The sequence below is a fragment of the Schistocerca americana genome, chromosome 10, assembly GCF_021461395.2.
Source record: "Schistocerca americana isolate TAMUIC-IGC-003095 chromosome 10, iqSchAmer2.1, whole genome shotgun sequence".
NCBI lineage: Eukaryota > Metazoa > Arthropoda > Insecta > Orthoptera > Acrididae > Schistocerca > Schistocerca americana.
In genome coordinates this window covers 66,643,607-67,797,039 of record NC_060128.1, presented here as the reverse complement: position 1 = coordinate 67,797,039, position 1,153,433 = coordinate 66,643,607, and the positions used below count along the sequence as shown (strand labels likewise).

The 1,153,433-nt window shown below is 43.6% G+C and overlaps 1 protein-coding gene, 2 non-coding genes and 3 pseudogenes across 3 annotated transcripts; 1 reads left to right on the top strand and 5 right to left on the bottom strand.

The window, feature by feature from the left end:
* Positions 1 to 178,964: 178,964 nt before the first annotated feature.
* LOC124552896 lies at positions 178,965 to 179,082 on the bottom strand (annotated as a pseudogene).
* Positions 179,083 to 444,960: 265,878 nt separating this feature from the next.
* LOC124552778 lies at positions 444,961 to 445,078 on the bottom strand (annotated as a pseudogene).
* A 161,576-nt stretch (positions 445,079 to 606,654) lies between these two features.
* Positions 606,655 to 1,119,014, top strand: LOC124552681 (acetylcholinesterase-like; the record flags this gene model as incomplete). The annotated part of the gene is made up of 9 exons (XM_047127002.1): positions 606,655 to 606,679; positions 608,233 to 608,312; positions 654,168 to 654,318; positions 713,518 to 713,852; positions 728,512 to 728,721; positions 742,970 to 743,231; positions 1,055,659 to 1,055,801; positions 1,113,271 to 1,113,423; positions 1,118,910 to 1,119,014. Coding segments are annotated over 9 exons (1,464 nt in total), but the record flags the coding sequence as incomplete, so codon positions are not given.
* On the bottom strand, positions 940,425 to 940,499 carry Trnas-cga. Its single transcript has one exon. It is a non-coding gene; the product is annotated as a tRNA-Ser (tRNA).
* On the bottom strand, positions 966,101 to 966,174 carry Trnat-ugu. Its single transcript has one exon. It is a non-coding gene; the product is annotated as a tRNA-Thr (tRNA).
* A 30,668-nt stretch (positions 1,119,015 to 1,149,682) lies between the features above and the next one.
* LOC124552850 lies at positions 1,149,683 to 1,149,800 on the bottom strand (annotated as a pseudogene).
* Positions 1,149,801 to 1,153,433: the final 3,633 nt, after the last annotated feature.

Genomic DNA, 1,153,433 nt, shown 5'->3' with positions numbered 1-1,153,433 from the left:
GGTGTGACCCAGGAAATGGCGACTATTGTCGGACTGCCAGGGATAAGGCCACTGAGAAGTGCTACAAAAGGACTCGTGGCATAACAATTCTGTGAAGAATGTACTTTTTATTTCTTAGCTACACCATTCAGAAATATGCTTGGTGTTGGTGGGACAGCACCTCGCTGAATAAATCATGTGTGTAAATTTAAGAATCGAAACACAAGATGAGGTGAAATATGTTTTTCAATTTATGTGTAAATAGTTATTTGTGAATATATGTAGTAGTTGGTTGCTCATAATGGGTGGTGGAGGGAGTTAATCTTATGTATTCAGTGGTTTCAGTTAGGTAGTAGCGGCCTGTCTCCTCATTGGCTGGGGATGGGCAACTCTCTGGGAGTGCCCCAGAGAGGGCACTGTTTAGTCATTAGAATGCCTCCGATAAAGTGCTACTAACTGGGTTTTTGTATGTAAAATAAATATGAAAAAAAGTACCTATGAATATATTTGTATAGTGTTTTGAATGCCGCTTTAACTGATGGTTGTGCGTCAACGGCTAGAATTGAGCTGCCCCTTGCCACACTCGCCCACGCCTCACAGGCGGGACAGCAACTGCCTCAGTGCCAACTGGTGGACTTTCTCTGTACCTATGAAACTACGAGGAAGACATCCACGAATTCCAGATGCCCACCTGCAGTCTCCTATCAGAAAAGAAATTTGAGTGTATTTAAACCTTCCAGAGGACAAGTGTCCTCCTTATATGGACAACGCAATTAAAGATCTCTGCAGTCTTGGGATCAATACATACACTATTAAAATTGACACTGATAAAGTTTATGGGAAAATATTACAAACACTATTTGAGGAGAGCCTCCCACTGGATGCTCGGGTTTCTCAACATTACCAAGATGCATACAACCTTGTACTGTAAGAAAGGTGGATGAATACTTAGGTATGGCAGTAGCCTGCATCACTCCTGGAATTTCAGCACAAGATTTAAGAAGGCTTAGTTTCACACGAGATTGGACACATTTAACGAGAAGTATGCAAAAAAGCCAGAGAAAAAAATGACCCATTTCAAAATAGTTGGAAAGAATACAATAAATTATATGGGGTTTGAGAAAAGTCTTCTATTCTGGTCACTTGTGTCTTTTCACATTTGACAATGAATGTGACGACAATGTTTATGCATTTAATTATGAACAAATAATGATGATATGCGACACAATATTGGCAAGGATCTTTTCCATCTAATCTCATAACACCTTATGAAGAAATAAACCTGGAAAATTAGCAGAACAATTTCTAGTGAATATTTGCAGTATCTATGATGGATCTTTTGAGATGTTAGGAAACTCTCTGTTTGAAGAAATCGGTAGATTTTAATCTATAGTTTTTGGTATACTCATTCACAATCATGATGATGTAGGGATTAGCAAAACATACCTTCAATTGCTTGAGGGGGATATCTCCTCTTCTAACCACCAACGTGCAGCACGGATTCTCAACTATATCAGATCAGCCCAACTGTCACCTAACCAATTGTCAGAGTTACACGGCACCTAATGACACTGGAATATCCCACAGTAGATGAGGAAGCAGGTTGTTGGAAAGTGAAAACCATAGGAAAGACACGTAACCATCCAGACATAGTTTGCATAACAAACACTGTAGGCTTGCTCAAAAGACAATTTCATATCTCCTATTCCCATAACCATGGAAGATTTCCTCAGGTCAAAAAGAAAACCTTTTCAGAGGAAAGCCAATTTCAAAGCTTTTCGATATGGGAGGGAAAATTGATAATGAGGACTCTTCTGAGCGCACGTTCCTACATTGGAGTTTAGTAGAATTCTGTAAAACCTTTGATTTTGATTACAGACTTGACTACACAGAACTGATAGTAGGTAAGACTCTTGCTGCGTAAGGAGAAGAATTAAGACCCATTTACTGTCCTCAAAAATTAGGATACACCCCTCCGAATGGAGGCGCGAGTAGGAGGATCCTAGAAGAGATATTAAATAGAATCAATATTGTAAATTAAGAGACGTGTAAGTTGCTGGCAGATAGGAGTTTTCCAGATAGCTGGAGAATAATAATACTCTATGGTGGTGTTGGGAATGCGGTTGTATTTTGTAGTCACAGAGTCAAACATTTCCAAATACATATTTCCCTACTATCCTCAGCAATCCATGACCCTAGATGAAAAGAAATTCATTAAGAGCCTTCTATTCTTCTCTGACACTAGTTGCGACGCATTCGAACATTTAAGCATACTTTGTAGTATTGATTTTTCCTCTTGGAATTTGTGTCACACTTATTCTCTCACATGTAAGTTATTTTCGTTCTTGGACTCTCTAATCGGAACTCCTGGACTGTATGCCCATACCCACAGGTTTTTTGAACAGTGCATAGTGGCACTGTCATCCCACCTACTAGTTTGATAGAGAATCCAGAGGGATGCCCTTAGGAGGGTGATACATTATGGTAAGGTCACACAGGACGATTCGAGGGCCTTAGACAAAAGGGATGGACACTAATAACAATTGGTCTCCAGTTGTTAGTGGAACACGGCTGGTTTGAAGAGCTACATACTTGGACAGGGAGATAACCAAATTTGCAAAATTCTGATCCCCATACCAGACCAATATGCAGTAAAGAATCATATCTTCAAGGACGTCAGGATGATGCGGCCAACATTCGTCAGTAAGGCAGCGGGTCATTAGTTTGTTGATGCAGTCACTGAAGAGGACTACTACGCTGTACCCGAGGCGTGCTAAACCTAGTAGTTGCTAAACCTAGTAGTTCAGTTCCTGAAAGCCCCTAGTCAATGGACGGGACCGGTAAGCGAGCTGCATGTAGCCGCCCCTCATGCCACAGAGGCAGGACTGGGGAAAGAGACGGGCCTTCGTTTTTCACTCTCTAATATAGTCATCATGGCCGAAAATCAAGACAGTGATAATGTGCTCGAGGCGGATGCATACCTAGAAGTGAATATTACTGTCGCAGAACAACATGCGCAGTTTTTAAAGTTTGTAGATTCTTGCATCAAAAGTGCGAAGATAAGCAACTATGCATTAAACCATGTTAGGGATTGTGTAGCTAGATAGGCAATGGTTAATTCACAACTAGAAGGGACAAATATGGAGTTGGAGAAGGAGAATGAACGGTTCAAAAGCCAACAAGTAGCTGCTCAAACACATGCCACGGTTGCAAGTCCCCCAGTGGGAAAAGTGCTGACGGCTAAAGAGACAATACAGAAAAACATAAAGAAAACTGTATCTACAGTCTTTATTAAACCCAAGGCGCGTGAAGATATTCGAACTGTGGAGACGGCATTACAAAAATGTATTGATCCAAAATGTAATAAGATTAAAATTAACAATGTCAAGACACCCAAAAACGTATTAATAGTTGAAACAGACTCTCAGGAGAATAGCAAAAGAATACTAACGAACCAGCTGTTACAAAAAGTAAAGTGTGCACCTCCATTAAAGAGACGACCTCTAATGTGTTTGTATGACGTACTTAAATTCATGTCTGCGGACAGCTTATTGGATGCCGTATACACTCACAATTTTGATGTTTGATTACAAGGGAAGAATTTGACAGTCAGTTCAAGTTAAGATTTAAAATAGGTCCGCAAGAGAAACTAACAGTTCATTATATCATTGAGGTGTCACCAGAATTATGGAAGGGCTTGATGAGAATACGCAGATTGTACACTGGCTACTGAGTACTGAATATTAAAGACTATTTGGCAGTTCCTCCATGTACCACGAGACAAGATCTAAATCATACAAACAAGTATTGTGGTGAAGCTCAGGATGTATGTGTCCATTGTGGGCAGTAGGGGCATGAGGGGAACGACTGTGCAAATAAAGACAGGCCTCCGGATTATATACCGTGTAAAAAGAGAGGTCAAACGTGTGGAGGACCAAAGGACTGCCCCACCTACAAAATGATTCTTGATAGGCTAATTCAATGAACCAATTATGGTGACCCTTAAAGCACCTAGAAAGAAATGCCAAAGCTAAGCTAAAAGGGATGCAGAAAGGGGTAGGCTAATCAGTAAAGCTCTCTCCACAGGTTCACTTGCAGGTTCTGATGATCCTTCAGGGTCCACCAGCTGTCTGATGGTGAATGTTGGCGTCCAGACTGACGCCGACGTGGAAGCAGCTACGAGCCGGCTGACATGCCGGCACTTGGGACCAGAGGTGGAAGAGGTTGCAGAACGAGAACTCCAAAAGGCAGATGGGGAGATAAAGACGGTATTGGCCCTACAAGACTTGGTGCTGCAAATGGTCTGACATATGCAAATATTGTAAATACAACTGGTAATGGTAGATTGTACAAAGTAGTTGGTCCTGGTAGCATATATAAGAATTCTGATGACATGTTACGTCTATCAAGGTTGGAAGAGCCCGCATTGTTAACAGTGGCTCTGAGGCAGCTTGTTCGAAAGGAACGTAGTTACGGGGAAGACACTACATACCCAGCCTCGGAGGACGTTGACTGTATTCAATTAGAGGCGGCAAATATTCAGTCAAAGACCGAATAAATACAAAATCTTGGTTGAGCAGGTGTATGCTAGAAGGGGCCGTAAATTTGATGTCGAGAAAATCTTTAAAGATATGGTCAAAATGTACGGTAGAAACGTATCTGATCTATCAAATTCATTGCCCGCTAGCCGCCTGCACGTTTTTTATCCCCCCGGATAATGGGGAGATATGAAATGTTAGAGATTAATGCCATGTGTATCCATACGGTTAAGCATGAACTACAGGGAGAGACTGTAGATATTCCAATGAAAAGTTTTCTTGATAAAATATTTGATTATCCCATCTTCGGAAATACACATAAATTATACAAGAAGACACTAGTATATGTACCTGATAGCACTGTGGTATACTACTGGGACGGACAAGCTGGGGGAATTGAAGGTCAAAATCAGGATACTTGGGTAGTAGAGGAAGAGAGGTTGGACATCCTCATGATACAAAAGCCAGGCTCCTGTGCTGGTTGAGTCCCGGGATTTCCAACAGCCACGCAGGTGTTCTTCCCTGGGGAGCACCCCGTGAGTGCGATTGTGATATTCAATAAGTTGATTAAAACGCCTGTTATAACGCAGGTTTGTAATGAACATATAACAGTGCTTCAATTTAATTTGATGTCGCAGAATTTATTTATGGCAGTTTTCTCACATCAGGTGAACTGGATTCTATGAACATTAGCAGGACAGACTATATTCTATGTATGGATGCCAATGCTAGGTCCCATTATGGCACAGTGTGGAGCTAGATGAGTGGGGCTCTGAGCTTGAAAATGTAATTATGGAGACACCCTTAGAACTTTTAAATCAGCCTGGTCACCAGACTACTTTTTCAGGTAGGGCGGGTGCTGTCTCCAATATAGATGTCACCTTAGCAACTATTAGTGCAGTGCCCCATGTAATTGACTGCAGAGTTGTTGAAAATCTCACTAACTGTATTTTTTCAGGTATGGCACTGTGGCCTTGGAAGGTACTGGAAACTGGGAAGAAAGGTACACCTACTCAAAAACTGACTGGGATTGACTGGTGCAGCAGTTCAGTCCTTCAGAGTTGGGATCTGAGGTGGAGATAGAGAATGTTAATGCAGCAGTGGGAGACTTGGTAACTTCTATAGAGACGGCTATTGCTTTGACGGGCTGTGGGGCGGGCATGGAGCAACTATCAGGGGAGCTATGTCCAGGAAGAAAGACATTATCATTTACAGACATACAGAAGACCAGACAGCAATCGTGGGAACAACTTATTAGAGACCAGTTGGGCATGGATCTGTGGGGCGGCCCCTACAAACTGGTCAGGAAAAGATCAGGTCCACTACAATGGTGTCCGCTTTACAACTGGATGGGGGTGCATTTAGATGGACGTAGGAATTTTGGTGCACATACAGAACAAATAGCAGCTAAATCCTTGGCTCTGTTCAATAAACTAATAACAATTGGACAACGGCACTTTCACCTGCTTGTAAAACCGATCCATACAAACCACAATTGTTTATTAGCTCCTATGGAGCAAGTGTGTGGGCCCACAGACTAACCATGCCAAGGCTGGCTCGGGCAGTCAGGAGAGTCCAAAGAAAAGTTTCACTAAGATGTGTAGGTGCTTTTGGCACCAGCCCAAAAGATGCCCTGTTGGTTGTTATGGGTTGTGTCCACTGGATTTGATCATTTGACACCAGGCTGCCTTTTATTGGTTACAGAAATAGGACACTGGACGTGATTGTGATATAATGGGTGCACCTCACACTAGCATCAAGGCAATAACGGAACAGATATTAAATATATCACAAGAGGAATGGGATTGGTCTGAGATGAGTTGGAGAGAACATACTTTCTTTCCAGATGTTCCACCTTGAAAGAATAAGATTATGGCGCCCTCTCAGGGCATCATACACTTACTGACTGGCCATGGATCCTAACCGGTTTACTTACACCGGATAGAAACCGTCGCCGAGGTGTGACTGTAGGTCCCAAAAAGGTACTCCGGAGCATATAGTGCTCCAATATATGAACAAGTAGCCTCAGAGGACAGGCAGCTCCTAACAACAGAACATTGTTGATATCTTGAGCAATGAAGACAACTTTAAAACATTCTCTAAATTGGCGAATTCTGTGTCAAGAGCCTCAGCAATTATACCCAAGGAGAGACTGAAATTTACACGACAGGACACCATTTTATATTGATTCTGTTTAAAAAAAATGGGACACAATAGGTGTGACCCAGGAAATGGCGACTATTGTCGGACTGCCAGGGATAAGGCCACTGAGAAGTGCTACAAAAGGACTCGTGGCATAACAATTCTGTGAAGAATGTACTTTTTATTTCTTAGCTACACCATTCAGAAATATGCTTGGTGTTGGTGGGACAGCAACTCGCTGAATAAATCATGTGTGTAAATTTAAGAATCGAAACACAAGATGAGGTGAAATATGTTTTTCAATTTATGTGTAAATAGTTATTTGTGAATATATGTAGTAGTTGGTTGCTCATAATGGGTGGTGGAGGGAGTTAATCTTATGTATTCAGTGGTTTCAGTTAGGTAGTAGCGGCCTGTCTCCTCATTGGCTGGGGATGGGCAACTCTCTGGGAGTGCCCCAGAGAGGGCACTGTTTAGTCATTAGAATGCCTCCGATAAAGTGCTACTAACTGGGTTTTTGTATGTAAAATAAATATGAAAAAAAGTACCTATGAATATATTTGTATAGTGTTTTGAATGCCGCTTTAACTGATAGTTGTGCGTCAACGGCTGGAATTGAGCTGCCCCTTGCCACACTCGCCCACGCCTCACAGGCGGGACAGCAACTGCCTCAGTGCCAACTGGTGGACTTTCTCTGTACCTATGAAACTACGAGGAAGACATCCACGAATTCCAGATGCCCACCTGCAGTCTCCTATCAGAAAAGAAATTTGAGTGTATTTAAACCTTCCAGAGGACAAGCGTCCTCCTTATATGGACAACGCAATTAAAGATCTCTGCAGTCTTGGGATCAATACATACACTATTAAATTTGACACTGATAAAGTTTATGGGAAAATATTACAAACACTATTTGAGGAGAGCCTCCCACTGGATGCTCGGGTTTCTCAACATTACCAAGATGCATACAACCTTGTACTGTAAGAAAGGTGGATGAATACTTAGGTATGGCAGTAGCCTGCATCACTCCTGGAATTTCAGCACAAGATTTAAGAAGGCTTAGTTTCACACGAGATTGGACACATTTAACGAGAAGTATGCAAAAAAGCCAGAGAAAAAAATGACCCATTTCAAAATAGTTGGAAAGAATACAATAAATTATATGGGGTTTGAGAAAAGTCTTCTATTCTGGTCACTTGTGTCTTTTCACATTTGACAATGAATGTGACGACAATGTTTATGCATTTAATTATGAACAAATAATGATGATATGCGACACAATATTGGCAAGGATCTTTTCCATCTAATCTCATAACACCTTATGAAGAAATAAACCTGGAAAATTAGCAGAACAATTTCTAGTGAATATTTGCAGTATCTATGATGGATCTTTTGAGATGTTAGGAAACTCTCTGTTTGAAGAAATCGGTAGATTTTAATCTATAGTTTTTGGTATACTCATTCACAATCATGATGATGTAGGGATTAGCAAAACATACCTTCAATTGCTTGAGGGGGATATCTCCTCTTCTAACCACCAACGTGCAGCACGGATTCTCAACTATATCAGATCAGCCCAACTGTCACCTAACCAATTGTCAGAGTTACATGGCACCTAATGACACTGGAATATCCCACAGTAGATGAGGAAGCAGGTTGTTGGAAAGTGAAAACCATAGGAAAGACACGTAACCATCCAGACATAGTTTGCATAACAAACACTGTAGGCTTGCTCAAAAGACCATTTCATATCTCCTATTCCCATAACCATGGAAGATTTCCTCAGGTCAAAAAGAAAACCTTTTCAGAGGAAAGCCAATTTCAAAGCTTTTCGATATGGGAGCGAAAATTGATAATGAGGACTCTTCTGAGCGCACGTTCCTACATTGGAGTTTAGTAGAATTCTGTAAAACCTTTGATTTTGATTACAGACTTGACTACACAGAACTGATAGTAGGTAAGACTCTTGCTGCGTAAGGAGAAGAATTAAGACCCATTTACTGTCCTCAAAAATTAGGATACACCCCTCCGAATGGAGGCGCGAGTAGGAGGGTCCTAGAAGAAATATTAAATAGAATCAATATTGTAAATTAAGAGACGTGTAAGTTGCTGGCAGATAGGAGTTTTCCAGATAGCTGGAGAATAATAATACTCTATGGTGGTGTTGGGAATGCGGTTGTATTTTGTAGTCACAGAGTCAAACATTTCCAAATACATATTTCCCTACTATCCTCAGCAATCCATGACCCTAGATGAAAAGAAATTCGTTAAGAGCCTTCTATTCTTCTCTGACACTAGTTGCGACGCATTAGAACATTTAAGCATACTTTGTAGTATTGATTTTTCCTCTTGGAATTTGTGTCACACTTATTCTCTCACATGTAAGTTATTTTCGTTCTTGGACTCTCTAATCGGAACTCCTGGACTGTATGCCCATACCCACAGGTTTTTTGAACAGTGCATAGTGGCACTGTCATCCCACCTACTAGTTTGATAGAGAATCCAGAGGGATGCCCTTAGGAGGGTGATACATTATGGTAAGGTCACACAGGACGATTCGAGGGCCTTAGACAAAAGGGATGGACACTAATAACAATTGGTCTCCAGTTGTTAGTGGAACACGGCTGGTTTGAAGAGCTACATACTTGGACAGGGAGATAACCAAGTTTGCAAAATTCTGATCCCCATACCAGACCAATATGCAGTAAAGAATCATATCTTCAAGGACGACAGGATGATGCGGCCAACATTCGGCAGTAAGGCAGCGGGTCATTACTTTGTTGATGCAGTCACTGAAGAGGACTACTACGCTGTACCCGAGGCGTGCTAAACCTAGTAGTTGCTAAACCTAGTAGTTCAGTTCCTGAAAGCCCCTAGTCAATGGACGGGACCGGTAAGCGAGCTGCATGTAGCCGCCCCTCATGCCACAGAGGCAGGACTGGGGAAAGAGACGGGCCTTCGTTTTTCACTCTCTAATATAGTCATCATGGCCGAAAATCAAGACAGTGATAATGTGCTCGAGGCGGATGCATACCTAGAAGTGAATATTACTGTCGCAGAACAACATGCGCAGTTTTTAAAGTTTGTAGATTCTTGCATCAAAAGTGCGAAGATAAGCAACTATGCATTAAACCATGTTAGGGATTGTGTAGCTAGATAGGCAATGGTTAATTCACAACTAGAAGGGACAAATATGGAGTTGGAGAAGGAGAATGAATGGTTCAAAAGCCAACAAGTAGCTGCTCAAACACATGCCACGGTTGCAAGTCCCCCAGTGGGAAAAGTGCTGACGGCTAAAGAGACAATACAGAAAAACATAAAGAAAACTGTATCTACAGTCTTTATTAAACCCAAGGCGCGTGAAGATATTCGAACTGTGGAGACGGCATTACAAAAATGTATTGATCCAAAATGTAATAAGATTAAAATTAACAATGTCAAGACACCCAAAAACGTATTAATAGTTGAAACAGACTCTCAGGAGAATAGCAAAAGAATACTAACGAACCAGCTGTTACAAAAAGTAAAGTGTGCACCTCCATTAAAGAGACGACCTCTAATGTGTTTGTATGACGTACTTAAATTCATGTCTGCGGACAGCTTATTGGATGCCGTATACACTCACAATTTTGATGTTTCATTACAAGGGATGAATTTGACAGTCAGTTCAAGTTAAGATTTAAAATAGGTCCACAAGAGAAACTAACAGTTCATTATATCATTGAGGTGTCACCAGAATTATGGAAGGGCTTGATGAGAATACGCAGATTGTACACTGGCTACTGAGTACTGAATATTGAAGACTATTTGGCCGTTCCTCCATGTACCACGAGACAAGATCTAAATCATACAAACAAGTATTGTGGTGAAGCTCAGGATGTATGTGTCCATTGTGGGCAGTAGGGGCATGAGGGGAACGACTGTGCAAATAAAGACAGGCCTCCAGATTATATACCGTGTAAAAAGAGAGGTCAAACGTGTGGAGGACCAAAGGACTGCCCCACCTACAAAATGATTCTTGATAGGCTAATTCAATGAACCAATTATGGTGACCCTTAAAGCACCTAGAAAGAAATGCCAAAGCTAAGCTAAAAGGGATGCAGAAAGGGGTAGGCTAATCAGTAAAGCTCTCTCCACAGGTTCACTTGCAGGTTCTGATGATCCTTCAGGGTCCACCAGCTGTCCGATGGTGAATGTTGGCGTCCAGACTGACGCCGACGTGGAAGCAGCTACGAGCCGGCTGACATGCCGGCCCTTGGGACCAGAGGTGGAAGAGGTTGCAGAACGAGAACTCCAAAAGGCAGATGGGGAGATAAAGACGGTATTGGCCCTACAAGACTTGGTGCTGCAAATGGTCTGACATATGCAAATATTGTAAATACAACTGGTAATGGTAGATTGTACAAAGTAGTTGGTCCTGGTAGCATATATAAGAATTCTGATGACATGTTACGTCTATCAAGGTTGGAAGAGCCCGCATTGTTAACAGTGGCTCTGAGGCAGCCTGTTCGAAAGGAACGTAGTTACGGGGAAGACGCTACATACCCAGCCTCGGAGGACGTTGACTGTATTCAATTAGAGGCGGCAAATATTCAGTCAAAGACCGAATAAATACAAAATCTTGGTTGAGCAGGTGTATGCTAGAAGCGGCCGTAAATTTGATGTCGAGAAAATCTTTAAAGATGTGGTCAAAATGTACGGTAGAAACGTATCTGATCTATCAAATTCATTGCCCGCTAGCCGCCTGCACGTTTTTTATTCTCCCGGATAATGGGGAGATATGAAATGTTAGAGATTAATGCCATGTGTATCCATACGGTTAAGCATGAACTACAGGGAGAGACTGTAGATATTCCAATGAAAAGTTTTCTTGATAAAATATTTGATTATCCCATCTTCGGAAATACACATAAATTGTACAAGAAGACACTAGTATATGTACCTGATAGCACTGTGGTATACTACTGGGACGGACAAGCTGGGGGAATTGAAGGTCAAAATCAGGATACTTGGGTAGTAGAGGAAGAGAGGTTGGACATCCTCATGATACAAAAGCCAGGCTCCTGTGCTGGTTGAGTCCCGGGATTTCCAACAGCCGCGCAGGTGTTCTTCCCTGGGGAGCATCCCGTGAGTGCGATTGTGATATTCAATAAGTTGATTAAAACGCCTGTTATAACGCAGGTTTGTAATGAACATATAACAGTGCTTCAATTTAATTTGATGTCGCAGAATTTATTTATGGCAGTTTTCTCACATCAGGTGAACTGGATTCTATGAACATTAGCAGGACAGACTATATTGTATGTATGGATGCCAATGCTAGGTCCCATTATGGCACAGTGTGGAGCTAGATGAGTGGGGCTCTGAGCTTGAAAATGTAATTATGGAGACACCCTTAGAACTTTTAAATCAGCCTGGTCACCAGACTACTTTTTCAGGTAGGGTGGGTGCTGTCTCCAATATAGATGTCACCTTAGCAACTATTAGTGCAGTGCCCCACGTAATTGACTGGAGAGTTGTTGAAAATCTCACTAACTGTATTTTTTCAGGTATGGCACTGTGGCCTTGGAAAGTACTGGAAACTGGGAAGAAAGGTACACCTACTCAAAAACTGACTGGGATTGACTGGTGCAGCAGTTCAGTCCTTCAGAGTTGGGATCTGCGGTGGAGATAGAGAATGTTAATGCAGCAGTGGGAGACTTGGTAACTTCTATAGAGACGGCTATTGCTTTGACGGGCTGTGGGGCGGGCATGGAGCAGCTATCAGGAGAGCTATGTCCAGGAAGAAAGACATTATCATTTACAGACATACAGAAGACCAGACAGCAATCGTGGGAACAACTTATTAGAGACCAGTTGGGCATGGATCTGTGGGGCGGCCCCTACAAACTGGTCAGGAAAAGATCAGGTCCCCTACAATGGTGTCCGCTTTACAACTGGATGGGGGTGCATTTAGATGGACGTTGGAATTTTGGTGTACATACAGAACAAATAGCAGCTAAATCCTTGGCTCTGTTCAATAAACTAATAACAATTGGACAACGGCACTTTCACCTGCTGGTAAAACCGATCCATACAAACCACAATTGTTTATTAGCTCCTATGGAGCAAGTGTGTGGGCCCACAGACTAACCATGCCAAGGCTGGCTCGGGCAGTCAGGAGAGTCCAAAGAAAAGTTTCACTAAGATGTGTAGGTGCTTTTGGCACCAGCCCAAAAGATGCCCTGTTGGTTGTTATGGGTTGTGTCCACTGGATTTGATCATTTGACACCAGGCTGCCTTTTATTGGTTACAGAAATAGGACACTGGACGTGATTGTGATATAATGGGTGCACCTCACACTAGCATCAAGGCAATAACGGAACAGATATTAAATATATCACAAGAGGAATGGGATTGGTCTGAGATGAGTTGGAGAGAACATACTTTCTTTCCAGATGTTCCACCTTGAAAGAATAAGATTATGGCGCCCTCTCAGGGCATCATACACTTACTGACTGGCCATGGATCCTAACCGGTTTACTTACACCGGATAGAAACCGTCGCCGAGGTGTGACTGTAGGTCCCAAAACGGTACTCTGGAGCATATAGTGCTCCAATATACGAACAAGTAGCCTCAGAGGACAGGCAGCTCCTAACAACAGAACATTGTTGATATCTTGAGCAATGAAGACAACTTTAAAACATTCTCTAAATTGGCGAATTCTGTGTCAAGAGCCTCAGCAATTATACCTAAGGAGAGACTGAAATTTACACGACAGGACACCATTTTGTATTGATTCTGTTTACAAAAATGGGACACAATAGGTGTGACCCAGGAAATGGCGACTATTGTCGGACTGCCAGGGATAAGGCCACTGAGAAGTGCTACAAAAGGACTCGTGGCATAACAATTCTGTGAAGAATGTACTTTTTATTTCTTAGCTACACCATTCAGAAATATGCTTGGTGTTGGTGGGACAGCACCTCGCTGAATAAATCATGTGTGTAAATTTAAGAATCGAAACACAAGATGAGGTGAAATATGTTTTTCAATTTATGTGTAAATAGTTATTTGTGAATATATGTAGTAGTCGGTTGCTCATAATGGGTGGTGGAGGGAGTTAATCTTATGTATTCAGTGGTTTCAGTTAGGTAGTAGCGTCCCGTCTCCTCATTGGCTGGGGATGGGCAACTCTCTGGGAGTGCCCCAGAGAGGGCACTGTTTAGTTATTAGAATGCCTCCGATAAAGTGCTACTAACTGGGTTTTTGTATGTAAAATAAATATGAAAAAAAGTACCTATGAATATATTTGTATAGTGTTTTGAATGCCGCTTTAACTGATGGTTGTGCGTCAACGGCTGGAATTGAGCTGCCCCTTGCCACACTCGCCCACGCCTCACAGGCGGACAGCAACTGCCTCAGTGCCAACTGGTGGACTTTCTCTGTACCTATGAAACTACGAGGAAGACATCCACGAATTCCAGATGCCCACCTGCAGTCTCCTATCAGAAAAGAAATTTGAGTGTATTTAAACCTTCCAGAGGACAAGTGTCCTCCTTATATGGACAACGCAATTAAAGATCTCTGCAGTCTTAGGATCAATACATACACTATTAAAATTGACACTGATAAAGTTTATGGGAAAATATTACAAACACTATTTGAGGAGAGCCTCCCACTGGATGCTCGGGTTTCTCAACATTACCAAGATCCATACAACCTTGTACTGTAAGAAAGGTGGATGAATACTTAGGTATGGCAGTAGCCTGCATCACTCCTGGAATTTCAGCACAAGATTTAAGAAGGCTTAGTTTCACACGAGATTGGACACATTTAACGAGAAGTATGCAAAAAAGCCAGAGAAAAAAATGACCCATTTCAAAATAGTTGGAAAGAATACAAGGAAATTATAGGAGGTTTGAGAAAAGTCTACTATTCTGGTCACTTATGTCTTTTCACATTTGACAATGAACATCATGAAAATGTTTATGCATTAGATTATGAGCAAGTCATGATTATTTGTGGCACCATATTGGCTAGGACCTTTTCCATCTGATGTCACAACATCTTACCAAGAAATATACCTGGAAAATTATCAGAATAATTTCCAGTGAATTCTTACTGCCTTTATGATTGATCTTTGTGTGAAGAAATCAGTAGACTGGAATATATAGTTTCTGGTATACTCATTTGTGATCATGGTGATGCAAAGATTAGCAAAACATACCTTCAAAGGCTTGAGGGAGAGATCTCCTCTTCTAACCAGCAATGTGCAGCGACAGTTCTCAACTACATCAGATCAGCCCAAGTGTCACCTAACCAATTATCAGAGTTACATGGCACCTAATGACACTTGAATATCCCACAGTGGATGAGGAAGCAGGTTGTTGGAAAGTGACGACCATAGGGAAGACACCTAACCATCCAGACATCGTTTGCATAACAAACACTGTAGGATTGCTCAGAAGACAATTTCATATCTCCTATTCCTATAAGCTTGGAAGAACTCCTCGGGGTAAAAACCTAAAACTACTTCAGGGGAAAACGAATGTGGAACTTTTTTGGATATGGGAGGGGAATTTGTTAATGTGTACTCTTCTGAGCTCACATTCCTGGATTGGAGTTTAGTGGAATTCTCTAAAACCTTTCATTTTTAAACAGTCCTGACTACACGGAATTGATAGAAGATAAGTCTCCTGTCACATTAAGAGAAGAATTAACAACCATTTATTTTCCAGATAAACTAGGATACACCCCTCCCAAGGGGAGCACAAGTAGGAGGGTCCTAGAGGAGATATTAAAGAGAATCACTATTGTAACTCAACGGATATACAAGTTGGTGTCAGATAGGATTCCAGATAGCTGGAAAATTATAATACTACACGCAAAGGAAAGAGAGCTCAAGATACTGGCCTGCCTGTTTGCTAAGATGGTTTTGAAAATGCGTTTATATTTTGTAGCCACAAAGTCAAACATTTCCAAATTCATCTTTCCAAATTATCCTCAACAATCCATGACCCTAGATGAAAATGATTGGTTAAGCACCTCCTATTCTTCTTTGACAAGTCGAGACCCACCAAGATATTTAAGCATACTCCGTACTACTGATTTTTCCTCTTTTAATTTGTGTCACACTTATTCCCTCACATATAAGTTCTTTTCGTCCTTGGACTCTCTGTTTGGAACTCCCAGCCTGTATGCCAATACCCACTGTTTTTTGAATGTTGCATAGTGGCACTGTCATCCCACCTACCAGCTTGATAGAGAATCCAGAGGGATGCCCTGAGGAGGGTGATACATTACGGTATGGTCACACAGGAAAGGTTCGAGGGCCTAAGACAATAGGGACGGACTCCGACAATTCTGATCCCCATACCAGAGCAATATCCAGATAAAGAATCATATCTTCAAGGAGCCCTGGGTGATATTGCTGCTAAATGCAAGTTGAGTGCCTGCTCAAAGTCTCTATAAACAAACACAGGATGGTTGTGAAGCCAGAAGAAACCAGTTGCAGCAGACAGATCCATACACGTGGTAAAGACATTTTGTGCAGGGGAGCTTTTACAACACAAATGCTCAATGGAGTATCAAGAATGATGGCTGATGCCAATGAAGTATGCCACTGTCTACAACTATTTCCACATTGCGTAGTTGCTCAAACATATGCCGTGGTTGAAAGTGCCGCAGTGGTAAAACTATGATGGCTAAAGAGACAATACATCAAAACATACAGAATATTGTACCTACAGTCTTTATTAAATATAAGGTGGGCGAAGATATTCGAGCTGTGAGGACGGAGTTTGAAAAATGTAATTGACCTAAAATGGAAAATTAACAATGTCAGGACATCCAAAAACGTGTTAATAGTTGAAATAGCCTCTCAGGAGGATAGCAAAGGAATAGCTGCTGCCTCGAGGTGGAGGGCCAATGTGGAGGCTGGCCGGCTGGCCTCGCCCCTTCATCCTGTCAGTGGGCATGTGGCCGCTCCTTCAGCAGGGCCCGAGCAGGCACACGGGGGCAAAGGCTTGCCGGTTATTGGGAGCTCCAACGTTAGGCGGGTGATGGAGCCCCTTAGGGAAATAGCGTACAGGGCTGGAAAAAATTCCAACGTGCACTCGGTTTTTCTGCCGAGAGTCTGCATCCGAGGTGTGGAGGCGGCTATTGAGCGTACGGGGTGCAGTCGTCTGCAAGTAGTTCCTCACGTCAGCACCAATGATGCCTGTCGCTTGGGTTCTCAGCCGATCGTCAGTTCTTACACGTAGCTGGCGCATTTGGTGAAGACTGCTGGCCTCGCACTTGGGGTGCAACCAGAGCGCTCTATTTGCAGCATCGTTCTCAGAGTGGATCAGGGTCCTTTGGTTTGGAGCCGAGTGGTGGGTCTCAACCAGAGGCTTCGTCGACTCTGTGACGGTCTCGGCTGCAGATTTCTAGACTTGCGCTATTGGGTGGGGAATTGTAGGATGCCCCTAGATAGGTCAGGGGTGCACTACACAAAGGAAGCAGCTACTTGGGTAGCAGAGTACTTGTGGCTTGCACATGGGTTTTTTTTAGGCTAGGCAGCAGTGCGAGGTGTCCCAATGAATACTCACCAGTCGACGTGCAGGGAGGGAAATCAGGACACACTCAGTATAAAGACACTTCAGCTATCAAGATATTAGCAGTACTTTTCAGAGTGTTCGGAATAAAGTTTCTGAATTTACTGCCCTCCAGGAAGTGTGTGGCGCGCAAATTATTCTCAGGACTGAGACCTGGCTGAGCCCTGAGATAGGAAGGTCTGAAATATTTAGTGAGGGTTGGAACGTGTATCGGAAAGACAGATTAGACACCGTAGGAGGTGGTGTCTTCAATACAGTTGACAAAAATATTGTGTCTTCTGAGGTCGAAGTAGAGTGTGATTGTGAAGTTATCTAGACACGTTTAACAGGGCTAGGGGAAATAAAGTTAATTGTGGGGTGTTATTACTGACCACCAGGTTCCACCGTGACAGTTCTAGAATCATTAAAAGAGAGTCTACATCCTGTATCACAGAAGTACCCGGATCACGCTATATTAGTCGGAGGCAACTTCAACCTACCTAGTATAGACTGGGATGTCTATGGATTCATTACAGGTGGTGCAGACAAATCATCGTGTGAATTACTTTTGAATACATTATCCGAAAACTGACTCGAGCAGCTAAATTGACAGCCAACATGTAATGGAAATAATTTAGATCTCGTAGCCACGAACAGACCAGAACTCATGTGTGTGATCACGATGTTGTCATTACGACTATGGTTACGAAAGTTAAAAAGTCGGTCAAGAAGGCTAGGAGGGTATTCTTACTAAAAAGAGCAGATGAGCAGTTATTAGCATCCCACTTAGTAAATGAATCGACTTCATTTACTTCTGGTACGATGGACATGGCAGAATTGTGGGCAAATTTTAAACAAATTGTAAATCACGCATTGGACAATTACGTGCCAAAAAAGTGGCTTACAGACGGAAAAGACCCCCCGTGGTTTAACAGCGCAATTCGGAGAATGCTCAGGAAGCAAAGGCAGTTGCACTCACGATACACGGTACATTCATGTCCACGGACTGCTTATTGGATGCCATATACACACAGAATTTTGATGTATCGACTACAAGCGAAGAATTCGAAAGTCAGTTCAAGTTAAGATTTAAAGTAGGTCCGCGAGAGAAACTAACAGTTCATCATGTCGCTCAGGCGCCACCAAAATTATGGAAACTCCTGACAAGAATAGGCAGATTGTATGTTGGCTACAGAATACTGAATATTGAAGACTACTAAGCAGTTCCCCCATGTACCACGTCCCAAGATCTAAATCATACAAACAAGTATTGTGCTGAAGTTCAGGCTGTATGTGCCCATTGTGGGCAGTTGGAGCACGAGAGGAAGGACTGTCCAAAAAAAGACAGGCCTCCGGTTTGCACACCATGTAAAAAGAGAGGTCAAATGTCTGGAGGACCGAAGGATTGCCCGACCTACAAAATGTTTCTTGATAGGATCATTCAGTGAACCAATTAAGGCGACCCTTAAGGCGCGTAGGAAGAAATCCCAAAGTAAAGCTAAAAGGGATGCAGAAAGGGGTAGGCTAAGCAGTAAATTTATTTCTACAGGTTCACTTGCGAGTTCTGAGGATCCTTCAGGGTCCACCAGCTGTCTGATGGTGAATGTTGGCATCAAGATTGATGCCGACGAGGAAGCAGCTGTGAACCAGCTGACACGACGGCCCTCGGGACCAGAGGTGGAGGAGGTTCCAGAACGATTATTTCAAAAAGAAGAGGGGGAAGATAAGGACGGTATTGTCCCTACAAGACTTGGAGGTAAAAGTGCTCCAACTAATGTACATACAGTAAATAAAAACGGTGATGGTAGATTGTACAAAGTAGTTTATCCTGGTAGCATATATAAGAATTTTGATGACACATTACATCTCTCGAGGTTGGAAGAGCGAGTGTTGTTAACAGTGGCTCCGAGGCAGCTTGTTCGAAAGGAACGTAGTTACGGGGAAGACACCCAGCCTCGGAGGACGTTGAATGTATTCAATTAGAGGCGCCAAATATTCGGTCAAAGACCGAATAAACACAAAATCATGGTTGAGCAGGTGTAGGCTAGAAGGGGCCGTAAATTTGATGTCGAAAAAATCTTTAAAGATATGGTCAAAATATACGGTAGAAACGTATCTGATCTATCAAATTCAATGCCCGCTAGCCGCCTGCATGTTTTCTATCCCCCCGGATAATGGCGAGATTAGAAATGTTACAAATTAATGCCATGCATAGCCATACGGTTACGCATGACTATGCGAAATGGCAGAAAAGAGAGGTAAGACATCCTCATGATACAAAAGCCAGGCTCCCGTGCTGGTCGAGTCAGGGGATTTCCAGCAACTGTGCAGGTGATCTTGTCTGGGGAGCACCCCACGAATGTGATTGTGATATTTAATAAATTGATTAAAATGACTGTTCTGATGCAGTTGTGTATTGAACATATAACAGTGCTTCTGCTTAATTTGAAGTCACCGAGTTTGTTTATTGTTAATGTTTACTACCCATTTTTGCTGCATACTGTGGTTTTCTTGCATCAGCTGAACTGGATTCTAAGAACATTAGCAGGACAGCCTATAATTGTCTGTATAAATGCCAATGCCAAGTCACATTATGGCACAGTGTGGAGCAAGATGAGCGGGGCTCTGAGCTTGAAAATGTCATTATGGAGACACACTAGGAACTTTTAAATCAGCCTGGTCACCCGCCTACTTTTTAAGGCACGGCGGGTGCTGTCTCCAATATAGATGTCACCTTAGCAACTATGAGTGCAGTGCCCCATGTGATTAACTGGACAGTTGTTAAAAATCTCACTATCAGTGACCATAATTGGATATTTTTCAGGTACGGCACTGTGGCCTTAGAAGGTACTGGAAACTGGGAAGAAAGGTACACCTACTCAAAAACTGACTGGGATTGACTGGTGCAGGAGTTCAGTCCTTCAGAGCTGGGACCTGAGGTGGAGATACAGAATGTGAATGCAGCAGCGGGAGACTTGGTAACTTCTATAGAGACGGCTATTGCTGTGGCAGTTCCTCAGGTCACAAGGTAACTCCACAGGTAGCCAACTCCATGGTCCCCAGAACTGACCGCACTAAAACGATCTGTCGGGCGGGCACCGCAGAACTATCAGAGGAGCTTTGCCCAGGAAGAAAGACGTTATCATTTACAGACATATCCCCATCTCAGAGAGAGATATAAGAACCTAATACAGAAGACCAGACAGCATTCGTGGAACAACTTGTTATAGACCAGTTGGGGACGGACATGTGGGGCGGCCCCTACAAACTGGTGAGGGAAAGATCAGGCCCCCTACAATGCTGTCCACCTTACAAATGGATGGGGGACAGAACACAACAACTTGGGCTGGGGCTGCAAGAGTGCTTCTGGACACTCTGCTGCCTGTGATGTAGAAGAAGAAGATACAGTAGAACAGCGGAGAAAACGCCGGGCAGTGCCGGACCTGTAAATCGTCGATTCCGAAAGGGTCACTCGACTCAGGATGCGATCGGTGAGGTGTCTCGGACTGTCCACTCAGCCAGAGAGAATTATGTTCTGGGAATAATGGTAGATCTCTCGGGGGCCTTCGAGAACCTGTAACTGCTGGGCTATTCTCTCGCTTGCGGGAGACGGGTGCCCCAGGCTGCTGTATGGTTGCCTGGAGGCCTACTGTAACAGTAGACGTGCCAGGATTGCAGCTTTTGGGACAGTGTTATCTAAAACAATATCCCAGGGTTGTCCCCAGGGATCAGTGTTTGGTCCCGTTTTTTGTGATATTCTGTTAAACACCTTGCACAGGGATGCTTCAGTGTTGGGTGCCATTACCTATGTGGACGACCGTGTCATACTGGGGCAGGGTAACAGCCGTACCCTTACTCGGGAACATGCTAGATTAGCAATTGGGTTACTGCAAAATTGGTGTAATCAGTCCAAGCTAATAGAAATAGCTGCTAAATCATTGGCTCTGTTCAATAAACGAATAACAATTGGACAACGGCACTTCCACCTGCTGGTGATACCACTCCCTATAAATCACAATTGTTTATCAGCAACCATGGAGCAAGTGTGTGGACCCACAGATTAACCATGGCTCTGGCAGTCAGGAGAATCCTAAGGAATGTTTTACTAAGATGTGTAGATGCTTTTAGCACCAGCGCAACACATGCCCTGTTGGTTGTTATGGGGTTGAGTGCACTGGATTTGATCATTTGGCAGCAGGCTGCGGACATTCAACGTGTTTCTCATTTAATGAGTGCACCCTAACAAGCATTAAGGCAATAAAGGAACAGTTATTAAATATATGGCAAAAGGAATGGTACTGGTCCGAAACGATTCAGAGAGTACACACTTTCTTTCCAAGTGTTCTATGTTTAAATAATAAGATTATGGTGCCCTCTCAGGGCATCATACACTTTCTGACTGGCCACCGACCCTACCCGGCTTACTTACACCAGATAGAAACCTCTGCCGGGGTGTGACTGTGGGTCCCCGCAAGGTACTCCGGGCATGCAGTGTTCCAATGTCCGATATATTAACAAATTACCTCAGAGGAGAAGCAGCTCCTACCAACACATGACTTTGTTGACATATTCAACAATGAAAACAACTTTAAAACATTCTCTAAATTGGCGAATGCTGTGTCTAGAGGCACAGCAATTATACCTAAGGAGAGACTGAAATGAACATGACAGGGCACCATTTGGTACTGATTATCTTAAAGTAAATGGGACACAGTAATTCCGCCCCGGGAAATGGCGACTATTGTTGGACCACCTGGGGTAAGGCAGCTGAGAAGTGCTAGGAAAGAACTCAGTGGGAGAACAATTGTGTGAAGAGTGTACTTTTTATTTCTTAGTTACACCGTTCATAAGTATGCTTGGTGTTGGTGGGACAGCATCTCTCTGAATAAATCTTGTATGTAAATCTAAAAATCTAAACACAAGAAGAGGTGAATTTTGTTTTTCAATTTATGTGTAAATAGTTATTTGTGAATATATGTAGTAGTTAGTTGCTCATGATGTGTGGTGGAAAGAGTTAATATATCTATTCAGTGGTTTCTGCTAGGTAGTCCCGGCCCGCCGCCTCATTGGCTAGGGATGGACACCTCTCTGGGAGTAGCCCAGGTTGGCTAAGAGGCCAATTTATGTTCATTGCTATAAAGTAGAGTGCTCTTTTAATTTTGTTTGTATTGTCTTCAAAAAGTAACCACAATTGTAACATGTAACACTGTTTAGTAATTAGAATGGCCACAAAAAAGTGCTAGTAAGTGGGTTTTTGTACGTAAAATAAATATGAAGAAATGTACCTATGAAACTATTTGTATAAAGTTTTGAATGCCGCTTTTCCCGACAGTTGTGCGTCAACGGCAGGAATTGTGCTGCCCCTCGCCACACTCACCCACGCCTAACAGGCGGGACAGCAACTGCCTCCTTGCCAACTGGCGGACTTTCACTGTACCTATGAAACTATGAGGAAGACACCCACGAATTGCAGATGCACATCTGCAGTCTCCTATCAGAAAAGAAATTTGAGTGTGTTTAATCCTTCCAGAGGACAAGTGTCCTCTTTACATGGACAACGCAATTAAAGATCTCCGCTGTCTTGGGATCAATACATACACTGTTTGAGGAAGTTGATGGGAAAATATTACAAACTCTATTCGATGAGAGTATCCCACTGAATCCCTGTGTTGCTCATCATTACCAGGCAGCATACAATATTGTCCTTGAAACTGTCACAAAGGTGCGTGAATACTTAGTATGACAGTACATCGCATCACTCCTGGAATCTCAGCAAAAGATGTAAGAAGGCTTCCTCTCACATGGGATTGGACGCATTTAAGGAGATGCATGCAAAAAGTCAGAGAAAAGGATGACCCACTTCAAAAAATTGGAAATAAAAGAAATAAATTACATGGCGCTTGAGAAAAGTCTACTAATCTGGCCACTTACGTCTTTTCACATTTGGCAATGAACATGACAACACTGTTTATGCATTAGATTATGAGGAAGTCATGATGATCTGTGACACCATATTGGCTACAACCTATTCCACCTGGTGTCATAACACCTTACCAAGAAATATACCTGGAAAACTATCAGAACAATTTCTAGTGAACTGTAGAGCATCTATGATGGATCTTTTGATATGTTAGGAAATTCTCTGTTTGAAGAAATCAGTAGATTTTAATCACAATCATGATGATGTAGAGATCAGCAAAACATACCATCAATAGATTGAGGGGGATATCTCCTCTTCTAACCAGCAATGTGCAGCAAGAGTTCTCAACTATATCAGATCAGCCCAACTGTCACCTCACCTAGCGAATTATCAGAGTTACATGGAGCCTATCGACACTGGGGTCATCCTACAGTAGATGAGGAAGCTGGTTGTTGGAAAGTGCCAACCATAGGGAAGACACGTAACCATTAGGACATAGTTTGCATAACAAACAACTGTATGCTTCCTCAAAAGACAATTATATATCTCCTATAACCACGGAAGAGCTCCTAAGGTAAAAAACAAAAACGTCTTCAGAGTAAGGCCAATGTGAAAGCTTTTGGATATGGGGAGAAAAATTGATAATCTGGACTCTTCTGAGCTCACATTCCTACATTGGAGTTTAGTGGAATTCTCATATAACCTTTGATTTTGATTACAGACCCGACTACACAGAATGGATAGAAAATACATCTCTTGTCCTGTTAAGAGAAGAATTAAGAAACATTTATTGTCCACAAAAACGGATGCAACGGATGCAGTGCGGTGGCAGAGGCTGTGCAACGTTTTTTCTGTTGCAGAAACGGAGACTTCCCAGCAGATGGGAGAGGCCACTGGGACGATGGGTGGTGAAGGCGAGACTGGGGCTACGTGTGCTGCAGCAACAGCATCACAGTCCTGGCAAGAAGAAGCAGAGCCGACGCTGGTCGAGGCACAAATCGGAAGGCACTGGGGCTGCGGTTCCAGTGTCGAGATGCGAACAAGAAGGAAAGAACCTGGTGTCTGCTGTGGCGACGAATACCAGCAGAAGGGAATTAGTTGATGTAAATGTAGATCAGCTAGTGACTGGTGAAGGGATGTGGCAGTTGTTATCCTCAGATCCTACCTCACAAGATTCCTCTAGTAGTGTAGATCTGGCACCAAATGTTGTGTATACATACAGAGCTTACCCATCGGGGAATGTACATAACATCTGCGATGGAGCAATTACATTATCGACACTGGAAGAGCCGTCTTTCTTAATGAGGCCTCTAAGGCAACTTGTTCGGGTTGGGCATCCGAATGGTAGGAGAATTACCATTCGAACTCCGGTGGACGCAGATTGCATCATCTTGGCACCAGCAAACTTTTTGAGTATGCAGAGTTACTACTCTTAGTGCATAAAACGTACAGAAGTTGAGGAAGGGTATCTGATATTGAAAATTTATACAAGGAAATGGTAATAATGTATCGAAAGATTAGTTGCAATTCTTCCCAGAAATGGCTGGATAGCTATTTTTATACCACACATCAATTTTCCAAGTTAATGCAACGTGTAGCTTTACGGTTACACGACAACGCAGGAAACTGGTCAAGGAAAACGAGGCACATATTATATTAATGCAGGAACCTCGTTTTTCCTCTGGCAGAGTCACTGGCTTTTCCGTGATGGCTCAAGTGATAACTACTGGAGACAATCCAATGTCCACTATAGTAATAATTAACAAGCTAATTAAAACAAGTCATAACTCAATTATGTACTTCACAAGTAAAATTTGTTGAGGTCAACCTGATAAATACCAACTGTTACTTGATTAATGTTTACTGTCAGTTCAGAGAACACACAGCTCATTTTCAAACCACCTATCTCAGGTCCAAAGTGTTTTGAGGGCAAGTTATTGATAACAGTAATGGATAGCAATGCCAAATCACCATTATGGCATAGTGGGACACAAGATCCCCGTGGTGTTGCACTTGAGGACCTAATTATGCAGAAGCATTTGCAGGTGGAGAACCTGACAGGTAATCCACCAACTTAGAGAAGTGAAGCAGGACTTGCACCTAACATAGGTGTATCCCTAACCACAGAGATCGTAGGAAATAAGAGTGGTGAACTGGCATGTACTAGATGGATTGACCAAATGTGACCATAACCTAACTAACTGATTTTCAATTGTACAAGGTGATCAAATGATGCCTGGATTTCAGTGTCAGATTACGGGAGAGCCATTTGGGACCAGCTAGAGGTCAACCGTTCTCCTCCAGAGCTGCCTGATCACAATTTTGACGTAGACCAGGCAGTAGAGGCACTGGTTGTGTCTATAAAGGCGGCTGTCGCCGTATCAGTACCTGTGATCAGAACGTCTCTGAAAAGGGCTCAGCACCACTGCCAAAGGGCATTTACCCAGGAGGCACAACACTTCCATTTAACAAACTACACAAGACTAAAGCACACATTTCAAGAAACATTGACCAATCACCGGCAGGAAAGTTGGGACGACTTTGTCAGTGCAAATTTGGTGCTTGACCCTTGGGGGCTCGTATAACAGATGGTGAGGGAGAAGATGCATTCTCCAACGCTACTATCGACTGTGAAAGTAGCTGACACAGACAAAGTGACAAATGACTGGAAACAAGATGGCTGAGGAGCTCCTCAAGGTGCTCCATCTTAATGATCCTGCAGAAAATACAGATAACTGAGCAGTGATCAGGCAGGCGCACACGGACTTGTACGTGACCGAGATGAACATTTACCACTTCTCTGCGGAGCTGGAGAACGCCACGTACTAGTTTGCAAAGAGAAAAGCTCGAGGACCAGATGCTATCCCTACAGAAATACTGCAGCACCTGGCCCACAAAATTGCACCGTATCTCAAGGTTCAACATGTTCCATCAAGATGGAAAACTGCAGAAGTTGTGACTATTAGAAAGGACCCTGACAAAATCTCGTCCTCACCAAAATCATACCGACCTGTACGTCTACTTGATGTCCTGTCTACTTGATGTCCTGAGTAATGCCTTTGAAAAGCTACTCGTTCGTAGACTGTCGAGCCATAGAATGTTACACGGGATGAGCAACTTGCAGTTCGGTTTTCGTAAAGGCAAACCACCAACAGATGCCATCAATAAGGTTGCTGATACTGATCTCTCATCCGCGTGATGTTATGCCCTGGGAGTCACGGTGGATATATTCGGCGCATTTGACAACCTGTGGCCGGCTCTCTTCTCTCAATTAAGGGAGATCGAGTGTCCGGCTTCGCTGTACAGTTGTTTAAAGGATTATTGCCGCGATAAGAGTCGCTAGGATCACTGTGCCTCGTGCTGTAGTGTTCAAACAGATTACCAATGTATGTCCACAGGGTTCCGTGTGTGGCCCCATTTTCTGGGATGTCAACATGGATCCTTTGCTAAATGCACTAGAGACGAAGAATGCAGTACTTGTGGCAGTGGCCTATGCTGATGACCTTTTCATCTCGGTCGAAGAGACAGTCGACCTGACACAGAGGCTCGATCAAGGGCTGCAATTGACATACTAATGCAATGGTGCAACACATCAAAGCTACAAGTCACACCTCATAAATAACATTATATCCTACTAAAAGGTAAATTGGCGAGAGATCCAATTATAAAAATGAATAACCGAATAGTTTCCCAAAAATGTGGGATCAGATACTTTGGTGTTTACCTTCACGAGACTTGGAGTTACGTACCACATATTAGTCAGGTACCTATAAAAGCTGCAGGTGTCTTTAACAAATTAATAAACATTGGGCAAATACGTTTACACATCCCTCCTGTTGCAACCCGAAAGTACCACAACTCCACATTAGTGCCAATAGTAGGGTACGCTGCCAGTGCGTGTGCCCACAGGCTCGCACTGGTGTGGCCCACTAATCACGTCCGGAGAATACAACAAAGTGTGATGATAACGTGTGTCGGTGCCTTCAGCACTGCACCAACTGATCCTTTACTTGTCATAATGGTCTTCTGCCCATCAGACCTACTAATGGGACAAAATGCCACAACACACTGGCTACATAAGTGTGCCTTTGAAGATATAACCGGCAGCCATCTGGTCAATATATGGGAAATTAAACATTGGACATCAGCTACACGGCAGATGTCAATGGGGAGTGACAGACACAGGAAGAAGGACCTTTAATTTCCTTCCAAACATAAGGGAGAGGCTAAAATTAAAATACTTAAAGCCTACTCAAGGTGTGGTTCATTTCCTGACTGGTTACGGCCCGTATCCAACCTATTTTTGTCGGATAGGTACTCGACTGACACCAGTGTGTGTCTTTGGCGCCCCGGAGGGTCACCTGAGCAAGTGGTCTTTACGTGTTCTAGCTTCGAGCAGGTTGCCTCGGAGTTACGACAAGAATTACAAAACATTCCAATGAATGATATATTACAAGATCTGGACAATTTTTTTATCTTTTTAAGCTTAGTTGATTTAATTTCGATTAATGCAAGAACGGTATTTGTGCAGAACCACAACTGAAGAAAAGTTAGGGGGGGAAAGCCTTACTCCCCAGCTCCTGCCGAGCTGTATTGGCATCGGACAATACACTGTCCCAACATTACACAGTGCCAAATCGTGTGTGGTCTCACACGTTCGGGCCTGACCGCCCCAGGGGCAGTAGCCTTCGTTGCCCCTGGTGGCTCGGCGGGCCTCACCTGTGACTGGAACCAAAGGTAACACGACAGCAAAGAGGGCAAGTAGGGTTGTGTGCATGAGACTCGTCTATCTGCCACGAAATAGACATGGAGGAGGTCTCAGGGTGGGTCCAGGCTATGTTGCCTTCGTGTTCGGTCCAACTGCAATACTTAAATATCGACAACTGAATACTGACCTCGATAACTGAATCTCGAATGTGACACGTATATAGTGTACATACCATGCTGTACTTGTTACATATTAGTGCATAATACGAAGTAGAATTGTATATGTGTTTTGTACTGTAGCTGCATGTTTGTATTGTAGTATTGTGAACTTTAAAGGTGGTGGAGGAAACAAACAAAATAATGGAGTGAGTTCCTAGATACTAGAGTCAGGCCCACATCCTTGCGGCTGGGGACAGGCAATGATCCAGGAAATGAGGAGCAGATAAGAGGCCAGATACTTTGTATAATAATAGTATACACTATGTAAAGTATGTAATAATAAATCATTGTACAATTGTATTAAAGTAAAAAATAATGTTTTTGTACATCCCACTTTTGTCATCTAGGTGGTGGGCTATAGTTAGAAAATTTTAATTTGTAAAAAAACTTGTACCTATGAAACTACGTGTAACAAATTTTGAACGCCCTTCTTCCCAGCACCTGCGCCTCAACGGCGGGAACTATGCCAGCCCTCGACACCGTCGCCCACGCCCCACGTGTGGGTCAGCGACGCCCTCAGTGCCGACCGGCAGACTCTCACTGTACCTATGAAACTATGAGAAAGACATCAACAAATTCCTGATGCTCATCTGCAATTTCCTATCGGAAAAGAAATTTGAGTGTATTTAATCCTTCCAAAGGACAAGTTTCCCCTAACACGGACAAGGCAGTCTTGGGATCAATAGATACAATGTTAAAATTGACACTGAGAAAGTTTATGGGAAAATATTACAAACACTATTTGATGAGAAGGTCCCACTCAATCCCTGGGTTTCTCATCATTACTAAGATGCATACAATATTGTCCTTGAAACTGTCACAAAGGTGCATGAATACTTAGTGTGACAGTACACCGCATCACTCCTGGAATCTCAGCAAAAGATTTAAGAAGGCTTAGTTTCACACTGGTTTGGACACGTTTAAGAAGATGCATGCAAAAAGCCAGAGAAAAAGGTGACCCATTTCGAAAAAATTGGAAAGAACAGAAAAAAAATTATATGGTACTTGAGAAAAGTCTACTATTCTGGGCAGTTATGTCTTTTTACATTTGGCAAAGAACATGACAACAATGTTTTCGGATTACATTATGAGGTAGTCACGACGATCTGTGGCACCGTATTGGCTGGGACCTATTCCATCTGGTGTCGTAACACCTTACCAAGAAATATACCTGGAAAATTATCAGAACAATTTCTAGTGAATTATACAGCATACATACTTGGACAGGGAGATAACCAAGATTGCAAACTTCTGATCCCCATACCAGACCAATATTCAGTAAAGAATCATATCTTCAAGGACATCAGGATGATATTACTGCTATGTGCAAATTGTTTATCCGGACTTTGACTGAGCAGGCACTCAAACTCGGGCTGGTTGTGAAGCCAGAAGAAACCAGTTGCAGCAGACAGATACATACCGTATTTACTCGAATGTAAGCCGCACTCGAATCTAAGCCGCACCTGAAAAATGAGACTCGAAATCAAGGGAAAAAAAATTTTCCCGAATCTAGGCCGCACCTGAAATTTGAGACTCGAAATTCAAGGGGAGAGAAAAGTTTTAGGCCGCACCTCCAAATCGAAACAAAATTGGTCCATTGTAATATGAGACACAATTTAGGTCGAATGAATGACGATACAGCTACAGTAGGTTGGTTCGAGTCGTAAGCTTAGCTGTTAAGCTTTACCAGGTAGCCATTGCTGTGCGTCAGCCGCTCCATCCGTATTTATACGGGTACCCTTCGTTTTTCAAGTGCTTCGTCTGGTTTGAATTGATTGCTTATTTTTCTTTGATCTGATAAGTGCCGTTCTCTTTGTTATAGGTGTTTACGTCACTCTAAGCTGAAAATGCATTACTGCACTGTGTCATGCATAGTTTGTCGCATTCTGATAATGAGTGTTCACGACCTGTCGCCGCTCGCAACATGGCTTACTTTCATGCGCGCTACCGCCGCTTACAATTTAAAAAAAAAAAAAAAAAAAAAAAAAAAAAAAAAGAGAGAGAGAGAGAGAGAGAGGAATCGTCTAATTAGTGAAACAATGGCAAGATACTGCTATTTGTTGTTATTTACACTGCTGCTTTCTTTGATAATGATCAACAAGAACCAAATAATAAACTGCGTATGATAGATGATGTTCAGAACGAGAGTTCAGCGAAAATCTTTCTCCGTTTTGAAATCTTTGCAGACGCCTCTTTAGTATATTATTTTCTGCACAGAAATTAGAATCATCTTAGATTTAAAAATCTAGTCAATTGCCGTGCTTCATTTCTGACTGTATCACTATTACGCATAAGAATAATACGAATATAAACATGATGTGATATGTGAATTTTTCCGCGTTTGCTGTTGTCTCACCCTAGTTTCGTAGTTTATTAAGCAGACAGGATTTAAATGAGGTAGCAGCAAACACGAAAGAATACATGGAAAAATGTTTATATTCGTATTATTCTTATGGTGAAGAGAATACTGCATGTGATTCACAATTCATAAAAGTTCCCATTAGCAACCATCTCTCCTTACAGGTAGGAAAAAATTCAGAACGTAGAATTGGCCATATTGACAAACATCGCAAACAGTCTTGCCAGTCGGATTTTCGTAGTACATTGAAAAGCTGCTACATTCGAAGCTGAACAATACGGAATTTGTATTTACTTTGTTGGATAATGTATGAAAACGCAGTGGTAGAAATTCGGGACGGAGAAAAAAGCTCGTCTTCCAACTTTCTTTTTTTTTTAATTTATTTACTGACGCAGAGGTTTTGGCGCCGGTATTTATCTTTGTGCCTGCAAAGCAAGCCTGTGTAGCGCTACATATATTCGACGGCAGAAGTTAGTTGTGGCCGCACCTACCAACATATTTCAAAACTTCTGCTTACTTTGCACTCGATTCTAAGCCGCAGGCGGTTTTTTGGATTACAAAAACCGGAAAAAAAAGTGCGGCTTAGATTCGAGTAAATACAGTATATAGGGTAAAGACATTTTGTACAGGGGAGCCTCTACATCACAAATGCTCGGAACAATATCATCAATGATGACTGATGCAAATGAAGTATACTCAAACCTAACTCAAGAGGATGTCAAAGATCAAATCAAGAGTGTCACAGATAAGCTGCAAAGTTACAGAAGTTACCAACTACTACCTGCTGCGTCATTTCAAGACAGAGACTATAGCGTCAGGAGAGTCAGCAAATGTCTCGAGTTACCTAGATTTAATAACATTGTTGAGTCGCTGCTCAGAGCATTATGCACGGAATTTCCACATTGCAAACGGTTGGGATGGCTGCTTCGCAGAAAGGGTTTGAGTACACCACCACATACTGTTTGGCATTAACCGAGTCTTTGGTGTCTATTATGGATGAAATCGAATCTCGGAATATCAATAGATCAATTGCTCAAAAAGAATACAGGAAACTAATGGATTAGTCATTTAAGAGACTTTTGATATCCATAAATTCAGATGTGGGAAGAAATACAATTCTAAACCCTCTTACTTATGTATATTGTGGACACCCGGATGCTCTCACCGCCTATGCAACATATCTTCGTTGCATCAAAGATTCAAATTCTTGGGCCTTAAGAGTCCTGTATATAATGGAATACTGAGCTATTTCCATTTGGATCACCCGATTCAGAAATGTTGGTGTCGAACCCATATGCCCTGAATTTGAAGGGTCCCCCACCAGTTGTTCACTCTCTGAAAAACAAATTGGAGAGGTTGTTAACACAAGAGGGGGGGAAAAAAACCGAACAATTATCTGAGATGTTTTCAACTGCACAAGACAATGCTGACAAGCAATTCCTTAACTACTTGCTTACAACTAGACCATGCCATCCTAAAGTCATACACGAGATCTCCTTCAATTCTGTTAGAGGAGCAATATCACACTATACTGCACAAGCACCAAAATACAAGAACAATTAGAGTCTTGCTGATAAAGCAGATCTTGTTACAAACCTGGTGAGAAGAATCATTGAATTGGATATCTTGTTACTGGCCAATTGGTTTAAATTGTATAAGAGGTTGCAAGCTCTACGAACAGATTGTCATGTGTCAATGTGTCCTACTGCAGCTGCCAACCACATTAGGAACTATTCATGGGCTATGACAGTTCCGGAGAGGCTGGAAGGTGTGACAATTCCCCATCCAGCTCACCAATTCCGTCCTAAATGGATACAATTTGAAAATGTTGAAGCACAAGACAGCCAACACAATAGCAATGAATTTGTCTTATATCAGTGGGCAGATCCTTCGACTGTAGACCGTTTATCTACACAAGGTCCTCGGTTTCCCCTTTGTTGTGTCAAACTCCTGGAATTTCAGCAAAAGATTTAAGAAGGCTTAGTTTCACATTGGATTGGACACATGTAAGGAGATGCATGCAACAAGCCAGAGAAAAAGATGACCCATTTCAAAACAGTTAGAAATAATACTAGGAAATTATAGGAGGTTTGAGGACAGTTTACTATTCTAGTCACTTATGTCTTTTCACATTTGACAATGAACATGATGACAATGTTTATGCATTATATTATGAGCAAGTCATGATGATCTGTGACACCATATTGGCTAGGACCTTTCCCATCTGATGTCACAACACCTTACCAAGAAATATACCTGGAAAATTATCAGAATATTCTAGTGAACACTTACTGCCTGTATGATTGATATTTGTGTGAAGAAATCAGTAGATTTGAAGATATTTGTGTGAAGAAATCAGTAGATTTGAATATATAGTTCCTGGTATACTCATTTACATTCATGGTGATGCAAAGATTAGCAAAACATACTTTCAAAGGCTCGAGGGAGAGATCTCCTCTTCTAACCAGCAACGTGCAGCGACAGTTCTCAACTACATCAGATCAGCCCAACTGTTACCTAAACAATTATGAGAGTTGCATGGAGCTTATCGACACTGGGGTCATCCGACAGTCAATGAGGAAGCTGGTTGTTGGAAAGTGAAAACCATAGGAAAGACACGTAACAATAATAAACACCGCAGGCCTGCTCAGAAGACAATTTCATATCTCCTATTCCTATAAGCTTGGAAGAACTCCTCGGGTAAAAAACTAAAACTACTTCAGGGGAAAATGAATGTGGAACTTTTTTGGATATGGGAGGCGAATTTGTTAATGTGTACTCTTCTGAGCTCACATTCCTGGATTGGAGTTTAGTGGAATTCTCTAAAACCTTTGATTTTGACAACAGACCTGACTACACGGAATTGATAGAAGATAAGTCTACTGCCATGTTAAGAGAAGAATTAAGAACCATTTATTGTCCAGAAAAACAAGGATACACCCCTCCCAAGGCGAACACAAGTAGGAGGGTCCTAGAACAGATATAAAATATAATCACTATTGCAATTGGAGAGACATACAAGTTGCTGGCAGATAGAAGGATTCCAGATAGCTGGAAAAATATAACACTACACACAAAAGAAAGAGAACTCAAGATACTGGCCTGCCTGTGTGCTATGATGGTTTTGGAAATGCATTCTTATTTTGTAGTCACTGAGTCAAACATTTCCAAATTAATCTTTCCATATTATCCCCAACAGACCATGACTCTAGATGAGAATGAATTGTTTAAGCGCCTCCTATTCTTCTCTGACACAAGTCGAGACCCACCAAGATATTTATTCATACCTTGTAGTATTGATTTTTCCTCTTGGAATGTGTCACACTTATCCTTTCACATATAATTCCTTTTCATTCTTGGACTCTCTACTTGGAACTCCCTGCCTGTATGCCCATACCCACTGCTTTTTGAACAGTGCATAGTGGCACTGTCATCCCACCTACTAGTTTCATTGTGAATCCAGAGGGGTGCCCTGAGGAGTGTGGTACATTATGGTACGGTCACACGGGAGGATTCGAGGGCCTGGGACAAAAGGGTTGGACTTTAATTACTATTGGTCTTCTCTTGTTTGTGGAACACATGACTGGTTTGAAGAGCTACATACTTGGACAGGGAGATAATCAAGTTTGCAAAATTCTGATCCCATTACCAGAGCAATAGTCAGATAAAGAATCATATCTTCAACAAAGTCAAGATGATGTTACTGCTAAATGCAAATTGCTTATCCAGACTTTGACTGAGCAGGCACTCTAACGCAGGCTGGATGCGAAGCCAGAAGAAACCAGTTGCAGCAGACAGATCCCTATACATGGTAAAGACATTCCGTACAGGAGAGCATTTACAACACAAATACTCAAGGGAGTATCACACACGATGGCTGACGCAAATGAAGTATACCCAAACCTGTATACAACTATTTCCACATTGCATACTTGCTCAATCATATGCCGCAATTGAAACTGCCTCAGTGGTAAAAGTGCCGACGGCTGAAGAGACAATACTGCAAAACATATAGATAATTGTACCTACTGTCTTTATTAAACCTAAGGCGAGCGAAGATATTCGAGCTGTGAAGACGGTGTTTGAAAAATGTATTGATCTGAAATGTAGTAAGATTAAAATTAACAATGTCAGGACACCCAAAAACGTATGAAGAGTTGAAACAGCCTCGCAGGAGGATTGCAAAAGAATACTGTTGAACCATCAGCTAGCACAAAAAGTACAGTGTGAACGTCCACAAAAGAGACTACTTCTGACGTGTTTCAAGTACCTACATTCATGTCCACGGACAGCTTACTGGATGACATATACACTCAGAATTGGGATGTATCAAATACAAGGGAAGAATTCGACAGTCAGTTCAAGTTAAGATTTAAAGTAGGTCCGCAAGAGAAACTAACAGTTCATCATGTCATTGAGATGTCACCACTATTATGGAAACTCCTGACGAGAATAGGCACATTGTACATTGGCTACTGAGTACTGAATATTAAAGACTACTTGGCAGTACCTTGATGTACCAAGTGCCAAGATCTAAACATACAAACAAGTATTGTGATGAACTTCAGGATGTATGTGCCCATTGTGGACAGTCAGGGCATGAGAGGAAGGATTGTCCAAAAGAAGACAGGCCTCCAGTTTGTATACGGTGTAAAAAGAGAGGTCTAATGTGTGGAGGATCGAAGGTAATCCCCACATACAAAATGTTTCCTGACAGGATAATTCAATGAACTGATTATGGCGACCCTTAAGCCACGTAGGAAGAAATCCCAAAGTAAACCTAAAATGGGTGTAGAAAGGGGTAGGCTAGTCAGTAAAGCTCTCTCCACAGGTTCACTTGCAACCTCTGAGAATCCTTCGGGGTCCTCCAGCTGGCTGATGGTGAAAGTCGGCGCCAAGACTGATGCCGATGTGGAAGCAGCTGTGAGCCGGCTGACATGCCGGTGCTCAGGACCAAAGGTAGAGGACGTTGCAGAACGAATACTTCAGAAAGAAGATGGGGACGATAGAGAGGGTACTGTCCCGACAAGACTTGGCGGTGGAAGGGGTCCAACTAATGTAAATGTTATAAATAAAAACGGTGATGGTAGATTGTACAAAGTAGTTGTCCTGGTAGCATATATAAGAACTTTGATGAGACGTTACGTCTATCAAGGTTGGAAAAGCCTGCGTTGTTAGCAAGGCTACGAGGCAGCTAGTTCGAAAGGAACATAGCAATGGGGAATAATGGAGTTGGAAAAGCCTGCGTTGTTAACAATGGCTCCGAGGCAGCTTTTTCGAATGGACCATAGCAATGGGGAATAAAACAATGGCTCTGAGGCAGCTTTTTCGAATGGAACATAGCAATGGGGAATAATGGAGGGCGTCGACTGTATTCAATTAGAGGTGGCAAATATTCCGTAAAAGACCAAATGAACACAAGATCTTTGTTGAGCAGGTGTATGCTAGAAGGGGCCGTAAATTTGATGTTGATAAAAGCTTTATATATATGGAAAAAAAAAAAAAACGGTATTAATGTATGTGATCTTAGACAGCCATGGCCTGCTAGCTGCCTGCAAGTTTTTTATCCCCCCCCCCCCCCCCCCAGATAATGGGGAGATTTGAAATGTTACAAATTAATGCCATGCGTAGCCATACGGTTACGCATGAACTACGGGATATGGCAGAGGAAGAGAGGTTAGACACCCTCATAAATACAAGAGCCGGGCACCTGTGCTGGTCGAGTCAGGGGATTTCCAGCAACCGCGCAGGTGGTGTTCTCTCAGGAGCACCTCATGAGTGTGATTGTGTTATTTAATAAACTGATTAAAATGACTGTTCTAATGCATTTTTGTAATGAACATACAACAGTGGTTCAGCTTTATTTGACATCACAGTGTTTGTTTATTGTTAATGGTTACTGCAAATTTCAGCTGCATATTGTAGTTTTCTTGGATCAGCTGAGCTGGATTCTAAGAACACTAGCAGGACAGCCTATAATTGTATGTATGGATGCCAATGCTAAGTCCCCATTATGGCACAGGGTGGAGCAAGATGAGCGGGCCTCTGAGCTTGAAAATGTAATTATGGAGACACATGTAGAACTTTTAAATCAGCCTGGTCAACAGACTACTTTTCAGGTAGGGTGGGCGCTGCCTCCAATATAGATTTCACCTGGATATGTAACTGGAGAGTTGTTGAAAATCCCACCATACTTGACCATATTTGTATATTTTTCGTGTACAGCAGCGTGGTCTTAGAAGAGAATGGGGACTTGGAAAAAAGATACAACTACTCAAAAACTGACTGAGATTGACTGGTGCAGGACTTCAGTCCCCCAGAGCTGGTATCTGCGGTGGAGATAAAGGGATGGGAACGCAGCAGTGGGAGACTTGGTATCTTCTATAGAGACGGCTGTCACTGTGGCAGTTCCTCAGTGGCGAGGTATGTCCGCAGGCAGGCAACTCCGTGGTACCCACAACAGACCGCACTCGAGCTGTACGTCAGGTGGGCACGGGGCAACTATCAAAGGAGAAAGGCATAAACATTTACAGCTATATTGCCATCTCAGAGAGACATATAAGAACCTTATACAGAAGATCAGACGGCAATTGTGGGAACAATTTGTTAGAGACCAGCTGGGGATATAGACCTGCGGGGCGGCCCCCACAAACTGGTGAGGGAACGATCGGGTCCCCTACAATGCTGTCCAATTTACAACTGGATGGGGGACGGAACACAACAACATGGGCTGGAACTGAAAGAGTGCTTCTGGAAACTCTGCTGCCTGATGATGTAAAAGAAGAAGATACAGTGGAGCAGTGGGGTATACACTGGACACTGCTGGAACCGTAATTCAACAATTCCGAAAGGGTCACTCCACCCAGGATGTGATAAATCAGGTGTCTCGGACTGTCCACTCGGCCCGAGCAAAGTATGTTCTGGGAATAATGGTAGATATCTCAGGGGCCTTCAATAATCTGTGGTGGCCGAGGCTCTTCTCTCGCTTGTGGGGGACGGAGTGCCCATGTTGCTGTATTGTTGGCTGGAGGCCTACTGCGGCAACAGACTTGGCAGGATTGCACCTCCTGGGACTCTGGTATCTAAAACGGTATGCCGGGGTTGTCCCCAGGGACCAGTATTTGGTCCCATCTTTCGGGATATAAATATGGAAACTCTGTTCGACACCTTGCAGAGGGATGCTTCAGTGCTGGGTTTTGTTGCCTATGCGCATGACCTTGTCATACTGGTGGAGGGAAACAGCCATACCGTTATTGAAGAGCACGTTAGATTAGCTATTGGGTTGCTGCAGAATTGGTGTAATCAGTCCAAGCTAACAGTAGCACCACATAAATCAGCATATATGTTCTTAAAGGGGGAGCTTCACAGAGACTCAACAGTTCAGATTAATGATATTGTTTATAGACAAAGCTCAGTATGATACCTGAGTGTGCATTTACATGAATGTTGGAATTTTTGTGCACATCTAGAACAAATAGCCGCTAAATCATTGGCTCTGTTCAATAAACTTATAACGATTGGACAACGGCACTTTCACCTGCCGGTGAAACCGGGACATATATGTATCGCAATTGTTTATTAGCTCCTATCGTAAGATATGGAGCAAGTGTGTTGGCCCACAGACTACCCCTGGTGAGCACGACCCTGGGTGTCAGGAGAATTCAATGAAACGTTTTACTAAGATGTATAGGTGCTTTTGGCACCAGCCCAACAGATACCCTGTTGTTTCTTTTGGGGTTGTGTCCCTCGGATTTTATCATTCAACAGCAGGCTGCCTTTCATTGGTTACAGAAACAGGACACTGAGTGTGTTTGTGATGTAATGGGAGTGATAATCACAAGTATAAAGGGAATAAAGGACCAGATATTAAATATACAGCAGGAGGAATGGGATTGGTCTGAGACAGGTCGGAGAGTACATACTTTCTTTTCAAGTCTTCCGTGTTTAAAGAATAAGGTTATGGTGCCCTCTCAGGGCATCTTACACTTTCTGACTGGCCATGGACCCTGCCGGTTTAATTACACTGGATAGAAACTGTTGCCGGGGTGTAACAGTGGGTCCCAAAAAGGTACTACATAGCATGTAGTGTTCCGATATATGAACAAGTAGCATCAGAGGAGAGGCAGTTCCTACCAACATGACATTGTTGACAGCTTTAACAATGAAGACAACTTTGAAACATTCTCTAAATTGGAGAATGCTGTGCCTAGAGGCTCAGCAATTATATCTAAGTAGAGACTGCAATGCACATGACAGGACACTATTTGATATTGATTATGTCAGAGTAAATGGGACGTAGTAAGTCTGCCCCAGGAAATGGCGACTATTGTAAGACTGCCTGAGGTAAGGCCACTGAGAAGCACTAGGAAAGGGCTCAACAGGAGGAAAATTGTGTGTAGAATGTACTTTTTATTTCTTACTTACACCATTCAGAAGTATGTATGGTGTTGATACGACAGCCTCTAACTGAATAAATCATGTGTAAATTTAAAAATCCAAGCGCTACAAGAGGTGAAATTTGTTTTCCAATTTATGCGTAAATAGTTATTTGTGAATACGTGTAGTAGTTAGTTGCTCATTATGGCTGGTGCAGTGATTTCAGTGGTGTCGCCTAGGTGGTAGCGGCCCGCCTCCTCGCTGGCTAGGGGCATGCAACTCTCTGGGAGTCACCAAGAGAGGCTAAGAGGCCAATTTATGTCCGTTACTTTAGAGTAGAATGCTCGTTCAATTTTGTTTGTGTTATCTCTAAAAAGTAACCACAATTGTAACAGGTAGCATTGTTCAGTCAGTAGCATGCCCACGCAAAAGTGTTAGCAAGTGGGTTTGTGTATGTATAATATATAGAGAAACATATGTACCTATGAAACTATATGTACAAGTTTTTAAGACTGCTTTTCCGGGCAGCCGCAGCTGAAAGGCGGGAATTGTGCTGCCCCTAGCAACACTCGCCCACACCTCATGGGCAGGCCAGCGATAGCCTCAGTGCCAATGCGGGCTCTTGCTGTACCTACGAAACTATGAGGAAGACAGCCATGAATTTCTGATGCTCATCTGCAGTCTCCTATCAGAAATGAAATTCGAGAGTGTTTAATCCTTCTAGAGGACAAGTGTCCTCCTTACATGGCTAAGGCAATTACAGATCTCCGCTGTCTTGGGATCAACAGATACACTGTTAAAATTGACACTGACAAAGTTTAGAGGAAAATGTTACAAACAGTATTTGATGAGAGCATCCGACAGAATCCTGGGGTTTCTCAACATTACCAAGACGCATGCAACATTGTACTTGGAACTGTCACAAAGGTGAATGATAACTTCGGTATGGCTGTACCCTGCACCACTCCTGGAATCTCAGCAAAAGATTTATGAAGGCTTAGTTTCACATGGGATTCAACACTTTTAAGGAGACGTATGCAAAAAAACTGGAGAAAAGATGACCCATTTCAAGATAGTTGCAAAGAATAGAAAGAAATTATATCGGGTGTGAGTAAAGTCTACAGTTCTGGTCACTTATGTCTTTTCACAGTTCACAATGAACATGACGACAATGTTTATGCATTAGATTATGAACAAGTCATGATGATTTGTGGCACAGTATTGGCTAGGACCTTTTCCATCTGGTGTCATAACACCTTACCAAGAAATAAATCTGGGAAATTATCAGAACAATTTCTAGTGAACATTTACTCATCTATCATGGATCTTTTCAGATGTTAGGAAATAGTCTGTTTGCAGAAATCAGTAGATTTGTATCTATAGTTCCTGGTATACTCATTTACGATCATGATGATGTAGAGATTAGCAAAACATACCTTCATAGGCTTGAGGGGGATATCTCCTCTTCTAATCAGCAATGCGCAGCGAGAGTACACAACTATACCAGATCAGCCCAACTGTCACCTAACTAATTATCAAAGTTACATGGAGGTTATCGACACTGGGGTAATCCCACTGCAGATGAGGAAGCATAATAAACACTCTAGGTTTGCTCAAAAGGCAATTTTATATCTCCTACTCCTATAAGCATGAAAGACCTTCTCGGGTAAAAAACGAAAACTTCTTCAGAGGGAAGCCAATGTGGAAGCTTTTGGATATGGGAGGGAAAATTGTTAATGTGTACTCTTCTGAGCTCACATTACTAGATTGGAGGTAAGTGGAATTCTCTAAAACCTCTGATTTTGATAACAGACCTGACTACACAGAACTGATAGAAGATAAGTCTCTTGCTTCGTTAAGAGAAGAATTAAGAACCATTTGTCGTCCAGAAAAAATAGGATACACCCATCCCAAGGGGAACACAAGTAGGAGGGTCCTAGAAGAGATATTAAATATAATAACTATTACAATTCAACAGAAATGCAAGTAGGTGGCAGATAGAAGGATTCCAGATAGCTGGAAAATTATAATACTGCACACAAAAAAAAAAAAATAACTCAAGATACTGGCCTGCCTGTTTGCTATGATGGTTTTGGAAATGCGTTCTTATTTTGTAGTCAGAGAGTCAAACATTTACAAATTTATCTTTCCCTACTATCCTCAACAAACTATGACCCTAGATGAGAATGAATTGGTTAAGCGCCTCCTATTCTTCTCTGACATAAGTCGAGACCCACCAAGATATTTAAGCATACTTTGTAGTATTGATTTTTCCTCTTGGAATCTGTGTCACACTTATCCTAAGAATCATATCTTCAACAAAGTCAAGATGATGTTACTGCTAAATGCAAATTGCTTATCCAGACTTTGACTGAGCAGGCACTCTAACGCAGGCTGGATGCGAAGCCAGAAGAAACCAGTTGCAGCAGACAGATCCATATACATGGTTAAGACATTCCGTACAGGGGAGCATTTACAACATAATTCCTCAACGGAGTATCACACACGATGGCTGACGCAAATGAAGTATACCCAAACCTGTATACAACTATTTCCACATTGCATACTTGCTCAAACATATGCCGCAATTGAAACTGCACCAGTAGTAAAAGTGCAAACGGCTGAAGAGACAATACTGCAAAACATATAGATAACTGAACCTACTGTCTTTATTAAACCTAAGGCGAGCGAAGATATTCGAGCTGTGAAGACGGTGTTTGAAAAATGTATTGATCTGAAATGTAAAAAGATTAAAATTAACAATGTCAGGACACCCAAAAACGTATGAAGAGTTGAAACAGCCTCACAGGAGGATTGCAAAAGAATACTGTTGAACCATCAGCTAGCACAAAAAGTACAGTGTGAACGTCCACAAAAGAGGCTACTTCTGACGTGTTTGTATCAAGTACCTACATGCATGTCCACGGACAGCTTACTGGATCCCGTATACACTCAGAATTTTTATGTATTGATTACAAGGGAAGAATTCGACAGTCAGTTCAAGTTAGGATTTAAAGTAGGTCCGCAAGAGAAACTAACAGCTCATCAAGTCATTGAGATGTCACCAGAATTATAGAAACTCCTGATGAGAATAGGTACATTGTACATTGGCTACAGAGTACTGAATATTAAAGACTACTTGGCAGTACCTCGATGTAGCAAGTGCCAAGATGTAAACATACAAACAAGTATTGTGATGAACTTTAGGATGTATGTGCCCATTGTGGACAGTCAGGACATGAGAGGAAGGACTGTCCAAAAGAAGACAGGCCTCCAGTTTGTATACGGCGTAAAAAGAGAGGTCTAATGTGTGGAGGACCGAAGGACTGCCCCACCTACAAAATGTTTCCTGACAGTATAATTCAATGAACCGAATATGGCGACCCTTAAAGCACCTGGAAAGAAATCCCACAGTAAAGCTGAAAGAGATGCAGAAAGGGGTAGGCTAATCAGTAAACCTCTCTCCACAGGTTCACTTGCAACCTCTGAGGATCCTTCGGGGTCCTCCAGCTGTCTGATGGTGAATGTCGGCGCCAAGGCTGATGCCGACGTGGAAGCAGCTACGAGCCGGCTGACATGCCGGCCCTCAGGAACTGAGGTGGAGGAGGTTGCAGAACGGGTACTTCAGAAAGAAGATGGGAAAGATAAAGAGGGTACTGTCCCGACAAGACTCGGAGGTGGAAGTGGTCCAACTAATGTAAATATTGTAAATAAAAATGATGATGCTAGATTGTACAAAGTAGTTGGTCCTGGTAGAATATTTAAGAATTTTGATGAGACAATATGTCTATCAAGGTTGGAAGAGCCTGCGTTGCTAACAGTGGCTCTGAGGCAGCTTGTTCGAAAGGAACATAGAAATGGGGAAGACAGAACATACCCAGCCTTGGAGGAGGTTGACTGTATTCAATTCGAGGCGGTAAATATTCCGTCAAGACCGAATGAACTCAAGATCTTTGTCGACCAGGTGTACGCTAGAAGGGGCCGTAAATTTGATGTCAAGAAAATCTTTACATATATGATCAAAATGTATGGTAGAAGCGTATCTGATCTGTCAGAGCCGTGACTCGCTAGTCGGCTGCATGTTTTTTATCCCCCTGGGTAATGGGGAGATTTAAAATGTTACAAATTAATGCCATGCGTAGCCGCACCTTTATGCATGAACTACGGAAATGGTGGAGAAAGAGACATTAGACATCCTCATGATACAAGAGCCGGGCACCTGTGCTGGTCGAGTCAGGGGATTTCCAGCAACTGTACAGGTGGTGTTCTCTGGGAAGGACCCCATGAGTGTGATTGTGATATTTAATAAGCTGATTAAAATGACTGTTCTAATGCAGTTTTGTAATGAACATATAACAGTGGTTTAGTTTAATTTGATGTGACAGAGTTTGTTTCTTGTTAATGTTTACTGCCAATTTCAGCTGCATATTGTTGTTTTCTTGGATCAGCTGAACTGGATTCTAAGGACATTAGCAGGACAGCCTATAATTGTACGTATGGATGCCAATGCCAAGTCCGCATTATGGCATAGTGTGGAGCAAGATGAGCGTAGCTCTGACACTGAAAATGTAATTATGGAGACACATTTAGAACTTTTAAATCAGCCTGGTCACCCGCCTACTTTATCAGGTAGGGCGGGTGCTGTCTCCAATGTAGATGTCGCCTTGGCAACTATGAGCGCTGCGCCCCATGTTGTCGAAAATCTCACTGTCTGTGATCATATTTGTATATTTTTCGTGTACAGCAGTGTGGTCTTAGAAGAGACTGGGGACTGGGAAAAAAGGTACAACTACTCAAAAACTGACTTCAGTCCCCCAGAGCTGGGTTTCGAATGGAGTCTGTCAGGCGGGCACAGGGCATCTATCAAAGGACCTCTGTCCAGGAAGAAAGACATTAACATTTACAGAGATATCGCCGTCTCAGAGATATATAAGAACCTTATACAGAAGATCAGACGGCAATTGTGGGAACGACTTGTTACAGACCAGTTGGGAATGGATCTGTGGGGTGGCCACTACAAACTGGTGAGGGAAATATCAGGTCCACTACAATGCTGTCCACTTTACAACTGGATGGGGGACAGAACACAACAACTTGGGCTGGGGCTGCAAGAGTGCTTCTGGAAACTCTGCTGCCTGATGATGTAAAAGAAGAACATACAGTGGAGCAGTGGGGTATACACTGGACACTGCTGGAACCGTAATTCAACAATTCCGAAAGGGTCACTCCACCCAGGATGTGATAAATCAGGTGTCTCGGACTGTCCACTCGGCCCGAGCAAAGTATGTTCTGGGAATAATGGTAGATATCTCAGGGGCCTTCAATAACCTGTGGTGGCCGGGGCTTTTCTCTCGCTTGTGGGGGACAGGGTGCCCATGCTGCTGTATTGTTGCCTGGAGGCCTACTGAGGCAATAGACTTGCCAGGATTGTAGCTCCTGGAACTATGGTGTCTGAAATGATCTCCCAGAGTTGTCCGCAGGGACCAGTATTTGGTCCCATCTTTTGGGATATAAATATGGAATCTCTTGCAGACGGATGCTTCATTGCTGGGTTTCGTTGCCTGTGTGGACGACCTTGTCATACTGGTCGAGGGTAACAGCCATACCGTTATTGAAGAGCAGGTTAGTTTAGCTATCGGTTTACTGCAGAATTGGTGTAATCAGTCCAAGCTAACAGTTGCACCACATAAATCAGCGTATATGTTGTTAAAGGGGGAGCTTCACAGAGACTCAACACTTCAGATTAATTATATTGTATATAGACAAAGCTGAGTATGATACCTGAGTGTGCATTTACATGAATGTTGGAATTTTGGTGCACATATAAAAAAAATAGCAGCAACATTATTGCCTCTGTTCAATAAACTAATTACTATTGGACAACTGCACTTTCACCTGCTGGTGAAACTGGGACATATATATCACAATTGTTTATTAGCTCCTATTGTAGGATATGGAGCAAGTGTATTGGCCCACAGACTACCCCTGGTGAGCACGACCCTGGGTGTCAGGAGAATTCAATGAAACGTTTTACTAAGATGAATAGGTGCTTTTGGCACCAGCCCAACAGATGCCCTGTTGTTTCTTTTGGGGTTGTGTCCCTCGGATTTTATCATTCGACAGCAGGCTGCCTTTCATTGGTTACAGAAACAGGACACTGAGTGTGTTTGTGATGTAATGGGAGTGATAATCACAAGTATAAAGGGAATAAAGGACCAGATATTAAATATACAGCTGGAGGAATGGGATTGGTCTGAGACAGGTCGGAGAGTACATACTTTCTTTTCAAGTCTTCCGTGTTTAAAGAATAAGGTTATGGTGCCCTCTCAGGGAATCTTACACTTTCTGACTGGCCATGGACCCTGCCGGTTTAATTACACTGGATAGAAACTGTTGCCGGGGTGTAACAGTGGGTCCCAAAAAGGTACTACATAGCATGTAGCGTTCCGATATATGAACAAGTAGCATCAGAGGAGACGCAGTTCCTACCAACATGACATTGTTGACAGCTTGAACAATGAAGACAACTTTGAAACATTCTCTAAATTGGAGAACGCTGTGCCTAGAGGCTCAGCAATTATATCTAAGTAGAGACTGCAATGCACATGACAGGACACTATTTGATATTGATTATGTCAAAGTAAATGGGACGTAGTAAGTCTGCCCCAGGAAATGGCGACTATCGTAAGACTGCCTGAGGTAAGGCCGCTGAGAAGCACTAGGAAAGGACTCAACAGGAGGAAAATTGTGTGTAGAATGTACTTTTTATTTCTTAGTTACACCATTCAGAAGTATGTATGGTGTTGATACGACAGCCTCTAACTGAATAAATCATGTGTAAATTTAAAACTCCAAGCGCTACAAGAGGTGAAATTTGTTTTCCAATTTATGCGTAAATAGTTATTTGTGAATACGTGTAGTAGTTAGTTGCTCATTATGGCTGGTGCAGTGATTAATATATGTATTCAGTGGTGTCGCCTAGGTGGTAGCGGCCCGCCTCCTCGCTGGCTAGGGGCATGCAACTCTCTGGGAGTCACCGAGAGAGGCTAAGAGGCCAATTTATGTCCGTTACTTTAGAGTAGAATGCTCGTTCAATTTTGTTTGTGTTATCTCTAAAAAGTAACCACAATTGTAACAGGTAGCATTGTTCAGTCAGTAGCATGCCCACGCAAAAGTGTTAGCAAGTGGGTTTGTGTATGTATAATATATAGAGAAACGTATGAACCTATGAAACTATATGTACAAGTTTTTAAGACTGCTTTTCCGGGCAGCCGCAGCTGAAAGGCGGGAATTGTGCTGCCCCTAGCAACACTCGCCCACACCTCACGGGCAGGCCAGCGATAGCCTCAGTGCCAATGCGGACTCTTGCTGTACCTACAAAACTATGAGGAACACAGCCATGAATTTCTGATGCTCATCTGCAGTCTCCTATCAGAAATGAAATTCGAGAGTGTTTAATCCTTCCAGAGGACAAGTGTCCTCCTTACATGGCTAAGGCAATTACATATCTCCGCAGTCTTGGGATCAACAGATACACTGTTAAAATTGACACTGACAAAGTTTAGAGGAAAATATTACAAACAGTATTTGATGAGAGCATCCGACAGAATCCTGGGGTTTCTCAACATTACCAAGACGCATACAACATTGTACTTGGAACTGTCACAAAGGTGAATGATAACTTCGGTATGGCTGTACCCTGCACCACTCCTGGAATCTCAGCAAAAGATTTATGAAGGCTTAGTTTCACATGGGATTCAACACTTTTAAGGAGACGTATGCAAAAAAACTGGAGGAAAAGATGACCCATTTCAAGATAGTTGGAAAGAATAGAAAGAAATTATATCGGGTGTGAGTAAAGTCTACAGTTCTGGTCACTTATGTCTTTTCACAGTTCACAATGAACATGACGACAATGTTTATGCATTAGATTATGAACAAGTCATGATGATTTGTGGCACAGTATTGGCTAGGACCTTTTCCATCTGGTGTCATAACACCTTACCAAGAAATAAATCTGGGAAATTATCAGAACAATTTCTAGTGAACATTTACTCATCTATCATGGATCTTTTCAGATGTTAGGAAATAGTCTGTTTGCAGAAATCAGTAGATTTGTATCTATAGTTCCTGGTATACTCATTTACGATCATGATGATGTAGAGATTAGCAAAACATACCTTCATAGGCTTGAGGGGGATATCTCCTCTTCTAATCAGCAATGCGCAGCGAGAGTACACAACTATACCAGATCAGCCCAACTGTCACCTAACTAATTATCAAAGTTACATGGAGGTTATTGACACTGGGGTAATCCCACTGCAGATGAGGAAGCATAATAAACACTCTAGGTTTGCTCAAAAGGCAATTTTATATCTCCTACTCCTATAAGCATGAAAGACCTCCTCGGGTAAAAAACGAAAACTTCTTCAGAGGGAAGCCAATGTGGAAGCTTTTGGATATGGGAGGGAAAATTGTTAATGTGTACTCTTCTGAGCTCACATTACTAGATTGGAGGTAAGTGGAATTCTCTAAAACCTCTGATTTTGATAACAGACCTGACTACACAGAACTGATAGAAGATAAGTCTCTTGCTTCGTTAAGAGAAGAATTAAGAACCATTTGTCGTCCAGAAAAAATAGGATACACCCATCCCAAGGGGAACACAAGTAGGAGGGTCCTAGAAGAGATATTAAATATAATAACTATTACAATTCAACAGAAATGCAAGTAGGTGGCAGATAGAAGGATTCCAGATAGCTGGAAAATTATAATACTGCACACAAAAAAAAAAAAATAACTCAAGATACTGGCCTGCCTGTTTGCTATGATGGTTTTGGAAATGCGTTCTTATTTTGTAGTCAGAGAGTCAAACATTTACAAAGTTATCTTTCCCTACTATCCTCAACAAACTATGACCCTAGATGAGAATGAATTGGTTAAGCGCCTCCTATTCTTCTCTGACATAAGTCGAGACCCACCAAGATATTTAAGCATACTTTGTAGTATTGATTTTTCCTCTTGGAATCTGTGTCACACTTATCCTAAGAATCATATCTTCAACAAAGTCAAGATGATGTTACTGCTAAATGCAAATTGCTTATCCAGACTTTGACTGAGCAGGCACTCTAACGCAGGCTGGATGCGAAGCCAGAAGAAACCAGTTGCAGCAGACAGATCCATAGACATGGTTAAGACATTCCGTACAGGGGAGCATTTACAACATAATTCCTCAACGGAGTATCACACACGATGGCTGACGCAAATGAAGTATACCCAAACCTGTATACAACTATTTCCACATTGCATACTTGCTCAAACATATGCCGCAATTGAAACTGCCCCAGTGGTAAAAGTGCAAACGGCTGAAGAGACAATACTGCAAAACATATAGATAATTGAACCTACTGTCTTTATTAAACCTAAGGCGAGCGAAGATATTCGAGCTGTGAAGACGGTGTTTGAAAAATGTATTGATCCGAAATGTAAAAAGATTAAAATTAACAATGTCAGGACACCCAAAAATGTATGAAGAGTTGAAACAGCCTCACAGGAGGATTGCAAAAGAATACTGTTGAACCATCAGCTAGCACAAAAAGTACAGTGTGAACGTCCACAAAAGAGGCTACTTCTGACGTGTTTGTATCAAGTACCTACATGCATGTCCACGGACAGCTTACTGGATCCCGTATACACTCAGAATTTTTATGCATTGATTACAAGGGAAGAATTCGACAGTCAGTTCAAGTTAGGATTTAAAGTAGGTCCGCAAGAGAAACTAACAGCTCATCAAGTCATTGAGATGTCACCAGAATTATAGAAACTCCTGATGAGAATAGGCACATTGTACATTGGCTACTGAGTACTGAATATTAAAGACTACTTGGCAGTACCTCGATGTAGCAAGTGCCAAGATGTAAACACACAAACAAGTATTGTGATGAACTTTAGGATGTATGTGCCCATTGTGGACAGTCAGGGCATGAGAGGAAGGACTGTCCAAAAGAAGACAGGCCTCCAGTTTGTATACGGTGTAAAAAGAGAGGTCTAATGTGTGGAGGACCGAAGGACTGCCCCACCTACAAAATGTTTCCTGACAGTATAATTCAATGAACCAATTATGTCGACCCTTAAAGCACCTGGAAAGAAATCCCACAGTAAAGCTGAAAGATATGCAGAAAGGGGTAGGCTAATCAGTAAACCTCTCTCCACAGGCTCACTTGCAACCTCTGAGGATCCTTCGGGGTCCTCCAGCTGTCTGATGGTGAATGTCGGCGCCAAGGCTGATGCCGACGTGGAAGCAGCTACGAGCCGGCTGACATGCCGGCCCTCGGGAACTGAGGTGGAGGAGGTTGCAGAACGGGTACTTCAGAAAGAAGATGGGAAAGATAAAGAGGGTACTGTCCCGACAAGACTCGGAGGTGGAAGTGGTCCAACTAATGTAAATATTGTAAATAAAAATGATGATGCTAGATTGTACAAAGTTGTTGGTCCTGGTAGAATATTTAAGAATTTTGATGAGACAATATGTCTATCAAGGTTGGAAGAGCCTGCGTTGCTAACAGTGGCTCTGAGGCAGCTTGTTCGAAAGTAACATAGAAATGGGGAAGACAGAACATACCCAGCCTTGGAGGAGGTTGACTGTATTCAATTCGAGGCGGTAAATATTCCGTCAAGACCGAATGAACTCAAGATCTTTGAAGACCAGGTGTACGCTAGAAGGGGCCGTAAATTTGATGTCAAGAAAATCTTTACATATATGATCAAAATGTATGGTAGAAGCGTATCTGATCTGTCAGAGCCGTGACTCGCTAGTCGGCTGCATGTTTTTTATCCCCCTGGGTAATGGGGAGATTTAAAATGTTACAAATTAATGCCATGCGTAGCCGCACCTTTATGCATGAACTACGGAAATGGTGGAGAAAGAGACATTAGACATCCTCATGATACAAGAGCCGGGCACCTGTGCTGGTCGAGTCAGGGGATTTCCAGCAACTGTACAGGTGGTGTTCTCTGGGAAGGACCCCATGAGTGTGATTGTGATATTTAATAAGCTGATTAAAATGACTGTTCTAATGCAGTTTTGTAATGAACATATAACAGTGGTTTAGTTTAATTTGATGTGACAGAGTTTGTTTCTTGTTAATGTTTACTGCCAATTTCAGCTGCATATTGTTGTTTTCTTGGATCAGCTGAACTGGATTCTAAGGACATTAGCAGGACAGCCTATAATTGTACGTATGGATGCCAATGCCAAGTCCGCATTATGGCATAGTGTGGAGCAAGATGAGCGTAGCTCTGACATTGAAAATGCAATTATGGAGACACATTTAGAACTTTTAAATCAGCCTGGTCAACAGACTACTTTTCAGGTAGGGTGGGTGCTGCCTCCAATATAGATTTCACCTGGATATGTAACTGGAGAGTTGTTGACAATCCCACCATACTTGGCCATATTTGTATATTTTTCGTGTACAGCAGTGTGGTCTTAGAAGAGAATGGGGACTTGGAAAAATGATACAACTACTCAAAAACTGACTGAGATTGACTGGTGCAGGACTTCAGTCCCCCAGAGCTGGGATCTGCGGTGGAGATAGAGGGATGGGAACGCAGCAGTTGGAGACTTGGTATCTTCTATAGAGACGGCTGTCACTGTGGCAGTTCCTCAGTGGCGAGGTATGTCCGCAGGCAGGCAACTCCGTGGTACCCACAACAGACCGCGCTCGAGCAGTCTGTCAGGTGGGCACGGGGCAACTATCAAAGGAGAAAGGCATAAACATTTACAGCTATATCGCCGTCTCAGAGATATATAAGAACCTTATACAGAAGATCAGACGGCAATTGTGGGAACAATTTGTTAGAGACCAGCTGGGGATATAGGCCAGTGGGGCGGGCCCCACGAACTGGTGAGGGAACGATCGGGTCCCCTACAATGCTGTCCAATTTACAACTGGATGGGGGACGGAACACAACAACATGGGCTGGAACTGAAAGAGTGCTTCTGGAAACTCTGCTGCCTGATGATGTAAAAGAAGAAGATACAGTGGAGCAGTGGGGTATACACTGGACACTGCTGGAACCGTAATTCAACAATTCCGAAAGGGTCACTCCACCCAGGATGCGATAAATCAGGTGTCTCTGACTGTCCACTCGGCCCAAGCAAAGTATGTTCTGGGAATAGTGGTAGATATCTCAGGGGCCTTCAATAACCTGTGGTGGCCGAGGCTTTTCTCTCGCTTGTGGGGGACGGAGTGCCCATGTTGCTGTATTGTTGCCTGGAGGCCTACTGAGGCAATAGACTTGCCAGGATTGTAGCTCCTGGAACTATGGTGTCCGAAATGATCTCCCAGAGTTGTCCGCAGGGACCAGTATTTGGTCCCATCTTTTGGGATATAAATATGGAATCTCTTGCAGACGGATGCTTCATTGCTGGGTTTCGTTGCCTGTGTGGACGACCTTGTCATACTGGTCGAGGGTAACAGCCATACCGTTATTGAAGAGCAGGTTAGTTTAGCTATCGGTTTACTGCAGAATTGGTGTAATCAGTCCAAGCTAACAGTTGCACCACATAAATCAGCGTACATGTTGTTAAAGGGGGAGCTTCACAGAGACTCAACAGTTCAGATTAATGATATTGTTTATAGACAAAGCTCAGTATGGTACCTGAGTGTGCATTTACATGAATGTTGGAATTTTTGTGCACATCTAGAACAAATCGCAGCTAAATCATTGGCTCTGTTCAATAAACTTATAACGATTGGACAACGGCACTTTCACCTGCCGGTGAAACCGGGACATATATGTATCGCAATTGTTTATTAGCTCCTATCGTAGGATATGGAGCAAGTGTGTTGGCCCACAGACTAACTCTGGTGAGCACGAGCCTGAGAACCAGGAGAATCCAAAGAAACGTTTTACTAAGATGTATAGGTGCTTTTGGCACCAGCCCAACAAATTCCCTGTTGGTTGTTTTGGGGTGGTGTCCATTGGACTTTATCATTCGACATCAGGCTGCCTTTCATTGGTTACAGAAACAGGACACTGAGTGTGTTTGTGATGTAATGGGAGTGGCCGTCACAAGCATCAAGGGAATAAAGGTACAGATATTGAATGTACGGCAAGGGGAATGGGATTGGTTGAGACATGTCGGAGAGTACATACTTTCATTCCAATTGTTCTGTGTTTAAAGAATAAAATTATGGTGGCCTTTCAGGGCATCTTACACTTTCTGACTGGCCATGGACACTACTCGGTTTAATTACACTAGTTAGAAACTGTTGCCGGCGTGTGAATGTGGGTCTGAAAAAGGTACTACATAGCATGTAGTGTTCCGATATATGAACAAGTAGCATCAGAGGAGAGGCAGCTCCTACCAACACATTGTTGACATCTTGAACAATGACGACAACTTTAAAAGATTCTGTAAATTAGAGAATGATGTGCCAAGCGGATCGGCAATTATACCTAAGGAGAGACTGAAATGCATATGACAGGACACCATTTGGCATTGATTACGTTAAAGTAAATGGGACATAGTATGTCTGCCCCAGGAAATGTTGACTATTATTGGATCGCCTGAGATAAGGGCGCTGAGAAGTGCCACAAAAGGACTCGCTAGGAGGAAAATTGCGTGTAGAATGTACTTTTTGTTTCTTAGTTACACCATTCAGAAGTATGCTTGGTGATGGTAGGACACTCACTCGCTGAATAAATCGTGTGTAAATTTAAAACCCCAAATGCAAGAAGAGGTGAAATTTGTTTTCCAATTTATGATTAGTTATTTGTGAATACATGAAGTAGTTAGTTGCTCATAATGGGTGGTGCAGGGACTCAACGTATGTATTCAGTGGTGTCGCCCAGGTAATAGCAGCCCGCCTCCTTGCTGGCTAGGGACATGCAACTCACTGGGAGTGGCCGAGAGAGGCTAAGAGGCCAATTTGTGTCCGTTACTATAGAGTAGAATGCTCTTTTAATTTTGTTTCTGTTGTCTTCAAAAAGTAACCACAATTGTAACATGTAGCATTGTTCAGTCAGTAGCATGCCCACACAAAAGTGTTAGCAAGTGGGTTTGTGTATGTATAATAAATAGGGGGAAAAATGTACCTTTGAAACTATTTGTTTTTAGTTTTTAACACTGCTTTTAGGAGCGGCCACACAAGAACGGCGGGAATTGTGCCGCCTGGTGCCACACTTGGAACTGTCACAAAGGTGAATGAAATTTTAGGTATGGTAGTACCATGCATCACTCCTGGAATCTCAGCAAAAGATTTATGAAGGCTTAGTTTCACATGGGATTCAACACTTTTAAGGAGATGTATGGAAAAAAGCTAGTGAAAAGATGACCCACTTCAAAATAGTTGGAAAGAATACAAAGAAACTACTTACCAAGAAATATACATGGAAAATTATCAGAACAATTTCTAGTGAACTTTTACTCCTCTATCATGGATCATTTCAAATATTAGGAAATTCTCTTTTTGAAGTCAGTAGATTTGAATCTATAGTTTCTGTAATATTCATTTACGATCATCATGATGTAGAGATTAGCAAAACATACCTTCAATGGCTTGAGGGGGGTATCTCCTCTTCTAAACAGCAATGCGTAGCGAGAGTACTCAACTATACCAGATCAGCCCAACTGTCAATTAACTAATTATCAGAGTTACATGGAGATTATCGACACTGGGGTAATACCACTGCAGATGAGGAAGCAGGTTGTTGGAAAGTGAAAACCATAGGGAAGACACGTAACCAGCCAGACATACTTTGCATAACAAACACTCTAGGCTTGCTCAAAAGACAATTTCATATCTCCTATTCCTATATGCATGGAAGACCTCCTCGGGTAAAAAACAAAAACTTCTTCAGAGGGAAGCCAATGTGGAAGTTTTTGGACATGGGAGGGAAAATTTTTAATGTGTACTCTTCTGAGCTCACGTTACTAGATTGGAGTTTAGTGGAATTCTCTAAAACCCCGGATCTTGATAACACACCTGAATACACAGAACTGATGGAAGATAAATCTTTTGCCCCCTACAGAAACGAATTAAGAACCATTTATTGTCCAGAAAAACAAGGATACACCCCTCCCAAGGCGAACACAAGTAGGAGAGTCCTAGAACAGATATAAAATATAATCACTATTGCAATTGGAGAGACATACAAGTTGCTGGCAGATAGAAGGATTCCAGATAGCTGGAAAAATATAGTACTGCACACAAAAGAAAGAGAACTCAAGATACTGGCCTGCCTGTGTGCTATGATGGTTTTGGAAATGCATTCTTATTTTGTAGTCACTGAGTCAAACATTTCCAAATTAATCTTTCCATATTATCCCCAACAGACCATGACTCTAGATGAGAATGAATTGTTTAAGCGCCTCCTATTCTTCTCTGACACAAGTCGAGACCCACCAAGATATTTATTCATACCTTGTAGTATTGATTTTTCCTCTTGGAATGTGTCACACTTATCCTTTCACATATAATTCCTTTTCATTCTTGGACTCTCTACTTGGAACTCCCTGCCTGTATGCCCATACCCACTGGTTTTTTGAACAGTGCATAGTGGCACTGTCATCCCACCTACTAGTTTCATTGTGAATCCAGAGGGGTGCCCTGAGGAGTGTGGTACATTATGGTACGGTCACACGGGAGGATTCGAGGGCCTGGGACAAAAGGGATGGACTTTAATTACTATTGGTCTTCTCTTGTTTGTGGAACCCATGACTGGTTTGAAGAGCTACATACTTGGACAGGGAGATAACCAAGTTTGCAAAATTCTGATCCCATTACCAGAGCAATATTCAGATAAAGACTCATATCTTCAACGAGGTCAAGATGATGTTACTGCTAAATGCAAATTGTTTATCCAGACTTTGACTGAGCAGGCACTCAAACTCAGGCTGGTTGCGAAGCTAGAAGAAACCGGTTGCAGCAGAAAGGGGAGCCTTCACATCACAAATGCTCAAGAGAGTATCAAGAATGACGCCTGTCTACAACTATTTCCACATTGCAAACAGCCTGAACGTCTGCTTCGCAGAAAGGGTTTGAGTACACAACTGCATACTGTTTGGCAACAACTGAGTCTTTGGTGTCTATTACAGATGAGATTAAATCTCAACATATCGATAGATCAATTGCTGGAAAAAATACATGATACTAATTGATCCGTCAAGGTAACGATCTATCGTCACCCCCTACTGACACTAATACTGTCAGGGTGCCGATTCATCGGTACACCGCTTCGTCTTGTTTAGCTTACAGAATCAGGCACTAGATGGTATTGGCGTGCTGATTATAGATGCTCTTTGCCTTGAGCTACATGTAGGTTGATAGCTATCAACAATTGAGCATAGTTCGATTATTGCACTTTTGCATTGTTTGCCTATTGACATCGTGTTTCGCAGTACATGTCTACATTCTGTTATTGCATTCCCTGCTCTAGTTTTTGTACATTACTGTTATTTATCATTGTTTCTGTGTGTTTTCCTTCATGTTAAGATGTATTAGCTTGTTTATTTTCTCCGCTTTTTGTGAAAAATGCGACCTACACCAGCCACAGCAGAGGACTTGCTGACAAATAGAATTTACTAGTGATACAGAATATTGTAGTGAAAGTAGCAACAGTTCAGAAAGTGACAGTGATGTACTTGACGATATTGTAAACGAAAGTGAAGATGAAATTGAAGATGTACAATACACTGACGTAATTGCACTTGAAACACTACAGCCATTACCACAGCCATTTCAAGAGCTGCGAGGACCAAAACATATGCCGCCAACAGGATCTCCTGTGACAGCGCATTTCAATCTATTCTTTACTACAACACTGCTGCAGCTTATTGTAACTGAAACAAATCGCTCAGGTAAACAGCTTATAGCTAAACGTGCTACGTTGTACAAGCCGTATAAGAAATGGAAGAATGTGACACCTACCGAGGTAAGAGGTTTTATTGCTTCCTTACTAAATATGGGACTCAATAAAAGGCCCACAATGCTCTCATACTGGAGCACAAAACTGTCACAGGCATTTCCATGGTTTGGTAAAATGTTTTCTACCCACTGATTTAGGAATCTTATGAAATTCTTCCATCTTGTGGATAGTGATAAATGTCCAACACCAGGCAATCCTGATTATGACCCGTGTATCAAGTACCAGCCATTGGTAGATCATGCTAACAATATATTTAGACATCATTACACACCTCATTGATGAGAGCCTAGTTGACATTAAATGTCACACTTCCCTATTACAGTATTCGCCAAACCAACACCAACAACGATGTGGAATCAAATTCTGGGTGCTGTGTGACTCTATAACGCACTATTGCCTTGGGTTTTATACTTACAGAGGTGCCAAAATCCAAGAAGATAAGGCTGAGATTGCAAGACATGGCTTGGGTTACTGTGTTGTCCAGCAGTTACTGCGTTTGGGCGATTATTTGAACAAGGAATGTCATTTCTATGTGGACAACTTTTTCATGTGTACTATTGTGACGGAGGAGTTAGAGGCGCCTGTGGGTATCAGTCAGATACTAGGATAGCTGTAGCAGTGCGCGTAACTATCTACAGATTGAAGAAGGAAGCAGATCATGACGGCCGACATTACTGGGCATGTTATGAGTTCAATGGGTACCAAAATGTGCCACAAGACTGGATTGACTCCCTTCACAAGGGAGAAAGTCGCACTTGCAATTGCAAGACTAAAATCCAAAAAGGCTCCGGTTCCATATAATATGCACTCTGAGACGCTTAAAAGTATTTCACCCCAGATTTTTCCATACTTGACAGACCTAATAAACGAAGCACTAAGACTAGCACTGGTGCCCGCCATCTGGAAGATGTCGAACATTGTAATAATCAAACAATCGGAAGATAAAGACCCTGCTGAGCCGAAAACGTATAGGCCAATCTGTTATATTAACACGCTGGCCAAGGTTCAGGAATGGTTACTGTACAACAGGCTGCAGTGGCATAAACAAGTTGGCCTCAATCGACATCAGTACGGTTTCAGAGAGCAAAAATCAATAGATGACGCAATTAACACAACCACTGAAAATATTCTAACCACAAACACCAAATATGCAATTGCCATACTGATTGACATATCAGGGGCATTTTATAATCTATGGTGGCCAGCCGTGTTCGCTCGTCTGAAGGAGGTACAGGTACCTACGGCCCAAATAGCCTCCTCGACTACTGTAAAGATAGAGTAGTGGAATGGCGGGCAGGAAACCAGAAAGTTATCAAGAAAATCACCATCCAATTTTCTGGGACATCACCTTTGAATGCCTCCTCCACTAACTTGATGAGGATAATCGAGCAAATGGTGTGACTGTCTACGGAGACGACCTCTTGGTTATAGTCCAAGCAGACTCGAGGGCACAACTGGAACACAAATCATCACATTTACTAAAGGATATCAGCACATGGTGCAACAACAATAGACTACAAATGGGCCTGCACAAACAGTCTACATTCTACTGAAAAGTTTGCCGGCAAGAGATACGACAGTTAAAATAAACAATAGGAACATACAAAGTCAACACGCAACACGGTACCTAGGTGTACACCTAGATGAAAGACTGATGTTCAACGAATACATAAAAATTATTACCAACAAAGCAATTAAAATAATGCATAAACTCGCCAGACTGAACGTCGCACAGTACAGACTACCACTATCAACACTCAGGAACTATCACTGTGCACTCTTTGAGTCAGTGTTCTGCTTTGCGGCCAGCACATGGGCCCATAGGCTGCACCTAATAACTTACAGGAACACTGTTAGGAAGGAGCAAAGAAGCGCACTGGTCAGATTGTCTGGAGCCTTCGGTACCACATCATTGGTAGCACTTTGTGTGGTCCTAGGAATCTTTCCCATTGACCTAACAATCTGACAGGGCAGCCGTGTACTGGCTAAAGAAAGGAAGTCATGACAACGTGACAGAGATCACAGGGCACAAACGGAATGATAGATGCCAACTTACTGAGTGGAGGGTGGACACATGGCAGAGGAAATGGCACACTGACGACCAGGGCCGCAAAGACTACCAATTTTTCCCAAACATCAGGGAACTTTCTCTCGGGTCACGACATATAACCCGCACACCTCAATCCCGTGGGACTCGGCCTCAGTGACACCTGCATATGTGGCGCAAATGGATCACCAGAACATGTGGTATTTCACTGCCTATTACACATTGTAGACATAACATCTGCACAACTACAGATACAAATCCTGGACGACATAAATACGGTAATGAGAACAAATGGGCGGAAATTAACCGGGTAACAAATGACGTATCCCAGGTACTCCACAAAATCTATAATCAAACAAGGCCGTACCACAGATTGCAATCACAGACATAAAACACACAGGATATGGAACCGTGGGCAACTAGCAGGTCTGACGAAGAGAATGACACGGACATTGAGGCAAACACAAACTCGGTAATAGCAATAGTATGCCACTCACTCAAACACAATGACGACTCTCAACACCCTGGACTTCACCTGGCTATAGCACCAACCTAATACAGGAACTTATGACTAATGCTATAAACGTGCGTTGTGGGCAAGGAGTGGATGGTGCGAAGTACATTCCGAGCCCTCTAACCCCTGCTGGCTAGACGGGGACAGTCAGGCTCTTTCCTGAACACCTCACAACATTCCTCCACCGCCCTCACAATCCACAAACCACACCCACATTCGCAATAGGTTAAGTATAGTTGATAAGTTTAGATTTTAGAGTTCCCAGGATGATTTTTTTGTTTCCTTTCCTTTTCACTATTTTATAGCATTTTCTGTAAAATTGTAATTGTATTCCATATGTCAATTCCAATCTGTTTAAGTATGTACACAAAAATGTGATATCACCCAACAGCAAATAATTGAACAATGCAGAAACTGGTCCGCCTCCACATGGCGGGGATGGGTAACATTGAGGGTGGCTAGAAGCTAAAAAACTTGTAGCCGCTCATGATGCAAAGTGACCAGCAAACTTTGTTGAATATATCACAAAAGTATTTTTTATGGTAAAAAAAGAAGCAGTCATATACCCACAGGTCACTGGTCACCCACCTGGATTAATTTGGGGGGGGGGGGGGGGGGGGGGAGTTGTACCTATAAAATTATTTGTGTCATTTTGAACGCCAATTTCCCTGTGGGCGTGCCTCAACAGTGGGGATTCTGCCGCCCCTCGATACACTCGCCCACACCTCAGAGGCTGGACAGCGACGCCCTCAGTGCCAATCGCTGTACCTATAGTACATGAGACATAGCAAAACAGTGTTTTTTTTATAATCCATGAACTTCAATGCCATATTAATTTCGTAGCATAACTACACCTTCAAAATTTTAAATTTCTCCATATCAATAGGTGTTGACACACTTTAATCGGGCATCCACACTCACAGTCAGTGAAAACCACAAAGAGCAATTGCATCCAAGGTCAACCTACCCAAGACCAATGGAGTGTTGGAACCAGGGGCTGCTGTTGGGACATGACTGCAGAGTCCCTAGGATACAAAGCCTGAGTATCAACATGGCTGCATTGTGGGCGAAGCTTTAGGGCAACCGAAAGGTAGGGGTGCGACGGTGTAATGATCATCTTGCACACAGGTTCCAACTGCTGTGTTTGCCACGGTGGGGTCCTGGGTTGAGTCGGCAAAGGTCACACGCCCTGCTCCTGGATTTATGGGACATACTCCGCCAAGCCAGGGCGTAGTGACATGCCCCCGGTCAGGTTAGATGGGTCCAGGGCCCCAAACGGCTGGGGGACCGGCCTGGTACCCGATTATGTCCGGGTCTTTAGCCTTTTGGTGGGAACTCTAGTTCCTAGTAGGAGGCAAAGAACGGAGAGTGAATCCGCTCTCCTGGAATGCGGGTGGCATTTGATGAGAAGGGGTGAAAACTTCGGTGCCGCAGACGTCAAAGAGGACTAGTACGCTGTACCCAGGGCATGCTAAACCTAGCAGCTTTATTTTACAGCTCTTGGTCAAGGGGCAGGACCAGTGAGCCAGCTGGATTGTAGCCTGCCCCATGCCAGAGAAGCTGGTCCGGGGTAAGAGATAGGTCTCCAATCTTTTCATTCTTCAGTGGTATCAGATAGAATCAGGGTGATTAAAGAGAACATAGCCAACTGGGCTTTAGCCCATGCAAGGCTAGAAGGGTAGTGTAGCGGTACTTTGCCTACCATGCCTCCACCAGAGCAAAGAGGTGATTTACGAGGTGCATTAAAGTTCTAAGGCCTCCGATTTTTTTTCTCTGGACTGGAAAGAGATAGAAACATGCGCATTGGTTTAAAATGAGGCCGCGATCATTGTCATTAGTCCCAGAGATGGCAGTACCGTACGGCAGATGGAATTTTACCGCCAGCGGCGAGAATGAGAACTGTTTTACATACTTAAAATGGCGATGTTTTCCTTACTTGAACAGCGTGCAATCATTCGTTTTCTGAATTTGCGTGGTGTGAAACCAATTGAAATTCATCGACAGTTGAAGGAGACATGTGGTGATGGAGTTATGGATGTGTCAAAAGTGCGTTCGTGGGTGCGACAGTTTAATGAAGGCAGAACATAGTGTGACAACAAACCGAAACAACCTCGGGCTCGCACAAGCCGGTCTGACGACACGATCGAGAAAGTGGAGAGAATTGTTTTGGGGGATCGCCGAATGACTGTTGAACAGATCGGCTCCAGAGTCGGCATTTCTGTGGGTTCTGTGCACACAATCCTGCATGATGACCTGAAAATGCAAAAAGTGTCATCCAGGTGGGTGCCACGAATGCTGACGGACGACCACACGGCTGCCCGTGTGGCATGTTGCCGAGCAATGTTGACGCCCAACAACAGCATGAATGGGACTTTCTTTTCGTCAGTTGTGACAATGGATGAGACGTGGATGCCATTTTTCAATCCAGAAACAAAGCGCCAGTCAGCTCAATGGAAGCACACAGATTCACCGCCACCAAAAAAATTTCGGGTAACCGCCAGTGCTGAAAAAATGATCGTGTCCATGTTCTGGGACAGTGAGGGCATAATCCTTACCCATTGCGTCCCAAAGGGCACTACGGTAACAGGTGCATCCTACAAAAATGTTTTGAAGAGCAAATTCCTTCCTGCACTGCCACAAAAACGTCCGGGAAGGGCTGTGCGTGTGCTGTTTCACCAAGACAACGCACCCACACATCGAGCTAACATTACGCAACAGTTTCTTCGTGATAACAACTTTGAAGTGATTCCTCATGCTCCCTACTCACCTGACCTGGCTCCTAGTGACTTTTGGCTTTTTCCAACAATGAAAGACACTCTCTGTGGCCGCACATTCACCAGCCGTGCTGCTATTGCCTCAGCAATTTTCCAGTGGTCAAAACAGACTCCTAAAGAAGCCTTCACCGCTGCCATGGAATCATGACGTCAGTGTTGTGAAAAATGTGTACGTCTGCAGGGCGATTACATCGAGAAGTAACGCCAGTTTCATCAATTTCGGGTGAGTAGTTAATTAGAAAAAAAATCGGAGGCCTTAGAACCTGAATGCACCTCGTACGATCGCGCATGCAGAAGAGCGCTGCGCCAGCAACAGATTTTCATAAGTAATTTTGATCTTCTCTTACTTTTGCGTAGGTTCTTGTTTCAACAACTAGTTCATTACTCTATTGTTATCTTGTCTTCATACGTTTAAGACGCGTATTTTTTGGTGCTGATGTCAAAGAATGATTTTAAGTGGAAATTAAACCTATATTATGAAATGAACACACGGCGTCTACAAGTTATTTCAGTAGTGATTTGCAATGGTTATCGCCAAATTTATAAATTAATCCAGACAGTGAGAACTTCAAGAAATTTTCATTAGACGCAGAACAAGAGGGCCAGCGAACAATGAAAAAAGGACATCCTACAAGAAAATCAAGAAGTATTCCAGATGCAGCCACGAAGACTATATTATAATAGATGCTACATTTCTAACATAATTATAAGGTAAATTTCAACTTATTTCTGATGCTATTTCCTTACAGTCACTTTCTGAAGTCTTTCTCACCCGGTCTGCCATTCATGGTCAAATTACAGCACTATCTCAATCTCTAATACGAAGTCCGCCTAATCCGTAACTTATTCCACCAAAATTCAAACCTCAATCAGATTTTCTGGTTTGTATTTTCATGGCAGAACCCCGAGGAAAGGAAACACTACAATTGGTGTCCTGGTGATAGGACTTACAATCTTTGGATTTGATACAAGTGCAATTATTATAAATTTTGGACATTTTATCTAATTTTAACCACTTGATAGCATCACAAAATGAATTTGGACTAATTTTCATTCATTTTGATCGTAACCTAACATGCATGATATTTACAACAATATTGTTTCACCTGTTACTAATTCATGTTAATTTTCATTTTCATGCTGAGGAAATTAATTTGTTTAAAAAAAAAAAGAAAAAAAAAGAAAGAAAAAAAATGATAACGTTTCTTGGCTGTCCTTATTGATGAGATGTGCATCTGTGCTCTGCATATCGCTTATGTTGCTTCCAAAGCACTGGCAGTGTTCAAGAAGTTAATTAGTATAGCCCAACGGTGTTTTCATCTTCCTCCTGCAACTACGAAAATGTCCAATAATGGTATACTCGTGCCGACTGTGGACTATGCCTCCAGCGCCTGGGCACACACACTTATTCAGGTGAAGCCTGCCATAATGGTAAGGCGCATACAAAGGAATGTTATTCTAAGACGTGTAGGTATCTTCGGCACTACTCCCACGGATGCTGTGTTATAATGGGGCTTTGCCCTTTTCATTTGTTAATTAGACAGCAAGTGGCAATTTATTGGCTGGCAAAGAGAGACTTTCAATGGGTTACACTTATTATGGGTGAACACCTTAACAATTCAAAGGAAATTAAACAAAGAACATTATACTTGTGGCAACAACAGTGGCAGTCGTCTGACACTGGAAGTCAAATTGATGACTTCCTTCCTAGTGCACAACAAAGGCTAAAGATAAGACACCTTGTTTCAACGCAAGGCACTGTTCATTTTCTATCGGGACACGGACCCTACCCTACCTATTTACAGAGGATAGGGAATAGTCCAATGCCTGAATGTGTCTGTGGCACCCCAGTGGGGACGGCCGAGCATATTCTATTGGAATGCCCAGACTTCGAGCCACTTGCCTCAGAATCAACACAAGATTTAAACAATTTATCAGTAGTGGATATTTTATGAAATCCTGACACATTTAGAACCTATCAAAATCTGGTTGAGCAAGTCCCAAAGTTTGAGAAACTAATATTTGAAATAAATTACTGATTTAATTGCAGAAAAGCTGTACTAATCAGCAAGACTGAGGAGTATTGAGTGTCATTTGATGCATAAAACCAACAATTACATTCCCGTGTAGGGTAGAATGGCTGTTGGCCACCCCTTCAGGTTGGCAGGAGTGCCCATCCGACTCACTCCGATGGGGCAATGACACGGTCTGTGGACAGCAAAGATGCCAGAAGGAAGATTATAGTGGGGCTCCCCTGTCTATGGCAACATAGACACCTGGGATGCCCCAAGGGTGTTTTCCAAATGGAAGATTTACCTTCTTGCGGATCCAAACCACATCTCGATCTTGACACAAAAAATGTGACTGGACACTCAATGTTGTATATATCCTAAAATGTATATATTTTGGTTTTCTCCAGGTTTTCATATGTTTGTCATGTTGTTTTATTTGGCACAGAAGCACTACGTCCTTTATTTTGATGTATTTTGTAGAAGTAGAATTTTGTTGAATAGTTTCTGTGTAAATAATGGGTGGTGGAGGGAAGATAAAAAGTAATATGTAACTGCAGTGGTTTCATGATAGTAGACGGCCCACCTCCTCGCAGTTAGGGACGAGCAACGCTCCCGGATATCTGGAGTGACTAAGCGGCCGATTTTGTAATAACTTGTTACAATTCAATTAATGTAAAGTAGTTATAAATCACTGTATTTTCTTCAAACAGTAGCATTGTTTAGAATGCATTACCCACTTTTGTAATCTAGGGAGTGGGTTATGTATGTTACACAATAAAGCAGTAAAAATCTGTACCTATGAAATATTTGTATCAAACTTTGAATGCCACTTTTCCCAGCGGCCGCGGTTCAATGGCAGGAATTGTGCCCCCTCGTCACATGCCTCACAGGCGGGACAGCGACACCTTCAGTGCCAATCGGCGGACTCTCGCTGTACCTATCGTACATGAGACATAGCAAAACAGCGGTTTTGATCCTCTATGAACTTCAATGCCATATTAATTTCATAGCCTAACTACATCTTCAAAATTTTAAATTCTGTGTATCAGTAGGTACATTTTAGTAGGTAGTACATTTTAGGATATATACAACATTGAGTGTCCAGTCGCGTTTTTTGCGTCATGATCGAGATGTGGTTTGGATCCGAAGACCAATGGCGTTCAAGATCGACCTACCCCAGGTCACTGGAGTGTTGGAAGTACAGGTTGCTGTTGGGACAGACAGCATAATAGATGAGGACTGCAGCAGCAGTGTGCACCAAGTTTGACCTCCTGAGGACAGTAGGCAGTGTCTGTGATGGTGTCTGAACTACCGATCAACCTAAGACTGACCAGATGGCTACTGAAGTTACTGACTCTGAAAAGGAAGCAGTACAGAATGTTCAGAACATAGTAAAGGCCTTGACGATGATTGTGGCAACCAAAGCATCTTGGTGGCTTACCAATCATCACACTGGACAAGAAGGTGTCACAACATATGTAAAAAAGGTGTACCAGAGCATTGTTTGCAGAGAGCTCTTTGACACAAGTGATGATGAGTGAAGACACTGTCCCAACAATACACACAATTGGGCACTGAGCGAGTACTCTGTTCGTACTTGAAAGGGCGGGCATCTCCGGACTTGGAAAGACAACAGGGAAAGAAAGGTAAGGCACTGCTGAATTCACCCTGTCTGCAGATGCAAAGCTCAGGTTCGCCTAATTGCCAGCCGGTACTCATAGACTGGGAGTGGCAAGTGAAGCATTCACAAGGCTGGCTACTTCCCCACTCATTATGGCATCTCCCAACCCATATCACTTTCTACCTCTCCCTCTGCAGAAGGCAGAGATCCTGAGAAGCCCATTCATCTTACCACATTGGTGCAGCCTACGTAACGGACCATGAGAGGGGCAAGTATGACAACACCACACGGAACAGTGCCCTAGGCAGGCTGGGCCTATTTGTGCGTTGCATGTACCCTAAGTCAACCCTTGCCAAATCTCCACACCTAACAGAGGTTGCAGTTCAGTCATATCATGACTACGAGGTGCAGTGGGAGCAATTTCTCAATACATACAAAGTCGCAACCACAAGAAGTTCGTCGGATGAAATGTTGGCAAAGCTGAGTGCCATGTCTGACGTTTCAGATGACTAGGTCCTTGCCATAAGAAACTCATAACGACCCCTCAGAGGCAACTCTCGGGAAATTCAGTGAAGCAGTGAAAACTAAAATAGCTGTGGCCATCTCATGCTGTGGGCCTGTAAGTTGCGCGGGTCCACTGTTGGCAAAAGGCAGCGTAGGGAAGGATGCGTCTCAAATACCCTGTACTTCCCAAGTGCCCTTGCCCGCCTTCTCGTGGTGGAGCTGTTTAGCCTTAGGGCAACCGAAGGGTAGGGGTGTGACGGCGTGCCGAACATCTGCTGACTGCCAGATTATTAGTGTCTGTACTTTTCATAAGCAAATTAGCTTTGTTTTGTTATACTTAACTGATTCAGAAATGTTGTTCCTATCACACAGCCGCACCTTCCCACAGTGCAGGTAGCATCCCACCCAGACATCAGTGGAAGATGCCAACTGTCCAGTGCTTTCAGTGTCACACTGTATCTACCATTTATTCAAATATTTACTGTTTATGTTTCAATCAGTCAGTATTAAAAGGCACTAACTGATATTGTTGGGTTAAATCAGTTATTCATCAGTCAGTTTATTTTTCTGGCAGACCAATCAACTGGTGGTAGAGGGATGTGGCTGTTTATGGACATAAATCAGAATCTATTCTGCATAGCTGGTAATTAAAGGAACCACCTGCTGCATTTAGTTCCGTTCACTTCCAAACACTACGACAGCTGATGTCATAATTCTCAGGTCTGTGACATAAAAGTTGTTTCATATTTATTAAGTGATTTTTATAGTGTTTTCAATGCTGATTTAGGGAAAACAGTGAAAAATTTCATCATGTACAGTTATTTCACAAACTGTTTGTCTAGTTTTAGCTTTTTTCGATATTTCAGCACTGTAGTGAGTTTGAATTTTGGTTTTTAGGATCTCCATAAATGTTATTTAGCCGTTTTTATACTAAATATATGTAAAATAAAGAGTAATTAGGAGAAATCAGCAGTATTTTCATGTCAGTGCGTGTCTGTCATGCTCCCATCACCAACCAGTGAGCTTCAGCTAGTGTCCTTCAGTTCTTCACAGTACGTCTCCACTCTGTGCTGTTCACGTGTTGCTGTCACTGGTGCTTTGAAGTAGTGACTGTTTTCTTGTGTTGTGAAGTTGTTTTATGGACAATGGCTACCAGAGGGTGTATAAACTCGCCAGATTGCTTCTGCTACATTTGTGGTAACTATACCATTAAAAAGCAACAAACCAACCATTTCCAATTTTGTTTAAAAAGCATATTTTGCCTATTTTTGTATGAAGTTAGGTGATCAAGAAAGTTAGGCGGTCAAGATAAGCCTTGGGCCCCACACAAAGTTTGTTCAGTGTGTTTGAAGAACTGAGGCAATGGTTTCAACGTAAAAAGCAGTCCTAATGTTTTGGAATACCAATGGTTTGGAGGGAGCCCAAAAAATCATAGTGATGACTGCTGTATTAGTTCTTGCAACGTACTAGGTTTCAATTTGAAAACAAAAAGGATATTTCTTAACTTAACATTCAATCAGCCATTCACCCCGTTCCTCGTGATGTACCAATACAGAAGACAGAGACTGGCACAGCCAGTCCCATTCCATTCTCACAATCTAAACTGAATGATTTAGTTAGAGACCTAGGCCTTTCTAAAGAATCGGCAGAGGTTTTAGGATCTAGTTTGGAAGATAAACATATGTTCGCTCCGGGTACATCCTTTTCTTGGTATTGATCGAGGGCAAAGGAGTTTGTATCTTTCTTTTCTCAAGAAGGTGACCTGGTGTTTTGCAGTGATGTTCCTTGACTTATGGCAGGTTTCAAAATAGAATATGCTCCTGATCAGTGGAGACTTTTTATTGATTCTTCAAAAGAAGCCTTAAAACAGTACTTCTACACAATGGCAATAAGTATGCTTCTATACCAGTTGTACACTTGGTTCACTTAAAAGAAGGTTACGAATACCTTGAACTGGTTTTATGCAAACTCTGCTATTCAGACCACAAATGGACACTATGTGGTGATTTAAAAGTGATTTCAAAGCTGCTTGTTCAACAAAATGGCTATAAAAAGTTCCCTTGCTTTCTCTGTGAATGGTACAGTAGAGACAGAAAGCAACACTACATAAAAAAGCTTGGCCCTTGAGAAAAACGTTACATGTAGGAATAAAAAATGTTGAGAGGAAAAGCCTTGTGGATCCCAAAAAGGTGTTACTTCCACCACCACATCACAGTAAGTTGAGGCTGATGAAACAATTTGTTAAGGCATTGCCAAAATAAGGGGGGGGGGGGGGGGGTGTTTCAGATATCTTTGTGGACAGTTTCCTGGTTTATCTGAGGCAAAGCTAAAGGAAGGAATCTTTGTCAGACCAGAAAACTAATGACAGATCCCAACTTTGTGGGAAAAAAAGGCAGCATGGGCATCTTTTAAATTAGTTGTTACCAGTTTCCTAGGAAACAAAAGAGATCCAAACTACAAGACAATCGTCACAGACATGCTGACAACTTTAAGAAGCTGGGCTGTAACATGAGCATTAAAGTTCATTTTCTCCACTCGCATCTTGATTACTTCCCTGCAAACCTTCATGATGTAAGTGAAGAGCAGGGTGAAAGATTCCACCAAGACATCAAATAAATGGAAAGAAGATATCAAGGAAGGTGGAACTTCAACATGATAGCAGACTACTGCTGGATGATGGAAAGAGATGATCCTCAAAGAGTCAACAGACAGAAAAGCAATAGAAGAAGCTTCAACAGAAAGTGAATGCATTATTATAAGGACTTATGAGCTTAAAGAGAAATGGAAGTGTACTGGAATGTAGTTTAGAACATGATTAATAAACAAAATAAAATTTTATAACGTTGGAAAAAATGTGATAAATTGCTTAAATTTTGTTATTATACCCAAAAATACTCCCTTTTTGTGAGAGAACCAGATGTGAGAGAAAAAATGGATTGCATTTTTGAAACCAGCACTGAAAAGCACATAAAAGTCAGTTATCAAATTTCAAACAACTTTTAAAAAATATTTTTTTTTTTCAGACACGTGTAATGGCAACATTGAGGAATACTGAAGGTTATGTGATGAAAGAAATACAAATATCTGTGCATTTCCCGCTTTTCACATTTTATTCAGAGTGAATATTGTGCAAGGTTTGCTGGAATCATTTAGCAAAATTATGGATTTGGTAGAACCACAATATGAGCTAAATTTTCTGGATGAAGGTAAGAAGTGATATAGGAAACCTGAGAAGTGTAACATTGGGGAAGAAAAGGTAGTGAAAGGGGAAACCTCCACTGCAAAAAGACCATTACTCCCATATGTAAGTGACATCTCCAGAAACATTATCTGCAGTTCATAGAAAATAAGCAAATGGACATTGTATCAGAACTCCGTGATTTTACATCTACTACAGCTCATGGAAGATGTTAAGCACTGAATATTCAAAACAACTACGGGCAAGCTTTAAGTTCTATCTACTTCAAAGTCAAACCACACAGAAATTTGCACAGAAGCTTTCATCAACGTTCACTACATATTACAAAAAAGTTTTGAAGTTAACTTCATTTTTATTATCAGGTTCCAAACCACGAGATGGCAGCAGCTTCAACAGTAAGTCACATGCAGTTTCAGATCATTTCCTGTTAAAACATCACACTATGGAGGAAAAGAAAACACCTGCACTATGAATTTAATCTGAAGACTACGTACAACCTCTTAAAAAGTCCCATCCTGAAACAAAAGTTAAGCATAGCTTTTTTTTTATCATACTTCAATAACAATTATAAGTTGCTATTTGGGAGACCACACATTGAAGTTTGCAGCAAGTGTTAAGAGCTGTGAATCAAATTGAAATCACATCACCTGTCCATGTCTATTAAACGAGCGGCACAGGGTGAACTGGACATTTATGAACACAGAAGCCACAAGTTCCACAAGGAACTACAGAAGTGTAGACAGTTAACTGCCAGAGACGACTCTGTATGTGGACTTGTGCTGGCATAACAGAACTTGTCTCCACCATGTATCCCAGTGTAAGAAGTGTTTTATTTGAGACAACTATCTGTATGTGTTTGTCTTTGCGTATCAAATCTGAAGAACAACAGGAATGTAGATGAAGCTGTTTGGCTTACGCAGTGGTAAAACCTGCTACAAATACTTGCCCGAGCAATGCTCTTCCGTTTGGGAGCCGTTTTCCTACACGATGAACTATGAGCCACGGATGCAAACTTAAGAAAGGTATGAGCATCTGGAATAGGTTCCCAGATATGAGTGCCTCGAATGCTTCTTAAGTAATAGAACCCAGCATGTTTTCCTCAATGGTGAGTGTTCACCAGACACAAGAACATCATCAGGAGTGCCCCACAGAAGTGTGATACAATCATTATTTTCTATATACATAAATGATCTAGTGGACAGGATTGGCAGTAATATGCAGCTGTTTGCAAATGATGGTGTGGTGTACAGGAAAGTGTCATTGTTGTGTGATACAAGATGGCTTAAGACATGATTTGTAATTGATGTTATTAACGACAGCTAGCTCTAAATGTAGAAGAATGTATAACTGCAGATCAGTAAGAAAAACAAAGCTGTAATGTTCAGATATAGTATTAGCTGTGTCCTGCTTGATACAGTCACGTCACTTAAGTATTTCAGGATAATGTTGCAAAGCAATGTGAAATGGAACAAGCACATGAGGATTGTGGTAGGGAAGGTGAATGGTCAACTTTGCGTTATTGCAAGAATTTTATGAAAGTGTGGTTCATATGGTAACTAGATCACGTTGTTTGGATAATAGTGCAACCTATTCTTGAGTAGCGATAGAGTGCCTGGGATCTGCAGCAGTTTGGATTAAAGAAGCTGAAACAATTCAGAGGCAGGCTGCTAGTTTTAGTATCAAAATGTTCGAACAACACGGAACCCTTACTAGGATGCATCAGGAACTCAAATGGGAATCCCTGGAGCGAAGACGTCGTACTTTTCGAGAAGGGCTACTAAGAAAATTTAGGGAGCCACATTTGAGGCTGACTGTGGAACATTCTGCTTCCTCCAAAATAAATTTCATATAAGTACTATGCAGTTAAGATACAAGAAATTATGGCTCATACAGAGGCACATACAGTGTCTTTATCCTTCACTCTATTTGCGAATGGAAGAGGGAAGAAAATGAATAGTAGTAGTATAGAGTACACTACACCATGCACAATATGGTGGCTCATGGAGTATGTATGTAGATCCAGATATAGAGCAACAAGGCCATCATCTGGGTCAGCTGATTTGACGTTGGAGCTGCAATGGCATCATCAGTGGGTGCCTTTTTCTTCATTCGCTGTGTGGAGCTTCCCAGCTGAGGCAGCACTCTTACTCGTCTACCACGGCACGACACTTCCGAGAGGTCTGTGGTCACTCTATTGGTCATCGCATATTGCACATTTAAGCATACATCATACTTGCTTCTGGCAGGCCTGTGGTTTCTCGAGTAGCCACACCTCGCAATGCTGCTTCTGGCTTCTTGGGTAGGCGTGCTGCTAGGTTCGTTACAGTTAGGTTCAATCAGCACAGGAGATGCTTGCTTGTTGATCTCAAGTGGGAACCCCTGGAGTAAAGACAATGTCCTATTTGAAGAACACTATTGAGAAAATTTAGAGAGCCGACATTTGAAGCCACCTGCAGAATGATTTCACTGCTGCCTCAGTATATTTTGTGTAGGGACCACGAAGAAAAGATGAGTTAGGACGTGTACGGAAGCATACAAACAGTCGCTCTATTTGCCACTGGAATGGGAAAGAAAGTGACTGGTAGTGTACCACAGACCCTCTGCCATGCAGCATATGGTGGATTTCGGAGTATGTGGGTGAGTGCGCACATATGCGTACATGCTGACCAGGTGGTAGGAAGTCTTCTACATGGCACGTACACACATACCATCTAATAGGCCAGGTTACGCAGAAATAGCTACATTATTCTCTCCGCAATGCTCTAAATTCTTATGTCCTTTGTCTGTTGTTTATTTCTAACTGCAGGCATTGTTATTAAAATAGTGCTGACTGCTTTTTCCATTTTATGTAATGATCCCATATCTCAAACCTATGGTAACATTAGCTAGTTTGTAAAAGGGATTTATTCACATTTTATAAAAATTTTAGCACCGCTGGTAAGGGAAAGTGATATGCTGGTTTTATTACCTGATTATTAGTAAAAATGAATAACTGAGACCAGACAACTATGAAAAGATGCCGGTTGTTCTGAATTAAAATACCAGTACCAGTTTTAAACAGTCAAATTTTCCCATCCCCCCCCCCCCCAAATAACGGACGAGCCATGGCTGGCAGAGCTGTCTCCAGCTTCTTGATCAGCCACAATTGGCGGAGCAGCCTCCAGCAGTGATATGGCTTCTTCGGTAGCCACATCTGGTGGAGCTGCCTCTGGCTTCTCGGGTAACAACAACAGGAAGTTCCTTGGGTAGCCACAAAGGTTGAAGCTGTGTCCAGCAGTACTGTAGCCTCTTGAGTAGCCACGACTGGTGGGGCTGCTTCTGACTCCCTGGGTGGCCACGACCGTTGCAGCAGCCTCCAGCAGGGCTATGGCTTCTTCGGTAGCCACAGCTGGTGGAGACGCCTCCGGCTTCATGGGTAGCCGTGACTGGCAGAGATCCCTTTGCAACCGATAAGGCTTCTTCAGAAGCCACAGCTGCCCCTGGCAGTGCTATGGCTCTCGGGTACCCACAACTGGAAGAGCTGCCTTTGGCACCGATATGGCTTCTTCAGTAGCCACAGCTGCCATTGGCAGCAAGGCAGTGGGTAGCAATGTACATGTCTGCTGACCGTGCAGGGATGGGATTTTTTATTTTTAAATCAAAATTTTTCAAAAACTAGTACTGTTTATCGAGAAGATTACCATTACTTTGAAATATTGGATTATTACATAAATTGAAAAATGCACCCAGCACTGTTTTAATAATGACACCTGCAGTTATAAATTAGCAACTAAAATGACAGAAGAATCTACAGCATTGCAGAGAGAGTAATCTACCTGTTTCTGCATGGCCTGGCCTGTTGCATGCAGTGCAAGTATGTGCACTGTGCAAGACTTGTCCCCACCTGGCCATCACACACACACACACACACACACACACACACACACACCACAAGCCACCATACAGTGCACTGTGCAGAATGCCCAGTACCACTGTCACTGTTCCCCATTCCAACGGCGAATAGATCAGGCGAGTAACGACTGTCTATATGCCTCCGTACGAGCCCTAACTAGTCTTAAATTCGTGGTCCATACACAAAATGTAAATCGGCAGCAGTCTGCTTCAGAAGCCAGTCCTCTAAATTTTTTTCAGTAGTGTTCCTCGAAAAGATTGTCGTCTACACTCCAGGGATTCCCATTTGATTTCAACAAGCGAGTGTCTCCTTAATACTCGTATGTTGATCCAACCTACAGGTAAAGAATGCAGCAGCATGTCTATGTATTGCTTCAATTTTTTTAATCTGACTTTGTGTAGATCTCGAACTCTCCTGTGGTCACCGAGAATAGGTCGCACTAGCATCCGATATGTGGTCTCCTTTCCGACACTTCTCTCAGTAGACTGAAGTAAACCGTTCACCTTCCCTACTTCACCTTTATGAGCTCGTTCCATTTCGTATCGCTTTGCAACATTACGCCCAGATATTTAATCGACGGGATTGTGTGAAGCAATACACTACTAGTGCCGTATTCACACATTACGAGCTTGTCTTTTCTACTTATCTACACTAACTTACAGTTTTCTACATTTAGAGCAAGCTGCCATTCACCGCAACAGTCATCTTGTATCCTCCTACAGTAACTTAATGACAACACTGTCACGCACGAGTGCAGCACCCTCAGCAAACAGCTCACAGATTGCCGCTCACCCTATCCATCGCATCATTTATGTACGAGGCATATTCAGTAAGTAATGCAACATAATTTTTTTTTGAAAGCCGGTCGGTTTAACGTTCAATCCGAGAGTCTTACGCTGCCTTACTGGGAAGGCCTGTATGCCCTCACAGTAACACTTCACCGGTTGAGAACAGTGCCGCAGTCTTGCTGCATCGTTAGCCTCCACATCATCCACAGACTGCTTCCTGCGAACAGCACCTTTAGTCGGGCTCCTGGACTGAAGTCTGAAGTTGCGAGATGTGGGCTCTGGAGCACGTGGAGCAGGACAGTCCACTGAAGTTTTGTGGGCTACTCTCGGGTGCACAGGCTCGCTGATGTTCGTCAGCATTTTTGAGACGATGAACACGCTGAAGTTGCTTCTTCAGTTTCCTGAGGGTTGCAAAATACACCTCGTATTTGATCGTTGCAGAATCAGGGAGGACATAAAACAGAATAACCCCTTCAGAGTCCCAAAAGAGTGTCGCCACAACGTGCTCGGTGTGTGGCTTTTAACTTTTTCTTTAGACATGTGACACCACTCCGTGGATTACTGTTTTGTTTCTAGTTCTAACTGTCGAACCCACATTTCATCGCCCGTGGCAATATTCGACAAAAAATAATACGGTCAGCCTCATATGTGCAAGCAGTTCCACATGGGTGGTCCTCCATTGCTCTCAACGGTCTTCTGTGAGGCGGTGAGAAACCCAGTGGGCAGACACCTTCGAGTACACCGACTGGTGGACTTGTGTGTCAGCCCTACTAACAGAGACATGGTAATATTATTGGGATTTCCATAGTATGAAAGCTGTGATTATCCTTGGAAAGGAATTCACCTATCTGTATATTAAATGATCAACTTATGAGATGAGACCTATTCTTTGAAAGACATTTGTTTTATATAATTTACGTAACTGTAAAGATGTCCATCTAGCGCGGATGCTAATACATCAATTTCGCAGTCAAAGAAACATTTTAACTGAAGCTGAACTGAATGTTCCTCTTCAATCTAAATAAAAGATGACAGTAGAAACTTTAGTAGATCTTCAGATTTTATCGTACTTCTGCATGTAATGTGAAAGCATAAAAAATGTCATCTTTAAGCCATAAAAGTGAGCGGTTTTGCCAGCGTGCAGACAACAGTTATTAATTTATAAAATTCAAGTAACTGATGTTCGACACTGTAAATCGGCAAGTTATTGTTATGAAGGTGTTGAACGGTGCAAGAATTGTCTCGAAGGAAGGAGAAAAGTAATGACTGTAATTTTTGATAAACACGTGAACCGAGAAACTAGTACAGGACAGGCTGAAATCTGATAGCACCATACAGTTAGAAAAGTACTTATGTAAGTTATACTGTCTATAAATAAGCCCTAATTGCTTGTGAGAATTGTTTGAATATATTTAGTGTTTACCAGATTTCTTATTCTATTCTTTTCCTTTTTATATTTTTTTTTAACCTCCATGCCATATTATTTTTATAAATGTCAAACAGCCTTTACTACAGCAGAGAATACTACGGCATCCCAGTCATAGACAGAAGGCCGCTTCTTGTCTTCTATACAACTCATAGCTGCCCCATTTATTAAAGATTTCATTTGCAAATGCTATTTTTTTATTGTTCATTGTTAAAGGTCCCTTAGGTGATTACAAATTTCATATTGATTACGTAAAGAAATCCGGGTTGTTCATTTCCAAATAATAGAAGTCTCTGTGTAATCAAAAAACTAGCCTCCTTCTGACAACGATCAGGAGCCGACCAGAAAACGGACGTCTTCGACCGCTTTCGTGTTTCCTGTGGTAAAGCTGTGCCAAACTGGGAACACGACATTCTAGTTTGAAAAAAAAAAATCAAATATATTTAACTTATTTGTTTTTATCATACTAGGACGTCGAGATGAGCTATGTACAATGCTGCCACCTATCAGAAGTCCACAAAACTATAGGAGCTAAAGTCTGAAAATTCCATGATGCACCACAACAATTTCCATATATTTCCAACCGAACCAGTCGAGAAAAAACTGTGTCGCATTACTGAACGCTACTCGTATGTAAGATAATAAGAGCGGTTCTACCAGACTTCCTCGGGGCACTCCTGACGATACCCTCGTCTCTGGCGAACACTCACCATCGAGGACAGCTTACTGTTGCCTCTGTACATGTCATTACATTTTCGTTACGAAAGTCTGTGGGCCACTCAGACAACTGTGTGCTCATACCTTCATTAACAGTCTGCAGTGGTGCACTGTATCAAATTCTTTGTGGAAATCTAGTAATATGGAATCTGCCTGTTGCCCTTCATCATCAAATTGTTGGGGTCCAGCTGGGTCACGTCTCAATTCCTTCACAATATTTTCGCCTATGTGTCGTCCCTGATGAAAGCTGTACTGCTCTCCTTGTAATACTATATAAGCTGGCCACTACTACCTCCACCACCTCACTCCAATTGTCCACGCGGCTGCTGCAGTGGATAGTGACTGCAACCAGGGGCACAGTGTGTACAGGAAGCCTACACACACTGATTTGTGTCTGCATGCCTTCAACAGTCACCACAACTTCCACTTTGAAGGTGTTTTACGGAGACTCGTTCACAGGGCATGATCCATCTGCAATCCGGACAGCCTCCCAGCTGAGCTGAAGCATCTCGAGACGGCATTCGGAAGAGAAGGGTGCAGCAATAAGCAGAGCATGCAGACAGACTGTTTCGAGGTAACAGTACGACAAATAAAATGAAGAGTTTATTCACTGGTGTGCAAAATTCCAGAAAAATCAGCAGGATGCTAGACCGACACTATGTACGAAATGTATTTCAGCCTCCTGTGAAAACTTTGACTCTACTCAGCTCAGTAAAGGATGATTTAGGCCTCCATAAACCAGGTGTTTACCAAATCCCCTGCCAGTGCACCGAATCATACATTGCGGAAACCTTTTCCACTGTTGAAAAGATGTGCCGTTAATATAAACTCCATACCCCCAGCCCCTCCCCCACCAAACCCACTGGAAAGGGCTCATTGAAGCTTCAGCCTAATCACAGAATGCGGCGGACAAGCCACATCCTGAAAACTGGAACAAAACAGAGATCACCATCATGCACACCAATATAGATACCGATGACCTATACATATTTTCCAGGTACATTAGCATATGTAGTTAACTGTTTCAAATAAAATAAATTTCTTGCTGAAAAATGATTTTGTTGGGTAAAAAAAAAAAAAAGGGTGAGAGAAAATACAAAGAAAAGACTACATTGCACACACCACAACCCAGCACAAATGGTGAACCAAGCCAACAGACAGAACAACCACAACACACTTTCACACCCAGACTCCCACCCCACCTCAAAATTCAGACTGCCGGGGGCCAGACGCTCCCCAGAATGTCAGCAACACCCCAAATGGAACGCGCTGCCAAAACTCTCCTTCGAGATGGAAAACGTGTACTGAGCTCTTGACCTCATTGAAGAGCTTCTGACAGCGTCTGTGATGCAAAATGAGCCTAAGGAGTCTAAGCAAAATGCTACAATGTGTGAAACAGTTACAACTGGAAGCTCCAACACAGATCAAAGACACCAGATGCGCCCCAACACAGAATACAACCCCAGGCAACTCGCAATGTAGCCACCAACAAAGTCCCACTAATCTTAGTCTGCCAGCCTTGTAACCACCAAAAAATCAACAGGGCACTGAAGAAGAAACTCAAAGGATCACAGAAACCCATCCTCCGTGGAGATAGCGTGATTTACCACTCTGACACACCGGAAGACTTCAGAGAGGCCAAAAAGTTCCTCAGAGAGGAAAAATTACCATACGTCAGCCACCAACTTGCAGACCAACATTGCGGGCAGTTCGATAAGAAGGGGCTGCTACCTAACACACCAGAAGAAGTAGTGAGGATGGCACTAACACAAAAAGGCCACCAGATCTCTCTCAAAAAGATACAGGGAAACAAACCAACTCATCCCCCAGAGCACCTAACAAACAGTAACACCACAAATCAGAAGCTGACAAGCTGTGTGGTATCCATGCCCTGCTGGGAATGTTACCTCGTGTAGAAGCATACGGACCGAGAAATGTACCTTCGCAATGTCATTATTGCCAAAGGCTAGATCACACTGTCAATTACTGCGAAATGCCAGCACGATGTGTATGCTGTTCTGGACTAAGTCACTCCAAAGACTGTCAAGATACCACGAACAAATACAATGCTACAACTCAACAAACAGAACCTTATAGCAACAATTATAACAACATTCAACAGACTCCGTGACCCACGACGCAACAGCAAAGGCAGTGATGCTGCTGGAAGCAATGGTGGGCCACAGACAACAAAAATGAGCTGCAACAATTTGCATCTGGAACACAAATGGTATTGAGCATAAAAAGGCCAAAGCTAAGCATTCATTGCCAAGAAAGACACTGACATCATACAAGTAACTGAAATTCATCTGCAGCCAACAGACACATTCAGGCTTTAGAACACGACCTGTTACAGATCTCACCAATGTAACCAACAAGGTTGAGGCAGTGCAATCTTTCTAAAGAACACAATAATTCATGACACCGTAAAACCCCTGAATTACAACAGGTAGAAATAAAACTCATCAAAATAAACACTAACGACAGGGTGATGCTAATCGGGGCCACGCATCTCTCTCCAAACTGCCAGCTAATAGAGGACGAACTCCAAACAATACTAGATCTCTGCCCCAGAATTCTCCTGGGGAAGACCTAAACGTAGAGCATCCTTTCTGGAATTCACGGATGGCAAATCCAATGGAACTAGCTCCAGGCATTGGAAGACACTCTCAAATTTGTTGTTCAAGGAATTGATGACTCCCACACACATACCGCTCTTACCACAGCACAAACCGGACAGCTTGAAACCATAATATGTCACTGTGTAAATATCTGGTGTTCACTATTTGAACAATTTGTTCCAGGTGGTAGCTGAGATGCCAGAGAAACAAGCAATTTTCTTGCCACTGATATTATAGGCCATCATGCAATTTTTGTTTCTCAGAGATAGTTCACAAAGGACATACACAGTGACACATCACAAAGACTGGGAGAGAAGTGTGCTTCCTTCAGCACTGTGGCAAGTTGGATATCCCTTTTTGAGACTAGCCGTTTCACGGTGGGAGCATGTCTTGCCCAAAAACTGCTGATTCTTCAGGACCTACAAATATCTGTCAGAAAGGTAGCAGAGGTACTGGACATCTCCCAGAAGCATGACAATTTGAGTATCGCCACAATTCTAGATTCGTATGAGCTTTCGGCAAATTGGTGCCCAAACATCTGAACTGTGATTGGTGGAAGATACACATTTGAGGTGTCTAAAGCCATTCGAAGCTCCAGAGACCTTTTGATGAGGTTAGTGACTGAGGATGAAACTCGACTTAAATTCTATGACCTTGAAACCAGGAAAAAACGAAAGAACAGCTCCAGAAGAGGTCCCCGTGGCCAAAGTAGTTCCGTACTCAGAAATCGACCAAACAACGTACGGCATCCATTTTCTGGGGCAAAGACGGCATTCTGTTGGTGGATTATTTACCTCGAGGATCTACTATAACCAGAAAATATTATGCTAACCTGTTGGACAAATTCAAGGAAGCAATTAAAAATAAACACCGAGGAAAGTTGACCGATGGGATTATTTTGTTGCAGAACAACATACTTGCACACATATCCAGTGCTGCCAAATTAATGACACTGGGATTCCAGCTAGTCAACCGTCCTCCCTACTCATCAGAACTAACCTCCTTGAACTATTACCCGTTTCCAAACTAAAGGAAACACGGGAAGGTTTTCAGGACAATGAAGATGTCAAAGAGGCTGTGGAGAGCTAGTTTCACAACTGACTGCGCAACTTATTTGAACAGACTAGAAAAGCTGCAACAACTGAGGTTAGAGTTTATCAGTCTCAGGGGAGAATATATAGAATAAATTGGCAATTTAAAAACTAGCTTTATTCTTTCTTGGCAAAGCCATGAACATTTCTGCACCCCCTCATACGTAGCTGAATCAAGAGGCAGCATGTAGAATATTGGACAATAATCCAAAACTACAAACACGGTAAGCTCATGATTCCCATTCATGTTTCTAGAGAGGTTCTGTAATCTTAAACAGGAAACAGATTAAACTCACGGCGAGACTCGTGACTGTCTGTGGAAACGACGGGTATAGATGAAGAAATCCCTAAGTGTAGACTATGTGGTGAGCAGGATGAGAGACAAAGAATGGTCAGGTCAGCAGAGCCTGAATAAATCATTTCTAATAAGAAATTAGTAAAGGGCCTCCTGCTACTTATTACGGGTACTGATTTGCTTTACTAAAGTCACAGGGAGCAAAACCTCACAATAAACTCAGTTTCGGTGCGGACACTTGTTTCTGTCTCCTTGCACTAACCAAATCAAATGAATATTTTTCTTATGTTTACTGCTGGCAGCCTTCATTCAGTGTTAGTTATGTGCTCTGAAAGTATACAAATGATTGTTCTGCCAAGTCACAATTAACTGCACAGCACATTTAAGTTACTTATCTACATTTCTCTTATTTTACTATGATAACCATTTCTCCCTAAAAAGGTGGGCACCAACACAACATTTTCACGTTCTAAGGAGAAAATGGGTGATTGAAATTTCACAAGAGGGTCCTGCTGCAGCGAAATGAGCCTTTGTTTTCATGACTGTCACTCCAGTTAGTGTACGATATCCATGGCACTCTCTCTCCCCTATTTCACAATAATACAAAATGAGCTGATCTTCTTTGAACTTTCTCAATATACTACAACAATCCTATCTGATGCGGATCCCACAACTCACAGCAGTACTCCAGAAGAGGGCAGACAAGCATAGTGTAAGTAGTCTCATTAGTAAGTCTGATTTATTGGCACACACTTAGAAAACTTAAGACAGTCTTTGTTTTCCTTTCCCCACAACATTATGTATGTGACTGATCCAATTCAATTTCTTCATAATTCTAATCTGTAAGTAATTATTTGTGTTTACAGCCTTTAGATTTGTGTGATTTATCGCATACCTGAAATTTAGGAAATTATTTTCAGTGCTTACGTCGATGACTTAAAGGGTTCACGATTTAGAGTCAATTACCACTTCTTGCACCATAAGGTATCTTGCCTAAACCATTTTGCAATTTGTTTTGATCATCTGATGACATTACATAATGATAAATGACAGCATCATCTGCAAACAAGATCAGAAATAACAGAGGGCCTACAACACTTCCTTGGGGGAATGCCAGATATTACTTCTGTTTTACTTGGTGGCTTTCCATCCATTATTACAAACTGTGACCTTTTTGCCCCCCCCCCCCCCCACACACACACACAAACACACACACACACACACACACACACACACACACACACACAAACACACATCCTCCACCAAACGAGATTTGTTTCTTCTTAATATCCTAAAAAAATGCTTTGCAACATTGCTTTCAGAATTATCAGTCTAAAAAAGCTTCTCGCTATTATAGTTGGTTCAATCATACTTTTTAACACGGAACTGATCAAAGACATCTTTTGGCTATATCTGTTCATTGTAAGTTTGAAACAAATGTGAACATTAAGGCACAGCAAGCCAACTAGCGCGTTCCGCAAATCGTTCGTGGAAGCTAATTCTGGCAGGCGCTCAACACGGAAACGTCCCCAGCATGTCAACATTCGCAAGTTTCGTGAACTCCAGCTCCCACAAGTCAGTGGAGACAGTTTGTTGCATGCTGCTGCAAGCAGTTGTGCTGGACTTGCCAGTTGCTGGAAGTTTTTCTCAGACTTTTAGAAGTTTCGTCTCAAAAAGGAGAATGATGCAAAGACAGATGGGCCAAACCAAATATACTATTAGAAAGTGCCAAATATATATAGAGTGGAGAAAAACTGAGTGACAAACTTTTAACCCTGGATAGCTGATGCCAGCAGAAGCAAAATTACTAATGTTGTATAGGTTGACAACACACCATTTTTAAACTACGGAAACTTTGTGCCACGCGCTTTGGTTGGCCGTGGGATTACTCTGTTGCCGTTCTTTGGCTGACGGACAGTACTATGGTTGTGAGTTCACACATACAAACGTCCCTCACTCATCACTGCCCCAACGTGATAAGCACACGTGTCAAATAGGTCTTGCTGTTTGTCTCCACCTCACGTCAGGGGCATTAACACACAACCTTCACTTCGGAGCACACACGTCACTAGCAATTTAGTCATACAGTAAGCATGGCAGCACAGTATTCATTTGAAGAACGAGATACAGTTTTTGTTTATGGACCAGCTAACGGTAATGCACATGGAGCTCGACAGTTGTATGAGGAACAGTACCCAGCAAGACGCCACCACACCTGCAAACGTTTACAGCAATTCACTAGCGACTTGGCGAAACAATCTCGTTAGTGGGATATTGTGGTGATGCTGGAATATCTCAAACACGATGGGATGCTGCATTTGAAAAGACTGTTCTGGAGCGCTTCGAGGAAGCACCTGCGACAAGAACTCGAGCGGTTGGACACAACATGGGGGTCACTCATTCACCAGGAGGAGGAGCAGAATGACAGTGCAAATGTCTTTATAATTTGGCATGTTTGTGTGTGTTAGTGTAAACATAAATGCATCAAATTTGTAAACAAAGTAATAAACACAGTTTGCAAAAATTGGGAAATTAAAAGGCCATCTCTTGCTGGTATAGCTTGCCAAACTTTTTGTTTCCTGTTCTCGACTGGTTGTGCAATAGGTAAGAATTGTTCGAAACTAGTAAACAACATTTTCAGAAAGTGACTTAAGTCCTCCGATTTTATTTCACTCAATAGTGTTTCTTGGTAATTTAGCTATGTTGATGTAATTCTTCATCCAAATATTTCTTTTTCCTTAACTTCTTTTTCTTAACAATTTTTCTTCTTCTCCTACAACAACAAAAACAACAACCCCAACAACAATAATGTACTAATTGTGGCAGCTGCTCTGTGTAACTCCCACCTGTTTACCTCAAAATAAGACTTGGGTGGAAACACTTCTGTTCTTGAAGTTATACCGTAATTTGCATTTGTTGTGCAAAACAAGTTGCATGCAAATGGTTTTGTATGTCTGCAGACATCCGTGTGAGAAAAGTAATGAGTCTGGCACACTGTGAGTGATCTGGCACGGCAACACCTTGTTGTTATACTCACGTAGATCAGTGTGTTCATCGCTTCCAGATGCTCTGACCGAGTTACAGAACTGTACAGCCATCATGTAATTTCTGAGTCTGCCATCGGTGAACCTGAGTTTTGTTGCGTGTTACGAAAAGCAGAACAGCAGAATTCAGAGCAACGCAGTCATGTTTTGTGTTAAACTTGCACAGTCCATGAGTGTGACCTTTCAAGATTTGAAACAGGTATAAGGTAAACATTCCTTATCAAGAGCACAAGTTTTCACTGGCACAAATCATTTTTGGAAGGCCAAAAACACACTTAAGATGAATCTCGCTCAGGGAAACCGACGAAAACATGGAATAAGTGTGTACTCTTGTGACTTTTTTAACAACAAGAGTGATGAACACTTCTCCCACACATCGAATTTTGACCAAAGATTTGTAAATGCAAAAGATTTGTGTCAATATGGTACTGAAAAACCTCACAACTGTGCAGAATGACAATTGAAGAAATGTGTATGTTCATCTTCTTCAGAATATTGTCAATGACTATGAATGGTTCAGTTCTGGTGATGAATAGATCTTCTATCAGTGTTATCATGAGACAAAGTGGCAAAAATGAGGAGTGGTACACTGAGACATCTTCTCGACTGAAAAAAGCTTAAATGAGCCATCACGGATAAAAACAATGTTGATTTGCTTAGTTGACAGTAAGGCCAATGTGTATAAAGAATTTGTTCCTGGATGACAAACTGTCAACTACTCGTTTTACAAAGATGTCCTTCAAAGGCTTAGGAAAAGGGTGAATCAAATGAGACCTGACACTGAGGACAACTGGGTGCAGCATCATGACAAAAGCCCAGTATCACTCGGCCACTTCCATCACTGAATTTTCATCTCAACAGGCATTACTGTTGTTCCACAGCTCCCCTATTCACCTAAACTGAGTCCTTGTGACTTTCGTTTCCCAAAATTGAAAAAGCCTTGAAAGAACATCATTTTGGGATTCTAGAGACTGTCCAAAAGAATGTAAACAACATGTTAAAGACCCTACCAGTTGAAGCCTTTCGGCACTGCTACTGAGATGAGGAATGACTCAGCTACTGTGAAGGGGCCAATATTACTGTTTCAAAACAAAAAAACAAAAAAGTAAATAAAAACTTTGGTAGATAAAAATCAATCTCATCTCATTTCTTTCCTTTTCTCACATGGCACGTCATGTGTTAAATGAAAGTTTTCACAGCTGCTTGAGTTGTGGTGAAGTTGCTGTTTGTTTGCGTGGAAACGTTGCATAAGAAAAAGGTAAAGAAATAAAAAACCTTGTTCTGGTACATGACTGGTAAAGAAAAAATGTCAGCTCAGTTGCTCAGTGACCTTGAAGAAAAAAGTTGTAATGGAAAACCCTACAAGTTAATGTCACCACAACACTTCATGTTTCTTCTAGATACAGTTAATAAAAAATAATGATGAAAAATACTGTGATGCATGAAGCATTGTCGCCGGAACTGAAATCACGGATCACACTGTGTTTCATGGGAAGTGCAGATTCCTATTCCTCTCTACACACAATTTCAAAATTTGTGATACCATCTGTATGGGACTTGGAAAAGTGTCACGAATGTAAAGCACAGTACCAATTAATTTTTTAAGTAATATTATTAAAGATAAAAAAATATATCTATAGTAATAACACGCCATTCCAACTTGAATTAATGTGGTGTAACATTAGAAGGCGATAGCTTCTAACTGGGGTAGCTCTTCTCCACCACCCAGTACTTTCTTGCCAACAACAAACTGTCCTGAGTAGCCCTGTTCTTTCATTTGCCTCCAGTATAGGCAATTAGGAATTACATAACTGTCCTGAGTAGCCCTGTTCTTTCATTTGCCTCCAGTATAGGCAATTAGGAATTACATTTCCTCCATTAGGAACTTTCACCACTGTCTTCTTCACAGTTGCTGACATTAATTACTGTTTCAATTACTTTGATAAACATGAACCAGGAAGGGCATTTTGTGGTTGTATTTTTCCAAGCCATACTCTAAAACTGGCAATAGAGTCCAGAAGCCTTATATAAAAAATTGTGGATGAAACAAATTTATATGCTATTTAACAAAATCCAAACAAGCCAATTGATTCTACAAATCGTGGCATTTACAAATTTTTTGGCATATGCTTCATCAGTGCTTTGGCCCCAACAGCCAACATCTGTGGCCTATGGAATGATGTATTTTGAGTCGAGTTGGTAGAACAGACTGTCACAGAAGTACTTCGAGAGACTGTATAGTACTTTGCATTTCAATGACAACCTGAAGCAACCAAACCCCAAAGTGCTGAAAATGACAAACTATACAAAATAAGGCCAATACTAGACTACTTGAACCAAAGATGTCATTCAGTACCCACGGGTGAAAGTCTTTCAACTAATTAACGGATGTATGCTATGCACTTGAAAATGTATATGAAAGATGAACCACACAAATGAAGTTACAAACTCTTTATGCTTTGTGGCGACTTGGGGTTTGCTCACAAATTCGAAATTTACAGTTAACAGGAAAATGATACTAAATTTTGCCTGCTTGGGTTACCTCCCTTCAAGTGGACTTTCCCAGTATTCCACTGTTTTGTTTATCTCAGCCAGCATCAGTAGTATCGTTGGTGTGTGTCGTTACGTGTTGATGTGAACGTTTAAGTTTAGTTCCTTTGCTCGTTTTTTCATTTTTGTCACTGTTAAAATGCTAACCATTGAAGAACGTGTGTTTTTAGTCGAACAAGTGTTCAAAGCTGATGGTAAATACACAGTTTCATTTCATCAAACATTTAATTGAGTTTTCCCGAAGACAACTGTTGTGACTTGGCAAGACAGCCAAGTCACAATGAGAGGAAGCCGAAAGGCACGCGCTGAAGCTCATGCAGCCTGGTGCGAGGTCTGGAACAGTTAAGGGAATTAATAGTAGCAAATAAAGTACGTAATTGATATAATACTTAACTTTAATCCATAATTGTAGAACATCTCTCTTGACGATACATGTTATAACCACAATATAAAATAATATCCAATGCTATGGCGCCTTGCTAGGTCGTAGCAATTGACGTAGCTGAAGGCTATGCTAACTATCGTCTCGGCAAATGAGAGCATAGTTGTCAGTGATCCATCTCTGGCTAAGTCGGCTGTACAACTGGGGCGAGTGCCAGTACGTCTCTCTAGACCTGCCGTGTGGTGGCGCTCGGTCTGCTATCACTGACAGTGGCGACACACGGGTCCGACGTATACTAATGGACCGTGGCCGATTTAAAGGCTACCACCTAGCAAGTGTGGTGTCTGGCGGTGACACCACGACAACACTCCCACATTGCAATACTGTGTGAGATTTGATCAACAAATTTTGAAGTACGGGTTCAGTGACAAGAAGCACCGAGAACTAGTTGTCCTAGCATTTTGTCTGTGGATAAACTGCTCGATATTTCTGATAAAATGTCCGTGAGTCCGAACAAGTCAGTAAGAAAACTTGACCAGGAAATCGATGTTAGTGTGGGGATGGCCCACATGGCTGTAAGGAAAAAATTAGGACTTTTCCCATACAAAGTGACAGTTGTGCAAGAACTGAAAAATGATCATGGCAAGAGACTGCGCTATTGTCAATGGTTCAAAAATTGCGTTGAACAAAATGGAAGGGATATTCTTAATGAAATGTTTTTCACTGATGAGGCTTGGTTTCATTTATCTGGGTACAGGAACTCGCAAAATTCTCGTATGTAAATTACTGAAAATCCATTGTGTATTCATGAGGAACCACTTCATTCTGTGATAATAAGAGTTTGAATTGCAATTTCTAGACTTCAGCTTGTGGATCCCATATTTTTCAACGAAACAATAATGCACAACGATACTGCAGTGACATTCTGTACTCATTCATAGGAGAACTTGTGTTAAGTGAAATAATAAATGCATTCAGCTCGCATTTCAATGTCACTGCTTGGTGATGTTTTTAGTGTTCGCATAATTTCACAGGGACTTTGGCCTCCACGATCGCCTGACCTAACACCACCTGCCTTTGTCTTCTGGGGTGCAGGGAAAGCAAATGTCTATAAAAACCGTCCAAAATCCATCGATGAATTAAAAACTGCGCTATCCAATTTCACTGCTTCTGTTACAGAAGAAGTGTTAGAGTTTGTGTTTGGAAACATGATTAGACAAATTGAATTGTGTGTTCAACAACACATGGGACATTTTAAACATTTAATGTGAAAATTTGTAAGTAAAAATTAATATTCAATAAATTAATAACTTGTATTTCACCCAAGTTTCATTTCGGCATACGGCACGAGTGGCTAACGATCATACGGCACTGCGGTGAGACTTTTAGATCACCCTGTATTTGTTCAAGAAAGGAATTCAGTATGTTAGTACAATTCAATGCAACAGAATACCTATCTGCAAGTTCAGTGATGAAAAAGAACTCACAAAGGAATAATGCGGTTATTCAGAGGAATTCACAACAAATTTTTAGTCAGTTGACGGTTCTACTGTTTTGTACAAGGACAACAGTGTGCAGTTTACTCTCCACTTTTGTTGGACAACTTCCCAAATCAGAAGTGAGAAGATTTGATAGGAAGGAAAAGGAGCATGCAATGGTGCCTTGTCCAGCAGTTGTCTCTGTATACAATTCTCACATGGGAAATGTTGATTTACTTGACAGTAATGTGGGAAGATAAGATCAAATGAATGGTATCTTCATCTATTTTTTTACCTGCTTGATAACAACGGTAAAAAAATTCATGGATACTGTACTGAAGAACACTTCTTGAAATAGGGTCAACAGACAAGCCCATGAACCAAAAGAGGTTTAGGACTGAGCTAGCTCAAACTCTATGCCAGGTAAGCCAGGTGCCAAGAAAGTGTGGAAGACTAAACAGCTTGGACCCAATAGAGAACAAGAGAATAAAAGTCCATGGATCTTCGCTATACCAAAGGATGTATGACTGGATCCAGTAAACCTAAAGTCACTTAGTTGCATGCAGATATACTGAAGATAACATTTCAGTTTTCTTCACTGTTTTTGTCAAGTCTAAAGTTTTGAAATGTTTCAGTTTTTTGTTGTTGTGTTTACTTTATCACTTAATTCGACTACATATGTGTGGCTCTGCATATTTGTGAAGTGTCAAAAAAATCAACTTCTCAAAAACTGTAAGCGGAAGAGTTTTTAAAATGTTCTGTAACCCATCCTAAATGTGTATGAAATTGGGTGGGGGGGGGAACAAATGAAATGTTAAACAACAGACCTTCAAGAGTTCACTGTGTTGTGGAAAATGCTTTTAAATTCTGGTTGCCAAATTTCACGTGTGTGAGTGAATATGACTTCGCTCACTAAGAGTGGACAAAAGTGTCAGAACTATATGTGCAGTACATCATTGGGAGAGTAAAACAGCTCACCAACAATACGTATAACCACAACTGACAGACCGTAATAATGTGGACAGCGTTGTTTACCAGCCAAGAGCACACCTGGCTGAAAATGACTTACAAGTTCGTGGCGGCGTCCATCGGTAATGCTGGAACTCAATATGGTGTTGGTCCACCCTTAGCCTTGATGAAAGCATCCACTCTCACAAGCATACATTCAATCAGGTGCTGGAAGGTTTCTTGGCAAATGGCAGCCCATTCTTCATGGAGTGTGCACTGAGGAGAGGTATCGATGTCCGTCGGTGAGTCCTGACATGAAGTCGGCGTTTTTAAACATACGAAAGGTGTTCTATACGATTCAGATCAAGACTGTGCAGGCCAGACCATTACAGGGATGTTACTGTCATGTAACCACTGTGTGATGGTCTGGATAGGTGTCTGCCTATTACATATCACGACCCTCTTCAACTGTCGGTGGTCTTTGTCAGTCAACAGACGAGGTTGGCCTGTACACTTTTGTGCTGTATGTGTCCCTTCACGTTTCCACTTCACTATCACATCAGAAACAGTCGACCTATGGATGTTTCGGAGTGAGGAAATATTGCATACAGACATACAACACAAGTGACACCAAACCTGACTATGTTCAAAGTCCATGAGTTCCCTGGAGTGCCCCATTCTACTCTCTCACGATGTCTAATGACTACTGAGGTCGCTGACTTGGAGTACCTGACAGCAGGTGGCAGCACAATGCACCTAATATGGGAAACTTATGTTTTTGGGGGTGTCCAGACACTTTTGTTGACATAGTGTAGGTGCAAAGCTACATGCCTGCAGCATGTATATGTGCGGATAGATATGTGTGTGTATGCTAGTGTACGAATACTACAGAGGGGTTTTAGGCGGCAGTTAAGTCAGTGATTGGGAGGGGGAAGAGGCGCTCTTCTAACCTAGTACTCTAGATGAGTACTGTTGGCGGAAGAGTGTCACTGACGGCTATTGTATTTTTAGGGTTTCTTTAAAGGTGGTTAGTAGGATGTATAGGCCGAAGGCTGTAGGTTAGTTAGGTGTTGGGTGGGGGATGGTGGCTGCGGTGGGATTTTTAATTTTGTGTGGAGGATTTTTTTCTTACAGTTGTTGTTCAGTTGTAGAGTGTGATTGTGTTTTTTTTGTTTTTGTTTTTCTTGGTTTATGGGTCTTTTATTTTTGGGGAGGGTGGTTGGGTTGTGGGTGGGGTGGGAGTTTTATTTGGTTGTGTATTTTTTTGGTTGGTTTCTATGTTTGTGTGTGTGTGTGTGTGTGTGTGTGCCGGAGATTTTTAATGGTGAGTTGATGTTTTTTTGTTTGTTAATTGGTTGTTGGGGTTTTTGTGAGTTGTTTGTATTGGTGATTTGGTATTTTGCTTTGCTGTTGACTTATATGACTTTAGGGAAGTGTTTGACTGCAAGGTGTGGTTGTGGCTATGGCTGGTTTGGTATCGTTAGTTGCTGTTTACCTATGTAGGTCAAAGGAAGTGTTTGATTTCAATTTTGATTTACTAGGTTTTTTATTTTTTTGAGGATTAAGTGTGGTGGTGGTTAAAGTTTTGAGATTTACAGTGTGGTATCGGTTGTTATCGTTGGCCTTCATAGATCAAAGGAAGTATTTGATTCCATTTTTGAATTTCTAGGGGTTGGCCTATATAGGTCTAGGGAAGTGATCGATTCCTGTGGATTTTGTGTGTAGCAGAATTTGGGAAGGTTGGGGGAGGGGGGGGGGGGGGAGTCCTTGTTATTTTAGTGTTTTTTGTCTTTTAGTGTAGTGGCATGTGTTTATATTTAGTTTGTCCCCACCCAAAAACCCCCAATTTCCCATGCTTGACCCGTTAGTTTCATCATATTTTTGAAGGAATATCTGTTTGGTGGTTTTTCTATCTACTTTCGTGTTTGTTGTCATGGTAACATGATGATGTCATAGGAGGGGTATGAGAGTTGTTGAGAATGATCATTTCCGCCATATCAGTGACGTCATTGGTCAAAGCAGAGGGGTGGAATCGGACGCTTCCGTTATCCCCAAAAATCTTGGCTGTATGACTCATAAGGGTTATTCTTCTGTAGTTTTTACAAAGTCTTACTGCCTTTTTTGAAGATGGGAACAATGTCTCCTCTTCTCCAATCATCAGGTTTTGTACTATTTCTCCACACACTTGATACTGCTCTATACAGTCACAGCATTCCCACTGGACCTGCTGCTCTTATCATGTCCACTGATACTTCATCAGGTCCTGGGGCTTTCCCCCCATTCATCTTCTTCACAGCTATTTCCATTTCCTCCCATGTAATTTGTCCTAATTCTGCTTCCGAATTTCTCTCAATTTCGCCATTATTTGTTGTTTCCTCATGTAGCTGCTCCTTAGCATGTAGTGATTTGAGAATTCTTGCATAAATTCTAGAACCACTCTGTCTTCCACCATCTCAAACACAGATATTTTAGATGTGAGTGGGAAAGAGGAACCTTATCTACTGTGTCTCACCTGTCTGTGTGTGCAGGTCTGAAGTTTGTCGTGAGAAGACTGTAGACACGGCAATCGAATGGCACTGACAAATACTACTTGTCTGTCGATCCGTGGAAGTCGTAGTGAAAGCACACAGGAGAACCGAGCAACTTCTGTGTTATTCTATGCTGTTTTGTAATGGTGACTATTGTTAGTGACAAAAGAACAGTTGAGTTGAGAAAACTTTTTTTAGAGATTCTTAACTTGGACTTGCTAGAGGCAAGACATGTTTCTGATATCTGTGGAATAGATACGTGATTGTTAAACCAACTCTGTTGTGAATATAACTCAATGGTGTCTAATTGGAGACGACATGGGTGACTTACAAGAAGTGAAACATTTAAGTGAGATATGACGATTGTTCTTTATGGAAGTTGAAATATACCGAGAGTGAACTGAAAGTCTTACACGTTCCTTTAACTAACATTACTCTTCGGAGAAGACATTTGGGTCATTCCACATCAAATCAACAAATGAAACCATCGTTTTCAAACTTACCCTCTTGGATTTAAATGAAATTAAATATGCCTATAGTACTCATAAATAGTACCACAAATTAATTTTTTCACATTTTTGTGATAAAAAGTTACCGAGTGATGGACTTTCAAAAATTGGAAAAAAAAAAAAAAAAAAAAAAAAGACAAATTTTTGACTCACAGAACAATGTTGTTTTCTTTATTACTCATGTTCTAATTAAGCTAGAACAATAAAATTTACTTTATTGGAAAGCCCTTTTAAAGAGCTTTTATATGATACCAAACATCATCAGTTTAACATATATACACAAATTGTTAAAAAAAAAACATTGTTGAATTTTGAAAAACTGTATTTTTAAAATCCTCAAAAAAAAAATATAGTGAAAGATACACTTTACATTTACATATTCTGAAAGTTTCAACTTGGGATAAGCGTGGGATCACTATCAAAAGCAATTTTAAGTTAATGATGGTGCTTTAAAAATTCGTAAAAACTAATTTATTTTAGATATTAGGCCTACTTCTCACCAGCTGTATGTTGTTGTAAAATGTGGAAATTAAAAAGAACATATGTTTTATGCTTCTGTAATTAATAAATACAAAATGAAAACTTAAATAAATAAACACAGAAAGATGAGTACCTGAGATCAGACCTAAATCAGTTAGTAATTACTATTATTTACTACCCATCAAAACTTCAAATTCATGCTGACTGGATGTAACATTCCTCAGCTGACAAAGGATGAAGATAATCCAATAAAAACTTACGAAGACTGCATTGCAAGAGTTGTATGCATTCCGTCATTACCTGCTTGTCATTTTGGTGAATGTAAATTCTGCCCTGGCCCAGAAACATTTAAGGCTGTTCCTAAGATGGCGCCGGGTAAAAGTGTACAAATTGCCGATCCCGCAGTTCCAACGAATTTTGACCGTAATAAGTGCAAAATATGTTCGAAAAGAGTTATACGAGGTATTCTGTACATTAACTGTAATTACTGGTATCACAAAAAATGCGTCAAAGTTAACCTGAAATACTTTAACAGTGAAGAATAGTGGACATGCCGCCAGTGCATCATACAAGCAACTGAATCCAAAGTAAACAATACTCTAAAAACGCAGGATCACATAATTACGTCGTTGAAACAAGAAATAATGGACCTCAACCTGAAGCTTGAAAGCCTACTGGTGAAGTATCATGAACTATTAGTGAAGTGTAATGAACTTGAAGTGGTAGTAACCAATAAAACCACGAACAATGAACTCATTATCCGCACACCGAACGTAAATATCCGTAACAAAAACTGGCGTTTGACGGGACAACGTACTACGAGAAATAGTCAAGCCGTAAATCATGCTCAGAATGCAATGCTCAGAAATCGTGTGTTGTCTAGCACCACGTGTGATTGTAGCCCTGTAAAATCTGAATGTAAACAAACTGCAACGGTAAACAAAGCTAATGTGGGGGTATGCCTACGTGAAATGGATCCAGAAAGTGATTTTAAAAGTGTAACTACTGATAACTGCCAGGTGCAAGGTGCTAGCAAGGTCAATTTACAGTCTAACTTTGCTCAATATCTTACGCAAAAATTAACCCAAAGTGAACAATCCGCCACAAAGTGTATGAATAATCCGCCGACGAACATAATCTCTCAAGCACCAATATATGTGCAGGACAAAAATGAAAGAAATTCCAGAACGTTACATAGCAAGAAAATCTCAGAAAAAATGAAAGTACTAATATTAAGTGACAGTCATGGAAGAGACTGTGCTCAAATACTGCAAGACAAACTAGGGCCCTCATACCAGGTAAAAAGCATAGTAAAACCTGGCGCCCCACTAAAAGAAGTGATAAAAAACGCAGAATATTTGACAAGAAGCTTCGGTACACGTGAAACTCGCTCTAAGTCACAAAATGAATATCATTATCCATCCTATACCCAGGAGGTATGATGTTCAAATTTTAAATAGTAAAATTAATACTGCAAACCTCCACGTGATACAGGCTCTGAATTTAGCTAAACACGCATACAAAAAAAAGAATTGCTGTGAACTTTGAAATAGAGAGACTAGGCAGAAACCACTTCACAACACATGGCTTACACCTAAACAAATGTGGCAAGGAGATTATCTGCAATAGACTAGCCTTCCTGACAACTATGGGGGACACTAAGAAACCAAAAGTCAGAAACCATAAACAGACGCTAATAAGCAATTGGATAAAGACAAACAAGATGGGAAATAAAAAGAGTAATAGTGGCCATACTGTGCAAACTACACTAGACAAATGGGTCACGAAGTCACAAAGACGAAACACAAACCCCCTGACCCCTCAAAAAGGTCAGGAACCTGAAAGGATCAATAATGTGATGGTGAACATTATCGAGACATCCCTCCAAAACGTCAATGTGGTGCCTCAACAGTGTGAAGTGCATGTGGATACTTTTCAGGCCCACCTGGAAGATGAGATGGCTGCCAAGGACGACCAACAGAACCAGCACAACTGCTCAGAAGTCAACATACCTGGAATACAGCACAATTTAAACTAAAGGTCAGTGACACAGTAAATATGACTTCGAGCCCCCTGAGTAAACCCCACTCAGACCTGAAAATCTATTATCACAATGTCCAATCCTTGAGCAACAAAACTGATGACTTAAGCATTTTGCTGACCAGTGAACTCAGTGATATCTCAGTAGTATGCCTAGCAGAGCACTGGCTCTGCACTGATGTGGTTAAGCTAATCTCACTACCTAACTTCAAATTGTGTGAACACTACTCCAGATAAAATATTGGACATGGTGGGGTTGCCATCTTCATCAAACAACGCATTGAATATAGCCCACTTCCTACCATAAAGGAAATAGGAACAGATAAGATCTTTGAATGTGTAGCCATAAAGCTTACAGATCTAAATCTAATTGTAGCTACAATCTACCGTCCCCCCTCCAGTAGTATTAATGATTTTCTGTTACAAATGGTCTTGTTTCTATCCAAAATAAGTCAGAGGAAACAGGATGTGATTATATGTGGTGACTTTAATATACACTTTCTCACCCACAACAGAAACAGGGAAACATTGATTAACATTGCAAAAACTTATAATCTGCATGGCCTTGTAAACGAGCCCACTAGAATAACACCCACATCCAAGACAGCTCCAGATCAAATTTTTGCAAATAGAAATAAACTTAACCCAACTCTAGAAGTATACAATGCAGGATTCAGCGACCACCAAGCTGTCATTCTAAAGGTCGATGTTAGCAAAGATACCTCAAACCCAGTCCCACCTAAAACTTTACGAAGGTTTTTCACCCAAGAGAACTTGAACAAGCTAAATGCCCTCCTTAGTAAAGAAAAGTGGACAGAGATGTACACAGCCAATGATGTCAACATGAAATTCAACATATTTCTTGACAAAATGATCCACCACTTTGAAGAGGCCTTTCCGCAAAAACCAGTAAGAATAAATAATAATAATAATAGAAACAAGAGTTGGATTACACCAGCTATAAAAATCTCTTGCAAACATAAAAGAATACTCCACGTGTTATGTAAACAAAGTAGTGACTTCCCCCAACTAACAGAATACTATAAAAACTACACATGTATCCTAAGAAGAGTGATAAGACAAGCAAAAAGGATGCAGAATGATGAGTACATTGACAAATCCAGCAATAAAGTAAAAGCAATGTGGAATGTCGATAAAAAGGGAAAGAGGAGAAATGAAAGCTTCACACACGAACATAGTAATCAAACTCCACAATGAATCTATATCTAATCCCGAAGTTGTGGTGAACTCATTCAACAATTTCTTTACAAGCATAGCTGAAAAACTGGTCCAAAATAATCCTAACACAAATTACCAACCAGCAAACCAAAAATATCACACATGTGCAGAATCAATTTTCATTACCAAAGTCACTGAAAATGATGTTGCAAAAGCCCTCAGAGAGTTAAAAAATTCATATTCAGCTGGAATTGATGGTATCCCAGCAGCTGTAATAAAAAATTGTGAACACACAATTGCTGAACCATTAACTCACCTCTGTGACTGTTCTTTCCAGGCAGGTATCTTCCCTGAAGCTCTGAAACTTTCTAAAGTAATTCCTGTCTTCAAAAAAGGTGATAATAAAGATATGAATAACTACAGGCCTATCTCAATCTCATCCTGCTTTTCTAAAGTTTTTGAAAAAATAATGTCCAAAAAAATGATGGACTTCATTAAAAAAAAAGATTTACTAAGTTTGGCTCAACATGGATTCAGAAGCAACAAATCTACTGAAACTGCAGTATATGATTGCATTAATACGCTTTTAGAACTGTTAGATAGAAAACAACCCATAACAGCCATATTTCTGGGTCTGTCAAAGGCTTTTGACACTGTTGACCACAAAATATTACTGGAAAAATTAGAACACTACGGTATCAGAGGAATTGCAAACAACTGGATTACTACATTCCTAACCAATTGGATGCAGAGAGTCAGCATGAAACATACTAATACACAAAGCAACTCAATAACTGAAATACTATCAAGTAATAAAACTGTAAAGCAAGGTGTTCCACAGGGCTCAGTATTGGGACCCCTACTTTTCCTCCTGTATATTAATGACTTGAGCCTGAATGTTGATGCACACCAAACAATAATATTTGCTGATGACACAACTGTACTCCTCAAAGGGGAGAATACAGAGGCTGTGCAAAAAGCTGTGAACTTGGCTACTGATCAACTCAGCAACTGGGCAAAAATCAACAGATTAACTATCAACACTAAAAAGACAGCTTCCATGAACTTCCACACAACACAAAATGCAAATTCCTCTCAGCCATCTGTCACAATAAATAACCAGTCAATAGATACCGACACTGTTTTCAAATTCCTGGGTCTGTGGGTTCAAGATAACCTGAAATGGAATACACATACAGGAAAGGTAAATGCCAGGATTTGTACTGGCTGTTATGCATTGAGTGTACTGAAAACATGTGCTAGCCTGAAAACATTAACTAGTGCATACTATGCTTACATACAAGCCCACCTAAAATATGGTGTAATATTCTGGGGAAATGCTCCAACTGCTCTGAGCACATTCAGAATCCAGAAGAGAGCAATGAGGATTATTACTGGGAGCAAACCCAGAGACTCCTGCAAACCCATCTTCAGAAAGTTGGAAATCCTTACACTGCCTTGCCTCTACATTCGTGAGACTCTAAAATTCTTCAGAAAACACATAGTGCCAACTGACCCCAGAGTCGTAAAAAATAATAAAATACATGAACACAACACCAGGAAAAACGCAAACCTGCATGTTATACGTACAAACACTCAACTGTGTGAAAAGGGAGTTTTCCACATGGGCCTCCAACTGTTCAACAATCTTCCCACTAGTGGTGGTGGTGGTGGTGGTGGTTAGTGTTTAACGTCCCGTCGACAACGAGGTCATTAGAGACGGAGCGCAAGCTCGGGTTAGGGAAGGATTGGGAAGGAAATCGGCCGTGCCCTTTCAAAGGAACCATCCCGGCATTTGCCTGAAACGAGTTAGGGAAATCACAAAAAACCTAAATCAGGATGGCCGGAGACGGGATTGAACCGTCGTCCTCCCGAATGCGAGTCCAGTGTGCTAACCACTGCGCCACCTCGCTCGGTTTCCCACTAGTATTAAGTCCATTGAAGACAACATAAAATTTAGCAAAGCCGTGAAGTCATATTTGTTGTGTCACTGTTTTTACTCTGTAAATGAATACTTAGCACAGTAATCTTGCTGTTTGTGTTAAATTGAAAACATTGAGCAATATAATACACTAGGATACTATAGGCTTACGTTAATATATCTTAACAATGTTAAATGATATTTTCCGACATCTGCAACACACTGTGTACCATCATATCACATGGAATAAATAAATATTATACATAAAAACAAAGATGAGGTGACTTACCGAACAAAAGCGCTGGCAGGTCGATAGACACACAAACAAACACAAACATACACACAAAATTCAAGCTTTCGCAACAAACTGTTGCCTCATCAGGAAAGAGGGAAGGAGAAGGGAAGACGAAAGGAAGTGGGTTTTAAGGGAGAGGGTAAGGAGTCATTCCAATCCCGGGAGCGGAAAGACTTACCTTAGGGGGAAAAAAGGACAGGTATACACTCGCACACACGCACATATCCATCCACACATACAGACACAACTTGGCTTGCATGCTTTTATAAAACTGATCTATAAACAGTATAGATTTGCCCACTGTTAGTTTAAGGCCCTAGCTTGCACCAGTCTCATAAACAGCTATTTACAGTGTCTAACATGCTGTAACTATGTGATGTAAGACAATAGTACATCAGTAATGATAATATGTAGGCCTATATCTGCTATAGTTTGTCCTGCAAAGACTTGTTTTTACTATAATAATAAAGTCTGAAAATTTTTTGGAAGTTTGGAATGTGTTGTTTAAGATTCCTCATGATTTTTACTGCAATGATCAGCTCCTATGATATGAGATATTTTCAAGAAATTTACATGCACCAATATGAGCTGGTGGACAATATACTTTGACTTTAGTGTTGGTTCATGTCCTAGTCATAGAAAGCTGCCTTCAAAAAGTAGTATCCCTTGACTCAATATATTTTCATTAGTGAATGATCTTAAAATAGCCCTGTCAAGTGTAAACTGGCAGCAAAAAATTGCAGGAATGGGGGCCAGTGCCTCATTCGAATGTCTGTTCCAATCATTAAAAGCTAAATTTGATGATTTATTTCCACAAATCCACAAGAAGTATCCTACAGGCAAAGCTAAAAGAAGGACAAACCTACTACACAAATTAAAATGCATTGTGCTAATTTTCAGGGACCATATGAAAGCAGCTACAGATCTCCCATGTAGATACCTGCTTCATTGTAACTACGTAAGAGCCAAACGAATTTACAGAAAGCTAGTGGAGGAGGCAAAAAAGAGATACAATGACAGGTTCATTAAAGAGGCTCACAATCCATGCAAAGCAGCTTGGAATCTGGTAAACGAGTGCAGAAAAAAGCCCACCTCAGCCTTAAATTCCAGTAGCCCTGACGCCTTCAATCAGTACTTCGTTAGGACAGTGAAAGATACTATTAATGAAATACCTGACTCAGGCTTAGTCCCCACATGTCACATGAGAAACATAACAAGTAGCACTTTTGAAAACTGGAAGGAAGTGCACCCTAAGGATATCGTGAAAATAGTTAAGTCGTACAAGAACTCAGAGAGCGAAGATATCTATGGTATGTCTTGCACAATGCTGAAGAAAATTATTCTAGAGCTTGCTCAACCATTATCTATAGCAATTAACAAATGCTTATCCTCTGGTGTCTTCCACAAATTTCTTAAACTTGCACGGACAGTACCAAGCTACAGACCCGTGTGAAGTGTCCAGCTACGGACCAATTTCTATCATTCCTATTCTAGCTAAACTTATGGAGTCCGTTATGAAACTCCAGTTACAGAATTATTTTGACGTAAATAAGCTCTTCCAGGACACACAGCACAGTTTTCGCAAGGGAAAGTCAACATTTACGGCAGCACTGGAGGCAAGGATTCGAAGACAGAGAAAACGTGGCAGTGACACTCCGTGATCTTAGCAAGGCATCTGACTGCATTTCCCACAAAATACTGCACAATAAATTGAAGTGTTACGGTGTCGGAGTTGTTGTTCTGGCGACTTTTCAGTCTTATCTGGAAAATCAGAGACAAGTGGTATCAATTCATGGAGCAACATCACAAGAACAAAAGCTGGAATATGGAGTACCCCAAGGGTCCGTCATAGGGCCTCTCCTGTTCTTTATTTACGTCAATGATATGGGTTATAACAACAATATGTTACAGTTTGCTGATGACACCACCCTTTACGCCAAAGGAAGAACTGCTGCATAATCACTCCAAGAAACAGATGTACTCTTCAAAAACATTAAAGAATGGTTAATCAAAAATAAAATGAAAATGAATGAAGAAAAAACACAGCATTTGATATGCACCTTTAACATCGGATGCCATGATAATATGGAGGCTGTCAAACTGTTGGGCTTCATGATAGACAGGTAACTAACAATGAACGAACACACAGTGTACTTGTGCTCCAAGCTCTCCTGTGTAATATACCTTCTGAGGAGGTTAAAAGGTGTATTGAGTTACCAGTATCTCATAACAGTATATTATGCCCTATTCCATAGCCACATCAATTATGGCCTATTGTTATGAGGACGTTCTGCAGGTTGTAAGGATGTGCTAATTCTATAGAAAAAAGCTCTCAGAATAATCACATCAAGCAAAAGACAGGAGCACTGCAAGCCTATATTCAAGCAGTTAGGAACTACGACAGTCTTCAGCCAGTATGTGTTTTCATGTCTCTTCAGTGTGAAAGAAAACCAAGGAGTCTTCAGCATGAGGCAAGATATACACAGTCACAATACCCGTAACAAGAGGAGCATCGAAATACCCAGGTGTCGACTGACGGGAACACAAGACAGCTTTCCAGTGGTTGCCCTAAAGACGTTAAACTGACTGCCTCAAGAAGTGCAATCCCTGCCGCTAGGAACATTCAGAAGGAGAGTAGCACATGACCTGAAAGAACACCCATTGTACTCCATCGGTGAATTCTTTAATAGTGACCAAAGTGAATGGACAAACAAATATTGTTTCTATTAAGTATAAATGTCGTAATTTTGTGAATATTTTTTAAATGTAATTAATGTTGATGCAGTCTGTCCAGTCATGACTGGTAAACAACACAGATCTATCTAGTAATAAAGAATATCCAAGGCGCTTTAAGAATACATACACTTGTTAGTCCCCAAATTAACTAATCTGGTTATTTCTGTATCTCGAAGGCTTGGAAGTTACATTTTTCTCATACTATGGGTCACATGTCATATCTAATTACTGGTTGTATTTAAATTATGCTTGCACTAACAAAAAAATTGACAGCCAATACAGTGACAATTTCAATTTTCATAATGCAGAAAATAATGTTTAGCTGATTTAACACAATATTCCACATGATCAATCTATCATTAATTCTTGTTTACAATTACACCACGATGTTTGCCAAATTATGCAGTAGTAAAATCTTTGCTTGTATTAGTTTACTTTCATGCAGTCCCTGGAGTTTATTTATTGACGTAAAATTTAAGCCAATCATTTGCAATTTGTGCATTTTATTTTCAAAATAATTCTGAACCTGTGAGTGACTTTACTTATTGGTGTTGACTGTATCTGAATGTATTTTAGATGGTAAGTAATATAGTCAGTATAAGAATAACAACAGCAAAGTATCAACCTATGTTTAGGCAAAGACAGGCCATTACACACATTGTACCACATTTCTTTTCCGTAAGAGGTTATAAAGTTGCAGAATTCTGTTGGAAAGGCCTACAATTATTGAATGGAGATTGTGTTTGTCTATTTATAGTTTTTATGTAAGTAATTTCTGATTTCGTTTATTATTTTTGTTAATTCTCCTTTTCCTCCTTCCAGGTTCTTGCAAACAACAGATTCTTTACAGACAATAGCCTTCAGCTTTTGGCTAGGACACTCTACAGTGCATAGGATTGTCTATGGAATGGGCCAGGCAGATATTGACACCAAACTCAATGTTGCGAAGCCACCACCTACAAGAGAACAGCGACTGGCAATTGCCAATGAATTTTGGAAATTATGGAATTTCCCCCTTTGCAGTGGTGCAATTGATGGAAAGCATGTGGACATAGTGGCCCCCTTTTCCACAATTACAACCACATCCTTTCTGTGGCATTGCTAGCACTTGATATACATTATAAATTCATAGCAGAGGATACAGGAGCGTACAACAGAAACAGTTATGCTGGGATTTATGCTCAGTCCAATCTGGGCAAAGCACTGGGAAGCAACAGCTTAGGTGTGCCCACTGGCAGGAACCTGCCTGGCACAGACACGCCAGCACCGTTTGTGATTGGGGAAGACACGACTTCCCCACTCAAGAAATATCGATGAGGCCGCATCCTCGAGTGACAGCCCAGAGGAATAAAACTTTAACTACGGGCTTTCTCAATCCAGGTGAGTTTTGGAAAATGCTTTCAGTAAGTTAGCACAAAAGTTCAGAACATGTTTTAGGAAAGTTAATGCATTTCCTGGAATTATAGATACAATAATTTTGAGTGCATGTATTCTACATAGTTATATTAGAGATAATGACCTAATAGACGGTCATGCTGATGCATCAAATGGATGACTAATATTGCATCAGGGAGGTAAAGCCTGTGATGTAGCATTTAGTATACACCTAAAATTCACAGACCTTTCAGTCAGCAATGTGACTAACTACATACCGGGTGATAAAAAAGTCAGTATAAATTTGAAAACTGAATAAATCACGGAATAATGTAAATAGAGAGGTACAAATTGACACACATGATTGGAATAACATGGGGTTTTATCAGAACCAAAAAAATACAAAAGTTCAAAAAATGTCCGACAGCTGGCGCTTCATCTGATCAGAATAGCAATAATTAACATAACAAAGTAAGACAAAACAAAGATGACGTTCTTTACAGGAAATGCTCAATATGTCCACCATCATTCCTCAACAATAGCTGTACTCGAGGAATAATGTTGTGAACAGCACTGTAAAGCATGTCCGGAGTTATGGTGATGCATTGGCATCAGATGTTGTCTTTCAGCATCCCTAGAGATGTTGGTCGATCACGATACACTTGCGACTTCAGGTAACCCCAAAGCCAATAATCACACGGACTGAGGTCTGGGGACCTGGGAGGCCAAGCATGACGAAAGTAGCAGCTGAGCATACGATCATCACCAAACGACGGGCTCAAGAGATCTTTCAGACATATAGCAATATGGGGTGGTTCTAATAAATCCCCACGTCATTCCAAGCATGTGTGCCAGTTTTTACCTCTCTATCTACATTATTCCATGGTTTATTAAGTTTTCTAATTTATACTGACTTTCTGATCACCCAGTACATAGTGGCTTTTCTTACTGGGGGGATGGGGCTGGGCGGGGGGAGGGGAGAGAGTTTTTTCATTAAATGCTCTAAAGATAACCCTAATTGCAAGAAACTAAATTAATTTATTCTAAATATTTTATAGAGCAAAAAATATTTGTATTGAACATTTTCATTTTATGAAGTTACCTTGCCTTCTGAACGCCTCATATAAGAAAACCAATGTTTTGTTTCTGCACATGATCACACAATCACAGCTCTGGGAATTTGAGAGCACCGAGTTAACACTGTCAAAAGCTAACTGTCTATCTACTATAAGACAAACACTTGACACAGACGTGTGTACTCCACATGAAGAATAAGGAGGCCACTAGAAGCCTATGCACATTACCCGAGAAGGAACACTGCACAGTCCCTAAATATCTTGGGGTTTCTTCGGACCGAGCGTTGACCTATAAGAAAGAATTCCTAAATACCGAGCAGAAAGTGGTTGCAAGAAACAATGCGGTACCGAATATCGCAACAGTAGCAGTTCGGAAGAGTGGAGCCAGCAATACTATCCTATCCCCATTAGCTTCGTGCTACTCTGTGGCAGAACATGCCTGCCCAGTGTCATACCAGTCTTGTATTTCTAAGGCTGCAGATGAAGCTCTTAATGAAAAACACGACACGGTCACAGGCTGTCTCCACTCCGTACTTCTGGAAAAGCAGTACCATCTTGCTGGAATTGGACCACCAGACATATAAAGGCTTTCGGCAGAAGATAATGCGGACTGAACCATCTGCAGCCTACCACTTTAGCCAGCACAACCGAGACTCAAGTCGAGGAAGGGCTTCCTGGGAACAACCTAAGCAAGCAATACTTCAGAAGATACACTCTAGCAGCCAACAATGGAAGACTGGTCGGTACTGGATGAGAGAATGCCCCCTGGCCACGAGGACACCTGGACCCTCGGAAGACACTCGACTGACTTGAAGCAGTGTCACAAGTTGTAGATTCAACATACACAAACGGTCTCTACAGAGTGGATACCTGATTTAGTCTCGAACAGGCTACAGACCGTCTGTTGCACTGTAGCCTGTGCCCAGCTACATGCACTGTCGAAGATTTGGTCGAGGCTTCAGCCGACACACACACTGTAGCCAAATACTGTAATTTTAGCGATTTCCATTCGAATAATCATTACAAATGTATGTAACTTATTGTATACTTCTGTTTTAATTATTATGACACACGTTACTAAGTTACTGTGGAGCTCTTCGAAGTACGAATGCTTCCGTCACTAGAAATAGACAAATAAAAATGCTGGCAGCCAAAACAGTGCATCAATTACTCGAGTTACAAATTCTACTCGCAACTGTCGCAGACTTGGCAAGAGTCTGGCAGTCACTGGGGCTCCGTGTACAGTACCTGAGGTGTGTCAGAGCTGAGCAATACCTTGTCACTTCTGTCGAAAATAAGGTTCGTGTAGCACAGCTAAGATGAAGCCTCAGAGTTGCTAGACGTCAGCTGGTGGCAGAAGCTGCTGTGACCACCTGCAACAAATGATACCACGTACTGCACACGAAGTTTTATGGGGCAAAATACAGACAATTTAAGTAGGTCGATAGATTTATACGACGGAGAGGTAACACAGAGGTACGGTTGAGACAGAGGCTAATGAATTCGAACCGAGGATTATGGAAACGAGCCTCAGTGAACTAAATACGTGTAGGATAAGAGAGCTAACTTGTCTCGAGCAAAGTTACAGCACTATATTACAGTAACAAGTCAGAATATCAGAGTGCAGCCAAATGCTTGAATCAGACTGGGACAGGAGGAGGAAAAACTTAAGAAAAATGCTGATAAAAATAAAACAATATGTGGATAATGCAGTAAAAGGAGTAATGAAGATCTGTACTACAAAACTGAACAATTAAATTTATGTATGACAAAACTTACAAGGGAAGGCCACAACATTGGAATCACAAATTTACTTCAAACTTTGTGCACCTCTAGTAGGCCATTAAAACAACATGACATGCAAGTACTCTGGCAATCTATATTTCTGTCACTGGTCACATTACTTAATTTACATTACATTTTAGAGGTAATGTAATGGAAAAGAAAGAAAGAAAAAAAAGTCCATTTTCATGAAGTTGTAGTGAGTTTCATGTGTTATTTGACTATTTAACTTATATCATACGCCAAATCAAGATCAAAAACGTTTGTTGTGACCTTTGTCAACTTTCAAAAAGCGAATGACAACTGATCGGGAAAGAATAAAGAACACCCTTGCTTAATTTGGTCTAGGTAGGAAAACAATCAATCTGATAAGCGCCACTTTAAATAACACAGTGTCAAAGGTTAAGTTCGGAGGCAAACTATCAGAACCATTTGAAATCTGTACAGGGGTCAGACGAGGTGATCTGCTCTCTCCATTGCTTTTCAACTGTGTCCAGAGAGTGGAAAACAACCATACTGCCAGGTTACAAATTGGACACAAAAGAAATGGCCTCAGTGGAAACTGTTTAGCTTTTACTTTTGAATGCATTACGGGAACAGCAGTGATCAATGTCTTATAAACAATTACTATTAAAAACAGTCTTGATCACGATTTATTTAACAAGGTGACCGGTTTCGACCACTACTGTGGTCATCTTTAGACCTATGAGTTGTATTCAAAGCTCTAATTAGAGGGCTACATACATTAAACAAAATACATAAAGTTATAAAGCTATAAAACGTTGAATTACCATTGAAAGAGGTTCCTACTCAATGGTATAAAACGTTGAATTACCATTGAAAGAGGTTCCTACTCAATGGTAATTCAACGTTTTATAGCTTTATAACTTTATGTATTTTGTTTAATGTATGTAGCCCTCTAATTAGAGCTTTGTATACAACTTATAGGTCTGAAGATGACCACAGTAGTGGTCGAAACCGGTCACCTTGTTAAATAAATCGTGATCAAGACTGTTTTTAATAGTAATTGTTTAGCTTTTGCTGATGATCTGGCACTCATTGCAAATAATATTGACGAAGCTAAGGTTCACGTGTCCAGCCTACAATAAATTGCTGCTAAGACTGGCGTAAAAATGGCATTTAAAAAAACTGAATTCATCACAAACATCAAACACGCTCCTCCTCATACTTAAATACAACAAGAGAAAATCATGCAGTCGAAGAAATTTAAATAACTTGGAGAAATAATTACACCTGACGGTTCAGAAAATGCAGCTGTAGAAAGTAGGTGCTCTAAAGTAGAAGGTGCTTTTCATCTGTGCAAAGACTTATACAAAAGCAAAAGCCCGTCTTTAAACCTAAAACTTTGTCATTATAATAGCGTAATTATACTGTCAGCTTTGTATGCATCAGAATGTTTAAACATGACGAAGAAAGGACCACTATGAAAACTTGAAATAAAAGACCGAAAAATTTTGAGGAAAATCCTTGGCCCTATGAAAGACAATGGAGAATTCCGCTGAAGACACAACTGTCAATTATAATAACATACAGAAGACATTGTTACCAGCATGAGGAAGTGGAGAATGATGATTTTTGGTCATCTGGAAAGAATGAACCCGCAAAGACTTACTCATCGCATACATTCATCGATTTCAAAAACAAAATCGTATTCAAAATGGGCAAGCCAAGTTAAAAAGGATTTACAGGAAGCTGAAATTTCATTTGATGACATTCAGGATCGAGAAGTTTTCAGAGAAAAAGTCAAAATTACGAAAAACCTTATTTGGCTTACTACGCCAGTTCCATGTCCAACCTGCAAAAGCCAGTGAAAATGAAAATCTACTGGCAAAAGAGGAAAACACAATCAAGGAAGAGATAAAAATCTTCATTGTCCATACCAGGCCGAAAAAATAGGGGAAACAAAATAATGACATTATTCAGTAACATAGTAAGTCACCATGTGCCAGGTGACAAGAGTAATTTACAATTACTCACTGGATGTGTTCTCGATATCACACGTTGTGGGATGGTATTTGCCATACAGACATGGGAAACATATATTGAAACAGCACCTACTACAGCAAATTAATGCAGTTTCCCCACATTTATAAAGGAATGTTCAGAGTTTCTAAGACAAAACACATGTACAATTAGTCATTGGATGTGTTCTCGATATCACACATTGCGGGATGGTATTTGTCATACAGACATGGGAAACATAAATTGAAACGGCACCTACTACAGCAAATTAATGCAGTTTTCCCACATTTACAGGGAATATTCAGAGTTTCTAAGACAAAATACACCTTGTCGGCATTTTAAAAATGTCTCTTTCTTCCGATAGTTTGGATGCACACCACGTATGACCAGTGAGAAAAGAAAATATAGATAAAAATTAATTGTGAGCGAGAGTATAATTGTTGTCTTGTACGCATAAAACTTCTCTTACAGTTTTCTCGGAATCGCCGCAGTAGTGCACCATACTAATTGCACATTATGTTGTTTTAATTGCCTATTAAAAGTGTACAAAGTTTGAGGTCAACCTGTGAGCCAAACTTCATGGCATCCCCTTGTTAGAATGGTGTCTTACTGCCTTCTGATGTGCAAAATGAGAAAGCGATAGAGTAGAGAATTTTTGAACGTGTCAGATAGAAAATATCTCTCTGCAGCAAGTGGCTCCAAAAATTAGATGCGATACAAAAGAGAATGATATGCTATGAAGTTCTGAAATAAGACACATTCTAAAGAAGTTTTTAGATTACCATCTCCACAGGAAAGCAAAAATAGTAAACTGAAGCAATATTGTAAGAAATTTAGAAAGAACATCACTCAATGTGATTGCATAAAAATTACTGGAAAAATTGGAAGGTAAATCAGGAGTAGTTACTCGTGTCGCCCATACAAGACGCATCTAGAGTACAAAAACTATGAAGTGTAAATGCAGTAAAATATAAGAGGACCATATACACACATTCTAAGATGCACTATGAAGGAATTACCTAAATTTGACAGAAATTGGTACTGCACATGTACAGATAAATGAATGATCACAATTTCAGAAAAAAAAAGTATGATTTATTTGAGCCAAAGGGCTTCAAAAATTGAGCACCTCTGGCCCATATGCAAGCAGTTATTCATATTGGCATTGATCAAGTTGCTGGATATTCTCAAGGGATATCGTGCCAAATTCTGTCCAATTGGTACATCAGATCATCAAAGTCCCAAGACCTGCCCATAATGCACCAAACCTTCTCAATTGGGGAGAGATCCAGCAACCTTGCAGGCCGAGGTAGGGTTTGGCAAGCAGTAGAAACTGTCACTGTGTGAGGAAGGGCATTACCTTGCTGAAATGTCCAGGACGGCTTGCCACAGAGGGCAACAAAATGGACATCAAAGATTTTCAGCATACTGCTGTGCTAAAGGATGTCAGAGATAACGACCAAAGCGATCCTGCTATGAAAAGAAATGGCACCCGAGGCCATCACCCCTGACTGTCGGTCTTTATGGTGAGCCACTGTCTGGGGCAACTCCAGATGTGTCTTAGTCCTGGAATCTCACTAACTGGACTATAATTGTCTACTGGTGAGACCTACTTTGAACTGAGCCCCAATGACCAACAGATGTGTGATTGGAGACACCCTGGACGGTGGTGGGTACCAATGCAAATATTGTCTGCCATACTGTCTGACGACCAGGACTGGTGATCCAGGATGTCATTTCTTTTCATATGAGGGCCTCTTTAGTTGTCATCCGTGGCACACTTACAGCACAGTGGTATGTGGACAATATTCTATTCCCCATTTTGTTGCCATCCTAGGCTTACATTTCACAAAGGAAATGCCACCTGCACACAGCCAGAGTTTCTACTGCTTGTCTTTGTGTTTGCCAAGCCCTACCTCATTCAGCAAGGCAGGCAGATGCCTCGCCAACTCAGAATGCTTGGAGCACTATGGGCGCGGCCCTCCAAGCAGCTCAGGACTTTGACAATTTAACATGTCGAATGGAAAGAATTCTCTTCAGAACTGCTACAAATTCGGCAGGCAGTAGACGGCGCCGCTCAAACTTTCAACACATCTCGCACTGCCGAGAGTATCCTACGACTTCCACACCGCTGGCGACAGATTATACATTATGCTGGTGACTACTTTGAAGGTCAGAAAAACTTGGAAAAATTTTATCTATTTTGTACAAGCTGCAAATAAATAGTTGCCACTACTAAAACTTCCAACCCTCACATTACAAAAATGGTATCATCAAATCAGCCTAAAACTAGCATAAAAAATGCTTAAATTCAAAGTGGCAGAATGACTCTCATACTTGCCTTCATGAGGCAAAATTCCAAGTGCTGTCAACATGCACATTTAAAAGCATATAAAAATATTATCTGTATCTGGTTTTTAGAAGTGTTGGTTCCTTCCTCAGGGAGGAAAGGCTGGGAAAGAGGGTGTAGCTAACTCAGAGCCCAGGGTGAGAGGGATTGGGGGATAGGGGGGGGGGGGGGGGGAGGCACCCACTGTGGGCATGAGAAGGGGGAGGGCAGGAAGTGGGGAGGAGGGAGTCAGAAAGAAGGGGAGAACGTCAGACAGAGAGAGGGGAAAAAGTCTAGAGGTGGGGAAAAAAGTCTATAAGCAGAGAAAAAAAGCCTGGAGGGGGGAAAGTCTAGATGGGGGGAGGAGTCTAGAGGCGGGGGGGGAGGGGGGGTCTAGAGGGGGTGGGGAAGGTCTAGAGGGGGGGGAAGTCTAGAAGGGGGGTGTGGAAGGAGGAAGTCGGAGAGGGAGAGGTAGGAAAATCACTCTTTATCCATTGTGGTCTGAAATTGTGATGTGTTTAATTCACTTGAAGCACAAATAATAGGAACACACAACCTGAAACCAAAACTCCCACACTCTCAGTTGAAATACACGATTGTTGACGACACAGTCTGCATACTCAAATGTAGTGCTGGGAATGCATTGTGGACAGAATCAATGATCAAACTTGATTACTAGAGGTTTATTCTTTGCTACAGATTGTAGATTACCCTAATAAAATTTGCACAATGACTCAAATGGAAAAAGGTAATTTCTGCAAAATGGATATTGTAGGTCAAATTGCTGTGGCAAAATCTAATTGCAGTCAAAGAACTAGTAACAAACCACTTTGTACTGAAAGGTAGAAACAGATGAATGAGTACTATTACTATCATGTTCAGGAGAATGTAATTATCCATCTCTATTGATATGGACCTAGCAGTTTTAGAATTAAAGCAGGTGCTACAAAATGGTTCAAATGGCTCTGAGCACTATGGGACTTAACATCTGAGGTCATCAGTCCCCTAGAACTACTTAAACCTAACTAACCTAAGGACATCACACACATCCACGCCCTAGGCAGAATTCGAACCTGCGACCGTAGCAGTCGCGCGGTTCCGGACTGAAGCACCTAGAACCGCTCGGCCACTGCGGCCGGCGCATGTGCTACATGTGAGCAGAAAGAATAACAACATGTTGATTGTTTACACTATGACTTTGAGTTGTTACTTTTTCCTTTCCACATACCCAACACCACTACTTATTCAAACATTCTTCTGTGCAGTAGCCACAGCTGTCAAGCAGATATAATTCCAGTTTCTGTTAGAAGTTAATTTTACTACCCGTTACGTTCATTACACCACTGGGCAGGCACTCAAATATTTTCACAGCCAAATAACTTACTGCTTTCTGAGTAATACTAAAGCTGCGTGATGCACACAGTAAATAATTTCTCCTTCTAATATTCTATTTTCGAATGTTAATGTTTTCAAACTGTGATTGTTAAAAAAAAAAAACTTCATTATAGAGTAAGCATACTGTGAGGCTGTATTCCATATGCTCCACTGTATAAAGAGCTGTCTACAACATTCCAAAGTGAACATCACATATTATGTGAATTACATGCTTCTGTGCAACAAATGCATTTCCCCCTCTATGAAACATATGAACCATTTCTGAATACAAACAGGAAAAGTCAAATTTGACATTTTCATCTCCAAAATCTTTATCACTACACTTAAAATGTGAAACATAAAACTGACCCAGTTAATGTTCTTTATCTGTCTACATCAGTTGCCAGCAATCTCATATTAATAATGTTTAGCTTATGTCTATGGGCAACAAAAAAATGCTGTTCTTCAGATGCACTTAGTTACTTACTTACTCACTCACTGGTCATACCGGACTGGAGAGTCCATTACCGCAGCAACGTATTTTCGCTATCTGTCCCTGTCTTGGGCTATTTCCTTCCATTCACCTTCAGTACCTAGGCCCCTCAAATCAGCCTTCACATTGTCCTCCCACCTACATCTCGGTCTCCCCACAGGACGTTTTTCCTCTAAGTGCCCTACCAGTACTCTGCGTGCTGCCCTGCCCTCATCCATTCGAGATACGTGACCCGCCTATCACAGCCTACGTGATTTAATAATACTGATTATGTCAGGGCTTGAATAGAGTTCGTGAACCTCTTCGTTATGCTGTTTTCGCCACCCTCCACCAATGTCATCCCTTTTTGCTCCGAAAATTTTCCTCAACATTTTGATTTCAAATACTCAAAACGGCTTTTCATTTTGCACATTGAGAGACCAAGTCTCACACCCATACAGCATAACTGGTAGAATAATAGTTTTGTATATTCTAATCTTTAAATTCCTAGACAATATCCGTGATGAAAGTAATCTATTCAGTTAGAAGTAGCACACATTTCCCGCCCGTAATCTCTTCTTCAGTTCGGATTCAATCTTATTTCTCGAGGTGATGTCCACGCCTAGATACTTAAATGTGTTCACTTCTTGAAACTGCATATCTCCAACTCTTAACATTTCCTGATCTACTGCTGTTGGCATTCTAGTAGTAACAAGGTATTTAGTTCTCTCTTCACTTATCCTTAGACCTACATCTTCACTAGCCTTGATTAAAGCATTCACATTTGCTGTTGCAGATTCTTTCACATCACTAATGATGTTTAGATCATCTACATACCCTAATATCTTAATATTTCCATTTAACCCCACACCCTCTGCATTATCTGCTGCCATTCGTACAATATATTCTAGGACTAAATCAAAAAGTATCAGAGACAGGGCATCTCCCTGCTTAAGTCCATTCTTTATTACAAATTCTTCTGGCTCCAATTTCACCACGCATACTCTACCTTTTGTGTTTTTCAAACTCGCTTCTATAAGTCTAACATACTTCTCTGGTATTCCAAGTTCCAAAAGAATTCTGTACAATTTTGATTGCAATACTGAATCATATGCTTTTGTAAAATCTATGAAAAGATTATGAACTGGTTTATTGTATTCCCATTTCTTTTCCAAAATTTGACGCAGGGTGAATATTTGGTCTACAGTTGATCTGCTCCTCCAAAAGCCGGCTTGGTAATCCCCCACGATTTCATCTGCATATACTGTAAGCCTGCTTAGCAGAATATTCGAGAAAATTTTGGAACATACTTGTAATAGCGATATCCGTCTATAATTACTACAATCCATTTTGTCGCCTTTCTTAAAAATTAGGATCAGAATTGACTCCTGCCACTCTTCAGGTATCATCTCTGAGTTCCATACTTTAGTTATCACTTTGTGAACTACTTCCACCGATTTCTGTCCCCCCACTTTTAACTAATTCTGCAGTTATGCAATCTGATCCTGGTGCTTTATGGTTTTTCAATTTGTTGACTGCTTCTCTTACTTCCTTTAACGTTGGCTCAGGTATCTGGAGTTCTGCTGTATGTATTTCGTACGCCTGCTCATTTCCTGCTTCCTGGTGTACATTTAATAGATGCTCAAAATACACTCTCCACTTACTTAATATAGCACTGGGGTCTGTCAGTATTCCCGCAACATCCCCTCGAAGTGCATTTGTCCTAGCCTTGAAGCCCTTTCTATACCCATTTATGTCTAGGTAAAGTTCCCTAATGTTTTTTGTTTTACTGTTTGTTTCCATTTTTGTAATTTGATTGTTCAAATAATCCCTCTTCTTTGCCCATAGCCTACAACCAACTTCCCTTCTCAATTTCAAGAACTCATCTCGTTTTCTGTCTCCCATTCTATCCCAATCTAATCGCGCTTTTATACTTTCCTCTACCAATTTCTTGCATTCCTCATCAAACCACAGTTTCCTCCTGTTCTTCGTAATTGTATCTATTGTGACCTTTGCTGCCTCTTTGATTTTATCCCTCACAGTGATCCACTGTTTATTTACATCCTCGTCGATCTTCGTGTGTCCTGAGAGTATCAAACCTATTTGAAATTTCTATCATGTACTAGACTTGGCCACTGTTTCTATGTTTCGATACAGTGTATCGATACGTGGAACTGTTTCAGTGTTTCAGAATGGCTGTGGTTCACTGTTTCGAAACAGTGGTGTTTCATTCCGCCCCTGTCTCGGATATCCGGACCAGATTCGATCTGGAGACAGACACAGAAACTGTATCGTTGTTTCAAAATAAGGCTGTTTCAGTCCACCTGTGCTTGGAACGGACTGATTGTATCGAAACAGTGATGTTTCATTCCGCTGTGTGTCGGACGAGATTCGGGCTCGGCACAGGTACTGAAACACAACATACCACTTCGTGAAACATTTTCAAGAGTGTCAAAATCGGTTTGACAAGCAATAGCATGAAGCTTAAGATATCCGAAAATAAAGCTTCGTTTCTAGGTGACTGTCCTATTCCGAAATGGCGTAACATTTGCTTTATAAACATTAACCAAACAATAAAACAACGCATACTATTCACATTCAAAATAATAAATATGTGAAAATCATTCAGTTAAATTACACTTTTTTTTATAACATGCGTTTCTCTGTTCAAGTACAGTAAACATATTAAGAAACGCAAGTAAGCCTAGAACATTTTGAATAAAAAAAGGTGTAGAGTGACAGTTATTATACATATACATAAATTTAATATAGGTATAATTGCAAGCAATCTGTTTGACATATCACTGATAGTGTAATGGTGAACGGGAAGGCCTGGGAAGCATGGTGAATTTATAGTAACGGTTCGAAACACCTTGAATGACAAAATTTTTCTGTTATATTTTGTTATTTGTTCGAATTATTTGGCGTTATTTGTGGGTCTATAGTCACTGTGCCTATTATCCACAATGATTCCCTTTGTGTGCATGGAAATTAGCAGGATGGGTATATTCTCATACTAGCGGAATGTGGGAATCCCAGTACCATATCCGTTGTTTCTGCAGTTCGCTCCCACCTCCAGTTTCGTTCGTGGTGGTTCTTCTGTCTTCAGCTATGGCTGTCCTCAGCCAATTGAAAAGTATGAAAGTCACACGACACGAAAGGAGCGCATTTGCTGCATGATATACGAAACTGCCAAGATGCCTAAGTGATAGTTTAATACTTTCTGCGATATGATTAGCACTCTCGCACCTCATTTGTGTTTATATGGACATACCTATACAGTAGACATTCAAGATGATAAAATGTCTAGGTTTATTGGATTACAAAACACAAACTGTTTCAGTGTTTCGAAACAGCGTATCGAAACATTACATTGTACTGTTTCATTTGTTTCGAAACAGTTACGTGTTTCAGTTTGCCCATCTCTATCATGTACCTTCTTCTAAAGTTTCCATCATTTAGCTTGTCAGTGTCGAACCTAACAAGTTCTGCACTGTGACACCTTGATGTTGCTGTAGATAGCCGTTGGTGAACTTTGGCAACTACAAGGAAATGATCAGAATCGCAGTCTGCTCCCCTGAAAAAAAATGGTTCAAATGGCTCTGAGTACTATGGGACTCAACTGCTGAGGTCATTAGTCCCCTAGAACTTAGAACTAGTTAAACCTAACTAACCTAAGGACATCACAAACATCCATGCCCGAGGCAGGATTCGAATCTGCGACCGTAGCGGTCTTGCGGTTCCAGACTGCAGCGCCTTTAACCGCACGGCCACTTCGGCCGGCTGCTCCCCTGAAAGTCCTAACATTTTCTATACTAGTGTGCCATCTCCGATCTACAAGAACATGATCAATTTGGTTTCGGGTGTGCCCATCCGCAGAGATCCAAGTTGCTTTATGAATGTCTGTCCTTATGAAATATGTGCTCTCAACAATCATGTCTTTTGAAACAGCAAAATTAATCACCCTTGTGCCATTATCATTCGAAATGTTATGCAAACTTTCTTTTCCAATTCTAGGCCGAAATGCTTCCTCCTTCCCTATCTTTGCATTAAAATCATACGAGAACTCATCCCACAGTTGATCTAGTTCTTCATAAAAGCCGTCTTTAACAACCTCTTCAATGTCCTCAGTTGGTGCGTGTACATTAATTACTACTAGTCTATTCCACCATAGTCGGTCACTAATGAACCTATATCTCTGATTGCGTGAAGCACTTTTCTCTGTACTGCGAAACCTGTTCCGAAACTGTGAGCTTCCGTACCTCCATAGAAAAACGTATAGATACTCCTCTTTATGCTACCCTCTCCCTGTCACCGAGTTTCTTGAACAACTATAATGTCTACATCGTATCTATCTAATTCGTCTAATAATGTCTGAAACGTTCCTGGCCTGTTCAAACTTCTAACGTTCCATGTTCCCAACCTGAAAGTTGCTTTCGGCCTGAATCTCTTCAAAGTAGGTTCCGCCCGGAGATCCGAAAGGGAACCTAGTTTACCTCCAAAATATTTTACTTCAAAGGGACCCATGCCCATTAATGTTGCTGATTCTTGATGAATAGATTTTATAGTGAGAGAAGAAGAAACAGGGATGGTTCATCATGCCATCGCCTGCTCCCCACCGGCTGTCCGCGACTGCTATTTTTTGTATTCGCAGCTACCCTTCATATCTGAAGGCCGTACCCCCTATCCGCAACATGGGGACGCGCTGTGCCGTGGTGGTAGAGGCCCACGAGACAGGACGCACTTAGTTACATCCTACAAATTATCAACATAATAACAGTGTCCAATGAAAGAACAATTAACATATATCCCAACATTTTTTTGATGAACCCACTAATTGATGTCACCTGAAAGTCTTTTACGCTGCACAGGAACTTAAATTTTCTCCAGCAAAGGTCACTACTGAAAATGAAAATCTTAATCCAGGTAAGAAAAGGACACTATGTGTATTTATATTTCAGGTATTTATTTTAACTGTATAATGATGACAAATCCCGTAGCAGTATGAAACAAATAAATACACAGGAAAGGAGGCATAAGAAATAATAGCAATAAGGTCTGCCTGTACTACACCAAAATCGCATTTCAGACTTTTGTCATCCTCCATCTCCTCCAGGACCACCTCATTATGAGTCTACATAACAAGATATATTTAATTTTAATGTAACCCAGGACTTTATCAGATCACGGAGGTGAAGGTAATTTCCAAGAACGATTGCCTATCGAAGTCGCGGAGTCCAAACGATACATATCGAACGTGCAATCCTAAATTGATCATGCGACAGGTTGCGGGGGTTATGATCAATTATTTGTGATCGTAATTTTTATCTGTTTTCCGTTGTTCTCTTAGTTGCTCTAAATTACATACCTCCGCGAATTATTTGTGAGTTGGCAGGAAAACCTAGACGATTTATGTCGGCAGTGAGTGGGATGTCTGGTGTTCCTGACGTTTCTTCGGCCGATTCTGTCACATGGAAGTCTTAATTCCATGCTTATCCAGCGTAGAAAAATGGCTTTTGGTCACAAATATGGTGCACTACCGCACGAGGAAAGGAGGAACTGTGTAGACTGATGGTGCGAAGTGTGTAAAACTTCGTAAAGAGAGTTTAGATGTTGAAATACCGTTACAATTTTATTGCCGACAGTCCGGATAAAGAATGAGTATCAGGAAGAATACATGGTTCGACTCTTCCCCATTATCCATTCACACCAGCATAATTCTTCTATCTTGCTGGATTCGAGGCTACAGCTTGCATGCAACAGCATCGGAAACTGACTTATCTGCTAATACCTTGTGCGACTATTTTGGGTTTTGCAGAGAATTGTGTTACGTGGTAGTGACGAATGACAGTGTACCGATTGGTGGACCAGTAGTTCAAGTGGGCGAATCTCACATAGCAAGAACCAAAGAGGACGACCTTCAAACAATGAAATCGATCATATTTGGGTATTCTGTGAGGGCTTCGTTTTATATATTTATTGTTTGTACAGACCTTAAGCCTTCGACTGTCTTGAAACAGTATGACTGCAGTTTATTTAATCGTTAATACACAGCATTCAGAAACTGACCATTCATTCGGCACAAATTTATATCAATTGACGAGGGCTATAATAATGCAGCAAAAAAACTGTGGCAGCCTATTTGCAGATTTGGTCATTAGTAGAATGCAAATAGACATTCGCAGCTAGCATAATAAAACCGAGTTTTTGTAAACAATACCCCACTTCCCCATTTATGTTCTATCAGACAATTTCAACTTATTCGACAAGTCGCACGAGATTGATCATGCCATAACAACATGCTCTCGACCCTCTGCCGTAAATGTAGGCCTATTTAGAGCAAACGGATTCGTTATACATGGCGAGTCACCTAACGTTACCGCTGGATATATTTCGTAAACCACATCAAATACTGACGAATCGATTACACAGACCGAACGTGAGGAGAGGGGCTAGTGTAATTGGTTAATACAAATCATAAAAAAATGCACGGAAGTATCTTTTTTAATACAAACCTACGTTTTTTTAATGGAACCCCGTTAGTTTTGTTAGCACATCTGAACATATAAACAAATACGTAATCAGTGCCGTTTGTTGCATTGTAAAATGTTAATTACATCCGGAGATATTGTAACCTAAAGTTGACGCTTGAGTACCACTCCTCTGCTGTTCGATCGTGTGTATCGGAGAGCACCGAATTACGTAGGGATCCAAAGGGAACGGTGATGGACCTTAGGTACAGAAGAGACTGGAACAGCACATTACGTCCACATGCTAACACCTTTTTATTGGACTTTTTCACTGACGCACATGTACCTTACCATGAGGGGTGAGGTACACGTACACACGTGGTTTCCGTTTTCAATTACGGAGTGGAATAGAGTATGGCCCGACATGTCAGGCCAATAGATGTTCAATGTGGTGGCCACCATTTGCTGCACACAATTGCAATCTCTGGCGTAATGAATGTCGTACACGCCGCAGTACATCTGGTGTAATGTCGCCGCAGGCTGCCACAATACGTTGCTTCATATCCTCTGGGGTTGTAGGCACATCACGGTACCCATTCTCCTTTAACGTACCCCACAGAAAGAAGTCCAGAGGTGTAAGATCAGGAGAACGGGTTGGCCAATTTATGCGTCCTCCACGTCCTATGAAACGCCCGTCGAACGTGTACCTCACCCCTCATTGTAATGTACATGTGCGTCAGTGAAAAAGACCAATAAAAAGGTGTTAGCATGTGGACATAATGTGCTGTTCCAGTCTCTTCTGTACCTAAGGTCCATCACCGTTCCCTTTCGATCCCTATGTAATTCGGTGCTCTCCGATACACACGATCGAACAGCGGAGGAGTGGTACTCAAGCGTCAACTTTAGGTTACAATATCTCCGGATGTAATTAACATTTTACAATGCAACAAACGGCACTGATTACGTATTTGTTTATATGTTCAGATGAGCTAACAAAACTAACGGGGTTCCATTTAAAAAAACGTAGGTTTGTGTTAAAAAACATACTTCCGTGCATTTTTTTATGGTTTGTATTAACCAATTACACTAGCCCCTCTCCTCACGTTCGGTCTGTGGAATCAATTCGTCAGTATTTGATGTGGTTTACGAAATATATCCAGCAGTAATGTTAGGTGACTCACCCTGTATTTTTCACGTCGAACACTTTCCTCTAGAATCCACAACATAAAGGTCAATGAAATGTCTAGATTCACAAAACTGTCATATTTGAGTTGCGCTATTACGTCGATATTCAATGAAAAGCTTCTACATAATAAAGTTCCCAGTACGATACATTTTTAATTTAAAGAACTGTCTTTCCTCCTTCCCTTTGGGAATTATTAACACTGCAGTCTGCAGTATCTATAAATTTGTGAAATCTGAGTACATAAGAGCACGCGTTGTAATCACTTAACTTACGTAGACCCAGCATTGACGTCGCAGCAGTAATAAATTTAACTCAGTACACACACCACCACTAAATTCGTATTGACACCACGTGACCACAGGCCTGCTCGAACAGAAGCGCTAAAGTTAACACTAAAACCAGCAACCAAAAATCCGTCAAAATGAAATATCTCCATATTTTCTTGCAAAAGTAGAAAAAATAAAACTTATTTTAAAGCATTACTCATTACTTTTGTTTATGCCTCGAACAAACATTTAAAAATCCGCTAAAATCAGATATCTCCGTATTTTCTTGCAATAAAAAAACGAAATTAAAATTTATTTTAAACATTATACCAATTCCTAGTTTGTGAGGCGGAGAAACATTTTAAAATCAGCCGAACTCGGCCAAAATATAAAAATATATATTATTATATAGGCCTACCGTAACTATATCAGATTCTAATCGAACGGCAACAAGAAAATTTAAATACTCTCTATTACATTTCGGGGGCGCAATCGCACACATTCAGCCTCTACTTCTAATAATTCGGCTTTATAACATCCAGTCATCTTCTGAATGAACAGACATAGATGGCTGAGCAATACACAGTAGAAATATTAGAAGAAGCCGAAATTATGTGAAGCACTCCCAAAACTTAATGGAGCAGTCATTGGGATACAAAAATGTGAAGATACACAAATTTACAATAATTTTACCCACCTATGTTGATTAAAATCTGCTCCTTCTTCAGTTGCCGTGTGCTGAATTGTTGGTCTCCTCGATACGCAGTCATTGTGACAATTTGGTTCAAAGCCTGCTCTGGCAAGACGTAATTACGGCAGCACTTATTCACACGCCAAAGTCCGCCCTACACAGTGAGAATTGCGTTTACCATATTGGTTTTAAGTCTGTTCCTGAGAGAGGTTTTCACATTAGCGTATTTATATGTCCAATCTCTAACCAAAGTTCGACATTTTTTTCCACTGAACAGAAGTCAATTTCGACCAGTGAAAGTCAATTGTTGTTATTTCTGTGTTAGGTAATTGAAATTCCTGAGCTAGCGGGGTATACTTTCTTTCGCCACCCTCAAACACTTGTTCTGGAGCAATTAGACACACTTTTAGCAAAACCTTGACATAATTCGGCAGTCGCCTATGGAGCTCTTCTGCTAAGCAAAGCAGAAAATTTTCGCGTCTACGAGAAAAAACTTTTTCACTTTCTGCGTTAATTTTGTTCTTTCATCATATCTACCAATGAAACCTCTACTTCATGACCGAGATAAATATTGTATTTTCTAACGTCTCTGTTAGCAAATCATCCTTAAAACTGGGGACAACAATGGGCCTCGTTAAGACCTAGAATAAGAGCCGTCTTGCAGTAGCTTTTACCGGTCTGCTGTAGTCGATTGGAATTATTTATTAACGGTTTGACATTCTTCTAGAGCTGGTGTAAGAAACAGAAGACGAAGCTTACTGATGGCGTCCGAGTACATAATATATAATAATTCAGCTATGTAGCACATAGTTCAAGCCACTGACTTACAATGCTATAACATCGACTTCGGTCGATTGCCACCTTGTATCCGATTGGTGTATAATTTTAAGGGGTTTGGCTTTGCTTTAAACAGCTCCCTATAGATGGCTTGTCGAGGACTACACTTAGAAAACCAAGAATAACTTTCACAAATTAAGAACTCAAGAATCCTTGATAGCATTTAGACAGCAGAGGACACTGCCAACTGAACTGAATGGCAAACACAGGGGAGCAATACAAGATTAGGGACCTCACATTTCAGTTTCTGGTAAACCGAATTGTTAACATCCACCATAACTGAGGCATTTCCTCTCATTTGTTTAATGTCTAGACCACAATCTGAAAGCAATGACTTTACTGCAGTAACAATACATTCAGCATTCCCCCGTTCCAGTTCAAAACTTCCTAAAAAGGTGGAAATAACTCGGATCTGTTGTTTTGAAAAACAAGCAACGCACAAAGTCAACAGTATGGTGACAACAATGTAGAATCATCTATAAGAAGAATAAAATGTCCCTTAGGCCGGTATTACACTATCAAATTTCTTTGTCAAAGATTTGATCAAAGATGTGATCCAATATTCCGTCCAATATATTTGACAAAGATCTTTGACGTAGCGCTACAAGGGGTATTACACTGTCATCAAATTTTTCGTCAAAGTTCAAGATGGCTGACAACAACTTGTTATTAACCGCAGCAGTTCTACGTACTCCAATTGCATTGTGTGCACATGCGGAAAAGAAGTGGGGGGAAAAAATGGAACCATACATACGAGGTTGACAGTCTTAAAAGTCCTGGGATTACAACTTGATAATAAATTCAGTTGGGAAGAGCACACCACAGAACTGCAGAAACGCCTTAACAAATCTGTATTTGCAATTCGAGTGTTAGCAGACATAGGCAACATAAAAATGAAAAAGCTTGCCTACTTTCATTCCATAATGTCATATGGGATAATATTTTGGGGTAAATCTTGAAGTCAAACAAAAGTTTTCAAGGTCCAAAAGCGTGTAATACGTATTATTTGTGGAGTAAATTCACGGACCTCCTGCAGAAACCTCTTCAAAGAACTGGGTACTTCAGATTCTTGCATTGGTACTGGGGGAAAATAAGAAAGAAAATGAAACTGTTGGCGGGCCAGAAGTACAGTGAGACTGTCGTTTGGACGTACGAGATTTGCAGGTTAGCTTTTTTTGTTTTGTATTTCATGCCTAGATACTTCCGTAGAGATATTGTTGCATGTGGATCATTATATGTAATGATTATTACAATACATGCAACGATATGTTTGTACAGTTATCTAGGCATGAGAAACAAACAAAAAAAAACTATAACTCTCGTAGGCCCAAATGACAGAGTCTCCCTATACTTCCGGCTCGCAGGTTAACTACTGCCTCTCAGTATATTTACTTCTTAATAAAATTTGTCGTAAATAATATATCTCTTTTTCCAACAAACAACTCAGTTCATACATACAATACCAGGAACAAAAATGATCTGCACAAGGACTTAAAAACACTTACTTTAGTTCAAAAAGGGGTCCACTACTCAGGAACACTCATCTTCAATAATTTGCCAGGAAACATAAAAAATTTAGTTAGAAATAAAGATCAGTTTAAAAGGAGCCTGAAAGACTTACTACTGGCCAACTCCTTCTACTCCATTGGCGAAATTTTTAATAGAAACAAATGATGTATTGTATTTATTCATACTATTAGTATTTTTATTTCAGCTTAAAAAAAATCGACATGTTCCACATCCACGAGGATCTCCTCAGCACGGATCTATGGAACGAAAAACTAATCTAATCTGGGTGAAGCCGTGGGTTTTACGACGACACGATAAAAGCATTCAACAAAACTTGTTACGTGAGCTTACAGTGGAAGACGTCAAGTCGTACATCAATTACTTAAGAATGGATGAGCATACATTTCTGTATGTGCTCAATGAAGTGTATCCTCATATCACAAAGCACAATTTTCACTTAAGAACTGCTATATCTTCAGAAGACAGGCTCACTATAACACTCCGATTCCTTGCTACAGGAGAGGGTTATGTTATGTTAGGTTAGGTCAGGTTAGGTCTCCAATCTTCTTAATGTATTTTTGTATTCAGGGTGCCTCACGTTGTAAAGCGCCTCATAAGCTTCAGACATCTCTATTAATTCTGTAGTTGTCGGCACACACCAATTGTATTTACCGGCAATGGTTATAAAAACATTACAGACGACAGAACGCTGCAGCGATGCTAGCGCTCCGCGTGGTAACATATCGCATTGCAGTGAACAGAAGACAAGCGATTTCTTTGATCAAATATACGGCCTCGGCCTAGATTTGATCAAATATTGGACGACATTTGTCAAAGATCCCTATTACACTATCAAATATCTTTGACAAAGATATTGGTCAAAGATATTGGACAAAGAAATTTGATAGTGTAATACCGGCCTTACCAACATCATTCTGTAGTTCTGATTTACAAAGAGAATTCTCCTGATGTGTAGCCGTAAAAAGAGATGCATGGTCACCACTTTCAAAAAAGTTCTTCGTTAGATCTGAAAGATGATCGACGGACCTATTTGCACAGTGATTAACTACAAACAATGTAAGAGCAGCTGCACGTGCGTCCGTATGTTTGATAAACTGAAATGACAATTTTGACTGTCGTGAAGATGAAAAAGATTCAGACGCTTTTAAATGTTTCTTAATTTTTCAAAGGAAAAGTAAACCTGGCAAACGCGCATTCCGGTTGCACTGGCAGTAGTTTCACTGCGCACTATTAGGTTCCCCGGGCACCACTAACAATCAATCCTTTAATTGTTTACCACTTAACCACTTTTCTGAAATGTCGTACATACCGCTTGACATTCTTTTCAGGCACGTTCAGTCAAACAAAAAGAGCACTGGACACTGGTCGTGGAGGACACAATAACTCACTGCAACACTGTAGTTTTGCAACCTGGTACGCAGCTCCCCGGTTATGATCGGTAGCAGTCGGCAATAGCCGGGAGAGTTCGTGCAGATGTTCGTTGCCAACAGCGCAGCGTACAGTTGGCCGGTGTTGATTGCATTGTTGTCGTCTTTATTGCCGCTCTGAGCTGTCTGTCGGTCTCTGCCTTTTGATGCTATATTCATTGTGATTTTTACGAAAACGAGTGATGATGCGCTTGCTGGCTCATCACGGGGAGCTATCTTCTACTCCATTTCTGAAAAGAAAGCTGGTTATTAGGAGCTCTCTCTCTCTCTCTCTCTCTCTCTCTCTCTCTCTCTCTCTGTTCGTTTAGTCGGTTCCGACTCTTCGTGACCCCATGAACCAAATCACGCCACTTTTTCCTGTCTTGCACTTTCTCCCGTAGACCTTCCCGTAGGAGCTCACGGAAGCTCAAAACACACATTTCCGTTGCCTGCACTGGATGCTTCCAAGACATGGAGGTGGATAGAGATGGGCAAATTGAAACTCGTAACTGTTTCGAAACAAATGAAACAGTACAATGTAATGTTTCGATACGTTGTTTCGAAACAGTGATCCAGTTTGTGTTTTGTAATCTAATAAACCTACAGATTTTATCATCTTGAATGTCTACTGTATAAGTATGTCCACATAAACACAAATGAGGTGCGAGAGCGCTAATCATATCGCAGAAAGTATGAAATTATCACTTAGGCGTCTTGGCAGTTTCGTATTTCTGCAGCAAATGCGCTGCTTTCGTGTCGTGTGACTTTCATATTTTTCAATTGGCTGAGGACAGCCATAGCTAAAGACAGAAGAGCCACCACGAACGGAACTGGAGGTGGGAGCAAACTGCAGAAACAACGGTTATGCTACTGGGATTCCCACATTCCGTTAGTGTGGGTAATATACCCTCCTGCTAATTTCCATGCACACAAAGGGAATCATTGAGGATAATAGGCACAGTGACTATAGACTCACAAATAACGCCAAATAATTCGAATAAATAACAAAATATAACAGAAAAATTTTGTCTTTCAAGGTGTTTCGAACCGTTACTATAAATTCACCATGCTTCCTAGTTCTTCCCGTTCACCATTACACTATCAGTGATGTGAAACAGATTGCTTGCAATTATACCTACATCAAATTTATGTATATGTCTAATAACTGTCACTCTACGCCTTTTTTTATTCGAAATGTTGTAGGCTTACTTACGTTTCTTAATATGATTGCTGTACATGAACAGAGAAGCGTATGTTATCAAAAAGTGTAATTTAACTGAATGATTTTCACATATTTATTATTTTGACTGTGCATAGTATGCGTTGTTTTATTGCTTGGTTAGTGTTTATAAAGCAGATGTTACGCCATTTCGGAATATGACGGTCAGCTAGAAACGAAGCTTAATTTTCGGATATCTTAAGCTTCATGCTATTGGCTGCCAAAAAGATTTCGACACTCTTGAAAGTGTTTCACGAAGTACCTGTGCCGAGCCCGAATCTCGTCCGACACAGAGCGGAATGAAACATCACTGTTTCGATACAATTAGTCCGTTCCAAGCACAGGTGGACTGAAACAGCCTTATTTTGAAACAACGATATAGTTTCTGTGTCTGGCTCGAGATCGAATCTGGTCCGGTTATCCGAGACAGGGGCGGAATGAAACACCACTGTTTCGAAACAGTGAACCACAGCCGTTCCGAAACACTGAAACAGTTCCACGTATCGATACACTGCAACGAAACATAGAAACAGTGGCCAAATCTATTGCGCTCACTGTCTAGAATTCGCGACATTAACTCATACAGCAAAGAATATTTTTGTTAGTGTGCTGCTGGTGCTAGAGGCACGTATCGTGTTTATAAAGCCAGCTCGAATCCTGACGGTGGATGACACTTTCGCTGCCAGTATTGGGCCGGTCAGGGGAGAAGAGTTGGGTCCCGGATTAAATTCCAAACCTCTACACAAATCTCTCCCTAATAGAGAACATGCGACACTGCTGATGGTGATTCGTCCGTCAGATGGCGAAGTTAAGCTCGGCGGCTCCCTTTATGCTCTCCGAGATAATTACGCTACGTGCCAGCGCCGAGTTTCAAACTTTCCCTCTTCATCCATAAAAACACAAGCACGACACAACTCAGCTCCAGCACTCATCACAGTTATCCCCTATGCACAAAAACACGCTCCACACTTCGTAAACAGGTCGGAGGAGGGCAATGGCAAACCACCTCCACTGGGCGGTTTTCACAGGATAGCGTTTCAGGATTCCTAATTCTGCTCCCTACGCTCAGATATTATTCAATCTTATATTGAGCAAGCAATAAAGGAATCAAAAGAAAAGTTCGGAGTAGGTATCAAAATCCATGGAGAAGAAATAAAAACTTTGGGGTTCGCCGATGACATTGTAATACTGTCAGAGACAGCAAAGGACTTGGAAAAGCAGCGGAACGGAATGGACAGTGTCTTGAAAGGAGGGTATAAGATGAACATCAACCAAAGCAAAGTCGAATTAAGTCGGGTGATGCTGAGGGAATTAGATTAGGAAATGAGACACTTAAAGTAGTAAAGGAGTTTTGCTACTTGGGGAGCAAAATAACTGATGATGGTCGAAGTAGAGAGGATATAAAATGTAGACTGGCAATGGCAAAGAAAGCGTTTCTGAAGAAGAGAAATTGGTTAACATCGAGTATAGATTTAAATGTCAGGAAGTCGTTTCTGAAAGTATTTGTATGGAGTGTAGCCATGTATGGAAGTGAAATGTGGACGATAAATAGTTTAGACAAGAAGAGAATAGAAGCTTTTGAAATGTGGTGCTACAGAAGAATGCTGAAGATTAGATGGGTAGATCACATAACTAATGGGGAGGTGTTGAATAGAATTGGGGAGAAGAGGAGCTTGTGGCACAACTTGACTAGAAGAAGGGATCGGTTGGTAGGACATGTTCTGAGACATCGAGGGATCACCAATTTAGTATCGGAGGGCAGCGTGGAGGGTAAAAATCGTAGAGGGAGACCAAGAGATGAATACACTAAGCAGATTCAGAAGGATGTAGGTTGCAGTAGGTACTGGGAGATGAAGAAGCTTGCACAGGATAGAGTAGCATGGAGAGCTGCATCAAACCAGTCTCAGGACTGAAGACCACAACAACAACGCTCAGTTCGTGAGTTTGGGACTCTCACATACTACTCTATCTTTGCTTACAACAGAAATTAGAGTCATTTGTCACTGCATCATGTTTGCTTTGTCGAATTTGCCAGTCAGAGTTGTTTGATACTGTTAGCTAAAAAACATCCACGTCCATTTCTCAATAGGAAGGAAATCTAAGGAGCTAATTTCAGTTCGGTTTTCGGTTATATCCTACATCTATTTAATTTGAATTAACAAATCAGAAATACAGCCTGTTTTTGCAACACACTGAGTGAAACTTTCAGTTTTCTTGAATACATCCATGGCACTGCCCTGAAGGTCCACAAAGATTTGCATTCGTAATAGTTTCATCAAAGAAAATATTTTATTTTTTTCAAAATTAAATGAAACCAGAAAAAGGCCCAGTTTTAATAATATCCATCTGCAACAGGCTGCAGATCACTTGACTTGCGTCATCGGGTGGTGGGTTTCCAGGTTCCGCTTAATAGGTCAGGAGTCCACTACACACAGGAGGCGGCTAAACAGGTAGTGCGGGTTGTGTGGGACGGACTGGGCGGTTTTTTAGTTTAGAGGGTCTCAGGCAACCACAGAAAGGACGTCCGTCTAAAAGGGGGCAGGTTTCACAGTAAGGTAATTGCAGAAACGATCGGTATTGTAGTTGTAAATTGTCGTAGCTGTGTTGGGAAAGAACGAGAGCTCAAAGCTCTAATAGAAAGCACTGATGCTCAAATAGTTGTAGGTACAGAGAGCTGGCTAAGGCCGGAAATAAGTTCAGTCGATTTTTTTTTCAAGCGATCTAACAGTGTTCAGAAAGGATAGATTAAATACAGAAGGTGGTGGAGTATTTGTTGCTGTCAGTAGTGGTTTGCCTCGTAGTGAAACTGAAGAGGATAGTTCCTGCGAAATAGTATTGGTAGAGGTTATAGCTGACAATCGGACTAAACTATTAACTGGATCGTTTTACCGACCTCCCGAATGAGAAGATATAGTTGCTCAACAGTTCAAAGAAAACTTGAGTCTCGTTTCAAATAGGTACCACACTCATACAATTATAGTCGGTGGTATCTTCAATCTACCCTCGATATGCTGGGAAAAAGTTACGTTTAAAGGCGACGGCAGGCATAAAACGTCATCTGAAATTGTACTGAATGCTTTCTCAGAAAATTATTTTGAGCTATTAGTTCATGAGCCCACTCGAAGCGTAAATGGTTGCGAAAGCATACTTGACCTGAATGAGATTTTCACTCTGCAGCGGAGAGTGCGCTGATATGAAACTTCCTGGCAGATTGAAACTGTGTGCCCGCGTAAGGCAAAGGTCCCGAGTTCGAGTCTCGGTCCGGCACACAGTTTTAATCTGCGATGAAGTTTCATATTTGGCCTCTTATCAACAAGTAATCCTGGACAAATAGTGAGTATCATGAAGAATACAGGGATTAGCGACCACAAGGCAGTTACTGCTAGGCTGAATACCGTAACACCTACAACCATAAAAAAGAAACGCAAAGTATATCTATTTAAAAACGCTGATAAAATTGCTCATGACGAATAGAGGGATTAGCTAGGCTGAATACCGTAACACTTACAACCATAAAAAAGAAACACAAAGTATATCTATTTAAAAACGCAGATAAAATTGCTCTTAACGCCTTTTTAAGAGACAGTCTTCACTCCTTACGATCAGATCATGTAAGCGTAGAAAAGTTGTGGAATGATTTCAAAGAGATAGTATCGACAGCAATTGAGAGATATATACCACTTAAATTAATAAGTGATGTTACTGATTCCCCATGGTACACAAAAGGGGTCAGATCGCTGTTGCAGAAGCCGCGAAAAAAGCATGCCAAATTTAAAAGAACGCGAAATCCCCAAGACTGGCAAAGTTTTGTAGAAGTTCGAAACACAGCGCGTACTTCAGTGCGAGATGCTTTTAATAAAATCCATAACGAAATTCTGTCACGTAATCTGGCAGAAAACCCAAAGACATTCTGCTCATACATAAAGCACACCAATGGCCAGATGCAATCAATACCTTCACTGCGCCATAACAGTGAAGCCACTGATGACAGTGCCACTAAAGCAGAGTTATTAAACACGGTTTTCCGAAACTCCTTCACCAAAGAAGACGAAGTAAATATTCCTGAATTCCAATCAAGAACAACTGCCAAGATGAGAAACATAGAAGTATATATCCTCGGTGTAACAAACCAGCTTAATAGAGCCAAGGCCTCCGGTCCTTATTGTATACCAGTCAGGTTCCCTCAGAGTACGCTGATACAGTAGTTCCATATTTAGCAATTATACACAACCGCTCGCTCACAGAAATATCCGTGCCTAGGAAGTAGGAATAATCCGCTGAATTACAGGCCCAAATCATTAACGTTGATTTACAGTAGTGTTTTGGAACATATACTGTATTCGAACATTATGAACTGCCTCGAAGAAAACGATTTATTGACACAGTCAGCACGGATTCAGAAAATATCGTTCTTGCGAAACACAACTAGCTCTTTATTTTCATGAAGTAATTAGTACTATCGACAAGGTATGTCAAATTGATTCCATATTTTTAGATCTCCAGAAGGCTTTCGACACCGTTCCTCGCAAGTGTCTTCTAACCAAACTGCGTGCCTATGGAATATAGCCTCAGTTGTGCGACTGGATTCGTGATTTCGTGTCAGAAAGGTCACAGCTCGTAATAACTGACGGAAAGTCATAGAGCAAAACAGAAGTAACATCCAGCGTTCCCCAAGGAAGTGTTGTAGGCCCTCTATTGTTCCTGATCTGTATTAACGACATAGGAGACAATCTGAGTAGCCGTCCTAGATTGTCTACAGATGATGCTGTCATTTACCGTCTTGTAAAGTCAAAAACGTGTGTGTGAATTCCCAAGGGACCATGCTGCTGAGTTCATTGGTCCCTAGAGGTACACACTAGTTAAATTAACTTATGCTAAGAACAAGACACACATCCGTGCCCCAGGGAGGAGTCAAACCTCCGGCGGGAGGGGCCGCGCAATCCACGACATAACGCCTCAAACCGTGTGGTCACTCCGCACGGCCTTGTAGTCATCAGATGACCAAAACGAACTGCAAAATGATTTACAAATGATATCTGTATGCTGCGAAAAGTGGCATCTGACACTGAATAAAGAAAAGTGTGAAGTTACTCACGTGAGTACTAAAAGAAATCCGCTAAATTTCGATTACGCTATAAGTCATACAAATCTGAAGGCTATAAATTCAACTAAATACTTTGGGATTACAGTTACAAATAACCTAAATTGGAGCGATCCCATAGATAAAGTTGTGGGTAGAGCAAACCAAACACTGCGCTTCATTGGCAGAACACTTAGAAGGTGCAACAGGTCTACTAAAGAGACTGCTTACACCTCGCTTGCCCGCCCAACTCTGGAGTACTGCTGTGAAGTGTGGGATCCGCATGAGGTGGGACTGACGGATGAAATCGAAAAAGTACAAAGAAGGGCAGCTCGTTTTGTATTGTCGCAAAATAAGAATGGCCACAGAAATGATACGTGAATTGGAGTGGCAATCATTAAAACAAAGGCGTCTTTCGTTGCGAAAACATTCTATTCGGACCCACGTACATAGGGAGAAATGATAATCACGATACAATAAGAGAAATCAGGGCTCGCACAGAAAAATTTAAGTGCTCTTTTTTCCTGCGAGCCGTTAGAGAGTGGAACGGTAGAGAGACAGCTTGAAGGTGGTTCATTGAACCCTCTGCCAGTCTCTTATTGTGAATAGCAGAGTAATCACGTAAATGTAGATGTTAAAAAGCCCGTCAACCGTCAAAACTAAATTTTACCCGTCACACAACATGAAATTCCGTCAAATTTGATGGGAAATCCGTCAAATAGGCAACGCTGCCGTGTACAGAAGCGTCCAATGAGCAAAATGAACATCGGAAACAAAATAAACGCGTTCGCTCCAAACTAAATGTAGATCTTATGTTGTGCGTGCAGCTTGTGGCTTGCTGTAGTGGCATCCTTCACACAGGACGCCACAAATATATAAGACCTTTGCAACACCTGCTCGAAAGCAACGTGTTCCTAAAATATCGTGAACACCTCCAACTAATTTATGAGCACAACATGATGTCATATGAACAACGACGTTTATGACAACCTGTTACCAAAAACTCATCCATAAACTACCTGGAAATGGCTTAGGGCCCAAATTGTACAGTCGTACAGGAAATTAAAAAATGGCAACTGCAGGCTTCAAGAAATCATTCAAAAAATTCATCGTAGCTGCGGACCCTGTCGCATTGCAAATTATACACTACTGGCCATTAAAATTGCTACACCAAGACGAAATGCAGATGATAAACGGGTATTCATTGGACAAATATGTTATACTAGAACTGACACGTGATTACATTTTCACGCAATTTGGGTGCATAGATCCTGAGAAATCAGTACCCAGAACAACCACCTCTGGCCGTTATAACGGCCTTGACACGCCTGGGCATTGGGTCAAACAGAGCTTGGATGGCGTGTACAGGTACAGCTGCCCGTGCAGCTTCAACACGATACCACAGTTCAAGAGTAGTCACTGGCGTATTGTGACGAGCCAGTTGCTCGGCCACCATTGACCAGACGTTTTCAGTTGGTGAGAGATCTGGAGAATGTGCTGGTCAGGGCAGCAGTCAAACATTTTCTGTATCCAGAAAGGTCTGTACAGGACCTGCAACATGCTGTCGTGCATTATCCTGCTGAAATTTAGGATTTCACAGGGATCGAATGAAGTGTAGAGCCACGGCTCGTAACACATCTGAAATGTAACGTCCACTGTTCAAAGTGCCGTCAGTGCGAACAAGAGGTGACCGAGACGTGTAACCAATGGCGCCCCATACCATCACGCCGGGTGATACCCCAGTATGAAGATGACTAATACGCGCTTCTAATGTGCGTTCACCGCGATGTCGCCAAACACGGATACCACCATCATGATGCTGTAAACAGAACGTGGGTTCATCCGAAACAATGACGCTTTGCGATTCATGCACCGAGGTTCGTCGTTGAGTACACCATCGCAGGCGCTCCTGTCTGTGATGCAGCGTCAAGGGTAACCGTAGCCGTGGTGTCCGAGCTGATAGTCCGTGCTGCTGCAAACGTGGTCGAACTGTTCGTGCAGATGGTTGTTGTCTTGCAAACGTCCCCATCTGTTGACTCAGGGATCGAGATGTGGCTGCACGATCCGTTACAGCCATGCGGATAAGATGCCTGTCATCTCGACTGCTAGTGACACGAGGCCTTTGGGATTCAGCACGGCGTTCCGTATTACCCTGCTGAACCCACCGATTCCATATTCTGCTAACAGTAATTGGATCTCGACCAACGCCAGCAGCAATGTCGCGATACGATAAACCGCAATCGCGATAGGCTACAATCCGACCTGTATCAAAGTCTGAAACGTGATGGTACGCATTTCTCGTCCTTACACGAGGCATCACAACAACGTTTCACCAGGCAACGCCGGTCAACTGCTGTTTGTGTATGAGAAATCGGTTGGAAACTTTCCTCACGTCAGCACGTTTAAGGTGTCGCCACCGGCGCCAACGTGTGAATGCTCTGAAAAGCTAATCATTTGCATATCACAGCATCTTCTTCCTGTCGATTAAATTTCGCGTCTGTAGCACGTCATCTTCGTGGTGTATCAATTTTCATGGCCAGAAGTGTATTTTAGTTAGTGGCATAGGATTAACGTATACTGTTTCAGTGCAGATGCACACATTGCAACTGGAGTAGGACCAGATAGGCATTCCTCAAATATTTTATGAGAGACAGTAGTGTCGTTGGTGCTGAGCAATATGCTTTAAGTTTCGTCATTGGTAGGTGATGACAGCGGCTTTCAGTTTGGAACTGTACCATGGGAACAGTGGTTTCACCGGCTTGTGATGTTTTATGTTTTTTGGTTTGAGTTGACAACACACGTGTGTAACTTGTTGTTAAATTGTAACGAGGCCTAGTGGCATAAAAAAATTTAAGGTACATTATAAATCGGGACGTCTGAAACCCTTTTATGTCTGTTGGTATACGGAGCAAGTTTTGTCTGGTTTCCTTGTTTTTAACTCTTGAAAACAGGATAATTTTCTTCCACAACATTTTGGGCCAACTGGGTTGACAACTGGGCTGAATATACTCAGTATCGCTTACTTCAAACGAATACCAAGTAATTACTGGATAATCTAGTGGGTAAAATACACTACTGGTCATTAAAATTGCCACAACCAAGAAGAAATGCAGATGATAAACGGATATTCATTGGACAAATATATTATACTAGAACTGACATGTGATTACATTTTCACGCAATTTGGGTGGATAGATCACGAGAAATCACTACCCAGAACAACCATCTCTGGCCGTAATAACAGCCTTGATACGCCTGGGCGTTGAGTCAAACAGAGCTTGGATGGCGTGTACAGGTACAGCTGCCCATGTAGCTTCAACACGATACCACAGTTCATCAAGAGTAGTGACTGGCGTATTGTGACGAGCCAGTTGCTCGCCTAACATTGACCAGACGTTTCAATTGGTGAGAGATCTGGAGAATGTGCTGACCAGGGCAGCAGTCGAACATTTTCTGTATTCAGAAAGGCCCGTACAGGACCTGCGACATGTGTTCGTGCATTATCCTGCTGAAATGTAGGGATTTGCAGGGATCGAATGGAGGTTAGAGCCACGGGTTGTAACACATCTGCAATGATTAGCTTTTCAGAGCATTCACACAAGGTTGGCGCGGGTGGCGCACCTACAACGTGGTGACATGAGGAAAGATTCCAACCGATTTCTCATACACAAACAGCAGCTGACCGGCGTTGCCTGGTCAAACGTTGTTGTGATGCCTCGTGTAAGGAGGAGAAATGCGTACCATCACGTTTCCGACTTTGATAAAGGTCGGATTGTAGCCTATCGCGATTGCGGTTCATCGTATCGCGACATTGCTGCTCGCGTTGCTCGAGATCCAATGACTGTTAGCAGAATATGGAATCGGTGGGTTCGGGAGGGTAATACGGAACGCCGTGCTGGATCCCAACGGCCTCGTATCACTAGCAGTCGAGATGACAGGCATCTTATCCGCATGGCTGTAACGGAACGTGCAGCCACGTCTTGATCCCTGAGTCAACAGATGGGGTCGTTTCCAAGACAACAACCATCTGCACTAACAGTTCGACGACGTTTGCAGCAGCGTGGACCATCAGCTCGGAGACCTTGTCTGCGGTTACCCCTGACGCTGCATCACAGACAGGAGCGCCTGCGATGCTGTACTCAAAGACGAACCTGGGTGCACGAATAGCAAAACGTCATTGTTTTGGATGAATCCAGGTTCTGTTTACAGCATCGTGATGGTCGCATCCGTGTCTGTCGATATCGCGGTGAACGCACATTGGAAGCGTATATTCGTCATCGCCATACTGGCGTATCACCAGGCGTGATGGTATCGGGTGCCATCGGTTACAGGTCTCGGTCACCTCTTGTTCGCATCGACGGCACTTTGAACAGTGGACGTTACATTTCAGATTTGTTACGACCGGTGGCTCTACCCTTCATTCGATCCCTGCGAAACCCTGCATTTCAGCAGGATAATGCACGACCGCATGTTGCAGGTCCTGTACCGGCCTTTCTGGATACAGAAAATGTTCGACCGCTGCCCTGGCCAGCATATTCTCCAGATCTCTCACCAACTGAAAACGTCTGGCCAATGGTGGCCGAGCAACTGGCTCGTCACAATACGCCAGTCACTATTCTTGATGAACTTTGGTATCGTGTTGAAGCTGCATGAGCAGCTGTACGTGTACACGCCATCCTAGCTCTGACTAAATGTCCAGGCGTATCGAGGCCGTCATTACGGCCAGAGGTGGTTGTTCTGGGTACTCATTTCTCAGTATCTATCCACCCAAACTGCGTGAAAATGTAATCACATGTCAGTTCTAGTATAATATATTCATCCAATGTATACCCGTTTATCATCTGCATTTCCTCTTAGTGTAGCAATTTTAATGGCCAGTAGTGTAATTGAGTCCCAAGGCTCTCGTGTTCTAAGAATGTATTTTGTGTCCGTGTTCCAGGCCCCGCAATGGACGACTTATCGAGCTCCCTTTCCTTAGTATGTCTCTCGTGCTCGGTACAACGCTCCACAACTGTGCGATTTGTCTGGCCTATACAAATGCTGCTGCAGTCGCAAGGGACACCACACACACCGGACAACAGGGCTCAACGTGTCTCGTATCTTGGGGATGGGCCGGAACAAGGGTCTCAATGCGTGAATCTGCAGCACACGTCCTGACTTGCGGCTCGTTGCCCCACAGTATGGCAGGAAAGCCGCTGGATTGGCTTCTTCTGCCGATTCACAAGGCGTCCTTCTTCGATGACACCTGAAAGTGTTTGCAATATCTCTTTTGCTGTAGCCATTCTCCCTGAATGTTTGCCTCAAGTACTGCAATTCAGACTGTACGTGGTCGTCGTCAGAAATAACTTTCGCTCTGTGTATTAACGTGTTCAGGCCGCTGTCTTGTGTACAGGCTGGTGAAAACTGCTGGCGTTCAAATATCGATCAGTGTGCGTCTGTTTCCTGTGCACTGAATTACCAAACCGGCCTCCTGCCTTCCGCTCAACTATAACATCTAAGTACGGTAGCTTGCCATCCTTCTCCATCTCGATGGGAAATTTAATGTTGGGATGGACACCGTTTATGTGATCCACGAATATAGCTTTGAATGTATTAGACTCTCCTTGACACTCAAATGACTCAATGTTTATGAATCTGAAACAATAATTGCTGTCTGCTATGTTCATGAGTACAATAGAAAAGTACTTTTTGTAATTTCAATATTCGCTGCCCGATCTGCATGGTTTAACGATTGTGACGTGTTGTCCATCCATGGAGCCGACAAAGAGAGGAAAGTTTGCTGTCTTCTCATACTGGTCTCTAATATCCTTCCACTCTTCTGTGGTCGGTGGTTTCATGTATTCGTCTTTCAGCATCTGCCAAATGACCGTGCATGTGTCTATAATAATGGCATCAACCTTAGATCGGCCGAGAATAAATTCAAAATGTAGAGAACGCATAGAAATCCGAAGTCCTAGATACTTATAAAATTTGATTTGATTCGTTAGAAATGGTTGGTGAAAGCCTGCGGATTTTCTTTTTTACTAATTTTTTGCACGAAGGGTTGCGGAAAATCAGTCCCATTTTAAAGCGTTTTCTGGGTGCTATCCGATTTACTCGAATGTTTTACACGTGTGATGTGCTGATTGTTCTGTTGTATTTAGTGTAACGCATAAAAACACATGAAATTTTTAATTAATGATCGATTTGAATATAAAGATCAGTTAAAAATTTCGCGTGTTTTTGTACATAACATCACGAATAACTGGCACGTCACACAGAAAACGCAGCCGAAAATAATAACTGTTCCCCCGAAACACTTTGTGCAGAATATAGCCGGCCGAAGTGGCCGTGCGGTTAAAGGCGCTGCAGTCTGGAACCGCAAGACCGCTACGGTCGCAGGTTCGAATCCTGCCTCGGGCATGGATGTTTGTGATGTCCTTGGGTTAGTTAGGTTTAAGTAGTTCTAAGTTCTAGCGGACTAATAACCTCAGCAGTTGAGTCCCATAGTGCTCAGAGCCATTTGAACCATTTTTGCAGAATATAAATAAAAAGAACAAACGACGTAAGTGAGAATTAAACATTGTTGCCGCTGGATGTACAACTTCACTGGTTGAGCTGTAGCATCTGTTGCAGTTAACATAGTATGAAATAATATTCCGTTAAATTTCGTAAAAAACGTTTTTTTTAAGAAATTGTGGGAATAAGAACACCGTTGTAAGTGACCAGATTACAGTGACAATTGAATCTCCATTTGCAGGAAATACGGCCAGACAAAAATGTAAGAAAAGTATTGAAAGGTCATTTGACACAATTTACACCCCGTACGCCCGACACAGATGAGATGTTTCTCATGTCGCAGCTTCCTGTGATTAAGATACTGAAATTGCAGACGAACTTGACTTCCAGTTTAAATTTAGTCAGCTTTTAAAATCTTATGTAATGTCTACGCCTTCCTCCTCACCATTTCACCAAGTGGCAGCACAGTTAAGCAGCATGCAGTACAACATTACAAAATAAGTGTATCAACTTGTACTGAGCAAGGTGAAGAAGAATGTTTTGTTATATTTTTTGAGCTTTAATTATAAGATATTTCGTAAATTCTTTGGGCTCATGGACTTTTAACAGTACGCACAATGTAAATTAAAATAATTTTTACCAATTATAGACACAAAGATTAGAAAATAAAAAATAAAACGCACCTTAAAGTTTTTCTTCTGCACTGATACTTTCCCTCTTACGTCACATTTTAGAAATTCCGTCTCTGATCTTGCTCAAATAGTTAGTGAGTTAATAGATATCCTATAGCATTCGAAAAATATGTCTGGATTTGCCTTCAGTTTTCTGTGTAGAAGCATAAACTCCCTTTGTCGATCTCTCGCTTACCATAGGATGAATCCAGTCTTTTTTCTCACTTCATCGTTTCCGACAGCTGTGGACAACTATCGTAGCACGCAATGCAAGAACCGCATTATTATTCAATGAAATTCCACTCATACTTCCAGGGGAAGTTGCCGCAGCTTGCACCGACGCACTACTGATGGAATTTCCCTAGGCTTCACGCTGCGTGAGAAAATCGGCCTATGGGCAGTTTTGCGTGTTGCGTGAATTACGTCACAGACGCGCGCAAAAAACACGCTCGTGTGGTCGCAGTCTTAGAGCCTAATATTTTCCTCAACATTTTTCTCTCTGGTTGTTCTGCACCATTTCTTCCTAGTGTTGCGACACTGTACCATATTCCAATGTTTCAATTTTTTACCATTATTTTGTCCTATATCTATCTCATAGCGCAAATACGTTGATGATAAACGTTGCAGACAATTATGTTTTAATATTACTAAAGATTTCAAACAAAAAATGTTTCAAAAAAAGGGAAAATCCAGGTACGACCAGAGCGAAACACTATACGGCTAAATCATGCATTTTTCGACCCGAATTTGAATGGGTTAGATCCTCGACGCTTAATAGCAGCACTGTAGCGACTGGGTTGGTGATTGGAGGGGGGGAGGGGGGAGGGGGGAGGCAGATAAGAGGCAAAGAGCTGACCGCTGACCATCAATCAAATAATATAACATAAAAAGATTCTTTAATCGATCAGTTCTGCACCTAAGTGCACTCCTCCTGACCTGGCGAACAGTGTATTCCAACTATCAGAATAATTAAATATTAGTGAAATACATTTGCAAATTGCGAATGCGTTTGTATAACTGCAGCCATCTTCGTCTGCTTCGTTGCGTCCATATTCGTCTCGTTCTTCAATTTCACTTTCGTCCTCACATAGAAGTAGGTCGACAATCTGTTCGTCTGGTAATTATTTCACAGCCATTTGTCAAACAAAATTAAAAAAACTCTGTTAGTCACCTCTTTGACTTACGTAATTTATAATCAGTAAAACTGTCTTTTTCCTTGTGTCCATATGTTTTTAAGTTTCAAACTCCTTCCTGTTGGGTTCTTGGGTATGAAGTTACACTGAAGAGCCAAAGAAACTGGTAAATCTGAGTAATGTCGAGTAAGACCCCTGCGAGCACACAGAAGTGCCGCAAAACGACGTGTCATGGAATCGACTAATGTCTGAAGTAGTGCTGGAGGGAACTGACACCATGAATCCTGCAGGGCTGTCCATAAATCCGTAAGAGTACGAGGGGGTGGAGACCTCTTCTGAACAGCACGTTGCAAGGCATCCCACATATGCTAAATAATGTTCATGTCTGGGGCGTTTAGTGCCAGCGGAAGTGTTTAAACTCAGAAGAGTGTTCCTGGAGCCACTCTGTAGCAAATTCTGGACGTGTGAGGTGTCGCATTGTCCTGATGGAATTGCCCAAGTCCGTCCGAATGCACAATGGACATGAATGGATGCAGGTGATCAGACAGGATGCTTAACGTGCGTGTCACTTGTCAGAGTCGTATCTAGCCGTATCAGGGGTCCTATATCACTCCAGATGCACAAGCCCCACACTATTACAGAGGCTCTGCCAGCTTGAACAGCCCCCTGCTGACATGCAGGTTCCATGGATTCATGAGGTTGTGTCCATACCCGTACACGTCCATCCGCTCGATACAATTTGAAACCACAATCGTCCGACCAGGCAACGTGTTTCCAATCATCAACAGTGCAATGTCGGTGTTGACGTGGCCCAGAGGACTAAATCTTTGTGTCGTGCAATCACGAAGGGTACACGAGAGGGCCTTCGGCTCTGAAAATCCATATCGATAATATTTCGTTGTATGTTTCGCACGCTGACACTTATTGATGACGCAGCACTGAAATATGCAGCAATTTGCGGAAGGCTTGGACTTCTGCCCAGTTGAACGATTCTCTTCAGTCATCTTTGGTCTCGTTCTTGCAGGACCTTTTTCCGGCCGCAGCGATGTCGGAGATTTGATGTTTAACCAGATTCCTGAAATTCAGGGTACACTCGTGAAATGGTCGTACGGGGAAATCCCCACTTCATCGCTACCTCGGAGATGCTCTGCCCCTTCGCTCGTGCGCCGATTACAACACCACGTTGAAACTCACTTAAATGTTGATAACCTGCCACTGTAACAACTGCGCCAGACAGTTGTCTTATATAGGCGTTGCCGACCGCAGCGCCATATTCTGCCTGTTTACACATCTCTGTATTTGAATGCTCATCCCTGTATCAGTTTCTGTGGCGCTTCGGTGTATGTGTATTGTTTTTCTGCTTGTATGTTGTACGTGTAGTTTGCCAGTGTGTCAATACTGATCTCTGTAAAGTCATTTTGGGTGTCTATAGCCCACGTATTTTGGATTGTCTGATTCTGTTGATGACGTGAAGGATTTTCTTGGTCAAGCAAGAGTCGTCCATTCTTGCTACATGACCGTGGAATTCCACGCGTCTTTTCCGTGCAAGTGAGGTGGGCCATCCAGTCAGCGAAGACAGTTCTTCTGAGCTCCGGCACACCCAGATACCATTTCAATTTTGAGTCCAAATATTTTTTGTTTTGTCGTTCCGTTTTCTCGATGGCTTTGACATTGGTAGTTAACGACGTCGCTGTTGCGTAGAGCACTTCTGTGAGACCTTCTGTGTGGTGGATGACGAGCAGCGATTCCTTGATGTACATACACCACGTAATTCTGCAGGTTTACGTAATTTGTATCACGTGTTTTATTAACTTCTCTTTAGTTGTTAGTGTTTTGTATCGTTTCCTCTCGGCATTTGAAGTGTTTAACTTGTGTGGTGTTCCCATACTTGGTTGCAAATGATGAGAGGTTTGGGCTCTTGGAGTCTATGTATTGCGTTTTTTCGTAAGAGATTTCGAGTCCGGTCTTGATGGCGGCCAGCTTCCTTTCTATGTTGCTGGCTGATGTTCATTAGTTTGCCTTCTCTTCCCCTACTTATTGCAAGTATTTGTTTCTCCCGAGTGTTGACGATCTTATTGAATACTGCGGACATCCATCGCCCTACCTTACTCCAGCCCTAATATGAAAAGTTTCGTAGATTACGCCCATGAATGTTACTTTAAAGGTGTACCTGTCAAGGTCTGTTCGAATAACATAGTCGTCTTGTTATTCACACCGTATGCACGAAGTGTATTAAACAGAGTGATGCGGTCGAATGAGTCGTAGGGTTTTTCTAAGTCTACAAAAGTGAGAACTTTGCGGGTTCTATGTTGCAGTATCGTCTTGAGGTTCCAGACCTGTTGTGCACATCATCAGCCATATCGGAAGCCTGTCTACTAAATAGTCAGTCTGTTGTTCCAATCTGGAAAGTGGGACACGTGATAAAATTGGTAGAATTGAAATACCTCGGTAATTGTTTGATTCTGTATCATCCACTTTTTTCTGTCGTGGGTAGGTCAAAGCATTTTTCCCATGCTGGTATGATGCCGTTTTTCCCTATATCTGCAATGATGGCTGCTAGTCTGGAAATCAAGAGCCGCTTCCGATGGTCAGGATTACCGTTATTATTAGTACGAGTAACCCACTAAATTACAGGCCCATATCATTAACGTCGGTATGCAGCAGGATTTTGGAACATACACTACTGGCTATAAAAATTGCTACACCAAGATGAAATGCAGATGATGAACGGGTATTCATTGGACAAATATATTATGCTAGAACTGACATGTGATTACATTTTCACGCAATTTGCCCGCATAGATCCTGAGAAATCAGTACCCAGAACAACCACCTCTGGCCGAAATAACAGCCTTGATACGCCTGGGCATTGAGTCAAACAGAGCTTGGATGGCGAGTACAGGTACAGCTGCCCATGCAGCTTCAACACGATACCACAGTTCATGAGGAGTAGTGACTGGCGTATTGTGACGAGCGAGATGCTCGGCCACCATTGACCAGACGTTTTCAGTTGGTGAGAGATCTGGAGAATGTGCTGGCCAGGGCAGCAGACGAACATTTTCTGTACCCAGAAAGGCCCGTACAGGACCTGCAACACGCGGTCGTGCATTATCCTGCTGAAATGTAGGGTTTCGCAGGGATCGAATGAAGGGTAGACCCACGGGTCGTAACACATCTGAAATGTAACGTCCACTGTTCAAAGTGCCGTCAATGTGAACAAGAGGTGACCGAGACGTGTAACCGATGGCACCCCATATCATCACGCCGGGTGATACGCCAGTATGGCGATGACGAATACACGCTTCCAATGTGCGTTCACCGCGATGTCGACAAACACGGATGCGACCATCATGATGCTGTAAACAGAACCTGGATTCATCCGAATAAATGACGTTTCGCCATTCGTGCACCCAGGTTCGTCGTCGAGTACACCATCGCAGGCGCTCCTGTCTGTGATGCAGCGTCAGGGATAACCGCAGCCACGGTCTCCGAGCTGATGGTCCACGCTGCTGCAAACGTCGTCGAACTGTTAATGCAGATGGTTGTTGTCTTGTAAACGTGCCCATCTGTTGACTCAGGGATCGAGATGTGGCTGCACGATCCGTTACAGCCATGCGGACGAGATGCCTGTCATCTCGACTGCTAGTGGTACGAGGCCGTTGGGATCCAGCACGGTGTTCCGTATTACCCTCCTGAACAGTAATTGGATCTCGACCAACGCGAGCAGCAATGTCGCGATACGATAAACCGCAATCGCGATAGGCTACAATCCGATCTTTGAGTCGGAAACGGGATGGTATGCATTTCTCCTCCTTACACGAGGCATCACAACAACGTTTCACCAAGCAACTCCGGTCAACTGCTGTTTGTGTATGAGAAATCGGTTAGAAACTTTCCTCATGTCAGCACGTTGTAGGTGTCGCCACCGGCGCCAGCCTTGTGTGAATGCTCTGAAAAGCTAATCATTTGCATATCACAGCATCTTCTTCCTGTTGGTTAAATTTCGCGTCTGTAGCACGTCATCTTCGTGGTGTAGCAATATTAATGGCTAGTAGTGTACTCAATTAACTGATGTTCGAGATCGGTTTCTGTCCTAGGTGTAAGGGGTAAATGATTCTGCCGGCCGCGGTGGCCGTGCGGTTCTAGGCGCTTCAGTCCGGAACCGCGAGACTGCTACGGTCGCAGGTTCGAATCCTGCCTCGGGCATGGATGTGTGTGATGTCCTTAGGTTAGTTAGGTTTAAGTAGTTGTAAGTTCTAGGCGACTGATGACCTCAGATGTTAAGTCCCATAGTGCTCCGAGCCATTCGCGTAAATGATTCTGATATCTTACCTGCCGAAAGATAACCAAAAGTATCGATAGATTGGGTTTCACCAGGCACTGTCTGCGTCTCGATAGGTATGGCGAGGGGAGGTTGGCAAAGCTTATAGGTGAAAGTTTGGTGGAGAGGGTGGGAACACTTATGGGAAAGTTCCCGTAGTAGTTGGTGTTAGAACAGCACCTTTTTTGAATTGAAGTCAACTGATAGGTATGTCCGCTTAAGGGGAGTCTCTGTAGTAAAGGATTCCCCTTCGGAAAAAAATCAGATATCTAAGTAATGAAGGAATTAGCACATTTCATCAAACGTAAGAAGTAATAGAGTTAAAGTTAGTGAAATCGTAATCGATTTTGCCTCTGCCATTGTTGGTATAACAGAGGATCACTTAAATAATGCCACAGTTCATAGGCGTCCTTTACCGCGATACAGATTAGCTGGCTGTTTTTCAAGGATCTCTTTTCAGAGTGGGAGTGTGGCCACGTATGTGAAAAACTGTATTCCATTTGAGTGTGTTGCCGTATCATAGCACTGCACCGAGTGTAGTGCGGAAGCAGTTGAATTTAGTGAAACTTAACTTTTAATTACGGTTATTTATAAGCCCCCTAATTCTGATTTCAGGATATTTCCGTTCGAGCTAGAGATAGTTTATGTCGTGACTTTAAAGTTAATTTTAAAATGACTGTGCAACAAAAAGATTGCTGTAAGATATCCTAAATTCATAACATCTGTTGCAGGTTATGCTGTTTGCGACCAGAGTGCAGGGGAACGGTAGCAAAACCACAGACAACACTTTGGTTCGTTCTTCATTGCTGGAGAGGCATTCTGTTTGTGAAACACGATGCACAAATTTTAATACTAAAGGAAATTTGTGCATACACGAATGTTAAATGTAACTGCAAACTATTTAGAAAAGTTAATCCAGAACAACAGGGCCTTTCTCGGACCGCATTAAAGAACAAGAGTGGTAGGACGTTTATAGTGCTGATAACATTAGACGAGAAATAAAAACTTTGAGGTTCGCCGATGACATTGTAATTCTGTCAGAGACAGCAAAGGACTTGGAAGAGCAGTTGGACGGAATGGACAGTGTCTTGAAAGGAGGATATAAGATGAATATCAACAAAAGCAAAACGAGGATAATGGAATGGAGTCGAATTAAATCGGGTGATGCTGAGGGAATTAGATTAGGAAATGAGACACTTCAAGTAGTAAAGGAGTTTTGCTATTTGGGGAGAAAAATAACTGATGATGGTCGAAGTAGAGAGGATACAAAATGTAGACTGGCAATGGCAAGGAAAGCGTTTCTGAAGAAGAGAAATTTGTTAACATCGACTATAGATTTAAGTGTTAGGAAGTCATTTCTGAAAGTATTTGTATGGAGTGTAGCCATGTATGGAAGTGAAACATGGACGATAAATAGTTTGGACAAGAAGAGAATAGAAGCTTTCGAAATGTGGTGCTACAGAAGAATGCTGAAGATTAGATGGGTACATCACATAACTAACGAGGAAGTATTGAATAGGATTGGGGAGAAGTGAAGTTTGTGGCACAACTAGACCAGAAGAAGGGATCGGTTGGTAGGACATGTTCTGAGGCATCAAGGGATCACCAATTTAGTATTGGAGGGCAGTGTGGAGGGTAAAAATCGTAGAGGGAGACCAAGAGATGAATACACTAAGGAGATTCAGAAGGATGTAGGTTGCAGTAGGTACTGGGAGATGAAGAAGCTTGCACAGGATAGAGTAGCATGGAGAGCTGCATCAAACCAGTCTCAGAACTGAAGACCACAACAACTACAACAAACATTAGACGACTGACAAATATAACGCTTCCCTTAAGACACTTCTCATGCCGTTTGAAAGTTGCTTTCCATTAGAACGTCGAAAACAGGATCTAGTCCAAGTGGCTGACTAGTGGGAGTTTGTAACGTTAGAAACAGACACAATCGACAGCCAGTAGCCCATTACAAACAGAACTGTTAACTGCTTACACGTGCGATTAGGAAGGCAAAAAGCAGGATATGAAAATAGAATACCTAATTCTCAGGATAAAAATAAAAACCATTTTACCAATATAGCATGTGAATTAAACAAAAATTTGCTTTCTGTCTCATAGACAGTGGCGTTCCAAGACTGCTCTCCGAAACAGACTTCCGTGATACTGACAAAGGAGCGAGTGAGTCAGTAATCATGGAGCTAGAGACTAAGAGGTCTGGCAGGTATGATGTGGTACGTAGCAGAATAATAATGTACTGCCGGCCGTTATGGCCGAGCGGTTCTAGGCGCTTCGGTCCGGAACCGCGCTACTGCTACGGTCGCAGGTTCGGATCCTGCCTCGGGCATGGATGTGTGTGATGTCCTTAGGTTAGTTAGGTTTAAGTAGTTCCAAGGCTAGGGGACTGATGACCTCAGATGTTAAGTCCCATAGTGCTTAGAGCCATTTGAACTAAAGCACTGTGGCGCATATCTTATCCCATTGCTTAGCTATAAAGTATTCTAAAGTGAAACCACTTTATAAAAAAAGGAGAAAGGGGTAATACAGACAGTTTTAGACATATTTCTATGTCTCTGGTGTTTGCTGAAGTTTTCGAAAAGTTTGTATATGTAAGGGTAATTGATTATTTTAGAACACATAATTTGCTGTCAAACGATCAGCTTCGTTTTAGAAGCGGTTCAATAACTGAAAATTCTGCATTATTTTTCTCTGTGACGTACTGGACGGATAAAACAAAAATTCGCGCACACCAGGCGTCTTCTTTGATTTAACTAAGGTGTTTGATTGTGTTGGTCCGAAACAGTTACTGCAGAAGTTGAGCCATTACGGAATAAGATGAGTAACACACAACTGATTCCAGTCATATCTTAAGAACATACAACAAAAGATCATGCGGGGTGTTCAAAAAGCGTCTCCGCATTGCCGTATGATTGTTGACCGCGCGTGCCGTATGATTGTTCGCCTGCTTGGGTTACTATCCTTCAAGTGGACTCTCCCAACATTCCACTGTTTCATTGATCTCAGCCAGCGTCCGTAGTATCATGTCGTTGCGTGTTGATGTGAACGTTTAAGTTTAGTTCCTTTGTTCGTTTGTTTCGTTTTTGTCACCGTTAAAATGTTAACCATTGAAGAACTCGTGTTTTTAGTCGAACAAGTGTTCAAAGCTGGCGGTAAATACGCAGTTTCAGTTCGTCAAAAATTTAACTCAGTTTTCCCGGAGATAACACGCCTACATCACAATACTGTGCGAGATTTGATTAACAAATTTCGAAGTGCGGGTTCTGCGACAGATGCACCGAGAAGTGGTCGTCCTCGCGTTTTGTCTGAGGATAAACTACTCGATATTTCCGATAAAATGTCCATGAATCCGACAAATCAGCAAGAAAACTCGCCCAGGAAATCAATGTTAGGGTCGGAACGGTCCACACAGCTCTAAGGAAAAAATTGGAACTTTTCCCATACAAGATGACAGTCGTACAAGAACTGAAAAATACTGATCATGTCAATGGTTCAAAAATTTCGTTCAACAAAATGGGAGGGATATTATTAATGAAACGTTTTTCACTGATGAGGCGTGGTTTCGTGTATCCGGATACATGAACTCGCAAAATTCTCGTATGTGGAGTACTGCAACTCCATTGTGTATTCATGAGGAATCATTTCATTCTGTGAACATAGGAGTTTGGATTGCAATTTCTAGACGTCGGATTGTGGATCCCATATTTTTCAACGAAACAATAAACGCACAGCGATACTGCAGTGATATTCTGTACCCATTCATAGGAGAACTTGTGTTAAGTGAAACACTGAACTGTTATTTTCAACCGCGCATACAGCTCGCGTTTCAATGTCACTGCTTGCTGATGTTTATGGTGATAGCATAATTTCACAGGGACTCCGGCCTCCACGATCGCCTGACCTAACACCACCTGACTTTTTCTTCTGGGGTGCAGCGAAAGCAACTGTCTATAAAAACCGTCCAAAATCCATCGATGAATTGGAAACTGCAATATCTACTTTCACTGCTTCTGTTACAGAAGAAGTGTTATAGCTTGTGTTTGGAAACATGATTAGACGAATTGAATTGCGTACTCAACAACAGAGGGGCCACTTTTAACGCCGGCCGCGGTGGTCTAGCGGTTCTAGGCGCTCAGTCCGGAATGCCTCGGGCATGGATGTTTGTGATGTCCTTAGGTTAGTTAGGTTTAACTAGTTCTAAGTTCTAGGGGACTAATGACCTCAGCAGTTGAGTCCCATAGTGCTCAGAGCCATTTTCTAGGGGACTGATGACCACAGATGTTAAGCCCCATAGTTCTCAGAGCCATTTTTTGACACTTTTAACATTTTATGGGAAAATTTGTAAGAAAAAATGAGTAATAACTTGTATTTCACTGAGTTGCATTTCACTATATTCACAGCGATATACGGCACGCTCGGCTAACTATCATACGACACAGACTTTTTGAACACCCCGTATATCCACAGCAATAAGAACGGGTATGGCATGGATTCTGACCGGGAGACGTTTCTTATATACGTAAACGATATTTCTTTTTATATGACAGGTGACTGTAAGATATTTCCGTTCATTGATGACACTAGCTCCATAGTGAAGGATGCTGAGTGCAGCATAGGCAAAGTATTGTCAAATGGTGCAGTTCAAGACGTAAGTTCATAGCTTGTACAAACAAAACTGATGTTAAATCACAATAAGACTCACATTTTACAGTTTCCATCAGACGATTCAATTAAAACTGTCCTTCTGATTACACAGAATGGGCAGATGGAAAGTGAATCTGAGCGCTCCAAATTCCTAAGAGTTCGGATAGTTGCTGTCATGGAAAGCCCGTGTTCAGCATCATGTTCAAAAAAGTGATGCTGCTGTATTTACTATTACAACAGTACCTGCAATAAGTGATAGTCGAACATGGAAATTAGTCTACTTTGTTTACTTTCATTCATTTATGGCGTACGTTACTACTTTCTGGGGTAACTCGTCCCATACTCAAAGGGTAGTATTGGCTCAGAAGTGGGCAGTTCGAGCAAAATGTGGTACACCGTCACGAACCTCTTGTCGATCCCAGTTCACGAGTCTTGCAATTCTGACACTGGCCTCTCAATAGACGTTTTCTCCAATTCCTTTCGCTGTTTACAACATGAGCTCATTCCTGAGAAGCAGCAGTTTTCCGCTCAGTAAATACTAGGAAGAAATCCAATCTGCCTTTGGATCGCACCTCCTTTACTCTTGTGCAGAAACGCATGCAGTATTCCGGTGCACTCATTTTCAATAAGCCGCCATGAAGAAAACGGCTCACTCCTTGTAGTGAGTCGAGCAGTTCCTGGTGTAGGGTGTATGATAATTATGTGTTATTTATGACTATTCAAAGCAAAAATACGTAAAGGCTTATTATGGGTCAAGTGAACATTTCAGAGACTTTGACACGTTGTTCTTGTTGTTGTTGTGGTCTCCAGGGACTGGTTTGATGCAGCTCTCCATGCTACTCTATCCTGCGCAAGCCTCTTCATCTCCGAATAACTGCTGCAATTTACATCCTTCCGAATCTGCTTAGTGTATTCATCTCTTGGTCTCCCTCTACGATTTTTACCCTCCACGCATCCCTCCAGTACTAAATTGGTGATCCCTTGATGCCTCCCAATGTGTCCTCCCAACCGATGTCTATTCCGTGCCACAAATTCCCCTTCTGCAGAATTCTGTTCAATACCTCCTCATTAGTTACTTGACCAACCCATCTAATCTTCAGCATTCTTCTGTAGCACCACATTTCGAAAGCTTCTATTCTCTTCTTGTCTAAACTATTTATCGTCTATTTGTCACCTCCATACACAGCTACATTCCATACAAATACTTTCAGAAAAGACATCCTGACACTTAAACCTATACTCGATGTTAACAAATTTCTCTTCTTCAGAAACGCTTTCCTTGCCATTGTCAGTCTACATATTATCTCCTCTCTACTTCGACCATCATCAATTATTTTGCTTCCCAAATAGCAAAACTCCTTTACTACTTTAAGTGTCTCATTCCGTAATCTAATTCCCTAGCTTCACCTGATTTAATTCGGCTACATTCCATTATCGTCGTTTTGCTTCTGTTGATGTTCATCCCATATCCTCTTTTCAAGACAATGCCCATTACGTTCAGTTAGCCTTCCAGGTCCTTTGCTGTCTCTGACAGCATTACAATGTCATCGGCAAACCGAAAGTATTTATTTTTTCTCCCTGGACTTAAATTCCTGCTCCGAATTTTTCTTTTGTTTCCTTTATTGCTTGCTCAATATACAGATTGAATAACATCGGGGAGAGGCTACAACCCTGTCTCTCTCCCTTCCCAACCACTGCTTCCCTTTCATGCCCCTCAACTCTTCCAACTGCCATCTGGTTTCTGTACAAATTGTAAATAGCCTTTTGCTCCCTGTATTTGACCCTTGCCACATCCAAAATTTGAAAAGGAGTATTCCAATCAACTTTGTCAAAAGTTTTCTCTAAGTATACAAATGCTAGAAGTGTAGGTTTGCCTTTCCTTTATCTCTCTTCTAAGATAAGTCTTAGTGTCAGTATTGCCTCGCATGTTCCAACATTTCTACAGCATTCAAACTGATCTTTGGACAACATGGTGATAGAGATCAAACAGTGATTAGTATGATTAATCAGTTATTCAAAAACAGTCATAATCGCATTTATTATTATTATTATTATACCGCCAACCATCTTCTGGGCATTTACACTGTGAAATTATAGGTATCCGCCAGAAAGACTCTATTATACCAGAGGTAAAATTACGAATTTTTAGGTAATCCTTGATTGTCGATATTTCCATAACCTCAAATAAGTGACAACATCTCTGTGGATGGAGACCCATGACATACCGCTACGACGGCAACGGACGCCGTGGCCAGGGCAAAGAGAACACCATACGAGCACACCAGCTGCTACCATGACGACGGCGTCCTCGCTACACAGACCAGAGGGCGCCTGATATACGCTTTGTAATCCATGGCAACGGCGTCCTCACCACAAGGAGTAGAGGGAGTTGTAGTCCTTCCATATTAACCGTTTTAGTAAACTGACTCAAATGTTTTCTACGTTAATGTACGAATAGATATTTTACAATACAAGAAGACACGAGATTTTGTATGTCACAAATTGTTTTACTTTATATTATGGCACATAATGTAATATACTATTACGAATTTATGTGTTGACTATGGAACATTTGTTATTATTTTATAATTAACGCTACAATTGTAACTCTTTTTAAGTGGAATGGTTACGTTTTCTGTTATTTACTGTCACTTAAATTTACGTTAAACCAAGGTGACTAGTAATTACATACAATAAACCGTATTAAATGCCGTTGATCGCCGCTGGGGTGTTGCCGTCTATTCACGTGATCTCAGCACGCTATTTAAGCCCATACGAAGGGTTAGTCTCTTATAGTTTCCTGCCGTTATGTAGACAGGCGTGACACCACCAGCAGTCGACCAATGGGTAATATATTTTAAATTTACGTAATTTTACCTGTTGTATAATAGAGTCTTTGTGACGGATATCTATAATTTCACAGTGTAAACGCCCAGAAGATGATCCCTACGTCGAGTTGAAACCGGTTGGGGGTATAATAATAATAATAAATGCGATTAAGACTGTTTTTGAATAAATGATCAAACTGATCTTTCCAGAGGTCGGCTTCTACCAGTTTTTCTATTTGACACGTTAACCACAATATTCGGAAGCGGCAGCAGTAGGCACGTATGTCGACATTGGTCACGTTTCTGCCCAACTTGAGAAGCATAAGTCAACGACTGAAGAATCAGTTGCCGCCCTAGAAACTTTGCGACGTTACAAAGACACCGAATAAATACCTCCGACAAACGGCCGTGAGATGGTTTTTCGAGGAGGTCCTTCGAGGGGAGAAGGAAGACACGAAGAAACGTCGCCTGCAGGGACGGACCGTTGGTTAGGCAGCAGACGTTATACTTTGCTACGACGACTCAGTCGCTATGCTGCTAGACAGAAGAAGCTATAAATACGGGCCAATAGGTCAACGCAGAAGACGTAATTCCAGGTGTTACCAGAAAGAAGTTGTACTTACCCAGGTGGCTGGTCAGGTCGAAGGGACTACAGCCTCACCAAATGGGTCACCTGTGAGGCTAGGGATTGATGAACTCCACCGAAAGACGCCGAACCTGAGGGTCGCTGGTTCGATTCCGGGACGGAGCACTCCGCGCCACGCCGTAGCCGCTTATTAACATGCAACGGGCGATTTCACAAGGAGAAGAGCGCTCCGCCCCCGCAATGACTGACGGGCACTGTGCTGAATGGAAGAACAAACCGCGGGAGCGACGTTACGACACCGCCGTTCTGTAACCGCGCACAATTGAGCGAGTTAAAACACATTGTACTACTCTGTTTGTTCGAAGGGTCTTATGTCTCAATAAATGACTGTTAGTGGAACCACCAATGTTTCTGACCTTCATTGCTTACATATTCTGCCCTCACTATCATATTCCGCACATCAAGACGCTTCATTCGAACTCAAACTCGATAAGATAAAGTCAATATTGTATGAATGCATGTAAATGATATGCAAATTACAAATAAATCGCAAGTGCGCACTGAGGTTGAAATACTCGAGGCTGGCATACACACACACATTCAAGACATGACGGTCACAAAAGCTTTTAGTTCGGGAGAGGCAAACCGCACGCCAGGAGGCCGGTCCCTTCAGAGGATGAGTCAACCTATCTACGTCGGCCGGCGACCGCCTGTAGAGCAGACAGGATTTGCCCGAGTGAAAGGGAGAGCGACCCTGTGTTCGGCTTAAAAGCAAATTCTGCTACATTGTGTGGGAGCGCCCAGCCTACGCATTCTTTACAAACATAACACGCAGTTTCAGAGGTTTTCACAGGGAGACAACAAACGCCAAATGCCGATGGTACAGATTTCCGGATTAGTCACCTTAAACGAAACGTCATTCTCCCGTTTTAGAAGAGCAATGATGATTGGCAGACGATATTCCTGACGCCTTGAGCTGAAGGAGTAATGGAAGAGACCGAAAGATATACCCCTTCACGTCTGGCGTGGATAGGGGCTGTTCCGTTGTCGCTCTCGGAGCGAGAACACTTAACGAGAGCGTGCGCGCTCGTATGTGTACGCGAAGAGCGAGGAACAAGTCTCTCCTCAGTACTTCACTGGGAGAGCACCTCTGTCGAGAGCGAATCGGAGTGCGACTCTATACTGAGTCCTTGCGATTAAGCGTCGTTCACTGTGTTGGCCGCCACACTTATTGTGCGGTGTGAACGGACAGAGTTATAGTTAAACGCCCGCGAGCGAATTTTTGAGTGGCATCGCGGTGGACTGGTTATCCGACTGGTTTACCATGCCAATAGTTAGACTAGGGGCAAATAGGAGTCCTTGACTTCATCAAGGCGTAGGGAGAGATTCATTGGCGAAGGTCAATCCAGATAGAACGAGAGTTATCTTATTTGTCAGCAGGGAGCGGCGCAGACAGCAGTCATCGCAGCTTACGGTATTGTGCGCTACAGCTCTTGCGAGCCCAATATTTCCTCCACAACAGTACACTTCACTGCATTACATACGCGACAGCCTCGACCGTACCTAGCAACATTCTAACGGATAATTATTCAAGTTCAGTAGGTGCGGCTCTCAACCATTCTGCCAAGTCAATAACAATCTTAAACTTTGTATAGAAATTTCATTAGCGAATCCTATCCTTAAGAGGTAACTTCAGATGCCGAAAAGAACCCGCAAATAAATTGTTCAGTTCATAACTAAATGTGCCATTGTGATTTCTAGGAATTTTTGCAAAAAAATAATAATTTTCGTTGGTTTCATGTTTTTCTTACACTAACTGGAACTACTCCAGTACCCAAGTATCCCATTAGTTACTTAAGAAATTTTGTGAATTTTTGTGTCATTTCCTTACAGCAGACGATTCCAGAAGATATTTATTGCTGAAAGTTTTTCAGGCATTTCTCTTTTGAACGTAAGGAGCGTCTGTCTGACTTCTATAGTAGTGTGGGGGTGGAAATTGCATCTTCCAGGGGCCACAATATTGTTGATTATGCTAGTTTTTGCTCATCAGCTTATAATTTGCATACGATTCATGTAAATGTTATTTGTTGATAACGTTTCTGACGTGAATTTCATGTACTGCCTCGTTCCATGACCACAGAGATTTGCTAGTCAATTTGGTCCTAATGAAGTAGACATGTAAAATAAAATAAAAATAAATAAATAACTTTCCAAAGCGAAATTTTCATTTTGCACTGGAGCGTGCACTTATATGACATTTCTGGCAAGTTAAAAGTGTGTGCGCCAGAACGAGAATCGAACTCGGGACCTTCGCCATGTTCTACCAGCTAAGCGACCCAAGTAGGACTCAGAACCTGTCCTCACATCCTTACTTCCGCCAGAACCTCGTCCTCTATCTTCCAAATTTCGGAGAAAACTCATGTAAAACATGCGAGATCGGCCTTCCCGGAAGAAAGAAATTTGCAGAGCCACTGCTTGGCTACAGCCTGGGGCTATGGGGCTATGCCACGTCTCCGCAGTATCCTTTCTTCCAGGAGTGCCGCTCTTGAATGTTTTGCAGGAGAACTTCTGTGAGGTTTGGAAAGTATTAGATGAGGTACTGCCGGAAGCAAGGCTGTGAGTGTGTTGTTCTCGGCGGAACTCCCCCGGATCCCAAATCCATTTACGCCTCTATTACACTGAAAACCCAAAGAAACTGCTACACCTGTTGCGATCACGCGGACGTACCGCAACACAACATCGCATGGACTGTACGAATGTCTGAAGTAGCGCTGGGGGGAACTGACACCATGAATCCCGCAGGGCTGCCCATAAATTCGTAAGAGTACGAGGGGGTGGAGATGTCTTCTGAACAGCGCTTTGTAAGGCATCCCAGATATGCTCAATAATGTTCTTGTCTGGAGAGTCTGGTGCCAGCGAAGTGTTTAAACTCTGAAGAGTTCCTGGAGCCACTCTGTAGCAATTCTGGACGTGTCAGGTGTCGCATTGTCATGCTGAAATTGGCCAAGTCCATCGGAATGCAAAACGGACATGAATGGATGCAGGTGATCAGACAGGATGCTTGTATACGTGTCACCTGTCAAAGTCCTACCTAGATGTATCAGGGGTCACATATCACTCCAACTGCACACGCCCCACACCATTACAGAGACTCCACCAGCGTGAACAATCCCCTGCTGACATGCAGGGTCCATGTATTCATGAGGTTGTCTCCATACCCGTACACGCCCATCCGCTCGATATAATTTGAAATGAGACTCGTCTGAACAGGCATCATTGTAAGACGTGTATATTTCTGTTGTCTATTGTCAAACCACAATTTATGAAAGATGTTTATATTTTATTAATACGATTAAGTAGGAATAATTAATATTTGTCATGTTGCAAATAATTATGGTAGCAGGGAATGTCTGCACCAAAGTATTGTTGGCAAGAGAGACCGCACATTGATATGAATTTTGTAATGATAGCAGGGACTGTCTGCACCAGAAAGCATTGTTGGCGGGAGAGGCCGCACTTTAGCGTTCGTAGGAAGCGAGATGTGAAGCGAGTCGGTAGCAGGTCTGAAGCGAGAGGTTGAGAGGAGCGGTGTGCCTGCCAGCCACCAGCTACGATTCACAGGAGACTGTAAACGGATGTACAGAGACATCAGCTAACTATTATCATAAGAGGAACTAATATTATTGAATTATTTTCTGTGCGAAACTCAAGACTAGTAAAGGTATATTTGCGCAATGCTAGTTGTAAGATTATTGTAAAAGGTAAGTCCCATTTGAACGTTTGTAAAATCATTTCATTACCAGCAGTAAATATTTGAAGAAACGTTTTCAGAATATAATTAATTTTTGCCAACAATGTTGCATTACTGATTATAATCCATCCCAAAAACGATCAACGTAAAACTTAGCAAAAATTTTATTGTTGTCAAGAAAAAGTGTAAATATGAATTACGTAACTTCAGTCAAATTAATTAACGTCAGCTTTGGTATTAAAGAATAACGTCAGCTTTGGTAATAAATACAGCCACTTATTATGACAGCCCACCAGCAGTTAACAAAGTATAGTAAACCAGAGTAAGTATATTCATGTCGCAGTTCGATGTAGCAGTCAGATGGCGATCCAGTAACAGTAAAAAAGGTAAGGAACAGTTTTGGGTTATTGCAGGTAACGACAGAGGGCCACGACGACGACACATTCTATGTTTCATCGAAATAATCAGAAAATAACTTTTAATAAGCAGCATTTAAATTTGTATGCGAAGATTGAGAAAGGGAATTAATTTCAAAGGGAAGATTTCATTTGTTATTATTACGCAAGAGGTAGAAATCCAAAGGGAAGGTTTCATAGGATATTGCAGAAGGGAGGGTTGCGTAACAAAGGGGATATAGAGGAGACGGTTATTGCGTAACAAAAGAGAGATATAGAGGAGATGGGAAGGTTTCATCACATTTCCAGTCATCAATAGTGCAATGTTGGTGTTGACGGGTCCAGGCGGGGCGTAAAGTCTTGTGTCGTGCAGTCATCAATGTTACACGAATGCGACTTCGTCTCCAAAAGCCCATATCGATGCTATTTCGTCGAATGGTTCGCGTGCTGACACTTGTTGATGGTCCAGCTCTGAAATCTGCAGCAGTTAGTGGAAGGGTTGCACTTCTGCCAAGTTGAGCGATTGTCTTTAGTCGTCGTCGGTCTCGTTTTTGCAGGATCTTTTTCAGGTCGCAGCGATGTTGGAGATATCATGTCTTACCGGATTTCTGATACAGTACATTCATGAAAAGGTCGCACTGGGAAATCCCCACTTCTTCGCTACTTCGGAGATGCTGTGTTCCTTCGCTCGTGCGCCGACTATAACACCACGTTCAGACTGACTTAAATCTTGATAACCTGCCATTGCAGCAGCAGTAATCGATCTAGCAACTGCACCAGGTATTTGTTGTCTTTTATAGGACTTGCTAACCGCTGCGCGGTATTCTGGCTGTCTACATATATCTGTATTTGAATACGCATGCCTATACCAGTATCTTTGGCATTTCAGTGTATTATCGGTGTACAGTTCCTTTAATAATACGGCGGTAATTGTCCGCATACCCTCTTAGAGTAAACAACGGCAATCGCGACGTGACGCAGTTTTCAACAATGCAGGGGCCTCTTCGACGTCCCATGTCGTCTCTTAGCAACAGTCTGAGTCGAGACGAATGGCGAGCAACGTGAATGACCTGTACGCATTCTTCCGAACCTTAAGAAATCGTCAAATGCAGTAGGTGTACGAGCAACGACAGCGATCTCTGGTAAGTCATCGATCAGCATCTGATTTCCGCCATTCCCTGGCAGTCAAAACACAGGCGTTAAATCGATTGCGTCTTTCTGCGGGCGCGTAACATTAATTCTCACTACACGTACAGTATGTTGAATGAATACGGAGATCTTCAACGCAGCAGTTAATATTCGAGGCATTTTAATTTTGCAAGTCAGTCGTCCAGACTGTTCATCACAGTTCGTGTAAAGCAGTTTGGGTAATTTCCAAGAATGGTTGCCTATCGAAGTCGCGGGGTTCAAACGAAACATATCGAACGTGCGATCGTAAATCGATCATGGACTCTGGTGGCGGGCGTTAAGAGTATGTTTACGGTAGTCACTACGGCACGACAAAATAAGAGCGTTACAAAAATACGTGTAATTACAAAGGAAACGACTTACCTTAGTAGTCGTCGGTTTTGTCGTCATGTGAAAGGCCATTACGCTGGTCTGGATGGATAATTTGGAAGAGTCGTACCATGTATTCTTCCTTATATTCGTTCGTTTTCCGCACTGTCCACAATGAAATTGTAACGGTATTTCAACATCGACACTGTTCTTACGAAGTTTTACACATCTCGCACCACCACAGTCTACACAGTTTCTCCTTTCGTTGTCCGGTACTTAGACTAAAAGTCGAACAATTTTCAATGGGGGTAAGCATGGAATTAGATTTTTCTATGTGAGAGAATCCGCCACAGAAACGTCAAGAACACCAGAAATCCCACTCACTACCGACATAAATCGTCTAGGTTTCACTAGCAACTCACAAATAATTTGCGGAGATATGTAATTTAGAGCAACTAAGGGAAGACGGAAAACAGATGAAAATGACGATCACAAATAATTCATCATAACGCCGGCCACCAGAGTCGCATGATCGATTTGCGATCGCACGTTCGATATGTATCTTTTGGACCCCGCGACTTCGATAGGTAATCATTCTTGGAAATTACCGCAGTTTGTGTTGGAGAACCATTAACTTCACAAATTTTGTTATTAGAGTAAAATCGGAATACTAGAAATTATACGTGATTCTACGAAGATGCCCATGCCGATTTCGCTCGTGTAGATAACGTTCGGCATGTTTAGTACGTCACCATGCTGCCGTGAAACAGATGTTATCCATCGCCCTATCGTAAAAAATAATGCTTTTATAAGTCTTTCTAACGTATTTTAGATCAATTTCAGGCATTAAGTTCTATTTTTAGTCAAATCTACAGCCAGATTCCACCTGTCAGCTTTGACTAATGACAGCCTGACTAGCAACTCACGTAAGCTATGCTGTTTATTACAAATACACCGCTATTTCCCAAGTTGTGGTTAGGCAGGAAGCAAAGTGCACAGCTTATGTTGCTCCTCGTAAATCAAGTAGCAACCGTATTTATAATCTTAGTTCTCGTAAATATATATCACTATCTTTTTCTGAATATGGCACCATTTCCGATGGCGGGGTAGGCCACAAACTTAAGAGCACAGCTGACATTACAGCGCGTGACACTATCTACAGTTACCGTTATATATTATAATCTTGATTTTCAAAAATATTTGGTTGTTTTTCTAATAATATGCCACGATTGCCGAGGGTGAGATTAGGCAGCAACGTTAGAGGACAGTTCTAGTTCTTCGTCCCACGGTTCGTTATTTTTCGTTATTTTTCATTAAGTGTTTGTTGTTATTTCTTGTAGGATTATTTATTTATTTACCTCTTGTCTCTATATACCGTAGGTCAACTCTAGTTGTCGATTCCAACGTTAGTTATGTTTCCCGTTCTTCCAGTAGCATAGCGAGTGATATAAAAAAGTTAAACCTTTGACGAAATAATTTACAGCCAATAAAAATCATGAAAAATAGCGGAACGTGGAATCAAAAATTAGAGTTCTCAAAGAATTCGCAGTAAACACTGCGGTAACAGGAGTAGTACAGAAAGTGACACCAAAACAGAAATCGTATAACTGTGCATACTTTTAGAATTTCCATGCGTGATACCGCTCTAATTGTCGACTGCACGTTCCATTGTTATGTCATTTTCATTAGGCGTGGCTCCCTAATTCCTTTAGAATTTACCTGTATGGTACCGCTCCCTGTACTACTGCAAAAAAGCGATAAATAACCTTGGAATCTACAACTAGAATTGACCTATACAGCTCACTTCTGGTTATTGATTCCAAGATTGTTATTCTTTCGTTACTTGTACAGTGACATTTTTTGTAATTTTTTCGTTACTTGTGTAATGACTTTCCTTTTAGAAATTGTGTGTTGCCTCTTCCTTACTTCCCGCTAATGTCCTGCTTACGTTCCCTATGAGTTACTGTTTATTTCAATGTGGGGTGGCTGTGTTGTTAGATTTTAGTTTGTGACCGTACAACCTCCCCTCTCCCCCCCCCCCCCCCCCTCAGCCTTAAGATTCAACTACCGCTATTCCATAATATTACGAGTTTGCTTAGCTTGATACTGCAGGGAACTTTAAGGGTAGTCTGTGAATCTTTCACTTACTAGCGTAGACTATGATGATGATGCAGGCACTGAGAAGAAGAAGGGCCAAAAGCACAGGGTTCGCAGGAGAGCTTCTGAAAAGTTTGGAAGGTAGTAGACGAGATACTGGCAAAAGTAAAGCTACGAGGGCGGGGTGTGAGTCGTGCTTGGGTAGCTCAGTGGTAGAGCACTTGCCCGCGAAAGGCAAATGTCCCGTGTTCGAGTCTCGGTCCGGCACACAGTTTCAAAAATGGCTCTGAGCACTATGGGACTTAACATCTTAGGTCATCAGACCCCTAGAACTTAGAACTACTTAAACCTAACTAACCTAAGGACATCACACACATCCATGCCCTAGGCAGGATTCGAACCTGAGACCGTAGCAGTCCCGCGGTTCCGGACTGCAGCGCCTAGAACCGCTCGGCCACCACGGCCGGCACAAAGTTTCAAACTGCCAGGAAATTTCATATCAGCGCATACTCCGCTGCAGAGTGAAAATCTCATTCTGGCCTACTGCATCTTTTTTAGTGCCACATTACGAAGATAACTAACCTTTCGGAAGAGTCTGTCTAGGGATGTTGTTTTGCCGCTGACATAACATTTGTCCCTTCTTGAATTACACTGTTCACAGCCTTCATTTCTTCAGAAGGTACTAAAAACCAAAAATAGTTTTTCTGTATCTGTAGCGAGCCATTTTTGTTTCCATCATGTACACTGATAAGCCAAAACATTATGACCACTGCCTATCGCGACGCTGGATGCCACCTAGTGGCGTTGCGGGCACGTGATGCGGTACCAAAACCATGTAAGCGGAGCAGACACGGACGGGGGATCAACCTAGCGAAGATATGGGCTGCAAATGCGGAAATCCATTGAGACAAGTGTAAGACGTCGTGGTCTCCTGACCTTCATTGCTTACATATTCCGCCCTCAGAATCATATTCCACACATCAAGACGCTTCATTCGAATCCAAACTCGATAAGATAAAGTCAATGTTGTATGAGTTCATGTAAACGATATGCAAATAACGAGTAAATCGCAAGTGCGCATCATGGTTGAAATACTCGAGGCTGGCGTACACACACACACACACACACACACACATTCAAGATACGACGGTCACAAAAGCTTTTAGTTGGGGAGAGGCAAACTGCACGCCAGGAGGCTGGTCCCTTCAGAGGACGAGTCAACCTATCTACGTCGACTGGCAGGTTCGAATCCTGCCTCCGGCATGGATGTGTGTGATGTCCTTAGGTTAGTTAGGTTTAAGTAGTTCTAAGTTATAGGGGACTAATGACCTTAGAAGTTAAGTCTCATAGTGCTCATGGCGATTTGAACGATAGTCTTCTCAGATTTTTATATCTGCATCTACAGGGTAACAGTTATTGAACTATGTGAAATAAAATCGTCACAACTTACGAACGGTTTGCGTTGGGACGTTCAAACTGCACGGTTGGCCACGGGGCATGACGGCAATTAGTATGCACCTTGTTTGGTTTATCAATGAAGCCCACTTTCATTTTGATGGGTTCATCAGTAAGCAAAATCGGTGCTTTGGGGGGACTGAAAATTCTCATTTTCCGATCGAGAAGTCTCTTCACCCTCAACGGGTAACTGTGTAGTGTGTAGGCCTAATATCTAGTCACGGAATAATCGATTAGATATTCCTCGATGCCACAGTGACTACCGAACGGTACATGAAGGTTTTGGAAGACGGTTTCACCCCCACTATCCAAAGTGACGCTGATTTCGTAAAGTTGTGCTTCATGCAAGACGGAGCTCGACCCCATCGAAGCAGGAGAGTGTTTGAAGTCCTGGAGGAGCATTTTCGGGACTGCATTCTGGGTCTGGGCGTGCAGAGGCCACTGTTTGGGTCTCGATTGGCCGCCATATTCTCTGGATCCGAACAAATTCGACTCTTTGTGGGGCTATATTAAAGACAAGGTGTACAGCAATAACCCCAGAACCATTGCTGAGCTGAAAACGGCCATTCAGGGGTCACTGACAGCATCGATGTTCCGACACTTCAGCGGCTCATGCAGAAATTCGCTATTGGTCTGCGCCACATCGTCGCCAATGATGGTTGGCATATCTAACATGTCCCAACGTAAATTCGGATATTTGTAGTGACGTATACATGTTGAATAAAGTTTGTGCACGCCGAGTTTGTAACTAATTTACGTTTTTGTCATATAGTTCAATAATTGTCATCATGTACATACGCATCTATACTCTGCAAACCACAGTGAGGTGCATGGCAGAGGGTACGTCCCACTGTACCAGTTATTAGGGTTTCTTGTTGTTGCATTCACGTATGGAGTGGGCGAGAATGATTGTTTGATGCCTCTGTGCGTGCAGCCATTATTCCAATCTTTTCCTCACGATCCCTATGCCAGCGAAACGTAGGGGACTGTAGCATATTACTACAGTCATCATTTAAAGCCGTTTCTTGAAACTTGGTTAAGAGACACTCTCGGGATAGTTTACGTCTATCTTCGAGAGTCTTCCAGTTTAGCTTCTTCAGTATCTCTGAGACACTCTCCCATGGTTTAAACAAACGTGTGACCTTTCGTGCAGCCCTTCTCTGTGTACTTTCATATCCTCTCTTAGTCCCGTTTGGTACGACTCCCACACACTTGAGCAATATTCACAGGCTGGTCGCACGAGTGGTTTGCCTGCAATCTCCTTTGTACACTGATTGTACTTCCCCAGTATTCTACCAATAAACCGAAGTCTACCATCTACTTTATCCACAACTGAGTCTATGTGATCTTTCCAGTTCATGTCCCTACAAAGTGTTACACCCAAGTATTTGAGTGAGTTGGCCGACTCTAACAGTGACTCAGTTGATATTATAGTCATAGGATATTACGTTTATTTTGTTTCGTGAGGTGCACAATTTTACATTTCTGAACATTTAAAGCAAGTTGCCAATCTCTTCACCACGTTGAAATCTTATCAAGGTCTGGCTGAATATTCATGCAGTTTCTTTCAGATAGTACTTCATTATAAATAACTGCATCATCTGGAAAAAGCCTCAAGTTAGTATTAATATTGTCGGCACGGTCATTAATATACAAAATCACCAGAAAGGGTCCCAACACACTTTTCTGGGATAAACCTGAAGTTGCTTCTGCATCTGACGATGAATCTCCATTCATTCTGAGTAACACAAGCATTGCACTATCGCATTTATCCGCCGGTACAGGGCAAGTGGTATGCAAGTAAAATCTCTTCCCTGTACGGAAATATACAGGGTGGTCCATTGATCGTGACTGGGCCAAATATCTCGCGAAATAAGCGTCAAACGAAAAAACTACAAAGAACGAAACTCGTCTAGCTTGAAGGGGGAAACCAAATGGCGCTATGGTTGGCCCGCTGGATGGCGCTGCCATAGGTCAAACGGATATCAAAAGCGTTTTTTAAAAATAGGAACCCCCATTTTTATTACATATTCGTGTAGTACTTAAAGAAATATAAATGTTTTAGGTGGACCACTTTTTTCGCTTTGTGATAGATGGCGCTGTAATAGTCACAAACATATGGCTCACAATTTTAGGCGAACAGTTGGTTTTTTTAAATTAAAATACAGAACGTAGGTACGTTTGAACATATTATTTCGGTTATTCCAATGTGATACACGTACCTTTGCAAACTTATCATTTCTGAGAACGCATGCTGTTACAGCGTGATTACCTGTAAATACCACATTAATGCAATAAATGCTCAAAATGATCCGTCAATCTCAATGCATTTGGCAATACGTGTAACGACATTCCTCTCAACAGCGAGTAGTTCGCATTCCGTAATGTTCGCACATACATTGACTGTGCGCTGATGCATGTAGTCAGGCGTTGCCGGTGGATCACGATAGCAAATATTCTTCAACTTTCCCCACAGAAAGAAATCCGGGGACGTCAGATCCGGTGAACGTGCGGGCGACGGTATGGTGCTTCGACGATCAATCCACCTGTCATGAAATATCCTATTCCATATGCAAGCTATGTGCCGGACATCCATCATGTTGGAAGTACATCGCCATTCTGTCATGCAGTGAAACATCTTGAAGTAACATCGGTAGAACATTACGTAGGAAATCAGCATACATTGCACCATTTAGATTGCCATCGATAAAATGAGGGCCAATTATCCTTCCTCCCATAATGTCGCACTTTACATTAACCCGCCAAGGTCGCTGATGTTCCACTTGTCACAGTCATCGTGGATTTTCCGTTGCCCAATAGTGCATATTATGCCGGTTTACGTTACCGCTGTTGGTGAATGACGCTTAGTCGCTAAATAGAACGCGTGCAAAAACTCTGTCATCGTCCCATAATTTTTGTTGTGCCCAGTGGCAGAACTGTACACGACGTTCAAAGTCGTCGCCATGCAATTCCTGGTGCATAGAAATATGGTACGGGTGCAATCGATGTTGATGTAGCATTCTCAACACCAACGTATTTGACATTCCCGATTCTCGCGCAATTTGTCTGCTACTGATGTGCAGATTAGCCGCGGCAGCAGCTAAAACACCTACTTGGACATCATCATTTGTTGTAGGTCGTGGTTGACGTTTCACACGTCGCTGAACACTTACTGTTTCCTTAAATAACGTAACTATCCGACGGACGGTCCGGACACTTGGATGATGTCGTCAAGGATACCGAGCAGCAAACATAGCACACGCCCGTAGGGCAATTTGATCACAATAGCCACACATCAACACAATATCGACCTTTTCCGCAAGTGGTAAACGGCCCATTTTAACACGGCTAATGTATCACGAAGCAAATACCGTCCGCACTGGCGGAATGTTACGTGATACCACGAACTTATACGTTTGTGACTATTACAGCGCCATCTATCACAAAGCGGAAAAAGTGGTCCAACTAAAACATTCATATTTCTTTACGTACTACACGAATATGTATTAAAAATGGGGGTTCCTATTTTTAAAAAAAACGCAGTTGATATCCGTTTGACCTATGGCAGCGCCATCTAGCGGGCCAACCATAGCGCCATCTGGTTTCCCTCTTCAAGCTAGACGAGTTTCGTTCTTTGTAGTTTTTTCGTTTGACGCTTATTTCGCGAGATATTTGGCCCGATCACTATCATTGGACCAACCTGTATGTAGCGTATGTAGGAGTCCAGGTTGTAGACACATGGTTGACGACATATGGAAGTTTGGGTTTGGTCGCGGATCGTGCTCAGATAGCCAAATAGTAAGGCGACCGCTCGCGATAAGCTGGAATTTCAGGTTCGAGGGCTGGTCCGGCACGAATTTTCACTGTCATCACTCCATTATACAACTGATGGTTGTCCATATTCAGAACTGCGAATACATTTCATATATTTCATAACGGCTTAGTCGCAGCAGTGCATATCCGAAGGAACACTGAATCGTAATTCGGAATAACACAGGCGTTGCCAATATCGTGTGAACTACTAGTTCCAAAACTGCTGAGTACTTGTCTATTGTCTGTAAAATTAAGATGAGCACTGGTTTTGTAATGGCCGAATGCAACTGATACGTAGATATTATCGTTGCATAACTTCCGTCTGTAGACAACTTCTCTACAGCTCTCACAAATGTTGAGAAGATAGTCTGGTGGTTTTCTGGTGGTTTTATATTTTTCAGACCATCTCGTCTCACACATTCGTGATAATTTTTTCAGCGTGTAGTCGAGTCTCTCTCTAAAAAAAAAAAAAAAAAAAAAAAAAAAAGCTTGCAGCGTCGTTTACAATGACAACAGTATTCGTGATTTCCGGCACTGTGTTTGCATCTTTTCCCACAAGGTTGAGTTTGTGGCTTGAGCAAAGAAATAGTATTTCTTTCTGAAAATGGCCTGTACACTGCTCTCTCCGCCTGCCATTGTACACTACTGGCCATTAAAATTGCTACACCAAGAAGATGACGTGCTACAGACGTGAAATTTAACCGACAGGAAGAAGATGCTGTGATATGCAAATGATTAGCTTCTCAGAGCATTGACACAAGGTTGGCGCCGGTGGCGGCACCTACAACGTGCTGACACGAGGAAAGTTTCCAACCGATTTCTCGTGCACAAAGGGCAGTTGACCGGCGTTGCCTGGTGAAACGTTGTTGCGATGCCTCGTGTAAGGAGGAGAAATGCCTACCATCACGTTTCCGACTTTGATAAAGGTCGGATTGTAGCCTATCGCGATTGCGGTATATCGTATCGCGACAGTGCTGCTCGCGTTGGTCGAGATCCAATGACTGTTAGCAGAATATGGGATCGGTGGGTTCAGGAGGGTAATACGGAACGCCGTGCTGGATCCCAACGGCCTCGTATCACTAGCAGTCGAGATGACAGGCATTTTATCTGCATAGCTGTAACGGATCGTGCAGCCACGTCTCGATTTCTGAGTCAACAGATGGGGAAGTTTGCAAGACAACAACCATCTGCACGAAAAGTTCGACGACGTTTGCAGCAGTACGGACTATCAGCTCGGAGACCGTGGCTGCGGTTACCCTTGACGCTGCACCACAGACAGGAGCACCTGCGGTGGTGTACTCAGCGACGAACCTCGGTGTACGAATAGCAAAACGTCATTTTTTCGGGTGAATCCAGGTTCTGTTTATAGCATCGTGATGGTCACATCCGTGTTTGGCGACATTGCGGTGAACGCACCTTGGAAGCGCGTATTCGTCATCACCATACTGGCGTATCACCCAGCGTGACGGTATGGGGTGCCACTTGTTACACGTCTCGGTCACCTCTTGTTCGGATTGACGGCACTTTGAACAGTGGACATTGCAGATGTAGCTCTGCCCTTCATTCGACGCCCGCGAAACCCTACATTTCAGCAGGATAATGCACGACCGCATGTTGCAGGTCCCGTATCGGCCTTTCTGGATACAGAAAATGTTCAACTGCTGCCCTGGCTGGCACATTCTCCAGATCTCTCACCAACTGAAAACGTCTGGTCAATGGTGGCCGAGCAACTGGCTCGTAACAATACGCCAGTCACTACTCTTGATGAACTGTGGTATCGTGTTGAAGCTGCATGGGCAGCTGTAACTGTACACGCCATCCAAGCTCTGTTTGATTCAATGCCCAGGCGTATCAAGGCCGTTATTACAGCCAGAGGTGGTTGTTCTGGGTACTGATTTCTCAGGATCTATGCACCTAAATTGCTTGGAAATGTAATCACGTGTCAGTTCTGGTATAATATATTTGTCCAGTGAGTACCCGTTTATCATCTGCATTTCTTCTTGGTGTAACAAGTTTAATGGTCAGTAGTGTAGAACAGCCATGAAAGACAAATTGTACACACCTCCTGCGATGGACAGTTACCGTTCCCCAGTGAAGGAGACGCCCCGTTCCTTGAAATGAGTCCGGCCTCGCAAATCGACTGGTATCTTGTGACGAATCACGACCAGCAAGGAACTTGTCGCACCATGCCACAACGGTAGTTTTCGACAGACGTGCCTCCCCATACACAGTCTTCATTCTCCGATGGATGTCTACCGTAGTTTGTCCTTCGGCAGCGAAGAAAAATAACAGCACGTTGTACCTGTTTGGGCGTATTTGGTGATAACTACGTTATAGTTCATGTTTCGGCATTTACTATACGTACACCGGAAAGACGCGAATGTCATACCAGTCCCTCGCCTACATGTCGGTGCTTATATACCCGCATCGGAGTCGCGCTACGTTGCATACACGCTGCATAAACGCCTTCAGATGGAAACTTTTTGAGCGGACCTTGTATAATGATAGTTTTCCGTAGAAGTGGGATATTTCATGTGCTTCTTGGTGTTGACTAGCACGTACTCAGAGCGCTATAGACAAGAAATCAATGTGAGCCCTTAGTAGGCCGTTCATTGCGTCATCATTTAAACTTATTGAGATGCCACTGTATAAGCAAATGTCCATTATGAATTATGTGGGCTGCTGAGTGTTCTCTTTTGTCTTTGACACATTTCCTATTTCCTGATAACACACTTTGTCGTGAGACTACTTTTTAAAAAAATCACATATCTAATAGGAATAAATCATGAATGGTCTAGAACCACACGAATCACGTATAAATATTGATTTTTATGTGAATAAACAAAGGGATTAGCACAAGTTTATTTCTTTAATATGCAGATCTGTAACAAAGAAAGAAAAAGCAATATTCACGGTTCTTTTGCGTGCACGTTTAGCTGTCGATATGACAAATTGTCGGCTAAAAACTTCAGGCTGCACCGCTCAGTCCCACAAGCTCGAAATGTCGAATCTTTGATCTTTATAAATAGCGTCATATCAAGGGCTGGAAAATTTTGGGAGATTATTTCTGTGAACATACAGGTTGACAGAGAGGTAGTGAAATCGACGTTGCTATTTACAAAACAATACATTACTTCAGTTAATATATTTTATTTTTAGCTCATGTCAAAAATATGTACGACTGATGCGCAACTTTCAGTCGCGTTCGCTATGAGATTGTTTTTCCCGCCACCTATTATTTACTCTCTGAGTTTTCCCGCGACGAATAATTGTTCTTTGAACGGCGTATGTATACGACCAGCTGTGGCTCTGCGACACTTGTGTTGTTTGCTCTGTCTCCGACAGTTACTTACGAGGCGAACTTGAAGCTTCCAGTATTCTATAAAAGAGTTCTGTAACAGAAGCTTTTCTTTTCGGCTTCCAGTGTCCAGCACAAAGTTTTCTTGGCGAAAAGGTAAGAGATAATCAACTTTTTTAGCGTAATCAGCAGCGATTGTGCTCATAGGTAGTTGCGAAAATGTGTGATGTTTCTGTTTTCCAGGATGTTAAGATTGTTCTGTTTTTATTAGACATGTCAGCATATACGAGAGCAGTTCAATAAGTAATGCAACACATTTTTTTTCTCGGCCAATTTTGGTTGAAAAAACCGGAAATTTCTTGTGGAATATTTTCAAACATTCCCGCTTCGTCTCGTATAGTTTCATTGACTTCCGACATGTGGCAGCGCTGTACGGAGCTGTTAAAATGGCGTCTGTAACGGATGTGCGTTGCAAACAACGGGCAGTGATCGAGTTTCTTTTGGCGGAAAACCAGGGCATCTCAGATATTCATAGGCGCTTGCAGAATGTCTACGGTGATCTGGCAGTGGATAAAAGCACGGTGAGTCGTTGGGCAAAGCGTGTGTCATCATCGCCGCAAGGTCAAGCAAGACTGTCCGATCTCCCGCGTGCGGGCCGGCCGTGCAGAGCTGTGACTCCTGCAATGGCGGAGCGTGCGAACACACTCGTTCGAGATGATCGACGGATCACCATCAATCAACTCAGTGCTCAACTTGACATCTCTGTTGGTAGTGCAGTCACAATTGTTCACCAGTTGGGATATTCAAAGGTTTGTTCCCGCTGCGTCCCTCGTTGTCTAACCGAACACCAATAAAGAGCAAAGGAGAACCATCTGTGCGGAATTGCTTGCTCGTCATGTGGCTGAGGGTGACAATTTCTTGTCAAAGATTGTTACAGGCGATGAAACATGGGTTCATCACTTCGAACCTGAAACAAAACGGCAATCAATGGAGTGGCGCCACACCCACTCCCCTACCAAGAAAACGTTTAAAGCCATACCCTCAGCCGGTAAAGTCATGGTTACAGTCTTCTGGGACGCTGAAGGGGGTTATTCTGTTCGATGTCCTTCCCCATGGTCAAACGATCAACTCTGAAGTGTATTGTGCTACTCTTCACGACTTCAGCGTGTTCGTAGGCACAAAAATCTGAACGAACTTCTCCTTCTTCATGACAACGCAAGACCTCACACAAGTCTTCGCACCCGAGAGGAGCTCACAAAACTTCAGTGGACTGTTCTTCCTCATGCACCCTACAGCCCCGATCTCGCACCGTCGGATTTCCATATGTTTGGCCCAATGAAGGACGCAATCCGTGGGAGGCACTACGCGGATGATGAAGAAGTTATTGATGCAGTACGACGTTGGCTTCGACATCGACCAGTGGAATGGTACCGTGCGGGCATACAGGCCCTCATTTCAAGGTGGCGTAAGGCCGTAGCATTGAATGGAGATTACGTTGAAAAATAGTGTTGTGTAGCTAAAAGATTGGGGAATAACCTGGTGTATTTCAATGCTGAATAAAACAACCCCTGTTTCAGAAAAAAAATGTGTTGCATTACTTATTGAACTGCCCTCGTATGAAAAACATATGTGGTCGAACTGCTCGCAGTATCTCGTGCTCTGCAGTTTCTTGACGATCACCCATACGCAAAATCCCTACAGTAACTGAAATGGTTTCTTTCGGTAGTCAGTGGCTTGGAATAGATAAGAAACTAGCTCCGTGTGTCTTTAATGTCGCCGCACCATAGCAAGTTTCTAATCGGTTTTACGTTCACAATGTACTGTCTGACAAGCTAATGGTCTTAACTTGCAAACATTCTGGTGATGGCACTGACTGCCTTGTACGTTTAGTACCACTCAACTGATGCAGTAGTCCTCTGGAATGCGTTTACTCATTCCTTGCACTATGTCCAATATACACTACCGGTCATTAAAATTGCTACACCAAGAAGAAATGCAGATGACAAACGGGTATTCATTGGACTAATATATTATACTAGAACTGACATGTGATTACATTTTCACGCCATTTGGGTGCATTGATCCTGAGAAATCAGTACCCAGAACAACCACCTCTGACCGTAATAACGGCCTTCATACGCCTGGGCATTGAGTCAGACAGAGCTTGGATGGCGTGTACAGGTACAGCTGCCCATGCAGCTTCAACACGATACCACAGTTCATCAGGAGTAGTGACTGGCGTCTTGTGACGAGCCAGTTGCTCGGCCACTATTGACGAGACGTTTTCAATTAGTGAGAGATTTGGGTAATTTGCTGGCCAGGGCAGCATTCGAACATTTTCTGTATCCAAAAAGGCCCGTACAGGACATGCAACATGCGGTCGTGCATTATCCTGCTGAAATGTAGGGTTTCGGAGGGATCGAAGGAAGGGTAGAGCCACGGATCGTAACACATCTGAAATGTAACGTCCACTGTTCAAAGTGCCGTCAATGCGAACAAGAGGTGACTGACGCGTTTAACCAATGGCACCCCATACTATCAGGCAAGGTGATACGACAATATGGGGATGACGAGTACACGCTTCCAATGTGCGTTCACCGCGATGTCGCCAAACATGGATGCGACCATCATGATGCTGTAAACAGAACCTGCATTCATCCGAAAAAATGGCGTTTTGCCGTTCGTGCTCCCAGGTTCGTCGTTGAGTACACCATCGCAGGCGCTCCTGTCTGTGATGCAGCGTCAAGGGTAACGGCAGTCATGGCTTCCGACCTGATAGTCCATGCTGCTGCAAACGTCGTCGAACTGTTCGTGCAGATGGTTGTTGTCTTGCAAACGTCCCTATCTGTTGACTCAGGGATCGAGACGTGGCTGCACGATCCGTTACAGCCATGCGGATAAGATGCCTGTCATCTCGACTGCTAGTGATAAGAGGCCGTTGGGATCCAGCACGGCGTTCCGTATTGCCCTCCTGAACCCAACGATTCCATGTTCTGCTAACAGTCATTGGATCTCGACCAACGCGAGCAGCAATGTCGCGATACGATAAACCGCAATCGCGGTAGTCTACAGTCCGACCTTTATCAAAGTCGGAAACGTGATGGTGTGCATTTCTCCTCCGTACACGAGGCATCACAACGACGTTTCACCAGGCAACGCCGGTCAACTGATGTTTGTGTATTAGAAATCGGTTGGAAACTTTCGTCATGTCAGCACGTTGTAGGTGTCGCCACCGGCGCGAACCTTGTGTGAATGCTCTGGAAAGCTAATCATTTGCATATCAAAATATCTTCTTCCTGTCGGTTAAATTTCGCGTCTGTAGCACGTCATATTCGTGGTGAAGCAATTTTAATGGCCAGTAGTGTATGTAAATTATTTCTGGAAGTTGCGTAAAAGTTTCGTGTGTTCACTTTTGACAGTGTGTACTGTGTCGTGTGCCTGGGTTTCTCGAGATCGAAATATGTTCATTTTACGCCCCCCCCCCCCCCCCCCCCAACGCTTCGACTCCAACGGTATTTAAATAAAAAATTCGGATTCTTCTGTAACAAGTTTCAGGCCACAAGTATAACGCAGGCTTCTATCAGTTCATCTACATCAACAGCTACATCATACTCCGCAACTAGTTGTAATGGTGTGTGGCGGTGGGTACTTTCGGTGCCAGTATCTGATCCCTCCAACCCTGTTCCACTGGCGAGTAGTGCGTGGGAAGAATAACTGTCGCTAAGTCTCTGTATTGGCTCTAATCTCTGTATTGGCTCTAATTTGTCGATTTTTCTACCCGTGGTTAGTACGCGAGATGCATACGGCGGAAAGTAATATGTTGTCCGACCCCTCCTGAAAAGTGCTGTCCCGAAATTTAAATAGTAAATCTCTCCATGATGCACAACACTTCTCTTGTAGCGTCTGCCAGTGGAGTTTGTTTAGTATCTCCGTAACGCTCTCTCGCCAGCGAAACGATCCCGTGACGAAATGTGCTGCTCTTTATTGGATCTATCTCCTCTGTCAGTCCTACCTGATAGGAATCCCAGATAGATGAACAATACTCAAGAATCGGGCGGACAAGCGCCTTATAAGACATTTCTTTCGTAGATGAGTTACATTTCCTTGAGGTTCTTCCGATGAATCAGAGTCTGGTGTCTGTTTTCCCCACTATCTGTTTAATATGGTCATTCCACTTAAGATCGCTCTGGATAGTTACTCCTAGATATTTTACGGCAGACGCTCTCTCCAGCTGTTCGTCATCATATATATATAGTAAACAGCAACGGTCCTATCACACTTCCCTGTGGTACTCCAGATAATACTTTACATCTGTCGATTTTGTTCCGTTAAGAGCGACGTGATGCGTCCTATCTGCAAGAAGTCTTCAACCGAATCGCAGGTCTGCTCTGATACTCCGTAGGCTCGTATGTTTTTCATTAAACGGCAATGCGGGACAGTGTTAAATCCCTTACTGAAATCAGGGAACACGGCATCAACCGTTGTCCACTGTGCTGTGGATCCCATGGAGGAATTTCTGTCTGCAAAATCTATCTTGATTTTTATAGAGTTACGTAGTTTATTGTCATAATATAATAAATAGTAGGTGTCTTATGTTTAGTGATCATTTCTGAGACTGTATATGTTAATGTGAGTTTTTTGCGTCGAGGAGATTACATCGTAAGAATTATTGGCCAACAAATTCTACTTTACCTCTATCTGCCTACTCTGCCTGCTCTGTTTAGTCATTCTGATTTAGTGACCCTTTTTCTCATCAGTTGTCCACTGATCCATACAACCATTCTGAAAAGGCATTCAGATACCCCCGATCTGTGTAGAAATCCTAATGGAATATTTCAATACAGATAACAGCAGAGTTCGTATCTCGCCAATGAGTGCTAAGCGCACCTCTAGCTCACTGTTACAACACAATGCAAAACGTCCCTCTGCAGAATTTGCTGATCACAATCGTAGCAAAACCTTTTTTCGTGTGACCTGATGACCGTAGAAGACCGTCTTCTTGATAGTTCTAAACTGCAGGTTATCAGAAACCTTAGGAGCTCCAGTATTTACAGCAAATGCAGCAGGATATGTGAAAACCAGGCAAGAAAATCGAGATCGCGTAAAAGAATGAGGCGGCGTAAGAAGCAGCGATCTTTCAGGTACGAATACGTCCTCTTCAAATTGGTTCAAATGGCTCTGAGCACTATGGGACTTAACATCTATGGTCATCAGTCCCCTAGAACTTAGAACTACTTAAACCTAACTAACCTAAGGACAGCACACAACACCCAGCCATCACGAGGCAGAGAAAATCCCTGACCCCGCCGGGAATCGAACCCGGGAACCCAGGCGTGGGAAGCGAGAACGCTACCGCACGACCACGAGATGCGGGCTACGTCCTCTTGAAAGTACATTCGCCGTTATGTAACATTCTGCAAGTGTAAAAACTAGTTTACTGTGCAAGGAATAATTGTCTGAAACATGGTTGCGGCGGCTGTCCCAGATGCTCAATGGCCTCCAACCACTTTTGAGGAGACGGATGTGCAACGCCTTCGGTGAGCGAACTTTGACGCCTTCAGTGAGTGAACTTCGTTTGATAATCGAACATCTGTGCCATGTAGGTCATTATGAAATACCGGCCTTATTGCGTCTTTGTAGTACAACAGTCACCATGGGGCGAAACGTCTCTATACCATATATGTGTATGCATTTCCAAGTCACAAAATTCATGACTTCATAAATCTACATCTACATCTGCATGGATACTCTGCAAATCACATTTAAGTGCCTGGCAGAGGGTTCATCGAACCACCTTCACAATTCTCTATTATTCCAATCTCGTATAGCGCGCGGAAAGAATGAACACTTGTATCTTTCCGTACGAGCACTGATTTCCCTTATTTTATCGTGGTGATCTTTTCTCCTTATGTAGATCGGTTTCAACAATATATTTTCGCATTCGGAGGAAAAAGTTGGTGACCGGAATTTCGTTAGAATATTCCGTCGCAACGAAAAACGCCTGTGACACTCTCTCCCATATTTCGCGATAATACAAAACGTGCTGCCTTTCTTTGAACTTTTTCGATATACTCCGTCAGTCCTATCTGGTAAGGATCCCACACCGTGCAACAGTATTCTAAAAGAGGACGGACAAGCGTAGTGTAGGCAGTCTCCTTAGTAGGTCTGTTACATTTTCTAAGTGTCCTGCCAATAAAACGCAGTCTTTGGTTAGCCTTCCCCACAACATTTTCTATGTGTTGCTTGCAATGTAAGTTGTTCGTAATTTAATACCTAGGTATTTAGTTGAATTTACGGCTTTTAGATCAGACTGATTTATCGTGTAACCGAAGTTTAATGAGTCTCTTTTAGCTATGGAGACCAGATGCACTTGTTTAAAAACGAGGACAAACAGCCTCAAAAAGGAGGACAAAGGAAGAAAAAAGAGGACACATCAAACGGGTCAACTGCAGATGAGGATACCACCCGTCAGCTTTGGACAAGTCACGTGACTGCTGGGAATTACCGGTAAAACTAGTAGTTAATTGTTACTGATGGCCAGTTGGTGGTTAACTGAGCAATATAAAAATATTAAAAACATTAATTGTGGTGACAGTGTGGCGTCAGTTGTTTTGTTATGTCAACAACACGGAATTGTTTACAAAGCGAAAAACGTAAGACCCTTCACCTTCCTTCACTCGACGCACCTGCACCACTTCCAACATCTACAATTCAAGCAGTAGCTGACGACATGTAAACTGCACTTTAACCTTCCGAATACAAATAAATTGAATGACTATGAAACAATGAAATAAAACCATGACAGTTAATCTGTCGAGTTATTTCTTACCTTTATGGTCACTGACAAGGGAACCTCCCCATCGCACCCCCCTCAGATTTAGTTATACGTTGGCACAGTGGATAGGCCTTGAAAAACTGAACACAGATCAATCGAGAAAACAGGAAGAAGTTGTGTGGAACTATGAAAAAAATAAGCAAAATATACAAACTGAGTAGTCCATGTGCAAGATATGCAACATCAAGATTATCGTAAGCTCACGAGCGCCGTGGTCCCGTGGTTAGTGTGAGCATCTGCGAAATGAATGGTCCTTGGTTTAAGCCTTCCCTGGAGTGAAAAGTTTAATTTTTTTTATTTTCAGACAATTATTATCCGTCCTTCCGATGCGATCACTTTTTTTGGAAGTGATTATCACATCCACAAGAAAACCTAAATCGGGCAACGTAGAAGAATATTTTTACCCATTCGCCAAGTGTGCAAGTTAGGTGGGTCGACAGCCGGCCGAAGTGGCCGTGCGGTTAAAGGCGCTGCAGTCTGGAACCGCAAGACCGCTACGGTCGCAGGTTCGAATCCTGCCTCGGGCATGGATGTTTGTGATGTCCTTAGGTTAGTTAGGTTTAACTAGTTCTACGTTCTAGGGGACTAATGACCTCAGCAGTTGAGTCCCATAGTGCTCAGAGCCATTTGAACCAAGCCATTAGGTGGGTCGACAACATATTCCTGTCATGTGACGCACATGCCGTCACCAGTGTCGTATAGAATAGATCAGACGTGTTTTCCTGTGGAGGAATCGGTTGACCTATGACCTTGCAATCCAATGTTTTCGGTTCCCGTTGGAGAGGCACATCCTTTCGTCTACTAATCGCACGGTTTAGCGGTGCGGTCGCAAAATACAGACACTAAACTTATTACAGTGAACAGAGACGTCAATGAACGGACGGACAGATCATAACTTTGCGAAAATAAGGAAAGTAAACATTTCACTCGAGGGAAGATTTGAACCAAGAACCTCTCGTTCTGCAGCTGTTCAGGCTAACCACGGGACCACGGCGCTCCTTAGCTTACACACTCCTTTATGTTGCATATGTCCGGCATGGACTACTCAGTTTGTATATTTTAATTTTTTTTTCATAGTTCCACACAACTTCTTCCTGTTTTCTCGATTGATCTGTGTTCAGTTTATCAAGGCCTATCCACTGTGCCAACTTATAACTAAATCTGAGGGGGGTTCGACGGGGAGGTTCCCTTGTGAGACGTACGTTCCAGCTGCACATATCTTACATTCCGCTTCAAATTCATTTCTCCCTTTCTTGAAAGCCGGATATTTGCAGGAAAGGACATCAGAAAATGTACACTTTCGTTTAGGCATAGCCAAATATTTTACATAACTCAGTCGGTTAAAAATTACGCTCAGAAATCATACGTGCGCTACAGGAAGCCAAGCCAATACAAAGCGTAGATACGAAACGAATATTTTAAATAATCGATATTTGCATTCGCTTATAGGTCGATCAACGATAACATCGACGATCCTGGTGCCACCAACTAACACCGCCTTCATGCGTGTTTACCACGAAGGCAGTGCCAATACTTAAAGTATTTAAGAAAAGAGCAATAGACCGGGACGAACAGTAAATTTAACTGTATTACGCTCAACTTTGCGAAAAAGCCGGACACTGTAAAAATTCGCCCGGACCCCGGGCAAAGAGCTGAAAAGGAGGACATGTCCGGATTAATCCGGACGTCTGGTCACCCTACTTTTAGCCACTTTTCGCACCATTCAGATACTTTTTCTAAATCGTTTTGCAGTCTGTTTTGATCTTCTGATGACTTTATTAGTCGATAATCGACAGCGTCATCTGCAAACAACCGAAGACGGATGCTCAGATTGCCTCCCAAGTAATACGTAGATAAGAACAGCAAAGGGCCTATAACACTACCTTGGGGAACGACAGAAATCACTTCTGTTTTACACGGTGACTTTCCGTCAATTACTAAGAACTGTGGCCTCTCTGACAGGAAATCACAAATCCAGTCACATAACTGAGACGATATTCCATAAGCACGCAATTTCACTACGAGCCGCTTGTGTGCTACAGTGTCAAGAGCCTTCCGGAAATACGGAATCGATCTGGAATCCCTTGTCAATAGCACTCAACCCTTCATGTGAATAAAGAGCTTGTTTGTTTCACAGGAATGATGTTTTCTAAACCCATGTTGACTGTGTGTCAATAGATCGTTTAATTCGAGGTAATTCATAATGTTCGAACACAATATATGTTCTAAAATCCTGCTGCATATCGACGTTAACGATATGGGCCTGTAGTTTAGTGGATTACTCCTACTACCATTCTTGAATATTGGTGTGACCTGTGCAACTTTCCAGTCTTTGGGTATGGATCTTTCGTCAAGCGAACGGTTGTATATGATTGTTAAGTATGGAGCTATTGCATCAACGTACTCCGAAAGGAACCTAATTGTTATACAGTCTGGACCAGAAGACTTGCTTTTATTAAGTGATTTAAGTTGCTTCACTACTCCGAGGATATTTACTTCTACGTAACTCATGGTGGCAGCTGTTCTTGATTCGAATTCTGGAATATTTACTTCGTCTTCTTTTGTGAAGGCGTTTCGGAAGATTGTGTTTAGTAACTCTGCTTTGGCAGCACCACAGAACAAGAAAAAAGGGCAGCACTGTCTTCGATAGCATCTCCATTGCTATCGCGCAGAGAAGGCATTCATTGTTTCTTGCCGCTAACATACGTCACATACGACCAGAATCTCTTTGGATTTTCTGCCAGGTTTCGAGACAACGTTTCATTGTGGAAACTGTTACAGGCATCTCGCACTACTAAAGTCCGCGCTAAATTTCGAGCTTCTGTAAAAGATCGCCAATCTTGGGGATTATGCGTCTGTTTAAATTTGGCACGTTTGTTTCGTTGTTTCTGCAACAGTGTTCTAACCCGTTTTGTGTACCAAGGAGGATCGTTTGTTAATTTATTTGGTACAAATCTCTCAATTGCTGCCGATACTATTTCTTTGAATTTAGGCCACACCTGGTCTACACTTCTATTATTAATTTGGAATGAGTGGAGATTGTCTCCCAGGAAGGCGTCAAGTGAATTTTTATCTGCTTATTTGAACAGGTATATTTTTCGCTTATTTTTCAGGGATTTGGGGATTACAATATTCAGTCTCGCTACAACAACCCTGTGTTCACTAATCCTTGAATCGGTTTTGGTGCTCGTTATTAACTCAGGATTATTTGTTGCTTCATTTACATGTTTTCTCGTCGTGCGAGACAACCTAGAAGACTGAGTACCAGAATCCACGCAATTTTGAGCAGACTGTCAGGATCATTTAATACGAGGAACGCCAGGATCACTAAACACGATTGTCGTTCTATTGACAAAGGGAAAATTTGTGACAGGGGCTAATTAACCTTAAACGGCAGCATTTCAGACGAAAGTAAGACGTGTTTATCAATTTAATCCACTAATATGATTCAGTAATAATACTACAACAGAATTTCTGTGGCGATCAAACGTACATCAGATAAGGGCATAAACCATTATTTTCTCTTCTGTACAGCTACTCTGCTTTACTTAATGTCTGCGCAGTCAATGAATACATGATCGACATTACAGAATTGCGATATCGCAAACTTCAACTCGCTAAACACACTGAAAAAAATCGCGACACCAAGAAGGATTCTTTGTAGGCGTGTTTCCACATCTGAAAAATGATGTCTATTCCAGTTTCTTGCCAGGCGCATAAGAGTGGCCATAGTAGCGCCAAAATCACTACGTTTACATGCGACACGTCTTCCGAAAGACGAAAACCGAATTTCGGAAACCCTTTTTGGCTGTCGTGTTTAAATTTTAAGGTCTGAAGCGACTTTGCTAACCCTGTTGAATATGGCTCAGGAAAACAGCTGTTCAGGATTTAGTCAGCACAACCGCTACTTCTCTTCAATTAGACGAGGTGTAATCAGCTTCAGTCCTTCATTGCACGGAAAGCCACTCCGTCCATATTAGCCGAAAATTTTTAAAAACATTACGAAACCTGACAGCCCAAGCACGTTTCAAAACCAGTTGCTTTTACATAGGAAAAATCGATAGCGCAATTGGAAAATTTCCAGACATGACCACCCAAAATCGGCATTGGGGAAACGGCTTCCGAAATTACACTACTGGCTATTAAAATTGCTACACCACGAAAATGACGTGCTACGGAAGCGAAATTTAACCGACAGGAAGAAGATGCTGTGACATGCAAATGATTAGCTTTTCAGAACATTCACACAAGGTTGGCGCCGGTGGCGAAACCTACAACATGCTGCACGAACAGTTCGACGACGTTTGCAGCAGCATGGACTATCAGCTTTGAGACCGTGGCTGCGGTTATCCTTGACGCTGCACCACAGACAGGATCGCCTGCGATGGTGTACTCGATGACGAACCTGGGTGCGCGAATGCTAAAACGTCATTTTTTCGGATGAATCCAAGTTCTGTTTACAGCATCATGATGGTCGAATCCGTGTTTGGCGACATTGCGGTGAACGCACATTGAAAGCGTGTATTCGTCATCGCCATACTGGCGTATCACCCGGCGTGATGGTATGGGGTGCCATTGGTTACACGTCTCGGTCACCTCTTGTTCACATTGACGGAACTTCGAACAGTGGACGTTACATTTCAGATGTGTTACGACACGTGGCTCTACCCTTCTTTCGATCCCTGCGAAACCCTATATTTCAGCATGATAATGCACGACCGCATGTTGCAGGTCCTGTACGGGCCTTTCTGGATACAGAAAATGTTCGACTGATGCCTTGGCCAGCACATTCTCCAGATCTCTCACCAATTGAAAACGTCTGGTCAATGGCGGCCGAGCAACTGGCTCGTCACAATACGCCAGTCACTACTCTTGATGAAGTGTGGTATCTTGTTGAAGCTGCATGGGCAGCTATAGCTGTACGCGCAATCCAATGACTCAATGCCCAGGCGTATGAAGGCCGTTATTATGGCCAGAGGTGGTTGTTCTGGGTACTGATTTCTCAGGATCTATGCACCGAAATCGCGTGAAAATGTAATCACATGTCAGTTCTAGTATAATATATTTGACTAATGAGTACCTGTTTATCATCTGCATTTCTTCTTGGTGTAGCAATTTTAATGGCCAGTAGTGTATATGCTGTTCAGAAGAGATCTCCACCCCCTCATACTCTTACGGATTTATGTACAGTCCTGCAGGATTCATGGTGTCAATTCCCTCCAGCACTACTACAGACATTAATCGAGTTGATGCCACATCGTGTTGCGGCACTTCTGCATGCTCGAGGGGCCCTACGCGATGCAAGGTAGGCGTACCAGTTTCCTTGGCTCTTCAGTGTATAATACAGAGTATACCTGTGTACATGATCTCGCCTGAAGTATCCGGGAACCACATTGTAATGCCTAATTGACCAATAGATCTTACGAAAGGTGGAACAGCCAATGTGAAAGAAGCCCGAGAGTATTGGGTGGTCAGTAGAGAAGCAGTGAACATGGAATGAGTCAGCCAGGAGAGGTCCGTGATTTCCGATGTCGACTAATCGTTAGATGTCACCTCAGTAACTAATTCATCAGGGACATTTGGGCCATTCTCAAGCACCACAAGTCGACTATTGGTGGTGTGAGTGTGAAGTGAAAATGCGAAGGAACAATCACAGCTAAATTGAAACCGAGCAGAATTTGCATACCAACGGACAGGGACCATCGAGCACTGTGGAGGATAGTTGCAGAAAATAGGAAGGAATGACTCGTGAGCTCCAGAATGCTAACAGATGTCCATCTACCACAACGACTGGGCATAGAGAGTTAAAAATATTGCCATGTAATTGCTGAGCAGTTCATAAGCCAGGCTTGGATCTATGGGGGCATGGGGGAGTCAGGCAGGGGTATCTGTCCCGGGCGGCAATTTCGAGGGGCACCAGATTCGTATCCTTGAAGAAAAAAACCTCATTTTACAAAGTGCCTACAGTGCGTTCAGCGAGAGAAGAGTTCTGACAGTTGATGCGGCCTTGGCGCACGTGCTTCGCTCGTCCACGACGGCCAATCAGATTGTGATCCTTTGCTTATGTTAGCGTGGCAATGCCCCGGTGTTGCCGTAGTGTTGGGCGACTGCTGCTGGTTCGCTGCCCGTCGGTGTCGAATACTGGCAACTGCGCTGCCAGCTGTCAGAGCTCTTCTCTCGGCATACGACGTATAGCATCTGGCGTACAATGGTGTATCGATTATTCGTATGATTTTAAAATGAATCCCTGTAGGTTTTTGAACATTTTAGAACACTTTCTAAATTGATTTCTGAGCGAATCGTAAGTTGATTTTTGAATGCGTGCATAGTGTACGTGATGTCTCTGCCAGCGAAATTCCTGTCACATCTGGAAATAAAAAATTTTCCCACAGATGAAATGGTGAGGAGCTATAAAAGCTTAGCCAAATAGACCCAAACGGGTGGTTGTTTATGAGGTTCATTGGGTGTGCAAATGATCAGCGCTGTTATTATTTCTACCAAAATACATAGATTCAGACTAAAAAGAACTCCTCCCACACAGGCCACGAAGGCCCAAAGGTACCGACTGGCTGTTGTGTCATCCCCAGCCCACAAGTGTCACTGGATGCGGGTATGGGGGGGCATGTGGTCAGCACACAACTCTCCCGGCCGTATGTCAGTTTCCAAGACCGGAGCCGCTATTTCTCAGTCAAGTAGCTCCTCAGTTTGCCTCACAAGGGCTGAGTGCAGCCCTTTTGCCAACAGCGCTCGGCAGACCGGATGGTCACCCGTCCGTTTGCTAGCCCAGCCCGACAGCGCTTAACTTCGGTGATCTGTCGGGAACCGGTGTTACCATTGCGGCAAGGCCGTTGGCATAGATTCAGACTACCAGAATGGAAATAAACGACTGACAGAAATAATACATAAGAAAGATTACACATTAGTCTTCTTGGAGTATCCGAAATGAAAATGAAATTTTAACAGAAAATTTTTGCCAGTATGCTACTCTACTAAGGGCCAGTTGTACAGTCCCCGGTTAAAAGCCGCTTAAGTTCTACTCTCGGAATACTGCAGAAAACACATCGAATGAACACGTAATAACATCTTACCAGAGAATAAACACGGGGTAATTAAACTGGTGGTTCTGGCAGGGGTAGTGAAGTTACCTGGAGAATAAGTTTTGATGATGGCAGGAACAGTGATGGAATTAGTGATTCCAAGATTGTAGCTTAGAACAAGGAAGGATAATAAATGGGGACATTACACAAATTATATTTGACAATTCGAATTTTATATAAAAATTTCGTTCTACTACTTACCGAACTCATGCTTGAGAAACAGGAGCTTACCAATAAAATGTGAAACTGTTTCCTAACATAAAACTTTTGCTTGTAGTGGACCTAATAGGCATTTGATATCAGCACTTTATGAATTACTATTATGTTCTGTTGTGTTATCTATGTAATGACCTTCTGTGCCAAAACAGTCCCTCTGTTTGGCATGTGTTACAACTGCTGCAATAATAGAAAGGTCTTTTTCATTTTATCTAGCAGACACTGACAAAGTAGACATAATCGAATCAGGAAACTATCCTAGTCATGAGTATGTATGTATGTATGTAATAAACCAGGACCTACAAACAACAGAGAGGCTTCAACCAGTCCTAGCCCTAAGTGGTTCACAACCCCACAACAGGCCACAACAGTCCACCCTCCCCACCGCCACCCCACACTGAACCCAGGGTTATTGTGGAGTTCTGCCTGGGACCTCTCCCCTCCTCTACCCTCCCCCCCCCCCCCCCCCACCCACCCACAAGAACCTCTAATACCAGATGAGTGTAACCCCAAATGTTCGAATGATAGAATAATTATGGTGTACGCGTAACTGAGGCAGAATATGGGGAACCAATGTGCATTTGCCGAGGTTGATGGAAAACTGCCTTAAAAACCATCCACAGGCTGACCAGCAAACTGGACCTCGACACAAATGCACCGGGCATATTTGTGCTGGGGACTGGCACACCTTCCCGCTCGTGAAGCAGTGCGTTAGATCACGCAGCTAGCCAGGCGGGCTACAATCACGAGTACTGCTCGTATTAGTAGCTTTTTCGGTATTAGACAATGGCAATTCGATTTTTCATGTAGCAAAACATGTGACGAACTTTGATGAAGTAAAAAATTATTTCACAGAAAGGAAAGCACAATGTGTAAATCTGTAGCAAGTTTAGAGAGATAAGAATGCTGGGACCTTAAGATTGAAGAAATGTGTACTGTTTTGCTTGTCTCTGTCTTTAGTGGTTTTATGTTTCCCCTGTTTAATTTTATGTCACACAAAAGGGAAAGTTATTAGCTAACCAGCTATAAAGAGTGCAAATTTTCAGATGCTTTCTTATTTTCCTGGTTACAAATAATCCTACCCAGTATTAATTGTGAATTTTTTTTTAAGGAGGTAAGATGTCAAACCGGCTGTTAGGCAGCAAGATAGGCACCACAGGACATTTTAATTTCCATTGTCCTGAATACAGGGTTGATGGCTTCCATTACAAATATACACATCTCAATTTTGCAGAGTGAAATGCGGTGATGGGTGATAGAAGAATGCTGTGTGAAGAGGTGTCACACTGCACTTTGGCATACTTTGGACCAAGTAACATGCCTTACATCCTTACATTTCCCTGAATTCCGTGAACATATATATTTAAAATATCAAACCTATAATAATAATAATAATTTTAAGTACCTGGGAGAAATCATCCAGCCATCAGGGATCAACCCAAAGGCCAATGAGGAAAGAATAAAAAACTACAGAAAGCATATAAACTCACGTGGAACTATTATAACAAAAAGTTCATATCCATTAACGCAAAATTGAGGCACTACAACACTGTCGTACTTCTGGAGGCACTGTATGCATCTGAAACAACACAAATAGGTGGGCAAACTGAAATCAAAGAAATAGAGAAACAAGAAAGGAAAATTCTCAGGAAAATTTTTGGCCCGATACAAGAGCAAGGAATCTGGAAGAAGAGACCAACATCAGAATAATATAAATACACAGACAAGATTACAGATACAATAAGGAAAAGAAGAATGCAGTTCTACGGACATATCCACAGGATGAATGAAAACAGAATTTCAAAGCGAATTCTTAAAGTCATCAACTCAGGCAGGGGAAAAACAAAATTGATAAAAGAAGTTGAAGAGGACCTCAGACAAGCACACATAACAGCAAACGATGCAGAAAATAGAACTGAATTCAGTAACATCATCAAAAAACATAAATTTGACACCACAACACAGAAGAGACCAGGATGCAAATGGACAGCGGAGCGAAAGAAACAACACAGTGAACACATGAAGAAAATTTGGGCTCAGAAAAAACATAAACAATCATCATAAAGGAATTCAAGTTCAAACGATCTCTTAAATGGGAATAATCGAAAATAACAATAATAATAATAATAATGAGGGGGGACGGGGGTGCCACTATCAAGTTTTTGGCTCGGTTCTGAAATAACATAAATCCGGGGCTGCCATAAGCCACACTTTTTCCGTAGTTGATACTTAGCAACCCTTAAGGTGGTGTAAAGTGTGATGCCACTGGACAGTGAACGATTGGATGAGTGAGTTGTTGCAATGCAGAGTGCTGCCGGCTGTCACAATTTGATGGAAGGCTTTGGGTTTGGCAAATGCCTGCAGAGAATCATCTCACATCACGTGTAGTGACGACTGCGAAGTCAGAGGAGTACGTGTTACAGTCGAAAGGCGTTCATCGTTGGTAAGGGGTCAATCCCTGATGCTCCTAAGAAACTGTTCAGTGTGGAATGATACGGGTAAGGTGACTGTGCCAGTATCGGCACAATCTACATTCTTGCCAGATCTTCCCAAAGTGCCATTGTCCTTCTCGGTCAATATTCTGAGACAGTTGCCATCCTTCAAGGTCACAGGTCAGTATTCTCCTCGGTGAAAGACCCGAGGCATTTGTCCTCATCTTCAAGGCCATGGGGATCATTCTCTATAAGTAAGTTACAGTTATCACCTGCCGCTCACAACAACATTACTTATTGGTAAGTAAATAAGCAGCAGTAATATATAACCAAATTATGTCTACATAACATTTAAAAAAGAAAGGATTTTCACCCACCACTGCAACTGCCCGGCTGATGCCAGGGTTATTATACTCTCAAACACCTAATTTCAACTACATTCAAAGTCCATTAAAGAAGTCACTTTCAACTAATCTTTTTAATTTTCAAATAACTTCTGGGAAATCAGCCAGGTAACACTTTCAGCGACCGCCGATATTTCGGCGGGAGAACACCCCGCCATTTTCAAGGCAAACTGCAATGGACAGGCGGCGTACATGCAAATTTAATACCTCGGTTCTCAGATAGAAGCAGGAAAGATAACACACACACACTGAACACTAGTGCCACCAAAGATGACCAAAGTCAGAGCTATCGATAGTGAGACTACGAATTCGCAGGTGAGGTAGCATTGACTCTGTCCCTCAGTTTTTTGAGAAGGGAGAGAGCCGGATACCAAACAGAGTTTAAACAGAAACCTCCGTCCCTGTTAACGAGGTTGCTCGCTAATTTAATCTCAACTGCCTCTCTAATGACACTGTGCCAATAGCTGGACGTGCATGCCAATATCTCGGTGTTATTATATAACATGGGGTGACCAGTATCCAAGCAATGTTCGGCAATAGCAGATCTACTTGGCTGCTGTAATCGTGTGTGCCGTTTATGCTCACTGCATCGGTCCTCCACGGTCTTGATTGATCAATATATGCCATGCCGCAGCTACAAGGACTACGATATACACCCGCCTTACGCAGTCCAAGATCATCCTTAACGGAACTCAAAAGTGCTCTAATTTTAGATGGAGGTCGGAAAACACATTTCACCTCCATCTAAAATTAGAGCACTTTTGAGTTCCGTTAAGGATCATCTTGGACTGCGTAAGGCGGGTGTATATCGTATTCCCCGCCTGTCCGTTGCAGTTTGCCTTGAAAATGGCGGGGTGTTCTCCCGCCGAAATATCGGCGGTCGCTGAAAGTGTTACCAGGCTGAATTCCTGGAAGTTATTTGAAAGTTGTATACGCCAGGAGAAACTCAGGTCTCATACTCTTTTTAATGTCGGCCAACTGTTCACCAAGCTTCTCATCCAAAAAAACACGTAGAAAATTGTAATGAAGGAACTCTTAAGGTTTAAGTCATGCAAATTGTGTGTGTATACTAGCACTGAACACTGCACAAAAGTCTATTTATTAGCATATTGACATGGGTATGTGTTTGGAAACATTTCAAACATAGACAGTATTTCTGCAGGAAATGAGTCACCAATTGCACTACTGTTTACTTTGAGATTGTGGAATTTAATACATCTTCTCTCTTATTGTTAGAACATCCTCCACTTTCAAAATTTTGAAAATTGGCTCCTGCAATTTCACATGACTTATTTTACACACCAAACGTACTAGTATGTTTGTTCTCCCCACACGATGACCTAGTTGTGTGGCTGCAACATTTATTCATGCATCGATGGGGTTTCTGGTGGAAATACAACTTCATTTGCACCATACACTCTAGGAGAGGTGGAGAACTTGACAAAACTTGCTTCTTTTGCTGTAACTTTCCTCCGTACTACTTTTTTAAGTAGAACATGATGGGTCAACTAAGAAAGACCTATTTCATTTACAAAATGTAGTAAATAATATGTCCTCTACAGCAGGGTCATCTGGTTGAATGATTGCTATGTTTGTACTCCAATCGACTGGGTTTTTGATGGAACAGACACACCACATCCAACATACCGACTACGAAAGATACAAAGAATACCATCTCTCTTTTAGTATGTCCTTCTTTTGATTTACATACGCATCATTATACTCACCAAGTTCACAGTGGAATAATTTATTTGAGTTGTGAAATATAATAAAGTTTTTGTCCTTTACAGTAGGGTGACTGTGAGGCTACAATGTTTATTCTCCCTTCAACGGGTTTTTGGTGGAAATCAGAAAACCACATGCACAATACTAAGAGACTTTCAGAACTTGATAAATCTGCTTCATTTAGGTATGTTGATCTTAACTTTACATTTTTAATAGTATTATACCAAGTTACACCAAGAAAATAGTGATTGCATTACAAACTGCAGTAAATCTTTCTTTCCTCACAGCAGGAAGATTCCATTGTATAGGTGCAATGTTTATTTTCCCATTAAACTCGGTTTTTCGTGGAAGGAAACCACCACATCCAGCATATTGACTACTGGAGTTAACGGGACAACCTTCTTTCTTTTGGTATGTCCTTCATTACCTATTCAATTGTATCACTTCCTAGTGGAATAATTTATTTGATTTGTGAAATATGGTACAGTTTTTGTCCTTCACAGCAGGGTGATCTGCTTGTGTGGCTACAATGTTTATTCTCCCTTCAATGGGATTTTAGTGGAAATAAGACTCCTCATGCACCATACTAACTAAGAAACTTTTGGAGCTTGACAAAACTGCTCCGTTTAGGTATATCGATCTTCACTTTATATTCTTAATAGTATTATCCCGAGTTACACTAAGAACAAAGTGACTGCATTACAAATTGTATTAAATCGTTCTTTCCAGCAGGGAGATTGCGTTGTAGGGGTGCAATCTTTATTTCCCATCAACTGGGTTTTTGGTGGAAGGAAACCACCACATCCAGCATACTGACTACAGGAGTTACTGGGACAACCTTCTTTCTTTTGGTATGTCCTTCATTACCTATTCCTTTGTATCACTTTCTACTGGAACAATTTATTTGATTTGTGAAATATGGTACAGTTTTTGTCCTTTACAGCATGGTGATCTGCTTGAGTGGCTACAGTGCTTATTCTCCCTACAATGGGATTTTGGTGGAAATAAGATTCCTTATGCACCATAGTAACTAAGAAACTTTTCGAGCTTGACAAAACTGCTTCGATTAGGTATGTGGATCTTCACTTTATATTTTTAATAGCATTATCCTGAGTTACACTAAAATCAACGTGACTGCATTACAAATGGTATTAAATCCTTCTTTCCAGCAGGGAGATTGCGTTGTATAGGTTCAATGTTCATTTTCCCATCAACTGGGTCTTTGGTGGAAGGAAACCACCACATCCAGCATACTGACTACAGGAGTTACTGGGACAACCTTCTTTCTTTTGGCATGTCCTTCATTACCTATTCCTTTGTATCACTTCCTAGTGGAATAATTTATTTGATTTGTGATATATGGTACACTTTTACTCCTCTACAGCAGGGTGATCTGCTTGAGTGGCTACAGTGTTTATTCTCTCTTCAATGGGATTTTGGTGGAAAAAAGACAACTAATGCACCATACCAACTAAGAAACATTTGGAGCTTGACAAAACTGCTTCGTTTAGGTATTTCGATCTTCACTTTACATTTTTAATAGTATTATCCCGAGTTACACTAAGAACAACGTGACTGCATTACAAATTGAATTAAATCGTTCTTTCCCCACAGCAGGGAGATTGCGTTGTATGGGTGCAATGTTTATTTTCCCATCAACTGGGTTTTTGGTGGAAGGAAACAACCACATCCAGCATACTAACTACAGGTGTTACTGGGACAACCTTCTTTCTTTTGGTATGTCCTTCATTACCTATTCCTTTGTATCACTTCCTAGTGGAATAATTTATTTGATTTGAGAAATATAGTACAGTTTTTGTCCTTTACAGCAGGGTGGTCTGCTTGTGTGGCTACAGTGTTTATTCTCCCTTGAATGGGATTTTAGTGGAAATAACACACCACATGCACCATAAAAAACTAAGAAACCTTCGGAGCTTGACAAAACTGCTTCGATTAGGTATGTCGATCTTCACTTTATATTTTTAATAGTATTATCCCGAGTAAACTAAGAACAACGTGATTGCATTTCAACTTGTATTAAATCGTTCTTTCTTCATATCGGGAGAATCCGTTGTATAGGTGCAATGTTTATTTTCCCATGTACTGGGTTTTTGGTGGAAGGAAACCACCACATCCAGCAAACTGATTACAGGAGTGAATGGGACAACTTTCTTTCTTTTGGTATGTCCTTCATAACCTACTAATTGTATCACTTCCTAGTGGAATAATTTATTTGATTTGCGAAATATGGTACCGCTTTTGTCCTTTACAGCAGGGTGATCTGCTTGTGTGGCTACTGTTTATTCCTCGTTCAATGTGATTTTGGTGGAAATAACACAGCACATGCACCACAAAAACAAAGAACCTTTTGGACCTTGACAAAACTGCTTCACTTAGGTATGTCGATCTTCAATTTATATTTTAAATAGTATTATCTGGAGTTACACAAAGAACAACGTGATTGCATTACAAATTGTATTAAATCGTTCTTTCTTCACAGCAGGGAGATTCCGTTCTATGCGTGCAATGTTTATTTTTCCATGAACGTGGTTTTTGGTGGAAAGAAACCACACCATCCAGCATACTGACTACAGAGGTGACTGGGACAAACTTCTTTCATTTGGTATGTTCTTCATTACCAATTCATTTGTACCACTTCCTAGTGGAATAATTTACTTGTTTTGTGAAATATGGTACAGCTTTTGTCCTTTACAGCAGGGTTATCTGCTTGTGTGGCTACAGTGTTTATTCTCCCTTCAATGGGATTTTGGTGAAAATAACACACAACATGCACCATAAAAACTAATAAACTCTACGAGCTTGAAAAAACTGCTTTGTTTAGGTATGTCGATCTTCACTTTATGTTTTTAATAGTATTATCCGGAGTTACACTAAGAATAACGTGATTGCATTACAAATTGTATTAAATCGTTCTTTCTTCACAGCAGGGAGATTCTGTTGTATGGGTGAAATGTTTATTATCCCATGAACTGGGATTTTGGTGAAATGAAACCACCATATCCAGCATACTGACTACAGGAGTGACTGGGACAACGGTCTTTCTTTTGGTATGTCCCTCATGACCTATTCATTTGTATCACTTCCTAGAGGAATAATTTATTTGATTTGTGAAATATGGTACAGCTTTTGTCCTTTACAGCAGGTTGATCTGCTTGCGTGGCTACAGTGTTTATTCTCCCTTCAATGGGATTTTGGTGGAAAGAACACACCACATGTACCATAAAAACTAAGAAACTTTTGGAGCTTGACAAAACTGCTTCGTTTAGGTATGTCTATGTTCAGTGAATATTTTTAATAGCATTATCCCGAGTTACACTGAGAACAACATGATTGCATTACAAATTGTATTAAATCGTTCTTTCTTTACAGCAGGGAGATAATGTTGTATGGGTGCAATGTCTATTTTCCCATCAACTGGGTTTTTGGTGGAATCAAACCACCACATCCAGCAAACTGACTACAGGAGTGACAGGGACAACAGTCTTTCCTTTGGTATGTCCTTCATTACCTATTCATTTGTATCACTTCTTAGTGGAAAAATTTATTTGATTTGTGAAATATGGTACAGTTTTTGTCCTCTACAGCAGGGTGATCTGCTTGAGTAGCTATAGTGTTTATTCTCCCTTCAATGGGATTTTGGTGGAAATAAGACACCTCATGCACCATACTAACTAAGAAACTTTTGGAGCTTGACAAAACTGCTTCGTTTAGGTATGTCGATCTTCACTTTAAATTTTTAATAATATTATCCCGCATTACACTAAGAACAGCGTGACTGCATTACAAATTGTACTAAATCATTCTTTCCCCACAGCAGGGAGATTGCGTTGTATGGGTGCAATGTTTACTTTCCCATCAACTGGGTTTTTGGTGGAAGGAAACCACAACATCCAGCATACTGACTACAGGAGTTACTGGGACAACCTTCTTTCTTTTGGTATGTCCTTCATTACCTATTCCTTTGTATCACTTCCTAGTGGAATAATTCATTTGATTTGTGAAAAATTGTACAGTTTTTGTCCTTTACAGCAGGGTGATCTTCTTGAGTGGCTACAGTGTTTATTCTCCCTTCAATGGTATTTTGGTGTAAATAAGACACCACATGCACCATACTAACTAAGAAACTTATGGAGCATGACATAACTGCTTCGTTTAGGTATGTCGATCTTCACTTTATATTTTTAACAGTATTATCCCGAGTTACACTAAGAACAACGTGAGTGCATTACAAATTGTATTATACCGTTCTTTCCCCACAGCAGGGAGATTGCGTTGTATGGGTGCAATATTTATTTTCCCATCAACTGGGTTTTTGGTGAAACGAATCCACCACATCCATCATACTGACCACAGGAGTTACTGGGACAACCTTCTTTCTTTTGGTATGTCTGTCATTACCTATTCTTTTGTATCACTTCCTAGTGGAATAATTTATTTGATTTGTGATATATGGTACAGTTTTTGTCCTCTGAAGCAGGGTGATCTGCTTGAGTGGCTACAGTGTTTATTCTCCCTTCAATGGGATTTTGGTGGAAATAATACACCTCAAGCACCATACTAACTAAGAAACTTTTGAAGCTTGACAAAACTGCTTCATTGAGGTATGTCGATCTTCACTTTATATTGTTAATAGTATTATCCATAGTTACACTCAGAACAACGTGACTGCATTACAAATTGTATTAAATCATTCTTTCCCCACAGCAGGGAGATTGCGTTGTATGGGTGTAATGTTTATGTTCCCATGAACTGGGTTTTTGGTGGAACGAAACCACCACATCCAGCATACTGACTACAGGAGTTACTGGGACAACCTTCTTTCTTTTGGTATGTCCTTCATTACCTATTCCTTTGTATCACTTCCTAGTGGAATAATTTATTTGATTTGTGATATATGGTACAGGTTTTGTCCTCTACAGCAGGGTGAACTGCTTGAGTGGCTACAGTGTTTATTCTCCCTTCAATGGGATTGTAGTGGAGATAAGACACCTCATGCACCATACTAACTAAGAAATATATGGAGCTTGACTAGACTGCTTCATTTAGGTATGACGATCTTCACTTTATATTTCTAATAGTATTCTCCCGAGTTACACTTAGAACAACGTGACTGCATTACAAATTGTATTAAATCGTTCTTTCCCCACAGCAGGGAGATTGCGTTGTATGGGTACAAAGTTTATTTTCCCATGAACTGGGTTTTTGGTGGAACGAAACCACCACATCCAGCATACTGACTACAGGAGATACTGGGACAACTTTCTGTCTTTTGGTATGTCCTTCATTACCTATCCCTTTGTATCACTTCCTAGTGGAATAATTTATTTGATTTGTGAAATATAGTACAGTTTTTTCCTTTACAGCAGGGTGATCTGCTTGAGTGGCTACAGTGTTTACTCTCCCTTCAATGGGATTTTAGTGGAATTAAGACTCCTCATGCACCATACTAACAAAGAAACTTTTGGAGCTTGACAAAACTGCTTCGTTGAGGTATGTCGATCTTCACTTTATATTTTTAATAGTATTATCCCGAGTTGCACTAAGAACAACGTGACTGCATTACAAATTGTATTAAATCGTTCTTTCCCCACAGCAGGGAGATTGCGTTGTATGGGTGCAATGTTTATTTTCCCATGAACTGGGTTTTTGGAGGAACGAAACCACCACATCCAGCATACTGACTACAGGAGTTACTGGGACAACCTTCTTTCTTTTGGTATGTCCTTCATTACCTATTCCTTTGTATCACTTCCTAGTGGAATAAATTATTTAATTTGTGATATATGGTACAGTTTTTCTCCTCTACAGCAGGGTGATCTGCTTGAGTGGCTACAGTGTTTATTCTCCCTTCAATGGGATTTTGGTGGAAATAAGATTCCTCATGCACCATACTAAGTAAGAAACTTTTGGAGCTTGACAAAACCGCTTCGTTTAGGTATGCCGATCTTCTCTTTATATTTTTAATAGTATTATCCCTAGTTACACTAAGAACAACGTGAGTGCATTACAAATTGTATTAAACCGTTTTTTCCCCACAGCAGGGAGATTGCGTTGTATGGGTGCAAAGTTTATTTGCCCATCAACTGGGTTTTTGGTGGAACGAAACCACCACATCCAGCATACTGACTACAGGAGTTACTGGGACAACCTTCTTACTTTAGGTATGTCCTTCATTACCTATTAACTGTATCACTTCCTAGTGGAATAATTTATTTGATTTGCGAAATATGGTCCCGCTTTTGTCATTTACAGCAGGGTGATCTGCTTTTGTGGCTACAGTGTTTATTCTCCCTTCAATGGGATTTTGGTGGAAATAACAACCCACATGCACCATAAAAACTAAGAAACTTTTTGAGCTTGACAAAACTGCTTCGTTTAGGTATGTCTATGTTCAGTTAATAGTATTAATTGCACTATCCCCAGTTACACTGAGAACAACATGATTGCATTACAAATTGTATTAAATCGTTCTTTCTTTACAGCAGGGAGATAATGTTGTATGGGTGCAATGTTTATTTTCCCATCATGTGTGTTCTTGGTGGAATGACAGCACCACCTCCAGCATACTGACTACAGGAGTGACTGGGACAACCTTCTTTCTTTTGGTAAGTCCTTCATTACCTATTCCTATGTATCACTTCCTTGTGGAATAATTTATTTGATTTGTGAAAAATGGTACAGTTTTTGTCCTTTACAGCAGGGTGATATGCTTGAGTGGCTACAGTGTTTATTCTCCCTTCAATTGGATTTTGGTGGAAATAAGATACCCCATGCACCATAGTAACTAAGAAACTTTTGGAGCTTGACAAAACTGCTTCGTTTAGGTATGTCGATCTTCACTTTATATTTTTAATAGTATTATCCCGAGTTACACTAAGAACAAAGTGACTGCATTACAAATTGTATTAAATCGTTCTTTCCCCACAGCAGGGAGATTGCGTTGTATGGGTGCAAAGTTTATTTTCCCATCAACTGGGTTTTTGGTGGAAGGAAACCACCACATCCAGCATACTGACTACAGGAGTTACTGGGACAACCTTCTTTCTTTCGGTATGTCCTTCATTACCTATTCCTTTGTATAACTTCCTAGTGGAGTAATTTATTTGATTTGTGATATATGGTACAGTTTCTGTCCTCTACAGTAGGGTGGTCTGCTTGTGTGGCTACAGTGTTTATTCTCCCTTGAATGGGATTTTAGTGGAAATAACACACCACATGCACCATAAAAAACTAAGAAACTTTCGGAGCTTGACAAAACTGCTTCGATTAGGTACGTCGATCTTCACTTTTTTTTTTTAATAGTATAATCACGAGTAAACTAAGAACAACGTGATTGCATTACAAATTGTATTAAATCGTTCTTTCTTCATATCGGGAGAATCCGTTGTATAGGTGCAATGTTTATTTTCCCATGTACTGGGTTTTTGGTAGAAGGAAACCACCTCAACCAGCAAACTGACTACAGGAGTGACTGGAACAACTTTCTTTCTTTTGGTATGTCCTTCATTACGTATTAATTGTATCACTTTCTAGTGGAATAATTTATTTGATTTTCGAAATATGGTACCGCTTTTGTCCTTTACAGCAGGGTGATCTGCTTGTGTGGCTACTGTTTATTCTCCCATCAATGGGATTTTGGTGGAAAAAACACACCACATGCACCATAAAAACTAAGAAACTTTTGGAGCTTGACAAAACTGCTTCGTTTAGGTATGTCTATGTTCAGTGAATATTTTTAATAGCATTATCCCGAGTTACACTAAGAACAACGTGAGTGCATTACAAATTGTATTATACCGTTCTTTCCCCACAGCAGGGAGATTGCGTTGTATGGGTGCAATATTTATTTTCCCATCAACTGGGTTTTTGGTGAAACGAATCCACCACATCCATCATACTGACCACAGGAGTTACTGGGACAACCTTCTTTCTTTTGGTATGTCTGTCATTACCTATTCTTTTGTATCACTTCCTAGTGGAATAATTTATTTGATTTGTGATATATGGTACAGTTTTTGTCCTCTGCAGCAGGGTGATCTGCTTGAGTGGCTACAGTGTTTATTCTCCCTTCAATGGGATTTTGGTGGAAATAATACACCTCAAGCACCATACTAACTAAGAAACTTTTGAAGCTTGACAAAACTGCTTCATTGAGGTATGTCGATCTTCACTTTATATTTTTAATAGTATTATCCATAGTTACACTCAGAAGAACGTGACTGCATTACAAATTGTATTAAATCATTCTTTCCCCACAGCAGGGAGATTGCGTTGTATGGGTGTAATGTTTATGTTCCCATGAACTGGGTTTTTGGTGGAACGAAACCACCACATCCAGCATACTGACTACAGGAGTTACTGGGACAACCTTCTTTCTTTTGGTATGTCCTTCATTACCTATTCCTTTGTATCACTTCCTAGTGGAATAATTTATTTGATTTGTGATATATGGTACAGGTTTTGTCCTCTACAGCAGGGTGAACTGCTTGAGTGGCTACAGTGTTTATTTTCCCTTCAATGGGATTGTAGTGGAGATAAGACACCTCATGCACCATACTAACTAAGAAATATATGGAGCTTGACTAGACTGCTTCATTTAGGTATGACGATCTTCACTTTATATTTCTAATAGTATTCTCCCGAGTTACACTTAGAACAACGTGACTGCATTACAAATTGTATTAAATCGTTCTTTCCCCACAGCAGGGAGATTGCGTTGTATGGGTACAAAGTATATTTTCCCATGAACTGGGTTTTTGGTGGAACGAAACCACCACATCCAGCATACTGACTACAGGAGATACTGGGACAACTTTCTGTCTTTTGGTATGTCCTTCATTACCTATCCCTTTGTATCACTTCCTAGTGGAATAATTTATTTGATTTGTGAAATATAGTACAGTTTTTTCCTTTACAGCAGGGTGATCTGCTTGAGTGGCTACAGTGTTTACTCTCCCTTCAATGGGATTTTAGTGGAATTAAGACTCCTCATGCACCATACTAACAAAGAAACTTTTGGAGCTTGACAAAACTGCTTCATTGAGGTATGTCGATCTTCACTTTATATTTTTAATAGTATTATCCCGAGTTACACTAAGAACAACGTGACTGCATTACAAATTGTGTTAAATCGTTCTTTCCCCACAGCAGGGAGATTGCGTTGTATGGGTGCAATGTTTATTTTCCCATGAACTGGGTTTTTGGAGGAACGAAACCACCACATCCAGCATACTGACTACAGGAGTTACTGGGACAACCTTCTTTCTTTTGGTATGTCCTTCATTACCTATTCCTTTGTATCACTTCCTAGTGGAATAAATTATTTAATTTGTGATATATGGTACAGTTTTTCTCCTCTACAGCAGGGTGATCTGCTTGAGTGGCTACAGTGTTTATTCTCCCTTCAATGGGATTTTGGTGGAAATAAGATTCCTCATGCACCATACTAAGTAAGAAACGTTTGGAGCTTGACAAAACCGCTTCGTTTAGGTATGCCGATCTTCTCTTTATATTTTTAATAGTATTATCCCTAGTTACACTAAGAACAACGTGAGTGCATTACAAATTGTATTAAATCGTTTTTTCCCCACAGCAGGGAGATTGCGTTGTATGGGTGCAAAGTTTATTTGCCCATCAACTGGGTTTTTGGTGGAACGAAACCACCACATCCAGCATACTGACTACAGGAGTTACTGGGACAACCTTCTTCCTTTAGGTATGTCCTTCATTACCTATTAACTGTATCACTTCCTAGTGGAATAATTTATTTGATTTGCGAAATATGGTCCCGCTTTTGTCATTTACAGCAGGGTGATCTGCTTTTGTGGCTACAGTGTTTATTCTCCCTTCAATGGGATTTTGGTGGAAATAACAACCCACATGCACCATAAAAACTAAGAAACTTTTTGAGCTTGACAAAACTGCTTCGTTTAGGTATGTCTATGTTCAGTTAATAGTATTAATTGCACTATCCCGAGTTACACTGAGAACAACATGATTGCATTACAAATTGTATTAAATCGTTCTTTCTTTACAGCAGGGAGATAATGTTGTATGGGTGCAATGTTAATTTCCCATCATGTGTGTTCTTGGTGGAATGACAGCACCACCTCCAGCATACTGACTACAGGAGTGACTGGGACAACCTTCTTTCTTTTGGTAAGTCCTTCATTACCTATTCCTATGTATCACTTCCTTGTGGAATAATTTATTTGATTTGTGAAAAATGGTACAGTTTTTGTCCTTTACAGCAGGGTGATATGCTTGAGTGGCTACAGTGTTTATTCTCCCTTCAATTGGATTTTGGTGGAAATAAGATACACCATGCACCATAGTAACTAAGAAACTTTTGGAGCTTGACAAAACTGCTTCGTTTAGGTATGTCGATATTCACTTTATATTTTTAATAGTATTATCCCGAGTTACACTAAGAACAAAGTGACTGCATTACAAATTGTATTAAATCGTTCTTTCCCCACAGCAGGGAGATTGCGTTGTATGGGTGCAAAGTTTATTTTCCCATCAACTGGGTTTTTGGTGGAAGGAAACCACCACATCCAGCATACTGACTACAGGAGTTACTGGGACAACCTTCTTTCTTTCGGTATGTCCTTCATTACCTATTCCTTTGTATAACTTCCTAGTGGAATAAATTATTTGATTTGTGATATATGGTACAGTTTTTGTCCTCTACAGTAGGGTGGTCTGCTTGTGTGGCTACAGTGTTTATTCTCCCTTGAATGGGATTTTAGTGGAAATAACACACCACATGCACCATAAAAAACTAAGAAACTTTCGGAGCTTGACAAAACTGCTTCGATTAGGTATGTCGATCTTCACTTTTTTTTTTTTAATAGTATAATCACGAGTAAACTAAGAACAACGTGATTGCATTACAAATTGTATTAAATCGTTCTTTCTTCATATCGGGAGAATCCGTTGTATAGGTGCAATGTTTATTTTCCCATGTACTGGGTTTTTGGTAGAAGGAAACCACCTCAACCAGCAAACTGACTACAGGAGTGACTGGAACAACTTTCTTTCTTTTGGTATGTCCTTCATTACCTATTAATTGTATCACTTTCTAGTGGAATAATTTATTTGATTTTCGAAATATGGTACCGCTTTTGTCCTTTACAGCAGGGTGATCTGCTTGTGTGGCTACTGTTTATTCTCCCATCAATGGGATTTTGGTGGAAAAAACACACCACATGCACCATAAAAACTAAGAAACTTTTGGAGCTTGACAAAACTGCTTCGTTTAGGTATGTCTATGTTCAGTGAATATTTTTAATAGCATTATCCCGAGTTACACTGAGAACAACATGATTGCATTACAAATTGTATTAAATCGTTCTTTCTTTACAGCAGGGAGATAATGTTGTATGGGTGCAATGTCTATTTTCCCATCAACTGGGTTTTTGGTGGAACGAAACCACCAAATCCAGCATACTGACTACAGGGGTTACAGGGACAACCTTCTTTCTTTTGGTATGTCCTTCATTACCTATTGCTTTGTATCACTTGCTAGAGGAATAATTTATTTGATTTGTGATATATGGTACAGTTTTTCTCCTCTACAGCAGGGTGATCTGCTTGAGTGGCTACAGTGTTTATTCTCCCTTCAATGGGATTTTGGTGGAAATAAGACACCTCATGCACCATACTAACTAAGAAACTTTTGGAGCTTGGGAAAACTGCTTCGTTAAGGTATGTTGATCTTCACTTTATATTTTTAATATTATTATCCCGAGTTACATGAATAACAACGTGACTACATTAGAAATTGTGTTAAATTGTTCTTTCCCCACAGCATTGAGATTGCGTTGTATGGGTACAACGTTTATTTTCCTATCAACTGGGTTTTTGTTGGAACGAAACCACCACATCCAGCATACTGACTACAGGAGTTACTGGGACAACCTTCTTTCTTTTGGTATGTCTTTCATTACCTATTCCTTTGTATCACTTCCTAGTGGAATAATTTATTTGATTTGTGAAATATAGTACAGTTTTAGTCTTTTATAACAGGGTGATCTGCTTGAGTGGCTACAGTGTTTATTCTCCCTTCAATGGGATTTTCGTGGAAATAAGACACCCCATGCACCATACTAACTAAGAAACTTTAGGAGCTTGGGAAAACTGCCTCGTTTAGGTATGATGATCTTCACTTTATATTTTTAATGGTATATTCCCGAGTTACACTAAGAACAACGTGACTGCATTACAAATTGTATTATATCGTTCTTTCCCCATAGCAGGGAGATTGCATTGTGTGGGTGCAATGTTTATTTTCCCATCAACTGGGTTTTTGGTGGAACGAAACCACAACATCCAGCATACTGACTACAGGAGTTACTGGGACAGCCTTCATTCTTTTGGTATGTCCTTCATTACCTATTGCTTTGTATCACTTGCTAGTGAAATAATTTGTTTGATTTGTGATATATGGTACAGTTTTTGTCCTTTACAGCAGTGTCATCTGCTTGAATGGCTACGGTGTTCATTCTTCCTTCAATGGGATTTTGGTGGAAATAAGACACCTTATGCACCATACTAACTAAGAAACTTTTGGAGCTTGACAAAACTGCTTTGTTGAGGTATCTCGATCTTCACTTTATATTTTTAATGGTATTGTCCCGAGTTACACTAAGAACAACGTGACTGCATTACAAATTGTAATAAATAGTTCTTTCCCCACAGCAGGGAGATTGCGTTGTATGGGTGCAATGTTTATTTTCCCATGAACTGGGTTTTTGGAGGAACGAAACCACCACATCCAGCATACTGACTACAGGAGTTACTGGGACAACCTTCTTTCTTTTGGTATGTCCTTCATTTCCTATTCCTTTGTATCACTTCCTAGTGGAATAATTTATTTAATTCGTGATATATGGTACAGTTTTTCTCCTCTACAGCAGGTTGATTTGCTTGAGTGGCTACAGTGTTTATTCTCCCTTCAATGGGATTTTGGTGGATTTAAGACTCCTCATGCACCATACTAGTTAAGAAACTTTTGGAGCTTGAGAAAACTGCTTCGTTTAGGTATGACGATCTTCACTTCATATTTTTAATAGTATTATCCCGAGTTACACTAACAACAACGTGACTGCATTACAAATTGTATTAAAACGTTCTTTCCCCACAGCAGCGAGATTGCGTTGTATGGGTGCAATGTTTAGTTTCCCATGAACTGGGTTTTTGATGGAAGGGAACCACCCCATCCAGCATATTAACTACAGGAGTTACTGGGGCAACCTTCTTTCTTTTGGTATGTCCTTCATTACCTATTCCTTTGTATCACTTCCTAGTGGAATAATTTATTTGATTTGTGATATATGGTACAGTTTTTGTCCTCTACAGCAGGGTGATCTGCTTGAGTGGCTACTGTGATTATTCTCCCTTCAATGGGATTTTAGTGGAATTAAGACTCCTCATGCACCATACTAACTAAGAAACTTTTGGAGCTTGACAAAACTGCTTCGTTGAGGTATGTCGATCTTCACTTTATATTTTAAATAGTCTTATCCCGAGTTACACTAAGAACAACGTGACTGCCTTACAAATTGTATTAAATAGTTCTTTCCCCACAGCAGGGAGATTGCGTTGTATGGGTGCAATGTTTATTTTCCCATCAACTGGGTTTTTGGTGGAAGGAAACAACCACATCCAGCATACTAACTACAGGTGTTACTGGGACAACCTTATTTCTTTTGGTATGTCTGTCATTACCTATTCCTTTGTATCACGTCCTAGTGGAATAATTTATTTGGTGTGTGATATATGGTACAGTTTTTGTCCTCTACAGCAGGGTGATCTGCTTGAGTGGCTACAGTGTTTATTCTCCCTTCAATGGGATTTTGGTGGAAATAAGACACCTCATGCACCATACTAAGTAATAAAATTTTGAAGCTTGACAAAACTGCTTCGTTGAGGTATGTCGATCTTCACTTTATATTTTAAATAGTATTATCCCGAGTTACACTAAGAACAACTTGACTGCATTACAAATTGTATTAAATCGTTCTTTCCCCACAGCAGCGAGATTGCGTTGTATGGGTGCAATGTTTAGTTTCCCATGAACTGGGTTTTTGATGGAAGGGAACCACCCCATCCAGCATATTAACTACAGGAGTTACTGGGACAACCTTCTTTCTTTTGGTATGTCCTTCATTACCTATTCCTTTGTATCACTTCCTAGTGGAATAATTTATTTGATTTGTGATATATGGTACAGTTTTTGTCCTCTACAGCAGGGTGATCTGCTTGAGTGGCTACAGTGATTATTCTCCCTTCAATGGGATTTTAGTGGAATTAAGACTCCTCATGCACCATACTAACTAAGAAACTTTTGGAGCTTGACAAAACCGCTTCGATTAGGTATGCCGATCTTCTCTTTATATTTTTATTAGTATTATTCTGAGTTACACAAAGAACAACGTGAGTGCATTACAAATTGTATTAACTCGTTCTTTCGCCACAGCAGGGAGATTGCGTAATACGGGTGCAATGTTTATTTTCCCATGAACTGGATTTTTGGTGGGACGAAACCACCACATCCAGCATACTGAATACAGGAGTTACTGGGACAACCTTCTTTCTTTTGGTATGTCCCTTATTACCTATTCCTCTGTATCACTTCCTAGTGGAATAATTTGTTTGACTTGTGAAATATGGTACAGTTTTTGTCCTCAACAGCAGGGTGATCTGCTTGAGTGGCTACAGTGTTTATTCTCCCTTCAATGTGATTTTGGTGGAGTTAAGACTCTTCATGCACCATACTAACTAACAAACTTTTGGAGCTTGACAAAACTGCTTCGTTGAGGTATGTCGATCTTCACTTTATATTTTTAATAGTATTATTCCGAGTTACACTAAGAACAAAGTGACTGCATTAGAAATTGTATTAAATCGTTCTTTCCCCACAGAAGGGAGATTGCGTTGTATGGGTGCAATGTTTATTTTCCTATGAACTGGGTTTTTGGTGGAAGGAAACCACCACATCCAGCATACTGACTACAGGAGTTACTGGGACAACATTCTTTCTTTTGGTATGCCCTTAATTACCTATTCCTTTGTATCACTTCCTAGTGGAATAATTTATTTGATTTGTGAAATGTAGTACAGTTTTTGTCCTTTACAGCAGGGTGATCTGCTTGAGTGGCTACAGTGTTTATTCTCCCTTCAATGGGCTTTGGTGGAATTACGACTCCTCATGCACAATACTAACTAAGAAACTTTTGGAGCTTGACAAAACTGCTTCGTTAAGGTATGTCGATCTTCACTTTATATTTTTAATATTATTATCCCGAGTTACATGAATAACAACGTGACTACATTAGAAATTGTGTTAAATTGTTCTTTCCCCACAGCAGGGAGATTGCGTTGTATGGGTACAATGTTTATTTTCCCATCAACTGGGTTTTTGGTGGAAGGAATCCACGACATCCAGCATACTGACTACAGGAGTTACTGGGACAACCTTCTTTCTTTTGGTATGTCCTTCATTAACTATTCCTTTGTATCACTTCCTAGTGGAATAATTTATTTGATTTGTGATAAATGGTACAGTTATTGTCCTCTACAGCAGGGTGATCTGCTTGAGTGGCTACAGTGTTTATTCTCCATTCAATGGGATTTTGGTGGATTTAAGTCTCCTCATGCACCATACTAATTAAGAAACTTTTGGAGCTTGACAAAACTGCTTCGTTTAGGTATGACGATCATCACTTTATATTTTTAATAGTATTATCCCGAGTTACACTAACAACAACGTGACTGCATTACAAATTGTATTAAAACGTTCTTTCCCCACAGCAGCGAGATTGCGTTGTATGGGTGCAATGTTTAGTTTCCCATGAACTGGGTTTTTGATAGAAGGGAACCACCCCATCCAGCATACTAACTACAGGAGTTACTGGGACAACCTTCTTTCTTTTGGTATGCCCTTCATTACCTATTCCTTTGTATCACTTCCTAGTGGAATAATTTATTTGATTTGCGATAAATGGTACAGTTAATTTCCTCTACAGCAGGGTGATCTGCTTGAGTGGATACAGTGTTTATTCTCCATTCAATGGGATTTTGGTGGATTTAAGTCTCCTCATGCACCATACTAATTAAGAAACTTTTGGAGCTTGACAAAACTGCTTCGTTTAGGTATGACGATCTTCACTTTATATTTTTAATAGTATTATCTCGAGTTACACTAACAACAACGTGACTGCATTACAAATTGTATTAAAACGTTCTTTCCCCACAGCAGCGAGATTGCGTTGTATGGGTGCAATGTTTATTTTCCCATGAACTGGGTTTTTGATGGAAGGGAACCACCCCATCCAGCATACTAACTACAGGAGTTACTGGGACAACCTTCTTTCTTTTGGTATGTCCTTCATTACCTATTCCTTTGTATCACTTCCTAGTGGAATAATTTATTTGATTTGTGATATATGCTACAGTTTTTGTTCTCTACAGCAGGGTGATCTGCTTGAGTGGCTATAGTGTTTGTTCTCCCTTATATGGGATTATGGTGGATTAAAGACTCCTCATGCACCATACTAATTAAGAAACTTTTGGAGCTTGACAAAACTGCCTCGTTTAGGTATGACGATCTTCACTTTATATTTTTAATGGTACTATCCCGAGTTACACTAATGACAAAGTGACTGCATAACAAATTGTATTAAGTCGCTCTTTCCAGCTGGGAGATTGCGTTGTATGGGTGCAATGTTTATTTTCCCATCCACTGGGTTTTTGGTGGAAGGGAACCACCACATCCAGCATACTGACTACAGGAGTTACTGGGTCAACCTTGTTTCTTTGGTATGTCCTTCATTAACTATTCCTTTGTATCACTTCCTAGTGGAATAATTTATTTGATTTGTGAAATATAGTACAGTTTTTTCCTTTACAGCAGGGTGATCTGCTTGAGTGGCTACAGTGTATATTCTCCCTTCAATGGGATTTTAGTGGAGTTAAGACTCCTCATGCACCATACTAACTAAGAAACTTTTGGAGCTTGACAAAACTGCTTCGTTGAGGTATGTCGATCTTCACTTTACATTTTTAATAGTATTATCCTGAGTTACACTAAGAACAAAGTGACTGCATTACAAATTGTATTAAATCGTTCTTCCCCCACAGCAGGGAGATTGCGTTGTATGGGTGCAATGTTTATTTTCCCATCAACTGGGTGTTTGGTGGAAGGAAACCACAACATCCAGCATACTGACTACAGGAGTTACTGGGACAACCTTCTTTCATTTGGTATGTCCTTCATTACCTATTCCTTTGTATCACTTCCTAGTGGATTAATTTATTTGATTTGTGATATATGGTACAGTTTTTCTCCTCCACAGCAGGGTGATCTGCTTGAGTGGCTACAGTGTTTATTCTCCCTTCAATGGGATTTTGGTGGAATTAAGACTCCTCATGCACCATACTAACTAAGAAACTTTTGGAGCTTGACAAAACTGCTTCGTTTAGGTATGACGATCTTCACTTTATATTTTTAATAGTATTATCCCGAGTTACACTAATAACAACGTGACTGCACTACAAATTGTATTAAATCGTTGTTTCCAGCTGGGAGATTGCGTTGTATGGGTGCAATGTTTATTTTCCCATCAAATGGGTTTTGGTGGAAGGGAACCACCACATCCAGCATACTGACTACAGGAGTTACTGGGACAACCTTCTTTCTTTTGGTATGTCCTTCATTACCTATTCCTTTGTATCACTTCCTAGTGGAATAAATTATTTAATTTGTGATATATGGTACAGTTTTTCTCCTCTACAGCAGGGTGATCCGCTTGAGTGGCTACAGTGTTTATTCTCCCTTCAATGGGATTTTGGTGGAAATAAGATTCCTCATGCACCATACTAAGTAAGAAACTTTTGGAGCTTGACAAAACTGCTTCATTTAGGTATGTCTATGTTCAGTTAGTAGTATTAATTGCACTATCCCGAGTTACACTGAGAACAACATGATTGCATTACAAATTGTATTAAATCGTTCTTTCTTTACAGCAGGGAGATAATGTTGTATGGGTGCAATGTTTATTTTCCCATCATGTGTGTTCTTGGTGGAATGACAGCACCACCTCCAGCATACTGACTACAGGAGTGACTGGGACAACCTTCTTTCTTTTGGTAAGTCCTTCATTACCTATTCCTATGTATCACTTCCTTGTGGAATAATTTATTTGATTTGTGAAAAATGGTACAGTTTTTGTCCTTTACAGCAGGGTGATATGCTTGAGTGGCTACAGTGTTTATTCTCCCTTCAATTGGATTTTGGTGGAAATAAGATACCCCATGCACCATAGTAACTAAGAAACTTTTGGAGCTTGACAAAACTGCTTCGTTTAGGTATGTCGATCTTCACTTTATATTTTTAATAGTATTATCCCGAGTTACACTAAGAACAAAGTGACTGCATTACAAATTGTATTAAATCGTTCTTTCCCCACAGCAGGGAGATTGCGTTGTATGGGTGCAAAGTTTATTTTCCCATCAACTGGGTTTTTGGTGGAAGGAAACCACCACATCCAGCATACTGACTACAGGAGTTACTGGGACAACCTTCTTTCTTTCGGTATGTCCTTCATTATCTATTCCTTTGTATAACTTCCTAGTGGAATAATTTATTTGATTTGTGATATATGGTACAGTTTTTGTCCTCTACAGTAGGGTGGTCTGCTTGTGTGGCTACAGTGTTTATTCTCCCTTGAATGGGATTTTAGTGGAAATAACACACCACATGCACCATAAAAAACTAAGAAACTTTCGGAGCTTGACAAAACTGCTTCGATTAGGTATGTCGATCTTCACTTTTTTTTTTTAATAGTATAATCACGAGTAAACTAAGAACAACGTGATTGCATTACAAATTGTATTAAATCGTTCTTTCTTCATATCGGGAGAATCCGTTGTATAGGTGCAATGTTTATTTTCCCATGTACTGGGTTTTTGGTAGAAGGAAACCACCTCAACCAGCAAACTGACTACAGGAGTGACTGGAACAACTTTCTTTCTTTTGGTATGTCCTTCATTACCTATTAATTGTATCACTTTCTAGTGGAATAATTTATTTGATTTTCGAAATATGGTACCGCTTTTGTCCTTTACAGCAGGGTGATCTGCTTGTGTGGCTACTGTTTATTCTTCCTTCAATGTGATTTTTGTGGAAATAACACACCACATGCACCACAAAAACAAAGAAACTTTTGGACCTTGACAAAACTGCTTCACTTAGGTATGTCGATCTTCAATTTATATTTTAAATAGTAATTTCTGGAGTTACACAAATAACAACGTGATTGCATTACAAATTGTATTAAATCGTTCTTTCTCCACAGCAGGGAGATTCCGTTGTATGGGTGCAATGTTTATTATCCCATGAACTGGGATTTTGGTGGAATGAAACCATCACATCCAGCATACTGACTACAGGAGTGACTGGGACAACGGTCTTTCTTTTGGTATGTCCTTCATGACCTATTCATTTGTATCACTTCCTAGAGGAATAATTTATTTGATTTGTGAAATATGGGACAGCTTTTGTGCTTTACAGCAGGTTGTTCTACTTGCGTGGCTACAGTGTTTATTCTCCCATCAATGGGATTTTGGTGGAAAAAACACACCACATGTACCATAAAAACTAAGAAACTTTTGGAGCTTGACAAAACTGCTTCGTTTAGGTATGTCTATGTTCAGTGAATATTTTTAATAGCATTATCCCGAGTTACACTGAGAACAACATGATTGCATTACAAATTGTATTAAATCGTTCTTTCTTTACAGCAGGGAGATAATGTTGTATGGGTGCAATGTCTATTTTCCCATCAACTGGGTTTTTGGTGGAACGAAACCACCAAATCCAGCATACTGACTACAGGGGTTACAGGGACAACCTTCTTTCTTTTGGTATGTCCTTCATTACCTATTGCTTTGTATCACTTGCTAGAGGAATAATTTATTTGATTTGTGATATATGGTACAGTTTTTCTCCTCTACAGCAGGGTGATCTGCTTGAGTGGCTACAGTGTTTATTCTCCCTTCAATGGGATTTTGGTGGAAATAAGACACCTCATGCACCATACTAACTAAGAAACTTTTGGAGCTTGGGAAAACTGCTTCGTTAAGGTATGTTGATCTTCACTTTATATTTTTAATATTATTATCCCGAGTTACATGAATAACAACGTGACTACATTAGAAATTGTGTTAAATTGTTCTTTCCCCACAGCAGGGAGATTGCGTTGTATGGGTACAATGTTTATTTTCCCATCAACTGGGTTTTTGTTGGAACGAAACCACCACATCCAGCATACTGACTACAGGAGTTACTGGGACAACCTTCTTTCTTTTGGTATGTCTTTCATTACCTATTCCTTTGTATCACTTCCTAGTGGAATAATTTATTTGATTTGTGAAATATAGTACAGTTTTAGTCTTTTATAACAGGGTGATCTGCTTGAGTGGCTACAGTGTTTATTCTCCCTTCAATGGGATTTTCGTGGAAATAAGACACCCCATGCACCATACTAACTAAGAAACTTTTGGAGCTTGGGAAAACTGCCTCGTTTAGGTATGATGATCTTCACTTTATATTTTTAATGGTATATTCCCGAGTTACACTAAGAACAACGTGACTGCATTACAAATTGTATTATATCGTTCTTTCCCCATAGCAGGGAGATTGCATTGTGTGGGTGCAATGTTTATTTTCCCATCAACTGGGTTTTTGGTGGAACGAAACCACAACATCCAGCATACTGACTACAGGAGTTACTGGGACAGCCTTCATTCTTTTGGTATGTCCTTCATTACCTATTGCTTTGTATCACTTGCTAGTGAAATAATTTGTTTGATTTGTGATATATGGTACAGTTTTTGTCCTTTACAGCAGTGTCATCTGCTTGAATGGCTACGGTGTTCATTCTTCCTTCAATGGGATTTTGGTGGAAATAAGACACCTTATGCACCTTACTAACTAAGAAACTTTTGGGGCTTCAAAAAACTGCTTTGTTGAGGTATCTCGATCTTCACTTTATATTTTTAATGGTATTGTCCCGAGTTACACTAAGAACAACGTGACTGCATTACAAATTGTAATAAATAGTTCTTTCCCCACAGCAGGGAGATTGCGTTGTATGGGTGCAATGTTTATTTTCCCATGAACTGGGTTTTTGGTGGAACGAAACCACCACATCCAGCATACTGACTACAGGAGTTACTGGAACAACCTTCTTTCTTTTGGTATGTCCTTCATTACCAATTCCTTTGTATCACTTCCTAGTGGAATAATTTATTTGATTTGTGATATATGGTACAGTTTTTGTCCTCTACAGCAGGGTGATCTGCTTGAGTGGCTACAGTGTTAATTCTCCCTTCAATGGGATTTTGGTGGAAATAAGACACCTCATGCACCATACTAAGTAATAAAATTTTGAAGCTTGACAAAACTGCTTCGTTGAGGTATGTCGATCTTCACTTTATATTTTAAATAGTATTATCCCGAGTTACACTAAGAACAACGTGACTGCATTACAAATTGTATTAAATCGTTCTTTCCCCACAGCAGGGAGATTGCGTTGTATGGGTGCAATGTTTAGTTTCCCATGAACTGGGTTTTTGATGGAAGGGAACCACCCCATCCAGCATATTAACTACAGGAGTTACTGGGGCAACCTTCTTTCTTTTGGTATGTCCTTCATTACCTATTCCTTTGTATCACTTCCTAGTGGAATAATTTATTTGATTTGTGATATATGGTACAGTTTTTGTCCTCTACAGCAGGGTGATCTGCTTGAGTGGCTACAGTGATTATTCTCCCTTCAATGGGATTTTAGTGGAATTAAGACTCCTCATGCACCATACTAACTAAGAGGCTTTTGGAGCTTGACAAAACTGCTTCGTTGAGGTATGTCGATCTTCACTTTATATTTTAAATAGTCTTATCCCGAGTTACACTAAGAACAACGTGACTGCCTTACAAATTGTATTAAATAGTTCTTTCCCCACAGCAGGGAGATTGCGTTGTATGGGTGCAATGTTTATTTTCCCATCAACTGGGTTTTTGGTGGAAGGAAACAACCACATCCAGCATACTAACTACAGGTGTTGCTGGGACAACCTTATTTCTTTTGGTATGTCTGTCATTACCTATTCCTTTGTATCACGTCCTAGTGGAATAATTTATTTGGTGTGTGATATATGGTACAGTTTTTGTCCTCTACAGCAGGGTGATCTGCTTGAGTGGCTACAGTGTTTATTCTCCCTTCAATGGGATTTTGGTGGAAATAAGACACCCCATGCACCATACTAAGTAATAAAATTTTGAAGCTTGACAAAACTGCTTCGTTGAGGTATGTCGATCTTCACTTTATATTTTAAATAGTATTATCCCGAGTTACACTAAGAACAACTCGACTGCATTACAAATTGTATTAAATCGTTCTTTCCCCACAGCAGCGAGATTGCGTTGTATGGGTGCAATGTTTAGTTTCCCATGAACTGGGTTTTTGATGGAAGGGAACCACCCCATCCAGCATATTAACTACAGGAGTTACTGGGACAACCTTCTTTCTTTTGGTATGTCCTTCATTACCTATTCCTTTGTATCACTTCCTAGTGGAATAATTTATTTGATTTGTGATATATGGTACAGTTTTTGTCCTCTACAGCAGGGTGATCTGCTTGAGTGGCTACAGTGATTATTCTCCCTTCAATGGGATTTTAGTGGAATTAAGACTCCTCATGCACCATACTAACTAAGAAACTTTTGGAGCTTGACAAAACCGCTTCGATTAGGTATGCCGATCTTCTCTTTATATTTTTATTAGTATTATTCTGAGTTACACAAAGAACAACGTGAGTGCATTACAAATTGTATTAACTCGTTCTTTCGCCACAGCAGGGAGATTGCGTTATATGGGTGCAATGTTTATTTTCCCATGAACTGGATTTTTGGTGGGACGAAACCACCACATCCAGCATACTGAATACAGGAGTTACTGGGACAACCTTCTTTCTTTTGGTATGTCCTTTATTACCTATTCCTCTGTATCACTTCCTAGTGGAATAATTTATTTGACTTGTGAAATATGGTACAGTTTTTGTCCTCTACAGCAGGGTGATCTGCTTGAGTGGCTACAGTGTTTATTCTCCCTTCAATGTGATTTTGGTGGAGTTAAGACTCTTCATCCACCATACTAACTAACAAACTTTTGGAGCTTGACAAAACTGCTTCGTTGAGGTATGTCGATCTTCACTTTATATTTTTAATAGTATTATTCCGAGTTACACTGAGAACAAAGTGACTGCATTAGAAATTGTATTAAATCGTTCTTTCCCCACAGAAGGGAGATTGCGTTGTATGGGTGCAATGTTTATTTTCCTATGAACTGGGTTTTTGGTGGAAGGAAACCACCACATCCAGCATACTGACTACAGGAGTTACTGGGACAACATTCTTTCTTTTGGTATGCCCTTAATTACCTATTCCTTTGTATCACTTCCTGGTGGAATAATTTATTTGATTTGTGATATATGGTACAGTTTTTGTCCTCTACAGCAGGGTGATCTGCTTGAGTGGCTACAGTGTTTATTTTCCCTTCAATGTGATTTTGGTGTAATTAAGACTCCTCATGCACAATACTAACTAACAAACTTTTGGAGCTTGACAAAACTGCTTCGTTGAGGTATGTCGATCTTCACTTTATATTTTTAATAGTATTATCCCGAGTTACACTAAGAACAACGTGACTGCATTACAAATTGTATTAAATCGTTCTTTCCAGCAGGGAGATTGCGTTGTCTTCGTGCAATGTTTATTTTCCCATCAACTGGGTTTTTGGTGGAAGGAAACCACCACAACCAGCATACTGGCTACAGGAGTTACTGGGACAACCTTCTTTCTTTTGGTATGTCCTTCATTACCTATTCCTTTGTATCACTTCCTAGTGGAATAATTTATTTGATTTGTGAAATGTAGTACAGTTTTTGTCCTTTACAGCAGGGTGATCTGCTTGAGTGGCTACAGTGTTTGTTCTCCCTTATATGGGATTATGGTGGATTTAAGACTCCTCATGCACCATACTAATTAAGAAACTTTTGGAGCTTGACAAAACTGCCTCGTTTAGGTATGACGATCTTCACTTTATATTTTTAATGGTATTATCCCGAGTTACACTAATAACAAAGTGACTGCATAACAAATTGTATTAAGTCGCTCTTTCCAGCTGGGAGATTGCGTTGTATGGGTGCAATGTTTATTTTCCCATCAACTGGGTTTTTGGTGGAAGGGAACCACCACATCCAGCATACTGACTACAGGAGTTACTGTGTCAACCTTCTTTCTTTGGTATGTCCTTCATTAACTATTCCTTTGTATCACTTCCTAGTGGAATAATTTATTTGATTTGTGAAATATAGTACAGTTTTTTCCTTTACAGCAGGGTGATCTGCTTGAGTGGCTACAGTGTTTATTCTCCCTTCAATGGGATTTTAGTGGAGTTAAGACTCCTCATGCACCATACTAACTAAGAAACTTTTGGAGCTTGACAAAACTGCTTCGTTGAGGTATGTCGATCTTCACTTTATATTTTTAATAGTATTATCCTGAGTTACACTAAGAACAAAGTGACTGCATTACAAATTGTATTAAATCGTTCTGCCCCCACAGCAGGGAGATTGCGTTGTATGGGTGCAATGTTTATTTTCCCATCAACTGGGTGTTTGGTGGAAGGAAACCACAACATCCAGCATACTGACTACAGGAATTACTGGGACAACCTTCTTTCATTTGGTATGTCCTTCATTACCTATTCCTTTGTATCACTTTCTAGTGGAATAATTTATTTGATTTGTGATATATGGTACAGTTTTTCTCCTCCACAGCAGGGTGATCTGCTTGAGTGGCTACAGTGTTTATTCTCCCTTCAATGGGATTTTGGTGGAATTAAGACTCCTCATGCACCATACTAACTAAGAAACTTTTGGAGCTTGACAAAACTGCTTCGTTTAGGTATGACGATCTTCACTTTATATTTTTAATAGTATTATCCCGAGTTACACTAATAACAACGTGACTGCACTACAAATTGTATTAAATCGTTGTTTCCAGCTGGGAGATTGCGTTGTATGGGTGCAATGTTTATTTTCCCATCAAATGGGTTTTGGTGGAAGGGAACCACCACATCCAGCATACTGACTACAGGAGTTACTGGGACAACCTTCTTTCTTTTGGTATGCCTTTCATTACCAATTCCTTTGTATCACTTCCTAGTGGAATAATTTATTTGATTTGTGATATATGGTACAGTTTTTGTCCTCTGCAGCCGGGTGATCTGCTTGAGTGGCAACAGTGTTTATTCTCCCTTCAATGGGATTTTGATGGAAATAAGACACGTCATGCACCATACTAACTAAGAAACTTTTGGAGCTTGACAAAACAGCTTGGTTTAGGTATGTCGATCTCACTTTATATTTTTAATAGTATTATCCCGAGTTACACTAATAACAACGTGACTGCACTACAAATTGTATTAAATCGTTCTTTCCAGCTGGGAGATTGCGTTGTATGGGTGCAATGTTTATTTTCTTATCAAATGGGTTTTGGTGGAAGGGAACCACCACATGCAGCATACTGACTATAGGAGTTACTGGGACAACCTTCTTACTTTTGGTATGTCCTTCATTACCTATTCCTTTGTATCACTTCCCAGTGGAATAATTTATTTAATTTGTGATATATGGTACAGTTTTTGTCCTCTACTGCAGGGTGATTTGCTTAAGTGGCTACAGTGTTTATCCTCCCTTCGATGGGATTTTGGTGGAAATAAGACACCTCATGCACCATACTAACTAAGAAACTTATGGAGCTTCACAAAACTGCTTCGTTTAGGTATGTCGATCTACACTTTATATTTTTAATAGTATTATCCCGAGTTGCACTAAGAACAACGTGACTGCATTACAAATGGTATTAAGTCGTTCTTTCCCCACAGCAGGCAGATTGCGTTGTATGGGTGCAATGTTTAGTTTCCCATCAACTGGGTTTTTGGTGGAACGAAACCACCACATCCAGCATACTGACTACAGGAGTTACTGGGACAACCTTCTTTCTTTTGGTATGTCCTTCATTACCTATTCCTTTGTATCACTTCCTAGTGGAATAATTTATTTTATTTGTGATATATGGTACAGTTTTTGTCCTATACAGCAGGGTGATCTGCTTGAGTGGCTACAGTGTTTATTCTCCCTTATATGGGATTTTGGTGGATTTAAGACTCCTCATGCACCATACTAATTAAGAAACGTTTGGAGCTTGACAAAACTGCTTCGTTTAGGTATGACGATTTTCACTGTATATTTTTAATAGTATTATCCTGAGTTACACTAATAACAACGTGACTGCATTGCAAATTGTATTAAATCCTTCTTTCCAGCTGGGAGATTGCATTGTATGGGTGCAGTGTTTATTTTCCCATCAACTGGGTTTTTGGTGGAAGGGAACCACCATGTCCAGCATACTGACTACAGGAGTTACTGGGACAACCTTCTTTCTTTTGGTATGTCCTTCATTACGTATTCCTTTGTATCACTTCCTAGTGGAATAATTTATTTGATTTGTGATATATGGTACAGATTTTCTCCTCTACAGCAGGGTGATCTGCTTGAGTGGCTACAGTGTTTATTCTCCCTTCAATGGGATTTTGGTGGAATTAAGACTCCTCATGCACCATACTATCTAAGAAACTTTTGGAGCTTGACAAAACTGCTTGGTTTAGGTATGTCGATCTTCACTTTATATTTTTAATAGTATTGTCCCGAGATACACTAAGAACAACGTGACTGCATTACAAATTGTATTAAATCATTCTTTCCCCACAGCAGTTAGATTGCGTTGTATGGTCGCAATGTTTATTTTCCCATCAACTGGGTTTTTGGTGGGAGGAAACCACCACATCCAGCATACTGACTACAGGAGTTACTGGGACAAACTTCTTTCTTTTGGTATGTCCTTCATTACCAATTCCTTTGTATCACTTCCTAGTGGAATAATTTATTTGATTTGTGATATATGGTACAGTTTTTCTCCTCTACAGCAGGGTGATCTGCTTGAGTGGCAACAGTGTTTATTCTCCCTTCAATGGGATTTTTGTGGAATTATGACTCCTCATGCACCATACTAACTAAGAAACTCTTGGAGCTTGACAAAACTGCTTGGTTTAGGTATGTCGATCTTCACTTTATATTTTTAATAGTATTGTCCCGAGTTACACTAAGAACAACGTGACTGCATTACAAATTGTATTAAATCATTCTTTCCCCACAGCAGGCAGATTGCGTTGTATGGGTGCAATGTTTATTTTCCCATCAACTGGGTTTTTGGTGGAAGGAAACCACCACATCCAGCATACTGACTACTGTAGTTACTGGGACAACCTTCTTTCGTTTGGTATGTCCTTCATTACCTATTCCTTTGTATCACTTCCCAGTGGAATAATTTATTTAATTTGTGATTTATGTTTCAGTTTTTGTCCTCTACAGCAGGTTGATCTGCTTGAGTGGCTACAGTGTTTATTCTCCCTTCAATGGGATTATGGTGGAAATAAGACACCTCATGCGCCATACTAACTAAGAAACTTTTGGAGCTTGACAAAACTGCATGGTTTAGGTATGTCGATCTTCACTTAATATTTTTAACAGTATTATCCCGAGTTACACTAAGAACAACGTGACTGCATTACAAGTTGTATTAAATCATTCTTTCCCCACAGCAGGGAGATTGCGTTGTGTGGGTGCAATGTTTATTTTCCCATCAACTGGGTTTTTGATGGAAGAAAACCACCACATCCAGCATACTGACTACAGGAGTTACTGGGACAACCTTCTTTCTTTTGGTATGTCCTTCATTACCTATTCCTTTGTATCACTTCCCAGTGGAATAGTTTATTTGATTTGTGATATATGGTACAGTTTTTCTCCTCTACAGCAGGGTGATCTGCTTGAGTGGCTACAGTGTTTATTCTCCCTTCTATGGGATTTTGGTGGAAATAAGACACCTCATGCACCATACTAACTAAGAAACTTATGGAGCTTGACAAAGCTGCTTCGTTTAGGTATGTCATCTTCACTTTATATTTTTAATAGTATTATCCCGAGTTACACTAATAACAACGTGACAGCATTACAAATTGTATTAAATCATTCTTTCCCCACAGCAGGCAGATTGCGTTGTATGGGTGCAATGTTTATTTTCAAATAACCTGGGTTTTTGGTGGAACGAAACCACCACATCGAGCATACTGACTACAGGAGTTACTGGGACAACCTTCTTTCCTTTGGTATGTCGTTCATTACCTATTCCTTTGTATCACTTCCTAGTGGAATAATTTATTTGATTTGTGATATATGGTACCGTTTTTCTCCCCTACAGCAGGGTGATCTGCATGAGTGGCTACAGTGTTTATTCTGCCTTCAATGGGATTTTGGTGGAATTAAGATTCCTCATGCACCATACTAACTAAGAAACTCTTGGAGCTTGACAAAACTGCTTGGTTTAGGTACGTCGATCTTCACTTTATATTTTTTATCGTATTGTCCCGAGTTACGCTAATAACAGCGTGACTGCATTACAAATTGTATTAAATCGTTCTTTCCAGCTGGGAGATTGCAATGTGTGGGTGCAATGTTTATTTTCCCATCAACTGGGTTTTTGGTGGAACGAAACCACCACATCCAGCATACTGACTACATGAGTTACTGGGACAACCTTCTTTCTTTTGGTATGTCCTTCATTACCTATTCCTTTGTAACACATCCTAGTGGAATAATGTATTTGATTTGTGATATATGGTACAGTTTTTCTCCTCTACAGCAGGGAGATCTGCATGAGTGGCTACAGTGTTTATTTCTACATCTACATCTACATCTATACTCCGCGAGCCACCTTACGGTGTGTGGCGGAGGGTACTTATTGTACCGCTATCTGATCCCCCCTTCCCTGTTCCATTCACGAATTGTGCGTGGGAGGAACGACTGCTCGTAGGTCTCCGTATTTGCTCTAATTTCTCGGATCTTTTCGTTGTGATCATTACGCGAGATATATGTGGGCAGTAGTAATATGTTGCCCATCTCTTCCCGGAATGTGCTCTCTCGTAATTTCGATAATAAACCTCTCCGTATTGCGTAACGCCTTTCTTGAAGTGTCCGCCACTGGAGCTTGTTCAGCATCTCCGTAACGCTCTCGCGCTGACTAAATGTCCCCATGACGAATCGCGCTGCTTTTCGCTGGATCATGTCTATCTCTTCTTTTAATCCAACCTGGTAAGGGTCCCATACTGATGAGCAATACTCAAGAATCGGACGAACAAGCGTTTTGTAAGCTACTTCTTTCGTCGATGAGTCACATTTTCTTAGAATTCTTCCTATGAATCTCAACCTGGCGCCTGCTTTTCCCACTATTTGTTTTATGTGATCATTCCACTTCAGATCGCTCCGGATAGTAACTCCTAAGTATTTTACGGTCGTTACCGCTTCCAATGATTTACCACCTATGGCATAATCGTACTGGAATGGATTTCTGACCCTATGTATGCGCATTATATTACATTTATCTACGTTTAGGGAAAGCTGCCAGCTGTCGCACCATGCATTAATTCTCTGCAGGTCCTCCTGGAGTACGTACGAGTCTTCTGATGTTGCTACTTTCTTGTAGACAACCGTGTCATCTGCAAATAGCCTCACGGAGCTACCGATGTTGTCAACTAAGTCATTTATGTATATTGTAAACAATAAAGGTCCTATCACGCTTCCCTGCAGTACTCCCGAAATTACCTCTACATCTGCAGATTTTGAACCGTTAAGAATGACATGTTGTGTTCTTTCTTCTAGGAAATCCTGAATCCAATCACAAACCTGGTCCGATATTCCGTAAGCTCGTATTTTTTTCACTAAACGTAAGTGCGGAACCGTATCAAATGCCTTCCTGAAGTCCAGGAATACGGCATCAATCTGCTCGCCAGTGTCTACGGCACTGTGAATTTCTTGGGCAAATAGGGCGAGCTGAGTTTCACATGATCTCTGTTTGCGGAATCCATGTTGGTTATGATGAAGGAGATTTGTATTATCTAAGAACGTCATAATACGAGAACACAAAACATGTTCCATTATTCTACAACAGATTGACGTAAGCGAAATAGGCCTATAATTATTCGCATCTGATTTATGACCCTTCTTGAAAATGGGAACGACCTGCGCTTTCTTCCAGTCACTAGGTACTTTACGTTCTTCCAGCGATCTACGATAAATTGCTGATAGAAAGGGGGCAAGTTCTTTAGCATAATCACTGTAGAATCTTAAGGGTATCTCGTCTGGTCCAGATGCTTTTCCGCTACGAAGTGATAGCAGTTGTTTTTCAATTCCGATATCGTTTATTTCAATATTTTCCATTTTGGCGTCCGTGCGACGGCTGAAGTCATGGACCGTGTTACGATTTTCCGCAGTGAAACAGTTTCGGAACACTGAATTCAGTATTTCTGCCTTTCTTCGGTCGTCCTCTGTTTCGGTGCCATCGTGGTCAACGAGTGACTGAATAGGGGATTTAGATCCGCTTACCGATTTTACATATGACCAAAACTTTTTAGGGTTCTTGTTTAGATTGTTTGCCAATGTTTTATGTTCGAATTCGTTGAATGCTTCTCTCATTGCTCTCTTTACGCTCTTTTTCGCTTCGTTCAGCTTTTCCTTATCAGCTATGATTCGACTACTCTTAAACCTATGATGAAGCTTTCTTTGTTTCCGTAGTACCTTTCGTACATGATTGTTATACCACGGTGGATCTTTCCCCTCGCTTTGGACCTTAGTCGGTACGAACTTATCTAAGGCGTACTGGACGATGTTTCTGAATTTTTTCCATTTTTGTTCCACATCCTCTTCCTCAGAAATGAACGTTTGATGGTGGTCACTCAGATATTCTGCGATTTGTGCCCTATCACTCTTGTTAAGCAAATATATTTTCCTTCCTTTCTTGGCATTTCTTATTACACTTGTAGTCATTGATGCAACCACTGACTTATGATCACTGATACCCTCTTCTACATTCACGGAGTCGAAAAGTTCCGGTCTATTTGTTGCTATGAGGTCTAAAACGTTAGCTTCACGAGTTGGTTCTCTAACTACCTGCTCGAAGTAATTCTCGGACAAGGCAGTCAGGATAATGTCACAAGAGTCTCTGTCCCTGGCTCCAGTTCTGATTGTGTGACTATCCCATTCTATACCTGGTAGATTGAAGTCTCCCCCTATTACAATAGTATGATCACGAAACTTCTTCACGACGTTCTGCAGGTTCTCTCTGAGGCGCTCAACTACTACGGTTGCTGATGCAGGTGGTCTATAGAAGCATACGACTATCATATCTGACCCACCTTTGATACTTAACTTAACCCAGATTATTTCACATTCGCATTCGCTAATAACTTCACTGGATATTATTGAATTCTTTACTGCTATAAATACTCCTCCACCATTGGCGTTTATCCTATCCTTGCGGTATATATTCCATTCTGTGTCTAGGATTTCGTTACTGTTCACTTCCGGTTTTAACCAACTTTCCGTTCCTAATACTATATGCGCACTATTTCCTTCAATAAGAGATACTAATTCAGGAACCTTGCCCTGGATACTCCTGCAGTTTACCAATATTACGTTGACTTTTCCTGTTTTTGGTCTCTGAGGACGGACGTTCTTCATCAACGATGATAATGTCCTCTCTGGTAAGCCGTCAGGTATTTTATCGTTTCGCCCAAGGGGGGGTCCCTCTAACCTAAAAAACCCCCGTGTGCACGCCACACGTACTCTGCTACCCTAGTAGCTGCTTCCGGTGTGTAGTGCACGCCTGACCTATCTAGGGGGGCCCTACAGTTCTCCACCCAATAACGGAGGTCGATGAATTTGCAACCATTATAGTCGCAGAGTCGTCTGAGCCTCTGGTTTAGACCCTCCACACGGCTCCAAACCAGAGAACCGCGATCGACTCTGGGCACTATGCTGCAGATATTAAGCTCAGCTTGCACTCCGCGTGCGATGCTGGTTGTCTTCACCAAATCAGCCAGCCGCTGGAAGGAACAAAGGATGGCCTCAGAACCCAAGCGGCAGGCGTCATTCGTTCCGACATGTGCTACTATCTGCAGCCGGTCACACCCAATGCGTTCAATAGCTGCCGGAAGGGCCTCCTCCACATTACGGACGAGACCCTCGGCAAGCACACCAAGTGCACACTGGCATTCTTCCCCGACCTACCCGCTATTTTCCTAAGGGGCTCCATAACCCGCCTAACGTTGGAGCTCCCTATAACTAATAGGCCCGCCCTCTGTGACTGTCGGGACCTTGCCGAAGAATCGGCCACTGGCCCAACAGGCGAGGCATCCTGTGGTGGCTCGGAAACGATGTCATCACCACTAGGAAGCACCCCGTACCTGTTGGAAAGGGGTAAGGCAGCTGCCACGCGGCCAGATCCCACCTTCGCCTTTCGGCCAGGCACGCGCGAGCCCACCACTGTCCGCCATTCACCCTGGAGTGATGGCTGACCGGTAAGATGCTCACTGCCGGAAGACGCAGCGACATCAGGGGTTCCATGCGATTCCAAGGCCACCGAAGTAGGCACAGGTCTCACCACAGTTGCCCCAACGCCACTACGAGCCGATGCCTGCGCCTCGAGCTCGATGAGCCTAACAGACAAAGCCTCCACCTGCCCCCGAAGAGTGGCCAATTCTCCTTGCGTCCGCTCACAACAACCACAGTCCCTACACATGACTATGTTTACCCTACAAGCGAACGGTGTACTCGCCTTATTAGCAGCAGGAAATCGAAGTGCTCTCTCACTGACGGTCTAACCGACACTGAGCTGTTCTAACCAAACAAACAAAAGCCTGTACGATACGAGGGTCGATAGCAACGGCGATACTGTACACTACACTGTTATTAAAATAAACGGTTGTGTCTAGTAGGCACTCAAACACGCAAGAAATTACAAAAATAAAATAGTAACTACCCAGATAACTGAAAATAAGTTGTACCTGTTTGAAGCTCGCAAAAATGTGTAACAAGCGAACGGTGTACTCGCATTATTAGCAGCAGGAAATCGAAGTGCTCTCTCACTGACGGTCTAACCGACACTGAGCTGTTCTAACCAAACAAACAAAAGCCTGTACGATACGAGGGTCAGTAGCAACGGCAATACTGTACACTACACTGTTATTAAAATAAACGGTTGTGTCTAGTCGGCACTCAAACACGCAAGAAATTACAAAAATAAAATAGTAACTACCCAGATAACTGAAAATAAGTTGTACCTGTTTGAAGCTCGCAAAAATGTGTAACAAGCGAACGGTGTACTCGCCTTATTAGCAGCAGGAAATCGAAGTGCTCTCTCACTGACGGTCTAACCGACACTGGGATTTTGGTGGAAATAAGACACCTCATGCACTATACTATTTAAGAAACTTTTGGAGCTTGACAAAACTGCTTCGGTTAGGTATGACGATCTTCACTTTATATTTTCAATAGTATTATCCCGAGTTACACTAAGAACAACGTGACAGCATTACAAATTGTATTAAATCGTTCTTTCCCCACAGCAGGGAGATTGCGTTGTATGGGTGCAATATTTATATTCCCATCAACTGGGTTTTTGGTGGAAGGAAACCACCACATCCAGCATACTGACTACAGGAGTTACTGGGACAACCTTCTTTCCTTTGGTATGTCCTTCATTACCTATTCCTTTGTATCACTTCCTAGTGGAATAATTTATTTAATTTGTTATATATGGTACAGTTTTACTCCTCTACAGCAGGGTGATCTGCTTGAGTGGCTACAGTGTTTATTCACCCTTCAGTGGGATTTTGGTGGAAATAAGACACCTCATGCACCATACTAACTAAGAAACTTATGGAGCTTGACAAAACTGCTTCGTTTAGGTATGTCGAGCTTCACTTTATATTTTTAATAGTATTATCACGAGTTACAATAATAACAACGTGACTGCATTACAAATTGTATTAAATCGTTCTTTCCCCACAGCAGGCAGATTGCGTTGTATGGGTGCAATGTTTATTTTCCCATCAACTGGGTTTTTGGTGGAACAAAACCACCACATCCAGCATGCTGACTACAGGAGTTACTGGGACAACCTTCTTTCTTTTGGTATGTCCTTCTTTACCTATTCCTTTGTATCACTTCCTAGTGGAATAATTTATTTGATTCGTGATATATGGTACAGTTTTTGTCCTCTACAGCAGGGTGATCTGCTTAAGTGGCTACAGTGTTTATTCTCCCTTATGTGGGATTTTGGTGGATTTAAGACTCCTCATGCACCATACTATTTAAGAAACTTTTGGAGCTTGACAAAACTGCTTCATTTAGGTATGACGATCTTCACTTTATACTTTTAATAGTTTTATCCCGAGTTACGCTAATAACAACGTGACTGCTTTACAAATTGTATTAAATCCTTCTTTCCAGCAGGGAGATTGCAATGTGTGGGTGCAATGTTTATTTTCCCATCAACTAGGATTTTGGTGGAACAAAACCACGACATCCAGCATACTGACTACAGGAGTTACTGGGACAACCTTCTTTCTTTTGTTATGTCCTTCATTACCTATTCCTTTGTATCACTTCCTAGTGGAATAATTTATTTGATTTGTGATATATGGTACAGTTTTTGTCCTCTACAGCAGGGTGATCTGCTTGAGTGGCTACAGTGTTTATTCTCCCTTCAATGGGTTTTTGGTGGAATTAAGACTCCTCATGCACCATACTAACTAAGAAACTTTTAGAGCTTGACAAAACTGCTGCGTTTAGGTATGTCGATCTTCACATTATATTTTTAATAGTATTATCCCAAGTTACACTAATAACAACGTGACTGCATTACAAATTGTATTAAATCGTTCTTTCCAGCTGGGAGATTGCGTCGTGTGGGTGCAATGTTTATTTTCCCATCAACTGGGTTTTTGATGGAAGGAAACCACCACATCCAGCATACTGACTACAGGAGTTACTGGGACAACCTTCTTTCTTTTGGTACGTCCTTCATTACCTATTCCTTTGTATCACTTCCTAGTGGAATAATTTATTTGATTTGTGATATATGGTACAGTCTTTGTCCTCTACAGCAGGGTGATCTGCTCAAGTGGCTACAGTGTTTATTCTGCCTTATATGGGATTTTGGTGGATTTAAGACTCCTCATGCACCATACTATTTAAGAAACTTTTGGAGCTTGACAAAACTGCTTCATTTAGGTATGACGATCTTCACTTTATACTTTTAATAGTTTTATCCCGAGTTACGCTAATAACAACGTGACTGCTTTACAAATTGTATTAAATCGTTCTTTCCAGCTGGGAGATTGCAATGTGTGGGTGCAATGTTTATTTTCCCATCAACTGGGTTTTTGGTGGAACGAAACCACCACATCCAGCATACTGACTACAGGAGTCACTGGGACAACCTTCTTTCTTTCTGTATGTCCTTCATTACCTATTCCTTTGTATCACTTCCTGGTGGAATAATTTATTTGATTTGTGAAATATGGTACAGTTTCTCTTACCTACAGCAGGGTGATCTGCTTGAGTGGCTACAGTGTTTATTCTCCCTTCAATGGGATTTTAGTGGAAATAAGACACCGCATGCACCATACACACTAAGAAACTTTTGGAGCTAACGAAACTTTTTCGTTGAGGTATATCGATCTTTTTTTATATTTCTAATAGTATTATCCCGAGTTACACTAAGAACAATGTGACTGCATTACAAATTGTATTAAATCGTTCTTTTGCCACAGCAGGGAGATTGCGTAATATGGGTGCAATGTTTATTCTCCCATGAACTGGGTTTTTGGTGGAATTAAACCACCACATCCAGCATAGTGACTACAGGAGTTACTGGGACAACCTTCTTTCTTTTGGTATGTCCTTCATTACGTATTCCTTTGTATCACTTCCTAGTGGAATAATTTATTTGATTTGTGAAATATAGTACAGTTTTTGTCCTTTACAGCAGGGTGATCTGCTTGAGCGGCTACAGTGTTTATTCTCCATTCAATGGGATTTTGGTGGAAATAACACACCTCATGCACCATACTAACTAAGAAACTTTTGGAGCTTGACAAAACTGCTTCGTTTAGGTATGACGATCTTCACTTTATATTTTTAATAATATTATCCCGAGTTACACTAAGAACAACGTGACTCCATTACAAATTGTATTAAATCGTACTTTCCCCACAGCAGGCAGATTGCGTTGTATGGGTGCAATGTTTATTTTCCCATCACCTGGGTGTTTGGTGGAACAAAACCACCACATCCAGCATACTGACTACAGGAGTTGCTGGGACAACCTTCTTTCTTTTGGTATGTCCTTTTCTACCTATTCCTTTGTATCACTTCCTAGTGGAATAATTTATTTGATTTGTGATATATGGTACAGTTTTTGTCCTCTACAGCAGGGTGATCTGCTTAAGTGGCTACAGTGTTTATTCTCCCTTATATGGGATTTTGGTGGAAATAAGACACCTCATGCACCATACCAACTAAGAAACTTTTGGAGCTTGACAAAACTGCTTGGTTTAGGTATGTCGATCTTCACTTTATATTTTTAATAGTATTGTCCCGAGTTACACTAAGAACAACGTGACTGCATTACAAATTGTATTAAATCATTCTTTCCCCACAGCATGGAGATTGCGTTGTATGGGTGCAATGTTTATTTTCCCATCAACTGGGTTTTTGGTGGAAGGAAACCACCACATCCAGCATACTGACAACAGGAGTTACTGGGACAACCTAATTTCATTTGGTATGTCCTTCATTACCTATTCCTTTGTATCACTTCCCAGTGGAATAATTTATTTAATTTGTTATATATGGTACAGTTTTACTCCTCTACAGCAGGGTGATCTGCTTGAGTGGCTACAGTGTTTATTCTCCCTTCAATGGGATTTTGGTGGAAATAAGACACCTCATGCACCATACTAACTAAGAAACTTTTGGAGCTTGACAAAACTGCTTCGTTTAGGTATGTCATCTTAACTTTATATTTTTAATAGTATTATCACGAGTTACACTAAGAACAACGTGACTGCATTACAAATTGTATTGAATCGTTCTTTCACCACAGCAGGGAGATTGCGTTGTATGGGTGCAATGTTTATTTTCCCATGAACTGAGTTTTTGGTGGAAGGAAACCACCACATCCAGCATACTGACTACAGGAGTTACTGGGACAACCTTCTTTCTTTTGGTATGTCCTTCATTACCTATTCCTTTGTAACACATCCTAGTGGAATAATGTATTTGATTTGTGATATATGGTACAGTTTTTCTCCTCTACAGCAGGGAGATCTGCATAAGTGGCTACAGTGTTTATTCTCCCTTCAATGGGATTTTGGTGGAAATAAGACACCTCATGCACCATACTATTTAAGAAACTTTTGGAGCTTGACAAAACTACTTCGTTTAGGTATGACGATCTTCACTTTATATTTTTAATAGTATTATCCTGAGTTACACTAAGAACAACGTGTCTGCATTACAAATTGTATTAAATCATTGTTTCCCCACAGAGGGGAGATTGCATTGTATGGGTGCAATGTTTGTTTTCCTATCAACTGGGATTTTAGTGGAAGGAAACCACCACATCCAATACACTGACTACAGGAGTTACTGGGACAACCTTCTTTCTTTTGGTATGTCCTTCATTACCTATTCCTTTGTATCACTTCCTAGTGGAATAATTTATTTGATTTGTGAGATATGGTACAGTTTTTGTTCTCTGCGGCAGAGTGATCTGTTTGAGTGGCTACAGTGTTTATTCTCCATTCAATGGGATTTTGGAGGAAATAAGACTCCTCATGCACCTTACTAACTAAGAAACTTTTGGAGCTTGACAAAACTGCTTCATTTAGGTATGTCGATGTTCACTTTGTATTTTTAATAGTATTATCTCGAGTTACACTAAGAACAACGTGACTGCATTACAAATTGTATTAAATCGTTCTTTCCCCACATCAGGGAGATTGCGTTGTATGGGTGCAATGTTTATATGCCCATCAACTGGGTTTTTGGTGGAAGGAAACCACCACATCCAGCATACTGACTACAGGAGTTACTGGGAGAACCTTCTTTATTTTGGTATGTCCTTCATTACCTATTCCTTTGTATCACCACCTAGTGGAATAATTTATTTGTTTTGTGAAATATGGTACAGTTTTTGTCCTTTACAGCAGGGTGATCTGCTTGAGTGCCTACAGGGTTTATTCTCCCTTCAATGGGATTTTGGTGGACATAAGACTCTTCATGCTTCATACTAAATAAGAAAATTTGGAGCTTGACATAACTGCTTCGTTTAGGTTTGTCGATCTTCACTTTATATTTTTAATAGTATTATCCCGAGTTACACTAAGAACAACATGACTGCATTACAAATTGTATTAAATCGTTCTTTCTCCACAGCAGGGAGATTGCGTTGTATGGGTGCAATGTTTATTTTCCTATCAACTGGGTTTTTGGTGGAAGCAACCACCACATCCAGCACACTGACTACAGGAGTTACTGCCACCACCTTCTTGCTTTTGGTAAGTCCTTCAATACCTATTCCTTTGTATCACTTCCTAGTGGAGTAATTTATTTGATTTGTGAAATATGGTACAGTTTTTGTCCTTTACAGCAGGGTGATCTGCTTGAGTGACTACAGTGTTTATTCTCCTTTCAATGGGACTTTGGTGGAAATAAGACACCGCATGCACCATACTAACTGAGAAACTTTTGGAGCTTAACAAACCTGCTTCGTTTAGGTATGCGGATTTTCACTTCATTTTTTTAATAGTATTATCCCGAGTTACACTAAGAACAACGTGACTGCATAACGAATTGCATTAAATCGTTCTTTCCCCAGAGCAGGGAATTTGCATTGTATGGGTGCAATGTTTATTTTACCATCAACTGGGTTTTTGGTGGAGGAAAACCACCACATCCAGCATACTGACTACAGGAGTTACTGGGACAACCTTCTTTCTTTTGGTATGTCCTTCATTACCTATTCCTTTGTAACACATCCTAGTGGAATAATGTATTTGATTTGTGATATATGGTACAGTTTTTCTCCTCTACAGCAGGGAGATCTGTATGAGTGGCTACAGTGTTTATTCTCCCTTGAATGGGATTTTGGTGGAAATAAGACACCTCATGCACCATACGATTTAAGAAATTTTTGGAGCTTGACAAAACTGCTTCGTTTAGGTTTGACGATCTTCACTTTATATTTTTAATAGTATTATCACGAGTTACGCTAACAACAACGTGACTGCTTTACAAATTGTATTAAATCGTTCTTTCCAGCTGGGAGATTGCAATGTGTGGGTGCAATGTTTATTTTCCCATCAACTGGGTTTTTGGTGGAACGAAACCACCACATCCAGCATACTGACTACAGGAGTCACTGGGACAACCTTCTTTCTTTTGGTATGTCCTTCATTACCTATTCCTTTGTAACACATCCTAGTGGGATAATGTATTTGATTTGTGATATATGGTACAGTTTTTCTCCTCTACAGCAGGGAGATCTGCATGAGTGGCTACAGTGTTTATTCTCCCTTCAATGGGATTTTGGTGGAAATAAGACACCTCATGCACCATACTATTTAAGAAACTTTTGGAGCTTGACAAAACTACTTCGTTTAGGTATGACGATCTTCACTTTATATTTTTAATAGTATTATCCTGAGTTACACTAAGAACAACGTGTCTGCATTACAAATTGTATTAAATCATTGTTTCCCCACAGAGGGGAGATTGCATTGTATGGGTGCAATGTTTGTTTTCCTATCAACTGGGATTTTGGTGGAAGGAAACCACCACATCCAATACACTGACTACAGGAGTTACTGGGACAACCTTCTTTCTTTTGGTATGTCCTTCATTACCTATTCCTTTGTATCACTTCCTAGTGGAATAATTTATTTGATTTGTGAGATATGGTACAGTTTTTGTTCTCTGCGGCAGAGTGATCTGTTTGAGTGGCTACAGTGTTTATTCTCCATTCAATGGGATTTTGGAGGAAATAAGACTCCTCATGCACCTTACTAACTAAGAAACTTTTGGAGCTTGACAAAACTGCTTCATTTAGGTATGTCGATGTTCACTTTGTATTTTTAATAGTATTATCTCGAGTTACACTAAGAACAACGTGACTGCATTACAAATTGTATTAAATCGTTCTTTCCCCACATCAGGGAGATTGCGTTGTATGGGTGCAATGTTTATATGCCCATCAACTGGGTTTTTGGTGGAAGGAAACCACCACATCCAGCATACTGACTACAGGAGTTACTGGGAGAACCTTCTTTATTTTGGTATGTCCTTCATTACCTATTCCTTTGTATCACCACCTAGTGGAATAATTTATTTGTTTTGTGAAATATGGTACAGTTTTTGTCCTTTACAGCAGGGTGATCTGCTTGAGTGCCTACAGGGTTTATTCTCCCTTCAATGGGATTTTGGTGGACATAAGACTCTTCATGCTTCATACTAAATAAGAAAATTTGGAGCTTGACATAACTGCTTCGTTTAGGTTTGTCGATCTTCACTTTATATTTTTAATAGTATTATCCCGAGTTACACTAAGAACAACATGACTGCATTACAAATTGTATTAAATCGTTCTTTCTCCACAGCAGGGAGATTGCGTTGTATGGGTGCAATGTTTATTTTCCTATCAACTGGGTTTTTGGTGGAAGGAAACCACCACATCCAGCACACTGACTACAGGAGTTACTGCCACCACCTTCTTGCTTTTGGTAAGTCCTTCAATACCTATTCCTTTGTATCACTTCCTAGTGGAGTAATTTATTTGATTTGTGAAATATGGTACAGTTTTTGTCCTTTACAGCAGGGTGATCTGCTTGAGTGACTACAGTGTTTATTCTCCTTTCAATGGGACTTTGGTGGAAATAAGACACCGCATGCACCATACTAACTGAGAAACTTTTGGAGCTTAACAAACCTGCTTCGTTTAGGTATGCGGATTTTCACTTCATTTTTTTAATAGTGTTATCCCGAGTTACACTAAGAACAACGTGACTGCATAACGAATTGCATTAAATCGTTCTTTCCCCAGAGCAGGGAATTTGCGTTGTATGGGTGCAATGTTTATTTTACCATCAACTGGGTTTTTGGTGGAGGAAAACCACCACATCCAGCATACTGACTACACGAGCTACTAGGACAACCTTCTTTCTTTTGGTACATCCTTCATTAGCTATTCATTTGCATCACTTCGTAGTGGTGTAATTTACTTGATTTGTGAAATATGGTACAGATTTTCTCCTTTACAGCAGGATGATCTGCTCGAGTGGCTACTGTGTTTATTCTCCCTTCAATGGGATTTTGGTGGAAATAAGACACCTCATGCACCATACTAACTAAGAAACTTTTGGAGCTTGACAAAACTGCTTCGTTTAGGTATGTGGATGTTCACTTTATATTTTTAATATATTATTCCGAGTTACACTAAGAACAACGTGACTGCATTACAAATTTTATTAAATCGTTCTTTCCCCACAGCAGGGAGATTGCGTTGTATGGGTGCAATGTTTATTTTCCCATCAACTGGGCTTTTGGTGGAGGAAAAGCACCACATCCAGCATACTGACTGCAGGAGTTCTGGGACAACCTTCTTTCTTTTGGTAGGTCCTTCATTAGCTATTCATTTGCATCACTACCTGGTGGAATATTTTATTTGATTTGTGAAATATGGTACAGATTTTCTACTTTACAGCTGGGTGATCTGCTTGAGTGGTTACAGTGTTTATTCTCCCTTCAACGGATTTTGGTGGAAACAATACACCGCATGCACCATACTAACTAAGAAACTTTTGGCGCTAGACAAAACTGCTTCGTTTAGGTATGTGGATCTTCACTTTATATTTTTAATAGTATTATCCAGAGTTACACTAAAAACAATGTGACTGCATTACAAATCGTATTAAATCGTTCTTTCCACAGAGCAGGGAGATTGCGTTGTATGGGTGGGATGTTTATTTTCCCATCAACTGGGTTTTTGGTGGAGGAAAACCACCACATCCTGCATACTGACTGCAGGAGTTCTGGGACAACCTTCTTTCTTTTGGTATGTCCTTCATTAGCTATTCATTTGCGTCACTTCCTAGTGGAATAATTTATTTGATTTGTGAAATATGGTACAGTTTTTGTCCTCTACAGCAGGGTGATCAGCTTGAGTGGCTACAGTGTTTATTTTCCCTTCAATGGGATTTTGGTGGAAATAAGAAACCGCATGCTCCATACTAACTAAGAAACTTTTGTAGCGTAACAAAACTGCTTCGTTTAGGTATGTCGATCTTCACTTTATATTTTTAATAGTATTATCGCGAGTTACACTAAGAACAACGTGACTGCATTACAAATTGTATTAAATCGTTCTTTCCCCACAGCAGGGAGATTGCGTTGTATGGGTGCAATGTTTATTTTCCCATCAACTGGGTTTTTGGTGGAGGAAAAGCACCACATCCAGCACACTGACTGCAGGAGTTCTGGGACAACCTTCTTTCTTTTGGTAGGTCCTTCATTAGCTATTCATTTGCATCACTACCTAGTGGAATATTTTATTTGATTTGTGAAATATGGTACAGATTTTCTACTTTACAGCAGGGTGAAGTAGTGAAGGCAGCAGAGGATCAAGTAGGTAAAAAGACGAGGGCTAGTAGAAATCCTTGGGTAACAGAAGAAATACTGAATTTAATTGATGAAAGGAGAAAATATAAAAATGCAGTAAGTGAAACAGGCAAAAAGGAATACAAACGTCTCAAAAATGAGATCGACAGGAAGTGAAAAATGGCTAAGCAGGGATGGCTAGAGGACAAATGTAAGGATGTAGAGGCCTATCTCACTAGGGGTAAGATAGATACCGCCTACAGGAAAATTAAAGAGACCTTTGGAGATAAGAGAACGACTTGTATGAATATCAAGAGCTCAGATGGAAACCCAGTTCTAAGGAAAGAAGGGAAAGCAGAAAGGTGGAAGGAGTATATAGAGGGTCTACACAAGGGCGATGTACTTGAGGACAATATTATGGAAATGGAAGAGGATGTAGATGAAGATGAAATGGGAGATCTGATACTGCGTGAAGAGTTTGACAGAGCACTGAAAGACCTGAGTCGAAACAAGGCCCCCGGAGTAGACAATATTCCATTGGAACTACTGACGGCCGTGGGAGAGCCAGTCCTGACAAAACTCTACCATCTGGTGAGCAAGATGTATGAAACAGGCGAAATACCCTCAGACTTCAAGAAGAATATAATAATTCCAATCCCAAAGAAAGCAGGTGTTGACAGATGTGAAAATTACCGAACTATCAGCTTAATAAGTCACAGCTGCAAAATACTAACACGAATTCTTTACAGACGAATGGAAAAACTAGTAGAAGCCAACCTCGGGGAAGATCAGTTTGGATTCCGTAGAAACACTGGAACACGTGAGGCAATACTGACCTTACGACTTATCTTAGAAGAAAGATTAAGGAAAGGCAAACATACGTTTCTAGCATTGGTAGACTTAGAGAAAGCTTTTGACAATGTTGACTGGAATACTCTCTTTCAAATTCTAAAGGTGGCAGGGGTAAAATACAGGGAGCGAAAGGCTATTTACAATTTGTACAGAAACCAGATGGCAGTTATAAGAGTCGAGGGACATGAAAGGGAAGCAGTGGTTGGGAAGGGAGTAAGACAGGGTTGTATCCTCTCCCCGATGTTGTTCAATCTGTAAAGGAAAGCAGTAAAGGAAACAAAAGAAAAATTAGGAGTAGGTATTAAAATTCATGGAGAAGAAGTAAAAACTTTGAGGTTCGCCGATGACATTGTAATTCTGTCAGAGATAGCAAAGGTCTTGGAAGAGCAGTTGAATGGAATGGACAGTTTCTTGAAAGGAGGATATAAGATGAACATCAACAAAAGCAAAACAAGGATAATGGAATGTAGTCTAATTAAGTCAGGTGATGCTGAGGAAATTAGATTAGGAAATGAGGCACTTAAAGTAGTAAAGGAGTTTTGCTATTTGGGGAGCAAAATAACTGATGATGGTCGAAGTAGAGAGGAAATAAAATGTTGACTGGCAATGGCAAGGAAAGTTTTTCTCAAGAAGAGAAATTTGTTAACATCCAGTATTGATTTAAGTGTCAGGAAGTCATTTCTGAAAGTATTCGTATGGAGTGTAGCCATGTATGGAAGTGAAACATGGACGATAAATAGTTTGTACAATAAGAGAATAGAAGCTTTCGAAATGTGGTGCTACAGAAGAATGCTGAAGATTAGATGGGTAGATCACATAACTAATGAGGAAGTATTGAATAGGATTGGGGAGAAGAGAAGTTTGTGGCACAACTTGACCAGAAGAAGGGATCGGTTGGTAGGACATGTTCTGAGGCGTCAAGGGATCACCAATTTAGTATTGGAGGGCAGCGTGGAGGGTAAAAATCGTAGAGGGAGACCAAGAGATGAATACACTAAGCAGATTCAGAAGGATGTAGGTTGCACTAGGTACTGGGAGATGAAAAAGCTTGCACAGGATAGAGTAGCATGGAGAGCTGCATCAAACCAGTCTCAGGACTGAAGACCACAACAACAACAACAACAACAGTATTATCCCAAGTTACACTAAGAACAACGTGACTGCATTACAAATTATATTAAATCATTCTTTCCCCACAGCAGGGATATGCTTGACTGGCTACAGTGTTTATTCTCCCTTCAATGGGATTTTGGTGGAAATGAGACTCCTCATGCACCATAGTAACTAAGAAACTTTTGGAGCTTGACAAAACTGCTTCGTTGAGGTATGTTGATCTTCACTTTATAATTTCAATAGTATTATCCCGAGTTACACTAAGAACAATGTGACTGCATTACGAATAGTATTAAATCGTTCTTTCCCCACAGCAGGGAGATTAAGTTGTATGGGTGCAATGTTTATTTCCCCATCAACTGGGTTTTTGGTGGAAGGAAACCACCACATTCAGCATACTGACTCCAGAAGTTACTGGGACAACCATCTTTCTTTTGGTATGTCCTTCATTTCCTATTCTTTTGTATCACTTCCTAGTGGAATAATTTATTTGATTTGTGTTATATGGTACAGTTTTTGTCCTTTACAGCAGGGTGATCTGCTTGAGTGGCTACAGTGTTTATTCTCCCTTCAATGGGATTTTGGTGGAAATAAGACTCCTCATGCACCATACTAGCTAAGAAACTTTTGGAGCTTGACAAAACTGTTTTGTTGACGTATGTCGATCTTCACTTTATATTTTTTATAGTATTATCCCGAATTACACTAATAACAACGTGACTGCATTACAAATTGTATTAAATCGTTCTTTCCCCACAGCAGAGAGATTGCATTGTAAGGGGGCAATGTTTATTTTCCCATCAACTGTGTTTTTGGTGGAAGGAAACCACCACATCCAGCATACTGACTACAGGAGTTACTGCGACAACCTTCTTTCTTTTGGTATGTCCTTCATTACCTATTCTTTTGTATCACTTCCTAGTGGAATAATTTATTTGATTTGTGAAATATGGTACAGTTTTTGTCCTCTACAGCAGGGTGATCTGCTTGAGTGGCTACAGTGTTTATTGTCCCGTCAATGGGATTTTGGTGGAAATAAGACACCTCATGCACCATACTAACTAATAAACTTTTGGAGCTTGACAAAACTGCTTCGTTTAGGTATGTCGATCTTCACTTTATATTTCTAATAGTATTATCCCGAGTTACAGTAAGACCAACGTGACCGCATTACAAAGTGTATTAAATAGTTCTTTCCCCACAGCAGGGAGATTGCGTTGTATGGGTGCAATGTTTATTTTCCTATCAAATGGGTTTTTGGTGGAAGGAAACCACCACATCCTGCATACTGACTACAGGAGTTACTGGGACAACCTTCTTTCTTTTGGTATATCCTTCATTACCTTTTCCTTTGTATCACTTCCTAGTGGAATAATTTATTTGATTTGTGAATTATGGTACAGTTTTTGTCCTCTACAGCAGGATGATCTGCTTGAGTGGCTACAGTGTTTATTCTCCATTCATTGGGATTTTGGTGGAAACAAAGACACCTCATGCACCATACAAACTAAGAAACTTTTGGAGCTTGACAAAACTGCTTCATTTACGTATGTCGATCTTCACTTTATATTTTTAATAGTATTATCCCGAGATACACTAGTAACAATGTGACTGCATTACAAATTGTATTAAATCGTTCTTTCCCCACTGCAGGGAGATTGCGTTGTGTGGGTGCAGTGTTTATTTGCCCATCAACTGGGTTTTTGGTGGAAGGAATCCACCACATCCGGCATACTGACTACTGGAGTTAACGGGACAACCTTCTTTCTTTTGGTATGTCCATCATTACCTATTTCTTTGTATCACTTCCTAGTGGAATAATTTATTTGATTTGTGAAATATGGTACAGTCTCTGTCCTCTACAGCAGGGTGATCTGCTTGAGTGGCTACAGTGTTTATTCTCCCTTCAATGGGATTTTGGTGGAAATCAGACATATCTTGCACCATACTAACTAAGAAACTTTTGGAGCTTGACAAAACTGCTTCCTTTAGGCATATCGATCTTCACTTTATATTTTTAATAGTATATTCCCGAGTTACACTAATAACAACGTGATTGCATTACAAATTGTATTAAATAGTTCTTTCCCCACAGCAGGGAAATTGCGTTATATGGGTGCAATGTTTATTTGCCCATCAACTGGGTTTTTGGTGGAAGGAAACCACCACATCCAGCATACTGACTACAGGAGTTACTGGGACAACCTTCTTTCTTTTGGTATGTCCTTCATTACCTATTCTTTTGTATCACTTCCTAGTGGAATAATTTATTTGATTTGTGAAATATGGTACAGTTTTTGTCCTCTACAGCAGGGTGATCTGCTTGAGTGGCTACAGTGTTTATTCTCCCTTCAATGGGATTTTGGTGGAAATAAGACACCTCATGCACCATACTAACTAATAAACTTTTGGAGCTTGACAAAACTGCTTCGTTTAGGTATATCTATCTTCACTTTATATTTTTAATAGTATTATCCCGAGATACACTAATAACAACGTGACTGCATTACAAATTGTATTAAATCGTTCTTTCCCCACAGCAGGGAGATTGCGTTGTATGTGTGCAATGTTTATTTGCCCATCAACTGGGTTTTTGGTGGAAGGAAACCACCACATCCAGCATACTGACTACAGGAGCTACTGGGACAACCTTCTTTCTTTTGGTATGTCCTTCATTACCTATTCCTTTGTATCACTTCCTGGTGGAATAATTTATTTGATTTGTGAAATATGGTACAGTTTTTGTCCTCTACAGCACGGTGATCTGTTTGAGTGGCTACAGTGTTTATTGTCCCGTCAATGGGATTTTGGTCGAAATAAGACACCTCATGCACCATACTAACTAAGAAATTTTTGGAGCTTGACAAAACTGCTTCGTTTAGGCATGTCGATCTTCACTTTATATTTTTAATAGTATTATCCCGAGTTACTCTAATAACAACCTGACTGTATTACAAATTGTATTAAATCGTTCTTTCCCCACAGCAGGGAGATTGCGTTGTGTGGGTGCAATGTTTATTCTCCCATCAACTGGGTTTTTGGTGGAAGGATTCCACCACATCCAGCATACTGACTACAGGAGTTCCTTGGCCAACCTTCTTTCTTTTGGTATGTCCTTCATTACCTATTGTCTTGTATCACTTCCTAGTGGAATAATTTATTTGATTTGTGAAATATGGTACAGTTTTTGTCCTCTACAGCAGCTTGATCTGCTTGAGTGGCTACAGTGTTTATTGTCCCGTCAATGGGATTTTGGTGGAAATAAGACACTTCATGCACCATACTAACTAATAAACTTTTGGAGCTTGACAAAACTGCTTCGTTTAGGCATGTCGATCTTCACTTTATATTTTTTATAGTATCATCCCGAGTTACACTAACAACAACGTGACTGCATTACAAATTGTATTAAATCGGTCTTTCCCCACAGCAGGGAGATTGCGTTGTATGTGTGCAATGTTTATTTGCCCATCAACTGGGTTTTTGGTGGAAGGAAACCACCACATCCAGCATACTGACTACAGGAGTTACTGGGACGACCTTCTTTCTTTTGGTATATCCTTCATTACCTATTCCTTTGTATCACTTCCTGGTGGAATAATTTATTTGATTTGTGAAATATGGATCAGTTTTTGTCCTCTACAGCAGCGTGATCCGCTGGAGTGGCTACAGTGTTTATTCTCCCTTCAATAGGATATTGGTGGAAATCAGACACCTCATGCACCATACTAACTACGAAACTTTTGGAGCTTGACAAAACTGCTTCGTTTACGTATACCGATCTTCACTTCATATTTTTAATAATATTATCACGAGTTACACTAACAACAACGTGACTGCATTACAAATTGTATTAAATCGTTCTTTCCCCACAGCAGGGAGATTGCGTTGTATGTGTGCAATGTTTATTTGCCCATCAACTGGGTTTTTGGTGGAAGGAATCCACCACATCCAGCATACTGACTACAGGAGTTACTGGGACAACCTTCTTTCTTTTGGTATGTCCTTCATTACCTATTCTCTTGTATCACTTCCTAGTGGAATAATTTATTTGATTTGTGAAATATGGTACAGTTTTTGTCCTCTACATCAGCTTGATCTGCTTGAGTGGCTACAGTGTTTATTGTCCCGTCAATGGGATTTTGGTGGAAATAAGACATCTCATGCACCATACTAACTAAGAAACTTTTGGAGCTTGACAAAACTGCTTCGTTTAGGCATGTCGATCTTCACTTTATATTTTTAATAGTATTATCCCGAGTTACACTAATAACAACCTGACTGCATTACAAATTGTATTAAATCGTTCTTTCCCCACAGCAGGGAGATTGCGTTGTGTGGGTGCAATGTTTATTCTCCCATGAACTGGGCTTTTGGTGGAAGGAAACCACCACATCCGGCATACTGACTACAGGAGTTACTGGGACAACCTTCTTTCTTTTGGTATGTCCTTCATTACCTATTCTCTTGTATCACTTCCTAGTGGAATAATTTATTTGATTTGTGAAATATGGTACAGTTTTTGTCCTCTACAGCAGCTTGATCTGCTTGAGTGGCTACAGTGTTCATTGTCCCGTCAATGGGATTTTGGTGGAAATAAGACACCTCATGCACCATACTAACTAATAAACTTTTGGAGCTTGACAAAACTGCTTCGTTTAGGCATGTCGATCTTCACTTTATATTTTTTATAGCATCATCCCGAGTTACACTAACAACAACGTGACTGCATTACAAATTGCATTAAATCGGTCTTTCCCCACAGCAGGGAGATTGCGTTGTATGTGTGCAATGTTTATTTGCCCATCAACTGGGTTTTTGGTGGAAGGAAACCACCACATCCAGCATACTGACTACAGGAGTTACTGGGACGACCTTCTTTCTTTTGGTATATCCTTCATTACCTATTCCTTTGTATCACTTCCTGGTGGAATAATTTATTTGATTTGTGAAATATGGATCAGTTTTTGTCCTCTACAGCAGCGTGATCCGCTGGAGTGGCTACAGTGTTTATTCTCCCTTCAATAGGATATTGGTGGAAATCAGACACCTCATGCACCATACTAACTACGAAACTTTTGGAGCTTGACAAAACTGCTTCGTTTACGTATACCGATCTTCACTTCATATTTTTAATAATATTATCCCGAGTTACACTAACAACAACGTGACTGCATTACAAATTGTATTAAATCGTTCTTTCCCCACAGCAGGGAGATTGGGTTGTATGTGTGCAATGTTTATTTGCCCATCAACTGGGTTTTTGGTGGAAGGAATCCACCACATCCAGCATACTGACTACAGGAGTTACTGGGACAACCTTCTTTCTTTTGGTATGTCCTTCATTACCTATTCTCTTGTATCACTTCCTAGTGGAATAATTTATTTGATTTGTGAAATATGGTACAGTTTTTGTCCTCTACATCAGCTTGATCTGCTTGAGTGGCTACAGTGTTTATTGTCCCGTCAATGGGATTTTGGTGGAAATAAGACATCTCATGCACCATACTAACTAAGAAACTTTTGGAGCTTGACAAAACTGCTTCGTTTAGGCATGTCGATCTTCACTTTATATTTTTAATAGTATTATCCCGAGTTACACTAATAACAACCTGACTGCATTACAAATTGTATTAAATAGTTCTTTCCCCACAGAAGGAAGATTTCGTTGTATGGGTGCAATGTTTATTTTCCCATCAACTGGGTTTTTGGTGGAAGGAAACCACCACATCCTGCATATTGACTACAGGAGTTACTGGGACAACCATCTTTCTTTTGGTGTGTCCTTCATTACCTATTTTTTTGTATCACTTCCTAGTGGAATAATTTATTTGATTTTTGAAATATGGTACAGTTTTTGTCCTCTACAGCAGGGTGATCTGCTTAAGTGGCTACAGTGTTTATTCTCCCTTCAATGGGATTTTGGTGGAAATAAGACACCTCATGCACCATACTAACTAATAAACTTTTGGAGCTTGACAAAACTGTTTCGTTTAGGTATGTCGATCTTCACTTTATATTTTTAATAGTATTATCCCGAGTTACACTAAGAACAATGTGACCGCATTACAAATTGTATTAAATAGTTCTTTCCCCACAGCAGGGAGATTGCGTTGTATGGGTGCAATGTTTATTTTCCCATCAACTGGGTTTTTGGTGGGAGGTAACCACCACATCCTGCATACTGACTACAGGAGTTACTGGGACAACCGTCTTTCTTTTGGTATGTCCTTCATTACCTATTCCTTTGTATCACTTCCTAGTGGAATAATTTATTTGATTTGTGAATAATGGTACAGTTTATGTCCTCTACAGCAGGATGATCTGCTTAAGTGGCTACAGTGTTTATTCTCCCTTCATTGGGATTTTGGTGGAAATAAAGACACCTCATGCACCATACAAACTAAGAAACTTTTGGAGCTTGACAAAACTGCTTCATTTACAAATGTCGATCTTCACTTTATATTTATAATAGTTTTATCCCGAGTTACACTAATAACAACGTGACTGCACTACAAATTGTATTAAATCGTTCTTTCGCCACAGCAGGGAGATTGCGTTGTATGTGTGCAATGTTTATTTGCCCATCAACTGGGTTTTTGGTGGAAGGAAACCACCACATCCAGCATACTGACTACAGGAGTTACTGTGACAACCTTCTTTCTTTTGGTATGTCCTTCATTACCTATTCCTTTGTATCACTTCCTAGTGGAATAATTTATTTGGTTTGTGAAATATGGATCAGTTTTTGTCCTCTACAGCAGGGTGATCTGCTTGAGTGGCTACACTGTTTATTCTCCCTTCAATAGGATTTTGGTGGAAATCAGACACCTCATGCACCATACTAACCAAGAAACATTTGGAGCTTGACAAAACTGCATCGTTTAGGTATATCGATCTTCACTTTATATTTTTAATAATATTATCCCGAGTTACACTAACAACAACGTGACTGCATTACAAATTGTATTAAATCGTTCTTTCCCCACAGCAGGGAGATTGCGTTGCATAGGTGCAATGTGTAATTGCACATCAACTGGGTTTTTGGTGGAAGGAAACCACCACATACAGCATACTGACTACAGGAGTTACTGGGACAACCTTCTTTCTCTTGGTATGTTCTTCATTACCTATTCTTTTGTATCACTTCCTAGTGGAATTATTTATTTGATTTGTGAAATATGGTACAGTTTTTGTCCTCTACAGCAGGATGATCTGCTTGAGTGGCTACAGTGTTTATTCTCCCTTCATTGGGATTTTGGTGGAAATAAGACACCTCTTGCACCATACTAACTAAGAAACTTTTGGAGCTTGACAAAACTGTTTCGTTTAGGTATGTCGATCTTCACTTTACATTTTTAATAGTAATATACCGAGTTACACTAAGAACAACGTGACCGCATTACAAATTGTATTAAATAGTTCTTGCCCTACAGCAGGGAGATTGCGTTGTATGGGTGCAATGTTTATTTTCCCATCAACTGGGTTTTTTGTGGAAGGAAACCACCACATCCAGCATATTGACTACAGGAGTTACTGGGACAACCTTCTTTCTTTTGGTATGTCCTTCATTACCTATTTTTTTGTATCACTTCCTAGTGGAATAATTCATTTGATTTGTGAAATATGGTACAGTTTTTGTTCTCTACAGCACGGTGATCTGTTTGAGTGGCTACAGTGTTTATTGTCCCGTCAATGAGATTTTGGTCGAAATAAGACACCTCATGCACCATACTAACTAAGAAATTTTTGGAGCTTGACAAAACTGCTTCGTTTAGGTATGTCGATCTTCACTTTATATTTTTAATAGTATTATCCCGAGTTACAGTAAGAACAACGTGACCGCATTACAAAGTGTATTAAATAGTTCTTTCCCCACAGCAGGGAGATTGCGTTGTATGGGTGCAATGTTTATTTTCCTATCAACTGGGTTTTTGGTGGAAGGAAACCACCACATCCTGCATACTGACTACAGGAGTTACTGGGACAACCTTCTTTCTTTTGGTATATCCTTCATTACCTTTTCGTTTGTATCACTTCCTAGTGGAATAATTTATTTGATTTGTGAATTATGGTGCAGTTTTTGTCCTCTACAGCAGGATGATCTGCTTGAGTGGCTACAGTGTTTATTCTCCCTTCAATAGGATTTTGGTGGAAATCAAACACCTCATGCACCTTACTAACCAAGAAACTTTTTGAGCTTGACAAAACTGCTTCGTTTAGGTATATCGATCTTCACTTTATATTTTTAATAATATTATCCCGAGTTACACTAACACCAACATGACTGCATTACAAATTGTATTAAATCGTTCGTTCCCCACAGGAGGGAGATTGCGTTGTATGGGTGCAATGTTTATTTGCCCATCAACTGGGTTTTTGGTGGAAGGAAACTACCACATCCAGCATACTGACTACAGGAGTTACTGGGACAACCTTCTTTCTTTTGGTATGTCCTTCATTACCTATTCCCTTTGTATCACTTCCTAGTGGAATAATTTATTTGATTTTTTAAATATGGTACGGTTTTTGTCCTCTACAGCAGGGTGATATGCTTGAGTGGCTACAGTGTTTATTCTCCCTTCAATGCGATTTTGGTGGAAATAAGACTCCTCATGCACCATACTAACTAAGAACCTTTTGGAGCTTGACAAAACTGCTTTATTTAGATATGTCGATTTTCACTTTATATTTCTAATAATATTATCCCGAGTTACACTAAGAACAACGTGACTGCATTACAAATTGCATTAAATAGTACTTTCCCCACAGCAGGGAGATTGGGTTGTATGGGTGCAATGTTTATTTGCCTATCAACAGGGTTTTTGGTGGAAGGAAACCACTACAACCAGCATACTGACTACAGGAGTTACTGGGAAAACCTTTTTTCTTTTGGTATGTCCTTCATTACCTATTCCTTTGTATCACTTCCTAGTGGAATAATTTATTTGATTTGTGAAATATGTTACAGTTCCTGTCCTCTGCACATGGTGATCTGCTTGAGTGGCTACAGTGTTTAGTTTCCGTTCAATGGGATTTTTATGGAAATCAGACACCGCATGCACCATACTAACTTAGAACCTTTTGGAGCCTGACAAAATTGCCTCATTTAGGTATGTCGATCTTCACTTTATATTTTTAATATTATTATCCCGAGTTACACTAAGATCAATGTGACTGCATTACAAATTGTACTAAATCGTTCTTTCCGCACAGCAGGGAGGTTGCGTTGTATTCGTGCAATGGTTATTTGCCCATCAACTGGGTATTTGGTGGAAGGAAACCACCACATACTGCATACAGACTACAGGATTTGCTGGGACAACCTTCTTTCTTTTGGTATGTCCTTCATTACCTATTCCTTTGTATCACTTCCTAGTGGAATAATTTATTTGATTTGTGAAATATGGTACAGTTTTTGTCCTCTACAGCAGGGTGATCTGCTTGAGTGGCTACAGTGTTTATTCTCCCTTCAATGGGATTTTGGTGCAAATCAGACACCTGATGCACCATACTAACTACGAAACTTTTGGAGCTTGACAAAACTGCTTCGTTTAGGCATGTCGATCTTCACTTTATATTTTTTATAGTATCATCCCGAGTTACACTAACAACAACGTGACTGCATTACAAATTGTATTAAATCGTTCTTTCCCCACAGCAGGGAGATTGCGTTGTGTGGGTGCAATGTTTATTCTCCCATGAACTGGGCTTTTGGTGGAAGGAAACCACCACATCCGGCATACTGACTACAGGAGTTAACGGGACAACCTTCTTTCTTTTGGTATGTCCATCATTACCTATTTCTTTGTATCACTTCCTAGTGGAATAATTTATTTGATTTGTGAAATATGGTACAGTCTCTGTCCTCTACAGCAGGGTGATCTGCTTGAGTGGCTACAGTGTTTATTCTCCCTTCAATGGGATTTTGGTGGAAATAAGACATCTCATGCACCATACTAACTAAGAAACTTGTGGAGCTTGACAAAACTGCTTCGTTTAGGTATGTCGATCTTCACTTTATATTTTCAATAGTATTATCCCGAGTTACACTAACAACAACGTGACCGCATTACAAATTGTATTAAATAGTTCTTTCCCCACAGAAGGAAGATTTCGTTGTATGGGTGCAATGTTTATTTTCCCATCAACTGGGTTTTTGGTGGAAGGAAACCACCACATCCTGCATATAGACTACAGGAGTTACTGGGACAACCATCTTTCTTTTGGTGTGTCCTTCATTACCTATTTTTTTGTATCACTCCCTAGTGGAATAATTTACTTGATTTTTGAAATATGGTACAGTTTTTGTCCTCTACATTAGGGTGATCTGCTTAGTGGCTACAGTGTTTATTCTCCCTTCAATGGGATTTTCGTGGAAATAAGACACATCATGCACCATACTAACTAATAAACTTTTGGAGCTTGACAAAACTGCTTCGTTTAGGTATGTCTATCTTCACTTTATATTTTTAATAGTATTATCCCGAGATACACTAATAACAACGTGACTGCATTACAAATTGTATTAAATCGTTCTTTCCCCACAGCAGGGAGATTGCGTTGTATGTGTGCAATGTTTATTTGCCCATCAACTGGGTTTTTGGTGGAAGGAAACCACCACATCCAGCATACTGACTACAGGAGTTACTGGGACAACCATCTTTCTTTTGGTGTGTCCTTCATTACCTATTTTTTTGTATCACTTCCTAGTGGAATAATTTATTTGATTTGTGAAATATGGTACAGTTTTTGTCCTCTACAGCAGCTTGATCTGCTTGAGTGGCTACAGTGTTTATTGTCCCGTCAATGGGATTTTGGTGGAAATAAGACATCTCATGCACCACACTAACTAAGAAACTTTTGGAGCTTGACAAAACTGCTTCGTTTAGGCATGTCGATCTTCACTTTATATTTTTAATAGTATTATCCCGAGTTACACTAATAACAACCTGACTGTATTACAAATTGTATTAAATCGTTCTTTCCCCACAGCAGGGAGATTGCTTTGTGTGGGTGCAATGTTTATTCTCCCATCAACTGGGTTTTGGTGGAAGGAATCCACCACATCCAGCATACTGACTACAGGAGTTACTGGGCCAACCTTCTTTCTTGTGGTATGTCCTTGATTACCTATTCTCTTGTATCACTTCCTAGTGGAATAATTTATTTGATTTGTGAAATATGGTACAGTTTTTGTCCTCTACAGCAGCTTGATCTGCTTGAGTGGCTACAGTGTTTATTGTCCCGTCAATGGGATTTTGGTGGAAAGAAGTCACCTCATGCACCATACTAACTAATAAACTTTTGGAGCTTGACAAAACTGCTTCGTTTAGGCATGTCGATCTTCACTTTATATTTTTTATAGTATCATCCCGAGTTACACTAACAACAACGTGACTGCATTACAAATTGTATTAAATCGTTCTTTCCCCACAGCAGGGAGATTGCGTTGTATGTGTGCAATGTTTATTTGCCCATCAACTGGGTTTTTGGTGGAAGGAAACCACCACATCCAGCATACTGACTACAGGAGTTACTGGGACAACCTTCTTTCTTTTGGTATGTCCTTCATTACCTATTCTCTTGTATCACTTCCTAGTGGAATAATTTATTTGATTTGTGAAATATGGTACAGTCTCTGTCCTCTACAGCAGGGTGATCTGCTTGAGTGGCTACAGTGTTTATTCTCCCTTCAATGGGATTTTGGTGGAAATAAGACATCTCATGCACCATACTAACTAAGAAACTTTTGGAGCTTGACAAAACTGCTTCGTTTAGGCATGTCGATCTTCACTTTATATTTTTAATAGTATTATCCCGAGTTACACTAATAACAACCTGACTGCATTACAAATTGTATTAAATCGTTCTTTCCCCACAGCAGGGAGATTGCGTTGTGTGGGTGCAATGTTTATTCTCCCATGAACTGGGCTTTTGGTGGAAGGAAACCACCACATCCGGCATACTGACTACAGGAGTTAACGGGACAACCTTCTTTCTTTTGGTATGTCCATCATTACCTATTTCTTTGTATCACTTCCTAGTGGAATAATTTATTTGATTTGTGAAATATGGTACAGTCTCTGTCCTCTACAGCAGGGTGATCTGCTTGAGTGGCTACAGTGTTTATTCTCCCTTCAATGGGATTTTGGTGGAAATAAGACATCTCATGCACCATACTAACTAAGAAACTTTTGGAGCTTGACAAAACTGCTTCGTTTAGGTATGTCGATCTTCACTTTATATTTTCAATAGTATTATCCCGAGTTACACTAACAACAACGTGACCGCATTACAAATTGTATTAAATAGTTCTTTCCCCACAGAAGGAAGATTTCGTTGTATGGGTGCAATGTTTATTTTCCCATCAACTGGGTTTTTGGTGGAAGGAAACCACCACATCCTGCATATTGACTACAGGAGTTACTGGGACAACCATCTTTCTTTTGGTGTGTCCTTCATTACCTATTTTTTTGTATCACTCCCTAGTGGAATAATTTATTTGATTTTTGAAATATGGTACAGTTTTTGTCCTCTACATCAGGGTGATCTGCTTAAGTGGCTACAGTGTTTATTCTCCCTTCAATGGGATTTTCGTGGAAATAAGACACCTCATGCACCATACTAACTAATAAACTTTTGGAGCTTGACAAAACTGCTTCGTTTAGGTATGTCGATCTTCACTTTATATTTTTAATAGTATTATCCCGAGTTACACTAAGAACAACGTGACCGCATTACAAATTGTATTAAATAGTTCTTTCCCCACAGCAGGGAGATTGCGTTGTATGGGTGCAATGTTTATTTTCCCATCAACTGGGTTTTTGGTGGGAGGTAACCACCACATCCTGCATACTGACTACAGGAGTTACTGGGACAACCTTCTTTCTTTTGGTATGTCCTTCATTACCTATTCCTTTGTATCACTTCCTAGTGGAATAATTTATTTGATTTGTGAATAATGGTACAGTTTATGTCCTCTACAGCAGGATGATCTGCTTAAGTGGCTACAGTGTTTATTCTCCCTTCATTGGGATTTTGGTGGAAATAAAGACACCTCATGCACCATACAAACTAAGAAACTTTTGGAGCTTGACAAAACTGCTTCATTTACAAATGTCGATCTTCACTTTATATTTATAATAGTTTTATCAGGAGTTACACTAATAACAACGTGACTGCACTACAAATTGTATTAAATCGTTCTTTCGCCACAGCAGGGAGATTGCGTTGTATGTGTGCAATGTTTATTTGCCCATCAACTGGGTTTTTGGTGGAAGGAAACCACCACATCCAGCATACTGACTACAGGAGTTACTGTGACAACCTTCTTTCTTTTGGTATGTCCTTCATTACCTATTCCTTTGTATCACTTCCTAGTGGAATAATTTATTTGGTTTGTGAAATATGGATCAGTTTTTGTCCTCTACAGCAGGGTGATCTGCTTGAGTGGCTACACTGTTTATTCTCCCTTCAATGGGATTTTGGTGGAAATCAGACACCTGATGCACCATACTAACCAAGAAACATTTGGAGCTTGACAAAACTGCATCGTTTAGGTATATCGATCTTCACTTTATATTTTTAATAATATTATCCCGAGTTACTCTAACAACAACGTGACTGCATTACAATTTGTATTAAATCGTTCTTTCCCCACAGCAGGGAGATTGCGTTGCATAGGTGCAATGTGTAATTGCACATCAACTGGGTTTTTGGTGGAAGGAAACCACCACATACAGCATACTGACTACAGGAGTTACTGGGACAACCTTCTTTCTTTTGGTATGTCCTTCACTACCTATTCCTTTGTATCACTTCCTAGTGGAATAATTTGTTTGATTTGTGAATTATGGTGCAGTTTTTGTCCTCTACAGCAGGATGATCTGCTTGAGTGGCTACAGTGTTTATTCTCCCTTCATTGGGATTTTGGTGGAAATAAGACACCTCATGCACCATACTAACTAAGAAACTTTTGGAGCTTGACAAAACTGATTCGTTTAGGTGTGTCGATCTTCACTTTACATTTTTAATAGTATTATCCCGAGTTACAGTAAGAACAACGTGACCGCATTACAAAGTGTATTAAATAGTTCTTTCCCCACAGCAGGGAGATTGCGTTGTATGGGTGCAATGTTTATTTTCCTATCAACTGGGTTTTTGGTGGAAGGAAACCACCACATCCTGCATACTGACTACAGGAGTTACTGGGACAACCTTCTTTCTTTTGGTATATCCTTCATTACCTTTTCCTTTGTATCACTTCCTAGTGCAATAATTTATTTGATTTGTGAATTATGGTACAGTTTTTGTCCTCTACAGCAGGATGATCTGCTTGAGTGGCTACAGTGTTTGTTCTCCCTTCATTGGGATTTTGGTGGAAATAAAGACACCTCATGCACCATACAAACTAATAAACTTTTGGAGCTTGACAAAACTGCTTCATTTACGTATGTCGATCTTCACTTTATATTTTTAATAGTATTATCCCGAGTTACACTAATAACAACGTGACTGCATTACAAATTGTATTAAATCGTTCTTTCGCCACAGCAGGGAGATTGCGTTGTATGTGTGCAATGTTTATTTGCCCATCAACTGGGTTTTTGGTGGAAGGAAACCACCACATCCAGCATACTGACTACAGGAGTTACTGGGACAACCTTCTTTCTTTTGGAATGTCCTTCATTACCTATTCCTTTGTATCAGTTCCTAGTGGAATAATTTATTTGATTTGTGAAATATGGATCAGTTTTTGTCCTCTACAGCAGGGTGATCTGCTTGAGTGGCTACAGTGTTTATTCTCCCTTCAATAGGATTTTGGTGGAAATCAGACACCTCATGCACCATACTAACCAAGAAACTTTTGGAGCTTGACAAAACTGCTTCGTTTAGGTATATCGATCTTCACTTTATATTTTTAATAATATTATCCCGAGTTACACTAACACCAACATGACTGCATTACAAATTGTATTAAATCGTTCATTCCCCACAGCAGGGAGATTGCGTTGTATGGGTGCAATGTTTATTTGCCCATCAACTGGGTTTTTGGTGGAAGGAAACTACCACATCCAGCATACTGACTACAGGAGTTACTGGGACAACCTTCTTTCTTTTGGTATGTCCTTCATTACCTATTCCCATTGTATCACTTCCTAGTGGAATAATTTATTTGATTTTTTAAATATGGTACGGTTTTTGTCCTCTACAGCAGGGTGATATGCTTGAGTGGCTACAGTGTTTATTCTCCCTTCCATGCGATTTTGGTGGAAATAAGACTCCTCATGCACCATACTAACTAAGAACCTTTTGGAGCTTGACAAAACTGCTTTATTTAGGTACGTCGATTTTCACTTTATATTTCTAATAATATTATCCCGAGTTACACTAAGAACAACGTGACTGCATTACAAATTGCATTAAATAGTACTTTCCCCACAGCAGGGAGATTGGGTTGTATGGGTGCAATGTTTATTTGCCTATCAACTGGGTTTTTGGTGGAAGGAAACCACTACAACCAGCATACTGACTACAGGAGTTACTGGGAAAACCTTTTTTCTTTTGGTATGTCCTTCATTACCCATTCCTTTGTATCACTTCCTAGTGGAATAATTTATTTGATTTGTGAAATATGTTACAGTTCCTGTCCTCTGCACATGGTGATCTGCTTGAGTGGCTACAGTGTTTATTTTCCGTTCAATGGGATTTTTATGGAAATCAGACACCGCATGCACCATACTAACTTAGAACCTTTTGGAGCCTGACAAAATTGCCTCATTTAGGTATGTCGATCGTCACTTTATATTTTTAATATTATTATCCCGAGTTACACTAAGATCAATGTGACTGCATTACAAATTGTACTAAATCGTTCTTTCCGCACAGCAGGGAGGTTGCGTTGTATTCGTGCAATGGTTATTTGCCTATCAACTGGGTATTTGGTGGAAGGAAACCACCACATACTGCATACTGACTACAGGATTTGCTGGGACAACCTTCTTTCTTTTGGTATGTCCTTCATTACCTATTCCTTTGTATCACTTCCTAGTGGAATAATTGATTTGATTTGTGAAATATGGTACAGTTTTTGTCCTCTACAGCAGGGTGATCTGCGTGAGTGGCTACAGTGTTTATTCTCCCTTCAATGGGATTTTGGTGGAAATAAGACACCTCATGCACCATACTAACTAATAAACTTTTGGAGCTTGACAAAACTGCTTCGTTTAGGTATGTCTATCTTCACTTTATATTTTTAATAGTATTATCCCGAGATACACTAATAACAACGTGACTGCATTACAAATTGTATTAAATCGTTCTTTCCCCACAGCAGGGAGATTGCGTTGTATGTGTGCAATGTTTATTTGCCCATCAACTGGGTTTTTGGTGGAAGGAAACCACCACATCCAGCATACTGACTACAGGAGTTACTGGGACGACCTTCTTTCTTTTGGTATGTCCTTCATTACCTATTCCTTTGTATCACTTCCTGGTGGAATAATTTATTTGATTTGTGAAATATGGATCAGTTTTTGTCCTCTACAGCAGCGTGATCCGCTGGAGTGGCTACAGTGTTTATTCTCCCTTCAATAGGATATTGGTGGAAATCAGACACCTCATGCACCATACTAACTACGAAACTTTTGGAGCTTGACAAAACTGCTTCGTTTACGTATACCGATCTTCACTTTATATTTTTAATAATATTATCCCGAGTTACACTAACAACAACGTGACTGCATTACAAATTGTATTAAATCGTTCTTTCCCCACAGCAGGGAGATTGCGTTGTATGTGTGCAATGTTTATTTGCCCATCAACTGGGTTTTTGGTGGAAGGAATCCACCACATCCAGCATACTGACTACAGGAGTTACTGGGACAACCTTCTTTCTTTTGGTGTGTCCTTCATTACCTATTTTTTTGTATCACTTCCTAGTGGAATAATTTATTTGATTTGTGAAATATGGTACAGTCTCTGTCCTCTACAGCAGGGTGATCTGCTTGAGTGGCTACAGTGTTTATTCTCCCTTCAATGGGATTTTGGTGGAAATAAGACATCTCATGCACCATACTAACTAAGAAACTTTTGGAGCTTGACAAAACTGCTTCGTTTAGGTATGTCGATCTTCACTTTATATTTTCAATAGTATTATCCCGAGTTACACTAACAACAACGTGACCGCATTACAAATTGTATTAAATAGTTCTTTCCCCACAGAAGGAAGATTCCGTTGTATGGGTGCAATGTTTATTTTCCCATCAACTGGGTTTTTGGTGGAAGGAAACCACCACATCCTGCATATTGACTACAGGAGTTACTGGGACAACCATCTTTCTTTTGGTGTGTCCTTCATTACCTATTTTTTTGTATCACTTCCTAGTGGAATAATTTATTTGATTTTTGAAATTTGGTACAGTTTTTGTCCTCTACAGCAGGGTGATCTGCTTAAGTGGCTACAGTGTTTATTCTCCCTTCAATGGGATTTTGGTGGAAATAAGACACCTCATGCACCATACTAACTAATAAACTTTTGGAGCTTGACAAAACTGCTTCGTTTAGGTATGTCGATCTTCACTTTATATTTTTAATAGTATTATCCCGAGTTACACTAAGAACAACGTGACCGCATTACAAATTGTATTAAATAGTTCTTTCCCCACAGCAGGGAGATTGCGTTGTATGGGTGCAATGTTTATTTTCCCATCAACTGGGTTTTTGGTGGAAGGTAACCACCACATCCTGCATACTGACTACAGGAGTTACTGGGACAACCGTCTTTCTTTTGGTATGTCCTTCATTACCTATTCCTTTGTATCACTTCCTAGTGGAATAATTTATTTGATTTGTGAATAATGGTACAGTTTATGTCCTCTACAGCAGGATGATCTGCTTAAGTGGCTACAGTGTTTATTTTCCCTTCATTGGGATTTTGGTGGAAATAAAGACACCTCATGCACCATACAAACTAAGAAACTTTTGGAGCTTGACAAAACTGCTTCATTTACAAATGTCGATCTTCACTTTATATTTATAATAGTTTTATCAGGAGTTACACTAATAACAACGTGACTGCACTACAAATTGTATTAAATCGTTCTTTCGCCACAGCAGGGAGATTGCGTTGTATGTGTGCAATGTTTATTTGCCCATCAACTGGGTTTTTGGTGGAAGGAAACCACCACATCCAGCATACTGACTACAGGAGTTACTGTGACAACCTTCTTTCTTTTGGTATGTCCTTCATTACCTATTCCTTTGTATCACTTCCTAGTGGAATAATTTATTTGGTTTGTGAAATATGGATCAGTTTTTGTCCTCTACAGCAGGGTGATCTGCTTGAGTGGCTACACTGTTTATTCTCCCTTCAATAGGATTTTGGTGGAAATCAGACACCTCATGCACCATACTAACCAAGAAACATTTGGAGCTTGACAAAACTGCATCGTTTAGGTATTTCGATCTTCACTTTATATTTTTAATAATATTATCCCGAGTTACTCTAACAACAACGTGACTGCATTACAAATTGTATTAAATCGTTCTTTCCCCACAGCAGGGAGATTGCGTTGCATAGGTGCAATGTGTAATTGCACATCAACTGGGTTTTTGGTGGAAGGAAACCACCACATACAGCATACTGACTACAGGAGTTACTGGGACAACCTTCTTTCTTTTGGTATGTTCTTCATTACCTATTCTTTTGTATCACTTCCTAGTGGAATTATTTATTTGATTTGTGAAATATGGTACAGTTTTTGTCCTCTACAGCAGGGTGATCTGCTTGAGTGGCTACAGTGTTTATTGTCCCGTCAATGGGATTTTGGTGGAAATAAGACACCTCATGCACCATACTAACTAAGAAACTTTTGGAGCTTGACAAAACTGCTTCGTTTAGGTATGTCGATCTTCACTTTATATTTTTAATAGTAATATCCCGAGTTACACTAAGTACAACGTGACCGCATTACAAATTGTATTAAATAGTTCTTTCCCCACAGCAGGCAGATTGCGTTGTATGGGTGCAATGTTTATTTTCCCATCAACTGGGTTTTTGGTGGAGGGAAACAACCACATCCTGCATACTGACTACAGGAGTAACTGGGACAACCTTCTTTCTTTTGGTATGTCCTTCACTACGTATTCCTTTGTATCACTTCCTAGTGGAATAATTTGTTTGATTTGTGAATTATGGTACAGTTTTTGTCCTCTACAGCAGGATGATCTGCTTGAGTGGCTACAGTGTTTATTCTCCCTTCATTGGGATTTTGGTGGAAATAAGACACCTCATGCACCATACTAACTAAGAAACTTTTGGAGCTTGACAAAACTGTTTCGTTTAGGTATGTCGATCTTCACTTTACATTTTTAATAGTATTATCCCGAGTTACAGTAAGAACAACGTGACCGCATTACAAAGTGTATTAAATAGTTATTTCCCTACAGCAGGGAGATTGCGTTGTATGGGTGCAATGTTTATTTTCCTATCAACTGGGTTTTTGGTGGAAGGAAACCACCACATCCTGCATACTGACTACAGGAGTTACTGGGACAACCTTCTTTCTTTTGGTATATCCTTCATTACCTTTTCCTTTGTATCACTTCCTAGTGGAATAATTTATTTGATTTGTGAATTATGGTACAGTTTTTGTCCTCTACAGCAGGATGATCTGCTTGAGTGGCTACAGTGTTTGTTCTCCCTTCATTGGGATTTTGGTGGAAATAAAGACACCTCATGCACCATACAAACTAATAAACTTTTGGAGCTTGACAAAACTGCTTCATTTACGTATGTCGATCTTCACTTTATATTTTTAATAGTATTATCCCGAGTTACACTAATAACAACGTGACTGCATTACAAATTGTATTAAATCGTTCTTTCGCCACAGCAGGGAGATTGCGTTGTATGTGTGCAATGTTTATTTGCCCATCAACTGGGTTTTTGGTGGAAGGAAACCACCACATCCAGCATACTGACTACAGGAGTTACTGGGACAACCTTCTTTCTTTTGGTATGTCCTTCATTACCTATTCCTTTGTATCACTTCCTAGTGGAATAATTTATTTGATTTGTGAAATATTGATCAGTTTTTGTCCTCTACAGCAGGGTGATCTGCTTGAGTGGCTACAGTGTTTATTCTCCCTTCAATAGGATTTTGGTGGAAATCAGACACCTCATGCACCTTACTAACCAAGAAACTTTTTGAGCTTGACAAAACTGCTTCGTTTAGGTATATCGATCTTCACTTTATATTTTTAATAATATTATCCCGAGTTACACTAACACCAACATGACTGCATTACAAATTGTATTAAATCGTTCGTTCCCCACAGCAGGGAGATTGCGTTGTATGGGTGCAATGTTTATTTGCCCATCAACTGGGTTTTTGGTGGAAGGAAACTACCACATCCAGCATACTGACTACAGGAGTTACTGGGACAACCTTCTTTCTTTTGGTATGTCCTTCATTACCTATTCCCTTTGTATCACTTCCTAGTGGAATAATTTATTTGATTTTTTAAATATGGTACGGTTTTTGTCCTCTACAGCAGGGTGATATGCTTGAGTGGCTACAGTGTTTATTCTCCCTTCAATGCGATTTTGGTGGAAATAAGACTCCTCATGCACCATACTAACTAAGAACCTTTTGGAGCTTGACAAAACTGCTTTATTTAGGTATGTCGATTTTCACTTTATATTTCTAATAATATTATCCCGAGTTACACTAAGAACAACGTGACTGCATTACAAATTGCATTAAATAGTACTTTCCCCACAGCAGGGAGATTGGGTTGTATGGGTGCAATGTTTATTTGCCTATCAACTGGGTTTTTGGTGGAAGGAAACCACTACAACGAGCATACTGACTACAGGAGTTACTGGGAAAACCTTTTTTCTTTTGGTATGTCCTTCATTACCTATTCCTTTGTATCACTTCCTAGTGGAATAATTTATTTGATTTGTGAAATATGTTACAGTTCCTGTCCTCTGCACATGGTGATCTGCTTGAGTGGCTACAGTGTTTATTTTCCGTTCAATGGGATTTTTATGGAAATCAGACACCGCATGCACCATACTAACTTAGAACCTTTTGGAGCCTGACAAAATTGCCTCATTTAGGTATGTCGATCGTCACTTTATATTTTTAATATTATTATCCCGAGTTACACTAAGATCAATGTGACTGCATTACAAATTGTACTAAATCGTTCTTTCCGCACAGCAGGGAGGTTGCGTTGTATTCGTGCAATGGTTATTTGCCCATCAACTGGGTATTTGGTGGAAGGAAACCACCACATACTGAATACTGACTACAGGATTTGCTGGGACAACCTTCTTTCTTTTGGTATGTCCTTCATTACCTATTCCTTTGTATCACTTCCTAGTGGAATAATTTATTTGATTTGTGAAATATGGTACAGTTTTTGTCCTCTACAGCAGGGTGATCTGCTTGAGTGGCTACAGTGTTTATTCTCCCTTCAATGGGATTTTGGTGGAAATAAGACACCTCATGCACCATACTAACTAATAAACTTTTGGAGCTTGACAAAACTGCTTCGTTTAGGTATGTCTATCTTCACTTTATATTTTTAATAGTATTATCCCGAGATACACTAATAACAACGTGACTGCATTACAAATTGTATTAAATCGTTCTTTCCCCACAGCAGGGAGATTGCGTTGTATGTGTGCAATGTTTATTTGCCCATCAACTGGGTTTTTGGTGGAAGGAAACCACCACATCCAGCATACTGACTACAGGAGTTACTGGGACAACCTTCTTTCTTTTGGTATGTCCTTCATTACCTATTCCTTTGTATCACTTCCTGGTGGAATAATTTATTTGATTTGTGAAATATGGATCAGTTATTGTCCTCTACAGCAGCGTGATCCGCTGGAGTGGCTACAGTGTTTATTCTCCCTTCAATAGGATATTGGTGGAAATCAGACACCTCATGCACCATACTAACTACGAAACTTTTGGAGCTTGACAAAACTGCTTCGTTTACGTATACCGATCTTCACTTTATATTTTTAATAATATTATCCCGAGTTACACTAACAACAACGTGACTGCATTACAAATTGTATTAAATCGTTCTTTCCCCACAGCAGGGAGATTGCGTTGTATGTGTGCAATGTTTATTTGCCCATCAACTGGGTTTTTGGTGGAAGGAATCCACCACATCCAGCATACTGACTACAGGAGTTACTGGGACAACCTTCTTTCTTTTGGTATGTCCTTCATTACCTATTCCCTTGTATCACTTCCTAGTGGAATAATTTATTTGATTTGTGAAATATGGTACAGTTTTTGTCCTCTACAGCAGCTTGATCTGCTTGAGTGGCTACAGTGTTTATTGTCCCGTCAATGGGATTTTGGTGGAAATAAGACATCTCATGCACCATACAAACTAAGAAACTTTTGGAGCTTGACAAAACTGCTTCGTTTAGGCATGTCGATCTTCACTTTATATTTTTTATAGTACTATCCCGAGTTACACTAATAACAACCTGACTGCATTACAAATTGTATTAAATAGTTCTTTCCCCACAGCAGGCAGATTGCGTTGTATGGGTGCAATGTTTATTTTCCCATCAACTGGGTTTTTGGTGGAAGGAAACAACCACATCCTGCATACTGACTACAGGAGTAACTGGGACAACCTTCTTTCTTTTGGTATGTCCTTCACTACCTATTCCTTTGTATCACTTCCTAGTGGAATAATTTGTTTGATTTGTGAATTATGGTGCAGTTTTTGTCCTCTACAGCAGGGTGATCTGCTTGAGTGGCTACAGTGTTTATTGTCCCGTCAATGGGATTTTGGTGGAAATAAGACACCTCATGCACCATACTAACTAAGAAACTTTTGGAGCTTGACTAAACTGCTTCATTTACGTATGTCGATCTTCACTTTATATTTTTAATAGTATTATCCCGAGTTACACTAATAACAACGTGACTGCATTACAAATTGTATTAAATCGTTCTTTCGCCACAGCAGGGAGATTGCGTTGTATGTGTGCAATGTATATTTGCCCATCAACTGGGTTTTTTGTGGAAGGAAACCACCACATCCAGTATACTGACTACAGGAGTTACTGGGACAACCTTCTTTCTTTTGGTATGTCCTTCATTACCTATTTTTTTGTATCACTTCCTAGAGGAATAATTTATTTGATTTGTGAAATATGTTACAGTTTTTGTCCTCTGCACATGGTGATCTGCTTGAGTGGCTACAGTGTTTATTTACCGTTCAATGAGATTTTTATGGAAATCAGACACCGCATGCACCATACTAACTAAAAAACTTTTGGAGCTTGACAAAATTGCCGCATTTAGGTATGTCGATCTTCACTTTATATTTTTAATAGTATTATCCCGAGTTACACTAAGAACAACTTGACTGCATTACAAATTGTATTAAATCGTTCATTCCCCACAGCAGGGAAATTGCGTTGTATGGGTGCAATGTTTATTTTCCCATCAACTGGGTTTTTGGAGGAAGGAAACCACCACATTCAGCATACTGACTACAGGAGTTACTGGGACAACCCTCTTTCTTTTGGTATGTCCTTCATTACCTGTTCCTCTGTATCACTTCCTAGTGGAATAATTTATTTGATTTGTGATATATGGTACAGTTTTTCTCCTCTACAGCAGGGTGATCTGGTTCATTGCCTACAGGGTTTATTCTCCCTTCAATGGGATGTTGGTGGAAATTAGACTCTTCATGCTTCATACTAAATAAGAAAATTTGGAGCTTGACAAAACTGTTTCGTTTAGGTATGTCGATCTTCACTTTATATTTTTAATAGTATTATCCCGAGTTAGACTAAGAACAATGTGACTGCATTACAAATTGTATGAAATCGTTCTTTCCCCACAGCAGGAAGATTGCGTTGTATGGGTGCAATGTTTATTGCCCTATCAACTGGGTTTTTGGTGGAAGGAAACCACCACATCCAGCATACTGACTACAGGAGTTACTGGGACAACCTTCTATCTTTTGGTATGTCCTTCATTACCTATTCCTTTGTATCACTTCCTAGTGGAATAATTTATTTTAATTGTGAAATATGGTACAGTTTTTGTCCTCTGCAGCAGGGTGATCTGCTTGAGTGGCTACTGTGTTTATTTTCCCTTCAATGGGAATTTGATGGAAATTAGACACCGCATGCACCATACCATCTTAGAAACTTTTGGAGCTTGACAATACTGCTTTGTTTAGGTATGACGATATTCACTTTATATTTTTAATAATATTATCCTTAGTTACAGTAAGAACAACGTGACTGCATTACAAATTGTTTTAAATCGTTCTTTCCCCACAGCAGGGATATTGCGTTGTATGGGTGCAATGTTCATTTTCCTATCAACTGAGTTTTTATTGGAAGGAACCCACCACATCCAGCATACTGACCACAGGAGTTACTGCGACAACCTTCTTTCTTTTGGTATCTCCTACATTACCTATTCCTTTGTATCACTTCCTAGTGAAACAATTTATTTGATTTGTGAAATATGGTACAGTTTTTGTCCTTTACAGCAGTGTGATCTGCTTGAGTGGCTACAGTGTTTATTCTCCCTTCAATGGGATTTTGGTGGAAATAAGACACCTCATGCACCATACTAACTAAGAAACTTTTGGAGCTTGACAGAACTGCTTTGTTTAGGTATGTTGATCTTCACTTTATATTTTTAATAGTATTATCCCGAATTACACTAAGAACAGTCTGACTGCATTAGAAATTCTATTAAATCGATCTTTCCCCACAGCAGGGAGATTGCGTTGTATGGGTGCAATGTTTATTTTCCCATCAACTGGGTTCTTGGTGGAAGGAAACCACCACATTCAGCATACTGACTACAGGAGTTACTGGGACAACCTTCTTTCTTTCGGAAGGTCCTTCATTACCTATTCCTTTGTATCACTTCCTAGTGGAATAATTAATTTGATTTGTGAAATATGGTACAGTTTTGTCCTCTACACAGGGTGATCTGCTTGAGTGGCTACAGTGTTTATCCTCCCATAAATGGGATTTTGGTGGAAATAAGACTCCTCATGCACCATACTAACTAAGAAACTTTTGGAGCTTGACAAAACTGCTTCACTTAATTATGTCAATGTTCACTTTGTATTTTTATTAGTATTATCCCGAGTTACACTAAGAACAACGTGACTGCATTACAAATTGTATTAAATCGTTCTCTACACACACCAGGGAAATTGCGTTGTATGGGTGCAATGTTTATTTTCCCATCAACTGGGTTTTTTGTGGAAGGAAACCACCACATCCAGCATACTGACTACAGGAGTTACTGGGACAACCTTCTTTCTTTTGGAAGGTCCTTCTTTACCTATTCCTATGTATCGCTTCCTAGTGGAATAATTTATTTGGTTTGTGTAATATGGTACTGTTTTTGTCCCATACAGCAGGGTGATCTGCTTGAGTGGCTACAGTGTTTATCCTCCCATCAATGGGATTTTGGTGGAAATAAGACACCTCATGCACCATACTAACTAAGAAACTTTTGGAGCTTGACAAAACTGCTTCGTTTAGGTATGTGGATCTTCACTTTATATTTTTAATATATTATCCCGAGTTACACTAAGAACAACGTGACTGCATTACAAATTGTATTAAATCGTTCTTTCCCCACAGCAGGGAGATTGAGTTGTATGGGTGCAATGTTTATTTTCCTATCTACTGGGTTTTTGGTGGAAGGAAACCACCACATCCAGCATACTGACTACAGAAGTTACTGGGACAACTTTGTTTCTTTTGGTATGTCCTTCATTACCTATTCCTTTGTGCCACTTCCTAGTGGAATAATTTATTTGATTTGTGAAATATGGTACAGTTTTTGTCCTCTACACAGGGTGATGTGCTTGAGTGGCTACAGTGTTTATTCTCCCTTCAATGGATTTTGGTGGAAACAATACACCGCATGCACCATACTAACTTAGAACCTTTTGCAGCTTGACAGAATTGCCTCATTTAGGTATGTCGAACTTCACTTTATATTTTTAATAGTATTATCCCGAGTTACACTAAGAACAACGTGACTGCATTACAAATTGTATTAAATCGTTCTTTTCCCACAGCAGGGAGATTACGTTGTATGGGTGCAATGTTTACTTTCCCATCAACTGGGTTGTTGGTGGAAGGAAACCACCACATTCAGCATTCTGACTACAGGAGTTACTGGGACAACCATCTTTCTTTTGGTATGTCCTTCATTACCTATTCCTCTGTATCACTTCCTAGTGGAATAATTTATTTGATTTGTGAAATATGGTACAGTTTTTGTACTTTACAGCAGGGTGATCTGCTTGATTGCCTACAGGGTTTATTCTCCCTTCAATGGGATGTTGGTGGAAATTAGACTCTTCATGCTTCATAGTAAATAAGAAAATTTGGAGCTGGACAAAATTGCCTCATTTAGGTATGTCGATCTTCACTTTATATTTTTAATAGTATTATCCCGAGTTGCACTAAGAACAATGTGACTGCATTACAAATTGTACTAAATCGTTCTTTCCGCACAGCAGGGAGGTTGCGTTGTATTCGTGCAATGGTTATTTGCCCATCAACTGGGTTTTTGGTGGAAGGAAACCACCACATACAGCATACTGACTACAGGATTTGCTGGGACAACCTTCTTTCTTTTGGTATGTCCTTCATTACCTATTCCTTTGTATTACTTCCTAAAGGAATAACTTATTTGATTTGTGAATAATGTTTCAGTTTTTGTCCTCTGCACATGGTGATCTGCTTCAGTGGCTACAGTGTTTATTCTCCGTTCAATGGGATTTTTATGGAAATCAGACACTGCATGGACCATACTAACTTAGAACCTTTTGGAACTTGACAAAATTGCCTCATTTAGGTATGTCGATCTTCACTTTATATTTTTAATAGTATTATCCCGAGTTACACTAAGAACAATGTGACTGCATTACAAATTGTACTAAATCGTTCTTTCCGCACAGCAGGGAGGTTGCGTTGTATGGGTGCAATGTTCATTTTCCCATCAACTGGGTTTTTGGTGGAAGGAAACCACCACATTCAGCATACTGACTACCGGAGTTACTGGCACAACCTTCTTTCTTTTGGTATGTCCTTCATTACCTATTCCTCTGTATCACTTCCTAGTGGAATAATTTATTTGATTTGTGAAATATGGTACAGTTTTTGTCCTTTACAGCTGGGTGATCTGCTTGATTGCCTATAGGGTTTATTCTCCCTTCAATGGGATTTTGGTGGAAATTAGACTCTTCATGCTTCATACTAAATAAGAAAACTTGGAGCTTGTCAAAACTGTTTCGTTTAGGTACGTCGATCTTCACTTTATATTTTTAATAGTATTATCCCGAGTTACACTAAGAACAACGTGACTGCATTACAAATTGTATTAAATCGTTCTTTCCCCACAGCAGGGAGATTGCGTTGTATGGGTGCAATGTTTATTGCCCTATCAACTGGGTTTTTGGTGGAAGGAAACCACCACATCCAGCATACTGACTACAGGAGTTACTTGGACAACCTTCTATCTTTTGGTATGTCCTTCATTACCTATTCCTTTGTATTACTTCCTAGTGGAATAATTTACTTGATTTGTGAAATATGGTCCTTTTCTTGTCCTTTACAGCAGGGTGATCTGCTTGAGTGGCTACAGTGTTTATTCTCCCTTCAATGGGATTTTGGTGGAAATAAGACTCCTCATGCACCATATTAACTAAGAAACTTTTTAAGCTTGACAAAACTGCTTTGTTTAGGTATGTCGATCTTCACTTTATATTTTTAATAATATTATCCCGAAATACACTAAGAACAACGTGACTGCATTACAAATTGTATTAAATCTTTCTTTTCCCACTGCAGGGAGATTGCGTTGTATGGGTGCAATGTTTATTTTCCCATTTACTGGGTTCTTGGTGGAAGGAAACCACCACATTCAGCATACTGACTACAGGAGTTACTGGGACAACCTTCTTTCTTTTGGAAGGTCCTTCATTACCTATTCCTTTGTATCACTTCCTAGTGGAATATATAATTTGATTTGTGAAATATGGTACAGTTTTTGTCCTCTACACAGGGTGATCTGCTTGAGTGGCTACAGTGTTTATCCTCCCATCAATGGGATTTTGGTGGAAATAAGACTCCTCATGGACCATACTAACTAAGAAACTTTTGGAGCTTGACAAAACTGCTTCACTTAATTATGTCAATGTTCACTTTGTATTTTTATTAGTATTATCCCGAGTTACACTAAGAACAACGTGACTGCATTACAAATTGTATTAAATCGTTCTTCACACACACCAGGGAAATTGCGTTGTATGGGTGCAATGTTTATTTGCCCATTAACTGGGTTTTTGGTGGAAGGAAACCACTACATCCAGCATACTGACTACAGGAGTTACTGGGACAACCTTCTTTCTTTTGGTATGTCCTTCATTACCTATGCCTTTGTATCACTTCCTAGTGGAATAATTTATTTGATTTGTGAATTATGGTACCGTATTTGTCCTCTACAGCAGAGTGATCTGCTTGAGTGGCTACAGTGTTTATTCTCCCTACAATGGGATTTTGGTGGAAATAAGACACCTCATGCACCATATTAACTAAGAAACTTTTTAAGCTTGACAAAACTGCTTTGTTTAGGTATGTCGATCTTCACTTTATATTTTTAATAATATTATCCCGAAATACACTAAGAACAACGTGACTGCATTACAAATTGTATTAAATCTTTCTTTTCCCACTGCAGGGAGATTGCGTTGTATGGGTGCAATGTTTATTTTCCCATCAACTGGGTTTTTGGTGGAAGGAAACCACCACATCAAGCATACTGACTACAGGAGTTACTGGGACAACCTTCTTTCTTTTGGAAGGTCCTTCTTTACCTATTCCTTTGTATCACTTCCTAGTGGATTAATTTATTGGATTTGTGTAATATGGTACAGTTTTTGTCCCATACAGCAGGGTGATCCGCTTGAGTGGCTACAGTGTTTATCCTCCCATCAATGGGATTTTGGTGGAAATAAGACACCTCATGCACCATACTAGCTAGGAAACTTTTGGAGCTTGACAAAACTGCTTTGTTTAGGTATGTCGATTTTCACTTTATATTTTTAATAGTATTATCCTGAGTTACACTAAGAACAACGTGTCTGCATTTCAAATTGTATTAAATCATTGTTTCCCCACAGAGGGGAGATTGCATTGTATGGGTGCAATGTTTGTTTTCCTATCAACTGGGATTTTGGTGGAAGGAAACCACCACATCCAATACACTGACTACAGGAGTTACTGGGACAACCTTCTTTCTTTTGGTATGTCCTTCATTACCTATTCCTTTGTATCACTTCCTAGTGGAATAATTTATTTGATTTGTGATATATGGTACAGTTTTTGTCCTCTGCGGCAGAGTGATCTGTTTGAGTGGCTACAGTGTTTATTCTCCATTCAATGGGATTTTGGAGGAAATAAGACTCCTCATGCACCTTACTAACTAAGAAACTTTTGGAGCTTGACAATACTGCTTCATTTAGGTATGTCGATGTTCACATTGTATTTTTAATAGTATTATCTCGAGTTACACTAAGAACAACGTGACTGCATTACAAATTGTATTAAATCGTTCTTTCCCCACAGCAGGGAGATTGCGTTGTATGGGTGCAATGTTTATTTTCCTATCAACTGTGTTTTTATTGGAAGGAACCCACCACATCCAGCATACTGACCACAGGAGTTACTGGGACAACCTTCTTTCTTTTGGTATGTCCTACGATACCTATTCCTTTGTATCACTTCCTATTGAAACAGTTTATTTGATTTGTGAAATATGGTCCTTTTTTTGTCCTTTACAGCAGGGTGATCTGCTTGAGTGGCTACAGTGTTTATTCTCCCTTCAATGGGATTTTGGTGGAAATAAGACACCTCATGCACCATACTAACTAAGAAACTTTTGGAGCTTGACAGAACTGCTTTGTTTAGGTATGTCGATCTTCACTTTATATTTTTAATAGTATTATCCCGAATTACACTAAGAACAATCTGACTGCATTAGAAATTCTATTAAATCGATCTTTCCCCACAGCAGGGAGATTGCGTTGTATGGGTGCAATGTTTATTTTCCCATTTACTGGGTTCTTGGTGGAAGGAAACCACCACATTCAGCATACTGACTACAGGAGTTACTGGGACAACCTTCTTTCTTTTGGAAGGTCCTTCTTTACCTATTCCTTTGTATCACTTCCTAGTGGATTAATTTATTGGATTTGTGTAATATGGTACAGTTTTTGTCCCATACAGCAGGGTGATCCGCTTGAGTGGCTACAGTGTTTATCCTCCCATCAATGGGATTTTGGTGGAAATAAGACACCTCATGCACCATACTAGCTAGGAAACTTTTGGAGCTTGACAAAACTGCTTTGTTTAGGTATGTCGATTTTCACTTTATATTTTTAATAGTATTATCCTGAGTTACACTAAGAACAACGTGTCTGCATTTCAAATTGTATTAAATCATTGTTTCCCCACAGAGGGGAGATTGCATTGTATGGGTGCAATGTTTGTTTTCCTATCAACTGGGATTTTGGTGGAAGGAAACCACCACATCCAATACACTGACTACAGGAGTTACTGGGACAACCTTCTTTCTTTTGGTATGTCCTTCATTACCTATTCCTTTGTATCACTTCCTAGTGGAATAATTTATTTGATTTGTGATATATGGTACAGTTTTTGTCCTCTGCGGCAGAGTGATCTGTTTGAGTGGCTACAGTGTTTATTCTCCATTCAATGGGATTTTGGAGGAAATAAGACTCCTCATGCACCTTACTAACTAAGAAACTTTTGGAGCTTGACAATACTGCTTCATTTAGGTATGTCGATGTTCACATTGTATTTTTAATAGTATTATCTCGAGTTACACTAAGAACAACGTGACTGCATTACAAATTGTATTAAATCGTTCTTTCCCCACAGCAGGGAGATTGCGTTGTATGGGTGCAATGTTTATTTTCCTATCAACTGTGTTTTTATTGGAAGGAACCCACCACATCCAGCATACTGACCACAGGAGTTACTGGGACAACCTTCTTTCTTTTGGTATGTCCTACATTACCTATTCCTTTGTATCACTTCCTATTGAAACAGTTTATTTGATTTGTGAAATATGGTCCTTTTTTTGTCCTTTACAGCAGGGTGATCTGCTTGAGTGGCTACAGTGTTTATTCTCCCTTCAATGGGATTTTGGTGGAAATAAGACACCTCATGCACCATACTAACTAAGAAACTTTTGGAGCTTGACAGAACTGCTTTGTTTAGGTATGTCGATCTTCACTTTATATTTTTAATAGTATTATCCCGAATTACACTAAGAACAATCTGACTGCATTAGAAATTCTATTAAATCGATCTTTCCCCACAGCAGGGAGATTGCGTTGTATGGGTGCAATGTTTATTTTCCCATTTACTGGGTTCTTGGTGGAAGGAAACCACCACATTCAGCATACTGACTACAGGAGTTACTGGGACAACCTTCTTTCTTTTGGAAGGTCCTTCATTACCTATTCCTTTGCATCACTTCCTAGTGGAATAATTAATTTGATTTGTGAAATATGGTACAGTTTTTGTCCTCTACACAGGGTGATCTGCTTGAGTGGCTACAGTGTTTATCCTCCCATCAATGGGATTTTGGTGGAAATAACACTCCTCATGCACCATACTAACTAAGAAACTTTTGGAGCTTGACAAAACTGCTTCACTTAATTATGTCAATGTTCAATTTGTATTTTTATTAGTATTATCCCGAGTTACACTAAGAACAACGTGACTGCATTACAAATTGTATTAAATCGTTCTTTACACACACCAGGGAAATTGCGTTGTATGGGTGCAATGTTTATTTGCCCATTAACTGGGTTTTTGGTGGAAGGAAACCACTACATCCAGCATACTGACTACAGGAGTTACAGGGGACAACCTTCTTTCTTTTGGTATGTCCTTCATTACCTATTCCTTTGTATCACTTCCTAGTGGAATAATTTATTTGATTTGTGAATTATGGTACCGTATTTGTCCTCTACAGCAGAGTGATCTGCTTGAGTGGCTACAGTGTTTATTCTCCCTACAATGGGATTTTGGTGGAAATAAGACACCTCATGCACCATATTAACTAAGAAACTTTTCAAGCTTGACAAAACTGCTTTGTTTAGGTATGTCGATCTTCACTTTATATTTTTAATAATATTATCCCGAAATACACTAAGAACAACGTGACTGCATTACAAATTGTATTAAATCGTTCTTTTCCCACTGCAGGGAGATTGCGTTGTATGGGTGCAATGTTTATTTTCCCATCAACTGGGTTTTTGGTGGAAGGAAACCACCACATCCAGCATACTGACTACAGGAGTTACTGGGACAACCTTCTTTCTTTTGGAAGGTCCTTCTTTACCTATTCCTTTGTATCACTTCCTAGTGGATTAATTTATTGGATTTGTGTAATATGGTACAGTTTTTGTCCCATACAGTAGGGTGATCCGCTTGAGTGGCTACAGTGTTTATCCTCCCATCAAGGGGATTTTGGTGGAAATAAGACACCTCATGCACCATACTAGCTAGGAAACTTTTGGAGCTTGACAAAACTGCTTTGTTTAGGTATGTCGATTTTCACTTTATATTTTTAATAGTATTATCCTGAGTTACACTAAGAACAACGTGTCTGCATTACAAATTGTATTAAATCATTGTTTCCCCACAGAGGGGAGATTGCATTGTATGGGTGCAATGTTTGTTTTCCTATCAACTGGGATTTTGGTGGAAGGAAACCACCACATCCAATACACTGACTACAGGAGTTACTGGGACAACCTTCTTTCTTTTGGTATGTCCTTCATTAGCTATCCCTTTGTATCACTTCCTAGTGGAATAATTTATTTGATTTGTGAGATATGGTACAGTTTTTGTCCTCTGCGGCAGAGTGATCTGTTTGAGTGGCTACAGTGTTTATTCTCCATTCAATGGGATTTTGGAGGAAATAAGACTCCTCATGCACCTTACTAACTAAGAAACTTTTGGAGCTTGACAAAACTGCTTCATTTAGGTATGTCGATGTTCACTTTGTATTTTTAATAGTATTATCTCGAGTTACACTAAGAACAACGTGACTGCATTACAAATTGTATTAAATCGTTCTTTCCCCACATCAGGGAGATTGCGTTGTATGGGTGCAATGTTTATATGCCCATCAACTGGGTTTTTGGTGGAAGGAAACCACCACATCCAGCATACTGACTACAGGAGTTACTGGGAGAACCTTCTTTATTTTGGTATGTCCTTCATTACCTATTCCTTTGTATCACTTCCTAGTGGAGTAATTTATTTGATTTGTGAAATATGGTACAGTTTTTGTCCTTTACAGCAGGGTGATCTGCTTGAGTGACTACAGTGTTTATTCTCCTTTCAATGGGACTTTGGTGGAAATAAGACACCGCATGCACCATACTAACTGAGAAACTTTTGGAGCTTAACAAACCTGCTTCGTTTAGGTATGCGGATTTTCACTTCATTTTTTTAATAGTATTATCCCGAGTTACACTAAGAACAACGTGACTGCATAACGAATTGCATTAAATCGTTCTTTCCCCAGAGCAGGGAATTTGCGTTGTATGGGTGCAATGTTTATTTTACCATCAACTGGGTTTTTGGTGGAGGAAAACCACCACATCCAGCATACTGACTACACGAGTTACTAGGACAACCTTCTTTCTTTTGGTACATCCTTCATTAGCTATTTATTTGCATCACTTCGTAGTGGTGTAATTTACTTGATTTGTGAAATATGGTACAGATTTTCTCCTTTACAGCAGGATGATCTGCTCGAGTGGCTATTGTGTTTATTCTCCCTTCAATGGGATTTTGGTGGAAATAAAGACACCTCATGCACCATACTAACTAAGAAACTTTTGGAGCTTGACAAAACTGCTTCGTTTAGGTATGTGGATCTTCACTTTATATTTTTAATATATTATCCCCAGTTACACTAAGAACAACGTGACTGCATTACAAATTGTATTAAATCGTTCTTTCCCCACAGCAGGGAGATTGCGTTGTATGGGTGCAATGTTTATTTTCCCATCAACTGGGTTTTTGGTGGAGGAAAAGCACCACATCCAGCATACTGACTGCAGGAGTTCTGGGACAACCTTCTTTCTTTTGGTAGGTCCTTCATTAGCTATTCATTTGCATCACTACCTGGTGGAATATTTTATTTGATTTGTTAAATATGGTACAGATTTTCTACTTTACAGCTGGGTGATCTGCTTGAGTGGTTACAGTGTTTATTCTCCCTTCAATGGATTTTGTGGAAACAATACACCGCATGCACCATACTAACTAAGAAACTTTTGGCGCTAGACAAAACTGCTTCGTTTAGGTATGTGGATCTTCACTTTATATTTTTAATAGTATTATCCAGAGTTACACTAAAAACAATGTGACTGCATTACAAATCGTATTAAATCGTTCTTTCCACAGAGCAGGGAGATTGGGTTGTATGGGTGCAATGTTTATTTTCCCATCAACTGGGTTTTTGGTGGAGTAAAACCACCACATCCAGCATTCTGACTACACGAGTTACTGGGACAACCTTCTTTCTATTGGTATGTCCTTCATTAGCTATTCATTTGCATCACTCCCTAGTGGAATAATTTATTTGATTTGTGAAATATGGTACAGTTTTTGTCTTTTACAGCAGGGTGATCTGCTTGAGTGGCTACAGTGTTTATTCTCCCTTCAATTTGATTTTGGTGGAAAAAAAACACCTCATGCACCATACTAAGTAAGAAACTTTTGGAGCTTGACAAAACTGCTTCATTTAGGTATGTCGGTCTTCACTTTATATTTTTAGTAGTGTTATCCCGAGTTACACTAAGAACAACGTGACTGCATCACAAATTGTATTAAATCGTTCTTTCCCCAGAGCAGGGAGATTGCGTTGTATGGGTGGGATGTTTATTTTCCCATCAACTGGGTTTTTGGTGGAGGAAAACCACCACATCCTGCATACTGACTGCAGGAGTTCTGGGACAACCTTCTTTCTTTTGGTATGTCCTTCATTAGCTATTCATTTGCGTCACTTCCTAGTGGAATAATTTATTTGATTTGTGAAATATGGTACAGTTTTTGTCCTCTACAGCAGGGTGATCAGCTTGAGTGGCTACAGTGTTTATTTTCCCTTCAATGGGAGTTTGGTGGAAATAAGAAACCGCATGCTCCATACTAACTAAGAAACTTTTGTAGCGTAACAAAACTGCTTCGTTTAGGTATGTCGATCTTCACTTTATATTTTTAATAGTATCATCGCGAGTTACACTAAGAACAACGTGACTGCATTACAAATTGTATTAAATCGTTCTTTCCCCACAGCAGGGAGATTGCGTTGTATGGGTGCAATGTTTATTTTCCCATCAACTGGGTTTTTGGTGGAGGAAAAGCACCACATCCAGCATACTGACTGCAGGAGTTCTGGGACAACCTTCTTTCTTTTGGTAGGTCCTTCATTAGCTATTCATTTGCATCACTACCTAGTGGAATATTTTATTTGATTTGTGAAATATGGTACAGATTTTCTACTTTACAGCAGGGTGAAGTAGTGAAGGCAGCGGAGGATCAAGTAGGTAAAAAGACGAGGGCTAGTAGAAATCCTTGGGTAACAGAAGAAATACTGAATTTAATTGATGAAAGGAGAAAATATAAAAATGCAGTAAGTGAAACAGGCAAAAAGGAATACAAACGTCTCAAAAATGAGATCGACAGGAAGTGAAAAATGGCTAAGCAGGGATGGCTAGAGGACAAATGTAAGGATGTAGAGGCCTATCTCACTAGGGGTAAGATAGATACCGCCTACAGGAAAATTAAAGAGACCTTTGGAGATAAGAGAACGACTTGTATGAATATCAAGAGCTCAGATGGAAACCCAGTTCTAAGGAAAGAAGGGAAAGCAGAAAGGTGGAAGGAGTATATAGAGGGTCTACACAAGGGCGATGTACTTGAGGACAATATTATGGAAATAGAAGAGGATGTAGATGAAGATGAAATGGGAGATCTGATACTGCGTGAAGAGTTTGACAGAGCACTGAAAGACCTGAGTCGAAACAAGGCCCCCGGAGTAGACAATATTCCATTGGAACTACTGACGGCCGTGGGAGAGCCAGTCCTGACAAAACTCTACCATCTGGTGAGCAAGATGTATGAAACAGGCGAAATACCCTCAGACTTCAAGAAGAATATAATAATTCCAATCCCAAAGAAAGCAGGTGTTGACAGGTGTGAAAATTACCGAACTATCAGCTTAATAAGTCACAGCTGCAAAATACTAACACGAATTCTTTACAGACGAATGGAAAAACTAGTAGAAGCCAACCTCGGGGAAGATCAGTTTGGATTCCGTAGAAACACTGGAACACGTGAGGCAATACTGACCTTACGACTTATCTTAGAAGAAAGATTAAGGAAAGGCAAACATACGTTTCTAGCATTGGTAGACTTAGAGAAAGCTTTTGACAATGTTGACTGGAATACTCTATTTCAAATTCTAAAGGTGGCAGGGGTAAAATACAGGGAGCGAAAGGCTATTTACAATTTGTACAGAAACCAGATGGCAGTTATAAGAGTCGAGGGACATGAAAGGGAAGCAGTGGTTGGGAAGGGAGTAAGACAGGGTTGTATCCTCTCCCCGATGTTGTTCAATCTGTAAAGGAAAGCAGTAAAGGAAACAAAAGAAAAATTAGGAGTAGGTATTAAAATTCATGGAGAAGAAGTAAAAACTTTGAGGTTCGCCGATGACATTGTAATTCTGTCAGAGATAGCAAAGGTCTTGGAAGAGCAGTTGAATGGAATGGACAGTTTCTTGAAAGGAGGATATAAGATGAACATCAACAAAAGCAAAACAAGGATAATGGAATGTAGTCTAATTAAGTCAGGTGATGCTGAGGAAATTAGATTAGGAAATGAGGCACTTAAAGTAGTAAAGGAGTTTTGCTATTTGGGGAGCAAAATAACTGATGATGGTCGAAGTAGAGAGGAAATAAAATGTTGACTGGCAATGGCAAGGAAAGTGTTTCTCAAGAAGAGAAATTTGTTAACATCCAGTATTGATTTAAGTGTCAGGAAGTCATTTCTGAAAGTATTCGTATGGAGTGTAGCCATGTATGGAAGTGAAACATGGACGATAAATAGTTTGTACAATAAGAGAATAGAAGCTTTCGAAATGTGGTGCTACAGAAGAATGCTGAAGATTAGATGGGTAGATCACATAACTAATGAGGAAGTATTGAATAGGATTGGGGAGAAGAGAAGTTTGTGGCACAACTTGACCAGAAGAAGGGATCGGTTGGTAGGACATGTTCTGAGGCGTCAAGGGATCACCAATTTAGTATTGGAGGGCAGCGTGGAGGGTAAAAATCGTAGAGGGAGACCAAGAGATGAATACACTAAGCAGATTCAGAAGGATGTAGGTTGCACTAGGTACTGGGAGATGAAAAAGCTTGCACAGGATAGAGTAGCATGGAGAGCTGCATCAAACCAGTCTCAGGACTGAAGACCACAACAACAACAACAACAACAGTATTATCCCAAGTTACACTAAGAACAACGTGACTGCATTACAAATTATATTAAATCGTTCTTTCCCCACAGCAGGGATATGCTTGACTGGCTACAGTGTTTATTCTCCCTTCAATGGGATTTTGGTGGAAATGAGACTCCTCATGCACCATAGTAACTAAGAAACTTCTGGAGCTTGACAGAACTGCTTCGTTGAGGTATGTTGATCTTCACTTTATAATTTCAATAGTATTATCCCGAGTTACACTAAGAACAATGTGACTACATTACGAATTGTATTAAATCGTTCTTTCCCCACAGCAGGGAGATTAAGTTGTATGGGTGCAATGTTTATTTCCCCATCAACTGGGTTTTTGGTGGAAGGAAACCACCACATTCAGCATACTGACTCCAGAAGTTACTGGGACAACCATCTTTCTCTTGGTATGTCCTTCATTTCCTATTCTTTTGTATCACTTCCTAGTGGAATAATTTATTTGATTTGTGTTATATGGTACAGTTTTTGTCCTTTACAGCACGGTGATCTGCTTGAGTGGCTACAGTGTTTATTCTCCCTTCAATGGGATTTTGGTGGAAATAAGACTCCTCATGCACCATACTAGCTAAGAAACTTTTGGAGCTTGACAAAACTGTTTTGTTGACGTATGTCGATCTTCACTTTATATTTTTTATAGTATTATCCCGAATTACACTAATAACAACGTGACTGCATTACAAATTGTATTAAATCGTTCTTTCCCCACAGCAGAGAGATTGCATTGTAAGGGGGCAATGTTTATTTTCCCATCAACTGTGTTTTTGGTGGAAGGAAACCACCACATCCAGCATACTGACTACAGGAGTTACTGCGACAACCTTCTTTCTTTTGGTATGTCCTTCATGACCTATTCCTTTAAATCACTTCCTAGTGGAATAATTTATTTGATTTGTGAAATATGGTACAGTTTTTGTCCTTTACAGCAGGGTGATCTGCATGAATGGCAACAGTGTTTATTCTCCCTTCAATGGGGTTTTGGTGGAAATGAGACTCCTCATGCACCATACTAACTAAGAAAATTTTGGAGCTTGACAAAACTGCTTCGTTGAGGTATGTCGATCTTCACTTTATAATTTTAATAGTATTATCCCGAGTTACACTAAGAACAATGTGACTGCATTACGAATTGTATTAAATGGTTCTTCCTCACAGCAGGGAGATTGTGTTGTATGGGTGCAATGTTTATTTTCCCATCAACTGGGTTTTTGGTGGAAGGAAACCACCACATCCAGCATACTGACTACAGGAGTTACTGGGACAACCTTCTTTCTTTTGGTATGTCCTTCATTACCTATTCCTTTGTATCACTTCCTAGTGGAATGATTTATTTGATTTGTGAAATATGGTACAGTTTTGCCCTTTACAGCAGGGTGATCTGCTTGAGTGGCTACAGTGTTTATTCTCCCTTCAATGGGATTTGGGTGGAAATAAGAATCCTCATGCACCATACTAACTAATAAACTTTTGGAGCTTAACGAAACTGCTTCGTTTAGGTGTGTGGATCTTCACTTTATTTTTTTATAGTATTATCCTGAGTTACACTAAGAACAACGTGACTGCATATCAAATTGTATTAAATCGTTCTTGCGCCACAGCAGGCAGATTGCGTTGAATGGGTGCAATGTATATTTTCCGATCAACTGGGTTTTTGGTGGAGGAAAAGCACCACATCCAGCGTACTGACTACAGGAGTTACTGGGACAACCTTCTTTCTTTTGGTATGTCCTTCATTACCTATTCCTTTGTATCACTTCCTAGTGGAATAATTTATTTGATTTGTGAATTATGGTACAGTTTTTGTCCTTTACAGCAGGGTGATCTGCTTGAGTGGCTATAATGTTAATTCTCCCTTCAGTGGGATTTTGGTGGAAATACGACTCCTCATGCACCATACTAACTAATAAACTTTTGGAGCTTAACAAAACTGCTTCGTTTAGGTATGTGGATCTTCACTTTATATTTTTAATGGTATTATCCCAAGTTACACTAAGAACAACGTGACTGCATTACAAATTGTATTAAATCGTTCTTTAACCACAGCAGGGAGATTGCGTTGTATGGGTGCAATGTATATTTTCCCATCAACTGGGCTTTTGGTGGAGGAAAAGCACCACATCCAGCATACTGACTACAGGAGTTACTGGGACAAGTTTCTTTCTTTTGCTATGTCCTTCATTAGCTATTCATTTGCATCACTTTCTAGTGAAATACTTTATTTCATTTGTGAAATATGGTACAGATTTTCTTCCTTACGGCAAAGTTATCTGCTTGAGTGGCTCCAGTGTTTATTCTCCCTTCAATGGGATTTTGGTGGAAAAAAGACACCTCATGCACCATACTAACTAAGAAACTTTTGGAGCTTAACAAAACTTCTTCGTTTAGGTATGTGGATCTTCACTTTATATTTTTAATAGTATTATCTCGAGTTACACTAAGAAAACATGACTGCATTACAAATTGTGTTAAATCGTTCTTTCCCCACAGGAGGGAGATTGCATTGCATGGGTGCAATGTTTATTTTCCCACCAACTGGGCTTATGGTGGAAGGAAACCACCACATCCAGCATACTGACTACAGGAGTTACTGGGACAACCTTCATTCTTTTGGTACGTCCCTCATTACCTATTCCTTTGTATCACTTCCTAGTGGAATAATTTATTTGATTTGTGAAATATGGTACAGTTTTGCCCTTTACAGCAGGGTGATCTGCTTGAGTGGTTACAGTGTTTATTCTCCCTTCAATGGATTTTGGTGGAAACAATACACCGCATGCACCATACTAACTAAGAAACTTTTGGCGCTAGACAAAACTGCTTCGTTTAGGTATGTGGATCTTCACTTTATATTTTTAATAGTATTATCCAGAGTTACACTAAAAACAATGTGACTGCATTACAAATCGTATTAAATCGTTCTTTCCACAGAGCAGGGAGATTGGGTTGTATGGGTGCAATGTTTATTTTCCCATCAACTGGGTTTTTGGTGGAGTAAAACCACCACATCCAGCATTCTGACTACACGAGTTACTGGGACAACCTTCTTTGTATTGGTATGTCCTTCATTAGCTATTCATTTGCATCACTTCATAGTGGAATAATTTATTTGATTTGTGAAATATGGTACAGTTTTTGTCCTTTACAGCAGGGTGATCTGCTTGAGTGGCTACAGTGTTTATTCTCCCTTCAATTTGATTTTGGTGGAAAAAAAACACCTCATGCACCATACTAAGTACGAAACTTTTGGAGCTTGACAAAACTGCTTCATTTAGGTATGTCGGTCTTCACTTTATATTTTTAGTAGTATTATCCCGAGTTACATTAAGAACAATGTGACTGCATTACAAATTGTATTAAATCGTTCTTTCCCCACAGCAGGGAGATTGCGTTGTGTGGGTGCAATGCTTATTTTCCCATCAACTGTGTTTTTGGTGGAGGAAAACCACCACATCCAGCATACTGACTACACGAGTTACTGGGACAAACTTCTTTCTTTTGGTATGTCCTTCATTAGCTATTCATTTGCAATACTTTCTAGTGAAATACTTTATTTGATTTGTGAAATATGGTACCGATTTACTTCTTTACAGCAGGGTTATCTGCTTGAGTGGCTACAGTGTTTATTCTCCCTTCAATGGGATTTTGGTGGAAAAAAGACACCTCATGCACCATACTAACTAAGAAACTTTTGGAGCTTAACAAAACTGCTTCGTTTAGGTATGTAGATCTTCACTTTATATTTTTAATAGTATTATGCCGAGTTACACTAAGAACAACGTGACTGCATTACAGATTGTATTAAATCAATCTTTCCACAGAGCAGGGAGATTTCGTTGTATGGGTGTTATGTTTATTTTCCCATCAACTGGGTTTTTGGTGGGGGAAAACCACCACATCCAGCATACTGACTTCACGAGTTACTGGGACAAACTTCTTTCTTTTGGTATGTCCTTCATTAGCTATTCATTTGCAATACTTTCTAGTGAAATACTTTATTTGATTTGTGAAATATGTACCGATTTTCTTCTTTACAGCAGGGTTATCTACTTGAGTGGCTACAGTGTTTATTTTCCCTTCAATGGGATTTTGGTGGAAAAAAGACACCTCATGCACCATACTAACTAAGAAACTTTTGGAGCTTAACAAAACTGCTTCGTTTAGGTATGTGGATCTTCACTTTATATTTTTAATAGTATTATCTCGAATTACACTAAGAACAACGTGACTGCATATCAAATTGTATTAAATAGTTCTTTCCCCACAGCAGGGAGATTGCGTTGTATGGGTGCAATGTTTATTTTCCCATCAACTGGGTTTTTGGTGGAGGAACCCCTCCACATACAGCATACTGACTACAGGGGTTACTGGGACAACCTTCTTTTTTTTGGTACGTCCTTCATTAGCTATTCATTTGCATCACTTCCTAGTCGAGTAATTTACTTGATTTGTGAAATATGGTACAGATTTTGTCCTTTACAGCAGGGTGATCTCCTTGAGTGGCCACAGTGTTTATTCTCCCTTCAATGGGATTTTGGTGGAAATAAGACTCCTCATGCACCATACTAACTAAGAAACTTTTGGAGCTTGACAAAACTGGTTGGTTGAGGTATGTCAATCATCACTTTATATTTTTAATAGTATTATCCCGAGTTACAATAAGAACAATGTGACTGCATTACGAATTGTATTAAATCATCCTTTCCCCACAGCAGGGAGACTGCGTTGTATGGGTGCAATGTTTATTTTCCCATCAACTGGGTATTTGGTGGAAGGAAACCACCACATCCAGCATACTGACTACAGGAGTTACTGGGACAACCTTCTTTCTTTTGGCATGTCCTTCATTACCTATTCCTTTGTATCACTTCCTAGTGGAATAATTTATTTGATTTGTGAAATATGGTACAGTTTTGCCCTTTACAGCAGGGTGATTTGCTTGAGTGGCTACAGTGTTTATTCTCCCTTCAATGGGATTTTGCAGGAAATAAGACTCCTCATGCACCATACTAACTAAGAACCTCTTGGAGCTTAACAAAACTGCTTCGTTGAGGTATGTCGATCTTCACTTTATATTTTTAATAGTATTATCCCGAGTTACACTAAGAACAATGTGACTGCATTACGAATTGTATTAAATCGTCCTTTCCCCACAGCAGGGAGATTGCATTGTATGGGTGCAATGTTTATTTTCCCATCAACTGGGTTTTTGGTGGAAGGAAACCACCACATCCAGCATACTGACTACAGGAGTTACTGGGACAACCTTCTTTCTTTTGGTCTGTCCTTCATTACCTATTCCTTTGTATCACTTCCTAGTGGAATAATTTATTTGAATTGTGAAATAGGGTATAGATTTTTTGTCCTTTACAGCAGGGCGATCTGCTTGAGTGGCTACAGTGTTTATTCTTCCTTCAATGGGATTTTGGTGGAAATAAAACACCTCATGCACCATTCTAACTAAGAACCTTTTGGAGCTTGACAAAACTGCTTCGTTGAGGTATGTCGATCTTAACTTAATATTTTTTATACTATTATCCCGAGTTACACTAATAACAATGTGACTGCATTACAAATTGTATTAAATCGTTCTTTCCCCACAGCAGGGAGGTTGCGTTGTATGGGTGCAATGTTTATTTCCCCATCAACTGGGTTTTTGGTGGAAGGAAACCACCACATCCAGCATACTGACTACAGGAGTTACTGGGACAACCTTCTTTCTTTTGGTATGTCCTTCATTACCTATTCCTTTGTATCACTTCCTAGTGGAATAATTTATTTGATTTGTGAAATATGGTACAGTTTTGCCCTTTACAGCAGGGTCATCTGCTTGAGTGGCTACAGTGTTTATTCTCCCTTCAATGGGATTTTGCAGGAAATAAGACTCCTCATGCACCATACTAACTAAGAACCTCTTGGAGCTTAACAAAACTGCTTCGTTGAGGTATGTCGATCTTCACTTTATATTTTTAATAGTATTATCCCGAGTTACACTAATAACAATGTGACTGCATTACAAATTGTATTAAATCGTTCTTTCCCCACAGCAGGGAGGTTGCGTTGTATGGGTGCAATGTTTATTTTCCCATCAACTGGGTTTTTGGTGGAAGGAAACCACCACATCCAGCATACTGACTACAGGAGTTACTGGGACAACCTTCTTTCTTTTGGTACGTCCCTCATTACCTATTCCTTTGTATCACTTCCTAGTGGAATAATTTATTTGATTTGTGAAATATGGTACAGTTTTGCCCTTTACAGCAGGGTGATCTGCTTGAGTGGTTACAGTGTTTATTCTCCCTTCAATGGATTTTGGTGGAAACAATACACCGCATGCACCATACTAACTAAGAAACTTTTGGCGCTAGACAAAACTGCTTCGTTTAGGTATGTGGATCTTCACTTTATATTTTTAATAGTATTATCCAGAGTTACACTAAAAACAATGTGACTGCATTACAAATCGTATTAAATCGTTCTTTCCACAGAGCAGGGAGATTGGGTTGTATGGGTGCAATGTTTATTTTCCCATCAACTGGGTTTTTGGTGGAGTAAAACCACCACATCCAGCATTCTGACTACACGAGTTACTGGGACAACCTTCTTTGTATTGGTATGTCCTTCATTAGCTATTCATTTGCATCACTTCATAGTGGAATAATTTATTTGATTTGTGAAATATGGTACAGTTTTTGTCCTTTACAGCAGGGTGATCTGCTTGAGTGGCTACAGTGTTTATTCTCCCTTCAATTTGATTTTGGTGGAAAAAAAACACCTCATGCACCATACTAAGTACGAAACTTTTGGAGCTTGACAAAACTGCTTCATTTAGGTATGTCGGTCTTCACTTTATATTTTTAGTAGTATTATCCCGAGTTACATTAAGAACAATGTGACTGCATTACAAATTGTATTAAATCGTTCTTTCCCCAGAGCAGGGAGATTGCGTTGTGTGGGTGCAATGCTTATTTTCCCATCAACTGTGTTTTTGGTGGAGGAAAACCACCACATCCAGCATACTGACTACACGAGTTACTGGGACAAACTTCTTTCTTTTGGTATGTCCTTCATTAGCTATTCATTTGCATCACTTTCTAGTGAAATACTTTATTTGATTTGTGAAATATGGTACCGATTTACTTCTTTACAGCAGGGTTATCTGCTTGAGTGGCTACAGTGTTTATTCTCCCTTCAATGGGATTTTGGTGGAAAAAAGACACCTCATGCACCATACTAACTAAGAAACTCTTGGAGCTTAACAAAACTGCTTCGTTTAGGTATGTAGATCTTCACTTTATATTTTTAATAGTATTATGCCGAGTTACACTAAGAACAACGTGACTGCATTACAGATTGTATTAAATCAATCTTTCCACAGAGCAGGGAGATTTCGTTGTATGGGTGTAATGTTTATTTTCCCATCAACTGGGTTTTTGGTGGGGGAAAACCACCACATCCAGCATACTGACTTCACGAGTTACTGGGACAAACTTCTTTCTTTTGGTATGTCCTTCATTAGCTATTCATTTGCAATACTTTCTAGTGAAATAGTTTATTTGATTTGTGAAATATGTACCGATTTTCTTCTTTACAGCAGGGTTATCTACTTGAGTGGCTACAGTGTTTATTTTCCCTTCAATGGGATTTTGGTGGAAAAAAGACACCTCATGCACCATACTAACTAAGAAACTTTTGGAGCTTAACAAAACTGCTTCGTTTAGGTATGTGGATCTGCACTTTATATTTTTAATAGTATTATCTCGAATTACACTAAGAACAACGTGACTGCATATCAAATTGTATTAAATAGTTCTTTCCCCACAGCAGGGAGATTGCGTTGTATGGGTGCAATGTTTATTTTCCCATCAACTGGGTTTTTGGTGGAGGAACCCCTCCACATACAGCATACTGACTACAGGGGTTACTGGGACAACCTTCTTTTTTTTGGTACGTCCTTCATTAGCTATTCATTTGCATCACTTCCTAGTCGAGTAATTTACTTGATTTGTGAAATATGGTACAGATTTTGTCCTTTACAGCAGGGTGATCTCCTTGAGTGGCCACAGTGTTTATTCTCCCTTCAATGGGATTTTGGTGGAAATAAGACTCCTCATGCACCATACTAACTAAGAAACTTTTGGAGCTTGACAAAACTGGTTGGTTGAGGTATGTCAATCATCACTTTATATTTTTAATAGTATTATCCCGAGTTACAATAAGAACAATGTGACTGCATTACGAATTGTATTAAATCATCCTTTCCCCACAGCAGGGAGACTGCGTTGTATGGGTGCAATGTTTATTTTCCCATCAACTGGGTATTTGGTGGAAGGAAACCACCACATCCAGCATACTGACTACAGGAGTTACTGGGACAACCTTCTTTCTTTTTTTATGTCCTTCATTACCTATTTTTTTGTATCACTTCCTAGTGGAATAATTTATTTGATTTGTGAAATATGGTGCAGTTTTTGTCCTCTACAGCAGGGTGATCTGCTTGAGTGGCTACAGTGTTTATTGTCCCGTCAATGGGATTTTGGTGGAAATAAGACACCTCATGCACCATACTAACTAAGAAACTTTTGGAGCTTGACTAAACTGCTTCATTTACGTATGTCGATCTTCACTTTATATTTTTAATAGTATTATCCCGAGTTACACTAAGAACAATGTGACTGCATTACGAATTGTATTAAATCGTCCTTTCCCCACAGCAGGGAGATTGCATTGTATGGGTGCAATGTTTATTTTCCCATCAACTGGGTTTTTGGTGGAAGGAAACCACCACATCCAGCATACTGACTACAGGAGTTACTGGGACAACCTTCTTTCTTTTGGTCTGTCCTTCATTACCTATTCCTTTGTATCACTTCCTAGTGGAATAATTTATTTGAATTGTGAAATAGGGTATAGATTTTTTGTCCTTTACAGCAGGGCGATCTGCTTGAGTGGCTACAGTGTTTATTCTTCCTTCAATGGGATTTTGGTGGAAATAAAACACCTCATGCACCATTCTAACTAAGAACCTTTTGGAGCTTGACAAAACTGCTTCGTTGAGGTATGTCGATCTTAACTTTATATTTTTTATACTATTATCCCGAGTTACACTAATAACAATGTGACTGCATTACAAATTGTATTAAATCGTTCTTTCCCCACAGCAGGGAGGTTGCGTTGTATGGGTGCAATGTTTATTTTCCCATCAACTGGGTTTTTGGTGGAAGGAAACCACCACATCCAGCATACTGACTACAGGAGTTACTGGGACAACCTTCTTTCTTTTGGTATGTCCTTCATTACCTATTCCTTTGTATCACTTCCTAGTGGAATAATTTATTTGATTTGTGAAATATGGTACAGTTTTGCCCTTTACAGCAGGGTCATCTGCTTGAGTGGCTACAGTGTTTATTCTCCCTTCAATGGGATTTTGCAGGAAATAAGACTCCTCATGCACCATACTAACTAAGAACCTCTTGGAGCTTAACAAAACTGCTTCGTTGAGGTATGTCGATCTTCACTTTATATTTTTAATAGTATTATCCCGAGTTACACTAATAACAATGTGACTGCATTACAAATTGTATTAAATCGTTCTTTCCCCACAGCAGGGAGGTTGCGTTGTATGGGTGCAATGTTTATTTTCCCATCAACTGGGTTTTTGGTGGAAGGAAACCACCACATCCAGCATACTGACTACAGGAGTTACTGGGACAACCTTCTTTCTTTTGGTATGTCCTTCATTACCTATTCCTTTGTATCACTTCCTAGTGGAATACTTTATTTGATTTGTGAAATATGGTACAGATTTTCTTCATTACAGCAGGGTTATCAGCTTGAGTGGCTACAGTGTTTATTCTCCCTTCAGTCGGATATTGGTGGAAAAAAGACACCTCATGCACCATACTAACTAAGAAACTTTTGGCGCTTAACGAAACTGCTTCGTTTAGGTATGTGGATCTTCACTTTATATTTTTAATAGTATTATCTTGAGTTACACTAAGAACAACGTGACTGCATTGCAAATTGTATTAAATAGTTTTTTCCCCACAGCAGGGAGATTGCGTTGTATGGGTGCAATGTTTATTTTCCCATCAACTGGGTTCTTGGTGGAGGAAACCCTCCACATACAGCATACTGACTACAGGGGTTACTGGGACAACCTTCTTTCTTTTCGTACGTCCTTCATTAGCTATTCATTTGCATCACTTCCTAGTGGAGTAATTTACTTGATTTGTGAAATATGGTACAGTTTTGCCCTTTACAGCAGGGTGATCTGCTTGAATGGCTACAGTGTTTATTCTCCCTTCAATGGGATTTTGGTGGAAATAAGACTCCTCATGCACCATACTAACTAAGAACTTTTGGAGCTTGACAAAACTGGTTATTTGAGGTATGGCGATCTTCACTTTATATTTTTAATAGTATTATCCCGAGTTCCACTAAGAACAACGTGTCTGCATTACAAATTGTATTAAATCGTTCTTGCGCCACAGCAGGCAGATTGCGTTGTATGGGTGCAATGTATATTTTCCCATCAACTGGGTTTTTGGTGGAGGAAAAGCACCACATCCAGCATACTGACTACACGAGTTACAGGGACAACTTTCTTTCTTTTGGTATGTCCTTCATTAGCTATTCCTTTGTATCACTTCCTAGTGGAATAATTTATTTGATTTGTGAAATATGGTACAGTTTTGCCCTTTACAGCAGGGTGATCTGCTTGAATGGCTACAGTGTTTATTCTCCCTTCAATGGGATTTTGGTGGAAATTAGACTCCTCAAGCACCATACTAACTAATAAACTTTTGGAGCTTAACAAAACTGCTTCGATTAGCTATGTGGATCTTCACTTTATATTTTTAATAGTATTATCCCGAGTTACACTAAGAACAACGTGACTGCATTACAAATTGTATTAAATCGTTCTTTAACCACAGCAGGGAGATTGGATTGTATGGGTGCAATGTATATTTTCCCATCAACTGGGTTTTTGGTGGAGGAAAAGCACCACATCCAGCATACTGACTACAGGAGTTACTGGGACAACCTTCTCTCTTTTGCTATGTCTTTCATTAGCTATTCATTTGCATCACTTTCTAGTGAAATACTTTATTTGATTTGTGAAATATGGTACAGATTTTCTTCTTTACAGCAGGGTTATCTGCTTGAGTGGCTACAGTGTTTATTCTCCCTTCAATGTGATTTTGGTGGAAAAAAGACACTTTATGCACCATACTAACTAGGAAACTTTTGGAGATTAACAAAACTGCTTCGTTTGGGTATGTGGATCTTCACTTTATATTTGTAATAGTATTATCTCGAGTTACACTAAGAACAACGTGACTGCATTACAAATTGTAATAAATCGTTCTTTCCCCACAGCAGGGAGATTGCGTTGCATGGGTGCAATGTTTATTTTCCCATCAACTGGGTTTTTGGTGGAAGGAAACCACCACATCCAGCATACTGACTACAGGAGTTACTGGGACAACCTTCTTTCTTTTGGTATGTCCCTTCATTACCTATTCCTTTGTATCACTTCCTAGTGGAATAATTTATTTTATTTGTGAAATATGGTACAGTTTTTGTCCTTTACAGCAGGGTGATCTGCTTGAGTGGCCACAGTGTTTATTCTCCCTTCAATGGGATTTTGGTGGAAATAAGACTCCTCATGCACCATACTAACTAAGAAACTTATGGAGCGTGACAAAACTGCTTCGTTTAGGTATGTCATCTTCACTTTATATTTTTAATAACATTATCCCGAGTTACACTAATAACAACGTGACTGCATTACAAATTGTATTAAATCATTCTTTCCCCACATCAGGCAGATTGCGTTGTATGGGTGCAATGTTTATTTTCCCATCACCTGGGTTTTTGGTGGAACGAAACCACCACTACCAGCACACTGACTACAGGAGTTACTGGGACATCCTTCTTTCTTTTGGTATGTCCTTCATTACCTATTCCTTTGTATCACTTCCTAGTGGAATAATTTATTTGATTTGTGAAATATGGTACAGATTTTGTCCTGTACAGCAGGGTGATCTGCTTGAGTGGCAACAGTGTTTATTCTCCATTCAATGGGATTTTGGTGGAAATAAGACTCCTCATGCACCATACTAACTAAGAAACTTTTGGAGCATGACAAAATTGCTTCGTTGAGGTACGTCGATTTTCCATTTATATTTTTTATAGAATTATCCCGAGTTACACTAACAACAACGTGACTGCATTACGAATTGTATTAAATCGTTCTTTCCCCACATCAGGCAGATTGCGTTGTATGGGTGCAATGTTTATTTTCCCATCACCTGGGTTTTTGGTGGAACGAAACCACCACTACCAGCACACTGACTACAGGAGTTACTGGGACATCCTTCTTTCTTTTGGTATGTCCTTCATTACCTATTCCTTTGTATCACTTCATAGTGGAATAATTTATTTGATTTGTGAAATATGGTACAGATTTTGTCCTGTACAGCAGGGTGATCTGCTTGAGTGGCAACAGTGTTTATTCTCCCTTCAATGGGATTTTGGTGGAAATAAGACTCCTCATGCACCATACCAACTAAGAAACTTTTGGAGCTTAACAAAACTGCTTTGTTGAGGTACGTCTATCTTCACTTTATATTTTTAATAGTATTATCCCGAGTTACACTAAGAACAATGTGACTGCATTACAAATTGTATTACATTGTTCTTTCCCCAAGGCAGAGAGATTGCATTGTATGGGTGCAATATTTATTTTCCCATCAACTGGGTTTTTGGTGGAAGGAAACCACCACATTCAGCATACTGACTACAGAAGTTACTGCGACAACCTTCTTTCTTTTGTTATGTTCTTCATTACCTATTCCTTTGTATCACTTCCTAGTGGAATAATTTATTTGATTTGTGAAATATGGTACAGAATTTCTCCTTTATAGCAGGGAGATCTGCTTGAGTGGCTACAGTAGTTATTCTCCCTTAAATGGGATTTTGGTGGAAATAAGACTCCTCATGCACCATACTAACTAAGAAACTTTTGGAGCTTGATAAAACAGCTTGGTTGAGGTATGTCGATCTTCACTTTATATTTTTAATAGTATTATCCCGAGTTACACTAAGAACAATGTGACTGCATTACGAATTGTATTAAATCGTCCTTTCCCCACAGCAGGGAGATTGCGTTGTATGGGTGCAATGTTTATTTTCCCATCAACTGGGTTTTTGGTGGAACGAAACCACCACATCCAGCACACTGACTACAGGAGTTAGTGGGACAACCTTCTTTCTTTTGGTATGTCCTTCATTAGCTATTCCTTTGTATCACTTCCTAGTGGAATAATTTATTTGATTTGTGATATATGGTACAGTTTTTGTCCTCTACAGCAGGGTGTTCTGCCTGAGTGGCAACAGTGTTTATTCTCCCTTCAATGGGATTCTGGTGGAAATGAGACGCTCATGCACCATACTAACTAAGAAACTTTTGGAGCTTGATAAAACTGCTTCCTTGAGGTATGTCGATCTTCCCTTTATACACTCCTGGAAATTGAAATAAGAACACCGTGAATTCATTGTCCCAGGAAGGGGAAACTTTATTGACACATTCCTGGGGTCAGATACATCACACGATCACACTGACAGAACCACAGGCACATAGACACAGGCAACAGAGCAAGCACAATGTCGGCACTAGTACAGTGTATATCCACCTTTCGCAGCAATGCAGGCTGCTATTCTCCCATGGAGACGATCGTAGAGATGCTGGATGTAGTCCTGTGGAACGGCTTGCCATGCCATTTCCACCTGGCGCCTCAGTTGGACCAGCGTTTGTGCTGGACGTGCAGACCGCGTGAGACGACGCTTCATCCAGTCCCAAACATGCTCAATGGGGGACAGATCCGAAGATCTTGCTGGCCACGGTAGTTGACTTACACCTTCTAGAGCACGTTGGGTGGCACGGGATACATGCGGACGTGCAGTGTCCTGTTGGAACAGCAAGTTCCCTTGCCGGTCTAGGAATGGTACAACGATGGGTTCGATGACGGTTTGGATGTACCGTGCACTATTCAGTGTCCCCTCGACGATCACCAGTGGTGTACGGCCAGTGTAGGAGATCGCTCCCCACACCATGATGCCGGGTGTTGGCCCTGTGTGCCTCGGTCATATGCAGTCCTGATTGTGGCGCTCACCTGCACGGCGCCAAACACGCATACGACCATCATTGGCACCAAAGCAGAAGCGACTCTCATCGCTGAAGACGACATGTCTCCATTCGTCCCTCCATTCACGCCTGTCGCGACACCACTGGAGGCGGGCTGCACGATGTTGGGGCGTGAGCGGAAGACGGCCTAACGGTGTGGGGGACCGTAGCCCAGCTTCATGGAGACGGTTGCGAATGGTCCTCGCCGATACCCCAGGAGCAACAGTGTCCCTAATTTGCTGGGAAGTGGCGGTGCGGTCCCCTACGGCAATGCGTAGGATCCTACGGTCTTGGCGTGCATCCGTGCGTCGCTGTGGTCTGGTCCCAGGTCGACGGGCACGTGCAGCTTCCGCCGACCACTGGCGACAACATCGATGTACTGTGGAGACCTCACGCCCCACGTGTTGAGCAATTCGGCGGTACGTCCACCCGGCCTCCCGCATGCCCACTATACCCCCTCGCTCAAAGTCCGTCAGCTGCACATACGGTTCACGTCCACGCTGTCGCGGCATGCTACCAGTGTTAAAGACTGCGATGGAGCTCCGTATGCCACGGCAAACTGGCTGACACTGACGGCAGCGGTGCACAAATGCTGCGCAGCTAGCGCCATTCGACGGCCAACACCGCGGTTCCTGGTGTGTCCGCTGTGCCGTGCGTGTGATCATTGCTTGTACAGCCCTCTCGCAGTGTCCGGAGCAAGTATGGTGGGTCTGACACACCGGTGTCAATGTGTTCTTTTTTCCATTTCCAGGAGTGTATTTTTAATAGTATTATCCTGAGTTACACTAAGAACAATGTGACTGCATTACGAATTGTATTAAATCGTTCTTTTCCCACAGCAGGTATATTGCGTTGTATGGGTGCAATGTATATTTTCCCATCAACTGCGTTTTTGGTGGAAGGAAACCACCACATCCAGCATACTGACTACAGGAGTTACTGGGACAACCTTCTTTCTTTTGGTATGTCCTTCATGACCTATTCCTTTGTATCACTTCCTAGTGGAATAATTTATTCGTTTTGTGAAATATGGTACAGTTTTTGTGCTTTACAGCAGGGTGATCTGCTTGAGTGGCTACAGTGTTTATTCTCCCTTCAATGGGATATTGGTGGAATTAAGACTCCTCACGCACCATACTAACTAAGAAACTTTTGGAGCTTGACAAAACTGCTTCGTTTAGGTTTGTCGGTCTTCTCTTTCTATTTTTAATAGTATTATCCCGCGGTGCACTAAGAACAACGTGACTGCATTACAAATTGTATTAAATCGTTCTTTCCCCACAGCAGAGAGATTTTGTTGTATGGGTTCAATGTTTATTTTCTCATCTACTGGGTTTTTGGTGGAAGGGAACCACCAAATCCAACATACTGACTACAGGAGTTACTGGGACAACCTTCTTTCTTTTGGTATGTCCTTCATTACCTATTCCTTTGTATCACCTCCTAGTGGAATAATTTATTTGATTTGTGAAATATGGTACAGTTTTTGTCCTCTACAGCAGTGGCTACAGTGTTTATATTTTATTATCCCGAGTTACACCAAGAACAATGTGACTGCATTACGAATTGTATTAAATCGTCCTTTCCCCACAGCAGGGAGATTGCGTTGTATGGGTGCAATGTTTATTTTCCCATCAACTGGGTTTTTGGTGGAGGAAACCCTCCACATACAGCATACTGACTACAGGGGTTACTGGGACAACCTTCTTTCTTTGGGTCTGTCCTTCATTACCTATTCCTTTGTATCACTACCTAGTGGAATAATTTATTTGATTTGTGATATATGGTACAGTTTTTCTCCTCTACAGCAGGGTGATCTGCTTGAGTGGCTACAGTGTTTATTCTCCCTTCAATGGGATTTTTGTGGAAATAAGACACCTCATGCACCATACTAACTAAGAAACATGTGGAGCTTGACAAAACTGCTTCCTTGAGGTATGTCGATCTTCACTTTATATTTTTAATAGTATTATCCCGAGTTACACTAAGAACAATGTGACTGCATTACGAATTGTATTAAATCGTTCTTTCCCCACAGCAGGTATATTGCGTTGTATGGGTGCAATGTTTGTTTTCCCATCACCTGGGTTTTTGGTGGAACGAAACCACCACATCCAGCATACTGACTACAGGAGTTACTGGGACAACCTTCTTTCTTTTGGTATGTCCTTCATTAGCTATTCATTTGCATCACTTTCTAGTGGAATAATTTATTTGATTTGTGAAATATGGTACAGTTTTTGTCTTTTACAGCAGGGTGATCTGCTGGTGTGGCTACAGTGTTTATTCTCCCTTCAATGGGTTTTTTGTGGAAATAAGACACCACATGTACCGTACTATGTAAGAAAATTTTCCAGCTTGACAAATCTGCTTCGTTTAGGTATGTCGATCTTCACTCTATATTTTTAATAGTATTATCCCGAGTTACATCAAGAGAAATGTGGTTCCATTACAAATTGTATGAAAGTGTTCTTTCCCAACAGCAGGGAGATTCCGTTGTATGGGTGCAATGTTTATTTTCCCATCAATAGGGTTTTTGGTGGAAGGAAACCACCAAATCCAGCATACTGACTGCTGGAGTTACTGGAACAACCTTCTTTCTTTTGGTATGTCCTTCATTACCTATTCATTTGTATCACTTCCTATTGGAATAATTTATTTGATTTGTGAAATATGGTACTGTTTTTGTGCTTTACAGCAGGGTGATCTGCTTGTGTGGCTACAGTGTTTATTGTCCCTTCAATAAGTTTTTGGTGGAAATAAGACACCATATGCACCGTACTAACTAAGAAAATTTTCGAGCTTTACAAAACTGCTTTGATTAGGTATGTCGATCTTTACTTTATATTTTTAATAGTATTATCCTGAGTTACACCAAGAAAAATGTGGTCCCATTACACATTGCATTAAATCATTCTTTCCCAACAGCAGGGAGATTCCGTTGTACGGGTGCAATGTTTATTTTCCGATTAACTTGGTTTTTGGTGGAAGGAGACCACCACATCCAGCATATTGTCTACGGGAGTTACTGGGACAACCTTCATGCTTTTGGTATGTCCTTCTTTACCTATTCATTTGAATCACTTCCTAGTGGAATCATTGATTTGATTTGTGAAATATCGTACAGTTTATGTTCTTTACAGCAGCATGATCTACTTGGTGGCTACAGTGTTTATTCTCCCTTCAATGGGTTTTTGGTGGAAATGAGACACGTCATGCACCGTAGTAAGAAAATTTTCGAGCTTGACAAAACTGCTTCGATTAGGTATGTCGATTTTCACTTTATATTTTTAATAGTATTATCCCGAGTTACAGCAAGGAAAATGTGGTTCCATTACAAATTGTATGAAAGTGTTCTTTCCCAACAGCAGGGAGATTCCTTTGTATGGGTGCAATGTTAATTTTCCCATCAATTGGGTTTTTGGCGGAAGGAAACCACCAAATCCAGCATACTGACTACGGGAGTTACTGGGACAACCTTCTTTCTTTTGGTATGTCCTTCATTACCTATTCATTTGTTGCACTTTCAAGTGGGATATTTTATTTGGTTTGTGAAATATGGTACAGTTTTTGTCCTTTACAGCAGGGTGATCTGCTTGTGTGGCTACAGTGTTTATTCTCCCTTCAATGGGTTTTTGCTGGAAATAAGACACCACATGCTCCATACCAACTAAGAAACTTTTGGAGCTTGAGAAATCTGCGTTGTTTATGTATGTCCTTTCTTTGATTTGTATTTTAAAAACTGATCTTTTAATGTTCACTAAGTTGAATCAATTTGTATTTGTATTAACTGTTCTGCTGTAGGTTGGTTATGAACATTTCTTTGACACATTCCACATTATTGGTTAGGTAGGAACACAAGTTTAAATTCATGGCTACAACATGCGTCATCTACTGCAGTTCATTCTTTCGTCACTTAAAATCAGTTTCCGACAGAGCATTCTCTGGAGCATCCATTCCTTCTATTTTCAGCCATAATCAGCCGTTTCAACAATGTCATTCATTCACACTTACTCATACATTCTTTTGATGTGAATATGTCTTTAAGACCAGAGCCAGGTATGGAACACCACTCACTGAAAGATAGGTGAATGGTTTACAGTGTAATACATTTTCAGTTATAACTCCAAAATTAAATAGGCACCCAAAAGTCATGCCAGTTGCAGAGTACGCAACTGAGATTTGTCCACTTTTTCTCTTCCCCTGAGCAGAGGGAATGGTACGGTGTGGCCCCTGCTAAATGCTTTACACTTAGGTAAGAAAGCCAGTGGGTAGCGATAGTCACACATGCATTTGGCAGTGCTATCACGTACACAAGTTTAAAAAGGGCAGTGTATTGGCAGGGCTGTGATTTGTACACATGTGAAAAAGTACCGTCAGGCGGGGTGATTTCGGACACTGGGGCAAATTCGGTCAGTATGGCTTATTTGCTTTTTGCCACTGCATAGAGACAATGAGATACTTATTGTAATGTCCATGCACCAGCTATTTTAAGCACAGGATTGCAATTATTGCTTTCCCCAACTTTTATTTTGCGTCAATTATGTCCCTAGGTGAATAATTGACGAACAGTCTCAGTGTCAAAAATCCATGCATTATTGTAAAGTGTGTAATGGATCTGGGAGACGTGTTATTTTTCTACCGGATTTGTCGATACCAAATTGTAAATGTTTTCTTATATTTTTTGTCAGAATTTTTTTTTATTATAATTTGCCTCATTATATGTTAGTTTACTTATATTTTTGAGAGTGAAAGCATATTGGTTACTATTAGTAAATGTGTCGAAGAATCGCAAAGAGACCGATTACAAGTGGAAGCTTGTGGGTTGTGTAAAATGTCTTTGACGCTGGAGTTGTCTTTGACTATAGTCAGTCGGCAGTTAACTCTTGGTGTGTGTCGATGGTAGAACAATGTGCAGGTCGCCGTCATAAATAATTTTGAATTATGTTACTATTTTTTTATATATAAACTTTAAGAAGAAACTACATTCGAAGAAATGGTATTTGAAGCACCAAAAATGAGGCAAACACATTGAACCAGGTCATTTCTGCAGCCGACAAAGATGCATTGTGGAATCATACTTCCACTAGACAACTGAAGCCAAGACCAATACCGCCTTGTAAACATCTAACGGAAAAGGTACTGCCACGAAATACGCCAAATTTAAGTAAATAAAAAATAGTGAGCATATTTCAACTTTGTGTATCAGCCGGGATACCATATTTCAAGTGGAAACTTTCTATTGTTGCGCCGAGCGGTAAGTTATTGTAACCGTAATTGTCGACGTACTTGTAACCATAATTGTCGACGCACTCAGTAGCTAACAGCATTGAGACAATTTCTGTACAAGTTTGTTGAGTTTCTCGTGCAAGGTTAAAAAATAACGACGGTTTTTGCAAAACTGTGTATTGTGTGGGGTGATTTTGGACAAAGCCAAGAACGTGTAAGAACACAAGAGGTGCTACAGTACGATGTAATTATGACCTGTAACTTTTAGATAAAGGTGTTCGTGATATTCAGAGTGGTAAATTATAGTACAGAAAAGCGTGTGATTTGTGTGGTCTACCTAAATCAACACTACAAAATAAAGTGCAGGAAGCACGTCCGAAAAAAATGGGAGGACAGCCAGTGCTAAATAAAGAAGAAATGTTGCGCAGTGGGGATTTCCCTTCTCTAAATTGGATATTAGATATTTAGTTAAAGTCTACCTTGATAAATCTGGTCCAAAAGAGAAGAAATTTCATAATAATTTGCCAGGAGAAGAATGGGGCGCATTTATTCCTCAAATGACAATTATGTTGACCTTTTAGTTAAATTACTTTGTTTGTTTCTGTTTCTAATATTTCAGTTAAGAACTGAAAAAATTTTTATTTAAATTCTTCCAAATAAAAACTTATCTGTAATATATAAAATTCATTATTCCAAACTGTAGCACCTAAAACCGCTCGGCCACCCCGGCCGGCGGCATTTTAGTTGCTTCAGCTCCAAAGAAAGGTGACAGATTTTTTTCCATATTGTCTTAAGTACACTGACCGTAAAAAGGCGCAACACGAAGGAGGAATTAGGCGACATAAACGAAAGTTGGCTGGTGTGTTTCTACATCTGAAAGATGACGTCTGTTCACGTTTCACACCAGTCACATTGTAGTAGTGTCAGTAGTACCACTATGAGGATGCAAATCAGGTTTGCATTAAACACCCACTCTTACGGTTGTGAGTGTTAGTTACTTTGAGATTGGACATGCTGAGTTGATGTTAGCCAAAAATCCCTTTAAGGTGCGAAGAGACTATTATGAACACCTCACCTCAATGATTTTGAATAAGGTCATGCAATAGGGCAACGAAAAGCTGGATGTTCCGTCTGTGACACTGCAGAAAGACACGGCAGGAATTCAGCCACTGTATATAACTGCTGACAGCGGTGGTCGCGAGAATGTACAGTCACAGGACAACCAGGCTCCAGATGGCACAACCAAGAGGGAAAATGATAGTGATTGGCGTATGGCTCTGGCACATCGTACTGCATCTGCAGAAGCAATTTGTCCACCAGTTGGCACCACAGTGACACAACAAACTGTTACAAATAGGTTACTCAAAGAACATCTCCGAGCCAGACACGCTGTGGCGTGCATTCCACTGGCTCCAAACCACCGCCATTTGCGACTCCAGTGATATCAGGCGAGGGCGGAGGTATGTTTTATTTTCTGATGAAATTTGGTGCAGTGATGGATAGGAGGAGGTAAGTTGAGGATCTGCTACCAACCTGTCTGTGTGCTGGACACACTGGGCCTACACCTTGAGGTACGGTCTGGAGTGTGAATACATATGACGGCAGAAGCACTCTTGTGGCTAACCTCCACATCTTCATTGCAAATCTCTATGTCAGTATGGCGATTCGACCTGTAGTGCTGCCATTCATGAAAAGCGTTTCAGTCAGTGTTTTCTAGAAGGATAAAGCTCACCCACATACCGCTGTTGTAGCACAACATGTTTTACAGACTGTCAACATGTTGCCTTGGCCTGCTCAATCACCAGATCTGTCTCCACTCGAGCACATAAGGGACACCGTTTGACAACAACTCCAGTGCCATCCACAAACTGCACTAACCATCCCCGTACTGATCGACCAAGTGCAGCAGGTGTGGAACTCCATTACACACACTGACACCCGACTCCCGTACAATACAATGCACGCACATTTGCTTGCTTGTATTCAACATTGTGACAGTTACACCGGTTATTATTTGCAGTGGTTTATCTCACATTACATTAATCCATGATCTTGCAATGTTAATGACTTCAATAGGTTACCCCGACAAATGTACTCCCAAAATTTCATAATTATATGTTAAATTATATTTTGTGTTGTTTTTCTTTCGCACCAGTGTATTCGTATCTATTGAACATTTGGCATCAAACCGAGAAAATGAAGGGAATGAGGGAAAACTTAAAACATGTACAGCCAAAGCAGAAAATATGAATTTAGAGGACCGTGAGAAGTAGAAGAGCAATGTAAATGGTATTAACGGCAGATACAAAGGAGAGAGAGTAGTAGGGGTGGAATGTCATATCTTTCCATGAGTAAACACCTCTTTATCACTACGTCTGAATTCAGAAGACTATGTCATGTTACAGGCAGTGCATATTTTACCTATTATTTCTCTGCATATTATGAAGTGGTTTTGCTCAGCGATACTTCTACACCTCTTTAAGGAAATATTAGGCCATCAATTAGCTGAAATTTACATTAGTTTCATTTTTTATGAAGTTTTGCTCTCCTGTAGGGCATTTCATGCTGATGTTCGTACACTGATCAGACAGAACATTATGACCACCTGCCTAATGAGTATCAACCACTTACTGCTTCAGTCAAATAAATGAGGATGCAATTTCGAGTCAAGTCATAGATTTATTTATTTAGCGCCCGTATTATCACATTCGTGATACTGGACTTGTCAAGGTGCAGAACAGTACAAAATATTACAAATTTACATAATGTACAAAATCTTATCATTGGTATCAACAAATCTTTGTAACAAACACATTATTCTGCTTAACTTGATTTTAAAATTATATATGATTATATATAATTTGCAGGATGCAGATATGAAATGAGAAAGACAATAAAAATGAACAAAACAGACTGCAGTAAACAATGACGCAACTGAATCAGCCGCCACTGGATGGCTCTCATCGGTCAGTTATGTAGGCTATAGTCAGCCAGTTACTCCTCTACTGCTTCTACTGACCTGGAGATGAACTCCGCGTGTTTCCAGTTCTTCTATTCAACTTTCACTGTAGTAGTCAATTTATGAACTAATAAATGAAAATAAAATTGTGGCTAATTTTGTCTCAGATAAATAATTACAATAACACAACATATAAAACTCAAGAGTCAACTTACGAAATAAGCAAAAGTCTTTTCTGTTCGGGACACTGATTATGTGAGTAACACTGCATCTGCAGTGCCTCTATTTGCACTCCATAGAAGGTCACCTACCCATCACTGGGGTTTGGCCTGTAAATACAACTTAAACCTTTATCTCCCAGCCATGTGTTAGACAATACAATTCTCACTGTCAGATACAGTACAGCTATGTAACATACGATGCCTGATACAGTACAGTCATCCATCGATAAACCTTACTCTCTCATTAAACATAAATGACCTGTTAATGTATGTGATGTGTATTCACAGCTTAATAATCCATTCGTATACTCCTCCATAATCCTATACTTGGCACCACGAAATTTAAAACTAGCATATGCTCGAGTATATCTACTTGTAATTCTACTTTCCAGGACTACACAAGTATCAAAGCTGACATCTTCCTTAGAAAACTCATTATTGCTTAAAGTTTTCTTTCAATATTATTAGTATTTGCACCCCATAAAAATGTAGTATGATTGATAATATCTTTACTTGTAAGTCTATCTTCTTGACGTGGGGCAAAATCACAAATCAATTCCTCACTTACAAATTCACTACACCATAGGTTTATGATAATTGTATATTCACTGAACATATAACTTTTGCACACACAGCTGGTTTCTTCAAACTAATGATGCCACCTACGGCTGTTATCATCACTTGATGGATTACAAAGGAACTGAATATGGAACATGTGTTACACCGTAGCAGTCGATTCAGTCCTCACAAATTGTAAAACACAAAAACCTCTCCGATCCCTAATTACCATCTCTGCTATAACTGTTTCTAATGGAAGATACGGGAAGCAGTATATTCACATGCATATACACAAATAAAATTGTTTGAATTTCACTTTTATTTGGTGTATTATTTAACTCACAGTTAAATGCTGCAAATAATTTCAAAACTGGGGCAACCACAGCTAAAATAGTTATACATGACTGATTGACAATTCATGCAGTTAAAGAGTTTTTTAAAACACATGTTTAAATTATTAAATATAAAACTGAAGGAAAAGTCCAATTGTCTGCAGTAACTGTATATATTCATGACAATTACAGACCCACACAACTGGTTTCGCAACTTTTTTAAGTTTCATGTTCTGGTGTATATAAATGCTACATAATATGGTGTGGGGAGTAATTACAGACTGTTGCAGAGTAACTGTTGGTGTGGCCAGGCAAAGTTCCCAGCCCTCCTCAATTGATAAAAAAAAACCATCATCAACTGATAACAAAATAACTCTCATCTATGATGAATGTCATGTCTGTGGTGAAATCACGAACTGTTATCACTTTAATGATTAAAATATGTTCTTGTCGGCCTATGTCAAGCAACAGATAATGCCCCCTTATGGACACTATCCAGGGAAGTACTGGGCCCAAAAGCTGTCGTCCCATGTGTTTGTCACCAAAATAGTAGCTGACAACATAAGCTATGAGCGAAAGTAAGACCCAGAACTTCATGCAAAAACCTGTTTATTAATTTTAATATTGTGACTATCTGTGCAGTATATATGTTTCAATCAATATTATTTGTGAAAAAAGACAAACAAGTGACAAACAGGAATATGAAAATCCATGATTACGATACAAGACACAAATCAGACTTTCATATGGTGAGCAGAAGATTGAATCTAACAACAAATACCCCATCCATTAAGGGAGCAATATTTTATAATTCTCTGCCAAACAACCTGAAACAGCTTTCTGGTAGAATTTTTAAAAATGAGTTAAAAAAATGGCTTATATTGAAGTGCCCATACAGTATGGTGCTGACATGATTTGACCTCAGGAATGCTATGTTAAATAAACTTAAATGATCTTTTACTTAATAGCATGTAATCTATATATACCGTGTATCAATAATCTAAATGTAATTACTGTAACATTGCCCATGCATGTGAAATACATGTTTCGAGCAGTAAGATAAATAAATAAATAAATAAATGAGCATCCTGTGTGTTACTGAAGGGCGTGCCTTGACTGCCGTGTGGGTACTGTGGCAGTGATGGAAATTGAGCTGGACTGATGATTTTTTTTATTATTATTATTATTATTATTATTATTATTTTGCCTCAGTTGGTGATCAATTGAGGAGGTCTGAGAACTATGCCTAGCCACACCAACAGTTACTCTGTAGCATTCTGTAACTAATCTCTACACCATCTGATATAGCATTTATATACATCACTGATGCAACTTAAAAGTTGTGAAATCGGCGAGTGGGTCTATAATTGACAGCTAGAGTCAACTATTGGACTTCTCATTCAGTTTTATATTTAATAATTTTAACACCTATATTAAAAACTGTTTACTGATGAATTGTCAGTCAATAATGTATAAATGGTACAAAGCCTTAAAGCCCCAACATTCATTTGAAACACACATTATATACTAGGTAAATATGGGAAGAAGTCTGTGGGTGTACAACTACTATTTTGAATTCTTTATTTAAAAATAATAATAGTTTCTCTACACATAGTTCAATTTAATTGCAGACAGCATCTGTGCAAGGTACTGCCAGTTCTGCATTGGGGAGGAGGGAGTGTCCCCGATATCAGTTCTGGACTCTCCTGTAGTTTCCTGCCTGATGTGACACAGCCCCCATATCAGCTAGGCCATCAGCATTTGCACGAAGCGGCATTGCCCTGTACTGACATCCAGCATCAGAGCCAGCAGTGGGCACCATCAGTAGCCGCACCACAGCTGCGTGGCCAGCCATCGCAGCCAAGTGGAGGGGCGTCCTCTGCTCGCTGTCCTTGGAGCCCACCTCGGCCCCGTTCCGCAACAAGCACCTCACCACCTCCACGTGTCCTGTGACTGCTGCCCAGTGCAGGGCAGTCATTCCACAGTTGTCCCTCGCTTTCACATCCACCCCAGCCACCAGAAGCATCCTTATCATCTCTACCGCCCCCACCACAGCTGCCTCGATCAGCATCCGACCCCTCTCTTGTTTTGAAAGTCGCCTGTAAAAAGGAGTGATACTCGAGTTTAGTCCACATTCCGATAACTCCTTAATACATTGACTTTTTTTGACCATCCTCAGTGCTGTAATATACAATTAAAATTGGTAGGCACTGGTATCAACAAGCTTAGAGTTTGTGTGATCGCTCTAAGCTTGTTGATACCAGTGCCTACCAATTTTAATTGTATATTACAGCACTGAGGATGGTCACTAAGTGACCAAAAACCGATTTTGTAAAAAAAAAAACGACCAATGCTGATTCTCCTTCCAATTCTATCCACTATTTGGTCATGGTGCACAGAACACTCCATGGAGTCGCCAATCAATATCTGTTTTATATATACAGGGTGAATAAGAATGAAACCACTGAACTTCAGGGACAGATTTCTGACTGGAAATGGATGACAAGAGGTCCTATGAACATGTGTCTGGAATGCATTGTTGCCAGTGTAGATGGCACTGACGATTGAAAGTTCCTCTGACTAATGCATTTCTGGACACATGCTCATACAATTTTTTTTTCGTCATTTCCGATCACGAATCCATCCTTGCTGTTTGTCGGTTTCATTAATATTATACATTCAATTGCAACGAAATTTGGTGCAGAAACAACAGGTCTTACAAGTATCAACACTGTAAGGTTTATAACCTCCTAGCTCCAAAAGGAGCAGAGATACAGCCAAACACATGTTTTTTTCCAGCCCATCGTGTATAGGTTGCCTTGGTGGATTGGCACATTGTGTGGGAACAGTATTGGCCAGCCAACCTGCTGTGTGTGGCAGCCCACATGTCAGGGTCAAGAAATGTTTTTTCTTAACTCTAGCATGTAGGCTGCCCTGCATGACAGGCATGTAGCGTCGGAGTAGTATCGGCTTGCTTTATCGACCTGCTTTGCATGGCAGCCTGTACAGTGGGGCAAATAAATGATTTTCAAGCCCCTGATATGCAGCCTGCATGAAAGGGCATGTTGTGGGAGCAATATTGAACTGTATTGGAGGAGCTACACATGCCGATTAGCACGGTTGCAGAAATGTTGATATGGTATAGCGAGAGGGAGGAGGAAATGGCCAGAGAGGGAAGGAGGTGGAGAGGCAGGTGACAGGTGGAAGGTGTAGAGGTGTTGTAGCCAGGTGGAAAAGGAAGAGGAGAGATAGATAAAAGAGAGAGGGAGAGAGGATATAAAGGATATAATTGGGGGGGGGGGGTTATGGTAAGAGAGGGAAGGTGGAGGATGGTGGAGGGACAGGCGAAGGAGATGAAGAGACAGAGAGTGGGGGGACGAGATAAGACATATAGTGGTGGGAGGACAAGGTGAACTGAGAAAAGGAGGAAGAGATGGACACAGAGGGGTACGAGGAGGAGTGTTTAATATACGTGTCTAATGGAATACCTGGTTGAAGGTGCAGGGATATGGCCAGTAGACTTGGGAAGACAGCTCTTAAAGTGCAAAATAAGAGTTGAAGACTACCATTAATAAAATCTTGTGTATGCTCAAACACTGGACTTCGGCTAAAATATCCTGAAACTTGAAGTCATTTTCTAATTCCCGTGTAACTATGAAGTAGGACCGTGTATTTTATAATGGTTTCCTGTAACAGAAAACTTGGGAGGAGTTGTGTGGAGCACATCGGGTCTATACATCTCATACCGCAAGTGAATGCTTGTCAGTCAACTGATAAACTATTAATAATGAAGTAACAACACATTCTTCCTCACTTTCTGAGCCACTATATTCAATGTTCAACTCAATATTACTAGAGTCATTCTTTCTCAAAGGCACTGCCTAAACAAAAATGCAGGATAGAGGCTGAAACTGCATGTTTCATTTGGGAGTACCCAAGGCTATGCCCAATAAAGGCGAAATCTAGTGGCAACACCCTCATCCAAAACACGGCATCCCAGCCACAAATGCAGAACCAGATGCTGTCCTCTTTCCGAACACACAACTACCAATGGTGAAATGGATATAAGCATGCTTTTATTTTATCACAGGTCTGTTCTTAAGCTGCTGGAGTATAGTTGAGATTTTAAGTTCCAGCACAAATAATAAATATGAGATAACTTAGGATTTTATGTTAAGGGAGCCAAAAATCTCATTATCTGTCTCTCAAGAAATTTTTCCACAAAGATTCCTCACACTGAGTTTCTTTGAGCTCAGGTTCCTATTGCTAACCACCATTGATCTCCACTGAAATAGATGCTTCATACAACAGTAATATAGTGTAATGAAAACTACTTGTCGGTCGACACTTGACGGGTCGGATCTGGATTGCCGGCAGGACACCTGATTGGGATTGAAGAGGAGAAACTACTACAAGTTCCACCTTCAAGATTTGTGGAACGCAGAAAGGGTCATGGAAGCCCACATACAAGGGGGAAAGGATGACATCAACAAGATATGGATGTGATGCGGCTAAGAAAAGGAGAATGGGCCACAAAATCCATGAACAGCAATGATGGGTGGAAGATTGTAGGGAATGTATACATGGTCTCCCAGGTGAAAGTGACAAATAAGAAGCTTCTCGACTACATAATATTACTGCGTGTGTGTGTGTGTGTGAAATGAGGAAACTCACCGCAAGCGAGAGATGGTGGCATCACAAGGTGGGCGAGTCCTCCGATCACGGTCCTTGCGAGGCGGATTTCGAGTGCTGGCGGTGCGTCTGCTGCCTCCCGTGGGCGGTGCACTGCACAGAGAGGCGCCGTGGGAGAGCATATTCGTACAAGGAGCAGGAGGCCACAGGTAGCACTGCTGGAGAGGGGGGGGGGTCTGCTCGTACACAGACAACAGGTAGAGTCCGCGCAGAATAATGTGGTCAGTAGGTGCACAGTTCGCAGAGCACAAGTGGGGAGAGCGGTAGTGGTGGGGATTGTAGGCGGGTGTTGGAGAGAAAAATGCCAAGTGAAGTGGGGAAGTGCCATTTTAAACTGAAGCCTTCAGTCCATTTGTGGCGTTTGCACTACACTCAAATCCTACCAGCTCTTACCAACTGAAATTGAGACTCACCTGACCAAGGCACATTTTTCCAACTGATACAGTCACGAGCCCAGGAGACACTGCAGGCAATGTTGTGCCGTTAGCAGAGGCATTCGCAATGGTCATTAGCTGCCGTAGCCCATTAATGCCAAATTCACCGCTCTGTCCTAACGGATACGTTCGTCGTACATCCCACATTGATTTCTCTGGTTAGCTCGTGCTGTGCTGGTTGTCTGTTAGAACTCACAAATCTACGCGAGAGCCAGTGCTATGAGTCATTAAGTGAAAGCTATTGGCTGCTGCTTTGTCTGTAGCGAGAGATAATGCCTGAACTTTGGTATTCTCAGCACACTCTTGACATGGCAAATCTCAGAATATTGGATTCCCTAGCAATTTCCGAAATGGAATATCCCATGTATATAGCTGCAGTAGAAGAATAGCTTTGAGGAATGAAATAGTGAAGGCAGCAGATGATCAAGTAGGTAAAAAGACGAGGGCTAGTACAAATCCTTGGGTAACAGAAGAGATACTGAATTTAATTGATGAATGGAGAAAATATAAAAATGCAGTAAGTGAAGCCAGCAAAAAGGAATACAAACGTCTCAAAAATGAGATCGACAGGAAGTGAAAAATGGCTAAGCAGGGATGGCTAGAGGACAAATGTAAGGATGTAGAGGCTTATCTCACGAGGGGTAAGATAGATGCTGCCTACAGGAAAGTTAAAGAGACCTTTGGAGAAAAGAGAACGACTTGCATGAATATCAAGAGCTCAGATGGAAACCCAGTTCTAAGCAAAGAAGGGAAAGCAGAAAGGTGCAAGGAGTATATAGAGGGTCTATAAAGGGGCGATGATCTTGGGGACAATATTATGGAAATGGAAGAGGATGTAGATGAAGATGAAATGGGAGATAGGATACTGCGTGAAGAGTTTGACAGAGCACTGAAAGACCTGAGTCGAAACAAGGCCCCGGGAGTAGACAACATTCCATTAGAACTACTGACAGCCTTGGGAGAGCCGGTCCTGACAAAACTCTACCACCTGGTGAGCAAGATGTATGAGACAGGCGCAATTCCCTCAGACTTCAAGAATAATATAATAATTCCAATCCCAAAGAAAGCAGGTGTTGACAGGTGTGAAAATTACCGAACTATCAGTTTAACAAGTCACAGCTGCAAAATGCTAACGCGAATTCTTTACAGACAAATGGAAAAACTGGTAGAAGCCGACCTCAGGGAACATCAGTTTGGATCCCGTAGAAATGTTGGAACACGTGAGGCAATACTGAACCTATGACTTATCTTCGAAGAAAGATTAAGGAAAAGCAAACCTACGTTTCTAGTATTTGTAGACTTAGAGAAAGCTTTTGACAATGTTGACTGGAATACTCTCTTTCAAATTCTGAAGGTGGTAGGGGTAAAATACAGGGAGCGAAAGGCTATTTACAATTTGTACAGAAACCAGAGGGCAGTTATAAGAGTCGAGGGACATGAAAGGGCAACAGTGGTTGGGAAGGGAGTGAGACAAGGTTGTAGCCTCTCCCCGATGATATTCAATCTGTATATTGTGCAAGCAGTAAAGGAAACAAAAGAAAAGTTCGGAGTAGGTATTAAAATCCATGGAGAAGAAATAAAAACTTTGAGGCTCGCTGATGACATTGTAATTCTGTCAGAGACAGCAAAGGACTTGGAAGAGCAGTTGAACAGAATGGACAGCGTTTTGAAAGGAGGGTATAAGAAGAACATCAACAAAAGCAAAACGAGGATAATCGAATGTAGTCGGATTAAGTTAGGTGATGCTGAGGGATTTAGATTAGGAAATGAGACACTTAAAGTAATAAAGGAGTTTTGCTATTTGGGGAGCAAAATAACTGATGATGGTTGAAGTAGAGAGGATATAAAAAGTAGACTGGCAATGGCAAGGAAAGCGTTGAAGAAGAATTGAAATTTGTTAACATCGAGTATTGATTTAAGTGTTAGGAAGTCGTTTCTGAAAGTATATGTATGGAAGTGAAACGTGGACGATAAATAGTTTGGACAAGAAGAGAATAGAAGCTTTCAAAATGTGGTGCTACAGAAGAATGCTGAAGATTAGATGTGTAGATCACATAACTAATGAGGAGGTACTGAATAAAATTGGGGAGAAGAGGAGTTTGTGGCACAACTTGACTAGAAGAAGGGATCGCTTGGTAGGACATGTTCTGAGGCATCAAGGGATCACCAATTTAGTACTGGAGTGCAGCGTGGAGGGTAAAAATCGTAGAGGGATTCCAAGAGATGAATACACTAAGCAGATTCAGAAGGGTGTACGCTGCAGTAGTTACTGGGAGATGAAGAAGCTTACACAGGATAGAGTAGCATGGAGAGCTGCATCAAACCAGTCTCAGGACTGAAGACAACAACAACATAGCTGCAACTACTATTCTTCATTCATAGTCTGTTGTCGTGTGGCCGTAATCACATTGGAAACCTACTCACATGAATCAACTGAATATAAATGACAGCTCTGGCAATACACTACTCTTTCATACCTTGTGTACATTATACTACTGCTGTCTGTACATGTGAATATCACTATCCTGCGACTTTTCTCCTCTTAGTGTACTTTGCATTTTGTACCGTACATGTATGATGGTAAAATTGGGGCATGTCCATCCTTTGTACTTAAACATCTGCTGAAAATGTCTTTGAATTCTGGCCATTACCCGCAATAGATCAGAAATTCCGTCATTATGTGTTTCAAAATAGTAAACAACTTAACACACAACACAATACAAGAGTTAAATATGTAATGTCTGCTATGTTGCTGTGGAGTTTCCACCATATTGTCAGTAGCAATGGTCAGACACAAAACATTGTTAGTCTCGGTGGCCACACAGTTTGGAACGATCGGAGTATGATTTTGTTTCCTCCAAATATGTTACGGAGTAACTGAGTTACTCCACAAAGTGTGAGATTGAGCTCCATTGTCCTTTAAAATATATGAGTTCAAAGCACCTGTCACTCACAGACAAGTATCACGTGTTGAGGATGCACATCACAATTAACGCGTGCCATTCACCCTGCGTGTGCTATGTCCTTGGGGGTCCGAGTTCCTCAAAGATAAATAGACCAATCACAAACTGTGCCATGAAGCCACCCACACTGTGGGGCATTCACTATGCAGGAGAATTTCATGAACATTTGTTGGTGATGAGAATCCCCAAATGCAACAATTGAGAGTGGTCAATGTCCTAATGAACATTAAGTGTACTTCATCACTCCAACAAAAATGTTCCAAGGCCTCGTCATCACCTTCAACCCTTGTAAGAAAAATAAGTGCAAAGTTTACTTGAATGTCTGTGTAATGTGGCATAAGTCGGGGAGTAGATGTCGTGATAGATCGTGCACTGTTTGAGGGTCAAACATTGCGACCTTCAACAATTTCTAGCACAACAACAAGCCTTCAGCATCTCCCAGTAGCAAACAGAATCATTGTCTGATGGTTCCAATCCATGTACCCTCTCAGATCACCAGATTCGAACACTCCCATGTAGAAAATAAAATGTGGCTATTTCAATGGCTTATTCGTTATTTCCGGACCATGAACTTTTAGGTCATAAAAAGTGGATTTAAGCACCTAAAATAGGCTCTTTCAGTACCTCATTTAGGGTATGTTATACCTAAAGTATTCTATTAAAAGTATCATATTGAGAAACTAAACCTAACATAAAACACAGACTGTTGACATATGAGAGTATTACTATTCATTAAAAACAAGAAAATGAAAATATGCACAGTTGAACATATACTACATTAGTGTTCCTACAGATACCAAACCTTTTTTAATTTTTCCAGAGAAAAACCATTGTTGCTTGTCAGTCAGTATTAATTGATGAGCTGAAAGAGAACATTGTACATCAGTGGTAGTCAACCTTATGTAGACTGCCATTAGTGCGCATTCTAGCAAAGATGGGGGCAGCACTGGTTTTCAAAACATTTTCACTAGGTTTTTAGTAAAAATGTGACAGAGTGTATGGTAAGTAACTATTATTATATGCTTTAACTTGGAACTCTGTTTTTTATATAGTAAAGTTACTTCCCTACTGATCTCTTTGGACACTGGAATTGCAATAGATTTTGGAAAATGAATATGTGCCGGGTGATCAAAAAGTCAGTATAAATTTGAAAATTTAATAAACCATGGAATAATGTAGATAGCGAGGTAAAAATTGACACACATGCTTGGAATGACATGGGGCTTTATTAGGGGGTGGAAAATATATATATATATATATATATATAAAAACAAAGATGATGTGACTTACCATACGAAAGCGCTGGCAGGTCGATAGAAACACAAACAGACGCATACATACACACAAAATTCAAGCTTTCGCAACAAACTGTTGCCTCATCAGGAAAGAGGGAAGGAGAGGGAAAGATGAAAGGAAGTGGGTTTTAAGGGAGATGGTAAGGAGTCATTCCAATCCCGGGAGCGGAAAGACTTACCTTAGGGGGAAAAAAAGGACGGGTATACACTCGCACACACACACATACCCGTATCGTGATTGACCGACATCTCTATCTCTAGAGATGCTGAAAGACAACATCCGAAGCCAGTGCCTCACCATAACTCCGAACATGCTTTACAGTGCTGTTCACATCATAATTCCTCGACTACAGATATTGTTGAGGAATGATGGTGGACATATTGAGCATTTCCTGTAAAGAACATCATCTCTGCTTTGTCTTACTTTGTTATGCTAATTATTGCTATTCTGATCAGATGAAGCGCCATCTGTCATACATTTTTTGAACGTTTGTATTTTTTTGGTTCTAACAAAACGCCATGTCATTCCAAGCATGTGTGTCAATTTGTACCTCTCTATCTACATTATTCCATGATTTATTCAGTTTTTAAATTTATACTGACTTTTTGGTCACCCGGTATATATGTGCACATGCACAGTGTCTGTGTTACGTCGGTATTTACTAATTCATCGTGCTCATACAGTACAGTGCATTGCACGACATGTTGTGATGTGACCACCGTCAGACGAGGTGCTCGAAACGATCCCCATGGCCCTGTGTGGTGTGCACAAACGTGGTGCAGCAGTGACTAAAAGACATGTTCAAATGTGCAACCCTGTAAAAATAATGTCACAGGCAGCACGAATGTGTTGTTCCTGTACCTGCATATCCAGGACAGATGACTTCTTACAGATGTCCCCAGAGGTAGAAATCTAAACGCTCAAGGTCCGATGACTAGGCGGACCATGTGACTGGACTACCTTATTTGATCCGTCAGCCAGGGTAGATGTTGAGATCCTCCACACGGAAATTCAAAAGTGAGCTGTAGCTCCATCATATGGCAACCACACTACCCTTCGTACTGTCAGTGCAAGTCTTCCAACAGGAAAGACAGGGCCACCAGCAGGCAGTGCAGGTCGCCTCACCTTTGAGGCGTTGTGGAATGATGACTGGTCCCACAACGCAGTTATAAATAACCCACACCCAGACTGAATTGCTGCTAATGGTTCACTGCCACCACTGTAGGGATTCTCTGTAGCTCACAGACGGAAGGCTCATATACATCTATACCCTGCAAACCACTGTGAAGCACATGTCAGAGCGTCTTCCCACTGTACCAGTTGTTAGGGTTTCCTCCCATTCCTTTAACGTATGGAGCACGGAAAGAATGACGGTTTAACTGCCTCTGTGCGTACTGTAATTATTCTAATCTTACCCTCACGATCCCTATGTGAATGATACATAGGGGATTGTAGTATATTCCAAGAGTCATCATTTAAATCAGTTTCTTGAAACCTGATAGTAGACTTTCTTGGGTTAGTTTACGTCTGTCTTCAAGAGTCTGCCAGTCGGACCTTTGGAGGTGACGGAGTCGCACCTCTAACTGACAAACCAGGGACTCCTAAGATAACAGGTGGACGGTTTCAAGTACTTAGGATGCATATTCTCACAGGATGGCAACATAGTGAAAGAACTGGAAGCGAGGTGTAGCAAAGCTAATGTAGTGAGTGCTCAGCTACGATGTACTCTCTTCTGCAAGAAGGAAGTCAGTAGCAAGACTAAGCTATCTGTGCACCGTTCAATCTTTCGACCAACTTTGTTGTATGGGAGCGAAAGCTGGGTGGATTCAGGTTACCTTATCAACAAGGTTGAGGTTACGGATATGAAAGTAGCTAGGATGATTGCAGGTACTAGTAGATGGGAACAATGGCACGAGGGTGTTCACAATGAGGAAATCAAAGAAAAACTGGAAATGAACTCTATAGATGTAGCAGTCAGGGCGAACAGGCTTAGATGGTGGGGTCATGTTACACGCATAGGAGAAGCAAGGTTACCCAAGAGACACATGGATTCAGCAGTAGAGGGTAGGAGGAGTCGGGGCAGACCAAGGAGAAGACACCTGGATTCGGTTAAGAATGATTTTGAAGTAATAGGTTTAACATCAGAAGAGGCACCAATGTTAGCACTGAATAGGGGATCATGGAGGAACTGTATAAGGGGGGGGGGGGGGGGGGTATGCTCCAGACTGAACGCTGAACGGCATAATCAGTCTTAAATGATGATGATGATGATGATGATGAGCATCTCTGTGACTCACTCCCGTGGGTGAAACTAACCTGTGACCATTCGTGCTGCCCTTCTCAGGATACGTTCGATATCCACTGTAGTCCTATTTGGAGCAATATTCTAGAATGGGCCATCCAAGTGATTTGTAAGCAACCTCCTTTGTAGATTCACTGCATTTCCTCAGCATTCTACCAATATACCAAAGTCTACCACCTGCTTCACCCACGACTGAGTTTATGTGGTCATTCCATTTCATATCCCTACAAAGTGTTACATCCAGATATTTGCACGAATTGGCTGATTCCTGCTATGACTCATTGACATTATAGTCATAGGATACTATGTTTATTCATTTTGTTAAGTGCACAGTTTTACATTTCTGAACATTTAAAGCAAGTTGCCAGTCTTTGCACCACTTTGAAATCTTATCAAGATCTGACTGAATATTTATGCAGCTTCTTTCAGGTAGTACTTCATTAAAGATAACAGCATCATCCGCAAAAAGTCGGAGATTATTTGTCCAAGAGTTCAGTAAAACATAATGTGAACAGCTAGGGTATACTACATACTAGTCCAGTTTGGTGGGTGGATAACAAAAACTCGACAAGAGCCTGCTTTCCTACGATGAGAGTCTGTGTGTAAGTACCAAGGAGGAGAGGTGAGATTTTTTTCTCTTCATTTATCAACTTCAGTACCCCACCTTTACTACGAATGTGTGTGTGTGTGTGTGTGTGTGTGTGTGTGTGTGTGTGTGGGCATGCGCGCGCATTAAGTGAGGGAACTCACCGCAAGCGAGAGATGGTGGCATCACAAGGTGGGCGAGTCCTCCGATCACGGCATCTGCGAGGCTGAGTTCGAGTGCCGGTGGTGCTCCTGCTGCCTCCCACCGGTGGTGCACTGCACAGAGAGGCACCACGGAGAGCATACTCGTACAAGGACCAGGAGGCCGCAGGCCTGCTTGGGGGACTGCCCGTGCACAGACAATAGGGAGAGTCCGCGCAGAATGATGTGGTCGGTAGATTCACAGTCGGCAGGGCACAGTTGTGGAGAGAGGTAGTGGTGGGGATTGTAGGCAGGTGCTGTAGAGGATATGCCAAGTGCAGCAGGGGAAGTGCCAATCTAAACTGAAGCCCTAAGTTCATTTTTAGTACATTTTAAATGGAGACTCTCCACACCTACATTTGCACGGTGATCATTCAAAAAGGTCTCTCACCTCTGCTGTGATTAGTATCTACAAAGAATTCTGCTGAAAATGTAGTGATTTTCGCCTCTCTTGTTAACCTTATGTAACTTTCAGAAAAGTGTCAGAGCGGCAAATTTTGAGTAAAATCTATACATCTCTCTAGTTGCCGTGTTAAAATTTGCTTCTTTTGCCGAAACACAGCAGAGGTTATAAAGTCCCACCTCACTAACATATTTTATAGATGCACATGTGAGATAATGTGATGAGTTGTTTATTAGGTATATTAAGTGAGGAACTGAGGGAAAATTAGGTCAGTAGTTGGTGAAAAATTACATCCTTGGTACAAAGTAAACATTTAATTATCTTCACTTGCGTTGTTCCAAACCCCTCAGCATTTTCTCAATTCACCAGCCATCAATGGTCCTTAAAAGTTACATTCTTTCATTGAAAAAGTCTGTAGTTATGATGTAACAAGATACACTATGTTATCAAAAGTATCCAGACACCTGGCTGAAACTGATTTATAAGTTCATGGCGCCCCCCATTGGTAATGCTGGAGTTCAATATGGTGTTGGCCTTGATAACAGCTTCCACTCTCCCATGCATACATTCAATCAGGTGTTGGAAGGTTTCTTGGGGAATGGCAGCCCAATCTTCGCGGAGTGCTGCACTGAGGAGATTTATCGATGGCCAGTCAGTGAGGCCTGGCATGAAGTTGGCCTTCCAGAACATCCCAAAGGTGTTCTATAGGATTCAGGTCAGGACCCGGTGCAGGTCAGTCCATTACAGTGATGTTATAGTCGTGTAACCACTCCGCCACAAGCTGTACATTATGAACAGGTGTTCGATCGTGTTGAAAGATGCAATCGCCATCCCCGAATTGCTCTTCAACAGTGGGAGGAAAGAAGGTGCTTTAAACATGAGTGAAGGCCCGTGCTGTGATAGGGCCACGCAAAAGAATAAGGGGTGCCAGCCCCCTCCATGAAAAACACGACCACACCGTAACACCACCACCTTCGAATTTTACTGTTGTCACTACACACGCTGGCAGATGACGTTCACCAGGCATTCGCCATACCCACAACCTGCCATCGGATTGCCACATTGTGTATTGTGATTCGTCACTCCACACAACGTTTTTCCACTGTTCAATCGTCCAATGTTTATGCTCCTTACACCGAGCGAGGCATCGTTCGGCATTTACTGGCATGATTGTGTCGCTTATGATAGCCGCTCAACCATGAAATCCAAGTTTTCTCACCTTCCGCCTGTCATAGTACTTGCAGTGGATCCTGGTGCAGTTTGGAATTCCTATGTGATGGTCTGGATAGGTGTCCGAGGCCTATTACGCTTTACGACCCTCTTCAACTGTCGGCGGTCTCTGTCAGTCAACAGACAAGGTCAGCCTGTACACTTTTGTGCTGTACATGTCCCTTCACGTTTCCACTTCACTATCACATCAAAAACAGTGGACCTAGGAATGTTTAAAAGCATGGAAATCTCACATTCAGATGTATGACACAAGTGATGGCCAATCACCTGACCACGTTCGAAGTCCGTGAGTTCCGTGGAGCACCTCATTCTGCTCTCTCACTATGTCTAATGACTACTGAGGTTGCTGATATGGAGTACCTGGCAGTAGGTGGCAGCAGAATACACCTAATATAAAAGATGTATATTTTTGGGAGTGTCTGGATACTTTCGATCACATAGTGTAGATAATGAAGTTTTGCGTAATAGCCATATGGCAAAATATTCTACTTTGTCAAAATCGCTTGTGGGTATTTCATTCTGGCTTTATCACTGGTTCGGTGGGATCCCAAAATGCGTGTGCTACATCAGATCAATTTCCTCAAGACTGGTGACACATAGAGACCTCCACCCAAGTCTACAGAAAAATTCGATATATTGGCTAAATTCCATATGCAACAACATGTTATGTAATATGCATCAAAAGCAAAATCATAGTGACCCCTGTTTTACATTGCAAACTTTTTGGAAGTTTACTTCCACGTAAATATCGCAATAGTGGTGACCATTACTGAAGTGATTGGTACATCATCATGATCTTAACATATTAAGCTACAATTCAGGCAAAAATGATCCCCCCCCACCCCTCGATTCTGTCATCACCAACTGGCTGAAATCTCTCAGACACTGTCAGCCTCCGATTCCGAACAAACAAATGAAGTTGCCCAGTGCTCTGGACGAAAATTGATCGCTGTGCATCGTCCAACGTATCCTGCATAGACCCAGAAAAGCATTTCAGTTAAACCAAATAACCTACCAGTGAGCTAACTGAATTCATTTGCTCTTCTTAACTTGCCCATAGCAGTAACGCAACATACCAAAAATCAGATAATTCAAAGTCATGATCAAACAAAAGTAGACACGAGGGCTATTCTGAAATTAAGGTCCGAATCACTCTACCTAACTGAATATCGTGCAAACACTGAAATGCGCATGTGCACTGACTGCTGGTGTGCTCCGTCATCAAATGAGGCCATTTTCATCGGTATTGTTGCAGTGTGCTATGTACAATGTCAGTGATTTGGTTTTTGACAGCAAAGAATTTTGTGGCAGTGGAAATTCATTAGAAAATAAGTGAAGTGTATGGCCCCATTGCAATGACTGACAACAAAGTGCATAAGTAGGTGATAACTTGAGAACTTCAATGTCGAACCGCGACCAGGCCGACTGTCAGTGATTTCAGGAGACTGTGTCGAAGCTGTGGATGAAAAGATAAATGAAGACCAATGATTCACAATTTCAACTTTAGCTCTGGGATTTCCGAATGTGGGTAAAACAGCTTTGGACAAAATTGTCCTTGAAAAATTGCAATTTTGCAAACTGTGAGCATATCGAGTTCCCAGGCTACTTATACGAAATGGAAAAAATGGCTTGTGCTTCATGACAGATGACAAGGTGAAAGAATCAGTTAAAGAGCGTTTATCCTCATAAACAGTAGACATCTATGACTTTTGGATATAAAATCTTGTAGAATGATATGACAAATGTTAAAAAAAATATGAAAACTACACAGAAAAATACACAAACATGTAAGGAATTAAATAAACAGTTTTTTGAAAAATGTTTTATAAGAAATCGGACCTTAATTTCTGAGTAATCCGAAGGGATAATGACAGATACTATAGGAAAGAGCACTGTGCGTTGATAACACTTTTCAGATTTCACTTCTAGCCACCACTGCAACCTAACAGATTTTTGGTTGAGCCATTTTTAAATTATGACATTCACTTTTTATGTCCTGCAGACTTTTCCTGAAATTAAACCACAAAATTAAGTTTTTCACAAACATGGAAACATGTTTGAACATGGTCATTTGCTAGGGAAAAATTATTTGATTAAAATTTAAAAGTGTTGCAATAGTGAAAATGTTGTCACTACTGTACAGAACGGTATGTCTGTTACTTTATAACTCTACTACACACACCAATAATCAGTAAGTGAAATCAAATTAAGCAGAAACATTATTAAAAGCCAGTTACAAGTTAAATAGATTTTGGAATAGTAGTTGTCGGAAACTAAGATAAATTTCAATTTTCAAGATAGGTAAAATTGTTAAGGCATTAAACAAATTCTGCTTCTTTGCAACTATTATCTGCTCCATGGTAATAGTTTTCTTCTTTTTTCAAAGTAAGAGATGGTACATGACAAATGAAGTATGGCCTAATTTACCACATTTTAGGTAAATTTTTCTAAAAATACATAGCATTTTACCAACCATAATATTCTATACTTGAAAAATTAATAGTATATTCCAAACATCTTTAATATGTTATACAGAAAATAAATATGTAGAATGAGAAATATTTACAAATGCTGTGGAAACCACAACTTCATGTCTTAACAAGACAAACATAGAAAATAGTGTAAATGGCTTATAATGTTCAATAGCATTTATTCCTTCCTGTGATTCTAAAATAAGACACTACACTAAATTACGAACAAAAAACATTGTGTTCCTTGGTACATTTTCCTCTAAGTACAACACTCATTGATTAGAGAATTCTGCTCAAGTATATCACGGCTACAAAGGAAGCCAGTTGTGACGAAAATTTAAATTCAATTAATGTAACACTGTGATAATCAGACAGTGTTCAAGGCACAGACTAAAGACTATGCTTTAGAAGGTGCGTAAGATAAAAAAAAGTGGAAGCAGATTTTGAAGTGAGCAGGAGAATTTCAGTTTTATCCAATGAACACAACTGACACATAGCCAGGTATTTAGAAAAGGTCACTCTGTCTGTAAGCGTCCATGAAATCATGACGTGCTTAAAGTCAGCTTTGACATTTGCCAGTGAGGAGAAGAAACAGAACAATGTCTGAAAGTTGAATGATAAAACATTGATCACTGTATGTGTGTGTGTGTGTGTGTGTGTGTGTGTGTGTGTGGAGGAATGTTGGCAAATTATGATATTGCGGTCTGTAAGTGGTGCTTCAAAGTGCTACTGAAATAACATGAATCTTATCAGTAGATGTGAATGGAAGTTCAATGACAAAATGATGTTAAGTAGGCAGACAATTAAATCAGGTATGGATAGAGGAGCATATTGGGGGGGAAGGGGGGGAGGGGAATCTTGAGATCATGAGATCCCACACGAACAAAAAGCTCCATGTTAAACACTCATGCAAAAGATTATTACACTAGTACCACAATATATTACAAGGACTTGATGAAATGTAATGCCTCCAGATTTTTATTCTATTCTCAATATCAGCTGAGGTATTACGTGTCATGTGTATTACTCTGTTGACTTCCCTGCTTCACTGAAGCAAGCTGCAACCCTCTGGCAGTACAGGGCTCTCAATTGTAGAGTGTAAGATGATGGTTGGTAACTACGTCGGTGCGTGGGAAAGTGTGTGCTGTAATTGAGTTTCTAACCGCAGAGAACTTCATCCACACATGGAGCACCCTATTCCGGAGCCCGACAATTCCAGACCGCACACGAGCACTGTAACATCTGCACAATCCAACACTTTGACTTCACTCTCATCGATCATTCTCCATTCAGTCCCGAGTTCTCCTCATCTGATTTCCAGCTCTTCCCAAAACTTAAAAAACACCTTCGAGGCTTTTACTTTGACAGTGGTAAAGCGCTGTAAGCGGAAATGTGGTTGTGGGTCCATCAACAGAGTCAAACATTTTAGAGCAGTGGTTCCCACCCTGGGGTAACTATGCCCTGAGGGGTAAAATGAATTTTCTGAGGGGTGAAAACAAAAGGATTCAATTGTGCTTCAGTCACAAAACTAAATTATTTTTTAAAGGTCATTACTATTTTTCGTAATTGTAAGATTATATCACCTATTACATAAGTTACCGAAACTAATATTTTTATCAAATACTGGCATTAATGCGTAACACAATGCAGTGGAGATTATAGATTGTGAAATGAATGTACAAATGACATATTCCTCACATAATTTACTCATTCTATACATACACTGAGGTGACAAAAATCACGGGATACCTCCCATATCGTGTCAGATCTCCTTTTGCTCTGCGTAGTGGAATGGACTCTACAAGTCGTCGGAAGTCCCCTGCAGAATTATTCGGCCATGCTGCCTCTACAGTCATCCGTAATCGCAAAAGTGTCCCTGATACAGGATTTTGTGCACGAACTAACCTGTCGATTATGTCCCACAAATGTTTGATGGGATTTGTATTGGGCAATCTGGGTAATCATCAGCTTAAACTGTCCAGAATGTTCTTCAAACCAGTAGTGAAAGAATGTGGCCCAGTGACAGAGAGTACATCATCATTCGAACAATTGTGGCCTGGTGACATGGTGCGTGTCATCCATAAAAATTCCATTCATGTTTGGGAACAAGTAGCTGAACATAATCATTGCCAATGCTCAGCTCAATTGGCCCTGAGTACTCAGTCCATTCCATGTTAACACAGCCCACACCATTATGGAGACACCACCAGCTTGCACACTGCTTTGTTAACAACTTGGGACTGTGGCTTTGTGGCGTTTGCACTACACTCAAGTCTTACCAGCTTGTACCGACTGATATGGTCACGAGCCCCGGAGAGACACTGCAAGCGATGTCATGCCATTAGCAGAGGCTTTCACAATGGCCATTTGCTGCTCTAGCCCATTAATGCCAAATTTTACCACTTTGTCCTAACGGATACGTTCATCGTACATCCCACACTGATTTCTCTGGTTAGCTCGTGCTGTGGTGTTTGTCTGTTGGAACTGACAAATCTATGCGAATGCCACTGCTCTCTGTCATTAAGTGAAGGCCATTGCCTCAATGCATTCTCCTGTTCCGAGCATTTAGTGAGCAACAACAGGAATAGAACGAGTGGTGCGTTCAGTTTAACACTCATTGTGCTACCCGACAAGTGCAAGGTACTGTGAAACTTTCTTTTTCTTGTCAACAGCTGTCACAGGAATTTATCACCTCGCTTAGAAGTTATTCCCAAGTAGTAGGCCAGAATTGCTAGTTTTTGGAAGTTTTAGTTTCCCCCCAACCTAAGTATCACGAGGATCAGGTAAAGTTTGATGCAGCTCATTACAAGGTGTTTTGGTTGCAGACAAAGCCAGAATAGATACATCGTCAGTGGATCACTCACTTTCAGGGTTTGATGGCTTGTTTATTTCGATCCTGCTGAGCCTGTGGTTTTGGCAGTGGATGCTCCTTTGTATGGAATTGGAGCTGTGCTCTCACACAAATTTGGTTCACAGGACAGGCCGATTGCTTTCACATCCAAGTTATTGACCACGGCTCAATGTAACTATTCCCAAATTGAGAAGGAAGTGCTCACTATTATCTACGGTGTGACAAAGTTTCACCATTATCTGGATAGTAGAACTTTTACCTAGTGATGGGCCATGAGCCACTTCAGCTTTTGTTTCATCTGTCCAAACCTCCTCCACTACGCATGACTCAGAAGCTGCAATGTTGGGTTTTGTTATTGTCACAGTACCAGTACGAAATATTGTACTGGCCCATGTTGAAGCATCCAAATGCTGATGCCCTTTCTCGCCTTCTTGTTGGTCCTGATTCTGAATTCGATGCTACTGCCACACCTTCTTGTCAGATCGATGTGCTGGACACTGAACTTTTATGAGATATTCGCCTGCACTATCAGAAAATTGCGCAGGCCACAGAAGCAGATCCTAACTTGGAACCTTTCGATGACCTAGATCTGTACTGTTTAACCTCATTTAGTGAAAAGCATTTAGAATTATTTTGTGTACCAATATTTTTCTCATCAGCGTAGCCCTTTTGTCGAGCGCAGTGCTATTTTATTACAAAATGACTCTCGACAATTGTGTGCACATATTCCTAAAGTGTTGGAAAAAGGTACGTCGTGACTGCTCCACCAAGGACATTGGGGAATTGTATGCACAAAACAGTTTGTATTGGCACTGTACCAGGCCAGGCGCGGACGTCCACATCGAACAGACGACGTCACAGAGTCGCACTTGTGCTGAAACTCTAACGGGCCCACCGCAAATGTTTTCAGCTCGGTCAATGTCTCAATCGCCGTGGCAACAAGTGCATATTGATTTTTCTGAACTCTTCTGGAATACTCGTTGGCTTATTGTTGTGAAGTGTTTTAGCAAATATCCATTTGCAGTACCATTCAGGCTTTGTCATTTAGTATTTGCTGATTGCCTGAAGTGTTGGTTACATGCAACGGACCACAGTTTATGTTGCTGGACTTTGAACAGTTCTGCACAGCTTATGAGATCACTCATCTTACCATTTCATCATCAGTTGAATGAAGAAGCTGAATGATTTGTGTCTATGTCCAAGCAGCAGATGAACAAACTGTGTGCCTCCCACACACAGGAGCAAATGCTGCCGCTCTTCCTCCCATGCCCACAACAATCCATTGCTTGTGGAGCTTCTAATGGTCGGTTCCACCGCACACTGCTCCAGTTACTGCACATGTGCAGCAAGTGGCACCTCCCACACTCCACAAGTATCACATTTGTGCCTGATGATTCTATTCTTTTCAGAGGTTTTGGTCACACCAGGCACTGGGTGAGAGGAATCATTCTTTGATGTTTGGGTGCTTGCACGTATTTAATTCAAGGTCCTGTTATGTTGCTGTGGCAACGGCCTTGCCACAGTGGATACACCGGTTCCCGTGAGATCATCGAAGTTAAGCGCTGTCGGGCGTGGTCGGCGCTTGGATGGGTACCGTCCAGGCCGCTATGTGCTGTTGCCATTTTTCGGGGTGCAATCAGCCTCATGATGCCAATTGAGGAGCTACTCGACCGAATAGTAGTGGCTTCGGTCAAGAATACCATCATAACGACCGGGAGAGCGGTGTGCTGACCACACGGCCCTCCTATCCGCATCCTCCACTGAGGATGACACGGTGGTCGGATGGTCCCGGTAGGCCACTTGTGGCCTGAAGACGGAGAGTTATGTTGCTGTGCCACCACCATAACCAGATTTGGGCTATTCAATTGTGAGATTCTTCTGCAGATCTTCTGTTCCCAGATTCACATCCCGTCGGGATATTGCAGCCAGCGTGGCTGCCTCGAGAACCGATGGAGCTGGACCTATCGACTTCGCTGCTGCAGCATCTCGACTTCCCAGCGCTGGTACCGGTGCCCACCGTGGATCCATTGTAATCATCGTCCCTATCATCGCCGCCACCACTGGCATCGCTGCCCTCTCCATATTTCATCGGACCAGCCCGGGAACAGGACGGGTGAACTTTTGTGGGTTTTACAACTGAGGCTCCTATCGGTGCACAGGACTGATGTCAGAGCATGGCCGGGGGCTGAGCATCGGTCTCTGTGGCGGCTCCTGGTTCCTACACCACCCAGCTTCCTGCCACCACCTGCACTGTTGTAAGACAGTTCCCAATATGACAACAGTGTCGCATTTTGAGGGTTGGGGGATGAATATGCAGTCCTACAGCATCAATTAGACACTCAGGGTGTATACGTGGACGAGGAAAAAAAATTATCGGATTTCCCGGTTAAAAATACACTTTTTCCCAGATGAAAATATACGTTTTCTGTGTTAAGTACCAGTATACTTTTCCTTGGAGCTGTAAAACTTATCAATCCTTTCAATGCTTGTGGTTTTATACACCGGCGTAGAATTTCCCGGCACTTTAGACAACAAAACTCAGGGGGAAAACCACATTTTTGAAAGATGTCTGATGTGCAGCAACATGTACACTGCATATTTTTGTATTACGGAAGTATAAATTCGAATTCCACCATACATCGCATGTTACTTTCCAAAGCATTGAAATTGAGACTGCAGTGCATTTTTGTAAACCAGTCGTAGCTCATGTCAAGTGATCTCCCCAGCCGAGAGCCAGAGCATAGGACATGTGATGTAGTCAGCCAATAGCAACATCACTGTTAAGTAGCGCGAACACACAAATAGGAAAATGTAATGGTTTAAATTAGTGTAGATAGTGCCACTATAAGAAAAGAAAAGCTTTTGCGTATTATATTGGTCTCTAAGATAAATAAGCTGCAAGAGAAGCTAAGCTTTCTCGCACAATCTTGATCTATTTTGCGCGTGTTACACTTTAAGAAACATCACAGTCTTCCTAAAACTTTTGAAACATTTTGCTGTTGGCAGACGCTTGTATAAGCACTGTGTTTTGTTGTTATATATGGTGCATTTCCTTTGCAACTTAAGCTTTATTTTAGTTTTTTCCCCTCTCGTTGGTTTTTTTATTGCTGCAGTATTATTCTGCAGTAGCTTTTCGTTGTTAGAGTACTGGTTCATACCAATCAAAGTCAAAAAATTTAACTGAAGACTAAAACAATGAAAAATCCCCAGAATTCTAAAAATTCCCGGGTTTTTCCCACTTTTCTCCCGGATGAAAAAATTCCCGGGTTTTTCCTGGATCTCGCGATTGTCCCGGGTCCTATACATCCTGACACTGACCATTGCAGCACCATGCAGTGGCATCAAGAATGTACTGACCCGCACGTCAATGGAAAGAGCGGGCAGTGCCGCACCTCCGGGAAATGCCCCTGTCAACACTGATTTAAACACCTGCCCATCGCTGGTCAGGCCCTGTTCAGTTGCAGTCTTTGAAAGCAGCGCATGTTCTGCAAGTAGTAATAGTGGTCAAATGTAATTGCTCATACAAAGCACAAGAAGTTAAGCATTTTTTATTTTTAGAAATAAAAATTAACGTACAGATCATTTTGGATTCCTACCACCCACCACCACAACTTCTCTCTTTCCTTGTTTGTGTCCACGCTGACTCCCACAGTAGCCAACACAACACCTGGCATGCCATATGCATCAAACTGCTACACGCATTTCAGGCTGTGTAACTCATATACACACCTACACTGAATTCAAATGGATACTGTGGTGTGCGTACTGTAAGACCTTCGGTACACACACCATCAGATTATTTGACTTGTCGCTCTAACGAAGTAGGCGACTGTCAGCAATATGTCTCGTAGTCTTATTGTGGCGTGTTTATCTTCTGCCGTTAGGTCAGACGATAGAAATGCCACTTGCACGCTTAGAGTAGCAGATTGACGGTGACCAACTTTAAACAGAACTTGATTAATTTTCACACACATTTATTAAAATAATAAAAAGCATAGAAATTACTTAACTTGATTCTGGATGCTGTTTACAACTGATAATCTGAAGTTCCTTTGGTATTGGTACGTTAATCTTATTCTCACATATCTCTGATACTTGACAAAGTGTCTATACATTTCTCCTCTGTGCGCCACGTTTTATTGGATTGCGTTTTATTTTCTGACCAGCGGGTCGCGGCTGACTTGCCAGCGGACCTGCCGTCTCTTTTAGGCAACACTCGGACGAATGTGGTTAAAGTTTTAAAGTTCTGTGCCCTGACAAATGTTTTTACAAAGATTTTAGGGAGAGGATTTTAATTTGCTCACTGTGTGACAAGCTCGCCCATATTTTATGTAAGTGGCCAGCCAATAACAATTTCCTGTGACATTCTTGTTGCTATGTTTCCCCTTTCCTTAGGTTTTACTTTCTTAGGTAGCATTTTCCTTCTTTTCCTGCTTTGTTTGAGTGTGTGCTTTAGTTTTCTTAGGTCTGTCCACATTCGTTCCTTTTAATGTGTGTCAGGGCGCTGATGACCTCGATGTTGAGCGCCCATAAGCCCCAACACACCACCACCACCGCTATGTACAGGAATATGATAATCTTATTAGGCGCAGACTGAAACTTGACTATAGACAAATGCAGACTGACTAATCGGAGGTCTGTACACTCGTTATAATACCTCGCGCGTTCAGGTATCCCTGCGCAAGTGTGATCCGCGAGGAGAAAATGTTCTACGTTAGCAGCAATCTCATTGGCTGCGTTACATATTACTACGCAGATCGGCGGAAGCAGAATTTGGTCCGTCTCTAAGACAGCGCCATCTCGTAGTGCGGAGATGGACGAGCGCTGCGCCTGTGCTGTTGTGCTTAGCGGGGCGCGCTCTAGTGGGAAAGTTGTGTACGCGCTGACTATGCAGAGCTATGTACACAACAGATACATAGCTGTCATGGCTTCCTTTTGATGCCAAAATTCTTTGATGGACCACCTTGATATTTGTGATGTGATTACTGACAGGCTCTTCTCAAGACTGTCTGCTACATGTAAGGGTTGTCTAAGTGCACAGTCCATGTGCTGCGACTGTCTTTTCATTATTCACACTTGTGAAGTGAAGCATATAACCTATTAAGTAATTCAAATACGTTACTAAATCTGCTGTGAATATATGAACCAACCTGTTGATGTAGTACAAATTCAGCATTTATATTTTCTCTATTCTTCAAAAAAATTATATCTAAAAAGAAAGATGATGAAACTTACCAAACAAAAGCGCTGGCAGGTCGATAGACACACAAACAAACACAAACATACACACAAAATTCTAGCTTTCGCAACCAATGGTTGCCTCGTCAGGAAAGAGGGAAGGAGAAGGAAAGACAAAAGGATATGGGTTTTAAGGGAGAGGGTAAGGAGTCATTCCAATCCCGGGAGCGGAAAGACTTACCTTAGGGGGAAAAAAGGACAGGTATACACTCGCACACACACACATATCCATCCACACATACACAGACACAAGCAGACATTTGTAAAGGCAAAGAGTTTGGGCAGAGATGTCAGTCGGGGCCTGACATCTCTGCCCAAACTCTTTGCCTTTACAAATGTCTGCTTGTGTCTGTGTATGTTTGGATGGATATGTGTGTGTGTGCGAGTGTATACCTGTCCTTTTTTCCCCCTAAGGTAAGTCTTTCCGCTCCCGGGATTGGAATGACTCCTTACCCTCTCCCTTAAAACCCATATCCTTTTGTCTTTCCTTCTCCTTCCCTCTTTCCTGACGAGGCAACCATTGGTTGCGAAAGCTAGAATTTTGTGTGTATGTTTGTGTTTGTTTGTGTGTCTATCGACCTGCCAGCGCTTTTGTTTGGTAAGTTTCATCATCTTTCTTTTTAGATATATTTTTCCCACGTGGAATGTTTCCCTCTATTATATTCACTTCAAAAAAATTAATATCATTTGTCTGACATTCTAAGAGAAGTTTTGACCTGTTATAAAAATTTATGCATAATTCATATACACATGGCCTAGTGGGAATATCATTAAGGAATTAACTTCGCAGACTACCTGTCTAACAATTAAAGACACCTGAAAAAGGTCTCAGCTTGGTACATGTACTTGGGTGATCTGGTCTGGCAGCCAATGTGTTAAAGAAACACGTATTTTTAGGATCTTCAAGCTAAAATAGGCAAAAATAGGGGTTAATGTGGAAATAAGCTGTTTTACGTACTCTAAAATTTACAGTTGCAAGTTTAATGAATAATACAATGGTAATGAATAGGTTTTAAGCTAAATGTCAGTGGTCTAGTTATTTCTCTTCTGAATTGTCTTACAAATGCTTCTACATACTTTCATTGTCCTACGCAGACTCATTTTTCATGGAGGCCCTATCAAGTAGTGAAAATTTAACTACAATCACCCTATACAAAGATTTTAATTATAATCACCTTGCACATTTTATGGCACAAGCTTCACTAGGGAGACTTTGAGGCGAGCACATTTGAACGAACTGAGTACTGTAGTTTGGGGAGAGGGTACACATGAAAACTGTGGAATGATCACATTGCTCCCTGTCTAATTGCAAGAACACAAAGAAAATTTTGTGAGGAAGGGGAACCGAAGACTACATTTTACTGGCAGAACACTCAGAAGACGGAACAATCTATTAAAGAGGCTGCCTACACTATGGTTGTCTGTCGTCATATGGAGAACTGCTGCATGGTGTGGGATCCTTACCAGAAAGGAGAACATCAAGAAAGTTCAGAGAAGGGCATCACATTTTGCATTATCGAGAAACAGGGGAGAGAGTGTAATAGACATGATACAGGATTTAGGGTGGACATCATTAAAAGAAAGGCATTTCTAGTTGGGGTGGGATCTCTCATGAAATTTCAATCACCAACATTCTCCAACGAATGCAAAAATATTTTGCTGATGCCAACCTACATCGTAATGAAACAAGGGATATCAGAGCTCGCATATGGGTCTTCGTTTTTTCTGCGAGCTGTTTGGGAGTGGAATAACAGATAACTATTGTGAGGGTAGTTCGATAAACCCTCTGCCAGGCACTCGAGTGTGATATGCACCGTATCCATACATATACAGATGTCCTTACCTGGTTTCTGTTGCCATCTCAGTGAGCAGCCGAACCACTTCTGCTGCATCTTCGGGCGCCGAGCACACCACATCGGCCCAGCCCCGTGTGGTCAACACCTGGAAGTGGTCCCTTATGAATGTGATGACTGCCCGCTCGAGGCGGGGGCACGAGTGTCTGACCGCGAGAACAGCGGCGGCCGCCGCGTTCTCTACCGTCAGCTGTGCAATCGTGTGCCACTCACAGTAAGCCTTCAGGCCCAGCACTCCGTAGTTGTCGGCAGCAGCTAGCAGCTGGGGGACGTTGGTGGGCACCAGGGGGTCCTCCAAGGTGTACAGGTAGTCCAGCAACTGGCAAAGCACGGGGACCTCCACGTCCCCGATGACCTGGCCGCTGCCGTCCTCCAACCACCCGTTGTCAAGCATCGTGGCGAACACGGGACTCCCGGCTGCCAGGACGGCCCTGTGCGCCACGAATACTGTGTCACCCACGATCAACGTCACTGTGGCGGAGTCCTCGTCGTACGACGGGGCGGCTGGGTCCGCGACTTCCTTCACCGGCTCCATTCTGGACAGTTCTGAAATGTGGGATTACTGAGCAGACATTTGGTTTACATATCTGTTGTGGGTTGGCAGGAGAGCCAACACCAGGTTACAAGAGGAAGCCGAAAGGCACGCATTTTAGCTCACGTAGGCTGGCGTGAGGTCTGGAACAGGACAAGGAAATTAGACTTTAGAAAAAACGGACGTAGCTGGTGGAATACTTAACTTTAATCCATTAATGGTGAACGTCGGTCTTGCCGTTACATGATTCACAATATTAATAGCAACTGATAATGGCGCTTTGCTAGGTTGTAGCAAATGACGTAGCTGAAGGCTATGCTAACTATCGTCTCGGCAAATGAGGACGTATTTTGTCAGTGAACCATCGCTAGCAAAGTCAGTTGTACAACTGGGGCGAGTGCTAGGAAGTCTCTCTAGACCTGTCATGTGGCGGCGCTCGGTCTGCAATCCTGATAGTGGCGACACGCGGGTCTGACATATACTAACGGACCGCGGCCGATTTAAAGGCTACCACCTAGCAGGTGTGGTGTCTAGCGGTGACACCACACATATCCACATCTACACCTATACTCTGCAAACCACTGTGATGTGCATTGTGGAGGATACATCCCATTGTAGCAGTTATTATGGTTTCTTCCTCTTCTATGGAGCATGGGATGAATGACTAAATGAGTAATTATTCTAAGCTTATCCTCACAATCACTATGTGAGCAATACACAGGCAATTGCAGTGTATTACTAGAGTCACCATTTAAGGCCAGTTCTTGAAACTTTGTTAATACACTTTCTTGGAATAGTTTAAGTCCATCTTCAAGAGTCTTCCAAGTTCAGCTCCTTCAGCATCTTTGTGAGACTCTCTCACCGATCAAACAAACTCGTGACCATTTGTGCTGCCCATCTCTGTACACATTCAATATCCCTTGTTAGTCCTATTTGGTAAGGGTCCCTCACACTTGAGCAATATCCTAGAACTGGTCACATGAGTGATTTGTAAGCAATTTCATTTGCAGATTGATTCCACTTCACCAATACCAATAAACCGAAGCCAACCACCTGCTTTACCCACGACTGAACCTATGCGACTGTTCCATTTTGTATCACTACGAAATGTTACCCTAGGTATTAGTATGAGTTGGTTGATTTCAGCAGTGACTCACTGATATCATAGTCATTAGCTACTACATTTTTTCATTTTGTTACGTGCACGATTTTAGATGTCTGAACTTTTAAAGCAAGTTGCCAATCTTGGCACCGCTTTCAAATCTTATCAACGCATGACTGAATATTTATGCAGCTTGCCCTACTGACAGTTTTTTCTCCAGACCAATTTGTCTCTTTAATTATTGATGACCCTCTCATATACCTTGCAAAAGTAAGTCTGATTTAGCGCATAGTCCTAATGACCCCTGTAAACTACTAAATTTGTTAGTCAAATATGCCCTCATCTATCCGCTGATTTGACAAACAAACCCATGCTCATACGAACAAAGTTTATCAGTTTAACTTCACTCTGAACCAGACGCTGTTCGTGTTCGTATTTTGACAGTAGCGAGAATGACCACAAATGCAGACAAAGCAGTACTGGCATTGACTTTGGTGCCATATTTAAAGAGGAAGAAGAAAACGGCGATGGTCCAGAGAATGGGTTAAAATGAGAGATTTACCCTTGAAAATCTGCTAAAGGAAATACTACTCCCAGAATCCGACGATTACATCAGCCTTCTTCGAATGAAGAAAACTTTTAAGGCCCTCTGATTTAACTACAGATGGGTCAAACAAGTCTTGCATGTACCAAGGAAGATTGTCAATTTAACCTTACTTTTGAAGCAGATGCTTTTCGTGTATAAAGAAGAAAACAAGACGTTGCTCCGTGGAATTATTTAAAATGAGATTAGTATATGTATGAAAGATTTTTAATGGACATTCTACACCCAGAAACTGATGATTACAGGTGGACAGTGAGACGTATAATAAGTTTTTTAGAATTACTTCACCCTCATACTGAAAGAAGAAGAGAGCACGTATGCAAAAATTTGTTGTGTTCTACTTGGTCCTCTAATGACAGTTAATTACACACCTTCTTCTACGCCATGTGTAAAATATTGATTTTCTTCATAACCTCTTCCTGCGGAATATATGGCTGGGAGAGATGTGATACATCTGCAAATATGGTAATTGTCAGCACTATTTTGTTTCTATCCTCGTTCGTAGCTTCCATATTTATGGAAACTCACTGTACTGTGAGATAGACTGTAATAACACAATTTTTCGCTATACATATACAGTGAAACATCGACATTTCCATCTATAAAAATCTCTCGCAAACCCGATATATGCTTGACGAACGCAAATCCTATCTATGCTTGACAAACACATCAAACAACACAGTGCGCAGTCAAATGTCTGACAAACATAGTAACACATTGTTTGATCTTGTACATGAGCGGCTAATGTGACTTCAACCAAACAAACCTCGGAGCAATCTCACATCGGCCAGAACTTAAATGCAGAACATCATGCGGACTTAAGAGCTAGACAGACACTGTAACAATCACAAGCCAGTCGTGTTTTAGATGCAGAGCTTCACGTGTCTCTTATAGCTTCTGAGACGCTTGAAAGGTCACTACATCATTTAAACGCTGTACCACAGACAGAGAGACATCGTTCCATTACATGTAGAACGTGGGAGGCTTTTACTGATGTTTGCAATTCATTGTGATCTGTTAACTGACTATGTCCATAATCAGTTACCCATCTGAGGGAAGATACATTAAAAATATGGTATTGGCCATTGTAATACGTAGAAATGCACAGAATAAACAGATAGTGTGTGTTGCTCTGGTGACAAGATTTCACTTGCATCACTATATCAGCCAGGCGAACCCCAAAAAACCCATCATAACTACCGCAAAGCCAGCACAGTGCGCGGGTAACAGCTCGTTCTATACAGAGTGATTCCGTGATGATGATACAAAACTTTCTGGAATGATAGAGAAGAACAAATGAATCAATTTGAGGTAATGGACTGTGGTACAGAAACAAAGGAGTCGGAAGTTGCAAGTGAAAGTCGTACAGAGGCCATATAGCTCATAAGACACACGCTATAAGTCCATATTTACTGGAGATATGTATTCCACTGACAGATGTATCAGAACATTTTTGTTAGCAACTTTCAACTCAATCGTTTTCGGACCAGGTTTCCTTACCTCGAGTTTGTGATGCTTCACAGAGAGGGAATGTGTTGACATTTGTACAGCATCCAGGACACTGTAGGCAGTGGACAGGGTGTTCCACAAGTTTCTTCTGGTTTCTAACAACATACGACATGAAGAATTCTGGTTTTCATTCCAAATACATGTTCTTAATTATCAGTATATAATAAAATATTGTCAAAGATTTTGAAGTTGAGAAAACATTACACTATTAAATTTTTTGGAGCAAAATGAAAAATCAAATACTCTATGCCCACTGTCTCATCTCACACGAGCCAGGGGGATAAGCGTCGCAGAAACAAGGAAAACAATTTCCACGATGTCGAGCACACTGTACAAATGCTGCATTTTTACAGGTGTCACCGTTCCACTGTTATCTGAACCCAACAGAACTGATCTGGAGCCAAGTTACGGGATTTGCCGAGAGAAATAACATGACATCTAAGCTGCCAAATTTGCTGGACCTAATGCACAAAGCCTAGTGACAAGTCACTGCCTAGTGACAAGTCACTGTCGAACAATGACAAAATGCAGAACAGCCCTTCATAAAAGAGGAGGAGGAGGAGGAGGAGGAAATGTGGACTTTTTGGTGGATTGGGATTCTGTTATTGATCGCCTTGTTATCTGCATAGCAGTACTGAAATGTACCGCTTTTCTTAGAAACGGATATGGAAGAAATTCAGAGATTGTCAGATGACTGACTGTAATACCTTCAGTGGCTTCAATATTTAACTACATGATGCAGTCCCAGCAGTGTGCTTTTACGCCGCACACAGCTCTTGCAGAAAAATTACCCTTGTTAAAGTCAGGAATTTTCATCACTCTCGTTTTTAATTACAGTACTCTGTTAGCTAAGATCGAGAGCATGTTTTCCTTCAGATTATCTATTATTTCCTTCTGTTCAAAACTTAAATGACATTTCCATCTTTACTACAACTGTTCACATCACTGCAGGTGGCTGGCCAGTGGTTTCCGAATTAAATGCGCCAGTAAAGCGTTGTCCCGTATTATCGCCGAGTCGATGTACGCGTAACGCACAGCATAAAACGATCCACACTATCGTACTTGACTGTACGCACAAGGGAACCTCCCCATCGCATCCCCCTCAGATTTAGTTACAAATTGACGCAGTGGATAGGCCTTGAAAAACTGAACACAGATCAATCGAGAAAACGGGAAGAAGTTGTGTGGAACTATGAAAAAAATGAACAAAATATACAAACTGAATAGTCCATGCGTAACATCAAGGACAACCTGGGTTGAGGAGCGCCGTGGTCCCGTGGTTAGAGTGAGCAAATACAGAACGAGAGGTCCTTGGTTCGAGTCCTCCCTCGAGTGAAAATTTTACTTTCTTTATTTTCGCAAAGTTACGATCTGTTCGTTCATTCATTGACGTCTCTGTTCACTGTAATAAGTTTAGTGTCTGTGTTTTGCGACCGCACCGCAAAACTGTGCGATTAGTAGACGAAAGGACGTGCCTCTCCAATGAGAACCGAAAACATTTGATTGCAAGGTCATAGGCCAACCGATTCCTCCACAGGAAAACACGTCTGATATATTCTATACGACACTGGTGACGGCATGTGCGTCACATGACAGGAATATGTTGTCGACCCACCTAACTTGCACACTTGGCGAGTGGGTAAAAAGATTCTTCTACCTTGCCCGATTTAGGTTTTCTTGTGGATGTGATAATCACTCCCAAAAAAGTGATGAAAACATAAGAGTTTGTCACATAAACTGCAACAAATGAATGCAACAGTTTCACAGTCGCACAGTTTTCCCTGTGCTCTGTCAAAACATACGTTTTTTACGTTTTCAAATGTTTCCGTGTGTAGACCGTCAAATCCTGCATATGTCCAAGCAAATCTGAACATGTCCTGGAATTTTGGAGAGCGAAGTTGATTATGTGTGAGTTCCTGAACTTTAATAATTGTCTGAAAATAAAAAATTAAACTTTTCACTCGAGAGAAGATTTGAACCAAAGACCTCTCGCTCCGCAGCTGCTCACGGTAACCACGGGACCACGGCGCTCGTCAGCTCACACTCTCCTAGATGTTGCCTATCTTGCGCATGGACTACTCAGTTTGTATATTTTGCTTATTTTTTTCATAGTTCCACACAAGTTGTTCCTGTTTTCTCGATTGATCTGTGTTCAGTTTTTCAAGGCCTATCCCTGTGCTAACTTATAACTAAATCTGAGGGGGGGTGCGATGGGGAGGTTCCCTTGTCAGAGCAGATTGGCTTCTGCTCCATGTGAAATGAAATCCAATGAGATTCCAGGAAATGCAGAAGAATACATGGCGTGGTGTTTACATGAGGTTTATTCTTATGATGATGATGATGATGATGATGAGCATAGTATAAGTGTGTGTGGCTTTCTCCCAGAGTTCACTACTGCAGTTCATCTCTAAATGGCTAGTAGCATTCTGGGTTTTAGTGCTGAGATAATGGCGTTCACCGAGAGCAACAAAGGGAAGCTTTTACTGCTTTACAACGGGGATCAGTATACAGTGGACTACACAGACCTACAAGAAGTGACTTACTGGTGTTGTGTAAACTTTAAAAAACAATAAATGCGAAGGAAGACTGTCTAAAAAAATAATACAGTTTAAGGGAAAGATACCCATGTTTCTATTCCTGATGAAGCAGCAAATGAAGTGTGAAAATATTTTGCCAGCACTAAGAAGCGCGCAAAAGAAACAGATACAACCAGTTTACGGTGAAGAAGTACAGCAACTCTTCAATCGAGGACATGACTTTGTTTTACCATCACAAAGAAGTGCGAAACAATCATTACACCACATTATACAAAATATTTGGGAACTACACAAAATCCCGCCAATTCTATTCTTCCAAGAACATCATTTACTGCTCAATGATGGTAGCAATTTTTACTTGCATATGATGACAGGGGAACCAATCACAGAATACTGATGTTTCCCAATGAAAGGGAAACGCTTGTTTATCAAACTGCGAGTCATTCTTTGTGGATGGAGCATTCAAGAGTTCAAGCAAGCAGTTTGGACAGTTGTTTGTACTCCACGTCGACATTAACAGTTCTTGGGAGGAAACAAACACCATTTCAGTTGTTTACGCTTTGCTACCAAATAAAAAGTGAGAAGGAAATGATTTTTTTAAAAAGCTACTAAAACTGACGTGCTGGACAGAACCCTGCATCTCCGATGATGGACTTCGAAATTACCATCGTACAAGCAGCTAACAGTTTGTTTCCTCGAACAAAGATACCTGTTTGGAATTATCATTTTAATCAATGTTTGTGGAGACAAGTTCAGTGTTGCGCCCTCGTTCCAGCCTACAAAGAAAACGAGGAAATATAAGCTGTCACATTGGAATGTGTTCTGCTCTAACACGTCTTTTCCTGGAAATGTTGGATGACGGTTGGCTGTGTATTCAACAGAACACATCAGAAATCCAAATCTTCAGGGCTTTCATGACTATTTTGAGGACCAGTGGCTCGATAAAGAACTTATGCCACAAGAGACGGGGAATTGCAGTGGAGGGCACCATCACACTAATAACGTCTCAGTAGGATGGAACAGAAGAGTAAATGCATTAAAATCAAATGTTTATCAGAACTTTTACTTATTAGTGAAAAATCTTCGAGAAGATGCAGAGTACCAAAGCCACCACCTTGACCCACTAACTTTAAACTTCGTTGGACAGCAAAGAAGACAGAAGATACGATTGCAAAGGCTTTAAAGAAATTCCAAACTGATGGGAACTTAAAAATCATTTCTGACTCATGCGCCTACGCACAGAAGTTACGAGGACGAAGAAAATGTCAGAATCGTTGAACAAATTGTATATATTGAAAAGCAGTTCAATGCAGTCATTAACAATCTTGTAAATAATGTAAACATTTTAAATACATTTAATGATGGACGAAAAGAGACTGTCTCCTCCTGGTGTTCCCTAGAAACGACATAAAAGTCAGCTAAATGTATCTTGAAATTTGTAAAATATACCCTAATGAAGACTGAAAAGATTATCTTTTCCAGGAAATAGACTCAGAATTCACCTCGAGAGATTCTTAGAATCAAAATCTGAATGAGTGGGCACCGAACAGAAACTCTTTACAGCGGAACTGCATGCGAATGACAAGCAATTAAATCTGTACTTCTCTGTCCATTTGAAGATGACTAAACCAGCACGAAACTGGTAAAGGCAAAATAAATTATCATAAAAAAGTGACTGGTCACAGTTTTGCAACCTTTCGACAGACGTCAAAATTAATTTATAGCAATACATGTTGCAGACTACAGCACGCCTGTTGAGGATGTGGTTAGCAAGCAAGAGCACTCACACTCGCTCGCCGCCTGTGTTGTGATTGCTCGCGGTAAAATTGGGTGGTCAGAAATTGTTACCTGGCGCAGCATAGCCAACTGGTAGCGCAGAAGGGTTAACAATGTGCTGCCTTCAGAAGAACGACCATAATAAGGTTCGGTGTAGCCTTAGATACAAACATACAGTATATGCAGCACAGTGCTTAAGGAGAAACTCCACCAAAAAATAACTTTTCTTCTATTTTGCCAATAGAAACCATATTTTAAAATCTTGTCTATTACGTACAGATGTAGCAGTAAGCCAAGTTTCGAAATAGACTTTGCTGGTTTTGGGGTTCTGAATTTTTAATACGATTTTAATGGTATTCATGGAAACCAACGGACTCACATCACAATTTTCATATGCCAGATTTGTGGGTATATTCACAAGCCATAGTTCGATGGTTCTGTGCATTCATTTTATGAGAAACTTTAATAACTCATTTTCAGTTTTTCAGCCTTAAATTTTCTTTCACCATCAGTGCACAAATGTGATGATAAAATAAACAAATTGCGTTTTCGATACTATTAATGCATAGAAGTATGTAAACACATCAAGACCAGTTCCTGCAAAAATTTCAAAAATTCACTGGCATCACAACATTTCCCATTCTTGCTTATATGAGGCCTCTTCTTGTAATTTCAAGATCAGTGTAGCTTTTTCTTTGGAGCATTTTGAATGTACTGAACAGAGGATTCCCTAAATTTGTATTTACTCAGTCAACAGGCACAGCAATTGATTTCCAACGACTGGCTTCAGTTTTCCTGCAAACCTTGCAACTTCTTTTCCTAGTTTAGGTTCAGAGTAAAGATAGAACTATTTGATGGAGAGAGAAATCAAAAGTTATCTTTATCATTTATTGGTGTACTGGAACCCCTTATGCAGTCCATATTTCAAACATTCCTTAGACCCAATTGCAATTCGAATACAGCCAAATAGTTATGGGATCTAAGAGTAAACACTAAAAACATGAGAATTAGCATGTGCAAAAAAAAAATGAAGTTTTAGGATGGAGCCTCTCCTCAAAATAGAGAGTACCGTAGCTGTTTTCAAAGGGATGAAAAGTGGCATGATGGTCGGGTTAGAAACTTCAGAGCAGTCAGACACATCATAATCAACATATCAGTGCAGTATGTCGAGCCTGTATACTGTAGGCTTATGTCTAGCCTGTATACTGTAGGCTAATGTTCTATTAATGTGATTCAAAACTATGGACACAACGAAAAAATTCAATTTACAACAGCACTGAAAAAAACAAACGCCTTTAAGCGGTATGACTGAATAGAGTATTCTTTACATGGAAGGGGGGAGTAAAGTCTCAATAATTTTCCCAACATTTTATTAAAATACTTTTTTTTGTTTTCAGGAGGAACACACTACGAATGAATCTGACGATACATCGTTGCCATACAGCTTTTCAACTTGCAAAGGTTTGCACAGTTTCACTGATTTTTGGGTTATGTTGACCGTGTGGAAACAGCTACGCACATACACCTACAGAGTGACGTAATTAGTTTCATAGAAAAAAATTAGTCTTGTAGACTTTGTTTCCTCAATGTAAATTTTCACGACTGCAGCTACAATTATGTCGATGTTTAGTCTTACAGGAACATGTTACTTTATTACACAAGGAGGAGAATGAAATACACCTATTGAAGTTCACTGGCAGACTTCAACTGAAGTTTGTTTTCGAATTAGCATTACACCAAAAATGGTACCACATATTGACCATTTAGTGAAACGCAAAATAAGTAATGATCATTGGCATTCTATGGTTTTATGTTTGACTTTTAAATAAAATAGCAACGAAATATTTCGTCCTCAAACGGCGGTCATCATAAGTCTGCAACAATCATAAGAAATGCCATGTTTTTACTTAGCTACCACCCGTTCTTGTATTATCAAAATATTGAAAGACATGTTGAATTTCATTGTCACTTCTCGTCAATACAAAGGTCTTAAAAATAAATTTGCCATGAAAGGCGTTAATGAGCCACTCTGATGCTACCGTTTATCATAAGAATAAACCTGATGTAAACACACACAAACGGGATGATTGGTCAGAAACCGTAGCACACGTACACTAGTGTTTTACGCTCTTTGAAGTAGGCCGTACTTATGTATTAGATATATTACTACCGAGTTACGTTAACGAAACTTGTAAGATATTCAAATGTATGAACAGCCGTCAACGTTTTCCTTAAGCACGCTTTAGCTACGCAGTTTTTATTTCAAAAGTAGTGTATAGTCACAGCCTCTGCAGCGTTGTGCTCCTGATTGTCGCGCTGCTAATGCGCAGTAAGAAAATGACTGAGGCTGCTTCCTGTTCCGTAGCGGAATATGGTTAGAAAGAGCCGAGAAATAGGTTGCTCTTAATGTTTTTCATAAATAAGATATAATTAATTGGCTTCGAAGTTTCCGAGTGCTTGTATTATATACGGTTGAAACACAGGTACTCACTGGGAGCGAAGCTGAATCGGTAGCGTAACAGCTGGGTAACGAAGTGCAGTTCATTGTTTACTAGTTCAAATCTCGTCTGAGTTACTTTTTCTTCCTCGTTCTATTTGAAATACATACAGCTCGTAAAATTCATCATTTTATATGAATAATGCTCGTCCTCTTGTTTCTAATTACGTTTTGCACGCGAAATTCCTGTTTTCATTTCAAATACAAACTCTCAATTATTGGTACTTTAGAGACAGTTATAACAGTTGCTTAAACTAAGAAAACTAGAACTTAGAATTACTTAAACCTAACTAACCTAAGGACATCACACACATCCATGCCCAAGGCAGGATTCGAACCTGCGACGTGGCGGTCGCGCGGTTCCAGACTAAAGCGCCTCAAACCGCTCGGCCGGCTGTAAGTTTGTAATATCACCGCGGGAACTGAGCACTTGTTTTGATGCTGTTTTGGTTAGTGTTACCGACTGTCGAATATTGTCGCCAAAGATCGAATGTTATTGCCAACTACTGAGTTTAATTTTCTGATACCTGTGATCCGTTTACGTGTGCATGCGCGTATGATTTTTTTTATTTCTGTAACCTTTTTATTGTGTGTGTGTGTGTGTGTGTGTGTGTGTGTGTGTGTGTGTGTGTAATAAGAGGGGGGGGGGGGGGGCGATGGAGAGAGGCTATGTGTGTGTGTGTGTGTGTGTTTTTTTTTTTAATGTGGCTGAATGTGTAAGTAGTATGATTTTTAATCTTCTTTCTTTCATTCAGTGCAGAAGAAGGTCTATTGATGTGTGTTTGTTCATTTATCACATGTTCTTTTCAGTAAAGGCTTTCAGGATGTGGAAATTAGAACAAATACAAATTCCCCCCCCCCCCCCCCCCCCCCCCCACACACACACACACCTGCTCTCTCTCTCTCTCTCTCTCTCCTCCTAATCACACACAAGTAAAATTATAAAAAAGAGATAAATAAATAAGTAGAAACACACACACACACACACACACACACACACACACACACACACATGGATCAAAGAGGTTACAAAATTAAACTCAATAATTGGCAACGACATTCGATCTTTGGGAATAACATTCGTTAGACGACAACACCAACCAAAACTTGGCATCAAAACAGTGTTAAGTGCCTTTGAAGTCTGAAAAACACAATTTCAAATGGCAGTTATTTGATGACCAGTTCCAAAAATGGAACAAAAACACACGTGGAACAACATATACGAAACCTGTAAGTTTTAAGTTATTGTTACATTATAGAAAAGCCACCCACGAGAACTGTTTATAACCTATATATATATACGTCGTCCCAAAATGTAAACTAAATAATATAAACAAACAATATGCACGAATTCCAGACCACTGAAAATGCCTGGTAAAGAATAAAGGCGAAACGCGTACGGCACGAAAATTGTTTCATTCAGTTGTGATTACTAGTGTTAGCACTATTTCGTAAGACTGTGATAGTAATGACATAAATTAGCAATAATTATATTTTTTCAAATACTATCATTAACGCTTTGACACACTGTGGTGAAGTTACAGTTTCTGTAACGAAAATACGAACATCTTCTTCCTCGCACAGTCCACCCATTGCACAAATACTGTTGTCACGCATCTATAACTGTAAAAATTTAGACATGTACAAATAAAATACTTAGAATATCGCAGAAAATGCCTTCTCCGAGTTGAAGGTCGTTCCTGCAGTTCACCAAAACTGCTGAATTGTTCACTTCCCAACAAGAGACGAACTAATTCACAGCACATTACAACTGTAACTATGTAATGACTACTACATTACTGTGGGTCTACGCTTATTATCACTATTGTTATTACCTGGCAGCAGTCACACACAAACAATAGGCACCGTGAAGCCTTTCAATTTCCTACAGTTCGGAAGCACACACTTGAACGCAAAAGCGAGCAACTGTCCATCGCCTTTGTTGAGGGACTGTTTAAAGACGTGTAGCTAGACAACGTATTTAGACGATCTAGATATTTTGCCACTTGAATGCCTTGTTTCTCGATATATGGTAAATACGTTTGGCCTTGGGATCTCGGCTTGTGCACTGATAATGCACTGTAATTTACTTTGTAATTTGAAAGTATAAGAAGCATGTTCAATGAACATCACTCACTGATACTGAATATTTTTTGAGCAGGTATTCGATAACCATCTCCTTGCTGTTGCGATTTTTATATGATGCATTACTAACTTCCCACAAATAATAATGTCACGTGAAAAATCTTCTGTCAACTTCAAGACGTTCTCCGTTGACTTCATCTCGAAAAGTGATGTTTAACAATAAGAAAAACAAAAATAACAAAAACAACCGACGAAGTGTTTTCCACGGCGCAATGAGAATAACTGGAGGCCATGTCTACCAACACATTCACAGTATGAAGAATTGCGCAACATTGTCTAAAAACTAGCTCACACAAGAAATGTCTCTCAGTTGTCTTATGTACAAAACGCTCGTTGTCTATAGACACTGCCTAACACACAAATCACTCGCTTTTATTTTATAGTATGTACAAGACTTAGGGAGTCCAGGAATCAAGTGCTGTCACACGTTACGTCTAATTGTAATGTACACATTTTATATTGGTTGATTTTAAATGGGGAACAAAATTAGTAAGTTTTCCTGGCCACTTGTTCACGAGTTGTCATTTGGCTTCTGCCTTGGATTCCTCGGCCTACGTTTGTTTGATCATTTTTCTGAGGTTTGGGCAGTACGAGTGGCGTGCGTTGTCAATGTTTCAACCGTCACCGTCAGCAGTGAGCGAGCGAAGTTTTGACAACGCCAGCTGGCGAAATGTCAAAAAAATTATCGAACAAACGTCGGCCAAGGAATCCAAGACAGATGCCAACAGACAATTCGTCAAGTGTCTATCCTTCATGTAGACTGTAAACTTTACTAAGGAGTTGTTAGTAGCTGTTCGTGATGCACTAGGTATTACTTCATCATTCGATAGAAGTTGTGAGAATCAAGCAGTACAAATTGTCTGAGTCATTAGCTAGTGACTAAATATAGTTTATATTTCGCCATTTTAATAATGAAAGCGTTTGCTAATAATTCTTCTCCGTTCTAAAGATTAGTTAGACGATAATCTTGATGGTAGCTGGATCTGTGGCGGTCTCCAGTTAGTATACCCTGAGGGATAAATGTTTCATAAAGGTGGGAAGTTTTGATCTACGCATTACTCGTCCGACAAATGAGCGAAATAACGACTCTGATGAAAAACAACAGAAATTACGAACCTCTGTGCTTCGGATGTCTTCAGGCGCAGTGATCTCGAGAGGTAGAGGGCGTGACAATTCCTCTGCGCTAGGATCGAGCAAATACTAAAGGGCAAAGGCCGTCGTGAAAGGCACCAGCGGACGTTAAGTTACTGTGTGTAGGGGGGGGGGGGGGGAGTAGAGGAATTCCCAAGCCGGCCGAGAGGGGAGTGGGGGACAGAATCGTGTCAGCTGTGTCCAGACAGCCAGAAGGAGAATGGAACATAGGAACTGCGCGACGCCACAACCCAAGCATTCGCGTCCAGGGGGTGGGGGTGAGGGGAGAGTTTCCACTGTTGCAGTGGTTTTTTTTCTCCTCCGCGACCTTGGTGCACGACGTAACTGCGCACCGCTCCCTTCCACAGCCAGATACTTCTACGAAATACCGCCGCAGCCCTGTCCCAGTCTCAGAAGTCAGAGGGTTGTAAAACGTCCCACTCCCGGCCTGTCCTTCACTCTGTCTTTCTCACTACCCATTTAAAAACTCCCAGGTTCGTGGAGAACGCGTTCAAAACTCCGGTATGTTCGCTGCATCCTATTTACTGCAGCATTTCATCGCTTCTCATAATTAGTCAGCTGACACTTTTCGCACCATTTTTGCGTGTCTGAAACCTCGTACACACTAGACCAGTGGCCATCAAACTGTTTTGCTTAAGAACAAATACTGACACTGTAGGGCGATACTTCGGCCACATAGAAGAGGAGGGGGTAAAGGGGCTCAGAAAAATTCAGTTTTCACCAACCCATAGTTACTGACATAAGCTTTCCTCTTACACATTTGGAATCTACATTTTATAAGGTACCACACCTAATAGAGTGTGTCTGGGAAGTAGGGGCGAATCCTTAAGTGCTGTAAAACATGAAAAATTGATCGAAAATGTACTGTCTTTTTTTACAAACACATTAAGTAACTTCTCTCATTTATGTACGAAAAATTATATCCTCCATATGACCATCCAAGGCAGCGCGCCAACAAGCAATGCGTTCATTGAAGTTTTGGATGACGCGTTCGCAAACATATTGGTGGGATCAGCTTACCATCCATTCGGAAAGCGGGTGCACCAGCGACTGTTATGTGACATAAATTATAGAGTGCAGCAGTCAGTCGTCCTTTCTTTTTCTTTTTTTAGATTTTATTACGCCAATCCAGATTTCGGCTAGTAGCTAGCTATTCTCAATGCACTATTTTCTGTTCTCAATGCATGTAAGTCCCTGTTGTTCGGACGTGAGTCATAGTTCTTTGAATAGTATTCATGCATTGAGAACAGCAAATAATGCATTGAGAATGGCTAGCTACTAGCCAAAATCTGGATTTGGGTAATAAAATCTAAAGAAGGACGACTGATTGCTGCACTCTATAATTTATAAATATAAATCTTGGTGGGATGCCGTACTTAATCATCCTTCAATTGGTGTGTTGTTTGTGACTTGTTCACGTTCCCTTTTGATTTCACAAATCCCCATAAAAAAAGTCACAAGGTGTAAGACCGCATGATGTGGCAGGCCATTCCTAGTTGCTAGCAAAGAAATAAGTTTTTGATTAAACTTTTCATTCAGCAGAACAATCGTTTCACAGGATGTCTGACATCTCACACCATCTTGTTGAAAACAAAAATGGTCATTTTCATCAATAAGAGGGAAAAACCAATCAGAAAGCATGTGACGGCAGCTGCCCTATAATTTTCAAAAACGTACAGGCCGATTACTCCTGCCCACAACCCGCACCACACAGTCATGCATTGTGGATGCATCTCATCTTGACGTACCCACTGAGGTGGAAGGCGCCTCATCTTTTTTGTGAAGTTCTCGTTCTCCGCTCCTCGAGCCAAGACGCATTGAGCAAATCTGTGTCTCTTCCCATGACCTGCAGGCTTCAACGCTGTGTGTAAGTTGAATCCTGTACGCAAGCATTTTCAGATCTTTTGAAAGGATTTCCTGCAGTGAACGTGGTAAAAAATTCAATTGTTGAGCTGGTCGGCGAACCGGTATTCTTTGGCTTACGGTTACACTATCACGCAGGACGGCAATGTTTTCTTCTGTTCGAATAGAACGCGGTCGTCCTGTGTTCTTAACGTTTGAAACAGAACCCTTGGTGTCAAACTTCCGAATCAACTTCCGAACTGATGTTTCGGTCGGAGCAGCATTACGTCCGAGTGTCTCACGCAATTCACGAAGGGTTTCCGTGGGACTTTCATTGTTTTTGCGATAACTTTTTATCGCCTCGATACGTTGCTCAGTCGTCGTCTGGTCCATGACGAAAATAAACATCAAAGAACAATGCCCACCACACAAAAGTTATCAGGATACTAATGTGAAGGCTTGCAGATAACAAACATAAAAAACCACGGCAGCTAACCTTGGTATGACAAAATGGCGAAAAATTCAAATTCGTCCTTACTTCGCAGACGCCCGCTATTTTTAAGTGAAAAAGAAAATAGTATATATTAACTAAATGCATTTTTCAGAAGGCTTATGTAGCGACTCATTTTTCGTTCCCGAGCGGGCACTGTGGCCTTGCCATCGTAACGAGATCCCACGTTTGTTTTTGTGATTTCGGAGCACATTTTGTAGGAGTCTTCACGCTCTACTGTTTCAAAGAATACCAAGCATCAGTAGCAGACGGTGCCAGAATTAAACGAAATGACAATTCTGCATAGAGAAAAGACAGGGAGAAAACTTGATGTCTTGGAAGAACTTGAAATTTTCAGGCACACACCAAATAAAGATGACATGTTGAATGAACAAGTACAGTTGGAAAATAGAAATTTCTTTAATGCTTTTAAACCAGTGCTCTAAGTTTTATGATACTTATAATCCAGGTTCTCTCCTCCTATTCAGAAACATTATTTTACCTCTGTTAAGTTACGCTTTGTTCTCGACCCACGGCATCGGATGACGACACCCGTGTACGGACTGTGGTTAAGCTCAGGAGGAAAGAACTGGAGGACGCTGCGCTGTCAAGTTTTGCAGAAAAGCCTAAATTTTGCTCCTACGCTAACAAGGAGAGATCCCAGCGGCGGGATCGATTTTTCGAAACAATCTATTACGGTGATGTAGTTTGGGGATCATTGAAACACACCCTGTAACAATACACCCTGGTGAGCCCTCGTCTGCGAGTAATTGACGAAAAAATTCTGAATTTCGCGTGTTTTAAAAATGGTTGCACAGCGAAATGATTAAGGTATTGACCTCACATGCCGAAGGTTGCCGGCTCGAATTTCATCAGGTTCATTGAATTTTTTTATTTTAAAATCTTTATCGAAATTATTTTGGTTATTATTTTTATTCAATTAACTGATTTATATGTAATTTTTTTGTATTTATTCGTTACGTCACTTTAACATTTTACTTCTTCAGTTGCTCTTATTTTTTCTTCCCATCGTTCTTTTCCCTCTTGGAACCTACGCGCATTTGAATCTAAAGCCTAGTTTACACGACGACATTGGGTTGCGCCACTCGTTGCGTGGTTTCGTATGTGACTGTAGACACGGCGACGCCAATATACACTTCAGTTTCGTCGTTTTGTGGGTCCCTGAGGCGTATCTGTAACAACACTTTTGGCAGCTGCACGTCGCACAAGTTGTGATGGAGTTAAAGCTTGTTAGGTGGAATCGCTGCATAAGAAAAAATAAGAAACGTGTTTAGATTCGTGACTGGATGAAGAAAAGACGTCAGCTCGGATGCTCGGCATCCTTGCTGAAATAATTTTTCACGTAAGATCCAAAAAGTTCTTCTAATTATCTTAGAATGTCACCAGAACTGTTCACGTTTCTTCTAAATAGAGTTAGTTATGCGATAAGGAATAAAGGTACCGTAATGCATGAAGCACTGTTACCCGAACTGAAATTACGTATCATATTGCGTGCATTACAATCGAGAACACTCTGCATGCTATAAGATACGGTTTTAGTTGTTGATGACGCTTTTTCATCAACACCAATAATTATTAACATTAACAGTAATAATTATTAACATTAGCAACACTAATTATTCGAAGCGGGCCGCATTAAGAAGACAATGGTTTGCAAACTACTCTCCTGGAAGATAGATCTGTTCAGTGGCAATACATCAAAATTCTAACATATGTGAACGGGGAGCACTGCAGCGACGTTTTATATAGTGGAATACTGAATAAAGAATGCAGCTTGTTGAATTTGTATAGCCTTCCCTCCCGTCAACAAAATTCCTTAACAAAGAGTCGAACGATGGGATTTTAATCTTGTAGACGAGAGCATTGCCACAGATAGAATTACACTCGCTTGTATTTTTCTTAATTCAAGTGTATATGTGCTCCTAACTCAATAAATTTTGCGCTGCAACTCCGATTCTGTCAAACCATCTATGTTATGATATCACACGACGGTCTCAGCGGCAGAAATATGTTGCTTAGTTTTGTAATCAGCATAAGTGAAATCCCACAATCACCTATGCAAAGCATAGATATCTAAAAAGCGAACATTATTCTCCGTTCCCCACTTCATATTTCCGTTTGTCTACACTCTACGAACACACATAACCTCAAAACTCATGCAACTAGTGACGCCAAAGTTGGAACACGCCGAAAGTGTTTATTTATCTGTCATAATGTTCAGACATTTGAAGATGCCGACCTGTCGGTTAAAAAGCATAAGATGAAATAACATATTTATATTACTGTGTAAAGGTGTCAAAAATGTATATTTCGTTTCAAGATGTGCATCTTCTTGCATGGCAGTCGTCATAAAAACATTCAAATCATAAATTATTATTGCACTATGGACAAAATCATGGATGATGAGTTAAAAGAAAACAGGGATTTTACGTAAAACGAAATTAAAGCACAATGAGAAATAGAAATAATGAATGCAATAACATGGACGAAAATGTCAAATGACAAAATGGAAGCAATTAAATCGATGTTAATACATGGCAATAATGAAAATCACATGAACAATTAGTCCAAGTGAAAAAAGGCTGACAGAAGAAAAATTAGAGCAAATGATGTATTTCAAACGATGACTAATATGACGTGACAAATGAATAGAAAAAAATTACATTTAAACCAATGAACTGAATAAAAGTACTGATGAAAGTCATTTCGACGAAGACTTAAAAGTAAAAAATTTAAATGTACTTCATGAGAGTCGCATTATTAGCGAGTAAATTTAGTAGGATGATTCTGCATCACCCCAGGAAATAAACGGCGACATAGCTGCTAAAATTATTCTACAATGTTTCGAATTCTCCATTAGACTCGCCACAGCCAGAAAACGTTCATCAGCCGAGGTGTTTCTTAAGCTAGCTAGCAATGGGAATGCTCGCACTTCTAAAACGCTGTGGCATTAATACTGGGATCTGAATTACCACGTGTATAGACGAATGGATTTTTTTTTGATTCCTGTAAACGTAATTTGGATCGAAAGCGTAGCTACGAGTAATATGCTGATGTATCGACTGCAACCAGAACATTTCGAATAAATAGTAGGGGGAATTATTTATGCGGCCCTTATCTTCAGTAGTTTGGCAGCTATGTCGCCGTTTATTTCCTGGGGTGGTGCAGAATCATCCTACTAAAGTTACTCGCTAATAACAGTATTTTGTTATTTCGTAAACATTCTGAGTGATTGTCACATAAACGGTGACATAAAGGCAGAAAATTCATGTTTTTGAGCCCAGAAAGCTCTATGCAACAAAAACTGCAGATCATTTGGCCATTTTCATTGCGAAATTGCCGTCTTATTCATGTCCGGGGTAATAATAGAGGGCTGTTTGCCTGGGTTGGCTGCTAGCGTAGTGAAAGGTGTTTGCTACGGCAGGAGAGGTCTGGTCTGTTTTCGGTTCTAATCTCGATGGGGGCAGATAGGCTATGAGTAAAGCAATTTTGAGGAATTCTCGCCTCCCCCCAATACGTTTTATTGCTACCTTTGTTCTGTACTGGCGCCCTATGGATGTCAATATGAAACTCTTGTAGAATTTCATACTTGTTACTGCCTACTTTTTCCGCTTCTGTCAATAACTGAATTAACTTGAGTGTGGCACTGAATGATTTTTAACTGAATTTCATTGTGAATCTTCACGCATTGCTAAATTTGCACACTTTCATGGTAGGTCAGCAACGGTAATCCAGTATGACTGGTCTGAACGTTGACACAGACCGTTTGTCGTCCGAATGCGCATAATATTTTACTACCGTAATTCGTAATGATCAGGGGTACTTTGTCTTACTAAAACAGTTATGGTATCTCGATAACCTAAAATTCATTTTTATTAGTACAGTTCATACTAATTAGCGTTTCTTCTTTCATTTATATCTTATATTTACGTTTTGTGTTTAACACACTAATCAGCATAAATATATTCTTACACATGATTGAAAACAGTCTGACGAAGTCCTGATAGTTTGTCAATTCCACGCCGGTGCACAGTATGTAGGTAGCACTTCGTCGCCTTGCCTGTTATGCTGTGTAGCAGACTTTAAAGCTGTGCGGATCAGCATAACGGAAAGGCGAGGGGTCTCGCTAGTTTTGTCCACGACTGTACATATGCAAGGGTTTCCGCTTCGGTCGATTATGAGTAATGTGCTTGCCCCCACTTACAACTTGTCCATGTCTTTAGCGTCTGTCGTTACCTCATATGTCGGAAAATGCGAACACCATATTTCCAGTTCTATACAGGGATTGAAGCTTTTGTATTTTGAAGGACATAGCTAGGATTTAGTCATAGTGGCGTTCGTTTTGTTAAAGAGGATCTTAAAAAGGCTCGTGTTTTTATTTATTTCGAAAATAAATTTATTTATTTTTTAATTTGATGTACATAATTTACTTTCGTGAGGCCTTCGTACAAACAGCATTTGGTCAATGAAATTAAGCCGTAAAAACTTCTTAAAGAAGTATACAATATATTCGCAACAGTAACAGTCTCAAATTTTATTAAAGTAAAATTTTTGAGTCTCCTTAAGTGATCAATAACTCCATTTTTAAATTATTATTTCAACAGCCAACATCAAACTATAGCAACCAAGTGAATTTATAAAAGAAAACGGAGTACAAAAATACAATGAATTACTATTATGGGATCTTAACATTGAGTCACGCATTGGTTTCAGCTAGACTTTTAATATATGTGACCCCCCCCCCCCCCCCCCCCCCAATGAGTCTGCGTTTATTCAAGATAGTTACATAGTCTTTGATGCTAATAAACTCCTATGTGATGTACAACATCGCTTATATGATGTTTATTTACAAATACGTTAGAGTTGTACTCACTCTTCCAAGGACATTACGAATAAGACATGTCTCAGTATAATATCTCCCGGCCATCAATGCCATACGCTCATTTCTGCCGGCCGATGTGGCCGAGCGATTTTAGGCGCTTCAGTCGGGAACCGCGCGACCGCTACGGTCGCAGGTTCGAATCCTGCCTCGGGCATGCATGTGTGTGATGTCCTTAGGTTAGTTAGGTCTAAGTAGTTCTAAGTTCTAGGGGACTGATGATCTCAGATGTTAAGTCCCATAGTGATCAAACCATTTTTGAACGCTCATTTCTTTTCTCTTGCAGCAGAACTTGAAGACACGATATATCACCGTTGCACAAACTGTCACTAGCTGCCTTCTAATGGAAATAGCGCCGAACTACGCGTATTGTTGAAATCGTACGTAAACCAGCATTAAAATTAAATACTGTCTGTCCGAGAAATAAACAACAGTTCCCCAAATCAAGATAAGTACAGTTACGAAAGCAACGAAAAAATTATTTGTTTCGTAATTGTTTCTACAATTTAAAAACATAACAGTTTGGAAATAATCATAGAGCATCTAGAAACGCTTCAGTTATTACAGTGTTACAAGAGCATAAATAGAGTGTGGATGAAAGGGTAAGGGGAACTAGGGCGCGGATACAGAGCGCAGTCGACTTAGAAGATTTTAAGCAGCCCGCTGAGAAAATCTTTTAGAAATGAAATAACTACAACAAGTGCTGTTATCACGTACTCCTTCCGCTCTCCACAAACCCCTTCTCGTTATTCCGTGTCGAAACTGGTTTTCATAACTGAGTAATTCACGGGTGACCTCAATGGACGATATTTTGCTATCTGGGCCAGAATATTGAGCAAATTTATTTAAAAAAATGAAAATGAAAAGAAATGGGCGATATTTTTGCTGACCAACGCGACTTTTGGGCGACACAGGCAAATTTTTATGCACTGATTTTAATTTAATGTTTTCTGTTGTGTTTACCGCTCCGCTACCTCGTGAAATACTGAAATATTGCAGCCTCAGAGTTCTACCAGTTTGCAAATAATGTCTTCAATGCTAACATTAAACTGGGATAGGTAGGTAATTAGGGTGTAGTAGTGTGTACACATTTTGAACTTACCATATCGAAAAAAAAAAAAAAAATGTTCAAGTGTGTGTGAAATCTTATGGGACTTGACTGCTAAAGGCATCAGTCTCTAAGCTTACACACTACTTAACCTAAATTATCCCAAGAACAAACACACACACACATGCTCGAGGGAGGACTCGAACCTCCGTCGGGACCAGCCGCACAGTACATGACTGCAGCGCCCAAGACCGCTCGGCTAATCCCGCGCGGCTACCATATCGCTAGTCGGCGAATAAAAATTGCTTTTTCTGTTCTTTCTTGTTACAAACGTACCAATAATTAGAGGCTGTCACAACAGCACACAGAATAAAAGCAGTAAGCTGCTGCAAGTAAGAACTCAACTGATTAACAAAACAATAATTGAGCTCAAGTAAGGCCAACAAAGTGCAGTAGTTGGTCTTGGCTAAAGTGTGGCCGATCAATAGCTGATAGTGCTATCGATGTATCGATAATCTAAGTCTATCGATGACCTTGTTGACTGTGGACAGTGCGTTGCATGATTAAAAAACAAAATATCTTTCAATTTCATTAGACGAAAACTACATCGTGTGTAACTTTATTTGGGTATTAGGGTGGTAGGGGAGTCAGACCCACTAGAGGCTTCCCTCCCCCCCACCCCCACCCACCACGACTAAACATTTTCGTCACCTGCTGACGTCAACGTACTTTTTATTCGATGACAAATTTTTGAAGAAACTGACTGAGTGGCTATGAGGAGTCCATTGTCTCCAATAGTAGCTAATTTATTTATGGAAGATTCTGATGTCAGGCACTGAGGATGGTGTTTTTTAAACCTCCGAGCTTTTGGAGGTGCGTCGACGATGCGTTCATGGTATGGTCACATGGGGGAGACGCTCTTAACCGTTTCCCAGATAATTTTAATTGCCTGCATCCCAGCATCAAGTTGATGGAGGATATTGAAAGGGACGGAAAGCTTTCTTTCCTTACCTAACTTTTGCTGGCAGCTTATCTTCGACAATAGGGAGAGTTTGAAAAAGATATGAGATCAAAAGTGTTTTTGGTTCGCCATCCAAGATTAGAGCACTCCTTGACGCACAAGGAGAGGTCCCCAGCTGTGCCATCGACATTTTGTACCATCTGTACGGTTATGTCGGTTAAGATCCCAGCTATCACACAATGTAGGCATTCACCCTCGTTGGCTCCCATTTGCGAGTAACTGATGAGAAAATATTTGGAAATTTGTGTGACACTCAATAGCGTTAAAAAAGTTGTACTACAAAGCCTTCTTGTGTGGTGTAATGAACAGAATAACAGCTACACATGCAGGAGGTTATGGGTTCGAGTATCATCAGACACAGTTTTTTAATTAATTTCTTTTGTTTTATCGTTCTCTATTATTTCCATCCAGATTATTGCGTTCGTTATTGCTTGAATATTATTGTACTTATGAAACCTTCAATCATTGAAATCTTCGTCTGTGTTATGTGTCATTAGTGCAATGGGAATTTAGGTTATGTTTCAAATGTTTTTATGACTATTACCGTGCAAAAAAATTATACGCCTGGTAAGGAAAAATACATTCTTCACACCATTGCACAGTCGATACAAATAGTTTCGTCTTTTGTTTTTTAACTGATGGATCGGAATTTCCAAATAACTGAATATTTTAATAGATAAATATAATTAAATTCATAGTCACTAAAATTCCGATTGGAAAAATGATGTAAAGAAGAAAATGAAACAAATTAAAAAGTTCGTACGGTGATTAAAATATTGTTACTAAGAAATAGAAATAAAAATTCCTTTGAAACCAATTAACTGAATAAAAATAATGATCAAAGTCATTTTGATAAAGATTTTTTAAATAAAAGTTGCTGTATTTGACAAGACTCCAACCCTAAACCTCTTGCATGTAAAGCTATTATCCTACCTATTACACCATGCAACAAGACTATGTAATACGACATTTTTAACGCTGGTGAGCATTACGCAAAATTCCGAAATTTTTTTCATCAGTTACTCGTACACGAGGGCCCACCAAGGTGAATGGCTGCAGGGTGTGATACCTGAGTCCTTAACCGACATCACAGTATATTTGGTTCCAAAAAGTCGATTCCACCTCTGGGTACCTCTCCTTGACTCGGTAAAGAATGACTTGGGATTGAGGAAGATCGGTGTGTACAAAGTCCTCTGCCATTGTGGGAAAGCCTATACTGGTCAAACAATTCGTACCATTGATGTTCAGAAGATCTAATAATAAATCAATTATCTAAAACCAGCAGTATATTTAGAATGCGCAGTCGGTATTATTTTTGCCCGTTGCGACGATACCTTTTTCCGTCGTTGTATCGATACCTGATAACCCTATATCGAAGCTTAGTTAGTTGAAACTTCCTGGCAGATTAAAACTGTGTTCCGGACCGAGACTCGAACTCGGGACCTTTGCCTTTCGCGGGCAAGTGCTCTAGCGCTTTCCCGCTAAAGGCAAAGGTCCCGAGTTCGAGTCTCGGTCCGGCACACAGTTTTAATCTGCCAGGGAGTTTCATATCAGCACACACTCCGCTACAGAGTGAAAATCTCATTCTGAGTTAGTTGGTTGCGTGTTCCATTGATCAGTCACACGGTGCGGTAGCCGTTATGATGTTGAACGTGTCAAGTGCACAAGAAATGCACATATGAAACAAGATTTATATATAGGGTGTTACAAAAAGGTACGACCAAACTTTCACGAAACATTCCTCACACACAAAGAAAGAAAATATGTTATGTGGACATGTGTCCGGAAACGCTTACTTTCCATGTTAGAGCTCATTTTATTACTTCTCTTCAAATCGCATTAATCATGGAATGGAAACACACAGCAATAGAACGTACCAGCGTGACTTCAAACACTTTGTTACACGAAATGTTCAAAATGTCCTCCGTTAGCGAGGATACATGCATCCACCCTCCGTCGCATGGAATCCCTGATGCGCTGATGCAGCCCTGGAGAATGGCGTATTGTATCACAGCCGTCCACAATACGAGCACGAAGAGTCTCTACATTTGGTACCGGGGTTGCATAGACAAGAGCTTTCAAATGCCCCCATAAATGAAAGTCAAGGGAGTTGAGGTCAGGAGAGCATGGAGGCCATGGAATTGGTCCGCCTCTACCAATCCATCGCTCACCGAATCTGTTGTTGTGAAGCGTACGAACACTTCGACTGAAATGTGCAGGAGCTCCATCGTGCATGAACCACATATTGTGTCGTAAAGGCACAAGTTCTAGCAGCACAGGTAGAGTATCCCGTATGAAATCGTGATAACGTGCTCCATTGAGCGTAGGTGGAAGAACATGGGGCCCAATCGAGACATCACCAACAATGCCTGCCCAAACGTTCACAGAAAATCTGTGTTGATGACGTGATTGCACAATTGCGTGCGGATTCTCGTCAGCCCACACATGTTGATTGTGAAAATTTACAATCTGATCACGTTGGATTGAAGCATCATCCGTAAAGAGAACATTTGCACTGAAACGAAGATTGACACATTGTTGGATTAACCATTCGCAGAAGTGTACCCGTGGAAGCCAATCAGCTGCTGATAGTGCCTGCACACACTGTATATGGTACGGAAACAACTGCTTCTCCTGTAGCACTCTCCATACAGTGATATGGTCAACGTTACCTTGTACAGCAGCAACTTCTCTGACGCTGACATTAGGGTAATCGTCAATTGCACGAAGAATTGCCTCGTCCATTGCAGGTGACCTCGTCGTTCTAGGTCTTCCCCAGTCGCGAGTCATAGGCTGGAATGTTCCGTGCTCCCTAAGACGCCGATCGATTGCTTCGAACGTCTTCCTGTCGGGACACCTTCGTTCTGGAAATCTGTCTCGATACAAACGTTCCGCGCCACGGCTATTGCCCCGTGCTAATCCATACATCAAATGGGCATCTGCCAACTCCGCATTTGTAAACATTGCACTGACAGCAAAACCACGTTCGTGATGAACACTAACCTGTTGATGCTACGTACTGATGTGCTTGATGCTAGTACTGTAGCGCAATGAGTCGCATATCAACACAAGCACCGAAGTCAACATTACCTTCCTTCAATTGGGCCAACTGGCGGTGAATCGAGGAAGTACAGTACATACTGACGAAACTAAAATGAGCTCTAACATGGAAATTAAGCGTTTCCGGACACATGTCCACATGACATCTTTTCTTTATTTGTGCGTGAGGAATGTTTCCTGAAAGTTTGGCCGTACCTCTTTTTAAACACCCTGTATATCAAGAACAGAAGGGGACACATGATTGAATCCTGTGTAATACCTAATTTCACCCCAGGTAGATGAAGTGGCAAACTTATTTAAACAACTTGACCCATATAAGGAAACTTCTTGCTTCCTGTTCTGTTGGTACGACTTAAACCACTCATATGCCATTTATACCACAGAACTGTAATTTCTGTAACATAATGTCATGGTTCACACAATCATATGCTTTGGACAAGTCACAGAAAATTCCTATTGGTGACATATTACTACGCTACTTGCCATTAAAATTGCTACACCAAGAAGAAATGCAGATGATAAACGGGTATTCATTGGACAAATATATTATACTAGAACTGACCTGTGATTACATTTTCATGCAATTTGGGTGCATAGATCCTGAGAAATCAGTATCCAGAACAACCACCTCTGGCCGTAGTAACGGCCTTGATACGCCTGGGCATTGAGTCAAACAGAGCTTGGATGGCGTGTACAGGTGCAGCTGCCCATGCAGCTTCAACACGATACCACAGTTCATCAAGAGTAGTGACTGGCGTGTTGTGACGAGCCAGTTGCTCGGCCACCATTGACCAGGCGTTTTCAATTGGTGAGATATCTGGAGAACCTGCCGGCCAGGGCAGCAATCCAACATTTTCTGTATCCAGAAAGACCCGTACAGGATCTGCAACACGCGGTCGTGCATTATCCTGCTGAAATGTAAGGTTTCGCAGGGATCGAATGAAGGGTAGAGCCACAGGTCGTAACACATCTAAAATGTAACGTCCACTGTTCAAAGTGCCGTCAATTCAAACAAGAGGTGACCGAGACGTGTAACCAATGTCACCCCATACCATCACGCCGGGTGATACGCCAGTATGGCGATGACGAATACACGCTTCCAATGTGAGTTCACCGAGATGTCGCCAAACACGGATTCGACCATCAGGATGCTGTAAACAGAACCTGGATTCATCCGAAAAAATGACGTTTTGCCATTCGTGCACCCAGATTCGTCGTTAAGTACACCATCGCAGGCACTCTTGACTGTGATGCAGCGTCAAGGGAACCGCAGCCGTGGTTTCCGAGCTGATAGTCCATGCTTCTGCAAACGTCGTCGAACTGTTCGCGCAGATAGTTGTTGTCTTGCAAACGTCCCCATCTGTTGACTCAGGCATTGAGACGTGGCTGCACGATCCGTTACAGCCATGTGAGTAAGATGCCTGTCATCTCGACTGCTAGTGATACGAGGCCGTTGAGATCGAGAACGGCATTCCGTATTACCCTCCTGAACCCACCGATTCCATATTCTGCTAAAAGTCATTGGATCCCGATTAACGTGAGCAGCAGTGTCGCGATACTATAAATCGACCTTTATCAAAGTCGGAAACGTGATGGTACGCATTTCTCCTCCTTACACGAGGCATCACAACAACGTTTCACCAGGCTACGCCGGTCAACTGCTGTTTGTGTATGAGAAATCGGTTGGAAACTTTCCTCATGTCAGCACGTTGTAGGTGTCGCCACCGGCGCCAACCTAGTGTGAATGCTCTGAAAAGCTAATCATTTGCATATCACAGCATCTTCTTCCCGTCGGTTAAATTTCGCGTCTGTAGCACGTCATCTTCGTGGTGTAGCAATTGTAATGGCCAGTAGTGTATTTAAAGACTCTATTATGTGGACAGTGAAACTGTATATTGCTGTCTCAGTGGAACAGAAACGATGTCTCTCTCAATATCGACATACAGGATTTCCTGTATTTTTAATAATATCGACAAACCTAGTAATAACCAATAACATTCTTCTCGGATCTGCAGACGGATCATGAAGTCATCTTAACGCAATATTTCAGCCGTCCACTTGGCCACCAGCTTCACGTAAGTATGCTGTTGCATGAACTGGCCGGAAATGAATTCAGACTGCGAACCGCGGCTCCATTATAAGCCGTGGAAGGCCAACACCGCTTGCTGAGCACGCCACCAGCGCCACACACATATGTCTCAGCCTGAGCAATCTACGGTGGAACAGCACTGACTTACCGAGGGTCATAAACTGTTGTATGAAGAGACACAACTCTTCGCCTCTCCGTCTCGATGTTAGGTCTGGGTTTTAAAAGAAACCATTGAAATTCGATTATCTGGTAATATTAGAAGCAAGCGTTACCCTTTCAGTAAGATTTCGAACCCCTTTTTATCTGGCGTTAATAAACAACGGTCTTTCATTCAGTCATCAGAATAATTTTTGACAGCGATGTATAAGACTGTAGATATTATTAAAAATATAGGGAATCCGATATATAGATATTTAAAGAAGCATCGTTGTCGGGTTTCGATATACTGGGTAGAGGTATCGGTACACGGGTGGAATAAGTATCTATGTAATGACCTATAAAAATGTCGTCTGCACATTGTAAATATACTGCTGGTAGTAGAGCTGTATGTTTAAGTATTGATTTATTATTAGATATTCTGTTCATCAGTAAGCTAGCAGCCTGCCTATCCATTTAGAGCAAGAATTTAAAGGAAAACGATTCACGTTCAGGTTTGAGTGTAGCCACTTAGCCAACAACGGTAACTGCGTGTAAATGGCACAATAAAACGTGTCCGCTGAGTTCCATCGTTCGGTTTCGTCACACATCCGACTTGTCCAAGATACTTCATTATTTGTGCCAACGGCAGCGACCTTGCAGTTGTAGTGAAGTTAAACGTATGTTGGTAGCGCCGAGATCCAATTACGCCAGCATTTCGTCTGATAAGTCCGCCTCCATAGCGTAGCGGTAGAGTTACCATCTACCACGCAGCCGGCCGCAGTGGCCGAGCGGTTCTAGGCGCTTCAGTCAGGAACCGCGCGACCGCTACGGTCGCAGGTTCGAATCCTGCCTCGGGCATGGGTGTGTGTGATGTCCTTAGGTTAGTTAGTTCTATGTTCTAGGGGACTGATAACCGCAGCAGTTAAGTCCCGTAGTGCTCAGAGCCATTTGAACCATATATCCCGGTTATGGTATCTTTCATCTTCAGGATGCTACAGACTCCTCCTTTTTGGACAAAACTCATCAGTTTCTCGTAATCAATATTTCGTCTGTGAGAACGTTGGCCGATTCCACCGAAGCAACCAAACCGATTTGAATTTCACCGATTGCCGTCCGAAGTCTGTACAACACGCCACGCGGTCTGCTGCGTTTTGAACGCGGACGTAACGGCGTACTGATTTTAAAAAGATCTGCTGTCGTCGGCCGACGTCGGTCGTCGACGAAATCCACCGACGTCGGTGCCACGATGACCGCAACCTAAACCCTGGACAAAAAGATGCTCTCCAAAAAGTCTTAGCGGGCTGCTCAGATTGTCAGCTAAATGGTTTATAAACATCAATAACAGCAATGAATACATCATATATCCCTAGCGAACATTGGATATAACTTCAGTTTCCCTTTTCGTAATTTACAACGTTAATCTGCAGAGTTAACCAGCTACAAATAACGAAATCCACGATAGTATCCTTCAGATGCAGTGTCTTTCGTTAGACCAAACTTAAAACTGTGCGAAAAATTGAATGTTTTTAACACTGAATCGCAGGCACGCGTGTGACTGTCGCATATGTGTCCCAGTTTGGCGTGGGGAGATATCTGTGCCTGCGTACGGTGGCCCGTGCTCAGAAATCAGAGTCACGTGTGTCTTTCTACGGGTTGCATGTGCCTCTCTGCCACTTCGAGCAACCGCTGCATGCCCCTACTACACTACTGGCCATTAAAATTGCTAAACCACGAAAATGACGTGCTACAGACGCGATATTTAACCGACAGGAAGAAGATGATGTGATATGCAAATGATTAGCTTTTCAGACCATTCACATTAGGTTGGCGCCGGTGGCGACACCTAAAACGTGCTGACATGAGGAAAGTTTCCAACCGATTTCTCATACACAAACAGCAGTTGACCGGCGTTGCTTGGTGAAACGTTGTTGTGATGCCTCGTGTAAGGAGGATAAATGCGTACCATCACGTTTCCCACTTTGATAAAGGTCGGATTGAAGCCTATCGCGATTGCGGTTTACCGTATCGCGAAATTGCTGCTTGGGTTGGTCGAGATCCAATGACAGCGAGCAGAATATGGAATCGGTGGGTTCAGGAGGGTAATACGGAACGCCGTGCCGGATCCCGACGACCTCCTATAACTAGCAGTCGAGATGACAGGCATCTTATCCGCATGGCTTAACGGATAGTGCAGCCACGTCTCGATCCATGAGTCAACAGATGGGGACGTTTGCAAGACAACAACTATCTTCACGAACAGTTCGACGACGTTTGCAGCAGCGTGGACTATCAGCTCGGAGACCGTGGCTGCGGTTACCCTTGACGCTGCATCACAGACAGGAGCGCCTGCTATGGTGTACTCGACGACGAACCTGGGTGCACGAATGGCAAAACGTTATTTTTTCGGATGAATCCACGGTTCTGTTTACAGCATCATGATGGTCGCATCCGTGTTTGACGACATCGCGATGAACGCACATTGGAAGCGTGTATTCGTCATCGCCATACTGGCGTATCACCCGGCGTGATGGTATGGGGTGCTATTCGTTACACGTCTCGGTCACCTCTTGTTCGAATTGACGGCACTTTGAACAGTGGGTGTTACATTTCAGATGTGTTACGACCCGTGGCTCTACCCTTCATTCGATCCCTGATAAACACTACATTTCAGCAGGATAATGCACAACCGCATGTTGCAGGTCCTGTACGGGCCATTGTGCATACAGAAAATGTTCGACTGCTGTCGTGGCCAGCACATCCTCCATATCTCTCACCAACTGAAAACGTCTGGTCAATGGTGGCCGAGCAACTGGCTCGTCACAATACGCCAGTCACTACTCTTGGCGAACTGTGGTATCGTGTTGAAGCTGCATGGGCAGCTGTACCTGTACACGCCATCCAAGCTCTGTTCGACTCAATGCCCAGGCGTATCAAGGCCGTTATTACGGCCAGAGGTGGTTATTGTGGGTACTGATTTCTCAGGATCTATGCACCCAAATTGCGTGAAAATGTAATCACATGTCAGTTCTAATATAATATATTTGTCCAATGAATACCCGTTTATCATCTGCATTTCTCCTTGGTGCAGCAATTTTAATGGCCAGTAGTGTACATGTGGAAAGTCACACAGGTGTAAAAGCACCTTTACTGTTACGATTCTTAAAATAAACACTTCAAGAAGAGTTATAAATGCAGGGTGACACGAGAAACGGGAACGTTTCCACAGTCCAATAAAAGAAGAGGTGATGAAGGAAAGACATTTCATTCACAGTAACTGAAACCGTACAACTTTGCCTTTTACGAAACATGGCATTTATTATTTTTTAAAAATTACGTCCTTTAGATGGCGTATTCCTGTACGAATAAATTCGTGAAATCTGCTGTTGAGATTCCTCATTGACCGCTGCAACACCTGAGCTGGCATAATGTGAATTTCATCCCGAATTCTCTGTTCTAACTCATCCAGAGTTCTTGTCGAGTCGGGTAGACTTTGCTCTCGAGGTAGCCCCAGAAGAAGAAAATCACAAGCGGATAAATCTGGCGATCTAGGGGCCAGGTAATGATAGCGAATCGCGAAATCACACGGTTGCCAAACAATTCTTGCACATACGCCATTGATTGCCATTCAGTGTGTGATTCTTGAGTATTGTTCATCTATCTGGGATCCCTATCAGGTAGGGCTGATAGAGAAAATCCAACGAAGAGCGGCGCGTTTCGTCACGGGATCGTTTAGCTGGTGAGAGAGCGTTACGGAGATGCTAAACAAACTCCACTGGCAGACGTTACAAGAGTGACGTTGTGCATCACGGAGAGATTTACTATTTAAATTTCGGGACAGCACTTTTCAGGAGCCGGCCGGGGTGACCGAGCGGTTCTAGGCGCTACAGTCTGGAACCGCCCGACCGCTACGGTCGCAGGTTCGAATCCTGCCTCGGGCATGGATGTGTGTGATGTCTTTAGGCTAGTTAGGTTTAAGTAGTTCTAAGTCCTAGGGGACTAATGACCTCAGTCCCATAGTGCTCAGAGCCATTTGAACCATTTTTGAAGTTTTCAGGAGGAGTCAAATAACATATTACTTCCCCCCACATACATTTCGCGTTTGAGCACGATGGGAAAATTCGAGAAATTAGAGCCAATTCAGAGGCTTACCGACAGTCATTCTTCCCACGCACTATCCGTGAGTGAAACAGGGTTGGAGGGATCAGACAGTGGTACCGAAAGTACCCTCCGCCACACACCATTAGGCGGCTTGCGGAATATGACGTAGATGTAGATGTCGCTACGTCCTGTTGAAACCAGGCTTCTTGAGCGTTTGGAAAGTTGTTCAATGCACGTGTAACGAAAGTTCGTAACATCTCCACGAAACGATCGGCATTGGGAGTTATTGTGGTTCCCTGTTCATTTGCGAAAAAATACGGTCCGATAATCCCATGTGATGAAACAGTACACCATACTGTCACTTTACTAGCGTGTAAAGGGCGCTCATGAACATCATAAGAGATATGGCGCGCGCCGCTATCCTGTGATCTTGTTCAGAACGCGCACTGTAATCGATTACAGTTGGCTGTCCTGGTGCGGGTGGCGCGCCGTTGGCGATTTACAGTGACGTCGCTGGCGTGCGTTTGCGGTGGCCGGCGGAAAGCGAGGGGGTAGTTGGTTTTCCGGGTATTGCACGGAACGGGAAACTCGCTCTGCCTGACCTGCTGGTGACTAGCGCTAAGGTTGTTGTGCCTCGCAATATGAGCAGAGTGGTCTGGGACGGAGGCGACTCGCCGCTGTGCTGGCCGTGCAGTGGTGATTAATTGGAGTCGGCGTACTTGTTCTGCCTGCCTGTCTGATGTGGAGGTCCGGTGCGGTCCTGTGATACTCTGGCCCGGAGACAACTGTTGTTGTTGTGGTCTTCAGTCCTGAGACTGGTTTGATGCAGCTCTCCATGCTACACTATCCTGTGCAAGCTTCTTCATCTCCCAGTACCTACTGCAGCCTACATCCTTCTGAATCTGCTTAGTGTATTCATCTCTTGGTCTCCCTCTACGATTTTTACCCTCCACGCTGCCCTCCAGTACTAAATTGGTGATCCCTTGATGCCTCAGAACATGTCCTACCAACCGATCCCTTCTTCTAGTCAAGTTGTGCCACAAACTCCTCTTCTCTCCAATTCTATTCAATACCTCCTCATTAGTTATGTGATCTACCCATCTAATCTTCAGCATTCTTCTGTAGCACCACATTTCGAAATTTTCTATTCTTTTCTTGTCCAAATTATTTATCGTCCATGTTTCACTTCCATACCAGGCTACACTCCATACAAATACTTTCAGAAACGACTTCCTGACGCTTAAATCAATATTCGATTATAACAAATTTCTCTTCTTCAGCAACGCTTTTCCTTGCCATGCCAGTCTACATTTTACATCCTCTATACTTCGACAATCATCAGTTATTTTGCTCCCCAAATATCAAAACTCGTTTACTACTTTAAGTGTCTCATTTCCTAATCTAATTCTCTCAGCATCACCCGATTTAATTCGACTACATTCCATTATCCTCGTTTTCAGAAAATGGTTCATATGGCTCTGAGAACTATGGGACTAAACATCTATGGTCATCAGTCCCCTAGAACTTAGAACTACTTAAACCTAACTAACCTAAGGACATCACACAACACCCAGTCATCACGAGGCAGAGAAAATCCCTGACCCCGGCGGGAATCGAACCCGGGAACCCGGGCGTGGGAAACGGGAACGCTACCGCACGACCACGAGCGCGGACTATCCTCGTTTTGCTTTTGTTGATTTTCATCTTATATCCTCCTTTCGAGACACTGACCATTCCGTTCAACTGCTCTTCCAAGTCCTTTGCTGTCTCTGACAGAATTACAATGTCATCGGCGAACCTCAAAGTTTTTATTTCTTCTCCATGGGTTTTAATGCCTACTTCGAATTTTTCTTTTGTTTCCTTTACTGCTTGCTCAATATACAGATTGAATAACATCGGGGAGACGCTTCAACCCTGTCTCACTCCCTTCCCAACCACTGCTTCCGTTTCAAGCTCCTTGACTCTTATAACTGCCATCTGGTTTCTGTACAATTTGTAAATAGCCTTTCGTTCCCTGTATTTTACCCCTGCCACCATCTTGCTCACCAGATGGTAGAGTTTTGTCAGGACTGGCTGTCCCAAGGCTGTCAGTAGCTCTAATGGAATGTTGTCTACTCCCAGGGTCTTGTTTCGACTTAGGTCTTTCAGTGCTCTGTCAAACTCTTCACGCAGTATCATATCTCCCATTCCATCTTCATCTACATCCTCTTCCATTTCCATAATGTTGTCCTCAAGAACATCGCCCCTGTATAGACCCTCTATATATTCCTTTCACCTTTATGCTTTCCCTTGTTTGCTTAGAACTGTGTTTCCATCTAGGCTCTTGATATTCATGCAAGTGGTTCTCTTTTATCCAAAGGTCTCCTTAATTTTCCTGTTGGCAGTATCTGTCTTACCCCTAGTGAGATAAGCCTCTACATCCTTACATTTGTCCTCCAGCCATCCCTGCTTAGCCATTTTGCACTTCCTGACGATCTCATTTTTGAGACGTGTGTAACCCTTTTTGCCCGCTTCATTTACTGCATTTTTATATTTTCTCCTTTCATCAATTAAATTCAGTATCTCTTCTGTTACGCAAGGATTTCTACTAGCCGTCGTCTTTAAACCTAATTGATCCTCTGCTGCCTTCACTACTGCATCTCTCAAAGCTACCCATTCTTCTTCTACTGTATTTCTTTCCCCCATTCCTGCCAATTGTTCCCTTATGCTCTCCCTGAAACTCTGTACAAACTCTGGTTTAGTCAGTTTATCCAGGTCCTATCTCCTTAAATTCCCATCTTTTTGCAGTTTCTTCAGTTTTAATCTACAGTTCATAACCAATAGATTGTGGTCAGAGTCCACGTCTGCCCCTGGAAATGCCTTACAATTCAAAACTTGGTTCTTAAATTTCTGTCGTACCATTATATAATCTATCTGAAACCTTCTAGTATCTCCAGGGTTCTTCCATGTATACAAACTTCTTTCATGATTCTTGAACCAAGTGTTAGCTATGATTAAGTTATGCGGAGACAACTAGTTGCTGAATTTTGGAGTCGTCTGCCAGGTTAGTGTGTGGGCTCGGTTGGCTCGTCTGATGTTCCCCTGGAAGCTCCAGCGGCGGTTTCTGAACTTCATTCTGATGTGGGACGGGGCTCCGAAGTGTTGAGAGCTCGCTTGTCTGTGATTGCGTTGGGAGTTACCCTCGCCCTTTGGTTGTATCAAATTATTATTTTGTTATTATATTTATTGGTTGTGCGTTGCTCTTCTTTCATTTTATGGGGCCAAGCGCCATTATCTCTTTCAACGTTTTTTTATATAAATCATTTTAAATTGTAATGCCAAGTTAACTTATTATTGGATTTTGTCTTTTGGGTAAACTCTAAAAGCACTATTGTAAAAGGTTCTTTGATTTTATGGTGGCAAGCCGTCGTTATTGTTTTTAAAGCTTACTCTTTTAACCATTTGTTAAGTTCTGTAAGTTACATGAATTTGTTGTTATTTAAAGGAGTGTAGTATTGGCAATTTAATAAATTGTGTACAGAGTCTGCTGTTTGGATATTATTGGGTGGAACTCCTTGGATAGTTGTCCTATAAGAACACACATTTCAAATGGTAGCAGAGCCACATCAGATCCACAGTGGTCTCCCTAGTATGATCTGAACAGCAGTCTCTTTGGTTGAATCAGTATTAAATGGTTTCTTGCATTAATACTACTTTTGCTATTTTCAGAAGTTCATTATATGGCGGCTCGTGCATGTCCAGGACTCCACCTACTTGCTAAGCAGCAGTTGGTGTTCGAATTACGGGTTCGTAAGCGACCAACAGAAGGCACCGTGGCGGAATTGGTAGCGCGACTTCGGGCAGCTCTAATGTTACCGGTAGCCGTCTCCGCAGATCTTGTCCCTGATCGGGGTGAGTGGTTGAACGCAATATTTACCTTCTTGTCCTCCTTAGATGGAACCACCACGGCCTTTGAAAGTGACCCACCAACCCCTAAACAAGTTAGTCGTGCTCAAGCACATTTAGCCCACGTCCATCAGGCTTTGTTGGATTTGAAACAAACTGGGGTCGAAGAAGTGCATAAAGATTTTTATGGTCGCACGCGGGTTCTTGCAAATTCCTTGCACGCGCGTCTTCTCTCCATTTCTTTGGGAGAAGGAGCTGTAGTTGCTGACCAACAGGTAGCGAGTAGATTAGTGGCGACAGAGGTAGTTAACACAGATGCGGATTGTGTTGCTATGTTTCCCAAATTACCGCATCCCCTTTTGGGTGTGTTGCAAGGCATCACGGAAGTTAAGCTTGACACTATGGATCAGGTTCAACAAGTTTTGTCGTTGTTAGTTAGATTGTGGCGCCATGTCGATGCGTTTAACATTTCTCATGCGGTTATTGTTACTGGAGAAAGAATATTTCTGGCGCCCCCAAGCCACGAATGAAAATCTTGGTCAATTTGTGGAGCGAATTATAATAGCCGTGGAAGCGCTAGACATCCAGATTGCGGATTTTAGATGGAATATATATCGGCCACGACATCTTGGTAGATGATTCTTGCAGTGTCCGTGTGTTTATGGGTTGCATTTTTTCATATAACTTGTCAAGCCAATGGCAGCACGGCATCTCTTGCCGCAATTGTCACAAGTGTATCTGGCTGCTGAGTCAGGAGTAGTGGTAGCATTCCGAAGCTTTTCTGCCTTAATCTGCCTAACAAGCCTTCATCGTGCTTCGACATTCCAGATGATATATCATCACGCCACTCTGGTCTCGTGCTAGCCCGTGCCTCCCATCTGTTTGTGTCGATTCCAAAGCTCTCCATATCTCGTTTACAGGAGTCCTCGAACCTCAATACAGGACGTCCTACAGGTCTTTTGGCTATAGAGATCTCTCCGAGCATCACCTCACCTGGCAATCTGTCAGGATCCATACGGTGGACGTGTCCCAGCCAGCGGAGTCGTCTCTGCTTGAAGATAGCTGAAATACTGTTGCAGTTACTTCGAGGATGGATCTCAGGCACCGCATGTGGAAAGCATTAAGGCGACGTTCTTGTTTGGCACAGGCAAAAGGATGCTGAGGACGCGTTTGATATACAAGAATTTTGGTGGTCAAAGAGAGTTTGTTGTTTTTCCAAACACGTGTAGAGAGTTTGCCAAAAGTTGTCGCAGCTCTTCCAATGCGTGAACTCCTGTATGCTGATGATGCTGCAATTGTTGCGAACTCCGCAGAAGAGCTGCAAGAGCTAGTATCAAGATTTAGTCACGCATGCCACCTATTCTCTATGAGTGTAAACAGCGGTAAGAGCGTAATTATGGTTCAGGGTGCTAACACAAAGCCGAATATCACACTAGATGACACTACTCTGCAAGTCGTAGATAACTTCTGCTATCTTGGATCTACTATAGATGGAATACAGCTATCGGAAATGAGTCGTTTTCTTTTTTTAGAGACCAGAAAATTTTAAGACCTTAGAGGAGGTGGTGGACAAGTTAGACGAGCGTATTTCGCAGACCGTAAGGAATAGCAATGAGAATTCGCCGACAGAACCTAAGTTTGAACGCGCTCGGAATATACATGAAAGATCGAGCGACAAATTTTGGGAGCGGCGTTGTTTTAGATGCGGATCGCGCGATCATCTTATTGGGGCCTGTCCGGTGCCGCGGACACCCCGTGATGCTAAATGACGCCAGGAGAACGGGTGAAGGGTTCGGATACGCAGTAAGAGAAATTGGTTCAGAAATGTTTCAAATGGCACTGAGCACTATGGGTCTCAACTACTGAGGTCATCAGTCCCCTAGAACTTAGAACTACTTAAACCTAACTAAGGACATCACACACATCCATGCCCGAGGTGGGATTCGAACCTGCGACCGTAGAAGTCGCGCGGTTCCAGACTGTGGCGCCTAGAACCGATCGGTCACTTTGGCCGGCGAAGATTGGTGATGAACAGATTTTTGGCCTATTGGATACTGGGAGTGCCCGTTCTATAGTAGATAAGAACTGGTATTTTGAATTTAATAAATCGACTCTTAGTTCAAACTTTCTTCCTATTGAGATTAGATGTCGTGGCCAGTTGTTGCCTATCCTCGGGGAATGTAAGGTTATCTTATATGTCGAAAAATTTTCTTGGCCGGTGAAGTTGTTGGTCGCCGAGCGGTTAAATATCCCGTTGATCTTGGGATGTGATTTCATACACAAAGCGGGTCTTGTTATACAGTGTTCTAGAGGCACATTTCATTTTGGGTTCCGGCCTGGAACTAAAATTGCCTACTGTGATTGTAGACAGGGGGAGGTTGCCAGGTGGTCTCTATACAGGACGGACTCCCTGATACGGCTCATTTAAACCATAGCAAGACTGACGCATTACGAGCGTTGTTGAAGAATTATCCTGAAGTGGTGACTGATAAACTCGGGGTAACTAGCTTGATTCAGTACGAGATCCGACTTATTGACAACATTCCTGTGCGTAAGGCGCCGTATAGACTGTCCCCTCCGAAGATGCGCATTTTGAAAGACAAAGTTAATCAAATGTTAGAAATGGGGGTCATTCGTTATTACACATCTCCGTACGCTTCGCCCGTGTTCTTGGTCCCTAAGACGGGTATAAACGATCACCGGATCGTGGTGGATTATCGTCTTCTTAATCAGAAGGTTATATTGGAGTCGGTACCCTTGCCTGATCTCCATAATCGTTTCACCTGGTTTCGCGGCGCGAAAGTATTTACTGTATTAGATCTGAACCAAGCGTATTTTCAAATTCCCCTTAGTGAATCTTCTAACCCGGCCACGGCATCAAAACGTCGAAACTCCCTCTGCGCCACTACCATTGTTTTTATAAAACATTCTTATGGCTAACGCACGCTGTTGTCCGTTACACTAATCCATGATTACTGAAGTGGCGGACTGTTTACTTGCTGTCACGAACTCCCAGTGCTGCCACCTGCCCATGGCTGCCACTACTCATTTCAAACATTCCCATTATTCTGTGTCACCGTATATTACTTGCCGCCGTTATAAAATGGTATGTTGAGAACAATGGCTGCATTATTCCTTTTCGTCCACATTGAAGTTCGTTTCCTAATGAAGCGTTGAAGTCTCCTCATAGTAATAGGACCAACAGTTACCGCTCATGACATTTGTGGGTGACAGGGAACGCTGAGCTTGCTTAAATACTACAAATACCCGGTGATCAAAAAGTCAGTATACATTTGAAAACTGAATAAATCACGGAATTATGTCGATAGAGAGGTACAAATTGACACACATGCTTGGGATGACATGGGGTTTTATTAGAGTGAAAAAAATAAAAAAAGTTCAAAAAATGTCTGACAGGTGGCGCTTCATCTGACCAGAATAGCAATAATTAGCATAACAAAGTAAGACAAAGCAAAGATGATGTTCTTTACAGGAAATGCTCGATATGTCCACCATCATTCCTCAACAATAGCTGTAGTCGAGGAATAATGTTGTGAACAGCACTGTAAAGCATGTCCGGAGTTATGGTGAGGCATTGGCGTCGGATGTTGTCTTTCAGCATCCGTAAAGATGTCGGTCGATCACGATACACTTGCGACTTCAGGTAACGCCAAAGCCAACAATCGCACGGACTGAGGTCTGGGGACCTAGGAGGCCAAGCATGACGAAAGTGGCGGCTGAGCACACGATCATCACCAAACGACGCGCGCAAGAGATCTTTCACGCGTCTAACAATATGGGGTGGAGCGCAATCCTGCATAAACATCGTAAGTTCCAGCAGGTGTTTGTCAGCCAGGCTGGGGATGATGCGATTCTGTAACATTCGGCGTACCTCTCACCCGTCACGGTAGCGGTTACAAAACCAGAATCACGCATTTCCTCGAAGAAAAAAGGCCCGGTAACGGTAGATGTGGTAAATCCAACCCATATCGTGACTTTCTCGTCGTGTAATGGAGTTTCCACGACAGTTCTAGGATTTTCGATAGCCCAAATTCTGGAGTTGTGGGCGTTCACAGACCCTCGGAGCGTGAAATGAGCTTCGCTGGTCCACAACACGTTACTCAACCAATCGTCATCTTCCGCCATCTTTTGAAACGCCCACACCGCAAATGCCCTCCGCTTCACTAAATCGCCAGGTAACAGTTCATGATGCCGATGGATTTTGTACGGATAGCATCGGAGGGTAGGCCTAAGTGCCAACCAAACAGTAGTGTATGGAATGCAGGTGCGACGTGCGACTGCACGGGCGCTGACTTCCCCGTGCATTGACGAACCCGCTACAATCTCCATTTCTTCCTGAACTGTCTCAGCAGCATTACGCCTTGTGCTCGGTCGGCCACTACGGGGTCAATCGTCTAAACAATCCATGGCTTCGAACTTCGAAATCATTCTCGTCACAGCTGCATTTGTCAACAGACCTTGACCCGTTCGAATCCCCTTCCTATGGCGACAGGATCGTAACGCCGAAGCAGCACATTCTCCATTTTGATAATACAGCTTCACTAAAAGCGCCTTTTCAGGTAACGTCAACATGCTGCGACTGCTGGCGCATCTGATTCTCTCTCTCATTACAGCTCCTTTTATACACGATTGTCATGCGCAGTCACTGACGTTTTGCTGTCCAGCGCCATCTGTCGGACATTTTGTGAACTTTGTTTTTTTTTTTTTTTTGTTCTAATAAAACCCCATGTCATTCCAAGCATGTGTGTCAATTTTTACCTCTCTATCTACATTATTCTGTAGTTTATTAAGTTTTCAAATTTATACTGACTTTTTGATCACCCGGTATACCTAAGCCCATTCCGAAACATGATCAAGAACTCTTTCGATAAAGGTTTCGAAATTGATTTTCTTAGTATCTCTTCCAGTTATAACTGAAGTCTCAGCATTAGAAAAGTATCTGTTGTTTTACATGCCCCACTGTCTTCACATGATAAGACACCTGTCGAATACTTGATTAATAGTGTGTTTCACTTGTATTCAAAAGATTTCTGTCGTGTCATTTCCAAATATTACATGTTTTTTAAGACTGATACCCATAGGGGGTATAAAATTTAGTACGAAACAAAACAAAAATGGAGCACAACGTATTCATTTTCTGATGCTTCGTCTAGTATTACCCGTCATTTGCAAGTACTCTTCTGTCAGGATTCTACTAGATTCTTTTTTATGTTTGTAGTAATAATTTAACCTTTGCAGTGGACTGAGGATAAACATTCATTTCGTTTTGCTGTCTCAGCTACAGGCTAAGTTCATAGAGCTCGTTCCGAAAAAAGTAGACGAATTAAAACGTTTTCAACAATCAATTCGGAGTGTACTGCTTGCTTTAAAATAAATACTGTAGCGAGAATCTTGTGTCATGATTCTTAATTTGGTTTCCCAGTGTGTCTGGATACTGCTTGAAAATCTCTGTTCCACCTACTGAACTTAACGAATGCAGTTTTACAAAATAAACGGCAATGTAAGTTTTAATCCTGAGTAGAAGGGCTTATGAAATATTTCAACGTTATTAGATTTTTTCTGTATCTGGGGGATAATGTGAGGCAAAACTATTTGATCATGGAACGAGTAGTTTACAAAATATAGATTTAAAAATAAACACGAAAAACGAGAGATTTATCACAATAAAAGAGTATAGACTACAGTTAAAGGTTCTTAGCTATTAAGAGGAAGTACTGTACGCATGATAAACCATATAAAAGTATTCCAAGTATTTGGTGTTTATCAGCTAAGTTTCACTCTTAACGGAGCCTACAAAGTGTTGTATATTTTACTGTATAATCGTGACATCCAAATGCAACTAATTTTTTTGCCTGATGTTGGAATCCACCTTGAAAAAATGCCTGTATTTAACAAACGTTCCTCTGCGGTAGCACTGAGTATTTCTAGGCGTCTGAATTCCAGTCAGTGTGAAGTTGGTGACCTGATACCGCAGAACGCTCTGGTAAGACTATTGTAGGCATGAGAACTACATTGTGATAGTGCCGAGCCATCTCATGATACGGCAGAGTGTAAGAAACGGCAGAAAGCTTTATTCAGTTACGACACTTTCACGGAAAACGAATAATTATTTCTCTGTTATCGTCAGTCACATTGTTGCTGGACTGTCTTTCCAAAAACAGTCAGGCAACATATGCGAATTGATAATGGAAGATACACTTGATCTTAACATTTAATTAACACCAAGAAATATGATGAAAAGCAGTGCTAGTTCATGGAGGTATGTCCCTACTGTGGAACTAACTGAAAAGCAGTTTGTTTTTCGCCTTCTTTTATTTGTGAAGCATCTTCAGTGGTCCATAATACGTGTTTGTTTTTGTATATGTAACAAATACGTTATTTAATACTTTTAAGTGCGTTACTATCTTACGACTTCTCGTGTTATTCTATCGTTTTTCAGACTGGAAACAACTTTTGCAGCAAAAGTTTCGTGAGGTTAAAATACCTTTTTGGTGTTACGATTTCTAATGTTGCTAGTTCATTCGTTTGGTTTTGGAGATGTGTTTACTCGGTCCCCATACTCCAGATGGCCGGTTTTCGGCGTTTTTCGCCCAAATTTATTGCAACACTTCACTTGCAATTTTTGCTGTGTGTTTACAGTGTGTAGTGGTGCAATTTACCGTTGTGTGTTTATCTTTCTGTTTGTGTTGTCTATGTGTCGTTTCATAGTAGTTCAAACTGGTTCAAGTGGCTCTGAGCACTATGGGACTCAACTTCTGAGGTCATCAGTCCCCTAGAACTTAGAACTACTTAAACCTAACTAACCTAAGGACATCACACACCCATGTCCGTGGCAGGATTCGAACCTGCGACCGTAGCGGTCTCGCGGTTCCAGACTGTAGCGCCTAGAACCGCACGGCCACTCCCGCCGGCCATAGTAGTTCATTTGATTTATGTGTGTGTTTGTGTGTGTATGGGTGTGTGAGAGACAGAGAGGGGGAGGGAGGGAGAGAGAGAGAGAGAGAGAGAGAGAGAGAGAGAGAGAGAGAGAGAGAAATGGAAAGGGAGATGGGAGATGAATTTACAGTTTAACCAGAATAAATAAATTAACCCCGCTCTCCACCTTCATCTCTCTCTCTCTCTCTCTCTCTCTCTCTAACACACACACACACACACACACATATGCCCGCATCTCGTGGTCGTGCGGTAGCGTTCTCGCTTCCCACGCCCGGGTTCCCGGGTTCGATTCCCGGCGGGGTCAGGGATTTTCTCTGCCTCGTGATGGCTGGGTGTTGTGTGCTGTCCTTAGGTTAGTTAGGTTTAAGTAGTTCTAAGTTCTAGGGGACTGATGACCATAGATGTTAAGTCCCATAGTGCTCAGAGCCATTTCGCACACACACACACACACACACACACACACACACACACACACACACAAATCAAATGAACAAATATCAAACGGCACATACACAACACATACAGAAGACGTAAGATAAACACACAGCAGCACTTGGCAACGCTACACACTGTAAAAACACATACATCAACACACAGTAAAAACTGTAAATGACGTGTGCGATTAAATGTGAATGAGAAAGGCCGAAAATCGACCATCTGGAGTGTGGGGAGCGAGTAAACGCATCTCCAAGACCACACAAGTAGATTAGCAACATTGGAAGTCGTAACACCGAACGATAATTTAACCTCACGAAACTTGGGCTGCAAAATTGCTTCCAACCTGAAAAACAAGAGAATAACACGAGAACCTGTAATATAGTGACGTACTTGTAAGCACTACATAATGCATAATATACACTGAAGAAATTGATACGCCTGCCTAATATCGTGTAGGGCCCACGCGAGCACGCAGAAGTGCCGGAACGCGACATAGCATGGACTCGGCTAATGTCTGAAGTAGTGCTGGAGGGAACGTACACCATGAACCCTGAAGGAGGTGAAGATCTCTTAACAGAAGCACGCTGCAAGGCATCCCAGATATGCTCAATAATGTTCATGTGTGGCGAGTTTGGTGGCGAGTGGAAGTGTCTATACTCAAAACAGTGTCCCTGAAGCCACTCTGGAGCAATTATGGACGTGTGGGGTGTCGCATTGTCCTGCTGGAATTGCCCACGTATCTGAGAAAGCACAATGGAAATACACTCGTGGAAATGGAAAAAAGAACACATTGACACCGGTGTGTCAGACCCACCATACTTGCTCCGGACACTGCGAGAGGGCTGTACAAGCAATGATCGCACGCACGGCACAGCGGACACACCAGGAACCGCGGTGTTGGCCGTCCAATGGTGCTAGCTGCGCAGCATTTGTGCACCGCCGCCGTCAGTGTCAGCCAGTTTGCCGTGGCATACGGAGCTCCATCGCAGTCTTTAACACTGGTAGCATGCCGCGACAGCGTGGACGTGAACCGTATGTGCAGTTGACGGACTTTGAGCGAGGGCGTATAGTGGGCATGCGGGAGGCCGGGTGGACGTACCGCCGAATTGCTCAACACGTGGGGCGTGAGGTCTCCACAGTACATCGATGTTGTCGCCAGTGGTCGGCGGAAGGTGCACGTGCCCGTCGACCTGGGACCGGACCGCAGCGACGCACGGATGCACGCCAAGACCGTAGGATCCTACGCAGTGCCGTAGGGGACCGCACCGCCACTTCCCAGCAAATTAGGGACACTGTTGCTCCTGGGGTATCGGCGAGGACCATTCGCAACCGTCTCCATGAAGCTGGGCTACGGTCCCGCACACCGTTAGGCCGTCTTCCGCTCACGCCCCAACATCGTGCAGCCCGCCTCCAGTGGTGTCGCGACAGGCGTGAATGGAGGGACGAATGGAGACGTGTCGTCTTCAGCGATGAGAGTCGCTTCTGCCTTGGTGCCAATGATGGTCGTATGCGTGTTTGGCGCCGTGCAGGTGAGCGCCACAATCAGGACTGCATACGACCGAGGCACACAGGGCCAACACCCGGCATCATGGTGTGGGGAGCGATCTCCTACACTGGCCGTACACCACTGGTGATCGTCGAGGGAACACTGAATAGTGCACGGTACATCCAAACCGTCATCGAACCCATCGTTCTACCATTCCTAGGCCGGCAAGGGAACTTGCTGTTCCAACAGGACAATGCACGTCCGCATGTATCCCGTGCCACCCAACGTGCTCTAGAAGGTGTAAGTCAACTACCCTGGCCAGCAAGATCTCCGGATCTGTCCCCCATTGAGCATGTTTGGGACTGGATGAAGCGTCGTCTCACGCGGTCTGCACGTCCAGCACGAACGCTGGTCCAACTGAGGCGCCAGGTGGAAATGGCATGGCAAGCCGTTCCACAGGACTACATCCAGCATCTCTACGATCGTCTCCATGGGAGAATAGCAGCCTGCATTGCTGCGAAAGGTGGATATACACTGTACTAGTGCCGACATTGTGCATGCTCTGTTGCCTGTGTCTATGTGCCTGTGGTTCTGTCAGTGTGATCATGTGATGTATCTGACCCCAGGAATGTGTCAATAAAGTTTCCCCTTCCTGGGACAATGAATTCACGGTGTTCTTATTTCAATTTCCAGGAGTGTATATGGGTGCAGGTGATCAGACAGAACGCATACGTTCATGTCACCTGTTAGAATCCTACACCATTACAGAGCCTCCACCAGCTTGAACAGTCCCCACTGACACGGATTCATCAGGTTGTCTCCCTACCCGTACTCGTCCATCCGCTCGATACGACTTGAAACGAAATTCGTCCGAACAGGCAACATGTTTCCTGTCGTGAACAGTCCTACGTGGGTGTTGACGGGTCCAGGCGAGACGTAAAGCTTTGTGTCGTGTAGTCATCATGGGTACACGAGTTGGCCTTCGGCTCCGAAAGCCCATTTAGATGATGTTTCGTAGAATGATGCGCACGCTGACACTTCTTGATGGCTCAGCGTTGAAACGTGCAGTAATTTGAGGAAGGGTTGCTCTTCTACCACGGTGAACGATTCTCTTCAGTCGTCGTCGGTCCCGTTGTTGCAGGATCTTCTTCCAGCCGCAGCGATGTCGGAGATTTGATGTGTTACCTGATTCCTGATACTCACGGTACAGTCGTGAAATGGTCGTACGGGAAAATCCCCACTTCGTCACTACCCCGGAGATGCTGTGTCCCATCGCTCGTGCGCCGGCTGTAACATCGCGTTCAAACTTGATAACCTGCCATTGTAGCAGCAGTAACCGATCTAACAACTGCGCCAGACAGTTGCTGTCTTACGTACGGGTTGCCGACGCAACACCGTATTCTGCCTGTTTACATATCTCTGTATTTGAATACGCATTCCCATACCAGTTTCTTTGGCGCTTCAGTGTATATTGAGCCGTGGAAAAAAAAAAAATATTGCTGTTTTGAAGAGAGCACCACAGCGCGTTGTGTGAAGCAGTCGCCCTCCGTTTCTGGCGGTGGCGCCGCTGTGGCAATCGCAGCTTTGGTGTCTCCCTCTGGTGGGCAAGCGAGGAAAGTTGCCCGTTCGCGTGCATTTAATGGGCGCTGTGAGCTCGCCAGTCGGTCAGTTGGTCAGTGAGTCAGTCTGGGTGAGTCTGGAGTCAGTGTGGGGTCAATTTCTCGTCCCCAGCTTGCTAGTCTCTCGTCCGAATTTGTGGCGCAGTGAGAGAACTCAGCGAGTGGTCGCCCGGTCGTGGCTTAGATCCCGCATCTGAGTCTGCGCGTTAGGCCGCCAGTCTGCTCGAGTTGCTCGGGCAACGGCCATTGGCGGTTGGATCGGTCGGTTGGTCAGTCGCGCACTGAGACACGAGATGACGTGTCCACCTTGAGCGTCGGCGCATGTGAGGTCCCCAAGTGAGTCCAGTGGGCAGCGCCGTATAGAAAAGGGCTTCACGGTTCACACGAGAACAGCAGGAGTGAAACCACGACACCGAGCTGGCCGGTGCGAGCTGCGACGCCGTGAGACGGGAGATAGGCGCGCCTTCCTGAGCCCCTTGAAGCGGTTGGCAGAGGACGGTTCGGGGGAGCGATTTGGGGGGGGGGGGGGGGGGGGTGCTGCGCCAGGTCTTCACCAGAAATCGCAGTTTATTAGAAGTGGTTGGAGATATGTTGTTTCATTTACTTGTTAAATTCTATTTGTTTTCTTGGTGAGGTCACCAGCCGCTTTGTTTTGGGGTCGTCCCTCCATTCTTCTCCGTTTGCCCACCCGCAGGAAGGTGGTTATTTGTGAACTGGGTGGTCCGTTTTTCCCTTATGGAATTGGGGATGTTTAGAGCAATCTTCGGTTCGGGTTGTTTAGTAAACCCCCCCCCCCCCCCCCCCGGTCAATCTGCCGCACGTTAATAGCTGCCTCTGTCATGTTTGTCGGATTTGGTGTTAACGAATTTATAGAATTAAGGTAAAGGCCGAATTCCTGAAATATGTTTTTATCTTGCCTATCATCTTGCGAGGCGGTATATGTGTAATGTAGAGCATGTTGTACATTTTATGTAAGTCTGAATTGCATGGGTTTTATTTAAACAGTCATTTTTATAAAGTTGCCACCCTTCCACTGTAACAGCCCTTTTAAAAACAAATTGCACTTTTGGTGGAAAATAATTTCTTAGTGTGAGTGTTTGTACCATTTCTATCCCTCTTACGGCGTGCATAGTTAATGTGTTTGTGTGAGTTGTTAATTATTTTAGTTTAAAGTAATCGGGTGTGTTGCAGATTTGCACCAGTGTAGTTCTTCAGAGGTCTTGTGAGCGGTCGTGACTACTGCCGTGTTGAAAGGGAGCGGAATCTTCTCAGCCCGAAGGCTCCTACTGTAACAAAAAAATTGTTAGTCTGCCTCTGAATAATTGTAACTTGATTTTTAGAGGGTGCTTTCTGATTGTAATTTTAAATCTGTTTTTTAAAAGGCTTTTAGGAATAAAATTCACATTTGTTAAAGGTAATTTTATTTTCCATGAGTTACTTCCTGGCAACTACTTCCACTCTCACCTAGTGTGATTAAATGTGTTAATGTTCTTGGTGAATCGTTAGTAAATAAATTGTTTAAGAAAAAGTTTTGAAAATTTAAAATTTACGGTTCATGTATAAACATTTATTACAGGCCACTGAAGATGCTTCATAGATAACAGAAGAAAAACACGTATGGTAGAAAACAAACTGCCTTTCATTTAGCTGCAAGGATGAAACATACTTCACGAGTTTTGAAGCAACTGAGAAGCGACGGAAAACGGAATAAATGACGAGCGTCACTAGCGATTGTCGGTTAGTGACTACTGCAACCTTACTGTTATTACTCTTGATTTGAATTTGTACGCGTTGTAGAAGTGAACATCGAAAGCATTCTGGGCGGTGGAGAGAAGCGCGCAATTCATCCGAGTCGGTAGGGTCGGCCCTTGCCGTGCTCAGTGGCAGAGGCAATTATCGGAAGGGCTCGCTGTCCAGGGAGCGCAGGCCAAACAATAGGCGCCGGGACTTGGCCGTTCCTTTGTGATGTAGCCCGCAGGGTTCCGAGCGAATACATGCGACCATCTCCCGTGGCGCGTCCTCTTTGCGAAAACGCGGCCCAATATGTGGTTACAAGAGGGGATGGAGTGAGAAGCAGTGGCGTAGTGTGGTTTTTTTTAAAGGTTGGGGAGACTCTACACTTATTATAGGGCGACTAAATAGTACAATAAACGATAATTTAAACAAATGAAACAAAATGCATCAAATAAAACAACAACTGCAACTTCTACTACTACTACCACTACCACCGCCACTAATAATAATAATAATAATAATAACAAAGTCAGCAATTACAGAGGAGTGTCATTTCTGCCAGTGGCATACAAAATATTATCAAAAATTCTCCTCAACAGAGTTGTAGATACTTTAGACAAACAACTAGGAGAACATCAGGGTGGTTTTCGAAAGGGAAGATCCTGTGCAGAACAAATTTTTAATTTAAAGTCAATAATTCGCCATAGAATGTTAATCAGCGAACCAGTCATTTATAGATTTCAAGAAAGCATTTGATTGTATAGACAGAGAAACGATAGACAAGGTCATTAGAGAATTTGGTGTTAAAACTAGCAAACATAATTCGTGAAACGCTAACAGGTACAGTATCTAAAGTCAAATTTATGGGAGAAGTATCTCAGCCTTTTGAAATAAAAACTGGTGTTAGACAAGGTGATGGTTTATCACCTTTACTGTTTAACTGTGTTCTAGAAAAAATTGTAAGGATCTGGAATTCGGAGCTAAAAAATAAAAAAATTGAACCAATAACTCTGGGTAGGAAAACAAATGGAATTAAGGTAAACTGCTTGGCTTTTGCGGGTGATTTCGCAATACTTTCAGAAAACCTGACAGAAGCAGTTACTCAAATAAACATTCTGGAAAAATTAGCAAACAGAACTGGTCTCAAAATTTCAGCTGAAAAACAAAATTCATGACAAATATAAAAAAAGCACCAAAATACATAGAAACACAAATAGGTAAAATAGAGCGAGTAAATAAATATAAATATCTAGGAGAAACTATACGACAGAATGGACCAGAAAAATCTGAAATAGATGTAAGAATTAACAAAATGGAAAGAGCATATGATTTGATGAAAAATATTTACAACAAGAAATGTATATCTAGGAAAACAAAACTAAAACACTACACCACAGTGGTACGACCAGAATGTTTACATGGATCTGAATGCCTAACGATGAACTATAAGATGGACAAACTAGAGGTACTAGATAGAAGGATTATTAGAAAAATAATGGGTGCAATGTAAACTGCAGATGGTTGGAAAATAAGAAGTAATGAGGAGATCTACAAAAATATAGAGAAAATATGTGAAGCAATGGCCAAACGAAGATTAACCTTTTTTGGACATTTCTACCGAATCGATGGAAATAGACTAACAAAACAAATACTCCTATATTTCTGGAAGAAGAAATCGACAATAGCATGGATTACAGAAGTAAGAAAAGATTTTGAAAGAAACAACATCAAAGAATCAGAAATAGCAGAAAGAAACCGTTTTAAAAACAAAATACTAAATTTGGAAGGCTTTCAAAGCAGAAGAAATAAAAAATCGGGAACCGCATGGACAGAAGAAAGGAAGAGACTTCATGGGGAGAAAATGAGGGAACACTGGAAAAATAGGAAACAACAACAAAGGAAGAAAAGGAACTGGAATTGTTAACGTGATCCTAGTTGGTCAATAGGACTGTAAAAAAAAAAAAATTAACTAGTTCAAGAAACGATAACAAATTGGTAAACTCCAGCAGCAAGAGAAGAATCACTTATATTTGCTTGTACACAAGTGCAATGCTCCTGTCTTTTCTTTCCACGAATAAGTCTATAACTCGGTCTACAAAGATCACTGGATAGCTCTCCAAGTAGTGTCTTTTCTATTGCTAACGTGCTCAAACACGACAGCCGGTTGTTGGACATTGCACTCCTTAAATAATTCTTCACTCGTTTAAGAGTACTCGTGCTTCGTTCACTGCTTGCTGTAGTTGCGGGTAGGGTCAAAACCAAACGCAGGAACTTCGTTGTTTCTTCATAAACAGAGTCTACGCCATTGTCGACAATGTACTTTAAGAGGATTCTCGGAGATAAGCGTTTTTTCTCATCAGCGTATGTGTTACACAGTTCATTTTCAAGTGGTTCCTGTTTAAGGGTACTCTTCTAATAACTGAAGCAGTTTCAACTTTGGGAATTATTTTTGATAGTTCGGAAAACACTTTTCGTTCAAAAGTTCAACAACATGAATTTGGGGAAAGTCTGAAATCTTCTTTCTATCTGAACAATTTGCAAATCCAGTATCTCGTAAGTTAGTGCCCTGAGAGATGTCTTTTGACTGTCACAGAATGATAAGTTGCTATTCAAGCACAAGCTGCATTTAATGCATTCATCAACGAATGTTTCTGTTCTTAATTGTTGTAAGTTTCTCAAAACAGTTCTTATTTCGTCGTGGCAAACAGTTATACTGACAGATTTACACTGAAGAACATTAAAGAGATGATCAACATAAACAAAGCACCCTCGGTAGAAGCAAAGCAAGCAGACAAACGTAGGATCATCCATCCGTCGTTTGATTCCCACAGCACAGCTCAAAGATTTTGGTTCCTACTGAGAGTCTGTATCATTAATTATATAATTAAAAACACTATATGGTTCTGAGAAATGGCTAGATATTGTTGAAACTGCCCTGGAACGAAAATTCCAGCGAGTGTTGCTTGCATGTGGCAGTTTAAATCCTTTCTCAGTTAGCAATACAGTTCGTTTTGATGATTTGCTGAAAAACGAATGGAATGCAGTAAGATCACTTAAAAACATGCGTACTTTTCGTATGATTTTGGAGGTATATAACAGTACGAAATTCAGTTGGTGTGCGTAACAATGAATAAACAGCGCATAGGGACAGAACTGCTTCGACAATTGTTGTAGTCCTCTTTCTCTGCCCGCGTTACTGAAGCGCTATCATATGTTTTACTAACCACTTTTCCTTTCACATTCCATTCTTTCAGTACTGCATGAATAATGTTTGACAAACCTTCAGCAGTTTTATCTCCAGAAAAGTCGTAAAATCCAACGAATCTTCCTCAATTTTGTCTGCAATACAGTACCTGAATATTATACTCATTTGACTCTTGCGTGACACGTCTAATGTTTCATCAGCCTGAATCGAAATGAAATTGCAGTTCTGAATGTCATATTTTATTTTCTCATTAACTGCCAGAGTTATCATTTCTATTACATCATTCCGTATATGTGGAGAAATTCCTTTAAAGGTTGAAGATGATGACAGATGGTCTCGGATTAACTGCTCCCCTTGAACTAGTAAATCCAACAATTCCACATAGTTGCCTTTGTTGCTGGAGGATTCGCCTTCTCGATGGCTGCGAAAGGCTAGTTCCTGTTTACAAAGAAATACAATTGCCCGAATAAGACGAGCCAATACTCTCTTGTTGGATCCAACTTGTCCCTTGTATTTTACTGCTGTCAATCGAGCGGCTTCGGAAAGGGTGTGCTCAATTCTACTTTTGCCCAATAACTGAAATGATTCTTTGTTCTGCAGGTGACGTTTTGATGCCTCATGCTTTTGTGTTTTCCTGTCAAAGTTATTTATTGTACAAATGCCTTCATTGCACCATTCCTTTTCACCACCAGACAGAAGACATATATAACAATATAATCTGTTATTAACTGCATTCAGGAACATACTTACAGCTTTTACATGGGGGGGGGGGGGTGTCCAACACTATCATTTAGGAAGGTAAACCTGTTTTTGCCCACCACATAAAAAGGTTTTGCTGTTAACGCCAATACAGTCAATCAAGTAGAAATTGAAAAGCCCACAAATACGTTAGCATCCATATTACATGCGGGTAAAACTGTAGAGAAACACTAATTGATCCAAGCGTCTTTAAATAAAACATACGTTTTGTAGCTGTTTAGGTATTTATTTATGAAAAAGCAACTAATTGTAAGCTATCATTGGAGGTAATTATATATTTTTGAACATCATTTTAATCATTTATATTAAGTAATAATATTAATAATAATTTAAATTGTGACACTTTGGCATTTTGCTGTAACTCCAGGTCGTAAGTTAATTTAAAAATAATCATTAATTACTTTGATTTAAAGTATTATATTTAGCCTTCTGTGTCTTGCTGCTAACTTACTAATAATTTCTTCACACTCTAGTTGCACCGCCAGATCACGATGAACACTCATTAGAGCAAGACCAGTAAGTGTTTCACCTCCCATTTTATTCCTTATGTAAGTTTTTAGCCTCTTCATATTCGAGAAACATATTTCAGGGGTTGTCTTTGAGACTGGGAGTGTGGCTAATCTGATAAGAAGCTTTTTTATCAGGGGAAAAACAGTTCATCACACTGATCCATAACTTCTATTGCAGTGACAGGTTTTTCCGAAACTTCGTCTCTCTAATTGTGACTGCCCAAGGGGAAGCGACAGAACACACTGGATTGGTTCCGTTCAGTGTTGCCAGCCAAAAATAATTCCGCTACGAGCACATCCAAATTCCACTACAGTTTCAAATGTAATTTATGATATAGTCTACATAATTCCTGACGATATACAGGCTAAATAAATAAGTTAAGCTATAAACAAATAACTTCCATATCTTTCCAGCTGGGGCATTTAACGATCAGCGACAGCTAGGACGGCAGTGTCCAGTGATGGACCTGAATATCGTGCTTCATTCAAATAGTTGCTGTTAATATAGTTTGATGCCACAGGTAATTTTCCTCTTTATATGGAATCTGACCTGGCTAAGACGTAAGGAGTTAATTTACAAGGTTTTTTTTTAGCATTGTGTGTGTGAAACGTTTCAATTCTTATTAAAATCACAATGAAATGTATGAATTTGTTGATGCAGCAATATTTTGATCACCTTCAAACTTACGGAAGTATCCCTCCATAATTGTGTACGAAATATAATAATGATCAATAACGGTTGTTGTGTTGGGTGTCTAGTCATACTTTCAACAAGTCACTTAACGTTTCTGCAACTAGCTTAATTTTAGTTTTAATGTCTGTCATCATGGAGAAAGACTGTTCGATATCTGCATTCCCGTGCATATATTACACGTTTTGTGCTTTTCAGTGAAAATTTACGAGGGTTTTACATTTCGCCAAAGAAAGTTGAATTCCGCTACATTATTAAGAATTTCAGAATTTCGCCGCTACGCCACGAAGGCCAAAAAACTCCGATACGCTTAGCGGGACTCCGCTACGGTTGGCAAGATTGCCCTCACATAGTGCGGGTGGGGGTAGACACACCGCCGCAGAGCACAGCTATTTTTTGCAGCCTCATTCCTCCATGGCTTGTCACTGCGTAAATCAAGCGTAGTGCGCGACTATTTGTGGCACGGGGTTTCAAAAGCGTTTTTTGTGTAAACTAAGGAAAGGGGGGGGGGGGGGGCCGGACCCCCTGAAACACCCCCCCCTTATATAGTCCGTGACTGCATTCGCAGTCAGTCAAGTATACTTGTCGTACCAGGCTGTCTGAAAAGTGCGTTTTTGGTTGGCTTCACTTAAAACTACACTTGGGTATAGGAGTAGGTCATTTGTCCTTCAATTCGCACTTTTTTTCGTACGTTAATGTAGAAAAAGGCCTTATTAATAAAATTTCTATAAGGTGTTCAGTTGCTGGCTCACTCATGTTGGCGACACAACGAAAATATGCACTAAAGTCACACAAGAATGACTAAAAACACAAACCGCGCAACTGTTCACTTCCGTGTTAAAAGCCAGCATAGAAGCGGCAGAGACTAGTCTCGATACCTGCTAGAAAGTGCGGCGCACCGGCATTCGTGGAAGAGGGAAAGTGGAGGGGAGCCGAGAATGCCACTAACACAGCCAGGTACGGGAAAGGAGGCAGAGACAGAGCAGTCAAGTCACAAGCACGGAAATACACCAACACTCAGGGTGTGGCGCGGGCTACAAAACTAATGTCTTCGCACATTTAGAGCTCTTAGGAGAAAGTTATTTATATTTTTGTTATGAACCACTATTGCATCTATTTTAAACACGAATACAGGGGAGACTAAGTCTCAAAGTCTCCCCTCACGCCACGCCACTGGTGAGAAGCCCTACCCTTCTTTAGCAGAAGGCACTGCTGTACTAACTCGTAGAAAGTTCACTGTTTTCCAGAAAGTAGAAATTAGAGATGAGCTAAACTGCGACTTTTAGACATCAGTGGTTTCTGTGAATGCTACTATTCGGTAACGGCAATTTTTAGATGCGATTTGTCACGGTTCAAAATCGCGGTCAACGAATTCACAACTTGTATCCTTCCGAACTCTACCACTGCTACGCTACACTCTAATAAGACAAAAACAACGAGACACCACCAAGGCATTATGTGAATGGGTCGGAAATCGGTAGATGTGATGTACACATGGAGGCAAACGAATCGTTACAATTTCAAGAAAAATTGGATGATTTATACCAGAGAAACTGCTACATAAGTTGAATAAGGCAGATGACGTATTGAGATTAGATTAGATTAGATTAGTTTTTCGATCCATAGATCAGTGCTGAGGAGATCCTCGTGGATGTGGAACATGTCAACTTTTTTTTGTTTTAAGCTGAAGTAGCAATACTAGTAGTATGAGTATATACAATATATCATTTTTAAGCTGAAATAACAATACTAATAGTATGAGTATATACAATACATAATTTGTTTCTATTAAAAAATTCGTCAATGGAGTAGAAGGAGTTGGCCCCTAGTAAGTCTTTCAGGCTCCTTTTAAACTGATCTGTATTTGTAACTAAATTCGCAACTGCTCCACCTCTGACCCTTACGCAAGCAGTTATTCGGCTTAGCATTGACTGGTAGAGTTGTTTGATGTCCTCCTGAGGGATATCGTGTCCAACTCTGTCCAACTGGCGCGTTAGATCGCAAAAATCCCGAGCTGGTTAGAGGGCCCTACCAATAATGCCCCAAACGTCCTCAGTAGGTGAGAGGTCCGGCGACTTTGCTCGCCAGTGTAAGGTTTGGCAAACACGAACACAAGCGGTAGAAACTCACATCATGTGCGGGAGGGCATTATGTTACTGATATGAAAGCCCGGGATGGCTTGCTATGAAGGGCAACTAAACTAGGTCTATAATATTGTTGAGGGCATGCAGCTTTACTGTATGGTTAAATGATGATGCCGTCCTCTTGGGTAAAACATTCCGGAGGTAAAATAGTCCCCCATTCGGATCTCCGGGCGGGAACTACTCGAGAGGATGTCGTTATCAGGAGAAAGAAAACGGGCATTCTACGGATCGGAGCGTGGAATGTCAGGTAGGTTAGAAAATTTGAAAAGGGAAATGGATAGCTTAACGTTAGATATAGTGGGAATTAGTGAAGTTCGGTGGCAGGAGGAACAAGACTTCTGGTCAGGTGACTACAAGGTTATAAACACAAAATCAAATAGGGGTAATGCAGGAGTAGGTTTAATAATGAATAGGAAAATAGGAATGCGGGTAAGCTACTACAAACAGCATAGTGAACGCATTATTGTGGCCAAGATAGATATGAAGCCCATGCCTACCACATTAGTACAAGTTTATATGCCTACTAGCTCTGCAGATGACGAAGAAATTGAAGAAATGTATAATGAAATAAAAGAAATTATCAGATAGTGAAGGGAGACTGGAATTCGTCAGCAGGAAAAGGGAGAGAAGGAAACGTAGTAGGTGAATATGGATTGGGGGGAAGAAACGAGAGAGGAAGCCGCCTAGTAGAATTTTGCACAGAGCATAACTTAATCATAGCTAACACTTGGTTCAAGAATCATAAAAGAAGATTGTATACATGGAAGAAGCCTGGAGATACTGACAGGTTTCACATAGATTATATAATGGTAAGACAGAGATTTAGGAACCAGGTTTTAGCTTGTAAGACATTTCCGGGGGAAGATGTGGACTCTGACAACAACCTATTGGTTATGAACTGTAGCTTAAAACTGAAGAAACTGCAAAAAGGTGGGAATGTAAGGAGATGGGACCTGGATAAACTGACTTAACCAGAGGTTGTACAGAGTTTCAGAGAGAGCATAAGGGAACAATAGACAAGAATGGGGAAAAGAAATACAGTAGAAGAAGAATGGGTAGCTTTGAGCATGAAGTGGTGAAGGCAGCAGAGGATCAAGTAGGTAAAAAGACGAGTGCTAGTAGAAATCCTTGGGTAACAGAAGAAATATTGAATTTAATTGATGAAAAGAGATAATATAAAAATGCAGTAAATGAAGCAGGCAAAAAGGAATACAAACGTCTCAAAAATGAGATCGACAGTAAGTGCAAAATGGCTAAGCAGGCATGGCTAGAGGACAAATGTAAGGATGTAGAGGCCTATCTCACAAGGGGTAAGATAGATACTGCCTACAGGAAAATTAAAGATACCTTTGGAGAAAAGAGAACCACTTGATGGAAACCCAGTTCTAAGCAAAGAAGGAAAAGCAGAATGGTGGAAGGAGTATATAGAGGGTCTATACAATGGAGATGTACTTGAGGACAATATTATGGAAATGGAAGAGGATGTACATGCAGTTGAAATGGGAGATACTATACTGCGTGAAGAGTTTGACAGAGCACTGAAAGACCTGAGTCGAAACAAAGCTCCAGGAGTAGACAACACTCCATTAGAACTACTGACAGTCTTGGGAGAGCCAGTCCTGACAAAACTCGACCATCTGGTGAGCAAGATGTATGTGACAGGCGAAATACCCTCAGACTTCAAGAAGAATGTAATAATTCCAATCCCAAAGAAAGCAGGTGTTGACAGATGCGAAAATTACCGAACTATCAGTTTAATAAGTCACGGCTGCAAAATACTAACGCGAATTCTTTACAGACAAATGGAAAAACTGGTAGAAGCCAACCTCGGGGAAGATCAGTTTGGATTCCGCAGAAATGTTGGAACACGTGAGGCAATACTGACCCTACGACTCATCTTAGAAAATAGATTAAGGAAAGGCAAACCTACATTTCTAGCAGTTGTAGACTTAGAGAAAGATTTTGGCAATGTTGACTGGAATACTCTCTTTCAAATTCTAAAGGTGGCAGGGGTAAAATACAGGGAGCGAAAGGCTATTTACAATTTGTACAGAAACCAGATGGCAGTTATTAGAGTCGATGGGTATGAAAGGGAAGCTGTGGTTGGGAAGGGAGTGAGACAGGTTTGTAGCATATTGTCGATGTTATTCAATCTGTATATTGAGCAAGCAGCAAAGGAAACGAAAGAAAAATTTGGAGTAGGTATTAAAATCCACGGAGAAGAAATAAAAACTTTGAGGTTCGCCGATGACATTGTAATTCTGTCAGAGACAGCAAAGGACTTGGAAGAGCAGTTGAACGGAATGGATAGTGTCTTGAAAGGAGGATATAAGATGGAAATCAACAAGAGCAAAACAAAGGATAATGGAATGTAGTCGAATTAAGTCGGGTGATGCTGAGGGAATTAGATTAGGAAATGAGACACTTAAAGTAGTAAACGAGTTTTGCTATTTGGGGAGCAAAATAACTGATGATGGTCGAGGTAGAGAGGATATAAAATGTAGACTGGCAATGGCAAGGAAAGCATTTCTGAAGAAGAGAAATTTGTGAACATCGAGTATAGGTTTAAGTGTCAGGAAGTCGTTTCTGAAAGTATTTGTATGGAGTGTAGCCATGTATGGAAGTGAAACATGGACGATAAATAGTTTGTACAAGAAGAGAATAGAAGCTTTCGAAATGTGGTGCTGCAGAAGAATGCTGAAGATTAGATGGGTAGATCACTTAACTAATGAGGAGGTATTGAATAGGATTGGGAAGAAGAGGAGTTTGTGGCACGACTTGACAAGAAGAAGGGACGTGTTGGTAGGACATGTTCTGAGGCATCAAGGGATCACTAATTTAGCATTGGAGGGCAGCGTGGAGGGTAAAAATCGTAGAGGGAGACCAAGAGATGAATACACTAAGCAGATTCAGAAGGATGTAGGCTGCAGTAGGTACTGGGAGATGAAGAAGCTTACACAGGATAGAGTAGCATGGAGAGCTGCATCAAACCAGTCTGTGGACTGAAGACCACAACAACAACAGTATTGTTGACGTACCTTTGTGCAGTAAGGGTGCCGTGGATGACAACCGTAGGGTGTTCTGCTGCCAAAGAATGGCACAGTTCCCACTTTCATTACTAGCTGGTTAACGTATCCGTCCACATGTAGGAAAGGTAATCGTGAAGATTCAAGACGACTCTTGAAGAACTCGTTCCTTAAAAGAGCCATAATTGATACAATAAGTGTGCGAAATGAGGACTGGAGGACTGTGTCACTGAAGTCATAATGGGATTTGAAAGATAGATAAATGGAAATATGCTATGAGTGAATAATGAAAATTCCATTTACCGCCGGCCGTTGGTGGCCGAGCGGTTCTAGGCGCTTCAGTCTGGAACCACGTGACCTCTACGGTCGCAGGTTCGAATCCTGCCTCGGGCGTGGATGTTTGTGATATCCTTACGTTAGTTAGGTTTAAGTAGTTCTAAGTTCTAGGGAACTGATGACCTCAGATGTTAAGTCCCATAGTGCTCAGAGCAATTTGAACCATTTTTTTCCCATTTACCCCTTGTTCAAGCTGTGTCATACCCCATGTAGTTATTGATTTAGACTTGCCAGGGTAACATATTGGACCATCCTCCCACTGCCTCCGCCTATCTTGGTTGTGATGGTACAGGAACCTGTAGTGTAACCCAAGGTTGGGTTGGAACATTGCGGGTTTGAGGCTGACGATGTGCAAGTGGAAAGTACTGGTCTTCCAGTTAAAATTTGACATCGAGAATACATACAAAGGAATAGCGTACCGGTGTACCGTGGTATAGAAAAAAAAAATTGGTAAAAATTACATTGTGGACTGCTGATTGCCCTTTTAGTAGTTTATGTGCGAGATATGTCTACGACATGCACCAAAATACTCATCAGAGCATAGTACAGGATGTTTCACAATTCATGTTACTCGTGTTACACACTTCTAGAGTGATGTAGAGGGGACCTAGCAGATCACATTTTACAGAGGAACCCATGTCCAGAAACGTCATCCAATGACGCTGCAGAGCGTCAGAGTTAAAAACGCCGTCGCCTATAAATGTACCGTGTGATCAAAAAGTCAGCATAAATTTGAAAACTGAATAAATCACGGAATAATGTAGATAGAGAGGTACAAATTGACACACATGCTTGGAATGACATGGGGTTTTATTAGAATGAAAAAAAATAAAAAAGTTCAAAAAATGTCCGACAGATGGCGCTTCATCTGATCAGAATAGCAATAATTAGCATAACAAAGTAAGACAAAGCAAAGATTATGTTCTTTACAGGGAATGCTCAATATGTCCACCATCGTTCCTCAACAATAGCTGTAGTCGAGGAATAATGTTGTGAACAGCACTGTAAAGCATGTCCAGAGTTATGGTGAGGCATTGGCGTCGGATGTTGTCTTTCAGCATCCCTAGAGATGTCGGTCGATCACGATACACTTGCGACTTCAGGTAACCCCAGAGCCAATAATCGCACGGACCGAGGTCTGGGGACCTGGGAGGCCAAGCATGACGAAAGTGGCGGCTGAGCACACGATCATCACCACACAACGCACGCAAGAGATCTTTAACGCGTCTAGCAATATGGGGTGTGGTTTTTTTTGGTTCTAATAAAACCCCATGTCATTCCAAACATGTGTGTCAATTTTTACGTCTCTATGTACATTATTCCGTGGTTTATTAAATTTTCAAATTTATACTGTCTTTTTTATCACCTGGTATGTACGGGGTGGTTCCCTCATGATGTTACCAACTTTCAAGATGATTGAGAAGCATAAATATGTTTGTCTGAGGTAAATGGAAATGCCGTACGGCTAGGGCCTCCCGTCGGGTAGACCGTTCGCCTGGTGCAAGTGTTTCGAGTTGGCGCCACTTCGGCTACTTGCGTGTCGATGGAGATGAAATGATGGTGACAAGGAGAACACAACACCCAGTCCCTGAGTGGAGGAAATCTCCTATCCAACCGGCAATCGACCCTGGGCCGTTAGATATGACATTCCGTCGCGCTGACCACTCAGCTACCAGGAGGGGACAGTCTGAGGGAAGGGTCCCTGTACCGGAAATGGATGAGTCGGAAGTTACAAGCAAACACCTTTCTGATACCTCTGAGAGTGGAATACGTGTACGGATACTTTTGTTGCTTAGATTGTACGGTAGGAAACTTCCAGAAGTGGTCGTGTGGATCAAAACAAGAAAAAGTGTCCGGTAAACATATGCTCTAAAATGCATACCTGAGGAGCTGTGAGCTCACTAGTCTTTGCGAATTTCATTGTCATCTTGTTAAAACGATTTCATGACATCTGACCCTTCCACAGACGTTTTAGTCGGCGATACTTTGATATGGCTTGTGAAATGACAGCATGGCTGCCATACCGTCATACACACTACTGACATTTAAAATTGCTACAACACGAAGATGACGTGCTACAGACGCGAAATTTAAACGAAAGGAAGAAGATGCTGTGATATGCAAATGTTTAGCTTTTCAGAGCATTCACACAAGGTTGGCGCCGGTGGTGACACCTACAACGTGTTAACATGAGGAAAGTTTCCAACCGATTTCTCATACACGAACAGCAGTTGACCGGCGTTGCCTCGTGAAACGTTGTTGTGATGCCTCGTGTAAGGAGGAGAAATGCGTACCATCACGTTTCCGACTTTGATAAAGGTCGGATTGTAGCCTATCGGGATTGCCATTTATCGTATCGCGACATTGCTGCTCGCGTTGGTCGAGATCCAATGACTATTAGCAGAGTATGGAATGGGTGGCTTCAGGAGGGTAATACGGAACGCCGTGCTGGATCTCTACGGCCTCGTGTCACTAGCAGTCGAGATGACAGGCATCTTACCCGCATGGCTGTAACGGTTCGTGCAGCCACGTCTCGATCCCTGAGTCAAAAGATGGGGACGTTTGCAAGACAACAACCATCTGCACGAACAGTTCGAAGACGTTTGCAGCAGCTTGGACTATCAGCTCGGAGACTGTGGCTGCGGTTGCCCTTGACGCTGCATCACAGACAGGAGCGCCTGCGATGCTGTACTCGACGACGAACCTGGGTGCACGAATGGCAAAACGTCATTTTTTCGGATGAATCCAGGTTCTGTTTACAGCATCATGATGGTAGCATCCGTGTTTGGCGACATCGCGGTGAACGCACATTGCATGCGTGTATTCGTCAGGGCCAAACTGGTGTATCACCCGGCGTGATGGTACGGGGTGCCATTGGTTACACGTGTCGGTCACCTCTTGTCCGCACTGCCGCCACTTTGAACAGTGGATGTTACATTTCAGATGTGTTACGACCCGTGGCTCTATCCTTCATTCGATCCCTGCGAAACCCTACATTTCAGCAGGATAATGCACGACCGCATGATGCAGGTCCTGTACGGGCCTTTCTGGATACAGAAGATATTCGACTGCTGCCCTGGCCAGCACATTCTCCTTACCTCTCAGCAATTGAAAACGTCTGGTCAATGGTGGCCGAGCAACTGGCTCGTCACAATACGTCAGTCAGTACTCTTGATGAACTGTGGTATCGTGTTGAAGCTGCTTGGGCAGCTGTACCTGTACACGCCATCCAAGCTCTGTTTGACTCAATGCCCAGTCGTTCAAGGCTGTTATTTCGGCCAGAGGTGGTTGTTCTGGGACCTGTGCACCCAAATTGCGTGAAAATGTAATCACATGTCAGTTCTAGTATAATATATTTCTCCAATGAATAGCGGTACCCGTTTATCATCTGCATTTCTTCTTGGTGTAGCAATTTTAATGGCCAGTAGTGTAAATAAAACTGTGTATAATGGAAAGTATGGCCATCCGTTTCCCCTGCCTTTGCCACCGTCCGCAGTTCAGGATTGGCTGCAACCGCGTTATGTGACATTGGCAGCCTATGTAGGCCCAAGCGTTACGTGTGAAGCATAGGAAGTGTTGTGTATCTTCCAAGTTTTCAATTGAATAATGCCTCAGTGCCGTGCTTTTCGCTGTTCGTTTCGAGGCGAAAAGAGAGGAAAACTGTACAGAATTCCTTCCGAAGGGAGAGCTGCAACAAGAAGGAGAATGTTGGTCGCAATGGGAAAGGTTGCAGAAACTCGACTTAATTTTATTCATTTCTGGCCTTTTGTCTTTGTCTCCTTTCTACATTTCTGTCATGTACTTTCCACATCCATTTGAACAGTAAACAAAGTCAGAAGAGCTAATAGGATGGTTTAATGGTAATTTAACTGCAAAATAGAAATTCTAGAGTTGGAACTGCCACTGTTAGCACATAAAACGAAAAATAGTGAGTCGTACTAGTTATCATGACTGGTAAAAAATTTGACCTGATTGTTCAGTATGGTTTTAACTTATATTACGATGCCCACAATAATAAATTGTACTTTGTTCCACACAATATAATGTATAAAAAAATTACACTAGGAAAGGTGCCGAACCTACGACCCTTCATTCAGTAACTATTAACGTTACCAGAAAACTATTATTACTGTTGCAACGTGGTCGCTAATCTACATTGTTTTAATGCAAACACAGTTGTTCCTCTTTCCCACAGCCTACTTGTGATCGAACACATTTTAAAAATATTGTATTCTCTTGTACTTTCGTAACCATTCTCCTGATGCCATAGAACAATTTGCAGACAAAATTTTATGGGATAGATCTGACAAAAATGTAAAGCATGCGTAATCATATAGGCACTTTGTCAATTCTATTTACCGAGGTACCGCGCATAATATTTGAATCCAATGCTTCATTTCGTATAAAAAATGAGACATAGGGCAAATTTTCGTAGTGCTGAGTAGCAGGAACAAGAAGTAAGTTGATATAGAGCTTTAAATTAGTGATGGTTTTTTCCTTGCACTTGCGAACTAATATCGGTTCACTTTTGTCCTGCTGACTATTTGGGACGACCAGTTTAACGCTAGTTACGAAAACAGGTGTTCAAACTCGATACCGCAAGAGGAACTGCGAAATCTGCTTCCGTTATTAATAAAGGATAGCAAGGGAAAAACTGTTTCATTCTCGCCATAACAAACGATTTTCGACTGATTTAGCTTAAATTTGTTCCTAAATATCCAGCATGTTCCGTTTCAAGCCACTGATCAGTTTTAGCAGTGCATTAGACTGTTGAGTGCACTTCTTTAGTATACACGGCTAAATGTGCTGCGGAAGTAAATGTATCACCAGCGGCGGTGTGGGCCCAAAATGGCAGTCACTGACAAGTTGGCTGTACTTTCCCTATACCTAGAAGTAGAGAGCCTGTATAGGGAGAGAGTGGCCATAGGTGATTGGTTGATTAGCTTTGGCGCCATTTTTCTGCCAAACGTCTCTCGCGCTTGCCATGTCCGCCGTGATTTTGAGCTGAATTGAAGTTCAGAGAACTTTTGGAAACGATTAAAAGGTACTTGAATTATTGGGAGACTTGTTATGCGTTGTGCATGCATTTTCGATTTAGTTGCATATCGTTTTTAGTACGTAATTAGCGTTTACGATCTTAAATACGAGTTGAAATAATGTAACTTCTTGCTGCAGTTTGAAATGCCCAGTCAGGGAGGAATGAGCAACTCTTGTAATAAAGTCCAGGTACAAACTTCTTAATGGTATATGTTATCCGAAATATTTATTTAGTTACGCCTATAAAAATGTTTGGTTCTTCACTTTGCTCAGAGAACTGTGATTTTAAGGTGTCAGTTTTTTAAATATTTTTAGTCACGCAAAACAGGTAGGCCTATTACAATTTACTGCATTTTTAAGCTCTTATATCTTTAACAGTTCGTGCATACTGGTAGCATCACAAGCTTTTCTGAAGTCAATATCTGACAGTCCATGCTGGAAACGGAAAGTTCCTGTAATTGTGCCATGCTCATTCGAGTTTGTAGCGTCAAACTTTATTTCGTTCCGAATCAGAACACTGGGCATTATTTTGGTTTCAGTTGTTGTGGTTGCTGAAACATTATTCGTAGTAAATAATTGTACGTACTCTTGAAGACAGTTTCTAATAGGCCTACTTACTGTGGGGTAGAAGGGATACGGTAGTTTTTTTCTTATATTTGGTCGTTATTACAGTAGCCTACATTTGACATTACCTTACTTTTGTTATCTTTTTCGTTTGTTATCTACGAGAGGTATTGTACATTTATGAAAGTCGTAAGCAGTTGTTTACTTGTGACATGCAAAAAGTTTGAAGGCGTGACAAGAAGTACTAATACGTCTCACACTTTTTGCGTGTCAAGAGTAAACAACTGCTTACGACTTTCATTCATGTGACGTAATACAGGTACGTTAAATCTTTAGCGTTATGCACTTCTGATACAAAACAAATGTCATACACTATATTTTTTTATTTACGTTACTTTCATTGCAATATGTCTATTAAACGAACTTTAAAGGAGATAAATGCAAGTAACGAATAATTTTTACAGCCACTGTACCAAATTTTCCTGTAGACTACTATGAGTATATGATAGCTGTAAAGAAAGGCATTTAACGAATGATTTCGTGACACTGTCTTGTGCTTTTGATTCGGTGAGTGTGTACTCCACTACTGGCCATTCGAAAGTCCCGCCCGCAGTTTGGCAGAAAAATGGCAGCCGTTTCGTCCGGTGGGCCACTCTCTCCCTATACAGGCTCTCTACCTAGAAATAGTGTGCAGCGCTAGATTTGTACCTGGTGGCCAAAAGTGGAACTAATTTTTTCCAGCGTAAATCGGTTTCGCATCAGCCCACCAGCATGTCTACCAAGTTTCACTGCCACACGATAACTACACCCCAAACTGGACTTCCGTGTATAGCTGTACAAACCCTGTGATGCATGAATTTCGCTGCAGTGGACAACTTTTAATGGTCAATTCTCTGCCGGTTTCAATCAGTCATGAGGCTGCAAATGCATGCAGGACACAACACCAGTAGGGACTGCCCAATTCAGTGAACAGTGTGCATTTGCAGCCTCAGGACTGATTGAAAATGCCAAAGAAGCGACCATTAACAGCTGTGCACTGTAGTGGACACTATGCGCTACAGTGTTAAATTGTAGCCCGCATGTCGTGGTCGTGCGGTAGCGTTCTAGCTCCCCACGCCCGGGTTCCCGGGTTCGATTCCCGGCGGGGTCAGAGATTTTCTCTGCCTCGTGATGGCTGGGTGTTGCGTGCTGGCCTTAGGTTAGTTATGTTTAAGTAGTTCTAAGTTCTAGGGGACTTATGACCACAGCAGTTGAGTCCCATAGTGCTCAGAGCCATTTTTTTGTTAAATTGTAACCACCCGGTTGTAAGAAATGTGGTAATGCGAAGGTTCCTTGTGGAAAACGCTCGATCAGAAGTCACTTAACCTCCATCTCTGATTCTATGCCCATATTTCAGACTTCGTAGTGCATCTACTGTGTGTGTCTCTGTCTCCATCTTGATCTGCCTCCAGACTTCCATACCGAGGTCAACCTGCGATGATACCATATTGATGGTCCACCTGTGGTAGCTGAGTGGCCAGCGTGACGGAATGTCGATCCAAAGGACCCGGGTTCGATTCCCGGCTGGGTCGGAGATTTTCTCCGCTCAGGGACTGGGTGTTGTGTTGTCCCAATCATCATCATTTCATCCCCATCGACGCGCAAGGCGCCGAAGTGGCGTCAAATCAAAAGACCTGCACCAGGCGTACGGTCTACCCGACGGGAGGCCCTCCTCACACGACATTTTTACCATATTGATCGCTTGGCAATACCTTGGGCTCATCTGCACTTAGCTGTTGCTTCTGTGGACGCGTGCATCTGTACCCACCTCAGCCTCCAACTGTAATACAATGGCGACATCAATCCAGAACTGTGTGATAAGGCGGAGGAACCTTAATAACATATGTGCCTGCCATTGTACCGTTTTCTAGTGATTCAGTTACGCCGAGCTTCACTCTGAAGATTCGTATTTTAATACCATTGCAGAGTTTACTTTCAACTTCGTTCACAGGTGTGATGTACTCTCTTCTGTAATGTTTTCTGTTTCCATTAACACCACGACAATCACTGGGGCTTTTGTGAGTTCAGATAATCCATTGGATGACTGTTAGTATGTTTCCCACATAGCACCTCTCTCAGCACTAGGGGTCTTTTCTGAGGTCATCAGTCCCCGAAAACTTATAACTACTTAAACCTAACTAACCTAAGGACATGACACACATCCATGCTCGAGGCAGGATTCGAACCAGCGACCGTAGCGGTCGCGCGGTTCCAGACTGTAGCGCCTAGAACCGCTCGGCCACACCCGCCGGCTATATCTCAGATATTCCCAGGCCATATTATATTAATGTCGTCATTATTTTGCATTTATCTGTCAATCTTTTTATAAAATTTGTCGTTTGTTGTGGTCTTCAGTCCTGAGACTGGTTTGATGCAGCTCTCCATGCTACTCTATCCTGTGCAAGCTTTTTCATCTCCCAGTACCTACTGCAACCTACATCCTTCTGAATCTGCTTAGTGTATTCATCACTTGGTCTCCCTCTACGAATTTTACCCTCCACGCTGCCCTCCAATGCTAAATTTGTGATCCCTTGATGCCTCAGAACGTGTCCTACCAACCGGTCCCTTCTTCTTGTCAAGTCATGCCACAAACTCCTCTTCTCCCCAATTCTATTCAATACCTCCTCATTAGTTATATGATCTACCCATCTAATATTCAGCATTCTTCTGTAGCACCACATTTCGAAAGCTTCTATTCTCTTCTTGTCTAAACAATTTATCGTCCACGTTTCACTTCCAAACATGACTACATTCCATACAAATACTTTCAGAAACGACTTCCTGACATTTCAACCTATACTCGATGTTAACAAATTTCTCTTCTTCAGAAACGCTTTCCTTGCCATTGCCAGTCTACATTTTATATCCTCTCTACTTCGACCATCATCAGTTATTTTGCTCCCCAAATAGCAAAACTCTTTTACTACTTTAAGTGTCTCATTTCCTAATCTAATTCCCTCAGCATCACCCGACTTAATTCGACTACATTCCATTATCCGCGTTTTGCTTTTGTTGATGTTCATCTTATATCCTCCTTTCAAGACAATGTCCATTCCGTTCAACAGCTCTTCCAAGCCCTCTGCTGTCTCTGACAGAATTACAATGTCATCGGCGAACCTCAACGTTTTTATTTCTTCTTCATGGACTTTAATACCTACTCCGAATTTTTCTTTTGTTTCCTTTGCTGCTTGCTCAATATACAGATTGAATAACATCGAGGATATGATACAACCCTGTCTCACTCCTTTCCCAACCACAGCTTCCCTTTCATACCCATCGACTCTAATAACTGCCATCTGGTTTCTGTACAAATTGTAAATAGCCTTTCGCTCCCTGTATTTTACCCCTGCCAACTTTAGAATTTGAAAGAGAGTATTCCAGTCAACATTGTCAAAAGCATTCTCTAAGTCTACAAATGCTAGAAATGTAGGTGTGGTGTCACCGCCAGACACCACACTTGCTAGGTGGTAGCTTAAATCGGCCGCGGTCCATTTAGTACATATCGGACCCGCGTGTCGCCACTGTGTGATCGCAGACCGAGCGCCACCACAAGGCAGGTCTCGAGATACGGGATAGCACTCGCCCCAGGTGTACGACGACTTTGCTAGCGACTACACTGACGAAGCCTTTCTCTCATTTGCCGAGAGGCAGTTAGAATAGCCTTCAGCTAAGTCCATGGCTACGACCTAGCAAGGCGCCATTAGCCTTACATAGTTTGATAGTTATCGTATGAAATGTCTCATCAAGAACGATGTATACAACAAGGACGATTAAAAGTTAAGTATTAAAACAGCTACGTACTTTTCTTTTTACCACTTATTACGTATCCTGTTTCAGACCTCTATCTAGCCTAAGAGAGATTACGCGTGCCTTTCGGCTACTTCAGTGTGGCGTAGCTGGCTTGTTACGCCACTACAGTAGGTTTGCCTTTCCTTAATCTATTTTCTAAGATGAGTCGTAGGGTCAGTATTGCCTCACGTGTTCCAACATTTCTGCGGAATCCAAACTGATCTTCCCCGAGGTTGGCTTCTACCAGTTTTTCCATTCGTCTGTAAAGAATTCGCGTTAGAATTTTTGCAGCTGTGACTTATTAAACAGATAGTTCAGTAATTTTCACATCTGTCAACACCTGCTTTCTTTGGGATTGGAATTATTATATTCTTCTTGAAATCTGAGGGTATTTCGCCTGTCTCATACGTCTTGCTCACCAGATGGTCGAGTTTTGTCAGGACTGGCTCTCCCAAGGCTGTCAGTAGTTCTAATGGAATGTTGTCTACTCCCGGGGTCTTGTTTCGACTCAGGTCTCTCAGTGCTCTGTCAAACTCTTCACGCAGTGTCATATCTCCCATTTCATCTTCATCTACATCCTCTTCCATTTCCATAATATTGTCCTCAAGTACATCTCCATTGTATAGACCCTCTATATACTCCTTCCACCTTTCTGCTTTCCCTTCTTTGCTTAGAACTGGGTTTCCATCTGAGCTCTTGATATTCATACAAGTCGTTCTCTTATCTCCAAAGGTCTCTTTAATTTTCCTGCAGGCGGTATTTATCTTACCCCTAGTGAGATAGGCCTCAACATCCTTACATTTGTCCTCTAGCCATCCCTGCTTAGCCATTTTGTACTTCCTGTCGATTTCATTTTTGAGATGTTTGTAATCCATTTGCCTGTTCATTTACTGCATTTTTGTATTTTCTCCTTTCATCAATTAAATTCAATATCTCTTCTGTTACCCAAGGATTTCTACTAGCCCTCGTCTTTTTACCTACTTGATCCTCTGCTGCCTTCAGTATTTCATCTCTATTACAGCGCCATCTGTCACAAAGCGAAAAAAGTGGTCCAACTAAAACATTCATATTTCTTTGCATACTAAACGAATATGTATTAAAAATGGCAGTTCCTGTTTTAAAAGAAAGTTGATATCTGTTTGACCTATGGCAGCAGTATCTGGCGGGCCAACCATAGCGCCATCTGGTTTCCCCCTTCAAGCTAGACAAGTTTCGTTCTCTGTAGTTTTTTCGTTTGACGCTTATTTCGTGAGATATTTAGCCCGGTCACGATCAATGGACCACCCTATATATATATATAAGGCTCACCGGCCATTTGAACCTATTCTTCTTTGCGGATGCACAAACAGTGCCGGAACTCTTACGAGAATCGGCAAAAAGCTGCGAGTAATGAGTATAATGGGCAGGGGCACTATGAATATAGTGCGAGACACAAAGTTCGGAATGTGGGTCTCACGGGAGGGAGGCGTGCCAGAGATAGGTCCCTGCAGTCGCACTATCCTCTGTGTCCTCGGTGGCTCAGATGGGTAGAGCGTCTGCCATGTAAGCAGGAGATCCCGGGCTCGAGTCCCGGTCGGGGCACACATTTTCAACTGTCCCTGTTGACTTATATCAACGCCTGTATGCAGCTAGGGGTATTCATTTAATTGTAATTTAAAAAAGGAAAGTACCATATGCTGTGAATATGAGCATTGGTTTATAAACGTTCCAATACCGATGTTGCAATGCAAATTTGTAATAGTTCTCCACATGAGATATATATTATCTCATCATTCTCAATTTTTGACTAAACCCTAACGTCATTCTTAACCGATCACTATTCCTATTCGGTAGCAGAATCTTTACAACATGTGAAACATGAAACTTGAAACAAGCCGGTGAAAAATATCTTGTGGCAAGTAGTGCACACTGCCTTTTAGATAGAGCCTGTCCATCAGACTCACTCCTCAAGACGAGTTACCTATGTTTATGTAATATCAAGTACACTGAAGTACAAAGAAACTGGTATAGGCATGTGTTTTCAAATACAGAGATATGTAGGCGCAGAATACGGCGCTGCCGTACAAAAAGGTACGGCCAAACTTTCAGGAAACATTCCTCACACACAAAGAAAGAAAAGATGTTATGTGGACATGTGTCCGGAAACGCTTACTTCCCATGTTAGAGTTCGTTTTATTACTTCTCTTCAAATCACATTAATCATGGAATGGAAACACACAGCAACAGAATGTACCAGCGTGACTTCACTTTGTTACAGGAAATGTTTAAAATGTCCTCCGTTAGCGAGGATACGTGCCTCCACCCTCCGTCGCATGGAATCCCTGATGCGCTGATGCAGCCCTGGCGAATGGCGTATTGTATCACAGCCGTCCACAATACGAGCGCGAAGAGTCTCTACATTTGGTACCGGGGTTGCGTAGACAAGAGCTTTCAAATGCCCCCATAAATGAAAGTCAAGAGGATTGAGGTCAGGAGAGCGTGGAGGCCATGGCATTGGCCCGCCTCTACCAATCCATCGGTCACCGAATCTGTTGTTGAGAAGCGTACCAACACTTCCACTGAAATGTGCAGGAGCTCCATCGTGCATGAACCACATGTTGTGTCGTACTTGTAAAGGCACATGTTCTAGCAGCACAGGTAGAGTATCCCGTATGACGAAATCATGATAACGTGCTCCATTGAGCGTAGGTGGAAGAACTTGGGGCCCAATCGAGACATCACCAACAATGCCTGCCCAAACGTTCACAGAAAATCTGTGTCGATGACGTGATTGCACAATTGCGTGCGGATTCTCGTCAGCTCACACATGTTGATAGTGAAAATTTACAATTTGATCACGTTGGAATAAAGCCTCATCCGTAAAGAGAACATTTGCACTGAAATGAGGATTGACACATTGTCGGATGAACCATTCGCAGAAGTGTACCCGTGGAGGCCAATCAGCTGCTGATAGTGCCTGCACACGCTGTACATGGTACGGAAGCAACTGGTTCTCCCGTAGCACTCTCCATACAGTGACGTGGTCAACGTTACCTTCTACAGCAGCAACTTCTCTGACGCTGACATTAGGGTTATCGTCAACTGCACGAAGAATTGCCTCGTCCATTGCAGGTGTCCTCGTCGTTCTAGGTCTTCCCCAGTCGCGAGTCATAGGCTGGAATGTTCCGTGCTCCCTAAGACGCCGATCAATTGCTTCGAACGTCTTCCTGTCGGGACACTTTCGTTCTGGAAATCTGTCTCGATACAAACGTACCGCGCCACGGCTATTGCCCCGTGCTAATCCATACATCAAATGGGCGTCTGCCAACCCCGAATTTGTAAACTTTGCACTGACTGCAAAAGCACGTTCGTGATGAACACTAACCTGTTGATGCTACGTACTCATGTGCTTGATGCTAATACTGTAGAGCAATGAGTCGCATGTCAACACAAGCACCGAAGTCAACATTACCTTCCTTCAACTGGGCCAACAGGCGGTGAATCGAGGAAGTACAGTACATACTGACGAAACTAAAATGAGCTCTAACATGGAAATTAAGCGTTTCCGGACACATGTCCACATAACATCTTTTCTTTACTTGTGTGTGAGGAATGTTTCCTGAAAGTTTGGCCGTACATTTTTGTAGCACCCTGTATAAGACTGCAAGTGTCTCGCACGGGTCAGAGAACATCTAACTACATTCCTAGCAGCAGCAGATGACGGCGCCAACGACGCACCTGCCTTCTCAACGGAGGAGGCAATGAAGGCCATCAAATCACTGCCCACAAAGAAAGCCCCAGGCCACGACCTACTCACCAATGAACTGCTTAAACACCTGTCCCAGCTAGTGGTAGAAAAAATGACGGAAATCTTTAACGAAATCACGCGAACACAAAAATTCCCGAAGCAGTGAAAACACGCGGAAGTGGTCGCGATCGAATGTAAGGAAATGACACAAAAATTCACAAAATTTCTTACATAACTAGTGGAATACTTGGGTACTGGAGTGGTGCTAGTTAGTGTAAGAAAAACATGAAACTAACGAAAATTATTATTTATTTTGCAAAAATTCTGAGAAATCACAATGGCACTTTTAGTTATGAACTGAGCAAGTTATTTCTGGGTTCTTTTCGGGATGTGAAGTTGCCTCTTAAGGGTAGGATTCGCTAATGAAATTTCTATACAAAGTTTAAGATTATTATTGACTTGGCAGAATGGGTGAGAGGCGCACCTACTCAACTTGAATAATTATCCTTTAGAATGTTGCTAGGTACAGTCGAGACTGTCGCGTGTGAGATGCAGTGAAGTGTACTGTTGTGGAGGAAGTATGGGGCTCGCATTAGCTGTAGCGCACAATACCGTAAGCTGCGATGACTGCTGTCTGCGCCGCTCACTGCTGACAAATAAGATAACTCTCGTTCTGTCTGGATTGACCTTCGCCAATCAAACTCTCCCTACACCTTGATGAAGTCAAGGACTCCGTTCCGCCCCTAGTCTAACTATTGGCGTGGTACACCGGTCAGATAACAAGTCTACCACGATGCCACTCAAAAATTCGCTCGCAGGTGTGTAACTATAACTCTGTCCGTTTACACTGCACAATAAGTGTGTCGGTCAACTCAGTGAACATCGGTTAATCGCAAAGACTCAATACAGAGTCGCACTTCGATTCGCTCTCGACAGAGGTGCTCTCCCAGTGAAGTACTGAGGAGAGACTTGTTCCTCGCTCCAAGAGCGACAACGGAACAGCACCTCCCCACGCCAGACGTGAAGGGGTACATCTTTCGATCTCTTCCATTACTCCTTCAGCTCGAGGTGTCAGAAATATCGTCTGCCAATCAGCATTGCTCTTCTAAAACGAGAGAATGACGTTTCGGTTAAGGCGACCAATCCAGAAATCTGTAGCATCAGTATTTGCCGTTTGCTACCTCCTTTTGTAAACCTCTGAAACTGCATACTATATTTGTAAACTATGCATAGGCTGGGCACCCCCACACAATGTATTGGAATTTGCTTTTAAGCCGAACATGGGGTCGTTCTTCTTTTCACTCGGGCAAACGCTGTCCACTCCACAGGCGGCCGAGGTTGACTCGTCCTCTGAGGGGACCGGCCTCCCGGTGTGTGGTCTGCCTCTCTCTAACTAAAAGCTCCTGTGACCCTCGTGTCTGGACTGTATGTGTGTACCCCAGCCTCGAGTATTTCAACCCCGGTGTGCACTTGTTACTTGCATATCGTTTACATGAATTCATACAACATTGACTTTATGTTATCGAGTTCGGGTTCGAATGAAGCGTCTTGATGTGCGGAATATGATTGTGAGGATGGAATACGTAAGCAGTGAAGGTCAGGAGACCCCGACGTTTTACAAGCAATTACCTAGCCAGTCGTACATTCTGTGTCAAAGTCGATGCAGGGAAATCGTCCATACGCGGCATACGGGCTGACGTCCCTCAGGGATCGGTGTTAGGCCCAGTGCTGTACAACCAGTAGACCGCCAACACACCGACTGCCGCACAGACGCATACAGCTCACTATGCCGACGACACAGCATTCTTCGTCACTAGCTCCAACAGGCGCATAGTCACGCAAAGACTGCAGAACATTTTAAACAAAACAGAAACCTGGAGCAGGAAATGACGAATCACTGTCAACAGCCACAAGACCCAAGCGCTGATGCTTACATAGACGATCCCCAGCACACCGTCGGCAGGAAAACGTCACCCTTAGGCTACACAGACGCGAAATTCCCTGGAGAGTATAACGGTACTTTGCGGGCAGGCGTGTCAATTAGCATCATATTAATTAAAATGGGGAATAAATAGACTTTATTTTGGAAGAATTAAAAAGGGGAAACTAATACGAAACTTTAATAACTGCACAGTCTTACTAAGAAGCAATATAATGAAAAGTAATAAAAAGCAAAGTAGCAAAGACCAAGCGGGACAGATAGATATACGGGCGCGTTTGTTTTTTAGTACATATAAAACAACATGTAACACATTACTGAGCTCACTACCTTCAGTTATCGCGATTGGGCTAGTCGATGAAAAAGTGGTACGCGACTGCGAAATTCGTTAAGGAGATTATTTAAAGACTCTTCAAGCACGTTTAAAATAGATTACGTGTGACGAAGTGATCAGAAACGTTTATTGTCGGGTGATGTGAAAATGATTCCGACAACATAATTCGAACTTTGTGTTAGCTGGGAAAAATACTCTTGGGAAACTATTATGGTTGTGGAACCCACGAAAGTTGTACACAACGGAAAAGTATAGTTTACGTAATTCTACATTTTATAAAATTGTGAAACGGGTGAGCGCGGAACATTAAGAGAATCTTATCCTTGGACGGTTGCGGGGGTAACTGATACAAACAACGCGCCAGCATAAAAATAGTTCGCTTAGTAACTACCAGATATTAATTAACGGGGTCCTAAAGTACTAAAAACAGTGCATACACCGTTAAATTGAGCCCTGCGTGTGAAAGACGATCACATCGAACATTTCGAGAGCGAAGAATAGACATTTAAGTGCCGAATTGAGAGCGTTGGTCGTGTCGACATTTGGACATTATATGACACGCGTTATTCAGAACACGATATCGACCAGTCTAATACTGAATGGAAGGATAGGATCATCACCTCCAATCCCGATTCATATTTCATATTTAGTTAGAGGAAAACAAAAGTGTCAATAAACAAACTACATTTCAATTTTATCCACGATTTTGGCTTCATTACGTAGTCTTGACTGCAAGGTAAACAATATCTGTGGAGGTTGTGTACAACGTATCGTCATAATATTTAGCCAACCAGTATTGTGGGACACCAAAAATGTAAATGGATGAAATTGTTCTTACAGCGTATGTATAATGTGAGAGTGCGACGAACTATATTAAGAAACTAAACATCCATTACGTACTTGCATGTTTATCTGCGAAAATAGTCCTTGTCGGTACATCAGCATAGAGTTCGAATAGAATCGCTGGAACATTGCAAACCATTCAGATTAATTGAACATCTAAATACGCATAATGCTTGTATCACCAGGATGTGTTCCTTCTCCTCACCCCCGTGGCAGTGATTGAATTAAGAGTCAGCCGGGAATAACATTTAAATCAATTGACGACCATTGAGCTAGCCTCACGAATTTTCAAACGTCCGCTGCCATGTATGAGGGCGAGTGACACCACGAGTGCTAACGTTGATCGAGCGGTGACGTCGCGATCGTATTGAATGGCACTGAGCGGACACAAGAGGGACGGCTAAATACCTCGACCAACGCCTGACCTGGAGAGTTCACATCTATGAACTCCGAAAGAAAGCCAGCGCCAGGTTAAGCGAATTATACCCCCTGCTAAACAGCAGCGGCAGTGGAGTAAGGCTCTACTGCGCACTAGTGCGACCGATATTCGAGTACGCCTGTCCTGCGTGCGGATACGCAGCTCAGACGCACATTGCGCGGCTTCAAAAAACACAAAACAGGGCACTGCGACGGGCATTACAATCCCCTCCCTGTTTCCCACGGCCGACACACACGAGGCCGCGCGAATGAAAACACTTACGCAAAGGTTCTGAGAACTCGTGGCCGCCTTCTGCCATACCACGACCACATCAGAGAACCCACTCATAAACAGTTTAGGGTATTATCCCGCCCATTAAAATAATTACACGAGACTCAAATCCATCCTGCAGTAAACAAAAACTAATGTCTATAAACGACTACTGCATTAGAAGTTAGGTTCCATGCAAAAAGTTAGGAGCATGCCAAGCATGCGAAGTATTATTCATATTAAGAACCTTCAACATCGCACAGCCCCAGCAATCGTTGGTTAATATATTAAAAACTAGAAACCCGCCACGATTGCGAAAAAAGCACCTAGTGTTAACCTAGGTTTCGGCGTAGATAACTACACCTTCTTCAGAACAATAAAACCCACAAGTGCCTAAGAAGACCTATGTCAATGATTAAAAGAATACCACAGCTATACATTTATAAACGAAAAAAAGGAAAACACAAACAGTACATACGTACGAAGTCTAAACCGTTACTTTACTTGATGGTGTACGCTCCACCTCACACCGGCCTATGTTCGATGGCCCATGACTCGCCATAAACTGCAGCTACAAATGGTCGCTCACTTACACGCCCGACCCCCTACCTATGCACATGCGCAAGACAAGGGAAGTTACTTAAATGCGCATGCGCATACGAATACGTGAAAGTTTATACATGGGTCGTGGCTAAATAGCCCTTATATTCCCAACCGTGGATCAACGTATATCAAAAAATAGAATGGATAGAATAAGTGACAAGCTGAATAGGAGATGAAGCTTAAAAATAACAGCACACGGTTGCTTATGCTAGGAAAGAAACATATATGTAGCTACCTATGACAGCAGGAGGAACTCTTAAAAACTATACCTAAAGCCACTAGTTAGCCTGGGGAGGGGGGGGGGGGGGGGGCGGGGGAGAGAGAGAGGAGCTAAGGGGACGTAATCTAAAGACGTCGTGGTAATAAAGATATAGGGATAAAACTTGAGGTGTTCAACGGGCTAAAATCACCTTCATCATAAAGGAAATGAGGAAAAAAGAAAAAAAGATGAACAGCTTCACCAACCGCGGTCGCCAATCAGAGTACGCATGTGAAAATCCCCGGATCATCAGATTTACAAGTATGAAGAACAAATTAAAGGTGCGAAACCTTCAAAAAATTTTCTGTTTATTAGTAGGAGTTGGTCGTTAAGGATTTTGTCTTTATCATGTTGCAGATGCTTAAAGATCTGCATTTCTTCCAAAACACCCAGTTTTAAGCCCTTAACCTCGGCATGAAGTAACTCGATATTAACTGGAGGGCTCGACGCATGAGCCGTTTGCACAAGGTGTTCCGCATAAGTAGAGCCCTTAGTACCGTCACCGCTTCTAGTAGGAATATGCTCTTTATGCCTGAGACCCAGAGCTCGTCCCGTTTGCCCGATGTAAAATTTTGGACAATCCCTGCATGTAATTTTATATACTCCTGATTGGGAAAGTTTATCGCTCTTATTGTGCAAAGAGTGGATTAAATTCCTATGTAAACAATTATTAGTAGAATAGGCGACTCTGAAATTATGGGCTCTGAGTAAAAGCCCCAATTTGTAACTTATATTGCCTATGTAAGGGACAGATATCTTTGCCACTTGTTTGTCATCTAACGCATCCCCTAGCGTGGAAGACGTAATATTATTTTTATTTATTTTCTTGTTATACATCTGTCTTACCAACTGAGGCCTATAGCCATTATTTCTAGCAATATTCTCAAATGTGACCAGTTCAGTTTCTACCGCATCTGGTGCAAGAGGGATAGCTGTAACTCTGTGAATATTAGAATGAAAAAAGGCCATCTTATGGGCGTACGGATGAGCCGAGTCTGCAGGTATTTTTTTTCCTTTTTTTCGTTTATAAATGTATAGCTGTGGTGTTCTTTTAATCATTGACAAAGGTCTTCTTAGGCACTTGTGGGTTTTATTGTTCTGAAGAAGGTGTAGTTACCTACGTCGAATCCTAGGTTAACACTAGGTGCTTTTTTCGCAATCGAGGCGGGTTTCTAGTTTTTAATATATTATTCATATTACTTAGAAGGAAATGCCCATCGTCAATACCCTTCACAGCAAACATCTCGCCAATGCGAGGAAATTAAATACGCAGAGAGAGAGAGCGCGGTTGTTAGATCGGTTGCCCAATCTGCTGCAGATTTCAATGCTGGGTCATCAGTAAGTATCAGCGTGCGAACCATTCAACGAAACGTCGATATGGGCTTTGGGAGCCGAAGACCCACTCGTGTGCCTTTGTTGACTGCACGACACCTCGCCTGGGTCCGTCAACACCGACAATGGACTGTTGATGACTGGCAACATGTTGCCTGGTCGGACGAGTCTCGTTTTCTAATTTTATCGAGCGGATGGACGTGTACGGCTACGGAGGAAACCTCGTGAATCCATACTCCCTGCTCGTCAGCAAGGGACTGTTGAAGCTGGTGGAGGCTCTGCAAAGGTGTGGGGCGTGTGCAACTGGAGTGATATGGGACCCCTGATACGTCTAGATACGGATCTGACAGGTGCCACGTACGTAAACATTCTGTCTGATCACCTGCATCCATCCGTGTCAATTGTGCATTACGGCGGATTTGGACAATTCCAGCAAGACAATGCGACACCCCAAGTATCCAGAACTGCTACACTGTGGTTCGTGGAACAATTTTCTGAGTTTAAAATCTTACGCTGGCCACCAAACTCCCCAGACGTGAACATTATTAAGCATTCTGGGATGCCTTGCAACGCGCTCTTCAGAAGAATTCTCCACCCCTTGGTACTCTTGTGGATTTATGGACAGCCCTGCAGGATTCATGGTGTCAGTTCCCTCCAGCACTACTTCAGACCTTAGTCGAGTCCACGCCGCGTCGTGTTGCGGCACTTCTGCGTGCTTGCGGGGGCCCTACACGATATTAGGCAGGTGTATCACTTTCTTGGGCTCTTCAGTGCATTAGCAATTTGGAACAAAGTCATTGTGATTTAAAAACTGTGAAGTTATTATTTAAAACATGCTTATGGATGGACGCATATATTACAGTGTGCCTAGGGGCGCAAAATTTTAAATCCACCACTGGGTGTGTTCTTTTTCAACCATGTCGATCGCCCCAGAACACAGCACGTGTACCTTACAGAACTGGGGGAGCGCCTTTATCATAAATGTTAAAATTCATGGCGAAACCTTGAGTTGTTCTTTATTATGCACAATTCGCTAGTAGAATCAGATTTTCACTCTGCAGCGGAGTGTGCGCTGATATGAAACTTCCTGGCAGATTAAAACTGTGTGCCCGACCGAGACTCGAACTCGGGACCTTTGCCTTTTGCCTTTCGCGGGCAAGTGCTCTACCGTCCGTTTTTTTTTTTAGACGCTACCCCTTTTTTAATTTTTTTTTGTATCCAATGTCAGGCTTACCACCTTTGCTGACATACATGTTGTTGTACTATCGCATAAATAGTGTCTACAAAGTCCATATTATGACAAATAGTGGCTAATTAGAAAATTAATTAATTAAGGAAATGAATAAAACTGAAAATGCCCAAATGAAAGACATGAAGACATTGCGGATAGTACAAATACAAAAGAAACATGCTCCTGTAGCAATGAAATGAAATTCGTGTCGGGGGCGACACCTGCTCACGACCCGACGTTCGATAGAGCAAGAGAGCCATCTATCGACTCGTTCTCCAGACGTTGGTGTAAGACTGGGTCGTCTTCTCGAAATTAACTAAGGGTCCGCAAGTGTGATCGATCCGTCTGAGCTACCGAAGCACGACTCACGGCCGGTCCTCACAGCTTTACTTCTGCCAGTATCTCGTCTCCTACCTTCCAAACTTTACAGAAGCTCTTCTGCGAACCTTGCAGAACTAGCACTCCTGAAAGAAAGGATATTGCGGAGACATGGCTTAGCCACAGCCTGGAGGATGTTTCCAGAATGAGATTTTCACTCTGCAGCGGAGTGTGCGTTGATGTGAAACTTCCTGGCAGATTAAAACTGTGTGCCCGACCGTCTCCGCAATATCCTTTCTTTCAGGAGTGCTAGTTCTGCAAGGTTCGCAGGAGAGCTTCTGTAAAGTTTGGAAGGTAGGAGACGAGATACTGGAAGAAGCTGTGAGGACGGGCCGTGAGTCGTGCTTCGGTAGCTCAGACGGTAGAGCACTTGCCCGGAAAAGGCAAAGGTCCGGAGTTCGAGTCTCGGTCGGGCACACAGTTTTAATCTGCCAGGAAGTTTCAATTCGCTAGTAGTTTCGGTCAGTGACGATTATCAAGCTTAGCTTGCATAAATGGCGCAAAGTTATAATTTGAACAAAGATAATTTGATATTTTGAGTCCACCATAGCACGTAAAAATTTTTCGCAATAACAACAGTGTACAACAGTTTTAGTGAGGAAGCAAGCACACATAGACAGCTAGTAAGACACTGAAATTCGCACTGGTGGACTTGCTTTCCTTCCGTTTATGCTAGGTAAGTTTGATAATGGTCATTGACCAAAACTAGTATAGTCTGTCGGTAAACTGAAGAGCGAGCGAGCGAGTCCCCACTCTGCCAGCCCAGCTACGTAACAGGGCGCTTCTACAGGCTGTTTCACAACGCAGTACCGGCCCTGCCGCGGCGCGCGTTTCAAATCTGTGGTGACGCCGTGTACAGATACGTCCGAGCTGTGTTTATTTTTAGACAAACGCGTTAAGAGTATAACGAAAACAAAAGACGATAGTTTCTTCGAAACAAATCATTATAGAGTAAATAATATTAACATAAGAACGGAAGTCAGGATTGTACTGCAAACATAGAACCGAATGCCTATTCATGTGAATGTATGTTCCTCTGTTCGTAAGACGAACCAGATATAGTGCAATCGATCTGTAGAATTTAAGGCTTGTTCTTATTTTGTGTTTTTACTAAAAGGTAGAAGTTTTCTTTAAAGGCTTGCATTGAAACTTAACAATTTTTGCAACACGAAGAATGTTTAAAAAGTAAGCAGAAATTTATAATTCCGTGTTTTGTATTAGTTCGATTCGCACTGCTTTTTTTGTCACTGTCTTCGTAAACATGTCTGAAAAGTATCTGTGCAATGTTTTGCATATTGGGTATTTACCCTGTTGTCGGTTGTCAAAAAAGTTATATGTGTTTTGGTTGCTTCAACTATTATTTGTTTTGTATAAAAATAGATTAGAGAATCTGTACTAAATTTTGTTATAAGAATGGAATAAAGTGTATCAAATATTCCGGAATGTTAAATATTGCTTTTGGTGAGTCTCTTACGAGTAAACCAAGAGCATACAAGTGGTATAAACATTTCAAAGTAGGCCTTAAAGGACAGCAGTTTTACATGGATGGATGAGATTAAAAATGCAGTCAAAAGGCCTATGAACTATCCCGAGGAAACAATTGGGAATTGGAAAAAGCACTGGCATAAGTGTATAGCATGTACTGTGGAATATTTTGACTAGGATAACATTGTTGTAGATTAACAAATAAAGTTCTTACCAAAAAATAAAAATTAATATGTGAACGCACCTTGTATGTCAAGATTTTTACATAGAAGTCCAGGATCGGTACACATGTTTCGAAAGAAATTTCAGCAGTGTTTAGAATAGCTATTGCACACATGTTTTAAGCAATATTCCTTAGAATCATGTGAATAGTAAGCGAGATAGAGTTTTAGTGACAGAATACAATCAAATGCTCCTGTTCTCTAAGCATCAAATGTTTTACGTGATTAGATCATGTTCTACTAGCGAAAAGTTAATTGATTTTACCATGAAGTTCTCAAGTGATAACGGTATTTATTGCTTTGGACCACATTTGACTGTATCTTGGAAAATCTTCTACTACCATGTAGTACATTTCTACCAAAAGAAACTTCATAGTGTACGAGCAGAGTCAGGCTTGAAACGACACACAAGATATTTTTCAAAAAAATATTCATTGCCTGTTTACATACATCGTATTTTAGAGGTCATCATCAACATTGTCACTGTCATTACTGTCGTCGTCGTCGTCACTTTCTAAATTAATAACTATAGCGTCTGTTATATCTTTCACAACCCCTTCCTTAATCCAGTACTCTCTTTCAAGTTTCTTCACGTGGAGGCAGTATGCACTCCAGTCATCTTGAGTTATCGTTTCAAAACCTGTAACAATTGGGACAAGTGTTGTATACGCTCTCTTTCCGTTACGGCAAAATTTAGTTCGGAATAAAATATTGAAGCTCATTAAATGGATACATACCTTCTTTCACCAACTGCAGCAACTTCGTCATGCAAATATCTCCAAGAATATTTCTTCGTCTGACGAAATTCTTGAGCTTTGCCCACGCCATTTCAATTGGATTTAAGTCACAGTTGTACGGTGGAAGTCGCAGCACAGTGTGTCCATGAGATTGAAATATTTTATTAATTTCAGATACTTTGTCTTCCGGTTTATGTTGTTTAATTAAATCAAATAATTTTGTTTTTCTCATTGTCAAATCAGCTTCCACCTTATTTTTTAATAACCATTCAATCATTTCATTTTTATTAGAGGACCTAGTTGGAGCTTTGTTGTGCTCCTTGTTGTGATATGAAGCATTGTCCATAACAATAGCACAGTTCGGTGGCAGATTAGAAATTACTTTATTCGATATCCAATTAGAAAAATTTTCGTAGTTCATTTGCCCATGGTAGTCTCCTGTTGCACATCCCACTTTATAAATCAACTGTGCGTTGGGTAAGAACCCATCTTTTGATCCAATATTGACCACTATAATCCTATTGCTTCCGCTAACATTGTTCACAATGCCATCAACGCCAGGGCCCTGTCAACATTTTCTGTAAGTAATGTTGTTGTCCACCCAAGTTTCATCAATATAAAAGAATTTCCTGCCTAAATCCCTTAATTTCCTCACTTGGATCAGGTACTTACATCGCCAGTCAATTATATCCGTTCTTTCTACGAGAATCTTTCGTTTACTTACAGATCTTTTCCAGGTAAATCCCATTTCACGCAATGTCTTGCGTAAAACATCTTTCTGCCAAGGAAAATGTATTTTTTGTTTCACGGCAGTAAGTAATTTCCGTAATGTCGGCACTATTTTTTGGTTTATGTAAAAGTCCTCCATTGTTTGTCGAATAACTGATTTTGTGAAACTGTCTATAACGATGTGTTTCCTCCCTAAATTATTAGTTTTTCTTCGCGGCGATTCCAGTAAACCATGCGGCTTGTTTTCACGTTCCTTCCTAATGCGTCCTATTGTGGCGAGACTGACGTTTGCTTATACTGCAGCCCTTTGATCGGGACTGTTAATATTAGCAACAGTTCTTTTTGTGTCGCCTCCTTAAAACACGCTGTAATAACATTAGAGACGATCTAACGCTCGTTATTTCGCAAATACGTCCTCTTCTTCGTATTCTGCACATTTTCTTGCAATGCAGGGCTATTATCCATCACTTCGAAATACTGAAGTATATCAGTGAGTACACGAAGTTAACTGACTGACACTGGCAACGAAGATCCCACAAACAGAAACGACGTATATCAGTATATCACTGCTGGCCGAACTACACCGCTAGACAGGTAACGGGGCAACTGATTTTCGGTGGCCCTGCAGGCCAGTGGCAGCGTTCTTCCGGGAAAAGCCACTTCCCCCACCAAAGGCGCTTCTCGCTCTTAAGTTTACAGACAGGACAGCTGAAGGTTTGACCATGAATTTTATTAACAGTTATTTTGCGGCTGAATACCCCCATCTGTAATCATACATAAATTTTTGATAAATACCTCAGCAATGTTGGTGACTATGCCGAGAAGTAGCCAGTGAATCTACGAGTCTGTAAATATTCCAATAAACACTTCTTATTCAGCGATGTTTTTGTTGTCTTCATCAGTCATCGGAACTTATGGATGCACCTAGTACGACCGATGCTGACCGAGGGGAAAATTCCCCTCTATTGCCGACGCATTACTATTCCACCAATGGAGATACTTGGCTCCAATTTCTGCGTCGATTTTACTACGTCACGGAGCTATTCCCTGAGCAAGCCAATCACAGTTACGATTTTGCAGAAAACGCGGGAATTTGCCCGCCAAGACTGCCTGGGAACACATGTCATTCCCACGCCTCGCTGGTAGCCCGCCAGAAAGTGTTTACACTAAGTTTCTGCGAAGTAATGGAATCTCTAGCCCAGCCGCTCTGTCAGGCCCCTGTGGGCGTGTTGGCCTCGCTCTTATGACAATGTCGGCGTCTGGAAAGCATCCACTCGACTCCCTCACACCCGTCGGCTTAACCCTCTCAAGATCAGCAGAACCCGCCTGTCACCAGACCACCCGGGGGACGAGAGACGCTGCGTAGGAAGTCTGCGTGTGAAGGAATAGCAACTTTTCACTGCATGCAGTTAGAGAGGAAAATCGAATTACTCAGAGTAAGATAGAAATATGAGAGGGGGTTCATGCCACCTCTCAAGCTTTCAGCCGAACGCTCTTGATACCAAACGTGGAGCCTGTTAATGTAAAATCCAGATGCATCCCTACCTACTGAGTAGGTGTAGGGGAGGAATCTAAACGTGGTTGGCCAGAGGCGCCCTGGAGGTTCAGAGCAACTCGCCAGATTGCCTGAAGCTCGTTAAGTACCGCTGGATTGGTGGGTCGGCTATAGGGAGGGAGAAGTGGGGCGCAGCCACGATTGCTTAAAAACCTATGTTTTTGTACTGAGATTGCTGGGGCGCCGCCTCCGTGTCGCTCGTGGCCAGCCTCGGTTAGCACCGACATTTCTGTTTTCCCTCACTCTGAGTGCTGCTCTCAATTTTGCACTTTACGTGCTGCTAGTGTTCGCTACTTCCCTTTGTTTCGGTTCTCGTGGCTTCAGACGCTTCTGTTATGCAACCGGTTGCCTCCTTTGCTTTTTCTAATGTTTAGAATTAGCCTTCTACATCGACATCTACATCTACATACATACTCCGCAGACCACCATACGGTGCGTGGCGGAGGGTGCCTCTTACCACAACTAGCATCTTCTCTCCCTGTTCCACTCCCAAACAGAACGAGGGAAAAATGACTGCCTATATGCCTCTGTACGAGCCCCAATCTCTCTTATCTAATCATTGTGGTCTTTCCGCGAAATGTAAGTTGGTGGCAGTAAAATTGTACTGCAGTCAGCCTCAAATGCTGGTTCTCTAAATTTTCCCAGTAGCGATTCACGAAAAGAACGCCTCCTTTCCTCCAGAGACTCCCACCCAAGTTCCTGAAGCATTTCCGTAACACTCGCGTGATGATCAAACCTACCAGTAACAAATCTAGCAGTCCGCCTCTGAATTGCTCCTATGTCCTCCCTCAATCCGACCTGATAGGGATCCCAAACGCTCGAGCAGTATTCAAGAATAGGTCGTATTAGTGTTTTATAAGCGGTCTCCTTTACAGATGAACCACATTTTCCCAAAATTGTACCAATGAACCGAAGACGACTATCCGCCTTCCCCACAACTGCCATTACATGCTTGTCCCACCTCACATCGCTCTGCAATGTTACGCCCAAATATTTAATCGACGTGTCTGTGTCAAGCGCTACGCTACTAATGGAGTATTCAAACATTACAGGATTCTTTTTCCTATTCATGTGCATTGTTGTTGTTGTTGTTGTGGTCTTCAGTCCTGAGACTGGTTTGATGCAGCTCTCCATGCTACTCTATCCTGTGCAAGCTTCTTCATCTCCCAGTACCTACTGCAACCTACATCCTTCTGAATCTGTTTAGTGTATTCATCTCTTGGTCTCCCTCTACGATTTTTACGCTCAACGCTGCCCTCCAATACTAAATTGGTAAGCCCTTGATGCCTCAGAACAGGTCCTACCAACCGATCCCTTCTTCGAGTCAAGTTGTGCCACAAACTTCTCTTCTCTCCAATCCAATACCTCCTCATTAGTTATGTGATCTACCTATCTAATCGTCAGCATTCTTCTGTAACACCACATTTCGAAAGCTTCTATTCTCTTCTTGTCCAAACTATTTATCGTCCATGTTTCAAAAAAATGGTTCAAATGACTCTGAGCACTATGGGACTTAACATCTGTGGTCATCAGTCGCCTAGAACTTAGAACTACTTAAACCTAACTAACCTAAGGACATCACACACATCCATGCCCGAGGCAGGATTCGAACCTGCGACCGTAGCAGACGCGCGGCTCCGGACTGAGCGCCTAGAACCACTAGACCACCGCGGCCGGCATCCATGTTTCACTTCCATACATGGCTACACTCCATACAAAAACTTTCAGAAACGACTTCTTGACACTTAAATCTATAGTCGATGTTAACAAATTTCTCTTGTTCAGAAACGCTTTCCTTGCCATTGCCAGTCTACATTTTATATCCTCTCTGCTTCGACCATCGACAGTTATTTTGCTCCCCAAATAGCAAAACTCCTTTACTACTTTAACTGTCTCATTTCCTAATCTGATTCCCTCTGCATCACCCGACTTAATTCGACTACATTCCAATACCCTCGTTTTGCTTATGTTGATGTTCATCTTATATCCTCCTTTCAAGACACTATCCATTCCGTTCAGCTGCCTTTCCAGGTCCTTTGCTGTATCTGACAGAATTACAATGTCATCGGCGAACCTCAAAGTTTTTATTTCTTCTCCATAGATTTTAATACCTACTCCGAATTTTTCTTTTGTTTCCTGCATGCTCGATATAGAGATTGAATAACATTGGGGAGAGGCTACAACCCTGTCTCACTCCCTTCCCAACCGCTGCTTCCCTTTCATGTCCCTCGACTCTTATAACTGCCATCTGGTTTCTGTACGAGTTGTAAATAGCCTTTCGCTCCCTGTATTTTACCCCTGCCACCTTTAGAATTTGAAAGACAGTATTCCTGTCGACATTGACAAAAGCTTTCTCTAAGTCTACAAATGCTAGAAACGTAGGTTTGCCTTTCCTTAATCTAGCTTCTAAGATAAGTCGTAGGGTCAGTATTGCCTCAGTTGTTCCAAACTGATCTACCCCGATGTCGGCTTCTACCAGTTTTTCCATTCGTCTGTAAAGAATTCGCCTTAGTATTTTGCAGCCGTGACTTATCAAACTGAGAGTTTGGTAATTTTCATATCTGTCAACAGCTGCTTTCTTTTGGATTGGAATTATTATATTCTTCTTGAAGTCTGAGAGTATTTCGCCTGTCTCGCACATCTTGCTCACCAGATGGTAGAGTTTTGTGAGGACTGGCTCTCCCAAGGCTGTCATGTACATTAATTTACATTTATCTATATTTAAAGTTAGCTGCTATTCTTTACAGCAATCACAAATCCTGTCCAAGTCGTCTTGTATCCTCCTAGAGTAACTATTACACTTTAGTGTAATAGTCTGATCACCAATAAATAGTGTTAACCAGACCACTGAATTCCATGGGTTTCCTGGTGCAAGGACCCCGTTGAGTCCTAAAACTTTAGGTGCCCTGTGACGATGTTAGGCGCTGGTACAAGTCATCAACTTGTCTTCACTGGGAATTTGTCTTTCTGCATTTGCTCCTCACCGCTCGGAAATTGCGGACTGACCACAAACGCCATGTTTTTCCCTCTATCCTCTGCTGAGCCGGTAGCAAGCTGACAGGCCGTAGCGAAGCAGTCGAGCTTATCCCGAGACATTTCGGGATGGCGAAGAAGAGCGATAGCGGGAATCGATAGGAGGGCAATAGCCGGCCCGCGGCGAGCTCTCGAGATGCGAGCCCTCGTGTGGAGGGCGGCTCCCACTCGGGGGTCGAGCGCCCTGCTCCGGGCACAAGTTTGCAAAGGCAAGCGCCGAGCCGGGGGCAAGAGGGCAGGCGGCACCCTCACTGCAGGGACTCCGGCAGCTGCTGCGCACCATACACTCAGTTCCATAACAAAGTGTGCTTCGCTATCTGTGTGAAATAAAAGACACTATTACAAAAACATGTTTACGTGAAAATACTTGTTATTACGACACTACTGGCCATTAAAATTGCTACACCGCGAAGATGACGTGCTACAGAAGCGAAATTTAACCGTCAGGAAGAAGATGCTGTGATATGCAATAGATTAGCTTTTCAGAGCATTGACAAAAGGTTGACACCGGTGGCGACACGTAGAACGTGCTGACATTAGGAAAGTTTCCAGCCGATTTCTCATCCACAAACAGCAGTTGACCGGCGTTGCGTGGTGAAACGTTGTTGTGATGCCTCGTGTAAGGAGGAGAAATGCGTACCGTCACGTTTCCGACTTTGATAAAGGTCGGATTGTAGCCTATCGCGATTGCGGTTTATCGTAACGCGACATTGGTGATCGCGTTGGTCGAGATCCAATGACTGCTAGCAGAATATGGAATCGGTGGGTTCAGGAGGGTAATACGGAACGCCCTGCTGGATCCTACCGGCGTCCTATCACTAGTAGTCGAGATGACAGGCATCTTATCCGCACGGCTGTAACGGATCGTGCACCCACGTCTCGATCCCTGAGTCAACAGATGGGGACGTTTGCAAGACAACAACCATCTGCACGAACAGTTCGACGACGTTTGCAGCAGCATGGACTATCAGCTCGGAGACCGTGGCTGCGGTTACCCTTGACGCTACATCACAGAGAGGAGCGCTTGCGATGGTGTACTCGACGACGAACCTGGGTGCACGAATGGCAAAACGTCATTTTTTCGGATGAATCCAGGTTCTGTTTACAGCATCATAATGGTCGCATCCGTGTTTGGCGACATGGCGGTGAACGGATATTGGAAGCGTGTATTCGTCATCGCCATACTCGCTTATCACCCGGCGTGGTGGTATGGGGTGCCATTGGTTACACGTTTCGGTCACCTCTTGTTCGCATTGACAGCACTTTGAGCAGTGGACGTTACATTTCAGATGTGTTACGACCCGTGGCTCTACCCTTCATTCGACCGCTGCGAAAACCTACATTTCAGCAGGATAATCCACGACCGCATGTTGCACGTCCTGTACGGGCCCTTCTGGATACAGAAAATGTTCGACTGCTGCCCTGGCCAGCACATTCTCCAGATCTCTCACCAATTGAAAACGTCTGCTCAATGGTGGCCGAGCAACTGTCTCGTCACAATACGCCAGTCACAACTGTTGATGAACTGTGGTATCGTCTTCAAGCTGCATGGGCACCTGTACCTGTACACGCCATCCAAGCTCTGTTTGACTCAATGCCCAGGCGTACCAAGGCCGTTATTACGGCCAGAGGTAGTTGTTCTGGGGACTGATTTCTCAGGATCTATGCACGGAAATTGCGTGAAAATGTAATCACATGTCAGTTCTAGTAGAATATATTTGACACACTGCCTATTGGCTTCTGTCTCGGATTCTTCGGCCGACGTTCATCTAATGATTTTTCTGACGTTTCGCCAGCACGAGTGGCTGGCATTGTCAAAGCTTCACCCTCCATTGCCGGTGGTGAACTGGAGCCGAGCTCGCGGCCGCAGACTGTATGTACCTGGCGCGCCAACGTCCGAGGGCTTCTCCGCGGTCATTTCCGGTGCGGTTCTCCTTTTGCTACCTGCGACGGTCGTTCGCTGCAGTACGGGAAGCCAGGATCCGTTTACCTTAAGGCTTTCCTCTTTCTTGTTCAAACTGTTCGCGTGTTTTTGTATTTCTACAGCTTCTCTGAACAAGCGCGTCTGATAGTACTTCTCTACAGCCAGAACTTCCGTGTCGACGAATTTTATTACGTGGTCGGTCTCATTCAGTGCGTACTCTGCCACGGCCGATTTCTCCACCTGCCCCAACCTGCAATGCTGCTTATGCTCTTTAATCCTGGTGTTAATGGATCGTCCAGTCATTCCGACATAAACTTTTCCCCATGTGCATGGTATACGGTATATTCCCGACATTGTCGAATAAACACACGTTTATCATCTGAATTTCTTCTTAGTGTAGCAATTTTAATGGCCAGTATATACACTGAAGAGCCAAAGAAACTGGTACACCTGCCTAATATCGTGAGGGCCCTGCGAGCATGCAGGAAAGCCGCAATACGACGTTGCATGGAGGGCAGCGTGGAGGGTAAAAATCGTAGAGGGAGACCAAGAGATGAATACACTAAACAGATTCAGAAGGATGTAGTTTGCAGTAGGTACTGGGAGATGAAGAAGCTTGCACAGGATAGGGTAGCATGGAGAGCTGCATCAAACCAGTCTCAGGACTGAAGACCACAGCAACAGCAATGGACTGGACTAATGTCTGAAGTAGTGCTGGATGGAACTGACACCATGATCCTCCAGCGCTGCTCGTAAATCCGTAAGTGTACGAGGAGGTAGAGATCTCTTCTGAAAGGCATCACAGATATGCTCAATAATGTTCATGTCTGGAGGGTCAACATAAGTGTTTCAACTCAGAAGAGTGTTGCTGGAGCCACTCTGCAGCAATTTGGACGTGTGGGGTGTCGCATTCTCCCGCTGGAATTCCTTGTCTGTCGCAATGCACAATGGGCATCAATGGATGCAGGTTATGAGAAAGGATGCTTACGTACTTGTCACGTGTCGGAGTCGTATCTAGAAGTATTATGGGTCCCATACCAGTCCAACTGCTCACGCCCCCAACATTACAGACCCCCACCAGCTTGAACACTGCTGACATGCAGGGTCCATGGACTGATGAGTTGTCTCCATAACTGTACAAGTCCACCCTCTCGATTTAAATTGAAACGAGACTCGTCCGACCAGGCAACGTGTTTCCAGTCATCAACAGCCCAATGTCGGCGTCGACGGCCCCAGGCGAGGCGTAAAGCTTTGTGTCGAGCAGTCATCAAGGGTACACGAGTGGGCCTTCGGCTCCGAAAGTCCGCATCGATGATGTTTCGTTGAATGGTTCGTACGCTGACACTCGTTGATGGCCCGGCACTGAAAACTGCAGCAATTTGCGGAAGGGTTGCACTTCGGTCACGCTAAACGATTCTCTTCAGTCGTCGTTGGTCCTGTTCCATATTAACGACATGGGAGACAATCTGAGTAGCCCTGTTAGGTTGTTTGCACATGATGCTGTCATTTACCGTCTTGTAAAGTTATCAGATGATGAAAACGACTTGCAAAATGATTTAGATAAAATATCTGTACGATGCGAAAAGTGGCAATTGACCCTAAATAAAGAAAAGAGTGAAGTTATTCATATGAGTACCAAAAGAAAGCAGCTAACTTTCGATTACGCTATAAGTCACAGAAATCTGAAGGCTGTAAATTCAGTTAAATACTTAGGGATTAAAATTACAAATAATCTAAATTAGAAAGATCACATAGATAATATTGTGGGTAGAGCAAACAAAAGACAGAGAACACCAAGAAGGTGCAACAGGTCTACTAAAGAGACTGCTTACACTACGCTTGTCCGCCCCATTCTGGAGTATTGCTGTGCGGTGTGGGATCCGCATCAGGTGGGACTGACGGATGACATCGAAAAAGTACAAAGAAGGGCAGCTCGTTTTGTATTATCGCGAAATAGGGGAGATAGTGCCACAGGCATGGTACGTGAATTGGAGTGGCAATCATTAAAACAAAATCGGTTTTCGTTGCGACGGGATCTTCTCATGAAATTTCAATCGCCAGTTTTCTCCTCGATTTGCGAAAAAATTCTGTTGGCACCCACCTACATAGAGAGAAATGATCATCACGATAAAATAAGGGAAATCAGAGCTCGTTTTTCCCGTGTGCCGTTCGAGAGTGGAACGGTAGAGAGAGCTTGAAGGTGGTTCATTGAACCATCTGCCAGGCAATTTATGGTGAATAGCAGAGTAATCACGCAGATGAGATGTAGAGGACCTTTTTCCGGTAGCAGTGATGTCGGAGATTTAATGTTTTACTAGATATCTCATATTCACTGTACACTCATGTAATGGTCGTACGGGAAAATCCCCACTTCATCGCTACGTCGGAGATGCTGTGTCCCATCGCTCGTGCGCCGACTCTAACACCACGTTCAGACTGACTTAAATCTCGATAACCTGCCACTGTAGCAACAGTAACCGACCTAACAACTGCTCCAGACACTTGTTGTCTTATATAGGCGTTGCAGTTGTCAGCGCCGTATTCTGCCTGTTTACATATCTCTGTATTTGAATATGCATGCCTGTACCAGTTTCTTTGGCACTGCAGGGTAATTGCACAATTACCTAATAGTTAATCCAATCGCCACCATCATCGATTGTAGTTTGGAACCTTTTTGGCATGCTTTTCATGAGATTTTCTGCATATTCTTTCGGTAACGAGCTCCATATCGTCCTGATTTTGTATGACAGCTACTTCAAAGTATATATTGGCTTCCCTTTGAGCGTCATTTTAATATATTACTGAACATTTCCGATCGGATTTGCTTCCGGAGATATTGCAGGCCAGTCCATCGTTTCTACGCTGTACGAACACGTCCGCGATGTTTCGGATCATTTCCCTCTTGAAGTACGTAGTTTGCGTCGTTCGAACCAAATAGCATGTTAACGGACTTAAGAAGGCATTTTTGGTATGTGTTGTACATTTTTTCAGCTTTTAAATTGGCTGTAAATAAGTGCAATAAGCCAAAACTGCAACTGACCAAGCAAAACATTCAGCTCTCACACTCTTTATCTATACAGAGTGCAAAAGCACATTGAGTACTGAACCGTGATTTATTTTCAAAGAATATTCTTAAGAATTTATTTTATTTACTAGCGATTCATCAAGAACATTAACACATTTAATCACACTATGTGAGCGTAGAAGTAGTTGCCTGAGAGTAACTGACGAAATCATAAGCAAATTCCTTTTCAACAAATGGGAATTTTATTCACATTACTAGTGCCTAAAAGCATTTTTTAAAAGAAACAGATTCAAAATTATAATCAGAAAGCACCCTCTAAATATCGAGTTACAATTTATTCGAAGACAAAAAGAAACAAATTTTTGACTGTATGAGCTTTGGGGCTGAGAACCTTGCCGTTCCCTTTTGACACGGCCGTAGTTACGACCGCTCACAACCACCTCTGAAAGACTACAAAATAGTTCAAATGGCTCTGAGCACTATGGGACTCAACTGCTGAGGTCATTAGTCCCCTAGAACTTAGAACTAGTTAAACCTAACTAAGCTAAGGACATCACAAACATCCATGCCCGAGGCAGAATTCGAACCTGCGAGCGTAGCGGTCTTGCGGTTCCAGACTGCAGCGCCTTTAACCGCACGGCCACTTCGGCCGGCTGAAAGACTACACTGGTGCAAATCTGCAACACACCAGATTACTTTAAACTAAAAGTTTTAACAATTCACACAAGCACACAAACTATGCTCCCCGTAGGAGGGATGGAAATGGTACAAAACACTAACAATTATAATATTAACCTTGGCACCGAAGGTGCAACTTGATTTTACCTTCTAAGAAAAGTCTTACGGTGAAAGGGTGGCAGCTTTATATACTAAAATGATCATTTAAATAAAAGCCCATGCAATGCAATCTTATATTAAATTGTACAAGGTTGGCCAAACAAGTTAAAATACTCTACAGTATACAGATACCGCCTCTCAACATGATAGCCAAGATCGAAAGATATTTCAGGAATTAGGCCGTTAAACGCCGACAAACATGAAAGAGGCAGCTCCGAACGACAGACAGACACTAACTGCCTAACAAATACGGACGAGAGACAGACGAGCAAGCTGGGAACGAGAGACTGGCCAAGAAAACAAGTAGTATTCAACAAGTAAATGAACAGCATATCTCCAGTCACTTAACTTCTGATAAACTGCGATTTCTTGAGAAGACCTGACGCAGCACCCCCAAATCGGTCTCCCCAAGCGTCCGGTGCGAGCCGCTTCAAAGGACGCAGGAAGGCGCGCCGATCTCCCGTCTTTCCTGGTCCGCACCAACCGACTGACTGCCCGCTGCTCCGTCCGCGACTGCTGCTCCGTCGCGACTGCACTGCTGGTGCGTCTCCCACTCACTTCCAGACACACGACGGCGGAAATACTGGCTCGGACCCAACCATGCAGAGGAAACACGCCCACTGGCAAAACGACATCCCTGCACCAGGAAAGGACCGAGCCAAGCTCCAGAAGCGCTCGGAGAACCAGTTACACCACGGCGTCGCAGCTGGCGTCGGCCAGACCGACGTCGTGGGTTGACTCCTGTTGCTCTCGTGTCGGCCGCGAAGCCACTACGCCTCGCTATACGGCGCGGCCCACTGGACTCACGTGGCGACCTCACATGCGCCGACGCTCAAGGCGGACAAGTCATCTCGTGTCTCAGTGCGCGACCGACCAACCGATCGATCCAACCGCCAATGACCATTGCCTGAGCAAACTTGAGCAGGCTGGCGGCCTAACGAGCAGACTCAGATGCAGGAACTAAGCCCCGACCGGGCGACCACTCGCTGAGTTCTCTTACTGGCGGAGTGGAAAGACTCTCATATCGCCGGCTTTAAAGGTTGATCCGAACGACAGACATACTAGCACTCCGGACGCCAGACAGACACTAACTGCCTAACAAATGCGAACGAGAGACAGACTTGCAAGCTGGGGGCGAGGGACTGACCCAGACTGACCGACTGGCGAGCTCATAGTGCCCCTTAAATGCACGTGAACAGGCAACCTCTCCCCTTTCCGTCCAGAGGGAGACACCAAAGCTGCGATTGCCACAGCGGCGTCACCGCCAGAAACGGAGGGCGACTGCTTCACACTACGCACTGCGGCGCGCTCTTCAAAACAGCAATTTTTACCATGGCTCAAGCACGTATTCGAGACCACTACCAGAGATGTCGGTGTGGACGTTATATGTAAAATTATGGCGCGCAATTTCTTGTTGAAGTGACTATACTTGTTCACTTGTGTGCCCCGAAGACTGGCCTGGTGCAGCTCTCCATGCTACGCTATCCTGTGGAAGCCTCTACATCTACATCTACATAGATGCTCCGCGATCCACTGTACGGTGCGTGGCGGAGGATATCCCTCACCTCTACTAACCATTTCCTTCCCTGTTCCACTCGCAGGTAGAGCGAGGGAAAAACGACTGCCTATATGCCTGCGTATGATCCTAAGTTCTCGTTTCTTATCTTCGTGGACCTTTCGTGCATTGTATGCTGGAGGCAACAGGATCGTTCTGCAGTTCTGCCGGATCTCTGAATTTTATCTGTAGTATTCATCGAAAAGAGAGTCGCCTTCCCTCCCCCGATTCCCATTTGAGTACCCGAACCAGGTTCGTAATACTTGCGTGTTGTTCGAACCTACCAGTAACTAATGTAGCAGACCACCTTTGAATTGCTTCGATTACTTCCTCCAATCCGACATGCTACGGATCCCAAACACTCGACCAGTATTCAAGAACAGGTCGCACCAGCGTCCTATGTGAGGCATCCTTTACAGATGAACCACTCCTTCTTAAAATTCTCCCGATAAACCGAAGTCGACCATTCGCCTTCCCTGCCACAGCCCGTACATGCTCGTTAAAACTCATATCCCTTATTTGCAACGCTACGGTCGCAGGTTCGAATCCTGCCCCGGGCATGGATGTGTGTGATATCCTTAGGTTAGTTAGGTTTAAAGTTCTAAGTTCTAGGGGACTGATGACCTCAGATGTTAAGTCCCATAGTGCTCAGAGCCATTTGAACCTCATCTGCAACGTTACGCCCAGATATTTAAACGACGTGACTATGTCGAGGAGGACACTAGCGATAATGTATCCAGGCGTTACGGGTTCTATTCATCCGCATTAAGTTACATTTTCCTACATTTCCAACCAGATGCCATACGTCACACCAACTAGAAATTTTGTCTAAGTCATCTTGTATCTAGAATGAGATTTTCAGTCTGCAGCGGAGTGAGCGCTGATGTGAAACTTCCTGGCAGATTAAAACTGTGTGCCGGACCGAGACTCGAACTCTGGACCTTTGCCTTTCGCGGGCAAGTGCTCTGCCAACTGATCTACCCAAGCACGAGTCACGCCCCGTCCTCACAAATGGTTCAAATGGCTCTGAGCACTATGAGACTTAACATCTGTGGTCATCAGTCCCCTAGAACTTAGAACTACTTAAACCTAACAAACCTAAGGACATCACACACATCCATGCCCGAGGCAGGATTCGAACCTGCGACCGTAGTAGTCGCGCGGTTCCGGACTGAGCGCCTAGAACCGCTAGACCACCGCGGCCGGCCCCGTCCTCACAGATTTACTTCTGACAGTACCTCGTTCCTACCTTGCAAACTTTACGGAAGCTCTCCTGCGAACCGCGCAGAACTAGCACTCCCGAAAGAAAGGAGACGAGGTACTGGCAGAAGTAAAGGTGTGAGGATGGACGTGAATCGTGCTTGGGTAGCTCAGTTGGTAGAGCACTTGCCCGCGCAGGGCAAAAGTCCTGAGTTCGACTCTCGGTCCGGCACACAGTTTTAAATTGCCAGGAAGTTTCATATCAGTGCACACTCCACTGCAGAGTGAAAATCTCATTCTGGAAACATCCCCCAGGCTGTGGCACACAGTTTTAATCTGCCAGGAAGTTTTACATTAGTTGCACTTGACTGCAAATCCATCATTGACACAATGAACGTACCATTTGTACTGTATCTTACAAAATGTGCATGACATCGGCGAACAAGATTCTGACGCACCTTGACAAACAGCCCTGGTGTGCATCGAATCACACCACAGGGAGGTACAATTCTGGCAACTAGTTCCCTCTCCGTATCCACTGGTGTCTCATACACAAGTGGCTTTAGATACCTCACTAGGAAATAATCAAGTGGATTCAGGTCAGATGACCTCGCAAGCTATGGAATACGATCTCCCCTTTCAATCCATCAACCAGGAAATACAGCACTGACATCCACACTGGAGTGAGGCGGTGCAGCGTCATCTTGTATCCACATTCTGTCACAAACAGCGAAGGGTGCGTTCTCCAATAGCTCAGGTAGAACTCTTTGCACGAACCGCAAGTACAGGTCGACATTCAGACGGCCGGGTAGAAGATATGGTCCAATGAGATCGTCGTCTGCAATGCTGGCCCAGATATTCACAGCAAAACATACTTGGTGGTATGACTCTACTGCAGCGTGATGGTTTTCCGCATCCTGCACATGGCTATACCAGCTATTCGAGATACCGTCACGATCAAATGAGGCCTCGTCAGTAAACTAAACGATTTGGAGGATGTCTGACCCGTCAGTCCATTGTTGGAGCAACCACTGACACAATGCGACACTTACAAGGGGAGGCCGCCAATTGTGAAATTCAGATTCGATTCATACTGCGCATAATAAAAGCTCATGGCCAGAGGTGTAATGTGTCAAAACACCAAGATGCACTTCTCAGCCGTTGTCGAGAAAATCGACAGTTAAAAGAAACCGTTGCCGTGAAATACTCTCGACGATTAGTAATTTACTACAGCGTCGTGGCGCAGCGGTAAGCGCTCGGGTTCGTAATCCGAGGGTCGCCGGATCGAATCTCACGCCATGCATTTTTTTATTATTAGTTTTTTGTAATTCAAATATATATATATATATATATATATATATATATATATATATATATATATATATATATAAAGTATTAATGAATTGCTTAGGCATGTTGGTGAAGGCGGATCGCTCTCCAATTGTACCGCCTCCATTTTTCCGTTTGTTTAACAGGGTGTACCAAAGCTCTCCCGTCCGCACTGATTTTCGACAATGTTATAAGTTCCGCTAGGAACCGCATCTACCTTCTTTCGAAGTTAGCAGGCAACTACGCTGTTATGCGACAGCTCGTTTCGGCCCATTCAACATCTGTCCTTCAAGTGTAACGAGCGAGTAACGGAGTTTATATTTCATGCCTGCCACAGCAAATTTGTGTTCGTGGGGTCTCTATTCTATTTCGAACATTTGACTTACGCTATACGTATTCGTTTCGGAATACCGTTTCTACGTCTTCCGTTAACTATACGTGGTTAACATTATGAAGACAAGTAATAACATTTGCTAAAAATACTAACTTTGTTTGCGGAAAACATAATGATGTTCGAAGTCGCCAGTTTTTCCACGGCAAACGACTTTCAACAACTCATTATATGCATAATTGTTGCAACTGATTGCCGGGATATATATATATATATATATATATATATATATATATATATATATATATATATATTTGAATTATAAAAAACAAATACTAAAAGAAAAAAAGGTTGCATAGCGCGACATTCGATCCGGCGACCTTCGGATTACGAACTAGAGCGCTTACCGCTACGCCACGACGCTGTAGAGAATTATTAATCGTAGAGAGTATTTCACTGCAACGGCTTCTTTTAACTGTCGATTTTCTCGACAACGGCTGAGAAGTGCATCTTGGTGCTTTGCCACATTACACCTCTGGCCATGACCTTTTATTATGGGCAGTATGAATCGAATCTGAATTTCGCAATTGGCGGCCTCCTCTTGTTAGTGCAAAGTCAGTCACAAGCATTGCATGGACTCGTTGTGAGTGATGTGGGTGTAATGACTGCTCGTGGAGTACTCGCCACGTGCTAGTACATGCAGCACCCATTTAACGTGCAATATATGCATACTGTAGTGGGGTGTGATGCAACACATTCCAGCACCTCTTCTTCAAAATCGGATGTGTGAGTGGTCGTCATGTTGCCAGGTCCCTCGTTTCTTCTGTCCCATGAACCGGTCTCCCGCATTCATCGATCGAGAGAAATAAACACCCGTCGTGACGGACGATGCCTGTTATGAAATCGTTCCCTGTACAGCCTTCCGGCACTGAGACCATTGCAACGTACTTCCACACTGTTCAAAAGGCTCTAAGCACTATGGGACTTAACATCTGAGGTCATCAGTCCCCTAGACTTAGAACTACTTAAACCTAACTTAACCTAAGGACATCACATACATCCATGCCCAAGGCAGGATTCGAACCTGCGACCGTAGCTGCAGCGCGGTTCCGGACTGAAGCGCCTAGAACCGCTCGGCCACAGCGGCCGGCTTCCACACTGTGTATTTATGAAATAAACGTTGCATTACAGCTTACTACGGACCAAAACTACGAAGTCTTTCGCGACGGAGTCCTTGCATAAAAAGTTCTCGGTTTACTTGCCGCGTCAAACTTGGATAAAATCCCAAGCTTTCGATGACTACCTCCGTCATCTTCGTCAGGGGTAAAACTGACTGTTGTTGACCGGTGTGGCTTCCGCTTTTATAAGCAGTGGACGGCATCTCATTGGCTGGATGACGTCACGGTGAAAAGGCGCTTACGGAGGTGGCGGCCTCTGTGTCCATAGATGTTGTTTGCGCACTTTATCCAGCGTTGCTTGCAGCGCCATCCATCGCAACAGGTGGAGAACTGCGAGGAATGTAAGAACTCTTCCTCTGCGCTCTCTCTTTATCAATTGCGCGCTTCCATGCATTCCTGAGTGCATAACCGGAGTCTCTGTTGAAATTATTTTCACAGTGTCTAATTTCAACTGCTTCCCTGATGACAGAGTCGCAATAGTTTGAAGCGTGAGCCAGCAGTCTTGTTTCATCGAGTAAAATCTTATGTTTATTTAACAAACCGTGCTCAGTCACCGCTGAGTTTTCTAGGTACCTGTTTTTTCAGGTGACGCCGATGTTCCTCACAGTGATCGGCAACAGCTCTTATAGACTGGCCCACATGATTTTTGCGACACTCGCAAGGAATGCTGTAAATTCCCGGCACTCTCAGGCCAAGATTATCTTTCACGGGTCGCAACACCTCCTTAATCTTCCTGGGTGGTCGGAAGACTGGTCTGATTCCCTGCCGGCTCAGGACTCTGCCGATCTTGTTGGTCGTTGCACCGCAGAATGGTAGACGCGCGATGTGTTGGTCCTCTTCATCTGTTCCAGCAGCGTCCTTCCTAGGTTTCTTCGCCAGAGTAGATCTGATATCACGATCGGAATAACCATTTTTTCTCAATACCGTCGTCAGATGGTTAATCTCGGAGCCGAGATGATCCTTGTCCGAAATAGTCCTTGCTCTGTGTACTGAGGTATGCAGCATAGCTCACTTCTGAGCTGGGTGGTAAAAATTACGCGCGTTTAGATATAAATCTGTATGCGTCGGTTTTCTGTACACAGAATGTCCGAGACGTCCGTCTGATTTTCGCTCCACCAGCACATTTAAGAAGGGTAACTTCCCATCCTACGGACCATGTTTACGTTTATTAAGCATATGGAGGCTGTGGATCTCTCCAAACACAAAATTTTGTTGCCAAAAGCTTTCTATGTCTTTAAATGCCGTAAATGTAGTTTTTACTTTGCTTAATTTAACTTCTAAGCTAACTTGTAGTATCAATTTTGCTTCGCGTGTTCCACCATTTCTCTGGAACCCAAATTGATCTTCCCTAAGGTCGCCTTCTACCAGTTTTTCCACTCTTCTTCAGAATTTTGCAACCGTAATTTATTAAACTGATAGTTCGGAAAATTCTGAATAGTCAACACCTGCTTTCTTTGTAATTGGAATTTTTACAGTCTTCTTGAAATCTGAGGGCATTTATCCTGTCTCATACACCGTGCACTCGTGGTGGAACAATTTCGTCATGGCTGACTCCCCAAGGCTATCAGTAGTTCTGCGGGAGCATTGTCTACCTCAGGAGCCGTTTTTCGACCTAGGTCTTTCAACGCTCTGACAAATTCTTCTCGCTATATCATATATACGAACTCATATCCAGCAACGTCTTCGTCACTTTCTATAATACTGTCTTCAAGTTCATTTGTCTTGTGTAACCAATCTGTATACTCCGTCCCCCTTTCAGCTTTCTCTTCTTTGTTTACTATGATTTTCCATCTCATCTCTTGATATTCATACAGATGCTTCCCTTATCTCCAAAGGCCTTTTTAATTTTCCTGTAGGCGGTATCTATCCTTATATCGTTACATTGTTCCTCTAGCCACTCGTGCTTAGCCATTTTACTCTTCCTGTCCTCTCATTTTCTTTACATGTTTGTGTTCCCATTTGCCTTCTTCGATTGTTCCGTTTTTGCATTTTCCCCTTTCATCAATTAAATCCAGTATTTCCTGTGATATCCAAGGATGTCTACTAGGCCTTGTCTTTTTACCTATTTGATCCTCTCCCACCTTTATTATTTCATCTCTAAAAACTGGCCATTCGTCTTCTACTCAACAACGTCTGGTTCTTCCCCCTTATGTAGGCCCATCTCCTTAATTTGCTACCCTTTTGCGATTTCATCAGTTTCAATGTGCAGTTTATAACAAATAAATTATGGTCAGAGATTCATAGCCCCTGGAAATGCCTTATAGTTTTGTGGTGTCACCGCCAGACACCACACTTGCTAGGTGGTAGCTTTAAATCGGCCGCGGTCCATTAGTACATGTCGGACCCGCGTGTCGCCACTGTGTGATCGCAGGCCGAGCGCCACCACAAGGCAGGTCTCGAGATACGGACTAGCACTCGCCCCAGTTGTACGGACGACTTTGCTAGCGACTAGATGGACGAAGAATTGCTCATTAGCCGAGCCAATAGTTAGAATAGCCTCCAGCTAAGTCAATGGCTACGACCTAGCAAGGCGCCATTAGTAACATTGCATGTATCTAAAGAGTCTCACTTGTATCGCCACAATCTCCAGATGTACCAAAAGGATGGATTAAAGTTAAGTATTCCAGAAGCTACGTACTTTTCTTTATAGCCTTCATTACGTATCCTGTTTCAGACCTCACGCATCCGGCTTTAGCTTAGCGCGTGCCTTTCGGCTTCCTCTCATTGTGTCTAGGCTGTCTTGCCTAGACACAACAAGTTTAAAATCTGGTTCAGAAATCTGTGTTGACCGTCATGTAAATACTCTGAAATTTTCCAGAGTCTCCATCTCTCTTCCACATACACAACTTCCTTTCATAATTCTTAAACCAAGAGTTAGCGGTTATTATGTTATGCACTGTGCAAAATTCTACCGGGCAGCTGTCTCTTTCACTTTCCCCCAGTCTGTATTGTTTTACGATTTTTCCTTCTCTTCCTCTTCCTATTACCGAGTTCAGGTCACCCATCACAACTAAACTATCCTCTGCCTGAATTATCTGAATTCTTTGTTCTATATCGTCGTAACATTTTCAATCTGTTCATCGTCTGTAGAGCTAATGCATTCACTACGCTGCCCATAATAACTTACCTGAACTCGTATTTCATTATTCCATTATTAGACCTACTCCTGTATTACCTTTATTTGATTTTGTATTCATGTCCCTGCTTTCTCCTGACCAGACGTGCTGTTCCTCCAGCTAACACTCTTCACTGATCCCCACTATATCTAGCTTCACCGCATTCATTTCCCTTTTTAAACTTTCTAGCCCACCTGCTCGATTAAAGGATCTAAAAATTCATGCTCCGATCCATAGAATGACGGTTTTGTTTTTCCTGATGATATCATCGTGAGCAGTCCCGGGCCAGAGATCCGAATGGGGGATTATTTTACCTCCGGAACATTTTATCCAAGATGATGATTTGACCATACAATAGAGCCGCATGTCTCGGGAACAATTAAGGGGACATTGTACGTGAAATTCGTTGAAATTTGACATTTTCTGGTCCATAATGTACTTTGGACTTTCCTGAACATTTCGGTATATAATACATTAAAATCAGACAGTTGTGTGACCTTCAAATAATAGTTTGAATGTTGACGTGTAACTGTCAAATTTCGCGGCTACGCTTATACTGCCACAATTCTTGGGAACTACACAGTCTAGAAGGCTGTAAATTGCTTTGTTTTGTGCCTACTGCTACGTCTCAGAAGTTGGCATTAAGAATAAACAAATCAGACGTTTTTTTCTGATACTAGTTGAAAGTAGTGTGATTATCGGCTATTTTATTATTTTAGTAACAATTCTAGTTCAGTGTATCGAGAAAGTGCATTCAATAATTATGGAAAATTATAAGTTGGTGTCTTAAAAAGTTTCCAAGATAATGGGTCACAAAATTCGATAATTTAACATTGGCGGCATAGGACATACAATGTCCCCTTAAGGCTGTAGTTTCTCCTTACTTTCAGCCGTTCGCATTACCAGCACTGCAAGGCCGTTTTGGTTGATGTTACAAGGCCAGGCCAGTCAGTTATCCAGACTGTTGCCGCTGCAACTGCTGAAAAGGCTGCTGCTTCTCTTCAGGAACCACACGTTTGTCTGGCCTCCCAACAGATACCCCTCCGTTGTGGTTGCACTTGCAGTAGAACTATCTCTATTGTTGGTGTAATAAAATGGTTCAAATATCTCTAAGCACTACGGGACTTAACATCTGAGGTCATCAGTCCCCTTGACTTAGAACTACTTAAACCTAACTAACCTAAGGACATCAGACACATCCATGCCCGAGGCAGGATTCGAACCTGCGACCGTAGCAGCAGCGCGGTTCCGGACTGAAGCACTTAGAACCGCTCGGTCACAGCGGCCGGCTGTCGACACCGACATGCACCGATTCGTTTGTGGTGCGGCTTAGCCACAGCCTCGGGGATGTTTCCAGAATGAGATTTTCACTCTGCAGCGGAGTGTGCGCTGATATGAAACTTCCTGGCTGATTAAAACTGTGTGTTGGACCGAGATTCGAACTCGTGACCTTTGCCTTTCGCGGGCAAGTGCTCTACCATCTGAGCTACCCAAGCACGACTCACACCCTGTCCTCACAGCTTTACTTCCGCCAGTACCTCGTCTCCTACTTTTCAGATTCATATCAGCGCACACTCCGGTGCAGAGTGAAAATCTCATTCTGGAAAGATCCCCCAAGCTGTGGCTAAGCCATGTCTCCGCAATATCCTTTCTTTCAGGAGTGCTACTTCTGCAAGGTTCGCAGGAGAGCCTCTGTTAAGTTTGGAAGGTAGGAGACGAGGTACTGGCAGAACTAAAGCTCTGAGGACGGGGCGTGAGTCGTGCTTGGGTAGTTCAGATGGTAGAGCACTTGCCCGCGAAAGGCAAAAGTTCCGAGTTCGAGTCTCGGTCTGGCACACAGTTTTGATCTGCCAAGAGGTTTCATACCAGCGCACACTCCGCTGCAGAGTCGGCTGTAGCACCCCTGTTAGTTTGGACGCTGAATTTTTTACCGTTCTGTAGAGACTATAACAGCGGTCCGGTCACACTTCCCTGGAACACTCCTGGCGGTAGCCCTGTAACTGATGAACTTAAAAGGGCGTTCGAACAGTGACAACGTGAGCCATTCCGTAAACCACTGCGAAGTGCATGGCAGAGGGCACTTAGTATGCTACCTAATGTTAGCCTTTCTCCCCGTTCCAGTCGCGTGTGTAGCACGCGAGGAGTGACTGCTTAGACGCCTGTGTGATTGTTGTAATTAGTGGATAGGTATACCAGTGATGGGCAGGAAGTGTCTAATACTGAAAGCCGCTGTCACGGTGCGGAAAGCACACTGTTTTTCGGAGTTTTTGTGTCTGTCTGCTTTATCTCTGGCGAGGGTCTTAGAGGTACAAGCCCGGAAGCTTATCGGCACACGGCACTTGTATTTGCGTGTCGGCACTCATTTACAGCAACAATTCCGAGAATTTCGAAGCAACCGGTCTTATCTGACTTGCTGTATTTCCCTCAACAATCGCTGCTGTATATTTTTAGGTATAGGGGTCGTTAAACACGAATGCAACTGGTGTCACGAATGCGGGCCCACTTCGGGTAGGCGTCGCATTCAGATACCGATAACGGGCTACTGTATTTAGACTCTGCACTACTCTGACATACGCGATAAGGAATGTTCCGTTCCAAACGCTCAAAATTGTTCTTTTTTTTTTAATCACTGTTTCGAATCGTTTGATGATGTACTGGGTCGGTAGCTGGCTGTGCTACAACCAGTACCCTCAGTAATGTACTTTTCATACACTGCTGGCCATTAAAATTGCTACACCACGAAGATGATTAGCTTTTCAGAGCATTCACACAAGGTTGGCGCCGGTGGCGACACCTACAACGGGCTGACATGAGGAAAGTTTCCAACCGATTTCTCATACACAAACAGCAGTTGACCGGCGTTGCCTGGTGAAACGTTGCTATGATGCCTCGTGTAAGGAGGATAAATGCGTACCATCACGTTTCCGACTTTGATAAAGGTCGGATTGTAGCCTATCGCGATTTCGGTTTATCGTATCGCGACATTGCTGCTCGGGTTGGTCGAGATTCAATGACTGTTAGCAGAATATGGAATCGGTGGGTTGAGGAGGGTAATACGGAACGCCATGGCAGGCATCTTCTCCACATGGCTGTAACGGATCGTGCAGCCACGTCTCGATGCGTGAGTCAACAGATGAGGACGCTTGCAAGACAACAACCATCTGCACGAACAGTTCGACGACGTTTGCAGCAGCATGGACTATCAGCTCGGAGACCATGGCTGCGGTTACCCTTGACGCTGCATCACAGACAGGAGCGCCTGCGATGGTGTACTCGACGACGAACCTGGATGCCTGAATGGCAAAACGTCACTTTTTCGAATGAATCCACGTTCTGTTTACAGCATCATGATGTTCGCATCCGTGTTTGGCGAGATCGCGGTGAACGCACATTGGAAGGATGTATTCGTTATCGCCAAACTGGAATATCATCCGCCTTGATGGTATGGGGTGCCATTGGTTACACGTGTCGGTTATCTCTTGTTCGCACTGACGGCACTTTGAACAGTGGACGTTACATTTCAGATGTGTTACGACCCGTTGCTCTAACCTTCATTACATCCCTACGAAACCCTACATTTCAGCAGGACAATGCACGACTGCATGTTGCAGTTCCTGTACGGGCCTTTCTGGATACAGAAAATGTTCGACTGCTGCCCTGGCCAGCACATTCTCCAGATCTCTCACCAATTGGAAACGTCTGGTCAATGGTGGCCGAGCAACTGGCTCGTCGCAATACGCCAGTCACTACTCTTGATGAATTGTGGTATCGTGTTGAAGCTGCATGGGCAGCTGTACCTGTACACGCCATCCAAGCTCTGTTTGACTCAATATCCAGGCGTATCAAGGCCGTTATTACGGCCAGAGGTGGTTGTTCTGGGTACTGATTTCTCAGGGTCTATGCACCCAAATTGCGTGAAAATGTAATCAAATGTTAGTTCTAGTTTAATATATTTGTCAAATGAATACCCGTTCATAATCTGCATTTCTTCTTGGTGTAGCAATTTTAATGGCCAGTAATGTATATGGCTCCATATGGGCTCTAATTCCCCATATCTTCCCTTCGTGCTCCTTGTGGTAAATATATCTTACCAGCAGTAGAATCTTTCTGAAGTCACATTCAAATGCGTTCTCCAAATTTTATCTGTACTGTTCATCGGAAACAACGTCGCCTTCCCTCCAGGGTTTCCGATTTGAGCTCCTGAAGCATCTCTGTAACACTTATGTGTCGTTAGAATCTACCGGTAACAAATCTAGCATCCCTCCTCTGAATTCGACATTTTCCTTCAGTCCGACCTGGTACGGATCACAGACACCCGAGCAGTACTGAACAATAGGTTCCACATATGTCCAGCTCGTATATGCTATCTCATTTACAGGTGAAACTTACTTTCCTAAAATTCTCCCAGTAAACCGAAGTCGACCATTCGCCTTGCCTACCAGTTCTCACGTGCTCGTTCCATTTCACATCGCTTTGCAGCGTCACGCCGAGATAATTAAACGACTTGACTGTGTAAACCAGTACATTAGTATCTAACAACCCTACCACAACAAAGGGCAAAAATTAATTATGATTTGTAGTGTTGCTCATGCTGCTAAATATTGCATTTTCGGGCAATAATAAAGTTATATTATGTGCCAGGTGTCATTAGAGCACAGTCAATAAAGTCATTTCTTGAAATAATGGATAAACTAGGCACTCATCTTTTCTAGTTTCCCACGCTGGTCACGTTGTGAACTCATAGCTCAATCGTCGAAAATCTAGGTAGTGATGATTCCAAGCTCGGATGCAAAGAGGCCTAGGTGTTATTCTGCGATATTCAAAAGTTTTATAGATGTGTTTCACAAACCATTCTTAAATATTAAACTTTTGCAATTTAGGACAATGGTGATGTAAAAAAGTAATCAGCACTCCGAATTTAAGTTACGCTTTTTTTATTACTTTTGTTGCAATATCACGCAAGTCATTCCAAATCATGACTTCACAATACAAAACATACTTGAAAACATTTTCCTCACTGTTAAAGTTCACATTTCATAAGCTGACTACAATTTGCGTCTTTTTAACACGACGACCAAAGCTTGACTCTGTAATAACCGCTTACGCGCCCAAAAATCAGAGTTACAAGTACATCAAAGATCATAGTGACAAAAGAAAGAATATACATAAGAATAATATCATTACAATATATACATATCTATGTATCGAAGTACCTCTACATTAATGAAATCAAATCTGAATGTTGTCTCAGATATATGTTAACTACTTTACAGAAACACAGTAGAATATTGCTGGTATCGAGAGGTTGAGGTGAGCTGCCGTAATGGTTACGTAATTCAAGTACCATTACAAGTAGTACTGTATCCTAACATTACCGGTTTGATCTTTCTAGTCATCCACATTAATTTACATTTTTCCACAATTATGGCTAGCTGACATTCATTACATCCACTAGAAATTTTGTCTAAGTCGTCTTGTATCCTTTTACAGTCACTCAACTTCGACATTTTCCCATATACTACAACATTACCAGCAAGGTCACGCGCTGTCTAGCACATAAGGACACGGTAGATGTGAAAAAAAAATAAAAAAATAGAGATAAGGGGAGGAGATAAGGTAATCTTTATTGTCTATAATAGAACATACAGTCACCAGTAAACTTTATGTTACAATTATAATTGCCTACTTTGGCCCATACTCGTCTACATTGAGCTTCTTCCTTTTTCTTGTAGGCAGAGTAAACGGCTTGTCTGGCACCAAAGTCCCATAAGGAATTTTAGCAAGGAGTCCGGGACTCTCTGCTATACTCCATGTCTTCCAGCCGAAGATGTTAGCGTCTGGAAAAGCTTCAAGGCCACCATAGTCTGCGTGGTTGCCCCGTATAACTGCCAAGGTAAGCCATGTACTGCCTCCAAAAAACTGCTTGAACATCACAAGAAACTGCATTCGTAGTCCACGAAACACATTAGGACCACCCATCATTTGTTGCTTATCGATGTAGAAAGATCAATATCAATTGCTGAGGCACGTTAACACACAGGCTCTGCGACGTCGACATCGTCGTCGCTGGCGTCGCAGTCTTCCTCTTTACAAGACATTGTAAATGTATGTGTTCCTTGCAAACGAAATGACTATGTCCAGTCGTAATGAAGGTATGGATTTGACGTGGAGTACTGTGACAGCAAAGGGAAAAGTATGTCAAGTCATAAGAATGGTACAGATATTTCTATTTCCAGAGCCACAGCCGTCAGCAGGGTGTTCAAATGGCTCTGAGCACTATGGGACTCAACTGCTGAGGTCATTAGTCCCCTAGAACTTAGAACTAGTTAAACCTAACTAACCTAAGGACATCACAAACAGCCATGCCCGAGGCAGGATTCGAACCTGCGACCGTAGCGGTCTTGCGGTTCCAGACTGCAGCGCCTTTAACCGCACGGCCACTTCGGCCGGCTCAGCAGGGTGTACTTCCGATACTTCGCTCATTGTTGAATGTAGTCCAATTGAGACCGCGATTGCAACATTTAATTGTGAGTATAGCGATCAAATATGTATGTGACTGGTTTCATACGATGGCCTGTGGCGTGAATGATTCATGTTTCTGGCTAATGGTAGAAGCTGTCCAACTAGAGAGGCATGTTGGGATGCAGGAATTTAGCTGACTTCACCGTGTTAAGAAACTGCAAAAAGGTGGGAATTTAAGGAGATGGGACCTGGAGAAACTGACTAAACCAGAGGTTGTACAGATTTTCAGAGAGAGCATAAGAGAACAATTGACAGGAATGGGGGAAAGAAATACAGTAGAAGAAGAATGGGTAGCTCGGAGGGACGAAATAGTGAAGGCAGCAGACGATCAAGTAGGTAAAAAGACGAGGACTAATAGAAATCCTTGGGTAACAGAAGAAATATTGAATTTAATTGATGAAAGGCGAAAATATAAAAATGCAGTAAATGAAGCAGGCAAAAAGGAATACAAACGTCTCAAAAATGACATCGACAGGAAGTGCAAAATGGCTAAGCAGGGATGGCTAGAGGACAAATGTAAGGATGTAGAGGCCTGTCTCACTAGGGGTAAGATAGATACTGCCTACAGGAAAATTAAAGAGACCTTTGGAGAGAAGGGAACCACTTGTACGAATATCAAGAGCTCAGATGGCAACCCAGTTCTAAGCAAAGAAGGGAAGGCAGAAAGGCGGAAGGAGTATATAGAGGGTTTATACGAGGGCCGTTCAGAAAGTAACCTCTGGTTGATTTAAAAAAATACACCAAGTTAAATAAAAATATTTTAATATATACATCTTACAACTACATCTTTGCACTATTTTTCTACATAGTCTCCATAGCGATTGAGGCACTTATCGTATCTCTTCACAAGCTTTGAAATTCCTTCTGCATAAAAATCACCTGCTTGTGCCTGGAGCCAGCCTGTGACCGCATCTTTGAGCTCTTCGTCGTCATCGAACCGCTGTGACCCGAGCCATTTCTTCAAATGCATGAAGAGGTGATAATCACTTGGCGCCAGGTCTGGGCTGTAAGGTGGATGGTTGATAACGTCCCACTTGAAGGACTCAAGAAGGGCCGTTGTTCTGCGAGCAGAGTGAGGACGGGCGTTATCGTGCAAAAAAACGATACCGGAAGTCAGCATACCACGGCGTTTGTTCTGTATAGCCCGTCGTAACTTTTTTATTGTTTCACAGTACACGTCTTGATTAATGGTCGTACCACGTTCCATGAATTCAACCAACAACACCCCTTTGGCATCCCAAAACACCGTTGCCATCAGTTTTCTGGCAGAAAAATCTTGCGAGGCTTTTCTTGGTTTGGTAGGCGAATTTGAATGTGCCCACATCTTTGATTGTTCTTTTGTCTCAGGGTTCACGTACTTAATCCAGGTTTCGTCACCAGTCACGATTCTGTTTAACAATGGTTCTCCTTCGTCCTCATAACGTGACAGAAAGTCTAATGCAGAGGCCATTCGTTGAGTTTTGTGGTGGTCGGTAAGAATTTTGGGCACCCATCGTGCACAGAACTTACGATAACCCAATCTTGCTGTCACTATCTCGTACAAGAGAGTCTTAGAAATCTGTGGAAAACCAGTAGACAACTCCGACATTGAGAAACGTCGATTTTCACGAACTTTTGCATCAACTGTCTGAACGAGTTCGTCAGTCACCAATGATGGTCTACCACTCCTCTCTTCATCATGAACGTTTTCTCGTCCACTTTTAAATAAACATACCCATTCACGGACAACTCCTTCACTCATAACTCTTGGTCCGTACACGGCTCAAAGCTCACGATGAATAACTGCTGCAGAATATCCTTTGGCTGTAAAAACCTTATGACAGCACGCTCTTCACATTTGGCGGGGTTTTCTATTGCAGCACACATTTCAAACTGCCACAAAATCTAAACTAGCGCAGGTACGACGTTCACTCGACCACGGCTTGATGCCGACTGACCTGTTGAGTGCGTGAACGCACAGATGGCGTCGCTATTCCCCCCACAACCCGCACTGTGACCAATCGGAGGTTACTTTCTGAACCGCCCTCGTACAAGGGCGATGTACTTGAGGACAATATTATGGAAATGGAAGAGGATGTAGATGAAGACGAAATGGGAAATTAGATACTGCATGAAGAGTTTGGCAGAGCACTGAAAGAAGGCCCCGGGAGTAGACAACATTCCAATAGAACTACTGATGGCCTTGGGAGAGCCAGTCATGACAAAACTCTACGATCTGGTGAGGAAGATATATGAGACAGGCGAAATACCTCAAACTTCAAGAAGAATATAATAATTCCAATCCCAAAGAAAGCAGGTGTTGACAGATGTGAAAATTACCGAACTATCAGTTCAATAGGTGACACCTGAAAAATACTAACGCGAATTCTTTACAGATGAATGGAAAAACTGGTAGAAGCCGACCTCGGGGAAGATCAGTTTGGATTCCGTAGAAATGTTGGAACACGTGAGGCAATACTAATCTTACGACTTATCTTAGAAGAAAGATTAAGAAAAGGCAAACCTACGTTTCTAGCATTTGTAGACTTAGAGAAAGCTTTTGACAATGTTGACTGGAATACTCTCTTTCAAATTCTGAAGGTGGCAGGGGTAAAATACAGGGAGCGAAAGGCTATTTACAATTTGTACAGAAACCAGATGGCAATTATAAGAGTCGAGGCGCATGAAAGGGAAGCAGTGGTTGGGAAGGGAGTGAGACAGGGTTGTAGCCTTTCCCAGATGTTATTCAATCTGTATATTGAGCAAGCAGTAAAGGAAACAAAAGAAAAATTCGGAGTAGGTATTAAAATCTATGGAGAAGAAATAAAAACTTTGAGGTTCGCCGATGACATTGTAATTCTGTTAGAGACAGCAAAGGACTTGGAAGAACAGTTGAATGGAATGGGTAGTGCCTTGAATGTAGGATATAAGATGAACATCAACAAAAGGAAAACGAGGATAATGGAATGTAGTCAAATTAAGTCGGGTGATGCTGAGGGAATTAGATTAGGAAATGAGACACTTAAAGTAGTAAAGGAGTTTTGGTATTTGGGGAGCAAAATAACTGATGATGGTCGAAGTAGAGAAGATATAAAATGTAGACTGGCAATGGCAAGGATAGCATTTCTGAAGAAGAGAAATTTGTTAACATCGGGTATAGATTTATGTGGCAGGAAGTCGTTTCTGAAAGTATTTGTATGGAGTGTAGCCATGTATGGAAGTGAAACATGGACGATAACTAGTTTGTACAAGAAGAGAATAGAAGCTTTAGAAATGTGGTGCTACAGAAGAATGCTGAAGATACGGTGGGTAGATCACGTAACTAATGATGAAGTATTGAATAGAATTGGGGAGAAGAGGAGTATGTGGCACAACTTGACAAAAAGAAGGGACCAGTTAGTAGGACATGTTCTGAGGCATCAAGGGATCACAAATTTAGCATTGGAGGGCAGTGTGGAGGGTAAAAATCGTAGAGGGAGACCAAGAGATGAATACAGTAAGCAGATTCAGAAGGATGTAGGTTGCAGTAGGTACTGGGAGATGAAGAAGCTTGCACAGGATAGAGTAGCATGGAGAGCTGCATCAAACCAGTCTCAGGACTGAAGACCACAACAACAGCAACAACCGTGTCGTCCTCTAGACGGCCGAATATCGATCTAACACTTAGTATGTGTTGGATAGCTTTCCTGATCGCATGGAAATTTGAGAAAATTCAATATGGACGTGTGTTTGTACTATACCATTATTCCCTCCCACGTAAATTGCCCGTTTGATGCTTCTACACATTTCGTGCTTTTATTTAGTTGAGAGAACATCGATCGTGGTGTGTTCATCTAGTAGGTGAAAGATAGGTGGAAGACACGACTTCAGATTCTCTAGACATGAGAAACGCCTTAGTTGACTTTGTAAATTATAGGAACGAGTTGGAATCTGTTACATCACTGACATCAGTATTCACAAGTGGAAATATCATTTTCCTCTATTTTTTTCCAGTTTTCACGTAAAAGTCTTCGCAGACGGGATAAGTTTCTAGTTACCTGATGGTTTACAGCACGCTCCATCTGGCTAAGTTTTAGGTTTCGAGAGAAATAATATCCAGTCTATATCATTGGAATTAGGTTGTGTGAGTGATCGGTAGTATGCTGCTATGTGCTTGATATCGAGAAGTATGGCGTAAATGGTATAATATTCTGGCAAACCCTGTGAAATACATGTGTTCTTATACTCCCAGAGTCTGGAGATGTATGTAGAAAGCAAGCAAGCAAGTAAATAGGTCGGGGCCAGAAACAGTTACGCCTTTGTGCCAAGGGGGAAAAACCCAGCCTTTGTATGTCTTCACGGTATACATGGGAGTGTCTGGTGGTGGCTACTGCGTGTCCTATCGTGAGGGAGCCATAGATTCAGCACATCGATAGGCATAAGGTTCAAATGGTTCAAATGGCTCTGAGCACTATGGGACTCAACTGCTGTGGTCATTAGTCCCCTAGAACTTAGAACTACTTAAACCTAACTAACCTAAGGACATCACACACACCCATGCCCGAGACAGGATTCGAACCTGCGGCCGTAGCAGTCGCACGGTTCCGGACTGCGTGCCTAGAACCGCGAGACCACCGCGGCCGGCTGATAGGCATAAGGGGAATGAAAAAAAAATGTGGATAATTGTGTGCTATAGATAGTGTGATTCGTTACAGAACCACTGTCGTAAAGAGGAGACATATACAGTACATTGCGGCAGCAATCCTAGTATTTAATTGTAGTTACACTGATGTGTCAGGTTTACAATATTCTTGTGAGTCTGGAGATGGCTCTAGAAAGCGTAGCTGCAAACAAGCATGCTATCTTTTGTATACTGGTTCAGAGAGTCCCAGAAAGCTTTGGACTTATGATGATTTAGCTCGCAGCTCCCCTGGATGGATAAATAGTGAACTAATGCCCAGTTTGCACTCAGTTATCTTCGGGACCGCGTGTGTAATGTGTGTACTCTGCAGAAGTTTGAGAAGATTGAAAACGAGTGTTTGGGCTGGGAGTATTGACAGCATTTGAACTCCTACTACTCAGATCCTCGTGCTGTAAGGGGTCGTCCACAGCCAGCTGGACTCTATCTGGTCGACACGCGCTTCCGTGGCTGCGGTCACAGGCTGCGTTTACGGTGGCACTTTCCTCCGTCGGCGCTGTGCTGCAGCATGGTGAGTATGTGGGATGTACAGGGTGGCGCACGAAATGTGTTGTTTTTGAATATAAACTCTGTCAATACAATCTGAAAAGAACATTATATTACAATGAAGAGCCGTCCATGGAGATTTGTTCTAATTCAGCACATGCTCAATATGTCCGCCATTTCGTTTCCTAACTTCCTTCAAACGAACACTGAAGTTAGTGATTACCCTACGGCACATGTCTTCCGTAATTTCACTGCAGGCTTGAAGAATAAGTCTTCTGAGCTCCATTAAATCACGTGGACGTTTCGGGAAACTTTTTTCCTTTAGGTACCCCCAAACATAAAAGTCACATGGACTGGACTATTGGGTGGCCAATTTTGTCCGTCACTGAAGCGACCTGGAAACCTGAGTGAAATGATCCTCATGTCGAAATGCTCGTGTAAAAACTCCAACACAGTGTTTGCAGTATGTGGCCTTGCTCCATCTTGCATGAACCACCGCGTGTTGAAGGGCAAGGCAGTAGCAAGAAGCTGTGGAATGAAGCTATTGCGAAGCATGCTCAAATAACGCTCGCTGTTCACAGTTTCTTCAAAGAAAAAGGGTCCAATAAGTCCGTGACTAAAAATTGTTGCCCACGCTGCAATCCTCGGAGCATAATGTTGTCGTTCATGAGGCACGTGTGGGTTTTCAGTGGCCAAAAAGTGTACATTTTGTTTGTTAACCACACCGTATAAATGAAAATGCGCCTCGTCTGAAAACCAAACGTAGTCGAGTGTTTTTTGCCCTATCCTCCGCCCACTGAGCAAACAGTAGTCTCTGCTGCTTGTGTTCTTCAGTGAGCTTCTGTGCACAGGTCATCTTGTATGGGTACATATGGAGGTCACTTTTAAGAATGCGTTGAACGGAGCGTCTGTATATTCGCAGTTGCTCTGCTGCCTTTCTACACGATTTCCCGGGACTTCCCTGTACAGCAACTCGTACCGCTTCAGTATTCTCCGGCGAACAAACAGGCTTAGGCCGAGGTCGCTTCGCTTCCAATACTGTTCCTTCCTGTACACATTTATCGTACAACCTGTGGGTGGTCTTCTTGCAAGGGATCCATCGTGTGTTACACTGTTGCGAAAATGCCTCTGAGTCACAACAAGGCTTTTCGTTTCATGCAAAAGTAACACAATTGTCGATCGTTGCTGCGTCGTCAGTCTTCCATTGTCAGCCATTGCTGCTTACTAGTCTCCTAGCGGCAGTATCGTGAATTACACGTCATTTCGTAACTCATTTGTTTTTCCAAGCTCTGCTGGTAGTGCTGTAGAGATCCCAGCGGTATATCTAATGTGCGTCGTAAATTGTGAAAGAAACAATTGGTAACACATTTCGTGCGCCACCCTGTATTTGATGATCTGTAGGCCATTTTTGCAGGATTTAACTGTCAATGCAATATGGCGAACTGTACAAAATAGTTTTTTGCCGCTGAAAGGCTCGTCTAGAGAAAGAAAAAGGTGGACAGTGCTTCCACACCGGCAGCATCAGTAATTTGGCGGGTAAATTCAGTAAGAGCCGACCAGAATGCTCCATTCATTCGCAAGACATCTTTGTGCTGGGACATAGGAGCCTCTATGTAGTGGTCAGAACGTCTGCATTTTGGAGATGTTTGTTGAAAGCAGGACTTAACGATTTCCAGGAATGGCAACACGTGATGGATAGGGAGCCACGGGAGGACCATCAGGAGGAATGCATTTGGCATTATTTTGAGCTATTTTCGTAAACAGGTTCTGCTATGACAAGAATTTCCCCATGAACAAGCTGAGACATCACGAAAGCTCCTACAAAAGTGACTTAACTATTTCTGCAACACTTTACAATTTCCGAGAGGTCAACTTGGCCCTTGTTTACATAGCCATGTGACGTGCATATGTGGTGTCACCGCCAGACACCACACTTGCTAGGTGGTAGCCTTTAAATCGGCCGCGGTCCGTTGGTATACGCCGGACCCGCGTGTCGCCACTATCAGTGATTGCCGACCGAGCGCTGCCACACAGCAGGTCTAGTCTAGAGAGACTCCCTAGCACTCGCCTCAGTTGGACAGCCGACTTTGCTAGCGATGGTTCACCGTCTACATACGCTCTCCATTTGCAGAGACGACAGTTTAGCATAGCCTTCAGCTACGTCCTTTGCTACGACCTAGCAAGGCGCCATATTCTTCAAGAATGTATTCTGAACTGATAATATTGTGAATCATGTACCGTCAAGAGCGACGTTCATCCTTAATGGATTAAAGTTAAGTATCAAACTAATTACGTCCGCTTTCTCAATTCTAATTCCTTGTCATGTTCCAGACCTCACGTCAGTGTAGTTCTTCCCTCCTCACGCCAGCCTGCGTAAGCTAAAAACGCGTGCATTTCGGCCTCCGTTCGTAACACGGTGTTGGCTCTTCTGTCAACACAACACATATAATTCTGAGAACGTTTTAGATGCACCTGCGATGGTGAGTCGCTACCCGAACATTTCACGACGATGCATCAGCCACAGTAAATGCATGCACAGCATGCATGTCCCATTCGAATTGTTAGGAACAATGCAGCCTGTGGTATTCTGGGAAGCATTGGCACAGATTTCTATAGCGTGACCTGTGACGTCAGTATCCACAGGTAGAGAGGTATCGCGGCAGCAATAATAAACAAGCGCGCGAGGCCCAGATGTGTCTTGCATATTGGACTGGTGTGAGCGCATTGCCCGGCGTGCGCGCCTCGGAGATCTGTAGGGGAGCTGTTCTCCGATACGTCGCAAGTGATGGTAGTTCTAAAGTGCTTCTTACGTGCAGTGAGTGTTTGTGCACTGCATTATTTTTGACTGTTTAAGCGTTGTGAGCTTATTTGCATAGCGTTACACACGTATTGTCTTTTGCCAATTTATGAGTTGTTTTCATGTCTGTTGCATTATTTTGTGAACAGGTGTGCAGGATGTGTAATGCATGATTTTGACAGTTGACAATAAGCAAGCATGTTTGCAGAGCCTTTTACATGCATTATTTTGACAATTTTCTAGTTGTTGGCGTCTCGGCACATCAGTATATGCATTATTTCGGTGATTTACGAGTAGCTTGCAGGTCTGTAGACTATTTACTGCGACCTCAAGCACCCCAGGGTGAGTGTTTTCGATTAGTGTAGTAAATAAACTATGTGAAATCCGTCCCTAAATCAATTGTTCCAAAAATAAATAAAGTACACTCTGTGCCATTCTCCACCCCCCCCCCCCTCCAGATCGCCATCTTGGATTTGTCATAGGAGGGATTAATGACAGCACCCTCTCGTGGCAGTACTGAGTACTACATCAGTTGGACTCTGGACCTCATGGTGGACACACTGGATGGAGCTTCTATCTCAAATTGTTTAAATAAAGACTGTTTAGATACTTATGAACATCATATGCAGCACAGGCTGTTCTTTTCCCACCAATTCCTAGGAAGAGGTGGCGGTCATATGAGTTAGGTTAGTGGACGTAAATAAATTATGAATGTTTGATTCGGAAAATTTGTTTCGCTTTGTGATGATGGCGCTGTAATATTCCTACATTTATAAGATGCCTCACTCATTTAAACGAACAGTTGGTAACAATGTGGTTTATTTAAATAAAAAACACAAAAAGTAGTTACGTTTGGACTTTATTTCTGTTGTTCCAATGTGATACATTTACTTTTGTGCCCTTATCATAAGTTATGGGAACGCATGCTGTTACTGCGTAAGCGACTGTAATAATCTCACTAATGTAATAAATGCTCAAAATGATGTCCTACAATGCATTTGCCAATACATATAATGATATTCCTCTCAACAGCGAGTAAATTGCCTTCAGTAATTCTCGCACATGCATTCACAGTGCGCTGACGCAGGTTTTCAGGCGTTGTCGGTGTGCTTCTACGACCAGTCCACCTGCCATAAAATATTCTATTTCATACCGCACGCGAGCTATGTGCCGGACATCCATCATGTTGAAAGTACATCGCCATTCTGTCATGAAGTGAAACCTTGTAGTAGAATATGTAAAACATTAAGAAATCGATATACATTGCACCATTCAGACTGCCGTCGATAAAATGGGGGCCAATTATCCTTCCTCCCATAATGCCGCATCATACATTAACCTGCCAGGATCGCAGATGTTCCTCTTGTTGCAGCCGTCGTGGATATTCCGTTGCCTAATAGTGTATATTATGCCGGTTTACGTTACCGCTGTTTGTGAATGACGCTTCGTCACTAAATGGAACTCTTGAAGAAAAACCGGTTATCGTTTCGTTATTTATTTTGTGCCCAGTGGCAAATTTACATGACGTTTAAAATCATCGCCATGCAGTTCCTGCTGCATAGTGCGATGTCGTCAGTCATACGACCACACAGCCGCCTGAGAGATCGATTCGCCGGATACGATTCTCTCGATAAACGGAGCAGAAGAACGGTTGTGCTAGCCAAAGACTACACAGCTTATGGAGGTAGAATCATGGAGGTAAGAATAGAGGGAGACGCCGTGACGTCACAGCTGTGAAGCCATGTGAAGCCGAGGGTAGCCATCTCAGTCACACCAAAACATTGCTGCTGTAAGCTTGTGTGCATAGGCTTGTCGCTCGCTTTTGGAAGGATTTTGCGTTATTATGGTGACTTGTGTGGTGTTCGGATGTACGAATCGTTCTGATAGTGATGCGAAATCGAAGGGAATAACATTTTATGTGTAAGTTGTCTCGTTAAGTGTGATTTTACAACTTCATTGTGAATGAACGTGTGCTACATCGGTACTTGTACTATAGCCTGTTTTTCTCCTGTACGATTTTAATTTCCTAAAAATGAAAGTCGGAAAGCTCTGTGGGAGAATGCCGTGAGGAGGAAGAATTGGCGTGCGTCTAAATGGAGCACTATATGTTCTCAACATTTCCGAGAAGAGGACATAGACCGAACTTCCCTTTCAACAGTAAGGCTCCGAGAAAATGCTGTACCATCAGTTTTCCCTTCACACCCAAAACATTTGCAAAAGGTATGCTAATTCAAAGAATTAAATTCTTAGTTTTCAAGTTCACGTTTCAGTATAATACGTACGTATCGTCGATAATCGAAGTGTTGAGTAACTCACTTTGTCTTCATCGTGTACCAAATTAAAAGCTAACACTACATTAACTGGCGTAAAGTATAGGCCTAAACAGGACACTGTGTAGATTTGCCATTCTATGTACCGTATTTCAGTAAATATTGGTGGTAATGAACAGTGTTTCCCATTAGTGTAACGTAACTGAAATGTCCCAGTACGTATTACAAACAAGATCTATTTATGGGGCTTTGGAGGGAGGGTATAGCTAACTTAGTTTTCAGTTTCTATTATTTAGTTTGTGATACACGTTTATTACTGAATTAACAAAATTGTATCGTTTACATTGAAGACTAGCTATTCGTAATATTACATTAAAAACTATTTTTAATCAGAAGAGACGCGGAATTTCGCCTTTACGAGATTTTATTTTAAGCAAAAACTTTGAAACAACCAATCTGATGACGTTACATGCGTATATGGTGCAATTAGCGACTGTAATACACGCAGCGCTATAGCACACTGGCAATGTTTTGGTCAGAGTGTCATGGCAGCAAGCCACGCCTCCATGGCTTCAAAACGTAGTACGGCTGGGATACGTAGCGCCACCTCCCCTTATTCTTACCTCCATAGGTAGAATAAGGGGAGATGGCGTTACAGACATACGCTGCACGTTGTTTTGAAGCCAGTAGGCGGGGCCTGCCGCCATCTTGGATCCCCCAAAACATTAGCAGACGAGTGTTTACGATTGCTTCTTGTTCGTTATTTCTGTCTTGTGCACGCGATGTTTGTTTGATATAGTAAATCTTACACTGTTTAAGTGAACAACACAGCATAAGGAACGCAACTTCAAACTTTTTTCTGGTCTTAAATGCGTATTCGATACAGCAATACGACACGAAAATATGTCGCTTCTGGCCTCAGTACTGTAATTTCTCTTTGTTTATACATTTCGAAAAACCGAGAAGAGAAGTATGTCCTATGAAAAGCGTGCTTTCGTAATCCATCTCTATTCACCTTCATTGTGTTTGTGTCGATAATTGATAAAGCTAGAACATGATAGTTTAGAGGCATCGATTTGTATTCGTTACAACTTCAAGTCAAATGCAAATTTTAAATGTTCAAGTTTGCAAGAAACTTATCATATTTCCGTTGGTGTCCCATGGATGTATGCAGGGATGATACAAACAATCCAGCTGTCAAGTCAACAAAGTGAAAGATTCGTAAAATTACGAAGGAAAAGAACTGAGTTTAAGATTGTCAGACCCATTGTAGTTTACACATCTGCTTTGTTTTTGAATTGTAGTTACCAAGTGACATTCAGTGTGGCAGATAACAGCAGTTTACAGGGTGACACGACAGCACAGCGATTAATGTAATGATCTAAATAGCATGGACTCAGATGGGGAACTTTGCTTTAACAAATACATAGCCCTTTAAGTACTTATAAGTTAACCACTGTAACAGGTGTTCCACACATTTTACTGAAGATTTAATTAACTACATGTAGCTACATCACTTTTATGTTACATTATTTCATTTTAAAACATTAGTTCCCTTTTCCAGAATATTTCTTGCCAGGGCGTTTCAGTTACTTGGCAATAACCAAACAATGAGAACCAAGTGTGTTGGTTCAAAATGGCTCTGAGCACCATGGGAGTTAACATCTATGGTCATCAGTCCCCTAGAACTTAGAACTACTTAAACCTAACTAACCTAAGGACATCACACAACACCCAGTCATCACGAGGCAGTGAAAATCCCTGACCCCGCCGGGAATCGAACCCGGGCGCGGGAAGCGAGAGCCGGCCGAAGTGGCCGTGCGGTTAAAGGCGCTGCAGTCTGGAACCACAAGACCGCTACGATCGCAGGTTCGAATCCTGCCTAGGGCATGGATGTGTGTGATGTCCTTAGGTTAGTTAGGTTTAACTAGTTCTAAGTTCTAGGGGACTAACGACCTCAGCAGTTGAGTCCCATAGTGCTCAGAGCCATTTGAACCATTTTGGAAAGCGAGAACGCTACCGCACGACCACGAGCTGCGGACTAAGTGTATTGCTCACCTCCAGAGAGCTCTTCGCGTTGGATTGATAGGAAATCTAAAGTCAAATCACAGAAATAAAACCATACTGTAAGACTTTACAGTGCATCAGAAATTCAAGTATATATAAGTAAATAGCGCTTAAATAAGTTCACTTACGAATGAAATAAGATTTGTCTAAACTTCAGACTACAATCAGAACGATTAGTACACCCATAAGCGACGCAAGCCGGCAGTTTTCATCAAAACAGTTCACGACTGCACGGAGTCAAACCGCCAGAAGCGAATGTTTTGGGGTAGCTAACTTGGCGGATCTTCACTTGTGTCGGCTTCAAGTTTGTGACGTCATGACAACTCCTCTTATTTTTACCTCCATGACACAGCCAGTCGCAGTACTTATGCCCGCCGCGAGGCCACTTCATGCGCAGCAGAGAGTAGTGCAGTTGTGCCAGTCTACAGCTCGTAGCCGCGCTCAGTGGTCAGCCGGCGCCGATGTAAGTCAGTCATCGTCTGCAGCTCAGTCATTGCTGCCATCAAGTCTTTGTAGCCAAGTTTCGAGTTAGTCTTGAAATTCACCGGATTAGACATTCAAGATTACGAGAGATTACTTCGTCACTGCAAGATTTGTGACTTGTAAATTATGTCATGCTACATCTATATCTATATCTACATTTACATTTATACTCCGCAAGCCACCCAACGGTGTGTGGCGGAGGGCACTTTACGTGCCACTATCATTACCTCCCTTTCCTGTTCCAGTCGCGTATGGTTCGCGGGAAGAACGACTGCCGGAAAGCCTCCTTGCGCGCTCTAATCTCTCTAATTTTACATTCGTGATCTCCTCGCGAGGTATAAGTAGGGCCAGAAACGCACCCTCTCGAAACCTGGCGAGCAAGCTACACCGCGATGCAGAGCGCCTCTCTTGCAGAGTCTGCCACACGAGTTTGCCAAACATCTCCGTAACGCTATCACGCTTACCAAATAACCATGTGACGAAACGCGCCGCTCTTCTTTGGATCTTCTCTATCACCTCTGTCATCCCGAACTGGTACGGATCCCACACTGATGAGCAATACTCAAGTATAGCTCGAACGAGTGTTTTGCAAGCCACCTCCTTTGTTGATGGACTACATTTTCTAAGGACTCTCCCAATGAATCTCAACCTGGCACCCGCCTTACCGTCCGTAGCTCGTGGTCGTGCGGTAGCGTTCTCGCTTCCCCCGCCCGGGTTCCCGGGTTCGATTCCCGGCGGGGTCAGGGCTTTTCTCTGCCTCGTGATGACTGGGTGTTGTGTGATGTCCTTAGGTTAGTTAGGTTTAAGTAGTTCTAAGTTCTAGGGGACTGATGACCATAGATGGTAAGTCCCATAGTGCTCAGTACCATTTGAACCATTTGAACCCGCCTTACCAACAATTAATTTTATATGATCATACCACTTCAAATCGTTCCGCACGCATACTCCCAGATATTTTCTAGAAGTAACTGCTACCAGTGTTTGTTCTGCTATCATATAATTATACAATGAAGGATCCTTCTTTCTATGTATTCGCAATACATTACATTTGTCTATGTTAAGGGTAAGTTGCCACTCCTTGCACCAAGTGCCTATCCGCTGCAGATCTTCCTGCATTTCGCTGCAATTTTCTAATGCTGCAACTTCTCTGTATACTACAGCATCATCCGCGAAAAGCCGCACGGAACTTCCGACACTATCTACTAGGTCATTTATATATATTGTGAAAAGCAATGGTTTCATAACACTCCCCTGTGGCACGCCAGAGGCTACTTCAACGTCTGTAGACGTCTCTCCATTGAGAACAACATGCCGTGTTCTGTTTGCTAAAAACTCTTCAATCCAGCCACACAGTTGGTCTGATATTCCGTAGGCTCTTACTTTGTTTATCAGGCGACAGTGCGGAACTGTATCGAACGCATTCCGGAAGTCAAGGAAAATGGTATCTACCTGGGAGAATGTATCTAATATTTTCTGGGTCTCATGAAGAAATAAGGCGAGTTGGGTCTCACACGATCGCTGTTTCCGGAATCCATGTTGATTCCTACAGAGTAGATTCTGGGTTTCCAGAAACGACATGATGTCCGAGCAAAAACATGTTCTAAAATTCTACAACAGATCGACGTCAGAGATATAGGTCTATAGTTTTGCGCATCTGCTCGACGACCCTTCTTGAAGATTGGGACTACTTGCGCTCTTTTCCAATCATTTGGAACCTTCTGTTCCTCTAGAGACTTGCGGTACACGGCTGTTAGAAGGGGGGCAAGTTCTTTCGCGTACTCTGTGTAGAATCGAATTGATATACCGTCAGGTCCAGACGCTTAGTCCAGTCGCGTCTTCTATAATTGTCAACCAACTGATCATGGAGTGCAGCAAAGTTAAGTAATAAATACTTTGTTATTTTGTACTCCTGCTAATTAATTGTGTTTTCCTGTTGTAGCTACCAAGCAGTCTTGGCGTAGTAGAGCCCACGTCTCCACCTTCTTGACTACCTCGTATTTGCTACCTCATGTTGATGGACTCTCTTACGGTGGAAGATCGAGAGCCATCACATAGAAATACGGTAAGAGTGAAATGTTTGCAGGTGACGCTGTCGTTTATGGACTAACAATGTCATCAAAAGATCAAAACAAACTGCAAAACGATTTAGAAGAAATATCGGAATGGTGCGAAAAGTGGCAGTTGACCTTAAATAACGAAAAATGTGAGGTCATCCACATGAGTACTAAAAGGAACTCGTTAAACTTCGGTTACACGATACATTACTCTAGTCTAAAAGCCGTAAATTGAACTAAATTACGAACAACTTGAATTGGAAGGAACACATAGAACATGTTGTGGGGAAGGCTAACCAAAGACTGTGTTTTATTGTCAGGACACTTAGAAAATGTAACAGACCTACTAAGTAGACTGCCTACACTACGCCTGTCCGTCCACTTTTAGGATACTGCTGCGCGGTGTGGGATCCTTACCATATAGGACTGACGGAATACATCGAGAAAGTTCAAAGAAAGGCAGCACGTTTTGTATTGTCGCGAAATATGGGAGAGAGTGTCACAGAAATGATGCAGGATTTGGGATGGACATCATTAAAAGAAAGCCGTTTTTCATTGCGACGGAATCTTCTCACGAAATTCCAATCACCAACTTTCTCCTCCGAATGCGAAAACATTTTGTTGACACCGACTTACATATGGAGGAACGATCACCAAGATAAAATAAGGGAAATCAGAACTCGTAAGGAAAGATATAGGTGTTCATTCTTTCTGCGCGCTATACGAGATTGGTGTAATAGAGAATTGTGGAGGTGGTTCGATGAACCCTCTGCCAGGCACTTAAATGTTATTTGCAGAGTATCCATGTAGATGTAGATGTAGATGTGGAATTCTCAAAACCGGCGTTCCTTAAATTCCCGATTCCCGCTCAATTTGTCTGCTACTGATGTGCGGATTAGTCTCAACTGCAAATAAAACGCTTATTTGGGCATCTTCATTTGTTGCAGTTCTTGGTTGCGTCTTCTTCTTTGGCTGGACACTTCCAGTTGCTTTAAATAAATTAACGATCTGACTAAAGGTCCGAACACTTGGATGCTGTCTGTCAGGATAACGATCAACATACATAGCGCAAGCTTTTTGGGCATTTTGATCACAATAGCCATAAATAAACACCATATCTATCTTTTCTGCGAGTGTTGAATGTTCCATTTTAGCAAGATTATGTCTTCCGCTTAAGTATTATTAGTACGGCGCTCTTCGGCCTGCAGAAGTTTTAAAAACATTTTAAGAAGATAATAAATAATAAAAGCAGGCGATAAAAACGGTACTCTTAAATTGTAAAATGGTGAAAAATTGTGGAAGTTACGGTATAGAACAAGAGTTGGCGATGTTAAATAAAACACACCGTAAACAGACAGGTAGAACAGTAGACAAACAATTAAAAGAAAGCACGGCGACAGTGTGGTTTCTGATCGCAACAGATAAAAAAAAAAAAAAAATATCACACCTATCGACGCTATGGGTTCTGTTTGCTACACTTCGGGAAAGATGCACAACACTTGACACTCACTTAAAACAAACACTGCCCTAAAAACTTGGGCACGGAGATGAGACAACACAGTCTAAGGCAGATGTATGGGTGGGGTGGGACCCGGACAGATGAGGGGGAAAAAGCACAATTGTGTTACCGTACCTGATTTAAGAAATAAATTGCACACAGTGCTATCGGCTGCGTTGCTAAATTTTTGAGAATATTACAGCGCCATCCATGACAAAGCGAAACAAATGTTCCATATCAAACATTTCTATTTATTTACGTACTACATCTGCATGATTACTCTGGAATTCACACTTAAGTGCCTGGCAGAGGGTTCATCGAACCATTTTCATACTACTACTCCACCATTCCACTCTCGAATGGCACGCGGGAAAGAGGAACACCAAACCCTTTCCGTTCGAGCTCTGATTTCTCTTATTTTATTATGATGATCATTTCTCCCTACGTAGGTGGGTGTCAACAAAATATTTTTCGCATTCGGAAGAGAAAATTGGTGATTGAAATTTCGTAAATAGATCTCGCCGCAAAGAAAACCGCCTTTGTTTCTGTGACAGCCACCCCAACACGCGTATCATGGCAGTGACGCTCTCACCCCTATTGCGCGATAACGCGAAACGAGCTCCCCTTCTTTTTCGATGTCCTCCACCAATCCTACCTGGTAAGGATACCATATCAGGCAGCAATATTCCAGCAGAGGACGGACAAGTGTAATGTAGGCTGTCTCTTTAGTGGGTTTGTCGCATCTCCTAAGTGTTCTGCCAACAAAGCGCAGTATTTGTTTCGCCTTCCCCACAATATTATCTATGTGGTCTTTCCAATTTAAGTTGCTCGTAATTGTAATTCCTTGGTATTCAGTCGAATGGACAGCCCTTAGATTTGTGCGATTTATCGTATACCCAAAATTTATCGGATTTCTTTTAGTACCCATGTGGATGACCTCGCTCTTTTCTTCGTTTAGTGCCAATTGCCACTTTTCGCACCATACAGAAATTCTCTCTAGATCATTTTGTAATTGTAATTAATCGCCTGATGATTTTACTAGACGGTAAATTAAGCGTCATTCGCAAACAGTTTAAGGGGGCTACTATACGAATATGTAATAAAAAATGGGGTACCTATTTTTAAAAAAAATTCAGTTTCAATCATTTTAACCTATGGCAGCGGCATCTTATGGGCCATCCACAGCGCCATTTGTTTACCTCCGTCACGCTGGAACAGATTTGTTGTTATTTTTTCGTTTGATGCTAATTTGGCCTGGTCACTACCAATGGACCACTCTGTATATAGAATGAAACAGGTTCTACCACACTTCCATGGGGCTCCTGACGATACCCTCATCTGATGAACACTCGCCGTCGGGGAGAACATACTGGGTTCTATTACTGAAGAAGTCCTCGCGCCACTCACATATCTGGGAACTTATTCCATACGCTCGTAGCTTCGTTAAGTCTGCAGTGTGGCACCGTGTCAAATGGGATGTGGAGTCTGCCTGTTGCCCTTCATCCATATTTCTCTGTATATCATGGGAAAAAATGGAAATCTGAATTTCGCACGAGCGATGCTTTCTAAATCCATGCTGATTCGTGGACATAAGATTTTCGTAAAATTACTTAAAAGTGGTCTTGATCGCAGCCGTTTTAACTTCTGACCGATTTCGGCCCTTTAATTACGGGCCATCATCAGAGTTTGCACTGTAATAACAAAAGTCCTATATTACACGGAGAAGCCAGTTTTCTAAAAGTATACTCTACAACGACGCATCATTAGCGATCCGGATTCCGCCTGACCCGCTGTGGATGCTTCAGTCACTGTAACTGATGATGATGGATAAGCAGCCACGCGTTACATAGAGTAGAGAGAGGTCGCTCCAGAGCATGAGGCATCTCCGTCAGCCAAGAAACGAGTTCATTTACGGTTCATAATCTATGTGTAATTCGTTAACTGAGGTTCAGAGCGTCGTCTGGATGAAATAATTAGCATTATAAGGTCGTTAGTTCTATAGCTACTGCTATTTGTTCGTAATGGTTTCATTCACGAAACGTAAGCTGTACAAACCCATTCCTTTTTCTGCTTGCTGGTTCCAGTGAGAATTCCAAGGGTAGAAACTGTAGACGATTGGCAGTCCTCCCTTTCTCTTTATTCCTGTGTTTTTGCAGTCCACCACCAGCAATGGAGGATGAGGCTTCGACAATGGCAGCCACTCGTGCTGGGGAAACGTCAGAAAAACCATTAGACAGACCTTCTCCAAAGAACCCGACACAGAAGCCAACAGCCAGTTGGTCAATACTAGTTTCATTAAGATCAACTACAAATTGGTTTGTAATGTCCTAGAGTGGTTACACAGTCAACATGCGCACCACGATATTGAAATGAACTGTTGCGACAAGTGAAGTTACATTTTCGTCCGTGTGCAGGCTTGTCACGATTGGGGAACTCTCCATCCACTTCATGCAATATGTTCCTAAAATTGTTATAGGTTTAGCTGAAATGAGAAGAGACGAATATTGGATTCACAGTCATCCTGGATTTACAGATGAGTCTCGAATTTATTTCCGATGTATTTTTCAATCATCTTCATAATGTAACAAAAGTATTAATGATGTAGTCTTAGTCCCTACATTTCAAATGTAAGTTAACATAAAGACTAATGTAATAACTACTTCTTTATCATTAAGCTCCAACACAAGAACATAGCAAGACACATAATGCACACAAATCACTTAACACACAGTTAACGTCGAATCGTCATTGTCTTTTGCCAGTAGTTTGACAATTCACAAGGATATATGGAGAGTTGAATGAGTTCTTCAAACTCACAGAAAAGGTGGTATTACATGTCAGACTGCCAATACTCGCCTTCGCTCAATATGCATTGAGAATACTAACAATATGTTGGTCAGCGTTAATACTGTTCGTTAGTATTTTTAGTATTGATGATACGGCACTTCTCACTCTCAGGTGGTCATTATACTGACGTACTGATAATACACTACTCTCTGGAAAAAGTGAAACACCAAGACCGAGAGATATGAAACTAAACTAAACTCCGCTCGAACAGGCCATGAAGGTCCGGTACCGACCGGCCGCCGTGTCATCCTGATCCCATAGGCGTCAGTGGATGCGGATATGGAGGGGCATGTGGTCAGCACACCGCTCTCTCAGCCGTATGTCAGTTTACGGGACCGGAGCCGCTACTTCTCAGTCAAGTAGCTCCTCAGTTTGCCTCACAAGGGCTGAGTGCACCCCGCTTGCCAACAGCGCTCGGCAGACCGGATGGTCACCCATCCAACTGCTAGCCCAGCCCGGCAGCGCTTAACTTCAGTGATCTGACGGGAACCGGTGTTACCACTGCGGCAAGGCCGTTGGCTGAGAGATGTGATCGCAATGAAATTTTTTCCACCAATTAGGAACATAAATTATTAGCATTACAGAGATACATGCACTGTGACTGTGGAAATTCAGTATGGAGTAACGCCACCACGTGCTGCAGTCAGAGCCACTAGATGTCAGGGCATGAAATCAAAGAGTGCCTGAATATGCTGCTGGGGAAGAATTTGCCACACGTTTTGTAGGCGTGTCTACAAAGCAGCAACTGTGGCTGGAGGAGGATCTAAATGAACAAGTGGCCGACTAACCACATCGCAGAGTTGTTCGACAGGCGATGTGTCAGGCAGATGGGTAGATCAGGGGAGCAGTGCTGCCTGTCATTCTTCAAAGAAGTCTCGCACGTACCTCGCCACGTGCGGCTGGGTGTTTCCTGCTGATATATGCCGTATGGAACAGCCTACAGGAGGGGCAGTGCCTCGGACTTAACACATCCCTGATGTAGCAGAAGCTGTTCAGACTATTGTCAAGAGATAGGAGGTGAGCTCACTTAATATATTCAATGGGGCCCCAAACCATCACATTTGGCGTTTGTCTACTGTGCTGCTCAACAATACAATCTGTCTGATCAAGTTCGTCACTGTGGCATCGAACGCATATGCTGCCATGACTGTAGGACTGTGCCCATCACAGTCTGCGGCATTGGTGGTTCTCGTCAATGGACGCCGACACAGTGGCATGTGAGACACCAGTTCAGCTCACAGAGGACGACGTCGAACTGCTGACAAATACATGTCCACACCCATTGAGCGATCCAACATCATGCCAACAGTGTGGGGCCGAGCGAAGTGATGCAGTGGTTAGCACACTGGTCTCGTTTCGGGTGGACGAAGGTTCAAACTCGTGGCTGGCCATCCTGATACAGGTTTTCTATGATTTCCCTAAATTGCTTCAGGCAAATGTTGGGATGGTTCCTTTGAAAGGGCATGGCCGACTTCCTTACCCATCCTTACCTAAACCTATGGGACCGATGACCTCACTGTTTTGTCCCCTTCCCCCAACTCAACCAGCCAACCAACCAAAACTGTGAACGAAGCTGTTCTGTCCGTTACGACTAAGCGGACAAGATGGCGGTCATCTCATGCTGTGGTCACATTGTGTCGTCCATTATCCTGTTGGCGCCCCACGAATTTCTTCTGTGGGCTGGACTGCAACCAATCACGGACCAGGTCTGGCCGATAGGTCACCAGTTGTCCACCCATGGTCTGACTGCTGGTTCAGAACTATTCGAGTGTCTACAGCATGTCGTGTTTGAGCCTGCTGTTGGAAGAGCATAAGATGGAAGCCGTGTAGTCCACGGTTAACAGTGGTCTCTGTGGCAACTGTCCACGCTATTGGTGGATGCATACGACGCACTGGAGAAAGTGGCACGGAAGCTGGAAAAGGTCGTGATTTATGAGCGCCTTCTGGTGCTGAGAGGCGCCAGGCAAGTGGTTATGCGTGAGTGGTGGCGGCCCCTCAAGCTCAAGGTATTTGTTGTGTGTCTCCTGTTTGCTCCAAAAAATTGTTTAACATTTGTTGAAACACACCAGATGCTTTTAATATGAATCATTGAATGAACGTAGTGTGCCTAATTTACGCTACTTCTCAAGCAAAAACAAGTTTTTCGCTCATCTCGGTGTTAATGGCATCATATCTCCCAAACTATGTGTCGTACAATGAAATAATTTTGGAGGTACATTGAGTGGTACAACAACATATTGTCTAAAAATTATTTTGCAGATAGTCAGTAGTAAAGAAGTAATAAATTAAAACGTCAAGCCTGATAAGGTAGTTTTACTCCATGAACAGCAAAAGTTCATCATTTTTTGGGGAGCGAGGTGAAAGTATCGTCAGTGCTTGAAATTATATGTAACGTTTGCTGGACGTCACTAAACGCCCTTATTCTATAATATTTGAGGAGTGTAGTTTGTCTATTTACACACAATGAGGCTGTATTCTCTTTATTATCCGTGCTGTTGGCCAGTTTCAACTGCGGATCATTTTCGAGCACATATTTTAAGCGTCACTCTTCGTTTCACATTCTGATACACTGCTGGTACATGTGGACAGGTTTACATTGTATTTCAGTGCGTATGTTTGTCTGTGTGTGCAGGGCCGGCCTTAGCCATCCAGGTGCCCCGGGCGAGTCGTCCAGTTGGCGCCCTTTATTGTATAAATAGCGAACCTGGCAGTGCTTTGCAACACGGTATTTGACTGTTTTCTAGAAATCGTCTTAAGTGGTTAATGGCGTCATCTTATGATCATAACATGGTTTTTTCCATTGTAAATTTGAGTATTTTATTTTTTTAAATGGAAATGAAATCCAAATAATCTGAAAGCCCGCTAAGACGCTCCATGTGAGTCTTGTGTAGCCTGTGACGTCAGTCCAGCATGCTGCTGTCGCTGCCGTAACAGTCAGTACAGCAGTGATATATTCTTTGGGCATTCACGTCTTGGGAAATTGTCTAAAAATATTGCGTAGTACTGCACTGTACATCTACAACAACTCCAGAAAATTGTTTTTGCGTGTTCCAAACAAAGAAAAGATGCGTAAAATGTGGTTGAAACAGGCTCGTATATCCCAAATTTTTCTTTTCTTTTCTGAAGCACCCCTGTACTAAAGCGAACAAAACAAAACAAAAACTATTCAAATTGGTCAAGCCATTTCTTTGTTTTGGTGAGACTAACATACAACAATTGATTTTTATATATAGAAGGTAATATGTATAACGAAAAAACACTAATTTTGAATTGGGTACCATATTTTTATTGAATTTAATATAACTGTAAGCCATAAACCTATATTTTCTGTCAGTCATCTGAACGCAAAACATATTACGCCTAATGAAAAACAATTATAAAAGACTAAAATTTTACTTTCCTCGCTTTTCTGTCGGCAAAGTCTCTGATCAGATTAGCAAAGTCCAGGTTTTCTGCAACTTCATTTTCAATGGACAGTGAGGCCAAACTGGTTAGTCTTGTTTGAGACATTGTAGACTGCAAGTACGTTTTTATCAACTTCAGTTTGGGAAAACTGCGTTCGCCGCTTGCGACAGTCACTGGTATTGTTAGCAAAATACGTAACGTTATCCAGATGTTGGGATATAACTCTTGAAGATTATGCTTTTTTATGAAGTTTAAGGCTTCAATAGGTGTTGCCTGGCTGCCTTCGAGATAGTGTTGCAGGCCTAAAATTTCGTCGCACAGCAAATTTCCATCAGTATCTGACTTCATGTTCACAGTTAACTTTTCTTGTAATTTAGAACAGCATTGTATTAGTTCTTCTTTATTTTGATTTTTTTAAATGTCAAACAAGAAACTCCACGTCGCAGATAATTCTTGCATCTGTTCAAATCTTTCTTTCATGGATATGTGCACGGTGTCCAACAGTGCATTGAAAAACTCTACTTTAAACTTCTTTTTCGGGTCAGTTATTTGATCATCAACAGCCTCTTCACCCGGCCTGCGTTTAATACGTCTTAATCGCATTTGTGGTTTAAATAATGGCTGCGTATCAAGATCCGAAGCCAGTTCAGTTGCTGTTACAATAGCTTGTTCGAAACCTGTTTGTCTATATGTTTCCAAATAAGAGCAACATTTGTCAAGGATTCCCATAAACTCGACAAAGTTGATTGTGGGTGACTGACTTGCTTTACTCACAACGTTAATTTGAAACAGAACATCATACCATGTCACGAGAGAAACAATGAAGCTGAAGTCTTTTAATTGTCCTCGTAGTGTTGTCGCTTCGTGTGACACCGCAGCATCGCTTTGTTCAGTAGCATCGGCCAAGGAAACCAAAGCGTCATGCATTTCGCATAATTGATAACGAACCGCTTCCCAGCGTGTGTCACTTACATTTTTCAGGGTGTGTATCTTCAAATGGTCGGTCAAAATTTTCCATCTATTTACCGATCCAACAAATAGATTAAACATTTTTTGTAACATTCCGAACAGTGTCATGGATTTTACTGATGATTTTGCCGCATCACACAATACCAAATTATAACTATGGCATCCACATGGCACAAAAAAAGCTAGTGGATTTAACTTCTTAATTCTGTTCTGGACGCCTTTATTTTTCCCCTTCATGTTCGCGCCGTTATCGTAGCCCTGTCCTCTGCAGTCGTTAATGTTAAGGTCAAGATCACTCAATGTTTTTAAAATGCTTTCTGTGAGGCCTTCACCGGTTGTATCATCTATTTGCAGAAATGAGATGAAATGTTCTTTTACACCTACGCCATCCTCTGTTATGTCGGCGCATCTTAAAGTTATCGAAAGTTGTTCTTTGTGGCTTATATCTGGAGTAAAGTCAGCTATGATTGCATAATACTTTGAACCCTTTATGCGGGATACAATTGTAGACATAACGTGTGATGCCATGAGTTCTATTAACTCATTTTGTATATTTTTGCCGCAATAATGGTCAGTCAAATCACCATTCAATGCCAGTCTGACGTGCTCTTCCATGATTGGATCAAACTTTGCCAATAACTGTACAAGACCTAAGAATTTTCCATTATTTGGGGTAAATAATTTATCTGATAACCCTCTGAATGCCATATTATTTTCAGCCAAATACAAAGTAATGTGTATCAATCTTTGAAGCACATTGCTCCATCGTAAACTTTCTTTAGAAATTAGCTTTTGTTCTTCCTTGTCAATAGTTAATCCAGCTTTAAACCTGATTTCAGCTTCAGTCCATTGAGTAAATGCTTTTTTGTGGTTAGGACTATTTTCATGCAGTTTCAGAGCTTCACTTAAATGTTTCCAATTTCTGAAACCCACAGTGGTGGTCAAATTAGTAGTTGACTTTAAATCAAACAGTCGACAACAAAAGCAAAAGACACTGTCGTTTGATACAGAATAAACTAGCCACCGTCGTCTGATAGTTTCTTCGTTTGATAGTTTTCTTGTGTAATGAGTTGAAGAGAAATGACGCCCATTTTCATCTTTTGGAAAGTTATTTAGACATACTTGTGAGGGTCCACATATTATAATGCGATCTATATCTCTAGCATTAAGTACTTTTGGCCACGTACCTACATCAGAAACATTGTATTCTTTTATTGCAAGAACGTTGATACTTTCATCGACCACAGATGTCATGTGTTGATTTTGACTTGGAGAAATATCAGAGGATTCATGCAAAGATGTACTGCGCTGGTCAATTTGATCACCTTCAATAGGTGATTGTATATTTTTTGTGTATAATTGTTCACAGTCTGAAGAAATATTTGCTGATACATGGACTTTTGATTCAATACCTGAAGTATTTGCCTTAGAATTTCCTTTAAGGTACTTATAAATATTCATGTGCTTTTTAGTTTCTTCAAGAACTTTTTCTTTTTCAGCTTTTCTTTTCCGATTTTCTGAACCAGAAAGCTTTTTTTTAATCATTTCCTTCTCTTCTGGCATGATTTAATAATTTGACAAATTATTGCTTGGACACTGCTCTATTTCGCGACCACAATATTCGATCTATAACAAATGAGGAAATTCACCTATCAGTAGACGTAACTAGAAAAAAACCTGAACTGAAAGATAGAAATGTTTTTCGCACCTACCAGAAAATTAAAATGTTGACACAGTCACGACACTCGTTTTACTCACAATTATTCAGCCACGAAAACATGACCGCTGCCTCCGACTCTTACTGACAATTACTGACATGCGGGTGCAAATCGTAGCGCTGCCAACATACGCAGTCTAACAAACATTGTGTGGCGCTGTATTATTTCAGTAAGTTGGGGGAGAATTCTCTATGAATGCAGTGCTCGCATTGCATGATCTATTAATTAATGTACATCAGTCATTAAGTCACAAATATTCGATATAAATACATTCGTATTAATTAAATCATAATGTATTGTATATTTCACAGTCTGTATTTTCTTTTATTTGGAGCGACCGGTAGTTTCTGTTGTAAACGAGAGATGGTGCGGCTGCATGGGCTCTTCCTTGTTGCAGTTCTTGAAACAAATAAGAGAGGCGCTTTGGTAGAGCCCGTGCTAGCCCGCGTCAAACGTGGATGGTTGCAGACAATACGAAGATTGCATTCAACATGATTTCTCTTTTGCTACCCCGAATTCATCGCGCATTCGTGAGATTAGCGACGTATGTTGAATGAGACAGAATAATATTTTAGTTTCGCGAAATGGGTGATTGTAAATTGTAATTTTTTTTTACATGCGTTTAGTACGTGGCGCCCCTTGGGCCCCGGCGCCCTGGGCGACCGCCCGAGTCGCCCCACCCTAAGGCCGGCGCTGTGTGTGTGAATTCTCAAGGCATCAAACTGCTGATGTCATTGCTCCCTAGACTTACACTACTTAAACTAACTTATGCTAAGAACAACACACACACACACCCATGCCCGAGGGAGGAATCGAACCTCCGGCGGGAGAGGCCGCGCAATCCGTGACATGGTGCCTCAAACCGCGCGGTCATACCGCAGCGGCCAGTGCGTATGTAGCAGAAAAACAATACAAGAGCGTGCACGAATTCGCCCATTAACCAACACCAACAGAAAGCTGCGTTAAGCGTGAAGCTTAAAATATGTGCTTGAGAATGAACCAAGGTTGAAACTGGCCAATTGCATGGGTAATAAAAAGAATACACCCTAGTTGGACTACTGTTTTCATTCCAAAAAAAAAAAATCAAATTTTTGTTGCCTCTAGAAGCCGTTATGTAGGCACCCTGCAGCTTGAATCATCAACTACTAACGACGATTAAGGATAGCTGGTTAGTAATGTAGATGTCTATAGCAAGAAACCGTGCTACCCACGATTAAGCAGAGAGCGCTTGTACGTACTGACTGTACTTGTCTGGCTTCACCGTCGTTAATGGAATTCAGAAATGTATAAAGACGGCCGACGGTCTTCAGATGATTGATAGAAGCTACTGAAAGCATGAATCAAGCACCGGGATTAGTCGTCTCTGCACTAGCTTGGTGACGTCACGCGGGCTACCTGTGTGTTGTCTTCAGGTCCTATACTGTGAAGGCTCCGACGCGACTCCAACACTAGAGGAGTTTACGTCACAGTTATGGTTCTGCTCGATGTTTCGAACGTCCCGTGATTTAGCGACTGCTGTTGGTATTGAAACTTCCTGGTAGATTAAAACTGTGTGCCGGGCCGAGACTCGAACTCGGGACCTTTGCTTTTCGCGGGCAAGTGCTCTACAAACTGAGCTACCCAAGCACGACCCACGGCTCGTCTTCACAGCTTTACTTCCGCTAGTACCTTGTCTCCACCTTCCAAACTTCACAGAAGCTCTCATGGAATAAAAGTAACTGTGAAATACGGAGTCCATTATCTTGTTGTGTCATACGTGACAAGAGAAACTAATAAATACACTGAGGAGCCAAAACATCATGACCACGTGATTAATAGCTTGTTTGTCCGTCTTTGGAACGAAATACGTTACTGATACAGCGTACCAGGTTTGTGGAGGTATGTGGCATTAGAAGGTCGTATATTTCGAATAAATAACGGCCGCTGATGTGCATACGCGGTGATGGCGCCACATAGCGACTCAGCTGGGTTCCATAGGATTTACATCAGGCGAATTTGGTCGCCGAGACATTAACGCGAGTTCACTATGATGCTGCTGAAACCACTGTAGCACGCTTCTGGCACCGAGCCGCCGCCAGTCACCGGGAGTATCAGTATGAAATGAGCGTTAAGATACAAATGTGTCGATAGGGAACATTTGTTGTGAAAGAGCCTTTTTTTTTTTTTGTTTGGCTGGTATGACATCTGTCAATGATATTTAGCATACATCAAGTCATGGAACAAACATCATATGTTTTCATCGTGTTAACAATGTCGAATTTTGTACCAGAAAGTCATGATTTGCGGAAAGCATTAATTTTTTGTTTTCATTTGAAAAAAAAAAATGCTGCAGAGTCGCATCGAATGCTTGTCGAGGCATATGGTGATCATGCTCTATCAGAAGCAACATGCAAAAGATAGTTTCAACGGTTCAGAAATAATGATTTTGATGTAAGAAATGATGAACGTGGACGACCACCAAAAAAGTTCGAAGACGCCGAATTGCAAGCAATATTGGATGAAGATGATACTTTGAGTCAGAAGCAAATGGCAGCAATGCTAAATGTTGCACAACAAACAATTTCTGGCCGTTTGAAAGCTATGGGGAAGATCCAAAAGCGTGGAAAATTGGTGCCACATGAATTGAATGAAAGACAGATGGAAAACCGAAAAACCATTTGTCAAATTTTGCTTCAAAGACATGAATTGTTACTGGCGATGAAAAATGGATTTATTTTAAGAATCCTAAACGGGAAAAATCGTGGGTTAATCCGGGACAACCATCAACATCGACTGCAAAACCAGATCGATTCGGCAAGAAGGCAATGCTCTGTGTTTGGTAGGATCAGAAAGGTGTGGTGTATGATGAGCTTCTAAAACCCGGTGAAACTGTGAATACTAATCGCTACAGACAACAAATCATCAATTTGAACTACGCATTGATCGAAAAAAGACCAGAATGGGCCAGAAGACATGCCAAAGTAATTTTTTTACACGACAATGCACCTGCACACAAAGCAAAACTGGTTCAGGATACAGTCAAAACACTTGGTTGGGAGCTGCTACCCCACCCGCCGTATTCACCAGACTTGGCCCCTTCCAACTACCATATGTTTTCAGCAATTGGACACGCATTGGCCGAGGAACACTTCGATTCCTACGAAGAAGTCGAAAATTGGGTGTCTGATTGGTTTGCTTCAAAAGACGAACATTTCTGTTTGCGTGGTGTCCACAAATTGCCAGAAAGGTGGTCAAAATGTGTAGAAAGCAATGGTCAGTACTTCCATAAAATGTTTTTAGTTTTCAATTCAAAATTAGTGTTTCATTTTCACAAAAAAAGGCTCTTTTCATACCGGTACACCTGGTATACTGTTGAAAGATGACATCGCCGTCGTGGAAGACATTAAGCGTGAAGGGATGCAGGTGGTTCGCAGCTGTCAGCGTGTCTTCGATTACTACCACGGGTCCCATGCGGGCACAGGAGAGTGTCTCCCATAGCGTAACACTGTTCCCACGAGCCTGCGTCTGTGGTGCGCTGGACGTTTCGTGGCGCCGTTCTGCTCGATGACGGCGTTTTTGGAGACGACCATTGACGTTGTGTAGCAAACATGCGATCCACCCAAAAAGCCGACACTTTTTCATTGATCGACGCTCGAACCCCAATGGTTCCGTGCCCAATGTAACCGTAATTGGCCGTCTTGCTGAGTCAACACGTGATCATGCAGGAGCGGTCTGCTGCGGAGCAGTGTCTTCCAAACAAATGTGCGTGCACCAGCTTTGTGCTCATTCGGCAGATGCCACAGATCGCCATGTATCCTACTTTACAGAGCAGACAAGTCTCCAAGCCCCACGTTCTGAGAAGAGTCGTGGACGTCCAGCCATTTAGCGCCTAGAGGTAGTTCCACTGACCTTTTCTCTCTTTCCTTAGATGCTCACGACAGTAGCACGTGAACATTAGACCATTAGACTAGTTTCACCGTTTTCGAAATACTAGGTCACAGGCTCTGCGTAATAAGAATCTGCAGTATGTCAAAGTCTCTTGTCTCAGTGTATTTCCCCATTTGCAGCCCATATCTTGGCTAGGGTGATCCCCCGTCTGTGTCTGCTCGTCTTACATACTTCTGTTACCGCGTCACGTCCCGACAACGCCGCGAGGCGGCATCCAGCGTCGCGTTGAGTAGAAGTCATTACGTTCTGACTTATCAGTGTAAATAAAAAGATCCCAGTCAAGATTCAGTCGCATTTTCCATTTTCGCTCGTCTCGCGAGCTAGCACCATCACTACAACGGGGTATGAAACTGTAATATATTCTCACAACAATACTTAAAATCAGTTTAATATGGCTTATTTCGTTCATACTTCAATAACGTTCTTTTTTGTTTCATCTGCATGTTACCACCTTGAAACTTCCTGGGTGATTAAAACTGTGCGCCCGACCGAGACTCGAACTCGGGACCTTTGCCTTTTGCGGGCAAGTGCGTCGTGCTTCGGTAGCTCAGATGGTAGAGCAGTTGCCCGCAAAAGGCAAAGGTCCCGAGTTCGAGTCTCGGCCGGGCACACAGTTTTAATCTGCCAGGAAGTTTCATATCAGCGCGCACTCCGCTGCAGAGTGAAAATCTCATTATGTTACCACTTTGTTTCCAAGCATTTATACGTTATACTAAAATGTGAACAGGGATCGAAATATTCATTTGCAGCCCAATTGGCTAATCATTACAGTCTCTGATAACCATATAAACTGTTGTGTCAGCTTGAGAATTAGTAATATTATTGGAAGAACAACATTTCTGCCTTTGAATGCTAGCTTTACTTTAAAATTATCATAATTTGTCCCAAATGGTGAGGCAGATATGACAGGCCACCCCGGATACATCCAGAATGAACAAATGTATCGAGGTGCGGTTTTCATCAAGTTATAGGACAATATGGCCAGTTTCCTAGTTTCACAGGTAATTTTTATCATTTATAGTCGCCGAATAGCATCATGCATTTTTTTTTCTAATGCAACTAGGGGGTGTTCAAAAAGTCTGTCTACAGTGCCGTATGATTGTTAGACGCGCGTGACGTACGATTGTTCGCCTGCGTGGGTAACTTCCCTTCAGGTGGACTCTCCCAGCATTCCACTGTTTCATTTATCTCAGCCAGCGTCAGCAGTATCGTTGGTGTGTGCCGTTACGTGTTGACGTGAACGTTTAAGTTTACTTTCTTACTTCGTTTGTTTCGTTTTTGTCACGGTTAAAATGCTAACCATTGAAGAACGTGTGTTTTTAGTCTAACAAGTGTTCAGAACTCGCGGTAAATACACAGTTTCAGTTCGTCAAACATTTAATTCAGTTTTCCCGGAGACAACACTCCCACATCGCGATACCGTGCGACATTTGATTAACAAAATTCGTAGAACGGGCTCAGTGACAGATGAATCGAGAAGTGGTCGTCCTAGCGTTTTGTCTGAGGATAAACTACTCCATATTTTCGATGAAATGTCCAGAGTCCGAACAAGTCAGTAAGAAAACTCGCCAGGAAATCGATGTTAGTGTCGGAACGGCCCACACAGCTGTAAGGAAAAAATTAGAAATTTTTCCATACAAAGTGACAGTCGTGCAAGAACTGAAAAATACTGATCATGGCAAGAAACTGCATTATTGTCAATGGTTCAAAAATTTCGTTCAACAAACTGGAAGAGATATTCTTAATGAAACGTTTCTCACTGATGAGGCGCGGTTTCATTTATCCGGGTACAGAAACTCGCAAAATTCATGTATGTGGAGTACTGCAAATCCATTGTGCATTCATGAGGAACCGCTTCATTATGTGAAAATAGGAGTTTGGATTGCAATTTCTAGACGTCGGATTGTGGGTCCCATATTTTTCAACGAGACAATAAACGCACAACGATACTGCAGTGAGTTTCATTTCGGTATATTCACTGCGGCATACGGAACGTGCGGCTAACAATTATACGGCACTGCGGAAAGACTTTTTGACACCCCGTATATGCTTCTTCTGTGGCATTTGAAAGAAGCGTCTAGGAGAACGTCAACGACATATCATGTGTGGGGCTTGATAAATAGTAGAAGATGACAGCGCGGCAAATCACTTTGCCGCTGTCCGGAGTAAAGGTTCCACAAATGCCTGCCCTGCTATACCAAATGTAAGCAAACACGTAACTCAGGTACGGTTCGTGTGTTTATTATCACAACTGACATACCAAGTGCTCAAAATGTTGACTTTTAGAGTTGCTACATGCTATAAAGCGAGTGTGGAGAAACAATACTGCTTGTTGAATTTCATCTGCATTTTATCTACATGCCATTGACATAGAGTCCTCTGTGTTTCCTAATAAAAGCACTCAGTCTTCAGGCCACGAGTGGCCTACCGGTACCATCCGACCGCCGTGTCATCCCCTTCAGGGGAGGATGCGGATAGGAGGGGCGTGGGGTCAGCACAAAGCTCTCCCGGTCGTTCTGATGGTTTTCTGTGACCGGAGCCGCTACTATTCGGTCGAGTAGCTCCTCAATTGGCATCACGAGGCTGAGTGCACCCCGAAAAAGATCTGTTAATTTAATTTGCGCCACGGATAAAAGTATACAGGTATTCCTTTCGTGAGTGTCCAGACCATTTTGCGTGTCCCGAATCCCTGAACGTCCATTCCAATACTCGCCAAATGTTTCCCTGAGAGGATCTGTTATTACACGATGGGATGGACACCAGTCATGTTGCCTTATATCCAGAGGAATGTCTAGTCAGTGAAGTAGGGACCAATGATGCGGGTCTCGAAACACTCAACAAACGCTAATAGACCAAGAGTGTTGTTTTCCCCCCTCATGGTTGACTTAACGTGGATTTTCAACTAACCGTTACTCAGTATTGCGAGCATTGAGTTGCACATAGCTTAAACAAAATTTTGTATAGCTATGAGCCATCACTTTGCACTTTCTGTGGATGACATTTGGGGAAACGGAACCAATTTTGGAAGTCACTGAAACGAAGCTGCAGATGAGGGCGAAATGTGAAGAGGAGAAATGGCTTGGCTCTGAGCACTATGAGACATCTGAGGCCATCAGTACCCTAGAAGCCGCGCGGGATTAGCCGAGCGGTCTAAGGCGCTGTAGTCCTGGACTGTGCGGCTGTTCCCGCCGGAGGTTCGAGTACTCCCTCGGGCATGGGTGTGTTTGTGGGTGTCCTTAGGACAATTTAGGTTAAGTAGTGTGTAACCTTAGGGACTGATGACCTTAGCATTTTAGTCCCATAAGATTTCACACATATTAAAAAAAAAAGTCCCCTAGAACTTAGAACTACTTAAACCTAACTAACCTAAGGACATCACACACATCCATGCCAGAGGCAGGATTCGAACCTGCGACCGTAGCGGTCACGCGGTTCCAGACTGAAGCGCCTAGAACCGCCCGGCCACACCGGCCGGCAGAGGCGAAATGCGGTAGAGAGTAGTGTTCGCAGAACACTCGTGTGGTTGGTCCGCTTCGTACTTCCGAGGACCCTCTTAATGACGCCTGCATTGTGTGTTACTGCAGCTAAAATGTTAGTTTCATATCCTTCATCGGTTGCTCGTCTTTTTCTGTCGCGTATTTTATTCTCCGCCGAGCGGTGTAGACGCACGGTCTTGGGCGCCTTGTCACGGTTCGCGTGGCTCCCAGCCGTTGGAGGTTCGAGTCCTCCCTCGGGCGTGGGTGTGTGCGTTGTCCCTAGTTTGTTTAAGTAGTGTGTAAGCCTAGGGACCGATGACCTCAGCAGTTCGGTCCCATAGGAACTGAGCACAAATTTCCAAAATTTTATTCTCAGTACTTTCATTTTCTTGGACTGGACTGTTAATTGTAATGTTTGCAAAGACAGTGAGGGCTTGGCATGACTGAATGTTTTAACTGACGAGATTTGCCTTAAACGATATTGAGTTTTTAGACTGCCGTATACATTGTATCTCAAAAGCTTCACAACAGCAGAACAGATTGTTGACCTTCGAGCACACGGGTAAACAAAGGAACTATGCCCGAGTTACGGGTTTCCTTGCATTTGGTATACCAGGGTAGACGTTTGTGGAACCTCATCTCCTAACAGCGGGGGCAGTCGTTTGCGACGCTGTTATCTTGATAGCATTTGGTTAAGTTCAAATGGCTCGAATGGCTCTGAGCACTATGGGACTTAACATCTGAGGTCATCAGTCCCCTATAACTTAGAACTACTTAAACCTAACTAACCTAAGGACATCACACACATCCATGCCAGAGGCAGGATTCGAACCTGCGACCGTAGCGGTCGTGCGGTTCCGGACTGAGCGCCTAGAACCGCCCAGCTACCGCGGCCGGCTTGATTAAGTCTCATATGTGCTATGTCGTTGACGTTCTGCTAGAAGCATCCTTTCAAATTTCACAGAATAAAGTATACTTCCATTAGAAGGAAAAGTCGGTGTCGCAATTCGGCGACTATAAACGTCCTTGCGAACGTCAGCAAATTCGCCATATTGTCCGCAATAGCTTGGCGGAAATCCCTCCTCGATATATTTTTTTCATTCTGGATTTATCTCGTGTGGTTTCTCTTAGTTCCTTCACCTGTAAAAGCAATTATGCTAATTTTTAAGTAAAGCCAACAGTCAGAGGCAGAAATGTTGCCCCAGTAACTCTCAGCTTGTTGCAAAAATTTGTTTGTTTTTCAGAGACTGCAATGATTAACCAGTTGGAGTGCAAATGGACATTTCGATCCCTGTTCATATTTTGATATAATGCGTAAATACTTGGAAACTAGGTGGTAACATTCAGATGGAACTAGCAAGAAAGTTAATCAAGTATAAACGAAATAAGTCATATTATACTGACTTTAAGCACTGTCGTGATAGTAAATTACAGTTGCAACCTCGTTGCTGAGACGCCATTAACAGACATCACCAGAATGTGAGTCAAGCGAAACTGGAAAATAGGACTGAATCGTTGTTGGGACCTTTTTACCTATTTATGTTTCTGTTGTCACATATGACACAAGAAGATATGAAATCCATATTTCACAGTTAGTTTTATTATTTAAATCTATAGGATATTCATACATCCTGATAGTGTATGAGGAGTCTTTTTGAAAATACATACAATGGTAGTATGTGCGATTGTACGATTTAATGCTATTTCCTCCTGTGTTTCATGAAGTTGTCAAACTGTAAACTCCTTAAATTAAATTTTCCATGAGATAATTATTTTATTATCTACCATAACGTTGGAAGCTGAAGAAGTGAACTAAAATTGATGTTGGGCCTGGGACTCGAACCAAGGGCTTCTTGCTTATTAGGCAGATATGCTGACGATTACACTACCACAGCATTATGGTCAACATAGCTGCACGAACAACCCAAGCCAAGTACCCCACCCACCACAAAAAGTAATTCACATCTCTTGCGGTCTAGGGCTCCTTGCCACGGTTCGCGCAGCTTCCCCCGTCGGAGGTTCGAGTCCTCCCTCGGGCATGGGTGTGTGTGGTGTCCTTAGCGAAAGTTAGCTTAAGAAAGATTAGGTATTGTGTAAGCCAAGGGACCGATGTCCCATACAACTTACCAGAGATTTTCTAATCCACATCTCGCCTTCTATTGTCACTATTAGCAGGGCTCTCCGACATTGGAACAGCACCCCAGCATTGGACGTAATGGTGAAGTGCTGTACTGCATGTGATCGTATCTTCCAACGGGTTCGAGTCCCGACCGCAGCACAAATTTTAATTCACTACTTCAGCTTCCAACGTTATCGTAGAGTTATAACTTGTTGTTTCTCGCTTATCCCTGTCAGTCGCACCACCCTGTTCAAATGTTTCGTCATTGTCGGAGCAGCCTCGTTATTATATCAACTGCTGCTGCATATCGGGAAATGTTGGGCCCGTTCGGCCGCGAATGTCGTTTGTCAGAAGTTGGGCGAGTGTGAAGACAGTGTTGCAGGTTGCATCTATTAAAAATCAAGGCGCCACTGTTACGTCATTACTATACCGCCTTCCTTTCTTCGCGCTCTAGCTCAGAGAGAATAACGACGCAACAAGCTGGTGTTGCAGTCGCTTCATGCTCGTCGATTCGTTCCCTAATACTAAAGCCTAGAGGAGTATAATAGCGGCAAGAGGCACAGGAGTTGAGTGCACCATCTTACTGATGTAGTGTACCACTGACAAAGCGAAAATGACCAACTCACAGGATGAAACTGGTGGAGAGTGTGAGACGAAAACCAGGTAATGTAGTGTACACAATTGCAAAATTTGCTCCATTAGAGTAAAAATCATTTATAGGAAAAGTTCGACGCTATACTTCACTGTTCAGATAAAAAACATAGAACGTTCGTCAACTGAAAACACTAATTAATTTACAGCAGTCTTCTAAATTTTATATATATATATATATATATATATATATATATATATATATATATATATATATATACTCCTGGAAATGGAAAAAAGAACACATTGACACCGGTGTGTCAGACCCACCATACTTGCTCCGGACACTGCGAGAGGGCTGTACAAGCAATGATCACACGCACGGCACAGCGGACACACCAGGAACCGCGGTGTTGGCCGTCGAATGGCGCTAGCTGCGCAGCATTTGTGCACCGCCGCCGTCAGTGTCAGCCAGTTTGCCGTGGCATACGGAGCTCCATCGCAGTCTTTAACACTGGTAGCATGCCGCGACAGCGTGGACGTGAACCGTATGTGCAGCTGACGGACTTTGAGCGAGGGCGTATAGTGGGCATGCGGGAGGCCGGGTGGACGTACCGCCGAATTGCTCAACACGTGGGGCGTGAGGTCTCCACAGTACATCGATGTTGTCGCCAGTGGTCGGCGGAAGGTGCACGTGCCCCTCGACCTGGGACCGGACCGCAGCGACGCGCGGATGCACGCCAAGACTGTAGGATCCTACGCAGTGCCGTAGGGGACCGCAACGCCACCTCCCAGCAAATTAGGGACACTGTTGCTCCTGGGGTATCGGCGAGGACCATTCGCAACCGTCTCCAGGAAGCTGGGCTACGGTCCCGCACACCGTTAGGCCGTCTTCCGCTCACGCCCCAACATCGTGCAGCCCGCCTCCAGTGGTGTCGCGACAGGCGTGAATGGAGGGACGAATGGAGACGTGTCGTCTTCAGCGATGAGAGTCGCTTCTGCCTTGGTGCCAATGATGGTCGTATGCGTGTTTGGCGCCGTGCAGGTGAGCGCCACAATCAGGACTGCATACGACCGAGGCACACAGGGCCAACACCCGGCATCATGGTGTGGGGAGCGATCTCCTACACTGGCCGTACACCACTGGTGATCGTCGAGGGGACACTGAATAGTGCACGGTACATCCAAACCGTCATCGAACCCATCGTTCTACCATTCCTAGACCGGCAAGGGAACTTGCTGTTCCAACAGGACAATGCACGTCCGCATGTATCCCGTGCCACCCAACGTGCTCTAGAAGGTGTAAGTCAACTACCCTGGCCAGCAAGATCTCCGGATCTGTCCGCCATTGAGCATGTTTGGGACTGGATGAAGCGTCGTCTCACGCGGTCTGCACGTCCAGCACGAACGCTGGTCCAACTGAGGCGCCAGGTGGAAATGGCATGGCAAGCCGTTCCACAGGACTACATCCAGCATCTCTACGATCGTCTCCATGGGAGAATAGCAGCCTGCATTGCTGCGAAAGGTGGATATACACTGTACTAGTGCCGCCATTGTGCATGCTCTGTTGCCTGTGTCTATGTGCCTGTGGTTCTGTCAGTGTGATCATGTGATGTATCTGACCCCAGGAATGTGTCAATAAAGTTTCCCCTTCCTGGGACAATGAATTCACGGTGTTCTTATTTCAATTTCCAGGAGTGTATATATATATATATATATATATATATATATATATATATATATATATATACGTGAATATACATCCATACACACAAACGTAAGTACCTAGACACACAATATATATACAGAGTGGTCCATTGATCGTGACCGGGCCAAATATCTCACGAAATAAGCGTCAAACGAAAAAACTACAAAGAACGAAACTCGTCTAGCTTGAAGGGGGAAACCAGATGGCGCTATGGTTGGCCCGCTACATGGCGCTGCCATAGGTCAAACGGATATCAACTGCGTTTTTTAAAATAGGAACTCCCATTTTTTATTACATATTCGTGTAGTACGTAAAGAAATATGAATGTTTTAGTTGGACCACTTTTTTCGCTTTGTGATAGATGGCGCTGTAATAGTCACAAACATATGGCTCACAATTTTAGACGAACAGTTGGTAACACGCAGGTTTTTTAAATTAAAATACAGAACGTAGGTACGTTTGAACATTTTATTTCGGTTGTTCCAATGTGATACATGTACCTTTGTGAACTTATCATTTCTGAGAATGCATGCTGTTACCGCGTGATTACCTGTAAATACCACATTAATGCAATAAATGCTCAAAATGATGTCCGTCAACCTCAGTGCATTTGGCAATACGTGTAACGACATTCCTCTCTACAGCTAGTAGTTCGCCTTTTGTAATGTTCGCACATGCATTGACAATGCGCTAACGCGTGTTGTCAGGCGTTGTCGGTGGATCACGATAGCAAATATCCTTCAACTTTCCCCACAGAAAGAAATCCGGGGACGTCAGGTCCGGTGAACGTGCGGGCCACGGTACGGTGCTTCGACGACCAATCCACCTGCCATGAAATATTCTATTCAATACCGCTTCAACCGCAGCGAGCTATGTGCCGGGCATCCATCATGTTGGAAGTACACAGCCATTCTCTCATGCAGTGAAACATCTTGTAGTAACATCGGTAGAACATTATTTAGGAAATCAGGGTAGATTGCACCATTTAGATTGCCATCGATACAATGGGTGCCAATTATCCTTCCTCCCATAATGCCGCACCATACATTAACCTGCCAATGTCGCTGATGTTCCACTTGTCGCAGCCATTGCGGATTTTCGGTTGCTCATATAGTTCATATTATGCCGGTTTACGTTACCGCTGTTGGTGAATGACGCTTCGTCGCTAAATAGAACGCGTGCGAAAAATCTGTCATCGTCCCGTAATTTCTCTTGTGCCCAGTGGCAGAACTGTACACGACGTTCAAAGTCGTCGCCATGCAATTCCTGGTGCATAGAAATATGGTACGGGTGCAATCGATGTTGGTGTAGCATACTCAGCACCGACGTTTTTGAGATTCCCGATTCTCGCGCAATTTGTCTGCTACTGATGTGCGGATTAGCCGCGTCAGCATCTAAAACACCTACTTGGGCATCATCATTTGACGTGTCACATGTGGCTGAACACTTCCTGTTTCCTTAAATAACGTAACTATCCGGCGAACGGTCCGGACACTTGGATGATGTCGTCCAGGATACCGAGCAGCATACACAGCACACGTCCATTGGGCATTTTGATCACAATAGCCACACATCAACACGATATCGACCTTTTCCGCAATTGTTAAACGGTCCATTTTAACACGGACAATGTATCAGGAAGCAAATACCGTCCGCACTGGCGGAATGTTACGTGATACCACGTACTTATACGTTTGTGAGTATTACAGCATCATCTGTCACAAAGCGAAAAAAGTGGTCCAACTAAAACATTCATATTTCTTTATGTACTACACGAATATGTAATAAAAAATGGGGGTTCCTATTTTAAAGAAACGCAGTCGATGTCCGTTTGACCATAGCGCCATCTGGTCTCCCCCTTCAAGCTTGACGAGTTTCGTTCTTTGTAGTTTTTCCGTTTAATGCTTGTTTCGTGAGATATTTGGACCACCCATATATCAACACGTTTTTACATACCTACACATGTACATACACATTCTTACATAGAAGGTGACTGTTATCAAATGTGGGGAAATATCCCAAAAGTGGCTGACAAGTGTTGAACACGTAAGGTCACCAGATGAGGCACCTCAGTACACGTGAAACCGTTGAGCCTGTCGCTCATACATTTACAGGTAGGGGCTGTGGTACAGATCACTGCACAACGGTGCCAATTTCGAACACCTTTTTGTAAGTGTCATATGTTGTAAACGGAGAAGTTACAGAATTACTGTCCTCGCTGTAACCAAGTAAAAGCTGTTGTTATTTTGTGTTTCCTTCCTTTCGTCTCTTCTATTTTTGCCTAGACATTACTTAGTAAGGACACTGTAGGTCATTCAGCGGCATAGAGTTAATTCTGGAGCTTATGCTCATTTACTTGTGACGCAATACGGTAGTTCTTTGTTGTGCTGCACTTTGCAATAAACCAGCGGAAACTGCGAGACCGGGAAATAAAATAACGAATGTTACCTCAGTGTAAACACTTAACTGACGAATGCAACGAAAAAAATACTGCCTGCCACACACAAGACTCGAACCCTGAGCCCCACGCGCTCAAGTGGCGCTCGTGAGCACTTTATCCGTAGATTTTCTTTTTTTATATTTTTTATCTTTTTTTCCGGGGCGGGATTCGAATGCGGATTTCCTGCTTACCGCGAGCGGTCGCCTTACAATTTTTATTTTTATTTTTTTATTTTTTTTTAAATCAAAGACGCTACCATTCTGTTTGTTTTATTGCTTCTTTTTTGCAGATGCCTTGACCACTTTTTTTTTAATTTACTGCAAAGAACATAAAATAGCGACTGTCTTCCACTTCGGACGTTGGCCCCTATCACGCCATTCTACGCTCAAAAACACGAAAAACAAAGCTAGTGCCACCTCCACTTTCACCCTAAAAGCTAGTTACGACGGTTGTTTGCCACCATTTCAGGCTCCGCCCACGAACAAAAATTAAATACGCCTCTGTACGTTTAGTCACAAAAAGTAAACGAAGAAGGAAAGGGTACAATGTTTTTTTTTTAATGTTCTTCCGGGGGTGTCCGCAGCAGCCAGGCGGCAGGATGTCCAGCTCGTCTTCACGTTCAGCGAGGGTGAAACACCCTATAATTACCTTTGATTTCTCTCGTCAGCCATCATGCGCTATATCTCAATCTCTTCTGAGACCCGGTACATCCCAATGGTCTGGAGGGCGCGCGAACAACGACCCCAGGTAATTCGCAAAGAGCGAACCAAAGCGACGCCATGTGCCGTAAAACTGTGTAGTTGCTCGTTAAGTAATGCCAAATACCTGAGAACCGTCCAACGCTCTCACTAAAAAAGAATGACAATACCATACCCTTAACCGACACCGTGGCGTTGTGACGAGCAGCAGCGAAGTGAGTGACGTCGGGATGGATCAGTCCGGTGGGCTCTACCAACGCCACCCAGACTACAGGCCTGCGCGCAAGCTTGTGACGTCACATACTGATGGCCGGGTCTGTATCGGAACGCTCCTGTTGAGCCCTCTGCAGCTGTACCAACTTTACGAGTTTTAGAACTGAGACCGCATAGGGATTCTCGTGCTCTTCCTCTTCTACATGGCCTTGTAATGAAAGTACGGAAATTTATATCATTGCGTAAAGTAACTGAACAAAACTGCCCTACGTTATTTCAAGATGTAGAATTATTTTGACGATTTGCCTTAAATACGCGTTTATAGACTCGAATAGAAACTGTAATTTTAAATTCCGTCTTTTACCTCCGGAGCTACTTTTTCTTGTAGTAAAAATTCGGCAATGTGCAACAACAAGCAGACGTTTCCTCTTTTAAATAAAGCAGCTGGAGCTCCTACAGAATTTAAGAATTTATTTCCCCGGTTATTTTCGTAAATTTTCCTCTCCACTTCAAAATATGCTGACGTCACACGAAACTCAAATCATTCGACGAAATTGAGCACCGCCTGACGCAATGTTTAATAAATCAAAAAACCCGAAAAAATATTTTATTTCTCTTTTTCTCCAGAACTTTAGAACCTTAAACATGGAAAAATTGTTTCTCCTTTATCCTTGACTGAAATTCGTGTCACAGAGTGATGTTAATTTAATCACAGTGCACTTACATCGAAATTCTGCTTTCTATACTGCTTAATCTGTCGAACACAGAATTCATTAAAGCAATTTTCTAAGGTAGTTGACTCAAATTGAAATTATTTCCGAATAGCTGTATATGTAAAACTGAACCAAATCATTCTGTAGCTCTTCCAAATAAAAGTACTGGAAACTCAATAATCTGGAAGGAATGATGAGGAATACTAAACATTTTCGAGCCACGCTAATTAATATAAGTATTCTGTGTGACAGCAGTTGCAAATATGAGAGACATTTCACAGCCAGCTTCCTAATAACCTCGCAGCAATGGTCCAGAAGTAAGAAACAAATTATACTGGTACATGGTACATAACTGCTTTTAAAAACAATTGGCAAATGTGGTGCAATGGAAACAAATAACACGCTATAAATCGTTTCAATAAAGACATGTTGCTGCTCAATAATACATCGGCTGACGTGACAGTCTTCGCCATTCCACTTTCGCAACAACTTCGTTGGAAAGAAGTCTGCTGCCACATCTTTGTGCTGGCGTTTGTCCTCACCATGGCAACCAGTAGTTCGACTATCGACTTTACAACTTCAATGCAAAGAAACCTGCTGCCTCATCTTTGCAACGGCGTCTAACTTCATCATGGCAACCAGTGGTTCCAAATGGTTCACTAACAGGCCTTGAGAGGGCAACCCATGTACTGCCAAATCGAAGTTCATTTTTCCTACATATTTAAATATTTTTAACGCTTCTTAATTGACAGTAGCTGTTTAATAAGCTAAGTTTAGTGTATATTTATTTTTAATTCTTGACAATGTTCTTTTAACTAAGAAATTTTAAATTGTAATTCGACTTATAACTCATTGGTGAGTAATGACATCATGCAGTCAGAAGTGGGTGGAGCCTCCATTATATATAGTAAGACGTGCACTGGTTTCTCCAGTAGTGATTCTCCAGCAGAAAGAGGTTCCTACTCGATGGTAATTCATCGTTTTATAGCTTTATAAATTTATATATTTTCTTTAATGCATGTAGCCCTCTAGTTAAAGCTTTGTATACAGCTTGTAGGTCTGAAGATGACCACAGTAGTGGTCGAAACCGGTCACCTTGATAAATAAATCGTGATCAAGACTGTTTTTAATAGTAATAAAAAATTTTTGTCATTTACTTACCTTTGAATGATGCGTAGACACAAATTACCGTCTCGGAATAGCTGTAATCCAGCCATTTCTCAACTTCACGTATTTGGGAAATCGATACATGTGCACTTCCATGCCTTTTTGGGATTTATAATTTCCCTGGCAAAAGGGAACGCAACACTTGTATCTCATACTTCGCAGAACTGTAGCCGAATACTGTATGAAATATATATCAGTTGCGCGTGGCACACACTTTCAACACAACATACAAGTCAACAGGACTGCCGACTGAACATAAGATGGCCAACAGTTTGTGACGTCACGTACAAATATGGCCGCTGTGTGTAGGCCTTGTATCTCCACGGACTGACGCGTCCGTCGCAGCCACAATGCCACATGCGCCATGTGAGGAGCCAGCAGTCGGCAGCCGCACCACAAACGAATCGGTGCATGCTGGTGTCGACAGCCGGCCGCTGTGGCCGAGCGGTTCTAGGCGCTTCAGTCCGGAACCGCACGACCGCCACGGTCGCAGGTTCGAATCCTCCCTAGGGCATGAATGTGTGTGATGTCCTTAGGTTAGTTATGTTTAAGTGGTTCTAAGCTCTAGGAGATTGATGACCACAGATGTTAAGTCCCATAGTGCTCAGAGCCATTCGAACCAATTGATTTCGGTGTCGACAGCGGCGCATCTGGGGCAGAGAGGATCCTCGGCAAGATGTATAATGTGTAAACGTTGTCGGGAGGGGAATTTTTCAGTCGTTGTTGTTGTTGTGGTCTTCAGTCCTGAGACTGGTTTGATGCAGCTCTCAATGCTACTCTATCCTGTGCAAGCTGCTTCATCTCCCAGTACCTACTGCAGCCTACATCCTTCTGAATCTGCTTAGTGTATTCATCTCTTGGTCTACCTCAACGATTTTTACCCTCCACGCTGCCCTCCAATACTAAATTGGTGATCCCTTGATGCCTCAGAACATGTCCTACCAACCGATCCCTTCTTCTAGTCAAGTTGTGCCACAAACTTCTCTTCTCCCCAATCCTATTCAATACCTCCTGATTAGTTATGTGACCTACCCACCTAATCTTCAGCATTCTTCTGTAGCACCACACTTCGAAAGCTTCTATTCTCTTCTTGTGTAAACTATTTATCGTCCATGTTTCACTTCCATACATGGCTACACTCCATACATATACTTTCAGAAACGACTTCGTGACACTTAAATCTATACTCGATGTTAACAAATTCTCTTGTTCAGAAACGCTTTCCTTGGCATGCCAGTCTACATTTTATATACTCTCTACTTCGACCATCATCAGTTATTTTGTTCCCCAAATAGCAAAACTCGTTTACTACTTTAAGTGTCTCATTTCCTAATCTAATTCCCTCAGCATCACCCGACTTAATTCGACTACATTCCATTATCCTCGTTTTGCTTTTGTTGATGTTCTTCTTATACCCTCCTTTCAAGACACTGTCCATTCCGTTCAACTGCTCTTCCAAGTCCTTTGCTGTCTCTGAGAGAATTACAATGTCATCGGCGAACCTCAAAGTTTTTATTTCTTCTCCACGGTTTTTAATACCTACTCCGAATTTTTCTTTTGTTTCCTTTACTTCTTGCTCAATATACAGATTGAATAACATTGGGGAGAGGCTACAACCCTGTCTCACTCCCTTCCCAACCGCTGCTTCCCTTTCGTGTCCCTCAACTCTTATAACTGCCATCTGGTTTCTGTACAAATTGTATTTTACCCCTCCCGCCTTCAGAATTTGAAAGAGAGTATTCCAGTCAACATTGTCAAAAGCTTTCTCTAAGTCTACAAATGCTAGAAACGTAGGTTTGCCTTTCCTTTATCTTTCTTCTAAGATAAGTTGTAGGGTCAGTATTGCCTCACGTGCTCCAACATTTCTACGGAATCCAAACTGATCTTCCCCGAGGTCGGCTTCTACCAGTTTTACCATTTGTCTGTAAAGAATTCGCGTTAGTATTTTGCAGCTGTGACTTATTAAACTGATAGTTCGGTAATTTTCACATCTGTCAACACGTGCTTTTTTTGGGATTGGAATTATCATATTCTTCTTGAAGTCTGCGGGTATTTCGCCTGTCTCATACATCTTGCTCATCAGATGGTAGAGTTTTGTCAGGGCTGGCTCTTCCAAGGCTATCAGTAGTTCCAGTGGAATGCTGTCTACTCCAGGGGCCTTGTTTCGACTTAGGTCTTTCAGTGCTCTATTAAATTCTTCGTGCAGTATCATATCTCCCATTTCATCTTCATCTACATCCTCTTCCATTTCCATAATATTGTCCTCAAAAACATCGCCCTCATGTAGACCCTCTATATACTCGTTCCACATTTCCGGTTTCCCTTCTTTGCTTAGAACTGGTTTTCCATCTGAGCTCTTGATATTCATGCAAGTGGTTGTCTTTTCTCTAAAGGTCTCTTTAATTTTCCTGTAGGCAGTATCTGTCTTACCCCTAGTGAGATAAGTTATCATATACCACAGCGCCCTCACCGCCGTGGGAAGGAACGGCGAGTGTATGTTACTCCACTCCCGCCGCCAGCCAACTGCCGGATGTCGGCCTTCAGTCGTATTAACAGGCAGTGTCAGTTGAAAGTAGCGGTAGAAGTTCTTGGTTCTAGGAGCTCGCGTAATGGGTAGACATCCAACAGATAACTCATGACTACCAGATAGGTGCGAATGTGACACAGTGCTGGCGCGTTGTGTCCAATAGGATTGGACGGCCGGAGAGACTGAGGCGCCGCCTCCTCAGTGTACCAGGCAGGGTGTCCTCGTCCGAAGGACGCAGGCGATGCATCGTCCGCACGAAGAGAGCGCGCGCCCTGTTGCGTACGTTTATCACTCCGATGCCGCCTACACGTGCGGGCAACGACAGTGCCTCGTAATGGTTCTTGAACACATTGGCACTGAGCCACACCGACGTGGAATACTTTACTTTGATTGGTGTCGTGTCCCGAGAGGGAGTGAGAATGACACGAATGATAATCAGGGGTTGTTGTGTTGGCAGAAGAGCCAACACTGTGTTACTAGAGGAGGCCGAAATGCACGCGTTTTAGCTCACGCAGGCTGGCGTGAGGAGGGAAGGACTATACTGACGTAAGGTCTGGAACATGGCAAGGAATTAGAATTCAGAAAGCGGAAGTAATTAGTGTGATACTTAACTTTAATCCATTAATGATGAATGTCGCTCTTGACGGTACATGATTCACAATATTATCTGTTCAGAATACATTCATAGTAACTGAATATGGCGCCTTGCTAGGTCGTAACAAATGAAGTAGCTGAAGGCTATGCTAAACTGTCGTCTCTGCAAATGAGGGCGTATGTAGACATGGAACCATCGCTAGCAAAGTCGGCTGTACAACTGGGGCGAGTGCTAGGGAGTCTCTCTAGACTAGACCTGCCGTGTGGCAGCGCTCGGTCTGCAATCACTGATAGTGGCGACACGCGGGTCCGACGTATACTAACGGACCGCGGCCGATTTAGAGGCTACCACCTAGCAAGTGTGGTGTCTGGCGGTGACACCACGGGGGTCTTACCTCGTAGAAGTAGGCGTGGGCAGGTTCTGCAACTCCGACAGCTAGAAGGAGGAAGCTAATGCTAAGGTGCAGCATACGGAACTCGGTGAGTAGTAGTTACTGCTGCAGGGCAGAATTCATAAGATCCCTACAAGTTGATAACTGAAAATTCCCTACTGGCACTATCTCGCCCTAATTTCCACCAGCAGAAATTCATAGTCTGGAATCTATCTCCCCGGTTGTAGAAGAGCCGAGGCATAGCGAATCTTTCTAAGTCCCCACGTCTGCCGTTGAACGACAGAGGCTGTGTCGGTATACTCGGCGGGTGTCGACTTCACTGCGACTGCTTGAATGGTCCTCCTGACCCCTTATTTATACCACCTTCGTGCATCACGGAAAGCTTCTAGAATGTTGTGGAACGTCCTATATCTCCGACTCAGAGGCTGACCAAACTTATGGGTACGTTTCCATCATCATGAGACGTGTGACAGCTATTTGGTTCCCTGTTATCGTCACATAAGCTTATTTGACTGTTGGCGCCGCTTGAGCCGGCGCTTGGGTAAACACTATCATCAAATACGCCCCCAGCGCTTCCGTCCTGGAACGTCCTGCTTCGTTGCTTTAAGACTCAATTATTCTTACTGCTGTTATTTTATACTTGTTGTTAAGCTAGATTCGCAACATTGGGATGAACAGGTGCGACAGATCGATAGTTCGCTGTGGTGTGCGTACTGTAAGACCTTCGGTACACACACTATCAGATTATTTGACTTGTCGCTCTAACGAAGTAGGCGAGCGTCAGCAATATGTCTCATGGTCTTATCGTGGCGTGTTTATCTTCTGCCGTTAGGTCAGACGATATAAATGCCACTTGCACGCTTAGAGTAGCAGATTGACGGTGACCAACTTTAAAAAGAACTTGATTAATTTTCACACACATTTATTAAAATAACAACAAGCATAAAAATTATTTAACTTGGTTCTGGATGCTATTTACAATTGACAGTCTGAAGTTCCTTTGGTCTTGGTACATTAATCTTATTCTCATATATATCTGATACTTGACAAGAGTGTCTATACATTTGTCTTCATGGCTGTGTATAGGAATATGGTAATCTTATTAGGCACAGACTGAAACTTCACTATACACTGGTACAGACAAATGCAGACTGATGCAGATTGGTACAGACAGGTGCAGATAAATGCAGACTGACCAGTCGGAGGTCTGTACACTCGTATTAATACCTCATGTGTTCAGGTATCACTGCGCGAGTGTGATCCGCGAGGAGAAAAGGTTCTAAGTTAGCAGCAATCTCATTGGCTGTGTTACATATTAATACACGGATCGGCGGAAGCAGAATTTGGTCCCTCTCTATGGCAGCGCCATCTCGTAGTGCGGAGACGGACGAGCGCTGCTCCTGCGCTGTTGTGCTTAGCGGAGCGCGCTCCAGTGGGAAAGTTGTGTACGCGCTGACTGCGTGGAAGTATGTACACAGCAGTCGCCATCTGGTGTCGTGACATGTTCAACATTACTCATCCTCTTATGGGGTATATCCTGACATTCGCTGCCCCTCATGTGTTGTATTAAAATACTTGTTGCATCGGGGTCTACGTTGCTTCTGAGATTTATAATCGTTAGACATTTTTCGTTCCGTATCTTCTCATAAATCAATCCCTAGAGTCTGAACACGGTGGAAAAAATCACCCCATCGAGTGATGTCTCGTGACTCAGGAGTGTAGCTCTGCCAGGGAGCGCCGCGATATTTTGTCTTTTAAAAATCAGCCCGGTTATACACTACTGGCCATTAAAATTGCAACACCACGAAGATGAAGTGCTACAAACGCGAAATATAACCGACAGGAAGAAGATGCCGTGATATGCAAATGATTAGCTTTTCGGAGCATTCACACAAGGTTGGTGCCGGTGGCGACACCTACAACGTGCTCACATGAGGAAAGTTTCCAACCGATTTCTCACACACAAACAACAGTTGACCGGCGTTGCCTGGTGAAACATTGTTGTGATGCCTCGTGTAAGGAGGAAAAATGCGTACCATCACGTTTCCGACTTTGATAAAGGTCGGATTGTAGCCCACCGCGATTGCGGTTTATCGTATCGCGATATTGCTGCTCGCGTTGCTCGAGATCCAATGGATGTTAGCAAAATATGGAATCGGTTTGTTCAGGAGGGTAATACGGAACGCCGTGCTGGATCCCAACGGCCTCCTATCACTAGCAGTCGAGATGACAGGCGTCTTATCCACATGGCTGTAATGGATCGTGCAGCTACGTCTCGATCCCTGGGTCAACAGATGGGGACGTTTGCAAGACAACAACCAACTGCGCGAATAGTTCGATGACGTTTGCAGCAGCACGGACTATCAGCACGGAGACTGTGTCTGCGGTTACCCTTGACGCTGCATCACAGACAGGAGCGCCTGCGATGATGTACTCGACGACGAACTTGCGTGCACGAATGGCAAAATGTCATTTTTTCGGATCAATCCACGTTCTGTTTACAGCATCATGATTGTCGCATCCGTGTTTGGCGACATCGCGGTTAACGCACATTGGAAGCATGTATTCGTCATCGCCATACTGACGTATCACATGGCGTGATGGTATGGAATGCCATTGGTTACACATCTCGGTCACCTCTTGTTCGCATTGACGGCAGTTTGAACAGTGGACGTTACATTTCAGATGTGTTACGACCCGTGGCTCTACCCTTCATTCGATCCCTGCGAAACGCTACATTTCAGGAGGATAATGCACGACCGCATGTTGCAGGTCGTGTTGGACTGCTGCCCTATCCTGCACATTCTGGAAATCTCTCACCAATTGAAAACGTGTGGTCAATGGTGGCCGAGCAACTGGCTCGTCACAATACGTCAGTCACTACTCTTGATGAACTGTAGCATCGTGTTGAAGCTGCATGGGCAGCTGTACCTGTACTCGCCATCCAAGCTCTGTTTGACTCAATGCCCAGGCGTATCACGGCCATTATTAGAGGCAGAGGTGGTTGTTCTGGGTACTGATTTCTCAGGATCTATGCACCCAAACTGCGTGAAAATGTGATCACATGTCAGTTATAGTATAACGTATTTGTCCAATAAATACCCGTTTATCATCTCCATTTCTGTTGTAGCAATTTTAATGGCCAGTAGTGTATTTTAGCCGAGCCTCGTATAGTCATTGGCAGTCGCAGCAGTGTTAAATTGCAGTTCAGCAGAGTCGCTGAGATGTGAGAGAGTTCTGTAATGAATACAAAGTGTGTTCCCCCTCCTCCCTCCCTCCCGATGCATGTGATGCCTGGGGCGAGGTGCACCCCGGTTCGTCCCTGGAGCAGCGGCGCCTGCGCGCTGGCAACCCCCACCACCCGCTCTTCCCCCCACCACCCGCCTTTCCCCCCACCGCCGCGGCCTTCCCCCACTCCCCGCCGTCCCGACGCCCGGCGTCGCGACTTGGGCCCTCCGCCGCCAGAGCTAGGCCGCCCTTCGTCGCTGTCGGACGTCTCCGCACAGCCCGGCTTGCGTCTCTCTCAGACACGCTCCCCCCACACCTCCAACTCCGGCACGCAGTCTTGCAGTCGGGCCGAAAACACGACCCATGCGCGAACCACGGCGGTGAAGACTGCGGCGCCGACGATGACGGCGTGGACGACGCGCGGCAGCGACGGCGGTGACGACCCTGACGTCGACTGCAGAGGGGCGTTCGCTGTGCGACACATGTGCTGAACGGGCACGCACCAGCGGTCTCTTGTCCTGCCACTACAGTGATCGTAAACAAAACAGCGCTGAAAACTTCCCGACACTTCACAACTTTCCTCCCTGTATTTTTTCCGGCAGCTACGTCGCCTCTGTGGGACAACCAACTGCAGTGCGACTGGCACAAACCAAAATCCAAAGTTGTGGAACACCGTAGGACCGCGTATTAGAGGCGAATCGGCCTTTCCTATTGTAGGGCCCGAAGCATTACTGTTGTTTACTACCACTCAATCTGGATGTCAATTGCTCTGTGCCATAGTGAAGCTGTACTGGTGGAAGGCAGATAAGGAAAAGTACATATCACACTCACGGAAACTTATTGTATCACTTTTTGAGTTACAGCAAAGAGAAGTCTCGGTAGTGAATGACCATATATATTTGTGCTATTTTTGTCAGCCAAATAAGTGTCACATTGCAGGCGGTTTGTTGATATAGTGCAGTGTGGGAGTAAATCGACTGTTGTGTTTTCTTTAGGAGTTGTTGGCACAGATTGGAACAATTTTATGGTACACAGCTTTAACAAAAAATTGACTCTTTCCATGTTATTGAGAATCAATATCTTGATTAGACGTGCCATAGCAACGTTAATACAAGGTTTACTAAACGTAAATTTCATCCTCTTAAAGATAACCTTTCAAGCGGCAGTTCTCTCTCTGAGGTAGACAAAGACCAGGAGATTTTCTGCGGAGTCAATAATTTGTTCGAGGTTGCCTTTAATCTGCCGTCGAATTTCTGCTTTTCTCGGAGCATTTCTAACAATTCTGTCGTTCTGGCAGTCTATCCAGCGCATTTCTGGATTTTGTTCTAAAAAGCAACGGACGTAGATCGGAGTTATACAATCATTCGTGACGGAAAATCTCGGTGAAGTGTCATTTGCAGGAAGGACACTATAAATTTTAAATGCAAGTTTTGTGGCGGTCTTTTTGCTGAAAAGCGGACACGCTCGTGAGGGATTCATCTGTCGCTCGCACAAAAATATCTAGAGCGAAATTTTTTGCTTCGGGGTCACCGCCCACCGCGAAGACAATACAGAAGAATTTTCGTCTCCTGCATCGATTTGCGGCTGTGAAGCAGTAGACGCGTGCCGCAGCGTTTAGGGCACTGTGCGCCGAGGAAAATTCGCCAGAGTCGGAAAAGCGGGTGTCGTCGTACCGGCGGGCATTTCCCGGAGCGGGCCGCAATAGTTTTTCCGGGCAGCAGCGCAAGTTGCGGCCACCTGTTGCTGCGTCTGGAGTCCCGACCCGGCGCCAGCGTACGGTCGCCGGCGGACCTTGGGAGTCGACCGCCCACGCATTCGCACTCCCACGCAGCGTAAAGGGAAGCTGCCGACTCGCCGCCCGCAGCTGCGTGCAGACCGAGTGAGTAGCGCCCGCCATCCGCTTACGTTTGCGTCGACTCATGTTGTTGGTGCTGTTGTTGTTGTTTGTAATGTTATGTGAGCCTCACTGCCCCTTTTTTTCTAACTAATTTGTGTCTGATTTTATTCTGAGAAGCTCAGTAATGTATGTAAATACCGTAAATGTAAATTTGATTCAAAAAGTTGCTGTTGTTGTTGTGGTCTTCTGTCCTGAGACTGGTTTGATGCAGCTCTCCATGCTATCCTATCATGTGCAAGCTTCTTCATCTCCCAGTACCTACTGCAGCCTACATCCTTCTGAATCTGTTTAGTGTATTCATCTCTTGATCTCCCTCTACGATTTTTACCCACCAATACTAAATTTGTGATCCCTTGATGCCTCAGAACATGTCCTACCAACCGGTCCCTTCTTCTGGTCAAGTTGTGCCACAAACTCCTCTTCTCCGCAATTCTATTCAATACCTCCTCGTTAGTTATGTGATATACCCATCTAATCTTCAGCATTCTTCTGTAGCACCACATTTCTAAAGCTTCTAATCTCTTCTTATCCAAACTATTTATCGTCCACGTTACACATCCATACACTCCATACAAACACTTTCAGAAACGACTTTTTGATACCTAAATCTATACTCGATGTCAACAAATTTCTCTTCTTCAGAAACGCTTCCCTTGCCATTGCCAGTCTACATTTTATATCCTCTCTACTTCGACCATCATCAGTTATTTTCCTCCCCAAATAGCTGTCTGACAGAATTACAATGTCATGTGCGGACCTCAAGATTTTTGTCTCTTCTCCATAGATCTTAATACCTACTCCGAATTTTTCTTTTGTTTCCTTTACTGCTTGCTCAATATACAGATTGAATAACATTGGGGAGAGGCTACAACCCTGTCTCACTCCCTTCCCAACCACTGCTTCCCTTTCGTGTCCCTCGACTCTTATAATTGCCATCTGCTTTCTGTACAAATTGTAAATAGCCTTTCGCTCCCTGTATTTTACCCGTGCCACCTTCAGAATTTGAAAGAGAGTATTCCAGTCAACATTGTCAAAAGCTTTCTCTAAGTCTACAAAGGGTAGACACGTAGGTTTGCCTTTCCTTAATCTTTCTTCTAAGATAAGTCGTAAGGTCAGTATTGCCTCACGTGCTCCAATATTTCTACGGAATCCAAACTGATCTTCCCCGAGGTCGGCTTCTACCAGTTTTTCCATTCATCTGTAATGAATTCGTGTTAGTATTTTGCAGCTGTGACTTATTAAACTGATAGTTCGGTAATTTTCACATCTGTCAACACTTGCTTTCTTTGGGATTGGAATTGTTATATTCTTCTTGAAGTCTGAGGGTATTTCGCCTGTCTCATACATCTTGCGGGCCTGGCTCTCCCAAGGCTGTCAGTAGTTCTAATGGAATGTTTTCTACTCCGGGGGCCGTGTTTCGACTCAGCTCTTTCAGTGCTCTGTCGAACTCTTCACGCAGTATCATATCTCCCATTTCATCTTCATCTACATTCTCTTCCATTTCCATACTATTGTCCTGAAGTACATCGCCCTTGTATAGACCCTCTATATACTCCTTCCACCTTTTTGCTTTTTTCCCTTCGTTGCTTAGAACTGGGTTTCCATCTGAGCTCTTGATATTCATACAAGTGGCTCTCTTTTCTCCAAAGGTCTCTTTAATTTTCCTGTAGGCTGTGTCTATCTTACCCCTAGTGAGATAAGCCTCTACATCTTTACATTTGTCCTCCAGCCATCATTCAAAAAGTACTTGAAGTGAAGCGCAGCTGGACAGCAACAAACTCTTTAGCGCGCAATCCCCGGAACGATAGTAAGAAGAGAACTGTTAATCTGTATCTTGTGGAAAGGGAGCGTGTAGCTAGGCCGTCGCTCAGAACGTATTGTTACATTTAATGAAAATATGTTAGTGATAAATCGAGTACAGTTGCCAAACAATTATGTATACAAATTTTCTGGATTATGTTCGTGTACAATAGTATGGTGCTGAACTCCACTGACCAATTTTGATGCAGCAGGACGTGTAGTTTGAGGGAAGTTTGTGTGCCAAGCAGTCTCCTTTTCTCACGAAAAGCAGATTGCTATTTGATCTTATTTACTTACAACAGTGGTCCCTTAGGTATGTAAAGCTACGAAAACTTGGGCTCAAAGATATCCGCAATACGGCCAAGTAACTAACAGACTCGTATTTTCAACCTTAAAGAACAATAACTTCCTCCGAATTGCAATACGTCAACAACTGGTGCAGAAGCTGATCATTCAAGGAGGCAGCAACCAAAATTCTGGTACCAGTTGCGACTTAAAGTAAAAATCTCAATCAAAAATCAATCTACAAAACTGTTAAGGCTTTCGTGGCCACTTGTTGACAAACTGCCTATTGGCTTCTGTCTCGGGTTCTTCGGCCGACGTTCATCTAATGATTTTTCTGACGTTTCGCCATGGTGGAGGGTGAAGCTTTGACAATGCCAGCCACTCGTGCTGGTGAAACGTCAGAAAAATCATTAGATGAACGTCGGCCGAAGAACCCGAGACAGAAGCCAATAGGCAGTTTGTCAAAAATCAATCTCTCTCTCACTTTCTCTCTCCAAGCACATATATAAATATTCACATTAAAAATGGTCATTTTATATGTTGTTGTTGTCTTCAGCCCGAAGGCTGGTTGGACGTACCTCCCCCACGATACTCTGTCCTGTGCAAGCCTCTTCATCCCCGCATAACTATTGAAACCTTCTTGCATTTGAGTCTGCTTCCATTGTTTTCCTCCTTGGTGTTCCTCTACAACAGTGGTTCCCAACTTGGGGGTAATTACCCCCTGAGGGGTAAAATCAAATTTTCTGACGCCTAAAAACTAAACGATTCGATTCTGTGTTAGTCACGAAACTAAATTATTTTCAAAAAATTATTATTTTTACCACAGTTTTGTAAGACTCTATATATTAGTTATCAATAATTACCTTTTCTCAATTAATAGCATTAATATGATGGAGGTCACAGGTTGCGAACATGGTCCACTCACTACAGACATATGTTGTGCTTTGCCCCGTACATCGCTGATGGTAATAGTGAGACACATACGTAAAAAATACTATATATGTGTAGAAAACGTCTTCTCCAAGTTCTAGATAGTGCTTGCAGCAGTACAGAAATTGCTTCATTACTCACTACAAAACAGATTGACAGCACGACACAGCAGTAACTACATAGGGGCTACTGTTTCGACGCTACTATGAGCGTCGTCTTCAGAATTAAACTAACTGTTCTAAAACATAATAGGTATATAAGACATTAATAAACTAAAGTGTGTACTGACTGGAAAGAGATGCATGAGGAAATCTGAATCAAAGATGAAGCAATGGCTTTACACAGTCGAAAAAGTTTTTATTTCACAGCTGCAGTTGTTCGTTGAGAATGAGGCCATCATGACGAGTGAGATGTTTGAAAATCTCCAATTCCTCGAGAACATCTAACCTACGCCCGTTCCTTTCGGTATACTATTTCGACTGTATAAAGCCGTTGCTTGATCTTTGGTTCAGATTTCCTCATGCAGTTTGCCGAAATGCTCTTCTCCTGTTACGTCTTTGCTATTTTCTTGTACGTCATAACTCACGCTTTTTACGTTACAAAATGTATCTCTGTTTAAAGCAGATAAATAACTAACTTCATCTTATTATTATTAGTGTTTACGTTATGCCTGAATCAGCTTCATTACAGTTTCATGTGTCTAATTTCGAATGTACAGTAGCCTAGTTGTTTCTGCGGCTACTAGATGGCGCTCGTAGCAACACCATGTTTACTTGCCCACACTTTCTAACGTGGGCACCTCAGTTCTGTTGCAACCCGTGTTCACTCAGGTACGAGCAGCCCTTAGCGGCTCACCATCTTATCTTATTTACAACTTTTCATGACGTCGCCTTTCTGGATTAGATAATTTTTTTTTTTTTTACAATGTGACTTGTAAGTACTGCATCTCTTTCCAGTCAGTACACACTTAGGTTTATTAATCTCTTATATACCTTTTATGTTTTAGAATGGTTTGTTTAATTCTCAAGACGATGCTCATAGTAGCGTCGAAACCTGGTCAGTTTTGACTTAATATTTGTGACCGAGGGCTTATTTGTTCTAATATAATTCTAACACGGTCACTGAACCTTAGCAGCTATGTTCAAAGTTTTATAATTATTTGTGATTAGGCACAAAGTATTAACAGCATGAAGTCTACCAATTTCTGCCAGCTCATAAGCAAGGAGCGCAGTAATGAAGTTATTTACGAATAATAAGTATAGTTCGTAAATAACTTCATTACTGCACTCATACTGCATAATAAGTATAGTTCATTCTTTACAGACGAATGGAAAAACTGGTAGAAGCTGACCTCGGGAATGATCAGTTTGGATTCCGTAGAAATATTGGAACAAGTGAAGGAAAACTGACCCGACGACTTATCTTAGAAGATAGACTACGGAAAGGCAAACCTACGTTTCTAGCATTTGTAGACTAAGAGAAACCTTTTGACAATGTTGACTGGAATACTCTCTTTCAAATTCTAAAGGTGGCAGGGGTAAAATACAGGGAGCGAAAGGCTATTTACAATTTGTACAGAAATCAGATGGCAGTTAGAAGAGACGAGGGGCATGAAAGGGAAGCAGTGGTTGGAAAGGGAGTGAGGCAGGGTTGTAGCCCCTCCCCGATGTTATTCAATCTGTACATTGAGCAAGCAGTAAAGGAAGCAGAAGAAAAATTTGGCGTAGGTATTAAAATCCATGGAACAGAAATAAAAACTTTGAGGTTTGCCGATGATATTGTAATTCTGTCAGAGACAGCAAAGGACCTGGAAGAGCAGTTGAATGGAATGGAGAGTGTCTTCAAAGGAGGATATAAGATGAACATCAACAAAAGCAAAACGAGGATAATGGAATGTAGTGGAATTAAATCGTGTGATGCTGAGGGAATTAGATTAGCAAATGAGACACTTAAAGTAGTAAAGGAGTTTTGCTCTTTAGGGAGCAAAATAACTGATGATAGTCGAAGCAGAGAGGATATAAAATGTAGACTGGCAATGGCAAGGAAAGCGTTTCTGAAGAAGAGAAATTTGTTAACTTCGAGTATAGATTTAAGTGTCAGGAAGTCGTTTCTGAAAGTATTTGTATGGAGTGTAGCCATGTAGGAAGTGAAAGATGGACGATAAATAGGTTCCAAGGTACCAATTTAGTATTGGAGGGCAGCGTGGAGGGTAAAAATCGTAGAGGGAGACCAAGAGATGAGTACACTAAGCAGATTCAGGAGGATGTAGGTTGCAGTAGGTACTGGGAGATGAAGAAGCTTGAACAGGATAGAGTAGCATGGAGAGCTGCATCAAACCAGTCTCTGGGCTGAAGACCACAACAACAACAAGTATAGTTCACCCATCTGAACTTGTTTGATTTAAATTGGCGTTGCAGTGTGCGGCTCAACTAAGTGCCGCAATGGCGAGGAGTAATGCCTGGGGAGTGTGTTTTGTGACAAGTGTCTACTCCCACTGTGGATAGTTACCTTTCTTGTCTGAGAAGGAGTTGTGGATAGCATTTGCCATGCACCATGCATTGTTCCTCATTTGTTCTAAGACACAGACACACACAAAATATCATTCATGTTTCATCATTTTAAAAATAAAGGTGTTCCACGAAAAGTCTTTCATTCTACAGTTTAGTTAGGTGCTAAGGTTTGTGATGATGCGGGGGAGGAGGAGAGAGGGCGGGGGTATTAGGCAATGCCTGATTGCACTCAGGGGTGATGGTCTAAGAAACGTTGCGAACCGCTGCTCTAGAATAGTTTCTGGTCACTCCCCAAAAAATTTCACTCTTTTACCAAACTGACAGTCGCTTAATCAGTTGAGACGTGTCCTATCCCAAGTTGTGCCATAAATGTCTTTCCTCCCCAATTCTTTTCAGTACTTCCGCATTAATTACGTGATCTATCCTTTTAGCTTTCAACGTTCCTTTATAGTACAAGACTTCGAGAGCTTGTATTTTCTTGCCTGAACTGCTTGGTCCATAGTACTGCAAATTTTATGTATGATAAGGAGCGAGAATCAAGTTCACTCCCATACATTTTATTCTTGTAAATTAATTTTATCCTATACTTTTATCTTGAAACTCTTCCACGGGTTCGTGTTTGCATAAAAATAGCAGTATGAGATTGTTGGTCCGCCTTAATGCAAGACACTTTTTTTATTTATTTCCATACTAGTGTCAGTGACAATAGTGCCTTCATCACAAGGTTCTTTAATAAACGGCACATTTATAAACAATGTAAAACATTATTACATGCGTACTGCTTGTTTCCGTAATTTTTCAGTGAATAGTTGCAGAACTCGTTATTTACCTTACGTCACAGCATGGTTTATACGATTGTTGCCGCTGTTTCCGTAAAAATCATGCTGTGGTGTATAGTAAGTAAGGTTCAAATGGTTCAAATGGCTCTGAGCACTGTGGGACTCAACTGCTGAGGTCATTAGTCCCCTAGAACTTAGAACTAGTTAAACCTAACTAACCTAAGGACATCACAAACATCCATGCCCGAGGCAGGATTCGAACCTGCGACCGTAGCAGTCTTGCGGTTCCAGACTGCAGCGCCTTTAACCGCACGGCCACTTCGGCCGGCTTAGTAAGTAAGGTATTATGAAACTGTTAACAGAAAACAAAATTTCGAACCAAGCAGTACACCTGGAACATATTATACAATGTTTATAAGCATTCTATTTTTGCATGTTTTAGAATGAAAGAACCTTCTCATGATGGCGCTGTTGTCTCTGAAACTATTTTAGAAATAAATAAATAAAAAATTGGTTGCATCAAGGCGAACCTACAGTATCACATTGTTGTAAATTTATTCGTAGACCCTGTCTTGACGTATATAATCTATTTTAGCAGTGCAAAATATGATCGAATAATTACTTTTTACACCTTTATCGAAATCATTTTAGGCGCCTTGTATTTATTGTTACAGGGTGTTTCAAAAATGACCGGTATATTTGAAACGGCAATAAAAACTAAACGAGCAGCGATAGAAATACACCGTTTGTTGCAATATGCTTGGGACAACAGTACATTTTCAGGCAGACAAACTTTCGAAATTACAGTAGTTACAATTTTCAACAACAGATGGCGCTGCGGTCTGGGAAACTCTATAGTACGATATTTTCCACATATCCACCATGCGTAGCAATAATATGGCGAAGTCTCTGAATGAAATTACCCGAAACCTTTGACAACGTGTCTGGCGGAATGGCTTCACATGCAGATGAGATGTACTGCTCCAGCTGTTCAATTGTTTCTGGATTCTGGCGGTACACCTGGTCTTTCAAGTGTCCCCACAGAAAGAAGTCACAGGGGTTCATGTCTGGCGAATAGGGAGGCCAATCCACGCCGCCTCCTGTATGTTTCGGATAGCCCAAAGCAATCACACGATCATCGAAATATTCATTCAGGAAATTAAAGACGTCGGCCGTGCGATGTGGCCGGGCACCATCTTGCATAAACCACGAGGTGTTCGCAGTGTCGTCTAAGGCAGTTTGTACCGCCACAAATTTACGAAGAATGTCCAGATAGCGTGATGCAGTAATCGTTTCGGATCTGAAAAATGGGCCAATGATTCCTTTAGAAGAAATGGCGGCCCAGACCAGTACTTTTTGAGGATGCAGGGACGATGGGACTGCAACAAGGGGGTTTTCGGTTTCCCATATGCGCCAGTTCTGTTTATTGACGAAGCCGTCCAGATAAAAATAAGCTTCGTCAGTAAACCAAATGCTGCCCACATGCATATCGCCGTCATCAATCCTGTGCACTATATCGTTAGCGAATGTCTCTCGTGCAGCAATGGTAGCGGCGCTGAGGGGTTGCCGCGTTTGAATTTTGTATGGATAGAGGTGTAAACTCTGGCGCATGAGACGATACGTGGACATTGGCGTCATTTGGACCGCAGCTGCAACACTGCGATCGGAGACCCGAGGCCGCTGTTGGATCACCTGCTGCACTAGCTGCACGTTGCCCTCTGTGGTTGCCGTACGCGGTCGCCCTACCTTTCCAGCACGTTCATCCGTCATGTTCCCAGTCCGTTGAAATTTTTCAAACAGATCCTTTATTGTATCGCTTTTCGGTCCTTTGGTTACATTAAACCTCCGTTGAAAACTTCGTCTTGTTGCAACAACACTGTGTTCTAGGCGGTGGAATTCCAACACCAGAAAAATCCTCTGTTCTAAGGAATAAACCATGTTGTCCACAGCACACTTGCACGTTGTGAACAGCACACGCTTACAGCAGAAAGACGACGTACAGAATGGCGCACCCACAGACTGCGTTGTCTTCTATATCTTTCACATCGCTTGCAGCGCCATCTGTTGTTGAAAATTGTAACTACTGTAATTTCGAAAGTTTGTCCGCCTGAAAATGTACTGTTGTCCCAAGCATATTGCAGCAAACGGTGTATTTCTATCGCTGCTCGTTTAGTTTTTATTGCCGTTTCAAATATACCGGTCATTTTTGAAACACCCTGTATATACAATATGCTGCGTATCTACGTTCCCCATTTTAGGGCTTGCAGAGAATACAAATCCTGTAGTTACGAGCCGGTGTCTTGCGTCCAAATTTGTTGTGCTGTTGGCTGTATCATTGTCGTTCAGTTTGTGCCTTCAGTGTTTCGTCATCACTTGCAATGTATACCCAAAGAAAGGCATATGTAAGATTGCTGTTGCCGCGTTGTGTATGAGTACCCAAGCCAGCCCAAGCCAGTGGGAAACCTTTACAGAAGATATAATATGTATTTTTATGGCACCCTGTTGCAGATGATTTTTCCTATCCTGTCCTCTTGCGGATTACGAATGTATCATCACCTAGAAAGCTGTATATTGTCAACAAATGTATAGTGTTGTGACATGCGGCTTACAACTGTTATTGCTGTAATGTACTGTCTCTTATTAGCGCACAGGCAGTCTCAAGTTGTGATTGCGTTTTCACGCCAACGACCTTAGCTTGCATGTGAACAGCATGCTATAACATTGACTTGTAGCGATTGACGAGAATGATAATAACATTGCAACATCTCAAATAATTTACATCATTTCACAATGCACTGCGCTTCGTACATATACATGTCAGAGTATTTTAAAATCTGACACGTGCTGAAGCAAAATGTATCTGATGTATTATTTTCACTATTTTTGTAATGTACTACTATCTACTTGATATGTTTTTATAGCTCTGTACATTCGAGTACACCCTGTTCTTCAATTGCGTACTCTTTCAGCTTTTGCAGTACCACTTGAAAATGGCCCAAATGCGAAAATTGCAACTGTGAAATCACTTATAGCCAGGGACGAATATGACGTCCTTCAAAAACAGGTCATGAAAAGTTAATTATATGTACAACTCTACAACATACAAATATCTCGAGAAAAGACTTCCTAACACGTATGTCAGATTTAACAAATTAGCCTTTTCCAGACAGGTTTTTTTTTTCTTTTTTTTTTTCCTACAGAGTAAGAGAGTGCCACCATATAGACTACTGGCCATTAAAATTGCTACACCAAGAAGAAATGCCGATGATAAACGGGTATTCGTTGGACAAGTATATTATACTAGAACTGACATGTGATTACATTTTCAAGCAATTTGGGTGCATAGATCCTGAGAAATCAGTACCCACAACAACCATCTCTGGCCGTAATAACTGCCTTGATACGCCTGGGAATTGAGTCAAGCAGAGCTTGGATGGCGTGTACAGGTACAGCTGCCCATGCTGCTTCAACAAGGATATCACAGTTCATCAAGAGTAGTGACTGGCGTATTGTGACGAGCCAGTTGCTCGGCCACCATTGACCAGACGTTTTCAAATGGTCAGACATCTGGAGAATGTGCTGGCCAGGGCAGCAGTCGATCATTTTCTGTATCCAGAAAGGCCCGTACAGGACTTGCAACATGCGGTCGTGCATTATCCTGCTGAAATGTAGGGTTTCGCAGGGATCGAATAAAGGGTACAGCCACGGGTCGTAACACATCTGAAATGTAACGTCCACTGTTCAAGGTGCAGTCAATGCGAACAAGAGGTGACCGAGACGTGTAACCAATGGTACCCCATACCATCACGCCGGGTGATACGCCAGTGTGGCCATGACGAATACACGCGTGCAATGTGCGTTCACCGCGATGCCGCCAAACACGGATGCGACCATCATGGTGCTGTAAACGGAACCTGGATTCATCCGAAAAAATGAATTTTTGCCATTCGTGCACCCAGGTTGGTCGTTGAGTACGCCATCGCAGGTGCTCCTGTCTGTGATGCAGCGTCGAGGGTAACCGCAGACACAGTCTCCGAGCTGATAGTCCATGCTGCTGCAAACGTCGTCGAACTGTTCGTGCAGATGGTTATCTTTCAAACGTCCCCATCTGTTGACTCAGGGATCGAGACGTGGCTACACGATCCGTTACAGCCTTGCGGATAAGATGCCTGTCATCTCGACTGCTAGTGATACGAGGCCGTTGGGATCCAAAACGGCGTTCGATATTACCCTCCTGAACCCACCGATTCCATATTCTGCTAACAGTCATTGGATCTCGACCAACGCGAGCAGCAATGTTGCGATACGATAAACTGTAATCGCGATAGGCTACAATCCGACCTTTATCAAAGTCGGAAAAGTGAGGGTACGCATTTCTCCTCCTTACACGAGGCATCATAACAACGTTTTACCAGGCAACGCCGGTCAACTGCTGTTTGTGTATGAGGAATCGGTTGGAAACTTTCCTCATGTCAGCACATTGTAGGTGTCGCCACCGGCGCCAGCCTTGTGTGAATGCTCTGAAAAGCTAATCATTTGCATATTACAGCATCTTCTTCCTGTCGGTTAAATTTCACGTCTGTAGCACATCATCTTCGTGGTGTAGCAATTTTAATGGCCAGTAGTGTAGCATTCCACATAGTAACTTGCCTTGTGCTCGGACTAATCATATTAGTAGTGAATCTTTTATACACAGTCCTGTTTTTTTAAGCTCTTTTACCATTTTCTCAGTAAAAATAATTTTTCTTCTTTTAGACGCAAGAAAATGTTAAAACGGGGATCTATAACTGCATAGTCCGCCGACAAATAATTTTAGCGAAATTTATCGCTTTTCGTTCTTCACTGTAATGTGGATAATATTCACTGAATAATATATCTTGAATAGGAGCGATGGGTACACTTATTGTCTTTCAGCATTGCGAGTATATTTTAGGCAGTACAAAGCTGACATTGTGTATTACTCTTTATCACGTAGGTCGCACCTGGTGATGCGGTTTTAGGCCGCGAAACCGGTTGTGTATCAATAAAACAATTATTTCACCCGTTGTGTGCAAAATTTTTCTTGATATTTTCTTGCTATTGTCTGTCTTTTTTATGGCCATCATCAGTTACTTTACTACCCAAATAGCAGAACACATTTACTACTTCCCGTGTCTCATTTCCTAGTCTAATTCTCTCAGCGTCGCCGGACTTAATTCGGTTACGTTTCACTACTCTCGTTATCTAAAGCAGCATACCGTAGATACCACACATTAGGAGAGCAGGAAATGGATAAATAACGTATGAAACGATCAGAATGAGGTCTAGTTTTGTTCGAAAAAAAAAAAAATAAAAAGATTTAATTTCTTGAAAATAATCAGGATAGTTAAGAAAACTTATTTAGTGATTTGATGGAAATTAAAATATTTCACGAAGAGCTGCTGCTAGCTTTGTAAATGAAACGTCATAAAGTTCATCGTTTCATGTCCTAGCCATTTTTTTTTTGAGTAAAAATTACATTACTTTGGTATTTAAATATCAAGAAAAGAAACAGGTCAAGCGTTCTTTAAAATGAGTTGTGTAAATATATGAAATAAAGCAGAGAAAGATTTGCCACGCCTTTTAATGATGCTCGAAATTTTGTACAGCAGTTGATATGGCGTCCGAGTACTTGAAGTCCAATATGTAAGTTGGGATCTTAGAATTTTGAAAAGTTTTAGAGGATATTTGCTGTACCTAAGTTCGAGGATCATTCAAAGGAGCGTCAAGTGTTCCTCTGACCCATTTTATTCGATACTTTGAGACAAATCATTTCACAAAACATTTGACCGTTTTTTTTTTTCAAAAATTTTGGTTTGCTTTACAGCCGGCTCAACGTACAGAGAGAGTAACTTCTGGGATAGGCTACAACCCTGTTTCACCCGTTTCTCAATCGTTATTTCCCTTCCATGGCCTTCGGTTATTAAAACTGCAGTCCGGTTTGTGTTCAACTTGTGAATAGCCTTCCTCTCTCTGTATGGTACCCCTGCCACCTTCAGAATTTCAAATAAGTGCACTGCAGTCAACTTTGTCAAAAGCTTTCTCTAGATGATATAAACGTGAGTATGCTTTCCTTACCCTGTATTCTAAGAGAAATCGTAGGGTCAATATTGCCTCGCGCGTCCCTAAGTTTGTCTGGAAACCAAAGTGACCTTCTCTAACATCACGTTCTTCAAATTTTTTCATTCCATTGGGTCATAGAGTCAAAATATTATGAAGACGTTTAGCCATTATGTATATCGATATGAGCCTACACGTTTTTAAATTTATTTTTAATACTGGTTTCAGTTGAAACCAGATAAAGTTGTCACCTAATGATACACACTACTGGGCATTAAAATTGCTACACCACGAAGATGACGTGCTACAGACGCGAAATTTAACCGACGGGAAGAAGATGCTGTGATATGCAAATGATTAGCTTTTCAGAGCATTGACACATGGTTGGGGCCGGTGGCGACACCTACAACGTGCTGACAGGAGGAAAGTTTCCAACCGATTTCTCATACACAAACAGCAGTTGACCGGCGTTGCCTGGTGAAACGTTGTTGTGATGCCTCGTGTAAGGAGGAGAAATGCGTACCATCACGTTTCCGACTTTGATAAAGGTCGGATTGTAGCCTATCGCGATTGCGGTTTACCGTATCGCGACATTGTTGCTCGCGTTGGTCGAGATCGAATGACTGTTAGCAGAATATGGAATCGGTGGGTTCAGGAGGGTAATACGGAAGGTCGTGCTGGATCCCAACGGCCTCGTATCACTAGCAGTCGAGATGACAGGCATCTTATCCGCATGGCTGTAACGGATCGTGTAGCCACGTCTCGATCCCTGAGTCAACAGATGGGGACGTTTGCAAGACAACAACCAACTGCACGAACAGTTCGACGACGTTTGCAGCAGCATGGACTATCAGCTCGGAGACTGTGTCTGCGGTTACCCTTGACGCTGCATCACAGACAGGAGCACTTGCGATGGTGTACTCGACGACGAACCTGGGTGCACGAATGGCAAAACGTCATTTCTTCGGATGAATCCACGTTCTGTTTACAGCATCATGATGGTCGCATCCGTGTTTGGCGACATCGCGGTGAACGCACATTGGAAGCGTGTATGCGTCTTCGCCATACTGGCGTATCACCCGGCGTGATGATATGCGGTGCCATTGCTTACACGTCTCGGTCACCTCTTGTTCACATTGACGGCATTTCGAACAGTGGACGTTACATTTCATATTTGTTACGGCCCGTGGCTCTACCCTTCATTCGATCCCTGCGAAACCCTACATTTCAGCAGGATAATGCACGACCGCATGACGGAGGTTGTATACGGGCCTTTCTAGATACAGAAAATGTTCGACTGCTGCCCTGGCCAGCACATTCTCCAGATGTCTGACCAATTGAAAACGTCTGGTCAATGGTGGCCGAGCAACTGGGTCGTCACAATACGCCAGTCACTACTCCTGATGAACTGTGGTATCGTGTTGGAGCTGCATGAGCAGCTGTACCTGTACACGCCATCCAAGCTCTGTTTGACTCAATGCCCAGGCGTATCCAGACCGTTATTACGTCCAGAGGTGGGTGTTCTGGGTACTGATTTCTCTGGATCTATGTACCCAAATTGCGTGCAAATGTAATCACATATCAGTTCTAGCATAATACATTTGTCCAATGAATACCGGTTTATCTTGTGCATTTCTTCTTGGTTAAGCAATTTTAATGGCCAGTAGTGTAAGTAGAACATTTATATGACTTGATTGCAATATATGAAACATAATGTAGCGTATAACCAAATAAGATAAAAACAAGGGAAGAAATGTATGAGATAATTAGTGTGAGTACAGCATTTCAATAAAGGCACACATTTTTCATATGATATCTAATTATATAGGTTTCATGTTCAGGAATGTACATAACGAAGCATAAGGAAAGCTTGTAAAATTGTGACTTTCCGTATAAGAAAGATGGATGAAGTGGTATATACCACTGTGGCATGGTATATACGACTGTGGAACTGGATATTTTAGTGAAACTAAGACCTACTCTACGAGAAAAACAAGCTTAATTTTTTAGACATTCTATAGCGAAATTGCTGTAGGTTGATTGCATTTATCAGCTTATCGTATGCAGCGAAACTTGGTAGATACTCAGTGCGTTGATGTGGAACCGATTTACGCTGCGAAACACTTAGTTCAACTTTGGCCACCAGGTGCAAATCTGGCGCTGTGAATGCAAGAAAGACGTAGAGAACTGTTTCAGATGTTACGAATTAGGTAGAAAATGCCAAACAAATGAGAAATCCACGAAGTCGATTTTATCATTAACCGCCACTTAGAGAAGTCTTTCAATATGAGCACTGGAGACGTCGATGAGATGGTGCAACCGTAAAACGACGTGATCGAGATTTTCTCAGTTCCGATGGAATCTAAGCAGCGTGGTCTTGTATACCGGCCTTCAGACCAGGTAGAGACCGAACATATCGCTGGTAGACGCATTGGTGTGGGAATCCTCAGAGCTGAAAGTCACACGGATTCAGGCCAAGTGATCTTGCAGGCCGTGCATCTGGAAAAGTTCTGGACATAACACGTTCATGGGAGACTGCATTAAGTAGATGTTTCACCAGACGAGCAATATGATGTGTTGCCCCCTTCTTGGGTGAAAACAGCTCCGCTATTCCAAAGCAGGAATCACACGCTGTACAGGGAGGCCTCGATGAAGTGCACCTCACAGCCCCTCTGACAAGGGGAGGCCGTGACGTTTGCAATGCGGATTTACTGCAGACTTCGTACACTGGTAGTAGTACTCCATGAGGACAACAACATGTGTAAGCAGTAGCGCGTACTTCTCAAGCGTTACTGAGAAAATCGCAAGATAATTTCTGTCGTCAAATATATATATATACCTGTGCGTGGCCATTTTTACCGCGAAGCGGCGGCAGCCGAGTGGCAGAATCGCATCTGAAAATTAATTAAACAAATTTTGAAAGGGAAGGATTCTGATAGCCGACATGGTAGCTCAGCGTGTTCGGTCAGAGAGCTGCTTGGCCTCTGTAATAAAAAACTGAGTGGAAGGATCAACAAACGAACTTTAATGGACGTCATGTGACGTCCGCAACGACCAAGGACAACGATAAACAACGAACAAAAGTAAAAAAAAAAGAAGTGGTTAGCGTTCAAGCCCCGTAATAGCTGGATCGATGAATCGAGTCCCGTTCGTCTTTTTTTTTAAATTTCTAACACAGTAATTTTCTTTACTATTAATATTACAATTGATGTAATGGGAAAAATACGTGTAATCGGATGAACTTTTATTACATTTACAATGTTATTTGGTAGTCTATCAATTTTTACTATCACTAATAATATAATGTTCATAAATATCGATCAGTAAACGACCAAACGCATAAAGTGATACTGAAAATGTATGCTTGTCCGTGACTTGAGAAATCCCTTATACCTGGAAGGAGCCCGAAAGTACTTGTTACCTCCAAGTTTTGACCGCCACAGACGGCTTTCGATTGATGTACGGTTAATCGTCGCTTTCGACTTTACGGGTACAAGTTGCAGGATGGTATTTTTCGTAAAAACATGGAAAACATAAAGTTAAACGGCGCCAGTTGCATTCAATAAATGCTATGTTTCCGCATAAGCAAAGTCTTTTGAGGCTTTCCGTGGAAAAACAAACATCGTTAACGTTTTCAAAAACCTCTATTTAAGACGATAATTTGGAAACAAACCATGCATAACGCAGCATTTCCTTAAATATCGTCGCTGATAATTAGTCATGCAGTATCGACTGTATTTTAATAGCGTCTTCACGAGAAGCAATTTCTCGTTCTCTTTCGGTTAAATACGAACAATTTTGAAGACAAGCATACATTTTCAGTATCACTTAATGCGTTTGGTCGTTTACTAGTCGATAGTTATGAATATTATATTATTTGTGATAGTAAAAATTAGTGACTGCCAAATAACATTGTAAATTTAATAAAAGTTCATCCGATTACACGTATTTTTCCCATTACATCAATGGTAATATAAATAGTAAAGAAAATTACTGTGTTAGGAATTAAAAAAGAAAAGAAACTGACGAACGGGACTCGATTCATCGATCCAGTGATAACGGGGCTTGAACGCTAACCACTATTTTTTTTTTTTTTCCTTTTGTTCGTTGTTTATCGTTGTGTTTGGTCGTTGCGGACGTCGCATGACGTCCGTTAAAGTTCGTTTGTAGATCCTTCCACTCAGTTTTTTATTACAGAGGCCAAGTAGCTCTCTGACCGAACACGCTGAGCTACCATGTCGGCTATCAAAAATCCTTCCCTTTGAAAATTTGTTTAATTTTCAGATGCGATTCTGCCACTGAGCTGCCGCCGCCTCACGGTAAAAATGGCCACGCACAGGTACATATATTTGACGACCGAGATTATCTTGCGATTTTCTCAATAACGCTTGAGAAGTACGCGCCACTGGTTACGCGTTTTGTTGCCCTCGTGGAGTACTACGAGTGTACCAAGTTTGCAGTAAATCCGCGTTCCAAACGTCGTGGCCTCCCCTTGTGAGTGTATTGTCTTCAAAGGAGAACGGACTGACAGTAAAAGTGCTTGCGAATCCATATTGCACAGTGATTACAACGCCGGCCGCAGTGGTCTCGCGGTTCTAGGCTATTCAGTCCGGAGCCGCGCGACTGCTACGGTCGCAGGTTCGAATGCTGCCTCGGGCATGGAAGTGTGTGATGTCCTTAGGTTAGTTAGGTTTAAGTAGTTCTAAGTTCTAGGGGACTTATGACCTAAGATGTTGAGTCCCATAGTGCTCAGAGCCATTTGAACCATTTGAAGTGATTACAACGAGAGCGATGGCTCTTCGTGCACAACACGCGGTTCTGCGTATTCCCTGTAATCTGCAGCGTACAGTGTGTCTCGACACACCACGGAATGTTGCCCAGCCAATCGTCATCAACTTAGATCTGTGCCAGAAACCGAAGAGCAAATTCAGAACGACGCTGCGGATCATGAGGTTTCAGTTGCTGCGCCATCTGGACCTTGTGCAGGTACCAGTATATAAAAGACCGCAACACTGTTGACCATGGGATGGACGGTTCTCTTGACGCTGTAAGAGTGTTAGCACTACCTTCGGCACGTGCTGCATGGTCAGTTACAGCAACAGCAACCTCTTCAGTAACTTCCTCCGGCCCAGGACGACTTCGTCTTCAAGGTGCCACACCAGGCTCCCGCACCTCTTGTTTTCGAATTTCATCATCATCTTCCTCAAATCATTTTATGACATCGAGCCTCTCCTCAGACTTTTCTGTGGGCGATAGTGCACAGCGCCAGATTTACACCTAGTGGCAAAAATTGAAACAATTTTTTTTCAGCGAAAATCGGTTTCGCATTAACGCATTAGCACATCAACCAAGTTTTGCTACCGTGCGATAATTAGAGCCCCCACTGCACTTCCATTATACCCATCCACTGTATATGTGTCGTCCTCTTCAACAAAGTATAAATCACATTTTGGAGAAAGTACCGGGTAATCAAAAAGTCAGTATGAATTTGAAAACTGAATAAATCACGGAATAATGTAGATAGAGAGGTAAAAATTGACACACATGCTTGGAATGACATGGGGTTTTATTAGAACAAAAAAAGTTCACAAGATGTCCAACAGATGGCGCTGGACAGCAAAACGTCAGTGACTGCGCATGACAATCGTGTATAAAAGGAGCTGTAATGAGAGAGAGAATCAGATGCGCCAGCAGTCGCAGCATGTTGACGTTACCTGAAAAGGCGCTTTTAGTGAAGCTGTATTATCAGAGTGGGGAATCTGCTAGTTCAGCGTTACGATCCTGTCGCCATAGGAAGGGGATTCGAACGGGTAAAGATCCGTTGACAAATGCAGCTGTGGCGAAAATGATTTCGAAGTTCGAAGCCACGGGTTGTTTAGATGATAGACCCCATAGTGGCCGACCGAGCACGAGGCGTAATGCTGCTGAGACAGTTCAGGAAGAAATGGAGACTGTAGCGGGTTCGTCTATGCACGGGGAAGTCAGCGCCCGTGCAGTCGCGCGTCGCATCGGCATTCCATACACTACCGTTTGGTTAGCACTTAGGCATACCCTCCGATGCTATCCGTACAAAATCCTTCGGCATCATGAACTGTTACCTGGTGATTTAGTGAAGCGGAGGGCATTTGCGGTGTGGGCGTTTCAAAAGATGGCGCAAGATGACGATAGGTTGGGTAACGTATTGTGGACCGACGAAGCTCATTCCACGCTCCGAGGGTCTGTCAACGCCCGCAACTGCTGAAGTTGGGCTACCGAAAATCCTAGAACTGTCGTGGAAACTCCATTGCACGGCGAGAAAGTCACCGTATGGGTTGGTTTTACCACATCTACCGCTATCGGGCCTTTTTTTCTTCGAGGAAATGGGTGACTCTGGTTTTGTAACTGCTACCGTGACGGGTGAGAGGTACACCGATATGTTACAGAATCTCATCATCCCCAGCCTGGCTGATAAACACCTGCTGGAACGTACGATTTTAATGCAGGATGGCGCTCCACCCCATATTCCTAGACGCGTGAAAGATCTCTTGCGCGCGTCGTTTGGTGATGATGGTGTGCTCAGCCGCCACTGCCGTCATGCTTTGGGGTTACCTGAAGTCGCAAGTGTATCGTGATCGACAGACATCTCTAGGGATGCTGAAAGACAACATCCGACGCCAATCCCTCACCATAACTCCTGAGATGCTTTACAGTGCTCTTCACAACATTATTCCTCGACTACAGCTATTGTTGAGGAATGATGGTGCTGATATTGCGCATTTCCTGTAAAGAACATCATCTTTGCTTTGTCTTACTTTGTTATGCTAGTTATTGCTATTCTGATCAGATGAAACGCCATCTGTCTGACATTTTTTGAACTTTTGTATTTTTTTGGTTCTAATAAAACCCCATGGCATTTCAAGCATGTCTGTCAATTTGTGCGTCTCTATCTACATTATTCCGTGATTTATTCAGGTTTCAAATTTATACTGGCTTTTTTATCACCCGGTATTAACTGTAACAAATGTCTCGTTTAATTCGTCTTCATCTGACATGATTTTTACTGATAATTGAAACAGTTTCTCTTCTCGTGAGCGCCGATTTGAGAAACAAAGGATGGCGTGGAATCTGTTGCCGAATCTGCCAGTGTCATGTGCCTTTTGCGTTGCGGTCCATGTCCGCTTTGTCCATTCCGTTTTTCGTTGTGTGCTACGAAAGTCACCGTGTGGGAGGTAGTTGCGTAACCATTTTAGGGGTTGGTCTGCAACACCAACATATCCCGCTATCCACTGTATGATCGATCAGCTCACGCAGCCGTTTTACTCTATTGAGACATCGCTTTCCGCGGGATTTGAGGTTTTTCCTTCCGCTGCCACCGTAACGGGATGTAGAGCGTTCGTCCAGGCAGTACCTACATCTATCCGGGCGGGAAGGAGCGCCGGTCCCCGGCACGAAACCGCTCGGCAGATTTGTGTCGAGTTCTGGTGAGCCGGTCAGTCTGTGGATGGTTTTTAGGCGGTTTTCCATCTGCCTCGGGAAATACTGGCTGGTTCCCCTTATTCCGCCTCAGCTACACTATGTGGGCGATTGCTGCGCAAACAAGTTCTCCACGTACGCATTGTTGTTGTTGTTGTGGTCTTCAGTCCTGAGACTGGTTTGATGCAGCTCTCCATGCTACTCTATCCTGTGCAAGCTTCTTCATCACCCAGTACCTACTGCAACCTACACCCTTCTGAATCTGCTTAGTGTATTCATCTCTTGGTCTCCCTCTACGATTTTTACCCTCCATGCTGCCCTCCAATGCTAAATTTGTGAGCCCTTGATGCCTCAAAACATGTCCTACCAACCGATCCCTTCTTCTAGTCAAACTGTGCCACAAACTTCTCTTCTCCCCAGTCCTATTCAATACCTCCTCATTAGTTACGTGATCTACCCACCTTATCTTCAGCATTCTTCTGTAGCACCACATTTCGAAAGCTTCTATTCTCTTCTTGTCCAAACTAGTTATCGTCCATGTTTCACTTCCATACATGGCTACACTCCATACATATACTTTCAGAAACGACTTCCTGACACTTAAATCTATATTCGATGTTAACAAATTTCTCTTCTTCAGAAACGATTTCCTTGCCATTGCCAGTCTACATTTTATATCCTCTCTACTTCGACCATCATCAATTATTTTACTCCCTAAATAGCAAAACTCCTTTACTACTTTAAGTGTCTCATTTCCTAATCTAATTCCCTCAGCATCACCCGATTTAATTTGACTACATTCCATTATCCTCGTTTTGCTTTTCTTGATGTTCATCTTATATCCTCCTTTCAAGACACTGTCCATTCCGTTCAACTGCTCTTCCAAGTCCTTTGCTGTCTCTGACAGAATTACAATGTCATCGGCAAACCTCAAAGTTTTTATTTCTTCTCCATGGATTTTAACACCTACTCCAAATTTTTCTTTTGTTTCCTTTACTGCTTGCTCAATATACAGATTGAATAACATCGGGGAGAGGCTACAACCCTGTCTCACTCCTTTCCCAACCACTGCTTCCCTTTCATGCCCCTCGACTCTTATAACTGCCATCTGATTTCTGTACAAATTGTAAATCGCCTTTCGCTCCCTGTATTTTATACCTGCCACCTTCAGAATTTGGAAGAGAGTATTCCAGTTAACATTGTCAAAAGCTTTCTCTAAGTCTACAAATGCTAGAAACGTAGGTTTGCTTTTTCTTAATCTTTCTTCTAAGATAAGTCGTAAGGTTAGTATTGCCTCACGTGTTCCAACATTTCTACGGAATCCAAACTGATTTTCCCCGAGGTCCGTTTCTACCAGTTTCTCCATTCGTCTGTAAAGAATTCGCGTTAGTATTTTGCAGCTGTGACTTATTAAACTGATAGTTCGGTAATTTTCACATCTGTCAACACCTGCTTTCTTTGGGATTGGAATTATTATATTCTTCTTGAAGTCTGAGGGTATTTCACCTGTCTCATACATCTTGCTCACCAGATGGTAGAGTTTTGTCATGACTGGCTCTCCCAAGGCCGTCAGTAGTTCTAATGGAATGTTGTCTACACCCGGGGCCTTGTTTCGACTCAGGTCTTTCAGTGCTCTGTCAAACTCTTCACGCAGTATCTTATCTCCCATTTTGTCTTCATCTACATCCTCTTCCATTTCCATAATATTGTCCTCAAGTACATCGCCCTTGTATAAACCCGCTATATACTCCTTCCACCTTTCTGCCTTCCCTTCTTTGCTTAGAAAAATGGTTCAAATGGCTCTGAGCACTATGGGACTCAACTGCTGTGGTCATAAGTCCCCTAGAACTTAGAACTACTTAAACCTAACTAACCTAAGGACAGCACACAACACCCAGCCATCACGAGGCAGAGAAAATCCCTGACCCCGCCGGGAATCGAACCCGGGAACCCGGGCGTGGGAAGCGAGAACGCTACCGCACGACCACGAGATGCGGGCTTTCTTTGCTTAGAACTGGGTTGCCATCTGAGCTCTTGATATTCATACAAGTGGTTCTCTTCTCTCCAAAGGTCTCTTTAATTTTCCTGCAGGCAGTATCTATCTTACCCCTAGTGAGACAAGCCTCTACATCCTTACATTTGTCCTCTAGCCATCCCTGCTTAGCCATTTTGCACTTACTGTCGATCTCATTTTTGAGACGTCTGAATTCCTTTTTGCCTGCTTCATTTACTGCATTTTTATATTTTCTCCTTTCATCAATTAAATTCAATATTTCTTCTGTTACCCAAGGATTTCTATTAGCCCTCGCCTTTTTACCTACTTGATCGTCTGCTGCCTTCACTACTTCATCTCTCAGAGCTACCCATTCTTCTTCTACTGTATTTCTTTCCCCCATTCCTGTCAATTGTTCCCTTATGCTCTCCCTGAAACTCTGTACAACCTCTGGTTCTTTCAGTTTATCCAGGTCCCATCTCCTTAGATTCCCACCTTTTTGCAGTTTCTTCAGTTTCAATCTGCAGTTCATAACCAATAGATTGTGGTCAGAATCCACATCTGCCCCTGGAAATGTCTTACAATTTAAAACCTGGTTCCTAAATCTCTGTCTTACCATTATATAATCTATCTGATACCTTTTAGTATCTCCAGGATTCTTCCAGGTATACAGCCTTCTTTCATGATTCTTGAACCAAGTGTTAGCTATGATTAAGTTATGCTCTGTGCAAAATTCTACAAGGCGGCTTCCTCTTTCATTTCTTCCCCCCAATCCATATTCACCTACTATGTTCCCTTCTCTCCCTTTTCCTACTGACGAATTCCAGTCACCCATGACTATTAAATTTTCGTCTCCCTTCACTACCTGAATAATTTCTTTTATCTCGTCATACATTTCATCTATTTCTTCATCATCTGCAGAGCTAGTTGGCATATAAACTTGTACTACTGTAGTAGGCATGGGCTTTGTGTCTATCTTGGCCACAATAATGCGTTCACTATGCTGTTTGTAGTAGCTAACCCGCACTCCTATTTTTTTATTCATTATTAAACCTACTCCTGCATTACCCCTATTTGATTTTGTATTTATAACCCTGTAATCACCTGACCAAAAGTCTTGTTCCTCCTGCCACCGAACTTCACTAATTCCCACTATATCTAACTTTAACCTATCCATTTCCCTTTTTAAATTTTCTAACCTACCTGCCCGATTAAGGGATCTGACATTCCACGCTCCGATCCGTAGAACGCCAGTTTTCTTTCTCCTGATAACGACGTCCTCCTGAGTAGTCCCCACCCGGAGATCCGAATGGGGGACTATTTTACCTCCGGAATATTTTACCCAAGAGGACGCCATCATCATTTAATCATACAGTAAAGCTGCATGTCCTCGGGAAAAATTACGGCTGTAGTTTCCCCTTGCTTTCAGCCGTTCGCAGTACCAGCACAGCAAGGCCGTTTTGGTTAATGTTACAAGGCCAGATCAGTCAATCATCCAGACTGTTGCCCCTGCAACTACTGAAAAGGCTGCTGCCCCTCTTCAGGAACCACATGTTTGTCTGGCCTCTCAACAGATACCCCTCCGTTGTGGTTGCACCTACGGTACGGCCATCTGTATCGTTGAGGCACGCAAGCCTCCCCACCAACGGCAAGGTCCATGGTTCATGGGGGGGGTACGCATACACCACCATTACTCTACCACGCAAACATAGGGGCTACACTCGTCTGGTGTGAGACGTTCCCTGGGGGGGGGGGGGGGGGCACCGGAGGCCGAACCGCAGAATAATCCTAGGTTCGGTGTGGGGCGGCGGAGGTGTGAAGTGGGCTGCGGTAGTCGTCGTGGGGTTGTGGACCACTGCGGCTGCGGCGCAGTTAACATAGCATAACATAACCTACATCTACATCTACATTTATACTCCGCTACCCACCCTCTCCTCTATTCCACTCGCAGATCGCGCGAGGGAAAAAGGACTGTCTGAACGCCTCAGTACGAGCTCTAATTTCCCTTATCTTTCAGTGGCGATCATTGCGCGATTTGAAAGTTGGTGGTAACAATATATGCTCTACGTCCTCGGTGAAGGTCGGATTTCGGAATTTAGTGAGCAGCCCCTTCCGCTTAGCGCCCCGTCTATCTGCAAGTGTGTCCCGCTTCAAACATTCTATGAGATTTGTAACGCTCTCGCAATGGCTAAATGTACCAGTCACGAATCTTGCCGCTCTTCTTTGGACCTTCTCATTCTCTTGAATCAGACCCAACCGGTAAGGGTCCCATACGAACAATACTCCAAGACTGGACGAACTAACGTATTGCAAGCAATTTCCTTTGTTGAAGGACTGCATCGCTTCAGGATTCTACCAATAAACCGCAATCTAGAGTTCGCATTACCCATTACTTGTGTAATCTGATCATTCCATTTCAGGCTGAATTTATCAACTCGTAAATGGACTGGTAAAGGTCCAACACCTCTGCGCTTAATTCCGATGCCACCTACATTTACATGAACGTCAGTACTCCGTGAGACACTTAACGGTGTGTTGTGGAGGGTACTTCTGGCAGAACTAACTGATCCACCCCACGCTGCTCCACTGCACACAGTCAAAATCGGTTTCGGCCATAGAATGACCATCTTCAGATGCTAAAGGCCGAAACAGATTTTGACTGTCATAAAATGTGATTGTGTCTATGAATAAACAAAAAAAATTTACAAAAGAATCAGTCACTCACTCCATACACAAAATGGAGTTTTTTCCAAACTTATTCATAATGTGAGATCCCTTAAGTATATTGAAGGTCCGACAACTACACTATAAATAAACAAAACAAATTTTTACATTATCAATACCACTGACAAAAATTGTCAGTTGACAACAAGATTTTACAAAATTAAGATGTCGACCACCTAAAAGAAAGCGTATGCTGCACTTATCTTTGCTATAGCTTACTAGCAACAAATAACAAGGAAAAAGAGGAGATGGGTCATAGATTGGTTGAAAAAAGCAGTAACTGTTCACATGTTAATTTACTGACTGAAATCGGAGACTTCGTAAATTATTTTTCGACAAATTATTAGTGTTGATACGGTATAAAATACATAAACACAATACGTTAATCAGAGAAGCAATCGCAGTCGACAAGAGATTAGGAGTAAGTTAGCGATATCTGGCGACAGACAGGTCGTTCTAAAGCTCGAAGTTTAGTTCTGTAATATCAGCACGCACAATTGGTAACACTATAGAAGCCTGTGAAGTATGTGAAGCATGTAGTATCAAGAATTTGATCTACAATTTCTATTGTAGGAATTATTATATTCATTGTAATCATATGAGAAAGAATGATTACAAACCGGCAGCGACCTCTTCAGGCAATTGATGTAAAATATTTTTTAAAGCTTTGCGGTAATGTGGAGAAGTCGACGTGCGTTTCGCAGACCTCTTACTAGTCATGCAGATATATGACGTATTTTTCGAAATGGGAACGTTTTTGAAAACTGCTAAGTAATACAACAATCTGTACTATATTTTCAAATTAATGAAGTAAGCAATGTCACAGAGAATCCTGCGTTAATCATAAAGTAGCATATATATTGCTTACCCTTGCATGTTAGTGTTATTACGGTCTTCAGTCCTGAGACTGGTTTGATGCAGCTCTCCATGCTACTCTATCCTGTGCAAGCTTCTTCATCTCCCAGTACGTACTGCAACCTACATCCTTCTGAATCTGCTTAGTGTATTCACCTCTTGGTCTCCCTCTACGATTTTTACCCCCCCCCCCCCCCCCACGCTTCTCTCGGGTACTAAATTAGCGATCCTTTGATGCCTCAGAACGTGTCCGACCAATCGATCCCTTCTTTTAGTCAGGTTGTGCCACAAATTCCTCTTCTCCCCAATTCTATTCAACACCTCCTCATTAGCTACGTGATCTACCCATCTCATCTTCAGCACTACTGCGTAGCGCCACATTTCAGAAGCTTCTATCCTCTTCTTGTCTAAGATATTTATCGTCCATGTTTTACTTCCGTACATGGCTGCACTCCGTACAAATACTTCCATAAATAGCTTCCTGACACCTAAATCTATACTCAATGTTAACAAATTTCTCTTGTGCAGAAACGCTTTTCTTACCAATGCCAGTCTACATTTTTTATCCTCTCTACTTCGACCATGATCATTGTTTACCAAATAGCAAAACTCACTTACTACTTTCAAGTGTGTCTCTTCCTAATCTGATTTCTTCAGCAATAGCTGATTTAATTCGACTACATTTCCTTATCCTCGTTTTGCTTTTGTTGATGTTCATCTTGTATATTCCTTTCAATATACTGTCCATTACGTTCATAGTGCTAGATGGGTAGATGACATAACTAATGAGGAGGTACTGAATAGGATTGGGGAGAAGAGGAGTTTGTGGCACAACTTGACCAGAAGAAGGGATCGGTTTGTAGGACATGTTCTGAGGCATCAAGGGATCGCCAATTTAGTATTGGAGAGGGCAGCGTGGAGGGTAAAAATCGTAGAGGGAGACCAAGAGATGAATACACTAAGCAGATTCAGAAGGATGTACGCTGCAGTAGGTACTGGGAGATGAAGAAGCTTGCACAGGATAGAGTAGCATGGAGAGCTGCATCAAACCAGTCTCATGACTGAAGACCACAACAACAACAACAATGAGTATCTTGCGGATAATAATTGAATTACCCTCGTACATCACATCCCAGATGTGTTGAATTGCGTTCAGATGTGGCGAGTTGGGGGGCTAGTACATCAGTTGCATCGAGTGAAAATTGCCGTTGTGTTCCTCGAACCACTCATCACGCTACTGGCGTTGTGACATGGCGCGCTGTCTTGTTGAGAAAGGCCACTGCCTTCAGGAGACATGGCCGTCATGAAGGGCTGTGCGGGGTCTGCAACCAGTGAACGACACTCCTTGGCCATCACAGTGCCTTGCTCAAGCTCCATTGGACCCACGGATGCTCACATGAATGTTCCCCCAGAGTATAATGGGGGCGTCGCCACCATGTCCTGCCCTGCAGTACAGGTGTCAAGGAGCTGTTCCTTCGGATTCGCGCCCCCCCACCGACACGATGAAGTAGGTATCGCGATTCATCAGACCGTGCAAAGCTCTGTCGCTGCGCAAACGTCCAGCGGTGATGATCACGTGCCCGCTGCAGTCGTAGGTGCCGATGTCGTGGTGTTAACGTTGGCACATGCGCGGGCCACCGATTGTGGAGGCCCACCGTTGGGTGCGTTCGGTGCACTGTGTGTTCGGACACACTTATACTCTGCCCTGTGTTAAAAGTCCGATGCTAGTTCCGCCCCAGTTCGCCGCCTGTCTTGTTTTACCAGTCTGCACAGCCTACGACGTCCGACATCTGTACTGAGAGATGGCCGCCCAACCTCACGACGTCTGGTTCCACGTAGGTTTCGCCACGTACTCAAGACACTCACTGCAGCACTCCTCGAATACCCGAAAAGTCGTGCAGTTTCCGAAATCCCCGTGCTGAGCTACCGGGCCGTCAAAGTCTGCCCCCGGTCAAACTCAGGTAGATCGCCCCGCCTTCCCCATTCTACACGCCGACAACACGCCCACAGATGCTACGTGCTCTGTGCTTGTGTCTGACCAGCAGCCATTGCTCGCCAGGTGACGCTGCAATCGTCTGGATGGGTTTATGTACATAGTAGGTCGGTGGTCATTATGGTTGGTTGGTTTGGTTGTTTGGGGAAGGAGACCAGACAGCGAGGTCATCGGTGTCATCGGATTAGGGAAGGATGTGGAAGGAAGTCGGCCGTGCCGTGAAGCGGGAGTGAACCGTCCAGTGTCTAACCACTGCGCCACCTCGCTCGCCGGTGGTCATTATGTTCTGGCTGATTAGTGTAAGTTACAGTTGACCAAAACATTCTCACATTATCTCAATCTCCTATGATTCACACTTCACTCTGTTCATTTACACATATAAACACTTATACATCACATGTGGACTATACACACAAGCGGAATTTAAATTTTTGGCTGCAACAAGGGCCCTAACAAAAGGTGATGCTCCAGAAATAAATTAATATGGGTCCTGTTGTGACTTGGCAAGACAGCCAAGCCACTATGAGAGGAAGCCGAAAGTTACGCGTTTAAGCTCACGCAGGCTGGCGTGAGGTCTGGAACAGTTAGAGGAATAGAGACTAGTAAAAAAGGTACGTAGCTTCTGGAATACTTAACTTTAATCCGTAATTGGTGAACATCGGTCTGAAGGTACATGCATCACAAGATAAATAGCAAATGATAAGGGCGCCTTGCTAGGTCGTAGCAAATGACGTAGCTGAAGGCTATGCTAACTATCGTCTCGGCAAATGACAGCGTAATTTGTCAGTGAACCATCGTTAGCAAAGTCGGCTGTACAACTGGGGCGAGTGCTAGGAAGTCTCTCTAGACCTGCCGTGTGGCGGCGCTCGGTCTGCAATCACTGACAGTGGCGACACGCGGGTCCGACGTATACTAGCGGACCGCGGCCGATTTTAAGGCTACCACCTAGCAAGTGTGGTGTCTGGCGGTGACACCACAGGTCCCATCTTCCGTTTCAGACCTAGGTATTCAGGAGGCTTGCCTTGGATGTGTGGCGATAACCGATTCTGGTAATCGCGTGCCATTGATTCACATCTGGGATCCCACTATCAGCTTCTCTGATAATTGGTTCAATAGTACCACGACTCCTTAATGGGCGGAATCTCGAATAGTGGAGGATCAAAGAGATTCCACATTAATTGAAACGTCATTGCCCCTGCGCACACACTGCAGGAAGCACGTCCTAAGTTTACCAATAAATAAAACACAGACACAGTACATTGTGTAGCCTGATCTGCCGGAATATTGTAAACACAGTCCTACTTTCGACGTAAACCCGTCCAAACGATAGCAGCGTCACTTCGCGAGGAATGATTGCTAATCAGACACACACTGGGTACATGTACTGCCGGCCGCTGTGGCCGAGCGGTTCTAGGCGCTGCTGCTACGGTCGCACGTTCAAATCCTGCCTCGGGCATGGATCTGTGTGATGTCCTAAGGTTAGTTAGGTTTAAGTAGCTCTAAGTCTTGGGGACTGGTGACCTCAGACATTAAGTCCCATAGTGCTCAGAGCCATTTGAACCATTTTGATACATGTACTATCAGTGACCACGCTGTTTGTGTGTAGAATGGGGAAGGCTTGTGATCTATCTGAGTTTGACCGAGGGCAGATTGTGATGGCCAAGAAACTCGGCAGTAACATTCCGCATACTGCATGACTTGTCGAGTGTTCCAGGAGTGCTGTGGTGGTTGTGTTCAACATGTGGCGAAACCGGGGTGAAACCACATGCAGACTGCATGGAGTTGGATAGCCACCATTCCTTACAGATGTCGGTGTCGTAGGCTGGACAGATTGGTGAAACAGGACAGGCGGCGAACTGTGGCGGAACTAACGTCAGACTTTAACGCAGAGTACAAGGGTGTCTCAACACACAGCGCACCGAACACTACTAATGGTGGTGCTCCCCTGCCGACGACCGTGCATGTCCCAATGTTAACACTACGACATTGGCACTGGACGTTCGTGCAGCGACAGAGCGTTGCACGCTCTGATGAATCCCGATATCTTCTTCATCATGACGATGGGATGGCGCGAATCCGTCATCTTCCAGGAGAACAGCTCCTTGATACCTGTACTGCGTGACAGAGACAAGCTGGCGGCGGCACCACTATACTCTGGGGAACACTCAGGTGAGCATGCACGGGTTCAGTGGAGCTCGTGCAAGGCACCAAGACAGCCAAGGAGTGTCGCCCATTGATGGCAGACTACGTACACTGCTTCATGCCGATCACGTTTCCCGACGGCAGCGGCAATTCTCAACATGATAATGCGCACTGAAAGACCTGAGTCAAAACAAGGCCCCGGGAGTAGACAGCATTCCATTAGAACTGCTGACAGCCTTGGGAGAGCCAGTCCTGACAAAACTCTACCATCTGGTGAGCAAGATGTATGAGACAGGCGAAATACCCTCAGACTTCAAGAAGAATGTGATAATTCCAATCCCAAAGAAAGCAGGCGTTGACAGATGTGAAAATTACCGAACTATCAGTTTAATAAGCCACAGCTACAAAATACTTATGCGAATTCTTTACAGACGAATGGAAAAACTAGAAGAAGCCGACCTCAGTTTGGATTCCGTAAAAATGTTGGAACACGTGAGGCAATACTGACCCTACGACTTATCTTAGAAGCTAGCTTAAGGAAAGGCAAACCTACATTTCTAGCATTTATAGACTTAGAGAAAGCTTTTGACAACGTTGACTGGAATACTCTCTTTCAAATTCTGAAGGTGGCAGGGGTAAAATACAGGGAGCGAAAGACTATTTACAATTTGTACAGAAACCAGATGGCAGTTATAAGAGTCGAGGGACATTAAAGGGAAGCAGTGGTTGGGAAGGGAGTGAGACAGGATTCTAGCCTCTCCCCGATGTTATTCAATCTGTATATTGAGCAAGCAGTGAAGGAAACAAAAAAAAAAAAAATTCTGAGCAGGTATTAAAATCCATGGAGAAGAAATAAAAACTTTGTGGTTCGCCGATGACATTGTAATTCTGTCAGAGACCGCAAAGAACTTGGAGGAGCAGTTGAACGGAATGGACAGTGTCTTGACAGGAGCATATAAGATGAACATCAACAAAAGCAAAACGATGATAATAAAATGTAGTCGAATTAAGTCGGGTGATGCTGAGGGAATTAGATTAGGAAATGAGACACTTGAAGTAGTAAAGGAGTTTTGCTATTTGGGGAGCAATATAACTGCTGATGGTCGAAGTAGAGATGATATAAAATGTAGACTGGCAATGGCAAGGGAAGCATTTCTGAAGAAGAGAAATTTGTTAACATCGAATATAGATTTAAGTGTCAGGAAGTCGTTTCTGAAAGTATTTGTATGGAAGTGAAACGTGGACGAAAAATAGTTTGGACAAGAAGCGAATAGAAGCTTTCGAAATGTGGTGCTACAGAAGAATGCTAAAGATTACATAGGTAGATCATATAACTAATGAGGAGGTATTGAATGCGATTGGGGAGAAGAGAAGTTTGTGGCACAACTTGACTAGAAGAAGGGATCGGTTGGTAGGACATATTCTGAGGAATCAAGGGATCGCCAGTTTAGTATTGGAGGGCAGCGTGGAGGCTAAAAATCGTAGAGGGAGACCAAGAGATGAATACACTAAGCAGATTTAGAAGGATTTAGGTTGCTGTACGTACTGGGAGATGAAGAAGCTTGCACAGGATAGAGTAGCATGGAGAGCTGCATCAAACCAGTGCCCATGCCACGTCGTGTTGCGGCACTTCTGCGTGCTGTTGGGGCCGGTACACGATATTAAGCAGGTGTACCAGATTCTTTAGCCCCTTAGTGTATAATCGCAAGCAGCGCAAAAATGCTCCGCACAGAGATGGGGAATATGTTCCTCTTTAAAGGCTCCGATAGAAAAGTGGGGAACCAGTTACCTCAGTCCTCATTCAGCCTTCCTCTCCAAATATTTGCGAACACACTCGTGCTGTTTTAACACAGGACGGTGTAAATCTTTGTACGCAATTCCTCTTTGTAGTTAAGCCGCCATATCCAGCACCTCTTCTCACTGCCACCGTCTATTAAGCGTGATTTTTTTCCACCTTGTAAAACTCTAAGGACTGATCGATGAGAGAATCCGGATCAAAAAAGTCTAATGAACTTACGTCCAGAAGTGCATGGTTTCCATGGTAGATACCATTTATTCAATCGTACATTGTTACAGAGACTGCGGTCTAACACGCGCTGTACCATGCAGCCAAAGTTACAATTTCTGTTGAAAATGGTTTCATTGTGCCTCAACTCATGCGTATACGCGCCATAGCATGTTCCGTCTTACACGTTCACATCGGCCAGGCTGCATCCGTACCAAAGGCAGCATGAAATCGCTGCTCCAGTTTCTCCACATCTGGTATGGGCTCTGCGCACACGATATTTTTGAGATGGTTCCATTACCAGAAATCGCACGAGTTGAGATCTGGTGAACGAGCAGGCCACGGAACTGGACCCTCTCGTCCGATCGATCAACCAGGGAAGACACAAATAAATGCGTCCGGACGTTAAGGCGAAGTCCGCTGGAGCTCCATCATGTAGCAGCCACGTGACCCTTCAGTTCATCAGTGGCATTTCTTCCAGCAGGGAAGGCAAAGTCATCCGCAAGAAACGCCGATAGTTCCAGCCTGTTAGGCGACATCGAAGCAAAGCTGGTCCCAAAATACGGTCGCCAGTTATCCCGGCTCACACCTTCCGGCTGCACCTACACTGATGATTCGCTGTCACCGTACCGTGGGGGTTCTGCACAAAAAGGCTCTAAGCACTATGGGACTTAATATCTGAGGTCATCAGCCCCCTAGAACTTAGAACTACTTAAACCTAACTAACCTAAAGATATCACACACATCGATGACCGAGGCAGGATTCGAACCTGCGACCGTAGCAGCAGCGCGGTTCCGGACTGAAGCGCCTAGAACCGCTTGGCCACAGCGGCCGGCTGGTTCTGCATACTGGTGGTGGTGGTGGTGTGTTGGGGCTTATGGGCGCTCAACATCGAGGTCATCAGCACCCTGACACACATTAAAAGGAACGAATGTGGACAGACCTAAGAAAACTAAAGCACACACTCAAAGAAAGCAGGAAAAGAAGGAAAATGCTACATAAGAAAGTAAAACCTAAGGAAAGGGGAACGAAGCAACAAGAATGTCGCAGGAAACTGTTATTGGCTGGCCACTTACATAAAATATGGGCGAGCTTGTCACACAGCGAGAAAATTAAAATCCTCTCCCTAAAATCTTTGTAAAAACATTTGACAGGGCACAGATCTTTAAAACTTTAACCACATTCGTCCGAGTGTTGCCTAAAAGAGATGGCAGGTCCGCTGGCAAGTCAGCCGCGACCCGCTGGTCAGAAAATAAAACGCAATCCAATAAAACGTGGCGCACAGTGACCTGGACGCCGCAAGCACCACAAATTGGAGGGTCCTCTCGCCGGAGCAGGAAGCCGTGCGTCATAGGGCTGTGGCCTATTCGAAGCCGAGTGAGGAGAACCTTGTCCCGTCGATGGGGCTGAAAGGAAGTACAGCACACACGCGTTGTGGGCTTGACTATACGGAGCTTATTGTCAGCCACTTCCAGCCACTCATCCACCCACCGACGCATGACCCGCGAGCTCAACAGCGAGGTGAGTGCGTGCAGGGGGATAGCACACTGAGATACTTGTGGGGCGAGACATGCCTGCATACTATCCCACAGATGAGTGTTACGAAAGTTGAAGATACCACTCCACGTAAAGGTGGCCTCATCTGTGAGTAGCTTAACTGACACAAACCCCGGAATGGTGGTTGCTTGGTGAAGAAACCAGTCACAAAACTGCTTCTGATGTGGAAAGTCTGTCACTAGTAAGCCCTGCTCACCCCGTAAATGATAAGGGTGGTAAAAATTGGTGTGGAGAATGCTCCACAAGATCATCAGGTTTACCCTGTACTGGTGGGCCAACTGCCTGGTAGTGACACGGCGGTCGCCTTCCACAGAGTTCATCACGTTTTCCTCCAAGTCTGGTATCCGACCATTTCGGGTACGTACTTCATCATTTCCTGCTTCCCAAAGCGAACCTGCCTCAAGGAAACGGCGAAATACTGTAACAAACATTGAATGCAGCAGTTGTTATTGGCGGGGATGGGTCTCCCGATACAACCTTGCTGCCAGCCGCCCGTTGCGATTTGCCTTTCCGTAAGTAAACACCATGTCGCCGAGCACTCGATTCGAATACGAAACTGTTGTGTACAACGTTGTATCACATCCGCTACAAGGTGAGTCAACAATAGAAGTGAATCGGACACAACATTACCAATTACTAAGACAGGAGAGGGGGCTAGGGCATTACGTATGAGGAACAGTACCACCATGTAGGAGGAAGCCATGCGTACTGTAACTGTGGCCGCATGCTACAGCGCGTATTAGACCGCAGTCTCTGTAACAAAGTATGGCTGAATAAATGGTCTCTAACATGGAAACCGTGCGTTTCCGGATATACGTTCATTGGACCTTTTTTATTTCGTATCCTTGTAACACTGCGCTAGTGCACACGATACTCTTTAAAGCCTGTACTATGGTAAGTTGACGGGCTTCACCTTAAGAGAAAGGATTTTTGTATAGATTTTGACCGCGTGTACCTGAATGGAGGCAAATCAGACTTACACCCACTCGGTAGTAACAATGAAACGTCAAGTAAGTCCAAAATGCAACTACACGTCAGGACGGACAAGAAACAACACAGAAGATGCTACCAATTTTTTAATTATACGGTCGCCAGCCTAATTAGGCATTAACTGAGTTTCTTCCCTGTACAAGTTGATGTGCTTTCATACAAAACAACACGTAATGACACTGCATGATATGGTAACTTTTAGAACCAGAAAATCTACTGAACTAATAATTTCACGTTCTATACTAATATGGACGAGCCATAAATACACAGCAATACACTATGTTTACTACAAACTTCGTACTGCCTATTGATCTGATTAAAATCGGGCGTAGGTTACCCTAGAAATAGCACTTTCGAAACACACATACAATATCAATTTTGAAAAAGGTAAAACACTAATAAATTTTGGTTTTATATTGACTTTAACTTTGCTGGTCAAATCAGTTCAGTACACTTCATAATTTAAATGAATAGAAAAGAAAAAAAAAGGGGGGGGGAGACCCTGAAACTGTTATGTTCACTGTATTGAAAATATTGATTAAAGGATTCATTAAGCACTCAAGATTTCCAATAGGTGAGTTACCACTCTTTTTAGCTTATTTCCTGCTCATTTAACTACCATTATTTTTGTCTCAAATTAATTAAACGTCATTACTAAACCAATTTCAACATTATCTTCCAACTTTGCCAGACCTATATATTCATTAACAACAAAGTTCATTAAACATCATTCTAACATAGATAGGTCTGCAGGTAAGTATTATTAACATAAACTTTAAATCTTCATTTCGGGACACTCGGATTGCACAACATGTGGAAAGAACCCTGTCTAGGTTAGTTGTGAGGATAATTAACTGATAGGACAGTTCTGGTAAAATTTAAGTTGTTATTGAACAGTATGGAACAAAAGTAACACTCGTCCACACGAGTATAGTACTAAAAGTTTCAACCTGTTCGTGTCGATGCGGCGGTTGGCGGGCGGCGAGATGGCGAGGCGCAAAGCACACATTCAATCACAGCTGTGGCTCTTGATGTATCGTGACTTTGCTTCTTCTTAGCGTCGCAATACTTTTCCATTTAGTGCCTATGGAATTTTGCCATGCTGTATAGTCGTCGGAAACGGCACATCCGAGGCTCAACGAAATCACGTTTTCCAGGAGAGCCTCCTCGATCCAGAACGTGTTGCTCAGACCGATGCCCAACTCCGACTACTACTGCTGAACCCGTTATGCCGTGCAGCGCCCGTGTGCATTTTCCCGCGCTCGCCTGCCATCCACCTTTTACCGCTCCCCTACAGACAGGGTATTCACCAAAGGTTTTGCATTCTACATATCCTAATACGTTGCCTACGTATGGACCAGGCGCACAATTACAACTTTTACATCTTAGAACAGTTTCAACATTTCTTACATTTCCATTTTGTTATAATATTGCTTGCAATTTGACATAAACATTAATATTCACATCGAAAATTGTTTACAGTTTCTTTAACATAATGACATGAAAAGAAAAAAGAAATGAAATCAGAACATCGCTTACACTAATTTATGGAAAATCAGAAGAAAAAATTATTATATGTACAGTTGTTGTTGTTACATCCTCTCATCGACCAATCCCTAGAGTTTGTACACGGTAGAAAAAATAGCCCTGTATATATTATGTTTCTCTCCCACTGTCTCCACTGGACTCGCATTCGGAAGGACGACGGTTCAATCCCGCGTCCGGCCATCCTGATTTAGGTTTTCCGTGATTTCCCTAAATGGCTCCAGGCAAATGCCGGGATGGTTCCTTTGCAAGGGCACGGCCGACTTCCTTCCCCGTCCTTCCCTAAACCGACGAGACCGATGACCTCGCAGTTTGGTCTCTTCCCCCAAAACAACCCAGCCCACTGTCTCCTTTTCCTCCCATTGATTTACAATACATCCCACGGACACCTGTCTTCTCTCTCTCCCTCACACTGACTACTTCTGCCTTTCATTCCTACTGCCAGTCTCACAACACCTTGGTAGCTCAAAAATTCAGGACGTCTACCTTTTTCCTCCCCAAACCAACGTGTTCAAGATTCCTGTTCCTCGCTGGTCTCGGCGGGCGGGATCCACCTCTATTTTGAATTTCCGCGGTCCCTTCTCTCTTTTCCTCGCACTGCTTCCATCCTCATCCATCTCCCTTACCGCCATTGCCTCTCACCATCAATATCTTCTCTCCCTCTCTTCGGCTCCCTCAGCTATCCTCTTTATCCATCTCCCTTTCTGTTTCACTGCCAGTCTCTCCCTCCCACCATTACCGTCAACTCTTTATTCCTCTCCCATTGGTGCGGCCTCCTCTTTCATCACAAAAAGCTCCAATACGTTCGCGTATCAAAATTTTTGGTAAGGTAGACGGAATCGCGGGATTGAGGCATCTGGATTCCCACTTTCCTGTCGGAGTCTTTTAAAGAGAAGCATTTTCTCTTTTTCGTGCTCTTGACAGGAGCATTTTGTCTCTGGTTCCCTTGTTTCCTCTGGTACACCAGGGTGAGCTGCTTACATATAACGAATTCTATAGGTCGGTAAAGTTTTGACAGTTTATGTATATACTTCGACACGTCTATACATTTTCATACGCACCAATAGCAAAACAGTACACAGTACGCTCAAGCGCAAAAGAAAGTGGTATAGGCATGCGTACTCAAATACAGAGATACGTAAACAGGCAGAATACGGCGCTGCTGTTGGCACCGCCTATATAAGACGCAGTTGTTAGATCGGTTACTGCTGCTAGTGTTGCATGTTATCAAGATTTAAATGAGTTTGAACGTGGTGTTTTAGTCAGCGCACGAACAATGGGAAACAACATCTCCGAGGTAGCGATGAAATGGGGATTTTCCCGTAAGACCATTTCACGAGCGTACCATGAATATCTAAAAAGCCGACACCGTGTTCTAGCAGCCTCACCTGAAGATGGCTGGATGGCTGCCATCCGAAATATTGTGCCAAGAAGTCAACGTAATCCGTCTGCAATTCCGAAACCTGATGGAATATTCACAACGCTGGGAAACGTTTAGGCATCACAACAGATTTAGAGTAGTTTTAATGTCCCTGATGGATTAATTACTCAGCTAACATCCAATCGAGGTCACTGAGGTCTTCTGACTGAACCTTTCTGCCTTTGCTGCTAGTTTAGTGGGAATATATCAGACAACAAGTGTCTGGCGCAGTTGTTAGATCGGTTACTGCCGCTACAGTGGCAGGTTACATTTCAGTGAGTTTGTTGTTATAGTCGGCGACGAACGATGGGACACGCGATGAAGTGGGGATTTTCCCGTACGACCACTTCACGAGTGTACTACTAGTGTCAGCAAAACGGTACAACGTCAAATATCCGACATCGCTGCGGCCGGAAAAAGATCCTACCAAGAACGGGACAAACGACGACTGAAGAGAATCGTTCAGTGCGACACAAGTGCAACCCTTCCGCAAATTGGTGCAGATTTGAATGCGGGGCCATCAACAAGTGTCAGCGTGCGAACCATTCAACGAAACATCATTACCATGCGTTTTCGGAGACGAAGACCCACTCGTGCACCCTTAATGACTGCACGACACAGAGCTTTACGTCTCGCCTGGGCCCGTCAACGCCGATGGACGTGTACAGGTATAGAGACAACCTCATGAATCCATGGACCCTGCATGTCAGCAGGAGAATGTTCAAGGCTCTGTAAAGGTGTGAGGCGTCTGCAATTGGAGGGATACGGGGCCCCGATACGTCTAGATACGACTCTGACAGGTGACACGTACGTAAGCATCCTATATGATCACCTGCATCCATTCACGTCAATTGTGCATTCCGACGGACATGGTCAATTCCAGCAGGACAATGCGACACCCCACACGTCCAGAATTGCTACCGAGTTGCTACGGGAACAGACTTATGAATTTAAATGCTTCCGTTGGCCAGCAAACTCCCCAGACATCAACATTAATGAGCATATCTGGGGTGCATTGCAACGCGCTGTTCAGAAGAGATCTCGACCCCCTCTTACGGATTTATGGACAGCCCGGAAGGATTCAAGTTGTCAGTTCCCTCCAGCACTACTTCAGACATTAGTCGAGTCCATGCCATGTCGTGTTGCTGCACTTCAGCGAGCTCGCCGGTGCCCTACACGATATTAAGTAGGTGTACCAGTTTCTTTGGCTCTTCAGTGTATTTTGATATACGAAAAGTCACGCATCAAAACCATACCGTTAGCGTAGAATCATGAAATTTGTGAAGAAGCAAGGTTTAGCCAGTATAAGTAAACGAAAAAAGTCCGAAAATACTGAATTTGTAACTACCGGGTGATCAAAAAGCCAGTATAAATTTGAAAACTTAATAAACCACGGAATAATGTCGATAGAGAGGTAAAAATTGACACACATGCTTGGAATGACATAGGGTTTTATTAGAACCAAAAAAGAAGTATTGCTAGACGCGCGAATGATCTCTTACGCGTGTCGTTTGGTCCCCAGACCTTTGTCCGTGCGATTATTGCTTTGGGGTCACCTGAAGTCGCAAGTGTACCGTGATCGACCGACATCTCTAGGGATGCTGAAAGACAATATCCAATGCCAATGCCTCACCATAACTCCGGACATGCTTTACAGTGCTGTTCACAACATTATTCCTCGAATACAGCTATTGTTGAGGAATGATGGTGGACATATTGAGCATTTCCTGTAAAGAACGTCATCTTTGCTTTGTCTTACTTTTTTTATGCTAATTGTTGCTATTCTGATCAGATGAAGCGCGATCTGTCGGACATTTTTTGGATGTTTGTATTTTTTTGGTTCTAATAAAACCTCATGTCATTCTAAGCATGTGTGTCAATTTGTACCTCTCTGTCTACATTATTCCGTGATTTTTTCAGTTTTCTAATTTATACTGACTTTTTGATCACCCGGTATATAACAGGAAAAAACTGTCACTGGTTATCCGAAAGCCTGTTGAGGCTGCAGTAAGTGTTGGTGACTGCACGACACTGAGTTTACGCCTGTCCTGGGCTCATCATTACTGACATTGGACTGTTGATGAATGGAAACGTGTAGCCCGGTCGGACGAGTCTCGTTTCAAATTGTATCGAGCGGATACACACGTGCTGTTACAAAGACAACCTCATGAATCCATGGACCTCGCATGTCAGCAGGTGACTGTCGAACGTGGTGGAGGCCCTGTAATGGTGTGGGGCGTGTGCAGTTGGAGTGGTATGGGACCCAGAGCCGGCCGGAGTGGCCGACCAGTTCTAGGCGCTTCAGTCTGGAACCGCGCGACCGCTACGGTCGCAGGTTCGAATCCTGCCTCAGGCATGGATGTGTGTGATGTCCTTAGGTTAGTTAGGTTTAAGTAGTTCTACGTTCTAGGGGACTGATGACCTCAGATGTTAAGTCCCATAGTGCTCAGAGCTATTTCTTTGGACCCCTGCGACGTGTAGATACGACTCTGAAAGGTAACACTTACTGAAGCATCCTGTCTGATCACCTGCATCGATTCATGTCCATCGTGTTTTCCGATGGGCCTGGGAATGCCCACGAAGTTAGAGCCAGCATGTGACTGATTGCGCGGCCCCTCGCGCCCGAGGCTCGAGTCCTCCCTCGGGCATGGGTGTGTGTGTGTTGTTCTTAGCATCAGTTAGTTTAAGTAGCGTGTAAGGGACTGTCAGCAGCTTGGTCCTATAGGAATTCGCACACATTTGAACACTTTGCGACGGACTTGGTCAATTGCCAGCAGTACAATGCGGTACCCCACACCTCCAGAATTGTTCCAGGAATACTCTTCTGAGTTGAAAAACTTCCGCTGGCCACCAAACTCCCCAGGCATGAAAATATCTGGCATGCTGTGTAACTTGCCGTTCAGAAGAGGTCTCCACCGGCTCGTATTATTACAGGTTTATGGGCAGCCCTGCATTATTCATGGCGTTCCTTCCAGCACTATCTCAGAAAAAAATGTGTGTGAAATCTTATGGGACGTAACTGCTAAGGTCATCAGTCCCAAAGCTTACACACTACTTAACCTAAAATATCCTAAGGACAAACACACACACCCAAGCCTGAGGGAGGAACCTCCGCCGGCACGAGCCTCACAGTCCATGACGGTAGTGTCCTAGACTGCTCGGCTAATTCCGCGCGGTACTATCTGAGACATTAGTCGAGTCCATGCCTCGTCGTCTTGCGGCACGTCTGCTTGCTCTTGGGGGAGGGCTATAGGATTTTACGCAGGTGTACCAATTTCTTTCGCTCTTCAGTGTATACAGGTGTTACAAAAAGGTACGGCAAACTTTCAGGAAACATTCCTCACACACAAAGAAAGATAATATGTTACGTGGACATGTCTCCGGAAACGCTTAATTTCCATGTTAGAGCACATTTTATTACTTCTCTTCAAATCACATTAATCATGGAATGGAAACACACAGCAACAGAACGTACCAGCGTGACTTCACTTCGTTACAGGAAATGTTCAAAATGTCGTCCGTTAGCGAGGATACATGGATCCACCCTCCGTCGCATGGAATCGCTGATGAAGCCCTGGAGAATGGCGTATTGAATCACAGCCGTCCACAATACGAGCACGAAGAGTCTCTACATTTGGTACCGGGGTTGCGTAGACAAGAGCTTTCAAATGCCCCCATAAATGAAAGTCAAGAGGGTTGAGGTCAGGAGAGCGTGGAGGCCACGGAATTGGTCCGCCTCTACCAATTCGTCGGTCACCGAATCTGTTGTTGAGAAGCGTACGAACACTTCGACTGAAATGTGCAGGAGCTCCATCGTGCACCAACCACGTGTCGTACTTGTAAAGGCACATGTTCTAGCAGCACAGGTAGAGTATCCCGTACGAAATCATGATAACGTGCTCCACTTACAATTTGATCACGTTGGAATGAAGCCTCATCCGTAAAGAGAACATTTGCACTGAAATGAGGATTGACACATTGTTGGATGAACCATTCGCAGAAGTGTACCCGTGGAGGCGAATCAGCTGCTGATAGTGTCTGCACACGCTGTACACGGTACGGAAACAACTGGTTCTCCCGTAGCACTCTCCATGCAGTGACGTGGTCAACGTTACCTTGTACACCAGCAACTTCTCTGACGCGACATTAGGGTTATCGTCAACTGCACGAAGAATTGCCTCATCCGTTGCAGGTGTCCTCGTCGTTCTAGGTCTTTCCCAGTCGCGAGTCATAGGCTGGAATGTTCCGTGCTCCCTAAGACGCCGATCGATTGCTTCGAACGTCTTCCTGTCGGGACACCTTCGTTCTGGAAATCTGTCTCGATACAAACGTACCGCGCCACGGCTATTGCCCCGTGCTAATCCATACATCAAATGGGCATCTGCCAACTCCGCATTTGTAAACATTGCACTGACTGCAAAACCACATTCGTGATGAACACTAACCTGTTGATCCCACGTACTGATGTGCTTGATGCTAGCTAGTACTGCAGAGCAATGAGTCGCGTGTCAACACAAGCACCGAAGTCAACATTACCTTCCTTCAATTGGGGCAACTGGCGGTGAATCGAGGAAGTACAGTACATACTGACGAAACTAAAATGAGCTCTAACATGGAAATTAAGCGTTTCCGGACACATGTCCACATAAGATGTTTTCTTTATTTGTGTGTGAGGAATGTTTCCTGAAAGTTTGGCCGTACCTTTTTGTAACACCCTGTGTATTGACAGGTGTGCGTCTGTGACGTCTAGTGTTGAATTGGACGTTAGACAGGGAAGTCCGGATACCGCCCATCAGCAGTGCAGCTAGAGGGACTGCCGCAACGTCACGTCTGCAGTGACTGCCCGGCTGTTGAGCTTTCTGCTGACGCACGCGGCGCGGAGGAATTGTCGGCCGGCTGTTTACCGCCAAGTGGCGTAACAAGCCGCGCCAGCTGTGGCCGCTGCTCCAGACGCGTAATTCGTTCGGCGGTCGTTCGCGGTCGTTTGGAGGCAACGAACGCAGGCAGCGCTGGTGACGAACGTGGCGGCCGGGCGGATGTGATGATCTGATGCGACTTGATTGGTATTTTAGGACCCTAAACTGTGAGCTCATCAGCACCTTTACGTGACATCAGTATTGACGACGCTCTTGAAAAACTGTTGTTGCTGTTGTGGTCTTCAGTCCTGAGACTGGTTTGAAGCAGCTCTCCATGCTACTCTATCCTGTGCAAGCTTCTTCATCTCCCAGTACCTACTGCAACCTACATCCTTCTGAAACTGCTTAGTATATTCATCTCTTGGTCTCCCCCTACGATTTTTAACCCCCCCCCCCCCCCCCGCGCTTCTCACCACTACTAAATTAGTGATCCTTTGCTACCTACGTGTCCTACCATTCAACCCCATCTTTTAGTCAGGTGTTGCCACAAATTCCTCGTCTGCCCCAATTCTATTCAGCACCTCCTCATTACTTACGTGATCTACCCATCCAATCTTTAGCATTCTTCTGTAGCACCACATTTCGAAAGCTTCTATCCTCTTCTTGTCCAAACTACGAGGGCAGTTCAATAAGTAATGAAACACATTTTTTTTCTGAAACAGGAGTTGTTTTATTCAGCATTGAAATACACCAGGTTATTCCCCAATCTTTTAGCTACACAACACTATTTTTCAACGTAATCTCCATTCAATGCTACGGCCTTACGCCACCTTGAAATGAGGGCCTGTATGCCTGCACGGTACCATTCCACTGGTCGATGTCGGAGCCAACGTCGTACTGCATCAATAACTTCTTCATCATCCGCGTAGTGCCTCCCACGGATTGCGTCCTTCATTGGGCCAAACATATGGAAATCCGACGGTGCGAGATCGGGGCTGTACGGTGCATGACGAAGAACAGTCCACTGAAGTTCTGTTAGCTCCTCTCGGGTGCGAAGACTTGTGTGAGGTCTTGCGTTGTCATGAAGAAGGAGAAGTTCGTTCAGATTTTTGTGCCTACGAACACGCTGAAGTGGTTTCTTCAATTTCTGAAGAGTAGCACAATACATTTCAGAGTTGATCGTTTGACCATGGGGAAGGACATCGAACAGAATAACCCCTTCAGCGTCCCAGAAGACTGTAACCATGACTTTACCGCATGACTTTACCGGCTGAGGGTATGGCTTTAAACTTTTTCTTGGTAGGGGAGTGGGTGTGGCGCCACTCCATTGATTGCCGTTTTGTTTCAGGTTCGAAGTGATGAACCCATGTTTCATCGCCTGTAACAATCTTTGACAAGAAATTGTCACCCTCAGCCACATGACGAGCAAGCAATTCCGCACAGATGGTTCTCCTTTGCTCTTTATGGTGTACGGTTAGACAACGAGGGACCCAGCGGGAACAAACCTTTGAATATCCCAACTGGTGAACAATTGTGACAGCACTACCAACAGAGATGTCAAGTTGAGCACTGAGTTGTTTGATGGTGATCCGTCGATCATCTCGAACGAGTGTGTTCGCACGCTCCGCCATTGCAGGAGTCACAGCTGTGCACGGCCGGCCCGCACGCGGGAGATCAGACAGTCTTGCTTGACCTTGCGGCGATGATGACACACGCTTTGCCCAACGACTCACCGTGCTTTTGTCCACTGCCAGATCACCGCAGACATTCTGCAAGCGCCTATGAATATCTGAGATGCCCTGGTTTTCCGCCAAAAGAAACTCGATCACTGCCCGTTGTTTGCAACGCACATCCGTTACAGACGCCATTTTAACAGCTCCGTACAGCGCTGCCACCTGTCGGAAGTCAATGAAACTATACGAGACGAAGCGGGAATGTTTGAAAATATTCCGCAAGAAATTTCCGGTTTTTTCAACCAAAATTGGCCGAGAAAAAAAATGTGTTGCATTACTTATTGAACTGCCCTCGTATTTATCGTCCATGTTCCACTTCCATGCATGGCTACACTCCTAACAAATACTTTCAGAAACGACTTCCTGACGCTTAAATCTATACTCGATGCTAACAAATTTCTCTTCTTCAGAAACGCTGTCCTTGCCATTGCCAGTCTACATTTTATATCCTCTCTACTTCGACCATCATCAGTTATTTTGCTCTCCAAATAGCAAAACTTCTTTACTACTTTAAGTGTCTCATTTCCTAATCTAATACCCTCAGCAACACCCGACTTCATTCGACTAAATTCCATTATCCTCGTTTTGCTTTTTTTGCCGGAAGGGGTGGCCGTGCGGTTCTAGGCGCTACAGTCTGCAGCCGAGCGACCGCTACGGTCGCAGGTTCGAATCCTGCCTCGGGCATGGATGTGTGTGATGTCCTTAGGTTAGTTAGGTTTAATTAGTTCTAAGTTCTAGGCGACTCATAACCTCAGAAGTTAAGTCGCATAGTGCTCAGAGCCACTTCAACCATTTTTTTGCTTTTGTTGATGTTTATCTTGTATCTTCCTTTCAGGACACTGTCCATTCCGTTCATTTGCTCTTCTAAGTCCTTTGCTGTCTCTGGCAGAATTACAATGTCATCGGCGAACCTCAAAGTTTTTACTTCTTCTCCATGGATTTTAACACCTACTCCGAATTTTTCTTTTGTTTCCTTTACTGCTTGCTCAATATACAGATTGAATAACATCGCGGAGACGCTACAACCCTGTCTCACTCCCTTCCCAACCACTGCTTCCCTTTCATGTCCCTCGACTCTTATAACTGCCATCTGGTTTCTGTACAAATTGTAAATAGCCTTTCGCTCCCTGTATTTTACCCCTGCCACCTTTAGAATTTGAAAGAGAGTATTCCAGTCAACATTATCAAAAGCTTTCTGTAAGTCTACAAACTGTAGAAACGTAGGTTTGCCTTTCCTTAATCTATCTTCTAAGAGAAGTCGTAGGGTCAGTATTGTCTCACGTCTTCCAATATTTCTACGGAATCCAAACTGATCTTCCCCGAGATCGACTTCTACCAGTCTGAAAATGTTATAAATGACAATAAAGTTTGTATCCAAGCTATATCAACAATCAGGTATTTGAAGTACAACATCAAGAGGGAAATGCAAGGCATACCAGTATTCAGGCAGAACATCGTACAATTTATTTGGTATGCACTATGTGATCAAAAGTATCCGGACACCTCCAAAAAACATACGTTTTTCATATTAGGTGCATTGTGCTGACCCCTACTGCCAGGTACTCCATATCACCGACCTCAGTAGTCGTTAGACATCGTGAGAGAGCAGAATGGGGCGATCTGCGGAACTCACGGGCTTCGAACGTGGTCAGGTGATTGGGTGCCACTTGTGTCGTACGTCTGTACGCGACATTTCCACACTCTTAAACATCCCTAAGGCCATTGTTTCCGACGTGATAGTGGAAACGTGAAGGGACACCTACAGCACAAAAGTATACAGGCCGTCCTCGTCTGTTGACTGACAGAGATAGTTGAAGAGGGTTGTAATGTCTAATAGGCAGACATCTATCCAGACCATCACACACGAATTCCAGGATCCACTGCAAGTACCATGACAGTTAGGCAGGAAGTGAGAAAACTTGGATTTCATGGTCGAGCAGCTGCTTATAAGCCACTAAACGACGCCTCGCTTGCTGTAAGGAGCGTAAGCATTGGACGATTGAACAGTGGAAAAACCTTATGTAGACTGGCGAATCACGGTACACAATGTGGAGATCCAATGTCAGGGTGTGGGTATGGCGAATGCCTGGTGAACGTCATATGACAGCCTGTGCAGTGGGAAGAATAAAATTCGGAGGCTGTGGTGCTATGGTGTAGTCGTGTTTTTCATGGACCCCTTGTTGTTTAGCGTGGCACTATCACAGCACAGGCCTACATTGATGTTTTAAGCACCTTCTTGCTTCCCACTGTTGAAGAGCAATTCGGTGATGTCGACTGCATCTTTCAACGCGATGGAGGACCTGTTCATGATGCACGGCCTGTGGCGGAGTGGCTACACGACAGTAACATGCCTGTGATGGACTGCCCTGCACAGAGTCCTGACCTGAATTCTATAGAACACCTTTGGGATGTTTTCGAACGCCGACTTCGTGCCAGGTCTCACCGACCGACATCGATACCTGTCCTCAGTGCAGCACTCCGTGAAGAATGGGCTGTCCTTCCCCAAGAAACCTTCCAGCACCTGATTCAACGTATGCCTGCGAGAGTGGAAGCTAAGCGTGGGCCAACGCCATACTGAATTCCAGCATTACCGATGGAGGGCGCCACAAACTTGTGAGCCATTTTCAGCCAGGTGTCCGGATACTTTTGATCACATAGTGTACATGAAGCAGAATGTGATAGTGTATTTCCAGTATCTACTCCCAAACATCTGAATCGATTTCAACCAAATTTTGTAGACAAACAGAACGCCTCAACAATGTCAGGGCTGTTCGAATAGAGTAAAAAGGTGTTTCTTCAAGCCCATGTCATATAGGCTGCCCTGCACAACAGCCATATAGTGTGGAAACAGCATCAAGGTGCCAAAGCAAGCTGCTTTGTAGGGCAGCCTACACGTCAGAGCCAAGTGGCAGTTTTCCTGGCGCCGACATTTAGACTGCCTTGCATGACAGGTGGCAACATGTTGGGATCGATAGAGGGGGGGATGGACAGAATGAAGGGAGGAGAAAATGGATGGAGATAGGTTAGGAGTGGAAGTGCATGAGATAGGTGCTAGATGTAGAGGCATAGTGGGCAGGCGGAAAAGGAAGAAGTGGAGGAGGTTATGAGAGAGAGAGAGAGAGAGAGAGAGAGAGGGGGGGACTATATGGTCAGAGAGAGAGGGGTAGGAGTATATGGCCAGAGAGAAGGGAGGACATAGACAGTGAGAGGCTGAGGACAGGGAAACTTAGGAGGCAGTTGGAAGTTGTAGTGGACAAGTGGAAAATGAGTGAAGAGAATGACGAGATGAATAGAGAGAGGCTGATATATACACTACTGGCCATTAAAATTGCTACACCAAGAAGAAATGCAGATATATTATACTATAACTGACATTTTCACGCAATTCGGGTGCATAGATCCTGAGAAATCAGTACCCAGAGCAAACACCTCTGGCCGTAATAACGGCCTTGATACGCCTGGGCATTGAATCAAACAGAGCTTGGATGGCGTGTACAGGTACAGCGCCCCATGCAGCTTCAACACAATAACACAGTTCATCAAGAGTAGTGACTGGCGTATTGTGACGAGCCAGTTGCTCGGCCACCATTGACGAGACGTTTTCAGTTAGTGAGAGATCTGGAGAATGTGCTGGCCAGGGCAGCAGTCGAACATTTTCTGTATCCCGATAGGCCCGAATAGGACCTGCAACATGCGGCCGTGCATTATGTAGGGTTTCGCAGGGATCGAATGAAGGGTAGATCCACGGGTCGTAACACATTTGAAATATAACGTCCACTGTTCAAAGTGCCGTCAATGCGAACAAGAGGTGACCGAGACGTGTAACCAATAGCACCCCATACCATCACGCCGGGTGATACGCCAGTATGGCGATGACGGATACACGTTGCCAATGTCCATTCACCACGATGTCGTCAAACACGGATACGACCATCGTGATTCTGTAAACAGAACCTGGATTCAGAAAAAATGACGTTTTGCCATTCGTGCACCCAGGTTCGTCGTCGAGTACACCATCGATGGCGCTCCTGTCTGTGATGCAGCGTCAAGGGTAAGCGCAGTCAAGGTGTCCGAGCTAGTAGTCCGTGCTGCTGCAAACGTCGTCGAACTGTTCGTACAGATGGTTGTTGTCTTGCAAACGTCCCCATCTGTTGACTCAGGGATCGAGACGTGGCTGCACGACCCGTTATAGCCATGCGGATAAGATGCCTCTCACCTCGACTGCTAGTGATACGAGGCCGTTGGGATCCAGCACGGCGTTCCGTATTACCCTCCTGAACGTACCGATTCCATATTCTGCTAACAGTCACTAGATCTCGACCAACGCGAGCAGCAATGTCGCGATACGATAAACCGCAATCGCGATAGGCTACTTTTATCAAAGTCGGAAACGTGATGGTACGGATTTCTCCTCCTTACACGAGGCGTCACAACAACGTTTCACCAGGCAACGCCGGTCAACTGCTGTTTGTGTATGAGAAATCGGTTGGAAACTTTCCTCATGTCAGCACGTTTTAGGTGCCACCACCGGCACCAACCTTGTGTGAATGCTCTGAAAAGCTAATCATTTGCATATCACAGCATCTTCTTCCTGTCGGTTAAATTTCGCGTCTGTAGCACATCATCTTCGTGGTGTATCAATTTTAATGGCCAGTAGTGTATGTGTCGATGGCCAACGCAAGCGAAGTTGGGAAAAATAGTTGTAACCCAAAATCGAGGATAAAGTAATAGCACATAGATTTAAAAAGTGGGTCTGCTTGGAAAAGATGGGTGGCCAAACCATTCTCCGATACACTACCGCACTCCCAGTATTGTGCGGAGGAGCCCTGGCGTCACACAAATGCGCGAACCACACTCGCCTTATTATCTGTTAGAATAGACGGCAGGTACAGTGACAGACCAGGATCTGTCCTCGCGTAGTCGTACAAAACACAGCTGTGATACGTAAGAGAAAGCCATGTGTCAGTGTTCAGTGTCCCACAGTCCACCTCGTAAGGGTTTCGTATTCATCTCGTCACTGTCGGAAGAATGTAAGCCGCGGTTGCGCAGAGGATTTCAACGACCGCATATTACTGCTCTGCACTGCCAGCCACTGAACAATGCGGAGACGTGGCCCACTGATAGCGCGTCCGCCGAACAATACCGAGAATTAATTGGACGCCTGGCGTTTGTATTACCGTCCGGAATTGGGGGCAGTATTTGTTCCCTGCATACAAATTGCCGCCTGTCCCTCGATGTAGAGGCCAGTGTAAATGCCACGGGAATCTGGAAAGGAGGCATTATAAACGAGCTATTGAAGTACAGTGGACCCAAAGTAGTAACAGCAGCAGCACAAATATTTTTAATAAAGTGATCAAAGGAGGTGAAGCACCCCAGTAAAAGATGATGTCGTATACCAGTATGAAAGCTGCTCCTATTATAGCACAAAAAAGGGAATATGTCCTGGACAGAGTTGTGGATGTAAAATAAGAGAACTAGCTTTTCGACTTATCTGGCAACTTCAGAGACATTTGAAGTGAAGCACCTTGACATATTCCCGCGTTTTTAGTTGTTAGTGTTAGTACCCGTGCATGTAATATAAGCATCGTTTCAGGAAGTGTAACATACTACGTGTAATGCAACATTCCACTTGTCGCGTATTGCAATGTGACACAACTTATTAAAAACTAGGTCGTAGGCATGCCAAACTGGGATACTCTCTATTGCGGATGCACCCCCACTCTTGCTGTTGTAGATGGAGCCTGCTCTCACACTTAAATGTGTGTCTGTTTGCTCTTACTCAGCTTACCATACATGTAACAGGGAGTGAGTTTGGGGCAGAAATGGCCCCCTCTGGGAAAAATTAACCGTGTTACCATCCAGAACTCTTTTAGGGTTTCCTCCAGGAAATTCGATAGCTTTCGCCCATAAAAACTTCTTTAGCTATTACGGTATGCTATTCAGCCATATTATACATTGTTTACTGTCGCTGGCGAATCTTCTGGATTTTGGGGACAGGATCAGAGACTTGAGGCTATACATTGCAAGATGCAGGCGTGCCAAGACATCGAAGCTAAGAGAGCACATAGCGGCGGGGAAGTAGGGGTTAACCCTAAAACAACGCGAATGTGTAAAGACGCTTTGATTTAAATGTATCTGAAGCTGCCAAATAAGTTGTAAAGCTCGGTCCCTTCATGTACATCCCAAACTCTATCCAGAGCATATTCGCCTCCTTTTGTGCTACGATAGGATAATTTTCCATTGTGGTTGTTAACTTTTACTCTACCAAAATTTTGACATTACACCGCCATAATGTGGCAACTGATGTAGATTTTTGATGACGTCTGTCCCGGTAGAAGTTTTTTCATTGTCTTTCTAACCATGATGCCTACATAGTGGCAAAGGACAAGGCTTTCACAAGAGAATATGAAGACCATTAGCGATATGAAGTGAGACAAGTATGAAATGGCAGTTGTGGGGAAGGCGGATAGTCGTCTTCGGTACATTGGTACAATTTTGGGAAGATGTGGTTCATCTGTAAAGGAGACCGCTTATAAAACACTAATACGACCTATTCTTGAGTACTGCTCGAGCGTTTGGGATCCCTATCAGTTCGGAGGACATAGAAGCAATTCAGAGGCGGGCTGCTAGATTTGTTACTGGTAGGTTTGATCATCTCGCGAGAGTTACGGTAATGCTTCAGGAACTCGGGTGGGAGCCTCTGGAGCAAAGGAGGCGTTCTTTTCGTGAATCGCTACTGAGGAAATTTAGAGAACCAGCATTTAAGGTTGACTGCAGTACAACTGCTGCCGCCAACTTACATTTCGTGGAAAGACCACAAAGATAAGATAAGAGAGATTAGGGCTCGTACAGAGGCATTAGACAGTCATTTTTCTGTCGTTCTGTTTGGGAGTGGAACAGGGAGAGAAGATGATAGTTGTGGTACAAGGTACCCTCCGCCACGCACCGTATGGTGGATTGCGGAGTATATACGTAGATGTAGATGTAGATCTATTTGTCTGCCTTACAAAATTTAAAGATACGTAGAAGTGGAGTAAGAAAGAAACTCGTAAAAAAACGTGTTTTTTGCACGTAAATTCCGAGCAGTGTACATGATGGAACCATTAACTGAGCATTTATTTTAGCCTGGCTAAAATGTTTTGCAAAAGGAATAAATCGATTTCGATCATTTGTCTGGACGCTGGCTGTGATTCGTTTTTCAAACCCTGTTTAATGTATTGTAACATAGCTGCAGTAATGGCTATACAAATGGCCGCTGCTCCAGACCAAATCAAAAACTTTTTACGCTATGTGTGGTGTCACCCCCAGACACCACACTTGCTAGGTGGTAGCCTTTAAATCGGCCGCGGTCCGCTAGTATACGTCGGACCCGCGTGTCGCCACTATCAGTGATTGCAGACCGAGCGCCGCCACACAGGAGGTCTAGAGAGACGTCCTAGGACTCGCCCCACTTGTACAATCGACTTTGCTAGCGATGCTTCACTGACAAATTACGCTCTCATTTGCCGAGACGATAGTTAGCATAACCTTCAGCTACGTCATTTGCTACGACCTAGCAAGGCGCCATTACCAGTCACTATTGATGCTGTAAAACATGTACCGTCAAGAGCGATGTTCACCAATTGTGGATTAAAGTTAAGTATTCCAGCAGCTACGTACGTTATTGGCTATATTAATTACCTTGTCCTGTTCCAGACCTCACGCCAGCCTGCGTGAGCTTAAACGCGTGCCTTTCGGCTTCCTCTCATAGTGGATTGGCGCTCTTGCCGGTCCACTACACTATGTTCTTGCCTCACAAAGGAACGAAGCATCAAGTCCCCCACAAAATGCGATTCTACACACCGCCTTTTCACACATGTTTGTTACAGCACGTTCACGCTGTAACGATTATCGCCATATACTGGGTGAATATTAATATAACCGAAAAACTGCAGGGACGGATTTGTGACCCGGAATGGAGGAAAGAAGGCCCTATGAACATATATGTGGAAATGGACGGTGTGCGTGCAACGGCAACAGATCGTCCCGGAACTCAGTACAGAGCTGCATCGCATCCACGTCACAACAGATGTCCAAAGTGGCCTCAGTGGGATTGCAGGTGACAGGGATAGTAGCGGTTGTCATACGGGATACACATAATCGTACTTTGGCTTACACATGCCTGGAGCTTGTACTGGGGTTCGTCTCAATGTCCTGTAGAAGCCAGTCCGCCGCCTCCCTGCACATTCGACCGCCTGAAAGGACCCACGATCTCACAAACGACCAGGAAGGGCACCAGATGTTGTGTAATGTGGTTGGTGTGTGTGAAGGTACTTGTTTTGCTACAGCCGTGCTGCCTCTCGATCGTTTCCGGCTGCTTGGCCGTACACAAACACAATCTCGGCTTGTTCCCGACACGAATACCGCACCGTCCTGCTGCTTACAGTAAGCTGCGTCAATCACACAGCCTGCAAGACTCAAGGGACACACGTCACGTGCCATCTACGGTAGCAGCGATACATTTCCGGACCCATGTTCATAGGAACTTTTTTCCTCCATTTGCAGTCTGGAATCCGTCCCTGCAGTTATTAATGATCCCCTGGATAACCAAGGGAGCAGGGGGGTTCCGACTTCTTGCACAGAAATGAGTGTAATTGTTGCGGTTAGCAGTTGTGGAACAATAAAGAACAAATTGGAAAAGGTTGTGTGGTGTCACCGCCAGACACCACACTTGCTAGGTGGTAGCCTTTAAATCGCCCGCGGTCCGGTAGTATACGTCGGACCCGCGTGTCGCCACTGTCAGTGATTGCAGACCGAGCGCCGCCACACGGCAGGTCTAGAGAGACTTTCTAGCACTCGCCCCAGTTATGCAGCCGACTTTGCTAGCGATGGTTCACTGACAAATTACTCTCTCATTTGCCGAGACGATAGTTAGCATAGCCTTCAGCTACGTCATTTGCTACGACCTAGCAAGGCGCCATTATCATTTGCTATTTATCTTGTGAAGCATGTACCGTCAGACCGATGTTCACCAATTATGGATTAAAGTTAAGTATTCCAGCAGCTACGTACGTTATTTGCTAGTCTCAATTACTTTAACTGTTCCAGACCTCACGCCAGCCTGCGTGAGCTTAAACGCGTGCCTTTCGGCTACCTCCTAGTGGCTTGGCTGTCTTGCCAAGTCACAACAGGTTGCACATGTATCTCAGGAAGAGTCGGGTTTTGCTGCTCTGTCGTTAACATCTTTCACGCCTGATGTGTCAGAAAATGGTCACAAAGAATGAAGACCTCCATTTGGTGTTGATTTAGGAAAGGTCAAGGAAGTTATTATGGACAGTGTTGGAAAACGTTAGTAGATGGTACATTTATAGAGATGGCGGATAGGTTGTACCACCAAACCGAGGCAGTTGTGAAGCTAGGTAGTAAGATATCGGAAAGTTTTAAAAGAAGGGAAGTATTACGACAAGGACGAACTAGGTCACCATCTTTATTTAAGTTGTATTTAGAAGTTGTTCTTGATTACTGGAATAGACAGTGCATAAATTGGGGTGTAGCAGCACAGCATCTACATCGAGGGACAGGGGGCAATTTGTATGCAGGGAACAAATACTGCCCCCGATTCCGGACGGTAAATTCAATCCTGTTTACCGACAATCAAGCGCTTATGCTCTGGATAAGAATCATGTCACATATGAAGTCAGAACGTTAACGGATGCTAACAGACAATATGGATAAAAGAGAGAATCTTGTTGTTGGTAGTGGGCAGGATGAGGATTTGGAGTTTGAATTTGGCCAGGCAAATGAATATGGAAGTGTTCAAGTATTTGGGTTTACTAGTCGATAGCTCGGGTCAATGTGACGTGCAAGTTTCACACAGGATAAACGAGAATGGCAATTAGATAAATAAATGGTACCTTTTGGAGTCGGCACATATGTAGACGAACAAGGAAAGCATTCAGACTTATCGCCCAATGTTGGACACTCAACCAGAGACAGAAGGCGAAAATTCAGGCTGTCGAAATGCACGGGTTACGGGGCAGCATGAGAGGGACCCGCTTGGCTCAGCTTGGAATGAATGGTTCAAATCGCTCTGAGCACTATGGGACTTAACATCTATGGTCATCAGTCCCCTAGAACTTAGAACTTCTGAAATCTAACTACCCTAAGGACATCACACAACACTCAGTCATCACGAGGCAGAGAAAATCCCTGACCCCGCCGGCAATCGAACCCGGGAACCCGGGCGTGGGAAGCGAGAACGCTACCGCACGACCACGAGCTGCGGACTTGGGATGAATGTATACAATGAAGAGCCAAAGAAACAAGTACACATGCCTAATATGGTGTAGGGCCGCCGCGAGCACGCAGGAATGGCGCAACAAGACGTGGCGTGGACTCGACTAATGTCTGAAGTAGTGCTGGAGGGAACTGACGCCACGAATCCCGCAGGGCTGTCCATAAATCCATAAGAGTACGAGGGGGTGGAGATCTCTTCTGAACAGCACGTTGTAAGGCATCCAAGATAAGCTCAATAATGTTCATGTCTGGGGAGTTTAGTGGCCAGCGGAAGAGATATGTAAACAGGCAACGCCAGCGGAAGTGTTTAAACTCAGAAGAGTGTTCCTGGAGCCACTGTGTAGCAATTCTGGACGTGTGGGGTGTTGCGTTGTCATCCTGGAATTGACCAAGTGCGTCGGGATTGCACAATCGACGTGAATGGATGCAGGTGATCAGACAGGATGCTTACGTACGTGTCACCTGTCAGAATCGTATCTAGACGTATCAGAGGTCCCGTATCACTCCAAATACCCACGGCCCACACCATCACAGAGCCTCCACCAGCTTGAACAGTCCCCTGCTGACATGGAGGGTCCATGGATTCATGAGCTTGTCTCCATATCCGTACACGTGCATCCTCTCGATACAGTTTGAAACGAGACTCGTCCGACCAGACAGCATGTTTCCAGTCATCAACAGTCCTTGTCGGCGTTGACGGATCCAGGCGAGGCGTAAACTTAGTGTTGTGCAGTCATCAAGGTTCCACGAGTGAGCCTTCGACTCCGAAAGCCCATATCGATAATGTTTCGTTGAATGGTTCGCACATTGACTCTTGTCGTTGGCCCAATATTGACATCTGCAGCAATTTGAACGATTCTCTTCAGTCGTCGTTGGCCCCGTTGTTCCGGCCGCAGCGATGTCGGAGATTTGATGTTTTGCTGGATTCGTGATATTCACAGTAAACTCGTGATATGGTCGTACGGGAAAATCCTCACTTCACCGCTGCGTCCCATCGGTAGTGCGCCGACTGTAACACCACGTTCAAACTGACTTGATTCTTGATAACCAGCCATTGTAGCAGCAGTAACGCTTTAAAAACGGCGCCAGCCACTTGTCTTATATAGGCGTTGCCGACTGCAGCGCAGTATTCTACATACCTGTTTACATTTGAATACGCATGGCTTTACCAGTTTCTTTGGCGCTGCTGGGTATGGAATGGAGATGGATGGTGTGGAGCTAGGTCAGGAGCGCGCGCACGTTTTCACAGGCAAAACATTGTCCAGTATAGAGGGCTATTCAAAAAGAAGGGACATTCAATGTGAGCACTCGACAAATATCAAAACGGTGGCTCATTTCCTGCCACACACTAAGCAGTTGGTCTCTCATTATCGAAGTCACAGCTTCAACAGTGCGATGTAGCTGACTTTCAAGAGTGTCAGGCATAGGGGGAGAAAAACGCATGGTGCTCACATTAACTGCATAAAAATTTGAACTTTTATCTTTCCACAAAGGTTGGAATTGTGTTTATATATTTCGTAGATTTGAAACACTAAATGTTTGAAATCTGTTCCTTTTTGAAACTTCGTAGCAGGTTAAAATTGTGTGACGGACCGCGACTCTATCTCAGGACTTTTGTATCTCGTGGACAAGTGCTCTACCGACCGAACTACCCAATCACGACGCACGACCCGTCCTCGCAGCTTCAATTCGGGCAGTACCTGGTCTCCCACTTTCCATTGATTTTTGGACAACGTGGTTGTGGAGATGAGGCAGCGATTAGTATGATTAATGAATTATTCAAAAACAGTCTTAATCACATTTACTATTATTATTCCGCCAACCGGTTTCAACCTAACGTAGGGGTCATCTTCTGGCCGTTTACACCATTGGTCGACTGCTGGTGGTGTCACTCCTGTCTACATAACGGCAGGAAACTATTCGATACTTTCATGCCGTTATGTTGGGTTGAAACCAGTTGGAGGAATAATAATAGTAAATGCGATTAAGACTGTTTTTGAATAATTGTCCTACCTTCCAACTTCACATGAGCTCTGCTGCTGTTCCTTTTTTCGGAAAGCCTTGTATATAATTGGACCAGTCACATTAATCTTACAACCGCCTATGTTCGAAGTCAACGTGCAGTGACAACTCGCATACAACAGGTGGTAGCACTAACAGTGGAGGCTATATAAAGGTTGTTGGGAGGACGCGTGACACAGTGAGGTCATTGTCGAAGTGTGGAAACAGAGCGATTTATTTGACATCCAAAAGGGCACGATCATTGATTTTAGGGCCACGGGTAGTAACAGTTTCGAAACGTTCCTGTGCCGCTGTGGTTAAAGTACATCGTGCGTGGCAAAATGGCGTTATCTAAAACCGGCACCGAGGCATGGGCCATAGGGGACAGGGGTGAACGATGGGTACGGAAATGTGTATGGGCTAACAGATGTGCGAGTAATGATGGAAACTCAGCCCGCCCGTCTAGCCGCGCGCTCTAACGCGCTGCTTCCCGAGCGGGATGGCGTGCCGGTCCCCGGCACGAATCGGTCCGGTGGATTAGTGTCGAGGTCCGGTCTGCCGGCCAGCCTGTGGATCATATTTAAGGTGGTTTTCTATCTACCTCGGCGAATGCGGGCCGGTTCCCTTCATTCGGCCTCAGTTACACTGTGTCGGCAATTGCTGCACAAACACCATTTCCACATACGCGTACATGATAATTATTCTACCATGTAAACATCTGGGGTTACACTCGTATGCTATGACACGTTCCTGTGGAGGGGAGGGGGGGGGGTCCACTGGGGGCCGAACCACGCAATAACTCTGTGTTCCGCTACCGTTGCAGGTTCGAATCCTACCTCGGGCATGGATGTGTGTGTTGTCCTTAGGTTAGTTAGGATTAAGTAGTTCTAAGTTCTAGGGGAGTGATGACCTCAGATGTTAAGTCCCATAGTGCTCATAGCCATTTGAACCATATTTTGAACTCTGGGTTCGGTGTGGGGCGGCGGTGGCGTGGGTGGACTGCTGTGCCCTGTTGTGGGGTTGTGAACCACTGAGGGCTACGGCGGGACGGAGCCTCTCTATCGTTTCTACGTCCCCAGTTTAATGCATACATACAATGAATACATACATACATGCAATGATGGAAGCTCAGTAAATGAATTAAAATTTGTGCCGTGCCTGGGAGTTGAACGCAAGTCTACTTGCTAACTAGGCGGGAATGCTGACCGTTACACCACCGCAGCACTATGCACATTGCTGCACGAATACTCAAGTCCAATGGCCTTCCCAGCACAAACTTAATTTTCAGCTAAATCATCCGTATTACCAAGGTTCGTCGGCACTGGAATAGCATCAAATGGTTCAAATGGCTCTGAGCACTATGGGACTCAACTGCTATGGTCATCAGTCCCCTAGAACTTAGAACTACTTCAATCTAACAAACCTAAGGACATCACACACATCCATGCCCGAGGCAGGATTCGAACCTGCGACCGTAGCGGTCTCGCGGTTCCAGACTGCAGCGCCAGAACCGCGCAGCCACTTCGGCCGGCCGGAATAGCATCCCAGTGTTGGAACGTAATGGGGAAATCCTATACCTCAGGTGACCATATAGATCTTATAATTAAATTTTGCTCGAGACATTTAAGTCTCATCTTTATCTACTGTACTGATGGAAGCTGAATAAATGCCCTGGTAATATTGACGATTTAGGGGGAAAGTAAGCTGAAGATATAAAGTTTGCGTTGGGAAGAGCGTTTTACTAGTCTACATCTACATCTACATCTACATGGTTACTCTGGAATTCACACTTAAGTGCCTGGCAGAGGGTTCATCGAACCATTTTCATACTACTACTCTACCATTCCACTCTCGAATGGCGCGTGCGAAAAAGGAACACCTAAATCTTTCCATTCGAGCTCTGATTTGTCTTATTTTATTACGATGATCATTTCTCCCTACGTAGGTCGGTGTCAACAAAAAATTTTCGCATTCGGAAAAGAAAGTTGGTGATTGAAATTTCGTAAATAGATCTCGCCGTAAAGAAACCCGCCTTTGTTTCAGTGACTGCCACCCCAACTCGCGTATCATATCAGTGACACTCCCACCCCTATTGCGCGCTAACACGAAACGAGCTGTCCTACTTTGCACTTTTTCGATGTCCTCCGTCAATCCTACCTGGTAAATATCCCATACCACGCAGTAGTATTCTAGCAGAGGACGGACAAGTATAACGTAGGCTGTCTCTCTTTAGTGAGTTTGTCGCATCTTCTTTCTGCCAACAAAGCGCAGTGTGTTTCGCCTTCCCCACAATATTATCTAGGTCGTCTTTCCATTTTAAGTTGCTCGCAGTTTTAATTCCTAGGTATTTAGTCGAATTGACAGCCCTTACATTTGTGCGATTTATCGTATACCCAAAATTTATCGGATTTCTTTTATTACCCATGTGGATAACCTCGCACTTTTCTTTGTGTGGTGGCAATTGCAAGTTTTCGCACCATACAGAAATCCTCTCTAGATCATTTTATAATTGGAATTGATCGTCTGATTATTCTACTAGACGGTAAATTACAGCGTCATCTGCAAACAATCTAAGGGGGCTGGTCAGATTATCACGTAGATCGTTTATGTAAATCAGGAACAGCAGAGAGCCTATGACACTACCTTGCGCAACGCCAGATATCACTTCTGTTCTACTCCATGATTTACCATCTATCACTACTAACTGTGACGTCTCTGAGAGAATATCACGAATCCAGACACACAATTGATAGCCAATATGCACGCAGTTTGATTAGTAGTCGCTTGTGAAGAACGGTATCAAAAGCCTTCTGGAAATCTAGGAATATGGAATCGATCTGAGATCCCCTGTCAACAGCACTCATTACTTCATGAGAATAAAGAACTAGCCGCGTTGCACAAGAACGATATTTTCTGAATCCGTGTTGGTTGTGTATCAATAAGTCATATTTTTCAAGGTGATTCATAATGTTCGACTGCAGTATATGCTCCAAACTCCTACTGCAAATTGAGGTCATTGATATGGGTCTGTAATTCAGTGGGTTACTCCTATTTCTGAGACTTACAATCCCAAAGAAGTAGAGAGGACATAAAATGTAGACTGGCAATGGCAAGGAAATCGTTTCTGAAGAAGAGAAATTTGTTAACATCGAGTATAGATTTAAGTATCAGGAAGTCGTTTCTGAAAGTATTTGTATGGAGTGTAGCCATGTATGGAAGTGAAACATGGACGATAACCAGTTTGGACAAGAAGAGAATAGAAGCTTTCGAAATGTGGTGCTACAGAAGAATGCTGAAGATAAGGTGGGTAGATCACGTAACTAATGAGGAGGTATTGAATAGGATTGGGGAGAAGAGAAGTTTGTGGCACAACTTGACTAGAAGAAGGGATCGGTTGGTAGGACATGTCTTGAGGCATCAAGGGATCACAAATTTAGCATTGGAGGGCAGCGTGGAGGGTAAAAATCGTAGAGGGAGACCAAGAGATGAATACACTAAGCAGATTCAGAAGGATGTAGGTTGCAGTAGGTACTGGGAGATGAAGAAGCTTGCACAGGATAGAGTAGCATGGAGAGCTGCATCAAACCAGTCTCAGGACTGAAGACAACAACAACAACAACTCCTATTTCCTTTCTTGAATAATAGTGTGACCTGTGTTACTTTCCAGTCTTTAGGAAGCGACCTTTCGTCAAGTGAGCGGTTGTATATGACTGCTAAGAAAGGCGCTATTGTCTCTGTATAAGACCAAGCAGCAATGTTTGCATTGTTGCTGCCGTGGTGTAATGGTCAGCATTCCTGCCTAGTCAGCAAGTTAGCATAAATCTTAATTCATTTATTCAGCTTCCGTCATTATCGTAGATAAAGATGAGACTTAAATGTTTCGAGGAATATTTAATTGTATGATGTAGGCGTGCAACTGTTGAGGAACTTACTGCCCAGAACAACCGAGGGGCTGGCGACAGTGTCAGCTCAACGACCGTTGCTGCGTATAGGGCTCAGCTGCAGGCGCCTGGTCTATGCACTTACGTTGATTGCCGTTCATCGACGACGAAGGCTGGAAATTTGCACTCCAGTGTCACAGCTGGATGTCCGCTGAGTGGCGACAGGTGGGCTTTCCAGATGAACCACGTTGTGTGCTGCAGCTAACTGATGGCCGTTCCTCCATTGGTTCGTAATTCACGTTTTGTAGCTTCGCGAACACGTTTCCGTATTACGGGCATTTGTATCTCTGACGAGTGGTTTTGGAATTCCAGCACTCAGTTCCATGTCCGTGGTGCTCTTTCCGTGTTGTTTTCGCGCTGACAGCGTTCGCGAGTGCGACATTCAGTTCTGCTGTGACTTTTCAAGCTGTTGTCCTCTTTATTTTTCGTCAAAATGCCACGGAATGACCGTCTCTAATGCTCACTCTTCACACACTTTCGATCGCGTTGTGCCTTGGCCAATGATGTTTCTACGCTTTCCCTGAGTGCGATATAGATCTTCCATACGGTCCCTCTTGAGACACGTAGCTCCGTAATCCAAAGCACTAAGCAACTTCCAACAAACTTTACGCATGATATGAAACATTTTCGAAACGTTTACTCGCTGACTCCTTCACAAAACAACGTAACGGAGGAAGTTTATCGTTCACTGAATTTTCGCTGTTCGTGCAGTAAAATTTCAGTGTTAGGCATGACGTTTTAATTTATTATTGCAAAACACTTTGCAGGCAGTATTCTCGTACGCAACTCTATGCAAAATTATATCATTGTGCTCCACAAAGTTCAGACGATGTGGCGCCATGAACATTGCGATCCGTGAAAAACTAGCTTTTCTTAAGACGGGGTGCAAATTGTCCAGACTATATAAATATGTAGGCTTCCGCGGCCCCTATCATCATTATTAAAATTCTTCTGGCTGTTGTATCGCGTAATTGTATAAAATTCCTCAATTATACGAGGATCGTTCAATAAGTAATACCCCACATTTTTTTCCTCAGAACATATAATTTATTGTTGAGAGTTGTTGTTGTTTTGTGACAATATACATCAACATGTCTTGTCCGTGCCCCATTTTTCTACGTAGTCTCCACCGCCTTCTATGGCCGTACGCCAACGTTGTGGAAAAGCATGTATTCACTGCTGGTAAAAGCTCTTGCCCTGTAGCGGTAGCCATGTTTTCACTGCACGACTGACACTCTCGTCATCTTCCAAGTGTGTTCCCCGTAGAGAATCTTTAAGCAGCCCAAAGAGATGGAAGTCTTAGGGTGCCGGGTCTGGACTGTAGGGTGGATGAGGCAATGACGTCCAGCCCAATCTGGCGACGTGTTCCCGGGTTCTCAGACTTGTGTGTGGGCGCGCATTATCGTGTTGGAGGAAGATTTCTGCTGGATTTTTGTCGCATCGAAGACGTCGGAAACCGTTCTTGAGTTCATTCAGTCTTCAAGTATTCCTCTGAATTGATTGTTGACGCTCTTGGCATCACATGCACGAGAACGACTCCATAACAATTCCAGAAGACTGTCACCGTGACTTTTCCGGCAGGGTTGTCTGGAGTTTCTTCTTTTTTGGTGAATGAGCATGATGCCACTCCTTAGACTGCCTTTTTGTTTCCGGAGCAAATTGGTGCACCCAGCTTTCATCCCCCGTAACGATCCGTGGCAGAAAGGACTCCCCGTCGGTCTCAAAATGCTCCAACAATTCAGATGAAATGGCCTTTCTTTGAAGAATCTGTGAGCATTCGTGGAACCCACCGTGAGCACCTCTTGGAGTATAGCAGATTCTCGATCATTGCAGTCGCACTTGCAATGCTGACCGACAACTGTAGAGCCAATGGGATCCGCACGATTGAGCAAGTCTGGAGCAGTGGCTGTGACAGGACGTCCCGAGCGTGGCTGATCATGAAGTTCTGTTTCTGCATTTCCTGAGGCTGTGACTTTCTTTACCCATCGCCCAACTGCACTCCTATCAACTGCAGCTTCGCCATACACTGCGCACAAACGTTTATAGATGTTCACCACTGATTCATTTTTTGCAGACAAGAATCCAATAACAGCATGTTGCTTGTAACGTGAGTTGTATGAGGACGCCATTTTCAAGCTGTACTACGGCTCTGCCATCTGCCAGAAGGGTTCGAAATTTCAGCGGCGCATAGAACAAACATCAAATGTGAAGCACCAACAAGGACATTAGCCTATGTACATTAACGGCTTTTTAAAAAAATGTGGGCGTTACTTATTGAACGACCCTCATACATCATTGTGCGCCAATGTTAGGAAGATATAGCCCCGTAAACATTGCGACCAGTGCAAAATCGGCTTTTCTTAAAACGGGGCGCAAATTGTCCAGACTATGTAGGCTTCCGCCGCCCCTTTCATGACGATTAAAATTCTTCTGAGTGCTGTACGGCGTAATTGTATAAAATCCTTAGTTATAAAATGAACCCCAACGTTTCGATCGCACTATAACGGCATTGCTCAGGTTTATGTTGCCTTGAGGAAGGCCGTTGTAGCACAGTCGAACCGTTGTTTACCGTTTATAACTAAAGCACACTGACGGAAAAAAATCGCAGCGCTAAGGAAGGATTGTGCGAAACAAACGAGAGTTGGTAGGCTTGTATCTACATCTGAAAGACGTCTATTCAGATTTCGCGCCAGTCACGTTAGAGTATCTCTAGTGGGGCCACTGTGAGAATACAAATCAGGTTTGCTTTAAATACACGCTGTAACGGTCGTGAGCCGTAGTTACGTTTGAGACAGGACGTGGTTGATGTCAGTCAAGAATGACTTTAAAGCGATAAAGACGCTGAGTTTCGACGAGTTCATGTAATAGAGCTACGAGAAGGTGGTGTTCCTTTTGTGATATTGCAGAGGGACTTGGCAAGATTGTAGCCACTGCACATGCTTGCTGCAGAGCTAGTCAGGAAAATGTACGGTCCCAAGAAGACAGGGCTCGGTATGGCAAATGGTTCAAATGGCTCTGAGCACTATGGGACTCAACTGCTGTGGTCATTAGTCCCCTAGAACTTAGAACTACTTAAACCTAACTAACCTAAGGACATCACACACATCCATGCCCGTGGCAGGATTCGAACCTGCGACCGTAGCAGTCGCACGGTTCCGGACTGCGCGCCTAGAACCGCGAGACCACCGCGGCCGGCGCTCGGTATGGCCACGTGACCCTACCGAGAGGGAAGACCATCGTGTTCGGCTATGGCTGTGGCGCATCACATTGCGTATGCAGCTGCAATCTGAGCAACTACAGTGGCACTACAGTGGCACAATGAACTGTTAAAAATCGGTTACTTCAAGGACAGCTCCGATCCAGTCGCCCTGTAGCGTGTATTCCACCGACCCCAATGTGCGGCTCGTCCCGGCCGAGGTTCGAGTCCTCCCTCGGGAATGGGAGTGTGTGTTTGTCCTTAGGATGATTTAGGTTAAGTAGTGTGTAAGCTTAGGGACTGATGACCTTAGCAGTTAAGTCCCATAAGAATTCACACACATTTGAACATTTTGAACCGACGTCAAACAACCGCCCTTTTGCGGCAGGCAAACTCCGAGCGGTGTCAAGCGAGACCTAACTGGAGGGCAGGATTGTTGTGTTTTGCCGGCGGTCGTAGGCGCTTCAACCCGGAACCGCGCGACTGCTACGGTCGCAGGTTCGAATCCTGCCTCGGGCATGGATGTGTGTGATGCCCTTGGGTTAGATGTTAAGTCCCATAGTGCTGAGAGCCATTTGAACCATATTTTTGTTGTGTTTTCTGACGAAAGCTGGTTCCGCCTCGGTGTTAGTGATGGCCGTGTGTTTGTTAGGAGGAAGCCAGTTGAGGGCTTGGAACCAACCTGTCCGCACGATTGCCACACTGCACCTACACCTGAGTTATGGTCTGGGGAGCGATATCGTATGACGGCAGGAGCACTCTCGTGGTTATCCCACGCATGCTGACTGCAAGTTTATACGGAAATTTAGCGATTCGCCATGTTGTGGAGCCATTCACGAACACAATTCAAGAAGAATATAATAATTCCAATGCCAAAGAAAGAGGGGTTGACAGATGCGAAAATTACCGAACTATCAGTTTCATAAGTCACGGCTGCAAAATAATGACGCGAATTCTTTCCAGACGAATGGAAAAACTAGCAGAAACCGAGTAGGGGAAGCTCACTTTGAATTCCGTAGAAATATTGGAACACGTGAGGCAATACTGACCTCACGACTTATCTTAGAAGAAAGATTAAGGAAAGGCAAACCAACGTTTCTAGCATTTGTAGACTTAGAGAAAGCTTTTGACAATGTTGACTGGAATACTCTCTTTCAAATTCTGAAGGTGACAGGGGTAAAATACAGGGAGCGAAAGGCTATTTACAATTTGTACAGAAACCAGATGGCAGTTATAAGAGTCGAGGGACATGAAAGGGAAGCAGTGGTTGGGAATGGAGTAAGACAGGGTTGTAGCCTCTCCCCGATGTTGTTCAATTTGTATATTGAGCAAGCAGTAAAGGAAACAAAAGAAAAATTAGGAGTAGGTATTAAAATCCATGGAGAAGCATAAGAACTTTGAGGTTTTCCGATGAGATTCTGATTCTGTCAGAGACAGCAAAGGACTTGAAGAGCAGTTGAACGGAATGGACAGTGTCTTGAAAGGAGGATATAAGACGAACATCAACAAAAGCAAAACGAGGATAATGAAATCTAGTCAAATGAAGTCAGGTCATGCTCAGGGTTCAAATGGCTCTGAGCACTATGGGACTCAACTGCTGAGGTCATTAGTCCCCTAGAACTTAGAACTAGTTAAACCTAACTAACCCAAGGACATCACAAACATCCATGCCCGAGGCAGGATTCGAACCTGGGACCGTAGCGGTCTTGCGGTTCCAGACTGCAGCGCCTAGAACCGCTCGGTCACTCCGGCCGGCTCATGCTCAGGGAATTAGATTAGGAAATGAGACACTTAAAGTAGTAAAGAAGTTCTGCTATTTGGGGAGCAAAATAACTGATGATGGTCGAAGCAGAGAGGATATTAAATGTAGATTGGCAATGGCAAGGAAAGCGTTTCTGAAGAAGAGAAATTTGTTAACATCGAGTATTGATTTAAGTGTTAGGAAGTCATTTCTGAAAGTATTTGTATGGAGTGTAGCCATGTATGGAAGTGAAACATGGACGATAAATGGCTTAGACAAGAAGGGAATAGAAGCTTGCGAAATGTGGTGCTACAGAAGAATGCTGAAGATCACATGCGTAGATCATATAACTAATGAGGAGGTATTGAATAGGATTGGGGAGATGAGAAGTTTGTGGCACAACTTGACGAGAAGAAGGGATCGGTTGGTAGGACATGTTCTGACACGTCGAGGGATCACCAATTTAGTATTGGAGGACAGCGTGGGGGAAAAAATCGTAGAGGGAGACCAAGAGATTAGTACACTAAGCAGATTCAGAAGGATGTAGGCTGCAGCAGGTACTGGGAGATGAAGAAGCTTGCACAGGATAGAGTAGCATGGAGAGCTGCATCAAACCAGTCTCAGGACTGAAGACCACAACAACAACAATTCCAGGGGGTGTTTTCCAACATGACAACGCTTGGCCACATACCGCTGTTGTAACGCAACGTGCCCTACAGAGTGCTGACATATTGGCATGGCCTTTCGATCACCAGATGTGTCTCCAATCGAGCACATATGGGGCATCGTTCGAGTACAGCTCCCGCGTGTCCACAAAGAGCGTTAACCGTCCCTGTACTGACTGCAGCAGGCATGGAACTCATCCCACAAACTGACAACCGAAACCTGTACAACGCAGATCATGCACGTTTGCACGCAGTTCTCTGGCAGTTACACCGGTCATTAATGTATCAGCATTTCACATTTGCAATGGCTTTTCTCTCGGTTACATTAACCTGTGATCTTGCAGTGTAACCACTGAGTATATTTCTAGACAAATATATTCCAGAAATTTCATGGTGTTGAGATTTTTTTCCGTCAGTGTATACAGGGTGGTCCTTTGATCGTGACCGGGCCAAATATCTCACGAAATAAGCGTCAAACGAAAAAACTACAAAGAACGAAACTCGTCTAGCTTGAAGGGGGAAACCAGATGGCGGTGTGGTTGGCCCGCTAGATGGCACTGCCATAGGTAAAACGGATATCAACTGCGTTTTTTAAAATACGAACCCCCATTTTTTATTACATATTCGTGTGGTACGTAAATAAATGTCAATGTGTTAGTTGAACCACTTTTTTCGCTTTGTGATAGATGGCGCTGTAATAGTCACAAACATGTGGCTCACAATTTTAGACGAACAGTTGGTAACACGTAGGGTTTTTAAATTAAAATACAGACCGAAGGTACGTTTGAACATTTTATTTCGGTTGTTCCAATGTGATACATGTACCTTTGTGAACTTATCAGTTCTGAGAACGCATGCTGTTACAGCGTGATTACCTGTAAATACCACATTAATGCAATAAATGCTCAAAATGACGTCCGTCAACCTCAATGCATTTGGCAATACGTGTAACGACATTCCTCTCAACAGCTAGTAGTTCGCCTTTTGTAATGTTCGCACATGCATTGACAATGCGCTAACGCGTGTTGTCAGGCGTTGTCGGTGGATCACGATAGCAAATATCCTTCAACTTTCCCCACAGAAAGAAATCCGGGGACGTCAGATCCTATGAACGTGCGGGCCATGGTATGGTTCTTCGACGACCAATCCACGTGTCATGAAATATGCTATTCAATACCGCTTCAACCGCACGCGAGCTATGTGCCGGACATCCATCATGTTGGAAGTACACAGCCATTGTCTCATGCAGTGAAACATCTTGTAGTAACATCGGTAGAACATTACGTAGGAAATCAGAATACATTGCACCATTTAGATTCCCATCGATACAATGGGTGCCAATTATCCTTTCTCTCATAATGCCGCCCCATACATTAACCCGCTAAGGTCGCTGATGTTCCACTTGTCGCAGCCATCGTGGATTTTCCGTTGCTCAATGGTGCATATTATGCCGGTTTACGTTACCGCTGTTGGCGAATGACGCTTCGTCGCTAAATAGAACACGTGCAAAAAATTTGTCATCGTCCCGTAATTTCTCTTGTGCCCAGCGGCAGAACTGTACACGACGTTCAAAGTCGTCGCCATGCAATTCCTGGTACATAGAAATATCGTACCGGTGCAATCGATGTTGATGTAGCATTCTCAACACCGACGTTTTTGAGATTCCCGATTCTCGCGCAGTTTGTCTGCTACTGATGTGCGGATTAGCCGTGACAGCAACTAAAACACCCACTTGGCCATGATTATTTGTTGCAGGTCGTGGTTGACGTATCGCACGTGACTGAACACTTCCTGTTTCCTTAAATAACGTAACTATCCGGTGAACGGTCCGGGCACTTAGATGATGCCCAGGATACCGAGCAGCATACATAGCACACGCCCGTTGGGCATTTTGATCACAATAGCCATACATCAACAGGATATCGACCTTTTCCGTAATTGATAAACGGTCCATTTTAACATGGGTAATGTATCACGAAGCAAATACCGTCCACACTGGCGGAATGTTACGTGATACCACGTACTTACACGTTTGTGACTATTACAGCGCCATCTGTCACAAAGCGGAAAATGTGGTCCAACTAAAATATTCGTATTTCTTTACGTACTACACGAATATGTAATAAAAATGGGGGTTCCTATTTTTAAGAAACGCAGTTGATATCCGTTTGACCTATGGCAGCGCCATCTAGCGGGCCAAACATAGCGCTCTTGTTTCCCCCCTTAAAGCTAGGCGAGTTTCGGTCTTTGTAATTTTTCGTTTGATGTTTATTTCTCTATCAATGGACCACCCTGTATACTGACGCGTTAAAATACCAGTAAGAATATACTCATGCAGTTGTTTAGAGCATAGCAGCTCGAATCTTAAAAGAAGCTGGTGTGGTGTTTTACAGGCAGATCGTAAATAAGGCGCTGGTCTTAGTTGTCGTGACTGAGGTCACCAACGCCGTGCACAGACACCGATGTTTATGTTGATGTCTGTGTTTTTTTTTTTCTTCCTGTCCAGACATCACGTGTCCGTTATTGAGTTCTAAAGCAAGTTGGAAAGTTTGTTACGAATTCGTTACGAATTTTCCTACAGTTACTCGAGCGTTACTCTGTGCTGTGCACAACAACATCATTAGCGATCGCTCGGAGTTTGCCTGCCGCATGGAATATGTATGTGACGCCTTCTTGGCCGTGTCTGGACAATTAACTCTCATCGATACCAATCGTCGCAGTGTGGGATAACGCTGCGGCTCAGTGAGCTGAATAGTCTGCTTGGCGGTAACGTATCGTATTTCTGTATCTACTCCTTGTATTCACATCGCTCTTGCCTGTCTGGACTGTGGAACGGCTTTCGAGAACTTAGCAGCGCGGAGGCTGTCTCTTCATTTTAAACGCAAGTAAGTGTCCTCCACTTAGATAATCTACGTTTAGATCTAGAACTACAAACACACTCCACATGTAAAAGGGTATCTTGTACCACAGCTAGTAATCCCTTTTCCTGTTCCACTCGCAAATGGGGCGACGGAACAAGGACTACCTCTATTAGGCTGACCAGACGTCCCGATTTTCATATAGATGTCCTGGTGCCCCGAGAAAGTCATTCGGGACGCACGATAGTCCTGCCTATTAATCTAGAAACAAAATAAGCGCAGCAATTCTTATTTCATTAAATATTAGTGTCAAATAAGTTTCCTAGAAGTAGAACGTTATACAAATATATACAGGACGAGTCTAAAGTCCTTGGACACCTTCATAAGTTGGAAGATTAAACGGAAAAATGAAATGTGATGATGGAACATAGGTTCGATGTGGGGTGCAAGTTTTGTAGTGAATGTCATTCATGGCCGCCATCTTGAAATCCGCCATTTTGGATTCAAGTAATTTTTTTTAATGGGAAAGGGGGTGTATGACACATCAGATAACACTCGTTTGAGCTCTGGAATTTAGTGGTGTAATTTGTTTTTGTCTATCTTGTACTGTTGAGAGGTTATTAATGTTCAAAGTTGGGAAATTACCTTCATACCGACTGGTATAACACATGTTCTACGTGTTGTCCATCCCGTGCAATGGACAACTGTAGTCGCCGCAACCACATTAATAACCTCTAAACTGTACAAGATAGACAAAAACAAATTACACCACTCAATTCCAGAGCTCAAGCGAGTGTTATTTGATGTGTCATACACCCCCCTTCCCATTTAAAAAAAAATTACTTGAATCCAAAATGGCGGATTTCAAGATGGCGGCCATGAATGACATTCACTCCAAAAGTTGCGGCCCCACGTCAAACCTATGTTCCCATAATCTCGTTTCAATTTTCCCTTTGATCTTCCAACTTATGAAGGTGTCCAAGGACTTTAGACTCGCCCTGTATTTTCACAGTACCCCCTGTAGGCCTTCTGTATTTGGCTTAACTCGTTTTATACCTAAAGAAAAATAGTTTGCCGACTTTCCACTTTCTGGCTCTTGGGACAAGTAAAACCAAAACCGAAGGAGGCGTAAGGGAGCACCATTTAAATCGCCTTTCCTAAGGGGACTGCAGCCTTATGGACGTTAATTTTCTGAAAAATGTGAGCGATACGGCGTGTATTAGCAGTGCTTATTGAATATTGTTGAGCACGTATTCACGCTTGTTCTAACAGCCTGTAGTCAAACGAAATCTTAAATTTTAGTACGAAATGTATAATTTGTACCTGATTACTAATTAATAATATTACACAGTTATTAGGACTAATAAATTGTACCTAAGTAGCTAGTTAGTGACAGAACGTTGCAGAAAATATATCCAGGATATTACAATAAAAAAGTAGATATGTCTTTTTCATTTCTGAAGAAAAGAATTATATTTGTATGAAATGTACCCACATGTTCCATTCCAAATCACAAAAGCAACACACATTCTTGCTATGGATTTTTCAGCTGCTCCATCGTCGTAAGCGTATTATCAGTTTCAAAATATTGCGATAACTAACACGAAAGATAAGCGTAAGTGTATTAATGAACTCAGCCATGAAGTATATACCCAAGTGTCCCGGTTTTTTCTCTGTGAAATCTGGTCAGCCTAGTCAGAATGCTTCCATTGTTGTTGCTGTTGTTGCTCTTCTTCTTCTTCTTCTTCTTGTCTTCATTTCGAAGACATTTCATGCAGCTGTCCACTCTATCCTGTGCAAGCCTCTTCATCTCCAAGTAACTAGTGCAACCTACATACTTCTGAATCTGCTTACTGCATTCATCTCTTGGTCTCCCTCTGCTATTTTTACCCCCATACTTCCCTCCAGTACTAAACTGGTGATACCTTGATGTCTGAGAATGTGTCCTATCAACCGATTCCTTCATTTGGTCAAGTTGTGCCACTGATTCCATGTCTCACCAAATCTATTCCAAACATCCTCATTAGTTACGTGACTGACTCATCTTATCTTCAGCAATCTTCTGTAGCACCACATTTCAAAAGGTTTTATTCTCTTCTTGTCGCTACTGTTTATCATCCATGATTCAATTCCATACTTGTCTTTACTCCAGGCAAACACATTCAGAAAAGACTTCCTAACACTTAAGTCTGTATTCGATGATAATAAATTTCTCTTCTTCAGAAACGCTTTCTTGCCATTACCAGTCTAAATTTCATATCTCGTATACTTCGCCCAACATCATTTATTTTGCTGCCCAAACACCACAATCATCTACTTCTTTGTCTCGTTTTCTAATCTGATTCTCTCAGCGTCATCACGTTTAATTCGACTGTACATTGCATTATCCTTGCTTTGCTTTTCTTGGTATAATATCCTCCTCTCAAGACACTGTTCATTCCGTTCAGCTGCTCTCCCAGTCCTTTGCTGTCTCTGCGACAGCTAAAATGTCATCGTCAAACCTCAGCTTTGATTTGTTCTCCCTGAAGTTTAATTAGCACCCCAAATTTTTCTTTGGTTTCCATTACTGCTTGCTCAATGTGCAGATTGAATATCATCGTGTATAGACTGCAACCCTGTCTCACTCCTTTCTCAACCATTGCTTCCCTTTCAAGCTCGTCGATCCTCGTAAATGTCGCCTGGTTTCTGTGCAAGCTGTATCTAATCATCCGCTGTCTGTGTTTTACCCCCAGTACCTTCAGAATTTTTATCACTGTATTCTAGTCGATATTGACAAAAAGCTTTCTGTAAGTCTACAAAAGCTAAAAAGGTCGGTATACCTTTCCAGAAGCTGTCTTCTGAAATTAGTCGCAGGGTCAGTATTGCTTCGCGTATTCCCACATATTTGCGGCATCCAAATTGATGTTCCCCGAGTTCGACTTCTGTCAGTTTTTCGTGTAAGTATTATACAGCTATGACTTATTAAAGTGATAGTTCTGTAGTATAAACACCTGTTTGCACCTGCTTTGTTCGGAATTAGTATTCCTACATTCTTCTTGATGTTTGAGGGTGTATCGCCAGTCTTATACATCTTGAAAATCGGATTGAATGCGTAGTTCAGTTATCGCTGGCTCTTCCAAGTAACATTTTGCAGTTTTATGCGACCATTGCCAGTTTGGTAGATGGCAGTCATTCTTGACGACATTATTCTCAGTTTTAATGACACGCTCTTGACTATAGCACAATCGTCATTCGCAAATCCCTCAACTCAAATTCCTCAAAAACGATCCACGTGTTCCATATTTAACTCTCCCTCATATGGTTTACCCATGCTAACTAAGATTATGAAGCTGGTGGTCAGTTCTACTTGTGGGGGTGCCAACGTAGACAGATAGGACACAAAGACCAACTGTAGAAAAGTGAATTATTTCACGCAATGATACTTCTTGAATACAGAGGGGTCCAGAAAAATATAGACGCTCTTTGATAATATCTTTGGAACAAATATCTACATCTACACCTACATCCATACTCCGCAAGCCACCTCACGGTGTGTGGCGGAGGGTACCTTGAGTACCTCTATCGGTTGTCACTTCTATTCCAGTCTCGCATTGTTCATGGAAAGAAGGATTGTCGGTATGCTTCTGTGTGGGCTCTAACCTCTCTGATTTTATCCTCACGGTCTCTTCGCGAGATATACGTAGGAGGGAGCAATATACTGCTTGATTCCTCGGTGAAGGTATGTTCTCGAAACTTTAACAGAAGCCCGTACCGAGCTACTGAGCGTCTCTCCTGCAGAGTCTTCCACTGGAGTTTATCTATCATCTCCGTAACGCTTTCGCGATTACTAAATGATCCTGTAATGAAGCGCGCTGCTCTCCGTTGGATCTTCTCCATCTCTTCTATCAACCCCATCTGATACGGATCCCACACTGGTGAGCAATATTCAAGCAGTGGGCGAACAAGCGTACTGTAACCTACTACCTTTGTTTTCGGATTGCATTTCCTCAGGATTCTTCCAATGAATCTCAGTCTGGCAACTGCTTTACCGACGAGCAACTTCATATGATCATTCCATTTTAAATCACTCCTAATGCGTACTCCCAGATAATTTACGGCATTAACTGCTTCCAGTTGCTGATCTGCAATATTGTAACTAAATGATAAGGGATATTTCTTTCTATGTATTCGCATCACATTACACTTGTCTACATTGAGATTGAATTGCCATTCCCTGCACCGTGCGTCAATTCGCTGCAGATCCTCCTGCATTTCAGTACAATTTTCCATTGTTACAACCTCTCGATATACCACAGCATCATCCACAAAAAGCCTCAGTGAACATCCGATGTCATCCACAAGGTCATTTATGTATATTGTGAATAGCAACGGTCCTACGACACTCCCTTGTGGCACACCTGAAATCACTCTTTCTTCGGAAGACTTCTCTCCATTGAGAATGACATGCTGCGTTCTGTTATCTAGGAACTCTTCAATCCAATCACACAATCGGTCTGATAGTCCATATGCTCTTACTTTGTTCGTTAAACGACTGTGGGGAACTGTATCGAACGCCTTGCGGAAGTCAAGAAACACGGCATCTACCTGTGAACCCGTGTCTATTGCCATCTGAGTCTCGTGGACGGATAGCGCGAGCTGGTTTCACACGACCGTCTTTTTCGAAACCCATGCTGATTCCTACAGAGCAGATTTCTAGTCTCCAGAAAAGTCATTATGCTCGAACATAATACGTGTTCCAGAATTCTAAAACTGTCGTTGCAGTGTTCCATTATTCTCTGAACAGATCTTGGCGGGCGTGTTCCAGGAGATGACAGCACAGCAATGAATGGAGCAAGATTGTCGTCTGAGCAGCGCAATGCCGTATTGAAGTACGAAAACATGACGGACATTCGATACCAATGCCGTAATGTGTACGGATCTTAGCCACCCACACGTACAATAACATCGCATTCGGGATGGATCTGAAGCTGACAGTAATGTTCAGGATGTGCATAAGGGAAGGTCTGGCCGACGAACAACAAGTCCAGCTCACGGCGCTGCAACATTTTATCAGGTCACCTGAAAAATCTGTGAACCAGGCCGCACGTTAAGGCGGGTTAAGCCGGTCAAGCGTACGATCAATTCCAACGGCTGTCAAGTGGGGAGCGTACACTCCAAGATCGCTCAAGCTATGAGCGAGGACGACACGGATCGAAGGATGGAGAACTGCGAGTACTTTTAAGACACGCTTCGGGAGGATGAACGGTTTGCAGGGATGGTTATCTGGACTGACGAGGCACAATTCAAACTGAACGGTACTGTAAACCGTCAGAATTACTTTTACTGGGCTCCTGAAAATCCTCACGTTCACGTGAATGAAGATGTTGACCTGCCGGGTGTTGATGTGTCGTGTGGTCTGTCATGGCGCGGTTTGATTGGTCCATTCTTCTTTGTAAGTACCGTAGCTGGTGAGGTGTATCTTCATACGGTGCAAACATCGAATCTACCTGCCATTCGAGAACTGTTTGAAAATGAAAGATTTTACCTACAACAAGATGGCTCTTGCCCCACTACCACAGAGATGTTAGAGCCTGTTGTTGTTGTGGTCTTCAGTCCTGAAACTGGTTTGATGCAGCTCTCCATGCTACTCTATCCTGTGCAAGCTTCTTCATCTCCCAGTACCTACTGCAACCTACATCCTTCTGAATCTGCTTAGTGTATTTATCTCTTGGTCACCCTCTACAATTTGTACCCTCCACGCTGCCCTCCACGGCTAAATTGGTGATCCCTTGATGTCTCAGAACATGTCCTACCAACCGATCCCTTCTTCTAGTCAAGTTGTGCCACAAACTTCTCTTCTCCCCAATCCTATTCAATACCTCCTCATTAGTTACGTGATCTACCCATCTAATCTTCAGCATTCTTCTGTAGCACCACATTTCGAAAGCTTCTGTTCTCTTCTTGTCCAAACTATTTATTGTCCATGTTTCACTTCCATACATGGCTACACTCCATACAAATACTTTCAGAAACGACTTCCTGACACTTAAATCTATACTCGATGTTAACAAATTTTTCTTCTTCAGAAACGCTTTCCTTGCCATTGCCACTCTACATTTTTAGTACTTTAAGTGTCTCATTTCCTAATCTAATTCCCTCAGCATCATCCGACTTAATTCGACTACATTCCATTATCCTAGTTTTGATTTTGTTGATGTTCATCTTATATCCTCCTTTCAAGACACTGTCCATTCCGTTCTACTGCTCTTCCAAGTCCTTAGCTGTCTCTGACAGAATTACAGTGTCATCGCCGAACCTCAACGTTTTTATTTCTTCTCCATGGATTTTAATACCTACTCCGAATTTTTCTTTTGTGTCCTTTACTGCTTTCTCAATATACAGATTGAATAACATCGTGGAGAGGCTACAACCCTGTCTCACTCCCTTCCCAACCGCTGCTTCCCTTTCATGTCCCTCGACTCTTATAACTGCCATCTGGTTTCTGTACAAATTGTAAATAGCCTTTCGCTCCCTGTATTTTACTCCGGCCACCTTCAGAATTTGAGAGTATTCCAGTGAACATTGTCAAAAGCTTTCTCTAAGTCTACAAATGCTAGAAACGTAGGTTTGCGTTTCCTTAATCTTTCTTCTAAGATAAGCCGTAAGGTCAGTATTTGCTCACGTGTTAGAGCCTACTTGGGGTGAAATTTACCTGTACGATGGGTGGGTTGAAGAGGAGTTGTTGAGTACTTACCACGGTCTCCAGACCCTACAACTCTCGACTTCTACATATGGTGGATCTTGAAAAATGAATTTCATCAACAGAAGCCAACTACGCTAAACAAGCCATCACCAAGGCGTCCTTTGTCACACTGGCAACACTGTCAGCTGTAGTTCGATCAACATGTCAGCTCATGGGAGACAGTTTGACTACATAAAATCTTTCCCTCCGTGCAAGAATTGTATCGGTACGTCATGTTGTTGCATTTTTCTTTAGCCATCTGTATTTCACACACATCACAGGGTTTTCCTAAATAGCTGTACACGAGTTCTGTGAATCATATAAATTATTCAAGGTACGACCACATGACTACTTCAAACAATGGATGAGGCCCAGTTTACTGGCGGCCGCTGTGGCCGATCGGTTCTAGGCGCTTCAGTCTGCTACGGTCGCAGGTTCGAATCCTGCCTCGGGCGTGGATGTGTGTGATGTCCTTAGGTTAGTTACGTTTAAGTAGTTCTAAGTTCTAAGGGACTGATGACCTCAGATGCTAAGTCCCATAGTGCTCAGAGCCACTTGAACCTATTTATTTATCAAGCAGAAATGCAAAAGTTAACTGTAGTAAGCTTAGAGCTCATCTAAGATCTGTTGTGCTTAAGGCACCAAAAGATGGTGAAAAGCTCCATGATTGCACCAGAAGCCGAAAAATCCTAATTTCTGAGTTTAATACTGAGACTTAGAGCAAACGGTGATCGTAACGAGGATTAAACAATCAGTCGCCTTTAAGACAATAGATTAAACTCAAATAATATAATACGTCATTCCTACTGTCTTCGCATCTTTGTATGATGGAGACTATTCACTGGTTCCATGCTCACCCCCTGCAGTCCCGAGAACGAGTAACCAAAAGAAGGCGACCATCACCAGCGGTCGCTCTGCTTTCTCTGCAGGGGAGGCGCATCCGCTGAAGGTGCATCTTTCACTGAAGTCACACAAGCATTTGGCACCAGAAACTCAACAGCTAATTCGATAATCTAACACCCAGCAGACGACAATTCCCACGCGAAAACTCAATATTTAATAATACATAGCAACATAGAGGCATAAATGTGATCTATGTATACAGAAGGCAGTGTCTTGATTGACTGACTTATCATCGCCGGTCCCAAACCGGTAAGGATAGAAACTTAAATCTGGTGAAGGTTCAAAAAATGGTTCAAATGGCTCTGAGCACTGTGGGACTTAACATCTGAGGTCATCAGTCCCCTAGAACTTAGAACTACTTAAACCCAACTAACCTAAGGACAACACACACATCCATGCCCGAGGCAGGATTCGAACCTGCGACCGTAGCGTTCGCGCGGTTCCAGACTGAAGCGCCTAGAACCGCTCGGCCACACCGGCCGGCTCTGGTGAAGGTTTGGATCTTATACTGTAGGAGTCGTTTAAGAAGGCGTATTTCGAAATTCCAACCCTAGAGGGGTGAAATAGGGGATGTCGTTATTAAGGCAATTTTGAAGCTAGAGCTACGAAAACTGGTATTGAGTTTCTCAATCAGAAATGTTTCAGCATTTTTGTAAATTTATCCAAGTGGGGGTGAAATAGTGGGTGGTAGCTTTTTTGTAACACATATCATTATTAAAGAACTATTAAAATATTTTTAAAGCTGCATCTATGAACACCATTATTTGGTATCTCGGTTAGAATTAAAAGTACAGGTGTTTCAGCATTTGTGGGAATACAGTGCGGTAAGCGATGAAAATTTTTAAGAAAATGTTTCGCTTGATTACAAAAATTTTAAAATTAAATTCATGGAAATTGATATTCACTTCCCGGTTAGATATAAATAAGTACTTGTTACAGAATGAAAGTTGCTATGGAAACATGTCGACAAGAGTGCAAAACGCATGATTAACAAAGCCTTTGGACTCCAGCTACCACAATCGCTTCTTGGTCAGAACTACATTCGGAAAAGACTATGCTTATGTAGCCTTAATTAGAAACAAAAGCTTATAAACTGCTGCATTTTGTGCAAACATAAAAATTCGATAAAATAAAAACAAAATAGTCTGTGCAGTCCATATAGTCTACGCGAGCGGAGCGGCGGGCGCTAAGCTAGTATATAATAAATATACAGAGTGATGCACCTTCCTTCACAAGAGGCTCACAGAATAACAAGTGAACGGCAGACGATGGCCTTGCCGCAGTGGTAACTCCGGTTCCCGTCAGATCATCGGAATTAAGCGCTGTCGGGCTGGGCTAGCACTTGGATGGGTGACCATCCAGTCAGCCGAACGCTGTTGGCAAGCGGGGTACACTCATCCCTTGTGAGACAAACTGAGGAGCTACTTGGTTGAGAAGTAGAGGCTCCGGTCTCGGAAGCTGACATACGGCCGGGAGAGCGGTGTGCTGACCGCATGACCCTCCATGTCCGCATCCAGTGACGCCTGTGGGCTGAGGATGACACGGCGGACGGTCGGTGCCGTTAGGCATTTCCAGGTCTTTTCGGACGGAGTTTAGTTTGGTTCACATCTCTCGATCTTGGTGTTTCACTTTTTCCAAAGAGTAGTGTATTATCAATACGTCATTATAATGACCACCTGAGAGTGAGCAGTGTCGTATCGTCAATACTACAGTACGGGCCATTAAAATTGCTGCACCACGAAGATGACGTGCTCCAGACGCGAAATTTAACCGTCAGGAAGAAGATGCTGTGCAAAGCAAATGATTAGCTTTTCAGAGCATTCACGTAAGGTTGGCGCCGGTGGCGACACCTACAACGTGCTCACATGAGGAAAGTTTCCAACCGATTTCTCATACACAAACAGCAGTTGACAGGCGTTGCCTGGTGCAACGTTGTTGTAATGCCTCGTGTAAGGAAGAGAAATGCGTACCATCACGTTTCCGTCGGATTGTAGCCTATCGTGATTGCGGTATATCGTATCGCGACATTGCTGCTCGCGTTGGTCGAGATCCAATGAATGTTAGCAAAATATGGAATCGGTGGGTTCAGGAGGCTACTACGGAACGCCGTGCTGGATCCCAGCGGCCTCGTATCACTAGCAGTCGAGATGACAGGCATCTTATCCGCATGGCTGTAACGGATCGTGCAGCCACACCTCGATCTCTGAGTCAACAGATGGAGACGTTTGTAAGACAACAACCATCTGCACGAACAGTTCGACGACGTTTGCAGCAGCACGGACTATCAGCTGGGAGACCGTGGATGCGGTTACCCTTGACGTTGCATCAGAGACAGGAGCGGCTGTGATGGTGTACTGGACGACGAACCTGGGTGCACGAATGGCAAAACGTAATTTTTTCGGATAATTCCAGGTTCTCTTTACAGCATCATGATGGTCGCATCCGTGTTTGGCGACATCGCGGTTAACGCACATTGGAAGCGTGTATTCGTCATCGCCATACTGGCGTATCACCCATCGTGATGGTATGGGGTGTCATTGGTTACACGTCTCAGTCACCTCTTGTTCGCATTGACGGCACTTTGAAAAGTGGACGTTACGTTTCAGTTGTGTTACGACCCGTGACTCTACCCTCCATTCGATCCCTGCGAAACCCTACATTTCAGCAGGATAATGCATGACCGCATGTTGCAGGTCCTGTATGGGTCTTTCTGGGTACAGAAAATGTTCGACTGCCGCCCTGTCCAGCACATTCTTCAGATCTCTCACCAATTGAAATCGTCTGGTCAATGGTGGCCGAGCAACTGCCTCGTCACAATACGCCAGTCACTACTCTTGATGAACTATGGTATAATGTTGAAGCCTCATGGGCAGCTGTACCTGTACACACCATCCGAGCTCTGTTTGACTCAATGCCCAGGCGTATCAAGGCCGTTATTACGGCCAGAGGGTCGGCCGAAGTGGCGCTGCAGTCTGGAACCGTAAGGCCGCTACGGTCGCAGGTTCGAATCCTGCCTCGGGCATGATGTTTGTGATGTCCTTAGGTTAGTTAGGTTTAAGTAGTTCTTAGTTCTAGGGGACTAATGACCTCAGAAGTTGTCCCATAGTGCTCAGAGCCATTTGAACCATTTGAACGGCCAGAGGTGGTTGTTCTGGGTACTGATTTCTCAGGATATATGCACCCAAATTGCGTGAAAATGTAATCACATGTCAGTTCTAGTATAATATATTTGTCCAATGGATACCCGTTTATCAGCTGCATTTCTTCTTGGTGTAGCAATTTTAATGGCCAGTAGTGGAGCTATCGATACCACACTGCATACAACGTAACTATTCTAAGAATCGGGGAAAAATGTTAATTTTGAATGAAAGGTGGAAATACTGGCGAAACTTCAGTATTTTCTGAACCTTGAGATGTGCACGTTCACTGCCAAGCCCGTGCCATGCTGAAACCGTTTCATTCACGTTAGCGAGTTTGTGGTATAATATTCCCCGAAATCTGAACAACTACTAAGCAAGGATTGTTCTTGAATGAAAATGCTCGCCATGCTACTAAGTTTACCGGTGTCTAATGCACTCAGGTTTTTAGCCACCGATCTGATCAATATGGCACCCGGAATTACTGTCTCTTCTCAGACACAAAATGGCTTAAAAAATCCGTACTTTGTAAAAACCAAACCGGAATAAATATGCCTTGACATTAAAACAGTTTTGGAACTTGTACCACAATAAAAACCGGTAAATTATAACTTCCTTCGTAGCTCATACTGCACACGATTTTACCATTGATGGGCTGGGCTCTGACTCTCTACACTGCTGTAAGCATTCTATATCTCCAAGGGAAAAAACGCACGAAGAATACTCCGCTCTGATTGATCAGTTTTCTTCAAGGCCGATAGAAAAACGTTATTTTACCGCGTTAGTCCGCGCTTTTCATCACTAACCAATCAACAAATAACACAATTTCGATCTGTACTTTTTTCCAAAATAAATATTTAACATTCTGATGTTTTGTTTATTATTAACTATTTTCATTTGCACTCGAATTAGCGTTCCTTTTACCATAAACGTACTTAACATATTATGATGCAAAATTCCCCGTCGTATGACGTTCGCCAGTAGAACAGTGATCCACATATTTACTTTAGACCACATTCACGCATCATTCACACTAAAGTCTATTCACCGAGAACTGGGGCGAAACAAACAGTGTCACGTGAGCGACTACGCTCGTTTCCAGAGATAGCACTCGGTGTACACGTGATACGTAGGGGTGTGGAAAATCCTGGGCGCACGCTTTGCAGCTGGCGGCGTTCGGCTGGCTGCCGAGCTGTCACAGCGGACCGTGAGAAACCTGGGCAACAATGTACGAAATAAATTTAACAATAATGTTAAACTGAGTTCATTCTGTTGAAGCAGATTTATTTTCATTCAGGTTGCTAACAAAACGCTCCATTCAAACACAATTGTTAATTTTAATAACAAAATAATGATAAAGGACGAAGTAAGGTTCAATCTGTCGAACTTGAACTGTTTTCATTGAGGTTTATAACAAACCACTCCTCTCTCTCCTCTATAATGCAGTCTAATTTCCACATTTGAGTTTCCACTTTTTCTACGACATGGAGGACGCACTTGTTCCAATCCTCTGCAGTCACTGTTCTTACTGCTTCTTCTAGCAGTAGTTTTAACTTCCGGCATTTTATATCTTTTGTTTTTCGCTGCAACATAGCCTTTGATTCAGGCCCACACTAACTCGATGGCGTTTAATTCACAGTGGTACGGAGGAATTCTGAGAACAGTTTTCCCTGCATTCTTCGCCATTTCATCTATTGCGTATTCCTTGTGCGCTGTTCTGTGATTTTTAACTATATCTAAAAGTTCTGTCTTCAACATACCGTCTTCGAAATCGATGTTTTTTAGATTTTAGCCACTCTGATATTCCGTGCTTATTGGAATTCCAATTGTGAACTTTTTCTTTTCTCCGAGAATGGTACGGCGCGTTATCAAGAACAATAACTGCATTTTCCTGAAACCGAGGAAGAACATCTTGAAACCCTTTCTCGAAGGTTTCGGCGCACATCTCCTCATGATAATCTCCACTTCTTGGATTCGAAAGTCCACAAACATCCTTCAACGAACCCTGCTTTGCTGCCAATGTGTGCAATAATCAGACGTTTCCCTTTACCTGATGGACCCTTGCTTCCGGTGGATAATACGGACAGAAACGCTTGCTTTGAGGAATTTATAGTGTCATCTACCCAGACGTAACTTCGGGTATGACCTGCGTTCACCCACGTCTGGTCCAAATAGTAAATGGGTCTGCCTTCATCTCTCAACCGTTTAATGGTGCGAAGATAACGCCGCCCCCATAAAATGATGTCATCTCTGTCTATTAACATGCTATCGCGCCCACGCCGGACATATTTGAAATTCATTTCGCTCAATAACTTATAAAAATGGCTCTGAGCACTACGCGACTTAACTGCTGAGGTCATCAGTCGCCTAGAACTTAGAACTAATTAAACCTAACTAACCTAAGGACATCACACACATCCATGCCCGAGGCAGGATTCGAACCTGCGACCGTAGCGGTCACGCGGTTCCGGACTGAAGCGCCTTTAACCGCACGGCCACACCGGCCGGCAATAACTTATAAAACGTAGTTCTCCGAAAACTGCCCAGATCTTCATCTTCGTTCACGACTGTAAGCACTTTGTCAATTATTGGCAATTCGTTACGAAAAAAAATTCGTGTACTTTCCTTCGTATCGCATTTCTATCGAAGTCATCAACACTTTCAGAAAGTTTCCGTCGTAATTTTCCTTTCTTGGGAGACTCCAAAGAGTGTGTGGCCTTGTACTCACTTATCACACGATACACTGAAGAACGTCCAACACCTGTAGCTGCAGATGTTTTCCAAACAATGTCACTCATCGACTGCTCTGGATGTAACAGTTCCGTTTTATACACATTAAGCACCATGTGCTTCTCAGAAGAACCTAATGATTTCTTCTTTGCTCGCTTCTTTGGTGGACTCAGAAGAGACACGTCGGCCTCGCTCGCTGAATCCGTGGATGACATAATGAGGACAACCGTATGTGATGCTAATGAAATAAGTGAATATATAAAATAAGAAACCATGCGATGCTATTGGATGCGCACATAAACAGTGAATGCTCAGCGTGACTACAAACACATATACTTACTCTAATAATCAACAACTAGTCTTTCAAGCGTCTTTACAGACGAACTTGAGATATCCTGAAATCGCCGCTGTACAACACCCACTGACGAGCTCACACCTGCAACTGAGACGGCCACACTGACTGAGCGCCGCGCCTGCGAACCGCACAATGCATCGCTCATAAAGGACGAACGGTTGCACCCATCGCATTCCAACAAACTACAAAATTAAATTCAAACATTTCTGAAACTTTTGTCGCTTACACCCACACAAAAAAATTTAATGGGGAAAGGTGGTTCATGGTTCATGGTGTGTGTTCCTGTAGTCATGTCCTAGTTCATGAATCACGGGCAACGTATGAGTGGCCAAGTAAGTGGTCCCGACAGTCGGGATACCAGTTACTTTGGAATAAGGCTGGGCATCTCGGACACATTCTGAGTCGTGGTCACCTTTGTGCTCATACGGCAAAGACTACCAAATCCACCGGTTAGTCCCTCAGCCGTTAGGGGTAAAACTCAATGGGACTCGGGGCAAGTAAGGCTAGCAACCTACTTCCCTGGTACTTTAAATATGATGCTGGCAACAATCAGAGTAAAATGCCTCGGACCTTTGGAGGTGACGGAGTCCCACCTCTAACTGACAAACCAGGGACTCCTAAGATACGACTTGGCAAACAAATGGTAATGAGATGGGGAGCTATTAATATCAATGGGGGCTACTCTGGGAAGAAGGTAGAGCAGGCACAGGCTGCAAGTAAGATGGGGCTGGACGTTTTAGCTGTTAGTGACATTCGGGTAAGAGGTGAGAAAGAAGAGGAAGTGGGAGAATACAAGGTCTACGTCAGGAGTCAAAGCAGGAATAGCACAATGGGGTGTAGGGCTTTACATCAGGAAAGAAATGGAACCCAGCGTAGTTGCAATAAGGTATGTAAACGAACGACTGATGTGGATAGATTTGACAGTGTCTAGCAAGAAAATTAGGATTGTGTCAGTATATTCGCATTGTGAAGGGACAGATCAAGATAAGATGGATAGTTTTTACGAGGCACTCAGTGATGTAGTTGTTAGAGTAAAGGACAAGGACAGTGTTCTGCTCATGTGTAATTTTAATGCCAGGATTGGAAATCGAACAGAAGGGAATGAAAAGGTTATGGGTAAATTTGGAGAGGATATGGAGGCCAACAGGAACGGGAAACAACTCTTGGATTTCTGTGCCAGTATGGGCTTAGTGATCACAAACTGCTTTTTTAAACATAAGAACATTCACCGGTATACTTGGGAAGGCAGGGGAACCAGATCTGTCATTGACTATATAATAACAGATCAGGAATTCAGGAAGGCTGTGAGGGACACACGTGTATTTAGGGGATACTTTGATGACACTGATCATTATTTATTCTGCAGTGAAATTGGGATTGTGAGGCCGAAAGTGCAGGAGGTCAGGTCCATATGTAGGAGGATAAGAGTGGAGAAACTTCAGGATAAGGAAATCGGGCACAAGTACATAACAGCGATCTCAGAAAGGTACCAGTTAGTTGAATGTAGTCAATTATAGTCATTGGAAAAGGAATGGACAAGGTACAGGGACGCAGTACTAGAAGTGGCTAAAGAATGTCTTGGAACAGTAGTGTGTAAAAGTAGGATGAAGCAAACAGCTTGGTGGAATGACACAGTCAAGGCAGCCTGTAAAAGAAAAAAGAAGGCGTATCAAAAATGGCTACATACTAGAACTCAGGTAGACGGAGAAAGTTATGATGAAGAAAGAAACAAAGCCAAACAGATAATTGCAGCATCCAAGAAGAAATCTTGGGAAGACTTTGGAAACAGTTTGGAGACTATGGGTCAAGCTGCTGAAAACCATTCTGGAGTGTAATTAGCAGTCTTCGAAAGGGAGGTAAGAAGGAAATGACAAGTATTTTGGACAGGTCAGGAATACTGCTGGTGAATCCTGTGGATGCCTTGGGCAGATGGAGGGAATATTTTGAAGAGTTGCTCAATGTAGGTGAAAATACGATCAGTAATGTTTCAGATTTCGAGGTAGAATGGGATAGGAATGATGATGGAAATAGGATCACATTTGAGGAAGTGGAGAAAATGGTCAATAGATTGCAGTGCAATAAAGCAGCTGGGGTGGATGAAATTAAGTCGGAACTCATCAAATACAGTGGAATGTCAGGTCTTAAATGGCTACACAGGATAATTGAAATGGCCTGGGAGTCGGGACAGGTTCCATCAGACTGGACAAAAGCAGTAATCACACCAATCTTTAAACATGGAAACAGAAAAGATTGTAACAACTACAGAGGTATCTCTTTAATCAGCGTTGTGGGTAAAATCTTCTCAGGTATTGTTGAAAGGAAAGTGCGAGTATTAGTTGAGGTCCAACTGGATGAAAATCAGTGTGGGTTTAGGCCTCTTAGAGGTTGTCAGGACCAGATCTTTAGCTTACGGCAAATAATGGAGAAATGTTATGAGTGGAACAAAATGGTTCAAATAGCTCTGAGCACTATGCGACTCAACTTCTGAGGTCATAAGTCGCCTAGAACTTAGAACTAAGTAAACCTAACTAACTTAAGGACATCACACGCATCCATGCCCGAGGCAGGATTCGAACCTGCGACCGTAGCAGTCGCTCGGCTACAGACTGTAGCTCCTAGAACCGCACGGCCTCTCCGGCCGGCCTATGAGTGGAACAGGGAATTGTATCTATGCTTTATAGATCTAGAAAAGGCATATGACCGGGTTCCTAGGAGGAAGTTATTGTCTGTTCTACGAGATTATGGAATAGGAGGCAAACTTTTGCAAGCATTTAAAGCGCTTTACATGGATAGTCAGGGAGCAGTTAGAGTTGACGGTAAATTGAGTTCATGGTTCAGAGTAGTTTCAGGGGTAAGACAAGGCTGCAACCTGTCTCCATTATTGTTCATATTATTTATGGATCATATGTTGACAACAATAGACTGGCTGGGTGAGATTAAGATATGTGAACACAAAATAAGCAGTCTTGCATATGCGGATGACTTAGTTGTGATGGCAGATTCGATTGGAAGTTTGCAAAGTAATATTTCAGAGCTAGATCAGAAATGTAAGGACTATGGTATGAAGATTAGCATCTCCAAAACGAAAGTAATGTCAGTGGGAAAGAGATATAAACGGATTGAGTGCCAAATAGGAGGAACAAAGTTAGAACAGGTGGACGGTTTCATGTACTTAGGATGCATATTCTCACAGGATGGCAACATAGTGAAAGAACTGGAAGCGAGGTGTAGCAAAGCTAATGCAGTGAGCGCTCAGCTACGATCTACTCTCTTCTGCAAGAAGGAAGCCAGTACCAAGACTAAGTTATCTGTGCACCGTTCAATCTTTCGACCAACTTTGTTGTATGGGAGCGAAAGCTGGGTGGATTCAGGTTACCTTATCAATAAGGTTGAGGTTACGGATATGAAAGTAGCTAGGATGATTGCAGGTACTAGAAGATGGGAACAATGGCAGGAGGGTGTCCACAATGAGGAAATCAAAGAAAAACTGGGAATGAACTCCATAGATGTAGCAGTCAGGGCGAACAGGCTTAGATGGTGGGGTCATGTTACACGCATGGGAGAAGCAAGGTTACCCAAGAGACTCATGGATTCAGCAGTAGAGGGTAAGAGGAGTCGGGGCAGACCGAGGAGAAGGTACCTGGATTCGGTTAAGAATGATTTTGAAGTAATAGGTTTAACATCAGAAGAGGCACCAATGTTAGCACTGAATAGGGGATCATGGAGGAATTTTATAAGGGGGGCTATGCTCCAGACTGAACGCTGAAAGGCATAATCAGTCTTAAATGATGATGATGATGATGATGATGAGGTTTGTCGCTTACTATATTTCGGATGATTATTTGGTAAAAGTTCTGCATCAGACGTGAGATTTTAATGTATGGTTTCACTATTACTGACTCTATTGGGCAGAAAATTTGCAGACAACATATACTACTGAAGGCAATTATAAAATTATTTTGCTGTGAGACACGCAGTTTAGGAGATATGGCGTGGTAAATATAGAGTAACGCGAAAAAACAACTTTTCCTGGAAGCTTAAATATTTCTCATTTTCACTGACACTAAATTTTAATGTAATGTAAAAAAAGGTGTCGGAACGTATTTCTCGGATCACAGTATCATGTTCAGGTGCCAAATTAAAAAAAAAACGCGACTTTCATTTTTTAACTTGTGACGCCCCAGCCAGCCTTGTACACCCCTCGACGGCAGCGGTGTGGTCACGCGCCTTGCCATGTTTACAGTGCGTCTCTTGTTTCGGTGATGGAGTATACTAAAAGCATGTACAAAATTGTACAAACATAAATTAACAAAAAAAACCTTCAAGAAATAAACAAGAGAATTCACAAAAACATTCTCTTGGCCTGTTCCTTGAATGTCTCTGTCCCCTGCTGTCCTCTAGCAGGTGAAAACTTGAACTAAGTACTCGACTGAACCCACTTCAGACCATCTGTCATTGTGCACGCACGAGTCATTCTCCCGATACACAGGTTCTACACAGGAGCGATATAAGGCGCCACGCCTCAACTGTCCTTATACACCTTGTGTACCCGGTACTACTTCCATCTGTATGTGTGCATATCGCTATTCCATGACGTTGTCACCTTGCTGTATATGATGCAGGTAATAGGACAAGGAGTACGAACAGCACGGGTGTTTGACACAACAGATTAACACTCAACTGCTATAAAATGCAGTGCATATATTTTCTGACGTACAAGTTAAATGTTATTGTTCCTAGGTGGTCAAACTGTCAGGGCTGAGGGTAGGCGGAAGGGTATCTCGTGCGTAAACTGAACGCTGTTGAAGTCACTACAAGAATGATGTGACACTGAAACACGAACACCGTTACATCGTATGGTGTTGCACAGAGCCCGGACGAGTGGATACGATTGGACGAGAATGTACGCATACAACGACACCGTGTGACGCACGCACAACGTGTGCGCCCGCCACGGCATCCCCACAGGTTCAGAGCACAGTGCGGGCTGTGTCAGTGTGAGTGGAGCACTTCAGAGGGGACGATGGCACTCACAACGGAGTAGCGGGGGTTGGCAGTGGAAAGTTACGTCACAACGAAGTCGTGAAAACTGTGTGGTTAGCTGTTTGCTGAGAAGTTTAATGGTGCCAAAGAGTCCGATGCAACGCTTAGTCCGGACATGGCTTCAGACAAGATCTGTGTTAAACAAGTCCAACACTATTCTGAAACGTGCCCAGACACCAGAAAATGTAGCTCCAGTTCACCAGAAAATGCTTCAGAGTCCTACCAAGTCAACCCTAAGCCTGTCGAAAATGACCGACATCGACCGTGCGGACGAATACCCCACCAGGACCTGCGCATACATCCCTAGCTAGTGTCTGTTGTTCGTGCCGGCCGAAGTGGCCGAGCGGTTCTAGGCGCTACAGTCCGGAAACGCGCTGTTGCTACGGTCGCAGGTTCGAATCCTGCCTCGGGCATGGATGTGTCTGATGTCCTTAGGTTAGTTAGGTTTAAGTAGTTCTAAGTTCTAGGGGACTGATGACCTCAGAAGTTAAGTCCCATAGTGCTCCGTGGTTTCACCTGAGTGCTCAGAGCGACAGAATGTCAATCCTAAGGGCCCTGGTTCCATTCCCGGCTGGGTCGGAGATTTTCTCCGCTCAGGGACTGGGTGTTGTGTTGTCCCAATCATCATCATTTTATCCCCATCGACACGCAAGTCGCCGAAGTGGCGTCAAATCGAAAGACTTGCACCCGGCGAACGGTCTACCCGACGGCAGACACTAGTCAAACGACATTAAAACCTGAGTGGTTACGTCAACTCGCACAATCATATGTTCTGGGCAGCGGAGAATCTGCATAACTTCCGTGAAACGACACTGAACGATCGAATATTTCCGGTTTGATGTGCACTGTGCACGCCGCATTTTTGGTCCCAACTTCTTTCATCAGATTCTGTCGTAGGCGCGTTACATTGCCAACATTTTGAAGCCATTTGTGGCAGCATTAACGGAGGAGGAAAAGACCCACTGTTGCTTCCAACAGGATGGAGCAACCGCCTGCATAACCGGCCGAACCTCGGAGCACATTTATGTAATTATCAGGCCTGACAGTTGTTAGCACAGGACAGTCTGGTTGCGGCTGTAGCTGGCCACGCAGGTCACCTCATCTGCCAGTGTGCGATTACTTTGTGTAGGGAGCCGTGAAGCCTAAGTCGTATTGGAAGAACGCTCATAGTCTTCAAGAAATGCGGCGGAACATTTCGGATGAGACTGCAGCAATTCCGGCAGTCGAGCTCCGATCCGCCTTCAGCAACTTCCTGACCAGGGCACAAAATTGCCAAGAGATGAATGGTGGTCTCTTTCAGCATCTGCTATAGTCAGGTTAATGGTGTATTTCCTTTCCTCTGCTGTGTTTCCTTGTACTCTGGAATTCTGTTCCCCAGCCCACTTTTATTTGCCCCACCCTGTATGTTGGGCAAACTCTGTGCTGTGTGCTGTTACCAAAAATATTCACAGCCTATACACTACGTGATCAAAAGTATCCGGACACTCCCAAACACATATGTTTTTCATATTAGGTACACTGTGCTGCCATCTGCTGTCAGGTATTCCATATCAGCGACCTCAGTAGTCATTAGACATCGTGAGAGAGCAGAATGGGGTGTTCCACGGAACTCAAGGACTTCGAACGTGGTCAGGTGATTGGGTTTCACTTGCGTCATAGCTCTGTACGCGAGAGTTCCACACTCCTAAACATCCCAAGGTCCACTGTTTCCGATGTGATAGTGAAATGGAAACGTGAACGGACACGTGCAGCACAAAAGCGTACAGGCCGACCTCGTCTGTTTATTGACAGAGACTGATGACAGTTAAAAAAGTTCGCAATGTGTAATAGGTACACTTCACCCACACGATCATACAGGAATTCCAAACTGCATCAGTATGCACTGCAAGTTCTATGACAGTTAGGCGGGAGGTGAGAAAACTTCGATTTCATGGTCGAGCGGCTGCTCATAAGCCACACATCACGCCAGTAAATGCCGAACGATGCCTCGCTTGGTGTAATGAGCGTGATCATTAGACAATTGAAGAGCGGAAAAACGTTGCGTGAAATGACGAATCACGGTACACAATGTGGCGATCCGATGGCAGGGTGTGGGTATGGCGAATGCCCGGTCAACGTCATCTGCTAGCGTGTGTAGTGCCAACAGTAAAATTCGGAGGCGGCGTTGGTGTTATGATGTGGTCGTGTTTTTCATGGAGGGGGTTTGCACCCCTCGTTGTTTCGCGTGGCATTGTCACAGCACAGGCCGACATTGATGTTTTAGGCACGTTCTTGCTTCCCACTGTTGAGGCGCAATTCGGGGATGGCGATTGCATCTTTCAACACGATCGAGCACCTGTTCATAATCCACGGCCTGTGGCGGAGTGGTGACACGACAATAACATCCCTGTAATGGTCTGGCGTGCACAGAGTCATGACCTGAATCCTAGAGAACACATTTGGGATCAGCAAATAATCGTGGGAGCACGCCATATTTAGTAAAAACTGGTTTACGTTTCTCTAAATTACCAACGTAAGCCTGTTCTTACTAAATATGACGTGCTCCCACGATTACCTACTGTTCTGTTACAAGACGGTGATTTTACATCTAGCATTTCATCAATATTTTACTGCACTTTTGAGCTTGACATCATCTGTTAAAGGCATAAAATCAAATACTTCAGAATGGTATAAAAGGTCAAAAGTTGGGTTGTACTAAAATAAACAATCGAACAGACGAATGGCGGTGTGTTCTTTTAAAAAATCCACAGTTTATCTCGAAGTTATTTCCTGAGCTCGGATACATTGAAGCGCTTAGAATCTCTAAAAGTGGCCACTTGCGGTTTGTTTTCTGTACATTGTAATGAATAGTTCATGCGGTTTTTGGACCCCGAGCAAATTTTCCACTGCTCCAGATTGACAGCCGTGGGGTTTCTTCGCGGAAGATATAGACTTGTTCCTTAGTTTCCATTACTGCAAGTTTGTTGTGAAATCTGGCGTGCCGCTATGCGTCCGGGCCGGCAGTAAGCCTCTGGCGGCTGCACTGTCATCGCTTTTTAGACGAGTTAATTACAGACAGTGTGGGGTGTGCGCGGTGCGGCCTGGGAGGTGGGAAACTACCCTGAAGTTAGTAACGACCCAAGTTGGGGCGTAATTCAGCGCGCCGTGAAATACTGCCTCTATAATGGAACACCGCACCGGCCCATCGCCGCAGCGCCGGCGCTTTTGTAATGAGATGCATTGCCGTCCCGCGACTGATTGTAATTTGTAGACAAAAGTGGGCGCTACACATAGTTGCAGACCGTTTATTTGAGACTGCTGATAAACACTGCAAATAAAACTTGTCAAGTTACCTGGAACATGAATCACTACTCTAGACTCATACCCATTCTGTTCTCAGAAATAAGGCTTGTGCGAAACGCAAAGGAAAACTTTTATTTCTTTGAAATAATTTCATTTATTCCTCTACATTGCTGTTATCCGCTCAGGAATAGTTCCAATTAAGAGGTCGTGCTGAAAAGTAATGACTCCAAATTTTGCATGTGAAAACACTAACAGATTTGTAAATGAAACAGACGTTATTGACAGTATACAACTTTGTTCTTCATTTCCCCTATTTGCAGCCGTCCGCCGCTAGAGGGCACCGGATTGTAGCGTTTAACGTGGTTGCTTCTTTGATTTGGGGGAGGGGAGCAAACAGCGAGGTTCTCGGTGACAACGGATTAGACAGGGATGGGTAAGGAAGTCGGCAGCGCCCTTTCAAGGGAACCATTCCAGCGTTTGCCTAATGCGATTGTGAGCGTGTGGGTGCTACTCTGTCATTCTGCGCAACGAATTAGTGTGAGATGTACCCTTTACCCTGTGGCTCCTGCAAGATGCAATTTCCACCCCCACACTACTACAGAAGTCAGACAGACGCTCCTAACGTTCTAAAGAGAAATGCCCAAAAAAGTTTCAGAAATAAATATCTTCTGGAGTCGTCCGCTGTAAGGAAATGACACAAAAATTCACAAAATTTCTTACGTAACTAGTGGGATACTTGGGTACTGAAGTAGTGCTAGTTAGTTTAAGAAAAACGTGAAACTAACGAAACTTATTATTTATTTTGCAAAAATTCTGAGAAATCACAATGGTTCTTTTAATTATGAACTGAACAAGCTATTTCCGGGTTCTTTTTGGAATGTGAAGTTACTTCTTAAGGATAGGATTCGCTAATGAAATTTCTATACAAATTTTAAGATAGTTATTGACTTGGCAGAATGGCTGAGAGCCACGCCTATTCGACCTGAATAATTATCCGTTGGACTGTTACTAGGTACGGTCGAGGCCGTCGCGTGCGAAATGCAGTGAAGTGTACTGTTGTGGAGGAAATGTGGGGCTCGCAATAGCTATAGCGCACAATACCGTAAGCTGCGATGACTGCTGTCTGCGCCGCTCGCTGCTGACAAATAAGATAACTCTCGTTCTATCTGGATTGACCTTCGCCAATCAAACTCTCCCTACGCCTTGATGAAGTCAAGGACTCCTATTCGTCCCTAGTCTAACTAATGGCGTGGTACACCGGTCAGATAACCAGTCCACCGCGATGGCACTCAAAAATTCGCTCGCAGGCGTTTAACTATAACTCTGTGCCTTCACACCGCACAATAAGTGTGGTGGCCAACACATGAACAACGCTTAATCGCAAGGACTCAATATAGAGTTGTACTCCGATTCGCTCTCGACAGAGGTGCTCTCCCAATGAAGTACTGAGGAGAGACGTGTTCCTCGCTCCAAGAGCGACAACGGAACGGCCCCTCTCCACGCCAGACGTGAAAGGGTATATCTTTTGGTCTCTTCCATTACTCCTTAAGCTCAAGGCGTCAGGAATATTGTCTGCCAATCACCGTAGCTCTCTAAAGGGGGAGAATGACGTTTCGTTTAAGGCGACCAATCCGGAAATCTGTAGCATCGGCGTTTGTTGTTTGCTGTCTCCCAGTGAAAACCTCTGAAACTGCATGCTATGTTTGTAAAGAATGCGTAGGCTGGGCGCTCCCACACAATGTAGCGGACTTTGCTTTTAAGCCGAACATGGGGTCGTTCTCCCTTTTACTCAGGCCAACGCTGTCTGTGGGCGGTCGGCGGCCGACGTAGATAGGCTGAGTCGTCCTCTGAAGGGACCGGCCTCCTAGCATGTGGTTTGCCTCTCCTGAACTAAAAGCTTCTGTGACCCTCGTGTCTTGAATGTGTGTGTGTGTGTGTACGCCAGCCTCGAGTATCTCAACCCCAGTGCACACCTGTTATTTGCGTATCGTTTACATGAATTCATACAACATTGACTTTATCTTATCGAGTTTGGGTTCGAATGAAGCGTCTTGATGTGCGGGATATGATTGTGAGGGCGGAATATGTAAGCAATGATGGTCAGGAGACCACGACGTCTTACACGATTTAGCGAAATCACTATAAATCAAGATGGCCGGACGCGGGTTTGAACCGTCGTCCTCCCGAATGCGAGTCCAGGGCGCCAACCACTGCGCAACCTCGCTCGGTCGTGGCAGTAACTGTGTCGGTGTATTGCGAGACCCACAGAAATGAAAAAGCACGAATTCAAAGAGTTCGCCGCCGTCTCCTTCAGAATGACAATGACAGACCACACACGACATCTGCAACAGTCAGACGCCTTGGGTTCTCTCTCATCCATCATCCTCCATACAGTCCCGACTTAGCCCCTTCCGATGTTCATCTGTTTCCAAATCTTAAAGGACGCCTTCGAGGACTTCACTTTTATAGTGTAAGCAGAGGTGAGGTTGTTGCTTCGTCAACAAACATTCTCAAGTGACACTATCAGCAAACTGGTCTCTCGGTGGGAGAACTGTGTTCGTCGACAGGATGACTGTTGATGAATAAATACACTACTGGCCATTAAAATTGCTACACCACGAACATGACGTGCAACAGACGCGAAATTTAACAGACGGGAAGAAGATGCTGTGGTATGCAAATGATTAGCTTTTCATAGCATTCACACAAGGTTGACGCCAGTGGCGATACCTACAACGTGCTGACATGAACAAAGTTTCCAACCGATTTCTCATACACAAACAGCAGTTGACCGCCGTTGCCTGGTGAAACGTTGTTGTGATGCCTCGTGTAAGGAGGAGAAATGCGTACGATCACGTTTCCGCCTTTCATAAAGGTCGGATTGTGCCTATCGCGATTGCGGTTTATCGTATCGCGACATTGCTGCTCGCGTTTGTCGAGATCCAATGACTGTTAGCAGAATATGGAATCGGTGGGTTCAGGAGAATAATACGGAACGCCGTGCTGGATCCCAACGGCCTCGTATCACTAGCAGTCGAGATGACAGGCATCTTATCCGCATGGCTGTAACGGATCGTGCAGCCACGTCTCGATCCCTGAGTCAACAGATGGGGATGTTTGCAAGACAACAACCATCTGCACGAACAGTTCGACGACATTTGCAGCAGCACGGACTATCAGCTCGGAGAGCATGGCTACGGTTACCCTTGACGCTGCATCACAGACAGGAGCGCCTGCAGTGGTGTACTCCACGACGAACCTGGGTGCACGAATGGCAAAACGTCATTTTTTTCGAATGATTCCAGGTTCTGTTTACAGCATTATGATGGTCGCATTCGTGTTTGGCGACATCGCGGTGAACGCACATTGGAAGCGTGTATTCGTCATTGCCATACTGGCGTATCACCCGGCGTGATGGTTTGGGGTGCCATTGGTTACACGTCTCGGTCACGTCTTGTCCGCATTGACGGCACTTTGAACAGTCGACGTTACATTTCAGATGTGTTACGACCCGTGGCTCTACCCTTTATTCGATCCCTGGAAAACCCTACATTTCAGCAGGATAATGCACGACCGCATGTTGCAGGTCCTGTACGGACCTTTCTGGATAAAGAAAATATTCGCCTGCGCCCTGGCCAGCACATTCTCCAGATGTCTCACCAGTTGGAAACGTCTGGTCAATGGTGGCAGAGCAACTGCCTCGTCACAATATGCCAGTCACTACTCTTGATGAACTATGGTATCGTGTTGAAGGTGCATGGGCAGCTGTACCTGTACACGCCATCCAAGCTCTGTTTGACTCAATGCCCAGGCGTATGAAGACCGTTATTACGGCCAGAGGTGGTTGTTCTGGGTACTGATTTCTCAGGATCTATGTACCCAAATTGCGTGAAAATGTAATCACATGTTAGTTCTAGTATATTATATTTGTCCAATGAATACCCGTTTATCATCTGCAGTTCTTCTTGGTGTAGCAATGTTCATGGCTAGTTGTGTATGTAGACACGACGAATAATGTAGAAAGTCAATAAAGTTTGTTTCATTTAAAAAGCTTGAAGAGTTTTCAGATAAGAACTTCGGCGGCATTACTGTACACCATACTCCAGATAGACATGGAAAACTTATGCTAGCGCGTTTTCCAATCGTCGAAACACTTCTGCAACTCTTGATATACCCTCATGCTCTTGAATTAAGGATAATTGAAGAATGTGGTGCCACACAACGTGGCACTACACAAAGCTCGCGCTAATAGCGTAGGCACATAGGGAACACACACGACACAGATCTGTAAGTCCACGATATTGGTGATAAGTTGAGAAAACCGTCCCGATACACATGTGCTACAAAACGCCACTTTTTCCTGTGCATGTATCCCGATATCAATATGGGATATGATCACCGTGCACACGTACGCAGGCCTCACAACGGGATGGCATACTCTGGATCAGGTGGTCGACCAGCTGTTGGGTACAGTCTTCCATTCTTGCACCGGTGCCTGTCGGAGCTCCTGAAGTGCCCTAGGGGTTTGAAGACATGCAGCGATACGTCGACAGTATCGTCTAGAGTATCCCAGACGTGCTCGATGGGGTTTAGGTCTGGAGAACAGGCAGGCCACTCCATTCATCTGATATCTTCTGTTTCAAGGTACTGCTCCACGATGTTAGCTCGGTGGGGCCGTGCGTTATCATTCATCAGGAAGAAGGCGGGGCCCACTGCATCCCTGAAAAGGCGGACATATTGGTGCAAAATGACGTCCTGATACACCTGACCTGTTACAGTTCCTCTGTCACAGACATGCAGGGGTGTACGTGCACCAGTCATAATGCCACCCCACATCATCAAAGCACGACCTACATACAGGTCCCTTTCAAGGACATTAAGGGGTTGGTATCTGGTTCCTGGTTCACGCCTATTCAGACTATACCTGGACTCGTCCGTGAACATAACCTGGGACCACTGTTCGAATGACCATGTGCTGTGTTCTTGACACCAGGCTTTACGGGCTCTCCTGTGACCAGGCGTCAGTGGAATGCACCTTGCAAGTCACCAGGCGAATAAACCATGTTTGTTCAGTCGTCTGTACACTGTGTGTCTGGAGACAACTGTTCCAGTGTCTGCGGTAAGGTCGCTACCAAGGCTACCTGCAGTACTCCGTGGCCGTCTGCGGGCACTGATGGTGGGATATCGGTCTTCTTGTGGTGTTGTACACTGTGGACATCCCGTACTGTAACGCCTGGACACGTTTCCTGTCTGCTGTAATCGTTGCGATAATCTTGAGATCACACTTTGTGGCACACGGAGGTCCCGTGCTACGACTTGCTGTGTTTGACCAGCCTCCAGACGCCCTAGTATTCTACCCCTCATAACGTCATTAATTTGTGTTCTTTGAGCCATTTTCAAGAAACAGTCACCATTAGCACGTCTGAAAACGTCCGCACATTTACTTGCTGTACGGTACTCTGACATGCACCAACACACCTCTGCGTATGTGGACTGCTGCCAGCGCCACCGTGCGACGACCGCAGGTCAAACGCACCGCACGGTCATACCCCGAGGTGATTTAAACCCGCAAACCGCCCACCAGAGCGTTGTTTCACCATGTATCAGCATTATCCTTAATTTACGAGCATGAGTGTATTTTTCTGCTCCCTCAGTGATGAATTTTTAATGACATTTATGTTTTTAATGACATTTATGCTGCAAAACGACAGTCTTGAAGAGTTTTGTTATGATTTTATGTATATAGCCTGAAGTGGCGACTGAAAATTTTTAGCGACGCTCGGACTCGAAGCTCGAACGATAATCCCTTTTTTTTACCGTGAGATTAAGAGTCTCATGCTTTACCGACTTTTTTTCTAATTGCCTTTCGCGGGCAAGTGCTCTACCAACATTTTTTTCCCTTCGTTAGCCACTTTTTTTTAATTTTAATATGTGACCTTCGCTATACGGAAACAACTGCACCCTAGTGACCGCTTTAAGTTTGTCTTCTCGAAGAGTTGGATTCCACTGAGTCCACAATCATGTCCTGATTCTTCTGTGCATCGTTTGCCAGATTTAGTTTACTATTTTGGCTCCTCGTATCTTGGAACGCGGCACTCGCCCGACGGTGCACTCTTGAAGTTGCATCGTCATTGCTCCAGATAATGACGAAGGTTCTGTCCTATTTTTTTTTTAAATTTTTTGTTTGTAAGAATTTAACTGAAACAGAAATGATGGTTTCGGGCATACCTGTTGTCTGATAGCTAAATGTGCCTTTACACTTTTCCGAAACACAAAACTTTATTCTAAAGGCACTAACCGTGCGCCGCGCACTTATCAATAAACAAAGTTTCTGAAAATTAAAGCATAGCCTTTATGTGAATATAAAGAACCTTTTTCACATAGGACAACAATGCATGCGTTAAATCAAATTCCTTGTGTAATGCGAGAAGGCAGTGAGACACAACTACATACGTAGACGGCGCTTTTTGCTTTGTCACGCTGTTTTCAAAACTGTCTGGAAATAGCGGCCCATCTTGGCTTTGCATTTTCTTTGCTGGGAAATTTTCGTGTACTCTTGCATGAGGTCGTATTGAAATTCGACTAAAGATTTGGTCTTCCTTGCCAAGCTGAACTCTGCGATCTTACCCATTAGCCAATAGGTTGAAAGTCGTTTCTGGTTTGCATAACGCCATCCGGTGGGACCGAACAGTTCTTACAGAGCTATATTGTCATCAGTTGCGCGGTTCGTGGTGGCCAGTTGATGTCGTGTCCATTGCCACACGTCGTTAGCGGTGAAGTAGAGTATCAGTTTTCTGACAGTTCATGCATTGGTCGATGTTTGACGAGCCGATCTTAGCCACTGAGCCGTCTTGGCATAGCATTTCACACAAGTGCACGGATTACCTTGGCACGCCTCCCTCCTTGGTTCAAATGGCTCTGAGCACTATGGGACTCAACTTCTGAGGTCATCAGTCCCCTAGAACCTAGAACTAATTAAACCTAGCTAACTTAAGGACATCACACAACACGGAAGTCATTCTCACTGCTGCTGAGTATTCCATCCCTCACACTACTTCTTCTCCACGTCGCGTACCGGTCCCCTGGTGGACCGCAGCATGTAGAGACGCTTTACGTGCTCGTCGACGTGCTTGACGCACCTTTAAACGCCACCCTACAGTGGCGAATTGTATCAATTGTAAACGATTACGTGCGCAGTGCCGTCGTATTATTAAAGAAAGCAAGAAAGCCAGCTGGGCTGCTTTCACAAGCACCTTCAACAGTTTTACTCCTTCTTCTGTTGTCTGGGGTAGCCTGCGCCGGCTATCTGGCACTAAGGTCCACCCACCAGTTTCTGGCTTGACGGTCGCGAATGACGTCCTTGTGGCCCCTGAGGATGTCTCCAATGCCTTCGGCCGCTTTTCCGCAGAGGTTTCGAGCTCCGCTCATTGCCACCCTGCCTTCCTCCCCCGAAAACAGGCAGAGGAGGCTAGGCCTCCTAACTTCCGCTCCTCGAATCGTGAAAGTTATAATGCCCTATTCACCATGAGGGAACTCGAAAATGCACTTGCCCGGTCACGGTCCTCCGCTCCAGGGCCTGATTCTACTCATATTCAGATGCTGAAGAACCTTTCTCCTGCGGGTAAAGGTTTCCTTCTTCGTACTTATAATCGCATCTGGATTGAGGGACATGTTCCCGCATGCTGGCGCGAGTCTATTGTTGTACCGATTCCTAAGCCGGGGAAGGACAAGCGCTTGCCTTCCAGTTATCGACCCACCTCGTTTACCAGCTGTGTCTGTAAGGCTGCTCGAATCTCGACGCCTACTTACCTCCCCTCACTTATCGACCTTAATGACAGTGAAAAATTAAACCGCGTGTACCTAATGGGAATTTGGGAAAAGCAGTCGTCACCGAAGTTAATCTGTCGGTAAAGAGGGAGGAAAGGGTTACATCTAAATGAAAGGAAAAATGTAAATGAAACTGGTGGAAATTAATTTTGAAAAGGGGTAAAGTTAATAAAGAAAGTAAATGTGCGGCCGTTATGTTAACAATTAACTAGCGGTAATTAGATATTTCAGATTTGGGGGAAATTACGGTCGCCAGTCCTATGGACAATTACTATAGTAACTGAAAAAGAAAGGTTATTACACATATAATTAGCACTAGAAGCGTGACAACTGAAGGTTGACACGTGTAGTGTGAAAACTGAAAGTTTGTCAGAAGTAATAAATTTCGCTACACTCTGACTTAATTTAGCAAAAGAATTAATAAAACCGGAAAATCGAAAGTTAATTTAGTGACTGAAGTTAATAGTGAGGTTTCTTTCTGAAGCACATCGAAATTCAGTAAAATACGGTTGGTTTTGGACTACCTCAACAATCATTTCAAAAGCTACTTGAATCTACGCAATTTAGAAGTAAGAGGTTTAACTTTGAACTTGAATTAAATGATTCTGAACAATTAACAATAGTAAAATTTAGTACGTACCAACCTGAACTGCAGTCACAGGTAAGCTAAAATACGGTAACAAAACTCGCACTCTTAAGTTGTGCTTGTGTAATCTAAATATTGTAGCCAGCTATGAATTCCTTAACTGAACTTTGAAATTAAAGCAGTGAAATCGAATGCTTTTACTTTAATGCTGGCGTTTGAATTTCACCGACACTCGAGTTCATTCCGGAAAAGGAAGGGACCCTGCTTGGTAATGCAATTGGGACAATGAGCAACAAATGTTCATGCTAAGTTGCTGTAATTATAGTTATGAAAATGGAACAGTTTGAAAAGCTGAGATCTGCCATACAGTTCTAAAACTTTACGTGCTTTCAGTCTTCCTTGTTGGTTGATTGAAGGTTTGAAGCCGTCGATCGAGGAGGTGGCGACAGTCACTCATTGTCGGCCGTCGCTGTTGCAGAAGCTGGATGTCGGCGCGCCTTCTTCTCGACACGGTCACCAGACGAAACGGGCTCTTGATGTGCGCCAGCTAATGCTTCCCGTCCGCGACACCGTGTCAGAAAGTATCATAGCAAGTCGAGCGCAATTACATGCTGCCCAACCCCGAAAGCGCGGCAACTCGCGGGAGCGTCACACAACACACCTGCTCCACTTCACCACCCCAGCCAGACTCTGCTCTGCTCGCGCTCCGCGCGACAGAGTTAACACTACCAAAGACCCTCAACACTTTGGTTCTCCACACGACCTATCGATGTATTCGTTCGATAGCATAGTTTTCCCTAGGCCAGACCCAGCGTATAAATACAAATAATATTCACAAAACAAATAAACATAAATGCATATATATATATACAAACAGTGAAACAATTACAATATATAAAGACGCAGAAATGTCATATCTTCAGGTAACAAAATAAGGAAAAAATTTGCAGTGCAATATATGGAAATAGGAGGATATGCATTTCCAGCGTTACACAATGTGGATTTCTTAGGCGCCGCTCTGCTGTTGACCATCTGGCTACCTTGTCGACCTTCATTATGAATAACTTCTTGCGGAAGCGTCCGATCGCGGCTGTGTTCTTTGATTTGGAGAAGGCTTACGACACCTGTTGGAGGGCAGGCATTCTCCGCACCATGCATACATGGGGCCTTCGCGGTCGCCTCCCTCTTTTTATTCGTTCCTTTTTAATGGATCGACAGTTCAGGGTACGTGTGGGTTCTGTCCTGTCAAACACCTTTCGCCAGGAGAATGGAGTGCCACAGGGCTCAGTTTTGAGCGTCGCTCTCTTCGCCATAGCGATCAATCCAATAATGGATTGCCTCCCAGCTGATGTATCAGGCTCCCTTTTCGTGGACGATTTTACCATCTATTGCAGCGCAGCGTACATGTTTCCTGGAGCGCTGTCTTCAGCGTTCTCTTGACCGTCTTTACTCCTGGAGTGTCGCCAATGGCTTCCGTTTTTCTGCCGAGAAGACGGTCTGTATTAACTTCCGGCGCTACAAAGAGTTTCTCCCACCGTCCTTACGACTCGGTCCCGTTGCTCTCCCAATCGTGTAGACAACAAAATTTTTAGGTCTTACATTTGACAGGAAACTTAGCTGGTCTCCACATGTGTCATATTTGGCTGCCCGTTGTACCCGTTCTTTAAATGTCCTCCGTGTTCTCAGTGGTATGTCGTGGGGAGCGGATCGAACCGTCCTGCTTCATCTATATCGGTCGATCATTCGCTCCAAGCTGGATTATGGGAGCTTCGTATACTCCTCTGCACGGCCATCCATCTTACGCCGCCTCAACTCCATACAACATCGGGGTTTACGACTTGCGATCGGAGCGTTTTATACTAGTCCCATAGAGAGTCTTCATGCTGACGCTGGCGAATTGCCACTCACCTACCGGCGCGATATACTGCTTTGTCGGTATGCCTGTCGGCTACTGTCAATGCCCGACCACCCGTCTTAACGTTCCTTTTTTGACGACTCTCTCGACCGTCAATACGGGTTGTATGTCTCTGCCCTGCTACCTCCTGGAGTTCGCTTTCGTCGCCTCCTTCAGCACCTTGATTTTTTACTCCCTGCAACCTTTCGAGTGGGCGAGAGGCAAACACCACCTTGGCTCCAGGCTCAGGTTCGCGTTCACCTTGACCTCAGCTCGCTCCCAAAGGAGGTTACCCCCCGTTCGGTATACCGCTCCCGTTTTGTCGAACTTCGCTCGAAGTTCATTAATACGATCTTCATTTATACAGGTGGCTCTAAGACCAATGACGGTGTCGGGTGTTCTTTTATTGTCGGGGCACACAGTTTCAAATACCGGCTCCGTGGCCATTGTTCGGTGTTCACAGCTGAGCTATTTGCCCTCTACCGGACTGTTCTTTACATCTGCCGCCGCCGACATTCTGCTTACGTCATCTGCTCCGATTCCCTGAGCGCCATCCAGAGCCTCAGTGATCCGTATCCGGTTCACCAGTTCGTGCACCGGATCCGACGCTCTCTTCAGCAGCTGGTGGACGACGGTTCTCCGGTTAGCTTTGTGTGGGTCCCTGGCCATGTCGGTATCCCTGGGAACGAAGCTGCAGATGCCGCGGCCAAGGCTGCGGTCCTCCAGCCTCGGACAGCTTCTTGTTGTGTCCCTTCATCAGATTGTAGCAGGGTCATTTGTCAGCGCATTTTATCGCTGTGGCATGCCGATTGGGCTGCACTTACGGACAACAAGCTTCGGGCCTTGAAACCTCTTCCCACGGCTTGGACGTCCTCCTCACGCCCTTCTCGGCGGGAGGAGGTCGTTTTGGCCCGGTTACGAATTGGACACTGCCGGTTCAGCCACTGCCATCTGCTGACGGCTGCGCCGGCGCCATTCTGCCCATGTTAGCATTTGCTGACGGTCCGCCACATTTTAACGTCCTGTCCGAATTTTAATACACTGCGCGTTGATCTTGGCCATGTACTCTGAATGCCATTTTAGCGGATGAGCCAGGAGCAGCTGCTCGCGTTCTTCGTTTAACCAACTTGACGAACCTGTCTAAGGACATTTGATTATGCTGTTTTTTTTAATCCTCCGCCTGTCTATGTTTTTTATAGTATTGTCCCTTTTAGTTGCTGTTTTAACCTTGTGCCTCGCGGTGCATTCATATCTTATTCTGGGCGCTAATGACCATTGTAGTTGTGCGCCCTAAAACCACAAAAAAAAACAACATCCATGCCCGAGGCAGGATTCGAACCTGCGACCGTAGCAGTCTCGCGGTTCCCTGACTGTAGCACCTAGAACCGCACGGCCACTCCGGCCGCCCCCCCCCCCCCTTGATCCAAATTCTTGCTGCCTCCCCAGTCTACTTTAAATTCCCCTTAACACACGAACAGAATTGCCGAGGATCCCCATGTTCTGGAACATCGAATGTACCGGATGATCAAAAAGTCAGTAAAAATTTGAAAACTTTATAAACCTCGGAATAATGTAGATAGCGATGTAAAAAGTGACACACATGCTTGGAATGACATGGGGATTTATTAGAACCCAAAAAGAACACCCCATATTGCTAAACGCGTGAAATATCTCTTGCGCGCATCGTTTGGTGATGATTGTGTGCTCAGCCGCCACTTTCGTCACGCTTGGCCTCCCAGGTCCCCAGACTTCAGTCCGTGCGATTATTGGCTTTGGGGTTACCTGAAGTCGCAAGTTTATCGTGATCGACCGTCATCTCTAGGGATGCAGAAAGACAACATCCTACGCCAGTGCCTCACCATAACTCTGGACATGCTTTACAGTGCTGTTCACAACATTATTCCTCGACTACAGCTATTGTTGAAGAATGATGGTGGAGATATTGAGCATTTCCTGTAAAGAACATCATTTTTGCTTTGTCTTACTTTGTTATGCTAATTACTGCTATTCTGATCAGATGAAACGCCATCTGTCGGACATTTTTTGAACTTTTGTATTTTTTTTGTTCTAATAAAACCCCATGTCATTCCAAGCATGTGAGTCAATTTGTACCTCTCTATCTACATTATTCCGTGATTTATTGAGTTTTCAAATTTATACTGACTTATTGATCACCCGGTACATGTCGCATGCAGCCAGAAACGCACGGTTTCAGAGACTTCACTGGTCTCGTACAGATATACTCGGCGCAGCGGTGCGAACCCCTGTGCGAAGGTGGCTTAGTGGCTGATGCACCTGCCTACTAAGCACAAGACCTGGGTTCGATTCCTGGCATTGATACAAATTTTCACTCGCCGCTTCATTTTTATAGTAAAATCATACCTATACGAGAACAGCAAAGTCTCTGAAATTGTATCATTTCATTTTCGTTAATTTTTGGAGCAGAACAAAATTACAGGGCAATGTCCAGTGAATATGGGGGCTGTGGCATAATTGCAGTATTGGTTTTCGCCAAAAATTTACGAACGAGCAACGAAGTGTGAGCAAGCGGCACAAAAGCCAACAATTGTGTCGCTGTAAATCCAGGCTTTTTTTTTTTCGAGTTACTTCACGCTAACTGCGTTGAACCTGTAAGTAATACTACTTATTAATTGTTCGACCTTGTGGCAGGGAGTCATGGTGATGTACACCGTTAGAGTAGAGGGCTACAGAGAGCTTAACCACCACATTTTGACCGCATTTCTCGAACCTCTCTTCGATCTTGGCGATGCAGAATGCATTCAGTGGGACGACTGAACCGTAGTTCCGACATCACGCAAATACACGTTTCAGCTCCTATACGTTTCAGTAGTTCTGCGTCATTATTTTCACTTAGGGACTTCCGAGAAACTTGAGTCTGACACAGTTTCTGTTCGCAGTTCAGCGATTTCGGAGCAAATTTAGCTGTCACACGTTTCATACCCAAAATTTCCGAAAAAAATTTCATGTCATGAGTCAATTGATATGCTCAGCATCATCAGCGACTTCTCTGTGATTCGGCGATCGTTGATAATCATTTCTTTCACTTTTTCAGCGATATCACCGTCTGAGGGTACGGTGTCCTCACATGCCACATTTGCCCTCTTCATTAATTAAAACTTCCGGGCGGAATTGCCTTGGTCCATATATAAAACTACTACTCCTTCCTGACGTTTCGTTGCCTACTGCGGGCAACGCCTTCCGAGGTGAGCCGGCGACTGGCTGCTATGCGCTGGAGGTCCCGCTTATATAGAGCGCTTAGTTGGCGCCCCCACTCATCACGTGCTTTCGACTTTAAAACTATCTCTGGCTAGTGCCACCTCTCTCGATTATAGGTAATCGATAGTCACTTCGGTGGTACAGAGTCGACCGCCATATCTTGTCTAGTTTTAATCCTTCTTCTTTTTTATTAAAATTATTTTCGTACTTGTAGACCTCTATAGCTTCTCTATACATGCGGGTATAATAATGTGAGGTCCTAGCTATCACGTTTGTCTCACTAAATTTTAGTGAGATACAGCTGATTTGTCAATTTGTCCCAATCTACAGTTCCTTTTGTGTTCCGTTAGGCGGGTATTAATACTCCTTTTAGTTGTTCCAATATAAACCATGCGACAGCTACACGGAATTTTATACACACCTGGGGTAGCTAAGAGGTGTCAAGGGTCTTTCACCGATCTTAAACTTTCACTAATTTTCTTGGTAGGTCGAAAGATTGTCTCCTCTTGAAACTTGGCCAAAACTTTCACACTACGGTCCGTTATGAATAAATGGAAGAAAAACTTTTCCAGCCGACGGTTGTTGTTGGCGTCTATTTTCGGACACTTTTCTTCTAGGGTGGAGTGCTCGATCTATTTCGTTGTCAGTGTACCCATTTCTCTTGAAAGCCGTTCGCAAATGGCTTAATTCGTCTTGCAAATAAATTGGCTCATAGACGTTATTAGCCCTGTCCACTACCGTTTTTATGGCTCCTCTCTTCTGCCTAGGATGATGATTCGAATCTTTATGTAGGTAACGATCGGTGTGTGTTTCTTTCCTATATACCTTGTGCCCTAAACTCCCATCTGCCCTTTTAATATCCAATACATCCAAAAAATTTAGTTGTCCATTACTCTCTTCCTCCATGGTGAATTGTATCTTTGGATTGAAACTGTTTACGTGCACCAAAAAATCACTCAGTTCCTCTTCAGCATGATTCCATATTACAAAGGTGCCATCCACGTATCGATACCATTTCAAAGGACTTTATTTGGCCGACTGAAGCACGTGATGTTCGAAAAATTCCATAAATAGGTTAGCAATAGCTGGGCTCAGAGGGCTGCCCATGGCCACCCCATCAATTTGTTCAGAAAACTCGTTGTTATATTGAAAATAAGTCGAGGATAGACAATGTCGAAACAAAACTGTAATATCAGTAGGAAACATGTTAGCTAAGTAAGAAAGAGCTTCATCAACAGGGACCATGGTGAACAGGGATACTACATCGAAACTGACAAGGATGTCACTTGGACTATCTGTGATCTCCCTCAGTTTTTCGATAAAATGCATGGAATTTTTAATATGAGTGTCAGTTTTATCTATATACGGTTGCAACAAAGAAGCAAGATATCTAACCAGCTCTTGAGTAGGAGCCCCAGTGCCACTTACTATCGGTCTCAATGGGACATTGGGCTTGTGTATCTTAGGTAACCCATACAGTCTAGGAGGGTAAGCTTCCGTTTTGCAAAGGTATTTTTAATCTTCTGTAGGAATGGAAGAGCTTTCTATTAACCGCTGGGTAGCACTTAACACTTTCGTAGTAGGGTCCTTTTTCAGTTTTTTATAGGTGGTAGGATACAAGAGGTCACTGATCTTTCTATGATAATTCTCGCTCTTCAGCACAACAGTAGCATTACCCTTATCAGCAGTAAGCACAATAATATTCCTGTCCGCATTAATCTCCCGTAACGCCCTCCTTTCTCCTAGGAATAAATTACTGCTGGGTGGCTTGGCTTTACGTAATACCCTGGCTGTTTCCATCCTGAGAAGCTATAGAGATCTACATGCACGAAAATAATTTTAATAAAAAAGAAGATGGATTAAAACTAGACAAGATATGGCGGTCGACTCTGTACCACCGAAGTGACTATCGATTACCTGTAATCGAGAGAGATGGCACTAGCCAGAGATAGTTTTAAAGTAGAAAGCACGTGATGAGTGGTGGCGCCATCTAGGCGTTCTATGTAAGCGGGACATCCAGCGCCTGGCAGTCAGTCGCCGACTCACCTCGGAAGGCGTTGCCCGCAGTAGGCAACGAAACGTCAGGAAGCAGAAGAAGTTTTATATATGGACCACGGCAATTCAGCCCGGAAGTTTTAATTAATGAAGACGCCGGCCGTGAAAGCTTACATGTTATAATTTCCCTCTGTTAATAATAGGAGGTTCTCATTTCCGGGATCCAAAGTCTCTTCACAGATTGTCAGGCAAAGGTGGGCCATGGGACGAACTTGCCGACAACACGGTGCATTCCGAATGCCGTGTCAGGATTTCATGACATAATCCAAATGAAATGTTAAGAGTCGTCTGCAACCTCTTGGACAATCAGTTTTCGATTGGCAAGCACAGTTTCGTTGACATGAGCGTCGTTGGGCGCCCGTTCGGCCATTCTTAAGCCGTGTGAACCATTTGTAACACCGAGTACAGCTTAAGCACTCATCGGCGTAGGCTTCCTGCATCATTTTTTGTCTCTCTGTGAAGGTCTCCGTGAGTTCCACGCAAAATTCAATGCAGACGCGGTGCTCCTCTGCCGTCTCGAAATTCGTAAACTACACACCACAATGTTTACTCAATGTACCACTGAACAATAACTATATACGCATGCTGTTACAGCGCGATTACCTGTAATTCCACATTAATGTAATAAATGCTCAAAATTGTGTCCGTCAACCTCAATGCATTTGGCAATACTTGTAACGACATTCCTCTCAACAGCGAGTAGTTCGCCTTCCGTAATGCTCGCACATGCATTGACAATGCACTGACGCATGTTGTCAGGCGTTGTCTGTGGATCACGATAGGAAATATCCTTCAACTTTCCCCACACACGTCAGATGCGGTGAACGTGCGGGCCATGGTATGGTGCTTCGACGACCAATCCACCTGTCATGAAATATGCTATTCAATACCGCTTCAACCGCACGCGAGGTATGTGCCGGACATCCATCATGTTGGAAGTAAATCGCCATTCTGTCATGCAGTGAAACATCTTGTAGTAACATCGGTAGGAAATCAGCATACATTGCACCGTTTAGATTGCCATCGATAAAATGAGAAAATGGGGGCCAATTATCCTTCCTCTCCTAATGCCGCACCTTACATTAACCCGCCAAGGTCGCTGATGTTCCACTTGTCGCAGTCATCGTGGATTTTCCGTTGCTCATATAGTTTATATTATGCCGGTTTACGTTACCGCTGTTGGTGAATGACGCATCGTCGCTAAATAGAACGCGTGCAAAAAATCTGTCAACGTCCCGTAATTTGTCTTGTGCCCAGTGGCAGAACTTTATACGACTTTCAAAGTCGTCGTCATGCAATTCCTGGTGCATAGAAATATGGTACGGGTGCAATCGATGTTGATGTAGCATACTCAACACCGACGTTTTTGAGATTCCCGATTCTCGCGCAATTTGTCTGCCGTTGATTTTAGGATTAGCCGCGTCAGCAGCTAAAGCACCTACTTGGGCATCATCATTTGTTGCAGGTCGTGGTTGACGTTCCACATGTGGCTGAATACTTCCTGTTTCCTTAAATAACGTAACTATCCGGCGAACTGTCCGGACACTTGGACGATGTCGTCCAGGATACCGAGCAGCATACATAGCACACGCCCGTTGGCCATTTTCATCACAATAGCCATACATCAACACGATATCGACCTTTCCTGAAATTGGTAAACGGTCCATTTTAACACGGGTAATGTATCACGAAGCAAACACCGTCCGCACTGGCGGAATGTTACGTGATACGACGTACTTATACGTTTGTGACTATTACAGCGCCATCTATCGCAAAGCGAAAAAATTGGTCCAACTAAAACATTCATATTTCTTTACGTACTACACGAATATGTACTAAAAATGATGGTTCCTATTTAAAAAAAACGCAGTTATCCGTTTGATCTATGGCAGCGCCATGTAACGGGCGAACCATAGCGCCATCTGCTTTCCCCCTTCATGCTAGACGTGTTTCGTTCTTTGTAGTTTTTTTAGTTTGATGCTTATTTCGTGAGATATTTGGCCCGGTCACTATCATTGGACGACCCTGTTTACAACAATGAAACTTCCGGTAGTTTCACATTAAACACAGGTGAGTGCGGGGTGTGTTTCGGTGAAACACACCACAGGCGCGAAATTACGGATGTTTGGGAATTTCTGAACAGACCTCGTAGATACAGTTATCGCTGAAGTTCTCCTTTGTGCGTAGCTACCAGTATAAGTTAATCTTTGCTTGTTGACAATACTCTGGAGACCAGGTGGTGTTGTGGTGCGAGCTGGTTGCAGTCGGGCCCTCGGCCAAGACGGGGCGATTCGAGCTTGTATGTGCTTATGTCGATACTGCTCGGTAGCCTCTTAATGCTTTCCTTGCGTGTCCGCGCCGCGATCGGTATTTGCTCAAGTTTCAGTGTGGAACCAAATTGTGGCATGCAGATTAAAGAGCAGAATGTTATCAAAGTGTTGATGGCTATTGAGTGTTTCAATAAAATGTAATTCGTGACCCCTTAACAATCGATGTTCTGACTTGAAACACTCATAGTAGTATGCCTGGAGGAATTACGTAATGAGATTAGCTGCATGGAAAGTTTGTCGGAAAAATAGGGAGAGCGAGCGAGCTAATATAGCGGGCCTAGAGGAAGACCGACAAGGCCGTTGTAACTTAACACTGCTTGCAGACTTTTGTTTTGCTCAGAGCAGTCTCATTTTATCACCGCTTCCCTTTAAATGAATTAAACTTATGCAAAATAACAAATGAAAATATCAACTTCCTGTAAATTCTGACTCGAAATTGTTAGCAATGACGGCACCGTTAAAGAAAACTGGGGTCCATCTTCATGAAGTATACTTCCTTCAATTAAACAAGTTATCTCTTTTACGTAAACTATTACATAATTTCAGTAGCCGCTTCAAAATAGCTACGGCCCACAGTTAGCTTAGAAGGTAGTTCTTTTGCTAATCCATAAACTGGCCGGGAAACTTAATGCTGCTTCCTTTCGGAAAAGAGTATACAGTTTACAATCGGACTTCGCAATGTAAAAATGATTGGAATCGGAATTTAAAGACAAGATAGCTGTGCATGAAATGGAGTGAAATTATACGGACCAAAAGAAAAGCTTCCTTATTTATTTCACAATGACCAACCTTGTAAGGAAAGGACTAATACTTTAAATGAAGTATAAAATTTAGTTAACAATATATTTTTAAGGTAATTGACACACACATTTACATTTGGTCATCACAGCGACTAATCGTTAGTTATGACGGAAAAATACACTCCTGGAAATTGAAATAAGAACACCGTGAATTCATTGTCCCAGGAAGGGGAAACTTTATTGACACATTCCTGGGGTCAGATACATCACATGATCACACTGGCAGAACCACAGGCACATAGACACAGGCAACAGAGCATGCACAATGTCGGCACTAGTACAGTGTATATCCACCTTTCGCAGCAATGCAGGCTGCTATTCTCCCATGGAGACGATCGTAGAGATGCTGGATGTAGTCCTGTGGAACGGCTTGCCATGCCATTTCCACCTGGCGCCTCAGTTGGACCAGCGTTCGTGCTGGACGTGCAGACCGCGTGAGACGACGCTTCATCCAGTCCCAAACATGCTCAATGGGGGACAGATCCGGAGATCTTGCTGGCCAGGGTAGTTGACTTACACCTTCTAGAGCACGTTGGGTGGCACGGGATACATGCGGACGTGCATTGTCCTGTTGGAACAGCAAGTTCCCTTGCCGGTCTAGGAATGGTAGAACGATGGGTTCGATAACGGTTTGGATGTACCGTGCACTATTCAGTGTCCCCTCGACGATCACCAGTGGTGTACGGCCAGTGTAGGAGATCGCTCCCCACACCATGATGCCGGGTGTTGGCCCTGTGTGCCTCGGTCGTATGCAGTCCTGATTGTGGAGCTCACCTGCACGGCGCCAAACACGCATACGACCATCATTGGCACCAAGACAGAAGCGACTCTCATCGCTGAAGACGACACGTCTCCATTCGTCCCTCCATTCACGCCTGTCGCGACAACACTGGAGGCGGGCTGCACGATGTTGGGGCGTGAGCGGAAGACGGCCTAACGGTGTGCGGGACCGTAGCCCAGCTTCATGGAGACGGTTGCGAATGGTCCTCGCCGATACCCCAGGAGCAACAGTGTCCCTAATTTGCTGGGAAGTGGCGGTGCGGTCCCCTACGGCACTGCGTAGGATCCTACGGTCTTGGCGTGCATCCGTGCGTCGCTGCGGTCCAGTCCCAGGTCGACGGGCACGTGCACCTTCCGCCGACCACTGGCGACAACATCGATGTACTGTGGAGACCTCACGCCCCACGTGTTGAGCAATTCGGCGGTATGTCCACCCGGCCTCCCGCATGCCCACTATACGCCCTCGCTCAAAGTCCGTCAACTGCACATACGGTTCACGTCCACGCTGTCGCGGCATGCTACCAGTGTTAAAGACTGCGATGGAGCTCCGTATGCCACGGCAAACTGGCTGACACTGACGGCGGCGGTGCACAAATGCTGCGCAGCTAGCGCCATTCGACGGCCAACACCGCGGTTCCTGGTGTGTCCGCTGTGCCGTGCGTGTGATCATTGCTTGTACAGCCCTCTCGCAGTGTCCGGAGCAAGTATGGTGGGTCTGACACACCGGTGTCAATGTGTTCTTTTTTCCATTTCCAGGAGTGTAAAAAAAATGTTGTCTGTGAATGTAGTACTCCATCCCTTTACAAGACTCGAGGCCCGCTGCTCCGCTCGCGTACGCTGTATGGCCTGCAGATTTTGTTTTAAATATTTTTATGTCGTTCACAAATTGCAATACCTAAGCTTTTCACGCTAATTAAGGCCATATAAGCGTGGTCTTTTCCGAATGTACTTCTGACCAAAAAGCGATTCTGGTGACTGGAGACCAAAGCTTTTGTTAATCATGCCTTTTTGAATTCTTGTTGAGATACGTCAACAGCTACTTTCGTCCCCCGAGCGAGGTGGCGCAGTGGTCAACACACAGGACTCGCATTCGGGAGGACGACGGTTCAGTCCCGCGTCCGGCCATCCTGATTTAGGTTTTCCGTGATTTCCCTAAATCACTCCAGGCAAATGCCGGGATGGTTTCTCTGAAAGGGCGCGGCCGACTTCCTACCCTGTCCTTCCCTAATCCGATGAGACCAATGACCTCCCTGTCTGGTCTCCTCCCCCAAACAACCCAAATAATTCTTTATGTCTAACCGAGAAATGAAATACCAGTTTCCATGAATTTAGAAGCTTTATAATTTTTTAAGGTAACGAAATATTTTCTTAAAAATTTTCATCCCCTATTGCACTCCCTTAGGGGTTGAATTTCTAGAAACACTGAAACACATATTTTTTAAATTTCTAACCGGGAAGTGAAATACCAACTGTCACAGATGCAGCCTTCAAAAACCCTTAATAGTTCTTTAGTCATTATTCATTTCCTAAAAAAGTTTTGCCGACTATTTAGCCACTTAGTGGTTGAATATCCAAAAACAGTGAAACATGTGTTTTTTTCAATTATAACCGAGAAGTCAAATGCCAGTGTTCGTAGATGTAGCTTTAAAAATGTTTAAGTAGTACGCTAATAATGATATATTCTCAAAAAAAGCTTTCGCTCATTATTTCATCCCCATCGAGTAGTATTTCCAAAAAGGCTGAAATACTGAAACGTCCCCTTTGAACAATTATACAGGACTGTGCTTAAACTGACACACAATATTTTGTTAGCGCAACGCAATCTGACTTTCAAAATTCCCTGCAAAATAATGGCCCTGACTAAAGTTTAACTATACCTTTCACAAATCACTTACCTCACAAAAATCTTCGCTGCTCAAGCTACTGCAATACAGCGAGCGCCACTACTGCCAGCTAAATAAAAGATTCAAACTATGGAAGGCACTAACTACTGATAGGGATAGTTAGCAAATGAAAGATATTAATAGAGAACAAACAATGTATTTACCTTGATATCATCATATATAAATATAGCAGTTCATGACAAATTTCAAAACTCCACCATCTCTCTCTCCACATCCACCACTGCTGGCGGCTCACCTCCAACTGCGCAACGCTACGCGCTGTTCACATCCAGCTGCCTAACACTACAATGGCGAGTATTACAACAATGCAAAGCAGCCACAGACTGCACACAGCACAGCCAGTGATTTTCATACAGAGGTGGCGTTACCAATAAAAAAACCTAAACAGCCTACTTACATAGCCCCCATGCTCCCCACAAAAAATTTTACAAATTGGATTGGGCAGTGGCCAATAATGATTTGATAAAATTTTTCATAATTACAATAACAAAGAAATCAAATGCACACACTTATTGATACAATGTTGGTCAAAAGCTAAAATTTTCTCACAGTCCATAAAGACAGTCCTCATCATTCGTCACAGTAAAATTGCAGTGTTTTTTTCAAAGTCTGAGCAGTAAAGGAAAACGCACACAGAAGTAGTGGATTTCCTTGCAATCTTGAAGAAGTAGTGTTGTCCTTCCAACGGAACGACAGTGCTGACTCTTGACATGCATACAGGTAATGGGCCACAACAGAGCAAACCCACAGCAGAGTCAGTCGAAATTTTGAAGAGTATTGGTAGGTAGGTCATCACAGAGCAGACCCACTGTAGTCCTGGTAGAGAGTATGGTATTGGTGGGCCACCAGAGGTGCAGACCCACTGCAGTCCTTGTAGAAATAATGGTATTGATGGATCATCAAAGATGTAGACCCACTGTAGTCCTTGTAGAAATAATGGTATTGGTGGGCCATCAAAGATGCAGACCCACTGTAGTCCTTATAGAGATGGCCAGCAGCCATGTGTTGTGACTGTGCAGGTGCGCAATCACCATCGAAGAGTCTTGCGGATAATATAGCAAGTCCATAAACCACCACTTGTGCACTCACAAAGTTTTTGAAATTGTCCTTAGAACCAGCAATGCTGTTATCCAGTCCCTTGCTGAGTTATTAACACACGTGCAAACACTAACAGTCCCAACTTCTCACATATTGTCCATATACTACGACCAACAGAAACGTGTGCAGTGAAATGTAACTAACAAGTTAATAATATCATGAACTGGTGACAATTACAATTTTATAACATAAGAATACAATAACAAAGGTACAAAATACATCATTAAAAACATAACAATACAGATAACATTTGTAGTACCGGCTTTACAACAGAATAGAAATAAACATATACATCAGTGGAATTATGACATGAGTACATACATAAAAGATCACAATAACTTTTGAAACATCAACTTCACACATGAGCCTTAAACAGAACAGAATTAATAATGTCTAACATCTTTACAAAGTAAATAACATAGTATCAGAAAAATTCTACAATGTAACTCATATCCGCTAAACACATAAAGACAGGAAAAACACAAATATACAAGAGTACACAAACACATAGCAGAATAACACAAGAGGAAAGGGCAGGGTTTGTTTTCAGTGTAACATTTGGTACTGCAGTCCAACCTAAAACTTCATTCCATAGATCTTTCGTCTTATTTCAAAATTTGTTTCCACCAAAAAAATCCTATCAAAGCATGCTTTCTGTATTTATATGTTCACATATTTCTTACCTCATTATTTATTTCCAAGAAAATCCTGCGTAAACCTGTTGTCCCTAAACCCTACTTTTTTGCTCATATCCTCTTTCAAAATACTTTTTTTGGCCAAACCATTTTCTTATAGCTTCTCAATGCATTTCTTCCAATTCATCACATCTCGTTCTCTCATATAGCCTACCCCATCTTAAGCTAACTTAAATCTACTGAGCTCAGATGCTAAACTAAGGGACGAGGCAATGCAGCAGCACAAAACAATTAACACAAGCAGCAATGACAAAAAATACAGATTGGCAAAGCTAGCAGCAGCAAATGTAATAACTTATATCAAAACATGACATAGCTCAAGCAGAAAAAAATATTACACTAAAAATGGCCATGTCTAATACCTATGTCACATCTTAACACTAGAGTGATGCATCACAATTTATTCTACAAAAGAAATTACCAAGTACTTGAAAAGAAAATTATGAATGCAGTTCCTGTGAAGGTAAATGTCGCTTTGTGCTCCCTCATTTTTTTGAAAAAAATTATTATATACTCGATCTGTAGACAGAAAATATTTATATTAGTACATCTATAAAATTTTATTTTAATCAATGCTGCAGTACAGCTAGAAACTAGATATCAAATGAAATAAGCAACTATGTACAAAGCAAAGCGTAAGAACATCGTTCAGTAGTCATGTGGCATTTCATAAGTAGTAAAAAAATCTCTCATCTAGAAAGACAGTAGTCATAGTCAGGTGTGTAGACAAACTATTTCTTGTCATTTCATTAGGCATTTCAGTAAATATCAGAAAGTACGATATGTTTCCAAGTAATTAGCGTGTCGGATTTGCAATGCTTTCTCTAAAGGAATGACAATGGCCAGGATAATGGCCTCCCTTTTTTTTTTTCTTCCTGTGCTCTGAAAGGCACGCGCCAATGGCCCTCTCTCCAGGCGTCCGACACAGCTGGGTGCCCATGACGCATTATGTGCAGGTGGTCACTTAACTTTCTTACGGAAATATTTACGACAGCAGTTTCCGCTACAGTGACAGTCTCACATAAAAATGTTTCACAGGTCGAGAATTAGCGTTGCAAATCTGTAGAAAGAAAATCCTATGAATATAATGTTGTCCAAAAAATTTTCGCCGGCATTGTGATACATTCACGCATTTACACACATTTCATAACTCTTAAAGTACGATTCTTGGTTTCCAACATCCTTTTTCACAAGTCAAGAGTCCCTACCCACTATTCATTACTCCTTACCTTATTACACATATACGTATCCATCGACACTCGTCAATATTTCGTCATTATAAATATGAAGCATAATCAGATAACTCATATAGCCTCAGCCTATTAATCGTAAACATACCTCAGCAGCATAATACACAACGTCGTCGTAAAAATAACATCATAACACCTCAGTCAAATCTCAAAATCGTCGTAGCTTCCTCCAATAATTTCAAACCCTAAAAGAAAATTCTCTGCTCATTTCAATAGTGTCATCTACCTCAAACGTACTTTAAAATCATGCTCCCTTACCAAATACATCATTCAAAGCTCTCATAGTATCACAATGATTCCGAAAAAATATGAACAGTTTACAAAGTACAGACAAAATACAGTTTCATAAGTGTGAAGTTACCCAACTGTGTATTGTGTAAACATGTGTCACTGATGTAGTAAAAAAATGTTTATCTCTCAGTTAAGTGATCAGATAGCTGTGTAATTTGTGTGTTAGAGAAATATGGTACCGAAGTGTAAAGTTGTATAAGCAAATACCATATTAGCTAGGGCTCCTTGTGCTTGCCAAACACATGATACACAAAGTAAGTGTGTACCCCCCTGAGGATTAATGTAATTATACCCTCAGGTGTTACAGATTACAGCAATGGAATGAAATGTATCACGGAAAACTTTCTTTGTAATTCAAAAATCTTTAAAAATAAATGTTTTAAGTACAAAATTAATCACTCAAATACGTGTACTGTAGCGCTAAATGTGCGTCTTGTTGCAACATAATCTCTGTGGAAGTGTCGTAGTTATCGTCCTCCGAAAGCTAAGTTCTGCAGAAGTCAATGTACTTACCTCATAATACACAAAAGTGAAATGCTTTGCGTATAAATGTCTTAGTTATTACGCTTATTGCCGTGATGAAGAAAGTACTGTACAGTAACGTATTGTTGTGCTACGGAAAAGGCAGTCTCATTGTAGCTATACTACAAAAGTTACTACTAAAACCTGTTTTACTTTCCAGAATAAAACAGAAAACTGTGCAGATATAAAACAGAAACACTGCAAAAGCAACATTGTAAATTTTCACTCATTAGTAGCGTCGTGATAAAACCGTGTAGTTGTCACATAAACTAACCACTGTGTCGTCTGGTATCTCACAGAAAGTACTTTAAACCCAGAATGTATTTTCAAGTAAACCAAAATGTTGCATTAAAATCTCATTAGCAGTACTGGTAAATGTTCTAAGTATGTAAGCCTTATAGTCGTTCCATAATCGTGCAACTAACAAGCAAGAATGTACAAATAACAACATTGTGTCGTCTGTTCACTATAACAATGCATTCATAATTTCTGTTGAAATAAGTTCTCTTGGTTCTTGATTGGATATTTAACTTCAAACATTGTTGTATGTTAACAGATTCTAAGTCTGACAAAGCGTACTAGTAGCGTCAATTGAAAAGTTTTATGGCAAAGACAAAGTTAAAAAGCTGATTATCTTTCAATAAACGGTTTTACATGTGAAATGTGGTGTAAACCTTTACTCTTCCTAGTGCACAGAGTTTCAACTTCAAAGCAATTATCATGTTGTATACATCGGTAAAGAAGGCTAAAAATTTTTTCTCCAGGCTAGCGTCTTATGTTATTTTTCTCGGAGCCAGCGGGCGCACGCGGCTGCCTGCTGTGCGAGTCATTGTCTGTCTCTTTGTTGGCGCGCGCCGTTATTGGGATTAGGAGACCTAACTTCTACAAATTCATCTTGTCGACAGGGCCCAGCTCTGTTAGAATCCCGCCAGTTCTGATGAAATTCACGTCTGTCGTTTTGTCGGTCATTGTTACTTCGTTTCGGCGGTTCCATCTCAAAATCCAATGCGCCTTGCCAATTTCTTTCATAATTTCCGAAGTGTCCTGTGTTATTATTTTGTGGTTGTTCCGTATTTCTATGTCCCTCTTCCCGTATTGGAGCGCGAGTGTCCTCTGAAATACGTAATTCTTGTATTACCTGCGTCAACTGATCTTGTACTTCCCGGATTTCTCTTTTGTACTGTGTATTGATTTGATTTTGATTCTGTTTGAATTTTCTAATTTGTTCATACTCTTCTGTGTCAGTGAAGGCTACAGGTCTTGTGTCATTCAGATCATCATCTACCTTTGTAGATAAGTTAGTGACCTGATCCGAAAGTTCGGCTACTTTCTCCGATAGTGAACACATTTCCTCAGTGTGTTTCTCTGAACCAAGTTTCAGTGTGTCCATTTGTGTTGAAATCGAATCTGCTGTGTCCTTTAAGTTTTCCTGAGTTCTTGCAAGTTGCGTAACCGAATCGGTAGATGCAACTGAGTCAATTTTAGCTTGCAAGGTCTCATGATTTTCATGAACAATAGTTTGCAGTTCTTTTATGGCTACTTCGTGATTCTGTAATACATTTTCATGACGCGAAAAAATAGGTTGGAAATGCTCACAAATTTGTGTTTTTACGTCATTACAGACCTTTTGACATTTCGATTCGATGTTATGTAACTCAGTGGTTAAATCTTCACGTGTTTGTTCAAGTGTAGTGTCTAACGTTTGAAGATTTTGTTCCATTGTGTCTAACTTTTTGAGATTTTGTTCCACTGTGTCTAACTTTTTAAGATTTTGTCCCATTTGTCTCTGATTTTGTTCCATTTGTTGCATTAATTGCAATAATAATGTATTAGTGTCTAGAATCTGTTTCTCTACGCTTTTCGGCAGTGCATTTGCACCGGCAACATTCACATTTTGACAAGCAGTAAATGTGTCTTGACTTATTTGAGAAAACGGTGATAACCCAAAACCTGAGTCTGCAGTATTTGCAATATTGTGTTCTGTCATTCCCGATTCCTGAGGCGAGCTGTTGCCGACCAATCGATCGATAACGCTTCCCTGTTCACTACCTGTTTCACTGTCTACACCACTGTTTGCCGCCCGCTCCATTTCCCTATGCGCAATTACCAAATTACTACTTTGAACATTAGTTAATTCATTACTCTGTGGCGCTAACACACTGCTTTCATTTTCACTGTCATTTCTCAGTTTACTTTGGAGCCTAGTATTACGTTTTTCACACGCCATTATTGTCACAATATTTCACACGACAACACAGAAAAGCACAATTTGCAGAGCAAAAATAAGAGAACACATTAACATAACACTGAAAATAATATCTAGTTAATTGCAGCTGCGAAATACTTGGTGCAAATCTACATGCATGCCACAACTGTTTTACTGTACAACAATGAAAGACTGCAACTACAAAGGAGATTTTCTCTACAATTATGCGCTAGCAATAAACAAAATCTACACTAATTACACAAACTACAACAAAAAATTAGAAGATTCCAGTGAGGTATCCTCGGCTAAGGGTCGACATATGAAACGTCCCCTTTGAACAATTATACAGGACTGTGCTTAAACTGACACACAATATTTTGTTAGCGCAACGCAATCTGACTTTCAAAATTCCCTACAAAAGAATGGCCCTGACTAACATTAAACTATACCTTTCACAAATCACTTACCTCACAAAAATCTTCGCTGCTCAAGCTACTGCAATACAGCGAGCGCCACTACTGCCAGCTAAATAAAAGATTCAAACTATGGAAGGCACTAACTACTGATAGGGATAGTTAGCAAATGAAAGATATTAATAGAGAACAAACAATGTATTTACCTTGATATCATCATATATAAATATAGCAGTTCATGACAAATTTCAAAACTCCGCCATCTCTCTCTCCACATCCACCACTGCTGGCGGCTCACCTCCAACTGCGCAACGCTACGCGCTGTTCACATCCAGCTGCCTAACACTACAATGGCGAGTATTACAACAATGCAAAGCAGCCACAGACTGCACACAGCACAGCCAGTGATTTTCATACAGAGGTGGCGTTACCAATAAAAAAACCTAAACAGCCTACTTACAATACGTATATTTTTTTTATTTTCTGAGTGGGAAATCTAATACCAGTTTTAGTACCGTAGGTCAGATTTCCAAATTTACTTAACAGCGACATTTTTCAAAAACCCTTCATCACGAATTTCTCCCTCTTACAATTATAATTTCGAAAAATCTCTTCTTAAACGACGCCTACAGTATAAGATCCACACCTTCCCCAAATTACATGTTTCAGTTTGGACTGGACGCCGATCAGTCACCTAGCTAGCCAATCAGTCAGGACATTGCCTTTTATATGTATGGATTATTTCCGGAATCCGATCAATCATTTATTCTCCAGATAAGAATTGAAGCTGAGCACTCAGCTAAATTAACATCAGTGCTAGCGCAATTCAGAATCGATCGAGCTAACAAAGCGAGCGAGAAAAATAAGCAGACGGTGAGACCAAAAAGTGAGATCGGGGACCCTTGTACAATGTTTTATATAGATCTCTTATGTCGAGGACATTCGTGTTTAGAAATTACATTTACGTTTACAGCTTTGGTATCTCTGCTGCAGTTCATGTACCCCTAAAATTTTATACTTCCCGTTTGCACACTTTACTGTGGCTGTTTCCATACGTTTTACATTAATAAAATTCCGAGGGAAACTTTCCTTCTTGACACTACATCACGAAAGGAAGATCTTACATTTCTAAATCTTTGCTCCATTTATCCCGATCTTTTAGCAAAATTTAGTAGGAGAGTGTGCTGTACGTTGGAATACTCCACAGACATCCGCGCGTATCCAACCTTGTAATAGAAGTCTAACATACTGCTTATTCCATTTTGAAATTGTAGCACTCACCTCACCTGCGCTGCAGTCTTTTTACGAAATCACAGAAATAAGGCTCTAGAATAGAAAAGCGTTTTCAAATGTGAAAGACTGTTCAAACGTACAACATGATCATGTACGTAGGAATAAATATTCTATTCACCTCATCGGAGGTGAGGGTATCATCTGGAGTGCCCCAGGGAAATGTGGTAGGTCCGCTGTTGTTTTCTATCTACATAAATGATCTTTTGGATAGGGTGGATAGTAATGTGCGGCTGTTTGCTGATGATGCTGTGGTGTACGGGAAGGTGTCGTCGTTGAGTGACTGTGGGAGGATACAAGATGACTTGGACAGGATTTTTGACTGGTGTAAGGAATGGCAGTTAACTCTAAATATAGATAAATGTAAATTAATGCAGATGAATAGGAAAAAGAATCCCGTAATGTTTGAATACTCCATTAGTAGTGTAGCGCTTCACACAATCACGTCGATTAAATATTTGGGCGTAACATTGCAGAGCGATATGAAGTGGGACAAGCATGTAATGGCAGTTGTGGGGAAGGCGGATAGTCGTCTTCGGTTCATTGGTAGAATTTTGGGAAGATGTGGTTCATCTGTAAAGGAGACCGGTTATAAAACACTAATACGACCTATTCTTGAGTACTGCTGGAGCGTTTGGGATCCGTATCAGGTCGGATTGAGGGAGGACATAGAAGCAATTAAGAGGCGGGCTGCTAGATTTGTTACTGGTAGGTTTGATCATCACGCGAGTGTTACGGAAATGCTTCAGGAACTCGGGTGGGAGTCTCTAGAGGAAAGGAGGCGTTCTTTTCGTGAATCGCTACAGAGGAAATTTAGAGAACCAGCATTTGAGGCTGACTGCAGTACAGTTTTACTGCCGCCAACTTATATTTCGCGGAAAGACCACAAAGATAAGATAAGAGAGATTAGGGCTCGTACAGGCATATAGGCAGTCATTTTTCCCTCGTTCTGTTTGGGAGTGGAACAGGGAGAGAAGATGTTAGTTGTGGTACGAGGTACCCTCCGCCACGCACCGTATGGTGGATTGCGGAGTACGTATGTAGATGTAGACATTTAAAAGTGTGCCAATCGACAAAATCGTGTCGGTACTGTATTTAGTACTCTGTATTATTGATTACCGGTGAGTAGTGGAGTAATAACAAGTGAAATTAAATAAAGGAGAAGTGTTGTCAAAAAGCAAGTACAAGTTAGAAACATTTTCAAATAGAAGCGCTTGGGAACTAATACAAATTATCATTTTACAAAGACAAATTTGTTCCATCCTCAACGAAACTCCGCTCATTTGCAATTCTAAGGTGGTACACAACTAATGAAGTAAGGCTTAACCGTGCGAACGTTATGTGATCAGTTTTAAGAATACACAGAATTTTACTTACTATAAAACTCGGTAAATGAATAATGAACGGAGTCCCCCAAATTCGTTTAATACATTACACAGCTCTTACATATGTAGAACTCGTATTATTTACAAGCGCAGCACAGAGCACACCTGCGCTGTCGCACAACAAAAAAAGCAGAAAATCCTGGAAAGTGTTTGTGCTGGTCGCCACTGCGCATTCGTGCATGTGATTCTAAAATAAGTCGCCAGATGGAAACACCGACCAGAAAACATGTGTTCGTAGGCACAACTGGGTACAACTCTCTCCCCTACAAATTCACTGATTCATTTTAATACGAAATAAATCACTGCCGATACCACTAAAACACGTGTGACCTTTCTGGCACCTGTCAAGAGGAGAAATTTTTTTTTATCGAATTTAAAAATTTTACTTTCAAATACATAACCGGCGCTCCGACTTAGACATTTGTGTTGTCTTCGTATCCAGCGTTTCACGTGAACAGAGGTGATACTCATGACGAGCCAGTTACGGCTGTGTTGTGGGAGAGCGAACGCTTCCCATCGAAAAGGCTGCAGCAGCGTCTTCACTGCCGCTGCAGAGTGCGGCTGAGAATTGCCACGAAGAAGGAAGTGCGTGGCAGTCGTGTTAGGTGGACGGCATTCATTAAATTTATGAAAATTAGTATTTCACTTCTCGGTTAGACATAAATAAAAATTTGTTAGGGAATGAAAGTTGCTATGAAAATATTTCCACAAGAACACAAAAGGCGTGATTAACACAATCTTTGGACTCCAGCTACCAAAGTCGCTTCAGCAAAGACCATGCGTATACGGCCTTAGTTAACGTGAAAAGCTTAGAAAGTGTTACAATTTGTGAGAAACATAAAAATTCGATTACATTAATACAAAAAAATCTGTGCAGGCCATACCGTCTACGTGAGCGAAACAGCGGGAGCGAAGTTAGTTTACTGGTATTACTACACACATCATAAAAAGTTTTGCTTCACCTCGGTTCCGAGAGTTCCGGAACCTGTATAGAAGATTGGAATAGAGATCAACATAAACATGATTTCCGCCATTTTTATTGCTCATAAATACCACACGTTGCATGTTGTACCACCATACAGCGAGACCTCCAGAGGTGGTCGTCCAGATTGCTGTACACACCGGTACGTTTAATACCCAGTAGCACGTCCTCTTGCATTGATGCATGCCTGTATTCGCCGTGGCATAGTATTCACAAGTTCATGAAAGCACTGTTGGTCCATATTGTTCCACTCCTCAACGCCGATTCGGCGTAGAACCCTCAGTGTGGTTGGTGGGTCATGTGGTCCATAAACAGCCCTTTCCAATCCATCCCAGGCATATTCGATAGGGTTCATATCTGGAGAACTTGCTGGCCACTTAGCCGAACGCCGGCTGGAGTGGCCGAGCGGTTCTAGGCGCTACATTCTGGCACCGCGCGACCGCTACGGTCGCAGGTTCGAATCCTGCCTCGGGCATAGATGTGTGTGATGTTCTTAGGTTAGTTAGGTTTAAGTAGTTCTAAGTTCTAGGGGACTGATGACCTCAGATGTTAAGTCCCATAGTGCTCAGAGCCATTTGAACCATTTGCACTTAGTCGAGCGATGTCGTTATCCTGAAGCAAGTCACTCAGAATATGTGCACGATAGGGGTGCAAATTGTCGTCCATGAAGACGAATGTCTCGCCAATATGCTGCCGATATGGTTGCACTATCAGTCGGAGGATGGCATTCACGTATCGTACAGCCGTTACGGCGCCTTCCGTGACCACCAGCGGCGTACGTCGGCCCCACATAATGCTACCCCATAACATCAGGGAACCTCCGCCTTGCTGCACTCGCTGGACGGTGTGTCTAAGGCGTTCAGCCTGACCGGGTTGCCCCCAAACACGTCTCCGACGATTATCTGGTTGAGGGCATATGCGACACTCGGTGAAGAGAACGTGATGCCAATCCTGAGGGGTCCATTCGGCTTGTTGTTGGACCCATCCGTACCTCGCTGCACGGTGTCGTGTTTGCAAAGACGGATCTCGCCATGGACGTCGGGAGTGAAGTTGCGCATCATGAAGCCTATTGCGCACAGTTTGAGTCGTAACACGACGTCCTGTGGCTGCACGAAAAGCATTATTCAATACGGTGGCGTTGCTGTCAGTCTTACTCTGAGCCATAATCCGTAGGCAGCGGTCATCCACTGCAGTAGTAGCCCTTGGGCGGCGCGAGCGTGCCATGTCTCTCTGTATCTCCTCCATGTCCGAACATAATTGGTTCACTGCGAGGCGCATGGACACTTCCATTGTTAAGAAACTTTCCTGGCACGAAGTAACAATGTGGACGCGATTGAACCGCGGTATTGCCCGTCTAGGCATGGCCGTACTACAGAGTCGCGTACCTCCTTCCTGGTGGAATGACTGGAACAGATTGGCTGTCGAACCCCTTCCGTCTAATAAGCGCTGCTCATGCATGGTTGTTTACATCTTTGGGCGGGCTTAGTGACATCTCTGAACAGTCAAAGGGACTGTGTCTGTGATACAAAATCCACAGTCAACGTCTGTCTTCAGGAGTTCTGGGAACCAGGGTGATGGAAAACTTTTTACAATGTGTGTATAACATGAAAAGCAAGGAAAGGGATATTCAAATGAAACGCGGCTACTTGACATGAACTTAACATAATTATTCAACAAAAGCGTGCAAGTGTCACACACCGTATCACGATAACGGAGGACAAAGGAGAAATGGAGCGAACAAGTCGCGTTCCGTTTTCTTATATCGTTAAACAAACGAAAGCACCCACTACATTTTCTTTCACGGAGTTTTCTTGACACATTTTAGCTCATCGATATTTTTTACAAAATAATTCATGAGTAATTAAAAATACGTCATCTCATTAGTACATTGTTTCTTTCAATCAATATACAAATTTATTTTGTATGTAAAAATTTTTAGTAAGATTTTCAGGAGTTAATTAAAATTGGGGCTACTTTTTATTCATTTATAAAGTAACAAAGGGAATTCTCGAGCCCGTTCGAACGCGAGTATCATATTCCCAGACCTAGTGGTAGGATACTTGTGATAACATAGTGTACTTGCACAGAGTTCAATATACAATTATTTTTTTCCCAAGTTAATCGAGAGTCTAATGGGATAGGACCATTGATTAACAGTATGAAAACATTATTACCAATTTCTTCGGATGCTCACCCCGAGTTAATTATAATACTTGTCATCTGTAAAAGAACTATGCTTGACGTACACTATATGGAATGTGCCAGACTTCCTGGGGTATGTAGTGTTTCATGATTTCCAGAAAGCGTTTGGTTTAATGTGTATAGTGTTGATTTGTCTTTTGATTCTGTTGTGGTATGTGTATGTAGTTTGATGGTTGTTTTCTTGTCGAGTGTGCGCGTGCGGTAGTGCGTGGCCTGGGCCTACTATGCGGAAAGAGAATGTTTTGTGTGGGGGGGGAATGAAATTTCTTTAATCATTTGCGATGGCAGATTAAGTAAGCTATTATCTAGTCAGTTTATGTTCTACATCTCCGTTGTTATTTTAGTGTCTAACATGATAAGTGAGTTATTTATCTTGATTTGTTTCTTTCTTACATTCTTGGTCAGTGAAACGGTACTTTGCATGTGAAAGCTTTCCTGTAGGCTAATGTTAGGAGCTTTCTCTTTTCATTTTAATAATTTTCACATTCTTTTTCCATGTTAGGTGGTTTATACCCGTGGTATCTAAACGTCTCAGCAGCTTCCATTACTTGAATGTTCTTCTAACCACTTATAGTGTTATAACTCAGTGGACTAGAGAAAGGACACAGGCATGAAATATAGCCCCTCATGCGAACTTGCAGGTATTTAAGAATTCTCTAACAACGTTAAGGATACACTACTCGCTCGTACGACGAGTTATTACATATGTGTCCGAAATACGGACGATGATTGAAGCGGATATAAAAAGGGCATTTGCAAGAAAATTTTGGCGAAAAATTTATGGGGTTGTCAGTGAGCATGACATACAAAAGGTTACAGTAAGGGAAGATAAAGTAAAATCAATAATCTCAGAAGGTACGCTGGTTAGGACGCAACAGCACTTCCACACATCCCTCCATTTTTAAAGAATCAAGCTCTCATGTATGAAACGGCTGCAAACGTCCGAATCGTTTACATGTAAGTTAACGTGTTAAATATTTGACGTTAAACATGGTTTAAGACGAAAAACCCTAATTATGTTGGTATTATTAGTTCCCACAGAGTAATGACATAGTGTAGAAGAGGTTTGAAATTACATTTAAAGTTCGTTGGAAATCGTTGAATTCTCTTCCCAGTTGAAACTGGTAAGCAACGTTTGTGTGCGTACAAGAGCAATCAAATTGCGTGTATACGAGTATCGTCTCAGTTCTGCGACTGCATTCGTGATTTCCTGTCAGAAAGGTCAAAATTCGTGGTAACTGATGGGAAGTCATTGAGTAAAACAGAAGTGGTTGTGGATTTCCCTAAGCAAGCATTACAGGTCCTGTGCTGTTTCTAGTCTATTACACTGACCAGCCGGAACATTATGACCATCTACTATCGCTGGCGAGGAGTGACTGATAGTCAGACACACGCTTGGTGCATGTAGAATCAGTGAGAGTGCTGTCCGTGTGTAGAATGGGGAAGGCGTTTGACCGACGGAGATTGTGGTGTCCTGGAGACTCGGCACTCGTTTCGGAAACTGCATGATTTGTCGGGTGTTCTAACAGTGCCGTGGTGAGTGTCTTCAATACGTGGCGAAACAAAGGCGAAACCATGTCGAGAGGTCGTGAGGTTGGACGGCCACCCCTCATAATAGATGTCGGACGTCGTAGGCTGGGCACACCGGTAGAACAGGACATGCGGCCAACTGTGGTGGAACTAACATCAGACTTTAATGCTGGGCTGAGTACAAGTGTGTCTGAGCGCACAATGCAACGAACACTCCTAACGATAGGCCTCCACAATCGACAACTCGTGCCTGTGCTAATGTGACGTTGGTCAGTCAGCAGAGCATTGGACGGTCTGATGAATACCAATACCTTCTTCATTGTGCTGATGGGATGGCGCGAATCCGTCATCTTCCAGGAGAACATCTCCGTGACACCTGCACTGCGGGACGGAAATAAGCTGGCGGCGGCTCCGTTATGCTCTGGGGAACATTTACGTAGGCATCCGTGAGTCCAGTGGAGCTGGTGTGAGGCACCATTAATGCGCCATGTCACAAGGGCAGCAGTGTGATGGAGTGGTGAGTTCCAGTTGACGTGCAGGCCCCCTGGCTCACCAGATCTGAACCCGATCAAACACGTCCCAGAGAGCTTATTGCCCCCCTCCCTGGGATTTACGGGAATTGGGTGACTTGAATGTCCAGATGAGGAGCCAGCTGCCTCCAGAGACCTACCGAGGCCTCATTGCTTTCATATCTGTGCCAGAGAGGGACATACCATACCAGCTGATCAGTGTAAACACTTTTGGAGAGCATCTGAGCACCCGTCTTAGTTTGTTTTCAGATGATGCAGTGAAGTCAGCAGAACTTATTACTTAGAAAAGAGACCTGTATGTTGCGAAAAGTAGCAACTGACCCTAAATAATGAAAAGTGTGAGGTCCTCGACATGAGCACCTAAAGAAATCCGCTAAGTTTCGGTTATGTGATGAATCGCACAATCTAAAGGATGTTAGTAGAACAGTCATTCGACATACCAACATATCCTGTTCATCACAAACTTGGTACATGTGCTAATGCGTTAATGCGGAAACGATTTACTCTGAAAAAATTACTTTCATTTGCCGACACCAGGAATAATCCTGACGCTATATAGCCTACTGTTTGCTTCACGGTATGACATCTACACCATGCACTCTTAATTAAACTGTTTTATGTGAACAGTAACAATTCTAGTGATGAACTGAGAGAGCACTGCCGACTGAAAGGCCTCAGGAAAGGTCCGATGTCATTAAATGGTTTAAAGATGATGGTGATGATGATGATGATGATGATGATGATGGTGATGAAATTCGAAAACGCGCATCAGCTTGGTGTGGCACATGGAGGAGGAAGCCGTCCTATCGCCATGAAAATTATTGACGAGACTGCTGTTGCTGTAACTGACCACGGAGCACGTGCCCCGGATAGCGCTACTGCTTGGGCAGTGTCACGAGAATTATCCATCCCATGGTCAACAGCATGGAAAGTTTCGCAGTGTGTTTTACACTGGTACACGAACGAGATCCAGACGCTGCGGTAACGGAAACCTCATGATTCGCAGTAACGTTTTGAATTTGCTTTCCAGTTTCTGGCCGTGCTTTGGCTTGCGCAGTATGCTTGTAGATGTAGATACAGACCTTGGATGGAAAGTCGTCCACAGACATAGAAGTAACTTCAGGTGTGCCACAGAGAAATGTGTTTGGATCCTTCTTCATTTTGCTTGTTAATGACATCACAGAGAATGTTGCTACTAACTTCAGAGTATATGGGATATAATGGAGTTATCGGCAATGAAGTACTGTCTGAGCAACGCTACACGAGTATTCAGTGAGACACTGGTAAGATTTCAAAGTGGTGCAAAGCCTAGCAACTTTTTTAAAATGTTCAGAAATGTAAAATCGTGCAATTCACGAAAAGAAAAATACAGTATGCTATGACTATAGTAAACAAAGAATCACAATTGGAAGAAGTCACCTGCTACAAACAACTGAGTGTAACAGTTTGTACCAATATGAAAAGGAATGATTACAAAGTGTCAGTCATAAAAGGATAAGACGCTGCAGTCAGGGACTGTGCAGCTGGCCGTGGCAGAGGTTCGAGTCCTCCCTCGGGCACGGGTGTATGTGTTTGTCCTTAGGATAATTTAGGTTAGGTAGCGTGTAAGCTTAGGGTCTGATGAGCTTAGCAGTTAAGTCCGATAAGATTTCACACACATTTGAACATTTTTTCATAAAAGAAGGTGGCAAACTTCGGTTGTTTCATAGGCCAGTAGGAAAATGCATCAGTCTGCAAAAGACGGGTTCGACATGTCTTTGAATACAGGTAGTGGGTGTGGGACCTGTCCCAAATTCGAATAACAACGAATCCTGGGCGTTTACGAAGTGTCATCCTCTGCCAGTGGTACCATTGGATGGAGTATGTAGGGTCACATGCTCCGCTCACAGGTCTCCGAGCTCTTGTCGGGTTTCTTGATCTTGGAGCCGCTTGTACTCGGTCGAGTAGCTCCTCAGTTCGCTTTGCAAGGCTGCGTGCACTCCGTACCAAGGAAAGGTTTCTGGCTGCACCAGCAATTGGACGCAGATCCTGCACAGGCAGCCAAGCGCTCTGACCACTGAGGTGCGGAGGTGGACACAGAGCATACTCAAGAACGTTGGAAATAGCTCACCCAGGCGGAAGAAAGGTACCAGTGTGTAAGTGCAAACAAGTAGAATGGGATCCATCATGCGAATTATCCTAGTGTGGTGCCAGTGCATGTGCCCACAGACCCTGCAGTGGCGCTCCAATGGGTCAGAGGCCCTGTCTAAACATTGCATAGTGAACGAGCCATACACGTGGCGATCACATCCCGACCTTAGGAGGACGTTAGTAGGTACAGGTAGACGTTTCGTACTGTTAAGCGAGTTTCAGAGGGGCCTACTGATTGGCATGAAAACCCTAGGCTGGTCGACACGCCGTGTACCTCGCTAGCTCGATTGTGAGAGTGTTTAGTCAGATGATGTTGAGAGCAATGTACAGGAGATGGCACCAATGTGCAGCGCACTGGGTACGGAGGGACTGGGAAGATGGCGAGGCCAGAGGATTGAAAGATCATGTGGCGAGTTATCAGGGATCCTGCAGTGACTGGCTCCACGATACAAGCAGATCTACATGTGCCAGTTGTCCGACAAACCATTTGTAGACGCCTTGCAGATGCAAATTTCCAACGTTCTTGCGTATGCTCTGTGTCCAGCTCCGTACCTCAGTGGTCAGAGCGCCTGGCTGCCTGTGCAGGATCTCCTGGACCGAGTACAAGCGGCTCCAGGATCAAGAAGCCCGACAAGAGCCGGGAGACCTGTGAGCGGAGCACGTGACCCTACATACTCCATCCGATAGGGCCACTGGCAGACGATGACACTTCGCAAACGTTCAGGATTCGTTGTTATTCGAATTTGGGACAGGTCCCACACCGACTACTTGTATTCAAAGACATGTCGAACCCGTCTTTCGTAAGTAATCTGTTTTGCAGGCTTATGCATTTTCCTACCGGCCTATGAATGAACTGAAGTTTGCCACCTCCTTTTATGACTGAGACTTCGTAATCGTTCATTTTCATATTGGTATATACTGTTACACTCAGTTATTTGTAACAGATGACTGCTTCCAATTGTGATCGTTTGTTTACTACAGCCATAGCATACTGTATTTTTCTTTTTGTGAAGTGCATAGTTTTACATTTCTGAACATTTAAAAGAAGTTGCTAGTCTTTGCACCAATTTGAAATCCTACCAGTCATGTACTGCCGTTAACAATGAGACGTTAGTGAATCCATCTACAGTGATACCAAACCAGAACGATGTTGATTGTCACAGGTTGGTAAAACATAGTGGTTAGTGATGAAGCGTGACTCGCTTTGGGGATGGATGATAAATGCATGCAGGTATGCAGGCAACACAATGAGTTCCACCTGTACTGTAGCACACCACACTGCCTGCACAGCCAGCATATTTTTTGAGGCAGTCATGGCCTACAATAGTCAATCCAGAATTGTTGTATGTGGCCAGTCCTGTGTTCATCACGTTCTTTGATCTCACATGGGACCTCTCCGATCTTGTCTACGAGTGCACTTCTCCAGCAAACCAGTGCTCATCTGCATACAGCTCGAGTTGCTCAAGACTTCCTACATCCTGTTCAGACTCTTCCATGACTGGCTTGCTTCCTAAGCTTACACCTGATGGTAATCAACTCGACACTGGATCGTTCACACATATATTTCAACAAGAGGCGGTTCAACACATTGTTAATATTGTACTGTACTTGTCTGCTTGTACTCACTGTATTTGTTTACACGTCTTGATTTTCAGATCAAGTGAATCATTTGTACAATTATGACTGATAATGCAGAATGAGATTTTCACTCTCCAGCGGAGTGTGTGCTGCTATGAAACTTCCTGGCAGATTAAAACTGTGTGCCGTGCCGAGACTCGAACTCGGGACCCTTGCTTTTGCGGGCAAGTGCTCTACCATTTTTTTTTTCAGGAGGGTGGGAAGGGCAGAGTGATCAGGGGTCGTAACCCGAGGCCTGGTCATAGTGTCCCTCTCGCCCGTCAAGGAATCAAGGAATCAGGGATGGTAAGGGGAAATCTTTTGTGGGAATTTTTATTTATTTTTATTTACTGTTTTGAATATATTCTTCATTTGGTTTTACTTTATACCACAACAAAAATAAATGTACCCAGCACCGCATCGTGCTCTGAGTAAAGAAAACAATATCTCGGTACGTTCCTACACCGAGGTAATGCATATGGGGAAAACGAAAAAAAAAGTGCTGCATACATGATGCAGAAGGGTGTGTCGCTATTCTCCTTGTGCTGCATCAGATACGTCTTCACGTATGTCGTATGTTATTCCACCTAGAGTCGAACTTAGTCTTGTTAGCTCACTCCGTAAGTAATTAGAAAAGGTCTGTATTTTGGGTTCCGTACGATCTTGCAATGACGTTCTTGTAGGTAGTTCCAAAATTCGAATGCATCTTTAGGTCCATCGTAAAATAAGTAGTGTACCACATGTGCACGGATCCATGTGACAGCGTCTTCCACACCAACTTCCAATTAACCTGAGGGCTTTTGGTCTCCACGATGTTTGGTGGGCGCCTCTGTTGTAGGACATGATATATATCCGGCGCTGACGCCTGTTTGGTCGGTGGTACTGCAATACGGACATAGCTGTGTTCAATGTAAAAGTTTCCGAAGTAGTAGAAGGGTGGGGGTATGTCTTGCGTCGTCAGTGGGGTCGGAGCTAAGGACTCCAACAGCCAACCTGTCAAACGTTCCGGGTGGTGGCGCCACAGCTTGATGTGTGAGCTGACATACAGGGCCACAGCTCTGTCGTGGACGTGGACTAGACCAAGCAAGACCTTCCCTTTCTGGGGGAAGGGTCAGTGACTCTGACTTTGAAGAGCATGCCTGTAGTGACGTAGGCTCCGAATGCCGCTAATAGACGTCGAGCCATCAGTAACGGTATTGGAAGAACACGCGCTATGTGTGGAAGGCGCGATGCGAGGTAAACATTGACGAAGTGTGTCCTTTGGAGAATGTCGAGGGTCCACAGACGAAGGCTGAAGATCTGGACCCGAATTTGTTGTAATAAGCGGCGGTAGTTAAGAGCCGCAGTGCGCCGTATGTCGTCGTGAAATTCGGAGACATTTGATAGTGCCACGAAGCTGTAGGGGTTCGACACACGCTGGGGTCAGCACGTCTCCTACGGCCATGGCGGCTGATTGAGCGACGTTGAGACAGCTGTGGGAATCCACCTGAGCTACCCAAGCACGACTCACGCCCCGTCCTCACAGCTTTACTTGTTCGCGAAAGGCGAGGGTCCCGAGTTCGAGTCTCGGCCCGGCAAACAGTTTTAATTTCATTTCGATCTGGCGGTCCCCCCTCGGAGCGCTGGCTACAGTGCGCCCCCGCGCTAACGCGGCCCCGGTGGCGCCGGTGTTGCAGGAGGAGATGCGCCGGCTAGTGCTGTGGCTGGCCGCGGCGGCGCTGGCGGCGGTGGGCGGGGCGCAGGCGCGCGCCTTCCCGCACGCGGGCCACCACAACAGCTCGCCCGGCCGCTCGCACCACGGCCACGGCCACGCCAGCGCCAGCGCCAACGCCTCGGCCGCGGACGCCGCCGCCGACCCCCTGGTCGTCGCCACCACCAGCGGGCTCGTGCGCGGCCGCTCCGTCACCGTGCTCGGCAGGGAGGTCAGTAGCGCGCCAACGCCGGTTCTGTCCCATCGGGCTGCTCACCAGCCTGGAGGGACCGCCACAAGCTCTGCGTGTACGATGATACGGCATAACATTATGAGCCCTCGGGTTGGTCTAACTTTGGAACCCTGTGGTGTGTGTACTCGAAGACCTTCGGTACACACACCATCAGATTATTTGAATTGTCGCTCTAACGAAGTAGGCGAGTGTCAGGAATACCTCTCGTGGTCTTATCGTGGCGTGTTTATCTTCTGCCGTTAGGTCAGACGATAGAAATGCCACTTGCACGCTTAGAGTAGCAGATTGACGGTGACCAACTTTAACAGAACTTGATTAATTTTCAAACACATTTATTAAAATAATAACAAGCTTAAAAATAACTTAACTTGGTTCTGGATGGTATTTACAAATGACAACCTCAAGTTCCTTTGGTATTGGCACGTTAATCGTATTCTCACATATATCTCTGATACTTGACAAAAATGTCTATACATTCATCTTCATGGCTATGTACAGGAATATGGTAATCTTATTAGGCGCAGACTGAAACTTGACTATAGACTGGTACAGACTAATCCAGACTGGTGCAGACAAATGTAGATGCACTAATCGGAGGTCTGTATACTCGTTATAATACCTCGCGCGTTCAGGTATCACTGCGCGAGTGTGATCCGCGAGGAGAAAAGATTCTACGTTAGCAGCAATCTCATTGGCTGCGTTACATATTAATACGCGGATCGGCGGAAGCAGAATTTGGTGCGTCTCTACGCCATCTCGTAGTGCGGAGGTGGACGAGTGCTGCGCATGCGCTGTTGTGCTTAGCGGGGCGCGCTCTAGTGGGAAAGTTGTGTACGCGCTGACTATGCGGAACTATGTACACAACAAACCCAATACAGGATAGACTCTTAAGTCGCATGGATTCCACAAGTCGTACGTGGCACTAAATGTCTATGCACAACTTAGGCAGTTTCCCATACATTACAGTCCAGTGTTTTGATAGCATCCCGCATTTGTTCCAACAGGTTTAGGCCTGGCAAATTAGCTGATCGAGACGTTGAGTTGACTGCCACACTCTTCAAACAACTTGAAACCTGGTCGGTAGGTACTCAGAGAGCATACAGGATAAGGTTACGGTTGTGGATGGAACCGTAAACGGTTACTGTGAGTTGCGCAAAGAAACACACAATTATGAACCACTTATTTACACATTGCTTTAAAAGATCACAATCAAACAATATGGTTGAAGGCTTAGTTAAGGAAAACTTGAGATGATTTCTGGGCTGAAGGCCCAAAATCACACCAAAGACAAGAACAGCTGAAGGCCTGGCTTAGAAATCAAAAGCAATTAAAAATACATCATAAAACTTAAAAAAACATGCAATTGAAAACAATTAGCGGCTGAAGGCCTACACTACACGTCTGAAGGATAACTATAATTAAAACACATTAATAAACAATTTTTCTAACCAAGAAATTTCTTTTTAATCTTACAATAGAATGACCGGAAACCTAATTAAAGGAATATTAACTTGCTGCATGGCTGAAGGCCACAAACAAATTTGAATCAATGGCTGAGGGCCTAGACAACAAGTCAGACAAGCAATTTTAAATAAACCCCTTCCTTCTTATAAAAACCTTCCTTTAAAGAATACACGCTGCTGAAGGCCTTATTAAAATGGTTGACATAAATGCTCAGTTGAAGGCCACACATAACACATTGAACAACTAATGGCTTAGGGCATGCATTACAAACAACTTCATATAGAACAAATTTTAAGAAAAAATTTTTGTAAATAAAATCAATCTTCAAAATTTTAGTTTAACACGGCTGAAGGCCTTTCGTAAAATTTAAAAGGAACTGAATTAATACACATCCAAAGGCCTCACACAGTACTTCAAACTAAAATGAAAATCACAATCTAAAACAAACAAAACAACTGGTGATCAGAAGTGTTCCAAGGGTCGGCCGGAGAAGGTAGCTCAAACACTGTAAGGTGAGAAAGGCAGCAAAAATCGGATGGCAACTCAAACTAGGGATGGCCCAAGGACCGACCAACAATTTAACCAATTCCCTTTTGTCCGACCAATGGCGCAATGACGGAAAATATAGGCTGAGTACGAAGATACGAGCAGCACTACGTCTTCAGAAACTGGCGTCTAAAAACAGCCAAGGGAACAATAACCACTCTAAGCAAAATATGAACCAAACAACTTAAAAGGCTGTCAAACTACACACCAGCTGGACAGCATCAACACAATGAGGAAAGGCACACTGCCAGAAAACTACGCTAAGGACCAGGTCAGGTAACTGGGGCATTAACGGCCACAGGGCAGAAAGTACCGTTGGTGCACTTTACTGGCAAGTAACGGTCAATTTAATAATTAATCACAATAGAGGAAGATGGCTGCAAAATTTCGCCAACTCCAATACACCATATGTTGCTGCTAGGTGGAACAACCCAGGAAGCAACAACTGGCAATGAACACAGTTGAGGTTTGATAACAGGTTAAATGATCACTCAACTTCACCATCCAAGTTCGATGGGCAACAAACGTTGTCGCTCTTGCAGCTGGCACCTCACGAACTGACAGCGCGTGCACGCCGCCAGCAGTCCCGGCCTGGCCTAACGCCGCAGAGACTTCCTCACTGCTGCGTCCCAACCAGCTGACTCAATCCAGCTCGCAGACAGCATTAAAATAACTGCTCAGTCAAAACCACACAAGCTACACACAGTTCCACGAAACACTTCAACAAGCAACTCGAACAATACTAAAACCAGTCACTGTAGAACAACTAGGAGGAATCAGAAGTCGATACACACAGAGAACCTGGAAGCAGTTGACGGCCAAATACACGTCGTCCAATGGAACGACTGACCGAACGACCAACCAAGGTCGTTCCCACCGAAATCATGCGTGCCGGCAACAGTCGGACGAGTCATGGCTGTCCGGACCTCACTGCTGCTCCATCCCCACTGAACTCCCGATACATGACCCAGAAATACTGGGGTCACTCCAAAGATAGTATGACAGTGCTCTTATCGATAAGCGCTGATGCTGCCACTCATAGGCAGGCAAGCCAGCAACTTAGTGACACCAGTAAATCGAATAAGAAACAGGACAGCAGTACCGCAAAGACAAGATGTCAAGTTAATAAATGGCACAAACACAAGCTGTGCACAGCTCACCACTGTAGCACTATTCTGGTCCTCTATGCAGGAGAGTTATCCTACTGGAAAATGGCATCACCACTAGGGATGCTGTCCAGCATGGTGACATGTAATTGCTCTGTTTTCACAGAGTCCACAGCTGTTGTAATACTTTCATTACTACCACGGGTTCCGGGAAATAACAGGTGAATGTTCCCCATATCATAGAACTACACCTGACCGGCAATACATATTGGGCAATGCCTGTTTTGAGTAACCCTCCATCTGAGCCCATCAGGTTAATCGTGTGGTCTAACGCACTGCTTTCTGGGAGGGAAGACATGCCAGTCCCCGGCACAAATCTGCCCAGTGGGTTAGTATTGAGGTCTGTCATGCTGGCCAGTCTGTGGATGATTTCTAAGGCGGTTTTCCATCTGCCTCAGCAAATGTGGGCTAGTTCCTCTTATTCCGCCTCAGTTACACTATGTCGGCGATTGCTCCGCAAACACTTTCTCCATGTATGCGTACGCCATTTATACTCTATCACGCAAACAGAGGGGCTACTCTTGCCTCGTGTGAGACGTTTCCTGGGGGTCCATTGGGGGCTGAACTGCACAATAACACTGTGTTTGGTGTAGATCGATGGTTCGGTGACTGGACTGCTGTCGCCTGTTGTGAACCACTGAGGGCTATGGCGGGGACGTATCCTCTGTCGTTTCTAGGTGCCCAGTTCCATACAGTACAATACAAAAACCTTCCATCTGCATGATAGTGTATCTGGATACGACCTTCGACCTGATGTAACAGGAAACATAATTGATATGACTATGCAACACATTTCCATGGTGGGGTCTTGAAACTGTTTCCATTGCATGGTCTGTCTGAGTCAATATGGGGATGCATAAGGGCGTCTGCTGTGGAGCCCCATGTTCAACAATGTGCTCTGAACAGTGTGCTCAGAAACACTCGGTCGTGCACCATCCTTTTACTCATAAGATATGTTCTCTTATACAGAGCAGGCAAACCTCCGAGCTCCACATTCTGTGATGAGAAGTGGACCTTGTCGGCTACTTGCGCTTCCACTGTGCCTCAACCATTTTCCATAGATGCTCATGTGAGCAACATCTGATGAGCCAACCAGCTTCGCTCCTTCCAGGTTCCAAGCTATGAGATCTGCCCTTTGTCAAAATCACTGGACTTCTCCATCTGAGATCAGTATCATCGCTACAGTGATCCTTGTCTGGCTTGGTTATACTCTTTCATTAAGCTGTCTTTACACACATGTGTTTCTGAGTGTGAAGCACGCCATACGTGATTGGTTGCACGCTTTGAAACGACCTCTCTACGTCTCACAGGACACAACTTGCTCCTCATCATGACCTCAGCGCTCTCCTGGCCGATAAATCACACTTTCTTTAGGGAAATAGACGTGCCTAAAATACACTGCACATCAGAAATGCAGAGACACTTCTTCGAAACGCTGTACTTACTTCACACTGCGACGTATAGCTTCTGAAATTGGCTCAAGAGGTGCCCACGGCCTTAATATCTAATGATAAAAAGGCGTGGCTCCTTACGACGTCATCCTTGAGGTCGGCGACGCCTCAAACAGTGAAGTCCCGACACACTCAAAAAAAAACATCAGAGCTTAGAAGTTCAAAGGATCTGAGAGGGGAGTTAACCGTGTCACGTGTGCGCAAAATATCACCAGGTTTATGCCCAACACCATCACGGACGTGTCACTGGATGGGAATGTCGTCGAACCTCTCTTACTCACGTTTACCTCCTTCACACCTCCATGACAGAGGCTATAACAGAGACGCCCTGCGTTGAAATCACACTGTTTTCTTATCTATGGTCGAGGAAAATATTTCAGATACTCTCTCGTTCAGAATACACACAGAAAGGCCTTCAGTGGTGGCATAAAAGCCCGCTTCCCTTGAGGTGTTGATCCCCACAGATTTAGAGGTCGAAAGCGATTATAGAATAATTGGATAAGCAACAGGGCGACGTCCTTTACAATTTTTGACACTGATGACTAGTGCACTGAGTGGAACTACAAGACACCGTTTAAAACCATTCGACGAAATGCTTTGTCAGCCATCTTTGTTTGCGCCATATTGTGATGTGATCGCAGAAGAATGCTACATCGACACATGCGTGAATTAAACGGCAAAGGTCCCTATAAGATCTCCAGTTCGCCAACACCTTCAATGTCACTCACCCACGTTTGTTTAGCTCCTTGAAAATGTATCTGCAGACACGACTTGTGACGTGAGTCCTAGGCGCCTGCAGGTAGGCAACAACTTGACACCTCTTACTTCTCGCGTGCATACCAGCAGGCGACTAGGGCTCTCACCACAGGTTTTCCCTGTACAGTAGATTTTTAAAGTGCTCAACAAACATACGCAGCTGGCACTGGGGGATGATGCTGAGGTGGGGTTCTCATAGAGAGCTTTTGCCATTTTCGCAAACTTGGAGGCCTGGGAAAGCCTAAGCACCACTTGCTCTTTCGCATCGCGATTAGATGTCGTCGAACGGTTTTGAATGGTCTCGAGTAGTTCTACCCTGTGAACCAGAGCAAAAACTGAGGTCGCACTACATTCCAAAGGGGTGCAATCAGTCTGAATGCAGTTGTTGGACTACGGCGTCTTTAGAGAAGGCTGTTCAAAACATGCAACGCACCACAGACAAAGGACTTTGGAGGGAGTAGGCCTGTTTGGTTGTGTTCACAATGTGCGCCGGACCAGGATGGGAAAAAGGGTTTGAAAATCCGCTTCACTCATTTTCATATTGTCAAAACTCTTGGCTGTGAATAAGAAAAACAAAAACACCTCCTTCACGGTTGGCGCTAGTTTTTAGTTTCCTAACGTTTATCAGTCGATTTTTGAAGGAAGTGTGTGTGGTATCAACGTTCGATACCACACTTGTTAGGGGTTGCAGATATCAACCGCGGTCCGTAATATATATCGCTGGACCTGCGAGTCGCGACTAGAGCTGCTAGCGCTTCCCCGCGGCTTGTGACAACTATCTAGCGAGCTCTCGCCCACTCTTGCTCGGGACGTCAACTAGGAATGTAGCATAGCCTTCAGCTGACACGAAGCAACCTCTATCGAGACGCTTAATCAAGTATGGCATAAGTCATGCCTCTCTAGATATCCGTTTGTACGCGGCATATGAAGAAGCCAGTAACACAAGTACAATATATACAGGGCTATTACAAATGATTGAAGCGATTTCATAAATTCACTGTAGCTCCATTCATTGACATATGGTCACGACACACTACAGATACGTAGAAAAACTCATAAAGTTTTGTTCGGCTGAAGCCGCACTTCAGGTTTCTGCCGCCAGAGCGCTCGAGAGCGCAGTGAGACAAAATGGCGACAGGAGCCGAGAAAGCGTATGTCGTGCTTGAAATGCACTCACATCAGTCAGTCATTACAGTGCAACGACACTTCAGGACGAAGTTCAACAAAGATCAACCAACTGCTAACTCCATTTGGCGATGGTATGCGCAGTTTAAAGCTTCTGGATGCCTCTGTAAGGGGAAATCAACGGGTCGGCCTGCAGTGAGCGAAGAAACGGTTGAACGCGTGCGGGCAAGTTTCACGCGTAGCCCGCGGAAGTCGACGGATAAAGCAAGCAGGGAGCTAAACGTACCACAGCCGGCGGTTTGGAAAATCTTACGGAAAAGGCTAAAGCAGAAGCCTTACCGTTTACAACTGCTACAAGCCCTGACACCCGATGATAAAGTCAAACGCTTTGAATTTTCGGCGCGGTTGCAACAGCTCATGGAAGAGGATGCGTTCAGTGCGAAACTTGTTTTCAGTGATGAAGCAACATTGTTTCTTAATGGTGAAGTGAACAGACACAATGTGCGAATCTGGGCGGTAGAGAATACTCACGCATTCGCGCAGCAAATTCGCAGTTCACCAAAAGTTAACGTGTTTTGTGCAATCTCACGGTTTAAAGTTTACAGCCCCTTTTTCTTCTGCAAAAAAAACGTTACAGGACACGTGTATCTGGACATGCTGGAAAATTGGCTCATGCCACAACTGGAGACCGACAGCGCCGACTTCATCTTTCAACAGGATGGTGCTCCACCGCACATCCATCATGATGTTCGGCATTTCTTAAATAGGAGATTGGGAAACCGATGGACCGGTCGTGGTGGAGATCATGATCAGCGATTCATATCATGGCCTCCACGCTCTCCCGACTTAACCCCATGCGATTTTTTTCTGTGGGGTTATGTGAAAGATTCAGTGTTTAAACCTTCTCTACCAAGAAACGTGCCAGAACTGCGAGCTCGCATCAACGATGCTTTCGAACTCATTGATGGGGACATGCTGCGTCGAGTGTGGGAGGAACTTGATTATTGGCTTGATGTCTGCCGAATCACTAAAGGGGCGCATATCGAACATTTGTGAATGCCTAAAAAAACTTTTTGAGTTTTTGTGTGTGTGTGTGCAAAGCATTGTGAAAATATCTCAAATAATAAAGTTATTATAGAGCTGTGAAATCGCTTCAATCATTTGTAATAACCCTGTATTATTTTCACCAACGACTACTAATTATTTCAGTCGTTGCAGATACAGACTATGCAGCCAGCTCCCTACCGACTTCACTGCCAAACCTACAACATATGTTGTTTCTATTTAGCATTGGCCACCTGTCGTCATAACAACTGACGACGAGAATCATAACAGTATCCAATTAAAAAATCTGATTTTTGAACACGTGCTAGTGTAGCATCTTAGCTTCTTAATTAACCATTTCCCTTTTTATAATTCAAAACGGTAATGGTGAAATGACGCTATTTGTCAAGTACATCCACTTGATTTACAGTCTTATAGCGCAAACGCTTGATAGCTGGTAGCTCACAGTCGCATACATTCTGCTCCACTCTTTATTACCGGTGAACTGTAGCTAAAAGTACAACAAAGTTTTTGAAACGGCAGTCGCACTGGTATCGGTCGCTGTACCACGAGTAAACGCGACTTTCTCTGTGGTGGCGCAGTTGCCATCGAAAGCCCATAGAATTCGCACGGGTTTAGCGTGATGTCAAACGCCGCAGCACTGAATAAACGGTTTACTAGCGGACTGTATCGGCCTGCTGTCGGCGCCTTGTGCTATTTTAATGATCCATGTAAAGAAAAATCCAAATCTAAGACAAAAAAAGGGCTCACCAATAAACAATTATGCGAATCTGATGGAAACTGGTTGATGTGGTGTACTAGGTGCGAGAATCGAGTAATTAGACTGATTTTATTTGCAATATATGCCAACCAGGCAGGCTTGCGTAGACACAATATCTTTGACCTTGGTCTATAAGCTGCTTCTAGTCCAAGTGGCACATCGGTGCAAGTGCTCAGCCGTGAGTTGTGCTGTAATAAGTTAACATGTGTGTGTGTCTCTCGCCACAGAAATGGAACTGCATAATATTGCGCAACGGTACGCCATTTCTTTTTGCTTTAAATTGGGTGAAAAGGCGACGACAACATATGGTAAGCTTCAGAAGGCTGTCAGGGAGAAGGTTATGTCAAGAGCTCAAGTTTTTCGTTGACATAAAATGTTTAGTAAAGCCAGAACGAATGCTGAAGATGAAAGACAACAGTGGACTTCACGGACGCATGTGAACTGTTCATAAAGAGTGGGTGCCTCCTGGACAAACAGTTAACCATTATTACTACAAAGAAATTTTAGAAAGACTTCATAAAACAGTTCTTTGTGTCCATGCCAACATTGCTGATAATTGGATTCTGCATCACGAAAATGCGCCATCCCATACTGCTCTGTCAGCACAGAAATTTTTAATCTCAAAACAAATTTCAGTACTACCACAGCCACCAGATATCGCTCTGTGCGACATTTTTCTATTTCCAACGGTCAAAACGGCGGTCAAGGGACACCATTTTCAGACAACGCAAGATGTCCAAAAAGCTGTGACGAGGGTCTTGGAGGATATTACAGAAGATGAGTTCCAGAAATATTACCGCAAAGGCAGAAGCGATGGATCAAGTGTGTGCAATCATAAGGGAACTACTTTGAAGGAAGCAACACTAAACTTGACTAAAAAGGTAAGCACAAACAAATGATTACAGTTTCAGATAAACTGGATGATTAATTCAAGAGGAAGAGCTTCACAAACTGAGCAAGTCAATAACATGTTGGTACACCTCTGGCCCCTGTGGCAGCAGTTATTTGACGTGGCATTGATTGATAGAATCTGTGGATGTCCTCCAGAGGAATATCACGCCAAATTCTGTCCATCTGGCGCCTTAGATCGTCAAAATCCTGGGCTGCTTAGAGGGCCCTGCCGATAATGTTCCAAACTGGATGGAGATCTACCGAACTTTCTGGCCAAGGTATGGTTTGGCAAGCACGAAGACAGCAGTACCTTGCTGAAATTTAAATTCAGGATGGCTTGCCAAGAAAGGCAACAAAATGGGGCATAGAATATCGTCAACATATTCCTGTGTTTAACGGTGCCAGGGAACAACCAAAGTGTCACCACTTTGAAATGAAATGGCACCCCATAGGTCACTTCTGGTTGTTGCGCAGTATGGCGGACGACAGTGTATTCCACTGTTGTCCAGGGTGTTTCCACATACGTCTTCATTGGTCATGAGGGTGCAGTTCGAAGCCAGAATGATCACTGAAAACAGTGCCAGTGGAGTTACTGAGATCCACGCCGAAGACATATCTGGTGAGTCCCCTCACAGCGGAGAGATACCAACACGACTGTCGCCCACCATACGGCCCGACAACGAAGAGTAATGATCTGGGATGGCAGTTATTTTCACCGCAGGATCACTTTGGTTGTCATCCACAGCACCGTTACAGTTGAGGGAGACGTCGACGATATTCTTGGGCCCGTTTTATTGCCCTCAAGAGAAGCCATCCTGGGCTTACGCTTCAGCAAGATAACGCCCGGCCGCACACGCTGAGAGTTTCTGCTGCTTGTCTTCGTGGTTGTCAAACCCTGTCCTGGCCAGCAACGTCATCATATCTCTCTCCAGCTGAGAACGTCTGGAGTGTTATTGGCAGGTTACACCAGGCAGCTTCGTACTTTGACGGTCTAATGCGCCAGTTGAACAGAATTTGGCATGATTTCCCTCAGAAGGACATCCAACAAAACTATCAATCAATGCCAACGTAAATAACTGCTTGCCTGAGGGCCAGAGGGGGACCAACATGGTACTGACTTGCTCAATTTATGGAGCTCTTTCTCTTGAATGAATCATCCAATTTTTCTGAAAACTGTATTCATTTGTTTGTCTGTACATGTACATGCTGTCTATCCATTTCTGTCCCATCTGGATGATTTATTTGTGGTGCGTTTTTTTTTTCTTACAGTGCATATACTATATTTCCCCTTGGCAGCGACGAATACACTGGCTGTGTTTTTTACAATAGTCCGCACTTGACATTTTAAAAGGCAAAGAGTTATTTGTAGTCAACATCGTGCAGTTAGTGCAATATACATTTCATATTTGGCTCTAGGCGAGAATGATAATCAACATACGATGAGACTTTTCTGGGGTGGCCTGTCATAAAAACTTGCGACATGCTGTACAAATTTATGTACATGTACATATAAATAGCAATAGTAATAAAGGGTACATAAATAAAGATATTAATGGAAATCAATTATTTTCAATTATTGCCCAAATTTTGGATTTTTATTGTTCCTTTCCTTTGAGTCCGTTTAAGGTGAACTTACTTCTGATGTCCTTGGTTGTTTTCATCTCCTTCCGCCATGAACATTTATCTGCTGACCGTGTCTGTAACAGTTCTTAATCGGGCTTCTTCTTCCGAATGCAGGCCGCTTGTGGACCTGACATTGAGATGATGCGCGGAAAAAAAGAAAACTTTCGTGGTTTTGCAGAAATTATAATTATTATTCAAACAACACAAATGGCTACCACTCACATCTTACAAAAATACGTCTTTTCCACTCCAGAACTAAAGACAGAGTCTCTCTAATAATTGACAAAAAATAGAATAGAATTTTCATCTTCTGTTATCCGCCTTCCGGCGTAGCAAAATGAATGCCGGACATTTGCCACGCCGGACATTTGCCACACTTGCCCCTTCGCCAGGTAGCTTGAGTAGCGATCCCTCAGGTAAGGGACGCCCTTCCCCGTACTTCTTCTGTCCGCTTTCAAACCGCCGTCTCCACATCTTACTCGATACAACCAGTACGTAAGGGACCTTCTTCTTCGACATCTTGGCCAAATATAGAGCTTCCTTTCCGAAATCGAAATATTTATAGCTTTTGGGAAACGAAAGCAATTTCGACGATTATGCCAGTATATAATTAGTTCTGCCAAGTATAAATATAGATCCCTCTGTCTGTACGGTAGCTCCCTTTCACGCTTACTGATTGCGATAGAAACAATCCATCGGCATGGGAACAACAAGAAAGGAACGATGAAACGAGAATGCAAATGTACGCTAATCATTTCTTTTTTATCACAGCATTTGTGCCTACTTTAATTACTACAACTGCATACCCAAAAGGCAATAGGGAAAGAATAAATGGGTTTGTGAATGTTTGAAAAGAAGAACGACATACTCCATATTAATTTACTCTCTAAAAACATTAGTTAATAAAGAGTAGCGGGACAATATTCAAAACATAGCTGAAAACACGTTCACTAAATAGAGATAAGAACATCTATGATTGACATGTCATCTAAAGTCGACTTACAGTTTTAAAATGTTAGAAATAAGGAAATGAAGTAATACAGAATGCTACGCTTGTAACATACGTTCTTGTTCTGCATTGTTTAGCTCTGGTGTTTACAGGGTTACAGAGAAAGCATCTTAGGTTCTGGAGGGAAAAGCCGTAATTGAAATTATCTGCACTACAACAGAAACAAGAAGGACAACTTAAGGAAAAATAATGTAAGCTCACAATCGACTTTGAAGCAGATAGTTCCTGTGACTTAGTATGGGCAGAGGTTATATTCGACAACCGGAATAAATTAATAACTGGCCCCTTTTACCGACCCCCGGTCTCAGATGAAACAGTTGCTGAGCAGTTCAAAGAAAAGAAAACTTGAGTCTCATCACAAATAGGTACCCTACTCATACAATTATAGTTGGCAGTTACTTCAATCTACTTTCCTCATGTTGACAAAAATGCATTTTCATACCCTGTTGTAAATAGAAAACAACTTCCGTAATTCTTCTAAATGCTTTTTTAAAAATTATTTTCAACAGTTAGTTGACGAGGCCATTCAAATTGTAAATGGTTACGAAAACACACTTGACCTCTTAGCCACAAATAATCCTGAGCATCACGACGGATACAGGGATTAGTGAACACACAGTCGTAGCGAGGCTCAATTCCGTAACAAAGAAATTCATCAAAACTAAGCGCGAAATATATCTATTTATAAAAGCAGCTAAAAATTCGGGTGACGTCTTTCTAAGAGATAGTCTCCAATCCTTCCAAACTATGTAAATGAAGGCCATATGTGGCTTAAGTTCAAAGAAATAGTATCAACAGCACTCGAGATATTCATACCAAATAAATTAATAAGAGACGGAACTGGTCCCCCATGGTACACAAAACACGACAGGAAGCTGTTGCAGGAGCACCGCAAAAGGCACGTATAATTTAGACGAACGCAAAATCTCCAAGGTTGGTGAAGTTTTACTGAGGCTCGAAATTTGGTGCGGATTTCAATCCGAGATGCATTTAATAGTTTCCACAACGAAACTCTCTCTAGAAATGAGGCGGAAAATCCAAAGAGATACTGGTCCCATGTTAAGTAAACCAGCGGAAAGGCTCAGTAAGTACCTTTACTGCGCGACAGCGACGGTAATGTTACTAATGACAGTGCCACTAAAGTGGAGTTAGTAAATGCATTTTCCGAAATTCCTCCACCAAAGAAGACGAAGTAAATATTCCAGAATTCGAAATGAGAACAGCTGAAAATAATGTGTAGAAGTAGATATCCCTGGTGTTGCAAAGCAACTGAAATTACACTGTCAGTGACAGAGGAAATGATCAAATATCTTTTCAAAAAGTCTCTAATGTATAAGAAAAGTAGGTCTAATACATTTGTTTCTGATGTTCTTTAGTAACAATTAATTTTCAGTAGTAAGCTCCTTGCTTTTACTGACTTGTTTAAAGATAATCAACAATTTAGTAAGAAATTTAAATTATTAAAGGACTATATCTAAATGTTCTTAAGAACATTTACATTTACTATAAATGTTTGCAGCTAAAATTAAATAAAAAATATTTGAGATACCACAATCGTCAACCTTAGCATCAGATCAGTTTTGGGATGTCAATTTTAGGTTCAATTCAAAGGTTCAGTTCCCATTTTCTTTTACAAAAGCGCATACTATCAGTTTAACAAAGCATGATATTTTAGGTGATAGTTGCGATTCTGAAGCTTCAGAAAATTATTTTAGAACTCACAATTATTTAATAGTGTGGCCGTAATATTGGAAGGTAGAAAAAAAGTTATCTTAACGTGACAACAATAGGGATACTTTTGTGAGGCTTGAAAGACTTTTTAATTTTTACATTAAAGGCTGATTCGCATCACACTTTGCACAGGCTTTGGACCGTGAAAATGATAAATGACCATCTACCATTCTGGCGTGTGTAAAATCAGCCTAAACACGCTGAACTAATGTACACTGTAGTTACAATTACAACTCAATATTAGCTCCGATAATGCTGCTTCAATGTTATAATAATTTTATGTCAGTAACCTGCGAGGACTCGGTGGTCTTCATAGTTTTTAATACATTATTTTAACGTATTTTAGTCCAGTTTCTGAATATGGGCAAGTCTTTCAAGGAAGGCCTAATGTTGCCAGTCTCTTCATAATTCTTTACGAGTCTCTCTATCCTGTCGTCCAGCTTCAAGTACTTCTTCTTCCTCTTCTTACCCTCAAGATTCATTTCCAATTTCATGTACATGCAGTTTGTGAGCTCTGCTTCCTTTTTCAAGCACTCCACCAAATAGTTGATTTTAGGGTGAGGGTTTCCAACAATACTATTTATTTTGTTGTGCCTATCATTCAACAGCATTCGTCGTTCGGTGCCTTTTCCCGTAACAGTCCCACATTTCTATTGCGATATCCTCATTCTCTAGCGAGTTATCCACAAAGTAGTCAAAAAATTGAGAGAACATTCCGTTATCAGGAGCTTCTGCATGAATCTAAATCCATCCATTGCTTACGTCCTCCGGTTTTACAACTGCCAGCGCTGCACACATGCTGACGTGAAGTCTTAAATCCTTGTTCTAACGGTACTCCTCAGTTAGACCGAGAACTCGAGTTGTTCTCCGTAAACTCTTCTTCATATGGAAATAGAATCCATTTATCCAGTTGTGGGAAAAACTTGACGAATGGCCGATATCGCAACTGTCTCAAAGTCCACCTTTAATTGTTTAGGACACCACTCAGACACTGGCTTTTTCATCAAACGAAACAGACGATCATATGTGTCTTTCTTCTTATTAGGGAGCAGAGCAAATACAGTAGGAAGAATGTTTGTTTCTTTAATCGGGCCTCCTACGTCTACGTGTATGGTGTAGATCTGTGCAAACTGCTTGCTGCATCTCTTAAATGTTCCATCCATAGAAAAATGGGAACATGTTTTTAAACTTTCTTTTTCATTGCTTCCACTAAAAATCATTATTCTCACCTCTAATTTATCGTCTTCCAGAAGAAAACTACTGCCATCTCCCATTTTTAATAGATCTTCATGAAGATCAATTTCATAAGAGTTCTTAGGGTCTTGTTGGTTCCCCCACTCTTGACTCCATCGACGGCGCACGGTTCTCTTCATATATTCCGAATTAGGCATCACTGTAACAAAGTCATAAACTTTATTATGTAGATTTCCCATTTCATCCGCGTATATCTCCGATAACCGTGTAGTTTCTTCTCGAGACCTTCTCTTCGCTCTTTCCACTTGCTTTCTCACTTTCAGAGCTGCATCGTCAGGTGGTCCGCAGAGATGTTCTAATACGCTCAACACTTCTCCGTTCCTCGAAAGCAGCTTTCCCTTGCAACGATCCGCTTTTCGGCGTAAGCACATCCGTGTAACAACACCTTCTTTAGATTCCCTCTGTTTGAGATACGCGTAACCTTTGTAATGAGCAGGAGGCCGGCCCTCGTTCGTTGTAATAATTTCCGTACTGATGTCACGTTAGGAACTTCGAAAGGAAACTGGGTGGTTGGGAGAGGAGGAGGAGGAGGTGGAGGAAGGACGGAGGCAAGGCACCCAACCCTCGGAGCAGGTAAAACCGTGGCAAATGTCCGGCGCGGCAAATGTCCGGACACCAGCGAAATATATCTTTATCGGCGCTTACAGCGGCCGCACTAATGATTATTTTCATTGGTTTTAAATTTTTGCCGTAGCTTGTTGGGGCTTCTCCTAACGTACCAACACAGTGCTCCCTAAGTGCTTTTTAGTTGGTGATGAAAAATGGCAGAGGTCAAGAAATAGAATTAAATTCATAGATGTTTCTACATCTAAATTAAATGACATACGAGATGTATCGTTTTAAAATTTTCACTTTCGTATTTCTGTGAGTGGTTAGTACCGAAAGTAGTAAATAACTACATTGACCCTATCTCATCTCTTAGGAAAAATATTTATTTTAAGAAATTCTTGCGATGAAACCAAGGACAAGTGGAACTGCGTGTCAGTGTACATTTACCTGAACTGCTTGGTCATACTTCACCAAAATTTTAAACTCTGATCTTCCACCTTAAGCTTTCCATTTCGTTCTTTACATTTTAACAGGGAGAAAAATATCCTGTCGAAGTACAGGTCACTGGAGATAGTTAACAAAAAGAATAATGGACAGGTTCGGCGTACCCTCAAACACTACAGGGCAAGTAAACAAATTACTGTCGATCGATGCGGATGTGTGCATCTTTCTTTTTCCTTTGTCCCTTTGGCGGGCTGAACTGAACAGGCCATGGAGTCCCTATTCTTCGACAGTTGACATTAAAGTTCGTAGACAATAAAAATGCTTTCGTTCAGAATAATTACTGAATTGGTATCGTTTTGAAGCACAGAAGATATAGGATGTGGTGGACTCATCCCGTAAATACAGATGCCATTTAGGAGAACGTTTTACTTTACATAAAGCAGCGGAAAGTTCCCTGAAATAACTTATTCGTATTACAGAACGAGTTATAATACATTTTGGCATATGCTGCATAACTTTCAAGACATGAGACACATCAGGAAGAAGTTACCGTCGTCCTCTTTAGCAATGTATGGCTGCGCTTTCATCAAAGATATTTGTCCTTTTCGAGTTGCATATTTTCTTCTACGTTTTTCCCACTAGTTTTTTCTTTCTTTTTTCTTAATGATGCAGTAGTTGGCAGTGGCGATGGTTTATCGATTGGAGTCAGCAGCTGACCACACAGCAGCGCTTTTCCATCGCCGACCAGTTCCGTGCTGGAAACTTGGTGCGAACTTCAATGTGAAATGCTTTTAATAGCTTCCGCAATGAAACTCTGTCTAGAAAGCTGACGGAAAGTCCAAAAAGATTCTGGGCGTATGCGAAGCACACCAGCGGTAAAACAAAGCTAATACATTCACTACGCGGTATCAATGGTAACATTACCGAAGACAGCAGCAGTAAAGTGGAGTTATTAAAAACAGTTTTCCGAAATGACTTCACCATACAACAGGAATTGAATGTTCCAGAATTCGAATTGAGAACGCCTGCCAAGATTAACTTAGGAGTGGATATCCTCTGTGTAGCAAAGCAGCTTAAAGGACTTCATAATGGCAATTCCAGGTAACGTATGAATAAGTTTCATATCAGAGTATGCTGATATAACAGCCCTATATGAAGGAATCTTGTGCAGTTGCCTGTTCGACGAAACATCCATACGAAAAGATTTGATTGTTGCAGAGAGCACACCAATACTCAAGAAAGGAAATAGGAATAATCTGCTGAATTTCAGACCCAATTGAGTAATGTTGATTTGCAGCAGGGCTTTTGAACGTAGACCGTGTGCGAACATTGACACACAATCAGCACGGATTCAGAAAATATCGTTCTTGTGAAATACAGGTATCACTTTATTCTCACCAAGTAATGAGTGCTGTCGACGGAGGATCTGAGTTTGATTTCATACTTTTGGATTTCCACAAGGCTTTTGACAACGTTCCTCATAAGTAACTTCTGATCAAACTGCCTGCCTCTCGGGTGTCGCTTCAGTAGTGCGACTAGGTTCGTGAGTTCCCATCAGGAAGGTCTCAGTTTGTATAAAATGACGGACAACAATCCAATATAACAGAAGTGATATCCGTCATTGCCCAAGGAAATGTTATAGGCCCTCAACTGTTACTAATCTGTAGAAAAGACTCAGTAGACGATCTGCGCAGATGATGCTCTTATTTACCGTCTATTAAGGTCGTCAGATTTTTAAAAAGTTGCAAATTGACTTAAACGCGATATCTGTATCTTTCGACAAGTGGCAGTTGTGTGTCAGGAAGGAAAAGTGTGAAGTCATCCACATCAGTACTAAAAGAACGCCGTTAAATTTTGTTAACATGATAAATCACACAAATTTAAAGGTTGTCTATTCGACATACCTAGGAATTACAATTACGAACAACTTAACAACTTTAACACAGATAATGTTGCGGGTGAAGCAAACGAAAACCCGCGTTTTATTGGCAGAACACTTAGAACATGCAATAGATGCACCAGATTTACTTGACTGTCTGCATCACGCCTTTTAGTCCGCTACTAGAGTATTGTTGTGAAACAGGAGGTCGCTCACCAGATAGGATATCGAAACAGTGCAAAAAAGGGGAGCTGGTTTTGTGTTATCACGAAATAAGCGAGAGTGTGTACGGGTATGATAAGCGAGTTGGTGTGGGAATCATTAGAATAAAGACGTAGTTAGTTTTAGTGAGATCGTTCTACGAAATTACAATCACCACCTTTCTCATTCGTATAAGAAAACATTTTACTCTCGTCAACCTATACAGGAAAAACTTGCAATCATCTCTATATATAATAGGCAATGTCCCAACTGACTGACTCATTGACCCACCATCGCTCAACCCAAACAGCTGAGGATAGAAACTTGAAATTTGGTCTTATTCTGTACGAATCGTTCTGTAAGGAAGTGTTCGAAATTCAACCCATAAAGAAGTGAACTACGCGATAAAATGTTTTTTTGAAAATATGTCGTTATTAAGGCAGTTTTTGATTTCTCTATCAAAAATACCCCCCCCCCCCCACCCCCCATGAACCATGAACCTTGCCGTTGGTGGGGAGGCTTGCGTGCCTCAGCGATACGGATAGCTGTACCGTAGGTGCAACCACAACGGAGGGGTATCTGTTGAGAGGCCAGACAAACGTGTGGTTCCTGAAGAGGGGCAGCAGCCTTTTCAGCAGTTACAGGGGCAACAGTCCGGATGATTGACTGATCTGGCCTTGTAACACCAACCAAAACGGCCTTGCTGTGCTGGTACTGCGAACGGCTGAAAGCAAGGAGAAACTACAGCCGTAATTTTTCCCGAGGGCATGCAGCTTTACTGTATGGTTAAATGATGATGGCGTCCTCTTGGGTAAAATATTCCGGAGATAAAATAGTCTCCCATTCGGATCTCCGGGCGTGGACTACTCAAGAGGATGTCGGTATCAGGAGAAAGAAAACTGGCGTTCTACGGATCGGAGCGTTGAATGTCAGATCCCTTAATCGGGCAGGTAGATTAGAAAATTTAAAAAGGGAAATGGATAGGTTAAAGTTAGATATAGTGGGACTTAGAGAAGTTCGGTGGCAGGAGGAACAAGACTTCTGGTCAGGTGAATACAGGGTTATAAACACAAAATCAAATAGAGGTAATGCAGGAGTAGGTTTAATAATGAATAGGAAAATAGGAGTGCGGGTAAGCTACTACAAACAGCATAGTGAAGGCATTATTGTGGCCAAGATAGATACGAACCCCACGCCTACTACAGTAGTACAAGTTTATATGCCAACTAGCTCTGCAGATGAAGAAATTGAAGAAATGTATGATGAAATAAAAGAAATTATTCAGATTGTTAAGGGAGACGAAAATTTAATAGTCATGGGTGACTGGAATTCGTCAGTAGGAAAAGGGAGAGAAGGAAACGTAGTAGGTGAATATGGATTGGGGGTAAGAAACGAAAGAGGAAGCCGCCTGGCAGAATTTTGCGCAGAGTACAACTTAATCATGGCTGACACTTGGTTCAAGAATCATGAAAGAAGACTGTATACATGGAAGAAGCCTGGAGGTACTGACAGGTTTCAGATAGATTATATAATGGTAAGACAGAGATTTAGGAACCAGGTTTTAAATTGTAAGACATTTCCAGGGGCAGATGTGGACTCTGACCACAATCTATTGGTTATGAACTGTAGATTAAAACTGAAGAAACTGCAAAAAGGTGGGAATTTAAGGAGATGGGACCTGGATAAACTGAAAGAACCAGAGGTTGTACAGAGTTTCAGGGAGGGCATAGGGGAACAATTGACAGGAATGGGGGAAAGAAATACAGTAGAAGAAGAATGGGTAGCTTTGAGGGATGAAGTAGTGAAGGCAGCAGAGGATAAAGTCGGAAAAAAGACGAGGGCTAGTAGAAATCCTTGGGTAACAGAAGAAATATTGAATTTAATTGATGAAAGGAGAAAATATAAAAGTGCAGTAAATGAAGCAGGCATAAAAGGAATACAAACGTCTCAAAAATGAGATCGACAGGAAGTCCAAAATGGCTAAGCAGGGATGGCTGGAGGACAAATGTAAGGATGTAGAGGCTTATCTCACTAGGGGTAAGATAGATACTGCCTACAGGAAAATTAAAGAGACCTTTGGAGAAAAGAGAACCACTTGTATGAATATCAAGAGCTCAGATGGAAACCCAGTTCTAAGCAAAGAAGGGAAAGCAGAAAGGTGGAAGGAGTATATAGAGGGTCTATGCAAGGGCGATGTACTTGAGGACAATATTATGGAAATGAAAGAGGATGTAGATGAAGATGAAATGGGAGATATGATACTGCGTGAAGAGTTTGACAGAGCACTGAAAGACCTGAATCGAAACAACGCCCCGGGAGTAGACAACATTCCATTAGAACTACTGACAGCCTTGGGAGACCCAGTCTTGACAAAACTCTACCATCTGGTGAGCAAGATGTATGAAACAGGCGAAATACCCTCAGACTTCAAGAAGAATATAATAATTCCAATCCCAAAGAAGGCAGGTGTTGACAGATGTGAAAATTACCGAACTATCAGTTTAATAAGCCACAGCTGCAAAATACTAACGCGAATTCGTTACCGACGAATGGAAAAACTAGTAGAAGCCGACCTCGGGGAAGATCAGTTTGGATTCCGTAGAAATATCGGAAAACGTGAGGCAATACTGACCCTACGACTTATCTTAGAAGCTAGATTAAGGAAAGGCAAACCTAGGTTTCTAGCATTTGTAGACTTAGAGAAAGCTTTTGAAAATGTTGACTGGCATACTCTCTTTCAAATTCTGAAGGTGGCAGGGGTAAAATACAGGGAGCGAAAAGCTATTTACAATTTGTACAGAAACCAGATGGCAGTTGTAAGAGTCGAGGGACATGAAAGGGAAGCAGCGGTTGGGAAGGGAGTGAGACAGGGTTGTAGCCTGTCTCCGATGTTATTCAATCTGTATATTGAACAAGCAGTGAAGGAATCAAAAGAAATATTCGGAGTAGGTATTAAAATCCATGGAGAACAAATAATAACTTTAAGGTTCGCCGATGACATTGTAATTCTGTCAGAGACAGCAAAGGACTTGGAAGAACAGTTGAAGGGAATGGGCAGTGTCTTGAAAGGAGGATATAAGATGAACATCAACAAAAGCAAAACGAGGATAATGGAATGTAGTGGAATTAAATCGTGTGATGCTGAGGGAATTAGATTAGGAAATGAGACACTTAAAGTAGTAAAGGAGTTTTCCTATTTGGGGAGCAAAATAGCTGATGATGGTCGAAGTAGAGAGGATATAAAATCTAGACTGGCAATGGAAAGGAAAGAATTTCTGAAGAAGAGAAATTTGTTAACATCGAGTATAGATTTAAGTGTCAGGAAGTAGTTTCTAAAAGTATTTGTATGGAGTGTAGCCATGTATGGAAGTGAAACGTGGACGATAAATATTTTGGACAAGAAGAAAATAGAATCTTTCCAAATGTGGTGCTACGGAAGAATGCTGAAGATTAGATGGGTAGATCACATAACTAATGAGGAAGTGTTGAATAGGATTGGGGAGGAGAGAAGTTTGTGGCACAACTTGACTAGTAGAAGGGATCGGTTGGTAAGCTAAATGTATGAAAATTTGTATTTGGCATCTAAATAAATCTGTTAGAGGATGAAAATTTCTATGGAGATATCACCACAAAAACTCAAAAGGGGAGATTAAAAAAGTCTCTGAACCTAGCTGCCGGAATCACTTCTTGGTTAGACGTAAATTCGGAAAAGACGATACTTCTATGGCTTTAATTAGCGTGCGGAGTTTAGAAGATGTTCCAGTTTGTGAACAACATAAAAATTCGGCTAAATGAAGACAGAAAAGTCTCTGCAGACTATATAGTGAATGCAAGCGAAGTAGCGGGCGCTAAGCTAGTAATAAAATAAGAGAAATCAGAGCTGGTACAGAAGGATTTAAATGTTAGTTTTACCCATGGGCCTTTAGAGTAGACCAGTAGAGAAATAGTCAGGGTGGTTAGAAGAACCCTCCGCCATGCACTTAACTGTGAATTGCAGAGTAGTCATGTAGAAGTAGACCTGTGCAGCCGATCAGAGGCCCGTCATTTTCCATTAACGTGCAGTCCCCTCTCGCGGAACGAGTCGGACCAGCTGTGTGTGTGTGTCGGGGAGGGGGGGGGGGGGGAGGTTAATTTTGCCACTTTGAAAGTAGTTCATATGTTCGAGAGAAAGTATAGACGAAGCAAGGAACACAACTGAGGCCATCACCGGCTGTTTAACCCTTTAAGTACAGTAATTGGTCGTACCTTTAAAATAATGGACATAGAAGAGTTATCGGTAATAGCCTCCAACAATGAACATAGTGCAAGCAAAATTTTATTGGCGCTCACTCTAGTGCCGGTTTATACAACTAATTCGTCTCCCGCCACCCCTTTTTACGCTTCTCTTAGGAGACGTACACCTTTCTGAGATTATTGAAGGTATTTTGAATACGTCTGTGCAGCTACAATAAAACGCGTATTTTTGTTACCAAACGCATTTCGTTTTATTAAAATGATGCATCATCAGTGTCTGTGTGAAACATACTTGCGATCTGGCTGGCTTTCAGCATCTAAAAAAGTTGGTTACAAAAGACGTTGAGGTTACTTACAATATACTCGGTCGAGTCACGTTAATGTGAAGACACGTTGAAAGCCTGAACGACCACGTTTTGGAGCGCGGGTGTGATGAAGGCAGGCAACGAGGCTGTGGAAGGAACCGAGGGGAATGTGGAGTCGTGTCGACTGCAATGCCGTAGCCAGGTTTCTGGGTTGAGGATCCATGGTGCAAACAGCCCGGCCGAGCCGGTCCCACAGATTGTTGGTTGCGCTTAAAACCAGGGATACATTAAAGAAGGGGTGTCCACAATGAGACTCCAACATTTGAACTCACAAAATCTGACAGGAAACACAATTTATTGACGAACAAATACAGGGAAATCATACAGCAGCTCATCAAGTTTTCGTACACAGGTGGACGGTTCAGTACACTTGAAAATAGGAGCCGCGGGTAGCGCGAAGAATATCAAGTCTATAATCAATTTCGTGCCATGTGTTGAGGAGCATCTGTTCTGTGACACAGCTGATGACAATTCTTATGCGCTGTTTCAAGTCTTGCAGGTCCTTTACTGGTGTAGCTTATACCCTGTCTTTCACATAACCCCACAAGAAAAAATCGAGGGGTGTTATGTCGGGCGAACGTGGCGGCCAAGGAATTGGACCTCCACGGCCAATCCATCGTTGCGGGAATGTGTCATTTAAAATTTTTCGATCATCAAGGCTCCAATGGGGTGGAGCACCTTCCTGTTGAAACATCACATTTGGCTGCAGGTCTGTTATCTGAGGCACGGCAAATTGTTCCAACGTGTCCAGGTAGATACACTCCTGGAAATGGAAAAAAGAACACATTGACACCGGTGTGTCAGACCCACCATACTTGCTCCGGGCACTGCGAGAGGGCTGTACAAGCAATGATCACACGCACGGCACAGCGGACACACCAGGAACCGCGGTGTTGGCCGTCGAATGGCGCTAGCTGCGCAGCATTTGTGCACCGCCGCCGTCAGTGTCAGCCAGTTTGCCGTGGCATACGGAGCTCCATCGCAGTCTTTAACACTGGTAGCATGCCGCGACAGCGTGGGCGTGAACCGTATGTGCAGTTGACGGACTTTGAGCGAGGGCGTATAGTGGGCATGCGGGAGGCCGGGTGGACGTACCGCCGAATCGCTCAACACGTGGGGCGTGAGGTCTCCACAGTACATCGATGTTGTCGCCAGTGGTCGGCGGAAGGTGCACGTGCCCGTTGACCTGGGACCGGACCGCAGCGACGCACGGATGCACGCCAAGACCATAGGATCCTACGCAGTGCCGTAGGGGACCGCACCGCCACTTTTCAGCAAATTAGGGACACTGTTGCTCCTGAGGTATCGGCGAGGACCATTCGCAACCGTCTCCATGAAGCTGGGCTACGGTCCCGCACACCATTAGGCCGTCTTCCGCTCACGCCCCAACATCGTGCAGCCCGCCTCCAGTGGTGTCGCGACAGGCGTGAATGGAGGGACGAATGGAGACGTGTCGTCTTCAGCGATGAGAGTCGCTTCTGCCTTGGTGCCAATGATGGTCGTATGCGTGTTTGGCGCCGTGCAGGTGAGCGCCACAATCAGGACTGCATACGACCGAGACACACAGGGCCAACACCCGGCATCATGGTGTGGGGAGCGATCTCCTACACTGGCCGTACACCACTGTTGATCGTCGAGGGGACACTGAATAGTGCACGGTACATCCAAACCGTCATCGAACCCATCGTTCTACCATTCCTAGACCGGCAAGGGAACTTGCTGTTTCAACAGGACAATGCACGTCCGCATGTATCCCGTGCCACCCAACGTGCTCTAGAAGGTGTAAGTCAACTACCCTGGCCAGCAAGATCTCCGGATCTGTCCCCCATTGAGCATGTTTGGGACTGGATGAAGCGTCGTCTCACGCGGTCTGCACGTCCAGCACAAACGCTGGTCCAACTGAGGCGCCAGGTGGAAATGGCATGGCAAGCCGTTCCACAGGACTACATCCAGCATCTCTACGATCGTCTCCATGGGAGAATAGCAGCCTGCATTGCTGCGAAAGGTGGATATACACTGTCCTAGTGCCGACATTGTGCATGCTCTGTTGCCGGTGTCTATGTGCCTGTGGTTCTGTCAGTGTGATCATGTGATGTATCTGACCCCAGGAATGTGTCAATAAAGTTTCCCCTTCCTGGGACAATGAATTCACGGTGTTCTTATTTCAATTTCCAGGAGTGTAGCTCCATCCATAGTCGGCTCGTGAAATAAAAAAAGCCCAACAATGCGGTTTGTCATCAAACCATACAACACATTAACTTTCGGACTGTCGCGCATGTGTTCCCTAGGTGCATGTGGATTTTCGGACCCCCAGATGAGCACATTGTGACGATTGACAGCCCCTGACACGTGAAAGGTTGCCTCGTCAGTAAACACCACGCGTGATAAAAATGTCTCGTCCGCGGCAATGCCATCTAACACGACACGTGCAAATTCTTCTCGCTTTGGTCGATCATCTGGCTCGATTTTTTGCACACACGTAATCGCTGATGAACCACTTTGTGCACCGTTGAAAGTTTCATATGAAGTTCTCGTGCTGCCTGTCGCACTGACTTCTGTGGACTTTGTTCGAATGACCGCCACACTTGTTCCACACGATGTTCGCTGATCCCAGGCTTACCACCACCGTGCCCTTTCGCAACACTCCCAGTAGCCAAAAACTGATCACACCACTTTTTTATAGTCTTGAACGACGGGGGCGCTTTGTCGTAAACTCGACGAAAGTTTCTTTGCACTTGGGTCGCCGATTTCGTCTCTGCATACCACCAGACCACTTGTGCACGATCCTTCATATCCTCCATTTTGCTAAAACAATTTATCGCAGCTCCACTACGGACACTTGGCGTATCAGATTTGCACACCACAAACTTGTTGAGTAGCTCTGTCTGCCCATTCAGGATTCACAGGTGCACCATCTGAAATGAGAAAGATATAGGATTTTAAAATGTTGGAGTCTTGTTGTGGACACCCTGTATATTCGCAGTTGCTTATGTGGACAACCATGAGCTGTAGAATGGAATGACGACAGTGAAAATTTGTTTCGACCGGGACTCGAACTCAGATTTCCCGATTATCACGAGCGGTCGCCTTACAGTGTGGCTATCCGATCCACGACTGACAGCCAGACCCAAACGTATAGGCAAGTGGTAAGGCGACCGCGGGAAATCTAGGTTTGAGTCCTGGTCCATCTCAAATTTTCACTGTCGTCATCCCATTCTACAGCTGATGGTTGTCCACATCCCCAATTGTGGATACATTTAATGTATTTCTTAACGGATGTAGTCACCACAGTGCCTGCTCCTTTGGATATGCATGCATGTACGAAGAAAATTTGCACCGCAATTCAGAATAACACAAGGTCTACAATATCGCAGTATGGTGGTAAGGAGAATACGGTATACATATACTGAAGCTCTTCGAACAACGCACGTACACTGCTAGCTGTCTGACACTTTTCATTGCCCCGCTGGTAGATGCCAGTCTGCCGACGTAAAACCAGACTGCGAGATGGGAGTGGGCATGGTTCCCAAGGATAGGTACATACTTGTGTTCATCCAATGTTTGTTCCAGAATGACGAGATAACCCAGTGAATGCCACGAAAACATTCCACAGACCACAATGGTCCATTGTCGAGCCTGGGCGCTGACGACGACTGTTCGGGATGTTTGCTTTGAAATGGCTGTGAGCAGTATGGCACTTACAATCTGAGGTCATCAGTTCCCCAGACTTAGAACTACATAAACCTAACTAACCTAAGGACATCGCATACATTCGTGCCCGAGACAGGATTCGAACCTGCGACCGTAGCAGCAACGCGGTCTCGCTCTGAAGCGCCTAGAACCGCTCGGCCACAGCGGCCAGCGTGTTTGCTTTCAGACGTTTCATGGCGAGGAGGCATAGAGGTGGTCCATCTGAAAAGGCCACGTCTCCACAGTCAGTGGTCGTCCAGTAGTGGTACCGGCGTGCGGACTGCAGCCTTCATCGCCGACGAGCATGAGTCGGCGTGGGTGCATGACCAGGCGCCTGCTGCAGAGATCTATAAGCAGGAAGGCTCGCTAAACCGCCGTTCAGTAGACGCTGCTGGTAGGCGCTTGATTCATCTGGGCGGTCAGTTGCCCAACAGCTGCACCCTGTAACACCTCGGTTCAGTTTACAGTGATAAAAGCTATAGAAAGAATAATTTAAAATTAAGAATAGAATTTTTAGACGGGAAAATAGTGTAGAATCAGAGTTCGGAAATTGCAGATCAATACTATAGTATATCAGCAAGTAGTTTAACGTCTAAGTACACCAAATCCACGGAAGCTCCGGCATGGAGATGGCAGTGACATTAAACTCTTGTGATGAAAAATCTATAAAAAGGCCTGATCGTCATTATTGCTGTCTTTTTTTCTTGATTGTTTCGTTAAAGGGCGGGGAACCCACGTCAGTCAGCGAGACAATAATTAGATTGGACTTTATCGTGTTAAGATTTTTTTTTTCCTTTATTTGATTTCGATTCCCCCCGAAGGGGGCGCGCTGGCAGCAGCTTAGTACGTTGCTCTACAGCCTACAGACTTTTATTTTAAAAAATGGAAGAAGAAAAGAAACAGGAAAAACAGGCGATAAAACGGTGACGTTAAGTGTAAAATGGTGGAAAAATGCGGAAAGTTAAAACAGAAAGCAAAAGGGGTTGGCAATGTTAATAAAAGACACAGGAATCAGACAAGTAACATAGTACACACACAATTAAAAAACACGGCGACAGTCTGGTCTCTGTTCGCAAGAGATAGAAAGCACACCCAGCGACAGTATGATGGCCGTTCGCAACACTTCCCAGAAAACACAACACGGAACACTCACTGTAAAACACTGCACGAAAATGCGGCACAAAGATGACACTCTCGAGCCAAAGGCAGATGGGGGGGGGGGGGGGCGGACCTGGAGTAGGGGGAAGAACAAGGAAGGAGGAAGGAAGGAAAAAAAACGAAAAAGGGGGGGGCAAGGAGGGAGACGACTCATAAAGGGGGAGAGGGGCAGGGCAGACGCGAGAGGGAATGAGAGGAGGCAGAGGAGGGAAATGCAAAAGGACTCGGGGGAGAGAAGGGGGCAGAGAGAGGGGAGGTGGGGAATAAAGAGGATGGAAGGGGCGCAGAGGGAGCCCGGGAAAAGGACAGAGGAAAAGACGGGGAGTCGTGTTAAGATTCACGATAAACTGTTAGAATATTATGGAGACTAAAAGTGATGTAGGATACGATCTCTGACTGTTGGTAGCAACGGAGTATTAAGGGGATTTTAGGACTTTGGTGCTAGATTGGAACTTTACTGACATATGGACGACAGAACCTCAAATTATCTGCTGATACGAGTGAATTCAGGGGTACCGGTATTGAGTTATTAACGTGTGGACTTTTGAAAGTGTCGTGTGCCGTTAGTTGCGAATCTGGACGTAGAGCGCATGCATATCGGTATTTGCGGACTATTTAGATTCCTCCAGGCCAGGAACCTTTTAAATAGGCCATCATCCATCACCATCTTAATCCTTGAATATAGAGTGAAAGTGAAATACAAGAGTGTTGTACTTATTTCATTTGCCTAGTACTAATCAGTGAAGGTTTTACGGAACCAAAGCTATTCAGCAGTAAGTCAGCGCCATCTAGCTGAAAGCGTAGGCATTAACTAACACTCTAACTGAAGTGAACGTTTACGTGTTTTACGGACTGCTCAATATGAACTTTTGTGACTCTTTGACGTGCCCACTCCCTCCGAAATGTGGCGCACAATGTCTTAATCATAAAAGGGGAGAGTTTTAGCCGGGAAAATTACTAAATAAAAGCGATATTTACAAGACTCGCAGTAATAGCAAAACCCAAGGCCCGCACCTCATCGGAGAGTCGTCGCTGTCATGTCGGGGAGTAAAGCCGGAAAACCTAACGACGATACATATCTACGAGTAGACGTCGACGTGGAGTACCTAAAAAGTGAACCACAAGAGAGTTGGGGATGCTTCATCCTCTATTCGCCCCGTCACATCTCTGCAGCCGTCCTTCACGCCTGTCTATGGCCCGACCTGGATTTCGCCACGCACGGTATGCTTTAACCATGCTGCACGCGAACAGTTAATAGACTTTGGAGAATCGGAAATGTTTCCACCCTTGACCCGAAAGCAAATGATGATGCCTGTCTCGACGTCAGATAAATCGCTCCGTTTCCGCATTACGAGAACTACTGCAGTGTTTACTCATTTTCCCGACTTGCTTTTATGTGCCCTCCGCTGCCAGTGCTGCCACTCGCCGTCTGTGAGTCGTTATTGCACATAAACTTCGAACATTGGCGGTGGTCACATAATGTGACTGGATCATGTATTATGTCCGATTTTCTCTTACATCAAGAAAGCCTGGCTGCTTACATGTTTTGAGATATATCGTCGTTTTCCAGTATTGTTAACACACTAAGTGGACAAAAGTATCCGGACACCTGGCTGAAAATGACTTACAAGTTCGTCGCGTCCTCCAACGGTAATGCTGGAATTCAGTATGGCGTTGGCCCACCCTTAGCCTTGGCGACAGCTTCCACTCTCGCCGGCATACGTTCAATCAGGTGCTGGCGGGTTTCTTGGGGAATGGCAGCCCATTCTTCGCGGAGTGCTGCACTGAGGAGAGGTATCGATGTCGGTCGGTGACGCCTAGCACGAAGTCGGCGTTGCAAAACATCCCAAAGATGTTCTATAGCATTCAGGTCAAGTGCAGGCCAGTCCATTACAGGGATGGTATTGCACTGTAACCACTCCGCCACAGGCCGTGCATTATAAACAGGTGCTCGATCGTGATGAAAGATACAATCGCCATCCCCGAATTGTTCTTCAACAGTGGGAAGCAAGAAGGTACTTAAAACATCAATGTAGTCCTGTGCTGTGATAGTGCCACGCAAAACGACAGGGGGTGCAAGCCCCGTCCATGAACAACACGACCACACCATAACACCACCGCCTCCAATTTTTGCTGTTGGCACTATGCACGCTGGCAGATGACGTTTATCGGGCATTCGCCTACCCACATCCTGCCATCGGATGGCCAAATTGTCTACTGTGATTCTTCACTCCAGCCGAGCGGGATTAGCCGAGCGGTCTAGGTCGCTACAATCGTGGACTGTGCGGGTGGTCTCGGCGGAGGTTAGAATCCTCCCTCTGGCGTGGTTGTGCGTGTTTGTCCTTAGGATACTTTAGGTTAAGTAGTGTGTAACCTTAGGGACTGATGACGTTAGCTGTTAAGTCCCATAAGATTTCACACACATTTCAAAATCTTTCTCTTCACTCCACACAACGTTTTTCCACTGTTCAATCGTCCAATGTTTACGCTCCTTACACCGAGCGAGGAGTCGTTTGGCATTTACCGTCGTGATGTGTGGCTCATGAGCAGCCGTTCGACCATGAAACCCAAGTTCTCACCTGCCGACTAACTCTCATAATACTTTCAGTAGATCCTGATGCAGTATGCAATTCCTGCCACATCGGAAACAGTGGACCTAGGGATGTTTAGGGGTGTGGAAATCTCGCGTACTGACGTATGACACAAGTGACACCCAATCACCTGACCACGTTCGAAGTCCGTGACTTCCGCGGAGGGCCCCATTCTGCTCTCCCACGATGTCTAATGACTACTGAGGTCGCTGATATGACCTGGCAGTCGGTGGCAGCAATATGCACCTAAAATCAAAAACGTATGTTATTGGTGGTGTCCGGATACTTTTGACGACATAATGTATATCTATGGTGCTCATTTGGAACACTGTCTAGAAATTTTTCAACCATATCTTTGTGTGCCCTATTTTTTATGCAGTGTCAGTTTTTACATACAAGGTATTTCACACTACAGTTGTATAAATTTTTCGATGTGGTCATTGATCCACCCCTTCACTATACTCGTAGCAACTAAAACTTGCTGTCACCTGAAAACCACTCATTCATCAGTGGCAGGTTTCAATTATACCTACATCTCTCTGGTTACAATGTTAAAATTTCCTTCTGTCGGTAAAACAAAGTGGAGTTTAGACAATGATACCTCGCTAACATCCTAATATACCGGGTGATCAAAAAGTCAGTATAAATTTGAAAACGGAATAAATCACGGAATAATATAGATAGAGAGGTACAAATTGACACACATGCTTGGAATGACATGGGGTTTTATTAGAACAAAAAAAAAAAAAAAAAAAAAAAAAAAAAATACAAAAGTTCACAAAATGTCCGACAGATGGCTCTTCATCTGATCAGAATAGCAGTAATTAGCATAACAAAGTAGGACAAAGCAATGATGATGTTCTTTACAGGAAATGCTCAATATGTCCACCATCATTCTTCAACAATAGCTGTAGTCGAGGAATAATGTTCTGAACAGCAGTGTAAAGCATGTCCAGAGTTATGGTGAGGCATTGGCGTCGGATGTTGTCTTTCAGCATCCCTAGAGATGTGGGTCGATCACGATACACTTGCGACTTCTGGTAACCCCAAAGCATGACGGAAGTGGCGGCTGAGCACACGATCATCGCCAAACGACGCGCGCAAGAGATCTTTCACGCGTCTAGCAATATGGGGTGGAGCGCCATCCTGCATAAACATCGTACGTCCCAGCAGGTGTTTATCAGCCAGGCTGGGGATGATGCGATTCTGTAACATATCGGCGTACCTCTCACCCGTCACGGTAGCAGTTTTGCTGTCCAGCGCCATTTGTCGCACATTTTGTGAACTTTGTTTTTTTTTATTCTAATAAAACCCCATGTCATTCCAAGCATGTGTGTCAACTTTTACCTCTCGATCTACATTATTCCGTGGTTTATTAAGTTTTCAAATTTATACAGACTTTTTGATCACCCGGTGGATGCAATTGCGATAGAATACTGAGACAGCGGTTTATTAAACTTGGAACCGAGCAGAAATCATGTCGAAAACTTGTGAACAAGCACAATCCCAGTATAAATATAAAAGTGTAATGTCTTTACTTATCTTGTTGCAAAGCCATACTAGTTCACATTTCACCAGCTATCGATGACTGTTAAACAATTACATGATTCCTTTCCAAAAGTCTGCAGTTACTCATATACCAAAGTGGATAAGAAAGTTTCACGTGTTAACCATATGGCAAAAAACTGTCCTCTTTGCGTGCTATCATTTGCCAAAATCTCGTTACGACATCTCAAACCGTTTGTGAGATATGACGGGTGTTTCGAGCATTTTGTTGTAGTGTTATCAGTGGAACGCGTGATACCAAATGTGTGGTCTGTATAACATAAGTTTTCTCTAAACTGGTGGTCGAGACCTCCTCTCAAGTCTTAAGAAAAATTCAATGTGTTAGCTAAATTTCGTACACTGCCATATATGGTCTAACTAATTTAGCGCCCGCTGCTTCGCTCGCATAGACTGTATGGCCCGCAGAGATTTTATTTGTTTTTATTTCATCGAATTTTTATGTTGTGACCAAATTGTAACACCTGCTAAGCTTTTCACGCCAATTAAGACCATATAAGCATTGTCTTTTCCGAGTGTACTTCTGACCAAAAAGCGATTCTGGTCACTGGAGTCCAAAGTTTTTGTTAATCATGCTTTTTGCGTTCTTGTGGAGATATTTCCATAGCAACTTTCATCCCCTAACAAACATTTATTTATATCTAACCGAGAAGTGAAATACCAATTTTCATAAATTGAGCTTTAAAATTTTCTTAACGTAACGAAGTATTTTCGTAAAAATTTTCATCCCTTATTGCATTCCCCTAGGGGTCGAAAGTCTAGAAACACAGAAACACTTTTTTTTTTAATTTCTCACCAACGAGTGAAATAGCAACTGTCATCGGTGAAGCCTTAAAAATGCTTTAGTAGTTCTTTACTAATTCTTTATTTTACACAAATTTTTTCCCTCTAAGTTACCCCCTTAGTGGCCGAATTTCAAAAATGCTGAAACACTTTTTTTTTTCTGACCGAGAAACCAAGTACCAGTATCCGTAGTCCCAGCTTCAAAATGTACTTAATAGCGACATACTATAAAAAAACCTGAAGTATGAGATCCACACCCTATCCAAACTTCAAGTTTCTATCCTTAGCAGTTTAGGCTGCGCCATGATAAGTCAGTCGTCAGTCGGTCAGGACCTCGCCTTTTACACTGGAGTCCAAAATTAAAGCAACAAATGGAAATTTTCCAAGGCTGTGTTTATTTTGCTACAAAATACACTGAAGCGCCAAGTAAACTGGTATAAGCATGCGTATTCAAATACAGAGAGGCGAGGTACTGGCAGAATTAAAGCTGTGAGGACGGGTCGTGAGTCGTGGTTGGGTAGCTCAGTTGGAAGAGCATTTGCCCGCGAAAGGCAAAGTTCCCAAGTTCGAGTCTCGGTCCGGCACATAGTTTTAATCTGCCAGGAAGTTTCACAGAGATATGTTAACGGGCAGAATATGGCACTACGGTGGGCAACGACTGTATAAGACAATAAGCGTCTGGAGCAGTGGTTAGATCGGTTACTGCTTCTACAATGGCAGGCTATCAAGATTTAAGTGAGTCTGAACGTGATGTAGAAGTCGACGCATGAGTGATGGGACAAAGCATACCGGAGGTAGCGATGAAGTCTGGGTTTCTCACGTACGACCATTTCACGAGCGTACCGTGAAAATCAGGCATCCGGTATGGAGACTACCTCATGAATCCAGCACCCTTCATGTCAGCAGGGGAGTCTTGTAGCTGATGGAGGCTCTGTAATGGTGTGGGCGTTTGCAGTTGGAGTGATATGGGACCCTTGATACGTCTAGACAGGTGACACGTACGTAAATATCCTGTCTGATCACTTGCGTCCTTTCATGTCCATTGTGCTCTCCGACGGACTTGGCCATTCCAGCACGACACTGCGACACCCCATACGTCCAGTATTGCTAGAGAGACGCTCCAGGAACACTCTTCTGAGCTTAAACACTTCCGCTGGCTACCGAACTCCCCAGACTTGAACATTAATGAGCACATCTGGGATGCCTTGCAACGTGCTGTCCAGAAGAGATCTCCATCTACATCTACATTTATTCTCCGCAAGCCACCCAACAGTTTGTGGCGGAGGGCACTTTACGTGCCACTGTCATTACCTCCCTTTCCTGTTCCAGTCGCGTATGGTTCGCGGGAAGAACGACTGTCTGAAAGCCTCCGTGCGCGCTCTAATCTCTCTAATTTTACATTCGTGATCTCCTCGGGAGGTATAAGTAGGGGGAAGCAATATATTCGATTCCTCATCCAGAAACGCACCCTCTCGAAACCTGGCGAGCAAGCTACACCGCGATGCAGAGCGCCTCTCTTGCAGAGTCTGCCACTTGAGTTTATTAAACATCTCCGTAACGCTATCGCGGTTACCAAATAACTTTGTGACGAAACGCGCCGCTCTTCTTTGGATCTTCTCTATCTCCTCCGTCAATCCGATCTGGAACGGATCCCGCACTGATGAGCAATACTCAAGTATAGGCCGAACAGTGTTTTGTAAGTCACCTCCTTTGTTGATGGACTATATTTTCTAAGGACTCTCCCAATGAATCTCAACCTAGTACCCGCCTTACCAACAATTAATTTTATATGATCATTCCACTTCAAATCGTTCCGCACGCATACTCCCAGATATTTTACAGAAGTAACTGCTACCAGTGTTTGTTCCGCTATCATATAATCACACAATAAAGGATCCTTCTTCCTATGTATTCGCAATACATTACATTTGTCTATGTTAAGGGTCAGTTGCCACTCCCTGCACCAAGTGCCTATCCGCTGCAGATCTTCCTGCATTTCGCTACAATTTTCTAATGCTGCAACTTCTTTGTATACTACAGCATCATCCGCGAAAAGCCGCATGGAACTTCCGACACTATCTACTAGGTCATTTATATATATTGTGAAAAGCAATGGTCCTATAACACTCCCCTGTGGCACGCCAGAGGTTACTTTAACGTCTGTAGACGTCTCTCCATTGACAACAACATGCTGTGTTCTGTTTGCTAAAAACTCTTCAATCCAGCCACACAGCTGGTCTGATATTCCGTAGGCTCTTACTTTGTTTGTCAGGCGACAGTGCGGAACTGTATCGAACGCCTTCCGGAAGTCAAGAAAAATAGCATGTACCTGGGAGCCTGTATCTAATATTTTCTGGGTCTCATGAACAAATAAAGCGAGTTGGGTCTCACACGATCGCTGTTTCCGGAATCCATGTTGATTCCTACTCTGTGTAGAATCGAATTGGTATCCCGTCAGGTCCAGTGGACTTTCCTATGTTGAGTGATTCCAGTTGCTTTTCTATTCCTTGGACACTTATTTCGATGTCAGCCATTTTTTCGTTTGTGCGAGGATTTAGAGAAGGAACTGCAGTGCGGTCTTCCTTTTTGAAACAGCTTTGGAAAAAGGTGTTTAGTATTTCATCTTTACGCGTGTCATCCTCTGTTTCAATGCCATCATCATCCCGGAGTGTCTGGATATGCTGTTTCGAGCCACTTACTAATTTAACGTAAGACCAGAACTTCCTAGGATTTTCTGTCAAGTCGGTACATAGAATTTTACTTTCGAATTCACTGAACGCTTCACGCATAGCCCTCCTTACGCTAACTTTGACATCGTTTACCTTCTGTTTGTCTGAGAGGTTTTGGCTGCGTCTAAACTTAGAGTGAAGCTCTCTTTGCTGTCGCAGTAGCTTCCTAACTTTGTTGTTGTACCAAGGTGGGTTTTTCCCGTCCCTCACAGTTTTACTCGGCACGTACCTGTCTAAAACGCATTTTACGATTGCCTTGAACTTTTTCCATAAACACTCAACATTGTCAGTGTCGGAACAGAAATTTTCGTTTTGATCTGTTAGGTAGTCTGAAATCAGCCTTCTATTACTCTTGCTAAACAGATAAACCTTCCTCCCTTTTTTTAATATTCCTACTAACTTCCATATTCAGGGATGCTGCAACGGCCTTATGATCACTGATTCCCTGTTCTGTACATACAGAGTCGAAAAGTTCGGGTCTGTTTGTTATCAGTAGGTCCAAGATGTTATCTCCACGAGTCGGTTCTCTGTTTAATTGCTCGAGGTAATTTTCGGATAGTGCACTCAGTATGATGTCACTCGATGCTCTGTCTCTACCACCCGTCCTAAACATCTGAGTGTCCCAGTCTATATCTGATAAATTGAAATCTCCACCTAAGACTATAACATGCTGAGAAAATTTATGTGAAATGTATTCCAAATTTTCTCTCAGTTGTTCTGCCACTAATGCTGCTGAGTCGGGAGGTCGGTAAAAGGAGCCAATTATTAACCTAGCTCGGTTGTTGAGTGTAACCTGCACCCATAATAATTCACAGGAACTATCCACTTCTACTTCACTACAGGATAAGCTACTACTAACAGCGACGAACACTCCTCCACCGGTTGCATGCAATCTACCCTTTCTAAACACCGTCTGTGCCTTTGTAAAAATTTCGGCAGAATTTATCTCTGGCTTCAGCCAGCTTTCTGTACCTGTAACGATTTCAGCTTCGGTGTTTTCTATCAGCGCTTGAAGTTCCGGTACTTTACCAACGCAGCTTCGACAGTTTACAATTACAATACCGATTGCTGCTTGGTCCCCGCATGTCCTGACTTTGCCCCGCACCCATTGAGGCTGTTGCCCTTTCTGTACTTGCCCGAGGCCATCTAACCTAAAAAACCGCCCAGCCCACGCCACACAACCCCTGCTACCCGTGTAGCCGCTTGTTGCGTGTAGTGGACTCCTGACCTATCCAGCGGAACCCGAAACCCCACCACCCTATGGCGCAAGTCGAGGAATCTGCAACCCACACGGTCGCAGAACCGTCTCAGCCTCTGATTCAGACCCTCCACTCGGCTCTGTACCAAAGGTCCGCAGTCAGTCCTGTCGATGATGCTGCAGATGGTGAGCTCTGCTTTCATCCCGCTAGCGAGACTGGCAGTCTTCACCAAATCAGATAGCCGCCGGAAGCCAGAGAGGATTTCCTCGGATCCATAGCGACACACATCATTGGTGTCGACATGAGCGACCACCTGCAGGTGGGTGCACCCTGTACCCTTCACGGCATCCAGAAGGACCCTTTCCACATCTGGAATGACTCCCCCCCAGTATGCACACAGAGTGCACATTGGTTTTCTTCCCTTCTCTTGCTGCCATATCCCTAAGGGGCCCCATTACGCGCCTGACGTTGGAGCTCCCAACTACCAGTAAGCCCACCCTCTGCGACTGCCTGGATCTTGCAGACTGAGGGGCAACCTCTGGAACAGGACAAGCAGCCATGTCAGGCCGGAGATCAGTATCAGCCTGAGACAGAGCCTGAAACCCGTTCATCAGACAAACTGGAGAGGCCTTCCGTTCAGCCCTCCGGAATGTCTTTCGCCCCCTGCCACACCTCGAGACGACCTCCCACTCTGCCACAGGTGAGGGATCAGCCTCAATGCGGGCAGTATCCCAGGCAACCACAGTCGTAGTCCGATCAGGGGATGCGTGGGACGAGCTGGCCGTCCCCGACAAACCCCCATCCGGACCCCCACAGTGATGCCCATTGGCAACAGCCTCAAGCTGTGTGACCGAAGCCAACACTGCCTGAAGCTGGGAGCGAAGGGATGCCAACTCAGCCTGCATCCGAACACAGCAGTTGCAGTCCCTATCCATGCTAAAAACTGTTGTGCAAAGAACGTCTGAACTAATCTACAGAGAGCGCAAACAAATCGACACAAAATTTAAACTTTTATTAAAATACAAGATTGCCTAGTAAATGCAGTAATGCTGCTACTTGCGCACTGCTGACACACTGCTCGGCGGCAGAAGGAGACTACGCGATTTTACACTATTCAGGTACTAAAACGCGATGCTACAACTCTCAAATACTATAATACGCCCGAAATTTATGAATTGGACAATGCAAGTACCAAAAACACACAAAGAAATTAAGAATTAAACTATGTAACAAATGAGTGAGCTAGGAGTATACGACTTGCTGCTGCAGCTGCTTATCCAACGGCGGCAGGGAGCACTTACTCTTACGGATTTACGGACAGCCCGTCAATTCCCTCCAGCACTACTTCAGACATTAGTCGAGTCCATGCCACGTCGTGTTGCGACACTTCTGCGTTCTCGCGAGAGCCCTACACGATATTAGGCAGGTGTACTGTTTTTTTTGGCTCTTCACTGTAAACTGCCTCTAAAAGTGGAAGAACCAGCAATGATCAAAGACATGAAGATGCAGAAGGCAATGGAAACCACTGCCTTAAAGACACGTAACGTGTATCCACAGGACATGTGGCCTGTAATTGAAAAACTTTCACGATGATCGCTCCGTTGTCAAAAGATTTGGGAATAGTCCCCTATTCGGATCTCTGGGAGGCGTTTGGCAAGGGGGACCATGAGAAAGGGGTTGAATAATAAACGAAAGGATAACGTTCTACGAGTAGGAGCGTGGAATGTCAGAAGCTTGAACGTGGTAGGGAATCTAGAAAATCAGGAAAGAGAAATGCAAAGACTCAATCTAGATATAGCAGTGAAGTGAAGTGGGAACAAGAGAAGGACTTCTGGTCAGATGAGTATCGGGTAATATCAACAGCAGCAGAAAATGGCATAACGGGAGTAGGATTCGTTATGAATAGGAAGGTAGGGCAGAGGGTGTGTTACTGTGAACAGTTCAGTGACCAGGTTGTTCTAAGCAGAATCGACAGCAGACCAACACCGACAACGATAGTTCAACAATACATGCCGAGTCGCAGAGTCGCAAGCTGAAGAGATAGAGAAAGTATATGAGGATACTGAAAGGGTAATACAGTATGTAAAAAAAAAAAAAAAAAAAAAAAACCCCTTCCTCCCGAACAAGCCATGAAGGCTCAGCAGTACCGACCGGTCGTCGTGTCATCCTCAGCCAATAGGCGTCACTGGATGCGGATGCTTAGGGGCACATGGTCAGCACACCGCTCTCCAGGCTGTATGTCAGTTTCCGAGACTGGAGCCGCTACTTCTCAGTCAAGTAGCTCCTCAGTTTGCCTCACAAGGGCTGAGTGCACTCCGCTTGCCAACAGCGGTAGGCAGACTGGATGGTCACCCATCCAAGTGCTAGCCCAGCCCGACAGCGCTTAACTTCAGTGATCTGACGGGAACCGGTGTTACCACTGCGGCTAGATGAAAATCTAATAGTCATGGGGGGCTGGAATGCGGTTATAGTGGAAGGAGTAGAAGAAAAAATTACAGGAGAATATGGGCTTGGAACAAAGAATGAGAGAGGAGAATAACTGAGTTCAGTAATAAATTTCAGCTAGTAATAGCGAATACTCTGTTCAAGAGTCACAAGAGGAGGAGGTATATTTGGAAAAGGCCGGGTGATAGAGGATGATTTCAGTTAGATTACATCATGGTCAGACAAAGATTCCGAAATTATATACTGGATTCTATGGCGTACCCAGCAGCAGATACAAACCCATATCACAATGTAGTAGTGATGAATAGTAGGCTGACGTTTAAGGCATTACTCAGGAAGAATCAATACGCAAAGAAATGGGATACAGAAGCACTAAAGAATGACGAGATACGCTTGAAGCTCTCTAATGCTATAGATACAGCAATAAGGAATAGCTCAGTAGGCTGTGCAGTTGAACAGGAATGGCGAAAACAGAAGTTGGGAAGGAAAATATAGGTTAAACAAAGTAGCTAACTGCGAAGAAACTATGGGTAACAGAAAATTTACTTCAGTTGATGGATGAAACGAGGAAGCACAAAATTGTTCTGGGAGACTCAGGAATACAGTAATACAAGTCGCTGAGGACTGAAATAAATAGGAAGTGCAGGGAAGCTGAGACGAAATGGCTCCAGGAAAAATGTGAAGAAGTCGAAAAAGAAATTATTTTCGGAAGTACCGACTCAGCATACAAAAGTCAAAACAACCTTCGGTCACATTAAAAGCAAGGATGGTAACATTAAGAGTGCAACGGGAATTCCACTGTTAAATGCAGAGGAGAGAGCACATAGGAGGAAAGAATACATTGAAAGCCTCTATGAGGGTGAAGATGTATCTGATGTGATAGAAGAAGAAACAGGAGTCGATTTAGAAGAGTTAGGGGATCCCGTATTAGAATCAGAATTTAAAAGAGCTTTGGAGGACTTACGGTCAAATAAGGCAGAAGGCATATGTAACATTCCATCAGAATTTCTAAAATCATTAGTGGAAGTGACAAGAAAACGGCTATTCATGTTAGTGTGTGGAATGTATGTGTCTGGCGACATACCATATGACTTTCGGAAAAGAGAATTATTGCACAATCAGCTTAACAGCTCATGCACCTAAGTTGGTGACAAGAATAATATGCAGAAGAATGGAAAAGAAAATTGAGAATGCACTAGGTGACGATCAGTTTGGCTTTAGAAAAGGTAAAGGCACGAGAGAGGCAATTATGACGCTACGGCTAATAATGGAAGCAAGGCTAAAGAAAATCAAGACACTTTCATAGGATTTGTCGACCTGGAAAATGCCTTCGACAATGTAAAATGGTGCAAAATAATCGGAATTCTGAGAAAAATAAGGGTAATATACAATATGTAAAAGAGACAGCAGGGAATAATAAGAGTGGACGACCAAGAACGAAGTGCTCGGATTAAAAAGGGTGTAAGACAGGGATGTAGTCTTTCGCCCGTACTGTTCAATCCGTACATCGAAAAAGCAATGATGGAAATAAAAGAAAAGTTCAGGAGTACAATTAAAATTCAAGGTGAAAGGATGTCAATGATACGATTCACTGATGACATTGCTATCCTGAGTGAAAGTGAAGAAGAATTACATAATCTGCTTCAGCAGATGAAGAATCTAATGAGTACAGAATATGGATTGAGATGAAATCAAAGGAAGACGAACGTAATGAGAAGCAGCAGAAATGAGAACAGCGAGACACTTAACATCAGGATTAATGGTCTCTAAGTAGATGAGATTAAGGAATTTTGCTACCTAGGCAGCAAAATAGCCTATGACAGACGGAGCAAGGAAGATATCAAAAGCAGACTAGCACTGGCAAAAATATAATTCCTGGTCAAGAGAAGTCCACTAGTATCAACCATAGGCCTTAATTTGAGGAAGAAATTTCTGAGATTGAAAGTTTGGAGCACGGCATTGTATGAAGGTTAAACATGGACTGTGGTTAAACCGGAACAGAAGAGAATAGAGGCATTTGAGATGTGGTGGTACAGACGAATGTTGAAAATTATATGGAGTGATAAGGTAAGGAATGAGGAGATTCTGCGCAGAATCGGAGAGGCAAGAAATATGTAGAAAAGACTGACAAGGAGAAGGGACAGGATGATAGGATACCTGTTAAGACGTCAGGGAACGACTTCCATGGCACTACAGGGAGCTGTAGAGGGCAGGAACTGTAGAGGAAGACAGATTGGAATACATCCAGCAAACAACTGAGGACGTAGGTTGCAGTTGCTACTCGGAGATGAAGAGATTGGCACAGGAGAGGAATTCGTGGGGTGTTGATGATTTCCCGCCCCCCCCCCCCTCCCCAAAAAAAGGGGGTGTGATCACCTCTGGCATCAAACATAGACCAAACAACGACGCGGTTTGCTGTGAAAGATGTCATCAGTCTCATATTGAGGCAGTAACGCCCGTTCTTCCTGCAGAGCTGCTCGAAAGTCTTGGAGGGTGGTTGGTGGAAGCTGACGTCACGCAACCCGTCTCCCTAGTGCATCCCAGACACGCTCTATGGGATTCAAGTAGGGAGAGCGAGCAGGCCATGCCATGCATGCAAAATCTTCCATTTCCAAAAAAACGTGCTGTATGAGGTTGTGCGTTATTGCGCATCAGTACGAAGTCTGGACCCACAGCAGGCGCAACAACCGCACATGAGTTCCTCACGATACCTGATACCAGTAAAAGCTTCCCCATTCACAATCGGGGAAAAAACATTGGCTCACTGTTCGAACGTCCAGGTGGCATGTTGACGACTCCACTCTAGACGTTCCCTTCTGAGAAGATGCGTCAGAGGTAGATATACAGCTTGTCTGCAACAATAAAGGCAACTCTTCCGAATGACAATTACATGCAGAGCTGTTCGAGTGGTCTACATAATCCCTGCCGACACCATTACAGATACTCCCAGATATCGGTCTTGTTGTGACTTGGCAAGACAGCCAAGTCACAATGAGAGGAACCCGAAAGGCACGCGCTTAAGCTCACACAGGCTGGCGCGAGGTCTGGAACAGTTAAGGGAATTAATAGTAGCAAATAAAGTACGTAGTTGATATAATACTTAACTTTAATCCAAAATTGGTGTACATCGCTCTTGACGGTACATGTTATAATCTCAATATCAAATGCGATGGCGCCCTGCTAGGTCGTAGCAAATGACGTAGCTGAAGGCTATACTAACTATCGTCTCGGCAAATGAGAGCGTAGTTGTCAGTGATCCATCTCCGGCTAAGTCGGCTGTACAACTGGGGCGAGTGCTAGTAAGTCTCTCTAGACCTGCCGTGTGGCGGCGCTCGGTCTGCAATCACTGACAGTGGCGACACGCGGGTCCGACGTATACTGACGGACCGCGGCCGATTTAAAGGCTACCACCTAGCAAGTGTGGTGTCTGGCGGTGACACCACAGGTCTCTTTACACAATGTTTGGATCCCGAAATCGTGTTCCAAATTCCGTCCAGATACGAATCCGTCGAGAATCACTCTCCAGACCAAATCGGGACTCATCTGTGAAAAATAACATTGGCTCACTGTTCGAACGTCCCGTTGGCATGTGGACGACTCCACTCTAGACGTTCCCTTCTGGAAAGACGCGTCAGAGGTAGACATACAACAGGTCTCCAACAACAAAGGCCACTCTGCCGAAGCTTTCTGCATACTGTTCGCCTCGCCACAACACGTCCAGTGTATGCTGCGAGGTCAGATGCCTGCTGTTGTGTAGTACTAGGGCGGTACTTCTCTTTCTGATGTCACATGTGGTCGGCCCTGCTCTGGTCTTCGTGATACAGTTTCGGTGTTTATAAACTGTCGCCAAATCCGAGAATCAACAGAACGGTTCACATTAAGCCACGAGGCCACACGAGTTAGCGACTGTCCTGCTTCCATGCTTCCTATGCCTCTCAACCGCAAAGTGTCTGGTAGGCGTCTTCTCTGTGCCATACTGCACGGTCTGTACTGTGTACACAGCGATTGCGGATGTGGAACTACCTGACAAATACTACCCCGTTTGATGGGTGTCCTGACCTCATCGCCGGCCTGGTTGTCTGTTGACCAGAATGCTATCTTCCATGCGGAACACGATCTTACGGACACATGTTGACAGCTGGTATGGCTATATTTTGACTAACAAGGAGACGGCACGACAGTGGGGTCCGGGATTTGTCCGAAATTTTGTCTGGTGAAAGAGGACCCCTAACACCTCACGTGATTAGAATATTGGGACGCACTACCCGGAAAATCCCGGGAAAAATCGATCCAAAGTTTCTTAAGTGCCTTATTAGTATAAAATGTTAGTGCATTGCCGAGCCGCCCTCTGGCCTAGATGTTTAGAGGGCTCGGACTCTTACGCCAGAGGTCTCGGGTTCTATTCCTCCTCCGGCACTTTTTTTTCTTCTGTTTCATTGTCTTTTGTTATTCCGCCAATTATTCAGAACGAAGTTTCCCAAACCTACATTATCTGCAACAAATTAGTTACATTATTGAATAAAAATTATTTCCTTTTTGTCCAACAACACATTTCATGGCGGTGGTTTTTCCATTTTACATTGTAAAAGTATATGAGGAGAAACATTGGGTTTTTAATCAGAATAACAAAGGCGATTGGGAAACATTCAATTTTTATACATATAACAATTATATAAGAAGAATCGCAGTGGCAATTATCGTAAAAACAAACAAAGCAATAATTTTTGCGACATCTTGCGCAACATATGAAAGCGGATTTTTTACAGTCACAGGGCGTTTGCAATAAATCTGTACAAAAACATGCCCCCTTAACATTTACGAAAATGTTTTGAGTTTCTGATAATTTTGAGGCAAACCAGGCATATTGAATCATGTCTCGGAATGTTGGTGACGATAATAGATGGTGAATTATAGAATGAATTTTTATACAATCTTCCCGGGAATTAATTTCACGACTCTCCAGTAACAATGCGCTGCACTTTTGCAAGCAACAGAAGAAAAAAAAGTACCGAGGAGGAATCGAACCCGAGACCTCTGCCGCAAGGGTCCGAGCGCTAACCATGTTTTTTTAAATCTGATTTTGTTCGCTTTTGTTCGTTGCATCTGCTCGGGGCGGACGTCGTAAGACATCCGTTTATGTTCGTTGTTGATCGATTAACTCAGTTTTTTATTACAGAGGGCAGCTAACCCTCTGCCCGAACACGCTGAGCTACCATGCCGGCGAAAAAGCGACGAACAGGACTCGATCCACCGTCCAACGACCTGCGATTGCGGGGCTTGGACGCTAACCACTATTTTTTTTTTTTTTTTTTAATCTGCTCGGGGCGGACACCGCAAGACACCCGTTTCAGTTCGTCGTTGATCCATTAACTCAGTTTTTTTTATAACAGAGGGCAGCTAACCCTCTGACCGAACACGCTGAGTTGCCGTGCCGGCATATAGGCCAGACGGCGGGTCGGCAATGGACTAACATTTTATACTCACAAGGCATGTAAGAAACTTTGGATTAATTTTTCCCGAGATTTTCCGAGCAGTGCGTCATAATATTTTAACCACGTGAGATGTTAGGGGTCCTCTTTCACCACACAAAATTTCGGACAAATCCCGGAGCCCACTGTCGTGCCGTCTCCTTGTAAGACCAACAGGACGCGGAAACAGTGGTTTGTTGCTTTAATTTTGGACAGCAGTAAATATGAAATTTCTAACGTGCTAATTAGTTTAATCTGCTGAGCTTATTTGTTATTTGGTCCGCTCCTGGTAGCTGAGTGGTCAGGGCGACGGAATGTCATACCTAACGGCCCGGGTCCGATTCCCGGCTGAGTCGGAGGTTTCCTCCGCTCAGCGAAAGCGTGTTGTGTGGTCCTTATCATCGTCATTTCATCCCCGTCGACACGCAAGTCGCCGAAGTGGCGACAGCTGGAAAGACTTACACCAGGCGAACGGTCTACCCGACGGGAGGCCCTAGCCATACGGCATTTCCATTACCAGAAAAGATGTATTTATGGCAAATCGGTTTACGTTTAAAGCACTTCAGCGGGATCAGAATCGAATCAAATGTTGTAATCTTACCAATTTCTGGATTAAATCTATGCTAGATACTGCAACTGAAGCTGTTATCCTCACAGATCCATCAAATGGCGAGGCCTCTCTCATAACCCATATACTAACGACCCTAACTTGTTTGACCATTAATTTTAAGCATCTTCAGTTGCCAATCACGGATTCGTTGACAATGACAATAAACCACAATCAGTATCAGAGGCACGGGGGGGAGGAGGGGGGGTGAACAAATGGTTCAAACGGCTCTGAGCACTATGGGACTTAACTGCTGTGGTCATCAGTCCCCTAGACTTGGAACTACTTAAACCTAAGGACATCACACACATCCATGCCCGAGGCAGGATTCGAACCTGCGACAGCAGCAGCAGCAGCGGCGCGGTTCCGGACTGAAGCGCCTAGAACCTCTCGGCCACAGCGGCCGGCGTCCGAGTTGCAAAGTCAGGATCGTGCTAAAATGGTTTGAGGGGCATTGCTGTGAACTCACATTGATGTCTTGGCCAGAAAATGTGCCTGATCTGTACCCGCTGGAACACATATCGTGTTCCAGCTGCTCGACCGTAAAACAGCATCCCGTGATTTGCGGGGACTGGCTGTCCGGTGCGTAGGCATGTGGTTCCACATTCTTCTGAAATCCTGTCGAGGGCTTTTAGAATCCATGTCAAGCACAATCTCCGCTGTACTGCGTCTCAGAAGAGGAACAACACGCTATTAAACACGTGATCACAATGTTTCGGATCATCGTTGTATGTGCTGTTTTGGTTTCTTCCTTGCAGTCAGTTTAACCAGAAAAGATCCGCCCCTGGTAGCTGAATGGCCAGCGCGACGGAATGTCATACCTAACGGCCCGGGTTCGATTCCCGGCTGGGTCCGAGATTTTCTCCGCTCAGGGACTGGGTGCTGTGTTGTCCTAATCATCATCATTTCATCCCCGTCGACACGCAAGTAGCCGAAGTGGCGTCAACTCGAAAGACTTGCACCAGGCGAACGGTCTACCCGACGGGAGACCCTAGCCACTCGGCATTTCCGTTTATTTGTTATTTGCTTTATTCCAGTTTTTGAGCCGTTGCTACTTTGCTGAAAGCAGTGTCGGCGTTTCGGTTGCAGGTGCACATCTTCACGGGCATCCCGTTCGCGAAGCCGCCGCTGGGCCCGCTGCGCTACCGCCGGCCCGTCCCCGTGGACCCGTGGCACGGCGTGCTCGACGCCACCGCCATGCCCAACTCCTGCTTCCAGGAGCGCTACGAGTACTTCCCCGGTGAGTACACGCACCACAGACTTGTCTCAGCTCGCTCACTCACAAGCTTCTAACAAGGGAACCTCCCCATCGCAGCCCCCTCAGATTTAGTTGTAAGTTGGCACAGTGGATAGGCCTTGAAAACCTGAACACAGATCAATCGAGAAAACAGGAACAAGTTGTGTGGAACTATGAAAATAATAAGCAAAATATACAAACTGAGTAGTCCATGCGCAGGATAAGGAACATCAAGGATAATGTGAGATCAGGAGCGCCGTGGTCCCGTGATTAGCGTGAGCAGCTGCTGAACGAGAGGTCCTTGGTTCAAGTCTTCCCTAAAGTGACCCCACTGCTAGTGCGGCGTGTACCACGCCCTGACCATCCTTAAAAAAAAGAACAATTACTGTATATATTAATGCGTTGTGTGATAGTGTACAATTTTGTGAATTAAAAAAAAGCATGGATAAAACAAAACAAAAAAAGTGGAAACATGCTTGCCTCCCATGCAGCAGTCCCGGGTTCGTTTCCCGGCCGGTTTCGAGATTTAGAAAAAAAAAGAGTGAAAAATTTACTTTCTTTATTTTCGCAAAGTTATGATCTGTCTGTTCGTTCATTGACGTCTCTGTTCCCTGTAATAAGTTTAGTGTCTGTTTTGCGACCGCACCGCAAAACCGTGCGATTAGTAGGCGAAAGGACGTGCCTCTCCAATGGGAACGAAAAACATTTGATCGCAAGGTCATAGGTCAACCGATTCCTCCAGAGGAAAACACGTCTGATATATTCTATACGACACTGGTGACGGCATCTGTGTCACATGACAGGAATATGTCGTCGACCCACCTAACTTGTACACTTGGCGAATGGGTAAAAGGATTCTTCTACCTTGCCCGATTTAGATTTTCTTGTGGATGTGATAATCACTCCTAAAAAAGTGATGAAAACATAGGAGTTTGTCACATAAACTGCAACAAATGAATGCAACAGTTTCACAGTCGCACAGTTTTCTCTGTGCTCTGTCAAAAAATGTGTTTTTAACGTTTTGAAATTTTTTCGTGTGCAGACCGTCAAATCCTGCATATGGCCAAGCAAATCTGTACATGTCCTGGAATTTTGGGGAGCGAAGTTGATTATGTGTGAGTGCCTGAACTTTGATAATTGTCTGAAAATAAAAAATTAAACTTTCCACTCGAGGGAAGACTTGAACGAAGGACCTCTCGTTCCGCAGCTGCTCACGCTAACCACGGGATCACGGCGCTCCTTGACTCCCATTGTCCTTGGTGTTGCCTATTTTGCGCATGGACTACTCAGTTTGTATATCTTGCTTTTTTTTTTTCATAGTTCCACACAACTTCTTCCTGTTTTCAGGATTGATCTGTGTTGTTCTATCCACTGTGCCAACTTATAACTAAATATGAGGGGGTTGCGATGGGGAGGTTCCCTTGTAAGCTCTAAAGCCATCCACACACGGTGCGTGCATCTGAACCTACGCCTGCAGCTCGTCGACTTTCGCAACGTGACACCTGCACTCCGTGAAACCACCGTGTGGTATTAGGCGGAGGGTACATTCTGTAGCTCTGTCATTTTCCCACCTTCCAGTTCCAGCATGCAGGAAGAACAACCGCTGGTTGCCTCTTTGTGAGCTTCAATCCCTATAATTGTACTGTCACGTTCTTTTCGCGTGATATACGTAGGAGGAAGCAACGTATTGTTTGAGTCGTCTACGAACATACGCTCTCGCGACTTTTACAGTAAACTACACCGTGATGCAAAATGCCTCTCTTATAGCGATAGATACTGAAACTCGATAGGCATCTCACCAATCCCGTTTTGTTTGGATCCCAGACTGGTGAACAGTATTAAAGTCCTGATCAAAAGACCTTTAACTAATGTGACTGCATGCAGTGAGTGTTCTGCACACCTGTAATCACATACACTCCTGGAAATTGAAATAAGAACACCGTGAATTCATTGTCCCAGGAAGGAGAAACTTTATTGACACATTCCTGGGGTCAGATACATCACATGATCACACTGACAGAACCACAGGCACATAGACACAGGCAACAGAGCATGCACAATGTCGGCTCTAGTACAGTGTATATCCACCTTTCGCAGCAATGCAGGCTGCTATTCTCCCATGGAGACGATCGTAGAGATGCTGGATGTAGTCCTGTGGAACGGCTTGCCATGCCATTTCCACCTGGCGCCTCAGTTGGACCAGCGTTCGTGCTGGACGTGCAGACCGCGTGAGACAACGCTCCATCCAGTCCCAAACATGCTCAATGGGGGACAGATCCGGAGATCTTGCTGGCCAGGGTAATTGACTTACACCTTCTAGAGCACGTTGGGTGGCACGGGATACATGCGGACGTGCATTGTCCTGTTGGAACAGCAAGTTTCCTTGCCGGTCTAGGAATGGTAGAACGATGGGTTCGATGACGGTTTGGATGTACCGTGCACTATTCAGTGTCCCCTCGACGATCACCAGTGGTGTACGGCCAGTGTAGGAGATCGCTCCCCACACCATGATGCCGGGTGTTGGCCCTGTGTGCCTCGGTCGTATGCAGTCCTGATTGTGGCGCTCACCTGCACGGCGCCAAACACGCATACGACCATCATTGGCACCAAGACAGAAGCGACTCTCATCGCTGAAGACGACACGTCTCCATTCATCCCTCCATTCACGCCTGTCGCGACACCACTGGAGGCGGGCTGCGCGATGTTGGGGCGTGAGCGGAAGACGGCCTAACGGTGTGCGGGACCGTAGCCCAGCTTCATGGAGACGGTTGCGAATGGTCCTCGCCGATACCCCAGGAGCAACAGTGTCCCTAATTTGCTGGGAAGTGGGGGTGCGGTCCCCTACGGCACTGCGTAGGATCCTACGGTCTTGGCGTGCATCCGTGCGTCGCTGCGGTCCGGTCCCAGGTCGACGGGCACGTGCACCTTCCGCCGACCACTGGCGGTACATCGATGTACTGTGGAGACCTCACGCCCCACGTGTTGAGCAATTCGGCGGTACGTCCACCCGGCCTCCCGCATGCCCACTATACGCCCTCGCTCAAAGTCCGTCAACTGCACATACGGTTCACGTCCACGCTGTCGCGGCATGCTACCAGTGTTAAAGACTGCGATGGAGCTCCGTATGCCACGGCAAACTGGCTGACACTGACGGCGGCGGTGCACAAATGCTGCGCAGCTAGCGCCATTCGACGGCCAACACCGCGGTTCCTGGTGTGTCCGCTGTGCCGTGCGTGTGATCATTGCTTGTACAGCCCTCTCGCAGTGTCCGGAGCAAGTATGGTGGGTCTGACACACCGGTGTCAATGTGTTCTTTTTTCCATTTCCAGGAGTGTATTAATACGTTTTTCTGTCTGCTTAAAGGCAATACATAATATTTGTTTATGGTGAGGATGAACTGCCAAGCCCTGTGCCAGGAGTCGATCTGCAGGTTTTCCTGCATTCTGCCACAGTTTTCTAACATTGCCACTTCTCTGCATACAACAGCATCATCAGTGAAAAGTCTTTCGGAACTTTTGTCGTTACCCACTTGGTAGTATATAAAGTAGCATCCCCTCCCAAATCCCTGGATCGTTTTCAATCAAATCTGGTATGCAAACAGGAAACTTGGTCAGTATTAGCACTGTGGGGCTTAGAACCTCCTACCTTGAATAGGAGCAGACATACTGGTAAATGTATGCTTTTTCAACCCCAGCCATGTAGGCTGTCGTCCATGACAGTAGGTGTTGGAGTAGTTTTGGTCTGCCTTATCGACCTGCTTTGTAGGGCAGCCGGCTCATTTGGTCCAAGAAACAGTTCTCCAGCCCTCGGCATGTAGGCTGCCCTGCACAAGCATTTTGTGTTCCTGTAGCATTCATCTGCTTTTTAACTTGTTTCGCAGTGAGTACATGTGCAGATGGGCAAGGCTGGGGGAAGAGTGAGATGGTTAGATGGTGGGATGATGGAGGGAGCATGAGGGGATAGGTTGGGAGAGAGGTAGTGTAAGGGGAGGGATGCAGAAATGTGGCAGGAGCAGATGAACAAAGGGGCCAGGAGCATATTGATACGGAGGGGTGGGGAGAAGGGGGAGGGGGAGAAGGAGGAGCAGAGGAGATCTGTAGGGAGCTGAGGGTAGCAGGAGGTGGAGGGAGGAAGAGAAATACAGTGAGGGGGAAGAGGAGATGTACACAGTGAGAGAAGAATGGATGAAGAGGACAGCGAAAAAGGAAAGAGTAGCACGTGGACAGGAGAAGAAGAAGGAGTGGTAGATGGAGAGAGGGTGGATAAGGAAATGATGGGTGGAGAGATGGTGGAGGAGAAGATGGAGAGAGAGGGAGCATGAGTAAATTGACAAAGCAGGGGTGGAGGAAATGGGAAGAGAGTGTTAGATGAAAAGGCAGAGAGAGTGGCTGGAATATACAAAAATGACCTGGTGGATAACATCGGAAGTTCACTGAGACTCTTTGTGGATGATGCTGTGGTATATCGAGAGGTTGTAACAATGGAAAATTGCACTGAAATGCAGGAGGATCTGCAGCGAATTGATGCATGGTGCAGGGAATGGCAATTGAATCTCAATGTAGACAAGTGCAATGTGCTGCGAATACATAGAAAGAAAGATCCCTTATCATTTAGCTACCATATAGCAGGTCAGCAACTGGAAGCAATTAATTCTATAAATTATCTGGGAGTAGGCATTAGGAGTGATTTAAAATGGAATGGTCATATAAAGTTGATCGTCGGTAAAGCAGACGCCAAACTGAGATTCATTGGAAGAATCCTAAGGAAATGCAATCCGAAGACAAAGGAAGTAGAATACAGTAGGCTTGTTCGCCCACTGCTTGAATACTGCTCAGCAGTGTGGGATCCGTACCAGATAGGGTCGATAGAAGAGAGAGAGAAGATCCAACGGAGAGCAGCGCACTTCGTTACAGGATCATTTAGTAATCGCGAAAGCGTTACGGAGATGATACGTAAACTCCAGTGGAAGACTCTGCAGGAGAGACGCTCAGTAGCTCGGTACGGGCTTTTGTTGAAGTTTCGAGAACATACCTTCACCGAGGAGTCAAGCAGTATATTGCTCCCTCCTACGTATATCTCGCGAAGAGACCATGAGGATAAAATCAGAGAGATTAGAGCCCACACAGAAGCATACCGACAATCCTTCTTTCCACGAACAATACGAGACTGGAATAGAAGGGAGAACCGGTAGAGGTACTCAAGGTGCGCTCCGCCACACACCGTCAGGTGGCTTGCGGGGTATGGATGTAGATGTAGACGTAGAAGGAGTGGACAGATTGGTTTGAGGACGAGGTGGACAGAAAGATGTCGGGAGGAAAAGGTGGGCATAAAGGTGATGGGTCAGGTGATATCTGCAATACATGTGTCGAATACATAAGTGAGAAAAGACGCAGGAATAGTTAATATATGAGTTTAAGGTCTTATAACATTCACTTAGAGCTCACAAAAATTACCCTCACCTCTGAAAACATATATCCGTTAGAGTGATGCGTTGTCATTGTTCTCTTCTTGCTAGGGGCTGTCACTCGGATGATTTGGTATTTGGTACCCTCGTATTTTTTTCACTAGGCGACGAAGTGGAACTGTATCGAACGGCTTCTGGAAGTGAATGAGCATGACATCAATCTCAGGCTAGTTTATAGAGCCTGCTGGGTTTCTTTGGACGAACAAAGTGAAGTAGCCGGCTGCGGTGGTCTTGCGGTTCTAGGCGCTCAGTCCGGAACCGCGCGACTGCTACGGTCGCAGGTTCGAATCCTGCCTCGGGCATGGATGTGTGTGATGTCCTTAGGTTAGTTAGGTTTAAGTAGTTCTAAGTTCTAGGGGACTGATGACCTCAGTAGTTAAGTCCCATAGTGCTCAGAGCCATTTGAACCATTTTTGAAAGTGAACTAGATTCCACACGATCGCTGTTTACGGAAGCTATGTTCATTTCTACAGAGGAGAATTTCGGTATCCGGAAATGTCTCAATGCGCGAGCGAAAAACGTGTTCCAAAATTGTTCCGACTGGCGTCACAGATACACGCGTGTCGTTTTGTACATGTGTTGGACGAGGTATTGTAAAGCCGGGACTGGCCTGTGCTTTTTTTCCAGTTGCTTGGAACACTTCGCTCTGTCAGCGGCCAATGACACACTGATACTAAAAGTTTAGCAACTTCATTCGGATATTGTATCTCAAAAGTGATATGTGAGATCATTGAAACCTCAAGATAAAGGCTGGGGTAGGAAAAGACTCACGTAGAAGGATGGGTCCACAATTATTGCATCACTTGTTCTTCCAATGATCACATTTATTTACAGTGCGCTTGATAGCACAGAATAAAATACAGTAATCACCAAATACCTTTGAACATAAGAGGCTGTTAAACAAGAATAGGCCTTTTTAAATTTTAACCATAGACTGACATGACAAAACTTTCAGTTATTGCTACCCCAAGGAATCAGTGCCAGCAACAACTAAAAAATACACGAGAATAAAACATCTCTTAAACAATAAGTAAGTAAGGGATAACTCTTTCACAATCATCTTAAACAGCCACAGTTGTTAAGTTGAGAACTGGTAATTTAGAATAAACCCTCAAACATGGCAGATGTGACAAATGTTCTTACATCCATAGAACGGATACAATGACAAATTAAACTAAAGCAAAGAATGGCGCGTCATAATTAAAAATAGAAATCTAAGGAAATGACAGTCATAACGGAAATTACTTTAAAATTTTCCTCAGCGAAAATTTTCGTCCTCAGACTAACGACGAGTTTTCGAACTAGTGCAAGCAAACTGACATTCATGGCGTACTAGTATCAAACATCGGCATTAATTTGCGGAAGAACTCTGTGAGAATGTATATTTGGAGCACAGCGCTGTAAGGTAGTGGATGACGGCTCGTTGCACAACCACAAAAGAGAAAATTCGAATCATTTGAGATGTGATGCTGTAGAAGTATGTTGAAAATCAGGTGGACTGATTTGTTAAGAGACGTGGAGGTTCCCTGCAGAATGGGTGAGGAGGGGAACGTATCGAAAACACTGACAAGAAGAAGGGACAGCATGACAAGACATCAGGGAATGATTTCCAGGGAGCAGTAAAGGCTTAATTAATTTGTTTGTTTTATGTTCCGTGGGTCATTTCCCCAGAAATCATAGTGATGTGGAACGATTCTTTTTACATGCACATCACAAATTACTTCGTAAATACATCTACATACATACTCCGCAATCCACCATTCGGTGCGTGGCGGAGGGTACCTCGTACCACAACTAGCATCTTCTCTCCCTGTTCCACTCCCAAACAGAACGACGGATAAATGACTGCCTATATGCCTCTGTACGGGCCCTAATCTCTTTTAACTTATCTTTGTGGTCTTTCCGCGAAATGTAAGTCGGTGGCAGTAAAATTGTACTGCAGTCAGCCTCAAATGCTGGTTCTCTAAATTTCCTCAATAGCGATTCACGAAAAGAACGCCTCCTTTTCTCTAGAGACTCCCACCCGAGTTCCTGAAGCATTTCCGTAACACTCGCGTGATGATCAAACCTACCAGTAACAAATCTAGCAGCCCGCCTCCGAATTGCTTCTATGTCCTCCCTCAATCCGACCTGATAGGGATCCCAAACGCTCGAGCAGTACTCAAGAATAGGTCGTATAAGTGTTTTATAAGCGGTCTCCTTTACAGATGAACCACATCTTCCCAAAATTCTGCCAATGAACCAAAGACGACTATCCGCCTTCCCCACAACTGCCATTACATGCTTGTCCCACTTCATATCACTCTGCAATGTTACGCCCAAATATTTAATCGACGTGACTGTGTGAAGCGCTACACTATTAATGGAGTATTCAAACATTACGGGATTCTTTTTCCTATTCATCTACATTAATTTACATTTATCTATATATAGAGTTAGCTGCCATTCTTTACACCAATCACAAATCGTGTCCAAGTCACCTTCCCGTACACCACAGCATCATCAGCAAGCAGCCGCACATTGCTATCCACCCTATCCAAAAGATCATTTATGTAGACAGAAAACAACAGCGGACCTACCACACTGCCCTGGGGCACTCCAGATGTACCCTCACCTCCGATGAACACTCACCATCGAGGACAACGTACTGGGTTCTATTACTTAAAAAGTCCGACTACATGGTGATCGTTGCCTGTATAAAGAAGGCATACAGACGTGAGTACTCATCACCTTTTACACATTATAGTAATAGAAATTATTTTATGGAATAGAAGAAGTTCTAAAGGAAAGCTTTGCAGTCTGGTACCAAATTTGACTTCGTTGTCAGTCAGGTATTCTGTATCACTGGGCTTCGTTTGGTTTAGTTTGTGCAGCATGTACTGTAGACAGAGACTGTAATACAGAAGTAATTCAGGACTTATGATGAACAAAAAATGTCGCGGCAGTACACCAACAAGGACACTACTACGACCAACTTCATGTTGAAAGAGCGCAAAGCGGGTGTGTGTCGTAGCCACGCCTACTGCCTTTACTGAGGCTGTGGAAGGGACAGGTACGCACCGAGGTCGGCTTTGTGCTGGGTATAACGTCAGCGGTTTTGTGGCGGGTGGCAGATGGGGAAGGGGAGGTGGCTGGCCGTTGTATCGGGGGCCGCCAGGCAGCTCCGCGCACGCTGCTAGAATATTTCCGCGCGGCGACCAAAATAGACCCTCACGGTCGAGCACGCTACGCGGCTCTGGCTAGCGCTCGCCTAGGACAGCCCTGTGAAGCTGACGTGCCAGGTGTGGGGTCGGCTAACCATGTGTTTGTATCTCATCGTAAAAGGATGTACACCGCCGCACATGAAAACTACCTTATTTATAAATGGTATTAAAAAATGACCTAATCAGATATAGATACTTCCGGTTTGTGGCATCTACTTGGGCTTTCTTTAATCCAGAGACTGTCTAGAGGCTAGACGGTGTTTTACAGCCCATACGCACCAAAGCATGTCTACGATGATGGAGGCTATAACAGCTACAGTTCAGCTGTTGAGATCGCCAAAGTCATGTAAAGACGAGGCATACAGAGTGTCTGTAATGTAACCCCACAGGAAGAGTCCGCAGCTCGCCGTTTGGTGGCTAGCAGTGCGGCCTCTGGATCAGAGGGTCCCGGGTTCGATTCCCGTCCGGGTTGGGGATTTTCTCTGCCCGGGGACTGGGTGTTTGTGTTGTCCTCATCATTTCATCATCATCATTTGTGATTGGACTGCGAAGAAAGTGGACTGTGTAAACAATTGAGACTTTGTACGGGCGCTGATGACCGCGCATTTGAGTGCCCCTCAAATCAAACATCATCACCTACAGGAAGAAATTAGAGGGGGTTATTAATTGGCAACCAATGCTGTACAGTCGCAATAAAGTCATGAGATGTTCAATAGACTATTTTATTAGAACATGTTACGCGTTTCGGAATTACACCCATCTTCAGACATCTGTTACAAAAAAGTACAAAACATAAGTGAACAGCATGTAATGTCTCTTGCAGCGGTCTCTCCGCGATATTTTCAGAAATTTTATAAATTATATAACTCAGTACATATCTTATCTTACCGATTCCTAAACTTTTATATACGATGATTATCAAAGCAAAATAGTGTCAAGCCCTATTATTCCTTGGAGCCCGCATTCACTCCATGGAATAGCTTCTCTGCTTTCTATGTTTTCTCTTATGAAAAGAAGGATTCAGATCTTGCCGATTAGCCGTGAAAGAAGGAAGATGTATATGTATGTATTGTTGAGCTAATCTTGATGAGATTCTGTATGAGAAGCAATTTAATACATGAACTAAACTAAAGTAAGTGTGTTCGCGTATTATTTAACTGATTATTATTGACAGTGTCTGCTTACTACGCTGTGTTGCACGGGATCAGTAGGGAACGTCTGATTTACACTGGACGAACCTGCCATTTTGTACGCTCAACATATCCAGTTTATTACTGTCAATAAATGGACTAACACGGTCTTACTAGCAGATCTCCGGTCTTCCCCGTGGGATCACCGAAAGTTAATAATTATTACAAATGTTTTCAGGAGATCGACTGACAATTTTCGTCGCACCGAGACTTCGAAATTGCTTCACTGCCTTATGGAACTTAAGTTAAGCTCAATTTAATCAGGATAGAACAGTATGGAACTGTGTGAATGTGATAAGCCTGCTTTGTGAATGAATATTCCCTTAATATACGCATGTTTTTTACTATCCTGATCAGTGAAGCTAAATCAAGCAGGTGTAAGAGAGGTTTTTAAATTTTAGATCTCACAAAAAAAAAAAAAAAAAAAAAATATTAAAAGCACACTCAACACGTCTCAACGTTACAGATAAAGATATCGGGTCATGTGAGTTACATACCACAAACTTCAACTCCTTCCTAACCAACCAGGCGCACAGCCTTGACAAGTGTCCAGTAACATATGACTACTACTGCGACACAGGCAGTCTTAGCGATACTTACGACAAACAAATCATCTAGCAGCGAAGCGCCCTCGGTAGGGGCGCTGCATGGTCATGTGCTCCATGCGTTGACATGTTACTTAATAATAATATACTCAAGGTATAACATCTAACAGGATGTAATTACGACTAGCAACCGGAATGGTACTTCCGTACACGTTAACGCTAAAGGATTAAAAAAATTTTTTTTAAGAAAAACTCCAAAATTTTTACATTGACATACTATACCTATAGCCAGTAGTGGCACTAAACACAACTCAAACCATATGTTAATGTAAAATAAATAATGGTGGTGGGGGCGGGGGGGGGGGGGGGGGAGTTTCTTCATGAATAAACCTTTCAACTTCCCAAATCTCTAAAAGAATACCACCAAATTAAATATAACCAACATTATCCATGGTAAACTAAAACCCTCTGATCAGTTCGCGTACGCAAACGTCTTACGTGCCTTCTGTTAACGGCAACCACGTCGGCGGCAGCTATCCGCCTATCAAATTACAGCCAAGTGGTATTCATGGTGCATGATTGCCCAAACAGAAGCCTTCAAACGACAACTTACACCGCCGGCCAGGGTGGCCGAGCGGTTCTAGGCGCTACAGTTTGGAACCGCGCGACCGCTACGGTCGCAGGTTCGAATCCTGCCTCGGGCATGGATGTGTGTGATGTCCTTAGGTTAGTTAGCTTTAAGTAGTTCTAAGTTCTAGGGGACTGATGACCTCAGAAGTTAAGTCCCATAGTGCTCAGAGCCATTTCAACCATTTGAACAACTTATACCCCTCTACCACACGGAAAAACGTTCAATGCTGAGAGGAAGAACATTTTCCTAGAATCCCAAAACACACACGTGGGTTATACCTCATACATTCCTTATATAAACTAGTGGCACGACAACTGCCCGAGCCCTACCTATGCTATTCGGATACTGGAGTGCCCTAGATTAAAAAAAAAAAAAACAAGGAACAAAATATTAAAAGTAGTAAAACTTTAAAATTAATAAAATAAACCATTGTGTCACCGAGGACAACCCCAAGGGTACGGTGGTGAACGAATCCCTATGTGCCAACCTATCTACCCATCTAACTTTCCCAATATGACGTTAAACTAGACAAAAGGGAAGATTTTAGACAACCCCGAAGATCTGGAGATCTATGCGCGTGTACAGCACGATTCCCACCCAGTCTTTAATGAACAGGCTTCCAGTGGGAACGATTGGTTTTTTGGCTTGTTTCAACGGATACTATTTTGAGTTTGGTGTCTGTTAGCCCCTCTAAAGAAATTATGATTGTGTATTTTATAAGAGCTCACGGTGTTCTATGCACCTACCGTTAGACTAGGTTTTTTGCTGTGTGGTTGCCTAGTTTAACATAACTCATATAACCCGATCTCTTTTTTTTGTGATGTTGAGACGTGTTGACTGTGCTGTTCTCTTATGTTTTGTACTTTTTTGTAACAGACTTCTGATGGATGTAATCCCGAGTGCGAAATCTTATGGGACTTAACTGCTAAGGTCATCGGTCCCTAAGCTTACACACTACTTAATCTAAATTATCCTAAGGAGAAACACACACACCCATGCCCGAGGGAGGACTCGAACCTCCGCCGGGACCAGCCGGACAATCCATGACTGTAGCGCCATAGACCGCTCGGCTAATCCCGCGCGGCGCGTAATCCCGAAACGCGTAACATGTTCTAATAAAAGAGTCAATTGAACATCTCACGACTTTATTGCGATTGTACAACATTGGTTGCCAATTATTAACATAAAAATGATCACAGGCCTCAGACGGGGTTTAATGTCCTGTATATCAAATGGGATTATGTCTGGAGACCACGGTGGCTGGTTGGTTGGACCATTTTATCCTATCCGTCGCTGTAGAAATGATTGGTTCTGGTTGTGACGGATATGTAAATGTGGTTCGTGTATCGATACCACCCCACGGGCCTCATGCTGTTGCCACTGGAACTGCAAGTTTCTGTCTCACGCGAAAAGTGGTCGTGTGGAGTCCAGGGGATCCAGTGGTGCGCGCCCGCTGAGCCACGCCTCCAGCGGCTCCGTACTACCAGCGCGCTCTGGTGCGGCAATGTAGAGGGACTGGACACAGCCGCTCAGCCTGCTCCTCATTGGTCCCTCTCCACTACGCAGCACTACACAGATGCAGACTAGTCACTGCCAGAGTCTCATCCCTGCTCACTCTGAGAGCGGGTCTCTATTTCTTGCTACCGAGCGAGCTGGCGCAGTGGTTAGCACACTGGACTCGCATTCGGGAGGACGACGGTTCAGTCCCGCGTCCGGCCATCCTGATTTAGGTTTTTGCGTGAGTTCCCTAAATCGCTCCAGGCAAATGCCGGGATGGTTCCTTCGAAAGGGCACGGCCGACTTCCTTCCCTAATCCGATGAGACCGATGACCTCGCTGTTTGGTCTCTTCCCCCAAACAACCTCAACCTCTATTTCTTGCTGCTTCATTTGTAATGAGTCTTCGTTCGCGTGATGAAACAGAAGTTAAGTCAAACATCTGTTTGTTATCTGTGATTATTTCTGTTCCTGTCTAGCTTTCCTACGAAGACAGTTGCCACACGACTGTGTAGCCAACCTCCCCTCAGTATTGTGCACAAATCTGCGTGCGACAGTGAACGCCAGTGTGGTGGTGCGCTGTTCTGCTGGAAGATCACATCCGGATGAAGAGGGAGATACAGAGGGGCAGCATAATGCCGACACATGTTCAGATAACGGTTCGTGTTGCTGCTTGCTCGATGAAGGAAAGTCGTCCAACTGTATTTCATGAGCTCAGACCAGATTCGTCCCTTTCCCGTCTCTGAAATATTCCTGAAAACTGTGGGGATTCCTGACACCAATACAGCAATACTGTGCCAGTTAACATTCACACATGTGTATGGGACTGCTTTGTAAGATAAAACGATATTTCCTACAGAACTGCCGAGCGGGTCTAGGCGCTTCAGTCTGGAACTACGCGACTGCTACGGCCGCAGGTTCCAATCCTGCCTCGTGCATGGATGTGTGTGATGTCCTTAGTAGTTCTAACTTCTAGGCGACTGATGACCTCAGATGTTAAGTCCCATAGTGCCCAGAGCCAGTTGAACCTACAGAATTCGCATTTTGCCCAATCTAGTCAAACATCTCCTTAGCAAAAGCTTGATGAAGCTGCAAGCCGTTCCGTTTCAACGCTTCTATCATGTAAACTTCGTAAGCGTGCAAGTGGAGTCGTTTGAGCCTCAGCTTATCAATTTAAACATTTTTGAAAGATGACTGACAACAGCCATTAAGTAATGTATAAAATGCATCACCTCGGTTCCTAGAGTTCCGGAACCTGTACAGAAAATTGGAATAGAGAGCAACATAAACATCATTTGCGCCCCTTTTACTGCTCATGGAAACCACACATTGCATGTTGTACCACCATACAGCGAGACCTTCAAAGGTGGTGGTCCAGTTTTCTGTACACACCGTTACCTCCAATACCCAGTAGCACGTCCTCTTGCACTGATGGATGCCCGTGTTCCTCATGACACACTATCCACAAGTTCATCAAGCCACTGTTGGTCTAGATTGTCCCACTCCTCAACGGCGATTCGGCGTAGATCGCTCAGAGTGGTTTGTTGGTCACGTCATCCATAAACAGCCCTTCTCAACCTATCCCAGGCATGTTCAATAGGATTCATGTCTGGAGAACATGCTGGCCACTCTAGTTCAGTCAGGAAGTCATTCACAAGATGTGTACGATGGGGGTGCGAATTGTCCTCAATAAAGACGAATGCCTCGTCAATATGCTGCCGATATGGTTGCACTGTCGGTCGGAAGATGGCATTCACGTATTGTACAGCTGCTACGGCACCTTCCATGACCACCAGCGGCGTACGTCGACCCCACATAATGCCACCCCATAACAGCAGGGAACCTCCACCTTGGTGCACTCGCTGGACAGTGTGTGTAAGGCGTTCAGCCTGACCGGGTTGCCTCCAAAAACGTCTGCCACGATTGTCTGGTTGAAGGCATATGCGACACTCATCGGTGAAGAGAACTTGATGCCAATCCTGAGAGGCATGTTGTTGGGCCCATCTGTACCGCTCTGCATGGTGTCGTGGTTGCGAAGATGGACCTCGCCATGGACGTCGGGAGTGAAGTTGCGCGTCATGCAGCCCACTGCGCACAGTTTGAGTCGTAACACGACGTCCCACGGCTGCACGAAAAGCATTATTCAACATGGTGGCGTTACTGTCAGTCTTACTCTGAGCCATAATCCGTAGGTAGGGGTCATCCACTGCAGTGGTTATCCTTGGGCGGCCTGAGCGAGGCACGTCATCGACAGTTCCTGTCTCTCTGTATCTCCTGCAGGTCCGAACAACATCGCTTTGGTTCACTCAGAGACGCCTGGACACTTCCCTTGTCGAGAGCCCTTCCTGGCACAATGCGGACGCGATCCAACCGAGGTATTGTCTGTCTAGCCATGGTTTAACTACAGACAACACGAGCCGTGTACCTCCTTCCTGGTGGAATGACTGGAACAGACTGGCTGTTGGCTGCTCATGCATGGTTGCTTACATCTTTGGGCGGGTTAATGACGTCTCCGAAGAGTTAAAGGGACTGTGTCTGTGATACAATATCCATGGGATATGTTCAGGAGTTCTGGAAACCGGGGTGATGCAAAACGTTTTTTGATGTGTGTAGGTCCTGCCACTTACTGCCAGATACCAGCAACCTCAGTAGTCATTAGACATCGTGAGAGAGCAGAATGGGGCCCTCCGCTCAATTCACGAACTTCGAACGTGCTCAGATGATTGGGTGTCACTTCAGTCATACGTCCGTACGTGAGATTTCAACACTCCCAAACATCCCTAATTTCACTGTTTCCGATGTGATAGTGAAGTGGAAACGTGAAGGGACGCGTACAGCACAAAAGCGTACAGGTCGACCTCATCTGTTGAGTGGCAGAGACTGCCGACAGTTGAAGAAGGATGTGATGTCTAATAGGCAGACATCTAGCCAGACCATCACACAGGAGTTCCGAACTGTATCAGGATCCACTGCGAGTATTATGACAGTTAGGCAGGAGGTGAGAAAACTTGGATTTCGTGGTCGAACGGCTGCTGAAAAGTCACACATACGCCTCACTCGGTGTAAGGAGCGTAAACATTGGACGATTGAGCAGTGGAAAAACATTGTGTGGAGTGACGAATCACGGTACACAATGTGGCGGTCCGATGGCAGGGTATGGGTATGGCGAATGCCCGGTGAATGTCATCTACCAGCGTGTGTAGTGCCAACAGTGAAATTCGGAGGCGGTGGTGTTACAGTGTGGTCGTGTTTTTCATAGAGGGGGCTTGCACCCCTTGTTGTTTTGGGTGGCACTATCACAGCACAGGCCTACTTTGATGTTTTAAGCACCTCCTTGCTTCCCACTGTTGAAGAAGAATTCGGGGATGACGATTGCATCTTTCAACACTGTCGACCACCTGTTCATAATTCACGGCCCGCGGCGGAGTGGCTACACGACAGTAATATCCGTGTAATGGACTGGCCTGCACAGAGTCCTGACCTGAATCCTATAGAACACCTTTGGGAAGTTTTGGAACGCCGACTTCGCGCCAGGCCTTACCGACCGATATCGATATCTCTCCTCAGTGCAGCACTCAATGAAGAATGGGCTGCCATTTTCCAAGAAACCTTCCAGCACTTGATTGAACATATGCCTACGAGAGTGCAAGGGTGGGCCAACCATATTGAATTCCAGTATTACCGAAGGACGGCTACACGAACATGTAAGTCATTTTCAACCAGGTGTCCGGATACTTTTGATCACATGGTGTAGGTCTCTCATGCAACTTATAGTGGTGGTGGTGGTGGTGGTGGTGGTAACACTGATCACTATAATTCTCATTGTTGTGTCTAGGAATCCTGGCTACTCGGTTCGCTAGACAAACAATCAAACAAGTCCTATTAATTTCTCACTACTGCGTCTTGCTACTGCAGATGTTGCAGTGTAGGTACGGGCGTTGACCAGCTGACACGCGGCTGCTGCAGCCTGTCACACTTCTGGTCTGCATTCTATGCCATTACAGTTTATCCCATTACAATGGATTGGGTGGACAACATTACGTTTACATCTCCACATAACCAGAAGCTGAATGGGTCCAGGTGCTATGGAATGGAGGACTGTGTTGCAAGACCTCCTCGATGAACTCACTGCCCATGAAACGTTACAGTCAGGTACCGTCACGTGATCTATAGAAAACAGGATGTTGCGCCATTATGCATAAATTACAGTCTGCTATTGTAGTGTTCTGCAATACCGCTGGTAATTCATCACGACAAAATCCTTGATACAGGACACCTGTAATTCTCTTTTGGAAAGTGTATGGCCCTACGAGTTCGTGACCGAAAATTCCTGCCTATACACTGATACTAATCCGATGCCTCACCTCTGTCATTGCTAAAGCATTTGCAAATCCCAAACGTGTGTACTGTAGTAATTTTACAATGCCAAACTGTGAATCCTGCCTTAACTGTCGATAAAATGCAGGCTCATCTCAAGTAAAATGTATCTCAACTCATTTTGGTTTCGAGACACATACTCAGGTTCAGAGAAGACAGAACATATTGAACGACTAGAGACAGAACGTTGATATTCAGCGGACTTGTGCATTAATATGTTCTGCAGAGATGGTGTGAATTTCAGTCACTTCGGTTCAGCATGTGTCCTGTTGCCTAGTAGGCATAGGGTCTGCTACGTGCCCCGATGACTCGTCTTATGCGTGTCTTCCATCGTGAGACTGGTTTGATGCAGCTCTCCATACTGCTCTATCCTGTGCAAGCTTCGTCATCTCCTAGTAACTATTGCAACCTACATCCTTCTGAATCTGCTTAGTGTATTCTTCTCTTGGTCTCCCTCTACGATTTTTACCCTCCACACTCCCCTCCAATACTAAATTGGTGATCCCTAGATGCCTCAGAACTTGTCCTACCAACCGGTCCCTTCTTCTAGTCAAGTTGTGCCACAAACTTCTCTTCTCCCCAATCCTATTCAATACCTCCTCATTAGTTATGTGATCTACCCATCTAATCTTCAGCATTCGTCTGTAGCACCACATTGCAAAAGCTTCTATTCTCTTCTTGTGCAAACTATTTATCGTCCATGTTTCACTTCCATACATGGCTACACTCCATACAAATACTTTCAGAAACGATTTCCTGACACTTAAAACAATACTAGATGTTAACAAATTTCTCTTCTTCAGAAACGATTTCCTTGCCATTGCAAGTCTACATTTTATATGCTCTCTACTTCGACCATCATCAGTTATTTTGCTCCCCAAATAGCAAAACTGGTTTACTACTTTAAGTGCCTCATTTCCTAATCTAATTCCCTCAGCACCACCCGACTTAATTCGACTACATTCCATTATCCTCGTTTTGCTTTTGTTGATGTTCATCTTATATCCTCCTTTCAAGACACTGTCCATTCCGTTCAACTGCTCTTCCAAGTCCTTTGCTGTCTCTGACAGAATTACAATGTCATCGGCGAACCCCAAAGTTTTTATTTCTTCTCCATGGATTTTAATACCTACTCCGAAATTTTCTTTTGTTTCCTTTACTGCTTGCTGAATATACAGATTGAATAACATTGGGGAGAGGCTACAACCCTATCTCACTCCCTTCCCAACCACTGCTTCCCTTTGATGCCCCTCGACTCTTATAACTGCCATCTGGTTTTTGTAGAAATTGTAAATAGCCTTTCGCTCCCTGTATTTTACACCTGCCACCTTCAGAATCTGCAAGAGAGTATTGCAGTCAACATTCTCAAAAGCTTTCTCTAAGTCTACAAATGCTAGTAACGTAGGTTTGCCTTTCCTTAATCTAGCTTCTAAGATAAGTCGTAGGGTCGGTATTGCCTCACGTGTTCTAATATTTGTACGGAATTCAAACTGATCTTCCTCGAGGTCGGCTTCTATCAGTTTTTCCATTCGTCTGTAAAGAATTCGTGTTCGTATTTTGCAGCCGTGACTTGTTAAAGTGATAGGTCAGTAATTTTCACATCTGTCAACACCTGCTTTCTTTGGGATTGGAATTATTATATTCTTCTTGAAGTCTGAGGGTATTTCGCATGTCTCATATATCTTGCTCACCAGATGGTAGAGTTTTGTCAGGACTGGCTCTCCCAAGGCTGTCAGTAGTTCTAATGGAATGTTGTCGACTATCGGGGCCTTGTTTCGGCTCAGGTCTGTCAGTGCTCTGCCAAACTCTTGACGCAGTATCATTTCTCCCATTTCATCTTCATGTACATCCTCTTCCATTTCCATAATATTGTCCTCGCCATTGTATAGACCCTCTATATACTCCTTCCACCTTTCTGCTTTCCCTTCTTTGCTTAGATGCTATCGACGCGTATAAGGCGCTAATGGCGTCGTGTGGTACAGCCATCCAAACTGCACTCATCTGGTTGCGAGGTTCATCCGTGGAGGTCCACACTGGGTCACAGCACTGCACCCCTCGTTTCACCACATCACACACATTTTCGATTGGAGGCAAGTCTGGTGATCTGGCGGATCAGAGCAAAAGGGTGGCGTGCTGTGACATCAAGAAGGCGCGTGTCCGTGCTGCAACATGGGGCCGTGCATTGTCTTGCTGAAAAATGGCGTCTGGGGTGTTGTGCAGAAATTGTATGGCTACGGGTCGCAAGATGTCATGCATCTAGGTCGGACTGGACGCGCACCATCTGTGATTTGTGGTTGTATCCAACAGCAACTCACACCATAAAGTCTTGAATTAGTGCTGTAGCTCTTGTGCGAATGCAGTCACAGCGATGCCGCTCCCGCTGTCTGTGGCGAACCAAAATGCGGCCATCATTTTCCAACAACGACAACCTGCATTCGTCCGAAAACACTGTCTGATGCCATTTCCTGTCCGGAGTAACGTCGTTTCCTGCACAACCGCTGTCTAGCATGTTCTGCACATTCGACTAAGGTGGGCTGAGAAGTGGACGACGCGCAAGTAACCCATGACGTAATAAATGGTGACGGACTGTCACGCCTGATAATGTATGATGTCTGACACTGTTGCAAGAGCCGAGGAGTACGCAGATCCGTTACCGCAATGCCATTCGGGTGAGGTGTCGATCTTGTCGGTGGTGATCTGGATGGTGGGACTTGACCCATCTGGTCGTGTTCTGCGGCCTTCCGTGAACCACTCTGCACACACCCGTTGCACTGCCGGAACGCTACGTCCCACACGAGCAGCAGTTTCCCGGACGGATGCTGTCAATAATGTGTCCTGTTGCACACACTGAGTTGACAGTACAGGTGTAGGGTATGTCTACGAGGCATCCTGCACGTCTGCTCGACTCACCTTCGGTTTGTAGCGACAGCGAGAGCCGCAGGCACATTTTACCGGTAGGTGCTGTCGCGCTCCCATATCGATGTTGCCGGCCGGGGTGGCCGAGCGGTTCTAGGCGCTACAGTCTGGAACCGCGCGATCGCTACGGTCGCAGGTTCGAATCCTGCCTCTGGCATGATGTCCTTACGTTAGTTAGGTTTAACTAGCTCTAAGTTCTAGGGGCTGATGACCTTAGAAGTTAAGTCCCATAGTGCTCAGAGCCATATCGATGTTGACCTTGAACTCACGTACCGACGTAGTTCAAATATTAATAATTTCTGCAGAACATACTAATGTACACGTTCTGTTAATATGAACGGCCTATCTCTAGCCGTCCAAGGTGATCTGTTACTTTCTATACTATCTCCTGCGTAAGTATGGCAATTTTTTTAATATCACGTTGTCCTCCGTCTCACAAGATGACACATTCATGGACAGTAGTGTGGTGGACTCGTAGTGAAACCTGAAAGGTAAGACTGATTTTTCTGTGATCACGGAGAGGGTTTCTTTCTTGTCCTCCACACTTTCGTAAGACATGCGTTCGAAAAATATTTTTTTGTTTTAGAAACAATTTCATTCATTCATCTACGTCGATGACACCACCTTCAATGTAGCTCCCATTAGATATTATAAACTGACGTCAGCGCTTCTTCCAATATCCGGAGCACCTCTCGAACTCTATTTTTGCGATAACTTTAATCTCCCTCTGCGATGTGGTTTTCGTTTCGCCTATACTTGTAATACTAGGACCCTTTAAGATTTTCTTTACTTTTGGGCGCACAGAAAATTACATGGAGGCATGTTGGGCCAATATGGAGGCGGGGTCAAAATTTCAGTATTCAGTTTCGACTTAAAAAATTTGCAAACAAGCAACGCAGTGTGAGGAGGCGCATTGACAGCAAATAGCGAGAAATCTGGACTACGAATGCTCCACCAGAAGTACGATATATTATTGACTCTCTACAGGCACCTAAGGGCTTTGAATTCCCACTTCATCAGTAGAAGCGTATAAATCGCATACGAACGAGACACGGAGCCTGCACAAACAGAGTAAGCAGCCCGCCCCTAGCTGTGACTGTGGAGCGCGGAGCCAGACCGTCTGCCACATTGTCGTGGAGAGGAAACTGACAGCTTACCTGCGACACCCAAACAAGTTTTTCATGACCACAGCAACAAGCCTTGACTGCATAAGGCGACAGGACATCAGCATAGAATACCAGTTCTTAATATGTTCCCTGAATTTACACTGAAGCGCCAATGAAACTGGTATAAGCATGCGCAATCAAATACATATGGAAACAGAACACGGAGCTGCGGGCGGCACGCCTATATAAGACAAGAAGCGTCTGGCGCAGTTGTTAGATAAATCACTACTGCTACAATGGCAGGTTATCTAGATTTAAGTGAGTTTGAACGTGTTGTTGTAGTCGACGCACCAGCGATGGCACACAGCATCTACGAGGCAGAGATGAAGTGGGGATTTTCCCGTACGACCATTTCACGAGTGTAACTTGAGCGTCAGGAATGCACCAAAACATCAAACCTCCGATATCGCAGCGGCCGGAAAAAGATCCTACAACAACGGGACCAACGGCAGCTGAAGACAATCGTTCAACGTGACAGAAGTGCAACCCTTCTGCAAATTGCTGCAGATTTCAATGCTGTGCCATCAGGAAGTGTCAGACTGCGAACCATTTAACGAAACATCATCGATATGGGCTTTCGGAGCCGAAGGCCCACTCGTGTACTGTACAACACAAAGCTTTGTGCCTCGCATGGGCCCGTCAACACTGACAGTAGTGTATTGATGACTGGAAACATGTTACCTGGCCGGACTAGTCTCGTTTCAGATTGTATGGATCGAATGGACGTGTACGGGTATGGACACAACCTCATGAATCGATGGACGCTCCATGTCAGCAGGGGGCTGTTCAAGCTGGTAGAGGCTCTGTAATGGTGTGGGGCGTGTGCAGTTTGAGTGATAGGCGATCCTTGATACGTCTCTAGATACGGCTCTGGCAGGCGACACGTACGTAAGCATCCTTTGTGATCGACTGCATCCATTGGCGTCCTTTTTGCATTCCTACGGACTTGGCCAATCCCAGTAGGACAGTGCGACACCCCACACGTCCAGAATTGCTACAGAATGTCTCCAGGAACACTCTTCTGAGTTTAAACACTTCCGCTGATCACCAAACTCTCCAGACATGAACATTACTGAGCATGTCTAGGATACCTTCCAACGTGCTGTTCCCCCACCTTGTACTCTTACGGATTTATGGACAGCCCTGCAGAATTTATGGTGTCAATTTCCTCCAGCACTACTGGATTCCTGACGTTGACGGTACACTCGTGAAATGCTCGCACGAGAAAATTACCCATTTCATCACTAGCTCTGAGATGCTGTGTCCTATGCGCCGAATATAACAGCAGGTTCAAACTCACTTAAATCTCGATAACCTGCCATTGTAGTAGCAGTCACCGAACTATGAGCTCAGACAGACGCCTGTTGTCTTTTGGAGGCGTTACACGTTTTCTTTTTATATCCGATTGCAATGGACAGTTGGTAATATGATATATATCGAAGTTGGGCAACTGTGGAAGATAAAATTCGTGGCGCAGTGGTGGTGTGCAGCAGAAGTGATGTAGAAATAATGAAACACTGCACGAGGTAGTTTTTTCCTCATTCGTAGCACGACGAGTTCAGGAGATTCGTTGCCATTATGAAGCGGAGACAATGATACTGGTGTTTTATGTGAGGCCCGCATGTGCGTTACTGTGGTTGTCTTACTCTGCATTCGTCTTTTCCTGGTTCTAATGTACACAGAAGCCATCTGACAGTCAGTTTGGGTGAAATGATAAGTGATACAAAGATGTTAAGACAGTTTTGCTTCGCAAAGTGTTTGTATATAATCTGAGATTTCCCCTTTTCCGTGAATTACCTTACTTACATCAGGTTGTCACCTGTGACTTCTGTCAGTCATACCACCGATTACTTAAAACTACCAAACATGGTTTATGTTCTATTTTATGAAGGAATGAATTTATTTATGGATTTCCTATAGTTATTTGTAGGCAGGAGAAACTTTTAAAAGAGTTAACCATTGCACTGTCTGCCTTGTCATCGAGAACTTTTTCTCCTACTTTTCTGTGGCGTACAAAAGTTTTCATCTCGTCCCTTACGCCCATTCAATGTGATTTCCAGAAGCAATGGACTGTCATAAGATCTTTTGCTTAATAGGGTATCTCTGGAAGAATGGTGAACATTCACGGACACGATAGGCACCATCATTCGAACCAAAAGAGACCACGAGACATTGGCTCTACGCTGGTGGACCAGAGCATTATGACCAATGCCCAGCGCGATTCTGCGGCCGCTGGCGGCATTGCGGGCACGTGACGCCGTAACAAAAGTATGTAAGCGAAGCGGACGCGGGCGGGGGATCACCCTAGCGAACTTGTTCGATTTTAAATGTGGTTGCAGTGTGCAGCTGAAGCAAGTGGCGCAATACAGAGGAGTAATAAAGGATAAGTGAGTTTTGAAATGTTCAAATGTGCGTGAAATCTTATGGGATTTAACTGCTAAGGTCATCAGTCCCCAAGCTTACACACTACTTAACCTAAATTATCCTAAGGACAAACACACACACCCATGCCTGAGGGAGGACTCGAACCTCCGCCGGGACCAGCCGCACAGTCCATGACTGCAGCGCCTAGACCCCTCGGCTAATCCCACGCGGCTAAGTGAGTTTTGAAACAAGTGTCTACCCTCACAGTGGACAGCTAGCTGAGAAGGAGTTGTGGGTAGCAATTTCGATGTAGCACGAATTCCTTTATCATTCGTTCTACTAACACACCCACCCACCCACCCACCCACACCCGCACCCACACACCAACCCACCCAACCACCCACTCACACACCCACACCCACCCACCCACACACCCACACACCCACACACCCACACACACACACTCTCTCACACACACACACACACGCAACTAAATTTCATTCATCTTTCATCGTTTTAAAAAACAAGTGCTCCAATAAAAATCTTTCATTCGACAGTTTAGTTAGGTGCTAAAGTTGGTGATAATGTAGGGCAGAGGGGCGAGGCGGCAACAGGTGGCGGGGGGGGGGGGGAGGGGGATACTCAGGGTTAGTGGTCCAGGAAGGCTGGAAACCACTGCTCTACGTCCTGCTAAATTTTTGCACAGTCTTATGGAAGCCGGCCTCTATGGCCGAGCGGTTCTAGGCGCTTCAGTCCAGAACCGCGCTGCTGCTACGGTCGCTGGTTCAAATCCTGCCTCGGGCATGGACGTGTGTGGTGTGCTTATGTTGGTTACGTTTAAGTAGTTCTAAGTCTAGGGGACTGATGACTTCAAATGTTAAGTCCCATAGTGCTTAGAGCCATTTTTTGTTATGGAGACACGCTGTGCGTAGCTCTATCCAGTAATAAAGTCAGTACTTGGAAATGGGCCTTTTGATTTGACTGCGCCTTGCATAGAGCTTGTTATCATTTACGTATCGTAAGCCCAAAAATTATCAATTCGTTTTGTTTGGTTTGTTCCGTTTGCTACATTACATTATTAGTGAAACTGCCTTGTTATAGCTAGGTTTCTGTGCCCTTTTTTGTCATTTTTGACAGCATGTCATCCGCAAAGTAGTCATAAAGAAAATTCTTTTGCATTTGTGAAGGGTCATTAAAGTTTTAATAACAAAACATTGCACAGTCACGCATTTTTCATGTATAGTAAAACGCGTTTCAGAAATTTATTCCCATTATAAAGTGCATCTGTTTACACTGGTATTTAATGTGACGTCTGCGTGGGTGGTGTTCTTGCTCCCTTGACCTGTGTTTTTAAGGTACTGTGTTTCCTTTATTGTGCACAAATTCACGCATGCGCAAACAATCACTGCCACAGTTTGGGTGGAAAGAAAATACGGTAGAAAGATACAAAAATGGCTTCCCTAATAGTTTGTATACACTGAACGTCTCAGCTCTTACAGACATAACCAACTTATTCAGTCAGCCGTAGGAATGGACACTCATTCACAGACAGCCTGCAGGGTTTCCCAGGTGGAATGGTCAGTATTCAGGGATGTGGCAAGAACGGTCATTCGAAGCAAAACTACGTACCTTAACAGCTGTGAGCGGTTGTTCAGTAGAAAGGATGTATTTCACAGAAACGAAAATGAAGTGCTTATGACTCTTCCGGTTTGCACTTTAGAGCCCAAGAGTACTGAACATTTCTATCTTGTTTTGCTCCATACTACCATCTCTCCTAATACGGCAGTCAAAGAGCCTGCAGCAGAAGAGCTTTGTTTCACAACACCGAAGATAAAGTTCACATACACTGACGAGCCAAAACATTACGACACCTGCATAATAGCTTGTTTGTCCGTTTTTGGAACGAAATACGTCACTGATGCTGCGTATCAGAGATCCGCCACTTCAAATGGTTCAAATGGCTCTGAGCACTATGGGACTCAACATCTGAGGCCATCGGTCCCCTAGAACTACTTAAACCTAACTAACCTAAGGGCATCACACACATCCATGCCCGAGGCTGGATTCGAACCGTAGCAGCAGCGTGGTTCCGGACTGAAGCGCCTAAGAACCACTTCATTGGTAGGCTTTTGTGGGTATGTGGCATCACATGTCTACACACAGGTCATGTAATTCCCGTAAATAACGGGCCGCTGATTTACGTATGCGGTGGTGGCGCCCTATAGCGACCCAGATGGGGTTACACAGGATTTCCATCATGTGTATATGGTCGACGAGACATCAACGTGAGTACAGTTTAGTGCTCCTCAAACCACTGTGCCACGGTTCAGGCAGCGAGCCGCGGACAATTATACTTCTGAAAGGTGACATCGCCGTCGGGGAAGGCATCAGGCGTGAACGGAAGCAGGTGGTTGGCAGCTGTCAGCGTGTCTTCCACTACTACCACAGGTCTCAGTCACGTGCAGGAGAATGTCTCCCGTAGCACAACACTGCTGCCGCCAGCCCGCATCCGTGGCGCGCTGCAATTTTCGAGACGCCTTTCATCCCGACGACGGCGTTTGATACAACGATCGACCTACAAGGGGAGGCCAGGACGTTTGGAACGCGGATCTACTGCAAACTTCGTACACTCGAAGTACTCCACGAGGACAACAAAATGTGTAAGCAGTAGCGCGTACTTCTCAAGCATTACTGAGAAAATCGCAAGATAATTTCGGTCGTCAAATATATACTTGTGCGTCGCCATTTTTACCGTGAAGCGGCGGCAGCCGAGTGGTGGCGACGCGGTAGCTCAACGTGTTTTTTTTTTTTTTTTTTTTTTTTTTTTTTTTTTTTTTTTTTTTTTTTTTTAAATCTCATTTTGTTCGCTTTTGTTCATTGCATCTGCTCGGGGCGGACGTCGTTAAACAACCGTTTTTTTAAGATCGTTGTTGGTCGATTAACTCAGTTTTTTATTACCGAGGGCAGCTAATCCTCTGACCGAATGCGCTGAGCTACCGTGCCGGCAGCGTGTTCGGTTAGAGCGTTACGTTCCCTTTATAATAAAAGAACTGAGCGAACGGACCATAGAACAAACTGAACGGGTATCATCGGACATCCGTCCTGAAAAAATTCAACGAACAATATAAAACAATTTTTTTTTAAAAGTGGTTGGCGTTCAAGCCGCTGGATCGAGTTCCTTACGTCAGTTTCTTTTTCCATTTTCAGTCCAGTCATTTTCTTTATTATTTATATTACAATTGATATAATGGGGAAAATACGCGTGATCGGATGAACTTTTATTAAATTTACAATATTATTTGGCAGTCTACTAATTTTTACTATCACAAATAATGTAATATTCATGACTATCGACTAGTAAACGGCCAAATGCATAAAGTGATACTGACAATGTATACTTGTCCGTGGTGTGAGAAATCCCTTATACGTGGAAGGAGCCCGAAACGACTTTGTTACCTTGAAGTTTTGACCGGCACAGACGGCTATCGAAAGATGTACAATTAATCGTCGCTTTCGAGTTTACGGGTACAAGTTGGAGGATGGTATTTTTCGTAAAAACATGCAGTACATAAAGTTAAACGGCACCAGCTGCATTGAATAATTGCTATGTTTCCGCATACGCAAGGTCTTTTGACGTTTTCCCTGGAAAAACAAACCTCGTTAACATTTTCAAAAACCTCTCTTTCAGACGATAGTTTGGAAGCAAACCATGCATAACATTTCCTTAAAAATCGGCGCTGATAATTGGTTATGCAGTAGCGAGTGTATTTTAATAGCGTCTTCCAAGAAGCAATTTCTCGTTCCATTCGATTAAATACGAACAGTTTCGAAGACACGGACAAGCATACATTTTCAGTATCACTTTATGCGTTTGGCCGTTTACTAGTCGATAGTTATGAAATTATATTATTTGTCATAATAAAAATTAGTAGACTGTCAAATAACATTGTAAATTTAATAAAATTCTATCCGATTACACGTATTTTTCCCATTATATCAATTGTAATATAAATAGTGAAGAAAATGGCTGTGTTGAAAATAAAAAAGAACTGACGAACGGAACTCGATCCAGCGATCTAGCGGCTTCAATGCCAACCACTTAAAACAAAAATTTTTTCTTCTATATTGTTCAGTGAATTTTTTCACGGCGGACGTCCGTTGACACCCGTTCATCCGTTCGCTCAGTTGTTTTTATTAGAAAGGAAAGCTATCAGTCTGACCGAACACGCTTTTTTTACTTTTTATTTTTTTGTTTTTTGTTTTTCTGTTTTTCTTCTTTTTTTAATAAGCCCCTTAATAAAATGGAACTAAAAAAAACTAAGTGCCACCGCCACTTTTCATCCTATATAAAAAAAATCTGGTCCACTTCAGGTTTTGGCTCCTGACTAAACCTACCCCAGAGAGCTGCCTATATACCAGGGGAAATATGGGAAATCAAGTTTAGGGCTATCCTTACAAACAAAACAAAATCTTCCTTTATTCTGAATTTTTTTTTCTTTGTGTAATTGATCAGAGGCCTTCTGCGCCCCGCTGGTAATATGTTGAGTCACGTCTTCTCGAAATTGATGTGTTCCGTTGAATTGTTCAGAAATGTTCATTGGTTCAAACAGGAAACCTACTTCTCTCCTGGCTTAAGACATTCCAGCTGCGAGTCGGGTCGTGGAAAGCACTCCCAAGGAGCTTCTAGAACAAAATTGTCTGTATTTTGAGTGACGGACAACGACATAATGACAGTCATTGAGATACGTCCAAAAATCGAGTACAGAGTCTACAGTTGGTCCAAATAGGTAGTGAATGGCATGTCCGCGAATCCAATTCACAGCATTGGTCTATGTCCGAGGAAAATAGTCACGCTCCGGAAATAATAATGAAAGGGGAGTAATCCGATCCGGAATTTCCCGCGTTAGAAAAGCCACAATACGACGAATCAAGTGCCAAACCTCCGCCGCCGGTCCGCAAACAAACCGATGTTCATCATTGTCTGGCACTCCACACGTGGAACATAGAGGTGATTGGGCGAGGTGGATACGATGAAGGCGGAATTGGTTGACTTGCTTACCAAACACGCTGAGCTACCGTGTCGCTACCACTCGGCTGCAGCCGCTTCATGGTTAAAATGGCCACGCACAGATATATATATATATATATATATATATATATATATATATATATATATATTTGACGACTGAAATTATCTTGCGATTTTCTCAGTAACGCTTGAGAAGTACGCTCTACTGCTTACACACTTTGTTGTCCTCATGGAGTACTACGAGTGTACGAAGTTTGCAGTAAATCCGCGTTCCAAACGTCGTGACCTCCCGTTGCTAGTGTAGCAGGAATGTGATTCATACGAAGAGCCGACACGTTTCCATTGTTCGATGGTCGAATCCCGATGGTCCCGTGTCCACTGAAGCCGTAAATGACGGTGTCGATATGTCAACATGTGAAGACGTAGGGGTAGTCTGCTGTGTAGCTGCATGTTTAACAGTGTATGATGAACGATGCGCTCCGAAACACTTGAGTGCACCAGCATTGTGCTCTTTCCGCAGAGATGCCACAGATCACCGTCTGTTCTACATTACAGAGCAGATAAGCCTCCGAAGCCCACGTTCTGTAAAGAGTCGTGGACGTCCAGCCATTTACCGTCTAGTGGTAGTTTCACTGTCCCTCACAACAGTAGCACGTGAACATTCGACCAAAGTCGCCGCTTTCGAGGTACTCGTTCACAGGCTTTGCTTAACAATAATCTGTCCTTTGTCAAAGTCCCTTATCTCAGTGGGTTTCCCTATTTGGGAGCCACTGATGTAGGGGATGCTCCACCGAACAATTTTAGGTAGGGAACCTGGGGTTGGAGAAGGCAGCGTAGAGAGATAATAGATATAAAATCACTTTAATGTGTACCTTTATATTTACATTACTTACCGTTAACTGCGAATACAATCACCGTCGCAATGAACGTACCATTTGTGCTGTATCTTACGAAAAGTGCTGAAACTGACGGCCATAAACCTCAATGTAAGCATGACATCGGCGAGTAACATTCTGACGCACCCTGACAAATATCACTGCTGTGTTTCCAGTCACATTGCAAATGGTTCAAATGGCTCTGAGCACTATGTGACTTAACTTCTGAGGTCATCAGTCCCCTAGAACTTAGAACAACTTAAACCTAACTAACCTAAGGACATCACACACATCCATGCCCAAGGCAGGATTCGAACCTGCGACCGTAGAGGTCGCTCGGCTCCAGACTGTAGCGCCTAGAACCGCAAGGCCAAACCGGCGCTCCAATTCTGGCAAACTAATTCCATCTTCGTGTCCACTGGGACCTCATACACAAGTGACTTTAGATATCCCCGTAGGAAATAATCAAAGAGATTCAGGTCAGGTGACCTCACAGGCCGTGTAATAGGATTTCCCCTTCCAGTCTAGCTACCAGGAAATACAGCACTGAGATGGTTGCGGACATCCATACTGGAGTGAGGCGGTACAGCGTCATCCTCTGACGAACAGCTAAGGATACGTTTCCAAGAACTCTTTACATGAACCTCAAGAACATGACTTCCTAGTAATCAGGCTCGTCCTCCTTATTTCCTTACAAGAAATAAGGAATGTACGTGTAAGTAAACAGCACAGTACGTGTAAACTTGTACGGATGTTAGTTGTAAATGAGCTGGAAAACAGTAGTGCTAGACAAAACAGTAGACAAGATTACTTCCTTATCTCCTTAAAGCTGGTTTCCCCAACTCCAGGTTTCCTGCCTCAAAATGTTCAGTGGAGCTTTCTCTATGTCCTGTTACATTTTTGCACGGTTCTATGAAGACACTCTGTACAATTACCACAAATGTTGAGGCACTTATCCCACCTTCTCACGAGAGGATGAGTCTCTGGAAGAAGAACTTCTTAGATTGAGGATGGAACCACTCTGTCACAGCTTCCTACACTCTTTGATCTCATTCACTTTGGTGCCCCCAGAGGTCTTTCAAAAAATGGTTCAAATGGTTCTGAGCACTATGCGACTGAACTTCTGTGGTCATCAGTCGCCTAGAACTCAGAACTAATTAAACCGAACTAACCTAAGGACATCACACACATCCATGCCCGAGGCAGGATTCGAACCTGCGACCGTAGCGGTCGCTCGGCTCCACACTGTAGCGCCTAGAACCGCACGGCCACTCCGGCCGGAAGAGGTCTTTCCTGACAAGGGAACCTCCACATCGCACCCCCCTCAGATTTAGTTATAAGTTGGCACAGTAAATAGGCCTTGAAAATCTGAACACACATCAATCGAGAAAACAGGAACAAATTGTGTGGAACTGTGAAAAAATAAGCAAAATGTACAAACTGAGTAGTCCATGTGAAAGATAGGCAACATCAAGGACAATCTGAGCTCAGGAGCGCCGTGGTCCCGTGGTTAGCGTGAGCAGGTGCGGAGCGAGAGGTCCTTGGTTCAAGTATTCCCTCGAGTGAAAACTTTAATTTTTTATTTTCAGTTTATGTGACAAACTCTTATGTTTTCATCACTTTTTTGGGAGTGTTTATCACATCCACAAGAAAACCTAAATCGGGCAAGGTAGAAGAATCTTTTTACCCATTTGCGACGTGTACAAGTTGGGTGGGTCGACAACATATTCCTGTCATGCCGTCACCAGTGTCGTATAGAATATATCAGACGTGTTTTCCTGCAGAGGAATCGGTTGACCTATCACCTTGCGATCAAATGTTTCCGGTTCCCATTTTAGAGGCACGTCCTTTCGTCTACTAATCGCACGGTTTCGCGATGCGGTCGCAAAACACAGACACTAAACTTATTACAGTGAACACAGACGTCAATGAACGAACGGACAGATCATAATGTTGCGAAAACAAAGAAAGTAAAGTTTTCACTCGAGGGAAGACTTGTACCAAGGATCTCCCGTTCCGTAGCTGCTCACATTAACCACGGGACCACGGCGCTGCTGAGTTCACAGTATTGTTGGTGATGCCTATCTTGCGCATGGACTACTCAGTTTGTATATTTTGCTTATTTTTTCATAGATCCACACAACTTCTTCTCGTTTTCTCGATTGATCTGTGTTCAGTTTTTCAAGGCCTATCCACTGTGCCTACTTATAACTAAATCTGAGGGGGGGGTGCGATGGGGAGGTTTCCTTGTGAGTGGCTCAAAAACGTGGAAATCACAGCGACTCAGGACTGTACGTGGTGAGGTGTAGTACTTCCCACTTCCGCGACGCAAAAAGATGCTGTTGTGTCTGTTTGGTAGCACGAGGCCGGGCACTGTCGTGCAGGGTACCCCAGAGTTTATTCTCGGTTGCTGGCCACAGGCAGCGGAGGGCGTCGCAGTAATTATTGCAGTTCATTGCCCCTCCTTTGGGGAGGAACTCCACTAGGGGAGGCCCCTGCTCATCGAAGAACAGTCACCATGACCTTGGCAGCTGATGATGTGGATTTAATTGGGTTTAGGCGACCCTGCACGCTTCCACTCCGTACTGTCACATTTGAGTGCCGGCTGAATCAGTGAGTCTACGGATTCATCTGTGGCAATGGTCTTGGAAAGGGAATCATCACCCTTGTTCTGATATCGTGTCAAACGGCTCAGTGATACTCCCATTCTGTTGTGTCGCTGTTCCACAGGCAAACATTTGGGGACCTACTGAGCAGAAACCTTCCCACCAAATGTGTTGCGCACAATGGTATGCACACTGCCATGGGACACGTGCACTTGGCACTAATGGCATCCAGTCAGTGTCTCTCTGCCATCACGATAGCGCTGAGACGACTTCCTCACTGTTTTGTCTGAGACGCACTTCACACCATACACACTCTGCTCCGGGAGGAAGCGAATCACGCCTCACTATTGTTCCTCGGTAACGTCTGTCGCTGGCTCCTCCGTTGGCGTGTCCGCCCAACACCGACTCAAAGGAAGGCCTCGGCGCTTGTTGGTGACGTCACGTCAGCTAGGCACGGCGAACGCCAGGTCTGTTGCAGACATACTCATAATGGTGGTGTCTCCGTCCCTGACACAGGAAAATGTGAAACTATTTGCGGTAGTTGACCGACACACATTGTTCTGAGAGGTTTCTGCAATCAATTAATTGTGCAATTCGTTACACTTCTTAACAAATAGTGTACTCCTGAACTTAAATTTCCACCTCTTTTAACAAAACAACTTCATGGTCCAGCAGCAACAGAATTCGTGCTTCTTTACCTTATTTGTAAATCTGAGGAAGTTACTTTTGTACTGGGTTGCTTTTACAAGAAACTGTGAACATATTGGTGCTCTTCTTTAGGTATCTTGGTTGACTATGGGGTGAGGAGCACTCAATGTTAATGAAATATCTTGCGATTGTACACGTTGGGGGAGGGGGTGGGGGACAGAAGAAGAGGCAAAAGAGATACTTGTTTTATCAAATAAAATTTTTTTATCTTATAAAGTTTCTCCTTTCAGTTGCAAGAGGGGAATATTTATCTTTTCTAATGTGCATGTTTAAAAAAGTGTAAACTCAGCAGTATTTTCGATGTATGAAGCTATTTTGTTTCCCGTTTAGAATTCCTTTCGTTGAGAACGACTGTAATCTAATGACTGGCAACAGTTGGACATTTACACACGTAAATTAGTTCACATTACCAGTGACGATGTTAAACGAAAATAAATAGAAGAAAGGAGTTCATTGTAAGGGGGTTGGGGTAAGTTTCGATAGCAAAATGTATCAAGTAAATATAGTTACTTGAATTTAAAAATTCCGAAGCTTGCAATGGGGCAAAGCATCTTCTCACATTGATCTACGTTTGTTTCGACAGGATTCAGTAATACAGAACTATGATCTTCATTTGTAGCTTTACCATAGTAAGAAAATCTTTCATCTAAATAAAACTGCAGAATCCAAAACAATATCAAACATTTTGTCCAAAAATAAGACATTTATAGTGATAAGCACGGCCAGGCGTTTCTGCCTATAACAGATCTGGCGTTCGCCGTGCCTAGCTGACGTGACGTCACCAACAAGCGCCGAGGCCTTCCATTGAGTCGGTGTTGTCCGCCCCGATAGCTGAGTGGTTTGCCAGCGCGGTAGCTCAGCGTGTTCGGTCAGAAAGCCTGTTGGCCTCTGTAATAAGAAACTGAGTGGAAGCATCAACCACCGAACTTGAACAGGATATCTTGCGACGTCCGCAACGACCAAACACAACGATCAACAACGAGCAAAATAAAAAATATTAATAAAAAGTGGTCAGCGCGACAGAGTGCCGTCCTAAGGGCCTGGGTTCGATTCCCGGCTGGGTCGGGGTTTCTCCGTTCGGGGAGCGGCTGTTGTGTTTTCCTCATCATCATTTCGTCGTAATCCGGCGCGCAGGTCGCCCAATGTGGCGTCGAACATAATAAGACCTGGACCAAGACGGCCGGACCTGCCCCGCAAGGGGCCTCCTGACCAATGACGCCAAACGCTCATTTCCATTTTTACCTCCATTGGCGACACGACGGCACATTTTACCTGGAGGATAGAAATGAAATAATTGTGTGGCTCTGATGGACGGGGGGCCCATCCAGGGAACTCCGTCCTCTGAGTTGCAAGTCTTATTTCAGGTGACGCCACATTGGGCGACTTGCGTGATGAAATGACGGTGAAAACAACACGACACCCAGTCCAAGAGCGGAGAAAATCTCCAACCCGGCCGATAATCGAACCCAGGCCTGCAGCGTGGTAGGCGAACACATTGCCACTCAGCTAAGCAATCTCTGCTAACGTGCCACGCCACACCCATGAGCAACTAAAGTAACATTTGTTATGGTCGATACATAGATGGATATGAACAGTATACTGGACTAACATCTACCCCAACACATTGTCCGGATGTCTGCAATTGGACGTTTCAATTTCACTAGACTATATTACACTACTGGCCATTAAAATTGCTGCACCACGAAGATGACGCGCCACAGACGCGAAATTTAACCGACAGGAAGAAGATGCTGTCATATGTAAATGATTAGCTTTTCAGAGCATTCGCACAAGCTCGGCGCCGGTGGCGACACCTACAATGTGCTGACATGAGGAAAGTTTCCAACCGATTTCTCATACACAAACAGAAGTTGACCGGCGTTGCCTGGTGAAACGTTGTTGTGATGCCTCGTGTAAGGAGGAGAAATGCGTACCATCACGTTTCCGACTTTGATAAAGGTCGGATTGTAGCTAATCGCGGTTGGGGTTTACCGTATCGCGACATTGCTGCTCGCGTTGGCCGAGATCCAATGACTGTTAGCAGAATATGGAATCGGTGGGTTCGGGAGGGTAATAATACGGAACGGCGTGCTGGGTCCCAACGGCCTCGTATCACTAGCAGTCGAGATGACAGGCATCTTATCCGCTTGGCTGTAACGGATCGTGCAGCCATGTCTCGATCCCTGAGTCAACAGATGGGGACGTTTGCAAGACAACAACCATCTGCACGAACAGTTCGACGACGTTTGCAGCAGCATGGACTATCAGCTCGGAGACCATGGCTGCGGTTACCCTTGACGCTGCATCACAGACAGGAGCGGCTGCGATGGTGTACTGAACGACGAACCTGGGTGCATGAATGGCAAAACGTAATTTTTTAGGATGAATCCAGGTTCTGTTTACAGCATCATGATGGTCGCATCCGTGTTTGGCGACATCGCGGTGAACGCACATTGGAAGCGTGTATTCGTCATCGCCATACTGTCGTATCACCCGGCGTGATGCTATGGGGTGCCACTGGTTACACGCCTCGATCGTCTCTTGTTCGCATTTGGGGCACTTTGAACAGTGGACGTTTCATTTCAGATGTGTTACGACCCGTGGCTCTACCCTTCATTCGATCCCTGCGAAACCCTACATTTCAGCAGGATAATGCACGACCGCATGTTGCAGGTTTTGTACGGACCTTTCTGGATACAGAAAATGTTCGACTGTTGCTCGGGTCAGCACATTCACCAGATCTCTCACCAATTGAAAACTTCTGGTCAATGGTGGCCGAGGAACTGGCTCGTCACAATACGCCAGTCAGTACTCTTGATGAACTGTGGTATCGTGTTGAAGCTGCACGGGCAGCTGTACCTGTTCACGCCATCCCAGCTCTGTTTGATTCAATGTCCAGGCGTATCATGGCCGTTATTACGGCCAGAGGTGGTTGTTCTGGGTACTGATTTCTCCGGATGTATGCACCCAAATTTCGTGAAAATGTAATCACAAGTCAGTTCTAGTATAATGTGTTTCTCCAATGAGTACGCGTTTATCAGCTGCATTTCTTCTTGGTGTAGCAATTTTAATGGCCAGTAGTGTATTCTTCGCAGAAATAAAATTTGACACGTAGAAGCTGACGTATAGGTGCCGAAACATGTATCGTTGAGTAAAAACTTACTCGTTCTCCAGAGACTACAAGAACCACTGCCGAACTGCACAATAGAAAATGCTTAGGACAATCTATGGCAGGATAGATCGATATCATGCAACAGAACATGTCTGCGTTGCTGCTCCAGGTGTACCCAGCGTATTGGGGAAAGGGGAGATTCTGGAAAAGTACCACCAAATCTCACAAGGGGGGAAGACGCAATGAAAATGTCATGTAAGCTTTTCAATTCAGAGAACATACATTACGACAGCAGATTACACTTTGTTTTACACAATTGACCCCAGGAAAATACACTAAAAAGTACTCACTAATCTTAATGGACTCTCGGAACTGAACTGAAAGCTGTACATGTGCGTAAACCCAGAACTCCCCGATCTGAAACATAATCCGCATAACTATTCTCCACCGCGCCGATCGAAATCACTGCTACGCGTAGAAGACCGATGTTATAGTGTTTAACATCAATTTGTACCACAACTTTTATAGTGTGAATATTACACGGCATGCGGGCAAATCGAAACAGATGTCCGAGCAAGAAGTTGATCGTTTGTGGAAGGAAGCTAGGCTGAAATTCGCCGACAAGCATTGCCTCAGCGATCATATAAAAAACGAGATTGAGATCCTAGATAATCACACAGTCCAAAGGAATATACAAACAATGTTGTCTTTCCATCTGCAAAGTAAGTGGAGATTCTATGACACTTAAGTATACAACATAAAAACAAAGGATCAATTTTCAGGGATATTTCACGTATATAATATATCAATAAAAGGTCAACTTTTTTGGGATCCTTCAAAACGGTTAATACTAACACTAGAAGGCTTTCGTACTCAAACAAATGTCACATTTAATAACAAACTATGTACGAAAGTTAATCCACCAGCAATAGAGAGTTTTTTAAACCTTGTCAAGGAACAAGAGTGGCAGGATTTTTATAGTGCTGATAATATAGGTGATAACTATAGTACTGTCCTTAACACACATCCCATGCTCTTTGGGAGTTGCTTTCCATTAGAATATTCTAAACGGGGTGCTAGCAGTAATAGGCAGCCCGGGTGGCTGACTAGTGGGATAAGGATATCATGTAGAACAATGAGGGAATCATATCAAAATGTTAGAAGTAGTCATAACCAAGTTACAGTAGCCCATTACAAGTACTATTTTAAGGTGCTTAAAATGTTATTAGGAAGGCAAACAGTATGTGCTATGGAAATAGAATAGCTAATCCACAGGATAAAATTAAAACCATTTGGTCAGTTATGAAGGAATTGTCTGGTCAGCAGCACAAGATCAACGATGTGAAGTCAGTTCGCTGTAAAAATATTTCTGTTACTGATAAATCAGATACATGTACAGCATTTAACAATCATTTTCTGAGCATTGCTGGTGAATGAAATAAGAATTTAGTTGCTACACGGAATCATATAACTTTCGTGGCAAATAACTTTCCGACATTGATGTCTAATACAGACAAGAGTGAGACTGAGTCAATAATTAAATTACTTAAGACCAAGGACTCTCATGGATAGATGGAGTGCCTAGCAGAGTATTAAAGTACTGTGCTGCACATGTTAGCCATGTATTTACCCATATTTGTAATTTTTCCTTTAAGAATGGTCAGTTTTCTGAACGATTAAAGTATTCAGTAGTAAAGTCGCATTATAAAATGGGAGAAAGGGATAATGTAGACAATTTTAGACCTATTTTTATGCCATCATTGTTTGATAAATTTATTGAAAAGGCTTTGTATGTAAGGATAATTGATCATTTTATATCACACGATTTGTTATCAAATGTACAGTTCGGCTTTAGAAGTCGTTTAACAACTGAAAATGCTATATTCTCTTTTCTCTGTGAGGTACTGGATAGGTTAAACAAAAGGTTTCGAAAGCTAGGCATATTTTTTGATTGAACTACGGCATTCGATTGTGATGATCACAAAATATTGCTCCAGAAGTTGGACCATTACGGAATACGGGGAGTAGCTCACAATTGGTTCACCTCTTACTGTAGCAATAGACAGCAAAAGGTCATTATTCACAATGATGAGAACGGCTGTGATGTGGGGTCTGAGTGGTGTACAGCCAAGTGGGGGGGGGGGGGGGGGGGGATGCCCCAGGGATCAGTGTTGGGGCCACTCCTGTTCCTTAGTTATATGAATGATACGCCCTCTAGTATTACAGGGAACTCTAAAATATTTCTGTTTGCTGATGACACTAGCTTGGTAGTAAAGGATGTTGTGTGCAACATTGGCTCGGTTTCAAACACTGCAGTTCATACATTCGTGGCTTGTAGAAAATAAACTAACGCTAAATCACAGTAAGACTTAATTTTTACAGTTTGCAACAAAATATTCAACAAAAGCTGACATTTTAATTTCACAGAATGGGCATGTTAGTGAAACTGAACAGTTCAGATTTCTAGGTGTTCAGATAGTAAACTGTCGCGGAAAGCCCATATTCACGATCTTATTCAAAGACTTAATGCTACCGTTTTTACTGTACGAACAGTATCAGAAGTGAATGATTGATCGACACGAAAATTAGTCTACTTTGCTTATTTTCATTCGCATATGTTGTATGGTATTGTACTTTGGGGTAACGCTTCACATTCTAAAACGGTATTTTTGGCTCAGAAACTGGCGGTTCCGCCAATAAGTGATGTAAGTTCATGAACCTCTTGTCGATTTCTATTCACGAGTCTAGGTATTTTGGCATTGGCCTCTCAACATATATACATTCCTTACTGTCATTTCTTGGTAACAGTATTAGCTTATTACCAAAAATAAGCAGCTTTCACTCAGTTAATACTCGGCAGAAATCAAACCTGCTTTTGGGTCTGACTTCATTAACTCTTGTGCAGAAAGGTGTGCAGTATACTGCTGCATCAATTTTCAATAAGCTACCATAAGAATTCAAAAATCTTAGCAGTAATCCACGCACTTTCAAATCGAAACCGAAGTGTTTCCTCATGGGTCACTCCTTCTATTCTGCCGAGGAGTTCCTTGAAAAATTAACTTGATTCTTGTTGTATTGTTGATTGCGTTTACTGAAACTTATGGCTTGACTTTTTTCGGGTTCATAAACGTTTATTTTTATCTGTTATTACCTTTATGTTGTAATTTCATGTACTGGCCCGTTCCGTGACCTAGGACATAAATGCTCAGTTTAGTTCTGTGGAACTTAACGTGTAAATAAAAGTAAAAAAAATATATATATTTTCGTAGAGCCTTTTTATCCGTTCTCTCTCTCTCTCTCTCTCTCTCTCTCTCTCTCCGTGTGTGTGTGTGTGTGTGTGTGTGTGTGTGTGTGTGTCCGTCAGAATATTACTTACGGTTGGAATGTTTAAAGTAAAATGTTTTTAATGAAGTGTTACAAACACTTTATACGCTTTATAAATGAAACATGATATTAGTAAAGTGTTATAATAAACGTTAGAAACAAATTTAAATATTTTCAGTTGTACGTGTTTTTACCATATTACGGCGTGGGGGAGAGGGGTCCAATCACATCTCACTAAATCTCACGAATCAAGGGCTCCAAATTAAAAAAAAAAAAAAAAAACTCACGTAATTAGTGGATGTCCTTGCCTCTGGCAGCTGCAAGTGTGATTTTGCAAGAAGACCCCAGGGCCTTAGACTGCATTAGCCGGTTTGGTAATACAGACTGCGCATGAAATGGAAGCCAGGACTCGGCTGAACAGCCAGAATGAGACCAGTAATCGACAGACTGATGAAGAAGCAGTGTAGCCTGAGGGCGGTGCGACGCCCACCGCCGTGACGTCAAACGAAGCGCAGAGTGAATTTCGTCCCGCCGCAGTGTTTTGTGGTCGGCCAGCCCGCTGCTTCTTCTCCCCCGCTATGCACGTGCCCCCACCCCCTGCACGCCTGCCTCTGTGCCACAGGCCGCCCCCGCACACGAGAGGTTGTTAGAGTTATTTTTACGACCATTGTATTCCGGACGGGTCGGCCGCCGGTAACGATTTTGCGCTTGTGACGCCCCTCACCAGCTGCTGCCGGCGGGGCTCCCCAACTCCCCCTACTTCTCCCTCCCCTTTCATTCAACTGCGTTGCTTTTCCTCTCCTTTCCAGTGTAACGCTCGACTTCCCCCAACTTCTTGTCGCCCATTTCCTAACCTTGAACCCCCCCCCTCCCCCCGCGCCATCCCACACCTCGACACGCATAACAATCAATTCCGTGTACCACCGCTACACCCAGAATACGTCACCTTCCCTTCACTCATCATAATCGACGATTTATGAAAACCTGTAACTGTGTCATTAAAGTTTGAATTGTTCTGAAAATCTACCTTAAGCTACACATACGTTAAACGTTCCCAGTAATTGATCTTTTATTTTTTTATTATAGACAATATGTGATTAAAAGTATCCGGACCACGCCCCCCCCCCCCAAAAAAAAAATTCGTTTTTCATATTATATTAGAACAAATAAGGCTTCGGTCACAAATATTAAGTCAAAAATTGACCAGGTTTCGACGCTACTATGAGCGTCGTCTTCAGAATTAAACTAACTGTTCTAAAGCATAATAGGTATATAAGACATTAATAAATTAAAGTGTGTACTGACTGGAAAGAGATGCAGTACTTACAAGTCACAGTCTACAAAAATCTAAGCCGGATTCAGATTGTTGTTAGTAAAGAAGAGAAACTTCATAATTTTAAATCTATTCGCTTTCCTACAGAAAGTTCTGGCGTTTATAAGATCATCTGTGATACCTGCTCCTCCTATTATATGGGGCAAACCGGACGTGCTTTCACCATCAGATATAAAGAACATCTTTTTTTTGAGAAAGAACGGCACCAGTCCACTAAATTCATCCTTTGCCGATCATCTCTTAATTACTGGACACGTGCCTAAAGCCATAGGCGATAGCAATATTCTGCATACCGAAAAGAAGGGGGGTAGGTTGGATGTTTTAGAGGGATTGGAGATTTTGAAACATCTATCTCGTCATGATGGCCTCGTTCTCAACGAATAGCTGCAGCTGCGAAATAAAAACTTTTTCGACTGTATAAACCATTGCTTGATCTTTGATTCAGATTTCCTCATGCAGTTTACTGAAATGTTCTTGTTACGTCTTTGCTGTTTTCTTGTATGTCATAACCAACTTTTTTTTTTACGTTACAAAATGTATCTCTGTTTAAAGCAGATAAATATTTAACTTCATCTTATTATTATTAGTGCTTACATTATGCCTGAATGAGCTTCATTACAATTTCATGTGTCTAATTTTGAATGTACACTAGCCTAGTTGTCTCTGTTGCTACTAGATGGCGCTCGTAGCAATACCATGTTTATTTGCCCACACTTTCTAACGTGGGCACCTCAGTCTTGTTGCAACCCGTGTTCACTCAGGTACGAGCAGCCCTTAGCGGCTAGCCATTTTATTTTATTTACAACTTTTCATGACGTCGCCTTTCCGGCTTAGACTTTTTTAGAATGTGACTTGTATGTACTGCATCTCTTTCCAGTCAGTACACACTCTAATTTATTAATGTCTTATATACCTGTTATGTTTCAGAACAGTTGGTTTAACTCTGAAGACGACGCTTCTAGTAGCGTCGGAACCTGGTCAGTTTTTGACTTAATATTTGTGACCGAGGGCTTATTTGCTCTGATATAATTCTGACACGGTCACTGAACCTTAGCAGCTATGGTCAAAGTTTTCTTAACATTAGGTGAATTGTGGTGCCGGCTATTGCCAGGTACTCCATATCAGCGACCTCAGTAGTCATTAGACATCGTGAGAGAGCAGAATGGGGCACACCGCGCAACCTACAGACCTCGAATGTGGTCAGGTGATTGGGTGTCACTTGTGTCATACGTCTGTACGCGAGAGTTCCACGCTCCTTTACATCCCAAGGTCCACTGTTTCAGATGTGATAGTGAAGTGAAAACATGAAGGGACACGTAGAGCACAAAAGCGTACAGGCCGACCTCGTATATTGACTGACAGAGACCGCCGACAGTTGAAGAGGGTCGTAACGTGTAATAGGCAGACACCTATCCAGACCACCACACAGAAATTCCAGACTGCACCAGGATCCAAGTACTATGACAGTTACACTGGAGGTGGGAAAACTTGGAATTCATGGTCGAGCGGCTGCTCATAAGATACACATCACGCCGGTAAACGACAAACGACGCCTCTCTTGGTGTAAGGAGCGTAAACATTGGACGATTGAACAGTGAGAAAACCTTATGTAGACTGACGAATCACGGTACACAATGTGGCGATCCAATGTCAGGGTGTGGGTATGGCGAATGCCTGGTGAACGCCTGTGCAGTGGGAAGAATAAAATTCGGAGGCTGTGGTGTTATGGTGTAGTCGTGTTTTTCATGGACCCCTTGTTGGTTTGCGTGGCGCTATCACAGCACAGGCCTACATTGATGTTTTAAGCACCTTCTTGCTTCCCAATGTTGAAGAGCAATTCAGGGATGGCGACTCCATCTTTCAGCAAGATCGAGGGCCTGTGGTGGAGTCGCTACACAACAATTACATCCCTGTAATGGACTGGCCTGCAAAGTCCTGACCTGAATCCTATAGAACACCTTTGGGAAGTTTTGGAAAGCCGACTTCGTGCCAGCCTCAACGACCTACATCGACACCTCTCCCCAGTGCAGCACTCCGTCAGGAATGGGCTACCGTTCACCAAGGAACCTTCCAGAACCTGATTGAACCTATGCCTGCGAGAGTGGAAGTTGACATCAAGGCTAAGGGTGGGCCGACACCGTACTGAATTCCAGCGTTACCGATGGCGGGACAAGCTCGTGTCGCCCTCTATGTTCAGCCCTGTGTCCGGGTACTTTTGATCATATTATGTACCTTAACGTCATTATACCTTCACTTTTCGGATGAAAGACAACATTGCTTGTACTTTCCTCTGAACCGTGTGATTATGTAGCTTTTCAGTCTCGTTCTCTATATGAACACTAAGATAATTCTTATCTGTGATTTGAGTTTACCTTCCTTCCAGAGTCGATCATCTTCTTGGTCGTACACATGCCGCTTAGTATACCCACTATAAAAGTTGTATTGCAGATTTATGTTAAACACTGTAACATCGATTTTATATGCAATGCAGTCATTTTGATTGGTGCGGTAGAGAACAATTATGCAGCTTCTGTTCTGGCTTTGCACACGTGTACAGCTTTCAGTTCAGTTCAGAGAGGCACTTTGTACTGTCTATGCCTGGGGTTAATTGTGCAAAACAAAGTGTAATCAGCTGTAATAATGTATGTTCTCTGGATTGAAAAGCTTATATGACATTTTCATTGCCTCCCCTTAGGAGATTATGTGATATTTTGCCAAACAACCCTCCCCCCCACCCTCCCCCTTGTTTTCAACTCACATAATTAGAGGACGTCCCCCAACAAACATTTTATTTTCAGAACTTCATACAATACTGGAAAAAATACGACACCGACTAGAACAAAGTCATTTTATTGACTAGTGAGCTGAACAAGGTAGTTCATTATTGTACAAGTGTATGAAAAGAAATTTGGACCAAATAAAAGACACATATCACAGTAAAGGATGACCAGACAGCTGCATCAATACACAGTGCATTCCTGCGGCGGCATGGCAGACGTACTGTCGCATAAAATCTATCTCTGCTGCGATAGACTGTCCTAAGCAACTTCTTTGGTGCAGTTTGGGAATGGTTCTTGCAGGTTCTGGAGAACGACTAATCATGTTCATCATGTTCCATACATGATCAGTTGGCGAAAGATTTGGTGATCTGGTTGGCCAAGGCAGTTGTTGTAATCCACAAATAGCACGTTGTGTCGCAGTTGCCCTGTATGAATGTGCATTGTCCTGCTGAAAAAGCACATCAGCTGCCTGTAGATGAAATGGCAGTAGCATGGGGATAGCAACCTGAACACTGTAGCGGGCACAAGTCACTTTGCCGGCCAGAGTGGCCGAGCAGTTGTAGGCGCTACAGTCTGGAACCGCGCGACCGCTACAGTCGCAGGTTCGAATCCTGCCTCGGGCATGGATGTGTGTGATGTCCTTAGGTTAGTTACTTTTAAGTAGTTCTAAGTCCTAGGGGACTGATGACCTCAGAAGTTAAGTCCCATAGTGCTCAGAGCCATCTGAACCATTTGAACCACAAGTTACTTTACCATGCAGACACACCATATGTCGCTGCGTGTTGTAACTGATGCCACCCTACACCATGAAGCTTGGGATGGGACCCGTGTGGCGCGAGCGAATGCACTCTGGACGGGTACGTCTATCACTCGCGTACAGACAGAATCTGCTCTCATCGGAGAAGACAACAGTGCTTGTAGTGATACATCCCCATTTCTCGTTATGAGAGCTATCACATCCTTAAATACAGGGCTATTACAAATGATTGAAGCGATTTCATAAATTCACTGTAGCTCCATTCATTGACATATGGTCACGACACACTACAGATACGTAGAAAAACTCATAAAGTTTTGTTCGGCTGAAGCCGCACTTCAGGTTTCTGCCGCCAGAGCGCTCGAGAGCGCAGTGAGACAAAATGGCCTCTGTAAGGGGAAATCAACGGGTCGGCCTGCAGTGAGCGAAGAAACGGTTGAACGCGTGCGGGCAAGTTTCACGCGTAGCCCGCGGAAGTCTACGAATAAAGCAAGCAGGGAGCTAAACGTACCACAGCCGACGGTTTGGAAAATCTTACGGAAAAGGCTAAAGCAGAAGCCTTACCGTTTACAATTGCTACAAGCCCCGACACCCGATGACAAAGTCAAACGCTTTGAATTTTCGGCGCGGTTGCAACAGCTCATGGAAGAGGATGCGTTCAGTGCGAAACTTGTTTTCAGTGATGAAGCAACATTTTTTCTTAATGGTAAAGTGAACAGACACAGTGTGCGAATCTGGGCGGTAGAGAATCCTCACGCATTCGTGCAGCAAATTCGCAATTCACCAAAAATTTACGTGTTTTGTGCAATCTCACGGTTTAAAGTTTACGGCCCCTTTTTCTTCTGCGAAAAAAACGTTACAGGACACGTGTATCTGGACATGCTGGAAAATTGGCTCATGCCACAACTGGAGACAGACAGCGCCGACTTCGTCTTTCAACAGGATGGTGCTCCACCGCACTTCCATCATGATGTTCGGCATTTCTTAAAAAGGAGATTGGAAAACCGGTGGATCGGTCGTGGTGGAGATCATGATCAGCAATTCATGTCATAGCCCCCACCCTCTCCCGACTTACCCCCATGCGATTTCTTTCTGTGGGGTTATGTGAAAGATTCAGTGTTTAAACCTCCTCTAGCAAGAAACGTGCCAGAACTGCGAGCTCGCATCAACGATGCTTTCGAACTCATTGATGGGGACATTCTGCGCCGAGTGTGGGAGGAACTTGATTATCGGCTTGACGTCTGCCGAATCACTAAAGGGGCACATATCGAACATTCGTGAATGCCTAAAAAAACATTTTGAGTTTTTGTATGTGTGTGCAAAGCATTGTGAAAATATCTCAAATAATAAAGTTATTGTAGAGCTGCGAAATCGCTTCAATCATTTGTAATAACCCTGTATATATATCAGGGAAGACATGTTCGTGGCTGAGGGTAGTCGATAAGTGGTTGGTTGGTTGATTTAGAGGAAGGGACCTAACAGCGAGGTCGTCAATCCCTTCGGATTAGGGAAGGATGGGGAAGGAAATGGGCCCTGCCCTTTCGAAGGAACCATCCCAGAATTTTCCCAAAGCGATTTAGGGGAATAAAGGAAAAACCGAAATCAGGATGGTCGGACGCAGGTATGAACTGTTTTCCTTCTGAATGCGAATCCAGTGTGCTAAGCTCGGTCGTTGAGTGGTGATCACCCCACTTTTGGGAGGTGTTTCAAATCGTACGAGCCAACGATCCAGAGGCTGTACGGAAAGGGGTAACAGTCAGACGACTCTACCTGCCGAGGTGGAGACAGGAGTTCTACGGAGTGGGCGGTGCAGAAGAAAGAGCTCTGTGAACTCCAAGAACGCGAGATGTCGAAGATAGTAAATGTGCTGTTATTGTTAATTATCAAGTTGAATATCAAATAGTTTATTTGCGCAATACAGAGAGGCGGATACAAGTTGGGAGCTGTCTTCATTTACCAGGTGTAATTTTGAAGACAAAATTTTGTACATGGCTGCACGTTCAGAGACCGTCATAGTTAAAATTGAAAGGAAACAACCCTCGGTCACTATTTTTAACGAATTAACTGGGTTTCCACACTGCTAGGAGTGTCTTCGTCAGAATTTAAATCAAAGAATGGTCTATAACATGGTCACAGAATTATTACTAAAAACGTATGATACAGAGTATAAGTACGGAATCATCGTGAAAGACTGGCAGTACTTATATGTCATTTTTTTAAAAAAAAGTATATGCCAAAAGGGCATTAGTCACAGAGATATTTAAGATAAAGAAAACTGTGATGGTGAGCCACTAAGGGCTGGTCGTTACTTGCGTGGTGCAGGTTGCAACCTCTGTATCATACATTTTTAGTCATAATTCTGTGACCATGTTATAGACCATTCTATGATTTAAATTCTGTGGAAGACACTCCTAGCAGTGTTGAAACCCGGTTAGTTCGTTAAAAATAGTGATCGAGGGCTGTTTTCTTTCAGTTGTAAATTTTGAAGATACGAGTAATATGTGGTAGAGTAAGTGAGAATTACAAGTTAATTTTCAGCAGCTTTATCTGCAGCCTGTATGGAGGCGAATTCTGAGCCAAGTTGGGGGAAGAAGACACCGAGATGCATGACATAGACCAGCTGGACTCTATTAATAATACCTAAAGGCGACCGAATATTCAATATGCAACATTCATTGTTTACGAGGGTTATTCGGAAAGTAAGGAACGATTGGTCCCGAAATGGAAAATACAGTGAAAATCTGATAAAGCTTTGCTCAGATGTGTTGGGCACTGTGTCCAGTACGCCTGTCGATCGCATCATGTCGCTCTTTTCAGATCTGAGTTCACAACTAGAAATTAGCGTCTCCTGCGAAGTATGGGGGCCTGGCGAAAGATTTCGCCTGAAGCTATGCAATCCACACAACATAACTGTCATGCGGTTCGCTCTACACGGCAAATCTTGGTCGCACTCTGCAGGGGCAATGAAGACGCTCCTGCAGCGTTTTCGATGGGAAGTGTTTGATCACTCACAGTACAGCCCGTAATTGGCTACCCCTGAGGTTCATCTCTGCTCAGATGAATCACTGGCTATGAAGACAATATTTTGACACAGACAACGAGCTGCAGTCCAGAGTATAAAATTGTCGAAAAGCACTGGCGGCTGTCTTCTATAACGAGGGAATTGGAAAGTTGGTACAACGCTACGACAGATGTCTAAGTATGACCGACCGGCGAATGTGTACAGAAGTAACCGGAAGTTGTAGCTAACAGTTGCAAATAAAACAGTTTATAATGCTCATCCGTTATGGATATATTAGAACCATGACTGTATATTGAATGTAAATAAGTTATACAGAACTGCAACGAGTCACTTTTTTGAATAATTATGTTTTATTCCATGAACCGGTTTTCGAACCTCTTCAGGTTCATCTTCAGATGGTTTCAGGAAGTTACAGCATTATCCTAGGAAAAATAGAAATTACAAATAAAACAGTACTGATTTTCACTGTCGTTTCCATTACGCGACCTGTCGTTCCTTACTATCCGAATCGCCCTCATATAAAAGCAGTGTTCAGGTGTCAACTTATCTAAGTGTTTGGTGCATGAGGCGAAGTATAAAAAACCAGCACGCAGTCAACCTGAAACACTGCAAGCTCCGTCCCACTCTCCAGTCCACTGTTTCTACAGCAGCGTAGCCATGCCTGGTGGTGTCAGCCTGGCCAGAGGCACACGTGATCTTAGTCCTGCTGCGAGAAGACAGTTCCGAATGCTCCCCGATCACAGAGTAGGTACAAATGTTCCTACATTTCATCCCTGCATCACTGCTCGCACAGTGCAACTGAGGAGCTACTCGACCGAATAGTAGCGGCTCCGATCAAAGAAAACCATCATAACGACCGGGAGAGCGGTGTGCTGACCACACGCCCCTCCTATCCGCATCCTCAACTGAGGATGACGCGCCGGTCGGATGGTCCCGATGGGCCACTTGTGACCTGAAGACGGAGTGCTTTACTCCACCTGTACATTGTGCCCCACGTGTGCAGCACTCCGTCGATACATTCCTGCAGGTCCACAACGCCACCCTTCTCAAGTAGCCGAAGCTGTTCAGTAGAACACTAACAGAAAAAACATCGCAACACCAAGAACGAGTTGTAAGACATAAACGAAAGTTGGTGTGTGTTTCTACGCCTGAAAGACCAACTATAGTCAGATTTCATGCCAACTGGATAGAAGTCGCGCTAGTATGAGGGTGCAAAGTGGTTCAAAATGGCTCTGAGCACTATGGGACGTAACTTCTGAGGTCATCAGTCCCCTAGAACTTAGAACTACTTAAACCTAACTAATCTAAGGACATCACATGCATCCATGCCCGAGGCAGGACTCGAACCTGCGACCGTAGCAGTCGTGTGGTTCCGGACTGAAGCGCCTAGAACCGCAAGACCACCGCGGCCGGCTATGAGGGTGCAAATCATGTTTTCTTAAATACACGCTGTGACGATCGTAAGCGTTAGTTAGCTTTGAGACTGGACGTGGTGAGTTGATGTTAGTAAGAATTGCTTTAAGGCGACAAGAAATTATCAGCACCTCACTGAGATTGTGTAAGAGAGCCACGAGAAGCTGGATGTTCCTTCTGCGATACTGCGGAAAGAATTGTCAGGAATGTAGTCACTGTACATGGCTACTGGCAGCGGTGGTCATCAGAATGTACAGTCGTAAGAAAACCGGCTTTCGGACGCCCACGTGACACCACCGAGAGCGAAGACCTTCGCGTTCAGCTTGTGGCTCTGGTGCATCGTACTGCAACTGCAGCAGCAACTTGAGCAGCAGTTGGCGCCAGAGTGATACAACGAACTGGTACAGATCGGTTACGTCAAGGACAGTTCCCAGTCAGACGCTGTATGGCTTGAATTCCACTGACCCGAAACCACCGCCATTTGCGACTACAGCGGTGTCAAGCCAGAGTCCATTAAGGGGCAGGGTGCAGCTCTGTTGTGTTTTCCGATGAAAGTTTGTTCTGCCTCTGTGCCAGTGATGGCTCTGTCTTCGATAGGAGGAGGTCGGGTGAGGGCCTGGAACCAACCTATCTGCGTTCTGGACACACTGGACTTACATCTGGAGTTATGGTATGGACTGCGATTTCGTTTGACAGCAGGACCACCCTCGTGGTTACCCCACGCATCTTCACTGCAAAACTGTACGTCTTTTGTGCTGCCATTCCTGAACGGCATTCCAGGCAGTGTTTTCCTACACGATAACGCTCGACCACGTAGTGATGATGTAGCCCAACATGCTCTACGAAGTGTCGACGATAACGCTCGACCACGTAGTGATGATGTAGCCCAACATGCTCTACGAAGTGTCGACGTGTTACCTTCACCTGCTCCATCACCAGATCTGTCTCCAGTCGGGCACATGTTGGAAATACTCGGACAATAGCTCCAGTGTCATCAACATCTAGCATCAACCGTCCCTGTATTGATCGACCAAGTTGCTACAGGCATGGAACACTATCCGGCAAACTGACTTCTGGCACGTGTGCAACACAATGGTTTCGATTTAGCATGCTTGCATTCAACCTTCTACCGGTTACAACGGTTATTAATGTACTAGCATATCACATTCGCAAAGGCTTTTCTCTCGATTACATTCATCTGTGATCTTGAAATGTTAATCACTTAAACATATAACTTACACAAATGTATTTCCGCAATTTCATTACCCTACATTAATTAGTTTTTGAAACTGCGTTTTTTCCCTCAGTGTATTTGTCATGTTCACCTCTAAACTCAGCACAGTTAATGCCTGCTAAGTCGAAACAGAGGACGCACACACAGCCCTCCTCAGTGCCATCTTGAACTCAATGACCATGACAAATGAACCAGTAACACTACTACCATTCAGAATGACCGGCTACCACTGAACACAGCCCTTGAAGGTGCTGTAATTGTTTTTTCTGGCAGCATGTAGTTATTGACCTGATGGTAACACACTACTGGCCATTAAAATTGCAACACCACGGAGATGACGTGCTACAGACGCGAAATTTAACCGACAAGAAGACGATGCTGTGATATGCAAATGATTAGCTATCCAGACCATTCACACAAGGTTGGCGCCGGTGGCGACACCTACAACGTGCTGACATGGGGAAAGTTTAAAACCGATTTCTAATACACAAACAGCAGTTGACCGGCGTTGCCTGGTGAAACGTTGTTGTGATGCCTCGAGTAAGGTGGAGAAATGCGTTCCATCACGTTTCCGACTTTGATAAAGGTCGGATTGTAGCCTATCGCGATTGCGGTTTATTGTATCGCGACATTGCTGCTCGCGACGGTCGAGATCCAATGACTGTTTGCAGAATATGGAATCGGTGGGTTCGGGAGGGTAATACGTAATGCCGTGCTGGATCCCAAAGGCCCCGTATCACTAGCAGTCGAGATGACAGGCATCTTATCCGCACGGCTGTAACGGATCGTGTAGCCACGTCTCGATCCCTCAGTCAACAGATGGGGACGTTTGCAAGACAACAACCATCTGCACGAACAGTTCGACGACGTTTGCAGCAGCACGGACTATCATCTCGGAGACCGTGGCTGCGGTTACCTTTGACGCAGCATCACAGACAGGAGCGCCTGCGATGGTGTACTCGACGACGAACCTGGGTGCACGAATGGCAAAACGTCATTTTTCGGATGAATCCAGGTTCTGTTTACAGCATCATGATGGTCGCATCCGTGTTTGGCGACATCGCTGTGAACGCACATTGGAAGCGTGTATTTGTCATCGCCATACTGGCGTATCACCCGGCGTGATGGTATGGGGTGCCATTGGTTACACTTGTCGGTCACCTCTTGTTCGCACTGACGGCACTTTGAACAGTAGACGTTACATTTCAGATGTGTTGCGACCCGTGGCCCCACCTTTCATTCGATCCCTGCGAAACCCTTCATTTCAGCAGGATAATGCACTACCGCATGTTGCAGGTCCTGTACGGGCCTTTCTGGATACAGAAAATGTTCGACTGCTGCCCTGGCCAGCACATTCTCCAGATCTGTCACCAATTGAAAACGTCTGGTGAACGGTGGCCGAGCAACTGGCTCGTCACAATACGCCAGTCACTACTCTTGATGAACTGTGTTATCGTGTTGAAGCTGCATGGGCAGCTGTACCTGTACACGCCATCCAAGCTCTGTTTGACTCAATGCCCAGACGTATCAAGGCCGTTATTACGGCAGAGGTAGTTGTTCTGGGTGCTGATTTCTCGGGATCTATGCACCCAAATTGCGTGAAAATGTAATCACATGTCAGTTCTAGGATAATATATTTGTCCAATGAATACCCGTTTGTCATCTGCATTTCTTCTTGGTGTAGCAATTTTAATGGCCGGTAGTGTATTTTAAATTCTGTCATCATCTACTCTACAAGAGGCGTAATTATACGCTAAATGTTCTACAAAAAAGGTAAGCATTGGAGTTAAAACGGCTGTAAGTCAGGACGCGCCGTATCTGACAGCGCGTAAATTAGACATGATGTATTTACGCAGTACTTGCGAATAACGGCACTTAGCAACTTAGAACAAATTTTACCTATAATTTCAAACCTTTTAGAAACTTTTTCTCGCTGACACGGCTCCCTACCCCCATAAACTAATAAAAAGAAAAAAAAATTCATCGCTTACTATCTTTTTGCTGTTCATGCAATATAACTGCAGCATCGTGCATGACGTTATAATTTATTACTTCTTTACTGCCAGCTCTATTCGCAACATTTTTTGTAGGCGGTATACCAATGAATGCACCGGTAAAAGTACGACAGACGTTCGAGAAGTATCACGTAATGAGCATCCACATGAAGTTTTTGTACTGCGCAAAGGAACTAAACGGTCACTTTTTTTCAAACACCGTTTCTCTCATTACGACGCTGAATTGTGAAACTCAAATCGAAGGTGCCGAAAACGCTCCCCCTTAGTGGTATAAAAGTATAGCGCCCTGCGATGCACCCTGGGGCTCGACGACGTTTGAAACTGCGAGGTCTAGACACGTGCCAAAGACAAGGCAAGAGCCCAGAAGCTCTTGTGACCGGTAAGGTGGGCTAATGTTGTCATGTCGGCACCAAGTGTTCTGAGGGAGGTGGGGGACTGCTTAGCACACTGGCCTCGCAATCGGGAGGACGTCGGTTCAGACCCGCGTCCGGCCATCTGATTTAGGTTTTCCGTGATATCCCTAAAATCGCTCCAGCCAAATTCTGGAGTGGTTCGTTTGAAAGGGCACTGCTGATTTCCTTCCCCATACTTCCCTGATCCGACCTTCTGCTCAGTCTCTAATGACCTCGTTGTGGACGGGTCGTAAAACATTAATCTCGCTGCTCTTCCTGATCGGAACCAAATGTGACCACAATTCTGTCCGACGGCACGTGATGGGGACGTCGCCACAGCCCTATTACCCATAGCCGGCCGGTGTGGCCGTGCGGTTCTAGGCGCTACAGTCTGGAACCGCGCGACCGCTTTGGTCGCAGGTTCGAATCCTGCCTCGGGCATGGATGTGTGTGATGTCCTTAGATTAGTTAGGTTCAAGTAGTTCTAAGTTCTAGGGGACTGATGACCTCAGAAGTTACGTCCAATAGTGCTCAGAGACATTTGAATCATTTATTACTCGTACTTCACCTTTGACGCCTCTGCGATGGTGGTCAGAACCGAGACAACCAGCGTTGAATGCAGACAACCTCGTAGCTGGGGCAACGACAGCTACTCTATCTGATCAAAAGAATCCGAACACCCCCAAAAACATACGTTTTTCATATTAGGTGCATTGTGCTGTCACCTACTGCCAGGTACTCCATATCAGTAATTAGACATCGTGAGAGAGCTGAATGGGGCGCTTCGCGGAACTCACGAACTTAGAACGTGGTCAGGTGATTCGGTGTTACTCGTGTCATACGTCTGTGCCCGAGATTACCACACTGCTAAACATCCCTAGATCCACTGTTTTTGATGCGATAGTGAAGTGAAAACGTGTAGGGACACGTACAGCACATAAGCATACAGGCCGACCTCGTGTGTTAACTGACAGAGATCGCTGGCAGTTGAAGAGCGTCGTAATGCGTAATAGGCAGACATCTATCCAGACCATCACATAGGAATTCCAAACTGCATCAGGATCCAGTGCATATACTATGGCAGTTAGGCGGGAGGTGAGAAAACGTGGATTTCATGGTCGCTGGCTGGAGTGGCCGAGCGGTTCTCGGTGCTACAGTCTGCAACCGCGCGACCGCTACGGTCGCAGGTTCGAATCCTGCCTCGGGCATGGATGTGTGTGATGTCGTTAGGTTAGTTAGGTTTAAGTAGTTCTAAGTTCTAGGGGACTGGTGACCTCAGCAGTTAAGTCCCATAGTGCTCAGTGCCATTTCATGGTCGAGCAGCTGCTCATAAGCCACACATCACGGCGGTAAATGCCAAACGACGCCTCGCTTGATGTAAGGAGCGTAAACATTGGATGACTGAACAGTGGAGAAACGTTGTGTGGAGTGAAGAATCACGGTACACAATTTGGCGATCCGACAGCAGGATGTGGGTATGGCGAATGCCCGGTGAACGACATCTGCCAGCGTGTGTAGTGCCAACAGTAAAATTCGGAGGCGGTCGTGTTGTGTGCTCGTGTTTTTTCATGGAGGGGGCTTGCATCCCATGTTGTTTTGCGCGACGCTATCACAGCACAGGCCTACGTTTATGTTTTAAGCACCTTCTTGCTTCCCACTGTTGAGAGCAATTTGGGGATGGCGACTCCATCTTTAAACACGATCGAGCACCTGTGGCGGAGTGGTTACACGACAATAACATCCCTGTAATCGACTGGCCTGCACAGAGTCCTGACCTTTACTAAGGTGCCGTGAGCAGGGCATAATTCCGAAGTTTACCGGATTAGTATATTTTATAAAATCGACGTCCATGAATAAGATTTTAACAAAAGCTGGTTCTGGAATGTTAAGTAGAGGATCCTCTTTACTCGGCAAAAATCAGACCTGGTTTGTGAAGAACATTATCGCCTGCACCTGAAGATGTCTGTAGTGATGCCCTACGATTCTTGGAATTGGATTGATGGTACAACTTGGGCCAAATCAGACTGGTTCAAATGGCTCTGAGCACTATGCGACTTAACTTCTGAGGTCATCAGTCGCCTAGAACTAAGAACTAATTAAACCTAACTAACCTAAGGACATGACACACATCCATGGCCGAGGCAGGATTCGAACCTGCGACCGTAGCGGTCGCTCGGTTCCAGACTGTAGCGCCTAGAACCGCACGGCCACTCCGGCCGGCCAATCAGACTGGATTCGTGAGGTAGCCACGTCCAGACAGACTGCAAAATTTAGTCGACTGAAGATGACATCGTAGCGAGAAACTGTTATTCGACGCCCCGTCATTAATATGACAGGTAGAGATCTGGACGATGCTACGATGATGGTTTTGAGTAAGGGACTGAATTTTGCATCCACGCCACAGGTTCTGCCATTACCTTCGTTTATCAGTGCCACTGAAGAAGCGGTTCGACGACTTCCCTCGGATTCAGAAGAGGAAATAAGGCATGAAACATGCCGTGCAATTACGAAGTCTCGCCCACAAAGGAGCAATTTATCTGTGGCAGAGAGGGCTGCACTACGTAAGCTTCGCCAGGATATTCAGACGGTGGTACTCCCAGCGGATAACGGTAATGCTTCTGTTTTACTCTCTCGGAGTTAATTCCATGATAAAATGTACAATTTATTCAGTGACAGCATGTACCGGAGGATCAGCAGGGATCCCACTAATCAAATGGCGAAGAATGCTTCGCTTCTGAATGACTCTCCCTTTCCACCAGAAGATGTTCGGAGATTGAAGCCAAGTGGTCCGGTGCCTCCTAGATTTTATGGACTACCAAAGGTCCACAAGAAAGATGTTCCTCTCCGCCCGATAGTGGCATCGTTGTTGAGGCCTCTTGTGGGAAAATGTGTTCACCACATAAGGAAATCTGCTGATTTCATTAGTAAACTGAAATAATTGAAAATGAACCCTTCTGATATATTAGTTAGTTTCGATGTGGTGTCTTTATCCACAGAGGTTCCCCTTCCAGAATCCCTACAACTTATTGAAAGAAGTTTTGATAAAGAGATTTCAGCTGCATTCATACATGTTTTGATGTCTACATAGTTCTTATTTAACAACGAATTTTTTGAACAGACGGACGGAGTCGCTATGGGTAGTCGCTTATCACCTCTGGTGGCCAATTTATTTATGGGAGACTTCGAGGAGAAGCCGCTTGAATCTGCTGACGTGAAACCCACACGGTATTCTGGAGGTATGTTGATGACATCTTTGTAGTTTGGCCCCATGGTCAAGATAACTTGCAAGACTTCTTAAGACATCTGAACTCCCTCCACGGTCAAATAAAGTTCACAATGGAAATTGAAAAGGAGGAATGCCTTCCATTCTTGGATTCTGGTTCGGCGCGGAGAGGATGGCACTTTGGGACATGAAATGTATTAGAAGCCGACACACGGATTTGTATTTACGTGAAAATAGCCGCCACATCCTGCCCAGACGATGAGTGTTCTCCGAACTTTGAACAACAGAGCGCATATTATCTCTGATGAAAGCAGTCTGCAAGATGAACTTCCCCACTTACAGAGAGTGTTTGAAGACAATGGGTGCTCCCCACAGCAAATACAGAAGGCAGTGGAAATGAAACAGAAAGAGGCCACAAAGAAAGGAGAATAAGACGAACAAACCTTTAAATCGATGGCCTTCCTGCCATATGTGGGTAAGCTCTCATCAAAAATAGGACGGATCCTCAGCAGACACAGAGTAAAAGTGATTTTTCGTCCTCCACCCAAGACAGCTGCACTCGTGGGCTCCGTCAAAGATTTGCTGCTCCGAAAATCTGGAGTTTACAAAATTCCATGTGATTGTGGCCTTTCTTACATCGGACAAACAGTCCAAGAAAGATGTACAGAACACCGGAGGTACACACGACTTGTACAACCTAACAAGTCGGCAGTGGCAGAGCGCTGTATTGGCACTGGTCACAGTATGTATGTAGTATTATGTTGTATGACAACGTCGAAATTTTGGCAGCTACTTCATCTTTTTGGGACTCGATAGTCAAGGAGGCAATTGAAATTCGCTTGACGTCCAATTTAATTGACAGAGATAGTGGTTTCAACCTTGATAAATCATGGAATCCGGCACTTGCTGTAACAAACTCACAAAGACGCCGTCACAGTGCAGCTCATAATGATATATCGACATGCCAACACAGATCGACTGCGGAGTCAAAGATGTAACTCGCGCATTGTGCGCGTCTCTGCCGCCAACCAACGTCTCTGGCGCACTTGCATCTGTGGCCACATATGCAGTTCCGCGGTACACGAGTGTAAAGGGACGAAGCGAGCACTGGAGTGGCCAAGACCCACCCCTACCTTCCATCTCCTCGACTTCTATAAGAGCATTTATGGCTGTCCTATCACCCTCACCCCCGCCCTCAAGTATCTTGGCGTCATCCTCTCCTGGACCCCCCATCTCTGGACTATCGAAGCCGAGGCATGCTCCCGACTCAGTCTCCTCAAGCTCCTTTCTGGCCACACATGGGGTCTGGACCCCTCCACCATCCTCCACACCTATAAATCCCTCATCCACTCTATCCTCTGCTACGCCCATCCTGCCTGGATCTCCACCCCTCCTACCTTTTAAAAATCCCTTCAAATCCTAGAATGCCATGTGCTCCGCCTCGCTTATCGCATCCGTCTGCCCTGCTCTGCGCAGATCCTGTATGACCTCATTCCGTTCCCGCACCTCCTCCTTTTCCTCGAACAGATACGGATCCTCTACACCTCCAATAAACTTGATCCCCTTCACGCGCTCATCTCTCCCATCCTCTCCCACCTCTGTCTGCTGCTGCGCCTGTATTCCCACGTCCCACCTGCTCTCCATCTCCACACTCTCCACATACCCTCGCCCAAGGTGGCTTCCACCATCTCCCCCTCCCTGATGATACCCTCATCCGCTCCATCTACCCCTCCTACCAACTTTGATCTTCCCATACCACACCCTGTGTGGCACCCTCTCTCCCTGCTCTCTTCCTCCCTCCCCCCTGGGATTCCCCTACCCCCCTACCTTCTTTCCTCCCCCTCCCATCTCATCTGCCACTGGCTTCTTCACCCTCCCCCCTCCCTCCTCCCCCACCTCTTCCCCTTTGGCAGGTCCCCAGACTCGCACACCTACAGTGAACATTCGCGCACTGGAGATCATCGCCATCAGTTCTTTGTGTGTTAGTGTTTCACCGCCCACGCTCCATCGTTTCAGTTATCAGTGTTCCTGTACAAGTGCTGAACGTTTTTTTTTTGTTTTTCTTTGTTTTTTGTTTTTTTACTACACCGGTGAACGGCTCCATGTCTTTTATTCATGTGTCTACTGTTTTTTGTCCATCATTATAGAGACCTATGACCGTAGCAGTCTGGTCCCTTTAATCCCACAAACCAACCATCCATCATTATGTTTCGTTTTTCTATGTCGTCCTTGTTTCTCTATGTATTATCTGTGGCCGAAGAGTGGCGTAATATTGCCGCTCCCGGCCTACCTTTGTATAATGTGTTAAAATAACAATGAAGAAAAGAAACTGGAGCGGCAGTCTTGCGGCTCACTCTCAGTATGGCTGAATGTTATACGGCCGAAATATTAGAAGGAGAATTCTTGTGGTTGCACTCCCGAAACGTGATGGAACAATTTAGTATATTGTGAGCAACTGTTCCAGCCGACAGTGTTAATTTCCGCGCCAATACTCGTGCCTTTTTAGTGATTTCCAGTCCTGCCACATTACGAGTAGAGATGGGGGATCCGCTCCTGAACTGATTCATAGAGTTGAATCTTTCAAAGGAGTGAACAATCAGTGATTCAGAAAAAAAGAACGGTAGCTCCAAACGTTTCACACAGCAGAGAGAGAGAGAGAGAGAGAGAGAGAGAGAGAGAGAGAGAGAGATGGAGCAGACCTGTGGGGCCTCTGCTGGTCAGAGCACACTGCACGCCACACAACACAGCCAGCGCCGGCCTCTGCCCTGCTTCTGCCTTGGCTGCCTGCATTGTGCAGTGCCCCATTGGATTTTGTGTTTCACATATGCCTTACCGTCTCTGTTGTGCTTCCTCTGCCGCGTGCAGTGTCTGGAGCAGCTTAACTTTACATCGCACTCAGTCAGCGATCGTTTCAGTCGCACGTCCTGCCCTCTGGGCAGTTGATGCGAGCAACAGGACAGTTCTCCTAGCGGAGAACATAAGAACTACTTGCAACAACCTGCTCGCAAGAGAACGGACGATTTGTCTCTGAGCGGGTGAGTGGTGGCCGTTCACCGCTCCCCCCACCCTTGGAACTCGCCCGCTCAACACTCACCCCACCGTTCTCGACTCCAGCCAGAGCATTGAGCAAAGGAACTCAGGTGTCACTCTGGTCTCTGCAGTCTTAGCTCACGCAGCAATACAGCTCGCGGCTCGACCAGCTTGACTCAGTGCCTCTGCATCGGAGTTCGTCTATACTGGAAATTGTTCTTCATACTAATACCGATATGTATATTACATAATTATGTTATGTATACATCATTTGTTTTTATTTTATTTTTATTTGTTTAAACTGATCAGATGAGGATTCTGATGACTCCTCTTACAATAGGATTTTTTATTATGAACACTCGAATTTACACTTCAATTACGAGCGAACCAATAAACGTATCACAAAATGTGATACACCAATATTTTCCTTGTTTTATTCTGTGTAAGGCTATATGCAGCACTTTGGTCTTACAGTCAAATTTATATATTTTTTCTAATTGTAGTACGGATTTTGCGATTTTGGGCGTCTTCGGAAGGAAACGTTCACTTTAAAAATATATGGCTCCGGATGTATTTGTACGAGGTTAATGAAATTTTAATACATTATAGCCAAATACATTGTTAATGTAAATCTCAAGTTACAACATTTTCCGATCACCCAAAAAACCACGATAGTGCAAAATAACTCGATAATCAAAAACTTTGTCATATCGTGGAAATTTCAATAAACAATACAAAATTCTTACACATTATCTGTGTTACTTCAAAATAGGATCAAATAAGATCAAAATACAGGTATAGTACTGGAATAAACCAAGTTTAAAGGGCAATGTGCCTTCCATTTATTTTCTATTGTGAATGAGTGGTGAGTCATGAAAAAGACCTAGTTCATTTCAGGGAGTGAACAGTTCTGATCTGATCTCTGAAAAGAACAGTTTTGCCCATCTCTAATTACGAGACGTCAGTTGTAAGAGGCGGCCTGGCCGGTGTGCCCGCAGGTTTCGAGGGCGAGGAGATGTGGAACCCGAACACGAACGTGTCTGAGGACTGCCTGTACCTGAACATCTGGGTGCCGCAGCGGCTGCGGCTGCGCCACGCCGCGCCCCCGGCCCCCGGCGCCGCCCCCGGCGTGCCCATGCTGGTGTGGATCTACGGCGGCGGCTACATGAGCGGCACCTCCACGCTGGAGGTGTACAGCGCGGACCTGGTGGCCGCCACCAGCGACGTCATCGTCGCCTCCATGCAGTACCGCGTCGGTGCCTTCGGCTTCCTCTACCTGCCCGACATCGGCGACGGCGAGGAGGCGCCGGGCAACGTCGGACTCTGGGACCAGGTGCGCCACGAGAGCAGCAGCTTTGTCTAGTACTAATAAAATGGAACTTCCTGGCAGATTAAAACTGTGTGCCGGACCGAGGCTCGAACTCGGGACCTTTGCCTTTCGCGGGCAAGTGCTCTACCGACTGAGCTACCCAAGCACGACACACGCCCCGTCCTCACAGCTTTACTTCTGCCAGTACCTCGTCTCCTACCTTCCAAACTTCACAGAAGCTCTCCTGCGAACCTTGCAGAACTAGCACTCCTGAAAGAAAGGATATTGCGGAGACATGGCTTAGCCACACCCTGGGGGATGTTGCCAGAATGAGATTTTCACGCTGCAGGAGAGCTTCTGTATAAAGTTTGGAAGGCAGGAGACGAGGTACTGGCAGAAGTAAAGCTGTGTGGACGGGGCGTGAGTCGTGCTTGGGTAGCTCAGTGGGTAGAGCACTTGCCCGTGAAAGGCAAAGGTCCCGAGTTCGAGTCTCGGTCCGGCACACAGTTTTAATCTGCCAGGAAGTTTCGTGTCAGCGCACACTCCGCTGCAGAGTGAAAAATCTCATAAAATGGATTTGCACCTCCTTGTGTTTTTCCTGTCTGCAGTTAAAAAGCCGGCCTGGTTGGTCGAGCGGTTCTAGGCCCTACACTCTGGAACCGCGCGGCTGCTATGGTCGCACGTTCGAATCCTGCCTCGGGCATGGATGTGTGTGATGTCCTTAGGTTAGTTGGGTTTAAGCAGTTCTAAGTTCTAGGGGACTGCTAACCTCAGCAGTTGAGTCCCATAGTGCTCAGAGCCATTTGAACCATTTTTTTCCAGTTAAAATTGTTGGAAGATAGGTTCGCCAGTTATGCAAAACACCGTTTTCTACACGTTCCCAAACATGCTTCAGCGCCTCTGTACCATCACCAGTGGGTTTGTGTTTTATTCAGCCTGTAATGCGAACATTTTCACCACATGATTACAAAATTACGGAAATATTTAGCTGAAACAACAATTTCTTTCTTTTAGTTAATACTTTTACATCCGGTTTGCATAGTTTTGCAGGACCACTTGCGTATTATTTCTTACAGGTGACTTGTCATCTGCAGCCAAACAATGTGGATGAGAAACCTTCTTGGGAGTTAACCTACCATTTTATGCTTTAAACGTAATTTAATTTGTCGCGATATTTCACACATGTATTCGTTTTTACTTACGTTCTTGGGTGGCAAGCTCATTTTTGTCAGCATCCTGATGAGGTGTTGTGAAGCACACGTAAATATAACACATATTTTCTGAAAGTTGGTCATAAAAAGCACTCAACACTTCACCAAACCACACTGTAATCGTGGTTGTTGTGTGCCCGAGTCCAATCAGGGTTCATTTGTACACCAGTGAGCTTGGCGCCAAATTTGGATTTTTATTTTACATTTTAATTTGTGTGTGTGTGTGTGTGTGTGTTTTCTGTACGCTTCTTAGCTATTTGCGTTGTCTTTTACGTGGGGTTCCTTTAGTGTGTAAAATGGCTACTCTAATAAGAGGTGTCCAGGAATTAAGGACGAATTTGAATTTTACGCCATTTCGCCATGTGACGTTTGGCAGCCGTGGTTTTTTCATGTTTGCTATCTGCAATCCTTCGCACTAGTAGCCTGATAGCTTTTGTTTGGTGAACATCGTTTTCTGATGTTTACGTTCGTCAGGGAGCAGATGACAACCGTCCAACGTATCCAAGTGTTAAAAAGTTGTTACAAAACAGTGAAAATCCCGCGGCAGCCCTTCGTGAATTGTGTGAGCCACTCTGACGTAATGCTGCTCGAAACGAATCATCACTTCGAAATTTGATGGGGCAATTTGAGACCACGGGTTCTGTTTCAAACGTTAAGAAAACGCTCTCCTCGAACGCGAGAAAACATGGCCGACGTGTGTGATAGTGTGACCGTAAGCCGCAGAAAATCAGTTCGCTGACGAGCTCAACAATGGAATTTATCACCCAGTTCAATGGATGAAATACTTTCAAAATATCTGAAGATGCTTGCGTACAAGATTAATTTTAAGCAAGAGCTGAAGCCAGCAGATCATGGAAAGAGACATCGATTTCCTCAGTGGGTCTTGGCTCGACAAGCGGAGAACGAGAACTTCACAAAAGGCATAATTTTCTCAGATGAGGCGCTGTTACACCTCAGTACGTACGTCAGTAAGCAGAAGTGCGGAATTTGGGGTGGCGAAAATCCGCGAGTGCCTGTGGAAGACGAGATGCGTCCACAACGCACGGCTGTGTGGTGCTGGTTCTGGTCTGCAGGAGGACTGATCGGTCCGTACTTTTTTGAAAATGATGAGGCAGCTGCCGTCACTGTTAACGGCGGCCTGTACCGAAACATGCTTTCTGGTTGCTTTTCCCTCCTATTGATCAAAAGGACTTTTCATTGCTCAGCTGAATGAAAAGTTTCATCAAAAAAATGTCTCTTTGTGTGGCAACCAGCAATGGCCTGGCAGTATCCTGCGATCTTACGCCTTGTGACTTTTTCATGGAAATTTGTGAAATCAAAAGTGGACGTGAACAGACCACAATCAATACACCAACTGAAGGATGAAATTAAAAGGATTATTAATGGCATTCCTCCAGATGTTTGCGAACGCATCATTGAGAACTTCAATTTGTAAGATGGCAAGAACTATGCCCCTTACATGAAGTCACTAAAGATCACCTAACTCACGTTGAGCGAACAGTAGGGCTGAACAAAAATGACTGACAAGGCACAATGTATCTTGTAGAGGATATAGTATGGACGTATTGGAATAAATACTGTCGGGTGATGGTTTTAAAGTAATTCACATGACATGAAAACTTTGTGGAAACACATCAGTTTACTGGAGGCTAGTTTATCCAAGGTAAGTATTCAGAGTTGACCGCAGGCGGCTGGGGAGCGGCGAAGGGAAGCGACAATAGGCAGCTTAGGGCGGCTCAAGCTCTGAGAAAGTAGTAACGGGGCGCGGCCTCCAGCCGCCTTAAGGTGAGTGACAGTGAGGGATTGGTTGACCCCATGCTGGTGTACGCCTGTTGATAAATGTCCGTCGTCCCATTTTCAGTGAAACATGCGTGAAAGCTATGGTGGAGCGGTCAACAGAGGCCAAAATATGTGTGTTCGTGACTATAGCAGCTTCACGCTGAATTCACGGTCTGCAGAGTCTGAAGTAAATCAGGTGAAGAGCGACAGAATGAAATACGCCGGCCTCTGATGGGAACGTAACACCGAAGAATTTGAAGTATTCTCCTGGGAGTCAGAATTTCGGAAAAACTGATGTTTTGCGCAGACGCTAACCTTGATGGGTGGCCTGGGAGGAGCTAAATAGCAGAAGTTGAGAGGAAGGGAAATTTTGTGGGAATTTGTTCACTTCCCAGAGCAGACATTGGTCGGAGGGGAGGGGAAACAGAGGTGAAGAGCAAACTGACAGAAGTCTCCGTAGAGGTCTTCTGTTCCCAGCTTGCCTAGAGTGCGGACGTGGCGTTCTTTACTCAGCTTGCCTGAGAGAGAGTGAGCATCTCTGCAGTTTACGACTTAGCAAATGGAACGATTGAGCTTGGAGATAGAAAGTTTTGGTTCAGCTATGTACTGAGCAAGATAGCTAGGAGTGAATAGACGAGCGCAGCCTTGCAGCACCACGAGGTCGGCCGACGTCCACACAACGACGCCGCTCCGCCACGCTGTATTCGGTGATATTGCGCCCGCTCCGGCCACTGATTAATTTGTTGGATCACATCGGCAAAGTTCCCACGAGGGTTTCATGGGTCATGTATTGTAGAGTTCTTCTCGCACTTCGCATTACACCTGGGTCAGTCGATAGGAATTACTTTTCATTTATCGCGCTTTACTCCACGTAAACGCAATTTATTCCCACTGCCTGTTAGGAGAGTCATGTAATGTGATGATTGAAGGTCATGAGTTAAAATAAATTTGTGCTAATCGACTGTGTCTGTTTTCAATCAAATAGTTGGAATCCCAAGTCACTTTCTTAATTAATTTTATGTTCAACATTTGCATCTGGTGTTCAATAGCTGAATATAACATCAATGTGCACCTCTTTTTTATTAAAAGTGGCCAATTCTGGGTCCATTAATGTCAACACTGCCACCATAGTTCAATCAGAAGTCACAGAGCCTTATTACTTTCTTTGCGTTATCCGATATTGCGGCAGTTTTGCACTCTCTGTTGATCTGTTAGTCAATTAGCTGGGGTGAACACACACCAAAGCCAGACAAGTGACGGGTGCGGTGTTACAAATTAACTCATTGCTCGTTGCCGTGTGGCCTTGGGTGGTCATATGAGGGATATAATTTTTGACGTATAAAACAAAAAGCAAAACAAAAAAAAAGAGGAGGAGGAGAAACCCATTACATTTTCAATCAATTTTGCATGTTCTATAGCACTTAAATATTCGTACCTACTTCCCGGACACCCTCTAGTTCACAAGCTCAAACGTCATAAACAAGACGGGTGGACGAAATTATACATATCAGAACACTACGTTTGACGTTTATACGTGGGTAGTAATACGGTGGCATGGTCTAAGGTAACGCCTCCGAATTTCTTATGTGAAAACTCCTAAGGCTTTGTACACCTTTATTCTTCATGTCTACATGTTTGCATCCCTCCGCCACTAGAGTGCTCCGAGCTCTAGCGTCTAACGTGACAACGTGTAACGTAACTACGTCGGTGCTGAAATCGAGTTTCGAATTCTAAGACTTCGTCCACACTTGGATCGCCCTCTTCTTCAGCATCACAATGCCACACCACACATGAGCGCTGCGACATTTCGAACAACCCGACGTCTTGGGTTCACTGCCATCAATCACTCTCCATAGAGCCCCCAGTTTGCGCCATCATAATTTCATCTGTGTCCAAAATTTGAAGAATGCCTTCGAGGACTTCACTTTGATAGTGACGAAGCGGTGCAAGCAGAAGTGAGGTTGTGACTCTGCCAACAAAGTCAGTGAGGGTAGTAACAAACCAGTCTCACATTGGGAGAAATGTGTTCGTCGCCAGGGAGATTATGTTGAGAAAAAAATATGTAGACATAAACGATAAAGATGTGGAATGTCAATAACATCTGCTTCATTTGAAAAGCTGTAAGAATTTTCACATAATAAGGTATTTCTTTTCAGCACGCCTGCTCAATTTACATTCTCGCAGGATAATAAAGAAAACAAAATTTTCTGACTAACAGTAACTGCAAATATGTTTGCAACATGTACATATATAGTGATTATATCTTGACAGGAATTTTAAGTGTGGATACTACTTTATTTATTTTGACAATGTCCACATGACATGTAAAAAACTGAGAAACCGATTAAAGCATTTAAGAACACAGATTGATACACATTCTGACGATACATTTTGTTACAAAAATTACGTTTTTTTTAAAAAAAAGCCGCTTTTTTCTACAGTTTATACCTCATGGAAAAGCTTTGCAAATGGAGTAAACACAATGTATTTTAGGACACTTAGAAACATTTGAACTGGGATAAAATCCGTCTCATATCATCCTCTGTATTATCGATTTCATGCAGTACTAATGTGCACTTCTTGGTGTGTCCTACCATGCATGACTTTTCCGACTCACTTTAGCTCTCGTATTGTTTCGTGTCTTAAGGGACTTGTAATTAGGCGCTTTCGTAATGGTAGAATATTTATTTTTCCCATTAGCAGTTAAAAGTCGCCTAGGGACTCTTCATGAAATAGTTGTTTAACAGAAGTTCATAGCATTTTGGTGGTCGTTATGTATATGTCAGAATAAAAAGATGGAAACAAGTATATACTGAATGTGGCGAGATATCTGAAGGTAGTTCTGCAGTAAAATCTTCAAGTCGCACTGATGTCATTGGCTGCAGCTATTTTGTTCCATAGTTTCACTCGTAGCGCACAAATTATTCTTAAATCATGGTTTGTGTTCGTTAGTAATGTCAATTACAAGCTAGTATCAACACTTCGCGACAAGCAGCAATTTCCATATCCTTTGCGGGACGAACAAGCCAGAGAACGTGCCTTAAGCTAATACTCACAGATTGTCAGTTGAACTTGATATTGTCTTTGTTGATCACTTGCATTTTCAAAAACTGCACATTAATCATAATAACATTCAGTATTATAATCTATACAATTGTATAATTTATAGTACCCCAGCACTTGTCTGTATATGAAGGCTAATTTCACGAACTGGTGCAGTGATTTTGATACGGCTTTCACTGACAGATAGCGTGATTCACAAGGAACGTTTGCATATGTAATTTATAAATATTTCGCGCAGATTTAATGAGCTATGATTATGTTTGTCGATGATATCATATCGTTTGTAAACTTTGCTGGTGGGCAGCGTTTAAATCATTCAAGTTAAAGACTTTGGAGTCAATATTCTGTAACCTCTGCGCCCCGCAATGCGAGTGGAAGCTATCTTTTTTTAGTATTTTTCAGGATAACGTGACGCAGTTCTGGAGTAACAGCATGGAACAGTATGTCGATTTCAGATCCACCACAGCTGACTGCTCAGTAATTTTTCAACTGATGACTGTAACAAGTGCTAAGCCAGTTTCTTATGCATCAACCGAGCCAATAAGACAAACTTCATTAGTGTCTTAGTGGACTTAATATTCATTCTATGTTAGTAAGAAATGCTTCTGAAAAGAATTCCTAACAGGCAGTCAAATGTATTGCGAAATGAATAATAAAAAAAGGAATACAGAAAAATTTGGCGTGGATTTGAATGAGGCTCGAAATCATGTGGTGTAAACGACATTTGTCAGTTTTTCTCTAATGAATTTTATTTCGTACTTTCAGACAGATCATTTTACATTTGACCAGCCCTTTTTCATTTTCAATTTTTTCTTATTTTCAAATTCTGTTCAGAAAGCATGAAATATATTTAAATTAAAATTGATATTCTATTATTATTAACGGTATAGAGATCAAGAGAAATCAACGAAGATTCGTTTTATACTATCATTTCATATCTTATTTTTTTCATAGCGAAAGAAAGAACTCCACAATTTCGTCATGAATGTAACTTTTTGCGTGCAAAATATCTGGACCTCCAAGACATCAGCTTTTTACACAGATTGTAGGAGCTGCACATAGAATATTTCAGTATTCCTGAAATGACTAATAATGTTTCTTCATTTGGCTACGAATATTCGGAAAAAATGCCCAGAATTTATTAATTTTGCTTACTTATTCTGGGTACTTTCAACTGATTACTTTCAATCAATTAAACCGTTTCTGATTTGCATAACAAGACATGATCAATTTTACCCCACGTGTCTGTTTTGTACTCTTTGTTGGCTAAGAAAATTCGACTAAAAATGCACTGTGAACTCAAACACTGGACAAAAACAACTGTAGCCCTTGCGACGGTTTTGCAACGTCAGTGACTAATTTCCTGAGCGAAGATGCTTTTCCAGGAGTCCATATTTAGAACTTTGGCACGTAACTTTCTGGCAGATTGAAAGTGAGTGCTGGACTCAGATTGTTGTGTACATAGTTCCGCATACTCAGCGCGTACACAACTTTCCCACTAGAGCGCGCCCCGCTAAGCACAACAGCGCAGGCGCAGCGCTCGTCCGTCTCCGCACTACGAGATGGCGCTGCCTTAGAGACGGACCAAATTCTGGTTCCGCCGATTTGCGTATTAATATGTAATGCAGCCAATGAGATTGCGTAGAACCTTTTCTCCTCGCGGATCACACTCGCGTAGTGATACCTGAATGCGCGAGATATTATAACGAGTGAACAGACCTCCGATTAGTCAGTCTGCATTTGTCTGCACCAGTCTGTACCAGTCTGCATTAGTCTGTAGCAGTCTATAGTCAAGTTTCAGTCTGCACCTAATAAGATTACCATATTCCTGTACATAGCCATGAAGAGAAATCTATAGACACTTTGTAAAGTATCAGAGATATGTGAGAATAAGATTAACGTACCAAGACCAAAGGAACTTCAGATTGATAATTGTAAACAGCATCCAGAATCAAGTTACATAATGTCTATGATTTTTATTATTATAATAAATATATGTGAAAATTAATCAAGTTGTGTTTAAAGTTGGTCACCATCAATCTGCTACTCTAAGCATGCAAGTGGCATTTCTATCGTCTGACCTAACAGCAGAAGATAAACACACCACAATAATACCACGAGACATATAGCTGACACTCGCCTACTTCATTAGAGCGACAAGTCAAATAAGCTGATGGTGTGTGTACAGAAGGTCTTACAGTACGCACACCACACAGATAAATAATCATAAAGCTTTATTCAATTTAGTATTATAGATACAAATGAAAAAATTAAAAGATCTTACATTATTCTTCGTTTCAGTTTTTCCTTTTAAAGTTTCTTCTTCTACCACATTTTTAATGAATATCTGTTCGGTGTTTAGAGTTCGTTTCGTTTTTCATTTTAAGATGTTTTGTAAGGTGCCAGGATTTGGGCACTTACGTGTTAGATTGTCAACATTAGTATTAATAATAAAGGGAGTGGCAAGGGCATCAGGTCATGACTTCATTGACTTATGTTGAATATGAGGCACTCTCGAGTAGTATTCCCTACATGTCTGCACGATTAAGTTACTAACTTACAGCGTTGGTGAAAAGTGTCGAAGTTGAGAACTGTGGAATGTAAAGTCTGCAGCTGGCCGTAGGTCGCCGGGCCGCCGTGGGCGGCAGATAGCGGTCACCGGAAACGCGGGACAATACGGCGCTTTTGGGGATAAATGGCTCTGAGCACTATGGGACTTAACTTCTGAGGTCATCAGTCCCCTAGAACTTAGAACTACTTAAACCTAACTAACCTAAGGACATCACACACATCCATGGCCGAGGCAGGATTTGAACCTGCGACCGTAGCGGCCACGCGGTTCCAGACTGAAGTGCCTAGAACCTCTCGGCCACACCGGCCGGCGCTTTTGGTGATAGCCCGGCATCCGGAGCCACCTGTGCTGGGCAACACGTGGCGAAGACGGGAATTTGCCTAGGGGCGATCTGACCGACGCGAACCTTGGGTAGGATCTCAAAAATGGCGTCGGAGGGATTTTGGCGATGTTCAGCGTTCGGCATTGAGCGAAACTGAGTATTCTTCCGCCCCGTTTTCGTACGCGTGGAAGACGGGAGAACTGTGGAGAAAGAGGACTTCGCCTTCAGCCATCGTCTTGGACATCGTCTTCGGAGGGAGCGGACTTCGACTTGGACGTCGGCGAGTTAGGACACATCCCGCGAGAACTAAGGCGCGAATTGTTCCTCTGTGCATGATTGCGCAGAGAGGAATTTTTTCGTATTCGAGTTACTGTGGTGTGCCTACTGTAAGACCTTCGGTACATACACCATCAGATTATTTGACTTGTCGCTCTAATGAAGTAGGCGACTGTCAGCAATATGTCTCGTGGTCTTATCGTGGCGTGTTTATCTTCTGCCGTTACGTCAGACGATAGAAATGCCACTTCCACGCTTAGAGTAGCAGATTGATGGTGACCAACTTTAAACAGAACTTGATTAATTTTCACACACATTTATTAAAATAATAACAAGCATAAAATTACTTAACTTGATTCCGGATGCTATTTACAATTGACAATCTGAAGTTCCTTTGGTCTTGGTACGTTAATCTTATTCTCACATATCTCTGATACTTGACAAAGTGTCTGTAAATTTATTGTCATGGCTATGTACAGGAATATGGTAATCTTATTAGGTGCAGACTAACGCAGACTCGTACAGACTGGTGCAGACAGATCGGAGGTCTGTACACTTGTTATAATACCTCACACGTTCAGGTACCACTGCGCGAGTGTGATCCGCGAGGAGAAAAGGTTCTACGTTAGCAGCAATCTCGTTGGCTGCGTTACATATTAATATACGGATCGGCGGAAGCAGAGTTTGGTCCGTCTCTAAGGCAGCGCCATCTCGTAGTGCGGAGACGGACGCGCACTGCGCCTGCACTGTTGTGCTTAGCGGGGCGCGCTCTAGTGGGAAAGTTGTATACGCGCTGAGCTGACTACGCAGAACTGTGTACACAACAGTTACAGCTTTTGTCAAAACAAAATTGGCATCTGAATTCTAGCTTGCAGGATTTGTGCTGTCCAATGGGATGGAAGTTTGAGAAGCAACTTTCAGTTGAGATTACCTCGGACTGGGAGTGCTGTGACTCAAAATTGGCAGAGCCATCGGTATTATCGGTGTCTTCACTGTAAGTCCAGTTTGAGTGATTACCTTCGCTATAGGTGTAGGGGTGCGCACTTCTTTTTAGGTCTACACGACGAGGTTCAGCGTGGGCGATAAACGGTCTATGTCGCTGCACTGCACCGACGTGCGTTCCATATAGGGTTCTGCGCTTAGAGGTGTTTTGTGTGCTCAGAAGCGAGATTTTCACCAACGCTTAACCACTTCCAACAACTCATCTAACCTTCTTGATCTTGTAGTTATCCTTGCGAGGTGCCGAGTATTCATCAATGTAGCTGCCGGTAATTGGGGCTCGTAATTGCAAATTAGTCGATGTGCCATTCTCAGGAGTGTGTGGGTGGTCAAAGAAAATTCACGTTTTTGTAATTTCTGTCAGTTATGGGAATTTCTGTCAGTTATGGGTAACATCAAAATTAAATGCCAGTATTACCATCGACTTGTCGACTTCATTATAGCTAGCATTTAACTTGTTCCAGCAACCTTTACATGTACCCTCGTCGCTGCACAGCTCGCCCAGATGGGAAGGAAAGAAGGTTTGCGATCTTCTGTGTGAGCGACGGACAGATAAGCTTACAGTTTTCCTTGCAATTGTTTCTGGAGTGCTTTCAGTCTTTTTCATGTACATGGGTACTCTGCGAATCTAAGAGCCTGGCAGAGGGTTCATCGAAACATCTTCAAAATAATTCTTTATTTTCCAATCTCGAACAGTGCATAGAAAAAACTAACATGTATATCTTCGTATGTGAGCTCTGATTTCCCTTATTTTATTATGATGATCGTTTCTTCCTGCGTAGGTCAGTGTCTTCTAGGCACTTCTGGCCAGAACCGCGCTGCTGCTACAGTCGCAGGTTCGAATCCTGCCTCGGGCATGGATGTGTGTGATGCTCTTAGGTTAGTTAGGTTTAAGTAGTTCTGAGTTATAGGGGACTGATGACCTCAGATGTTAAGTCCCATAGTGCTCAGAGCCATTTGAACCATTTTTTGAGGTCAGCGTGAACAAAATATTTTCTCATTCCGAGCAGAAAGTTGGTGACTGAAATTTCGTGAGAAGATCCCGTTGTAACTAGAAATGCCTTTGTTTTAATGGTTCCCATCCCCTGTATTACCTCTGTCACACTCTGTTCCCTATTTCTCGATAATACAAAACGTGCTACACTTCTTTGAACTTTCTTGACGTGCTGCAGACAACGTAGTACGTGTGGCAACCACCACCATGAGTATTCATCCTGTGTATTAATAATCGTTTCAGTTGTATTTTGGTCCATTATTACTATACCAATACCGGTTTCGTGGCGCTAAAAGCTGCACCTTCGGGTCACACTTGATTGAAACATTAGAGCGTTGTCAACTTGACAAACAGTACTGTAGTACGCGATACACGGTACCACACGAATGCTATCAGGCTACTGGTGGGAAGGATTGGAGATAGAAAACATGAAAAAACACGGCTGCCAACCGTCACATGGTAAAATGGCGCAAAACTAAAATTCGTCTCTACTTTGTGGACACCCCTTATTACAGTAGCCATTACGTGACAAACAGTACTGAAGGTGTACACGGCGGCAAATTTCGGTATTGTACTCATACTCATAAATGAAGGATAATGGTGATACATGGTGAAACAACGCTCTGCTGGGCGGTTTGCGGGCTTAAATCACCTCGGGGTATGAGCGTGCGGTGCATTTGACCTGCGGTCGTCGCACGATGGCGCTGGCAGCAGTCCACATACTCAGAGGTGTGTTGGTGCATGTCAGAGTACGGTGCAGCGAGTAAGTGTGCACAAGTTTTCAGACGTGCTATGGTGACTGTGTGTTGAAAATGGCTCAAAGAACACATGTTGATGACGTTATGAGGAGTAGAATACTAGGACGACTGGAGGCTGGTCAAACACAGCAGGTCGTAGCACGGGCCCTCCGTGTGCCACAAAGTGTGATTTCAAGATTACGGCAACGATTGCAGCAGACAGGAAACGTGTCCAGGCGCTACAGTACGGGACGTCCGCAGTGTACAACACCACAAGAAGACCGATGTCTCACCATCAGTGTCCCCAGACTGCCACGGAGTACTGCAGGTAGCCTTGCTCGGTAGCTTACTGCAGCCACTGGAACAGTTGTCTCCAGACACACAGTCTATAGAAGACTGAACAGACATGGTTTATTCGTCGGGGGACCTGAAAGGTGCATTCCACTGAGCGCTGGTCACAGGAGAGCCCGTAAGTCTGGTGTCAAGAACACAGTACACGGTCATTGGAACAGTGGTCCCAGGTTATGTTCAAGGAAGAGTCCAGGTATAGTCTGAATGATTCTCGCCAGGTTTTCATTTGGCGTGCACCAGGAACCAGATAGCAACCCCTTAATGTCCTTGAAAGGGACCTGTATGGAGGTCGTGATTTGATGGTGTGGGGTGGGGTTATGAATGGTGCACGTACACCCCTGCATGTGTTTGACAGAGAAACTGTAACAGGTCAGGTTTATCGGAATGTCAATTTGCACCAGTATGTCCGCGTTTTCTAGGGTGCAGTGGGTCCCACCTTACTCCTGATGGATCATAACGGACGGCCCCACCGAGCTAACATCGTGGAGTAGTACCTTGAAAGATTTCGGGCGAATGAAGTGGCCTGCCTATACTCCAGGCCTAAACCCCATCGAGCACGTCTGGGATGCTCTTGGTCGACGTATCGCTGCACGTCTTCAAACCGCTAGGACACTTCAGGAGCTCCGACAGTCACTGGTGCAAGAATGGGAGGCTGTACCCCAGCAGCTGCTCGACCACCTGATCCAGAGCACGCGAACCCGTTGTGCGGACTATGTACGTGTGCATGGTGATCATATCCCATATTGATGTCGGGGTACATGCGCAGGAAACAGTGGGATTTTGTAGCACATGTGTATCGGGACGGTTTTCTCAACTTATCACCAATATCGTGGAAATACAGATCTGTGTCAGTGTGTGTTCCCTATGTGCCTATACTATTAGCGCGAGTTTTGTGTAGGGCCACGTTGTATGGCACCACTTTCTGCAATTATCCTTAATTTATGAGCGTGAGTGTAATATCCGATACATGGTCTGAAACGCTGTGGACAGGAGGATAGGGGTTGTGAGTTTAGGCAGTTTGTGCTACAATGAGATCCTGTGTTGAGTGCTAAAAGGAATATGTGAAATGGGCACAGAGGGGACTGGTGGCAGCCACTTGTAAAAAATCTCTGTCTGTGTTTCAATTTCACGGTGGACTAATGACCAGCCCCTCCCCCAAAGCACCGAAGGCTTCATATATGCAGATGATTGCGCCATTACCGCTCAAGCAGACAGCTTTGAAACTGTTGAACAGAACCTGTCAGAAGCCCTCGAACAGCTTGCCACATACTATAAGGGGAACCATGTCAAACCAACCCAAGGAAAACCCAAACCTGCGCCTTCCACCTAAAGAACAGACAATCTGCAAGAAGACTACAACTTAACTGGGAAGGAGTGCCGCCGCAACATTGCGAAACACCAAAATACTTAAGCGTCACCTTGGATAGAGCACTCACCTATAAAAAGCACTGCATGATCACTAAACACAAAGTAGCCGCGAGAAACAACGTTGTGCGCAGACTAACGGGCACTACATGGGGGGCACAGCTGGAATAGTGAGAACCGCAGCTCTTGCTTTGTGCTGTTCAACAGCGGAGTACGCGTGCCCAGTGTGGTAGAATTCTAGCCACGCCAAGCAAGTGGACAGACCGCCTAATGAATCTTGCCGCATCATCACAGGCTGTCTGAGACCAACCCCGACCGATAAATTGTACTGCCTGGCAGGCGTGGCCCCACCAGATATTAGGAGGAAAGTAGCGGCCAGGAAGGAAAAGGCAAAGGCGCTGACCTCACCTGCCCACCCGCTGTACAAACACCAGCCAGCCCGCCGTCGACTAAAACCTAGAAAAAGCTTCCTCCACACAGCAGAAAACATCGTCGGGACACAGCAGCAAGTGAGGCTGGCAATGTGGCGAGGAGAAAACGCGCACCTCGGGGAATGGTTAGTCCCAAACGAAGAACTGCCTCCCGGCCATATGGAAGGATGGACGACATGGAAATCTCTTAATAGGCTGCGCTCTGGTGTCACACGATCCAAAGAGAATATGCCCAAATGGGGCCTCTCAAATGACCCGGCGCTGTGTGACTGTGGACACACTCAAACCACCACCCTCCACCTCACGCAGTGTGTGCTGTGGCCAAGCACCTGCACCATGAAGGATTTGATGAACGCCGGCCCGGAAGCGCTGGACGTGGCCAGCTTCTGGTCCAAGACTTCATAAAATAAAAAACTACTTCACCCTGTTTATATATCTGTATACTTTTATACTCTTTTTGTATTTGTTATATACTTGATATGAATGTGTTAATCATTCTGATTTCATGTACGATGTTTCTGACACGATCAAATGAACAGTGGATGGGAGTTTGAAGGGAGTGTGACTGGGTGTGGCGTTGCAGGCGCTGGCGATCCGGTGGCTGCGCGACAACGCGCAGGCGTTCGGGGGTTCCCCGGAGCTGATCACGCTGTTCGGCGAGTCTGCGGGCGGCGGCGCCGTCTCGCTGCACCTGCTGTCGCCCGTCACCAGGGGGCTGGTGCGGCGGGGGATCCTCCAGTCCGGCACGCTCAACGCGCCCTGGAGCTACATGACCGCCGACAAGGCCAAGGAGGTGCGTCTGTGTGTGTGTGTGTGTGTGTGTGTGTCTGTGTGTGTGTGTGTGTGTCATTTCTCACCCGTCTGATACGACCAACCACAGTTACTGTCTTGCTCCAACCAAGACTATACTCCGTTCATAAGAATAAACCTGATGTAAACAAACAAACGCGATGATTGGTCAGAAGCCGTAGAACACGTACACTGGTGTTGTTACGCTCTTCCAAGTAGGTCCTACTCAAACGTCCCCTCACAAAAATCAGTGGATTACTGTGCTGATAAACCCCTTACGTTATTCGATTTTCAAACAGCTGAGCAAAACTGAACGTACTCCGACATTTCTCTCTTTACTTATTCTGATCATCACTAAACTGGCACACAATATTTTTAGCGCAACGCAATCTGACTTTCAATAATCTCTACAAAAGAATCGTCCTGACTAACATTAACCTATACCTTTCACGAATCACTTACCTCACAAAAATCTTCGTTACTCGAATTACTGCAATACAGCGAGCGCCGATACTGCCAGCTAAATAAAAGATTCAAACTACTGAAGTCACTAACTACTGATAGGCATAGTTAGCAAATGAAAGATTTTGATGGAGAACAAACAATGTATTTACCTTAATAGTGTTCAAAAATCATAATATATGTATCAGTTGCCGGCCGCGGTGGTCTAGCGGTTCTAGGCGCGCAGTCCGGAACCGCGCGACTGCTACGGTCGCAGGTTCGAATCCTGCCTCGGGCATGGCTGTGTGTGATGTCCTTAGGTTAGTTAGGTTTAAGTAGTTCTAAGTTCTAGGGGACTGATGACCACAGATGTTAAGTCCCATAGTGCTCAGAGCCATTTGAGCCATTTTGTATCAGTTCATGACATCCAGTCTTACAAATTTACTGTCCCTGATGGACACACCTCCAGATCATACGCTCTCAAAACTCCGCCATCTCTCTCCCCACATCCACCACTGCTGGCGGCTCACCTCCAACTGCGCAACGCTACGTGCTGTTCACATCCAACTGCCCAACACTACAATAGCGAATATTCCAACAATGCCAACCAGCCACAGACTGCACACAGCACAGCCAGCGATTTTCATACAGAGCGCTACGTGGCCTTACCAACATAAAAACCTAAAAGGTCTACTTACACTACTTATGTATTAGACTATTACTAAACTACATAAAATGAAACTTTAAGATATTCAGATGTATTAGCAGCCGTCAATGTTTTTCTCAATCGCGCTTTACCTGCGTAGTTTTTCTTCCAAAAATCGTGAACAGTCACAGCCTCTGCGCTGATGTGCTCTAATTCTCGCACTGTTAATACGCAGTATGAAAATAGCTGAACCTGCTTGCTGTTCCGTAGCAAAACACGCGTGCGGAACACGGTTAAAACGTGCCGAGAATTAGGCTGTTATTAATGTTTTTCATAAATTTGCAGAGATAACCGGTTTTGAAGTTATCCGAGGGCTTGTATAAGATACAATTGACACGTATATACAGGGTGTTACAAAAAGGTACGGCCAAACTTTCAGTAAACATTGTTCAAACACAAAGAAAGAAAATATGTTATGTGGACATGTGTCCGGAAACGCTTACTTTCCATGTTAGAGCTCATTTTACTACTTCTCTTCAAATCACATTAATCATGGAATGGAAACACACAGCAACGTACCAGCGTGACTTCAAACACTTTGTTACAGGAAATGTTCAAAATGTCCTCTGTTTGCGAGGATACATGGATCCACCCTCCGTCGCATGGAATCCCTGATGCGCTGATGCAGCCCTGGAGAATGGCGTATTGTATCACAGCCGTCCACAATAGGAGCACGAAGAGTCTCTACATTTGGTACCGGGGTTGCGTAGACAAGAGCTTTCAAATGCCCCCATAAATGAAAGTCAAGAGGGTTGAGGTCAGGAGAACGTGGAGGCCACGGAATTGGTCCGCCTCTACCAATCCATCGGTCACCGAAACTGTTGTTGAGAAGCGTACGAACACTTCGACTAAAATGTGCAGGAACTCCATCGTGCACGAGCCACATGTTGTGTCGTACTTGTAAAGGCACATGTTCTAGCAGCACAGGTAGAGTATCCCGTATGAAATCGTGATAAAGTGCTTTATTGAGCGTAGGTTGAAGAACATGGGGCCCAATCGAGACATCACCAACAATGCCTGCCCAAACGTTCACAGAAAAACTGTGTTGATGACGTGATTGCACAATTGCGTGCGGATTCTCGTCAGCCCACACATGTAGATTGTGAAAATTTACAATTCGATCACGTTGGAATGAAGCCTCATCCGTAAAGAGAATGTTTGCACTGAAATGAGGATTGACACATTGTCGGATGAACCATTTGCAGAAGTGTACCCGTGGAGGCCAATCAGCTGCTGATAGTGCCTGCACACGCTGTACACGGTACGGAAACAACTGGTTCTCCCGTAGCACTCTCCATACAGTGACGTGGTCAACGTTACCTTGTACAGCAGCAACTTCTCTGACGCTGACATTAGGGTTATCGTCAACTGCACGAAGAATTGCCTCGTCCATTGCAGGTGTCCTCGTCGTTCTAGGTCTTCCCCAGTCGCGTGTCACAGGCTGGAATGTTCCGTGCTCCCTAAGACGCCGATCAAATGCTTCGAACGTCTTCCTGTCGGGATACCTTCGTTCTGGAAATCTGTCTCGATACAAACGTACCGCGCCACGGCTATTGCCCCGTGCTAATCCATACATCAAATGGGCATCTGCCAACTCCGCATTTGTAAACATTGCACTGACTGCAAAACCACGTTCGTGATGAACACTAACTTGTTGATGCTACGTACTGATGTGCTTGATGCTAGTACTGTAGAGCAATGAGTTGCATGTCAACACAAGCACCGAAGTCAACATTACCTTCCTTCAATTGGGCCAACTGGCGGTGAATCGAGGAAGTACAGTACATACTGACGAAACTAAAATGAGCTCTAACATTGAAATTAGGCGTTTCCGGACACATGTCCACATAACATCTTTTCTTTATTTGTGTGTGAGGAATGTTTCCTGAAAGTTTGGCCGTAGCTTTTTGTAACAGCCTGTATATAACGTTTAATCGACCTACAAATAATTTTTTCCACCTATGGCGAAGCTTCTGGAAGCTGCCTTAACGTCCGCAAATCGAGCGCCATGGCTATAGTTGCGAGACTTCTTGCGGACAGATCTGCTCCTTTGCGTGTAGCGGACACACTGCGATTCTTAGGACTCTATTTCGCAAGTAATCTGCGACGGACAGTTGCCGTCAAGTGCCGACGTCTACTTTCCCAACTACGAACTGGGCTCTTAGATCACTATTTACGACCACTCGATCTTCTGAAACGTACACAATACGTAAATGTATGTTTGGCGTCACGTATCCCGCACGTGACACAGACACTTCCTACTCTGCCGTCCATGTCCCGGCGCATGCTAGCTGCATTTGGTTCGTTTGTTTGCCACGGCTTGCTATTGAAGTTCGAGACCCCCCCCCCCCCCCCAATTCTGCGATGCAGGGGCGGTTTAGGTCTGTACGTCGGTACTTTTAGGCCTGGCAGTGCGGTAGCCCAATTCATTGGCTCTCACATGACGTTGTGACGCCGTTGTCCTACGTGCCTTACCAGGCTATTGCTGGAGGCTCTTGCACCACACTCTCTCTCAGCAGCTTTCAGAAGTCCCGCCGCTCTTCTTTGACTTCCGCCACTTTTTCCTTGAACCGAGGTACGTCCGTACTGTGATACTGCCCGCACACTTGACATCCACGAAGTCGATCTATGGTTTCCTTCAGCCGCACAGGTCACCGAATGTGGTTGATGGGGAGATTCCCCAAGTCGGTTGGCGTGCCGTTTCGCTATCGGTGTGGGCTTCTTATCTTGATACTGACGTCCAGTCAGCACCGTACCTTACTGTCAATGGGAAGCAAGTATGCCGGTCACGTCTTTACAGGATTCACCTCGCAGACACTCCATTCTGTGTCGAGTGTGACGTTATGGACACAGACCAGCACAGCATGATGTGCAGGTCGGCGAGAGGTGTCTGGTTCTTGGTGTGAAAGATGTTGTCCCTAATTAACCGTACGACTCATCAGATTCCTACTCAGCTGCTCCTGTTTCAGGACGCTCGACACTTCCCGCGAGCAAAGACGAATTCTGTGAGGTGGATTTGTGGAGCTCCATAGCTCACTACTTGTTTGTTGATGGCGAAAAATGTGTCCCTGACTTTTGGAAGTTCCTTAATGAACGACATTGTGCAGTTGTCCGTAATTCAGAATACAATCTTTCACCAATTTCCTGTGCAGTGTGTTCCTTAACGCACCCTAGAGCTGGGGTATTCCTGTCATGAAGGGTTGATCCCCGTCTATTCCACACTTACAACCGATATATTCATTGGTAATCGGAATGTTCTTCTTCGTCTAACGTCTTGGTACGTCCTCCTCCTCACGTGACTCCGGTTTCCTGACATTTTCGGTGGTATTAATGAGAAAAATAACTAAATAAATAAAAATAACAAAAGAGAACGGAAAGAATGATAAATAAATAAACTATGTTCATTGAATCTGTACTCCACATTCCCTGTGCTTTCGTTCGTTTCTGGAGGCTGAAACGGGACATGGTGGCCAGGCCTCGGGTTGCAACCCCTGCCCACTTTGCCCCCACCCCTACCTTTGGGCACCGGGAAGGTTCCATTCAATAATAAAAAAGAAAAACAATCGGTAGCGCTGTAGCCTGATAACTCCTTGCAGTACACAGTTCGCCGGCCTTGGTGACCGTGAGGTTCTAGGAGCTACAGTCTGGAACCGAGCGACCGCTACGGTCGCAGGTTCGAATCCTGCCTCGGGCATGGATGTGTGTGATGTCCTTAGGTTAGTTAGGTTTAAGCAGTTCTAAGTTCCAGGGGACTGGTGACCTTAGATGTTAAGTCCCATAGTTCTCAGAGCCATTTGAACCATTTTTTTTTTTACACAGTTCAACGATTCAAGTCTCACTGGAGACAACTTTTTTTCTTGTTCAATTTGAAATAAGTACATCTCGTAATTAGAAAATTCATTACCATTTTTTATGAATAATGCACGTCTTTTTGTTTTCAATTACATATTGCACGCGAAATTTCTGTTTTCATTTCAAATATAAATTCTCCATTATCAATATTTTATGGAAAACTGTCAATAAATGTTGCTTAAAGTAAGAAAACATAACAATTTAATTTTTAAGGCAAAAATGAAAAACCAAATAGTCTTTATTTTTACTTTGTCCGTTGTGTTACACTAGAGATGTAGATGCGTGTCGTGGAAACACAAAAAACAATCATTTTCACAGCATGGAGCACACCACGCAAATGCTGCATTTTTACATTTTTCCACTGGCACCATTACAATACGAACCCAACAGAACTGATCTGGAGCCAAGTTAGGGGATTTGGCCCGAGAAATGACGTACTGGAACTAACGCAACCAGCTTATTCACGTGTCACTGTCAAACATTGGCGGGATATAGAATGACACGTCGTAAAAGAAGCGGAGAAAATGCGTCGCCTGGGTGGCTGCCCGGATTCCATCGCTTATCGACTCGTTATCAACGTAGCAGATGACAGTTCCAGCACTGAGAAGTATTTCTCGGATTCGAATAAGGAAGGAGGTAAGAGATTACCAGACGACTGACTGTAATTAATACCTTCAGTGGCTTCAGTATTGCTGGCCGGTGTGGACGAGCGGTTCTAGGCGCTCCAGTCTCGAACCGCACGACTGCTACGGTCGCAGGTTCGAATCCTGCCTCGGGCATGCATGTATGTGATGTCCTAAGGTTCAAATGGCTCTGAGCACTATGAGACTTAACATCTATGGTCATCAGTCCCCTAGAACTTAGAACTACTTAAACCTAACTAACCTAAGGACATCACACAACACCCAGCCATCATGAGGCAGGGAAAATCCCTGACCCCGCCGGGAATCGAACCCGGGAATCCGGGCGTGGGAAGCGAGAACGCTGCCGCACGACCACGAGATGCGGGCAATGTCCTAAGGTTAGTTAGGTTTAAGTAGTTCTGAGTTCAACGGTACTGATGGCCTCAGATGTTAAGTCCCATAGTGCTCAAGAGCCATTTGAGCTTCAGTATTCAATCTTCGCATCACACACAGCTCGCTGAAAAAAATTACCCTGTCTTTGAGTCAGAAATTTGCATCAATCTTGTTTGTAATTAGAATACTATGCCATGTGAGAAAGAGAGCATTTTATGCTTCCGTCTGATCACCTACGAAGCGCGCGGTACTGCTGGACTTTTGCCGAAAATTATTTCATTCTCTTTCAAAATTAAATGACTTTCGAGACTGTATAGCTTTCTACGTTTGAGCTGATACTGCTCACACCATTGAAGTTTAGTTGGACCGCTGGCTGGTCAGTGCTCTCCAAGATTAATGCGCCGGTAAAGCTGTTGTCGTGCACATTATCGCTCAGTGTATGTGCGTGTAACACAGCATCAAACGTATCCTAATGGTCGTACTTTACTGAACACAGCTGGGCTTCCGCTCCACGTGAAACGAAATCGAATGAGATTCAAGCAAACGCGAAAGAATGCATGGCGTAAAGTTTACATCAGGTTTATTCTTATGATGAACACAGTATAACGCTTACACCCTACATTTGTAATTAGAGGGGCTTTGGTTCAAATGGCTCTGAGCACTATGGGACTTAACATCTATGGTCATCAGTCCCCTAGAACTTAGAACTACTTAAACCTAACTAACCTAAGGACAGCACACACATCCATGCCCGAGGCAGGATTCGAACCTGCGACCGTAGCAGTCGCTCGGCTCCGGACTGAGCGCCTAGAACCGCTAGACCACCGCGGCCGGCAGAGGGGCTTTACAGCTGTCAAATAATTGTGAAACTTCACTATAGATTACTATCAGCTGCTTACTTTTATGAACTTCCAGCATGCTGGAGTAACTGTGGGTCAGCGACTTTTGTTAATCAGTACAACTGATACCCTGTAAGTACTCGTTGCACATTTTTGACATAGTTTTCTTCAGAAATACATTTTTAACTATGTTACGATGGTTTGAAAACTGGGGCTCGGCCCGAAACTAGTCAGCAAGTGAATTTTAAAAAAAGTTAAATTTGCAAGTTTCGACTGGTTTTTCGTTGTTGTTGAATCCTGCCTAGCTGTCAAAGATGGGATCTGCAACATGTATGTTAGCTGCGTTGCATCTACCGCTTGCAGCTGTGGCGCCTGAGCACGGTGTGTGCGGGGTGGGTTGCTCACATCGGAAGAGACAAATGCAATAAACAGACAAGGCAAGCAACAAAAATAAGCACACAAGCAGAGAATATTTCTGCAGCGCCCACCTGAAAACAGTGAATAGCGAAAACACTAAACGAGATATTATTATTATTAGTCGTAAAGCTCCCAACATGGAAGACGCTAAGTAAAGATGGTTCACTTCTGGGGCTTCTTATTCTTCTTGTTTGCCCACCAGGTCTTCATTCTTTGCGAGAATTTTGTTCCAGTTCTCGGCGCTTTTGTCTCTGGTTTGACCTCCCATTTGTCAACTTTAAGTTTGAAATTGTTTCTTTTGTTCATGTCTTCAGTAGTAATGTTGGCTAATTCCAGATCTTTCTTTACATTTTTGATCCATTCTCCTCCATTAACAAGGGATGCTACGTATCTTACTATTTTTTTTGTAAGTCTGTGATCGGGAAGTCTCATTATGTGGCCATAGAATTTTAGACGCCTCTTCCTCATGTCTATCTCTATGTTAGAATATTCTTCAATTTTAGAATTTTTCTGTAATCTATACCCCTCTCTGGTCCATCTTGGTCCCAGAATTTTCCTAATGATTTTCCTTTCCTCTTTCTTCAGGTTTTCCATATCTGTTTTCCTTTTAAGTGTCAAGGTTTCGCTGGCATATAGCATTATTGGTTTAATTACCGACTTATAATGTTTAATTTTTGTATTTATAGATAGACATTTTTTATTGTAAATGTTTTGGACCAGCCCTAGACCCCTACGAGCTTTTAATATTCTTTCTTGTTGTGAGTATTTTTCAGAAATTATCTCTCCTAAATATTTAAAGTATGGTACCCTCTTAATTTCTCCATATTTGGTTTATGACTTATTATTAAAGCAAGTAAACACACCCCTGCAATGAAAAAGACAAAACAGAATTACGGCGCCAGCAAAACAGAAAAGGTAATCCATGGCCCCCACGCACTGGGTTCTTCTTAATACTCGTCGCAAAAGCTGACTGCTGTCTAGCTGTCAAAGATGCGATGTCTAGGAAACCTGCTTCTCTGATCTCTTGACAACAGTTCAAGCAAATCGGCCGCGCAGGACAGCCGCGCGGTCTAAGCGTGTGGTCACGGTTCGCCGGGCTCCTCGGAGGTTCGGGCATGGGTGTGTGTGTCTTGTCCTTAGTGTAAGTTAGTTAGATTAAGTAGTGCGTAAGCTTAGGGACCGATGACGTCAGCTCTTTGGTCCCATAGTACTTACCACAATTCCAAAGCAAATCGTATTAATAAGATTTATTAGGAAAAGTACATGACAGTAATTAACTTTGAGTTAAACAGATGTGTCGCAAGTAAAGGGCGACAGACAAAATAAACAATGTGCTACACCATACACAATTCCTAAGACGCTGGTCTTGAAGTGCCTAATCTTGATGCTGCTGTACAACTGGACCGCGGCTAGTCGCACGCGGCATTTACGTCCTCTTCGCATAGGGGCCGCTGCGGCCGTGTTGTCGTCTTGGAGAGAGGTCGGTCAGATTGCAATTGGCTGACGTCTTCTTCACACCACTCTCTGCTCTCTCGTTTCCGACTGGCGTGCCGGCAATTCACTTTACGCCGTAACAGTAGTACTGTTTTTTATCCTTAGTGCTATCGGTTTCGATCAGGAGACCATTATCAAGCCGAAGTGAAGCGTAACCAGCTTGTTACTAGAACACTTGAAATGAACAATTTCGATGTAGATAGAAAAAAGTAGCTACTGTTACAATAAATAATGTCTGACAGACACGTATATGTACGACACGCATCATATAAACACATCAAAAAAAGCTTTGCATCGCCCCAGTTCCCAGAATTCCTGAAGATAAATGTTCACTGTCGATATTGTACCACAGACACAGTCCCTTTGACTGTTCAGAGATGTCACTAAACCCGCCAAGAGGTGTAAATAACAATGCATGAGCAGCGCCTATTAGACGGAGGGGGTCCGACAGCCGATCAGTTCCAGTCATTCCATCAGGTAGGATGTACATGGCTCGTGTTGTCTGTAGTTCATCCATGCCTAGGCAGTCAATACCGCGGTTCGATCGCGTCCGCATTGTTACGTTGTGCCAGGAAGGGCTCTCAACAAGGGAAGTGTCCAGCCGTCTCGGAGCGAATCAAAGCGACGTTGTTGGAACATGGAGGAGATACAGAGAGACAGGAACTGTCGATGACATGGGGTTGGGTTGTTTGGGGAAGGAGACCAGACAGCGAGGTCATCGGTCTCATCGGATTAGGGAAGAATGGGGAAGGAATTCGGCCGTGCCCTTTCAGAGGAACCATCCCAGCATTTGCAAGGAGTGTCGATCACATGCCTCGCTCATGCTGCCCAAGGGCTACTACGGCATTGGATGACCGCTACCTACGGATTATGGCTCGGAGGAACCCTGATAGCAACGCCACAATGTTGAATAACGCTTTTCGTGCAGCCATAGGACGTCGTGTTACAACTCAAACAGTGCGCAATAGGCTGCATGATACGCAACTTCACTCCCGATGTTCACTGCAAGGTCCATCTTTGCAACCACGACACCATTCAGCGCGGTACAGATGGGCCCAACAACATGCAGAATGGACCGCTCAAGATTGGCATCACGTTCTTTTCACCGATAAGTGTCGTATATGCCTTCAACCAGACTATCGTCAGAGACGTGTTTGGAGGCAAACGGGTCAGGCTGAACGCTTCAGACACACTGTCCACCGAGTGCAGCAAGGTGGCGCTACAGTCTGGAGCCGCGTGACCGCTACGGTCGCAGGTTCGAATCCTGCCTCGGGCATGGATGTGTGTGATGTCCTTAGGTTAGTTAGGTTTAAGTAGTTCTAAGTTCTAGCGGACTGATGACCACAGCAGTTAAGTCCCGTAGTGCTCAGAGCCATTTGAACCATTTTGCAGCAAGGTGGAGGTTCATGCTGTTTTGGGGGTGGCATTACATGGGGCAGATGTACGCCGCTGGTGGTCACGGAAGTCGCCGTAACGGCTGTACGATACGTGAGTACCATTCTCCACCGTTAGTGCAACCACATCGGCAGCGTATTGACGAGGCATTCGTCTTTATGGACGACAATTCGCACCCCCATCGTGCACATCTTGTGAATGACTTCCTTCAGGGTAGCAACATCGCTCTACTAGAGTGGCCAGTATGTTCTCTAGACATGAATCCTACTGAACATGCCTGGGATAGGTTGAGAAGGGCTGTTTATGGACGACGTGACCCACCAACCACTCTGAGGGATCTACGCCGAATAGCCGTTGAGGAGTGGGACAATTTAGACCAACAGTGCCTTGGCGAACTTGTGGATAGTATGCCACGACAAATACAGGCCTGCATCAATGCAAGAGGACGAGCTACTGGGTATTAGAATTGCTGGTGTGTACAGCAATCTGGGCCACCACTTCTGAAGGTGTCGCTGTATGATGGTTACTACGTGCAATATGCGGTTTTCATGAGCAGAAGAAAGGGTGGAATTGATGTTTATGTTGATCTCTATTCTAATTTTCTGTACAGGATGCGGAACTCTCGGAACCTAGGTCATGCAAAAGTTTTTTTGATGTGTGTATTTCAAACTATTACCTACATCAAATTTGTTCATTTCAAATGTCCTAGTGACAAGGTGGGTACACTTTGCTTCGGCTTTCTGGATGTCTTGCGATCTCTGTCGTCCTCTGCAGTTTTCACGCGCTCCATGTAGGTTCCTCTAGCGCCATAGAAGCCATACCTTCACCTCCATCTGCAAGCCGCTGTATGTTGCGTGGTGGACGGTAGCTTGTACCATTACTTGTCATTTCCTTTCCTGATCCACTCACAAATCGAGCGAGGAAAACAAGACTATCTGTATGCCTCCGTTTGAGCCCTAAAATCTCTTCCTACTACTTACGCGAAATCATTTTCTTTCTGTAGGGCACCACAGTCGTATAGTTGCTAAGGGACATTTTGACTTACTTCAGCTCGGCTGTTTATTCACAAATATTTAATTTATTACAGTGAACGACAGGTTGTTTTCAAGCAGAGTGTACAGACAAACAAATACAACGAGTTTATGCCTGGCTTACCGGGATACAAAAAATGTTTACAACGGACAGCCTGGAATTGTACGTATATAGGCGTTGCAAATTTTCATGTTAATGAGTGATATAGCCGATCTGAAGACGATCACATAATCCGCAAGCGTCAAGGTTAAGACCAGAAAGCTTACTGCATGCACTAATAGTTACCTTTAAAACTAATGCCAAATTATAGGACACTGTGTTTGCTCGTGTCGTTGTCGAACATCAACTGTCGCTTCTGTCCACCTCTAGAGCTTGGACTGAATAGAAGCAGAATATTTCCACTTGCCTGATGTGATGTCATGTGTACTTCCAGTGATTGAAACCGGCAAAGATCTCTCATCTCAACTTCCGTTGCAACGCATTCTCGGTCATTTGTCTAAATGACCTTTTTCGCTCTTTGTCCTGTCACATGGTTCCCAATAGTTTGTCCCCATTCAGCAAAATCGCCTTGAACGTATATGGGAGCTGTATACCAGCGCCAGAGACCGCTCTAGTTACCCTTATTTTCAGGAAGTCTGCGGAACACACTATCGATGCCAGAAGCTATCCTCCTTCCCTCTCGGCACAGGCTTGTTACTTGCAGACCACTATAGCAAGTATCGTCCATTTACATCGCTCCTCTCTATCTCTGCATCTCTTCTTCCCTTCCTCTGTCCATTTCCTTCTCGCTGTTTCTCTGCCAATCTGCACCTCCGCCCTCTCTTCTGGCCCCTCTCTCTCCCTCCTCCTATCCTCTTTTTCTCTTTCTCAGACCATACCCTCCTCCCAGTCTCTCTGTCCATCTCCTTGTCAAAATGGTTGAAATGGCTCTGAGCACTATGGGACTTAACATCTGTGGTCATCAGTCCCCTAGAACTTAGAACTACTTAAACCTAACTAACCTAAGGACATCACACACATCCATGCCCGAGGCAGGATTCGAACCTGCGACCGTAGCAGTCGCGCAGTTCCGGACTGAGCGCCTAGAACCGCGAGACCACCGCGGCCGGCATCTCCTTGTCCTCCCCCTGTCTCCATTCATTTTGCAAGAACACTCCACTTGTACTAAACCTCCAGAAATGTCTCACTTTAGCCGGCGAGTCCGTAGACGGTGGTATAAGGGACGTACGTTATAACAGACCATGGTTTCCTACTCGCGTTTTGGGATAATTAAGTCAATCCGTCCTTCAATTGAGTTAGAGCCGTCGCGAGGAGTTCTTCCAGCCTGTTACGTGGACATGCTCTCCAAGTTTTATGTCCCCTCACAGAGCCATTGGACACCGACACAATAGCTCAGTGCGTTGGATCAGCGGGTTAGCTGCGTTGTGTAACAATAAACGTGAATGAATGGCTCAATGATGAACTTGAACGGGTGTCATGGAATGTCCGCTGAGAACAAATGCAACGAACAATAAAAAAAAAAAGAAAGAGATCCTGAAAGTGGAATGATCTGATTATGTTTTACGTTATGAAGTCCGGAGGAGGCTTTTTACACCGATGCCATTATGGTGGGTTTATTTAAGAAACATTGTAAAATGTTAGATCCTCCGTAGTCGTCAAATATGGCGCGTCAAGGAAAATTGCTTTCTCGGATCGCAAGACAACATTCAAACAAATCGTATCAATGAATTTTATTACGAAATGAACAAATACAAAACTTTGTGTTATACAGGTGTGTCGCAAGCAAAGGGCGACATGCTAAATAAGGAATGTTCTTCAGTATAAATTCGAAATTCTGGTACTTATAGGGTTCAGGCGAAGTAGTAAGCTTTGACGCTTCTATGCAAGTTGCTAGTCTTGAGGCTGCTATTGGATTGGGGCGGGACCAGTGGGTCGCGGGGCTGATGTCCTCTTCGCATGGAGGCGTTGTCATCCTGGAGCGGGGTCGGTTACGGTGCTCACGTCTTCTCACAGCCGTCTGTGTTCTATCGCTCCAGACTGACTTGGCGCTTGACTTTACGCCGTAACAGCTGACTATTAACAGTACGAGAGCACGGCCTACCGCACGGCTAGATCTAAAGGCATCCTATCGGCGACTGTCGACTATGGCGCACAGTTTGTAACGTGAGCGTACCATCGGTATAGCTCGTGTAAGATAGTACATATTCGGTTGTGCCAAAGTTATTCATTTATTTATTAAAATCAACGTTTGCTGGCACTGTAAAATTACTGAAAAATTGCTGTTTATGACCTGTAGAGTCCTCCTAATGTCCGAGTGGCAAAGGCAACCTTTATTAATAAATATTTAACAATATCAATTACTTGATTCGCGCCAGAGTAAATGTACTTATATCTTTGATGACGCGATGAGAGATTTCTGGATCGGCATCAGATCCCACTGGCTCTGAAAGCGCCAGACGGCCAACCGCCTCTGCCGGCCAGCGTGGGAACCTACCAATCGCTCCTCACTCCGTACGTAGCGCAGTATTGATACAGTCACTTCACGTATGTGAAGCGGCAAACCTGGAAATAAAGTAAAATGCGCTTTTATATGCAAGTAACGGGTACCTTACAATCTCGTCCTCTTCCCTTTCGCTGTCATCTTCCACCTCTATCTGTGCACTTACCCCCCCCCCCTCCCACCATCACATCTGTGTCCACGTTCTCCTTCCCCCCTGCCCACTCCCCTCTGTGTCTGTTTCTCTTTCGGCTCCCCCTCTCTCTCTCCACATATTGTGAAATAGGAAATCTGGAAATAAAATGCGCTCTAATCTGCAATTAAGGGGTCAATCGCCTCGTCTTCTCTGACGCTGTCCATTTTCCCCTCATCTATCTGTCCATCTTCTACCTCCCCCCCCCCCCACGTCTTTGTCCATCTTCTCCTCCCCCCCCCCCCTGTGCTTGTATCTCTCCAGGCTCCCCCTTGTCTCCCCACGGTATCACCCTGGTTCTTACCACTACATTATTTACAACTTCCGGGTACTTCTAGAGACAGGTGTTTTGCTCTGCTGTGCCCGGCAGGTGGCGCGCCAGCTGGTGGAGGACTGCGGCTGCAACGCGTCTCGCGTCGACTCGGCGCCGCTGCAGGCGATGGCGTGTATGCGCGCCGTGGACGCGCGCACCATCTCGGTGCAGCAGTGGAACTCCTACTGGGGCATCCTGGGCTTTCCCTCCGCGCCCACCATCGACGGCGTCTTCCTGCCCAAGCACCCGCTCGACATGATCGACGACGCCGAGGACCTCACCGACACCGAGATCCTCATCGGCTCCAACCAGGACGAGGGTGAGTACGCCTACCCCGCAGAGCTGCTCGTCTCGACCCCAGTGCAACGCCACAAAACTGTCGACACTGCTGTTAATAGCGCAGTCACAGATAGAGTCTGATTCGTCTTAATGGACTCAATATGTCTCCTTCGTCCGCTTCGTACTACAACCGTGCGGACCGCGACACCTACAGGACGAACCAAAGAGGTGTATCATCAAGATAGACAGGCTATCTACGCGGTAACAGCGCTTTGGGCGTGACCAGTAACCAACACCGGCCGCCATATTTTGTCACGTCAAGCACATCAGATATTTCAGAAGGGCGGGCCAAGACGTTGGGCTCACGGATTTACTTCCAGCTTTGTCCACCTTCAGTAGGCCACCAGAACAAGGTGTACTGCACTGGCGATTCCGAGAAAATCTCCAGGAAAGCTCCACGCGTCTGTTACGTAACTGATTATACCACTGGCCATTAAAATTGCTACTCCGTCTTCAGGCCACGACTGCCCTAACGGGATCATCCGACCGTCGTGTCATCCTCAGTGGAGGATGCGGAGAGGACGGGCGTGGGGTCAGCACACCGCTCGACCTGTCTTTATGATGGTATTCTTGACAGACGCCGCTACTATTCGACGAGTAGCTCCTCAATTGGCATGGCATGGCATGGCAACAGCGCATGGCGGCCTGGATGGTCACCCATCCAAGTGCCGTCCACGCCCGACAGCGCTTAACTTCGGTGATCTCATTGTAACCGGTGTATCCACTGCGACAAGGCCGTTGCCCATTAAAATTGCTACGCTAAAAATGCTACACAAAGAAGAAATAGCAGTTGATAAACTGGTATTCATTGGACAAATATATTATACTACAAGTGACATGTGATTACATTTTCACGCAATTTGGGTGCATAGATCCTGAGAAATCAGTACCCAGAACAACCACCTCTGGCCGTAATAACGGCCTTGATACGCCTGGGCAGAGCTTGGATAGCGTGTACAGGTACAGCTGCCCATGCACCTTCAACACGATACCACAGTTCATCAACAGTAGTGACTGGCGTATTGTGACGAGCCAGTTGCTCGGCCACCATTGACCAGATGTTTTCAATTGGTAAGACAGCTGGAGAATGTGCTGGCCAGGGCAGCAGTCGAACATTTTCTGTATCCAGAAAGGCCCGTACACGTCCTGCAGCATGCGGTCGTACATTATCCTGCTGAAATATAGGGTTCTGCAGGGATCGATGAAGGGTACAGCCACGGGTCGTTAACACATCTGAAATGTAGCGTCCACTGTTCAAAGTGCCGTCAATGCGAACAAGAGGTGACCGAGTCGTGTAACCAGTGGAACCCCATACCATCACGCCGGGTGATACGCCAGTGTGACGATGACGAATACACACTTCCAATGTGCGTTCACCGCGATGTCGCCGAACGCGGATGCGACCATCATAATGCTGTAAACAGAACCTTGATCCATCCGAAAAAATGACGTTTTGCCATTCGTGCACCCAGGTTCGTCGTTGAGTACACCATCGCAGGCGCTCCTGTCTGTGATGCAGCGTCAAGGGTAACCGCAGCCACGGTCTCCGAGCTGATGGTCCGTGCTGCTGCAAACGTCGTCGAACTGTTCGTGCAGATTGTTGTCTTGCAAACGTCCCCATCTGTTGACCCAGGGATCGAGACGTGGCTGCACGATCCGTTACAGCCATGCGGATAAGATGCCTGTCATCTCGACTGCTAGTGATACGAGGCCGTTGGGATCCAGCACGGCGTTCCGTATTGCCCTCCTGAATCCACCGATTCCACATTCTGCTAGCAGTCATTGGATCTCGACCAACGCGAGCAGCAATGTCGCGATACGATAAACCGCAATCGCGGTAGGCTACAGTCCGACCTTTATCAAAGTCGGAAACGTGTTGGTACGCATTTCTTCTCCTTACACCGCCAAGCAACGCCGGTCAACTGCTGTTTGTGTATGAGACATCGGTTGGAAACTTTCCTCATGTTAGCACTTTCTAGGTGTCGACACCGGCGCCAACCTTGTGGTAATGCTCTGAAAACCTAATCATTTGCATATCACAGCATCTTGTTCCTGTCGGTTAAATTTCGCGTCTGTAGCACGTCATATTCGTGGTGTAGCAATTTTAATGGCCAGTAGTGTATCTGTGGGAAGGCGCCAGCTCTACCAGGTCATTGTGGTCCGCTGGGCGGCGGCACGGTAGCTCGGCGTTTACCGTGCGACTCCTCGTCAGGTAGCTGCTCAGCTGCTCCTGTTTCCGGACGCGGCACACTTCCCGCAAGCAAAGAGGAACTCTGTGAAGTGGATGTGTGGACACTTGTTTGCTGATGGTGGGAAATGTGTCCCTGACTTTTGGAAGTTCCTTAACGAACGGCACTGTGTAGCTGTCCGCAGTCCAAAATATAGACAATTTTTCTCCAATTTCCTTTGCAGTGTGTTCCTTAACTTGCCCTAGAGCTGGGGTTTTTCTGTCACGAACAGTTGATCCCCGTCTCTTCCCCACTTACAACCGATATATTCATTGGTAATCGGAGTGTTCTTCCTAGTCTAACGTCTTAGTGCGTCGTCCTCCTCACGTAACGGCGGTTTCCTGATTTTGTCGGTGGTATTAATGATAAAAATAGCAAAATAAATGAAAATAACAAAAAAGAACGAAAAGAATAATAAATAAATAAACGATGCTTATTGTACGTGTACTCCACATTCCCTAAGCTTTCGTTGGTTCCTCAAGGCTGGGAACGGGATATGGTGGTCAGACCTCCCGTTGCAACCCCTACCCACTTTGCCCCCATACCTCTCTTTGGGTGCCGGGAAGGTGGGGGCTGACATAACTAAAAAAAAAAACTGAGTGAACGGATCAATCATGAACTTGAACAGGTGTCATGGGGCGTCGGCACCGGACAAAATGTAAGGAGCAATAACGGACAAAATGAGATAAAAAAAGTGGTTAAGCGTTCGCGCTATGCGGGAATGTCCTGGATGAGGCAGTACTTCGAATCCCGTTGACGCTTACTTCCTATCTATATTTTTTTCACCACTGGTCACATTCTTTTGTTTACATTACATTTGAGAGATAATATAATAAAAAACGTGCATTTTTATGAAGTTGTAGTGAATTTTACATGTTATTTGACTATTTAATATTTGTAATTTTCAAGGACGAGGGACAGGCTTTCAGACCTCGGTAAATAATTATGACGTTACTCAGTAATAGAGGAAGCCACAATGTGTCAGACCACAAGAGTAACGTACAATTAGTCGTAGGATGTTCTATCGACATCACGCATTGCAGGACAGTATTTGTCATGCAGACACGGACATCATAAATTGAAACTTCGTGCAAATACTTCCAGCAAATACATGTGAAGGTAGGAGACGAGATACTGGCAGAAGTAAAGCTGTGAGGCCGGGGTGTGAGTCGTCCTTGGGTAGCTCTGTTGTAGAGCACTTGCTCGCGGAAGGCAAAGGTCCCGAGTTCGAGTCTCTGTCCGGCACACAGTTTTAATCTGTCAGGAAGTTTCATATCACCGCACACTCCGCTGCAGTGTGAAAATCTCATTCTAGAGGCAACACATGCTGCAAAATCTTATTTCTTGAGGTCGAAATATAAGTTAAAAGTTTTTCTGTTGCATATTCAACATGTCCAGTATATGTGCAGTGTACTGTTGTCGATACAGCCGGAATTTCGTATTTCAGCCAGGCACCACCATGGTTTCACACGTAACATTTTTATAGGTATCTCGTATTTTCTGGACCTTGATGGGCATCAGGAATGTCAGGCAGGTACTTTATAGAAGTGTGCCTCTCTACTGCATTTAGTGTGTCTTACTGTATCGATAATACATGTGTTTGGGGTGAGCAAAATTACGTTTTAAACGATATCTACAATAGGCATATGAACTGTGCATGTATATAAACTCTAATTAAGATAGGCTTTGTTTTTTTGTACAGAATTTCATTGAAAAACAAACAGCTAACGCAATACCGGGCAGTAACAAGTGGCAGTCTACTGAGAATGGCTATATACGCTCATCTTATGGCTTCTGATAAATGCTCTTTTCCGAAAAAAAACTAAAAACCTAACGCAATATGAGATTAAATATCAGAGCCCTACCTTGCATTACAACTAGAACTGCTGACAGCTATACAGTCCGCTAGAACAAAAAGCTCTAGTTCTCATACCTGGAATTGTCGTCAACTGCAACGACAAATAGGCTTCCCATGCGCACACTAAACTGTTTACTGATGAGTATTATCGTCTGGTTTCTCTATAAATACCAGTTTCTTTGGTAGATACGTAAATTTTTATTTACATGGCTGTCAATCAGCGACTGTTGTGTAATACAATATTTCTACGGAATCCAAACTGATCTTCCCCGAGGTCGGCTTCTACCAGTTTTTCCATTCGTCCGTAAAGAATTCGCGTTAGTATTATGCAGCTGTCACATATTAAACTGACAGTTCGGTAATTTTCACACCCGTCAACACCTGCTTTCTTTCGGATTGGAATTCTTATATTGTTGTTGAAGTCTATGGGTATATCGTCTGTCTCATACATCTTGCTCACCAGACGGTAGATTTTTGTCAGGAATGGCTCTCCCAAGGCTATCAGTAGTTCATCTTCATCTATGTCCTCCTCCATTTCCATATTACACAGATCACCCCGGTTCCCAGAGCTCCTGAACATAGACGTTGATTGTGGATATTGTATCGCAGACACAGTCTGTTTCACTGTTCAGAGATGTCACTAAACCCGCCCAAACATGCAAACTATGAATGAGCAGCGGCTATTACACAGAGGGGGTCCGACAGCCGATGAGTTCCAGTCATTCCACCAGGAAGGAGGTACACGGCTCGTGTTGACTCAAATTCAACCATCGCTAGACGGTCAATACCGCGGTTCGATGGCGTCCGCATCGTTACTTTATCCCAGGAAGGGCTCTCAACAAGGGAAGTGTCCAGGCGTCTGGGAGTGAACCAAAGCGATGATGTTCGGACATGGAGGTGACACAGAGAGACAGGAACTGTCGATGACATGCCTCGTTCAGGCCGCCCAAGGGCTACTATGGATGACAGATGCCTACGGATTATGGCTCAGAGTAACTCTGACGGCAACGCCACCATGTTGATAACGCTTCTCGTGCAGCCATAGGACGTCGTGTTACGACTCAAACTGTGCACAATAGGCTGCATGATGCGCAACTTCTCTCCCGACGTCCGTGGCGAGGTCCGTCTTTGCAACCACGACACCATGCAGCGCTGTACGGATGCGCCGAAAAACATGCAGAATGGACCGCTCAAGATTGGCATCAAGTTCTCTTCACCGATGAGTGTCGCATATGCATACCAGACAATCGTCGGAGTCGTGTTGGAGGCAACCCGGTCAGGCTGAACGCCTTAGACACACTGTCCAGCGAGTGCAGCAAGGTGGAGGTTCCCTGCTGGTTTTGGGTGGCATTATGTGGGGCCGACGTACGCCGCTGGTGGTCACGGAAGGCGCCGTAACGGCTGTACGATACGTGAATGCCATCCTCCGACCGATAGTGCAACCACATCGGCAGCATACTGGCGGCAGCATACTGTCTTCATGGACGACGATTCAGCATGTTTTCCAGACATGAACCCTATCGAACATGACTGGGATAGATTGAAAAGGGCTGTTTATTGACGATGTGACCCACGAACCAGTTTGAGGGATCTACATCGAATCGCCGTTGAGGAGTGGGACAAGCTGGACCAACAGTGCGTTGGTGGACTTGAGAATAGTATGCCACGAAGAATACAGGCATGCATCAGTGCAAGAGGACGTGCTACTGGGTATTAGAGGTACCGATGTGTACAACAATATGCCGCGCGGGATTAGCCGAGCGTTCTAAGGCGCTGCAGTCGTGCACTGTGGGGGGCATGGGTGTGTGTGTTTGTATTAGGTTAATTTAGGTTAAGTAGTGTGTAAACTTAGGGACTGATGACCTTATCAGTTAAGCCCCATAAGATTTCACACACATTTGAACATTTTGTACAGCAATATGGACCACCAACTCTGAAGGTCTCGCTGTATGGTGGTACAACATGCAATGTGTCGTTTTCATGAGCAGAAAAAATGGCAGAAATGATGTTTATGTTGATCTCTATTCCAATTTTCTGTACAGGTTCCGGAACTCGGAAGAAGAGGTGATACAAATCTTTTTTAATTTGTGTATTATGGGAAATGTTTTGTAAGTGGAAGAGAACTTGGAGGCTATAGATTTAAATAGCAGCATAGCTTCGTCCGTAAGTCCAGAGGTGGCTCGATAGCTTGGCTAGGAGCGCCTGCACAGCTCTGAGCTGCGCCACGAGGCGGTCTCGCTGCGGAGTGGTTAGCCGCGCGGCCAGCGAGACGGTTTGAGCTGACGTAAGCTGGGGGCGGTAATGTTATTCGTCGGCGCCGTATTTCTGCCGCTTCCTGCCGCTCGCTTAGCGCTGAGTTAGCGCCCACTTGTTGCCGGCGCATTCACGGCGCCGGATAATTGCGCGAAAACCGACCTAAAAGTCCGCCAGCTCTTCAGCTGTTAACGCGAGAGCTGCGGCTTAATCTGCCCCGTTCCACTGCGAGACTGCTCCATAAAGCACGACACGGAAGTCTGAGCGAGGTCGCTGTAAGCCCCACTCACAACTCTATTTGTGTCGTCGTCACTCTTCACCAACGCGATTCAACTACAAAAAAATGGCTCTGAGCACTATGGGACTCAACTGCTCTGGTCATAAGTCCCCTAGAACTTAGAACTACTTAAACCTAACTAACCTAAGGACAGCACACAACACCCAGCCATCACGAGGCAGAGAAAATCCCTGACCCCGCCGGGAATCGAACCCGGGAACCCGGGCGTGGGAAGCGAGAACGCTACCGCACGACCACGAGATGCGGGCGATTCAACTACAGAAGCGACTTATATCACTAACATTTATTACCTTAATTAAGTCTGCAGTTAAAACCTTCTGGGTTGTTATTCCGCGTCATAATTCCTCTAAATATTTTAGGTACCTATATATAAAGCTTTCGACAATGTTCACTGGAATACTCTGTTTCAAATTCTGAAGGTGGCAGGGGTCAAATACAGGGAACAAAAGGCTATTTACAATTTGTACAGAAACGACATGGCAGTTATAAGAGTCGAGGGGCACGAAAGGGAAGCAGTGGTTGAGAAGGCAGTAAGTCAGGGTTGTAGCGTCTCCCCGATGTTATTCAATCTGTATATTGAGCAAGCAGTAAAGGAAACAAAAGAAACATTCGGAGTAGGAATTAAAATCCATAGACAAGAAATAAAAACTTTGAGGTTCGCCGATGAGAGTGTAATTCTGTCAGAGACAGCAAACGACCTGGAAGAGCAGTTGAACGTAATGGGTAGTGTCTTGAAAGGAGGATATAAGATGAACATCAACAAAAGCAAAACGAGGATAATGGAATGTAGTCGAATTAAGTCGGGTGATGCTGAGGGAATTAGATTAGGAAATGAGACACTTGAAGTAGTAAAGAAGTTTTGCTATTTGGCGAGCAAAATAACTGATGATGGTCGAAGTAGAGAGGATATAAAATGTAGACTGGCAATGGCAAAGGAAGCGTTTCTGAAGAAGTGAAATTTGTTAACATCGAGTATAGATTTGTCAGGAAGTCGTTTCTGTAAGTATTTGTATGGAGTGTAGCCATGTATGGAATTGAAACATGGACGATAAATAGTTTGGACAAGAAGAGAATAGAAGGTTTCGAAATGTGGTGCTAGCGAAGAATACTGAAGATAACTAATGAGGAGGCAATGAATAGAATTGGGGAGAAGAGGAGTTTGTGGCACAACTTGACCAGAAGAAATGATCGGTTGGTAGGACATGTGTTGAGGCATCAAGGGATGAGAAATATAGCATTGCAGGGCAGCGTGGAGGGTAAAAATCGTAGAGGGAGACCAAGAGATGAATACACTAAGCAGATTCAGAAGGATGTAGGTTGCAGTAGGTACTGGGAGATGAAGAAGCTCGTACAGGATAGAGTAGCATGGAGAGCTGCATCAAACCAGTCTCAGGACTGAAGACCACAACAAGAACAACAACAACAACAACACGGGAATTAGGTGACGTGTGTGTAGGTGGGGTGCCAACTCTCTCCAGCGACCTACCAAGGCGTCATTGCTTCCATGCCATGACGCGTCGCCGCTGTTACCTAAGTGAAAGGTGGAGATACCGGTTATTTGTAGGTGACCATAATGTTCTCGCTGATCAGTGAATTAAGGAAATAGGTACCTAGGAACACGTATCCGAATAAAATTGGAAAGTGATTAGTGATGAAATCTTGGAGAATATTTACATTTTTACTTGTAGAGATGAATCGTACAGCTCTGGCCAGCCGCTTCGTTTGAGATCCTGTAAGTACGGAGATGTGTAGGAGGGCCAGTCGGCAGGGTGTACAAGGCGAGAGCGTACGCTATCGGTGAATGGCGCTCGCCCGGCCCTGCTTGGCTGCGTTATTGTCGAGACGCGGACACAGCACGGGCGCTGCTGTATATTCTGGCCCCGGCGCGCCGCCTGATGGAGCTCCGCTGTCGGCGTGCAGTTTTAATTAAGCCGGCCGGCTCTGCACTGCACGGGGCCCGCCAGCCCGCCCCCGGCTCTCCGGCTGTGTCTACTTCTAGCCGCGCCGCTGCCTCCGGAAATCGATTTTCGTGCAGGCGCCGCCCTCACAGTGCCTCAATTATTGTTCCGGCGCGACCCCCACCCGTCAAAACCTCCCCGCCTCTCCTGCGGCTCTCTGCTGTGACAGACTCCGCCTCGCTCCCTAGCCAACACCCGTAGGATTTTTCAATCTCTTAGGATATAGCTGTGTTCGGTTTGGTCATATCAGCCTTGTTGTATTCACCAAGTGCACTTGCCCTCAAACCTAAATATGCCAAGAAGAAAACGCTCTCCCAGTGCGTAGTTGCTTTTCTGGGGTGGCTTCCTGGCACAAAACATACAACTTCGTCACAGCTGGGTTAAGCAGTACCTATGACAAAAATGCACTCTTACAAAGAGACGGCACGACCGTGGGGTCCGGGATTTTTACGAATTTTTGTGTGGTGAAAGAGGACACCTAACACCTCACGTGGTTAAAATATTAGGACGCACTACTCGGAAAATCCCGAGAAAAATCGATCCAAAGTTTCTAAGGTGACTTATGAGTATAAAATGTTAGTCCATTGCCGAGCCGCCGTCTGGCCTACGTGGTTAGCTCTCGGACCCTTACGCCAGAGGTCTCGGGTTCGATCCCTCCTCTGGCACTTTTTTCCTTTATTCTGTTGCTTGCAAAATTGCAGCGCATTGTTACAGGAGGGTCATGAAATTAATTCCCGGGAAGATTATATAAAAATTCATTCTATAATTCACCATCAGTTATTGACACCAATATTCCGAGACATGATTCGATGTGCCTGGTTTGCCTCAAAATTATCAGAAGCTCAAAACATTTTCGTAAATGTTAATGGGCATATTTTTGTACAGATTTATTGCAAACGCCCTGTGATTGTAAAACATCCGCTTTTATATGTTGCGCAAGATGTCGCAAAAATTATTGCTTTCTTTGTTTTTATGATAATTACCACTGCGCTTCTTGTTTATATTTATTATATGTATAAAAATTGAATGTTTCCCAATGGAATTTGTTTTTCTTATTTAAAACCCAATGATTCTCCTTACATAATCTACGATGAAAAATGGAAAACCCACCGCCATGAATTGTGTTGTTGGACAAAAAGAAAATAATTTTTATTCAATAATGTAACTAATTTGGTGAAGATAATGTAGGTTTGGGAAACTTCGTTCTGAATAATTGGTGGAATAACGAAATAAAATGAAACAGAAGAAAAAAAAAGGTGCCAGAGGATGAATAGAACCCGAGACCTCTGGCGTAAAAGTCCGAGCCTCAAACATCTGGGCCAGACTGCAACTCGGCAATGAACTAACATTTTATACTCATAAGTCACCTAAGAAACTTTGGATCGATTTTTCTCGGGATTTTCCGGGTAGTGCGTCCTAATATTTTAACCACGTGAGGTGTTACAGGTCCTCTTTCACCAGACAAAATTTCGGAAAAATCCCCGACTCCACGCTCGTGCTGTCTCCTTTTCAGACATAAAAAAGCAATTATACCAATGGGACGGAAATGGGGAGATATGATGTACATGTACAAACAAACGACTGTAGTTTCAGAAAAACTGGATGATTTATTCAAGGCAAAGAGCTTTACAAATTGAGCAAGTCAGCAACGCTTTGACGCATCTCCAGCGCTTACGTAAGCAGTTATTCGACTAGGCATTGACTGATAAGAGTTGTTGGGTACCCTCCTGAGGGATGTCGTGCCAAATTCAGTCCAATTGGCCCGTTAGAAGGTCAAAATACCGTACCCATAGTGATCCAAATGCTCGGAACTGCGATGAAATGGGGGGACCATGCTGGCCAAGCTATTTGGTGAGCAGGAAGACAAATAGAAACTCTCGCCGTGTGCGGTCGGGCGTTATCTTGCTGAAATGTAAGCCCAGCGTGGCTTGCTATGAAGGACAACAAAATGGGACGTGGAACATCGTCGATGTGCCGTTATGCTGTGAGGGTGGCGCGGATGACAACCAAAGGCTCCTGCTATGAAAGGAAGTGGCGCTCCAGAGCATCACTGGCCGACTGCTGTGGCCGAGAGCTTCTAGCCACTTCAGTCCGGAACAGCGCTGCTGCTACGGACGCGGGTTCCAATCCCGCCTCGGGCATGGATGTGTGTGATGTCCTTAGGTTAGTTAGGATTAAGTAGTTCTAAGTTCTAGGGGACTGATGGCCTCCGATGTTAAGTCCCATAGTGCTCAGAGCCATTCGAACCATTTTGAAGATGCTGGTTGTGGGAGGTGACAGTCAGGCTGGCATCTCAACGCTGTCCGCTGCGTCTCCAAACACTTCTCCGGCCTCTAATCTCACTGACTGGAGTGAACTTGTCTTCTGTGATGATTCCTGCTTCGAACTGAGTCTGCATTACCAGCCACTCTAGTGGTTTCAGCAGTTTCACTTAATCTGGGACAACCGACTGACACCCGTCTTTGACTGTTACGTCAGTTGTACGAAGGTTTTCACGCACAAACTACTTTAGGCTTTCTCGATTTATGTGAACCATGACTAGCATTGGGAAACTTTTTAGAGGCAAATAAGGTATGTTAAAGGAAGGGTAAATAAGAAGAATGTTACTGTAAAGAAAGTTGAAAGATTGCAGGCTGTAGTTAATCTGTTGGACACCGTCCCGCATTGTCGTTTAATGAATTACTGAGTATCGCAGCTGTCTTGCGATTGGATTCAAGGCTTTATTGCGTGTAGAACTCAACGCGTCGCTCTTAACGGAACTAAATCGACAGATGTAAAGGTACTATCCGTAGTACCACAGGGAAGTGTGATAGGACCGCAGCTGTTAACAATATATATATATATATATATATATATATATATATATATATATATATATATATATATATACTCCTGGAAATGGAAAAAAGAACACATTGACACCGGTGTGTCAGACCCTCCATACTTGCTCCGGACACTGCGAGAGGGCTGTACAAGCAATGATCACACGCACGGCACAGCGGACACACCAGGAACCGCGGTGTTGGCCGTCGAATGGCGCTAGCTGCGCAGCATTTGTGCACCGCCGCCGTCAGTGTCAGCCAGTTTGCCGTGGCATACGGAGCTCCATCGCAGTCTTTAACACTGGTAGCATGCCGCGACAGCATGGACGTGAACCGTATGTGCAGTTGACGGACTTTGAGCGAGGGCGTATAGTGGGCATGCGGGAGGCCGGGTGGACGTACCGCCGAATTGCTCAACACGTGGGGCGTGAGGTCTCTACAGTACATCGATGTTGTCGCCAGTGGTCAGCGGAAGGTGCACGTGCCCGTCGACCTGGGACCGGACCGCAGCGACGCACGGATGCACGCCAAGACCGTAGGATCCTACGCAGTGCCGTAGGGGACCGCACCGCCACTTCCCAGCAAATTAGGGACACTGTTGCTCCTGGGGTATCGGCGAGGACCATTCGCAACCGTCTCCATGAAGCTGGGCTACGGTCCCGCACACCGTTAGGCCGTCTTCCGCTCACGCCCCAACATCGTGCAGCCCGCCTCCAGTGGTGTCGCGACAGGCGTGAATGGAGGGACGAATGGAGACGTGTCGTCTTCAGCGATGAGAGTCGCTTCTGCCTTGGTGCCAATGATGGTCGTATGCGTGTTTGGCGCCGTGCAGGTGAGCGCCACAATCAGGACTGCATACGACCGAGGCACACAGGGCCAACACCCGGCATCATGGTGTGGGGAGCGATCTGCTACACTGGCCGTACACCACTGGTGATCCTCGAGGGGACACTGAATAGTGCACGGTACATCCAAACCGTCATCGAACCCATCGTTCTACCATTCCTAGACCGGCAAGGGAACTTGCTGTTCCAACAGGACAATGCACGTCCGCATGTATCCCGTGCCACCCAACGTGCTCTAGAAGGTGTAAGTCAACTACCCTGGCCAGCAAGATCTCCGGATCTGTCCCCCATTGAGCATGCTTGGGACTGGATGAAGCGTCGTCTCACGCGGTCTGCACGTCCAGCACGAACGCTGGTCCAACTGAGGCGCCAGGTGGAAATGGCATGGCAAGCCGTTCCACAGGACTACATCCAGCATCTCTACGATCGTCTCCATGGGAGAATAGCAGCCTGCATTGCTGCGAAAGGTGGATATACACTGTACTAGTGCCGACATTGTGCATGCTCTGTTGCCTGTGTCTATGTGCCTGTGGTTCTGTCAGTGTGATCATGTGATGTATCTGACCCCAGGAATGTGTCAATAAAGTTTCCCCTTCCTGGGACAATGAATTCACGGTGTTCTTATTTCAATTTCCGGGAGTGTATATATATACAGGGTGATTCAAAAAGGTAAAACTCTGCAACGACAAAAGGCAGAGCTAAGCACTATCTGTCGGCGAATTAAGGGAGCTATAAAGTTTCATTTAGTTGTACATTTGTTCGCTTGAGGCGCTGTTGACTAGGCGTCAGCGTCAGTTGATGCTAAGATGGCGACCGCTCAACAGAAAGCTTTTTGTGTTATTGAGTATGGCAGAAGTGAATCGACGACAGTTGTTCAGCGTGCATTTCGAACGAAGTATGTTGTTAAAGTTCCTGATAGGTGGTGTATTAAACGTTGGTATACACAGTTTACAGAGAATGGGTGTTTGTGCAAAGGGAAAAGTTCTGGACGGCCGAGAACGAGTGATGAAAATGTAGCACGCATCCAGCAAGCATTTGTTCGCAGCCCAGGAAAATCGACTCGCAGATCTAGCAGAGAGCTGCAAATTCCACAATCAACTGTATGGAGAGTCCTACGAAAAAGGTTAGTTATGAAACCTTATCGTCTGAAATTGGTTCAAGCACTGTCTGCAGCTGATAAGATTAAAAGAATCGATTTCTGTGATTTTATCCTTGCTCAAATGGAAACAGATGAATCTTTCGTTTCAAAGATTGTGTTTAGTGATGAAGCAACTTTCCACACTAACGGGAAAGTCAACCGTCACAATGTCTGTATATGGGGCACTGAGAATCCGCGGGAAACAACTCAGTATGAACGTGACTCGCCTAAGGTGAACGTTTTCTGTGCCATTTCAGCCAATAAAGTTTTTGGTCCCTTTTTCTTCGAAGGTGCTACTGTAACTGGACTACAGTATCTGGAGATGTTAGAGAATTGGCTGTTCCCTCAGCTCGAACAAGAAGCACAACAATTCATATTTCAGCAGGATGGAGCGCCACCACATTGGCACTTATCTGTCCGTAACTACCTGAACGTCAACTACCCGAGGCGATGGATCGGCCGCCAGGCAGCCCGTGACAGAGCGCTTCATCACTGGCCTCCAAGAAGCCCTGATCTTACCGCCTGCGATTTTTTCTTATGGGGGTATGTTAAGGATATGGTGTTTCGGCCACCTCTCCCAGCCACCATTGATGATTTGAAACGAGAAATAACAGCAGCTATCCAAACTGTTACGCCTGATATGCTACAGAGAGTGTGGAACGAGTTGGAGTATGGGGTTGATATTGCTCGAGTGTCTGGAGGGGGCCATATTGAACATCTCTGAACTTGTTTTTGAGTGAAAAAAAAAAAACCTTTTTAAATACTCTTTGTAATGATGTATAACAGAAGGTTATATTATGTTTCTTTCATTAAATACACACTTTTAAAGTTGTGGTATTCTTTTTGAATCACCCTATATATATATATATATATATTACGTAGTAAAGAGCGGCGGATGCTCTTTAACGCTATTCGCAGGTGATGCAGTTGTCTATACCAAAGTAGCAACGCCAGAAGATAGTAAGAATTCGCAGAACGGCCTGCAGAGAACTGATGACTGCTGCAGACAATGGCAGTTGACCCTGAACGTAAATAAATGTAACATGTTGCGCATTCATAGGAAAATAAATCGACTACTGTACAGCTACACTATTGATGACAAACATCTGGAGACAGCGTCTGCCGTAAAATATCTACGCGTAACTATCCAAAGGGACCTTAAGTGAAATGACGACACACAACAGATAGTGGGAAAAGCAGATACCAGACTCAGATTCATCGGAAGAATCTTAAAGAAATGTAACTCGTCCACGAGAGAAGTGGCTTATAAGGCGCTTGTTCGCCCGATTCTTGAGCATTGTTCACCTATGTAGAATCCGTATCAGGACTGATAAAGCAGATAGAGAAGATTCAACGAAGAGCGGCGCGTTTCGTCACGGCATCGTTTAGTTGGCGAGAGAGCGTTACGGAGATTCTAAACAAACTCCACTGGCAGAGGCGTTGTGCATCACGCAGAGAGTTTCTACTGAAATTTCGGGACAGCACTTTCCAGGAGGAGTCAGACAACATATTACTTGCCCCCACATACATCTCGCGTACTGAGCACGAGGAGAAAGCTCGAGAAATTGGAGCCAATTCAGAGGCTTAACGGCAGTCATTCTTCCCACGCACTATTCGCGTGTGGAGCAGAGTTGGAGGGATCAGATAGTGGTACCGAAAGTACCCTCCGCCACACACCATTAGGTCGCTTGCGGTGTATGATGTAGATAACCGTAGATGTAGAACAGAAGAATTTCGTGGACCAAGACCTTACACTACGAAAGGTTTAGCAGCAGTAATGTCATCCGGTCGTGGAAGCTTTCATTCTACAACGACTAATCCAGTTAACATGCAAAACTAGAACTAACTTCTATAATGATGTAAAAGACCGCTTGAACTGTCTGATAAATATTTATTTACGATCCAAGTAGTTTGATGCCGTTGGAGCCACATATTCAGGGATACGTATATATTTTATGACTGTACACAGATAACCGGTAGATGACCCATCATTCTTTGTCAGTTGAGATAACAATGAGATAACAATGGTTCAAATGGCTCTGAGCACGATGAAACTCAACTGCTAAGGTCATAAGTCCCCTAGAACTTAGAACTACTTAAACCTAACTAACCTAAGGACAACACACACGTCCATGCCCGAGGCAGTATTCGAACCTGCGACCGTAGCGGTCGCGCGGTTCCAGACTGTAGCGCCAGAACCGCTCGGCCACCAACGGCCGGGCTGAGATAACAATGTTTAACTGTGGAGAGGCCAGTGACCCAAGTTAAAATACGGCAGAAAGCCTCATGTTATCACGACGATGTTGCAGCTTTGTTTTCCTGCATCGGGATGACGATCTACCTCGTTTAAACATGGACTACCGACCTCATGAAATAAATACCTGTATGTATCCCTGAAGATGTAAGCTTTAACGCCATGGAACTAGTTGGACCTGGCCCCTCCACTGGTCTGTTTCATCAGGATGCAACTCTACGGCTGTGGATGCCCACAAGTACAAAATTTGCTACAACTGACTTTATCGACTGTTTAAGTTTGGTGCTCTCACAAACTAATTTGACCCGAAAGTGTGAGGTCATCCACATGAGTGCTAAAAGGAACCCGTTAAACTTTTGTTACACGATAAATCAGTCTACTCTAAATGCCGTAAATTCAACTAAATACCTAGGAATTACAATTACGAACAACTTAAATTGGAAAGAACACACAGAGAATGTCGTGGGGAAGGCTAACCAAAGACTGCGTTTTATTGGCAGGACACACAGAAAATGTAACAGATCTACTAAGCAGACTGCCTACACTACGCTTGTCCGTCCTCTTTTAGAATACTCTTGCGCGGTGTGGGATCCTTACCAGATAGGACTGACGGAGTACATCGAAAAAGTCCAAAGAAAGGGAGCGCGTTTTGTATTATCGCAAACTAGGGGAGATATTGTCACTGAAATGATACAGGATTTTTGATGGACATCATTGAAACAAAGGCGTTTTTCGTTGCGGAGAAATCTTCTCACGAAATTCAAAAATGGCTCTGAGCACTATGGGACTCAACTGCTGAGGTCATTAGTCCCGTAGAACTTAGAACTAGTTAAACCTAACTAACCTAAGGACATCACAAACATCCATACTCGAGGCAGGATTCGAACCTGCGACTGTAGCGGTCTTGCGGTTGCAGACTGCAGCGCCTTTAACCGCACGGCCACTTCGGCCCGCCTCACGAAATTCTTCCGAGTGCGAAAATATTTTGTTGAGACCGACCTACATAGGGAGAAACGATCACCAAGATGAAATAAGAGAAATCAGAACTCGTACGGATAGATATAGGTGTTCGTTCATTCCGCGCGCCATACGAAATTGAATAATAGAGAATAGTGAAGATCGTTCGACGAACCCTCTGCCAGACACCTATCTGTAATTTGCAGAGCGTCCATGAAGATGTAGATGTAGATGAAAAGAGTGAGTGAATAATTCAACCGACACGTAAAAGTTAAGAAAAAAGAGTCAACTGTTTTCCACCAGCCGAGTGAATCAATTGTTTTCATTCCGTCGTCACCATCAAATGCTCAATGGACAGACTCAATAACATTGGGGATAAGCTACGGTCGTGTCGCAGTCCATTCTCAACTACTGCATACCTTTAATGCATTTCCCTTGACTGCAGTATGGGTTTTGTCTGCAACTACTGTACTGATATTTCTCTACATGTGCGTAACCTGTTACGCAGATGGTCCCGGCGGAGGTTCGAGTCCTCTCTCGGGCATGGGTGTGTGTGTTTGTCCTTGGGACAATTTAGGTTAAGTAGTGTGTAAGCTTAGGGACTGATGACCTTAGCAGTTAAGTCCCATAAGATTTCACACACATTTGAACATTTTTGTTACACTGATGGTACGGTTGCAATCCGCTACTCTTTAGACACTTTGGGTGATTTCTCACTATATATATTTTCCAGTTCCTCTTTTTCCAGCCTGCGCTAATCTCTTGGACAAGAGAGTAAATACTTCCGTGACTCGGGAAGTTAGCGAATCGGGAGCCCTGGCAATTTGCACCGTCGATTTCAGAAAGGGTGACTTAGAGCTGAGGAAACGCGCAGACATAGCGTGACCGACGGCGTTACTTGAGGAACAGCCTGTAAGGGCGCTGCGGTGATAGGTGGTGGGGGGAGGGGGCGGCAGTGGGGGTGGGAAACTCAGTCTGAGCCACTCGCCGGGCGGGTTTATCCAAGCGCTGCGCCCGCCAAGTTTCTCTCGCGGAGAGAAGTTGGTGGAGTTGCCGAGTGCCGGAGTTAGGAGCTCCCAATGCCTGTCTGTGTACCCGCGACGCCGTAATAAGCCAGCAGAGAACGTGGCGCGGTTGCTACACTACTTCTAGAATTTACACGTGTTATTTCGTGGCAGAGCGTGTGCTTATGCTATAATTCTTCCTTTCATGCCATCCTAAATTCAGGAAATACTTTTTTTGCCATATATATATTATTAAACGAGTAAAGCGGTAACCCATTGGGAGTTGCAGGTTGCCTATCTAACCGGTCAGGGGCAACAAAATTTATTTTTGATAATTCATACAATAATTCGCTGAATTTAAAAGCCGAAAATGCTGTCGTAAACTACTTATAAAGAGGTATAATTTTACAGTGAAGATTTAACGGTACAAGTCGACTACCAAAATTAGAAACTGTGCACTCACGGCGCGGAAATCACCCAAACTATATTCGTCCAGTATTTGAGAATGCGAGTTCTTAGCGTTTTCCAAGAAACTTTGTCGCGTACTACAGTTTCGTTGTTCATGCAGTGAAACGTCACCACCAGGCGTGACGTTTTAATTTATTCCTTCTTTACTACCAACTCCATTTGCAACTAATTTTGCAGACATTATCCGCATCACCATTGAATATACTTGCAAAATAATATGATTTATGAGGTATGACGTCATAAATACAGAGATGCATCAAAAATCAAATCGTTTGTAAACTAATCAGACATTTGAATCTGTTCTAAACGTGAGAATTGAATTATTTTAGGAATTGGTGGGGGAAGGTGAGGGAGTTACTGCTATGTGGATGGTCCATCGATCGCGACCGGGCCAAATATTTCACGAAATAAGCATCAAACGAAAAAACTACAAACAATGTTTTAGTAGGACCACTTTTTTCGCTTTGTGATAGATGGCGCTGTAATAGTCACAAACGTGTGGCTCACAATTTTACACCAACAGTTGGTAACAGATAGGTTTTTAAATTAAAATACAGAACGTAGGTACGTTTGAACATTTTATTTCGGTTGTTCCAATGTGATACATGTACCTTTGTGAACTTATCATTTCTGAGAACGCATGCTGTTACAGTGTGATTACCTGTAAATACCAGATTAATTCAAGGAATGCTCAAAATGATGTCCGTCAACATCAACGCATTTGGCAATACGTGTAACGACATTCCTCTCACCAGCATGTTCGCACATGCATTGACAATGCGCTGACGCATGTTGTCAGACGTTGACGGTGGATCACGATACCAAATATCCTTCAACTTTCCCCACAGAAAAAAATCCGGGGACGTCAGATCCGGTGAACGTGCGGGCCATGGTACGGTGCTTCGACGACCAATACACCTGCCATGAAATCTGCTATTCAATACCGCTTCAACCGCACGCGAGCTATGTGCCGGACATCCGTCATGTTGGAAGTACATCGCCATTCCGTCACGCAGTGAAACATCTTGTACTAACATCGGTAGAACATTACGTAGGAAATCAGCATAAATTGCACCATTTGGATTGCCATCGATAAAATGGAGGCCAGTTATCCTTCCTCCCATAATGCCGCACCATACACTAACCCGCCAAGGTCGGTGATGTTCCACTTGACGCAGCCATCTTGTTGGATTTTGCGTTGCCCAATAGTGCATATAATGCCGGTTTACGTTACCGCTGTTGGTGAATGACGCTTTGTCTCTAAATAGAACGCGTGCAAAGAATCTGTCATCGTCCTGTAATTTCTCTTGTGCCCAGTGGCAGAACTGTACACGACGTTCAAAGTCGTCGCCATGCAATTCCTGGTACATAGAAATATGGTACGGGTGCAGTCGATGTTGATGTAGCATTCTCAACACCGACATTCCCGATTCTCGCGCAATTTGTCTGCTACTGATATGCGGATTAGCCGCGACAGGAGCTAAAACACTTACTTGGGCATCATCATTTGTTGTAGGTCGTGGTTGACGTTTCACTTGTGGCTGAACACTTCCTGTTTCCTTAAATAACGTAACTATCCGGCGAAAGGTCCGGACACTTGGATGATGTCGTCCAGGATACCGAGCAGCATACATAGCACACGACCGTCGAGCATTTTGATCACAATAGCCATACATCAACACGATATTTACCTTTTCCGCAATTGGTAAACGGTCCATTTTAACACGGGTAATGTATCACGAAGCAAATACCGTGCGCACTGACGGAATGTTACGTGATACCACGTACTTATACGTTTGTGACTGTTACAGCGGCATGTATCACAAAGCGAAAAAAGTGGTCCAACTAAAACATTCATATTTCTTTACATACTACACGAATATGTATTAAAAATGGGCGTTCACTTTTAAAAAAAGGCAGTTGACATCCGTTTGACCTATGGTAGCGCCATCTAGCGGGCCAACCATAGCGCCATCTTGTTTCCCCCTCAAGCCAGACGAGTGTCGTTCTTTGTAGTTTTTTCGTTTGATGCTTATTTCGTGAGATATTTGGCCCGGTCACTATCAATGGATCACCCTGTATATATATACCGGGTGGAGTAAAATTGAGTCACGAAATTTTAATGCTGGATAGTTGATGCCAGTAGGAATCAAAATTACTAATGTTGTATAGCTCGACAACACACCATTTTTAAACTAGGAGAACTTGGCGCCACGTGCTCTGGCCGCGGGACTGTACTGTAGCCGGATGCTCTGGACAACGCATGACTGCGAATGCTTTGCCTGCCAGAGAGGCGATGTTTCCAAGGCTGCCCGGACGCTCGATGGTATCGCGCCAGCCTTCCGCTCTGGGTACCGACAAATTTATAGTAGTTTCATGATAAGTCGCACCGGAAACAAACTTGTCAACTGCTGTTAGTTCGAGTGCAGATAGTCTGTTACAAATTGTTTCGGTCCTATTAACGGCCTTATTTGTAGCTAGCTAGATAGTGTCGGAAGTTCAATGCGGCTTTTCGCGGATGATGCTGTAGTATACAGAGAAGTTGCAGCATTAGAAAATTGTAGCGAAATGCAGGAAGATCTGTAGCGGATAGGCACTTGGTGCAGGGAGTGGCAACTGACCCTTAACATAGACAAATGTAATGTATTGCGAATACATAGAAAGAAGGATCCTTTATTGTATGATTATACGATAGCGGAACAAACACTGATAGCAGTTACTTCTGTAAAATTTCTGGGAGTATGCGTGCGGAACGATTTGAAGTGGAATGATCATATAAAATTAATTTTTGGTAAGGCGGGTACCAGGTTGAGATTCATTGGGAGAGTGCTTAGAAAATGTAGTCCATCAACAAAGGAGGTGGCTTACAAAACACTCGTTCGACCTATACTTGAGTATTGCTCATCAGTGTGGGATCCGTACCAGATCGGTCTGACGGAGGAGATAGAGAAGATCCAAAGAAGAGCGGCGCGTTTCGTCACAGGGTTATTTGGTAACCGTGATAGCGTTACGGAGATGTTTAATAAACTCAAGCGGCAGACTCTGCAAGAGAGGCGCTCTGCATCGCGGTGTAGCTTGCTCGCCAGGTTTCGAGAGGGTGCGTTTCTAGATGAGGTATCGAATATATTGCTTCCCCCTACTTATACCTCCCGAGGAGATCACGAATGTAAAATTAGAGAGATTAGAGCGCGCACGGAGGCTTTCAAACAGTCGTTCTTCCCGCGAACCGTACGTGACTGGAACAGGAAAGGGAGGTAATGACAGTGGCACGTAAAGTGCCCTCCGCCACACACCGTTGGGTAGCTTGCGGTGTATCAATGTAGATGTAGATGTAGGACATTGTTTAGTTAAGCATCTGCTCGAAGTGGCGACCCTCTGTTGCAGCTCAAGCCTGGCAACGTCGAACGACGTTTTGCCGAACTGCTGTCACTGCCCTGATGTGAGTGGTGGCACGTTGAATGCGGTCCATTAATTCCTCTTCGCTTCTAGGTAGTTCGCTGCCAGGTGGGTGAACGAGAACCTTGAAGAATCACCACAGGTAAAAGGCCAGTGGCGTGAGGTCTGGCGATCCGGCGGGGTGAGGGGGGGGGGGGGGGCGGCGGCGGCATGTCCTACGTGCACATTTGCCAATTACCCGGCCGTCGAAGACTTCATTTAAATATCTGCGCGCAACACGAGTGTTATGTGTAGGCGCCCCATCAGGCTGCAACCACATGCAAAATGGTTCAAATGGCTCCGAGCAGTATGGGACTTAACAGCTGAGGTCATCAGTCCCCTACAACTTAGAACTACATAAACCTAACTAACCTAAGGACAGCACACACATCCATGCCCGAGGCAGGATTCTAACCTGCGACCGTAGCGGTCGGGCGGTTCCATACTGAAGCGCCTAGAACCGATCGGCCAGAAATTGAAGGTAATTTGCCGCGGTAAGTCCGTGGACGTACGTGACGTGAGGATTTCCCATTGCCCAGTAATGAACGTTTGCAGTGCTGTGAAGGCCATCCCCATGGAAGGTGCACTCGTCGGTAAACAACACAATAGTGAGGAAGTCGGGATCCCGTGCAACACGTCGCAGAAACCACCGGCAAAACCCTAGCCTGTGTTCATAGTCTGCCACAGGATTTAGGTCTCGGACAGGGTGGAAAATAAATGGATGCTGGTCGTCATCCCTCAAAACCTTCCACACTAACCGGTGGGTGACCACAACGTCGTGTGCAACCGCTGGAGTATTTGTCGTAGGTGCTGCCTCGAAGCGCTCGAGAGCAGTCTGTTCAAATGCATCGGTTTGTTGTAGAGTCATGGAACATATTTTGTTCAAAAATGGTTCAAATGGCTCTGAGCACTATGGGACTTAACTACTGTGGTCATCAGTCCCCTAGAACTTAGAACTACTTACACCTAACTAACCTAAGGACATCACGCACATCCATGCCCGAGGCAGGATTCGAACCTGCGACCGTAGCAGTCGCGCGGTTCCAGACTGCGCGCCTAGAACCGCTAGACCACCGCGGCCGGCCACATATTTTGTGTTCAGACATAATGACCTTTCTAGTCTCTGAGAAGCTCATCTGCAGAAACCAGCACGATTTTAGGAAACAGCGGTCATGCGAGACACAGCTGGCCCTCTTTGTGCATGATATACAACAGGCTCTAGATACTGGCACCCAGGTTCATACTATATTTCTCGACATTCGAAAGGCGTTCGAGTCAGTTCCGCACTGTCGCTTGCTACAAAAAATGCGCGCTTACGGTCTATCTGATGCCATATGCGGTTGGACAGAAAGTTTTCTAACAGACAGAGAGCAGTACGTCATCCTGAACGGGGTAACTTCAACAGAAGCAAGCGTAACTTCAGGTGTGCCCCAGGGCAGCTTAATAGGTCCTCTGCTTTTTACGATTTACGTAAACGATCTGGTTGATGGTATTGACAGTGGCATTAGACTGTTTGCCGATGATGCTGTAGTCTACAGGAAAGTAGTATCACACGAAAGTTGTGAACAAATCAATGAGGATTTGCAGAAAATAAATGCGTGGTGTAATGACTGGCAGTTATCTCTCAATATTAGTAAGTGTAACCTACTGCGAATAACAGGACGAAAATCCCTATTAATGTACGAGTTCAAAATAAATAATCAGTCTTTGGAAGAGGTCAAGTATCTGGGTGTGACTATTCGAAATGATCTCAAATGGAATGATCAGATTACACAAGTAATGGGTAAGGCGAACTCTAGATTGCGGTTTATTGGTAGAATCCTGAAGCGATGCAGTCCTTCAACAAAGGAAATAGCTTACAATACGTTAGTTCGTCCAGTCTTAGAGTATTGTTCGTCTGTATGGGATTCTTACCAGTTGGGTCTGATTAAAGAGAATGAGAAGGTCCAAAGAAGGGCGGAAAGATTCGTGACTGGTATATTTAGCCATCGCGAGAGCGTTACAAATCTCATAGAAAGTTTGAAGTGGGACACACTTGCAGATAGACGATGCGCTAAACAGAAGGGGCTGCTCACTAAATTCCGAAATCCAATCTTCACCGAGGATGTAGAGCATATATTATTACCACCAACTTTCAATCGCATAATGATCATCATTCAAAGATAAGGGAAGTAAGAGCTCGTACTGAGGCGTTCAGACAGTCTTTTTTCCCTCGTGCGATCCGCGAGTGGAACAGAGGGGGGAAATATGACTTTGGCGCGAACTGTGTCCTCCGCCACACATCGCTTGGTGGCTAGCGGAGTGTATATGTAAATGTAGATGTAGATGGAGCATCCCGTCATGTTTGAGGTCTTCCAGCATCACTACGATATCCCACTAACGAGGCCTTTTCGCCAAGTCGCCGGTGAACTGCAGTAAACGTTTGCGGGTGTTGGTGGAATAATCTTGCTGGGTTCCGTTCCTCATACATCCGTCGAGCTTCATGCGCATTACCGACGGCTAGTCCATAAACAAAAACCATTTCTCGTTGTTCTTCAGACGAATACTGAGCCGCCACGTGTACTGTATGACTAAATGGCGGGTGACGTGTGTGTGCTCCGGAGCGAAGCTTCCGTGTGACTGCCTCTGACGTGAGGTGAAGACAAACAGCAAGATCTATTCGACACGTCTGTGTATTACGTCGGGTCAGTGATGGGGCGAGGGACGTTTGTATGTGTGAACCGACAACCATAGCGTTGCCCGTCAACTGACGAATAGCAGCAGGGCAATCCCACGGCCAATCGGAGCGTGTGGCGCCAAGTTTCCATAGTTTAAAAATGGTGCATTGTCGACCTACACAACATTAGAAATTTTGGTTCCTACTGGCATCAACTATCCAGGGTTAAAGTTTCGTGACACAATTTTTCTCCACCCTGTATATATGCACAGGCTGCCCCACTTAAACGTTTCAGCACAAATATCTCCGGAAAAAATAGACATTGTAAAACTAGTTTTACGGTTATGAAGGTAAGTGTAGTGGACTGGCCAGACAGCCAATCCACTATGACCGGTAGCCGAAAGGCACGCGTTTAAGCTCACGCAGGCTGGCGTGAGGTCTGGAACAGTTAAGGGAATTTTTAGTAGCAAATAAAGTACGTAGTTGATGTAATACTTAACTTTAATCCATAATTGTAGAACATCGGTCTGACGGTACAGGCAACACAAGTTAAATATCTATTGATAATGGCGCCTTGCTAGGTCGTAGCAAATGACGTAGCTGAAGGCAATGCTAATTATCGTCTCGGCAAATGAGAGCGTAATTTGTCAGTGAACCATGGCTAGCAACGTCGGCTGTACAACTGGGGCGAGTGCTAGGGAGTCCTCTAGACTAGACCTGCCGTGTGGTGGCGCTCGGTCTGCAATCACTGACAGTGGCGACACGCGGGTCCGACGTATACTAATGGACCGCGGCCGATTTAAAGGCTACCACCTAGCAAGTGTGGTGTCTGGTGGTGACACCACAGTAACGAAGGGGCTCTGCGAGTCTCTTCGTCTCTTCATAACTCATGCAAGCTACACGCATCTGAACCTGCTTACTGTATTCAAGCAGTGATTTCCTTCTACAATTTTTTTACCCTCTCACACTTCCTCCCATTACGAAACTAACAATATCTTCATGCCTCAGGATTTGCCCTACAAAAGTGGTCCCTTCTTTTAATCAAGTTTTTGTCATAAATTTCGATTTTCCCCAGCTAAATTCAGTACCTCCGCATTTGTTATTCGATCTACGTATCTAATCTCCAGCATTATTCTAAAGCATCACATTTGGAAAGTTCCTATCATCCTCTAGTATGAATTCCCAATCGTCTTTGTTTCAGTTCCATACAAGCCTACACTTCAGAAGAGACTTCCTAATACTTAAATTTATATCAGATTTTAACAAATATCCTCTTTCTCTGAAATTCTTTCTCTTACTACAGGCAGTCTACATTTTATACCCATACGTCCTTGACTTCGACCATGATCAGTTATTTTGCTGACCACATAACAGAACTCATCTACTACTTTTCCTAACACTCTTACTAATCTAATACCCTCAGCTTTGCGTTGAGCACATTCCATTTCCCTCGTTTTACTTTTACAGATGTTCACCTTATAACCTCTTTTCAAGACACTGTACACGTATTGAGTGGAAATTCATGATGGTATATTTTAGATATGTCATTTTTAGTTTTAGTTTTAGGTTTTTCTTTTTAAAAGGTAGTTTTTGTGATTGGTCACTTGATGTAAAATGAGCGGGAATCCTCAATCCTTCCTGGTCAAATTTTCGGTGTAAATTTACTTTTAGAGTTTTGCCATTCTTTCTTATTCTGTTTCTATGTAACTTGATTGATAAGTTGATAATGCTATCGTTACTGTTTTATGCATACAGGCCTGAAGATGACACACTGAATCGTTGAAACTGGTTGCAACAAAATAAAATAAAATCATAAGAACGGCTGTAGGTGTTTTATTTTGTCACAGTAGTAAACGGCCGTCGTCCCAGAGACCTCCTGCCAAAAGGATGGACATACAAAAACTATACATTTCGTTGAGTCAGTTGCCGACCGTAGCGTCGTATTCTGGCTGTTTACATATCACTGTATTGGAATACGCATGCCTATATCAGTTTCTTTGAAGCGTCACTGTAGTATGCTGCAGAAATCAACGTTTCGACCACGGTTACAGTGGTCTACTGGGGTGTTTTAGCTGTGCGGATTCACTTACGTTTTGTTATTACTGGCTCGCTGGGCATGACGTTACGTCACAGTTTTAAAAGATAGTTTTTGTGATTGGTCACTTGATGCAGAAGGAGCCGGAATCCTGAATCCTTCCTGGTCAGGCTGACAAATTTTTATGAATTTATTTGTAAAAGCATAGACAGTGGAAATTAAAATGTCCTGTGGCGCCTCTCCTGCTCCAATTCGGCCCATTTGACGTCCTACCCCCCTTAATAACCCGTTATGTTCTGCACAGCACGGATGGATTGACCAAAGTAACTGCTTTCGGATTCCGCATGTTAGAAATCCCAAGGATCCTGTCCTTAACAGGGCGTACCATCTATCTTCCTAGGAGGTCGCAGAACTTTTGAATGCAAAAGCAGTTACATCGGTCAGGACATCCTTACCGTTTCCAACCGCCGTGCAGCACGTCAACGCCACATGAAATATCGAAAACAGCTGTTATCTTCAGTTGCTGAGCACAACCTCATAAGCGAAACTAAAGCGTTGCCCAGGCTCCTACATACTTCGATTCTCTGATAAAAGGAGGCTATAGAAATAAGAACGTGCGCGAAGAAGGACTTCGAACGCGACAGCGGATATAATCTTAGCAGTGCGCAGAAGTGAGCTCTCGATGCAGAGAAGAACCGGAGTGATTCGTCGCAATTTTACGCTTGTACGCAAGCAGTGGCGCCACTAGCGCACGCGTTGATACCATCTGCGAAAGCGTTACGTAATTACCGACCAATCAGGAGCCGTTTATGGGGTGTAAAAGCACACGATAGTAACAGATTTGACTATCAGTTGCTCTTGACGAAGTAGATGGAGGTAATTGCGGAAAGCTCGAGGTTTTACCCTGAACTAACGCTGCAAGAACTGCGAGAATGTTTCATACAACAGTGCCGTCGCAAAAGATTTCGTTCTCAAAAATGCATATTTTTCACTTTTTTGTCTGAGTGCTAAAAATTCTACAAATTTTCCCTAGATGGAACGTGTCACAAATATACTAAATTTTACTCACGTAAATCCGTAGTGCAAAAGAGACGTAATGATTTAGTAAGTCTCCTTGTCCAGACTGTATACCAGTTCGTTTCCGTTCAGAGTATGCTGATGCAACAGCTCCATACTTAACAATCATATAGCCCTACAATCGGTCGCTGGACGAAAGATCCGTACCCAAAGACTGAAAAGTTGCAGAAGTCACTCCAATATTCAAGAAAGGCAATTGGAGTAATCAACTAAATTACAGGCTCGTATCATTAACGTTAATACGCAGCAGGATTTTGCAACATACATTGTGTTTGAACATTATGAATTACCTTGAAAGACAACCGACTATTGACACACTGTCAACATGCAGTTAGAAAACATTGTTCCTGTGAAACACAACTAGCGTTTTACTCACGCGAAGTGTTGAGTTCTATTGACAAGAGATTTCGAATTGATTCCGCGTTTCTAGATTTCCAGAAGACTTTTGACTCAAGCGGCTTGTAATTAAATTGCGTGCTTATGGAATATTGTCTCAGTTATGCGACTGGATTCGTGATTTCCTGTCAAGAGGTCACACTTCGTAGTAATTGACGGAATGTCATAGAATAAAGCAGAAGTGATTTCTGGCGTTCCCGAAGGTAGTGTTACGTGTCCTCTCTCGTGCCTTATCTGTATAAACGGTTTGGGAGACAATCTGAGCAGCCGTCTTAGGTTGTTTGCAGATGTAACTGTCGTTTATCGTCTAATAAAGTCATCAGAAGATCGAAACAAACTGCAAAACGGTTTAGAAAAGACATCTGTATCGTGCGGAAATTAGCAGTTGACCCTAAATTACGAAAAGTGTGAGGTCATCCACGTGAGCGCTAAAAGGAATCCGTTAGACTACGATTATACGATAAGTAGATCAAATCTAAAGGTCGTAAATGCAACTAAATACCTGGGAATACAATTACGAACAACTCAAATTAGAAATAACACACAGAAAATGTTGTGGGAAAGATGAACCAAAGATCACGTTTTATGCCAGAACACTTAGAAAATGTAACAGATCTACTAAAGAGACTGCCTACACTACGCCTGTCCGTCCTTTTTTGGAGTACTGTTTCGCGCTGTGAGATCCTTACCAGATAGGATTAAAGGAGTACGTCGAGAACCTTCAAAGAAGAGCAGCACGTTTCGTATTATTGAGAAATAGGGGAGAGAGTTTCATGGACATTACACAGTATTTGGGGTGGACATCATTAAAACAAAGGCGTTTTTCGTTGCGGCAGAATCTTCCCACGAAATTTCAGTTACCAATTTTGTTCTCTGAATGCGAAAAAGTTTTGTTGATGCCGATCTAGATAGGAAGAAACAATGATCATATTAAATTAAGGGAAATTAGAGCTCGCACGAGAAGATGTAGGTGTTCGTTTTCTCCGCGCGCAGTGCGAGATTGAAATAATAGAGAATTATTGTTAAGATGGTTCGATGAACCCCCTGCCAGGCACTTACATGTGATTTGCAGAGTAACCATGTAGATTTAGATGAAGTGCATATTTAAACTCACATGATGCAATTCTCGTCACAGTTACTTCAGCCTAACAGTGCGTCGCGATGTTTTGTTACCTCAGCGAGTGTTCGTTGTGAGAGATGGTCGAAAATTGAGGTGTTTAAGACTAACACATAGCAAAAATAGAGACTTTCAAACGTCGTTGTTGTCTACACCATGCCGACAACTATTGCTATGTTTGTGGGAAACCCACCCCAACATGTCAAAGAAAACCAATCTCTCATTTCGTTAAGAACACATATAAACTCTATTCTGGTTTCCTGTTAGTGATTAAGTTAAAAATTTTGCCCCTCGTATTGCCTGAGTAGCCTGAACTATTACTTTGACCGAATGGTTAATAGGAAAATGTCGAGCCATGCCATTCGCTGTTCCAGTAGTGTTGTGTGGGTCTGAAGACCGTTTTTAAGACTGTTACTTCTGTGTCAGAAATGTTTTAGGGCATTCGATCAAAGCTACACGTAAAATAAAGTATGCAAATGTATCATCATTTTCCTGTGCCCCTTGATGAACTCTAGCCACAGATTTACAGGATAGGTTCACAAAATACGCTTTTTTTTATGTCTGTGAGACAGCCGTGATACCAAGAACCGCTAGACAGCCAAAGAATGGCCTATAAGAAAATAATACTTCTCTAGAAAGGAAAATGTGAAAAGCACTTTGTTGGTTGAACCTGATAAACTCTTTTTGCCTCCTCTTTATCTCAAGTTTCACTTACGAAGAACTTTGTAAAAGCTATGGATGAAGGACGTCGAACTTTAAATCTTTTGGCAGAAGAGTTTCCTAATCTGAGTGAACCAAAGTTGAAAGAAGGTGAATGTATTTGCAGGACCGCGGATAAGAAAACTGATGAAACACTCAGCCTTTGGCACAGAACTCCAAAATATGGAATTAACTGCCTGCGCCTCGTTCGAAAGAACTGTGAAGGGCGTTTAGGGCAACAGAAGAAATTAAAACTGTGTTTTCACTGTGAATTATATGTACGAGGGTCGTCCGATAAGAAGTGCCCTGCTTTTTTCCCCCCATATTTATTGTTAGGAGTCAGAGTTTGGTTACAATATACATCAACATGTCTTGTCCATGTCCTATTTTTCTAGTAGACTCCATCACTTTCTATGACCGTACGCTGACGTTGTGGAAGAGCATGACTTCCCTGCGATGTTTTCACTACATGACTGACACTCTACTTATCTTCAATGTGTGTTCCCCGTGGAGAATCTTTAAGCGGCCTAAATAGAAGGAAGTTCGAGGGTGCCAGGTCTGGACTGTAGGTTAGATGAGGCAGTGATGTCCAGCCCAATTTGGCAATGTGCTCCCAGGTTCTCAGACTTGGGTTTGCCGTGCGTTATCGTGTTGGAGCAAGATTTCTGCTGGACTCTTGTCCAATCGAACACGCCGGAAACGGTTCTCGAGATTATTCAGAGTCTTCACGTATGCCTCTGAATTGATGGTTGTCCCTGTTGGCATCACATCCACGAGGTTGACGCCATCACATTCCCAGAAGACTGCCACCATGACTTTTCCGGCAGAGGGGGTTGTTTCGAATTTCTTCTTTTTGGGTGAATGAGGATGATGCCACTCTATGGACTGCCTTTTTGTTTCCGGATCAAAGTGGTGCACCCAGCCTTCGTCCCCTGTAACGATCCGTGACAGAAAAGCCTCTTCGTCGGTCTGAAAACGTTCCAACAATTCAGATGAAACGGCCTTTTTTTTAATCTTATGGTCCGCTGTGAGCATTCGTGGAAGCCATCGTGAGCACCTCTTTGAATAAAGCAGAGTCTCCATCATTGCAGACGCACTTCCAATGCTGACCGACAACTGTAGAGCCAACTGAAGCATCGCCATACACGCACACAAACGTTTATGGATGTTCACCACGGCTTCTTCTTCTGCACACAAGAATTCGATAACAGCACGCTACTTGTAACGTGAGTCGTATGTTGACGCCATTTTGATGCTGTACTAAGGCTCTGCCATCTGCCAAGTGGCGCACAAAACAAACATCACATGTGAAGCACCAACAAGGACGTTTGTCTATGTATATTAATGGCTTTTTTTTTTATGTGGGGCATTACTTATTGAACGACCCTCGTAGTCAGCTACAAGAAGAAGTAGTGTAGAACGTCCCTTAAAATTCGCTGTTTACATTCCCACCTTGAATTCTTTCCGAAAAATTTGAGAAACGTAAGCGATGAGGAGGGTAAACGCTTTCGGCGAGACGCTGGAAAACCCTTCGATGGTTGGCGACCACTGCTGGGGTCTTTATAGGGAGACTGATGAAACGGCAAACAAAAGGAGAGTATCGTTGTCACATTTTTCCAGTACGAAAGGACATGAAAGTTGAAAAATCTTGTGTCTGTCGACACTGCGAAGCCAAAACATTCTTACCATGTGCTTAATAGCTTGTTTGTCTGTTCAAATGGTTCAAAGGGCTCTAAGCACTATGGAACTTAACATCTGAGGTCATCAGTCCCCTAGACCTAACTGACCCAAGGACATCACACACAGTTATGTCCGAGGCAGGATGCGAACCTCAGACTGTAGCAGCAGTGCGGTTCCGGACTCGAGCGCCTAGAACAGCTCGGCCACAACGGCCGGCCTGTTTGTCCGTCTTTGGAACGAAATACATCACTGATTCTGCGTATCAGGGATCTTACAGTTTGTTGATAGGTTTGTGGAGGTACGTGGCATTACGTGTCTATGCATAGGCCACGTAATTTCCCAAAAAGCAGGCAGCTGTTTTGCGTACGCGGTGATGGCGTCCGGTAACGACCCTGATGGGTTCCATAGAATTTACATCAGGCAAATTTGCTGGCTGAGGCGTTAACGTGAGTTCACTATAATGCTCCTCAAACCACTGAAGCACGGTTCTGGCTCGGACACACGGAAAAGTTATACCGCTGAATGTTGATATCTATGCTGGGTAAGGCATCAGGCATTAAGGGATGCAGGTGGTTCGCATCTGTCATCGTGTCTTACTCAAGCGCAGGAGAATTTCTCCCATAGAACAATACTGCTCCCACCAGCCCGCGTCCCTGGCGATCTGCACGTATAGAGTCGCCGTTCGCCTCGATGACGGTGTTTGTGCAGACAGCCATCCACGTAATGCAACAAAAATATGATTCACCCGAAGAGCCGACACGTTTCCATTGATCGACGGTCAAATCCCGGTTGTGCTGTGCCCACTACAATCGTAATTGACGATGTCGTTGGGTCAACATGTGCACACGCAGGGATGGTCTGCTCCGGGGCTCCGTGTTCAGCTATGCGCGATGAACGGTTTGCTTCGAAACAGTTGTGCGTGCTCCAGTATTGCGTTCTTTTGGCAGAGATGCCACAGATCGCTATGTATCCTACTTTACAGAGCAGACAAGCCTCCGAACCCCACTTTCTGTGCAGAGTCATGGACGTCCAACTTTTTCCAAAGAAAATTCCACACCCGCTGTGTGAATGACTTTTATTAAATTTGCGACCGGTTTCGCACCACGTACCAGTGCGTCCTCGGGCAATATACGCTATTTATAACATACTAACGTTGCACATTGCCCTGTAGCCACTCCCGACCATTGACGTCCAATATACCGTCATCTGGTGAAAGCGGTAGTTAAAATTTAAAAATCTTTTTAAAATCTCTTTAAATGATGGAACCGGCAAAGACCGTGTAAGCTGAGAGGAGCCGCGCGGCATTGGACACGGCCTGACTGCAGTGATAGTAGTTTTACTGCCCTTGTACCTCTTTTTGTAGATGCTCACGACAGTAGCACGTGAACATTCGACCAGCTTCTCCGTTTTCGAGATACTCGTTCACAGACTCTGCGTAATAATAATCTGCCCTTTGCCAATGACCCGTACCTCAGTGGATTTCCCTATTTGCACCCTATTTCTTCGCTAGGTTGATGCTCCGTCTGTACCTGCTTCGCTTGCAGACTTCTGTTACCGCGTCACGTGCCCGAGAAGCCGCCAAACTGGATCTTAATGTTTTGGCTTATCAGTGTGAAGTGTACATTTGATGATCTAAGCGAATTAGTGTAAGCTCATACAGCTCATATCACAGCCGGTAAAACATCATAATACCATTAAAAATACATTTATTTTAGGTGACTGCAGTGAAATAAGCAAAACACACCACAGACACCGAGAGACCTTATACCTTAGCATGCGGCATACATTAAAATTTAATATATCTACCATTTCCTGAGAACAAGGGCTTTTTACACTCGGTAGAGAGGCAGAGAGAGACACAGAGACAGACGAACGGACAATGAAGTGATCCCATAAGCGTTGCGTTTTTGCCAATTAACGCACGAAACCGTAAAAATTAGTTAAAATCTTCTACATCTTCACTCTAAAATTATTTTTAGGTTTTTATTCAATTGTAAAACCGCAATGTATACTAGGATACAACAAAAATGTTCTCGCAGAGTGTCGCCAGTTACTGACGAACCGGATCGACCACGAATAGCTTCTCTTCTATCCTGTCCCTTTCTGCATTCTCTTAGTGATGTTTTTGTTATATTTCTTTTTTCCCAAACTAAATTCAGTACCCCGCATTTGTTATTCGATCTGCCTACTTAATTTTCAGCATTATTCTACAGCGCCACATTTGAGAAGCTTCTAGCTTCTACCTTCTTCTTATATCAATTGCCAGTCATCCACCTTTCACTTCCATACAAGGGTACACTTCAGAGGAGACTTCATTATACTCACACTACTGGCCATTAAAATTGCTACACCAAGAAGAAATGCAGATGATAAACGGGTATTCATTGGGCAAATATATTATACTAGAACTGACATGTGATTACATTTTCACGCTGTTTGGGTGCACAGATCGTGTGAAATCAGTACCCAGAACAACCACCTCTGGCCGTGATAACGGCCTTGATACGCCTGGGCATCGAGTCAAACAGAGCTTGGATGGCGTGTACAGGTACAGCTGCCCATGCAGCTTCAACACGATACCACAGTTCATCAAGAGTAGTGACTGGCGTATTGTGACGAGCCAGTTGCTCGGCCACCATTGACCAGACGTTTTCAATTTGGGTGAGATCTGGAGAATGTGCTGGCCAGGACAGCAGTCTAACATTTTCTGCATCCAGAAAGGCCCGTACAGGACCTGCATCATGCGGTCGTGCATTATCCTGCTGAAATGTAGGGTTTCGCAGGGATCGAATGAAGGGTAGAGCCACCGATCGTAACACATCTGAAATGTAACGTCCACTGTTCAAAGTGCTGTCAGTGCGAACAAGAAGTGACCGAGACGTGTCGGCAATGGCACCCCATACCATCACGCCGGGTGATACGCCAGTATGACGATGACGAATACACGCTTCCCATGTGCGTTCACCGCGATGTCGGCAAACACGGATGCGACCATCATGATGCTGTAAACAGAACCTGGATTCATCCGAAAAAAGTGATGTTTTGCCATTCGTGCACCCAGGTTCGTCGTCGAGTACACCATCGCAGGCGCTCCTGTCTGTGATGCAGCGTCAAGGGTAACTGGAGCCACGGTCTCCGAGCTGATAGTTCATGTAACTGCAAACGTCGTCGAACTGTTCGTGCAGATGGTTGTCTTGGAAACGTCCCCATCTGTTGACTCAGGGATCGAGACGTGGCTGCACGATCCGTTACAGCTGTGCGGATAAGATGCCTGTCATCTCGACTGCTAGTGATACGAGGCCGCTGGGATCCAGCACGGCGTTCCGTATTACCCTGCTGAACCCACCCATTCCATACTCTGCTACCAGTCATTGGATCTGGACCAACGCGAGCAGCAATGTCGCGATACGGCAAACCGCAATCGCGATAGGCTACAATCCGACCTTTATCAAAGTCGGAATAGTGATGTGATACGTCCCCTTAGAAAAATTATACATGACTGTGCTTAAACTGACACACAATATTTTTTAGCGCAATGCAGTCTGACTTTCAATAATCCCTACAAAAGAATGGCCCTGACTAACATTAACCTATACCTTTCACAAATCACTTACCTCAAAAAATCTTCGTTACTCGAACTACTGCAATACAGCGAGCGCCAATACTGCCAGCTAAATGAAAGATTCTGACTACTGAAGGCACTAACTACTGATAGGTATAGTTAGCAAATCTAAGATTTTGATAGAGAACAAACAATGTATTTACCTTAATAGTGTTCAAAAGTCATAATATAGATTGCAGTTCATGACATCCATTCTTACAAATGTACTGTTTCTGATGGACACTCGGCCAAATCATCCGCTCTCAAAATTCCGCCATTTCTCTCCCCACATCCACCAGTGCTGGCGGCTCACCTCCAACTGCGCAACGCTACGCGCTGTTCACATCCAGCTGCCCAACACGACAATAGCCAACAACAATGCAAACCAGCCACAGACTGAACAGAGCACAGCCAGTGATTTTCATACAGAGTGCTACATGGCGTTACCAATAAAAAAACCTAAACAGCCTACTTACAGATGGTTAGCATTTCTCATCCTTACACGAGGCATCACAACAACGTTTCACCAGGTAACGCCGGTTAACTGCTGTTTGTGTATGAGAAATCGGTTGGAAACTTTCCTCATGTCAGCACGTTGTAGGTGTCGCCACCGGCGCCAACCTTGTGTGAATGCTCTGAAAAGCTAATCATTTGCATATCACAGCGTCTTCTTCCTGTCGGTTAAATTTCGCGTCTTTAGCACGTCATCTTCGTAGTGTAGCAATTTTAATGGCCGGTAGTGTACATTTAATCAGATTTTAACAAATACCTCTTCCTCAGAAAGTCTTTCTCTTACTATCGGCCGTCTGCATTTCATACTCGTACCTTCCTAACTTCGACCATGATCAGTTATTTTGCTCAAGCGACGACTGTAACACCACGTTCAGACTCTCTTAAATCTCGATAACCTGCCATTGTAGCAGCAGTAACCGATCTAACAACTGCGCCAGGCACTTGTCTAATATAGGCGTTGCCAACCACATTGCCGTATTCTGTCTGTTTACAGGTCTCTGTATTTAAATACGCATGTCCTTTGGCGCTTCAGTGTATTTGCGAGTGCCTGTTAGCTGTCAGAACTTTTGTGCTAAGTAACAGAAGGAACATTTTAACGTTGGTGGACTGCAGAAAGATACTGGATCTGAATTTGTAAAACAGTGATTTAAAATTGCAACCAGGCACCGAAAAGTAACATTTAGAGAGTCACTGTTACTGGGAAGTCACAGTTTAGCAAGTGTCTGACAAATCGCAGCCGGTCACCGAAAAGTAACATTCAGAGAGTCAATGTTACTGGGAAGTCACAGTTTAGAAAGTGTCTGACAAATCGCAACCAGACACCGAAAAGTAACATTCAGAGAGTCAATGTTACTGGGAAGTCACAGTTTAGAAAGTGTCTGACAAATCGCAACAGGTCAACGAAAAGTAACATTCATAGAGTCACTGTTACTGGGAAGTCACAGTTTAGCAAGTGTCTGACAAATCGCAACAGGTCAACGGAAAGTAACATTCAGAGAGTCACTTTTACTGGGAAGTCACAGTTTAGCAAGTGTCCGACAAATGGCAACAAGTCAACGAAAAGTAACATTCAGAGAGCCACTGTTACTGGGAAGTCACGGTTTAGCAAATGTCCGGCAAATTGCAACAGGTCAACTGAATGTAATTTTCAGAGAGTCACTGTTAACTGGGAAGTCACAGTTTAGCAAGTGTCTGACAAATCACAACCTGTCACCGAAAAGTAACATTTAGAGGGACACTGTTTGTGGGAAGTCGCAGTTTAGCAAATGTCTGACAAATTGCAACCGGTCACTGAAAAGTAACATTCAGAGAATCACTGTTACTGGGAAGTCACAGTTTCGCAAGTGTCTGACAAATCGCAACCGGACACCGAAAAGTAACATTCAAAGAGTCACTTTTTCTGGGAAGTCACAGTTTAGCAAGTGTCTGACAAATCGCAACCAGACACCGAAAAGTAACATTTAGAGAGTCACTGTTACTGGGAAGTCACAGTTTAGCAAGTGTCTGACAAATCGCAACCGGTAACCGAAATGTAACATTCAGAGAATCACTGTTAGTGGGAAGTCACAGTTTAGCAAGTGTCTGACAAATCGCAACCGGACACCGAAAAGTAACATTTAGAGAGACACTGTTAGTGGGAAGTCGCAGTTTACGAAATGTCTGACGAATTTCAACCAGTCACTGAAAAGTAACATTTAGAGAATCACTGTTACTGGGAAGCCACAGTTTAGCAAGTGTCTGACAAATTGCAACCGGACACCGAAAATAACATTCAGAGAATCACTGTTACTGGGAAGTCACAGTTTAGCAAGTGTCTGAGAAATCGCAACTGGCCACCTAAAATAACATTCAGAGAATCAATATTACTGGGAAGTCACAGTTTAGCAAGTGTCTGACAAGTCGCAAGCGGTCACCGAAAAGTAACATTCAGAGGATCACTGGTACTGGGAAGTAATAGTTTAGCAATTGTATGACAAATCACAACCAGAGACCGAAAAGTAACATTCAGAGAATCACTGTTTCTGGGAAGTCACAGTTTAGCAAGTGTCTGACAGATCGAACCCAGTCACCGAAAAGTAACATTCAGAGAATATCTGATACTGGGAAGTCACAGTTTAGCCGAGATCTTCCAGAGGCTATTCAGCGGTCTAGAGGCGACGGAGCGGAAGATGGCTCCGCTCTGACGTCACACCAGGCTCGCCGGTTCCCGGAATTGTCAGGCCAGCGCAGAGCGGTGGCAGGCCGCCCCCTTTACGGCCTATTCCGGTGAATCATTCAGCGAGTTTGCCGGCCGGTCGGCGGCTGGCGTGACCGTGGCGCGCCGGGCCACACGTGGGCGGTCCAGAGTTTGGTCGTCCTCCATTATGTATCGCGAGCGCTGGCGTGACTGCCCCGTGGAGGGAGGGGGTTGACAACTTGCGCGCTGGTCACTCCACACTGCCCGCTGGCCTCAGAAGTGCGTCTGCTGGGAGTGGGCTAAAGTGTTGCTTTGCGATAACGGTGTACGATGTTAATGTTACTTTTCGGTAACTGCTATTTTTAGCTGTAGTACTTTATAACAGTTTTAAACCACTTTTTACGATAATGATAGAAGCTGAAGAAATGGGTTAAAATTTGTGCCCCAGCCGGGTCCTGAACCTAGGCCTCTTTGCTTCCAATGCACAACAGCAGTATAGCAAAGATGTCTTCACGGTCTGCTGTAGTCCATTGCCACTCCCAACACTAACTTCAATTCAGGTCGTCAGCTTATTTTCCCCTTCATAAATCGTCAAGGAAAATGTAATTGTATCATAATTTTACGAATTCACATTCTGTATCCCTCATCCTCCCCTTAAACATCAAAATGTTCCCACCCTTACCGCTGTTGATGTCACTCTTCAGTACCGATAACCTAAGCAGTTTGGTCCCAAAATGTCTTACCACAAATTTACAAAATATGACTCTTCAGTAACTAGTATTTTTGGTTATAGCGTTTTATTACGGTTTTAAACCATATTTTACGAGTTGACAGCCTATATCCCTGTGCACTACTCCTATGCCAAAACCTTCCTGTCATTATCTTTGTGGCTGTTATTCTGCAATGACTCATAAGTAACAGGTACTACAAACTGATTTATCTGTCTAGATGGACTGTGTCAGAGTAACGGGAGTGATATTTGTCTCCTGCAAAAGTGCAAATAAAGCAATTATCTGCGTCCGTCACTCTTTTTATTTGATCCCACGATGCGTTTCGAGAGCTTACATTCTCATCTTCAGGTGAAGAAAAGATATTATGTTACAATTTTCGGACATTTCATCACGTGATAAGCCGTAAATACATGTTTTCTCTTTTTTGTAAAGCCAATATCGAGGAGGAAAAGAAAACAGGACAGTGTTTTGTATACAATTTTTGTTTCAAAATACATACAAGGAGGAAGAAGATATGTGTGAGCAACAATTTATCTAAACGTTAACACTGCCTCATATCGTAACTGAAACTGACTGACAAGGGGAGGCCGCCAATTGTGAAATTCAGATTCGATTCATACTGCGCATAATAAAAGCTCATGGCCAGAGGTGTAATGTGGCAAAGCACCAAGATGCACTTCTCAGCCGTTGTCGAGAAAATCGACAGTCAAAAGAAACCGTTGCGATGAAATACTCTCTACGATTAATGATTTCCTAGAGCGTCATAGCGCAGCGGCAAGCGCTGGGGTTCGTAATCCGAAGGTCGCCGGATCGAATCTCGCGCCATGCAATATTTTTTATTATTAATTTTTTTGCAATTCAAATTATATATATATATATATATATATATATATATATATATATATATATGCATGTTGGTGCAGGCGGATCGCTCTCCAATTGTACCGCCTCCATTTTTCCGTTTGTTTAACAGGGTGTACCGAAGCTGTCCCATCCGCACTGATTTTCGACGATGTTACAAGTTGCGCTAGGGACCGCATCTACCTTCTTTCGAAGTTAGCAGGCAACTACGCTGTTATGGGGCGGCTCGTTTCGGCCCATTCAACATCTGTCCTTCAAGTGTAACGAGCGAGTAACGGAGTTTATATTTCATACCTGCCACAGCAAGTTTGTGTTCGTGGGGTCTCTATTCCAATTCGAACGTTTGACTTACGCTATACGTATTCGTTTCTACGTCTTCCGTTAACTATACGTGGTTAACATTATGAAGACAATTAATAACATTTGTGAAATACAACTTCGTTTGCGGAAAACATAATGATGTTCGAAGTCGCCAGTTTTTCCACGACAAACGACTTTCAACATCTTATTATATGCATAATTGTTGCAACTGATTGCCGGGAATTATATATATATATATATATATATATATATATATATATATATATATATAAGTTGCCATATATATACACTCCTGGAAATTGAAATAAGAACACCGTGAACTCATTGTCCCAGGAAGGGGAAACTTTATTGACACATTCCTGGGGTCAGATACATCACATGATCACACTGACAGAACCACAGGCACATAGACACAGGCAACAGAGCATGCACAATGTCGGCACTAGTACAGTGTATATCCACCTTTCGCAGCAATGCAGGCTGCTATTCTCCCATGGAGACGATCGTAGAGATGCTGGATGTAGTCCTGTGGAAGGGCTTGCCATGCCATTTCCACCTGGCGCCTCAGTTGGACCAGCGTTCGTGCTGGACGTGCAGACCGCGTGAGACGACGCTTCATCCAGTCCCAAACATGCTCAATGGGGGACAGATCCGGAGATCTTGCTGGCCAGGGTAGTTGACTTACACCTTCTAGAGCACGTTGGGTGGCACGGGATACATGCGGACGTGCATTGTCCTGTTGGAACAGCAAGTTCCCTTGCCGGTCTAGGAATGGTAGAACGATGGGTTCGATGACGGTTTGGATGTACCGTGCACTATTCAGTGTCCCCTCGACGATCACCAGTGGTGTACGGCTAGTGCAGGAGATCGCTCCCCACACCATGATGCCGGGTGTTGGCCCTGTGTGCCTCGGTCGTATGCAGTCCTGATTATGGCGCTCACCTGCACGGCGCCAAACACGCATACGACCATCATTGGCACCAAGGCAGAAGCGACTCTCATCGCTGGAGACGACACGTCTCCATTCGTTCCTCCATTCACGCCTGTCGCGACACCACTGGAGGCGGGCTGCACGATGTTGGGGCGTGAGCGGAAGACGGCCTAACGGCGTGCGGGACCGTAGCCCAGCTTCATGGAGACGGTTGCGAATGGTCCTCGCCGATACCCCAGGAGCAACAGTGTCCCTAATTTACTGGGAAGTGGCGGTGCGGTCCCCTACGGCACTGCGTAGGATCCTACGGTCTTGGCGTGCATCCGTGCGTCGCTGCGGTCCGGTCCCAGGTCGACGGGCACGTGCACCTTCCGCCGACCACTGGCGACAACATCGATGTACTGTGGAGACCTCACGCCCCACGTGTTGAGCAATTCGGCGGTACGTCCACCCGGCCTCCCGCATGCCCACTATACGCCCTCGCTCAAAGTCCGTCAACTGCACATACGGTTCACGTCCACGCTGTCGCGGCATGCTACCAGTGTAAAAGACTGCGATGGAGCTCCGTATGCCACGGCAAACTGGCTGACACTGACGGCGGCGGTGCACAAATGCTGCGCAGCTAGCGCCATTCGACGGCCAACACCGCGGTTCCTGGTGTGTCCGCTGTGCCGTGCGTGTGATCATTGCTTGTACAGCCCTCTCGCAGTGTCCGGAGCAAGTATGGTGGGTCTGACACACCGGTGTCAATGTGTTCTTTTTTCCATTTCCAGGAGTATATATATATATATATATATATATATATATATATATATATATATAAGTTGCATGGCGCGAGATTCGATCCGGCGACCTTCGGATTACAAACCCGAGCGCTTACCGCTGCACCACCACACTGTTGATTTTCTCGATAACGGCTGAGAAGTGCATCTTGGTGCTTTGCCACATTACACCTCTGCCCATGAGCTTTTATTATGGGCAGTATGAATCGAATCTGAATTTCACAATTGGCAGCCTCCCCTTGTGAGAGAAGGAAATCTAAGCCTCACAGTGCCACGGAACAGAACAAAATTTTCTTTCCCGTTATGCGTTTCAACAGAAAATGTGTACATTATGGTTTTAAAAAAAAATTATAGCTTGCCATCTGAGAGTTTATTGGTGTATCGGATGACAGTCTCAGAGAGACTGATCAAGATTTTTACTTGATTTTTGGGAGCTACGTAGATCATATAAACCAGTAAGAATATTTTCACGAATATGATGTTCTAAAGTCAAAGGGTAAATATCTTTCTCGAAGAATAAATATTCTTCCCAATTCGTGCAATGTTTTTCAGGTCAATCAATATCTTGTAATACACGTTTTCTAAACTGACCTATGTTGTTCCTCGGTGTTCAGTCTATATTTACTCCAAATTTCGTCCAAATCGGTTTAGGCCTATGCCGTTCAGTTGTGAAAAGATGACAGAGTTAATTTCTCATGTATGATATTAGTATGGAAGTAGTGGCTAGTGTGGCTCATTATCTTAGTTCCACTTAGAAACTAAGAAAGTACACACTCCGAAATTAACTGAAAATATATTTTCCCTTCAGTTTAGATCTGCTAGTAAGTTAGAACTACTGACTACTGAGGACAAATACAATGATAAATTGTGTAAAGAAAATTGCAGGCACTGCCCCACGTAATACTGGCTCTCTAACCTTCTTTGAAAAGTACTGAAAGATAACAGGAATAGCTGGCGCACATATACGTCAGTCAGTCCGGAACAGGTAGAAGACTAAGAATGACGAGTACATTTTCTAAAATTTTTCTCGTTTCGGCACTGCAGCAGCTAATTGCGAACTCAGCTGTGTGAGCTGTCATCCTGCGCCTTCAGCGTATGCATTCCCCGGTACTCTAAGCTGCGTGCGAGCTCCCACGTTCTTAGTTGATTGCTTGAACCATACGATGACTGCAGTCATGAGACAATCTCTGCAATTAAGTGACATTGTCAGTAGGGCAGCGATCTCTGAATTTGAAAAATGTAATCTTCTTACTAGACATGTTTTATTTGCTGAGATCCCAATAAATACATATGTAAACAAGAAGTATCGGCAGATTAAATTATCATCTTCAAATCAGAAAAACCGGTACAATATTTTTTTATATTTTGTCTAATAATTGATATTATGAAAAAAATTACAAATACGTGTATTACACACCATGTGCGTACATTAAGCTTTATGTAACGGTCATCTAGCCATAAATATATTTGGGTGCAACTGTAAGGTGGTAATCAAAGTTATGGAAAATCCAACGTCAGGATTATAAATAAAACATGCCAGAAGTACAGATACCTTGCTGAAGAAGGCTGTAATCTAACCCTCGCTCTTTGTTTGTTGTCGCTACTGTCCACGATGGCAAAATCTTTTCAGAAGATTCGAGAGAATATCACGGTATAAGCGTATATTTTTATTTTTATAATTATATATTTTATGATCTTGGATGGGGTGGCTTTAAATATTGTGGGCTAGCATGAGAATTTTAATTAATTTATGCCGCGATAACACTCGTACGGACATCGGCTGCCCCGAAGTACGTACGATATAATATTTTTTAAACACAGCGCGCGACTCACCGCCTTCTACTAAATAGTTTGCGTGAGCGCTGGTATTTAGAAAAGAAAATATGCGTATTTTGACGCAAACTGTAATTATTAATATGGGTCTCAGGGGCTACCGGTTATTTATGTACCAAATTACACAAAGATTAACTGAGATATTGCGGAATGCAATGCTTTTCAATATTTCTTGTTCATTATTTGCCAGGCAAAACTGGAGAGAATCTCGTCTGCCGTTAGGCGGCCAAAATGAAACATACTGAACTCACACAGTGCTGTGAATTTTGGTAACTGAAATTAATTTTAACTTCGAAATTAATGAAAGATCAAAACTGAGAAGTCTCTCGCGTTTACATTTAATATTATGACTTGAAATTTCAATTAAATAATACAATCAGCGTAATGGCCGACTAAATCCTGCTATGGGAGATGAACTGCCTGCACTACGAAGTTCTGTAAAAATTTTGTTAAATATAATTAATGGTTGCAATAATGAAAGGTGACAACTAAGTCAATAATAGACACTTTCTAATAACAGTTTCTATTATATTTTTCAAATCTACAGATAAAAGCTACGTTAATTATCAGACAGCACTACAATGGCGGCCTACCGCTAGACGAAACAAAACAGCAGAGATCGTTCAATCAAAGCATTGTCTCTGATCTTCATGGCCTATGTTACACAGAGATTATACCAAAATAAACTGTGTTTTGTTAATTACATCGATATTTGTGTTTTGATAATAATAACTTACGTTCTTTACTATTTGTAATACATCGCGCACACGTACACAGTCTTGAAATAATTTATAATTCACACATCTCATAACAAAAAACTTCCTTTTCATTTCTCCAAATGTCTATTTATGTGACGTACCGTCACAAGGACTAATTCTTGATTTCTAGGGATCTGATTCTTTAAGCTGAAATTCTCCCATTTTAGTTTCTCATGGTTCAGGTGATCTAAATAATTCTGAAGAAAATCTTTGCAGAATTTTTGTTTTCACGATGATGTATTGTGTCACATTTTACTACATCACAGTGTCTTTTGAATTTACACATTAACAAAGCCGAGATTACGTTGGTCGTCCAAAATACAAAAATACATCCGATCATAAAAGAGGCATGCTTACTATTACTTCACACTGTGGTAATAACAATATTCCAAATGATTACATTTTTTATTGGCAAATGAATTTCTATTGGTTTACATTTACATTATTATTTTGTAAATGAATCCAGAAATAAACATAATAAACAGTACTAAATTGCGTAATTAATAATAGAAATTTTAAGTGTGCCAAATATTTCGTAGTTCACATGTTTTTAAAACAAAGCTGTAACGGTACATTAGAGCTAGTACACATCGATTGTAACAACGAAAATAAAGTAATTCCTGTTCATAAATTTTAGCTTGAAATATAACATATTGTGTATAAAATTATATGAAATTTTTCATAAAAACAGCTAAAATTATATTGGCCTGTCCAAAATTCGAAAAATATTACTGGTATCGAAACTACTGTCGAGGATAAGTAATGCTAGACGAGGATGTCAATTTACAAGGCGCACCAGTGTAACGTCACAGATCATGATAAAACGACACTTGTGGTGAAATTCACAAAAGTTTCTGGTGAAACACATTTGGTTTGCAGCGTTCCTGTGCGTACAAGCACAGTATGTGCTTCCATGTGTTATGCTTAAATATAAGGCAATGTTGTGCCAAGGAGTGATACAAACCGCTCTCTGACGTGCGTCTTGTGGTCACCAGTTTAGTCCACCTTATTTCTTGCCTTTAATCGTAGAATTTTGTGAAATGTTTCTAAAATGGTTCAAATGGCTCTGAGCACTATGGGACAAAACTTCTGAGGTCATTAGTCCCCTAGAACTTAGAACTAGTTAAACCTAACTGACCTAAGGACATCACACACATCCATGCCCGAGGCAGGATTCGAACCAGCAACCGTAGCGGTCTCGCGGTTCCAGACTGCAGCGCCTAGGACCGCTCTGCCACTTCGGCCGGCGAAATGTTTTTATGTTGTTGTTATAAATTTTATTCGTCATCGCCGTAGTGGCGTATCACCCGGCGTGATGGTATGGGGTGCCATTGGTTACGCGTCTCGGTCACCTCTTGTTCGCATTGACGGCACTTTGAACAGTGGACGTTACATTTCAGATGTGTTACGACCCGTGGCTCTACCCTTTATTCAATCCCTGGAAAATCCTACATTTCAGCAGAATAATGCACGACCGCATGTTGCAGGTCCTGTACGGCCCTTTCTGGATAAAGAAAATGTTCGACTGCTGCCCTGGCCAGGACATTCTCCAGATGTCTCACCAATTGAAAATGTCTGGTCAATGGTGGCCGAGCAAATGGCTCGTCACAATACGCCAGTCACTACTCTTCATGAACTGTGGTATCGTGTTGAAGGTGCATGAGCAGCTGTGCCTGTACACGCCATCCAAGCTCTGTTTGAATCAATGCCCAGGCGTATAGAGGCCCTATTACGGTCAGAGGTGGTTATTCTGGGTACTGATTTCTCAGGATCTATGCACGCAAATTGCGTGGAAATGTAGTCACATGTCAGTTGTAGTATAATGTATTTGTCCAATGAATACCCGTTTATCATCTGCATGTCTTCTTGGTGTAGCAGTTTTAATTTCCAGTAGTGTATGTACACTGAGGTGACGCAGGCCATCGGATGCCTCCCAACATCACATCGGACCTTCTTTTGCCCGGCGTAGTGCAGCAACTCTACGTGGTATGGTCTCTACAAGGCAGAAATATTGAACCATGTTACCTATATAGCCGTTCATAATTTCTAAAGTATTGAAGGATTTTCCGCCTGAAATGACCTTCCATTGTGTCACATCAACGTGCGACACGATTCATATTGGGCTATCAGGTTAGCCAAGTCATTCACTCGAACTGTCCAGAATGTCCTTCACGCCAATCGCCGTGTCAATTCCATCGTTGTTTAGCCGGCCGCGGTGGCCGAGCGGTTCTAGACGCTACAGTCCGGAACCGCGCAACTGCTACGGTCGCAGGTTCAAATTCTGCCTCGAGCATCGATGTGTGTGATGTCCTTAGGTTAGTTAAGTTCCAGTAGTTTTAAGTTCTAGGGGACTGATGACATCGGATGTGAAGTCCCATAGTGCTCAGAGCCATTTGAACCATTTTTTACATCGTTGTTTGGGAACATGAAGTACATGAATGGCTGTATATGACCTCCAAATAGCCCAACAACCCATTTCCAGCCAGTGATCGGTCTGATGGGACCAGAGACTCAGTCCATTCCATTTAAAGACAGACCATACAATTATGGAGCCACAACCAGCTTGCACAGTGGTTTGTTGAGAACCTCGGTCGTGGGGTCTGTGCCACACTCGAACCCTGCCATTGGCTGTTACCAACTAAAATCGTGACTCTTCCGACCAGGTCACGGTTTTCCAGTTGTCTAGGGTCCAACCGATACAGTCACGAGCCCGGGAGAGGCGCTGAAGGCGATGTTGTGCTGTCGGCAAAGGCAGCTATGTCCGTCGCCTGCTACCACAGCCCACCAACAGCAAATTGCGCCGCACTGTCCTAATGGACAAGTTCGTCGCACGTCTCACATTGATTTCTCTGGTTATTTTGCGCAGTGTTGCTTGTCTGATAGCACTGACAACGGCGCTGCTCTCGGTCGTTAAGTGAAGGCCGTCGCCCACTGCGTTGACCGTGATGAGGGACGATGCCTGAAGTCTGGTACTCTCACACACTCTAGACACTGTGGATCTTGCAATATTAGATTCCCTAACAATTTCCGAAATGGAATGACATCTAGCTCCAACTACCATTCCACATTCAAACTCTATTAATTCCTGTCGTGCGGCAATAATCAAGCGGAATCATTTTCTCATGGATCGCCTGAGTACAACTGATTGATTCGCAAAGAAACCGCCTTTTTACACTTCGTGTGCGCGATACTACTGCCATCTGTGTATATGCATATCGCTATCCGATCCCTTTTGCCACTTGAGTGTATGTACTATGTTCCTAAGGGATTATTCTTTAGAAGATTACTGCTATTGGTGGTACCTTTCCATAACAAACAGTCCGTTTGACCATTGCTCGGCTGTGTGCCGTCAGCTTTCAGCATGAGTACGACAAAGAATACTCTACGGACCAAATGTGTCTTATCAGAAATTTTTGTGTTTATCACAAGAATGGTTTTATTATAAGGCAGTAGAGGTTACACTGATGCATCTTCTTCAACGAGGAATGAGTACCTCTAGCGTGTTCTGTTTGTAATCTTGACGTTGGATTTTCCTTAACTGTATTTGCCTATATTACACTTGCTCCCAAGTGACTTACGTTTATGACTCTGGACTGCACTGAGTGATACGAGGGTTGATGTAGGTGGATGGTATGTAATACGCGCACTCGAAAAAAAATCGTTAACGAAAATCGATTATTAGACTGTCTAAATTTTAATAAATTGTAACGCTTTTTTTCAGGTCAGAAGGCAATTCAAATTACTGGAACTAGTTCTCTACACAGGATGTTCAAAAAAAGTGTAGAATACTTTGAGAGGTGGTAGTACTCATCGAAAAAAGAAAAATTAGTCCATTACATATTTCTTTCTTTTCTTTTGCTACTGCCTTTATCCCGCATTGCGCGCGGGGTTGGCAGGGTTAAGTATGGATCTGGTATGGTGAATTTTAAGGGGTGGCCGGAGCCCTTCCTGCCACCACTCCATACCCCCGGGACGGAATTAGCGTACCCCAGCTGTCTGCGTCTAGTGTAAATCGTGAAATAGTGTGAATGAGTTTCAAATGTCTGTGATTCGTGTAACTGAGGCAGGACGTGGGGACGAGCCTGGTATTCACCTAGTAGGATGTGGAAAACCGCCTAAAAATCACATCCAGGCTGGCTGGCACAACGGCCCTCGTCGTTAATCTGCCAGGCGGATTCGATCCGGGGCCGGCGCGCCTACCCGAGTCCAGGAAGCAGTGCGTTAGCGCTCTCGGCTATCCTGGCGGGTTAAGAATAAGTCAATTACATGTGGGTCTGGAAACGCATAGTTTTCGACATAAACATGTGTTTATAGGAAGGGCTATGGAACCCTTTATTGCAGATACTAGCAGAGTCGTTGCATTGGCGCTCCGTCAAATGTGTCGGCAGGGTATTATGATGCCTTACTGACAGTACTCAATCTGCCAGTAGGCGGTCTGTGGTTCGAGTCGTACTGTAGGCTACTTTAGTTTTCGTCGTGTTTGTGTGCTTTATTCTACGGTACTGTCAACACTGGGTACGTATCATGGAGTTTCACCTACTTCCAAACACGGATTCTCTCACCTGTTCACTGTTATTGCGCTGTTTCTACGTACAAATGGTGTAGTACATTTACGTTTTCTCTCTTCCCCCACTTGTTAGCGATGGAAGCCAACAACTCGACACGTGAAATGGCGGATATGATATGGTTTGGCAAATGGGTATAGCCTGTAAGCCCGTGCCCTCTACACTGAAAAATATCCACAGCGCAGAGTGCCCTCTGATAAGCTGCTCGGCAGACTTTTCGAGCGTCTGAGGGACACTGGTGCCCTGGCACCACGGAACACTGACAGTGGTGGGCCCGCACAGTCCGCTCGCCTGACCTGGAGGAGCGTGTGCTACGGTCTGTGGAAGAAACCCCTGGACCAGTGTGCGACGATTAGCAGCAGCAGAAGGCGTGTCTCCCTCTCTGATCTGGGGCGAGGGCGGGGGGGGGGGGGGGGACTTAATGAACAATTGCTGTACCCATATCATCTACAGCGCGTTCAGGCCCTAAGGCCACAGGATCATCATGGCTGTTGCAGAAGTGTGCTGCAGATCGACCTCATCCAAGATTTTATTTACCGATGAGACATTGTTCACAAAAGATAGTGTTATGAATTTCCATTACCAGCATGTATGGGCAGATATAGCGTAAAACCTTTCGCTTCAACAAAGTTAAAAAAAGCCACACTAGTTAAAACACAAATAACCAACAAAAGAAAGTTTAAAATAAACATAAATACGAGGGCTATCCACAAAGTACATTACGTTTTGGAATTAAAAATAATAAAATATTGGAATTTTTTTTTATTATATACAGATGAAAGCCACACTTAAATACTACTTTTCTACATAGTTGCCATTTAAATTAAGGCACTTATCATAGCGATGAACGAGCTTGGAAATTCCTTCGTCGTAAAATTCGGCCGCCTGCGCCTTCAACCACGTGGTTATCTCTTCTTTTGGGACAGAAAAGGTGTGATTTTTGTGGATTTCCTGGAAAGAGGCACTACAATAAACTCTCAAAGGTATTGCAAAACTCTGCACAACCTCAGAAGAGCAATACAAAACAAGCGCAGGGGAAAGTTGGGCTCAAAGATCTTGCCGATTCAGGACAACGCCCGGGCCCACACGGCAAATGCCATTCGTGAACTTCTCGAATCTTTTAAGTGGGAGTTGTTTCCTCATCCGCCGCACAGCTCCGACTTGGCACCGAGCGACTTCCACTTATTCCCAGCAATGAAGAAGTGGTTGGCTATGCAGCGTTTTGATGACGACGCACAGCTTCAAGAAGAGGTAACCACGTGGTTGAAGGCGCAGGCGGCAGAATTTTACGACGAAGGAATTTCCGAGCTCGTCCATCGCTACGATAAGTGCCTTAATTTAAATGGCAACTATGTAGAAAAGTAGTATTTAAGTGTGGCTTTCATCTGTATATAATAAAAAAAAATTCCAATACTTTATTTATTTTTAATTCCAAGACGTAATGTACTTTGTGGATAGCCCTCGTAAATCATAAAGTATCAATACTAATTCAAGAAAAAATCTACATTAATGAATTCTAAATTCAACACATTAATCTGTCAAAATAGTAAATTAATTAATATTAATCAATAACATAAAAAATATTTTAACCATATGGTCCTTTCGTACTAATATGGGTTAATAATCTTAGGATAGAAACCGACCTGGCTCACGCCGGTCTCAACTCAGATCATGTAAGAATTTAAAGGTCGAACAGACCTAATCAACGGGCTCCTGCACGCGAAATCTTTCTTAAACCAACATCGAGGTCGCAATCCACAAGCAATTCAGGAGAGATGGCGTCAACACCGATTGTCGATCAACGTGTGCGCAGGCGTACTTGGTGAAATATTAATAGGGCCATACCTGCTACCACACGGGTCAAATGGGGCGTATTATTTGAATTTTCTCGTTAATGTATTGCCTAGCTTGCTGGAGCCTGTGCAACGAATACAAATGCGGTTCATGCATGATGGCGCACCAGCACAACTGTATCACAATGTGCGCGAACATATGACGGACATTTCAGGACTGCTGGATTGGTCTAGAGGCCCGCACACCTTGGCCTGCTCGTTCACCAGACAGCAATCCCCCAGAGCTTTGGTTATAGGAACGCTTCAACGAATTGGTCTACGCCACGCCAATTAACGATGTGCGAACACTACAGGGTCGCCCCTGCTATGCGTGTCAGCGGGAACAACAACAACCGGGTATACTTCAAAGGGAGCGTCTTACCTTACGCCGGAAGGCAGAGGGATACGGTGTCATGAATGTACGACACGGTGAACACCTCCTGTGTTTGTCTAACAAAGTATACATTTCCCGACACATGTTTATTGGACTTACTTCTCTTGTTTCCATGGGTTCTACGACCTCTTAAAGTATTCGACACTTTTTTTTGGGCACGCTGTATGAGGCTTCCTGACAGATTAAAATTGTGTCCCGGACCGAGACTCGAACTCGGGACCTTTGCCCTACGCGGGCAAGCGCTCTACCAACTGAGGTACCCAAGCACGACTCACGCCCCGTCCTCACAGATTCACTTCCGCGAGTAGCTCGTCTCCTACCTTCCACACTTCACAGAAGCTCTCTTGCGAACCTTGCAGAACTAGCACTCCTGGAAGAAGGGATATTGCGGAGACTTGGCTTAGCCACAGTCTGGGCGATGTTACCAGAATGAGATTTTCACTCTGCAGAGGAGTGTGAAGTTTGGAGGGTTGGAGACGACGTACTGGTAGGGGTAGAGCTGTGAGGACGAGGCGTGAGTCGTGTTTGGGTAGCTCAGTTGGTAGAGCACTTGCCCGCGTAGCGCAAAGGTGCCGAGTTCGAGTCTCGGTCCGGCACACAGTTTTAATCTGTCAGGAAGTTTCATATCAGCGCACACTCTGCTGCAGAGTAAAAATGTCATTATGCAGGCGCTGTATGAGTATTGATTGCGATCTGGGCAAACAAAAATGTTGTTAAACATTGCGTTTTTCGCAGTCTTTATACTTACACAGAGTCATATTCGTCGCATCACTTACTAACTAATAACTGATGAACTTTGCAGTTTCGAAGCTCTCGCAGCTTGCCAGGAACGAATCAGAGCGTAGGATCGCTCTACAGGTGCCGCTTCATTTAAATGAAGGACCCCATTTGAGAGCAGTGCCGTGTTAAACAGCGATATCGGTAGCTTTTTCTCGACCGCACACATCGATCAATGCTTACTCCTGAGGTCGACTGTCTGTTACACCGCGTGGGGTGCTTCGAATGACGATGAGGGTCCCTTGGCCCGTACTGGCGGCTATTGCTTCAAAGTTAACATATATCGTGAGGAGGCGCGTTTCCCCTGCGCAAGCGTAATATTTATTCCTTGACTTAGCGTTGCTCCATTGCGAGCGAAGAAATGTAAGAAAGTCGGTATGTGACCGGACCTTTGTTGCGAGACGGTGTATGAAATGTGTGCAATGAAACAGTCGTTGTTAGCCGCCATATTGTATGATTTGTGTTTTTTGAGATTCACAAGCGATATGTAACGTTAATGTGGAGTTTAGTAATAGCCATAATACAGTCTGGTGCATTTCAAAGGTAATTTCACGTATTCATTTACGATCAACAGATTCTGTGATGAACTGTAATGTACGAGAAGCTAGTACAGGACTTCGACATTTGGTGGTCGATGTTTGATGTAGAACCCTAAAACGAACTCATTTCACTCGCAAACAATCATCGAAGGACCAAATGCAATTGGCAGTAACCGAATTCGAGAAGTTGCTGTAGAATTTTTCCCTTCTCTTAGATTTCAGGAATTTTACAGACCGTGTCGGTAACTGCTTTTGCACCACGAGAGTATCTTGTCTATGTGTACAAAATTACGTACGCTGTGGGAGAAGTTGACGTCGCTCTGGAAATTGATATTGTCCTTCACAGACATACAAACGGAGACACTACACACACTAGTTCAATATCAACGAGTTTAATATTACCAGCTTAAAAGCGTTAATTTCCTCTTTTGAGGCATAATATTATAAAAATGGCGACCGTGACAGGACACAGTATAAGGATGACAGTCCCAGGCGCCGTTTAGAACCAACGACATGTGGTGCGCGGCTTGGTTTAGGACGGTAGTTATGTCAGCTGGTGGAGGGGACGGAGACCGCTCGCCTGATTTCCCAGGTGGGTAAACGTCTCGGCACTCGCCAGGATTGCTTTCCAGGCGGCGACCCTTCAACAGCAACAGCTCTCACGTAATTTTCTTATTACCGCTACTGTAATGCTGAAAATGAAAATGGCGACAGCGTGACGGAAGCGTGGGATATGAGATTTATAGAATGCACAAAGAGGCGTGTTTCATGGGGCAGTTGCTGGCCTGAAATATTGCCGGAATCGTTGAAAATTTTTTTTATGACGTTAAATATGCAAATGAAATGGTCGTAGGGTGTTATTCGCTGGGAGATTTTACAAAGGGTATTTTACAGCGTTGGCCCCTTAGGTTAGTTAGGTTTAAGTAGTTCTAAGTCCAAGGGACTGATGACCTCCGATGTTAAGTCTCATAGTGCTCAGAGCCATTTGAAGCATTTGGGAAGCTCATGTCCACGAGTCAGCATTGTTTTAGAAGGCATCGCTCTTGCGAAACTCAACTTGCCCTTTTCTCACATGATGTAGTGAGAACTATGGATGAAGGGCAACAGGCAGATTCCATATTTCTAGATTTCCAGAAAGAATTTGACAGGGGAAGATGCGAGCATATGGAATAATTTCACAGATGTGTGACTTCTTAAGTAATGGAACCAGCGTGTTGTCCTCGACGGCCAGTGCTTATGAGAGGGAAGAGTGTTGTCAGGAGTGCCCCAGGGAAGTGTGACAGGACCGCTGTTGTTCTCTGCGTACATAAAAGACTGGGCACCAATCTGCGGTTGTTTGCTGATGATGATGTGGTGTACGGTAAGGTGTCGAATTTGGGTGACTGTATTAAGATGGAAATTGACTTAGACAAAATTTCTAGCTGGTGTCATGAATGGCAGCTAGCTCTAAATGTGGAAAAATCGAAAAGTTAATGCGGATGATTGCGGAAGATAGTCCCGTAGCGTTGGTAGTGTGCTGCTCGACACCAGCCAAGTCGCTTAAATATTTGGCTGTAACGTTGCAAAGTGATGTGAAATGGAACGAGCGTGTGAGTACTGTGGGAGGTGTGATATTCCTGGCTGTCTCCGCCAGTATTTTATTTTGCTAGAAGCTCGGCTTGATGCGGCCTGATACACAAGAAGAAGGGACGGTGTGATAGGACATCTGCTAAGATATCAGGGAATAACTTCCATGGTGCTAGGAGGAGCTATAGAGGATAGAAACAGTAGAGAACGACAGAGATTGGAATACGTCAAGCAAGTAATTGAGGACGTAGGTTGCAAGTGCTACTCTTAAGATGAAGAGGCTGGTGTGGCAAAGGAATTCGTGGTGGACAGTCAGAAGACAGATTAAAAAAAAGCGTAATTGTATAATTGTGTAAAACAGACATATATATATATATATAAGGAGACGAACAGACAGGGAAGTGGATAGACAGAGGGAGATGGAGGAGATGGATATAGAGAGAGGTGGAGGGATGGTTAGGTACAGACATGGAGGTAGATGAATAGACAGAGAGCTAGAGAGATAGATAGATGCATGGAGGGAGATGGATGCATGGAGGGAGATGGATAGGGAGACGGATGGAGAGAGATGGACGGCAGTAGATTAGGTAGCACTAGAAATTGTTGCTGAGGGATAGACTGAGATATGGAGGGAGATGGATAGACAGAGAGATGGGTAGATAGTGGAGGGAGATGAATAGGTAGATAGGTGGAGGAAGATGGATAAGCAGTAGATCAGGTAGCGCTAGAAATTGTTGTGGAGGGAGATGGAAAGACAGAGAGATGGAGGGAGATGGATAGACAGTGGTAGATAGAGAAGTGGAGGGAGATGGATAGGTAGAGAGATGGAGGAAGATGGACGGCAGTAGATGAGGTAGCGGTAGAAATTGTTGTGGAGGTAGATGGAAAAACAGGGATGGAGATGGATAGACAGAGAGATGGCTAGATAGAGGAGTGGAGGGAGAGGATAGGTAAAGAGATGGAGGAAGTTGGATGGCAGCAGATCAGGTAGCGCTAGAAATTGTTGTGGTGGAAAGACAGAGAGATAGAAGGATAGATAGGTGTTGTGTGACGTCCTTAGGTTAGTTAGGTTTAAGTAGGTCTAAGTTCTAGGGGACTGATGACCATAGATGTTAAGTCCCATAGTGCTCAGAGCCATTTGAACCATTTTTAGAAGGATAGATAGAGAGATGGCTAGGTAGAGAGATGGAGGAAGATGGATAGACAGAAAGATGGGTAAATAGAGAAGTGGAGGGAGATAGATAGGTAGAGAGATGGAGTAAAATGGATGACAATAGATCAGGTAGCGGTAGAAATTATTGTGGAGGGAGATGGATTGACAGAGAGATGGAGATGGATAGACAGAGAGATGGAGATGGATAGACAGACAGATGGAGGGAAATGGATAGGTAGAGATAGAGGAAGATGGATAGGTAAAGAGATGGAGGAAGATGGACTGCAGTACATAGTGCTAGAAATTGTTATGGATGGAGATGGACAGATAGATGAAGGGCAGTAGATTAGGTAGCGGTAGAAATTGTAGTGGAGGAAGGATTGGAGATCGCTATAATGAGAGTCAGACTGCCATGAATAAATTACCTGGCAGCTTCGAGATTGAGCCTGGTTCGCCTGATATCTGCACACTAATTTGCCTCTAGGTTTACATCGCCAAGCAGACCCCGGCTGAATGGAGCATCCGTAGCCGCCATTACGGGCCGACTACGCCGCGGTGCGCTATCGCGCGGACCATCAGCGACGCACAAAGATGCGGCTCCTCTCAGGTCTGGCAAAGGTCAGAGGTGAGATGGCCGCCGCCAGACAGCGACAATTAATATGAATTAGTGAGCGGCCGGTGCTGCGGACCTCTCGGCCCGGCCAGGCCAGGCCCGGCCGGCGTGATGGCGTGCATTATTGACGGCGCCGGCCCCAGAATAGAGCCAGAGCCGGAGTCTGGCAGCCAGCGGCGGCCCGCGCGCTCACACACACGTACATCCCTCCCTACACGGCCAGAACAGCTGACGCGTCCAACACTCGCTGACCTTCGTCGTTTCCGTACTCTGCCTTCCGCCTAAAGCCGAGTGTCCATCTACAGCAGGGCCGGCCAGGGTGTGACAAACTGCACGCGTGCAACGTGTGCGGGCGAAGTACCGGCTATCAGTTGGATTTGCTCGGGAGGTACAGCGCGACGTTTCATTGACTACTGCCGTATCGCATTATTCGGTCGGCATAACTCTCTTGAGTTAGACAGAATCGTCGTGTCAGCATCTGTTCGCGATTCACTATTCATTCGTGCTATGAAGAACGTTCACACATCAAGCGGCTGTTGGATCAAAAAAAATCAGTCTAGCGATTTATCCCCACAATCCTTTTAAAATGAATGGGAATGGTAGAAGAGTTGTTGTTGTGGTCTTTAGTCCTGAGACTGGTTTGATGCAGCTCTCCATGCTACTCTATCCTGTGGAAGCTTCTTCATCGCCCAGTGCCTACTGCAACTTACATCCTTCTGATTCTGCTTAGTGTATTCATCTCTTTGTCTCCCTCTACGATTTTTACCCTCCACGCTGCCCTCCAATACTAAATTGGTGATCCCTCGATGTCTCAGAACATGTCCTACGAACTGATTCCTTCTTCTAGTCAAGTTGTGCCACAAACTCCTCTTCTCCCCAATCCTATTCAATACCTCCTCATTAGTTATGTGATCTACCCATCTACTCTTCAGCATTCTTCTGTAGCAGAGAATTTCCAGTGAACAGGATGATTTTTTTCTACAGTGTACAAACTCTAGGGACTGATCGATGAGAGGACACGGAACAAAAAAAATTCTATTTAACATATGTCCGAGAATGCATGGTTTCCATGCTAGAGACCATTTATTCACACATACATTGTTACAAAGACTTCAGTCTACGCTGTGCCATGAAGTTACAGTATATGTTGAAAATGGCCACGCGGGATTAGCCGAGCGGTCTAGGGCGCTGCAGTTATGGACTGTGCCGCTGATCCCGGCGGAGGTTCGAGTCCTCCCTCGGGCATGGGTGTGTGTGTTTGTCCTTAGGATAATTTAGGTTAAGTAGTGTGTAAGCTCAGGGACTGATGACCGTAGCAGTTAAGTCCCATAAGATTTCACACATTTTTTGGTTGAAAATGGTTTCCATGTGCCTCAACGCAAGCGTGTACGCACCGTAGCCTGTTCTGCCTCACACGTCCACACCAGCCAGGCTGCATCCGGACAGTGTCAAGGGCGGCACGAATACGCTGCTCCAGTCTCTCCACATCTGGCATGGGCCCTGCATACACGACACTTTTGAGATAGTCCCGTAAACAGAAATCGCACGAGGTGAGATCTGGTGAACGAGCAGGCCACGGAACTGGACCATCTCGTCCGATCCATCAACCAGGGAAGATAGAATTAAATGCGTCCGGACGTCAAAGCCGAAGTTCGCTGGAGCTCCATCATGTAGCAGCCACGTAACCCTTCAGTTCATCAATGGCATTTCTTCCAGCGGGGAAGGCAAAGTCGCCCCCAAGAAACGCCGAAAGTTCCAGCCTGTTAGGCGACATCGAAGCAAAGCTGGTCCCAAAATACGGTCGCCAGTTATCCCGGCCCACACATTCCGGCTTCACCTACACTGATGATCCTCTCCCGGGTTCGATTCCCGGCGGGGTCAGGGATTTTCTCTGCCTCGTGATGACTGGGTGTTGTGTGATGTCCATAGGTTAGTTAGGTTTAAGTAGTTCTAAGTTCTAGGGGACTGATGACGATAGATGTTAAGTCCCATAGTGCTCAGAGCCATTTGAACCATTTGATGATCCGCTGTCACCGTACCGTGGGGGTTCTGCATACTATCCCACTGGTGACTGTTATGAAAGTTGAAGATACCACTCCACGTAAAGGTGGCCTCATCTGTAAATCGTCGTTGCCTGGTGAAGAAACCAGTCACAAAACTGCTCCCGATGTGGAAAGTCTGTCGCTAGTAAGCTTTGCACATGCTGTAAATGAGAAGGGCAGCAACAGTTGTCATGGAGAATGTTCGACAAAAATGGTTCAAATGGCTCTGAGCACTATGGGACTTAACTTCTAAGGTCATCAGTCCCCTAGACTTAGAACTACTTAAACCTAACTAACCTAAGGACATCACACACATCCATGCCCGAGGGAGGATTCGAACCTGCGACCGTAGCGGTCGCGCGGTTCCAGACTCTGGTGCTTAGAACCGCTCGGCCGGCAATGTTCCACACGGTCGCCTGGCTTTCCCTGAGTTGAAGGGCCAATTGCCTGGTGCTGACACGGCGGTCGCCTTCCATAGTGTTAATCACGTTTCCCTCCAAGCCTGGTGTCCGAACATTTCGAGTACGTCCTTCATGATTTCCTACGCCCTAAAACGAACCTGTCTCAGACAAACGGCGAAATCTATTGCAAACATTGAATGCTGCGGTTGTGGTCGACGGGTATAGGTCTCCCAACACAACCTTGCTGCTCGCCTCCCGTTGCTATTTGCCTCTCCGTAAGTAACACCATGTCGGCAAGTTCTCGATTAGAACCATTGGATACAACGCTGTATCACATCCACTACAAGGTGGGTCAGCAGCAGAAGCGAATCGGACACAACATTACCAATTACTATGGCTGGAGAGAGGGCTAGGGCATGACGTATGAGGAACAGTACCACTCTCTAGGATAAAGCCATACGTACTGTAACTGTGGCTGTACGGTACAGCGCGTATGAGACCGCAGTCTCTGTAACAAAGTATTTTTGAATAAATAGTCTGTAGGATGGAGACCACGCATTTCCGGACATAAGTTCATTAGACCTTTTTTCTTCCGCATCCTCTCATCGATCAATCCCTAGAGTTCGTACGCAGTGGAAAAAATCACCCTGTAATTTATACAGTCGTATAAGCGACGGGTAATGTAAATTTGCTCTGGAACAACATTACAGTACCGTGTATAAATAATTTAAAGATTTAGTTGAGAATGAGAGACCAGAAAATTACAAAGATTGACAGACAGGATTCATTATCTTGTACCTCAAGAAGCACTTCGTGCTAAATTTGCAGGCATGCAGCATGTGAAGAAATTGGTAGTACGAACAGTAAAATTTCTGACCTCGCACGTATTTTCCGACAATCAGCTGCAACAGTTTTCGGTTTCATTCAACGAAGAGTACAGAGACTTTATATATTACTGCAAAGTTGGTTAACTTAAGGGGAATGCCTGGAATGGTTTAAAGCTCGCAGTTGTTGAATATATGTAGTAAAAAGGAGTGCAAGAACGAAAATTGAAAGATTCGGAATGGATTGCAGACCTCGCACTTTAAGGAGACGTGACTGCAGACTTCCCACAGTGCAAGTTGAGAAACAACTTCTCTCTCATTTGGTGGGGGATGAATGTAAAAAGAGAATCGCGTTGTAGGAAGGACACATTCTGATGAACGACGTCCAGTTCCGTAAGCTCACCGACATTAAAGAAAACGTCAGGTTCCAAGAATTGATTGTGGCTTGAAAGAATTGCAAGGACGGTTTCGTAAACGTTTTAAGGACAATGTCAATCTTATAACTGTTTTCAATCTGTTTTCGAAACCACTGGCAGTTTCTGTTGAAACTGCCCCTCTGTAACCGGTTGAACTTCAGTGAAAGACAAATAATTTTATGTTAAAACTGTACAGAACGTCTACACTGTTTTCCTCAGGTAGAGTCTTGGTGTTTCCATAATGAGGCTGTAAAGGTGCTATAATATTTCGAGCAATATTGTGGTGTGACCGCCAGACACCACACTTGCTAGGTGGTAGCCTTTAAATCGGCCGCGGTCCGTTAGTATACGTCGGACCCGCGTGTCGCCACTATCAGTGATTGCAGACCGAGCGCCGCCACACGGCAGGTCTAGAGAGACTTCCTAGCACTCGCCCCAGTTGTACAGCCGACTTTGCTAGCGATGGTTCACTGACTACAGACGCTCTCATTTGCAGAGACGACAGTTTAGCATAGCCTTCAGCTACGTCATTTGCTACGACCTAGCAAGGCGCCATTATCAGTTGCTATTGATATTGTAAATAATGTACAGACAAGAGCTACGTTCAACATTAATGGATTAAAGTTAAGTATTCCACCATCTGCGTCCGTTTTTCTAAGTTCTAATTTCCTTGTCCTGTTCCAGACCACACGCCAGCCTGCGTGAGCTTAAACGCGCGCCTTTCGGCTTCCTCTAACATTCGTGGGTTGGCTTTCCTGCCAATCCACAACAAATATAATCTACATCTACATTTATACTCCGCAAGCCACCCAACGGTGTGTGGCGGAGGGCACTTTACGTGCCACTGTCATTACCTCCATTTCCTGTTCCAGTTGCGTATGGCTAGCGGGAAGAACGACTGCCGGAAAGCCTTCGTACGCGCTCGAATCTCTCTAATTTTACATTCGTGGTCTCCTCGGGAGGTATAAGTAGGGGGAAGCAATATATTCGATACCTCACCCAGAAACGCACCCTCTCGAAACCTGGACAGCAAGCTACACCGCGACGCAGAGCGCCTCTCTTGCAGAGTCTGCCACTTGAGTTTGCTAAACGTCTCTGTAACGCTATCACGCTTACCAAATAACCCTGTGACGAAACGCGCCGCTCTTCTTTGGACTTACAGATGTGTGCCGTGTGTGTTCCCTTTGTGCCTATTAGCGCCAGTTTTGTGTAGTGCCACGTTACGTGGCACCACATTCTGCAATTATTCTTAATATATGAGCGTAAGTGTAGATCATTTATATATATTGTAAACAGCAACGCTCCTATCACATTTCCCTGTGGTACCACGGATATTACCTTTACATCTGTCGATTTTGTTCCGGTAAGAGCGACGTTTTGAGTTCTGTCTGCAAGAAAGTCTTGAATCCAGTCGCAAGTCTGCTCCGATATTCCGTAAGCTCGTATTTTTTTCATTAAACAGCAATACGGGACGATGTCAAATGCCTTACTGAAATTATAATCCTTGGAGCAAAGGCGACGTTATGTTGACACCCTGTTGGGAGACCGTAGGGGAAGACTGTGCGACAATCCTGCTGCCGGCATCCTACAAAAAATGGCTCCAATGGCTCTGAGCACCATGGGACCCAACACCCGAGGCCACCAGTCCGCCAGAACCTAGAACTACCCAAACTCAACAAACCCAAGTACATCACACACATCCACGCCCGAGGCAGGACTCGAACCCGCGACCACAGCGGTCGCGCGGCTCCATACCGAAGCGCCCAGAACCGCTCGGCCACAACGGCCGGCCGGCATCCTACACCTCGCGTGTAGAGAGAGAGAGAGAGAGAGAGAGAGAGAGAGAGAGAGACTGGGGAATGTACAGCATCTGCGAGTGGTATACGACAGAAGATCGCTGATACTGATTCCAAGTGCCCTCCGCCGTGCACTTTGCTTCCGGAATGATAAGTAGATGCAGATAAGGCAGTCCTACCACACACATCGACCCGTTGCGAGTCAGTTGAGGTAGAGACGGTATATATGTGTGTGAAACACGCTTTTTCCATCATTAAACTGAAAGAGTTGCGATGACGTGTGTGAAAATTGTCAAATTGCCCGTGTATAACTGTATGCTGTAAGTTAAGGCCGCCCGGCTAGCCGCGCGGTCTAACGCGCTGATTCCCAAGCGGTCCCCAGCACGAATCCGGTGTGCCGGCCAGCCTGTGGGTGGTTTCTAAGGCGGTTTTCCATCTGCCTCGGCGAATGCGGGCTAATTCCCCTTATTCCGCCTCAGTTGCACTATGTCGGCGCCGGCCAGGGTGGCCGAACGGTTCTAGGCGCTACAGTCTGGAACTGCGCGGCCGCTACCGTCGCAGATTCGAATCCTGCCTCGGGCATGGATGTGTGTGATGTCCTTAGGTTGGTTAGGTTTAAGTAGTTCTAAGTTCTAGGGGACTGATGACCTGAGAATTTAAGTCCCACAGTGCACAGAGCCATTTGAACCATTTTTGAATCCTATGTCGGCGACTGATGCGCAAACACTGCGTCCACGTACGCGTACAGCACGATTACTCTACCACGCAAACATTTGGGGTTACAGGCTACACTCGTCTGATATGAGACATTCCCCGGAGGGGGGGGGGGGGGGGATTTCCCACCAGGGGCTGAACCGCACAGTAACGTTGAGTTTGGTGTGGGGTGAGTGGACTGCTGAAGCCTGTTGTGGGGGTTGTGTAACACTGAGGGCTGCGGCGGGGACGAAGCCACTCTGTCGTTTCTATGCCCCCAGTTCAAAAATGGCTCTGAGCACTATGTGACTTAACATCTGAGGTCATCAGTCCCCTAGAACTTAGAACTACTTAAACCTAACTAACCTAAGGACATCACACACACCCATGCCCGAGCCCTCAGTTCAATACACAATACACACAATGCTGAAAGTTTGTCCCAGGTCAAACTTGTAATGTCTTCAGTGCACCAAAATTAATTAAATGATACTGATAATGTGTTTTGTTTTTGATCCATGTTGTTGAGCAATATCAACTATAAAATCAAGTCGTATGCAGTTGGACTGCATTACCATTTAAATGGGGCGCATTCACTATTTACCCCTCCCCCCCCCCGCCCCACAACCCGCCCCACCTTCGCAATCAGACAGTGCGTTGCAGTAGTGGGGGAAGTGTGCCAGCCAGACTGAGTGATATGGCACTCATACCAAGGCATGGCTGGCGAGTCAAATTCTTCTCCACCCACGATCTACAGGGTTGGCGAGAGGTCTCCACACCACTGCAAGCGTGTTTAGCACCGAATGCTATTTGCAGGTTGGTTGGTATGTTACTTCTTATCAACACTGTAGATAGCAATGGCACCACATCATCTTTTCAGATGAGTCCCAGTTCTTCATATAGGATTATGATGAAAGTACTCATGCCTGGACATTTCGCAGAGAGCTAACAGTACCATATTGATTCGTCGTCATCATATTGCCCCAGCACCTGGTGTGGTCGTCTGGTTCACACAACTACTGATATGAACATCAGATGTTACACTTCAGACATATTACTGCCAGCCCACTGCACCATTGTTAACAAGATAATGTATGACTGCGTGTTGCCTGTGCTCGCCTGACCTACATGACACAGAGGCTGGTCAGCAGCTGCCTTGGCCAGCAGATACTCCAGATATCTCTCCCAACATCTTGGCTATAGACTGGGACACCTCCACTCATAAGATATTACAACTGAAGCACTCTAGCAGCTTGGAATGACGTTCCTGCATGTTATCTTAGTTCACTTCAGGCTGTTTTCCAGCTGTGTTAGAGCTGCTATTGTTCCAAGACATGGCACCCTGTGTACTAAATTTTGCATCCTGTATATCCCCAAGTCACATATCTGCTCTTGAATGCTTCCTCCAATAAACTCCCTGTATATATACACTACCTGAATCCCAGTGTTGCTTGGGTAGCTGTTTGTTCTGAACTTCTGTTAGTCTATCTCCTCCTGTCCCTCTTTTTGTCAATCAACTCCTGCACCCTCCCTCTGTCCACCTCCTTCCCACCAACTTTGTGTCCATTTGCTCCACCTTCTCTGACCTCCTCCTCCCCTCTCTCTTCCACTCACTCTATCCATCCCCTCCTCAACACTCTCTGTCCATCCTATTCTCCCGTATCTTTCTACTCATCTCCCTCTCTCTGTGTCTCTGCCCATCTCCTACACACACCTCTATTTGCCTATTTCCTCTTCCCCGTGCCCACCTCTTCCTCCCTCAACCTCCTCCCACCTCTGTCTGTCTCCTCCTCCTCCTCCTGATTCTCTCTCTCTGTCTCTTCTCCTCCTCTTCTCTTTGTCCATTTCTTTCATGCCCTCTATCTGGCCATATCTTCCTCCTCCCAAACTCTGACCATATCCTCCACCCCTTCTCGCTTTCCAGCTCTGCCTCCCCCTCTTCCTTTCTCACCTGCCTCATGCTCTCCACCCCACTCCTCTCTGTCCATTTACCCCTGCCATTTACTCTGTCCACCTCCTCTATCCATTTCAACCTGTCCCCAGTCATGCTCATTAACAGATGTAGACCCTGTAATACAGTTAAAAAAAGCAGGCCAGTGCTACCCCACAACATACCTGTCGTGGAGGGCAAACTACACATCAAGGACTTGAAAAATCTGGTATCTGTCTCTGATGTACAGAGCACCATGCGAAGCAGTTCAATTTAGCTGGCCGATACTACACCAACACAACGCACTTGCCATGCACAGCACTGCCAGAAAATGCCCATGACATGTATACTGCCCTGCAGAGCACACTGATCTGGCAAGACGATACTTTTCCAACATAACATGCCTCTAGTGAAAGGGAGCATATACACCAGGGGCTGGGAAAAAGTACATTTTTGGCTTATCTCTCTGCTCTTATTGCAGCAAGGGGGCTATAAACCCTGACCTGCTAATACTTGTGAAACCTGCTGTTTCTGTATCAAATTTGGCTGAAATCTATACAGGGGTTTGGCCTCAAACGGACTAACATTTGTTTTACACACACACACACACACACACACACACACACACACACACACACACACAAACACAAACACACACATATATATATATATATATATATATATATATATATATATATATATATATATATATATAATGGGAATTAGTATGCGCTGTATGGTTTGATGGTTTGGTTTAGTGACGAAGCCCACATTCATTTGTATCGGTTTGTCAATAAGCAAAATTGGCACATTTGGGGCACAAAATCCACATTTCGCGATCGAGAAGTCTCTTCACCATCAGTGGGTGACCGTGTGCTGTGCGATATCGGAAAATACCTCAAAAGTGGATGACAGGTGTCGAACATGTGATGTCACCAGACGATGTACCTCGCCGCGCGATTGGATTGTCAATCCTAGCCTCGCCGGTAGGGGGCATTGTTGCGCTAGGCTAATCTGTTTTCGAACACCTTTGGTAAATGTGATCTGTTCTAAACGTAAACGTTGTAAAACTTTTGTCCTCGTGGTTATAAAGCAAAAACTGTTATTATTTTCTATTTGTCTCCATTTGTTCCTTTGTTTTTTATTTACAGACTTTATTGAGTAAAAAACAGGTAAATCTTTTACTGATAACGAAACAGTTCGCAAGCTAATACTTAATTACTTGTTACGCGGTATGGTAGGTTTTCGATGTGCTGTAGTTTTCCATTATCCAGCGGAAACCGCGAGACCGGTAAATGAAATAAAAGATCTGCTCTCAGCAGTATTAACACGCAACTGTCTAACCCAATGCGAAAAAAAAGTACTGTGTGGCGCACGCAGGAGTCGAACCCAGAGCCGTGGGCGCTAAAGTGTCCGACGGAGGCCAGGACCCGCGCCGACCTTAACACTTGACTTGGGTTGGGATGATGTGCGACAGACTGATAGCCTCCCTCGCTGCCCGAGCGGTGAGGCACGCCAGTTGGTGACGCCACACGTTCAACATTTCTCGTCTATTTATGGGGTATTATCCGGTATTTGCGACCCCGTGTCTCTTGCATTAAATTAGCTATCTCAGCGTCGTCTACATAGCTTTGGACGTTTTTTTGCCGGTGACATTGTAATTCTGTCAGAGACAGCAATGGACTTGGAAGAGCAGTTGAATGGAATGGACAGTGTCTTGAAAGGCGGATATAAGATGAACATCAACAAAAGCAAAACGAGGATAATGGAATGTAGTCTAATTAAGTCGGGTGATGCTGAGGGAATTAGATTAGGAAATGAGGCACTTAAAGTAGTAAAGGAGTTTTGCTTTTTGGGGAGCAAAATAACAGATGATGGTCGAAGTAGAGAGGATATAAAATGTAGACTGGCAATGGCAAGGAAAGCGTTTCTGAAGAAGTGGAATTTGTTAACATGAAGTATAGATTCAAGTGTCAGGAAGTCGTTTCTGAATGTATTTGTATGGAGTGTAGCCATGTATGGAAGTGAAACGTGGACGATAAATAGTTTGGACAAAAAGAGAATAGAAGCTTTCGAAATGTGGTGCTACAGAAGAATGCTGAAGATTAGGTCGGTAGATCACGTAGCTAATGAGGAGTTGTGGAATAGATCTGGGAAGAAGAAAAATTTGTGGCACAACCTGACTAGAAGAAGGGATCGGTTGGTAGGAGACGGTCTAAGGCATCAAGGGGTCACCAATTTAGTACTGGAGGGCAGCGTGGTGGCTAATAATCATAGAGGGAGACCAAGAGATGAATACACTAAGCAGATTCAGAAGGATGTAGGTTGTGGTAGGTACTGGGAGATGATGAAGCTTGCACAGGATAGAGTAGCATGGAGAGCTGCATAAAAAACCAGTCTCAGGACTGAAGACCACAACACAACATGTACCTCATAATCTAATTTTCCCTGAAACATTTAAGTTTCATCTTTATCCTATTAGAGTTGGAAGCTGAAGAAATCAATTGAAATATGAGTTGTGGTTGGGACTCGAACCCGGGTCTTCTTGCTTGCTGGGCAGAAGTGCTGACCATTACACCACCACAGTATTATGGTCAATATCGCTGTACGAACTACACAAGTCTAATGGCCTCCCCAACACAAACTTCAGCTCATATCTCCAGCTCATTTTTCCTCTAGTTCGTGCAGCAAAGCTGATGATAGTTCTGCGGTGGTGTAATGCTCAGCATTTCTGCCTAGTAAGTAGGAAGATCCACCTTCGAGTTGCGGCCGCGTCACAAATTTTAATTCATATCTACAGCCTCCAATATCATCGGTACTAAGAATCACTCTGTTTGTGATGTCCTTATGTCCTTAGGTTAGTTATTTTTAAGTAGTTGTAAGCCTAGGGGACTGATGACCTCAGATGTTAAGGTTCATAGTGCTCAGAGCCATTTGAACCATCCATTTGAACTCTGTATGTGTGTATATCTTCATGTCTACGAGTGCGACGGTGTTTGAGTGTGGATGGTCATTGTGTCCAGACTCCTGTGGGGATCAGGCGAGCTGCCAGAAGGAAGTGAATTGACAGCGAATCTACTTGCGTACGCCAAGGTGGAAATTTGGGTCGAGTGGCAAGTGTACCATGACAGCCGAAGTGCTTAAGGCGACCCCTCGCGTTAACTGGGAAATCCGGGTTCGAATCGCAGTCCGGGACAAATTTTACACCTGTCGTCTTTCAATTTACACTCCTGGAAATTGAAATAAGAACACCGTGAATTCATTGACCCAGGAAGGGGAAACTTTATTGACACATTCCTGGGGTCAGATACATCACATGATCACACTGACAGAACCACAGGCACATAGACACAGGCAACAGAGCATGCACAATGTCGGCACTAGTACAGTGTATATCCACCTTTCGCAGCAATGCAGGCTGCTATTCTCCCATGGAGACGATCGTAGAGATGCTGGATGTAGTCCTGTGGAACGGCTTGCCATGCCATTTCCACCTGGCGCCTCAGTTGGACCAGCGTTCGTGCTGGACGTACAGACCGCGTGAGACGACGCTTCATCCAGTCCCAAACATGCTCAATGGGGGACAGATCCGGAGATCTTGCTGGCCAGGGTAGTTGACTTACACCTTCTAGAGCACGTTGGGTGGCACAGGATACATGCGGACGTGCATTGTCCTGTTGGAACAGCAAGTTCCCTTGCCGCTCTAGGAACGGTAGAACGATGGGTTCGATGACGGTTTGGATGTATCGTGCACTATTCAGTGTCCCCTCGACGATCACCAGTGGTGTACGGCCAGTGTAGGAGATCGCTCCCCACACCATGATGCCGGGTGTTGGCCCTGTGTGCCTCGGTCGTATTCAGTCCTGATTGTGGCGCTCACCTGCACGGCGCCAAACACGCATACGACCATCATTGGCACCAAGGCAGAAGCGACTCTCATCGCTGAAGACGACACGTCTTTATTCGTCCCTCCATTCACGCCTGTCGCGACACCACTGGAGGCGGGCTGCACGATGTTGGGGCGTGAGCGGAAGACGGCCTAACGGTGTGCGGGACCGTAGCCCAGCTTCATGGAGACGGTTGCGAATGGTCCTCGCCGATACCCCAGGAGCAACAGTGTCCCTAATTTGCTGGGAAGTGGCGGTGCGGTCCCTACGGCACTGCGTAGGATCCTACGGTCTTGGCGTGCATCCGTGCGTCGCTGCGGTCCGGTCCCAGGTCGACGGGCACGTGCACCTTCCGCCGACCACTGGCGACAACATCGGTGTACTGTGGAGACCTCACGCCCCACGTGTTGAACAATTCGGCGGTACGTCCACCCGGCCTCCCGCATGCCTACTATACGCCCTCGCTCAAAGTCCGTCAACAGCACATACGATTCACGTCCACGCTGTCGCGGCATGCTACCAGTGTTAAAGACTGCGATGGAGCTCCGTACGCCACGGCAAACTGGCTGACACTGACGGCGGCGGTGCACAAATGCTGCGCAGCTAGCGCCATTCGATGGCCAACACCGCAGTTCCTGGTGTGTCCGCTGTGCCGTGCGTGTGATCATTGCTTGTACAGCCCTCTCGCAGTGTCCGGAGCAAGTATAGTGGGTCTGACACACCGGTGTCAATGTGTTCTTTTTTCCATTTCCAGGAGTGTATTTCAGATCCCGCATGCGACTGATTTCATCGGTTTCCGTTAATTCATATTTGTCCTTGTCTCTGACGTCTACTAGATGGGACTGATGGTGGAAATACAGTAGTCTGTATGCCTGATTTTTCTCATTATGGGAGTACTGAAGAGCGGTCTATTTTAATCGTTAAAAAACGTTCAAAAGCCAAGAACGCACAAATATTTTTTATTCAAGAGAACCAGTTTCAACACTTTTACCTGTCGTCTTTCAGGTCTTAAACATCTTTTAGTAGCACAATACCTGTCAGTTGTACGTTCTACGCCATCTAAAGAGGATTTGCACTGTGTAGTATGTCTTCAGCATATGTGCTAAATATTATCCACTTGACATCTTGTCCACGAGGTCAGTGTAAAATGAACATGTTTTACAGCAAAAAAAAATTTTAAGACCTGAAGATGGCAGCTAAGACTGTTGAAACCGGTTGTCTTAAACAAAAAAAATATTTGTGCGATCTTGGATTTTGAGTAGTTTTTAGAAATTTCTATGAATATCCGAGTGTTTCTTCACAGGTTTATTTAGTAAGCTGTGAAGCATCACAGAGATGGTCATCCACCTCTAGCTGGATTACATTGTTATTGGGCATTAATCTTTACCGATCTATTAAACTGTTTCATGGACTTGGCAACTACCGTTTCCGTCATTATCTGTCCCAAACAATCTTCTTACGGCAAGTAACCATACAATAATGATACACCGTTTGTATGTACGTGCATGGGGTGTTGCTAGCAAGAAAACAGAGTACCGGAAATCATTAGGAAAAAAAATGTTTGTGAAATGTTATGGGACTTAACTGCTAAGATCATCAGTCCCTAAGCTTACACACTACTTAACCTAAATCATCCTAAGGACAAACACACACGCCCATGCCCCAGAGAGGACTCGAACTTCCGCTTGGCAAATCATTAGAGCTCTAGCTGTTGATCTGATTCAGTTTTAGGGAACGACGCAGTCCGATACTGTGACCCGCACTCTGAGAGGTGAAGTTATGCAGATACGTAATAATGTCCGCGGGCTGCGAAATCTCCAAGATTGGCGATCTTTTACAGGAGCTGGAAATTTAGAGCGGACATCAATGCGATATGATCGTAACAGTTTCCACAACGAAACTTTCTCTCGAAACCTGCCAGAAAATCGAAGAGATTCTGGTCGTATGTAGAGTATGCTAGCGGCGAGACACCATCTGTGTGATGCCAATGGAAATACTATCAACGACAGTGCTGCCAAACTAGAGATAGTAACACAGCCTTCCGAAATTCATTCGCTAAAGAGAAAGAAATAAATATTAGAGAATTCAAATCAAGAACAGCTGCCAAAATTAATTACGTAGAAGTAGATATCCTCAGATTCGTGAAGCAACATAAATAAAGAAAATCTTCCGGTGTAAACTGTGTATCAGTTAGGTTCCTTTCACAGTAAGCTGATGCAATAGCTCCATACTTAATCATATACAACCACTCGCTACCCGAAATATCCGTACCCAAAGACCGGAAAGTTGCATAGGTTACACCAATATTCAAGAAAGGTAGTAGGAGAAATACAGTAACCCACAGGCCCACATCATTAACGTCGATATGCAGCAGTATTTTGGAGCATATATTTTGTTCGAACATTACAAATTACATCGAGGAGAGCGGAGTGTTGACACACAGTCATCATGGATTTACAAAACATTGTTCTTGTGAAACACAAATAGCTCTTTACACACAATAAATGTCGAGCGCTATTGACAAGGGATTTCAAACTGATTCCGTATTTCTACACTTCTTCTGTTTTTGACGCTGTACCACACAAGCGACTTGTAGCGGAATTGCGTGCTTACGCACTGTCTTCTCAGTTATGTGACTGGATTCGTGATTTTCTGTCAGAGATATCACAGTTCGTATCATTTGACGGAAATTCATCGAGTAAAACAGAAGTGATTTCTGGCGTTCACCAAGGTAGTATTATAGGCCCTCTGCTGTTCCTTATCTATATAAACGATTTAGTAGACAATCTGACGAGCCATCGTAGCTGTTTCCAGATGATGTTCTCGTTTATCATCTAGTAAAATTCATCAGAAGATCAAAACAAATTGCAAAAAGATATACAAAGGATATCTGCCGACAGTTAGCAGTTGACTTTAAATAAGGAAAAGTGTGAGGTCATCCCCACATGAGTGCTAAAAGGAATCAGTTAAATTTCGGTTACATGATAAAGTTGATCAAATCTGAAGGTCGTAAATTCAACTAAATACCTAGGAATTGCAATTAGGAACACCTTGAATCGGAAAGAACACACAGAAGATATTGGGGGGAAGGCGTACCAAAGACTGCGTTTTATTGTCACAATACTTGCTAAAGAGACTGCTTACACTACGCTTGTCCGTTCTCTTTTGCAGTACTGCTGCGCTGTCTGCGATCCTTACCAGATAGGATTAACGGAGTACATCGAGAAAGTTCAAAGAAGAGCAGCACGTTTTGTATTATCGCGAAATATGGGAGAGAGTGTCACAGAAATGATGCAGGATTTGGGGTAAACGTACTTAAAACAAGGGCGTTTCTCGATGCGGCGGGATCTGCTCACTAAATTTTAATCACCTACTTTCTCTTCCGAATGCGAAAATATTTTGTTGACGCCGATTTACATAGGGAGAACCGACCATCATAATGAACAAGAGAAATCGCACGGAAAGATATAGGTGTTCGTTTTCTCCGCGCGCTGTTCGAGACTGCAATAATAGAGAGTTATTGTGAAGGTGGTTCGATAAACCCTCTGCCAGGTACTTAAGTGTGAGTTGCAGAGTATCCGTGCAGTCCGTTATGTGTTCTCCACGTAACTTTAGAAGGGAGAGACACAATATGGAGAACAGTTTCCAACAGTGAGAATGATAAAGAACGCTGCTGAAACTTCTTTAATACAAAGTGAAGGGCCCTTGTTTCATTGCGTCGACAATGTTTCCGAACTGTCGCACGTAATTTCGTTTCAACTGTGTGGCTGCAGTAATTGAGTAAGTTTTCTTTTCATTAGAAAGTTTGTACTTGAATTAATACAGATTTACTGTACGTCCACAGTGGAGAGAAATTTGAATAACCTGATTTAGTGTGTGCAGAAGGGTTTTGGTTATCTTGTGGAAATGTGTTTGAGGCCCGAGTTTCGCTGTGTGACCTGGAAATATCTTACCCTTCACTGCTGAAGTGACCCTCAGACTGAATGAAGGTAACTTTAGATTGATCACTGCTAGCTCAGAGGCCCACAACCTGTAGTTATTCTTACTGTCGCTTATTGAGTGGGGTAGGAGAAATCTTTAAAATACAGTCTGCTTCAGAGAGAATACTAAATACTTCATGAGGTGGTGTTATTGTCTGATTCGATAAAACCATTCCTATAACACGTATCCAAGTGTACTGGTTACAGAGAAGCTGTTGCTTACAGATTTAAGTACCCGTTTCGTGTATTCATAATCCAGTTCCTATGACTTTCTTTATCGTATCCACTGATGTTTCCGCGTTCAGTTTGTACTCAAGTTTACGCACTGAATTTGATCAGCACTGTTTGTAATTGTGATTCCTTGGCTAATTCTACTGTATTGCTGAAGCATGAATTTTGTATTTGCGAATTCTGGGTACGCCGATATGGTATCTGAGTATGGGTTTTGTAATTAGAGCGCTACTGCTGCTTGTAGTTATGTCCTAACCGCAGAGTAGCAGAGTCAAAAGTCTTCACTTGGACTGAGACTAAACTTCGTGCACTCCGCGGCAGCCATACTTCATGTGGCCTACCAATACACTGAAGTGATAAAAGTCACTAGACGCAATGTGCACAAATCACACATGGCGGCAGTATTGCGTGAACAAGGTATAAAAGGGCAGTGCGTTGGTGGACCTGTCATTTGCAGTCATGTGACTCTTGTGGAAAGGTCGACAGGAAGTAATAGACTTTGAAAGCAGCAAGGTAGCCCGCCAGGTTAGCCGAGAGCGCTAATGCGCTGCTTCCTGAACTAGGGTAGGCGTGCCGGCCCCCGATCGAATTCGCCCGGCGGATTAACGACGAGGGCCGGTGTGCCGGCCAGTCTGGATGTGGTTTTTAGGCGGTTTTCCACATCCCACTAGGTGCATACTGGGCTGCTCCCCACGTCCCGCCTCTGTTACACGACTCGCAGACATTTGAAACACGTTCGCGCTGTCTCATGGTTTACACTAGACGCAGACAGCTGGGCTACAGTGATTCCGTCCTGGTGGGGGAGGGGGGGGAGGGGGGTTACAGGGTGGCGACAGGAAGGCATCCTGCCACCCCTTCAATTAACCATGCCAAATCCTATGATAACCATGCTGACCCTGCGAAAACTGTGGGACAAAGGCACAAGCAAAAGAAGAAGAAGGCAGCGTGGCAATTGGAGATAGATGCATGGCATATTCCATTTCGGAAATCGTCGGGGAACTTAATATTCCGAGATCCACAGTGCCATGAGTGTGCTGAGAATATCATACGTCAGACATTACCTCTCAGCACGGACAACACAATGGCCGATGGTCGTCACTTAACGACCTAGAGCAGAGATGTTTACGTAGAGTTATCAGTGCTGACAGACAAGCAATACGGTGTGAAGTAACCGCAAAATCAATGTGGAACGTACGACCAACGCATCCGTTAGGGCACTGTGGCGAAGTCTGACGTTAGTGGGTTATGGTAACAGACGACTGATGTGAGTGCCCTTGCTAACAGCACGACATCGCCTGGGGTGCCTCTTCAGGGCTCTTCACCATATCGATTGGACCCTAGACGACTGGAAAACCGTGGCCTGTCCAGATCAGTCCCGATTAGGTGGCTTATAGTGTGGCACAGACCTCACGAATCCGTGAACCAAGGTTGACTACAAGGCACTAGCTATGCAAGCTGGTGGTGGCTCGACAGTGGCGTGGGCTGTGTTTACATCAAATGGACCCTGCATGTCAGCAGAGGACTGTTGCAGCTGGTGGAGGCTCCGTAATGGTGTGGGGCGTGTGCAGTTGGGGTGATATTGGACCCCTTATGCGTACGTAAGCATCCTGTCTGATCACCTGCATCCATTCATGTCCACTGTGCTTTCCGACGGACTTGACCAATTCCAGCAGGACAGTGCGACACTCCACACGCCCAGAATTGCCACAGAGTGGCGCGAGGAACACTCTTCTGAGCCTATACACTTCCGCTGGCACCCACGCTCCCCAACATGAACATTATTGAGCATTTCTGGGATGCCTTGCAACGTGCTGTTCAGAAGAGATCTCCACCCCTTTTATGAACAGCCCTCGTACGGACAGCCCTCGTGCTCTTACGGATTTATGGACAGCCCTGCAAGATTCATGGTGTCAATTCCTTCCAGCACTACTTCAGACATTAATCTAGTCAATGGCGTGTTGTGTTGGGGCATTTCTGCATGTTCAGGATGGCCCTACACGATACTAGCAGGTGTACCAGTTTCTTTGGCTCTTCAGTGCATTTACTCGGATAATTCTTTTGGAAGATACGATAAATCAAATTCGATTTTGCTTCTTTGTCTTTAATTTTCGTTGCTCCCAGATTTCCTTCATTCTTAGAAAGCGTCGTTCCTTTTTCCACTCTCACAGACTTCATTTTTTTTTAAATTTTAGCTTTTGTGATGCTTCTCTAAGAGCTATTCTGTTCTCTATTCTGTCGATTCCAATTCCAGTGCTTTTCATATCTTTGTCAGTTTCGGTGAACCATGTGGGTTTATATTTGTAGCTGTTTAGTAAGTTGAAGATATGCTTGGTTATTCTTATTATCCATTCGGCATATGCGTCCATAAAACTGTAATCTCCTTTTCCTCAGTACATCAGATACCTTTTCTAAAAGTCTTTGTATTTTCCTTAGAATTCTTCTTCCAACTTTTTCTAGTTTTTCAAAGATCCCCCAAATCTTGTTAGTTAAAGTGCTTTTGCTGCATACGTTACTTCAGGCCTTACAGCTGTCTTAAGTTCTGTGATCGAGGTTAACTTGTTTTTGTTATATATTTTTTGACATTCGGAATGCCCTTTCCATTTTAGAGTAGAGTTGAGTTTTATTGGTTCTGGTAATCATATAGTAGACAAATAGTACATTCTGATATAGGACAAATCAGTGTATAACAAAATATAACATTAAATTTGCATTAATTTCATTATTTCTACATTTAATGATCACTGAGTTACAATATACAGAGAAAATATTGTACAAAATAAAGAGTCGATATTTTAAAGCAGAAACAGCATGTACTATACTGCCAGATTAATATATGTATTACAGCAAAATTTACATGGTAAATCATTAAAGTTCTAGTAACATTTCCATGATACATCTCTAAGGCAAAGACACAAATCATTAGTGAACTTCCTGAAGGAGCTCGTGGAGGCTCTAGAAGCAGTGATGAGTGAAATATGCTTTAGAAGTTGATTTGAAATTTTCCAGGCCATTTATTGGTTTAATATGTATGGGAAGTTTGTTATCTATAACTTTTCCATAATACAGGGGTCCTTTTTATTCAGGGTGGTACTGATGGGCTCTAAATGAAAGTTTCCCTTTTGCCTGGTGTTATAGGAGTGGATCTTTTCATTTTTCTGGAAGAGAGTGGGATTCTCCATTGAATATTTTTTCACAAACATAGTTATCTCACACACATATACACATGGGAGTTGGAGGATTTCTAGCTTTTTAAAGAGTGGTCTACAGATTTTGTTCCGTTTTACACCTTCCATTATTCTTATAATTATTTTTTGTAGCCTAAAGAGCTTTTGGCTAAGGGAAGAGCTACCCCAAAAATAATTCCATATTTCAGTTGTGAGTATATATAGGCAAAATACACAGTTTTCAGATAATCATTGTTGCAGCGTCCTTCTAATATTCTCATTCAGTAGCATGTCTTGCTTAATTTCTTACAGACTTTTTCAATATGTGTCCCCCATTTAAGATTACCTTGGAGTCATACTGTCAAGAAGTTAATGTTGTCTACATTTTGAAGGTCTTTGTCAGATATATGAATCTCAACAGTTTTCTCACCTTTATTCACATAATATAAATTTAGTCCCACTGTCTTACTTGCATTTATTACCAATTTGTTGTGACTGAACCAATTTTAAATATTGTCCAGTGTCTCTGTTGTAGACTTCTGAAGCATTTCTATTTCTTTCCCACTCACTATCACAGTTGTGTCGTCAGCAAACTGGATGATGTTCTCACAGAATTTGTTTAGGTCATTCACATATTACAGAAATAGAAGAGGTCCAAGAACTGAACCTTGTGGCACTCCATATTTAATGGTTTCATAGTCTGAATAGTGTTGAATGAGTTTTATGAAATTTTGATGTTGCACTTCAACCAAAAGTTTTCGACTGCTTAGGTATGACTTTATCCAATTGTTAGATGTTCCTCTACTCCCCATGTTGTCAACTGTAGGCAATAATTTTGTTCGATCTATTGTATCAAAAGCCTTAGAGAGATCTACTCATATTCCAGTGACATTTTCGCCATTACCTAGTTTCTGAAATACTTCACTTAACAGTTCAAAAATTGCTGTATCAGTTGATCGGCCTTCCTGAAACCATGTTGTGCTGTGATAGTATTTTGTACTCTTCCAGAAAATCTACTGCTTTTTTTCAAAAAAAATTTCTATGATTTCTGAGAATACAGATAGTAGAGCAATGGGCCTGTAGTTAGCCACTCTATCCTTTTTACCTGTTTTGAATAGTGGTTTGAGCTTAGCTGTTTTTTGGCATGATGGGAAAATTCAGGTGTGAAAGTAATTATTGTAATGGTGTGCTAATGGTTCAATAATGAGATTTCCACATTTTTTTAATAAGGCTGTTTGAGATGCCACCTATTCCAATGGAATGATTCACTTTTAAGGTTCTGAAAACTGACAGGACTTCTTTCTGGGTTTGCTGGATAGAGAAACAGTGTAGTAGGATTTATGTTGGTATTTACAGATGATACTGGGCAGTTTATATGGCAAGGTTTGATTTCAGCGATTAATGGCTTACTTATATTGCTAAAATAAGGTATTGCACGCATTTGCTATTTGTTTAGGATCATTAATTTCTTTGGAATTACAATTTAATTTAATATTGGAATTTTGAGGAGAAACATTGTTTCACTATACTTCATATAACTTTCATTTTGTTATTGGAGTTATTTATATGGCAGTCATTTGCCATTAATTTAGCTCCTGTGGTCACTTTCTTAAGTATCGTTTTATAATTCTTGAAATATGCAAGGAATTCATTGGATACTATGGAAGACTTGCAGATCTCATATAATCTTCGTTTTTCAGAACGTGACTTACTTGTACCTGTTGTCAACCAGCAATTTTTTCTGTTTAGACTACTACACTTGATTTTTCTGATTTTTAGCTGGAAATGACACGTTAAAATAATGTGTAAATATATCCAAAAAATGTGGGACTTCTCATCCGTGTTTTGTGTCTGTACATTTCAGTCCATGTTTCCTTCTTTAGTAAATTCCTAAAGTTTCCAATGTTTTTATGGCTGATGGTTCTTCCTATTTATTGTTTCTGTTTGTTTAGTTAAGTTCAGCATCGAAGATTCCACACGAATCTGAGCATAGTGGTCACTGAAACCTGTGTTGAAGTTTCTAGCTGCATATTCATGACTTCCCTTGTTTATCAGTATCGTATCAATAGTGGTGCTGGATACACTTGTCACTCTTGCAGGGGAATTTACAATTGGGGCACGTAGTATGTTGCACAAATAACCATAAGATCATCTCTATCTTTTGAGACTTTGTTAAGTCAATGTTAAAGTCTCCACATATTATAACTGTTTTCTACATCTACATTTATACTCCACAAGCCACCCAACGGTGTGTGGCGGAGGGCACTTTACGTGCCACTGCCATTACCTCCCTTTTCTGTTCCAGTCGCGTATGGTTCGCGGGAAGGTCCCCGATACTATCAAGACTACCTTCAAGTTGGTTAAAGAATATTTTTATGTTTGAGTTTGGACTTCTGTACAGGCAAATGAAGATTGTTTTTATTGGGGTTAGTTCTACAGAAGAAATTTCAAAATCACCTTCTTTTCCTAACTTCGAAAGATTTTAGCCACCAACAGCTGGTACTGTGTTTCACAGATGTACATATTCCTCCATGTGTAGATATTTTTCTAGAGAAACGAGACGTCATAACGTAACCCTGTATACTTGTGATTGCTAACATCTCATCAGTTATCCAATGTTCACTGAAACGCATTACAGATACTTCTTTTAACTGATCTGATAGTAATACCGCTAGCTCATTTATTTTGATTCGCAATGACTGCACATTCTGGTGGATAATTATGAACTTCGGGTTTCTGCTTGGCATATCTGATTCATCTCTTACCTTTATTTGTCTCTGCCTTCTTTTCGTTTCAATCTGAAGAACACTTCTGGGATGAACTATGGAGCTGCTGTATTCATCTGTGGCCAGTAGAAAACCTCAGTTCTTGATGGTAGTTGTCTTGCTCTAGCAGGTTATGTCCCATCGCTGTTGTTGGAAGCTCATAGATAGTTCAGTTCCTTAGAGAGCTTTCTTTAATTATTTCACTAACACGATCACAAACAAACCTTTTCCCTTCATAGTTCAAATGCATTCCATGATTCGTGTCTAGGTTTCGATGCAGCTTGCTTATATCCAGTACATCGCACGTAGGATACTGAGAACACAGTTTCCTTATTTTAATGTTTGTTTTCCGAATTTCTTTGTTCACACAAGAACTAAAATTAGATCGTGCCTATGAGACAGTGCGGCATCTACGGTGTTTCTGCATTTTATGCAGTCTATTTTCTGTTGCTATCTTTCCTCTTTTGTTGCTTGTTATCCAATCTCCTAAGTATTTAAAACAGTTCATTTGAGATATTGTGGTGTTATGAATTTTGAGGTTTCGAGGAGCATCGTTGATATTTGTCATGAAATGTGCTTTTTAAAATGATATTTTGTCTGCTTGTTTCGTAATACTGTGATTTGTTCTTTGGCACATCCAATGAGCCGATAATTAATGCCATGTTATCTCGAAAAGCTAGACAATCTACGGCGGTTTTATTTGAGTTTCTACTTATTCGAACGCCCTTAGTATTGATGGGTTTTCTCCGTTGTTTCACTACCCTCTCGAATGCGCAGTTAAAAGCAGGAGCTACAAACCAACTCCCTGTGTCACTCCTGATTTAATTTCAAAATATTTTGACAATTTTACCACAAATTTGCTTTTGATGTTATGTTAGTTACAGCTCATTTAATTATTTCTGTTGTTTTATTGTCGAGTCCGAATCCCTCTATAATGATGATTAATTTGTTACTATTAATTGACTTATACACCATTTTAAAATCTACAAAAGTTATCATATATCTCAAGTTTCTCATTTTCGTCATTTCTGTTGCATTGTTTAGATTTAGTATTTGCTCTGCAGAAGATCTTCCCTTCCTAAATCCTGCTTGATACTCTCGTAGTTGTCGGTCGAGTATTCTGTCAGCTCCGTTCGGAAGTGTCATGTACAAGATTTTATGTGCCACTGGCAAGATGGAGATTGCTTTATAGTTATTAGTATAAGTTTGGTTTCCGTTTTTACGTGGTGGATGTGTTACTACCGATATCCAGTCCAATGGTAAGCTGTCTGTTGTCCAAATTTCATTAATGATATCTTTTAGAATAATGTTATTACTAGAAACTTTCCGCAACTCAGCAACTACACTGCCTTTTCCTGATACTTTGTTATTTTTAAGTTGTTTTATGATTTCTCTGAAATCTTCTATTGTTGGTGGCGTTGAATCTCGCTGAATTTCGATTACATTACCAAAACGAAATTCTTCTTGTAGAGGATCGCAGTTATATAGTTCTCTGAAGCAGTCCACAAGTTTTCTGCAGTTCTCAGTGTTGTTATTTACAGTTTTCTATGTTTTTGGATGTAGAAACTGTAAAATTAGTGGTTTTACTTTTTTAACTATTTTTAATGTTTTATAAAATTTCCTTGTGTTGTTCTGTTTAAAGTGTCACTCTATTGACATTAGTTGATTTTTTATATGTTGTACACTCATCTTTTTGAGACCGTTTGATGCAAATTTCCTTGCTTCCATAAATTTTTTCCTGCTCTTACCATTTTTTATTTGCGATCCAGATAGTACAAACTCTTTGTATCTCTATAATTAACTCGTCATAATCATCATTCCGGCAAACATGTTACCATTTCTTTTTAAGAGGGATAGTTTCTGCTGCAGTCTCAATGACATTTTGTAGTTATTCCCAAATTTTAGGTATTATTTTCTGCAACTGCATTTTGCAACCATTTTCTCTAGATAATTCTCGTGTGTTACTCGATATTGTAATGACTGAAATAACGTCACATAGCTTCTCAACCCGTGAAGTTTCGTTTCACTTCCTTCCTCTCCGTCTCGACGCTTCACAATTTTTGACAGGGAGTGTTCATTTGATGTTGATACGGCGGAATGACTACAGGAGCGTACGTGATCCTTTAGAAAGTCTTTAAACATAAAACTCGAGGAAAAAGAAACAGAGGCGGATAAAGGCGAATTACTGTTCGTTCCAACAGCTTTTCTGCAACGTCAGATTTGAGTTGACGAAGTCATACTCGATCTTTTTATTTTTTCTGCGATTGTCGCGAACTTGGGCCACTCTCAGCTGTCGAACGCTCTACTCCCCCCCCCCCCCCCCCTCCCTTCTACCTACTCCTTCACAACTCCTTTTATTGCCCAAGAAAGGGACTCCGAGTTCTATGGCCGAAGTTTGCGGCAATATATCAAAACTCTGCCCGGAAACGACCGGGACAATGGGCACTCGACAATGTGGCACGTGTCAGCCAAGTTCGTGGGTAACTTCGGGCAGGCGCCGAGTCTGTCGCAAAGCGGCCGAGTAGTCGCCTGAGGCGTCTGTATCTAGCTGAATGATTAACGCAGCGTGAAGTGAAGCGAAGGACACATATTCGAACTCCTTTAACGCAGAACAGTATAAATCCATTTATCCACTCTCTCTTTGTAGTTATGCCTTCATACTCAGCACCTGCCTCCAAATTCCTCTCTCTATCTCTCTTTCTCAATGTCACCTTTGTCCCCTATTGGCTTACGGTGTTTCCCACTCCACCGTTTACTGTCTCATTTAAGCTGCCTCCTTTCGTCTTTCTTTCCCACTGCTACTGTTTAACTATATCTCACCAGCTCAGAAATACTGTCGGATCGAAATTACGTTTCCCCCTATTTCTACACATTTAAAATTTCTGTTCAAAATGCGCCCTTCCCTGTATCTACATATATCTACGTTGCTGATTATCTTGTATATTAACGACGTTGTACACAATATATGAGTAGTAAAATCAGGCATTTTGCAGACGATGCAGTTATCTGTAATGAAGTACTATCTGAAAGAAGCTGCATAAATATTCATTCAGATGTTGATGAAGTTTCAACGTCGTGCAGAGGTTAGCAACTGGTTCTAAATGTTCATAAAGGTAAAATTTTGCAATTCACGAAAGGAGAGAAATTGTATCCTATGACTAGAATATCAGTGAGTCGCAGATGGAATCGGCTAACTCATACTAATCACTTTCTAAGGATATGAAATGGAATGATCACATAGGATCAGTCATGGGTAAACAGGTGGTATATTTCGATTTATTGGTAAAATACTGGGGAAGTGCAATCAATCTACAAAGAACATTGCTTAAAAATCACGCGTGCGACCAGTTCTTCGAAATTGCTCAAGTGTGTGGGACACATACTAGATAGGACTGACAGGGGATACTGAACATATAGAGAGAAGGGCAGCACGAATGGCAACAGGTTTGCTTAATCCGTGGGAGAGTATCACAGAAGTACTGAAGGAACTGAATTGGAAGACTCTTGAAGATAGACGTAAACTACGACGGTGGTTTGAAAAGTTCTCGGAACGGAATAGAAAAAATTACTTACATCAATGAAACTTTTTCTATATTTTTCAATGTAGTCTCCTTGTAGATTAATGCACTCGGTCCAACGATGTTCCAGTGCCTTGATCCCATTTCGAAAATGAGTTTTCTCCAGGCCTGCAAAATAGTTGTCAACTCCGCCTATCAATTCTTCGTTTGAAGTGAATCTTCGCCCACCAAGAAAAATTTTCAGTTTTGGGAAGAGATGGAAGTCTTCCACAGCCATATCAGGTGAAAAATGGTTCAAATGGCTCTCAGCACTATGGGACTAAACATCTGTGGTCATCAGTCCCGTAGAACTTAGAACTAATTAAACCTAACTAACCTAAGGACATCACACATATCCATGCCAGAGGCAGGATTCGAACCTGCGACCGTAGCAGTCGTGCGGTTCCGGACTGAGCACCTAGAACCGCTAGACCACCGCGGCCGGCCATATCAGGTGAATAAGGTGTGTGTGGCAACAAATCATACCTTAGTTCGTGGAATTTTGCCATGGCGAAGGCACATGTGTGAGGACGCGCATTGTCTTGCTGGAAGATGACTTTCTTCCTCGCTAAACTTGGCCTTTTATCGCGTATCTTTTGTTGCAGTTTGTCCAGGAGGTTAGCACAGTGTCCTCCAGTATTTGTTTGTTCAGTGGGGAGGTCATCTACAAACAGAACACTGATGCCAAGACCTTTCCCGCTGGAGGAATTGTCTTTTCTTTCTTTGATGGCGGAGAATCATCTTGTTCCCACTGCTTTGACTTGTTTTGTCTCTGATTTATAGTACTGCACCCAAGTTTCATCTGTGGTCACAAACCGGCCCAAAAATACTTGTTAGTTTCTCCTTAAACGGGCCAAACATTGTTCCGATATGTCCATTCTCATGCGTTTTTGATCCAGCGTCAAGAGTTGCGGCACCTGCTCAGTTTGTCTGTTTTAAGTTTAAATTTTGGCACTTGTACTGTAGGTTATCTGCAATATGCCTGTTGTTCCGATAGGATGGTCAGTGGGCCAAGGGCTGTCCGAAACAGTTGACCCGTTGTCTCTTAGATCTCATTAACTCACGCTGCTTGTTGAAAGATATTGGTACCGTTCATTGTCATGCGCGGACCAGTTTTGTCACCCGACGCTGTAATTCCTTGCCGGCCGCGGTGGTCTAGCGGTTCTAGGCGCTCAGTCCGGAACCGCGTGACTGATACGATCGCAGGTTCGAATCCTGCCTCGGGCATGGATGTGTGTGATGTCCTTAGGTTACTTAGGTTTAACTAGTTCTAAGTTCTAGGCGACTGATGACCACAGATGTTAAGTCCCATAGTGCTCAGAGCCATTTGAACCATTTTTTTGTAATTCCTTTATGGATGGATACATTTCATTTTGGGTGTTAAACAGAAGGTTCTTTCTGGTGCTCAATATATCGGTAAGTTTTGTATCATACTTTTAATTTGAAACTCTTGGCACAGAAAACAAAAATGGGTCTATGTTCATATGCAAAGTGTGGTGTGCCCAGATGAGCAAATAAAAAATCCAGAATCGCAAATCAAACACCTTTCAGCCGTCTAAATTTCAAGATTGTTATTTTATTGGGTGGCCAGTTTCGAAGACATATTACGCCATCTTCAGCTTCCCTGACCGAGGTTTAGGAAGATTCCCACCTCTGGTCCAGTCAAAACAGGGCCCATCTTTCAGTAACTGGTATCTGTAGATTTATGGTTGAGGCAGCGGCCGGCCAGGGTGGCCGAGCGGTTCAAGGCGCTACAGTCTGGAACCGCGCGACCGCTACGGTCGCAGGTTCGAATCCTGCCTCGGGCATGGATGTGTGTGATGTCCTTAGGTTAGCTAGGTTTAAGTAGTTCTAAGGTCTAGGGGACTGATTACCTCTGCAGTTAAGTCCCATAGTGCTCAGACCATTTGAACCATTTTTGAGACAGCGATTACTGCAGACATCACCTGCGACTGTTTATTGTCATTGTTTTAAATTGAAATCTGCAGACGCCAGTCCTTGAACGCCGTTGCATATTTTGACTGGACCAGAGGTGAGAATCTTCCTACACGTCGGTCAGGGGGCTGAAGATGGCGTAATATATCGCCAAACTTGCAGCCCAATAAAATTAAAATTTAGAAATTCAGACTACTGAAAGGTGTTTGATTTGACATTCTGAACTGAACAGCCGAGGCCCCACATCCATCTGTGAAAAGACGGACATACTGAAATAAAAAAAAAAGTGTAACAACAAATAGTCAGTTTTAGATGCAGATTTTTCGCAGCACTCCTGAGCGACGTCAGTACGTGGATGGATATCCCGTTGCTCGGACGCGTGCTTGAAACCGTGTAGCATACCATTGACGAGATCATCGAGCCTGTCCTGGTCCGAATAGTCCAACTGTTCAGTGGCGTCTGCCTAACACGCGTCCAGAAACTGCTCGTTTTAGTCGGTCTCACACATCTTCGTTTGGGTTCGAGTTCGAGGAGAAGGTAGGCGACTCCATTCTCGTGATGCTACAGGGTCGTGTTCACGAGGACAACACGATGAGTTTTCATCCATGACGATGAAACTGTCACCAAAACGTTGGTGATTGGGTCCAACTGCCGGCTGCGGAATCTCGTCCGTGTACCGCAGAGCAGTGAGGCTGCCGTCAACAGCCACAAGAGGTGTACGGTGGCTGCGTGAATGGCAGCCCAGAACAACACTCCACCACCACCACCTTACTGCACAGGTGGGACACAGTGCTTGAGGCGTCCGAGATTACCGGATGGTCGCAAACATGCTGTCTGCAATTATCAGGGTAGAAACTATGAAACGTCCCCTTAGAAAAATTAACGAATTACTGTGCTTGGATACCCCTTACGTTATTTGATTTTCAAACAGCTGAGCAGAACTGAACGTACTCAGACATTTCGCTCTTTACTTATCCTGATCAACACTAAACTGACACAGAATATTTTTAGCCCAACGCAATCTGACTTTCAATAATCCCTACAAAAGAATGGCCCTGACTAACAATAACCTATACCTTTCATGAATCACTTACCTCACAAAAATCTTTGTTAGTCAAACTACTCCAATACAGCGAGCGCCAATACTGCCAGCTAAATAAAAGATTCTGACTACTGAAGGCACTAACTACTGATAGGCATACTAAGCAAATGAAAGATTTTGATAGAGAACAAACAATGTATTTACCTTAATAGTGATCAAAAGTCATTATATATATATATATATATATATATATATATATATATATATATATAATAAACCCAGACACGCTTCCTTCCATTACCTAACTGACGTTTCTTTGATGCCTCTAGATGTGTTGTATCAATGTAGCCTATATAGTTTTTTAATATGTATGATAAATAAATAGGTATATAATACGATAATTGAAAACATTCTTAACAAAAGTCTCGAAAAGTTCTTCACCGTTTTACTTCAGACTGTTACACGATACTGTACTACAATCAGAGAGACATAGGCTACATATTTTATAAACAGAGATGTACAGCTTTTCTGTTAAAACTGATGTGTCGACAGAAGTGCCGACACAGTGTGGTTTGAGGAGACCGAAATACACGCTATAAGCTCACGAAGGATGGCGTGAGGTCTGAAACAGGATACGTAATGAATGCTATAAAGAAAAGTACGTAGCTTCTGGAATACTTAACTTTAATCCACATTTGTAGAACATCGCTCTTGATGATACATTAATAGAATCTCAATATCAATTGAATACGGCGCCTTGCTAGGTCGTAGCAATTGTAGCTGAAGGCTATGCAAACTATCGTGTCGGCAAATGAGAGCGTAGTTGTCAGTGAACCTTTCCTTGCAAAGTCGGCTGTACAACTGGGGCGAGTGCTAGTAAGTCTCTCTAGACCTGCCGTGTGGTGGCGCTCGGTCTGCTATCACTGACAGTGGCGACACGCGGGTCCGACGTATACTAATGGACCGCGGCCGATTTAAAGGCTACCACCTAGCAAGCGTGGTGTCTGGCGATGACACCACATTCCTCCCCCACAAATCGGCGAACGGTGGTGTTATAAGGCTTCCGCCCGCCGTGGGGAAGACCCCATGTTGACGTATGCGACGAGGTGGGGAGCCTAACAACAGGCGAGGCTGTGCCACCCGCACCCGGCCATTCTGTCCGAGGGGAGCTAGGAAACGCCTGAAAACCTAGTCCAGGGTGCAAGCCAACATGCGGTGTATGCGTCCGTAAAGAGACAGGAGGGGCCGAAGGGTCGACCTCCATCAGAACGGGGCAGCCGACGGGCGAAGACGACATCTGGTCCGGAGCGGGCAAGAGGTCCCTGTCGGAGGACAGCCGGTCACGGGAAGCGATCGGCGGCGCGTGACCCAGGGAGGCGCTTGGCGGCTGCAGCGAAGCGTCCACTGTGGTCGTCGCCGGCGGGAGAACAGGCGGCGGCGGCGGCGGCGCGTCGCCACGGGGCAAAATGGAAGGCAGCGTCGGTAACACCTGAGGATGAGGCGAGTCCCCAGGGCGCTGACCGGACGGCACCGTCGCTGAAAGCAGATGGGGAGCGGCAGAACCCGTGCGACGACAGAGGCGCAGCTGATTGAGATGCCGACGCACCTCACCAGAAGCCCCCGAAACTAGATACATAGCGCGCGCCCTGCGAGCCAACACCGTGAACCGCGATAGTTGCAATAGTATACAACGTCGCCTGGAGCAAAAGCAGGTGGCTGCCGCTGCACAGGAACCTGATGCGGAGGATGTAGCAAAGACATCAAGGTTCGATGAGGACGACCGTGGAGAAACTCAGCCGGCGAGCGACCATCTCGGGGCTGAGAGCGATACGAAGACAAGAAGAGCAATAACGCGTCCTCCCGAGAATGCGACTCTTTCAACTTCAACATCTGTGACTTGAAAGTCCGGACCAATCGTTCAGTGGCACCGTTTGACTGTGGCGAAAATGGCGCGGATGTCAGATGCTGAATACCATTGGCCTTGCAGAATGACTGAAATTCTGCAGACAGGAATTGTGGGCCATTGTCGGAAACAATAGTCTGTGGAAGACCTTCAATGCAAAAGATAGCGGATAACGCTTGGATGGTGGCAGATGATGTCGTGGAAGACATCCTGACAACAAAAGGAAAATTACTGAAAGAATCGACGACAACCAACCATCGAGCATTCCAGAATGGACCAGCAAAATCGATGTGCAAGCGTTGCCAAGGGGAAGTGGCTTTTGGCCATGCAAAGAATTTCCGCGGTGGTGCGGATTGTTGTTCGGCACACGCCATGCAAGAAGAGCACATATTCGTAATCGCAGCATCGATTCCGAACCAAATACAGTGCTGACGAGCAAGTTGTTTCGTTCGCACTATACCCCAATGGCCTTGGTGGAGAAGCCGTAAGACAGAGGACTGTCACGAACGTGGGACCACGACCCTGGACTGATCATTATCAGAACGCAACAGCAAAACACCACGTCGAACAAAAAGTCTCTCCTTGTGAGCAAAAAATCGGCGAACCAACGGATCCTCGATCCGTGACGTTGACAAGGGCCATTGTGTAGCAACAAAACGCAAACGGTAGCAAGGACAGGGTCAGCAGCTGTGGCTGTAGCTACACGACGAAAATCAATCGGAAACGATTCAACCACGTCATCTGTTTCCGCATCAATGAACATGCAAGCCAGTTCGGAAGAATCGAATGCTCTATCCTCAGCAACAGGCAAACGGGACAACACATCGGCGTTTCCGTGCTTAGCAGTGGACCGATACAAGATATCGTAGCGGTGCTGCGAGAGGAAAATAGACCAGCGAATGAATTTCTGCCCTGTACGTGGAGGTACAGGCTTGTTCGGATGAAAAAGCGATGTCAAAGGTTTGTGGTCTGTGATGATGGTAAAGTGACGACCATACAAGAAATCATGAAACTTTGTAACACCAAACACGAGAGCCAAAGCTTCTTTCTCGATCTGTGAATAATTGCTTTGCGCAGACGAGAGCAATTTGGACGCAAAGGCAATAGGGCAATCATGCGATCCATCTTTGTGCGCAAGCACAGCACCGATCCCGAAATCCGATGAATCTACCATCAACAAAAGGGTTTCTGGGGATCGAATGGCGTAAAGCAAGTATTTGAAAGAAACACCGATTTCAACTGGCGAAAGGCGCGTTCGCATTCCGTCGTCCAGACGAACGGAACACCTTTATGGCGTAAGCGATGAAGCGGAGCTGAAATGGAAGAGGCATGTGGGATGTATTTATGATAATAGTTAATTTTTCCCAGCACACTCTGTAGCTGCTTCAAATTCTGCGGCGAAGGCAAGTCTTATATGGCACGGAGGTGCTCGGGACTGGGATGTATGCCTTGGGCATTGATTACATGTCCCAAATATGGTAAGTCACGAGCAAAAAACACACATTTGTCCTTCCACAAGCGAAGACCATTTTGACGCAAGACCTGAAATAATGTACTGAGATTGACTAAATGTTCTTCTTCCGTCTTTCCGGAGATTACTATATCGTCCAGATAGTTTGCTGCAGTAGGGACCGACGCACAAACAGTTTGCAGATATTACTGAATCAATACAGGGACGGATGCACACCCGAATGGCAGTCTTTTGAATCGGTACAAACCAAGATGCGTGTTAACTACCAAGACGCGCTGGGATTCTTCGTCCACTGGTATTTGCAAGTACGCATCTGCTAGGTCCAATTTCGAAAAATATTTACCCGGGCACAGTTTGTCAGAAAGATCTTCCGGGCGGGGTAAAGGATAAGTTGCAATCACTAGTTGTGGATTCACTGTAGCCTTGAAGTACACACAAAGTCTCAATTTTCCGGAAGGTTTTGGAAAAATTACTAAGGGTGATGCCCAGAGAGAAGCCTGCACACGTTCAATCACACCTTGTGATTCCAAATCATTTAATGTTCTTGCGACCTCATCACGCAATGCGTGGGGAACATTGCGCGCCCGGAAAAATGTCGGTTGCGCATTGACTTTCAGTTCCAAATGTACTTCATAGTTCTTAATGCAACCAAGGCCCGGTGCAAAAATGTCTGCAAATTCTTCACATAGACGAGAAACACTGGCTGAAGGCACAGTCTGGTTCACTGATAGGACCTGATTGACTATAGACAAGTTAAACAACTGAAATAAATCTAAACCAAACAAGTTCACTGCAGAAGAAGAACGAAGGACGTAAAATGACACAAGTTTTGTTTGTCCCTTGTATGTGGCAAGAAGGCTGCACTGTCCTAACACAGGGATATTCTGACCTGAATATGTAGTGAACGTAACATTTGCGGCATGCAAGGGAGGTGTGCCCAGTTGTTTGTACGTGTCTTTATTGATCAATGAAACAGCAGCTCTGGTATCAAGCTGGAATGCTATCACGGTGCCATGAATGTCCAAGTCGACATAAAGTGAATTGTCCTGCTGACGACAAGAGCGACTGTCTCGTGCAACATGAACAGACACTGGTACAGAATCATTTGCTAATTGACGTGATTTCCGGCGACGTCGACGCACACCATTTGTGGGACGAACACAGTCACTTTTAGAGAGAGTGGCGCTGGGCGGAGTGGAATTAACTACATGAATGTCCATGGGCAAAGGTTCACGAGCCTGAATATTCTTGGTTCGATTCCGATTCCGGCGTGAAGCAAAGGGCCTTGAATGGTTGTGAGTGTCCGATCCGAGCTTTTTCTGGCAAACACTCTGAACATGTCCTTTTTTATTACAGAAAAAGCAAATAGCTTGGCGTGACGGGCAATTCACACGCGAATGTCTAGTAGCACACTGCGGGCATGATTTCACTGCATTTGCTTGCTGCCGCGGGACACGTGGTTGATAGCTGGGCGGCAGCTGCGCGGACGAGCGCTAGGGCTGTTTACTGTTCCGTGCAGCTCGCCCAGCGGGCCGGTTAATGTGACACACGGCTGGCGAAGTTGCAAATGAGTCCTGTGTAAAGTCAAGCGTGTCCTGTCCATCCAATATGTCTATCACTTGTTGAAGGGAGGGATTGACTAGTTTCAAAATTTGCTCCCGTATACGAACGTCAGAAACGTTCTGTGCAATTGCATCACGTACCATTCTATCTGAATAAGGGAGTCCACATTCACACTCAAAAGCACAATCCCTAGTAAGGCCTTGCAAAGTGGCAACCCACTCCCGATTAGTTTGACCGGCCGTACGTTTTGTACGAAAGAAAGTATACCTCTTTGTAACGACATTGACTGATTCCTTGAAATATGCATCTAATGCAGATAAAATTTCTTCGTAGGACAGAGTTGCGACGTCGCAGCGGGGAAATAATTTCACTATCACACGGTACATCTGCACCCCTACGCACGCCAATAAGTGAGGCTGCCGCTCGTTACCTTGAATTCTGTAGGCGGCGAGATGGAATCCAAATTGGCGTGACCACTCCGTCCAGCTTTCCAGTGCCGCATCGAATTGACGAAAAGGTGGTGCAACTTCGTGTTGTGGCTGCGGTAGCGGTGGAGCGGCGGCTGCCGCATCGGTTTGCATTTCACGTTGACCCTGGACGAGCTGTCCAAGGGCATCCAATAACGCCTGCGTCTGCTGATTCTGCAAGCGATAAAATTCGGACAGTACATCTGGAGATTGTGGCGAAGCCATGACACAAGTAAATTAGGGCAATACGAACGCTAAATCCTCTTTTGAGACTCGTCGCCAAATATGTTGTGTCTAGACAAGACAGCGTAGACACAATGAGAGGAAGTCGAAAGGCACGCGCTTAAACTCACGCAGGCTGGCGTGAGGTCTGAAACAGGATACGTAATGAATGCTATAAAGAAAAGTACGTAGCTTCTGGAATACTTAACTTTAATCCACATTTGTAGAACATCGCTCTTGATGATACATTAATAGAATCTCAATATCAATTGAATACGGCGCCTTGCTAGGCCGTAGCAATTGTAGCTGAAGGCTATGCTAACTATCGTCTCGGCAAATGAGAGCGTATTTGTCAGTGAACCATTGCTATGAACGTCGGCTGTACAACTGGGGCGAGTGCCAGTACGTCTCTCTAGACCTGCCGTGTGGTGGCGCTCGGTCTGCTATCACTGACAGTGGCGACACGCGCGTCCGACGTATACTAATGGACCGCGGCCGATTTAAAGGCTACCACCTAGCAAGGGTGGTGTCTGGCGGTGACACCACACAGAAAACGTTCGATTGCTGCCCTAGCCAGCACATTCTCCAGATTTCTCAGCAATTGAAAACGTCTGGTCAATGGTGGCCGAGCAACTGGCTCGTCACAATACGCCAGTCACCACTCTTGATGAACTGTGGTATCGTGTTGAAGCTGCATGGGCAGCTATACCTGTACACGCCATGCAAGCTCTGTTTGACTCAATAGCCAGGCGTATCAAGGCCGTTATTACGGCCAGAGGTGGTCGTTCTGGGTACTGATTTCTCAGGATCTGTGCACCCAAATTGCTTGAAAATGTAATCACACGTCAGTTCTAGTATAATATATTTGTCCAATGAATACTCGTTTATCATCTGCATTTCTTCTTGGTGTAGCAGTTTTAATGGCCAGTAGTGTAGTTTTAACTCAGATATCGGAACATTTAAACCATTAGACACGGTTTCTTCGAATCTTCCTTACATAAAATTTTTGATTGTGTGTTTTTTTTCCATTTTAGTCGCAGTCGATTTTAAGAGAAAAGAAGAACGTTGTGCCTATGGCTTATCGACTTATGTTTACAATACTACTGTTGTGGGATCCTACCCACTCGTGTAATTAGAGTGCGTAGGAAGCTGCTTTCTCGAATAGGTAAAGAACAATTCAAGTAAATCTTAGCCGGCCGAAGTGGCCGTGCGGTTAAAGGCGCTGCAGTCTGGAACCGCAAGACTGCTACGGTCGCAGGTTCGAATCCTGCCTCAGGCATGGATGTTTGTGATGTCCTTAGGTTAGTTAGGTTTAACTAGTTCTAAGTTCTAGGGGACTAATGACCTCAGCAGTTGAGTCCCATAGTGCTCAGAGCCATTTGAACCATTTTTGAAGTAAATCTTATTAATGGGGTTTATTACGGTACACTGGATTGACAACACGAAACTTTGCCTTTTCACAAACAAGTGTCGCAAGCAGTTGGCGACATGCAGATAATCAGCGTTCTTCGATATATACAGGGTGTTACAAAAAGGTACGGCCAAACTTTCTGGAAACATTCCTCACACACAAAGAAAGAAAATATGTTATGTGGACATGTGTCGGAAACGCTTACTTTCCATGTTAGAGCTCATTTTATTACTTCTCTTCAAATCACATTAATCATGGAATGGAAACACACAGCAACAGAACGTACCAGCGTGACTTCAAACACTTTGTTACAGGAAATGTTGAAAATGTCCTCCGTTAGCGAGGATACATGCATCCACCCTCCGTCGCATGGAATCCCTGATGCGCTGATGCAGCCCTGGGGAATGGCGTATTGTATAACAGCCGTCCACAATACGAGCACGAAGAGTCTCTTCATTTGGTACCGGGGTTGCGTACACAAGAGCTTTCAAATGCTCCCATAAATGAAAGTCAAGACGGTTGAGGTCAGGAGAGCGTGGAGGCCACGGAATTGGTCCGCCTCTACCAATGCATCGGTCACCGAATCTGTTGTTGAGAAGCGTACGAACACTTGGACTGGAATGTGCAGGAGCTCCATCGTGCACGAACCACAAGTTGTGTCGTACTTGTTAAGGCACGTGTTCTAGCAGCACAGGTAGAGTACCCTGTATGAAATCATGATAACGTGCTCCATTGAGCATAGGTGGAAGAACATGGGGCGCAATCAAGACATCACCAAGAATGCCTGCCCAAACGTTCACAGAAAATCTGTGTTGAGGACGTGAGTGTACAACTACGTGCGGATTTTCGTCAGCCCACACATGTTGATTGTGAAAATTTACAATTTGATCACTTTGTACAGTACATACTGACGAAACTAAAATGAGCTCTAACATGGAAATTAGGCGTTTCCGGACACATGTCCACATAACATCTTTTCTTTATTTTTGTGAGAGGAGTGTTTCGTGAAAGTTTGGCCGTACCTTTTTGTAACACCCTGTATAATTTCCATGCAAGCGAAGTCACGACTAAAGAGTTAGGATGGCGGCTCGTCTTCCAGTGCGGCTCTGCTAGTGCGACTCTTCTAGTGTTGCCGAGTCTGGCTGTGACGGCGCTTACATTCTCTCCGTGTAGGGGCCTCTCCTGTCGTGGTGTCGTCCCAGTCAGCGTTCTTCTGGCAGACGTCGTCCGTCAGCCTTCTCCGCTGTTACGTTTCAGGCCGACGTGCCGGCGCTTCGTGTTACGCCGAAACAAATATGAAATCTGAATCATCCTACACTTTTCAGTCCTACCCATTCATAGATTAATACTATGAGAAATACTCCCATTGAAGCTGCTGTTCTCATAGATTCAGGAGCTGGACAGGTCTCTCCCATACCCATTGTATTAATGAACCCACCCCATTTACCCATTCCTTTTATGTGACATCGTTTCCCAAACGATGTTTCGTTTACAATAACAATAAACAAGGCTCAGCGTTAGAGAGAGAGAGAGAGAGAGAGAGAGAGAGAGAGAGAGAGAGAGAGAGGAGGGAGGGAGGGAGAGAGACGGAGAGAGATGGACAGAGAGGGCAGTGGGAGAAAATGGACAGAGAGATGGGCAGAAAGAGGGCTGAGGAGAAAATGAGAGTGGGGAGAGGAGGATTTCGGCTAGGAGAGAGGGAGGAAGATGAGGACAAGGACAAAGAGAGGGGGAAAAGAGGAGGAGATGGACCAAGAAAGGAGGAGGAACAGATGGACAGGGAAAGGGGCAAGAATAAGATGTGTATACCATTCCCACTGCAACGCACTGGCGGGTTCGCTAGTGAGATTATATAACAGAGCGTGTTTGTTCACAGTCCATTCATGTAAGAAATATGGGTCATTTTAAACATGCCAAAGGAGCTCTTGGGTTTTTAATTACTGTACGTACTTTGAAATGATTCTTTGAGATACACAAGTCTGACTGCTATCATTTTTCGCCCGCCTAGAATGTTAATGGTGTACCTATTTCTTGACTTAATGCCGTGGCCCTGCCTCCTTAGATTTCCTTAACAAAGACAAGGCGAACTATAGATACACGGACTTGATACTGTATTTAAACTGAGTTGTTTTAATGAATCCCAACATGATTCACGGGACCTAAGTCCTGCACTGCGCTTTCTGACGTTTCTATCCGATTGTTCTACGTAACAGAAATCGTTATTTGACGTCATCAAATATTAAGTTTGAGATTTTCAGTTGCTTTAATTAGAAAGACAAGACAATGAATATCATCAAGAGAGGGAGAATGTTATTGATATTTAAAAATATTCAAGTTTGGATGAAAATTGTTTCGCTCCACATTTTGTATTCGTTGATTGACACCCCGACGACTATTTACACTTCTTTGTTGTTCATTTCTTCATTTTTCTTTCCTTTTATTCTTTCCTATGCCACCAATTACATGCGCGTTTTTGTACATTCTTTCGCTCTCATATGCAGGACAAAACATGTCATGACTTTACTTATTAAGGAAAGTACTATGTGCTGACGAGTAAAAATATGATATATAACTTTCTACAGTTAAAAAAAATGTCATGTGACTAGGGCGTCCCGGTGAGTAGACCGTTCGCCGGGTGCAAGTCTGTCGATTTGACGCCGCTTCGGCGAGATGCGCGTCGATGGGGATGAAACGATGATGATTAGGACAACACAGCACCCAGTCCCTGAGCGGAGAAAATTACGACCCAGCCGGAAATCGAATCCGGGCCCTTAGGATTGACATCCTTCGCGCTGACCACTCAGCTACCGGTGGCAGACTTTTTACAGCTGTAACTGGAAGTAAAAGAAGAAACTTATCTGCGGACACAGTTGCCGTGTTATAGAATAAGACACAACAGAACCAATTTATGAAGCGTTAGTCTAACGTTTACATGAATAAAGTTCTGATTAAAAGTCGTGAGTTTACAAATACTGAAGTACAGCTTTAAGTTTTTCAGCAGGACGGAACATATTTGACATAACCAGAAGTGTGTTACAAATTGGTTCCCTGAGGAAAGTTGGGGAGCAAGTGGTTTGTCAACAATTGGTTCCAAGTAACACAAAATTTCTTACTGATTAGGCAATTTCAACTGATAAAATTTTCACTAGATCTCGTTTAGGAGTTGTGCATTTTAGCGTAGTTGGCTTCTTATTACATCAGAGAATATACCACTAAACAAAACGATCATTATGTCGTTTTACCCACATTTTTCCGGATGGTATGTATTCCAAAACTGCGTGGATTCCAAATCAGAATGATGTACTTCTCGGTTTTAAAGCGTCGGTAAACTAATACAACATCAAATAAGAGGAGAATGGAAAAACGTGTACAGTACGTAGTTGGAAGATGAGATTATGAAGTTCTCCACGTGTACTGTTTTTGACAAGTATTGATTTTATTACATCTTGCACGATGACAAGTTTCAATGGTAACGTTCAAGCGTCAGAACTGAACCCAGAAGTCGAAGACTACTGTCACTTTCAGGTTTCAGTTCTGCCGCTCGCTAACGGTGTACTCCTCCGTTTTATAACCGGATAATTGTACAACACATTGACACCTACTGTGATTCAAAATGGCCTGTAACATGTAATAACGTGAATTCTTGTCAAAGACTGCTGAAGTGGAAGACTTCAACTTGTTCTTCAACAAATACACTACTGGCCATTAAAATTGCTACACCAAGAAGAAATGCAGATGATAAATGGGTATTCATTTGACAAATGTATTATACTAGAACTGACATGCGATTACATTTTCAAGCAATTTCGGTGCATAGATCCTGAGAAATCAGTACCCAGAACAACCACCTCTCGCCGTAATAATGGCTTCGATACGCCTGGGCATTGAGTCAAACAGAGCTCGGATGGCGTGTACAGGTATAGCTGCCCATGCAGCTTCAACACGATACCATAGTTCATCAAGAGTAGTGACTGGCGTATTGTGACGAGACAGTTGCTCGGCCACCGTTGACCAGACGTTTTCAATTGGTGAGACATCTGGAGAATGTGCTGGCCAGGGCAGCAGTCGAACATTTTCTGTATCCAGAAAGGACCGTACAGGACCTGCAACATGCGGTCGTGCATTAGCCTGCTGAAATGTAGGGTTTCGCAGGGATCGAATGAAGGGTAGAGCGAAGGGTCGTAACACATCCGAAATGTAACGTCCACTGTTCAAAGTGCCGTTAATGCGAACAAGAGGTGACCGAGACGTGTAACCAATGGCGCCCCATACCATTACGCCAGGTGATACGCTAGTATGGCGATGACGAATACACGCTTCCAATGTGCGCTCACCGCGATGGTCGCATCCGTGTTTGGCGACACAGTAGCTGGATTCATCCGAAAAAATGACGTTTTACCATCCGTGCACCCAGGTTCGTCGTTGAATACGCCATCGCAGGCGCTCCTGTCTGTGATGCAGCGTCAAGGGTAACCGCAGACCCAGTCTCCGAGCCGATAGTCCGTGCTGCTGCAAACGTCGTCGAACTGTTCGTGCAGATGGTTGTTGTCTTGCAAACGTCCCCATCTGTTGACTCAGGGATCGAGGTGTGGCTGCACGATCCGTTACAGCCGTGCAGATAAGATGCCTGTCATCTCGACTGCTAGCGATACGAGGCCGTTGGGATCCAGCACGGCGTTCCGTATTACCCTCCTGAACCCACCGATTCCATATTCTGGTAGCAGTCATTGGATCTCGACCAACGAGAGCAGCAATGTCGCGATACGATAAACCGCAATCGCGATAGGCTACAATCCGACCTTTATCAAAGTCGGAAACGTGATGGTACGCATTTCTCCTCCTTATACGAGGCATCACAACAGCGTTTCACCAGGCAACAGCCTACTGCTGTTTGTGGATGAGAAATCGGTTGGAAACTTTCCTCATGTCAGCACGTTGTAGGCGTCGCCACCGGTGCCAGCCTTGTGTGAATGCTCTGAAAAGCTAATCGTTTGCATATCACAGCATCTTCTTCCTGTCGGTTAAATTTCGCGTCTGTAGCACGTCATCTGCATGGTGTAACAATTTTAATGGCCGGTAGTGTATATGGCTGTGCCACTGCACATGAAGAAAATGACGGAGTAACGGTACGACAGGAGCACATTCGCAGCCTAGTATCGAGTACTACACTAAACATACCGGTGGAGTTCTGCGCTAGTGTGTCACATTACTGTCTGAGCGCTGTGTTTCTCCATGTAAAAGCTGATCTTGTTCCTACAGAACTGCCGGCCGAAGTGGCCGTGCGGTTAAAGGCGCTGCAGTCTGGAACCGCAAGACCGCTACGGTCGCAGGTTCGAATCCTGCCTCGGGCATGGATCTTTGTGATGTCCTTAGGTTAGTTAGGTTTAACTAGTTCTAAGTTCTAGGGGACTAATGACCTCAGCAGTTGAGTCCCATAGTGCTCAGAGCCATTTGAAGCTACAGATCTACACCGCAGCAGTGCTCCACAGTCACCTACGCGCCTTGTTGGCCCTGCATGCAATCCATCTCTTATGCATGAGTTGGAATTGTATGACAACGTCAGGAGCGACGCGTCTACCTGAGAGTTTCTAACGGAATCGGTAACTACTGTACTCCGGCCAACTACTCAGTCCATTCGGACCCCTGCGGCCGGCCTCCATTTGTGTGGGGAGAACTTGGCCTGGACTTGGGTTCCGCAGTGTGAGAGGGGGCGTGCCGGCCATACATACTGCAGTCCCCACCGCCACCGCGGGCACACACAGCGCAGGAGGCAGACGACCTGTGCGTTATTCACAGAGCCTCTGCCTTCACACCAGTGCCCTGCCGTGCCAGCAGCCTACAGCCTTATCGACACAATACGATACGCTGCAAAGTTCATTTGGATATGCATGCCTGTCCGAATGAAAGGGCACTGCGGCGACTACAGCCTGTGACAACCGTGACACTGCACTCGTTAAAGCCTGTGCTATGGTAAGTGAGCGGGATTCACATTATGAGAAAGGATTTTCGTATAGTTATCGACCGCGTGTGCCTGAATGTTGGCAAATCAGACTTACACCCACTCTGTAATAACAATGATCCGTCAAGTAAGTTCGAAATGCAGTTACACGTCAGAATGGATCGAAAGCAACCCAGAAGATGCTACCAGTCAGATAATAATACGGTCGCCAGCCTAATTAGGCATTAACTGAGTTTCTTCGCTGTACAAGTTGGTATATATTCATGCAAAACATCAAGTTGTAACACTGCATAATATAGTAGAATTTTAGAACCAGAAAATCTATTGAACTGATAGTTTTACGTTCTGTACTGATATGGAAAACCATGAATACATAACACTACACTGTAATGTATACTACCAAACTTTATACTGTCTGTTAATCTGATTAAAATCGGGTATAGGTTACCCTAGAAATTGCACTTTCGTGCCACACACGAAATGTCAATTTTGATAAAGATAAAAGACTGATAAATTTTGACTTTTATTTTGACTTAACTTTTGCTGGTCAAACCAATTTAGAACACTTCAGGATTCAAATGACTTAGGGTGGACCTCGAAACTGTTGTGATCGCTGTATTTAAAAAAATGATTACTGAATTCATTATGCGTTCAAGATTTCCAGTATGTAAGTTACTACTCTTTTCATCTTATTTACCGCTCATTTAAATGCCTTTAAATCTGTCTCGAAATAATAAACTTCATTACTATATCAATACTAAAGTTACCTTTCAACTTCGTTATACCTTCGTTATTCATTTACTGGTTCATTAACAAAACATTTCTCTAAACACCATTCTAATATAGCAAGTTCTGCAAATAATTATTATTAACACAAATTTTAATTTTTATTTTATTTCGGGACACTCGGATTGCACAACATTTGGAAAGGACCCTGTCTAGGTTAGTTGTGAGGATAACTAAATGATGGAAAATTTCAGATAAAATTTAGGTTATTATTGCACCAAACAAACACAGTTCACTCTCTGATCCACACGAATACAGTACTAAAAGTTTCAACCTGCTAGTATCGATGCGGCGGTTGGCGGGCGGCGAGATGGCGAGGCACAGAGCACACAGCTATGGCTCTTGACGTATCGGCACTTTAATTCCTCGTAGCGTCGCAATACTTTTCCATTTAGTGCCTGTGGAATTTTGCCATGCTGTGTGGGCGTTGGAACGGCTCTTCCAGGAGAGCTTCCTCGCTCCAGAAGGTGTTGCTCAAACCAGTGCCAAACTCCAACTACTACTGCTGAGCCCGTTGTACCGTGCAGCGCCCGCGCGCATTTTCCCGCGCTCGCCTGCCATCCACCTTTTACCGCTCCCTTACAGACAGGGTATTCAACCGAGGTTTTGTATTGTACATATCCTAGCACATTGCCTACGTATGGACCAGACGCACAGTTACAATTTTAAACATCTTACAACAGATTCAACATTTGTTACATTTCAATTCTGTTACAATATTACTTGACATTTGACATAAACATTAATATTCACATTGAAACTTGTTTACAGTTTTCTTAACACAATGGCATGAAAGAAAAAACAAAATTCAAATCAGAACATCAATTACACAAGTTTATCGAAAAATCAGATGGGAAGGATTACTTGTTGTTGTTGTTGTTGTTGTGGTCTTCAGTCCTGAGACTGGTTTGATGCAGCTCTCCATGCTACTCTATCCTGTGCAAGCTTCTTCATCTCCCAGTACCTACTGCAACCTACAGCCTTCTGAATCTGCTTAGTGTATTCATCTCTTGGCCTCCCTCTACGATTTTTACCCTCCATGCTGCCCTCCAATACATAATTGGTCATCCCTTGATGCCTCAGAACATGTCCTACCAACCTATCCCTTCTTCTGGTCATGTTGTGCCACAAACTTCTCTTCTCCCCAATCCTATTCAATACTTCCTCATTAGTTACGTGATCTACCCATCTAATCTTCAGCATTCTTTTGTAGCACCACATTTCGAAAGCTTCTATTCTCTTCTTGTCCAAACTATTTATCGTCCATGTTTCACTTCCATACATGGCTACACTCCATACAAATACTTTCAGGAACGACTTCCTGGCATTTAAATCTATACTCGATGTTAACAACTCTTTCTTCTTCAGAAACGTTTTCCTTACCATTGCGAGTCTACATTTTATATCCTCTCTACTTCGACCATCATCAGTTATTTTGCTCCCCAAATAGCAAAACTCCTTTACTACTTTAAGTGTCTCATTTCCTAATCTAATTCCCTCAGCTTCACCCGACTTAATTCGACTACATTCCATTATCCTCATTTTGCTTTTGTTGATGTTCATCTTATATCCTCCTTTCAAGACACTGTCCATTCCGTTCAACTTCTCTTCCAAGTCCTTTGCTCTGTCTGACAGAATTACAATGTCATCGGCGAACCTCAATGTTTTTATTTCTTCTCCATGAATTTTAATACCTACTCCGAATTTTTCTTTTGTTTCCTTCACTGCTTGCTCAATATACAGATTGAATAACATCGGGGAGAGACTACAACCCTGTCTTACTCCCTTCCCAACCACTGCTTCCCTTTCATGCCCCTCGACTCTTATAACTGCCATCTGGTTTCTGTACAAATTGTAAATAGCCTTTCGCTCCCTGTATTTTACCCCTGCCACCTTCAGAATTTGAAAGAGAGTATTCCAGTCAACATTGTCAAAAGCTTTCTCTAAGTCGTATGTACAATATTACAGAGTCGTTGTTGTTACAAGCCGTTATGAAACACACTAAATTTATTGGCAGTTGCGAAGTATGGAGAACGGAATGATGACAGTGAGAATTTGTGCCGGAGCGGGACTGGAAGCCGCATTCCCCGCTTATCGCGAGGCGAGCGGTCGCCTCAGCACTGGGCTGTCCGCGCTCGACTCTCGGCCAGACCCGGACTCCCACATCTCGTCAACCGTGTGTCTCCAATCCGTACTCGCACGCCCGTTATGTACACTCCTGGAAATGGAAAAAAGAACACATTGACACCGGTGTGTCAGACCCACCATACTTGCTCCGGACACTGCGAGAGGGCTGTACAAGCAATGATCACACGCACGGCACAGCGGACACGCCAGGAACCGCGGTGTTGGCCGTCGAATGGCGCTAGCTGCGCAGCATTTGTGCACCGCCGCCGTCAGTGTCAGCCAGTTTGCCGTGGCATACGGAGCTCCATCGCAGTCTTTAACACTGGTAGCATGCCGCGACAGCGTGGACGTGAACCGTATGTGCAGTTGACGGACTTTGAGCGAGGCCGTATAGTGGGCATGCGGGAGGCCGGGTGGACGTACCGCCGAATTGCTCAACACGTGGGGCGTGAGGTCTCCACAGTACATCGATGTTGTCGCCAGTGGTCGGCGGAAGGTGCACGTGCCCGTCGACCTGGGACCGGACCGCAGCGACGCACGGATGCACGCCAAGACCGTAGGATCCTACGCAGTGCCGTAGGGGACCGCACCGCCACTTCCCAACAAATTAGGGACACTGTTGCTCCTGGGGTATCGGCGAGGACCATTCGCAACCGTCTCCATGAAGCTGGGCTACGGTCCCGCACACCGTTAGGCCGTCTTCCGCTCACGCCCCAACATCGTGCAGCCCGCCTCCAGTGGTGTCGCGACAGGCGTGAATGGAGGGACGAATGGAGACGTGTCGTCTTCAGCGATGAGAGTCGCTTCTGCCTTGGTGCCAATGATGGTCGTATGCGTGTTTGGCGCCGTGCAGGTGAGCGCCACAATCAGGACTGCATACGACCGAGGCACACAGGGCCAACACCCGGCATCATGGTGTGGGGAGCGATCTCCTACACTGGCCGTACACCACTGGTGATCGTCGAGGGGACACTGAATAGTGCACGGTACATCCAAACCGTCATCGAACCCATCGTTCTACCATTCCTAGACCGGCAAGGGAACTAGCTGTTCCAACAGGACAATGCACGTCCGCATGTATCCCGTGCCACCCAACGTGCTCTAGAAGGTGTAAGTCAACTACCCTGGCCAGCAAGATCTCCGGATCTGTCCCCCACTGAGCATGTTTGGGACTGGATGAAGCGTCGTCTCACGCGGTCTGCACGTCCAGCACGAACGCTGGTCCAACTGAGGCGCCAGGTGGAAATGGCATGGCAAGCCGTTCCACAGGACTACATCCAGCATCTCTACGATCGTCTCCATGGGAGAATAGCAGCCTGCATTGCTGCGAAAGGTGGATATACACTGTACTAGTGCCGACATTGTGCCTGTGTCTATGTGCCTGTGGTTCTGTCAGTGTGATCATGTGATGTATCTGACCCCAGGAATGTGTCAATAAAGTTTCCCCTTCCTGGGACAATGAATTCACGGTGTTCTTATTTCAATTTCCAGGAGTGTATATTCCGTCACAGGTGAGACATTTTACGTGAAAGACACTTGCTCGTTGTCGGCGAATAAATGCGATATTGGAGTGCCTATTCTGCTGTTGGTGGTTATCCATATTCGCAATTGCAAATAAATTTAATGCACTTCATAACCATTCTAGTCGCTGCAGTGCATTGCAGTTCAGAATAACACAGCCGCTGCCACATCGTGTTTATCCGCCGACACTGGGCAAGCGACTGTCAAGTAAAATGCCTCATCCGTACAGGAATATACCGGGTGATCAAAAAGTCAGTATAAATTCGAAAACTTAATAAACCACGGAATAATGTACATAGAGAGGGACAAATTGACACACATGCTTGGAATGACATGGGGTTTTATTAGAACGAAAAAAATACAAACGTTCAAATAATGTCCGACAGATGGCACTTCATCTGATCAGAATAGCAATAATTAGCTTAACAAAGTAAGACAAAGCAAAGATGATGTTCTTTACAGGAATTACTCAATATCAGCACCATCATTCCTCAACAATAGCTGTAGTCGAGGAATAATGTTGTGAACAGCACTGTAAAGCGTGTCCGGAGTTATGGTGAGGCATTGACGTCGGATGTTGTCTTTCAGCATCCCTAGAAATGTCGGTCGATCACGATACACTTGCGACTTCAGGTAACCCCAAAGCCAATAATCGCACGGACTGAGGTCTGGGGACCTGGGAGGCCAAGCGTGACGAAAATGGCGGCTGAGCGCACGATCATCACCAAACGACGCGCGCAAGAGATCTTTCACACGTCTAGCAATATGGGGTGGAGCGCCATCCTGCATAAACATCGTATTTTCCAGCAGGTGTTTATCAGCCAGGCTGGGGATGATGCGATTCTGTAACATATCGGCGTACCTCTCACTCGTCACGGTAGCAGTTACAAAACCAGAATCACGCATTTCCTCGAAGAAAAAAGGCCCGATAACGGTAGATGTGGCCCTGCGGTTCTAGGCGCTTCAGTCTGGAACCGCGTGACCGCTACGGTCGCAGGTTCGAATCTTGCCTCGGGCATGGATGTGTGTGTGTTAGGTTTAAGTAGTTCTAAATTCTAGGGGACTGATGACCACAGATGTTAAGTCCCCTAGTGCTCAGAGACATTTGAACCATTTTGAACGGTATATGTGGTAAATCCAATCCATACCGTGACTTTCTCGTCGTGCAATGGAATTTCCACGACAGTTCTAGGATTTTAGGTAGCCCAGATTCTGCAGTTGTGGGCGTTGACAGACCCTCGGAGCGAGAAATCAGCTTCGTCGGTCCACAACACGTTACTTAACCAATCGTCATCTTCCGCCATCTTTTGAAACGCCCACACCGCAAATGCCCTCCGCTTCACTAAATCGCCAAGTAACAGTTCACGATGCCGATGGATTTTGTACGGATAGCATCGGAGGGTACGCCTCAGTGCCAACCAAACAGTGTATGGAATGCCGGTGCGACGTGCAACTGCAGGAGCGCTGACTTCCCCGTGCATAGACGAACCCGCTACAGTCTCCGTTTCTTCCTGAACTGTCTCAGCAGAATTACGCCTCGTGCTCGGTCGGCCACTACGGGGTCTATCGTCTAAACAACCCGTGGCTTCGAACTTCGAAATCATTCTCACCATAACTGCATTTGTCAACGGACTTTTACCCGTTCGAATCCCCTTCCTATGGCGATAGGATCGTAACGCTGAAATAGCCCATACCCCATTCTGATAATGCAGCTTCACTAAAAGCGCCTTTTCAGGTAACGTCAACATGCTGCGACTGCTGGCACATCTGATTCTCTCTCTTTCTTTTTCTCTCTTTATTGTGATTTTAAACACCTTATACAAAGGCGGGCTGTAAGCAGCACAATACGCCGCTCTTCAGCCTCGAGTTTGACAACAAGTAGTACATAAAGGGGCCACAGAGAAGACAGTCAAAACGGCGGGCTAAAAATGTAGACAGTAAAAATCGAAAAAACATGGAGCCGTTCACGCTGGACGAGAAACATCACTAACACTGGGCGACACGATGCCCATAACATGGATGATGGCGACGGCACGTGAACGGTGGTGGCGTGAATGCGAACAACACTACACACAAACGAAGGCACACACACGAAACACTGACGGCGACGATCTCCGGCGCGCGAAAGATTCTCTCTCTCATTACAGCTCCTTTTATACACGATTGTCATGCGCAATCACTGACGTTTTGCTGTCCAGCGCCATCTGTCGGACATTTTGTGAACTTCGTTTTTTTTTTTTTTTTTTTGTTCTAATAAAACCCCATGACATTCCAAGCATGTGTGTCAATTTTTACCTCTCTATCTACATTATTCTGTGGTTTATTAAGTTTTCAAATTTATACTGACTTTTTGAGTACCCGGTATATAGTGGGATATACTACGGGCTAGAGATACATGGCTGACGACATATGGAAATTTTGCTGTGGCCGTGACTTGTGCACGGATAGATAAATGGTAAGGCGACTGCTCTGGATAAGCGAGAAATCCTGGTTCGAGTCCCAGCCCGTTAAAAATTTTCATAGTCGTTCCATTCGAGAGCTGATGTTTGTCCATATTCGTGGATACATTTAATGTCCGGAATTGACGGTCTTTGTGTGTGTGTGTGTGTGTGTGTTCCACATCTTCTCCTAAACCATTGGACCGATTTTATCCAATCTCGGTTCAGTTATCACTTACTGTGCGCCTACGTCTGAAAGGGATGGAGAAAGGGGTGAAAATGAACCGGAGCTCATGACATACAAATAAGCGGAATATATTCACCCAATATTTGAGAATGAGGAGCACTTACACTTGCGACAAACATTACACATAATCTCAAACCCTCAGCCTCTACACGACATTTTCTAGCTCACTCCTTTCTCCCCTCCAAGCCCAACCCGTCCGCAGCTCGTGGTGTTGTGTTTAGCGTTGCTCCATCTCGATCACGTGGTCCAGAGTTCGATTCCTCGTCGGGGTCGGGGATTTTTTTCACCTAGGGACTGGGTGTTGGTATTATCATTTCATCATCATTCGGGAAAAGTGGCGAGAGTGGGCAGTGAAAAGACTATGAATTTGCACCGGCACTGATAACCGTGCAGCTGAGCGCCCCACAAACCAATATCATCATCGTCATCATCATCATCATCATCATCATCATCATCATCATCATCTAACCCCACCCCAAAAAAATATGATGAAAGGGAAAAAAAACCTTTATCGCTCTCTACATTTCCGCTATTCATGGAGTGAAACTGCAGCCTCAGACCTGAAATTTATTACTTCACTACTAGTAACTCTATTGACAATGTGCCTGTAAAATGTATATCATTCTTTAACAAATAGTTTCGGGGACATGACGTCTTAAACGCTGATATACGTGAATAACAGCCGCATAATGCATGACGTTTTAATTTATTTTATGTTTTACTGCTACACTGAACCGCCAAAGAAACTGGTAAAGGCATGCGCATTCAAATACAGAGATATGTAAACAGGCAAAATACGGCGGTGCGGTCGGCAACACGTATATAAGACAACACGTGTCTTGCGCAGTTGTTAGATTAGTCACTGCTGCCACAATGGCAAATTATCAAGATTTAAGTGAGGTTGAACGTGGTGTTATAGTCGGCACACGAACGATGGGACACAGCGTCCCCGAGGTAGCGATGAAGTGGGGATTTTCCCGTACGACAATTTCAAGAGTACCGCAAATATAAGAAATCCGATAAAACATCAAATCTCCAACATCGCTGCGGTCGCAAAAAGATCCTGCAAGAAAGGGACCAACGACGACTGGAGAGAATCGTTGAATGTGACAGAAGTGCAATCCTTCAACAAACTGCTGCAAATTTCAGTGCTATCAACAAGTGTCAGCGCGGGAACCATTCAACGACCAGTCACCCGTATAGGATTTCGGAGCCGAAGGCCCGCTCGTGTACTGTTGGTCACTGCACGACACAGACGTTTACTCCTCGCCTGGGCCCGTCAACACCGATATTGGAATGTTGATGACTGGAAACGTGTTGCCTGGTCGGACGAGTCTCGTTTCAAATTGTATCGAGCGCATCGACGTCTAAGGGTATAGAGACAAGCTCATGAATCCATGGACTCTGCATGACAACAGTGGACTGTTCTAGCCGGTGGAGGCTCTGTAATGGTGTGGGGCGTGTGCAGTTGGGGTGATATGGGACTCCTGATACGTCTAGAAACGACTCTGACACGTGACGCGCACGTAAGCATCCTGTCTGATCACCTGCACCATTTCATGCTCATTGTTGCATTCCGACGGACTTGGGCAATTCCAGGATGACAATGTGACAACTCACACGTCCAGAATTGCTGCGGAGTGGCTCCAGGAACACTCTTCTGAGTTTACACACTCCCGAGACACGAACATTATTCAGGCTATCTTTTGTGCCTTGCAACATGCTGTTCAGAAGAGATCTCCACCCCTCGTACTCTAACGGATTTATGGACAGTCCTGCAGGATTCGTTGTGTCATTTCCCTCCATTACTACTTTCAGACATTAGTCGAGTTCATGCCACGTCGTGTTGCTCGCCCTATACGATATTCTATAGGTGTACCAGCTTTTTTGGCTCTTCAGTATATATTCGAAACACATTTCGCAGACAGCGTCTACATAAACCGTCGGACGTATCTGTAATATTATACGACAGATAGTTCAGGAGATATGACGTCGAAAACACTGTGCTGCGTGAAAAAGAAACAACAGCGCGAAATTCGCTACTAGTACATCTGAAATAACTGTAGAAATACGTGTGGTATACTTTCATTGCGTGTGAAATGCCTATGTGACATGCGTATGCTCGAAAAGCCGCGCGTAGAAAGTTGCTTCTGAACCCAGGGATCGATTTTAACCTAAGTTGGTACACATGTTACTATCTGGAAAGAAATACTGTGGGGGTGGCAGTGATAAGGTGGAGAGACAAGGGGAGGGGGTAAGGAGAGATGGGTGGACAGAGAAGGGGAAGGAGGAGATGGATGGAGAGATGGGCGGACGAGATAGGGGGGTTGACGAGGAGATAGAGGGGGGAGGAGTAAATGGAGAGAGAGGGAAGGAGCACATGGTCAGAGAGAGAGGGATGGAGGAAGTGAACAGACAGGGAGAGGGAGAAGAAAAATGACAGAGGGGAGGGGGGAGGGAAGTGGATGGACTAACAGAATTGGGATAAATACACACACGGGTGACGCTGGCTACTCGGCTACTCATACTAATAATAATGAAAATCAATAATTGAGAAGAAAAATAAGATAATATAGTGAAGTTAGACCACTGATATAATGTATAGAGGGTGTTACAAAAAGGTACGGCTCAACTTTCAGGAAACATTCCTCACACACAAAGAAATAAAATATGTTATGTGCACATGCGTCCGGAAACGCTTACTTTCCATGTTAGAGCTCGTTTTATTACTTCTCTTCAAATCACATTAATCATGGAATGGAAACACACAGCAACAGAACGTACCAGCGTGACTTCAAACACTTTGTTACAGGAAATGTTCAAAATGTCCTCCGTTAGCGAGGATACATGCATCCACCATCCGTCGCATGGAATCCCTGATGCGCTGATGCAGCGCTGGAGAATGGCGTATTGTATCACAGCCGTCCACAATACGAGCACGAAGAGTCTCTACATTTGGTACCGGGGTTGCGTAGACAAGAGCTTTCAAATGCCCCCATAAATGAAAGTCAAGAGGGTTGAGGTCAGGAGAGCGTGGAGGCCACGGAATTGGTCCGCCTCTACCAATCCGTCGGTCACCGGATCTGTTGTTGAGAAGCGTACGAACACTTGGACTGAAATGTGCAGGAGCTCCATCGTGCATGAACCACATGTTGTGTCGTACTTGTAAAGGCACATGTTCTAGCACCACAGGTAGAGTATCCCGTATGAAATCATGATAACGTGCTCCATTGAGCGTAGGTGGACGAAACTGAAATGAGCTCTAACATGGAAATTAAGCGTTTCCGGACACATGTCCACATAACATCTTTTCTTTATTTGTGTGTGAGGAATGTTTCCTGAAAGTTTGGCCGTACCTTTTTGAAACACCCTGTATACAAGGTATTAATTGGGGATTGCAGCTGCCTAACGTAGACTTCTTGCCACGATATTTCAGCTGACAGCCATTCAGCTGTCGTCGGATGAGTGTTATGCACTGGAAACTGCTGGTTCACGTCAATAACTTTATACCCAAAAATTTGTGCGAAGACGCATGTGCAAGAAGTCGACGTCATTCAGCTGCAATCCCGAAACTTCACTGAACAATCTTTACGCTGGAAACTTTCCAGAATGACACATACAAGGTGTTTAAAAAAAGTGTCATCTTCCTACATGAGGGCCGGCCGAGGTGGCCGAGCTGTTCTAGGCGCTTGAGTCTGGAGCCGCGCGATCGCTACGGTCGCAGGTTCGAATCCTGCCTCGGGTATGGATGTGTGTGATGTCCTTAGGTTAGTTAGGCTTAAGTAGTTCTGAGTTGTATGGGACTGATGACCTCAGATGTTAAGTCCCATAGCGTTCAGAGTCATTTTGAACCTACATGAGGCTGTATTAGTCGAAACTAGAAGTGCCTGTAATCGTCTTTAGAAACCAATACTTGTTGAGTTATGGAGAACTCTGTCTTCCTGTTCCCGTCTGCCTGTTACGTAGAGGTAGACACTATAGGGAGTGCTATATGCGGTTACGTCCTTCAGCCCTTCTTCATAGCGTATCACGCACTCTTTCAAATGCACCTGGCTCCATTCGGATTGAGTGACACGCATTGGTCGCATGCCTGCACGTTGTCGATGGACTGGACATACACGATTGTCTCTAAATGTCGCCACAGGGAGAAATGAAACGGTTGTGGGTCGAGCGAATGCGCGTCTTGGACCAGTGCGTCGTCCACGACACGCTGCAGTGGGATGCGGTCGCACCATCCGCAGGAGATGGAGTTGTAGCCCATCGTGGATAAACCACAGTGTTCGTCCTGCTGTAAGGGTAACGTTCGTCAACAGCTCTGCTGATTCTTCGCTCAGGTGTCAGTCATACACAGCACTTCTTAATCTGTTTGCTTAATGTTTGGCGCTAGGAGTCCGTCACCGAAAATTCCTGCCCATACATTAATACTAAAGCTATCTTTGATCTCTCACGTCCACGATTGCTTAAGGACTTGTATTACACAAATGTAAGTATTGCTCTGAGTTAATATGTCATCTCTCGTCAATCCTCCGTCGTCTGTAAATAAAATTCAGGTTGCGAACAGCACATCATCAACGGCCTATTTTCGGACACGTATTTAAACGAATTTTTCTTCTTCTGTTGACCAGTAGTGTCTCCTCTAGGAATATGTGACAATGTTTTTAAACGTAGTGTATAGCTTATCAATCTTAAATGTGAATAAATGTACGTTCATGGAAATAGAAAATAGTGTGAATGCTATGCAGTTTGACTCAGATCTATTAAATATCCAGGCGGAATATTGCAAAGCGGTGTGAAGTTGAAGGAGCAAGTAAGAACCGGTTGCCAGGGAGACAAATGGCCGACGTCGGTTTACTCGGAAAATCCGAGGTGTATGTATGTGCGTGTGCGTGTGACGTACAGAACACTGGTGCCACCTGATCTTGAGTACTGCTCGAGTCTTTGAGATTCTCGCCATGTCGGATAATATGATGCCATCTTAGCATTACACAGGCGGGTCGCTAGGTTTCTTATCGGTCGGTTAAATCAACTCGAGAGTTACAGTAATGCTGCATGTGCTCAGATGGCAGTTGTCGCAGCGAAGGAGACGATTGAAATCTGGGTTCGCAGGACAGAGCGGATCAGGTTGTGGAAAGAGGCCGAGGTCAATTACTGTTAGTTTTACACAACACACAACTTTATTCCTCAAAACGATGCACAGTTTGCTCTTTAAAACAACAAAGATCAATTCACGGCAGAGGGCCCAAGTAACTACTCCAGAATAAGTTAAAATGATTGCTTTTAAAACACCAGGATGTAAAGTAACGGCTGAAGGCCTCACTTAAGTAAAATTACAATATCTTCTTGGCTAAAGGCCGAAATAATATTTCAGGTCAGCTGAGGAAATTATTTAAAAGCCAAGCATTTACAAATTCCAGCTAAAGGCCGTATTAAGGAAAATTCAAGTTAATTCTTCGGCTGAAAGCCCAATAAAAAAATTTTCTTTACGTAATAAAAGAGAGCCTTTAAAGATAAGCTTTAACACAGTACAACAGAAAAACATCTGAAGAAAACTTGAAGTATCTTGTCGGCTGAAGGCCCAAAACAATTTAATTAAAGGCAACCTTAAGATAAAAATTTCCATAACACGGCTGAAGCCCATTTCAAGAAACCAAGATAATTAAAGAGAAACATTCGGGCAAGGATTTACGTATTAACGCCACAGATCCAGAAACAACGCGGCTGAAGGCATAAATACAGAGCAACAAGAATTTTAAATCAAACACGACTGGGTGTTGTGTGCAGTCCTTAGGTTAGGTAGGTTTAAGTACTTCTAAGTTCTAGGGGACTGAAGGCCATAGATGTTAAGTCCTATAGTGCTCAGAGCCATTTCAAACACGGCTGAAGGCCTAATCTTAAGACAGTTGACATGAAGTTCGGCTGAAGGCCATATACTAAACATAAAACAGACAATATTAATACACGGCTGAAGGCCTAGCACAGTACCTGCGACCAAATAAAATGACAGCCCCCCCCCCCCCCAAAAAAAAGGTTTAAATGGCTCTGAGCGCTATGGGACTTAACATCTGAGGTCATTAGTCCCCTAGAACTTAGAACTACTTAAACCTAACTAACCTAAGGACATCACAGACAACTATGCTCGAGGCAGGATTCGAACCTACGACCGTAGCGGTCGCGCGGTTCCAGACTGTAGCGGCTAGAACCTCTTTTTTTGTTTTTTTTGTTTTTTTTTTTTTTTTTGTTTTCGTTCGTTTCATCTGCTCGGGGCGGACGTTGCAGGACACCCGTTTCAGTTCGCCGTTGATCCTTAACTCAATTTTTTTATTAGAGAGGGCAGCTAACCCTCTGACCGAACACGCTGAGCTCCCGTGCCGGCATAACCTCTCGGCCACTCCGGCCGGCAAATCCCAAAGAACAAACAGTGGTGCTCCGAAGTGTTCGGTCTGGGGAGGAACCACTAAGCACAGCTTGGGTGAGACAGGCAGCCGAGAGTAACACTAAAGAATCGGGTGGCAACGCGACCTAGGGACGGCTGAAGAACCAACCAACAGCCTAATCGATTCCCTTCCAACCGACACAGTCGCTGTTCTGTTACAACCGACTCCAGTGCGCATTCATCTGCTCAGAGGGCACACACGGTTCCACGTAAGCACAATTGCACAAGATATCGAGCAATCGTAAAAGCAATCACTGTGGAACAACAAGAACGAATCAGTTGGACACACAGTTTCCACAAGCGGTCGGCGACCAAATACACGTCGCCCGAGGAGACGACCAATCGAACGACCAACCAAAGGTCTTCCCGCTCTATTCTCCTTCCGTCGGGCAGACGTCCCGAACCTCCGTCCCGACTGCTGATCCTTGCCTCAATGAGCTCCCAACTGAACTCCAGACAGATGACGACTTGGAAGTACTAGTGGTCGCTCCAGAGATGGTACGACAGCGCACATATCGATAAACGCTGCTGCTGCCACTGAAGGCCAAGGAAACCAGCAACCTAGTGACGTCAGTAAACCGAATTAAAGAAAAAACGAGGCGACAGAACCACAGAAACAAAATGAAGATCAATAAACGGCAAAACTGTCGCAAAACGCTTTTCAGAAAGTTTAGAGATCCTCAGAATGGGGTTGGGTTGTGTTGGGGAAGGAGACCAGACAGCGAGGTCATCAGTCTCATCGGATTAGGGAAGGACGGGGAAGGAAGTCGGCCGTGCCCCTTGAGAGGAACCATCCCGGCATTTGCCTGGAGCGATTTAGGGAAATCACGGAAAATCTAAATCAGGATGGCCGGACGCGGGATTGAACCGTCGTCCTCCCGAATGCGAGCCCAGTGCCTAACCACTGCGCCACCTCGCTCGGTTCCTTGGAATGGATACCAAGTCTTTGTAGTCGTGCTGGAGCACTTGCCCTCTTAGGGTTCGAGATGTTCCGCTCTAGAAGATCTCAGCTGCATCTCGTCTTTCTCCCTGCAGTCGTTTCGCTTCCGGGCAGTATGAACATCTGCACGGTTTGGGGAGAAATACGGAATCACCAAACAGAGATAATCATGCCTAATAATGTGAAGGAATCCTGTTGTCATTCAAAACAGTTACAGTCGTGTTGTAATGGATAGGTACAGGTCCTGTATAGATTTCAGGGGAATCTTATACCACTCTTCCTGCAAAATAATGGCAGATCAGGTGGCGATTATGGAGGTGAATAGCGATCAAGCATCCTTCTCTCCAAAGTAGACCTCAAGGGCTCAATAATATTGCGATCTGTTAACTGTGGTGGCCGGGGTAAATACGAGAATTCGTATTCGTGCTCACAAAACCAGTTCTGGACGGTGCGTGCTGTGTGAACAGGGGCACTCTCGTCTCGCCATTTTGGAACAAACACTGTCTACCGTATCTTCCCTCGTCGTCGGCGTTGTCGTTGTTACCGTGAGACACCGTTATACCGAGTGGAAAGGCACGTCGATCTTAGAGCACGAGATACGGTAACCTCAAGTCACTGACAACACACAACGGTCACGGTAGAACCTGATTCCAGAATAGCCGCAGTAGTTAGGATCTACGAGCTATCCCCTCTTGACCAGGTCCCCAAAACTTAACTCGTAACGAGATCCCTTCGAACCAAATTGTCATAAAGATCGTCTATAAAGGCTTCGTACAACGATAAGAAATGTTGTAGTTTATGGAATAATAACAGATACGACCAAACTGTCTTGTTTCTTCAGTTTTATTTAACGTAACTTTGTTCACAGTTTTATTTCGCATTCACCACTCATTCACACCCTGATGTGGAGCATATGCGAGTGCCTGAACCCTAACTCCCAAGTTCCATCGAAAGCCTTTGATGAACAGTTTTGGTTGCTCGACATCAACAGTCCATGATAATGATACAGTATTTTGTAATTGACTCTTCTAGTTTAGCCACCGCCTCCACGAATGTTTGTTAGGCGTAAGACAATTACATACTTTTCTCTCCGATCCGCAATTATTAAGAGTTTGCGTAAAAGTTAATGTTTTTCTCCTTTTCATAAATTGGAGCCCGCTCTCCGCGATATAATTAAAAAAAAAAGTCTCAATACCGCGTCCCTCGTGAGATGCGTATAGATTTATCCCGGAATTGACCGCCCTGTAGGTGAACTCAGTTTAATAACCACACTTCGCTATCCGCAATTTCGTGTAACTAAATGCCCTTTAGTTACTCTGATTGTATACCGTAGTTATTAGAACTCGACTCTGTATTTTTTCACTATGCATAATTAGCACTTATTTACTTGTTTATTTCTAAGAGTAAACGAGAAAAATGATGCCGGCTTCGTCGATATAAAGCAAAACACCTCAATATGCCCAATTTCACCTCTTCTTATAGGATCGGCTACCTTACTCATTAATTTACTACATACTATTTCCAACAACACTAAACAGGTATCGCCGTTACATTTTAATTGTATTCAAAAGCATCTTATTATTATTATCGAAACAAATCGCGCGGCGTCCGTTTTTAACGATAGCTTTACACTCACCCAGCCTTTATACAGACAAGACCGAAAGATCGATCTCTCTACCGTAACCAATACAGGCAAATACGCTATTCAAGTTCCGTTACATCTATTTTGACTCGTATTGTTACAACTGTACCGTGGGATGGACCGGATCAGCCATAATTGCCACATAATCCCTGGCAGTGATGCGGCCTTGCAGAGTAACCATGAGACTCGTCGATTAGCACTGAACACAGGCTCTTGGGACATAAACTCCGCCAGAAGTTGAAAACAGTGCGAAACAAGGCATATCCTCCACGGTCCGGGTTTTTGTAACTTCGGCACCGCATTTTCCTGTTAAGGGCATTTGCATCACTGACAAGTGGTTTTGGAATTTCAGCTCGCCCTGCTTTTGGAGATCCCTTCGTGTTGTTTCGGAGCTGAAATGGTTCGTGAGTGCGACATTCAATTCTGCAGTCATTTTTGTAGCTGTCGTCCTCTTATTTTTCGCCACAATCCTTACCAGTGACCAACCGTCACGATGACTCAACACATACATTCATCCGTGTTCTGACTTAGGGGATGATGTTCTCTTTCCGCTTTTTCTGTATGCGGTATAAATCTTGAAACACCAAACACTTCGCCTGCGTTGGTTGTGGAAACACCGACCACAGGAGCAGCAACAATTTTCCCACGTTTGAAATCACGACGTAACCACAACTGACACTCGCAACGTACTGAGGACACCGCGCAGCTGCCGTTCGTGGGCAAATACAACAGCGCAGACAGCAGGTTTGGCTAGCGACTCCATTTATGCTGAAGCATGCATTTCTGTAGAGGTGCAAAACAGATTTAATGTATTATAGCCGGAGGACAAAAGCCCACAAGAGATGTGGACAGAAGTAGCTAATACTGTCAAGGAGGCCGCAGGGAAACACATTCCCAAGGAAAGGAACAGCAAGAAGGCTAGATGGCTATCAGTTGAGGCACTGCAAGTAGCAGAAGAACGGTGGAAAGCAAAAACCAAGGGAGATAGATCAGCTATGTTTGAATTAAATAAAGATTTTCAGAAATTAGCTAGAAGAGATAAAAATATATTCTTTAATGAACAGTGCAAGGAAGATAGTAACAGAATGGGGAAGACAAGAGATCTTCATAAGAAAATTAGAGAAATTAAAGGAAAATTCCAAGCAAAAATTGGAATGATCAAAGATAGAAACGGGAAAGATCTGAGTGAAGCAGATGATGTTAAGGAAAGATGGGCAGAATATGTAGAAGACCTATACAAGAAAGAACTGCATAATGACAGGGCTGCCACTGCTGATGTTAATGTTAATTTAGAACTAGAGCCAGATATTTTGGAGAGCGAAATCCAGTGGGCCCTTGAAAATATGGCTGATAACAAAACTAGTGGACATGATGAAACACCAGCAGAATTGTTTAAAGTCACTGAAAAGGATGCAGTGAAAGTGCTGCACTCAACATGTCAAAAAATATGGATCACGCATCAGTGGCCAGAAGACTGGAAAAGATCAGTATTCGTCCCCATTCCAAAGAAGAGAAGTTCTAGAGGATGCTCAGATTACCGAACAATCGCACTTATCTCACATGCTAGCAAAGTCACGTTGAAAATCTTAGAAAATAGACTTCGCCAATATCTAGATCGAGAGCTACCAGAAAAACAAGCCGGATTTATGAAACGAAGAGGAACTAGAGATCAAATTGCTAACATTCGATGGATTATGGAAAAAGCAAGAGAATTCCAGAGATTTGTGTACCTCTGCTTTATTGACTACGCCAAAGCCTTTGACTGCGTCGATCACAACAAATTATGGAACGTATTGAAAAACATGGGTGTACCAGATCACTTCATTCATATGATACGGAGTTTATACCTTGACCAAGAAGCCACGGTGAGAACTATGCATGGAACAACGAAATGGATAAAGATTGAGAAAGGGGTCCGGCAAGGCTGCATACTGTCACCGTACTTATTCAATCTGTATTCAGAACACGTTATGAGGAATGCGAGACTAGATGAAGGAGAAACAGGAATTAAAATAGCTGGAATAAATATAAACAACCTCAGGTACGCGGATGATACGATCTTGTTGGCAGAAAGTGAAGAAGAATTGAGAACACTCTTGGTGAAGGTGAAAGACGAAAGTGAAAAGGCCGGTCTTAGGCTGAATGTGAAGAAAACGAAAATTATGGCAACTACACCTACCAATTCGTGGGATATAGCAGGAGAAACCATGGAGTTAGTGACCATATTCAGTTATCCTGGTTCCCAGATCTCTGCTGATGGCGACTGCAGCCATGAAATCCGGAGACGCCTGTTGCTCGGTAGACAGGCGATGTCAAACCTCGACAAGGTTGTAAGGTCCAGAGATATAACACTAGCAACAAAGATCCGTATTGTGAGGGCTATAGTCTTTCCAGTTGTGATGTATGGATGTGAGACCTGGACCATTAGAGAGGTTGAACGGCGAAAAATTGACTCCTTCGAATTGTGGTGTTGGAGGAAACTTCTTAGAGTTCCATGGAGTGCAAAGAGAACCAACAGATCAATATTGGAGCAAATAAAACCAGATTTCTCCCTGCAAGGTCTAATGTTAAAACAAAACCTGACCTACTTTGGACACACAATTCGAAGCCATGCCTCGCTGGAAAAAAACATAAATGCTGGGGAAGATTGAAGGAACCAGAAGAAGAGGACGTCAGAGGATGAGATGGTTCGATGGCATCCCAGAAGCAATGCGTTCCAACTTGGAAGGTCTACGGGAGGAAGTGCAAGACAGTGGCGTGATTTGGTTCGTGGGGTCACGAAGAGGCGGAACCGACAAAACGAATAGAGAGAGAGAGAGAGAGAGAGAGAGAGAGAGATGCATTTCTCACGGTGTAATCGTGTCAAACCCCCGTACCTAAGTACGTAGGCACGTTGTGTTCTAAGCAGGAACTAAACGTCTCCAGAGTTTATGTGGCCCCTGCGTCTTTTATTCCTGCTCTGTACTTATCTTTGACTTTCTGTTTGGTCTTCTCAACGACAAACAGCGAGTCTTTCTCGGTTCTGATCTCAGTCAGGAACTGCGCGACTGCTACGGTCGCAGGTTCGAATCCTGCCTCGGGCATGGATGTGTGTGATGTCCTTAGGTTAGTTAGGTTTAAGTAGTTCTAAGTTCTAGGGGACTTATGACCACAACTGTTGAGTCCCATAGTGCTCAGAGCCATTTGAACCATTTTTTTCGGTTCTATTGTGATCACATTTGGCTGGCTCTAAGCGCTATGGGACTTAACTTCTAAGGTCATGAGTCCCCTGGAACTTAGAACTACTTAAACCTAACTAACTTAAGGACACCACACACATCCATACCCGAGTCAGGATTCGAACCTGCGACCGTAGCAGTCGGTCGGTTCCGGACTGCAGCAACTAGAACTGCTCGGCCACCGCGGTCGGCTGTGATCAGATTTCCCCAACGTTAATGGATCGTGTCGTTGCTGGTGACGGAGAGATATCCGTACACGCTGTAAGAGCGAGCAGATAACGCGTGCCGACTAGGGTGGACGCCCAGATAGGAGACAGAAATGTGCCGTGACGGCACGCAGGCCCGGGCAGTGATGTGGGGACACGCCTCAGCCAACCAGAGCCCAGCTCGGTCCATCAGTCACGGCGTAAGGCGATTGTGTCCGGAGGTCGCAGTCGGCTGATAACTCCCGCTGCTACTGCTGGAGATAAGATTTAATCGCCGCAAAATAGCTGCTGTCGCTAATGGTAACTAACCGTCTGAAACGTGCGCTTGAATACCCAGCTACGTTGCACGCAGAGAAGCCAAACAACCAGGTGACGTCATCGTGCCGCGTACGTAAACTGATAAACTCGCAGTAAGCTTCAGAATAGTTGACACAGTACGACCACGAATTTGTCATTCCCTAGAACAACGCGGTAAGTTTCCCTGTTGAGGCGTTTATAAAATAAAATGCGTCAGCTGTGGCAAAATATACACACGACAGAGTGGAAGAAATTTCTGGACAAGCTTCAGACAACATCTGCAATCTTACTGGAATAAAGCTATCTTCGTTTAGCTCACACTTAAAATGAACAAAAAGACACAGCCAGTGACAAACATACACACCACTGAGAAAGGCAGCCCTCTAAAACTTTCGGGAGGAATGGAAATTTTCATATATTTGACGAATATATTTGTTTTGAACAAACAAACCAAGCTAAAAAAAAAAAAAAAAAAACTATCCAAAATTTCAGCAGTATTCTCATTAACCTTGTGTGATGAACGACATTCCTTTATTTACAAATTCCGTTAACAGAGATGATAAAATTTAGAAAGCCTATGACATAACTTAATGATTATGTTTGGATGTTAAGCATATCGCCATTGACAAGCACATAACATTCGAAAATAATATGCTTATGCTACTCTTATATAATTAACTGATTATATGACTCTTATTAACAACAAGTATCTTTGGCGTGTGCTAAGACACAAATATGTAAGGTAAGGTAGATTTTATGAAAAACTATCAGTCACATTAAGTAATACGAAATATCAAACACTGAAGATAAATACAGGGCTGTTATAAATGATTGAAGCGATTTCATAAATTCACTGTAGCTCCATTCATTGACATATGGTCACGACACACTACAGATACGTAGAAAAACTCATAAAGTTTTGTTCGGCTGAAGCCGCACTTCAGGTTTCTCCCGCCAGAACTCTCGAGAGCGCAGTGAGACAAAATGGCGACAGGAGCCGAGAAAGCGTATGTCGTGCTTGAAATGCACTCACATCAGTCAGTCATAACAGTGCAACGACACTTCAGGACGAAGTTCAACAAAGATCCACCAACTGCTAACTCCATCCGGCGATGGTATGCGCAGTTTAAAGCTTCTGGATGCCTCTGTAAGGGGAAATCAACGGGTCGGCCTGCAGTGAGCGAAGAAACGGTTGAACGCGTGCGGGCAAGTTTCACGCGTAGCCCGCGGAAGTCGACGAATAAAGCAAGCAGGGAGCTAAACGTATCACAGCCGACGGATTCGAAAATCTTACGGAAAAGGCTAAAGCAGAAGCCTTACCGTTTACAATTGCTACAAGCCCTGACACCCGATGACAAAGTCAAACACTTTGAATTTTCGGCGCGGTTGCAACAGCTCATGGAAGAGGATGCGTTCAGTGCGAAACTTGTTTTCAGTGATGAAGCAACATTTTTTCTTAATGGGGAAGTGAACAGACACAATGTGCGAATCTGGGCGGTAGAGAATCCTCACGCATTCGTGCAGCAAATTCGCAATTCACCAAAAGTTAAGGTGTTTTGTGCAATCTCAAGGTTTAAAGAGTACGGCCCCTTTTTCTTCAGCGAAAAAAACGTTACAGGACACGTGTATCTGGACATGCTGGAAAATTGGCTCATGCCACAACTGGAGACCGACAGCGCCGACTTCATCTTTCAACAGGATGGTGCTCCACCGCACTTCCATCATGATGTTCGGCATTTCTTAAACAGGAGATTGGAAAACCGATGGATCGGTCGTGGTGGAGATCATGATCAGCAATTCATGTCATGGCCTCCACGCTCTCCCGACTTAACCCCATCCGATTTCTTTCTGTGGGGTTATGTGAAAGATTCAGTGTGTAAACCTCCTCTACCAAGAAACGTGCCAGAACTGCGAGCTCGCATCAACGATGCTTTCGAACTCATTGATGGGGTCATGCTGCGCCGAGTGTGGGAGGAACTTGATTATCAGCTTGATGTCTGCCGAATCACTAAAGGGGCACATATCGAACATTTGTGAGTGCCTAAAAGAACTTTTTGAGTTTTTGTATGTGTGTGCAAAGAATTGTGAAAATGTCTCAAATAATAAAGTTATTGTAGAGCTGTGAAATAGCTTCAATCATTTGTAATAACCCTGTATATTCGGAAAGGTTCTTGTTCAAAATCGTATATCTCCCAAAGCTGTTCATTGATTGATTTGAAATTTTGACACAACTTTGTAATCGAATATGCGCGTTTTCATATATGTATACGGGGGGGGGGGGGGGGGGGAAGGGACCAGACAGCGAGGTCATCGGTCTCATCGGATTAGGGAAGGACGGGGATGGAAGTCGGCCGTGCCCTTTCAAAGGAACCATTCCGGCATTTGCCTGGAGCAATTTAGGGAAATCACGGAAAACCTAAATCAGGATGGCCGGACGCCGGATTGAACCGTCGCCCTCCCGAGTGCGAGGCCAGTGTGCTAACCACTGCGCCACCTCGCTCGCTATGTATACTGGGGCTCCATATGGTATATACATATAAATGGAATATATCTAATGTATATTTATATACCGTATAGTGTAAAAATAGGCGTATAAAAATGCACGTGTATTCAAAAACAATTTTGTGTTAAAATTTCAAAGCATTTGGTGAAGAACTTCCGGAGATTTAAGAGTTTGATAAACGTACATTAGACCCATATCTAGATTTTAAAAAAGTAAATGTTCGTTTGTTCAAAAACTTTAATCTCCTAAAGTTCTTCTCAGATTGCTTCCAAATTTTGCATTCGCAGATATAGACTCAGATCACAATGTAGTACTGACGAAGAGTAGGCTGAAGCTCAAGTGATTATTCAGGTCAGGAAGAATCAATACGCAAAGAAGTAGAATACTGAAGTACTAAGGAATGACGAGATACGCTTGAAGTTCTCTAAGGTAGATCTGTAGGCAGTACAGTTGAAGAGGAATAGACGTCTCTAAAAAGGGAAATCACAGAAGTTGGAAAGAAAAACATAGCCACAAAGAAGTCAACTGCTAAGAAACCATGGGTAACAGAACAAATACTTCAGTTGATCGATGAAAAAAGGAAGTACAAAAATGTCCAGGGAAATTCAGGGATTCAGAAATACGAGTCGCCGAGGAAGGAAATAAATAGGAAGTGCAGGGAAGCTAATAAGAAATGGCTGCATGAAAAGGGTGAAGAAATCGAAGAAGAAATGTCTCTCAGAAGGGTTGACTCAGGACACAGAAAACTCAAAACAACCTTCGGTGACATTAAAAGCAAGGGTGGTGACATTAAGAGTGCAACGGGAATTCCACTGTTAAATACAGAGGAGGGAGCAGATAGGTGGAAAGAGTACATTGAAAGGCTCTATGAGGGGGAAGATTTGTCAGATCTGATAGAAGAAAAAACAGGATTCGATTTAGAAGAGATAGGGGATCCAGTATTAGAATCAGAATGTAAGAGAGCTTTGGAAATCTTAAGATCAAATAAGGCAGAAGGGATAGATAACATTCCATCAGAATTTCTAAAATCATTGGGACAAGTGGCAACAAAACGACTATTCACATTGGTCTGTAGAATGTGTGAGTCTGGGACATACCATCCGACTCTTGAAAAAAAAAAATCACCCAAACAAATCCGAAGACTGCAAGAGCTGGCAAGTGCGAGAATTATGGCACAATCAGTTTAACAGCTCATGCATCCAAGTTGCTTACAAGATTAATAGAAGAATAGAAAAGAGAATGTGCTAGATGACGATCAGATTGGCTTTAGAAAAGACAAAGGCAGCAGAGAGGCAATTCTGATGCTGCGGTTGATAATGGAAGCAAGACTAAAGAAAATCAAGACACGTTCATAGGTTCTGTCGACCTGGAAAAAGGTTTCGGCAACGTAAAAAGGTGAAAGATGTTCGAAATTCTGAGAAAAATAGGGATGATCTATAGGGAGAAACGGGTGATATACAATGTGTATAAGAGTCAAGAGCGAATAATAAGAGTGGATGACTCAGAAGGGAGTATCTTCCGGGATGTAAGGTCGTGATCCATGAAACTCTTCAGCTCCTAACGTTTCGTCCAGAGCTGCGCTGGACATCTTCAGAGGGGTGTTTCTCCTCCGGTGAGTCTTGCCGACTGACGGGTCGGACGTCTGAGAGCCCCGTACAACTAGTGTCAATTGTTCTCATATCGTAGGGGACAGCGCACGAGACTGCTCTTTGGTTCGGGTTCGATCCTTACTAATGTCGCACGACCAAGATTTTCATCGCCTTCTTGGTCGGTTGCAGGAAAGGAAACGAAGAACACGTTTGGCGACACAATCTCTGACGGAATACGTGTCACTGCACACGCTACGATCTTCTGACTCACTTCAATGTTTTTTTTTTCAGTCATCAGTTTTCTGAGTGTTTGATGCAGCCCGCCACGAATTCCCCTCTTGTGCCAACCCCTTCGTCTCAGAGCACCACTCAGCACTTTGGACCTACGGCCTCAGTTATTCGCAGCAAGTATTCCTATCTGTCTTCCTCCACAGTTTTTACCATCTATAGCCCCGTCTACCACCATGGCAGTTATTCCCTGATGTCGTAACATTTGTTCTATCATACTGTCTCTTCTTTTTATCAGTGTTTCCACATATTCCTTTCCTCTCAGAGTCTGCGCAGAACCTCCTCATTCCCTACCTTCTCAGTCCACCTATCTTTCAACATTCCTCTGTAGCACCACATCTGCAATTCTCTTCTGTTCCGGTTTTCCCACAGACCATGTTCCACTACCACATCTGTGCTCCAGACGTACATTCTCAGAAATTTCTTCCTCAAATTAAGGCCGACATTTGATATAAGTAGACATCTCTTGGCCAAGAATGCCCTTTTTGCCATTACTACTCTGTTTTTGATGTCCTCCTTGCTCCATCCGGCATGGGTTATTTTTCTGCCCAGGTAGCAGAATTACTTAACTTCACCTACTTCGTGACCATCAATCCTGATGTTAAGTTCTCGCTGTTCTCATTTCTGGTACTTCTCATTACTTTCGTCTTTCTTCGATTTACTCTCAGTCCATATTCTGTATTCATTAGATTGTTCATTCCATTCAGCAGATCATGTAATTCTTCCTCAATTTCATTAAGGATAGCAATGTCATCAGCGAATCGTAATATTTATATCCTTCCACTTTCAATTTTAATTCCACTCCTGAACCTTCCTATCATTTCCATCATTGCCTCTTCGATGTACAGAATGAACAGTAGGGGGAAATACTACATCCCTATCTTACACACTTTTTAATCCGAGCACTCCCTTCTGATCATATATATATATATATATATATATATATATATATATATATATATATACAGCGTGAGTCACCTAACGTTACCGCTCGATATATTTCGTAAACCACATCAAATACTGACGAACCGATTCCACAGACCGAACGTGAGGAGAGGGGCTAGTGTAATTGTTTAATACAAACCATACAAAAATGCACGAAGGTATGTTTTTTAACACAAACCTACGTTTTTTTAAATTGAACCCCGTTAGTTTTGTTAGCACATCTGAACATATAAACAAATACGTAATCAGTGCCGTTTGTTGCATTGTAAAATGTTAATTACATCCGAAGGTATTGTAACCTAAAGCTGACGCTTGAGTACCACTCCTCCGATCGTGTGTATCGGAGTGCACTGCAATATACATCGCGTTTCTACAGAATGATCTGCCAACGTTGCTCGAAAATGTCCCATTGGAAACGCGTCGACGTATGTGGTATCAGCATGATGGTGCACCTGTACATTCCGCAATTAACACTAGGCTTACCCTTGACAGGATGTTCGACGGGCGTTTCATAGGACGTGGATGACGCATAAATTGGCCAGCCTGTTCTCCTGATCTTACACCTCTGGACTTCTTTTTGTGGGGTACGTTAAAGGAAAATGTGTACCGTGATGTGCCTACATCCCCAGAGGATATGAAACAACGTATTGTGGCAGCCTGCGGCGACATTACACCAGATGTACTGCGGCGTGTACGACATTCATTACGCCAGAGATTGCAATTGTGTGCAGCAAATGATGGCCACCACATTGAACATCTATTGGCCTGACATGTCGGGACACACTCTATTCCACTCCGTACTTGAAAACGGAAGCCACGTGTGTACGTGTACCTCACCCCTCATGGTAATGTACATGTGCGTCAGTGAAAAAGACCAATAAAAAGGTGTTAGCATGTGGACGTAATGTGCTGTTCCAGTCTCTTCTGTACCTAAGGTCCATCACCGTTCACTTTGAATCCCTACGTAATTCGGTGCTCTTCGATACACACGATCGAACAGCGGAGGAGTGGTACTCAAGCGTCAACTTTAGGTTACAATATCTCCGGATGTAATTAACATTTTACAAAGCAACAAACGGCACTGATTACGTATTTGTTTATATGTTCAGATGTGCTAACAAAACTAACAGGGTTCCATTTAAAAAAACGTAGGTTTATGTTAAAAAACATACTTCTGTGCATTTTTTTATGGTTTGTATTAACCAATTACACTAGCCCCTCTCCTCACGTTCGGTCTGTGGAATCGATTCGTCAGTATTTGATGTGGTTTACGAAATATATCCAGCGCTAATGTTAGGTGACTCACCCTATATATATATATATACACTCCTGGAAATTGAAATAAGAACACCGTGAATTCATTGTCCCAGGAAGGGGAAACTTTATTGACACATTCCTGGGGTCAGATACATCACATGATCACACTGACAGAACCACAGGCACATAGACACAGGCAACAGAGCATGCACAATGTCGGCACTAGTACAGTGTATATCCACCTTTCGCAGCAATGCAGGCTGCTATTCTCCCATAGAGACGATCGTAGAGATGCTGGATGTAGTCCTGTGGAACGGCTTGCCATGCCATTTCCACCTGGCGCCTCAGTTGGACCAGCGATCGTGCTGGACGTGCAGACCGCGTGAGACGACGCTTCATCCAGGAATGGTAGAACGATGGGTTCGATGACGGTTTGGATGTACCGTGCACTATTCAGTGTCCCCTCGACGATCACCAGTGGTGTACGGCCAGTGTAGGAGATCGCCCCCCACACCATGATGCCGGGTGTTGGCCCTGTGTGCCTTGGTCGTATGCAGTCCTGATTGTGGCGCTCACCTGCACGGCGCCAAACACGCATACGACCATCATTGGCACCAAGGCAGAAGCGACTCTCATCGCTGAAGACGACACGTCTCCATTCGTCCCTCCATTCACGCCTGTCGCGAAACCACTGGAGGCGGGCTGCACGATGTTGGGGCGTGAGCGGAAGACGGCCTAACGGTGTGCAGGACCGTAGCCCAGCTTCATGGAGACGGTTGCGAATGGTCCTCGCCGATACCCCAGGAGCAACAGTGTCCCTAATTTGCTGGGAAGTGGCGGTGCGGTCCCCTACGGCACTGCGTAGGATCCTACGGTCTTGGCGTGCATCCGTGCGTCGCTGCGGTCCGGTCGCAGGTCGACGGGCACGTGCACCTTCCGCCGACCACTGGCGACAACATCGATGTACTGTGGAGACCTCACGCCCCACGTGTTGAGCAATTCGGCGGTACGTCCACCCGGCCTCCCGCATGCCCACTATACGCCCTCGCTCAAAGTCCGTCAACTGCACATACGGTTCACGTCCACGCTGTCGCGGCATGCTACCAGTGTTAAAGACTGCGATGGAGCTCCGTATGCCACGGCAAACTGGCTGACACTGACGGCGGCGGTGCACAAATGCTGCGCAGCTAGCGCCATTCGACGGCCAACACCGCGGTTCCTGGTGTGTCCGCTGTGCTGTTCGTGTGATCATTGCTTATACAGCCCTCTCGCAGTGTCAGGAGCAAGTATGGTGGGTCTGACACACCGGTGTCAATGTGTTCTTTTTTCCATTTCCAGGAGCGTAGAGAGAGAGAGAGAGAGAGAGAGAGAGAGAGAGAGAGAGAGAGGGTGTATCATAATTGTGTCGTAAACACATACAGTTGAAAGTACGCGATAGTGGAAGCAAAAAAGTCCCAATAAACATAGGGTCGAATATGCATACCTTAAGGCATACGAGCAATTTTTCATTTTAGATACTATGAAGCAAATCTCGTCTACAGCAAGCTCTTTGCTTTCCACATTTTGGGAAGTAGTAGTATGGACCAAAACAAGAAAACATGTCCAGTGAACATTTGATCCAAAATGCATACCTTAAAAGTTATGACCACTTGATCATTAGAAGAGTTGTGTTTGCAAGTAGCGAAGATGAGCACGTGTTCATAGCTCTTAAGGTATGCATTTGAGAGCACGTGTTTTTTCTTGTTTTGGTCTACATTTCCATTTTCCAAATTATGGAAAATAAAGAGCTTTCACTAGAAGGGATTTGCTTCCCATTATCGAAAATGAAAAATTGCTCATAGCTCTTAAGGTATGCGTTTTCGACCCTGTGTTTGTGAGACTTTTTACCTTCTAGTATCGTGTACTTTAAACTGTATGCGTTTACGCTATTAATTATGATAAGCCCTGTATATAGTGGTAAATAAATGTCGTGTGAGTGGGGCCTTGCCGGGTACAATTCTTTCATTTTGACGCCACTTCGGTGATTTGTGCGTCGGTGGTGATGAAATGATGATGATGATTAGGACAACACAACACCCAGTCCCTGAGCGGAGAAAATCTCCGACCCAGCCAGGAATCGAACCTGGGTGATTAGGACTGACATTCTGTCGCGCTGACCACTAAGCTACCGGGAGCGGACATAGATAGTGGTATTTATGGCTTAGAGGCTTAGGATTAGAATACTGTTATAAATGTGAATTTGCAATAAAAATAAATAAGGCTGAAGGTCAGAGAGTTGGGGGCAGGGATAGGAGATGGGCAGAGGGGTGGGTGAAAATGGACGCAGAAAACGGAAAGAAAGAGATGGACAGACACAGGGAGAGAAAGTAATTAGGACGTATATCCAAATGTCATACATGCTGGAAACGAGTGCTTTGTCCATTTTTATTTTTATTTTCCGTTTAACAAGACTGGGCCACATCAAAATGTGACTGGCACCTCATGGTGTATCCCTTATCAATAGGTCATTCAACACCCAGAGTTGCTCTATCCATGCAGACGGATGAAAAGCCGGCCGGAGTGGCCGATCGGTTCTAGGCGCTTCAGTCTGGAACCGCACGACCGCTACGATCGCATGCTCGAATCCTGCCTCAGACATGGATGTGTGTGATGTCCTTAGGTTGGTTAGGTTTAAGTAGTTTTAAGTTCTAGGGGACTGATGACCTAAGATGTTAAGTCCCATAGTGCTCAGAGCCATTTGAACAGATGAAAAGCGTGCAAAAAGACAATACTCCTTCCCTGTGTAAGTGATCCCTCGCACTGAAGAGCCAGTCCTGAACTATGTTCCCCCACTGAGTTAGAAACAAAGTGTTTCGGATGGAAGAGTTAAGAAGGATAAAAGCCTACCGAAGTAAAGGCAGGAGTATGGCATTTAAAAAGGCAGAAACGAATAGGAAGAACAGAAATCCAAGAAAGGAAAATACTGGCAGGAAAGAGAAGAAAAAAATGACAAGGGGAAGAAGTAAAATACATGAATGGAAACGAAGGTAAAGAAAGAAAAAGAAAACAAAGCAATGGAAGAGAGTAACGAAAAAAAGGAAAGGGAGAAAGTAACGTAAAGTAACGAAAAATACGAAATGACATCAACAGAAATGACGCAATGTGTGGTAAGTAAGGATGGAGTTGGAAGACAGATGGAAGGACGGAAGAAGTGTAGGCAATAATTTAGACAGGAAAGAAAAAAGGAAGTATGGAGGAAAGAAGGGGAAAAGCTAGTTACTTAAAAGAAATGTAGCAACCAGCTACTTTTTACATAACTTTATTTAAGTAAAACGCTTTTCGAGTATTGGCCTACCTTCAGTTGGTGTAATACACTTTTATTCAGCCCAGCTTCATTAATGTGACCTCTGACTATGTTCGACATCAACGCGCGATAACGATTCACAGACGACAGGTGGCAGCACTAGCAGTGGAGGATATATAAAATGTGTCGGGGGGACGTGGAAAACAGTGCAGTCGTTGTCATAATGTGATGATTGGCCTTCGGGCCAATGGCTGAAGCAATTCCGAAGCGGCTAAATTTGTAAACTCTTCTGATGCCGCCGTGTTTGAACACCGTGGATGGCAAAATGGTACTATTCGAAACCGGCGCTGATGCACGTGTGGTGCACCATAGACTATACATGGCAGTGGAGATGTGTAGAGGCGAATGGACGCCAAGCTGTTGAGTAGCCGACCGCCCAGACGAACCGATGGGCTGCCAACAGTGCTTTACATTGCTTTGTATAGGTCTGGCTCATGAACCCATGCTTACTGCTGTTGAGCGGTAAACAAGGCTGGGACGTCCATTGAGCGGCGACGCGCGGCCTCTTCAGATGATTCATGTTTTATGTTCCATCAGACAGATGGCCGTTGTCACGCACGGCCCTGCAACAATAGTCGGAAGGCTCCGGGTTGGAGGAGGCTGAGTTACAGTCTGGAGAACGTTTCTGTGGCACTCCCGTAGTGACCTTGCCGTTTGGGAAGGCACAGTGTGCAGCGATTTTGCTACACATGGCTAACAAAATCAAGACCTAACCTGCTATGTTATCTAACTCAGTTATGATCAAGCCATATAGAGGGTGTAAATTTTAAGTTGACAAACCAGAATAACTCGAAAAATAATCTTCACACGAAAACTTGTGTAGAATTCAAAGTTGATTATTTTCGATGGGGACATCTGCTGGTGCTAAAATTAGCCCGCCACCTCAGCCACCTGGGGGTGGGGCGGAAGACAGCTTATAAATTTCAAATGGGAACCTCCACTTTTTATTGCAGAATCAGATTCTAGATAAAAAAAGCTACGTACATTTTGAATTAAACATTTGTTTTTATTCTTGGTTGTTGGCACTGTAATTCAAGAAAATCCATGTTCTCATTTTTGCGTGGAAAATGGTTATGGATAAATAAAAAATATTTATTTACTTCGTAAATTTTGATTCGCTAAAACTAAAACTCCCCCTCTTTCCCCATAGGGTGGGGCTTGAGAGAGACGAGTTTTACAAACGGTGACCCAAATATTAAAGTTTGGCTTGTTTCGTGATCATGAGGCCACCAACTTTTAATTATCAAACAATCATCTGACTAGCTAACTAACTAACCTACTATGAAACGAATTTTCGAACTTAATTCCTGGCTAAATGCGCCATTCAGTCTCATGCCTCAAGGGCAAAAAAACTTTAATTTAGAATCGGCTGAAGGCCAGTAACTTAAGACTCAAAAACAGGAATTTGAATTTGAGAGGCAGAAGGCCTTATCTTAAAACATTTATCTAAATTAGGCTGAAGGCCCAAACAATCTCACGCCCTAAGGGCGAAACAACTTTAATTTAAAATCGGCTGCCATACATAAACAAACAACAAGGAGAAATAAGAAAAGGCAGCACATCAAATGGCTTCCAAGAATCGGCCTGCAATTCAAACACTAACGCTCGCTTGGGTGAGACAGGCACTTGGCCCAACAATTCTCAATCCGACGACAACCTAACCGACAGACAGTCAACGGACCAAGTGACAGGATAACTTCTGCTCCACCTGACCAGCACACAACAGGGAGTTCAATGGAACGACGGAGAAGGTATCGGCGCCCACAACGAATTACACATTCGGCTGTCAAACTACACGCTGTGCTGGACAGCCAGAATATGACGAGGAAAATACGCTGCCCGAATTTACGTCAACGGCCAGAGCAGGTAACTGGAACGTTAACGGCTACAAGGCAGAAGATTCCGCTGGTGCACTTCAATTGAAAAATAATCGAGTTAAGTTAAACTGCACAGCAGAGCGGCTAGAATTTCGCCAACTTGAAAACACACGTTGTTGCTCGCAAGAGTGTCCCAACAGCCGCCAACGAAATTCAAACGGCACACTGTGAACAGTTGGGGCTGGCTGGTAGATTAAGTAAAGACTCAACTTTCGTGTCCGGGATCGGTGAGCCACGGACCTCGTAGCAGTGGAAACAGCTGCTCACACGGGACCGATTGTGGACTTTGCCAGCGGCCCCGGCCAGACACGTGCCACGGAGACTTCCTCGCTGCTCCACGCCAATCAACCAACTGCCCGCACACGGCACAGCCGGAAACTATAGGCCAAAGGTGGTACAAGGGTACGAATATTGATACACGCTGCTCAAAATGGCTCTGAGCACTATGGGACTTAACATCTGTGGTCATCAGTCCCCTAGAACTTAGAACTACTTAAACCTAACTAACCTAAGGACATCACACACATCCATGCCCGAGGCAGGAGTCGAACCTGCGACCGTAGCAGTCGCGCGGTTCCGGACTGCGCGCCTAGAACCGCTACACCGCCGCGGCCGGCGATACACGCTGCTGCTGCGACTCACAGAGAGGATAACACCACAATTGCGATAACCGTGTGAGACTAATTACAGAATAGCAACCAAGGTTTAATGCAAAGCATAACACGAGCCAGCCACAGCTCAGAAATCTTTCAGCGAATGGCCAGCCACGCTCAAGAAATAACAACATAAACCACAAATATCATTTCACATCGATGGTAAGAGAGGGATAAAGGAGAGTGTCTCTGGAAGGGGGACAGTTACGTCATGAAAATCCCGTAGCAGATGCAGGACATGAATTTGCCATGTCCCACCATTCAGCTTCTGCTAAAATGGTTCAAATGGCTGTAAGCACTATAGGACTTAACATCTGAGGTCATCAGTCCCCTAGCCTTAGAACTACTTAAACGTAACTAACCTAAAGACGTCACAAACATCCATGCCCGAGGCAGGATTCGAACCTGCGACCGTAGCAGCAGCGCGGTTCCGAACTGAAGCCCCTAGAACCGCTCGGCCACAGCGGCCGGTTCATCTTCTGCAAAACAGTACATAATTGGAGCCTTTGATTTGGTGAAGCCAACTTCAAGATTACGACAATTCAGGGGCTGGTGGGGACGAAGGGAAAGTTGATTAGAACTCGGAAGCAGATGCTCCGAAGGGAGAGAGTCACGGCAGCTATAGCAGAGGATAGGCGGGTCAGACAGGTCGTAGTGGAAGTGGAGACACAGCAGGAGTGGCAGAAACAGCTGAAGTTGAGCGGAGAGAGAAGGAGAGCGGAGTACCTGCAGTGGTTTGGAGCGGTAGATGGAGTTCTAGCGGGGCAGGTGAGAACTCCTCTACACAGTTATTACAAATGATTGAAGCGATTTCACAGCTCTACAATAACTTTATTATTTGAGATATTTTCACAACGCTTTGCACACACATACAAAAACTCAAAAAGTTTTTTTAGGCATTCACAAATGTTCGATATGTGCCCCTTTAGTGATTCGGCAGACATCAAGCCGATAATCAAGTTCCTCCCACACTCGGCGCAGCATGTCCCCATCAATGAGTTCGAAAGCATCGTTGATGCGAGCTCGCAGTTCTGGCACGTTTCTTGCTAGAGGAGGTTTAAACGATGAATCTTTCACATAACCCCACAGAAAGAAATCGCATGGGGTTAAGTCGGGAGAGCGTGGAGGCCATGACATGAATTGCTGATCATGATCTCCACCACGACCGATCCATCGGTTTTCCAATCTCCTGTTTAAGAAATGCCGAACATCGTGATGGAAGTGCGGTGGAGCACCATCCTGTTGAAAGATGAAGTCGGCGCTGTCGGTCTCCAGTTGTGGCAAGAGCCAATTTTCCAGCATGTCCAGATACACTTGTCCTGTAACGTTTTTATCGCAGAAGAAAAAGGGGCCGTAAACTTTAAACCGTGAGATTGCACAAAACACGTTAACTTTTGGTGAATTGCGAATTTGCTGCACGAATGCGTGAGGATTCTCTACCGCCCAGATTCGCACATTGTGTCTGTTCACTTCACCATTAAGAAAAAATGTTGCTTCATCACTGAAAACAAGTTTCGCACTGAACGCAACCTCTTCCATGAGCTGTTGCAACCGCGCCGAAAATTCAAAGCGTTTGACTTTGTCATCGGGTGTCAGGGCTTGTAGCAACTGTAAACGGTAAGGCTTCTGCTTTAGCCTTTTCCATAAGATTTTCCAAAGCGTCGCCTGTGGTACATTTAGCTCCCTGCTTGCTTTATTCGTCGACTTCCGCGGGCTACGCGTGAAACTTGCCCGCACGCGTTCAACCGCTTCTTCGCTCACTGCAGGCCGACCCGTTGATTTCCCCTTACAGAGGCATCCAGAAGCTTTAAACTGCGCATACCATCGCCGAATGGAGTTAGCAGTTGGTGGATCTTTGTTGAACTTCGTTCTGAAGTGTCGTTGCACTGTTATGACTGACTGATGTGAGTGCATTTCAAGCACGACATACGCTTTCTTGGCTCCTGTCGCCATTTTGTCTCACTGCGCTCTCGAGCGCTCTGGCGGCAGAAACCTGAAGTGCGGCTTCAGCCGAACAAAACTTTACGAGTTTTTCTACGTATCTGTAGTGTGTCGTGACCATATGTCAATGAATGGAGCTACAGTGAATTTATGAAATCGCTTCAATCATTTGTAATAGCCCTGTACGTCTTGTCGTGACGGCAGGCGCTCTTATTACTGACGCGTTTCTTTAACAGGCGGGGCGAGTCACCGTCTGCGTGTAAAGACTTGGTCTGTCGTGGATGCAACTCATTTAGAGCATACGTAGACTAAATTGAGGATATCCTCGATAAAATCAGACGTTGTGAAACACTCAGAGTTCGTCTTTCAGCAGTAATTCCAATCCTGTAAGGTTGACGCTATAAATAATTCACCTTCACTGTACGGAGACAAATATGAATGAGGGCGCTGCACGAGTAGTGCGTAAAGATCGTTGACTCTGTGCTCAACCCCTAGCTTCACAGGTCATTTCTTTGCCATATTCAGTCCCAGATGCGATCTGTCAGACCGCTATGTTTAAATAGCTTAAAAATTGCATTCAGCAGTTTCAGTGAAACAGTTAAATTTTTTATGTAAAGGGCTACATTAATACGACAGAAAAATATTCAAATAAATTTCAACGATTATTTCTTACGATGAAAAGGCATTTGAACGAACTGCACAAAATTAACACATTATTACATGATAATGTTACTGCTGTGGAAACTCCAATACCCTACACCATAAATTTTACTTTCTGCAATATTTTTATGGTTTATTGTACATGTAATAATAAAAGCATAAAAACCCATAAAACATTTTAAAAAATTGAAAATTACAGTAGTAATTGTCAGGTTTTTAGTTTCCTTCTCAGAAGTATTCTTTGAACTCGCTGAAAACGTTTCTGGAGAAATCAAACTACACTACTGGCCATTAAAATTGCTACACCACGAAGATGACGTGCTACAGACGCGAAATTTAACCGACAGGAAGAAGATGCTGTGATATGCAAATGATTAACTTTGGCGACACCTACAACGTGCTGACATGAGGAAAGATTACAACCGATTTCTCACACACAAACGGCATTTGACCGGCGTTGCCTGGTGAAACGTTGTTGCGATGCCTCGTGTAAGGAGGAGAAATGCGTACCATCACGTTTTCGACTTTGATAAAGGTCGGACTGTAGCCTAACGCGTTTGCGGTTTATCGTATCGCGATATTGCTGCTCGCGTTGGTTGAGATCCAATGACTGTTAGCAGAATATGGAATCGGTGGGTTCAGGAGGGTAATACGGAACGCCGTGCTGGATCCCAACGACCTCGTATCACTAGCAGTCGAGATGACAGGCATCTTATCCGCTTGGCTGTAACGGATCGTGCAGCCACGTCTCGATCCCTGAGTCAACAGATGGGGACGTTTGCAAGACAACAACCATCTCCACGAACAGTTCGACGTCGTTTGCACCAGCATGGACTATCAGCTCGCAGACCGTGGCTGCGGTTACCCTCGACGCTGCATCACAGACAGGAGTACCTGCGATGGTGTACTCGACGACGAACCTGGGTGCACGAATGGCAAAACGTCATTTTTTCGGATGAATCCAGATTCTGTTTACAGCATCATGATGGTCGCATTCGTGTTTGGTGACGTCGCGGTGAACGCACATTGAAGCGTGTATTCGTCATCGCCATACTGGCGTATCACCCGAGGCGATGGAATGGGGTTCCATTGGTTACACGTCTTTTGTGGTGTCACCGCCAGGCACCACACTTGCTAGGTGGTAGCCTTTAAATCGGCCGCGGTCCGGTAGTATACATCGGACCCGCGTGTCGCCACTATCAGTGATTGCAGACCGAGCGCCGCCACACGGCAGGTCTACAGAGACTCCCTAGCACTCGCCCCAGTTGTACAGCCGACTTTGCTAGCGATGGTTCACTGACAAAATACGCTCTCATTTGCCGAGACGATAGTTAGCATAGCCTTCAACTACGTCATTTGCTACGACCTAGCAAGGCGCCATTACCAGTTACTATTGATGCTGTAAAACATGTACCGTCAAGAGCGATGTTCACCAATTATGGATTAAAGTTAAGTATTCCAGCAGCTACGTACGTTTTTTGTTAGTCTCATTTCCTTGACCTGTTCCACACCTCACGCCAGCCTGCGTGAGCTAAAACGCGTGCCTTTCGGTTTCCTCTCATAGTGGGTTGGCTGTCTTGCCAATCCACAACATCTTGGTCACCTCTTGTTCGCATAGACGGCACTTTGAACAGTGGACGTTACATTTCAGATGTTTTACGAACCGTGGCTCTACCCTTTATTCGATCCCTGCGAAACCCTACATTTCAGCAGGCTAATGCACGACCGCATGTTGCAGGTCCTGTACGGTCCTTTCTGGATACAGAAAATGTTCGACTGCTGCCCTGGCCAGCACATTCTCCAGATGTCTCACCAATTGAAAACGTCTGGTCAATGATGGCCGAGCAATTGGCTCGTCACAATACGCCAGTCACTACTCTTGATGAACTGTGGTATCGTGTTGAAGCTGCACGGGCAGCTGTACCTGTACACGCCATCCAAGCTCTGTTTGACTCAATTCCCAGGCTTATCAATGCCGTTATTACGGCCAGAGGTGGTTGTTGTGGGATACTGATTTCTCAGGATCTATGCACCCAAATTGCGTGAAAATGTAACCACATGTCAGTTCTAGTATAATATAATTGTCCAATGAATACACGTTTATCATTTGCATTTCTTCTTGGTGTAACAATTTTAATGGCCAGTAGTGTACATTCCTCCCCTTCTCCTACGTAGGTAGACTTGCTTGTGGAGTTTGCATTAACAAACTCCAGGTTTGGTATTGACAGTGATTAGCTGAAACCTAAACGTCACTGCCACTCCTATGACGACCAGCAATAACAGCGTTCTACGTCTCTTCGCCGCACCCCCCGTCCTTCTGTGGGTGGGGACCGCTGCAGTAGTACCCTAACCTGCTTAAGCCCGCTGACGTCGCCGTTCACACGAGCAAGCATAGAGCTTGCTGCCTCTGCTGAGACACGTCTTATCGTGGTCATATTCTACAGTGACGCCTTACTACAGGGTGTAGGCAGTGGATGGAGTGACCAGTTGATCCTCGGAACTGAAACTTCTCCCCTTGGGACAGCTGCACAGAACGTCTGCAATTTGCACGGGTCTGCTGTTACTATATATCTCCGGTAACCAAAACGCTACCAATTTTTCCTGTTCTCTGCGTTGTGTCTCTGATTTCCTATCTTGGAGTGCCCTTGGTGGCTTTAATTAGCATCAAGATATAAGTCATTATGTCGTCAATATGTGACAACGTGCCGCGAAGTCTGAGGCGCCTTTTAGGATGTTCGAGTTCTCTCTCGGGCACGGGTGTATGTGTGACCCTTAAGCCGTCGGCACACAAACCTTGCTGTCGAACGTCAACGTTGAGTGTGCCAAGTTCAACGTGCTGCTGAACGCTCAGGAACGATTCGACTCGTGCATACGGCACGTGGGCCCCAACGTGGTATACGCGATCGCAACGCACACCAGCGGCAGTTGAGGGATGTTTCTAGTTCGTAAAGCACACTGTTTACTCAAGCCGCGCGTAAAATCCCACGCTAGCTCTATTACAACGCACATTTCCTCCATCGTCCCCGAAAAGGAATGTACCATGTCCAATCAAAAAGGACACAGGCTTATAAAAGTTCCATTACAAACAGTGCGGTACAAATTTGGAATACTTCTCCGCCTAAGATAAACATTTTTTCGTCATTCCCACATTTTAGTAAAACCCCAGGGTCGGTCTTACTTGATCACTGTTGCTACCCCGTAGCAGAATCTTTGCAACATGTGGAATTACGAAGCGCAAAAGAAGAAGGAGCAAAGTATCTTTATACAAGTAGCGCAAGCTGTCCTTTAGATTAAGCTATTCCAACAAAGTCACCCCTAAAAAAAAAGGTGAAGTTGTATTTACATGCCGGCCGGAGTGGCCGAGCGGTTCTAGGCGCTTCAGTCTGGAACCGCGCGATCGCTACGGTCGCCGGTTCGAATCCTGCCTCGGGCATGGATGTGTGTGATGTCCTTAGGTTAGTTAGGTTTAAGTAGTTCTAAGTTCTAGGGGACTGATGACCTCAGGTGTTAAGTCCCATAGTGCTCAGAGCGATTTGAACCATTATTTTTGATGTGTCGACAGAAGTGCCGACACAGTGTTATTTTGAGGGGGCCGATATGCACGCTATAAGCTCACGCAGAATATCGTGACGTCTGAAACAGGACGCTCAATGAATGCTATAAAGAAAAGTACGTTGCTTTTGGAATACTAAACTTTAATCCATCCTTGTTGTATACATTGTTCTTGTTGAGACATGCTTTAGACGATAATTATCAATTGCTATGTAAGGCTAATGGCGCCTTGCTAGGTCGTAGCCATGGACTTAGCTGAAGGCTATTCAAACTATCTGCTCGGCTAATGAGCGATGCTTCGTCAGTGTAGTCGCTAGCAAAGTCGTCGTACAACTGGGGCGAGTGCTATTCCGTATCTCGAGACCCGCCTTGTGGTGGCGCTCGGTCTGCGATCACACAGTGGCGACACGCGGGTCCGACATGTACTAATGGACCGCGGCCGATTTAAAGCTACCACTTAGCAAGTGTGGTGTCTGGCGGTGACACCACAATTTTGTATTTACATAATATCAAATATTATAGTCTATACTTGCATTAAACTAATAAGAAAGTATCAGAACCTAACAAAAACTCGAATGTTAGAAAAAAGAAATTGGTTGTGTCAGGACGCGAAACACAGCCCCAACAAAAAAAACTCATAATTCGACAGTGACGCTATTCATTACCCTAAACCAACATCACACCTTTCGTCCGTAACCATAGTATCTTACCAGTTGCTAAAAACATTAATCGTACATATGTTACTAACTTAAATTTAATTATAACAAATTGTACCAAGATCACTGCGTTTTGGTTGGATCTTAAGTGTGTCGCTGCCTCCAAATAGCCTACTCTCATAATACGCAAGTTGCAATAATTCTTTTGCCACGAATATGATGTTTCTCATTATTTTATTGGAACGAATCAGACAGTTAACAACGGGTTTCCCAGTGATTCTCAATTTGCTGGTGCTCAGAAACGGCATATATACATGTTGTTGTGGTCTTCAGTCCTGAGACTGGTTTGATGCAGCTCTCCATGCTACTCTATCCTGTGCAAGCTTCTTCATCTCCCAGTACCTACTGCAACCTACATCCTTCTGAATCTGCTTAGTGTATTCATCTCTTGGTCTCCCTCTACGATTTTTATCCTCTACGCTGCCCTCCAATACTAAATTGGCGATCCCCTGATGCCTCAAAACATGACCTACCAACCGATCCCTTCTCCTAGTCAAGTTGTGCCACAACGTTCTCTTCTCCCCAATCCCATTCAACAGCTCCTCATTAGTTAGGTGATCTACCCATCTAATCTTCAACATTCTTCTGTAGCACCACATTTCGAAAGTTTCTATTCTCTTCTTGTCTAATCTATTTATCGTCCACGTTTCACTTCCATACATGACTACACTCCATACAAATACTTTGAGAAACGACTTCCTGACACTTAAATCTATACTCGATGTTAACAAATTTCTCTTCTTCAGAAAGGCTTACCTTGCCATTGCCAGTCTACATTTTATATCCTCTCTACTTTGACCATCATCAGTTATTTTGCTCCCCAAATAGCAAAAGTCCTTTACTACTTTAAGTGTCTCATTTCCTAATATAATTCCCTCTGCATCACCCGAGTTAACTCGACTACATTCCATTATCATCGTTTTGCTTTTGTTGATGTTCATCTTATACCCTCCTTTCAAGACACTGTCCATTCCGTTCAACTGCTCGTCCAAGTCCTTTGCTGTCACTGACAGAATTACAGTGTCAAACGCGAACCCCAATGTTTTCATTTCTTCTCCATGGATTTTAATACCTACTCCGAATTTTTCTTTTGTTTCCTTCACGGCTTGCTCAATATACAGATTGAATAACATCGGGGAGAGGCTACAACCCTGTCGCACTCTCTTCCCAACCACTGCTTCCCTTTCATACCCCTCAACGCTTATAACTGCCATTTGGTTTCTATACAATTTGTAAATACCCTTTCGCTCCCTGTATTTTACCCCTGCCACCTTCAGAATTTGAAAGAGAGTATTACAGTCAACATTGTCAAAAGCTTTCTCTAAGTCTACAAATGCTAGAAACGTAGGTTTGCCTTTCCTTAATCTAGCTTCTAAGATAATTCGTAGGGTCAGTATTGCCTCACGTGTTCCAATATTTCTACGGAATCGAAACTGATCTTCCCTTAGGTCGTCTTCTACTAGTTTTTCCATTCGTCTGTAAAGAATTCGCGTTAGTATTTTGCAGGCTTGACTTATTAAACTGATAGTTCGGTAATTTTCACATCTGTCAACACCTGCTTTCTTTGGGATTGGAATTATTATATTCTTCTTGAAGTCTGAGGGTATTTCGCCTGTCTCATACATCTTGCTCACCAGATGGCAGAGTTTTGTCAGGACTGGCTCTCCCAAGGCCGTCAGTAGTTCTAATGGAATGTTGTCTACTCCCGGGGCCTTGTTTCGACTCAGGTCTTTCAGTGCTCTGTCAAACTCTTCGCGCAGTATCATATATCCCATTTCATCTTCATCTACATCCTCTTCCATTTCCATAATATTGTCCTCAAGTACATCGCCCTTGTATAGACCCTCTATATACTCCTTCCATCTTTCTGCTTTCCCTTCTTTGCTTAGAACTGGGTTTCCAACCGAGCTCTTGATATTCATACATGTGGTTCTCTTTTCTGCAAAGGTCTCTTTAATTTTCCTGTAGGCAGTATCTATCTTACCCCTAGTGAGATAAGCCTCTACATCCTTACACTTGTCCTCTAGCCATCCCTGCTTAGCCATTTTGCTCTTCCTGTCGATCTCATTTTTGAGACGTTTGTATTCCTTTTTGCCTGTTTCGTTTACTTCATTTTTATATTTTCTTCTTTCATCAATTAAATTCAATATTTCTTCTGTTACCCAAGGATTTCTACTAGCCCTCGTCTTTTTACTTACTTGATCATCTGCTGCCTTCACTACTTCATCCCTCAAAGTTACCCATTCTTCTTCTACTGTATTTCTTTCCCCCAGTCCTGCCATTTGTTCCCTTATGCTCTCCCTGAAACTCTGTACAACCTATGATTTAGTCAGTTTATCCAGGTCCCACCTCCTTAAATTCCCACCTTTTTGCAGTTTCTTCACTTTTAATATACAGTTCATAACCAATAGATTGACTCCACATATGCCCCTGGAAATCTCTTACAATTTAAAACCTGGTTCCTAAATCTCTGTCTTACCATTATATAATCTATCTGAAATCTGTCAGTATCTCGAGGCTTCTTCCATGTATACAACCTTCTTTTATGATTCTTGAACCAAGTGTTAGCTGTGATTAAGTTGTGCTCTGTGCAAAATTCTACCAGGTGGCTCCCTCTTTCATTTCTTACCCCCAATCCATATTCACCTACTACGTTTCCTTCTCTCCCCTTTCCTACTACCGAATTCCAGTCACCCATGACTATTAAATTTTCGTCTCCCTTCACTGTCTGAATAATTTCTTTTATCTCGTCATACATTTCTTCAATTTCTTCATCATCTGCAGAGCTAGTTGGCATATAAACTTGTACTACTGTAGTAGGCATGGGCTTTGTGTCTATCTTGGCCACAATAATGCGTTCACTATGTTGTTTGTAGTAGCTTACCCACATTCCTATTTTCCTATTCATTATTAAACCTACTCCTGCATTACCCCTATTTGATTTTGTGTTTATAACCCTGTAGTCACCTGACCAGAAGTCTTGTTCCTCCTGCCACCGAACTTCACTAATTCCCACTATATCTAACTTCAACCTATCCATTTCCCTTTTTAAATTTTCTAACCTACCTGCCCGATTAAGGGATCTGACATTCCACGCTCCGATCCGTAGAACACCAGTTTTCTTTCTCCATATACACATAGGCTTGAAATGAATGCCAATATGGCGCCTCACAACTCCGTACAGAAGGGAGACGGCGTGCGTGTGACGTAAGTGGCGTTGTGCCATCTCATTGGTCAACGCTCAGACGCACGCTCAGAATGTCTGACATGCCATGTATTGCTCTGCACTTTCGGAAAGACTGCCGAACGTGCTATTCCACGCTATGACGGCAGAAACGCGGCACGCTCAACGGTCAACGTTCGGATGCACGGTCCGTGTGCCGACAGCTGAACTTTCGACAGCACAGTCCGTGTGCCGACGACTTTAGTGTAAGTTAGTTTAAGTTAGATTAAGTAGTGTGAAAGCCTAGAGACCGATGACCTCAACAGTTTAGACCCGTGAAGGAAAAAAAAAAAGTGTGATAACGTATTCTATGCAAGTCACGAGGACGGTGCATATCTTTGTGCGGGCTCTTGACGCAGACGTACCTGCTGCTCTGGACCTAAGGTCAGGCGACTGGCAGGGTGCTCCGGGCGGCAGCTGTGCCACATTTTCCGGCCGGCGCGCCGCCGGCAGCCGCGGCGCGACCCCGCGCGCCCGCCGTCCGTCCTTGACCCCCGGCAACGCCCCCTCTTCCCCCGCCCCCCCTCGGTCCCCCGGCACACGCCCGGAGCCGGCCGGGGCACGCGGCGGCAGAGCGGCGCGCTGCTCGCAACAGCCCCTCTGGGAGCGGAGCTGCGTTCGATCTATCGATTGGCCTCGCCGGCAGGCACGCTCCGGCTCCCGCTGCCGCTCGCGCCCCTGCTGTCGATACGTCGCGGTCGACCGCCGCCGGCCGGGGCTTCCCCTTTAAGGGCCGCGACGGCGCCGGCAGCTGGAAACCCTCGCGCGGAGCGCTCTCGCGGCGGTCCTGCGACGACCGCTAATTACACCGGCACAGCGCGGCGGCCCCGCCAATGGCCTCACGCGTCTGCTTCCGTGTGCACCCACGTGCTCAGACCACACGCGATCGCGAAGAGCAGCGCGTATCTTCACTCTTTCGTTTAGATGGCGCGAGAGTGTTAATATGTAGTAAAAACCTAAGAAAACCTCCCGTTTTCGTCATTACGAAAGTAATGCCAGATCATCACATTGGTCGCTTTTCTCTCGGGAACGGTTATATTTATCGTCTGGAAACTTATATCGCGTGCTGAGGTATCCAGTGGCACCTCTAGCAACAAAATAGAAGCTTCTATGTTGATGCAATCGGCAAATAAGTAGTAGTACAAGTCATGTTTTAGCTATCGAAAATTCAATTATTGGCCGGTTTTGGTGCCTTGCAGTTGATCGAGGACCTTAAGATTTTGCATGAAACGAGGTCTGGCAGCCACATTACACGAGAAAATGCGAAAAGTGTTAAAGGTGAGTTCACACTTGACGAAACACCACTGTCACGTCCGTGACATGAAACCGTTCTCCTCTGCAGTTCAAATGGCGGCGCTCACACACGCCGTCACTAGAACGTCGTGGACACGTCACGTCAGCGTCACGTCAGCGTCACTTCAAGCTTTCTCGCGGAGAATGTTTCAACGTGCCACAGTGTAGCCTACTTGGCTAATACGAAAGCGTACCCCACTGAATGCTATTGCGAAGAGGTCTTAATATTTACTGGAACACAATACTAAGCTCAGGTATTTTATTTTATACACTGCAAAATCTTTAAATGGGATTAGAAATAAGTGATGGAGTTTTCCTACATCATTTATTGTTTCCTGATGATCAAGTGTAAGTAGGCTGTTTAGGTTTTTATGTTGGTAACACCACGTCATGTCGAAGTAGAGACGATATAAAATGTAGACTGGCAATGGCAAGGAAAGCGTTTCTGAAGAAGAGAAATTTGTTAACATCGAGTATTGATTTAAGTGTCAGGAAGTCGTTTCTGAAAGTATTTGTATGAAGTGTAGCCATGTATGGAAGTGAAAAATGGACGATAAATAGTTTGGACAGGAAGAGAATAGAAGCTGTCCAAATGTGGTGCTACAGAAGAATGCTGAAGATTAGATGGGTAGATCACATAACTAATGAGGAAGTATTGAATAGGATTGGGGAGAATAGAAGTTTGTGGCACAACTTGACAAGAAGAAGGGACCGGTTGGCAGGGCATGTTCTGAGGCATCAAGGGATCACAAATTTAGCACTGGAGGGCAGCGTGGAGGATAAAAATCGTAGAGGGGGACCAAGAGTGAATACACTAAGCAGATTCAGAAGGATGTTGGCTGCAGTAGGTACTGGGAGATGAAGAAGCTTGCACAGGATAGAGTAGCACGGAGAGCTGCATCAAACCAGTCTCAGGACTGAAGACTACAACCACAACAACGTCACGTAGCGCTCTGTATGAAAATCACTCACTGTGCTGTGTGCAGTCTGTGGCTGGTTGGCATTGTTGGAATATTCGCTATTGTAGTGTTGGGGAGTTGGATGTGAACAACGCGTACCGTTGCGCAGTTGGAGGTGAGCTGCCAGCAGTGGTGGATGTGGGGAGAGAGATGGCAGAATTTTAAGAGCGGACGATCTGGACGTGTGTCCATCAGAAAGAATAAATTTGTAATACTGTATATCATGAACTGATACATATATGATGACTTTTAACATTATTAAGGTAAATACATTGTTTGTTCTCTATCAAAATCTTTCATTTGCTAACTATGCCTATCAGTAGTTAGTGCCTTCAGTACTTAGAATATTTTATTTAGCTGGCAGTATTGGCGCTCGATGTATTGCAGTAGTTCGAGTAAGGAAGATTTTTGTGAGGTAAGTGATTCATGAAAGGTATAGGTTATTGTTAGTCAGGGCCATTCCTTTGTAGGGATTATTGAAAGTCAGATTGCGTTGCGCTAAAAATATTGTGTGTTAGCTTAGTGTTGATCAGAATAAGTAAAGAGCGAAATGTCTGAGTACGTTCAGTTCTGCTCAGCTGTTTGAAAATCAAATAACGTAAGGGGTTTCTCAGCACAGTCATTCATAAATTTTTCCAAGGGGATGTTTCACAAGTTGTCGTAGCACAAGATGGAGAGGATGCTAACTATATGTGCAAACAACTAGCGAACTTAGGGTTTGAAGATTAATTACCAAAAAACAGAATACTTGACTAATGATTCAGACGAGCTATACATTGAAGGAAAGAAAATCAAAAAGATAAAGACTTTTTGTTATTTGGGATCCATTTTAAAAATCGATGGAAAATCGGAGTCACAAATCAATAAATAAATTAGTAGCGGACAGAAGGTAATTGGGATGCTTAACTCAGTCTTATGGAGCAGGAATGTAATGAGGAGAACTAAAAAACTAATATACAAATCCATATTAGAGAGTGTGGTTCTGTATGGAACGGAGATCTGGACAATTAACCTGAAGCACATTAAAAAATTACAAGCTCTAGAGATGGAATTCTGGAGAAGATCGGCAAGAATCTCCAGGAAAGAAAAGATAAGGAACACCGAAATAATAAAGAGAATGGAAATAAAAGTAAGAATATATGACGCAATGGATAGGAAGAAATTACAGTGGTATGGGCATGTACGACGAATGGAGGAAACCAGAATACCAAAATTGATACTACAATGGGAACCGGAAGTGAGAAGAAGAAGAGGACGACCTATGGCAACCTGTCTCCAAAATGTACAGCACACAATGAGGAGAATGGGCGCAGAGGAAGAGGACACACAAGACCTGGAGGAATATTTTGAAAATATAGTTTAACAACATTTATTCTTTGGAGATAAGCCTCTGTTCAAATGGTTCAAAAGACTCTGAGCACTATGGGACTTAACTTTTGAGGTCATCAGTCCCCCAGAACTAAGAACTACTTAAACTAACCTAAGGACATCAGACACATCCTTGCCCGAGGCAGGATTCGAACCTGCGACAGTAGTGATCGCGCGGTTCCAGACTGTAGCGCCTAGAACCGCTCGGCCACTCCGGCCGGCTTCGGCATTTTACGATGATCTACCATGAACTACGAAACAGCGCCTCTGGTGAATATTTTATCAACTAGCTGTAAAGTCAAGACGTTTTTCTTTCGACGTTGCCCTGCCGTGTAGTATGAATGCTCGGAAATTACTCTGACCGTTGACATTCACAAATGTCACAATTACGTGGCGGCGGCGTTCCGGCAATTGTGAATTCACCTTACGCCGGGTTCAAACACGCAACAAAATTGTCGTCACAGCTAGTCGCATATTGCAGTTGCATGTGCCAACTCCCAGTTTTTAGTGGCGCCCCTTAAGGGAAGCAACTTTTGTGACGCCACAACTTGGTTCTACTTTGTTGCGGCATTTTCCTTCCACCACTGCTCCCTGGCGGCAGTACTTCGAAACACGAGCATTCTGTCGCAGTTGTCGTGGAGTAGTTACTTCTGTACTCCATTCGATTTTCATTTCGTTTCTGAAAAAAGTGAAAACAGTGATCGGCAGGTAGACTCTCTCCGCCTCTGGACCTACAAGAACAACCTATGTTTGATTTTCTGCAGCAGTCTGCTTGCGTGTGTGCGTCCGTGCGTGCGTGCGTGTGTGTGTGTGTGTGTGTGTGTGTGTATGTGTGTGAGTGTAAAGGCAGTATTTGCAAAACAACGACGTATCCCACAATTTTGGGTTGGTTGGTTGGTTGGTTGGTTGTTTTGAGGAAGGAGACCAGACTGCGTGGTCATCGGTCTCATCGGATTAGGGAAGGATGGGGAAGGAAGTCGGCCGTGCCCTTTCAGAGGAACCATCCCGGCATCTGCCTGGACTGATTTAGGGAAATCACGGTAAACCTAAATCAGGATGGCCGGACGCGGGATTGAACCGTCGTCCTCCAGAATGCGAGTCCAGTGTCTAACCACTGCGCCACCTCGCTCGGTCCACAATTTTGGGCTGAATAAATAAATTAACGTAATATATGTAACCAAAACAGCGTGTCCTACAAACTGCGTGGTCTGTCAGACCAGACATTGTACAAACTGTGTATTACATGCAGCAAATGGCTCCCAAATGTGGTGTGGCAGCTGTTAAACTGAAAATAGGTTTTCTAAATGTCCGTATCAACGAACATAATAAGATTCTAAAATCTTGGAAGAGTAGCATGTCTCTAGATAATATTTACAGGCAAACTGAGGAGCATGATTGAGAAGTAGGGGCTCCGGTCTCGTAAACTGACATACGTCCGCGAGGGCGGTGTGCTGACCACATGCCGCATACGCTGACGCTTGTGGGCTAAGGATGACACGGCGGCCGGTCGGTACCTTTGAGGCTTCCATGTCCTATTCGGGCGGAGTTTAGCTTTTTTGTTGGTTGGTTTGGCATTGCAGACACCATTTTCGTCTGTGAGTGTTATTTCCTGTACAAATGTGTTTGCAGCCCCTGATTTACGCCTGTGCGAAATATATTTTCGGATGCAAATTTGTATTTCATCTTTCTTGTACTTAACTCCTGTCATAGCTCTAAAACCTGCACTATCTCACATTCATACCAGGTGATATGATGTCAACTGTCGCCACATTGAAAGGTGTGCAACTACGTAGAATTTGTGGCGTCCTGTGTGAACAGTAGCTCACGATGCCACTACAGAAAGCCTCAAATTGTGGCGCCACATTAGTTGCCTGCGTGAACCCGGCTTTACAGAGATGGTCAACGAACTCAAGTGGCAGACGTTACAAGAGAGGCGTTGCGGGACACGGAGAGGTCTGCTGCTGAAATTTCGAGAGATCGCACACCAGAAAGAGTCGCAAAACGTAATACTTCTCCCACAGACATTTCGCTTAATGACTACGACGACAAAATTCGAGAAATTAGAGCCTATACAGAGGCTTATCGACATTCATTCTTACCTCGCGCCAGCCGCGAGTGGTACAGGGAAGCGGGGATCAGTTAGTGGTACCAGAATAACCATCGGACACACACGGTTGGGTGGCTTCCGGAGCACGATGTAAATGTAGATGTATGTTACAGGAGAAATGAAGAGGCTTGCACAGGATAGAGTTGCACAGAGAACTAACTCATAGCGTTCTTCAAACTGAAGACTACAACGACAACAACAGCTCATGGACAGCTGTCATTATACACTAACTTCCGATGCATAAAGTAATGCCGCTTGCAAAACTTCAAATAATTTCTCTTGTTTTGTTTGGCCAGTGGTCAATATTTGACGCGACAGTGTTTTGTCCACAGGAATGAAGTTTTTAAACCGCCTGCGGTGGAAACATGCAGCCTTGTGCGAATGTCGGAACAAGCTGGTGTGTGAGAGACAGCCTTATTCGCGATGACAATACGCGATGGCTTCATACGAGGGACCGTACATCTATATCTACATACATACTCCGCAATCCACCATACGGTGCGTGGCGGAGTGTACCTCGTACCACAACTAGCATCTTCTCTCCCTGTTCCACTCCCAAACAGAACTTTCCGCGAAATATAAGTTGGCGGCAGTAAAATTGTACTGCAGTGAGCCTCAAATGCTGGTTCTCTAAATCTCCTCAGTAGCGATTCACTAAAAGAGCTCCTCCTTTCCTCTAGGGACTCCCACCCGAGTTCCTGAAGCATTTCCGTAACACTCGAGTGATGGTCAAACCTACCAGTAACAAATCTAGCAGCCCCCCTCTGAATTGCTTCTGTGTCCTCCCTCAATCCGACCTGTAGGGATCCCAAACACTCGAGCAGTACTCAAGAATAGGTCGTATTAGTGTTTTGTAAGCGGTCTCCTTTACAGATAAACCACATCTTCCCAAAATTCTACCAATGAACCGAAGACGACTATCCGCCTTCCCCACAACTGCCATTACATGCTTGTCCCACTTCATATCGCTCTGCAATGTTATCGACGTGACTGTGTCAAGCGCTACGCTACTAATGGAGCATTCAAACATTACGGGATTCTTTTTTCTATTCATCTGCATTAATTTACATTTATTTATATTTAGAGTTAGCTGCCATTCTTTACACCAATCACAAATCCTGTCCAAGTCATCTTGTATCCTCCTATAGTCACTCAACGACGACTCTTTCCCGTACACCACAGCATTATCAGCAAACAGTCGCACATTGCTATCCACCCTATTAAAAAGGTCATTTATGTAGATAGGAAACAACAGCGGACCTACCACACTTCCCTGGGGCACTCCAAATGGTACCCTCACCTCCGATGAACACTCACCATCGAGGACAACGTACTGGGTTCTTATGTGTCAAGTAACTCTGACATCCAAGCCTACACGAAGTACGTACCTTTCCTGTAGTGGCAACATTCAGCTTCGAGATACTGACACCCTCGCTGGACGCGGAGCGAGGTCCATCGAACGGCAGGAGTAGCTCGTAGAGAAACTGTTATCCATGTGGACTGTGGTATGCTGCTACGACGTGAAGTCAAGCGCGTGTACGCCAGTGGGGAACGAAAGAGAAGAGACGGCTGTGAGAAGAAGTCAGCCAACAGCATACCGACCGACCCCTCTCCATGAGGACAACGCGTCAGCGGCGGCTCCTAGGTGCACAGGACATAAGCGCTGCACACGACTCATAGCGGTGCAGTTGAAGAGCAGCTTCAAGTCAAGCAGCTTGGATAGAACCACCAACTCTAATCACTTGCTTGTACAGCCTACGTAACACGGACTTGGGAATTGTTGCACTGAAGAGATTTCTTATTTGATCTGTCACCCTTTGCTTCCGACACATCTATGTAACACAAAGTTAAGTATTGTATTTTTCTCATTTTATAATAAAACTCATTAATACGATTTGTCTGAATGTTGTTTAGCGATCCCTGAAGACAGGTTTTCTTCACACCCCATATTTGACGACAATGCTGGGTTAAACAAGTGTCAGCTCATAGTTATCCCCGAACCATCACAGCTCATGCCAGCCACCATTTCCACTGCTCACACCTGCTTAACATGGTTCGGAAGGGGCATAAAGGTTTTCCTGGTCCTGCTAAAAACGACAAACTATTGGCCAGCAATTCTTCAGCTGTACATTTTCGCTATGTTGTTGTGGTCTTCAGTCCTGAGACTGGTTTGATGCAGCTCTCCATGCTACTCTATCCTTTGCAAGCTTCTTCATCTCCCAGTACCTACTGCAGCCTACATCCTTCTGGATCTGCTTTGTGTACTCATCTCCTGGTCTCCCTCTACGATTTTTACCCTCCACGCTACCTTCCAATAGTAAACTGGTGATCCCTCGATGCCTCAGAACATGTCCTACCAACCGATCCCTTCTTCTAGTCAACTTGTGCCACAAACTTCTCTTTTCCCCAGTCCTATTCAATACCTCCTCATTAGTTATGTGATCTACCTATCTAATCTTCAGCATTCTTCTGTAGCACCACATTTCGAAAGCTTCTATTCTCTTCTTGTCCAAACTGGTTATCGTCCATGTTTCAATTCCATACATGGCTACACTCCATACAAATACTTTCAGAAATGACTTCCTGACACTTAAACCTATACTCGATGTTAACAAATTTCTCTTCTTCAGAAATGCTTTCCTTGCCATTGCCAGTCTACATTTTATATCCCGTCTACTTCGACCATCATCAGTTATTTTGCTCCCCAAATATCAAAACTCCTATACTACTTTAAGTGTCTCATTTCCTAATCTAATTCCCTCAGCATCACCCGACTTAATTCAGATACATTACATTATCCTCGTTTTGCTTTTGTTGATGTTCATTTATATCCTCCTTTCAAGATACTGTCCATTCCATTCAACTGCTCTTCCAAGTTCTTTGCTGTACGTCATCGGCGAACCTCAAAGTTTTTGTTTCTTCTCCATGGATTTTAATACCTACTCCGAATTTTTCTTTTGTTTCCTTCACTGCTTGCTCAATATACAGATTGAATAACATCGGGGATAGGCTACAACCCTGCCTCGCTCCCTTCCCAACCACTGCTTCCCTTTCATGCCCCTCGAATCTTATAACTGCCATCTGGTCTCTGTACAAATTGTAAATAGCCTTTCGCTCCCTGTATTTTATCCCTGCCACCTTCAGAATTTGAAAGAGAGTATTCCAGTCAACATTTTCAAAAGCTTTCTCTAAGTCTACAAATGCTAGAAACGTAGGTTTGCCTTTCCTTAATCTAGCTTCTAAGATAATTCGTAGGGTCAGTATTGCCTCATGTGTTCCAATACTTCTACGGAATCCTAACTGATCTTCCCCGAGGTCGGCTTGTACTAGTTTTCCCATTCGTCTGTAAAGAATTCGCGTTAGTATTTTGAAGCCGTGGCTTATTAAACTGGTAATTCGGTGATTTTCACATCTGTCAACACCTGCTTTCTTTGGGATTGGAATTATTGTATTCTTCTTGAAGTCTGAGGGAATTTCGCCTGTCTCATACATCTTGCTCACCAGATGGCAGAGTTTTGTCAGGATTGGCTCTCCGAAGGCTGTCAGTAGTTCTAATGGAGTGTTGTCTACTCCCGTGGCCTTGTTTCGACTCAGATCTTTAAGTGCTTTGTCAAACTCTTCATGCAGTATCATATCTCCCATTTCATCTTCATCTACATTCTCTTCCATTTCCATAATATGTCCTCAAGTACATCGCCCTTGTGTAGACCCTCTATATACTCCTTCCACCTTTCTGCTTTCCCTTTTTTGCTTAGAACTGGGTTTCCATCTGAGCTCTTGATATTGATACAAGAGGTTCTCTTTTCTCCAAAGGTCTCTTTAATTTTCCTGTAGGCAGTATCTGTCTTACCCCTTACGTCCTTACATTTGTCCTCTAGCCATCCCTGCTTAGCCATTTTGCACTTCCTGTCGATCTCATTTTTGAGACATTTCTATTCCTTTTTGCCTGCTTCATTTACTGCATTTTTATATTTCTCCTTTCATCAATTAAATTCAATATTTCTTCTGTTACCCAAGGATTTCTACTAGCCCGCGTCTTTTTACCTACTTGATCCTCTGCAGCTTTCACTACTTCATCCTTCAGAGCTACCCATTCTTCTTCTATTGTATTTCTTTCGCCCATTCCTGTCAATTGTTCCCTTATGCTCTCCCTGAAACTCTGTACAACCTCTGATTTAGTCAGATTATCCAGGTCCCATCCCCTTAAATTCCTACCTTTTTTCATTTTCTTCAGTTAGATTGTGGTCAGAGTCCACATCTGCCGCTGTAAATGTCTTACAATTTAAAACCTGGTTCCTAAATCTCTGTCTTACCATTATATAATGTAGCTGAATCCTGTCAGTGTTTTTGCTATAGTTTTATATTAATTAATTTTGCCGATGTTTTAAATTCGGCATAACTCTAAGGATTTTTCTATTTTTTAACTTGTACGCATCAATTTCGGTGCACTCCTTCTCAGGTCGTACTGTGTTAACAAAAACCATGTGCTACAAAAGCTCGCTTTTTGAGTAGCCCGGCTTTGGCGCCTGTGAGACAGACAACCGTACTAACTTCGAACATCTGCGGTTGCCTATACCGTCAGGAGCCGTATTATGCCATTAGGCAAACGTACCATATTACTACCAACAAAAACTCCTCCCTTATCATATGCTCATTTATACAGACTCTCTTCACGGAATTCTGCGCAAGAAACGTGGGCTAGCACGTTTCAGTACTCACTGCTGAGAAGGACTGTCGCTGGATGCCATCAATACACATCACTCCGGAAAGCTTTCGCAAAAGTACTCGACTGACGCAACAAATATTTTGCTCAGCGAGCAGGCAATATGAGATTTGTGTTTCGGCAGCGAACTGCTCTTGGCGGTGACTTATACGTCCTAACTTTTACGAGTTTCATCCTTTTCTACATCGTCTGTCATAGAATTTTTGTGTAACACTCATTCCTCATATCTATTTATATTTTTCGTTTTCACAACTGGTTTCTTGCCTGCTCGTCAGCGCGCTGTTCTAGATCGCTTGATTAAGGCTAAAAAGTAATTCCAAACTTTTTGTCCAACTCAAGCTTACGTTTCCTCTCTAATGAGTTACCTAGTTAGTTAGTTACGTGTTCCGTTGATCAATCTCACCGTAACCGTTACGATGTGAAACGTGTTAAGCGCACAAAAAATGCACACGTGAATCAAGGTTTTTCTTTTAAAAAAAGAAATAGCTTAAAATTTTTATTACCTAGCCCATGCATATACTATACACATATATTTATTTATTCCTATTCAAAAATTCATTTGTGGTATAGAAGGAGTTGTGAAGGAGATATGATTTCAATTTATCTGTTTGTCAGACATTTCATTTCATCTGGTAATTTATCGAAAAGTCTTACAGCAGCATACTTTACCCCTCTCTGTGCCAAAGATAGGTTAAATAAATGTTAGTGTCTTTCTTTCTTCTGGTATTATAATCATGAATGCCAGCCTTGTTTTTAAACTGGTAGATGTTGTTGAGAACAAATTTCATAACTGAGTAAATGTACTGTGAGGCTGTTGTAAGAATTCCTAACCTTTTAAACAGGTGCCTGCAAGATTGGCAACTATGAGTCCCGCACATTATTCAAACAACTTCCTTTGAGCAGTGAATACCTTTTGCCTAACTGTTGAGTTACCCAAAAATATTATTCCGTATGACATCAGAGAGTGAAAGTATGCAAAGTACCCAGAATGCAAAGTATGTTAACTTACTAATTTCTATATTCTCAAAATTGGCAATTGTTCTGATTCCAAAAATTGCTGGACCTAGTCGCTTTAGGAGATCCGAAATGTGACTTTTCCAATTAAAATTCTGATCTATATGTACACCTAAAAACTGAATACGCTTTACCCTGGCTACTGACCCCTATTGGTGTGTTATATTTATTGAAGAAACTTTACTCCTTGCAACAGAAAATTGGATTTACTCTGCTTTTTCAAAGTTCAGAGCAAGCCCATTCGTAGAAAACCAAATAATAACTTTTCCTAAGTCATTATTTGTATCATTTTCTATTGGAATTACTTTTCCTGGATTAATAGTGATGCTTGTATTATTAGCAAACAGTGTCAGTTTAGCTTCCTGTTTCAGATAAGAAGAGAGGCCATTCACATGTATCAAGAAGAGAAGGGGCCCCATGTTCGAACCCTGTGGAACACCTAATGTAATTTCACCCCAGTTAGATGAAGTGGCAAACTTCCTTAAATCACTTAAACCATATAAAGAAACTTCTTGTTTCCTGTTCTGTAGATATGACTTAAACCACTCAGATGCTGTTCCACTTAAACTGTAGAACTGTTATTTCTGTAACATAATGTCATGGTTCCCACAACCAAATGCTCTGAATAAGTCACAGAAAATTCCTGTTGGTGACATTTTATTATTTAAAAACTCTGTTATATGTACAGTGAAATTGTATATTGTTGTCTCAGTGGAACAGCGTTTTTGAAATGCGAACTGTGGTTTAGTAAGTATCCCATTACTATTGAGATGTCTAACCATTATTTTCTCGACGATTTTTGAAAATGTTGTAAACAAAGATACTGGCCGGTAATTATTGACACCTGTGGTGTCCTACATATCTGCTTGACATTTGCCACTTGGCGAATGGGATACTGCGTCATTGCACCAGAGAAGCTAAAAGTGTGTGTTTCGTGCATATATTCACGGTCTACAACTTACAGAATAAAAGACAGCTGCAGCTCTGAATTTCAGTCGAGTCAAATTAATGTATCCAGCTGTCAGAAGGCCTGAATAACCACATTTTGCTGCACGGTTCGCTCCGAGTCGTGCAGGAAGAGACTCGGCGAGGTTCTGGAAGCTACCGACAGGGTTCTGGAGCCATGGCGACTCCAGAGCGGTGGCCAGCTGCGCTATGTTGCTCGTCGGGATCTGTGGCGGGAACAGCACGATACAGGCGGTTCCACAGATTCTCGATATGGTTTTAATTCGGGCAGTTTGGTGGGAAGGGGAGTGCGGTAAGCTCATCTTGGTGTTGAAACAGTGCGATCAGTCTGACACGTTGCCTTGTCCTGTTGATATATGCCATCATTCCGAGCAAAAAATAAACGGCATGCAGGGTTGAACAGGGTCCCCGAGGATAGGGGCATACCAGTCGCCACGGCGCCGGTTTTGGATAGTTCCATATTGCTATGTACAGTATACTTTAACCTCGGCGGAACGCCTTATCCGTTTCGCAAATGCTTCCACCGATGGCCCGAAAGCAAATGATCGTGCCCTTTTGGACGTCAAATATATCCGCATTACGACTGCACTGTTTTCTGCGTCTCCTCGATAGGCTTTGTGTTCCCGTCTGCCAAAGGCAGTGGTGAAACTTCCTGACAGATTAAAACTGTGTGCCGGACCGAGACTCGAACTCGGAACCTTTGCCTTTCACAGGCAAGTGCTCTACTATCTGAGCTACCCAAGCACGACTCACGCCCCGTCCTCACAGCTTTACTTCTGCCAGTACCTCGTCTCCTACCTTCCAAACTTTACAGAAGCTCTCCTGCGAACCCTAAGGTCCCGAGTTCTAGTCGGGTCCGGCACACAGTTTTAATCTGCCAGGAAGTTTTTCGCGTTTTTAATATCGCATATACGAAAAGAGCCGCGAAATATCTGTTAATAATGCCGTGCTTTGAATTTCTTTATCATCATTACCTTTTAACAAAGCAAAATATATATATTGAGATCTTATTGTTCTGTATCTGGCCTACAATTAAAGGAACGTTTTTTCGTGACTGTAACTCATTCTAAAAATCAACATATCTTCCCTACTTTATAGTTATTGAAAATTGAAATTACTTGGTTATGAACACTGATGTTACAGTTCGTATGATCGTTCAACAACAAAATTTTGCAGTGGATTTTGTTTCTCGGTAAAACACCATTCAATACCACGACTAGCACAAGAACATGAGACTCTTATTAAAAAAAATACGTTTTCACTATAAAGTTTGCCAGACCAGAACGGAGCACAGCAAGATTCCTATTAGGTTTTGACGGTACATTAACTTATTTGTACTGTGAGTTATATACTATCAGCAGCCCGCGTCAACCTGCAACACATCATAAAATCTGCTGATCTGCACTGCAAGTCTGGAAGCTAAAAGAAATAATATTACTTTACCGCTTCCTTGCGGTATGATAGACTATATTGGAAGTCGTTTGAATACGCCGCGGCAGCGGCTCTTTCGTTCGCCACGCAGTTCAGCACCACAGATAATATTTATATAACTGAAAAATGTCTCAACAGGATGGGATAATAGGCAAGCAAGCTTTAACAATTAATAATGCAAGTTTTCATTTACATAACTCTATTAAAACATTTAAATATTTCAATTTTTACACACCTTTATGAATTCACACGTAATGGCGTACATCTCTTAGTCTCGACAAAAGAATGCTACACTAGCGTTCGCTACTACGACACAGGATATCTTTCTCGCTCGACTCCCAGATGAAGAAGACAAAGAAATTGCTATTCGTCACGTATTATATACTAGTTACTTATTTTAATCTTTGTTCGACATTTATCGTCTGTGGCGGTTTCATTACTCGCCGACGCAGATATTCTCAGAAATAAATAATAAAAAAAATACATAATTTTATACAATAACACAATATGATACATATAATTTTCTCGTTACTACATAATATGTTGTTTTTGTTTCAACTAGACGTTACAAGTTTCAATTCAGCGCACACTCCGCTGCAGAGTGAAAATCTTATTCTGGAAAGGCAGTGGTCACAGTAATGTAACTGGACCGGGTACAAGAGTATTACCCTAGCTAAAGATAGGCGAAAATCCGAAACGCGTTTTACTTAAATAAAGTTATAAAAAAAGTTGCTGGTTGCCGCATTTCTTTTCTTTTGTTTCCTTACTTCCTAAATTGTTGCTTTCATTTCTTCCTTCCTTTCACCTGTTTTCCAATCCTCCCTTTTTTCTTTGTTTTCTGCCTTCCACATCTCGTTCCTTTTCCTTACCACACATTTCCTCCTTTCTCTTCTTTTTATTCCAAATTTTTCTTACTTTACCTTTTTTCCTTTTCCTTCCTTTCATTTTTTCATTTACTCGCTTCCATTGTCTTGGCTTTGTTTTTCTTTCTTTATCTTCGCTTCCTTTCATGTATTTTACTTCTTTCCCTTGTCATTTTATTTCTTCCCTTATTGTATGTTGACGTTGACGATAGTCGGAGGTGACATTAATGTGATTGGACTATTTAATATGTAATATGTATTACATATTACTTTTCACGTGTTTTCCAATCCTTCCTTTTTTCTTTGCTTTCTGCCTTCCACATCTCGTTCCTTCTCCTTATCACACATCCCTACCCTTCCATTCTTTTTATTCCAAACTTTTCCTTGCTTTACCTTTTTTCCTTTTCCTTAATATGTAATATATAAATATTCAAATATGTCAGTTTTATTTTCTTCGGGAACCTATTGTAAACACTCTTTTCACCATACTGAAACACAGAACCCATCTGCGTAACACCACAATCTTCAGCATTTACCAGTACCCTTTCCCCCGAGAGTGTTTTCCAGCACTGCATTATTAGGGCTATACTCAGCATCCGTTTTAAGAAAAGCCCATTTTTGAACCATCTCAATATTCACGACGTCAGATGACCCAACGTGTGTTTTGTGTGTGTGTGAATTCTTAACTGACCAAACTTCTGAGGTCGTCGGTCCCTAGTCTTACACCTACTTCAACTAACTTAAACTAAGGGACGACTCTAACCTCCGGTGGGAGGGGCCGCGCAGTCTGTGACACGGCGCCTCAAACCGCACGGCCATTCCGCGCGGCAATGTGTGTCGTACAGTGACACAATTTCACAGGCACATTCAGTGGTAAGTGTGGATATTCTCTGCAGACTGTGTAGCAAATACCCAATCTAGTAAAGAAGTAATAATTAAAACGTCGAGCCTTATGTTGAAGTTTTACTTCCTGGATAGCGATAATGTGGTAAACGATAAACTTTTTTCGTACATTATTTTATTGAGATATGTTAGGGAGTGAGAGTTTCGAGAATCTTTGAAATTACGTGGAAAGTTTGTCGGAAAGCCGCTGAGGCTCATCAAACAATAGATGTAAATAATCTCTGTTCTTTGCGCGCCAAGAGTTACACTGACGGAGCCATTCAGCGTCTCTGCTAAGGACAGCATAAGCCCCGCTTCCTTTAATACTGTAGGGTGCAGCTCTCGTGATATTTGTTGGTCAGGTGCGCGATACATACGGGTGTCTGGATACTTTTGTCTGATATCGTTGCAGCCCGGAGCCCTGCAAAGGACGTGTCTGAAAAGGCAGCGTGCAGAATCGACATATGGTCGGTCTTGGCGTTCGGTTCCTGTGTGACCTATGACCATGGAACAAAAAGTTCTTCATTTACCTCGGACCTGCTGTCATCTGTATTACTGTAGCTATATTACACGATATTAAGCAAGTTTTATAAGGACGAATTGGAGCTGACGCAAAGGCAAACTGTGGGAATCGAGTAATCCCATTTACAAAAGATTTTAATTGCGCTGATATCAATGCTCAGCTCATAGCACCATTTCCATATGCACCGTTCGGATTTTACGAGCAAAAACCGTATTCTCGTTCGCATATTGCTAGCAGAAACAGTCACCCTTAAACAACTCTGGAATGGAGCGAGACTGAGCATTCAAATTTGGTCCACCTGTACATCGGACCGTGGTCTAAGATAAATTTTAACCGTTTGAAAAATATCTTGCTTCCTTTGGATTTTATGTGCAAAAAATATATTTCTTCTAGGAAGTTATTGAAGCGCGCCACTTCTCAACTTTAGACTTGTACGAATCGGTTCAAACTTTTTAAATGGAGTAAATTCAAAACAATTTTTAAACAGTAATCTTCATCCGTTGACGAGATGCGTTGGTTTCATGTTGAGCGAAACGTAACACCTAAAATTCTTCGTTCCGTGAACTGAATGCGCGGAAACGGTTTGAAGTAAATAAAATAGGTAAAAAATGCATTCTTACAGTAAAATTAAAAACTCGCTTCCAAAAATCTGGCTTCATTCGAATTTTACGTATAAAAAACACATATATGTGAGTTTTTTTTTCGACAGGTGCCACATCTATATTTCAACTTGTGGGAATCCGTTAAAATTTTGTGAGAAGATAGACAAATACATGCAATTAATCGTTGTCCTGTTTCGTGATAGCTTAATCGTAGCCACGATGTAAGCAATATGGCTTCAAAGAGAATAACAGAAGTCTATATAGGATCGTTGCCCAACAAAAATCTATGTATGTTGTCAAGATATGATGGTCCAGTGTCAAAATTGTAGTAGTATAAAAGTTGAAAATCACAATGGAAAATGACCCTATCGTAGTACAAAAAAGACGAATACACCACTGGCCATTAAAATTGCTACACCACGAAGATGACGTGCTACAGATGCGAAATTTAATCGACAGAAAGAAGATGCTGTGATATGCAAATGATTAACTTTTCAGAGCCTTCACACAAGGGTGGCGCCGGTGGCGACACCTACAACGTGCTGACATTTCTCATACACAAACAGCAGCTGACCGACGTTGCCTGGTGAAACGGTGTTGTAATGCCTCGTGTAAGGAGGAGAAATGCGTACCATCACGTTTCCGACTTTGATAAAGGTCGGATTGTAGCCTATCGCGATTGCGGTTTATCGTATCGCGACATTGCTGCTCTCGTTGGTCGAGATCCAATGACTGCTAGCAGAATAGGGAATCGGTGGGTTCAGGAGGGTAATGCGGAACGCCGTGCTGGATCCCAACGGCCTCGTATCACTAGCAGTCGAGATGACAGGCATCTTATCCGCATGGCTGTAACGGACCGTGCAGCCACGTCTCGATCTATGAGTCAACAAATGGGGACGTTTGCAAGACTATAACCATCTACACGAACAGTTCGACGACGTTTTCAGCAGCGTGCACCATCAGCTCGGAGACAGTGGTTGCGGTTACCCTTGACGCTGCATCACAGACAGGAGCGCCTGCGATGGTGTACTCGACGACAAACCTGGGTCCACGAATGGCAAAACGTCGTTTTTTCGGATGAATCCAGGTTCTGTTTACAGCATCACGATCGTCACATCCGTGTTTGGCGACATCGCGGTGAACGCACATTGGAAGCGTGTATTCGTCATCGCCATACTGGCGTATCACCCGGCGTGATAGTATTGGGTGCCATTGGTTACACGTCTCGGTCACCTCTTGTTCGCATTGGCGGCACTTTGAACAGTGGAAGTTACATTTCAGATGTGTTACGACCCGTGGCTGCACCGTTCATTCGATCCCTGCGAAACCCTACATTTCAGCAAGATAATGCACGACCGCATGTTGCAGGTCCTGTACGGGCCTTTCTGGATACAGAAAATGTTCGACTGCTGCTCTGGCCAGCACATTCTCCAGATCTCTCACCAATGGAAAACGTCTGGTCAACAGTGGCTCGTCACAATACGCCAGTCACTACTCTTGATGAACTGTGGTATCGTGTTGAAGCTGCATGGGCAGCTGTACCTGTACACGCCATCCAAGCTCTGTTTGACTCAATGCCCAGGCTTATCAATGCCGTTATTACGGCCACACGTGGCTGTTCTGGGTACTGATTTCTCAGGATCTATGCACCCAAATTGCGTGAAAATGTAATCATATGTTAGTTCAAGTATAATACATTTGTCCAATGAATACCCGTTTATCATCTGCATTTCTTCTTGGTGTAGCAATTTTAATGGCCAGTAGTGTGTGTCCTGGGTAGAGTTAGAGTTGTAAAAGAAGTGAACTAGCTTTTCAACTGATCTAATAGCTTCAGAGACGCTTAAATCAAAACACCCTCACATATTCGCGCTATTTAGCGAGTTAGCCCTCCATCCTCAGCACCGTGAGCTCTGTTTACGTGTATGGTGAGGGATGTGAGAATAAGTACAAATTTATGAGCTTCTACAGAATGATATGCATCTATAACAGTAAGTATCCTAGAATGGGGACGGATGCTTCTGCACGTGATGAGAAATGTCTTGTTGGGTGAAATGATGGCGTGTGTCACTTTATGCGACATTACATAATGTATCATGCTACTTTACTTGACACGATGCATTATATCACAGGACACGGGTATTAATACTAACGAGTAAAAAAGCGCGAATATGTCAGGATGTTTTGATTTAAATGTCTTTGAAGCTGCCAGATAAATCAGAAAGCCAGTTCCCATCTTTTACATCCGTAAGTCTACGCAGGACACAGTCGTCTTTATTTGTGCTACTTGTGTGCCTTTCTCTTCTGGTACTGTATATGCCCAATAAGCAAAATTTCATTTTTGGTATCCTACATAATGTTGCAATTTTGATGGTCGACATTATGGAAAGCAGCAGTTAGAGAACAGGGCTGAACGCTTTATACAGGCACCCGGGCGTATTATTCGGCTAAGCGTAATCCCGGCTGAGTGTCGCCCCTTCTTGAATCGAGCGCCGGCGGTCGATTCCCGGCTACGTAACGCAAGTGCGCGCCTGCCGTCACGCAACCCTAGGAATACCTCGCAGCCGCGTTCATTCATGCGCCACAGCTGTGGGCGCTGAGGCGTCGCCCGACCGCGTTAATTATTCGCCAGCTCCTGTACTTCTCGACACGGCATTCTAATCGAAAAGTGCCTCGAGTTCGACGGCACGGCGCCACACGCCTTGCACAAGGACAACTCGATTGAGCGCTCCACGTACAGCTGTTACGTCCATCAGTGACATGTCTTTCACTCCCGTAGCAGTCTTCGAAGGTTTATGATCGCCATTCATCCCGTGCACTTCGTTCGTGTATTTCAGCAAACTGTCAGCATTAATAGGTTACACTGATGAGCCAAAACATTACGACCACCTGCTTAAGGGGAGGCTCAAAAAATCGATTTTTTTTTTAAAATTGCATTTTTGGATCCATAAAAGTGTTTAGAATCCATCACTGAAACGGTTTTTCCGAATACGGAATGGAAATGTTTGTTATTCGCGGTTGAACAAAAAATGCATCTGACTGAAATCGGTCTTTTTCACGCACCCGTTTTTTTTTCGCGAATTTCGACTTTGTAGCCGCGAAAAATTATTATTGTGTGCTTGCACATGACTAACAAGGAGACGGCACGACCGTAGGGTCGGGGATTTGTCCGACATTTTGTGTGGTGAAACAGGACCCCTAAAAACCTCACGTGGTTAAAATATTAGGACGCACTACCCGGAAAATCCCGGGAAAAATCGATCCAGAGTTTCTTAGGTGCCGTATGAGTATACAATGTTAGTCCATTGCCGAGCCGCCCTCTGGCCTAGATGTTTAGAGGGCTCGGACCCTTACGCCAGAGGTCTCGGGTTCTATTCATCCTCTGGCACCTTTTTTTTTCTTCTGTTTCATTTTCTTTCGTTATTCCACCAATTATTCAGAACGAAGTTTCCCAAACCTACATTATCTTTAAGAAATTAGTTACATTATTGAATAAAAATTATTTTCTTTTTGTCCAACAACACAATTCATGGCGGTGGTTTTTCCATTTTCCACTGTAAAAGTATATGATGAGAAACATTGGGTTTTTAATCAGAATAACAAAATTGATTGGGAAACATTCAATTTTTATGCGTGTAATAATTATAAACAAGAACTGCAGTGGTAACTATCGTAAATACGAACAAAGCAATAATTTTTGCGACATCTTGAGCAACATATAAAAGCGGATTTTTTAAAATCACAGGGCGTTTGCAATACGTCTGTACAAAAATATTCTCCATTAACATTTACGAAAATGTTTTGAGTTTCTGATAATTTTGAGGCAATCCAGGCATATTGAATCATGTCTCGGAATATAGGTGACGATAACTGATAGTAAATTATAGAATGCATTTTTATACAGTCTTCCCGGGAATTAATTTCACGATTCTCCTGTAACAATGCGCTGCAATTTTGCAAGCAACAGAAGAAAAAAAAGTGACGGAGCAGGAATCGAACCCGAGACCTCTGGCGTAAGGGTCCGAACGCAAACCACGTAGGCCAGACGGCTGTGCGGCATCGGACTAACAGTTTATACGCATAAGGCACCTAAGAAACTTCGGATTGATTTTTCCCGGGATTTTCCGAGTAGTGCGTCCTAATATTTTGACCATGTGAGGTGTTAGGGGTCCTCTTTCACCACACAAAATATCGGACAAATCCCGGACCCCACGGTCGTGCCGTCTCCTTGTAAAACTGATAAAGTGATCAAGGGGCTTACGACGTACTACGGATTGGCAATCCGACGGCATTCCAATTCGGTGGAACAGATGAAGGAGGCAATTTGGGCCACGTATTTCCACAGGTGTTCGGCGGATGACCACCCACAGCACCAAAATTGTCTTGCTGGGGAAAGTAGTCTGTGCAAGTGGCGCATTGTAGAGGCTACCGGACATCTGGACGAATATCAACACGACCAGCCGCTCTCCAAAGAAGTTCAAAAAGCGATTCATCCGATCTACGAGGCCCTTTCGGAGGACGCGTTATTGTACAATTGCTTGGGAGGAAGCCCACAAAATTCAAATGAAAGTTTGAACGCGTGTGTTTGGAAGTTAGCCCCCAAGCATTTGCATTCTGGTGCGAAGACTGTGGAGACTGCGACTTTCCTGGCAGTGAGCAGCTTCGACGAAGGGTATTCAGCAATTCTGAAGACCACGACAACGATGGACGTCACCCTGGGACTCTATTCGACGCAGCTCGCCAAGCATTCGGACGACCACCTGATTCGAGCAGCCGGAAACCGCCTGTCACCGGCCGTACGAGCGGCTCTGGAGCAGCGCAGGATGGCCCAGATTGAGCAGAACGCCCTCTTATGTGGAAGAGGAAGGACTAGTTTATGGATCCGAAATAGCAGATTGAACGTAAGTTGCATAACATTGCCTTGTAATGCTTCTGCGTGTTTTACGCACCTCTCCCAGTCCTGTTGAGTAACATTGCCGACAGCTTCCTGTGTTAGCTCCTCGACATGAGCAGGATTGAAAGTAATATTTCTTTTCGCTACTTCTCGCTTTACTTGGGCCCATATCAAGTAGTAGTGGGATTATACTGCCAGTGATACGGTGGTAGGCGTACCACTTGGTGTCTCATTTCGTTTGCCAGTTGATCTAATTCGTACGTCTTTTTTTGCACCTACGATTTCTTCCTTAGACAGGAGTTCAGCCTTCGTTTCATCGACTGAAAATGAAACATGCTTTCTCTTTATCCACTCTATAATATCTGCCTTGCGCCAATTTGAACGTGGGAGCTTTACTACCTGAATGGAATGGTAGCTGGCGTTATCCATCACGATAATTGACCCTTCTTCCAGCACAGACAACAGTTGAAGAAACCAGTTCTTAAAAACTTCTCCATTCATTTCTGAATGGTAATCTGATTCGTAAGAACTTTTCCCACCACGAGAAACAAGTTTGGTCTCTGGTATGAAGCCTGTGGTTAATGACCAGCGTGGGCGATGATTGATCGGCGACCTCTACCAGTAGGCACCTCCAAACAGCCATTTCCTTTGGAGTGGTGCCATATATACTTAGTAGTGTGGTTCTGTGAAGGCAAGTTTGATCCAAGTACACTACAGGCCTGCTGTCTTCAGCACGCAATACGTGCATTGTAGGCAAAAACTTCGCTCTTGCTGCTGCAATGTTTCTGCGTTCCATTAAGAATTTCCGTCCGTTATTACACTTCTTGAATCGGAAACCAAGGGAGGGGAGAATACGAAGAACGGAGTTGTCTGAGCCTGAGTAATTAATTGTTTGTCGCAGGTCAGCCTGTATTTTTTTAGCCGTTGGATACTCTCGTCTGTTGTAATCTCCAAGTACAGTTGTACGCACGAGCTCTTTGTTAAAATCGTCAAAGTCAGTTAGTTTCCGTTCACGTTCGTATCCCTTTCTTCGAGAATCGAAACACTCATTCGTGCCTTGAGATTCTGCCAGTGACACAGATTTGCTAATACGGCCTACAGTTGCCTTGGAGACACCAATCGCTTTAGCAGTAAGTTTACGAATTTGCGCAAAACTTAAGTTATTCCTCGCCTCTTCACTGTCGGCCAGATCAGTAAAAAACTTGAGGACATTCGATATGATTATTTTCGATTGTTTACGAATGTCTTGCCGCCCTTTCCGCACACCGACCGGAGGAGTAATACAAGTAGGCCGTTGCTCCTGCATAGTTGTTCACCACCGAACACACGTCAAAGCACCTTTCTAAAGACAGTAAGACACTGAGATCAGACGTGAACACTCGATATAGCACGGTAACACTGAGGTTTCAGCTGCTCTGACCTACCGCACCGCTAAAGCCGTCGGTACACGGACCTTGCTGTCGACCGTCAACGTTGAGCGTGGCAAGTTCAACGTGCAGCTGAACGCTCAGGAACGATGCGACTTGTGCATACGGTACGTAGGCCCCGACGTGGTACACGCGATCGCAACGCACTCCAGCGGCAGTTGAGGGACGTTTCTAGTTCGTAAATCACACTGTTTACTCAACGGGCGCGCGTAAAATTCCCACGCTAGTTCTATTAGAACGCACATTTCCTCCATCGTCCACGAAAAGGAAAGTACCACGTCCAAGAAATAAGGACACAGGGTTATAAAAGTTCCATTACAAACAGTGCATTACAAATTTGGAATACTTCTCCGCATAAGGTAAGCCGGCCGAAGTGGCCGTGCGGTTCTAGGCGCTGCAGTCTGGAACCGCGAGACCGCTACGGTCGCAGGTTCGAATGCTACCTCGAGCATGGATGTGTGTGATGTCCTTAGGTTAGTTAGGTTTAACTAATTCTAAGTTGTAGGGGACTAATGTGCTCAGAAGTTGAGTCCCATAGTGCTCAGAGCCATTTCCGCATAAGATAAACATTATTTCATCATTCGCGCATTTTAGTAAAACCCCAAGGTCAGTCTTACTTGATCACTGCAACATGTAAATTACGAAGCGTAAAAGAAAAAGGAGCAAAATATCTGTATAGAAGTAGCGCAAGCTGTCCTGTAGATTAAGCCAATCGAACAAACTCACCCCTCAAAAAAGGTAAACTTATATTTACATAACATCAAATATCATAGTATATATTTATATGAAACTAATAATAAAGTATCGAAACCTAATAAAAACGCGAATGTAAGGAAAAAATTTGGTAGTGTCACGACGCGAACCACCGCCCCAATAAACAACTTCTTTTAGGACAATAACGCTTCTCATTAAGCTAAACCAACATCAGACCACTTAGAGTAAATCATATTATGTTACCCCTTGCTGGAAACCTTAATCGTAGATATGTTACTAATCGAAATTTAATTATAACAAATTGTACCAAGAACAATACGTTTTGTGTGGATCTTCAGTGTGTCGCTGCCTTGAAATAGCCTACTCTCATAATACGCAAGTTACAATAATTCTTTTGCCACGAATATGATGTTTCTCATTATTTTATTGCAACGAATCACACAGTTAACAACGGGTTTTCCAGTGATTCTCAATTTGCTGGTGCTCAGAAACGGCATATATACATATAGGCTTGAAATGAATGCTAATATGGCGCCTCACAACTCTGTACTGATGGGAGACGGCGTGCGTGTGACGTAGGTGGCGTTGTGCCATCTCATTGGCCAACGCTTAGACGCACCCTCAGAATATCTGACGTGCCAGATATTGCTCTGCACGTTCGGTTCAAAAAAATGGTTCAAATGGCTCTGAGCACTTTGGGACTTAACATCCGTGGTCATCAGTCCCCTAGAACTTAGAACTACTTAAACCTAACTAACCTAAGGACATCACACACATCCATGCCCGTGGCAGGATTCGAACCTGCGACCGTAGCTGTCACGCGATCCGGACTGAGCGCCTAGAACCGCTAGACCACCGCGGCCGGCTGCACGTTCGGAAAGACTCCCCAGCATGCTACTCCACGCCATGACGTCAGAAACTCGGCACGCTCAACGTTCGAATGCACGGTCCGTGTGCCGACGGCTTAACGGCACCTACATGGCAACGGAGGTGTAGGGCGGGCGAATCACACAGCCTGCAGCCCCTGCTGGCGGCCACTCTGACATCTGTTGAGCTAAAGATCTGCTATGCCTACTGTAATCATAACGATTTTGTTGTGTCAACATAGTAACACGTATGGGTCCTGCGCGGTGGAACACCATGTTCACACTGTACGTTGAACGGTGAGCTCCAAAATACCCGTGCCTGCTCCAGCAGTGCTCTCCAGCGTCAGATCTGCCACAGGTCGCCGCCTGTCCTGCATTAGAGAGCGGGCAAGCTCCGAGTCCCTATGCCCTCTGACGAGGTTTGGACGTCCAACTTCTTGTCGCCTCCCCGTGGTTCCAGCAACCTTCAACCACTTTCCACACAGGCTCACGACAGTAGCACGCGACCAGCCGACCATCTCCGCTGTTACCGAGATGCTCGCTCCAGACATCGGGCCACAACAGTCTGGCTAAAGTCGGCGTATTTTTGCATTTCGCCACTTACCGTCCCTACAACGACTCCCCATTCTTCTCTGCTCCGCTCAAATACACTACTGGCCATTAAAATTGCTACACCACGAAAATGACGTGCTACATTCGCGAAATTTAACCGGCAGGAAGAAGATGCTGTGATATGCTAATGATTAGCTATTCAGAGCATTCACACAAGGTTGGCGCCGGTGGCGACACCTACAACGTGCTCAAATGAGGAAAGTTTCCAACCGATTTCTCATACACTAACTGCAGTTGACCGGCGTTGCCTGGTGAAACGTTGTTGTGATGCCTCTTGTAAGGAGGAGAAATGCGTACCATCACGTTTCAGACTTTGATAAAAATCGGATTGTAGCCTATCGCGATTGCCGTTTATCGTATCACGACATTGCTGCTCGCGTTGGTCGAGATCAAATGAGTGTTAGCAGAATATGGAATCGGTGGGTTCAGGAGGGTAATACGGAACGCCGTGCTGGATTCCAACAGCCTCGTATCACTAGCAGTCGAGATGATAGGCATCTTACCTGCATGGCTGTAACGGATCGTGCAGCCACGTCTCGATCCCTGAGTCAACAGATGGGGTCGTTTGCAAGACAACAACCATCTTCACGAACAGTTCGACGACGTCTGCAGCAGTTGGACTATCAGCTCGGAGACCGTGGCTGCGGTTACCCTTGACGCTGCGTCACTGACAGGAGCGCCTGCGATGGTGTACTCGACGACGAACCTGGGTGCACGAATGGCAAAACGTCATTTTTTCGGATGAATCCAGGTTCTGTTTATAGCATCATGATGGTCGCATCCGTGTTTGGCGCCATCGCGGTGAACACACGTTGGAAGCGTGTATTCGTCATCGCCATACTGGCATACCACCCGGCGAGATAGTATGGGGTGGCACTGGTTACACGCCTCGGTCACCTCTTGTCCGCATTTACGGCTCTTTGAACAGTGGACGTTACATTTCAGATGTGTTACGATCCGTGGCTCTACCCTTCATTCGATCCCTGCGAAACCCTACATTTCAGCAGGATAATGCACGACCGCATGTTGCAGGTCCTTTACGGGCCTTTCTGGATGCAGAAAATGTAAGACTGCTGCCCTGGCCATCAGATTCTCCAGATCTCTCACCAATTGAAAACGTCTAGTCAATGGTGTCCGAGCAACTGGCTCGTCACAATACGCCGGTCACTACTCTTGATGAACTGTGGTATCGTGTTGAAGCTGCATGGGCAGCTGTACCTGTACACGCCATCCAAGCTCTGTTTGACTTAATGCCCAGACGTATCAAGGCCGTTATTACGGCCAGAGGTGGTTGTTCTGGGTACTGATTTCTCAGGATCTATGGAACCCAAATTGCGTGAAAATGTAATCACATGTCAGTTCTAGTATAATACATTTGTTTATCATCTGCATTTCTTCTTGGTGTAGCAATTTTTATGGGCGGTAGTGTACTTCTCTTACCGCGTCAAATGCTCTGAGCGCCACCGTCAGCATACAATCTCGCGATGAATAGTCGAAACTTTCAGAAATTTGTGGACCAAACTGCTGAGGTTGTAGGTCCCTAGGCTTGCACACTACGTACCCTAACGTAAACTAACATAATCTAAGGACAAAATACACATCCATGGCACAGGGAGGACTCGAACTTCCGACGGGGGAAGCCGCACGAACCGTAGCATTGCGCCTGAGACCGGACGGTTACCCCGCGCGGCTGGTGAATAGTGGTCATAATGTTTTGGCTCACCAGCGTGGACGCCGCAACTCACCGTGAAGGCCATGAAAGAGGGTGCTTCTGAGTGTACAACTTCTTGGAACTCCTTACCTTGGCTGTCGCGTGTGGAGGTCAGAAAGAATGACTGGTTAGAAGCTTCTGGGCGCACGAGAATTAGTATGATCTTGCCTCTACGGTCTCTAGAGGAACAATAAGCAGTAAGTTATCGTACATTAGGGATGGGAGAAGCCGACTTGTTAAAACCGATACGGTAGTTTACTTTTGAATAATGAGTATATTTCAGTATTCGTGTGGTCCCAGTCATAACAGGTGATTTTATATATATATATATATATATATATATATATATATATATATATATATATATATATATATTTCTAACACCCGATTAAAAAATAGAAATATGTATTAGTCGTAGCACAGTGATAAAATTTTTCGTTTTTAAATAAACTTTTTTGGATGGGAGTAATTTTTATTCGTAGAATATGCATTGGTTTCAAATATTGCGTTACTGCAGAAAATGGGAAAAGCGATCAATGCTATTGTGGTGTGCATACTGTAAGACCTTCGGTACACACACCATCAGATTGTTTGACTTGTCGCTCCAACGAAGTAGGCGAGTGCCAGCAATATGTCTCGTGGTCTTATCGTGGCGTGTTTATCTTCTGCCGTTAGGTCAGACAATAGAAATGCCACTTGCACGGTTAGAGTAGCAGATTAACAGTGACCAACTTTAAACAGAACTTGATTAATTTTCACACATATTTATTAAAATAATAACAAGCACAAAAATTACTGAACTTGGTTCTGGATATTATTTACAATTGACAATCTGAAGTTCCTTTGGTATTGGTACGTTAATCTATTTCTCACATATATCTCTGACACGTGACAAAAGTCATTTATCTTCATGGCTATGTACAGGAATATGGTAATCTTATTGGGCGCTGACTGAGACTTGACTATAGACTGGTACAGACTAATGCAGACTGGTACAGACTAATGCAGACTGGTACAGACTGGTGCAGACAAATCGGAGGTCTGTACACTCGTTATAATACCTTGCGCTTCATGTATCACTGCGCAAGTGTGATCCGTGAGGAGAAAAGGTTCTACATTAGCAGCAATCTCATTGGCTGCGTTACATATTAATATGCAGATCGGCGGAAGCAGAATTTGGTCCGTCTCTATGGCAGCGCCATCTCGTAGTGCGGAGACGGGCGAGCGCTGCGCCTGCGCTGTTGTGCTTAGTGGGGCGCGCTCTAGTGGGAAAGTTGTGTACGCGCTGACTATGCGGAACTATGTACACAGCAGCTATGTTAATAACAATGACAGAATAGAGTAACATACAAATGGCATAACAATTTGTTCAGTATAGCAGGGACAATAACGTCCCTGTTGCCATATGTCGGGGCTTAAGGTACCCGCATGCAAAACTTGTCCCAACCTGATCTATACGGTAGTTTTCCCCTGTCATCGCCGGACATACATTGTATTGCAGAATGGTACCAACCCTGGTCTGCAAAAATTTTTGGAAAGTCTCGTAACAGTGAAGTACAATGCTTTTTTTGCTTTACAAGACTGAAGATTCGTGTGTCATTTCTGTAAAATAATAAAAATAGTGCCGAAATTATGGTAAAAGTAATAATTTAAAATCTAACAGCAGTTCATCCTCAGTACACCATAAAAATAGAAAATAGCTGAATTGCTGCCAGTGTTTACATAATATGCCTTTATCTGCTTGTATCCTTTGAAAAGAAACAAACTAACACCAAAATCAGAGCTCTTCATCCTCAGTTTTCACCCTTGAGCATTGACTGTTAGTAATTCCCAAATACTGATGTGATCCCCGACCACCACATGATGTTTGAGCAGAGTTTCAAAAAATTAGAATCAATAAGAGATTATTGGTCAATGTTTGTAGCAGTCAACTACTTATCACTTTTCGAGAAAAGAGCGAACAGTGGATGGACTAAGTACTCTTTTACTTACCTATTTCATTTAATTTTCTGATTCTATATATCTCGAAGCTGAAGGACCCAATTTTATTCAATATTTATTCCGTTTCTACATTTACTACAGGAAATAATAGTAATAAAGAAATTGAAAATGGATTATTTCGGAACTGCGTTATTTTGAGCGGTATTAATAGTCATGCAAAACCGAAAAAAAAAAGGCTGGTACTCATAACCGTTATGTCGATGTATTTTGCGCGTGAACGTTCTTTCTATTCATTGACTTTGCCTTTTTGCCCAAGTTAGGTACCCTCGCACGCTTTGGTAGCTTTCTTTTTGCTGCTGTCGTTACCTTTCTTCGTGTTGCTTGTAGGTGATGTAGTGACGCACTGGCAGTGGCTGTTTCGCTGCTACCTTCCAGTTCTATGTGACTCTTAATCACGTGCGACATCTCGGTTACGATTAGCAAGAATTTTTATTGGTAAGGTCAGTTATGGCGCAATATTTTACGAGTTGAAATTTATACCCCTCGCCACCCCTGCAACACAAATGTGGCTCTGTACTCCATAGTCCCGTTCGTGTGTGTGTTCCTCTTCTTATTTTTAATTTATTCATTTATTGCTGTGCTTAATAGCAATTTATAAGTACACTAGTTTGTAATTTACGCAGATAGACTGATGATGCGTAGAACATGCGAAATGCGTCGCGTGTGAAGATTAAACAAATCTTATTTGTGCAACCAAGACTGTTTTTCCTGTTCTGTATTTGGGTCTGGAGATAACCTCTGGCGCAAGTCGAGGGCGGCATTCCGAATAGACTTAAGAAATTATAGATATGTTGTTTGTCTTAATTAAAGGTCAATATCATGGTTTCAACGTGACACTTTCGTGGTTGTTATTAGAACGAAATTATTCAAACTGCATAAATATTTTAACAGTTTTTATTGAAGTATTTTCTTAAAAAATACGGTCACATAATGTATTTCAAGCACCTGACCTGAAGCATTTGTGTGTGTTAGAGAACAGAGCACAGCAAAAGATTTTTCCTCTCGTTTCCCAGTACCACAGTTCAACAGGAGGCAAAGAGCTCCACACAGACAGAACACGGCCAGTGAGATTGAAAACCGCAGAGAGCACTAGCGGCGTCCGCTGTTCGGGTTTTGTGCGACGAGGGCGCTCCAGCATCCTCTCTGGCGGGAAACGCGAGGGGTGGGGGCAAAAACAGGCGCCGCTCGTTACGGGCGAGTATCTCTGGTCAGAGATAACGACACCACCGCTCCACCACTAATGAGGAGCACTGCCACTTGTAGCGCTTCTATCGGGAGAGGAGAGAAAAAAAAAAAGATGATGGTGTACGGGAACTAAAGAGAGATGGAGGCAGTGCGCTGCACGAATTACTCCGAACAGGTCGGTTTTGTTTAAGACGTTGCGTACTTTGTGAGAGATATGCATGACAATTACCTACTGCAGCCTGTTTAAAAATGTTGGCGTGAGGATATGAATCAAAGGTCTATTCTACCCCCCCCCCCTCTCCAGTAGGAGTCACAGCCATGATGAAGGTCATGATAACTGTTCAACAAATAGTTTAAGTGTTAATACCATGAATGTCTATAATATGCAATTGCAAATGAGAAAAGAATCCTGCAAGTACAAGAAAAATTCATTATTCTTTATATAAATGAAATATAAGCATAAATTCCTTCGAAGAAAGCTAGATCACAAGCTAAAATGGAGTCAATACAGGCAAAACAAGTAAATTAGTTTGACATGTTTTTCAAATGTATTGCACCATACTGGCTTGAAACTTTTAAATTTTTTCCCACTATTTTACTTTCTACAGTGGCACGGAATGATACTTATGGGGAATAAAGAAGAAATAAATAATGTCTTTATTTAGCAAAAACGAACAATTAGAAGTATATTGCGTAAGGCACATTACCAAACACTTGGAGAGACTTCTTTAATGAACTTGGAAATCTTACTCTGACTTCTGAGTACATTTTCTCCTTGATAGAATATTAGGTTATAATGAGAAAAACTGTTTAATATCTACCACACATGTAGCTATTATCTACATTTTGCTTTTTGTCTTGAATATGAAGTCAGATTCTGTATTCTGGGATAAAGCTCACAACAGACATAATGAAAGATAAAGGGAATGCTTGCAAAATGAAAATAACATTATAAAGTATTTTATTGGCTCTTTAACAAGCAACGGCCCTGCTGCAGTCAATAAACCGGTTCCCGTGAGATCACCGAAGTTAAGCCCTGTCGGGTGTGGTCGGCACTTGGATGGGTGACCATCGAGGCCGCCATGCGCTGTTGCTATTTTTCGGGGTGCACTCAGCCTCGTGATGCCAATTGAGAAGCTACTCGACCGAATAGTAGCGGCTTTGGTCACGGAAAACCATCATAACGACTGGGAGAGCGGTGTGCTGACCCCACGCCCCTCCTACCCGCATTCTCCACTAAGGATGACACGGCGGTCGGATGTCCCGGTAGGCCATTCATGGCCTGAAGCATATTAAGTATTATCTGATTATCTGGGTCTGACAATTAAAGCCTCCTATTAACAGAGTGTAAGGCAGAGAAGTTCACTGCAAGCTAGTTGCCTCTATGCAGTTGAAGCCCAAGTATTGGCATGTGACAGATGTCACAGTACGACACGATATGCCGTGTATATTGAGCTAACTACAGTGATTAAGCAGCGGCTACCCACAGTGTATTATTACGTCCAACATCGCTTAAAAATGACAGTGTTCAAATTAGCAGCTTCACCACTCGATTGCCTTCTGGAGACGGTATTAATCAGCTAACAGCTTTAAGATGTATTAATAGTTCATTAAGCACTGTCAAAAACATTAAATCTTATAGTATTTTTAACTGGAATCGTCATATATTTTGACAAAGCTGTTAGCGGGTTAATCACATCTCAAGATGTCATTCAGGTACTAAAGCGCTACTGTGAACACTGCACTTTTTCAGTCACCTTGAACCTAATGAGTTATTATGAAAACATTTAAAATGTGCTTCCGCTATCAATACGTCATTAAAAAAAAGAAAGGACACCGAATAAATGGCAAAAACTGAGGAACAATTGTTTACATACCAAAAAGAATCTTGATCACAATTTATTTATTATGGTGACCGGTTTCGACCACTACTGTGGTCATCTTCAGACCAATGAGTAAGAACCTCCTTCTGCTGGAGAATCACTAATCACTAATCTCCAGCAGAAGGAGGTTCTTACTCATTGGTCTGAAGATGACCACAGTAGTGCCGGCCGCGGTGGTCTAGCGGTTCTAGGCGCGCAGTCCGGCACCGCGCGACTGCTACGGTCGCAGGCTCGAATCCTGGCTCGGGCATGGATGTGTGTGATGTGCTTAGGTTAGTTAGGTTTAAGTAGTTCTAAGTTCTAGGGGACTGATGACCACAGTAGTTAAGTCCCATAGTGCTCAGACCCATCTGAACCATTTTTTGACCACAGTAGTGGTCGAAACCGGTCACCATAATAAATAAATTGTGATCAATACTCTTTTTGATAAGTAAACATTTGTAACACATTGACCACTATCAGTCCCATACTGTATTCAAAAGTGAGGAAGAAATGGCTTTAATGTTGGTATAACTTTGTTAACTTATAGCTTAATCCATTCAGAGTATAACGATTCGATGATCATTAACTGTTTAGACAGTATATACACTGCAGAGCCAAAGAAACTGGTACACCTGCCTAATATCATATACGACCCCCGTGAGCATGCGGAAGTGCCGCAGCACGACGCCAAAAGGACTCGACTAATGTCTGAAGTAGTGCTGGAGGGAACTGACACCATGAATCCTGCAGGACTGCCCATAAATACGTAAGAGTACGAGGGGGTGGAGATCTCTTCTGAACAGCACGTTGCAAGGTATCCCAGATATGCTCAGTAATGTGTCAGCGGAGTCTGGTGGCCAGCGGAAGTGTTTAAACTCAGAAGAGTGTTCCTGGAGCCACTCTGTAGCAACTCTGGACGTGTGGGGTGTCGCATTGTCCTGCTGGAATTGCCCAAGTCCGTCGGAATGCACAATGGACATGAATGGATGCAGTCGATCAGACAGGATGCTTACGTACGTGTCACCTGTCAGAGTCGTATTTAGACGTATCAGGGGTTCCATATCACTCCAACTGCACACGCCACACACCATTTGAGAGGCTCCACCAGCTTTGACAATCTCCTGCTGACATGGAGTCCATGGAGTGTCCATGGAGTCATGGGGTTGTCTCCATACCCGTGGACGTTTATGCGATCAATATAATTTGAAATCAGACCTGGCAACATCTTTCCAGTCATCAACATTCCAATATCGGTGTTGACGGGCCCAGGTGAGGTGTAAAGCTTTGTGCCATGCAGTCATCAAGGGTACACGAGTCGGCCTTCCGCTCCGAAAGCCCATATCGACGATGTTTCGCTGAATGGTTTGCACGCTGACACCAGTTGATGTCCCAGCATTTAAATCTGCAGAAATTTGCGGAAGGGTTGCACTTCTGTCACGTTAAACTATTCTCTTCAATCGCCGTTGGTCCCGTTCTTGCAGGATCTTGTGCTGGCCGCAGTGATGTCGGAGATTTGATGTTTTATTGTATTCCTGATATTCATGGAACACTCGTGAAATGGTCGCACGGGAAAATCCCAACTTCATCGCTCCCTCGTAGATGCTGTGTCCCATCGCTCGTGCGCCCGCTACAACACAACGTTCAAACTCACTTAAATCTTGATAACCTGCCATTGTAGCAGCAGTAACCGATCTAACAACTGCGTCTTATATAAGCGTTGCCGACCGCAGCGCCGTATTCTGCCTGTTTACGTATGTCTATATTTGAATACGCATGGCTGTACCAGTTTCTTTGGCGTTTCAGTGTATATCCTTACAATGAGAAGTGATTTTCTTACAGCCGTTTATGTAAATACGTATATTACGAGAACGATTCACAGGTCTTTGTAGATCACCGCCGAATGCGTTTCTCCCAGAGTGGTCGTGGAGCACAGGGGGAGCGAGACCTATGTTGGTGAAATGTCACGAAAGTGGTTGCCAAGGGGGAGGGGGGGGGGGCAGGTGGGGGCGTACTGCCCGCACGCCAGCTGGTGTCGCGTGACTTCAACTCCCTCCCTCCGCTTTGCTGGGCCGCGCCACTAGGGGTCGGTCGTCTGGAGAATTCGTGCCTCCCCTCGGTTTAACAGCGACTAAAGCAGCTATTCACGAGGTCTGCACTCGAAACTGAATGGCAGGGCGCAGTGCTTTAGCTGAGACCACCACAGGTGGCGTGCCGAAAGAAATACTGGGCGCGGATGATACAGGGTTTCCCACAAGACTATCGCTCCGTGCACGGCAGTGCACGGCACCTATTCAGGGATGCGACAGGAACGATCAGCGGAAGCAAAAATGTCTAGTAAACTCGGGCTCTGAAATGCACTGCTTTAAGAGTTACGAGCACCCCTTCATCTTCGATCCTGTGAAACAAACCTCTTCTACTGGTAGTTGGATCTCAACGATAGAGGTGTGCAGTAAACAAGGGCTCTGAAGTGTATACCTTAAGGGGGGTAGGACGTCAAACGGGCCGACTTGGAGCACGAGAGGCACCACAGGACATTTTAATTTCCGCTGTCTATACTTTTACAAATAAATTCATAAAACTTTAACAGCATGACCAAGAAGAATTCAGGATTCATGCTCATAGCAGTGGAAGCTCAAAAACGTAGAAAAATACCTTTTTTTACATGTGAAATTTCATCATTTTTTCCCTTACTACTGGCTGCATTTGTTGCTATAGGTACACTTTTCTTCCTAAGTAAGAGAGATTCTTCGATGAATTTTGCACAGCATACAAACCGTAGTTATAGGTGTATGGTACTCTAGAAGTTATTTAATTTATGAAAAATGAATGAACTGTTACATTTTAAACTTCATGTTTAGAAAAAATTCAAGTTTTATAGTTAATTATCTTAATTTTTCCACAGTTTTGTAATAGATTTGGAAAATTCTAGAGTTTCATACACCTGTAACTACTGTTCGTATGCTATGAAAAATTCATCGAAGAATCACCCTTAGAAAGAAAAGTGTACCTATAGCAACAAATGCAGCCAGTAGTAAGTGAAAAAATGATCAAATTTCACATGTAAAAAAAGGTATTTTTCTACGTTTTTGAGCTTCCACTGCGATGAGTGTGAGTCCTGAATCCTTCCTGGTCATGCTGCTAAAGTTTTATGAATTTATTTGTAAAAGTATAGACAGTGGAAATTAAAATGTCCTGTGGTGACTCTCCTGCTCCAAGTCGGCCAGTTTGACGTCCTACCCCCTTAATAACTAACGGTTGTACATGACAGTGTTTAAAAAATCCACGCGCAAAAATGAGATTTTCAGGGTGTCATTTCTCGAGTGCTACCGATCACAAAGCTAAGGGATCAAGTGTTTTGGGTAACTCTTTGCCTAGCGACCATTTGTATACTTATCGCAAGATTTGCCGTACTGTAGCTATCCTAGAGTACACGATCAAAATTTAAGCATTAGACAATTCTCCAGCCCAGGCAGGTTGGTTCTTTTGCGTTAACTGTCGTCTGGGATGGAACTTAAGCGGCTTATAAAAGCACCATTTGTTCATGAGTGATTCCTGGTGGGGGAAAAAAAAACATGATATTTGGGTACCGAAAGCACCAATTGTGGGGTGGCCGCTTCTGTAATTTCTATTCGTACAAATCATCGAATTTTTTTATCAAACGTTCTTAAAGGGGGTAGAACGTCAAACGGTCCGACTTCGAGAAGGAGAGGCACCACAGGATATTTTAATTTGCACTGTCTATACTTTTACAAATAAATTCATATAAACTTTGTCAGCATGACCAGGAAGGATTCAGGATTCACACTCATAGCAGTGGAAGTTCGAAAACATGAAAAAAAATATTTTTTAAATGTGAAATTTCATGATTTTTTTCACTTACTGTTGGCTGCATTTGTTGCTATAGGTACACTTTTCTTCATAAGTAAGAGAGATTCTTCGATGAATTTTGCACGTCTTAGAAACCATACATACAGGTGTATGAAACTGTAGAATTTATTTAATCTATGGAAAAATGAATGGGCTGTTACGTTTTGAACTTCGTGTTTAGAGAAAACTCGAATTTTATGGTTAATTATCTCAATCTTTACCATAGTTTTTAACAGATTTGAGAAGTTCTAGAGTTTTATACACCTGTAAGTATGGTTTGTATGCTGTGCAAAATTCATCGACGAATCTCTCTTAGTTATGAAGAAAAGTGTACCTACAACAACAAATGCAGCTAATACCAAGTGAAAAAATGATGAAATTTCACATGTAAAAATAATTTGTTTTGCTATGTTTTTGAACTTCCTCGGCTATGAGTGTGAATCCTGAATCCTTGCTGCTCATGCTAACAACATTTTATGAGTTTATTTGTAAAAGTATAGACAGTGAAAATTAAAATGTCGTGTGGTGCCTCTCCGCTCCAAGTCGGCCCGTTTCACGGCCTACCCCCCCTTAAGATAATGATCTAGGAGAACCTTGAAATTTTATTAGATATCATTACCTATTACGAAGAGGTTCAATGCACTTAATATCCGGTCTGAGGCGCAAATGTAGTTTTAACTGACGTTGTAAGAAGGGTTCTGGGGTCCTCGCAAGGTTTCTGACGTTGTTAAAGTATGTTTCTAGTCGCCATTTTTTTTATCAATAAAAACTGAAGACATCTGTCTCTGTATAACTTCACGCTTATATTGTCCTTCTTGACCTGCAAATTATTCGATGGTGCAACCTGCCTGCGTAAGCGCCTTAAAAAGATATTCTGTCATACGAAATTCTTTGTTCTTGCTAATCAAACAGAGCATTTACTGGTATACTGTAGGTTAACCTAAAAAGGTGCATTTTTATGTAATGTTGTGTAAAGTAAACTTGTGTTGGATGGGATACAACTTTGTGTTAACCTTATATTATGCATATTTATTTGTTGTATGTGTCGAATACATTAATGAAGTGTCAAAACTATACTGACCTACAGAATTCGTTTTATATAGGCACCACTCCCTGGCGTAACACAGAAAAGAAGGAAACTGGCAGCAGATGTTCCTGTCGGAGCACAAATTAGGGGAATATGTACCTGTTTAAAAGTGACTGACAGAAAAGTAGGAGACAGCTGCCTCAGTCTTTATTCCGCCTATGTCGTCAAAAGAATTAGCGTGCGAACACACTGAGTGTTTTTTATTCTGAAAGAGATTTCTAGAGGGAGAGCGATGGTGGAAGAGAGGAAGTGGCTGTGTGTGAGAGAGACAGATTAACATTAGTATTGGGAGCAAAAAAGAGAGCAGATATTGATGCTTAGTGAGAGACAGTGAGTCAAAAAGAAAATAGGAATAGCTGGAGACAGAAGCAGTGGGAGTAAAGAAAGAGGAGACAATGGAAATGGAAAAGAGCAAGGAATGGTGGCCATACATAGGCTGGCGAAAGGGTGTCTGGACTTCCCCAGACTGACTAACTTCAACACGAAAAAATTTGTCCACTATACCTATGTGTTAAAGTTCCTTGATCTGGGAGATAAAACGCTGAGGAATGCATCATCAGTGGTATGTGAGGAAGGAATGCAATGGTGGTTGTAGAGAAAGACAGCTGATTGTAACCGAGAAAGGAAGACATAGCAGTAAAGGGAATGGAAAATAGTGACACAAAGACGATATTAGTGAGACAGAGACAGTAAATGTGGAAGAAAAGAAACCAGTGGTAAGGAAGAGTGAGAGGAAAGGATGAAGACAGTGACAGTGGGAGGGACAGGAGAAAGTGACAATGCGAGAAAGAGACATATGTAGAAACATACAGTGAGACAGAGATGCTGAGTATGATGGCTTAACTAAAAAGGAAGACTGGGTAAAAGGATGTGTAATGTACCGTGTTAAGAGTGTGCAAGTATGTCCACATGCCAAAATGTTTGGTGATGAGGGCGGAATGAGGATCGGGCACCTAGACGCCGCTTTTATGTCTTTCTTTAAAACAGGAGTATATTCGTCTTTGTCATGCTCTGAAAGGATCATGTTTGAGCTTGTTATGAGTATGAAGTTAATTTAAATCACCATGCATTAAAGTCGTCCATACAAAAAAAGGGCTAGTTGTGGAAGGACTGAGGGGACTGAACCGTGATTTATTTTCAAAGAATATTCTTAAGAATTTATTTTACTTACTAGCGATTCATCAAGAACATTAACTCTTCTAATCACACAATGTAAGCACGGAAGTAGTTGCCAGGGAGTAACTGACGAAATCATAATCAAATTCCTTTTAACAAATAGGAATTTTATTCATTTTAATAGTGCCTAAAAGCATTTTTTAAAAGAACAGATTTAAAGTTATAATCAGAAAGAACCCTCTAAATATCAAAGTTACAATTTATTCAGAGGCAGAAAGAGCTTTCGGGCAGAGAACCTTGCCGCTCCCTTTTGACACGGCCGTAGTTACGACTCACTGAAAGACTACACTGATGCAGATCTGCAACACACCAGATTACTTTAAACCAAGAGTTTTAACAATTTACACAAGCACACAAACTATGCACCCCCGCTGGGAGGGATGGAAATGGTACAAAACACTGACAATTAAATTATTAACCTTGCCACCGAAGGTGCAACTTCATTTTAACTTCTAAGAAAAGTCTTACGGTGAAAGGGTGGCAACTTTATAGACTATAATGATCATTTAAATAAAAGCCCATGAAATGCAATCTTATATAAAATCCTACAAGGTTGGCCAAACAATAGTTAAGATGCTCTACAGTACACAGATGCCGCCTCTGAAGACCATAGGCAATAATATCAAAGTTTCCAAAGATCAAAACATATTTCAGGTATTAGGCCGTTACACTCCAAGCAATAAATTCGTTACCACACCAAATCCGACAAACATGACAGAGGCAGCTACGGTAGATTGATAGGGAGATTACCGGACAACCCGAACCGCAGGTTGCTCTAACCCGCCCCTACTCCACAATGGAAAAACGGACCACCCAATTTATAAACAAACACCTTACCGCGGGTGGGCAAAAGGTGAAGAATGGTGGGACGACCCCAAAGCAAAACGGCTGGTAACCTCATCTAGAAAACAAGTAGAATTTAACAAGAGTAAACAACATATCTCCAATCACTTAACTTCTAATAAACTGCGATTTCTCCAGAAGACCTGGTACAGCACCCCCAAATCGCTCTCCCGAACCATCCGCTGCCAGCCGCTTCAACGGACGCAGGAAGGCGCGCCGATCTCCCGTCTCACGGCGTCGCAGCTCGCACCGGCCAGACCGATGTCGTGAGTTGACTCCTGTTGCTCTCGTGTCGACCGCGAAGCCACTACCCCTCGCTATACGCCGCGGCCCACTGGACTCACGTGGCGACCTCACATACGCCTACGCTCCAGGCGGACAAGTCATCTTGTGTCTCAGTGCGCGACCGACCAACCGATCGGCCCAACCGCCAATGACCGTTGCCTGAGCAAACTCGAGCAGACTGGCGGCCTAACGCGCAGACTCAGATGCAGGAACTAAGCCCCGACCGGGCGACCACTCGCTGAGTTCTCTTACTGGCGGAGTGGAAAGGCTCTCATATCGCCGGTTTTAAAGGTTGATCCGAACGACAGACATACTAGCACTCCGGACGCCAGACAGACACTAACTGCCTAACAAATGCGGACGAGAGACAGACTTGCAAGCTGGGGACGAGAGACTGACCCAGACTGACCGACTGGCGAGCTCATAGCGCCCCTTAAATGCACGTGAACAGGCAACCCTTCCCCTTTCCCACCAGAGGGAGACACCAAAGCTGCGATTGCCGCAGCGGCGTCACCGCCAGAAACGGAGGGCGACTGCTTCACACTACGCACTGCGGCGCGCTCTTCAAAACAGCAATTTTTACCATGGTTCAGTACGACTAATGTTTTTCCCTAAGTGATATTTGCTGGACTGATTTGCTGAAGATGATTCATCGGTGCGTTGCTCCGAGCATGCCAGTGTCCGCATATCGCGCTGTACGTGGCTCCACGCGCTATACGAGCTCTCGTGCGCCTCGGCATTTCCTTCACGGGGGACGTGGTTTAGCTGAGTGCTGCGGGATCTCTCAGACACACTCGCCGCGTGCCCCCTGGCAAGTTAGGCCGCTCGGCTGCAGGCTGGCGGCCCGCTCTGGGCTAATCGAGTTGTGCCCTATTGTAGGCGGCGCGTCGCGCGGCAGGCCGGTTTAATCAGCCCCCCCCCCCCCCCCCCCCGACCCGCTCCGGGATATTAGCCGGGACCCAGCACGCCCCCGCTGCAGGCGACATCACACGGGTGCGTCACGTGAGGGCGGGCAGTGAATGGCAGCCGCCTTTAAACGGCGGTAAACGTAAGACATTGCCTATAGTTCAATTCCTTTATCTTGCCGGTTCGCGCATGCCCGCCCAGACGCGGGAGATTGCTGCGTTGCCAGTTGCACGAGCCAAGAGAAGCAGCGCTATAGTATAGTATAGTTCGCAAACTCACGTTTAGGCGGGGAGCGCGCAGTTTATGAAGTAAAGCCACCACGGCCGCATTAACCTTTTCTCTGCTACAGAGACGTTGTAATGGTACTTGAATTACGTAACCATTACGGCACCTCATCTGAACCTCTCGATACCAGTAATATTCTACTGTTTTTCTGTTAACTACTTTACATATTTCTGAGACAACATTCAGATTTCATTTCATTTGTGATACATCGATATGTATATATTGCAATGATATTATTCTTATCTGTATTCTTTCTTTTGTCACTATGATCTTTGACGTACTTGTAACTCTGATTTTTGGGCTCGTAAGCGATAGTTAGTTAGTTGTTGAGTTGTTAGAGAGTCGGACCTTGAGAAGGTCAGGTCTTGGACGTCATGTCGGAAAGACGAATATTGTCGTCAGCTTATAAAATGTGAAATTTAACAGTGACTGTGAGGAAGATGTTTTCAAGTATGTTTTGTATTGTGAAGTGATGTTTTGTGTGTTACGTGATATTGCAATAAAAGCAATTAAAAGGAAGTGTACCTTAAATTCGGAGTGCTGATTATTTTTTTTTACATCACTATTGTGCTAACTTTGAAAGGTTTAATCTCCAAGAATGGTTTGTGAAACGCATCTACAAAACTTTTGAATATAGCAGAATAAAACCTAGGCCTCTTTGCATTCTAGCTGGGAATCATAACCACCTAGATTTTCAACGATTGAGCCATGATAATACGAGACCAGCTTGGGAAACACAAAAAGATGAGTGCCCAGTTTTTTTCATTATTACATGAAATGACTATTAACTGTGCTCTAATGACACCTGCCACATAATATGACTGCTGTTGCCCAAAAATGCAGTATTTAGCAGCGTGAGCAACACCACAATCGTTATTAAAATATTGACATTTTTTGTGGTAGGGTTGTTAGAACGTGCTCCCCGCATTCCACGCTGTGCGCGATTTTGTCATCACTGCACTGCTCGCCTGTACAGACACATGGTGTTCCGACTGCTTTGACACACTTATCACTCGATTTTACAGAAACTATTTGGCCCAAAAATTTTATTTTTACACATCTTCTTGACTGATACCTCCCCCCCCCCCTCTCCCCCATGAATCACTTAATTTTGCTTCGATGTTCAACGCAGTTATTGTGCAGCATTAAATGTAGTACACCATTGCACGAAATTCTGAAGAGTTTGCAGGGGTAAAAGCCCACAGCGTACGCTTTCCATATGGTCGATTTTAGTTGCCACTAGAAATTTCAGTTGAACGGAATGCACAGTGTCTTGAAAGGAGGATATAAGATGAACATCAACAAAAGCAAAACGAGGATAATGGAATGTAGTGGAATTAAGGTGGGTCATGCTGAGGGATTAGATTAGGAAATGAGACACTTAAAGTAGTAAAGGAGTTTTCCTATTTGGGGAGCAAAATAACTGATGATGGTCGAAGTAGAGAGGATATAAAATGTAGACTGGTAGTGGCAAGGAAAGCGTTTCTGAAAAAGAGAAATTTGTTAACGTCGAGTATAGATTTAAGTGTCAGGAAGTCGTTTCTGAAAGTATTTGTATGGAGTGTAGCCATGTATGGAAGTGAAACATGGACAATAAATAGTTTGCACAGGAAGAGAATAGAAGCTTTCCAAATGTGGTGCTGCAGAAGAATGTTGAAGATTAGATGGGTAGATCACATAACTAATGAGGAGGTGTTGAATAGAATTGGAGAAAAGAGGAGTTTGTGGCACAACTTGACTAGAAGAAGGGACCAGTTGGCAGGACATGTTCTGAGGCATCAAGGGATCACAAATTTAGCATTGGAGGGCAGCGTGGAGGGTAAAAATCGTAGAGGGAGACCAAGAGATGAATACACTAAGCAGGTTCAGAAGGATGTAGGTTGCAGTAGGTACTGGGAGATGAAGGAGCTTGCACAGGATAGATTAGCATGGAGAGCTGCATCAAACCAGTCTCAGGACTGAACACCACAACAACAACAGAAATTTCAGAAAATTACATTCAAACGAATAAAATTCATGAAGTAAGACACAATGAAAGTATTAGGCACCGAACAAGATTTATACTTGGAAACCTTTGCTTAGGACCTAAACACATAGCCATTACGCTAACACAGTTCGTCATTCAACAGAAATCCTGGAGTACTTTAAAGAATCACTCAAAATACCGGCAAACACAGTTGGTATGATTATGAATTACTCACGTTTCGTCGAAGTACAATAAGAAATAAACAATTAATGCTGTTCCTTACTTCGAAAAAGCGGTGAGTGAGAATGAATTTCCTTGCTATCGCCTGAATTAGGAGGTTTATTTGCTTGTTTGGTTTAATTAATTAATAGAATATGAAGCAGCTGGTATAAAGAATGGTTTTTCCGAACTTTCTATAAAAGAAAGTCTGCTATCAAGACATTGCTTTTGTTCAATTACTTTATTTATGACTGAACGTTTCTAAAACTGAAGACTCTCGTCCGTGCTCTGCACTGCAGTCGAGCTCTGGCAACGTCGTTCTCTGTTCATTGGCTGACTGTGTTCCGTGATGTCAGGTGCGCAGAACGAACCTAAACTCGGCCGCCGTCGGAAATGACGCGCACTTTAATAACAAAGAGCATGGCCTCATGTTACTACTGAACGATACAGAGCAGTCTGCTTACATCTTATAGAGCTGTTATACGGTACCCAGACTGGTTTGAAGACCAGCACCAAAGGACTGAAGTCCAACCCCATCTACAGTTTAACTAGAAGACACCACCAGGAGAAAAATATGGGCACCCAAGTACCTAGAAGCACAGATTTCTGGAAACTGGCGCGATAACCTTGCAAAACTCATTGTGTGGGAAAATATTTACTCTGGGCTAGAAAGTTAATTAAGAGTAAGACATACCTTCAATACTCAAGCTGTAATTATTGTGCACCGTGGAATGTATGACATGAAGAATTTATGGGCCTAGTTATGGATCCTGAAGTGGGGAATTACAAAGAAATATAACTAATAAGAGTGGAAGGTGTTAACAGAACAATCTTTGGATTAATACATTAATTTATTCAATTAAAATACAGTAAACGGATCTGAGTGTGAAATAATATCAGCTGACTCGACAGGTGCCCTCTGTGTGAAATGTACCAACTAAACGTATTGATTTTCACCATTACTTGAATGAACAATAAAACATGTCCCAGTAGCATAAATGAATTTTTGTCAAGCTTTATGACTTGCTTCCCACGGTAAATCCTATCGCCACCTACTGGCTTTCGTGTACTTCTTTGATAGCATAATCGTCACAGTCAGTTTGGCACTGGTGCTATTCGAGTAGACAAAGGAAGTGTTATGAGATGATATCTATATTGTATGAGCTTTGTACTAAAATTTTATTTTAATTCAAGTATGATACTAATTGAAATTTACGTGTATTCGCATACTTAGGCACATACTCATGTTCATCATCGTCATCTTGGACAGTTTACAGCCTCTGGCTGGGTCTGTATGGAACATAGGCCTCTCCACCGTATTCTGTCTTGCCACCATCTCTCCGTCTTCTCCTTTCTTCTGGACGCATTCCTCTACTCCTTTCAGCCATCTGTCTCTCGGTCTTCCTCTTGGTCTCTTTCCTTCCAGTTTCATCTGGTGTGTCCTCCCCCATTCTCTTAACGTGTCCATACCATCTCTGCCTGGATTTCTCTATCTCCTCCTGTAATGGTTCATTAACACTTCGATCCTCTCATTTCTTAACCTGTCACCCTAATACTGTTTCTCAAGAATTTCATCTTACTAGCTTGTACTTTGATTTTCTCTCTTCCTTTCATAACCCAGGTTTCTGATGCATTTGTCAGGATCGGGACACAGTATGACCGGTATATAACCTTTTTACTGAATTGGGGTACATCCTCGCTCCATATCAGGCTTCTGACAATCTTCCGAAATGCTTCTGCTTTTCTCCCCATGTCGTTTATTTCTCTGCCGTTTTTTCCATCTTCCTCTGTAAGGCTTCCTAGGTACCTGAAACTCTCCACTCTCTTCAATCGTTCCCCACCAATTGTTATTCCCATAGTTCCTCTCTCCTTCTTTCTTGTTGTGATAATGATGTCACTCTTACTTATACAAATTTCATCCCATATTCTTGCTCTGTTCGTTCCCATACGTCGAACTGCTCTTGTACTTCTTCCTCCTTATTCTCCCAAATCATCAGATCATCTGCAAACACCATAGCTTTTATCTTTGCTTCATCAATTACTTGTGCTCATTTTATCACCCATCACTACAATGACGAGTAATAGTGAAAGTGCACTTCCCTGCCTCAAGTCATTCTTTTTTTCAGTCCAAGCTGATCTCTCTCCTCCCACTTTCCCTTCCATGGTACATTTCCCTTATCCTCCAGATAATCTGTTTTGCTACTCTTCTGTTCAAATGGTTCAAATGGCTCTGAGCACTGTGGGACTCAACTGCTGAGGTCATTAGTCCCCTAGAACTTAGAACTAGTTAAACCTAACTAACCTAAGTACAACACACACATCCATGCCCGAGGCAGGATTCGAACCTGCGACCGTAGCGGTCTCGCGGTTCCAGACTGCAGCGCCAGAACCGCGCGGCCACTTCGGCCGGCGACTCTTCTGTTCTCCAGGGCTTTCCACACTTTGCTTCTACGTACACTACCATATACTTTTTCAATGTCCTGGAAGGTAATTGGTAGATCTATTCCATATCCATAGTGCTGTTCGTGCAGTTGTCGTACAGCAAAAATTAGATCCACTGTGGACCCTCCAGTTCTGAAGCCATGTTGCTCTTCTCTCATTCTTCCTTCTAATTTTTCCCGAATTCGTACTTCCAAAATTTTCTGAAAAATTTTAGCAGAATGACTCATCAATGTTATCCCCACGATAGTTCTCGCACTCTTTTCTATTTCCCTCCCTAATGATCAGGACAATTACTCGCTTCTTCCAGTCTTCTCAATACAATTTTCATTACTCGATATAGCCATTGTATCCCAACCTCTCCTGCTGCTCTCAACGTCTCTATACTTAGCTCATCCAGACATGGTGACTTCCCTCTCTTCATGTTGCCCAGTGCCTCTTCCACTTCCCCCATGTAAGGTCTTTTTTATTTGCTGTTCCTCTTCTTTTTTCTCCTCGGTTTGTTCCTCCTCACACACGTCTCCACTCGGGTTCAGGAGTCCTTCAAAATATTCCTTTCACATATTCTTGATTTCCTCCTTATTCTGTACATCTTGTTCACTTTTGTCCACCATTCGAACATAATCTGTCGTACCGTTCTTCCTTTTACTTTTAATCATCCCATGTAACACCTCCTCCATCATTCTGGTCCACTGTTCCATCCACTTTCTTCTTTCCTCCGCCGCCACTCCTTTTGATTCTTTCTTTCTTGCCTGATATTCTTCTCTTGTCTCTACTGTTCTCCTCTGGAACCATACTCTAAAGGCTCTATTCTTCTGTACTATATCCTTTGTTTTATTATTCCATCAGGGTGTTTCTTTCCATCTCCTTTTGTTGCTTTTCCTGCCACATATTGCTTCCGCCGCGCTTACTAATGTTCCCTTGAGTCTACTCCATTCCTCTTAAACCGTTTTTGGTTCATCCTTTGGGATGCTTTACTTTACTACTTGTAGTTACTGTAGCCTACTTTCTAACTCCTTCAACTTCCATACCCTTGTACGTCTTTTCTGGTTTTCTGTCCCTTTATTATCCTTAGTCCCTCTGAGATTCATTACCAGCAAACGGTGGTCGCTATCCCACCTTAATGTCAATGATGTTCCTATTCATCTCACTATCGTACAGGAAGTAGTCATCTATTGACTTTCTCTTTAAGTCTTGACTGTACCAGGTAATCTTGTGGCTCTCTCTTTTTCTGAACCAAGAGTTCCCAACCTGGAAACCATTCCTTTGACAGAACTCCAATAGTCCTTCACCTTCCTCATCTCAGCATCCCAACCCTCTGGTTTAAGCATACTTTCGTAGCCTTATCTTTCTCTTCCAATGTGTGCGTTTAAATCCCTCATTAGTATAATATTCTTCCCATCTGATTCTGCATTTCCTCTTCAAACTCTTGCTTCTCCTTAGAAGTGCAACACTTTATCACCTCTATGGTCGTTCCCTTGAGTGATATTTTGGTCTTCATCATCCTATCACTTACTCTCTTCGCTTCCTCTTTTAATCCACTATTCAGACTCCATTTCTCCTTCCCTCCTCATTTCCAGCACAATCGGTGGCCTTTCCTCAGCTCTCTCCTTCCTCCTTTCCATCTCGTTTCAGCTAACCCCAATAGGTCTAACTTCCTTCTTTCCATCATGTCTACCATCTCCTCCAACTTTCCACTCAATGTTTGTATCTTTAATGTTGCAAATCTTAGTCCTTGTTTATAGCCAGTTCGTCGTCGATTTAATGTCCTTTCTGAGGCGCATTCTGTTTTTGAAAGCAGAAATTATAATCCACTACTGGCTTGTTGGGCCTATCGTAGCTTCACCAGAGCCTCGTTAGCCGTCACTTTTCAGGGTTCCTGTAGGACCTTCACAGCTATCGTAGTGGTCCCGGGGCGCACACAGTCCCCGCTGCACCTCGCTCCTACAGACAATCCCCTACTTCATGCCGTGGCCATCTCACATCTTGGACGAGGGGTTGGACTTGTGGGAGATTCATGTTATTACATACATATTTGCAATTATTAATTTTCTTGTACACTTCATTCCACATCTTCACTCTGACGATAAAATTTTGAAATAGGTAACGCTTAATAAAACTTTCTGTATCTCTAAGTTGTGCCAAATCTGAATGGTCGCCTCCGTCTACCATGGATGTGTTTCTCCATAAAGTAACGGAAACACGTCGCTTTCACGTATCTGACGTCTTGAAAATTAATCATAAACTTTTATGTAAGTGCATACAGCCACTATTAACGTGATCGTTGTTGAGAAACTTGTGCATGTGCTAAAACAATGCTGGACTTGAGACTGATTATCACAATGAGCAAATGCGGATCAAAAGTTCGCAATAATGCTATAGTGTTGCTAGTCGTGCTCACCGTAATTAATCAGCTTGAGACTTGTGGGAGACCACCGCCCCGGGCATGGCTCTGAGGTACAGAGTGAGGGCTGAGCTTCTGTTACCGCCAACTCTGCCCCCCTTCCCCCCCAGCCTGCTAGACGAGCACAGCTCTCCATCTATGAGCGAAAGCTAGTGATTTGCATAAGATGCTCACACCAACCCGTCTCACAGCAAAGTCCCAGACTTTTTAGCTTAAATGTCATCATCATCATAGTTTTCCAACTGGAGTTTCCCAGGTGTGGTGTACAAGCGCTCGACATCTCGTTCTGTTTTCATACATTTCTGTTCCAGGACAGCTTCCCGTTTGTGTTATTCTTCGTCTTCCCCGCCGTCTTCTTCCTACGAGGTTCAGGGTAAAATACCTTTTGACAGGTCTCTGGCAATCCACACCATTGAAGCCTGCGTTTATTTACCACATTGGTAACATGAACCCCAATGGCAGCTACTTTTGTGTTCACCTCGTTCCTGATTTTGTCCTCTCTAGCTGTTTGATTCGTAGTTCTAATGAATTTCATTCTGTTGCCTGAATTCTGCTGAGGTCTTTGCTTAGTAGGGTGCGTGTTTCTAAACCATATAATAGCACTGGTACAAAACAGGTGTGGTACATGGTCGCTTTTGCTTTCCATGGCATTTTATCGTCCCAGAGAAGATTTCTGATTTGACTGTAAAAATTGGATGCTTTCTGTGTGCTGCTGAGTATTTCCTGCTTAATGGTGTTGTCTTTCTCGATCATGCTTCTTAGGTACTTGAAATATGAAACAGATTCTACTTTGACTCCTTCTAGAAATATATTTGACGTTGTTCCTTGCCTCCTGATTGTCATGTCTACTGTCTTTGTTTTACTTATTTTTAGTCCGAAGTTTTTAATCTGTTGTTCCAATCATTAAGTTGCTTCTGTGCTTCAGATTCTGTGTCTCCCCATGAAATCAAATCATCAGCGAGAACCAGGGCATTTGGTTCGCTGTCTATTTTCTTGATAGTTTTTATGATCTTGTCCATTACTCTTAAAAACAGGAGTGATGATAGGGCATTTCCTTGTTGCTCACCTCTCTTTGTTTCAAACCATTCTGATCGTCCGTTGCCTATCTGGACACAGCTGTAACACTTCTGGTATAGCATCTTGGCTTTGTCGATTAGGTACTTTGGCATCTTTAGGTTTTCCAAACATTCCCACTTTTTGTTTCGAGGAAGACTGTCATACGCTTTTTCAATGTCCACAAGTACAATCGCAAGATTTCTTCCATTTTCCCAGTACTTTTATTTTAACATTCTTACAGCAAAAATAAGATCCATAGTAACTTGGTCTTTCCTGAATTCATGTTGCACTTTCTCAAGCTTTTGTAGCAGCTTCAAGATGACAGCAGCGTGACGCCTCTGTAATTTCCACATTTTCGTCTACTGCCCTTTTTGAACAGAGGGGTCATGACTTTAGCTGAAATGTACAGCCTGCCATTCCTTCCCGCCAGATAAATATTCCCAATGATGAATGCTCAGCCGGCCAATGGCGAGTTCCTTCATGCACAAAAATCCAGCCAAGGAGAACGCGGTGTGATCACTTTTCCATTCGTCCTCCTTCTTCGAAAACAGCTCCTGCTTATGCTCCTTTTCGCCACGTCACAAACATTCTTACCAAATGCGCGTTTTCCCGCCCAGCAACTAGCCACGCAGCAGACGTCCTCTGAAAGTAAAAACTGCACCCAAGGCTAGCTTCTTATTTTACTGCAAGACGTCTTCCTTTAGGAAACCATAACACTGTTATCTCCTGAAGGCGCTCTTTAGAACATGAGAAAGTGCCAGGCTCATGCCGACTGAGTCCCTCCATCCCTTGTCTCAGCTCAGCCACAGGACAGGTCTCAGTTACCCTCCCCCCCTCCCCCCATTCCCTCCGTTGTGGTCTGGTGGCGCGACCTTCACGTAGTCAACACTAGAGGCTGCCTGCCTAACCCGATGCCAGAGGACTGCTTTCTTCGTTACATCGACCAATGCCTTGCCTATCCAAGATCCAGCATGCTTCCTCTTCCCACACATTAACACAAAGCGTAGGAAAAGACAAGGAAGACGTTCACCATGCTAAATATACACTACTGGCCATTGCTACACCACGAAGATGACGTGCTACAGAGGCGAAATTTAACCGACAGGAAGAAGATACAGTGATACGCAAATGATTAGCTTTTCAGAGCATTCACACAAGGTTGGCGCCGGTGGCGACACCTACAACGTGCTGACATAAGGAAAGTTTCCAACCGATTTCTCATACACAAACAGCAGTTGACCGGCGTTGCCTGGTGAAACGTTGTTGCGATGCCTCGTGTAAAGAGGAGAAATGCGTACCAGCACGTTTCCGACTTTGATAAAGGTCGGATTGTAGCCTATCGCGACATTGCTGCTCGCGTCGGTCGAGATCCAATTACTGTTAGCAGAATATGGAAACGGTAGGTTCAGGTGGGTAATACGGAACGCCGTGCTGGATCCCAACGGCCTCACATCACTAGCAGTCGAGATGACAGGCATCTTATCCGCACGGCTGTAACGGATCGTGTAGCCACGTCTCGGTCCCTGAATCAACAGATGGGGACGTTTGCAGGACAACAACCATCTGCACGAACAGTTCGACGACGTCTGCAGCAGCACGGACTATCAGCTCGGAGACCGTGGCAGTGGTTACACTTGACGCTGCCTCACAGACAGGAGCGCCTGCGATAGTGTACTCAACGACGAACCTGGGTGCACGAATGGCGAAACAAAATTTTTTCGCATGAATCCAGGTTCTGTTTACAGCATCGTGATGATCGCATCCTTGTTTGGCGACATCTCGGTGAACGCACATTGGCAGAGTGTATTCGTCATCGCCATACTGGCGTATCACCCGGCGTGATGGTATGGGGTGCCATTGGTTACACGTCTCGGTCACCTCTTGTTCGCATTCACGGCACTTTGAAGAGTGGACGTTACATTTCAAATGTGTCACGACCCGTGGCTCAAACCCTTCATTCTATGCCTGGAAACCCTTCATTTCAGCAGGATAATGCACGACCGCATGATGCAGGTCCTGTACGGGCGTTTCTGGATACAGAAAATGTTCGACTGCTGCCCTGGCCAGCACATTCTCGAGACCTCTCACCAATTGAAAGCGTCTGGTCAATGGTGGCCGGGCAACTGGCTCGTCACAATACGCCAGTCACTACTCTTGATGAACTGTGGTATCGTGTTGAAGCTGCATGGGCAGCTGTACCTGTACCTGCCATCCAAGCTCTGTTTGACTCAACGCCCAGGCGTATCAAGGCCGTTATTACGGCCAGAGGTGGTTGTTCTGGGTACTGATTTCTCAGGGTCTATGCACCCAAACTGCGTGAAAATGTAATCACATGTAGTATAATATATTTTTCCAATAAATACCCGTTTATCATCTGCATTTCTTCATGGTGTAACAATTTTAATAGCCATTAGTGTATTTAATATGAAGTTAGTTATAAGGAAATACGTACAGCCAACATAATCCAGTTCACTGTAGTGAAACATTACTATTACACATTAGGTTCCTTTCAGGGTATGCTGATCCATTAGTTCCATACTTGACAATCATATGCAACCGTTCGCTCGACGAAAGATCCCTACCCAAAGACTGGAAATTTGCACAAGTCACACTAATATTCAAGAAAGAACAGGGTCTATTGACACACAGTCAACGTTGGTTTAGAAAACATCGTTCTTGTGAAACACAACTGGCTCTCTATTCGCATGAAGTGTTCATTTCAGATCGATTCCGTGTTTCTGGATTTCCAGATGGTTCTTGACACTGCACCACGTAAGCAGCTTAGAGTGAAATTGCGTGCTTATGGAATGTCGCCTCAGTTATGTCACTGGATTTGTGACTCCCTGTCAGAGAGGTTCGTAGTAATTGACGGAAAGTCATCGAGTAAAGCAGAAGTGATTTCTGGCGTTCCAGAAGGTAATGTCGTAGGCTCTTTGCTGCTCCTTATCTATAAAAAGGATTTGGGAGACAATGTGAGCAGTCGCCTTAGGTTGTTTGAAAATGACGCTGTCGTTTATCGACTGATAAAGTCATGAGAAGATCAAAACAAACTGCAAAACGATTTAGCAAAGGTTTCTGAATGGTGTGGAAATTGGCAGTTGACCGTGAATAACGAAAAGTGTGAGTCATCCACATGAGTGCTGAATGGAATCCATTACAGTTCGGTTACACGATAAAATAGTCAAATATAATAGGCCGTAAATTCAATTAAATACCTAGGTATCACAATTATGAACAACTTAAATAGGAAGGAACACATGGGAAATGTTGTGGGGAAGGCTAACCAAAGACTGAGTTTTATTGGCAGGACACTTAGAAAATGTAACAGACCTACTAAGGAGACTGCCTACACTACGCTTGTCCGTCCTCTTTTAGAATACCTCTGCGCGGTGTGGGATCCTTACCAGATAGGACTGTCGGAGAACATCGAAAATGTTTTGTATTATCTCCCAAAGGGGAGAGAGTGTCAGTGAAATGATACAGGATTTGGGGTCGACATCATTAAAAGAAAGGCGTTTTTCGTTGCAACGGAATCTTCTCACGAAATTCCAATTACCAAATTTCTCCTCCGTATGCGACATATTTTGTGACTACATACGGAGAAAGGATCACCACGATAAAATGAGGGAATTCAGAGCTCGTACGGAAGGTGTTCGCTCTTTCCCCCCGCCATATGAGATTGGAATACTAGAGAATTGTGAAGATGATTCGATGAACCCTCGGTCAGGCACTTGAATGTGATTTGCAGGTATCCATGCAGATGTAGATGTAGATTCTGCCCATCATTAATTACTGTGTTATTGTTATATTAAACGACGCTATAACTGGGTAGTAGACCCCTCTGTGTCTCAAAGTGTCTCGTAATAGCCAAGATGAGCTTACTCAGGAAACTTGAGAGCAGAGAGATGAAGATCATTAGCAGGATACTGGGAACCATAAGAGAAGAAAAAGGAGAGTGCAGTAACCAAGATAACGGCGAACTGTACATACACCAGGCTGATCAAATCACGTGTGTAAGGAAAGGGTGACTGGCCTTCCACGGACAGTTCACCAGAACGGATCCCAAAAGACTCACCGACAGTGACAGGTAGCGGGAACACGTCCAACAAGTGGATTGTATCAGTAAAGTCGGATCTGCAACAATTTCAGATCCCACTACAGAAAACACGAGGCCGACTGTGGATGCAGCAGCCCATCATGCCAGTTAGAACAGCACAGGGATCAAGATCGATGAGATAAAGTTGGCTCACAGCTAGAAAATGAAGAAATACCGGGAGAAGAAAAGAAGAGCAGCCATGGTGGAGCTCAGTAGGCCCTTAGGGGAGCTGCTTTGCGACAGGGTGCGTTCCTCATACAAACAGTCATCATCTCCGAACTGTTCCACTACTCAGATTCCATATACCCAGCGACTGGGTTTATTGGACATTGAGAAATCTACAGCAATCAGTCGCTAATCATCTCATTATTGCAGATTTAGCTAGATTCGTACGACTGTGTTCCTACCATCAGGATGGTAAGATGCAAGTCAAATGGTCATTATCACTTGCCTGCACAAGTGTCCCCTACTAGGCTATCCATATTAGGAATTGGGAACGAAACAACTGGTGAATTCCCAATAACAAGTGGGCTTAAACAAGGATGCGTTCTTGCACCAACATTATTTGGATTGTATCTGGCAGCTATGCTTTACGAGACATCCGGAAACAATGCAGGAATAGAACTAAAGTACAGGTTCGATGGAGGATTATTCAACCAGTCCAGACTCCATTCAAAAAGGCTCACCAGTACCACTCGTGTGACAGAGCTGCAGTATGCTGATGGCAATGCTTCTCCAGCTCATTCACCAGCAGAGTTGCAGCTGTCAGTTGATTCCTTCAGCAGGGCGTACGAACGATTTGGTCTCTGCATCAATATTCCAAAGACAAAGGTGATGGCTCAGCCATCTCCTGGCTCCTCCGTTCCTGATTTCAGCATATAAATTTATGATACCCCCTTGGAACAAGTGGACCATTTCCTCTACCTAGGAAGCATACTGTCATCTAACTACTCATCTGGAAAAGATGTGGAGAATAGATTACGTGCTGCCCGTGTAGCGTTTGGACGTCTCACAAAGCGTGTCTTCCTGAATAAAGACCTAACACTGTACACCAAACTGATGGTGTACAAAGCAGTAGTCATTTCCACCCTGCTATATGGCTGCGAAACCTGGACGTTATTGTATTGCTGTGATCTGAAGAAACTAAAACGCTTCATCAAACAGAAGCTAAGATATATCGTGAACCTGAAATGGGATGACTTCATATCCACCACGACTGTTCTTGAGAAAGCAAAATTGTATAGCACGGAAGCTCTTATCATTGGGCTTCAACTCAGATGGGTCGGACATGACCAGCGGATGAAAAATGACAGACTGCCACGCCAAATTGCTGTACAGCGAAGTGAGCACAGGTAAAAGGCCACGAGGTGCCCCTCTCAAACGTTATAAGGATCAGTACAAGAAAAATCTGAAAAACTTGAACATCGATCCGAGTAACTGGTCCACAATACCAGAAGATCGAAGTCGCTGGCGCTCAGTTACCTCAGCCGGCCGGGTTGGCCGAGCGGTTCTAGGCGCTTCAGTCTGGAACCGCGCGACCGCTACGGTCGCAGGTTCGAATCCTGCCTCGGGCATGGATGTGTGTGATGTCCTTAGGTTAGTTAGGTTTAAGTAGTTCTAAGTTCTAGGGGACTGATGACCTCAGATGTTAAGCCCCATAGTGCTCAGAGCCATCAGTTACCTCAAATGCTCTTCAAAACGTTTGGCTGGAACGTCGAAGAATGGAGAATGACAAACGCCGGAGACGTAAACTCTTCCAGGCTCAATCACGTCCTCCACCTTCCATCAGCTGTAATGTCTGTGGCCGCCTGTTCCACGCTAGGATTGGATTGCTAAGCCATCAACGACACTTCCACGCCTGAACCGTGACAAAGGAAATCTCAGGAGAGAAATGAAAACTCGGATACGAGCCGACGACGACGATTAGGAATTCAGTTGACATTCTCTGTACATAATAACACATTGCTGTGAAATGTGATCACATCCTTCCACACGTGGTGTCTCCTTAAGCAGAATAAGGCGACCGCTCCTTAACCATGAAAAACATCCACATATCACGATACCATCTCGTCCCTACTTCCTACTACACATGATTACAGGTGACGGTCCCCAGGCATTCGCCAAACATGACGTAACTCAACACACCAAATAACTCGTTTCCAGTGTTCCACTGTCCAGAGCCGTTGTTCTTGACACCACCTCTCGCGTCGCTTAGTATTCACTACAGAAACGTGGGCTGCTCCGCCATTGGTCCCCACTCTCTTCACCTCCCTACTTACAGCTATTGTGCTACCTGGACTGCTAGTAGCACTTTACGAGGTTTGTTAAAACAATTCCGGAACTTGGTCCACAACATTTTTATACGCTGACCTTTTACTTATTGTGCATGGTCTACATCTACATCTACGCGATTACTCGACTATTCAGCCGCGCGGCATTAGCCGAGCGGTCTTGGGCGCTACAGTCATGAACAATGCGGCTGGTCCCGGAGGAAGTTCGAGTCCTCCCTCGGGCATGGGTGTGTGTGTTTGTCCTTAGGATAATTTAGGTTAAGTAGCGTGTAAGCTTAGGGACTGATGCCCTTAGCAGTTAAGTCCCATAAGATTTCACACACATCTAAACATTTTTTTCTGCTCTTCACAAATAAAGTCCCTGGCCGAGGGTTCAATGAACCACTTTCAAGCTCTCTCTCAACCGTTTGAACGGCTCGCGGTAAAAACGATCACTTAAATTTTTTCGTGCGAGCGCTGATTTCTCTTATTTTATCGTGACGATCATTTCTCCATATATAGGTGGGTGCCAACAGAATGTTTTCACAATCGGAGGAGAAAACTGGTGACTGAAATTTCATGAGAAGATCAGGTCGCAACGAGAAACGCCTTTGTTTCAATGATTGCCACTCCAATTCACGTATCATGTCTGTGACACTGTCTCCTCTACTTCGCGATAATACAAAACGAGCTGCCCTTCTTTGTAATTTTTCGATGTCATCCGTCAGTCCCACCTGATGCGGATCCCTCACCGCACAGCAGTACTCCAGAATGGGGCGGACAAGCGTTGTGTAAGCAGTCTCTTTAGTTGACCTGTTGCACCTTCTAAGTGTTCTGCCAATGAATCGCACTCTTCGGTTTGCTCTGCCCACAGCATTATCTATGTGATCGTTCCAATTTAGGTTATTTGTAATTGTAATCCCTAAGTTCAAATGGTTCAAATGGCTCTGAGCACTATGTGACTTACTTCTGAGGTCATCAGTCCCCTAAAACTTAGAACTACTTAAACCTAACTAACCTAAGGACATCACACACATCCATGGCCGAGGCAGGATTCGAACCTGCGACCGTAGTGGAATCCCTAAGTATTTACTTAAATTTACAGTCTTCAGATTCGTATGATTTATCGCGTAACCGATATGTAGCTGATTTCTTTTGGTACTCATGTGAATAACTTATCACTTTTCTTTATTCAGTGTCAATTGCCACTTTTCGCACCATGCAAATATCTTATCTAACCGATTTTAAAATTAGTTTTCGTCATCGAATGACTTTACAAGACGGTAAATGACAGCATCATCTGAAAATAATCTAAAACGGCTGCTCAGATTGTCTTCTATGTCGTTGATACAGATCAGGAACAACAGAGGGCCTATAACACTTCCTTGGGGAACGCCGGATATTACTTCTGTTTTACTCGATGAATTTCCGTCTATTCCTACGAACTGTGGCCTTTCTGACAGGAAATTACGAATCCAGTCGCACAACTGAGGCGATATTCCATAGGCACGCAGTTTGTTTAGAAGACGCTTGTGAGGAACGGTGTCGAAAGCCTTCTGGAAATCTAAAAATACAGAATCAGTTTTACATCTGCTGTATACAGTATGTGAGTATAAAGAGCTAGTTGTGTTCCAGAGTGTTCCTGAATCCGTGCTGACTACGTGTCAATAAATCGTTCTCTTCGAGGTAATTGATAATGATCGAACACAGTATATGTTTCAAAACCCTACTGCAAATCGACGTTAGTGATATAGGCCTGTAATTCAGCGGATTAATCCTACTTCCCTTTTTGGGTATTGGCGTGACTTGAGCAATTTTCCTGTCTTTAGGTGTGGATCATTCTGTGAGCGAGTGGTTGTATATAATTGCTGAATATGGAGCAATTTTATCAGCATACTCTAAGAGGAACCTGACTAGTATACAATATGGAACGGAGGCACTGCCTTTATTACATGATTTAAACTACTTTGCTACACCGAGGATATCTATTACTACGTTTCTCGTCTTGGCAGTTGCCCTTGATTGCAATTCAGGAATATTTACTTTGTTTTGTTTGGTGAAGGAGTTTCGGAAAACCGTGTTTAATAACTCTGCTTTTGTGGCACTGTGGTCTCCACAACTGAAACACGGCTCCACTTTCAGAAGCCGTCTCGGGACGCCTTTGCTGGATCGTGCAAAGGGCCGCCTACGAATTTTCTTTTATTTCGACTATCGTTACAAATCTTTGTCCTTTCAACGGGGTTTTCAACTTTGGAAATAAAAAAAAGTCCGCAGGGGCCAGGTCTGGCGAGTACGCAGGATGAGGTGGCACAGTGATTTCATGACCCTCCTCCTGTTCTTCCCACAGTGGTCCGCGAAGCAAAGGGCTCCTACTTTTGACAAGTGCTCACGTTAGTGGGCCTTGGGCAGTGTATATCAACTTTCTACTACAGGCTTGCTGGAAGCGGAAGTCTTCCAGGTTACAACACTCTCCTCTACTGACACTGTACCATTCTACATTACATATAAGTTCATAAGTGTCTGACATGCTGCAAATTTTTTTTTCGATCATCACAACATACCCATAAACAAGTTGCGAAAGTAAAATTCTATGTACCGACTTGCCAGAAAATCCTAGGGAGTTCTGGTCTTACGTTAAATCAGTAAGTGGATCGAAACAGCATATCTAGACACTCTGGGATGATAATGGCATTGAAACAGAGGATGACACGCGTAAAGCTGAAGTACTAAACACCTTTTTCCAAAGCTGTTTCACAGAGAAACACCGCACTGCAGTTCCTTCTCTAAATCCTCGCACGAACGAAAAAATGGCTGACATCGAAATAAGTGTTCAAGGATTAGAAAAGCAACTGAAATCACTCAACAGAAGAAAGTTCTCTGGACCAGACGGGATACTAATTCGATTCTACACAGAGTACGCGAAAGAACTTGCCCCCCTTCTGACAGCCGTGTACCGCAAGTCTCCAGAGGAACGGAAGGTTCCAAATGATTGGAAAAGAGCACAGGTAGTTCCAGTTTTCAAGAAGGGTCGTCGAGCAGATGCGCAAAACTATATGCCTATATGAAACTTCCTGGCAGATTAAAACTGTGTGCCCGACCGAGACTCGAACTCGGGACCTTTGCCTTTCGCGGGCAAGTGCTCTACCAACTGAGCTACCGGAGCACGACTCACGCCCGGTACTCACAGCTTTATTTCTGCCAGTACCTCGTCTCCTACCTTCCAAACTTTACAGAAGCTCTCCTGTGAACCTTGCAGAACTAGCATTCAAAGAAAGGATATTGCGGAGACATGGCTTAGCCACAGCCTGGGGGATGTTTCCAGAGTGAGATTTTCACTCTGCAGCGAAGTGTGCGCTGACATGAAACTTCCTGCCTATATCTCTGACATCGATCTGTTGTACAATTTTAGAAAATGTTTTTTTCTAGCATAACATGTCATTTCTGGAAACCCAGAATCTACTCTGTAGGAATCAACATGGATTCCGGAAATAGCGATCGTATGAGACCCAACACGCTTTATTTGTTCATGAGACCCAGAAAATATTAGATACAGGCTCCCAGGTAGATGCCATTTTCCTTGGCTTCCGGAAGGCGTTCGATACAGTTCCTCACTGTCGCCTGATAAACAAAGTAAGAGCCTACGGAATATCAGACCAGCTGTGTGGCTGGATTGAAGAGTTTTTAGGAAACAGAACACAGCATGTTGTTATCAATGGAGAGACGTCTACAGACGTTAAAATAACCTCTGGCGTGCCATAGGGGAGTGTTATGGGACCATTGCTTTTCGCAGTATATATAAATGACCTAGTAGATAGTGTCGGAAGTTCCATGCGGCTTTTCGCGGATGATGCTGTAGTATACAGAGAAGTTGCAGCATTAGAAAATTGCAGCGAAATGCAGGAAGATCTGCAGCGGATAGGCACTCGGTGCAGGGAGTGGCAACTGATCCTTAACATAGACAAATGTAATGTACTGCGAATACAAAGAACAAAGAATCCTTTATTGTACGATTATATGATAGCGGAACAAACACTGGTAGCAGTTACTTCTGTAAAATATCTGGGAGTATGCGTACGGAACGATTTGAAGTGGAATGATCATATAAAATTAATTGTTGGTAAGGCGGGTGCCAGGTTGAGATTCATTGGGAGAGTCCTTAGAAAATGTAGTCCATCAACAATGGTGGTGGCTTACAAAACGCTCGTTCGACCTATACTTGAGTATTGCTCATCAGTGTGGGATCCGTACCAGGTCGGATTGACGGAGGAGATAGAGAAGATACAAAGAAGAGCGGCGCGTTTCAAAAATGGCTCTGAGCACTATGGGACTTAGCTGCTATGGTCGTCAGTCCCATAGAACTTAGAACTACTTAAACCTAACTAACCTAAGGACATCAGACACATCCATCCCCGAGGCAGAATTCGAACCTGCGACCGTAGCGGTCGCGCGGTTCCAGGCTGTAGTGCCTAGAACCGCTCGGCCACTCCGGCCGGCACGGCGCGTTTCGTCACAGGGTTATTTGGTAAGCGTGATAGCGTTACGGAGATGTTTAGCAAACTCAAGTGGCAGACTCTGCAAGAGAGGCGCTCTGCATCGCGGTGTAGCTTGCTGTCCAGGTTTCGAGAGGGTGCGTTTCTGGATGAGGTATCGAATATATTGCTTCCCCCTACTTATACCTCCCGAGGAGATCACGAATGTAAAATTAGAGAGATTAGAGCGCGCACGGAGGCTTTCCGGCAGTCGTTCTTCCCGCGACTGGAACAGGAAAGGGAGGTAACGACAGTGGCATGCAAAGTGCCCTCCGCCACACACCGTTGGGTGGCTTGCGGAGTATAAAGGTAGATGTAGATGTAGTGGCAGAGAGAGAGAAAGAGAGAGAGAGTGAGAGAGAGAGAGAGAAAGTAGAGGAGGAAAGACTGCGTGTAGCTTATGACGCTATAAAATTAAAAGTGGATACGTAGCGACAGTCCATTAGCTTTTCACGTCGCGACGTTGGCAGCACTGCTTATAGCATATTAATTCACCCCGGCAGCTGCCGGCGTCTGCTGTTGACGGTGGCGGCTCGGAGATTGCCGGGGCGTTGCTATCGGGAAGGGTGGGTGGGTAGGATGGGGCGAAGCGAGTCCGCGGAAAAGCGATTAAAGAAAAAAAAAAGTGGTTTGGCGGAAGAGGGGAGACGTGTCGCGGCACGGAAAATTCTGCGGGAAAGCGACGTCGCCGGCCCAGCGGAGGGGGGACCGTGGAAATTTTTAACGACGCCCGCAAGGCAGAGCCGCACCCGGCGAGTTGAGTTTTTGTCTCGCTCTTTGTTTGCGTCTTCCTTCCCCGCACTCTGCGCCTCCTTTATCCGAGAAGAACAGCACACACAGGAACGGTGCGGGTAGAAAAAAAATCCGCCAGCAGATCCGCAGATTAATTCCGACGTAACAACTCCGAACTGTTACTGCGTAGCGGCAAACTGTGCTGAAGCTGTGCCGCGAACTTTTGGCTTACGAGAGGCTCTTGTTAAATAAGGGCCTCGAGGATGTCGAGGTGATCAGTTTTAAATTCGAATTTATTTTAGCTTCAGACGAAGCAAATGTTGAGTTACAGGACTGAGCCCTAACATAAGGGGCGATCAAGAAGTTTCCGTTCGAAGACCGTAAACTATAGACCTTGTTGTTGTTGTTGTTGTCTTCAGTCCTGAGACTGGTTTGATGCAGCTCTACATGCTACTCTATCCTGTGCAAGCTTCTTCATCTCCCAGTACCTACTGCAACCTACATCCTTCTGTATCTGTTTAGTGTATTCATCTCTTGGTCTCCCTCTACGATTTTTACCCTCCACGCTACCCTCCAATATTAAATTGCTGATCCCTCGATGCCTCAGAACTTGTTCTACGAACCGATCCCTTCTTCTAGCCAAGTTGTGCCACAAACTTCTCTTCTCCCCAATCCTATTCAATACCTCCTCATTAGTTACGTGATCTACCCATCTAATCCTCAGCATTCTTGTGTAGCACCACATTTCGAAAGCTTCTATTCTCTTCTTGTCCAAACTATTTATCGTCCATGTTTCACTTCCATACATGGCTACTCTCCATACAAATACTTTCAAAACGACTTCCTGACACTTAAATCAATACTCGTTGTTAACAAATTTCTCTTCTTCAGAAACGCTTTGCTTGCCATTGCCAGTCTACATTTTATATTCTCTCTATTTCGACCATCATCAGTTATTTTGCTCCCCAAATAGCAAAACCCACCATTGTAGCCGCAATAACTGATCTAACAACTGTGTCAGACATGTGTTGTCTGCCGGCTATAGTGGCCGATCGGTTCTAGGCGCTAGAGTCTGGAACCGCGCGACCGCTACGGTCGCAGGTTCGAATCCTGCCTTCATGGATGTGTGTGATGTCCTTAGGTTAGTTAGATTTAAGTAGTTCAAAGTTCTAGGGGACTGATGACCTCAGAAGTTGAGTCCCATAGTGCTCAGAGCCAGTTTGTTATATAGGCATTGGCGACCACAGCGTCGAATTCTGCCTGTTTACATATCTCTGCATTTGAATGCGCATGCATGTACCAGCTTCTTTGGCGCTTCAGTGTACTTCTCAAATGAAACAAATTGCGAAAAATTGGTTTGGTCAGGGACACATCAACGTCAGGAGCTCAGTGAATAGGCAGGAAAGCACAATCCATAAATGTAAATAAACATGAATTTGAATAATTCATATACCAGAGATACAATTAATGATGGCAGACTTTTTCGATTGTTCTAAACCTCGTACTTTCTGAAAGGATGGCAACGGCGCCACAGTTTCTGCCGAAATGGGCAGAGCAGGGATTGTCTTTAGCAAGCTTCAGGACGGTGTAGGCAACCCGCATCACAGCAGATACTGTGGCACCGCTTCAGTTTTTTAAACTCTTTAAGTACGTGTAAGGTTTACAGTAGTGAAACGATGTCTGCGATCAGTAATTATACATATAGTTTTCTTTTCGGTACAAAAAACATACATGTGCCATTTAAACAAACAAAAAAAAAATACAAAAAAAAAGAAAAGAAAACGCAACTGTGTTTTGAAAGTGATGTTCGTTTACTTGTAGGGGCTGTGCATTCCTGCCAATGTGAGAGCCCCCGACATAGATACATCCCTGCGCAACTGCATTCTTCACATGTTTTTTAATTTCGGAAATATGTGAGATGGCAAATTTAGGCGCGACATACTGCGTATACTTACACCGATGAGCCACAACATTATAACGATCTGCTTGCCTGTCCGTCTTTGGAACGAAGTGCATGGCTGATCCTGTGTATCGTGGATCCGATAGTTTGTTGATAGGTTTGTGGAGGTATGTGGCATTAGATGTGTAAACGCGGGTCACATAATTCGCGTAAATAACGGGCCGCTGATTTGCGTACTCGGTGATGGCGCCCGATAGTGACCCAGATGGGTTCCATAGGACTTACATCGGGCGAATTTGGTCGCCGAGACATCAACGTGAGTTCACTATAATGCTGCTCAAGCCACTGTAGCATGGATGATCTACCTTCGAGACACAGTCAGTTATAATGTTAAAAGATGTCATCAAATGCTTCAAATGGCTCTGAGCACTATGGAACTTAACATCTGAGGTCATCAGTTCCCTAGAACTTAGAACTACTCAAATCTTACTAACCTAAGGACATTACACACATCCATATCCGAGGCAGGATTCGAATCTGCGACCGTCGCGGTCGCTCGGTTCCAGACTGAAGCGCCTAAAACCGCTCGGTCACACCAGCCGGCAAAGATATCATCGATGTCGGAGAAGATGTCAAGCACGGAGGTTCAAAATGGCTCTGAGCACTATGGGACTTCACTGGTAAGGTCATCAGACTCTAAGCTTATACACTAGTTGTTGTGTCTAGGCAACACAGCCTAGACACAATGAGAGGAAGCCGAAAGGCACGCGCTTAAACTCACGCAGGCTGGCGTGAGGTCTGAAACGGGATACGTAATGAATGCTATAAAGAAAAGTACGTAGCTGCTGGAATACTTAACTTTAATCCATAATCGGTTTACATCGCTCTTGTAGAGATATAATCTCCATTTCACTATACAATGGTAATGGCGCCTTGCTAGGTCGTAGCCAATGTAGCTGAAGGCTATGCTAACTATCGTCTCGCCAAATGAGAGCGTAATTCTCAGTGAACCATTGCTATGAACGTCGGCTGTACAACTGGGGCGAGTGCTAGTACGTCTCTCTAGACCTGCCGTGTGGTGGCGCTCGGTCTGCAATCACTGACAGTGGCGACACGCGGGTCCGACGTATACTAACGGACCGCGGCCGATTTAAAAGCTACCACCTAGCAAGTGTGGTGTGTGGCGGTGACACCACACTAGTTAACCTAAATTATCCTAAGGACAAACACACACACCCATGCCCGAGGGAGGAGTCGAACCTCCGCCGGGACCAGCCGCACAGTCCATGACTGCAGAGCCTTAGATGAAGCACAGAGGGATGCAGGTTGTTCGCAGCTGTCAGCGTGTCTTCGATTACTACCGCAGGTCTCGTGCAAGTGCAGGAGAGTGTCTCCCATAGCGTAATACAGCTGCCACCAGCCTGCGTCCGTGGCGCGCTGCACGTTTCCGGCCGCCGTTGACCTCAATGACGGCGTTCATGGCGACGACCATCGACCTAGTGTAGCAAAAATGTTATCTATCCGAAGAGCCGATACGTTTGCACTGATCGACGCTCGAATCCGGATGGTCCCTTGCCCACTCCAATCGTAATTGCGGATGTCGTTGGGTCAACGTGTAAACACATAGGGGTGGTGTGCTGAAGAACTCCATGTTCAGCTGTGCACAAAGGACGGTGTGCTCCGAAACACGTGTGCGTGCACCAGGATTGTGCTCTTTCGGCAGAGATGCCACAGACCAACACCTATCCTACTTTACAGAGCAGACAAGCCGCTGAACCCTACGTTCTGTGAAGAATCATGGACGTCCTACCATTTGGTGCCTAGTGGTAATTTAACTGTCCTTCTACTTCTTTCCGTAAACGCTCACGACAGTAGCACGTGAACATTCGACCAGTTTCGCCCTTTTTGAGAAGGTTGTTCACAGGCTATACGTAATAAGAATCTGCCCTTTGTCGAAGTAGCTTATCTCAGTGAATTTGCCCATTTGGAGCCGACATCTTCGCTAGGGTGGTCTCCAGTCCGTGTCTGCTCCGCTTACATACTTTTGCTACCGCGTCATGTGCCCCAAACGCCACAACGCGGCGTCCAACGTCGCCGTGAGCAGTGGCCATAATGTTTTGGATGATTAATGTATATACAGGATACAATGAAGAGCTGTGTAGCCTATTCCTGTTCGAAGGTATATTGGAATATTGTGAGACAGTTTGATGTACACGGGCTACAACTTTTCGATATTTTTAGGTACAATGAAAACAAAACTTTTCATTATACAAGGTAGTCCATTGATAGTGACCGGGCCAAATATCTCACGAAATAAGCATCAAACGAAAACACTACAAAGAACGAAAACGAAACTTGTCTAGCTTGAAGGGGAAAGCAGATGGCGCTATGGTTGTCCCGCTAGATTCTACCGCCATAGGTCAAACGGATATCAACTGCGTTTTTTAAAAAATACGAACCCCCATTTTTAGTACATATTCGTGTAGTACGTAAGGAAATATGAATGTTTTAGTTGGGCCACTTTTTTCGCTTTGTGATAAATGGCGCTGTAATAGTCACAAACGTATAAGTACGTGGTATCACGTAACATTCCGCCAGTGCGGACGGTATTTGCTTCGTGATACATTACCCGTGTTAAAATGGACCGTTTACCAATTGCGGAAAAGGTCGATATCGTGTTGATGTATGGCTATTGTGATCAAAATGCCCACCGGACGTGTGGTATGTATGCTGCTCCGTATCCTGGACGACATCATCCAAGTGTCCGGACCGTTCGCCGGATAATTAACTTATTTAAGGAAACAGGAAGTGTTCAGCCACATGTGAAACGTCAACCACGACCTGCAAGAAATGATGAAGCCCAAGTAGGTGTTTTAGCTGCTGTTGCGGCTAATCCGCACATCAGTAGCAGACAAATTGCACGAGAATCGGGAATCTCAAAAACGCCGGTGTTGAGAATGCTACATCAACATCGATTGCACCCGTACCATATTTCTATGCACCAGGAATTTCATGGGGACGACTTTGAACGTCGTATACGGTTCTGTCACTGGGCACAAGACGAAGCGTCATTCACCAACAGCGGTAACGTAAACCGCCATAATATGGACTATTGGGCAACCGAGAATCCACGACGGCTACGACAAGCGGAACATCAGCGACCTTGGCGGGTTAATTCATGGTGCGGCATTATGGGAGGAACGATAATTGGGCCCCATTTTATCGATGGCAATCTAAATGGTGCAATGTATGCTGATTTCCGACGTAATGTTCTACCGATGTTACTACAAGATGTTTCACTGCATGGCAGAATGGCGATGTACTTCCAACGTGATGGATGTCCGGCACATAGCTCGCGTGCGGTTGAAGCGGTGTTGAATAGCATATTTCATGCAGGTGGATTGGTCGTCGAAGCACCATACCGTGGCCCGCACGTTCACCGGATCTGACGTTCCCGGATTTCTTCCTGTGGGGAAAGTTGAAGGATATTTGCTATCGTAAACCATCGACAACGCCTGAGAACATGCGTCAACGCATTGTCCTTGCACGTGCGAACATTACGGAATGCCGGCAGGAGTGGCCGAGCGTTTCTAGGCGCTACAGTGTGGAACCGAGCGACCGCTACGGCCGCAGGTTCGAAACCTGCCTCGAGCACGGATGTGTGTGATGTCCTTAGGTTAGTTAGGTTTAATTAGTTCTAAGTTCTAGGCGACTGATGACCTCAGAATTTAAGTCGCATAGTGCTCAGAGCCATTTGAACCATTTTGAACATTACGGAAGGCGAACTACTCGCTGTTGGGAGGAATGTCGTATACGTATTGCCAAATGCACTGAGGTTGACGGACATCATTTTGAGCTTTTATTGCATTAATGTGGTATTTACAGGTAATCACGCTGTAACAGCATGCGTTCTCGGAAATGATAAGTTCACAAAGGTACATGTATCAAATTGGAACAACCGAAATAAAATGTTCAAACGTACCTACGTTCTGTATTTTAATTTAAAAAAACCTACCTGTTACCAACTGCTCGCCTAAAATTGTGAGCCGTATGTTTGTGACTATTACAGCGCCATCTATCACAAAGCGAAAATAGTGGTCCAACTAGAACATTCATATTTCTTTACGTAGTACACGAATATGTAATAATAAATGGGGGTTCCTATTTTTTTAAAAACGCAGTTGATATCTGTTTGGTCTATGGCAGCGCCATCTAGCGGGCCAACCATAGCGTCAATCTGGTTTCCCCCTTCAAGCTAGACAAGTTTAGTTCTTTGTAGGTTTTTAGTTTGACTCTATTTCGTGTGGTATTTGGCCCGGTCACGATGAATGGACCACTCTGTATAGTAGTATAGATCATTTCCTTCACACTGGCTTTGGGATGGTGTAGAAAAGAAAATCGGTGGTATTGTTTCGGTGTTTCCTCCGCCATGCTGAGTGCAGTGGCTTACGGAGTGTATGCGCGGATGTAGACATTAGACGTGGGGGGGCAGATTGTTAAGGGGCTCCGGAACGCCCTATACTTGCAATGTTAAAATAATGCTTATAAATTACATCTTTCCTCACAAAGTATTTGAGGTACGAAGTTGAACTTTTTACAGATTATTTATTGGAATATGGGCTACAACTTCACACAGGGATTTTACAAAATTTTAGTTCAGTTATTAAAGATGATTTTTTTTCAATTGTAATGAAAATTCACAACATTTTTTTGCAATTTTTTATTTATGTATTCAAAAATATGCAGTTTTTTGGAAAAAGGCTGTGTTAAATTATGCAGAAGGTACTGTGTAACATTTACTGAAAGTTTGAAACAAATATGTTTGGAAGATCCTTAGAAAACATGTAATTAGTATGAGAAAATAAAAGTTTTGGGAATCGAGCGACAAAGATTGGATTAACTTTTTAGTGCATTCCAGGTCCATAGGATGGATTATCTTCATCCTCTGCAAACTCCTCCTCCAGCTTCCTCTTGTTCCTCCTCCTGTTTAATCTTGCTTGTATTTCTAGACTCTTTACAGCCCTGTCTGCAGCCCGAAGGCGTTCCTTGTCTAAAGCAAGGATCGCTCGTTGTTGTGTTCGTAGATTTTGCTACCATTTTCTTCAGTTGCAGTTACTGCAACACTGTTCCAAAAGGTGGTCATGTATGAACACTTATCACATTTCAGTTTATTTCACTAGCAAGTCCTACGTGCTTTATTATGGAGAGTTCCAGACCAACTTCACTACAATGAATACATCTTACACAGTTTGAAAAAATTCCTTTGAGAACCGACATATCAAATATTTCATTCACACCCGATTCGCCCATAAAACATTCATAGTTTTCACTCAGTGAACCAAGCTTCTTCTGTGAAGTATTTTCTTTCCCACTTTGACTGCTATGGGCAGGTGTACTTGAGAGGTTAGGTTCACTCACTTGATTATCGTCTTTATTGTTTACAGTAATAACACATACCTGTGGCTTTCCAACATTTCTCCTTTTCTTAAAAGCCTTCAGAGGATTTCTAATAACTTTACTTTTACTCATTATTATACTTCAACAAAACAGAGACTCAAGAAACAGAATTAATTACGAATATTTTCGAGATAACGACAGAGTAAATAAACATGAAACAATCGACAATCACAGCAGCGATATATATTGAACCATCACAGGTTAGCCACAACACATGCTTTATCTCACATCACTAAAATGTACCTGATGAACACGGACGTTAATAATAACACCATTTGACAGCAGTTTAACAGCGCCACAGTGGGTCACGCCCATGTAGAACACATTTCAAAAAAAAATTTAAAAATAGTTGTAGTTTTCGGAATTGAATAAATTATGTATCTATTAAAAGGTAATAGTCTGCAGATTCAGAAAACGCAGAAAAGTAAAAATTGAACTTTTCATGATTTTGAGCCTTTCCGGAGCCCCTTAACGCAGGGCACGTACAGCCGGCCCTGACCCGGGCTGCAGAAATACGTGGCCGCACGCCGCAGCGGAGTGCGTGGACACCCCTGGGTGCGACTAGGCCGCCCCGGGGGCGCAGTTGTGGTTCCGGGCTGCGATACGTCACGCAGCCGCAACAAACGCCGGCCATTACCGCGGACCGCCAGGGGGCGGCACGAGGCACAGCAAACGCGGCGCCAGCCTGCACCCCGGCTGTGAATCCAGTCTGCTTGTGACCGTTAAAATCGCAACAGCAGGAAGAGTGGCAAATAAACGGGGACCAGCTGAGCAACAGTATCCGGGCGTCACTATGCAGTGACCGCTGGGTGTCACGTTAGGTTTTAATAAGGGTGTGAGCCCCTCCACGCTCGCACAAGCATGGTGACCAACTCAAAAGATCTACTGTCACCTCTGCATTGTTAGTGGCCGACTTCAATATCCACAGCCGTGATCCTGCCGACCTCCGGCGGTGGCATCAGTTTCTCACCACTCTCCAGGGAGACCTGGTTCCCCTGCCCCAGCACACCCGGCCCGAATCCAACACCACTCCTGATGTAGTCCTTGCCTCTCCCAACCTTCTTGGGCGCATCACCGCGGATGTCCTTGACCTCATTGGCAGTGACCATGCTCCTGTCCTCCTCACTATCTCTAACGGTCGCCATCCCCGCCACACTCCTCGCCCTGACGTCCCTCCTAAACTTGTCCATGATTACTCCCGTGCCAACTGGGATGCCTACCGGGATTCCATTCACACCCAGGTTGACAGCCACGACCTTACCCTCCAGTCTCCTGATGACATCTCTCGCACTGCTGCCTTCCTGCACCAGACCTTGTCTGACGCCGTCGCCACCCATATCCCCACCAAAGCCATCCACCCTCACCGCCCTGCCCTGCCTCCACAGGCCGTCCTTCTCCTTCGGGAGTCCCGCCGCCTCTACCGCTCTTTTCTCCGCACTCGTGACCGGGATACACTTACCCGCCACCGGCAATTACAGCGACACATCCGCAACCTGCTTGTTGCGAAGAAACGCCGAGCCTGGCGCCAGACATGTACACACCTCAACACCACGCTCCCCATCAACTCTTCCAAGTATTGGTCTGCTTTCCACCGCCTTACTGGGAAACGCCCCACCCCCCAGTACCCTCTCCTCCTTAATGACCGTCCCTTTCCTGACAACCTCAGTAAGGCCAACCACTTTGCCTCCCACCTCTCTGATGTTTTTTCCATCCCAGATGATCCCCACTTTGATTATTCCCTCTTCCCTGATGTCGTGGACCGTACGGATACCTCTGTTCCTCCCCTTGCTCCTAGCTTCCAGTACTTGGGCCACACCCCACCATCTGCACTTAACACTCCCATCACTACATAGGACATCAGCCTCACACTCCGCACTAAACGCAACACTGCTCCCGGCCACGACTGCGTTACCTACCGCCACCTCAAACACTGCCCTCCCTCCTTCCTTTCCCTCCTTGCCGCCCTCTACAATGTCATCCTTGCCACTGGCTTCTATCCCGACCTGTGGAAAACCTCCCGTATCCTGATGTTCTCCAAACCCAATAAGCCTCCATCTGATGCCTCTTCCTATCGTCCTATCTGTCTCACGTCGGTGTTCAGCAAGCTCTTGGAATCCATCCTTTCCCGGCGCATCCATCTCCACCTCCACCAAAACCACCTCCTCCCAAACACCCAATGTGGCTTTCGACCTTCCTTCTCTGCTGATGACCAACTCCTCCGCCTCACTCATCTCCTCTCCCTCCAGCTTAACTCCCGTTGCTCCGCCATTTTTGTCTCACTTGACCTTGAAAAGGCCTACGACCGTGTCTGGCATCCCGGTCTCCTGTTTAAACTCCAAACCTACGCCCTTCCTATCAACTACATCCGTCTGGTGGCCTCCTTCCTCTCCCGCCGCCCCTCCTACGTTACCATCCATCATGCCAATTCCCGCACCTTCTACCCCTCTGCCGGTGTGCCCCAGGGCTCTGTCCTCTCCCCTCTCCTCTACCTCCTGTACACGGCCGATATGCCCCAACCCCCCCCTCCAGTGCACCTCTTGCAATATGCTGATGACACCGCATTCCTCGCCCTCGCTCCTACCCTCCAACGGTCCCAACGCCTTCTCCAGAATCACCTTGACCTTTTTTCTGCATGGTGTAACCAATGGCTCCTGAAACTAAATCCTTCCAAGACCCAGGCAATCATCGTAGGTCGTACCACTCGCTCCTTCCGGCTCCTGGATTTCTCCCTTACTGTCTGCGCACGTCCTGTCCGTCTCACCCCCACCCTCACCTACCTTGGCCTCACCATTGACCGTCACCTCACCTGGATCCCTCATCTCCGATCCATCCAATCCAAAGCCCACAACCGCCTCCGCCTCCTCAAACTCCTCTCTGGCCGGACATGGGGGTTGCACCCCTCCACCATCCTCCACACCTACAAATCCTTAATCCGTCCCATCCTCTGTTATGCCAGTCCTGCCTGGATATCTGCCCCCCCCCAAATTCTATCAGTCCCTCCAGATCCTTGAGCGTCATGCACTCCGCCTCGCCTTCCGTATCCGCCTCCCGTCCCCCATGCGGATCCTCTATGATCTCATTCCTTTCCCCCATCTGCTCCTCTTCCTCGAACATATCCGCATCCTCTACACCTCCCGCCGTCTTGAACCCCCTCACCCCCTGGTTGCTCCTCTCCTCTCCCATCCCCGCCCCCTGCCACGTCTTCACCGTTGTGTCCCCCCTACCCTCCATCTCTACACCCTCCATCTCCTTTCCCAAGGTGGCTTCCGTCAGCTCCCCCTCCCGGATGATGCCCTCTCTCCCTCCATTTATCCTTCCTATCAACTCTGATCCTCCCTCCCCCTCCTTTCCTCTGTCCTTTCCCTGGGCTCCCTCTTCCCCCCCCTTCTGTCCTGTTTCCTCCCCACTACGGCTCTCCCTACCTCCCTTCTCCCCCCCAGTCCTTTTGTATTCCCCCCTCTACCTACCCCCCTCCCTGTCGCGTCTGCCCCCTACCCCTCTTATGGGTCCTCATCCTCCATCAGCTCCTTTCCCGGTTCCCCCCCCCCCCCCCCCCTTCGCTTTTACTCTCCTTTCCCCCCTTTTGTTTTCCCATCTCCTGTCCAGTTTCCCCCCACCTGCTCTCGACTGTGGTGTCACCTTTGCCGACTTTTTCGTGCTGTGTTCTAGTGCCTATTCAGTGTTGTGTTGCGAACAGAAATCATGCTGTCGCTGGGTGTGAATTTTATATACTTTGCGAACAGAATCCAGACTGTCGCCGTGTTTTTTTAACTGTCTATTGTTTTCCCTGTCTGCTCCATATGTATTTTTTTCGCTTCATCATCCCTCTGTTGCTTGTTTAATTTCCCCATTTTCTTTTCACCTTGTTACTCACTAAGTCCCCGATTTTATCGCCTGTTTTTTATTATTATTTATTCTCCTGCTCTTTGTCAGAAAATCTGTAGGCTGCAGAGCGGCGTCCTAAGCTGCTGCCAGCCCGCCCCCCTTTGGGGGGAATTGAAATTCAATAAAGAAAAAAAAAAAAAAAAAAAACACATTGTTAGTGTTTAGAATCGAGGAGATCCCAGGAGCGGGCAACTGCGATGTTTTCCGTACCTCTGGGTAGGGTTACCCATTAATACGGGCGCATCTGGGTGGTAGAAGTGGTCGAGAAAGCTCGACAGAGTCAAGCTTGAAAGAAGAGCGGTTGTAAGGGCAGAGGGAAAAAAGTGCCAAGGGAAAAAACCTCTGCGACAGTGTCAGGTTGGGTAGTAAGGGCAGTAGCGGTTTTTTGCTATCTGCGACAGATCGTGCAAGGTAGGGTTGTGTTAGTGGTTGAGTATTGTGGTGTGTGTACTGTAAGACCTTCGGTACACACACCATCAGATTATTTGACTTGTCGCTCTAGCGAAGTAGGCGAGTGTCAGCAATATGTCTCGTGGTCTTATCGTGACGTGTTTATCTTCTGCCGTTAGGCCAGACGATAGAAATGCCACTTGCATGCTTAGATTAGCAGATTGACGGTGACAAACTTTAAAGAGAACTTGATTAATTTTCGCACACATTTATTAAAATAATAAAAAAAACGAAGATATTACGTAACTTCATTCTGGATGCTGTTTACAATTGACAATCTGAAGTTCCTTTGGTCTTGGTACGTTAATCTTGTTCTCACATATCTCTGATACTTGACAAAGTGTCTATTCATTTATCTTCATGGCTACATACAGGAATATGGTAATCTTCTTAGGTGCAGACTGAAACTTGACTATAGACTAGTACAGACAAATGTATACTGGTACAGACTGGTGCAGATAAATGCAGACTGACTGATCGCAGGTCTGTACACTCGTTATAATACCTCGTGCAGTCAGGTATCACTGCGCGAGTGTGATCCACGAGGAGAAAAGATTCTACGTTAGCAGCGATCTCATTGGCTGTGTTACATATTAATACGCGGGTCGGCGGAATCAGAATTTGGTCCGTCTCTAAGGCAGCGCCATCTCGTAGTGCGGAGACGGACGAGCGCTGCGCCTGCGCTGTTGTGCTTAGCGGGGCGCGCTGTAGTGGGAAAGTTGTGTACGCACTCACTACATGGAACTATGTACACAACAGGTATCGTGCATCAGTACCATAGAAGCGATGCCAGATTGTCGTGGAATGATCAGTCCTGTCGAGGAGGTGAGCGCTGCTGCTGCTGGGCCGACAATGTCTCCTGGGCCAGCTGCTGCTGCTGCAGCTCCTGTAACATAGCCATGTCGTTGTAGGTTTGTCAGTTCGATGGTCCTCAAAGAAACGGGCAGTGTAATATGTGTTGGGAGTTTGTGCGTCGTGTGTGGCTTCCCTGCGAATGCCATTTCTCATGGCAGAGGCTCAGCAGCCAAGCTAGTCTGTGGCTGAAGTGCAGGGGCTCGCCTCATTGTGTCGTTCGCGTAGTTACGAAATTACCATAGATGGCTACTCCTAAGGAGTGTCTTTGGGCGCTTGTGTTTCCATCTATGGTTGTGATCGAAGTTGCCCAGGTGTAGGATGTGAGAATTGTTCGAGTGACCTGATTTCTTGTTCAGTCGTGTGGCGAGTTTTTTGAATACCTCCCGGAGAGTCTCCAGTCGGTAGTCTCTGTGAAGATGCGCTGTCCATGTGTATCAGGGAGCATTATTAACTTGTTAGTTACATTTCACTGCACACGTTTCTGTTGGTCATAGTATATGGACAATATGTGAGAAGTTGGGACTGTTAGTGTTTGCACGTGTGTTACTAATTCAGCAAGGGACTGGATAACAGCATTGCTGGTTCTAAGGACATGTCATACAAATTTTTCAATTATACACGACTGTGCTTAAACTGACACACAATATTTTTAGCGCAACGCAATCTGACTTTCAAAAATCCCTACAAAAGAATGGCCCTGACTAACATTAAACTATACCTTTCACAAATCACTAAATCACTTACCTCACAATAATCTTCGTTTCTCCCACTACTGCAATACAGCAAGCGCCACTACTGCCAGCTAAATAAAAGATTCAAACTATGGAAGGCACTAACTACTGATAGGGATAGTTAGCAAATGAAAGATATTAATAGAAAACAAACAATGTATTTACCTTGATATCATCATATATAAATATAGCAGTTCATGACAAATTTCAAAACTCCGCCATCTCTCTCCCCACATCCACCACTGCTGGCGGCTCACCTCCAACTGCGCAACGCTACGCGCTGTTCACATCCAGCTGCCGCTGCCCAACACTACAATGGCGAGTATTACAACAATGCAAAGCAGCCACAGACTGCACACAGCACAGCCAGTGATTTTCATACAGAGGTGGCGTTACCAATAAGAAAACCTAAACAGCCTACTTACATAGAGAAAACATAAACAGCCTACTTACAGTATGTCATCAGCGGTCTAATCAGTGTCATGTATAATGTCCTAGACACCCTCCTATTCGATGTACTGTTCCTGTTGAGCATAGGATAGAGGCTGAGCCTCGCGTTTGCCCTGTTGGTCATGTATTGTATGTGGTCCCCGCATGTGAGCTTCCGGTCTAGCCAAACACCGAGGTATCTGACTTTCGCAGCGAAGCGTATTGCGCTTGCGTGTAGTGTTATTGCTCTGCAATTTTGATGTTTGCGCAGTAATTTCGGCCTGCGAGTGAACAGAACAGCCTCGCACTTGTCGACGTTTACTTTGATACGCCACTTCTCCAAACGAGGCTCGACAGTTCTGAGTGCTGTCTGTAGTCTGTTATTAATGTTTCACGGTTTCCAATCTTGTGCAAGGATGGCCGTGTCATCCGCGTAGATGGCAACCGTCGTGTTTTGTGTCGTTGGAATATCATTGATGTAGAGATTAAACAAGAGGGGCCCTAGGATGCTACCTTGGGGCACCCCTGCGTGGATAATATGTTGTGTCGATTGTTTACCCTGAATGTCAGTGTTGAAACTTCTGTTGGTGAGGTATGAGTGTGCGAGACATACGAGTCCGTCGGGAAACCCAGCTTCCGTGGGTTTGCGGATGAGGCCATTGTGCCAGAGAAGATCGAAAGCTTTCTCGATGTCAAGGAACACTGACCCAGTTGCTTTGTTTTAAGAGGTGGGGACTATCGTTCTGCCAGTAGAAAATGAGCGACAGCAGAATGGTTCGGTCAACAGGGCTCACACCCCAACTTCCAGATGTCAAATCGGTACCAAACGTTGTGTGTCCATAGAGTATGAACTAAAACAACGACTTAGTTCGTGCCGTGTGCCGTCGTCCAGTAGAACATGCACTCCGTCTTCAGGACACAAGTGGCCCATCGGGACCATCCGACCGCCGCGTCATCCTCAGAGGAGGATGCGGATAGGAGGGGCGTGTGGTCAGCACACCGCTCGTTATGATGGTTTTCTGTGACCAGAGCCTCTACTATTTGGTCGAGTAGCTCCTCAATTGGCATCACGAGGCTGAGTGCACCCCGAAAAATGGCAACAGCGCATGGCGGCCCGGATGGTTACCCATCCAAGTGCCGGCCACGCCCGACAGCGGTGATCCTACGGGAATCGGTGCATCCACTGTGGCTGTGAGTGACTGTTATGTATATCTCGCGTGGGTGAAAAGGTAGAGCGTTCAAACCACACTGAAAACAAATTTTTATAACTGTTTACGCTGAAACTACGATACCGAAGAGCCAATAAAACTGATACACCTGCGTAATATAGTGTAGGTCCATCGCGAGCACGAAGAAGTGCCGCAACACGACTTGGCATGGACTCGACTAATGTCTGAAGTAGTGCTGGAGGGTACTGACACCATGAATCCTGCACGGCTGTCCATAAATCCTTAAAAGTACAAGGGGATGGAGGTCACTTCCGAACAGCACGTTAAAAGGCATCCCAGCTATGCTCAATAGTGTTCATGTCTGGGGAGTTTGGTGGACAGGGGAACTGTTTAAATTGAAAAGAGTGTTCCCGGAGCCACACTGTAGCAATACTGGGCGTGTGGGGTGTCGCATTGCCCTGCTGGAATTTTGCGCGTCGGAATGCGTAATGGACATGAATGGATGCAGGTGATCAGACGGGATGCTTATGTACGTGTCACCTTTCAGAATCTGCACATGCTCCACTCCGTTACAAAGCCTCGACCAGTTTGAACAGTCCCATGCTGACATGCAGGTGTACGCAATCATAAGGTTGTCTCCGTACCCGTACACGATCCGCTCGATATAATTTGAAAGGAGACTCGGCAACACGTTTCCAGTCATCAACAGTCCAATGTCGGTGTTGACGGGCTCAGGCGAGGCTTAAAGCTTTGTGTCTTCCAGTCATCAAGGCTACACGAGTGGGCGTTCGGCTCTGAAAGCCCATGTCGAGATGTTTCGTTGAGTGGTTCACACACTGATACTTGTTGATGGACCAGCACTGAAATATGCAGCAATTTGGGGAGAGATTGCACTTGTGTCACGCTGAACGATTCTCTTCAGTCGTCGTTGGTGTCGTTGTTGCAGGATCTTTTTATGTCCGCAGTGATGTCGAAGATTTAATGTCTTACCGGATTCCTGATATTCACGGTACACATGTGAAATGGTCGTACGGGAACATCCCCATTTCATCGCTATCTCGAGAATATAGTGGAGTGGGTAACGAGTAGAATAGTTCGAGATAGTCGCTTGCTAACCGGCCTATGGATAACACCATGTTAGATAGCTTCGTAAAAATAATCTTGAAAATGAAGAAATAGTGAGTTAATTGCGGTTCGAATACGTCGTGACTGAAGCGACTGGAGTTACGGATATTTTAATGAAAGTTTGGTGTTTCTAAATTAAATATCTTCTGGTAAACCTTCCGGGATGTAAGGTCGTGGTCCAAGACTCACCGGAGGAGAAACACCCCTCTGAAGATGTCCAGCGCAGCTCTGGACGAAACGTTAGGAGCTGAAGAGTTTCATGGACCACGGCCTTACATCCCGGAAGGTTCACCAGAAGATATGTCATCCGGTCGTGAAAGCTTTCATACTCTAAATTAAATAATTTGAAAGTTATGAGCTTGTGAACTTTCTGGTCGTAGTAACAATTGCGCGTGGCACGTTTCATGCTCTGTACTGATTACTTTGGCGAGCACTTCTTTCGGAGAAGACCACTGAAACGACCGAATGCTTAATTCGCGAATAGTTGTGGGTCGGTAGTGGGCAGAATTTGAAAATTAGTCGGGTCGGACTTGCAAAAATTCTGGCTGCTTCCCGAGCGAAACTAAGTTGTACAGATGGTGAACTTTGAATGATAGAGCATTAGTATATTAAATACCGACTTCATAGCCATTTCATGTGTTCCATATGAATAAAAAGCAGATTCATTCTAATTTTAAGGTCTTTCTGCAAGTAGACAGCATCCTCAGTTGGTTCAAATGGCTCTGAGCACTATGTGACTTAACTTCTATGGTCATCAGTCCCCTAGAATTTAGAACTACTTAAACCTAACTAACCTAAGGACATCACACACAACCATGCCTGAGGCAGGATTCGAACCTGCGACCGTAGCGGTCGCTCGGCTCCAGACTGTAGCGCCTAGAACCGCTCGGCCACTCCGGCCAGCTGCATCCTCCAGAGCCCGATTTTTTAAATATGAATTTCAGGAACTGCCTTTCAACTTGAGTTACGCGACCTCTGTGTGGTAGGTATAAGGTAGTGGTTTCATCGACGCTGCTTTACACTGCCTAACACGTAACTGACACTACAGGGTGAAGCAAATCGAGGTAGATGGACTTTCGATAACTGAAAGAGAGGATGCAGACGACCGATCCCGCTCCGCGGCAAGTTGTTACTTCATTTTTCCTTTCTGATTCTATATTCTGTGAAACTACAAATGTACTCTATAGGTTTACTGCTTTCAAAGAAACGAAGCAAAAGGAGACATTCCTGTGAACTATTACATGTCATGAACCCGTCGTCCCATGTAAGAGTTTCTCACATAATATAGTATTTTTTTTATTCCACACAAACAGTAAGAAAAATGACTAGCTTACAATGAAATGACATAAGTAAGGTGATAGCTAATTGCAGGCAGTAATTACAGCATTCATAGAATGAGGAATGATGTTCATTCTTTAACAGTAGCTCACATTTAGCGTCTTTACTGCCACCTTGAACTGGTGGCAGTTCAGCATGCATATTTTCTCCTTCTGCAGTATGAGGTAACTCTCCATCACTTCCCAGACCCAACTAAGTCATTCAGTAAATCCTTGATGTATGCTCCTAACTAAGTCTTCTTGGGGTTTTGAACCTGGGATCATTGGATACGAGGGCCTAACGCTCTACCAACTTCAGCACGGAAGCAACATAAGTTACGCATTCATAGTTACGTTTCACCTGTGCTTCGTCGTTCCGGTGTTCCTTTGGCTTTTAATTAATTAACGTTTACACCAGTTCCGCTAGACAACAGCGCACAGTACGAACTAAATCGGAGTACTGGTTGATACTCTACCGACATACGAGGGCTATTTGGAAAGTAAGGAACGATAGGTCGCGTAATGGAAACCACAGTGAAAATAAAAACTGTTCTGTTTCCAACAGTTAGCTATACTTTCCAGCTGCTTGCCTTCACAGTCGCTGCTCAGACATCTGTCGTAGCGTTGTACCAGCTTTTCAATTCCCTCTTCGTAGAAGACAGCCGCCAGTGCCTTCCAACAATTTTCTACTCTGGACTACAGCTCGTTGTCTGTACCAAAATATTGTCTTCACAGCCAGTTCATATGAGCAGAGATGAACCTCAGGAGTAGCCAATTACGGGCTGTATTGTGGGTGATCAGACACTTCCCATCGAAATATCTGCAGGAGCATCTTCATTGCCCCTGCACAGTGCGGTCGAGATTTGTCGTGTACTTCGATCCGGATGACAGTTATGTTATGTGGATTGCATAGCTTCAGGCGAAATCTTTCGCCAGGCCCTGGGCGGGAGACGCTAATTTCTAGCCATCTTTACGTTTTCACTGTGAGCTCAGAACTGAAAAGAGTGAGATGATGCGATCTACTAGACACAGTGCCCTATGCATCCGTGCAAAGTTTCATCAGATTTTCACTGTACTTTCCACTTCACGACCGACCATTCCTTACTTTCCGAATAACCCTTGTACAACGTTTGGTATCGATCTGACTGTCTGAAATCTGGAGGTTTTGGTGTCAGTAACTTCGAACGTTAACTAGCCACTGGATGAAACATCAGTAACAGATATACCAGGCACATTCCATTCGTCCTAGAGCCGTTCAAGGCCACTGTGGCTGACGTGACTGTGAAGTGGAAATCTGAAGGAACAACCACACCTATACCTAGACCAGGCATATACTATACTAATTTTCAGATGTCTTGACAACACTTCATTTCCAATATCGGCTTTCAGGTTTCGACATTCCGCCGTTTTCGAAAGCTATTAAGTGTATCACATGACTGGTACCAAAATATATGATATTATGTTACATTTCATCATTGTATAATGAGTAGAAACTGATTTTGTACCTTATCAATGTTATATCAAACCTGTTATAGTTAGAAAACATCGTTCTTGTGAAACACAACTAGCCCATTACTCACAAGAAGTGTTGAGTGCTATTGACAAGGGATTCCGAATAGATTCAGTATTTCTAGATTTCCAGAACGCTTTTGACGCTATACCACAAAAGCGGCTTTTAGTGAAATTGCGTGCTTGTGGAATATCGTCCCAGTTATGCGACTTCGTGATTTCCTGTCAGAGGCGTCACAGTTCGTAGTAACTGACGGTAAGTCATCGAATAAGACAGAATGATTTCTGGCATTCCGCAAGATAGTATTATAGGCCATCTGCTGTCCCTTATCTATAAAAACGATTTAGTAGACAATCTGATCAGACGTCTTAGGTTGTTTGCAGATGATGCCGTCGTTTATCGACTAGTAAGGTCATCAGAAGATCAAGATATCTGTATGGTGCGAAAACTGACAATTGACCCTAAATAATGAAAAGTGTGAGGTCATCCACGTGAGTGCTAAAAGGAGTCCGTTAAACTTTGGTTACACAGTAAATCAGTCAAACCTGAAGGCCGTAAATTCCACTGAATACCTATGAATGACATTTACGAACAGAACAAGTTGGAAAGAACAGACAGAAAATGTTGTGGGGAAGGCAAACAAAAACTGCCATTTGTTGGGAGAACACGTAGAGAATGTAACAGATCTACTGAAGAGAGTGCCTACAACACTCTTGTCCACCATCTTTTGGAGTACTGCTGCGCGGTCTCTGATCCTTACCAGATAAGATTAACGAAGTCCGCAGAAGAGGAGCACGTTTTGTATTATCCCGAAATAGTGGAGAGAATGTTACGGATATGATACAGGATTTGCGGTGGACATCATTAAGGCGTAGGCGTTTTTCGTTGCGGCGGAATCTTCTCACGAAATTTCAATCACCGAGTTTCTCCTCCGAATGTGAAAATATTTTGTTGACGCCGACGTGCATAGAGAGAAACAATCATCGTAATAAAATAGGGGAAAACAGAGCTCGCACGAGAAGATAGCGCGCGCTGTTGGAGGTTGGAATGATAGAGAATTATTGTGAAGGTGGTTCGATGACCCCTGTGTCAGACACTCAAGTGTGACTTGCAGAATACAACCATGTAGATGAGGATACGAAACTGTTCAATAGATACATTGTATCTTGTCGACATTCTTAATAACTAGACGGGTAAGAATTGCTACCGAGGACAAAACCAGTAATGCATGATACATGCTGCATTTGTTTGTTCGTAACAATGTTTCCTTCGCATTCAGTAATTTCATCAGTCTTCTGTCAAATGCTGTTTATTAACTTTTACTGATCCTAGTAATTTGCACGCTGTAGTTTGTCAAAAATTGTTAACAGACAATTTGTCATCTGTATCCTAGCGTCACACATGTTTTCGACTATTCAGTACAGCTGTAACGCACTGTTTTTCTAAAGAAGGATATTCTTTTACACGATGAAAATGTAGTTATAAGCAAACAAATGCATCGTCGCCTAACGGTGTAGACCACACGCTCTAGAATTTGTTCATTGGTAGCAGATTGCACTTCTCTCGCTACTGAGAATGTCGACAAGATACAATGTATCTACTAAACAGTTTTATGTGTTTGACATAACAATGGTAAGGTAGAAAATAATATGTTGCTCATAATACTATGTCCCTAATCAATGTGGAAATGTTACACATTTTGATATCTTATGATACCAGATTGTGTTGTGTTTTTTAGCCTTTGAAAATTATAGAATGTGGAAACGAGTGAGGTGATTTTGGAAGAAAAGTGTGGTCAAGATATCTGGAAGCTATCAAAGTGCGTCCAACTGGCCGCTTTGCCTCATAGAATTTTCATCTAAATATTGCAGATTTCATGTACTGATGGGTGGTTGTAAAAAGTAGCATGAAATCAGATAATTCAATTACTCGTGACTTCTAATGTGCTGCCAGCAGTCCAACCAAGACAGTGACACTGCGTTAAAAAGAATGAGGCAACAGTGGTCGATCAACTTCTCATAGAACTAAATGTCGTCTGACTAGGGCCTCCAGTCGGGTAGACCGTTCGCCGGGTGCAAGTCTTTTTAGTTGTCGCCACTTCGGCGACTTGCGCGTCAATGGGGATGAAATGATGATTAGCACAACACAGCACCCAGTCCCTGAGCGGAGAAAATGTCCGACCCAGCCGGGAATCGAACCCGGGCCCTTAGGGTAAGTCACACATTTGCGTCGCGAATGCTAAGCGACGTTTGCGGTGCTGTAAGGAGCGGCTCCTGTGCACGCTGGATGACTGTGGCCGAGTGATTTGGAGAGATGAATCACACGCCGTAGCGTGCCCATACGACACAGGGGTTTGGGTTGGCGAATAGCAGCACAGCGTTACCTCACATCATGTGTGGCGCCGGCGGAAAAGAACGGAGGAAGTGTTTTGGGTTTTTTTTGTGGTCACGGTGTGCTTTCCACTTACAAAAACGCTAGCTGCATTCTTCTGTCCTGCCGTCTCTTCCTGAATTCCCAGTTTGTTAGTTCGTCCAGTCTCTTTAAATATCGTTTCCACAGAACTCGCTGTAACAGAAAACATCTATCTTGTACACCTCTTAATTCTTTTTTATCTGCCATTATTATTATTATTATTATTATTATTACTATCACACACACCAAAAGAAGTTTTGCATCACCTCGATTCCGATAGTTCCTTAACCTGTACAGAAAACTGGAATAGAGATCAACATAAACATCATTTCCGCCCTTTTTATTGCTCATGAAAACCACACACTGCATGTTGTACCACCATACAGCGAGACCTTCAGAGGTGGTGGTCCAGATTGCTGTACACACCGGTACCTCTAATACCCAGTAGCACGTCCTCTTGCATTGATGCACGCCTGTATTCGTCGTGACATACTATCCACAAGTTCATGAAGGCACTGTTGGTCCAGATTGTCCCACTCCTCAACGGCGACTCGGCGTAGATCGCTCAGAGTGGTTGATGGGTCATGACGTCCATAAACAGCCCTTTCCAGTCTATCCCAGACATGTTCGATGGGGTTCATGTCTGGAGAGCATGCTGGCCACTCTAGTCGAGCGATGTCGTTATCCTGGAGGAAGTCATTCACAAGAAGTGATGTGCACGATGGGGGTGCTAATTGTCGTCCATGAAGACAAATGCGTCACCAATATCCTACCGATATGGTTGCACTATCGGTCGGAGGATGGCAGTCACGTATCGTACAGCCGTTACGCCGCCTTCCATGATCACCAGCGGCGTACGTGGGCCCCACATAATGCCACCGCAAAACAGCAGGGAACCTCCATCTTGCTGCACTCGCTGGACAGTGTGTCTATGACGTTCTGACTGGCCGGCCGGAGTTGCCGAGCGGTTCAAGGCGCTACATTCTGGAACGGCAGGTTCGAATCCTGCCTCGGGAATGGATGTGTGTGATGTCCCAGGTTAGTTAGGTTTCAGTACTTCTAGTCATGGACTGTGCGGCTGGTCCCGGCGGAGGTTCGAACCCTCCCTCGGGCATGAGTGTGTGTATCAGGATAATTTAGGTTAAGTAGTGTGTAAGCGTAGGGACTAATGACCTTAGCAGTTAAGTCCCATAAGATTTCACACACATTTGAACATTTTGTTTAAGTAGTTCTAATTTCTAGGGGACTGATGACCTCAGAAGTTAAGTCCCATAGTGCTCAGAACCATTTGACCCGTTCAGCCTGACCGGCTTCCCTTCAGACCGCTCTCCGACGTTTGTCTGGTTGATTGCGTATATGACACTCATCGGTGAAGAGAACGTGATGCCAATCCTGAGCGGTCCATTCTGCATGTTGTTCTGCCCATCTGTACCGCGCTGCACGGTCTCGTGGTTGCAAAGATGGACCTCGCCATGGACGACGGGAGTGAAAGTGCAGATCACGCAGCCTGTTGCGCACAGTTTGAGTCGTAAACGACGTCCTGTGGCTGCACTAAGCCGTGTAACAACTCCATCAGACACTTGTTGTCTTATACAGGCGTTGTCGACCGCAGCGCCGTGTTCTGCCTGTTTATACAACTCTGTATTTGAGTATGCATGCCTATACCGGTTTCTTTGGCGCTTGAGTGTATCTACTTGCTGGTCATCATTTGGCTCGCGAACAACACCTACCCTTCCTATTCTGTATCGTTACTGGTGACGAGAAGAGGTGTCCCTGTGCTAACACAAACAAAAGAAAGGAGTGGTAGAGTCCAAAAAAAGCGGCGAATGCCGGACATTTGGCACGCCGGACATTTGCCACACTTGCCCCTTCGCCAGGTAGCGATCCCTGAGCTAAGGGACGCCCTTCCTCGTACTTCTTCTGTCCGCTTTCAAACCGCCGTCTCCACATCTTACTCGATACAACCAGTACGTAAGGGACCTTCTTCTTCGACATCTTGGCCAAATACAGAGCTTCTTTTCCGAAATCAAATATTTATAACTTTTCAGAAACGATAGCAATACCGACGATTATGTCAGTGTGTAATTAGTTCCGCCAAGTGTAAATATAGATCCCTCTATATACGAAGACAGTAACTTGTTCTCGAAAGAACAGTTACTGTTGATGACCGTGCAGCTTTTCCCTGGAATAAATGATGACTAACTGTTACCTTCAGCTACCGACAGGTGTTGCTGATATACCTCGATGTGGACAGCTAAAAATGTGTGCCCCAACCGGGACTCGAACCCGGGATCTCCTGCTTACATGGCAGACGCTCTATCCATCTGAGCCACCGAGGACACAGATGAATAGCGCGACTGCAGGGACTTATCCCTTGCACGATTCCCGTGAGACACGCATTCCCAATTGTCCACAATTCTACCTATGTATTGTATCTCATAGACATTTGCCCACCCACTCATTACTCGCACACGCTTTGGCGATTCCCGTAAGAGTTTGGGCAACCTGTGCGCATTCGCACAGATGAAGGTCAATGGCTGGATAGCCTTTAACTATATATACGAAGACAGTAACTTGTTCTCGAAAGAACAATTACTGTTGATGACCGTGCAGCTTTTCCCTGGAAATCACGACTAACTGACAACCTCAGCTGCCGACATTGACCTTCGTCTGTGTGAATGCGCACAGGTTGCCAAAACTCTTACGGGAATCGCCAAAGCGTGCGCGAGTAATGAGTGGGTGGGCAAATGTCTATAAGGTACAATACATATGTAGAATTGTGGACAGTTTGGAATGTGAGTCTCACGGGAAGCGTGCAAGGGATAAGTCCCTGCAGTCGCGCTATTCACCTGTGTCCTCGGTGGCTCCGATGGATAGAGCGTCTGCCATGTAAGCAGGAGATCCCGGGTTCGAGTCCCGGTCGAGGCACACATTTTCAGCTGTCCACATCGAAATACATCAACAACACCTGTCGGCAGCTGAGGTTGTCAGTTAGTCATCATAGATCCCTCTGTTGTACAGTAGCTTCCTTTCACGCTTACTGATTGCGAGAGAAACAGTCCATCGCCATGGGAGCAACGAGAGAGGAACGATGTAAAGAGAATGCGAATGTACGCTAATCATTTCTTTTTGATCACTGTATTTGTGCCTACTTTAATTACTACAACTGCATGCCCAAAAGACAATAAGGAAAGAAGAAGTGGGAATGTGAAAGTTCGAAAAGAAGAACGACATACTCCATATTAATTTACTCTCTAAAATCCGATATCCCTTGCGGCGAAACATTAGTTAATGAAGTGGAGCGGGACAAATTTCAAAACATGACTGAAAATAGTGATAAGAACATCTATGATTGACATGTCATCTAAAGTCGACGTACAATTTTAAAATGTTAGAAATAAGGAAATGAAGTAATACAGAATGCTATGCTTGTAACGTAAATTGTTCTTCTACATTCATTAGCTCTGGTATTTACAGGGTCACAGAGAAAGCCTCCTAGGTTTTGGAGGTTCAAATGGCTCTGAGCACTATGGGACTTAACATCTCTGGTCATCAGTCCCTAGAACTTAGAACTACTTAAACCTAACTAACCTAAGGACAGCACACAACACCCAGCCATCACGAGGCAGAGAAAATCCCTGACCCCGCCGGGAATCGAACCCGGGAACCCGGGCGTGGGAAGCGAGAACGCTACCGCACGACTACGAGATGCGGGCCCTGTGACTTCGTATGGGCAGATGTTATATTCGACAACCGGAAGAAATTAATAACTGGTTCCTTTTACTGACCCCCGGTCTCAGATGAAACAGTTTCTGAACAGTTCAAAGAAAACTTGAGTCTCATGACAAATGGGTACCCCACTAATAGAATTATAGTTGGCAGTGACTTCAGTGTACCTTCCATACGTTGACAAAAATACATTTTCAGACCCTATTGTAGATAGATAACAACTTCCGCAATTGTTGTAAATGCTTTTTTTAAAATTATTTCGAACAATTAGTTCACGAGGCCATTCAAATTGTAAATGGTTGCGAAAACACACTTGACCTCTTAGTCACAAATAATCCTGAGCATCACGACAGATACAGGGATTACAGTCGTGGCGAGGCTCAATTCCGTAACAAAGAAATCCACCAAAACTAAACGCGAAATATATCTATTTATAAAAGCAACTAAAAATTCGGTTGACGTCTTTCTAAGAGACAGTCTCCAATCCTTCCAAACTATGTAAGTGAAGACCATGTGTGGCTTACGTTCAAAGAAATAGTATCAACAACAGTCGAGAGATTCATACCAAATAAATTAATAAAAGACGGAACTGATCTCCCAAGGTACGCAAAACACGACAGAAAGCTGCTGCATGAGGACCGAAAAAGGCACGTCTATTTTAGACGAACGCAAAACCTCCAAGATTGGCGAAGTTTTACTGAGGTGAACGGAGTGGAGAGCTGCGTTAAAACAATGTTCGCACTGAAGACAAAACAACAGCAACTAGGACAAGGATAACAACGACAGAAACGACAACAACATTGTAGTGACATACAGCAAAAATAGTGCTGTACGTCTACATTGTCGACAGAGTATGGTGGCTGCCGTCACAGCTCGAAAACCGGACTCAGAATTCACAGTCACGAATCGGTGCAAACGGGCCGATTACCAGGCAGCAGCGGCGTGGCTGCGTCGGGACACAGTTGGCTGCAGGTCTCCGGTTACACCCGGCCACGAAATTACGCTCTCTGCGACTCATTTGTTTCCCCGGAGCCGGCGAAAGATTCGCTGACGTATCGGAGCTCGCAGCGCCCGTGCATTCTGATTCCTGTGACAGGCTGTTATTTATCTCATTCGGAGCCGGTTTTTCCTTTTTGGCTCTATTTACTTTCTCCCTCCCACCCCGCCGGCGGCCTTCGGCGAGTAATTGGAAAAAGGCCGTGCACCCCCCCCCCCCCCTTGTAGAATGCCCGCATCCTCTCCCAGGGCACGAACTCACCTCCTCCCACCCTCCCCTCCCGACTACACTCGCTACATGGCTCAACATCAATTCCGCCAATCCGCGCTACCGAAACCGGATGACCTCATTCTTCCCTCCCAGCCCCAGCATGTTCCTCGTCGTTCCGTTTGCGCTCTGTCGAACGCTGTGTGCGCTGGCCCCTGCTCGTAATATTTTTTTTCCGCTCACTTTCACATTTTCAGCTGCCGGGGGGGGGGGGGGGGGGAACCAATAGCGCTGGTCAATTTATACCTTCCCTACAGCAGCACGAGTTTTTCTTTCTTTTTCAGCGCTCACGCTGTTGCTACCATTAATTTCTTCATGTTGTACTGTATCCATATCGCCTGTTACGTGGAGTGTTGCGGTTTTCGGCCGTTCGTATTTGTGAACCAATGGTGAAAGAGGAAAGCAAGCAATAATTATTAGATGTAAGCTATCATATGCAAATTGAAGGATAATAACGGTATCCAAATACGTACACGGATGAGCTAAAACATCATTACCGCCTGTTTATTAGCGTGTCTTTCGACTTTTCAAACATTCTGTTTGGCACGGATTCCACAAGTCCTTGACAGGATTCCAGAAGCATGTAGCACCAGATGTCTACGCTCAGGTCAGGCAATTACCGCAAATTACGAGATGATGGTTTACAGGCATGCAGTTGGCGAGCGATTTGAGTTCCAGTGGGTACAGATCAGCCACATCTGCTGGCCAGGCTATCAATGTTAGTTCACTTTTTTTTTTTCCATCAGTCTACTGCCTGGTTTGATGCGGCCCGCCACGAATTCCGTTCCTGTGCTAACCTCTTCATCTCAGAGTAGCACTTGCAACCTACGTCCTCAATTATTTGCCTCACGTATTCCAATCTCTGTCTTCCTCTACAGTTTTTGCCCTCTACAGCTCCCTCTAGTACCATGGAAGTCATTCCCTCATGTCTTAGCGGATGTCCTGTCATCCTGTCCCTTCTCCTTATCAGTGTTTTCCACATATTCCTTTCCTCTCCGATGCTGCATAGAACCTCCTCATTCCTTACCTTATCAGTCCACCTAATTTTCAACATTCGTCTATAGCACCACATCTCAAATGCTTCGATTCTCTTCTGTTCCGGTTTTCCCACAGTCCATGTTTCACTAGCATACAATGCTGTACTCCAGACGTACATCCTCAGAAATTTCTTCCTCAAATTAAGGCCGGTATTTGATATTAGTAGACTTCTCTTGGCCAGAAATGCCTTTTTTGCCATAGCGAGTCTGCTTTTGATGTCCTCCTTGCTCCGTCCGTCATTGGTTATTTTACTGCCTAGGTAGCAGAATTCCTTAACTTCATTGACTTCGTGACCATCAATCCTGATGTTAAGTTTCTCGCTGTTCTCATTTCTACTACTTCTCATTACCTTCGTCTTTCTCCGATTTACTCTCAAACCATACTGTGTACTCATTAGACTGTTCATTCCGTTCAGCAGATCATTTAATTCTTCTTCACTTTCACTCAGGATAGCAATGTCATCAGCGAATCGTATGATTGATATCCTTTCACCTTGTATTTTAATTCCACTCTTGAACCTTTCTTTTATTTCCATCATTGCTTCCTCGACGTACAGATTGAAGAGTTGGGGTGAAAGGCTACAGCTTTGTCTTACACCCTTCTTAATACGAGCACTTCGTTCTTGATCGTCCACTCTTATTATTTCCTCTTGGTTATTGTACATATTGTATATGACCCGTATCTCCCTATAGCTTACCCCTACTTTTTTCGGAATCTCGAACAGCTTGTACCATTTTATATTGTCGAACGCTTTTTCCAGGTCGACAAATCCTATGAAAGTGTCTTGATTTTTCTTTAGCCTTGCTTCCATTATTAGCCGTAGCGTCAGAATTGCCTCTCTCATCCCTTTACTTTTCCTAAAACCAAACTGATCGTCACCTAGCGCATTCTCAATTTTCTTTTCCATTCTTCTGTAAATTATTCTTGTAAGTATCTTCGATGCATGTGCTGTTAAGCTGGTTGTGCGATAATTCTCGCACTTGTCAGCTCTTGCGGTCTTCGGAATTTTGTGGATGATGCTTTTCCGAAAGTCAGATGGTATATCGCCAGACTCATATATTCTACACACCAACGTGAATAGTCGTTTTGTTGCCACTTCCCCCAATGATTTTAGAAATTCTGATGGAATGTTATCTATCCCTTCTGCCTTATTTGACCGTAAGTCCTCCAAAGCCCTTTTAAATTCCGATTCTAATACTGGATCCCCTATCTCTTCTAAATCGACTCCTGTTTTTTCTTCTATCACATCAGACAAATCTTCACCCTCATAGAGGCTTTCAATGTATTCTTTCCACCTATCTGCTCTCTCCTGTGCATTTAACAGTGGAATTCCCGTTGCACTCTTAATGTTACCACCGTTGCTTTTAATGTCACCAAAGGTTGTTCTGACTTTCCTGTATGCTGAGTCTGTCCTTCCGACAGTCATATCTTTTTCGATGTCTTCACATTTTTCCTGCAGCCATTTCGTCTTAGCTTCCCTGCACTTCCTATTTATTTCATTCCTCAGTGACTTGTATTTCTGTATTCCTGATTTTCCCGGAACATGTTTGTACTTCCTCCTTTCATCAATCAACTGAAGTATTTCTTCTGTTACCCATGATTTCTTCGCAGCCACCTTCTTTGTACCAATGTTTTCCTTCCCAACTTCTGTGATGACCCTTTTTAGAATCTCCATTCCTCTTCAACTGTACTGCCTACTGCGCTATTCATTATTGCTGTATCTATAGCGTTAGAGAACTTCAAACGTATCTCGTCATTCCTTAGTACTTCCGTGTCCCACTTCTTTGCGTATTGATTCTTCCTGACAAATGTCTTGAACTTCAGCCTACTCTTCATCACTACTATATTGTGACCTGAGTCTATATCTGCTCCTGGGTACGCATTACAGTCCAGTATCTGATTTCGGAATTTCTGTCTGACCATGATGTAATCTAATTGAAATCTTCCCGATACTCCCGGCCTTTTCCAAGTATACCGCCTCCTCTTGTGATTCTGGAACAGGGTATTCGCTATTACTAGCTGAAACTTGTTACAGAACTCAATTAGTCTTTCTCCTCTTTCATTCCTTGTCCCAAGCCCATATTCTCCTGTAACCTTTTCTTCTACTCCTTCCCCTGCAACTGCATTCCAGTCACCCATGACTATTAGATTTTCGTCCCCCTTTACATACTGCATTACCATTTTTAATATCCTCATACACTTTCTCTATCTGTTCATCTTCAGCTTGCGACGTCGGTATGTATACCTGAACTATCGTTGTCGGTGTTGCTCTGCTGTCGATTCTGATTAGAACAACCCAGTCACTGAACTGTTCACAGTAACACACCCTCTGCCCTACCGTCCTATTCATAACGAATCCTACACCTGTTATACCATTTTCTGCTGCTGTTGATATTACCCGATACTCATCTGACCAGAAATCCTTGTCTTCCTTCCACTTCACTTCACTGGCCCCTACTATATCTAGATTGAGCCTTTGCATTTCCCTTTTCAGATTTTCTAGTTTCCCTACGACGTTCAAGCTTCTGACATTCCACTCCCCGACTCGTAGAACGCTATCCTTTCGTTGACTATTCAATCTTTTTCTCATGGTAACCTCCCCCTTGGCTGTCCCCTCCCGGAGATCCGAATGGGGGACTATTCCGGAATCTTTTGCCAATGGAGAGATCATCATGACACTTCTCCAATGCAGGCCACATGTTACGCGTCTTTAATGCAGTGGTTTCCATTGCCTTCTGCATCCTCATGTCGTTGATCATTGCTGATTCTTCCGCCTTTAGGGGCAATTTCTCACCCCTAGGCCAAGAGAGTGCCCTGAACCTCTATCCGCTCCTCCGCCCTCTTTGACAAGGCCGTTGGCAGAATGAGGCTGACTTCTTATGCCGGAAGTCTTCGGCCGCCAGTGCTGATTTTTCATCAAAATTTAGGTAGTGGCGGGGATCGAACCCGGGACCGAAGACGTTTTGATTATGGATCAAAGACGCTACCCCTAGACCACGGGTACTATAATGACCCTCAAATCGCTGGAGTACGATTCTGACCGTGCAACACGGACAGTTATCCTGTTGGAAGATGTCATCGCTGTAGGGGAAGGCTTCAAGCATGAAGCGATGCAGGCAGTCCTCAGTATGTTCACGCAGTTCGCCGCTGTCCTGATGCCTTTGACTGTTGTTGTTGTGGTCTTCAGTCCTGAGACTGGTTTGATGGAGCTCTCCATGCTACTCCATCCTGTACAAGCTTCTTCATCTCCCAGTACCCAATGCAGCCTACATCCTTCTGAATCTGCTTAGTGTATTCATCTCTTGGTCTCCCTCTACGATTTTTATCCTACACGCTGCCCTCCAATACTAAAATGGTAATCCCTTGATGCCTCAGAACATGTTCTACCAACCAATCCCTTCTTCTAGTCAAGTTGTGCCACCAACTTCTCTTCTCCCCTATTCTATTCAGTACCTCCTCATTAGTTACGTGATCTACCCATCTAATCTTCAGCATTCTTCTGTAGCACCACATTTCGAAAGCTTCTATTCTCTTCTTGTCCAAACTATTTATCGTTCGTGTTTCACTTCCATACACTCCATACAAATACTTTCAGAAACGACTTCCAGGCCCGGGTTCCCGGGTTCGATTCCCGGCGTGGTCAGGGATTTTCTCTGCCTCGTGATGGCTGGGTGTTGTGTGCTGTCCTTAGGTTAGATAGGTTTAAGTAGTTCTAAGTTCTACGGGACTGATGACCATAGATGTTAAGTCCCATAGTGCTCAGAGCCATTTGAATTTTTTGAACTTCCTGGCATTTAAATCTATAATCAGTGTTAACAAATCTCTCTTGTTCAGAAACGTTTTCCTTACCATTGCCAGTCTACATTTTATATCCTCCATACTTCGACCATCGTCAGTTATTTTGCTCCCCAAATAGCAAAACTTCTTTACTACTTTAAGTGTCTCATTTCTTAATCTAATTCTCTCAGCATCACCCGACTTAATTCGACTACATTCCACTATCCTCGTTTTGCTTTTGTTGATGTTCATCTTATATCCTCCTTTCAAGACACTGTCCATTCCGTTCAACTTCTCTTCCAAGTCCTTTGCTCTCCCTGACAGAATTACAATGTCATCGGCGAACCTCAAAGTTTTTATTTCTTCTCCGTGGATTTTAATACCTACTCCGAATTTTTCTTTTGTTTCCTTTACTGCTTGCTCAATATACAGATTGAATAACATCGTGGACACGCTACAACCCTCTCTCACTCCCTTGCCAACCGCTATTTCCCTTTCGTGCCCCTCGACTCTTATAACTGCCATTTTACCCCTGCCTTTGACTAGCACCACATATGGAAACCGAACCCCACACCGTAATTCTGCTCTCAGCGGCGTCCATGGCGCAGTCCATGTTTCGTGCACCTACTCACCTGGATGACGGCGTTTAACGACTCAGCCATCGACCTGGTGTAACAAGAAATGCGATTCATTCGACAGCCGACACACCATCCACGGTGGAAACTCTGTGATGGTGTGCCCACTGCCATCGTAACTGACGATACAGTTATCGTGTGGTGAGGAGCTCCATGTTCAGCACTGGCCTTTGAACGGTGTGGTCTGAAACACTGTGCCTGCACCAGCATTTCTCCTCTGCCGTCGCCGGCCGCAGTGACGGGCGGTTCTAGGCGCTACAGTCTGGAACCGCGCGACCGCTACAATCGCAGGTTCGAATCCCGCCTCGGGCATGGGTGTGTGTGATGGCCTTAGGTTAGTTCGGTTTAAGTGGTTCTAAGTTCTATGGGACTGATGACCTCAGAATTTGAGTCGCATAGTGCTCAGAGCCATTTGAACCATTTTTTACTCTGCCGTCAGATGATGATGATACTGTTGGATGTATGGTGGGTGCACTCAACTGCGCGGTCATCAGCGCCCATACAAAGTCCCAATTTTTACGCAATCCAAGTTTTTCACAATCCAATCTATCCACTGTCACGTATTATGATGATGAAATGATGAGGACAACACAAACACCCAGTCCCCTGCCAGAGAAAATCCCCAACCAAGCCGGGAATCGATCTCGGGACCCCGTGATCCAGAGGTGCGTGTCAACAAAATACACTCTGGCCATTAAAATTACTACACCACGAAGATGACGTGCTACAGAAGTGAAATTTAACCAACAGGAAGAAGATGCTGTGATATTCAAATGATTAGCTTTTCAGAGCATTCACACAAGGTTGGCGCCGGTGGCGACACCTACAACGTGCTGACATGAGGAAAGTTTCCAACCGATTTCTCATATACGAACAGCAGTTGATCGGCGTTGCCTGGTGAAACGTTGTTGTGATGCCTCGTGTCAGGAGGAGAAATGTGTACCGTCACGTTTCCGACTTTGATAAAGGTCGGATTGTAGCCTATCGCGATTGCGGTTTATCGTATCTCTACATTGCTGCTCGCGTTCGTCGAGATCCAATGACTGTTAGCGGAATAGGGAATCGGTGGATTCAGGAGGGTAATACGGAACGCCGTGCTGGATCCCAACGGCCACGTATCACTAGCAGTCGAGATGACAGGCATCTTATCCGCATGGCTGTAACGGATCGTGCAGCCACGTCTCGATCCCTGAGTCAACAGATGGGGACGTTTGAAAGACATCAACCATCTGCACGAACAATTCGACGACGTTTGCAGCAGCATGGACTATCAGCTCGGAGACCACGGCTACGGTTACCCTTGACGCTACATCACAGACTGGAGCGCCTGCGATGGTATACTCAACGACGAAACTGGGTGCACCAATGGCAAAACGTCATTTTTTCGGATGAATCCACGGTTCTGTTTACAGTACCATGATAGTCGCATCGCGGTGAACGCACGTTGGAAGCATGTATTCGTCATCGCCATACTGTCGTATTACCCGGCGTGATGGTATGGGGTGCCATTGGTTACACGTCTCGGTCACCTCTTGTTCGCATTGACGGCACTTTGAACAGTGGACGTTTCAGATGTGTTACGACCCGTGGCTCTACCCTTCATTCGATCCCTGCGAAACCCTCCGAATTAGCAGGATAATGCACGACCGCATTTTGCAGATCCTGTACGGGCCTTTCTGGATACAGAAAATGTTCGATTGCTGCCCTGGCCAGCACATCCTCCAGATCTCTCACCATTTGAAAACGTCTGGTCAATGGTGGCCGAGCAACTGGCTCGTCACAATTACGCCAGTCACTACTCTTGATGAACTGTGGTATCGTGTTGAAGCTGCATGGGCAGCTGTACCTGTACACGCCATCCAAGCTCTGTTTGACTCAATGCCCAGGTGTATCAGAGGTGGTTTTTCTGGGTACTGATTTCTCAGGATCTGTGCACCCAAATTGCGTGAAAATGGTACCACATGTCAGTTCTAGTATAATATATCTGTCCAATGAATACCCGTTTATCATCTGCATGTAGCAATTTTAATGGCCTGTAGTGTATATCCACACTTTTCAGTGCTTTATGTGTTCATAGTACCTTATTCTAAATTTTGTGCTTGTCCTTGACACGTATATTGAACGACAGTCATTGAAGGTTAACTAACGCACAATAAGTCTCCGTAAATTTAGAAAAATAGAGCATAAGACAGTGTTGGTGATCTTGCTTTTCATATTCATCGCAGATCATCTAGAGTATGTAACAGAAAGTCTGTCTCTTCGTCTCATAACACTCTTAAACCTTGCCTGGTTATTCCGATAACTGAGAACAGAGTGTACTGCACTCGCCACGTTCTTTTCGAGACAAATGGATTCGGCAGCATTTTTTGACGGCGGACGCTGCAATGCAGCAGTTCTCTCTAAGCATAGGGACGTCGAGGTATTCATTCAAGTGTAGGACGTTAAAATCTACGAGAGGAAATATTCTGACCTGGCCTAACCTAACCTAACCTAACCTGACCTAAGCTAACCTAACCTTTACTCCCTGACTTCGCCAAAAACTGACGAAGGGGATCGGCCTTACGATTACCGAATGTAACGAAGGGCGGGACAACTCATGCACAGCCAGGTTAATTTTTAAATCTTATGATGAATTATTTTAGGCAAGCAGCAAATAATTTAATCACTAGTGCTACTTTCTTACCACAAGCTTGTTTTGGCTATACACCCATTCTCCAATAACCCTGTAGATGTTACAGCTGGCAAGTCTACATACGTTTATAAAAGTTGTACATAAAAAAGGTCAGTTTACATATATACTTACGTCTAGTTGGCATAGACGGCCATACTGCATCAGTGGGTTAACTGTTTATTTCTAGACTATTCTACATCTACATACATACTCCGCAATCCACCATACGGTGCTGGCGGAGGGTACCTCGTACCACAACTAGCATCTTCTCTCCCTACTCCACTCCCAAACAGAACGACAGAAAAATGACTGCCTATATGCCTCTGTATGAGCCCTAATGTCTCTTATCTTTGTAGTCTTTCCGCGAAATGTAAGTTGGCGGCAGTAAAATTGTACTGCAGTCAGCCTCAAATGCTGGTTCTCTAAATTTCCTCAGTAGCGATTCACGAAAAGAACGCTTCCTTTCCTCTAGAGACTTCCACCCGAGTTCCTGAAGCTTTTCCGTAACACTTGCGTGATGATCAAACCTACCAGTAGCAAATCTAGCAGCCCGCCTCTGAATTGCTTCTATGTCCTCCCTCAATACGACTTGATAGGGATCCCAAACGCTCGAGCAGTACTCAAGAATAGATCATATTAGTGTTTTATAAGCGGTCTCCTTTACAGATGAACCACATCATCCCAAAATTCTACCAATGAACCGAAGACGGCTATCCGCTTTCCCCTACAAGTGCCATTATATGCTTGTCCCACTTGATATCGCTGTGCAATGTTACGCCCAAATATTTAATCGACGTGACTGTGTCAAGCGCTACACTACTAATGGAGTATTCAAACATTACAGGATTCTTTTTCCTATTCGTCTGCATTAATTTACATTTATCTATATTTAGCGTTAGCTGCCATTCTTTATGCCAATCACAAATCCTGTCCACGTCATCTTGTATCCTCCTACAGTCACTCAACGACGACAGCTTCCCGTACACCACAGCATCATCAGCAAACAGCCGGACATTGCTGTCCACCCTATCCAAATGATCATTTATGTAGCCGGCCGGTTCGGCCGTGCGGTTCTAGGTGCTTCAGTCTGGAACCGCGTGAGTGCTTCGGTCGCAGGTTCGAATCCGGCCTCGGGCATGGATACGTGTGATGTCCTTAGGTTAGTTAGGTTTAAGTAGTTCTAAGTTCTAGGGGACTGATGACCTCAGAAGTTAAGTGCTCAGAGCCATTTGAACCATGATTTATGTAGATAGAAAACAACAGCGCACCTACCATACTTCCCTGGGGCACTAGAGATGATACCCTCACCTCCGGTCAACACTCATTATGTTGTAAGTCACACAGCTGCTATTTGTGAAGAATTTTTTCGTGAAATAATGTTACCAGCTAGGTTGACACTTCATTCTCGTTGATGCTTTATGTCTAAACTGAAATGTTTGCTAGTCAGTGATGTTAGTTGTGCCACACTAATATTATAATTTTCTTATGGTTTGTATCTACAGTTATCTCGAAATAAATAGACAGTCGAGTTTGCCCACTGATGCAGTATTGGCGTCTGTTCCAATTACACTTAAGTACAGGTGTAAACTGAACTTTATGTACAACTTCTATAAACTTAAGTAGACGCACCAACTGTAACACCTAGAGGTATACTTAAGAAAGGCCTATAGTCGAAGCAAGCTTGTGGTGAGGAAGAAGCACTAGGACTTAAACTATCTGCAGCTTGTCTGGAATAATACATTATAAAATATCATCCTGTGGGCCCAGACGAAGAGAAAAATATTTTAAATTGTCTGCGTTGTGTTTTTTTTTCTTTTTTTTTTTTTTTTTTGGTCAGTTATCGCGCCTCCTCTGTGGTTGCACCCTCGGCATGGGCCTACTCCACCACAGTGCTGGGTGAAGGTGGCCGTTGTAAGTAGAAGCGCCAGCCACAGCATAAGTAACGGCGCCACCTTCGCGCGAGAGTAGGAGTGGAGGGTGATTCCCCCGCTTACGGGCTCGTACAGGGGAAGCCCCGCAGAGAGCGGGCTGCTGCTGGCTGCAGGCATCCCGGGGAAGCCCCGCGCTCCTAATTGCCAATCTGCGCGCCGCAGCCGCTGCCGCCGCGCACCGCACCAGAACAGAAAAGCCGGCCAGCTCGCCTGCTGCTCACCAGCACACCTGCGCAGCGGCCAGCCCACACTGCGCCCCAGCCGGAGACGACTCGGCGTTCAGACCGCTGTTTCCCGAGAACCGGCAGACCCACACCCGATACTGTAAAGAATCCAACTGCCATATAAAGCGCGTTACAAAAACCACACGTAGAGGCACAAAAACTATACTAATATACACTACTGGCCATTAAAATTGCTACACCACGACGACGACGTGCTACAGACGCGAAATTTAGCCGACAGGAAGAACATGCTGTGATATGCAAATGATTAGCTTTTCAGAGCATTCACACAAGGCTGGCGCCGGTGGCGACACCTACAACGTGCTGACATGAGGAAAGTTTCTAAAAGATTTCTCATGCACAAACAGCAGTTGACCGGCGTTGCCTGGCGCTGCCTGCAGGCAGACAGTCTGTCTAACAGCAGCGTCTTAGTGTCTGCTGTAGCTGCCACATCTTCCGTTAGATTTTGGTTGTAAAATTTCTCTTGTACAATTAAAGCTATTAACCCTTTACCATGCCCATCTCAAGGAAACGAGGGGCGCATTTGATATCGTACTGAATGAATTCTATTGTACTGAAGCGGGGACCTAGAAACGACAGAGAGGGTTCGCACCCCCGTAGCGCTCAGTGGTTCACAACCCGACAACAGGCTACAGGAGTCCACTCACTCCACCGCTGCCCCACACCGAACCCAGGGTTATCGGTCTCCAGTGGACTCCCCCAGCGAACGTCTCACACCGGACGAGTGTAGCCCAAATGTCTGCGTGATAGAGTAATGGTGGTGTACGCGTACGTGGAGAACTTGTTCACGCAGCAATCGCCGACATAGTGTAACTGAGGCGGAATAAGGGGAACCAGCCCGACCATCCATAGACTGGCCAGCACACTGGACCTCGACAGTAATCCGCCGGGCAGATTCATGCCAGGGACCGGCACGCCTTCCTTCCCGGAAAGCATTGCGTTAGACCGCGCGGCTAACCGGGCGGGCTCATTTGAAATTTGTCACTTATTTTATTTTTTGAAAAGAACTTTGACAGATGTCTCGAGCTGTGTATCTGTGATTTTCCAATGCCGAGGAAATGAAAAAGTCTACCAGACCAGGAAACATACCAGTAAAAAGAGTGAAATTTGGAAATTTGTTGTAAGTTCTTATGGGACCAAAATGCTGAGGTCATGGATCCCTTACAGACAAGTTAATCTAACTTACACTAAGGACAACACACGCACCCATGCCCGAGGGAGGACTCGAACGCCGGCCGTTGTGGCCGAGCGGTTCTAGGCGCTTCAGTCCGGAAACGTGCTGTTGCTACGGTCGCAGGTTCGAATCCTGCCTCGGGCATGGATGTGTGTGATGTCCTTAGGTTAGTTAGGTTTCAGTAGTTCTAAGTCTAGGGGACTGATGACCTCAGATGTTAAGTCCCACAGTGCTCAGAGCCATTTGAACCATTTAAGGACTCGAACCTCCGACGGGGGAAGCCTCGCGTACCGTGACAATACGCCAAAATTAGTCATGTATGGGTCGATGTGTTGTGCGAATGTTTGAGTAAGTTGCTTAACGCACACATGTGAGAAGCGAAAGTAATGTATAAGGTACGAAAGTTGGCAATATACTGGGTGATCAAAAACTCAGTATAAATTTGAAAACTGAATATATCGCGGAATAATGTAGATAGAGAGGCACAAATTGACACACATGCTTGGAATGACATGGGGTTTTATTAGAACAAAAAAAATACAAAAGTTCAAAAAATGTCCGACAGATGGCGCTTCATCTGATCAGAATAACAATAATTAGCATAACAAAGTAAGACAAAGCAAAGATGATGTTGCCGGCCGCGGTGGTCTCGCGGTTAAGGCGCTCAGTCCGGAACCGCGCGACTGCTACGGTCGCAGGTTCGAATCCTGCCTCGGGCATGGATGTGTGTGATGTCCTTAGGTTAGTTAAGTTTCAGTAGTTCTAAGTTCTAGGGGACTGATGACCACAGCTGTTAAGTCCCATAGTGCTCAGAGCCATTTTGAAAGATGATGTTCTTTACAGGAAATGCTCAATATGTCCACCATTATTCCTCAACAATAGCTGTAGTCGAGGAATAATGTTGTGAACAGCACTGTAAAGCATGTCCGGATATGTGGTGAGGCATTGGCGTCTGATGTTGTCTTTCAGCATCCCTAGAGATGTCGGTCGATCACGATACACCTGCGACTTCAGGTAACCCCAAAGCCAACAATCGCACGGACTGAGGTCTGGGGACCTGGGAGGCCAAGCATGACGAAAATGGTGGCTGGGCACACGATCATCACCAAACGACGCGCGCAAGAGATCTTTCACGCGTCTAACAATATGGGGTGGAGCGCCATCCCGCATAAACATCGTACGTTCCAGCAGGTGTTTATCAGCCAGGCTGGGGATGATGCGATTCTGTAACGTATCGGCGTACCTCTCACCCGTGAGCGTAGCAGTCACTGACGTTTTTCTGTCCAGCGCTATCTGTCGGCCATTTTGTGAACTTTGTTTTTTTTTTTTTTTTTGGTTCTGATAAAACCCCATGTCATTCCAAACACGTGTGTCAATTTTTACCTATCTACATTATTCCGTGGTTTATTACGTTTTCAAATTTATACTGACTTTTTGATCACTCGGTAAGTGCAGTTTATAAGAAAGGTAGTGAGAAGGTACGTGGAGTTAGCGTTACAACGTCTGTTGGTAGATTGTATGGTCGCGTCCTAAGACAACGTAGAGGGAATGGTGATGTACGTGAAGCAGCAAAATGTATTCCGGAAGGAAAGATCTTGTAATGACAACACCTTTACATCAAGATGACTAATGACAACGAGATTGAAATGGGATCTGAGGAGCCATTTATTGTTCGTAGATCTCGAGAAGACATATGAGACTGTGCAACTGAGAAAGCTGCTTGAAGTCCTTAGGGACAGTGAGTTTGAAAAGACAGTCGCGAGTAGTATACGCAGCCTGAAAAAGTTTTCAAAATGTGGAATAACATGTCGTCATAACCTCTAAGAATTATATAAAGACTGAAGCAGAGATCCTGCTTCTCCGCTACAGTGTTTAAAGTGTAGATCCAAAAAGAATCGACGATGTCATAATTATTGTCAGTATTTCATAGTACAATGGAACAGAGAGCTTGAAGACCCTAAATAATAAAGAAACGTGATTCTGCCAGTGAAATATGCTTTACCACCAGAAGTTCGTCGTCGAAGTCACGACACACGCTTCCAGAAAATACGGCGCACTAATGATAACTGACACGGAAGTGGGTTAGGCCAGTTCGCAAGCCACGTCAGTCGCTGGAGTGTGGGGAGCTGTTTCTAACTTTACCTGTTACGTACTTTATTGACTCGCTCCGCCCCCCGGATATTAGCTTCGCCTATTTGGCCGCTACTGCCTGTCACTCCGTGGGCTCTTGTGGTCGACTCGATGCCGCTGGGACGAAGCAGAAACGCTGTGGCAGAAAGGAAGCCCGCCACACAAACTTCCGCATCGACTTGTGCTAGACACGGCAAGTTAGTCAGTGCAATTTCCCGCCGCAGTCCCACCGCCTGCCGACGCAAAGTTGTCCGCTTCCGCGGGCCAGGTTAGCCGGCAGTTAGTGCCCCAGAGTTGGCACGCCACGCTGTCTGGTGGCGGCTTAAGGGGCCTTCCTCCGGGGCGTGGCTGATCGGAGGAGCCGAATGCTGCCAGGTTCGGGAGCAAACTTTCACAGCGCCAGCTGTAATGTGTAGACTGGCTGCCTCCCGCTCCACTGGCATAATCGTGGGCGGACGGATGGATGAACGAACTGGTGCACTTACTTTTTTGAGCGCCAAACAAGGTCATTACCAGCCGTTGGCAGCATTAAAAGCACGAGCACCTCCTATACAGGGTGTTACAAAAAGGTACGGCCAAACTTTCAGGAAACATTCCTCACACACAAAGAAAGAAAATATGTTATGTGGACATGTGTCCGGAAACGCTTACTTTCCATGTTAGAGCTCATTTTACTACTTCTCTTCAAATCACATTAATCATGGAATGGAAACACACAGCAACGTACCAGCGTGACTTCAAACACTTTGTTACAGGAAATGTTCAAAATGTCCTCTGTTTGCGAGGATACATGCATCCACCCTCCGTCGCATGGAATCCCTGATGCGCTGATGCAGCCCTGGAGAATGGCGTATTGTATCACAGCCGTCCACAATAGGAGCACGAAGAGTCTCTACATTTGGTACCGGGGTTGCGTAGACAAGAGCTTTCAAATGCCCCCATAAATGAAAGTCAAGAGGGTTGAGGTCAGGAGAGCGCGGAGGACACGGAACTGGTCCGCCTCTACCAATCCATCGGCCACCGAATCTGTTGTTGAGAAGCGTACGAACACTTCGACTGAAATGTGCAGGAGCTCCATCGTGCATGAACCACATGTTGTGTCGTACTTGTAAAGGCACATGTTCTAGCAGCACAGGTAGAGTATCCCGTATGAAATCGTGATAACGTGCTCCATTGGGCGTAGGTGGGAAGAACGTGGTGCCCAATCGAGACATCACCAACAATGTCTGCCCAAACGTTCACAGAAAATCTGTGTCGATGACGTGATTGCACAATTGCGTGCGGATTCTCGTCAGCCCACACATGTTGACTGTGAAAATTTACAATTTGATCACGTCGGAATGAAGCCTCATCCGTAAAGAAAGCATTTGCACTGAAATGAGGATTGACACATTGTCGGAAGAACCATTCGCAGAAGTGTACCCAATCAGCTGCTGATAGTGCCTGCACACGCTGTACATGGTACGGAAACAACTGGTTCTCCCGTAGCACTCTCCGTGCAGTGACGTGGTCAACGTTACCTTGTGCAGCAGCAACTTCTCTGACGCTGACATTAGGGTTATCGTCAACTGCACGAAGAATTGCATCGTCCATTGCAAGTGTCCTCGTCGTTCTAGGTCTTCCACAGTCGCGAGTCGTAGGCTGGAATGTTCCGTGCTCCCTAAGTCGCCGATCAATTGCTTCGAACGGGTTCCTGTCGGGACACCTTCGTTCTGGAAATCTGTCTCGATACAAACGTACCGCCCCACGGCTATTGCTCCGTGCTAATCCATACATCAGATGGGCATCTGCCAACTCCGCATTTGTAAACATTGCACTGACTGCAAAACCACGTTCGTGATGAACACTAACCTCTTGATGCTACGTACTGATGTGCTTGATGCTAGTACTGTAGAGCAATGAGTTGCATGTGAATACAAGCACCGAAGTAAATATTACCTTCCTTCAATTGGGCCAACTGGCGGTGAATCGAGGAAGTACAGTACATACTGACGAAACCAAAATGAGCTCTAACATGGAAATTAAGCGTTTCCGGACACATGTCCACGTAACATCCTTTCTTTATTTGTGTGTGAGGAATGTTTCCTGAGAGTTTGGCCGTACCTTTTTGTAACACTCTGTATAGTAAGTTCTTAATATCGGATCGGGTGCTACATGCCAAACACACTTCGCTACATCTACATCTACAGATGTACTCCGCAAGCCACCCAACAGTGTGTGGCGGAGGGCACTTTACGTGCCACTGTCATTACTTCCATTTCCTGTTCCAGTCGCGGGAAGAACGATTGCCGGAAAGCCTCCGTGCGCGCCTGAATCTCTCTAACTTTACATTCGTGATCTCCTCGGGAGGTATAAGTAGGGGGAAGCAATGTATTCGATACCTCATCCAGAATCGCAGTATCTCGAAACCTGGACAGCAAGCTACACCGCGATGCAAAGCGCCTCTCTTGCAGAGTCTGCCGCTTGAGTTTGCTGAACATCTCTGTAACGCTATCACGCTTACCAAATAACCCTGTGACGAAACGCGCCGCTCTTCTTTGGATCTTCTCTATCTCCTCCGTCAACTCGATCTGGTACGGATCCCACACTGGTGAGCAATACTCAAGTATAGGTCGAACGAGTGTTTTGAAAGCCACCTCCTTTGTTGGTCGACTACATTTTCTGAGGACTCTCCCAATGAATCTCAACCTGGCACCCGCCTTACCAACAATTAATTTTATATGATCATTCCACTTCAAATCGCTCCGCACGCATACTCCCAGATATTTTACAGAAGTAACTGCTACTAGTGTTTGTTCCGCTATCATATAATCATACAATAAACGATCCTTCTTTCTATGTCTTCGCAGTACATTACACTTGTCTATGTTAAGTGTCAGTTGCCACTCCCTGCACCAAGTGCCTACGCGCTACAAATCTTCCTGCATTTCGCTGCAATTTTCTAATGCTGCAACTTCTCTGTACACTACAGCATCATCCGCGAAAAGCCACATGGAACTTCCTACACTATCTACTAGGTCATTTATATATATTGTGGAAAGCAATGGTCCCATAACACTCTCCTGTCGCACGCCAGCGGTTACATTAACGTCTGTAGACGTCTCTCAATTGAGGACAACATTCTGTTTTCTGTTTGCTAAAAACTCTTCAATCCAGCCACACAGCTGGTCTGATATTCCGTAGGCTCTTACTTTGTTTATCAGGCGACAGTGCGGAACTGTATCGAACGCCTTCCGGAAGTCAAGGAAAATAGCATCTACCTGGGAGCCTGTATCTAATATTTTCTGGGTCTCATGAACAAATAAAGCGAGTTGGGTCTCACACGATCGGTGTTTCTGGAATCACTGTTGATTCCTACAGCGTAGATTCTGGGATTCCAGAAATGACATGATACGCGAGCAAAAACATTCTACAACAGATCGATGTCAGAGATATAGGCTTATAGTTTTGCGCATCTGCTCGATGACCCTTCTTGAAGACTGAAGTAGAGCTGAGATTTTGGCTAAACGTTCCACACCGACGATATCAACAAACAGGTCGCTATTTGGGGGGAATGTGTTCATCGTCATGGTGACTAGTTGAGCAATAAATGTCTAGACGTGAAAAATGAAAATGTAGAATGTCAATGAAGTTTAGCTTTATTTAGGAACTTTCAGCATTGCAGCGCGTCAGCAATCGTAAGTATCGAAATAATTATGAAAAATCCGCCTCGATTGCACAAACAATAAGTAATATTATTGACTTGGTACATATGTACCGTGTATTTGTAAAAAACAATTTGTGGGGACTTGCCGCTGTAGGTGTTGATTTTAGCCTTTGACTATGCCTATTTAGGCAAGCTGTTTTATATTTCCAGAATGAGATTTTCACTCTACAGGGGAGTTTCATATTTGTTCTGAAGAAGGTGTGGTTACCCGCGCTGAAACCTAGGTAAAACACTAGGTAATTTGTCCAATCGAGGCGGATTTTTCATAATTATTTAATTTTATTTAAAAAGTTTTGACGTAAAAAATCTCTGAGGCCGTGCTTATCAGCATGCCCTCGTAGTAAAAATTATTAAAATTATATTCCCGTTTCCTGTGTTGGGCGGAGGGGACCAAAGAGCGAGGTCATCGGTCCCATCGGAATAGGGAAGGATGGGGAAGGAAGTCGGCCGTGCCCTTTCACAGAGGAACCATTCCGGCATTTGCCTGGAACTATTTAGGGAAATCACGGAAAACCTAAATCAGCATGGCAGGACGCGGGTTTGAACCGTCGTCCTCCCGAATGCGAGACCGGTCTGCTAACCGATGCGCCACTTCGCTCGGTATTAAAATTATAAAGTAAAGATAATAAAGAAAGGCAAATCAAAAATTAGACTGCCTGACGAAAATTGTGAAGCACGTGGTCAACATGGTCAGATGTTATGTAATTTCGTATGTCTACTCATAGCAGGTGCATCTACATCTACATTTACATCCATACTCCGCAAGCCACCTGACGGTGTGTGGCGGAGGGTACCTTGAGTACTTCTATCGGTTCTCCCTTCTATTCCAGTCTCGTATTGTTCGGGGAAAGAAGGATCGCCGGTATGCCTCTGTGTGGGCTCTAATCTCTCTGATTTTATCCTCATGGTCTCTTCGCGAGAGTTACGTAGGGGGGAGCAATATACTGCTTGACTCCTCGGTGAAGGTATGTTCTCGAAACTTCAACAAAAGCCCGTACCGAGCTACTGAGCTCTCTCCGTAATGATTTTGCGATTACTAAATGATCCTGTAACGAAGCCCGCTGCTCTCCGTTGGATCTTCTCTACCTCTTCTATCGACCCTGTCTGGTACGTATCCCACACCGGTGAGCAGTATTCAAGCAGTGGGCAAACAAGCGTACTGTAACCTACTTCCTTTGTTTTCGGATTGCATTTCCTTAGGATTCTTCCCATGAATCTCAGTCTGGCATCTGCTTTACCGACAATCAAGTTTATATGATCATTCCATTTTAAATCACTCCTAATGCCTACTCCCAGATAATTTATGTAATTAACTGCTCCCAGTTGCTGACCCGCTATGTTGTAGTTAAATGATAAAGGATCTTTCTTTCTATGTATTCGCAGCACATTACACTTGTGTGCATTGAGATTCAATTGCCATTCCCTGCACCATGCGTCAATTCGTTGCAGGTCCTCCTGCATTTCAGTACAATTTTCCATTGTTACAACGTCTCGATATACTACAGCATTATCTGCAAAAAGCCTCAGTGAACTTCTGATGTTATCCACAAGGTCATTTGTGTATATTGCGAATAGCAACGGTCCTACGACACTCCCCTGCGGCACACCTGAAGTCACTCTTACTTCGGAAGACTTCTCTCCATTGAGAATGACATGCTGCGTCCTGTTATCTAGGAACTCCTCAGTCCAGTCACACAATTGGTCTGATAGTCCATATGCTCTTACTTTGTTCATTAAACGTCTGTGAGGGACTGTGTCGAACGGCTTGCGGAAGTCAAGAAACACGGCATCTACCTGGGAACCCGTGTCTATGGCCCTCTGAGTCTCGTGGACGAATAGCGCGAGCTGGGTTTCACGCGACCGTCTCTTTCGAAACCCATGCTGATGGATGTGTAAACCATCTGTGATGGAGCTCTCTGGAGAACACTGAACCGCCATCCACATGCGTTAGTGTTGCTCCTGTCTGTTGCAGGTGTCATTCTTGGTAGGATACATATAAAGTGTACAGACAGCATCAGACGCTGAGGAATCTCTGTGAAAGACCAGGAGACGCCGCATACTCGTGCAACACAGCGTTATCAGCACCTGACAGACTTTTAAAAGGGTCTCCATTTGGCCTGCTGGTCAAATGAAGCAATGTCCAGATTTTTGAGGCGTTCAGTTGTGACATGGATGTAATGTTGGACAGCATGAAAATGTGAGGGCAGGTGTGGTCATTGTAAAGATTCAACTAGGTCTGATGACCACAAGGTAGGGTCGCCATTATTGTGCACCAAGCGCATCGTGACCCATTCACATTTGTGGCTGCCCTGATAGGATATGTTATTGACTCACTACAACATTCTGCTTCATCCTGGACCATTGATCGGCGACAACCCGCATATGGACTAGGGAATGACTGGCCCATGCTGCCAAACGCAGCACAGCGAAGACTGCATACATCGTTTTGCCGTCACTGGGAAGCAGAGACTGCTGATCAATGTTGGGCACTGTGTTGACTGATGAACTGTCGTTTCACGCTATGCCAGATGGCTATAGTCGACGAGTATGGTGGTGAACAGATGTGCCATTCTTCTAATACTCTGGAGAGGCACAACAGTTACACCTAGTATCATTGTTTGGGAAGCCATTATGTATGATCCCAGGTCGGTGAGGGAACTGCGAAGGCATAACTGTACATCACAGGCATTTGGTGTCCTCATGTGTTAATCAATAATTCAAGAACAGTCTTAATCGCATTTATTATTGTTATAATTCCGCCAACCGGTTTCAACCCGACGTAGCGGTCATGTTCTGGGCGTTTACACCATTGGTCCGCTGCTGGTGGTGTCACTCCTGTCTACATAACGGCAAACCAATGTTGTAAACGCCCAGAAGATGACCCCTACGTCGGGTTTAAACCAGTTGGCGGTATTATAACAATAATAAATGCGATTAAGATTGTTCTTGAATTATTGATTAATCATACCAATAGCTGCTTCTCTCCACAATCATGTTGTCCAAAAATCCTCAAGTGTTACCTGTCGTGCAACAAAATCGTGGTGCAAATTTTAGTAGAACACTGCTCTTTTACACATGGCACTTGCCTCTATGCAGTGTCTGCATGCTGTTGAGGTACGCCCGTCGCCGGCAAGATCACCAGACCTGTCCCAGACAGAGCATGCTGGATCAAGTTGGACTTCAACTGTGCCTCATTGCCAGTATCTGCAGTATCAGTGACCAGTTACAACTTGCCTCAGAAGAGAATGCAAGTGCCTTATGTCTGTGTTGCCAACCAAATCAGTGAATGCATACAGGACAGTTGGTGCGCAGCGACATACCAATAAGTGTACTCATAGTTAAACAAAAAAAACTAAGCTCTGCCCAAACAGGCCATGAAGGCCCGACGGTAACGACCGGCCGCCGTGTCATCCTCAGTCCACAGGCGTTACTGGATGTGAATATGGAGGGCGACGTGGTCATCTCTGCAGGCGGTATGCCAGTTTCGGAAACCGGAGCCGCTACTTTTCAGTCAAGCGGCTCCTCAGTTTGCCTCAAAAGGGCTGAGTGCACCCCACTTGCCAGAAGCACTCACTCATCCATATTTAAAAGTTCTTTGTAAATCTGACTCGATTTTTTTAATTATTCCACTTGGTCTGTCGTTACAATGTCTTTGCAATACCCCAAAGTAAACCAGTTTACTGGTATGATAATCTTTGGTTCTCACGATGCTCTGGAAAACTACTGCAGACACACGTCTGGGACATGTTTTGTTAGAGTCACCAGACCAATAACAACAAATTAAATGAAAATCGTGCTTTACTTTAACCTCATAGAGTTTTGCGATGTCTTCATATTAGCGAAGTTGCTAAATTTCAGGCTGCACGGCCCCTCCCGCCAGAGGTTCGAATCCTCCCTCGGGCATGGGTATGTGTGTTGTTCTTAGCATCAGTTAGTTTAAATTAGTTTCAGTAGTGTGTAAATTTAGGGACCGATGACTTCAGCAATTTTAGGAATTTCCACACATTTGATCTTTTGCTAAATTTGAGGCAAAATATTTTATTAGCCGTAACTTCGTAACCCTCCCCCCATGAACCATGGACCTTGCCGTTGGTGGGGAGGCTTGCGTGCCTCAGCGATACAGATGGCCGTACCGTAGGTGCAACCACAACCGGGGGGGGGGGGGGGGGGGTGGTATCTGTTGAGAGGCCAGACAAACATGTGGTTCCTGAAGAGGGGCAGCAGCCTTTTCAGTAGTTGCAGGGGCAACAGTCTGGATAATTGACTGATCTGGCCTTGTAACATTAACCAAAGCGGCCTTGCTGTGCTGGTACTGCGAACGGCTGAAAGCAAGGGGAAACTACAGCCGTAATTTTTCCCGAGGACATGCAGCTTTACTGTATGATTAAATGATGATGGCGTCCTCTTGGGTAAAATATTCCGGAGGTAAAATAGTCCCCCATTCGGATCTCCGGGCGGGGACTACTCAAGAGGACGTCGTTATCAGGAGAAAGAAAACTGGCGTTCTACGAAATGTCAGATCCCTTAATCGGGCAGGTAGGTTAGAAAATTTAAAAAGGGAAATGGATATGTTAAAGTTAGATATAGTGCGAATTAGTGAAGTTCGGTGGCAGGAGGAACAAGACTTTTGGTCAGGTGATTACGGGGTTATAAATACAAAATCAAATAGGGGTAATGCAGGAGTAGGTTTAATAATGAATAAAAAAATAGGAGTGCGGGTTAGCTACTACAAACAGCATAGTGAACGCATTATTGTGGCCAAGATAGACACAAAGCCGATGCCTACTACAGTAGTACAAGTTTATATGCCAACTAGCTCTGCAGATGATGAAGAAATTGATGAAATGTATGACGAGATAAAAGAAATTATTCAGGTAGTGAAGGGAGACGAAAATTTAATAGTCATGGGTGACTGGAATTCGTCAGTAGGAAAAGGGAGAGAAGGAAACATAATAGGTGAATATGGATTGGGGGGAAGAAATGAAAGAGGAAGCCGCCTTGTAGAATTTTGCACAGAGCATAACTTAATCATAGCAAACACTTGATTCAAGAATCATGAAGGAAGGTTGTACACCTGGAAGAATCCTGGAGATACTAAAAGGTATCAGATAGATTACATAATGGTAAGACAGCGATTTAGGAACCAGGTTTTAAATTGTAAGACATTTCCAGGGGCAGATGTGGATTCTGACCACAATCTATTGGTTATGAACTGCAGATTGAAACTGAAGAAACTGCAAAAAGGCGGGAATTTAAGGAGATGGGACCTCGATAAACTGAAAGAACCAGAGGTTGTACAGAGTTTCAGGGAGAGCATAAGAGAACAATTGACAGGAATGGGGGAAAGAAATACAGTAGAAGAAGAATGGGTAGCTTTGAGGGATGAAGTAGTGAAGGCAGCAGAGGATCAAGTAGGTAAAAAGACGAGGGCTACTAGAAATCCTTGGGTAACAGAAGAAATATTGAATTTAATTGACGAAAGGAGAAAATATAAAAATGCAGTAAATGAAGCAGGCAAAAAGGAATACAAACGTCTAAAAAATGAGATCGACAGAAGTGCAAAATGGCTAAGCAGGGATGGCTAGAGGACAAATGTAAGTATGTAGAGGCTTATCTCACTAGGGGTAAGATAGATACTGCCTACAGGAAAATTAAAGAGACCTTTGGAGAGAAGAGAACCACTTGTATGAATATCAAAAGCTCAGATGGCAAACCAGTTCAAAGCAAAGAAGGGAAGGCAGAAAGGTGGAAGGAGAATATAGAGGGTTTATACAAGGGCGATGTACTTGAGGACAATATTATGGAAATGGAAGAGGATGTAGATGAAGAGGAAATGGGAGATAAGATACTGCGTAATGAGTTTGACAGAACACTGAAAGACCTGAGTCGAAACAAGGCCCCGGGAGTAGACAACATTCCATTAGAACTACTGATGGCCCTGGGAGAGCCAGTCATGACAAAACTCTACCATCTGGTGAGCAAGATGTATGAGACAGGCGATATACCCTCAGACTTCAAGAAGAATATAATAATTCCAATCCCAAAGAAAGCAGTTGTTAGATGTGAAAGTTACCGAACTATCAGTTTAATAAGTCACAGCTGCAAAGTACTAACGCGAATTCTTTACAGACGAATGGAAAAACTGGTAGAAGCGGACCTCGGGGAAGATCAGTTCGGACTCCGTAGAAATGTTGGAACACGTGAGGCAATACTAACCTTACGACTTATCTTAGAAGAAAGATTAAGAAAAGGCAAACCTACGTTTCTAGCATTTGTAGACTTAGAGAAAGCTTTTGACAACGTTAACTGGAATACTCTCTTTCAAATTCTGAAGGTGGCAGGGGTAAAATACAGGGAGCGAAAGGCTATTTACAATTTGTACAGAACCCAGATGGCAGTTAATAAGAGTCGAGGGGCATGAGAGGGAAGCAGTGGTTGGGAAAGGAGTGAGATGTTATTCAATCTGTATATTGAGGAAGCAGTAAAGGAAACAAAAGAAAAATTCGGAGTAGGTATTAAAATTCATGGAGAAGAAGTAAAAACTTTGAGGTTCACCGATGACATTGTAATTCTGTCAGAGACAGCAAAGGACTTGGAAGAGCAGTTGAACGGAATGGACAGTGTCTTGAAAGGAGGATATAAGATGAACATCAACAAAAGCAAAACGAGGATAATGGAATGTAGTCAAATTAAATCCGGTGATGCTGAGGGGATTAGATTAGGAAATGAGACACTTAAAGTAGTAAAGGAGATTTGCTATTTAGGGAGTAAAATAACTGATGATGGTCGAAGTAGAGAGGATATAAAATGTAGACTGGCAATGGCAAGGAAATCGTTTCTGAAGAAGAGAAATTTGTTAACATCGAGTATAGATTTAAGTGTCTGAAAGTCGTTTCTGAAAGTATTTGTATGGAGTGTAGCCATGTATGGAAGTGAAACATGGACGATAACCAGTTTGGACAAAAAGAGAATAGAAGCTTTCGAAATGTGGTGCTACAGAAGAATGCTGAAGATAAGGTGGGTAGATCACGTAACTAATGAGGAGGTATTGAATAGGATTGGAGAGAAGAGGAGTTTGTGGCACAACTTGACCAGAAGAAGGGATAGGTTGGTAGGACATGTTCTGAGGCATCAAGGGATCACCAATTTAGCATTGGAGGGCAGCGTGGACGGTAAAAATCGTAGAGGGAGACCAAGAGATGAATACACTAAGCAGAATCAGAAGGATGTAGGCTGCAGTAGGTACTGGGAGATGAAGGAGCTTGCACAGGATAGAGTAGCATGGAGAGCTGCATCAGACCAGCTTCTGGACTGAAGACCACAACAACAAGACAACACTGTGCTCTTGATCCTAAGACTTTGAAACTCTGCTCAAAAATCATGTTGTAATCGGTGATCATGGCACTTTCTACATCTACATCTACATCTACATCTATACTCCGCAAGACACCTGAAGGTGTGTGGCGGAGGGTACCTTGAGTACCTCCATCGGTTCTCCCTTCTATTCCAGTCTCATATTGTTCGTGCAGAGAAAGATTGTCGGTATGCCTCTGCGTGGGCTCTAATCTCTCTGATTTTATCCTCATAGTCTCTTCACGAGATATACACAGGAGGGAGCAATATACTGCTTGACTCCTCGGTGAAGGTATGTTCTCGAAACTTCAACAAACGCCCGTACCGAGCTACTGAGCATCTCTCTTGCAGAGTCTTCCACTGGAGTTTATCTATCATCTCCGTAACGCTTTCGCGATTACTAAATGATCCTGTAACGAAGCGCGCTGCTCTCCGTTGGATCTTCTCTATCTCTTCTAACAACCCTATCTGGTACGGATCCCACACTGCTGAGCAGTATTCAAGCAGTAACTGTTCTGTAACCTACTTCCTTTGTTTTCGGACTGCATTTCCTTAGAATTCTTCCAATGAATCTCATTCTGGCATCTGCTTTACCGACGATTAATTTTATACGGTCATTCCATTTTAAATCACTCCTAATATGTACTCCCAGATAATTTATGGAATTCTATGTATTCGCAGCACATTACACTTGCCTACATTGAGATTCAATTGCCATTCCCTGCACCATGCGTCAATTCGCAGCAGATCCTCCTGCATTTCAGTGCAATTTTCCATTGTTACAACCTCTCGATATACCACAGCATCATCCGCAAAAAGCCTCAGTGAACTTCCGATGTTATCCACAAGGTCATTTATGTATATTGTGAAGCCGGCCGGTGTGGCCGTGCGGTTCTAGGCGCTTCAGTCTGTAACCGCGTGACCGCTACGGTCGCAGGTTCGAATCCTGCCTCGGGCATGGGTGTGTGTGATTTCCTAAGGTCTGTTAGGTTTAAGTAGTTCTTAGTTCTAGGGGACTGATGACCACAGATGTTACGTCCCATAGTGCTCAGAGCTATTTGAACCATTTTTTGTATATTGTGAATAGCAACGGTCCTACGACACTCCCCTGCGGCACACCTGAAATCACTCTTACTTCGGAAGACTTCTCTCTATTGAGAATGACATGCTGCGTTCTGTTATCTAGGAACTCTTCAATCCAATCACACAATTGGGCTGATAGTCGACTTGGGCGTTACGAACAGTGCAGGACGTACTGAGGTTGAGGGAGCCTATTTTTTGCGTTAATTTTTCCGTTTTCATGGGCTACAAGCACATAAAGGAGCATTATCTAGACACAGGCAGCAGAGGAGCTATACTATGAATGAATTGTTGTAAATTTTTAATTTATTACTGTTGCCATAATTTCCTTCCTTTTCCGTTACTTCATAGAAACAGCAGACAAATCTTTAATCTCCTAAAGCAAACGAAGAGTACGGTTGGTACCATCCAGGAATACAACGAATGTCCAGGGGCGACAGCGAGAAGGTACCGCAGAGACCAGGTGGGGGCGAGTCTCCCACACAGCACGTACAGGTGTATCTCAAAGCTCGACTCACGGCGGCAGATCCATTGTTCTCACATACTGTACCAATTATGACGCCATTTTTTTTTTGGTCACGTCTGTGGCCATTGTTACTAAAATACGAGGACTATTCGGAAATTAAGGAACGAGTGGTCGCGAAATGTAAACCACAGTGAAAATCAAAACTGTTATATTTGCAACGGTTAGCTACAACTTCCAGCTACTTATCTCCATAGTCGCCGATCCGACTTAGACGTTTGTCGTAGGGTTGTAGCAACTTTCCAATACCCTCGTTATAGAAGGCAGCCGCCAGTGCTTTCCTCCAATTCTCTACGCTGGCCTACAGCTCGTTTTCTGTGCCAAAATGTTGTCTTCATAGCCGGCGGTTCATGTGAAGAGAGGTGAAACTCAGAGGGAGACAAGTACGGGCTGTATTGTGGATAATCAAACATTTCCATCTGAAAACGATGCAGGAGTATCTTCATTGCCCCTGCAGAATGCCGCTGAGAATTGTCTTGAAGAAAAAAACGCACGACAGATATGTAATGTTGGCTGCATAGCTTCAGGTGAAATTTCTCACCATGCCCCCGTACTTGGCGGGGGACACTATTGCTCTAGGTATCTTTATGCGCTCCCTTTGATGTGCCTGCGTAAGCAGAAGAAACTAACGATCAAAGTCCGAAAACAATTTATTGGACTGTTCAGTTAACCAAAACAAATTCTCCAAGTATAACACCAATACAAAACAGTGATCCATCTTCGAATCACAACTACATACAAGAATAATATAGAAAACAATGAAAATAATTTCCTACCAGTCTCCGCCAGAGATTTCTCCGATATACCGAGCCTAATCCAGAGATCGGCGAGAAGATCCAAGCCGGCCTGCCGGGGCGGCAGCTATCCACGCCTGCTGCCGGTCGATGAACTGCCGATGTGCGGCCGAGCGCCGGCCTTTATAGCGCTTCGGTGGATGAGTACCTCGGAACTACACTGCTGGAAATGGAAAAAAGAACACATTGACACCGGTGTGTCAGACCCACCATACTTGCTCCGGACACTGCGAGAGGGCTGTACAAGCAATGATCACACGCACGGCACAGCGGACACACCAGGAACCGCGGTGTTGGCCGTCGAATGGCGCTAGCTGCGCAGCATTTGTGCACCGCCGCCGTCAGTGTCAGCCAGTTTGCCGTGGCATACGGAGCTCCATCGCAGTCTTTAACACTGGTAGCATGCCGCGACAGCGTGGACGTGAACCGTATGTGCAGTTGACGGACTTTGAGCGAGGGCGTATAGTGGGCATGCGGGAGGCCGGGTGGACGTACCGCCGAATTGCTCAACACGTGGGGCGTGAGGTCTCCACAGTACATCGATGTTGTCGCCAGTGGTCGGCGGAAGGTGCACGTGCCCGTCGACCTGGGACCGGACCACAGCGACGCACGGATGCACGCCAAGACCGTAGGATCCTACGCAGTGCCGTAGGGGACCGCACCGCCACTTCCCAGCAAATTAGGGACACTGTTGCTCCTGAGGTATCGGCGAGGACCATTAGCAACCGTCTCCATGAAGCTGGGCTACGGTCCCGCACACCGTTAGGCCGTCTTCCGCTCACGCCCCAACATCGTGCAGCCCGCCTCCAGTGGTGTCGCGACAGGCGTGAATGGAGGTACGAATGGAGACGTGTCGTCTTCAGCGATGAGAGTCGCTTCTGCCTTGGTGCCAATGATGGTCGTATGCGTGTTTGGCGCCGTGCAGGTGAGCGCCACAATCAGGACTGCATACGACCGAGGCACACAGGGCCAACACCCGGCATCATGGTGTGGGGAGCGATCTCCTGCACTGGCCGTACACCACTGGTGATCGTCGAGGGGACACTGAATAGTGCACGGTACATCCAAACCGTCATCGAACCCATCGTTCTACCATTCCTAGACCGGCAAGGGAACTTGCTGTTCCAACAGGACAATGCACGTCCGCATGTATCCCGTGCCACCCAACGTGCTCTAGAAGGTGTAAGTCAACTACCCTGGCCAGCAAGATCTCCGGATCTGTCCCCCATTGCGCATGTTTGGGACTGGATGAAGCGTCGTCTCATGCGGTCTGCACGTCCAGCACGAACGCTGGTCCAACTGAGGCGCCATGTGGAAATGGCATGGCAAGCCGTTCCACAGGACTACATCCAGCATCTCTACGATCGTCTCCATGGGAGAATAGCAGCCTGCATTGCTGCGAAAGGTGGATATACACTGTACTAGTGCCGACATTGTGCATGCTCTGTTGCCTGTGTCTATGTGCCTGTGGTTCTGTCAGTGTGATCATGTGATGTATCTGACCCCAGGAATGTGTCAATAAAGTTTCCCCTTCCTGGGACAATGAATTCACAGTGTTCTTATTTCAATTTCCAGGAGTGTATTTTCCATCACGTGGTTTGACGTGTGAAAATAGTTCCGGGATCTGCAGCGACCTCTTCTTTATGTTTATGTGGGCCGGTAGTGGCCCCTGGTGTCTTTGCTGTGTTGTTGTTGTTGTGGCCGTTCATCAATGTTGCCTGTCGGTTGTGTACTGCTTCGGCGTGCCTGCGATGCGGGCAACCCGCGGCTGCAGGCTGTCAGTTTGGTTGCTGATACTCTAGGCGCCGTGATGTCTGGTGTAGAAGGACACAGCACCCTGTGTGCTCAGAACTAAGAAGAACGACGTAATGCGATCGACGGGCATACTAGAGACAATGCCCAACACACCTGTGCAAGACTTCATCGGATTTTCACTGTGGTTTCCATTTTGCGGCTGCTCGTTCTTTACTTCCTGTGGTGTGCGTACTGTAAGACCTTTGGTACACACACCATCAGATTATCTGACTTGTCGCTCTGACGAAGTAGGCGAGTGTTAAAAATATGTCTCGTGGTCTTATCGTGGCGTGTTTATCTTCTGCCGTTAGGTCAGGCGATAGAAATGCCACTTGCACGCTTAGAGTAGCAGATTGATGGTGACCAACTTTAAACAGAACTTGATTAATTTTCACACACATTTATCAAAATAGTAACAAGCTAAACCTCACATCACTTGATTCTGGATGCTGTTCACAATTGACAATCTGAAGTTCGTTTGGTCTTGGTACGTTAATCTTATTCTCACATTTCTCTGATACTTGACAAAAGTGTCTATACATTTCTCTTCATGGCTATGTACAGGAATATGATAATCTTATTAGGCGCAGACTGAAACTGTCTATAGACTGGTACAGATAAATGCAGACTGGTACAGATAAATGCAGACTGGTACAGACTAATGCAGACTGGTACAGACTAATGGCAACTGACTAATCGGAGGTCTGTACACTCGTTATAATACCTCGCGCATTCAGGTATCACTGCCTGAGTCTGATCCGCGAGGAGAAAACGTTCTACGTTAGCAGCAATCTCATTGGCTGCGTTACATATTAATATACGGCTCGGCGAAAGCAGAATTTGGTCCGTCTCTAAGGCAGCGCCATCTCGTAGTGCGGAGACGGACGAGCACTGCGCCTGCACTGTTGTGCTTAGCAGGGCGTGCTGTAGTGGTAAAGTTGTGTACGTACTGACTACGTGGAACTATCTACACAACACTTCCTGAATAACCCTCCCCTTTCAAAATATTTGAAATCAACGCAAATCGTACGAATAGAAACTATTCGTTTTTTTTTTTTATGAAAGGTTTATTTAAAAACGAAACATTTTAGCACTTCTACAATGGTGAGGATATTTCGTTTTTTTACTAGGTTCATAGTAAAAAATAGAAAGACACCTGTTCCACATCTACATCTACATTTATACTCCGCAAGCCACCCAACGGTGTGTGGCGGAGGGCACTTCATGTGCCACTGTCATTACCTCCCTTTTCTGTTCCAGTCACGTGTGGTTCGCGGGAAGAACCACTGTCTGAAAGCCTCCGTGCGCGCTCGAATCTCTCTAATTTTACATTTGTGATCTCCTCGAGAGGTATGAGTACGGGGAAGCAATATATTCGATACCTCATCCAGAAACGCACCCTCTTGAAACCTGGCGAGCAAGCTACACCGCGATGCAGAGCGCCTCTCTTGCAGAGTCTGCCACTTGAGTTTGCTAAACATCTCCGTAACGCTGTTACACGAGGGACCAAAGAAATACCGAAAAATGCGGATTAACCAGGACTAAGATACTGAGGTTTGTTTCAACCGGTCGGTTTTTCCCATCCCTAGTGGAAATCTCGCCAGTCAGCTCGCCCCTCCCCCGCGTCAGTCAGTGCCTCTCCCTCCCCCCACCGCCGGCCTACGGCCGCACCACGGCGGCCGCTTTGATATGCTAATAGTCGCCGCCGCCGGCGTGATTGCGCGGCGCGCCGCCAGCCGGCGCTGCCGTCGCGTGCCGGCGCTGACGGCCCCGTGATGGGCGTCGGACGTGGACCGCCCAAATTAATTCCCGCCGTCCATCGGATAGCATTGAACCGGCGCCCGCGATTGAGCGGCTCTGGCAGTCGCACGCGACGCCCACACAGCCCAGGGGTCCGCTAGAGCGGAAACATGCCGACCGCGGCTCGACGTCAAAATGTCAGGCGGTGTGCGACGTTTGCGGCACAATGGAAGGTTTTTCACGGTGCGGCAGCCACAGAACTACACTGCTGGGAAAAAAAGTGCACCCTTTCAGAGGTTTCCAATTCACTCAAGATTTATTGCTGCTAGAGAGCATACGGAGAACATGAAATGATTACATTTACAGATCAATGGCCCACCGATGGTAGTAGAGATGGGTAATTCGCGAACGAACGGGTCCAAAGGAACGGTTCACCAAGATGAACGAAAGGACCGAGGAACGAATTCCAAGGAACGATCGGTTCATAGTTCATTTCGGTCGCGGCGGTCTACTAATAGTTCCCAGGAACGAGGAACGATCGGTTCACAGTTCACTTCGGTCGCGGCGGTCTACTTATAGTTCCCGGGAATGAGGAACGATCGGTTCACTAGTTCACTTCGGTCGCGGCGGTCACTTGGGCAGTTCTCGTTCCAGCCTCGGTCGCGTGCTCGTCTCAGTCTCGGTCTCCCTCGGTCGCACTCGTCGTTCTTCGCGTGACCACCTGTCTCAGTTCTACTGCCGACTGCTCCTACATAGTTCAACTATCCAGTTGTTCGTTCTTTCACTGCGCTCGCCTATTTTACATGTGTTCCAAACTGTTCTTGCACTTGCATCCACGACCGGTAATCAAAAAGTATTTTATAGTTACGTAAATTACATAAAAATTACGTTGTATGTAATAGGTACGTCTTTTCAGGTAACAAAATGGCAAATCAGCTCACTTCGTTATATCGATGAACAGCAGAAGACATACTTATAACAAGGCAAGTTGTTTTTGTTATTCATATGTTTTTTGGTTTCATCGACATGATTTAGCAGCTAGCTTTCAATAATTTTCTTAATTTTTAGTGTAAGAAAATTCATATAAAACGATTTTCGTGCATCTTTCATATACAAAACATTACATTTAGGAAGTCTTGGTTCTTGATTCTTTACAATTTGCATTACCTGCTAGTTTGGTTTCATTGAAAAAAAAAAGTCGGTTGTGGGTCATTTTGACTGAGTAGGAAAAGTGGTGACTCTCCATTTGAAAAGACACAGATTGCCATAAAATCGTATTTACTTATTATCTCAAAAACATTTGTTCAGAAGGAGCTTTCAAACCAAAAACTTTATTACTGCGAACTTAATTATTATTATTATTGCTGCATTAGCTTTAATAATGTGACATAAAAACTTAATTTTGACTAAGCGTGTGATGCAAGTATGAGAAAACCAAAGTCTCTACTTCGCCTGCGAACTCAGAGACAACGTGAAGTATGTATAGGGCGTAAATGATTATTGTTTACAACGTAGCATAGCTATGTAGTGGAAGTCGAAACGAAGGATTTTATACAAGACATTTGTGGTCTATTAGGTCGGGAAACAGCCACCAACAGGTTTACGAGACTACATAAGCTACAGCCCACGCGCGTCGCGTGAGATTTTCATATTCTCTTCTCCAGCTCTCTACACATCGTCATCGATTGTTTCGCAATTGTTGCTTACATTAGCTTGTTATTTCTTCACTGCCCAATTATTACATGTTTGCGGCAGGTCCCGGCAGAGGTTCGAGTCCTCCCTCGGGCATGGGTGTGTGTGTTTGTCCTTAGGATAATTTAGGTTAAGTAGTGTGTAAGCTTAGGGACTGATGACCTTAGGAGTTAAGTCCCATAAGATTTCACACACATCTGAACATCTATTACATGTTTGTCTGTTTGTTGTATCTGCTCGTAACGGGCAACACATCGTCCGTAATTGGCGAGCAGTCTGTACTCGGGGCTGGTTTTCCGTGCGCCACCCTGTATTATTTCCCTGCGATCAGCCACACAAGGCTACGGTTGGCGAAACGAGAGGTTCTTCAGAATCACAGAAATTACTTCTAAAAGTGTGTAAGAATTCTGTAATGAATAAAAACTCTATACTACAGGGGGGAGGCAAGTGCCCTCCATCCTTCAGTCACCTGCACCACTAGTTTTCAGTTTTTCATAAGAACCATATACGAAGCACAAATGAACGGTGAACCAGTAAAAATGAACGATTCCCCAAAAAGAACGATCAGCAGTGAAGTAGTTCCCAAGGATGAACGAGTTTGCCCATCTCTAGATGGTAGTACTTGGTGTAGCCACCACGGGCAGAAATGCGGGCACAGATCCTGGCATCCAGTACAGATAGCGAATACTGTCGTGGAACACGTTATGCCACGCCCGCTCGATCTGTTCACATACCCTATATGATCAAAAGTATCCGGACACGTGGCTCAAAATGACTTCGTGCTGCCCTCCATCAGTAATGCTGGAATTCAATATGGTGTTGGTCCACCCTTAGCCTTGATGAAAGCTTCCAATTTCTGCGGTATTGCAGAACACTACAATAGCAGACTGTTATTTATGCATAATGGCGCAACATCCTGTTTTCTACAGACCAGTTGACGGTACCTCACTGTAAGGTTTCATGGGTAATGAGTTCATCGAGGAGGTCTTGTAACACAGCCCTCCATTCCATAGGACCTGGACCCATTGAGCTTCTGGTGATGTGGAGATGTAACGGCAATGTTGTCCACCCAATCCATTGCAATGGGATAAACTGTAATGGCATAGAATGCAGACCAGAAGCGTGATCAGGCTGCAGCAGCCGCGTGTCAGCGGGTCTACGCCCGTACCTACCTTGCAACGTCTGCAGTAGCAAGACGCAGTAGTGAGAAATGTGTTGTCACCGCCAGACACCAGACTTGCTAGATGGTAGCCTTTAAATCGGCCGCGGTCCGTTGGTATACGTCGGACCCGCGTGTCGCCACTATCAGTGATTGCAGACCGAGCGCCGCCACACGGCAGGTCTAGAGAGACTTCCTAGCACTCGCCCCAGTTGTACAGCCGACTTTTCTAGCGATGGTTCACTGTCTACATACGCTCTCATTTGCAGAGACGACAGTTTAGCATAGCCTTCAGCTACGTCATTTGCTACGACCTAGCAAGGCGCCATATTCAGTTACTCATGTACCGTCCAGAGCGACGTTCATCATTAATGGATTAAAATTAAGTATCAAACTAGCTACCTCCGCTTTCTGAATTCTAATTCCTTGTCATGTTCGAGACCTCACGTCAGTATAGTCCTTCCCTCCTCACGCCAGCCTCCGTGAGCTAAAAAGCGTTCATTTCGGCCTCCAGTTGTAACACGGTGTTGGCTCTTCAGCCAACACAACAAGAAATTAATAGGACTGGTTTGATTGTTTGTCTAGCGAACCGAGTAGGCAGGATTCGTAGACACAACAATGAGAAATGTCTTATACCGATCAGTGTCACGACCACACCACCACCACCACCACCACCATAAGTTGCATGAGAGACCTACACCATGTGATCAAAAGTATCCGGACATCTGGCTGAAAATGACTTACAAGTTCGTGGTGCCCTCCATCAGTAATGCTGGAATTCAGTATGGTGTTTGGTCCACTCTTAGCCTTGATGACAGCTTCCAATCTCGCAGGCATACGTTCAATCACGTGTTGGAAGCTTTCTTGGGAAATGGCAGCCCATTCTTCACGGAGACGTATCGATGTCGGTCGGTGAGGCCTGGCACGAAGTCGGCGTTCCAAAACATCCCAAATGTTTTCCGTAGGATTCAGGTCAGGACTCTGTGCAGGCTAGTCCATTACAGGGATGTTATTCATGTCCATTATAATTATCCGGGCTGTTATGCCGTGGTCGGTTGATGAATTCTGTGTCAATTCCCAACGTTTCGTCCCCGTCTGCGGAGGACATCTTCAAGGGGTCTGTAGCTCGATGGAAGTCGCTCGGTACTGACTGGGCGAGCCAGTGGCTGTGTTGGACCTTCCATCGAGCTACAGACCCCTTGAAGATGTCCTCCGCAGACGGGGACGAAACGTTGGGAATTGACACAGAATTCATCAATCGACCACAGCATAACAGCCCAGATAATTATAATGGACAAGACATTCCCGGCAGTGAAAGTCTACATTTTAATATCAGGGATGTTATTGTCGCGTAACCACTCCGCCACATGTCGTGCATTGTTAACAGGTGCTGGATCGTGGTGGACCGTCATGCAGTCGCCAAATGCTTCAAATGGCTCTGAGCACTACGCGACTTAACGTCTGAGGTCATCAGTCGCCTAGAACTTAGAACTAATTAAACCTAACCTAAGGACATCACACACATCCATGCCCGAGGCAGGAGTCGGACCTGCGACCATAGCGGTCGCTCGGCTCCACACTGTAGCGCCTAGAACCGCGCGGCTACTCTGGCCGGCTGCAATCGCCATTACCGATTTGCTCTTCAACAGTGGGAAGTAAGAAGCTGCTTAAAACATCAATGTAGTCCTGTGCTGTGATAGTAGTACGCAAAACAACAAGGGGTGCAAGGCCCCTCCATGAAAAACACGACCACACCATAACACCACCGCCTCCGAATATCACTGTTGGCACTACACACGCTGGCAGATGACGTTCACCGGGCATTCGCCATACCCATACCCGGCCATAGGGTCGCCACATTGTGTACCGTGATTCGTCACTCCACGAAACGTTTTTCCACTGTTCAATCGTCCAATGCTTACGCTCCTTACACCAAGCGAGGCGTCGTTTGACATTTGCCGGCGTGGTGTGTGTCTTACGAGCAGTCGCTCGTCCATGAAATCCAAGTTTTCTCACTTTCTGCTTAACTGTCATAATACTCGCAGTGGATCCTGATACAGTTCGGAATTCCTGTGTGATGGTCTGGATATATGTCTGCCTATGTGAGTGTATTTTTCGCTACCCATCTACACTACAAATAAAAGTACTGAAGAATCTGCGTGGTTTTAGCCATAATTAGTTGGAGTGGCATGTTTCTGAGCAAATAAATCGCCGTTTTACTTCCTATAGGAACAGCACGAGCAGTTACAATCTTTCGAAAGTTCTTAAATAATTGAATACTGCAAAGAAATAAAATACACCCTAGACAGATTACATAGAAGTAATAAATGAAAGAAATATCCACGCGGAGACTCGTTCCTACGTGTATTGAATGAGAGGATACCACGTTATCCATTGTGCCTCGCAAATGTTGCAACTAAGAGCTGTATGAGCGACTACTGCCACTGTCAGGGCAGTTCAGGCTACAGTCGCGATGGGTCTACAGGGCGAAACGAATCTCAGTGATGTGTCCACAAAAATAGGTAACGAAGTGACCTGTCGGGGAGTTCATTCAGGACGTAGTTGTGCATCTGCTTACTTTGTACGAGGAAAGGCCAGCGTTGTGGAATGTATAGTTACTTGTTTACGGGAACAGGGATAAGAAGCGAACTTTGTCAGTTGAAATGGCTACAGTTTTCAACACCTCCACAGAAGAAATTTACCAAATTATGCGCAATGCAAGGACTCAAAAGAAATAGTTGTATAACGCAAATTAATTAACATAGACAAACAAGTGAACTTATGTTTGAATGTAGTCGTTTTGGATTTCGGAAAATTGTCGTTTAACTTCGAGTAATACAATTCTTGTGACGTGGTATTTATTGATTATACTAATATACTGTGTGCTGAAGAACAGACCTTCAGTAATATACGAGTAGTTCCTTAAGTCAATACAAGTGAGAGCTTTCAAGTAAAAATACACTGACGGATAAAAAGATTGTAAAACCATAAAATCTATAATTGTAGATTAATGAAATTTGTAAGATACTTAAGTTACTGACAAGGGGATGCCGCCAATTGTGAAATTCAGATTCGATTCATACTGCGCATAATAAAAGCTCATGGCCAGAGGTGTAATGTGGCAAAGCACCTAGATGCACTTCTCAGCCGTTGTCGGGAAAATCGACACTTAATAGAAACCGTTGCGGTGAAATACTCTCTACGATTAATAATTGTCTACAGCGTCGTGGCGCAGCGGTAAGCGTTCGGGTTCGTAATCCGAAGGTCGCCGGATCGAATCTCGCGCCATGCAACTTCCCGGCAATCAGATGCAACAATTATGCATATAATAAGTTGTTGAAAGTCGTTTGTCGTGGAAAAATAATACTTGAAATAAAACACAATATCACAAATAATATTCAAGTGGATACAATTTATTGAAAAGTTCGGTATACACTCGCACACAACTAACAATTAGCGACCAGAAGTAGCTGTAGTATCGCACCAACCAGAGTGATAGTTATCACAGAAACATGGAAAGCAGAAAACAGCATGACATCGAGCACATCTGATAAACGATGCCTTTTTACAAGAACAATTGTTTTTTAAATTATCTATTGGGAAACTCACCTGATTCACATTCTGAAAAATTGTTCTATCGTTCGTCAGGTTTGATGCATACCACGCGTATCGTATCATATCGGCAAAAATCGGAGAAGAAAATTGGTGGTGGACGACGGATTGGATTTTTATACAATCGTCTCTGGAGTTGATGTCACGGTTTCGCTCGATTAAAAAAGCACAATTTTGAAGGCACTTGATCAAACTTTTTATCCGCCGGTAAAAATACACGTCACACGGTTGGACGAGAGGAGTGCACTTTGGAGGAATGACTTTTATAATGCACGTTGGTAACTTCTTATCGTCCTGGAACATCTCATCGTATAACGCCGGGTTCGTTTGCCCACCCCAGGAGTCGATCAGAAGGAGAAATTCTTTCTTTTGTACGTATGGTTCCAAAGCATTACGCAAGAAGTCCATGAGCAAACCCGTCGTTAGTTTACCGGATTTGGAGGACGTAATAACAACGTTGGTATACTTCTTGGCGTACTCGTCGACTGTCTTCTGCACTCTGGGTCCAAACGTACCTGTGGGCTCTTGGAGGCAGACGAAAACAAGAGGCAACACTCGTCCAGACATCGTGATTGAATATTGTGCCGCATACGAATGCGTCACCTTGTTCATGTCGTGTCGGGTTACCAGGACAGCCTTTGACCCTTTTTCGGCGAGAGTTCTGTTGAACGTGGACTGGTACTGGCATCCTGACAAACAAAATATAAAAATATCGTTTATATAAGAAATGTACGAAATCTGTGTTGTCTATCATATATCAGATTATCATATTCTGTCATCATGTCATATGACATTTGTGAACAGCCCTTTACGTACCTGTTTGATCAGTATTAATTATGAAATCTTTGGCGAAGTTACTTATCAACGTTCGCGTCTGGATCCGAAATGTGTCCGCTGCGGCCAAAATTTCGTCTTGGGTAGCCGTCTCTTTTCGGGAAACAAATTTTGTGATTTTCCGCTACCGAATCCCATGTTTCTTTTTAAATTCGGTGACCCATGTTTTTGAAGCTTTGAAGTTGAAATCCGGGAACTGAGTTGCAGCGCCCAAGGCCCACTGCTGCAGGTTTCTGGTAGTAACTTGCTAGAAGTTTTGTCAAGCTTCTACGAAGCGATCTTGCACCCATGAATCGTTGGTACAATATTTATCAAATTTGCTACCACCACGTTTGATTTGCTCTTCCCACCTGGATAAATAGCCCATATTTGTCAAACGAGAGCACCCCTTTTTTTGTAGAGCTTTGAGACTCCAGCCTGGATGTTCTTTGGCCGGATTGACAGCTCTAATTTTGTAATCCAGAGAAATATAGTCGTACCCTTTTTTTTTCTTCTCGTCCGGCACGTATTCGTCTGATGATTCGTTGGCAATGGAACTCGTTTCAACGTCTTCGTAGGCATTATTATCGTCGATTTCATTAATGTCTATCAGTTCCTCATCATGAACGAGGGCTTTTTAGGCGAGCATTTGCAGAGTATTCTGGAACATTTCTTCCCCAATTGCCATGGCTTCTTCGTTGATTGATGATGGCGGTTCTGCTGCGATGCGATTGCTGTTACGAAGGCGGCTTTCAAAATACACCAACGCATATTTCAATTGTTGTTTCGCCACTTCACTGTGTATAGAATCTTCTTCGATCACACCACTTTCATGCAAAGGGCCCGGATCGCTCTCCAATTGTACCGCCTCCATTTTTCCGTTTGTTTAACAGTGTGTACCAAAGCTCTCACGTACGCAATGATTTTCGACGATGTTATAAATTGCTCTAGGGACCGGATCTACCTTCTTTCGAAGTTAGCAGGCAACTACGCTGTTATGCGTCGGATCGTTTCGGCCCATTCAACATCTGTCCTTCACGTGTAACGAGCGAGTAACAGAGTTTATATTTCATACTTGCCACAGAAAATTTCTGTTCGTGGGGTCTCTATTCTAATTCGAACGTTTGACTTACGCTATACGTATTCGTTTCGGAATATCATTTCTACGTCTTCCGTTAACTATACGTGGTAAACATTATGAAGACAATAACTTTTGTGAAATACAACTTTGTTTGCGGAAAACATAATGATGTTCGAAGTCGCCAGTTTTTCCACGACAAACGACTTTCAACAACTTGTTATTGTTGTTGTTGTTGTTGGTGTCTTCAGTCCTGAGACTGGTTTGATGCAGCTCTCCATGCTACTCTATCCTGTGCAAGCTTCTGCATCTCCCAGTACTTACTGCAACCTACATCCTTCTGAATCTGCTTAGTGTATTCATCTCTTGGTCTCCCTCCAAGATTTTTACCCTCCACGCTGCCCTCAAATGCTAAATTTATGATCTGTAGATGTCTCAGAACATGTCCTACCAACCGGTCCCTTCTTCTTCTCAAACTGTGCCACAAACTCCTCTTCTCCCCAATTCTATTCAATACCTCCTCATTAGTTATGTAATTTACCCATCTTATCTTCAGCATTCTTGTGTAGCACCACATTTCGAAAGCTTCTATTCTCTTCTTGTCCAAACTATTTATCGTCCACGTTTCACTTCCATACATGGCTACACTCCACACAAATATTTTCAGAAACGACTTCCTGACACTTAAATCTATACTCGACGTTAACAAATTGCTCTTCTTCAGAAACGCTTTCCTTGCCATTGCCAGTCTGCATTTTATATCCTCTCTACTTCGACCATAATCAGTTCTTTTGTTCCCCAAATAGAAAAACTCCTTTACTACTTTAAGTGTCTCATTTCCTAATCTAATTCCCTCAGCGATTATGGAGAAGGATAAATGTATCAATTTGAGATATGGGACCCTCCTCCAGAATAGCTGTGACAGTGGACTTTTTGCATGGTGAGCTCTTTCATTTCCGTATTTTGAGGATAATATGTATTAAAACAAGAAATAATGATTGGTGAACGTGGGCTACAATGTTCGTCCCGTAAGAGCCATGAGCACTTGTTCATCTTTGCTAGTGTGAAATACATTCCTTTTGCTGAACAATTGTTCACATATATTAAAGTGTTCAGGTGTGGGTCTTATGGATAACTCCGTCGTTGTACAAAGCACGAGACAGGGTTACGCTTCTGAGATGAAATATTGTCCTCCTTGCCCTCCATTACGAGGGGATACCCATAAAAAACCGGAATAACATTTCCGTGGGCGGAGCTTGTGTGGTACGCATTTCTGCCGCTGGGCGGGTACAGCGCCACGTATTGCCAGTTCAGTGCCGCCTGTGTTGTCGACCTGGCGTGTTCTGTTCATCTGCATTCATTGCCTTTGCTAGTGCTGCTTTGTTTTTTTTCGTTTTTTTATGATGGCAAGTTTAAGTGAACAACGTACAGCTGCCATTATTTTGTTTTCTACTCAGTAAGAAATGCTGCTGAAATTGTTTTAATGTTGATAACAGTTTGGCAAGATGACGTTATGTGAAAAATGTATATTGATGAGAAGACTCGTTCTGGACATCCATCAGCTTCCCAAATATTGAAAAATATTGAAAAAATTCGAGAGCTTGTGGTAAAATGGTTCAAATGGGTCTGAGCACTATGGGACTTAACATCTGAGGTGATCAGTCCCCTAGGACTTAAAACTACACTACTGACCATTAAAATTACTGCACCACGAAGATGACGTGCTACAGACGCGAAATATAACCGACAAGAAGAAGATGCTGTGATGTGCAAATTATTAATTTTTCAGAGCATTAACACAAAGTTGGCGCCGGTGGCGACACCTACAACGTGCTGACACGAAGAAAGTTTCAAACCGATTTCTCATACACGAACAGCAGTTGACCGGCGTTGCCTGGTGAAACGTTGTTGTGATGTGTCGTGTAAGGAGGGGAAATGCGTACCATCACGTTTCCGACTTTGATAAAGGTCGGATTGTAGCCTATCGCGATTGCGGTTTATCGTATCGCGACATTGCTGCTCGCGTTGGTCGAGATCCAATGACTGTTAGCAGAATATGGAATCGGTGGGTTCAGGAGGGTAATACGGAACGCTGTGCTCGATCCCAACGGCCTCGTGTCACTATCAGTCGAGATCACAGGCATCTTATCCGTATGGCTGTAACGGATCGTGCAGCCTCGTCTCGATCCCTGAGGCAACAGATGGGGACGTTTGCAAGACAACAACCATCTGCACGAACAGTCCGACGTCGTTTGCAGTAGCACGGACTATCAGCTCGGAGACCGTGGCTGCGGTTACCCTTGACACTGCATCACAGGCAGGAGCGCCTGCGATGGTGTACCCAACGACGAACCTGGGTGCACGAACGGCAAACGTCATTTTTTTTTTTCGGGTGAGTCGGGGTCCTGTTTATAGTATCATGATGGTCGCATCCGTGTTTGGCGACATCGCGGTGAACGCACGTTGGAAGCGTGTATTCGTCATCGCCATACTGGTGTATCACCCGGCGTGATGGTGTGGGGTGCCATTGGTTACACGTCTGGGTCACCTCTTGTTCGCATTGACGGCACTTTGAACAGTGGATGTTACATTTCAGATGTGTTACGCCCCGTGGCTCTACCCTTCATTCGATCCCTGTGAAACCCTACATTTCAGCAGGATAATGCACGACCGCATGTTGCAGGTCCTGTACAGGCCTTTCTGGATACAGAAAATGTTCGACTGCTGCCCTGGCCAGCACATTCTCCAGATGGCTGGCTCGTCACAATACGCCAGTCACTACTCTTGATGAACTGTGGTATCGTGTTGAAGCTGCATGGGCAGCTGTACCTGTACACGCCATCCAAGCTCTGTTTGACTCAATGCCCATGCGTGTCAAGGCCGTTATTAAGGCCCGAGGTGGTTGTTTTGGGTACTGATTTCTCAGGATCTATGCACCCAAACTGCGTGAAAATGTAATCACATGTCAGTTCTAGTATAATATATTTGTCCAATGAATACCCGTTTATCATCTGCATTTCTTCTTGGTGTAGCAATTTTAACGGCCAGTAGTGTAGATCTTTATTGTCAGGAAGCAATGGGTGCTGCCGACATGGGAGGTCACTGATTCTGTATTTTTAGATTTATAGGAGGGTAATGATAGTGTTCCTCAGAATCGACTTATAATTAAATTGCGTGCCTATGCAGTATCGCCTGAATCGTGGACGTGGATTCGTCATTTCCTGTGCGTTAAGTCACGGTCCGTAGCAACTGACGCAAAGTCGTTGAGTAAAAGTATTATGTGGCGTTTTCGAGGGCAGTATTATAGCCCGTCTCCTGTTCCTAATCTACATAAACAATTTAGGGGACAATCCGAGCAGCTCTCTTACATGATGATGTAATTTACTGTCTTGTAAAGTCATCAGAAGATCATAACAAACTAGAAAATGATTTAAGCAACGTACCTGAATAGTGCGAAAACTGGCAGTTGAATGTAAATAATGGGAAGTATGAGGTGGTCCATGTGAGTACTGAGAGGAATCCGCTACATTTCGGTTACAGGATAAAAGACACAAATCAAAAAGCCTGTGAATTCATCTAGATACTGCCGCTCGGGATTAGCCGAGCGGTCTGTGGCGCTGCAGTCATGGACAGTGCGGCTGGTCCTGGCGGAGGTTCCAGTCCTCCCTCGGGCATGGGCGTGTGTGTTTGTCCTTAGGATGATTTAGGTTAAGTAGTGTGTAAGCTTAGGGACTGATGACCTTAGCACTTAAGTCCCATAAGATTTCGCACACATTTGAACAACTAAATACCTAGAGATCACAATTATGAATAACTTCAGTTGGGACGATCATATAGATAATCTTGTGGGGACGGCAAACCAAAGCCTGCGTTTTGTTGGCGGACACTTTGAAGATGTAAAAGGTGTACTAGAGAGACCATTTACATTACGCTTGTCTTTAATGTACGGTATGCGATCTTTATCTCATAGGATTGACGGAGAACATCTAAAAAGTTAAAGAAAGGCAGCACGTTTTGTGTTATCGCGAAACAGGGGAGGGAATGCAACGATTACGGCACGCGAAATGGAGTGGGAGTCATTAAAACAAAGGTATTTTTCGTTGCGGCGGGATCTGCTCATGAAATTTCAGTCACCAGCATTCTTCTCAGAGTGTGAAGATGTTTTTGGCGCCCCCTACGTAGGGAGAAATGACGATCGTTATAAACTAAGAGAAATGGCCGCTCGTGTGGAAAGAATTATGTGTTGGTTTTTCCGGCGCGCTGTTCGAGAGTGGTACGGTTGAGAAATACTTTGCCGTCCGCGGTGGTCTAGTGGTTCTGGCGCTGCAGTCCGGAACCGCGGGACTGCTACGGTCGCAGGTTCAAATCCTGCCTCGGGCATGGGTGTGTGTGATGTCCTTAGGTTAGTTAGGTTTAAGTAGTTCTAAGTTCTAGGGGACTTATGACCTAAGATGTTGAGTCCCATAGTGCTCAGAGCCATTTGAACCATTTTTTTTTTTTGAGAAATACTTTAAAGGTGGTTCCGTGAGTCCTGTACCGGGCACATAATTGTGAATTGCAGAGTAATCACGTAGATTTAGAACACAACATAGGACGTAAGCTCGCAGTGGAAAATGTTAGTAACCTCCGTAAAGAGCATACATTGATCGGCCAGAACATTATGCCGCTATGTCCGCCTTTCGGCACGGATAACAGCGGCGGCGCGTCGTGGCATGGAAGCAAGGAGGCCTTGGTAGGTCCGTGGAGGAAGCTGGCAGCACATCCGCACACACAGGTCAACTAATACCCGTAAATTCTGTTGAGGGAGGCATGAAGCTCTGACGCCACGTTCATTCGCACCCCAGATCTGTTCGATCTGGTTCAGATCTCCTAAGATGGGGGGCTAGCACACCATTTGGAACTCGCCACTGTGTTCCTTGAAGCACTCCGTCACACTAATGGACTTGTGATATGGCGCATTATCTTGTTGAAAATTGCCACTGGCGTCGGGAAACATGATCGTCATGAAGGGATGTACTTGGTTTGCAACCAGTGTACGATACTCCTTGGTCCACTGGACTCATGGATGCCACATGAATCTACATCTACATCTACACACATACTCCGCAATCCACCATACGGTGCGTGGCGGAGGGTACCTCGTACCACAACTAGCAAATTCTCTCCCTGTTCCACTCCCAAACAGAACGAGGGAAAAATGACTGCCTATATGCCTCTGTACGAGCCCTAATCTCTCTTATCTTTGCGGCCTTTCCGCGAAATATAAGTTGGTGGCAGTAAAATTGTACTGCAGTCAGCCTCAAATGCTGGTTCTCTAAATTTCCTCAGTAGCGATTCACGAAAAGAACGCCTCCTTTCCTCTAGAGACCCCCACCCGAGTTCCTGAAGCATTTCCGTAACACTTGCGTGATTATCAAGTCTACCAGTAACAAATCTAGCAGCTCGCTTCTGAATTGCCTCTATGTCCGCCCTCAATCCGACCTGATAGGGATCCCAAACGCTCGAGCAGTACTCAAGAATAGGTCGTATTAGTTCTTTATAAGTGGTCTCCTTTACAGATGAACCACATCTTCCCAAAATTCTACCAATGAACCGAAGACGACTATCCGCCTTCCCCACAACTGCCATTACATGCTTGTCCCACTTCATATCGCTCTGCAACGTTACGCCCAAATATTTAATCGACGTGATTGTGTGAAGCGCTACACTACTAATGGAGTATTCAAACCATTCTTTACGCCAGTCGCAAATCCTGTCCAAGTCATCTTGTATCCTTACAGTCACTCAACGGCGACACCTTGCCGTACACAACAGCATCATCGGCAAACAGCCGCACATTGCTATCCACCCTATCCAAAAGATCATTTATGTAGATAGAAAACAACAGCGGACCTACCACACTTCCCTGGGGCACTCCAGATGATACCCTCACCTTCGGTGAACATTCACCATAGAGGACAACGTACTGGGTTCTATTACTTAAGAAGTATTTGAGCCACTCACATATTTGGGAACCAATCCCGTATGCTCGTACCTTAGTTAGGAGTCTGCAGTGGGGCACCGGGTCAAACGCTTTCCGGAAGTCAAGGAATATGGCATCCGTCTGATACCCTTCATCCATGGTTCGCAAGACATCATGCGAAAAAAGGGCGAGTTGCGTTTCGCAGGAGCGATGCTTTCTAAAGCCGTGCCGATGCAGGGACAGCAACTTCTTTGTCTCAAGGAAATTTATTACATTCGAACTGAGAATATGTTCGAGAATCCAGCAACAAACCCATGTTAAGGATATTGGTCTGTAATTTTGAGGATCCGTCCTCCTACCCTCCTTAGATACAGGCGTCACCTGCGCTTTTTTCCAGTCGCTCGGGACTTTACGTTGGGCAAGAGATTCGCGATAAATCCAAGCTAAGTAAGGAGCCAATGCAGTATACTCTCTGTAAAACCGAATTGGAATCCCATCAGGAGCTGGCGATTTATTTATTTTCAACCCATTGAGCTGCTTCACAACCCAGGGATGTCTATCACTATGTCCTCAATACGGGAATCTGTACGAAACTCAGACGGCGGTATGTTTGTACGATCCTCCTGTGTGAAAGATTTGTCAAATGCTTAATTTAAAATTTCAGCTTTCGTTTTGCTGTCTTCCGTTGCCAGGCCAGACTGGTTCCCCAGAGCGTAATGGAGCCTCCGCCAACTTGTCTGCGTCCCGCAGTACAGGTGTCAAGGAGGTGTTTCCCTGTGAGACGACGGACTCGCGCCCTCCCATGAGCACCTTGAAGGAGTTACCGGGATTTATGAGACTGTGCAACGCTCTGCCACTGCGCCAACGTCCATTGCCGGCGGTAACGCCCCCTTTTCAGTGGCAGCTCCCGATGTCGTGGCGGTAAAATTGCCACACGAACAGTCGTCCGCTGCGAGTCCCATCGTTAGGAGTCCACTGAGTGTTCAGACCAGCATTAGAGTTCGATGTTAGTTCCGGCACAGTTCGCCGCCTGTCCTGTATTACCAGCGTGTGCAGCCTACGACATCGGACATCCGTAATGAGGAGTCGCTGTCCAACCCAACGTCGTCTGGATGTGTTTTCACCTTGGTTTCGCCACGAACACCAGATAACTCGTGCAGTTTCCGAAATACTCGTGCCGTGCCTCTAGGCCATCACAATTTGCCCTCCGTCAAACTCAGATACACTACTCGCCATTAAAATTGCTACACCAAGAAGAAATGCAGATGATAAACGGGTATTCATTGGACAAATATATTATACAATAACTGACATGTGATTACATTTTCACGCAATTTAGGTTCATAAATCCTGAGATATCAGTACCCATAACAACCACCTCTGGCCGTAATAACGGCCTTGATACGCCTGGGCATTAAGTCAAACAGAGCTTGCATGCCGTGTACAGGTACAGCTGCCCATGCAGCTTCAACACGATACCACAGTTCATCAAGAGTAGTGACTGGCGTATTGTGACGAGCCAGTTGCTCGACCACCACTGACCAAATGTTTCAAATTGGTGAATGTGGACAATGTGCTGGCCAGGGCAGCAGTCGAACATTTTTTGTATCCAGAAAGGCCCGTACAGGACCTGCAACATGCGGTCGTGCATTATCCAGCTGAAATGTAGGGTTTCGCAGGCATCGAATGAAGGGTAGAGCCACGGGTCGTAACACATCTCAAATGTAACGTCCACTGTTCAAAGTGCCGTCAATGCGAACAAGAGGTGACCGAGACGTGTAACCAATGGCATCCCATACCATCACGCCGTCTGATACGCCAGTATGGCGATGACGAGTACACGCTTCCAACGTGCGTTCACCGCGATGTCGCCAAACACGGATGCGACCATCATGATGCTGTAAACAGAACCTGGATTATTCCGAAAAAATGACGTTTTGCCATTCGTTCACCCAGGTTCGTCGTCGAGTACACCGTCGCAGGCGCTCCTGTCTATGATGTAGCGTCAAGGGTAACCGCAGCGACGGTCTCCGTGCTGATAGTCCGTGCTGCTGCAAACGTCGTCGAACTGTTTTTGCAGATGGTTGTTGTCTTACAAACGTCCCCATCTGTTGACTCAGGGATCGAGACGTGGCTGCACGATCAGTTGCAGCCATACGGATAAGATGCCTGTCATCTCGACTGCTAGTGATACGAGGCCGTTGGGAACCAGCACGGCGTCCCGTATTACCCTCCTGAACCCGCCGATTCCATATTCTGCTAACAGTCAATGGATATCCACCAACGCGAGCAGCAATGTCGCGATACGATAAACCGCAATCGCGATAGTCTACAATCCGACCTTTATCGAAGTCGGAAACGTGATGGTACGCATTTCTACTCCTTACACGAGGCATCACAAGAACGTTTCACCAGGCAACGCCCGTAAACTGCTGTTTGTGTATGAGAAATCGGTTCGAAACTTTTCTCATGTTAGCACGTTGTAGGTGTCACCACCGGCGCCAGCCTTGTGTGAATGCTCTGAAAAGCTAATCATTTGCATATGACAGCATCTTCTTCCTGTCGGTTAAATTTCGAGTCTGCAGCACTTCATCTGCGTGGTGTAGCAATTTGATGGCCAGTAGTGTACTTTGGCGGCAGTTGGATCGTTCTGCTGTCAGTCTTAAATGCTGAATCTCTTAATTTACTGAATAGCGCTCTTCGAAAAGAACGCCGTCTGTCATGCAGTGATAGCCATTTGATTGGTCGAAGCATGTTCGCGACACTTGCGTGTTGTTCGAACCTGTGGGTAACAGACGTAGCAGCCTACCCCAGAATTGCTTCCATGCCTTCCATCAATGCGATCTGGCACGGATCCCAAACATTGGAGCAGTACTCAAGAATATGTCGCACGAGCGTCCTCCATGTGGTCTTCTTTACAGATGAACTACGATTACCCAGAATTCCCGTAATAATCGGAAGCTCGACCATTCTCCTTCCGCACCACAGTTCTCATATGTTCGTTCCGTTTCATATGGCTATGCAACGTTACGCCCAGATATTTAAACGGCTTGACTGTGTCACACAGCATCATCATTATCATCATCAGGCAATTCAATCATTAAATGATGTGGCCTCTTCGAGTAGGCTTTCAGCAGTCTTCTCCAAGTGGGACGGTCTTGGGCGGTTCTCTGCCAGGTGTTACCAGCGATCTTCTTGATGTCTTTGTCCCATCTGTCTGTCTGGTGGTCTTCCTCTGGGCCTCCGGTGCTCTCTCGGACTCCACTCCAGTACTAGCTTCGTTTGTCTTTTCTTCTCGCGACGTGGCCAGCCCACTGTCATTTCAGGGAACCTACTATGTCTAAGATGTCCTTAACCATCGTCACAGACCGGTTGGCTTGAACATGAACCTTTCCAAAACAAAAGTAATGTCCAAGAAATGGGTCCCAACTGGAGATGTGATAGTCAATGACAGTCCATTAGAAGAGATCAGTGAATATGTCTAGCTTGGCCAGATTATAAATATGAAGGGAGACACAAGGCCAGAAATCTATCGACGCATCAAGCTTGGCTGGCAAGCATTTGGGAAGAATTCAACAGTTTTCAGATCAAAACTGCCAGTGAATCTGAAGAAATCAGTATTTGATCGATGAATTCTTCTTGTGATGACGTATGACTGCGAGACACGGACACTGAACTCATTTACGAAAGGGAAACTTAGGACAGCACAGAGAGCCATGGGGAGATCAATGCTGGGCTACACAAGAAAGGATAGGAAAACGGCGGATGACATCCGGTCTGTCACACAGCATATACTCTAATATATATAATGCAATGGTCAAGAATTACGAGTTTGCTTTTCCTTCTCATTTGCACTAACTTACATTTCCGTACCTTAAGAGCCAACTGCGATGCATCAAACTGATGAGCTGTATCGTATACTTCAGTATCTTGGTATGAGTGTGCTGCCTTAAGAGTTGGTTAGAGCGTATGTATAGAAACTTGTGTTCCCTCTTCCGCGCCGAATTGACGCCAGGCTAGAGACAGCCTCCTGGGAGTGGGTGATTTATTTTGAGCGGTGTGGTGTGTGCCCACCTCGAAGAGATGGAATTGCCCGGGACCTGGTCGGAGTGCCGGCTGCCGAAATGGGCGCGTGGCGGCCGGCCTGCGCCCGACTTGCGGGCCGGCCTGTGGCGGCCGGTCAGGGCCGCGGTGTCCGTTTTCGGATCGATGGCTTGTTTGCGCCGCCCAGGCCCGTGCCGGCCCCTCTGGCCGCCCTGCCGCCCAGCCGCCCACCGTACGCAGACGCCGCCCCTGATGACGGACGCCCACGCGAGGCCGCCGGCACGCGCCTCCCCCCCCCCCCCTCTCTCTCTCTCATCGCACGGCCGTCCAGCGTAGTCCAGTCTGCATCGATCACAGTGTCTGACAGGAAAAGTAAAGCCTCACAAGGGAACGAAGCGTCCAGGACAGAGAACCTATGTGATGTTTCAATAAAGAACCTGCCAGTATGAAGATGGTAATGATATAAATACCTTCTATATTCATCGATATGATGGTCAACTGTGGTCCTGAAAGGGACCAAGATGATGTTTCTGGTGTGAAAGGATCAGCCCCCAGAGAAACCTGACGCCCAGGATACTCCCGATTGCAAGTCTTATCTTGGTCGGAAATTATTGCAATCTTGATCACAGGTTCCTTAAGACCTACCCCAACTTGTAAGATCTACTGCCTGGCTGGAACAGCGCCACTGTGGGTACGCAGAACAGTGGCTGCCAACAAGGAGAGACTGAAAGTGGAACATGACAGTGCCCATCCACTGCACGGACGTAATCCACAACAGCAACGGCTGAGATCGAGAACTTCCTGAGAAAATCCGAGAACCTTACCATTTCACAAAGAGAAGGCAAGGCTGGAGTTATGGGAGAAGTCGACACCTCACCTGCAGACGCCAGAACTACCGCCTGGACACAACGAGATCTGGCTGGTGTGGAAATCTTTAAACAGATTACGATCACGAGTTGCATGATCCAGAGACAACCTGAAGAGATGGGCTCCATAACAGAAGATACGTGCTGTGATTGTGGACAAGAACAAACTACAAGCCACATGCTCCAGTGCCTTCTGTGGCCTACATCCTACATAAAGATTGATATCCTGCAAGCCACTCCAAGCGTCTAATATGTATGGCTACTGTAAATTTGGATGTTTCTGACTCAAGAATAATAATAAAAATATGAAGTAGCACCTCCAATCTCCCCCACCCCCACTCCGCCCACCCCAACACCCCAGCCTGAATGCATACACTGATTCAGTACAGAAGGTTGTCGAAAAGCGTTTGAATGCTCCCCTGCCTACAACTGTCGTAACTCGTCCTCCATATCCTGGGTACTTGCACTGGGCGGGAGTTGCCGTCCAAGCTGATCCCACAGGCGTTCTGTCGGAGAATTATCTAGGTTGGTTGGTTGATTGGGGGGAAGGGACCAAACAGAGAGGTCATCCATCCCATCGCGTTAGGGAAGGATGGGGAAGGAAATCGGCTGTGCCCTTTCAAAGGAACCATCCCGGCATTTGCCTGGAGCAATTTAGGGAAATCTCGGAAAACCTAAATCAGGATGGCTGGACGCGAGTTTGAACCAAGGGGAAGGGATCAAACAGTGAGGTCATCGGTCCCATTGCGTTAGGGAAGGATGGAAAGGAAATCGGCCATGCCCTTTCAAACGAACCATTCTGTCATTTGCCTGGAGAGATTTAGGGAAATCATGGAAAACCTAAATCAGGATGGCCGGACACGGGTTTCAACCAAGGGGAAGGGATCAAACAGTGAGTTCATTGGTCCTATCGCGTTAGGGAAGGACGGAAAGGAAATCGGCCGTGTCCTTTCAAAGGAATCACCCATTTGCCTGGAGCGATTTAGAGAAATCATGAAAAACCTAAATCAGGGTGACCGGTTGCGAGTTTGAACCAAGGGGGAGGGACCAAACAGCGAGATCATCGATCGCATCATGTTAGGGAAGGATGGAAAGGAGATTGGTATTGCCCTTTCATAGGAACCATCCCCTCAATTGCCTGGAACGATTTAGGGAAATCATTGAAAACCTAAATCAGGATGGATGGTCGCATTTTTGAACCAAGGGGAGGGGACCAAACAGTGAGGTCATCGATCCCATCATGCCAGAAAAGGATGGGGAAGGAAATCGCCCGAGCCCTTTCAAAGGAACCATCCCATCATTTGCCTGGTGCGATTTAGGGAAATAAAGGAAAACCTAAATCAGGATGGCCGAATACGGGTTTCAACCAAGGGGAAGGGATCAAACAGTGAGGTCATCGGTCCTATCGCATTGGGGAAGGATGGAAGGAAATCAGCTGTGCCCTTTGAAAGGAATCACCCCATCATTTGCCTGGAGCGATTTAGGGAAATCATGAAATACCTAAATCAGTATGGCTGGTCGCATTTTTGAACCGAGGGGAAGGGACCAAACAGTGAGGTCATCGGTCCCATCATGCCAGAAAAGGATGGGGAAGGAAATGGCCCATGCCCTTTCAAAGGAACAATCCCATCATTTGCTTGGTGCGATTTATGGAAATAACGGAAAACCAAAATCAGGATGGCCGGGCATGGGTTTCAACCAAGGGGAAGGGACCAAACAGAGAGCTCATCAGTCTCATCGTGCCAGGAAAGGATGGGGAAGGAAATCGTCCGTGTCCTTTCAAAGGAACCATCCCCTCATTTCAGTGGAGCGATTTAAGGAAATCATGGAAAACCTAAATAGCCGGCCGAAGTGGCCGTGCGGTTAAAGGCGCTGCAGTCTGGAACCGCAAGACCGCTACGGTCGCAGGTTCGAATCCTGCCTCGGGCATGGATGTTTGTGATGTCCTTAGGTTAGTTAGGTTTAACTAGTTCTAAGTTCTAGGGGACTAATGACCTCAGCAGTTGAGTCCCATAGTGCTCAGAGCCATTTGAACCATTTGAAAACCTAAATCAGGATGGCCGGACGCGCCTTTGAACCAAGGGGAAAGGACCAAACAGCGAGATCATCGATCGCATCATGTTAGGGAAGGACGGAAAGGATATCGGTCGTGCCCTTTCAAAGGAACCATCCCCTCAATCGCCTGGAACGATTTAGGGAAATCGTGGAAAACCTAAATCAGGATGGCTGGTCGCGGGTTTGAACCAAGGGGAGGGACCAAACAGAGAGCTCATCGGTCCTATCGCACTAGGGAAGGATGGGGAAGGAAATCGGCCATGCCCTTTCAAAGGAACCACCACATCATTTGCATGTAGCGATTTAGGGTAATCACAGTAATCCTAAATCAGGATGGCCGGGCACGGGTTTCAACCAAGGGGAAGGGATCAAACAGTGAGGTCATCGGTCCTATCGCGTTAGGGCAGAATGGAAAGGAAATCGGCCGTGCCCTTTCAAAGGAATCACCCCATCATTTGCCTGGAGAGATTTAGGGAAATCATGGAAAACCTAAATCAGAATGGCCGGACGCGCCTTTGAGCCAAGGGGAAGGGACCAAACAGCGAGATCATCGATCCCATCAGGTTAGGGAAGGATGGAAAGGAGATCGGTCGTGCCCTTTCAAAGGAACCATCCCTTCAATTGCCGGGAACGATTTAGGGAAATCATTGAAAACCTAAATCAGGATGGCTGGTCGCATTTTTGAACCAAGGGGAAGGGACCAAATAGTGAGGTCATCGGTCCCATCATGCCAGAAAAGGATGGGGAAGGAAATCGCCCGTGCCCTTTCAAAGGAACCATCCCATCATTTGCCTGGTGCGAATTAGGGAAATAGCGGAAAACCTAAATCAGGATGGCCGAACATGGGTTTCAACCAAGGGGAAGGGATCAAACAGTGAGGTCATCGGTCCTATCGCATTAGGGAAGGATGGAAAGGAAATCGGCCGTGCCCTTGCAAAGGAATCACCCCATCATTTGCGCGTAGCGATTTAGGGAAATCACGGAAATCCTAAATCAGGATGGCCGGACTCGGCTTTGAACCAAGGGGAAGGGACGAAACAGCGAGGTCATTGGTCCCATCGCGTTAGGGAAGGACGGAAAGGCAATCGGCCGTGACCTTTCAAAGGAACCATCCCCTTATTTACTTGGAACTATTTAGGGAAATGACGGAAAACCTAAATCAGGATGGCCAGACGCGGGTTTGAACCGTGGTCCTCCCGAACGCGAGTCCAGTGTGCTGACCTTGGCGCCACCTCCCTCGACACGTACCTAGGGATCTGAGTGCTATCGGCAAGGGATTTCAAATTCATTCCATATTTTTAGGTTTGCAGAAGACGTTTTTGACACTGTACCTCACAAGCGGCTTGTAATAAAATCGCGTACTTATGGAATATCGTCTCAGTTATGCTACTGCATTCGTGATTTCTATGTCAGAGAGGTTCGTAGTAATTAACGGGAAGTCATGGGGTAAAAGTATCATTTCTGGCGTTCCCTTTTGCCATATAAACAATTGTAGGATACAATCTTCCATTGTTTGTAGACGAAGCTGTAGTTTGTCGTCTACTAGAGTCAGCAGAACATCAAAACACAATGGAAAACGATTTAGAAAAAATATCTGGTGCGTAATTTGGTAGCTGACCCTAAATAATCAATAATGTGAGGTCATCCACTAGAGTGCTAAAAGGAATCCGTTGAACTTCGATTACACGATAACTCAATCAAATCTAAAGGCCGTAAATTCAGCTAAATAGCTAGAAAGTACAATAACGAGCAACTTAAGCTGGAAATGACACAAAGAAGATGTGTAGAAGGCGAACGAAAGACTGCGTTATATTGGCAGAACGCTTAGAAGATGCAACAGATCTACTAAAGAGAAAGTCTACACTACTCTCGTCTGTCATCTTTTCAGAATACTGCTACCCGGTGTGGGATCCCTACGAGACAGAATTATCGGAGTTCATCGAAAAAGTTCGACGCGCGGGGTAGTCGTACGGTCTAGGGAACTTGCCACGGTTCGAGTTCTTCCTCGGGCACGGGTGTGTGTGTTGTCCTAAGCATAAGTTAGTTTAAGTATTGTGTAAACCTAGAGACCGATGACCTCAGCAGTTTGATCCCACAGATACTTACCACAAATTTCCAAATAATTTCAAAGAAGGGTGGCACATTTTGTACTATCGCGAAATAGGGGAGAGACTGTCAGTGTCATGGTACAGGATTTCGGTTGGACATCATTAAAACAAAGACGTTTCTCTTCGCTACGGGATCTGCTCACGAAATTTCAGTCACCAATTTTCTCCTCCGAATGGAAAATACTCTCGGTTGACACCGACTTCTATAGGGAGGAAGGATCATCATAATAAAATAAGGGAAATCAGAGGTCGCACGGAAAGATAAAGACGAGCGGTTTTTTTCACCGCGCTCTTCGAGAGTGGACTAATGTAGAATTATTGTGAAGGTGGTTCGATGAACCCTCTGCCAAACACTTAACTATGATTTTCAGACTATCCATGTAAATGCAGACGTAGATGGGGATGTAGATGTAGATCTTGCTGACCAGGTAAGTAACTCAACATCACCTGTGCTGTTAATAGAACCTTTGCCATGTTCATATGAGCATTGTCCTCTTGAAAAATGGTTCCACGGTACTGTCGCCTAAGAGGTAACACACGACGACACTGCATGTCATTCAGAGTTCCCTCAATCATTAAAAGCAGTCACCTACCGTCGACAGCGACTCTAGCCGCTGTGCGGCAGTCACAATGTGCTTTAGTCCACAATGCAGCGGTAGATGGTCGACCAGACTCTTGCCCTCTCGTTCCCATGCACGCCAACATGAAAAAGATAAAAGAGTGAAGCTCGTAGGGCTGATAGTTGATAGACTGCACACTGAGGTGACAAAACTCACGGGATAGCGATGTGCACATACACAGATGGCGAAAGTACAGTGTGCATAACGTATAAAAGGGCAGTGCAACTACGTTGTACCATATGAAGGTTCATGCCTCCTGTGATCGTCTTGGAGGAGACATGTAAATACCATATAATTCAGAAACTCTGAAGCAGCACAGACACACAAATATGATGCTATATTTGTTAATATATGTAAGTATGGGAATGTGCACCATGTCCTCTCATAAAATAGACGATCTGCCTTCTTTGTAATTGGAAGACACTCCATACGAAGTGATGTAAAAAAGTAACGGGGATTTTTGATTTTCTTAAAGAATTTTCATTTATTCGCCATCAACATCAACTTGGCCCCCCTGGAAGCAATCCTCCTCGGATATAATAAACTTGTGACAGCGCTTTTTCCAATCTTGGAAGCACTTCTTCTGGAACTCACTTTTCGTTATGGGATTCAGCTCCTTCAGCAATTCTGTCTTTATATTATCAGTGGTGACAAAGCGAGGTCGTTTCGTGTTTCTCTAAGCCTCGGCAATAGAAAGAAGACGCAGGGGGCCACGTCCGGTGAAGACGATGAGTGAGCCAACATAACGGTTTTGTCTCTTGCCAAAAAAATCACGAACAAGCATTGACGTGTGAGTGGAGCATTATCGTGACAGAATTTCCACGACTTATTTTGCCACATTTCTGGTCTTTTTTTTCAGATTTCTTCACGCAAATGGAGCATAACATCCATGTAGAATTCATTATTAACCGTACAACCATAAGGGAGGAACTCATGATGCACTGGTTCATGTGGTTCAAATGGCTCTGAGCACTATGGGACTTAACGTCTGAGGTCGTCAGTCCCCTGGAACTTAGAACTACTTAAACCTAACTAACCTAAGGACATCACACACATCCATGTCCGAGACAGGATTCGATTCTGCGACCGTAGCGGTCGCGCGGTTCCAGACTGTAGCGCCTAGAACCGCTCGGCCATGATGCACTGTCTCATTGCAGTAGAAGAGAACAGTGAGAAGAATATGCGTGATCGAAGGTGTGGGATTTTTTCGGCCTTGACTCTTCAGCCAGTTTGCATTGGGTTGATCGGGCCTCGGTTTCGGCGTTATACCCGTATACCCCATGTCTCATCACCGGTGATAACCTTCTTCAGAAGCTCTTCATCGTTGTGGAGTTCATTCAGCAATTCCTGAGCGATGCCTACGCAACATCGTCTTCGGTCGAAATTGAACAATGTCATAGCGAACATTGCTGCTACACGTTTCATGCCCGAAACATGCGAAATAATTGCTTAGCATGAGCCAAGAAGACGCCGACATCATCAGCAACCCGATGGTCAGACGGCGGTTTTCCAGAGCAGTTTCCCTTGCTTGTTCTACATTGTCGTCGATAACTGGTATGCTGGAGCGTCCAGGCCAGGTGTTGTCTTCGTCGTCTTCACTGTCCACTTTGAAACGTTTATGCGACTCGTAAACTATTGTGTTACTCATAGCAGATTCCCCAAAAACCACAGTACACATTTCGAATGCGGTGCTGTACCTTATTCCATTTTTCAAACAAAATTTAATGTAGATTGTTTGATCCATCGTTTTTCAAAAATAAAAAGTCGCCGAAACACTTAGACTGTCAACAGTAAACTAAATATTCAAAACAGTTAAAAATGAAAACAGACATCAGTAATATGGGATAAATTCTAGTGTCCGCTTCCATTCGTCGGCTTTGAGCAATGATGTCATGCCTAAGGCAATCACGTTACGTATAGGCAATTTATGAAAGCCACGGATCGATCATACACACAAACAAACGAATGTAGCATACGATAAAATTATAATCACATTCACGCAGTTATTTTCTTAGTAATGGATTATATCAAAGCCAACTGAAGATAACGAAAATAATTAAAAACAAGAATTAAAATCAAATTTGCATGTCTGGGAAGAAGTATTCCTGTAATTTATGCGACTAGAAAAGCACAGAGAACCTTTAAATTACATTACAGTAAAGCGCATGGCGAAGTCGTACTATTATAAAATAGCGTTAATTCTATACTACTTATTGAACCTAACAGGAAACTGGTGGTTTGGGTGCGGACAAACTGAAATGTATCGGAAAAACGGGTAAATTAAAACTAGAATTAATCTATGTAGGTAAATTCCAGTCACATATTCCAACCGCTCCATGATTCATATCAAAATTATTTTTGCAGTTGTATGCACTGAAACGTTATTCCACTTGTACATCTGTAATTGCTCTGTATAGCTACTGCGGTGTATAACATAAACTGGAATCGGTGACTAGAACTGACCTTCTGTATAGGTCAATTCTAGTTACCGATTCCAATATTAGTAACTTTTTTCCAGTAGTTCAGAGATCAATTACAAATGCAGAAATCGTATTAGCCTACATTTTAGTGCACGCGCGTGATGAAAAAGAGATCTAATTAATGAATCATCTAATGGCTGAAATCGGTAACTAGAATTAAATGATAATTAAATCGACACCCTAGCTGCAAATAGGAATTGATATACATCACTGGGGACATGTTGAAAATGTGTGCCACGACCGGGCGTCTGCCATGTAAGCAGGAGATCCCGGTTTGAGTCCCGGTCAGGGCACACATTTTCATGTCCTCAATGATTTATATCAACGCCTGTTTGCAGCTAGGGTGTCGATTTAACTATCATTTCTTTCTAGAAAAGCTGCACGGTCATCAAAGGTACCTGTTCTTTCGGGAACAGGTACTACCTTCATATATAGTAACTAGAATTGACGTATATCGGAGGTGAATTCTACTTACCGATGCCAAATTTTCGATAGTTCATAATGTTGGACATTTTTGCAGTAAATATGTGGGCTATGATTTTGTAGGATCTCTATATTTCTGACTAATCTCAAAACTACTACAAGAAAATAATGAATATTGTAGTTAAAGCTTCCAAAATTTTCTCTGTTTCAGAGTAATGAAAATAGAAATATCATATGTAGAAATCCTGTCACACTTTAGTGTACACACTTGTTGTTAATACGACCTAAATAACGAACCGTGAAATGGTTGGAATCGGTTACTAAAATTAATCTACATAGGTCAGTTCTGCCTGCCGTTGTGGCCCAGCAGTTCTAGGTGCTTCAGCCTGGAACCGCGAGACTGCTACGGATGCAGGTTCGAATCCTGCCTCGAGCATGGATGTGTGTGATGTTCTTAGGTTAGTTAGGTTTAAGTAGTTCTATGTTCTATGGGACTGATGACCTCAGAAGTTAACTCCCATAGTGCTCAGAGCCATTTGAACCAAGTGTAAGACGTCGTGGTCTCCTGACCTTCATTGCTTACATATTCCGCCCTCACAATCATATCCCGCACATCAAGACGCATCATTCGAATCCAAACTCGATAAGATAAAGTCAATGTTGTATGAATTCATGCAAACGATATGCAAATAACTAGTAAATCGCCAATGAGCACTGAGATTGAAATACTCGAGGCTGGCATACACACATACATTCGAGACATGACGGTCACAGGAGCTTTAGTTAGAGAGAGGCAGACCACACACCGGGAGGCCGGTCCCCTCAGAGGACGAGTCAACCTCGGCCGCCTGTGGAGTGGACAGCTTTTGCCCGAGTGAAAAGAAGAACGACTCTGTGTTCGGCTTAAAAGCAAATTCCGCTACATTGTGTGTGAGCGCCCAGCCTATGCATTCTTTGCAAATATAGCATGCAGTTTCAGAGGTTTACAAAAGGAGGCAGCAAACGCCAAATGCCAATGCTACAGATTTCCGGATTGGCCACCTTAAACGAAATGTCATTCTCCCTTTTTAGAAGAGCAATGCTGATTGGCAGACGATATTCCCGACGCCTCGAGCTGAAGGAGTAATGGAAGAGACCAAAAGATATACCCCTTCACGTCTGGCACGGAGAGGGGGCGTTCCATTGTCGCTCTTGGAGCGAGGAACAAGTCTCTCCTCAGTACTTCACTGGGAGAGCACCTGTGTCGAGAGCGAATCGGAGTGAGACTCTATATTGAGTCCTTGCTATTAAGCGTTGTTCACTGTGTTGGCCACCACACTTATTGTGCGGTGTGAACGGACAGAGTTATAGTTAAACGCCTGTGAGCGAATTTTTGAGTGGCATCGTGGTGGACTTGTTCACTGACCGGTGTACCACACCAATAGTTAGACTAGGAGCGAATAGGAGTCCTCGACTTCATCAAAGCGAATAGGAGTCCTCGACTTCATCAAGGCATAGGGAGAGTTTGATTGGCGAAGTTATCTTATTTGTCAGCAGTGAGCGGCGCAGACAGCAGTCATCACAGCTTACGACATTGTGCGCTACAGCTCTTGCAGGCCTCGTATTTCCTCCACAACAGTACCCTTGATTGCATTTCACATGTGACAGCCTTGACCATACCTAGCAACATTCTAACAGATTATTATTCAAGTTACGTAGGTGCTTCTCTTAGCCATTCTGCCAAGTAAATAACAATCTTAAACTCTGTATAGAAATTTCATTAGCGAATCCTATCCTTAAGAGGTAACTTCAGATGCCGAAAAGAACCCAGAAATAACTTGCTCAGTTCATAACTAAAAGTGCCATTGTAATTTCTCAGAATTTTAGCAAAATAAATAATAATTTTGAGTTAGTTTCATATTTTTCTTACACTAACTAGCACTACTCCAGTACCCAAGTATCCCACTAGTTACGTAAGAAATTTTGTGAATTTTTGTGTCATTTCCTTACAGTGGACGACTCCAGAAGATATTTATTGCTGAAAGTTTTTCAGGCATTTCTCTTTAGAATGTTAGGAGCGTCTGTCTGACTTCTGTAGTAGTGTGGCGGTGGAAATTGCATCTTGCAGGAGCCACAGGGTAAAGGTTACATCTCAGATTAATCCGTTGCGCAGAATGACAGAATAGCACCCACACGCTCACACAAGGTCACTTCCAGATACCGATTCCAGTATTTTTTAGACTCTACAGTTTGTCAGTTGCCGTTACTTGTGTGCTCGTCCCGTTAGATTTAACTGTTAGTATGAAAAGTTAACGATGATTCATAATATTATGGTTTCATCATGAGCTATACTGTACTGGTTGCAAAGGTTCTCTGTGCTTTCGTTACTGGCATAAATTACGATAATAATTTCTTTCAGACATGTGCACTTCTCTTTTTCTGTTCTTATTTCTCTTCGTTACCTTCAATTCTTGTGGTTATAATTTGTGAACTGTGTTTATGGTAAGCTAAATTCGTTTGCTTACAAATATGATCAGCCGGGTTCCCACGGGGCGTGACACGTTAGCGTGAGAGATGCTCTCGTGGACCACTACCCGTGTGAACGAAGAGACGTGAGTTTGGCTGTGACGTCATGGGGCAGGCGTGAGGGCTCACGCTTCATATCAAAGGTGTTTGATTTCCAGTCATGAGTTTGCCTCGTCTGTGGCTGTGTCAGATTACAACATCTAGTGCTACGAACAACAACATGGCAACTAGAGCCATTACAGGTCGTCTGATCAAGTGGCAAGACAGTGAAATATATGGAACTTTACGCTACTAAGCAGGTCTTGTATGATGTAAGCAGAGAAGAATACAGAGACCGAGATGCAAGAATGGCTGCTGCCAAAAGAATTAGTGATGTGCTCCAAATTCCAGGATTCGAACCGAAAGAAGTAATTGCGAAATTTAAAAACTTGAGGAGTTCGTGTTGTCAGGAAGTGAAGAAAATAATCGAAAGTGAACGTGCTGGAGCTGGCACTGACGAGGTTTATAAACCAAAAATCTTCTGGTTTGACAAGATGAATTCTTTCATTGGCCCATTCGTTCAGCAACGACCCACACTATCAAATCTGGTAAGTGAAATAAAAGTTTGTTTCCATATTTGAAATTTTATACATTTTCAAAATTGTTTCTTACATTTACATTATTACAACAGTTTTTATAATGATTGTACAGAATAGTAGGTATATCATAGGAACTGGACCAGCTTCTTTTAATACAACAATATCTAAAACTGTAACAATACATTCTTATGATAAAATATATCTAGCAATGCATTTACTTTGTGACACATACTAATTGAAGACAACCATGTACAAAATAACTGAACGCAATATTAACACTGATGTGCTCTACGGTTCTGAATTTGGAACGTCGCTGAGTTGTACATTTTGCCAGGGCACAGCACCTTCATTATTAAAGTAATCACGGTACTTATCCCGAATTTGTTGTGCCTGTCGATGTGGATGTCTGTTAGCAGTTTGCGGAAGGTTCTGTAGGCCAGTAATTTCCTCTTGACGCCACGACCCAGGGAAAATGCGATGGTTTTCATCCTCGAAGTCAATTAAACCTCGTGAGATGTATGCGGGATTCGTTTTCCGTAGCCAGTTGTGCAACGAGCAGCAGGCTAGTACTACTTTGTCCACCGACTTTATTTTTAAAGATATAACTCACCACAGCACAACTCTCGATAAGGAGCTCGTTCATGGCCGGCTTCGCGATCAACTGAATCACGCTTTCGTCGACACTCCACTCCGTGTGAACTGTCCAAGCCCCACGACTGATGGTTTCACTCCTGTCATGGCACGAAATCAAGCACGAAAGCGTGGCACACATTCGTGCTCACGCCCCGTGGGAACCCAGCTTAAGATTGACCTGTAACTTGTATACCAGCAAGATAGAAAAAAAAAAAAATTGAAAATAGAATGTATAAAGTCATCGAAATTAAATTCCTGTTACGTGATGATGTTGGAACAGCATTGCAGTCGCCGCGAAACGTTATTCGGTTTGCTGCTGGTCCATGACGTGCATCAGCAGGTAATATCGTTGATGGATAACGGCTGTGCTGCGAGGTGTATTGCGGGACGGCGGAAGCAGAAGGGGTTTCGCCGGTAACGTGGTTTCCACTGCCGAGCCGATAGAAGGCGGGCGACAGCGCGCGTATCGAGTCCATCTATCTGATTGGTGGCACCGCCGAACGGAATTCACTGCCAGTGTGTGTGTGTGTGTGTGTGTGTGTGTGTGTGTGTGTGTGTGTGTGTGTGTGTGTGTGTGTGTGGCGAGGGAAAAGGGAGGGGGGGGGGGGTTAGTGATAGAGGGGAGGTGTGGAGATGTGGACACGAAAAAAATCGGAAAGCACTGCAAATAAAAGTAGCGTCACAGTTGTGTGTGTGTGTGTGTGTGTGTGTGTGTGTGTGTGTGTGTGTGTGTGTGATACTTCGTTACTCGGGCAGTTTGAGAGTAAAGCAAATTTTCGTTGATACTTTGAACAATACCTAGCGCACTGAACTGACTGAAAGATAACCGTATAGTCAAATGTTTTTTTATTCCAGTCTTTCATCACAATATAAATCTCTTTGACGATGACCGGTTTCGCTCAGTAATGACCATCTTCAGTCTGTTCTAGACCGTGTCCTAATGTGATAAGACCGTAATGCAGATGGTGTAGGATAGATCTGAAGATGGGTCATTACTGACTGAAACCGGTCATCGTCAGAGGAATTTATATTTTTATCAAAGACTGGAATTAAAAAAAAAAAAAACATTTGACAGTATTGGATCACTGTTCATGTTCACAACTATGTCGCAGCTGGTATAACCGTATAGGACGGGCAACAACAGCTAAAAAAACTTGAAATTAATATGAAGGACAACCAAAAAATTTAAAATCAGAGACGTTAAAGTAGACTATATTAAACTAAGTGAATTTCCAGGCCCACAGTAGCTGTTTATTGTGTTTTCACTGTATGACGAAAGATTTCATATCCTAGAGGTGTATCTTAAGATCATATAAAACTAATACTTCAAGTGCCACGACTTACAAGGCGGACGCAGGCATAAAAACGTGTTATTCCTCTGTAAAACCTTGGGTGAAACGGCAGATGGGCATCCGATCCGAACTTCGCATGGTCATTAATGATGCCCATCTGGCATTTCATCCTACAGAAGAGTAACATGTTTTATGCGCACTTCCGCCTTGAAAATCGTGGCACATGAATGTAGTTTTGCATGACTTGAAGAAAAACCTCCGCGGTCTGAAATCGATCGTCATACAGTGAAAACATAATAAACAGCTACTGCGGATTTGGACATGCACTGAGTTTAATATAGACCTGAGAAAAAGAGTTTTTAACAGTAGGACGGACAGACAGACGAACAACAAAGCCATCCTATAGGAATGAGATTTTCACTCTGCAGCGGAGTGCGGGCTGATATGAAACTTCCTGCCAGATTAAAACTGTGTGACGGACTGAGACTCGAACTCGAGACCTTTGCCCGAGTCGTGCTTGGGTAGCTCAGTTGGTAGAGCGCTTGCCCGTGTAAGGCAAAGGTCCTGAGTTCGAGTCTCGGTCCGGCACACAGTTTTAATCCGCTAGGAAATTTCAATCCTACAAGATTTCCGTTTTTACCAACTAAGCTACGGAACCATAAAGTCGGCAAAGACTCTAGCCTTCAGCATCTGTTAGTCATAATGCGAAGGACAACCAAACAATTTAAAAATCAGAGATGGTAAGAGGGTCGTACTGTTCGTAAAAATTGTAAATTTATGAGAGTTCAAAAGCTAATATCTCGGCAATGCCTTGGCCGATTGATATGAGCAAAGTGTTTACGGATGCGGCTAACAGAGCTCCATTAACAAATGGTAGCGGATTAGCAGAATATGTACCATTTTTGAATGAGAGGTCGGAATATGGGATTCGACTGAGAGAAACCTTTTTTTTTGTAGTAAATAAATTTAAAGAGACGAAACCAGCAGCAGCATTCTTAAGGTTAAAGAAGCAGGTGAGTGATTAAGTATGTATTTTTATTTTTTTATTTATGTTTAGTATAAAAAAATCCGGGAAAAGCAAAATCACGCCACAAGAGATACAAAAAATCGGACTTTAAATTGTTATTGCCCACAAGATTTCCATGTTTTTCAATGTATCATATGTGTTTTTGTGTTTAGTTTTTGAATATTCGCAATTTTTTTGTCAAACATTTCTTCGAGTTAGCAGTCGTTACGAGGATATATAGGGCGGCCATCTTAGGGGAGCTGAGTTTAAGCGACGCTAAGAGCCGGACGCGCCGCCCATCTGGGGGAGAAGACTGGGTTGGTACTCACGATCGGAGACAAGTATGTATCTAGCGACGTTCCGAAATGATCGAGCTGAGCGCAATATAGTGGTTTAAGACAGCAGAGAACAGTGCACTTTGTGAACTGTGGTGAGGCTGTCGAGTGCAGTGATCGCGACATATGAATTTTATAGTGAAGTGTTATAGCGTCAGTTACTAACGGCCGGCCGTAGTGGCCAAGCGGTTCTAGGCGCTGCAGTCTGGAACCGCGCGACCGCTACGGTCGCAGGTTCGAATCCTGCCTTGGGCATGGATGTGTGTGATGTCCTTAGGTTAGTTAGGTTTAAGTAGTTCTAAGTTCTAGGGGACTGATGACCTCAGCAGTTAAGTCCCGTAGTGCTCAGAGCCATTTGAACCAGTTACTAACGGCTGCGCTTACGTAAAAGCCCGTCCCTCAGAATGCATTTTAAGTATTTAGCCAATACATTGAAAACTATTCGTGGAAAAATAGAAATAAACTACTTGTTCAAATTATAAATCAACGTTAGTAACTCAATATTTTAAATTTCACCGCAATACCTGCCTGCATCGATTTTTTATATACGAGGGCATTTCGAAAAGTAAGGATACAATGATTCGCAGTCCTTAAATAGAACATTTATTAAGAAAACGTCAGTTACATCTTATTAACTGGATTATTTGTTATTTTTCGACATAATCACCCCCGTCATCCAAACATTTGTTAAGTCGGTGCACAAGCTTTTGTATCCCACAGTCATAGAAGGTTGCCGCCTGTTGTCGGAACCACATTTCAACTTCATCTTTGATCTCTTCATCGTCGTGGAATGATTTGCCACCAAGATGTGACTTCAGGTAACGGAAGACATGGAAGTCGATGGGCGCACGGTCCAGGCTGTATGGCGGACGGTCCAATACGTTCCATTTGAAATGTTTGAGTAGTGCTTTGGTTACGAGCGCTGTATGAGGCCGAGCGTTGTCATGAAGCAAGCGGACTCCACTTGTCAGCATTCCCCTGCGTTTGTTTTGAATTGCACTTCAAAGACGTTTCAAAGTCTGGGAATATGCAGCAGCATTAATTGTCGTTCCAGGAGGCATAAATTCCAACAGAAGAATGCCTTGTCTGTCCCAAAAAACAGAAGCCATGATTTTCTTCGCTGAAATCGACGTTTTGCATTTCTTGGCTTTTGGTGAATTCGAATCGCGCCATTGCATTGATTGTTGCTCGGACTCAGGGGTATGGTGATAAACCCACGTCTCGTCACCTGTCACAATCTGATCAAGGAACTCATCACCTGCTTCAGCATAGCGTGAGAGGAAGTCGAGTGCAAAGCCCATCCTTTTCTTTTTGTTTTGGAACCCAGCGGGCACACAATTTCCGGTACCCTAGCTTGACAGTCACAACGTCATAAATAGTTGCCATTGACACGTCCGGTATGATATGTAGCAATTCTTTCAATGTGAGACGTCTATTCGCACGAACTGCTTCCTCCGTTCTCCGAAGAAGGGCATCAGAGTTCACAGGTGGCCGACCTGTTCTTTGTTCGTCACGAACATCGCTCCTACCTTCAGAGAAATGACGACACCATTCCGTTACATTTTGTCGATTCATGATGTTCCCATAAACAGAAACAATTTCTTTGTGAATATCCGCCGGTCGCTGACCTTTTGCATGAAGGAAACGTATGACGGAGCGCGCTTCGCATTTGGCGGGATTCTGAATCGGCGCAGACATTTTGAACACGACCTGCTCCAATCACAAGCAACGTTCAACTGCCGAACGACCGCGAGGAGAAAGCTGACGGTTCAAGGTTAACACCAGTGTTGCCAACTTGCTCGCCAAAACTCTTCTGTTCCTCTGGCGTACAGTGTATCTTTACTTTCCGAAATACCCCCCTTGGGGTCGCTCAATTAAGCTGAATGTTGAGTGTAACAAAAATATATATTTTCGTGCCATAGCACGTGGGGGCTCGAGATAACTATTCAATCTAAACCAACTTTTTTTAAATCAAAAATCGGCGAACAGCACCAACACCAACTATATAAATATTTTCATCATTTTCAGCGAAGTTTTACAGTGCGTGGTGCCCAGTACAATCGTAGCCTCTCGATTAAATTTTGATTTTGTTAAGATTCAGCATATACGAGTGTATGTTATGGTATTACAGCGCCACGCTTTTGGTGGTTGCTTAGGGACGGTCAAGCAGTGTGAGTTCCCGAGGTAGGTTTTCACTGGTGGAGCCAACTGTACGCAGTCTGTGGTCAGACTGCTGCACTATTGTACCCTATTGCGTGGTGTGGCTGGCCAGAGTCGGTAAGCGGGTTTGGCTTGGCCTCCATTAGGCTCTGGGCGCACGCACTCCACTCCCCTCCAGCCAACTTGCGGCCCGGCTGCAAATCCGGCTTAAGCACTGGAGAGCGAGCGGCGGGGTGTGGGGAGGCGGGAACCTGTGTCTGCCGGATGGCTCCGACTGTAGCAGACCAAAGGGAATACCTTCTCGACACAAACAGTTCGCCATGTCCGACGCGTAAATCCCTCAGCTGATGATGATGATGATGATGTTACGGAGTGGTAGGACTACATCGATTAGCTGCACTATGCCATATTGTCGAAAACTGACATATTGAGGCCGTGACTGTGTACAAAATACAAGTTTAATCATGCAAAGAAGAAAACACGAACCAGCCACTATTAGTAACGCTACCTTCTTACATAAATAGCGCCGTTACCGGTTTCGAACCGACAGTTTCGTCTTCAGACGACTGTTCATGTTCAGATTATTTATGACGTCGTTTGCAGTAGGTGTCGCCTGTTTTCCACTCATGTGTTAAAATAGTATATATATTGGTTGGGCCTATTATTAACAGTAATACGCCTCTTTTTGGCTTCAGTTAATAAGAACAAGGGTGTATTATTTACCAATCTTTCAGATCGAAACTGACTGCAATATGTCGCTTCTTATTTTATTTAAGGTTGACTGATTATATCAATACTTTTTGACTGCAACCCAAATGTTATAGTTAACTACAACCCTTTATTCTGCTCATTGTAAGGGTCCTTGTCTGCATTCGTGATATCGCCCACATAATAGGACTAGAATAAAAAATATTGTTGATACTGTTCAGATTATAATTTCTGATGTTTTGAAAATAATTACAATTGGTAGAATTAGTGTGATTTATACATCAAAGATTAGAAAAATTACTGCGATTAGGAAGAATCGAAGGGAGAACAGTATTCGTGCTGATATTTTTGGATCAAACCCACACTAAATGGTGATCTTTTTTCCCTATCGTTAATTAATTATTTTGATAGCGTTCTTGCAAGGATTATAACAATTATTGGAATAATAAATCTAGTAAAAACTCTTGTAGATAGAATTAACATTGTTTTTCTTGATTTATATCAAGCTTTCTGATTGGAAGTCAAATGTACTATTTATACTAGAAAAACAATTATCTACCTCATCAATAAATATAAATATATAAAAATAATCATACTACATCTACGAAGTGTCAATATCATGCTGCTGTTTCAAATCCAAAATCGTGAGAATTGGTTTATTAAGTGTCGAAGTAGACATGTTGTTAAGAAGATTGTTCCAATAATTACGTGGAGTCAATGGAACCCTGTAGCAACGAAGTATGTTGATCCTACGATAGTGAAAGGTGCTTCTCAGTATTCATATGCTTGAAGTATTGTGAAATATAATCCTAATAGTACTGTGAAGAATAGGCCTTGTAATGCTTGAGTGTGGTTAGACTATCAAACTGTGATGTGCTCATGTTACGGTTACTCCTGAGGCTAAAAGATTAGCTGTATTCAGTAATAGAATTTGTATAGGATTAAAAGGTTGAATTCCTATTGCAGGTCATCATATTCCTACTTCAATTGTTGGTGCTAGTCTTCTTCTAAAGAAGAGCCGGTTGCTCGGCCACCATTGACCAGACGTTTTCAATTGGTGAGAGATCTGGAGAATGTACTGGCCAGGGCAGCAATCGAACATTTTCTGTATCCGGAAAGGCCCGTACAGGACCTGCGACATTCGGTCGTGCATTATCCTGCTGAAATGTAGGGTTTCGCAGGGATCGAATGAAGGGCAGAGCCACGGGTTGTAACACATCTGAAATGTAACGTCCACTGTTCAAAGTGCCGTCAATGCGAAGAAGAGGTGACCGAGACGTGTAACCAATGGAACCCCATACCATCAAGCCGGGTGATACACCAGTATGGCGATGACGAATACACGCTTCCAATGTGCGTTCACCGCGATGTCGCCAAACACGGATGCGACCATCATGAAGCTGTAGACAGAACCTGGATTCATCCGAAAAAATGACGTTTTGCCATTCGTGCGCCCAGGTTCGTCGTGGAGTACACCATCGCAGGCGCTCCTGTCTGTGATGCAGCGTCAAGGGTAACCGCAGCCATGGTCTCCGAGCTGATAGTCCATGCTGTTGCTAACGTCGTCAAACTGTTCGTGCAGATGGTTGTTGTCTTGCAAACGTCCCCATCTGTTGACTCAGGGATCGAGACGTGGCTGCACGATCCGTTACAGCCGTGCGGATAAGATGCCTGTCATCTCGATTGCTAGTGATACGAGGCCGTTGGGATCCAGCACGGCGTTCCGTATAACCCTCGTGAACCCACCGATTCCATGTTCTGCTAGCAGTCATTGGATCTCGACCAACGCGAGCAGCAATGTCGCGATACGATAAACCGCAATCGCGATAGGCTACAATCCGACCTTTATCAAAGTCGGACAAGTGATGGTACGCATTTCTCCTCCTTACACGAGGCATCACAACAATGTTTCACCAGAGAACGCCGGTCAACTGCTGTTTGTGTATGAGAAATCGGTTGGAAACTTTCCTAATGTCAGCACGTTGTAGGTGTCGCCACCGGTGCCAACCTTGTGTGACTGCTTTAAATTTCGCGTCTGTAGCACTTCATCTTCGTGGTGTAGCAATTTCGAAGTAGTGTATATTTCTTGAAACTTACGTTTGAGCTGACATGTTCTGAGGCATCAAGGGATCACCAATTTAGCATTGGAGGGCATTTTGTCATGTTATTACTCTTGACGTCTTTCTCGGTTTAATTTAGTCTACTTTCGTCTCATGTACTTTTAATTTCTTCTAATATCTTTCGAGAAATGTTTCAGGTCTTTGTGGAAAACCTGCGATGTTTCTGCTATTCTGTTTCTGTTAAATTTCTTCCACGTCTGGATTCTACGTTCAATGACCTGGCTACAAGTTGCTTTCTACCATCTATGTTAGCGTTTCGTAGGAGGCTGACCCTAAGACATTGCATTCTGAACTGTCTCCGTGAGGACTGTCCAATTTCCTGTTGTATTTTGATTAATTTCTTCAATAATTTTACCGTTGTGTATCTTCGAGTATTCTGGGGCCGGTTTTGTTCTGCGCTGTCTTTCTGTTTCTTGGGATTGGCCTAATGGTTACTTGTAGCAAGTGATGTTCCGACACAAATAATCCTTTGCGTGTTCTCGTGTTCAAAGTTTCTCTTGTACGAGGTCTACGTGATCGTTCTGGAGTTCTTCCCATACGGTTTTGTGCGGTTTCCATGTTGAGAGTTTCCGTCTTGGCTTTTGAAGCTGTATCGATATATTTTTTTTAAGTTCAAATTTTGACAATAATGTATAAGATGTTGCACATTCTTGTTGGTGCGCGTGTATGCTGTGTGTGGTCCTGTGATTTGTTTGTATTCTTTCTCTTTGCCTAGTTGTACACTGAAGTCTCCAAATACAATTTTAAGAGGAGTACGTACGTCCTATACCTACAGTGTTAAGTTTTCAATATTGATGAGCCATTATCTCAGAACAGTTGAGAGATAGAGATCTGAAATTTTTCGGAAGTTTAGTTTCACTCCTTTTCTGATTACTGAACCATGATCACAATATACAGACGATTAATTAGTTAATTATGATTTTTCATAATTATGTTCAATTTTTTTTTTGAAAAAATGTACCCTGTTCATTCTCTAAGTAAAAACCGGTACAAGTAGAGATGTTTTGGTGGTTCAGTAGGTGCAGTATACTAAGAGGTAACATAGTGTAAAATAAGACATATGGTTCCGTAATAGTTCCTGAGATAATGGGTCAAATATTTTTAAAAAGTCATTTCCGGGAAATCAGGTTTAAACATTTTATTTGATATTAACTCAAATATGGATCATTGCCAGTTCCGGCTCCTAGCCAGGCCCACAATCAGCATTCTCTGGATCGTATACTTGATCATCCTGCAAACCTAGAAGCTTCCTTCTTTTCCTACCCCTTGCTTCTTTAATCATTTCCTCTGCTGCACACTGCACTTTCATGATCGTGAGTCGATCCATTCGCTGGAAGGCTTGGAATGTGTTTGCTCCTGGAGCGATACGAAGTTGCTCTAGTACCCTAATTCTTCCCGTACTGCCATCAGAAGCACCCAAGCATAGAGTCTTCATGCCTACAAACACATTTTTTGGTCTGCAGGTCCAAATAACATTACTGAAAGACTCATCCGGGTTTTGCGTTCGACCATGGGGACATTTCGAAAGAAGATCTAAATGAGCTAACTCTCTAGATATTGGCTTAATTACCTCCATCAGTGCGGATATTATGCTATTTTTGTGCCTAAGTTGTTCCTCTGTACCCGCTGCCTGAGCTTAGCGGTACTTGCACCGTGAATCAGCACCAGTTGGGCAAAGACCATAAGTGTATCATCAGTGGAATATTTGTGGAAGAATGTAGCGTACACTGCTCGTTTCATCCCTTGTAGGTCATGTGTGTTGTTTCTTATTGCCATTCCATAATAATGCTGGAGTTCATCAATGTTTCTGTCTGTAAGTCTTCCTTTACCATTTAGAGTCTTTCCATCTGATAACTTCTCTTTTCCTTTTGTCTGCTTCAATTTTCGGAGACGTGTTCCCATCCGTTTTTGAACGTGGCCCACACATTCAATCTTAACAATCTGCTTATTACCATAAGGTTGGCTTTCCACTAATGATTTGTAAGCTTTTGAGTCACCATCCCCCAAGTACTCAGTGTAGCACACACCTCTCTCCTGTTGTGAACGTCTGAACATAGAAACAACTGCAGTAGCCTCCATACCCCTACTAGTTCCCTCAGAATTTGTTTTATGGCTTTCACTTGTTTCATCAACTGATTTACACTGATGACAGTATTTAGTTAGCACTTCAATGTCTAAAACTTTACCTGTGTCAACAATAGTGACAGTTGCAACTGCATTTTTTGATGTGTGACCTCTCTTCTGCCATGTATCATCAACTGCCATAGATAAGTCTGTCGTGTTATTTAATTCTACTGCTTCTTTAGCAGCAGCTTTCATAGAAGCAACAGCAACAGATTTGACACATTCACCAATTACTTCTGTGTACTTACTTGATCTGATTGGTGGGTTTGGCAAGTTCAGCGTTGCACATAATACGTCAGCTGCAGTCAGTCCTTCCCAATGCACCTCATTCCATACAAGAATTTAAAATTGCTCTCACACTTTTGAGAAACCCTAAATGTCGTAGAGAGCCTGCATGCTTTGCATTGAACAACAAGTTTGTTGCCGGCCGGTGTGGCCGAGCGGTTCTAGGCGCTACAGTCTGGAGCCGCGCGGCCGCTGCGGTCGCAGGTTCGAATCCGGCCTCGGCCATAGATGTGTGTGATGTCCTTAGGTTAGTTAGGTTTAAGTAGTTATAAGTTCTAGGGGACTGAAGACCTCAGAAGTTAAGTCCCATAGTGCTCGGAGCCATTTGAACCAACAAGTTTGTTAGTTAGTCCAGTCCTTGCAGATGTGTCCTCAAAGATGCTAATTTGCCCACCACAGACCTTACATGATAGAGCATCTTGTAAAACATACCCGAACACGCTGAAATCTAATAAAACATAACCTAAACTATTTACATGATCTCCTTTGTGAATAAATAAATCCTCATGGTTTCCAAGTTTCCTCCTCAAAGCACTAGTAGGCGTGTCCTTTTCGTGAGTCTGTGAAAGATCTATTTCAGGATCAGCACTGGATTCAGATCCAGCCGTATGCTGATTTCCGTGGAAACGTCGCTCCTTAAAAGTCTCGTTGAAAAGAGATATGAGAACGTGTAATAGTACACCAAACCACTATGTTTACAGTTCATCACCTATAAAACATTACACCCACATAGTAAATCCACAAGATGCATGTGCAGTACTGTCATTTCTGTTTACAAAGTGTATCCAACCTCTTAACATGAATTCAAGGAATAAATAGCTGAAACCTACAGGCTTGTAGATTGAGTAGTGCCAGAGATAGCAAGTCAGTGCAGAAAGACCGGATTTTTTTATACTTGCACTATTAACTTTGAAATGATAAAAACTACACTTGCAAATGGAATTAATCTACAAATGATGCATCAAATTATTCAGGAGAGATCAAATATTATTAAGAGGTAATAATCGGAAAATGTCACTTTTTGACTAATTATACCATATGTACTCCACTCAACATGTCTCTCTAGTATTTTGTTTGTTAATCCTTCTATGTCTTCCCAAAACTCTTACACTTTTGCTGTTTCTTTCTGTCGTTCAAAATGGCTCTGAGCACTATGGGACGTAACTTCTGAGGTCATCAGTCCCCTAGAACTTAGAACACTTAAACCTAACTAACCTAAGGACATCACACACATCCATGCCCGCGGCATGATTCAAATCTGCGATTGTAGCGGTCGCACTGTTCCAGACTGTAGCGCCTAGAACCGCTCGGCCACCCCGGCTGGCCTTTCTGTTGTGATCGTTTGTCGGTGCACGTGCGTTGATGAGAGTGTATCTCTTGTTTCCAGATTTAAAGATTATTGTGAGGTTATTGTGAGGAATCTAAATGAACGATGCTGTCTGTGACTCATCTGCGTTCTTTCTACAAATCCTGTGCCAAGCATTGTTGGTGCTCCTCTTCCGATGGCAATTTTCTGTGTTGAAGTTGTTTTCGTGTGTCAAACTGCGCTGCTTGTAATGCGAGGGTTTCGGTTTGAAAATTTTCTAGAACATTCGTAGCTGTTAAAGTTCGCCGATCTGGGCCAACGTATTTGTGTTGAATGTACCTGCATAGTGTTTGCGAAGACCTTTCGAGAAGCTCCGACGCTTCCCCTTTCCATGATGTTCCTGCCCCCCCCCCCCCCCCCCCCTAAAATCCGACGACCGGACGAGTCCAAGGTATTCACTGGGGCTTGGGGTAGTGGATATTTGATATAATCATTTTTGAAAGGGCCTTATTCCAAATTTTGACTAAATGATTTAAGAACGTACCATATGGTGTATACATAGATAGATCCATCTTTCTGGATGAAAAGGGGTTTATTCCACACGTTGTGAAAGTGGTTTTGCAACTTTGCTACAGCGACGTCATTTTTGAAAAAGGGCTTCACTCATGAAATAATGCCTTTTCAGTATTGATCATCTTCGCATACCATCTGTCGAACACAATGCACTATACTTTACGTTTCACTTTTCGTAGTTGAACTGTTGTTATTTTTGAATAGTGTTGGGAGATGTAAAATGGCGTCAAGTATTTAGTTGGAGCGTAGTGAAAATACCAAGAATCTTATATTTCCAGAAGTGTGTATTGTTTTTAATTTTGAAAAGGCTAGACCAGTGTCTATTAACAGGAACGAGATGCAAGACGTGTAACATTTACTTGATTATATTCCGCAAGAATATACGTAATTCTGCGACGATTCGACGAGATAGACTGTACGTAGCAGTTCTGCTGCTGATAGACATGAATCATGCAAATGAATTACATCCTCAAGAAAAGGACCTTATTCTAACATTTTTTACTTATTGTTTTCAAAGAGATTGCAAAAATTTATAAACTCCAGTAATGACAAAATATCTGTTTCATGCTATTCTTTATACATTGGAAACTCCATCCTGTTACGTTCCACATACTCACCCGCACAATGTTTTCATTGGTTCCTGAAAATTTAAGATTTTGGAATAAGGTCGTTTCCAATAGGAATGCATCCTTTGTCCTGTTGTTTCGTCATGATTATTTTCAAGTTGAAGCTGGTTGTGGTGATCTCTGTTGGAATCACCTATGTTAGAGACTTGGTTGTTGAGATCAAGGCATATTTGTAGCAGCTCCGCCAGTGCACTGAACAGAAGCTGACTTCGATCCGCTGGATGCCGAAACACACAGTACTGGGTTTAGGCCCGTGCTAACATTTTGTCCACGCTTGGTTATTGCAGTTCCTCATTAGCATCCATACATAGGAGTCCTTTCCCATGTGCGTGACATGAAGAGGCGCCCGATGGAGATCTAAGGACTCCACATGCGGAAAATATGTTTTATATATTTTTTAGTATTTAGTGCTTTCATAATGACACAGGAATATCGACGGCACTGTCACATCAAGGAACTTTCGCCATAACGTTTAGAAAATAATCGACAACATCTGCAGGTGGCTTGTGTAGTATTGCTGTAGAGATGTTGATGTAGATGTAAATAACAACAAAATTAATGTAACCGTGAACAGTTGTATGTGGATGAAGTTGTTGCTTCGAATCTCGTAACGGTTCCGTTCTCGTAAATGAAAAGTTTTGCACCACTCCAGTTCCCAGAAATTCTCAAGATAGACCTGGACTGTGGATATTTTACACAGACAGAGGCCCTTTGACTGTTCAGAGATGTCACTAAACCCGCCCAAAGATGTAAACAACCATGCATGAACAGCGCCTATTAGACGGAGGGGGTCCGACAGCCGTTCAATTCCAGTCATTCCACCAGGAAGGAGGTACACGGCTCATGTTGTCTGTAGTTCAACCGTGTCTAGACGGTCAGTACCGCGGTTCGATCGCGTCCGTATTGTTGCTTTGCGCCATGAAGGGCTCTCAACAACGGAAGTTTCGAGGCGTCTCGGAGTGAGCCAAAGCGATGTTGTTCGGACATGGAGGAGATACAGAGAGACAGGAACTGTCGATGACATGCCTCGCTCAGGCCGCCCAAGGGCTACTACTGCAGTGGATGACCGCTACCTACGGATTATGGCTCGGAGGAACCGTGACAGCAACGCCACCGTGTTGAATAATGATTTTCGAGCAGCCCCGGGACACCGTGTTACTATTCAATCTGTGCGCAATAGGCTGCACGATGCGTGACTTCATTCCGGACGTCCATGACGGGGTCCATCTTTGGAACCACGACACCATGCAGCGAGGTACAGATGGAGCCAGCAACATGTCGAATGGACCGCTCAGGATTGGCATCTTCAACCAGACAATCGTTGGATACGTGTTTGGAGGCAACTCGGTCAGGCTGAACGCCTGTCCTGCGAGTGCAGGAAGGTGGAGGTTCCCTGCTGTTTTGGGGTGGCATTACGGGCGGCCGACGTACGCCGCTGTTGATGATGAAAGGCGCCGTAACGGCTGTACGATACGTGAATGCCATCCTCCGACCGACAGTGCAACCATATTGGCAGCATATTGGCGAGGCATTGGTCTTCATGGACGACAATTCGCACCTCCTTAGTGTACATCTTGTGAATGACTTTCTTCGGGATAGCGGCATCGCTCGACTACAGTGCCCAGCATGTTCTCCAGACATAAACGCTATCGGCCATCCTGAGATAGATTGAGAAGGGCTGTTTATGGCCGACGTGATCCACCAACCACTCTGGGGGATCTGCACCGAATCGCCATTGAGGAGTGGGACAATCTGGATCACCGGTGCCTTGATGAACTTGTGGACAGTATGCCACGACGAATACAGGCATCATCAATGCAAGAGTACGTGCTGCTACGTATTAGAGATACTGCTGTGTACAGCAGTCTGGACCACCACCTCTGAAGGTCTTGCTGTATGGTGATACAACATGCAATGTTTGGATTTCATGAGCAATAAAAAATGGCGAAAATGATGTTTATGTTCATCTCTATTCCAATTTTGGTTCAAAAGGCTCTGAGGACTATGGGACTTAATTCTGAGGCCCACTAGAACTTAGAACTACTTCAGCCTAACTAACCTAACGACATCACACACACCTATGCCCGAGGCAGGATTCGAACCTGCGGTCGCGCGGTTCCAGACTGTAACTATTCCAATTTTCTGTACAGGTTCGGGAACTCGTGGAGCAGAGTTGATGCGAACTTTTTTTTGACGTGTGTAAATAGCAATGTTAACAGTGTCTGGTTCGTTTTCTACAAGAGCAAGCTTCTATGGCGTGTACTGTGTCAGACAATATTTATTAAACACGGAAACGTGCAAAACAGTACATACGTTGTCGTAATGCGGAAACGAAGCAATTTATAAGACGTGCAAAAGGGCGTGATGATTAGCTTTCGGACCGGTCGGCTAACTTTGTAAAGTGTTCGCATGCGGCAGTGGTTAACGTATACCGTGCCTGGGTAAATGGCGCTATCCGAAACCGGCGCCGAAGCAACTATGGTGCACCACTGGCCATACAACACAGGCGTCAAACGACGGCTGCAGCGGTGCGCACGGGCGAACAGGCGTGCAACTGTTGAACAACATACTGCCCAGATGAACCGAGGGGCTGCAAACAAGTCTCCCCTCAAGAGCGTTGCTGCTTAGGGGCCTCCGGAGCAGGCGCCTGGTTCATGCACCCGTGCTCACTGGTATTCATCGGCGACGAAGGCTAGACTTCGCACGCCAGTCCTGCAATTGGGCGTCCATTTGTGGCTTCTGGTGGCCTTTTCAGGTGAATCACATTTTATGCTACATCGGAAGCGAAACGCCCGGAAGCAAAGAGCCTGCAGCAACCGTCGGAAGTCGGATGAGGGGACGTTATAGTTTGTGGAATGTTCGTGGCATTCCCCGGGCGATCTCGTCAGTGTGGAAGGCACAGTGCATCAACACAGGTGTGCATCTATCGTCGGGGGCCATATTCAGGCTTTTGACAGGTGGTTACATTAATGAGAGTGCACAGTATAAAATCTAATTGTAACTCCCTCTTGACTATTAGCTTCAAGTAGTCTTAAGTGGTGGATAAATAAAAAATACTTCTCTCAAACCCCACCCTATCGGGAGAGAGGGAGAGTTTTAGTTTTAGCGAATCAAAATTTACGAAGTAAATAAGTCTTTTTTATGTATCCGTAACCATTTTCCACGCAAAAATGAGAACATGGATTTTCTTGAATTACAGTGCCAACTACCAAGAATCAAAGCAAATGTTTAAGGCAAAATGTATGTAGTTTTTTATGTAGAATCTGATTCTGCAATAGAAAGTGGGGGTTCCCATTTGAAATTTTAAAGTTGCCTCCCGCCCCACACCCCAAGGGGCTGCGGTGGAGGGCTAATTTTAGCATCAGCAGATGTCCCCCTCGAAAATAATCAACTATGGATTCTTTCGTGTGAAGCTTATTTTTCGAGTTATTCTGGTTTGTCAACTTAACATTTACAACCTGTATATTACACACATTACCATCGATCTGATCTAAGACTTTTATTACCATGAATGAATGTAACCTATTTTATTTGTAATATATGCATATTACCAGTAACATCATTGCTGTTCAATTCAAGTAATGTATCCTTGATGCCAAACGAAATAATAATAAAAAAAAAAACCATCCCACACTGTTTTCCACGGTCCCTGTCCGGTAGTAAATGAGGTGTGCCTGCTCTTGGTTAATGCCTGGTTGTTCTTTCGCATCTCCACAATGACAACAGTCGACTTGGGCATCTTTAGAAGGGTTGAAGCGTCCCTCACGGATTTGCCACGTCTACATTCGAAGGCCGTGACCTCTCCTGCTGTCACCGCTTATCTGCTGGAAACACGGACTCTTTTAATATCGGTGGGTCGGCCTCTCGTGAAGTCTACTGGTCAGTTCCCCGTTACACGGGCGTGTCCGGATACTTTTGATCAGCTGACGTACGGCCGTGTCAGTTGGCTTTGTGGCGGGCGGTGGGAGAGGAACCTTGCGAGTGGGTGGCCCAGTTGGCGGTAAAGCGCCCTCGGCCGGCGGCTCATCCGGAATTCCGGGCGCCACTCGCCCGTGTCGATTGCAGGTCGATATCGGCCACAAATATAGTCAGTCGACCGGGGTGGGGGCGGGCGTCACGTGCGAGTGACCTCAACTGGGCGGCCTTGGGGCAGTCCAGAGTCCGGGAGCCGGCTCTGACCCACTTGCCCCCGCACATGTCCAAACAGCGCGTCTACGCGAATGCCGGACATTTGCCACGCCGGACATTTGCCACACGTGACCTTAGCGCTAGGATTTCACCCGGAACAAGTCCCGCCCATTCACCCCCCCCCCCCTCCCCTAAACAGCCGCCAGTTCCACAAACTAGAAGCTACATCAAAGTTCTTATCGTCACAGTCCAACACGTTACACTGTGATGAGATTCAGTAATGATAAGAAATTTAAAATTTTCATTAACAAATTTTCATTAACTTATTCACTTATTATAATACGTTTATTTGAGGGAAACAGCAGAGCAAACATACAGTGGGAAAACAATGGTCTTGAATCTGTCATGTCTGTAGTAAAGCCACGGATGCAGTCGACTGACTCTGTTGTCTAAAATCAACGTTATATAGAAATAAGTGAAAGTCGTTTGTTTATGTAGGCCCTCATAGTAGCTCACGAAAATTAAAGAATATAAGAATGCCATAAAGTAGAAATGCCTAATGAAAGCAGTAAGATATTTGCTTCTATGCCATATTTCGTTAGTATTTGCGTGGGTAATGGGTCAATTTTAACTTGTAAATTATTCCGATGCCATACCTGCATTGTGATAAGTGTTCTACATGCTGTTGCAAACGTCTCAGGAAAATAATCTGTCGTTATTCTTTGTCCTGTCTGTTTTTAACCACAAGATTTATTAATTTCGTAAATGTCATTCAAACCATTTTTAAAAAATAATAATGATTATGTTTATGTTTGTCACAGAGCAGTTATGGAGCAAATAAATACTGCAGTGTTTCACGGCTGCAAAACGTCCTTCATGCTGTGCTAGTTCTTCTTCCCCTTCCCCTAAAACTTTTCAGCAAAACTATTCTGTGAATAACACGCAAGAACAGCTTGGGTCGATCTAGCATGAACAAAGCAATTTTGATGCCATCTGGAAGTATTGTGAACATTGGTGCTTGTTTCACAAATACTGTCTGAGTTCTGAAACGTAAGTGTCAATTATACCGAGGTTCCTCTTTCTCCAAGAAAATTATTCTTTGAGGGTAGGTTTATCCTGTTGCAGCTTTGGGAACTTTTTCTCACACAGAAGAATGTTTTTTCATAGGCTGTTCATCTGAATACTGAGTTCTCGTTTTTAAAGAATTCAGTGCTAAATTGTTTTCTCTTATGTTTGCTGTGGAAGTACCTGGCACAGCTGAGGACAATTGTCCACGTTTTTTGTAACGTGTGTTTTAACTATCTGGCAAAATATAAGACCTAACAAGATATTAATTTAACTTTCACTCCAAGTGCAGCCGAACGCGGTAAACCACGTGGGTCAACTGAAACGACGGCCAGGCGCCGAACAGAGACCGGGAAAACCGGGGGGAGAGTCGGCCGGACTTGTCCCGGGTGAAATCCTAGCGCTAACGATTCCTGGACATTTGCCACACTTGCCCCTTCGCCAGGTAGCGATCCGTCAAGTAAGGGACGCCCCTCCTCGTACTTCTTCTGTCCGTCTCCAGATCTTACTCGCTACAACCAGTACGTAAGAGACCTTCTTCTTCGACATCTTGGCCAAATACAGAGCTTCTTTTCCGAAATCGAAATATTTATAACTTTTGGGAAACGAAAGCAATACCGACGATTATGTCAGTATGTAATTAGTTCTGTCAAGTATAAATATAGAGCCCTCTGTCTGTACGGTAGCTTCCTTTCACGCTTACTGATTGCGATAGAAACAGTCCATCGGCAGGGGAGGAACGATGTAAAGAGAATGCGAATGTACGCTAATCATTTCTTTTTGATCACTGCATTTGTGCCTAATTAATTACTACAACTGCATGCCCAGAAGACAATAAGGAAAGAAGAAATGGGTATGTGAATGTTCGAAAAGAAGAACGACATATTCCATATTCAGAATGAGATTTTCACTCTGCAGCGGAAACAGGCTGTGGCTAAGCCATGTCTCCGCTATATCCTTTCTTTCAGGAGTGCTAGTTCTGCAAGGTTCGCAGGAGAGCTTCTGTAAAGTTTGGAAGGTAGGAGACGAGATACTGGCAGAAGTAAAGCTGTGAGTACCGGTCGTGAGTCGTGCTTCGGTAGCTCAGATGGTAGAGCACTTGCCCGCGAAAGGGAAAGGTCCCGAGTTCGAGTCTCGGTCGGGCACACAGTTTTAATCTGCCAGGAAGTTTCATATTCCATATTAATTTACTCTCTAAAATGCGATATCCCTTGCGGCGAAACATTAGTTAATAAAGTGTAGCGGGACAATGTTCAAAACATGACTGAAAATACGTTCGCTAAGTAGAGATAAGAACATCTGTGATTGACATGTCATCTAAAGTCGACGTACAATTTTAAAATGTTAGAAATAAGGAAATGAAGTAATACAGAATGCTATGCTTGTAACGTACGTTGTTGTTCTACATTGTTTAGCTCTGGTATTTACAGGGTCACAGAGAAAGCCTCCTAGGTTTTGGAGGTTCAAATGCCTCTGACCACTATGGGACTTAACATCTGTGGTCACTTAGAACTACGTAAAATTAACTAATCTAAGGACATCACACACATCCATGCCCGAGGCAGGATTCGAACCTGCGACCGTAGCGGTCACGCGGTTCCAGACTGGTGCGCCTAGATCCGCACGGCCACACCGGCCTGCAGTTTTGGAGGGAAAAGCCGTAATTGTAATAATCTGCACTATAACAGAACCAAGAAACACAACTTAAGGAAAAATAATGTAATTTGGGTTCCAACTCACAAGCGACATTGAAGCAGATATTTCCTGTGACTTAGTATGGGCAGAGGTTCTATTAGACGACCGGGATAAATTTTCTAAATGTTTTTTTTTAATTATTTTGAACAATTAGTTCACGAGGCCATTCAAGTTGTAAATGGTTACGAAAACACACTTGAGCTCTTAGCCACAAGTAATCCTGACCATGACGACGGATACAGGGATTAGTGAACGCACAGTGGAGCGAGGCTCAATTCCGTAACAAAGAAACTCACCAAAACTAAACGCGAAATATATCTATTTATAAAAGCAGCTAAAAATTCGTTTGACGTCTTTCTAAGAGACAGTCTCAAAGAAATTGTATCAACAGGACTCGAGAGATTCATACCAAATGAATTAATAAGAGACGGAACTGATCCCCCGTGTTACACAAAACACGACGGAAAGCTGCTCCAGGAGCACCGAAAAAGGCACGTACAATTTAGGCGAACGCAAAATCTCCAAGACTGGCGAAGTTTTACTGAGGCTCGAAATTTGTTGCGGATTTGGATGCGAGATGCATTTAATAGTTTTCACAGCGAAACTCTCTCTAGAAATGTGGCGGAAAATCCAAAGAGATTCTGGTTCTACGTTAAGTAAACCAGCGCAAAGGCTCAGTAAGCGATGGGGAGGGGGGGAGGGGGGGTGGGGGAGAGAAGGGACCCAACCCTTCGGAGCAGATAAAATCGTGGCAAATGTCCGGCGTGGCAAATGTCCGGCAGGGCAGATGTCCGCAGACCTTTTACGCACTCTCCCCAGATGCGTTGCATGCGTTGCACCGCCCGTCTCTTAGCAGCAGTGCGGTCAGCGCGGCGTACTGCTAGCCGAAGGGCTTCTGATGATGATGATGATGATAATGTTCGTTTTGTGGGGAGCTCGACTAAGCGGTCATCAGTGCCCATACACAATCTGTACACAGTCCAACCTTACCACTTTCATGAATGGTGATGTGATGATGAGACAACCCAAACACCAAATTCCTGGGCAGAGAAATACCCAACGCGGCCGGGAATCGACCCCAGGACCCCGTGATCCAGATATAGCAACGCTAGCCACTAGACCACGAGCTGCGGAAAGGGGTCCAGATTCGATTCCCCGACGGGTCGCAACTTTTCTCCGCTCGTTGAATGGGCACTGTGTGTTGTCCTTAGGCGTCAAAGTTGACATATCGCTATAGAGATGATATTATGGGCTCGTCCCGAAAACTATTAAGAAAATAAAAAAAGTCCAAAATCTTAAATCTAATAATATCGAAAACCTCAATACCGACCTGTATGTACCATCAAAATGGGCGGAGAATATAGAGTTCAAGCTCAGGTCATCCAAAGCGGAAGCGATATTGTTTGGTCATTCTAGCATCATTAACCGTAAATACAGGGAATAGCTACCACCTTTAACTCTAAAGGGTACAAATATCAACTTCTCTCCTTCGGCAAACAGTCTAGGAGTTAACAACAGATGAAAATCTAAATTGGACTGAGTACGTAATTGCAATGTAGAAAAAGGCATCACCTACAAAAATATGAAAAGCTCTTCGCTCTTCACCGGGAAAACAAACTTGTATACGTCCAGGTAGTGGTTACAGCGATGTGAGGTCTTTCTCAGAAAAGCTTACGGCGAATGTAACTGGTTATGAATGCCTGCGTGCATTATATCTGTGATCTTCAACTCTCTGATCACTTTTCATCATCATATGGATTCCGTAGAAACACTGGAACACGTGAGGCAATACTGACCTTACGACTTATCTTAGAAGAAAGATTAAGGAAAGGCAAACCTACGTTTCTAGCATTTGTAGACTTAGAGAAAGCTTTTGACAATGTTGACTGGAATACTCTCTTTCAAATTCTAAAGGTGGCAGGGGTAAAATACAGGGAGCAAAAGGCTATTTACAATTTGTACAGAAATCAGATGGCAGTTATAAGAGTCGAGAGACATGAAAGGGAAGCAGTGGTTGGGAAGGGAGTAAGACAGGGTTGTCGCCTCTCCCCGATGTTGTTCAATCTGTATATTGAGCAAGCAGTAAAGAAAACAAAAGAAAAATTCGAAGTAGGTATTAAAATTCATGGAGAAGAAATAAAAACTTTGAGGTTCGCCGATGACATTGTAATTCTGTCAGAGACAGCAAAGGACTTGGAAGAGCAGTTGAATGGAATGGACAGTGTCTTGAAAGGAGGATATAAGATGAACATCAACAAAAACAAAACAAGGATAATGGAATGTAGTCTAATTAAGTCGGGTGATGCTGAGGAAATTAGATTAGGAAATGAGGCACTTAAAGTAGTAAAGGAGTTTTGCTATTTGGGGAGCAAAATAACTGATGATGGTCGAAGTAGAGAGGATATAAAATGTAGGCTGGCAATGGCAAGGAAAGCGTTTCTGAAGAAGAGAAATTTGTTAACATCGAGTATAGATTTAAGTGTCAGGAGGTCGTTTCTGAAAGTATTTGTGTGGAGTGTTGCCATGTATGGAAGTGAAGCGTGGACGATAAATAGTTTGGACAAGAAGAGAATAGAAGCTTTCGAAATGTGGTGCTACAGAAGAATGCTGAAGATTAGATGGGTAGATCACATAACTAATGAGGAAGTATTGAATAGGATTGGGGAGAAGAGAAGTTTTGGCACAACTTGACCAGAAGAAGGGATCGGTTGGTAGGACATGTTCTGAGGCATCAAGGGATCACCAATTTAGTATTGGAGGGCAGCGTGGAGGGTAAAAATCGTAGAGGGAGACCAAGAGATGAATACTCTAAGCAGATTCAGAAGGATGTAGGTTGCAGTAGGTACTGGGAGATGAAAAAGCTTGCACAGGATAGAGTAGCATGGAGAGCTGCATCAAACCAGTCTCAGAACAGAAGACCACAACAACAACATGGACCGTTGTCGTGGCTGCTTGCAGACAAGCGCAGAGATTTCCGTGCCCTCTGTCTTCGCTATTGTCTTAAGAACGATGCCACCCCCATATCTGTCCTCGATCTTAACGCTCTTGTCTGAACAACATGGTAGAAACACCCATTCCCATCAGAGGAAAATCCATTTTGTTCCATTCCATAGTTTAACCACTTTCTCGAAATCCTTCTGAGTAGAAGGAACCCGACTGTGGGCTAACCTCCCGCATTACACTAGAGAATCGAATAGCATCTCCAGCTTTGGAAGACAGGATGTGACATACCTACTGAAGCAGTAACAATGATTAGCATTGTCTCTCTATGAATTCGTTACCCCAGTACGTCCTTCTTTCCAGCCATATCTTCCTCATTTGCCAGTATTCTTAACTGGATCAGGCTACTTAAATTTCCTTTTTCCATAACATGCGATATCAGAAAACAACTACAGGGATATTACAAATGATTGAAGCGATTTCACAGCTCTACAATAACTTTATTATTTGAGATATTTTCACAATGTTTTGCACACACATACAAAAACTCAAAAAGTTTTTTTTAGGCATTCACAAATGTTTGATATGTGCCCCTTTAGTGATTCGGCAGACATCATGCCGATAATCAAGTTCCTCCCACACTCGGCGCAGCATGTCCCCATCAATGAGTTCGAAAGCATCGTTGATGCAACCTCGCAGTTCTGGCACGTTTCTTGGTAGAGGAGGTTTAAACACTGAATCTTTCACATAACCCCACAGAAAGAAATCGCATGGGGTTAAGTCGGGAGAGCGTGGAGGCCATGACATGAATTGCTGATCGTGATCTCCACCACGACCGATCCATCGGTTTTCCGATCTCCTGTTTAAGAAATGCCGAACATCATGATGGAAGTGTGGTGAAGCACCATCCTATGGTACGTTCAGCTTCCTGCTTGCTTTATTCGTCGACTTCCGCGGGCTACGCGTGAAACTTGCCCGCACGCGTTCAACCGTTTCTTCGCTCACTGCAGGCCGACCCGTTGATTTCCCCTTACAGAGGCATCCAGAAGCTTTAAACTGCGCATACCATCGCCGAATGGAGTTAGCAGTTGGTGGATCTTTGTTGAACTTCGTCCTGAAGTGTCGTTGCACTGTTGTGACTGACTGATGTGAGTGCATTTCAAGCACGACATACGCTTTCTCGGCTCCTGTCGCCATTTTGTCTCACTGCGCTCTCGAGCGCTCTGGCGGCAGAAGCCTGAAGTGCGGCTTCAGCCGAACAAAACTTTATGAGTTTTTCTACGTATCTCTAGTGTGTCGTGACCATATGTCAATGAATGGAGCTACAGTGAATTTATGAAATCGCTTCAATCATTTGTAATAGCCCTGTATTTTGTATACCTATTAATACTTATTACATCTGCCACTATCTTCATTTTTTTATTGCGAAGAAGCCATCTGAGGACCACGTTCCCATTTCAGTTCTTCATTCTTTGTTCTTTTCTTTTCTTCCAGTGTGCTTGGGTCTGTTCACTATGTTTCTTCTTTCTGTCTTCAGACAATTTTGAACCAGCCTTATTAGCTACCCTGCGTTGGAACATTTTCTATACTTCTTCCCGAAAGGCTTCTCTGTTCTTTATATGTTATGTCTTGTTTCTAAATGCTTTTTCACTCTGTTGACTCAGCTTGTTGTGGACTACTTATCCCACAAATATTTCAAAATCTTATTAGTTAATCCACTGTCTTGCATTTGAAGTAAATGGCCATAAAACATGTCTTCTTTTCCTTACTGGGTTAAAGTATTTTCTATATTTTGGTATACTTCAGCATTACTTCGTAACACCCGCTGTTTTGTAGTCCTAATATTTTCCTTATAATTCGCCTTTCTAGTGCTTCTAATTTACCTAAATTGTAGTTTAATCCCAAGTGTTGCTTTTATATGGGTATTCTGACTTCACTACTGTGCTGTAATGCCTTTTCTTTTTGGGTAGGCATTCTTTATTCTAGAGGTATTTGGTGATTCTATTTCATGTTAGCCTTTCCTCTATTGTAAATTTTTCTAAAGCATTTTCTTGGATTATTTCCCCTAGGTATTTGAATTTTTTCACCGTCTCTATTTGACCATTATCCTTTTTCAGGACTTTCGGAGCATCCTTAATGTTTATTAAAAATTTAGTTTTTTCTGCAGAAAAAACTCTGAAGTCAATTCTGCTGGCTGTTTCTTCCACGAGATTTATTTATGTTATCGCAGATGCCACATTTTCTGAGAGTATAATAAATTCATCTGCAAACGAAGGACAGTTGATTTCGATCTTTTTGCTCCCCTTTCCTAACCCCGTAGACGATATGTTGAGTTCAATGAGTATTTAGTTTCAAAATCTCACTGTTTTCTCTAACACACTATTAGGAAGAATTTGGGATACGCCGTCACCTTGTTGTACACCTGTTTTTATTTTGAAAGACTGTGAAATTTCTCCCTTAAATGCTACTTCATGGACTATGTCTGTAAGTGTTCATGGATTAGATTTGCAGTTTACACTTTACGTCAGATTCTCGAATTATTTTATCTATATTTTCTCTGTCAACAGAATCAAAAGCCTTTTTGAAATCCGTAAACATAACTACAATGTCCTTTGAATTTCTGTGGCGAATTACTGAATTAGATTAAATATTTGTTCTGAGCATGACCTGTCCTAAAACAACCTTTATATCCTGTTTTGTAAAGTCTTGGAAAATACTTTATTATAATAATTATTACTATTATGACTGGCTGCAGCTACAGCAGTAGTAGAAGTACCACCAGTATTAACTTTCTTAGTTCATAAAAAAATGGCTCTCAGCACTATGGGACTTAACGACTGAGGTCATCAGTCCCCTAGAACTTAGAACTACGTAAACCTAACTAACCTAAGGACATCACACACATCCATGCCCGAGGCAGGATACTAACCTGCGACCGTAGTGGTTGCGCAGTTCCAGACTGTAGCGCCTAGAACCGCTCGGCCACACCGGCCGGCCTCTTAGTTCATAGTTGGTATTGTTTATTCATATTGTCTCTGTACTTAATAGAGTACACCCTATAATTGATATTGTTTGCCACATTGAAATTATTACTTCTTAGGTAACTATGATAGAATAATGTACTGTATGTGTGAAACCCTGGTCCGAACGAAGAGAGGGCCTGAAAGTGCTAATCACCTCAGAGTAAAGATATAAATAAATAGATAAATAAAGCAGTGTGTGGACGGTGTGTGTGTGTGTGTGTGCAGGCACGTACTTCATCCTGTACGACTTCGTGGACTACTTCGACAAGGACGCGGCCACGTTCCTGCAGAGGGACAAGTACCTCGAGATCGTCAACACCATCTTCAAGAACTTCTCACCGCTCGAGAGGGACGCCATCATCTTCCAGGTGAGGCAAAGAGCGCCGGCACTTCACTTTACACTAGCTACAAAGTTCATTCAGCCACTCTAAACGTGGTGCTATTAGAACAGCGTCATGGAAATACGCCAACAACTACAGCTGCATCGATACTCCGCAGTCAGCTTTACGGCGCCTAGCAGAGGGAACCATGTACAACTACGAGTAATTTCCTTTCCTGTTCCACTCGCAAATGGAACGAGGGAAAAACGACTGTCTCTTTGTCTCTGTACGAGCCCTAATTTCTCGAATCTTACCTACGTGGTCCTCACGCGCGATGTATGTAGGATGCAGCAGAATCGTTCTGCAGTCAACTTCAAATGCTGCTTCTGAATATTCTTCCCTCCAGGGATTCCTATTTCGTTCCCGAAGCGTCTATGTAACACTTGCGAGTTACCACCAGTAACAATTATAGCTGCCCGCCTCTGAGTTGCTTCCATGTCTTCCATTAATGCGACCTGTTGCGGATCCCAAACACTCGAGCAATATTCAAGAATAGGTCACACTATCGTTTTATATGCGGTCTTTACAGATGAACCACAGTTTCCTAAAATTCTCCCAATAATCCAAAGTCGAGCATTTCCCTTCCCTACCACAATCCTCACAAGTTCCTTGCATTTCAGATCGCCTTGCAACGTTATGCCCAGATATTTAAACGACATAACGGTGTCAAGCAGGGTTTGTTTTTCCTACTCATCCGCATTAACTTATTTTTTCTACATTTAGAGCTATCTGCCATTCATCACACCAATTATAAATTTCGTGTAAGTCATCTTGTATTCTCTTACAATCACTCAACTTCGACAGCTTACCGTACACCACAGCATCATCAGCAAACAACCGAAGATTGCTGCTCACCCTCTCCACCAAATCATTTGTGTGTATATAGTATAACTGCGGTCCTACCGCACTTCCCTGGAGCAGTCCTGATGATACCCTTGTCTTGGTGAACACGCGCTATCGAGGGCTGCATACTGGGTCCTATTATTTAAACAAACTGGGTTACATTATTTAAGAAGTCTTCTAGCCGCTCACGTATGTGGGAACTTATTCCATATGCTGGTACCTTCGTTAACAGCCTGCAATGGGGCCCCTTGTGAAACACCTTCTGGTAGTTTAAACATACAGAAACTGTCTGTTACCCTTCACCTATAGTTCGCAGTATATCATGTGACAAAAGTGAAACCTGAGTTTCGCACGAGCAGTGCTTTCTAAAACCACGCTGCTTCGTGGACGTAAAATTCTCGGCCTCAAGAAAATTTATTCTATTCGAACTGAGAATATGTTCACGGATTCTATGCCAAACCGAAGTTAGGAATATTGGTCTGTAATTTCGCGGGTCTCTTCTTTTACACTTCTTATATGCTGGAGACACCTGCACATTCTTTCAGTGCCTTCGGACTTTTCGCTGGGCGAGCTACTGCATCAGCTTACTCTGAAAGAAGCCTTATTCTTATGCACTTTGGACCGGAAGACGTGCTGTTATTAAGTGATTTATATTTTGTCACCACTGAAAAGTACCTGTTTCTAAGTTACTCCTTGGTTCACAAATCGCTAGCTTTGAGGACAGTATGTTGGCACATACAACGAGCGTATATAACTGACCCAAAGCGCAGACGGCTGTTTTCTATGAAGAGGATACTGGAAAGTTAGTACCGCTTTATGACAGATGTACACTATATGATCAAAAGTATCCGCACACCTGGCTGAAAATGACTTACAAGTTCGTGGCGCTCTCCATCGGTAATGCTGGAATTCAATATGGTGTTTGCCCATCGTTAGCCTTGATGACAGCTTCCACTCTCGCAGGCAGATGTTCAATCGGGCGCTGGAAGGTTCCTTGGGGAATGGCAGCCCATTCTTCACGGAGTGCTGCACTGAGGAGTATAGATGTCGATCGGTGAGGCCTGGCACGAAGTCGGCGTTCCAAAACATCCCAAAGGTGTTCTATAAGATTCAGGTCAGGACTCTGTGCAGGCAAGTCCTTTACAAGGATAGTATTGTCGTGTAACCACTCCGCCGCAGGCTGTGGCATTACCTACAGGTGCTCGATCTTGTTGAAAGATGCAATCGCAATCCGCGAATTGCTCTTTAACAGTGGGAAACAAGAAGGTGCTTAAAACATCAATGTAGGCCTGTACTGTGTTAGTGCCAAGGAAAACATCAAAGGGTGCAAGACCCGTACATGAAAAACATGACCACACCGTAACACCACCGCCTCCTAATTTTACTCTTTGCACTACACACGCTGGCAGATGACGCTCACCGGACATTCGCCGTACCCACACCCTGCCATCGGATCGCCACATTGTGTGCCGTGATTCGCCACTCCACGCAACGTTTTTCCATTGTCCAATGTCTACGCTCTTTACACCAAGCGAGGCGTCGTTGTCCATTTACCGCCGTGATGTGTGGCTTACAAGCAGCCGCTCGACCACAAAATCCAAGTATTTTCACCTCCCGCCTAACTGTCATAGTACTTGCAGTGGATGCTGTTTGGGATTCCTGTCTGATTGTCTGGATAGATGTCTGCCTATTACACATTACGACCCTCTTCACCAGTCGGCAGTATCTGTGAGTCGACAGACGAGGTCGCCCAATACGCTTTTGTGCTGTAAGTGTCCCTTCACGTTTCCACTTCACTATCCCATCGCAAACGGTGGACCTAGGGATGTTTAGGAGTGTCGAAATGTCACGTACAGACCTATGACACAAGCAACACCCAGTAACTTGACCACGTTCGAAGTCCGTGAGTTCCGCGGAGAGCCCCATTCTGCTCTCTCACGATGTCTAATAACTACTGAGGCCGCTGATATGGAGTACCTGGCAGTAGGTGGCAGCCCAATGCACCTAATATGAAAAACGTATGTTTTTGTGGGTGTCCGGATACTTTTGATCACATAATGTGTAAGTCGGAGCGACGACTGTGTAGAGAAGTAGCTGGAAGGTGTAGCTGACTGCTGAAAATAAAATATTCTTGATTTTCACTGTGGTTTCCATTTCGCCACCCATTGGAACCCTAGTATACACCTACCTTCCTGAAAGAGATTTTCACTCTGCAGCGGAGTGTGCGCTGATATGAAACTTCCTGGCAGATTAAAACTGTGTGCCCGACCGAGACTCGAACTCGGGACCTTTGCCTTTCGCCGGCAAGTGCTCTACCAACTGAGCTACCGAAGCACGACTCACGACCGGTACTCACAGCTTTACTTCTGCCAGTACCTCGTCTCCTACCTCCCAAACTTTACAGAAGCTCTCCTGCGAACCTTGCAGAACTAGTACTCCTGAAAGAAAGGATATTGCGGAGACATGGCTTAGCCACAGCCTGGGGGATATTTCCAGAATGAGATTTTCACTCTGTAGCGGAGTGTGCGCTGATATGAAACTTCCTGGTAGATTAACTCAGTTGGTAGAGCACTTGCCCGCGAAAGGCAAAGGTCCCGAGTTCGAGTCTCGGTCGGGCACACAGTTTTAATCTGCCAGGAAGTTTCATATCAGCGCACACTCCGCTGCAGAGTGAAAATCTCATTCTGGAAACATCCCCCAGGCTGTGGCTAAGCCATGTCTCCGCTATATCCTTTCTTTCAGGAGTGCTAGTTCTGCAAGGTTCGCAGAAGAGCTTCTGTAAAGTTTGGAAGGTAGGAGACGAGGTACTGGCAGAAGTAAAGCTGTGAGTACCGGGCGTGAGTCGTGCTTCGGTAGCTCAGTTGGTAGAGCACTTGCCCGCGAAAGGCAAAGGTCCCGAGTTCGAGTCTCGGTCGGGCACACAGTTTTAATCTGGCAGGAAGTTTCACCTACCTTCCTGTTGGCCCTTTTCTAGCTGACGAGCTCGTAGCGCCAATCATTGCCACGAGATGTCTCTCCAAACGACATACTTAACAATCACATACAATCGCTCGCCAGACGAGACGTCCGTACCCAAAGAGTGCAAAGTTGCGCAGGCCAGACCAGTAATGAGGAAAGGTAGTAGGAGTAGCCCACTAAATTACAGGCCCACATCATTAACGACGATATGCAGCAACATTCTGGAGCATATATCGTGTTCGAACATTGTGAATTACCTCGGCCTATTGACACACACACTCAACACGGATTTAAAAAACATCGTTCACGTGAATCACAACTACCTCTTCACAAACACGAAGTGTTGAGTGCTATGAACAAAGGATTTCAAATTGATTCCGTATTTCTTGATTTGCAGAAGGCTTTTGACACTGTTGCACAATAGCGGCTTCTAGTGAACTGTGTGCTTTTGGAATATCGTCTCAGTTATGCGACTGGATTCGTGATTTCCTGTCAGTGAGGTCACAGTTCGGAAAATGGCTCTGAGCACTATGGGACTTAACATCTGAGGTCATCAGTCCTCTAGAACTTAGAACTACTTAAACCTAAATAACCTAAGGACATCACACACATCCATGCCCGAGGCAGGATTCGAACCTGCGACCGTAGTGGTCGCGCGGTTTCGGGCTGAAGCGCCTAGAACCGCTCTGCCATAATGGTCGGCAGAGTTCGGAAAGTCATTGGCTGAAATAGAAGTCATTTCTGGCGTCCTACAAGATAGTGTTATAGGCCCTCTGCTGTTCCTTATCTACGTAAACGATTTAGGACACAATCTGTGCAGCAGTCTTAAGTTGTTTGCAGATAATGCTGTCGTTTATCGTCTAGTAAACTCATCAAAAGCTCAAAAAAGTTTCAAAACGGTTTAGAAAAGATATGTTTATGGTCCGAAAATTGGCAATTGATCATAAATAATCAAAAGAGTGTGATAATCCTCATCAATGTGAAAAGGAATGCGTTAAAATTCGTTTACACGATAAATAAATCTCGTTGCAACCCTTGTTCACAGTACGAGCAGCCCTTAGCGGCTCGCCATCTCACAACTGTTCATGACGTCGCCTTTCCGGCTCAGATCTTTTTTAATATGTGACTTGTAAGTACTGGATCTTTTCCACTCAGTACAAACTTTAAGTTTATTAATGTACTGTATACTTACTATGTTTTAGAACAGTTAGTCTAATTCTGAAGACGACGCTCATAGTAGCGTCGAAACCAAGTCAATTTTGACATAATATTTGTGAGCGAGGGCTTATTTGTTCCAATATAATAAATCAGATCTAGGCCGTAAGGGTCGTCAATTCGTAAAAATACTAGGAATTACAGTTACGAACAACTCAAATTGGAAAGAGCACATCCTGTTGTGGGGAAGATGAACCAAAGACCCCGTTTTATTGGCAGAACTCATATAAAATGTAACACATCTACTAAAAGGACTGCCTACACCACTCTTGTCTGTCCTCATTCGGAGTGCTGATGCTCGGTGTGGTTTCCTTACCAGATAGGATTAATGGTATACATCGAAAAAGTTCAAAGGGCAGCACGTTTCTTATGATGACTAAATAGGGGAGAGAGTTTCACGTACATGATACACGATTTGGGACGGATACCATTAAAACAAAAGCGTTTTTCGTTGCGGCGGAAGCTTCTCAGAGAAAAACGATCATCTGACTAAAATAAGGAACATCAGATCTCTCACGCCGGCCGCTGTGGTCTCGTGGTTCTAGGCGCTCAGTCCGGAACCGTGCGACTGCTACGGTCGCAGGTTCGAATCCTGCCTCGGGCATGGATGTGTGTGATGTTCTTAGGTTAGCTGGGTTTAAGTAGTTCTAAGTTCTAGGGGACTGATGACCTCAGATGTTAAGTCCCATAGTGCTCAGAGCCATTTGAACCAGATCTCTCACGGAAAGATATAGGCGTTCGTGTTAGAGGTTCGCTTACCGTATGTTCGAGTTAGTGAGTTGAAGTGTATATTTTTGGCAGTAGAATCGTTATGTAGTCAGTTTGAAACTCTGGTTCTCTAAATTTTTTCAGTAGTGTTCCTTGAAAAAGAATGTCACGTTCGAGCTGTGGATTCCCGTATCAGTTCCCAAAAGCTCTCTGTGTTGAGGACGTACGTGTGATTTAAAGAGTATGCATGTACACTACTGGCCATTAAAATTGATACACCAAGAATAAACGCAGATGTTAAACGGGTATTCGTTGTACAAATATATTATACTAGAACTGACATGTGATTACATTTTCACGCAATTTGGATGCATAGATCCTGAGAAATCCGTACCCAGAACAACCACCTCTGGCCATAATAACGGCCTTGATAAGCCTGGGCATTGAGTCAAACGGAGCTTGGATGGCGTGTACAGGTACAGCTGCCTATGCAGCTTCAACATGATACCACAGTTCATCAAGAGTACTGACTGGCGTATTGTGACGAGCCAGTTCAAAAAAATGTGTGTGAAATCTTATGGGAGTTAACTGCTAAGGTGATCAGTCCCTAAGCTTGCACACTACTTAACCTAAATTATCCTAAGGACAAACACACACACCCATGCCCGAGGGAGGACTCGAACCTCCGCCGGGAAGAGCCGCACAGTCCGTGACTGACGGTTAAATTTCGCGTCTGTAGCACGTCATCTTCGTGGTGTAGCAATTTTAATGGCCAGTGGTGTAGATGTAGATTTCGGAACAGATACTTACCGACATATACGTATATTGTAAACAATGAATGAATTGCAGAAATCTTCTCTGGAAATGAGTCTACTAGGGAAAATAGTTTAAAATCATTCCAGCAGTTCCTGAGGATAGGCTTCACATACGAATTCGTGATGTATACTACAGAGATTCTTGTCTAGCGGGTGGAGCGCGGGACTCCGGCCCGGTAGCGTCCTGGGTTCAATCCCAGATGGGGCTGAGGCCTTTTCCTCATTCCAGTCCTTCCACGACATCACAGCCTGCTATCAAATGGGTACCAGGCATCCGGCCTGGGGTAAAGGGCAACCTAGGTTATGGGACCCACAACCCGCCACCTCCTAGTGCCACAGGCAACACATGAAGCACTCCATTAGCAGTCAGAGTCGGGACAGTAGCCTGCTTACAGGCCCATGCCACAGACTTCACGTTTTGTACACTTCAAACAGGCTTTGTTGCTCTCCAGAGTTGCATCGGCTGTTTACTTTACTGCTTTTGGCTCTGAGCACTATGGGAATTAACACCTGAGGTCATCAGTCCCCTAGAACTTAGAACTACTTAAACCTAACTAACCTAAGGACATCACACATATACATGCCCGAGGCAGGATTCGAACCTGCGACCGTAGCGGTCGCGCGGTTCCAGACTGTAGTGTCCAGAACCGCTCGGCCACTGCGGCCGGCTTTACTACTTCTCCCGTCTGTGACTGCCTCCTCTGCCAATGGCCACTTCATAGCTCATATCATCGCCACTAGATGCCACTCCAAACACCAGTAAAATGTGGTACGAATAACAATTTATATACTGTGCACCGATCATTATACAATCTAGCGCACAGAGCACCATCTGGCCTTCACCGTTGTACTCTATGCTTCTCTATCCGACAACTGTAAGTCTCTCATCTCAGGCCCTTACAATTTGTGGACTTAGAGAAAGATTTTGACACTGTTTACTGATATACAATCTTCAGAATTCTACGTATACATACATACTCATTCCACAAACCACCGTATGTTGCATAGCAAAGAGTACCTTTTACCACTAATTGTTCCACTCGCAAACAGAGGAAAGGAAAAACTGCTATCTATATGCCCCAACATGCCCTTATTTCGCTTACCGTATGTTCGAGTTAGTGAGTTGAACTGTATATTTTTGGCAGTAGAATCGTTCTGTAGTCAGTTTGAAACTCTGGTTCTCTAAATTTTTTCAGTAGTGTTCCTTGAAAAAGAATGTCACGTTCGAGCTGTGGATTCCCATATCAGTTCCCAAAAGCTCTCTGTGTTGACTGGACGCACTGGTAACAAATCTAGCAGCCCACCTCTGAGTTGCTTTGATGTCTTCATAACATCCAGAACACTCGATCAGTATTCACGAGTAGGCCGCACTAGCGTACTACAGATGGTCTCCATTACAGGTAAACCACATTTTCGAACGTTTTATTTCCTAGTTTCCTTTATAGATGAGGTAAACTTTCCCAAGAATCTTCCAATAAACCGAAATCGATCATTTGCCTTCCATACTACAATCTTCATACACTCGTTTCATTTTTTATCTCTTTGCAAGTGAAATATGAATACTTAATTGACGTGACTGTGTCAAGCAGCACACTACTAATACTATATTCGAACAATACAGGGTTGTTTTCCTATTCATCCACATCCCACTGCAGACTATTAATGAAGATGCTAGCTGACAGAGTAGGTTCCCAGATACGAGACTGCCTCAAAGATTTCCTTAGTAATAGAACCCAAGTACACTGTCCGCTATATCGAGTACTCATCAGAAACAAGTATGCCCCATCGAAATGTGACTATTCTCTACATACACTAATTTGCATTTTTCCATATTTAGAGCCAGCTGCCGTTCATCACACCAGCTAGCACCTTGTATCCCCTTACAGTCACTCAACGATGACGCCAGCCAATATACCACAGCATCGTCAGCAAACAGCCGGAGTTTGCAGCTCACCCTGTCTGTCAGGTCACTTGTGTAAAACGGGAGTGATCACATTTTGTTGGAGCACTCATGACGATATGTACTGATGAGCACTCGACATTGCGGACAATGTACTTGGGTGCTATTGGAAAACTTCGAGGCACTGCCATATTTGGGAGCCTAGTCCACAGCCTTGTACCTTTGTTAACAGTCTGCAGTGGAACATTTATCAGACGCTGTTCTTTCTGAAGGTTGTTGTTGTTGTTGTTGTTGTTGTTGTTGTCTTCAGTCCTGAGACTGGTTTGATGCAGCTCTCCATGCTACTCTATCCTGTGCAAGTTTCTTCACCTCCCAGTACCTACTGCAGCCTACATCCCTCTGAATCTGCTTAATGTATTCATCTCTTGGTCTCCCTCTACGATTTTTACCCTCCACGCTGCCCTCCAATGCTAAATTTGTCATCCCTCGATGCCTCAGGACATGTCCTACCAACCGATCCCTTCTTCTTGTCAAGTTGTGCCACAAACTCCTCTTCTCCCCAATTCTATTCAATACTCCCTCATAAGGTATGTGATCTATCCATCTAATCTTCAGCATTTCTCTGTAGCACCATATTCGAAACCTTCTATTCTCTTCTTGTCCAAACTATTTATCGTCCACGATTCACTTACAAATTTTTCTTCTTCATAAACGCTTTCCTTGCCATTGCCAGTCTACATTTTATATCCTCTCGACTTCCACCATCATCAGTTATTCTGCTCCCCCCAAATAGCAAAACTCCTTTACTACTTTAAGTGTCTCATTTCCTAATCTAATTCCCTCAGCATCACCCGACTCAATTCGACTACATTCCATTATCCTCGTTTTGCTTTTGTTGATGTTCATCTTATATCCTCCTTTCAAGACACAGTCCATTCCGTTCAACTGCTCTTCCAAGTCCTTTGCTGTCTCTGACAGAATTACAATGTCATCGGCGAACCTCTACATCTACATGACTACTCCGCAATTCACATTTAAGTGCTTGGCAGAGGGTTCATCGAACCACAATCATACTATCTCTCTACCATTCCACTCCCTAACGGCGCGCGGGAAAAACGAACACCTAAACCTTTCTGTTCGACCTCTGATTTCTCTTACTTTACTTTGATGATCATTCCTACCTATGTAGGTTGGGCTCAACAAAATATTTTCGCATTCGGAAGAGAAAGTTGGCGACTGAAATTTCGTAAATAGATCTCGCCGCGACGAAAAACGTCTTTGCTTTAATTACTTGCATCCCAACTCGCGTATCATATCTGCCACACTCTCTCCCCTGTTACGTGATACTACAAAACGAGCTGCCCTTTTTTGCACCCTTTCGATGTCCTCCGTCAATCCCACCCGGTAAGGATCCCACACCGCGCAGCAGTATTCTAACAGAGGACGAACGAGTGTAGTGTAAGCTGTCTCTTTAGTTCACTTGTTGCATCTTCTAAGTGTCCTGCCAATGAAACGCAACCTTTGGCTCGCCTTCCCCACAATATAATCTATGTGGTCTTTCCAACTGAAGTTGTTCAAATGGTTCAAATGGCTCTGAGCACTATGGGACTTAACATCTGAGGTCATCAGTCCCATAGAACTTAGAACTACTTAAACCTAATTAACCTAAGGACATCACACACATCCATGCCCGAGGCAGGATTCGAACATGCGACCGTAGCGGTCGCGCGGTTCCAGACTGAAGCGCCTAGAACCGCTCGGCCACACTGGCCGGCAACTGAAGTTGTTCGTAATTTTAATACCCAGGTACTTACTTGAATTGACAGCCTTGAGAATTGTACTATTTATCGAGTAATCGAATTCCAACGGATTTCTTTTGGAACTCGTGTGGATCACCTCACACTTTTCGTTATTTAGCGTCAACTGCCACCTGCCACACCATGCAGCAATCTTTTCTAAATCGCTTTGCAACTGATACTGGTCTTTGGATAACCTTACTAGACGGTAAATTACAGCATCATTTGCGAACAACCTACGAGAACTCCTCAGATTGTCACCCAGGTCATTTATATAGATCAGGAACAGCAGAGGTCCCAGGACGCTTCCCTGGGGAACACCTGATATCGCTTCAATTTTACTCGATGATTTGCCGTCTATTACTATGATCTGCGACCTTCCTGACAGGAAATCACGAGTCCAGCCGCACATCTGAGACGATACCCCATAGACCCGCAGCTTGATTAGAAGTCGCTTGCGAGGAACAGTGTCAAAAGCTTTCCGGAAATCCAGAAATACGGAATCAACTTGAGATCCCCTGTCGATAGCGGCCATTACTTCGTGCGAATAAAGAGTTAGCTGCGTTGCACAAGAACGATGTTTTCTGAAACCGTGCTGATTACGTATCAATAGATCGTTCCCTTCGAGGTGATTCATAATGTTTGAATACAGTATATGCTCCAAAACCCTACTGCAAACCGACGTCAATGATATAGGTCTGTAGTTCGATGGATTACTCCTACTACCCTTCTTAAACACTGGTGCGACCTGCGCAATTTTCCAGTCTGTAGGTACAGATCTATCTGTGAGCGAGCGGTTGTATATGATTGCTAAGTAGGGAGCTATTGTATCAGCGTAATATGAAAGGAACCTAATCGGTATACAATCTGGACCTGAAGACTTGCCCGTATCAAGCGATCTGAGTTGCTTCGCAACCCCTAAGATATCTACTTCTAAGAAACTCATGCTCAAAGTTTTTATTTCTTCTCCATGGATTTTAATACCTACTCCGAATTTTTCTTTTGTTTCCTTTCTTGCTTACTCAATGTACAGATTGAATAACATCGGGGATAGGCTACAACCCTGTCTCACTACCTTCCCAACCACTGTTTCCCTTTCATGCCCCTCGACTCTTTATAAGTGACATCTGGTTTCTGTACAAATTGTAAGTAGCCTTTCGCTTCCTGTATTTTACCCCTGCCACATTCAGAATGTGAAAGAGAGTATTCCAGTCAACATTGTCAAAAGCTTTATCTAAGTCTACAAATGCTAGAAACGTTGGTCTGCCTTTCCTTAAACTTTCTTCTAAGATAAGTCGTAGGGTCAGTATTGCCTCACGTCCTCCAACCTTTCTATGGAATCCAAACTGGTCTTCCCTGAGGTCGGGTACGATCAGTTTTTCCATTCGTCTGTAAAGAATTCGCGTTAGTATTTTGCAGCCGTGACTTATTAAACTGATAGTTCGGTAATTTTGACATCTGTCAACACATGCTTTCTTTGGGATTGGAATTATTATATTCTTCTTGAAGTCTGAGGGTATTTCGCCTGTCTCATAGATCTTTCTCACCAGATGCTAGAGTTTTGTCAGGACTGGCTCTCCCAAGGCTGTCAGTAGTTCTGTTGTCTACTCGGGGGGCCTTGTTTCGACTCAGGTCTTTCAGTGCACTGTCAAACTCTTCACGAAGTATCATATCTCCCATTTCATCCTCATCTACATCCTCTTCCATTCCCATAATATTGTCCTCAAGTACATCTCCCTTGTATAGTAGTGTGGATAAAATACAGGCTCTGGGAGGTTATGTACGTGTTGTACAGAAACGAGATTGCGTTTATATGAGTTGAGACATGTGAAAGAGAAGTGACAGTTGGGAAAGGAGTGACATATTGCTGTAGCATCTTATTCAATCCGTACATTGCAGAAGATACCCAGCAGAACTTTGAAAAGAGAATTCAAGTTCACGAAGAGGAAATAAAAATTTGTTCGTTGGTGTAGTTAAGCAGTGATGATGAGGCCTGCACTGGATGGACTGGCTGGATAGCTGCATAAAATGAATATTTGGACTGAAGACCACAACAACATTACAATGCCACAGCCTCTGTTGGTCCGCTGTCGCAATGAGGAACCTAAAATTCACAGACGTGTGTCTTAGTTACTGTGGAGGAGCCTGCAGAGTTGCCTGGGAGCAGTCTCGCCTGGACCAGCCAGTCTGTTCCCGCGGTGTCAGAAAGTAGGCCGCCACCTACAAAGGCGACCGGGCCCGCCTGTGTGAGCCAAGCGCCGCTGAGCGGTTACGAAAATTACAGCCTCAATAATTCAGCGCCGTGCCGGGCGGTCTTTCACGCGTCCACACAGCAGGTGGCGCTGCTCGTCAACAGGGGCAGCAGTGGCCACACACACACACACACACACTGTGGCTCAGGAGACCCGCTTAGCCACGGCTCCACTGACGTCAGCTGTCGCTCGCCATGCCTGCTCCACGAGTCACTAACCTCATGCGAGCCACTGGGGGTTGTGGAGAGAATGCAGATTATAAGAGCCTCTCATATTTCCGCAAAGTTTTTGTATTATGCAGTCTGTACCCATAAATATTATAAAAATGGATTTAGATATGCATGAATAGACTAAGGAAAGGCAAACCTACGTTTCTAGCATTTGTAGACTTAGAGAAAGCTTTTGACAATGTTGACTGCAATACTCTCTTTCAAATTCTGTAGGTGGCAGGGGTAAAATACAGGGAACGAAAGGCTATTTACAATTTGTACAGAAACCAGATGGCAGTTATAAGAGTCGAGGGGTATGAAAGGGAAGCATCGGTTGCGAAGGGAGTGAGACAGTGCTGTAGCCTCTCCCCGATGTTATTCAATCCCTATATTGAGTGAGCAGTAAAGGAAACAAAACAACAATTCGGAGTAGGTATTAAAATCCATCAAGAAGAAATAAAAACTTTGAAGTTCGCCGATGACATTGTAATTCTCTCAGAGACAGCAAAGGACGTGGAAGAGCAGCTGAATTGAATGGACAGTGTGTTGAGAGGAGGATAAAAGATGAACATCAACAAAAGCAAAACGAGGATAATGGAATGTAGTCAAGTTAAGACGGGTGATGATGAGGGAATTAGATTAGGAAATGAGACACTTAAAAAAGTAAATGAGTTTTGCTATTTGGGGAGCAAAATAACTGATGATGGTCGAAGTAGAGAGGATATAAAATGTAGACTAGCAATGGCAAGGAAAGCGTTTCTGAAGAAGAGAAATTTGTTAACATCGGGTGTAGATTTAAGCGTCAGGAAGTCCTTTCAGAAAGTATTTGTATGGAGTGTAGCCATGTATGGAGTATCTTGAACACTGGCGGTGGAAATTGGGAGTGGAAGTTGTCGCTTAGACAACGGGTTTTGAGTTATATTGTTTTTTTCCTCCAGGCTAGTTTAATCTGAGTCTTAAAACCACTCAAAATAACCGGTTTATGAAATAACCGATTTTACGGTTTTTGTTCCTATTATGTTCTATAATAAGCTTAGAAATCAAATGGTTGAAATGGCTCTAAGAACTATGGGACTTAACTTCTGAGGTCATTTGTCCCCTAGAACATAGAACTACTTAAACCTAACTAAGCTAAGGACATCACACACATCCATGCCCGAGGCAGGATTCGAACCTGCGACCGCAGCGGTCACGCTGTTCCAGACTGTAGCGCCTAGAACCGCTCGGCCACATCGGCCGGCAAGCCTAGAAATCGAACAAGTATTGAAGAAGTTTAAAAATTCGGTTAAAGAGGCAAATAAAAGAAAATTTAGTCTATCCATCGTTCGCTGCTTTTCTCGAAAAGTGCTAAGTGATTGAGTAGGACAAAAAATCACCAGTATTGTATCATGGACTAGAGCCAAGCATGGAAGTGAAACATGGACGATAAATAGTTTGGACAGGAAGAGAATAGAAGCTTTCGAAATGTGGTGCTACAGAAGAATGCTGAAGATTAGATGGGTAGATCACATAACTAATGAAGAGGTATTGAATAGAATTGGGGAGAAGAGGAGTTTGTGGCACAACTTGACTAGAAGAAGGGATCGGTTGGTAGGACATATTCTGAGGCATCAAGGGATCACCAATTTAGTATTGGAGGGTAGCGTGGAGGGTAAAAATCGTAGAGGGAGACCAAGAGATGAATACACTAAACAGATTCCGAAGGTTATAGGTTGCCGTAGATACTGGGAGATGAAGAAGCTTGCACAGTATAGAGTAGCATGGAGAGCTGCATCAAACCAGCATGAATGTATGTATGTATGTATCTACACTACGTGATCAAAAGTATCCGGACTCCTGGCTGAAAATGACTTTAAGTTCGTGGCGCCCCCCATCGGTAATGCTGGAATTCAGTATACTGTTGGCCCACCCTTAGCTTGATTATAGCTTCCACTCTCGCAGGCATACGTTCGATCAGGTGCTGGAAGGTCTCTTGGGGAATGGCAGCCCAGTTTAATCATGCTGTTCCAGCTCGTCGGCTGCGTTGTGAGCCGCGGAGCGCTCCCTGCTCCAGGGAGCCGTGTCGCTCGCTGTGACCAGTCAAGTGGGCCGGCACGCCGGCTTGTGGCATGGCTGGCTGAGGCAGGCGGCAAGGCAAGCGTTTCGCTGTGCCAGCTGCGTCTTACAAGATCGACAATCTCATACTCTTAGCTGCTAAGACGTGGTGACATGCTACATCAGGATATACGAAGTTCAGGAAATAAATAAGAAACAATTGTTTTACAAGAAATTGCGTACTAAATTTATTGGGCCTCTGTAGTTCGAAATTTTCTTTTCATTGCAAGATCGGAAATATCAGGTGTCAAAGCGTTCGCAGCGTTAATGCGGAGGATGGCCTTCATTGTTGCATCCTGAAGAAGCGATCGTTCCTTACTTTATAACTGTTTTCATTGCACAGAAAAGCTGCTCACATCAAAACGTAGATCCAAACATGCACATGATCTGAGCGGCATTGTTGTGAAGTTTGGGAAATGTTTTTTCTGTAATGAACACTACCATCGTGACAAATACAACGTGATGTAGTACCTCTCTTTCAACAAAGTTGAATTTTGCAAATCAATAATCTCCAATTGAAGTGACGATGACAAATCATCGGTGGAAACTGAAAAAGGAGTGCTGAATACCGTAAGTTCCATTTCCAAACTAGTGAGGTCTCGGAATCGTGTTTCAAACGACATGATGAGCTGCTTTAAGTTTGCTTGGTAATCGCCGAAAGTAGTACCTACAGGTAGTTTTAAAGAAGCAAGATGATTGAAGAACGTTAGATGTCCATTACTCATCTGCCTCTCAAATAAACGTAACTTTTCCATGAACACTTTGATCTGGTCGTGCATGTCAACGATTAGCTGCCCTTTGCCCTGCAATGACAGATTAAATTATTCAGATGCATAGTTATGTCAGCTAGGAACGCCAGGTCTGATATCCATTTTATATCTTTCGGACAACGCATTTCTTCCCCTTTCATTTCGAGAAAAGGGGTATTTCCTCACTAATGGCGAAGAAAACATCAAGAACTTTTCCCCGACTCAGCCAACGAACTGTACTGTGGTAAGATATATCCCCATACTCCGCTTCGATATCTTTCAGGAATCCTTTGACGCCGCACAAAATTCCCACACTTCTGGACATCTTTCACTACGCCACCTAGCTCTACTGTTTCAGCACACAGTGCCTCTTGGTGAATATAACAATGAAGAGTCAAAATGTCTTTCCCGAATTCGTCCCTGAGTTTATTTTTCAAACGAGAAGCAAAACCTTGGTGACGCCCGATCATTTGTGGTGCACCGTCTGTCGCTACACAATGGAGCTTATCCCACGGCAAATTCATATTGCCACTGATTCACAAACAGCTTCAAAAATGTCACGTCCTGTTGCGGTGTAATCGAGTGGCACCACATCCAAGAGTTCTTCAGTTTCTTGCAGCTCCATGTCGACACCACGCACAAAGACTGCAAGCTGAGCACAGTCCGATATGTCGGTGCTTTCGTCAAGCGCTAGCGAAAGTGCAACAAAGCCCTCCGCCTTTTTCCTGAGCTGTGTCTCTAAATCCGCTGCCATGTCCAGGGTTCGACGAGACATTGTTTGCTTCGACAGGCAGACCCCTTCAATTGCCTGCACCTCCCTTGGAAACAAACATTCTGCAACTGCTACCATGCACGATTTTACGAGTGGTCCCACCGAAAACGGTTTGCCACTCGTCTCAGTGATGTGAGCGACCCTGTAGCTTGCTCGAATTGCAGATTCAGTAGTGTTTTCTCCGCTCTCATTCACCTGAAAATTATAAACGCATTACAGAACACGAACTATGTTGCATGTGTTGATACCCTCCGTTTTACGAATCCGTTTTTAAACATACGTCTACTGGTATGTCGTTCTTAAGCCTGGCTACCAGTTCTCTGCGTGCAACGCCTTCTACCTGACTGTATTTAATTCTGTATGTGGTGTCACCGCGACACCACACTCGCTAGGTGGTAGTTTAAATCGGCCGCGGTCCATTTAGTACATGTCGGACCCGCGTGTCGCCACTGTGTGATCGCAGACCGAGCGCCACCACAAGGCAGGTCTCGAGATACGAGATAGCACTCGCCCCAGTTGTACGACGACTTTGCTAGCGACTACACTGACGAAGCCTTCTCTCATTTGCCGAGAGACAGTTAGAATAGCCTTCAGCTAAGGCCATGGCTACGACCTAGCAAGGCGCCATTAACCGTATCTGAAGATAGTCTTATTTGTATTATCATCAGCGATGTACCACAACATGGAATAAAGTTAAGTATTCGAGGAGCTGCATACTTTTCTTATGAGAATTCACTACTTATCCTGTTCCAGAATTCACGCCCGTCTGCGTTAGAGAGCGTGCATTTAGGCCGCCTCTATCTACAAGGTGTTGGCACATTTACCAACACATCACTGTATATTGTACCTCTTCGCAGAATTAAATACTTTATGACATACAAAACACTGCGGACGACTATCCCTCTCAATGAATAGAAAGGTATCCTCCAATAGAGGTACAGAGCTCCCGCGGCTAGTCATAGCTGTCATTGAGCACGGATTATTACGGCTGCATGCGGCCAGGGGGCAGTGAGTTCGCTTTCCCTCTCCACGCGGGCTCCGAGCTGCCGCAGTGAGCGCTCCGGCTCTCTGGAGCTCGGTTGGAACAGCCTGTTTCATGGAGTGCTGCATTGAGGTGAGTTATCGATGTCGATCGGTGAGGCCTGGCAAGAAGTCGGCGTTACAAAACACCCCAAAGCTCTGCTAGACGATTCATGTCAGGACTCTGTGCAGACCAGTTCAGGCCGGCCGGAGTGGCCGAGCGGTTCTAGGCGCTACAGTCTGGAACCGCGCGACCGCTACTGTCGCAGGTTCGAATCCTGCCTCGGGCATGGATGTGTGTGATGTCCTTAGGTTACTTAGGTTTAAGTAGTTCTAAGTTCTAGGGGACTGATGACCACAGCAGTTAAGTCCCATAGTGCTCAGAGCCATTTGAACCATTTTAGACCAGTCCATTACAGGGATGTTATTGTCGTGTAACCACACCATCACGTTATGAACAGCTGCTCGATCGTGCTGAAAGACGCAGTCGCCATCCCCGAATTGCTTTCCAACAGTGGGAAGCCAGAAAGTGCTTAAAACATCATTGTAGGCCTGTGCTGTGATAGTGCCACGCAAAGCAATATGGCCTCAATGCCTCGTCCATGAAAAACACGACCGCGCCATAACACCACCGCCTCCGAATGTTACTGTTGGCACTACACACGCTGGCAGATGATGTTCTCCGGGCATTCGCCATACCCACACCCTGCCATCGGATGGCCACATTGTGTACCGTGATTCGTCACTCCACACAACGTTTTTCCACTCTGCAATCGTTCAATGTTTAGCTCCTTACACCGAGCGAGACGTCGTTTGCCATTTACCGGCGTGATGTGTGGCTTATGAGCAGCCGCTCGACCATGAAATCCAAGTTTTCTCACCTCCCGCCTAACTGTCATAGCACTTGCAGCGGATAAACTTACGTTGATAAGTGTCTCCCATCTCTTTGTATTGAAAGAGGCTAATTAGTTTCTGTTGTATGGTAATGTAAATGTAAATGCCGTGTGGCTAGGGCCTCCCGTCGAGTAGGCCGTTCGCACGGTGCAATTCTTTCGAGTTGACGCCACTTCGGCGAAAGGCGTGTCGATTGTGATGAAATGATGATGATCAGGACAACACAGCACCCAGTCCCTGAGCGGAGAAAATCTCTGATCCAGCCGGGAATCGAACCCGGGTCGTTAGGTATGACATTCCGTCGCACTGAACAGTCAGCTACCAGGGGTGGACGTACGGCAATGTATAGTTGTATTTACTGGTATGTTGTGAAGTTGAACTCGTGGTTAGAGAAACAGTTAATTTCATATTTAAGTTTGTAAGTAATCTCGTAATTCTCGAAAAGTGATCAGCAATGCAAAAGTTAATCATAAATGCGACAATAAACTGTGTATTGCAACGCTGATGACGAGATTACAGTCTGTTCTGTTAAATTTAATAAAGATGTCGTGTTAGCAATAATACAAGCAGTCTGACCACGAGAAAAGAAAGGAAATATAAATAACTACCACAAAATACCCCTGCCTGATATCTGACTTTTACCATTGAGACCCAGTCAGTCTGAAAGCAGAACTGCTAATTTCTGTAATAAAGGTCGGCTGCCTCCTACATGACTTTGTCACATTTATGTTACTGAAATTAAAACACCCTCGAAAATTGTGAAATACGTGACACCGATACCTTGCCAGTATGTTTCGGTAACGGAACAAATGGTCGAGATTCTCGGTTCTCGGAACGGATGAATTGTCTACTTTGAAAATTCATATAAATTATTTCATAGTAACTACAGAGGTGATTGTAGTGACAGTTTGTAGGAAAATACATCAACTTTTGTCTCGCATAGTTCGCTAGTGCCGAATCGCACCGTAAGCAGCACTAGCGGCAGTTGCGTTAAAGATGGGTGCCTTCACTGGATCCGAGCCTATAGGGTACCTGGACGTGCTACAACAATTTTAGATACCACAGATCGATGGGGATGACAAAGAACGAAATGATTATTTTATACAAGATGCTGCACCACACCACTACCTATCTGACGTTCGGGATTTTTTAAGTGACCGCTTTCCACGTCAGTGGGTTGGCCGTGATGCGCCAATTGCATAGCCCCACGTTCTCCAGCCCTGACGTCACTCGATGGATTCATCGAGGATATCGTGTTTGTACTTCCTGTGCCGGCTTCTCTACCTGAACTTTAGAGCAAGGATCTACGCCACCATTCAGAAAGTTAAACCTGTAACGCACAGTGAGTTTGGGAGAAATTGACATCCGATGGGATGTGTGCAGGATAACCAACGGATGCCACTTGCAACATCTTACAACATCTTTAGTTCGAAACTTTTTGTGTTTGGCTGCAAAATAACACTAATGCCAGCTCTGTATCTTCTTTCGATAAATTTGTATGAATATTCGAAGTTGTAAAGTCCTTTGTGAAACAGCCTGTGTATACATAATTAAATTTGTACGGAAACAATGCACGAGTCCTTTTCGCACCTTGCCAATTTTTATTCCACTTGGCAGCAGTTGAATATGAAGGAGCAGAGTCCCCAGTGTGTTCTGAAAATCAGCATCGATTGCCTTTGCCTTCGTACCTTTCCTTTTTTTTTTTTTTTTTTTTTTTTTTTTTTTTTTTTTTTTTCCCATCAGTCTACTGACTGGTTTGATGCGGCCCGCCACGAATTCCTTTCCTGTGCTAACCTCTTCATCTCAGAGTAGCACTTGCAACCTACGTCCTCAATTATTTGCTTGACATATTCCAATCTCTGTCTTCCTCTACAGTTTCTGCCCTCTACAGCTCCCTCTAGTACCATGGAAGTCATTCCCTCATGTCTTAGCAGATGTCCTATCATCCTGTCCCTTCTCCTTATTAGTGTTTTCCACATATTCCTTTCCATTCCGATTCTGCGTAGAACCTCCTCATTCCTTACCTTATCAGTCCACCTAATTTTCAACATTCGTCTATAGCACCACATCTCAAATGCTTCGATTCTCTTCTGTTCCGGTTTTCCCACAGTCCATGTTTCACTACCATACAATGCTGTACTCCAGACGTACCTCCTCAGAAATTTCTTCCTCAAATTAAGGACGGTATTTGATATTAGTAGACTTCTCTTGGCCAGAAATGCCTTTTTTGCCATAGCGAGTCTGCTTTTGATGTCCTCCTTGCTCCGTTCGTCATTGGTTATTTTACTGCCTAGGTAGCAGAATTCCTTAACTTCATTGACTTCGTGACCATCAATCCTGATGTTAAGTTTCTCGCTGTTCTCACTTCTACTACTTCTCATTACCTTCGTCTTTCTCCGATTTACTCTCAAACCATACTGTGTACTCATTAGACTGTTCATTTCGTTCAGCAGATTATTTAATTCTTCTTCACTTTCACTCAGGATAGCAATGTCATCAGCGAATCGTATCATTGATATCCTTTCACCTTGTATTTTAATTCCACTCCTGAACCTTTCTTTTATTTCCATCATTGCTTCCTCGATGTACAGATTGAAGAGTAGGGGCGATAGGCTACAGCCTTGTCTTACACCCTTCTTAATACGAGCACTTCGTTCTTGATCGTCCACTCTTATTATTCCCTCTTGGTTGTTGCACATATTGTATATGACCCGTCTCTCCCTATAGCTTACCCCTACTTTTTTCAGAATCTCGAACAGCTTGCACCATTTTATATTGTCGAACGCTTTTTCCAGGTCGACAAATCCTATGAAAGTGTCTTGATTTTTCTTTAGCCTTGCTTCCATTATTAGCCGTAACGTCAGAATTGCCTCTCTCGTCCCTTTACTTTTCCTAAAGCCAAACTGATCGTCACTTAGCGCATTCTCAATTTTCTTTTCCATTCTTCTGTATATTATTCTTGTAAGCAGCTTCGGTGCATGAGCTGTTAAGCTGATTGTGCGATAATTCTCGCACTTGTCAGCTCTTGCCGTCTGCGGAATTGTGTGGATGATGCTTTTCCGAAAGTCAGATGGTATATCGCCAGACATATATTCTACACACCAACGGGAATAGTCGTTTTGTTGCCACTTCCCCCAATGATTTTAGAAATTCTGATGGAATGTTATCTATCCCTTCTGCCTTATTTGACCGTAAGTCTTCCAAAGCTCTTTTAAATTCCGATTCTAATACTGGATCCGCTATCTCTTCTAAATCGACTCCCGTTTCTTCTTCTATCACATCAGACAAATCTTCACCCTCATAGAGGCTTTCAATGTACTCTTTCCACCTATCTGCTCTCTCCTGTGCATTTAACAGTGGAATTCCCGTTGCACTCTTAATGTTACCACCGTTGCTTTTAATGTCACCAAAGGTTGTTTTGACTTTCCTGTATGCTGAGTGTGCTCTTCCGACAATCATATCTTTTTCGATGTCTTCACATTTTTCCTGCAGCCATTTCGTCTTAGCTTCCCTGCACTTCCTATTTATTTCATTCCTCAGCGACTTGTATTTCTGTATTCCTGATTTTCCCGGAACATGTTTGTACTTCCTCCTTTCATCAATCAACTGAAGTATTTCTTCTGTTACCCATGGTTTCTTCGCAGCTACCTTCTTTGTACCTATGTTTTCCTTCCCAACTTCTGTGATGGCCCTTTTTAGAGATGTCCATTCCTCTTCAACTGTACTGCCTACTGCGGTATTCCTTATTGCTGTATCTATAGCGTTAGAGAACTTCAAACGTATCTCGTCATTCCTTAGTACTTCCGTATCCCACTTCTTTGCGTATTGATTCTTCCTGACTAATGTCTTGAACTTCAGCCTACCCTTCATCATTACTATATTGTGATCTGAGTCTATATCTCCCGGCCTTTTCCAAGTATACCTCTTCCTCTTGTGATTCTTGAACAGGGTATTCGCTATTACTAGCTGAAACTTGTTACAGAACTCAATTAGTCTTTCTCCTCTTTCATTCCTTGTCCCAAGCCCGTATCCTCTTGTAACCTTTTCTTCTACTCCTTCCCCTACAACTGCATTCCAGTCGCCCATGACTATTAGATTTTCGTCCCCCTTTACATACTGCATTACCCTTTCAATATCCTCATACACTTTCTCTATCTGTTCATCTTCAGCTTGCGGCGTCGGCATGTATACCTGAACTATCGTTGTCGGTGTTGGTCTGCTGTCGATTCTGAATAGAACAACCCGGTCACTGAACTGTTCACAGAAACACACCCTCTGCCCTATCTTCCTATTCATAACGAATCCTACACCTGTTATACCATTTTCTGCTGCTGTTGATATTACCCGATACTCATCTGACCAGAAATCCTTGTCTTCCTTCCACTTCACTTCACTGACCCCTACTATATCTAGATTGAGCCTTTGCATTTCCCTTTTCGGAATTTCTAGTTTCCCTACCACGTTCAAGCTTCTGACATTCCACGCCCTGACTCGTAGAACGTTATCTTTTCGTTGATTATTCAGTCTTTTTCTCATGGTAACCTGCCCCTTGGCAGTCCCCTCCCAGAGATCCGAATGGGGGACTATTCAGGAATCTTTTGCCAATGGAGAGATCATCACGACACTTCTTCAATTACAGGCCACATGTCCAGTGGATACACGTTTCGTGTCTTTAATGCAGTGGTTTCTATTGCCTTCTGCATCCTCATGTCGTTGATCATTGCTGATTCTTCCGCCTTTAGGGGCAATTTCCCACCCCTAGGACAAGAGAGTGCCCTGAACCTCTATCCGCTCCTCCGCCCTCTTTGACAAGGCCGTTGCCAGAATGAGGCTTACTTCTTATGCCGGAAGTATTCGGCCACCAAAGCTGATTATTCATCAAAATTTAGCCAGTGTCGGGGATCGAACCCGGTACCGAAGACGTTTTGATTATGAATCAAAGACGCTACCCCTAGACCACGGGTACTATCGTTTACTTACAAAGCACTTAATGACTGCTCGAATCTCGACTTTTTCCATCTTCGCAAATCAGTACACGGGAACAACAGAAACGTCAGTGCACTAGATCTCGACCGAGAACACAGACGCGTCACGTGCTTCCTCATAAATAATAACCGATTGAAACTTCCTGGCAGATTAAAACTGTGTGCCGGACCGAGCCTCGAACTTGGGACCTTTGCTTTTCGCAGGCAAGTGCTCTACCATCTTTTTTTTTTTTCAGAATGATGTAACTGCTTCTAGCATTTTTTTAAATATGTAAGACGATGACTTTATAAAATAAAATTTTTCTGGGAAACGTTAATAAGTGGACTTTTTTTTACATAATAGTGAAAAAAAATATCCTGCTTCTGTCAGTACAAAACAATAACGGTCTACGTTCCTCTTTTAGGCGCGTACCTCGCTAATCCCGTCATACCTCGCGTTGGTGTCGGGTGTGTCTTCACGTGTGTTTGTGGATCCTCTCCACTGTCCTGGTCCTTTCTTGTTCTGATACTTATCGACAATAATTACATTCTCCTACCCGGGACACCCCAACTGGGTGGGGGATCAAGCAAGGCACTCCCTAAAAAATTAGCGTAATATGTTCGATATCTCGGATGTCTCATAAGCCGTGAGTGTTGTTCCTGTAGTAAGGCCCAAAAGTCAAGCACATTCTTACTGCCGTCTCGGAAAAGATAACGCACAGTCAAACCTCGAATCCAAGTCACTGCGTTTGTCTTTGTTCGGGGATAATATGTCCTATCTGGGAGAAGTAGTATCCGCGGTGTTATTGTTTGCGGCCCCACCCGAAGGAGGAAGGCGATCATTTTTTTGACCAAACACCATACGTCCGCCGAAGGTCCGCATATCAGGCGATGCTCCTCAGTGTCTATAACATTGCACTGCAGACACAGTGGCTCGTCCGCCATATGAATTGTATGCAACCTGGAACGACACACGTATTTCCCATTTACCACCTGATACCACAGTGCGTCCCCCCCCATGAACCATGGACCTTGCCGTTGGTGGGGAGGCTTGCATGCCTCAGCGATACAGATAGCCGTACCGTAGGTGCAACCACAACGGAGGGGTATCTGTTGAGAGGCCAGACAAACGTGTGGTTCCTGAAGAGGGGCAGCAGCCTTTTCAGTAGTTGCAAGGGCAACAGTCTGGATGATTGACTGATCTGGCCTTGTAACAATAACCAAAACGGCCTTGCTGTGCTGGTACTGCGAACGGCTGAAAGCAAGGGGAAACTACAGCCGTAATTTTTCCCGAGGGCATGCAGCTTTACTGTATGATTACATGATGATGGCGTCCTCTTGGGTAAAATATTCCGGAGGTAAAATAGTCCCCCATTCGGATCTCCGGGCGGGGACTACTCAAGAGGATGTCGTTATCAGGAGAAAGAAAACTGGCGTTCTACGGATCGGAGCGTGGAATGTCAGATCCCTTAATCGGGCAGGTAGGTTAGAAAATTTAAAAAGGGAAATGGATAGGTTGAAGTTAGATATAGTGGGAATTAGTGAAGTTCGGTGGCAGGAGGAACAAGACTTCTGGTCAGGTGACTACAGGGTTATGAACACAAAATCAAATAGGGGTAATGCAGGAGTAGGTTTAATAATGAATAGGAAAATAGGAATGAGGGTAAGCTACTACAAACAGCATAGTGAACGCATTATTGTGGCCAAGATAGATACGAAGCCCACGCCTACTACAGTAGTACAAGTTTATATGCCAACTAGCTCTGCAGATGACGAAGAAATTGAAGAAATGTATGAGGAAATAAAAGAAATTATTCAGATTGTGAAGGGAGACGAAAATTTAATAGTCATGGGTGACTGGAATTCGAGTGTAGGAAAAGGGAGAGAAGGAAACATAGTAGGTGAATATGGATTGGGGGATAGAAATGAAAGAGGAAGCCGCCTGGTCGAATTTTGCACAGAGCACAACATAATCATAACTAACACTTGGTTTAAGAATCATGAAAGAAGGTTATATACATGGAAGAACCCTGGAGATACTAAAAGGTTTCAGATAGATTATATAATGGTAAGACAGAGATTTAGGAACCAGGTTTTAAATTGTAAGACATTTCCAGGGGCAGATGTGGACTCTGACCACAATCTATTGGTTATGACCTGTAGATTAAAACTGAAGAAACTGCAAAAAGGTGGGAATTTAAGGAGATGGGACCTGGATAAACTAAAAGAACCAGAGGTTGTACAGAGATTCAGGGAGAGCATAAGGGAGCAATTGACAGGAATGGGGGAAATAAATACAGTAGAAGAAGAATGGGTAGCTTTGAGGGATGAAGTAGTGAAGGCAGCAGAGGATCATGTAGGTAAAAAGACGAGGGCTAGTAGAAATCCTTGGGTAACAGAAGAAATATTGAATTTAATTGATGAAAGGAGAAAATATAAAAATGCAGTAAGTGAAACAGGCAAAAAGGAATACAAAAGTCTCAAAAATGAGATCGACAGGAAGTGCAAAATGGCTAAGCAGGGATGGCTAGAGGACAAATGTAAGGATGTAGAGGCCTATCTCACTAGGGGTAAGATAGATACCGCCTACAGGAAAATTAAAGAGACCTTTGGAGATAAGAGAACGACTTGTATGAATATCAAGAGCTCAGATGGAAACCCAGTTCTAAGCAAAGAAGGGAAAGCAGAAAGGTGGAAGGAGTATATAGAGGGTCTATACAAGGGCGATGTATTTGAGGACAATATTATGGAAATGGAAGAGGATGTAGTTGAAGATGAAATGGGAGATACAATACTGCGTGAAGAGTTTGACAGAGCACTGAAAGACCTGAGTCGAAACAAGGCCCCCGGAGTAGACAATATTCCATTGGAACTACTGACGGCTGTGGGAGAGCCAGTCCTGACAAAACTCTACCATCTGGTGAGCAAGATGTATGAAACAGGCGAAATACCCTCAGACTTCAAGAAGAATATAATAATTCCAATCCCAAAGAAAGCAGGTGTTGACAGATGTGAATATTACCGAACTATCAGCTTAATAAGTCACAGCTGCAAAATACTAACACGAATTCTTTACAGACGAATGGAAAAACTAGTAGAAGCCAACCTCGGGGAAGATCAGTTTGGATTCCGTAGAAACACTGGAACACGTGAGGCAATACTGACCTTACGACTTATCTTAGAAGAAAGATTAAGGAAAGGCAAACCTACGTTTCTAGCATTTGTAGACTTAGAGAAAGCTTTTGACAATGTTGACTGGAATACTCTCTTTCAAATTCTAAAGGTGGCAGGGGTAAAATACAGGGAGCGAAAGGCTATTTACAATTTGTACAGAAACCAGATGGCAGTTATAAGAGTCGAGGGACATGAAAGGGAAGCAGTGGTTGGGAAGGGAGTAAGACAGGGTTGTAGCCTCTCCCCGATGTTGTTCAATCTGTATATTGAGCAAGCAGTAAAGGAAACAAAAGAAAAATTCGGAGTAGGTATTAAAATTCATGGAGAAGAAATAAAAACTTTGAGGTTCGCCGATGACATTGTAATTCTGTCAGAGACAACAAAGGACTTGCAAGAGCAGTTGAATGGAATGGACAGTGTCTTGAAAGGAGGAAATAAGATGAACATCAACAAAAGCAAAACAAGGATAATGGAATGTAGTCTAATTAAGTCGGGTGATGCTGAGGGAATTAGATTAGGAAATGAGGCACTTAAAGTAGTAAAGGAGTTTTGCTATTTGGGGAGCAAAATAACTGATGATGGTCGAAGTAGAGAGGATATAAAATGTAGGCTGGCAATGGCAAGGAAATCGTTTCTGAAGAAGAGAAATTTGTTAACATCCAGTATTGATTTAAGTGTCAGGAAGTCATTTCTGAAAGTATTCGTATGGAGTGTAGCCATGTATGGAAGTGAAACATGGACGATAAATAGTTTGGACAAGAAGAGAATAGAAGCTTTCGAAATGTGGTGCTACAGAAGAATGCTGAAGATTAGATGGGTAGATCACATAACTAATGAGGAAGTATTGAATAGGATTGGGGAGAAGAGAAGTTTGTGGCACAACTTGACCAGAAGAAGGGATCGGTTGGTAGGACATGTTCTGCGGCATCAAGGGATCACCAATTTAGTATTGGAGGGCAGCGTGGAGGGTAAAAATCGTAGAGGGAGACCAAGAGATGAATACACTAAGCAGATTCAGAAGGATGTAGGTTGCAGTAGGTACTGGGAGATGAAAAAACTTGCACAGGATAGAGTAGCATGGAGCGCTGCATCAAACCAGTCTCAGGACTGAAGACCACAACAACAACAACCACAGTGCGCGCGTTCCCGTATCAAGGTGTGGGTGGTGCACTGTACGCCATACCACTGACCACGTAACTGTTGGTTGGCGGCGCTCTGCGGCATTATTCGGCCGTCGTCGAGTCAAGATGTGATATATATCACGTGCCGTTGCCGTCCTGGTAGTCGGTAGTTCCATATGTACATAACTGTGTTCCACAAAGAAGGTTCGCGTATGGGCAAGCGATGGTGAGATGTGAGCCACCGCTACCGGAGCCGAACGAGAAGGTGGAGCGAGTTTGTCTATCAAGCTGCCCGTCAGACTTGTCTGGTGTCGTGTCCACATCTTTATCATTGTGGTTACATAAATATCCACTGCTCGGCCGCGTACGTGGACTAGTCCAAGACCTCCACGACTACGAGGAAGGGTGTGGGTTTCGTATCCTACCTTAAAAAGCAAACCTGTGCTCACAAAATATCCTAGTGCCGCCAGGATTCGGCGGGCCAACACCACCGGCATAAGAAGAACTTGTGCCAGGTGGGGGATGCGAGAGGCTGGACAAGTGTTGGCAAAGGTGCCCCGTTGTATCATATCCAGTGCCCTTAACCTGTGACTTCGGACACTCGCACGAATTGTTTGCAGAAGATGTCTGTAACTCAGTGCCGCCGTGCGTCGAACGTCTGTAGTGAAGATAATTCCTAGGCATTTCATCTTGTTGATCGGCTGTAATGGTGCTACACTTCCAGTCGGGAGTCCTCTCCCGCCATCTGAGCTACCGAAGCACGACTCACGCCCCGTCCTCGCCGCTGCAATTCTGCCAGTATCTCGTCCCCTACCTTCCAAAGTTTACAGAAGCTCCCTGCGAACCTTGCAGAACTAGCACTCCTGAAAGAAAGGATATTGCAGAGACATGGCTTAGCCACAGCCTGGGGGATGTTTCCAGAATGAGATTTTCACTCTGCAGCGTAGTGTTCGCTAATATGAAACTTCCTGGCACATTAAAACTGTGTGCCGGACCGAGACTCGAACTCGGGAGCTTTGCCTTTCGCGGGCAAGTGTACTACCATCTTTTTCTTATTTTTTCTTCATTTCGTTCGGTATTGTTCGTTGCGTTTGGTCTGGGCAGACGTCAGAAGACATCCGTTCAAGGTGATCGTTGACTCCTTTACTCAGTTTTTTACTACAGAGGGCGAGCAGCGCACTGACCGAATACGCTGAGCTACCGTGCCGGCGACCCTCTGAGCAACCCGAGCAAGACTGACGGCGCGGCGTGAGTCGTGCTTGGGTAGCTCAGATGATAGTACCGCTTGGAGCGCCGAGCAGGAAGGTTCTTGTTGATTTTTCTTGCCGCAGCGCCGCTTGTGTGGAGTTTTCCTCGTTAGTGTTGTTCTGTCCGCCGAGTGAGTCGTAGTGCCTCCTCTCCGCCTTACTGCCTGGTTAGTGTTCGTCTATTTGCAGTGGCGTCAGCCGCTCCACTATGGCTACCGCGGTTTCCACGTGTGTTCCACGAAAAGGTACTGTCAGCTTTACATTCGACAAAACAACGCGACACGTGCAGATCGGGTCTCTAGAAATCCACATACAATTCATGTCAACTCTGATCAGGTCCACACCGCTTATTTTGTCGCAGACGACTACATGTTTCACGTGAAACTTATGGATCCCCTTCACGTTGAAAGATTACTGTCGCGACAAGGTTGTCACGTCCCGTTTAAGCATCGCGATAATTTCGTTAGTATGGTGTCCCTCGCAGATGATGAAATCGAATATATCAATGTTCGAGTGTTCAACCTCCCGCCGGAAGTTAATGGCAACTTTCTAAAGGACATATCCATCATTTTGATTTCCAGCTCCTTGTGTTGGCCGTGTTCGCAGTTAAAATTGATTGATGTGAGATCCGCCAGTCATGCAAAACACCTTTTTTCTCAGTACCCAAACATGTTTCGGCACCACAGTGCCATCATCAGTGGGTTTTAGTTTTTATTTGCTCTGCAATGTGAACATTTTTGTTAAGTGATTATAAAATTATGTGCATCTTTAGTTCAAACAACAGATCGTATCTTTTTGTAAATACCTTTACATTTGGTGTGCATGAATTTTCTGTATCACTTGTATGTTAATTAGTACACGTAGCTTGTCATCTGCAACCAAACCATATCGATGATAATTTTTTTTTCTGGGAGTTAACCTATCTTCTAGAATGTAATTCAGTTTTCATGCTTATATTTTTAGTTACGTTTTCGTGTGGCAAGTACTTCCACTCTCCGCATAATGCTGAGTTGTTGTGATGCACACGTAACGTAGTTAAACACTTTTAACTTCACCAGAACACAGTGTGATTGTAGTTTGTTATGTGTCCCAGCCCAGTCAGAGTTCATTTGTTCGCCAGAGAATTCGGCACCGAATTTGAATTTTGTTTGCATTTTATCTTTGTGTGTGTGTGTGGAAGTACTTGCCACACGAAAACGTAAGTATAAAAGAATATAGGGATGAAAAGATCGCGAAAAACTGAATTACATTCTAGGAGATAGGTTAACTCCCAGCAAAAAAGAAAAAAAAATTCTCATCAACATCGTTTGGTTGCAGATGACAAGCTGGCTGTAGTAATTAACACACAAGTGATCCAGAAAATTCATGCACACCAAACGCAAAGGTACTTGAAAAAAGAAACGATCTCTTGTTTGAACTAAAAATGCACAAAATTTTATAATAATTTAACAAAAATGTTCACATTGCAGAATAAATAAAAACGAAAACCCACTGATGATGGGACGGTGGCGCCGAAACATGTTTGGGTACTGAGAAAAACGGTGTTTTGCATAATTGGCGGACCTCATATCCAACAATTTCTAAAGGACGTATCGACTCCATATGGTAACGTGAAAAACGTCCGTCGTGAACGCTGGCCTACTCAGCACAGATTACAGTGTTACACTGGAATTCGTTCCGTGGAAATGCAAGCAGCCGGCCGGAGTGGCCGTGCGGTTCAAGGCGCTAGAGTCTGGAACCGAGCGACCGCTACGGTCGCAGGCTCGAATCCTGCCTCGGGCATGGATGTGTGTGATGTCCTTAGGTTAGTTAGGTTTAAGTAGTTCTATGTTCTAGGGGACTGATGAGCACAGATGTTAAGTCCCATAGTGCTCAGAGCCATTTTGCATTACGTGACCCTGGTTCTGAGGGGCAGGAAGCTGTACCTATGACCCCTCCCACACCTCGCTCCAGTTCTCCTGTAAAATGTGTATAGATGAAGTACAGATACACATGAGCGTCGACAACCGTTGCAACCAAATTGGGATTTTTGCTATTTCTAATGCGATCTGGTTTCGTTTTCCTTCTACTTGGTGATTCTATTACAAACTATAAAAATAAATACGAAACACAAAACAACAAAAAAAATTAAAAAATTACAAAAACCCATACAAAAATAATCTTGATACATATTGTTGTGTTAGCAGAAGGGCCAACACCGTGTTACTAGTGGAGGCCGAAATGCACGCGTTTTAGCTCACGCAGGCTGGCGTGAGGAGGGAAGGACTATACTGACGTGAGGTCTGGAACATGACAAGGAATTAGAATTCAGAAAGCGGACGTAATTAGTTTGATACTTAACTTTAATCCATTAATGGTGAACGTCGCTCTTGACGGTACATGATTCACAATATTATCTGTTCAGAATACATTCTAGTAACTGAATATGGCGCCTTGCTAGGTCGTAGCACATGACGTAGCTGAAGGCTATGCTAAACTGTCGTCTCTGCAAATGAGAGCGTATGTAGACAGTGAACCATCGCTAGCAAAGTCGGCTGTCCAACTGGGGCGAGTGCTAGGGAGTCTCTCTAGACTAGACCTGCCGTGTGGCGGCGCTCGGTCTACAATCACTGATAGTGGCGACACGCGGGTACGGCGTATACTAACGGACCGCGGCCGATTTAAAGGCTACCACCTAGCAAGTGTGGTGTCTGGCGGTGACACCACACATATCATGTGAGCTTGCTGATGGTTTGTCGGCTATGTTCTCTGCTTATTTTCTTTTATTTCTATTTTCATTTTTTTCTTTTTATTATTCTGTTATCATAATTAATTTTTTTCCCCATTTGTAGCATATATTACATGAGGATTTGACTATGGTCTACTGACGTGTCATGACAGTATCAAGTCATTCTGATAATAAAAAAAAATTCTGGTAGAACACTTGTCCGCGGAAAGGTCAAGGTCCCGAGTTCGTGTCTCTGTCCAGCACACAGTTTTAATCTGCTAGGAAGTTTCATATAAGCGCACATTCCGCTGTAGAGTGCAAATCTCATTCTAGAATAACCGATTGTCACGCAGGAACCTCGTTACGGTACCACTGGCATGTGGTCGTGATTTCGTTTTATATATATAATTCAAACCGCTCTCATATTAGAGCACTTTGATTCATTTTGACGTGGGAAAGAGTATGGTCACCAGATGAATATTTTATTCTGTATTGTGCTTGTGTCTATGGCGATGGCTTTTAACATGTCGAAACGTATATCTCACTTCTTTCGGAGGCTTCCTTTCATTTGAGCAATTGAGTTTAACGGAGATTTCAGTGACGCTTTTTTTATCTTGATTGTTTGCCAGTAAAGTAATGTTCGGCGGCATCATACGCACGTTGAACGGCTGCAGACAAAGGCAACTTTTTGTTCGGCGGTTTCGATCTCGAACTCGCAAGCCGGAAGTTGGAACCGCCAGTGGAACGGACAACCCAACCTCACACGAGAACTCGAGGGCAAACTGGGCCGCGCAGCGGTCTGCGAACTGACAGCCCGACCGAACTCGGCGTGGCGGCGTCCTTGAAAAGACGGCGGCGCCGACTCACCGCCCCCTCCCCTCTCTCATTACAGACCCGTGGGAACCCTGCAACTGACGCCGGCTCTGACGTCACCTGGGGATTACGTCACTGAGGCGAACGGTGCCGCGATCTGCCTGCCGCTCCCTCTCCCCCGCACGCCAACAGCCTACACGTAATCCTGCCGCCAGCCACGCGATATCCCGCCTCCCACGCAAAGCCCCTCACCTTACCCTCCCCCCTTCCTATGTCCCCTCTCACTACCTCACCCTCCACACTTTATCTTCACTTCTCCTGTCGCGAACTTCCAACACATACAGGCGTCGAGCCAGGATGTGCCATCTCAGCGCTGAAATAATATAACTTCAATGAAGCTAAAAAATTTTATGCACTAACTATTTTTTGTACTCTAGATCGGAAGAACTATAGCATTCATTGATTAGTACTTACGACTTCATATTCAGCCATCTTGAGCTCAATTATTGAGTCGAGTGCAGTGTCCAATGGAAAAAATTAGGGAGAGGCACATCGTCAGCAGTAACTGATATGCAGGGTATCCAAGAAGGAATGGTCATCATTCAGGGACAAGACCGGGACATTCATTCGAAACAAAAAAAGTCTAGCAAACATACCTTAAGAGCTGTGGGTAGTTGGACGCTAAAAGAGATTTGTTTCACACTAGCGAACATGAATAGATTCTTATAACTGTTAACAAATTGGCTGTAGAGTGAATGTTTACTGGACATTACTTCTTTTTTGGGTCATACTACCACAGTTTGCGGTAGAACAGACTAGTTTCACAATATCGAAGATGAACGAGAGCTCATAACCCCTAACGTGTTTACTAGAGTTTTTTCCTTCGAATGACCCTTGCTGTCATATCCATGAATACTGACAATTCCTCCTCGGTCGTTCTATTGATGACAGTGAGTCTTTATCTCATTTTACTATGACATAGTCCACTCGAATCAGTAATTGATATGAAGAAGGATGAATATGCAGACGAGACTAGCAACCACCGAAGGTTCGCAGGAGAGCTTCTGTAAAGTTTGGAAGGTAGGAGACGAGGTACTGGCAGAAGTAAAGCTGTGAGGACGGGGCGTGAGTCGTGCTTGGGTAGCTCAGATGGCAGAGCACTTACCCGCGAAAGACGCAGGTCCCGAGTTCGAGTCTCGGTCCGGCACACAGTTTTAATCCTCCAGGAAGTTTCATATCAGCGCACACTCCGCTGCAGAGTGAAAATCTCATTCTGGAAACATCCCCCAGGCTGTGACTAAGCCATGTCTCCGCAATATCCTTTCTTTCAGGAAAGTTAGTTCTGCAAGGTTCGCAGGAGAGCTTCTGTAAAGTTTAGAAAGTAGGAGGCGAGGTACTGGCAAAAGTAAAGCTGTGAGGACGGGGCGTAAATCGTGGTTGGGTAGCTCAGATGCTAGAGCACTTGCCCGCGAAAGGCAAAGGTCCCGAGTTCGAGTCTCGGTCCGGCACACAGTTTTAATCTGCCAGGAAGTTTCAACCACCGAATTTGACATCTGGACTATACAAGTTGTCTACAAAAATTTTTATCTTCATCAAACAATTTAGATGGCTTATCTGCTAGCTGAGTCTGAAATAAGAACACCGTTTTATATTTTTTATACAGTCTAAGAAAGAAAAACTGGGACATCAGGAAGGAATTATTCGAATGTGCCGGAAATCGGTAGATGTGATGTACATGTACAGACAAACAATTGGTTACAGTTTCAGAAAAATTGGATGATTCTTTCAAAAGAAAGAGCTTCACAAAAAAAAAAAAAAAATGGTTCAAATGGCTCCGAGCAGTATGGGACTTAACATCTGAGATCATCAGTACCCTAGAACTTAGAACTAATTAAACCTAACTAACCTAATGACATCACACACATCCATGCCCCAGGCAGGATTCGAACCTGCGACCGTAGCGGTCACGCGGTTCCAGACTGTAGCGCCTAGAACCGCACGGCCACACCGGCCGGCTGAAGAGCTTCACAAATTGAGAAAATGAATAATGTGTTGGCTCAAATGGTTCAAATGGCTCTGAGCACTATGCGACTTAACTTCTGAGGTCATTAGTCGCCTAGAACGTAGAACTAATTAAACCTAACTAACCTAAGGACATCACACACATCCACGCCCGAGGCAGGATTCGAACCTGCGGCCGTAGCGGTCACGCGGTTCCAGACTGAAGCGCCTAGAACCGCACGGCCACACTGGCCGGCTGTGTTGGTCCACCTCTGGCCATTATGCAGGCAGTTATTCTGCTTGGTTCCGATTGAGAGAGTTGCTGTATGTCCTCCTGAGGGATATCGTGCAAAATTCCTGTCCAATTCGCGCGTAAGATCGTCAAAATCTCCCGAGTCGACGCGTCTCCAGACTTATCTTCGGTTTTGGTCGGGGCTCAGTTCGAAGCGGAACTCATTACTGAGTACTCCAGTCAGTGAGATGCCAGGCCGAAGACGTGTCCGGAGTCGCCCGAGACAGCGGGATGAGGTGACGGGCGCCCGCCATACGCCCGACAACCAGGGCCGATGGTCTGGGAGGCCGGTTCTTTTCTCAGCACGGCTCCTTCACAGAATAGCGGTACGGCGACTGCGTTTACGGCGTGTTGTATTCACCTGTACGGCAGGCCATCTTTGGCTTATATTTCGGCAAGATAATGCCCGTCCGCACGCGGCGAGAGTTTCTGCTGCTTGTCTTCGCGCTCGCCAAACCCTACTTTGGCCAGCAAGGTCGCCGGATCTCTTCCCCGGGTCAGAAAGTTTGGAACATTACGGGCAGGACCTTCGAAACATCTCGGCATTTTGACGATCTAACTCGCAAATTGGACAGAAATTTTGCATGACACGCCTCAGGACCCCCCCCCCCCCCCTCCCCCATGAACCATGGACCTTGTCGTTGGTGGGGAGGCTTGCGTGCCTCAGCGATACAGATAGCTGTACCGTAGGTGCAACCACAATGGAGGGGTATCTGTTGAGAGGCCAGACAAACGTGTGGTTCCTGAAGAGGGGCAGCAGCCTTTTCAGTAGTTGCAGGGGCGACAGTCTGGATGACTGACTGATCTGGCCTTGTAACACTAACCAAAACGGCCTTGCTGTGCTGGTACTGCGAACGGCTGAAAGCAAGGGGAAACTACCATCTGTTTGTCTGTACATGTATATCAAATCTACCGATTTACGTCCCATTCGGATACTTTATTCGTGGTGCGTCCTTTTTTTTTTTTTTTTTTTTTTGAGCGCATTTTATCCGACACAATCATAGTAACATTTCACAATGCCGTGATCGATTTCCACCTGTCACAGTGCCATCTTCAGACGGCGAAATGGTACCCTAACCACATCATCACAGACTAAACGCCGGCTATACAGGTCTCTAAAAGTTGCATAGGGGACGTAGTAGACAAAATTCTGTTGAGGAACTTCGTGCCAATTCTCGGCCGCACATTGCAGGGGCAATGAAGACGCTCCTGCAGCGCTGAGAAGTGTTTGATCACCCACAATACAGTCCGTAATTGGATCTCCCTGAGTCTCATCTCTGCTCACAAGAACCGCTGGCTGTTGTTGTTGTTGTGGTCTTCAGTCCTGAGACTGGTTTGATGCAGCTCTCCGTCCTACTCGATCCTGTGCAAGCTTCTTCATCTCCCAGTAACTACTGCAACCTACATCCTTCTGAATCTGCTTAGTGTATTCATCTCTTGGCCTCCGTCTGCGATTTTTACCCTCCACGCTGCCCTCCAACGCTAAATTTGTGATCCCTTGATGCCCCAGGAGATGTTCTACCAACCGATCCCTTCTTCTAGTCAAGTTGTGCCACAAACTTCTCTTCTCCCCAATCCTATTCAAAAACCACATCATTAGTTACGTGATCTACCCACCTAATCTGTAACATTCTTCTGTAGCACCACATTTCGAAAGCTTCTATTCTCTTCTTGTCCAAACTATTTATTGTCCATGTTTCACTTCCATACATGGCTACACTCCATAGAAATACTTTCAGAAACGACTTCCTGACACTTAAGTCTGTACTCGATGTTAACAAATTTCTGTTCTTCAGAAACGCTTTCCTGGGCATTGCCAGGCTACATTTTATATCCTCTCTACTTCGACCATCATCAGTTATTTTGCTCTCCAAACAGCAAAACTCCGTTACTACTTTAAGTGTCTCATTTCCTAATCTAATACCCAAAGCATCACCCGACTTCTTTCGACTACATTCCATTATCCTCGTTTTGCTTTTGTTGATGTTCAGCTTATGTCCTCCTTTCAAGACACTGTCCATTCCATTCAACTGCTCTTCCAAGACCTTTGCTGTCTCTAACAGAATTACAATGTCATCGGCGAACCTCAACATTTTTATTTCTTCTCCATGGATTTTAATACCTACTCCGAACTTTTCTTTTGTTTCCTTTACTGCTTGCTCAGTATACGGATTGAATAACATCGGGGAGAGGCTACAACCCTGTCTCACTCCCTTCCCAACCACTGCTGCCCTTTCATGCCCGTCGTCTCTTATAACTGCCATCTGGTTTCTGTACAAATTGTAAATAGCCTTTCGCACCCTGTATTTTACCCCTGCCACCGCTAGCTATGAAGACAAAATTTTTTCCACAGACAACGAGCTGCAGACCAGTGCAGATAACTGGCCGAAAGCACAGGCGGCTGCTTTCTATGACGAGGATATTGGAAAGTTGATACAACACTACGACAGAACTCGAAGTTTGAGCGGCGACAATGTAGAGAAGTAGGTGGAAGGTGTACCTAACTGTTGCAATTAAAACGTGTCTGGTTTTCATTGTGGTTTCCATTTCGTGACCGATCGGAACTTACTTTCTCGACAAAATTCGTATAACTAAATGAGGTGGGTTTGTTTTGCAAACGAACTATTTATTTTCTACAGCATACACTATTATCGTCGTCATAATATTGCCATTTGTCTCGAAGGTTATAAATGCCATTCTTCCAGAATGTGGAGGGTTTTCAGGTTGATGTGCTCTTCAAGGTTCAGTCCCCAGTCGATTAAGGAGATGAGACGTTTGCCATTCAGGAAATTCTGGCGGCAACGGAAAAGATGAAAGTCGGAAGAGGCAATGTCTGGTGAATACGGCGGTTGGGGTAACACATCCCACTCAAAAGGACGCAGCTTTTGGCGGGTCCCCATAGAGGTGTATGGTCTAGTGTTGGCTTGGTGAAAGACGAGATCGTGTCCCAAATCTGGCCGTTTCTCATCAGTGACTGCTTTCAGACGATCCAACTGAAGAACTTCGTAATACAGGACGACTTCGCAGTCCCACAAGACTCGTAGCTGAATCTTTCTCGGGTGAATCCCTGCTTTAGGAACCGTTAGTAGTGGCTGCCCTGTCTCGACCTACGATTTACTCTACCGCAGTACACGATCCACCTCTCATCTGGAGTTACCAGCCGTTCCAGAAATGGAGCGTTCTGCTTGCGTCTCAATAAAGTGTCACAGATGTATACGCGCTGAATCCAATTCGCTTCATTCAGTTCGTGAAGAACCCATACATCGCAAATATTTACGTAAGCCAGTTTCTTCAGGTTCCTGGCTATAGTAGTACCAGCAACATTGAGCTCCAATACCAGCACCTGGGTTCTCATTTGCGGATTGTTGACTGTCATGTCGTTAAGTCATTCCATGTCCGTAACCGTTGGCCGTCCAGATTGAGGTTTTGTCTGTTAGGGCTAATTTCCCAGCTCGAAATCAATTAAACTACTTCTGACATACTCGAACCATTACTGCGTCTTCCCACTAGTGGACAGGGCAAAACGGATTTGTACGCCGGAACATCTGGATACGGAACTGAATCATCTGGAACAGGCCTTCGAAAAGAATGGGTACCCAAACAAAGAAATTAATAGAGTTTTAAGACCTAATTACAGCAGGCCAAAGGACAACGATGGTACACAGCAATGGAAGAACACGGTGTCTTTACCTTTCATTAGTAAGGTGACAGATCGAATCGGCAAAATTTTGCTGAAACATAAAGTGAAACCGGTATTCAAACCTATCAGAAAAATCGGACAAGTACTTCGTTCTGTTAAAGATAGAAGGCCATCATTATCATCTAGTGGTGTGTATAAAATTCCGTGTACTTGTGGCAAGGTCTGTATTGGTACTACGAAAAGAAATCAGGACGCGCTCAGTGTAAAGACACTTCAACTATCAAGATATTAACAGTAAATTTTCAGAGTGTTCGGAATAAAGTTCCTGAATTTACTGCCCTCCAGGAAGCGTGTGGCGCGCAAATTATTCTCGAGACTGAGACCTGGCTGAACCCTGAGATAGGAGGTTCTGAAATATTTAGTGAGGGTTGGAACGTGCATCGGAAAGACAGATTAGACACCGTAGGAGGTGGTGTCTTCATTGCAGTTGACAAAAATAATGTCTACTGAGGTCGAAGTAGAGTGTGATTGTGAAGTTATCTGGACACATTTAACAGGGCTACGGGAAACAAGGTACTGGTGGTATAGACAAGCCGTCGTGTGAATTACTTTTGAACGCATTATCCGAAAACTGTCTTGAGCAGCTAAATCGATCGCCAACGCGTAATGGAAATATTTTAGATCTGGTAGCCAATAAACAGACCAGACCTCATCGACGGTGTCAGTGTTGAGACAGGGATTAGTGGTCATGATGTTGTCATTACGACTATGGTTACGAAAGTTAAAAAGTCGGTCAAGAAGGCTAAGAGAATATTCTTACTAGAAAGAGCAGATAAGCAGTTGTTAGCATCCCACTTAGTAAATGAATCGACTTCATTTACTTCCGGTACGATGGACGTGGAAGAATTATGGGCAAATTTTAAACACATTGTAAATCACGCATTGGACAAGTATGTGCCGAAAATTTGGGTTGCGGACGGAAAAGACCCACCGTAGTTTAACAACGCAATTCGGAGAATGCTAAGGAAGCAAAAGCAGTTGCACTCGCGGTACAAGAAAGATCGGGAGAATGAGGACAGGCAAAAGTTAGTAGAGATTCGTGCTGTTGTAAAAAGAGCGATGCGCGAACCATTCAACCACTACCACCGTCATACCTTAGCAAAAGATCTTGCTGAAAACCCAAGGAAATTCTGGTATTACGTAAAATCATTAAGCGGGTCGAATGCTTCCATCCAGTCACTCACTGATCAGTCTGGCCTGGCAACGGAAGACAGCAAAACGAAAACCGAAATTTTAAATTTAGCATTTGAGTAATCTTTCACGCAGGAGGATCGTACAAAGATACCGCCGTTTGAGTCTCGTACAGATTCCCGTATTGAGGACATAGTGATAGACATTCCTGGGGTTGTAAAGCAGCTGAATGGGTTGAAAATAAACAAATCGCCAAGTCCTGATGGGATTCCAATTCGGTTTTACAGAGAGTACTCTACTGCATTTGCTCCTTACTTAGCTTGCATTTTTCGCGAATCTCTTGCCCAACGTAAAGTCCCGAGCGACTGGAAAAAAGCGCAGGTAACGCCTGTATATAAGAAGGGTAGGCGGACGGATCCTCAAAATTACAGACCAATATCCTTAACATCGGTTTGTTGCAGGATTCTCGAACATATTCTCAGTTAGAATACAATGAATTTCCTTGAGACAGAGAAGTTGCTGTCCCTGCATCGGCACGGCTTTAGAAAGCATCGCTCCTGCGAAACGCAACTCGCCCTTTTTTCACATGATATCTTTCGAACCATGGATGAAGGGTATCAGACGGATGCCATATTCCTTGACTTCCGGAAAGGGTTTGACTCGGTGCCCCACTGCAGACTCCTAACTAAGGTAAGAGCGTTTGGGATTGGTTCCGAAGTATGTGAGTGGCTCGAAGACTTCTTGAGTGGTAGAACCCAGTACGTTGTCCTCGATGGTGAGTGTTCATCGGAGGTGAAGGTATCGTCTGGAGTGCCCCAGGGAAGTGTGGCAGGTCCGCTGTTGTTTTCTATCTACATAAACAATCTTTTGGATAGAGTGGATAGCAATGTGCGGCTGTTTGCTGATGATGCTGTAGTGTAGGGGAAGGTGTCGTCGTTGAGTGACTGTAGGAGGATACAAGGATTTGTGATTGGTGTAAAGAATGGCAGCTAACTCTAAATATAGATAAATGTAAATTAATGCAGATGAATAGGAAGAAGAATCCTGTAATGTTTGAATACTCCATTAGCAGTGTAGCGCTTGGCACAATCACGTCGATTAAATATTTGGGCGTAACGTTGCAGAGAGATATGAAGTGGGACAAGCATGTAATGGCAGTTGTGGGGAAGGCGGATAGTCGTCTTCGGTTCATTGGTAGAATTTTGGGAAGATGTGGCTCATCTGTAAAGGAGACCACTTATAAAACACTAATACGACCTATTCTTGAGTACTGCTCGAGCGTTTGGGATCGCTATCAGGTCGGATTGAGGGAGGACATAGAAGCAATTCAGAGGCGAGCTGCTAGATTTGTAACCGATAGGTTTGATCATCACGCGAGTGTTACGGAAATGCTTCAGGAAATCGGAGTCTGTAGAAGAAAGGAGGCGTTCTTTTCGTGAATTGCTATTGAGGAAATTTAGAGAACCAGCATTTGAGGCTGACTGCAGTACAATTTTACTGCCGCCAAGTTACATTTCGCGGAAAGACCAAAAAGATAAGATACGAGAGATGAGGGCTTGTACAGAGGCATATAGGCAAGCATTTTTCCCTCGTTCTGTTTGAGAGTGGAACAGGGAGAGAAGATGCTAGTTGTGGTACGAGGTACCCTCCGCCACGCACCGTATGGTGGATTGCGGAGTATATATGTAGTTTGTAGATGTAGAAGTGTGAATACGAGGGTAAAGGAGCATAAAAGTCTTTGCCGACTGGGAAAAATAGATAAATCGACCGTTGCGGAACATGCACTTCAATGAGGTGACCATGTAGTTAAGTTTTCTGAAACTACAGTTTTAAGTGCTACTACGAACTATTATCCACGACTGTATAGGGAGGCTATTGAAATTTATAAACATGAAGATAATTTAATAGAAAAGAAGAGGCCTTGAAATTAAGCGAGATATGGACAGTGGCGTTACAGAATCGATAAGTGATTTTTATCTATGACAGACTATTATCGATAGTTACATTTTATCTTTGCATAGCTTTCTTTCTGCTACTATGTGCAAACTAGACCACGCGCACTTTCCTCGGTATTTTGGCCGCTCTCCGACGCCCGACTCGTCAGTCGGCAGGACTCAGCAGGACCAGCCATACCTCTGAAGATGTCCAACGTAGTATTGGACGAAACGTTACAAATAGAAGAATTCCATGGACCACGGCCATATAACCCGGAAGAATTATCAACAACAAAAACAGAATAATTTGTCGGAAAGGATTCTCTTTCTCTTCCCATTGTTTGTGAACACACGTTCACACTGTTGCCTCCAAGGCCAGCCACAAACACATATTAACTTGTGCCTCTATGTCGTAGGGGCGATTAGATAACTGTCTAACCCTTGAGGTGGGGGGGTGGGAGCGGGGGCCTTCTGCACACGTCTGTTTCAGGGTTCGCAGGCGCTGTAGATGGAACGTGCGAGCAAAACGAACGAACTTATGAAATAACCCTAAACAATGAAAGCTGGAATAATTCCGCATTCTGTCGACCTCACTCACATCATTACATCAGCAATGAAGAAGCGTATGCGCCATGGAGAACGTGTCGTTCGGCACGAGAACGAGAGCTAACGTTTTAAGCGTTTGGCTGCGGTCAGCCCCTGCCCCGGTAGGCTACCCGCCACGCGGTGCGGTTTTGCGGTTGCCCTACATACGGCTGCAGGCGGAATGACATTTCCCATCTCGCTTTCGCTTCACCCTTTCGACAGTGTAATGCTTGGCTCCTCTTGAGTACGAGTTGCGGAAAAATGAGCTCTCGAAATACCGGTTCAACGATTTAACCTCAGCTGTGTGCTTCATTTTTAGGTAAAACGAGAGTCGTTTATGAAATACTGATGGATTCCAAGGGAGGCCATTTTGTCAATAACGCGAATAAAATATTTATTTACATGTAAGTTATTTTCTTTTGTTGGTGCCCTGATTCCTACTGATCTGGTGCAACTCTCCAGACTAGTCAATGCTATGCAAGACTTCATCTTTGCATTACTTCCGCAATCCACATCCGTCTGAATGTGCTGACTCTATTCATCTCATTATCTATCTCTACAATTTTTACCCCCCCCCCCCCCCACTCCCTTTCACATTTCCCTCCGTTACGAAATTTAGTATTCCTTAATGTCCCAGGATGTTTTGAATCAACCAATCCAGTCTTTTAATAGAGTTAAGCCATAAATTTCTAATGTGTGTACGTCTTCATTAGTTATCTCATCTAATTGAGTCAGCATTCTTCTGTAATGTCACATATGAAGCGTTTTTCTCTTTATGTGTACAGTGTAAGAATGCCTTAGGCACAAATATTGTAGGATGGGTATAAGATCACCACAAAGAGTGTTTACACAGAATAATCACTTGTGTAACTGCAGCCGACTCAAATTTGATTAACATCTGGCTTAAATAATTATTTTTTCATGATTGCACATAAATGCACAACACCCAATACTGCAACACTATGAAAGGGACACAAAATACTGACATTCTGAGATCTTGGCTTTTCTCACGGATACCACGCTCAGCATTTCGACGACACTCGTCCTCATCACGTGATACCTGAGACTGAAGTAATTCATGGCGTGAAAACACGCAGACTACACACGGTATCGCCGGCCGGGTTGGCCGAGCGGTTCTAGGCGCAACAGTCTGGAACCGCGCGACCGCTACGGTCGCAGGTTCGAATCCTGCCTCCGGTATGGATGTGTGTGATGTGCTTAGGTTGGTTAGGTTTAAGTAATTCTAAGTTCTAGGGGACTGATGACCTCAGATGTTAAGTCCCATAGTGCTCAAAGCCATTTGAACCATTCTGAACACACGGTATCCCAGTAGGAGTGATCAGTATTTTGGTATATGAAAGAAGCGACAATTTTAGCAAAAATCATTTCCCCTACTCTGAATGGTTTCCACGGCAGAGCACTATTTAAATGTCCACTGTTATTTGTTTTCTGCATTATTCAATACACTACGGAACAGAAGTTGAGGGGTACCTTCTAATATCACGTCGGACCTCCTTTTCCTCGACGCACTGCAGCAACTGGACGTGGACTCAAAAAGTCCCCTGCAAAAGTATTCAGCCACACCGCCCCTCTAGCCGTCCATCATTCCAAAAGTGTCACCGGTGCAGGATTTTGTTCACGAACTGACCTCTCAGTTATCTCCCATAAATATTCAATGGGATTCATGTCGGGCGATATGGGTGGCCAAGTCATTCGCTCGAATTGTACAGAATATTCTTCAAATCAGTTGCGACGAATTGGGGCCTGGTGACATGCTGCATTGTCCTCCATGAAAATTTCATTTGTGTTTGCCAACATGTATGGCTGCAAATGGTGTCCAAGTAGCCGAAAGTAAACGTTTCCAGTCAATCTTCGGTTCAGTTGGACCAGAGGACTCAGTCGATTCCATGTAAGCACAACCCATAACATTATGGAGCCACCTCCAGTGCCTTGTTGGCATCTAAATCGACATCTACATCTACATACATACTCCGCAATCCACCATACGGTGCGTGGCGGAGGGTACCTCGTACCACAACTAGCATCTTCTCTCCCTGATCCACTCCCAAAGAGAACGAGGGAAAAATGACTGCCTATATGCCTCTGTACGAGCCCTAATCTGTCTTATCTTATCTTTGTGGTCTTTCCGCGAAATGTAAGTTGGCGGCAGTAAAATTGTACTGCAGTCAGCCTCAAATGCTGGTTCTCTAAATTTCCTCAGTAGCGATGCACGAAAAGGACGCCTCCTTTCCTCTAGAGACTCCCACCCGAGTTCCTGAAGCATTTCCGTAACACTCGCGTGATGATCAAACCTACCAGTAACAAATCTAGCAGCCCGCCTCTGAATTGCTTCTATGTCCTCCCTCAATCCGACCTGATAGGGATCCCAAACGGTTGGGTCCATAGCTTCGTGTGGTGTGCGTCATACTTGAACCGTACCATCAGCTCTTACCAACTGAAATCGGGACTCATCTCACAAGGCCGTGGTTTTACAGTCGTCTAGGATCCAACAGGTAGGGTCACGAGCCCATGAGAGGTGCTGCAGGCGATGTCATGCTGTTAGCAGGGGCTCTCACGTCTGCTGTCTGCTGCCGTAGTCCATTAACGCCCAATTTCGCCGAACTGGCATAATGGATACGTTAGTCGTACGTTCTGTATTGATTTCTGTGGTTATTGCACACAGTGTTGCTTGTCTGTTATCACCGACACCTCTACGCAAACGCCGCTGCTCTGGGTCAGTAAGTGAAGGCCGTCGGACAGTGCGTTGTCCGCGGTGAGAGATATTGCCTGAAACTTGGTACTCTCGGCACACTCTTCACCTAGTGGATATCGGAGTATTGAATTCCATTTCCGTCATGGAATATCCTGTGCGTCTGTCTCCAGTTACCATTCCGCATTCGAAGTCTTAATTCCCCTCGTGCGGCCGTAATCTCTGAGGAAATGTTTCCACGTGAAAGAACTGAGTTCAAAAGATTGCTACGTCAACGCACTGCCCTTTTATACGAGGGTTCGAACTTCAGTAGAGGCAACTATTTATTTACGTCTCGTACAAAATAGATACGTGTTTCAAAGTTTTACTGACCTTCAAAGTAGTTACCAGCATTGTGTATAACCAGTTGCCAGCGATGTGGAAGTCGTAGGATACTCTTAGCAGTGATAGTTGTGTTGACAGTTCGAGCGGCATGGTCTGTTGACCGACGAATTTATAGCAATTCTGAAGCGAATGCCGTCAAGTGTTTCCTTCAGAATGAGATTTTCACTCTGCAGCAGAGTGTGCGCTGATATGAAACTTCCTGGCACATTAAAACTGTGTGCCCGACCGAGACTCGAACTCGGGACCTTTGCCTTTCGCGGGCAAGTGCTCTTCCATCTGAGCTACCGAAGCACGAATCACGCCTGGTTCTCACAGCTTCAGTTTAGAAATCGAGTTGAACTCACGAGGGCTTAAGTGAGGGAAGTGCAGTAGGTGGTATAGCACTTAGCAGCCCCATCAGTTGAACAAATCAGTAACAGCTTGCACTGTATGCGCTTGAGTATTTTCCTGCAAAATGATGGTCAGGTCCTGCAGAAAGTGTCACCACTTATGTCTCTAAGCTGGTCGTAGGTTGTGTTCCAAAAAGCATAGAGACAGAAGTAATAACACTTTCTGCAGGAACTCACCATCATTTTGCAGGACAATGCTCAAGCACATACAATGAAAGCTATTACTGATTTGTTTGCCTGGTGGGACTGCTAAGTGCTATACTACCTACTGAACTCCCCTGACTTAAGCACTCGAGTGTTTAACTCGATTTCTAAACTGAGGGAAACACTTCACGGCATTCACTTCAGAACTGCTACAAATTCGTCGGGCAATAGACGGCGCCGCTCGAACTGTCAACACAACTAGCACTGCTAAGAGTATCCTGCGACTTCCATATCGCTGGCAACGGGTTATACACAATGCTGCTGACTACCTGAAGGTCAGTAAAACTTTGAAACACGTAGCTATTTTGTACGAGCTGTAAATAAATAGTTGCCTCTATTGAAGTTCCAAACCTCGTATTTTGTGTGCACGGTACTAACCCCATATGTGCAAGTGCGTGTCACTGTCGCATGACTTTGTCACCTCTGTGTATATTGTCAGGTTTAGACGTGTACTACAGATAGTAAACTTACAACATTCTATTTTTAAAGTCCGTTTAAAAATACATATTTTCAACACATTCTCGTGTAAGCATTATGGATCACGTCCCATTACATCTGTTGCACACTACACACTAAGTTTTCGAATATCCCATCGTCACCTTCTATGCTTTTGTGTACTGTCAGGAGAACATGCTCCGTTTTTCTGTTCTGAGTGCCTCTGCACGTCCCCTACTGGGGACAGGAGCACCCACAATGCGACCAAGCAGTTCATCTCCCGTATTCACCATTCATTTGCGAACCTCGGACTTCATCCAGCCTCGTAAACAAAAATCTAATGACATAAGATCTTGTCAGTTAGTTAATTCTACCGCCACGACCAATCCAGTGGCCAGGGTGTGTGCGCATGAGATGTTCCCTAAGACGTCTGGTAAATTGTGGATGGGCCCAGTTATGCAGGACGTGCATAGCAGACCGTGTGGGCAAAGGAACGTCCTGAAGGTGTTGAACGAACGAATTTTCCAAAAAACCCATGGTACTGTGTCCCGTCATTCGCTCCCTTAAAACGTTTGGACCTGTCACGATGTTACCGATCGTGCCGTATCAAAAATTGAGCGAAAAACGAACTTGAACCTGGGTTCTGCTGTGGCATGTGGGGTTTCCTGCGACTATTGGTAATCGATAATTATCATGTATGGTGTCGATTCTACTCCGTGCACACGTCGCTTCATCAGTGAATAGTATTAACAGAAGCAAATGACGATTGTGTTTTAACCAGGGACAAAATTCAAATAGTTTGCCATTGCCGCCAATGTGAAGATTGTGGACTCGCCCTATGTGAAAGGGGACAAGTTAGCCACATGTAACGTTCGTAATGGCCGTGTTTCTGGGACACTGATACAGTAAGTGCAGAAATTCATCGCGTGCTGGCAGTGGGACTAGGCTGCAACACGGCAATGTTGTGTGTCTGTTTCTGCGCAGGTTGGTGAACTACACGTTCAGAAGAAAAATGGAAACTTGGAAGGAGACTTGGTTCACGCAATGTGCTGACGACTGTAGACTGTCTACGATAAGGAATTCGACATTTCGGAAGTGTACATTAAATGTGTGCTATCTCAGAAATCATTCTAAATCGGACACATGTCCATATTTAGACTGTTGCTTCAGATAATCGTCCTGTTATATCCCTCAATATTGACCACAGCTCCTGGAACAGCCTATATCCATGCAGTATTTGAGAATGAAAGCACTTAGCGTCTTCCAACGTACTTTAAATATAATTTCAAACCTTTTCTTTACTTTTTCTGGCTTACAACTATCATTCAATTGAGTAAGTCAATATTTGTCGGAAGCTATAATGTTAAAATACAGTTTAATGAATTACCTTTTATAAATTACTTTTGCAAGGCCAAATCCAAAATACAGCGTTATTCTAAATGACGGACTCATTTTCAAAACTTCGTATTTATTCAGGTACAAATCGAAAATGAACAAGATTTACACCAATGAAAAGAGGAACTTTCCAAGATTTTTCATGTTTGACATGAGTTTAATGAATTTAATAATTTGCAATTAGTTTTTAATAATTATTTAATAATTATAAATACGATAATCTCACAAATGTTCAATGTGGTGACCGTTGGCTGCACGGCAAACATCGACATGGTAGCGAAACTCGTCCCACACGCTCGAAAGCGTATCTGCCGTTACTGAGTGCACGGCAGCAGTGGTGCGTTTCCGCAGATCGTCCAGAGTGGTTGGTAGAGGCGGGACGTAAACAGACTCCTTCACATCACCACACAAGAAATAGTCGCACGGTGTGAGATCAGGAGATTTCGGTGGCCAGAAGTTCAGAGCCAGGTCCTCAAGTCCCCTGCGAACGATCGAGCGCTGAGGAAGGGAGTCATTCAAAAAGCCTCGTACATCGTGGTCCTGTTGGAAAATTAATTCCGGGGAATCTTCCATAACTTGAGGGAACAGCAATTTCTCCAACATGACCAAGTACGTGATTCGCGTCACAGTTCTTTCCGCAAAGAAAAATGGTCCGTAAACCTTTGCACGGGATGCGCCACAGAACACGTTGATCATCGGTGCGACTCTTTCGTGTTGTAGTGGTGAATGTGGATTTTCGAAACCCAATATGCGATCACTGTATCTGTTGACTTTTCGACTAAGGTGGAACGTCGCTTGATGGCTAAAAATAACCCGTCAGTAGCCCGTAACCAGAGAATGGTCTCATAGTCATAGTTGTTGAGAGCCTGCAGAAGTTGTAGTCTGTAAGGGCTTGTACAGCAAACGCCGTCTCACAAATTTCCATAGAGTTGGTTGGGGTATTCCAAGTTCTCGACTGGGTCTATTAGTAGACTTACCAGGACTGCGCACAGAACTTTCTCGAAGCCGTCTGACATCAACCAATGATACACGTGGTCAGCATGTGCTTTTTTCTTTGCACACACTCCCAGTCAGCTTAAATTGCTGAAACGAATGGCTAATGCTTTTGGGAGTTGGAGGTTGAACACCGAATTTGGTATGAAATGCCCACTGCGCTGCAATTTGCGACTCAATTTTCGCGAACTCAAGAAAGCAGAAAACCTTGTGTGACGCCATCTCACAAGTGACAGTGAAACAGAATGACGGCCCTACTGCCGCGCGAACTCTACCAGTCGCTTCTGATGCCATCACCGCCCGCAAAATCTTTGCAACTTCCTGTTTTCATTAGTATAGAACTATTAGAATAGTACGTGAAGACATACGAATTTTTGAAAATGGGTCCATCATTTAGAATAGCCCTGTATATGGCTTGACATTACGCACGATCTTACTGACTATACACGGTCCACACCGCCTGTTTTTTTTTTTTTTTTTTTTTTTTTATAGTGTGTAGTGTGAACTGAAGAGATCATCCTTGATGACTTATTCTTCTAGGAGGGGATGTAAGGATAAAGGGAAAACACTTAATTTAGTACACATTCAGTTAGGCTTGGACACGCAATGGGTCCTTCGGCCTGCTGTCTTTGGTGCTGTCTATCTCCTGTGGAGGGCGAGATGTGTCGAGGCTGTTATGTGTGACTGCCTCGTCGTGTTATGACAGATTGCCTATGGGGGGTGAGACGTTATTAACTTCGGTAGTCGATACTTGTGCCATCTTGCAGGGTTTACCGTTCCTACCGATTCTAATTGTCGAACTTAGTCCCTAAGGGCATCGATTTTGTCAAAAACTCGTAGAGCCTTGTCATGGACCTTCTCTTGTATAGTGGTCTCGTGGAGTGCGGTGCGGATGTCGACGTTTCTTGTCCACCATGGAGCTCCTGTGATCCATCGATAGCAAATGTTTTGCAGCGCTTGAAGTTTGTTGTAGTTGTAGACGCACGTAGTTCCCCACGAGGTGGAGCCATACAACATTGTGGGTTCCACCGTTGCCTTACACAACTGGAGTTTAGTCTTAGGGTTGAGATCCTTACTCTTCAGGAACGGAATCAATGACCTGGCCATCTTCTGGGCTGCCGTCTTCTTGTCGCCAATATGCTGCGTAAAGGGTAATTTTTTGTCAAGGCAGACACCGAGGTACTTCACTCCCGGCGACAGTGGGATAAATTGGTCAGCTATTTGGAGTCTGTCGTTCAGATCTGGTTCCCTCCGTGTGAACAGAAAGGCTGCCGTCTTCGTCGGGTTGATCGTTATCTTATTTTGCAGCGCCCAGCGTTCCATTACAGCAAGTTGCCGTTGCATCCTAGCGATTAGCTGGTCCAAGTGCCGTCCAGTTGTCAGAAAGGCCGTATCGTCCGCATAAAAACTCTCCGTAACAAGGGCGACTGTTATGTATAAGTTGAAAGCAGAGGCGAAATGACAGAGCCCTGCGGAATTCCCGCGAAGATCAGTTTCATTTCGGAGTTTTTATCGTCGACTCGGACATACAGTTTCCTGTCCTGCAGGAAACTGTCTACGAGGCCAATGTAACAATCCACGATAGGGATAGAGCGAAGCAGTTTGACGATAAGGTTGGGACACCACACCTTATCGTAAGCTTTTTCGATGTCAAGGAATACACCAATCGTGAACTGCTGCTTGTTGTATCCTTCTTGTATCCGTTCGGTGATCGGTAGAAGTTGAAGTTCGGCAGATAACTTGTCCTTGAAACCGAATTGTTCGGGTCGTATAACATCATGCGGTGTAAGCGTGTCATGGAGCCTCTTCAACAGCACTCTCTGGAGCACCTTGCCAAGGGTCGACAAGAGGCTAATTGGCTGGTAACTGTTGGGTTCTGCTGGGTCTTTACCTGGCTTAGGTATTGGAACTACTCGAGCCGTCTTCCATGCCGTAGGAAAATATCCCTGCAGAAGACAGCTGTTGAGAATTCGGGTAAGGAGCACAGTTGGCTTCCTGGGCAACTGTTTCAAATCGGTGTTGCTTATGGAGTCGTTGCCCGGCGCGTTATTCCGAGTCTTCCGGGTAATTTTACGGATCTCTGCTGGTGTGGTGAGTTGTGGGCGGCTCTACACAGGCGCAGTACGAAAAGCAGTCCATTCTGCTGTAGGGACGGCTTCCTGTTCTTGCAGGCGGACGTCGTGCACGGGGGTCGCTGGTGTAGACATGTGTTCTTGGTAAGTCGTAGCATACAGCACCGCCTGGGCGAGTTCGTCATAGAGGAGGCCGTCTGGTCCTCCACACCGCCTATGTTCGACATCAGCGTGCATTGGCCACTAGCAGACCACAGGTGGCAGCACTAGCAGTTGAGCGTATACAAAATGTGGAAAACAGTGCAGTCGCTGTGGTAATGCAGAAACGGAGCGATCTGTGTGACATCCGAAAGGACACGGCTTTCGCGCCAAGGGTGGAAGCATTCGCGAAATGGCTCTGTCTGTGAAGTGTTCGCGGGCCGCCGTGGTTGAAGCATGCCGTGCCTGGCAAAGCAGCGCTATCCAGTGCCGGCGCCGAGGCAGCTGTGGCGCACCACGGGCTATACGTGTCAAGGTTGAACGACAGCTGCGGAGACGTGTGCGGCCGAACAGACGTGCAACTGACCGCCCAGGTAAACCGAGGGGATGCTGTGTATGGACCTTCGCAGCAAGTACCCGATTTGTGTACCCGTGCTGACTTCTGTTCATCAGCGACGAAGACTGGAATTTTCACGCTAGTATCGCAACTTAGCGTCCAATGAGTTGTGACAAGGGCTCTTTTCAGGTCAATCGTGTTTTATGCTCCATCGGGCAGATGGTATGAACGTCTTAAAGCAAACACGCTGCAAGAGTTGTCGGACGGGTCCAGCCCAGTGTCGTGAGTGTCATCGGGTGGGAGACGCTTGTGAGGCGTTCCCTAGATGATCTCGTCATTTTGACCAACACACGTCTTCATCTATCCCTGGCGACAAAGTGCAGCCCTACATGCATTCCTCGGCGCGATGGCGTCTACCAGCAGGACAATGCAACACAGCCTGCAGTGTACGTGCGTGGTTCAAAGAGGACCAGGATGTGCTCTCCCGGCAACCAAACTCTCCGGATTTAAACACAATCAAGAATTTGCGGGACAACCTCCATCGGGCTGTTCGTGACATGGATCCTCAGTCAAAAAATGGTTCAAATGGCTCTGAGCACTATGGGACTTAACTTCTGAGGTCATCAGTCCCCTAGAACTACTTAAACCTAACTAACCTAAGGACATCAAACACATCCATGCCCGTGGCAGGATTCGAACCTGCGACCCTAGCAGCAGCGCCGTCCTTGACCGAAGCGCCTAGAACCGCTCGGTCACAGCGGCCGGCGGTCCTCAGTCGACAAACCTGGCGAAGCTAGCCGCCGCTCTGGTGTCGGCATGGCTCCACATCCCTATCTGTACTTTCCAGAATTTCACTGACTCCCTTCTCACTCGCTTGTGACGCAAAACGTGGGCCTGTTCAGGACAAATGACAACATAAAAATTTAGATCCATGAAAAAGTAAATTTTCTGACAACGGAGCGTAAATTATTCGGACTGTACTATTTAACAATCAGAACACTTAGTCTTCCAACATATTTCAACATGATTTTGTAACATTTTCTTAACTTTTTCTCGCCTACAGGTGTTGTTCAATTGAGTCAATCAATATTTGCACGAAATTATCTAGTTAAATTGCAAATTAAATGAGTTTGCTTTTATAAATAACTTTTTCTATGATTAAGCCCAAAATTTATTGTCTGACATTATCCACTATTTGCCAAAAAGGTCTTACGTGAACAAATAACGGTGTCATTACTCTTTCCATGTACCTGTTTTGGTTTTCAGTTTTTAAATTACTCATTCGCTGAAGAATCAAGAGCTAATAAAACTGACGATTAAGGTTTTGCACTTTGAATGAGAAAGGTTTTACATGCTTAATATCAAATATGCAGCACGTAAAGTCATTTTTAAAGTAATCGGATTTTTTAAGGTGATTTATAAATGGAAGTTAGATTCATCAAAGTATCAGGGGTTAGAATGTTGAAGTCCGCATAAAATACCATCGCCAGTAAATACGCACTTAGTGGGGCATGCGAGGGGAGAGTGGTAGTGCTGGGGATGACGGGCAGGTGTTGTAGGGGAAATGCCGAGCACTGGCGGGGAAGTGCCCTTCCAAAGTGAAGCCTATGCTCACTTTTTTTTGTAAATATTAAGCGGAGTCCCTCCATGGTCACAGTTGCATGCTGACCACTCAAAAAGATCTCTCACGTCTGCTTTGGTTCGTATCTAAGAAGAATTTCGCTGATAATGCAGGGATTTATTTTCGTCTGACTTCTTACCCATTTGTAACTTTCAGAGTGGCGAATTTTGGGTAAATTCTACACATTCCTCTTGTTGCCGCGTCTAAATTTGCTTCTTTTGAAACACACGACGTAGTTTACAAAAGAATGGTTCAAATGGCTCTGAGCACTATGGGACTTAACATCTGTGGTCATTAGTCCCCTAGAACTTAGAACTACTTAAAACCTAACTAACCTAAGGACGACACACATCCATACCCGAGGCAGGATTCGAACCTGCAACCGTAGCGGTCGCGCGGTTCCAGACTGAAGCGCCTAGAACCGCGTAGTTTACACAGTCTCAGCTCACTAACATGTCTGGTGGACGCAGTTGCAAGATAATTATGAAACAGTGGTTTATTAAGTAAGGAACTGAGGAAAAGTAAGGTCAGTGGCTTATAAAAAGCACATCCTCGGTACATAATACATGTATAACGTCTTCACTTATGTTGTTCCAAAACCTATAGCATTTCTATGTTTCACCAGCTACCGATGACCCTTAAAAATTATATTCTTGTGTCAAAAACCTATGTAGCTCACGGATATCACGTTAGACAATGAAGTTATGCGTAATAGCCGTAAGTTAAAATACTCTTCTGTTTGCGTGCCATTACTTGCCACAGTCTCATTTCAGTATCTCAAACCGTTTATGAAATATGAGGAATGTTGTGGATATTCCACTCTGGCTTTGTCGCTGGAGCAGCAAGATTGAAAATAAGTGTGCTACATCTGATAAATTTTCTCGAGATTAAAGACAGATACAGACCTCCACCCAAGACTTAAAAAAAATCGATAAGTGTTAGCTAAATTTCATATGTAGCAAAATACAGGGCGATTCAAAAAGAATACCACAACTTTAAAAATGTGTATTTAATGAAAGAAACATAATATAACCTTCTGTTATACATCATTACAAAGAGTATTTAAAAAGGTTTTTTTTCACTCAAAAACAAGTTCAGAGATGTTCAATATGGCCCCCTCCAGACACTCGAGCAATATCAACCCGATACTCCAACTCGTTCCACACTCTCTGTAGCATATCAGGCGTAACAGTTTGGATAGCTGCTGTTACTTCTCGTTTCAAATCATCAATGGTGGCTGGGAGAGGTGGCCGAAACACCATATCCTTAACATACCCCCATAAGAAAAAATCGCAGGAGGTAAGATCAGGGCTTCTTGGAGGCCAGTGATGAAGTGCTCTGTCACGGGCTGCCTGGCGGCCGATCCATCGCCTCGGGTAGTTGACATTCAGGTAGTTACGGACAGATAAGTGCCAATGTGGTGGCGCTCCATCCTGCTGAAATATGAATTGTTGTGCTTCTTGTTCGAGCTGAGGGAACAGCCAATTCCTCGGCTGCGAACAAATGCTTGCTGGATGCGTGCTACATTTTCATCACTTGTTCTCGGCCGTCCAGAACTTTTCCCTTTGCACAAACACCCATTCTCTGTAAACTGTTTATACCAACGTTTAATACACCACCTATCAGGAGGTTTAACACCATACTTCGTTCGAAGTGCACGCTGAACACCTGTCGTCGATTCACTTCTGCCGTACTCAATTAACACACAAAGCTTTCTGTTGAGCGGTCGCCATCTTAGCATCAACTGACGCTGACGCCTAGTCAACAGCGCCTCAAGCGAACAAATGTACAACTAAATGTAACTTTATAGCTCCCTTAATTCGCCGACAGATAGTGCTTAGCTCTGCCTTTTGTCGTTGCAGAGTTTTAAATTCCTAAAGTTGTGGTATTCTTTTAGAATCACCCTGTACTATGTAATATGCATCAAATGCAAAATCGTTGCGACTCTTATTTTCACTGTTACTTATAATCCGTCTTGATTGCAAAAATGTTTATTCACATGACCAGTTTCAGTTCCTCTACAACGATCTTCAGATCTGAAAATTCGGTTACAGGAGTAACCCATCCACACTCAGCAACCTTCGCATTGACGCAGCATGTGAAGGTTGCTAAGTGTGGACGGGCTACTCCTGTAACCGAATTTTCAGATCTGGAGATAGTCCTAGAGGAACTGAAACGCGTCATGTGAATAAACATATTTGCAATCAAGACGGATCATAAGTAACATTGTATAACCAGTGATTGCGGTATCCCTGCAGACATTATGTCTGTTTTTTTAAACTATTATTTTCGTTGCAGACTTTTTCAAATTAGGCACAGTATGTTATTTCCATGTAAATATCACAATAGTTATGACAACTAACGAAATGATGGGCACATCATCACGAACCTGACATACAAAGCAACAAGTAACGCAAAAATGATTTTTTCTTTACCAAATAGCTTCTGTAAAATCGTTTGAGAAAGACTGCGGGGCGTGCACCTCGGTTCTGTTATCGCCGACCGGCTGAAAGGTGGCAAACGCTGTCAGCCTCCACTTTCGAACAAATGAGTGAACTCGCCCAGTACTCTGTATGGAAACTGGTCGCTGCACATCAGCCACCATATGCTGTGTGCAATTTTGTTTCATATGTAAAGTAAGAACAAGCCAAAATTATGATATCATAATTAAATAAAACATCATGAATTAAAGTAGATATAAAAACGTTACTACGAGTCTAAGTTTCAATTTAAATTAGGTGAAGATGCCAAGGTTCACTTAGATGAGTTTGAGGTTTGCAACTAAATACAACTACTCCTACATCTAGACCTAATGTTACTACACTGTGCTACATCTCACTGTCATTTACAATGTTTCAGAAACGCTTAGTTGTATCTATGCCCATATGGATGGATGGCTATTGCATTTTGTTACATTTTAGTCATTCCTACCATTCTGTACTATGGAACTAATATTTCCTCATATGCTACTACTTGGCTCTTCCGATGTGTTGGCATTAGTCTGATATTTGGAATGTCCACTTGATCTTAAAGACTGAGAGTAGAGCTGTTGGTTTTCTGATCTGTGATATGAAATTACATGAATTGAAGTACGTAAGTTTTGGTCTATTTCCGCTGTTTGTAAATCACAGCCTATCTTCTGCATTTTCAGTCTAGATGGAAAACGAACCAATTTAAGAAGCGACTGTGCCTGCTCGTTCGCACTGGTTTCGTACGAATTTATGGGATATGCCGTACTAGTCCAGAAATGAAAGTGACAAAAGAAGGAGCACCAGATGGTTAAGTGTTTACAAAAAAATGTGAATTTCACTGTGGGTTGGGTGAGGCACGAGCCATTCACATTAAGGCTAGTTTCCAGGCAGTGGCTGGCACAGGAGGAAGAGTACAGAATGGCAACCAGAGAGTCGATGGGTTGAGTCCCAACACACAAATCTTCTAATTAAAGTTTTAATGTTACTCACTCTGCAAATAACCCGAAATACTGTTCTTCATATTGTGTTTATTATTATTTTCATAAAGGCATGAAGAGGTAACAACTGCAGAAATTCTGAACTGCAAATAAATTTCCTGGTTGGAATCGTAAGGCATGCACAAACACTTCGTGTATAAAATTAGATTTCTCTATTATTTTCCATTTCATAATTTACGTGTGCTATGGTGATATTCATCATGAAACAGGGGAAGAAGTAATTTTCTCGACATTATAAATGCTGCATTGTTATAATTACTTTGTTAGCCTACTTTAATTTTTTCTATAAAATAAGAAACGGTTTACATTCTTGTAATGTTCTCTTTCATTACACTGTACAGCAGAAAACAACATGTAACAAATCACTTCGCCCAATATTGGCGACCAGCTGTATTTTGGTGCAGTTTCACAGGACGTGAATTCTTTTCATCTTTTGACCAGATAAGTTTTGAAGCTTTTTTTATCAAATTCCTTACCTGCCGATAAAACCAGGAAAAACAGACATCTCAAGGTTGCACTAGCGACATTTTTTGCGGGGTGGGGGGGTGGGGGTGTGGGGGGGGGGGGTAGGGTAATGACTTTGATATTCCATTACAGCAATTCGTCTTAATATTGAAAAATCACATTGTATAAATGTGCATTTGATTGTCTTTCCCACGACTCAGTTAACAGAAGAAGTTTATCCTCCTTCATATAAGACTAGTTAAAAAAATTTTGTATAATGTTATTGTAAGTTTCCAACTTCTGATGGACTAATGACGATAGCTGCATGTATTTCCAAGAACTCATACAGCTAATTTTCCTTTGCCTTTCCTTCCCCTTCAGTTTATCGAAATAATGAAAACATGTGAAACGTTACTTCTTTTTATTGATGGTGTAAGTAACACATAAATCAAGGGAAAAAGAAAAAAAGGATTCTGCGCAGGGAGTCGACCCCACGACCCTGAGATTACTATTGTGTACTCTTTCCCTAGCGTCAGCCTTGACTGGAAAGTACCGTAACATAAATGGCTGAGCCGTCGCTCATCTGCAAGAGAAATGCTGTTTTTCCTAAACGCTATGTCATCTGAATCTCCAGTCACTTTCATTTCTGGCCAGTCCCTGCATGTACCGTAAATCTGGGCAAAATCTGTGATGACAAGTAGGCGTGGTCCCCTTGTGAGACGATATGATCAGTGGAATTTCTTCTCCACATTCACGGATCGGTGTGTTACTACATCCCAGTCAATGTAAATTATTGGGGTTGAAATGTTAATAGGTGCACAACACCTCCAGTAGGGGCAATGAAACACTTGCTGAGTATATTCCCAATGCTCAGAGAGCGTGGTAACTGATTGTGTGCTCTGCTCTGTGCAGTACACGGACTGGGAGCAGCTGGGAGATGGTTACCTCAACCAGAGGATGGTTTCGGACGCCGTCGGCGACTACTTCTTCATCTGCCCCAGCAACCTGTTCGCCACCAAGATGGCGGCTCGCGGCGCCACCGTCTACTACTACTACTTCACGCAGGTAAGTCTAGAACCGTTACTGCACCACTACTACTAATTCAAGCAGGTAGGTCTTCATCTTACAAGATACACTCCTGCTCTTTCAATTTACAATACTAGCTCCACAGGAGAGGCAAATGTGGAGCAGATGTTACGCAGATTGATTTGGACAGCGTCATGGAACAAAACGTTAAATTGCGTTAATATTGTTTGTAAAATAATGATAAAATGTTTTGATTGAATTTTCTCATTTGAGAGAACTGAAGTGCGATCTGTTTAATTGTTAAAAACCATTCAACAGCCAAGATCGCGTAAAATATTTTTTTTTTTTCAGTTTGAGACCACCAGTTTCAACATGTGCTGTCATCTTCAGGTCTGTAACAGTTTTAGATGGGTATTATCCGTTTGGCATCTTGCGTGTGAGGATAGCATAAAATGAACATGTTTTACATAAAAAAATTTAAGGTATGTAACTGTACAGGTCCACTTCCGTTTTTATAATACCAATCCAAAACTTTTATGTCAAATGTTACATGTTAATTTACGAGACATATTCCATGTATATGCACTTTCTTACAAACTTGAAGATGGCAGATAGTCTATTGAAACCGGTTGTCTTAAATAAAAAATATATTTTATGTGAACTTGGATGACGAATTGTTTATAAGGATAAGACGTTTTGTGTACCATTTCTGTTTATTCTTTTTTCAAGTTTCCCTCAATAATGTTTGAGTATGCGACGTCTAATCTTTTAACAGTTCAAAACTTAGTCTTGTGAAATTATATATACTTTTTAAATTTACTGCTGTAGGATGGTACAGTGGCAACTGTAGGACATTTGCGTGCGCTTCTCTCTAATAGTGGAATCGAAATGTTTCTTCAAAAAATTAGTACATACCGTCTTCCTCTACGGAAGGTAAGACATAGGAAACTAAGCATAGATGTGCATACGATCCTTACTTGTGAGTTTACGTTTTCGCAGACCGAGGTTACACACTGAATTACTACATGACATTTTATTAAAAATTAACGACGTAATTTTGTATCCACGCTAGAAGCAGAGCGAGATGTTGCAAGCTATTGCTACTACTACTAATACTAGGGAAGAGGTGCCCATATTGCACCGGTACCTTATGTGTATCGCTGCTATGAAACTCGCACCTCTTGTACTATCCGATATTTAGTGATATCAGCGTAAAGTACCTGCTTCTTGGAGCTATATGGCCAGCTATAAGTTCTGTATATTGAGGAAAATTTCTATATAAATACTTATTTAATTTACAGCAGTGTTACTGAAGTATTCAGTTCGTTGTTTATTAGGTTTTTTTTTTTTGGTTACTGTCTTAGAACTCATGAACGGACTCTGCTCTCACTAAGTTGGTTACTGGTCATGAAAGTATTTGAGGTATATATACACATGAAATTTTACAGTTTGTTCCTCGGAATTGGCTGGCTAGTGCGGCACCATTCAGGTGTAATACAGATTTACCTAGGCTTATCCCCAATGAATTACCCAGGTCGTACCTTACCCTTTTAACATTATCATTTAATGTAACCTACCTGGACAGTGGAAACATGAGTCTGAAATAATGTCATGAGACCTAATCTTGTTTCTTTGTTGTACTTAATGGATGGATACGCTTTCAAATGGTTCAAATGGCTCTGAGCACTATGGGACTCAACTGCTAAGGTCATTAGTCCCCTAGAACTGAGAACTAGTTAAACCTAACTAACCTAAAGACATCACAAACCTCCATGCCCGAGGCAGGATTCGAACCTGCGACCATAGCGGTCTTGCGGTTCCAGACTGCAGTGCCTTTAACCGCACGGCCACTTCGGTCGGCGATACGCTTTCTGTCTGGCATTGTGATTATGAAGAACCAGGGATCAAACACCGGTCGCTATCATTTAGAATTTCCAACTAGCTCTACAGTGTATTCCAAGGTAAACTCGGGTCTGTGTTACACACTTCATACTCAGAATCGATACGGACTGTTTCTTGCTGGCCTCGGAAGAGAGTTACCTGTGTATCTCGTTATATACATTTTATGGCTTATAAATGTTTATAATGTAGATGAAACGCTAAATTGTGTTTCACTATTGAAGAATTGAAATAAAGAATTAAATGATTCGTATTACTCGCAATAATTTCAGATGATATAATAGCTGAACGGTTCGAAGAAAACATGAATTTCACTACAAATAAGTACCCCAATCATACAGTTACAATTGGTAGAGACTTCAATCTACCCTCGATTTGTTGGCTAAAATACATGTTCAAAGACGGTAGTAGACAGAAAACACCATCCGAAATTGTACTAAATGCTTTCTCTGAGAATTACTTTGAACAATTATTTCATGAGCCCACACGAATTGTAAATGGTTGCGAAAACACACTTGACTTCTTAGCCACAAATAATGCTGATCTAATAGAGAGTGTCATGACGGATACAGGTATTTGTGAACACAAGGTCATTGTAGCGAGGTTCAAATCCATATCAACCAAAATAAACGGAAAATATACCTATTTAAAACAGAAGATAAAAATTCGCTTGATACCTTCCCAAGAGTGAGTCTCCATTCTTTCCACGCTAATTATGTAAGTGTAGACCAGATATGGCTCAAATTCAAAGATACAGTTTCGACAGCAGTGGATAGATTCATACCGCATAAGATAATAACAGACGGGACTGATCCACCATGGAACACAAAACACATCACAACACTGCTGCTGAAGCAACGAAAAAAGCATGCCAAATTCAGAAGAACGCAAAATCCCCAAGACTGGCTAAGTTTCACGGAATCTCGAAATTTAGCGCGGACGTCAATGCGAGACGTTTTTAATAGTTTCCACAATGAAACATTGTCTCCAAATATGGTAGAAAACCCAAAGAGATTCTGGTCGTATGTAAAGTACACCAGTGACAAAAACCTGTGAATACCGTCACTGCGCGATAGCTATGGAAATGTTACCGATGATGGTGCCACTAAAGCGGAGTTACTAACTACAGTTTCCTTAATTCCTACACGAAAGAAGACGAGGTAAATATTCCAGAATTCGAATCCAGAACAGCTGTCAGCATGAGTGACAGAAAAGTAGATATCTTAGGTGTTGCGAAACAAATCACTTAAGAAAGGCAAGTCTTCCGGTCCAGATGGTAAACCATTCAAGTTCCTCTCAGAGTATGCAGACACAATACCGCCTTTCTTAGCAATCATGTACAAACGCTCACTTGACGAAAAGTCTGTTCCTAATGACTGGAAAGTAGCACAGGTCACACCAATATTCAAGAAAGGAAATAGGAGTAACCCACTGAATTACAGACCAATATCACTGACCTCAATTTTCATTATGATTCTCGAGCATATACTTTGCTTGAACATTATGAATCACCTTGATGAAAATGACATATTGATACATAACCAACACGGATTCAGAAAATATCGTTCTTGTGCAACACAGCTAACTCTTTATTCCCATGAAGTAATGAGTGCTGTCAACAAGGGATCTCAGATCGATTCCATATTCCTAGGTTTCCAGAAGGCTTTTGATACCGTTCCTCATAAGCGACTATTAATCAAATTTCGTGCATATTGAGTATCGTCTCAGTTGTGTGACTGGATTCATGATTTCCTCTCAGAGAGGTCACAGTTCGTAGTTGTAGACGGTAAATCATCGAGTAGAACAGAAGTGATATCTGGCGTTCCGCAGGGTAGTGTCATAGGCTCTCTGCTGTTCCTTATTTATATAAACGATCTAGGTGATAATCTGAGAAGCCCCCTTAGATTCTTTGCAGATGACGCTGTAATTTACCGTCTAGTAAAATCATCAGATGATCAATTCCAATTACAAAATGATATAGAGAGAATTTCTGTATGGCGCAAAAAGTGGCAATCGGCACTAAACAAAAAAAAGTGCGAGGACATCGACATGGGTACTAAAAGAAATCCGATAACTTTTGGGTATACGATAATTCGCACAAATCTAAGGGCTATCAATTCGACTAAATACCCAGGAATTACAATTACGAGCACCTTAAATTGGAAAGACCACATAGATAATATTGTGGGGAAGGCGAAACAAAGGCTGCGCTTTGTTGGCAGAACACTTAGAAGGTGCGACAAACTCACTAAAGAGACAGCCTACATTACACTTGTCCGTCCTCTGCTGGAATATTGCTGCGCGGTGTGGGATCCTTACCAGGTAGGATTGACGGAGGACATCGAAAAAGTGCAAAGAGGGGCAGCTCGTTTCGTGTTATCGCGCAATAGGGGTGAGAGTGTCACTGATATGATACGCGAGTTGGGGTGGCAGTCACTGAAACAAAGGTGGTTTTCTTTGCGGCGAGATCTATTTACGAAATTTCAATCGCCAATTTTCTCTTCCGCATGCGAAAATATTTTGTTGACACCCTCCTATGTAGGGAGCAATGATCATCAAAATAAAATAAGAGAAATCAGAGCTCGAACGGAAAGATTTAGGTGTTCCTTTTTCCCACGCGCCATTCGAGAGTGGAATGGTAGAGAAGCAGTATGAAAATGGTTCGATGAACCCTCTGCCAGGCACTTAAGTGTGAATTGCAGAGTAACCATGTAGATGTAGATTGGAGATGCTATTGTGATCCTATTTTTGTCTACAGCACAATGTAAGTAAGGCTGCAATATATTGAAAGCGGTGTTTCATCAAACTGCATTGACAACAGGTTAGCTCACTGGACTCGCATTCGGGAGGACGGCGGTTCAAACCCGCGTCTGCCCATCGAGGTTTAGGTTTTTTATCATTTTTCTAAATCGTTCCATGCAAATGCCGGGACTGTTCATTTGAAAGGGCACGGCCGATTTCTTTCTCCATCCTTGACACAATTCGGGCTTGTGCTCCACCTCTAATGACCTCGAAGTCGACGGGACGTTAAACCCAATCGTCCTCCTTTCTTCCTTCATTGATGATACGGAAGTTATACCGAACAAACTTAAAACTTACTTCCAGTAGCTAACTGCTGAGTCGAAAGCCGTATTATAAGTTGATCGATATAAAAATTCCTAGTTAAGTGACTCCGAGGCGCTGTTGTCACTTTTTATGTGGTCGAAGGTGCTTACTTTGATATGACTGGACAGTGGCTTGAAGATCACTTTGAGAGGTGTCTTCCACTCCACGTCACACTTCTTGCTAAACTTATTCGCTATTTTTCTTTTTCTACGTGAAAGGCAGCTATTTACTTTACACAAGTTTTCAACCTTGGGTCTATTCCGTTCGGTTCGGAAATAGCCGGGACGCAGCCCTGTTGGACCTGCAGTTTTCCTAGTACGCCTAAGTATGGCACTAAGGCTTGAGACAAAGAGAGCTCGAACCTGTCATTGGAGCCTCATATAGTTTCGTGGATATTCCTCTACTGTTTTTGCATCACCTTCTTTGCACTTGAAACTCCTTTGACTTGACAGTCAGTCGTGATAAAAAATGAGTTGTATTAAGAAAGCATTGTGGTACTGGAAATTTTCCATTGTGTCTAGTATAAGCCCAAACTTTTGGGGGCGGTGGGCGCAGGAACCCTGGGCGCCCCACCCATGAGCCTCAAGGTGTCAGCGACTTCTCTATTCATGGGTGAATATATATAGAACCTGTACTTTTCAGACAGCCATGACTCTGTATTCGCTGTGGTTTAAGTGTACAAAATTCACAAAGGAAAGATGGCAACGTTGCCTATAATGAACCAGTATGTTTTCGATATTGAACTGGTAGAATAAGAAATTTGCTCCTACTGTGAGCTGCAAGAAATGCGTTTATCGTAAATAGTGCAACGTAATGCTGAGAAAAGATGTGATGGAACTCTCTAATGCTTTCTTTGTCCTAAACTATTCATTAAGTAATTATTTTGTGTGGTGTCACCGCCAGACACCACACTTGCTAGGTGGTAGCCTTTAAATCGGCCGCGGTCCGGTAGTATACGTCGGACCAGCGTGTCGCCACTATCAGTGATTGCAGACCGAGCGCCGCCACACGGCAGGTCTAGAGAGACTTCCTAGCACTCGTCCCAGTTGTACAGCCGGCTTTGCTAGCGATGGTTCACTGACAAAATACGCTCTCATTTGCCGAGACGATAGTTAGCATAGCCTTCAGCTACGTCATTTGCTACGACCTAGCAAGGCGCCGTTATCATTTGCTATTTATCTTGTGATGCATGTACCGTCAGACCGATGTTCACCAATTATGGATTAAAGTTAAGTATTCCAGAAGCTACGTACTATTTTTGCTACTATAAAGACCTTGTCCTGTTCCAGACCTCACACCAGCCTGCGTGAGCTTAAACGCGTGCCTTTCGGCTTCCTGTCATAGTGGATTGGCTGTCTTGCCAGTCCACAACATTTTGTATTATAGTATTGCAACAGAATCGAGTTAGAGAAAGTGGAGCACAAATGAACAGCATTTAGCTGTAAACTGTTACAGCAGTGTATTTAACTGGGTGTCATGCATTATATGAATATGCAGGCGTAAGAACGTAAACGGCGGCATAAAAATTTTTGGGTGCAGAAAAAGTATCCTTCCCCTCCCCCCCCCCCCCCTCCTATGCCCATCTCCTCCTCTCCCTCTTTCCCTGTCTATCTCCTCCTCATTTCTCTCTATCTCTTTTAAACCCATCTCTCTCTTCTGTTCTCTCTCTTGGTCCATCCCCTCCTCTGCCCATCTCAATTTTCCATCAGTCATGCCCATCCACATATGTAGGCCCTGCAAAAGAGGTCTATAAATCAGGCCTGCTTCTCCCAGAACACACCAATCATGCCGCGCAGCGTACATACCAGGGGCTTCAAAACAATACTTTGTACCTAATGTATAGCACGCCATTCAAGGCAGGTGGATATGGAAGATCAATGCTGTTCTTACACAAGACGCCTCTGATGCAGATCAGCCTACACATTGAGGGCCGAAAAGCCTGGCCTCGTAGGCTGCCCAGCAGAGCAAGTGGATGAGGCAGGTACATACTGCTCCCATACAACACACGTCGTGCAGTGTAGACCACATGTCAGCGGCTCAGTGCACTACGAGCCATAGTCCATTCCTATTGGAGCTAGTAGGTTATAAACCCCATCGTGCGATTTTCGTGAGACAAACAGTAAGAATACCAGATTTAGTTGAACTCACTCCAATGCTTCACGAAGAGATCCTGGACATACCTATGTATATGCTTTAGCATAAGTGCCGGCCGCGGTGCTCTAGCGGTTCTAGGCGCGCAGTCCGGAACCGCGCGACTGCTACGATCGCAGGTTCGAATCCTGCCTCGGGCATGGATGTGTGTGATGTCCTTAGGTTAGTTAGGTTTAAGTAGTTCTAAGTTCTAGGGGACTGATGACCTCCGATAGTGCTCAGAGCCATTTGAACCATTTAGCGTAAGTACTAGCAATTTCCCTGCTGCTTCTCTCATGTATACATTTGACATGTGTATTGAACATACCTCCTCTGCACCATTCTGTATGTCCACCTCTCTCCATCTCCTCCCCCCCCCCCCCCTCTCTCTCTCTCTCTCTCTCTCTCTCTCTCTCTCTCTCTCTCTCTCTCTCTCTCTCTCTCCCCCCCTCTCTCTTTCTCTTTCTCTCTCTCTCTCTCTCTCTCTCTCCGTGCACTGCTCCCCCTCTCTGTGACCACTCTTTCTCCCCTTCTCACTGCTAATATTCTCCGTCTCTCTTTGCAACTCTGCCTCCCCCACTTCCTTTTCCACTTGTCCACATTCCCTCTGCAGTTCAGATGAGCAATTTAGATTGTACATCAAGTATAACATTTACTAGGAACAATTAGAGACCTTAACTTTTCCAGGAGAATCGAATGTTCAAATAACTTACGGGTTTGCTGCCGGGTGACGTCGTCGACCACCGCCGATATTTCGACAGGAGCACACCCTGCCATTCTCAAGGCACAAATGCAAGGACGAAGAAATGTGCTAGCAAATTTAATACCTTGCTTTACAGAGGACAACCAAGGAAGACACCACACACACAGAACAAATGTCAACACAAACAAAGATAACCAACATCAGAAATATCGATAGTTACTATTAATCAACAGGTGAGGTAGCACTAAATCTGTCCCTCTGTTTTTTGATGAGAGACAGAGCCGGATTCCAAGCAGCATTTAAACAACATCCAGCATCTCTGTTAATAAGGTTGCTTGATAGTTTGATTTCAACAGCTTCCTTAATGACACTATCCCAATAGCTGGACGTGCATGCCAGAATCTCCGCGTTGTTGTATTCCATAGGATGACCGGTGTCAAGGTAACGTTCTGCAATAGCGGATTTGCTCGGCTGTTGTAAGCGTGTGTGACGCTTATGTTCAATACACCGGTCTCCCACAGTCCTGATTGTCTGACCAATATATGACATGCCACAACTGCAAGGAACACGATAGACCCCGGCCTTACGCAAACCAAGATCACCTTTTACGGACGCCTTAATCCTAGAAGGTAGTCGAAAAACACATTTCACATGATACTTCCTCAAAAGACGGCCAATCCTGTTGGAAATACTTCCTGCGTAAGGCAAAAATGCCGTAGACTTAGATGCCACTTCGTTGCTATCGTCACTCACCCGTTGCACAGAAGGCTGATAGCGCAACGCGCGTTTGATCTGCTCTCACTCAAACCATTCTGACGAAAGGTGACTTCGAGATGTGATAGCTCAGATGCCAAATTTTCAGGGTCTGAGATAACGTGGGCCCTGTGAACCAAGGTGCGAAGTACCCCATCACGCTGAGCTGGGTCATGACAACTATCAGCTCGAAGATACAAGTCAGTGTGGGTAGGCTTCCTATAAACAGAATGTCCCAACGTACCATCAGTCTTCCTTTTGACCAACACATCAAGGAAGTTCACTCAGAACGCATCCTGATATTGTTATTTTACCTGCGGACAAGGGAAATGCCACGGTTTTGTTGAACAAGCACGATTACATTCAAAAGATGCTGTGTCTACTTTCTGATTCGGCGTATCGCAAAATCGGTGCTGACCCTACTAAGAGTGTTGAGAGAATAATAACCTCCTGAAGAAAAGTTCTTTGTCACAGGAGTCTATCAAGAGCCTTAATTCTTACTGTGCTGTACCACCTAGATTATATGGCCTCCCTAAGGTCCATAAAGAGGCTGTCCCGTTGAGGGCTATTGTTTGTAATATTGGTGCTCCGACATATCGTGTAGCTAAACATCTTGCTAGTTTGTTGAGCCCACTAGTAGGTAGGTGTGAACACCACACTAAGAACTCTGCAGATTTCTTACGTCGCTTGCAGGGATTGCGTTTGAACGATTCTGATATTTAAGTCAGTTTTGATATGGTTTCTCTTTTCACTCGTGTTCCTCTCTCTGATTCGTTGCAGCTAATTGAGGTTAAGTTTGGTGTCAAGTTAAATTTGTTTCGACATGTGCTGACTTCCACTTACTTTTTATTCAATGGTCAGTACTACGAACGGACTGATGGAATTGCAATGGGAAGCAAAAAGTGGCACCTAAGTCTACGGCCTTTTTGCCTTACGCAGGAAGCATTTCCAACAGGATTGGCCGTATTTTGCGGAAGTATGACGTGAAATGTGTTTTTCGACTACCTTATAGGATTAAGGCCCTGTCGGCGTCCGTAAAAGGCGATCTTGGTTTGCGGAAGGCCGGGGTCTATCGTATTCCTTGCAGTTGTGGTTCAAATGGCTCTGAGCACTATGGGACTCAACTGCTGAGGTCATTAGTCCCCAAGAACTTAGAACTAGTTAAACCTAACTAACCTAAGGACATCACAAACATCCATGCCCGAGGCAGGATTCGAACCCGCGACCGTAGCGGTCTTGCGGTTCCAGACTGCAGCGCCTTTAACCGCACGGCCACTTCGGCCGGCTTTGGAGTTGTGGCATGTCATATTTTGGTCAGATAATCAGGACTGTGAAAGACCGTTGTATTGAACGTAAGCGTCACACACGCTTACAACAGCCGAGCAAATCCGCTATTGCAGAACATTGCCTTGACGCCGGTCATCCTACGGAAGACATCTACAAGGAGATTCTGGCTTGCGCGTTTAGCTATTGGAATAGTGTCATTAAGGAAGCTGATGAAATCAAACTATCAAGCAACCTTATTAACAGAGATGATTTTGTTTAAATGCTGCTTGGAATGCGGCTCTGTCTCTCATCAAAAAACAGAGGGACAGATTTAGTGCTACCTCACCTGTTGATTAATAGTAAATATCGATATTTCTGATGTTGGTTATCTTTGTTTGTGTTGACACTTGTTCTGTGTGTGGTATCTTCCTTGGTTGTCCTCTGTAAAGCGAGGTATTAAATTCCCTTGCACATTGCTTCCTCCTTGCATTTGTGCCTTGAGAATGGCAGGGTGTGCTCCTGTCGAAATATCGGCGGTGGTCAACGACGTCACCCGGCAGCAAACCCGTAACTTATTTGAACGTAGGAACAATTTATTGGCAGTAGTTAAAATTTCAATAATGACTTGATGGACTGGCGAATATTTATTGCCTAATCAATTAAAGCAAATAGAGCATTGTGATTGATTTCTACCCAACTCCGTAAAGTACTTCCAGATTAGGGATGGTTTCGTTCTGTAATACAACCAATCTCTGGCGACAACAGCGAGAGACTGCTGTATAGAGAGACCAGCTGGGAGAAACTCTGGAACACTGCACGTATAATAGGCTACACCGCATCTGAGCACGTACGTTATAGTCCCAGCCATGTGGAAACTGGCTATGCGACCAAACTGCTGAGGTCATCGGTCCCTACGCTTACACACTACTTAATCTATCTTAAACTAACTTCCACTAACGACAACGTAGACACGCATGTCCGAGGGAGGACTCGAACCTCCGACAGGGGAGCCGCGCGAACCGTGGCAAGGCGCCGTGGACCAAGCTGCTACCCGGCACGACCAGCAGTGTGGTACTGAACCGTACGTAATCTGTTAATTGCTGCTTTCTACCTGTCGGTGTTGTCGCTAAAATAGCACTGATCGCTTTTCCCACTTTCTGTAGCAATCCAATGGAAATTTTACGAAAAAAAATAGTATTAAAAAAAAGTTTTACTTGAAAGTTGAGAATTTTAGCACATTTTATGGGAAAGTGATATACCGGTTTTCTCCCCTGTTGTCAGTAAATAATAGGAAAACTTTTGTACTGATATCAAACAAACAACGAAAAACACCGGTTATTCAGAACTGAAATGGCTTTAAGTGATCGGTGCTGCGTATCCTTATTGTGGTCCAGCCAGCACTCGCCCACAGCACTGCTGCCACTGTTCGACAGACACTGTGAGTGGGTGTTAGTACACTAGTGACCATTAAAATTGGTACACCAAGAAGAAAGGCAGATGATAAACGGGCATTCATTCGACAGATATATTATACTAGAACTGACATGTGATCACATTTTCGCGCAATTTGGGTGCATAGATCCTGAGAAATAAGTACCCAGAACAACCACCTCTGGCCGTAATAACGGCCTTGATACGCCTGGGCATTGAGTCAAACAGACCTTGGATGGCGTGTACAGGTACAGCTGCCCATGCAGCTTCAACACGATACCACAGTTCATCAAGAGTAGTGACTGGCGTATTGTGACGAGCCAGTTGCTCGGCCACCATTGACCAGGCGTTTTCTATTGGTGAGATATCTGGAGATTGTGCTGGACAGGGCAGCAGTCCCAACATTTTCTGTATCCATAAAGGCCCGTACAGGACCTGCAACATGCGGTCGTGCATTATCCTGCTGAAACGTAGGCTTTCGCAGGGATCGAATGAAGGGTAGAGCCACGGGTCGTAACACATCTGAAATGTAACGTCCACTGTTCAAAGTGCCGTCAATGCGAACAAGAGGTGACCGAGACGTGTAACCGATGGCACCCCAAACCATCACGCCGGGTGATACGCCAGTACGGCGATGACGAATACACGCTTCCAATGTGCGTTCACCGCGATGTCGCCAAACACGGATGCGACTATCGTGATGCTGTAAACAGAACCCGGATTCATCCGAAAAAATAACGTTTTGCTATTCGTGCACCCAGGTTCGTCGGTGAGTACACCATCGTAGGCGCTCCTGTCTGTGATGCAGCGTCAAGGGTAACCACAGCCACGATCTCCGAGCTGATAGTCCGTGCTGCTGCTAACGTCGTCGAACTGTTCTTGCAGATGGCTGTCGTCTTGCAAATGTCCCGATCTGTTGACTCAGGGATCGAGACGTGGCTGCACGATCCGTTACAGCCGTGCGGATAAGATGCCTGTCATCTCGACCGCTAGTGATACGAGGCCGTTGGGATCCAGCACGGCGTTCCCTATTATCCTCCTGAACCCACCAATTCCATATTCTGCTAACAGTCATTGGATCTCAACCAACGCGAACAGCAATGTCGCGATACGGTAAACTGCAATCGCGATAGGCTACAGTCCGACCTTTATCGAAGTCGGAAACGTGATGGTATGCATTTCTCCTCCTTACACGAGGCATCACAACAACGTTTCACCAGGCAACGCCGGTCAACTGCTGTTTGTGTATGAGAAATCGGTTGGAAACTTTCCTCATGTCAGCACGTTGGAGGTGTTGCCATCGGCGCCAGCCTTGTGTGAATGCTCTGAAAAGCTAATCATTTGCATATGACAGCATTATCTTCCTGTGGGTTAAATTTCGCGTCCGTAGCACGTCATCTTCGTGGTGTAGCAATTTTAATGGCCAGTAGTGTATTTCAGTAGTGAGCTCAGATTTTTCTCCGACGATGCAGTGGTTTATAATGAAGTGCTGCCTGGATAAAGCTGCACAAATATTCAATCAGATCTTGGTAAGACGACAAAGTGGTGCAAGGACAGGCAACTTTGCTCAAATGTTCATAGATGGAACATCGCGCACTTCAAAAAACTAAAATGGTACAGTATCGTAAGTCCAGAGTAAGAACGTGTCACAGTTGGAATCGATCAAGTCATAAAAATACTTGGGTGTAACAGGTCGGAATATGAAATGGAACGATCGCATAGTTGTGGGTAAAGCTGGTGGCAGATTACGGTTCATTAGCAGAATCGTAGGGAAATGCAGTCAGTCGCCTAAGGAGCTTGCATACAAAACACGGTGTGGTCCAACCTAGAATGTTTTGTATATGTGTCTGGGAATAGTACGTAGTAGGACTAACAACTTTTAGAAGGCAGCGTGAATGGTCAGGGGTTCAAATGGTTCTGAGCACTATGGGACGTAACATCTGAGGTCATCAGTCCCCTAGACTTAGAACTACTTAAACCTAACTTGTAGCGTCTTGAAGATAGGCTTAAAAAGTCGCGAGAAATACAGGTATACAGGAATGAATTGGTAGTTGCGGATACAGGCAACATCCAAATGTGTAACAGAATGCCGACACTGAAAATTTGTGACGGACCAGCACTCGAGTCCGCATTTTCCGCTTGTCGTGAGCAGTCGCTTAACTATTCGGACATCCGTGCACGCTTCACGGCCAGACCAAAAGCGGAGGTTGAAGATTCCGCTTCAGTCCTGAGGTCCTCGGGATCTGATGTGCCCATGATGACTGGAGCTTATAGTTTTTACACGCAGCGATACACACAGAAAAGTAAAAAGCTACATCTAATATTTTAGAAATCAGCCGTCGGACTAGGTGCGGTAAAACATAAGTCAATGGCAAAGCGACACCAGACAAATCTACGGATGACTGCCGGGATAAAGAAATACGCCATGAACACCAGGGCACTTTGAGCCACGGTGGACTAGTACAGGACGCGGTGTACTACCAGCGAGCGTAGCATACACGAATTGGGGGAAACAAACTGGTCGTGTTTTAAATGAAAAGGACGAAGGACCTTACAATAGAAGCGGTATTTGCAACCCCTGCTTTTGGTCTGGCCGTGAAGCGTGCACAGACGTCCGAATCGTTAAGACGCTCACGACAAGCGGAAAATGTGGGCTCGAGTGCCGGTCCGCCACAAATTTTCAATGTCGTCATTCTACAGGGTGATTCAAAAACAATACCACAACTTTAGGAATTTAAAACTCTGCAACGACAAAAGGCAGAGCTAAGCACTATCTGTCGGCGAATTAAGGGAGCTATAAAGTTACATTTAGTTGTACATTTGTTCGCTTGAGGCGCTGTTGACTAGGCGTCAGCGTCAGTTGATGCTAAGATGGCGACCGCTCAACAGAAAGCTTTGTGTGTTAATTGAGTACGGCAGAAGTGAATCGACGACAGGTGTTCAGCGTGCACTTCGAACGAAGTATGGTGTTAAACCTCCTGATAGGTGGTGTATTAAACGTTGGTATAAACAGTTTACAGAGGATGGGTGTTTGTGCAAAGGGAAAAGCTCTGGACGGCCGAGAACGAGTGATGAAAATGTAGCACGCATCCAGCAATCATTTGTTCGCAGCCCAGGAATTGGCTGTTCCCTCAGCTCGAACAAGAAGCACAACAATTCATATTTCAGCAGGATGGAGCGCCACCACATTGGCACTTATCTGTCCGTAACTACCTGAACGTCAACTACCCGAGGCGATGGATCGGCCGCCAGGCAGCCCGTGACAGAGCACTTCATCACTGGCCTCCAAGAAGCCCTGATCTTACCCCCTGCGATTTTTTTTCTTATGGCGGTATGTTAAGGATATGGTGTTTCGGCCACCTCTCCCAGCCACCATTGATGATTTGAAACGAGAAATAACAGCAGCTATCCAAACTGTTACGCCTGATATGCTACAGAGAGTGTGGAACGAGTTGGAGTATCGGGTTGATATTGCTCGAGTGTCTGGAGGGGGCCATATTGAACATCTCTGAACTTGTTTTTGAGTGAAAAAAAACCTTTTTAAATACTCTTTGTAATGATGTATAACAGAAGGTTATATTATGTTTCTTTCATTAAATACACATTTTTAAAGTTGTGGTATTCTTTTTGAATCACCCTGTATTACACACTGGGATGTTGCCGTATTTGCAACTACAAATACATTCCTGTATACCTGTATTTCCCGTGATTTTCTACGTCTGTCTTCAAGATGCTACAACATTTGTTCTTTCAGTATTCCTGTGACACTCTTGCACTAGTCAAACAAACACTAGAAAATTACTGAACTACCTAAGAACGACTGCACGACCCGCACCCCATCCTCACAGCTTTTCTTCTGCCAGTACCTCGTGCCAGTGAGTCGTGCTTGGGCAGCTCAGGGGTAGCTCAGTGTCCGCTCAGGGACTGAGTGTTGTGCTGTCTTCTTCATCATTTCAATTGCCGGCACGGTAGCTCAGCGTGTTCGGTCAGAGGGCTGCTCGCTCTCTGTAATAAAAAAAAAAACTGAGTAAAGGAATCAACGATCAACTTGAACGGATGTCTTGTGACATCCGCCCACACCAAACACAACGAACAATACTGATAAAGAAAAAGAAAAAAGAAAAAAAAAGTGCTAGAGCACTTGCCCACGAAAGGCAAAGGTCCTGAGTTCCAGTCTCGGTCCGGCACACACTTTTAATCTGCCACAAAGTTTCACATCAGCACACACTCCGCTGCAGTGTGGAAATCTCACCCTGGCTAGAAAATTAATTGGAAACCGTTAAAAGTGCATTATCAGTGGTAAATGAATATATTGAACAGGGACTGTACGGAACTGTAGTGACAGTAATTGGAAACCGCCGCATAAAATTTATGCATAAATCGGATAACACAATGGAAGTTTTTCCTCTTTTCACGTGCGACATGCACATTTTTAATTTAGTTGTGATATATGTGCCGATGTGGAAAAACGCGCCACAGTCATGAGTTAAAAGAACGTACACATGTGCCGGTCTTATTAAAAAGCATCTCGCTACTGAACAAAAAGGTCTCAAAACCTTACAGTCCACACTGTCAAAAACTAGTATACCAATTAATAGCTACCAGAAACAGCACTAAAGGGACGCATAAAAAGTGGCATCAATTCAAAAACTGCTAACTAAAATCCGACGACTCAACGAGGCTTGCACAAGATAAGACCTGAGACAAATTTACCATCATGAAAGACAGGCAAATTTTGAATTATTGGGGACACGGATAATGACGCACAATAATGCGCTATAGTTATAGAATAAAAAATTAAAAATATACAAACTTCCATTAAAAGAGGACATTTTAATGTAAGAGAAACTGGATGGAGCTTGCACACCACACTATAGGAGACAGGCATATTCCGTACAGTAGCTAAGGCTTATTAACGGCCACCAAAGCAATGGCGAAAAACACTGAAATTAGAACTACATAAACCTAACTAACCTAAGGACATCACACACATCCATGCCCGAGGCGGGATTCGATCCTGCGACCGTAGCAGCAGCGCGGTTTCAGACGGAAGCGCCTAGAACCGCTCGGCCACAACGACCAGCTTATAGGCTGATAAATTCGGTATTGTGGTGCGTATGTTTGAGTACAATGGAATGTCTTTTGGGACATGCATTCATCGTACCTCTTCTAAACACAGGCAGTCCAATACTGTATTGAATCCCGAGAAAGTTTATTAACAAAGTTTCAAGAACAGGCTCTAAATCATGCCTCTAAGGGCCTTACCTATGGCTTACAATGAGGGTGGTAAGATTAGTTACTGAACGGACAGAGGCCCTCAAACAATCATTCCTCCACCGCTCCATACGTGCATGGAACGGCAATAAACCTTAATAACTGGTTCAGTGGGATGTACTCTCTGCCATGCACTTCACAGTTGTTTGCAGAGTGTAGATATAAATGTAGATATAGGTATGAAAATGCTTACTACGCTGTAGTAAGTGACTGAGCAATGGTGGCCAGCCGCAGAGAGAAATGATGGCACTTGCGTTCAAAACCGAAGTCCGCAGAAAATTGCAGGTAGAAGAGAGAGGTAGTTAGTGACTATCGAGTAACAGACGCTCATTCGCCGGCGCATACTGCAAGCAGCGCTAGCAGACCGGTCATTCTAGCCTTTATAGAAATTTTCCGCCTTGTCAAAGGCGCAAGCGGTGACTATTCTGGTGGTACTCTGTTATTTTCCGGCATAAAACGGAGAAGCAAGTCGTCGTGAAATCCAGGCTGTTTCTAATGGACTCTGCAAGCCGGACAGTCATTAGGTTAGTTGTCAATGAAACCATAAAGCATTCCTCAGTGACCAAGTTACTAGCACCTGGAGTAACAGCCGATAAACAGTATAGAGCAACACGAAGGTTGCTTTGACTGCTGCAGTGTTTGACTGGGTACTAAAAGCGATACGGCAGATCGAACCACGGTGCAGTTTGTCACATGCACACGTACAAGTCGTTGACATAGATGGCCGGCCGAAGTGGCCGTGCGGTTAAAGGCGCTGAAGTCTGGAACCGCAAGACCGCTACGGTCGCAGGTTCGAATCCTGCCTCGGGCATGGATGTTTGTGATGTCCTTAGGTTAGTTAGGTTTAACTAGTTCTAAGTTCTAGGGGACTAATGACCTCAGCAGTTGAGTCCCATAGTGCTCAGAGCCATTTGAACCATTTTTGGCATAGATGAAAATAAGCGGCGCAGAATTATGTAAAGAATAAAATGCGGATAAGTTCATTGCGCCTTAACACACTGTCCGTTTATGTCAGTTCATTAAACGTCATGCGTGTAACGCAAATTCGATTCGAGTAGGCAGATTGTGAACTGTACATACACTACTGGCCATTAAAATTGCTACACCACGAAGATGACGTGCTACAGACGCGAAATTTAACTGACAGGAAGAAGATGCTGTGATATGCAAATGATTAGCTTTTCAGAGCATTCACACAAGGTTGGCGCCGGTGGCGACACCTGCAACGTGCTGACATGAGAACAGTTTCCAACCGGTTTCTCATACACAAACAACAGTTGGCCGGCGTTTCCTGGTGAAACGTTGTTGTGATGCCTCGTGTAAGGAGGAGAAATGCGTACCATCGCGTTTCCGACTTTGATAAAGGTCGGATTGTAGCCTGTCGCGACATTGCTGCTCGCGTCGGTCGAGATCCAATGACTGTTAGCAGAATATGGAAACGGTTGGTTCAGGAGGGTAATACGGAACGCCGTGCTGGATCCCACGGCCTCGTATCACTACCAGTCGAGATGACAGGCATCTTATCCGCACGGCTGTAACGGATCGTGCAGCCACGTCTCGATCCCTGAGTCAGCAGATGGGGACGTTTGCAAGACAACAACCATCTGCAAGAACAGTTCGACGATGTTTGCAGCAGCACGGACTATCAGCTCGGAGACGATGGCTGCGGTTACCATTGACGCTGCATCACAGACAGGACCGCCTGCGATGTTGTACTTCACGACGAACCTGGGTGCACGAATGGGGAAACGTCATTTTTTCGGATGAATCCAGGTTCTGTTTACAGCATGACGATGGTCGCATCCGTGTTTGGCGACATCGCGGTGAACGCACATGGGAAGCGTATATTCGTCATCGCCATACTGGCGTATCACCCGGCGTGATGGTATGGGGTGCCATTGGTTACACGTCTCGGTCACCTCTTGTTCGCATTGACGGCACTTTGAACAGTGGACGTTACATTTCGATCCCTGTGAAACCCAACATTTCAGCAGGATAATGCACGACCGCATGTTGCAGGTCCTTCACGGGCCTTTCTGGATACAGAAAGTGTACGACTGCTGCCCTGGCCAGCACATTCTGCAGATCTTTCACCAGTTCAAAACGTCTGGTCAATGGTGGCCGAGCAACTGGCTCGTCACAATGCGCCAGTCACTACTCTTGATGAACTGTGGTATCGTGTTGAAGCTGCCCTAATATATTTTTCCAATGAATACCCGTTTATCATCTGCATTTCTTCTTTTTGTTGCAATTTTAATGGCCAGTAGTGTATTTGGGTGTTCACTTATGTAACGAAAGCGCCTATGTGACTCATATTTTTTTTTTTCTTTTGGACGACCTGTAGAAACAGTCCCTGAGAGGGTAGGTCATACGGACATGTGGACTTCTGACACTGACCGCCTTATCAGCACCAGACAGGTGGCCTTCCGCCATGGGGTGAGACAGTTGACAGTGTGGAACATTCTCCACGAGACCTACCACTGTCCATATCACTTACATCCTCCTTCCGGCCGTATGTCCGTATCACCTCTTTTTCTCCCTTATATTCTCAGGAACCATTCCGACAGTCTATCCCCATATAACCAGGTGTGTGTGTCCTGAGAGACACAAGTTTCCTCTGGTGCTACGGCATATATTTGTAAATTCGGTTTTACAATGTACAGCCCGAGTCAGCCCAAACAAATGATATTTACCACACCTTTCATCTGACTCTCACGCCCGCAGAAAACGTTACAAACAAAACAGTTTTGAAAGCGAAATATTACATGCCCACTGGGTAGAGGCTTTCCAAGTTAGTGCAGGGAGATATGCGTTTTACCGATACGTATTAATGGGGACAGTAAAACGCAGAGAATATCAAACTGCACTCCACTAGCGACTGGGCAGCGCTGCTGCACGGCGGTAGCAGTCAGCACTGCCGGCGCTGCCCAGTCACTAGTGGAGTGCAGTTTGATATTCTCTGCGTTTTACTGTCCCCATTAATACGTATCGGTAAAACGCATATCTCCCTGCACTAACTTGGAAAGCCTCTACCCAGTGGGCATGTAATATTTCGCTTTCAAAACTGGGTCGGAGATTTTCTCCGCTCAGGGACTGGGTGTTGTGTTGTCCTAATCGTCATCATTTCATCCACATCGACGCGCAAGTCGCCGAAGTGGCGTCAAATCGAAAGACTTGCACCAGGCGAGCGGTCTACCCGACGGGAGGTCGTCGTCACACGAAAAAAAAAAAAAAAATGGGGTATGTACCCTGTGCCCCTTGTCAGTAGGCCCTGCTTTTTCAGTGAAATGTCTTCGTCTGATTGCTGGCAGATTGAATGTCACAGTGGTTGGCATCGCCGGGAAGCGTCAGTTGTTGACTCCTAGGCAGATGAAGCAAAGACTTCCAAGCACCTTGTATGTATGGTGATTCGCGTAAAATGTGACACGTCTTTCATTTCGAGGAAAGTTGACGGTACCGAAATAGGGCTTCTATAATACTATAGTACCCAAAGGAGCACATAATTTTGTGGCGTGATTAAGCCCCTTAATGTTTGTATCAACAGAGCTACTCAGGAACGTATAGTGTGTAAAATTGGAACAATGTAATGCTTGTAACGACGTTCGAAACATGTTGGAATGAGGAGTATAGTTATATGACGCTCCTTAATTTTTGCGTTGTAACTTTCCTCAAGACGTGCGCGATAATTCAAACGCAATGCCGCCTTGATGGGCTGTTGCGGTCTAAATTCTGCCAGATGGTGCTCCATTTAAGCTGATTACTTATACACGAGTATGTGTACTCATTTAAAATGCTTTTCCTAAGGCCGTTTTGGTACGCTAGAAGTTAGCACATAGTTCCCTTTATAACAATCGTCAATGGACCCATATCAATGTTGTATGAAGTAAGTCCAACATGGAATAAAATTTGTTTTAGAGGAACGGGTCTACCTTCTTCCTGCAAATAATGGCGCTATAAAGTAATTTCCTTTATTTAAGGAAAAAACCTTCTTTGAATATCTTACCTAATAAAAGAGTATCAAAAAAATCAAACGCCGTCTGAACAGGCCTTGAAGGCCCAACGGTACCGACCGGCCGCCGTGTCATCCTCAGCCCTTGAGCGTCACCGGATGCGGATACGGAGGGGCATGTGGTCAGCACACAGCACTCCCAGTTATTATCAGTTTTTCTAACCATTGCCTTACTTCTCAGTCAAGTAGCTCCTGAAATGGCCCACGAGGGCCGAGTACACCCCACTTGCCAAGAGCCCTCGGCAGACCCAGACGGTGACCTGTCCAAGCGCTAGCCAAGCCCAGCAGCATTTAACTTCGATTATCTGACGGGAACCGGTGTTACCATTGCGGTAAGTCCATTTGCGGGAAAGAGTATCAACCATACGAGGATGTACGTGGCGCTCTGCGAACTATCATTTTCCTAAAATCTCCTTTCGATAAGTTGGAATGAAACCAAATGTATGCGTGTTTTAGATGATTCATAATTTTTCAAATAGAACTTTTTTTTTCCTATGCTGTAACTGATGTACGAGGCATCTGTAAAAAATTCATTCTTTTTATAGTTGTACATTTTATGAAGTGTTGCATGCACAAACATGATTGGTGCATGAATAGAACTGTAGAGTCACAGGGTGTGCATTGTGGTTACCAGTCGGCGTTAGAAGTGCATCGCTGTGACCAAACGGCGACGAAGTAAGGGGAGAGTTTTGTGTCTGGATACTCTAAGATCTTTACCTGTTAGAACAGCGTCGCGTGGATTCAGAAGGAATCATGGAAAAGTACCGCCGTGTAAACAGACAACTGTGCGTTGGTATCGACAATTTAGGGTTACTAGTTGTGTTTATAAAAACAAAATTTCCGTTTGATCAAGTGTCCCAGATGCAAGTGTGGAGAGGGTGGAAGGGAGAGTTTGTTACGAAGTTCAACGGTTAGTGCCTGCCACGAAGTTAGAATACCGCAGCAAACTGTGTGGAAGTTTTTGTGACGGTGGTTACATTTCCAACTGAATCGTCTGAGCTCATGATACAATTAGAACCAGAAGGTTATGACGGGCGGCTTAAGTTTAGCATTAGAACGCACGAAGCACCTGAGGATGAACATTTCGTCTCCCAGCTGACATTTAGCGTCGAAGAACCTTCCATTTATCAGGAAAGATTAATCGGGAAACTATGAGAGTGTGGGGCACTGAAAATAGTGATGGTATAGTGGTAGAGCTGGTAGAAGCCGACCTCTGGGAAGATCAGTTTGGTTTCCGTAGAAATACTGGAACACCTGAGGAAATACTGACCCTACGACTTACCTTAGAAGCTAGATTAAGGAAAGGCAAACCTACGTTTGTAGCAAAGAAAGAGAAAGCTTTTGACAATGTTGACTGGAATACTCTCTTTCAAATTCTGAAGGTGGCAGGAGTAAAATACAGGGAGCGAAAGGTTATTTACAATTTGCACAGAAACCAGATGGCAGTTATAAGAGTCGAGGGACAAGAAAGGGAAGCAGTGGTTTGGGAAGGGAGTGAGACAGGGTTGTAGCCTCTCCCCGATGTTATTCAATATGTATATTTAGCAAGCAGTAAAGAAAAAAAAAATTCGGAGTAGGTATTAAAGTCCATGGAGAAGAAATGAAAACGTTGAGGTTCGCCGATGACATTGTAATTCTGTCAGAGACAGCAAAGGACTTGGAAGAGAAGTTGAATGGAATGGATAGTGTCTTGAAAGGAGGATATAAGATGAACATCAACAAAAGCAAAACGAGGATAATGGAATGTAGTCAAGTTAACTCGGTTGATGCTGAGGGAATTAGATTAGGAAATGAGACACTTAAAGTAGTAAAGGAGTTTTGCTATTTGGGGAGTAAAATTACTGATGATGATCGAAGTAGAGAGGATATAAAATGTAGACTGGCAATGGCAAGGAAAGCGTTTCTGAAGAAGAGAAATTTGTTAACATCGAGTATAGATTTAAGTGTCAGGAAGTCGTTTCTGAAAGTATTTGTATGGAGTGTAGCCATGTATGGAAGTGAAACGTGGACGTAAATAGTTTAGACAAGAAGAGAATAGAAGCTTTCGAAATGTGGTGCTACAGAAGAATGCTGAAGATTAGATGGGTAGATCATATAACTAATGAGGAGGTATTGAATAGGATTGGGGAGAAGTTTGTGGCACAACTTGAATAGAAGAAGAGACCGGTTGGTAGGACGTGTGTGGAGGCATCAAGGGATCACCAATTTAGTACTGGAGGGCAGCGTGGAGGGTAAAAATCGTAGATGGAGACCAAGAGATGAATACACTAAGCAGATTCAGAAGGATGTAGGTTGCAGTAGGTACTGGGAGATGGAGAAGCTTGCACAGGATAGAGTAGCATGGAGAGCTGCATCAAACCAGTCTCAGGACTGAGGACCACAACAACAACAACAGTGGCGCATGAACGAGATACCCCGAAGCTTGTTTTCAGTGCAGTTTCACGGAGAAAGCTGTATGGGCCGTTTATGTTCTGTGAGGAGACCTATGAGGGACGCCTTTTAGCTTGGTGTGTTGTGGTTGTCTTCCGAAAATTTTGTCTTCCAAGAGGAGGCGGCCCCCTCATTGGAGCATTGATGTTCGTCGCTACTTCAAGAACAAACTTCAGGATCGCTCGATTGGGCGTGGTGGTGCATATGATGTGGCTCTATTCCCTTAGGTGCTTGTGTGTTTACGTATCCCCAGTGCAGGGAACACTGGAACAGATCAGAGGGCGCATCATTACTGTTGTTATGACCGGAGACAGGATGTTGCTACATGAAGTGTGGAACGAACTTGACAAGCATTTAGACATGGGTCGTGTGAATGGTGGGGCGCTCATGGAACATTCGTAGAGCGAAAATGCAAACTTGGTGGCTTTAAGGTTATTTTCATGCAGCAACCATATGTGTGCACGTAATACTTTGGAAATTATACAAATTTTTCAGCAAGTGAATCATTTACACTGATGCGCCAAAACATTATGACCACCTAATTAACAGCTTGTTTATCCGTGTCTGGAACGAAATACAGTACATCACTAATTCTGCGGATCACAGATCCGGCAGTTGTCGGTAGGTTTGTGGAGATATGTGCCATTACACGTCTACGCACAGGTCATGTGATTCGCGTAGATAACAGGCCGCCGTGCGGTTAAAGCCGCTTCAGTCTGGAACCGCGTGACCGCTACGGTCGCAGGCTCGAATCCTGCCTCGGGCATGGATGTGTGTGATGTCCTTAGGTTAGTTAGGTTTAAGTAGTTCTAAGTTCTAGGGGACTGATGACCACAGAAGTCAAGTCCAATAGTGTTCAGAGCCATTTAGATAACGGGCCGCTGATTTGAGTACTCGGTGATGGCGCCAGACAGCGATCCAGGCGGGTTCCATGGAAGTGCGTAAGGCGAATTTGGTCGCCGAGACATCAGCGTGAGTTTGTTATAATGCTCCTGAGACCACTGTAGCTCGGTTCTGGTTCCGAGACGCGGAAAGACTCCGAGACTGCCGAAAGATTACACTGCCGCCGGAGAACACATCCAGCGTGAAGGGATGCAGGTGGTTAGTATGTCTTCCATTACTACCACAGGTCCCATGCGAGTGCAGCAGAAACTCGCCCATAGCATAACAGTGCACCCACCAGCCTGCGACCGTGGCGCGCTGCACGTTTCGAGCTGCCATTCACGTCGATGGCGGCATTTGGGGAGACGACCAACGACCTAGTGTAGCCAAAATGCGATTCACCCGAATGCCCGACACGTTTCCACTGATGGCCGGTGGAATGCTGATGGTGCCGCGCCCTCTGTATCGCAGGACGATTCGTCCGATCAACTTGTGAACACGTAGGGGTGGTCTGCTGCCGAGTTCCATGTTCAACAATATACGACGAACGTGAGTCTCCATCAGCATCATCGTCTCTTGGCTGAGATGCCACAGATCAACATCTATTTTATAGAGCAGACACGCCTCCGAGCCCCATATTCTGTGATGAGTTGCTGACTTCCAACCATTTAGCACCTGGTGGTAGTTTCCCTGACCTTCTCTTTCTGTAGATGCTCACGACAGTAGCACGTGAACACTCGACCAGCTTAGCCGCTTTCGCGATACTCGCTCACAGGCTCTGCATAATAATAATCGCTGCCTTTGTAAAAGTCGTTTATCTCAGTGGATTTCCCCCATTTGCACCACACCATCTCCGCGATGGTTATTCTCCGTCAGTGTCTGCTCCGCTTACATACTTTTCTGTTACCACGTCACGTGCCCGCAACGCCATCAGGAGGAAACCAACGTAGCGGTGGGAACTGTTAATAATATTTTGGCTTATCAAAGTCTAGTAGCCTTATATTTAAATCCTGTACCAATGACTTTAAGGAAAACTTCTAGCAATATTAGTTAAAGAGCTAGATGCGTTCAAAGTTTAGGAGTTCTGAGGTCAGTCTTCCTGCATCTTTACCGATGTGGTAACAAATCCAGCTTCATGAGTCCTTTCTACTGAGGGCACGGCCGCGAGACCATACAAGCATACGGAGCGTCTCCCAGATCGATCCATGGCTAGGCTGTTAGAAAAGCGCGAATCGTGTTTCGGATGACTAATGCTTTCAAAACCTGTGCTAGATGACTTTGGAAGTCACTTCCTTCTACATATGGATCTACATCGATACTCCACAAGCCACCGAACGATGCCTGACGGATGGTACCCTGTACCACAACTAGCCACTTACTTTCCTGTTTCAGCGGGTGCGAAAACGACTGTTTGCCACCGTATGAGCCCTAATTTCTAGTATCTTATCTTCGTGCTCCTTAAGCGCAATGTACCGGGTGATCAAAAAGTCAGTATAAATTTGAAAACTTAATAAACCACGGAATAATGTAGATAGAGAGGTAAAAATTGACACACATGCTTGGAATGACATGGGATTTTATTAGAACAAAAAGAAAACAAAGTTCACAAAATGTCCGGCAGATAGCGCTGGACAGCAAAACGTCAGTGACTGCGCATGACAATCGTGTATAAAAGGAACTGTAATGAGAGAGAGAATCAGATGCGCCAGCAGTCGCAGCATGTTGACGTTACCTGAAAAGGCGCTTTTAGTGAAGCTGTATTATCAGAATGTGGAATCTGCTAGGTCAGCGTTACGATCCTATCGCCATAGGAAGGGGATTCGAACGGGTAAGGGTCCGTTGACAAATGCAGCTGTGGCGAGAATGATTTCGAAGTTCGTAGCCACGGGTTGTTTAGACAATAGACCGAGCACGAGGCGTAATGCTGCTGAGACAGTTCAAGAAGAAATGGAGACTGTAGCGGGTTCGTCTATGCACGGGGAAGTCAGCGCTCGTGCAGTTGCACGTCGCACCGGCATTCCATACACTGCTGTTTGGTTGGCACTGAGGCGTACCCTCCGATCCTATCCGTACAAAATCCTTCGGCATCATGAACTGTTACCTGCCGATTTAATGAAGCGGAGGGCATTTGTGGTGTGGGCGTTTCAAAAGATGGCGGAAGATGACGATTGGTTGAGTAACGTGTTGTGGACCGACGAAGCTCATTTCACGCTTCGAGGGTCTGTCAACGCCCGCAGCTGCAGAATTTGGGCTACCGAAAATCCTAGAACTGTCGTCAAAACTTCATTGCACGACGAGAAAGTCACGGTATGGGTTGCATTTACCACATCTACCGCTATCGGGCCTTTTTTTCTTCGAGGAAATGCGTGATTCCGGTTTTGTAACTGCTACCGTGACGGGTGAGAGGTACGCCGATATGTTACAGACTCTCATCATCCCCAGCCTGGCTGATAAACACCTGCTGGAACGTACGATGTTTATGCAGGATGGCGCTCCACCCCACATTGCTAGACGTTTGAAAGATCTCTTGCGCGCGTCGTTTGGTGATGATCGTGTGCTCAGCCGCCACTTTCGTCACGCTTGGCCTCCCAGGTCCCCAGACCTCAGTCCGTGCGATTATTGGCTTTGGGGTTACCTGAAGTCGCAAGTGTATCGTGATCGACAGACATCTCTAGGGATGCTGAAAGACAACATCAGACGCCAATGCCTCACCATAGCTTCAGACATGCTTTACAGTGCTGTTCACAACGTTATTCCTCGACTACAGCTATTGCTGAGGAATGATGGTGGACATATTGAGCATTTCCTGTAAAGAACATCACCTTTGCTTTTGTCTTACTTTGTTATGCTAATTATTGCTATTCTGATCAGGTGAAGCGCCACCTGTCGGACATTTGTTGTTGTTGTTGTTGTTGTTGTTGTCCTCAGTCCTGAGACTGGTTGGATGCAGCTCTCCATGCTACTCTATCCTGTGCAAGCTTCTTCATCTCCCAATACTTACAGCAACCTACATCCTTCTGAATCTGCTTAGTGTATTCATCTCTTGGTCTCCCTCTACGATTTTTACCCTCCACGCTGCCCTCCAATGCTAAATTTGTGATCCCTTGATGCCTCAGAACATGTCCTACTAACCGGTCCCTTCTTTTTGTCAAGTTGTGCCACAAACTCCTCTTCTCCCCAATTCTATTCAATACCTCCTTATGAGATATGTGATCTACCCATCTAACCCTCAGCATTCTTCTGTAGCACCACATTTCGAAAGCTTCTATTCTCTTCCTGTCCAAACTATTTATCGTCCATGTTTCACTTCCACACATGGCTAAACTCCATACAAATACTTTCAGAAACGACTTCCTGCCACTTAAATCCATACTCGATGTTAACAAATTTCTCTTCTTCAGAAACGCTTTCCTTGCCATTGCCAGTCTACATTTTATATCCTCTCTACTTCGACCATCATCAGTTATTTTGCTCCCCACATAGCAAAACTCCTTTACTACTTTAAGTGTCTCATTTCCTAACCTAATTCCCTCAGCATCACCCGACTTAATTCGAATACATTCCATTATCCTCGTTTTGCTTTTGTTGATGTTCATCTTATATCCTCCTTTCAAGACACTGTCCATTCCGTTCAACTGCTCTTCCAAGTCCTTTGCTGTCTCTGACAGAATTACAATGTCATAGGCGAACATTAAAGTTTTCATTTCTTCTAAATGGACTTTAATACCTACTCCGAATTTTTCTTTTGTTTCCGTTACTGCTTCCTTACTATACAGATTGAATAACATCGGGGAGAGACTACAACTCTGTCCCACTCCCTTCCCAACCGCTGTTTCCCTTTCATGCCCCTCGACTCTTATAACTGCCATCTGGTTTCTGTACAAATTGTAAATAGCCTTTCGCTCCCTGTATTTTACCCCTCCCACCTTCAGAATTTGAAAGAGAGTATTCCAGTCAACATTGTCAAAAGCTTTCTCTAAGTCCACAAATGCTAGAAATGTATGGTTGCCTTTCATTAATCTATTTTCTGGTTCAAATGGTTCTGAGCACTATGGGACTCAATTGCTGAGGTCATTAGTCCCCTAGAACTTAGAACTAGTTAAACTTAACTAACCTAAGGACATCACACACATCCATGCCCGAGGCAGGATTCGAACCTGCGACCATAGCGGTCTCGCGGTTCCAGACTGCAGCGCCAGAACCGCGCGGCCACTTCGGCCGGCAATCTATTTTCTAATATAAGTCGTAGGGTCAGCATTGCGTCACATGTTCCAACATTTCTGCGGAATCCAAATTGATCTTCGCCGAGGTTGGCTTCTACCACTTTTTCCATTCGTCTGTAAAGAATTCGCGTTAGTATTTTGCAGCTGTGACTTATTAAACTGATAGTTCGGTAATTTTCACGTCTGTCAACACCTGCTTTCTTTGGGATTGGAATTATTATATTCTTCTTGAAGTCTGAGGGTATTTCGCCTCTCTCATATATCTTGCTCACCAGATGGTAGAGTTTTGTCATGACTGGCTCTCCCAAGGCCGTCAGTAGTTCTAATGGAATGTTGTCTACTCCCGGGGCCTTGTTTCGACTCAGGTCTTTCAGTGCTCTGTCAAACTCTTCACGCAGTATCGTATCTCCCATTTCATCTTCATCTACATCCTCTTTCATTTCCATAATATTGTCCTCAAGTACATCGCCCTTGTATAGACCCTCTATATACTCCTTCCACCTTTCTGCCTTGGCTTCCTTGCTTAGAACTGGGTTTCCATCTAAGCTCTTGATATTCATACAAGTCTCTCTCTTCTCTCCAAAGGTCTCTTCAATTTTCCCGTAGGCAGTACCTGTCTTGCCCCTAGTGAGATAAGCCTCTACATCCTTAAATTTGTCCTCTAGCCATCCCTGCTTAGCCATTTTGCACTTCCTGTCGATCTCATTTTTTAGACGTTTGTATTCCCTTTTGCCTACTTCATTTACTGCATTTTCATATTGTCTCCTTTCATCAATTAAATTCAATATTTCTTCTGTTACTCAAGGGTTTCTACTAGCCCTCGTCTTTTTACCTACTTGATCCTGTGCTGCCTTCACTATTTCATTCCTCAAAGCTACCCATTCTTCTTCTACTGTACTTCTTTCCCCCATTCCTGTCAATTGTTCCCTTATGCTCTCCGTGAAACTCTGTATAACCTCTGGTTTAGTCAGTTTATCCAGGTCCCAACTCCTTAAATTCCCACCTTTTTGCAGTTTTTTCAGTTTTAATCTACAGTTCAGAACCAATAGATTATGGTCAGAGCCCACATCTGCCCCTGGAAATGTCTTACAATTTAAAACCTGTTTCCTAAATCTCAGTCTTACCATTATATAATCTATCTGATACCTTTTAGTATCTCCAGGATTCTTCCATGTATACAACATTCTTTTATAATTCTTGAACCAAGCGTTAGCTATGATTAAGTTATGCTCTGTGCAAAATTCTACCAGACGGCTTCCTCTTTCTTTTCTCTCCCCCAATCCATATTCACCCATTATGTTTCCTTTTCTCCCTTTTCCTACTCTCGAATTCCAGTCACCCATGACTATCAAATTTTCGTCTCCCTTCACTACCTGAATAATTTCTTTTATCTCATCATACATTTCATCAATTTCTTTATCATCTGCAGAACTAGTTGGCATATAAACTTGTACTACTGTAGTAGGTATGGGCTTCGTGTCTATCTTGGCCACAATAATGCGTTCACTATGCTGTTGGTAGTAGCTTACCCGCACTCCTATTTTTTTATTCATTATTAAACCTACTCCTGCAATACCCCTATTTGATTTTGTATTTATAACCCTGTATACACCTGACCAAAAGTCTTGTTCCTCCTGCCACCGAACTTCACTAATTCCCACTATATCTAACTTTAACCTATCCATTTCCCTTTTTAAATTTTCTAACCTACCTGCCCGATTAAGGGATCTGACATTCCACGCTCCGATCCGTAGAACGCCAGTTTTCTTTCTCCTGATAACGACGTCCTCTTGAGTAGTCCCGGCCCGGAGATTCGAATGGGGGACTATTTTACCTCCGGAATATTTTACCCAAGAGGACGTCATCATCATTTAACCATACAGTTAAGCTACATGCCCTCGGGAAAAATTACGGCTGTAGTTTCGCCTTGCTTTCAGCCGTTCGCAGTACCAGCACAGCAAGGCCGTTTTGGTTAGTGTTACAAGGCCAGATCAGTCAATCATCCAGACTGTTGCCCCTGCAACTACTGAAAGGGCTGCTGCCCCTCTTCAGGAACCACACGTTTGTCTGGCCTCTCAACAGATACCACTCCGTTGTGGTTGCAACTACGGTACGGCTATCTGTATCGCTGAAGCACGCAACCCTCCCCACCAACGGCAAGGTCGATGGTTTGAAGTTTTGTATTTTTTTTTTGGTTCTAATAAAACCCCATGTCATTCCAAGTATGTGTGTCAATTTGTACCACTCCATCTAGATCCTTCCGTGATTTATTCAGTTTTCAAATTTATACTGACTTTTTGATCACCCGGCATGTTGGCGGCAGTAGAATCGTTCACCAGTCAGCTTCAAATGCCGGTTCTCTAAATGTCCTCACTATTGTCTCTCGAAGAAAACGTCGCCTTCCCTCCAGGGGTTCCCATTTGGGTTGCCGAAGCATATCCGTAACACTTATGTTTTCTTCGAACCTACCGGTAACTAATCTAGCAGACCACCTCTGAATTGCTCCGATGTCTTCCTTCAATCCGACCTCGTGCGGATCCGAAACACTCGAGCAGTATTCAAGAACGGGTCGCATCGGCATCCTATATGCGGTCTCCTCTACAGGTGAAGCGCTCTTTCCTAAAATTCTCCCAACAAACCATAGTCCACCATTCACCATCCCTGCTGATATTCTCATATGCTCGTTCCCCTTCATATCGCATTGCAACGTTACGCCCAGATATATAAACAACGTCACTGCGTCAAGCAGGACACTGGTAATACTACATCCGAACATTACACGTTTTCTCTTCCCACTCATCCTCATTAACTTACATTTTTCCACATTTAGAGTTAGCTCCCATTCATCGCACCAAATAGAAATTTTATCGTAAGTCGACTTCGTGTAGTCACTGAACTTCATGACGTTACCGTGCACCACAGACACCCCATACTGAAGAGACTTTGGGATCATGACAGGCGTGGAGTAGTCCAGTCCCTTCGAGCTACCTCGTAGTCCAATGTCTTTCTTTGGAATCAAGACAGGTACAGGTACAGGTCCAGCTATTGTAATGGACGAGGTGGGTTCTGCAGGTACGCTTTCTGCACTGCCCGAGAGCTGTTCTCCAGAGCTGGGAGGCCGGTGTTTTTTCGGAGCGGCGGCGAGTCCCCCGCGGCTCGGCCCCTGCGCCACTGTTTCCTCGGCGCGCCGTGTTTCCCCGGGTTTTCCCTCTAATTAATGCGCCGCCCGCGGCCGCACAGCCGTGTGTCCACAGTACGGACGCCGGCTTCTGCCTTACCTCTGCGGACCGCCACTGCACGTGTACTCGTCTCATTAGCCTCTCCAGGAATTCAGGCAGCAGCGAAACCTGCCTCTGCCGTTACTGCTCCGCAGAGCAAACATGTTCTCGTACACAGTGTGTGTAATGCAGAGCCACCACACTGACCAGCCGCTCTAGTGGAGGAAAGTGGCCGAAACTATGCCCCCCCCCCCCGCCCCCCTCATAAACGGGTTCACTCTGCATCGTTCTTGTGAAACACAACTAGCTTTTTACTCGCAAGAAGTCTTGAGTGCTATCGACAAAGGATTTCAAATGCATTCCGTATTTCTGGATTTCCTGAAGGCTTTTCATACTGTGCCACACAAGTGGCTTGCAGTGAAATTGCGTGCCTGTGGAGTATCGTCTCAGTTACGTCACTCGATTCTTAATTTCCTGACAGAGAGGTCACAGTTCGCAGTAACTGACGGAAAGTCATCGAGAAAAACAGAAGTAATATACGGCGTTCCGCAAGGTTGGGTTATAGGCCCTTTGCTGTTCCGTATCTATGTAAACGATTTAGGAGACAATCTGAGTTGCTGTCTTAGGTTGTTTGCGGATGACGCTGTCATTTATCGACTAGTAAAGACATCAGAAAGTGAAAACAAATTGCAAAACGATTTAAAAAAGGGTATCTGCGTGGTGCGAAAATTGGCAATTGATCCTAAATAACGAAAAGTGTCAGGTCATCCACATGAATGCTAAAAGGAATCCATTAAATTTCGGTTACACGATAAATCAGTCAAACCTAAAGGTCATAAATTCAACTAAATACCTAGGAATTACAATTAAGAACAACTTAAATTAGAAGGAACACACAGAAAATGTTGTAAGGAAGGCTAACCAAAGACTGCGTTTTATTGGCAAGACACTTAGAATAGTAGCAGATCTACTAAGGAGACTGCCTACACTACGCTTGTCCGTTCTCTTTTTAGAATACTACTGCGCGGTGTGGGATCCTTACCAGATAGGACTGACGCACTACATGCAAAACGTTCAAAGAAAGGCAGCACGTTTTGTATTATCGCGAAATAGGGGACAGAGTGTCATAGAAATGATAGAGGATTTGGAATGGACATCATTAAAACAAAGGCGTTTTTCGTTGCGAAGGAATCTTTTCACGAAATTCAAATCACCAGCTTTCTCCTCCGAGTGTGAAAATACAGGGTGATTCAAAAAGAATACCACAACTTTAAAAATGTGTATTTAATGAAAGAAACATAACATAACCTTCTGTTATACATCATTACAAAGAGTATTTAAAAAGGTTTTTTTCACTCAAAAACAAGTTCAGAGATGTTCAATATGGCCCCCTCCAGTCACACGAGCAATATCAACCCGATACTCCAACTAGTTCCACACTGTCTGTAGCATATCAGGCATAACAGTTTGGATAGCTGCTGTTATTTCTCGTTTCAAATCATCAATGGTGGCTGGGAGAGGTGGCCGAAACACCATATCCTTAACATACCCCCATAAGAAAAAATCGCAGGGGGTAAGATCAGGGCTTCTTGGAGGCCAGTGATGAAGTGCTCTGTCACGGGCTGCCTGGCGGCCGATCCATCGCCTCGGGTAGTTGACGTTCAGGTAGTTACGGACAGATAAGTGCCAATGTGGTGGCGCTCCATCCTGCTGAAATATGAATTGTTGTGCTTCTTGTTCGAGCTGAGGGAACGCCAATTCTCTAACATCTCCAGATACTGTAGTCCAGTTACAGTAGCACCTTCGAAGAAAAAGGGACCAAAAACTTTATTGGCTGAAATGGCGAACAAATGTACAACTAAATGAAACTTTATAGCTCCCTTAATTCGCCGACAGATAGTGCTTAGCTCTGCCTTTTGTTGTTGCAGAGTTTTAAATTCCTAAAGTTGTGGTATTCTTTTTGAATCACCCTGTATTTTCCTGACGCCGGCCTACATAGGGAGAAACGACCACCTTGATAAAATAAGGGAAATCAGAGCTCGCACGGAAAGATATAGGCGTTTGTTCTTTCCGCGGGCTATACGAGATTGGAATAATAGACAGTTGTGACGGTGGCTCGATGAAGCCTCTGCCAGGCACTTAAATGCTATTTGGAGAGTAGATGTAGAAGTAGAACTGTAGTAGGAGCATCTGTAAATACTCTCACAGCGAATAAAACAAAACACAAAAAATTGTGGTAAAATCTTACGGGACCAAACTGCTTAGGTCATCGGTCCCTAAGCTTACACACTACTTAATCTAACTTAAAGTGACTTACGATTTGGACAACAAACGCACCCATGTCTGAGGGAGGACTCGAACCTAAGACGGCGGGAGCCGCGCGGACCGTGACAACACGTCCCGGACCGTGCGGCTTAACACCAAAACATAATTAATGAAGGGTAATGAAATTTAGGAAAAACATTTGTCTAAGTAACACATTTAAGTGGTTGAAAAAATGGTTCAAATGGCTCTGAGCACTCTGGGACTTAACATATGTGGTCATCAGTCCCCTAGAACTTAGAACTACGTAAGCCTAACTAACCTAAGGACATCACACACATCCATGCCCGAGGCAGGATTCGAACCTGCGACCGTAGCAGCAGCGCGGTTCCGCACTCAAGCGCCTAGAACCGCTTGGCCACACAGGCCGGCCATTTAACTGGCTATCATTGTACAATAACATGTTGATGTGAGCACGACATGAGCCATTGCAAGTTTGAAACGCTGTCGCAATAACAAGTGTAATGTAAGCACACAAACATTCATCCATTGTGCCGTACAGGTGCGGGTTGTCAGTTTGTGGAATGGAGTTCCATTCCTGTTGCAGTTGGTTGGTCAATACAGGGACGGTTAATACTGTTTATCACTCTGGAGTTGCGTGCGATGATGCCTCATACGTGCTCGGTCGGAGATAGATGTGGTGATCGAGCAGGCCAAGGCAATATGTGGACACTCTGTACAGTGTACAGTACGTTGGGTTACAATAGCGGCATGTGCGCGAGCGTTACCCTGTTGGAAAATACTCCCTGCAATGCTGTTCGTGAATGGCAGCACTACATGTCGAATCACCAGATCGGCAGGTGTGGGATAACCAGCCCCAGAGAGCCCCTGCTATCATACGAGATCGCACGACAAACTCCAGATGGAGGTCCAGTGTGGGTAGCATGTTGACAAGTTGCCTGCAGACCCTCAACTGCCCTGCTGCTAACCCACACACAGCAGTCAGTGCCACCGAGGACAACCAGCTTTTATCAGACCTCCATCTTGCCCTCCAAAGAGCTCTCGCGTGGCACAACTGAAGTCACAAATGGCGGTGGTTTGAGGTCAGTAGAATGCAAGCAACAGGGCTCCTGGCTCGAAACTGTCCTCGAAGTAACAGATTTGTAACAGTTCGTCGTGTCACTGTGGTGCCAACTGCTACTCAAATTGCTGCTGCAGATGCGATTTCGGTCTTCCGTGACGTTAGTGGCGTGCAGCCGTCCAGAGCCCGCTCTTCCTGCGACCGCGCCTTCCCGTGACCACCGCTGCGAGCAGTGGCTGCATTCCTGCCAAGTCTTCCTGCAGTAAGGCATATTCAACTTCTCATAGCCTGTTACACTATCTCGTTGAAATTCAGTGGCGTGTTGACAATGGCGTCTTTGTCGCCTTGTAGTGTGCGTAAGACCTTCGCTACACACACCATCAGATTATTTGACTCGTCGCTCTAATGAAGTAGGCGAGTGTCAGCAATATGTCTCGTGGTCTTATCGTGGCGTGTTTATCTTCTGCCGTTAGGTCAGACGATAGAAATTCCACTTGCACGCTTAGAGTAGCAGATTGACGGTAACCAACTTTAAACACCCATTTATTAAAAATAATAAGCACAAAAATTACTTATCTTGGTTCTGGATGCTATTTACAATTGACCATCTGAAGTTCCTTCACATATATCTCGGATACTTGCCAAAAGTGTCTATACATTTCTCTTCATGGCTATGTACAGGAATATGGTAATCTTATTGGGTGCAGACTGAAACTTGACTATACACTGGTACAGACTAATGCAGACTAATGCAGACTGACTAATCGGAGGTCTGTACACTCGTTATAATACCTCGTGCATTCAGGCATCACTGCGCGAGTGTGATCCGCGAGGAGAAAAGGTTCTACGTTAGCAGCAATCTCATTGGCTGTGTTACATATTAATGCGCAGATCGGCGGAAGCAGAATTTGGTCCGTCTCTAAGGCAGCGCCATCTCGTAGTGCGGAGACGGACGAGCGCTGCGCCTGCGCTGTTGTGCTTCGCGGGGCGCGCTCTAGTGGGAAAGTTGTGTACGCGCTGAGTATGTGGAACTATGTACACAACACGCCTTAAAAGCATTCTCTACTAACATCGGCTCACCACGTCCAGTCGCAAAGGTAACTAACGCCACAACCATTACAGCGTGTGTTTAAAACAAATCTAATTTGCATCCTTCTAGTAGTACTAATAGTGTCAGTCTTTTGCGTAATGGCGAGAAATTCGTATAGACATCATCTTTCAGACGTTGAAGCACGCATACCAACTTTCGTTGATGTCGCATATATCCTTCTTGGTGTTGCGACATTTTCATCCCGTGTAGTAACGGCCTGACCAAAACGATATCGTCGACCTCTGCTTGACCACAAATGAGAATTACAGCAGCAGGGGAAATCTTAGCAGCTGACTTACCATGTGTGACGGCCTCTGTGTTGGTGCGCAGAATAATCTGTAGCACTCCGTCGTCAGGCCACGAGTGGCCTACCGGGACCATCCGACCGCCGTGTCATCCTCAGGGGAGGATGCGGATAGGAGGGGCGTGGGGTCAGCACACCGCTCTCCCGTCGTTATGGTGGTTTTCTTTGACCGGAGCCTCTACTATTCGGTCGATTAGCTCCTCAATTGGCATCACGAGGCTGAGTGCACCCCGAAAAATGGCAACAGCGCACGGCGGCCTGGATGGTCACCCATCCGAGTGCCGACCACGCCCGACAGCGCTTAACTTCGGTGATCTCACGGGAACCGGTGTATCCATTGCGGCAAGGCCGTTGCCCTCCGAATAATCTTTGCAAAGTTAATTACGTTGGTCTACGTCTCTTTTGCTGTCACTGTCGAAATCGAAATTTGAATTAAAGTTACACATGTGCTCAACCTACGCGGAAGTTACTTCACCATGACTCTATCTGAGCAAAACGCAAAGGTTATTTTCGAGACTAGGCGTAGCAACGATGACGCCATAGTGTCCCATTTGCCGTAACATCTAACATTGGCCATCCGTCTCCCTTCACCACTGTGAAGCTGGTCACCATCTTTCCCGTAAAACTGGACATACTTGTGCTTAACTTCACCTTACTGATTCCCCAGCACTCGATTGACGCAAGTATCATAATATATACTTTTTGTCGCTGTTTTCTCTTTTACTAGAATTACACTGTTCACATTAATGTGAACACCCATCAGAAGCCTGAATAGCCTCATTTCGCAGCACGAACGTGGGAGTTGAGCGGCAAGATTCGTGACTGGTACATTTAGCCGTAGCGAGAGCGCTACAGATCTCATAGAAAGTTTAAAGTGGGACACACTTGCAGATAGACGGCGCGCTAAACGGAAGGGGTTGCTCATTAAATTTCGATACCCGATCTTCACCGAGGATGTAGAGCACGTATTATTACCACCAACTTTCAAATCGCTTCGCGCAATGATAACCATTCAAAGACAAGGGAAATTAGAGCTCGTACTGAAGCGTTCAGACAGTCGTTTTTCTGCAATGAAATTTTCACTATACAGCGGAGTGTGCGCTGATATGAAATTTCCTGGCAGGTTAAAACTGTGTACCGGGCCGAGACTCCAACTCCGCACCTCTGCCTTTCGCCGGCAAGTGCTCTACCAACTGAGCTACCAAAGCACGACTCATGCCCCGTCCTTACAGCTCTAAATCCGCCCGTACCTCGTCTCCTATCTTCCAAACTTCACAGAGGCTCTCCTGCGAACCAGGAGATAGGGGTAAAATTAAAGAGACCTTTGGAGAAAAAAGAACCACTTGTATGAATATCAAGATCTAAGATGTAAACCAAGCTCTAAGCAAAGAAGGGAAAGCAGAAAGGTGGATGGAGTATGTAGAGGGTCTATAGAAGGGCGATGTGCTTGAGGACAAGATTATGGAAATGGAAGAGGATGTAGATGAAGACGAAATGGGAGATATGATACTACGTGAAGAGTTTGACACAGCACTGAAAGGCCTAAGTCGAAACAAGGACCCGGGAGTAGACAACATTCCATTAGAACTACTGACGGCCTTGGGAGAGCCAGGCCTAACAAAACTCTACCATCTGGTGAGCACGATGTATGAGACAGGCGAAATACCCTCACACTTCACGAAAAATTTAATAATTCCAATCCCAAAGAAAGCAAGTGTTGGCAGGTGTGAAAGTTACCGAACTATCAATTTAATAAATAACGGCTGCAAAATACTTACACGAATTCCTTACAGACGAATGCATAAATTGGTAGAAGCCGACTTCTGGGAATACAAGTTTGGATTCCATAGAAATGTTGGAACACGCGAGGCAATACTGACCCTGCGACTTATCTTAGAGATCCCGGCGGAGATTCGACTCCTCCCTCGGGCATGGGTGTTTGTGTTTGTCCTTAGGCTAATTAGGTTAAGTAGTGTGTAAGCTGATGGACTGATGACCTTGGCAGTTATGTCCCATAAGATTTCACACACATTTGAACATTTTTGAACTTATCTTAGAAGATAGATTAAGGAAAGACAAACGTACGTTTCTAGCAATTTTAGACTTAGAGAAAGCTTTGGCAACGTTGACTGAAATACTCTTTTTCAAATTCTGAAGGTAGCAGGGGTGAAATACAGGGACCGAAAGGCTATTTCCAATTTGTACAGAAACCAGATGGCAGTTACAAGAGTCGAAGGACATGAAAGGGAAACAGTGGCTGGGAAGGGAGTGAGACAGGATTGTAGCCTATCCCCGATGTTATGCAATCTGTATATTGAACAAGTAGTAAAGGAAAGAAAAGAAAAATTTGGAGTCGGAATTGAAAGCCACGGAAATAAAAAGTTTGCGGTTTGACGATGACATTGTAATTCTGTCAGAGACAGTATAGGACTTGGAAGAGCAGTTGAACGGAATGAACAGTGTCTTGAAAGGAGGGTATAAGATGAACATCAATAAAAGCAAAACGAGGATAATGGAATGTAGTCGAAGTCGGGTGATGCTGAGGGAATTAGATTAGGAAATGAGACACTTAAAATAGTAAAGGAGTTTTGCTATTTGGGAGCAAAATAACTGATGATGGTGGAAGTGGAGAGGATATAAAATGTAGACTGGCAATGGCAAGGAAATCGTTTCTGAAGAAAAATTTGTTAGCATCGTGTATAGATTTAAGTGTCAGGAAGTCTTTTCTGAAAGTATTTGTATGGAGTGTAGCTATGTATGGAAGTGAAACATGGATGATAACTGGTTTAGACAAGAAGAGAATACAAGCTTTCGAAATGTGGTGCTACAGAAGAATGCTGAAGATTAGATGGCTAGATCGCTAACTTATGTGGACGTATTGAATAAAATTGGGGAGAAGAGGAATTTGTGGCACAACTTGACTAGAAGAAGGGATCGATTGGTAGGACATATTCTGAGGCATCAAGGGATCACCAATTTAGTAGAGGGAGACCAAGAGATGAATAGAGTAAGCAGATTGAGAAGGATGTAGGTTGCAGTAGGTACTGGGAGATGAAGGAGCTTGCACTGGAAAGAGTAGCATGGAGAGCTGCTACAAACTAGTCTCTAGACTGAAGACCACAATAACAACATTTTATAATGATGTTAGTGACAACCGCGTTCACAGTTGAGTTACTGATGGTACATGGTCACAGTCAGTTCGCTTCCTTGGTATTTACTAGGCCATATTTTTGTCCTCAATAGCTATATTATACCGGTTGTTTTATTCGTATTTGTGTGGTTCTGCGATAATATGTGAATTAATCCTATTGTTTGTGGTTTTGGTTATACCAGATAGTGCTGTGGTGTGCTAGGTTCGTAACAATTTCCTGATGCTGTTTACTTAAATGGATGCCTTCCTGTGGTTACTCTTAATTTCGTGATAACATGACTTTTACATGTTTGTATATTTTGGTTTTATAAATTCCCTATGGCATATCCAGTGACGGCTTTTGCGTGAGAGCACAAGAGCACGTGAACACCATAACTTTTGATTTCTTGCTGATTTATTTGTTATTTTTCTTTGAACGCTGTTAAGCGTAATGTAGATGCGGTAATGCGAAATACACGGCACTAAATCTACCGCGCTGTGCTACACACTGCTCCTCTGGACTGGGTGAATCTTGGTATCAGGGTACGAGCACACCTTCAGCTGTGCACGTTTCAAGGAGACTCTGCGCATGATCAACCCCCGTAACGTAATTGCCTTACGTGCCAAACACGTAGGGATTTGACAGACGACGTGCACAGCTCCTCATCTACAAGTTTACACCAATGCCACCAGGTAGCAGCACGCTTGCACACAGTAGTACATTTCTGTATATGACAATTCACTCACTACATAGTAAAATTAGGTCGACATCAGTATATGTAATCGTTACCCTCATAGAAAAACCTGTTTTGTGGGATTCTGAATGGTATATAGTATATTAACTTTGAGGTGCTGAGAA